At 50.5% G+C, this 1,098,843-nt stretch overlaps 18 protein-coding genes, 7 long non-coding RNA genes and 2 pseudogenes across 102 annotated transcripts in view; 16 read left to right on the top strand and 11 right to left on the bottom strand.

The window, feature by feature from the left end:
- Window positions 1-27,038, bottom strand: part of NUDT3 (nudix hydrolase 3) — a 109,135-nt gene extending 82,097 nt beyond the window's left edge. Inside the window, exon 1 of one of the 2 annotated variants that reach the window (XM_051854821.3) lies at window positions 26,609-27,038. In XM_051854821.3, the coding sequence (XP_051710781.1) occupies window positions 26,609-26,707 (99 nt within the window). In that variant the 5' untranslated portion in view covers window positions 26,708-27,038. The remainder of the gene's footprint in view (window positions 1-26,608) is intronic. The other variant, XM_089334079.1, reaches the window with a different exon arrangement.
- A 16-nt stretch (window positions 27,039-27,054) lies between these two features.
- On the top strand, window positions 27,055-35,831 carry LOC108177419 (uncharacterized). 3 transcript variants are annotated; one of them, XR_001794217.4, is made up of 3 exons: window positions 27,245-27,372; window positions 31,292-31,536; window positions 35,525-35,831. It is a non-coding gene; the product is annotated as an uncharacterized LOC108177419 (long non-coding RNA). The 3 variants fall into 3 exon arrangements; XR_016234661.1 differs by lacking the exon at window positions 31,292-31,536 and having other exon boundaries at window positions 27,055-27,372; XR_016234660.1 differs by lacking the exons at window positions 31,292-31,536; window positions 35,525-35,831 and adding an exon at window positions 30,026-30,398 and having other exon boundaries at window positions 27,172-27,372.
- A 5,746-nt stretch (window positions 35,832-41,577) lies between these two features.
- Window positions 41,578-47,544, bottom strand: RPS10 (ribosomal protein S10). The gene is made up of 6 exons (XM_002714611.6): window positions 47,504-47,544; window positions 46,743-46,892; window positions 46,451-46,622; window positions 44,494-44,571; window positions 42,428-42,483; window positions 41,578-41,666 (listed from the first exon to the last, which is right to left on the bottom strand). Exons 2-6 carry the CDS (start codon window positions 46,890-46,892, stop codon window positions 41,625-41,627), a joined length of 498 nt encoding a protein of 165 aa, XP_002714657.4. The 5' UTR covers window positions 47,504-47,544; the 3' UTR covers window positions 41,578-41,624.
- A 5,592-nt stretch (window positions 47,545-53,136) lies between these two features.
- Window positions 53,137-59,124, bottom strand: LOC127493049 (uncharacterized). 2 transcript variants are annotated; one of them, XR_016234656.1, is made up of 4 exons: window positions 58,455-59,124; window positions 57,159-58,251; window positions 54,983-55,040; window positions 53,137-54,052 (listed from the first exon to the last, which is right to left on the bottom strand). It is a non-coding gene; the product is annotated as an uncharacterized LOC127493049 (long non-coding RNA). The 2 variants fall into 2 exon arrangements; XR_016234657.1 differs by lacking the exon at window positions 54,983-55,040 and having other exon boundaries at window positions 58,455-59,122.
- A 9,871-nt stretch (window positions 59,125-68,995) lies between these two features.
- On the top strand, window positions 68,996-75,823 carry LOC138849185 (uncharacterized). 5 transcript variants are annotated; one of them, XR_016234107.1, is made up of 3 exons: window positions 69,658-70,289; window positions 72,905-73,698; window positions 74,392-75,823. It is a non-coding gene; the product is annotated as an uncharacterized LOC138849185 (long non-coding RNA). The 5 variants fall into 5 exon arrangements; XR_016234110.1 differs by lacking the exon at window positions 69,658-70,289 and adding an exon at window positions 68,996-69,651 and having other exon boundaries at window positions 72,905-75,823; XR_011387617.2 differs by having other exon boundaries at window positions 72,905-75,823.
- Window positions 75,824-81,773: 5,950 nt separating this feature from the next.
- On the top strand, window positions 81,774-136,672 carry PACSIN1 (protein kinase C and casein kinase substrate in neurons 1). 3 transcript variants are annotated; one of them, XM_017345050.4, is made up of 10 exons: window positions 81,774-82,061; window positions 129,611-129,734; window positions 130,445-130,601; window positions 131,523-131,758; window positions 132,158-132,313; window positions 132,406-132,581; window positions 132,865-132,985; window positions 133,089-133,216; window positions 133,623-133,810; window positions 134,250-136,672. In XM_017345050.4, the coding sequence occupies exons 2-10, from the start codon at window positions 129,672-129,674 to the stop codon at window positions 134,357-134,359; spliced, it is 1,335 nt and encodes a 444-aa protein (XP_017200539.1). In that variant the 5' UTR covers window positions 81,774-82,061; window positions 129,611-129,671; the 3' UTR covers window positions 134,360-136,672. The 3 variants fall into 3 exon arrangements, with proteins under 3 accessions (XP_017200539.1, XP_017200540.1, XP_008261018.1); XM_017345051.4 differs by lacking the exon at window positions 81,774-82,061 and adding an exon at window positions 119,701-119,732; XM_008262796.5 differs by lacking the exon at window positions 81,774-82,061 and adding an exon at window positions 119,780-119,959.
- A 2,114-nt stretch (window positions 136,673-138,786) lies between these two features.
- SPDEF (SAM pointed domain containing ETS transcription factor) lies at window positions 138,787-155,813 on the bottom strand. Of its 2 annotated transcripts, none has more exons than XM_051854809.3 (6): window positions 155,440-155,813; window positions 145,534-145,992; window positions 143,528-143,725; window positions 141,415-141,462; window positions 141,170-141,316; window positions 138,787-139,377 (listed from the first exon to the last, which is right to left on the bottom strand). In XM_051854809.3, exons 2-6 carry the CDS (start codon window positions 145,961-145,963, stop codon window positions 139,199-139,201), a joined length of 1,002 nt encoding a protein of 333 aa, XP_051710769.2. In that variant the 5' UTR covers window positions 145,964-145,992; window positions 155,440-155,813; the 3' UTR covers window positions 138,787-139,198. The 2 variants fall into 2 exon arrangements, with proteins under 2 accessions (XP_051710769.2, XP_069930272.2); XM_070074171.2 differs by lacking the exon at window positions 155,440-155,813 and adding an exon at window positions 149,074-149,148.
- Window positions 155,814-178,626: 22,813 nt separating this feature from the next.
- On the bottom strand, window positions 178,627-286,327 carry ILRUN (inflammation and lipid regulator with UBA-like and NBR1-like domains). Of its 8 annotated transcripts, none has more exons than XM_008262797.5 (5): window positions 285,905-286,327; window positions 250,216-250,370; window positions 237,310-237,507; window positions 200,092-200,420; window positions 178,627-181,792 (listed from the first exon to the last, which is right to left on the bottom strand). In XM_008262797.5, the coding sequence occupies exons 1-5, from the start codon at window positions 286,060-286,062 to the stop codon at window positions 181,757-181,759; spliced, it is 876 nt and encodes a 291-aa protein (XP_008261019.2). In that variant the 5' UTR covers window positions 286,063-286,327; the 3' UTR covers window positions 178,627-181,756. The 8 variants fall into 8 exon arrangements, with proteins under 8 accessions (XP_008261019.2, XP_089190193.1, XP_069930271.1 ...); XM_051855761.3 differs by lacking the exon at window positions 178,627-181,792 and adding an exon at window positions 190,915-191,145 and having other exon boundaries at window positions 285,905-286,325; XM_070074168.2 differs by lacking the exons at window positions 178,627-181,792; window positions 285,905-286,327 and adding exons at window positions 190,915-191,145; window positions 285,382-285,488.
- LOC127493150 (large ribosomal subunit protein eL28 pseudogene) lies at window positions 234,987-236,734 on the top strand (annotated as a pseudogene). The gene has a single exon (XR_016234650.1). The product of XR_016234650.1 is annotated as a large ribosomal subunit protein eL28 pseudogene (transcript).
- Window positions 286,328-286,399: 72 nt separating the features above from the next.
- Window positions 286,400-346,385, top strand: LOC149126682 (uncharacterized). Of its 5 annotated transcripts, XR_016234653.1 has the most exons (4): window positions 286,403-286,612; window positions 294,707-294,897; window positions 332,368-332,410; window positions 345,925-346,385. It is a non-coding gene; the product is annotated as an uncharacterized LOC149126682 (long non-coding RNA). The 5 variants fall into 5 exon arrangements; XR_016234651.1 differs by lacking the exons at window positions 332,368-332,410; window positions 345,925-346,385 and adding an exon at window positions 301,838-303,174 and having other exon boundaries at window positions 286,400-286,612; XR_016234654.1 differs by lacking the exon at window positions 332,368-332,410.
- LOC108177336 (C1GALT1-specific chaperone 1-like) lies at window positions 298,694-300,073 on the bottom strand (annotated as a pseudogene).
- Window positions 346,386-346,689: 304 nt separating the features above from the next.
- On the top strand, window positions 346,690-362,448 carry SNRPC (small nuclear ribonucleoprotein polypeptide C). 6 transcript variants are annotated; one of them, XM_089334073.1, is made up of 7 exons: window positions 346,883-346,998; window positions 347,085-347,127; window positions 354,207-354,315; window positions 358,163-358,252; window positions 359,411-359,515; window positions 361,590-361,646; window positions 362,094-362,448. In XM_089334073.1, the coding sequence occupies exons 3-7, from the start codon at window positions 354,279-354,281 to the stop codon at window positions 362,216-362,218; spliced, it is 414 nt and encodes a 137-aa protein (XP_089190199.1). In that variant the 5' UTR covers window positions 346,883-346,998; window positions 347,085-347,127; window positions 354,207-354,278; the 3' UTR covers window positions 362,219-362,448. The 6 variants fall into 6 exon arrangements, with proteins under 6 accessions (XP_089190197.1, XP_089190198.1, XP_089190199.1 ...); XM_089334071.1 differs by lacking the exons at window positions 346,883-346,998; window positions 361,590-361,646 and adding an exon at window positions 346,690-346,752; XM_089334072.1 differs by lacking the exon at window positions 361,590-361,646 and having other exon boundaries at window positions 346,690-346,998.
- An 11,323-nt stretch (window positions 362,449-373,771) lies between these two features.
- Window positions 373,772-443,486, top strand: BLTP3A (bridge-like lipid transfer protein family member 3A). 2 transcript variants are annotated; one of them, XM_051855732.3, is made up of 21 exons: window positions 373,772-374,027; window positions 401,148-401,310; window positions 401,402-401,440; window positions 401,864-401,955; window positions 407,980-408,169; window positions 408,483-408,623; window positions 409,006-409,176; window positions 410,493-410,685; window positions 420,473-420,559; window positions 421,083-421,253; window positions 421,639-421,778; window positions 422,714-422,855; window positions 423,427-423,620; window positions 423,802-425,237; window positions 430,273-430,469; window positions 434,784-434,938; window positions 435,021-435,171; window positions 437,553-437,815; window positions 438,231-438,339; window positions 438,463-438,569; window positions 438,953-443,486. In XM_051855732.3, the coding sequence occupies exons 1-21, from the start codon at window positions 373,984-373,986 to the stop codon at window positions 439,076-439,078; spliced, it is 4,311 nt and encodes a 1,436-aa protein (XP_051711692.2). In that variant the 5' UTR covers window positions 373,772-373,983; the 3' UTR covers window positions 439,079-443,486. The 2 variants fall into 2 exon arrangements, with proteins under 2 accessions (XP_051711692.2, XP_089190181.1); XM_089334055.1 differs by lacking the exons at window positions 407,980-408,169; window positions 408,483-408,623; window positions 409,006-409,176; window positions 410,493-410,685 and having other exon boundaries at window positions 373,805-374,027.
- Window positions 443,487-443,710: 224 nt separating this feature from the next.
- On the bottom strand, window positions 443,711-451,247 carry TAF11 (TATA-box binding protein associated factor 11). Of its 2 annotated transcripts, XM_002714625.6 has the most exons (5): window positions 451,007-451,247; window positions 448,400-448,548; window positions 445,458-445,545; window positions 445,015-445,111; window positions 443,711-444,361 (listed from the first exon to the last, which is right to left on the bottom strand). In XM_002714625.6, exons 1-5 carry the CDS (start codon window positions 451,175-451,177, stop codon window positions 444,231-444,233), a joined length of 636 nt encoding a protein of 211 aa, XP_002714671.2. In that variant the 5' UTR covers window positions 451,178-451,247; the 3' UTR covers window positions 443,711-444,230. The 2 variants fall into 2 exon arrangements, with proteins under 2 accessions (XP_002714671.2, XP_008261021.2); XM_008262799.5 differs by lacking the exon at window positions 445,015-445,111 and having other exon boundaries at window positions 443,717-444,361.
- A 1,177-nt stretch (window positions 451,248-452,424) lies between these two features.
- Window positions 452,425-662,680, top strand: ANKS1A (ankyrin repeat and sterile alpha motif domain containing 1A). 16 transcript variants are annotated; one of them, XM_070074163.2, is made up of 26 exons: window positions 452,446-452,778; window positions 544,837-544,917; window positions 547,245-547,401; window positions 549,870-549,932; window positions 557,504-557,800; window positions 558,556-558,631; window positions 558,920-559,021; window positions 559,128-559,229; window positions 560,480-560,676; window positions 564,570-564,674; window positions 569,773-569,893; window positions 590,127-590,719; window positions 631,144-631,210; window positions 636,706-636,812; window positions 650,471-650,569; window positions 651,315-651,467; window positions 651,570-651,677; window positions 653,413-653,577; window positions 655,182-655,307; window positions 655,621-655,692; window positions 655,828-655,914; window positions 656,464-656,601; window positions 658,083-658,253; window positions 658,492-658,590; window positions 659,104-659,201; window positions 660,310-662,680. In XM_070074163.2, exons 1-26 carry the CDS (start codon window positions 452,585-452,587, stop codon window positions 660,311-660,313), a joined length of 3,582 nt encoding a protein of 1,193 aa, XP_069930264.2. In that variant the 5' UTR covers window positions 452,446-452,584; the 3' UTR covers window positions 660,314-662,680. The 16 variants fall into 16 exon arrangements, 15 of the variants coding, with proteins under 15 accessions (XP_051711703.3, XP_051711707.3, XP_069930264.2 ...); XM_089334057.1 differs by lacking the exon at window positions 660,310-662,680 and having other exon boundaries at window positions 590,127-590,345; window positions 590,619-590,719; window positions 659,104-659,372; XM_070074164.2 differs by lacking the exon at window positions 658,492-658,590.
- On the bottom strand, window positions 657,138-658,700 carry LOC138849673 (uncharacterized). Its single transcript, XR_011388698.2, has 3 exons — window positions 658,562-658,700; window positions 657,890-657,979; window positions 657,138-657,380 (listed from the first exon to the last, which is right to left on the bottom strand). It is a non-coding gene; the product is annotated as an uncharacterized LOC138849673 (long non-coding RNA).
- Window positions 662,681-675,119: 12,439 nt separating the features above from the next.
- TCP11 (t-complex 11) lies at window positions 675,120-823,743 on the bottom strand. 6 transcript variants are annotated; one of them, XM_089334051.1, is made up of 11 exons: window positions 823,609-823,743; window positions 705,261-705,403; window positions 700,390-700,486; window positions 696,030-696,128; window positions 687,529-687,649; window positions 679,046-679,266; window positions 677,929-678,065; window positions 677,470-677,687; window positions 677,200-677,381; window positions 676,272-676,435; window positions 675,120-675,551 (listed from the first exon to the last, which is right to left on the bottom strand). In XM_089334051.1, the coding sequence occupies exons 2-11, from the start codon at window positions 705,382-705,384 to the stop codon at window positions 675,319-675,321; spliced, it is 1,596 nt and encodes a 531-aa protein (XP_089190177.1). In that variant the 5' UTR covers window positions 705,385-705,403; window positions 823,609-823,743; the 3' UTR covers window positions 675,120-675,318. The 6 variants fall into 6 exon arrangements, with proteins under 6 accessions (XP_089190177.1, XP_051711715.2, XP_089190178.1 ...); XM_051855755.3 differs by lacking the exon at window positions 823,609-823,743 and adding an exon at window positions 705,651-705,711; XM_089334053.1 differs by having other exon boundaries at window positions 675,183-675,353.
- SCUBE3 (signal peptide, CUB domain and EGF like domain containing 3) lies at window positions 782,526-818,855 on the top strand. 5 transcript variants are annotated; one of them, XM_089334045.1, is made up of 24 exons: window positions 782,526-783,122; window positions 795,992-796,114; window positions 797,781-797,906; window positions 799,689-799,823; window positions 800,726-800,851; window positions 801,022-801,138; window positions 803,109-803,156; window positions 805,398-805,514; window positions 807,166-807,288; window positions 807,726-807,842; window positions 808,301-808,426; window positions 808,666-808,782; window positions 808,930-809,034; window positions 809,290-809,406; window positions 809,738-809,896; window positions 810,120-810,335; window positions 810,691-810,852; window positions 811,036-811,203; window positions 811,700-811,861; window positions 812,257-812,454; window positions 812,938-813,090; window positions 813,236-813,315; window positions 814,914-815,086; window positions 816,012-816,330. In XM_089334045.1, exons 1-23 carry the CDS (start codon window positions 783,038-783,040, stop codon window positions 815,061-815,063), a joined length of 3,030 nt encoding a protein of 1,009 aa, XP_089190171.1. In that variant the 5' UTR covers window positions 782,526-783,037; the 3' UTR covers window positions 815,064-815,086; window positions 816,012-816,330. The 5 variants fall into 5 exon arrangements, with proteins under 5 accessions (XP_089190171.1, XP_051711710.1, XP_089190172.1 ...); XM_051855750.3 differs by having other exon boundaries at window positions 814,914-818,855; XM_089334046.1 differs by having other exon boundaries at window positions 782,549-783,122; window positions 800,729-800,851; window positions 814,914-818,855.
- Window positions 823,744-823,981: 238 nt separating the features above from the next.
- On the top strand, window positions 823,982-856,027 carry ZNF76 (zinc finger protein 76). Of its 11 annotated transcripts, none has more exons than XM_070074161.2 (14): window positions 823,982-824,225; window positions 840,458-840,626; window positions 845,942-846,022; window positions 846,115-846,192; window positions 847,689-847,888; window positions 849,875-849,991; window positions 850,206-850,281; window positions 850,860-850,985; window positions 851,104-851,283; window positions 851,994-852,227; window positions 852,322-852,485; window positions 853,115-853,279; window positions 854,555-854,668; window positions 855,181-856,027. In XM_070074161.2, the coding sequence occupies exons 2-14, from the start codon at window positions 840,554-840,556 to the stop codon at window positions 855,283-855,285; spliced, it is 1,713 nt and encodes a 570-aa protein (XP_069930262.1). In that variant the 5' UTR covers window positions 823,982-824,225; window positions 840,458-840,553; the 3' UTR covers window positions 855,286-856,027. The 11 variants fall into 11 exon arrangements, 6 of the variants coding, with proteins under 6 accessions (XP_069930262.1, XP_008261034.1, XP_008261036.1 ...); XR_016234648.1 differs by having other exon boundaries at window positions 823,985-824,225; window positions 851,980-852,227; XM_008262812.5 differs by having other exon boundaries at window positions 824,011-824,339.
- Window positions 856,028-857,141: 1,114 nt separating this feature from the next.
- Window positions 857,142-881,637, top strand: DEF6 (DEF6 guanine nucleotide exchange factor). Of its 3 annotated transcripts, none has more exons than XM_070074160.2 (11): window positions 857,142-857,305; window positions 873,162-873,302; window positions 873,831-874,016; window positions 875,599-875,835; window positions 875,924-876,070; window positions 878,121-878,229; window positions 878,323-878,621; window positions 879,543-879,709; window positions 879,813-880,011; window positions 880,774-880,864; window positions 881,051-881,637. In XM_070074160.2, the coding sequence occupies exons 2-11, from the start codon at window positions 873,270-873,272 to the stop codon at window positions 881,272-881,274; spliced, it is 1,692 nt and encodes a 563-aa protein (XP_069930261.1). In that variant the 5' UTR covers window positions 857,142-857,305; window positions 873,162-873,269; the 3' UTR covers window positions 881,275-881,637. The 3 variants fall into 3 exon arrangements, with proteins under 3 accessions (XP_069930261.1, XP_008261038.2, XP_089190173.1); XM_008262816.5 differs by having other exon boundaries at window positions 857,146-857,798; XM_089334047.1 differs by lacking the exon at window positions 857,142-857,305 and adding an exon at window positions 861,256-861,381.
- A 13,390-nt stretch (window positions 881,638-895,027) lies between these two features.
- Window positions 895,028-980,701, top strand: PPARD (peroxisome proliferator activated receptor delta). Of its 5 annotated transcripts, XM_070073266.2 has the most exons (9): window positions 895,036-895,176; window positions 898,788-898,871; window positions 902,378-902,478; window positions 963,545-963,775; window positions 974,313-974,467; window positions 975,536-975,674; window positions 976,820-977,022; window positions 977,178-977,628; window positions 978,611-980,701. In XM_070073266.2, the coding sequence occupies exons 4-9, from the start codon at window positions 963,646-963,648 to the stop codon at window positions 978,856-978,858; spliced, it is 1,326 nt and encodes a 441-aa protein (XP_069929367.1). In that variant the 5' UTR covers window positions 895,036-895,176; window positions 898,788-898,871; window positions 902,378-902,478; window positions 963,545-963,645; the 3' UTR covers window positions 978,859-980,701.
- Window positions 980,702-984,136: 3,435 nt separating this feature from the next.
- On the top strand, window positions 984,137-991,530 carry LOC149126681 (uncharacterized). Its single transcript, XR_016234643.1, has 2 exons — window positions 984,137-984,266; window positions 991,301-991,530. It is a non-coding gene; the product is annotated as an uncharacterized LOC149126681 (long non-coding RNA).
- An 11,409-nt stretch (window positions 991,531-1,002,939) lies between these two features.
- FANCE (FA complementation group E) lies at window positions 1,002,940-1,019,134 on the top strand. 4 transcript variants are annotated; one of them, XM_051854807.3, is made up of 10 exons: window positions 1,002,940-1,003,083; window positions 1,008,751-1,009,384; window positions 1,009,917-1,009,961; window positions 1,010,351-1,010,419; window positions 1,010,678-1,010,821; window positions 1,011,427-1,011,550; window positions 1,011,726-1,011,804; window positions 1,012,994-1,013,060; window positions 1,015,004-1,015,129; window positions 1,018,606-1,019,134. In XM_051854807.3, the coding sequence occupies exons 1-10, from the start codon at window positions 1,003,061-1,003,063 to the stop codon at window positions 1,018,705-1,018,707; spliced, it is 1,413 nt and encodes a 470-aa protein (XP_051710767.1). In that variant the 5' UTR covers window positions 1,002,940-1,003,060; the 3' UTR covers window positions 1,018,708-1,019,134. The 4 variants fall into 4 exon arrangements, 3 of the variants coding, with proteins under 3 accessions (XP_051710767.1, XP_002714679.1, XP_008261041.1); XM_002714633.6 differs by lacking the exon at window positions 1,002,940-1,003,083 and adding an exon at window positions 1,004,380-1,004,809; XM_008262819.5 differs by lacking the exons at window positions 1,002,940-1,003,083; window positions 1,009,917-1,009,961 and adding an exon at window positions 1,004,380-1,004,809.
- A 1,099-nt stretch (window positions 1,019,135-1,020,233) lies between these two features.
- On the top strand, window positions 1,020,234-1,022,467 carry RPL10A (ribosomal protein L10a). Of its 5 annotated transcripts, none has more exons than XM_002714629.6 (6): window positions 1,020,234-1,020,271; window positions 1,020,511-1,020,585; window positions 1,020,671-1,020,751; window positions 1,021,111-1,021,259; window positions 1,021,871-1,022,043; window positions 1,022,265-1,022,467. In XM_002714629.6, the coding sequence occupies exons 1-6, from the start codon at window positions 1,020,267-1,020,269 to the stop codon at window positions 1,022,433-1,022,435; spliced, it is 654 nt and encodes a 217-aa protein (XP_002714675.1). In that variant the 5' UTR covers window positions 1,020,234-1,020,266; the 3' UTR covers window positions 1,022,436-1,022,467. The 5 variants fall into 5 exon arrangements, with proteins under 5 accessions (XP_002714675.1, XP_089190170.1, XP_069930258.1 ...); XM_089334044.1 differs by having other exon boundaries at window positions 1,020,671-1,021,007; XM_070074157.2 differs by having other exon boundaries at window positions 1,020,434-1,020,585.
- Window positions 1,022,468-1,023,816: 1,349 nt separating this feature from the next.
- Window positions 1,023,817-1,044,016, bottom strand: TEAD3 (TEA domain transcription factor 3). Its single transcript, XM_089333546.1, has 17 exons — window positions 1,043,824-1,044,016; window positions 1,043,448-1,043,570; window positions 1,043,038-1,043,161; window positions 1,042,115-1,042,170; window positions 1,035,538-1,035,789; window positions 1,033,952-1,034,016; window positions 1,029,908-1,029,970; window positions 1,029,671-1,029,733; window positions 1,028,956-1,028,967; window positions 1,027,929-1,028,066; window positions 1,027,767-1,027,816; window positions 1,027,232-1,027,293; window positions 1,026,168-1,026,301; window positions 1,025,887-1,026,060; window positions 1,025,539-1,025,679; window positions 1,025,300-1,025,452; window positions 1,023,817-1,025,183 (listed from the first exon to the last, which is right to left on the bottom strand). Exons 1-17 carry the CDS (start codon window positions 1,044,014-1,044,016, stop codon window positions 1,025,070-1,025,072), a joined length of 1,917 nt encoding a protein of 638 aa, XP_089189672.1. The 3' UTR covers window positions 1,023,817-1,025,069.
- Window positions 1,044,017-1,044,041: 25 nt separating this feature from the next.
- On the bottom strand, window positions 1,044,042-1,056,972 carry TULP1 (TUB like protein 1; the record flags this gene model as incomplete). The annotated part of the gene is made up of 14 exons (XM_089333544.1): window positions 1,044,042-1,044,580; window positions 1,047,057-1,047,228; window positions 1,049,462-1,049,560; window positions 1,049,647-1,049,761; window positions 1,050,873-1,050,985; window positions 1,051,112-1,051,282; window positions 1,053,407-1,053,525; window positions 1,053,760-1,053,879; window positions 1,053,952-1,054,059; window positions 1,055,210-1,055,344; window positions 1,055,842-1,056,006; window positions 1,056,154-1,056,244; window positions 1,056,569-1,056,620; window positions 1,056,890-1,056,972. Coding segments are annotated over 14 exons (1,677 nt in total), but the record flags the coding sequence as incomplete, so codon positions are not given.
- Window positions 1,056,973-1,069,634: 12,662 nt separating this feature from the next.
- On the top strand, window positions 1,069,635-1,072,384 carry LOC149126680 (uncharacterized). Its single transcript, XR_016234641.1, has 3 exons — window positions 1,069,635-1,069,712; window positions 1,070,141-1,070,609; window positions 1,070,986-1,072,384. It is a non-coding gene; the product is annotated as an uncharacterized LOC149126680 (long non-coding RNA).
- Window positions 1,072,385-1,098,843: the final 26,459 nt, after the last annotated feature.

Raw genomic sequence — 1,098,843 nt, 5'->3', positions numbered from 1 at the left:
TCTTCTACTGCTCTCCAAGGCCATAGCAGAGAGCTGGATCAGAAGTGGAGCAGCCAGGTCTCGAACCAGCGCCCATATGGAATGCTGGCATTTAGGGCCAGGTTGTTAACCCGCTGTACCACAGCACTGGCCCCTTTTCTTTTTTAAAGATTTACTTATTTCTTTTTTCTTTTTTTAAGATTTATTTATTTGTTTGCAAGACAGAATTAGAGAGTGAGATAGAGATCTTCCATCCGCTGGTTCACTCCCCAAATGGTTGCCAACAGCCAGGGCTGGGCCAAGCCAAAGCCAGAGCCAGAAGCTTCTTCTGGGTCTCCCATGTGGGTGCAGGTGCCCAAGCAACCGGGCCATCTTTCACTGCTTTCCCAAGCCATTAGCAGGGAGCTCAATCAGAGTAGTAGCCGGAACTTGAACCAGCACCCATATGGTTGCCAACATCCCTGACAGTGGCTTAACCCACTGAGCCACAGTTCTGGCCCTGTCTATGTTTTCTATATTTATTTATCCCTCAATAGATACCTCAGATGATTCTATAGCTTGGTTATAGTGAATAGTGCACAGTAAACACATTCTTCATAAATTTCAAGTAATTAATAAAATTAAATGAGACTATTCAAAAACTGTGCAAGGGAAAGATCTACATGCATTTTTAGAAGCATTTCTGCCAAGATAAATAAAACAAAAATTAACTTCTTGTAAGGAACTTAAGACTGTTTTATTATCTGCTAGTTAGAAAACAAAGGCCAAAGAACAGATCTTCTGAAACCCAGATCATTCTCCACCTGCAATAAAAGCTACATTTCAATTTTAGCCAGATGGAGCCTATCTTTAGGGAAAGACTTCATACCCCAAATAGCGTTTAACTCTTGACTGTCACTGGGGTTGGATGTTTGCCTTTGTGTTTAGCTAATTCCTCCTGCTATCAATGGTCCCATTCCGGTGTTTATGAGGTCAAGCAAACTGGTTACATATATCAGAGTACTTATTAAGTAATTCTTCTGTTTTTCTCTTTAAGAAGTATGGATGTGTTGGGCCCGGCGCTGTGGTAGCTGGTAAAGCCACCACCTGCACTGCTGACATCCCATATGGGCGCCAGTTTGAGTACTGGCTGCCCCACTTCCGATCCAGCTCTCTGCTATGGCCTGGGAAAGCAGTGGAGGATGGCCCAAGTCCTTGGGCCCCTGCACTCACATGGAAGACCTGGAAGAAGCTCCTGGCTCCTGGCTTTGGATCGCGCAGCCCTGGCCATTGCAGCTATCTGGGGAGTGAACCATAGGATGAAGACTTCTCTCTCTCTGCCTCTCCTTCCTTGTGTAACTTTGACTTTCAAATAAATAAATAAATCTTAAAAAAAAAAAAAGAAGAAGAAGAAGAAGTATGGATGTGGGGCTGGCACTGTGATGTAGCAGGTTAAGCTGCCGCCTGCAAGACTGGCATCCCATATGGGTGCCAGTTCAAGTCCTGGCTGCTCCGCTTCTAATCCTGTTCCCTGCTAACACACCTGGGAAAGCAGTGGAGAATGGCCCAAGTGCTTGGGCCTGCAACCACGGGAGACCCAGAAGGAAGCTCCTGGCTTCGGTCTGGCCCAGCCCTGGCCATTGCTACTATCTGGGTACTGAACCAGCAGATGGAAGATATCTCTCCCCCATCCCTCCCCTAACTTTCAAATAAATAAAAATAAATTATAAAAAAAAAAAAGTGTGGATCTTTATCTGGTAGTTACTAGAAGATTTTCAGGTGGTAACTTGTGTGCCAATTAACATTATATATGGCTCCTGGGTGTTACTGACCAAATGCTTAGATAAGCCATTCAGTGTATCTATCAGAGCCCTTAAGAAGGTTGTTCAAGTCTACCGTTCTTCACAACTGACTTTCCTTTGTGCTAGAACTCAATGTTACATTCATCCTGCAACTAGTCTGCCAATCTCTTGAAATGTCTATAGAATTCTTAATCTGACTTCTACTTCTTTATCACTATATTGTTTACAGGTAGAATTAGGTGACAACTTCCAGTTTTTCTGTACCTCCAAGGAAAAGATTTGCCTGCATACAGGATTTTTCTGGTGAACTCAACAAATGCCCATTTGACACATATAACAAGGTCTGATAATCTGTCTTTATCCTATCCATCACAGTTTATGGGGTTCATTGAATAAATGAAGAAACATACTTCTCATTAATGAGCACTGAGGGAAGAGAGTGTCATGTAGAAAATAATTCTTTAAGATGATTACTTCAGGGCTGGCACCGCGGCTCAGTAGGCTAATCCTCCACCTTGCGGCGCCGGCACCCCGGTTCTAGTCCCGGTTGGGGCGCCGGATTCTGTCCCACTTGCTCCTCTTCCAGTCCAGCTCTCTGCTATGACCCAGGAAGGTAGTGGAGGATGGCCCAAGTGCTTGGGCCCTGCACCCGCATGGGAGACTGGGAGGAAGCACCTGGCTCCTGGCTTCGGATCGGTGCGGTGCGCCGGCCAAGGCGGCCATTTGGGGGGTGAACCAACGGAAAAAGGAAGACCTTTCTCTCTGTCTCTCTAACTCTGCCTGTCAAAAAATTAAAAAAAAAAAAGATGATTACTTAAGTGTCATATGAATATATTCCAAAAAATAATGCACTTTGAGAAAAATAACACAATATTTATAGTTGTAACCACTGCATCAATATCAGCTTTTTTTATGATTTCAAAATGTCATCCACAACATGAGAAGAACACTTACATAAGTTCTTTCCTCTATTTACATTTTTAAAAGATTTTTTATTTATTTGAAAGGCAGAGTTACAGAGAGAGAAAAGGAGAGACAGACAGATCTTCCAACCACCGGTTTATTCCCCAAATGGCCACAATGGCCAGGGCTGTGCCAGGCCGAAACCAGGACCCAGGAGCTTCCTCCAGGTCTCCTACATGGGTACAGGGGCTCAGGGCCTTGGGCCATCCTCCACTGCTTTCCCAGGCACATCAGCAGGGAGCTAAATCGGAAGTGAAGCAGCCAGTAACTGAACTGGCATACATATGGAAGAAAAAAAACAAGAGAGAGAGAGATCCATCTTCATGCACTGGTTCACTCCCCAAATAACCACCACAGCCCAGGTTGGGTCAGGTGGAAGCCAGGAGCCAAAAACTCCATCTAGGTCTCCCATGTGGGTGGCAGGGACCAAAGCACCTAGTCATCTACTGCTTTCCCAGGCATATTAGCAGAGAGCTGGATGGGACACAGAGCAGCCAGGACTTTTATCAGTACTCCAATGAGATGGCAAAATCACAAGCTGTGGTTGAGACCACTGCAGCATAACAAGAGCCCCTCTTTCATCCATTTAAAGGGCATGTAGCCATTAAAAATGTGTATTTAGGAAGAATACACATTTGGCATAACAGCTGAGACACCACTCGCAATGTCCTATATAGGAGTGCCTGAGTAGCAGTCTAAGCTCCACTTCTGATTCCAGTTTCCACTAAAGTGCATTCTGGGAGGCAGCAAATGATGGCTCATGCAATTAGGTCACCCATGTGGGAGACCTAGAGTACTGGGCTCCTGTCTAGTCCAGCCCTGGCTGTTGTGGACATCTGAGAAGTGAACCAGTAAATGGAAGTTCTCTCCATCTGTCTCTCTGCCTTTCATATTTAAACAACGTGTATGCAGAATTCAGGTTAGGAAAAATATGTGAAAACAGATTATAAACTGTTCTACATCAACCACAATATTGTAAAACCATAAAACATAATGATTAAAGAAAATAATTTCCAGGGCCAGCGCCACCTGTGGTGCCGGCATCCCATATGGGTGCTGGTTCAAGTCCCAGTTGTTCCACTTCCGATCCAGCTCCCTGCTATGGCCTGGGAAAGCAGTGGAAGATGGCCCAAGTCCTTGGGCTCCGGCCCCCACGTGGGAGACCTGGAAGTAGTTCCTGGCTCCTGGCTTCAGATCGGCGCAGCTCTGGCCATTGTGGCTACTTGGTGAGTGAATCAGCAGATGGAAGACCTCTCTCACTCTCTCTCTCTTCCTCTCCTTCTCTCTCTAACTCTTTCAAGTAAATAAATAAATCTTTAAAAAAAAAAAAGGAAGAAAAAAATAATTTCCTTCATACAGTCTTGGAGGAAATTATTTGGAGGCTGACTGGTGCTTACCCTCACAAACACCTGCAGGCTCACTGGGAGAGCACCATGCAGACATCACAGAGAATGAACTCTGAGCAGGAGGGACATTTTGAAACTCTGGTAACTTATAACCCAGTGGTCTCAGAAAAGGGGATACTGTCTAAATTTCTTAAGTGAAACATCTTTATAATGGAAAGACTACTAAAAATTAACTTCAAAGCACTTTTTGGCTTTCAAAATTTGCCAAAAATATCCATATTTCTGACTAATTTGGTTCCTTCCCACAACACACACGCACAGGATTCGTGATCAGTTACAGCTAATAGTGACAACAGAGCAGTAGATGCTGCTGAAGCTGATACAGACTGCACTTCTATAATTACATTACACCCTCTCATCCCACCCATTCTCTTTTAAATGCCAGTGCTAAATGTCAGTTTTAGAACTATATTTTTATTCAAATTTCTTCAATTCTACTTCTTTAACTCCTTTTGTGGATCTGTTGAGAAAAAACTGTGTTCTGCTTTTGTGCACATTATTTACCAGAAATATCACAGAAGATAGATCTGAACACCTTTTGTTTTCAATTTCTTTATCTCACTCAAGTAACTGGATAAATCATGTCTAAGGTTACTTTCCAGTTTATAAACTTAAAGATTTATAAACTTCCTTCCAGAAAGTCCTTTCCAAGTAAACTCACACAGCTCAGTTTCCTACATTAAAGCCTTTCTTTTCTAGTTCTTGTATTTTTGGATCACATACCATGCTGAAGCCTGTCTGTGCAGTGTGCACAGCTACTGTAATCAGGATCTGGTTTTTTAAACGCCTGCACAATCAGTACTGGAGCTGGAGCAAACCTGTACTCACCTTTCAGCCCCTACATTTCCCCTTCCTCTGTTTCTGACTTTCCAATCCAACATTTATCACCAAAGCATTCGAGACGGGGCTCTTTTTCAGCACCTACTTCACCGTATCATAATTATGTGTTGACCAGGATGATCCTTCCCTGGTTCCTATCTTGGTAACAGTGGCTAACACTTCCTGGGCATTTATTATGTACCTCAGAGTCACTTTCCTCATCCAACTCTCACAGAAACCTCCTAAATTAGACACAAATTATTCCCATTTTATAAAGGAACTGATTCACAATCAGCTTCCGAATTCCTCTGACCTTATATGATGTTCTTTAATCAGCCCTCAAACTTGGAGTTTCTTTACTCTTCTCTTTTCCCTCTCAAATTTCTACATGCAAAGGGATAGCAAAATAATCAAATCTTACCCACTCTAAATCCCATCCCTTCTTTTGAGCAACCAGATTGTAAGTTCTAAAACTGTCTCTCCTAGTCACGTTACCCTCTGTGGTACCCGCATAGTGCTCTATACACAGAAGACCCACAAGTGTCTGTGAAGATGAATACCAACTACCCTCCAAATGTTCTCCCTTATCAAATTCATTTCAGTCCTGAACACATCAAGATCTGGTGTGGCACAGTGGGAAAAGCCACAGCCTGCGACGCCAGATCCCATATGGGAACAGGTTTGAGTCCTGGCTGCTCCACTTCCAATCCAGCTCCATGCCAAAGGGAAAAGCGGCATTAGATGGCCCAAGTACTTAGGCCCTTGCACCCACGTGGGAGATCTGGATGAACCTCCTGGCTCCTGGCTTTGGCCTGATCCAGTGTTGGCCGTGATGGCCATCTGGGAAGTGGCCAAACGGAATATTTTTCTTCTTCACTCTCCCCCCTCTCTCTGTAACTCTTTCCAAATAAATAAATAAAGTTAAAACTCAACCCTGACCACACCAAAGCAAGTCTGCTGGACTTGTTCTTGCCTCTCAAGCCTCTATCATCAGTTTAGTTCCAGTGAATACTCTTAATGCTTCCTTCTTAGAATGGAGCCTTCTGGAAGGAGTTTTCTTAACTCCACATCAATATAATTCAGGCTTTTTCTTTTTTAAACGATGTCGTGGGAAGGAAGAGCAGGCTCCGTTACCATGAAGCCCCGGGGTTCTCATGTGCAGAGCAGACTTCTTTCTCAGGAGGCAGCTGGAAGGGCTCACAGGTGGACTGATGAGCTGGATATCTTGTAGGCTGCTGCAAGCTTTTGGCTTCTTTCAGTGTGATGGCTCTGCCCCCCAAATCTAACTTAAAACCTCATCTCCTTGTGTCTTTACCAGGATGTTTTCAAAGGCTCTCAGGACAATGGAGCCTTCTAGTATGTTTAGAAGTTGATTCAACGGACAACCTAGGGAAAATCTACGCTGGAAAAGGGAGAAATGAGTGCAGTGAAAGCTCAAGTGTATCAATCTTGTCTCTGAGGGTTTTCCTGGAGCTTGGCAGTGACCTGGGAGCTACTAACGGGCAGGGACAGGCAAGAGGTTCTCCAAGAGCTCCAGGTGGGGAGCGGCGGTGCGGGGGGCGGGGGGGGGGTGGACACACCAATCTGAAGAAAGCCAGAAGCCACTCAGGAGAGAGGGTTCACACCTGCTAAGTCAAACTGCATCTGCCCTGTGGGGCTGGGGCAGTTTCCCAGGGAGCTAGGAAACTCAATTGTGGATCCTCCCCTAGCTTGGAAGGGTTCTTGGGATTCCCCTTGCCTGAAGCTTCCCAAAAGAGAGAGGGGAACACACGTCCCAAAGAAAAGGAGGGGACCCTCTCGTTTCTCTTCCCCCTTCATGTTTTTTCTTTTACCTACCCTCCAATCTCTGAATTAGGCTGTAGGAAAACCCATTTTCTTCAATCAGTCCAAATCCACACATCCATCCTACCGTTCTACTGGAACTTCTTTCTAAAGTCATCCTATCATCAAATATAGATCTGACTGACACTATCACCCACCATACCTTTTTAAAAAATTTTATTTATTTGAAAGGCAGAGTTAGAGAGAGAGTGGGAGAAACAGAGATCTTCCACCTGCTGGTTTACAACCCAAATGGTTGTAATGGCCAGGGCTGGGCTAGACCAAAGCCAGGAGTCTGGAGCTTCTTCTGCATCTCCCACATGGGTACAGCGGCCCAAGTACCTGGCTATCTTCTGCTGCCTTCCCATGCTCATGAGCAGAGGGCTGGATCAGAAGTTGAGTAGTCAGGACACAAACTGGTGCCCATATGAGATGGCTGCCAACTCAAGCAGCAGTTTAAGCTGCTGTGACACAATGCAGGCCCCCACCATACCTTTTTGAAGGTTCCTCTCCCTCAGCTTTAATGATAAGGCCTCGGCTGGCCCCTGTGATGCTCCAGGCTCAGGCTGAGTCTCCGCTTTTCTCTTAAGTCACTTTCTCTTATGCTAACTTCCCACTCCTTCTCTAAAGAGGGAGACACTCCACTCTACTTATAGTCCTTACTTCTCACACTCTCTCTAGTCCCAATCTTTAACTAGCATCAGTTCAACTCAGTTCACTGCTTCTAATTAACATAGTAAAAACAAAATCCTATCTTTTCTCCAAAACCAACCTCTCTTCCAAATTTCCACTTTTCTCATCATTCAGTGTCGCTCCCCGTCTTCGCGGAGGAACGACACAGGACCCTGCGCTGTTCTTTCGTCTGCTCGGCCCTCCCCAGGTTTGCTGCTGGTTCTTCCCGGGTTGGCTGCCGTCCCTTCCACCTCCGTGGAAGGGCGGTTCCCCCTGGCCACTTTCCCCACTTCCGCAGGGGAGCGGCACACCGCCGGCCGGCTCTCTCGGGGGCTGCACAGGTGTTCCTTCAGATAGATGTTCCTCTTAGATGTTCCTGGTGCATGTTGTCTCTCTCCTCCTTTATAGTCCTCTTCCACCAATCCCAACTCTGCTACCCACACGCCGAGTACGCTGCTCTCCTCCAATCAGGAGCAGGTCCTGCTGTTTATTGGTTGAACTGGAGGCAGCTGTGTAGAAGCTGTTTCTCCCTTCTCAGCGCCATATTGTGGGAGAGCAGATGCATAGAATAAGTCTTAATTCCAGTAACTTAGTCTAGTCCGAGTTGCTCCCCACAATTCAGGATCGGAATTTAATATTTATTTACTTATTCTAAAGGCAGAGTGAGAGACAGAGAGAGAGCGTCTGTCTATCCACTGGTTCACGCCCCAAAAGGCTGCAAAGGCCAGAGCTGGGCCAATCTGAAGCCAGGAGCTTCTTCTAGGTCTCCCAGGTGAGTGCAGGGTCCCAAGCACTTGGGCCATCTTCTGTTGCTTTCCCAAGTGCATTAGCAGGGCACTGGATCCAAAGTGGAGCAACCAGGACTCAAACCGGCACCTATATGGGATGCTGGCATCACTGCAGGCAGCGGCTTTACCCACTATGCTACAACACCAGCCCTAGGATCAGAATTTAGAAGTCAACTTCAGCTAGAAGCTCTTTCACTTTTAACATAGCATCTGTCACCAAATCCACTCTTTTGACTGCTGGATCACTATATTCCCTCCTTCACTCCATTCCCCTGCTGCCATAGCTGGCACTTTCAGAATGGAACGGCATTCTTCCCACATTCCCTCTGGCAGGAGTTCATCCTGCATTCTGCCCTGCACAAGACTCTCCACAACAATCCTTCGAAGGGTATCTGGTTTCGCATATTGGGATGAAACCCAAACTACTTATGCTCTTAAAGCAAAGCTCTATCCCTCAACTCCCTCTGACTTTCCCTAACCAACATTGCCTCATCTTTGCCCTATCACACTACTATCCCCAACTCAGGCTCCTGTGCTCAGAGCCTCTGGCATGCAACAAACTTATGACCTCAAATACTCTTGGCTCCCATCTCCTAATACACTCTTTACCCTCCCTTTCCACCTACCCAAGTCTTACTCATTTCTTAAAGCCCAATATTGACTACTTCAGTATTTTATCTCCAAAATAAATACCTCCAAAGCACAGCTTCTCCCGCATTGTTTCTGGTTCCTCCATGCACCATAATCCTGTCTTTTCTTTTCTGATCTGATCCCACATAAGACATCATATACTCACTTATTCAACTGTATGGAAATGGCTAAATGTAATCTGATTAACTCATCAATTCTGAAAGGCATCCTTTTTATAGAACAAGGAATGTGTCCACAGCTTTAAATTTATTTATTTATTTGAAAGGCAGATCCTCCTAATTTATGTCTTACCCACTATGCCAAATGCCTGCTCCTTGTTCACAGTTTTAAAATCATCACTGCACCTCAAATAATACTCTGCATAAAATAAGGACTCAACAGATTCTTGTTACGTGAGACAGAGACTACAAGAAGTGTTTTTAAGAATCACCTTATAGTTTTCATAAAACTTGGATTTTTTTTTTTTTTTTTTTTTTTGAGAGGCAGAGAAAGGGCTCCCACCTGCTGGTTCACACCCCATATGCCCACTATGACCCTAGGGGCTGAATCTGGCAGCCAGAAAATCAATTCTGGTCTCCCACATAAGTGCCATGAACCTAAGCCATCACCACTGCCCTCAGGGTCTGCCAACAGCAGGAAGATGGAGTCAGGAGCTGCAGCTGGGTACTGAATCCAGGGCCTTTTGTTGTTGTTTTTACATTTATGGAGCTAACGTTGTAGCATAATTTATTAAGCTCCTGCCTGCAGGGCCAGCATCCCATATGATGCCAGATCGAGTCTAGGCTGTTCCACTTCAGATCCAGCTCCCTTCTAATGTGCCTGGGAAAGCAGTGGAAAATGGGTCCAAGTCCTTGGGCCACTGTACCCATGTGGGAGATCTGCATGGAGTTCTGGATTCCCAGCTTCTGGCCCAGTCTTCCAGCAGAGGGAAGATCTCTGTAACTCTGCTTTTCAAATACATAAATAAATAAATATTTTAAAAATAAATATAACTTTTTAAAAATTTATTTATTTTGAAAGGCAGGGCAGTATAGGCCATAATGGCCAGGGCTGGTCCATGTCGAAGGCAGGAGCATGGAATTCTATCAGGGTCTCCCATGTGGGTCGAAGGGGCCCAAGTACTTCAGTCATCCTTCACTGCCTTCCCAGGACCATTAGCAAGGAGCTGGATGGGAAACAGAGCAGTAGGATTTGAATTGACACTCCAATATGGGACACTGGTGACACAGACTGTGGCTTAACCTACTGTATCACAAACACTGGCCCCAATAAATAATTTTTTTAAATAAAATGACAGTATTTGCATATAACCTATATATACATATGTGTGTGTGTATGTGTGTACACTTTTTTTTCCACTTTATCTGAAAAGCATAGGGACAGAGAGAGAATGAGAAAGAGAGAGAGAGAATGCTTTACTCTCCAAATGCCTGCAATAGCTGGGGCTAGATCAAGCCAATCCAGGCCTCTCAAATGGACGGCAAGGACCCAACTACTTGAGCCATTACCTGCTGCTTCCCAGGAAGCATGTTAGGAGGAAGCTGGATCAAAAGCAGAACTGGCACTCCAGATACAGTCATCCCAAGCAAAGTTTTAACCACTGAGCCACACACTCATGACCTTCCTATATAAATCATCTCAAGATTACCTGTAATACCTAATTCCATGTTAATGTTATGTGAGTAGCTATTAAACTGTATTGTTTTGTGTAAAATGGCCAAAAAGTTGCCACGTATGTAGAGCAAAGACAATTTTTTTTCTTGATTCATGTTTGGTCAAATTCACAGATGCAGAACCCATGGATGTAAAGGGCTGGCTATACTAATTTTTAATAGCACAGAGTATTAATATCATGAAATAAAAAGGTTAGGCAATGAGCATTTCGCCTAGCAGTTAAGATGCCCATGTCCCATACTACAGTACCCAGGTTCAATCCCAGGTTCCAGCTCCTGACTCAAGCTTCTTGCTAATAAAGACCCTGGGAGGCAGCAATGATGGTGCAAGAAAATTGGGTTCCTACCACTATGTGGGAGACCTAGAATATGTTCTTGGCCCCCAGTTTTGGCCCAAGAGGCCCAGCCATTCTGTACATGTGTGGAGTGAACCACTGGATAGGAGTTCTCTGTCTCTGTGCCTCTCAAACTTAAGAAATTTTTTTTCTGAGTAGGTTAGATTTTGAAGGATTTTCCTGGTTTCAGTAGCAGTTTCAAAATCCAAAACCAGCAGTGTTTTCTGCTGAGTTGTTTTCAAGTTCATAGGGATGAGAAAAAGGGTTTCTCTGCCAGACATTAGTTGGATCTTTAAAAAAAAAAAAATGCATTCATTTATTTGAAACGCAGAAGGACAGAGTAAGAGGGAAAGGGAGAGAAGGGGGGATATCTCCCATTCACTGATTCACTCCCCAAATGACCACAACAGTCAGGGCTGAACCAGGCCAAAGCCAGGAGCCAGGAATTCAGTCTGAATCTCTCATATAGGTGAGAAAGGCCTCCCTAGGTACATTAACAGGAGCTGGAATGGGGAGCCAAGCTAGGACTCCAACCCAGACATTCCAATGTGGGATGCAGGCATCCCAACCAGCAGCTGACTACTAGACCACTGCCTGCCCATGGGTTATATCCTCTTAAGTTCTCTGCCAGCACAGAAGTGGGTAGAGAAAGGCAAAGGATAAGAGCTTTCTTTGAAAATCAGGCTTCCAAAGGCTATGAATTTAGGCCTAAGTAGCTAACCCAATGTGCTCCTTCTGGAATATTCTAATTTTGCCACGTAGTCCACCCAAGTCAATCAGGTCTGATCCTGTATAATCCATAAAGCCATCCCTGACGTGGCAGCTTATCACTCATCACAGACTCCTACAAATTCCTAAAACACTCCGCTCCATCCCTTCTCTAGGGACTTTACACTCTCAATCATATCTTGCTAACAGATTAAAGCTTATCAGGGGTGGAGACCGTCCAGCCTGCAGACTGTATAAGGCCTCAAAATCATTCTCTCTGGCTCGAACAACATGACTGTAAGTGGGACTTGAAATTCAATAAATCTATAGCAGGCTAATTTTTAAGTTGGTATTTTTGTATGGCCTGAGTATGATGTTATAAATACACAAATGGCCGTCGGCAATAAAAAGGTTCCCCACCTCTGACTTTGATGCTACATTCTACAAACCTCAAACTCAGTTTAAGCATTCCTTATAAACAATACAATACCATTACCTTTGTAACAGAGAAAAAAAGCCTTTTCAAAGAAAAAGCACTCATAGCACCTGGCAAAGAATAATCCCAAAGCAGCCTTTTTTTTTTTTTTTTTTTTTTTTTTTGACAGGCAGAGTGGACAGTGAGAGAGAGAGAGACAGAGAGGAAGGTCTTCCTTTTACCGTTGGTTCACCCTCCAATGGCCGCTGCGGCCGGCGCATCGCGCTGATCCGAAGCCAGGAGCCAGGTGCTTCTCCTAGTCTCCCATGGGGTGCAGGGCCCCAGCACTTGGGCCATCCTCCACTGCACTCCCGGGCCATAGCAGAGGGCTGGCCTGGAAGAGGGGCAACCGGGACAGAATCTGGCGCCCCAACCGGGTCTAGAACCCGGTGTGCCGGCACCGCAAGGTGGAGGATTAGCCTATTGAGCCGCGGTGCCGGCCCCAAAGTAGCTTCTAATTAAACAGTTGAGCCTATAAAATTGTCGTAAGTATATAATACTAAGCACAGAAACTCACTGAATTATATCCCTAACTCACTATATCAATAAAATCTAACTTTTGTTTTATTATTATCAGAGGCAAACAACAAAAACTACAAAACTGGGAAAGGCACCAACACCACAGTAATAGATGTAAAAGCCCGGATCAGGGCTTAGCACACTCCACGATGAAGTGTGAATCTAACAGCCAAGTCACATCTGCAGAGGAATCAAATGAACACCCTGAGTAAACAAACTTTCAAGTATGATCACAATGACCACATATTTAAAAGCTCTTCATAAATTTAAAAAAAAAAAAAAAAGTAAGGGCCAGCATTGTGGCATAATGGGTTAAGTCTCTTCCTGCAAAGCCAACATCCCATATTAGCCAGTTTAAGAAGCAGATGCTCCACTTCCAATCCAGCTGCTCTCCACTGTACCTGGAAAAGCAGAAGACGGCCCAAGTTCTTGGGCCCCTGCCATCCATGTGGGGGACCTGGAGGTGCTCCTAACTCCTGGATTCAACCTGACCCAGCCTTGGCTATTACAGCCATTTGGGGAGTAAACTAGGGGATGGAAGATCCCTCTCTCCTTCTCTCTCTAACTCTGCCTCTCAAATAAATAAATAAACCATTTTATAAAATAAAGAAATTTGAGGCCAGCGTTGTGGCATAGTGGGTTAAAGTCCCAGCCTGCAGTGCTAGCACCAAGTACCAGCTAATCCACTTTCAATCCAGCTCCCTGCTAATGCGCCTGGGAAAGCAGCAGCAGATGGCCCAAGTCCTGGGCCCCTGCACCCACATGGGAGACCTGGAAGAAGCTCCTGACTTCGGATCAGCCCAGCTCTGACTGTTGAGGCCACTTGGGGAGTGAACCAGTGGATGGAAGACCTCTCTCTCTGTCTCTACCTCTCTCTCTGTAACTCTTTCAAATAAAAATTTTAAAGAAATTTAAAAAGTTTTATGAAAGTATGTAACTTCTCTTAATGCATATTTTATCAGGATTCCTAAATACTCAAGTAACTATCCTTTGTTTTAACAGAAATACAAGCACAACACACCCAAGGAGTTCATATCTACTTGGGTTCATCATTCCTAAGCTGCTCTTACCAAGCACATCGAGATGTGTTAAGTAACCAACCCAGAGTTCAAGCAGCTTTGTAAAAGGACTTTACTGTTCTGTGAACAAAGAAATCAGCTGACTGTACACAAAGAAAGTCTATTTAAGGGATGAATTTGTTTTCATTTTTATGTTTATAATACTCTTGTTTTCTAACAGTTGGTTTTCTACTTGTTTTAGATTTACATTTTTGTATCTTTTGTAATACTTCTTTCACATGCTCTCAGACACCTGGCCTAGAAACTCGTCTCCTCTTGGAAATGCTCACAAAAACACCATCATTAAGACAACCGTTCATGGCACTCAGTTGTTCACTTCCCATTTGGAATAGAATAAAAAGCCGTTTGAAGAGCAAGTATTTGGCCTAATGGTGAATATACTGGGTTAAAATTCCCACATCCCGGAGACCAGGAAGAAGCACCTGGCTCCTCCTGGCTTTGGATCGGCGTAGCTCCAGCCATAGCGGCCATTTCGAGGTGAACCAACAGAAGGAAGACCTTTCTCTCTGTCTGTCTGTCTCTCACTGTCTAATTCTGTGAAATAAAAAATTTTAAAAAAATTTAAAAATTATAAAAAAAAGATTCCCACATCCCGGGGCTGGCATTATGGTGCAGCAGGTAAGGCACCACCTGCAGTGCTGGCATCCCATATGGGCACCGGTTTGAGTCCCGGCTGCTCCACTTCTGATCCAGCTCTCTGGTATGGCCTGGGAAAGCAGCTGAAGATGGCCCAAGTCCTTGGGCCCCTGCACCCACATGGGAGACCAGGAAGAAGCTCTTGGCTCCCAGCTTTGGATCATCTACTCAGCTTGGGCCGTTGCGGCCATTTAGGGAGTGAGTCAGTAGATGAAAGACCTTTCTCTTTCTCTTTCTCTTTCTCTCTTTCTCTCTTTCTCTCTCTCTCTCTCTCTCTCCCTCCCTCCCTCCCTCCCTTCCTCTGCATCTCTATAACTCTGCCTTTCAAATAATAAATAAATAAATAAATCTTTTTTTATTTTTTTGACAGGCAGAGTGGACAGTGAGAGAGAGAGACAGAGAGAAAGGTCTTCCTTTGCCGTTGGTTCACCCTCCAATGGCTGCTGCGGCCGGCGCACCGCGCTGATCCGATGGCAGGAGCCAGGAGCCAGGTGCTTCTCCTGATCCCCCATGGGGTGCAGAGCCCAAGCACTTGGGCCATCCTCCACTGCACTCCCGGGCCACAGCAGAGAGCTGGCCTGGAAGAGGGGCAACCGGGACAGAATCCGGTGCCCCAACCGGGACTAGAACCCGGTGTGCCAGCGCCGCAAGGCGGAGGATTAGCCTAGTGAGCCACGGCGTCGCCTAAATAAATAAATCTTTAAAAAAATAAAACATTCCCACATCCCACGACAGAGTTCCTGGGTTCGATTTCTGGCTGCACTCTGGATTCCAGCTTCCTGATGCACACCTTGAGAGGCAGAAGGTGGCAGCTCAAGTATCTGGTTTCTGCTACCTGTGGCAGACCTGTACTGCATTCCCACTTCCTGGCTCCAGCCCTGACTCAGCCAAATCATTGCAGGCACTTGGGGAGTGAATCGACGAATGGGAACTCTCCTTGTCTCTCTGCCTCTCAAATAAAGAAACAGGGAAGAGGGGGTCCCAAACTCTTAACTCTCCCCATCCTGTCCCTCCCACCTTCACACGCAAAGGAAAGGAGGCAATCTGCAGGGAAACCAGAGCAGCAGCAGGCCCCACAGTCTGACGGCCTCCATCCCCAACATCTCCCACCACCACCCCCCATCCCCGCACCTCATCCTGCACGCCCCTCTGGCCTCCAGCAACACTGTCCACGTCCACGCAGAGCTCATCCCTGCATTGGGAGGTATGTATCGCCCCTCCCTCTGCTTGCCTTTCAGGGGGCCACCAAATCAAAACTTGACAGAACCCCACTCCACTGGCAGCTCTATCACACACTGACTTTCTGCCTGCCACTTCACTGCTCCCTAAAAGCATCATGCTGACTGATGCACTTCCTCACGTACTGGCTCCCCACATCTGTAGCACGTGTGTCCCAAGAGAAAGGGCATTTGTCTGCCTTGTTCACCACTGTTCACCGAAACAGCAGCCAGCAAGGCTTGGGTAAATGAACAGTCTTCCCCGCTCAAAAGATGAGGAAGACCGGAGAAGAGACTCCTGTAGTAGACACACTGCTTTAGGGCCGACATTCTCAAAGTGGATTCAAGGATATTTTCTTCAGTGTTCACCGTATTTCACTCAAAAAATTAACTTTGCATCTCTGTTTCCTTACTAAACTTTAAGTCTGAGGATTTTATTTCTAAGCTTAATTCCTTACTCGTCTTTTATTCACATCATCTTTTTTTTTTTTTGCCTCTTATAGTTCCTTTGTTCTGTTCTGTAAGTTAACATAAATCAAATCTTCAAAACTCATCACCTACAAACTTTTTTTTTAAGGTTTACTTATTTATCTGAAAGGCAGAGTGACACAGAGATACAGGGAGATCTTCCATCCTTCTTTACTCCCCAGAAGGTTGCAGCAGCCACGCCTGGGCCAGGCAGAAGCGTGGAACTTCATCCTGGTCTTTCACATGGGTGGCAGGGGCCCAGGCACCAGGACCTTCCCCCACTGCAACCAGGTGATATGGGATGCTGTGCCCCAACACCAGCCCGTACATCACATTTCTTACACATTTTACCTACATTTAGAACAAAATGCTGATGACAGGGATAGACAACTGGTGCAGCATTTAAGACACATACTAAAGTGCCCACGTTCAAATCCCAGCTCTGCACTTGATTCCAGCTTCCTACTGTAGTGTGCCGTGGGAAGCAGAGGTGATGGCTCAAATATTTGAGTCCTGCCACCCACTTGGGAGACCTGAATTGAGTTTCCAGCTCCTGTTTTGGCCCAACACCCTGAGCATTGTGGGCATATGGGAAGAGAACTAGCAGATAAGAGTATATGCCCTCTGCTGCCAAAAAGAGAAAAAAAAAAAAAAAAGACAGACAGACAGACAGACAGGAAATCTTATGACCATCCCTATCAGCTCCATCTCCAAATAATCCTAATGTTAACTTTTACAGCCCAGATTTGATATACATTCTAGACTATGAACCACTACCAACAAGTCACTGAATGACCACCTCACTGTAGTCTGTATATTTACTTATGCATTGATAAAAGATCTCAGGGTATCATCAAAATTAAAATCCCCTGCCTCTGGACACTGCATCACTAGGGTTGGGGAATCAGTTCGGCATATTAACCAGCCAACAGAAATCCGGCAAGATGGCACAGAACTGCAAGTTCAATGTCTGAAAGAAATCTTAACATCCTATCATAGGACTAGCCACAAAGAAAGATTTACAACCTAATGCACACATACTATAACTGAGTTGATATTCAAGATTAACAGATAGCCTGTCACTTAAGACACTAGAAATAGAGCCAGGGGACTTTTCTGAAACATATTTATCAACACATTACTGTTAAACACTAGCTAGCACTGTGTATTTTGGCCATCAGTTCCACACTACACCATCAGCTGCTGCGCCTTTTTTTTTTTTTTTTTAATTTATTTATTTGAAAGGCAGAGTGGAAGAAACAAAGGGAAATCCTTCACCTGCAGAACAGAAGCCAGGAGCCCAGAATTCAACCCAGGTCTCCTACATGGATGGCAGGGAACCAAGTACTTGAACCATCATCCTCGTTCCCAACCCCCAACTCCCTAACCCATACCCTGGGCAGGGTGCACACTAGCAGGAAGGTGTAATCAGAAGCAGAGCCAGGATTCAAGCCCAGCACTCCAATACAGGATGAAAGGCGCCCCAAACCCTGGCTTAACCACTGCACTGAACACCTACCCCAATATATATTTCTTTGAAAGCAGGAACTGGGGCCAGTGTTGTGGCACTGCAGGAAAAGCTGCCTGCAATGCTAGTATCCCATATAGACATCAGTTCAAGTCTTAGCTGCTCCACTTATGATCCAGTTCCCTGCTAATGGCCTGGAAAAACAGCGGAAGATGGCTCAAGTACTTTGGCCCCTGCCACCCATGAGGGAGACTGGCCTGACTACGCCCTGACCATTATGGCCACTTGGGGAGATAACCAGCTGATGGAAGATCACTAGCTCTGTGTCTCTCCCTCTCTCTAACTCTGACTTCAAATGGATAAATAAACCTCAAAGAGAGAGAGAGAGAGAGACTGTGAGAGATTATGAGAGAAAGAGAGAGAGAGAGGGGAAGGAAGGGAGGGAGGGAGGGAGGGAGGAGGAATTTCAGGGGTTAACTAATTCATTCATACTTCCAACAAATATATTGAGCATCTCTATATCCTAAGCACTAATGATACAGAAGCAGATAAAACAGACAAAATCTCTATCCTCAGAGAACTAGCTTCCATTCTAGTGCTAGCAAATGGGTAATAAACAAATGACACATCTAGTGTCATGCCTAGTTATGTGCTGTCAAGAAAAAAGAAGCATTAGAAACCTACAGTGACAATGGACCGCTGCTATTTTATACTGGGTGATCATTAAAGACGTCTGAAAAGATGCTAACTAAGCAAAGAGCTAAGTAAGGGAGTGAGCCATGCAGAGATATGGGTGACAAGTAGCACAGGGAACTGTGGGGCTGGTAGAGGGATGAGCAGAGAGAAAGAGGTAAGAAATGATGTCAGAGCCACCCGTGCTATGGAAGTCACAGTGAGACGAAACACCACTGCAGTAGAAGTGCCCGGAATGCTGGAAGAATCAGTCCAGAAGCTGGGGCAGAAAAAGATTGGAGGAATAATAGCAGCAACAGGGAGACCAGTTAAGATGACATAGCAGTTAACATCCAGGCAAGAGGCAATACTGGATTAGGCAAGAAAAGCACAATGAAGGCTATTAAAGAAACATAGTTGGATTTAGAATCTCTGCCAGACTGGATGACAGAAAGGGAAAAATCAAGGATGACTCCAAGATTTCTAACTTGAGCAACTGATAGCATAGAGATTCCTTTTACTGAAAGACTATAGGAGACCAAGTATTTTTGTTGTTGCTTTGTTTTCTGGTGGATGGAATCAAATCTTCAGTCTGGGGGCCAGCGCCATGGTGTAGTAGGTTAAGCCTCTGTCCACAGTGCTGGCATCCCACATGGGCATTGCTGGTTCGAGTCCCGTCCCGGCTGCTCCACTTCCAATCCAGCTCCCTACTAATGTGCCTGGGAAAGCAGTGAAAGATGGCCCAAGTCTTTGGGGGCCCTGTACCCACACAGGAAACACAGATGAAGCTCCTGGCTCCTGGCTTCAGCCTGAACCACCCTTGGCCATTGTGGCCATTTGGGGAGTGAACCAGCGGTTGGAGGAGCTCTCTCTGTCTCTCCCTCTCTCACCATAATTCTCACTTTCAAAGAAATTAATCTTTACAAAATAAAAGACTTCAGTTTGGATATCAATATTTGAGATGTCTATCATATATACAAATGAAAATATTGAGTAGATTGTAGGCTATTCAAGTCTTGAAGTCAGGAGAGAGGTCAGGGCCAAAAATAGACGTTTGGAAGTATTCGGTATATTTAAAGATGGGACTGGATGAGATCACCTACTGTATGGGGGCAGGGAGGAGAAGAGGTTCAAAGACTGAGCCCTCATACATTACAATGGGTGAAGTCAGGAAAATGGGGAGGAATACACAATAGCACTAAGAAGGAGCACCAGAAAAGGAGGGGAGAACCAGAGAGAGGTCCTACAAGCACAATGAAGAAAGTGTTTCAAAAAGAAAGGACTGATCAAGTAACATGACAACTGACAACTGGACACTGGATTTAGCAACTTGAAGGTTATCTTACAGACTGGCTTCAAGCAAATGTGGGGGAAAATCCCTAGCTGGAATGAGGTGGGGAGAGAATAGGAAGAAGGAAAGTGGAGACGCCAATTGCAGAAATATTTTGCCATGAAAGGGAAGAGAGAAACGGAATGGTAGATAGAAGAAGGAAATTTAGGGTCAAGGGATAATTTCTTTTCTTAACACTGCTTGCCCTGGGAAGGATAAAGCTAAAAAGGAGACAGTGTGCAAGAGAGGACAACTGTAGGAGTTAGAGGCCTAGAGAGATAGGAGGGAATGGACACAGGGCGGCCGCTGGCTCTGAGGAACCACAGCCTTTTTATCTGTGTATTACCAGGGTCTGGCATGCTGACTAGTCCTTAGTAGGACCCGCAACAACATACGTTTGAGGAATGAATAAACATGTATTCCTCAACATGGGCCCTTCCTTTTTGTAATAGGCTGTGAAGAAAAATACAGTTCGTTTCACAAAGTAGATATACAGCACTATTTTTTTTACAAATGAGAATCCCCAAAAACAGAAAAGCAGGATTGGGACAAGGCATGGTTAAAGAACAAGGGGGGGGGGGGGTGCCAGCATTGTGGAGCAGCAGGTTAAGCCAGTTTGAATCCTGGCTGCTCCACTTTGATCCAGCTCCCTGCTAATGCACCTGGGAAAGCAGCAGAGGATGGCCCAAGTACTTGGGCCCCTGTAACCACACAGGAGACCCTGATGGAGTTATTGCCTCCTGGCTTTGGCCTGGCCCAGACCCAATTATTGTGGACACTTGGGAAGTGAACCAGCAGATGGAAGATCTCCTTCTCTTTCTGTTTCTCCTTCCATTTCTGCTTTCCAAATAAATAAAATTTCCAGGGAGAGAGACAGAGAAAGAGAGACTTGAGCTTGGTTAGGCTGTGACCAGCCTCCAGCCTCCAGCCTCCAGACTATCCCGCAGCCTGATCCTGACCTGTAAACTCAAAACTGTAGGCTGAAATAAACCTTTCCTTTCCCAAGGAACAAAAATTAAAAACTGAGAGGGAGCTATTACAGTCTGACTTCAGACCAGAATTCACATTTTGGGAAGGAGGCAGAAAAGGACACAACAGGAGAAATAACTAACTGGTCCTGGGAAGGCAGAAAGGGAACCACAACAAAACCTCCCAGGAAAGATTTTGAGAAATGAAAAGCAAAAACATCCGGTCATGTGACTGGATCGAGGCATCCATCAAGATCTCACAGGAGCCTTAGACAATGACTGAGATATGCTACAAAAGAACTCTTCAAGGGGCCAGCGCTGTGGCATAGCAGGTAAAGCCACCTCCTGCAGTGCCAGCATCCCATATGGGTGCCAGTTCGAGTCCCGGCCACTCCACTTCCGATCCAGCTCTCTGCTGTGGCCTGGGAAAGCAGTGGAAGATGGCCCAAATCCTTGGGCCCCTGCACCCGCATGGGAGACCCGGAAGAAGCTCCTGAATTCAGATCAGTCCAGCTCCAGCCACTGCAGCCATTTACAGAGTGAACCAGTGGATGGAAGACCTGACTCTGCCTTTCAAATAAATAAATATATTTTTTAAAAAGGGTGGGTGGGTGGGGGGACTCCTCAAGCAGCTTGGGATGGACTGGAAGCCCTGCATCATGGTTATAGCCTCTGGGATTGCCGCCTGAGCCTTACTCCTCTCTCGAGAGTACTGGAAGCTGTGGTCTGTAGTGATGTCCTTCCTCTTGCTCCTCTGGGGCAGTCTGCAGACACACACACTCAGGCCACCAGGGTCTCTGCCCACCGAGGATCTCCAATGCCCATCACCTCCCCATCCAACCTACTGAGCTCAAGTTCTGAGAAAAGCAGCAGCAGCAGCTCCCTCTTCCCAAGGATGCAGGGCTTCTGATGGTAAAGCTCAAGTCAAAGTTTAAAAGTTTCAACCTTTTTTTTTTTTTTTTTTTTTTTGACAGGCAGAGTTAGACAGTGAGAGAAAGAGACAGAGAGAAAGGTCTTCCTTCCGTTGGTTCACTCCCCAAATGGCCGCTATGGCCGGTACGCTGCACCGATCCAAAGCTAGGAGCCAGGTACTTCTCCTGGTCTCCCATGGGGTGCAGGGCCCAAGCACTTGGGCCATCCTCCACTGCACTCCCGGGCCACAGCAGAGAGCTGGCCTGGAAGAGGGGCAACTGGGACAGAATCCGGCACCCCAACTGGGACTAGAACCCGGGGTACCAGTACCATAGGCGAAGGATTAGCCTAGTGAGCCACGGCACCAGCCCACCCTTTTTTTTTTTTTTTAATATTTATTTATTTACTTGAAAGTCAGAGTATGGGGCTGACCCTGTGGCTCACCTGGTTAATCATCCGCTTGTAGCACGAGCTTCCCATATGGGTGCCGGGTTCTAGTCCCAGTTGCTCCTCTTCCAGGCCAGCTCTCTGCTGTGGCCCAGGAAGGCAGTGGAGGATGGCCCAAGTGCCTGGGCCCTGCACCCCCATAGGAGACCAGGAGGAAGCACTTGGCTCCTGGCTTCGGATTGGCGTAGCTCCGGCCGTGGCGGCCATTTGGGGGGTGAACCAATGGAAGGAAGACCTTTCTCTCTGTCTCTCTGTCTAACCCTATCTGTCAAAAAAAAAAAAAAAAAATGGAGTTAACACAGGAGAGGCAGAGAGAGAGAGAGAGAGAGAGGGAGGTCTTCAATTTGCTGGGTCACTCCTCAATTGGCCGCAATGGCTGGCACTGTGCCAATCTGAAGCCAGGAGCCTAGAGCTTCCTCTGGGTCTCCCACACAGGTGCAGGGGCCCAAGGATTTGGGTCATCTTCCACTCTTTCCCAGGCCACAGCAGAGAGCTGGATCGGAAGTGGAGCAGTTGGGACTCAAACCGGTGCCCATATGGGATGCCAGCACCGCAGGTGGTGGCTTTACCTGCCACAGCATCAGCCCCCATCCTTTCTTTTTAAGCACAGTTTTAAGACACAGGTAAATCTAACAGACGCAATCCATGACTACTCATTTAAGATTTTTATTTATTTACTTGAGAGGTAGTTACAGACAGAGAAATGCAGAGCCAGATAGAGAGGTATTCCAACTGCTGGTGCAATGGCCGGAGCTGATCCGAAGCCAGGAGCCGAGAGCTTCTTCCAGGTCTCCCATACAGGTGTAAGGGCCCAAGCACTTGGGCCAAGCCTCTGCTGCCTTCCTAGGCCATAGCAGAGAGATGGATCAGAAGAGGATCAGCCAGGACTCAACCCAGTGCCGCAGGCAGAGCCTTAGTCCACTATGCCACAGCGCCAGCCCTGAGCGCTCATTTTCACCCTGGGTTAAACAAACTCTTTAGGAGCTTTCCCTTTTCCGGGCACCATGATGTCGTCTGACGTACACTCTGCATCACTGACCTTTCTAAGAGTATCTCACACTCCTAGACAGTTCAGGATCTAAAATGCCTGTGTTGATGATGGCTCAAGTATCTGTGCCCCTGCCACCCATGTGGGAGATCCAGACTGAGTTCCTGGTTCCTGGTTTCAGCCTGCCCAGTTTTGGCTATCACAGGCATTGGGGAGTATACCAGCAGGTGGAAGTTCTTTCTAAAAATTAAGAAAAAATTTTAATGCCTGTATTACATTCTCCACTCTACTGATGTAAAGAAGTGTCTCTCACTTCTGTCAGACTCCAAAAAAGAAAGGAATGGGGAGAAGGGAAAATGGAATGATGTAAGAAGGCCAAGGTTGAACAACATGACAGAAAATGAATGTTCTAGTACCCAATTCAGAATAATCAAAACTTATTCAAGAAGGATGTTCCAGTCTTCCATACTACTAATGATGAAGTAGCAAGTGGAGACTATGACAGATTGAAAATATTTATTTGCTAATCTTTGTAGTATGAATCTATTGTTGAAATGCCAGCTGTCTTTCTTTCATATACCACACCCATAACAACTAACCTCTTTCCCAAGTCCTGATTTCTAGAAAGAACAAAAACCTGAAAACCTTCACAAAGTAATCTATGTACAGAATACATCTACACTTTTAAGAGCCCCTGTCCAATCTGCCCAGTTTACGTTTCTATATGAGATGTGATTTATTTTAATGACTTGCATTTATAATCTCTCCAAAGCATTTGAAACACTTCTCACAAACCTGTTCTTCTTATCTGAAATTCACTAGCTTACACTATATTTCACTGCCTGATTGTAACAAGTATGAGCATAAGCAGACACAGAAATAAATACAACTGACTCTTCATAAGCAAAAATCCCATGGCTAAAGGCTCCATGGCTGGGGTGTATCAGCCCAAGCAGCGTGCGCGGGACCTCACCGGTACGCCAAGCTGGTTAAAGGGCAACTGGTTAAGAGACTGTCCACTGTCCATCAGGTTCAAAGTGCCGCAATGAATTATGTTACTACAAATGCCCCAAACTTGAGGTTTTAATTTACCAAAATACTGGTAATACTGAGAAGAACTTTTAAATGTGGGATTTTTTCTGTTAATTCTTGTTATAAACAGGGAAAAACAGCCAGAGGTTTGGTCTGTTTGCTCTCTGAGCTCCCTCCTTGCTCGCTGTATTACAGGGCCCCGTGCTCATTGAATGCTCCATAAACTCGCTAACTATGTTCACACATCCTAACCTGGATCGGAATTTCAACTGCCCTCACTGCTGGCCTGTAAATAGGTTTCTAGGGCTGAAAAAACAGAACGCTAACGGGTTTGACTGACGGTCAATTATCCTCTCATAGTTTCATCTCTTTTTCTTCACATTGTATGTATGTTTCCTGACATTGGTTAATTAAATTTAAAAATCAAGGTCCTGGCTATACTTAGATTACAGTTGCATTAACACTAATAATATTCTATAAACTACTCCATCTTGATTATAGCCATTAGTGCTCATTAAAAACCAAAACTGGGCTGAATGTCCCATTATGTTTGAATCCCACATTCCCACAATGTGTGGCAGTTAATACTTCCAGTCTTTGGCACGTCTACTGAGAACATAAAAGTTCTCCTGGAACTAACAAATTACTTCCCTTCCAACACAATTATATAATCTGAGTGCTGAACAGCACCCTAGAGATTATGCTGTGGTCCAAAATCCCTCTCAATTAAAGGACCTCATCTATAAGTACTGGGGAGGGGGGGGATGCTTATCTTTAGATCACATATGACACAGTGCTATCTATACCCACAGTAGGCCCTTTAATACATTCATGTTTAATTGAACTGAGCAAGTCTAAAATGGGCTCATTTCATTAATTTTCTTGGTCTGCCCAGGCTTCAGCTGCAACACTCACTGAATGTATAATTAAAGACTTGCATGATTATTCTGCTCATTAACCAATGTTCAAAAAGAAATGCACTAAAGCAAACTCCATGATCATTCAAATGTTTTAATCCACTACAGAGACTTGTTTCATAGCTTAAAAATTTAAGCTCGTAAAAGGCAAGTCCTAGGCCTGGTCTGACTTCCAAGAGGCAGCGGCGTAGCCTAAACACGCAACTAAGCACGCAACATGAACACTGCTATGCACACAATAAAACTTTAACAGAACATGGAGAGACAAGACTTCGTTAATTTGTTTATGAAAAAGGAGTTGTAATTCACCCAGAATATTCACGTGTTTTCAATTTCAAGTGTGCTTTTTAAAACATAGTCTTGCATCATTCATACAACTAAATTACATACCCTACTACTTATAATTGGGGTGCTCACAGACTTAACTCCCATAGTGTAGGAAGACATGCTATTATGCTAATTCATCTTCCTTCCAGTTAACAGCCTGCGATCCCATCTGATATCCCATAATATGATATGATAATGAGGAGAACAAAGACTGCAGCAGTAACCGCTACCAATCATATTTACTTCTCTTCACTATCTATTCCAAAACAGGCATAATTACTGCCCACTATCACTATTACACTGCATCCGCTTTGGGGGACTTTTATAATGTATACTAGGACCCAAAGTATCTATTTCTAAATCTCCTTTCCTTCTCTTTCGCTAAAAGGAGGGTACCCATGAGATGGCCCGACACCACCATTAGCGCTGCACTAATTTTCCTCAGGTAGTAATTTACATGCCCACTTCCTCCTAAACATTTCTGGACAGCAACGCCTGGTAATCCATCTGTCTCTTTCATCACAGCTCCTTTTCATAACTAACGGGTCGAGTTCCTCTCCCCCATTTCAACACCGAGGCGCTGTCCCGCCGCCCCGCCACCTCAGCCCACTGGGGAACGCCAGAATCCAACAGATTGAATTTCCCTGTCTTTCATTGTTTCCACCCTAACTGCCATTTTACCACCGCGCTCACAGGAGACAAGCATTCCCACAGGCATCTCACGAATTTCCAAAGCAGCTATTCTTTGTGGATTTACAAACCATGGGCCCTCTCTGAATTCCCTCCATCACCACAGAAACGGCTTTGGGAAGCTGAGATTTTTTTTTTTTTTCCTCAGTACCCTAAGCAAAAAAGAGACTGTTCTCAAACATTTCTGTTGTCCTAGCAGAGGAGGAATGTCAGGGCCCAGATCTCCAACAATCCTTTCGGTCTTTCCAAGCAAAAGGAAACATTTTCAGTCCGCAAAGATTATTTTATCAGATGCCTTTTCTTCTCAGGCTACCCCTTCGGGGCTAGCCAGCGCGCTGTAAATCAAACAGTGGCTCTGGCCGGTGCACAACGCCCTCCATCTTCCCCCCACCCCCCGGCGCTCAGACACACCTAATCCCTCGGCAAACCCCAAATCGGCCCAAGAACGGGACGATTTCTCCGCCACAAAGGCCGGCCTGCGCCTCGTGCGCTGCGGCCTCCGCACACATGTGCCGGGCTGACAAGCGACGAGCTGCCCTTCCTGGATCCGCGCTGTGGCCTGGGCCGAAAGCCACGCTCCTCCCGGGCCGCTGCCGACTCCGGGTGACAGGCGGCCGGCCCCGAGCGCCCCGCCGCAAGCTGGCGTCCCCCTCCGGCCGCCGCCGCACGGAGCCACTTCCCCTCCGCCCCGCCGTCCGCGCTCCGGACCTCCACCCCCACCACCCCTCGATTTCGCCCCGCAGGGAAGTCCGTCGGAACCTCCCCGGGGCCGAGCGGGGCGCCCTGGCCGCGGCCCGGGCACACCCTCCCGCGGCGGCCGCGCCCCCCGCGCCCGCGCCCCCCAGCCCGCGAGGCCCGGCGCCTCACCTCCTCCTCGCTCTCGCTGCGGAAACAGAGGCACGCGGCCCGCTTCTTGTAGCCGTCGCCGTCATAGGTGCGGGTCTGGTTCGACTTGAGCTTCATCATCCTCCGGGCCCGGGGTGGGGGTGCAGTGCGGGTCGCGGGAGTCGAGGGGTGGGGAGCCCGCTCCTGACGGCCGCGCGCGCGCGCGCCCCCGGCTCGGTCAAGGAAGCAGGGAGAGAGAAGCCGCTTCTCTGCTACACGGCTCCGCCGCTGGCCCGCCGCGGCCGCCTCATTCCCCCCGGCCCAGGTCCCGCGCCGTTGCCGCCGCCACCGCCGCCGTCACGGCTGCCGTCGCCGCTGCCGCCACGGCCGCCGCCCCCTCTGCCGCCGCCACCCCCGACGACGACCACGCCGCCATCTTGGGCGCGCTGCGTCAGCGGCGTAAGGCCGCGCCGGCCTGCGGGACGGCCGCGCGCTCACAGCGCAGACCGCGTTCGGGAATAGCGCCCTCCCAGCCCGCGCGGCGTAAACGAGCGTCTGGAATGAGAGGGCCGGGCGACTCCAGGCTGCCGCTACGCGAGCAGCGTAGGCGTGGGGGACCGTGGGCGCGCGCGGAGGAAGCGACGGAGATAAGATGCGGGAGGGCGCGGGGCGGGGATTCCCGCGGGACTGCTGCACGGGGCAGCGGGGCAGAAGCGGAGACTTGGCCAAGGTCTCTGCGAGTCCGCGGCAGAGGATGATCCAAGGTCATGTCCTCTGGCCTTTCGCCTTGCCTGTGTGGGGAGAAGGTAAGGGAGGAGGTGTGGAGGGAGAAAATGGTATGCAATTAAACACTACAGAGAGTGCAGCCTGAGAGATCTGTTTGCCCCAAATCTTGGGAAGTGAGGGGAGCATCCCCCGCTGCCCGTTGAGGTGACAGCCTGAAGTTAGGGAGGTCTTAATGGGTTGGCGCATGTCGTCCATGCAATCCTTTGTTGGTGCAAAAATCAAGTGCTTCCGCTGAAGTTGAACCAGAGAGCAAGAAGGGGTGTGTGTGTACGTATGGGTATGCACGGATCAATCATAAATCATAAAACATCATCATTCCTGGCAATAAACGAGGAACATGTGTCGTGGAGGTCAGACAGCTTCTCCGGAAAAAGATACAGACTGAAGCTCTCCAGGAAGGAGAAATATGTTGTGATCTGCGACTGTCCACAGCAACCAGACCTATCCTGCCCGGGGCTAGCGTTGCCATAAACATACAGAACTTTTCCTGCAGGATTTGGCTGTGAATGTTTATTATTGCCCTTATTTTTAATTTGCTTCTATTTTAGCGTAATCAAAAAGGTCAGGATTTAAAACCAACAAACCTGGTTGGAACCTCGATTACATCATTTTTTTTATTTTTTATTTTTTATTTATTTTTTTTTTTTGACAGGCAGAATGGACAGTGAGAGAGAGACAGAGAGAAAGGTCTTCCTTTGCCGTTGGTTCACCCTCCAAAGGCCGCCGTGGCCAGTGCGCTGCGGCCGGCGCACCGTGCTGATCCGATGGCAGGAGCCAGGTACTTATCCTGGTCTCCCATGGGGTGCAGGGCCCAAGTAAAACAGGGATACTAAGCTTGCTTGGCCTCTGCACATGGTAGACACCAAAGTTATTGCAGCTAATGTTGGCACTGCTCTCAACCCTTGTTATATAGGTGGAGTTTCTTTTGTTAAATATACTTTTTAAAGATTTATTTATTTGGGGGCTGACTCCATGGCTCACTTGGTTAATCCTCCGCCTGCGGCGCCAGCATCCCATATGGGCCCCAGGTTCTAGTCCCGGCTGCTCCTCTTCCAGTCCAGCTCTCTGCTGTGGCCCGGGAAGGCAGTGGAGGATGGCCCAGGTGCTTGGTCACCTGCACCTGCATGGGAGACCAGGAGGAGGCACCTGGCTCCTGGCTTCAGATCGGCATAGTTCCGGCCGTGGCGGCTATTTGGGGAGTGAACCAGTGGAAAAGGAAGACCTTTCTCTCTGTCTCTCTCTCTCACTGTCTATAACTCTACCTGTCAAATAAAAAAATCTTAAAAAAAAAAAAAGATTTATTTATTTGAAAAGCAGAGTTACACAGAGAGAGAACAAGACCTTCCATTCTGTGGTTCACTCCCCAAGTAGCCACAACAGCTGGAGCTGGGCCGATCTGAAAGCCAAGAGCCAAGAGTCTCTTCCAGGTCTCCCATGTGGGTGCAGGACCCCAAGCACTTGGGCCATCTTCCACTGCTTTCCCAGGCACATTAGCAGGGAGCTGGATCTGAAGTGGAGCAGCCAGGACCCAAACCAGTGTCCGTATGGGATGTGGATGCCCTTTTTTTTATTTTTTTTTTATTTTTTGACGGGCAGAGTAGACAGTGAGAGAGAGAGAGAGAAAGGTCTTCCTTTTGCCGTTGGTTCACCCTCCAATGGCCGCCACAGCCGGCGCGCTGCGGCTAGTGCATGGCGCTGATCCGATGGCAGGAGCCAGGTGCTTCTCGTGGTCTCCCATGGGGTGCAGGGCCCAAGCACTTGGGCCATCCTCCACTGCCTTCCCGGGCCACAGCAGAGAGCTGGCCTGGAAGAGGGGCAACCGGGACAGAATCCAGCACCCTGACCGGGACTAGAACCCGGTGTGCCGGCGCCGCAAGGCAGAGGATTAGCCTAGTGAGCCGTGGAGCCGGTGGGGATACACTTTACCTGCTAAGCCACAACACCAGCCCTTAAATATATTTTTTTTTCTTTCTTTCTTTTTTTTTTTTTTTTTTGACAGGCAGAGTGGATAGTGAGAGAGAGAGACAGAGAGAAAGGTCTTCCTTTGCCGTTGGTTCACCCTCCAATGGCCGCCACGGCCGGCGCGCTGCGGCCAGCGCACCGCGCTGATCCGATGGCAGGAGCCAGGAGCCAGGTGCTTTTCCTGGTCTCCCATGGGGTGCAGGGCCCAAGCACCTGGGCCATCCTCCACTGCACTCCCTGGCCACAGCAGAGAGCTGGCCTGGAAGAGGGGCAACCGGGACAGAATCCGGCGCCCCAACCGGGACTAGAACCTGGTGTGCCGGCGCCGCTAGGCGGAGGATTAGCCTAGTGAGCCGCGGCGCCGGCCTAAATATATATTTTTAAATTTTATTTGAAAAGCAGAGTTACAGAGAAAGATGGGTATTCCATCTGCTAGTTCTCCCCCAAAATGGGCTCAACAGCCAGAGCTGGGCCACACGAGGCCCGGAGCCCAAGCACGTGGTCCAACTTGTGCTGCTTTCCCAGGCTCACTAACAGGGAGCTTGATTGGAAGTGAAGCAGCCGGGACTCAAACCAGTGCTTACTGAATGTGGTAGGCAGCTCAACCCGCTGTATCACAATGCTGACCTTGAGATGTGGAATTTCTTATCATTTTGGTCAAACCCCCTGCAACAGAATTCCCAAACGTAGTCATTTTGTTTGTCTTTCTAGCTTTCTCCTGAATTAAAAGATGCCTCTGGGAGCTATGGCTGTGGTGTAGAAGATTAAACCTCTGCCTACAGTGTCTGCATCCCATATGGGCGCCAGTTCAAGTCCCAGCTGCTCTACCTCTGATCCAGCTCCCTGCTAAAGTGCCTAGGAAAGTCACAGAAGGTGCCCTGATGCTTGGGCCCCTGCACCCATGTGGGAAATCCAGAAGCACCTCCTGTCTCCTGGATTCGGCCTGGCCCAGCCCCGGCCATTGCAGCCATTTGGGGAGTAAACCAGTTAGATAGAAGATCTCTCTTGCTCTGTGTGTCTCTCTGTCTCTCTCCTTCTCTCTATATCTCTGCCTTAAGTAAATAAATAAAAAAAAGAATCAAAAGTTCCATTTGTAGAAACACACTGTCAAACATCCGAAAAATCCAGGGGACATAAAGAGCATGAAATCATGGATGGCTTTGAGCACATTCTGTAGACATCGCTACCCTGCCTTTTTTTTTTTTTTTTTTTTTTGCCTTTTACCCATGTCATTCAGTTTTTTTTTTTTTCTTTTAAGATTTATTTATCTATTTGAAAGTCAGAGTTACACAGGGAGAGAAGAGGCAGAGAGAGAGGTCTTCCAAACGCTGGTTCACTCCCCAGTTGAGCACAATGGCCAGAGCTGCACTGATCCAAAGCCAGGATCCAGGAGCTTCTTCCGGGTCTCCCACGTGGGTGCAGGGGCCCAAGGACTTCGGCCATCTTCTACTGCTTTCCCAGGCCATAGCAGAGCTGGATCGGAAGTGGAGCAGCCAGGACTCAAACTGGTGCCCCATGGGATGCCGACACTGCTTTCCCCGCTATACCACAGTGCTGGCCCCATTCAGTTTTTCATTCCTTTTTTTTTTTTTTGGACAGATAGGGTTAGACAGTGAGAGAGAGACAAAAGGTCTTCCTTCCTTGGTTCACCCCCAAAATGGTCGATACTGCTGGCACGCTGCGCTGATCCGAAGCCAAGAGCCAGGTGCTTCCTTCTGGTCTCCCATGTGGGTGCAGGGCCCAAGCACTTGAGCCATCCTCCACTGCCTTCCTGGGCCACAGCAGAGAGCTGGACAGGAAGAGGAGCAACCAGGACAGAATCCAGTGCCCCGACCGGGACTAGAACCCAGGGTGCCAACGCCGCAGGCAGAGGATTAGGCTAATGAGCCGGGGCGCTGGCCTCATTCCATTTCTAAGTGCTACTTATAGGCTGGTGTGGAGATGTACATCAACCATGTTCCCATTTCCCGTCGTTAGGTCAGGCTGTGTCCTTCGACGCTAGAACCGCATCAGTGAACTTCCGCACAGAGAAATCTGTGTCTGTGTCTCAGGCGGCTCCTGAGACACGGTGAGGAGAATGGAACGTGTTGTGATTTGCTGCCTCTTGCCGGAGCCTCCCTGGGAAGGTTGCAGTCAGACTCTGCGCTGGACTGTGTGCCTCTTTCTTAAGGTTGAGAGCACAACGACGAATGGCGTTCCTCCCTCAGTCCCTCGGAGTCCAGGTAATAAGCAAGTTAGATTGTAACCTTCCTGAAGGTGAAGACTGCCATTTACAGCCACGTCCCCACGTCTTAGCACCTGACCTTGTCCAAAGGAAGCACTCTGGAATGGGGCGGGGATGTGGAGAAGCAGATTAAGCCACAGCTGGGTTGCCTGCACCCTGTATCCGCGCGTCCTGATGTGGCCATGGAGATCCAGCTTCCCGCTAAGGCCTCAGAGGCAGCAGGTGATGGCTCAGGTGATTGGGCCCAGAGGGGAGTGAGCAACAGATGGAAGCTCTCTCTCTCTCTCTCTCTCTCCCTCTCACTCACTCACTTGCTCTCTCTGCCTTTCAAAAAGATGAACATAAAGTTTCCTTTCGTTACTTTTTAAAGAAGATTCATTTAGGGGCCAGCACTGTGGCATGGTGGGCTAAACATCTTCCACCTGTGGCGCTGGCATCCCAGATGGGTGCCATTCAAGTCCCGTCTGCTCCTTTTCCGATCCAGCTCTCTGCTATGGCCTGGGAAATCGGTAGGTGGTGGCCCAACTCTGGCGCCCCTGCACTGCGTGGGAGACCTGGAGAAAGCTCCTGGCTTCAGATCAGCCAAACTCTTGGCCATTTTGTGAGTGAATCAGTGAATGGAAGACCTTTCTCTCTGTCTTACTCTCTCTGTCTGTAACTCTACTTCTCAAATAAATAAGTAAAATCTTTTTAAAAAGGAAGATTCTTTTATTGATTTATTTGTTTGAAATAGCAACAAAAGGCAGTGGTTAAGATACCACTTGGGGGTGGGGCAGGGCAACACTTGGCACAGTGTGTTAAGCTGCTGCCTGCAACACCAGCATCCCATATGGGCACCAGTTCAGGCCTCTGCTGCTCCACTTCCGGTCCAGCTAATTTGCTTGAGAAAGCAGCAGAAGATGGCCCAAGTGTTTGGGCCCCTGCACCCACATGGGACACTTGAATGGGGCTCCTGCATCCTGGCTTCAGCCTGACCCAGCCGAGGCTACTGCAGCCATCTGAGGAACGAATTAGCAGATGGAAGCGCTCTCTCTCTCTCGCTCTCTCTCTCTCTGTGTAACTCTGATTTTCAAGATGGATCCTAGGCTTTCAATTTTAATCAAAACTATACTTGAAAAAATAAATAGCCAAGTAACAGACAGTGACAAAGATACTCACAAGAGATACTAGTAACCAAGGTCTCTATCCAATAAGTACAAAGGACTCTTGCTATTTAATAACAAAAAAAAAAAATTTAAATGGCAGAGTGGAGTCAGGCATTGTGATGCTGCAGGATAAGCCAACACTTGCCCATCCCATATCAGAGTACCAGTCTGGGCCGGCGCCGCGGCTCAATAGGCTAATCCTCCGCCTGCGGCTCCGGCTCACCAGGTTCTAGTCCCGGTCGGGGCTCCGGATTCTGTCCTGGTCGCTCCTCTTCCTGTCCAGCTCTCTGCTGTGGCCCGGGAGTGCAGTGGAGGATGGCCCAAGTGCTTGGGCCCTGCACCCCATGGGAGACCAGGAGAAGCACCTGGCTCCTGGCTTTGGATCAGTGTGGTGTGCTGGCCACAGCACGCCGGCCACAGCGGCCATTGTGGGGTGAACCAACAGAAAAAGGAAGACCTTTCTCTGTCTCTCTCTCACTGTCCACTTTGCCTGTCCAAAAAAAAAAAAAAAAAAAGTACCAGTCTGAGTCCCGGCTACTCTGCTTCTGAGCAGGTTTCTTGCTAATTCATCCTGGAAGCCTGCAGATGATGGGTCAAGCACTTGGATCACTGCCTCCCACATGGGAGACAGGGTGGAGTTCAGAGATCTGGGTTAGCACTGGGCCAGCCCTGACTGTTGCAGGCATTTAAGGAGTGAACCAGCAAATGGAAGACATTGGTCTCCATCTCTTGCGTCTCGCTGTCACTGTCACTCTCACTATCTCAGTCTCTTGCTATTGGTTTGCCTTTTTTTTTTATTTATTTGATTTTTATTTAATGAATACATTCTTACATAGATACAACTTTAGGAATATAGTGGTTCTTTCCCCCATACTCCGGTTTGCCTTTCAAGTAGTTTTTTTTGTTTTTAGTGTACCAGCATTTTTTAAGGTCTATTTTGTATTTATTTGAAAGGCTGAGTAAGAGAGAGGGACAGACCAAGTGAGAAAGATCTTCCATCCACTGGTTCGCTCCCTAAATGGCCAAAATAACCAGGGCTGGGTTGGGTCAAAGCCAGGAATCCAAAACTCCATCTGGTTCTCCCACATGGGTGGCAGGAGCCCAAGTACTCGGGGCATCATCTACTGCTTTCCCCAGTACATTAGCAGGAAGTTAGATCAGAAATGGAGGGGCCTGCGCTGTGGCTCAGTGGGTTAATGCCCTGGCCTGAAGCACCAGCATCCCATATGGGCGCCGGTTCCAGTCCCTGCTGCTCCTCTTCTGACCTGGCTCTCTGCTATGGCCTGGGAAAGCAGTGGAAGATGGCCCAAGTCCTTGGGCCCCTGCACCCTCATAGGAGACCCAGAAGAAGCTCCTGGCTCCTGGCTTCGGATCAGCGCAGCTCCAGCCGATGTGGCCAATTGTGGAGTGAACCTTCGGATGGAAGACCTTTCTCTCTCTCTCTGTGTGTGTGTGTGTGTGCGCGTGTAACTCTGACTTTCAAATAAATAAATATTAAAAAAAAAAAAAAAGAAATGGAGCAGTAGGGACTCGAACCAGCACTCCAATGCAGAATGCCATCACCGCAAGTGGCAATTTAACCCGCTGTACCACAACACCAGCCCCTCAAAGACTAAAATCAACAAAAAGTACACATTTAAAAAAAAGTCAAAACCAGGACTGGCATTGTGGTGTAGCAGGTTAGGCAGACATTGTGACGCCAGCATTCCATATCAGAGTACCAGTCGGAATCCCAGCTGCTCCACTTCCAATCCAGTTCCCCACTAATGCACCTGAGGAAGCAGCGGAAGATGACCCAAGTGCCTGGGACCCAGATAGAGTTGCTGGCTCCTGGCTTTTGCGTGGTCCAAACCTGGCTGTTGTGGCCATCTGGGGTGTGAAGCAGTGGATGGAAGATCTCTCTGTGTCTCTCCTTCTCTGTAACTATGCCTTTCAAATGAATAAATCTTTAAAAATAAAGTCAACATTTGTTTAAAGCGGTAAAGTATTTGAAGATACTTCATGAAGAAAAATGATCAGTAAGCACAGTGTTCAATGTCACTGGTAATCAGTGAAATGCAAGTTCAACTGTAACGAGACTTTGCTACGTCTCTACTGGAATGGCCAAAATTAAAAATGCTGACAGCATCAAATCTTGGTGAGAATGCTGAGCAACCAGAACTCTCATACGCTGGTGTCAAGAATGTTCCGTGGTACAAACACTTGAGAGAAGTGTTTGGTGGTGTCTGATAAAGTGAAACAGTATCCACCTCACAACTCAGTGAGTCCATGTCTGGGTGTACTTACCCAATGCGGTAGGCAGAATAAGGCCCGCACCGAAGACGTCCACGTCCTACGCCCCAGAATTTGCGACTACGGTACCTTGCTTGGGAAAAGGGACTCTAATGATGTGATTAAGGATCTTGAGGTGGGGATAGAATTGCATATCATCTGGGTGGGCCCAGCGTGATCACAGGGGTCCTATAGGGAAAGAAGGCGATAGAATAGTCAGACTGAAGAATACAATGATAGGGACTGAGATCAGAAAAAGCTTTAAAGGTGCCGTGAGGTGTGGGTGCTTGGGGTTAAGGTGCTGCTTGGGATGCCCCCTGAGTTCAAGTCCCAGCTCTGCCTCTGCTCTACCATCCTGCAAACGCCCACACTGGGAGGCAGCAAGTGATGGAAGGCTCAGGTGGTTGGGTGCCTACCCTGCACATGAAAGACTGGCATTGAGTTCCTGGCGCCTCGTTTCCACCTGGCCCAGCCCCAGCTCTTGCAGGCATTTGGGAGTGAACTAGTGTGTGGAAGATTCTCTAATGAAAATAAATAAAATGTTCAGAGGTGCTATGTTGCTACCTCTAGGATGAAGGGAGGAGCTACGGACTGCAGGTGGCTTCCAGAAGGTGGAAGAGATGAGAAACAGATTCTCCTCCAAGCTGCCAGGACGAATGCAGTCCTGCTGACCCATGTTGGAACTGGGCCATCAGAAGTGTAAGGTAATAGATGTGTGTGGCTTTAGGCCTCTACATGTGTGGTAATTGTCACAACAGCAATTGGAAATCAGCAAATGCAATCAGCAAAAGTGAAAACACTGGTCTCCAAAAAGGCTTTTACAAAATGGTCTTTCAAATAAATAAATCTTTTTAAAAATAAAAATGAATAAACTCTAGTATATCTTTGCAATAGAATACTATTCCGCAATAAAAAGGAGCAAACTTTTGATATATGCCATATCCATGGATGAATCTCAATGTATTATGCCGAACAACAGAAGCCAGATTCAAGAACACGTATTATATGTCTCTATTTGTCTGACGTTCTGGAGCATTACAGAGACCAAGGACAGCGACTGTCAGGGGGACTGGCCACAGGAGAGCAGCGTGGGCGAGCTTCTCGGCGTATAAAAGATCTATAGCTTCACATGGCGATGGTTACATGACCATACAAGGGTCAAGTTCATGGAGGGGGTGGTCTTTGGCACAGTGGTAAAAATGCCTTTTGGAATATGCACATCCCATATCAGAATGTTGAAGTTTAAGTCTTGGCTCCACTTCCAATTCCAGCTTCTTGCTAATGCAGACCTTAGGAGGCAGATAATGGCTCAAATACTTGGGTCTCTGCCACCACAAAGGAAGACCTGTGGAGTTGCCGCCTCCTAGCTTCAGCCTGGTCCAACCCTGGCTGTTCGGGCATTTAAGGAGTAAATCAGTGGATGGAAGATCTTTCTCTCTCTGCTTTTCAAATAAAATGAAAATAAATAAATAATAATAAAGCTCATGGAAAATTAGATTATCAAAAAACTATGTATGCCTGGATTTTAAAAAATGTTTGCACCAAAATAACATTTTTAAAGTTAACATTGTTTATTTGTTTGCTTGACTTGAGAAGCAGAATTACAAAGAGAGGAGAACAGACAGAGAGGTCTTCTATCCACTGGTTCACTCCCCAAATGGCCATGCTGGCCAGAGCTGGGCCAATCTGAAGCCAAGAGCCAGGAGTTTCTTCCAGGTCTCCCAAAACATGAGTAAGGGGCCTAAGCATTTGGGCCATCTTCCACTGATTTCCCAAGCCATAGCAGGGAGCTGGATCAGAAGTAGAGCAGCTGGGACTCAAACTGGCACCCTTTTGAGATGATGGTGCTACAGTCAGATGCTTAACTTACTAAGCCACAGTGCCAGCCACACTTATTTAATTTTTTTAAAGTTTTATTTATTTGAAAGGCAGAGACAGAGAGGGAGTGTGTTGTGGGGGTGGGGGGTGAGAGAGAAAGAGAGAGAAATAGACCCAGATCTCCTCCCATCTGCTGGTTCACTCCTTAAATATCCAAGGCTGACCCAGGTCAAAGCCAGGAACCCAGAATTCAGTCCACATCTCTCATGTGGGTGGCAGGGACCCAACTACTTGAGCTATCACTGCTGCCGCCCAAGGCATTAGCTGGGATTCAAATCCAGGCACACCAGTATGGGTTGTGGGCATCCCAAGTGGTATTGTATCTGCTCTACCAAATGCCCACCCCCTAAATTTATCTTTTAATTCCATTTCCATAAACTTTCTGAAATACCTTCATATCTATCAAACCCAGAATTATAAAAAGCATATTTTTCCTGCATGTAAATTTTGCCTCAACAAGCCTGTCTGTCAAAGGTTGTGGGGAAGGAGAGCAGATGTGGCCGTCAATGTAACAAGAACGGGGAATGCTGGCACCTGCCGATGCTCACTCCCTGGTGGGTGCACTGGTTTTTACACACTTGCTTATTTTATATACATTGGAAATTTCCCATACCAAAACAGTTTCAAATTTTATTCATTTATTTATTTTTAAAGATGTATTGTTTTTTGTTTTTTTTTTTTGAAAGGCAGAACAACAGAGAAAGGGAGACAGAGATCTTCCATCTGGTGATTCACTCCCCAAGTCACCACCACTGCCAGGTCTGGGCCAAGTCAAAGCCAGGAGCCAGGACTCCATCCTGGTGCCCCATGGGGGCGATGGTGGCCCAAGCACATCAGTCATCCTCTCTGCTGGCTCCCCATGTACAAGTATGTTAGCGGGAAGCAGGATCAGAAACAGAGCAGTGACCTGATGCGGGACGCTGGTGTCACTGACAGCAGCTTGGCCCACTGTGCCATAATGCCAGCCTCCTTAAGAGTTATTTTAGATGAAGGGGAAGCTGTGTGTAACAGAGGTAAAGATGCTGACTGCTCGCTGTTTCCTGCACATTAATGAACTGATGCCCCGAGATTCTCCAACTGATCTACTTTCCATGCGCTTAAATAAACTAGAACTATTTACTTTGACATTTCTTGCAGGTACCCTTCAGAATTTCTTTATGCTATTTGTGTCTTTCATAAATTTTGCCCCATTTTGAGGCCTCCTAAATTCCTTTGGCTCGGGTGTCCTCTCTCATTTAATATTTCTGTACTTTTCAAGATGCCCTTTTCCTCACAATGCCCTCTTTGACATGTCCGTAAACCGTGCAGGGCTTATTTTTCAAGTGGCTGTCCTTTTGGACTTGTGCCATGCATTTATCACAGGCTTCCAATAAAGCACTTTTAAATAGAAATGGGCTCCAGGCTTTCTATGGGCTGTAACTTTTTAAACAATTCTTTTCATTCCCCCGCCCCCTCCAGTGCCCTCATTCTGTCCTAGTTTCCCTTTCTAAAAGTGAGCAATCAAGTGATGGATTTGCCCTTCCCTTTCCCGTTAGCAAGCTGAATGTGCATTGTACTCACTGTGGACTAAATGGTTTACCCATGACCACTCAGTGCCCACTGCGGTCACTGGGCAGACCCGATTCAGCCGAACAGATTCTGCAGCAGGGGTTCAGGCTATTTGCCAAGCATCAGGCATTCCTGGCATGTCAGACCTCACCTTCATGCTGTTGGGCATTTTTAAGGTTTTTGTTTAACATTATTTGATAGGCAGTTATAGAGAGAGAGGGAGAAACAGAGACCTTCCATCCCCTGGTTCACTCCTCAAATGGCCACAACATCCAGGGCTGGGCCAGGCCAAAGCCAGGAGCTGGGGGATTCATCCGGGTCTCCCACGTGGGTGCAGGGGGCCCAGCACTTGGGCCATTCTCCAGTGCTTTCCCAGGTGCATTAGCAGAGAGCTGGATCAGAAGTGGAGCAGCCAGGACTCGAACTGACACCCACATGAGATGTCAGCACTGCAGACAGAAGCTTGCTTAACTCTGTGCCACAGTGCCAGCCCAAGTTTGCTTTTTTTTACTGATAACTGTATTTTATTGACACAGAGACAGAGACAAAGCTATATAGGGTTCCCCTCTACTGGTTCACTCTCTAGATGCCAGCAGTAGCCAGGAGTGGGCTGAGGGACCAAAGCGAGGCGCAGACTCAATCTAGATCTGCCATCACCACTGCTTCCCGAGATCTGCATTACCGGGAAGCTGGAGCCAGCAGCCAGAGTGAGGAATTTAGCCCAGGTCCTGTGGTGTCTTACCTGCTAGGTTAAATGGATATATGGGGAGTCTCCACAAGTTTCTGGAAATGCAATTATAAAAAAATATGCAGCGATTTCAAACATTTTGTGTACTAAAATAAAATTTTCTTAAAGGCTTATTAGAAAAGCATTTTTTTTTTTTAATAGAAAGAATCGTCCATCTGCTTCTCTCCATCAATGGCCACAACGGCCAGGGCTGAGCCAAGCAGAAGCCAGGAGTCAGGAGCTTCATCCAGGTTTCCCACATGCTTTCCCAAGTGCAGAGAAGACTCAAACAGGCTCTCTCCCAGGATGCCAGCATTGCAGGCAGCAGCGTAACCCACGATGCCACAATGCCGGCCCCCCACCTGGCACTTTCATTTCCCAGCCAAACTTCTGCAAGTTGTCCTGACTGGTCTCGGCACCCCCGTCCCGGAAACCCCCTGCTTTGCACCTCCTTAGAATGCAATCTGAACATAACTTGCCGTGTACACATACTTTTACGCAGCTTTGTTTTTCTCTCACCAGTGAGGTGCTTGATGACAAATTTTGAGCCTGCTTCTTGGAGCATGTGCCAGCAGTGACCCGAGCCGCTAGGGAATGAGTACTGACTGGCAGGGCCATTTCAGCCCACCAAAGTGGCAGAGGGGCTGGCAGACAGCAAGAGCCACCTGCACCTGCGTGTTTTTATCAACAGGCTGTGATTACCGTGGAGACCCCTCGGGATTTCTCCAGATCCCGAGGCCGTGGCTCATCCCAGAGAATATATTCTGGAACTCATTTAAATCACAAGGGGTTGGCAAAGAGCCCTGGTTGAAAAACAGGGCTGTTTTAGGGCCAGTTAATCGCCAGGGCAGTAGAGGAAACCCATCTGCTTGCTGACCTTAGTGGGAAACAGAAAGGCCGGGAGCTGCTAACACTTCAGCGGAATCCAGGTTAAACAATCACAAGGCGTGTGAACATGGCAAACCACTTGACATCACTACAGCCAGCAGAGAAACTGGATGAAAAGCAATCGTTGGCAGGGCAGCCAAAGCAGTGCTGAAATGAGCTTCCGCAAACACTGCCCCTTTCTGCCAAAGCAAGCGTTTCTCTATTGGTGGCCGATTCCAAAGCGCCCCTCCCAGCACCACACAAGGAATTGCTATTAGCTGCCACCTTGTGGCCTATAATGTAACTACCAAGATAAAGGTGGCTGTCCACACAAAACCCACCTGCTTACCTTAGGACTTAACCCCACATGGCCAAACACCCCACAAATGCAACTCCCAAGCCTGCTTTGCGGACTAAACACCAGGCCTGGCTAGGGCCCAGAGCTGGTGCTCCAGCCCCGCCCCCCCCAACTCCTGTTTATGATCATCTGCAAGCCAAGGCTGCAGTCTTGCTCAGCAAAGCAAAATCCAGATTGTTGCTGAGCTCTTGCCAGGCTAGATAGTGCACTTGTGGTAGAGCACCAAATGGTCCTTTCACCGCCCCCCCCCGCCAACTCCCCATCACAGCTCCTCTAGGACCAAAGGTGGCCCTTGGCATCCTCACCAGAAAGCTGAACATTACCACCCATGTCCACTTACCGCCATGTGCTGGGCCACCGCTCATGGAAACTGCTCATAATGCACTCTTTTCATAGAGCCCTGGGATGGCAGAACCTCCAGTTGCCCACTTATTCCAACCATGGAGACACAAAACTCTCAGGAGTCTATAGACGGCTAGGCAGTCTTTCAAGCTGGCTTTTGTTTTCTTTTTTTTGTCTTATAAGCTTAGAGCCTAAGGCCTGCATAAGGCTCTGACCTGCAGTGCTGGCATCCCATACGGGCCCCAGTTCAAGTCCCACGGCTCCACTTCCTATCCAGCTCTCTACTGTGGCTACTGTGGCCCGGTAAAGCAGCAGAGGATGGCCCAACTCCTTGAGCCCCTGCATCCATGTGGGAGACCCAGAGCTCCTGATCGGCCAGTTCTGGCCTTTGTGGCCACGTGAGGAACCAGTGGATGAAGACTCTCTCTGTAACCCTGCCTTCAAATAAAGTAAATCTTAAAAACAAAAAAACCCAGAGCCTCAAAGACCCAGATTAAACCTCAGGCATGAACACCACTACTGCACTCCCCCCCCCCCCCCCCGAACTGTAAAGGATTCCAGGAAGAGCATTCCCTTTCAGCCTCCCTCCCCAGCACTTCTCAGATGTCCCAGCAGCAGGCACAGAACCAACTGCAACTTTCCCACCGCGCAGAGCTGAGTATGCTTGGCTGGTCTGCAGAAGCTGCCCAGTTTAGGCGTGGTCCCATACTAGACAGCCCCTGCAGGGAGGTGCTGGACAGAGCCGAGGGCATGTGACAAAGCCAAGTGCGCAGCTCTAACAGCAAGTGACATCACCAGCAACAAGGACAACTCCCAAACCCAACTCAGTCTTGACTCATTTTTATTCTGACCTGTAACCACTGCAGTCAGGTTACGCAATGCAATAAAGGACACGTGAGACTGTTTTTCTGGCTACAAGTTTATTTAACACAAAATAATCCCCTCCATCTTTACTGGGGTGGCTGACCACGTCCACGACCAAATCCGCCTCTCTGCAAGAGAAAGCATCAGCATTAGCGTCACTCCCAGTCCTACCTCTTCAGGGCTCTGCTAACCTTGTCTTGTCATTACTGCAGAGCCCAGGCATGAGTCAGCCTGGTCCTTTGCTGGCCTGTGGACCACACTAAGATGTAGGCCCGTTTCCTCAGAGGTAACCTGGGCCACCTTGAGCGTGCCCATGGTCACACATATGGAAGCACCTGGCATGGGATGGGAACTTGTTTCTACCATATAAGCAAACCTCCAGTTCACATCTCTGAGGGACTGTGTGCTGTTTAGACCTGCCTCACAGCTGCCCCAACGACACGCCAGCCCCCATGCTGAGCACCTGACCTGGATTAGCTACCTCACAATCATTTTGATAGCTATAATCTCCACCTCTATCTTATGGATGAGACTGTGGCAGAATGCCACTGCCCAGGATCGCATCATCTCTGAGAATATGGAGGCTCTGATCTCAGAGCCCACCCTATCTGCAGCATTTAGTTCAATGCCAGGCTTCACTTAAGGAAACAGATTCAGGAAGTTATGACCATCGTTAATGAAATAATACCACTATGTCACATGTATTCATCTATGGAGATCCACTTCAGTAATTCATAGTCACAAAAGTCTGCATGTATCTCAATGTCAAATTTGGAATTGGGGGGATTTGGGGAAAAAGACAAGGAAGGGAGGGACAAGACCCACCACACCCGCAGCACTGAGGCTTAAACAAATGACTGCTGATGGAAAGGGAACAGAAGATACTCACAAACTGGAATTCAGTTGCTGACCCAGCCCCAGCCTCGGCTTTCTTGTCGGCACCAGCTGCAAAGGAATACCAATGTAAGAGTAGTCGTCACGCGTGCAATCAGAACCCATTAGTGAAGTAAGCCAGTCCCCAAAAGACAAACGGCATATGGGTTTCCTGGCTACGTAGCCATTAACACAGAATACAAAAAGCATGTAGGACCAATACATCCTGTGATTTGATTGACTGGGGGAGGGAAGTATGGTTATCTTAGAATTGTACCTATGGACTCTCTTTATATTAATAAAAATTCAGAGATGATGTGTTCCACTGCAGAGCGAGGGGGACAGCCACTTGATCCCACTCTTCTTACAGCACAGCTGCCACGCCATGAAGTAAACTGCGCCAGCAGTGGAGGGGAACATGTCATGAGCCACCCTGGCTCCCTCCCACCAAGGGGGAAAGTACCTTTCTGCGCCTCCCTGTGTCACCCTTAAAAACTCACAGCCCAAACCCTCAACTCCTCCAGGAAAGCGGTCCTAACCACACAGCCTGGACCGCATGCCCTGCCCTCTAAGGTCCGAGGACCCTCAACTTCCCACTGGGTGACTGATCATCCATTTGAGAGCAGCACCAATTTTACAGAGGGAGCTTAACAGAGGAAGAAGCGAGACGAAGGCAGCGATGGCCCATGGATGCCACGGGAGAAGCAAACATGAAGAAATTGTTAGTGGTGCAATACCCTATATAGTGGCCACTAGTTCAAACCAAAGGTGTGGGCGCTGACGTTGTGGTACAGCGGGTTAAGTAGCTCCTCGTGCCCGTCCTGCTCAGCTGATCCAGCTCCCTTCTAATGCACCTGAGAAAGCAGCAGATGGCCCAAGTGCTGGGACCCCTGCCACCCATGGGCTCGACCCTGCTGGAGTTCCTGACTCCTGGCTTTGTAGCCATTTGGGGAGTGAACCAGCAGATGAAGAATCTGTCTCTGCTTTTAAATAATCTTTTTCAGACCATACTCACCCTCGCCACAGGCTGCTGTCTGCTCACCTCCCTGATGGCTTGGCAAGCACGCCACATGTTCACTCTATCTCTGTACCTCTGCACATCCAAGCTCTAGCCAGAAATGCTCTCCCGCACACCCCCATCACCAAGCTGAGGACCCCCATGGCTCATGCCCGACTCTCACACCCTCTAAGAGTTCTGACTGATCCCTGCACAGATGACTTCCAATCCACGCAATCACCTCTGATACCAGAGTTGGAGATCCATCCTCACTGCTGCCTGGTAGCATTCAGGCCCAGCATTCACTTCTACTTCACACAGGTGAATGAGGTAGAACTAGCAAAAATTCCCCCATTTATACCTTGCTTATGTATCATAATTAACTGCTTTGCACAAAGACTAGCAGGTAGGATGCTACTTCCTCTGCCGACGGCTCCCCATCTCAGTCAAGAGTAAGCACAAGCCCTTACCATGGCTCATTCTTATCTTCCCACCAAGCCAGGCGTCCTCCAGGAAAGGCTTTGCCTGGAGTGCCCCTCCCCCAGACCGCCCCTGGCCGGCCCCTCACTGCCCGCTATCAGGAGCTTGCTTCTGTCTCACCTGTGCTTGTCCCTGGGTTTCAATCCTCCCTCCACAACACCTGCACCCCTGACCGCTGAGCACGGCCTTCTATCTATCTGTTAGGGACGCTACAGTCTCCCCAGCTCCCAGAGCAGCTCCTGGCACACGAGGAGCTCAGCACGTCTGCTGAATTAAGGCAAAACCTGCAGCTCTGAAACAAGACTCTGCACTAAGCAATCATTGGCAGTGGCTGAGCGAGCCCTGCTCAAGAGCTCAACAGAAAAGCTTGCTGCTGCCCTCAAGGCTGTCCACTGTGCACTAAAGTTCTTCAACTACAGCCTCTGGGTCTTCAGCATCCAACCAGCATCTATCGAATCCCTGTGTAGAAGGAGGAAACCCCAACAACTCCTGGTGGTGTGCTGACTCAGACTGAAGCCAAGACCTCTCTCGGTGGCCCTGTCATCTTGCCAACTCAGAATCCAGATTGCACTCAAGGGCCCTGGAAGAGGCGACGCATTACTCACGGGGCACAGCGCTTCGTCTGTAAGTGTCTCTGTCGGCTTCCCCTCTTGTGAGTCTCGCAGGCCGCTCCCCCTCCAGACCTACAGGAAGCAAACCACATTATGAACACAGGACAACCTGGGAACTCTACCTCTTAAAGAGAAAGTTTGCACTACTGTCTCGTTCTCAGCGGACAACCACTTAGTTACCGTAAGTTAACAGGGACAGAACTCCTTTCTCCCTGTCAGCTAGTAACTGACTCCACAGATACTCCTCATCAGTTTGGCTCCTCAAAGGCCTCAACAACTCACATCTCAGGTAGAACGCCACATATCTGCAATGACATTCTTTTACCGTGCTTCTCAACACGAAGTGTTTCCCAATCACGTGACAAATTTAGAAAACTGGCTATTTCTACAAGCACGTAAACTGTCAACATTCTGAAGTATATTCATCTCTGTAGGAGGGAAAATTCAGGGGCTGGTGATCTTGCATAGTGGCCTGAACTGCCCGCCACCTTTGATGTCGGCACTGATTCGGTCTTCCAATCCCGCTCCCTGGTGGATGCGCCACGGAAAGCAGAGGAGGGTGGCTCAAGTCCCTGGGCCCCAGCAACCATCTGGGGAGTGAACCAGCAGATGAAAGATCTCTCTGTAACTCTATCTTTCAGATAACTTTTTAAAAAAGCTAAAATTTAATATGCAAATAGAAAACATGGCATACGGTGTAAGGCCCACAGCATATAACCTAGAGGCTATCAAGAGGGTCAGCTTCTCCATCTACCTTATCAGGCCATGGGATATGAGTACAACACCTCTTGGGATACCTGGACACTCAAGTCCCATATAGAAAATGACGCAGTACTCGCTTATAAGCTACACACATCCTTCCATATACCTTAAACCACCTCTAGCTAATTTACAGTACCTAACACAACTTAAATGCTTGTTCTGCTATATTTAGAAAACAATGACCAGAGAGTGTATGCAGATCAGTACAGATGCAATTTCTCCCCAATACTTATGTTCCTCAGTTGAATCTGTGGCTGCAGAACCCACGGATGTGGAGGGCCAAATATTTGCTAAAGCACAGCTTAAAAAAACCATAAACGGAAGTAACAATTTCATCTTCTAAAAAATCTTCACCCAGTTACCACCCTAGAATTTACCTGAAATCTGTATGAGTAAAAAGTTAAATGAAACAGACTTTATGGCAAGTGGGAAAAAAACTCAGACAAAACACCAGGCCCACCCACACTGATTCAATCAGAACCTGCGACAGAAAGGCGCTGGCGTTTCCCCCCAGATGCAGGAGGGAACTTCTGCTGTAGATACAGAATCCCACCTCAAGGAGCTTTCATTACCAACACACATTCCTGACTCCATGAAATCACTCTTCAGAACAGGGGAAGTCTGATGAGCATGTTTTCAAAAACCTCTGCCTCTCAGCCCCGCAGCCCACAGCGTCTCTGCAGCTCCTACAAAGTTCACGTGACAAGGAACCCAACCCTTTGCCAACAAGCAACTCTTAGCCAGCAATGATCTCAGGAGTCAGAAGATAGCTCCCCAGCCAAGATGCACTGCACGCCACAGTTGTACACGCATCTGTTTTCCCTCTAACGTTGTAATTTCTGCCCCCATTGCCAAAAAAATACAAAATGGTTCATTTTCCCACAATGATTAGTTTTGCTTTGGACTCCTTGAGAAAGCACAAACTCACTCTGCTGCTCACAAAATGGTCACTCAATGCTCTACCCCATGTCTGGATATTTGCACAAGGACTGGAGAAGACAGACCAACTTTCTACTCGTCTAAGGCCATTCCAGGATGGAAGTCCCACGCCAGGGGACAAAGGTTCCCGAACCTGACCAAGAGTCCGTGTGCCATAACCCTTCTACAGCTGACACAACGATGTCTCCCGAGAACACCCCTGTCCCCACACCCACTCCTCCCACTTCCAAGCTGGCCCCTTGCCGTGTACCTTTGGGCCTGGGCCTGCCGGTCTCGGGTCGGCTGCGGCGCAGGGTGGCAGGCACGATCTCAGGGGGCAGGTGGAGGTAGTCCCGGAGATACTGGATGCCCTCGTTGGTGAGGTACCAGTAGAAGTGTCTCCACGCAAACTGCTCCTTCACGTAGCCTCGAGACTTGAGCGACTGCAAGGCAGAAAATGACCATTAAACCCGCCGCCGAAGCCTGGGGGTTAAAACGAGAGGCAAACACGTTTAGTCGGCCTTGATGATGACCCAAAACCCCACTCCCAGCCCCCCACACACCTGCATGGCCTTCATGACGTGGAGGTTGGGCACGTTCTTGTCCGCCAGCTCCGGGTGCTTCGGCATGTGCACGTCCTTTTTGGCTACCATCACCCCCTCCTTGAAGAGGAGTTCGTAAATGGCAATGCGATTCTTCTTGGGCATCAACATCTGCAGAAAGGAAAATGGCCAAGTTCACGGGCCTCATAACGACCCCGCCAAACCACTGGGCACCCCACAGAAATGTGCAGATCGAAAAACTACTGCACGCGCCCCCGACGGCGTATGCGGAAAAGAAGCAGCAGCAGACTGCGTTGTGGGTACCTGGGGACCATCGGCGGCTGCACCCTAAGGCGCGCAGACACGTTCCGGGGAAGAAAGCTGTCGCTTCTCGACAGGCTGCTGACTCCAAGGCGAAGCGCCAAGGCCTTCGCCCCTCCACTCCTTCCCCGACTAGAGCTCCAGCGCCAGCCAGGCAGGCGGCGCCGACTCGGGTCTTCCCCGAGCTAAGCGTGCGCAGGCAGGCTGCTGTCTTCCCAGCCTCGCCCGGCTGGCCCCCTCGCGCAACAGCTTCATCCTCCTGCCGTCAACCGGACGCCAATCTTCGCCAACCCGCGTCCCTCTACCCAGGGAAAGGCGCCCCAGACCCTCTCGCTGCTCAAAAATACATGCGTGGAAAGAATGAGAGAAGGCCCCCGCCCGACCCTACAGAAGCGGGGGCGCTTCGGCGGCAGGATGGCCCCGATGGGTGCCGATGGAAACCAAACCCCGCCAGAACTCACCGCGGCGGCTGTAGGGTTCGGAGCCGAGGCCGGAAAGGAAGGGGCATGCGCGGCGCAGCGTCTCTTCCGGGCTGGCGTGGCCCCGCCCCCCGTCAGGACCCGCGCGCTGTCTGGGGCGGCCTCGGCGGTGCCTGAGGGACGCGAGGCTCTCGCTGCTGCTCTGCCCGCCCTCGTGCGCATGCGCGAGGACAGCGCTGTCTGGAGCCCGCCTGCGTTTTCAATCTCTGGTTATTTGTGTTCCCGCTGAAACTGGACGCTGGTAACGTGTTTGTTTTCCCTGCCCTATAGTTTAACTGCAGGTGACTCTTCCATACTCTTGGAGCAGGAAGAAAGAGAACACGAAGATAAAATAATGTAACAATAACCAAAAAAGCCAGAAAAAAACAATTTTAATATTTTTTTTTGACAGGCAGAGTGGACAGTGAGAGAGAGAGACAGAGAGAAAGGTCTTCCTTTTTGCCGTTGGTTCACCCTCCAATGGCCGCTGCGGCCGGCGCACCGCGCTGATCCGATGGCAGGAGCCAGGTGCTTCTCCTGGTCTCCCATGGGGTGCAGGGCCCAAGCACTTGGGCCATCCTCCACTGCACTCCCGGGCCACAGCAGAGAGCTGGCCTGGAAGAGGGGCAACCGGGACAGAATCCGGCGCCCCGACCAGGGCTAGAACCCAGCGTGCCAGCGCTGCAGGCGGAGGATTAGCCTAGTGAGCCGCGGTGCCGGCCCATATACATGTGTTATGTATGACATGTTTTGTGAGCTTTTTTCCTCTGAGAATCTTTTCACGTTAACACCTCTGATTTTAATGACTGTTGAAGTCAGCTGGTGAATAATCAACACTCTAATTGATTATATATGTTTAAAGATTTATTTATTTATTTGAAAGGCAGAGTTACAGAGAGGCAGAGGTAGAGAGAGAGGTGTTCCATCCACTGGTTCACTCCCCAGTTGGCTGCAACGGCCGGAGTGGCTGTGATCTGAAGCCAGGAGCCAGGAGCTTCTTCCGGGTCTCCCATTTGGGTGCTGTGGGCACAATTAGGCTAGGGAGATTCCGGGAAGAGGCAGGAAGAACCTAAACCTTTCACAAGAGAGGATATAGATAATCAGTCACAGCTGAAACCTGCATTTATCACCCAAGTGTTTTATTGTACCCTTGTAATCAATAATTAAGAACCTTGTCAGGAACTCTTTGTAACCTTAAAAGCCTTTTTGATATGTAAATCTTCTGTGCTCCTTCTTGTAAACAACTGGTCATGTTTAAATACTACTGGATTTGTTCAATAAAGGAGCATTGATCAGGACTTGTCTTGGCTCCATTCTTTGCACCCTTGTCCCCACATTCCCACTCTCTGTTTCAGGAAACCCAGTTCATTGTGCTGTAGGTCGGCACAGGTGCAAGGGTCCAAGGACTTGGTCCATCTTCTACTGCTTTCCCAGACCATAGCAGAGAGCTGGATAGGAAGAGGAGCAGCCGGGACTTCAACCAGTGCCCATTTGGGATGCTGGCACTGCAGGCAGTGGCTTTACCAGCTACAGCACAGAGCCGGCCCCCATACAAAAGCTCTTAACCTGGGGCGGCATTTGACACAATGGTTAAGATGCCACTTGAGACACCTGTATCCCATTTTTGGGTTTGCGTTCATCTCTGCTCCCAATCCCAGCTTCCCTCTAATGTGTACCCTGGGGGGCAGCAGGGCATGGCTCAAGAGGTTGGGTCCTCGCTGTCTGCTTATGAGACCCTGACAGCTCTGGGCTCTTGCCTTTGGCCTGGCCCTGCCTGTTGCAGGCATCTGGGGAATTGTCGCTCCCCGTCTTCGTGGGGGAACGACACAAGACCCTGCCTAGGCTTCATATCCGAGTCACGGCACCATTATGTCGCTCCCCCTCTTCGTGGAGGAATGACACAGGACCCTGCGCTGTTCTTTTGTCTGCTCGGCCCTCCCCGGGTTTGCTGCTGGTTCTTCCCGGGTTGGCTACCGACCCTTCCACCTCCGTGGAAGGGCAGTTCCCCCTAGCCACTTTCCCCACTTCCGCGGGGGAGCGGCACACCGCCGGCCGGCTCTCTCGGGGGCTGCACAGGTGTTCCTTCAGATAGATGTTCCCGTTAGATGTTCCTCGTGCATGTTGTCTCTCTCCTCCTTTATAGTCCTCTTCCACCAATCCGTGCTCTGCTACCCACACGCTGAGCGCGCTGCTCTCCTCCAATCAAGATCAGCTCCTGCAGCTCAGTCAATCAAATTGGCGAGAGGCAGCTGCGTAGAAGTTGTTACTCCCTTCTCAGCGCCATATTGTGGGAGAGCAGATGCATAGAATAAGTCTTAATTCCAGTAACTTAGTCTAGTCCGAGTTGCTCCCCACAGGGAATGAACCAGTGGATGGGAGACTTCTGTCTCTCTCTCTCTTTTTTAAGATTTATTTTATTTACTTGAAAGGCAGAGTGACAGAGAGGGTGAGAAAGAGAGAGAAAGAGATCTTCCATTGGCCGGTTCACTCCCCCATATGCCTGCAACAGCGAAGACAAGGCTGGGCCAAAGCCAGGAGCCTGGAGCTCCTATGTTAACTACCATCCAGGCAGTGATGGTTTGGAAAACAATTTAAATGTCTCCCCATGCACTAAATAAAGTCTTGACCCCCACACCAGAGTCTCATGCTAGTTGATTAAGATGGAACTTAACTGAATGATGGTGTCTGAGGGTGGGGCCATGGGAAGTGATTAGATTGGATGAGGCTGTCAGGGTGGGGCCCCATGATCCAATCAGCAGACAGACAGGTGAGTGTGGAGGGCAGGGTGTTCCCTGGCCCGCGTGTGGAGCATCCCCATTGCCAAGCTCCACCAAGGCCAGACCAGGGGGTCTGCCTGATCCTGAACTGTGACCCTCCGAACCGTGAGCCAAAATAAACCTCTTCCCTCCTAAAGGCTTCCCCTCAGCCCAGGGTGCTGCAGGGCTGGCTCGCACAGAGACCAAGACCACACTGCGTCCAGTCCCCGGGAGGATCTCTTCCACTCACTCCCAGTACGCTGCGGACCGATGTCACCACCGTGTGAGCTTGGGCCTGGCCAGCGGCCCCTCCCCACTGTTAGGCCTGGTGCAGGTGTTACTAGGTGGTTACTGTGGAGTGGCATTCCATGTAAAGATAATTTGTCTGCCCAGTCCCCACTTCTTTTTCTTCTTCTTCTTCTTTTTTTTTTTTTTTTTGACAGGCAGAGTGGACAGTGAGAGAGAGAGACAGACAGAGAGAAAGGTTTTCCTTTTGCTGTTGGTTCACCCTCCAATGGCCGCCACAGCCGGTGCGCTGCGGCTGGTGCACCACGCTGATCCGAAGCCAGGAGCCAGGTGCTTCTCCTGGTCTCCCATGGGGTGCAGGGCCCAAGCACCTGGGCCATCCTCCACTGCACTCCCGGGCCATAGCAGAGAGCTGGCCTTGAAGAGGGGCAACTGGGACAGAATCCAGCGCCCCGACCGGGACTAGAACCCCGTGTGCCGGCGCCGCAAGGTGGAGGATTAGCCTATTGAGCCGCGGCGCCGGCCTCCCAGTCCCAACTTGGTGAATGTGTAGGTTGTTCCCGTGTTTGGCTGTTATAAATAAGCTGTTAGCAATGTTCCCACACGTATGTTTTGGGTACAGGTTGGCAGAAACAGCCAAAGTTGAGGACCAGTGACTTTAAGGAGTCCACGTCCCCAGGGACTCCTGGGGGTCTCACCAGATTGGAAATGAGTGAACTACGGCTTGGAAAGACTTTGAGTTGCTCTTTGGTTCCTTCTGAGATCCCTGGGCCTTTATGAAAATCCCTGTCACAGCAGTCACAGGGGAAGCCCTGGAGAGCACGGCCCTATGGCCAGCACCATGGCCCAGCAGGCTCTCTGCTGCCGGTGCTGTGGAGCCCCAGGGGCAGAGGATAGAAGTTCATGATCCAGGAAGAGCAATGCCCCAGCCAGGGCCGCCCCTGGTCCTGTCTGCATCTCTTTTTTTTTTTTTAATTAATTAATTAATTTATTTTTTGACAGGCAGAGTTTGACAGTTGAGAGAGAGAGAGACAGAGAGAAAGGTCTTCCTTTTCCATTGGTTCACCCCCTAAATGGCCACTACAGCCGGCACTATGCCAATCTGAAACCAGAAGCTTCTTCCTGGTCTCTCATGCAGGTGCAGGGCCCAAGCACTTGGGCCATCCTCCACTGCCCTCCAGGCCACAGCAGAGAGCTGGACTGGAAGAGGAGCAGCCAGGACTAGAACCGGCGCCCATATGGGATGCTGGCGCCGCAGGTGGAGGATTAACCAAGTGAGCCACGGTGCTAGCCCCAAGCTGCTCCACTTCTGATCCAACTCTGCTTTGGCCTGGGAAAGCAGTGGGACATGGCCCAAGTCCTTGGGCCCCTGCAGGAATATGGGAGATCCAAAAGAAGCTCCTGGCTCCTGACTTCAGATTGGTGCATCTCTGACCGTTCAACCACTTGGGGAATGAACCAGTGGGTGGAAGACCTTTCTCTCTGTCTCTCCCTCTGCCTCTCTGTAACTCTGCCTTTCAAATAAATCAATAAATCTTTAAAGAAAAAAGCTGCAAGAAGCTATAGAGAGCAAAGGTATAGCTAAATTACTTTTTTTTTTAAAGATTTATTTATTTATTTGAGAGTCAGAGTTACAGACAGAGAGAAAGGTCTTCTATCCACTGGTTCACTCCCCAAATGATCACAATCTGCTAGAGCTGGGACAGGCCAAAGCCAGGAGCCAGGAGTTTCTTCTGGGTCTCCATGTGGGTGCAGGGGCCCAAGTATTTGAGCCATCTTCTGCTGCTTTCCCAGGCCAAAGCAGAGAGCTGATGGGAAGACAAGCAGCCGGGACAGGAACTGGTACTCATATGGGATGCTGGCACCACAGGTCAAGGCTTAGCCTACTATGTCACAGTGCTGGCCCCAAAATCCACCAATTTTAAGTGTGCAGTTTGATGAGTTTATAAAGTCACGTAACCAACAGTCATGCCAAAACAATGTTTCCAGCACCTGAAAAACTTGCCCTGTGCCCCTCTGTACTCAGTTCCTTTTCCCTAGTCCTAGACCCAGGCAATGACTCATCTTTCTGTCGCTGTAAATTAGATTTCTCGTTTCTTTTCTTAAATTGTTTTGAAAGGCAGAGATACATAGAAAGAGGTCTTCCATCTGCTGGTTCACTCCCCAGATGACAGCAACAGCCAGGACTGGGCCTTTTGATCCCAAGGAAGCCAGGAGCCTGGAGCTTCTTCTGGGTCTCCCATATTCGTGCAGGGGCCCAAGGATCTGGCCCATCTTCCACTGCTTTCCCAGGTGCATTAGCAGAGAGCTGGATCAGAAGTGGCTCAGCCAGTACTCGAACCTATGCCCATATGGGATGCTGGTTCCATAGGTAGAGGCTTAACCTGCTATGCCACAGTGCCAGCCCTGATTTCCCTTTCCTAAACTTTCATATAACTGATCTCATGCAGTGTAGTTTTTTTTTTTTTATTGTAGTTCCTTTGACTAAACTGAATGGTTTTGAAACTCATCCTCATTGTTGACTCTATCAGTATTTCCTTCCTTTCTATCGCTGTGTAGTAGTCTGTTGAATGAATAACCAAGTTTGCTGATGTAATCTTTGGATGGACATTTGGATTGTTACCAACAATCCAATTGTTTAAAAATTAATTTATTTGAAAGGATGAGTTACAGAGAGGGAGGGAGGGAGAGAGAGAGAGAGAGAGAGAGAGAAAGGTCTTCCATCCTCTGGTTCACTCCCCAGATGGCTGCAATAGCTGGAGCTGGGCTGATCCAAAGCCAGGAGCCAGGAGCTTCTTCTGGGTCTCCCATGCAGGTGCAGGGGCCCAAGGACTTGGGCCATCTTCTGCTGCTTTCCCAGGCCATAGCAGAGAGCTGGATCAGAACTGGAGCAGCCAGGACTCGAACAAGCACCCATATGGGATGCCGGGACTGCAGGAGGCAGCTTTACCTGCTATTTCACAGTGCTGGCCCCACAACAACCCAGTTTTTGGCTGTCACTGATAAAGGGCCTAGGACATTGGTGTTTGGTTTTATTGTATAGATGCATGTTTCTGTTTTTCTGGGTAAATACCGGAGAGTGTGATTGTTAGGCCTTAGGAGAGGCTTGTGTTGAAATGTACATGAAACCATCAAACTGGTTTTCAAAGTCACTGCACCACTGTACAGTGTCACAAGCAATAAATGAGTTTCCATTCTTCTGCATCCTATTTAGAATGTCAGAACTTTAAAAAATCAGTTTAAACTTTTAAAATTCATTTTCATTTTATGTGAAAGGCAGAGACAGAGAGAAAGGGAGAGATCCATCAGTCGACCCTCCATCTCAGGTTCACTCCCTACATGTGCAGAGCAGAGCCAGGAACTGGCTTTTTCCATGGTGGGTTTCCCATGCGGGTATCAGGGACTTCCGGTACTTGAGTTGCCTCTTTCTGCTCCCCACGGCACAGACTGCAGAAAGCTGGAATCTGAAGTGGAGCTGGAACTCAAACCAGGTACCATGATCCGGGATGCTGGTGTCTCAACCACTGTGCCAAATGCCTGTTACAGCATTCTAGAAGACAAAGAGTGGAATCTCATTTGCATTTTCCCAGTGATCAATCTTGTTGAACATTTTTTCATGTGGTCATTTGGCCATTCATGTATCTTAAAAAACAAAAAAGACTTATTTATATTTTGAATGTCAGAGTTACAGAGAGAGGAGACGTCTCCCATCCGCTGGTTCACTGCCTAGATGGCTGCAACGGCTGGAGCTGGGCTAGCCCAAAGTCAGGAGCCAGGAGCTTCATCCAGGTTTCCCACATGGGTGCAGGGGCCCAAGGACTTGGGCCATCTTGCACTGCTTTTCCTAGGTCATTAGCAGGGAGCTGGGTCGGAATTGGAGCAGCTGAGGCATGAGCCAGTGCCCGTACGGGATGCAGGCATCACCAGTGGGAGATTAATCTGCAATGCCACAATGCTGGCCCCTTTCTGTGTATCTTTTTTCCTACTATGCTGTAAAGTCTACCATCTTAAACACTTTTCAGTACCCAGTTTAGTCTTCAGCTCATGTTTAAAACTGGGCCACTTGTCTTCAGGCTGAGTTTCAGGAGTCACTTACACAGCCTGAATGTCAGTCTGCTCGGCTTGCCAGTCCAGCTCCCTGTAACGTTACCCTGGGCGGCGGCAGATGACGGCCAAGTACCTGGGTCCCTGCCACCCTCTCGGGAGACACAGATGGAGTTCAAGGTTTCGGCTTTGGCCTGGCCCATCCCCAGCTGTGGCCTGCATCCGAGGGGCGAACCAACAGATGGAAGATTTCTGTCTCTGTCTCTGTCTCTCTCTCTCTGCCTTCCAAATAAAAAAATGAAAATAAATAAATAAAATTTAAAAAAGAAAAAGAGCTCCTAGTATTGATATCATTTAAAATGGTTCTGGCTTGCTAACTTAAAAATATATATATATATCCCAAATTTGGAAAGTGTCACAAAAGACCGAGACTCACAGATTGGAGAGTGAGGAGAAACAGCAACCAGATGCAATGTGGGGTCAGGGATCAGGTTCTGGAGCCAAAAAAGGGACACAGGTGAAAAATTCATAAACATCAGTAGGATCTGCATTTAGTGAATGACACGGACTAACGCTAACTCCTCCTCTTGGTTAATATGGAGGGAAGCAGGCTGACACCAGGACATCCTGCACTATTTTTGAAACTTTCCTCTAAGTCTAAAATTAGTTCAAAATAAAAAGATTTCTTTTTACAGATTTACTTATTTATTTGAAAGGCAGAGTAACAGAAAGGGGAAAAGAGGAGGGACAAGATCTTTTATCTGCTGGTTCAACAGCCAGGGCTGGGCCAGGCTGAAGCCAGGAGCCAGGAGCTCTACCGGGGTCTCCCACGCGGGTGGCAGGGCCCACGTATTTGAGCCGTCATCTGCTGCTTCCTGGGTGCATTATCACCCAGGAGCTGGATCTGAAGCTGAGTAGCTAAAACCACGCAGTCCTCTGATAGGAGACATGGGCAGCCCGAGGGGGGCTTGACTCACTGCGTCACAGTGCCCACTCCCTCAAAATAAAGAGATTTTTAAATATTAATTTGAAAGGCTGAGAGAGGGAGAGGGGTATCGTCCATCTACTGGTTCACTCCCTAAACACTCACAATGGGTGGAGCTGGGTCAGAGCCTGCTTAATTTTGCTGTGACATATAAAAAGTAGTCTATTTTAAAACCAGGAAAACGAATTGAAAAATTTTTAGTACTTTTTATTTATTTGAGAGTCAGAGAAACAGCGAGAATGAGTGACTGACAGCTCCTATCGGCTGGCTCATGCCCACATCAGACCAAAACTCAACCGAGGCCTCCCGCATGGGCAGCAGGGACCTAATTACCATCACCTAATTGAGCCATCCCCGCTGGCCCCCAGGGTCTACACTGGCAGGAGCTAGAGCTAGAGCTGGGCATTGAACTCAGGCGCGCCAATGTGAACACCAATGTCTTAACCAAGAGACTACATTCCCACTCCTGTGAAACATTTTGAAAAGCTTTTTTGGTTATTATTATTATTTTGAGAGACAGAGAGAGAGTGTGTACTCCCATCTGCTGGTCCACTCTCCAAATGCCCACCAGGGCTCCTGGCCAAGGGGATCCAACTACTTGAGCCATCACCACTGCCTCCCAGGGTGTGCATTAGGAGGAAGCTAGAATCCAGAGCTGGAGCCAGGACTCGAACCCAGGCACTCCACTGTGGATGCAGGCACCTTAACTGCTACACCAAATGGCTGTCACCCCAGAAACAAAATTTCAAGGCGAATTCAAAAGAATGAGGTGTGTGGGGGGAGGACCAGCATTGTTGTGTAGTGAGTTAAGCTACCGCCTGTGACACTGGCATCCCATACTGGAGCGCCTGTTCAAGTCCCAGCTGCTCTGCTTCTGATCCAGCTATCTGCTAATGTGCCTGGGAAGACCACAAAAGATGGTCTGAGTAGTTGGATCCCCACCACCCACGTGGGAGACCCAGATGGAATTTGTGGCTCCTGGCTCGCTCTCTCACTCTCTTAAATGTTTTTAAAAAGATTTAAAAATTGATGGCCAATTTTTTTAAAGATGTATTTATTTACTTAAATACACAGAGGGGGGATGAGGGAGGAGAAAGAGAGAGAAATCTTCTATCCGCTGATTCACTCCAAACATGGCTGCAACAGCCAGGATTGAGCCAGGCTGAAGCCAGGAACCAGGAACTCCATCTGGGCCTCCCGTGTGGGTGACAGGGGCCCAAGCACTGGGCCATCTCCTGTTGCCTTTCCAGGTGCATTAGCAGGGAGCTGGATTGGAAGGAAAGCCACCGAGATTTGAACCAGTATTATGCGGGATGTTGGCACCACAGGTGATGATTTAGCCTGCTACGCCACAATGCGGGCCCACAACTGATTATTTTTATTTTCATTATGACCTGTGAATTCAAGCTTATTTGATTGATTTGAACCCACTACGACTCTTACGTTTATTAAAGCTCCCGTGGCCCAATGGGAGCCTCTCCAGGTCTTGGCGCACAACTTTCTTAGTTTTTGTTTGTTTGTTTGTTTGTTTGTTTGTTTTTGTTTTAGATTTTATTTATTTATTTGAGAGGTAGACTTACAGAGAACGGGAGAGACAGAAAGGTCTTCCATCCACTGGTTCACTCACCAAATGGCCTCAATGGCAGAGCTGAGCAGATCTGAAGCCAGTATCCAGGAGCTTCTTCCAGGTCCCCCACGCAGGGGCCCAAGTATTCAGGCCATTTTCCATTGTTTTTCCAGACCACAGCAGAGAGCAGCCGGGACTCCAACCGCACCCATATGGGATGCCGGTGCTACAGGTGGAGGCTTAGCCACTCTGCCGCAGCGCTGGCCCCAGCCCTCTTGGTCTTGAAGAGCAGCCTGGGCAGGTGCTCCAGGCTCTTCCCCTACCTGGTACTTTTCTGCTCCAACCTGAAACGCAGCATCTCTCCAAGAAGCCCCAGTCTCTCTTCGTGGGAAATGGTATTTCAAGGCCACAGTATGCGCTCCACGGACCCTTGTGTGACTGAGTTCACCACTGTTGTAGGCTTCCTGGTGGATGCAACTAGGAAGAGGCATAGTGCTTTGTGAGCCCGGCTGACATGCGGAAGAAAGGGTGGGAGGTGGGCACAGAGGAGCGGTGAGTTAACAGTGGGCACACCCGCTTTTCCCGGGCCCTCCTGCCCCTCACGTCTCCTGTCCCTCCACTGCAGCCTCTCCCCAGGGTGGGTCCCGTCCCCACAGAGTGCTGTGTCCCGGGTGGGTCCCGTCCCCACAGAGTGCTGTGTCCCAAGGATTCACAGGAGCGGCATAAGCTCCATCCTTGATTCCAGCGCCTTTGCACCAATGGCAACTGGCAGCGCCTGCTTTGGCCCCTCTTCCTAATGTGGCCACAGTGCTGCCTGCCTGTGCATACTGGCGGCCTGCTCAGGCCCGCCCTTCCTTCCTTCCTTCCTTCCTTCCTTCCTTCCTTCCTTCCTTCCTTCCTTCCTTCCTTCCTTCCTGTTACACAGAGAGAGAAGAAGAGGCAGAGAGAGAGAGAGGTCTTCCATCCGCTGGTTCACTCCTCAATTGGCTGCAACAGCTGGAGCTGTGCCGATCCGAAGCCAGGAGCCAGGAGCTTTTTCCGGGTCTCCCACGTGGGTGCAGGGGCCCAGGGACTTGGTCCATCTTCTACTGCTTTCCCAGGCCATAGCAGAGAGCTGCATTGGAAGTGGAGCAGCTGGGACTCGAACCGGTACCTGTAAGGGATGCCCGCACTGCAGGCAGTGGCTTTACCCACTACGCCATAGCGCCGGCCCTGGGCTCTTGTTTCTACAGCCATCTGATGCTGCACCCCCCAGTTCTCCCCCAGGGGAAGGCTGCCGGCACAAATCTTATGGCTGTCAATGGTTCATCCTCACTCGTGTTTTAGGCTTTGCTGGTTGACAGCTGTGCTGTGAACCTTGTCTGTGGTTTCTGGTGATGCCAAGGTCATCTCAGCTGGTGGCTGGCAGGGGCTGCAAGGAACCAGAAACTTTTTCCCACATGGCTTCTCTCTCCCTGAGGGCATCCCTGGGAACGCAGGAGTGGAAGCTGCCAGGTCTCCTATATCCGGTGTGGAGCTGTCATCTCCGCTTTCTGGTGATCAAAGCAAGACACAAACCCCACCTGCGTTCAAGGTGAGGGAGACACACCCCAGGTCCTGCAGGGAAGTGCAGCAGGTGCCCAGGGGAAGGGGCACCGGTGGCGCCAACTAGGGAAATTCTAGCTCAGGCTGGTCTGAGCCGAAGCAGGTGCCATCCTGCTGCCTAGGAAACTTGCCTTGGCTGACACAGTTTCACTCACTGTCCAAAGGATGGGTGGGCGGTGCTTTCCGCGCCAGGATTCTCCACCCTCCGGGGGCAAGAGGGCTGGCGCAGGCCCTGCCCTCTAGCAGGGACCTGGCTCCCACCTCCCCTCCCGCCCCATCACTCGCAGCCCTCCGAGGGCTGGCAGGACAGACGGGCCCTGCCGGCGGTGAGTCAGGCTGGGAGCCCGGCCAGGGCGGGCCAGATGGAGCAGGACGAAAGCACCAGTCCGCCCTCGCCCTCGGCGCCGTAAATACCGCCGGTGGGTGCGTGCGCAGCCCGCAGCCCCTCCCTCCCCTCTGGCCCCAAGGTCCTCGCTGCTGGGCACCACACTCCGCAGCCCACGGGCGGGTCACTCGCCATGCCAGGCTCACCCCCAGAGTCATTTTTCGTCGCCCCCTCGCTGATCCCCCACGCACGGGCTGAGCCCCCCCCCCCCCCCGCGGCTGCGGCTCCACGTGCCCCGTGGGGAGGGGCCTCCGCCCGGGGCCTTGACATTCTGGTGGGGGAAAGGACAGAGCGTTTTCCTCTCTGATGCTCAGCTTGGCGTCAGGGGCTGGCTGCGAGATGCCAGATGGCGCTCCCACGTCCTCAGCCACCGGAGCGGATTTTTGCAGATTGAGCAGGCCCTGAGCTGTGTCCAGCCGCCTTCTGTGGTCGCCTTGCTCCCTTCAAGGTGAAGGTCTGACTTCTCACAGGCGGTTCCATTCCGCCTTCAGAAGGGGCACGGAGCGCCCCCGGCAGACTCTGGACTCTGGACTCTATCTTTGCTCCTCATGAGCCGCCTTGGGTGGGAAGGCGTGGGAGGAGCCAGGAGGGGCTGCATCTCCTCCCAGGGCTCCCGGCTTGTAGCATCTCAGGGCTCAGTCCCCTGCACTCTGTGTCATTGCATTGGGAAGCGTCTTGGAGCTCTGCTTCTCCAAGGGCAGTCAGGTTCCATCTGAGAGCTTTTAAAAATAGCAACTTCCTGGGCTTCACCAGAAGTGGAGGTGTGGGAGACTGTGTTTTATTTTTATTTAAAAATATATATCGTTAATTCATAATTATTTGCTAGACAGAAAAAATGACACAGATAGAGACAGACATAGCTGCCATCTGCTGGTTCACCCCCCTCCCCCATGCCTGCAATGGCTGGGGCTGGCTCAGGGCCAAAGCTGGGAGCCAGGAACACAATACAGGTCTCTCCCATGGGTGGCAGGGGCCACGCACCTGCGCCATCTTCTGTTGCCTCCCAGGGTCTGCACTGGCCGGAAGCCGCAGTCAGGAGCAGGGGCCATGCATCGAAGCCAGGGCACTTTGATGGGGAATGTGGACATGCCACCAGCAACTTAATCACCAGGCCAAACACCCAAACTGCATCTTCCATAAACCCTCTGCTGCACCAAATGCCAGCCCTCTTCAGGTGATTCTGTTTTCTGCTTTCTTTCTTTATGACTTATTTATTTGAAAGGCAGTTACAGAAAAGGAGAGAGAGAGAGAGAGAGAGAGAGAGAGAGAGAGAGAAAGGGGTCTTCCATCCGCTGGTTCACTCCCGAGTTGGTCTCAACGGCTCCAGCTGGGCTGATTCAAAGCCAGGGACCCAAGGACTTGGGCCATCTTCTACTGCTTTCCCAAGCCACAGCAGAGAGCCAAATTGGAAGTGGAGCAGCCAGGACTAGAACTGGCACCCATATGGGATTCAGGTACTGCAGGCGGTGGCTTTACCCACTAAGCACAGCGCCACCCCCCCCCTTCCCCTTTTAAAAGGACACTTGTGATGCCATTGGTCCCACTCAGATAATCTGGGAAAACCACCCCCCCCATCTCAAGATCCTCAACTTAATCACATCTGGTAGGTTCCTTACCATCTGACCAACCTGGTCACAGGTCCACACCTGGCATCTTTGGGGACCACCGTGGGTGTACCACAAAGGAACCAGCAAAAAGGGAGGGGGAGCTAAGACAGGTGGTCAAGACTGCTCTGGCCACAGGTTGTTAGGAACAGTGAAATCTGGGCAAGGCATGCTAGGGCCTCGCCTGTAGACTAGGGACGGTGGCAGGGACTGGAAGATGAAAATGGCCTTCAGGATGTGTGGTGTGGGGCCTGCTGCAGGGCACCAAGGCCTGTGCTCCTCGCTGTGCTCTCTGGTGGAGGGGGGCTGGGCTGTGCCAGGAAGCCCCCAAGCATGCTGTGGGAGGGAGGGAGCCAGGTGAGTGAGTGGCCTGGGTCCGGGAGCTGCGGCTCTGGCAAGCCCACTGCTGGTATTCTTATTGTGAATACGCGGTTCCGTACACAGCATCCAGACAGTCTGCGAACCACTCAGCTCTAGAGTCACGAGCCACAGCTTCCTGTCCTGTCCCCTCACAAGGACTCACACAGCAACGGCTCCACTAACAGCAAGCAGGGCTGACACACCTGCGACCCTGCCCACGGCTCCCTGACGGCAGATGGGAGGCGGGGTCTGTGTTGCCCCAGGAGCTCACCTTCACGGTCCACGGCTCTGCAGCCCTCTCTGCCATCCGGTGCCAGCCAGGCTGGGCAGGAGGGGCCGAGGGTCTCGGCTGGAGGCAGGTGCTGGAATCTGAACAAGGAGGGGTGCAGCTTCGGAGGAGGGGCCGGGGGCTCTGCGCGGAACAGGTCCGCAGTCCAGGCTGTCTTCCTTCTTTTCTTCCTCCTTTGAGTTCAGGGTGTGCTCAGAAGAGCTCCGCCTCGGCCTCTCCGTTGTGGGGGAGGGGCGGGGAGTAGCGGGGATAGAGTCTGCCGGGGGCAGGTGGGACTTGGCGCTTCTGCAGTCCACCTGCCATTAGGGCCACTGTGGAGGGAGCTGTGTGGCACATGAGCCCACGGCAGAGGACCAAGGCAAGACTGAGAGCCGCTTTCCGCCCGGTGTGCCCAGCTCCCCTGCCACCGAAGAGCGCCGGCTCCCCAGGACGAAGGCGTGCCCTCGAGGAGGCGGCATGGTGATTGCCGCTGTCCGTGGAGAAGCCACCACATCCACACTGCGTGGCTCACTCTGATGTGGCCAGCATGCGGCTGGAATTTTCCTGGCCTCAGAGAGGGGCTGCCCAATACAGCCGGCGGAGCTGGTGCAGCGCCTTTCAAAGTCCTGGCCCCGTGCCTTACGCAGAGTCGCACCACGCCGTCTACACGGGATCTCAGGGCACCCCAAAGGGAGAAAACTGTATTGGAAAAGAAGAACAAAGCTGGAAACACACACTTCCTGGTTTCTAACTTAGTGCTACAGAAGGAGCACAAAGTACAGATGGAAAATAAATACATAGGGGCTGGAACTGTGGCAAAGCTGGTAAGGCTGCCGCCTGCAGTGCTAGCATCCCACACGGGCGCCAGTTCGAGTCCTGGCTACTCCACTTCTGATCCAGCTCTCTGCTGTGGCCTGGGAAAGCAGCAGAAGATGGCCCAAGTCTTTGGGCCCCTGCACCTGCGTGGGAAATCTGGAAGAAGCTCCTGGCTCCTGGCTTCGGATTGGCTCAGCTCTGGCCATTGTGGCCATTTGGGGAGTGAACCAGAGGATGGAAGACCTCTCTCCCTCTCTCTCTCTCTCCTCTCTCTCTCTCTCTCTCTGCCTCTTCTCTCTCTGTGTAACTCTGACTTTCAAATAAATAAATCTTTTAAATAATAAATAAAAACAAAATCAAAACGTACTACAAAGTAACAACCGAGACGGGGTGGTACTGGCACAAGGACAGACTTGCAGACCAGGGGACCAGATCAGAGAGCCAGGAAGGAAGCCCTCCCACGTGGGACCAAAGGACTTGTGACAAGGATGCCAAGACTCACAAGGAGAGAAGGGCGATCTCTGCTGAAGACAGGGCTGGGAAAACTGAATAGCCTCACGCCAAAGACTGAAGCTGAACCCTTACCCACACAACATGTGCAAATTAACTCAGCAGCTCAAGGACTGAAATGCAAGAGATAAGTCGTAAGACCCTCAGAAAGAAACACAGGGGGCCTTCACGACACTGGATCTGGATATGATGGATCTTGGATATGATGCCAAAAGCACAGACAAGTAAAGAAAAGAATAAAGTGGATTATTTTTAAATAGATAAATTGGATTTTTTTTATGCCATAGGATACTAAGGGGTGGTGGTGTTGGCGCTGTGGCATAGCAGGTTAAGCTGCTGCCTGTGGCACGGCCATCCCATATGGGCACCAGTTCAAGTCCTTGCTGCTCCACTTCTGATCCAGCTCTCTGCTATGTCTTGGAAAATGGCCCAAGTCCTTGGGCCCCTGCACCCATGTGGGAGACCCAGAGGAAGCTCCTGGCTCCTGGTTTCAGATCGGCTCAGCTCCAGCTGTTGCGGCCTTTGGGGAGTGAACCAGGAAGACCTCTCTCTCTGTCTCTCGAGCAGCTGGGACTCGAATGGATGCCCATAGGGGATGCTGGTGCTGTAGGCCAGGGTGCTAACTCACTGTCCCACAGCACTGGCCCCAAAATTCACCATTTTAAAGTGGACAATTCAGTGGTATCGGGGGCATTCAGAATGTCGTGCAACCATCATCACCATCTAGTTCCAGAACATTCCCATCACCCCCAACAGATGTTCCATCCTGTTTAGCAGTGACCCCCTCCCCTCCCCCAGCCCCTGGCAACCACTTCTGCTGCTACGGATTTGCCAACCGACTCCATCTTTATCGGAAGATGTCAGCTGTTTGTGCTTCCTGTATCAGTTTCCATTGAGAAAAGACTTTGTGGAATGGGAAGTATTGACGAGATGATCCCTTGACTAATTTTCTTTTTTTCAGGTTTCAGGGTGAGCCTGACGCCACCCACATTAAAACACCAAGGCTGAGTGGTGGGTTTTCTCTGCACCCCACACAATGGCCTTGGGAACCCAGTTCTTGGCCGGGGCCCTCATCAGCATCACAGAGTCTCCGTGCCCTCAGAGTCACCCTCCCTGGCTGGCTCAGCCTTGGGTTGCTTTCTATCATGCAGCACGTGTTTTAATTTCTTTCTTTTTTTTTTTAGAGATGTGTTTATTTATTCGAAAGACAGAGTTACAGAGAAAGTGAGAGAGAGAGAGAGAGAGAGAGAGGTTTTCCATCCACTGTTTCACTCCCCAAATGGTCACAATGACCAGAGCTGAGCTGATCTGAAGCTAGGAGCCAGGAGCTTCTTCCAGGCTTCCCACACAGGTGGCAGGGGCCATCTTCTGCTGCTTCCCCAGGGCATAGCAGGGAGCTAGATTGGAACTGGAGTAGCTGGGACTTGAACCGGCACCCATATGGGATGCCACAGGTGGGGCTTACCCCACTTGTCCACCACACTGGCCCCTATTTTGTTTTTTACTTTGCTGAGATAATAATCATTAGGATGGATGATTTCCTAATACTTTAAAAAAATCCCACATGACTTACTGACTCTTTTTTAGGGGGGCTGCATGGCTTACTGAGGTTTTTTTAGGGGGAGAATGCATACAAAATTTCACTGGTTAAAGCTATGTAATTGTGGGTTTTCTTTGTGGCCATTATGCAATCAGTCATTGAGATATGTTTTTTTCTGGACATTTTGATTCTCTGGCCCATTTTTGTGTGGATGGTCTCTTGGGAACATTCACTGCCTCCCCAGCGAAGGAATATCTTCTATTAGTCTCCACCTGCCCAGTCCCCCACTAGTCCTCACAGCACGTCGCCGCCCAGCAGTCGTATTTATCTGCTCCCATCTGTCTTCCTTCCCGGGCTCATGGGCCGCAGGAGCGCAGAGATTTCACCCGTCTTGTTCACAGCCATATTCCCAGCACCCAGGACAGTGCCGGGACCACAGTGGGTCCTCACACTCCCAGTGGATGAAGGACTCAAGTGTGGCATGGGTAGAATGCCAATGGTCTGAATTTGTCTCTTAGTCCATGAGCAAAATCCTGAGCTGTGTGAGTAAGAGAGAGAGAGAGAAGGACCCAGGACTGAGAATGGTACAGCCCCCAAACGTGGGCCGAGCCCGCCCCCTGCACACGGAGGGCGAGCCTAGCTCCCTGGAGCTCCCCACATTGCAGGGAGCCAGGCAGCCTGAGCGTCAGTGTTTAACTGACACCAGCATGGGGTGACGCTCGGCTTAGCACGGCAGAGTACGTGGCCAACACCACCGGGAAGTGCGCTGATGGTGCCACCCAGACCAGGGCAGACGGAGAGGCCAAGGGCAGGCTTTTGATGCAGTAATTAACAGACCTCTGGTGCAGATGACGTGGTGTAGCAGGTAAAGCTACTGTTTTCAACGCCGGCGTCCCATACGGGTGCAGGTTCGTGTCCTGGCTGCTCCACTTCCAATCCAGCTCTCTGCTAATGGCCTGGGAAAAGCAACAAAAGATGGTCCAAGTGTTTGGGCCCCTGCACCTTTGTGGGGGACCTGGAAGAAGCTCCTGTGTCCTGGCTTCAGCTTGGCCCAGTCCTGGCCATTGTGGCCATCTGGGGAGTGAACCAGCAGATGGAAGATCACTCTTTCTCTCTCTATATGTCTCTTCAAACTAAGACAAATAAATCTAAAAAAAAGAAGAAGAAAGAAAGAAAGAAAGAGAGAGAGAGAGAGAGAGAGAGAGAGAGAGAGAGAGAAAGAAAGAAAGAAAGAAAGAAAGAAAGAAAGAAAGAAAGAAAGAGGAAGGAAGGAAGGAAGGAAGGAAGGAAGGAAGGAAGGAAGGAAGGAAGGAAGGAAGGAAGGAAGGAAGGAAGAGGGAAAGAAAGAAAGACACCCTGACACCTCTGGGGACGCCCGCCTCCCATACTACAGTGCCTGAGTTGGAGTCGCGGCTCCACTTCCGATTCCAGCTCCCTGCTAATGCGCACCCTGGGAGGCAGCAGAGGACGGCTCAGCGGCTGAGCCTCTGCCACCCATATGGGAGACCTTGATTGAATTCCTGGCTCCTGGCTCAGACCTGTCCCAGCCCCAGCCGTTGTGGCCATTTAGGAAATGAACGGGCAGATGGAAGATCTCTGGAAGATCTCTGTCTCTGTCTTTCAAATAGATAGACAATTAATTTCAAAAAGTGTGCTGTGTCCAGGCATTTGGCACAGTGGGTAAGACACTATGTTTCGTGTTGCAGTGCTGGGGTCCAGCCCCCACTCTGCTCCTGATTCCAGCTTCCTGCCAAGGTGAACCCAGGGCAGCAGCAGGTGATGGCTCAGGTACCTGGGTCACTGCTGTCCATGCGGGAGACCTGGATGGGGTTCCAGGCTCCTGGCTTCAGTCTGGCCCAGTCCTGACTGTTGTAGACATCTCGGGAGACAAACAGCAGATGGATGCTCTCTGCCTTTCTTTTTATTTATTTATTTTTTGATTTTTTGACAGGCAGAGTGGACAGTGAGAGAGAGACAGAGAAAAAGGTCTTCCTTTGCCGTTGGTTCACCCTCCAATGGCCGCTGCGGCCGGCGTGCTGCGGCCGGCGCACCGTGCTGATCCGATGGCAGGAGCCAGGTACTTCTCCTGGTCTCCCATGGGGTGCAGGGCCCAAGTACTTGGGCCATCCTCCACTGCACTCCCTGGCCACAGCAGAGAGCTGGCCTGGAAGAGGGGCAACCGGGACAGAATCCAGAGCCCCGACCGGGACTAGAACCCGGTGTGCCGGCGCCACTAGGTGGAGGATTAGCCTATTGAGCCGCGGCGCCGGCCTCTCTCTGCCTTTCAAATAGAGATAGATAGACAGACAGACAGACAGATAGATAAATAACAACTTTTAAGAAAACGAGCACCAAGGAGAGACAAGGAGGTAGGACTTCGGGGACCTGGGCACACAGCTCCTGATGGTGGATTTCCCTGAAGGCTGCACCAAGGGGGCCTGGTGGGGCCTCTGCCTTCCCTGCCCATCTGAACACCAATGAGCAGCAGAAACTCAGCAAAGCACTGGGACCCCGTGGAAGCTGCCTCCCCAGGAATCCTCCCTCTGTTACACGAACCACCCTGCACTAAGCCGTCGCACACAACCGTGCCGGTTCTCTCTGCTGACCCTGCTCAGCTGGAGGTGCTACTGACTTAGGAGCCACCTGTGTTGCCTCTGATTGCAGCTGGGCCAGAGTCTCTCAGAGGCCTGCTGGGTGGAAGTCTCGCGGGGCTGTCTGTCTGTCTCTCACCTGCCAGTGGCCAGGGGTCTGATTCCAGGAGCGCCCTCCAGAGGCAGGGGGCAGAAGCTGCAGGCTGCAGAACCACGCACCATCACGTCTGCCCGCCGCTTCCTGCTGGTCAAAGCAGCCACAGTGCATCCGGATGGACGGGACGGGGCACGGGCTCTGCCGCGTCGTGTGCACTGCCAGAGACAGGTGTGGGAGCTTGGGTGGCGCTGTCACCACCGCCACGCATGCACATCGTGCAGGGATCTGCCCAGAGCAGCACAGTGCCCGTGCTCTCCACAGAGCCCGCGCTCTCCACAGAGCCCTCCTGCCCAGGTGTCCCAAGAGGGCAGGGCCAGCAGCTCCGGGGAGGCCACTGCTTTCTCCCTGCGGGACTCAGATGAGCCAGTTTACACCCCCCGTGCCTCAGTTTCCCTATCTGCAAACGGAGTCGGGGAGAGGCCGGGGGGTGCTGGAGGGGGCGACAGTCAGAGGGAGGTCACGTGCATAGCACCTAGCCTTACCACTCCAGGCTGTGTTTATTTAACCTCAGCGATGTCTTTTTTTTTTTTTTAATAGGAAATGCACTCGCCTGGTCCCACGTCAGACAGGGCGAGGAGGGCTGCAGAGCCAGAGTTCAGCTGTGCAGAAGACCACACACACACACACACACACACACACACCGCGGCTGTCCGTGAGGGCAAAGGGAGCCCGTGGCAGTGCCGCTGCCTGAGTCTTGCTTCCTTCTTCCTGTGGAGTTTCCCTCTGGAGGAAGCAGAAGCTGAAACAGCCCAGTGTCAGGGAGGAATTCAGCCCTAAGCTTCAGGAGCCCTGCCCAGGTCTCGCTGGCCTCCTTAGCCAGGTCACTCATCCTCTCCTGGCCTCATTATGGGTGCTGGACCCACTGGGGCCTCTTGAGGGGCCCAATACACATGCTGGAACCAGCAGAGCTGGCTTCCAAGACCAACTCAATCAATCCCTCCTTAACAAGAAGCAGGGGTTTGGTGTAGCGACTTAAGTCGCCACTTGGGACGCCCACATCCATGTCAGAGTGCCTGGTTCAAGTCCGGCTGCTCGGCTCCCCACCCGGCTGCTGCTAACACACCTGGAAGCCAGGGGAAGGGGACTCCCATTTGGGAGTTCTGGGCTCTGGTTTCAGCCTGGCCGAGCTCTGGCTGCTGCACTGGGGAGTGAATCAGTAGCTGGAAGTTTCTTCTCTCTCTGTCGCTCTACGTTTCAAATACAATGAAAATTAGTAAGTAAGTTTTTTCAAAAAAAAAAAAAAAGAGCCAAATGTATGCAGAAGACCTTGGAAAACAAAAAGTCAAAACACTACAGATTTTCCTCCTCCCCAAGTACGAGTTTTGAGAAGAACATTCTAGGGGCCGGGGCTGTGGTGTACTGGGTAAAGCTGCTGCCTGCAGTGCCGGCATCCAATATGGATGCCGGTTCAAGTCCTGGCTGCTCCACTTCTGTTCCAGCTCCCTGCTAATGTGCCTGGGAAGGCAGCAGAAGATGGCCCAAGTGCTTGGGCCCCTATAGCCTTGTGGGAGACCTGGAGAAAGCTCCAGGCTCTTGGATCCTGCCATTGTGGTCATTTAGGGAGTGAATCAGGAGATGGAAGGACCCCCCCCCCCCGCCTCCTCAGCCTGTCTCTAACTCTGCCTTTCAAATAAATAAATAAATCTTAAAAAAAATAAAGTTAAGAGTTCAATGTGAATTCCGGACCAGCAATGAATAACTTTCAAGTAGTGTCTGGGATATAGTAACACTAGAAAGTTGTTCACTGTTTATCTGAAATTCACATTTAAAATAAAAAGAGAGAGAGAGAATAACATTCCAGAACTCAGTCTGAAGAGTTAAAATTGTATATGTACAGGTGTCAAAAGTTAAGCTTAAGCTTACAGGTTTAAACCTTCCTAGTGCAGCTGTAAAAATAAAACAGTGAAGTAGCACCTTGACAGTAGGGACTCCATTTTGGAGCACTTAAGACTGCATTCTGGGAAAGCAACCCCCCCACCGTGAGACTCTGGTCCGAAACTATGATCTCAAATAGCCGGACAATAGCAGTACACTACATCACCCTTGGCAACACACAAAAACCCCCTAGCATGACTGCTCAAGCTTAAAAGTAGAAAGGTTGCACCTGGGTTACCTGGGCTAATAATGAAGATGTGATTTGTCTATGTCTTAAGATCATAATTGCTGATTGTAAGACTTTAGCAACCGCTTAACAACCGTGTATTCTCTTCCCCTTCCCGGTTTTGCGGTTTTTGCCTTTATAAACCCTAACCTTTGGTTATTCGGGGCTGCTCTGCTCATGATGATCAGACAGCCCCAGCATGCTGGATAATCAATAAAGCTTCCCCTTGCTGTTTGCATAAGAGATGTCTCTTGGTGACGTTTTTCGGGCAGTCGACTCTAACATTTGGAGGCCCCAGCGAGATCTGACTGCTGCCTGCAGACGTCTCCAATGGATATCTCTCGGGGTAAGTGCAGGCGCCTATTTGTGTTGTCGGCCGGCTTATTTGTGGTTTGTGTCTCTTCATTCTGGATTTTGGTAGTTTGTGAGCGCTCTAGGCTTTTGGGAACTGTGCTGGTGTAGTAGCTGCTGGGACAGGGCGTGAGCCCTTCCTGGCTGTGGCCGGCAGACGTGCCCGGGGGCCACAGGCTACGGCCCTGAGGGACGCCTCAGGAGGACAAAGGAAGGCTGGGGACGCCCAGATACTTCCGACGGGGCAGGCGTGGAGTCTGCATTCCCAGCACAGATGGGGTGGCCGGTAAGGCCTTCTTATTATTAGTCTTTTGTAGTTGTAAGGTGCTTTGTTGGTTGTCTTGTTGTTTGTTGATTGTATTCTCTTGTCATTTAGCATTGTATGGGGCGCTGTGATGGCTCCCGTTTGGTAGATTTGGAATCTGCATTTGTATTGCCAGCATTGTCGCGTGACTCTGAAGTGGTTCTGGAGTCTGCATTTGTAGGTTCTGAAGTGGTTCCGGAGCTTGCATTTGTATTACCGGCATCCTCACAGGGCTCTGAGGCGGTTCCAGAGTCTGTGTTTGTATTGCCAGCATCATCGCGACCAGTAGTTTATCTCATTTCCTTTATGGACACTTTGTGTGGTTGTTGTGTGCTGATTCTCTACACTGTTTGTCTGTTCGTGTACATTGTGATGTCTGCTAACATGGGCCAGACTGTGTCTACACCTTTGTCTCTAGCTTTGAATCATTGGTAGGAGGTAAGCGACCGGGCACATAACCTCTCTTTGTCAGTCAAGAAGGTAAAGTGGCAGTCTTTCTGTGCCTCTGAATGGCCCCCCGGAGGGCTCTCCATTTACCACTCATTCGCCAAGTGAAAGAGGCCGTTCTCCTGCCTGGCCGTCAAGGGCACCCAGACCGGGATTTTGAGAAAACATCGGAGGTCAGTATTCCTTCCCTCAAGCGGGACCGGATCTGTGGAAGTGACCGTTGAGTGCCCGGCACCCCACAGCTCTCCGAGAACGCGGAGTCCCCCCGGCCACAGCTTAGCTACGGCCGAAACTCCAGAGGGATTGTAAGGAATGGGAGGGAAATTAGGAAGGGCAGTTGGCTGAGAGCCTGGAGACCCCCTGAGCTCGCTTTGGCTTCCCGGCGGCCGGACTGCGACCCGAGGACCAGGTCTCTCTCTCGGAGGGACGCCTGGTCACGCTGCCTACTGCTACGCGAGCAGGGCTTAGCTTCGGTCGAGGCTAATATTGGCTCTCCAGGTAAACTCAGACAACTAGGTAGTGGGTAACCTTGAGTGGTAGGAGATTTCAAACCCCACTCAGCCCCCAGACATGAGGAGCTTCATTGCTTTCTGCCTTCCTCCTCCTCCCGGGGGGCTCCCTCCCCCACTCTTTTGCTCTCCTCATCTCCATTCCTATACCACTGGCGAGGAGAAAGGGAGAGGGAAATTCCACAGGTCTGTCCACCTGGGGAAAAGCTGTTACCTGTTACCTGTTAACCCTTTCCAACCGGGTAAAAAGTTTTCCGTCTTTGCAGCTTATGGTAGCTCTGGTGCGTCTTAAAAGTTTTTTGTAAACTATTACTGTTGCTAAGCTTTGATTGCCTGAGGACTAAATCTGGAAAAGAGCTAAAGTTAACTATCTGTTGTAATTGACTGAGTGTCTGCAGTAGTCCTAATTAATCTGGCTTTGGTTAAATTATAGAAGGTTCCCAACACCCCACGGCTAGTCCTGCCAGGCCCCGGTGTGCGCAGTCTTCCCTGTAAATGGGGGACCACAGCCTTTCTCTGCACTCCAAATATCTCTAGGCAGAGCCCCCACCCCAGGGCTGCTTCTTTTTCCTCTCCTGGAGGAATTTCCAATTCAATACCACTGCTGACCTTACCTAAGGGAGCCAGAACCTTAAGCCATTAACCCTTTCCAAGCTGATGGGTTATTCTCTTTGCAGCTAATAAAAACCTAAACAATGGGTTCATATGCTGATAATCAGCTCTTTTCTGTGCTGCTGTCCCTGACTCATCTGAGAGCGTTCACCTGTCTTGAAGGTTTCGTGTTTTTCTATTGCCATTATAAGTCTTGATTGGAAAAACTACAGCGCGAAGTTTGTTTACATTGTTTATCTGTTTTTAATGTGTAAGTAATTACCCAACTGATCAGAAATGTACTAATTTTGGCTAAATGGTTTGACTCTCTGACAGCTTAAATTCTAAACCGAGTCTTCCAACTTTGGGCTTCCAGTTGGATCCCTGAAACTCTCAAAGGATGAGACTCTAAATTTGTTAAAGTAACAGCTGCTTGGGTCAATTCAAATTATATAAAATATATTAAAATATTATAAGTAATGTCAGACCTATGCTATATTTATGTTTTTGCTTTCCAGCTAAAGCGGTCTTATAAAAATAAGAGTAAAATTCTGTGTATACAAGCCTTTATGTTGTTAACTAAAGTAAGCCAATACAGATTGGTTCAGAAAATTGAGGTAATGCAAACGCCCTTAAGTTTGCTCAGTGGCTTGCTTGCTCAGTTTTACATGTCTTTAATATGCTTTAAACTTGTTTCTCTTAATGAGGAAGATCTTTTCAAAGTTGTAAACATGCACTAATGTTTGCTGTCCAGGAGGTGTTATCCTCATGTTACTTAAAAATATAAAAATATAATTTTAACTTTTATTTCAGATAATGATGTGGTATTCATTAATAACTCAGTGTCTTAAGTCATCTAGGCATCAGTGCTAAGTAAAACTTGAAAAAATATATTATATATACTTTTAACATCTCAAATTCAATAAAAAAAAACTATTTGAGTTTGTTAACATGTATTCGCATAGGTTGGCCATACATGACAATTCAAGGCTATGTAAAAATAACTATAAGTATAAAATTTCAAAAGATATAAACAAGTCATAAAAAGTTTTAAAATGTTTATAATTTTAAAATATTATTTACAGAGTTAAGTGCTAATGCTAAAATTACACTGACCTAAAGTTAAAGTCTAATCTTCTATTATAACAATAAAGTTTAAAAAAAAGTATACTAATATTAGTAAATATCTAAAAATGGTCTAAATCATAAATCTTGGAATCTGTTTCTGCAAAAACTGTAACGTCTGTTTTAACAGTGTCTGCTTATTCGGTTACTCTGCCATTTCTAGAGTTAGGTCCTGTAAGCTCTTTTTTTTTGACTCTGTTAAATAATCCTAAATTATGTAAACTCTTATATACAGGTTTTTTTTTTATTATTTCTGGTTTATTCGACAACAAGAGACATAAAATTCATGTTAATCCATTGTGTACTCTACTGTCTCTGTTAAGTTATGGTTATGTGGCAGATGCTAGAAAACTGGGTTCCAGAAACCCAAGAAAGCTCTCGTGTCTACAGGCTACACGGTAAATACCCGGAAGCCAAAGAATGGCAGAGACCTCTGCCACAATTTCTCCTCTAAGTCAGGCTACACAGTAAACACTGGTTAAACTGCCAGTTAAATCTAAAAGCCCAAAAAGTCAGGCTAGAGACCCAACTCGCTGCCTCACTTCTCCTCTTTTCTCTTCCAGAAGGGAAGTTACTACTGTTCTGCAGGACTCTCCATTGTGATGCACGGTTTGATCCCCAGACCTTATGTAAGGGATGACTGACCTTTTCTGTAATAATGCCTGGCCACAGTATAGGGCCCCAAACAACAACAACAACAACAAAAAAAAGGTTAAACTATAAAATAATATGACAACTAGATCAATTTTTCGGTGTAAAAAGTTACACTGACGACCTCAAAGTATACAAGCAGGTCACCACAGTTGATCTTACCTAAAGGGTCATAGTTCTCCTCATGGGCACGGTCTTAACTCGCAGGAAAATACTAAGTGTCAGAATTTGCCCATGACCATAGTTTTTCTAGCTCACCCTGATATTTAAAAAAAATCTCCAAAAATCAGGATTGGGTTGAGCACCCCCTTGACTGACATCATAGAGGCTGCCTCCTTGGTCTACTTTATTAGAGACCAGGAAAACGAGGAGCAAGCTAGCAGCAGAGGATAGGCAACAGACCAATCAATGGCTGCTTTACATGGTGATTGCCATCAAGGAGACCCAGCAAGGCCAGTGCACCCCAAACGGCACCTGTTGCTGATATAAGGAGACAGGGCATTGGGCAAGCAGCTGTCATGACAGCAAATGCCTTCTGTCAGCCCTGCCAAGAGCACGGCCACTGGACACGGAACTGCCCTGGGTGTCGAAGGACTCCTGGTTCAGAACCGCTGACCCTGTGGCCCCGAGCTAAAAAGCCTTTGGCTCTGCCCAGCCTCTGCCCAGCTTCCAGCTCCAGCCACTGCTATTGAGGGGATGGCCTACGGTCAGTAAAACGCAAGTTGCCTATTTCCATCAGCCTCCTATTCAGCTCTCTTCCTAGTCCATCCATGTAATGCAAGTCAACAGGGTGCCTCCCTTAAAGGAGATTTGCATCTCTTTCAATTCTCTTCCAGCACCCCATGGATAGGTCTGGGCCTCACACACCCAGCCAGGCCTTAAAAGTCTATCCAATAACATTAAGCTTAGAAAGCCCTCCCTGCCAGTTCCTAAAAACAGGGCTTTCAGTAACAGCTAACTCAGATAGCCCTACACCGATTTGGACAGGTCCTCACTGAGGACTTAAAGGGGCTATCTCTTGAGGGGGGGTGCACAATAATCCATAATATAAATGGTTAAATGTAAATAATTCATTAGTCTGTCCTTTTCCCAGCCTGAGACTCTAGTTTTGTACATTGGCTTAACTTCCTAGCAAAACTGGCTACTAAATATCAAAAAAAAAAAAAAAAATTGTCTCTGGGTCAATCAGACTAGACAGGCGCAAACCCAAATTTGTACTTTTCCTGGAAAAAGCCAAACAGCTCCAGGACCAGGCCAAGCAGGGCTGGGATTTCTGGCCTGACACCTGGTCATGGAAATCCTGGCTATTTCCTCTCCTTGGCCCACTAACTTCTGCAATCTTGATGCTTCTCTTTGCACCGTGTGTTTTTAATGCCCTTGTTCGTTTTGTCTCTAACAGACTAAAAGCTGTTAAACTCCAAATGGTCATCAGGCAAGGCTTCCAGCCCATTCCACTGGACGACCTGAGCAGCCCTCTGAGCAACACAGTTTTTCCAAGGCCACTGTTGCACACCATAAGACAAGTAGCAAGAGGAAATACCCAAATCCCCCTCGACGCCCACATGCCAGCTTCGAAGAAGTTACAGAAAACGGAACTCCATCCATAATCCCAAAGAAGAATTTTGGGTATTACCTCTTGAGGGGAAAATATTAGGCAGAGAGTCAGTTATGAGCTTATGTGTGTGTGACATAAAGGCCTAATGTGTCCAGCATATGCATCTACATCTCAGTCATCCTGACAATGTTTCACGGGCAGCCTGGCCTTTGCATCCTGCCCTGCCCCCTTCTACCTGATAACCTTCCAGGTGGAGATGCCCGCCCCTTCTGCCTGAGAAATCTTCCACAATCTCCCAGATGCAGCCCAGTATCTGCATTTCAGTATTACAGAACAGGCGGGGGTTAAATCTCATTTTCATGGGGGTGGGTTATGCGCGGCCCTAAAGAAAAAATGTTGTTTTTATGCCGACTGAACCGGGGTGGTTAGAAACTCCATGGCCAAACTCAAAAAACGACTGGAAAAACGGCAACGGGAAAGGAAAACTCAACAGGGATGGTTTGAGTCATGGTTCTGCCGGTCCCCATGGCTTACTACCCTACTGCCAGCCCTAGCAGGACCCTTAATTGTTCTACTCCTAATTGTAACCATAGGACCTTGTGTGTTAAATAGACTCATCACCTTCATGTGGGAACAAGTTAAAAATGTTAAACTCATGGTTGTAAGGCAACAATATGTCACATTAAAAAAGACAAAAACGAATAATCTCTAAGATTAGAGATCCTCACAACAAGGAGTGGGGAATGAAGAGTTAAAATTGTATATGTACAGGTGTCAAAAGTTAAGCTTAAGCTTACAGGTTTAAACCTTCCTAGTGCAGCTGTAAAAATAAAACAGTGAAGTAGCACCTTGACAGTAGGGACTCCATTTTGGAGCACTTAAGACTGCATTCTGGGAAAGCAACCCCCCCACCGTGAGACTCTGGTCCGAAACTATGATCTCAAATAGCCGGACAATAGCAGTGCACTACATCACCCTTGGCAACACACAAAAACCCCCTAGCATGACTGCTCAAGCTTAAAAGTAAAAAGGTTGCACCTGGGTTACCTGGGCTAATAATAAAGATATAATTTGTCTATGTCTTAAGATCATAATTGCTGATTGTAAGACTTTAGCAACCGCTTAACAACCGTGTATTCTCTTCCCCTTCCCGGTTTTGCGGTTTTTGCCTTTATAAACCCTAACCTTTGGTTATTCGGGGCTGCTCTGCTCATGATGATCAGACAGCCCCAGCATGCTGGATAATCAATAAAGCTTCCCCTTGCTGTTTGCATAAGAGATGTCTCTTGGTGACGTTTTTCGGGCAGTCGACTCTAACAAGTCCGAGACCACAGCTTAAACATGAAACGCTACTATTAGGGACCGACGCTGTGGCTCAGTAGGTTAATCCTCCACCTGAGGCACTGGCATCCTATATGGGCGCTAGTTCTAGTCCCAAATACTCCTCTTCTGACCCAGCTCTCTGCTGTGTCCTGGGAAAGCAGTGGAGGACGGCCCAAGTTCTTGGGCCCCTGCACCCACGTGGGAAACCCCTGCACCCACATGGGAGACCCAGAGGAAGCTCCTGGTTTCAGATTGGTCCAGCTCCGACCATTGCGGCCATCTGGGTAGTGAACTAGTAGATGGAAAATCTCTCTCTCTCTCTCTCTCTCTCTCTCTCTCTCTCTCTCTCCCCCTCCCTCTCACTGTCTGTAACTCTACCTCTCAAATAAATAAATAAATAAATAATTTAGCAATTTATTTGAAAGGCAGAGTTACAGAGAGAGGACAAATGGCCGGAGCTGAGCTGATCTGAAGCCAGGAGCCAGGAGCCTCCTCAGGGTCTCCCATGTGGGTACAGTGTTCTGAGGGCTTGGGCCATCCTCTGCTGCTTTCCCAGGAGGCACATTAGCAGGGAGCTGGATCGGAAGTCAAGCAGCCAGGTCTCAAACCAGCGCCCATGTGGGATGCTGGCACTGCAGGCAGGGGCTTTAACCCACTGTGCCATAGCATCAGCCCCAAATAAAATATTTTTTAAAAAAGAAAAACTATTAGTCAGCCAAACTTCGTTATTGCTCAGGACACAGAGACTGAAACACAAGAAGAGGGGCAGGTGCTGGGTGCAGGTGCTGCAGGAAGTGGCTGAGTAACCCCACTCGGGATCCTCACACGCCACATCCCAGTGCCTACATTTGGATCCTGGCTTTGCTCCCGATTCCAGATGCCTGCTAATGCGCATCCGGAGAGGCACCACTGATGGCCACTGAGAGCATTTGGGGAGTGACCCGGCTGATGGAAGATATCTGTCTCTGTCTCTGCCATTCAAATTAAAAAATGCAAATAAAAAATAAAACAACATCAAAATCGAAACACAGAGTCATAAAGATGCAGTGCCAGCATCCCATATGGGCGCTGGTTCGAGTACCGGCTGCTGCACTTCCAATCCAGCTCTCTGCTATGGCCTGGGAAAGCAGTAGAAGATGGCCCAAGTCCTTGGGTCCCTGCACCCACATGGAAGACCCAGAAGAAGCTCCTGGCTCCTGGCTTAGGATCAGCGCAGCTCCCTCAGGCCGTTGTGGCCATTGGGGGAGTGAACCAGTAGATGGAAGACCTCTCTCTGCCTCTCTATTTCTCTCTCTGTGTAACTCTGACTTTCAAGTAAATAAATCAATCTTAAAATAAAAAAAAAGAATAGCATATGTTGAACTTAACACACAAAGCCTCTGCTTAGGCACCCTGCTTGCACTTAAGGTACACTGCCACCAGGTGGCGATGGTGTCCAGGCCGTGGGGGCAGACACCCCAAGGACAACCTCAAATGGCCTCCTGTTATACTTTGAGAGCGTTCTCCCCAGATGACCCACTGGGCCTTGGTTTTACCACCTGTACTATGGGAATAAGAGTACCTAAATGAGGAATGGGTGTCTTGGCACAGTGGGATGCCCCATCCCATAGCACAGCACCAGGTCATGTCCTTGCTGCTCTGTTTCCAACCCAGCTTCCTGCTAACGTGCACCCTGGGAGGCAGCAGGCAATGGCTCAAGTACTTGGGCCCCTGCCACCCACGTGGGAGGCCTGGATGGAGTTCCTGGCTCCTGGCTTTGGCCTGGCCCAGCCCTGGCTGTTGCAGGCATTGCTGGGGCGGGGGGGGTGATTCAGCAGATGCAAGATGGATCTCTCTCTCTCTCTCTCCCTTTCAAGTAGATAAAAATAAACAAACATAAAACAGAGTACCTAAATGAGATAAGGTATGCGAGATCCTCCCGTGCACAGCCAGGGCTTCAGCGTTTGCCCCTTTGAGAGCTGGCAATTAAGAGCACGGCTTCTGGAACTGGACTGCCTGGGTTTGAAGCCCAGCTCTGCCATTTACCAGCTGTGTGATCTTGGGTCAGTGACTTCACGTCTCTGGGCCTCAGCCTCCCTGTCTGTAAGTTGAGGCGAGCACCCCCCAGCGTTAGTGGGGGGGGGAGGGCTTAGAACGCGGCTGTCCAGGAAAAGGCCGGGCATGTCTCGGGCAGCCTCTGCTCACCTCCTGGACGGAGGCCTCGGCAACCAGCACGTTCAACCCCTGGAGGTGAGTCCTGGGGAAGCCACAGATTGCAAGGCTCCTGACCCCGGTGTCAGGATTCAGGGCACGGCCGGCAACCGCCTCCGGCCACCAGGCAGCCGGGGGAATACAGGTGGAGGGCATAGGGGCTGCTTCTCCTGGCTTTCTGTCCCATGTGCTCACCTCCAGGCATGCATGTCGCTGAGGGGCAGCTGAGGACAGAACCCCGCCCGGCGCTGCGCAGGCTGCAGGGGACGAGGGGGAATCCGGTGACCGGAGCACCTGACCAGCACCCGGCAGATCTGTTTTTAGCTCCAGCTCTGTCACGGATGTGCTGTGTGACCTTGAAGGAGTCACTTTCCCTCTCTGGGCTTCCGACTCCAGCTCTGCCCAAACTGGGACATGATCCCTGCCCTTCCTTTCCAGCCAGAGATGTGGCAAGAACAGAGACGTCCCTAAGACCTCACCGCCTCCTTGAAGCCTTCTGTGTGGGAAGGCACAAAAGAAACTCAAAGCCTTCCCCCAGGCCTCACGTGCAGTGTTAGCGAGTGTTTGGCATTCACTCGCTCATTGATTGGTTTCACACGCCTGTTCGGCGCTGGTCTGTCCTATTGACGTGCCCTCTGTGTCCTGTCCACATTGGAACGCGCCTCCGGCAGGGCCTGTGCCTGCCCCGTTGCTGTGTGGCTGGGAGTCTAAGGCGGGGCCCGTGGGAGCGAGGTTTCCGCAAGGCTGAGAGAAGTGGCTGCTGGGGACAGGAGAGACGTGGCAGGGTCAAGAAGGGCCAAAGTCGTCCTCACTGGGCAGGTGCGCAAAGCGCCAAGGGAGCGGACGGAGGGCCCAGGCTGGTGGACATGTTTTGCAATCACAAAATCCAGGAGGAAGCAGTTTAATTTTAGGAAGCCTGGAAGTTGTGTCAGTTCCTAAAATAACGCTTTATTTTGGATTGCACAGGGCAGGTGTGTGTGTGTGTGTGTGTGTGTGCATATGCGTGCTCCATTCTCATTTATTTTTCTGGGCGTGGGCTGCTAAGGTCTGACCCGAATCCGAGGCCTCCAGCAGGAGCTCCGAATGGAGTGAGCCTGGCTTATCTTCCCCCACCCCCCAACCTGCCCCATGCCCCAACCCCCTCCCCACGGTCATGGTCACCTGTCTGGCCAGGTCTCCCTCGCCTGTACCCTCCCCACATGGCCCCAGGAGTTCCAGCTCCCTCGAAGGCGGAGTCTGCTCTGGGCTCCCGGTGAACAGCCCCTGCCCACTGCAGCCCGGCTGGGAGGGGATGCCCTGTTAGGCACAGCTCACGGCCTGGACCTCACGGCCTCTCAAGCCCTAAGAGGCCTGCCTTGGAGCTGCCGCTGACACCCGCGCGGACCCCTGGCACAGCAGACAAGCCTGTTCCCATCTCTGCTGGCCAGGCTGCGCTGCCAAGCCTCTGGGGGAATGAGCTGCTTTGCCTGCACACAGTTCTGTGTACAGAGGGGATTTCCCAGCAGGCCCAAAGGGGAGGGGCTCGCTCAGCGGCCAGAAGAGGAACAGGAGCCGCTGTGTCCCAGGCACGGTGCTGGGTGCCCTGCAGCCTCCCCCCCCCCCATCACACCTCCTCCTGGGCCCGCTGGGAGTCTGTGGGTGGGTAGGTGGGCAGCTGCACTGGAAACTGAGGAGGGGGCAGGGGGAGGGGCCTCCCCAGCCCTGGCCCACCGCACACCCCTTGCACAGAGAGCATGTAGCATGGTTCAGGGCCCCAGCGCTGGCTGCCCATAGAACGCCCCTGGGCTTTGGCGGCCTCTCCCAGGAATCCTTCTTGTAGCACAGTGGGTTGGGCTGCCACTTGGGACATCAGTTAGCATCCTGGCTGCTCCACTTCCGAACCAGCTCACTGCTAACAAGCCTGGGCCCCTGCCACCCACGTGGGAGAACTGCATAGAGTTCCAGGCTCCTGGCATCGGCCTGGCCCAGTCTCAGTTATTGTGGCCTCCTGGGGGCGTGAACCAGCGGATGGAAGCCCGCCCACCCTCTCTCTCTCTCTCTCTCTCTCTCTCTCTCTCCTCCCTTTCTCTGTAGGTCTACCTTTCAAATAAATAAATAGGGGCCGGCACCATGGCATAGGAGGTAAAGCTGCCGCCTGCAGTGCCGGCATCCGATATGGACAGCGGTTCGAGACCTGGCTGTTCCTCTTCTGATCCAGCTCTCTGCCATGGCCTAGGAAAGCAACGGAAGATGGCCCAAGTCCTTGGGACCCTGGACGTGTGTGGGAGACCCAGAAGAAGCTCCTGGCTTCTGGTTTCAGATCGGTGCAGCTCTGACCATTTCAGCCACCTGGGGAGTGAACCAGCGGATGGAAGATCTCTCTTTCTCTCTCTCTCTCTCCCTCCCTCTGCCTCTCTGTAACTCTGCCTTTTAAATAAATAAATCTTTAAAAATAAATAAATAAATCTTTGAAGAGAAATATGTGTATCTCAGCCTCCAGCCCAGTCTAGTTCATCATAATCTCAGTTATCACTCAGTAGCCTGTCTGAATGTCACCTCCTCCAGGAAGTCTTCCTGCATGGCTGTAACCCACAGCTGTCTGGTTTTCTCTAGGACATCGTCTACTCACTTGGCGGTCCTGTGCAGCCTTAGGGTAGGTGCTGTCACACAATCACCCCAAATGAGTGCTAAACGCCTCCGGGCTGCAATGCCCTACACGCAGTCAGTATGCACAGGGTCCCGTGCGGGGGGCCCTGGGGTCACCAGTTTCAGTGCCTCTGCTGAGGGGGTGATAAAAAAAGAGACCAGGAAATACACGCCTGTGTGTGACCAGCCCAGGGCAGCCACAGGGAGTGGGGAGGTCTGTGGCCAGCTGGAGACGCCCTGAGTGGGGTGGCGGTTCACATTCACACGCATGCGCACGCAGAAGCCCTCACCCGCCGTCCGCCCTGGTGGCCCCGCGTTCTTGCCTTGCTTCCCTGCGCTTTGTGCGCACCTGTCTGAGATAAAGCCCCCTGCAACTTACACGGACGGCTGTCTCCGCTTCAGGCAGGGCAGGGGTGCGCCGGGCACACAGTAGGCGCCTTACAGATTTGTGCTAAAGGACTGGTCCCCGGGAAGCGCCCCCCCAACCCCGGCTCCAGACTCAAGGGCGCAGGGCAGAAGAGTGAAGCCCTGTGTGTGCGTGTGCGCGCGTGTGTGACTTTTAGGACCCAAGACCCCCAGAGAGCCCCAAGGACATGGCTGTGTGTTTTGGTGACTGAGGAGTCTGCCCCATGGGGTCAAGGCAACATTTCCGAGGTGGGGGTGGGCCATGGGTGGGGTGAGGTGGAGGGAGTCATCACACACACACACACACACACACACACACACACACACACCCCTCGGACGTACCCTGCATGTATGCGGTCAGAGGGACGAGAGGGCAGAAACACAGATATCCAGCCGTGGCGGGGGGGGGGGGGTCAGGAAGGGCGTGGAGAGACAGCCCCCCCTCCATAGGAGCTGGCAAGTGGGGTTGGGTGGGGGGCGCGCTGGGAGAGGAGTTTGGGGAGGGGGCTGGAGAGGGAGGACTGAGGAAGGATGGGGCGGGCTAGGGGGCTCAGGAGGAGGCAGTGCGGGAAAGGAGCTGTCCGCACCCCCGCCCCTAGAGCCCGCTGCCCGGCCCCGGCGGCCCGGGAGGAGAGAGCTGGGCGCCCCCGCTTGCGCCTCCCCCGCCCGGGCGCGGGCTCCGCCGTCGCGGCCGCCTCGGCAGCCGGGGCGCCGCCACCTGCGCAGCCTGCGCCGCCCGGCCGCGCCGCCATTGGCTCGCTAAAAATGCCTCTCTAATCGGCTCGGCCGCGCGCTCCGCCCGCCCCTGACCTTCCTGCTTCCCGCAGCCCCGCCACAGCCCGGAGCGAAGCGGCGCGGCGGCCGCGCCAGCCTCCTCCTCCCCCGGGAAGCCTTCCGGGCTTGAGGCCGGGCCCAGGTGCCCCGCGTCGCCCCGTGGCGCCGCCCATGGTACCCGGCGCTCCTGCCCCCAGGTAGGGGTCTGGCCCTTGAGAGGGCTGGGGTGGGTGGGGACCCAGGTGGCAGGTGCGGGTTGCTGGTGGGTGCAGGGTGACTTCTTCCAGGCCGGGGGTTGAGGGGAACCGGGCAGTTACCTGGAGAGCGGTAGGCACACGGCCGGAGAAGCTTCGCAGGCGCCCCGGCTCGTGGGCATCACCCAGGCAATGCCAGGAGGCCCTTGCGCTGGGTCCCTGGGGGAGACGGAGCTGGCGAGGCCTTCACCTTGGGGGGGGCGCAGGAAATGGGTTCCTTGGGAAGGTGCAGTGGGGCCCCGGTGTCCAGGTGTCGGGCAGGGGTGGGCGGGCTGCGCCAGCCTGGTGCGCGGCTATTTGTGGATCAGAGTGGGCTGGGGAGAAACAGGGCTGATGCTGCTGCGCTTGGTTTACAATTACAGCATTTCCTCTGGCACTCACCCCTTCCCCCACAGCTGGGGGTGGGCAGGGGAGCAGGGAGGAGGCAGTGGGAGGGAGATGATGCTCAAGGGCCGGCAGGTAGGGCAGGCGCACCGGTGCGGGCCACTGCCCTCCCCGCAAGCCTCAGCTCCCTTGCTGCCTGCTGGAGCCCCCCCCCCTTCCCTGCTTTCACCTTGCAGCAGGCTGTGAAAAGGTAAAACACGTCGTTAGGGTTTGGGGGCTACACTGGCCAGGCCCAGCTTCAAGCCCCAGCTGCTCCCTGCCCCCCCGCAGCCCAGCTCTGCCCTCCAGGGCAGTGACACATGTGGCTGCTTTTTTTCTAGGTGCAACCATAAATAGCCTGCATTGCCCCCAGCACCTGGCACAGCCGGGTGCAAACCGGGGGCAGTGTGGCAGGGATTTTGGAGGTTCTGTCCCCGCTCCTGGCCTTCCCAGCACGGGTGCAGGTCACCACCCACAAGTACCCCCCCCCCCCCCCAGTACGGCTCTTCTGATGCCCCCGTGAGCTCCTCATCACCTGCCCCAGCCTCCTGGACCCCGTGTGCCTCTGGCTTGGGTATTTCTGTCTTGTCCGTTGCCCTGTGGAGCAGAAGTGCTCTGATCCCTCTCTGTCATTGCCCCTGCCCCTGCGCAGGGGGAGGCACCAAGTAAATGTGGACTGACTGACTGAATGAACATGAACTTGGCAAAACAGAGGGCAGCTGGGAGGAGGGGGGCTCTCTGTCCACTCCTGAGGACCAAGAGCTGCTGGACACAGCTCCATGACGCCCTTCCCAGGCCAGGAAGCAGAAGCCAACGCGGGCTGCTTTGGCTCCTGGAGATAAGAAGTGTTGCTCCAGTGGGGCTATTTTTTCTTTAAATCTCTCTCTCTCTCTCTCTCTCTCTCTCTCTCTCTCTCTCTCTAGTCAACATTCATTTATTTGAAAGTCAGAGTTACACTGAGAGAGGGAGAGACAGACAGAGCTCTCCCATCTGCTGGTTCACTCCCCAGATGGCCGCAATGGCTGGAGCTGGGCCGAATGGAAGCCAGGAGCTTCCCCCCGGTCTCCCACGTGGGTGCAGGGGCCCAAGCACTTGGGCCACCCTCCACTGCTGTCCCAGGCACATAAACAGGGAGATGAATCAGAAGTGGAGCAGCTGGGACTCGAACCAGTGTCCGTTTGGGATGCTGGTGTCACAGGCAGTGACTTACCCTGCTACACTGCAGTGCTGGCCTCTCCAGTGGGTCTTGTTGGGCCCCCGGCTGGATTGCCCAGGCCTGGTCCAAGCTGGGGGGAGGCCTGAAGTGGAGGCGTGGCTCTCGGCAGGCACTGGGTGGCTGCCTTCTCGGGGTGCCATGTTCAGGCCAGGGATCTCTGCCACTGTCCCAGCCCTTAGGAGGGGAATGCAAGCCAGCGTCAGGGAGCCTGCACAAGCCAGGCTGTGCGCAATCTCTGGGGTGCGCATAGCGAGGCTGGAGCCAGTGGAGTGACACTGTTGCATGGGGGAGCAGACCCAGGCCAGAGGAGAAGCCTGCCCCCGAGGGTTCCAGCCTGGGCAGGAGGCCTGAGAAGCACGTGGACGTAGGCAGAGCTCTTTCCCAGCCCTGTCGCCTTGGGTAGCCCTGTGGTCTCCGCAGCGTGCGGCTGCCCCTCCCTTCCCACCCCCCCCCCCCGCTCCCAGCTGCTCTGATGCCCTGTGCATAGCCGCCCCTTCTACCCCCTCCTCCTCCCCCAGGAGTCCAGGGACGTGTCTCTTCCTTTTAGAAGCTTCCCCAGCTTGGGCTGAGAGCCTCAACCATGACCCCCTTCCCCCGCCCGGCTGCTTGTTTCCCCGCCCCCCCCCCCCCCCAGTGTCCTCTGCACTTGAGGTTGTGTCTTCCGGAGCTGTGACGTCTGGGCGCAGAGTCTGTGTCCTGTGTCCCGAATCCCAGGGCCTGGCCAGAGTGTCCTCGACTGTGTAGGCACAGCCATCAGGAGGTGAGGGACCCATTCAGGAGCTTGCACCTCCGCCGCCCAGCAGCAGGGGGCGGGGCAGTGGGCCTGAGACGGTGGGGGGACATGGGGCTGGGGGTGGGCACCAGTTTCTTCTGGGGAGGGGTTTTCTCGGGAAGCAGGTGGCCCGCGTGTGGGGGCAGCGAGTGTGCCGGACGGGGGCACGGCTGCTTGAGTGTGCTCTCCGGCCTCCCTCTGCCTGCTCGCTGTGCACTGTTGAGAAGGCGCCGCTGCGCCCGGGGTAGGGAACCCTTTCATGGCCCGCTGAGGGGGCAGGCGCCGCAGGATGCCTGAAGACTGGGCCTCAGAGGAGTCCACACCTGCTCTTTAAAAATCACCAGGGCAGGTGTTTGTGCAGTGGTTAAGATGCTTGTAGCCCAGGTCAGAGGGCCTGGGTTCAAGGCCCGGCTCCGCTTCGAAGTCTAGCTTCCCGCTAATGCACACTCGGGGAGGCAGCCGGTGATGGCTCAAGTACTTGGGTCCCTGCCAGCCACGTGGCAGACCAGAATCGAATTCCCGGCTCCTGGCTTTGGCCTGACCTAGCCTCGGCTGTTATGGACATTTGGGAAGTGAACCAGAGGATAGAATCTGTGGCGGCTGGCGCTGTGGCATAGAGGTTAAAGCTGCCACCCACGGTGCTGCCATTCCATACGGGTCTCTGATCGTGTTCTGGCTGCTCCACTTCTGATCCAGCTCCCTGCTAATGGCCTGGGTAAAGTATTGGAAGATGGCCTAGGTGTTTGGGCCTCTGTCACCCACGTGGGAGACCCAATTGAAGCTCCTGGCTCCTGGCTTTGGCCTGGCCCAGCCCTCGCCCTTGCAACCATCTGGGGAGTGAACCAGCAAATGGAAGACCTCTCTCTCTCTCTTTCTCCCTCTCTGTAACCCTGACTTCCAAATAATTAAATAAAACATTTTTTAAAAGATCTCTGTTTTTCTCTCTCTGTGTTTGCCTTTCAAGTAAATAAAAATAAATAAATAGAAATTGTTTTAAGTACTTGGTTTTAGCATGCTGTGTGGTGGCTCAGGTAGGCCTGCCAGGTAAAATGCAGGCAGCCTAGTTAAATTTAAATTTCAGCTAAGCCATCTGTTTGTTTTTATTGCTTTTTAGTATAAGTATGACCTACATACTGCACGAGTTATACTTGTACTAAAAAGCAAAAATTGTCACTTACCTGAAACTCAAGTTGAACCTTGATTGATGCAGCGTGGCTGCTTAAGGCTGGGAAGGGGAGGGGTGGAGGGAGAAGCGGAGGCAGAACGCGGGAGGTCCTAGTCCTCTTTCCTTGCTATCTTGCATGCTTGTTGGAAGCTGACAGTTCTAAAGCGTTAACATGTCCGGTGTTAGAAGTCGGATGTTTCAGAGTGTGCATCCGGGCCCGCTCTCTGTGCTGTCCAGGGAGTAGCTCCGCCTTTGTGGACTTTGGCTTCCTGGTGCTGTTGAGGAGTGAAGACGGTCCTGATTCCCGTGGGACCAAGGGAGATTTGACGATCAAGGATGGCATCACCAAATGAGGTTAATCCAATCGAGAAATAAAAATCCTCACCGTAATAAGGCTCTTAGCGGGCAGCGGGTGTGGGAACTGGGACTCTCCCATCAGAGGGGAGAACCATGGGTACGGCCTTTTTAGAAAGGTAGATCAGGGGCTGGCGGGCGTCATGATACAGTGGGTAAAGCTGCGGCCTGCGATGCTGGCATCCCACGCGGGCACTGGTTCGAGTCCTGGCTGCTTCACTTCTGATCCAGCTCCCTGCGAATGGCCCGGAAGCAATGCTTGGGCCCCTGCACCCACGTAGGATACCCGGATGGAGCTCCTGACTTCCTCCTGGCCTAGCCCTAGCCATTCCAGCCATATGGGGAGCAAACCAGCAGATGGAAGATCTCCCTCTCTCTCTGACTCTGCCTTTCAAATCATACATCTTGGGGTGGGGGGGGGGGAGGAAAAGAAGGAACAATCAGCCAGGTGTCTGCTGGAGGGCTGGGGGCGCGCCCAGGACCAGTGCTCGTCGTGACTTTAAGCCTCGTCCTTGGTGATGGCCACGTGTCTGCCGTGTGCCAGGCACTGTTTTTGGAGCTTGAGGGCCTGAGACTCAGGGCAGACCTGGGTACTGGTGTGGCAAGATGGTTGCGGCAGGTGGCTTTTGTAGGACAGCGTGTTTAGGGTGATGCAGTGTTCAGAACCCACGTGTGTATCTTTGTCCCCCTGGACGCGTATGTGCATGCAGACGCGTGGAAGGCTGCACACGTGATGTTCTCAGCGCTTACCCCGGGGCGGTGTGGACACGCCGAGTGCTAGGAACAACGGCGCTGGTTTCCCCTTTCGTAGCCATCCTGCCCCATTTGCCTTTTCTGCAGCAAACATTGTTACTCATAAACAAACCATAGCTGCATTCGATAACACCTGCAGTGCTTTTCTTAGAGATTGAAAAAAAAGGGGGAGCTTGTAAATTGCATTCTCCTGAATTTGATGGCATTTGAGTCATATGCTGCCATGTGGGTTGAAAGGTTTTTATATTTGTGACTGGTTTCAAACTGTTCCGCTCTGGGGCTGATGTCTGTTCTGCTTTTTCCTCCCAAACCTGTGGTGGACAAAACCTGGTGGGAAGGGAAGGGGCTCGGGGATGTCTGAGGGGCCCTGGCCAAAGCTCAGTAGGCAGGGAGTGGCGATTGCCTGTCGCTGGCACACGTGTCCTGGGGGCGGGGATCCACTCACACTTGCAGGTACTCGTCTGAGTACTTGTATTTAGTCCTCTCGGAAAGCTCATGGGGTCACTCCCATTTTACAGATGGGCCAACTGAGGTTAAGTGACTTGCCGGAGCTCCCACAACGAGCAAGCAGCCAAGCCGGGCTCCACCGCTGTGCAGCCTGGCTCCTGAGGCTGCGCTGCTAACCTCTGGTCAAGGGTTGCAGGGGTCGCCCCTCTCAGAGAATGGGGCAGGCATCCCCAGAAGACTGGGGCTGGGGCTTCTGCAGGAGGCAGATCTGGGAGCAGAGAATGGCCAGGATCAGGGACAAGGGTGGGAAGGCCGGAGTGGAAACGTGTGCAGGCACACAGGGAGGTTGTGGCCAGGGGGCCGGGGCCACACAGCCTGGGTTGCTGGCCCTGGGCGGTTTAAACTGTCTGCCTCATTGGATCTGCTGGGGCACGTGGCACCTGCTCCTTCTCACCGGTCCTGATGGAGAGAGATCCAGCATCCCTGACTTTCCCTGGGGCCCCGTGTCCCATCCGGGGCCTGCCTGGATCCACCTTGACCAGTTGCAAGGAGGCCAAGATGGGGCAGGAGGGCTGGGGGTCCAGGCTGGGATCTCAGCCCTGACAGTACCTCTAGTACCTCAGGGCGTTGTGTCACCAGTCACCTCCCTTGCTCTGCCTCCTCTTTTTTTTTTTTTTTTTTTTTGACAGGTAGAGTTATAGACAGTGAGAGAGAGAGACAGACAGACAGACAGAGAGAAAGGTCTTCCTTCCGTTGGTTCACCCCCCAAATGGCCGCTACAGCTGGTGCTGTGCCGATCCGAAGCCAGGAGCCAGGTGCTTCCTCCTGGTCTCCCATGTGGTGCAGGGGCCCAAGCACTTGGGCCATCCTCCACTGCCTTCCCGGGCCACAGCAGAGAGCTGGACTGGAAGAGGAGCAACCGGGACTAGAACCCGGAGCCCATATGGGATGCTGGCACCACAGGCGGAGGATTAACCAAGTGAGCCACGGTGCCGGCCCCTCCTCTCTTTCTTTGCAGACTTCCTATGGGAAAGTAAAAGCAGCCCCAGAGGTAGAGAAAGTGGCCGGTGAACCACTGCATCCCCCGCTAGCTCAGGTATGCCCCCCCATCCTGTCCCCCTGTGAAGCAGTCATCCCGGGGTTAGGCAGCCTCGCGTCCTAGGTGTGTGGAGCGACCAGCTGGCCCTCTGTATCTGGGATCCACATCCGCAGATTCGACTGGGGATCATAAGTTTTTCAAAAAGCACGGAGTGTGTACTGCACCTGGGCAGCATGGTTTTCCTTCTCATTCCCTAAACAATACAGTGTAGCAGCTCTTGACAAAGCATTTGTATTGTGCAGGGTGCTCTAAGTAATCTAGAGGTGATTGAAAGTACACAGGAGTATGTCACGGGCTCTACGCAAATATTTGGCCAGTTTCTGTAAAGCACTTGAGCATCAGTGGATTTTGGTACCCAAGGTTGCGGGGGAGTCTCTAAAAGATAGTGGCTTTTCCTAACAGGATCACAACACCATCCTCACGCCTAAACAGTCAGTCCTTCCTATCATCGAACACCCACTCTGTGGTGGGCATCTTGCCTGTGGTCGCAGACATGGGTTTTGTTTTGTTTACAATGTAAATCAGTATGTAAATCAGTATGTAAATGAGGCCCACCCAGTTGATATAGCATAGTCTCTTTCAATCCCTAGGCTTCCTCTGCACCTTTGTCTCATTCCTTAGCGTTCCGCCCAGTGGGGAGAGCCGGTGACTGTCCACAGGACTTGCCGTGGTGCGGTTTGGCATGTTCCTGTCCTCCCAGTAAACCGGTAGTGGGACTCACCTGCCTGGCGACCCCTCCATGTCTCCTACCTCCCTCGCCACCTCCACCCCCCCCACCAGCTGCCTTCTCCTTGGCCTCTGCTGCTCCCCAGGATGCGCGCTGCCGTCATCCCTGTCCCCTCCTGGGCCCAGCCACCAGACAGACCCTTGTAAAACCCGAATCATGTCCTATCCTTCCTCGGCTCCGAACTCTTCAGAATGGAACCCAGGGCCCTCCGCAGAGCGCTGTAACAGCCCACAGACAAGGCTCCGTGGGAGCTGGCTGCCGGCTCCCTCGGGCCTCCCAGCCCTTTCTCGGCACAGCAGACACCCTGCCTCAGGGCCTTTGCACTGCCACCCCCCTGTGCCAGGAATCCCCTTCCCCGATGACGCATAGCTCCTGATGCTCACATCTCTGCTCTCTTTCACCCTCAGAGGACTTTTCAGACCCCTCATCTGAAATAGCCCCGCTGCGCTCCACCCCCAGCCCCGCCTTACCATCCTTCATGGCACGTTTCCCTGTTACCGTCTCCCTTAGCTGCCTGTGAGTTTCATGAAGGCAGGGCGGGGCTTAGGCAGGCGGCGTGACTGTCCCCCGTCTCTGCCTACGGAGCAGGCCTCCTCCCCCTTCAGCGTTGCTGGTTCCTCTCCTTGTGGTGTTTCCTGAGAAACACAACCGACCCCATGCTCGCGCATGCTGCCTCGGAGTTTACAGAGTACTTCCTGTCCCGGGCCAGTTCCCGCCCAGGATTCCAGGGCAGATGACGCACTGCAGGCATGCTCGCGTGCTGCCGGCTGGAGCCCGGAGACTGACCCGTGGGCAGCACAAAGCACTTTCAGACGGCTACACTGAGGCCGCAGACAGCCCACCGGCTCTCGGACGAGGTCGTCCGTGAGCGTGGGCCAGTGTTAGGATTCCAGTGAGGGTTTCAGTGTGGCCCTGCCCCCCACCCTGCTTCCTCCCCTCCCCCAGCCCCACCCAGCCCCACCCACAGCAGGGTATCTGGTGACACCCCTATATCGGCACCTCCATCAGACACCCCCACTTGCTCCGTGGGTGTTGGGTGACTGGCAGCCTGTCACCAGCCCCACTTGGCCCTGCCCCAGGTGGGGCGCCTCTGGCGGGAGGCCTACCAGGCTCTGCCTCCCTTCCCAGCCCCACTTGTCCTCGGTCCTCACCGACAGGGCTGGCAGATCACAGCAGGGCTTCCTTCCTGCCAAATGGGCCCAAGACAGGCCTGGCTAGAAGCCACACCACGTGACTGCTGCTTGGGGGGCTTGGGGTGGTAGCTACAAGGGTCTGTGAGGCTGAGGCAGCTGTGGGCCCCCAGGCCCACTTGCTTCCCGCCACCCCCCGGGGGGTCCTCCAGACATCTGAGCCCTTGCTGAGCTAGGCAGAGCCAGTGGAGGCTGGAGCCCAGGTCTGGTGTCGCCCTCCTCCTCCTCCTCCCCTCCTCCTCCTCTGGCTGTGCTCAGGAGGGGCCGTGCCCCTTGGCAGAATGTAGGGAACATTTCTGTGAATTTGGGGCAGGAGCTAGCAAGCCCAGCAGGTGCAGAGAGGCCTGGCCGTGGGGAGGTGTGGCCTTTGGGAGCAGAGGCGGAGCCATCTGGTCATCTGGCCACCTGCTTGGTCTTGGTCATTTTGTTAGGTCTTCCATCTGCTGGTTCACTCCCCAGATGGCTGCAACAGCCAGAGCTGAGTTGATCTGAAGCCAGGAGCCAGGAGCTTCTTCCAGGTCTCCCACTTGGGTACAGGGGCCCAAGCACTTGAGCTATCTTTTATTGCTTTCTCAAGACCATAGCAGAGAGCTGGATTGGAAGTGGAGCAGCCGGGACTCAATCTGGCACCCATATGGGATGCCAACACTGCAGGCCGGGGCTTTAACCCGCTGCGCCACAGCGTCGGCCCCTAGCTCCATACATTTTAACCACCTAATACAAAGCCAGCACTTGAGTCACCACCATCTAGGTAAAGAAAGGAGCATGGCCACAGCTCCCAAAGACCCTTCCCTGGCACCAGCCCCTCCCTTCCCCAGAGGCCCCCCCGATTTATTCTCAATAATTAGGGCTCTCAGATGCTGTGTTACTAGGTAAGTCTGCATTCAAAACCAATCTGTCTCTGTTTCAATTTGTAACTAATGGAATTGTGTATTCTTTAAAGTCTGGCTTTTTTTTTTTTTTTTGAAAAAATGTTTACTTAATTTATTTGAAAGGCAAAGAGAGAGTGAGGGAGGGAGGGAGGGAGGGAGAGAGGGAGAGATGGAGAGGAGGAGAGAGGGAGGGAAGAAGGGAGGGAGGGAGAGAGGTCTCTGCCATCCCCCAGGACCCACAGCAGCAGGAGCTGGGCCAGGCTGAAGCCAGGGGCTGGGAACTCCCAGGTCTCCCATGTGGGAGGTGGGAACCCAAGTATTTGAGCCCTCACTGTTGCCTCCCAGGCTGTGTGTTAGCAGGAAGCTGCATCAGAAGTGGAGGTGAGGCTTCAAGCAGGCGCTGTGATACGAGCTACAGGCGTCTCAGCCAGCGTCTTCTTAACCACTAACTAGGCAGATCCTCCCCAGCCTGGCGTCTTTTCTCTTTACCTACATCCAAGGTGTTATTTGTAGCAGCAGTCCTTTCATTCTGCTTGCTTTTTAAAATTTTTTTTATTTGAAAGGCAGAGTTGGAGACAGAGAAAGATCCCTTCTGCCTGCTGGTTCACTCCCCAAGTGGCTGCAATGGTCAGTGCTGAGCCAGGCTGGAGCCAGGAGCCAGGCCTGCTGTCCCCTGCTGCACTCAGCCCTGGCCCTCCTCGCATTTTTCTTTTCTTTCTTTTTTCCTGACTTTCTTTTTAAAGATTTATTTATTTATTTATTTGAAAGGCAGAGTTACAGAGAAGCAGAGGTAGAGGTAGAGGGAGGGGGAGAGAGAGAGAGAGAGGTCTTCCATTCGCTAGTTCACTCCCCAGATGGCCACAATGGCCAGAGCTGAGCCAATCCGAAGCCGGGAGCCAGGAGCTTCTTCCAGGTCTCCCGCACAGGTGCAGGGGCCCAAGGACTTGGGCCATCTTCTACTGCTTTCCCAGGCCACAGCAGAGAGCTGGGTCAGAAGTGGAGCAACCTGGACTTGAACTGGCATCCATATGGGATGCCGGCACTGCAGACAGCAGCTTTGCCCACTACACCACAGCGCTGGCCCCTGCATTTTTCTTTACATGTGCAGTTGCTCCGTGGTATCCATAGGTTCCACATGCATGGGTTCAATCCAAGTGAATCAAAAATATTTGTAAAAATAAAATTGAGTCTCAGGCCCAGTGATGTGGCATAGTGAGTAAAACTGCCACCTGCAGTGCTGGCATCCCATATGGGTGCTGGTTGAAGTCCCAGCTGCTCCACTTCCAATCCAGCTGCCTGCTAATGTGCCTGGGAAAGCATTAGAGGGTGGCCTGAGTCCTTGGGCCCCTGCACCCACGTGGGAGACCTGGATGAAACTCCTGGCTCCTGACTTTGGTCTGGCCATTGTGGCCATTTGGGGAGTGAACCAGAAGATGGAAGATTGCTCTCTCTCTCTCTATAATTCTGACATTCAAATAAATAAATCTTTTTTTAAAATTGAGTCTGTACCGAACACATACAGATGATTTTCCTTGTCATTTTCCCGTGGACAGTAGAGCGTAACAGCTGTTTACAAGCATTCACATGGTATTCAGTGTTACAGGTAAACTGGAGATGATTTGAAGGGCATGGGAGGGTGGGCTGGTGTTGGGGCACAGCAGGTTAAGTTCACCGCCCGGAACATCTTTGTCCTGTGTCAGAGTACCTGGTTGAGTCCCTGTTACTCTGCTTCCAGTCCAGCTTCCTGCTGATGTGCTGGGAGGCAGCAGGTGATGGCCCAAGTATCTGGATCCTTGCCACCCATGTGGGACACCCGGATGGAGCTCCTGGCTCCTGGCTTTGGTCTGGTCCTGTCCTGAATTTTGTGGCCATCTGAGGAGTGAACCTGCGGATGGAAGACCTTTCTCTCTCTCTCTCTGTCTCTCCCTGTGTCCCTCTCACTCTGCCTCTCAAGTAACAAAACTAAATAAGTCTTTTTTAAGAAATGAAGTGCATGGGGGGATGTGCTTAGGTTATACACAACTACTACGTCGTTTTGTTCGAGGGACTTGGCATCCGCAGATACCGGGGAAGAAGGCTCTGCCAGTTTACCGTGAAATCACCTGTGGATAGTCCACGAGTCACGGATCCAGCCTGCCACTGACATGGGTTGTTTCTGATTGGTGGCAGTTTTGCAGGGTGCTGCTCCTTAGCTTCTTATGCATGTCCCCAGGTGAACACGCAGCCGCCCAGGTCTGTGGCTGGGAGCGGCATTGCTCCACCCCAGGGCGTGTGACCCACAGCCCTACAGATAAGAAGCCGTGTAGCAGAGTGGCTGCACCGGCTCCCTCATCCCCAGGCAGCTCGTGCTGAATCCACAGTGCCTGCGGTAACGTGGTTATTTGTTATTGTTATGGACTTTTATAAGTTTGACGGGTTTCACTGCTGGTCATTATTCTCAGTGGTGCTCAGATTGTCCCATCTTTTTCCATTGGGAGTCTTTTTTTTTTTTTTTAATTATTGTTGGCTGGCGCCACGGCTCACTAGGCTAATCCTCTGCCTTGCGGCGCCGGCACACCGGGTTCTAGTCCCGGTCGGGGCGCTGGATTCTGTCCTGGCTGCCCCTCTTCCAGGCCAGCTCTCTGCTGTGGCCCAGGAGTGCAGTGGAGGATGGCCCAGGTCCTTGGGCCCTGCACCCCATGGGAGACCAGGAGAAGCACCTGGCTCCTGGCTGCAGATCAGCGCGGTGCGCCGGTCGCAGCGCGCCGGCTGTGGTGGCCATTGGAGGGTGATCCAACAGCAAAAGGAAGACCTTTGTCTCTGTCTCTGTCTCTCTCTCTCACTGTCCACTCTGCCTGTCCAAAAAACAAAAACAAAAATTATTGTTTATTTATTTTAAAGCATTTTATTGAAATACAGTATACATAGCAAGACATACACTAAGTGTCCAGATAAATGAGTTTTTGATCCTCTGGCTGCGCTCACGACCAAGGCTGAGATTAAGAACGAGACACCACTAGTTCTGGTTGGGAACTTTCCAAGTAGACCCTAGCGGTGCTTTTTCTGCAGCCACACCCTTGATCTCTGGGTTGCGGATGCTCCAGGCTCTCCAGAGATGGACTTAGCCATCCCTCCAAGAAGCTGCAAACACATTTATATAAATGCAACTTTAAAACTGAGCTGAAACCCATATACTGTACTATGCACTCCTTTAACATGTTCAGTTCAGCGGCTTTCAAAATGCGTGCAAGTTGTGCAACCATGGCCACTACTTCCCAAATGTTTCCATTACCTGGGAGAGAAACCCTGTACCCATCAGCACTTCCTTTTCAATGCCCACGCCCTGCCCCGCCTTCAGCTCTGGCAGATTATCTCCAGCCTCTGCTGTTGTGCCTCTGCTGGAAGTCCTGTGAGCCTTTGCGATGGCTCCTTTCGGTTAGTTTGTGCTTCAGGTTCATCCGTGTGTAGCACGTCGCGACTTCCTTCCTGGGTATGGCCAGCCGCAGTCGTTTGCGTGGATATCATGGATACCGCCTTCTGTTTATCCCTTCAGCACTGGTGGGTGTTTGAGTCGCTCCCTCTTTTTGATTATTAGGACTGCTTCCGAGAGCATCTGTGCGGCGCCTTTGTGTGGCCGCAAGGTTTCCTTTCTCTTGGGTATGTTCCTAGGAGCGGATTGCTGGGTCACGCCCTGACCATGTTTAGCCGCACCGTTGTACGTTCCCACCAGTGGGGTTCGAGGGCCCCGGCTGCTCCGCCGCCACCGCGGGGGTTGATCACAGCCATGCTCGTGGGCGTCTCGCTGTGGGTTTCTCATGCTGCTCCCTGAATGGTAGCGACGTTGAGCGTCTTGTGTGCTCCTTTCCTGTTGTATTTCTTCGTGGATGAATGTCCTTTCACGTCCCTTGAGCAATTTTTAATGGCATGATCGTCTCTTCATTGTTGAGTTTTTAGTTCTTTATCCGGGATCCCAGATCCTTGTCAGATCTATTATGTGCACATATCTTCCTCTCTTTGTGGAGTGTTTTTTCCCCATGGATCTGTGTGGGAAACGTCCTCAGAGGCTCCCAGCTGGGGGTCTCAGGCGTCACACATTCTGAATCCTGGAAGTCTGTGCCAGGACCCACCCGAAGGCCTCAGAAGTTCTGGGCTGCAGGCGCCAGCCTTGCCCAAGCCCCTCATCCCACAGGGGGCCTGAGAGGCGGAGGTGGAAAGTGGTTTGCCTTGGGCCCCATGGCCGGGCTCAGGGGACACCAGTCGGCTCCCCAGTAGGGTTTCCATTGCTCCTCTGGGGGTCCCCACCCTTGGTGGGTTTATGCTCCCTGGAACTCCACACTCAGCCCTTCCCCACACGTGAGTGCCCCTGACTCTGCCTTGGGGCTCTCGGTCCCTCTCTTCCTCCCAGGAGAAGCCTGTGTGGGCCGCCCTAGCCGGGAGGGGGCTTGTCCTCATAGAATGATTTCCTGTGGCACCCAGGAAGTGGGAGGTAGCACGCAGACAAATTCGGGTGCCACCTGGTGCCGCTCTTTTCCTGGTTGAACCCAGGAAGAGTTTCCCCTCCTATAGAGCTCACCAGGGCATGACTGCTCTTGTGCTGTGAGGGTCAAAGATCTAATTTAGAAGCAATTGTGATGTTCTCCAGTAGGTGCCTGGTTAGATCCAGACGTGGAATATCACTGGGTGCACAAAGCAGATGAGCGAGAAGATGGTGGAGCCTTCGTGGCATCTCCCTGAGTGAAGGGAGGCAGTGTGAAAAGGCTGTGCACAGTGGGGCTGCAGGCCTGCGGCGTTCTGTGCACAGTGGGGCTGCAGGCCTGCGGCATCCTGGAACAGAGCGAGCCACGGAGACAGCAGAAAGCTCGGGGATCTGCAGGGGGCTGGGGGTGGATGGGCAGAAGGCAGAGGCCTTAAGGGCAGAGCAGCTGTCCCGGGTGACTCTACAGTGGTGGGTACTTGTCATCTTGCACTTGTCAAAACCTGTGGGATGTGCCGCACCGCATGTGGACCTGGGTAGGGGGCAGTGTCATCAGTGCAGGTGCATTGACCGTACAGAATGCACCATGCTAGGCAGGGTGTACTGGTGGTAGGGGAGGCCGTGCGTGCGGGTGGCACAGGCCCATGGGGACCCTGTGCTTTCTGAGAACCTAAGACTGCTCTAGAAAATAAAGCCCACCAGTTAAACATATCGAGGAGTGATAAGTGTCACGAAGGGAAAGGAGAGCAGGGGTAAGGGCTAGGGAGTGGTGGGCACGGCTGGAACTGGGGGTCAGGGATACTGAGCAGAGACTTAAGGCAAGGAGATGAGCCCCCTGGATTTCAGGGGTGGAGCAGCCCGGCACAGGAAAGAGCATGTGCAAAGACCCTGCGGCAGGAAAGAGCTTGATGAACTTGAGACGGAGCAGGAAGCCAGACTGCCTGGAGTGCAGTGAGGGACGGGGAGCAGCTGGAGGTGGGGTGCGCAGGCTGGGGCTCACAGCGGGCTGCCTGCCTGCCAGTCGGCCAAGTGGAAGCTCACGGTCTTGTTCCCAGGGAGGGGGTGAGTCACTAGGGGCTGTCAGCAGGAGTGTGATGTGTCATTTTATGTTTATGTTTTAGAAGGATGACTGCAGCTACTGTCTGCCAAACAGACAGCGGGGGGCCGGGGTGGTAGCCAGGAGGCCGGTTAGGAGGCTGCACAGTCCTCCCCGTGAGGGGCTGTGTGCCGTAGCCTCCGGTGGTCGGGCAGAGGCATCATGGGGAGCCGGCAGGAGAGTCCCCAGGCGAGGGGGGGTGAGGGGCTGGTGCACTTGGCTGAACAGTGGTGTCTCGAGTGCTGTGGGGAGACCAGGCTTGGAGTAGGCTGGGGAGCCCTGGTTTGGGACATGTTGACTTGGAGTTGTCCGAATGCAAGGGACATTGGGAAGGGTCTGGGGCAGAGCCGGGGCTGTAAGAGTGGGGTCCTTCACACCGCAGACCTGGGTGATTCCCCAAGGGCCAGGCAGAGTGGGGCAAGGGAAGAGGCCCTGGGCCCCAGCCCAGGTGTGCCACGGCTCGCCAGGGACATGTGGGAGTGACACGAGGTGGGAGCCCGGTGGCAGCTCAGGGCTGACCGAGGCACTGGTCATTTGGATGGACCGTGGGGGCCAGGAGGGCCAGAGCCAGGCTGGAGAGGCACTGTGGGGGGAGTGGAGCCGGGAAAGGGGGCAAGGCTTTTTAGGGTGTTCTCCACCTGCCACGGGACCAGACACTGGGGCGGCAGGCTGCCGAGGACCCTGGGCAGCCCCCAGAGGCCACAGTACCGTCTCCCTTGCTGGGAGGGGTTCTTTGGCAAGGGAGTTAGTGGAGTGACACTGCTACCCAGTGCGGGAGGCAGAGCCGAGGCGTGGGGAGAGAGGCGGGCACCCTGTCTTTAGGCCACTCCCTTTTCTCCGAGAGCAGCCGCTCAGCCCAGCTGAGCGCCAGGGAGGAAGAGGTGGGGAGGTGGGGAGCGGGGTGTGAGGACGGGGGGCACCGCAAGGGACCCCCACTCAGGGTGTTGCTCTTGCAGGCGTGGGGTCGGTGTTGAGGAGCTGGGTTGCTGCAGGCGAGCCTGGCTCTCTCTGGCCGCCTCCTGCCCCCTTGCCCTCGTGCGTGGTCCCTTGCCCTCCTGCTCTCCCTGGAGACCAACAGCTCGCCATCGGGCTTCCTGGCTTCCAGAATGGGGAGAAGTGTTTCCTGTCTTCCTAAATGGCCCAGTCTGTGTCACCCTCCTGTGATAACAGCCCTGCAGGGGGGACACCCGCGCCCTGACGGTGGACATAACACCGTCATGTCCCTAAAATCTTCTTCCCCTAAAGTCTCCTGGGTACCACCCCGGGGCCGCCCTGCCCCCGCTGCTCCCTGCCGCCTCACCGGCTTCCCTCCTGCCCTGCTGCTCCATGTGTGAGGGCAGGGTCTCCTCTCCACTGCCCCAGACCCCAGCCCAGGGCTTCTCTATAGCAATTTCTGATGAAGCTGGGCTGGGCCTGGGCATTGGCTATAAACCGGGCACACATCCTATAGCGGGCACAGGACCAGCGCCCAGGGCAAGATACAGGCCGCTTCCCGCCTCGTCTCCACTTCTGCCACCACGGGTCAGGTTGGCCTGCAGGGTGCATCATGGCAGGTGCCCCTGTGCAGCTGCCCGTCCTCAGTGCTGGCCTTGGGCGCCCCCGGGGCCTGGCTCCGGCAGTTGGTGTCCTTTTCCTTGGCTGTGTAGGCCTGGTCTCTGGAGCCGCAGGGCCTGGGCTGGAGTTTGGGTGTGGCAGCAGCAGGAGTGAATGATGGAGGGACGGGCACATGCGAGGCCTCAGCCAACCACGCAGAGCCCTAAGCGCGATGGCTCTTGAGAGCTTTCTCGTAGGAGGCCAGTTCATGCGTCCCCGCAGCAACCAGTGCCTGGAAGCTTGACCGTGGACGAGGCAGCTCCTTTCAGCCAAGGGCCAGAGAGGGACCCAGCTGCGAACCCTCAGCAGGCAGCACTGCCAAGGGCTGGGGCCCAAAGCACTCTAGACCTGGAGGATGAACCCGGGCAGCCCCCTCCCCCCCCCGGGGTCTACTGCAGCCTGTGCCTGGCGCCGTGGGCAATGTGCTCTTACAGGGATGCGTTCCATCTGGGAAAAGCTTCTCCACGCTTTTGCATGGCCTCCTTTTGGGGGCAGCTTGCAAGGGCAAGGGCAGTGGGTGAGCTGCTCCCTGGACCACCTGCTGGCTCACCTGGCCGGCCCATGGCTAGCACCCCTGCTGGTCAAGGGGCTTACCTGGCTGAGTGATCCAGGTGCTGGTTGCCTGGATTCAAAGGAGGTCTCCCTGCCCCAGGTGGAGAGAACCCATTATTTGAGCCATCAGGGCTGCTTCCCAGGGTCTCATGGTCAGGAAGCTGGAATGGGAAGCCGGGGTGGGACCAGCCCTACAGCATGGGATGTGGTGTGCTCACTGCTCAGCCAGCGCCTGCCCCTAAAGCTGAGAGCAGGGTGGGCCCCTGCTGTCTCCTGGTGGGCTGAGCAGGTGAGGGTAGGGCCACTCGCATCCACCCTGCAGCTCTGGAGAGCAAGGACTCACCCCATGGGGGCCCCTGCCCTGCCTGCCGGCCATCAGCTGGGAGCACGAGCTCTGGCTGTCCCAGGAGATGGCCCTGGTCCTCGCACAAGGGCAGCTTCAACCTGCACTCCCACTGCATCTTTTAAAAATTATTTTTCAATTCAGAAATAAACATTGTGTTTGGAAATATGCACACGTCCTCGTGGAATGGCTAAGTCCAGCTAATGAGCATATGCATTCCCTTACGTATTTTTTGCAGTGAGAACGCTCAGTGTGAACTCTCCCAGTGAACACAGCATATTGTTACTAACTGCGGGCACTGCTGTTTCTGGTTGAGCTCTTTGGCTGCATCACAGGGCTGTGCACATCACTGGGGGGCAGTTCAGGCTGGGGTGGGGCATGGGGACCAGTGGGCTCCCATCGTATCCCCAAACCTGGGCCAGGGCTGCTTTATCTCCCATTGCACATGCTCACCCCCAGCAAGGGGCCGAGGTGACTCGCAGGGATTTGTGCCAGCATATGCTCGGGTGTCCTCAAGATGCCCTGTGACCCTTTTTCTCCAGGGCCAGGAGATTGGACGGGAAGTATGTCCCTCTGGGGGGTGCGGCTGGGGTCACTGCTTGCTCTGGGTTGCAGGGTCCTTCCTCCTGGGTGCCTGCTGTCTCCTTGGGGAGGGGTTTGAGCGTGGACCCTTGCCCAGGTGTGGAAACTGAGCTGTGACTGCATTGGGTCGCTGCTGTCAGCCCTTGGGTTCCTGCGGCTGCACAGAGCAGCAGCCTGTCCGGGCCGCCAGCTCTGTTAGGCGTTTCTCAGGGCCCCGGGGCTGTGGCTCTGACCTTGCGCTGGTTGTGGTAACTGTCCCCACCTGGCGCTCTGCCGCTGGCCTCTCCCTCTGCGACCGTGGGACGCCTTGGCTGTCGGGGTGCCCAGCTCTGCAGCAGCAGCAGCAGCTCCCGTGACTGGGTCTTCCGTGACACTCAGCCCGGAGCTTCCCAGCACTGCTGGCGCCCCTTGCACCTGTGCCGAGGGAGCCCAGTGTCTCCCAGGCCTTCCCGCAGAGCAGCAGCACGGGACGGGTCCAGCCGGGCGCACCCTCTCCTTCCAGCCTTTAGATTCTTTCTTCTGCTGTGGGACACAGCAGCCCCAGCATGCATTTCTGACCCTCCTGCCGTGGGCCAGGCCTCCTCCGCGGTGCTGAGTCCCCTGCGCCCTCCCGGCTTCTGCAGGTGCATGGCCAGCAGGGGGCCGTCCAGGTCTGGAGGGCCCTCTGCCGCCCCTTCCGGAGGAGCCACAGCTGTGGGCCCCCCTTTCTCAAGCAGGGCTGACCTTGATGCAGCTCTGGGCTGGGATGCAGCCTTCTCTGTCGCTCACACTGCTCCTAATTAGACCCTAGCCTGCTCCTCAGCCTCTCCCTCCCCGCCCCCAGCTGCAGGAGAGGAGGATGTGTTTGTGGCTGAGGAGGCCCTTGGCTTTCACAGTTGACCTTAAGTGAGTGGTGACTCACCCTCAGCTCTGTGCCGAGTTTCTCCAGCACGCGCGAGCCCATACAACAGCCACCCCGTCGCGGGGTCTCCCAGCCCCTCTCCCAGTCCCCCTGACGGGACGTCCCGCGTGCGTCATTCCACCTCACTCTTGGCGCCTTTTTTGAGAGCACCTCTGTTCCATTTCTCCTCCTGCTCTCTCCTCCTCCCCCTCAACCAACACTTCTGATTCTCACTCTCCCTTCCCCACAGGCAGGCAGGCGCTCAGCTGGCGTTAGGCAGAGAGCTAGCTGCATAAACTTATTTATACTAATGTGTGAATGACTCACATCTCTTCCGTTAACTCTTCCAGTGATTATTTAGATGTATACAGAAGGAGCTTGTGGTTGTTGGAAATGTTGGGTGAAAGAAAGAACAGACCGCGTGCCTCCCTCGGGCAGCTGGGGACTACCGGTTAGGCGCAACTTCCCGAGGCAGACCCTGGGCCGGGCTCTGTTTCCGTGCTCCCCCACCTCCCTTTTCCAAAAGAGAGAGAGAGCTGCTTAGGGGGTTCCTGTCGCCCTCAAGCCCAGACGGGCTGTTAAGGTCCAACTTCTGCCAGGATTCAGCTGCCTATTGCCCACCCCGGGCTGTGGCTGCAGGCTGTGCCCTGGTTTCCCCCTCCCTGCAATGGGGGTGGAGCCAGCTGCCTATTGCCCACCCCGGGCTGTGGCTGCAGGCTGTGCCATGGGCCACAGGTGGCCTGTGATGGAGCGCTTGGCACCTGGGCTGAGGCCTGGCCACAGAGGCTCGCTGGGGATAGTGGCTGTGCTAACTATGAAGCCTGCTTGGCATTCCGTGCCCCCACAGAGGTCATCCGTGACTGCCCGACCTCCTCTAGCAGGCAGCTGGCAGGTGGGCGGGTGGCACAGCCTCAGCGGGGCCTGTCAGGAGGTCTGGGGGCATCTCCAGGTGGGCTCTGCTAGCCTGAGGGGGGAGGCAGGCAGGTGAGCTCTAGGGCGGAGGCTGCCTGGCCTCCCGTGGACTTCCCGCGGCGGCCCCTGGAGGGACGTGGCACGCACAGGTGCTCGCCTGTGCAGAGCCTGAGGCAGAGGCCAGGCTGTGACTCGTGCCGCCCAAGGAGCTGTGTGAAGCCTCAGCCCCACATCGTCCTCAGCCTGACCTTCCCAGCGTTTGGTCTCTCAGTGTTGTGGAAGATTTGCACGGGGGCTTTGGAGCCAGATGAAACAGAGTTTGAATCCTGGCTCGTTCCTGCTGTGTGATCCTGGGCGACTGACTTCACCTCTCTGATGCTCCGTTTCTGCTTTAAAAAGAAAACAGAGCTAACTAAGGGTCTGCGTCCGGGGAGTTGCTGCTGACGCTGAAGGAGGTAAAGGTGACGTGGGTGACGTCGTCAGCACCAGGGGCTTTTCCTGCTCTGCACCAGGAGTCCACCTCGTGACGGGGTGCTCCCCTTGTCCCCGGTTTAAAGACCCATGAAGAGAAGGCACGGCAGAGGCATCCGGTGGCGCCAGCTTGCAGTCTGGGTTGCCCGTGGTCCATGGCATCGTCACCGCTCTGTCCTCCTTCAGCAGCTTCTCCTGGGCCACTGAGCGGCCCCATTTACTCCCTGCACACCTGCTCCCTCCACACCTGTCCCCCCACACCTGTCCCCCCACACCTGCTCACCTACACACCTGTCCCCCCACACCTGCTCCCTCCACACCTGCTCACCCCACACCTGCTCCCTCCACACCTGCTCACCTCCACACCTGTCCCCCACACCTGTCCCCCCACACCTGCTCACCCCACACCAGTCCCCTCACACCTGTCCCCCACACCTGCCCACCTCCACACCTGTCCCCCCACACCTGTCCCCCACACCTGCTCCCTCCACACCTGTCCCCCACACCTGTCCCCCCACACCTGCTCACCCCACACCTGTCCCCTCACACCTGCTCACCCCACACCTGTCCCCCACACCTGTCCCCCCACACCTGTCCCCCACACCTGCTCCCTCCACACCTGTCCCCCTACACCTGCTCCCCCCACACCTGTCCCCTCACACCTGATCCCCCCACACCTGCTCCCCCACACCTGCTCCCTCCACACCTGCTCCCTCCACAGCTGTCCCCCCACACCTGCTCCCCCATACCTGTCCCCCCACACCTGCTCCCTCCACACCTGCTCCCCCCACACCTGTCCCCCCACACCTGCTCACCTCCACACCTGTCCCCCCACACCTGTCCCCCCATACCTGCTCCCTCCACACCTGTCCCCCCACACCTGTCCCCCCACACCTGCTCACCTCCACACCTGTCCCCCCACACCTGCTCACCCCACACCTGTCCCCCCACACCTGCTCACCTACACACCTGTCCCCCCACACCTGCTCCCCCCACACCTGTCCCCCCACACCTGTCCTCCCACACCTGCTCACCTACACACCTGCTCACCTACACACCTGTCCCCCCACACCTGTCCCCCCACACCTGCTCACCTACACACCTGCTCACCTACACACCTGTCCCCCCACACCTGTCCCCCCACACCTGCTCCCTCCACACCTGCTCACCCCACACCTGCTCCCTCCACACCTGTCCCCCACACCTGCTCACCTCCACACCTGCTCACCTCCACACCTGTCCCCCCACACCTGTCCCCCCACAGCTGCTCCCCCCACACCTGTCCCCTCATCCCCTCACACCTGTACCCACACCTGCTCCCTCCACACCTGTCCCCCACACCTGCTTCCCCCACACCTGTCCCCCACACCTGTCCCCCCACACCTGTCCCCCCACACTTGCCCCCCACACCTGTCCCCCACACCTGCTCCCTCCACACCTGCCCCTCCACACTTGCCCCCCACACCTGTCCCCCACACCTGCTTCCCCCACACCTGCTCACCTCCACCCCATTCCCTCCACACCTGCTCTCACTGCTGCTTTGGCACTGCCTCCTGCTGAGCCTCCCCTCCAAACTCTCAGAAAAAAACATAGGGAGAAGTTTCATGACATTGGATTTGTACTGATTTCTGGGCTATGACAGTGAAGGCACAAAAGGAAAACAATAAATTGGACTTCATTAAAATTTAAAAGTCTGGTGCATCCGTGGATAGCCAAGAGAGGAGAGGCAGCCCAAGGGGTAGGAGGTACAAGTTCAAGTGTTTGCAAATCCTGTGTCTGACAAGGGTTAGTACCCAGAATCTAGCAGGGACTTCTGCAACTCAGCAGCAGCCAACCAGCCAACCTGGCTGGAAACAGGCTGCAGGACGTAGAGAGACGTTTCTCCAAAGGAGGCACACAGGCGTCCAAGGGTGGTGGGGCGGTGCTCGGCCCCCTACTCCCCGGGGAAACCAAGGCACAGCCACAGCGAGCTGTGGGGGTGGCCGTTACGGCGGACACAGAAAGAACACGTGGTGGTGAGGAAGAGGAGGGACAGGACCGTGTGCTGTGCCAGTGGGAATGTAAACGGAGGCCTCCGAGGCGCCTCAGAACCGCCACAGTCGGTGGCCCTGTGCTCCGCGACCCCGCTCCTCGACAGACGCCCCAAAGAACTGGAAACGGGGCCCTCCTGAAACGGACGCCGGAAGACCAGCGTTCATGGCAGCGTTGCGAGTGTGGACTCGCCCAAGTACCCACTGACAGGGGCCAAACGCGCATAATATGAAGCAGGTCTCAGCCTTACGGGGCCCTCAATTTCCGATAGGTGCTAGGGCTCAGGTAACCTTTGAAGACATTGTGCTAAGTCCTGGGGGCCGGCCCGGGAGGACAGTCCTGTGTGATTGGGGGAGTGTGGCTGGTGTGGGCGTGTGCACAGGGGTGGGCAGTGCAGGGGGGCTGCGTGATAAACCGGTATAGGGTGTTTGCTGGGTAGCATGAGGCAGTCCCAGAGACGCGTGGTGGCGACAGTCCCACAGCAATGTGGATGTATCAAAAGCCACCGAACTGTGCACTTAAAATGGTTAAAACGGTGACTTTCACGTTGTGTGTATTTTACCACAATAGAGAAAAAGCATTGGGGCCACTGTTGTGACACAGTGTGTTAAGCTGCTGCTTGCAGCGCCAGCATCCCTCATAGGCGCTGGTTCGAGTCCTAGCTGCTCCACTTCCGATCTCTGTAACTCTGCCTTTTAAATAAATAAGATAAATCTTTTTAAAAATAGAGAAAAGAATGTTCCAGGTGATGCTGAGAGGGCCAGAGGAGCAGCATGGAAAGAATGATTGTCGTTAACACAGCCGCTGGGGTGCACAGGGGCCTGGGGGCGTGGGAAGAACAGGAGCATCGGGTGGGAAGCTCGGAGACTCAGGGGAGACCGTGTCCCCGTGGAACAGGCTGGCACCAAGGCTAGCAGGTCCGTTCTGCAGTCAGATGCCCCCTGGCGCATTGAGTTTTTGTTCTTTCAGTTTGTTTATTTGAAAGGCAGAGTGATAGGTAGAGACACACAGAAAGAGGTCTCCCAACTGCTGGTTCCCTCCCCAAATGGCTGCAACGGCTGGAGCTGGGCCAGGCGGAAGCCAGGAGCCCAGAGCTCCATCTGGGTCTTCCACCTGAGTGGCGGGAGCCCCAATCCTTGGGCCTTCCTCTGCCGCCTCCTAGGTGCATTAGGAGGGAGCTGGCCTGGAAGTGGAGGCAGGACTTGAACCAGGCACCGCGATATGGGATGTGGGGGTGCAAGCCGAAGCCTACCCCGCTGTGCACTCGCCCTCACCCCCCACTTGTCAGTTTTGTGCAGTGCTGGGCGCCTGCCTTGTGGGGGAGCGCTGAGGCCAGGTGGGTCCTGTGCTGGGCTCTGTGGACAGTGTCTGCTCGGGCCCGAGCGCCGAGGCTCAGGCGCTCTCTGCTGTGGCCTGGGAGTGCAGTGGAGGATGGCCCAAGTGCTTGGGCCCTGCACCCCATGGGAGACCAGGAGAAGCACCTGGGTCCTGGCTTCGCATCAGCGCGGTGCACCGGCCGCAGAGGCCATTGGGGGATGAACCAACAGAAAAGGAAGACCTTTCTCTTTGTCTCTCTCTCACTGTCCACTCTGCCGGTCAAAAAGAAAGATTTATTTATTTATTTGAAAGACAGAGTTACACACAGAGAGAGGAGAGGGGGAGAGAGAGAGAGAGGTCTTTCATCCACTGGCTCACTCCCCAGATGGCTGCAACGGCTGGAGCTGTGCCGATCCGAAGCCAGGAACCACGTGCTTCTTCCTGGTTTCCCATGCAGGTGCAGGGGCCCAAGCACTTGGTCCATCTTCTACTGCTTCCCAGGCCACAGCAGAGAGCTGGATCGGAAGTGGAGCAGCCGGGACTCAAACCAGCATCCATATGGGATGCTGGAACTGCAGGCGGCGGCTCTACCCACTATGCCACGACACAGACCCCCCCCCGCTTCTTAAAGCCTGAGGCTTGGGTCCCAACCTGGGAGACTGATTTAATTGGTGTGTGTTGGGGGGGGGGGAGTGTAAAACCTTCCCAGGTGATTCTAATTGGCAGCCAAGTTTGCAAATTACTGGCTTAAAAAGGAAGATGTATCTCTCTAACAGAGAGCTTCCCAGAAGAACGGCTTCAGGCCTCCTTAGCTCTGTGGCTGAGCAACCTCAAGGAACCAGCTCCTTTCCACCTCAGGGGGTAGGTTTGGACCTCCGTCGACCTCCCTCAAGGGTTACAATATGGCTGCCACAGCTCCGGACTTCACATGCGGACTCCACAATGTCCTGAGAGACCAAGGATTGTTTCTTCCCCATTGTCTCTTGTTATTCATGAACCACTCAGCCCTTCCCCTGTGGTCTGACTGGCCAGGGGACCAGGAGTGTCACAAATGGGTTAGACCGGTGGTCCTCAAAGTGGGGTCTGTGACCAGGAGCATCCATCAGCATCACCTGGGCTCTGGTTGCGAATGTAAGATGTGCTGAGTCAGGGCCAGCACTGTGGCATAGCAGGTACAGCTGCCTGTGGCGCCGGCATTGCCTATGGGCACTGGTTCAAGTCCTGGGCTGCTCTACTTCCAGTCCAACTCCCTGGTAATGCATCTGGGAAAGCAGCAGAAGGCGGCCCAAGTGCTCAGCCCCTGCACCCATGTGGGAGACCTGCAAGAAGCTCCTGGCTCCTGGCTTTGGATCGGCCCAGTCCTGACCTGCAGGGTCTTAGTCCACCCAAACAAGGACGGACTGGGCCCAAGGAAAGGTAAGCGCGCCGCTCGCCCGTTTCCCAGCCTCGTGATCCTGGAGACAATCAGACGCAGCGGGGAACCAAGTCAAGCACACGTAGCAAAGCCTTTTAAAGCACAGAACTGCAGAGTCATTGGGGCAGGGCATAAGGACCAACCAATCACTTAAAAGATCATTTTACGTGGCGATTTTTATAGGACCAGCCATATGTCTATATGCTTGTCGTCAGTTGCAGTTACTTCCCCTGATGCTGCACAGCCAATCAGCTTTGGTGGTAGACAACTCTGAGTTCTGCCCACCTTACTTCCTTTGGGCGCCGTCTTTGAATTGCCTTGTGTGCCTAATTTCCCCACATATTCCCCCTTTTTTGTTTTTAGCCAATCGCCCACCTCATTTGAGGTTCGAGCATACGGACACCTCCATTAGGAAGTACGTCCTGGCTACGTGGAGGGGTTTGTTTTGTTTGTTTGATTAATTTTGTCATAATGTCCTGTACTTCCCGGACTGACCATTGCGGCCATTTGGGGAGTGAACCAGCAGATGGAAGACCTCTCTCTGTCTCTCTCTCTGTGTGTAACTCTTCCTTTCAAATAAATAAATCTTAAAAAAAGATGGACTGAGTCAGAAACAATGGAGAGGGGCCCCTCTAGGTGTCTCTGATGCCCCCTTAAGTCCAAGACCCATCAGTGTGGTGTCTGAGCCGTCCACCTGTAGCTCTCAGCCCGGGAGATTGTGTCCATCAGGGAACACCTGGCAGGGTGTGCTCACGTGTTTTGCAGACTGAGGGTGGGCACTGGTCAGCAAGGGTGGAGGAGGAGCCGCTGCTGGCGAGAGAAACTCACGACTGTCACGCGTCCCGGGTTCTCACAGCGCCCCCTTGTCCCGCGGGCTCTCCCTTTAGAAACAGCTGCAGAAATAGCACCAGTGCGAAGTGGGGTGTGGGGGTAGGGGGGAGGGGGGCTCATGGGGTCCAAGAGGTTTCCACTGGTCAGGACTGCGAATGTGTGGCCCCTTGCAAGGGTGGGGAGCCCCCGGTGCCCCCGCAGGGCTGGACGTGCCAGCTGCCATCTTCTTCTGCCTACGTAGAGGACGTGATGTTGTGTCCCTGTGAGTGCGATTTGTGCGCTGTTTGGGGCCGAGGCTTTTTTTTTTTTTTTTTAACAGGCAGAATGGACAGTAAGAGAGAGAGAGACAGAGAGAAAGGTCTTCCTTTGCCGTTGGTTCACCCTCCAATGGCCGCCGCGGCCGGCGCACCGCGCTGATCCGATGGCAGGAGCCAGGTGCTTCTCCTGGTCTCCCATGGGGTGCAGGGCCCAAGCACTTGGGCCATCCTCCACTGCCCTCCCGGGCCATAGCAGAGAGCTGGCCTGGAAGAGGGGCAACCAGGACAGAGTCCGGCGCCCCGACCGGGGCTAGAACCCGGTGTGCCAGCATCGCAAGGCGGAGGATTAGCCTAGTGAGCCGCGGCGCCGGCCTGGGGCCGAGGCTTTTTTCTTTCCCCCGCAAGAATTGCAGCCGTAGCGCATGGTGTGACGTGGGGCAGCTGGGTCTGCAGGCGGCACTGGCCTTCCAGTGCCTTGGCGCCTCTGCAGTGGCCAGCATTTGTGTTTTTCCACCGAGCCGTCCTGTGCGCTCTGTTTGAACTTCCTGCGGTCTGGGAACGTTCTGCAGCCACACTGTACAGTTGGTGGCCGTCCCCTAGGTCGCTCCCCACGTGCTCCCAGTGGCCAGCACTGGGCCCTGCGAGGCCAGGAGCCAGGGGCTCCATCCGCGTCTCCCACATGGGTGGCAGGGCCGTCACCCGCTGCCTCCCAGGATTTATTAGCAGGGAGCCTGATCGGAAGTGGAGTGGCAGGGACTCGGAGCAGTCCCCAGCACACAGACAGTGTGGAGCTGGGCAGGCTCCGGCTTCCAGGCCCCCTGTCCCGTCTGTCTCTGCTGGAGGCCCCCACCCTGCAGAGAGGGACCCGATTATTTTGGATATTGTGAAAACCTGCACCCACGCTGGACATGTACCAAGCCGAGCAGTGCTCTCTCTCCGGCGCCTCCAAACTCGCTGCGTAGATTATTCATCAGAGACCAGAAGCTCTAGCTAGTAGTCACTGGTAAGAAGTCATCTGTTTCTCAATTAAAAAACAAAACAAAACAAAACAAAAACAACTAGTGGGGCAGACGTTGTGGTGCAGCAGTGTTAAACTGGTACCTGGGACGCCAGCATCCCGCATGAGCACCTGTTCGAGTCCCGGCTCTCCACGTCCCATCCAGCTCTCTGCTCACGGCCTGGGGTGGCAGCAGATGATGGCCCAAGTGTCTGGGCCCCTGCCATCCACGTGGGGGACCCGGGTGAAGCTCCTGGCTCTGGCCTGGCCCAGCCCTGGCTGTTGTGGCCGTTTGAGGAATGAACCAGAGGATGGAGGTCTCTTTCTCTCTTGGTCTCTCCTCGTCTCTCTGTAACCTTGGCTTTCAGATAAACAGATCAAAAAAAAAAAGCTGCGGCATCCATGGCCATCTTGGAATCTTGGAGTTTTCAGCCCCGGCTGAGGACCTGTGGGAGCGAGGACCCGCCCAGCTGGACCCCGCCCAACCTCAAGGAAGTTCTTGAAACAGGAAGTTCCCTGCACACCCTGGGAGGCAGCAGGTGATGGCCCACATGGGAGACCCAGCCTGAGTTGGGGGCTCCTGGCTTCAGCCTGGCCCAGCCCTGGTTCAGGCATTTAGGGAGTGAATCAGCAGATAGAAAATATCTTTCTGTCTCTCTGCCTTCCTGAAGAAGAGAATATATATATATATATGTGAAAAGTAAAAGTTGTCTCTGAAAAAAATTCCTATAGCCATTCCTATAGCCATTCTATTTTTTTAAAAAAGATTTAAATCTTTATTTGAAAGTCAGAATTACAGAGAGAGGGAGAAACAGAGAGACAGAGAGAGAGAGAGCGAGAGAGAGAGAGAGGTCCTCCATCTGTTGGTTCACTCCCCAAATAGCTGCAATGGCTGGGGCTAGGCCAGGCCTATGCCAGGAGCCTGAAACTCCATCCAGGTCTCCCACGTGGGTGCAGGGGCCCAAACACTTGGACCATCCTCTGCCACTTTCCCAGGTGCATTAGCAGGGAAGTGGAGCAGCCGGGACTTGAACCAGTACTCATAGGGGATGCTGGTGTCACAGGCAGTGGCTTAACCCACTGACCATGGCACCGGCCTCTTTTTCATTGTCTTTGGTTTTGGGGAATTTGACTCTGTTGTACCTTGCAGTGGATTCCTGGGGGTTTTACCTGTCTGGATTTCACTAACTTCTTTTTTAATATTTATTTTATTTTACTTGAAAGTCACAGTTATGCAGAGAGAGGAGAGGGGAGGGAAGGGGAGGGAAGAGGAGGGGAGAGGAGAGGAGAGGAAAGAGAAAGAGAGGTCTTCCATCTGCTGGTTCACTCCCCAGATGGCTGCAACAGCTGGAGCTGCGCCGATCCAAAGCCAGGAGCCAGGAGCTTCTTCCAGGTCTCCCACACAGGTGCAGGGGCCCAAGCACTTGGGCCATCTTCTACTACTTTCCCAGGGCCATAGTGAGAGCCGGATTGGAAGTGGAGCAGTCAGTACTAGAACCGGCGCCCATATGGGATGCCGGCAATTCAGGCCAGGGTGTTAACCCGCTGCGCCACAGCACCGGCCCATCACTAACTTCTTAAATCCATGGTTTATGTCTATTGCCCAATTTGGGATTTTTTTCAGCCATCAGTCTGCCTCTTTTTTCTGGGCCTCTCGGAACGTGAGTGTGGCTCCTCTGTGATAGGTTCCTGGAGCTCGGGTCTTTGGTTTGCTTGTTTCAGCCCACCCTCTCTGTGTTGGAGATCGTCCTCTCAGCGTCACTGCTTTTCCTTCTCCCTCCTCCATCTGCTGGCGGGAGCTGGCAGTGCTGAGCTTCCCGTCTGCGTCCCTGGGTGTCTTGTTTCTCTGCTGAGCCTCCTGTGCTTTCCATTCGTTTTGAGTGTGTTTGTAACTGCTTATTGAAGCATTTTTTTAAAAATATTTATTTATTTATTTGAAAGACAGAGTAATGCAGAGAGAGAAGGAGAGGCAGAGAGAGAGAGAGAGAGAGAGAGAGAGAGATCTTCCATCTGCTGGTTCACTCCCCAGATGGATGCAATGGCTGGAGCTGTGCCGATGCAAAGCCAGGAGCCAGGAGCTCTTTCCAGGTCCCCCACGCATGTGCAGGGTCCCAAGCACTTGGGCCATCTTGTACTGCTTTCCCAGGCCACAGCAGCGAGCTGGATCGGAAGTGGAGCAGCCGGGACTCAAACCAGCGCCCATATGGGATGCTGGCACCACAGGCGGCAGCTTTACCCACTCCATCACAGCATTGGCCCCCAATGAAGCTTTTTTTTTTAAATTTTTTGACAGGCAGAGTGGACAGTGAGAGAGAGACAGAGAGAAAGGTCTTCCTTTGCCATTGGATCACCCTCCAATGGCCGCCGTGGCCAGTGCGCTGCGGCCAGCGCACTGCACTGATCCGAAGGCAGGAGCCAGGTACTTATCCTGGTCTCCCATGGGGTGTAGGGCCCAAGCACTTGGGCCATCCTCCACTGCACTCCCTGGCCACAGCAGAGAGCTGGCCTGGAAGAGGGGCAACCGGGACAGAATCCGGTGCCCCGACCGGGACTAGAACCCGGTGTGCCGGTGCCGCAAGGCGGAGGATTAGCCTATCGAGCCGCTGCGCCAGCCAAAACATTTTTAAGATGTCAGCTTCAGCAAGCTCATCAGGTGCTTCCAGTATTGGTGCGTGTTGGCGCTGGCATCGGTTGGATGCCTTTTCTTGTTCAAGTTGAGATTTCTGGGTTCTTGGTATGGCAAATGTGTTTTGTATCCTGGACACAGGGGCTATTATGAGACAGGGGCTCTTCGTAGTGTGTGTTAGCAGGTCCTCCTCTGGCACTGTGCCTCATTAATCCCAGATGGGAAGTGGAAGCCCAGGTCCTCCACTCAGCCTTGGCGTACACCCTAGAGGGGGCTGGGGGGCCCACCGGACTTCTCTGATGTCTCCTGGCCTGCCTAGGAGAGGTCTCCACCAGCTGCTGCAGGGGTGCAAGGAGAAGGGGCCTTGTTCCTGCTGTGTGGGCGGGATGTCCTGCCCCCCCTTCTCTGCTACTTTCCCCTGCTCCTCCTCTGTCTTCTCTGGTGCGGAGGGGCGGGGCACCTGGTCAGGCCACAGAGCTGGGGCCGGGGCTGCTGGCGTGGGGCCCTCAGCCTAGAGAGAGCGAGTTATCCTGGGGATGGTTCCGTCCATGCTTATTGGTATCTCTGGGTTGCTGCCTTCTCCCGCTCCAGGTCTGGCATCTGTCGGGCAAAGAGGAACTCCTGGGAGCCCGCTGCTGGGTCAGCCCTGGCGTCCTGCGGTGCTTGGGACCCTTTGGGTCTTCCTGTGTGTGTTTATGTTTACATGATCCGGGGGGTGCAGCCACACTTAGCAGGAGGAACGGGAGAGGCGTCCGCCCCATCTTGTCCAGCAACCAGAAGGCCAGATGTGTCTGTTCTGCAGCTTCGTATAAATAGCATCCATTGTGCGTGTGCTTTGGAGTTTGGCTCTCTTGCTCTGCACGGTGTCTTTTTTCTTCCTGTGGTTAAAAAAGCCGCACAACACGAGATGCGCCCTCGTGAGGGGATTGTAAGTGCACAGGAGTGTGTTGGGCTCCGCCGAGCTCTCCCGCCTTGCACAGCTGAAACTTTATACCCGCGGAGCAGCGGCTCCCGCCTCCCTCTGCCCTCGGCCCCTGGCAACCGCTGTTCCACTTTCTGCTTGCGTGGGTTTGATTACTTTAGACACCTCCTCCAAGGGAGTCGCGTGGTGTTGGCCTGCTGCAGCCGGCTTATTTCACTTAGCATAATGTCCTCAGGGTCCAGCCACGCTGTCACGTGGGAGAGAATTTCCTTGTCCCCTTTTCCCTTCAAGGCTAAATGCTCTTCCTTGCCTTGTCCATTCATTCCCCAGGGGGCCTGGAAGTAGCTTCCGGGTCTTGGCTGTTCTGATTAAGGCCTTGGTGAACACGAGGATGCAAATCTCTCTCTCAGACCTGATTTCGGTTCTTTGGGATAAACACCAGGAGTGGCGGTGCTGGGTCGTGTGGTTGTTCTGGTTCTGATGTTTCCAGAAGCCTCGGCGCTGCTCCCCATTGCAACGGCAGCATTTTAGGGGTTTGGGGGTTCCAGCCCCTGCACAGCCTCACTACCTCTCATTCTTCCTGTGTTTCACAGGTGTGAGGTGATGTCCCACCGTGGTATTCCTCCACTATGTGTTGTTCCCCCCAGGCCATTAGCAGGAAGCTGGATCAGAAGTGGAGCAGCCGGGTCTCGAACCCGCGCCCATATGGGATGCCGGCACCGCAGGTGGTGGCTTTACCTGCTACACCACAGTGCCGGCCCCTGTTTCTGTTTTTGTCGCTGTACCTTTGCTGTTATACAGGGAGTCATTGCCAAGGTTAATGTCATAGAGCTTTTCCTCTCTGCTTTCTTCTAGGAATTTTACAGGTTCCAGTCTGATGTTTGTCTTTATCCACTTGGAGTTGACTTTCATCATGGACTAGGACAAGGATCCCATTTTATTATTGTACATGTGAGGTCCAGTTTTCCCATCACCTGTCCCCGGTGTGTGTTCTGGGCTCCTCACTGCAGATCAGCCGGCCACTTACACATGGGTTTGTCTAGGCTTGCTGTTCTGTCCCACTGGCCTGCACGAGTGTCTGCCTCTATACCAGCAGCATACAGTGTTAATTCCTGTGGCTTTGTAAGATGTTTTAAAATCTGGAAGTGTAAAGCCTTCAACTTTGTTCTTTCTCAAGATACTTTTATCTACTTGGAGTCCTTTGTGGTTCCATATGAATTTTAGGATTGTTTATTCTATTTCTGTAAAAATACCACTGTTGTTTTAATAGGAATTGTGTTGAATCTGTAGTGCACTTTGGGTTGAATGACCATCTTAATAAGAGGAGGTCCCTCAAAAAGTTCATGGAAATGGGCTTAAAAAGTCTAATTTGATTAAAAAAATTGACACCATTAGTAGGAGAGGTCATGGAAATGTATATTATTTTAGAACTCTATGGAATTAAAATGTTTTGCAATAAAATAAAATTTTATTTTTAAAAATGATTTGAGAGAGATACACACACACATAGACAAAGTAGAGAGAGAGAGAGCACTCCCATCCACTAGTTCACTCCCCAAATGCCCAGAATCGTGGGGACTAAGCAAAGCTGAAGCTGGGAGCCAGGAACCCACTCTGGGTCTCCCCATGTGGGTGGCAGGGACCCAAGTACCTGGCCATCACCTGCTGCCTCCCAGGGTGAGCATTAGCAAGTAGCTGGAATCAGGATGGGAGCCAGGACACGAACCCAGGCTTCCCATATGGAATGTGGGCAACAACTCCCATTCCTGACCTCAGTTTTAATTCCATTTCTCACTGGGGCCAGAGCCAGGAACTCAGCCCAGGCCTTGCACAAGGGTGTGAGGAACCCAAGCACTTGGGCCATCGCTCCTGCCTCCCAGGGTCTGCACAGGTGGGAAGCAGGAGACAGGTGCTCATGCTGGGAACTGAACAACTGCATGACAGTGTAGGCCATGGAGGGGGTTCTCTCCCAACGGACTGAGTGCTTGCTCCTGGCTTTTCTCTGCGTGTGCTTTTGATTTCTGTCATTAATGTTCTGTAGTTCGCAGAGTGCAAGTCTTTCATCGTGTAGTTAACGTATTCCTATCTTGAAGCTACTGTCTTTTTATTTATTTATTTTACTTAATTAGAGGCAAAAAGAAAGAGACAGACAGAGACCTGCCATCTACTGGTTCACTCCCCAAAGGCCTGCAATGGCCGAAGCCGGGAGCCAAGACCTCCGCATCTCCCGCGCGGGGGTGGGCACCCCGCCCCCTGAGCCGTCACTGCAGCCTCCCGCCTCCCGGGGTGTGTTCTCACTGTGTGTGGAAGCAGAGTGAGGTCCGGAGGTCCCGCCCCGTGGAGTGGGGTCTTGGTTGTTGCTGTGTAGAGTTCCTCCGTGCGGTCTGCTCAGAATGGACTCCCACTCAGCAGCGAGGGAGCGAGCGACCCCCACGGCGTGCGGCGGGCCATGCGGCTTGCTTTTCAGCAGGTCCTCCGTGGGTGGGCGTTCGTCGCGCTTCCAATTTGGGGCTATTCACAACAAAGTTGGTGTGAACACTCCTGGACCTGTGTTTTAGTGACAGCAAGCGCTATTTATATATTTATTGGGAAGGCAGAGTTACAGAGACAGAGGGAGGGAGAGAGCGAGCGGGCTTCCGCTGGCTCCGACGAAAGCAGGGAGATTTTGCAAACGTGTACTGGGTCCTCTCTTCTTGCCCGGGAGCTTCCCTTCGCGCCTAGGATAAAATCCAGTCTTCGCCGCCGCCGTGGCGTTGGCGTGAGGCAGACTCTGCCTCTTCTTTGTTTCGCCTTCTTGACCCCTCCCCCCGTCTGGCTCATTCCACCTGCCGCCCGTCCACCTGCCCCTGCCCAGCCCCCATCTGTCGTCCACCTTGGGTGCCTGGCCTCCTCCTCGCCCTGCCCTCTGCCGTGAGCACGCGCTTTCCACATGGCTCCCCCTGCGCCCAGCTGCCCTTTGTCAGGTCTCCGCTCACTCCCTGTCCCTGTAACCCACATGGTTTCTCTTCTCACAAGCCCCCTCAGTGCTGTCAAGTTTTTGACTGGCGTATGGGACCTGCGCACTCTGATGGGCGCAGGGCGGTGCTTGAACACAGGTGGGCAGCGCCCGCAGATCAGACCCAGCCACGGACCTTTCCCTGCGCTGGGAGCCTGGCCGGTTCTTCATGCAGTGGACGCCTGGGGTCCCTGTGCTGTGGGAAACCTGGCGTCAGGAGCTGGGCCAGGGTCTGGGACGCAGGAACCTCTACTGGCTGGGCCAAGTGCCTGTCCCCGACATGTCATTTTTCCTGACGGCACTTGACCTTGCTTATTTGTTGTGCATTCTCCCCTTTGCCACAGACATCCGTGAGGTCATGAGCGCTGTCTGGACACCTAAAGTGTCCCACCCTAGAGGACTGCTGCACATAGTAGGTGTTCAGGAAGTGCCCGTTGAACCTGCTAAAGAAGCAGAACTGGATTCGGTCAGATGCACCTCCCTGTGGAGGCCTCTCTTCCTGGGCTCTCTGGGGATCGTGTGGAAATGCAGACTGCCATGCGGGAAGACTGAGGGGGACCTGACTGCGGGTCCTTGGAGTCGGGCTTTGAGTAGCGAGACCTTAACTGCCCCGAGCCTCAGTTGCCACACCTGTGAAATGTCTCACTGGGAAGCCGGTGCGGCACTGACTCAGTGAGCAGCCAGTGCCCTCCGTGGGTCCCGGTCAGGGCCCTGCACACTTCTCCCTCCCCATCCCGGCGCCCTCCCATGTGTCCAGTACCCCTGCCGCACCTTCCTGCAGCCTTGCCTGTTTTGGCCCCAAGGGCTGGTCAGCCCTGCCCGTTGCACAGAGGTCGGGGATGACTCGGGCATCGTGGCAGTGGCGAGAACATTATGCAAATGGTGCAGGCAGCAGCTAAGGAGCTCTGGCTGCGTGAGCCTGGCCCTGGGCTGTGTGGGTCACTGTGGGAGCTGGGGAGGTGCACGGAGTGCTCGTGCGGTTGGGCGAGGAGGCAACGAGTGGGTGACAAGCAGGGGGCGTCTCCCTGTGGGCACAGGGACAGCAGCTGAAGCCAGAGCAAGCCACCCCTTTGGTTTGTAGGCTGACGGGGCTTATGCGGCTGGGACATGGTCAAGATCTAGATCTGGAGGCTGGCATTGTAGCATAGCAGGTAGCTACTGCCTACAGCACTGGCATCCCATATGGGTGCTGGTTCATGTCCTGGCTCCTCCTCCACTTCTGATCCAGTTCCCTGCTAACAGCCTGGGAAAAGCAAAGGAAAATAGCGCAAGTCCTTGGGGCCCTGCACCCATGTGGGAAACCTGGAAGAAGCTCCTGGCTCCTGGCTTCAGCCGGGTCCAGCCCTGACCATTGCACGGATGGGAGATCTCTCTTTTTGTCTCTGTGTCTCTCTGACTTTCAAATATATAAAGCTAAAGAAAAAAAAAGAGATCTAGATCTGAGGTCAGGCCTGAGATCTGTGTTGCAGGAGGGTTGGGGGTGTCCCTGGACCTGTGTGGGACCTTCAGGTGAGGGGCAGAGGGCTGCAGATGGCAGCTCTAGGCCCGCCCAGCAGCACACATGGCAGATGGGGCCAGGTGGGGGTGGCAGTGGGGGTTGGGCAAGGAAGGAGGGGTTGACAGAAGGGGTCAGCTGCTCCCACAGGGCCTGTCTGGGATGGGTGAGTGTGGGAGAGAGTCGGGGTCTGCCAGGCAGCAGATGGGGCTGGGTCAGGCTCACTGAGGGGTGGGGCGAGGCAGCTGTCTTTGGTGTCCCCAAAGGGAGCTGGCTCTTAAGGAGAAAGCTGATAGGGCCAGGGGCCCGCAGGTGGGCAGGACCCGGGAACTCAATCCCTCCTGCCCCTAGCAGAGGCCTCCTCCCTCTGCAGGGAGCCACCTGCTCCTCTGCTGAGGCCTGGGGACAGCCATGACTGGGAGGCCCCTGGAAGGTCATTTTGGGAGTCTCCCTGCCCACCACTTGACCTGAGCTTGGCTCAACGTGCCTGTGAACTGAGGATGAGGGGCAAACATGGCTGTGACGCTTTTTTTTTTTTTTAAGATTTATTTATTTGAAAGGCAGAGTTACCAAGAGGCAGAGGCAGAGACAGAAAGGTCTTCCATCTGCTGATTTACTTCCCAAATGGTCACAACAGCTGGAACTGGGCCAGTCTGAAGCCAGGAGCTTCTTCCTGGTCCCCAACGCTGGTGCAGGGCCCCAAGCACTTGGGCCATCTGCTACTGCTTTCCCAGGCCACAGCAGAGAGCTGGATCAGAAGTGGAGCAGCGGGACTAGAACCGGTGCCCATATGGGATGCCAGCACTGCAGGTGGTGGCTTTACCCGCTACGCCACAGTACTACAACACCGGCCCTGGCTCTGAAGCTTTTGTAACTGGATGGCTGTGGCTGTGCCTCTCAGCCGGATCTTCCGTCAAGGGGTCAGTGTGCAGCGGTGGCAAAGGTGTGCCTGCTGGAGGGGCCAGACCCTGGCCCAGCTCTTTCCTGCCTTGTTCAGAGCCTCTTTTCCTTCCCTTTCCTGAGATTTACATACTTATTTATACGGCAGAGCTGTAGAGGGAGAGAGAGAAGTCTTCCATCTCCTGGTCCACTTCCCAAATGGCCACAAAGGCCAGGGCTGGGCCAGGCAGAAGCTGGGAGCCTGGAACTCCATCTGGGTCTTCCACGTGGATGCAGGGGCCCAGGCACTTGGACCATCTGCTGTTGCTTTCCTAGGTGCATTGGCAGGGAGCTGGATCGGAAGTGGAGCAAGCAGGACTTGAGCAGGCACCCCTACGGGACAACAAAATGCCGGCCCCAGAAACTTTCTTAACCAGTTGATCCGGTGGCCTCACTCTGGGAGGATGCTGTGACATCCAGAGACACTGCAGGAGAGCCCCTGACTGGGACCAGCGTTCAGTAACCCGCCAGGTGCAGCCTCCTATGCAGGCAGGGCCTTTGCTTTGCCTGTAGCGTCTGGAGCGGTCTCTGGCACTTGGTGGGTGCCTACTGAATGTCCCGTTTGCTCTCTGCCAGGACGATTTCCGCCACCTGTCTCCCACACTGGCACACTTCCTGCAGTCAGGCCATGGCTTAGTCCTACCAGCAGTGGTTAGGACTGGGAGCCGTCTTCATGGAAGACCTTTCTGTCTCTGCCTCTGCCTCTTGGCTGGCTTCATTACTAAGAAGCGGATTTCTGCTTGAGTTCTGGGGGTTTCTGCTGCTTTCCTGTTTGTACCTGCCCTCTCTGGGGGTGTGGGGTCCCTGAGAATTACCCTGGCCTGAGACTCAGAGGACAGCGTGTTCCACGGGGCCCACTGAGTATTGCAGGTCCAGGTCCCTACTCCTTTCTCCTGCCCCACCCTGGAATCCTGTCTAAGGAGTGAAGGGCCATTTTCCTCTATCCCATCTTTAACTCCAAGCACCGGGCGGCTGTAGCGGGTGGGGGTGGGGATACCTGCATCCCCTTGGCTAATGGGTTCCCGGCAGGATCTGGTGTGTGCGGGAGAATCTTCAGCTTGAGGGTGGGGGAGAGTGGAGCCTGTGCACCCCCCTCCCACTCCCCTCCAGCGCTGTGGGCAGATTAGTGCCGGGTCCCTGGGTGGGCTGAGCACACCTGAAATCCTCTCCTGGAAGGGCAGGCTCAGGGTTCAACCCCCTGCTTGGGCACTTGACTTCTCTGTGAGATGTGGGAGCCCCTCCCGTGGGGGCCGTTGGGGGAGGGGCGGGGGGCTCCAGTGAGCAGCTGTGAACTTGTGTAGGAAGCGTGTGTGTTGCATCTTCTGGATCCAGGTAGATGCGTGTTGCTGTTCATCTTGCAGTTGTGTGTACATGCGTGGGAAATGCATGTATGCAGATACATGTAACAGGCGCTGGCATGTGTAAGTGTGTTGTGGGGGTGCACGCTGGCGTGCGCTCCGTGGGCTGTGTGGCAGCCGCCGCCTGTGGGAGCAGCTACAGAGCTGGAGTCGCAGCGCCTCAGGACCGACAGCTAGCCTGGCAACCTCGGATGCTCAGAGAGGTTGTTTCACTGCTGCGGGCTGCAGCTTTCCAATCTGTGACATGGGCATGAACTCTCACAGAATGGGGCTGTGCGTAGGTGTCACGCATTCAGCCAGGCCCAGAAACACCCGAATGAGGTAGCAAACGACGAAGCAAACCCTGTGTCGCAGAGAAGGAGCCGAGGGCGGTGCAGGGGAAGGGACGCTGGGCGCCAGGGTCTCCCCACTGGAGCGGCGGGGTGGCCACGTGAGCCTGCGACCGCGAGGTGTGTGCGTGAGCGCCCGTGCGGATGCGGCGCCGTGCGGAAGGCGGGCGTCCCCTGCTGTACGCGGGAGGGAGGGCGCGCGGCGGCGGCGGCGGCGGCGGCGCGCGGCATTGCCCGGTTGCCGTGGAAACGAGCAGAAGGAGGTGGGTGGCGGGAGGAGGCGGCGGCGGGGAGGGCGCGCGGCCGGCGGAGGGGGGCGGGGAGCGGGCGCCTGCGGCTCTGGCGCCGCTGCTGCCGGAGCGAGCGGTGCGGGGAGCCCCGGACGAGCGAGCCCCCTGCCCGCCCGCGCCACGGAGGAGGAGGAGCGCAGCCCGCCGCTCGCGGGCCGCCGGGCCCTCCGCGCGCCTGGCCGGTGTCCCGCCGGGCCCAGGTAGGCGTCCCGCCGCCCCTGCCTTCCTGCCCGCGCTGGTGGGAAGCCGCTGGCCCGAAGGCGCAGTGCCGGTGACCTGGGTGAGGAGTGAGGCCTGAGGGCACATCCCGAGGAGCCCGGCAGGACTGCCCCCCGCCGCCTTTCCTCCTCTGCGCCTCCTTCCTTCGCCGCCGCTGCCACAGGTCCTGACTTTGGAGACGACCCTGTCCTTCCGTGGGCGCAGCCGACCGAGCGGGCCTGGAACCTCCAGGGCCCGGCTGAAGCTATGCGGGATGGGATGGGGGGGCAAGAGACAGGCGGACGTGAAGATGTTCCCTACTCAGGACTCTGACCGGTAGCAACAATCCTTTGCCTCCCAGCCCCACCGCCAGAGCCCCCGCCCGCCCTGGGCGGCCTCAGAGCTACCATGGGTTGGAGCTCCGTGGGCAGGCAGGAGGCCCACTCTCCTGCCCGAAGCTGGGGCCCTTCTGCTGCTTGTTGGCCATGCAGACCTGGTGAACGCACCCCCACCCCCACATGGCCCGAGGGCCCCGGGGGGCCATCCCCTTGCAAGCCCCTGTCGGGGGACAGGACAGCAGGCCCCAAGATCAGGGCTGGGATGCCTGGGCCTTGGCTCCCCCTCCCTGTGGCCCTCTGCTGCATTGCTCCTGGGGACAGACTCTGCCGCCGTCGCCGCTGCAGAGCGAGGAGGCTCTGCCGGCTGCTCGGGAGGGGGTGGGGTGGGGTGCTGGGGAGGCGCTGGGCTGCTGCGCCCCCACCCTGGCCTGCCGCGCCCCCACCCTGGCCTGCCGGAGTGCACCGGGCTGGTGCACCTGGCCCAGGTTTGCAGCTAAAGGGCTTTGACTGGTATGGCATGGGGGCGTCCTAGCCTGAAAGCGGCCCAGACGGTTTCACCCCTTCCCCCCTCCCACCTGTCTCTCTCCCCAGCACCCCCTGAGAGCTTGGCTAGGTCTTTTGCTGACCCCTGGCACAGAGTGGGGGCTTCCCCTGCCTGTCGGCACCAGGCACTCGTCAGAGGACCGGAGGCAGGGGTAAGGGCAGGGGCCTGAGCTCCAGTGGGGAAATGCATCCCGAGGCCTGGGTACCACGCCTTCCCCTGGGGTCAAGGTGAGGGATGGGGGTGGGGCAACAGGGCAGGAACAGAGCAAGCAAAGCAGATCTGCTGGAGCGCACTGACACCGTCTTACGCCCCCCCCTCACCCCCCAACCTTTCCCCCTGCACCCTCCCCCAAGCCCCACCTGGATTGGGGCTGGCATCTGTCCTGCCTCCCCTCCTGCTGGCCCCAGGGCAGCCCTGGCTGACAGGAGCTGTCCCACCCCGCCAGCCCTGGCCCTCAGCACGCCCGTTCCTGGCCCCTTCCCTTTCATTTCTTTCTGCCTGCCCCATCCGCGTCAGGATCTGTCTTTGCTCCATGTCTCTCCTACCCTCTGTGACCCCGGTGCTCCGGGACACAGCCCACAGAACGGCCTCCCGGGGTGCATCTCAGTCTCCCACCACTGCACACAGTGTGCCTGCAGCCCAGGGCACCTGCTTGGGAGCCTGGTCGGGACCTGGCCTCTGCCCAGCAGCCTTTTCCCAGGGAGAAGGGAGGCCCAGGGAGGCCCCTCAGGCACTCAGGCCTGGGGCTCAGCAGGGGCTGGGCCCGGCACGGGAAGGGGAACCTGGCCCCAGGTGAGAAGCACCCAGTGGGGTCTTGTTCGCAGGAGCCCCAGGCAGTGAGGAGCCGTCCCCAGGTGGCTCTTCGTGGGGTCCCAATGCCCCGACACTGAGCTCCTCGCCCCCTCCCACCCCGAGCCGTGCCTCCCTGGGTGTTCCCACTCCAGAGCCACCTGCCCAGGCCTGACTCCTTGTCCTCTCCCATCAGCAGCTCCCCTTGGCTGCTGCGTCACAGCCCTTCCAGCCTCTGGCCCCTTCTCCTGGCCGCACCCCCACCCCCGCTCAGGCCCGTCTCCCCTCCCCTGGGGGACACAGCTGCCTCCTGGCACATTCCTTGGCCCCTATGGCCTGCTCTTTACCCCTTCCCCCTGTAATCAGGGATCCTCTAAAACAGAGTTGGGTCACATCTGCCTCTTCTCAGACCCCGAGGTGGCTGTCATCTCGCACAGGAAGAAAAAGTCAGAAACTCGGCCTCAGACCTGGGCCCGTGTCACGTGATCTCCTCCTCTCCCCCGCCCCCCTGCTCCAGCCACGAGACCTGCTTGTTCCCGGGCCGTGGCAGCCATGTGTCTGCCCCTGGGCCTTTGCACTGGCTGCTGCTTCTGCTTGCGCAGTCTGCATGGCTTCCTTCCCCTTGTCCCTCAGGTCTCTGCCCACATGTCAGCTTCTCCGAGTGACCTGCTGTCCCCGTCCTGTATAAAACGGTAACTTCCAGCCCCGCTGTCCCCTCCCCCGTCCCTTTCCTGCCCTGTCGTATTTTCATACACTTTTTAAAGATTTATTTATTTGAAAGTCAGAGTTACACAGAGAGAGAAGGAGAGGCAGAGAGAAAAAGAGAGGTCTTCCACCCGCTGGTTCTCTCCCCAATTGGCCACAACGGCCGGAGCTGCACCAACCTGAAGCTAGGAGCTTCTTCCGGGTCTCCCACGTGGGTGCAGGGCTCAAGAACTTGGGTCATCTTTTACTGCTTTCCCAGGACACAGCAGAGAGCTGGATCGGAAATGGACTCGAACCAGTGCCCATATAGGATGTTAGCACTGCAGGCGGCGGTTTTACCTGCTACGTCACAGTGCCAGCCCCTACACTTTTATCATTTACTCATTTATCTGGTTTTTGGCCCTTCTGGAATGTGGGTTCCACGAGGGCAGGGAGTTTTCTTTGCTGTCCCGAGAGGGCTGCAGTGTGACAGCTGGGTCTGCCTCGGTGGCCGGCCCTCTGCCCCTGCTGTCCTGGGGCCTGTGATTCCTTCCTCCTAGGGGACATCAGGTGGGACAGGACACACCCTGCCCTACCGGGGCCAGACAGCTCTGCCCGGCAGGCAGGGGAGGAGGGCGAGCCCTGTGCGTGCCACCCCAGGGCCCCCAAAGGGATGGCGCCATGGCCCCTTCTTCCCACTCGGAACACCCTGCTGAGTTCCACGCTGTCAGGAAAGCACACTGCCTCCACCAACAGCTTCACCCACAGAGCGGGCAGGCCTGGCCCCTGCCCTCCAGGTGGCCACAGACGCAGTGGGCTCGGGACAGACCCGGGGCCGTCCCCTAACCCATTCCCTCCCTGTCCCCCTCCTGGGGTGGTGTCACTTTGCAGCCAACAGGAAAGTAGGGAAAGGAGACAGGGAGGAGAGACAGCCCAGAGGAAGCTTTCGCAAGCAAGTTATGGGGAGCTCTGGAGGCTGCAGGCCTGCACTTCACCCAGCGGGGCGCCACCGCGAGGCTGCTCTTGCGGGCCCTGGGAAATAGACCTGCGTCCCCTCCATCCCAGTCCCCTGCTACCCTGCCTGGCTTTTGTCAACCGTGCTTACCGCCTAATGTGGGGCTGTTCACTTGCTTCTTGGCTTTCTGCCCGCAGAGTGGAGGCTGCATCTTAGGTGGCTTCCTGGAGGAGAGAAGGCCTGGAGCCTTGAGGGAGGCCTGGGGGAAGAAAGGACAGGGAGTCACACCAGGTGTCCACGTGGGATTGGGGGGGTGGAGCAAGGAGGGGGGTGAGGGCCAGGGCACCCAGGGAAGGCTTCCTGGAGGCGGCGGGATAGAAGGCAAATAGTTTTTGGGGGGAAGGGGTGCGTGATAGGAGGGAGACAGTGCACCCAGGCAAGGGGGAGGGCAGATGGACATGGAGGGGTGGGGGGACAGCACCTTACAGCTGACCGGCTCCTCCTGGCTGCATCTGAAGTCCAGGGGTGGGGGCAGGGCAGAGTCCTTGTGGGCCCGACTCAGCACTGAGAGCCTGGCCGTCTCTGGCTGAGGTGGGGGCACTGCTGGGAATGTTCCTGGGACCTGAGACCCTGGCGGAGAGGAGGCAGCCCAGGCTTCCCATGGCCCTGTCCAGGGTTGAGCTGAGCCGGCCGCTGGGAGTCCAGGAGAGCTGGACTGGGCACCTGGGAGGAGGGCGGGGCAGGGACCCAGCGCAGGTGCATCTCGGCCCTGCCTCCTCCCTGCTGTGGGACCTTAGACAAGTTACTCGATGTCTCTGAGTCTCAGGGAAGGTGGGAAGACTTGGCCCATCTCAGTGGGGTGTGAGGATTAGAGAAAATGTGTAGGAAGAGGCTGGCACACTGTGGGTGCTCAGGTGTGGCTGCTCAGCTGACGTCAAGGCCGCGTGGAAAGGGTGTTGCACCAGCCCAAGGCTGCCCCTGGTGCCATAGGAGCCCTGGGGAAGGGGCGCCCCGCAGAGGGCAGAATTGCCATGGGGGTCAGGGAGGAGGACCCCCTGGGGCTGGACGCTGAACGTTGATGGAGATTTGGGACTTGGGGCCGCTGTTGTGGGACTCTGGCTCTTGGTCGTGTCACAGTCATCAGTGTTTGTCGACTGCCCGCCACGTGCGGGTGATCGTGTTTGGCTTCTGGGGTACAGAATTTGGCGTTTCTGTTATTTATCGAGTGAATGTTCCGGAAGGTCCTTGGCATTTGTATATTCATGCAGCAAGCATGCACTGCACACTGCCTGCGTTCTGGTTGCTGCTCTGGGTGCTGGACAGCTCGGCATCGTGGGGCCGACCGAGCGGGGAGAGTGCTGAGTGCCATGGTGTGCAGAGCGTGTGCGACTGTGGCAAGGGAGAGTGATGCAGACAGGGAAGGCAGAGGGCAGGTGGGTGCTGGGGACAGGAGGAGTCGCAAGTCTAAATGGAGGACGGCGCGGGACATCTGAGCAGACCTGGAAATATGGGTGGGGCAGTCATTCCTAGCAGGGGCAAAGGCCCTGGGGTTGGAACATCAAGAAAATCAGTGGCACCGGAGGAGCATCGGAGTGGTGGGAAGTGGGGTCAGAGAGGGAGGGGTGGATCTGATGTGTGTTTTTCCAGCTTCCCTGTGGCTGCTGCTTGGGAAAAGCCTGGTGGCGGAGGGGATGGGGGGCCGGAGGCAAAGCTAGGGGAGGTAGAGCAGTGCAGAGGTTGGGAGAAGGGGCTGGGTTCCCGGGGTAGGTTGAAGGTGGAGCCCAGGACCTGTGACGGGCTGGGGGGAGCCGGGGTTAAGTCCCAGGCCTGTGGTGTCAGTGGCCTCTGACGGAGGAACCCACACGGCGCCCTGATCCACGGCAGGCCTGCGCTCTCCCTGCTCACGCCTGTCCTTCCTCTGTTCCCGCCTCCGGCCAGGGGTGAACACGCACTGTGAGGGCCCCTGGCCTCCAGGCTGTGCAGAGGGGCCTGGGGCAGAGAAAGGTCACCTTTCAGCCCAGGGCTCCGTCCTCCCTGTAGGCGAGGTCAAGGTCTCGCTGGCAGTGGGTGGTGGGGCTGGGGCCAGAGCCTGACCCCCGCCGCTGCACACCCTGGGCCACGCTGTCCTCGTGGTCGGGAGAGCCAGGGCTCCTTGCAGGCTCCGCAGAGAGAGGCCCGCCCTAGAAAGGGCCTGCACCCGCCCTGCCAACAACAGCGGTGGCGAATGAGAGATTGGAGCTGGCATCTGCAGGGCACGAGTCGTGTGCCCAGCACTGATCCCTCCCCATCTAATCCTTACCGCAGCCCGTTTTACAGATGGGGAAGCTGAGGCCCAGGGAGAGAGGGTGATGTTCTCTGGTCACACGGCTGACAGAGCCAGGTTTTTGGTTCCAGAGTCTGTCTTGTGGGCCTCCTGTGTGCTCCCCACTCGCCCCCAGGGTCGGGTCCTCACTCTGCCACACTTTGGCTGTGTGACCCTGCGTTGTCTTGGTGCCAGGACTGAGAGGAAGGATTGCCGAGAGGATGAATGAGGTCGGTGTGAGGCCTGGGCGCAGTGCGTTCTCCGCCCATGCCACCCTCCTGCCCTCTCCGCCTTCCCTGCAGCCTGTCTCCTCCTGCCTCCCGCGAGGGGCCGAGTCTGAGAACTGAGTCCCATCTCGGAGCCCCTGGGCTGCCACTGTGATCCCGCCCTGCCTCGGCTGCTGCATCTGAGTGAGGATGCGCACGGGAACAGTGAGAGCGGCGCCTGGCACACAGCAGGCGCCACGTCGGGCAGCTGCCGACAGAGCGTGCCAAAGTCCACACTGCTTCCCGTAGCAGTCGTGGGCGGGGAGGGCAGTGCTCTGGGTCCGAGTGCCGCCTGTACCCTTCCCCAGCTGGCTGTGTCACTCAGGGGTCTGCAGAGCCGCAAAACCACCAAGGGACGGAGTGAGGGATGAGGCGGATGACAAATAGGTAACGGACGGATGGATAGATAAGATCGATTGGTGGATGATGTGTGATGGGTAGAAGATAGATGGTGGGTGGGTGGATGGATAGAAAGACGATCGTTAGGAAGATGGATGACAGGTGGTTTGGCGCTGTGGCCGTGGCGGCTGAGTCCCATGGGAGCCATCTTCGAGCTGGGGGAGCAGGAAAGCCGGGAGCCTGGCTCAGGCCGTGTCTGCGGACCTGGAAGTCTGGGAGCCGATATGGAGCTCTTGGCTGAGACCAGGGGCTGAGACCTGGTGGGGGGCCGCTAGCGTGAGTCCTGGAGCCCAAAGGCCGGAGACCCTGAGGCGCTGGTGTCCAGCGGCTGGAGGAGGTGGGCGTCCCAGCGTCAGAGAGTCCGCCTCTCCTGCGCCTCTCTGTTCTGGGTGGGCCCCCAGCTGATTGGACGGCGCCCACCCACCCGGGATGATGGGTATCTTTCCTCCTCAGCCCCCTGACCCAAATGCCAGTCCGTTCCTGAGACACCTGCACGGCTGGACCCGGAAACAATGCTTCACCAGCTCTCTGGGGTCACTTAACCCAGTCGAGGTGACACCCAAGACTAACATTGCTGCTCGTGACTCAGTGTCGTCATCTGTAAACAGGGTAGTAACCGTTTCCACCTGACGTGGCTCTCTCCCAGGGGATGGCGATGGCCACACTGCCACGCTGCCTTTGCTTACGTCCCCCCGTGCTCGGGGACAGGCCCCTTCACAGCACGCCCCTGCACCTGTGGGCGCCGTCTGCTGTGCGGGAGCAGCCTGCGAGGGTGGTGGAGAGGCCCGGATGGGTTACGTCTGGAAACAGCAAGTGCCAGGTTGCCAGTGACCACGGGGGGTTTTCGGCCACTCCAGCCTTACAGCCACGAGTGAGAGTCGGAGAGCCCACACTGGCCTCCGGCCTCTGAGACGTGACCTTTTCGGTGGTGGCAGCTACTGACTGCCCTCCAGGAAGAGCGTGGCATTGTCCCTGTCTGCCCCTGGCGTGGAAGCGGCAGGTGCAGGGTGGGACAGTCTGGCCCACATGCCACCTCCCTGCCACTTCTCCCGGACCCTGCCCCAGCCCATGCCTGGTGGCCCAGAGCCGGCTGTCAGCCCGATGCTCATCATCTCCTCTCACCCTTAAATCAGGTCAGGGCCCAGAGAGGCCATGTGACTCACCCACAGTCACACAGCAGGCTAATGTTGGAACAAGGACCCCAAGACTGTAACTATTTCCGCTACACCTGCTGCATCAGCCAGTACCAGGGGTGGACCCCAGCAGGTCCCACCCGCCCCAGGCCCTGTCTGGAGCAAGGGAGTGCAGTCTCAGGCATCCTGCATTGCAGCCTGAGTGGCCTGGTCTTAGCTGCCCTGTCCTCTCCCTGCACGTGGCTCCCTGTCCCCCTGCTCTCCCCAACAGAGACTGGAGGGTTAAAAAAAATCATTCACACAAGCAAAATTAAAACTCTCACTCACCCTGTGCCCGGCCACCGGTCCTCAAAGCCCACTGCTCCCCAAAGCTGCTTCACCCTCCGCCCCGCCCCTGCTCACGTTGGTTGAGGGGCGTGGCTCTGGCCGGGCAGGGTCGGGGGCGCCACCATCACTCAAGTGGTCCCTGGGGCTGAGCGTTCTGCCTTTGCCAGCCGTGCTGCAGTAGCCAGCCCTGCGCATCCACAGGTTGCCGGGCAGCCGGGAAGGCCAGTGCCTCCTTCCGGGAGGCCGCGGTCTCCGTGACTGTGTCTCTGTCTTGAAGAACTTTGCTGCGTTCAGACCCCTGCCCACCACCAGGCTGAGCAGCATCCGCTTTCCTGCCCCGGCACGGAGGCCCCTGCCCTCTGCCCGGCTCCTGCTGCACTGCCAGCCCCTGCCAGCGTACACTGGGGTGGGGCGCAGGTCCCCAGGTGCGGGGTCCGGCAGGACTGCGGGGATCTGGGTGGGGCTCCGCTGGAAGTTCCTGATGAACCATCCCTGCTTTTTAGTCCTCTGTGTCCTTTGTGGGGTGGACTTAAGTGAACAGTGCCAAGGACCCTCCCAGGCCACGTCTCAGCCCCTTGCTGAAATCCAGCCGCCTTGCCTCCAGCCCAGCCACCGTGCGTGAACTTAGGGCAAAGTTTCTCTGAGGTTTTGCTCAAAGGGCGGGAACAAATCATGTGTAGGTGCCTAAGAGGCACAAGGAGGCAAGGCTGGATCATTACTGGGGAAAGAAAGAACCGGGCCCCGGACAGACGGGGATTCTGAGGCTGAAGCCACAGCAGGGGCTTGTCCTGGACCAACAGGCCTTACGCTGTGCCACTGCCTGAGCTGGAGAGCCAGCCCTGGATGGGCTGGGCGCTGCAGCGGCTGTGGCGGCTGGGTGTCCTCCCTGGCCTGGGCTGACGGTCCCCAAGGTTGCAGTGTAGGGCCAAGGAGGCAGCTCCCAGAGCTAGTGACCGCCCAGGATGGCAGCACCTGGCGAGTGGCTCAGGCCTGGCCTCTGCTGCCTCTTTGGAAACCAGTGGCAGCAAGGTTGGGGTGGGCGTGCTCCCGGGGCCTCAGGGCAGCGCGTGGCCTACATTGGACAACTGTGATGCCTGCTGACAGATCCAGGGCGCAGCCGCCCCCGACACTCACCCGAGCGCGGTGGGCTGACCGTGGACAGAAAGCCACGGCCAGACTCTCAGAAGTCTGTAAGCGGCTAACGGGCATTTTTGAGGCTGGACAAGAGGGCAGCCAGAGGGCATCTATGGGGCCCGGACCTGAGAGCTGAGCAGGCGCCGAGCCTGGGCCAAAGGTGGGAGGGGCCGCTGTCAGCTTCCCGGGGAGCTTAGGTCCCGGCTCCGTCAGGCCTCAGGGGCTGAGACCAGGGCCTCTGCGATGGTTTGGGGATAGGAGTGAGCACAGGGACCTGGAAGGGTCTTTTGGGCCTGGTGCAGGGCTCTGGCTGGGGCATGGATGGGGACAGGGGCGGGGGGTGGGTAGGAGCCCCCAGAGCACAGCAGCCGTCTGAGGGGGCAGAGTTGCAAGGCCAGCTAGAGTGTTGGTCTGGGGACTGTGTGCGGGGCATGCACATGGCGAGGCCCCGACTGCTGGCTCCCAGGAGCCATGTGTCTGCCGAGCGCACATGGGCAAGTGCGTGATCCTTGCTTCTGACTCCGAGGGTCCAGGAGCCATGAACCGTTCTAGGGGTAGGGGCCTGCCCTGGGAGGAGGCACCTGGGGGGCGGGTATGGAGGAGAGATGGGGAGGTGCGCGCAGTGTGCTACAGAGGAGCCTTGGCAGCCTCGAGGTGGCGAGCAGGAAGCCAGCCCCGGCTCCAGCGCAGGGCCCTCCGCGGAGGCCCCCTCGCACAGCAGGCCTGGACTGGAGCATGGGGGCACAGCCTCACCTCCAGGGGTCTCTCCCCTGCCCTTCCAGCCCATGAGCAGCTGAGCCTCCAGACTGCAGCCCCACTCCTGTCCGCCCCCACGGCCACACCATGTCCGGCTCCTACGACGAGGCGTCGCTGGCTCCGGAGGAGACCACCGACAGCTTCTGGGAGGTGAGGCTTTGAGGGTCCCCAGGTCCTGAGGCTCCCGCATACCCCCCACTTGCCCTGTGAGCTCGCGCCTTCTGCCCCAGCCCCCCGGGCCCCTCCAGAGCCACGAGGTGGGGTAGGATACTCTGCACGCAGAGGGGTGCTGTGGCATTTCCCCCGTGCAGGCAGCCCCCTCCTCACCGTGTCCAGAGGGCCCTGGTGCAGATCCGGGGGCTTCACAGCTTACGCTGCCCCTCACCCCGTGCCGTGGACACACAGAGGTGGAGTGAGCTCTCAGGGCTCCACAGCCAGAAACCCAACACAAAAACTGCGAAGCTAAATGAATACGTGCTTAATGAGACGTCTGCGGAACACGTCACGAAGCCTTGGCTCGACTCGATGCTCAGATGAGTCCATGTAATACGATGGATGGAGCTCACGAGAGCCACATCAATCATTCCTCCCGGGCCAAGTTCAAATTCTAAGTCTCCCTCTCATTTTGTAGCAGCAGAGGAGTTGTGTTTCAAGTGGGATGCGGGTGCGTGGAGGTGGTGAGGTCTAAAGCGCGCGGGTGCCCGGGGCCTCCCCCAGTTAAAGGGCCCCGGGGCCCCCTTGCGTGGTGCGCGGGAGGCGGCCGGCAGTGGCGGCGCCCCCTGCAGGACGCGGCGGCCAGGGCGGCCGGGCCGCGCCGGGTCGGGGAGGCAGTGAGAGTGACGCCGGTGCTCGGCCGCCAGGTGGGGAACTACAAGCGGACGGTGAAGCGCATCGACGACGGCCACCGCCTGTGCAACGACCTGATGAGCTGCGTGCAGGAGCGCGCCAAGATCGAGAAGGCCTACGCGCAGCAGCTCACCGACTGGGCCAAGCGCTGGCGCCAGCTCCTGGAGAAAGGTGCCCCCCCCGCACCTCACCCCTGCCCACCCACCACCCCCGTGCACCCCCACGCATCTCTGCTTTCAACAACCTGAGGTTGCATTAAAAGAACAAAAGGCCAAAGAGAGACCCCTTTTTTATTTAGAAATAATTTTTAAATGCCGAGAAAAGCTGCAAGGGCCGCACAGAGACACCCCCCACCCCGCGACCCTCACCCATTCCCGTTTATTTCTTCACTGTCTGGCCACTGACAGGCACTGTATTTTTCTGAGCCATTTGAAAGTTGGAGCCACCAACCCCTCCTTCACCCCTGAATTCTTGTGTCCCTTAAGAACAGGGGTTGGTGTAACCATGGGTCAGCTATCCAATCCAGAGTGTCTAGCAGGGCCCTTGCGCAGTTTTACGATGGCAGTGGTTTGTGCCAGCCCAGCACCCACTCCAGAATCGCACACGAGTGGCTGGCTGGCAGGTCTCTACATCCAGAACCACTCTGCATTCTCTCCCACTAGACGCCAAACCCCACGAGGGCAGGGGCTGGGCCCGTGTTGCCTCAACAGTGCCTGGCATGGAGCTGGCCCCCTGCACCTGTCCCCAGCAGGTTCTTGGGTTGTACATTCAGCCAGCATTCCCGGGAGCTCCTGCTGTGGGCCTGGAGCTGTGCTGGGTTTGTGAAGGCTCAGGGGGTCCATCCAGGCCACCCAGCCGATGCGGGAGGCAAGGACTAGGCACAGAGGGAGGCGTGTGTGGGCAGAGCACTTCGAGCAGGCTCCCTGCAGATGGTGGGGTCCTGGGGCCCTAGAGGATGGACAGAAACACAGGGATTGCAGGGGAGGGCACCTGTGCTGCCATGGGAAGGAAGGGGCACGTGTCCGAGGAGCAGGCAGGAGGGCGCCCCTGGGACGGGGCATAGAGGGCCCTGACCCGCGGCCGCTTGCTCAGGCCCACAGTACGGCAGCCTGGAGCGGGCCTGGGGTGCCATGATGACCGAGGCAGACAAGGTGAGTGAGCTGCACCAGGAGGTGAAGAACAGCCTGCTGAACGAGGACCTGGAGAAGGTCAAGAACTGGCAGAAGGACGCCTACCACAAGCAGATCATGGGTGGCTTCAAGGAGACCAAGGAGGCCGAGGACGGCTTCCGCAAGGCCCAGAAGCCCTGGGCCAAGAAGATGAAGGAGGTGCGATGGGCGCTGGTGGCGGAGGCGGAAGGGGCGGTCTGAACCGAGGGGGCTGCTCCCAGGGAGGGGTCTATGGGTGGGGTGGGCGGTCCACCGCCCTCTGCTGGGAAAAAAGACCCACAGCTGGGCAGACAGTGCCCAGTGAAAGGTAAAGAGCCATGGGCCAAGGGCACACTAGGGGGCACACCAGAGGGCTGACCCTGCACCACCTTCAGGAGGGTCTCCCACGCTGGGAGCGCGCCAGGCTGGGGGCCCTGCACCCACATCCCTGCAGCCAGGGCCGGCCTCCTCTGTCTCAGGGCTCCTGGGGAGCCGGCAGGCAGGAGCAGTCGACGGGCGACCATGTTTGTTCCTGCTCCCAAACGGGCCCCTGCCCACCCTGTCCCCCTCTCGCCACAGCTGGAGGCAGCCAAGAAGGCCTACCATTTGGCCTGCAAGGAGGAGAAGCTGGCCATGACGCGCGAGATGAACAGTAAGACGGAGCAGTCGGTGACCCCGGAGCAGCAGAAGAAGCTGCAGGACAAAGTGGACAAGTGCAAGCAGGATGTGCAGAAGGTGCCGGCCGGGCTGCGGGTGGTGGGCGCAGGGGGTGGGGGCTGGGGCTGCAAGCCTGGCCAGGTCTCATCTCCCGCCCCCGGTGCCCGCAGACACAGGAGAAGTACGAGAAGGTGCTGGAAGACGTGGGCAAGACCACACCCCAGTACATGGAAGGCATGGAGCAGGTGTTCGAGCAGTGCCAGCAGTTTGAGGAAAAGCGGCTGGTCTTCCTCAAGGAGGTGCTGTTGGACATCAAACGCCACCTTAACCTGGCCGAGAGCAGCAGGTACCCAGGCGTGGGGGCACGGCACAGCCGGCAGGCGGTGGGAAGGGAAGGGCGGGGCTCCAAGGGCAGGGGCTGCCTGGGTGTGAGGTGGTGTGTACTGGAGACTCCAGAAACAAGTGCTTGGTGGGTGGTGGGTGTGTGGCCAAGGTGGGCATGGAGAAGGGAGCCCACTGGCCGTGCCTGGAGCTGCTCCCTAGCTGGCGGACATGCCCGGCACCCTGGTCCCCTGAACGAGCTCGGGGCCCTCGCCACGGTGACCCCGTGTCTCCCCTGTGCACAACAGCTACATCCAGGTTTACCGGGAGCTGGAGCAGGCCATCCGGGGGGCCGACGCCCAGGAAGACCTCCGATGGTTCCGCAGCACCAGCGGCCCCGGCATGCCCATGAACTGGCCCCAGTTTGAGGTGTGGATGTGTGGGCAGGGGACGGGGGAGCCTGGAAAGGCTGCCAGGGGCCTCAGGGGACCTAGGACCCCCCCAGCCTGACTGCCCCCCTGGCCCCCACCAGGAGTGGAACCCAGACCTCCCCCACACCACCACCAAGAAGGAGAAACAGCCCAAGAAGGCAGAGGGGGCAGCGCTGAGCAACGCCGCTGGGGCAGTGGAGTCCACATCCCAGGCCGGGGACCGCGGCAGGTGAGCTTCCCGGGGGGGCCACAGGGGCCCACACCCTGGGGCAGCGGAGTTTACCCTTAGGAGGCGAGGTGTGGCCTAGAACGGGGCAGCCACTTGTCCTCAGAAAGATGGCAGCAGCTCTGCCTTCTGGGGCACGTGCTGCGTGCAGGGCTGTGTCCTGAGCCCTTCCATGCTCAGAGACAACTCACCCGAGGTCCCACAGCGAGTCAGCCGAGCTCTGGGCAGCGAGGACGCCCAGGTCTGCCGCCTGGGCCCTGGCTCTTAGCCGTTGGGCGATAAGCCGGCCGTGACAGCCCAGCGGGTGCTCCACCTCCGGGGCCAGAGCTCTGGTTAGGAGGAGGGGCAGCCCTAGGGCAGGGACCGTGCCGCCGGGGCCTTCTCACTGGATCCTCGCTGTGCGCCTCAGCGTAAGCAGCTACGACAGAGGTCAGCCCTACGCCACTGAGTGGTCGGACGACGAGAGCGGGAACCCCTTCGGGGGCAGTGAGGCCAACGGCGGCGCCAACCCCTTCGAGGACGACGCCAAGGGCGTGCGCGTGCGGGCGCTCTACGACTACGACGGCCAGGAGCAGGACGAGCTCAGCTTCAAGGCCGGTAGGGGAGCGGGGCGGGGCCCAGGGGAGGCCTGGGCTCCGATTGGCTGTACGGCGGAGCGGGGCGGGCCTAAGGGCGGGGCCCAGGTGCTAGGGGCGGAGTCGGAACCTGAGACTAGGGTGGGGCGGAGGAAACGAAGGAGCAGGGCTGGGGCCAATGAGGTGAAATGGAGGCGGGGCTTGGGCCTCGAGGGCGGGGCCTAGACCCAGGTTAGGGGAAGGCCCAGGTAGCTCAGGGCGTCTGAGCAAGGGGTGGGGGCATGTATGTTGGGTGGCACTGGGGAGGTTAGTCCCCAGGGGAAGGGCCCATGGCCAGAGTCTCAGAGTAGGAACGTTGGGGCAGGAACGGGGAGGGAGCACCGCAGGGCCCCCTAGCGGTGCGGGCGCTGGGGCAGCGGCAGCCCCCTCTGAGCCCCGCCGGTGTCTCTGTTCGTTTGCAGGAGACGAGCTCACCAAGCTGGGAGAGGAGGATGAGCAGGGCTGGTGCCGCGGGCGGCTGGACAGCGGGCAGCTGGGCCTCTATCCCGCCAACTATGTGGAGGCCATCTAGCTGCTCCCCGCCCTCCACGTGCCCCTCACCCCTCCCTTCCCTCCCTCGGCTCCTTCCCCTCGCCATAGAGTTCCAGACATATTTTCCAATCAAGCTTTTATTTTTTTAAAAGTCAAAACAGAACAAAACAAAAAATACAAAGAGACAGAGCATTTGCAGGGCCACCCGGAGGCCAGGGTGTTGGGGCTTGGGAGCAGGCCCCATGGTGGGTGAGGGCCTTGGGACTTAGCCCGTCAGAGCCCACCAAAGAGTCTCCTGAGGCCTGAGGGCGTCTTCTGGACCCTTCTACCCTGCCTCACTCCCCGCCCTGCCCCGCCCCAGGCTGCCAGCACCTGCCCCGGTCTCCGGGTCTGGTTTCCTGACCTCTTCTCCCTCCCCCTCCCCGGCCCCCCAGACTCCTAGAAGGGAGGCCTCCCAATCTTCAGTCTTCCGCTCTGTCCCGGGGAGTGGCCTTCTCCCAAGTCCCATGCTTGGGGGCCCAGGGAGCTGGAGGAGGAAGGGTCACCCTGCTCCCCCCACCCTGGAGGGTTCCAGGAGGCTGAGCTGGTGAGTGGAGGGTGGGGGGGGCACCCAACTACAGGCCCGGCCTGTGGACTGTGGGGGTCTTCCTTCCCCGCAGTCAGCTCTTGCAGCGGCTCTCCCTTGGGGGGCTCCCTCATAACTTGCAGAGACCCCACCCCTCTCATAAGTCCTCTGGCCCGGGGTGGGGGCCCCAAAACCCAGGGCAAAGCCAGCAACAGTAGCAGCCTCTCCCATTTCCTGGGGATGAGGGCATCTTGCCCACTCACCCACCTTCCCTCCAGCCCATCTGAAACCGTAGACTCACTAGGCTCAGTGTCAAGCCTCCATGAGACCAAGCCTGGGGCCTACCTACAAGGCTCCAGGCCTAACCATTCCCCCCTTCCCTGCCCTGGCCTGCCTGGGGAGCACTGGGGGGCCCATGGCAGCCTCCAGCTGGGACCACCAGGGGAGAGCCTGCAGTTGAGCTTGGCAGGCAGGGGGAGCCCAGCCCCCGGAAGTAGGACACTCACCATAGCTTTCTCCCTAGTCCCCCCGCCCCCAGGACAACACCACCCACCCACCCACCGGTGGGCGCTCCAGCTCTGGATCCAAGCCTGGGTCACAGTTAAAGGCAGTGGTGCAGGAGAGCTGGGTGCCGGCCTCTCCCATTCGAGGGAACGGGGTTTGGGAAGCAGGCCAGGACTGGACGAGACCCCGAGGTGGGTGCTGGCTCAGAGCAACCTCCAGGGTGGGGACCCGAGATGTCCTGCTGCCACCTGGTGTGACCTGCTCTTGGCTGGCACCGCTTGTAGGCACCTGGCCTGCACCTGCGGCCTTCCTCCCAGGGCCTCCAGGCCAAGAGTGTGCCTCTCTAGCTGGTCACTCCACGGTCCTCTTTGCTGCCTGCTGCTTCTCCCAACAGCCGCTGTGAGGAGGCGGCAGACTCCAGCCTCAAGGCTCCAACTTCCACATGGGCACAGAGACAGACTCTGGCAAGGGCCCGAGCTGGGGCCGGCAAACCGCCCCTCCCCCACCACGTGCTGCCCTCTCCCCCTTGTCACTGTCTCTCCCCTGGGCCTCTGCTGCAGCCTGAGGCATGTCCTGGGCCCTTCAGAGCCTGAGGCAAGATTTCTGAAGCTTGCAGCCCCCCCTAAATCCAAAGCAAACATTCCCCAGTTTCTCCCCCACCCCAGGCAGGAGCTGGAGCTAGGTCGGGGCTTCTGCGCCTCACCCTGGAAAGACAGGCAGCTGGTGCATCTGCCCCACGGGGCCTGGGCTCCCAGCAGCTCCTCGGCCCCTGAGGACAGGCTGTGGCCTGGCTGGACTCAGACCCATCCCCTTCGGCCCCAGCTGCCCACTGCAGGGCAAGGACTCGAAACCCTAACGAGCACCCGCCTCCTCGGTCCCCAGGCTTCTCAGGACCCCGGCACGGGAGGGGCTCCGTCGGAAGTCCCCCTGAGTTCCGGGGACCCAGCCCCGTCAGTGCTGGTGTCAGGGCGCTCTGCCCGCGGCCTCCTCCTGTAGCTCCCGCCCGCACCCTCGATGCTGCGTGGGCCCGCCCTGGCCGGGCTCGGCGAGTCGCGTGTTTCGTCCCCAGTTAACCACCTCCGTGCGGCCCGGTGCCCGCCGCCCGTTGTCTGCTGCCCTAGGCTTCCTGATTCCATTAGTCCGACACTTGTGAAACTCCGAGAAGTGCTGTGGTCTCAGCGATGCACCTGTTTTGTACGATTGTGTAATTTAAGGTATATAAATACAGATCTATATCTATAAGTTGTGACTGTATGACTGTGGATAAAATCCAGACCTGTTCAACCTGGCTGGCCTCGTCGTCTTGAGTCCTGCGCGTCTTCCGTCCTGGGGGTTGGGGTGTCTGCTGGGGACTGAGGGGAGGGCCCGGGCAGGATACCCTGCAGGCTCCTGGGGCCCCAGCCTTCTCGGCTTCTGCGTGTGGGTGACAAGCACCAACCAGCAGAGCTGGGCCACTCAGGTCCCAAACTCATGGGTCAAGGGTGAATTTGACCTCCAAGCAGCTTTGGAGTTTTACAACAGAATTCTAAAAGCCGCTGCCGGGGCCCGTAGTCCCTGGCTCCCTGTGTGTGACACCGGGCAGCTCCGTGCTTTCCTGGGTCCTGCCTGAGTCTGAGGGCATTCCCAGGGGAGTTTCTCAGGCAGATGGGCAGGACCAGAGCTGCCCCAGCTCCTCAACCCCCAGCTGTACCCCACACCCACCTAGGTCTCCTCGGGGGCATGGCAGGAGTCCCAGGTCTGTCCACTTCACTGTTCCCACCCCAGTCCCGGCCTTAGTTCCCTGGGGCCAGCGCCATGTCCCTGTGCAGCCTCTCTGACCCTGGGAACCCTCTCACACTCACCGCAGACGCGTACCCCGCCGCCATGCACCTGCCACTTTCCCCAGCCTCGGGGTGTGCAGGGCAGCAGATCTGCTGGCTCACCCAGCTCCGCTCCTGCCCCAAACCTGCCTGCATTTGAAGCCTGGGTTTTAGCCAGACACAAGACTCCCCTGGTAAAGACAGAACGTTTTCTGGGCCATGCATGGAGGCTGTTGCACTGGGCTATGGGAACCCCAGAGGCGTGGTCTGTGGACAGGGGTCAAGGGCACCTTGCTGCCAGCTCCTAGGTGTCACTGGCAGGTCAGAGTTTGCCTTCAGGGAGCTGTCCCACGGGGCCCCCAGCTCCTCAGTCCCAGCCTCTAACCCGCCCCCCTCCCATGCCACCTCCCCAGCCTGAGCTGTGAGGCTGAAGCCCAGCTGGGGACGTACAAGCAGGTGGCACCAGGGACTCAGCTGGGGACAGGGAGGGCTGGCTGGAGACAAAACCAGTTCAGCAAAGCTGCACCTGGTTCTGGCCAGGGTCCCAGCCTGCCCCCTCCCTGGGGGGCGGGAGGCAGCGGAGACCCAGCAAGGCACAGGCCTGGGGCAGGGCCCCCTCCTCCCAGTCCGGTCCCAGCCACAGATGCCAAGGTGCTGTTTGCTCACTGCCAGGAGAACACTTTCTTCTGAAGACAATAAAATTGCTGGGGGTAGAAGGCGGCAGTACAGGGTGGCACTTAACCCTCGGCGGCCTGGGTGGCGGCGGCTGAGGGTGGTGGCCAGTCACACAGCAGGAGTGGATGGAGGGTGAGAGAGCCCTGGCCTTGGGAGAAACTGGTGTGGGTCAGTTCCTGGTTCTGCTGTGAATCCTCTGTGTGGGCAAGTCGCCTAACCACTCTGTGCCTCAGTTTCATCATTTGCAGAATGGGGGGGGGGGTAACCCCTACCTCCTGATTAGGTCAACAATAAAAAAAAAAAAAAGGCAGGGGGAGCTGTTGGCACATAGCAGGTGCCCAGGAGGAAGTGTCGAGAAGCAGGAGGGAGCCGAGCGGCTTTGCCCAGGAGGTGGCGGTCGGCCTGGGGCTCCTCAGCCTCGTGTGCACAAACACAAGTCCACCCCCTCTCCCCAGCAGGCACCTGGGACTCTCACACCTGCGGTTGTCAGGCCCACCCACCAGGACCCCAGCAGGGGACTGCAGTGCCCCCTTCTCCTTAGCTGGCCAAGCAGGGCCAGGGCAGGAGGCCCAGGGCGCCCCCGCCCCAACACACACACACACACACACACACACACACAGAACCCTGTGGAGGACGCCTGCTCGCTCTGCTCCTCCCCGCAGTTCCCCTTCGGCCCCAGCCCGCCTCCCTTGCAGCCCACACAGATTCGGGGAGCGAGGGGCCCCTTCCTGCCTCTCTGGGCCTTGAGGACCCGAGCCACTGCTTCTCTCCATAGCTGCTGCCAATGATCCCTTTCCTTTTAGGTTCCACACAGTGCCTCCTCCCCTAGGAAGCCTTCCCTGACTGCTCCGGGCCCCTATGAGCTCTTTTGACCCCTGGAGGCCTCAGGGCTGTGCCGTTCACTGCACAGACACTAGACAGGTATCAGTTCTCTAGCATCTTTATTATCCATCCCCAGGGACACTCCTGGCTCCCCAACTTGGGGTGCAGCCAGAATGGGTGGCAGGGAATGTGGGGACAGAGGAGTGTAGTGGCCTTGGCCAAGTCACTGCCTGCTGTAGGCTTCACTCCGGGAATCTTGGGGTCAGGGCCAGTGGAGGATGGTCCCCCTGGGGGGGCAGGGGACACCGAGGCCAGCCCTGGCACCCTGTGTGCTCCAGATCTGAGGAGGAAGCCCCCGCCCCGGGATGCCTCGGCTGCTGAGAGCTCGCCGATATCCTGGGAGCAGCAGGCCGCCCCCCAGCCCCCCGACCTTGGACTTCAGAGCGGCCTGCGCCTTCCACTCCAGCTCAGGGGCAGGCAGGCGGGAGGCTGGGTGAGGCCTGGCCTGCAGCCCTCAGACTGGGTGCACAAACTGGTAGACGAGGCGCTGGGAGATGTCCGGCTTTCGGATGATGCCCTTCTTGTAATACTGGCGGATGGAGCGGCTCAGCTTGTCGTAGTTCATGGCCGGCCGGTTCTTGCGGACGCCCCACAGTCGGGCCACCTGGGCAGAGTCCTCGATTTTGAAGATTCCTGGGGAGCAGGAGGGTCCAGACAGCCGGGCGGTGCAGGCGGGGAGTGGCAGAAGGAGGGAGACGGAGACCGGCAGCTCAGTCCCTGCAGGACGGAGGGGACCAGCGCCCGCCTCCCTCTGCTCCGGGCGGTGGCCCAGCTGGCTGCAGGGACACCTGCCGTCCTGGCCGTGCTGAGGGCTACAACACACTCAGCGGTGAAGGCTCTGCAGCCGCCAGGCCCATGGTGTGGGGCGAGCTCATACGCTCCTTAGTGGGGATCTGGAGATCGGGCGGGCCTGGCCCTTGCCAGCCTCTAAACTCTCCAAGGACAGCCTGTATGGCTTATGGCGGTGCCCACGGCCTGTTTGGCAAAATCGCCCCCGGCCCCTGTTGCTGGTGACCTTGTAGTTGCCAAGCCTGATCTAGCCTCGTTGCCATTCTCAGCCATCTCAGCCTTCTCTGGCAGCACGTGATGGTGGGAGGGCTGGGCCGGGGCCTCCGGGACTTGAGTCCTGGCCCTGCCTTTTTGCTGCCTCTGCAGCCCACCCCGACTCCCTTCTGCCTGCAAGAGAGGGGTGGTGGCAGCCTGTGTGGCTGGCTGCTGCAGAGCGTGCAACTTGCAACTTGGGACCTCCTGCCGAGGCCTGGGCCAGCACACCCCCTCCAGGGCGCCTGCCCGGATGAACCAGCCCTTCCTGGCTCGTGGGACTGGCCTTGAAGACAGGTTCACTCAGTTCACCACGTCTTGCACAAGCATGTCTCCTCTACCCCCTCCATCTTAGTCCTCATCTTCCCCCTCCAGGAAGTCCTCCTGGACTCAAACACAGCTGATTCCCTCTCTCTTGCCCCCACAGCCCCACCACAGCGCTAAAGCAGTCCACACACGGGCTCATCTCACCGCCACTTTTCCTACAAGGCGCCAGGTTCCTCAAGCACAGGGTGGGCGGAGCCCTCCCCTCCCCCAGGACAGAGCAATTCTCCGCAAATGTCAGCTGAGAGAGTGTGGCGCCAGGGCACATGCTCAGTGAAGGCTTCCTGGGAGCTGGAGTCCCGTCCATTTCACAGATGAAAACACTGAGGTCCAGGCACCCGCAGCTACTATGGCAGGGTGGGGCCTGGAATCCAGGTTTCTTGTTTCTTGTCTCTGAGCCACTTCCAAAACACACACACACACACACACACGTACACATGTGCATGCACACACAGAGACACAAATATAGAGATGTGCACATGCGCACATATAGACATACACACATGCACACACGTATGCATACACACATGCACGCACACAAATACATATTTACACACATACACACGTGCACAGGCATACACAGAGATGTGCGCATGCGCACAGATGTACACATGTGTGCACAGAGCCGTTCACACACATGTATGCATGCACACATATAGACATGCACATGTGCACACACAGAACAGTACACATACATCACACACACACACACACACACACACCACGGAGCCCCGCTGCCTAACACAGCAGCCCAGCCACGTGCGGTGGGCGCCACTGTGAAATACACACAGGCTTTCTAGGACTTAGTAAAGCACCGTCATAGTTTTTACATTGATCGCGCGTTGGAGCTGCCATCATTTGTAATACTGGATTTTCACCCAAAGTGCTGGGGACCAGAAGTGTGTAGCCTCACGGGGAAATCGCAAACCCAAAAGCTGACCCTTCCTGCGCCTCGCCATCCCCCGCTGCCCGCTCCGCGCACACAGCCCAGGGGCCCTCCCAGCAGGACGCCCCAGCCTCGGGGCTCAGGTCCCCCCCCCCCGCCCCGGGCGCCGCTCACCCTTCTCCTTGTTGAGCCACCGGATGCAGCGGCCGTAGCTGTGCGGCTTGAGCAGCAGCTCCCTGAGGAACTGCCACAGGTGGATGGGCTGCCCGGAGCAGGACGAGTCCACCTCGCCGTCGGTCCAGCTCTCCTCGGGGGTGGAGGCTGCGTGGCCAGGGAGGCAGCGGTGAGTGGGGCGCCGAGTGGGGCGCCGCGGGCCTCCCGGCTCCCGACCCCCAAGCCCCCGGCCCCTCCCGGCTCACCGCAGTAGTGCATCGGCCCGGTGGAGGTCCTCTCTTGCATCCAGGCCGCTGTGGGGCAAGGAGAGGTGGTTGGGGACCCGGGAGAGCCCCGAGGGTGGAGGAGGGAGGGCTTTGGGTGGGACTGTGGGGCCACGGAAGCCCCTGGGGCTGGCGGGGGTGGCCCCCACGGCCTCCCGCCAATGAGGGAGGGCAGGTTGTTTACCAGGAACTGCTTCCTGGAAGCAAATACAGGGTTGCAGAGCTGGGGGTCTCAGAGACCCTGCACACAGCTCCTCCGCTTCAGACGGGCCGCGGCCCTGGGGCTCGCCGTGCCCTCCTCACCCGGCCTGGCCGTGCCCTCCTCACCCGGCCTGGCCGGCAGGCCTCTCACTCAGCGCTGGCATCACAAGCCCCACCTCCTGCTCTCCAGCTGCCGCTTCCTACAGCCCCCCCGCCCCCGTCTCTCCCACTCCCACTCCTGCACTGGCACTGACTACCTACTAGCAAGGCAGGACACTGGTCCCTGATGGGGCCACACGAGTAGCTCCTGTCTCCTGGTTCAGGGGCCTTGACTCAACGAGCAAAGTGCCAGACACTCAGTGGGCGCCCCAGAGATCCAGGCAGCTTAAACATCTGGGCACAGCCATTAGAAGGAACGGGGTAGAGGCCGCCAGACTGACAGGGAACCGGGTCTGAGGTGCACCGGGGTGGAGGGCTGGGTGAGAGTCTGGGGCTGCTTATGTTGAGAGAAGAGTTCAAACTGCATGCGAGGGGCCAGCGCTGTGGCATAGCTGGTAAGGCCTGCAATGCCAGCATCCCTTGTGGGCGCCAGTTCAAGTCCCGGCTGCTCCACTTCTGATCCAGCTCTCTGCTGTGGCCTGGGAAAGCAGTAGAAGATGACCCAAGTGCTTGGGCTCCTGTACCCGTGTGGGAGACCCAGAAGAAGCTCCTGGCTCCTGGCTTCGGATCAGCACAGCTCTGGCCATTGCGGCCATCTGGGGAGTGAACCAGCAGATGGAAGACCTCTCTCTCTCTTTGCTTCTCCTCTCTCTCTCTGTGTAACTCTGACTTTCAAATAAATAAATCTTTAAAAGAAAGATGGAAATATTTCTTAAAAAAAACAAACTGCAGTGCCAGAATCCCATGGCAGAGTGGTGGTTTGAGGCTGCTCTGCTCCCATTCATCTTCCTGCTTATACAAGCTCTCTCCCTCTCTGTCACTCTGCCTTTCAAATAAATTGATCAATAAATGGATCTTTAAAAAAAGTTCCTGGCCAGTGCCACGGCTCACAAGGCTAATCCTCCGCCTGCTGGGCCAGCACCCTGGGTTCTAGTCCTGGTCAGGGCACCGGATTCTGTCCCGGTTGCCCTTCTTCCAGGCCAGCTCTCTGCTGTGGCCCGGGAGTGCAGTGGAGGATGGCCCAAGTGCTTGGGCCCTGCACCCGCATGGGAGACCAGGAGAAGCACCTGGCTCCTGGCTTAGGATCAGCGCAGAGCGCCGGCCGCAGTGGCCACTGAGGGGTGAACCAACGGCAAAGGAAGACCTTTCTCTCTGTCTCTCTCTCTCACTGTCCACTCTGCCTGTCAAAAAAAAAAAAAAAAAGTTCCTGACTCCCACTTCTCTCCAGCTGTTTCGGACATCTGGGGAGTCAGTGAATGGGAGAATTCCGTCTCACAAACAAGCTAATTTTGGTGGGGGAAAAATACAGTAGCTGCCTGGGGCAGGAGCAGGAGTGGGAGGGCAAGTCTCTGTTCATAATAATAATTTTTCCCTGGGACCTTTAAAAAAAGCCATGCAGCTTTGATCCTTCAATGCTTCTTTAATGAAAAGCAAAGCAAGACAAACATATGTTAAAAAGGAACACAGGGACTGCATAGCCCCAGAGGCCCAGCTCCGACAAGGCCGGCCTCTGACAAGGCTGGCCACACATCCCACGGGCTCTGCCCCAGGCTTCTGGGGACATGACTGGGCTGGCAGTGGGTCGAGCTCCCTGCGGTCACTCAGGACCCAGGGAGGCAGCTGCTGTTGGATCTGAGACCCAGAATGGAGTGAGGGTGAGGGCCCAGGGCTGCTTCCCCACTGGGTCCTGTCCAGGAGCGCAGGAGGGACAGCCCCCCCCCAGGCCACAACTCACCTGATTTCCAGATGTCCAGGTGGGCGTGCAGCACGTCCCCGCCCAGGGGCGAGCGCTGGCGGAATTGCTCCTCCGACATGGCGCATAGCTCCTTGCCGCCCAGCTCCTGGAAGGCCTTGCCCACGGGGGGCAGCCGGTACTGGTGCTCGGTCCACAGGAGCCACTTCTGCACGTTGCCAGGGCTCCAGTCCACCGGGTCTGGACAAGAGACAGACCCTCAGCCCCGGGGCTCAGGGTGGCCCCTCCTGCGACGGGCACCCGGGAACAGGGCATAGTTCAGGACTGGGCTCCCGTGCGGAGGGGACAGGGCCCTTGTGGTGGCAGGTACCCAGGAAATGGGGGCGAGGGAGGAGCCAGGGCCCTGGGGCAAGGCCACCAGGTGCTTTGCACCCCCCTCATTCAGGCCTCCTCCTTCCCGGCCCCTGGAGCCTCCTCCTGGCCACCAGGGGGCCTTTGCGGGGAGCCCCTGCCCTGGAAGGAGAAAGCACAGCCAGGAGTGAGAACAGCGCCCCCACCCGCTGTGACACATGAACTGCACCCTCTCGCCTGGCCCCAGCGCGGGGTAGGGGGCGGCACAGGGGCTGTTCCGGGCAGGCAGGGCTCAGGTGGGGCTGGGGCGGGAGCAGGACTCTGCCAGGTCGTGTGTGTGTGTGTGTGTGTGTGTGTGTGTCCCGCTGGGAGGGCGCTGCTGTGGCTGAGCTTGGCTGGGCGCGCAGGTGGAGGCGGGGCTGCTGGGTTGCCGTGGGCCTCCGCCCCCAGGTGAGCCACGCAGTCCCCGCCAGCGCCCCAGCGGGTGACCTGCAGGCTGCCTGCATCCTCAATGCACCCATTTCCCTCCTAGAAGTCAAAGCAATTTGTCTCTGTCCCCATTGTCCCAAAAGCAGGCTTTTGCCAAGCCGGGGGTGGGGGTGGGGGGAGGTGCGGTGGGGAAGCTCCTGGGGTGGGGCTGGCATGAGCATTGGGAAACAGGAGGCCTGGCGCCCGGCGGTGGGGACGCCAGCAGGACCGCTGCGGGCAGGGCTGGGCCTGAGGGTCGCCAGACCATGCCTGTGACCCACGTGAGAGCTGTGCAGAGGGGCGTGCTCCAGCACCCAGAGACCCAGGGAGACACGATGGGGGCCCCAGCCCCATGCCTACGCCTGCCGGCTGGCAGACACACGGTATTCCCCCCTCACCGGGGCCTCCCACAGACACGCTGCTCTATTCATTAAGCATCTGCCCCCCGCCCCCTGTCAGGTCCTCCCCGGGAACAGGGGGGCTTTTGTGTCGTGTTCACCGCTCGGTTCCACGGGGCCCAGGACGGAGCCTGACACATTTAGGGGTTCTCGTGGTGGAGTTCGCCCAACAGCTGCTATGGAACGCTCAGTAAGTTCAAGGTGGCAGCCGAGGACTGGGAAGCTAGTGACGAGCCAGATGAACGAAAACCGGTATCGTGGGGTTCCCTTCCCAGTGGGGGGACATGGACGGCAAACAGGGCTTCAAGAATCCGCAGCATCTCGGAAAGAAAGGCGGGAGGAGTGGCAGACAGGGGTGTGGCAGTGATTTCAGTGGAGGGGTTGGGGAGGCCTCAAGGCGAGGCGGCCATCGAGGCCAGGGCCCCTGGAGGAGGTGGGGGGGAGTCAAGAGCTCAGGGACACGCGTGTTCCTTTTTTATGATGTTTTCTTCGTGTCATGTCAGACTGAGGGGACAGCAGGTGCAAAGGTCCTGAGGTGAGTGTGGTGAGGACGGCAAGGAGGGTGGTGTGCCTGCAGCCGGGTGCACGAGGAGGGAGCAGGACTGAGTCCCGGAGGAAGTGACGGGCCAGGCAGAGCAGAGCTTGGATTCGCTTCAGCTCCTGTGAGGTGGGGGCTCTGGGCCGGTGTGGTCAGAGCCCAGAGACCCTCCCCAGCCATGGTGTGTTAGGAGCTCACTGTCTGTGTACAAGGGCCAGCACCCCTGGGGGCCACTGCAGATGGGGACAGAGGTGGCCAGAGCCCACCGCGCCGCTGGGGTGGGAGGGGCTCACCCGCCGTGATGTTGAGCAGCTTGCAGGCCGTCTCGATGTCCTTGAGCACCTCCCCCACCACCATGGACTGCACCTGCTCCAGCGAGTGCTCCTCCAGGCTCAGCCCGCCGGGCACCAAGTCCAGGCCGCCCCCCGGGGCTTGACTGTCGATGACCGGGCACTGCTCAGGCTCCTCGGGCGGCTCTTCCCGGGAGCCGGCCCCAGGGCCCTTGGCTGCCCAGCCGCTGTCGTCGGGGCACAGCATGTCGAAGTAGGAGAGGTAGAAGGCAGACAGGCCCTGCTCGGGCGTGGCGGGTGGACTGGGGCTCCAGTCCCGGCCCCCGGCCGCCCCCGCTGCCCCTTTCTCGAGGCCCGTCCGCAGCGCAGTGTCGGGAGGCAGCAGGGGACGGCCGGGGGGCAGGTTGCTCAGGCCCGGGCTGGCGCTGCCCATGCCGCTGCTGCTGGTGCCGGCAGCTGCGTCTGTAGGAATGACAGAGCAAGGAGAGTCAGGTCTGAGCGCTAACCCGACCCCATGGGGCTGCTAAGCTGGTTACGGGGATGAGGGGCCCAATGGGCAGTGCGCTGGGCTGGGAGGGGGCTGGCGGCTTCTGGGTCATTGGGCAGCGAGGACAGGGCAAGCCTGGAGACGGGCCACTCCCCCAGGGAGCCGGGCTGGCTGGGGCAGCGAGTCCTCACCACGCAGTGTGCCTGCAGCAGCCTTCCGAGGGCTGGCCCTCACTCTGCGCCCGCGGCAGAAGGCAGGCTTAGCCCCAGTTGGCAGGTGAGCAAATTGAGGCCTGGGCCAGGACCCTGATGTCCAGATCTTTCCACTAACCTAAGCAAGTTTTTCTTTCAGTCTGCAGAGGTAGGGGAGGAGGCGAAAGAGGAGCCCTGCCCACCCCCCAATCCCGGCCAGGGAAGGGAGAGGGGGACGCAGGCCAGGGCCTGCCTGGGAAGCTGGGCGGGGACGGCCCCTTCCTCCCGCACAGGGCCATCTGGGGGACGCGACTGACTGAAGCCACAGGGGTAACACTCCTGAGGTGACCACTGAGGGCTGGGTTCCCGGGACCCTGGAGGAAGGAGCAGCCGTGTGGGGGTGGTGCCCACGTGCGGAGCGCTCCTGGGGCCAGCAGGGGCGGTGGGAAGCCGCTGGCTCCAGACCCAGCCATGAAACTCACTGCTGTCTCAAGGCTCTGCCCACCCAGGCCCCTGTCTCCGAACCCTGCCCCCCCCACCGTGGGCAGTCGGGTGACAGGGGCGGTGGGGGCTGGGTGAGCACCAAAGCACAGGGGTTTCAGGGCCAGGCCGAAATCTGGGGGCCGGAGAGTGGACAAATCCAGGCTGTGGCGGAGGAGGAGAGCGGCAGCGGGGAAGGCGGGCAAGGAGCAGGGGGACGTGCTGCGTGCACGCCCATCTGTGTCCTCCCGCGGGATGGGGCTGGGGGGCTGTGTGTGTGTGTTTTTTTAAGATTTATTTATTTGAAAGGCAGAGTTACAGAGAGGCAGAGGCAGAGAGAGAGGTCTTCCATCTGCTGGTTCACTCCCCAGATGGCCGCAACAGCCAGAGCTGCGCCAATCCAAAGCCAGGAACCAGGAGCTTCTTCCAGGTCTCCCACGAGGGTGCAGGGGCCCAAGCACCTGGGCCATCTTCCACTGCTTTCCCAGGCCACAGCTGAGAGCTGGATCAGAAGTGGAGCAGCTGGGACTCGAACCGGCACTGCAGGCGGCGGCTTTACCAGCTGCACCACAGCGCTGACCCCAGGGACTGTTTTAAAGCTGTCCTCTCAGGGAGGAGCACCCAGGCCAGCACTGCTTGGGGGCTGGCCGGAAGCTCGTGTCCACAGGCCCCCATCAGAGCTGTGGAAACGGAAGCCTGGGCACGCCAGCAGCGCCTTGTCTCGGGACTCGGGAATGCAGTTTGGGAATCGCAGGCGTCCCTCGGGAGCACGGGGAGGCTCCTGTCAAAGCTCTGCCGGCGGAAGCTCCAGGGCTCACGGCGCAGCCGAGGCAGGGAGGGGTTCTGCCTCAGCCCAGGGGCCGCAAGGCCAGAACCCAGGGTGGAAGACACCTGCGGCGTCTCTAAGGCCACAGCTCACACGCCCGACACCTCTGTGCAGCTCAGCAAATGGTGTGCCTTCCTGCCCGGCAGCACGGCTGGTGAGGGGAGCCCAAGCCGGATGCAAGCTCCCTCACCCAGCGGCCTTGGGCAGTGCCCACCCTTCCCACCTCTCTCGGCAGCCCCGAAGCTGTCTGGAGTGGGGAGAATGCCAGCGAGGGGAAGGGTGTTCCCTCTGGCTTCAACTCTCTCCTTCAAGAGCCCCTTTAAGGGTCTGGCGCTATCGTGTAGCAGGTGGGGCCACCGCCTGCAGTGCCAGCATTCTATTCGGGCACCAGTTCAAGTCCAGCTCTCTGCTGTGGCCTGGAAAAGCAGTAGAAGATGGCCCAAGTGCTTAGGCCCCTGCACCCCCGTGGGAGACCCGGAAAAAGCTCCTGTCTTCTGGCTTCAGATCAGCTCAGCTCCAGCCACTGCCATTTGGGGAGGTGAACCATCGGATGAAAGACATCTCTCTCCCTGCCTAGGCCTCTGTCTCTGCCTCTAACTCTGCCTTTCAAATAAATAAATCTTTAAAAAAAAAAAAAAAGATCCCCTTTATCCCCTTTAAGTGACATGGAAAGAAAGGTCAGGGTGGGGTGGGGTGCCCTGGGCCTAACGGGGGCCAGAGCTGGGAGGACAGAGGGCAGGCCTGGCACCCGCTCAGGTCCTTCTGTGCAAACAGCTGTGTGTGCTGTGGGCCCCTGGTATTTACCCAGCCCGCTCTGCCCCGGGGCCCCACCCTGGCCTGCACCCACGCCCTACTCCCTTAGGCAGCTCCACCCCTAGGGAGCCCCTTCTGCCCCCCACCCCTCTCATCGCACCCCATTCACGTCCCCAGGCCCCCCACCCCCCGCCGCTGCCACGCTAGGACAGAGCCTGCCAATACCCTGGGCCTCCGGCCAAGGAGATGGAAGCCTTTCCAAGAAGAACAGGCTTCCCTCGTGGCGCTCCTGTTTGCTTGGCCTAGGCCACAGATGGGATGGGAGGCAGCCATGGTGCTTGAGGGCCTGCGCGGGCAGAGGGGCAGGGCAGGTGGCCGCGCTGGCTGGGCCGGGCTATAAGGAGGACACATCCTTGACACCGTGCTGAGTGAGCCGCACGGCCCCTGCGTCCCTCCCTTCCGGGCCGAGAGGCAGTCAGGCCTCATTCTCATAGCCCGGCCTTGTTCTCATCCTGAGCTTGCCCAGGGGGAACTCCAGGGCAGACACAAGGGACCTGAAGCCAGCTCCCGGGATGCCTGGCACTGGGCGTCTTCACCTGCAGCGAGCGCTGCCTCCCCACCACACCGCGCAGCCCGGCCCCTCTCACCCTGCTCCCAAACGCCAGGGAGCCTGTGCCCCACCAAGCCCGGTCCCAGCCCCAACCCCTCCCGAGTGAAAGCTCGGGACTGATTAGCCGTGGGCTGTGGGGAGAAAGGTCCCACTGTCTGCCCCCAGGCAGCCCGGGTATGGGGGCGCCATGCCTTACTGGTCAGGGAGTCGGGGCAGGTGTGCACAGCCTGCGACTCTGCATCTCCTCGGGCTCCAGGCTGGACTGGGAGGGAACAGGGAACTGCACAGCGGCCCCTCCCACATCCGCGCCCAGGGCGTGCACCCACCTTATGCCTTTACCACCCACAGCTGGGTGACGTGGACTCACGCGTCCTGTTTTATAGATGTGACAGTGGGGCTCAGGGGACGCTACCTACACAGCCTGCCGTGCCTGGATTCTGCTCTCGGGACTATATTCCCCCAGGCTCCTGCTGTGGCAGGCCCATCTTCCTAGCCCGGCTCCTTGGCCGATCATGCCCCACCCCTGGGTGCTTGCTACACCCCACTTCCAAACTCTGTAACTGTTCATCTGACACAGCTGTGTGCAAGAGCACCCTATGGGGGCTGCTGCGGTGGCCTAGCAGGTTAAGCTGCCACCTGCAATGCCCGGCACCCTGAATCAGAGCACCAGTTCGAGCCCCAACTGCTCTGTTTCCAATCCAGCTCCCTGCCAATGTGCCTGGGAAGGCAGTGGAAGATGGCCCGAGTGCTTGGGCCCCTGCACACGTAGGAGACTCAGTTGGAGTTGTTGCCTCCTGTCTTCAGCCTGGCCCGGACCTGACTGTTGCAGCCATCTGGGGAGTGAATCAAGAGGAAGAATCTCCTTGGCTCCCTGTTAGGTGCTGATGGCCACCCCGAGGCAAAGCCTGCCCAGCCCAGACAATGAGAGCGTGGAGAGGCCTCACACCCACTGCACGGCTGACTACAGGTGCAGACAGTGAGTGAGGCCCAGAGCAAGCAGGGGATTCTCAGGCTGGACGGGGCGGAGTCAGGGCTGGACACGGTGACCACACATCCAGGCTCTACTGAGGCTGCCGTCTCCCGCCTGGCCCTTTTGCAGCGAGCACAACATGGCTGCCCTCTCTTGGGCTGTGCCTTTGCCACAGACATCCCTTCCTGGTCACCGCAGACAGTCCAGGGCCCTCCTCCCCAGGGCGGCCTCCTAGCAGCTCCCTCCTCTGTGCTTGCGTGACTGCACCCTGGTGAGGCCCGCCCTTGGGGCCCACGGGCGCAGACAGGGGACAAGCCAGTCTCTGCCGAGGCTGGTCCCTGGTGCTGCAGACCCAGCCCTCCCACAGCCTCGCTGGCAGGACCCCAGGGGCTGCCGTCTCCCGAGCAATGCCTCCGGCTTCCCAACCTCGAGATGATCCCTTCTAGATTAAGCCACATATCTGGATTAAGGCTCGGCGTGTCCCGGCTCCTTCCTGCCACTGCACACAAAGAAAGTGTGGTAACAGCTGGTGGAGAACAGGGCGGCTGGGCGGGGTGGCGGCCAGGGGGATGCACCACCTTGGCCCTGCTCTCAGCACTGCCCACTCCCCCAGGAAGGCCAAGTGAGGAGAGAGGGAGGGGGACCCAAAGCCAGGGATTCGGCACAGCTGTTCCCTGTCTCACCTCTGGGGCCTCGGTGGGCTCAAGTCCCACCCTAGTGCTGGGCGCCTCAGCTGCAGGGATCAGCCAGCTTGGGGGTCTCCACTAAGGTGCCCACCGTCACGGTGGGGAGAGTCCTTGTGAGTCTCAATGAACCCAGGCCCCAACTCCGGGGGGTTCTGGGTGGAGTGACTGGGCCTCAGCTCCCCGCTCGAGCCTGGGCTCCAGCCCTAGTCCTCCCAGAGCCTGAGCCCCCAGCTTCAGGTCCCCAAGAGAAAGGACAGAGCTGAGGTGGGCAGGGCTTGCGGAGCCACCCCTCACGCGGCTCTCAGCTCCCCGCGAGCCTTGCTCCAGGAGCAGGAGGCCTCCGTGGGGGCCCTGGCTTCCTCCAGTACCTACCGCCCTGGCTGTCCCTCTGCCCATCCAAATCCCTGGCCCTAGGCCCTGGGCCAGGAGCCATGCAAAGTGGGCAGGGGCCACGTGGGCCGGCCAGGCAGCTGGTCAGCACCTTGGAGAGAGGAGCACCCGGGGAGGTGCGGGGGAGCCCCAGGCCACTGCCCACGGCCTGGCCCACAGAGTCTGACTTCTCTGAATCACAACCCCCCAGCCTTCTCCTCCCCCTTGCCCTGCCCCTCCCACTCTTCCTCTGCTTCCCTGACACTCCCCCCTCCCAGGGAGCCCCAGCCACTCGCCCCCAAAACAGACCCTTAGACTGGTGGGTTCAGAAGTGCCAGGCTCCCTCCTGACCGCCCACTCTTGCCTGGAGTTTTGGTCTTGCCTTGTTGGACACCTCCAGTAGGCAACTCCAGCCTTCTCAGGGTCTCCAAGGGCAGAGAGAGGGGAGATGGGTCCCTAGGGGTGGCTGAGAGAGGCCTTGCCTGACCTGTAACCCCCTTTCTTTCCAGTATCATTCCCACCCAACAGACCTGGGTGCTGTGACCCGCCACGGGGCACCTGTGCGTGTGTGGCTGAGCAGGGACTTGAACTCAAGACTCGGCTCCACCTTCCTCTCTGATGGTGCAGGTGAACCCCTGGGGTCGTCTCTGATGCCCACTCCCTTTTGCCTGTGCTCACTGACCCCAGCCCCACAGTGCTGGCGTCAATGGGGTCCGGGTGGCAGCCTGGAGGCACAGGTGCAGCCTGAGCCTAGAGAGGGCTCCAAGTGGGGCTGCAGCTTGGAAAGGGCGCGAGGCGTCATGTCTCTAGCTGTGAGCTCCGTTCCTGCCCTCTGCCCCCTGGACTCGTGTGCGAGGCGCCGGGCCGTCCCTGGCCCCTCGGGGCCTCAGTCTCCTCCTCCATCCCCGAGGTGGCTGGCTCATCTCCCAGGACCTTGGAGCCTGAGCCCTGTCTGGGTTCTGGGACCCAGAACCCTCCTGCTGCCCCCCAGCCTGGCTCTGGGGCCTCGGGAGGAGAAGGGCAGAGAAACAGGTGGCGTCCAGGGGCTCCCCCGCGAGAAGGGGTGTACGTCAGGGCTGCCAGCACCCCCAGGATTGGAGCCCGGAGGCTCTGGAAGACTTGGCTCAGCCCTGTGACCGGAAGGGCCACCCGCTTGGCCTGTTTGGGCCTGGCTGCCGGTGGCTCGCACCTCCTCCCTGGCCCCTCCTGTCAGCCGGGGAACACCAGCCCAGGCCCCGCTCAGAGTGAGCACTGCTCACAGCGCAAGGGCGGGGCACAGTTTCCCTCTCAGCGCCTGTCAGCACACTTCACTTCTCAGCCTCCATGCGCCCCCAGCACCTGCACCTCGGCCTCCACCTTGCCCGCACCGCGGGCCCCCCTCTCTCTGGTACAGCCTGCTCGCCCTTCCCCGGGAGCCCACGAACCCTCGCCAGACCCTCCTCAGGCAGGGGCTGTGAGGGTCAGGGCTGTCGCACCCTAACCCTAACCCTAACCCTAACCCTAACCCTAACCCTAACCCTAACCCTAACCCCACGCTCTGCCCCAGCCCGGCAGTGGGTCCCCAAGGGCGAGAGAACTCCTGGCTTTCACCGGCTCCTGTGGTTCCTGCCTGGAGCACCCCGGCCGACCCTTGGGGCCTCAATCTTGGCCTCAGTGAAATAGGGAATGGGTGAAGCCCTCAGGTAGGACAGCTACCCTGGGGGGAGCTGCCCGGGCCCCTGCAGGAGAGCCCTGCCTTGAGCCCAGCCCTGGGGCCCCGGAGCACAGCACCGGGCTGCTGCACACCCCGCAGCCTGATGGGTGATAGAGGTCCAGAGAGGACCCGAGGGGCTGAGAATGGAGCCCTCCACAAAGGCTGAGCCAGGCAGGGTGGGCTCTCAGCAGGGCCCTGAAGCGTCAGCAGAGGCACGTCCAGCCCGCTTCGTCCCAGTGCCCTGGGGAGGGTTGGGGCCGGCTGGGCGGCATGGGAGGAGCTGGATGCCTGCAGCCCTTGGGCCTCATGAGCTGAGGGCAGCGAGACCTGGGCCCCACCCTGTCACCGTCGGGGGCTGGAACCCCAGCGTGGGCAGCTGCCCGGGACCCTTTCCTCGGGCCCAGAGCTGGAGGAGGAGCTGAGCTGCTCCGATTCTGCTGGTGCCCACGAGGAAGGAGAGGCTCACCCCCGCCCAGTCTGGACCCCGCACCCCCAGCTCCCGAGGGGCGGGAGAGGGGAGCCTGGCGGGGCGCCTCCCAGGCTGGGACGTGTGAAGGAGCCCGCATTAAATGTCAGGAAGAGCCCAGGGCGACCTGGCTTGTGCAAAGTTTGCTTTGGGAAGAGTTGTTCCACCTGACAGGCCGCTCACTTGGCTGGGGGCACAGGCTGGGCACGGAAGAGGTAGGGTGGAGACAAGGGGAGAGTCCAGACCGGGTTTGAGCCCAGACTCCCTGATCTCTACTGACTTGGCCTCCCTTGAGTCTCAGTTGTCCTGTCTGTGAAATGGGCGGTTCTGAGCATGTCGGAAAGGTGAAGGGGGAAGGAGGGGCGGGTGCCTGGAAGCCCCACTGGGGCTGAGCACCTGGGCACAGGTGATGGGGCGGGGGAGGGAGAAGGAGTGGGTGAGCCAAGAGGAGAACAAAGGAAGACGCAGGTGGTGATGGTGGCCAGCGGGGCTAGGAGGAAGGGCAGTGAGGAGAGGCAAGGGTGGTGGTGAGGGAGGCCGGGGCCTCCTGTTCTGGGGTCATCCTGACCTCCGCCCCATTCAGACCAGCGCTGGCCTCACCCACCCCTCCCTGCCCTCTAGGAGGAGCCAGAACCAGGAGCTCCCCCCCCCCACCTTCCCCACCTCAGCCTTGGGGACAGGCTGGCAAGTCCACCGGCCAGCCCACTCCTAACCAACTCCTACCTAGCCTTCAAAGCCCCAGATGGTCTCCTCCATGGAGCTTCCTTGAAAAGAGGAGACTGTACTTGGCAGACAAGGAGCTGCCAGTGCGTTGAGGACAGCGGCTTGCCCAGGGTGGCACGCCTGGGCCCCTCCCCCAGAGGGTCTCACTGCCCCAGTTACGGTCCGGCTGCACCACGCCACGCAAAACCGAACTGTGCTACTGGCAATGACCTCTAAGGCCCACAGCGTGTCCTCCTGCCGGCACCACCCTCGCTGGGTATCAGGTGAGCACCTGCTGGGTGCAGCCCGGCTTGGTTGGCAGAGCGGCCCCGTGTAATTCCGAGGGCCCTCGTGACAATCAAAGGGTTCCCTGATCAATAGTGTGCAAGAAACAAGTTGGGCGGTGACGGGGTTTTCAACACCTGTAGTGCTCGTCCACCTGCTGCCGTGCCCCCACCACAGCTCCACCTCCCCGGAGCTCTCAGGATGCCCCCCCTACTTGGCTGAGTTCGGGGTGGTGGACTCCAAGTTGGGAGGCCTTGGCGCTGGCCCTCCCAAAGGCAGGCCTGGATGAGCCTGTCTCCTCAGCCCACCGGCCACCCTGGGCCAGGGGCAGTGCGATCGCCTGTTTGCTTTGTTACTCAGCTGAGCAGCTGGTGCTGGGGAGACTTGGCTTTACTGGGGGGTGTGGGGGTACTAAGAAGCTGTTTCCTGGGGAGGTGGCAGCAGGAAATGAGGCCAAGTCCCAACCCTGGCCAAGGACGAGGAGAAAGGCCATGACCGTCAGAAAGGAGACGGGCGGCTCCGGGGCTGGGGTCTGGCTACCCGCCTCTGGGGGCCCGGATGGTAGGGTGAGGTGAGAGGTCTAGTGCAAACTCAGTGGGCCTGCCCATGGCCAATATGCACACACACACATGCATGTACGCCCATCCACACACCTGCACCCCTTGGTCAGCCTCAGGGACTCCCCAGCCACCCAGGCCCTGCGGCTTCCCACCTGGTCATCCCTACCACCTGCTGCCCTCTCTCCTCCCAGACGGGACCTGGCAAACCTTATAAGTGAGCACCTCCCATGAGCCCCCAACTGTTGCTTTCCTTGTGTGCCCAGAGGTGGCCCCCTGGCCCTCAGCTTCCCCAGCTGCCCGAGCGCCCCTGGGGGTTACTCCGCGGAGACCTCCCGAGCCCACCCCTGCCCCACCCAGCTCCTGCGTCCTGGGCCTGCCTCTCCTGTTCCAGCTCGGACCCTGGCTCCGAGCCTCCAGGCCCCCGCGAGCCCCTGCCCACTTGTGGTTAGCACCACAAACTCTTCCCTTGGCAGAGCAGCTGGGGCTGGCGGCGGCAGAAAGGCCGCTTGTGTTTTGCTAGCCAAGCAGAACTGGCCGGTCTCAGGGACTGGGGCTGTGCACCTGTGCTGAGACCTGCTCTCAGGCTGGGCAGGCCAGGCTCGATGGGGGAGCCCAAGGGCCCCTCCAGGCAAAGGGAGCTCCCCAGGTTCTGGGCTTGGCTGAGGGAGGCAGACTGGGCACAGCATGTGGAGGGACAGGGGACTCTGGGGTGAAGGGACCCAGATCACCCTGAGCTTGCAAAGCGCACCTCCTAGTCCCGCCCGCAGCCACCCACCTCCCCCAGCCGGCAGGGAGAGCTCCCCCGGGGGAGGCAGCTCCCACCACACTTACCCGTTAGCTGCCTGCTGCCCGCAGAGCCGTCCGCTGCAGTGCCAACAACCCCAGGGGCCAGGAGGACTTGTGGGAGGCTGGGGCCACTGCTGTGTCTCAGCCGGGCATCGGGGGTGGGGGCCGTGGGACCGGGGGCGGGGCTGAGGGCAGAGGCTGCACTTGGGTGGGCCGCAGGGGGCCTGGCCACCCTCAAGGGGTGGCTCTCTGAGGTCTCAGTACTGAGTGCCTACAAGGAGTGCACTGTCCTGGGAAGGCTGAGGGGCTTCCAGGGGGCAGGGGTGGGTGTGGGGGCCGGGGTCTGTGGGGCAGCGTGGCCCTGGCAGAGTACAGGAATGCGCTGGGAGGAAGTCAGGTGGCCACAGGATGAAGAGCTGGCCAGCGCCTGGCTTCCCATTATAAGTAATCCTTCCTTATTTACCTGAACAAACACGCTCCCTGCGTACCTCAAACCACAGGCGGGCTCCTGCTTAACCCTTGCAGGCCTCCCTGTCTGTGCAGCCAGGGGCCTCCCACACTCAGCTCTCCGCAGCCTGAGATGCTGGGATATACGGGGAGGGTCCGGGGCTGGGACAGACAAGCAAGCTGCAATGGAAACCCAGAGTCACTCAAGCGCCTCAGCGGAGGCATTGGTGAGGGAAGTTAGTGAGGGCTTCCTGGAGGAGGTGCTGTCTGGCTCCCCAGGTGGGGATGGAGGGAGCTTTAGAGAATCCTAGAGGGGAAGCTCAGGCTTAGGGGCGCACGGCTGCCCAGTGTGGACTGTGCTCCCTGTGCCCTGTGGCGTACCACAGGCTCCCAGCGTAGGCGCCCAGCGTGGCTTTGCCAGCAGCGCCTGCTCTCCCAGTCCCTGTCTCCTTGAGGCCAGGGAGGGCTCCACACGGGAGCTCTGGGCTTCCTGCTTACCTGTGGGGAGGCTCAGGGTGCACGGGAGGCCGGGGTCTCCCCTCGCATCGGCTCGAGGCACCAGGCACCTGCTCCCACGGCGCTGCCTGTTTAGATGATGCGTATTGTCAGGCTCCAGCTCCAAGAGCGCCTGTCTACCTGCCATGGCGTGGGTGTTCTCGGGCCTCGAAGCAGCCCCAGCCCACCCTTCCCCAACTCCTTCTTCTCCCCGGGGAGCCCTGAGCGTAGCTGTGGGGGCCCCAGCCCTGTGGAGGACAAGTTCCCAGAGGCACCCTGAGAGGTCTGAGGCAGCTCCAGTCCCCACCCCTCAACCCAGAGGCCCAGCCCTCCGGGGTCCCTGGCAAGAAAGACCCCTCCATTTCCAGGCTGCCTCCCTGCTCTGTGCGGGCCAGGCCCTCCTCTCCACTCTCAGGGTGCTCTCGGCGGCCACGGCCGTGTCATGGGCCCTCTAGGGTGGCTAATGGGAGGTGCCTCTGGGCAGCGCTCACTGAGCAGACGGGGCAGCAAAGAGAGCTGGTTACGCCAGCGTCCATTCTCCCCTCCGCCCCTGATTTTCAGTGGGGCGCGCAGCTGTTCAGACTGTCACAGCTCCCCTTGCAGCTACAGGTGACTGTGACCAAGCAGGTGGCTTTCTTAAAAGTAAGTTGGGGGGCCGGTACTGCGGCACAGTGGGTTGAAGTCCCGATCTGCGGTGCTGGCATCCCATATGGGCACCGGTTCGAGTCCCAGCTGCTCTGTTTCTAATCCAGCTCTCTGCTATGGCCTGAGAAAGCAGTAGAAGATGGCCCAAGTGCTTGGGCCCCTGCACTCGCATGGGAGACCCGGAGGAAGCTCCTGGCTCCTGGCTTCAGTCTGGCCCAGTCCTGGCTGTTGCAGCCATTTGGGAAGTAAAGCAGAGAAAGGAAGACCTCTCTCTCTCTCTCTCTCTCTCTAACTCTGCCTTTCAAATAATAAATCTCAAGTTGACACGCATCACTCGCCACCTTCTTTCTGCCGCCTCCCCCTTGTGGCCTGGCTGCAGCCGTGAAAGCCGATGCTCTGGCCGCCATCTTGGCTGTGGGAGAGCGTGGTGGGGCCGTGTGGTGGGAAGCTGCTGGATCTCTGAGGACGCAATAAAACCGCCACAGCAGCTCCCGACTGCGGGGCTCCTGTCTCTATTTCACGGGAGAAACAGGCCTTTTGCTTTAGAAAGTGGCTTCGAGTGCAGACTCCATAGTCACAACCAGGCCTGACCCTGCCTGGAGCAGCCCAGCAGACTGACAGGTGTCCGAAGACGGGACACTCTCGCGACGCTGAGTGGCCTGGGTGAGGAGCTGGCCCTTGGGAGGGCTGACTGTTTTTTTTTTTTTTTTTTTAATATTTCATTTATTTATTTGTGAGGTAGAGTTTCAAACAGTGAGAGGGAGAGACAGAGAGAGAGGTCTTCCATCCGCTTCCATCACTCCTCACATGGCTGCAATGGCCAGAGTTGTGCAGAACTGAAGCCAGGAGCCAGGAGTTTCTTCCTGGTCTCCCACGTGGGTGCAGGGGCCCAAGCTTCTGGGCCATCTTCTACTGCTTTCCCAGGCCACAGCAGAGAGCTGGATCAGAAGAGGAGGAAAAAAAAAAAAAAAAAGGTGGGCACCGCAGCTCACTAGGCTGATCCTCCACCTGCGGCGCCGGCACCCTGGGTTCTAGTCCCAGTCGGGGCGCCATATTCTACCCCGGTCACTCCTCTTCTAGTCCAGCTCTCTGCTGTGGCCCAGGAGTGCAGTGGAGGATGGCCCAGGTCCTTGGGCCCTGCACCCGCATGGGAGACCAGGAGGAAGTGCCTGGCTTCGGATCAGCGCAGCACTGGCCGTGGTGGCCATTTGGGGGGTGAACCAATGGAAGGAAGTGGAAGGAAGACCTTTCTCTCTGTCTCTCTCTCTCACTGTCTAATTCTGCCTGTCAAAAAAAAAGGAAGAGGAGCAGCGTGACTAGAATTGGCGCTCATCTGGGATGCTGGCACCACAGGCGGAGGATTAACCCCCTGCGTCACTGCACTGGCCCCGGGAAGGCTGACCTTTGAACCATGGGTACAGCTTGAAGCTGGGCCAAAGGAGGCACTTCATAGGAGCGTCCAGGGATTGGCCGGCCTGCACGTGTGTGGACGGCGGCTGTGCTCACCCACACCTGAAGATGCTCCACGAGGGCCGGAGGGGAGGACCCCTCCTGCTCAGCTGGGGCTCACTCGGTGCAGCCCTGAGAGGCTGCTTGGGGCCTGCAGCGGGTTCGGTCCCCACCCAAGCAAGTCTGGCAGACTCCAGGGCAGGAGAGGACTGACTCGGGCCCATCCTTAGCCCGTGAGGGGGCTCCAAGTGCCACCCTCAGCCCCTGGGCCACCCGGCGGCTTGGCAGCAGCTCGGATCTGACCAGCTTTGTGACTGGGCGGGGTCTGATGGCCAACGGCCCCTCCCCCCCGGCTGGGAGGCCTCCCAGCTCGGTGTGGTGGGAGATAGAACAGAGTGCTGTGACCCCAGCTGTCCGGTGCCAGCGCCGCGCTCACCGCCCACCACAGCCACGTGTTCCACACGCATCAGCTCTCTTCACAGCAAGCTGGCCAGGGAGGTATTACTGTGCCCACTTCCCGGCTGAAGAAACTGAGGCCCGAACTTTTCGTGTGTTTGTTGTATTTAAAAGGCAGAGAGACAAAAAGAGACAGATCTCATCTGCTGGCTAATCCCCCAAATATCCGCAATAGCAAGGGCTTGGCCAGGCTGAAGCCAGGAGTTTGAAATTCAGTCCAGGTCTCCCACATGGTGGCGGGGGCCCGAGTGCCTGCGCCATTATCTGCTGTCTCCCACGGTGAGCATCAGCGGGAAGCTGGACTGGAAGTGGAGTAGCTGGGACTAGAAGCAGGGACTCGGCTATGGGATGCAGGTGTCGCACACAGTGCCCTAACCGCTATAGCACGTGCCGGCGCCGTGTCCAACACTTGAATGACACACCTGCTATGGTGTGCATATGTCCTCCAAAGCTCGTGTGTGAGAAACTTGATCTCCAGGGCAACCATGGTGACAGGTGGGACCTTTAGGAGGTGTCTGGGGCGTTGGCATTTGATGTAGGGGTTAAGATGCCCACGTCCCATATTGGAATGCCTGGGTTCAAGTCCTGGCTCCGTTTCTGATTCCAGCTTCCTGTTAATGTGCCTGGGAGGCAGCAGGTGATGGCTCAAGTCCTCGGATCCCTGCTACCTACGTGGGAGACCTGGATGAAATTTCAGGCTCCTGGCTTCCGCTTAGACCAGCTTGACTTGCAGGTGTTTGGGGAGTGAGCCAGCAGGTAGAAGATCAATCAATCGTTCTCTCTCTGCTTCTCAAATAAAGTAGAACAGGAGGTGATCAGGTGCTGGGGGCTGTGCCCTAATGAACAGATTCACGGTGCTACTGCTGGAGGGGCTTGGTCAGCCTGGGAGCTGTTCCTAGAAAAATCCAGGTTCAGCCTCCTTCCTGTCTCTTGCCCTCTGCCTTCCACCATGGGGTGCCACAGCAGGGATGTCCTCTGGCCTTGCTGGCTTCCAGTACTGTGTTCTTTATAAAGGACCTGCTCTCAGCCATTCATGGTGCCCAGGGCCATAGCCGGGAAGCAGAGACAATCTCAAGCCTGCAGGTCCCCTGACTGCCCTGTGTGTGAAAGGACCCTGTTACTACCCCTGGGTCCCCACAAGGTCAAGTCCCAGGTCCTTAGCTTAGGTCACGAGGACCACTAGGCCTGCCGCCCTCAGCTCCCCCAGGCTGGTCTCCTCCCTAATCCTCCTCTGGCCGCCACCTCTTCTCCCTCCACCCAGACCCCGCCCATCTGTTGTGGGCAATGCCTGCCCCACTGCCACCCCCTCCAGACGTGGGGTCCCATACACAGCCCACACCGGCCCAGGGTGACAGAGGCCATAAGGACGCCTCTTCCTGAGGGAGCCGCAGGGACCCTGGGATGGATCGGTAGCTCCCTTCCCTAGGGTGCAAATGCAACTGAGCTTTTCCAGGGCCGGGCCGGAGCCCTGCCCATCCAGAGTCTTCCTCTTCCTCTTCCCCTTCCCAGCATTCCCTTCTGCTCCTCAAGGCAGCGCCCCGGGAGCCACTGACAGCCTCCAACCCAACCCCGCTGAGGGTTTCCGGAGCAGCCGGCCTGAGCCCCGCCCCTGGCTGCAGGCATGGCTGGGAGTCAGCGCCCCCAAGTCCTGGCTGCGTGACCACCCGTGCCTCCTCTGAGTACATATCACGACAGGGCCGACCTTGCTCGCGGCCAGTGATGGGTGAGCGCCAGTTGACAACAGCCACGGTTGCATTTGGCGAGGGCAGGGAGCCTCACGGGTGGCCGGGACGGGTGGGCCAGTCAGGCGGCTTGCTTTCCCAGCTTTCTTTCTGCCCCCATCTCCCTGCACTACTCCCCTCCTCCTGGGCCCCACCCTCCAAGGAGCTACCGCCTGCGGGTGGTGGCAGAGACAGAGCTGGGACCCCTGCCAGCCACCCAGAGATGAGGCTGCCAGGCGGCTCCTGAGTGACACAAGCCCCGCCCCCAGGCCCGGGCTCCAGCCTGGAGGCGGTGGGTCAGCCAGGGGGAGGGCTCCCTGTTGAGGTGTGATGAGCTGGAGCCGGGCACCCAGATGGGACCCTGGGTGCAGGGCTGGGGCCTGCGCTCCCGTGTGGCCCTGGCTCTCTTGCTGAAAGCTACGGAGCCCAGCCACTGGAGGGCTCACTGCCTGTGTCACAGGTGATGGAAAGAGTTCAGTGGCTTCCCTGGAGTGCGGGCTGGGCAGTAGTAGAGGCGGGGTCCAGGCTGGGGCTGTCGAAAGCTCTTTCCAGACACCACACTGAGCCGGATGGCAGGTGAGGGGACAGGGAATGGCTAGGGTGGGAGTGGCTGTGTCCCCAGAGGCCCCACAGGGAGCCTGGCTTCCCTCGGCCACACCGGGGCCGTGACACGTGGCTCTGCCCAGCCTGGCAAGCGTCTGTTAGGCTCTGAGTCTGTGCCAGGCCCTGTATGGGTACAGGGGACGGGGTGGCCGGAGTTCACAGCTTGGTCCCTCAGCTCAGAGGGCGCAGATGACCCCTGGTGTCCGGCCTGTGGTAGCATCTGCACACTTCCTGGTCTCAGGAACACCCACTGTTTGCCACGAGCCGTGGCGCGTGGCCCTCTCCACCCCGTGACACGGACGGGGTCTCTGGGCCTGGGGATCCCAGTTTCCCCAAACACCTAGCCAGGCAGGACTCAGGCCAGGGATGGGCTTCAGGCCTGGGGAAGCCGCAGGCCTGCTTGTGGGGACCGACAGGACACCTGGCCCGCCCTGTACCCTCTCCAACCTGGGCATGGCCGCGTTCCAAGACACAGCCGCCCTGGGCTGCTGGCGGGAGGATGCGGGGAGCCTTGTTGGGCTTACACGCTGGGGGAGGGCCCTGAGCAGCAAAAACCAGGAGCACTGTCGGCTGCAGGGTGCTGAACGCAGGACAGAAAGGGCCAGGACGCTGTCTGCATGTCTGCAGGCGTCAGGATCCCCAGCATCCCCTAGCAGGATGAGGGGAGGGAGCCAGGCGGAGGCCCCAAGGGGCTCACGGTGGGGTGTGCTGGAGAGGGGCAGAAGTGGCCTCTCCAGCTGCCCCCCATGACCCGCGCGCCCCACGTGCCCGCTTCCCTCTTTCAACCTCGGTAAGGAAACTGAGGTGCACTGGGAGGTTGGTGGCTGGCAGGATCTGGGGCTGAGCCCCCACCCGAGCCGCCACGCCCCGCGCCCTGCGGGGGTTGCTGTCGTGGCCCTGCCATCGTGGGGGGTGGCAGTGGAGGGCCCCACGCGTCACTGCCCGCTGCCTTTCCCCCTGTTCCCGCAGGGCCAGCGGGGCCTTACAAAACCACAGCCCAGATAAGAGCACAATCGGAACCTGTTCTGCTCGCACACCAGCTGGGGGCTGGGCGGGTGCCGGGTGGGAGGTGGGGGAGCCGCTGGCAGCACTCGCCCCCATATCAGTAGCCCTGCCCCCCAGCCCCTTTGAAATTTACCCACCTTATCAGGGCCCGGAGCTTTCCCAGCCTCTCCAGCCAGCAGGGTCAGGCCTTCCTTCCAGCCCACCACTGCCTTCCGCCTGGGCCAGAGGAGACAGTCCGGGGACAGAGTCGGGGGGCGGGGGAGGGGGGAGGACCTGGCCCTGCCACCTGCAAGGGCACCCCTGCACTCGCACATGTGGACCTGCGCACCCTGGTCATGGCCAGGTGGGCACCTCCCTCTCCCTCCGTCCTGCCCCGAACGCCACACCCTCACGTCTCCCCCCAGCTTCCGGCAGCCTCCTCGGCAGCCCCGGCCTGGTGTGTGCCCGACACCCACAGCAGTCACACCTTCAGCAAACGTTTATTGGGCACCTACGACATGCCGAGCACGGGGGCAAAGACAGCCCGCAGAGGCTGCGCGGGGGCTGGAGAGAGCCCACAGATAAACCCCAGGGAGCAGGACGCAGGGACAGGAGGGCTTGCTGCTGCTGGGGGTCCCAAATGGAGCAGAGAAGCTGGGCAGGAAGTGTCAGGAGGATTTTAAGTGTGTGTGGCTGTGGCTGATTGTCTGTGTGTGCACCTGCGTGGGGCTCTGAGTGGGTCTGTGGTTGTATATGTGGGGAGGTTAAGGGGTGTCGATGTCTACCTTTTCAGGTAACTGGGTTTTTTCTTTTTTTTTTTTTAAGACTTATTTATTTATTTGAAAGGTAGAGTTACAGAGAGGCAGAGGCAGAATGAGAGAGGTCTTCCATCTGCTGGTTCACTCCCCAAATGGCTGCAATGACTGGAGCTGGGCCAATCCGAAGCCAGGAGCCAGGAGCTTCTTCTGGGTCTCCAACGTGGGTAGAGAGACCTAAGTACTTGGGCCCTCTTTACTGCCTTCCCAGGCGCATTAGCAGAGAGCTGGATTGGAAGTGGAGCAACTGGGACCCGAACCGGCGCCCATATAGGATGCCGGTGCTGCAGGAAGTGGCTTTACCCGCTACACCACAGCGCCGCCCCTCAGGTGGCTTTTGAATGAAGATCTTGGCGGGGAGGGGTGGGGTGGGGTGTCTGACTGTCTCCTGCCGTGGAGTTTGGATCTTGAATCCAGGAGGCAGAGCCAGGAGAAAGGTAGCAAGTCACAGCCCAACCAGCTCCCTCTTTTGCTGAGGCCCAGACAGGGCAGGGATTAGAGCTCAGGACCTCTGTGGTCCAGTCAGGACCCTCCCCCCATTCCAGGCTGGGGCTGGATGCCCCGTTTGCAGCCATTTTACTCTGCGCTTTTTTTTTTTTTTTTTAAGATTTATTTATTTATCTGGAAGGTAGAGTTACAGAGAGGCAGAGAGAGAGAGGCAGAAAGAGAGAGAGAGATCTTCCATCCGATGGTTCACTTCCCAGATGGCTGCAACGGCCGGAACTGGGCTGATCCAAAGCCGGGAGCCAGGAGCTTCTTCCAGGTCTCCCATGCGGGTGCAGGGGCCCAAGCACTTGGGCCATCTTCTACTGCTTTCTCAGACCACAGCAGAGAGCTGGATCACAAGTGGAGCAGCCAGGACTTGAACCAGTGCCCATTTGGGATGCCGGTGGCTTTACCTGCTACACCACAGTGCCAGTGCCCCCAATCTTCTTTTTTTAAAAAAAGATGATTACTGACAATGCTACATGCATCAGCTCACTTATTTCTCACCCCAGTCCTGTAATTTGGGCTCTGAAGTGCCCCTGCCTTACGGATGAGGAGAGGGAGGGCCCAGGCACCGTCTCTGCGGGATGATGTCAGAGACACCCTAATGTCAGAGACACCCTGGGCTCCAGGCAGCGGCCTGACATCATCAGGACCCACCCCCCAGCAGGGGTTTGCGGTGTAGCTGAGGGGATTCCAGGCACAGACCCTGGCCCCTCAGATGCCCCCTGTACCATGCCTGCCTCTACAGCCCTGACCCCTGGGGCGGGGGCCCAGCGAGTGACCCAGGAGCCTGGCGCTCCCAGCTGCTCTCCTGTCCCCCTGCCAGGCGGGGCCCACGAATAAATGAAAGAGATTAATGCACGGATCAAGGAAGGCACGCCCTGGCAGGGGCTAGGGAGTGAGGGGACACGGCTAGAGGGCAGAACTGGGAGGAGGACGGCGGGCGTGAGGGGTGGCCACAGCCACGGCCACGGCTCTGTCCTGCCTTGCCCTCCCCACGGCCACTTCCTGGCACAGGGCCAGCTGCAGTTCCCAGGAACTGAGCTAAACTGTACCAGGAAGTACTCGATGCCAGGGGGCGCCCACTCCCTGTGCCCCATGGCCTCAGGGGAAGTTGGGGTCCAGATGCAGAGCCAGGGAAGCAAATTTCCTCACACTTCCTCGTGCAGACATGCAGTCCCCCGGGCCAACAGATCCCCCAGGGCACTGCCACGCACCTTAGACTTCGCCTCTGACCTGGGGTAGGGGGAGAGGTAGGCAGGACTGTCAGATGCACCTCCAGCCCACAGCAAAAATTCTGGTATGCAGTAGGTGCCAAATATGTGCTACTTCAACGGATCCACAGATCCCGAAAGGGCAGCTGAATCAGTCAGGAAGGGTGGGGAGTGGGGCGTGGAGTGAGACAGGGCTGTACCCCCAAAAACCCTTCCCTGGCTACCCATGGCCATAGAAGAAAGGACAGAGAGCCCGGGGTGACCCTGCCCTGCCACCCATCTGGCTTTGTTTCACCCTAGGAGGTGCCAGGAGCCCCCCACCCCCGCCCCGGACACCAACTTCTAACATCTGCTGGGCACCGGCCAACCCCTTCTTGACACAGGGCACAGCTGGGAACAAAGCAAGCAGCCCCGTTTCCAGACTTTTCCACGTGCCTGAGGCCTCCATCTTCAGAACCCACAGAGGCATCTTCTCCTCTCCTCTGCCTTCCTGGACTCTGCCGGGCTCAGGACCTGGGGTCTGGCACAGATTGCCCCCACAAGGCTGCGCCCTGCTTGGCACCCTGAGACTACAGCACAGATGGGCAGACAGCTGGACTCCGGGGGGGGGGGCTGTAGGTTCCAACTGGGGAGTGGGAGGTGAATTGGGGCTGGGGCTGAGAATGTCCCCAGGGACAGGTGAAGGTGTGGGGCTCGGCCTCTTCCTCCAGGCTCACCTGGGACAACAATGGCCAGGGCCCATGGGAAGGGTGACTGGGAATAGGATTTGCTTCCTGGTGTGTGGTTTCCCACCTTCCCACCCCACCCTGGGATCAGCCAGGCAGCCCCTCCCTTGAAGTGGCCCAAGCCTTTTCCAGTTGAGCAGTGGGGAGCAGGGGAGGGAAGAAAGGCAGAGCACGCGGTCCAGCCCCTGGGGTTTGGGGATACTGCCCCTGTCAGCAGTCTGAGCCCAAGACAGGTACAGAGAGAGGGAAGCGTCTGCCTGCGGCCACACAGCGGTGTCCAGGCCAGGCCAGGCCAAGGATGGGGAAAGGCTGCCGCGAGGGGCTGCCGGCCCGGATGGCGGGCAAGCCACGCCTACCCCCGAGAGCACCACCCCTGCTGGGGCAGAGCTGCCCAGCGTGGGTAGAGAGGGAGGGGCGGGAGGGGATCCACTACCTCTCCTCTGCCCGCCTTCCAGACTCTGTGGCCAGCCCTGTCCCCCTCACCACAAGGGGCACCCCTCTCTCAAAGGCTGGGCAGGGAGCCTGTGGCCGACCCTCAGAGGTGGAACAAGCCTCGGGCTGACCTGGTCTAAGGATTCATCTTGCAGGGCTGAGGCAGACGTCCAGAGAGGGGACGGTCACGCAGTGCCAGCAGCACGGAGTTCAGGGAGCACTGCTCTGTGGGTCCCAGGCCCTCTCCCCACGCCTCCCACCGAGGATCTCCGCACCAGAGCAGGTGCGGCCTCGGGAGCCCTGTTCTGCAGATGGAGACACGGAGGCACAGCGGCCAGGCAGCTGGGCATGGCAGAGCTGCTCTGTGCATGCAGGCGGCCTGGCTCTGGAGCCTTGAGCACAGCCCCATGATGTTGTCACCTCCGGCTACGGTGGCCAAACACGGACGGTGGGCTCGCTTGGGCCCCTGCCTGCTCTGTGCTGTGTGATGATACACGTAACCCTGCCATCACTACTTGAATGCACTGAGCGTTTTCTGTGGACCAATGCTTGCATATGTAACTTCACCCACGTCTCCTGGCTGTCATGGCCCCTCTTGCAGGCGAGGGAACTGAGGCCCGGGGAGCTTCGCTAATAATTAACTCGCCACAGCTGGTGAGAAATGGCGAGACGGCGCAGCCCTCCAGGCCCCAGCTCCGTTAGCAGCGGCCTGGACGGGGGGCCACGGGGTCGGCCGGTCAGTCCTGGGAGTGCTTTCTGTCCAGTGCTGCCTCTGCCTTTACAGACCTCTTGCCACTGTGCCCGGCACTGAGCCCCACCATCCCAGGTGGCCCCCACAAGCTGCCCCACCTCCCCCGCTGACCCTTGAACTCCCCTTGCTCCTGCGTCACCTCAGAGAAGCCAGGGTCCCCGCGCCCAGTCTGGGACGCACTTGGCAGCAGCAGCAGGAAGCGGGACCCGCCCAGCCAGCCTCTCAGGTGTCACCTCCCATGTGTCACTGTGGGTAAGGAAACTTCCCAACCCACCCTGTCTCCGACCACCCCCACGCTCACGCACCCTCACTGCTTCCCCAAGAGCTGCACTGGGGAGCTGAGACCAGCACCCGTACACCAAGGACGCCGGAGTGGGAGGAGAGGGCAGGGGGAGGGGTGAGGAGGGGAAGGGGCCCAGCAGGTGCTGAGCCCCGGGTGCCCGTGCCTCTCACCTGTGCCTCTCACCTGTGACGCACATGCGGGGTGCAGGGGGAGGGGGACAGACAACCTGGGTGGCACGGTCAGTCCCTCCGCCCCGCTGGGTGCCCCCTTCCTCAGGCACAGAGGTAGCAGTGCCTCCCCCCGCCCCCGCCTAGTGCTGACACTCAGGGAAGACCTGGTGAGGTGAGGCTGAAGGGGCCTTCGACCCCCGCTGAGTCCTCCCAACACTAGAGGCGGGGCAGGGGTGCGGCAGGGCCCACAGCTGGGGGCAGCAGAGCCGACTGGTGCATGGGCCTGCCTGACAGTGTCCAGGGACGCTCAGCGCCAGAGCAGGGGAGAGGCTGGGGAACCAGGGGGAGCGGAGGTTGGAGATCCTCCTTAGCACCCCCACCCTGCAAGTGGGCCAGCAAAGGGGCTCAAGACGTGGCGCCCGCCCAGGCCTGCCTCAGACACACTGTGCAGCCTGCTCAAGGCCCTCCCTCTCCGAGCCCCAGCAGGTCTTAGGAAAGCTAAGTTGGGTGACGTAGCCACTGGTGCCTGGCTGCCCTGCCTGTGCGGGGCGCTGGCTGAGCCCACTCCGCATGGCTGCCCGGGGCTGGGCGGTGGAGGTCTCAGCAGTGCTCCCCCCACTCTGCCAGGCCGAGGGGCCTGCTGCCCTCACACCTGGCCCCGGGGGCGGTGCCCTCCACAGAACGTGCTGGCGTGGTCTCCGGCGGGGTGTGGCCTCCGGGGAGGGGCTGTTTGTTCCCCGGGCAGCCCAGGTTCGTGGATGGCTTTATGATGCCATCTGGGAGATGTGGCATGGGCGGACCTGGCCCGCACAGGGCCCTGCAGGGCGCTGCCCCCCAGCTGTTGCTTGGCTCCTGGTCGGGGGTGGGGGTGGGGGTGAGGGTGGGGGACTCAGAACAGCCTGCTTTAGACTCCGTGAAGCAAGAACCGGGCCCATCCCACAGTGAGGACAACGAGGCCCAGCACATCAGCAAATGGCCCAATGTCACGTGGCCAGCGGGTGGGAGCAACACTGCATCCCACGTCCCGCCAGTCTCTCAGCACTGCCCACTGGGAGCTGGGAACTTGGCCCAGACAACCCAAAGCCTAGGCAAGGGTCTCAGTGTCCTGCCCAGTGCTGTTGGATGGGGACAAGATACATCTTCCTGGGGAAGAAGAGTTGGGATTGTGTTTGTGAGCACGAGCGGGTAAGAAGGATGGAAGGGCAGCAGTCGGGCCGGCGTGTGGCGCAGGGGCTAGGAGGCCACGTGGGACGCCACATCCCGTATTAGAAGTGCTTGGGCTCCAGCCCTGGCTCCGCGTCCGACTCCAGCTTCCCACTAACGCACACCTCGGGCGGCAGATTGAGGCTCGAGCTGTTGGGTCCCTGCCCACACATGGGAGACACAGAGTGAGTTTTAGGCTCCTGGTTTTAGCCTGGTCCAGCCCTGGCTATTGCAGGCATTTGGGGAGTGAGCCAGTGGATGTAAGATCGCTCTCCCTTTCTCAAATAAAAAAAAAAAATTTTAAAGATTTACTTATTTACTTGAGAGGCAGAGTTACAGAGAGAGGGAGACACACAGAGAGAGAGAGGTCTTCCATCCACTGGTTCACTTCCCAAATGGCTGCAATGCTGGAGCTGGGCCGATGCAAAGCCAGGAGTCCCCTCTAGGTCTCCCATGTGGGTGCAGGGGCCCAAGCACTTGGGCCATCTTCCACTGCTTTCCCAGGCCACAGCAGAGAGCTGGATCAGAAGTGGAGCAGCTGGGACTTGAATTGGGATGCTGGCGCTGCAGGTGGCAACTTTACCTGCTACACTACAGTGCCAGCCATCCAAATAAATTTTTTTTTTAATCTTTTTTCCCATCCACTGGTTCACTCCCCAGATGACCGCAACAGCCAGAGCTGCACCGATCCGAAGCCAGGAGGCAGGAGCTTCTTCCCGATCTCCCACGCGGGTGCAGGGGCCCAAGCACTTGGGCCATCCTCCACTGCCTTCCTGGCCACAGCAGAGAGCTGGATTGGAAGAGGAGCAGCCGGGACTCGAACTGGCGCCCATATGGGATGGCGGTACTGCAGGAAGTGGCTTTAACCTGCTAAGCCACAGCGTCAGCCTCTCAAATAAATTTTTAAGATACATAAAAGAACAGCAGTCCTAGGTGGTTTTTGACCCCACAGCCCTCAAGGCCCCATGGGACAATGTCCTCACCTGGCATCCCTGACCCTCGACTGCAGAGACTAGCTCCCCCCCCCCCAAGTCTTCTCTACGGGTGTCCTGGTAAGGATGGGAGAAGGCATCACGCGGCTTGGCAGGTGCTCTGCCTTAGTAACGACCCCCGGGACAGCGCCTCCCCAGCGATGTGGTGCTGGGGCATCATGACCGGCAGGAGGGGGCAATTTGGGAGCCAGTACTCTGGGGCAGCTTCCTCCACAAAGAAGGGTGCTCGGGGCTCAGTGCTGCATCCAGTGAGTGGCCAGGAAGGGCTTCCCTGGGGCCAGACCCCTCAGGGATGACAGTCCCGGCCTGCAGCTCCTGTGGCTAACCTCAGTCCTGGGGCAGGAGCCCCCTGCCTGGCCTCCCCCCGCCTTGACTCTCCCTGCACCTGACACCTGCCCTGGAGCTGTCCGTGTGGCTGTGCTCCCAGGAGCCCCGAGGGTCTGCAGCCCTGGGAACTGAGATTCCTCTCCTGAGGGTTCCCTGGCCACCAGCTGCCGCCTCTGCCTGCTTTGTCCCCAGGAGCCTGAACAGATCTGCTTCTGGTTCTGGTCTGAGATGACTGCCCCCAGCACAGCTCTACACCTCGGGACAGGGCCTGGGCCTGGCTTGGTCACTGCTGTGTCTCCAGCTCTGGGCAAGGTGTCCCTCAAATCAGCTTCCCGGAGAACTCGTCCCTGCCCTCGGGGCTGCTGCGTCCGCATGCTCCCCGCTTCACTCGAGCACCCCCACAGTTAGGATACTGTGCTGCAGGTTCCTTCCCTCGCTGGGGTAGGGGCGAGGGCAGAGGGCCTCACAGGTGGAGGGAGGAGTGTAAGGAAGAGTATGCTACTTGTCTTCCTATATCTGTTTTCTCTTTCTTACTAACCAAACCCTGGTTTTTTTGGATTAAAAAAATAATGCCAACCTCCATGCAGATAGAAGAAATGAAAAGACAAGGGGATATATATATATATATATATATATATATATATATATATATATATAAATAAAGGTGTTGGGTGGAGATTCTAGGACAGTACTTTATAACGGGGGAGCTGATTCAGTCATTGCTCCTTTGTGCCTGGAATTGGAATGTGATGACTGGACCTGCAGTGGCTACCTTATTACCATGAGGAGGCTTTAAGGATTGAAGTCAGCTTTGTACCAAGTTTAGACTCCATATATATATATATATTTGTTTAAATATTTACTTATTTTTTTTGAAAGTCAGAGTTACACAGAGAGAAGGAGAGGCAGAGAGAGGTCTTCCATCCGCTGGTTCACTCCCCGATTGGCCGCAATGGCCAGAGCTGCGCCAATCCGAAGCCAGGAGTCAGGAGCTTCTGCTGGGTCTCCCACATGGGTGCAGGGGCTCAAGGACTTGGGCTATCTTCTATTGCTTTCCCAGGCCATAGCAGAGAGCTGGGCCAGAAGTAGGGCAGCCAGGACTCGAACCAGCGCCCATATGGGATGTCGGCATTGCAGGTGGCGGCTTTACCTGCTTTGCCACAGCGCTGGTCCTGACTTCATATATTTTTTAAAAATATTTATTTATTTGAAAGAGTTAGAGGAAGAGAGAGATCTTCCACCTGCTGGTTTCATTCCCCCAAATGGCTGCAACAGCCAGGGTTGGGCCAGGGCGAAGCCAGGAGCCTGGAACTCTGTCCGGGTCTCTGACATGGGTGTCCAAGCTGTTGGACCATCTTCTGTTGCTTTCCTAGGCCATTAGCAGGAAGCTGGATGGTAAGTAGAGCAGCCAGGACTGGCACCCAGGCAGAGGTGTTACCCACTGTGCCACAGCGCCGGCCCCAAGACCTTATATTTCATGAGGGAGAATAAGCCCCTGTTTTGCTGGGTGGGGTGAGGCCCTGCCTTTCAGGCCCAGCACTTGCAGCCAAATGCAATGCTAAGCGACTCTGGGTCCACTACCATTTCCTTCCTCGCCCTCTCCTCTGTCAGGTGGCCTCAGGCGACCGTGTTCCTTGGGGGAGGTTTTTGGAAAAGCAAAGGAGATGGCGGGAGGGGGAATGGCTGAGACTTGAGGCCGACTGCGGGAGGAGGCCGGGGTACCCAGGACAGGGGCCTCCCAAGATGAGCCAGGCCGGTCACTGAGCGTCCTGCGGCAGCCCAGCCTCCGTTCTCCCCAGCAGTGCACTCACAGACAAACACAGGCCAAACACGACACACACACACCCCCAGGAAGGCCACTCTCTTCTCCCAAACACACACAGCTGCCCTGGAAAAAGCCCCGACGTCCAGGACCCACGCCAGGGCCTCCCCTGCGGCCGTCTCGGGCCACAGCATCCAGAGGGGTTAGAGCACCGGAATGAGGCGGGCTGGGCCAGAAGCACTGCTGCAGGTGGTCAGGCTCCCCCTCGGATGAGGGCAGGCTCGGGAGCCGCACAGCCCCGGCTGGAAGACGCTCCTGGCCGGTGCAGCCATCTCTCTCTCTCTCTCTCTCTCTCTCATCCATAGCAAAGAACTACCCGTCCCTACCACGGATGGTTGCTGTGAGGACACAGCAGGAAGAATTTCAATGTGGTAATCTTAGAGGAAAGCAGAGCAAAAAAGCAAACAGGCCAGTGCCATGGTGCACTCGGTTAATCCTCCGCCTGCAGCGCCGGCATCCCATGTGGCCGCCAATTCTAGTCCCAGCTGCTCCTCTTCTGATCCAGCTCTCTGCTATGGCCTGGGAAAGCAGTAGAAGATGGCCCAAGTCCTTGGGCCCTGCATCCGTGTGGGAGACCTGGAAGAAGCACCTGGCTCCTGGCTTCGGGCTGGCGCAGCGCCGGCCGTTGCAGCCATCTGGGGAGTGACCCAACGGAAGGAAGACCTTTCTCTGTGTCTTTCTTACTGTCTATAACTCTACCTGTTAAATAAATAAATAAAATCTTTAAAAACAAACAACAAAAAAAAGGCCGACCGAGCATGAAGCCTGAAGGTGTGCGTGCAGGTGTGACCTTCCGTGACCCCTGAGGGTGGCAGGCCTGCCGTCCACATGCTCCAGTCATGGGTGTGTGCTCCTGTGTGAGAACCACACCGCCACGGTGGATCCCACGCTTGCCGATGCAGAGGTGCACACAGGGCTCTGTTTTCTACACTCAGGTGGCTAACACAGGACACAGCCTGAGCCAGGGGTCCTAGCACCCAGCTGGGCTCCTCCCTGGAGGTCAGCTAGGAGCTGCCTGGCCGCAGGGGCTGCTCCCTCACACACCCAGCCCAGGAAGAGGCAGGAAACTGAAGGCTGGGATAAAAGTGCCCCTTCTGGGAGAGGGAGTGGGAGAGGGGAGTGTTGTGGGTGGGAGGGAAGTTATGGTGGGGGGGAAGCTATTATAATCCATAAGCTGTACTTCGGAAATTTAAGTTCATTAAATAAAATAAAATATAAATAATAAAAAAAGTGCCCCTTCTGTCCTCACAGCTGCCAACTTCCCAAAAGATGCAAATTCTCCTACACTCCATGCAAACCGGTGCTGAGCGCCAAGGCTGCCTCCCCTGGGGCCCAACGACCACTACTCTGATTGGACCCCAGTGGACGCCTCTGGCCCAGTTGCCTGGCTTAGGGACCTGAGCCAGCTGGAGACGGTTCTAGTTTACCAACCAACCCGATTCTTTCTCTTCCCTGGGGGCTTTGGCTCTCTGTGGCGGCCCAGGTGTTGAGGAGACGGAGCGTCTGGGCTGGGAGCAGCCCACACTCAACAGTGCCCTCCTGTAGCGTGGGATGCTCCGATGCTCACTCCTTCCCGAGGCCCTAGGGGAAGGTCCGGCTCTCTCACACCCTCCTGCACGGCACACGGACAGGGCTCTGGGCACAGGACCCTTGATGTCCCACACTCCCCATGGATGCTCCCTCGTCCTGCTGCCCAGGTCTGGTCTCCCCACAGTGATCTACATCTTCATCAGCCCCCAGATGGCCCACAGGGAGCAGGAGCTCAACACACAGACACCCATTGCAACGCTTCACCCCCATGGGCACGGAGGTGCTCACCTAGCAGGAAGCTGAAGGAGGAGAGTGGGGAGTCGGGAGCGGGGGAGAGTACAGTGCAGCAGACAGAACACAAGCGAGGGCTGGAGAGGCGCAGATTTGAGTGCTGCTTGCTACCGGCCAGGGTCGCCCTGGGGTCCTGGCTGCACCTGTGGAGCAGGCACTGATGCGGGTCCTTGTGGGCACCTGGACCCGGTGAGCCGCGGTGGCCACGCCAGTTCCAGTGCCCAGCACAGGTTTAGCAACCACAGGCACCTCTGTGCTCCCGTCTGCCCCGGGAGCCCCCTCACTGTCCACCTCCAGAGTCTGCCAGTCTTGCACCAGGCACGCCCCCAGGTCCTCCAAGTGTTCGCTTATTTCTTCACACAGCAGCTGTGTGTGGAGAGCTCGGGACAGGCAGCTGTTAAGTGCGGCCTCCTCTTGGAGGAAGTTAGGATCTCCTAGGCCCTCTTCCAGAGTGAGCCTTCCCTGCACCCCAACTCCTACCCCCAAATCAAGAAACAGCCACAAGGCAGGGGTTTACTGGATATAAGAGCTATGGCACTGGGAGTGACCCTGAGCAGGCTCCGGCTGTGCTGGATCCTGCCTCTGAGTGGCCTAACTGGGGGCAGACTCACAGGCAACACTTGCCAGGGAGCGTGGGAATTTGGAACAGGAGAGGCCTGGCCAGGGCAGTGTCCATCGTTTCTAGATGAGGGCTAGGCCACGTGGCGCCCTCTACTGGCCACAGCAACCCCCATACTAGATGAAGTGGCCACGTTCCCAGCACTCCCATGGGACAGCTCCGGCTCTCCACCCCAGTCCCACCCCTATCAACATGGCTCACAGCAGCCATCTGAGGATTCCCCCTGGCCGGCACCCCCATCCTTACTGCCCCACCGGCCTGTGATTGGGGCAGGGGTGGGGTGGGTGGGTGCCTGGCATGGAGCAGTGACAGCCCAGCTTATCAGGGACCTGGGGTGTCTTGGAGGCTTGGTGCAGGTGAGCATGGCCCCCACAGGGTCTCTCTCTTCAGACACTGAGTCTCAACCAGTTCCCCTCCCCCGTCATGCTTCTCTCTTCTCCCACAGCCCAGCAGGAGGAACTGCCTGGACTTGAATCTAGGCTCCTTGGGAGGTCCTTGGAGGTCAGGACCACAGGATGGAAGCTAGGACCCCCATGGCGCCCCTCCTCTGTGCACCTGCCACCTAGCTCTTGGGTGGGAGCTGTCCCTGGACAGCACACAGTCTTTCACCCACTCCATGACTATCTGTTGTGACCAGCAGGGAGGTCACTGGGGCAGGAGAGGGACTGCCAGGACAGGACAGAGATGGGCCACAGCCATCAGAGCTCTGAGCCCGGGGTGGGGGTGGGGTGATCTCAGGCAGATCCTTACGGGGGAGCTGGGACACGGAGCAGGCTTTCAGGGAGCGTGCAACGCACGACCTCTGCTGGTCCTGAGGCTCCTGGACTGCAGATACGCATCCCCTGCTGGCCTAGCCTCTCCCATGGAGGCCTGACGCACACCTGACACTCACCAGGTCCAAGGGATCATGACTTCGTGCCCTTGTGTGCCCCTGTGCCGGGTATGGTAACTCAGCTACCTGGTAATCGCATTCTAGTTGCTTGGGCCCCGATCTTGAGCATTCTCTCCCCACTCATACTCTACGTGGACTCCACCTGTAAGTGCCGCTGGCTCCACCTTGCAGCTGGGCTGAGGACCCAGACACTTCTGGCCTCCTCAGCTGCCCCCCAGCCGCCCAGGTCACTCTGGGCACTGCAGCCTCCCCCTTCAATGGCTGTCATCTCAGCCACCTCCAGGCCCCGCACAATTTGACCCCATCGGCTCTCTTGAGCTTACCTCCTTCCACCCGGGATGCCCGCAGGCTTGCTTTGTCTCTGCATTAACCAAGGCCAGCCCGACTGCACCGCATGCAGCAGCAGTCCTCTCTCCCCCATGGGCACTCGGGTCCCCCGCTGCTGTGCTCTGCCCGCAGCCTGGCACCTCGTCACACACCACACCTGGGCTTACTACCTGCTTCACCTGACTGTGGCTCCAGGCCGGCAGGAGCTCTTGCCTCTTTTCGGCCACTGCTGTATGCCCAGCACCTGGAATAGTGTCCAGCACACAGATGATCCAGACATGATGGAGACATGAAGTGCCAAAGGGTGGGGTGCACTCCTGGGCCTGGATGAGCCAGAAGCTGGGAAGTGGCCTCTTCCCTCTACAGATGCAGACAGGTCCCCCCAGCCGGAAGTCCTGTTCCTTAAAGGAGCCCTGATCTCCTTCTCTCCACCCTCCCATCTCCCCGTTCTTCAGCTCTCAGCCTAAATATCGCTTCCTCAGAGATCTCCAGACGGCCCTGGGCTAACTGAGGATCCCTTACTCCACGTTCCCAGACTCGCCACTCACGGGCATTAGCTGTTCACAAGCTGCTTCATCTGAGTGGTTGTGGATTAAATGAGGCGACTCACAGATACCAGCGGCTCTAACGAGACTCGGTTGGTAGTGGTCGGCCAGTATCGCCATCAGCAGAGTGGATACTCAGGACGTTTGTCTCTGACAGGCAGCGACACACAAGGGATGATGCCAAAGCCAGAAATCATAGCCTGGACTGACCCCAGGCAGCGCTGGAAAAACAGTTTTTTTTTTTTTTTAATTTGACAGGTAGAGTTACAGGTGAGAGACACAGAGAGAAAAGTCTTCCTTCCGTTGGTTCACTCCCCAAATGGCCACTACAGCCGGCGCTGCGCCGATCCGAAGCCAGGAGCAAGGTACTTCTTCCAGGTCTCCCACGCGCGTACAGGGACCCAAGCACTTGGGCCATCCTCCACTGCCCTCCCGGGCCATAGCAGAGAGCTGGACTGGAAGAGGAGCAACTGCGACTAGAATCCGGCACCCATATGGGATGCTGGCGTCACTGGCGGAGGATTAACCAAGTGAGCCACGGTGCTGGCCCCCAGCCCTCACTTTGAAGTCCACTGCTGTAGGTGACTCTGGCGCCTTCCAACCCAAGTGGGCCTGGCAACACAGCCCTGCCTGCCTGGATGTGCCTGCATCTCACAGGCCAGAGGCATGGGGGCGGGGGGAGGAAGGGGCTGGGAGCAAGGTCACCCCTGTGACATTCCTGCTAGGTGTGGTCAAGTCAGCTGACAGCAGACGTTCACCTGGAAGCTTATTGGAAATGCAGGCAGTGCTGGCATCCCATACAGGTGCAGGTTCTAGTCCCGGCTGCTCCTCTTCTGATCCAGCTCTCTGCTATGGCCTGGGAAGGCAGTGGAGGATGGCCCAAGTCCTTGAGCCCCTGCACCCACATGCGAGACCTGGAGGAAGCTCCTGGCTCTGGATCGGTGCAGCTCCAGCTGTTGCAGCCATTTGAGGAGTCAACCAGCAGATGGAAGATGTCTCTCTCTGCCTCTGCCTCTTTCTAGCTCTTTCAAATAAATAATCAAAAACAAACAAACAAAAAGAAATGCAGGCTAAAGAAATGCAGGCTCCCACCCCTCCCCAGGACTGGGTCAACCAACCAGCATTTGAGGACATTTGGGTTTCAGAAGCACAGTCCTGGATCACAGCATCTCTGAACTACAGGCTAAAAAAGATATTTTGCAACTCTGTGGCCCAGGTCATGGGTTCTAGATGAGTCCATCTCCATTTTCTAGAACCCCAGCAGTTGGTCCCACTGACCAGACTCTGTTCCTGGACACTCCCGACCCCTACCCCAGTCTCCCCACGCCCTCATCAGCCTTGCCTGCGCCCCTCCTACTTTTGAATCAGGTCTCATGAGTGCTCCCAGTGCCTGTTCTCTGGGTAGCCAGACGGGGTTGGACACCAGGAGTTGTCTGGGAAATGGCCAGGTCGCAGCAGGCAGGGAGGGAGCTTCTTAGGAACCTGGGTGGGAGGCACCAGGTACAACCCGAGCTGGGCAGGGAGGCGGCTCTGAGAATACGTGTTTGCTCTGTCAGGAGGGCTGGGCCTGGACCTCTGCTCCAGCTCCCAAGCTCAGCCGAGAGCCCCCTCCCCGCCACCCAGCCCCCGTGGGAATGGCTCAGGCCAGGAGCTACCACCCAGCATGCTCCTTTCTTCCAGGGCCTGGTGACTTCTTGACAGGTTACAGCCCCAAAGACAAACAGATTCTGTCAAGCAAATAACTGTTCAGCAGCGGAGGTGTTAGGAAGGCTTGGGAGTGGGTCTGTGCTGCCAGAAGACCCAGGTGACAGAGCGGGGGCCCCTCCTGTGCACAAACAGCTGTGGCCACCTGGGAGGAAGCAGGCTGCAGGTGCACCGCCACAGGGCAGGGACACTCACCTGCAGGTCCCTGGCCCAGTCCACCAGGCTTCTTTATCTGGGGCTCTGTATCAAACTGCTCTGGAAGACCGGGGTCCTGCATTCAGACAGCTGGGGAAGGGGCCCAGCTCCGTGGGGGCATTTCTTTCATGCAACCCGCTCACAGGGAGGTATCTAGGAAGTCCCCTCCCACACAAGAGCCCTTCACAACTCCCGCTTGGGATAAGGGAGAGGGCACACAGCTGCACCAAGGGCTCTTCAGTGAGTGTGCTAGCACGCGGAGGCTGTGGGCCCAAACCCAACTCATCCAGTAAGCTGTGGGATTTAGGGAAATCCCTTCCCTCTCGGATCTTTCTTCAATACAGAAAGATGATGTGACTGGGGACACATGAGCTCTGAGCTCTGAACAGTGCTACAGAAAGGAAGGAAGCCAGTAAATGCACCGTTTACGGGCATATTTGCTAATCAGGTTTCTTTCCGGCTGATTTCCTGCCCAATGCACTATTATCAGCCACCCACCTCCCTGTCCTTCAAGGTCAAAGGCTGGCTGGCTGTCTCCTTTAAGAATATGGGGTGGCTTTTTGTCAGCTGCCTGGCCAACCACAAAGATCTATCCAAGCCTTAATAAACCAGAAGCGTGCCCTGATTATCCAGGGACCTGGCATCACCATGGAAACACGTGAGATGTATTCCCTCTTCCACTCCTAGGGTGCCAGGCAGGTGGGAATGGGAACTCTTAGCTCTCGTCTCCCTCTTGTGCCATGCCTGTGCTGTGCACAGTTTGGGGGCTATGTAGGTGAAAGGTTGCGGGCTCATCACCACCTGGTGTTAGCTGGTGTTTCTTACATTCCGGGGACACAGTAGTGATCAACATCGGTGTTGTCCCCTGGTGACTTCAAGGCCATCTGGTCACCTGGCACAAGGAAGGGCACCAGATCCACTCAGAACCCCAGGACTGATTTCTCACACACACACATATCATGAACCTCAGGGTCTCAGTCTTCCCATCTCCAAGAGGGAAAGACTTAAAGACCAAGAAGTGCACATTACAGAGCCACTGTGGGACCACGCAGGTCACAGGATGCTTGGAGGCGCAATAAAACTCACAGACACATGTGGAAACAGCCTTTTGTGTGTGTGTTAATTTAATCATACAAATATTCATTTATACAGTAAGGAAAAACCTCCTCATCTTCATCTCATCCTAGGCACCATGAGGCCCCACCACAAACACCCACCCAGCTTGTGTGCTCCACACACCACTGTCCAGGTGGAAGGGGCAACCACTGCTGCTCCTCACTCATCCAGGAAACGCGGGAAAGGAAGCACAGGGCAGGGAGGGGAGCCAGTGTGTGTGTCCGAGCCCTCGCCACCCTACCATGCTCTCCTGCTGGGGCTCTCAGTGAATTCGGGGATCTCTTTGTTCCTACGCCCACTTCCCACCTGGGCCACCTTCCGCCACACCAGTGGAGTTGGTGACTGAAGTTCTCTCTAGGCTGGATGTGACTTTGATGGGCTTTAGGTGACAGCCAGTGGGAGAAGGCTGGCTGTTTCTGGTAGAAAAATTCCCCAAATTCAATTGTCCCCATGGCAAAAAGAAAAAAAGGCATGCACATGTGCACACAACCCACACAGACACAAACAGCTCACTCCATGCACACAGACGGGTTCCTCCCAAGCCCGAGTCCCTCCGCCTCCCCGTCTGGCCTCAGACCTGATCACCTAAGGATGGGCCTGCCTCACTTCCTGGACGCCACACATCGTGCTCCTGCCCAGAGGCGGCCGCCACTTGGGAAAGGCTCTAAGAGGAGCAGGGACTACTGTGGCTGAGAGGCAGCCTCTACTGACCCTCCAGGCAGGGGAGGGAGGGGCGCTAGGCATTGCTCAGAACCCACATCACTGGTACCGAGGCCCTCCTGGGCCTGGGGAAGTCACGTACCCTCTTCCGCCCCACGCCAAGGCTTGCACTTGCTCTGGCCCGCTGCAGAGCCCATTTCTCCAAGGATGTACACAAAAATGGCTTGTTCGTGGGAAGGAAGCCAAGGTGTGTGGGACACTTAGCAGGTGAGGTAGCCTACAAGCAGGAGGAGCAGCAGGACCACTCTGGCAGGACCACACCCACTGATGGTGGCCAACGAAGCCCCTCGTGGCAAATGCAGGGGCACCTTGTTGTGTGGGTCAGATGGGAACCCAGAAAAGCAGGGCTTGTGAAGCCCCCCACGACCCTGCCAGGGGCAGCTGAAGGATGTACTGCTTCAAGGTCATCAAGAGGAAAGGATGGCTGGGCATGTGTGGGCTCCCTGGTGGCAGTGTCTCAGGAGATTGGCACCACAGCAGCAGCAGCCTGGGCCTAACAGGGCTCCCAGACAAAACACCATCCTGAGCCCCAGGGCATGGGCACCAACAGGAGCTCCCTCTGCTCTGCTAGGGAGAGGCCCTCGTGTACACAGAAAGCAGGCACTCCAGGGAAGCCCTCCTCTAGCCCCAGCCCCAGCTGCACTGCCCTCGGCGGGTGGATATTCCCCCTTTGGTTTTCTGAGGGGTGTGGGAAGGTGAAGGGGGGAGTTTCATACAAGCTTTTTCTTCCACAATCAAACTTTAAAAAACAACAGTCTCAGAAGAGGATGAGGAGGAGCAAACACCACACATTTTTTGGAACTCAGACACCCAGACAGAGACAGACAGGCAGGCAGACCCTCACCCACACCCAGGCTCTACGACCCCTTGCAGCCACTCATCACCTGGTCTCCCTGCTAGTCTCACACCCCCTCCGGGCTGGATGGGGGTGTGGTAGTAAGCAGGTGACCTGCAACCACACCCTAGATCCGTTTCCAACTCTCAAACCAAGTAAGACTCAAAGGAGGGGGTGAGAGGAAAGAGGGACTTTGCATATTCTTGTATCTTTGGCAGACAGCTGTTCTAGCCTGGCTCAAGCTTCCCATGGAGAGAGCCACATCTCAACCCGCTTGGAAGCCACAGGGGCCAGTGAGGCCGCCAGCCCAGGAGAGCAGCAGGCATGCAGCCTCGGCTCCAGAGGGGCTGCCCTCGCCCAGCTCCTCACCAACAACTGAGCATTCTGCCAGGGCGGGCTGGGGGGCAGGGAGGTCCTCTAATTTCCACCTAAATGTGGTTTCCAAGATCAAGTAGCCACTGATTGAGGCCTGTCCCCGTGACACAGGCCCCACCTGGGGCTGTGTTTTCACACTTCCATCAGCTCAGCCTTCACTAACAGGCTAACTGGAGGGGACACAGGGAAAGGAGTTGTGTGACAACAGAGATCCACGGGACGCCTGCTGGTGAGCTGCACCAACACCCGTGTGCGTGCACATGGCCCGCGCCTGGGCAGCACAGGGGTCCTCTTCCCAGAGCGAGTGGGCAGCCACTGTGTGAAGAGCTCAGAAGAGCAGTAGGCAGGGCGGTGCAGCTCTGCCAAGAGAAACATGGAAGGAAAGCCAGCTGCACTGCTACGAGTGTGTGCAGAAGGACGCCTCTCGGCCTCAGCAACCCCATGTCACCCAAGAGCTGTCCTCGAGGCTTCCTCTGCCGGCCACACAGGGGAGTCTGGGCTTCAGAGAGGTTCTGATGCTAACAAGCCACAGGGTTGCTGAATACAAATGTCAAAGGTGTAAATCAACAGAAGATTAAAGAGAAAGAGGAGGAAGGGTGATAACTCATTGGCTGATGCCATGAAAAACAGAAGGGGTCAGACTTCCAGAGCCACGTGGCACGGCAGCCGCACTCCTTCAGCACCGACTCCACAGTCCCAAACGTGCCACGCAGTTTTCATCCTACACCCTATCCAGAGCAAGCACTATTCTATGAAGAGTACGTTATCCCTTATTTAAAAAATAAAAGTGGGAAAGGGGAAAAATTAACATGTGCTCAAACTACAACCTCTCTGTAGGCAAAATAATTTTTGTTTAGAAAGATGGCTACCCCCCTCCCTCTTCAAACACTTTTCCCCTTCCCGGGTGACCTGATGACTTGTTGGGCTGACACCTAAGGAACAAAACCCAGGGTGGCTGCATGGTCTCTTCCTGGGAGCCTCGACACCACTGCTGCGATTCAGCACTCACACATGCATACTGAGTTTACTCAAAACTAGTCTGTTCTGCTTCCTCCTCTTCTTCCGGTATGAGGGGCACAGCCAGGGATCCGTGCGATGTGGTCTGCAATCCAAGGAAACCCTTGCCCTACCCCCCAAAGTCAGGCCTTCTGTCTTTTGTTATTTTTTTTTTTCTTCTTGCTGACACCCGTTTAAGACTGGCCGAAGGGGTAAGGCCCGTGGAGCCCCTGGAAGAGAGTGAAGATAGTCAGTGATGGTAAATACAGCAGTGCAACTCGACAACCAAACCAAGTTCAAGAATCCTTGATTCCCAGTGAGCCAGAAGGAAGCCCAGTGGGCACAGAGAGGGCCTGAAGGTCCTCCCTGCCATATAAAACCTCAGCAGGACGGGCTTGACACATTTTGAATCACACCATCCAGAGAGGGGAGGCTGGTGAGATCCCCCAAGGCTTGTAACTGGTAGGTCAGCTGGTGCCAGCCTCCTCCACCCAGGTCACAATGCTTTCTTATTTCCTTCTTGATGACAACGCCTCCATCTCTCTGCTAAACAGCCTCATAATACACAACACTTTCTGCACCTTAACTAAGATCTCATTATTGCTGGCTAATGACACATCCACAAAACCAATGTAAAAAAGAAATAGCCATTATCCACCCAGCACCAGTACCAGGAGCTGACCATACACCATCTTTAATTCTCCCCCTGCCCTAGAAGCCAGGAGTGAACTAACACACCCACCTGACAGATGCTCACTTTGCTACAGCAGCAGGGAGACTTGTTCAAGGTTTGTCAGTCACTGCCAAGACTTGAAACCGAGTCCGGCTGGCTGCAGTGCTCACCCCACACTGCCTCTGCCCTACCACGTGATCAAGTTTATTTCATTCCCAAAGGCACTTTTCATGCTGCCCGGGCTGGGTGGGAAAGGCTCCAGTCTTGCCTTTCTCTTAGGAACACCTGGGGCCTCACAGTTAAGATGTCCACGTGCCACATGGGAGTGCCAGGGTCTGGGTTCCAGCTCTGGCTGCTGATTCTTGTTTCCTGTCAATGAAGATGTTGCGAAGCAGCAGGTGATGGCTCAAGTACCTGGGTTCCTGCCACACATGTGGGAGACCTAGACAGAACTCCCAACTCCCAGCCAGGCTGTTGCAGGCATCTGCAGGGTGGGCTCAACCAGCAGATGGGAGCTCTCTACCTCTCTACTTCAAAAACAAAACAATCTTCCCCATACACACAAAAAAACTAAAAACATATTCAGTGGGAAGCACTGGAATTGCTCTCGCACTTTGCTTTTCCACACAAAGCCCTTGAAGATCAGAACAGATTCTCTAGCTTGGCTTTACTGCAAAAGGAAAGCCCCAAGGTGAACCTGCAGCTCTCAGGCCAGCGCCGACAGAGCATCAACTGTGTGGAGCCCTTCCCATCCAAGCTCAGAGAGGCGAGGTCATCTGAACCAGGGCACAGTGCTGGCGTTCACAGCACCAGGTTCATGCCTGCCAGTCACGGAGCCAATCCCACCTCTGCAGGCAAGCACAGGCTGCAACCGTTACGGCAGCCACAGCACCACCAGCATTGCCAACCTGGGTCCTGGAAGGAAGATGACACACACCAAAGGCAGAAAGTCATGCAGTTTAAAGCGATATTCACCCATCCAGAATGACCCAACTGTCAGCTTAGATTCCAGCAGAACCAATACAATGCTCAAAGGCCTCTAAGCAGGGAAAACAAAAACAAAAACAGAAAACGCAAAGAAAAGAAAACTCAAAAAACCAGACACTGGTTTTCTAAGACATATTTCCCCCATCATCCCAAATGGAATCTCTTCCAGTCCGAATTTCCACCCTCTTCCTGTGAGCCACCATAAAGCAAGCATTGGCCCTGCGACTTCTCTGGAATAGCTGCAGAAGAGAGTTCATGATTTTGCTGCCGGGTACTGTGCAACTGGCACATGCATCTTCCAATTTCCACTTGAGTGTCCTGGCCCTTGGGCCATTCAGTGTGGTACTACCACGCTGAGATCATGGTTATCATTGATCCTCTGCTTCATGACGGCGGGTCTGTGCCTTTTGGGAAGAAAAATACTACCTGGGTTCCTTTTCACCAAGAAAATATTGGAGCAGCTAATGGTTAATTAGTATAGAAATAGAAAGGTGGCTTAAGGAACAGGCTCTGTTTTCCCCTCCAAAACCAACAACCATCATTGCAATGAAAGGAGAGGGAGCCGACTCTTATTTCAAAACCACTTTATGATCTAGACTCCCTGCACGCAGGGTTAGCAGTGTCACAGAACACATGACATCAACTCCAAGAGGAAAAACCTGGTAGAGATTCCAAAAGCAGCTTGTCCAAGGCATCCTGTGGCAGGAGGCCAAGTGAGAATCCTGTGCTTGCCATCCCTAGCGGTGAGACAGAGGTACATTTAAAATGGGAGGCCCATCCACATTTCATGTTCTGCTGGAGTTCCAACTCCTGGTTTAACAGTTCTGACAGCCAACCCAACCCCAGCCTAGAAGGAGGGTTCGGCAATACAGATAAGGTTCTCTCTTCTGGGACCCAGGAACCGCTCAACTTTTATCTGCAGGAAAAGCAGATGCCAATTGTTTTAACAGCCTACATGAATGACATATCTCTCCTAAGAGTTGTGCCGATACCGCACTAACAACAACAGATCAAGAGACAGATACACCAGTTGGTATCACAGAATCCTGAATTCAACCACGACACAAGGAGAAACAAAGCTGTCAGCATGATTACAAAACCCAGTGGGTCTGATGCAGAAGGCTACCCTCTTGTAGAAGAACCACGTCTTATCACAGAGGGACCAGCAGCAACACTAATTTACCCTTGTTAACAGAGGGTAAGGGCACTCAAATCCAAAAGAGAACAGGTTAAGGCACCACCTGAAATGCCAGCATCCCAGTTTGAGTCCTGGCTGCTCTACTTCCAATCCAGCTTCCTGCTAAGGCCTGGGAAACCAGTGGAAGATGGCCCAAGTTCTGGGGCCCCTGCACCCACGTGGGAGATCTGGAAGAAGCTCTTGGCTTGGCCCTGGCCCCTTGCAGCCCTTTGAGGAATGAACCAGCAGATGGACGACCTTAATCTTTATCTTTCCCTCTCTCTGAAACTCTGCTTTTCAAATAAATAAAATAAATCTTTAAAAAAAAGAAGAAGAAAAAAGGCCACCTGCCTCCAAGTGTAGAGGCCAGTTCTCTACAGCCTAGCCAACTGCACAGAAATAGCCATGCTGTTTGGAGCAGCCCACGTGTGCTAGGGGAGAAGAAACTGCTAGGGCCATGGTTGCTGAAGTGTTACTTGTTTTGCCTCAGTTTTCCCTGTGCTTTTCTCCAAACAGCTATCATGGCTGTGAGTACTGTGAGTTCAAATTCACGAGTGAGCAGGTAAGCACTCTTTTTTAAAAGCACAGTAGTTCTGTACTTCCTGATTAAAGCAGAGATGCTGCCCTGCTTGCCAGTGTGGAGGGAGAAACCCTTGCCTCAAGCCAACTAATTTTTACAGGTCAAGTCAGCCCCGAACTGCATTTCCACAATGCAACCATAACTACTGCAAGCCATAATTTGATTCTAAAATACTTTCTAAAGAGAACATTTAATAAAAGATAAACTCGGTCTCATCCACCACATCTCCTAAAGGAACAATTTAAGATCTAGTATTTATGATTTTATTCTCAAGGCAAACATAAAAATAACCAGTCCTTCTGATTTGTTTTTCACGATAGCTGACAGCTGCTCCTTTGGAGTAGCAAGTATCACTCCTAGCTAGTAATGTGGCTATCACTGACCTTTAATTTTGTGCATGAAACAATGTTTAATGGTGTGGTGTCACACAGGCACTCAAAGTTTCAGATTTCGGAAAATCTTAGATTTCCTTATTAGGGATGCTCAACCTGGACTAAAAAGCGTTACTGACAGAGCACACTAACTGCATGCCAGAATACTAAGAACCAAGAACAAGGTCTGCTTCAGAACTTTTTTTTTAATTCATTCACTAACCTCCAACAGCAGGCCGTGCAGTGCTATCTACCAAGCTGCTCCGTATGCGGGTGAACCTGTTTCTGCCCATTATTTGTGCTCTGCACACAGCTAAGTGTGAACTGTGAAACATGCCATACTGGTGAGCCAGCACTGTTTTTTCAACCTGGGGTGGGGGGGGTCCTGAAATTCCTAATGAAACAACGCTGTCTCACTGAAAGGTTTTGGAATCAGTCTTTCTTTATATGAAAGCTTGTTGTTTAGATAAACCACCACAACACGGAGACTTTCACATACCTGTCTTTATTTTGCTTTTCTTTGTGATTTGACTTAAGTAAGTAAGAAGGCTCACACAGGTTAATCACAGACAGGAGCATCTGCTGCATGCTCTCCCGGTGCGCACTGATGGCAACAGCAGACAACACCTGGGAACACCATGCGGGCCCCTCTCCTTCCCACCTCCTGGGCCAGTCTCTCAGTCAGCGCTTCGCTCGCCTAGTGCTCCTTTGTATCGCTTAGGTACACTGAATGCAAACACAGAAGAATGCAGCGTTTAGCACTGAGTTCTGTCCTGATCCTGTACTGCAAACATGATGTGCTAAGATCCTGCCCATAGGCCTGGTGATAAGGGCTAGAGACCTATTAGACCCTGATTAGACTTGCTAATCTCTTACTAACTAGAAATGGAGCGAAGTCTGCCCTCGAGTACCAGGCAGGGCAATGAGCATTCTCTCAGGAACATTCAAGCCACTTTCCCTGGTACTGTCAATCAATTGCGGTGGAGGCTTGCTGATGGCATAGCTGGGCCCCTTCAGGATGGTGGGACTAGCTGCAGATGATTCAACACTGCTGTCCAAGCCACTTCTGTGTGTCAGTCATGTGTCTGATGCAATGACTAAGGACACACAGAAAAACAAGGAAACATTTGTTTTTCGTGCATCAGGGCTGATCACAAAAGAGGCTCAGTTCACAGCCTCCAAGTCTGCCAGAACTGCCTAAAAGTTTAACTCAGTTCTAAGTGTGCTGAGTATTTTTTAAAAGCCCTATAAATCATTTTTATACTCACCTCTGTAACACAGTTCTTCTGTTGCTCATAATTAAGCTCCTGGTCCTGCTAGGGAACTTTCCACCCACCCAGCCAATCCTTCTTCATCTCCTCCACTGTACATCCATCTTCCCTCCATCCTCCCACCCACCCACAGCTCCCCACGGCCAAAGGCAACTCCCACAGCTTTCACTTACCCCCTTCACAAAGAAAACCACCATGAAGAACAGAACTCAAGCATACATAATTGTGAATGAAAACATACTATTTAAAATTCTATAAGGAGAACTGTAGCTGAGTTTCACATCCCCTTTCAGAAAAAGTGACTTGCTATTTGGAATTCTGGCCCCATAGATCTCATCAACAGCAAGTACACTAGAATCCCAGTGGGATGCTGACAGAGCTCTCTCACAGCCTTCTCCTAGGGCAGAGTCCTAAAAAGGAAGACAGAATTTAAGAGCCTCACTGGGGAGATACCAAAGGAGAGTGCTAAGCCAAGTTCCTAGATATGTAGCCACTGGTGCTGTACCATGGAGTTCTGTTAAGACACTGGGCAAGGCTGCTGGGCCCACTCCCTTTCAGAATTCCCATTCTGTCAACTACCCATTCCTCATAAACCATCACCTTCCCTGTCCCTGACAATTAACTCACAGGCATCACCCTCACAATGGCTGGCTGAAGACAGTAACCTGTGTCTTCTTGGTCCCAATCAGTTACACTTGGTTTCATCCTGCTGCTCCCCGGGCTCAACAGCACCGCTGGCATCCTGTTTCCTTTCACATTAAACGTGAACCCTCCTTTGCTTGTTTTCACAGATCTTCCTCCGAAATAAATTTGCCTCACCCTCTTTAAGCACACCTCACTCACCACAGCCAGGCTGGCCAGTGTCCCATGAACACACCGTGCCTGTGGTAGCCTCTGGGCCTTCCTGCACATGGCTCTTCCTTCCTCCAGTTCAGTTCCAATCCATCATCCATCAGGTGTTGCCTTCCTGGTCACCCCACACTTTATTACTTTCTTCTTTCAAACTCCTATGAGCACTTACACAAGCACTTAGAGTCAACTGCAATTCAACATACTCCATCCTTACTGGATCCTGTTCCTTCCTATGGGCTATGAAATCAGATGGTAACTTTTTTTTTTTTTTTTTTTAAGAATTATCTATGTATTTGAAAGGCAGAGTTACAGAGAGAGAGGGAAATACAGAAAAAGAGATCTTCCATCCACTGGTTCACTCCTCAAATAACCACATGGCCAGGGCTGGGCCAGGCCAAAGCCAGGAGCTTCATTCTGGTCTCCCATGTGGTATCAGGGTTCAGGCTTCTTCAGCCATTTTCTGTTGCTTTCCCGGACACACTAGCAGGGAGCTAGATTGGAGGTGGAACAGCTGGGACTCGAACTGGCACCCGTATGGGAAGCCAGCACTGCAGGCAGTAGCTTGACCCTCTGCACCATAATACCAGTCCCCAGATGATAACTTCTTTGAAGACAGCTCAGCAAAGGCTGAGTACCCAGGAGGCCTCACTTACTGACTGAATAATATTAAAGTTACTCTGAGTAGAGCAGTTTCAATCAGCCCTTAGGAAGTGAAATTACACCAGAAAGCATAAGACCCTGAAGGCTTTGCAGGTGGACATTCACAGCTTCTTTTGTTTTCACCTATTTAGAAGGATGTGAGTGAGAGAGAGAGAGAGAGAGAATACGAATCTTCCATCTATTGGTTTACTCCCTAAATGCCCAATCTCCTGGGCTGGCCGAAGTTGAAGCCAGGAGCCAGGAACTCCACACAGGTGTCCCACACATGGCGAGCAGAACTGAAGCGCTTGGGCCATCACCTGCTGCATCCCAGGAAGCTGGACTGGAAGAGGAGATGCTGGGACTTGAATCAGCACTGTGAGATGGGATGTGGGCGTCCCAAGCAGCGATTTAACCTGCTGTGCCACTATGCCTGCCCCGTTCAGTTTTGGAAAGGGTTTCACTTTAAATTGAACTCTAAGGAGGCCCACATTTTTCCACTAAGCAATGATAGCTCTTAATCTATTCTGTACCATCCTGCTACAATACAGTGACAGCAGACCCTGCCGAGAAGATGGAATTCGAAACCTGGTCATCGACACTATCAGATGAATCTCATACTTTCAACTTCTAGCAAAAATTAAAATGCTGAATTCAGAATACATAGAAGAGGATGGGTTCTTACAACCAGCATGAAATATGCCAGCCACCTCTCAGAAACACTGGTTTTTTTTTTGCAGCTACAAGATGGCCCAGCCTCAGAACAGTCAGAGCCCCAAAGCAAATAAAACAGAGCTGGACAACTTTGAAGCTGTTGAGGTACAAAAGACAGAGGTTCCTGGAGATACTTTTTATTCTCAGATAGTAATGTTGCAAACAACAAAAGACATTTTCTAAGGCTCATGGTGTTTGCTTAATTTATTTTTGAAATGCACACATGACCTATGCCAATGCAAACACCAGTAAGGCCAGGACGACTTTACTGGCTCTTCTGGGTTTTCAAAAGACAGGAATCGTAATATCATTAAGCCCAGTCTCCTGGCAAGCCCCTTCTGGTACAGAATGTGCTAATCTGCCAGTTCCCTGGGGCTGGTTCCTCAGCTGCTCTGTGTTACTTCCTCCTTGGCCACAAATTCTTTTGCAGCTCCCACAGATGAACAAGAAGGTCTGCACAACCCAACACTAAGTATATGAACTACTTCCAGAGAACAGCCAAGATGCTTCACTTGCCAGCAGATTTCAGCATGGTGTAGTCTAGAATATTAGACTCTGGGTCATCATTGTGGCTCAGTAGGTTAAGATGCTGCTTGCAGCTCCATCACCTCAAATTGAAGTACTGGTTCGAGTCCCAGCTGTTCTGCTTCTGGTCCAACTCCCTGCTAACACATGTGGGAAAGCAATGGAAGAGGGCCCAGGTACTTGGGCCCCTGACACCCATGTGAGAATCCCAGACATAGTCCTAGACTCCTGGCTTTGGCCTGGCTCAGCCCCAGCTGTTGTGGCCATTTGGGGAGCAAACCAGTAAATGAAAGATCTTTGTTTTCTCTCTCCCCCTCTCTTATCACTTTGCCTTTCAAATAAGTAAAATAAATCTTTTTAAAAAATTAAGGAGCTGGCACCGTGGTGCAGTAGGTTAATCCTCCGTCTGCGGCGCCAGCATCCCATATAGGTGCTGGTTCTAGTCCTGGCTGCTCCTCTTCCAATCCAGCTCTCTGCTGTGGCCTGGGAAAGCAGTAGAAGATGGCCCAAGTCCTTCGGCTCCTGCACCCCCATGGGAGACAGAGAAGAAGCACCTGGCTCCTGGCTTCAGATTGGCCCAGCTCTGGACATTGCGGCCATTTGGGGAGTGAACCAAAGGAAGGAAGACCTTTCTCTGTCTTTCCCTCTCATTGTCTGTAACTCTAACTCTCAAACAAACAAACAAACAAAAAAATTAAGACTCCAGTTGGGTCCCTGTGCTCCAGTCAATGGCATCCCCATAACTTCTCTATTATTTTTAAGATTTATTTATTTATTTGAAAGTCAGAGTTACACAGAGGAGAAAGAGAAAGAAAGAAAGAGAGAAAGAGAGAGAGAGAGCAAGAGAGAGAGAGAGGTCTTCCATCTGCTAGTTTACTCCCTGGTTGGCTGTAATGGCTGGAGCTGCGCCGATCTGAAGCCAGGAGCCAGGAGCTTCTTCCGGGTCTCCCACATGGGTGCAGGGACCAAGGACTTGGGCCATCTTCCATTGCTTTCCCAGGCCATTGCAGAGAGCTGGACTGAAAGTATAGCAGCTGAGACTTGAACTGGCGCCCTATGGGATGCCAATGCTTCAGGCCAGGGTGTTAATCTGCTGTGCCACAGCGGCCCCCCCCCCCCATTATTTTTATCAAATGAGAACTGTAACTACAACAATAACAACAGAGTGTGAAACATGAGTAGAATAAATGCAGTCAAGGCACTTTGGACAACACGGAGTGGTTTACATGTTAGTCAGTATTAAGCTTCGTCCTTGCACCTCTTCTTTATTTCTCACTTATACCAATGGACAAGTGGGGCTATTCTGTAGCCGCCACCCCCTCTGGGGGTGGGGAGAATATTTGGCAATGCCTGGTGACACTGTGACTGTTACACTGGAGGACGGTAGGTAGGTGGTACCACCTGGCACCTCGTGGATAAAGGCCAGTGATGCTGCTAAACATCATACAATGCATAAGGACCACAATGCAAGTCAACAGTCCTAGTGAGCTGAGAAGCCCTGGTCTACACTCACCATTCAGGGCGCACATTTAGTGATGCTGTTCATAAGAAACAACTCTCAACTTTTTTTTTTTTTTTTTAAGATTTATTTATTTATTTGAAAGGCAGAGTTACAGAGAGGCAGAGAGAGAAAGGTCTTCCATCTGCTGGTTCACTCCCCAAATGGCCGCAATGGCCAGAGCTGAGCTGATCCAAAGCCAGGAACCAGGAGTGTCTTCCGAGTCTCCCACGCGGGTGCAGAGGCCCAAGGACTCGGGTCGACTTTCTACTACTTTTCCAGGCAATAGCAGAGAGCTGGATTGGAAGTAGAGCAGCCGGGACTTGAACCATCGCCCATATGGGATGCCTGCACTACGGGCAGTGGCTTTACCTGCTACACCACAGCGCTGGCCTCAACAACTCTCAAATTTCTATCCCCACCTAAACTTCTCTCCCAAACTCTGAATCCAACATGAATATGCAACAGCCCATCTGACACCTCCATTTAGATGTTTGTAGGCATCCAATGTACCCAAAATGGAACCCCTGAGCTCTCCACACCTCTGGCACCGCCTTTCCCCTCTCCACTGATGGAAGTCCCATCCTCCTGACTGCTCAGCCACAAACCTTGGTGGCATCCTTTACTCTCTTACATTCCCTTCAAATCCATTAAAACAAACGCTGTCAGCTCTAGCTGGTTGGTCCGAGACAGTCCTCTTCTCCCACCACTCTGGTTTGAGCCAGCGTGCTTCTCTTGCCTGGACAACTGTAACCAGCTTCCTCGCTGCACCCTGCTTCTGCCTTGCCCTGCATTTGCCACAGCACAGCTTGATCCTTGACAGCATCAAGTCAGATCACATCATCACCCTGCTCAAAACCCTCTGACTACCCTTTTCCCTCAGGGCAAAAGCCCCAGGCTTTCCAAGGGCTCACAAAGCCCTCTGTGATCTGTCCTCCGGTCCCTCCAGTCCCTCTGTTCCAGGCACAGTTTTTTTTCTTTACAGTTCCCTGAACACATCCACATTGGGGCTGGTACTGGCTGTCCCTCTGCCTAAAATATTCTTTCTCCAGAAAGTCTCTGCAGAAACAAACCCTGATGGCTCTTTGCGTATGTCCTAATTCTAAAATACTCAGTAAGTTCAAAGGGAGATTTTTTTTTTTTTTTTTGACAGGCAGAGTGGACAGTGAGAGAGACAGAGAGAAAGGTCTTCCTGTGCCGTTGGTTCACTCTCCAATGGCCACCGCGGCTGGCGCGCTGTGGCCGGTGCACCGCGCTGATCCGATGGCAGAAGCCAGGTACTTATCCTGGTTTCCCATGGGGTGCAGGACCCAAGTACTTGGGCCATCCTCCACTGCACTCCCTGGCCACAGCAGAGAGCTGGCCTGGAAGAGGGGCAACCAGGACAGAATCCGGTGCCCCGACTGGGACTAGAACCCGGTGTGCCGGCGCCGCAAGGCGGAGGATTAGCCTAGTGAGCCACGGCGCCGGCCAAACGGAGATTTTTTTTTTTATTTGACAGATAGAGTTAGACAGCAAGAGAGACAGAGAGAAAGGTCTTCCTTCTGTTGGTTCACACCCCGCCCCCCAATGGCCGCCATGGCCGGCGCTGCACCGATCCGAAGCCAGGAGCTCCCTCCTGGTCTCCCATGCGGGTGTAGGCGCCCAAGCACTTGGGCTATCCTCCACTGCCCTCCCGGGCCACAGCAGAGAGCTGGACTGGAAGAGGAGCAACCGGGACTAGAACCCGGCGCCCATATGGGACGCCGGCGCTGCAGGTGGAGGATTAACCAAGTGAGCCACAGTGCCGGCCCCCAAAGGGAGATTTTAAATTTGTTCCAGAAAAATAAAGCCCCAGAGACTGTCTCTTTTGAACACAATCAAGGAATGAATGTAGACAGGATATTTTGTGACTTCAAGAGAAACAGGTGTTGATATCTGAAGAGTGAGTTAATGGGCCGGCGCCATGGCTCTATAGGCTAATCCTCTGCCTTGTGGCGCTGGCACACTGGGTTCTAGTCCCGGTTGGGGTGCCAGATTCTGTCCCAGTTGCCCCTCTTCCAGGCCAGCTCTCTGCTGTGGCCTGGGAGTGCAGTGGAGGATGGCCCAAGTGCTTGGGCCCTGCAGCCACATGGGAGACCAGGAGAAGCACCTGGCTCCCGGCTTCGGATCAGCGCAGTACGCTGGCCGCAGCGCGCTGGCTACGGCGGCCATTGGAGGGTGAACCAACGGCAAAGGAAGACCTTTCTTTCTGTCTCTCTCTCACTGTCCACTCTGCCTGTCAAAAAAAAAAAAAAAAAAAAAGAGTTAATGGAAATTTTAATGCCAACCAAAACTCTAAACCCAAGAGGCTATGGAGGTTGCTAGGGAATCTTTTCCTTTCTTGGAGGCTAGAGGGGGAAAAAAAAAAGCAGCATGTGGGGAGAAAGTTTAGTAAGAGAGGGGTCACATAACACTTGATTAATAATTGTCTTGACCATCATTTGAAATGTAGCCATACACTACAGAAAGCCCCTGTGTGTCAGGAAAAATGTGTACTTGAACAGTGTAATGGGGAAGCAACTTGATGTGATGGTAACACAGGCGTGACCTCGTGGTTTTACCACCTTTAAGCAGCATACCTCAAGTCTCTGTGACTACACAAGGGACAGTATCAGCACCTGTGTTGTGGTGCTGCTGTGCAGACTGAATGAGGTAATGCAGGTCACACACTGGGCCTGCTGACTCCGGGAGACAACACCTAGCCAGTTAAGAAGTAGGCAGTCGATGTGCATTTTTGTTGTAAGCCTTAATGACTTGATTCCTTATACTAAGTACTTAGAATTTTAACAATAAAAATGAAATTGAAGAAGTGCTCAATAAACAGTAGCTCCATAGTTCTGATTATTAAATTGTCCTTGGCCTGGTAATAGTATGTTTTTGCTACCTATCCTTTGCCAGAAGAGAAAAAACTAGAAAAAGTATCAGGAGAGTCAAGTTTCCCTTCTAGCTTCTCTCTGAATCATCTTTAAACCTTTCCTGGAGGGGCCAGCACCATGGCGCAGTAGGTTAATCCTCCGTCTGCGGCGCCGGCATCCCATATGGGCACCGGTTCTAGTCCCGGCTGATCCTCTTCCAATCCAGCTCTCTGCTAATGGCCTGGGAAAGCAGTGGGAAGATGCCCAAGCCTTTGGGCCCCTGCACCTGCATGGGAGACCTGGAAGAAGCTCCTGGCTCCTGGCTTCGGATCAGTGCAGCTTTGGCCATTGCGGCCATCTGGAGAGTGAACCAACGGAAGGAAGACCTTTCTGTCTCTCCTCTCTCTGTCTGTAACTCTACCTCTCAAATAAATAAAAATAAAAATTTTAACAAAAAAAAAATACACCTTTCCTGGAAAGGATCTTGCAGTGAGGATGAAGACTGAAGTTTCATGGCAGTGGAACGGTTACACCAGAGCCCTATAATGCCTTATATAACCATGAGCCTTGCTAAGGAAACCAATTACCTGCCTTCTGGTCAAATTCAGAGCTCTTGGATCTGGCGTATGTGGGGCCTAATTCCATGAAGTCAGCGCAAATCCATCCCTCGTTATTATGCTAAATGTACTGGCTACTTCAAAGTAGGTAATGAGAGCCATTTCATCTTCAGGCCTGGATAGCAAAAGATTTGCCTCTTCCAAACCTCTTCCAGTACCCCTAATATTTATAAGGATGGAGAGAAAAATCTCCCTTCTATGTCTTACTCAGCACAGACAGCAGCAGGTTAGAAAGAGCTTGATTTCTGATCTGACAAGAGCAGACTGACTCCTGGCCTAGCTCTAGATCCAGAACACTCAAGACAGCAGTCAGAGGGAAGAGGAGGAGCTGGTGGGAGGGTGTGCAGTCAGGGCAGATGGCACTCAGCAGTGGCTGATGCTGGAGGAGCAGGATAAACCCCCACAAAGATAATAACTGGTTTCTTCGTCTGAACCAGCACTTGGCAGAAGTAATAACGGTGGCACAGACTATAATCCACTCTAAAGGACTATAAGACATACACCAGCCCGTCCCCCGCCCCCTTTTAAAGTAAGGACAAACACAAAATAAGAGCCATAGTCCAAGCAGCAAAATAAATGAATTTATGGTCCCTTTCAGCATACCCCCCCCTTTCCCAACCCCACTGTAAATTATCACCCCTTTAGAGAAAGGAAACAAAGCGATCGGCTGTCCTGAACAGCCCCTTGGTTTTTGCCAGACACGCCCTTCCCTATTCCCAGCTGTCCTGATTCACACCATTGGGTAACTGCTCTGTAAGCCTTCTTAGAAAACATTTGAGATTGAAAAAATTACTGGCATGTAAGAAAAAGACGTATCTATTTTTAATAGGGCTTTTGTTCTCCTTCCACACCTCTGCAAACTGCTTTTCATGACTTCACATTGTCCAAACACAAGCTTTCGGGCCCCTGAGGTGAGTCAGAGCGCTAGAAACCATGGCAAGACTAGCCTTGAGTCAACAGAGAGAGCACCTGTCCTACTCAGCTCAGACTCCTGAGCTAATCACATAAAAAGGGTTAAAAAGCTCTTAATCTTCACCAATATCTGATCTCACTGCTCACCTGGGATAAGTCAGCCACAACTGAGCTGATGAGGCAAATCAATTTCTAACAAAAGCAAGAAGGCAGATTTTGAATCTTTGGAGCACTTTTCTGACTCCCTCTGAGAGCTCACAGGGAGGAGTCAGGCCCTCTGGCTGCACTGAAGCCTGGGAAGGCATCCCACCCAGAACTCCCTCCAGGGACACAGTCCTGAGTCCAGAGGGCTTATGATTATTCAAGAGAAGCTGGGGAAGGACTGTGGTGTGCCCAGCACTTGGCACTGACAGATGTCCCATTCTGTTGACATATCCACCCAGCCCTCATACAGCAGGTGCCTGAAGCAATCTTTTCATTTCATCCTACCAACCCAAGAAAGTTAAACTGTAACTATGGAGGTGGTAGGAGACTCTGACTACTCAAACTGGTTATTGGCTTCTAAGAGCATCATGTTATTTCTCCGACTAGGAGGCAGGCAGCAATTTTTTAAAAAAATATTTATTTATTTGAAAGTCATAGTTACACAGAGAAAGATGGAGAGGCAGAGATAGAGGTCTTTCATCCACTGGTTCACTCCCCAATTGGCCGACAACGACTGGAGCTGCACTGATCCGATGCCAGAAGCCAGGAGCTTTTTCCCGGTCTTCACGTGGGTGCAGGGGCTCAAGCACTTGGGCCATCTTCTACTGCTTTCCCAGGCCATAGCAGAGAGCTGGATCAGAAGTGGAGCAGCAGGGACTAGAATCGGAGCCCATATGGGATGCTGGCACTGCAAGCAGCGGCTTTACCCACTATGCCACAGCCCCGGCCACAGCGATTTCGTTCAAGGAAATCATATCTATTGCCAACTCGATGAGCCCTTACACCAGCACATCAGACACTCTTTCCTATCCAGGCAGTAAAGACGGCACTTGGGTAAACTGAAAACACCTTGTAACTACAGAATCCTAGGGGTCTCTTTCTTCCCACTCATAAATAAAAGAGTGCTATTTAGTGTAAATAACATATTGAGATTTAAAAAATAGTCTTTATCAACCAGGGAATGAAGTTATTACTTCTTTTACTCAGAAAACAGGGAAGCTCTTTAAAAAGAAGATACCACAGGCAATGCTCAGCTGTCAATCTCATTTCAACCCTTCTTGTTTCAGGCCTTGATGACCTGGTCATCAATCCAGTGCCAGAGCAATCAACACAGCTCCCAGCCCAACAAGAGGATTTAAGGAAGGCTCAGGTGTACCTACCAGAAAATATCTTTTAATAACCAACCTGGCACTTGGAGCTGAATCTCAGTTCTCTTACTGGTTGTGTGAAACTGGGCAAAGTTATTTAGCCCCTCAGAGCTTTTGTTTCCTTATTTAAAACTGAGATGACACACACAAAGTTCCTGACAGGACACCTGGCAAGTAAAAAAACTCTAGTATATTATCGATCTTGTCATTTTGTCAAGCATACACTTTAGAACCTCAAGTGAGGGGCCAGCATTGTGCGTAGTGGGCTAAGCCTCTGCCTGTGGTGCTGGCATCCCATATGGGTGCTGGTTTGTGTCCTGGCTGCTCCTCTTTTGATCCAGCTCTCTGCTATGTCCTGGGAAAGCAGTGGAAGATGGCCCAGGTGCTTGGGCTCCTGCACCCACGTGGAGGACCCAGAAGAAGCTTCTGACTCCTGATTGGCCCAGCTCCAGCTGTTGTGGCCATTTGGGGAGTGAACCAGCAGATGGAAGACCTTTCTCTCTCTCCCTCTGTAACTCTACTTCTCAAATAAATAATAAAATCTTAAAAAAAAAAAAAAAAAAAGAACCTCAAGCAAGCTTGCCTTTGAAAATGAAGAAATCCTGTTTTCTCAATCAAATATAAATGTATATGATTGCTTTAAGTCTCACGAGCTTTAGCAAAGATTTATGATCAAGGTCTATTTGTATCCTTTTAAGTATAGTACCAATTCTTACCAAAGCCATTTGTAATTACTTTACCCACTGCTTCTCAAAGCAACACACTGCAACCAGCTGAACATGTCTCTTCCCACTCTCCATCACCCACAGGTCTCTTAGTCTATCCTCAGCACTTCAATTGTTCTCCATTCCCCACCCTCGCTACCTGTCACCTTCCCAAATCTCACCCTTCCTTTGAAAAGCCCTTTCTTTCAATTCTACCTCTATTTCATCTGATTCTTTTTTTAAAAAATATTTGTTTATTTGAAAGGCAGCGTTACATAGAAGCACAGAGAATGAGAGAGAGAGAGAGAGAGAGAGAGAGAGAGAGAGAGAGACAGAGGTCTTCCATCCACTGGTTCACTCCCCAAATGGCCGCAATGGCCAGACCTGTGCCAGTCCAAAGCCAGGGGCCAGGAGCTTCTCCTGGGTCTCCCACGTGCGTGCAAGAGGCCCAAGCATTTGGGCCATCTTCCACTGCTTTCCCAGAGAGCTTTAGCAGAGAGCTGGATCGGAAGCAGAGCAGCCAGGACTCGAACTGGCACCCATATGGGATGCTGGCACTGCCAATGGCGGCTCTACACACTATACCACAGTGTCAGTCCCCATCTGTGATTCTTTAACTCTTTATTGCAGCCCCCCAGCCATCACACAAATTATACATCTGGACCATATTGCTCTGTACTGACCAAACTCATCCTTCATGAATTGCTCTCTAATGACTGTGAATGTTTTGTCATCCCTACTGGACAGTAAGCTCCTGGTGGGTAGGGATCAGATATTTTATTCCTCTTAAATCTCCTACTGTGCAATGCACACTGCTCTAAACAGTACACACATATTAATAAACACTGGGAACTGTCATATCCCATTTCATTCCTAAGGCGCCCTAGTAGAGTTGACGCAGCTTAGGAAGCAATGCTTTTCAGAGAACTTGTGGATGCTTCAAACGAATGCTTCTGAGCAGGATTCTGCTTAGGTTACCATTTCCCTCTGGGACTCTAAGTTTCACATTTTCAATGCATTTAGTCAGTAATCTTCCTGGATAGTCTCTTTAGTGGGAAAATTTTCTCTTCTAAACAGTCCTACAGAGTCCATGAAAAAAATAGGCAACATACCATGATATCATCAATTTCAAGAAATACCTCAATGACCTCACCATAATCCAGCCCTTCCCAAAGCAGCAGCCCCTTGTAGAACCTTAATTAAGGCAGGCAGGAAACCCTAACCTTCCTCTTGCCAACTAGGGCAATCATCATAGAGTGAGATTAAAAAAAAAAAAAGGATCAATTCCTAAAAAAGAGGAAAACAACTAATGGGTACACAACTCAGAATGATGGGTGTGGTGCCATGGTCAGGAACACCAGCCCTCTCCTAAGACTACAGGAGCTCTCATTTGGATAAAGTGCCTTCCACTAGAGAAAGCACTGCCACAACTGATTTTGCTTCTGCAACTCAACTGTCTCAAATGCCAGTCAAAAAAGGGATACTTCTGGCTTGGTCACTGCCCAGAATAGTCATGGATACCGCAGGGTTACAATACAGAAAAAAAAAAAGAAGAGCTTAGAAGATTTTATGTATTAAAGTCTAAGATGTTAAGTCCTTCTTCAAACACAGGCAATTTCCCACCAATTTACTTCTCTCATATCCTGTACAACTAACACAAATCCACAAAATCCTCTGTAATGACCGTGCACTCAACCAACCAACCAATCAGTCCTTCACTCTACTACTACTGAATGAAATCCCTCTTACTAGGCCCTGTGGAGAGAAAGGATTCCCATCACTGGGTTTCTTTTCTTAGTCTATTGAGCTAGATCATATATTACTGGTTGGAAAAACATCATTCTTATAACACAGCAACTTGCCCTTCCAATAAACATCAACTTTATTTAAAAAAATGGAGGGTGAATGCCAACAAGCAACAAAGACAGACTTAACAGTGCGTGTGACTGTACAGGCAGGATGCTGGGTTTAACGCACAGCATCATCAATCCAAGAACAATGCACAGGAATGGTCTTTGGACTCCAGCACAGAAACCACCTGTAACAGTGAGCTCTCAGCATCGGTGCTTTATTCAACCAACCAAAACCAACAACCAGGAACCATCACTGCCTCTTAGCAGGGTACAGAAGACGCTATTTAATTAACTAGCACAGAGAAACAGATCAAGAAGTCAAATACCTAGAAGAGTATCTCACAACATCAAGGTATTTTAAAGTCATGCTTAACTCAACAAACAATTCTCTCACTTATTTCCCACATTTGAAAAATCAAAATACCATATGAGCTGTGGGTGAGAGTGTCAATGGGCCGTTAATACACTGAAAAAACATCAACAAGTGACAGCCCAACACTGTATCTGCATAAAATGACTGTAACAAACAAAGCCCACCCCGAATCAAAAACACAAAGCAGGAACAAATTCTCAATCTGTGCTGCTGGTTGCTCTAAGCTTAATATGCATTTACAGTGGAAGCATGGCTGGTGGTAGTTTGACTTTTTTTTTTTTCAAATGCTAAAGAACTTCACTCTTTCAACATCCAAACCAAAGTAGAGAAGGGAGTGTGTGATAAATGTGGATGAAGCCGCATCCACAGAACAGAAAGATGCAGAGAGGGGAGAAACAGGAAGTTGCTGTGTTCTTGCTGTTGGCAGGAGACTAAGCAGTCTTAAAGAACCTCCTCTGGGGAGTGGCAGTCTAGGGTTCTAGGTACGCCAGGAGGGGTATCACCAATCCCAAGGCCCACCACCTGCCCCTTCTCCTCTTCTAGGAGTGCACCTACCTTACTGTAAGTCACTACTGATAAGTTGTTTGCGTGACTGCTGGGGGAGAGATTTACAGAGTTCTGTGAGAGTCTATTCTGATCTTGCTCGGTTTGGTCAGGAGCAGGAGCCCATGTGTTTTTGCTGATGGAGTCGAACTCGGAACCCCCAGGGTCTTTTAAGTTGTTCTCATCTGATTGTCGGCTCTTTTGGGGAGAGGCAAACGGGTTGAAGTTTCCTTCTACCTTGCGATGTGGCTGTGTGTTGAACTCCGTTTCGAAAGATGACAGCTGCTGTGTTACTCCTAAAAGTCCACCCACCTCCACACTGAGAATCACCCAGATGACATCTGAAACAAAAAAGGCAATTATGTCAGTGCCAGGCATACACCTGAGGCCTAAAGCGCCACCACTGAAAAACCCAAACAGCACTCAAACCACACAAAGAAATTTTCTTCTATTAAGGTGCTGACAAAGATGACAAATACATTAGGAAGCATTTCTAACACCAACTTCAAACTCTGGTGCAGGTCTGTGGTGAGATCCATGAAACTCTACATGTTAAAAAAAAAAAAAAACAAAACTACCAGTTGATTCAGATATATAGCCCTATTAGTAAAGCACTACTCTAGAGAATAATTATCAATAAGCAGAAACCTAAAAACTACTGTTCCCAGAATTAACAACTTTTTGTGGGTTTTGGTTTATTTTACATGTGTTTTAACTCCAAAAACTCAGGGCAGGCAAAGTTCTTAGGTCACAAAATGCTTATAATCTTGCAGCTTATCAACCTCTCCCCCTCTTGGGAGCAACTAGAGTCCTCATACATTGGCTAAATTAGGACAGCAGAGAGTGGAAAATGGACACAGGTGTAAACCATCTATAACCTAGACTAACTACAATATTAAAAGTTCATGGAAAATGAAATTAAAAGACAAAAGTTTATTTTGGTGCTAAAGAATTCTAAAACACATGCACATGAGGGGTGGTCATTCGAGTTCATGAAAATGTATATGAAAAATATTGCACGGGGGCCGGCACTGTGATGTAGCAGGTAAAGTCACAACCTGCAGTGCCACATGGGCACCGGTTTGAGTCCCAGCTGCTCCGCTTCTGATCCAGCTCTCTGCTGTGGCCTGGGAAAGCAGTGGAAGATGGCCAAGCGCTTGGGTCCCTGGACCCATGTGGGAGATTGGGAAGAAGCTTATGGCTCCGGGCTTCAGATCGGTGCAGCTCCAGCTGCTGTGGCCATTGGGGAGTGAACCATCGGATGGAAGACCTCTCTCTCTCTGCCTTTCAAATAAATATATAAGTCTTTTTAAAAAAATTGCATGGATTTCAAGATATTTTTGCACCAAATTCAACTTATCTTTTTTTTAAGATTTATTTATTTGAAAGTCATAGTTACACAGAGAGAAGGAAGGAGAGAGAGAGAGAGAGAGAGAGAGAGAGAGAGAGTCTTCCACCCACAGGTTCACTCTCCAAATGGCTGCAACAGCCAGAGCTGGGCTGATCCGAAGCCAAGAGCCAGGAGCATCTTCCAGGTCTCCCACATGGGAGAAGGGGCCCAAGCATTTGGATCATCTTCTACTGCTTTTCCAGGCCACAGTAGAAAGCTGGACTGGTTGTGGAGTAGAAAAAGACTCAAACCGGTGCCCATATGGGATGCCAGCACTGCAGACGGCAGCTGTACCTGCTATGCCATAGCGCCGGGCCCCAACTTATCTTTTAATTCCATGCCCATTAACTTTTTGAAGCACTACTGTATATTACCCTATTTATCTATGTGATCAAGAAACACCAAGAGTTTAGAATGCCTCAAACTTTCTCCCAGTTCAACACCAACTTTATTTTCTACGATACAAAGAAGCTCTACCAGCTATCTACACTGAGACCACAGAGTTTAATCAAGTAGAAGTGTCCTCTGATGTTCAGCACTTCACTTTGGACAACAGTGCAACCTGCAATCCTGCTAGAAAGGGTTGGAAAAGCAAGCTACAGAAAGGCCAAGCTTTTAAGAATGTGACCCTTGCTAAAAACAAACATGAAAAACTAAGCTTCCAAATAACTGCTGAAAGGCCTCCAGGGAAAGGCAAATACATTCTGTCGGTTAGCTACCTAGAAATATAGATAATATGTAAGTCTAGAACAAATACAATATATAGAAGCCTAGAGCAAATACAAAAAAAGGACAGTGCAGGAAACTGAGGAAAACAGTCTAAGGTTGTGGTTATTCTACATTTTGAACTTGGGTTCTGTATAAGAAGAAAGGGATCTGAGAATCATATAGCCATAAATATGCAATTTGAGCTTCATGGTTTAGGAGCTGCATTAAGAAAAACAAGGAGCCGGAGTCTAGTCAAAGCGGAGATGCAGTGACACCTGCTGTTCGCTTCTCAAACTAGCAACTCCTTTCACCCCTTAAGAAGCTGAAGCCACTCGCTGGCACTGGCATGGCTCACAGAAATTCCAGATACACTTAAAAAAAAGAAAAGAAATCGAAGTCCTCATATGAACTAGTAGGCACAGCAGCTGAACCTCTACACTGTACATTCAGCATGCCACTTATAAATTCGGACAATACCAAGAATGGGAGTCAGAGGACTTGTGTTCAAGGCTCTAAGTCAATCTCGTGGTAAGCCTGTAAGATACCAGCCCTAGGAGCAATCTGAAGGCAGCCAGCCTGAGGGAGAGTCATCTCATGCTCTCGTGTCCTAGCTTTCTAACTGGAGGCAGCAGTCACATACTCTGCTGCTCACTTATCACACAGATATGCCCAGTGTCCTATTCCTTGTCTTACCCATCTGTTTTAAAATCCTTTGGTAAGTACTATGATAGGTTTGGCGTACCGAGCTACGGGTCATGTGCTTCATTCTCTCATAGTCGCCTGAAAGCTGGGATCAGTAAATGAGAAAATGGCATTTCTTCCCCCTGGCTTCTGAGAATGCACTCAAGCCTCTGTAATATGTAATCTTATCTTATTTACATATCTTTATTCTCTGCCTTGGGTACTGCCCTGTTGTGCTCAGATTTTACACAGAAGTCGTGAAAGGAAAGTAATTTGAGAATGATTCATAAACAACAACAATAACCAGTTCTGGTTCTCTGAGTATTACCACAATGGGTCACAGTGAACAAGAAAATATGCCTTCTACATGGTACCATCTCAGCATCCTAAGAACTATGTCTAGACTTCACATTCCTGAATGTGTTCATTCCCTGCCTGGTGTGGGTGTGTATTGATTATTTTTTTGTCAAATAAATTTTAAAAGGTAAAGATGGCCCAACAAGCTTGTTTCAGAAAGGCTGACCACTGCCAATTCTTGCCAGAATGCCTTGATTACTGAGATAAGAATTAACTATCAGGGGGGCGGAGTTGTGGCAAAGTGCGTTAACCTGTAATGCCAGCATTCTATGTGAGTGCTGGTTTGAATCCCGGCTGCTCCACTTAAAATCCTGTTCCCTGCTAATGGCCTGGGAAAAGCAGTGGAGGACTGTCTAAGTGCTGGGTCCCCTGCACCAACATGGAAGCCTTGGAAGAAGCTCCTGCCTCTGGCTTGACCCAGCCTCAGCTGTTGAGACCAGCTGTGGGGTGAACTATAGATTCATTCTCTCTCTCTCTCCCCCTCCCTCTCCCTCTCTATGTAACTTTGACTTTCAAATAAATACAGGTAAATAAACTTAAAAAAAAAAAAAAGAATTAACTACTAGCCAGATATTTTACCAGCTATGATAACAAAACCACAACTAGAAAAGACCATCCAGTGAAAACTGCTTTACATACCAAGTAAAGGATCTGGGGGCTGAGAAGTGAAAATGATGGGTCCATGGTCAGACTTCTTCAAGTTAGCAACAGACTGAAAACTCCCATTTTCTGGAATAACTTTTTAAACTCACACTTGTTTGTCCCTAACAGGAAGACAGGAATCCAAGTATACAGGGAACTAAAGCTATGGTTAAGTTGATCCCATTTACTAGATCACAGTATCTTTCTGCATAGACATATGGTCTTTGGCATCAATGAATGGACAAGCAGAATGTCCCAGAAGAGTAGCCATGAAGATAGAATCAAAGTGTCAAGCTAACCGAGGCAGGACTTTGTAAGCAAATGGAAAATTTGATTTTAATGTGTTTGGTCTTTTTTTTTTTTTTTTGGACAGGCAGAGTGGATAGTGAGAGAGAGAGAGAGAGAGAGACAGAGACAGAGAGAGACAGAGACAGAGAGAGAGAGAAAGGTCTTCCTTTGCCATTGGTTCACCCTTCAATGCCTGCCATGGCTGGTGCGCTGCGGCCGGCGCACCGCGCTGATCTGAAGGCAGGAGCCAAGTGCTTCTCCTGGTTTCCCATGGGGTGCAGGGCCCAAGCACTTGGGCCATCCTCCACTGCCTACCCGGGCCACAGCAGAGAGCTGGCCTGGAAGAGGGGCAACTGGGAAAGAATCCAGCGCCCAACCGGGACTAGAACCCGGTGTGCCGGCGCTGCTAGGTGGAGGATTAGCCTATTGAGCCAAGTGTTTGGTCTTAATGTGATTTTCTAAAAAGCATCTCTGATCCAGAACTTTGGAGCTAGACGGTGCCGTTAAATCTTATCTCACTCAACACATCCCTTTTACAGGTGGAAAAAAATATTATTACAATATAAACGTCATTGTTTAGAACTATAAAAAGTTAAAAATCAGTGCAATGTTCCCAACTGGAAAATTTGTTCCTCATGAAATAATGAGTTAACAATCCTGAAACTGTTCCAAATGTATAGTGGGCTTGAACAAGTACATAAGTGGATGGCAGATGATGGGAGCAAGTTTTCTCATTATCGAACAGGGATATTACAGTTAAGCAAGAAAAGGCAGCATTCTAAAATGAACCCTATGGTACTGGATTAAAGTTAGAGATCTCTCAATATAAACTCCTGGCTATCATAATATAGAACTAATTACAGACATGCCCATATACAAAAGTTAGTATGCTTGAGACTAGAAGTAGACATTCCAGTAGCAATGAGCAAACCAAGTGCCCAAGTTCTGGTTCCTAAATACCATTCTCCAAAGAAAAGAAAAAGGGATCCTTAGAGAAATGGCTGATTCTATGGACAGGGGATAAAAAATGTAAGATCAACTTAGAGTACCTTGTAGTGCAAGAAAGGTAGTGGTCAAATAAAAAAAAGGATAAGAGAATGTCATTGGGATACAGGAGCCAACCCAAAAAGAGACCCCTCTGGCTGGAATAATTTGAGTAATAAAATAACACAGTATTGGATTATAACCCAAAGTACAACATACATACTTACTATGATATACATAAATGACTAAATGGGGAAAAGACACAAATATCCTTCTATAAGGATTCCAAACAATGTACCAGTACCCTCCCTTCCAAGAGATGAAGCTTAATTCTAACTGCCATCCTCTCCTTGGAGGTGATTCTCTTTTAAGGAATAAAGCAGGGAAAGAGTAAAACAGTAACTTTACAGCAGGAAAACCTGCCAGATGCACCACTACTTAACCAGCCTAGTGATAAAGGCAGCACCACCAGCAATGTTAAGTGATGACCAGGTTCTCCCTGAATGGGGCACTTCATCATTATGATATTCTTCCCAACACCAGTCATGAGGAAACAGCAGACAAGTTCAGATTAGGGGACATTCTAGAATACTTGCCAGTATTTCTCTTGACTGTCAAGAGTCATGAAAAACACAGACTGAGAAACTGCCACAGAACTTAAGAAACTGGGAAATTTGACAACTAATTATAATGTCATAGCCTAGACTGGATTCTGGAACAGAAAGAGGTTATTAGTAGAAAAATGTGAAATCCAAATACCCTGTGGAGTTTAGTTCACAGTATTGAGATACAACAAAGGTGATGCTTTAACAAGTGTGCCATGGTAATATAAATGCTAACGATAGGAGAACTTGGTATATGACAACTCTATTTAGTCTTTGTAACTTTTCTGTAAAACTAAAATCATTCTAAAATATAAAGTTTACTAAAATAATGTGGTACAACATTAGAAAATATATTCTGAAATTAAGAGGTAAAGTTCCAACAGAGCTGATACAGAACACTTTGTGGAATGAAGTGACTAACACAACTGACTGTTTTGATCTGATAGCAGAAAAAGGTGACAGTGACACAGGTCCTTTAGAGGTCTCAAAAAGAGCCCTTTATCAGCTACACACATGGGATAGTCCTATCAGCAGGGAAGTCTCTACCCCTTCCAGGACAGCAGTAAGCAGTTAACATTCTTTAAACTGAGGTAGGCACAACTGAATTACCATCATCTTGATGTGGTATCCACTGGACGGAAGCTGCAAGACTAATCCCACCTCTGGCCAGCACAACAGGAGAACAGATGCCACTTAAAGCAACCAATTAATAATGCATCCATAGGTTTGCATTTGGTTCTGGGCATCAGAAAGTGAAAAGGCAAGGGGCTTGAAAAACCACTGTCAAAAATCTAGCCTACAAGGACACCTCATGGTGGATCAAGTTGTAATCAGGACTAAAATCTTGCGGGCTTCTGATCTTCAGAACACCTACCACTACTAGTCCCTGGGAGCTGCCAGGCATCTGACAATCTGGCTTCAGTCAGCATGCACATGGAAGATTACTGCAGAGGCCACCTCTAGATTTGGAGGTTTTGGATTCAGATCTTTCCTAAAGTTCAACCCATCTTCAAAGGAAAACAGAAACATCACCTTTCTTCTGCAGATCAGAAACAACGGGCATCTGGAGACTTCCCTGCTCACATCTCACCTCTGCAGAAAAGTTGGGCATGTGCGGCCCAGCTTCTGTAAGAGTTCACGGTACTGGCAGTCTAGCAGCCTGAAACATGCCTAAACAGTGCTGTTAAAAAGGTCACTACTATGAGCAGGTCTTTTTTTTTTAAGGTTTATTTTTATTTATTTGAAATACAGAGTTACAGAGAGCGGTAGAGACAGATGGAGAGGGAAAGGTCTTCCATCCACTGGTTCACTCCCAAATGGCTGCAATGGCTGGAGCTGAGCCAATCCGAAACCAGAAGCCAGGAACTTCTTCCAGGTCTCCCACGTGGGTGCAGGGGCCCAAGGACTTGAGCCATCCTCTGCTGCTTTCCCAGGCCATAGCAGAGAGCTGGATCGGAAGTGGAACAACCGGGACTTGAACCAGTACCCATGTGGCATGCCAGCGCTGCAGCACAGCACCAGCCCCTGTGAGCAGATTTTAACATCAGTGTGTGTCTCTGTGTATGATAGACTACTGAAGGATGGCCTCTGCTCAAAATCTGCTTCCCATGGGGCCAGCATTGTGGCATAGCAGGTTAAGTCACCACCTACAGTGCTGGCATCCCATATGGGTACTGGCTCGAGTCCTGGCTGCTCTACTTCCAGCCCAGCTCCCTGATAATGTGCCTGGGAAAGCAGTGGAAGATGGCCCAAATGGGTCAAGAGACCCAGAAGTAGCTCATGGCTCCAATCTGGCCCAGTCCTAGCTATTGCAGCCATGTGGGAAGTGAACCAGCAGATGGAATATCTCTCTTTCTGTCTTTCCCTTTCTCTCTGTAACTCTCCCTCTCAACTAAATAAGTCTTTTTAAAAAAAATCTGCTTCTCTACCTGTTCTTACGCCCCACCATCTTACCACAAATGTACACGGGAAACCTGATTCTTACCATTTTGTATTATTCCTAGGAATTTCCTTTTAAAATACAAATGTCCCTCAGGAAAACATATTAAGCTACCTAACTTCAACATCAACAAATCCTATCAAGGGGAACAAGTTCACACAGGAGAGGAGACATCTAAGGAAGGGCAATGAAAGGAAAGCTGAAAGGGAAACAACAAAGAAACTATCACCACTTCACTATTTTTCCAAATTATGTCCTATTTAAAAATATCGTGAGCTTTTCCTTAAATGCAGGGTAAGGGCAATCATTTGAAGACATTTATTTAAGTCTCAGTAAATAAGGATTGCTGCTTCCCAAATCCATTAAATCAGTGCCATGGATTGAAATACCTGCTCAAGATTGAAAGATGAACATTAGTTCAGAATGAAAATGGGAAAAGCAATGCTGTCATTAATATATTAATATTATATAACATTATGTATTAATATTAATATATTGATTGCTTATATTAATATATAATCAGTTATTTTGACATATTATTTATATTAATATAATATATAATATATTAATATTAATATAAAGACACATTTAAAATTTGGAAACATTATTTCTCCTAAGAGCATTCATGTAGCACCAAGAAAATGCTCTTAATGACCCTCTCTTGGTGTGGCTACTACTTTCTTACCAATAATGCCCCCAGATCAGATCTGCTATAGTCATCTATGTAGGAAGTTCAATAAGTTCATGGGAAAATGGAAAGATAATGCAGGGGGCTAGTGTTGTGGCACAGTGGGTAAAGCTGCTGCCTGCAACACCAGCATCCCAAGCAGGTACCAGTTCAGGTCCAGGCTGCTCCACTTCCAATCCAGCTCCCTGATAATGGCCTGGGAAAAGCAGTGAAAGATGGCCCAAGAGCTTGGGCCCCTGTACCCACATGAGACCTGGATGAAGCTCCTGGCAAGTGGCTTCATTGTGCCCCAACCCTGGCCACTGCAGCCATTTGGGGAGTGAACCAGCAGATTGAAAATCTCTCTCTCCCTCCCTCTTTCTGCCTCTCCTTCTCTCTCTGTGTAACTCTGACTTTCAAATAAATAAATAAATCTTAAAAAAAAGAAAGGAAGGAAAGAAGGAAGGAAGGAAGGAAGGAAGGAAGGAAGGAAGGAAGGAAGAAAAAAGAAAGGCATACAGAGAGGGAGTATCCCATATGGGCGCTGGTTCTAGTCCCAGCTGCTCCACTTCCAATCCAGCTCTCTGCATGGCCTGGGAAAGCAGTGGAGGATGGCCCAAGTCCTTGGGCCTCTGCACCTGCATGGGAGACCTGGAGGAAGTTCCTGGCTCCTGGCTTCAGATTGGTTTAGCTCCAGCCGTTGCAGCTAATTGGGGAGTGAACCAATGGATGGAAGATTCTCTCTCTCTCTCTCTGCCTCTCCTTTTCTCTCTGTGTAACTCTGACTTTCAAATAAATAAATAAATCTTAAAAAAAGGAAGAAAGAAAGAAAAAAGGCATACAGAGAGATGTTTTCATGTTTTTCCAGCCTTTCCCAATTGATGGGCATGAGTTGTTTTAAATTTCTTGTGGTTACAGACAGTATAATGTTCTCAATTCTCCTTCAGCATCTTCCCCATTTCTCTGCCTTCCTTTACAGCATAACTCCTTAGCAAATTCTGAATCAGCGACTGGCTTTGTGGCTGCCACTTGTGACACTAATGCCAGTGTCCCATATTGGAGTGCTGATTTGCATCCTAGCTACGCTGCTTCCAATACAGTTTCCTGCTGATGCGCCTGAAAAGGCAATGGATGATGGCCCAAGTGCTTGGGTCCCTGCCACCCATCTGGGAGACCTGGGTGGAGTTCCTGGCTCCTGGGTTTGGCCTGGCCCAATCCTGGATGTTGTAGCCAGCTTCATACATAAAATCCAAGAGTTTACAATGATACCCATAGAAAGGGAGGAGACACCACAAAAATCTAGAACTCTTCTTCATTCATTAGCTTCATTAAAATAAACTATAGCACTAATGTTTTAAATACTGGAAATTAAGTGTAAGCTAACTGCATTTCACCAGGCTTTTCTGCAGAAACTGAATTTCAAGATAATACTTACTGTATTTGATGAAGAAAAGCTTTTGTTTTCCCTCCCTGAATTCTAGCTAATAATAAGCAGTGGAAGAAATCACGACTTTGAAACCTATAATGAAATGATTCAGACAACAATCATAAGTGCATAAAATAATGACACAAAAGGTTGGTTGCTGGGGAGGAACTCTGCAACGGAGATCAGACTGTTCTCACCCAAGCCAAAGAGCCAAACTGATTAATCTAAGAGCCAAATTCATCACTAAGAGTCAAATAGTTGTTAACAGTCAAAACAATTTTTAAAAAGGCAAAGTTATTCCTGATATCAAAACTTATTTCAAAGCTACAGTAACAAAAATAGTGTGGCACTGGCAGAAAGAAAGATAAACAGATCAACAAAACAGAACAGAGCACCCAGATGCAAACCCTTCAAGTATTCGATCAAATGGTTTCAGCAAGGTTGCAAATCCCATTTAATGGCAGTATAGTCTTCTCAAGAAATGGTGCTGGAAGGCTGGCGCTGTGGTGTAGTAGTGGGCTAAGCCGCTGCCTTTGGCACTAGCGCCAGTTTGAGTCCTGGCTATTCTACTTCCGATTCAGCTCTCTGCTAATGGCCTGGGAAAACAGTGGAGGATGGCCAAAATTCTGTGGCCCCTGCACCCATGTGGGAGATCCAGAAGTAACTCCTGGCTCCTGGCTTCAGCCCACCCAGCCCCAGCCATTGTGGCCACTTGGGGAGTGAACCAGCAGATGGAAGACCAACCTCTCTGTCTCTCCCTCTCTCTATCTCTCTGCCTCTGAAATAAATAAAAGTTTTTTTTTTAAAGTCAATATACACAACGGGCATAAAATATATAAATTAAAACTGGCATTTTAAAAATCATTTTGGCATTACTACTGAACTTAAATTTAACATTAGATAAAAAGGCTTGGAGCCAGCACTGTGGCATACCAGGTAAAGCTGCCACCTGTAATGCCAGAATCCCATATGGGCACGGATTCGAGTCCTGGCTGCTCCACTTCTGATCCAGCTCCTTGTTATGGCCTGGGAAAGCAGTGGAAGATGGCCCAAGTCCCTGGGCCCCTGCATCTCTGTGGGAGACCTGGAAGAAGCTCCTGGCTCCTGGCTTTGGATCAGTGCAGCTCTGGCCATTGTGGCCATTTGGGGAGTGAACCAGCAGATGGAAGACCTCTCTCTCTCTGGCTCTCTGTAACTCTGCCTATCAAATAATTAAAAAAAAAAAAAAGGCTTTACATTTAAATATGTCTACTTTATATGCTAACGGGAAGAAAAATGGCCTATATTCTTCTTCCTTCATATTTGTGCTAAATTTCTCAACATGGGATTGAAATATTCGGTGTATCCTGAAATCTGCAATATTTTCTTTTTCTAAGATTTATTTATTTGAAAGGCAGAGAGAGAAGGAGGGGTGGGGGGTGGGGGGAGAAATATCATCCATTTGCTGGTTCACTCTCCAAATTGGCTGTAACAGCTGGACATGGGCTGATCTGAAGCTAGGAGCCAGGAGCTTCTTCTGGGTCTCCCACATGGGTGCAGGGGCCCAAGTACTTCAGCCATCTTGCACTGCTTTCCAAGGTACATTAGCAAGGAGCTGGACTGGAAGTGAAACAGCTGGGACTTAAACCAGTGCCCAAATGGGATGCCAGTGCCACAGGTGGTGGCTTTATATGCTATGCCACAGCACCAGCCCCTGCAGTATTTTCAATTTAAAGTAAAATATTCAGGCAGAAATCAGTATTTACTTCAAGTAAGTATTACAAGTAAGTATTTAATTCAACAACCAGAAAGTCAAATTCCAGACTATGAAATAATAGACCCAATTCAATCTTAACTGCCTTCATTTGAAAAAATAAAATCATTCCTCTGGTACACATCCTTCTAAGGTGAGGTCTAACTTCTACAAAGCTTATGTGCTTTTTCTTTAAACAGTTAAAAGCAAAATAACAAGATGTAAGCCCCACTATTTTGGACAAAACTACAGGCAAAAAAAAAAAATGTGAAACAGCATTGCTGATGGTAACTAATTATTCCTAGAGATCTTAGACAAGCACTATGTCAACTATGCTCTCCCTCTTCCTCCTAAAGAGAACGGGCTTTGTTTCTGGCTTCAAGGAAACTGCTCCCAGTCAGTATCAATCCCAGCTAGACTGAAGCAAGAACATGAAGATTAATAAAATAGTATCCCTGCAAAGAAAACTACATACGCTCTTCATGTGTCAAGTTTACTGGCAGAGTCAGAATCAAAAGCAAAACAGAACTTCCTGCATGCGACTTCTTTCTCATCTTTACTTCCTTCTTCTTGCAAGTCTGATTCCTTTGGTCCTACCCAGCTTTACCCAAGCATCCACTGCAGGCCTTTGTCCTAAAATGTTTCCTGGCTCAAATGTGGGCACAGAGCCAAATTTGGGACACCATTCAGTATTGTGCATTGAGTAGTAAGACTTTCAATCCATCTCCCACCCTTTCCAACACAGAAACCCCAATCATGCCAAACTGCACTAGTTATACTCAATCACAGTTATGCTTTTACCCCTCTATTTCAGTCTAGAAAAGAATTGTCTTTTCCCTGAGACCAACATCAATCTATTTACTTAAAATACTCTGTATGTGGGAAAGCCTTTGCAGCTCATTTTACCTAGAAGATTATCTTTTTTTTTTTTTTTTTTTTTTTAGTTTATTTATTTATTTGAAAGGTGGAGTTACAGAGAGGGAGAAACAGAGCTGGAGATATAGAGAAGTCTTCCATCTACTGGTTCACTCCCCAAATAGTCACAAAAGCCAGGGCTGGGCCAAAGCCAGGAGCCAGGAACTCCATCCAGGTCTCCCACTTGGGTACAGGGTTCCAAGCACTAGGGCCATCTTCCGCTGCTTTCCCAGGTACATTAGCAGGGAGCTGAATCAGAAGTGGAGCAGGGGCTGACACTGCAGAGTAGTGGCCTAAGCCTCTGCCTGTGGTGTTGACATCCCATACAGGTATTGGTTCGAGTCCCAGCTTCTCTTCTGATCCGGTTCTCTGCTATGGTCTGGGAAAGCAGCAGCAGAAGACCTAAATGCTTGGGCCCTGCACCCTCATGGGAAACCTAGATGAAACTCCTGATTGCCCCAGCTCTGGCCGTTGCAGACATCTGGGGAGTAAACTAGCAGAAGGAAGACCTGTCTGTCTCTCCCCTCTGTCTGTAACTCTACCTCTCAAAAAAACAAACAAAAAACAAAACAAAACAAAACAAAACAAAACAAAACAAAAAAGAAGTGGAGCAGATGGGATTCAAACTGGCATCCATATGGGATGCTGGTGCCACAGGCAGTGTTTTAACCCTGGTCCCAGAAGATTATCTCTTAATGTTCACTGTTTTGTTTAAACAGACTGAGTTTTTTAAGGGCAGTTTTGGGTCCACAGCAAAATCAGAGGTACAGAGATGTGCCACATACTCCCTTTTCCCACAGCCTCTCCCACTATCAACATACCACACCACACTGCTGTTTGTTAGTCAATGAAATCAACACTAACACATCATCACCCAAGCCCACAGCTTACTTTAGGGTTCACTTTTAGTACTGCACATTCTACAGGTTTTGACAACTGCATAATGATATGTATTCACTACTGTAGTATCATTCAGAATACTTTCACTGCACTAAAAATCCTGAGCTCTGCCTATTCAATTTCCCTGCCTCCACCTGTGCTACCACTAAGATTTTTACTATCTCCATAGTTTTCATTTCTACAATGTCATATAGCTGGAACCACACAATATGTAGTCTTTTTAGATTGGCTTCTTTTTTTTTTATTTTTTTATTTTTTGACAGGCAGAGTAGACAGTGAGAGAGAGAGACAGAGAGAAAGGTCTTCCTTTTGCCGTTGGTTCACCCTCCAATGGCTGCACCGCACTGATCCGAAGCCAGGAGCCAGTTACTTATCCTGGTCTCCCAGGGGGTGCAGGGCCCAAGGACTTGGACCATCCTCCACTGCACTCCCTGGCCACAGCAGAGAGCTGGCCTGGAAGAGGGGCAACTGGGACAGAATCCGGCGCCCTGACTGGGACTAGAACCCAGTGTGCCGGCGTCGCAAGGCGGAGGATTAGCCTAGTGAGCCACGGCGCCGGCCTAAATTGGCTTCTTCTTCCACTCAGCAATATGCATTTAAGGTTCTTCTCTCTTAATGACTCATATTTTTTAGTGCTGAATAATATTCCATTGTCTATCACAGTTTATTCATTCAATCACCTACTAAACAATATGTGGTTACATCCAACTTCTGGCAATTATGAATAAAAACGCTATAAGCACCTATGTGCGTGTTTTGGGTGGATATAAGCTTTCAAATGTCTGGGTCAATACCAAGAAGCACAATTGCAGAATCACGTTGTAAGAGCAAGTGTAGCTTTGAAAGAATTGCCAATCTGTCTTCCCTCCAGACTGTTCCATTTTGCATTCCCACCACAGTGAGCTGAGTATGCCTGTTGATCCACATTCTCACCAGTATTTGATGTTGTCAGTGTTCTGGATACTGGCCATTCTAATAGATAGGTAGTGGTTGCTCACTGTTTTAATTCACAATTTTCTGATCATATAAGATGGTGAATATCTTTTCATATGCTTATTTGCCATCTGGATGTTTTTTGTTTTTGTTTTTTGTTTTTTTTTTTTTTGACAGGCAGAGTGGACAGTGAGAGAGAGAGACAGAGAGAAAGGTCTTCCTTTGCCGTTGGTTCACCTTCCAATGGCCGCCGCGGCCAGCGCTCTGCGGCCAGCGCACTGCGCTGATCCGAAGGCAGGAGCCAGGTACTTATCCTGGTCTCCCATGGGGTGCAGGGCCCAAGGACTTGGGCCATCCTCCACTGCATTCCCTGGCCACAGCAGAGAGCTGGCCTGGAAGAGGGGCAACCGAGACAGAATCTGGCACCCCGACTGGGACTAGAACCCGGTATGCTGGCGCCGCAAGGCGGAGGATTAGCCTAGTGAGCCACGGCGCCAGCTCTTTTTGTTTTTTAATCAATTATTTAAGCTTATTTGAAAGGCAGAGACAATGATATCGTCTACCCACTGGTTCATTTCTCTAATGCCTCCAACAGCCAGGGTTGGGCCAAACTGAAACCAGGAACCTGGAATTCATTCCAGGTCTCCCACATGGGTGGCAAGGAAACAACTATGTGAGCCATCACCTGCTGCCTCCCAGTGCACCACAGCTGAAAACTTGATCAGAGGCAGAGCAACTGGCACTCAAACCAGCATTCCTGTACAGATGCTTCCGGTGCTGCAGGCAGCAGCTTAACCCATTGCAATACAACACCAGCCCATGTCAGTTTTTTGTAGGCATACTTTATCAAGCTGAGAAAATCCTCTGCTCCTAGTTTTCATGGGTTTTATAATGAATAGGCATTAGATTTTGTCAAATTCATTTTCTTTATCTTTTAAAGTGATTTTGCCATTTTTTTCTTTATCTTATTGATGTGATGGATTAACTGATTATCAAATGTTGAACTAGCTTTGCAAACCAGCAATAATCCCCCACAGTCATGGTGCATAACACTTTTTATACATTTTAAGACTCAATTTGCTAACATTTTGTTGAAGATTTCTGCATCTATGTTTGTGAAAGATATTGGTCCATAGTTTTCTGGTAATATCTCTGTCTGATTTGGCTATTGGGGTAATGATGGCCTCACAAAATGAGTTAGGAAATATTCCATTTGCTTCTATTTCTGCAAGAGACTACAGAAAATTGGAATAATGTCTTCCTTAAATGTGTGGTAATGTTTGCTAGAAAATCCATCTGGGCCTGGTGCTTTCTGGTTTGATAGATTATTAATCACTGATTCTATTTAATAGACATAGGCCTTGCCAAGTTGTCTGTTTCTTCTTGAGTGAGTTTTGGAAGACCGTGTATTTCCTAGAGTTGTCCATTACAGCTGGGTTATCAATTCTGTTAGCAGACAGCTGCTTATAATATTTCTTATCATTCTAATGTTCATGAGTGACATATCCTCTTTCACTTCAGTCTGTATAATTTGTGACTTGTCTTTCAACTTTCAAATATCACTATTATATTTCACAGTCATATAAGAACCTTATGAAAGTAAAATATTCCTAATGCTTCCTTTTTGTCTCTTCAATCACTGCTGTCATTCAATTCATTTATATGTAAACATGCATAAACATACATGTAAGCATATATGGCTGGACATACTATTGCCATTATTTTCAACAGTTCCCTGTTAGATCAATTAGGAATAAGAAAAAAATTTTTTTAAAGATTTATTTTATTTATTTGAAAGTCAGAGTTACACAGAGAGAGAAGGAGAGGCAGAGAGAGAGGTCTTCCCTCTACTGATTCACTCCCCAGTTGGCCACAATGGCCAGAGCTATGCCAATCCGAAGCCAGCAGCTTCCTCCGGGTCTCCTACGTGGGTGCAGAGCCCAAGGACTTGGGCCATCCTCCACTGCTTTCCCAGGCCACAGCAGAGAGCTGAATCAGAAGTGGAGCAGCCAGGTCTCAAACTGGTGCCCATATGGGATGCCAGCACTGCAGGCAATGGCTTTACCCACTAAGCCACAGTGCTGGCCCCAGAAAAATAATTTTTGATTTTTACCTTTTCCAAGGTAAACCTTTAACTTTTTTTGTAAGGCAATAGTGGCAATAAATTTTGTTTGTCTGAGTCAGAAAGTCTATCCATTTTTGAAGGATAATTTACAGGATACAGAATTCGAAGACTGAATTGTTTTACCTCAATATAAGCATTTCACTCCACTTTTGTCTTCACTGCACAGTTTCTGAGAAGTCAGATACAATTCTTATTTCTGTTCTTCTGTAGGTAAACTGTTCCGCATCAACTGTCCCCACCCTCAACTTCTTTAAAGATCTTTCTTTATCTTTGATTTTCCAGAGTTTGAATAATATGTTAGGCATAGTTTTCTGAGCTTTATCCTGCTTGGCATTTCCTAAGCTTCCTGGATCTGTGGTTTGCTGTCTGACATTAATTTGGAGAATTTTTCAGTCATTATCGCCTTGAATATTGCTTCTGTTCCTTTACTTTACTTCTTATATTCCCATTAAGCATGTATGTTACATCTTTTGAAGCTGATTCACAGGTCTTGGATATTCTGTTTTTATTCTTCTTTTGGCTTTTTAGTTTTTTTTTTTTTTTTTTTTAAGATTTTTATTTATTTATTTGAAAGGCAGAGTTACGGGGAGGCTGGGAAGGGGGTGCCAGAGAGAGAGAGAGAGAGAGAGAGAGATCATCCATGTGGTGGTTCACTTTCCAAATGGTCACAATGGCCAGAGCCGGGCCCATCTGGATCCAGGAGCCAGGAGCCAGGAGCCAGGAGCTTCTTCTGGGTCTCCCATGCGGGTACAGGGGCCCAAGGACTTGGGCCATCTTCCATTGCTTTCCCAGGCCATAGCAGGGAGCTGGATCAGAAGTAGAGCAGCTGGGACTCGAATTGATGCCCAGGAATCAAACCCAAGTATTCTAACGTGAGACATGGACATCTTAACCACCAGGCTAATTGCCTGCTCCCAGTGTTTTTTTTTTGTTGTTGTTGATCTCTTTGATTTTTTTTTAACTCTTTCTTAGAATTTCCATCTCTGTTTATGTTTTCCATCTGTTTTTACATGTTGTCTCCTTTTTCCATTGAAGCTCTTAAGCACAGCATTCTGTTTTTAAAAATTCCTGGTCTAATAATTGCAACATTCCTGCTAAAATTGACTCTGGTTCTGGTGCTTGATGCTGTTTAGTCTCTTCAAACGCTGCTTTTTGCCTTTTAGAATGTCCTGCCGAAAGGCAGGCATGATGTATCAGATAAAAGAGCTGCCGTGAAGGAAGTAAAATGGTGGTAGGTGTGGGGAAACGGAAGCACTGCTTTACGCCATGCACCAAGTGAGTCTCAGTACTTCTCCCACCTAAAGTGGGTCAGATGGCAAGGAATGGCTGGAACTGAGTATTTTCCTGTCTCCCCCAGGGAAGGCAAAACTGGCTACAGTTGGATATTTCCCTTTCCCAAGGTCAGTAAGACTGGTAAAACCCCGATAGGTTAGGCTCTGGTGAAGTAATTTCTACTAAAGGTATGCCTTGATAAGAAGAAAATGCTAGAGCAGGTACTGTGTTCAGTGGATCAGCTGCTGTTGGGACGTCTGCATCACATACTGGAGCACCTCGATTTCAGTCCTGCCTCTGCTTCTAATCCAGCTTCCTGCAGGAGGAAGGCAACAGATGATGGATGGTTCAAGTACCTAGGTCCCTGCCACCCATGTGGGAAACCTGAATGAGTTCTGGGCTCCTGACTTTCACCTGGCCTAACACTGGCTGTTGTTGGAACCTGGGGCATGAACCAGTGAAACACTTGCAGGCTTGTTCTCCCTCTCTCTGATGCTCTGCCTCTCAAATAAGCTAAAAAAGCAACCAAGTGTTGTGGTGTATTTCAAAATGGTTACTTTAAAATTACCAGGAAATTTCCCTCCAGTATTCACTCCTGGAGGCAAGACTCACAAATGTGTAATAGCCCCTGATGACTACAGTGCTCCTGGAGTTTTTCTCTCTCAGGTTTATCCACACTGAACCTACAGCAATTTAACAATCACATTTTAGGTTTTCTACTTTGTCCTGTTTCCTGTAGAGATGTTTGCTTCTGTTAATTACAATTCTCTGTATCTGCCTGTCTATCCAGTTTTGGGTGTCATGGTTTGCAATGTGACCCCACCTCTTTGAGTTGAGTTTTTAAAGTTTTCCAAGCTTTTCACTTATTCTTACAACAGAGTAGCCACTTCTAAGCTCCTTACATGCTGAAGAGTTGAAAGTCATTTTTAAGCAAAGGAATTATCAAACACTACTGACTAGTAATCAGGTACACGCATTTCATGCAGTCTTCTCTTCCCTTCCTTCCAGTATACACTAATACCTCAGGTACCACATGATGTGCTAATATACCCAAAGAGTTGGAAAATACTTCTATTGCCTTCCAAACGATTGAGTGTAATTCCAAAACCAAACAACCTCCTTCAGTCTTCAAGTGGTCAGAATCCATAGAATGAGAATGTATTGGCTACTTGCATTTTATACATTGACAGAAATTCAAACAAATCTGAAAAAGTGGTCTTCAGTACTCAGACCCTTCTCCTCCCAAATCAGTTTCAATGAGAAGCCTGACACTTCATATTAAGCTGCAAATGTACAAAACCTTTCTGATTTTATGACACGGAATCTCTGAAGAGCCCACCATGATTCCACAGAAACAGATCACTAAGATAATCTGAGATAGAAAAACTTTAAGGAATCTTTATTAAGAAAAGTTTCATAAGACAAGTTAACAGTAGAAAAGGGATTACTGCACAAGATATTATTGTCTCTGAGATCTTTGAATAACAACAATAATAGCATCTAACACTTAGAAGTTACTGCAACAGGCACTATTCTGAAAGTTTAAAGTTTTATATCCATTACCTCCTCTAATTTGCTCCAAGCCCTATGACATAGGTATAATCTTCCTTTTCTTATAAAAAAAGCGGAGTCACTTAAGTAATTTCTTAAAAGTAACATGGCTAGTATGCTGTTGAACTCAAAGTAAAAACCAATGATACAACGTTAGAGTGCATGCTGGGCTGGCGCCATGGCTCACTAGGCTAATCCTCCGCCTGTGGCACTGGCACCCCGGGTTCTAGTCCCGGTCGGGGTGCTGGATTCTGTCCCTGTAGCTCCTCTTCCAGTCCAGCTCTCTGCTGTGGCCAGGGAGTGCAGTGGAGGGTGGCCCAAGTCCTTGGGCCCTGCACCCGCATGGGAGACCAGGAGAAGCACCCGGCTCCTGGCTTTGGATCAGTGCAATGTGCTGGCCACAGTGGCCATTGGGGGGTGAACCAATGGAAAAGGAAGACCTTTCTCTCTCTCTCTCTCTCTCTCTCTCTCACTGTCCACTCTGCCAGTCCAAAAAATCAAAAATAAAAATAAATAAAAACAAAAAAAAAAATAAGAGTGCATTCTGTTTCTCTGATGTCCTTCTTTAATAAAAAAAGAATGCTTAAGAATTTAACTATAGGGCCAGCTCTGTGGCATAACGGATAAAGCTGCTGGCTGAGACCTCAGGACCTTAAATAGGCACTGGTTCATGTCCCGGTTGTGCCACATGTGATCTAGCTCATTGCTAACAGCCTAGGTAAAAGCAACGGAAGATGGTCCAAGTGTCTCGTCTCCCTGCCACCCACGTGGTGAGACCTGGATCAAGCTCCTGGCTTCAGCCTGGCTCAGCCCTGGCCACTGTGGCCCTCTGGGGAGTTAACCAGCAGATTGAAGATCTCTCGCTTTCTCTCGCTCTATAACTTTGACTTTCAAATAAATATATAAATCTCTTTTAAAAAAAGAACTTAACTATAAATGAACCAAGTTATGTTTGTTCACTTTCTAGCCAGCAGTCCAGATTCTGTTCTTGAGATGGCAAATATATCATGATTTTTTTCACTATTTATATATTTACTCCATCCACAAAGTAGTAGCTACCCTTGGAAATGAAAAGCACATTAGTGGTTGCCAATGACTGCAGACAGGGAAGAATAGGGAGTGTCGGCTCAATAGCTCGGGACACTCTTTTTGGGGTGATAAATACACTGGAACTGAACAGAGATGATGGTTGTACACCATTCGTGAATGTACCAAATGACACTAAATGATACTCTTTAAAATGGTTTATTATAAGAATTTTACCTCAATTAAAAAATTATCTACATTGTTTGGCTAATAAAATAAAATCCAATATGCAACCACTAAAAACTGTCTGAAAGCATTTCATGAACAAAGGGGGAAAGCTGTAAAATACCAGTGATGGAAGAAAAAAGTAGGTTATGTAACTATACATTACACAATATCAAATATGAAAAACAACAGGTGGGTGTTGTGGTGCAGTGGATTAAGCTACAGCTTGGGATACCTGCATCCCAGATTGGAGTACGGGTTCTCGTACCAACCGCTCTGCTTCTGTCAGCTTCCTGCTAATGTGTCCTGGGAGACAACGGATCATAACTTGAGTACTTTGGGGCCCTGTCACCCACATGGGAGTCCCAGATGGAGTTCCAGTCTCCTGGGTTTGATCTGGTCCAGTTCTAGCTGTTGCAGATATCTGGGGAACCAACCAACAGGTGGAAGATATCCTTCCCTTGCTCCCTCCCTCTGCCTTTCAAATGGATAAAAAGAAATAAATATATATTATTTAAAAATGCACAAGGCCCAGTTGGATTCGATGAAAAATTCTTTAGAATAACACCGGGGCTGGCACTGTGGTGTAGCGGCTAAAGTTGCTGCCTGCAGTGCTGAAATACCATATGGGCACCAGTGTGTATCCTGGCTGCTCCACTTCTGATCCAGCTCTCTGCTATGGCCTGGGAAAGCAGTGGAGGATGGCCCAAGTGCTTGGGCCCCTGCACCCACATGGGAGACCCGGAAGAAGTTCCTGGCTCCTGGCTTCAGATGGGCGCAGCTCCGACCACTGAAGCCAACTGAGAGTGAACCAGTAGATGGAAGACCTCTCTCTCTCTCTCTCTCTCTCTCTCTGCCTCTCCTTCTGTGTGTAACTCTCTCAAATAAATAAATCAATCTTTAAAAAAATAATAAGAAGAAGACAATGACGATGAAGACCAATTCTACAACATTTCTTATAGGAAAAAAAAAAAAGTGGTACAACTTGCTCACATTCAGTGAGCTGTCCAACAGAGCAGATCATCAGGCAACACATGGGGTGAGCACCTGAATGCAGGCAGAGCTACATGTTGAAATGCTAGTATTTTGGCTATACTAAGATAAATAAACCACATTACTGAACATTCTTAAAATCCTCAAATAAGTCTTAGGTCAGAAATAAAATTTGGGGCTGGCACTGTGGCGCAATAGGTTAATTGTCCACTTGTGTTGCTGGCATCCATATGGGCACTGATTTTAGTCCTGGCTGCTCCTCTTCCGATCCAGCTCTCCTCTATGGCCTGGGACAGCAGTGGAAGATGGCCCAATTGCTTGGGCCCTTGCATTCGTGTGGGAGACCCGGAAAAAGCTCCTGCTTCCTGGCTTTGGATCGGCCCAGCTCCAGCCGTTGCGGCCATTTGGGGAGTGAACCAGAGGACAGAAGACCTCTCTCTCTCTCTCTGCCTCTCACTGTAACTCTACCTCACAAATAAATTAAAAAAATCTTAAAAAAAAAAAAAAAAAAAGAAGACCTGCTTTATCTTAATAACTTCTGATTTCCAAACATGAGTATAAAGAGAGACTCTAAAAATCAAAAGGAGGGGCTAGTACTGTGGCGTAGTGGATTAAGCTGCCACCTGCAGCAACAGCATTTCATATGTGTGCTGGTAGGAGACTTGGCTGTTCCACTTCCAACCCAGCTCCCTGCTAATGTGCTTGGGAAACCAGTGGAAGATGGCACAACTCTTTGGGCCCCTGCATCCATGTGGGAGATCCAGAAGAAGCTCCTGGCTCCTAGCTTCGGACTGACACAGCTCCAGCTGTCACCGCCATTTGGCGAGTGAACCAAAAGGTGGAAGACTCCTCTCTCTGCATCTGCCTCTCCCTCTCTGTAGCTCTGCCTTTCAAATAAATAAATCTCTTTTTTCTAAAGATTTATTTTATTTATTTGAAAGAAAGAGCTACAGAGAGAGGTAGAGACAAAGAGAAAAGTATTCCATCTGCTGGTTCACTCCCCAGGTGGCCGCAATGGCCGGAGCTGTGCTGATGCGAAGCCAGGAGCCAGGAGCCTCCTCCAAGTCTCCCACGAAGGTTCAGGGGCCCAAGGACTTGGGCCATCCTCCACTGCTTTCCCAGGCCATAGCAGAGAGCTGGATCGGAAGAGGAGCAGCCGGGACTAGAACTGGCACCCATATGGGATGCCGGCACTGCAGGCCAGGGCTTTAACCTGCTGCGCCACAACGCCAGCTCCTCAAATAAATAAATCTTAAAAACAAAAATCAAAAGGAAAAATGACTTTGAAGTGGCTACTGAGACAAAGCCTAACCCTCCCTAGAATTCCATAGCTTTCAGGACCATGTCAAAACAAAATACAGCAAAACTCTTAGAAAACTGTAAGAGAAAACTGCAAGGACACTGATCACTGCAAAGCGAAAGCCGGAGCCCAAGAGGCTCACAGTCCTCCTTGGGCTGGATTCCAGTACTGACACTGTAAAGGACGGAAGGCATACGCTCCTTAAAGATGGAAGGAGAAAAATACAAAGAGCCAAAGAAAGGTTTGGGGTTATTTTTTTCCAAGATAAAGATTACAGAATGAACTAATTTCCAGCTAGAAAGTATCTTTGTCCTTCCAAGGAAAAAGTCATTAGAGCATTGTGTGGCTGGAGTCAAACCATTAATACAAGAACAGAATGCAATTAGCTTTTCAAGATATTATCATCTTCAAAGATCCCCACCTTTCACTACATGGCTAATGGGAAGTTTCTAAAAATAAAGTTAAGGCCACGTTATGAGCAGTAATTAAGAGATATAAACTGCACCAAAGACTATGATATTAGAAAAAGCTTAAATGCCTTATATACATTGTTAAGATATCAAATCATCATTCTCTTAAAAAAAAAACAAAACACCACATTAGTTTTTTTCTCTTTCTCTCTCTCTTTTTTTTTTTTTTTTTTTTTTTGGTAGGCAGAGTTAGACAGTGAGAGACAGAGAGAAAGGTCTTCCTTCCGTTGGTTCACCCCCCAAATGGACGCTACAACAGCATTATGCTTGCTTCCTTATTCATAGATGACATGCTCTGGTTGATTTAGTATCAAGTGTACACAATGGCACTCACTAAACATTACTGTCCAACAATTCAGCAAAACCTTCTTAAGAATATCTCATCTGAAACAGTATCAGCATATATAGAAGTATTTTGTGGAGGGAATGGGAAATTTTAAAATGAATACTTTTCCTATTTATGAAATCAGCACATATCATATAATACATTCATTTAATACAGCACCTCTATCCTGCTCCCTATAAGCAAAGTGAACATCAAACCAATGATGCACATTACAATTATTGTCACAAGAATCACCGAGGGGCTGGCACTGTGGCACAGTAGGGTTAATCTTCCACCTCTGGCATCAGCATCCCACATGGGTACCGGTTCTAGTCCCAGCTACTCCACTTCCAATCAAGCTCTCTGGTATGGCCTGGGAAAGCAGTAGAGAATATGACCCAAGTGTTTGGGTCCCTGCATCCACGTGGGAGATCCAGAAGAGGCTCCTGGCCTTCAGATCGGACCAGCTCTGGCTACTGCGACAATTTGGGGAGTAAACCAGGGGATGGAAGACCTGTCTCTCTCTCTCTCCCCCCTCGCTGTCTGTAACTCTACTTCTCAAATAAATGAATACAATCTTAAAAACAAAAATCATGGAAGTACAGTAAGTTTTACTTGTAAATCTTGTACTCTGACAAGGTTGTATTCTGTAAGTTAACAAAACACTTCTTACCTAAATATAACCTATGCTACAGTCCACAGCTTACTAATGCATATACACAAAAAGGCAAATTATGGCTAAGTATTTAATATAAAAATGGTCAATGGTGGCCAGCACCGCGGCTCACTAGGCTAATTCTTCACCTGCGGTGCCAAAACATCGGGTTCTAGTCCCGGTTGGGGCGCCGGATTCTGTCCCGGTTGCTCCTCTTCCAGTCCAGCTCTCTGCTGTGGCCTGGGAAGGCAGTGAAGGATGGCCCAGGTCCTTGGGCCCTGCACCCACACGGGAGACCAGGAGGAAGCACCTGGCTCCTGGCTTCAGATTGGCGCAGCGCACCAGCCGCAGCAGCCACTTGGGGGGTGAACCAACAGAAAATGGAAGACCTTTCTGTCTCTCTCTCTCTGTCTCTAACTCTGCCTGTCAAAAAATAAATAAATTAATTAATTAATTAAAAATGGTCAATGGTTTTACAAATATTTTTCTTTTACCAATAAGCATAATATTATTTTGATAAAGACGTATACTTGGGGGCCAGTGCTGTGGAGTACTGGGTAAAGCTGTCGCCTACAGTGCCGGCATCCCATATGGGCACCACTTTGAATCCCGGCTGCTCCACTTCCCTCTAGCTCCCTGCTAATGTGCCTGGAAAAAGCAGTGGAAGATGGTCCAAGTCCTAGGGCCCTGCAACCATGTGGGAGACCTGGAAGAAGCTCCTGGCTCTTGGCTTCAGATCAGCCCAGCTCCAGATGTTGTGGCCATTTGAGGAGTGAACTATTAGATGACAAGATATCTCTCCACCCTTCTCTCTTTCTGTAATCCCTTCACATAAATAAATTAATCTTAAAAAAGTAGTATACTTGGTTAAAAAATTTTAAAATAACTATCATCCCTTATATTCAGAAGGCAAAAGGGTTGACATTGTGGTGTAGTGAGTAAAGCTGCCACTTTCCATGCCAGCATCCCATGTGGGTGCTGATTTGAGACCTCGCTGCTCCCCTTCCTATCTAGCTCCCTGGTAATACATCAGGAAAAGCAGTGGAAGATGGCCCAAAGCTTGGCCCCTATACCCATATGGGAGACGCAGATGAAGCTCCCGGGTTCTAACTTTGGCTTGGCCCAGGCCTGGCTGTTGTAAGCCATGCAGAGAGTGTACCATCAGATGGAAGATATCTCCCCTTCCTCCTCCCCCCCACCCCCAACGTAACTGTGCCTTTCAAATATTTTTTTAAATAGAAGGTAATATTCCAGATCAAAGATGTTTCTGTTAATAGCAGGGCTCTGGCTAACATAAGAAAACATGCTGATTTCAAATTATATTTCTGCCCTCCTACTGAATCTTTTTACAACAGGAATACACTTCAAAAAGTTCATGGAAAAATGAAATTAAAAGGTAAGTTTATTTTGGTGTTATTTTTTTTTCCTTTAAGATTTATTTATTGGGGCCAGCATTGTGGTGTAGATGGTTAAGCTTCTGCCTACAACACTGGCATCCCATGTCAGAGTACCAGTTTGAGTCCAGCTGCTCTGCTTCCAATCCAGCTCCCTGCTAATATGCCTGGAAAAGCAGCCAAACATGCCTCTGCCACTCATGTGGGAAATCCAAGTGAAGTTCCAGGCTCCTGGGTTTGACCTAGCCCAGTCCCAACCATCGTGGCTATTCCAGACATAGAAGACCTCTCTATCTCTCTCCATCTCTGTCACTCTGCCTTTCAAATAGATAGATAGATAGACAGACAGACAGACAGATAGATATATATATAGATAGATAGATAGATAGATAGATAGATAGATAGATAGATCTTTAACCAAAATAATGGCTGAAACCAGCAGGTCTGGGCCAGGCTGAAGTCAGCAGCCAGGAATGCCATACAAAAGCCATACAGGTTTCCCACATGGGTGGCTGGGGCCCCAGTACTTGGGTCATCTTTCACTAACTTCCCAGATGCACAAGCAGGAAGCTGAATGGGAAGCAGAGTAGCCAGGACTTGAAGTGGCACTCTGATATGGGATGCCTATGTTAATAGCAACAGCTTAAACTACTGTGCCACAATGCCAGTCCCTTAGTACAAAGTATTTCTGATGGGGCCAGTGTTGTGGCTAAGCAATGCCTCTATCCCATATAGGCGCCAGTTCGAGTCCCAGCTGCTCCGTTTCTCATCCAATTCCTTGCTAATGCACCTGGGAAAACAGAAGAAGATGGTGCATGTCCTTGGACTCCTGCACAAACCCAGGTTAAGGCTTCAGCCTGGCCAGTCCAGGCCATTGCGGCCATTTGGGGAGTGAACCAGTGCACAAAGGTCACCCTCTCTTTCTCTAACTCTGCCTTTCAAATAAATTAATTTAAAAAAAAATTAATTTATTTGAAAGTCATACTTACAGAGAAGCAGAGGCAGAGAGGTCTTCCAGACACTGATTCACTCCCCAAATGGTCTCAATGGCTTAAGCTGGGCTGATCTGAAGTCAGGAGCCAGGAGCTTCCTCTGGGTCTCCCACGGGGGTACAGGGGCCCAAGGACTTGAACCATCTTCTACTTTTTCCCAGGCACATTAGCAGAGAGCTGGTTCAGAAGTGGAGCAGCCGGGACACAAACTGGCACCCATATGGGATGCTGGCGCTGCAGGTGGCGGCTTTACCTGCTATACCACAATGCTGGCCCCATAAAATAAATTTTAAAAAAATTTTTTTAAAAAGATTTACTTATTTATTTGAAAGGCAGAGTTACAGAGAGCAGAGGCGGGGGGGGGGGGGAGGGGGAGGGGGGAGAAAGGTCTTCTATCCACTGGTTCACTCCCCAGATGGCCACAACAGCCGAAGCTGCACCCATCTGAAGCCAGGAGCCAGAAGCTTCCTCCGGGTCTCCTATGTGGGTGCAGAGGCCATCTTCCACTGCTTTCCCAAGCCACAGCAGACAAGTGGAAGAAGCTCCTGGCTCCTGGCTTTGGATTGGCCAAGCCACTGCACTCATTTTGGGAGTGAAGCAGGGGACGGTAGACCTCTCTCTTTCTCAGCCTTTGCCTCTTGTAACTTTGCCTTTCACGTAAGTAAAATAAATCTTTAGAATAGCAGGGTTTGGTTCTTGGCTCTGGCCCCTGATTCCAGCTTCATACTATCATAGTAATGCAGACACTGGGAGGTAGCAGGTTAAAGCTCAAGTAATGTGGGACACCTGGATTGAACTCTCAGCTCTTGGCTTCAGCTCAGCCCAACTTAGCTCTGGCCTACTGCAGGCATCTGAAGAATGAAATATCAGACAGGAGCTTTCTGCTTCCCAAAATAATAAAAATCAAAACAAAACAACGGGGCTGGCACTGTGGCGTAGTGAGTAAAACCACAGCCTGCAGCACCAGCATCCCATATAGGCACTGGTTCGAGTCCTGGCTGCTCCACTTTCAATCCAGCTCTCTGCTATGGCCTGGGAAAGCAGTAGAAGATGGCCCAAGTCCTTGAACCCCTGCATTCTCGTGGGAGACCGAGAAGCAGCTCCTGGCTCCTGGCTTAGGATTGGCACAGTTCCAGTCGTTGTGGCCAATTGGGGAGTGAACCAGCGGATGGAAGACCTCTCTCTCTCTCTCTCTCTCTCTCTCTCTGTAACTCTGCCTTTCAAATAAACAAACACACAAACCCTCCCCCCATGCAAACTTCTTTCTTCATACCTGACATGCAAATATCATGTGCATTCCTGCATTTTATAAAAGGATCCAAGTTTCATGGGATTTCTGGATTTTCTATTGGCTTATAGAGATTCAGATCTACATATCTGCATTTCAGAGGTTAATTAAAACAGTATAGCACCTCATGTTGCCTTAGACTCATACAAAACCAGACATAACCACCAAATCATCATCATCATTTGGTGGCAGTGCAACTGAAAGTAGACTTCGTTTTCAAAGCTGAAAAGCCAGGGCTGTAGTGGGCAAAGGGGCCATCTGTAGTGGCAGAATCCCATACAGGCACAGTTCAAAACCCAGACCATTGGGGTCATTTGGGGGGTGAACCAGCGGATGGCAAGATCTGTCTTTCCCAACTTTGCCTTACAAATAAATAAATGAATCGTAAAATAATAATAATGTAAGCTCTATAAAATTTTTTTAAAAGTGGAAAAGCCTATCACTTTCTGGCATAAAAATAGAATTTCAAATCTCACATTTTGAAATACTCTTTCTAAAACATTTCCCATACAATTCACAATCTGCTTAAGCTAGTATTTCTCTTATCAAAACAAAATTTGATCTGTAAAGGCAACTCATGATTTAAGAAGCTCCTGGCTCCTGGCTTTGGATTGGCACAGCTCCAGCCGTTGCAGCTATCTGGGGAGTGAACCAGCGGATGGAAGACCCCTCCCTCCCTCCCTCCCTCCCTCCCTCTCTCTCTCTCTCTGCCTCTGCCTCTCTGTAACTCTGCCTTTCAAATAAATAAAATAAACCTTTAAGGGAAAAAAAAAAAAGAGGAAATATGTATGAAATCAGAGCTTCTTTCACAACACGATCAGTTATAATACAGGAGAGGAGTAGGGAGGGAAATCCCTCACATTACTTGGCTAGAGAGGATATGCTGTTAAATGCAGAAATGGAAGAACTTACAAAGGTTTTAGCAAAGAAACAATCAGTGTGGCTTAACAAGAGCCCCCTATTAGTTTCCTAACATGTGGGATATCTAGTGGTTTGGAAGCTTAGAAAGGAAAGGTTCATTTTTAACCTCTGAGAAACTAATTGAATCATGTATAAGTAATCCACATGTGAAATGTCCCTAGGACATATTTAACAAGAATTACATTAAGCACTGAAAACCCACATCAGCAGGGTATCACCTGACCTTGGCTTACTTCATTCACAACCAGCTCACTGTGGCTCAGAGGAAAGCACTGGGTACTGGGATAAATCTCTTACACAAGTCTGTAAGATGGCACTCTACTAGGAGGGGAAGCATGTCAGTTTTCGTGTGTAGGTTAAAATGAGAACTACTCATGCTGCTTAGAGTCCAATGAGCCATAGAACTGTATACCTTCTTTTTTTTTTTATTTATTTATTAATTTTTTTTTATTTTTTGACAGGCAGAGTGGACAGTGAGAGAGAGAGAGACAGAGAGAAAGGTCTTCCTTTGCCGTTGGTTCACCCTCCAATGGCCGCCGCGGCCGGCGCGCTGCAGCCGGCGCACCGCGCTGATCCGATGGCAGGAGCCAGGAGCCAGGTGCTTTTCCTGGTCTCCCATGGGGTGCAGGGCCCAAGCACCTGGGCCATCCTCCACTGCACTCCCTGGCCACAGCAGAGGGCTGGCCTGGAAGAGGGGCAACCGGGACAGAATCCGGTGCCCCGACCGGGACTAGAACCCGGTGTGCCGGCGCCCCTAGGCGGAGGATTAGCCTAGTGAGCTGCGGCGCCGGCTAGAACTGTATACCTTCTTGCACACAGGAGCACTAACACTTGCCCAGCTACCTAACATCAGCTCTGTAAATCTCAACACCACCCTCATGCTTACTCTCTAAGTGGAGAGAAGATTTCTAGACCATTATCCTCAGTAAACCCCAAAAGAGATCATCATTCTGGAACCAAACTGTGCTTTGGAACCCCACAGAGCAGTTCGGGTCAAATTCATGACAAAAGATACAAAATTATTTTATTATTTTCTGCCTGTAGTTTATAACCAATTTAATAACACTAGATCTTAGATAAATCACTAATTTTCTCCGTTCTTCAACTTCCTCATTCATAATATGCAGACAATATTTCTTGCACTAGTTATATGCAAAAAGTCCAATACAAATGCCTGACACATAGTAAATACTAGAATTTGCTAGTATTTACTATGTGCTACTTGGATGAGTTAAGAAGGAAATTTTATCGAAGAAGCTATTTTCTTTGGTGAGGTGTAGTGAGGAAGGGTAACAAAGTCAGTAAAAAGAAAATAAAAAGCTGAGGTTTGAAAAATCAATGTGCCAAAAAAACAGGCACTTATTTGTCATTGACCAAGAGAGAAGTGTGTATGATAGGGAAGAAGTGTTGGTTGTCATGATGAACAGGTGAAACTACGGTATTTAGTGGAAGGGAAGGAGGTCTTGTCATATGCCCTACACAATGAAGAGCTGTCCACAAACCATGTTTAGAACACATATTCTGATGAACTCTGAGAGTGTAGCCAATCAAAAATAAGGGGAGAGGATCCATTTGGTAAAGCATAGACTACAGAAAAAGTTATTCTTAAAGAAGAAAAAAGGGAGCCAGTGTTGTGAAGTAGTAGGCTAAGTCTCCACCTGCATCACCAGCATCCTGTTTGGCCAGCAGTTCATGTCCTAGCTGCTCCTCTTCCAATCCAGTGCTCCTCTAATGGGCTAGGAAGGCAATGGAGGATGGCCCAAGTTCTAGGGCCCCTGTATCCACGTGGGAGACCCGGAAGAAGCTCCTGGCTTCAGATCAGCTCACTTTGGCCACTGCAGCCATTTGGGGAGTGAACCAGCAGATGAAGACCTCTCCTTCTCCCTCTGTCTCTCTCTCTCTAACTCTGCATCTTAGATAAATAAATAAACCCTTAAAAAATAGAGAGAAATGAGCTTAAGATAAATAAAGAGCAGGTAATTTCTAGAGAAGACCATCTAAAAACTATACTTCCAGAAGAGACCAACTCCATCAAAAACAAATGCAAGCAAAAAACACCTTTGTTATTCAAATGTTAACATGAAGCACAGAGACATCACCTGGTCTGTCCACGTTTGTGTCCAAACAACCCCACGGCCCACATTCTTGTCACCCCACTCTGCTCAGTGAGATATAAGCAGGAAAGCAGGGAGAAAAACCAGAGAAGAGCCCATCATGGCCATTATGACAATATTTTCTCTTTAAGTTTTCACAGTTGTAGTTTATACATAATATCTCCCCTTTGTGTCTCACAGCATCTCTAATACCAAGATATATTTATCCAGAGTCAATGAACTAGAGTAGTTTGTAGAATGGAAAAAAAAAGTCTGCACTGAAGCAGATCAGAGTGTGTGAACTGTACTTCATAGACTGCTGGAGGCTGTCTCAGACACAGGAGGGGAAGGAAACAAATGCCAAGGAAGTCAATTCCACAAAACAAAATTTCATTTTTACCCTTTCTCTCTTTAGAAGGGAATATTTGTATGTGGGGTCTTCAAAAGTAAACAGAAAATGTGTATTATGAAAAAACTGCACTGGTTTCAAATTTTTTGTACCAAAAATAATTTTAACTGCAGCGTTCTGAAGTGCCCTTGCATGTGCTTTTACCAAGGAAATGGCTCCCCATCCTTAAAAAATGCTTGAAAACCAAAAGATTATATGTGTTATTTTTTTTTTTTAATTTTTTTTAATAGGCAGAGTGGACAGTGAGAGAGAGAGACAGAGAGAAAGGTCTTCCTTTTGCCGTTGGTTTACCCTCCAATGGCCGCCACAGCTGGCGCGCTGCGGCCGGCGCATCACGCTGATCTGAAGCCAGGACCAGGTGCTTCTCCTGGTCTCGCATGGGGTGCAGGGCCCAAGCACTTGGGCCATCCTCCACTGCACTCCCGGGCCACAGCAGAGAGCTGGCCTGGAAGAGGGGCAACCGGGACAGAATCCGGCACCCCAACCGGGACTAGAACCCGGTGTGCCAGTGGCGCAGGCAGAGGATTAGCCTAGTGAGCCACGGCGCCAGCTGACTATATGAATTATTAAACCATTTACTGTGCTCTGCTTTTTGAATTTACAGATAATCAGACATTTATCACTTTCAGTTTTAAAGGTGATAGGACACATCTTTCAAATTAACTGGAGTGAAAGAGAAGCAGAGGAGTGAAAAGTGAGGAGAACACATTAGAGCTCAGAGGTGGGTGAAACTTCTTAGAGATTCTTACCAGAGGTTGCCTGAAAGTAAGAGTCCTGAAGGGAAGAGACATAATCTCTTTGCACTTTGAGATGTAGTTGCACATGCATGTGATTACATGTACAAATGTGATTATTTATTATTCAGTAAATACAATTTAGTGTGAAAAAAGAATAAGAGGCCGGCGCCGCGGCTCAATAGGCTAATCCTCTGCCTGTGGCGCCGGCACCCCAGGTTCTAGTCCCAGTTGGGGCACTGGTTCTGTCCCGGTTGCTTCTCTTCCAGTCCAGCGCTCTGCTGTGGCCCGGGAAGGCAGTGGAGGATGGCCCAGGTCCTTGGGCCATGCACCCGCATGGGAGACCAGGAGAAGCACCTGGCTCCTGGCTTCAGATTGGCACAGCGCGCCGGCCGTAGCGGCCACTTGGGGGGTGAACCAACAGAAAAAGGAAGACCTTTCTCTCTGTCTCTCTCTCTAACTCTGCCTGTCAAAAAAAAAAGAAGCAAGAAGCAAGGAGCAAGAAGCAAGCAAGCAAGCAAGAATAAAGAAAGCAAACACCTAAGATACAATGTGTTTGGTAATGAAAAAAAGAGCAGCCAATCTCCCCAGGGTGCGGGGAAGTACAAAAGGGGGTGTATGGAGAGGAGGAGGAAAAGTGACTGAATCGGGGGTCTTTGAGAAATAGTAGGAGTTTGCCAGAAATAAAAAAAATATTTCAGGCAATGGGAAGAACGTGAGCAAGGGCACGGAGAAACGAAGGCATGTGGAAACTAAAGATCAAAGCGTTAACAAGGCAACACCAGATTGTGAAGTGCTTTAATCTCATGCCAAGAAGTTAGGCTCCATTATAGTAGACAGAAAAGTTTCTGACAAGGAATGATGTAACACAAGCACTGTGAAACAGCCTAATCTAATATTAAAATTTTTGAAACTGTAAAAATATTTAAAGTTTCCATTGGCTACAAAAATATATATGAGGGCAGGCACTGTGGTACAGCAAGTTAAACTACCATTAGCAATGCAAGCATCCCATACAGAATACTGGTTCAACTCCCAGCTGCTCTACTTTTGATCCCGCTTACTGCTAATGTGTCTAGGAAGGCAGCAGAAGATGGCCCAAGTGCTTGGGACCCTGTCTTCCATGTGGGAGATCAGTATGAACTTCCTGGCTGCTGGCTTTGGCCTCACTTAGCCCTGCCTATAGTGGGCACTTGGGAAGTAAACCAACAGATAGAAGATCTTTCTCTATCTCCTCTTTCTGTGTCACTGTGCCTTTCAAATACATACATATATACACAAATATTTAAATATATATGGGTAGGGCAAAGAGAGGACAACATTAATACAAGGACTCCTTAAAATAATCCTGAAGGTCCCACTGGTATATAAGCCACATCCAGTTAAGAGCCATGAGCTGGGGCCGACACTGTGGCACAGCAGGTAAAAACACCCCCTGTGACCACTGGCACCTTTAACAGGTGCTGGTTTGAGTCCTGGCTGCTCCACTTTCAATCCAGCTCTCTGCTAATGAACCAGGACAAGTAGCAGAAGATGGTTCAAGTGCTTGGGCCCCTGCACCCATGTGAGAGACCTGGAAGAAGCTTCTGGCTGCAGTCTGGTTCAGCCCTGGCTGTTGTGGCCATTTGGGAAGTGAACCAGAGAATAGAAGATCTCTCTCCCAAATCCCTCTCTGTAACTCTGCCTTTCAAATCAATTAATAACCTTATAAAATTTAAGCCATACACATTTTATGTATAAATCAATCTAAAAAACAAAACAAAACAAAAAACAAAAAACAAACAGAGCCATGAGTCTAGTTAAGAACTCACTAAGGAGGCACAGGCTTTGTGACCTAGCAGGTAAAGCCCACATACTGGCCTCCCCTGTGGGTGCCGATTCAAGTCCTGGCTGCTCTACTTCCAATCCAGCTCCCTACTAATGGCCTGGGAAAAGCAGCGAAAGATGGCCCAAGTGTTTGGGCTCCAGTCACCCACCTGAGAGACCTGGAAGAAGCTCCTGGCCCTGGATGTTGCTGCCATCTTGGGAGTGAACTAGCAGATGGATGATCTCTCTCTCTCCTTCTCTGTCTTTCACCCTCTTTGTAGCTTTGACTTTCAGATCAATAAATCTTAAATTAATAATTAATTAAAAGAGCCACCTATGGGCAAGGATTATTTACTGTTCATTTCTCTTTGGCTCTCCAGGGCATGGGATAGAGTAGAACCAACCGGAATTGGTTTGTTATTAAGGAAATGGAAAAGACAAAGGATGACTTAGATTTCTGACTTAATATCTAGTAGGGAAGAGATGGAAGTTTTGTTTGGGAGATGTTACAATTCAGAAATCTACAGAACACTAGGTGTTCTGCTCATGCGGACAGACAGGAACTTGAGCATCACTATGTATGGTGTACTGGTAACAACCGAAGCCATGTGGGTGAGATGAAATATTCCAGCATGAACGGGGCCCAGTTCAGAATCTAGCAATCCCAGGGCAAAGATGAAACTGGAAACAGAGAAAGAACATTCAGAAAGGAGGAAGAGATACAAGAGAGGTGACATCTGAGTTTACGAAGGAAACATTCCAAAAAATACTGGTATGCTGCCAAACAATAATCAGAACGTTGGCTAGTATGAAAACTGTAGGCCGGCACCGCGGCTCACTAGGCTAATCCTCCGCCTTGCGGCGCCGGCACACTGGGTTCTAGTCCCGGTCGGGGCGCCGGATTCTGTCCCGGTTGCCCCTCTTCCAGGCCAGCTCTCTGCTGTGGCCAGGGAGTGCAGTGGAGGATGACCCAAGTGCTTGGGCCCTGCACCCCATGGGAGACCAGGAGAAGCACCTGGCTCCTGCCCTGGGATCAGTGCGATGCGGCCATTGGAGGGTGAACCAACAGCAAAGGAAGACCTTTCTCTCTGTCTCTCTCTCTCACTGTCCACTCTGTCAAAAAAAAAAAAAACCTGTAGAGAGGCTACTAGATCTGATAAACATTCACTGGAATAGGGCATGAGTAAAGGACAGACTTAGTTGAAAAGTGAACAAAAAATGTAAAAAAGACAGAATAAGTACAGATCACTGTTTGTAAAGCTTGGCCACTGTTTCTAGTCAATGCATTGAGAAGAGCTTCCGCCATGTCCACGCATCTGCAACAGATGGTGATGCCCAACTGCTCCAGTTTCCTATCAAGAGGTTCAAGCAGACACAACACTGAACCCAGCAACCCAAAGGCCCACAATTCTTTCCTCTACAACATGTTGAATCATCACAAGACTATGGCTGTGGAGCTGGTAGCTGATAGCAGGGGTACTGTGGTAGTCATGAAGTGGACATCCAGTCAGTAAAAGCCAGCTACCTCCTACATATGGATCAACATCAACAAGAACGCACGGGCCCGCTCTCGGCAGCATAAGGCACATGATTCACAAGAGCCAACATTGTGCTGATGTACACATGGCTGACGCCCCCAGAGGCCATGCCATCGTGTGCAGTCAGAAGCCCATGATAGTATAGAGGAAGCCTACCTTCCCCGCCAAGAGCGCCAAAGCCTCTTCACCCCCAAAAGCAAATCAGACTATTTCTCACAAAGGAAGGGAGGGAAGGGGGGAAGGAGAGAGGGAGGAAAACTTATAAGGGGTGGGCATTTGGCCTAGCTTAGGCTGAGATAGCTGAGTCCCGTATCACAGCACCTTGGTTCCACGCCTGAGTCTAGTTCCTGACTCCACCCTCCTGCTGATGCAGAACCTGGGAAGCAATGGTGATGTCTCAAGAAATGGGGTTCCTGCCACCCTCGTGGTAGTCCTGGATTGAGTTCCCAGACCCCAGCTTCAGCTCAAGCCTGTCTCAGCCGTTATAAGCATTTGAGGAGTGAGCAAGGGACAGCAGTGTTCATTTTGTCCTTTCTTTCTATTTCCAGATATACATGTCGTCTCCTCTCTCTGCCTCTCGAATAAATAAAAAGCTTGGCAACAAAGGGAAAGAATGAGACCTTAGCAGTGTGACAGACAGTAAAGCAAGAAGGCATATACACATCCTGTGCATTTTCTGCTTTATGACTTGTGTCTACAGACTCCGAGAATGAGGGCTGCCTTTTTTTTTTTTTTTTTTAAACAGATAGAGTTAGACAGAGAGAGAGAGACAGAGAGAAAGGTCTTCCTTCCGTTGGTTCACCCCCCAAATGGCCGCTACGGCTGGTGCACTGTGCCAATCTGAAGCCAGGAGCCAGGTGCTTCCTCCTGGTCTCCCATGTGGGTGCAGGGGCCCAAGCACTTGGGCCATCCTCCACTGCCTTCCCGGGCCACAGCAGAGAGCTGGACAGGAAGAGGAGCAACCGGGACTAGAACCCAGTGCCCATATGGGATGCCAGCGTTGCAGGTGGAGGATTAACCAAGTGAGCCACAGTGCCAGCCTGAGAGCTGCTTTTAATATTCTTAAAGCACCTGTCAAATGCCATATGGGTGCCAGTTCGAGTCTCGGCTGCTCCACATCTGATCCAGCTCTCTGCTGTGGGCTGGGAGAGCAGAAGATGGCTCAAGCGCTTGGGCCCCTGCACCTGCCTGGGAGACCCAGAAGAAGCTACTGGCTCCTGGCTTTGGATTGGCGCAGCTCCAGCCATTACTGCTATTTGGGGAGTGAACCAGCGGATGGAAGGCATACCTTTTTCACTCTCTCTGCCTCTATTTCTGTGTGTAACTCTGACTTTCAAATAAATAAATAACTCTTAAAAAAAAAAAAAAAAAGCAGAGGCCAGTACTATGGCGTAGCAGGTTAATCTGCCATTTGCAGAGCTAGCATCCCATAAGTGAGTTGGTTCAGGTCCCAGCTACTCCACTTCTGATCTAAATCCTTGCTAATGAGCCTGGGAAAGCAGTAGCAGATGGCCCAAACTCTTGGGCCCCTGCACCTTCGTGGGAGACTCAGAAGAAGCTCCTAGCTTCGGTCTGGTCCACACCCAGCTGTTGTAGCCATTTGGAGAGTGAACCAGTGGATAGAAGATCTATGTAACTCTAAATTTCAAATCAATCAATCTTAAAACACACACACACACACACACACAAAACAAACCAGCAGCACTATTAGATCATTGTTTATAATGCAAAATAAATTAATTCTTCATTAAATTCCTGAGATAAAAGGAAGAACACTAGACTGAATCAATTAGTCATTAGAATCAAATCATTTACCTGCAAGGGGCAACTGTTTAAAAGAGGTCACACCCTGTTATACAATTCAACAAACTCTGTGAGCAACACTGGGAATGCTGTAAGATGTTACCTGAATTCCTTCACCCTGGGCTGCACAAGGACATACTCACCTCCATAGTAGAGTCCTGTAGCAGTGCACATCCGCCACTGTCCCTGATACATTCCTGCTCTGCTGGGGCTGCACATCTGGACGCTGACATCTGCAATCTCTTGGGGCTCTAGCGATCTCACCATCACCATGTTCACATGTCCAAACTGGTCTCCCCCGACATACTTAAGACAAACCCCTGGAGGCCAGGCCTCTGCCCCTGAGTTCAAGCAAAAGAAAAAAATGTTAGGCAATCAGTGGTCCTATGCTGAGTGAAGTTTATTATGAAACTGTAGAAGAGGCCTCTTTCTCTGTCTCACATACATGTAAACCTACCCAGATAATTCTTGGGCTACCCAATGTCTCATACAACTGATAAGAAGCAATTATCAGAATCAACAACCTCTGACTAACAATCTACCCTGTGAGAATGAACACATAACAAAAGTGAGGCAGTTCCTCAAGAAGATGTGTGTTTCCAGCGACCTCAGGAACAGCCATCCATCCCATTGATTCTGCAGGACCTAAGAATGATGTCCATGAAGAGGCACGGGGATGAAACACAGACTCACAGTTTCAGGGACTGTTCTCTCTACTCAAAGGTAACACATGTCCACTTTCACTACAACTTTTTAAGCTGACATTCAAAGTAAAGTATGTCGGACTGTTCTCAGTTTGAAGAAGATGAAACATACAAGGGGTAAATTCTAAGACATTATTCTCACTTTAAAACTGTTGTTTGCCTGATGTGTGACTTTTCTTCTGGTGTCCTCAACTCTAAAATACCCACTCTCAAGAGACAACGCAAACATAACATAGAGGAATAAAGTTCAGATCTCAACAGTGGTGGGGAAACTACAAACAATAGAGTGCTCCTCCCTGTAAGCACATCAGTGACTTGTGGTCCCAGGAGAATGGCACCAGCTACTGGTGCTTGTGTAAAAGATGAGACTAGCAATACAAAAGGCTTTGGGGGGCTGGCACTGTAGGGTAGCAAGTAGAGCTGCAGCCTGCAATGCAGGTATCCCATATGGGTACCGGCTCAAGTCTCAGCTACTCCACTTCCAATCCAGCTCCCTGCTGTGGCCTGAGAAAGCAGTACAGGATGGTCCAAAATCCATGGGCTCCCACACCCAAGTGGGAGACCGGGAAAAAGATCCTGGCTTTGGATCAGCCCAGCTCTGGTCGTTGCAGCCATCTGGGGAGTGAACCAACAGATGGAAGACCAACTTCTCTCTGCCTCTCTGTAACTCTGCCTTTCAGTGGAGGATGGCCCAAGTGCTTGGGCCCTGCACCCCATGGGAGACCAGGATAAGTACCTGGCTCCTGCCATCGGATCAGCGCGGTGCGCCCGCCGCAGCGCACTGGCCGCGGTGGCCATTGGAGGGTACCTACGGCAAAAGGAAGACCTTTCCCTCTGTCTCTCTCTCAATGTCCACTCTGCCTGTCCAAAAAAAAAAAAAAAAAAAAAGATCAAATAAATAAATCTTTAAAATACATCATTTTTTTTAAAGGCTTTGGTAGGAATGTTGTTCTTCTTTTGAAGTTTCAAACATTTTATTTGGTATGTGCCTATTTTCATGTTAACTAATACAAATGAGGAATCTGTATTGACTGGTTCTGACTAGTTAAGCAGTACAGAAAGCCAGAAACAATGTGAAAAGCTAGACATGGCAGCACTCTTAGGAAAGAGGGTTTTCATAATTTATCTCCTACCAGTATTCTAGGATACCTCAGTTCTCTGCTCTTAAAGTGGCACACTGGTTTCAGTACGCCTGATAGCTCTCTACAGTAAAGGAACCAGGGTAGAAAATCAACCAGAATTCTCCTGCCAAGATCTATTATAAACAGCAGTCTCTGTGGCCCTACAGTCCTATGAGGTAAAAACTAAAGCAGAGGCCACTACGTCTTGGCATACCCTCTTTTTAAAAACCTGCAGGCAAAAAGTACTCTTACATAAACACTTTAGAAAGGTTGTGGATGATACGCTGGCAATACATGCATACTCTGTTGTTCACTTCTGGGACCCGTGGTCTGGCAAAAGCATATTTATCTCAGATCAAGAAAAACAGTAACTAACAAAAACCTTAGAAATGCTGGTCTCTTTAAAGACCAAGAGCCAAGAGAAAATTTAAGCTACTATTACAGGACTATAGTCAACAATTATTCCTTAAAACACATACACAGATACACAAATCCATAACAAGACAATGTCTGCCAATACAAAAACCCAAGAATGTGTCTGTTTTCAAACTTCAAAGAAAGCAAAGCAAACCAAAACTGATGGAGTGAGAAACACTAAGCTGTCCTGGACAAACTCAAGTAGCTGAAATCTCTTGGTTGTGCACAAGAGGGAGCACTACTATATTCCAGGGAAACTGAGTTGGCAAAACATCAACAATAAGTGATTTGGATAGGCTCTTGCTCTTAGAATTCCAAATACTAATGTGGTGCATGAAGAGCCTCATTAAAAAAAAAAAAAAAAAAAAAAAAAAAAAAAAAAAAAAGTGACAGCTGTCTACCATCAACCCTAAATTGTTAATGTACTGTGAAGTAAAAAGCCAATTATCAGGCCAGCGCCGCGGCTCACTAGGCTAATCCTCCGCCTTGCGGCGCCGGCACACCAGGTTCTAGTCCCGGTTGGGGCGCCGGATTCTGTCCCGGTTGCCCCTCTTCCAGGCCAGCTCTCTGCTGTGGCCCGGGAGTGCAGTGGAGGTTGGCCCAAGTGCTTGGGCCCTGCATCCCATGGGAGACCAGGAGAAGCACCTGGCCCCTGCCTTCAGATCAGCGTGGTGCGCCAGTCGCAGAGCGCCAGCTGCGGCGGCCATTGGAGGGTGAACCAACAGCAAAGGAAGACCTTTCTCTCTGTCTCTCTCTCTCTCACTGTCCACTCTGCCTGTCAAAAAAAAAAAAAAAAAAAGCCAATTATCTATCTATCTGCCTTTTGAATTATCAAGGATGTATACACTTCTTACAGGGGCTGGCTTTATGGCTTATCAGGTTAAGTCACTATCTGCAATACTGGAATCTCATATAGGCATGGGTTCAAGTCCTAGCTGCTCCACTTCCAATCTAGCTCTGGGCTAATATGCCTGGGAAAGCAGCGAAGAATGGCCCAAGTCTTTGGGCCTCTGCACCCACATGGGAGACCCAGATGAAGCTCCTGGCTCCTTTCAGCCTGCCCCAGTGCTGGCCAATGCAGCCATTTGGGGAGTGAACCAGCAGATGGAAGATCTCTCTCTCTCTATTTCTCATTCTAGATTTAACTTTCCCTTTCAAATAAATAAAAATAAATCTCTCTGTGTGTGTGTATGTTATATACTTTCCTACATTCGCACTGATAGGTCAGCTGACTGAAAAGACTAAGGATACTATATGATTAATATAGAAGAAAGGGAAACAATGGTGACCTGCTTGTACCACTTATCTAAGCAAAACTGAAATGTAGATTTGAGAAGTATAATACAACAGGACTTCAAATAAGGCTCAGCTACAAACTGTCTTAATGGAAGATTGATCTATCCATGAAGACTAACCTGTTTTTTTGACTTTCCAGGTATCACAATTAGGTATATGACTAAGATGATGAGTCTCCCGTTATCTTAGAAGAATTCATTGAGGGCCGGCACTGTGGCGCAGTGATTTAAAGTCTCCGCCTGCAGCACCAGCATCTCATATGGGCACCAGTTTGCAACCCAGCTGCTCCACTTCCAATCCAGCTCCCTGCTAATGTGACTGGGAAAGCAGCAGAGGATAGCCCAAGTTCTTGGGCCCCTGCACCCACATGGGAGACCTGGAAGAAGCTCCTGGCTCCTGGCTTTGGATTGGTTCAGCTCTGGCCGTTGAGGCCATTTAGGGAGTAAAACAGCAGATGGAAGATATCTCTCCCTCAATGCCCCGTAACTCTTTCAAATAAATAAAATAAATCTTAAAAAGAAAAAAAAGAATTCATTTAGTTTTTTACTATGGAATTTTTTTTTATTTGACAGTGAGAGGGAGAGACAGAGAGAAAGGTCTTCCTTCTGTTGGTTCACTTCCCTAACAGCTGCTATAGCCAGCACTGTGCTGATCCAAAGCCAGGAGCAAAGTGGTTCCTCCTGGTCTCCCATGCGGTGCAAGGACACAAGCACTTGGGCCATCCTCCACTGCCCTCCCGGGCCACAGCAGAGAGCTGGACTGGTAGAGAAGCAACTGGGACTAGAACCCGGCACCCATATGGGATGCCGGCATTGCAGGTGGAGGATTAACCAAGTGAGCCACGGCACTGGCCTACTATGGAATTTTTAAAAACCTATTGTGGGGTCTGGCATCATGGGGCAGTCGCCTGTGACACCAGCATCCCATATGGGCACCAGGTCAAGTCCTTGCTGCTCCATTTCTAATCCATGTCTCTACTAACGCATCTGGGAAAGCAATAGAGGATGGTCCAGGTGCTTGGGCCCGTGCACCCAAATGAGAGACCCAGATGAAGCTCCTGGCTCCTGACTTTAGCTTAGCCAAGACCTGGCAGAAGCAGTCATTTTGGGAGTGAACCAACAGATGAATGATCTCTCTCTCACCATCTTTCCCTCTCTCTTTTTCAAATAAATAAATAAATGTTAAAAAAAAAAAAAAAGGAGAAAAAATCTATGGTGGCAATTTTGAGATGAGAGAAAGCATTATAAAGGTCAAATATGGGGGCCGGCACTGTTGTGCAGTGGGTTAATGCGCTGGCATCCCATATGGGAGCCGGTTTGAGTCCTGGCTGTTCCATTTCCGATCTAGCTTTCTGCTATGGCCTGGGAAAGCAGTAGAAGATGGCCCAAGTCCTTGGGACCCTGTACCCATGTGGGAGACCCAGAAGAAGCTCCTGTCTCCTGGCTCCTGGCTTCGGACTGGCACAGCTCTGGCTGCTGCGGCCATTCAAGGAGTGAACCAGCAGATGGAAGACCTCTCTCTGTGTGTAACTCCTTCAAATAAATAAATTAAAAAAAAAAAAAGGTCAAATATGGGGAGGTGGTGGTGTGGCACTGATTGGAATACCAACATCCCATATTAAAGTGCTTGATTTGAGTTCTGGCTCCTACACGCCTACACTTCTAATACAGCTTCCTGCTCTTGCACATCCTAAGAGGCAAGTACTTGGGGTTCCTGCCACACACATGAGAGACCCAGAGAGAGTTCCGGGCTCCTAGTTTTGGTCTAGCCCAGCCCTGGCTATTGTGGGCATTTAGGGAGTGAACCAGTGAAATGAAAGATTTCCCTCCCTCCATCCCTCTCTTTCAAACAAAATGCAAATAAATTAATAAAAAATAAAATAAAAAGTCAAAAAAGGAGCCCAAATCGCATTTTGGAGTGTCTGAGTTCCAGCTCTGCTTTATGAATCCAGCTCCATGGGAGGCAGTGGTAACGACTCAAATAGTTGGGTCCATGCCAGCGATACGAGACACCAGGATTGGGTTTCAGGCTCCTGGCTTCAGTCTAGCCCAGTCTTAGCTGTTGAGGGCATTTGGGGAATGAATCAGCAAATACAATATATGTTTGTCTCTCTCTGTCTTTGAAATAAAACTAAAATAAAAAAGATACAAAATTTTTCTTAAAAACAAAAAGGTAAGGGGCTGGCGCTGTGGCGTAGCGGGTAAAGCTGCTGCATGCAGTGCCAGCATCCCATATGGGCACCGGTTCGAGACCTGGCTGCTCCACTTCTGATCCAGCTCTCTGATATGGCCTGGGAAAGCAGTAGAAGATGGCCCAAGTCCTTGGCCCCTGCACCCACGTGGGAGACCCAGAAGGAGCTCCTGGCTCCTGGCTTCGGATTAGTACAGCTCCAGCTGTTGCAGCCAATTGGGGAGTGAACCAGTGGATGGAGGACCTCTCTCTCTCTCTCTCTCTCTGCCTCTCCTCTTTCTGTGTAACTCTGCCTTTCAAATAATAAAAAAAAATAGAAAAAAAACTTAAAAAAAGGTTAAATAAAAGTCCACAGTTTCAAAAAATTAAGTGATTATAGTAAAAGTTTGGAGAAGAGGAGAGGTAGGAAGCTCCAAACACAAAGAAAGGATAAGGAAATCGGGGCTGGTGGTATGGTGTGGCTGATAAAGATTTCTGCAATGCCAGCATCCTGTATCAAAGTGGTGGCTCATACCCTGGATGCTCCACTTCTGATCCAGATTCTTGCTAATGTGCCTGGGAAGACAGCAAAAGATGGCTCAAATACTTGGGCACCTATTGCCCCTATAGGACGTCAGAGTGGAGTTCCTGGCTTCTGGCTTCAGCCTGGTCCAGATCTGGCTGCTGGGATTTTAGGGAATGAACCAAGGGATGGGAGATCCCTCTTTGCCCTGTGCCTCTCTCTCTCTGCAGCTCTGATTTTCAAATAAAGGAGAGAGAAGAAAGGAAGGGATGGAGGGAGGGGGGGAAGGAATGGCTAGTTGCCTGCTTTGGTTTACAGATGTACATGTGTTAAAATACAGTACTATACCCTTTAAAAGTATACAAATATTGGGGCCGGTGCTGTGGCATAGCAAGTCAATCCACCACCTGCAATGCTGGCACCTCACATGCATGCTGTTTTGAGTCCTGGCTGTTCCACTTCTGATCCAGCTCTCTGCTATTGTGCCTGGGAGGGCAACCAAGGATGACCCAAGTCCTTGTGCTCCTGCATCCATGAGGAAGGCCTGGAAGAAGCTCCTGGTCCCTGGCTCCCAGCTCCTGGCTTCTGGCTTAGGATCAGCCCAGCTCTGGCCCTTGCAGCCATTTTGGGAGTAAACCAGCGGATGGAAGATCTCTCTCTTTCTCTGTTTTTCTGTAACTCTAACTTTCGAATAAATAAATCTTTTTTAAAAAATTCAAGTATTTCATGTTAATCAAAATGTAAAAGAGAGGCCAACACTGTGGCATACCGAGTTAAAGCTGTCTGTGAAACTTACATCCCATATAGGTGCTAGTTTGAGTCCCAGCTGCTTCACTTCTGATCCAGCTCCCTGAAATGCTCTGGGAAGAAGCAGTAGAAGATGGTCCAAGTGTTTGGGCCCCTGCCACCCTCATGAGAGACCTGGAAGAAGTTCCTGGCTTTGCCCTGGCACAGCACTGGCTGGTGTGGCCATCTGTGGAGTGAACCAGCAAATGAAATATCTCCCCCACCCGCGCCATTAACTCTTTCAAAGTAAGTAAGTAAATGTTTTCTCGAAAATCAAAAGAATAAAATAATTCAACTTTAACAGTTTGGAGACAGTAAGGGACATCAAAATAGCAATGCAGAAGCTGGCGCTGTGGCATAGCAGGTAAAGCTGCCGCCTGCAGTGCCGGCATCCCATATGGGCACCAGTTTGAGTCCCAGCTGCTCCATTTCTGATCCAGCTCTCTGCTATGGTCTGGGAGAGCAGCAGAAGATGGCCCAAGTCCTTGGGCCCTGTACCTGCGAGGGAGACCCAGAGGAAGCTCCTGGCTCCTGGCTTCGGATCAGAGCAGCTCCAGCCGTTGTGGCCAATTGGGGAGTGAACCAGTGGTTGGAAGACCTCTCTCTCTCTCTCTCTGCCTCTCCTTCTTTGTGTAACTCTTTCAAATAAATAAATAAATCTTTAAAAAATAGCAATGCAAAAGGCAAACCTTGATTAGGATCATCTTTTTAACCCCTGTGAGTACAGAGACTACCTTTCAAAGTAAGCTACATGACAGCAGAGACCTTCATGATCTTGTTACTATTTCTCCCCTATACCTCATAAAGTGACTGAAACATACTCAAATGTGTTGAATGAATAAAACTATACCTGAAGAGAAAATTTTAATGAGCTAAAAGAAAAACAGGGGAAAGCAGTTGTTCTTAAAATCTTTTTCCAATCCCATTTTTATTTACTCTGTGTCCTTCAAAAAATAAAGATGACTGGATCAATGCACCCAAACTACTCTCTCATATGACAGTAACAACTGTCTCATCAAAGTAGGAGAAATAGTAAGGTTGTGGTAACATGCTCAGCTTAACTTTGGCTACAGTTGGACTACAAAACACGGCACTGGCACAACAGGGAAGCCATAAGTGTGGATAAACAGGATTCTATCCAGTGACATTTTAAGAGGGAGAGTGTCAAATTTACACTTTCACTTCCAACCATAAGGTTTACTGCTCAGGTTTCCCATGTTTCCAATATCTAGAGCAACAAAAATTTGGATTCTGGAGTTTGCATTTATGTTATTAAATGTCTCAATTCTGGTTCTGTCTGAAACTAAGAATTCTTTAAATATTAAGAGTTTACTTTTAAACAATGTGAGATATTTACCTTCTGCAAGAAAGCTGTTGGGACAGTTATATAGTTTGTACAACCTCATCTGGTATACATGTGGATGTCTAAAACATGACAGCAGAGAGGTGTCCTAAAAATTGTTATTTCTGTAACTTTCAGCAAGCACTTACCTCTTAGGGGAGGTTGTGAATGAGAGTAAGAAAACCAGAGGAGACACAGCTGAGCCTGCCCTACTTCTGTGTGACAACTCCATTTCCAGAAAGGACTTGGGCCAGACTGGGACGATGTCAAAGAACCAGTGCACGTGCATGTTCTCCCTCACTCGAATAACACCCATTCCTGGGTCACCAGAGGCCTCGCTCTAGTAACACACCCATTACTTGGTTATCCGAGGTGTTTCCTCAACCAAGTGGAGAACATTTGCTTTAGAGATATAAAACTACTTTACAACTCGTTGAACAATTTCCAGAATAATTAAAAACCTATTTATGTAAAGTACCTTGAAAGATAAAATCTCCAGCAGCTATGCCCAACCTTTCAAAGGATATTCTAACACAAGGAATGTCCTTTTACAGGAAGAAAGGCTGCAGACTCAAGCTGTTTTGAAATGAAATTACAAAGCAGAAGCAGGAAGATAAAGCACTGAGGTTCACCAATAGTGATTTTTCCAAGTCAAAGTAAGAGGCAGGCTCTTATAGTTCTGTTAGATGTTCTAACCATTATAGATCAACCTCTCCTAATCTGCCCCTCACCGACACAAGGAACTGTCCAGAAAGTGAGCAGAAATACCAAGAGGCTTTTGAAATATAAAATGGTTATTCTGCAACAACAGTATTTAAAAACTACTCTGACAACTAAAGAACTCATGGAAAGCCAGACCATTTCCAGTGTTTTCACTATACATAAACAAGGTATTGGCTTAACTTCAAAACAATTAAAACTTTTTAACATCTTTCTTTCCAAACACATTCTATCTGCATTAAATATTTTTCATGCTCAGGCTTCACAAAAGTATTTTTATTAGTAATTTAGAGAAAAAACATGAATAAAGTTAAACTGAAGAAACAGGGCTGATATTTAAAACAAGTGAAATTAAGAAAGGGGAGAGAGAAACCAAAGATATACAGATGCTGAATAGAAAGAAATTTAAAAAAAAACAAACAACAGGCTATTTTCCCTCTACCATGTAGCTCCTGAACTAACATTGCCCCACTGCCATAACCAACAGGGGGAAGGACTTGAAAATTTTACAAAGCCACAATTATTCTAAGTCATCCTCCACAATGGGTCAGTCCAAATGTAGTTAGTAACACTCTGAACTCTCCTCCAAAGGAGAGTTTTTACTTAAAGCAGAAAAACAAAGGCTAACAATTAAATGTGGTACATTAATTCTTTTCTGAAAGGCTAGTTTAGGGGCGGGCACTGTGGCATGGTGGGTAAAGCTGCTGCCTGCGACACAGACATCTCATATGGACACTAGTTCATGTCCTGGCTGCTCTACTTCTGATAAACCTCCCTGCTAATGGCCAGGGAAAAAGCAGTGAAGAATGGCCCAGTATTTGGGTCTCTGACACCCACATGTGAGACCTAGATAAAGCTCCTGGCTCCTGCTTCAGCCTGGCTCAGTTGTGGCCATCTGGAGAGTGAACCAGCCGGTGGAATATCTCTCTCGCCCTCTCCCTCCCTCTGTAACTGACTATCAAAATAAATAAATCCTTTAAAAAAAAAAAAAAAAAGGCTAGTTTAAGCAGTCTTTCCCCATCATAAAGAAATGATTTATAAGGGCCGGTGCCATGGCACAGTAGGTTAATCCTCCGCCTGCGGCGCCGGCATCCCATGTGGGTGCCGGTTCTAGTCCCAGCTGCTCCACTTCCGGTCCAGTTCTCTGCTGTGGCCTGGGAAAGCAGAAGATGGCCCAAGTCCTTGGGCCCCTGCATCCACATGGGAGACCTGGAAGAAGCGCCTGGCTCCTGGCTTCGGATCGGCACAGCTCCAGCCGTTGCGACCACTTGGGACCAACGGAAGGAAGACCTTTCTCTGTCTCTCCCTCTCACTATCTGTAACTTTAAACTCTCAAATAAAATAAATAAAATCTGGGCCGGCGCCGCGGCTCACTAGGCTAATCCTCCGCCTAGCGGCGCCGGCACACCGGGTTCTAGTCCTGGTCGGGGCGCCGGATTCTGTCCCGGTTGCCCCTCTTCCAGGCCAGCTCTCTGCTGTGGCCCGGGAGTGCAGTGGAGGATGGCCCAGGTGCTTGGGCTCTGCACCCCATGGGAGACCAGGAAAAGCACCTGGCTCCTGGCTCCTGCCATCAGATCAGCGCGGTGCGCCGGCCGCAGCGCGCCAGCTGCGGCGGCCATTGGAGGGTGAACCAACGGCAAAGGAAGACCTTTCTCTCTGTCTCTCTCTCTCACTGTCCACTCTGCCTGTCAAAAAAAATAATAATAAATAAAATAAAATAAAATAAATAAAATCTTTGAAAAAAAAAAAGAACTGATTTATAAAGAATTGAAAAGTAAACTGAGTTGGGCTGGCTCTGTGGCGTAGTAGGTTAAGCCTCTGCCTGTGGCACAAGCATCCCATATGGGTGCTAGTTTATATACTAGCTGTTCCTCTTCCAAGCCATATCTCTGCTAGTGGCCTGGGAAAGCAGAAGATGGCTCAAGTGCTTGGGCCCCTGCACTCACGTGGGAGACCTGGAAAAGGCTCCTGGCTCCAGATCAGCCCAGCTCTGGAAGTGGTAGCCATTTGGGGAGTGAACCAGCAGATGGAAGACCTTTCTTTCTGTCTCTCCCTCTATCTGTCTGGAACTCTGCCTCTCAAATAAATAAATGAAATCTTTAAAAAAAAATAAGAAAGAAAAATAAACAAAAGGTCACTATTTAAACTAACTTGAGTCCTCAGAGTTTTATATCATCTCCATCAAATTTCCTTGCTAGGGGACCAGCATTGTGGCTCAGTAGGTTAAGCCATCACTTGCAATGCCAACATCCCATGTCAAAGCACAGGTTCAAGTCCTAGCTGCTCCACTTCTGATCCAGCTCTCTGGAAGGTAGTAAAAGATGGCCAGAGTGCTTGGGTCCATGACACCCATGTGGGAGACCTGGTTGTTGAGGCCATTCCGGGAGTGAATGAGCAGATGGAAGATCTCTGTCTCTCCCTAACTCTGTCTTTCAAATAACTAACAACTAACTAACTAACTAACTAACTAACTATTTCTGGTACTGGAGTCATGCTGCAGCAGGTTAAGCCACCAACCACATGTATCCCATGAGCGAGATTCAAATCCCAGCTGCTCCACTTCCAATCCAGCTCCCTGGTAATGCACCTGGGAAAGCCCAGGAACATGATCCAAGTCCTTGAGCCCCTGAAACCCACGTGGGAGAGCTGAATGGAGTTCTAGGCTCCTGGCTCCGGCCTTGCCCAGTCCTGGCCATTGAGGCTATTTGGAAGAGTGAACCAGTAAATCGAATATCTCTTTCTGTCTATGTGACTCTGCCATGAAAATAAACCTTATAAAAAAACTTCCTTGCTAGATAATAAACACCCCCTTCCACACACACACATTTTAGCTAGACTCCTTTTTTCCTATTTTCCATCTCTCAGAATTTCCCTCAAAGTCCTCACTAACAACAAAGTCAAGTTAGGGCCAGCGTTATGGCGTAGCACGTTAAGTCTCCACCTTCAAGTTCGGGCTGCTCCACTTCCAATCCAGCTCCCTGCTAATGCGTCTGGGAAAGCAGCAGAGGATAGCGCAGGTACGTGGGCCCCTGCACCCAAATGGAAGACCAGGAGGAAGCTCTGAGCTCCTGGTTTCAGCCTAGCCCAGGCCTGACTGTTGAGGCCCTTTTGGGAAGTGAACCAGCAGATGGAAGATCTTACTCTGGGTCTCTCATCCTCTCTCTGTAACTCTGCCTTTCAAATAAAATTTTTAAAAATAAATTTTTTTGAAAAGTTAAAGCACTCTCAGCATAAATTGTCACTGGATGGGATAAGAGACACTACACCCATTCAAACTTTTTTTTTAACACTCAAACTTAATAAGTCATTAATTTTAACAAGTAACAACTGATAACAATCACCAGATACATATCTACATATTATTTTCCAAAACACTATCATTAACTCATTTCTTATGTATCTTAAAAGAAGCAGTACATCATAATAGTGTTACTTAAAAAAACAGTAATTTCCCATTCTGAGAAAAATTCCCATACTTCTCATTCTTTCAAAGCAGTATTAACACCTCAGATAGCTAACCTCTAAATTTCAGAGAAAATCATCTTTGTGATCACAAAAAAATGAGCTTTTGAAAGAACATATGCTAACAGATCCTTCCAACTATCTAGTTCTATTCAAGGATATACCACCTCGAGCCTGCTGGAAATGACTGAAGATTAATTAGAGCAGAAATAAAGTGATGGAGTAGAACTGTTCAGGTTGAGACAGACCTAATGAATGCTGGATTATGTTTAGATGCCATCAAGTCATAGGACGCTTATAGGCCTGGAACCTAAATTCTTTCTATTCTAGAGCAGGAGTAATTCTGATGTTTGGTCATCACACCTGCAGAGAAAATCTGCCTATCACATATAAGAAAAAGATCAGAGTTACATAATCACATATGTAACCTAAAGCACTTTCTTCTTATTTTTTTGAACTATTAAGAAACAGGAAACTGGGTAAGGAAGATTTACCCACTATACACTTACCAGAATTCTGGATCCGCCATGTTTTTATAAACTGAGTATCAGGAGGAATTGATTCCCCTTCTCCTATGGTGACATCTTCAACAAAGGACATGGAGGGCACACTGATATTTGGGCTCTCAAAGTCATAATAGGCTCCAATTGCTGCTTGCAGGTTCCTACAAATAAAGAGAGAAGGCGGGAAAACATCAGCACTGTTCTGAGAATACTATCCCGATTTTCAAACAAAAAGAAAAAGCCTGGGGGCGGGTGCTAGGCATCATGGTTAAGAGGCAATAGGGATGCTCATATCCTACAACAGAGTGCCTTGGTTCAAGTCCCAGCTCTGACTCCCTCATTGCAGCTTCCTGCTAATGCAGACCCTGGGAGGCAGCATGTGATGGTTTGAGTACTTATATTGCTTCCACCCACGTGGGAGACCTAGACTGAGTTCCTGGCTTCAGTCTGGCCCAGTCCTGGCTGTTATAGACGAGTGAACCAGAAGCTGGCAGATACCTGTCTGCCTTTCAAATAAGTAAATTAAAAAAAAAAAAAAAGTAAAAAGTCTGTTTTTTAAAAATTTGTCACAGAACCTGAGGTTTCTGGTATGCAAGACTTCAAAGTCATTGATTCTGGTTGGGTAACAATAGGGAAAAGAAGAGGACCAACAAACTTTGGCCTCACTTTCTTCCCAAGATACCCACAGAGAAACAAACAATACTAGTAGTACCAACAGAAACAATGTAAGGAAGTCTGTTAACCATAGGATAGCAATAATGAGTAAGAAGTCAAGGGAATAAAGAGCTTCTATAGCTGAAACTATAGGGTTCAAAGAAGCTCCACTCTTAAAATATTCTAATTGTTTAATTTCCTAAGAAAGTAATACATGCACAAGGTTCCAAAAATTTCATATAATGAAAAGTAACCATCGTTTCGGGCGGGTGCCCCATCGTTCCTACACACACACACACACACACACACACACACACAAGCATTCAAATGACTTTCTGAAATATCCTTCTCAAACTTGCTTAGGCATATACAATCAAATATGATACAAGAAAGGGTATTGCAAAAGTTTGTGGAAAATGTATAATGTGAATAAACTATGCATGGATTTCAAGATTTTTTACATCAACATAAATGTATCTTTTCTTTTGGAAAGATTTATTTATTTGAAAGTCAGAGTTACAGAGAGAGAGAGAGAGAGGTCTTCGATCCGCTGGTTCACTCCCCAATTGGTCGCAACGGCTAGAGATGCACTGGCCTGGAGCCAGGAGCTTCTTCCGGGTCTCCCACACGGGTGCAGGGGCCCAAGGACATGGGCCATCTTCTACTGTTTTCCCAGTCCATAGCAGAGAGCTGGATAGGAAGAGGAGCAGCCGGGACTAGAACCCGCGCCATATGGGTTGCTGGCACTTCAGGCCAGGGCTTTAACCTGCTGTACCACAGCACCGACCCCTGGATGCATTACTCTTTAACTAGTTTATTTTCCATTTGCTTCCAATCTAATTGTTCCATAGTAAGCTTATGCACATTGTTCTGTATATGTGCAAGCAAGTGTATCCATGGGATAAATTCCTTAAGTTATATTGATGGGTAAAAGGGTCTATGTTTATGGTTTTAACAGTTATACCCAAGCCTCCATCAAAAGTTGTACACAATGTGCTCACAGAAATGTTCAAGAATGATCACCAACAGTGTTTTTCCAACATTTTGAATTTCTATCAGTCTGATAGATTAAAAATATTGTATCTCCGGGCCGGCACCGTGGCTCACTTGGTTAATCCTCCATCTGCGGCGCTGGCATCCCATATGGGTGCCGGGTTTTAGTCCCAGCTGCCCCCTCTTCCAGGCCAGCTCTCTGCTGTGGCCCAAGAAGGCAGTGGAGGATGGCCCAAGTACTTGGGCCCCTGTACCCGCATGGGAGACTGGGAGGAAGCACCTGGCTCCTGGCTTCGGATCAGTGCAGCGCCGGTCATGGCGGCCATTTTGGGGGTGAACCAACAGAAGGAAGACCTTTGTCTCTGTCTCTCTCTCTGTCTGTAACTACCTGTCAAATAAAAAATATATATATTATATCTCAGTAAGGCCTCAAAATGCTTTCCCATTACAGTAAAAACTGAGTATCTTTTTTACATACTTAAGAGCCATTTCTAGTTTGGTTTTTGGAAGTACCATTATGTAAGTGTAGTGTTCTTTTTAATTACTCACAAACCACCTTTTGTCATGTCAGAAAGAACTACACCAAGCACATAAATCAGCATCCCCAACTGAACAGAATCACATGACTGACAGCTTGGTTCCTCAGTGCCAGGAACTAAAGGCCACTCAAGGGTTTTTAAGTAAGCTATGTTCATCACAGAGATCAAAGAAATTGCTAGTGATAACATCTGTTGTTTCTCTTATGGTTCTTACGGTTCTCTTACTCGAACCAGTGACATCATCCCCGGTTCCCACAGTGGACAATACCACAAACTGCATGTTTCTAAACATAACCAACCGTATGCCAATGGATCCAGTGGGCTGTTTCTAATTATGCATAAACACAGCAGGAAACAAGCTCTGAGAGTACCCAACTGTTCAACAGACATGCCACAGCAGCAAACATGTTACTGCTGGGGCCTGCCTATTCCTCCAGGTGTGCAGCTGCTGGAGAGGAAGGCTATATTTAGAGCAGATACCTGAAGTGGAGCCTCGTGCAATTGTGGGCTGTCACATTAGTCAGTAAGGACTGAAATTACAACACGACCAACTGCCTGTTAATGTGTGTGTTTGGTGAAATTTACATGGAGGTGAGCTAGGCCACCAGCCAAACTCCACCTTGTTTACACTGGATGTTCAATAAGAAGGCTTGGACTTTAGCTGTCCCGACAGTTTCCTATCTAGCTGACTGTAATATAAACTGAAGAACATGTGACTGATCAAATTTGGGGCAGTGTTGTCCCTACAATCCACAAGCAGACTTAAAATACTATCTGGGATCATCTTAGACTTAGGGATTGAGAATAAAAGAAAAATAAGCTTAGCTTGCAATTTGTTCTCTAGAAAATATTCTATCCACCTTTACATAAAAATAATTTCTCTGTTGCAGGTATCCACCAAGTAGCTTGCTAAATTTTCTGCTTGGCTGTAAAGTATTCTTGGGAGGGAAAAGACTATTTGTGTACTCAGGACAATTGCCAATTCTCATTCCCAGCCTGTGTCATATTTCACTCCTAACATCTGCCTCTACCAGCAGGACTCTGAGACCACTGCAGTAGCAGCATTAGCAAGTAGAAAAGTCAAGCTATACCACGTAGGCAGATTCATCCCCTTCCTCTTATCTCCTTTTACAAACAGCAGCTCATCCCACAGCCAAAGTTAACAGACTGCTTTCTTGCACCTGTATTCTAAAGGTAATCTGGCCAGAGAAAGCTTAAGGAACATTTTTAAAGTCCAAAACGAAACTGAAAGTGGTAAATGAATGCTGGCAGCAGCCTGCAGTGAAGAATGACAAAGCAAATTCATTTCCTAAGCACCAGGTGGAAAGTGGACTTTAGCCCAGTGTACTCCAACCCATCAGGCAGGTTCATAGCTCCTCCAAGACTGGACCGGTTAGATTACTGTCCCTCTGGGCAGTCCAAGAGCAGGAACAGACCAAACAGCCCCAATGTGCTGTCAGAAAAGGAGGGATGATAGCACGTGTTCCCATTCAAAACATACTTAGCTATTATTAGCAAACAAGAAATTCTACATGAAATAGAGTTGGCTGAGATGATAAGAAAGGAAAAACAGTGACCCAGTATTCAACCCAGTCTGAAAATCTGAACCCACAAATTTCCTTGGTGCTTTTGCTCAAAAACTTAAATCTAACTTCAGATGGTTAAAGCACCCTGAAGAATAGAGGCAACAATGGAAAAAAAGCACAAGCAAAGATGGGTGGTGGTAATGGCTGCACAACACTATGAGTTATACTTACTGTTAGGGAACTGTACACTTAAAATGGTTAATATGGTCAGTTTTATGCTATGTACATATTATCACATTTTTTAAAACTTCTGTCTTTGGGCTCAGCTCCTAACCTTGGCTGTAGGGCTTTATGGAAGTAGTTCTGCCCTGGGTCAGTTTCACTCATCTGCAACACTGAGCTGACACACCTACTTCATTAAAATTGGCTGCGAAGACTGCTGAGGCAATGTGTGTAAATGTCCTAAGAGCAATTACTCATTCAACAATAATGAATGAGCATTTATCCCTGTGTTAAGACACTTTGCCCAGGACTGAGGATTGTGTAGAAAGAGCCTAGGAGCCATGGTCCCTGCCTTCACAATGGTTATAGTCTATCAGATTGCAGCTAACCAGAAACAGTCAAAATTCCTAGGGCCTTTCAACCCAAGGTAGTATTTCTTACTTGGGGTAGAAAAAGGACTTCTGCATTCACACAACTGAAAGTGCACTGATAATCAGGTTAACCTGATTCCTAGAATTTAATGACACTGACATGTGTTCCCTGATAAAACAACAATGTTGTTTTACAGATGAGGTCACTGAGGCTATGACAGGTAGTATAAATTGCTCCAGGTTAGGCAATTATTAGAATTTAAGAAGCACACCTATTCAAACTTTAACTTACCAGAATTTCCCCAATGTATAAATACTCTGAACATCTGATTTTCTTTCTTTCTTTTTTTAAAAGATTTATTTTATTTATTTGAAAGGCAGATTTACAAAGAGAAGGAGAGAGGTCTTCCATCCGCTGGTTCACTCTCCAAATGGCTGCAACAGCCAGGACTGTGTCGCTCCCCGTCTTCGTGGAGGAACGACACAGGACCCTGCGCTGTTCTTTCGTCTGCTCGGCTCTCCCCGGGTTTGCTGCTGGTTCTTCCCGGGTTGGCTACCGTCCCTTCCACCTCCGTGGAAGGGCGGTTCCCCCTAGCCACTTTCCCCACTTCCGCGGGGGAGCGGCACACCGCCGGCTGGCTCTCTCGGGGGCTGCACAGGTGTTCCTTCAGATAGATGTTCCCCTTAGATGTTCCTGGTGCATGTTGTCTCTCTCCTCCTTTATAGTCCTCTTCCACCAATCCCAACTCTGCTACCCACACGCCGAGTACGCTGCTCTCCTCCAATCAGGAGTAAGTCCTACAGTTTATTGGTTGAACTGGAGGCAGCTGTGTAGAAGCTGTTTCTCCCTTCTCAGCGCCATATTGTGGGAGAGCAGATGCATAGAATAAGTCTTAATTCCAGTAACTTAGTCTAGTCCGAATTGCTCCCCACAGGACTGGGCCAAGCTGAAGCCAGGAGCTTCTTCCGGGTCTCCCATATGGGTACAGGGGCCCAAATACTTGGGCTATCCTCTGCTGCTTTCCCAGGCACATTACTAGGGAGCTGAATCCAAAGTGGAACAGCTGAGGCTCAAACTGACCCCAATATGGGATGCCAGAGCTACAGGCGGCAGCTTAACCCACTACATCACAATGCTGACCCCTGAACATCTGATTTTTCTTAAGAACATTAATTACCACTGTCAATTTTATAAATGAATGTAATAACTCCCTAGTTAAATTGGATTACCGAAAGTATGGAACTAACTTCGAGGGCCAGCGCCGCGGCTCAATAGGCTAATCCTCCGCCTAGCGGCGCCGGCACACTGGGTTCTAGTCCCCGTCGGGGCACCGGATTCTGTCCCGGTTGCCCCTCTTCTAGGCCAGATCTCTGCTGTGGCCAGGGGCCAGGGGCCAGGGAGTGCAGTGGAGGATGGCCCAAGTGCTTGGGCCCTGCACCCCATGGGAGACCAGGAGAAGCACCTGGCTCCTGCCTTCGGATCAGTGCGGTGCGCCAGTGGCCGGCCGCGGCGGCCATTGGAGCGTGAACCAACGGCAAAGGAAGACCTTTCTCTGTCTCTCTCTCTCTCTCTCTCTCACTGTCCACTCTGCCTGTCAAAAAAAAAAAAAAAAAAAAACTAACTTCGCATATGCTTACAAACACAAAACTATTTTTGTACTATATATACATACATAAGGCAGAAGACTTCAGGTCATAAAAAATAATAAAAAAAAGAAAGCAGAAAAAGGAATAGATTCAGTAAGGCATGAAAAACATCATCTCAGGGCATTAAGCAAGTTATCCTGAACCGAAACAAGTTTTCCTCACCTGTTAAGTGTTAAAGACACTGCTAACTTCAGGAGCCTACCAGGAATTAGGAAAGCCTTACCTATCGTTGAATGGCAAAAACATAACCTGGCTGGGAATAGGTTCAGCACAACACATGTTCTTACTATGACTTTGGAAATTCAACTTGACAGGAATCTAACACAGAAGACCAAAAAGCAAGGCCAAACAAGATATATCTGTAACTACTATGAATTTTAAGGCCTGGGAAAAAAACAAAATTTCACTAAAACAGAAAGTTAAGTGCAGGCCGGAAATGCAAATTGAGCTAAAGATGATTGTCACTGTTCTCAAACCCAAAAACTAACTCACGGGGGCCGGCGCTGTGGGGCAGAAGGCCTGAAACCTCTGAAGGTGAGATAACTAGATCCTTCACTGAGTATCAGCAGCTGAATTCTCAAGCCACTAAGAAACTGTGAACCCTGGCAAACACCACAGAAACAACTCATTTCAGACACTTTTCAAGGCACTTCTTCTCCAAAACCGCCACCTCTCTCCTTTGTGTATCTGTCAAATTTGCAGTTGAGAGTGGGAAATCTGTGAGTGCCACTCCACAGAAGATTTTAAAATGCTCCAATCCCAGAGTTGTTCATCCTTGCTCTGAGGTAGAGCCCAGTAGGCTGCAAAGATAAGCAGAGCTAAGGGACTTGACCTGGCCATATTCTCTAGCAATACTGGAGACCAAAAAGTCTAATTATACTTCAAAAGGTTTATGGACTTCAAAAGGTTTGTGGAAAAATGGAATTAAAAATTAATGTACTCGGGCCTGTGCTGTGGTGCAGCGGGTTAAAGCACCAGCCTATAGCACCAGCATCCCATATGGGCACCGGTTCGAGTCCCAGCTGCTCCTCTTCCGATCTGGCTCTCTGCTATGGCCTGGGAAAACAGAAGATGGCTCAACAATCTGGGCCTCTGCACCTACGTGGGAGACCCAGAGGAAACTCCTGGCTCCTGATCAGCTCAGCTCTGGCCACTGCAGTCATTTGGGGAAGTAAACCAGCAAAATAGATGACATCTCTCTCTGGCTCTACCTCTCTCTGTAACTCTTTCAAATAAATAAAATAAATCTTTAGAAAAAAAATAATGTACACATTCCACACACCTTTTGAAGTCTTCCCATTACTGTAGTTGTTTTAAATTGAAAGGAATGCCTCCATATGAAATGGACAAGTAGTGTCCAAACTTTTAAGAGAATTCTAGCATTAGGAGCCTACAATCACTTTACCCCTAGTCAAGTCTCAGGTCCTAAAAGTGGTACCTAACTGGGAAGGAGCCATCCTCCACCCTACCCCCACATCTCTTATGCCTCTCTCAGAATTGTGGTACTAAAAGGTATCAGACATGGGCAATCTTTCTGGGGCAGCCAGGACAGCTCTTCAGTCCTCTGCCAAGAAATGAATTAATGAAGAACCGTGAGACGTGCTGGCCCAGCCCTGCCCTGCAAGATAGCATGTGCACTGTATTCTTCCCACTTGTATTCCTAGGGCTGAGAACAGTGCCTGACATACAGAAGATGTCCAATAAATATCTGGTGACTAAGATACAGTCCCAGTCTCTCTCTGATATGTTTTCGTCTTAACTTTGTCACACTGAGATTGTATGGTGAGGAACAGGAGAATGCACAACAGAAAATGTATCATCATGACTGTAGGATCACAAAAACGTCTATCAGAATCAAACCAGGGAAAGCACGAATATCACAGAACAATCCTCAGCTGGTGGGAATGAGCACCCACACCAGGAAGACCCAACCGGGGAGGGAGATGATGCATCTGCACTTGTTACTTGTTTAGGAAATGCCCCTTCTTGCACATAGGACTCTGTACTGATAACCCCAGAGTTGATATGGGGGCAGGGATACCCATGAATTTGGAGTAGAAATTGAGAAAGTTTCTCTCATGGTAACTGGTCTATGATAAACTACATATTTGGTAGCTCAGGACAGTCAGAGTTCTCAGCAGAGAGAGGGAGAGACAGAGACTCCAATGCAAATACCTAGACAAAAACATACACAGGAAGAAACCTAAAGGTATTCTGAGTTCTTGATTCCAGTTGTTTCTGAGGTCTTTGGGTTCTGTGTAATATAAACCAACCTCATTTTTAGCATTATCTGGTTTGAGGTGAGTTTGTTACTTATAACAGTTACAAATTAATTCAAAATTGTATAGTATGTTCCAGGAATAGAGCGTAAGTGCCTGATGCAAAAGTTGTTAGAAGAGGTAGAAGAGGGACAGGTCTTTGGCCTACTGATTAAGATGCCAATTGGGGGGCCAACACTGTGGCACGGCAGGTGGAGCCATCACCTGCATCCCATTAAGGCACTGGTTCATGTCCTGACCAGTCCACTTCCCATCCAGTTCCTTGCTGATGGCCTGGAAAAGGCAGCAAACACGACCCAAGTTCTTGGGCCCCTTCAACTCACATGGGATACCTGGAAGAAGCTCCTGGCCCCTGGCTTCAGCCTGGCCCAGCCCTGGCCATTGCAGCCACCTGAGGAATGAACCAGCGGATGGAAGATCAATCTCTTTCTCTTCCTCTCTAACTCTTTCATATAAATAAATATATCTTTAAAAAAAAAAAATAGGTGCCAAAGGAACCTCTACATTCCACATCAGACTGCCTGGGTTCCAACACCTGGCACAATATCAATTCCAGCTTTATGCTAATGTACATCCTGGGAGGCAGCAGGTGATGGCTCAAGTGGACCCTTGGGTCCCTGCCATACACAGGAGATCTGGATTTGATTCTGGGTTCATGGCTCCAGCAGGGCCCAGACCTGGCCAAGGCAGGCACTTGGGGAATGAACTAGTGGTGGGAGCTCATGGCTTCTCGCCCTACCACTTAAAAAAAAAAAAAAAATGCAAAAGAGTGGGAAAGATATGGAATTTCTATACAGCAATCCCACTGAGTATTTGTAAAAGAAAAAAAGTAGCTCTCACAGAAAATACCTATGTTGATAGCAATTACTCACGGCAGCCAAAAAGTGGAAGTAACCCAAGTGTCCATGAACAGATGAAATGTGAAGTACATAAAATGGAGTATTACTCAGCTTTAAAAAGGAAGAAAATTCTGGGGGCTGGTGTTGTGGAGTAAAGCCTCTGCCTGCAACGCTGGCATCCCATATGGGCACCGAATGAAGTCCTGGTTGTTTTACTTCTGATCCAGCTCCTTGCTAATGGCCTGGGAAATGCAGTGGAGGATGGCCAAGTGCCCCTGCACCCATGTGGGAGATCTGGAAGAAGCCCCTGGCTCCTGGCTTCAGACTGGCCCATCTCTACTCATTGCAGCCATTTGGGAAGTTAACCTGCATATGGAAGATATATTTCTGTCTCTTCACCTTTCAAATAAATAAATGTTTTTTATTAAAGAAAAAAAGGAAATTCTGACATACACTACATTATGGATGAACCTTGAGGACACTATGCTAAGTGAAATAACCCAGTCACAAAGGTCAAATAGTGTATGATTTCATTTACATGGAAAATGGGGAAGAACTGTATAATAGGTATAGTATGTGTTGCAAAACTGAAAAAGTTTGGAGACTAGTTGCAGGATAATATGAATGTATTTAATACTTGAACTGTACACTTTAAGATGTTAAATATTATAGGCTTCTTACAATTTATAAACAAAAAACTTGGGGCAGGCTTGGGGTGCAGCAGATTAAGCTGCCACTTGGGATGCCTGCATCCTATTTGGGAGTGCCAGTCTAAGTCCCAGAAACTGCTTCTGATCCAGCTCCCTGTTAAATGCTATTGGCAGATGATGGCTTAAGCACCTGAGTCCCTGCTACCTACATATATGACCAGATGGAGTTACTGGCTCCTGGCTTTGGCCTGGTCCAGCTCTGGCTGCTGTAGCCATTCAGTGAATGGAAGCTCTGTCTCTCCCTCTCTCTCTGTCACTCAACCTTTCAGATAAGCAAATAAATCTTTAAAACACAACAAAAAACATAACTCAAGTGAGACAAATATTTACCACTAAGAAATTTGGACTTATTTTCAAAAATAAAGGAGAGAATCTAAAGGATTTGTTTATTTATATCATTAAGGAAGCAACTAAGAAAACAAGCAATAAAGTTGGACACTTAGGCATAACTAAAACCTAGGAGACATAAGAATATCCTCCATTTAATACACTAAAATGAAATAAATCTTTGAGAACAAGTTTTACTGTTAACTCTTATAATACAACTCTTTGAGAACAGAGGTCCTACATAGGAAGTTAGTGCACAGTGAATCCTTTTGTTAATTTAGCAACACTCTCACGTATAATGCCAGTGGTCATCCAAGGCTCTTGACATGAGCTGCCAAGGCTATGGAAGCCTTTTGAATCCACAAACTCCTTCAGTATTCAGACAAGCCAAGTGGGAGTTCTCTCCTCTCGTCAGAGAAAAGTATCCCCTTCTTTGATGACCACTTCTTTCCACTGGGGAATCACCCACCAAGATCCTTCACGTAGGACATTTTTTTGTCACAGTGTCTTGGCTTTCCATGCCTGAAATGCTCTCATGGGCTTTTCAGCCAGACCAGAATGCCTTAAGAGCTGATTCTGAGGTCAAAGTGCTACTTAAAGCGATTGTCATTCTGAGTCTGCTGTACAGGCTGCTTCCCATGTTTAAGCATTCACTCCTTTTTAATTCCATTTATTATTACCACCAGGCACTTAATCCTATCTATATGATCACTTTAACACTTAAAATACTATTTTTACCACCCAGCTTAAGGGGATTTGGGGTCCTGTGGCAAATTTTAAACTGTACCCTTAGAAGTCTGTAGGAATGTATGCAGAACTATACAGCTTTACACTTACAAACTTCATACACTTCATACTTATAACTTTAGGAACATGGTAATCCTACCTACCAGGCCAGCTCTCCCATCCATACTCTTACCCCTCTTCCTCCTTCTTATTCCCACTATTTTCAATTACCTTTATACACATATGATTAACTCTACATTAAGCAGAGTTCAACAATTAGTATGAAAAAAAACTATTCCTCAACAGTAAGATAAGGGCTGTTCAAGTCACTGCTTCTCAAAGTGTCAAATTTCACTTCTACAGATTGCCTTTAGGTGCTCTATTAGTTATCACAAGTCAGGGAGAACATGTGGCATTTGTCCCTTTGGGACTGGCTTATTTCACTAAGTTTGATGTTTTCCAGATTCATCCATTTTGTTCCAAATGACCAGATTTCATTTTTTATTGCTGTGTAGTATTCCATGGTGTAAATATCCAATAATTTGTTTATCCAGTCTTCAGCTGATCGGCATTTGGGTTGATTCCAAGCTGCCCACTTCTGATTCAGCTTCCTGCTATTGGACAGATAAAACAAGTGGAGAATGGCCCAAGTGTTTGAGTCCCTGCCACCCAAATAGGAGACCCAGATGAAGCTCCTGACCTCTGGCATCAGCCTGGCCCAGCTCTGGCCATTGAGGCCATCTGGTAAGTGAACCAGAGAATGGAAAATGTTTCTCTCTATATATAACTCTTTCAAATAAATAAGTAAATCTTCATTTAAAAAAGCACAATTTGATTGAGGTGTACTTTATGTAGCATAAAATTCACGCACTTAAATTGTACAACTAAGTAATTTTTAGTAAATTTACATAATTATACAAATATCACCATGGTTTCTTTTTTTTTAACTTTTTTTTTTTTTTTTTTTTTTGACAGGCAGAGTGGACAGTGAGAGAGAGAGACAAAGGTCTTCCTTTTGCCGTTGGTTCACCCTCCAATGGCCGCTGCGGCCGGCGCGCTGCGGCCGGCGCACCGCGCTGATCCGATGGCAGGAGCCAGGAGCCAGGTGCTTCTCCTGGTCTCCCATGGGGTGCAGGGCCCAAGCACTTGGGCCATCCTCCACTGCACTCCCTGGCCACAGCAGAGAGCTGGCCTGGAAGAGGGGCAACCGGGACAGAATCCAGTGCCCCGACTGGGACTAGAACCCAGTGTGCCGGCACCACAAGGCAGAGGACTAGCCTAGTGAGCCGCGGCGCCGGCCACAAATATCACCATGTTTTACAACAGTTTTATTATCCTAATAATGTCCCAATCCCCAAAACCTGTGAGTCTGTTAAGTTAAATAGCAAAGGGGAAACAGTGGCTAATCAGTTGATCTTAAAATAGTGAGATTATCCTGGATTATCCAAATGAACTCACTGTAATCACTTCCTTAAAAGTAGAGGGGTAGGCTTTGGCCTAGGTGTAAAATGCCTATGTCCTCAGAGTGATCAGGTTTGATTTCCAGCTCCAGCTCCTGATTCCAGCTTCCTGTAATGCAGATTCTGGGAAGCAACTGTGATGGCTCAAGAAGTTAAATCCCTGCCACTCTCAGATGGGAGATGGGAACTCAGTTCCAGGCTTCTGGATGGGGGGGCTCCAGGCCCAGTTCTAGCCACTGTGGGTATCTAGGGGAATAAATCAGTAGATAGGAGCTTTGTCTATCTGTCTCTCTGCTTCTCAAATAACTTTTCTTTAAAAATATGCTGCGGGCATTGTGGCATAGCGTGCAATTCATGCCCCTGTTGCTCTACTTCCGATCTAACTCCCTGCTAATAGCCTGGGAAAAGCAGTGGAAGATGACCCAAGTGCCTAAGCCCCTGCCACCTACATGGGAGACCTGGAAGAAGCTCCTGGCTTCAGCCTGGCCCAGCGCGAGCTGTTACGGCCTTCAGGGGAGTGAACCAGAAGTTGGAAGGTCTCTCTGACTCTCCCTCTCTCTCTCTCTTTCATTCAAATAAAAAGAAAAAAAAATGTTTTTTTTCAGAGCTGGCAACATAGCAGGTTAAGCACAACTGCAATGCCACCATCCCATACTGCAGAGCTGGTTTGAGTCCTGGTTACTCTGTCTGATTCAGCTTCTTGCTAATGCACCTAGGAAAGCAGCAGATGGCCCAAGTAGTTGGGCCCCTGACACTCATGTGAGAAAAGGCAAGGATATACATTCTTCAGGTGTCACAGTCCTCACGACACCTTCACTTTAGCCCAGTGAGACCCAGTTAGAGCTTCTGACCTTCAGAACACCTGAAATAATAAATTTGTGTGTTTTTAAGCCACACAGTTTTAATTTATTACAGAAACAAAAACTAACCTGATAACTATATATTTTCTTTTTGTCTTACTGTGTATTTGAAAAAGTTCATCATAAAAAGAAAAAGCTATGAAAATAGACTAAAAATTAGAATTAAAATAGTGCTATTTATTGCCGAGCCATCCCCCTCATTATAACAACATTTCCAAGAGCTCAATCTTCCACCAAAGATGCCTATTTAGGAAAAATACCCATTCTTCTGAGCCCCTGAATTTAACTGTCATTGATACTCTCGTAGTGGCAGTCAATGGATTTAATGCTAAATTAAAACTTTTTTGAAAATCTTGGAATCACTGGACTACAGGAGACATGAAATTTTATGATACCAAAAATGTCCCAAAAAGGCAAATAGAAAATGTAATTTAAACAAAGCTATCTCGATAAACAAAACATTTGTGGTTTACTGTTGTTAGTGAAACTTTCTTTTGAACACGGTTTAAAATAGCAGTTACAATAACCAGGTAAATCTATAATTTAGTATGGTCTTCAAAAGTTTGTTTACTTAACAAGGAACTTACAATGAGCCAGTGGGAGTCAAATCTATCTTATCCTGCTCAGAAAGCTATTAAAAAAAAAGTAATCAAAGGTTTTTAAAAAGCAGGAAAAGTACCAAAAAATAAAATTGTGAAACAACATTCCATCCTCAAATCTAGCTTGCTTCTGCGTACAAAGAAAAATACCATATATCTTGCTTCTTATCTGTTTAATGTTTTTTGCCATTGAGATTTCCTGGCAGTATCCTTTAGGGACAGCTTCTTCAGTTTCATCTCCCCTAAACAACAAGGCAGGGGGCTGGCATTGTGACGTAGTAGGTAAAGCTGCCACCTGCAAGACCGGCATCTATACTGGGCATCAGTTCGTGGCCAGGTTGCTCCACTTCCCATCCAGCGCCCTAACAGCCTGAGAAAAGCAACGGAGGATGCTCAAGTGCTTGGGTCCAAACTATCTATGTGGGAGACCCAGAGGAAGCTCCTGGCTTCTGGCTTCAGCGTGGCCCAGCCCTGGCTGCTGCAGCCATCTGGGAGTGAACCAGAAAATGGAAGATCTCTATCAGGCTCTTTCAAATAAATTTTAAAAACAACCAACAACAACAACAAATAAAAAACAAGGCTAGCCATGCCACCTTTGGAGACAATAGAAAAGTAAACCTCAGCATATGCCTACTTCACCTCTAAAAATACAAATCAGAGTACACATCTGAGAATTTATAGCCCTACACTACCAATCTTGTGCTCTCCTCTAAGAACAAAACGGCAAATAAACCTAAGCCAAATTCTCTATAAATGATGAACAAAGCCAATGCAGTATTACCAACACTACCAAACAATAACATGTGGCATTTAAACCTGAGTCTACTCATTCTACAACCAATCCATTTCCAAGCACTCAGTGGATAATGGGACTATATTACTCAGCTTTTTGTCACTGTAACAAACACCTCAGAGAAGCTACTTACGAAGGAAAGAAGTTTGTTAATGGTTTTGAGGGTTCACAGTACAAGATTGGGCAGACACTACTGTTTGGCCACTGGGTAAGGCTGGAATGTGGCGGGACATGTGTGGAGGATTAGTCACAAGGTGAGCAAGGAATGAGAACATTTATAATCAACCCTCTTTCAAGAACTGCCTTTCCAAGGGCATGCCCCCAATGACCTAAGGATTGTTCAGTAGGCCCACATCCTAGCATGATAACTGAACTGTTTCTACCCTCTTAACACCATCCACTTGATTTTAGGATTTTCTGTTTTTTAAAAAGATTCATTTATTTATTTGAAAGAGTCAGAGAGAGAGAGAGAGAGAGTGAGTCACTCTTCTATCTGCTGGTTCACTCCCCAAATGGCTACAAGGCCAGAGCTGGGCCAGGCCAAAGCCAGAAGCCAATAACTTGCTTCATCTAGGTCTCCCACGTGGGTGCAGGGACCCAAGGACTTGGGCCATCTTCCGCTGCTTTCCCAGGCCATAGCAGGGAACTGGATAGGAAGTGGAGCAGCTGGGACTCAAAGTGGCACCCACTGGGATGCTGGCACTACAGGCAGCAGCTTTACCCACTACACCACATCACCAGCCCTGACTTTAGGATTTGTCTGCAAGAGCTGGGGAGCCACATCATATTCAAACCACAGCAGTGACACAGGGACCTTTAAAAAGTCACACACTGGGGCCTGCATTGTGGCACAGTGGGTTAAGCCACTGCCCGTGAGACACTGGCATCCCATATGAATAGCAGTTTTGAGTCCTGGCTGCTCCACGTCTAATTCAGCTCCCCGCTAGCATGCATGGGAAATCAGCAGAAGATGGCCTAAGTACCTGGGCCCCTACATGAGACATGGATGGAGTTCCAGGCTCCTGCTGGCTACAACCTGGTCCAGCTGAAGACATTGTGGCCATCTGGAGAGTGAACCAGCAAATGGAAGATTTCTTTCTCTCACCCCCTCTAACTCTATCTTTCAAATAAATAAATAGACCTTAAAATAATAAAAACAAAAAGCCACATACTTGCAACTAGAGGACTAACAAATGAGATGAACTTTAGAAAAATATAATAATGGCAGATTTTATGCTAACTTACAAACTTGAGAGGATCAGCCACAGAATAAATGTGAAATTGCCATCAGAGGCCTGCGTTGAGGTGTAGTAACCTAAACCTCTATCTGCAGCACTGGCATCCAAAAAGGGCACCAGTTCATGTCCTGGCTGTTCCACTTTCAATCTAGTTCTCTGCTTATGGACTGTGAAAGCACTGAAAGATGGTCCAAGTGCTTGGGTCCCTGCACTCGTGTGGGAGACTTGCATGGGGCTCCAGGCTCCGGATCAGCCCAGCTCTGGCTGTTGCAGCCATTTTGGGAATGAACCAGCAGGTGGAAGACACCTCTCTCTGTCTCTTCCTCTCTCTGTCTGGAACTCTGCCTCTTAAATAAATAAGTAAAATCTTCTAAAACTTTTTTCAAAAAGAAAATGCTGTCAGAGACAGCTGTCATTTTTAAGTCACTAATCACTGAGCATACATTTAAAGATTATTTCCTGTAAAAGTCACAAACAATCTGATATATTCTGTTCATGTTTTCATATTCTAGGCAACCAAAACTTCAGATGACAAGCAGTCAGGTCTCAGACAGCTCATCCCACTACAGCAATTCTTAGGCAATACAGAATAAAAGGACTTCTAAAAATAGCTGCTTTGCAGAGGATGGCCAGAGTCCTTGGGCCCCTGCACCATGCGGGAGACCAGAGAAAGTTCCTGGCTCCTGGCTTCGGATAGGCCCAGCTCCAGCCATTGTGGCCATATGCGGAGTGAACCAGCAGATGGAAGACCTCTCTCTGTCTCCACTTCTCTCTGTAACTCTTTCAAATAAATAAAATAAAGCTTTAAAAAAAAACTGCTTTACACGACACTGCATAATTATCACTAGTTAAGTTACCACCAAGAAAAAACATAAAAAATCATCCAGATATGAAAAGTACTCTGGTTTAGAAAGAAAAAAACTACTAAAAACTAAGAGGAAAAAAAATTTTGTGGTTTTTCTGATATTTCCTAAAAAAGCAATACACACCAATAAATACTGTACATATTTCATATTTCAAGGCTCATAATAGGTCAAGGAGAGCTCTCTCTCTTCAGTACCCTTTTCTTGGATCTGTGGCTGAAGGTAAGGCAAAGACACATAGGTTCACACTGTTAAGACACTGGCACGATTCACTTGTGCCACCAGCATCCCTGCTCAGAGTGTCAGTTCCAGTCCCAGCTGCTCCACTTCTAATATAGCTCTCTGCTAACTCTGGCCAAAGTGCTTGGGCCTTTGCAGCCCATAATGGAGACTGGGATGGCATTCCAGGATTCTGACTTTGGCCTCACCCAGTCCTAGCCAGTTTGGCCATTTGGGGAGTGAACCAGAGGATGGAAGCTCTTTCTCTGTCTCTCCCTCCCTAACTCTCCTTTTCAAATAAATAAAATAAATATTCAAAAGAAAAAAGAAACATAGATTGAGTATCTCAAGTGAAATGCTTAGGGGCATTAGTGTTTCACTTTTTATAGTTTATGAGATTTTAGATATTTGCAGACTTTACTGGTTGAATACCCCTCCAGAGCATTTTGGATTTCAGATTAGGGATGCTCAATATGTATTAAAAACTAACAATGATGGTCACTTGGCAGAGCAGTTATGACATCATTTACGGTACCCACACTCTATACTGGAATGCCTGGGTTCAAGTTCCAGCTTCACTCCCCACTTCACTTCACTTCCCACTAATGCAAACCCTGGGAAGCAGCAGGTAAGGGCTCAGTTACTTAGATTGCTGTTACTCACACAGGAAAGCTGGATTAAGTTCTTCACTCACAGCTTCAACCTGACATAACCCCGGCTTTTCCAGGCATTTGGGGAACAAACCAGAGGGAGATCTCTCTCTGGCTCTGTTTCTTTCAAATGAACAAAATAAATTAATTTAACTTTAAAATTTTTTGGCTTTATTTATTATAAGGCACTTTGATGATGTTTTCCATTTCAAAATAAACATCTTTACAGGAAAATGCCAATATATAAAAAATAACAAAATTAGAAAATAACTTTCTCAGGCCAGTGCTGTGGCACAGGTTAATCCTCCGCCTGCGGTGCTGGCATCCCATATGGGAGCCGGTTCTAGTCCTGGTTGCTCTGCTTCCAATCCAGCTCTCTGCTGTGGCCTGGGAAAGCAGTGGAGGATGGCTCAAGTCCTTGGGCCCCTGCCCCTGCATGGGAGACCAGGAAGAAACTCCTGACTCCTGGCTTCAGACCGGCTCAGCTCTGGCCACTGCGGCCACCTGAGGAGTGAACCAGCAGATGGAAGACCTTTCTCTCTGTCTCTCCCTCTCATTGTCTGTAACTCTACCTCTCAAATAAATAAATAAAATCACTTAAAAAAAAAAAAGAAAGAAAGAAAGAAAAGAACTTTCTCAGCAGGTTAAGCACTTGCCCACAATGCTGGTATCCCATATGGGCACAGGTTTGAGATCCAGCTGCTCCACTTCCAATGCAACTCCCTGCTAATGTGCCTGGGAAAACAGTGTTGGGGCCCCCACACTCACACAGGAGACCTAGAAGCTCCTGGCTTCGGCTCACTCGGAGAGTGAGCCAGCAGATGGAAGATATCTCTCCCTGTATCTCCCTCTTGCTCTGTAATTCTGCCTTTCAAATACATGAATAAATCTTAAAAGAAAATGAAAAATAAAGTAGCTTTCTCAGGGCAAGTGTTTGGCCAAGTCATTAAGACATCCACATCCCACATTAAAGTGCTTGTGTTCAACACCTAGTTCTGGCCTAGGAGGCAGAAGTGATGACCTCAGTAAACTGGATTCTTCCCAGAGTTCTCAACTCCTGGCTTCCACGCAAGCTGTTGTGAATATTTGAGGAGTGAACAGCAGATGGGAGCTCACTTGCTCTCTCTCTCTCCCTGTCTCAAATAACTAAATTAAAGAATTTTTTAACACAGAAAACAAAGAGAGCCAGGTATTTGGAGCCATCCCAGATGGGTGCCAGTTCAAGACCCAGATACCCCACTTCTAATCCAGCTCCCTGCTGATGGCCTGAGATGGCAGTGGAGGATGGCCAAAGTCTTTGGCCCCCTGCACCCATGTGGGAGACCCAGAAGTAGCTCCTGGCTCCTGGCTTCAGATCAGCCCAGCTCCAGCCATTATGGCCATTTGGGGAGTGAACCAGCAGATGAAGACTTCTCTGTCTGTAATTCTGCCACTTTAAAAAGAAAAATATAAATTGAAATAATGCCTACATTTAAGTTAAAAAGCAGGCTAAAAAACAGTATGTATTATGTGATTATATTCCAATTTAAGAAACATAATTATCTATATGAGTATCTATAGACCCATAAATATGAACACAAAATGACAGCAATGATCAGCTCTTAGCATTAAAAATGCCTTTACCATATACTTTAGTCCTTTGTGAATGTGCTGTGTTTTTATATATACTGCATTATTACTTTTACAATCAAAGAAGGAGGAAAATAAATCCTATTTCCCAAAAAGGCAAATTTCTTTTTGGACAATGAACCAAAGACAATGAACCAAAGCTTATTCAATCTATAAAAAAAATTTTAGGACATGAAAATACTAGTCAAAGGGGCCAGTACTGTGGCATAGCAGGTAAAGCTGTCGTGTGCAGTGCCAGTATCCCATATGGATCCAGTTCGAGACCTGGCTGCTCCACTTCCAATCCAGCTCTCTGCTGTGGCCTGGGAAAGCAGTAGAAGATGGCCCAAGCCCTTGGGCCCCTGCACCTGCATGGGAGACCCAGAAGCTTCTAGCTCCTGGCATTGGATTGGGACAGCTCCGACCACTGCGGTCATCTGGAGAGTGAACCAGCAGATAGATGATCTTCCCCCACCCCCGCCTCTCTGTAACTCTGCCTTTCAAATAAATGGATGGATGGATGGATGGATGGAAGGAAGGAAGGAAGGATGGATGGAAGGGAGGGAGGGAAGGAGGGAGGGAGGGAGAGAGAAAGACAGACAGGAAGACAAACAGAGAGAAAGAAAGGAAATACTAGTTAGAGGGGCCGGCACTGTGGCGTAGCGGGTGAGGCTGCCACCTGCAGTACCAGCATCCCATATGGGCACCGGTCCAAGTCCCAGCTGCTCCTCTTCCAATCCAGAATCTGCTGTGGCCTGGGAAAGCAGTGGAGGACAGTCCAACTCCTTGGGCCCCTGCACCCACATGGAAGACCCAGAAGAAGCTCCTGGCTCCTGGCTTCAGATCGGCATAGTTCCAGCTGTTGCAGCCAACTGGGGAGTGGAATCAGGGATGGAAGACTCTCTCTCTGCCTCTCCTTCTCTCTCTGTGTAACCATGACTTTCAAATAAATAAATAAATCTTAAAAAAAAAAAAAAAAGAAAAACAAAATACTAGTTAGAAATGACAAAATACAGGATCGAGAGTTGTGGTGCAGTGGGTTATTAAGCTGCTGTTTTTGACATTAGCAACCCCTATAGAAGTGCCAGTTTGAGTCCTGACTTCTCCTCTTCCAATCCAGCTCCCTGCTAATATGCCTGGGAAAGCAATATGGGTGACCCAGATGGAGTTCTGGGTCCCTGGCTTCAACGTGGCCCAGACAGGCACCCTGTGGTGCCGGCACCCCATTTCTAGTCCTGGTCGGGGTGCTGGATTCTGTCCCGGTTGCTCCTCTTCCAGGCCAGCTCTCTGCTGTGGCCCGGGAAGGCAGTGGAGGATGGCCCAAGTACCTGGGCCCTGCACCCACATGGGAGACCAGGAGGAAGCACCTAGCTCCCAGCTTTGGATTGGCGCAGTGCACCAGCCACAGTGGGCATTGGGGGGTGAACCAACGGAAGGAAGACCTTTCTCTCTGTCTCTCTCTCTCACTGTCTAACTCTGCCTGTCAAAAAAAAAAAAAAATGACAAGATACAAATTAAAATCAGATTACATTCCTTAGCCATAAAACCAAAAAAAAGTTTTTGAAGATTCATTTATTTATTTGAAAAGCAGAGTTACACAGAGAAGGAGAGGGAAAAGGAAAGGGTGAGGTTGAGGGTGAGGGTGAGGGAGAGAGAGAGAGAAGGGTCTTCCATCTACTGGTTCACTCTCCGAACAGCTGTAAAAGCCAGGGCTGGAACATGCCAAAGCCAGGAGCTTCATCTTGGTCTCCCAAATGGGTGGCAGGGTCCCAAACACTTAGGCCATCATCTGCTACTTTCCCAGACACCTTAGCAGAAGCTGCATAGGAAGTGGAGCAGCCAGGACTCAACCACTGCCCATATAGGATGCTGGCATCATAAGTGGTGGCTTAACCTGCTGTGCCACAATGCCAGTCTCTCCCCTCAGACTTTTTTTTTAATTAAAATATGCTGTAATGGTGAGGTATCAAAGAAAACAGACACTCATTACAGTGATGACACATACAAATGAGCCCAATCTTTGTGAAAAAGACGATTTGGCAATTAACTACTAAGAGCATTAAATGCCATGTTTATCTCTAACACAGCAATCTAGTTCAAGGAATGAATTCAAATGAAATAAAGATGCAAAGACTTAGCCACAAAAATGCTCAATATTGAGGTTTTTTTTTTACTTAATATCCAACGAAAAGGATTATTATTCTATATCCATGTGGTAGAATACTGTAAGTATAGAATAATTTATAAGAATGGAAAAATGGCCATAAGAGATTTACAATAGATTATCATGTAGGTCCTGCGTTGAAAAGTATCCTCTCCCAAAATTCATGTCTACACAGAACTCAGGTGAGACTTTTTTAGGAAATAAGGTGTTTGCCAATGTAATCAGTTAAGAAAATGTCATATTGGATTAGAGTTAGCCCTAAATACAACTTACTGGAAGCAATGTGAGGAGAAAGAAATTCAGAAAAACAGAAGAAATTATGTGGCTACTGAGAGATACTGGGATGATACAGCTTTAAGCTAAGAAAGGCCAAAGACTGACAAAAGCCTCTCTCTTTTTCCTGCTCTCTCGCTTACCCTGCATTTCAGGTGAATAAAATAAATCTTTCTAAAAAACAAATGTAGGAGGGGCCAGCGCTACCGCGCAGCAGGTTAACGCCCTGACATGAAGCACTGGCATCCCATATGGGCACCAGTTCTAGTCCTGGCTGCTCTTCTTCCAATCCAGCTCTCTGTTGTGGCCTGGCAAAGCGGTGAAGGATGGCCCAAGTCCTTGGGCCCCTGCACCCATGTGGGAAGAGCCAGAGGGAAGTTCCTGGCTCCAGGGTTCAGACCGGTGCAGCTCCGGCCATTGCAGCCACTTGGGAAATGAACCAGTGGATGGAAGACCTCTCTCTCTGCCTTTCCTTCTCTCTCTGTATAAAATCTGACTTTCAAATAAATAAGTAAATTTTAAAACACACACATACAAATGTAGAAGGGTTTGTGTTGTGATATAATGGGTTAAAACATTGCCTGCAACGCCAGCATCCTATACAGGTACGGGTTCAAGATTTGGCTGCTCCATTTTCCAGGCTAAGTGCACTTGGAAAAACACCTGAAGAGGGACCAAGTGCTTGAGCCCCTGTATCCACATGGGATATCTGGGAGAAGTTCCTGGCAGCCATTTAGGGAGTGAACCAGCAGATGGACAACATCTCTGTCTTTCCCTCTCCCTCTCTGTAACTCTGCACTCTGAATAAAATAGATCTTAAAAAAAAAAAAAAAAGATTGACAAAAGCGCTAAGAAGCAAGAAGCAAGGAAGGATTCTTCTACAGAAACCTCAGATGGAACATGGCCCTCCCAACACCTTGATTTGGATTCCTGGAATCCAAACCGTAAAAGAATAAATTTCTATTGCTTTAAGCCACCGGTTTGTGTCATTTGTTTCAGCAGCCATAACAAACTCATGCAGTGTGTAAAACACAGCAAGCAAGAAAACAGACACTGATCCCAAACTACTCATGTTGGAATCTCATTTCCACCCATGTTTAAGTTATTTAAATTCTCTGAGCCTCATTTCTCCTTATGAAAAGTGAGTATATAAAAATATGCATTTCATAGAATTACTGCGAGCATCAAATTATACCTTAAACATAAATAACTTGAAGCAATATGTGAAATATGACAAAAACCTCATTTTTATAAAACAGGAATATACATGTACACACACAAACTATAGTATGAGCATATAAGCATCAAAAGGTTAACACTTTTTTTCTCTGGGTCCTGTAAGTATGGCTTTTTTTTCTTTTTGTTTATCAGTACTTTCTAACTTATCTGCAAGCAACACAAATCATTTATGGCACAGTCAAATATAATCATTATTTTATACTTTTAAAATAAGGCAGCGAAGGGGCCGGCGCTGTGCTGTAGTGGGTAAAGCCGCTGCCTGCAGTTCAAGCCAGGTTCGAGACCCGGCTGCTCCACTTCCAATTCAGCTCTCTACTGTGGCCTGGGAAAGCAGCAGAGGATGGCCCAAGCCCTTGGGCCCCTGCACCGGCATGGGAGACCCAGAAAAAGCTTTTGGCTCCTGGCTTCAGATTGGCTCAGCTCTGGCTGTTCAAGCCAACTGGGGAGTGAACCAGCAGATGGAAGACCTCTCTACCTCTCTCCCTTCCTATCCCCCCCCCTTTTTTTTTTGACAGGCAGAGTGGACAGTGAGAGAGACAGAGAGAAAGGTCTTCCTTTGCCGTTGGTTCACCCTCCAATGGCCGTCGCAGCTGGTGCACTGCGGCCAGCGCACTGCGCTGATCCGATGGCAGGAGCCAGGTGCTTCTCCTGGTCTCCCATGTGCATCCCATGTGCACTTGGGCCATCCTCCACTGCACTCCCTGGCCACAGCAGAGAGCTGGCCTGGAAGAGGGGCAACCGGGACAGAATCCAGCACCCCGACTGGGACTAGAACCCAGTGTGCCAGCGCCGCAAGGCGGAGGATTAGCCCAGTGAGCCGCGGCGCCAGCCCCTATTTCCCTTTGTCTCTTTCTGCCTCTGCCTCTCTGTAGTGCTGCCTTTCAAATAAATAAATAAATCTTAAAAAAAAAAAAAAAAAGCAGTGGCTCCTTGTCAATAGTTGTATATAAATCCCACTCCCCTGAAGTGGTTTCCACTTTCTCAAGGCCTGTTATTGAGCATTAAAAATAAATAAATAAACAAAACGAAAACTTTAGGAAATAAGCCCTAAGCAGAAAGCACTTTAGAAGCACCTGATTTATCATTCAATTATCAGGAGATGGCTGCCCCATAATAAGCTGTGAGTCACTGACCTAAAGCACAGTTATTTAAGTATGAACCCAGAAACACTATATGAAACCAAAACTAAAAACACACTAAAAAAAACAAGTACATATTCACTTAAAAAATGGAATCTTCTGGGGTCCAGCACTGTGGCACCACCCTGCAATTGCTGGCATCCCTTGTGAGCATCAGTTTGAGTCCTGGCTGCTCCACTTCCAATCCAGCTCCCTAATGTAAGAGGCCCAAGTCCTTGGGCCCCAGCCCCAACATGGCAGATCTGGAAGAAGGTCCTGTCTCTTGGCCACAGCCTGGCCCAGCCCTGGTCGTTGCAGCCATTTGGGGAATGAACCAGCAGATGGAAGATCTCTCCATCTGTCCTCCTCTTACTCTGCCTTTCAAATAAAATTTTTAAAATCTTTAAAAAACAAAAAACAAAAAAGACAGGGGTGATCTTTCGAAACACAGTACACAGGGGAGCTGTGCCTTCGTGTTTGGGAATAAATATCCCCCACCAAAGACATGTATTAACTTGGGCAAATCATTAAAACATCATTAACTAAATCAATCACTCTTCTAATAGATAAAAACTATTAGTCCCCCTCCCCCGAACAAGGTGATTTAATCAGTGAGTTTGAGTCCTACAAAATTCAACTGTGTTCTCCAGGCAGGCACTGTGGTGCAGCTAGATAAGTTGCCACTTGAGATGTTCACAACCCAGATCAGAGTGTCTGGGATCAAGCCCTGGCTCCTCCTCTTCTGATCCAGCTTCCCACTAATGTGCCTGGGTGGCAGCACATAATGACCCAAGTACTTGGCTCTCTTCCATCCATGTGGGAGATCCAGATGGAGTTCTTTTTAAGATTGACTTATTTATTTGAAAGTCAGAATTACAGAGAGAAAGAGACAGATCGTCCATCCTCTGGTTCACTCCTCAAATGGCCGCAACAGCTGGAGCTGAGCCGGTACAAAGCTAGGAGCCAGGAGCTTCCTCTGGGTGTCCTTCATGGGTGCAGGAGCTCAAAGACTTAGGCCATCCTCTGCTGCTTTCCCAGGCCCATCAGCAGGGAGCTGGATCAGAAGTAGAGTAGCCAGGACTCAAACCGGCTCTGTAGACAGTGGCTTTACCCACTACGGCACAGTGCAGGCCTATAGATGGAGTTCAAGTTTCAACCTGGCCCAGCTCTGTGAACCAATGATGGAAGATATCCCTGTCTCTCTCTGTAACTGCCTTTCAAATAAATATTTAATTTAACGAGTAAAAAAATAAAAATCAGGATGTCCCTCATGAACATGCATATTTGACTTTTCTTGGAAAAATGAACTACATTGGGTGCCCATCCCAGTGTGGCCATATCTGACTTATGACAAGTATCAGACACCCTCTTTATAAAATATAAGAATGTGTTACCCATCTGTCACCTCTAGGAATTTTAGTTTGCAACCCGTTTAGATTCTGAACTATCTGAACTTACTATGTGCTTACATGACTTTTGAAGGTTTTCCCTCAATGGATATACACTGGCAAAGATTCAACAGGATATAAGAGAACTTACAAATATTTTTATTCATTCAAATCCAGATAACTGTTACCTAATTTTTTTAAATAATAAATGCTCTCACAAACTGAATTACAAAGCACAGTACAAGGAAATATACCTGGAAAGGTGACAGGTAAGGTGCAGCTAATCTTCACAGGTTCCAAGTTGCTTCCAGAAAAAATATTCCTGGTGTTGAATTTTGATTTGCGTGTCATATCTATAACTATCAGCATACATTTAAATCTTATGCACAAATTAATCTAAAAGCAGCTTGAAAAGGAGCTTAGTTTATAGGACCTGTTTCTTTTATCAGTACTAAACTTCAAGGGTTCCATAAAAATTAAGCCTTTTCAGGGTTGGCACTGTGGCGTAGTGGGCTAAACCTTCATCTGCGGTACTGGCATCCCATACAGGTGCTGGTTCAAGTCCCAGCTGTTCCTCTTCTGATCCAGCTCTGTTATGGCATGGGAAAGCAGTAGAAAATGGACCAAGTGCTTAGACTCCTGCACTTGATCCCTCCCACCTGGGAGACCCAGGAAGACGTTCTGGCTTCTGACTTCGGATTGGCCCACCCCCAGACATTGTGGCCATTTGCAAAGCAAACCAGCGGATGGAAGACCTTTCTCTCTGTCGCTTCCCTCTCTCTCTAATAAATAAATAAATCTTTAAAATTAAGACTTTTCTGGCTGGCGCCACGGCTCAATAGGCTAATCCTCCGCCTGTGGCGCCGGCACACCAGGTTCTAGTCCCAGTCGGAGTGCCGGATTCTGTCCCGGTTGCTCCTCTTCCAGTCCAGCTCTCTGCTGTGGCTTGGGAGTGCAGTGGAGGATAGCCCAAGTGCTTAGATCCTGCACCTGCATGGGAGACCAGGAGAAGCACCTGGCTCCTGGCTTCGGATCGGCGCAATGCGCAGGCCGAAGGGCACCAGCTGCAGCGGGCATTGGAGGGGTGAACCAACGGAAAAGAAGACCTTTCTCTCTTTCTCTCTCTCTCACTGTCCACTCTGCCTGTCAAAAAAAAAAAAAAAAAAAATTAAGACTTTTCTCCCATCTACTGAGCATGCATGATGCACTGCATAAAGATGCCTGAGCAGGAACTGGCATTGTGGCATAGCCTGCACCACCAGCATCCCATATGGGCACCGGTTCATGTCCTGGGGAGAAACAAAGGCTGCTACATTCCTATCAAGAGCATTTGTGTGTATGATGTTATTTACTTTTTTTAGAGTAGAGTTCAAAGGAGAGCACTACAAGAACAGTGATTAGCATGCCAATTTCAAAATAGGATTTCACGAGATAGTAAGAAACAAAGAACAGCATTCTAGGTAGAAAAAAAATTAAAATTGGGAAAGCTAAAATATGTGGAAAAACAGCAGCTGTCTAGTCTGAGAGGGCAAGAGAGAAGCAGGGTATCCAGTACAAGGACAGGCTAGGAAAAGTAGTACTTCTAGTAAGTACTATCGGGAACGATCTTTGCAGGGTCCTCACTGAATCTAAGGCTAAAGATCTCTGCTCTTTATCTGATAAACAACAAGGCACTGGTAAAGGTTCCTGAGGAACAATGGCCCAAACCAAAGCCATGACCTAGAAAGACTGATCTGGTAGTGGTGTGCCCACAAAGGCCTGGCCAGCCCTGGATATCGAAGGTATCTAGGAAGTGATGAGCTCTCGTCTCTCAAATAATTAAAATAAAAACAAGGAGTGGGGGCCTGCACTGTGGTATAGCAGGTGAAGCAGCAGCCTGCAGTGCCTGCATCCCATATGGGTCCTGGCTGCCAATCCAGCTCTGCTATGGCCTGGGATAGCAGTGGAAGATGGCCCAAGTTCCTGGGCCCCTGCACCCATGTGGGAGACCCGAAAGAAGCTCCTGGCTTCAGACCAGCACAGCTCCAGCCACTGTGGCCAATTGGGGAGTGAGCTAACAGATGGAAGACCTCTCTCCCTCCCTCTCTGCCTCTCCTTCTGTGTGTGTGTAATTCTGACTTTCAAATAAATAAATCTTTAAAAAAAAAAAAAAACACCTAAATTTAAAAAACATTAAAAATTAAAAAAGGGGTGAACACTACGGCATAGTGAGTTAAGCCACAGCTTGAGACACCTACATCCCACATCTAGGTGCTGGTTTGAACGCCGGCAACTTCTCTTCCCATCCAGCTTCTTGCTAATGCATCCTAGAAGGGAGATGACAGTTCAAGTACCTCAGTCTCTGCCACCTACATGGGAGACCTGGATAGAGTTCCAGGCTCTTGGCTTCAGCCTGGCTCAGTTCCGGCTATTGCAGACATTTTGGAGAGTGAACAGCAGACGGAAGATGTGTCTCTCGTGTTCTCTATCTGTATGTTTCTCTGTCTCTCTGCCTTTCAAATAAAATGAAAATAAATTTTACTTTTTAAATACTTAACTCTTATGTAGTAACACTTCAATTTTTTAATAAATTCAATACTCCTATCAGAAAATAAAAATAAGCTCCATAATCTTATCATTCTCAATCTCATTAATCACATTCTAGCCAATCTTTCAGATGGCCCTGATCCACTTGCTCTCTCCTGGTTTCACTCACATCATCTCTCTACGATACAATGCTTTTCCATCAATTCTAATACCCCAACCATTTCAAAACTTCACTTCTAAGAAAGCAACTTGCCAACAGCTGGCACTCAATTTCTGTGAAGCACTGACTGTACTAAATTCAGTCCACTCCTACCTATTCAGCAATTCTACTCACTTCAGTATTAATATACAAATGTAAAAAAAAAAATACAAATGTTTCCCTTTTATTATTTTGACAGTTTTTCTCTGATAGTTTCAGGCATGTGAGTTTCCTATTAGCAAATTATTACAGGAGCTAGGGTTGGGTGTTGTGGCATTGTTTGGGATGCTGGCATTGCATATCAGAGTGCTCTGTTGATGCAGCTTCCTGCTAGCAATCCTAGGAAAGCAGCAAATGAAGGCCCAAGTACCAGGGTTCCTGCCATCGAGTGGGAAACCCAGATGGAGTTCTGGGTTCATGACTTCAGCGTGGCCCAGAACTGGCTGTGGCAGGCATTTGGGTAGTGAATCAGGGGATGGAAAATCTCTGTCACTCTGCTTTTCAAATAAATAAAATTTAAAACAAATACTGCCTGTTTTAGCTGCTATGCGCCAGATGAATTTTATGTGTGTGTGTGTGTGTGCGCACAGGGGTGGGAGCAGGGTGGGGGTGGGCAGGAAGATGGGAGGCAGTAAAGAAATAAGCCTGTCCACCATGGCTATAACAGTAAATCGTTCTGACTTGACCTATAACAAGAAATTCCAGTCCTACGGTCATAGTAGCATAATAAGAGGACTTTCTGCAAGACAGCAACACAGTAAAAAAAAAAATTTCCTTATTTTGAAAGGTAGAAATGGAGCCAGTGTTTTGGTGTAGCAGGTTAAGCCTCCACCTGCAACACTGGCATCCCATATGGATACCGGTTCAAGGCTGGGCTGCTCCACTTCTGACCCAGCTCCCTGCTAATGCACCTGAGAAGGCAGCCAAAGATGGCTTAAGTGCTTGAGCCTCTGCACCACATGGGAGACCAAGATGGAGCTCCTGGCTCCTGGCTTCGGCCTGACCCAGACCTGGCAGTTGTAGTCATCTGGGAAGTAAACCAGTAGATCTGAGACTTCTTTCTCTGTCTCTCACTCTATATAACTCTTCCAAAATAAATAAATAATCTTAAAAAAAAAAAAAAAAAACCTTAATACAAAGGTACTCTAATTGCAGCCATTTAGGGAGTGAACCAGAGGATGGAAGGTATCTCTCCCTCTCTCTCCCTACCCTCCCCATTCTGCCTTTCAAATAAAAAAAATAAAAAATAAAAAAAAGAAAGAGAGTTATGCCACCAATAATGTAATGTGAAAGTTTTTTTTTTGTTGTTTTGTTTTTTGTTTTTTTAAGAAAGTTAGAAAGATCTTCCATCTGTTGATTCACTCCCCCAAATGACCACAACCACTGGAGTTGATCCAGGTCAAAACCAGGAGCCAGGAACACCAACCACATCTCTTTCATGCTGGAGGGGCCCAAGTACTTGGGCCATTGTCTACTGCTTTCCCAGGCTAATGCATTAGCAGGAAGACAGATTGTAAGTGGAGTAGCTGGGATTCAGATAGCTCATACAGGATGCTGGCGATGCAAAGACTTACTCTGCTCCACCACAACACCCATACCAGCAATGCACTTTTTCCTACATGTCGTTAAAAACAAGTAAATTTGGCTGCTCTATGTGTAAAGTATTTTATATTATATCCAGAGTCCCAACTTCTATGTGCTATTAAAAAAAATTCCAAAGGAAGTGGAAAAGAAGAATATTGGCTGGTGCCGCGGCTCACTAGGCTAATCCTCTGCCTGCGGCACCAGCATACCGGGTTCTAGTCCCGGTGGGGGCACTGGATTCTGTCCCGGTTGCTCCACTTCTTGTCCAGCTCTCTGCTGTGGCCAGGGAGTACAGTGGAGGATGGCCCAAGTGCTTGGGCCCTGCACCTGCATGGGAGACCAGGAAAAGCACCTGGCTCCTGGCTTCGGATCATTGCGGTGCGCCGGCTGCAGCGCGCCAGCAGCAGCAGCCACTGGGGGGGTGAACCAACGGAAAAGGAAGACCTTTCTCTCTCTCTCTCACTGTCCACTCTGCCTGTCAAAAAAAAAAAAAAAAAAAGGAAAAGAAGAATATCCAAAGCAACTTTCAACCTCTTAAAATGCAATACACTGCATAAAGCTCCATCATTATTATATAACCCCTCCTTATGCACTTCCCAAAACTACTACTTGGCATACAAGTTTTCAGGAAACCAATATTAATATCTAGCTTTAATGTGGGAGATCAATGGAGTTTAGGGCTCTTGGCCTTAGTCTGGCCCAGCCCCAGACATTGCAACCAGCTGGGGAGTGAACCAGAGGATGGAAGTGCAAGTGCACATTTGTGCTTGCTCACTCTCCCCCACCATTCTTCCCCCCCACCTCAGTCACTCTGCCTTCCAAATAAATAGCTTTTAAAAATCCAGCTTTATCATAAAAGGACTTTTTCCTAGATTCACACATACAAACCAGAGAGTGGATCACAAACTGAGCATACATGTGACTGAAAATTAGATGAAGAACAGGCCAAGAGGTATTGTGAGATAAGAGGTACAACTGATTTTCACATCTAGATTCTGATACTTCATTGCTGTGTTACTGTACCTTTTTTGTTTGTTTTAATCTGGTAGGGTGCCTCTAGACTACTGACAAAGTCAACCGGATATTTTTTACAAAAACGTTTTCCAAAGTTACTTTTCTAGAAAAATCTGTCCTATATACCACATACATGATGGACGCATGTGGTGTTCCAAAACATACACACTACTACCTAAAGATACCTAGAGGCAATCTAAGATTTTGCAACACCGAAACTGCCCAACACCAGCCTAATAAACAGGAGGAAGACAATAACCAATATGTAAGCAAAAGACACTTTATCTACACCCATACTGAGATGTAAGGCCACTACAGATTTCTAAGGTGATGTCCCCTATTTATTTAGAAGTGTTGTTTCTTGTGACAAATGCTCAGAACAACTCACTCTAAACACATAAACATCAGAGACAAACCATGTCAGGGTCAGTGTGAGTTTAAAAAATCTTATGTAACACTGTACTGTATACCCAAAATTAAAGTAGTAAAATTTTAAAAATATTCTTTTGAATCCTGTTGGTTTCAAAAAACATATGTAAGTCAACCAGATCAGGAATTCATTAAATTAAACATGTTAAAATTTTAAATGCTTGAAAACTTTTAGTGATCTGAATTAACAGAAGTTTCTGACCGCTTAAGGAAGGTGTTTATTAGACAGTCTCCATTTCCAAAGAGGACATAAGAAATGAAGAAGGCTTAAACTGTAACAAAGGAGATTTAGCTTTGACATAATTCTAACTAGAAAAGTAATTAAACACCATAATAAGGTATCACAAATCTCTGCCCTTGGGGATACAAGAATAGGAGGATGGCTATCTTGGAGGAGTTAAAAGCAATTCCACAGGAAAAGTTGAAATAAACTAGAAAATTTCTAAAGCCAGTTGTCAGCTTTAGAATTCAATTTATCTATATCCACAGCCTGAGTGTCTCTGCAAGACATTCCACCAAAGAAAGTTACACAAATCTACAAGTGGCTTCAGTTTGGTTTAGACATCAGGCTTACCTGTCACCACACCACTTACTCATTAAACTGAAAACTGACTACCTTTATTAAGAGTCAGTTCTACCAACCCCAGCAGCACGGCTGCCAACTCAGATATAAACACTACACAAATGCTCAAACAAAAACAATACTTGGTTCTAAATTAAACACATAGAAATATCTAAATAATTTTGTCAACCTTAGAGCAAAAAAGCCTGTGTTAACAGAGTAGATAATTTATAAGCCCAAAAGATTCAACTTAGTCAGTCTCTCAATAATTATAAGAAAAAACAAACTCTTACTTTTGAAAACAAAAGCATAATCTTTGCAACTTGGGTTTCATTTTAAAAGACTCAAGGTCTTCAATTTAAAATAATGATTTTTAACTTGACACCATTATTTTTAACAGTTATCAGACAAATGAATGGTGGTTATTCTTGACAACCAAAAGCAGGCACTTATGGAGTCACAGTCAGGTTAATCAATAGATTAGGGGCCGGCACTAGGGCACAGTGGGTTAACGCCCTGGCCTGAGGCGTCAGCATCCCATCTGGGCACCGTTTTGAGTGCCGGCTGCTCCACTTCCCATCCAGCTCTCTGCTATGGCCTGGGAAAGCAGCAGAAGATGGCCCAAGTCCTTGGGCTCCTGCACCCACATGGGAGACCCAGAAGCTCCTGGCTCCTGGCTTCGGATTGGTGCAGCTCCGGCCGTTGCAGCCAACTGGGGAGTGAACCATCGGATGGTAGACCACTCTCTCTCTGCCTCTCCTCTCTCTGTGTAACTCTTTCAAATGAACAAATAAATCTTAAAAAAAAAAAAAATGGATGAACCTCAAAAACATTATTTAAAAAAAAAAATCAATAGACTAACCACCATAGCAAATTCAGAGACTTTTGCCAAGCTGTATTAGGACTATCTCTACAGTTGCCAAAGTTAGACATTAAATGACACTTACACAATTCTAGACTCTAGATATTTATTTCAGCCACACAAATACTCTTTTAAAAGATTTATTTATTTGAAAGAGTGACAGAGAGAGAATCTTCCATCCGTTTGTTCATTCTCCAAATGCCCACAAGAATCAGGAGTGGGCCAGGCCAAAGCTGGGAGGCAGGAATTCCATCCAGGTCTCCCATGTGGGTGGCGCGTGTGTTTCCCAGCATCAGGACGCTGGACTGGAAGTGGAGCAGCCAGGCTCCAAGGAGCACTCCAGATACAAAATGCTGGCGTCTCATGTGGAAGCTCAACCCTCTGGACCACAACACTGGCCTCAACAAGCACAAATACCTTCACCAAATGTGAACTGTGCATGCACGCATGTATTTAACTAGATTACATTAGTTATGATAGGTGTTTAAGAACATATCAAGGTGAATTTAGGTGGCTGTAAGAATCAAAACATGGTATTGGGGCTGGCGCCGCAGCTCACTAGGCTAATCCTCCACCTGTGGCACCAGCACCCCGGGTTCTAGTCCCAGTTGGGGCGCAGGGATTCTGTCCTGGTTGCTCCACTTCTAGTCCAGCTCTCTGCTGTGGCTCAGGAAGGCCCAAGTGCTTGGGCCCTGTACCCACGTGGGGACCAGAAGGAAGCACCCGGCTCCTGGCTTTGGATCGGCGCAACGCACCGGCCATAGCAGCCATTTGGGGGATGAAACAACGGAAAAGGAAAACCTTTCTCTTTCTCTCTCTCTCACTGCCTAACTCTGCCTGTCAAAAAAAAAAAAAAAAAAAAAAAAAAAAACATGGTATTGGATTATAGAGCCTACTAGCTTTTATAAGAAAGAAAATGACAAGTTTCCTGTTTTCAACGCACAAATTATTTTCATTTTATATCACAGAAAAGAACATTGTTTGTACAGCCAAACTCTAGAGTAATGTTGAATTATCACTTAATTGCCTGGATTCTTAAGAACCTACTAGCTTTCAACTGTGTAAAACACATTTTGTAATGGCTCATTCCTGTACTCACAAAGATATTTTATACAGACATAACATGCCACCAATGTCTTACTCCATGTCTTTGAGATTAACAGTTTATTTAAACACTCAAATAGAATTTTTATAATCCAATTATATTTTTAGCTACCTTTTCTTATCCACACCTGGGCCTCACCTATCCCTCACTTTTTACAACATCCAGAAACAAACAATCTTAGATGTTAAACACACATACCTCAAGCATATAAAATTCATTACACTTGTTTTGGAGCCACAATAATTGTACTAATAAAGACTGACTCTAAAGAACTAAGAACTTATTAGGGCAGTGTTTAAATGGTCGATTCACAGGGGGTGGGGAGAAATAATGATCCTCCCCTACCAAACTGGCAGCAACAATATGCCAAGTTTCCTACGCTGAACCAGTGTAAACAAGGAAGAAAAAGAGCAGGGGTGGGAATCAGGCAGGCAAAAGAACAACTCTAAAGTTAAAACTTTACTTCTGAATTCACCAGCGCTCTTCTCGGTGTGTTCAGTAACCCCCGTCATTTTTTGACCATTTGAACATCATAGGGTGATGGTCACAATACTACAGTTGGCTCCATTCCCTGCCTGAGATGATCTGGACATAAAAGATCCCAGTGGAGATCACAGAAAGCTTATCTAATTCTAAAGTCTATCTTCTGCATCCAGTGTCTCAAAAAGTTTTCAAAACGCTCAGAAATTCAAAACCACTCTTGCTGTATTAACTGACTTTAAAGATAGAAGAAACAATCACAGATGTTGCACAGAAGAAAAAAATTACACATCCCCTTTGACACAGTCACAGCTCCAAGGCTCCCATTAATAAATGAGCATCAGCTAGAGTAAGGCTAGGTCTGGAGTGGGATAGAAACGAGGCTTCCAGACTCTCTTCTGGCACTGCCTGAGGCATTCGGTGGACACGGAATAAGGGAAGGAGGCTAAGCAAGTGACGCCAAGAGAAACAAGATTCCACATGTCAGGAGCCTGAATGCCCAGCACAGGGAGCAAAGGGCACTCACTCCACTGCTTTTCACCCAAAGAAAGGTTAGATGCTTCGCCTGAAATCCTAGCAAAGACAGTCTAATGGTCTCCACTCTCACCTCGAGTGAACTCAACAAACCTCTTCTCAGAACAAGGGTAAGTTTTGCTTATCAAAAATAGCAAGTGCTGCTTCCAAAGCCAAGAAACACTCCTTTACAACAGCGATAGTCTTCTGCCCCAATTCAGTCTTCGACAAGGTGACCACAAGCCAAAAAAATATTCAGTTCCCAGCCTAAGTCAATTTCTCCATTTCCCCAATCGTCTCATCAACCCCGTTTTCTTTCAGATAAGCGCCTCTCTAGTCCAAGTATTCTGGAGACCTTTCGCGAAGTTCCCTAATTAACCCTGCACCCATCCCCGGTCCCTCCACAAAGCTCCCTGCCCCCGCTTTTCCCCAGGCCCTGTTCCAACCTAACACTCCCGATCCTGCACCAGATCTACAGTAGAGCCCACTCCTCCCTGTTACAACTCCTCGGAAAGTCACCACCCCCGCCAGTCACTTGCCTTCCTCCATAGTAGTCTGCCCTATCTATCCTCGGATGGAGACACACAAATTACCTGTTCTCAGCTCCCAAGTCCCCAGAGTCTCCCGAGTCCCGGTCTTCCACACCACCTACTGCGCCCCCAGAGTTTCCTTCCAATCTTGTCATTCTTAGCCCCTAACTCTAAACCTCAACCTTTCCCCCCAAATCCAGACTTCCTGTGTTTTTTACTCTCAGCCAACAGCACACGCGTTTTCCTGCCAGGTCTGTATCTCCCATGCCTCGATGCCCTAAGTCTCCCCTCCCTCTTCCCACGTTCCTCGGCCCCCAGTTCTCCGCAGAACCCCGGGAACTCGCCCCCCAATCTCGCTTCCGCCCCTCCTGTGCCCGTGGCCCCTAACTCTCCTCTGACCCCTCTCAGCTCCCAGATTCCTCCACAAGCCTTTAGCCGGGGCTCCCCCATCCGCCCTCCCCGCCGCGGGAGGGAGGTCCACCTCACTACCCGCCTGGCCCGCCCCACCGCCGGGCTCGGGCGTCCCTTCCCTTCCCCTCGGGGCCCCGAGGCCGCTGCCAGCGCTGGCGCGGCGGGGCCGGCTCACCAGTTGGTCATGTCCAGGAAGAAGGCGCAGCCGGCCGGGTTGAGCTGGAAGCCGAGCAGCCTCTGGAACTCGGAGATGAGCACGTCCTTGTCGGTGGTGCCCAAGCAGCTGAACTTCTGCATCAGCTCCGGGTCCAGGTCCACGTCCATGCCCTCCATGGCGGGGCCGGACACCCGCTTCCCGGCCTCCTTACAACCGAGCCGCCGCCGCGCCGCCGGGCCCGGGGACCGGGAGGGGGCCCGTTGGTGGCAGGCGCCGCAACCCCGCTCCTTTGAAGTAGGCCCCGGGCCTCTCACCGCCTCATAGGGGTAAACTCACTCAGCCACTCACTCACTCTCGCGCTCCCCCCCCTCCCACCCCCCCCAGCGCCGCCGCCTCCGCCGCCGCCGCCTCTCGCTTCGCCGCCGCCTCCGCCTCCTCCCGCGTCGCACCCACTGCGCAAGCGCCACACGCCCAGGCCCCGCCCCTTCCTCTGCCGGATGCCCGCCCCTCAGTGGCGTCACAAACCCGTGACGTCCCCCGCGTGACCTCACCGCGGTGGGGCGAGGGGGCGGGAACTGGGGAGGAGGCCGAGCTGGCTCCGCCACGGGGGCGTCTCTCGGCCAGGCCTTGTCCCCGCCCGGCCCTCCCCTCGAGGGGAGGGGCAAAAGCCTGGGGATAGAGGAGAAGCTTGGGATCTCGGTCTGTGGTAACTCCGCCATTTTGCAGGTGAGTACACTGAAGTCTGAGGAGGCGCGGAGATTGGCAAGGTCAAGTGGGCCAGCGCTCGCAGGACCCAGCACTCCCACCCGTGGGTCCGTCTCTCGCACGGGAAATGACTTGTTTGCCCAACCGCTTTCCCACGGGAGTCCTGCCGTGACTGCTAACCTTCGTGCTGACTAGTTTATCGGCTGCTTCTGTTATGCAACGGCAACAGCGTGTCTAGAAAACAAGGGGCCCCGCTGCCAACCGCAGTCACTGGGCCAGACGGACGCCACGCTTAAGCTCCACCCACTTCGCTGGAGCAACTCTTTCGAAGAGAATTTGACTTGCTTTGTGTTTAAAAATCGAAGGCAGAGTGTTTCTCTATGTACTGGTCAAGGTCCAATTTCAAGATCAAAGAATTAGGAAGCATAAAGAGATCGTACCTGCGGTTGCCACAAAATGCCTTTCACATCTAGCTGCCCCCATCGCTAGGTCCTACGGGGACAGGGAAGGTGGTGGCTAAGATGCGGTCGCCTGCCTTCCAATATCTTTCTGTTTGATGGAAGAGGGGAGTGAGGTCCAGAGAAACAGCAGTGAACTAGAGCAGCTTTCTGTCTCCTGGTGAAGTATGTTTCCTATTACAAATGAGCACCAAGCACGGCTGGAATGAATGATCGGTCGTGTCTAGGGTGCCAGGAGATTTTGGAGAAGGAAAATATTTTACCTCTTCTTTCCCTCAGCCAAAAAAAGAGTAAAAATGGGGACAAGCATTTGGCCTTCCGGTGAAGACACATGCCCCATTCCGTATCAGAGTGCCTGGGTTGGGTACTGGGCCCCCGATAACGAGAACCCTGGCAAACAGTAGGAACAGTAACTGAGTTTTTGGCACTCAGATGGGAGACCTGAATCGAGTTCCCAACTCCTGACTTCAGCCTGGTGCAGGCCTGGATTGGCCCTGGTCATTGCAGCCATCTGGGGAGTCAGTCAACAAATGGGGTCTCAATCTGTCTGCCTCTCTCTCTCTCAAATAAATAAAAGTATAAGTACAGTGTCTTTAAGGCCAGGTGCTGGGGCCGGTGCTGTGGCACAGCAAAGGCATCCCATATGGATGCCAGTTCAAGTCCCGGCTGTTCCACTTCCGATCCAGCTCTCTACTATGGCCTGGGAAAGCAGTAGAAGATGGCCCAAGTCCTTGGGCCCCTGCACCCACATGGGAGACCCAGAAGAAGCTCCTGGCTTCTGGCTTTAGATCAGCTTAGCTCTGGCTGTTGCGGTCATCTGGGGAGTAAACCAGCAGATGGAAGACCTCTCTCTCTCTGTCTCTCTCTCTCTATATATATATATCTGGCTCTACCTCTCTCTGTAATTCTTTCAAATAAAATAAAATGAATATTAAAAAAAGACTAGTCCTGTAGGTTCTGGGATCACACATATTTAGGGCTCAAATTCTTATTCTGCCAATTATTCATAATAATAGCGCATGCATAGGATTGTTTTGAGGATTAAATGAGTTGGTGGTACATAAACTCAGTACAGTGCTCCTCAAGAAGCACTTGGTGATATCTCTCTCTGTGACTCTGGCTTTCAAATAAATAAAAAATAAATTGGTGATGGTGATGAGGTTTGGGACAAGGAACATATGGAGAGGACTTTGGAGTCACACAGTGATTAAGGAGGCAGGGGTTACTTTTTTCCCCAGAAACCTTCTATTTAAGGACTGCAAGCTTCATGCATTTCTTTTTGTTTGTTTGTTTAAATAATTGATTCTAACATGAATTTTTTTTTCAGATTTATTTATTTGAAAGTTACACAGAGAGAGGTCTTCCATCCACTGGTTCACTCCCAAATGGCCACAATGGCTGGAGCTGTGCCAATCTGAAACCAGGAGCCAGGAGCTTCTTCCAGGTCTCCCGCGTGGGTGCAGGGGCCCAAGGACTTGAGCCATCTTCTAGTGCTTTCCCAGGCCATAGCAGAGAGCTGGATTGGAAGAGGAGCAGCTGGGACTAGAAACTGGAGCCCATATGGAATGGTGGCACTACTGGCAGTGGCTTTGCCAGCTATGCCACAGTGCTGGCCCCCCCCCCCTTTTTTTAAAGATTTATTTCATGCATTTCATAAATACAACTTTAGGAAGATGTCGCTCCCCCACTCGCGGAGGAAGGACACCAGACCCTGTGCTGTTCTCTTTCCCTGGCCCTTCCCGGGTTTGCTGCCAGTCCCCACCCTCCACCCCCGCGGAGGGACGGCACCCCTGCCACTTGCCCCGCTTCCACGGAGGAGCGGCACACCGCCGGCCGGCTCTCTCAGGGGTTGCTCAGATGTTCCTGCTGCATGTTGTCTCTCTCCTCCTTTATAGTCCTCTTCCACCAATCCCAACTCTGCTGGCGTTCTCTCCCCATGCGCTGAGCACCCTGCTCTCCTCCAATCAGGGGCAGGATCAGCTCCTGCAGCTTGTTAATCGAACTGATGAGGCAGCTGTGTGGAAGTTGTTTACTCTCTCAGCGCCATATGATGGGAGATCAGATGCATAGAGTTAGTCTTAGCAGTTCCAGTAATTTAGTCTAGTCTCGGTTGCTCCCCACAGGAACATACTGAATCTTCCCACTCTATCCGCCCTTCCACCCCTCTTCCTTCTCCCTCTCCTATTCCCATTCTTATTTTTACTAAGATTTATTTTCAATTAATTTTATACACATATGATTAACTCTGTACTGAGTGAAGAGTTCAACAAATAGTATGGGGAGAAATCTCTTCCTCAACAGTCAAGACAAGGACTATTTAAAGACATTGCTTCTCAAAGTGTCACTTTCACATCTAAAGATTATCTTTTAGGTGTCTATTATTTATTATATGTCAGGGAGAACATATATTTGTCCTTTTGGGACTGGCTTATTTCAGTAAGTATGATATTTTCCAGTTTCATCCATTGTTGCAAACAACAGGATTTCATTTTGTTTTTACACTGTGTAGTATTCCATGGTGTAAATATCCCATAATTTCTTTATTCAGTTTTCAGTTGATGGACATTTGGGTTGATTCCATGTCTTAGCTATTGTGAAATGAGCGACAAAGGATTACCTTTTTTTAATATTTATTTATTTGAAAGGCAGAGTTACAGAGAGCAGAGGCAGAGAGAGAGAGAGAAAGAGAGAGAGGTCTTCCATTCAATGATTCACTCCCCAAATGGCTACAACGGCTAGAGCTGAGTCCATCTTAAGCCAAGAGCCAGGAGCTTCTTCCAGGTCTCCCATGAGGGTGCAGGGGCCATCTTCTACTGATTTCCCAGACCACAGAAGAGAGCTGGATCAGAAGTAGAGCAGCCAGGACTCAAACCATCACCCATATGGGATGCTGGCACTGCAGACTACAGCTTTACCCACTACACCACAGCGCCGGCCCCAAGGGATTACTTCTTTACCTGCCTCCTTTCCTACTTTATTTTCTTTCCTGATCCTCCATTAAAATATGTAATATATACCTTTAATGTCTCCAGTGATCCCCTCCCCACATGAATGTATCATGGGAAACAGACACCTTTAACGGCATTCAGTAATCAGATTCATACTATAAAGTAATTGTAGACATTTATAAAAGCTGTTCTTGGATGGCTGTCTCTATCTCTCTCTAATTCTGGCTTTCAAATAAATAAAGCTTAAAAAAAAAAAAAGCTGTTCTTGGACTGCTAAGGTCTGTGTGAGAGTTTGGGTAATTGCCTCAACTTAATTTTTTGATGCTCACAGTGTTGGAATATTATATGAATATTAAGGAAAATTTAGTCTCCCTCAAAAGTGATCACTATTGTCTTTTTTTTTTTTTTTAGAGGTTTATTTACTTAAAAGGCAGAGTAATTCAAAGGAAAAGATCTTCCAACCACTGGTTCACTCACCAAATGGCTGCAACAGGTAAAGCTGGGCCAAGAAGAAGCTAGGAGCCAGGAGCTCCAACCAGGTCTCCTTGTGGGTAATAGGGACTCAAGTACTTGAGCTGTCACCTGCTGCTTCCCAGGCACATTAGCAAGAAGCCAAGTCAGAAGCAGGGCAGCTAGACTGGAAGCAGGTCTTCTATACCAGGGCTTAACTCGTTCCTCCACAACACCAGGATGGGTCCAGCCCTGGTTATTGTGGGCATTTGGGGAGTCAGCCAGCAGATGTAAGAAATCTCTCTCCCAGAGAGATCTTCCATCTGCTGGTTCAATTCTCAGATCAGACCCAAGCCAGGGACCAGGGACCAAGAGCTTCTTCTGGGTCCGCCACACGGGTGCAGGGCTGCTGGACTTGGGCGGTCTTCCATTGCTTTCTCAGGCACATTAGCAGGGATCAGAAGTGGAGCAGCCAGGACTCAAACCAGTGCCATATGGGATGTCAGCGTCGTAGGCCACAGCTTTACCTGCTATGCCATAATGCCAGCCCCTTATCCTAAATGTTTTCTCTTGAGATTTGTTTGTGCTAAATTGCCCATATCTTTACTTAATCTCAATTTTAAGCTATGTTAGCTGAATATAAAGTGCTAATTTGATAGTTATTTCCTCTTTAGATTTTAAAAATGTTATTGTGCTGTTGGACTTCAGTGTTACTGTTGAGAATCTATCTTTCCTGTTTTATTATCCCTGAGATCTCTTTGTAACTGGTGACCAACATTTTCACAACAAGGTATTTAGGGTTAATAAAGAATTTGGTTTTGTAAACCAAACAACAACAACAACAACAACAACAAAACTCTCCCTTTGTGTGTCATTCTGCTTTTCAAATAAATGAATCTTGTCTAAAAATTCTGTTTTAAGGGAGACTAAAAATTCTTGGCCAGTCTCATGCAGTATGAAGATCTTAGGTCATGGGGCCAGCACTGTGGCATAGCCAGTGAAGCTGCCGCCGCCTGCAGTGCTGGCATCCCATCTGGGCACTGTTCGAGTCCCAGCTGCTTGACTTCCCATCCAGTTCTCTGCTATGGCCTGGGAAAACAGTGGAAAATGGCCCAAGTCCTTGGGCCCCAGTACCCACATGGGAGACCTAAAGGAAGCTCCTGGCTCCTTGTCACTCCCCCTCTTCATGGAGGAACGACACTAAGTCCTGCCTAGGCTTCATATCCGAGTCACGGCACCATTATGTCGTTCCCCGTCTTCGTGGAGGAACGACACAGGACCCTGCGCTGTTCTTTCGTCTGCTCGGCCCTCCCCGGGTTTGCTGCTGGTTCTTCCCGGGTTGGCTACTGTCCCTTCCACCTCCGTGGAAGGGCAGTTCCCCCTGGCCACATTCCCCACTTCCGCAGGGGAGCGGCACACCGCCGGCCGGCTCTTCTCGGGGGCTGCACAGGTGTTCCCCTTAGATGTTCCTCTTAGATGTTCCTGGTGAATGCAGTCTCTCTCCTCCTTTATAGTCCTCCTCCGCCAATCCTAACTCGGCTGCCCACACGCCGAGTACGCTGCTCTCCTCCAATCAGGAGTAGGTCCTACAGTTTATTGGTTGAACTGGAGGCAGCTGCGTAGAAGCTGTTTACTTCTCTCCCAGCGCCATATTGTGGGAGAGCAGATGCATAGAATAAGTCTTAATTCCAGTAACTCAGTCCAGTCCGGGTTGCTCCCCACAGATCCCCCTTTCTTTTTATTTTTTATTTTTTTGGCGTTGATACGCGCCTGTCTTCGGTGTCCCGCGGCACACACTCTGCTCTGCTTGCTAGAGTTGCCCACAGGTTCTTACAAGTCCTATCAATCAGGCAAACCGAATCCGGGTCCTCTCTTCGCCATGTTGTGAGGAGGTTTTTAGGCGCTGATGCGTGCCTGTGTTCGGTGCCCTGCAGCGCATGCTCTGCTCTGCCTGCAGGTGCTTACAAGCCCTATCAGGCAAACCGAATCCAAGCCTTCTCATTGCCATATTGTGGGGAGGCTTATTGGTGTTGATAACATGCCTGTCTTCGGTGACCTGCAGCGCATAAGCTGCTAGCCGCCCCACAGGTGCTCATCGCCTCACTAATCAGGCAGACCGAATCCAAGCTCTCTCATTGCCATGTTGTAGGGAGGCCTTTCTATTTCTCTATTTCTCTATCTCCGGGCATTCCTATTTCTCCCATTTTACTTCTATCTTCCAGCATTCCTATTTCTCTCATTTTACTTCTAAACTTCTGTTTCTCTTATCCCCGCGGTTTCCCGGCGCCCGCCCGAGGCTGCTTCTCGGCACCTCGCCCCGCGGCAGCTTCCCGGCGCCTCGCCCCGCTGGCGGGTTCCAGGCTCTGCGCGCACGCTCCGCGGTCTCCACGCACTTCGCGCCCGCACCACGGCCTCGCACCAGCCCCGCGTTCCCCATCTATTCACGCCCCGTGCTCTCTCTGCACGCAGCGGCTTCCGCGAATGTTTCCGCCACCACCGGCATTCAGTCCAAGTTCCCCGGACTAACCTGGCGAATTTCAACCTGGCGGCCCACGTCTCTGCTTCTGGTTCCAGATCTTCGCCTCTTGCTCCCCGGGGTGACTTGAAGAATTCCAAGGTGGCTTATATCTCCGCCTCGGCCTGCACTCGCGGCTCCATCCTCCCTAACATCCTTCTCCACCCGGTATGTTTCCTTAAGTTTTCTTCCAACAATATTCCTCTCATTTCTCCTGGCTTCTCCCCATAGTCCGTATCCGAGTCCAAGCCTCCTCCAGGTTTCACTTTCGCTTTCAGTCTCCTAGCTTCCCCGCCATAGTCCGCATCCGAGTCTATGAAAGCTTTCACTTTCGCTTTCAATCCTAACTTCTTTCCCACAGTCCATATCCAAGTCTATGCCTAGGCTTTCAATAGCTTCTTCCGGCACCTAGGCTCTTTGCTAGTCTCTCTCTCCGGTATTTTCCCACTTCTTCCCGTTTCTTCCCTCCTAAGTTTCCTATCCGTCCTAGGTTTCCTATCCGTCCTAGGTTTCCTATCCGAGTCACGGCACCATTATGTCGCTCCCCCTCTTCGTGGAGGAACGACACTAAGTCCTGCCTAGGCTTCATATCCGAGTCACGGCACCATTATGTTGCTCCCCCTCTTCGTGGAGGAACGACACTAAACCCTGCCTAGGCTTCATATCCGAGTCACGGCACCATTATGTCGCTCCCCCTCTTCGTGGAGGAACGACACAGGACCCTGCGCTGTTCTTTCGTCTGCTCGGCCCTCCCCGGGTTTGCTGCTGGTTCTTCCCGGGTTGGTTACTGTCCCTTCCACCTCCGTGGAAGGGCAGTTCCCCCTGGCCACATTCCCCACTTCCGCAGGGGAGCGGCACACCGCCGGCCGGCTCTTCTCGGGGGCTGCACAGGTGCTCCCCTTAGATGTTCCTCTTAGATGTTCCTGGTGAATGCCGTCTCTCTCCTCCTTTATAGTCCTCCTCCGCCAATCCCAACTCGGCTGCCCACACGCCGAGTACGCTGCTCTCCTCCAATCAGTAGCAAGTCCTACAGTTTATTGGTTGAACTGGAGGCAGCTGTGCGGAAGCTGTTTACTTCTCTCCCAGCGCCATATTGTGGGAGAGCAGATGCATAGAATAAGTCTTAATTCCAGTAACTCAGTCTAGCCCGGTTTGCTCCCCACAGTGGGAGAGCAGATGCATAGAATAAGTCTTAATTCCAGTAACTCAGTCTAGTCCGGTTTGCTCCCCACAGCTCCTGGCTTCAGATCAGTACAGCTCTGGCTGTTGCGGCCATCTGGGGAGTGAACCAGCAAATGGAAGACCTCTCTCTCACTCTCTCACTCTCTCACTCTCTCTCTCTCTCTCTGCCTCTGCCTCTCTGTAACACTGCCTTTCAAATAAATAAATAAATCTTTAAAAAAAAAAATCTTTTCTCACACCCAAACAGTCCACACAATGCCTAGCAAATAGGAAATAGGAATTGTTCAGAATTCAATCCATGGTAGGAATTATCTCAAAGAATTGCAACTACTCTACTCCAATGAATTCTGAAATTTGGGGGGAAATCTTGGTCCTCATGAGGTTGGGACTGATACTCTGGCATGTAAGTCCCAGAGGACCTGGGATGCTAAACATGTGCGGTTCTTAGGGAAGTCATACTCAATGAAGACCTATCCCTCCCTATTCTGATCAGTTTGGACAGCTATAGCAAAATACCATAAAGTGGGTGACTCCTTTTTTCTTTTTTCTTTTTTTTTTACAGAAATGTATTTCTCATCTAAGATCAAGACACGTACAGATCTGGTGTTTTGTGAGCATTCCCTTTCTTTACATGTTGTGTCATCACAGGGTAGAAGGGGCCACTTTGATGTGAATACTGATCTCATTCACAAGGGCTGCAATCTCAAGATCTACTCATCTCTCAAGGCCTCATCTCTGAACATTATCACTTTGGTAATTAGGTTTTATAAAAGATTTATTTATCAATTTGAAAGTCTGACTGACAGAAAGACAGAATATTCCATTCACTAGATCAGTCCCCAAATGCCCACAATAGCCAGGGCTAGGCCAGACCAAAGCCAAGAACCAGGAACTCCATCTGGGTGTCTAGTGTGCGTGACTGAAACCCAAATATTTGGGCCATCATCCACTGCCTCCCAAGCACACTAGCAGGAACCTGGATCCAAAGTGTAGAATAGCCGGATCTCGAACCAGGCACTCTGATATAGGAAGTAGTTTAACCCACTGCACCACAATGACCAACCAGGTAAATAGGTTTCAGTATATAATTTTTTTAAAGATTTATTTATTTGAAAGGCAGAATTGGAAAGCAGGGAGATATCTTATATCTGCTTGTTCAATCTAGGGCTGGGCCAGACCAAAGCCAGGAGCCTGGAACTCCTTTCAGATCTGCAAGAGGGGTAGCAGGAACATCTTTTTATTGCTTTCCCAGGCACATTAGCAGGGAGTTGGATAGGAGGTAGAGCAGATGGGACTTGAACCAGCACTCGTGGGATTCTGGCATCTCATGCAGTGGCTTAACCTAACTAACCCACTGCAACACAACAACTGCCCCTGAATATATGAATATTGGGGCTGGAAAACCATACATTCAGACCATAGCACCCTAACTTCTGTGTAGAAACACTGACCATGGTGGCCAGCACATTAGATGTGAGGAAGAACCTTACCAACAATGAAACCGTTCCACTGTGGGTTGGAATATGAGATGGTAAAGCATGAAAAGATTTATAACACCACTGTTAGCAAGACTGTGGGAGAATAGGTACTTTCACTGCTGATTCTGGGAATGCAAACTGATGTAATTGTTCCTAAAAGTGAATTCATGCAAATTTAAATAAATTAAGAAGGCCGGCGCCGCGGCTCACTAGGCTAATCCTCCGCCTAGCGGCGCCGGCACACCAGGTTCTAGTCCCGGTTGGGGCGCCGGATTCTGTCCCGGTTGCCCCTCTTCCAGGCCAGCTCTCTGCTGTGGCCAGGGAGTGCAGTGGAGGATGGCCCAGGTGCTTGGGCCCTGCACCCCATGGGAGACCAGGAAAAGCACCTGGCTCCTGGCTCCTGCCATCGGATCAGCGCGGTGCGCCGGCCGCAGCGCACCGGCCGCGGCGGCCATTGGAGGGTGAACCAACGGCAAAGGAAGACCTTTCTCTCTGTCTCTCTCTCTCACTGTCCACTCTGCCTGTCAAAAAAAAAAAAAAAGTATTAAAATGGAGGCAGGAAGAACTGGAAAGAAACCTGCATAAATATTTGATGGTCTTAAAGAGAGGAAGATTTCTCCAATCATTAAATCAAAAACAAAACTGATAGTTTTGCATATGTAAAATAATGTAAAGATCTTTTCTGTAAAAATAAAAATAAAATTTAAAAACACCATAATCAAGAGTCAAAGGCAAAGAACTAATTTTTTTTTTTTTTTTTTTTTGGCTAGGCAGAGTTAGACAGTGAGAGAGAGAGACAGAGAGAGTTATAGACAGTGAGAGAGAGAGAGAGAAAGGTCTTCCTTCCATTGGTTCACCCCCCAAATGGTCGCTACGGCCGGCGCACTGCACCTGTCCGAAGCCAGGAGCCAGTTACTTCCTCCTGGTCTCCCATGCGGGAGCATGGCCCATCCTCCACTGCCTTCTTGGGCCACAGCAGAGAGCTGGACTGGAAGAGGAGCAACTGGAACAGAATCCGGCACCCCAACCAGGACTAGAACCTGGGGTGCTGGCGCCACAGGCAGAGGATTAGCCTAGTGAGCCGCGGCGCCAGCTCAAAGCAGTAATTCAAGGACAATGGTTGTAACACACGTGACACAAGTGCTGATACTTTTATTTACTTAATAAAAAGTTAAGATCAATAAGAACAAGTCTAAAGGAAAAATTGGCAATGGATATGAATGTGAAATTTATAGAAGAAAACCATAAATGTCTTGTAAATGTATGAAAATATTTTAAACCCCATAAAAATTCAATAAATGCAAATGAAAACAATAGGGCATATTTCATATCATTCTTACCTCTCAGTTTGACAGATTGATCATAGCCATGGTCCGAGAAGTTGTGATTGAAAAAGGCAGTTTCACACAATGTTGGCAGAATTACAGATTGATGAAAACCTCTTTGGAGGGCAAATTGAAGTATCTTGGAATTTTAAGGTGTGCTGTTACAGTTAGGATAATAGTTTGTGTGTCCACTGAAGATTCCCATACTGGGGGCTTGGTCCCAGAGTCTCCTGTTTATGGTTAATGGATAATGAATGGAAACTTGATCTCATTATGGTGTTTAAGAGCTTGGCATGTTGGAAGTTTTTTTTTTTTTTTAATTTTTTTAAAGACTTATTTATTTGAAAGGCAGAGTTACAGAGAGGCAGAGAGAGGGAAAGAAAGAAAAAGAAAGAGAGGTCTTCCATCTGCTGGTTCATGCCCCAAATGGCTGCAATGGCTGGAGCTGTGCTGCTGATTTGAAGTCAGGAGCCTGGAGCTTCCTCTGGGTCTCCCACATGAGTGCAGGGGCCCATGTGGTTGGGCCATCTTCTACTGCTTTCCCAGGCCATAGCAGAGAGCTGGATTGAAAGAGGAGCAGCCAAGACTTGAACCAGCGCCCATATGGGATGCTGGTACTGCAAGTGGTAGCTTTACCCCTTGAGTCACAGCACCAGACCCTGGAAGTCTTTAAGTCATTAAGGGCTTGCCCTCAGAAGGTAGTTTTCAGGGGAGGGTTGATTGATTTATAAAGACCAAGTTGAGCCTAACTGCTCTCTGCTTGCTGTCTCTTTGCGATCATCCAGCCTCACCAGTTGGCTAAACCAATAGGGCCACCCCATCATGAACTATGAACTTTCTATACTGTAAGCCCAAATAAAACTTATTTACTAAGTAGCTCCTTCATGTATTGTAGTTAAAATAACCAAAAGCTGACTAACACATGCACACCATGTCTTAGATATACAAACTTTAAAAGATGGTCAGAGATATAGGATGATTGATGCAGAAATGCTTGAAAGGCTAGAAAATTGGAATTAATGTAAATGACCATCAGTAAGGTTCTGATTATATTATGCTACTTTTACATATAATAATATATTCACAGTCATCTTAAAAAGTGAAATAAGTATATATGAACTAATGTGGAAGACTATAGAAAACGGACAGTTAATAGGGGAAAAAAGCAAGCTGCTGAACAGTATATGTGCTACGATCTCATTTGTTAAGCCACTGTTTAGGGTTCCTACATCCAAGTCCTCAGGCTGTCTTCCATTGCTTTCCCAGGCTCATTAGCAGGGAGCTGTAGCAGAAGTGGAACAACCGAGACTTGAACCCAGTGCTCATATGGGATGCCGATATTGCAGGTGGTAGCTTTTCCCTGCTAGACCACAGTGTTGGCCCCGTTTCTAACTGTTTTCAAAAAAGATGTATGTGAAAGGCAAAATGACAGAGAAGAGGAAACAAACAGGCACATACAGAGGGAGAGAGAAAAACAGAGAGGGAGATAGAGATCATCCATCTGCTGGCTCACTCCCCAAATGCCCACATCAGCCAGGTCTGGGCCAGGCCAAAGCCAGGAGCCAGGAACTCCATTCAGATCTCCCACATGAGTAGCAGAGACCCAAATTCTTGAGCCATCATCCCATAACCTTCCAAGGTGCATTAGCAGGAAGCTGGATCAGAAGTTGGGTAGCTGAGCTTCAAATAGAACTTCAATATATGTTTTAAGGGAAAAAATACCACTGATTTTAAAATATACTACTCAACTTTAATATGTGATTAAGCCAGTGCCACCAAAAAAGAAGAAACACACTGCTGTGTTGGATATGTAGCCATTGCTACAAACACTAACAATATATGTCATATATGGTGATTATACACATACTCTTGTTCATTTCTCAGTCATTGTCAGACCATTTGGTGATTAAAAAAACCAAGACATCATTTGAAAATATGCCCAGATGCCCTAAGACAGTATGCACCATACGTAATCACATGCATTTGATGAGGAATTAGTCCATTAAAAGTAGCAGCTGTATCTGAACAGCATCCTGCTACTACCTAGTTATGATGATTAGTCATTGCCTCTTTAATAAAAAAAAGCAACAGATTTGGTATTAAGTATATTTTTTCCATTAGCACCTTCTTCATTTTCTGCAGCATGTTTCAGGCATATTGCTAGCTTCTTGTCTTCCAATATCTTCCAATCATTCCTCCCTGTTCAGGACACTTCCCTGATTCCTAGAAGGTAGTTAAGTCTTTTCATTGATTCCACACTAAAGACAATTCCTCCTTACACACTCACATATTCAAAGTCTTCAGATTTTATGTATGGCTTAGATTAAAAGACAGTGATGGGGCCGGTGCTATGGCATAGTAGGGAAAGCCGTCACCTACAGTGCTGGCATCCCATATGGGTGCCAGTTTGAGTCCCAACTGTTCCATTTGTGATCCAGCTCTCTGCTATGACCTAGGAAAGTAGTAGATGACCTTGGGCCCCTGCACCCGCGTGGGAGACCCGGAGGAAGCTCCTGGCTTCAGATCAGGTTAGCTAGTCTGTTGCAGCCAGTTGGGGAGTGAACCAGCGGGTGGAAGACCTGTCTCTCTCTGCCTGTGCCTCTCTCTAATTCTGCCTTTCAAATAAATAAATATATCTTTAAAAAGAAAGAAAGATGCTACTTTGTATGCTCATAATTCAATAATAGCAAATTAGTGGGGTATGCAAGAAAAAAAACAGTTGTGTTTGTTGCTGTATTTATGAAAAGCGTATTTATATGCTTTTCTCATCACTAACCACAATTAATTTGTTTCCATACTAATTGACTCAAACACTTTAACATTTTCAGAAGTGAAGAACTCTGTTTTGTCACAATGTTTGGTCCAAACCTCCTTCCCAGCTGCCCAAAGACACATATATTTGGGTTTTACAAGGATGATGCAATACACCTGAAATCTCTGAGTTCCATACATTCATTCTCTGAAATTTCCAAGATATCTTCTTTGTTAGGAGCTTGTAGGTGATGATGCTCATGGTGGTCAGTTCTGCTTCCAAGACCAATTCCAACACGTCCTAGCATAGTAGTAAAAGCACAGAGAATGCTTCTGAGCACCACATCCTTAATTTGAACTTTCAGAAAGCATTCTTTTCCTATAAAAAGCCCCTTAGTATACCTGATAGAAAAGGCTTAGTCTGGTAATTTGATTTGGTATTCCTTACATACTTATGTATTTTTTTAAAGATTGATTTATTTATTTGAAAGGCAGATTTACAGAGAGGCAGAGGCAGAGAGAGGTCATCCATCTGCTGGTTCACTCTCCTAATGGCTGCAATGGTGGGAGCTGGGCTGATCCAAAGGCAGGAGCCAGGAGCTTCTTCCAGGTCTCCCTCATGGGTGCAGGGGCCCAAGCAGTTGGGCCCCTTTACATCTTGTTCTTAACATTAAAAAAGGGTTCCCTGGCCAGCACTGTGGCATAGCAATTTGGCACAGCTCCGGCCGTGGCGGCCATTTGTGGAGTGAACCAGGGAATGGAAGACCTCTCTCTCTTTATGTCTCTGCCTCTGCCTCTCTGTAAATCTGCCTTTCAAATAAATCAATCTTAAAAAAAAAATCATTTCTTAGCCTTTTGGCTAAGATCCAGTGTAGCAAAAAAAAAAAAAAAGGGTTCCTAAGCTTGAAATCAAATGAGTTACATATTGTACCAGAGACACAGGACATTAGCTTCCAATGGTGTCTGTTTGGAATGAATTGGAACCTTGGAGCAACTCCTTTATGGAGTAGAATTTGCTGTGGGGAGGCTAGTATTGGCCTTCATCTTCGAGGATTTAGTTAACAAAGTACTAAATCAAAGCATTAGCCTAGAAGCCAGTGTTACGTAGGCTGTTCATCCCTAATTCTTATTAAAGAATTTTAAACCACAAACTTGCATTATATTATTTTAAAACCTCTGCAGGTATAAATGGATTTTGACAGCAAAACCTGAAATTGAACAGACAAAATCACCTATAATTGGCAAATCACCAAGGGTATCTGTGCTGACATTTCTGTTTTCAACCTAGTGCCTTGTTTAGTTGATGGCTGCCATCCTTGGATATTTGGAGTATATCTGAACCAAGCTTCTAGAGGTTAATGCCATGTATGTTAGTATTTGCCTTTTTGTTTGATACCATATGTATTAATATTTATCATTTTGTTCCTAAATTGTTTCCAATTTAGTATCCTAACTACTGATATAGTAAAAGCCCAAAATGAAAATAGTTAAATTCCTGGATGAAAAGGGAGTCAATATAGGCATAGCTGTGGACCACTAATGAACATGTTTATTTCCTCAAAAGGCATTTGCTTCTTTTGGGAAGTAAAATGGGGAAAGTCTACACTTTTTATTTCAATTATAAACTAAAAGAAAAGCCAACATTAAATTCAATTGTTGAAAAAATTGTATGCTACCCATTTATGCTAGTAAAGGCTGAAATTTCCCCCATCTCCATCTGCACAAAGAATGTACAACTGGCTGGCACCGCGACTCAATAGGCTAATCCTCCACCTGTGGCGCCGGCACACTGGGTTCTAGTCCCGGTTGCTCCTCTTCCAGGCCAGCTCTCTGCTGTGGCCCGGGAAGGTAGTGGAGGATGGCCCAAGTGCTTGGGCCCTGCACCCGCATGGGAGACCAGGAGAAGCACCTGGCTCCTGGCTTCGGGTCAGCGCAGCGCGACTGCCACAGCGGCCATTGAGGGGTGAACCAACGGAAAAGGAAGACCTTTCTCTCTCTCTCACTGTCCACTCTGCCTGTCAAAAAAAAAAAAAAAAAAAAAAGAATGTACAACTGGGCCACTTAGATTTCCTCCTTTGTCTCTTTAAAGTTCAAAGGGGCCTTAAAATCTACCTGATGTCATTTCTCTTTATTATGCAGATTGAGGAAATGGAGCTCCACAGAGGTTAACTAAGAAGTCACGAAGCTAGTCAGTCGTAATCTCCTGACACCACCCTAATGCTTTTTCCATAAAAAAAAAAAAAATCTCCATAGTGCCATTACCGTATTATTCAGAGTTTAATAAATGAGTTTTCTGAATAACCCTGGTTTTTCTACACACAAAAAAAGTGGTATCTGTTAGCCAAGACTGGCATCTTGTACCCAACATCACCCTGTTGTTCTACAGGAAGTGTACATTGACTTCTACCAGAAGGACAAAGTGCAGAATAACTTGGCAGATATCATCACTGGGTTGAGGTTGGGGGAAAGAGGCAGGAGGAAACATCTGGTGTCACTCACAGAACTTGGTCAAGAAATATAGCCCCAGGAAGAAAAAGAGAAGTGACAGGAAACAATTTCTGTTTAATATTACACTGTAAAATTAACTTATATATAGGACTTCTGACACTTCATATTACACATTTTCCATTATTTCTGGCCACTATATAATTCACACCTGCATCTCCACTTGATTATGGGATATGTGCACATCAGAATTCTTCTGATGGCGAGACCACTCTTGCAAACACGTGGATCAGAATTGCAAGAAGTTGGGGTGATGCTGTGGCGCAGTAGGTTAAGTCTCTGCCTGTGGCACCAGCATCCCATATGGGCACCAGTTCCAGTCCTGGCTGTTCCACTTCTGATCCAGTCCCCTGCTGATGGCTTGGGAAAGCAGTGGAAGATGGCCCAAGTGCTTGGGCCCCTGCACCCATGCGAGAGACCCAGAAGAAGCTCCTGGCTCCTGGCTTCAGATCAGCCCAGCTCCTGCCTTGGAGCAATTGGGGAATAAACCAGCAGATGGAAGATCTCTCTCTCGGTCTCTCCCTCTCTGTCTGTAACTCTGCCTCTAAAATAAATAAATAAATCCTTTAAAACACACACACACACACACACACACACACACACGAGGCCAGCACTGTGGCACAGCGGGTTAACACGCTGGCCTGAAGCACCAGCATCCCATATGGGCGCCGGTTCTAGTCCCGGCTACTCCCCTTCCAATCCAGCTCTCTGCTATGGCCTGGGAAAGCAGTGGAACACAGCCCAAGTCCTTGGGCTCCTGCACCCACGTGGGAGACCCAGAAGAAGCTCCTGCTTCTGGCTTCGGATCGGCACAGCTCCAACCGTTTCGGCCAACTGGGGAGTGAACCATCGGATGGAAGACCTCTCTCTCTCTGTCTCTCTCTCTGTCTCTCTCTCTCTCTCTCTCTGCTTCTCCTTTCTCTGTGTAACTCTGACTTTCAAATAAATAAATCTTTAAAAAATAAAAAAAAGAAGTTTGCAAAATTTGAGTAAAATCACTTGCACAAATCATTCCAACGAGTAGATCCCTCTCTGCCTCCTCCCATCTTCCAGCCCCTAATCAGGGATGCTCATATTTTGTGCAGCAGAGAGGGAAACTTAAAACTGTACACAGAAGGGGGAAAATATTGCATGGGGGCACAAAAAAGGCAGAAATTATCCAAGTGGTTTTTGAGATAAACGTTTTTAGAAGGTGAAGGTGGTTAGGGTGGAGTATGGAAAACGGAGGAGGACGAAATGGAGAAGACAAGTGAGAAGGAGGACATGGTCACCTCAGTCACCCACTGAGAGGCCCAAGGGAGCACTGCCCCAGGTCACTAATCCTCCCTCCGCCCCGGCCAGGGGATCCTCAGCAGAGCGTGCTGTGACTGGGCTAGGGCGCGAGCCTTCTCCAGCAGAGAAGGCTGCTCTGGGCTGTGCTTGGGGCAGGGGCTAAGGCGCCAGCACTCACCTCATCTAGAGAGTCAGTCCTATTTCTTAAAATGTGGATTTAAGTCATTAAAATGAGCATAGAAACAGCAGATGGCAGGCGTTTGGCACAGTTTTAATATGCTGCTTGAGATGCCCACATCCCATATCAGAGTGCCTAGGTTTGAGTCCTATGTTCAATTCCAATTCCAACTTCCTGCTAATGATCACCCTAGGAGGCAGCAGGTGATAGGCTGATACTTGGGTCCCTGCCACCCACGCAGGAGACTGGATTAAATTGCAGGCTTTTGGCCCTGGCCTTTCCCAGCCTGGGCTATTGCAGGCATTTGAGGAGTAAACCAGCAGATAGAAGATTTCTGTCAGTCTGTCTGTCTTTGTTTTTCTCTCTCCTCTTTTTCAAATAAATTTTTTAAAACAAAATAACTAGAAAGTAATATATCAGAATGTTACAGCTGATTGCATTCCATGAAAAAAATTACATAAAATTTGTGGTTTTCCTTTTACATTTTTCTGTATTTCCCAAAATTTTTGTAGAAGAATTTTCACCATAAAACTTGTCTATGCTATATAAAGTGGAATGAGCAGGATGCAAAATTGATATACTATGTGAATCTACCTGTATGGCAAAAGATTAGAAATATTAATATAAAATTATTAATAATCTTAATTTTTCTCTAAAATTTTCTGTATTTAAAGCAATAAATATACCAATTTTTTAACAAAATGAGTTGTCCATTAAAAATCATGAACCACAATTATCTCTGCTAACATAAAAAGATGATCACATACATCCTTTTTTTTTTAAAGATTTATTTATGGGGGGAAAGGCAGTGCAGTGGCACAGTGGGTTAAAGCCTGCTTTCTAAAGCTTGCAGCTTTTTTTAAGGTTTATTTTATTTATTTATTTTTAAAGATTTTTATTTATTTATTTGACAGGTAGAGTTACAGACAATGAGAGAGACAGAGAGAAAGGTCTTCCTCCCATTGGTTCACTCCAGAAAATGGCCGCTATGGCCGAAGCTGCGCCGATCCGAAGCCAGGAGCCAGGTGTCTCCTCCTGGTCTCCCATGTGGGTGCAGGAGCCCAAGCACTTGGGCCATCCTCCACTGTCTTCCCTGGCCACAGCAGAGAGCTGGACTGGAAGAGGAGCAACTGGGACTAGAACCGGGTGCCTATATGGGATGTCGGCGCTGCAGGCGGAGGATTAACCTAGTGCGCCACAGCGCCGGCCCCCAAGGTTTATTTTATTTATTTGAAAGACAGGGTTGCCGAGAGAGAGAGATTGAGATCCTCCATGGAGCTGGCGCTGTGGCACAGAGGGTTAAAGCCCTGGCCTGAAGCACTGGCATCCCAGGGCGCCAGTTCTAGTCCCAGCTGCTCCTCTTCCAATCCAGCTCTCTGCTATGGCCTGGGAAAGCAGTGGAAGATAGCCCAAGTCCTTGGGCCCCTGCACCCACGTAGGAGACTCAGAAGAAGTTCTTGGCTCCTGGCTTTGGATTGGCCCAGCTCTGGCCGTTGTGGCCATCTGGGGAGTGAACCAGCCGATGGAAGACCTCTCTGTCTCTACCTCTTTCTGTAACTCTGTATTGCAAATAAATGAAAGTAAATATTAAAGAGAGAGAGAGAGAGAAGGAGAGAGAGAGAGAGAGATCTTCCATTTGCTGTAAGACTTCCCAAAGGCTGGGCCAGGCCGACTTTACGAGGCAGGAGCTTCATCTGGGTCTCTCACATGGGTTCAGGGGCCCAAGCAGTTGGGCCATTTGTCACTGCTTTCTCAGGCACATTAGCAGAGAGCTGGATCTGAAGTGGAGCAGCCAGGGCTCGAACTGGACCCAATTTCTAAGAGTGATCCTAAGGTATAATGATGACAGTCTGGATGTGGAGAATAATGTATATTTTAATATTTTATTACTTTTTTTCAATGGTCATATAATAAAACATAAAGAAACACTTCACTTCATTTTGAAAAAAAGAGAATTGGATGACCTGGGGGCTTGTCAAACATGAGTTCATTTTCATTCTTCACATTCCGCCTGTAGTGGGAGAAATCTTATAAACTACAAACCCAGGAAGCTGCTAATAATCAGCTTCTATTTATGCAAAAAAAAAAATGTGTACTATGAGGTGCTAAAGACAGGGGCCCTTTAAGAGAGCCCTCATCCTTGTGCAGTGTGGCTGTGAACAAATTATGCAGTTTCCCTCTTGACATCTGTCTCCTTACCTCTACATAGGGAATGCTACAAAAAGATCACTGGACTGGAACAAAAGAATAAATCTAACAAAGTGAAGGAAAAATGTTTGGAATGTAACCTACTGGCTGCAACTGGTATTTGTATCAGTAGAACCACAAGCCAAACTGTCCATTCTGGGTTTACTTCCTAGGACTGGAGGTTTAAATGATGTGGGCGTAAGCACTTTAAATGTAAAATATTGAAGTATTACATGAAATTGAGCGAGCCAAGGACATCCATTCCTATTAAAAACTACACAAAGTCAGCCAGCAGTGCCAAACAGCATGTGTTCAAAAGCCAAGGCAGATGACGAGGTTGCAGAGCTTGGGAAGAGGGAAGAGGCAAGGGTGGGCTTGCCTGGGAGGCCCAGAGATGCTTTCCAGGAAACCTGGCCCCAGGCCCAGAATGATCTTCCACAGGGTTTGTGAACAGGCTAGTTGGGGAAACAGCACGTAAGGACAACATCATCTAAGAGCTGTATGCAGCTACAAGATCCTGACTCTTCTTTACTCTCTCATTTTCTCTTCTGATCACAAAAACACACCTAGATGTGACCCCAGGAAAAGCAAATGCATGGGAAGGTGTACGTGGAGGGGCATTGTCTCCAGGAAGTAAATAGGTGAGGCTGAAGAGAAAGCTTTCACTTTCAACATCCACCTGAAACACGATGGGAAAGGACCAGAACTCCCATGTCAGGTTTTCTCCGGTTCCTCTGCCCTATTACCCTGCCCAAGAGATATAAAAATGGGGAAGTACCAGCCTCTTGCACTAGCTTTTCTTCAGGACAGAGTGTCTGGTCTGAGGCCTGTTTTCTCCTACTGTGGTGAATGGAACAATGCAAATAAAACCTAATGGACTGTCTGTCTTTATCTCCTGTCCCTTGGCCCGGATGGATACACTTGGAAATAGTTCAAGCTCCCCCCCTTCTTTTCTTGGCTCTTTTGGTTTACCAGACCCAGAGTCAAAATCTTCTGAGTAAACACCATCTGCTTACCTCTCTTTCATGTAAAAAAATGAAAACCCATAGTTTCTCTCCTTTTATTTTTTTAAGGATTTATTTTTTTTTATTTGAAAGGCAGAATTGCAAAGAGAGAAATTCCCAACAGAGAGATCCCACATTTGCTGGTTCACTCCCCAAATGACCACAATGGCCTGAGCTGGCCTAATCCAAAGCCAGGAGCCAGGAGCCAGGAGCCTCCTCTGGATCTCCCAAGTGGATGTAGGGGCCCAAGAACTTGGGTCATCTTCTGCTGCTTTCCCAGATGCATTGGCAGGGAGCTGTTCTGGGAGTGGAGCAGCCAGCCCTGGATAGGATGCTGGCCCCGCGTTACCCTCTGTGCCATGGCACTGGCCTCTCTCCTTTTATTGTAATCATTCTTGTTACTCTTTCTGCCATCTGGATCCCAATGCATATAAAGTCTTGCTGTCACATCTCAGGGAAAGGTGAGAAAAAAAGGTAGAAAAGGGGGAACAAATATTTAGTGAACTCTCCAGTGTGGAAGGTGTCAATATTATGTACTTTGATTCACTTAATCCTTAGAACAAAGTGAGATTATTATTATTATTATTATTTTAAAGATTTATTTATTTGAGAGATAGAGTTACAGAAAGGAGAGACAGAGAAAAATGTCTTCCATCTGCTGGTTCACTGCCTAGATGGCCGCAATGGCTGGAGCTGTGCTGGTCTGAAGCCAGGATCCAGGAGCTTCTTCCAGGTCTCCCACGTGGGCCATCTTCCAGTGCTTCCCCAGGCCATAGCAGAGAACTGGATTAGAAGAAGGCTGCTGGGATACGGACAGGCTCCCATATGGGATGCTGGCGCCTCAGGTGGAGCCTTCGTGTACTACGCTGCAGTGCCGGCCCCGATATTATTATTATTTTTCACATACACAGATTGAGAGTTTAAATACTGTGTTCTTATGGAGTAGGTGTTTGGCGAGATTATTGAGACATCACTTGGAATGCCTGTATTTTATATCTGTGTCTAGGTTCAGTTCCTAACTCTGGTTCCCATTCCAGCTTCCTGCTAATGCATACATTGGAAGGAAGCAGGTGATGGCTCAAGTAGGCAGGTCCTTGTTACCCATGTGGGAGGTCTAGGTTGAGTTCTAGTCTCTTGGCTTGGTCCAGCCCCAGCTGTGACAGGCTTTTGAGGAGTGAACCAGTGGGTAGAGGATCTCTGTCTCCCTTTGTTTCTGTCTCTCTACCCTTCAAACTAAAAAAAGGGAAAAAAAAAAAAAACTTCCCCAAAATACCGTTTGAGACACAGATCTTGAGATAGCTTAGATTTAAGCCCAGAATTCAGAAAAAAACCTGTGGGACACCCTCCTCTTTACTCCAAATTTCTTCCTGTTCTAAGGATGTTATCTTTTCACCATGTTGAGGCTGATTTTGATTCTAGGGAACCATCATTACTGATTGTTATTGGGTTCCTTGGATGATTTTCTAGATCCTTTTAGAGGAGACTGAGCTAATAAGTAATAATATTAATGCTTTGAACTTCTATAATAACTTACAGTTTTTCAACATATCCATATATTCTCTCATCTTGGGAAAAAAAGCTCACATTTATTTATTTTTTAATAGCTTTATTATCTTTCCAAGAGTCATTGCATGCTTATTGCAAATTAAGTTAATCAAGATAGAAAATTATGAAGGAGAAAGTAGAAATCCCCCATGCCACTACCCAGAGATAACCACTATTAATCTTTCAGTAAATGTGTTTTTCATCTGCTGCTTCATTTGTGTAATTTGACTAAATGGATTAATATTCTACTCCTCTAGCCTGCGTGTTTTTTCACTCAGAGTATGTTGACAACAGTTTTCCATGTAAATAAATACAGATTTGCCTCAACATTTTAAATAAGTGTATAATTTTCTGATTTAAAGATGTATCTTAACCAGTATCCTGTTTATCTTAACATCTAAGTTTTCATCTATCTGAAAGAGTAAGAGAGAGAGAGAGAGAGAGAGAGAGAGAGAGAGCTCTCCTCTATTCACTGGGTCATTCCCCCAAATGCCTCTAGCAGTCAGGACCTGTGTCTTGCAGCCAGGAACCTCACTCATATGGGTGGCAGGGGCCCGAGCACTTGAGCTATCACTTGCTGCCTCCCAGGGTGCATTAGCAGGAAGCTGAATAGAAAATGAAGTAGCTGAGACTCAAACCAGCACTCCAAAATGGGGAATGCAAGAGTCCCAAGAGGCGGCTTAACTCTGCACCATGATGCCTGCCCCAGCCAGTCTCCTATTGATGACAGTGTTTCATCGTCATAAGAAATTATCAGCCCCAATTTAAAGATTCTAGAACTGAAGCTCTGAGAAGCTTAATGACTGCTTTTTTCAAAATTCAGGTCTGTAACTAAGCTGATTAGACCAAACCCCATAATTTCTGACTGTAAACAGTGCTCTTTCCAACTAAACCACACAAATAAGAAGCTGTAATATGGACTTGACATACGAACTGCTCCATTTCTTGAAAAATTAAACCTATATTTACAATAAAACTCAGCCATCCCACTCATACATATTTACCCAAAATAAACTAAAGCATATGTCCATACAAATACTTTCATATGAATGTTCATAGCAGCTTTATTTGTAGTAATCAAAAAACTTAAATGTTCATCAATATATTAAAGGATAGGGGCCAGCGCTGTGGCATAGCAGGTAAAGTTGCTGCCTGCAGTGCTGGCATCCCATATGGGAGCAGGTTCGAGTCCTGGCTACATCACTTCCCATCCAGCTCTCTGCTAAGGCCTGGGAAAGCAGTAGATGATGACTCAAGTCCTTAGGCCTCTGCACCCATGTAGGAGCCCTGGAGGAAGCTCCTGTCTCCTGGCTTCGGATCGGCACAGCTCCAGCCGTTGCCGCCATTTGGGGAGTGAACCAGTGGATGGAAGACCTCTCTCGCTGCCTCTCCTTCTCTCTCAGTGTAACTCTGACTTTCAAATAAATAAATAAATCTTTAAATAAATAAATAAATCTTTAAAGATAAACAAATTGTGACAGAGCCAAGAGCAGAAGCTTGGTCCAGCAGTTAAGATGCCTGAATCTCACATTGGAGTTCTTGGGTTTGATTCCCACTGCTGGGGGAACTGACTCCAGTTTCCTGCTAATTTGTACCATTAGAGGCCGTGGTGATGGCTCAAATGTTTGGGTCCTTGCCACTCACGTGGCAGACTTGGATTGAGTATCTGGCTGAATTCATCTCCAACGAAGATTGGAGATTGAACTAGCCAGTGGAAGCGCTCTCTCTCTTTCTCTCTCTTTTAAATAGATAATTTTTTTGAAATGGTGATAGGAGTGTGCATTTGATACAGTGGTTAAGATACTGCTTGGGACACCTGCACCCCATATGAAATCCCAACTCTACTTCCTATACTTCCCCCTAATGTACACCCTGGAAAGCAGCAAATGATGGCCTAAGTACTTGGGTTCCTATCACCCACAGGGGAGTCCCATATCTAGTTCCTGGCTCCTGGCTTCAGCCTGGCCCAGCCCCAGCTATTGCTGCCATTTGGGCTGTAAGCCAGCACACAGAAGATCTTTCTGTGTTTTTCAAGTAAATAAAAACAATCAAACAAAAATATATACCAAAAATGAAACATTGAATTGAGCAAAAAAAGCAGGCACAAATAAATGTGTGCTGTATCATTCCACTCCTATGAAGATAAGAATAGGCAAAACTGGGGCAGCTGCCTGGGTACTGGCATCCCATAGCAGAGCGCCTGCTTGAGTCTCAGCTGCCCTGCTTGCATTCTGGCTTCCTGCTGATGCCACCCTGGGAGGCGTCAGAAGATGGCCTCTGCCACTCATGTGGGAGAACAGGATGGCTCTCCTGGCTTTGGCCTGGCCCAGACCAGCTGTTGTGGCCACTGGGGAGGGAACCAGACCTCTCCCTCTCTGTTGCTCTGCCTTTCAAATAAATAAGTCTAAGAACAGGCAAAAGTAAGATACAGTGATGCCTGGGATTGCTGACAGCTTGATTGTCAAAGAGGGATTGGCTGGAAAGTGTGTTAGTTGATGGAATTGTTCTATATCTAACTGTGGTAATGCTGTATGTTTTTTCAAAATGCATCAAATTGTATGTATTAAATGAATGGGTGACTTTTATTGTATGTAATTATATCTTAAGAAAGAGTGCTTTTTTTTAACTGACCCTTTTGTTACAATTGTGTTGTACATGGCAGAGATAAACATTTGGCATAAATCATAAAGAACTCTCAGTGAATATGTTACTATATATTTTGTTTGAATATGTAAAAGGATAGTGAGCACCCAGCTGTTTTTTTTTTTTCCACTAGCAGGTTGATAAAGTTGTATACATGGACTAAACCATGAGGAGATGAGACACCTGTAAGTGGTAGATGCTGATGGGGTTTGCTGCTCCGGATGGCCATGGGACAAGTAGTGGGGCCCTCAACAGTAGGGTCTAGGCAGGCATTAGGGTAAGAACAAGGCCTCAGGGACGTAGCCCTGCCCAGCAACTATCTGTCACACATGTCAGAAGCTCTTGCCACTCTTCCACACACAACAATGTTGAAGGGTTCTATGGGAAATGAAACCTTTGTGTCAAGAATAGATTTTCATTCCCACCAACAGTGGGTTAGTGTCCCTTTTTCCCCACATCCTCTCCAGCATCTATTGTTGGTACATTTCTGAATGTGAGCCATTCTAACCGGGGTGAGGTGAAACCTCATTGTGGTTTTGATTTGCATTTCCCTGATTGCTAGTGATCTTGAACATTTTTTCATGTGTCTGTTGGCCATTTGGATTTCCTCTTTTGAAAAATGTCTATTGAGGTCCTTGGCCCATCTCTTAAGTGGGTTGTTTGTTTTGATGTTGTGGAGTTTCTTGATTTCTTTGTAGATTCTGGTTATCAACCCTTTATCTGTTGCATAGTTTGCAAATATTTTTTCCCATTCTGTCGGTTGCCTCTTCACTTTCCTGACTGTTTCTTTTGCAGTACAGAAACTTCTCAATTTGATGCAATCCCAAATGTTAATTTTAGCTTTGACTGCCTGTGCATCTGGGGTATTTTCCAAGAAGTCTTTGCCGATACCTATATCTTGCAGGGTTTTTCCAATGCTCTCTAATAATTTGATGATGTCGGGTCGTAGATTTAAGTCTTTAATCCATGTTGAGTGAATTTTTGTATAAGGTGAAAGGTAGGGGTCTTGCTTCATGATTCTGCATGTGGAAATCCAATTTACCCAGCACCATTTATTGAATAGACTGTCCTTACTCCAGGGATTGGTTTTGGATCCTTGATCAAATATAAGTTAGCTGTAGATGTTTGGATTGATTTCTGGTGTTTCAATTCTGTTCCATTGGTCTATCCATCTGTTTCTGTACCAGTACCATGCTGTTTTGATAACAACTGCCCTGTAGTATGTCCTGAAATCTGGTATTGTGATGCCTCCGGCTTTGTTTTTGTTGTACAAGATTGCTTTAGCTATTCGAGGTGACCAGGCAGCAGGTGAGTTTGGGTGACTCAGGGGCCCAGGGGAATTCCACTGGATTCATTTGTCTCCATTCTCACACCACAGAACCTTGAGGATGTTTTGAGGATTGTCTCAGTCTCTATGAAAAAGAGGAAATTAAGTGACTTTAAGGAATATACGAAGTGCATACTTGGAAAAGAGCAAAGCAAAACAAAACTGAAGGCCCGAAAAAGGACTTGCTGTATATCATTGTCTGAAACTGACAATGGCAGCCATTCTGTTGGCACCTCCAAAAGCAAATTGTTTCTTCCACAAAAGTGTAAGTGTGTGTGTGTGTGTGTGTGTATGAGAGAGAGAGAGAGAGAGAGAGAGAGAGAGAGAGAGAGAGAGAATGCACCAGATCCAAAATGAGATGGAGAAGATCATGATACAAGATGGTAAATTAATATTCCATCTCATACTAGGACTCTTTGGCCAAAAAGTAATAGGTTTATAATCAACACACTCTAGATGTATCCTTGTATATGTTATTTCTTTAAAAAATGTATTTTATTTGAAAGGCAAAGTCACAGAGAGAGGGGACAGAGAGTGACCATCCATCTGCAGGTTTACTCCACAAATGGTCACGTGGGTAAGGGCTGAGCAAGATCAAAGCAAAAAGCCTGGAACTCCATTCTGGGTCTCCCACATGGGTGCAGGGGCCCAACACTCAGGCCATCTTCTTCTGCTTTCCCAGGAACATTAACAGGCAGCTGGATTGGAGGCAGAGCAGCTGGGACTTGAACTGGTGCTTGTTTGGGATGCCGGTGTCAAAGGCGGCAGCTTATCCCACTGTGCCACAACGCCGGCATGCCTGTGTATGTTCTTAGGCCAGTTTTTTCCAGGCATAAGTACCTAGACTCCCTACATCAGAATCATGTAGGGAGAGAGGGATCTCATTAAAAGTACCCTTCTCTGGGCCCCAGACACCTGAAATCCAAGCCAGTATGTCTGGGAAGAAGTCCAGAAATCACCAGGTGATTCTTCTGTGCAATAAAGTTTGAGAATCATTAATTTAAGCAAACACAGTTATTTGTTTATTGATGGTTTGTGCAATAGTTCATCATGATTATAGATTAACAAATTAAACTATTTTTATTGGTATGTTTTAATTACATTTGACTCAAGAAAAGCAACTATGTGAAGAAAAAAAGAATTGTTGGGAAAACAAAACAAACTCATACTTTTTTAAAAAGATTTATTTATTTATGTGAAGGATGAGTTACAGAGAGGCAAAGGCAGAGAGAAAGAGAGAGGGGGGGGGGGACTTCTATCCACTTGTTCACTACCCAGATGGCTGCAAGGGCTGGAGCTGAGCCGATCTGAAGCTGTAAGCCAGAAGCTTCTTCTGAGTCTTCCACATGGGTGCAGGGGCCCAAGCACTTGGGCCATCTTCCCCTGTTTTCCCAGGCCATGGCAGAGAGCTGGATCAGAACTGGAGCAGTCAGGACTGGAACCAGCGCCCATACGGGATTCCAGCACTGCAGGAGACGGCTACGCCACAGTGTCGGCCTCAAACTCATGCTTTTTTTTAAATATTTATTTCTTTAGTTGAACAGTAGAGTGACACAAAGAGAGAACGAAAGAGAAAAGGAGAGAGATCTTCCATCAGCTGGTTCACTCCCCCAAATGGCTGCCATAGTCGAGGCTGGGCCAGGCTGAAGCCAGGAGCCAGGAACTCCATCTGGGTCTCCTATGTGGTGATAGGGGCCCAAGTACTTGGAGCATCTTCCATGGCCTTTCCAGATGTGTTAACAGGAAGCTAGATCAGAAGCAGAACAACTGGGACTCCAACTGGTGCTCCGACATGGGATGTGGATGTCCACGAAGGGACTTGACATGCTGCACCATGATACTTGCCCCAAAGGTGTATTATCTTAGCTTCCACATGTCAGCCTGGGAGGCAAAAGTCCCTGATCCAAACTATCTCATTTGCATATCAATAAGCAATTGTCTGTGTGGATTATTGGTCAGTCAGTTTGAAGTAATGGGCCTCCTTGGGGCCAAGTCATGATGCAGCACATTAAGCCACTGCTTATGACTCAGGCATCCCATATCAGAGTGCTGGTTTGAAGTCTCAGCTACTCCACTTCCAGTCCAGCTTCCTGCTAATGCATCCAGGAAGGCAGAGATTGATGGCTCAAGTACTTGGGTCCATGACATCTTTGGGGGAAGTCCCGGATGGAATTTCTGGCTCCTGGCTTCAACTTAACCCAGATCCGGCTATTGTGGGCATTTAAAGAGAAACCAGGGGCCAGTGCTGTGGCATAATGTGTAAAGCCACTGCCTGCAGTGCCAGCATCCCATAGGGGCACCGGTTCGAGACCCGGTTGCCCCACTTCTGGTCCAGCTCTCACCTATGGCCTTGGAAAGCAGTGGAAGATGGCCCAAGTGCTTGGGCCCCTGCACCCTCGTGGGAGACCTGGAAGAAGCTCCTGGCTCCTGGTTTCAGCTTGGCCCAGCCCTGGCCATTGTGGCCATCTGGGGAGTGAAGCAGCAGATCAAAGACCCTCTCTGTCTCTGTCTCTTTCTCTCTCTGCCTCTGCCTCTCTGTAACTCTGACTTTCAAATAAATAAATAAATCTTTTTTTTTTTTTAAGTAAACCAGTGGATGGAAGACCTCTCTCTCTCTCTCTCTCATTGTGTCACTCTGCCTTTTAAATTAATAAATAAATATTTTAAAAGGGAGGGGTATTGTCATGGTGCCCAGGGGTTAAGCCACTGCCTGTGATGCCAACATTACATATCAAAGCAATGGTTCAAGTTCCAGCTGCTCTGCTTCTGATTCAGCTCCTTGTTAATGCACCAAGGAAAGCAGCAGAAGATGGTCCAAGTACTTGGGCCCCTGCCACTCATGTGGGAGACCAGAATAGAATTCTTGGCTGCTATCTTCAGCTTGGCTCATCTAGGCTGTTGTAGCCATTTGGGGATGATCATCTCTGTGTGTGTGTCCCTCTTTTTCTGTCTCTTTGCCCTTTTTTAAGAAAAATCTCATTGGTTTAGGGAAAAAAAGAATTAATTTGCTTGCTTGTTAATAGAGCCACTTGGCTGTTATATTTGTGTTACAAGAAAAGTCCAAAATCAAGTTAGTGCTGTCAAAGCACAGCCATATTAATCATAATTGAAATACCAATGTTACTTAAATTCTAAGAATCTTAGCACAGCAAAACACACATCACAAGAGAACCTCGCCTTTCCCAGGGCAATTGTGACATAAAATGTAGAAGTGGGGGCAGGTGTTGCACAGGGGTTAAGCCACAGCTTGGGACACCTGAATCCCACATAGGGGTAACTGGTTTGAGTCCCTGCTACACTGCGTTTCCTGCTAATGCACCTGAGAAGCAGCAGGTGATGGCCCATTTACTTGTTTACTGCCACACATATGGGAGACCTGGGTGGAGTTCTGATTTCCTGGCTTCAGCCTGGCCTAACTCTTGCTGTTGCAAAAATTCGGGGAGTGAACCAGTGGGTAGAAGATTCTCTGTCTTGGCCTTGCAAAGAAATTAATCTTTTTAAAAACATGGACATGCTGAACATATAACTATAAAGTGTTTTAGAAAAATAGTGTATTAACTCTTGATTTTCATAAAAAACCATATCTTTTAATTCCATTTTCCCATACTTTAAGTATAACTTTAAAATTCTTTAAAATTTATATATTGGAGAGGCAGAGAGGAGGAAAGAGAGAGATATCCCATCTGCTATCTTTCCATCTCTCTGTAATTCTGATTTTAAATCAATAAATAAATCTTTTTTTTTAAAGATGCAGGGGTCAGGGCTGTGGCACAGAGAGTTAAAAATATGGCCTGTAGCATTGGCATCCCATGTGTGCACCAGTTCGAGGACTGGCTGCCCCGGTTCTGATCAACCTCCCTGCCTATTTACCTGGGAAAAACAGCAGAGAATGGCTCAGGTCCTTGGGCCCCTGCACCCATGTGGGAGACCTGAAAGAAGCTCCTGGATCCTGGCTTTGGCCTGGCCCAGTGTGGTCATTGCAATCATCTGGAGAGTGAACCAACAGATGAAAGATCTCTTTCTCTGTCTCTCCTTCTCTCTCTGTAACTCTGCCTTTCAAATAAATAAAATAAAAATCTCATAAAAAATGCAGACACAGCCTGAGACAGGTGATTGGACCACAGTGATGTAGTGAACAAATAACAATAAAATTCATATTTCTCACACCAACTTTTCAGATCAGACTTTTTTTTTAAAGATTTATTTATTTATTTGAAAGTCAGAGTTACACAGATAGAGGGAAAGACAAAGAGACAGATCTTGCATCCACTGATTCACTTTACAGATGACTGTAACAGCCAGGGCTGGGCCAGACTGAAGCCAGAAGCCAGGAGTCAGGAGCTTCTTCTGGGTCTCCCATGTATGTGGAAGGGGTCCAAGCACTTGTGCCATCTTCCAGTGTTCTTCTCAGGCCATTAGCAGGGAGCTGGATCAGAAGTGGTGCAGCCAGGACTCGAACTGGCGCCCATACAGGATGCTGGTGTCGCAGGTGGTGGCTCTACCTGCTGCTACACTTCCACAATGCTGGCCCTTCAAACCAGACTCTTAACTGTTATCCCAGTAATTAAAAATGGTATCTAGGTATCATAATCCATCTGATTTTTAAAAAAATTACGTATTTATTGGTTTGAAAGGCAGAATTACAGGGAGGCAGAGGCAGAGGCAGAGAGAGAGAGAGAGAGAGAGAGAGAGAGAGAGAGTCTGCTACCCGTTAGTTCACTCCTTAAATGGCTGCAACACCTGGAGCTGTGCTGATCCAAAGCCAGGAGCCTAGAGCTTCTGGGTCTCCCATGTGGCTGCAAAGGCCCAAGCACTTGGGCCATCTTCCACTACTTTCCCAGGCCGTCAGCAGGGAGCTGGATTGGAAGTGAAGCAGCCAGGACTCCAACCAGTGCCCATATGGGATGCCAGCATCTCAGGTGGAGGCTTAATCCATTATGGCACAGCACCAGCCTCTATTAGCCTGATATTATTTCTTCTGTTTAACTCTCTCTCCCTTTTTTTTTTTTTTTTTTTTTTTTTGACAGGCAGAGTTAGACAGTGAGAGAGAGAGACAGAGAGAAAGGTCTTCCTTCTGTTGGTTCACTCCCCAATGGCTGCCAAGGCCAGCGCTGCGCCCATCCGAAGCCAGGAGCCAGGTGCCTCCTCTTGGTCTCCCATGCAGTTGCAAGGGCCCAAGCACTTGGGCCATCCTCCACTGCCTTCCCGGGCCACAGCAGAGAGCTGGACTGAAAGAGGGGCAACAGAAACAGAACTGGCGCCCCAACCGGAACTAGAACCCGGGGTACCAGCGCCGCAGGCGGAGGATTAGCCTAGTGAGCTGCGGCGCCGGCCCTGTTTAACTCTTAAAAATCGGTCTTTGTAATGCTTATGTTTTGTGTTTTATTGAATTTTTTTAAATTTGATGTTCTTTTCCCATGATTTTTCAGAATTAAAAATAGCAGTGACTTCCCCCCTAAAAGTCCTTAACTCTCCGAACGAGGTTTCTTGCCATAAAAAGTGAAGTTTCATTTCTTAGCTCCTCTCTAGGGAAGCCCCTGAAGGTCAAGACAACCACTGTGGCTTTTAAGCAAAGCCAACCTGTATATCTTCTGCAGTCATTCTGCTCCAATGACACACTCACCTTGCCACACAGTTCCCCAAGGGTTGAATTACACATAACTATTTATTGACCTGGTGGATTGTTTGAGTCACAAGCGTGTGAGCAAAAGCACCATAGAAAGGGCTGGTGCTGTGGCATAGCAGGTAAAGTCACTACCTGCAGTGCCGGCATCCCATAAGTGTGCTGGTTCCAGTCCCGACTGCTCCACTTCCAATCCAGCCTCTTGTTAATGTGCCTGGGAAAGCAGTGGAAGATGACCCAAGTCCTTGGGCCCCTGCACCCATGTGGGAGACCCGGAAGAAGCTCCTGGATCCTGGCTTCAGATTGGCCCAGCTCTGGATGCTGTGGCCATCTGTAAAGTGAAGAAGTGGATGGAAGACTCTCTCTCTCTGTGTCTCTGCTTCTGCCTCTTTGTAAACTCTGCCTTTCAAATAAATAAATAAATCTTTTAAAAAATAAAATAAAAGGGGCCAGTACTATGGCATAGCAGGTAAAGCCGCTGCCTGCAGTGCCAGCATTCCATATGGGCACTGGCTTAAGTTCCGGCAGCTCTATTTCTGAAACAGCTCTCTGCCATGGCCTGGGAAAGCAGTGGAAGATGACCCAAGTCCTTGGGCCCCTGCACCCATGTGGGAGACCCGGAAGAAGCTCCTGGATCCTGGCTTCAGATTGGCCCAGCTCTGGATGCTGTGGCCATCTGTAAAGTGAAGAAGTGGATGGAAGACTCTCTCTCTCTGTGTCTCTGCTTCTGCCTCTTTGTAAACTCTGCCTTTCAAATAAATAAATAAATCTTTTAAAAAATAAAATAAAAGGGGCCAGTACTATGGCATAGCAGGTAAAGCCGCTGCCTGCAGTGCCAGCATTCCATATGGGCACTGGCTTAAGTTCCGGCAGCTCTATTTCTGAAACAGCTCTCTGCCATGGCCTGGGAAAGCAGTAGAAGATGGCCCAAGTCCTTGGGCATCTGCACCCATGTGGGAGACCCAGAGCTCCTGGCTCCTGACTTTGGACCAGCGAAGCTCCTGCTGTTGTGAACAACTAGGGGGTGAACCAGTGGATGGAAGACCTCTCTCTCTCTCTCTGCCTCTCCTTCTCTCTCTGTGTAACTCTGACTTTCAACTAAATAAATATTTAAAAATAAATAAATGAATAAATAAATAAATAAAAAGGTTAAAAAAAAAAAAACCTCCATGGAAGAAAAAGTCTCAGAGCAATCTCAGACATTCAGAATTGGAGCAAACCTCAGTGAGGATTGGCTCTGGCATTCTCTCTACCATGGTGAATTACAGGATGGAGAACATTCAGTGAGGTTTCTATGGCCAAGGAGCCAGAAGCATACCTGAGCCCCAAATCCTGATGCTAACATACCACTGCCTTAGAAGACTTCTCAAGTGATTCTCAGCCAAAGGAGACTCAGTTTAGTGCTATTGTTGTTGCTTGCTCACGTTTTGCTAATTGAAATCTACTAGTTAAAAATGACATTACTGGGGGCCGGCGTCGTGGCTCTCTAGGTTAATCCTCCACCTGTAGCGCCAGCATCCCATATGAGCACTGGGTTCTAATCCCAGTTGCTTCTCTTCCAATCCAGCTCTCTGCTGTGCCCCGGGAAGGCAGTGGAGGATGGCCCAAGTGCTTGGGCACCTGCACCTGCATGGGAGACCAGGAGGAAGCACCCGGCTTCTGGCTTCGGACGGGCACAGCGCTGGCCTTGGCGGCCATTGGGGAGTGAACCAATGGAAGCAAGACCTTTCTCTCTGTCTCTCTCTCTCACTGTCTAACTCTGTCAAATAAAAAAAAAATGACATTTCTTGCCTGTATTCAATGTGTGGCTCTGGCTCCTGGTTCTGATTCCTGACTCCAGCTTCCTGTTAATACAGACTCTGAGAGGCAACAGTGATGGCTAAAGCAATTGGATACCCAGTCCTCTATGGGAGACAGGGATTGAGTTCCTCACTCCTGATTTTGATGCCCAGCTCAGCCCAGGGCTGTTATGTGCTTTTGGGGAGTGAACCAGCAGATGGAAGAGTTTGGTTTTTTTTTTTCTCTCTCTCTAAAGGCAGACTGATAGGAGAGAGAGAGAGAGAGAGAGAGAGAGAGAGAGAGAGAGAGAGAAAACACGTGAGAATGAGTTCTTCCATCTTCTAGTTCACTCCCGAAATGGCTGCAACAACTGGGGCTGGTCCAGGACAAAGTGAAGAGCCAGAAACTCCAGTTGGTTTCCACATGGGTGGCAGGAACTCAAGTACTTGGGACATCACCTGCTGCTTCATAGGTGCTTTAGCAGGGAGACAGATTGGAAGCAGAGTAGCCTGGACTCAGTACTCTGATATAGGATGCAGGCACTCCAAGTGATGATTTAACCCACTGTACCACAATGCCCACTTCAATAAATACTTTTTTTCAAAGATACTACTTGGACTGGCATTGTGGCATAGTAGGCTAAGCCTCCGCCTGCAGTGCCTACGTCTGATATGGGTGCTGGTATGTCCTGGCTGCTCCTCTTCCAATCCAGCTCTGCTATGGCCTGGGAAAGCAGTAGAGATGGCCTAGGTCCTAGGGCCCCTGAACCCGCATGGGAGACCCGACAGAAGCTCCTGGCTCCTGGCTTTAGGTCGGCCTAGCTCCAGCCATTGTGGCCATTTGGGGAGTGAACCAGCAGATGGAAGACCTTTCTCTCTGTAACTCTACCTCTAAAATAAATTTTTAAAAATATTTTTATTTCTTTATTTGACAGAGTTACAGACAGTGAGAGAGAGAGACCGAGAGAAGGGTCTTCCATCCGATGGTTCACCTCCCGAATGGCCATAATGGCTGGAGCTACGCCGATCCAAACCAGGAGCCAGGTGCCTATTCCTGGTCCCCCATGCGAGTGCAGGGGCCCAAGCACCTGGACCATCCTCCACTGCCTTCCCGGGCCACAGCAGAGAGCTGGACTGGAAGAGGAGCAACCAGGACTAGAACCCAGTGCGGGTGGAGGATTAACCTAGTGCGCCATGGCGCCGGCCCCCTGAAATAAAATTTAAAAAGATATTGCTGGCATATTCTTGCAGTGGAATATTATATAACTATTAAGTTGTATGAAACGAGGCTGACATGTGGCACAGTGGGTTAAGACCAACACCTGCAATGCTGGCATCCCATATGGGTGCCAGTTCTTGTCCTGGCTGCTTCACTTCCAATACAGCTCCCTGATAATGGCCTAGGAAAGCAACGAAAGATGGCCTAAGCACTTGGGTCTCTGCTACCCATGTGGGAGACCCTGAAAGAATTCCAGGATCCTGGCTTCAGTCTGGTCTAGCCCTGGCTGTTGTGTCCATTTGGGAAGTGAACCAGCAGATGGAAGATTCTCTAACTCTGACTTTCAAAATAAACAAATAAATCTTTAAAAATGAATAAATAAAAAATAAAAGTTATATAAAATATTAAGTTTTAAAGGGTTAACTAAAATAGGTACAGTATTTGAAGAGTATGCAAATACTAGCATATGTAATAATATGGTAATAAACTTTATATCTCTGGGCAGTAACATTATATGTGATTTTTTAAAAATTTTTTAAAAGATTTTATTTATTTATTTTCAGAGGTGGAGTTACAGTGAGAGGGAGAGACAGAGAGAAAAGTCCTCCATCCACAGATTCACTCCCCAGATGGCCACAATGGCTGGCACTGAGCTGATCCGAAGCCAGGAGCCAGGAGCTTCTTCTGGGTCTCCCACAAGGGTGCAGGGGCCCAATCACTTGGGCCATCTTCCACTGTTTTCCCAGGCCATAGCAGAGAGCTGGCTCGAAAGAGGAGCAGCTGGGACTCAAACAAGAGCCCATGTGGGATGCCGGCGCCACAGACAGAGGATTACCTACTGCGCCACATCGCTAGCTCCAGGATCTTAACATTTATATTGCAAATGCAGAGTGACAGAGAGAGGGAGAAGCAGATAGAGGGAGAGAGAGAGAGAGAGAGAATCTTCCATCCACTGGTTCACTTCCCAAATGGCAACAACAGCTGGGACTAGGCTAGCTGAAGCCAGGAGTTCCACACAGATCTCCCTCACTGGTGGCAAGGATCCAGACACTTGGTCCATTATCTTATGCCTTCCCAGGCCCATTATCAGGAAGCTGGATTAGCTGGATTGGTAGTGAAGCAGCTGAGACTGAAACTTGCACTCCAATATGGAACACAGGCATTCCAAGGGGTAGCTTAACTATCTAGCTGTACCACAGTGCCCACCGTTCCATGAGCTTTCCAAAGTACCCTCATACATAGCACTAGAGAGGAGAACAAACTATTGCAACCCTTCGAGTACAACAAAATGGCAGAAATGTGACTCTGATCTCTCAGGATTTTTCTTCAGAAAAATTGGGAAAGAAACTGGGGATGGTGTTGTGGCATAGTGGGTAAAGCTACCACCTGCAATGCTAGCATCCCATGTGGGCACAAGTTCGAGCCTCCGCTGCTTCATTTCTATCCAGTTACCTAGTGGCCTGGAAAAAGCAGAAGATGGCCCAAGTGCTTGGGCCCATGCCACCCATGTGGGGGACCTGGATGAAGCTCCTGGCTCCTGCCTTTGGCCTTGCCTAGCCCCAGCCATTGTGACCATCTGGGGAGTGAACCAGTGGGTGGAAGATCTTTCTCTGTTTCTGTCCCTCTCTATATATAACTGCCTTTCAAATCAATCAATCAATCAATCTAAAAAAAAAAAAACAAAAAACAGAAAGAGACAGAAGCTTCCTTTCCACCTCTTTGCTGTCAGGGCTCTGTATCTCTTCACAAAGCTTGAGCCTCCAAATCGTCATCTCTTCCTTCCCAGGGGCCCAGTCCATACCCTGTTCCTTCTTGGAGCTGAAGCATTAGTGGAAGATTGAGATGTTACCTGGAAAAGTCAAATGTCTTTTCCCCATGAGCAATTGCATTCTGAAAAGGGATTTACAGAAATATTTTGGGAGGAAAAAAGGGAGATTAGAAAAAAAATGAGTTGCATTTCAAATGACTGTCAGTTTCCCAAAAATGTTAGAGGAAGTTCCAGGAAGCTTAACTGAAACTTACAAGCAAACCAAACCACTTACTGTGTTCTCACAGCTTTATATCCTTTGAGTCTCATAACAAACCCTGTGAGGAGTTCTAGTAAGTATTTTTCATAATTTTTATTTATGTATTTATTTATTTTCATTTATTTGAAAGGCAGAGAGACAGAGATCTTCTACCTGTTGAATAACTCCCCAAATGCCCACAGCACAGCAGCCCGAAGCCAGGAACCAGGAATTCAGTCTGGGTTTGCCATGTAATAGGCAGTGACCCAAGCACTGGAGTCATCCTGTGCTGCCTCCCAGGGTGTGCCTTAGCAGGATGTTGGAGTGGACAGCAGAACCGGACTCATATCAGGTACTCAGATATGGAATATGGGCATCCCAAGCAGCGGCTTAACCCCAGTGCCAAATATCTTCCCTTGGGACATCATTTTACAAACCAGGAGACGCACAGAGAAGGTTAAGCAATTTTCTCAGGTTATGTAACTGGAAGTTGGAGGACTTAAAATAAATAGGAAGCTGGGTCACCTGATTCAAGGACTCATGTTGCATTGCTCTTCCAAAAAAGTCTTTTTCACCAAAAGGGTTTCATGATCCATTCTCCCAAAGAGCTAGTAGAGAGGGATTCAGTGCCCATATATGCAGATTTGTTTCCGGTAAGTTCTTTTTCTTTACCTTTTCTTTTAGTCCTGACTTCTGCTAAATCATTTCTTAACTATTTAGAAGATGCCAGTGGTGGCCGGCGCCGCGGCTCACTAGGCTAATCCTCCGCCTTGTGGCGTCGGCACACCTGGTTCTAGTCCCGGTCGGGGCGCCGGATTCTGTCCCGGTTGCCCCTCTTCCAGGCCAGCTCTCTGCTGTGGCCAGGGAGTGCAGTGGAGGATGGCCCAAGTACTTGGGCCCTGCACCCCATGGGGACCAGGATAAGTACCTGGCTCCTGCCATCGGATCAGCGCGGTGCGCCCGCCGCAGCGCACCGGCTGCGGTGGCCATTGGAGGGTGAACCAATGGCAAAAGGTGTGGGGAGCAATCCGGACTGGACTGAGTTACTGGAATTAAGACTTATTCTATGCATCTGCTCTCCCACAATATGGCGCTGGGAGAGAAGTAAACAGCTTCCACACAGCTGCCTCCAGTTCAACTAATAAACTGTAGGACTTGCTCCTGATTGGAGGAGAGCAGCGTACTCGGCGTGTGGGCAGCCGAGTTGGGATTGGCGGAGGAGGACTATAAAGGAGGAGAGAGACGGCATGCACCAGGAACATCTATGGGGAACATCTAAGGGAACCCGTGCAGCCCCCGAGAGAACCGGCCGGCGGTGTGCCGCTCCCCTGCGGAAGTGGGGAATGTGGCCAGGGGGAACTGCCCTTCCACGGAGGTGGAAGGGACAGTAGCCAACCCGGGAAGAACCAGCAGCAAACCCGGGGAGGGCCGAGCAGACGAAAGAACAGCGCAGGGTCCTGTGTCGTTCCTCCACGAAGAGGGGGAGCGACATAATGGTGCCGTGACTCGGATAGGAAATCTAGGACGGATAGCAAACTTAGGAGGGAAGAAACGGGAAGAAATGGGAAATTACCGGAGAGAGAGACTAGCAAACAGCCTAGGGAAAAGCCGGACGAAAAAGGTGCCGGAAGAAGCTATTGAAAGCCTAGGCATAGACTCGGATACGGACTACGGGGGGAAGCTGGGAGAATTCTCTAAGGTCAAAAGCGAAAGTGAAAGCTAGAACAAACAGACTCAGACGCGGACTGTGGGGAGAGGCCAGGAGAAATGAGGGAGGAATATTGTTGGAAGAAAACTTAGGGAAACATACCGGGTAGAGAAAAATGTTAGGGAAATTGAAGCCGCGGGGGGCAGGCCGAGGCGGATACGAAAGCCACTTTGGGATTCTCAAGTTAGCCCGGGAATAGGGGGCGAAAAGTTGAAACCAGAAGCTGAAACGTAAGCCAGGTTGGGATCCGTCTGATTAGCCCGGGGAGCAAAGGACGGGAAGCCAAACCGTGGGGCGGAGACGTATGCTGGGTTGAATTCGCCAGGCTAGCCTGGGGAACTTAGATTGAATGCTAGTGGCGGACACGTAAGCTACGCTGTGTTACTCGCGGAAGCCGCCGCGTGCAGAGAGAGCGTGCGGGGCACAAGTAGATAGGGAACGGGGCTGGCGCGAGGCCGTGGTGCAGACGCGAAGGGCGTGGAGACCGCGGAGCGCGCGAAGCCAAGCCGCGCAAAGCTGGGAAGCTGCGCAGATGAGAGAGGCGCGGGCTGAAGCGGCTCAGAGCCGGAAAGCTGCCGAGAAGCAGCCTCGGGGCGGAGCTGCCGGCAGGGCGAGGCGCCGGGAAGCTGCAGGGATAAGAGAAATGGAAGTTTAGAAATAAAATGAGAGAAATAAGAATGCTGGGAGATAGAAGTAAAATGGGAGAAATAGGAATGCCCGGAGATAGAGAAATAGAGAAAAATAAGGCCTCCCCTCAACATGGCAATGAGAGAGCTTGGATTCGGTCTGCCTGATTAGGGAAGTGGTGAGCACCTGCGGCGGCTAGCAGCTTATGCGCCGCAGGTCACCGAAGACAGGCACGAATTAACATCAGTAAGGCCTCCCCACAAAAAGGCAATGAGAAGGCTTGGATTCGGTTTGCCTGATAGGGCTTGTAAGCCCCTGCAGGCTCAACCAGAGCATGCGCTGCAGGGCACCGAACACAGGCACGCATCAGCGCCTAAAAACCTCCTCACAACATGGCGAAGAGAGGACCCGGATTCGGTTTGCCTGATTGATAGGACTTGTAAGAGCCTGTGGCAACTCTAGCAAGTAGAGCAGAGTGTGTGCCGCGGGACACCGAAGACAGGCGCGTATCAACGCCAAAAAATAAAAAGAAAGGGGGATCTGTGGGGAGCAATCCGGACTGGACTGAGTTACTGGAATTAAGACTTATTCTATGCATCTGCTCTCCCACAATATGGCGCTGGGAGAGAAGTAAACAGCTTCCGCACAGCTGCCTCCAGTTCAACTAATAAACTGTAGGACTTGCTCCTGATTGGAGGAGAGCAGCGTACTCGGCGTGTGGGCAGCCGAGTTGGGATTGGCGGAGGAGGACTATAAAGGAGGAGAGAGACGGCATGCACCAGGAACATCTATGGGGAACATCTAAGGGAACCCGTGCAGCCCCCGAGAGAACCAGCCGGCGGTGTGCCGCTCCCCTGCGGAAGTGGGGAATGTGGCCAGGGGGAACTGCCCTTCCACGGAGGTGGAAGGGACAGTAGCCAACCCGGGAAGAACCAGCAGCAAACCCGGGGAGGGCCGAGCAGACGAAAGAACAGCGCAGGGTCCTGTGTTGCTCCTCCACGAAGAGGGGGAGCGACAAAAAGGAAGACCTTTCTCTCTGTCTCTCTCTCTCTCTCACTGTCCACTCTGCCTGTCAAAAATAAAATAAAATAAAATAAAATAAAATAAAATAAAATAAAATAAAAAGATGCCAGTGGTAACCACAGACCACCATTTTTGATTTCAGTTTCTCCACACATGAATTTCCATTCCTTGTCATGGATGGTAGTGGTGGTGCCAAGGGGTGACTGGGGGAGAGCTTTAGCCTCCCTACCAACCAAGCCATTCCAAAAACCACATCATTTACATGAAAACAGTGCTAGCCAAATGTAGCTGCATACCCATTTTCTGCATTTCAGAGCTCCCACAAGTCAACACTCCAAAGGATATAATTTATGTGAAATAGAATGTAAGGTATGGCCCTGAAATTGTGCAATGATGGAACCGCCTAAACACCTTCTAGAGACTGAGCCTTCTAAGAAACTCCTTTACAGAGTTTTTGAGCTGCCTTTGATAAATGTTGGGAAAGTAGTACTCTCCAGATCCCAGCAGAAAGGAGTCAAGTCCATAGAGATCACTCAAGTAAGAGAGGAAATGGAATAGGGCCATAGGTTAAGACAGGTAAGGTGCAGAGTCCAAGAGGTCAGAGGGTGGCTCTGTAAATACAGCACAGTTAAGCAGGGCCTAACACTGATCCTGCACAGAGACTGTCTGGACTTTGGTCTTGCAGAAGGGGAGCAAAGCCATGAATCTACTCATGCTGATTTGAGCCACAGAAGTCAGAAGCCTGCATATAACCACCAAAGATACTAGGAGGACATCGAATGACCAAAAGCTGCTGCTTGACTTAAGACTTCAGTAAAAGTCACTATTTCTTTCAAGTAGATTCAAAATTTGATCCAACGTCTTGTGTTTTTATAGCATTGACAAATTTGCTAGTGTTTATTTAAAGGTTTATTTTATTTATTTTAAAGATAGAGTTATAGAGAGAGGTAGAGACAGGGAGAGAGGTCTTCCATCTGCTGGTTCACTCCCCAAATGACTGCAGTGGCCGACACTGGGCCTATCCAAAGCCAGGAGCCAGGAGCTTCTTCTGGGTCTCCCACGTGGATGCAGGGGCCCAAGCTCTTGGGCCATCTTCCACTGCTTTCCCAGGCACATTAGCTGGGAGCTGGATTGGAAGTGGAGCAGCTGAAACCTGAATTGGCACCCATACAGGACACTGGCACTGCAGGCCATGGCTTTAACTCACTGTGCCACAGTGCTGGCCCCAAATCTGCTAGCTTGTAAAACCAAGTGAACTCAGATATCCACTGTTCTATTAAAGGGTAAAATTACAATAATTTAATTTAAGGTACTTAATTGGCTTTGTGATTCTAGAATCAGGAAACACTTCATTCTGTAAAACAGAATAGGGAGGCAGCGCTGTGGCGTAGCAGGTAAAGCCACTGCCTGTCATGCCAGAATTCTATATGGGTGCCAGTTCGAGTCCTGGCTGCTCAACTTCCAATCCAGCTCTCTGCTATGGCTTGGGAAAGCAGAAGAAGATGACCCAAGTTCTTACGCCCCTGCACCCACGTGGGAGACCCAGAAGAAGCTCCTGGCTCCTGGCTTTGGATGGGCCCAGCTTTGGCTGTTGCAGCCATTTGGAGAGTGAACCAGTGGATAGAAGACCTCTCTCTTTCTCTGCCTCTGCCTCTCTTCTATACCTCTGCCTTTCAAATGAATAACTAAATCTATAAAAAAGAAAACACAGAGAATAGGTATTCCAATTAACTAAATAGAGGAACTTGGTTTATACAGAGAAGGGCTGAACAAAACAGCAACCAAAAAGAAAAAAAACCCATTGATTATTTCAAAATTACTTTAAGGGAAGTTGTTGGTTTAATAGTTAGGTGCTGGCATCCGATATTGCAATTGCCTGGGTTCAGTGTTAATCTCTGGTTCCTAATTCCAGCTTTCTGATAATGCAGACTCTGAGCTGTAGCAGTGATGATTCAAGAAATTGAAGTCCCGCTACTCATGTGGGAGACCTAGATTGAGTTCCTACCTCCTAGCATTGGCCGCAATCAGGGACTATGGCAGGTTTGGGGATTGAACCAATGGTCATTCTGTCTCTCTCTCCCCACCACCATCTCTTACATCAATCAATCAATCAACCAATCACAGTTACTTTATTTCTAAGGCAGGGACAAGGAGATAGAATAGACAAATAACTGATTAGTTCACATCAGGTTATTTTCAGATAGTTCTTCTGTGTGAAGATTAAAGTAGAGGGAACATTTTTGTCATACCAGTTGAAACCAACCTGTTTGGGGAATTTGGCTGTTACTGCTTTCTCTCCTGATTTCTGGGAAGGTAAGAGAAACAGCTTAGTTTCAACTTGCTGGTGTGGAACTTCAGTGTGAGTGGCTGCATTTTGATTTTTACTATGGTCTATTGTGATCCAGTGCAAGAACTTAGACCAAAACAATGGCCTCCTGTGATTTTTATTTAACAAATATAAAACAGGATTAATTTGGCTAGACCATCGTAAATTACATTGTTTGCCAAGTTTGCTGAACTTCTCAACTCTGGTCACAAGCTAGAAAAGTAAACATCTCTGGGTATTGGAAGGCCAGATCACGGTTTGGTTGTATATAGGAAATGGAGCATGCTGGCTCCAGTGCCCCATTTCCAGACTGAAAGGGACATTTCTGCACTGGAGAAAAGAAACAACCACACATGATTATTTTGGGGAATCTACCCTATATCCTGCCCATGAAATAGAGTCTTGATTTTCAGGTCAGCAGGAGGCCCAAGGTGTTCCTAACTGGGTCTCTTTGAACAAGCCTTCCTTGGGCCACCTTAATCTACTGTGGCATTCAGTTTGGGGAAAGTTGTCAGCTCTGAATAGCTGCCAACTCCTCACCTCCCAAACGCCACCCTCTACATTCCAGACAGTAGAGAATAGATTCCTTGCCCAACTTTGTTGGAAGTTTGCCAACACCTGTTGTTAATAACCACAAGAAGGACCATCTCAGCAACACCCAGGCCTCTGCATTAAGGCCTGTTTTGCAAAGTGACACTGCTCTTCACATTACATCCTGCCTTGTTGGCCCCGCTCCAAGGCCGTAATCTGTTCTTTTGATGAAACGAAAGTTTCATTTCCCTTGACTATACTACTTTGTGGGCAGAGAGCATGGAGAAAATAGATATCACATGGAAAGGTTTGGCCTGAACAGTCTCCATCACTTGCCAGGGAATTGGCATAGCCAGAACTACTACTGTTGATTTACTGTGTGTCAGGTACTGTGCCTTACATGTCTTGTATATTATGTGTTTCATTTACTACAACTGTGTATAGTGTCATTGTCTCCATTTGATAAATGAGACAATACAGACGTTTAAAGAAATCACTCAAGTCTGCATAGCTAGTATGGCAGAATCAAAGGTAGGTATTCACGGAACTGTTTTATTTTCTCTCTGAGCACACAGAAAGATACACTTCCCAGATCTCCAGGCATGTTGGCAAGCCCATGTGATTGAGTTCTGGTCAATGGAATGCAGATGTAATGTTCTGCATTTCCAGGTTTAAAACATTAAAACACACAAACGTCCACTTTCTAGTCCTTATCTGCACAGCTGGAAACAAAGGACCCAACCCATCTACACTCCCAAGGACAAGACCCAGATGCCTGGGTAAATAGCTGGAGGATAGCCACTCAAGAGAGCTGACTGGGCTTTATCACTCAGTAATGAGGACAACAAATACATGTTTGCCTCAAGCTGATGACATTTCAGGGTTTGTCACTGCCACATGACCTAGCCTCTCCTGAGTAGTGATACAGCTAGTCGAGTTGTAGTCAGGCTTTGAGCAGATTTGGGCACATGTCTGCCTGAACCAGCTCCTCTACCACTCCTTTACTTCCACCACAAGAGAATCAGAAGAGAATGTCTAGTCTTTCTGTCGCTCCCCCTCTTCATGGAGGAACGACACTAAACCCTGCCCAGGCTTCATATCCGAGTCACGGCACCATTATGTCGCTCCCCCTTCTTCATGGAGGAACGACACAGGACCCTGCGCTGTTCTTTGGTCTGCTCGGCCCTCCCCGGGTTTACTGCTGGTTCTTCCCGGGTTGGCTACTATCCCTTCCACCTCCGTGGAAGGGCAGTTCCCCCTGGCCACATTCCCCACTTCCGCAGGGGAGCGGCACACCGCCGGCCGGCTTTCTCGGGGGGCTGCACAGGTGTTCCTTCAGCTAGATGTTCCCCTTAGATGTTCCTGGTGCATGCCGTCTCTCTCCTCCTTTATAGTCCTCCTCCGCCAATCCCAACTCGGCTGCCCACACGCCGAGTACGCTGCTCTCCAATCAGGAGCGAGTCCTACAGTTTATTAGTTGAACTGGAGGCAGCTGTGCGGAAGCTGTTTACTTCTCTCCCAGCGCCATATTGTGGGAGAGCAGATGCATAGAATAAGTCCCAATTCCAGTAACTCAGTCCAGTCCGGGCTGCTCCCCACACTTTCTTTTAAAAAAAGATTTTATTTATTTTATTTGAGAGGTAGAGTTACAGACAGTGAGAGGGAGAGACAGAGAGAAAGGTCTTCCTTCCATTGGTTCACTCCCCAAATGGCTGCAATGGCCGGAGCTGTGCCAATTCGAAGCCAGGAGCAAGGCACTTCTTCCCAGTCTCCCACATGGGTGCAGGGGTCCAAGCACTTGGGTCAGCTTCCACTGTTTTCCCAGGCCACAACAGAGAACTGGATTAGAACCAGTGCTCAAATGGGATGCCAGCACTGCTGGGAGTGGCTTTACCCGTTACTCCACAGCGCCAGCCCCGAGAATTTCTTTTTTTTTTTTTTTCTTTGACAGGCAGAGTTAGACAGTGAGAGAGACAGACAGACAGAGAGAAAGGTCTTCCTTCCGTTGGTTCACCCCCCAAATGGCTGCTACGGCTGGCGCGCTGCACCAATCCGAAGCCAGGAGCCAGGTGCCTGCTCTTGGTCTCCCATGCGGGTGCAGGGCCCAAGCACCTGGGCCATCTTCCACTGCCTTCCCGGGCCACAGCAGAGAGCTGGACTAGAAGAGGAGCAACTGGGACAGAATCCGGCGCCCCGACCGGGACTAGAACCTGGGGTGCTGGCGCTGCAGGCAGAGGATTAGCCTAGTGAGCCGCAGTGCCGGCCAGGCCCCGAGAATTTCTAATCTTTAACCCTGCCAGTGTCCTCATGTGGGAACTCTCCTTCAGTTTTTTCATTTTTCCAATGGTGTTACCTACTCCAGGTTCTTTAACTCACTTGCAAATAGAAATTGACAACAGGCCAATGTCCACCCAGGAAAGGCTTACTGGCTTGTGCTCAGGCACAAGGGAGAAGCACAGCAGGAAAAGGTTCTGTGCACTGGCTCAATGAAGTGAGCTAGGCAGGGGCTTTTACCATGCGGGGTGATGACAGCTCCCCACTGGCACGTGGGGGAGTGTTCTGCATAGGCATGGTTCCTTCTTTTTGCACAGGACATGATCAAAACTGGTGTTGCTCACTATACATTTGTAAAAAACCATGAGTTCATGCTGATACCTTCGATTATAACCCAACATCAGATAGTACATCACCCTCCCTTCCATTGTTTAAAAAATATTTATTTTGTTCATTTGAAAGTCAGAGTTACAGAGACAGAGGGAGACACACACACACACACACACACACACACACACCTTCCATCTGCTGATTCATTCCCCTAAATGGCTGCAATGGCCAGAGCTGGGCTGGGCCAAAGCCAGGAGCCTGGAACTCCATCCAAGTCTCCCACGTGGGTGGTGAGGGCCCAAGCACTTGGGCCATCTTCTGCTGCCTTCCTATGTACATTAGCAGGAAGCTGGATCAGAAGTGGAGCAGCTGGGACTCAACTTGGCATTCATATGGGATACTTATAGCCCAACTCACTATACCACAATGCCAAGCCTATCCCCTCCATTTTTGAAATTCCCTGTTCTGTCAGCGAGAGGACTCCTTGTGCCCTCCATATATTTTTTCATTTACTGAAGTCTAACCCACTAGCTACAATACTGTCAATATTTGTTTATTTACAGGGTGCGTTTGAGGAACAGTGGATATGAGCTACACAAATCTCAGGTACATAATTTGATAACTTTGACAAATGCCTATATTCATGTAGCACACACCCCTATCAAAATATAGAATATTTCCATAATTTCCAATGCCTCAGCAATTTCTCTGGTGTTTATTCCCAGTTGACACCCCAAACACAGCCATTTTTCTTCATTTTATTCAACCATAAATCAATTTCATTTGTTTTAGACCACCACATAACTAGAAACATACTGTGTGCACTCCTTCGTGTCTGGCTTCTTTCATTCAGCCTAATGTTCACGCAGAGGTTCACCTGTGTTGTCCTGCGTATCTGTTGTTGTTGATTAGTATGACTTTGTGCAGATTTGTTTAGCCATTCTGTTGGCATGGGCCTCTGGGTTGTTGCCAGCTTGGTGATTATGAGAACAGCTTCTTTGAATTCTTGCACAAGTCTCTGTACAATTTTTTATTCCTGTCAGCAGTATATGAGAGTTTCAGTTGCCCTATCTTTTTTTAAAAAAAAAGTTTATTTATTAGATACACAGAGTTACAGAGAGAGGTAGATCTATCTGCAGGATCACTCCCCCAAATGGCTGTTATCAGCCAGAGCTGGGCTGATCCGAAGCCAGGAGTCAAGAGCTTCTTCTGGGTCTCCTATGTGGGTGCAGCGGCCCAAGGACTTGGGACATCCTCTGTTGCTTTCCCAGGCACATTAGAAGAGAGCTGGATTGGAAGTGGAGCAGCGGGGACTCCAGCTAGCACACACATGGGATGCTGGTGCTGCAGGCTGGGGCTTTAACCTCCATATCACAGTGCTGGCCCCTACTCTTCAGTTAGGCTCTGCCCTGTGGATGGTGAGGAATCCAGGCTCCCACAGGCGCTGTTCTGTGGTTGTTTGCAAACTCGCCCTGAGGCCAGATGACCCCTAGAGTCAGACAGCCTGGAGCAGGTGTGGAGCAGATGAGGAAGCTGGAGACAAGAGCATTCCACAGCTGAGCCTGGACAGCACTGAGCTAGCTGGGCACAGCTGTGCTGGGTGCTGGTCAGACTGGGCTTCCTGAGCTGTCTTTGGCCAGTATCTGAGAGGCGGGAGTCCTCTGCAGAAGAGCTGTCTAGGGGCTTACGAGGGGGATGGCCTGGGCCCTGGAAGTTGCTCTAATCTTTACCAGCGTTTCACATTTCAGTGTTTTACTTTTAACCATTATAGTGCTTTTGTGATGGTATCTCATTGTGGCTTTAATTTACATTTCCCTAATGAGTAATAATTTCAGGAACTTTTTAAGGGTTTATTGGCCTTTTGAATATTTTCTTTGATGAAGTGTCTTTTGCACATAGTTTTTGGTTTTTTCCTTACTGATTTGTAAGTTTTTTAAGTATGTCTTTTTTGAAATAAGTATATTTACTAGCATTTTCCCTCAGTCAATGGCTTTCCTATTTATTTTATTAACTGTGGTGTCAGGTTGGGATACTGCATATTATATGAGTCACTTCCTCCAATGATGAGTCTCCTGAAGAAAGTAGGTTGTGTACAATCTTGAGAAATGGTCCAGCAGTGGCAGTAAGTCCTGTGGCATGCCCCTCTCAAGTGGTTTACTTTCCTTTTACGAACAATTATTTACTTAATTTTTAGTGTTTATATAGTTTTTTTGTTTGTTTGTTTTTTTTTTTTTTTTTGGACAGGCAGAGTGGACAGTCAGAGAGAGAGAGACAGAGAAAGGTCTTGCTTTTTCCGTTGATTCACCCCCCAAGTGGCCGCTGCGGCTGGCGCACCGTGCTGACCTGAAGCCAGGAGCCAGGTGCTTCTCCTGGTCTCACTGCACTCCCTGGCCATAGCAGAGAGCTGGACAGGAAGAGGAGCAACTGATACAGAATCTGACGCCCCAACCGGGACTAGAACCCGGTGTGCCGGCGCCGCAGGTGGAGGATTAGCCTATTGAGCCGTGGCGCCGGCATATAGTTTATTTTTTAAGATTTATTTATTTATTCAAAAATCAGAGTTATACAGAGAGAAGAGAGGCAGAGAGAGAGAGAGAGAGAGAGAGAGAGAGAGAGAGAGGTCTTCCATCTGCTGGTTCACTTCCCAATTGGCTGCAACGGCCAGAGCTGTGCAGATCCGAAGCCAGGAGCCAGGAGCTTTCTCCGGGTCTCCCACGCAGGTGCAGGGGCCCAAGGACTTGGGCCATCTTCTACTGCTTTCCCAGGCCATAGCAGAGAGCTGGATTGGAAGCAGAGCAGCCGGGTCTCGAACCAGCGCCCATATGGGATGCCGGCACTTCAGGCCAGGGCATTAACCCATTGTGCCACAGCACCAGCCCCAGTGTTCATATAGTTTAAACGCCAAAATTGGGACCAGTGTTGTGGCACAGCAGGTTAAGCTGCCATCTACAATACCAGCATTCCATATTGGAGTGCTGATTTGAGTCCCAGCTGCTGCACTTCCAATACAGCTCCCTGTTAAGGTGTCTGGGAAGGCAGCAAAAGATGGCCCAAGTAGTTGGGCCCCAGTCACCCACATGGGAGATTCAGATGGAGTTCCAGGCTTCTGTCTTCAACCTAGCCCAGCCCTGGCTGTTGTGGTCATTTGGGAAATAAATGAGTGAATAGAAGATTCTCATTCTTTCTTTCTCTGCACCTTTCAAATAAAAACAAATCTTCAAAAAGTAATAAACATCAAAATTTTGAGAATTACACAGTGAGATATTTTTCCCATTTCTACCCTATACCACGGTTACTTTTTTCTTGCACCTCCTTTGTGAGATTTTAAACAAAAAATTTATTTATTTTATTGAAAGGCTTGAGTGGGGTGGGGTAGGTCTTTCATTGCTGGCTCAACTCTCAAATACCTCCCAAGAGCTGTAGCTGAGTGAGGCATAAGCCAGGAGCCTGGTACTCAGTTCCTGTCTCCCACATGGGGGGAAGGGAACCAAGTACTTGAGCCATCACCTGCTGCCTCCCAGGGTGCACCTTGGTAGGAAGCTGGAATTGGAGTGAAACTAGGACTTGAACCCTGGTCCTCCAGTATGTGATGCTGAAATCTACATGGTATCTTAACTGCTGCACCAAATGCCCACCTTGAGAAAATTTTTTTAAAGATTTATTTATTCTTGAAAGTCAGAGTTATAGAGAGAGAGGCGTGGAGACACACAGAGAAAGAGATCTTCCATCTGCTGGTTCACTCCCCCAGATGGCTGCAAAGGCTAGCACTGGGCCAAACGGAAGCCAGGAGCCAGGAGCTTCGTCTGGTTCTCCCATGTGGGTAGCAGGGGCTCAAATACCTAGGCCATCTTCTGTTGCTTTTCTCAGGCCATTTGCAGAGAACTGGATTGGAAGTGGAGCAGCCAAGACATGAATTTTCATGCCCATATGGGATGCTGGCATCGCAGGCGGTGGCTTTTCCTGCTACATCACAACACCAGCCCCAACCCTGCAAAGGTTTAATGTGCTTATAAGATAATACAAATAATATTTCAGTCTTAAAATAGATGATATCAACTATAAATACTCTTCTGTACCCTGTTTTTTTAATTATTAATATATCTTGGAGAGTTTTCCATATCAGTATAAACAAATATTTCTCAGTTTTCTATTGCTTCATATGGTGTAGATCTCCCATCTGAGAGACAGAATTATAGAGAGAGGGAGAGACAGAGAGAAAGTTCTTCCATCCGCTGGTTCACTCCCAAGATGGCCGCAATGGCCAGAGCTGAGCTGATCTGAAGCCAGGAGCCAGAAGCTTCCTCTTAGTTTCCTATACAGGTGCAGGGGCCCAAGCACTTGGCCATCTTCTGCTTTCCCAGGCCATGGTAGAGAGCTGGATCAGAAGAGAAGCAGATGGGACACGAACCAGGGCCCATATGGGATGCTGTTGCTGCCGGCGGAAGCTTAGCCTACTGCACCGCTGTGCCCCACGCCCATAGTTTCCTTATCTGGCCCTTTGTGGATGGGCATTTTATTTTCCAGACTTTGCTCTTCCTTTCAAACACTGCTTTAACGAGTAATCTTTATATATGTCATGGTGCACATCTGTAACTATAACTGTAGGATAAATTTCTAGAAATGAAATTGTTGATTTAAAAAGCATTTACATGGGAGGATGTTTTATGACACAGCACACAGCAGATTAAGCTGTTGCTTGGGATCCCTGTATCCCATATTGGTGTGCCTGGGATCGAGTCCTTCTTTGGATTTCCACCCATCTTTCTGCTACTGTTCCTGGGAAGGAGCAGATGATGGCACAGTGCCTGGGTTCTTGGCCCCTGGGTGGGAAATCCAGATGGAGCTCCTGGCTCTTGGCTTTGGGCTGGCCTAGCTCTGACTGTTGTAGGCATCTGGGGAATTAATCAGTAGATGAAAGATCTATGTCTCTCTTTCTGTCTGTCAGTCTGCATTTCAAATGAATAGATTTTTTAAAAGATTTATTTATTTATTTGAAAGGCAGAGTTACAGAGAGGCAGAGGCAGAGAGAGAGAGAGAGAGAGAGAGAGGTCTTCTATCTGCTGGTTCACTCCATAAATGGCTGCAATTCTCAGAGCTGTGCCAAACTGAAGCCAGGAGCCAGGAGCTTGTTCCGGGTCTCCCACACTAGTACAGGGGCCCAAGCACTTAAGCCATCTTCCATTGCTTTCCCAGGCCATAGCAGAGAGCTAGATCAGAAGTGGAGCAGCCAGGACTCGAACCAGCGCCCATATGGGATGCTGGCACTGCAGGCGATGGCTTTACCCACTTGCTGCACTACAGCTCCAGCCCCTTCAAATGAATAGATTTTAAAAGTTTTTTTAAAAACATATATATGATTAATTTTGATAATCATTATCAAATTATCCTTAACAGGAATTGTTTTGATTTAAATAGCCTGGTAATATATGAGAGTTCTTATTTATCCATAATCATGGCGATTCTAAGATCAACCTTTTGGATTTTTACCAAACCAATAAGTGATAAGTAGTATTTCAATGACTTTCAATTTGGATTCCTATTGTCACGAAAGAGGATGAATGTCTTTTCACATGTGTAAATGACATTTATAGTTCTTTTTTCTTAGTACTTTTCACTTGACTTAATGGTCATTTTCTTATTTTGTAGAAGCTCTTTATATAATATATCCCACTCCTTTTAGAAATTAATTCAGGTTTATTGATGTATAATTGACTTAAAGTAAGATTCACCTGTAGGTGGAGCTGTCCCTTCTATGTGGAAGGCCTTCTAACTGGGCAGCTGGGGCTACATGTTGGCACTTTGAAGTACCTGTCTGAAAAAACGAGGTTCCCCTATTGCAGCAGGGAAGTTGCTGTGAGTTACCCTCGAGATGAGATAGTGAAGGTCTCAGATGTACTGGCAATGTGTTCAATGGAAAGAGCACTGGACTGTGGCCATCGGGGCTCAAATCCTGTCTGTCACATATTTGCCATGTGATTTGGTTCAGATTACATCACTTCTTTGGATTTCAGTTTTCTTATCAGTAAAGAACAAAAATGCAAAAACAAAACAAAACAAAACAAAAACCTTCAGAATCCTATCCCAGGAGGGATAGGATAAAAGCACACTGTCTAGTGCTGACACAAACAGGTTGCTTAATAAATGTTAATTTCCCTTCTCTCCCAGTAAAAGCTACCCACTGAAGACAACATGCCCTGGGGCAGTAGACTGGTGGATGTGTATGGGTGCGTGTGTGCACCTGTAAGTCTCATTCCCAACCACAGCCTCAGATCCTGCTGGAGTATTAAGCCACACAGAGGCCACCTCGGTTCCTCTTTCCGGTTCTCCAGTATGGCACCCCTAAGTCAAACTGGCAGCTTCTGATGCTGGTAAAAGAGGCTCAGAGGAAATATCCTATCTACTTAAAAGAACACGTTTCCAAAGTGAGTAGTACTTCCTTTCTGGAGTTTTCAAAATCGCCCTGCCAAACCCGTTCTTCTGCCTGGGTGATTAATGCTTGCCTGGTTTCTCTTGATGCCATAACCTGTTGGTCCAATGGCTTTAGATTAATAAAGAGGCTCAAACAGAACATGTTCCTCAGACCCCAGGACTTCAGCCTTTCCTATTCTCAGCAAGAAGCGTTCTGTTTACTGTGAGGGAGGCAAGACAATCGCAGCAGAACTAATGAATGGTTATTTCCTTCTCACCTGGCCAGGCAAAGATGGACAGTGTCTGCTGCTGCGGATGCCAGATGGGCATGCTCATTATGGTCTTCCTGTTGCTGTCATTTATTCAGCCTAGGTGGAGAAACCCTTGTTTCCGGGCACCATGGCCTTGGGTAGCTGCAGCCAGGTCACCTCCCAATCTGCTGCCCTTGGAGGGTGGGATGGATGAAGACAGTCAGCTGCAATCATGGAGCTCCCAGCCACTGCTTTGTTTACACCCACCTAGGAGGCCTTGCTGTGCACTTGTGCAAGTTCTCAAATAGAAAGATCAGGTTTCAGCTTTCTCAGTTCATTTTGTGGCTGCAAGCTCTCAGTCCAAAATAAGAAATGGGGGTTGGGGGAGGAAGGTACACCAGATGTGATCCACTCCAGTGGAGCACCTATCAGATCAGCCCCCTCTGAGGTGTGCCTCCAGAGGAAAGCATGCTTTTGAGGTTCAGCCTCTCCCCTGCAGGTCAGGGCCCTGGGCTCTAGGAATGGAACTAATAATTGTGAATTCTGAATATGACTTAACAAGTGGAAGAGCCAGCAGCCAATTATGGCTAAAATATGATGCTGAAGTTTTTTTTATTGGGATAGAGAAAATGCCGCTGAATTACTGGGCTCAGTTCCTGTGCTGCCCTAAAGGGGCCTGGAAGGAGTCCTGGACTTGGCATTCAAGGGACCTGGGTTTTGGGAACCTGTTCTTGTTATTGACAGTCCCAACCTTGCACACCAAGTGTTGCAATGCTTTCCATGCAGTGCTAAGTGCTTTATCAGAATGATTTTATTTTATTTATTTATTTATTTATTTATTTATTTATTTTGACAGGCAGAGTGGACAGTGAGAGAGAGAGAGACAGAGAGAAAGGTCTTCCTTTTCCATTGGTTCACTCTCCAATGGCCGCCGCAGCTGGCACACTGCGGCCGGTGCATCACACTGATCCGAAGCCAGGAGCCAGGAGCCAGGAGCCAGGTGCTTCTCCTGGTCTCCCATGCAGGTGCAGGGCCCAAGCACTGCACTCCACTGCACTCCCGGGACATAGCAGAGAGCTAGCCTGGAAGAGGGGCAACCGGGACAGAATCCAGCGCCCCAACCGGGACTAGAACCAGGTGTGCCGGCACCGCAGGCGGAGGATTAGCCTATTGAGTTGCGGCCTCAGAATGATTTTAATCAGCCCTCACAGTCATTATCCTGTGAAGTAATATTGTTTCTCTTTTAGACTAGAGGAAGCTGAGACCCAAAGAAGTTAAGCAACAAGCAACCTCCCCAAGATCAAAGCAAGAGCTTGTGGTGGGCCTGGGCTTCAAATATGGGCAGCTATGCTCATTAGCACCAGGCGATACTGCCTCTTGATAAAAGCATCTAGCCACACCGCGCTGTAATTCTTCATTCTCCCACACTGAAGCTGATGGCGGGCACAGTGTGTTATTCATTTTCCCACTGATGGTGGCCAATACAGACCTAAACACCAAGTAGAGACTCAGTACATGAATGTTGAATAACGAAGTATTACTTCTTGTGCCTTAGCACTGGGGAAATGTCTGGGAGAATTGAGGAAAGGTAGAAGTAGGTGATTAAGGAATGCAGGGCCCAAGTCCTCCAGTGGTGACAGTAGAATTTGCCACCTGAAACTCGTATCTCCTTTGAGTTGGGTTTTGCAAGCTGTGTTAGGTATGCCCAATGGCAGCAGCGGTACCTACCAGTTTTGCTCCGGGATGCTTTTCTGTACTTCTTTGGCAGCAGGACCCCTCCAAGTTTTATGTACTCCTCCCTCACACCCTAAAGTTTACTTAAGCACAGTTTCCCACCTGTACCCAACAGGGGAGGATTCCTGGCCTAAACCTGGCCATTTAGGTCTTCCCCAGCCCCAGTTTCTGACATTAAATGCTGGAAGAATGGAAGTTTGCAGATATTTGAGGTTGTCTTACCTGGGGGTATGGGGAAAGCCAGGCTGTAAGAGGATGAGGCCAATATGCAAAGAGAAGAAGACAAGCAAGGATAAGGATGGAGTGAGACCAGTGTTGGTGTACAGTGGGTTAAGCCACTGCCTGCCATTGCAGATATCTCATGTCGGAGTACAAGTTCCAGTTCCCACTCACCACTCTGCTTCCAGTCACCGCTCCCTGCTCATGCAGCTGGGAAAGGCAGAGGATGGCTCAAGTGGCTTGGGCCCCTGCCACCCATGTGGCATATGTAGAAGAGAATTTTAAAAAGTTAATCTCAGGGCTGCCACTGTGGCATAGTAGGCTAAGCCACTGCCTGTGCTGCTGGCATCACACATGGGCACCGGTTTGTGTCCTGGTTCCTCCACTTCCAATCCAGATCTCTGCTTATAGCTTGGGAAAGCAGTGGAAGATGGCCCAAGTACTTGGGCACCTGCACCCACGTGGGAGACCCAGAAGAAACTTCTGGCTCCTGGCTTCGGATGGGCCCAGCTTTGGCCGTTGCAGCCATTTGGGGAGTGAACCAGCGGGTGGAAGACCTTTCTCTCTGTCTCTCCCTCTGTAACTCTACCTTTCAAATAAATAAGTAAATATTTTTTAAAAATTAAAAGTTAATCTCAGAGCAGTGAAATGGCTTTTCTATATATGACCCAGAGTCATAAAGGAAAAGATGAATAAGTCTGGCCAAAACACAAATTCAAAAAATTTTCGTGATAAAACCACCCAAAATAAAGCTAAAGACAAATAACAAATGGAAAAATATTTGCAACTAATATGACAGACAAGGAGTTAATTTCCTTAATATGTAGAGCTCTCTACTCGAATCAAGAAAAGTATGAGATTAACAATGTAATAGAGAAAGGGACAGAGGATATAGGAAGGCAGTGTACATAGAAGTCTATTACTTTTTTCTTTAAAGATTTATTTATTTATGTGAAAGGCAGAGTTACAGAGGCAGAGGCAGATAGGAAGAGAAAGAGAGAGGTCTTCCATCCACAAATGGCCACAAAAGCCATAGCTGGGCCAATCTGAAGCCAGGTCTTTTCTCAGGTCTCCCACTTGGGTGCAGGGCCCAAGCGGTTGGGCCATCATCCACTGCTTTCCCAGGCATATTAGTAGGGAGCTGGCTCAGAAATGAAGCAACTGAGATTCAAACTGGCGCCCATATGGGATGCCGGCACTGCAGGTGGAGGCTTTACTCGCTATGCCACAGCACGGCCCTGGCTCGGTGACTCTTTAAGATTCCTTTAAAAAATTTTGGGGGGCAGATGTTGTGGCACAATGGGGATGCCTGCATCCCATATCTGCTTGAGTCCCACCTCTGCTTCTGATCCAGCTTCTGGTCAATGCATCACGGGAAGCAGCACATGATGACTCATGTACTTGGGTTCCGGTTACCCACACGGGAGACCTCGATGAAATCCCTGGCTGCTGGCTTTGGCCTGGCCCAGCCCTGGCTGTTGCAGGCATTTGGGGAGTGAAGCAGTGGATGGAAGATCTCTGTCTTTCCCTCTCTTTTCTTTTCAAAGAAATAGATCTTAAGAAAAACATTTTAAATTTAGAGCAAGTGAGCGAGTGTTGCTGTTGATTTCTTCTGAGAGGATTCATTCTGAGAGGAGGAGCATGGTGGGGGCAAGAGGCGCAGAGTCACCACACAGACCCTGGAGTTGGGTGAAAGCGGGCCTGAGGGGAGCAGCCCTCAGACTCCTTTATTCCAGTTGGTACAACAGCTTATACAGCCAAGATAGCCAATCTGGTCAAGGGGCGGTTTATGCCCTAACCAATCACAGCCTGTTGCCAGGCAGGCTCCGTTTGCCATGTGGTTTCCAAAGCCATCCAATCACAGCCTGTTGCCAGGCAATTTCTGTTGTCAGCGGCCATCTTGGCATGACCTTTTCATCTCCTCATTCCACCACAAGCCAGTGAGCTCCCATCTGCCAGTTAACTCTCCAGATGCCTACAATGCTTGGGGCTGAGTTAGGGCCAGAGCCAGAAACAGGGAATTCAATCCAGGTTTCTCACGTTGGTGACAGGAGCTCAACCACTTGAGCCATCACTGCTGGCTCCTAGAGGCTGCTCTCAGGAAGCTGGAGTGAGGAGCTGGAGCTGGGCATTGACCTCAGGCACTCAAATGTGGAACAAGGATAGGCTTAACTGCTAGGTCAAATGTCCTACCCAGGAATCTTAAACATATGAGAAGAAAATGCTCAATTTTATTCATGATAGAAAGAAATTAAAATACTAATACAATGCCATTTTAAACATGTTATATTGAAAGGATAGAAAAATATTCTGAAATACAACCACAATGGAGGGCAATTTGGTAGAATTTTTTTTTTAATATTTCTTTATTTATTTGAAAGGTAGAGTTACAGAGAGGCAGAGGAAGAGAGAAAGACAGAGAGGTCTTCCATCCGCTGGTTCACTCCCCAATTGGCTGCAATGGCTGGAGTTTAGTTGATCTGAAGCCAGGAGTTAGGAGCTTCTTCTGGGTCTCCCATGTGGGTACAGGGGCAAAAGGACTTGGGCCATCTTCTACTGCTTTCCCAGGCCATAGCAGAGAGCTGGATCAGAACTGGAGCAGTCAGGACTGGAACCAGCGCCCATATGGGATGCCAGCACTGCAGGTAGTGGCTTTACCCACTATGCCACAGCACTGGCCCCAGTAGTATTTTTTAAAATTACAAATGCAAAGCTTTTCAGCCCAGCAAATCTAGAATTTGACTTCATTTGAGTGAATATGAATTAACTAAGTACTATGGTATCATTATAACTTCAAGAGGTAGGAAACAATTTAACTGTTCATTAGTAAAGAACTAGTTAGTAAATTGAGGCACAGGGGCTAGCATTGTGGCACAGTGGGTAAAGCCTCCGCCTGAAGTGCCAGCATCCCATATGGGTGCTGGTTTACATCCTGCCTGCTCCACTTCCTATCCAGCTCCCTACTGGTGGAATGGGAAAAGCAGCAGAAGATGGCCCGAGTGCTTGGGCCCCTGCCACCCACATGGGAGACTGGAATGAATCTCCTGGCTCCTGGCTTGTAGCTCTCTCTCGCTTGCTCGCTCTCTCTCTCTCTCCTGCCCCCACACCAGTTAAATCTTTTAAAAATGAATAAATAAATTGAGGTACATTATTATAATGAAATTTACGTGTTTTTAGGATATGCTTTGAGTGTCTTCCGAGGCTTCATGTTTTGAAGTTTAAGTCCTATTGGGAGGAACTAGGAGGGAGGAAACTTATTTTAACCATGGTGTTTTTGAAATGGGAGTCTCTGGGAAGTGATTAGGATTAAATACAGTCATTAGAGTGCAGCCCCCATGACCAAATTCTGGTGGCTTTATAAGAAGAAGGAAAGAGACCAGACACACATATACACTCACAGTCTTGGTCTCACCACGGGATGCCCTCTGCTACCCCATATTGCACCAAGAAAGGGCCATCATCAGATGATGGCTAGAACTTGTACCTCCAGAAATGTGAGACAAAACAGACCTCTTTTCTTTCTTATATTTATTTATTTGAAAGGCAGAGTTACAGAGTAGGGGTGGGGGTGGATCTTTCAGCTGCTGGTTTACTTCCCAAATGTTTTCAATGGCCAGAGCCAGACCAGGCCAATGGCAGGAGACTGGAACTCCATCCCAATCTCCCATGAGAGTGGCAGGGGCCCATGTACTTGGGCCATCATTCACTGCTTTCCCAGGTGTGTTAGCAGGGAGCTGGATTGGAAGTGGAGCAGCTGGGATTCAAACCAGTGCTCTTATGGAATGCTGCTATGCCACAATGCTGGTCCCACCTCTTTTCTTTTTAAAGTAGTGTGGTGCAAGTATTTGGTTACAATAATGAAAAGTGGAGTACTCTATGCATCTATAAAATAGATTCAGGAAATGTGGGGTGTGTGTGTGTGAGAGAGAGAGAGAGAGGTTTTCATTACTGTAACTGTAAAATACCCAAGAAAAAGTTTTTAGGAAGGATGGTGGTTTATTTCAGTTTACAATTTAGAAGCTCACATTCCTAGATAAGGTATTTTCATTAGTCTGGTGTCTGGCCCAGCCCTAGCTGCTGTGGCCATTTTGGGAGTGAATCAGCGGATGGAATATATCTTTGGCTCTCCCTCTCTCTCTGTCACTCTGCCTTTCAAATAAATAAATAATCTTTTTAAACTTTTTAAGTTAGAATGACACCTTTTCCTGAGTTGGTGAAGGAAAGAGGTCCGTCTATCCAATGTCTGCCTTCTGAATTTGCCTAATGCCTTTTGCTTTTCTTTAGCTTCACTTGATTGGATCCAAGTTAAACATTTTTCGTGATAACACACCATACTTGATGTATACTCTGCTGGCATTCCAACAGAAAACACATAACAATTAATGCTAAGATTTACCACTGCCATAGGGTAGTTAGATGTTAATAACTTCTTTATGCAGCTAACTTTTCCCTTAAAACCAGAAAGTAATCTTTGTGGTACTTAACCTGGTTAGCGCTTAGTTTTCTTATCTAAAATACGAATAAAGAGTTGTTGAATGGATTAAGTAAATTAATGTATTTAAAACACCCAGGAGAATGTAAGCATTTAAATGAAGTAGCATTTATTATTTTGGTTGCAACTACATCATCAGAGAATGTAGGGCAGAAGAACAGAAAGTTCCTCCCCTTGAGTTCTCAACTCTTATTTCCCTTTGCTAAGAGGGAGGCAGGTCATTTTGTCATCAACAGCCCAGGCTGAAAGTTTGTCCTTGGGGCTACAACAGATTACATCTTTAGAGAATGTACTTCCATCATTTTTTCTATTTAATAGCTACCACTTGTGGAAGGTTTAGTACATACAAACATTTCACTAAACACTTTACAAGCGTGTTCGTATTTCATTCTTCCATCTGCTTACACGAGTAAGAATTATTACCCATACTCTTCAGATGAGAAAACTGAGGCTCAGAAAGACCAACTTGCGGCCGGCGCCGTGGCTCAATAGGCTAATCCTCCACCTTGCGGCGCCGGCACACCGGGTTCTAGTCCCGGTTGGGGCGCCGGATTCTGTCCCGGTTGCCCCTCTTCCAGGCCAGCTCTCTGCTATGGCCAGGGAGTGCAGTGGAGGATGGCCCAGGTGCTTGGGCCCTGCACCACATGGGAGACCAGGAAAAGCACCTGGCTCCTGGCTCCTGCCAGGATCAGCGCGGTGCACCGGCTGCAGCGGCGGCCATTGGAGGGTGAACCAACGGCAAAGGAAGACCTTTCTCTCTCTGTCTCTCTCTCTCACTGTCCACTCTGCCTGTCAAAAAAAAAAAATAAAAAAAAAAAAAATTTAAAAAAAAAAAAAAAAAAAAAAAAAGAAAGACCAACTTGCCCAAGCAGCACAGCTAGTAAGCAAGCCGACGGGACTTAAAACCCGGATACTTGCAGTTGATACTGCAGGGTAGCGGGTAAAACCGCCGCCTGCAGTGCCTGCATCCCATATGGACGCAAGTTTGAATCCCGGCTGCTCTTCTTCCGCTACAGCTCTCTGCTATGGCCTGGGAAAGCAGTGGAAGATGGCCCAAGTCCTTGGGCCCCTGCATCCAGGGAAGAAGCTCCTGGATCCTGGCTTCTGATTGGCCCAGCTCCAGCAGAGTGAGCCAGCAGATGGAAGACCCCTCTCTCTGTCTCTCCCTCCGTCTGTAACTTTGCCTCTCAAATAGATAAATAATAAGATTTATTAAAAAATAAAAAACTGGGTATTCTACTATATTCCCTGGGCTTAAAGGGACTCAAACACTGTAAGTAAAGCGGTTTGCACTTGGCCTTATTGCTTTAAGAAATTATCATTTCTCACTTGTCACCTCCTCGATAAGCATTCTGTGTCTTTAAAGTTGAACTTATCCCTTACCTGTTTCATTTTTCTCCCTTAGTACTTTGGTCCATCTAACCTAATACATATCGCTTTTATTATGTCTTATCCAATAAAGTATCAATTTCATGAATACAAGGATTTTTGTCTGCTTTGTTCACTGTTTTTTCAGCATTTATAGTGGCTCCTGTCACACAGCAGAAGCTAATTAGGTAGCCGCCCAACGAAAAGAATCACGTATTTCCGGAAGTATCAAGAGTCAGAATTAAATGGGCGAGTTTTGAGCCTCGTAGGGTCCCGTAGCACCCGCCATTTCCGCCTACCAATAGGTGACGGAGAGAAAGAGAAGCCCCGCCTCTCACTCGGCTGCAGCCCGCGAGGACTTCTGAAGCGGTTGCGGCTGTTTCGTATTTCCGAGGCGACGGCGCTCGTTGTGTGCGTCATTTCCGGGCGGCGGGGCGGAACGGAGTGGCCAACGGCCTGCAGAGCAACATGCCCAAGTGAGTGGGGTGTGAAATTTGAGGGTGGTCGCGGTGGATGTTGGTGGTCCTGTGGGAGAGCGGAGCTCGTGTCCTGATTCTTGAAAGCCTCGGGGGTAGAGCGGATCTGGGAGCGGGGAGGGTAGTAGGGGCCGGAGCTCTGGATAGCGTTTTTAGGGTGGCGGTCGACCCGCTTAAGACAACAACAAATCTCTGCTTTCTCTCTGGACGCTTTGTTTGACACCTCCGAGGCCTCAGTAGGTCGGGGTGCGTTTCTTTTGTTTGTTTTTTACTCTTAGTTAATGGCGCTTCTGCGGGTGACTGCTTGTCATCTATCTTCCACCTCTTTTCAGGTTTTACTGTGACTACTGCGATACGTACCTCACCCATGATTCCGTAAGTATCGTGTCTTTTCGTAGTTTGAAAACGTCGTATGTGCAATAATTAAATCATATTTTTTGTAGATTGCGAGTTTGAGTCTGCCGAGGTTTTAAGGCCTACTGCTTGGAGAAAATAATTGGAGATGTTTTATTCCGCCCCCTCCATCTTGGGACGATATTCATAAGTTGAGGACATTTGCAAGAGTTAGTTTTCCAGCAGTCAGTATATTTTCATTGGAGACCCAAAATAATAAAGCTTTAGCAGGTTTGAAGATAAAAAAAAATTAAAAATTCCTGGAGAGTGTCCATAAAGATAAAATATTTGGCTCTGTCAGGTTACTCAAATGTTTGATTAAAATGAAAAGAAATGCCTTGACTCGAGCCAGAGTACTTTGCCTGAAAACTAGCAGATGACTGCAGCAGTTAAGAGTGAGTGGTTTTTTTTCTTTTTTTTTTGTGAGGCAGTGTTGCAGATATTTTCCAGGTATCACTTAACGCTCATATAATCCTGTGAGGGAGGAGGCTGAGGTAGAGGATGGCTAAAAACTACTGGTGTCACAAAGCCAGAGAATTGTACAGAGCTGGAAGGTGAGTCCAGGCAGTCTAATTCCAAAGCTAATGATTCTAGAAGGTAGCAGACATTTTGGTTCCAGGGCCCCTTTACAGTCTTAAAAATTACTGGGTTAAATTAAGAAAAAAAATTTATTATTTTAAAGACAGATCAACAGAGAGAGAGATCTTTCACCTGCTGATTCCCTGCCCAAGTAGCTGCAACAGCCGTGGCTGGGCTGAGCTGAAGCCATGAGCTTGGAGCTCCATCTGGGTCTCACATCTGGGTGGCAGGGCCCAAGCACTTGGGCCATCTTCCACTGATTCCCCAGGTGTATTAGCAGGGAGCTGGATGGGAAGCAGAGCAGGTGAGACTGGAACCAGTGCTAAAACAGGAAGCTGATGTTGCTGCAGCAGCTTTATCTGTGCTGCAGCATCAGCCTTTAATAGTCTTTAGATAATCGTAGGTGTCCTTCAGTACTTTTAGATTACTGCACTAAAACTCCGTACATGGTCAGTGGCAGTGTGCAGCCTTAAACTGTGTCAAACTTTTCATGCTGTTTCAGTGAAATTCAGTAATCTGTGTTGCTCTTTAAAGGACGTTTAACAGTGTGTGATTCTGAAACATACATTGGTCATTTGGAAAATATTGTTTCACTGTGTCATACAGGTCTTCCAGTACATTTATATAGTATTAAAAATTCACATTCATTAGTGCTACAATCCAATTAGAACTAAGTACTGAGCAATTGCCAAACTTATGGTGGCAGATTTTCTAAAATTGCAATTTTTGCTTCAAAGTTCAAATTTTATTATTGGTAACAAATACAATCAGTTGCTTTCCTTGATGTGACAGGCTCACTTCATCCATTTGTGAGAAGTCCAAGTACTTGTATGTCTGGATTTTAAAAATGTTTTGTGTCAAAATAAATACAGCTTTTTATGGGTATGTAAAGTGGTTAAGATGTTGGTCAGGACACACATCCCGTATCAGAGTGCCTGGGTTTAAGTCCTGGCTCTGCTTCCAATTTCTGCTTTCTGCTACGGTACACCCTGAGAAGCCTAAGGGAGTGGCCCAGGTATTTGGGTCTCTGACACCCACATGGGATACCCAGGTTAAGGTACCAGCTCCTTGTTTTGGCTTGGCCCAGTCCTGGTTGTTTAGGGCATTTGGGGAGTGAAACAGTGGTTGGAAGTTCTCTTGTTTGCTCTCTTTGCCTTTCAAATAAATAAAATAACTTTTAAAATTAAAAAATAAATCTTTTAATTCCATCTTCCATGAGCTTTTTAGAGTACCCTTAAATAGTTTGTTTCTTAATCATTCTTTCAAATAAAAGTGGTGTTCCATCAAAGAGGTAGCCACCTTTGATGGTAAAGCTCACAACTTGAAAAGCATGCCTGATTTTCTTTTTTTTTTAATTAAAAAATTTTTTTTAATTTTTATTTTTTTGACAGGCAGAGTGGACAGTGAGAGAGAGAGGAAGGTCTTCCTTTGCCGTTGGTTTACCCTCCAATGGCCACTGCGGCCGGCGCACCGCTGTGATCTGAAGCCAGGAACCAGGTGCTTTTCCTGGTCTCCCATGGGGTGCAGGGCCCAAGCCCTTGGGCCATCCTCCACTGCACTCCTGGGCCATAGCAGAGAGCTGGCCTGGAAGAGGGGCAACCGGGGCAGAACCTGGCACCCTGACCTGGACTAGAACCCAGGGTGCTGGCACCGCAGGCGGAGGATTAGCCTATTGAGCCGCGGCACAGGCTTTTTTTTTCTTTTTTCTTTTTTTGTCACTAACCCCCTCTAGGTAAAACTCCTAGTCATAATTTTCTGAAATTCTTAGTGAGGGAGCTATGTCTTTCTATTTTTGAGGTGTTTTGTTTATATATATATGTGTGTGTGTGTGTGTGTATATATACACACATATATATATAAATAATAAACAAATTTTATTTGTGAGAGGAAATGAGACAGATGCAGAGAGCTCCATTTACTTCACTCTAAATACCTTTTGGCTGAGTGAGGCCAAAGCTGGGAACTCAAGCAGATCTCCCAGATGGGTAGCAGGGATCCAACTACTTGAGTCATCACCTGCTACTTCCAGGGTATACACATTAGCAAGAAGCTGGAATTGGGAGTGGAGCTGGGACTTGAACCCAGGCACTGCACCTGCATCGCAGCTGGCAGTTTAGTTGCTAGGTCAAATGCAGCCCTTTGGTATTATATTTTCATGTACTGACATCTTGGTAATGCCAGATGTCAGATAATTGAAAACTATTTTTATAATAAGTGTCTCTTTATGGGAAGTGTCAGAAAACTTGTTAATATTGTTTTAAAATTGGGGCCGGTGTTTTGGTGTAGTATGTTAAGCTTCTGCTTGTGGCACCAGCATCACACATGAATACCAGTTCATATACTGGTTGCTCCTTTTCTAATCAAGCTCTCTGCTTATGGCCTGGGAAAGCAGTGGAAGATGGCTCAACTGGTTGGGCCCCTGCACCTGCGTGGGGGACCCGAAAGAAACTCCTGGCTCCTGGCGTTGGATTGGCTCAGCTACGGCCATTGGGACCATTTGGGGAGTGAACCAGCAGATGGAAGACTTTTCTCTCTGTCTCTCCCTCTCTCTCTTTAATAACTCTACCTCTCAAATAAATAAAATCTTTAAAAAATATTTTTTCTAAAATGGTTTCTTGAAAAAACAGAAAATTTCCATAGTGATTGTAGCAGTTCCGTTTAGTGGACTTTGAAATTTATAAAAACATTTAGTAGTGATGCTGTGTTGTATAGTGGGTTAAGCCACCTCATTTGAGGCCTAGCTGCTCTGCTTCTGATCCAGCTCCCTGCTAATGTGCCTGGGAAAGCAGTGGAAATGGCTCAAATGCTTGAGCATTGCCACCTACCTGGGAGGCTTTGATAAGTGTTTGAACACTTGGCCTAGCCCCAGCCATTGCAGCCGTTTGGGTAATGAACCAGCAGATGGAAGAACTCTGTCTCTCCCTCTCTATTGATCTGCCTGCTTGCCTATCTTTTTTTTTTTTTTTTCTAAGATTCATTTATTTATTTGAAAGAGTTACAGAGAAAGAGGTAGAGACAAAGATCTTCCATCTGCTGGTTCATTCCCTAAATGGCTGAAACAGTCAGAGCTGGGCCGGTCCAGAGCCAGGAGCTTCATCTGTGTCTCCCATGTGGGTGGAGGGGCTCAAGCACTTGGGCCATCTTCTACTGCTTTACCAGACACGTTAGCAGAGAGCTGGATTGGAAGTGGAAGAGCTGGAACTCGAACCCATGTCTGTATGATATGCTGGTGTTGTAGGTGGCTGCTTAACCTGCCATGTCAGAACACTCGCCCCAGTCTGCCTTTCTAATAAAAAAAAAAAAGAAAAAAAGAAAAGAAAAGAAAAGAAACAGGGAAAACTTTTAGTACAGTAATTTTTGGATTTTGATTGGTACTTAGGCATGATTTTGTTATCTCTTTTTGTCTTAAAGTATCGTTGTATTTGTGTAAGTGGTTTGGGAAACAGGGAGTAATATTTTGGATTTTTATTTATTTGAAAGAGAGATCGTTCATCTGCTGGTTTATTCCCCAGAATGTCTGGAATAGCCAGGAGCCTGGAACTCATTCTGCTTCACTGGCAGGGACCCAAGTACTGGTTGCTTCTCAGGGTTTGCATTAGCAGGAAGCTAGACCAGAAGCAGAAGCAGGACTCAAATCTAGGCACTCTGATAGGGGATGTGAGTGTTCAAAGTGGCATCTTTTTTTTTTTTTTTTTTGACAGGCAGAGTTAGACCGTGAAAGAGAGACAGAGAGAAAGGTCTTCTTTTTTTCCGTTGGTTCGCCCCACAAATGGCCGCTATGGCTGGCGCGCTGTGCCAATCAGGAGCCAGGTGCTTCCTCCTGGTCTCCCATGTGGGTGCAGGGCCCAAGGACCTGGGCCATCCTCCACTGCCTTCCCGGGCCACAGCAGAGAGCTGGACTGAAAGAGGACAGAATCCGGTGCCCCAACCTGGACTAGAACCTGGAGTACCGGTGCCGCAGGTGGAGGATTAGCCTAGTGAGAGCCCTGGTGCCAGCCCAAAGTGGCATCTTAATTACTGTGCCAGGAACCTGTCCTTGAGCAGTATTTTGAAATATAGACTGTGAGAAGACCCTATCTGATTGATTGACGGTAGTCAGAGCTACTGCTGTTGAGTCAGTCATGTGAGGAGTGGGTTGCCTGTAATTTGTAGTTCTGGCAGCAGTGAGGGGCATCTGGTAGCATTTGAGTTCCTGGCCTTGGTTACTGCATATGAGCTACCTGTTTTTTAAAAGTTTTTATTTTAAAACAATTTTTGAGAGGCAAACAGACAAAAGACACAGATACACAGGGACAGACAGCTAAATGGCAGCACCAGCTGTGTGTTTTCAGAGAATGCTTTAAACATAAATAGAAGATAATTACTTTGTGATTTTTTCCACCAATTTTATTGAATTATAATTTATAGTCAATTAAATGCAGATTTTAAGCCAGCAATTTGATGATTTGTCAGATGATTGCACCTTGGTGTGTTTCTCAAGATTTAGAATGTTATCATTCTAGGTGGGCGCCGCTGCTCAATAGGCTAATCCTCCACCTGTGGCGCCAGCACACTGGGTTCTAGTCCTGGTCGGGGTGCTGGATTCTGTTCCGGTTGCTCCTCTTCCAGGCCAGCTCTCTGCTGTGGCCTGGGAGTGCAGTGGAGGATGGCCCAAGTCTTTGGGCCCTGCACCTGCATGGGAGACCAGGAGAAGCACCTGGCTCCTGCCATTGGATCAGCGTGGTGCGCCGGCTGCAGCAGCCATTGGGGGTGAACCAATGGCAAAAGGAAAACCTTTCTCTCTGTCTCTCTCTCTCCCTGTCCACTCTGCCTGTCAAAAAAAAAAAAAAAAAAGAGGAAAAAAGAATGTTATCATTCTAGAAAATTCCCTTGTATCTCTTTGCAGTTAGTCTCCTTGTGTCTGTGGCCTTAATTGATCAGGTTTTTATTAATAAATGAGTACTGCTGGTTTTAAATCTTTCCATAAGGAGAATCTTACAGTGGAAGTATAGACTCTTAGAAAAAGAAAAGAAAAAAAAGGAAATGAAATATAGACTGTTTGTGTGTCTCACCTCTTTTCTTAGCACATGTTTGAGATTCATCCATTAGAGTCCCTGGGTTTGAGTCCTGGCTCTGTTTCTGATCCAGCTTCCTGCTAATGCATACTGTGGGAGGCAGCAGGTATTGACTAAGTGCTTGGGTCTCTGCCACCCTCATGGGAGATCTAAAATGAATTCTGGCCTCTTGGCTTTGGCCTGGCCAAGTCCCAGCTGTTGTAGTCATTTGGTGAGTGAAACAATGGATGAAAGATACCTGTCTGCCTTTCAAATAGATTGTTTTTTCAAAAAAAGTTAAAAATGCACTTATTGTATGTCAATTATATATTAATAAAGCTATTGAGCAAAAGGACTAGTAGGCTAGAGACAGGGCTGTGGGTGATTTGTTCTAGGATCATAGTTCTTTGAAAGAACATTTTCTCATGGAGTTTTAAAAAGTATGTAAATGATATTATTTGGCCTTGGAATAACCTCTGAAAGGGCATTGAAATGATACTAATTTCTAAAGATACTAATGTTCTAAATTATGGGTTTGCAAACTTTTTCTTGAAGTAACAAATTGTGATTATTTCAAGTTTGTGGACATAGAGAACACAGTCTTTGGTGGAATTACTGAAGTCTGCCATGGTACAGAGAAAATATATATATGTACACACATCTATATTGTCGCTCCCCGTCTTCGTGGAGGAACGACACAGGACCCTGCGCTGTTCTTTCGTCTGCTCGGCCCTCCCCGGGTTTGCTGCTGGTTCTTCCCGGGTTGGCTACCGTCCCTTCCACCTCCGTGGAAGGGCGGTTCCCCCTGCTGCTTTTCCCCACTTCCGCGGGGGAGCGGCACACCGCCGGCCGGCTCTCTCGGGGGCTGCACAGGTGTTCCCCTTAGATGTTCCTGGTGCATGCCGTCTCTCTCCTCCTTTATAGTCCTCCTCTGCCAATCCTAACTCGGCTGCCCACACGCCGAGTACGCTGCTCTCCTCCAATCAGGAGCAGGATCAGCTCCTGGAGGTCAGCACTCAAGTTGGCAAGAGGCAGCTGCGTAGAAGCTGTTTTCTTCTCTCCCAGCGCCATATTGTGGGAGAGCAGATGCATAGAATAAGTCTTAATTCCAGTAACTTAGTCTAGTCCGAGTTGCTCCCCACATATATGTGTGTGTGTGTGTGTGTGTGTGTGTGTAAACGAATGTCTCTTTGTTCTCTCTATATATTTATATATTTTTTATAAAAATAGCTGACTGGCTTACAGGCCATAGTTTGCTGACCCCTGGTGTTGATAATATAGTAGATGAATTACTACAGTGTCTTACTGGATGGTGTTTATGAGTGATGCTGCAGCAGCCAGATAAAGCTACTGAAGCTGGCCAGACTATTTATATAAGAGTAAGGCTTTATAAACTTTATAGTATTTGAAACTTGTTCCTGTTTCTGATATGACCTTTGTGTTTTGCAGCCATCTGTGAGAAAGACGCACTGCAGTGGTAGGAAGCACAAAGAGAATGTGAAAGACTACTATCAGAAATGGATGGAAGAGCAGGCTCAGAGCCTGATCGACAAAACAAGTATGTTTCAGTCTCTTGTTGTGGTAGCATGATCTCATTCTTTCTTATCCCTGTCTGTGTTGGTTTTCACAAAAGCAGCTCATTCTGAATGATAAATAGGGCATCTGGCCATAGTGAATGGAAGAAGTGCAAGGTCATTGGTTTCCCAGGGATATTGGGACACATTAATATTAATTATTGAGAATAAAGCAATCAGGTGTTGGTTGGACTGGGAGGGGAGGTAGAGAATAGAGTTGCCTAGTACTTTTCTTTTGACATGGGCTGGACTTTTTAGCACGTTTATATAAGACCTCCTTTGTAGTAATGCATGGTTTTTAGAAGTATTTTCCTGTTTTAATAGGAAAAGGTAAAGGGTGGGTTGGAATCATTTGAAAGGTTTCATTTGGATTGCTTTTTTGAAATCCTGACAGAGAACTAGTCAAACAGACTAACTGATAATAGTATGGTTATATTTTGGAGGCTTCATGTTTATGTCATGCCCATTTTGAAAATTAGTAACGTTTTTGTTCCAGCTGGTTGGGTTGAAGACACTGATAAAAGGAGATGTTGCAGTTTTACTTTATAGATAGTGCTGGTGTATTTGAAACACAGTTTTTTTTTTTTTTTTTTTAAGATTAATTAATTTATTTGAAAGAGTTAAAGAGAGGGAGAGACAGATCATCCATCTGCTGATTCACTCCCCAGATGACCTCCATAGACAGGGCTCAGCCAGACCAAAGCCAGGAGCCAGGAGGTTTATCTGGGTTTTCCATGTTGAGTGGCAGAAGCCCAAACGTGTGGGCTATCTTTGCTGCTTTTCACAGACCATCAGCAGGGAGCTGGACTGGTAGTAAAGCAGCAGGGAAGCAAACCAGTGCCCATACAGGATGCCGGCGTTGACCTAACCTGCTTTGCCACCACACTGACCCCAGCATAGGCTTTCTGATTCATTGTATTCAGAGCTGGTAGGCAAATGTGGACTGAGTGAATTTGGGGGGAAAATGATTTGTTCAAGGGACAGAAAGAGAGGCAAAGAGAGCAGACAGATAGGCAGGTAGAGCTCTCATCCACTGGTTCACCCCTCAGATGGCAACAATGGCTGAAGCTGGGCCAGGCCAAGCCAGGAGCTGGGAACTCACTGTCTAGGTCCCCAACATGGGTGGCAGGGATCCAACCACTTGAACTGTTACCTACTGCTTCCCAGGGTCTGCATTGAAATTGGGAGCTAGATTCGATCATGGGGGAAAGTGAGTGCCTTTTTGATTAGACAAGTCCTTATTTGGGGCTGTTGCTGTGGCACAGTGGGTTAATGCCCTGGCCTACAGCACTTATGGTCACCAGTTCGAGTCCTGGCTGCTCCACTTCCGATCCAGCTCGCTGCTATTGTGCCTGGAGACGCAGTGGAAGATGGCCCAGGTGCTTGGACCTCCACACTCACCTGGGAGACTCTGAAAAAGCTCCTGGTTCCTAGGTTCGGATTGGCTCAGCTCTTGCCGTTGTGGCCATCTGGGGAGTGAACCAGTGGATGGAAGACCTTTATTTCTCTGTAACTCTTTCATGTAAATAAATCTTAGAAAAGAAGAAAAGAAAGGTCCTTATTTGGATATGATCTCTGATAGAACACACAGGCTTTATTCAGAAGCATATGGATAACTGTTTATACATCTGCATTTTATGGCATCATTTTGGATTTAATCTCTGTGAATTATCTGTGATTGACCTGAGTGATTTGACCTCCTTTGCACTTTTGGGATTGGAATAGGGTAATAGGGTAGGCTGCAGAGAACATTGAATTGGGAAGGGCTTACTTCAGTAGACTTTGTAACTATACATTTTAACATTTATTTGTGATTCTAAAGCCATATAGAGATGATCCTCTGTTTCTTTTATTTTCACTGTGCTGCATATTGTCTGAAAGAATTAAAAGTTGATTGCATTATATTTTTTCTGAGTGCGATGTGATGTTAATCTTCAGGACAGGAGTCTCCTAGTTAGTGCATCAGTTGCAGAACTGGAAAACCAGAATGATTTCCTTGTTTTGACCTAGGACAGCATAAATAGGAGAGAGGTAGAAATGTGATAAGTCTGGTCTTTGGGCATGCATTGCAAATTTTTCAAACAAAACTGTGAACATCTTCAATTAGTTATAAACTACATTTAAAGATTAAAGGTGGGCTGGTTCTATGGCGTAGTAGGCTAATAAGCCTCTGCCTGTGACGCCAGCATTCCATATGGGCATTGGTTCATGTCTTGACTGCTCCTCTTCTGATCCAGCTCTCTGCTAATGGCCTAGGAAAGTAGTGGGGCCAAGTCCTTGGGCCCCTGCACCCATAAGGAAGACGTGGAAGGAGCTCCTGGCTCCTGGCTTTGGATTGGCCTGAGCTTGGCTGTTGTAGCCATTTGGGGAGGGAACCAGTGAAAGGAAGACCTTTCTCTTTGTCTCTCCCTCTCTCTGTAACTTCTCCAAAACAAAACAAAACAAAAACCTGCTTCCACTTGGTAAAGGATGTTGATAAGTAGGAAATTTTCACTTGAATCTCACATAATTGTTTTAGCCATAGAAATAAATACTAAGTAAAAATAGCTTTGAAAACCTACATCAGGGGCCTGCACTGGGGCATAGCTGGAGCGGCACTGGCGTCCCATATGGGTGCCTGTTTGAGCCCTGGTTGCTCCACTTCCATTCCCACTCTGTGCTGATATGCCTGAGGAAGCAGTGGAAGATGACCCAGGTGCTTGGGGCCCTGCACCCTCATGGAAGACCTGGAGGAAGCCACTGGCTCCTGGCTTCAGGTAGGCCCAGCTCTGGCTGTTGTGGCTATTTGGGGAGTGAACCAATGAATGGAAAATCTCTCTCTCTGTGTCTCTTTCTTCCTCTTTCTGTAACTCTGCCTTTAAATTCAAATAAACAATTTTTTTTTTGATAAATTACTTTTTTTAAAAAAAGGTTTTGTTTATTTGAGAGGTAGAGTTACTACAAAAAGAGGAAGAGACAGAGAGAAAGTTCTTCCATCAGCTGGTTCACTCATCAAATGGCCAAAACAGCCGAGCTCAGGCTGATCCAAAGCCAGGAGTCAGAGCTTCTTCTGGGTCTCCCCTGTGGGTGCAGGGGCCCAAGGACTTAAGCCATCTTCTACTGCTTTCATGGGCCATAGCAGAGAGCTGGATTGGGGGAGGAGCAGCTGGGACACAAACTGGTACCCATATGGGATGCCAGTGCCACAGGTGGAGGCTTAGCCTACTGTGCCACAATGCCGGCCCTTAAATAAACAAATCTTTAAAAACAAAAAAAGAAAGAAAAAGAAATTTAATTATCTTTGGGAAAAAAACCTGAAAGCCTAAATCAGTAATCCAATTAATTGCGATTTTATTTATTTACTGAAAGATTTATTTATTTATTTGAAAAGAGAATTACAGAGAAAGAAGGAGAGATAGGTATCTTTCATCTCTTGGTTCACTCCCCAAATGTCCACAGTGGCTGGGGCTGGTCTTGGCTGAAACTAAGAGCCAGGAACTCCATCTAGGTATCCTACATGGGTACAGGGACCCAAGTACTTGGCCCGTCTGCCACTGTTTTCCCAGGCGCATTAGCAGGGAGCTAGTGGAGCAGCCAGGACTCCAGCTGGTTCCCATATGGATGCTGACATTGCAGGCAGAGGCCTATCCTGCTGCACTACAACACCAGCCCCTTGATTGCAGTTTCAACTGATGAATATCTTAAATTTATTTTAAAAAGCCATAATGTAATAACTTTAGATTACTTGCTAAAGTAAAGTAATTGGAATTATTTAAGATTTAACAAGAAGTGGTTATTTTAGTAAATGGGTTGTTGAGTGTGTTTTCATTGTTGTTTTTTCCTTCTCCAAAGCGGCTGCATTTCAACAAGGAAAGATACCGCCTACTCCATTCTCTGCTCCTCCTCCTGCAGGAGCGATGATCCCACCTCCCCCCAGTCTCCGTAAGTAAAGTTTTTATCGGAAGAGGTGTGACTGGGCAAATTCTCCTTTGATTGGCAGATCATCTCACAGTTGTCTATCAAATGCTTGGTGAATGAACATACAGTGATAGAAAACAATTTTAGTGGTATAACTTTTTAAATAGTTAACTTTTGATTGCATTGTTACTAAGATAATGTATTTGTGACATCCCAAGTATGGGTCTGAGACAAATTCAGATGGAAGGCTCAGAATGAACCTGTGATTAGATGAGCTGGTACATGAACAGGTGTTGTTGAACATGTTAAATTATTTTTGATAAACTCCTCACTCCTCCCTATTTTCTAACCCATCTGATGTCAATGTGTATACTGTATGAAACTAAGAATTAGGTAGTTGAAAGTGGAGTCCTTCAGGGGCTTCCTCAACTCAAGGAAGGTTTGTGGTTTATGCATGTCGGACAGGAGTTTGAGTACTAAGGCATAAGTTCCTTGGCTCTCCTGGGATAGTTCAGATTGGAGACACCTAAACTCAGTCTTGTAAGTAATCGTGGATATACAGATAGAGAAGTAGGCTGTCGGTAATCAGTAACACAGATGGATCACTAATGACCCCTTCTAGGATCCTGCCATCCTGTGACCTGGTTAGGCCTTGGTATACAACAACTCCTAAGTTACTTCTGTGTCCTACTCCACCATGACTGACTCGTCTCCATTATTTTTTATAGCAAAATTGTCTGTTTTTTGAGTATTTGATTGTATGCCTCACCATTTTCTTATTTTAAATATTAAAGTTGTTCCAAATTTTTGCAATTATAAATGGTACTGTCAGAGTTTCTCTGTAATACCAAAAAATATTTAAACCTTTTTGTCAAGAGCTCTATAGATAAATCCATCTTCCTTATTTTCCAGCTAAATTATCTTAAATTTAGTTTTTTTTTAACCTGGGGAGCCTGACTTCATTTTATACTTCTATTTAGGCAGGCTTGTTCTTGCTTTTCAGTCACAAAGTAACTGAGGTTTTCCTGCATGTGATTTCTGTGGGTCTACTGTAACAAAAGGAAACATAAGAGGTCCACTGTTTTAGAATTTGAACAAGGTCAAGAGATCACATTGGTGTCATTAGGAAGAGAAAATTATCATATAAGAAACTTTAACCACGGGCTCCATTCTGTGTTTCAGCGGGTCCTCCTCGCCCTGGTATGATGCCTGCACCCCATATGGGAGGCCCTCCCATGATGCCAATGATGGGCCCTCCTCCTCCTGGGATGATGCCAGTGGGACCTGGTGAGTTTGAATGGCTTTGTTTCTAGGATGCTGCATTGTGCTTTAGTTTTCCAGTTAAATGGATTTCTTAACTAACCATCTAAATGTAACAAATCAAATTTTGATCAGTCTTTAATGACAAAGGAAAAATACTTGGTTTATCAGTGTAATTGGATGGTATCCAATGAACTTGTGCTACTAAAAGCAAGATGTGATGTGGCTGCCTTGTTTTTCTTTTTTCCCCCCTCCCACCTGTTTCCTTGCCTTATCCTGACTTTGGGCCATTTATAATAAAGAGAGTGGTGGATGAACTTGTTCCACTTGGGGTGGGGTGGGAGAAAGAGTAGAGATATTTTCTAGGTTTTGATTTGGAACAGAAATGCTTCCTGTTGCTGATTTAATCTTGCAGGTTGACTAATCCAAATCAGTATAAACTAGGTGTTGGGCTTGGTGATTGGTTTTTGATTGAGGAAAAAGAAAATTCTTATACTTCAGACATTTTATTTTAATGTAAGCATAAATATTCATGGATTTGTAAGTCTTTCTGATAAATGGGTAGGACCTTCGTTGTGAGAATGATTCTGCTGCTTGGGACATCATGTATTTCTTGCATAAACCATAACCATAATGCATCCTTTACCCACTTTAATTTTTTTTTTTGAGGTGGTTAGGGGTCTTGTGATGCAGACTAGTTCCAATCTTTTATGGTCATTTTGTCTACTAAATTTGTGAGCATTTTGAGGGAATGATTTGCCCGAGTATTCCCAAGTATCAAGTTTTCATAGTTTACAATTCTCTTTTTACATCCTATTAGCTTAACAGAAGAATAAATTTATGTAATGAGAGTAATAAAGACCACTGACTTAATGTGGTTTAGGACCAGATGTGTCTGATGCCTACAATTCAACTGGAAAGACAATGTGCAAAATGTTAGAGTAGCTTCGTAGCCAGAAGTGTTCAGTGAAGCGTTGAGAAGGATGGGAATGAGAAGCTAAAGAGAATACCTGCCTTCCTGGCCTGTGAGCCCAGAACACAGTCAGAGTGGTTTAGATGCCTTTGGCATTCTTAAATCCAGGGAACAAATTCAAATTTCTTGGAGGAATTAGTAGGGGTTGAATGGGGAATGCATGACACATCTAAAGAAGGGTTCTGGAACTCGGCTTTAGCCCGTGTTTGACATTTGAGAGCAGACTTGGTGTTGCTGATTGTGTTTAAGTTTTTCTGTTCAGCCTGCATAAAATAAGATTGTAGGATTTGTGTTAAAAATAATTGTGTAGTTGGGGGAGGGGTTGGGTAGGATAGGAAAGGACGGGGAGTACAGATATGAAACATTGGCTGTGGGTGGGTGATTATTGAACCTGGATAATGGATACATGGATGTTCATTAGACTCTGGTTTACCGTTTTTTTTTCTAAGTTTGAACCTTTCCATAATAAAGAGTTAAAAAAAAGTAATTTCGATTTCCATATGAAACTCCAAAGTCAGCAACTGATTCAAATTTGTTCTAGAAACCAAAGAAAACATGATTTTAGGCACCCAGTTTTTAATATTTGGTTTAAATCTGTTCCTCTAATAAATACTTGAATATAGGTGTGTAAAGCATAGGCCTCTATGTGATATTTTAGAAATTTAGTACTTTTCTCTGTTCCTTTTGAAATTGATCTTAAAAAAATAATCTTTGTATAGCTTTGCGTTTCACTTTTGGTGATAAGGCTGTATTCATCTTTGAGTATAGTTTTCAACCATTTCCTGCAAATGATTATAAATAATTAGGTGAAATTTGGTATTTAACAAAGTATATGTAGGATGAAAATTGCAGCATAATAATGAAGCGAATGTCTGTGAACCCACCACCCTGCTGAAAAAGTAGAGCTTTGTCCGTCCCACGGTAGCTTCCTGTGCTCCTCCTCTACCCTGCCGCTTGTCTTTTCCTCCCTGGCTTGTCAATTTGGTTGGTTTATTGATGGAACACTTTAAAAAAATTCATTAATAGTTTCTAAAATGCATTAGGAAAGTCAAAGTTTTGTGTGTGTTAATTGTTATCACATTCTTGCTATTATTTTTCTTGACTTGAGCTAAGTATGGTTACTAACAGGTTCTCAGCATGGGCCTCCTGCTCACCTTTCCTACAACTCCGAACAAACGCTTAGTGGTAAGATTGTCCTCTGTGCCTGTGTACATTCATGAACTAGCTCCTGGTTACATGGTGGATATAACTGGTTAAAAGAGCTGACTAAGTAACATGTGACTAGCTGTGAACTTCCCTGAGTGAGAGGAGAGGGCAGTTTAGGGAACTAGAGTCCCTGGTGATTTCTTGGAAGCAGTTTATTTATAGTTTTCCCCTTACCATCCTTAGATTATGATTCCCACATGGTTCTTGTGTTGAACTTTTTGTTTTTTGTTTGAGAATGTCCAAGTAATTTACAGATGTGATGAATTTGTTGCATTTCTACTGTCAAGTGTGTCTTTTTTTTTTTTCCAGCATTTTGCAGGGGGGGGGCTTCTTTTAAAATTTTTAATTAGAAACCCCATCAGATTCTCTCATAAATACTATTTTCCTCATTTTTATTCCCCATTTTTTCTTTGTTTCGTCCTGCAGCTCCTGGAATGAGGCCACCCATGGGAGGCCATATGCCAATGATGCCGGGGCCCCCAATGATGAGACCTCCTGCCCGTCCCATGATGGTGCCCACTCGTCCAGGAATGACTCGGCCGGACAGATAAGGAGAGAGGGGAGGCCTCTTCCTAGCAGTTCTGTATCGCTTGTTCTGCTTCACCAGGAGATCATGGTGCTGTGACTCTGGGTGTTTTCTAACAGCATGACAAAGAAGACTTGCTCCCCCTTCTTATCAAAGAAAGAATAGTTTTGGGGGGAAATAGGATTTCAAAAAGTGCAGTTTTCATTTGTATTGTGAAATGTGAAAATAAAATTGTCAACTCTTTTAGTTAAAAAAGGTGTTTCTTTTTTCTTCCCCTTTGTATTCTTTCTGTATTATATAGAGATGAAACCTTCCAGTTGTGTTTCTCCAACTCATTCCATTTTCAGCTTGTCTCTATGTGAGATTCTTTGCTCTTAGATTGAATCCCTTTGGACACCTACCTTTATTTAGTAAGGTTCTCCTGTGTAGGACTTAGGTAAATCTAACAGTCGTAGAGCTTTTGTGGGTAAAAATAATAAACAGCACAGTAATTTCTCACATGAATAATGCTGTGTAATAAGTTGAACACTTTAAGACTTTTATGTTGAAGTAAGGGAAAAATATGTTGTGTACGTGTCAGCTAAGAATGGCAAGAATTGCTTTAATATCAGCTTCTTTCTCTTCTCCTTTTTGGCTTCACATAGTCTGAAAACCTCTGAAGAAATAGTGAAATTACTCTCAATTTCCTTGGTATGAAAGTCATTAGAATGCTATTTGTTTCAGCAGCAGGCTGTGAAAGTGTGGTATTTTCAGGGAATCATCTAGAAGTAAGCCTTTGTCCCTATTCATATTTAGTGAAGTATAAAACTTAATCTTTTGACATTGTAAGTAGGATTGAAAATTGTTATACCATCTGGGAACAGAAATTTGGCAACATCTATCAGAAATACATTATCTGTATCCTAGGGCCTAGCATTTTCATGTCCAAGATTTTTTTTAAGAGCCATTTATTTGTTTACTTATCTGAAAGGCAGAGTAACAGAGAGAGGGGAAGAGACAGATTTTCTGTTTTCTATTTCTTTCCCCAAATGCCTACAACAACCAGGGCTGTATTGAAATCAGAAACTCCATTCAGATCTCTCACCTGAGTGGCAGGTGCCCAAAGGACCTGGGCCATCTGCTGCCTTCTTGGGCACATTAGCAGGAAGCCAGAAGGAAGCAGAACAGTTGAGATTCAAACCAGCACTCTGATATAAGGCATGCTGGCGTTGTAAGCAGTGACTTAATCCTCCGTGCCACAGTGCTACCTCTAGGAATTTTCCTTACAGATAGACTTGCTTGTGTGTGAAGTGTTATATATAAATTTATGCATTGCTGCAAAAATTGGAAGTAACATCTGCAAGCATGAGGCATTTAGAAAGTTGCCTAGGGGGCCGGCGCTGTGGCGTAGCAGGTAAGGCCACTGTTTGCAGTGCCGGCATCCCATGTGGGTGCTGGTTCGAGTCCTGGCTGCTCCACTTCGGATCCAGCTCTCTGCTATGCCCTGAGAAAACGGTAGAAGATGGCCCAAATCCTTGGGCCCCTGCACCTGCGTGAGAGACCTGGAAGATGCTTCTGGCTCCTGGCTTCGGATCAGACCAGTTCTGGTCATTGCGGCCATCTCGGGAGTGATCCAGCAGATGGAAGGCCTATCTTCCCCTGCCTCTCTGTAACTCTGCCTTTCAGATAAAATAAATATTTAAAAAAAAAAAAAAAAAAAAAAAAAAAGTTGCCTGGGGCTGTCACTGTGGCATAGTGGGCTAGGTTTCTGCTTCCACATGTGGTGTTGGCATCCCATGTGAGCACAAGTTTGAGTCCTGGCTGCTCCACTTCTGATCCAGCTCCCTGCTGGTGGCCTGGGGAAAGCTCCTGGCTTCTGGCTTCAGATCAATCAGCCTAGCTCTGGCTGTTGTGGCCATTTGGGGAGTGAACAGCGGAGGACCTTTCTGTTTCTCCCTCTCTCTAGCTCTGCTTCTCAAATAAATAAATAAAATCTTTTTTAAAAAAGGTTGCCTATACTGTGAATATTAGAATAAGGAAGCTTCATGTATAGATAGGAAAAGATCTGGGATACACATTGTTCTGCACCTTGGTGTGTTCATATAACAGGGCATTATTCACTGCTATTCTTTTTTTTTTTTTTTTTTTTAAAGATTTATTTATTTATTTGAAAGAGTTACACAGAGAGAGAAGGAGCGGCAGAGAGAGAGAGGTTTTCCATCCGCTGGTTTACTCCCCAAATGGCTGCAACGGCCAGAGTTGTGCCAGTCTGAAGCCAGGAGCCGGGAGCTTTTGGGTCTCTCACGCAGGTGCAGGGGCCCAAGCACTTGGGCTATCTTCTGCTTTTCCAGGCCACAGCAGGAGCTGGATCGGAAGAGGAGTATTCAGAACTCTGACCAGCTATATATGGGATGCTGGTACTGGAAGTGTTGGCTTTACCCTCTGTGCCACAGCACCAGCCCCCACTGCTATTGTTTTTAAAAGAAAATACTTGTATTTGCATATATTTAAAGGTTTCTGCAAAGACATATAAGAAACTGGTAATACTGGTTGCTTATGAAGGGTAAATGAGTGACTAGGGGACAGAGATGAAGGGAGAAAGGCTTGTTATCTTTTGAATCATTTTTAGAAAAACAACGGAGGGGCTGGTGCTTAAGCCTCTGTCTGCAGTGCCAGCATCCCAGATGGGCTACGGTTCAAGTCTCAGCTGCTCCATTTCCAATCCAGTTCCCTGCTGATGGCCTGAGAAAGCAGTGAAAGATGGCCCAGGTGCTTAGGTCCCTACACCCACATGTGGGAGACCCGCAAGAAGTTCCTGGCTTTGGATTGGCCCAGCTCCAGCTGTTGTGGCCATTTTGGGAGTGAACCAGTGGATGGGAGACTATCTGTCTCTCCCTCTCTATAACTGCCTCTGAAATAAATAAATAAATAAATAAATCTTTAAAAAAAAATAGAAACAAGACCTCCCCCCATATACCCATCTGAAATTACACTAGAATGTGCCGTCAGCCAGCAATTTACAACCTGCCTGATGATCAGACTCAAGGGATCTATTTCAAAATAAAGATTCTAGGGGCTGGCACTGTGGCTCAGTGGGTTGACACACTTGCCTGCAGCATCGGCATCCCATATGGGTGCCGGTTTGAGATCCAGCTGCTCCGATCTAGCTCTCTGCTATGGCCTGGGAAAGCAGTAGAAGATGGCCCAAGTCTTTGATCCCCTGTACCGTGGAAGACCTGGAAGAAGCTCCTGGCTCCTGGCTTTGGATCGGCCCAGCTCTGGCCACTGTGGCCATTTGGGGAGTGAACCAGCCAGTGCCTCTCTAACACTGCCTTTCAAATAAATAAATATATCTAAAAAAAAACAAAAACAAACAAAAAAAACCTATTTCTTTGAAAGAGTTACAGGGCAGTGGGGGGTATCTTCTACACATGGTTCACTTCCCAGATGGCCACTATGGTAGGGGTTGGGCCAGGCTGAAGCCGTGAAGCAGAAGTTTCTTTAGATCTCCCACGTGGGTGCAGGGGCCCAAGTACTTGGGCCATATTCTGCTGCTTTCCCAGGTGAATTAGCAGGGAGCTAGATCGGAAGTGGAGCAGCTGGGACTTGAACTGGTGCCCATAGGGGATGCTGGCATTGCAGGGGTGGCTTTACCTGCTACACCACAATGCTGACCCCCATACATACAGTTATAAGAATATAGTAATATTCCTTACCTCCCTCCCTTCCTTTCCTTCTTTCCTTTCTTTGACAATTGGTTTTAATTCTAAAATATGAATGAATTGTAATGTGAGAATTTGTATAGTTCTATATATGAATATCGAGAATTAAAGAAGTTAAGTGTCAATATAGCATACAATACTTGCTTCCTTCCTTTTCTGTTGGCAGATCTGAAGCCATTATGAGAACACTTAAAAGTCTAGGCTTTCATCGTTTACACTGCTATGTTTTTTTAATAGTTTGTCAGAATGTTATCCTGCTTGATAGTAAGCTGTATAAGAAATAGGATCCTTGTATGGAACCATAGGCTAATTTGGCCATCCCACATGGAAAAAGTCCACTGATAAGTGTTTGTCTCAATTACGTAGCTCAGTCAGATAAGTATCTTTTGGCTCCTAAGTACATTTGGGAACAGAAGAAAAATGCCTGGCCTACCTTCTGTTTCTCCATCCGACAGAAGTGTCCTTGGAGAAAAGTTGAATGGAGCCTGGCATTGTAGCACAGCAGGTTAAACCACTATTTTTGATGTTGTCATTCTTTATCTAGTGCTGATTTGAGTCCTCACGACTCTAATTCCAATCCAGTGTCCTGGTATTTTGCCTGGGAAGGCAGCAGAGGATGGTCCAAGTAGTTGGACTCCTGCTACCTATATGGGAAACCCACATGGAGTTGCTGGCTCCTGGCTTCCACCTGGCCCAGTCCCAGCTGATAAAAACCATTTGGGGGGTGAACCAGCAGATGGAAGATCTCTGTCTTCTCTCTCTCTGTTGATCTGGCTTTCAAATAAATCTTCAAAAATGAAAGAAATACTGGCTGGTGTTGTGGCTTAGTGGGTAAAGCCGCTGCTTGCAGTGTCAGAATTCCATATGGGTGCCAGCTCGAGTCCCGGTTGCTCCAGTTCCGATCCAGCTCTCTGCTGTGGCCTGAGAAAGCAGTAGAAGATGGTCCAAGTCCTTCGGCCCCTGCACTCGTGTGGGAGACCTGGAAGAAGCTCCTAGCTTCAGATCAGCGTAGCTCTGGCTGTTGTGGCCAACTGGGGAGTAAACCAGCGGATGGAAGACTTCTCTCTCTCTGCCTCTCCTCTCTCTGTGTAACTCTTTCAAATAAAAAAATAAATCTTTTTTTTTTTTTTTTTTTTTGGACAGGCAGAGTTAGAGACAGAAAAGTCTTCCTTCCGTTGGTTCACCTCCCAAATGGCTACCATGGCTGGCGCGCTGCGCCGATCTGAAGCCAAGAGCCAAGTGCTTCCTCCTGGTCTCCCATGCTGGTGCAGGGCCCAAGCACTTGGGCCATCCTCCACTGCCTTCCCGGGCCATAACAGAGAGCTGGCCTGGAAGAGGGGCAACCAGGACAGAATCCGGTGCCCCAACCGGGACTAGAACCCGGTGTGCCGGCGCCGCAGTTGGAGGATTAGCCTAATGAGCTGTGGCGCCGGCCAAAAAAAAAAATCTTAAAAAAAATGTTAAGGAGGTAGGCATTTGGCACAGGGGTTGAATCTCCACTTGGGATTCCTGTATTACATATTAAGATCTAATTCCTTTTGCAATGCCTCTGCTTCTGATTCAGCTTCCTGCTAATGCTCACCCTGGGAGGCAGCAGATGATGGCTCAAGTGCTTGGGTCCCTGCCACCCATGTGGAAGACCCAGGTGAAGTTCCAAGCTGCTGGCTTTGGCCAGCCCAGCTCTGGCTGTTGTGGGTATTTGGAGGAATGAACAAGTAGATGGAACACCTCTCTGTGTCTCTCTCTACTTTTCAAATGGGAAAAAGAGAAATTCTAAATGTTTTATATGCCCTGATTGGAACTGCACAATGTATACATGTGTTGAAACAGCACATAGTACCCCATAAATATGTACAATTTTTATATGTCTATTAAAAAATTTTTAAGGAAAATTCTCTTGACTACTTGCCTGCACATTATTTTTTATGAAAACCCTAAGTACTCTTAAAAATGTTTATTATTTTTTATTTACTCATATGGCAGAATGACAGAATGATTTATGCTCCATTGGCTGGTTCACTCCCCATATGCTCACAAAAGCCAGGGCTGGTCCAGGCCCAATCCAGCTCTCTGCTATAGCCTGGGCCCAAATGCTTGGGCCCCTGCACCCGTGTGGGAGACCCAGAAAAAGCTCCTGGCTCTTGGCTTCGGATTGGCCCAATTCCAGCCGTTGCAGCCATTTGGGCCATTTGCTGCCTCTGCCTTATCAAATAAATAAATCTGTAAAAAAAATTTATTTATTTACTTGAAAGGTAGAGTTACAGAGAAGCCTTCCACCTGGTGGCTCGCTCCCCAAATGGCCATAACAGCCAGAGCTGGGTAGATCTGATATCAGGAGTCCGGAGCTTCTTCCAGGTCTCTGATGTGGCTGCAGGGGCCCAAGGACTTGGGCCATCCTCTGCTACCTTCCCAGGCACATTAGCAGGGAGCTGGATTGGAACTGGAGCAGCTGGGAGTCAAACCGTCACCAATATGGGATGCTGGTACTGCAGACAGCAGCTTTACCCACCACGCCACAGTGTTGGCTTCTTTAGTATTACATCTTACAAGGGATTAGATATATAAAAGTATTATGCCTCATTAAACAGCATTACAAATAACCCAATTAAAAAACTGGAGCCAGTGTTTTGGCATAGTAGGTAGAGCCACCGCCTGTGTCACCAGGATCCTGTAGGGCACCGGTTTGTGTCTCGGCTGCTCTACTTTTTTTTTTTTTTTTTTTTAATTTGAAAGGCAGACTTACACAGAGATAGAGAGGTCTTCCATCCACTGATTCACTCCCTAAATGTCTACAATGGCCAGGGCTGGGCCTGGCTGAGCCAGGAGCTTCTTCCAGGTCTCCTACGTGGGTACAGGGGCCCAAGCATTTGGGGCCATCCTCTGCTGCTTTCCCAGGCACAATGGCTTTGGTCTGGCAAGTGAACCAGCTAATAGAAGATCTCTCTCATCCTTTATCAGAGTGCCTGGGATTAAGTCCTACTTCTGCTTCTGATCTCGCCTCCTGATAATGTATACTCTGGGAGGCAGCAAATGACAGTTCAAGTACTTTGGTCCCTGCCACCCATGTGGGAAACCTGGATGGAGTTCTGGGCTCCTAGCTTTGATTTGGCCCAGTCCTAGCTGTTGCAGGAACTTGGGGAGTGAACCAGAAGATGGAAGATCTCTCTCTCTCTGACACTTTGCCTTTCAAATATATAAAAAATAAAGACACTTAAAAAATGGACAAGAGGGTATTTAGTCTAGCAATTAAGATGTTAGGGGCTGGTGCCGGGGCTCAATAGGCTAATCCTCCGCCTGCGGCGCCGGCACACCGGGTTCTAGTCCCGGTCTGGGCGCCAGATTCTGTCCCAGTTGCCCCTCTTCCAGGTCAGCTCTCTGCTATGGCCCGGGAAGGCAGTGGAGGGATGGCCCAAGTGCTTGGGCCCTGCACCCACATGGGAGACCAGGAGAGGCACCTGGTTCCTGGCTTCGGATCAGTGCTTTGCGCCGGCTGTGGCAGCCATTGGAGGGTGAGCCACCGGCAAAAGGAAGACCTTTCTCTGTCTTTCTCTCATTGTCCACTCTGCCTGTCAAAAAATTTAAAAAAAGATGTTAGGACATCTTAATTGTGTCCCATATTGGAGTACCTATGTTTGATACCCAGCTCCTGATTTCAGATTCCTGTTAATGCAGACCATGGGAGGGAAGGTAACTGTGTTCCTACTACCCACATGTGAGACCTGGCTTTTCTGGCTTCCAGGCCATTGCAGAGATTTAGAGAGTGAACCAGTGTTGGGAGTTGGTTCGTCACCCTAGAGAAGCTGTGGAGTTCTTGTCTTCACACAAGAAATAATTCAGGTGTGAGACAGAGAGCAAAGTAATAAGGTTTTACTGGGAATAGGGCATCTGTCAGAATGGAGGGGACAGAGAGGGAGAATGTGCCCAGTCACTTGGACTGGGGGAGAGCAAGGTTACATGTTTGAATGGAGAATATATCTGGGCAGGCCAGGTGGGCGACTCAGCAGAGAGCAGAGAGCTCAGCACAGTCTTTGTTTAGACTCCCAGTTTGTAAGGGAGTCTCTCTGCCCCCTCCCCCTTCTCCTTTAGGATAAAGGGTTTTGTGGAGGGTAAATTAGCAAATTCCTCCCCAGGTTTGCTGAAGCTGGACAGAGGGGCATCTGTGAAGGTTTTATTGCCCAATGTTATCAGTCAGGTGACCCATTTGGGCCTGAAGAGAGTTTTGGGAGCTTTCCTTGGAGGAGGGCTGGGCCCACTGGAAGCTTATCAGGGCTGAGCAGGACTTCAAAGGGCAAAATGCTGGGCTTCTGGGGCTTCTGCAGCAGATGCTGGTTTCTTCAGACCCTTCTCACAAACATAGGCTACTTTTTAACTTCCTACCTAACCTTCCTTCCACCCTTTCTCTCTGCCTCTCAAATATTTAAAAAGAGAGAGGGTGGGCAGTTAAGATGCCACTTAGAACACTCAGATTCAGGCCAGAGTGCCTGGGGTTGTGTCCTGGCACAGTTCTGATCCAGCTTCCTGCTAATACACACCCTGGGGAAGCATGTGCTGATTTGAGTACTTGGGTCCCTGCCACCCAGGGGGAAGACCAGGATGGAGTCCCTGGCTCCTGATTTCAGCCTAGCCCAGCCTGCGCAGCTGTGGCCCTTTAGGAAGTGAACCGACAGATGGAAGATCTCACTGTCTCCTCCCTGTCACTATGCCTTTCAAATAAATAAAAAAATAATGGGTGAAATGTGAATAGACTTTTTCCCAAAGTTTTACAAATGGCCAATAATACATGAAGTGGTGCTCAGTGCCATTAGCCACCAAGGAAATGCAAACAAATCCTTAACCAAACAATAGTAAATAGCTTTGCTTCAGGGATGCCAGTTGATTGAGTATTTGGAAAATTAATGTGATCCACCATGTTAACAGGCTAAAGAAAAAAAATCACATCATAGCATTTAACACTGATTTTTTTTTATTTTTTTATTTTTATTTTTTATTTTTTGACAGGCAGAGTGGACAGTGAGAGAGAGAGACAGAGAGAAAGGTCTTCCTTTGCTGTTGGTTCACCCTCCAATGGCCGCCGTGGCCGGCGCACCGCGCTGATCCGATGGCAGGAACCAGGAGCCAGGTGCTTTTCCTGGTCTCCCATGGGGTGCAGGGCCCAAGCACCTGGGCCATCCTCCACTGCACTCCCTGGCCACAGCAGAGAGCTGGCCTGGAAGAGGGGCAACCGGGACAGAATCCGGCGCCCCAACCGGGACTAGAACCTGGTGTGCCGGCGCCGCTAGGCGGAGGATTAGCCTAGTGAGCCGTGGCGCCGGCCCTTAACACTGATTTAAAAAAAAAAAAAAAACTCAGAAAAATCGAGAAAGACTATGCACAAAAAAGCTATAGCTGATATACTTCCTGGTCAAAGACTGAACCAATGCTTCCCTCCTAAGGTTGGGAACAACGCAAGGATGTCTGTCCACTGTCAAAGCTCTTATTCAATAAAACGCTGGAAGTTCTGTCATCGGAGGAAAGGCCGTGGAAGCCGTGGTGGTCTTGTCTTCACCAAGAAAGAATTCAGGCGTGAGACAGAGAGTGAAGTAATAAGGCTTTATTGGGGATAGGGCATCCATCAGAACTGAAGGGACAGAGAGCGACTGGGGGAGAGTGAGGTTACATGGTTGAATGGAGAGAATACACATGGGCAGGCCAGGCAGTAGGTGCTGGTCTTCAGGCCTGTCTCCACACACACATAGGCTAAATTTCTGACTTCCTACCTAACAGTTCCAGCTAGCACAATATATTACTCTGGTAAAGGAAATAAAGGGACCGGCATTGTGGCCCAGGGGCCTAAGCCGCCACTTTGCAACACTGGCATCCCATATCAGAGTGCAGTGTGCCTTGTTAAAGAAAGAAGACTGCATAGGCCTGAAGCTCCAAGATGTTAACAAATGAATTTCTTTCCTGGTTGCTGCAGTACTAGTTTTGGGGACTCTCTTTCACTCACACAGATTTACAACAAAACAAGTATCTGAATACCTATTAAGCTCCAACTCTGCCATAAGGGCAGGGATATCTGGTGAGCAAAACAGACAGACATGTCCTTAACCCCTATGAAACTTAGAGTTAAAGCACTCCAGGGACTGGTGCTGTGGTGTAGCATGTAGAGCACTGCCTGCAATGCTGGCATCCCAAATGGGCGCCGGTTCAAGTTCCAGCTGCTCCACTTCGGATTCAGCTACCTGCTAATGTGCCTGGGAAAGCAGTGAGAACATGGCCCAAATCCTTGGGCCCCTGTACCCAACATGGGAGACCCAGAAGAAGCTCCTGGCTCCTGGCTTTAGTCTGGCCCAGCCCCGGTCACTGCGGCCATTTGGGGAGTGAATCAGTGGGTGGAAGTGTCACTGGAGGAAACTCTGTGAGGTTCTTGTCTTCATGCAAGAAAGAATTCAGGCATGAGACAGCAAAGTGATAAGGTTTTATAGGGGATAGGGAAGGGATGGGGAGAGAGTGGGGAAAGTGAGGGTACATGGTTGAGTGGAGAGAATACACCTGGGCAGGCCAGGTGGGTGGCTCAGCAAAGAGCAGAGAGCAGAAGGCTGAGCTCCTGGTTTGTTTGGACTTCCCTTGGTTTTTAAAGGTGGAGAGTCCTATCGGGAAGGGTTTGTTGGATGAAAATTGGCAAGTTCCTCCCCTAAATTTCCGACTTCCTACCTAACAGAAGACCTCCCTCTCCATCTCTTGCTCTGTAACCCTGCCTTTTAAATAAATGTCTTTATAAAAAGAAAAAAAAACACTCCTATAAATATACAAGAAGACCCTAGCTAATACTTCCCACTACAAAAGGAAAGATATTTGCATATATGAAACCCAAACTTCCATTTTACAGCTGAAAAAAATTAGATACGTTGAGGCCAGTGTTGTGGCGCATTGCGTGCAGCACTGGCATCCCATGTGAGAGTGGCAGCTCCAGTCCTGGCTGCTTCCCATACAGCTCCGGGCTAATGTGCCTGGGAAAGTAGCAGCAGATGGCACAGCACTTGGGCTCCCGCCACCCACGTAGGGGACTCCCTCCCTGAGGCTCTGCCTTTACAGAGAGGCAGAGAGAGAGAGAGAGAGAGAGAGAATTTTCCATCAGCCGGTTCACTCTCCAAATGTCCACACCTGGGGTGGGCCACGTGAAGTCAGGAGCCGGGAACTCTGCTCGGGGTTTCCTACGTGGGCGGTTTGGGCCCAAGTACTCTTGCCCCCCACGGTGCATTATCAAGGTGTTGGAAGGAAGCTGGGGCCAGGACTCGAACCCAGAAACGCAGGCATTCTGAAGGCGTCCCAAGCGGACGACTTACCCGCCAAAAAGCCCGCCCCTGCTCCTACGTCTGGAGTCAGCACCTGCCTGGTGGCTAAGGGGCTGGAGGCCAGCGGCCCTACAGAGAGGACAGCGAGGCGCCGGGTCTGGGTCCCTGGGACCCTCAGCACGAGGCCTCGCGCAGCGGATCGCTGAGGGTGGTCTGCACGCCTCTTCAACCGGCCGGCGAAGCGCCTGAAGTTACTTCTCGGTCCTCAGAATGACTTCTGGAATAGAATTAGTGCTCAACAAATAATGCGTTTCTGCGGGAGGGTCAATGAATAAGAAATGGACCCTGCCATCCAGGAGCTGAGCGATGATCTCACGACTTTCCGCAAAACACAACAGAACCACCGCAACCACCCCGCCTTTCCCCGCGGCGCTTCCGAGTCCCTACAGGTCGCCAGCCTCACGCGATCCTGAGGCGAAATCTGTCGGCTCGCGCCGGCGGAGAGGCAGCCGGGCGCGCGGGGGAGGCGGCCGGCGGCCGGCGCCCGCCCCCCGCGCCGCGCGCGTCCCCGCCCCTCGCCCGTCTGCGCGTCGCTCTGGGCTGGCGGCCGCGGCGGCGCGGCGCGCGCGGGTGGGTGGGATCGTGGCGGAGCGCCGGGCGCCGGGGCAGGGGCGAGAGAGCGCCATGGCGGCTGCTGTGGTGGCGGCGGCGGCCTCCGGTGCCCGTGCCGCGGCGACGTGAGGAGGGCCGCCTCTGTTCCGGGACCTAGGAGGCCACAGCTGCCCTGTGCCTTCCACGCGGGCCGCGGCCTCGGCATGGCCGGGATCATTAAGAAGCAGATCCTGAAGCACCTGTCCCGGTGAGAGCGCCAGCGCCGGCCCCAGCCGTCCCGAGGGGTCCTTCCCTTGCCCCTCTGACCTCCTCCCGGTCTCCAGCCCCAAGCCGCGGCTCCGTGGCGGCTCCCGCCCCAACTCGAGCCGTGGCCGCGGGCGCCGACCGTTGTCACCCCTCATTCATCCGTCGCTCGGTGCCCCTTGTTTCCCCCTCCCCACCCTAACAGCCCCCCCCCCCCGGGACCCCTCCCGTCCCCGAAGGGCTCTCCTGGCCTGCAGCCCCATCCTCGCTTCCCACACCTCCGCGCTGGCCGCCCGGCCCTGCCCGGGCCGTCGCTCCCAGGCCCCCACGGAGCCCACCGTCCCCTGCCCGCCCCCGCTGGGTTCCCCCTGCCACCTCTGCCTGGCCCCGCCGCCGCCCCTCCCTCGGGGCCCCAGCCTGCCTCCCGACCCGCCCCACCAGCCGTCCTCTCTCTCCGGACCCTTGATCTCCCCACCCCTGCCCGTTCTGAATGACCCTGCCCCCCAGTCCTGCGTAGCCGCTTCCCCCTCGTCTTTCCATCGCCAGCACTAGTTTTCTGCTTCTCTGAAGCGCTCGGCTCTTCCTGCTCTTGTGTTTGACCCTGTTGCATCACCCTTGAAAAAAGATGTGAGCCCTGCACCCGGGGCTCTTCCTCCCAACTCCTTTCTTCCTCCTCTGCTTCTCTTGTTAGACCAATTGGAGAAAGGTCAGGAGAGTTTGGGATAAAGTTTTGGCAGCCTCCCCTTTAAGAAGATGTGGAGGTTTTTTTGACAGCCTGTGAGAAGTGCCAAAAAGGTCCACTTCTGCTTTGCAGCCTCTTAGTAAGCAGTGTTGTGCCATTCAGTAGTTCGGGCCTGCGTGAGGGAGTTGGCGGGCAAAACAGTTGTCAGCTCAAGCTGGGTGAGTCTGGCCCCTGGGTTAAGGTTGCAGATGGCTGCAAAAATTTGGGCTAGGATTTTGTTTTTTGTTGTTGTTGTTTTGTTTCGCCTGTTTTCACTCTTTATTCCAGGCTAGAATTGGTGGTTAATACCTTCACCAGCCTTTGTGTCTCCAGTGGAGAGTGGTCCAGGGGTTGGCTCCCCAGTGGTTGGTGGTTTTCAGGAGGTGGGATGGGGAATTCCAGTCAACATGGGACACCCAGGCCCTGTGCTGATGTAGCTTTCCGGGTCTTCTCGTGGCTGGGGCGAGTGGTGTGTGAGACACTGTGCCGCTGCTGCATCCCCTTTTCCTGGTCGACACTCTGGCTTATTTGCTATTACTTTGATCTTGGGCTTCAGTTAGTTATTAGATTCAGATACATCTTTTGGCTAATCCCTACTTTATAAAAGAAAAAGCACATTGGAAGCTAAAACTGGAAAATGCCTTTGGACCCTTTACTACAGTTACTTACATTCTTTCTTTAGGTAGTGTTATCTGAGTGTTCCCATGAGTCTGGTTGTTCACTAAAGATTCCAAGGTGGGACTAAAGATCGCTGAATGGTACAGAGAATATTGACTCGAGGAAAACCTTTTTGTTTGCATGGACATAGCATTTTTTGGGCTTAAAGATGATCTCACTGTGTTTAAAAGCCTGGGCTGTTTCTCATTTACTTTCTTCATCTCTAAAATGGGGATAATAGTGTCTAGTTCAAAAGGTTATTGTGAGGATTACAAGATTATATGAGTTTTTTTTAAGGATTTATTAATTATTTTTTGAAAGGCAAAGTAACAGGGAGAGACAGAAAGAGAGAGAACACCCATCTGCTGATTGACTCCCAGATGGCTCAGTAGCCAGGTCTGGACCAGGCCAAAGTCAGGAACCAGGAACTCCATGCTAGTCTGACATGGATGGCAGGGGACCAGGCACCCTGACCATCTTGTGTTGCTTTCCGAGGTGCATCAGCAGGGAGCTGGATTGGAAGTGGAGCAGCCAGAACTCAAACTGGTACTCCATATGGGATGTAGGTGTCAACAAGTAGTGGTTGCTTAACTTACTGTGTCACAGCACCAGCCTTGTATGTGAGTTAATTATGTAAGGAGTTGGCACATGCCTAGCATATGTCAGCGCTCAGTAAAACATGAGCTATGGTTATTTTTGGGACATATTCTTTGTGATAATTGGATACAGCTATAGGCCTCTTCAGAGAAATCCATGTATGCAAAGAGGTAATTTTTAATGTAAGTTTTGTGTGTCAGAGTGGAATTAAGAATCCCTAAAGCACATACCTCTCAAGGTATCCTGAAACTAGGTAGATAACTTGATTTGCTTCAGTGCCTCAGTCTGTGGTGAGGAATGTACAGCCTAGAGGGACAAATGACTTGCCCAAGTTGCATAGGAAGGTAGGACAGTGGAACAGAACCAGCTTCCTAACTCTGGTACTTTCCCCTGTAGTATAGACATATTCTGTGTACCCTCTATGAACACAGGTTGTTTTAAAAGAAAAATTGGTATAGTGTATGCTGACACGTTCAGTGAGTTCTTGGTGGATAAAGTTTTTTTTTTTAGAGGCAGAGTTAGTGAGAGAGAGAGAGAGAGAGAGAGAGAAAGGTATTCCTTTTCCATTGGTCACCCTCCAAATGGCCGCTACGGCTGGCGTGCTGTGCTGATCTGAAGCCAGGAGACAGGGTGCAGGGCCCAAGGACTTGAGCCATCCTCCACTGCACTCCCAGGCCACAGCAGAGAGCTGGAGTGGAAGAGGAGCAACCGGGACAGAATCCGGTGCCCCGACCAGGACTAGAAACGGGGTGCCGGCGCCGCAGGCAGAGGATTAGCCAAGTGAGCCATGGCGCCGGCCTCTTTTTAGATTTTCTTTTTTTTTTTTTTGACAGGCAGAGTGGACAGTGAGAGAGAGAGACAGAGAGAAAGGTCTTCCTTTGCCGTTGGTTCACCCTCCAATGGCCGCCGCGGCCAGTGCGCTGCGGCCGGCGCACCGCGCTGATCCGATGGCAGGAGCCAGGAGCCAGGTGCTTTTCCTGGTCTCCCATGGGGTGCAGGGCCCAAGCACCTGGGCCATCCTCCACTGCACTCCCGGACCACAGCAGAGAGCTGGCCTGGAAGAGGGGCAACCGGGACAGAATCCGGCGCCCCGACCGGGACTAGAACCTGGTGTGCCGGCGCCGCTAGGCGGAGGATTAGCCTAGTGAGCCACGGCGCCGGCCTCTTTTTAGATTTTTAAAGATTTATTTTATTTATTTGAAAGAGTTACAGAGAGAGGTAGAGACAGAGAGAGAGGTCTTCCATCTGCTGGTTTACTCCCCAGATGGCCGCAACGGCTGGAGCTGAACTGATCCGAAGCCAGGAGCCAGGAGCCTCTTCCAGGTCTCCCACATGGGTGCAGGGACCCAAGGACTTGTGCCATCTTCTACTGCTTTCCCAGGCCATAGCAGAGAGCTGGATCGGAAGAGGAGCAGCCGGCACTAGAACCAGCGCCCATATGGGATGCCAGCGCTTCAGGCCAGGGCTTTAACCCGCTGCGCCACAGTGCCGGCCCCTAAAGTATCTTTTTAAAAATGAAGTAAAGATAAGTATGCTAGACACTGGGGGGAAGTGTGTTTTTTTCAGCCTTGGGCAGGTGCCTGAGAAGGAAGAGGTTATCGTTGTGATTTCGGGTCTCCAGGAAGAGGTATTAGGACTCCGCAGTCTGACTGGGGGAAAGGCCAGACTTCTGCAGATTTTGTGTTGTTTAACTTGGAAAAGCTGCCTGATTATGTGTGTCGTTCATGTCTCTGTGTAGGCCTCGTCACACACAGAGGTTAGCCTGTTTGGGGAGGAACTATGGCCCTGTGGCTTGTCAGATCTGATTGGGAAAGCGAGAAGGGAAGGTATATGGAGTTACTGTGTTAAATATTATAGGTGTTTGATAATTGCTTGTTGCTGATGATAACAATGCCATTTGACCTGGAGGAGAATGTCCTAGAAGAGACAGGATAGCCCAGTGACTCTTGTGTCTAATTTTAGGCACAAAATTTCAGATAATAAAGTGTATTATTGGAATGCAGCTTCCTTATTAGTATTATGCACTTAATAGTAGTGTAAAAACTGGGGCCTCAGGTTTTTATTTTTGCTTATTTTCACTCCTTACTCCGGGCACTAATCTGGGCACTGGGGATGCAGCAGGAAGAAACACAAATGTCTTCTTAAGGCTTTCACCCTTGGCTTAGATGACTGCTGCTCAATACAAATCGCTTTATTGCACAGTATTCAGTTTAAATAAATCCAGGAAGAGACCTTTACTTAGAAACACAAAGTAATCATTGATTTTAGAATTATCAAAATTGGTTTTTCACTTGATTAGATTATTCTTGTTTGAGATCACTTTAGCTCATGACCTTTTATTATACAAGCAAGAGGAAATGTGATTGATTATGGAATATGTCAAGAGACCATGGCTCACAGGAAGAGCATGGGCTCTGCGCTCTACAAGCCAGAGTCGCCTTCCCGCTCAGCCACTGATGAGCAGGGCAGCCTTAATCTCTTTATCTCTTAACGATAAGAATAAGGAAGACTCATACCACCTAATCTATGTTTTGGAGAACTGGGGATAAAATATTTATTTGTAATTTTTGACATGTAAAGAAGTATTTAATAAGGAGTAGCTACATAGCCATAGCTTGTAGTAGAGATATCACCACATCACATACCACAGAAAGCCAAATGCCTCTTTTAGTTTTTCATTTAAAAAATTATTTTTTTAATTTATTTTTTTTGACAGGCGGAGTTGGAGAGAGACAGAGAGAAAGGTCTTCCTTCTGTTGGTTCACCCCCAAATGGCTGCTACAGCCGGCGCGCTGTGCCGATCCAAAGCCAGGAGCCAGGTGCTTCCTCCTGGTCTCCCATGGGGTGCAGGGCCCAAGGACTTGGGCCATCCTCCACTGCCTTCCCGGGCCACAGCAGAGAGCTGGACTGGAAGAGGAGCAACCGGGACAGAATCCGGTGCCCCAATCGGGACTGGAACCCTGGGTGCCGGCACCACAGGTGGAGGATTAGGCTAGTGAGCCGCGGCACCGGCCTGATTTAAAACTTTTTTAAGAGATTTATTTATTTGAAAGATAAGAGACAGAGTAGAGGTGTGGGAGGTGTGGGGAGGTGAATTTTCCATCCGCTGGTCCACTCCTCAAATAGTTGAAATGACAGGGGCTGAGCCAGGCCTTTAAAAGCAGGAGCTCAGAACTCTATTTGGGTCTCCCACCTGGCTAGCAAGGGCCTAAGTATTTGGGCTGTCATCTACTGTTTTCCCAGGCACAGTAGCAAGGAGCTGGATTGGAAGTGGCACAGCTGAGTTGCGCTGGTACTGTGATATGGGATACCAGTGGTGGCTTAACCTGCTGTACCCCAATACCAGCCCCTCTAAATGCCTCTTTTAGAAACCCATCAGACTTCTAGACTTCTTAATTATTTACTCTAAATGACTGCAGGAAATGTGATCTTGAGTGACAGACATGGCTGATAAACATGATAGATATTTTAAAATATAAATGTAATTCAGACAAATTTTTTAATAACTTCTTTTTTTAAAGATTTATTTATTTTTTTGAAAGGAAGAATTACAGAGGCAGAGGCAGAGAGAGAGAGAGGTCTTCCATCCACTGGTTTACTCCCCAGATGGTGGCAATGGCTAGAGCTGAATCAATCCTAAGCCAGGAGCCAGGAGCTTCTTCTTTGGTCTCCCACGTGGGTGCAGGGGCCCAAGGACTTGGGCCATCTTCTACTGCTTTCCCAGGTCATAGCAGAGAGCTGGATCAGAAGTGGAGCAGCCGGGACTTGAACCGGTCCCCATATGGGATGCTGGCACTGCAGGTGGTGGCTTTACCCGCTACCCCACAGCACTGGCCCCCAGAGACATAGATTTCAGAATCCCTTTTGGACATGAAGAGATCCTGACTGTGAGCTCAGCCCTCTTAGTTCATGCTCAGTGCCTCTATTCATTATTAGTCATCATCCTGAAGAACATTGAAGAGCTGGGAGGATCTTGGATCACTGGGACCAATGGCTCATTAGGAGCCCCAGGCTCAGAGGGCTGACTGCTTTTTCAAGACTTATTTAGATGGAGGTTTATAGGACTTCGGTTATTATCACTTTCATTTCCTGAATTTTGTGCGTTTTCTAGTAACAGTCAAATCATACATGTTATTTCCCTTTCTCATTTTCTTTTTTAAAAAAAGTTTAGTTTATTCTACTTGAAAGAGAGACAGAATTGTCCATTTCCTGGCTCACTTTCTTTCTTTCTTTTTTTTTTTTTTTTTTAATTTTTGACAGGCAGAGTGGACAGTGAGAGAGAGAGACGGAGAGAAAGGTCTTCCTTTGTCGTTGGTTCACCCTCCAATGGCCGCCGTGGCCGGCACGCTGCGGCTGGCGCACCACGCTGATCCGATGGCAGGAGCCAGGTACTTAGCCTGGTCTCCCGTAGGGTGCAGGGCCCAAGCACTTGGGCCATCCTCCACTGCACTCCCTGGCCACAGCAGAGAGCTGGCCTGGAAGAGGGGCAGCCGGGACAGAATCCGGCGCCCCGACTGGGACTAGAACCTGGTGTGCGGGCGCTGCAAGGCGGAGGATTAGCCTAGTGAGCCGCGGCGCCAGCCCCCTGGTTCACTTTCAAAATGTCTACAATAGCCAGAGCTGGACTGGGCAAAAGCCAGGTGCGAGGAGTCTTTCCAGGTCTCCCACATGGGCAGAGGAGCAAAGTACTTGGGCCATCATCCTCTGTGTACCAGGATGAATTAGCAGGAAGCTGGTTCAGAAGCAGAGGAGCCGGGACTCCAGCACTCTGATGAGGGATGCAGGTGTTACAAGCAGTGGTTTAACTTACTATGCCACAATGCCCACTCCTCCCTTTCTCATTTTTTTTCTTTTTTTTATTAAATTTTATTTATTTATTTGAGAGGTAGAGTTACAGACAGAGGGAAAAACAGAGAAAAAGGTCTTCCATTCTGTGGCTTCTCAAAATGACCACAAGGCAAGAGCTGAGCCAACCCGAAGCCAGGAGCTGGGAGCTTCTTCCGGGTCTCCCCCGTGAGTACAGTGCCCAAGCACTTGAACCATCTTCTACTGCTTTCCCATAGCAGAGAGGGGGATTGGAAGAAGAGCAGCTGGGACTTGAACCGATGCCCATATGTGATGCCGTTGCTGCAGGTGGAGGCTTAGCCCACTACGCCACAGCACTGGCCTCCTCTCATTTTCTTATGTTACTTCAAAGTAAAGCACTTTTATTTACTTACCAAATATTTAAGAATAGCCAACTTTGCTAAAAAGCACTTCATGAATCTTAGGACAGTAATCCTAGGAAATAGATACTATTATCACTTTATATATATATATATATATATATGTATGTATATGTATATGTATATGTATATGTATATATGTGTATATATATATCATTTTATATATGAAGAAATGAAGAACTACTTTATAAGTGAAGAAATGAGTCAGAGAAAGGTTAAATAACTTGTCAAAGTTATAACTAGTAAATGATGAATCTGAAATGCACACTCAGACCCCAAGATTCCAGATTGTTTAAATGGTATAAGTGTTACTTACCTACTATTTCCAACTGGATATACCATGTCACCAGCACTCACTTGAAGAATGGCAACCAAGAAACCTCCCATCCCATATTTATTTATTTGAGAGGCAGAGTTACAGAGAGAGAGAGACAGAGAGAGAGAGAGAGAGAGAGAGGTTTTCACTGCTGGTTCACTCCCCAAATGGCTGCAATGGCTGGAGCTGAGCCAGGAGTTTCCTCCGGGTCTCCCATGTGCGTACAGGGGCCCAAGCACTTGGGCCATCTTCCGTTGCTTTCCCAGACCAGCTCCCTGTTAATGAAGTGGAGCAGCCAGGACTCCAATCAGTAAAGCCCAAGACAGGTGGCAGCTTTACCCACTATGCCACAGTGCTGGCCCCTTCCTGTAATATCCTGTACTGGGAATGGATGAGATGCTTGGCTCTCTGTATTTAATCATCTTTTACACTAAAACACTGGAAAGGCATTTGTTTTTCTTGAATATTGGGTCTTCAGACTACCTTGGGTATTAAGTAGCTTGTCTCTGCACTGTAATTGTAGTAACCATGAGCATACCATTTCATCTCTACTAGAGAAGCAAAATTTGGAATTATATAGCTTTTCTTTTTAACAGAAAAAGTATTAATTTTTATCTGAAAAGCAAAGGGGAGAGTAGATATCTTTGATCTCCTGGTTCACTCTCCAAATACCCACAACAGCTGGGCTGGGCCAGGCTGAAGCCAGAAGTCTGGGATCCAGTCTGGGTCTTTCATGGGGTGGCAGATACCCAATACTAGAGCCATCGCCTGCTAGCTCCTGGGGCGTGCATTAACAGGGAGCCGAACTGTGGCCGCTTAACCATTGCACTAAACTCCCTCTACAGATTGCATAGCTTTCTATTACAATCTTTCTTCTTTTTATAGTACAATGGTCACTTTGTGTCTTGAGGAACAGATGTTTGGCCCAACTTTGGGCTACTTGTGATGCCTTCATCCCTTATCAGAGTGCCCGAGTTCGTTCACTGGCTCTGCTTCGGCTTCTAGCTTCTTGCTTACATACACTCTGGGAGGCTGCAGGTGATGATTCAAGTAACTGGGTCCCTGCCACTCATAAAGGAGACCTGGATTGAGTTCTTGGCTTTTGGTTGTTACCTAGCCCAGTCCTGGCCATTATGGGCATTTGCAAAGTGAACCAGTAGATGGGAACTCTGTCTCTAAAATAAATTAAATTAAAAAATAAATTTTTCAAAGTATTATTTAGTACGTGTTTGACATGCAACAGCTTAATGTGTGGTTCATGATAATGAAAGTTATATGCTTCAAGAGGCAGGTGTTGTGGCACAGTGGGTGAAGCCACTGCTTGGGACTCCTGCATCCCGTATCAGAGTTATCTGGGCCTGAGTCCTGCCTCTGCTTCTGATCCAGCTTCCTGCTAATGCACCTAGGATGCAGCAGATGATGGCCCAATACCTGGGCCCTTGCCATCATGTGAAACACTAGGATGAAGTTCCTAGTTCTTGGTTTTGGCATTACCCAGCCCTGGCTGTTGTGGGCATTTGGAGAGTGAACCAGTAGATGGAAGATTTCTCTGTCTCTCCCTCTCTTTTGTCATTATGCCTGACAAATCAATCCATCCATTCCATCCATCAGTATTTTTTTTTTTTAATATTACCTGGGGGCCAGTACTGTGGTGTAGCGAGTTAAACTGCCTCCAGCAGTGCCAGCATCCATATGTTTGCCAGTTTGTGTCTGGCTGTTCCACTTCCTAGCCAGCTCCTGCTAGCACACCTGGGAAAACGGCAGAAGATGGCTCAAGTCCTTAGGCCCCTCCCACCCATGTGGGAGACCTGGATGAAGCTCTTGAATACTGGTTTCAGTCTGGCCCAGCCTTGGTTGTTGTGGCCATCAAGTAGTGAACCAGCAGATAGAAGACCTCTTTCTCTCTCTCTCCCCCTCTCTCTCTTTGTAACTCTGCCTTTCGAATGAATAAATAAATAAGGACCTGATTGAATAATAGTCTGTGAGTATGGTATTAATCAGTGAAAAGAAAAATAATCCTTTTTTTTTTTTAAAGATTTATTTATGGGGCCAGTGTGTAGTATAGTAGGTAAAGCCTCTGCCTGCAGTGCCGGCATCCCATATGGGCGCTAGTTTGAGTTCCGGCTGTTGCACTTCCCATCCAGCTCTCTGCTATGCCCTGGGGAAATAGTAGAAGATGGCCCGTACCCTCATGGGAGGCCTCGCTTTGGATTGGCCCAGCTCTGGCCATTGTGGTCATTTTGGGAGTGAACTAGTGGATGTAAGACCTCTCTGTATCTCTGCCTCTGCCTCTCTGTAACTCTGCCTTTCAAATAAATAAATAAATCTTAAAAAATTATTTATTTATTTGAAAGTCTGAGTGGATGCCAGTACTGCAGATGGTGGCTTAACCTGCTGAGCCACAGCACCGGCCCCAAGATTCTTTTTATCACAGTTTAATTTCTTTATACCTGCTGGAGGCTGGTTTCTATGATAGCAGGGCTTGTGTCTTTTGATTGCTTTGAAACCAAAGACTTCGACAGTGCTTGGAGTGGATGAAGTGGGTGTGGGAAAAGGCATGTGGTATGAGAGTGTGTGCTTGGAGCTCAGGGAACCTTAGACTTGGAAGGGAGGCTAAGAAGACAAGGGCACCCAGATCAGCCAGTGTCATTACAAGGCCTTTTATCTCTGTGTAGTGGAGAAAAGTTCTTGCTCCTGGTGGTGATCACAGTTACCTAAGAACCTTTTCCAGTGTTTGTAAGCAATCAAATCAAATCAGTGTCTTTAGTAAAGGGGACATCTAAAGTGTAATATTAACACATATTAGTAAGTTAGGTGAAGGGTATATAGTTTGTACTTACTTTCTAGATACATAAGCGCTAGGTATTGTAACTATTTCTTGAGTTGATGTACTTGTTTTATTGCTTTTATCAGTAATATTTTTACATGATGTGCTGTCTGTAAGTACATTAGTTATGTGTAGCTTGGCTGCCAGCCTGGCATTTAAAAAATTATGGAGAGGGGCTGGCACTGTGTGGTGCAGCAGGTTAAAGCCTTGGCCTGCAGTGTCATCATCTCATATTGGTGTGGGTTCTATCTCCTGCTGCTCCACTTCCAATCCAGCTCCCTGCTAATGTGCCTGGGAAGGTAGCGGAGGATGGCCCAAGTCCTTATCCCTCTGCACTCATGTGGGAGACTCAGAAGAAGCTCCTGGCTTCGGATCAGCTCAGCTCTGGCTGTTGTGGTCATTTGGGGAGTGAATCAGCGGATAGAAGACCTCTTTGTCTCTCCCTCTCTCTCTGTAACTCTGTCTTTCAAATAAATAAATCCTTAAAAAAATTATGGCGAACATTGATGGTGAGATTTTTTTTTTTTTTTGACAGGCAGAGTGGACAGTGAGAGAGACAGAGAGAAAGGTCTTCCTTTTTCCGTTGGTTCACCTCCCAATGGCCGCTGTGGCCGGCGCACTGCACTGATCCGAAGCCAGGAGCCAGTTCAGATCTCCCATGTGGATGGTAGACATGCAATTACTTGGCCCCATCACAGTTGCTTCCCAAGATCCTTATTGGCTAAAAGCTGGAGTCAGGAGCTGGGAGTCAAAGCTAGGCACTCTGATGTGGAATGTGGGGCCTTGTAACTTCTAGGCTAAATCCCTGCTTCTAGGAGTGATTTCTTTTGCATTCCTTTGGAGTGAGATCTTAATAAATTTCTTTATATGAGAAGCAGAGAGGTAGGAGGGGTGGGGTGAGAGAGAGAGAGAGAGCGAGCGATTCCCATTTCCCCCTCAAATGTCCACAATGGCCAGGGCCATTGCCAGAATCCAGGAACACAGTACAGATCTTCCATGTGGGTGGCATGTATCCAACTACTTAAGCCATCACCTGCTGCCCCCCAGGTTATGTGCGAGCAGGAAGCTGGAATTGGGAGAGCCAGGCACTCCGATGTGGTAGATGGGCGTCATAACTGTCAGCTTAACTGCTAGGTCAGCTGCCCATCCCTGGTCCTTACACTGTTTGTCAACAATGATTGTTTTTGGTAGTCACAGTGATTGAAGGGTGCTATCAGCATTTCATGGTTGGAGAGAAGGTAGGGATACTGATGTACTGGAATAGGCAGAATAATCTTACATAAAGAGGCATTGTCTCTCATCTCTTTTAACTTTTCAGTGTTGTTAGATGTTTATGTTTAGATTAAATGAGCCTGGAATCTAACTTTGTTTTACATAAAACCACAAATATTGCACAGCTTTCAACTGTTTTAAATATTCTAGGACAATTATTGTGAGGGAAGATTGTTTTGAATTTTACCAATTTGTCACCAATTTAGTGACACCCACTAAAGCTCCTTGCTTTGGCCCGGCCCAGCGCTGGCTGTTGTGGCCATCTGGGGAGTGAACCAGTGGTGGGAGATCTCTCTTTGTCTCTCCCTCTCTTTCTCAGTCACTCTGACTTTCAAACAAATAAATAAGTAAATAAATTATTAAAAATGTATAAAGTTTTAAATTTTTAGAAAATGTGTAAAGTGCTTAGGAAAGCACCTGCAATAAAGTAAGCAGTTAATAAATGTTAGCTATTATTTTTAAAATGAGTTCTTAGAGAAATATTATCCTTATTCAGCTTATCTAGATGATGGTTGTATTGTGTGTTTTTAGAATGTACTGATTTTTCTCCCTCCCTTCCTTTTAAAACACTTTGCACCTTCTAATTATCTGTAATGGGAAGGGTGTGCCTTTTAACCTAGCCTCACAGAAGAGCTTCTTTCCATGTTGGTAGATGATACTCCTAAAACTGGTTTAACATGTCTGGTTAATCGGACACATTATAGTTGGTTTGTAATGTATTAAAGAATGTGGACGGATTGTTGGATATGCCTCTTAATTCATTTCACTTACTTGGTATTATCATTGTTTTGTGATTATTATCAACTCATTCACTAGTCCACGTGTCCACCAGTAGAGGAATTGTTTTCAAAAAAAAAAAAAAAAAATTATTAAAATGGAGGCAGGAAGAACTAGAAAGAAACCTGGATAAATATTTGATGGTCTTAAAGAGAGGAAGATTTCTCCAATCATTAAATCAAAAACAAAACTGATAGTTTTACATATGTAAAAAAATGTAAAGATCTTTTCTGTAAAAATAAAAATAAAATTTAAAAACACCATAATCAAGAGTCAAAGGCAAAGAACTAATTTTTTTTTTTTTTTTTTGGCCAGGCAGAGTTAGACAGTGAGAGAGAGAGAGAGAGAGAGTTATAGACAGTGAGAGAGAGAGAGAGAAAGGTCTTCCTTCTGTTGGTACCCCCCCCCCCCACATGGCCATTATGGTTGGCGCTCTGTACCGATCTGAAGCCAGGAGCCAGTTACTTCCTCCTGGTCTCCCATGTGGTGCAGGGCCCAAGCACTTGGGCTATCCTCCACTGCACTCCCGGGCCACAGCAGAAAGCTGGACTGGAAGAGGAGCAACCGGGACAGAATCCGGCGCCCCGACCGGGACTAGAACCTGATATGCCAGTGCTGCAGGCAGAGGATTAGCCTATTGAGCCGCTTGCCTCTTAAAACAAGCATACATGGTCAAAATTAGGGCCACTTGTGCTCATAAATTAAGGACAGACTCAGTGCATGTATAATTTCCCTTTTCTCTCAGTTTCTTTCTTGGACAGTTTTCAAAGCCTAGACAATCAGTGTGTCAGATTTCTCTAAATAGTTGTTACAGGGGGTACCATGAAGAACCTATTGTTGAGGTGGGTGTTGTGGTATAGCAAGTTAAGCCACAGCCTGAGATGCCAGCATCCCATATGGGCGCATGTTCATGTCCTGACTCCCTGCTAATGGTCTGGAAAAAGCAGTGGAGGATGTCCCAAGTGTTTGGGCCCCTGCCACCCATGTGGGAGACCTGGCTAAATCTCCTGGCTTCTTCCTGGCCCAGTGCTGGCCATTGCAGCCATCTGGAGAGTGAACCAGCAAATGGAAGAGCTCTCTCTTTCTCTCCCTCTATCACAGTAACTCTGCCTTTCAAATAAATAAATGAATCTTTTTTTTTTTTTTTTTAAAGAACCTATTTTGGGCTGGTGCTGTGATATAGAGGGTTAAGCTGCTGCCTACAACACAGGCATCCCGTATGGATGCTAATATGAGTGCTGGTTTCTCCACTTCTGATCCAGCTACCTATTAATGTTCCTGGGAAAGCAGTAGAAGATGGCACAAGTCCTTGGGCCCCTGTACCCATGTGGGAGACCCGGAAGAAGCTCCTGGCTCCTTGCTCCTGGCTTCTGGCTTTGGCCTGGCTCTGCTAACCATTGCTGCCACCTGGAGGGGGAGAACCAGCAGATGGAAGATATCTCCACCCCTCTCTGTAACTTTGCCTTTCAAATAAAAGAAATCTTCTTTAAAAAATGACCTATTCTTTTAAAAATTTTATAAACATTTAAATATTTATTTCATTTATTTGAAAGAGAGATGCAGAGAATGAGAGATTGATCTTAATCTGTTTAACTGATTCTTTCATCTGCGGCCAAACCACCCTGAATGGACCCGATTTCCTCTGATCTCGGAAGCTAAGCAGGATTGGGCCTGGTTACTACTTGGATGGGAGACTGATTCACTCCCCAGATGCCTCCAACAGCTGAGGCCAGGCCAAAACCAGGAGCCTGGAACTCCATGTAGCTCTCCTCTGGAGGTTGCAAGAACCCAAGCGCTTGAGCCATCAATCTGCTTCCTCCCAGGTTGCATGTTAGCATTATGCTGGTTTATAAGCTGAGAAAGGAATATGGGTACTACGATATGGGATATGGGTGTCCCAAGTGATGTGTTAACAGATGTGTCTAATGTCTGCCCGAGAAATACCTATCCTTATCCAGTAGTGATTGGCCACCAACAATGTCTGTTAGTGGGTTAGTCTTCTTTTGCTGACCATTAGCAAATATGTTTTTACTTTGGTAATCCATGCCTGTAAGTGGACTTTTAAATTAGAAATCTAATATTTAGATTTTGTCAACTAATGTCCTTGACCTAAGTTTGGGAATTGTTAAGAAATGAAAGTAACGAAAATAAGGGGAATGTGTTAGGATGACAGAAAATGTTTTTAGCATAGTGAAACATGCCAAGATTTGGTGTAATATCTTAAAGACCAGTGTAGGAACAGAATCTGGGACCTAAACATTATGGGAGCTAAATGGTTGAAGAGTTAATAGAAGGCAGAGGCAGCTGTCTCAGAGTTACAGTTACTGAGGAGTTTGTTCTATGTCCTAATTCTCAAATAATCAATGAAAGGGTAGCTAATTATGTATGAAAGATGCTGCAGCCATAATTCTAGGGGGCAGATATATGACAGTCAATTAGTCGAGGAGTCTGTAGATACATGCCTTAAATGCCATGTACCCTACTAATGGGCCAGATTGCAAGTCTTCAGTTCCAGGACAAAAGATTTGCTCAAACCAAACAGGACTTTAGGGCTTCAGCTAAACAGCATGGCTGTGTGCTCAGAGGAGGGAACTAGTACAGCAGGGCTACTGTTGAGACTTAGGAGAACCTCTGCAGAATCCTTGTTCTGTAGATTGGTCCCAAGCTGTGCAGCCATGGATTGTTGAGCTCTCAAGGGTAGGCAGTCAGTAATAGTTGCTGAGAATGTAAACCAGTATCAATCATGTCTGTAAAGGGAGATCTGGGAGCATTTGGTAAAATGTAAAATTCCACTTCTGTAAATGTGTTCTGTAGAAAAACAAGTAAGAAAACCTGTGAGATTATTTAGTTGTACTTATGAAATCATTGTAAAGGAGAAATTACTTGGGATATTATTAAATTACAGTGCAGGCCGGCGCCGCGGCTCACTAGGCTAATCCTCCGCCTAGCGGCGCCGGCACACCGGGTTCTAGTCCCGGTCGGGGCGCCGGATTCTGTCCCGGTTGCCCCTCTTCCAGGCCAGCCCTCTGCTGTGGCCAGGGAGTGCAGTGGAGGATGGCCCAGGTGCTTGGGCCCTGCACCCCATGGGAGACCAGGAAAAAGCACCTGGCTCCTGGCTCCTGCCATCGGATCAGCGCGGTGCGCCGGCCGCAGCGCGCCAACCGCGGCGGCCATTGGAGGGTGAACCAACGGCAAAGGAAGACCTTTCTCTCTGTCTCTCTCTCACTGTCCACTCTGCCTGTCAAAAAAAAAAAAAAAAAAAAAAAAAAAAAAATTACAGTGCATACATATAGGGATATAGTTTGTATATGACTTTCTAATTATTAGTAAGTATTAAAAATTAAAAATTAAAAAGTAATAATTAAAAATTATTAGTAAGTATTAAAAAGTTGACAATATAAAATGACCAAGATACAGTGTTAATTAAAAATGAAAGCAATCTTAGAAGAGTATATGTGGAGTTATTGCATTTTAAACATCTATCTATAGAATTACTTCTGTATAGTAGAAACTCATTTTTATACCTCTGCATTTTAATTTTTATAATCACATCACCAGCAGAACAAGATATTCCTCATCTGTTTTGCTGCTCTGAGAGGGTGCATTTGTGCACATCTGGTCATATGTGTTTTTGGTTACTCATATCATGGTTACCTTTTGGGGAGTACATGAAATCTAGTAGAAAAAGATTATGCTGGGGCCAGCGCTGTGGTATAGTAGCTTAAGCCTCTGTCTGCCACACTGGCATCCCATATGAGCACCAGTGTGTATCCTGGTTGCTCCTCTTTTGATGCAGCTCTCTGCTTATGGCCTGGGAAAGTAGTAGAAGATGGCCCGAGTGCTTGGGCCCCTGCACCTGCATGGGAAACCAGGAAGATGATCCTGACTCCTGGCTTCAGATTGGCCCAGCTCAGGCTGTTGGGGCCATTTAGAGGGTGAACTAGCAGATAGAAGACCTTGCTCTCTGTCTCTCCCTTTCTCCGTCTATAACTCTGCCTCTCAAATAAAGAAATAAATCTTTTTAAAAAAAAAAAAAAAAAAGTTACAGAGGGGCCAGTGCTGTGGCGTAGAGGGTAAAGCCGCTGCCTGGCATCCCATATGCGTGCTGGTTCAAGTCCAGCTGTTCCACTTCTGATCCAGCTCTCTGCTATGACCTGGGAAAGCAGTAGACAATGGCCCAAGTCTTTGGGCCCCTGCACCCATGTGGGAGACCTGGAACAAACTCCTGGCTCCAGGCTTTGGATCAGCACAGCTCTGGCCTTTGTGGTCATTTGAGGAGTGAACCAGCAGATGGAAGACCTCTCTCTCTCTCTTTCTCTTTCTCTCTCTCTCCTCTTCCTCTCTCTCTCTCTCTCTCTCTCTCTCTCTCTCTCTCTCTCTGCCTCTCCTTCTCTCTCTGTGTAACGCTTTCAAATAAATAAATCTTTAAAAAAAAAAATGCTACAGAGGGGCTGGTGTCATGGCACAATGGGCTAAGCCACTTCCTGCAATGCTGGCCTCCCATGTGAGCACCCGCTGGAGTCCAGCTGCTTATGATCCTACTCCCTGCTAATGTGCCTGGGAAGACATCAGAAGATGGCCCAAGTGCCTGAACCCTGCCACACACATGGGAGACACTGCTGTAATTCCAGGCTCCTGACTTTGGCCCGGCTAAGCCCTGGCTGTTCCCAACACTTGGGGTAGGAACCAGCAGATAGAAGATCTCTGTCTCTGTCTTTCCCCCTCTCTCTGTCACTCTGTTTTCAAATAAATAAATCATTTAAAAAATCTGAGAGGTCAGCACTGTGGTGCAGTGGGTTAAGCTGCTGTCTGAAGTGCTGGCATCCCATATGGATACTGGTTGGAGTCCCGGCTGCTCCGCTTCCAATCCAGCTCCTTGCTAATGTGCCTGGGACAGTAGTGGAGGACAGCCTAAGTCCTTGGGCCCCTGAACCCATATAGGAGACCTAGAAGAAGCTCCTGGCACCTGGCTTCAGACTGGTCCAGCTCTGGCCATTGTGGCCACTTGGGGAGTGAACCAGTGGATGAAAGGTCTCTCCCTCTGTCTCTCTCTCTCTCTCTCTCTAACTCTGCCTCTCAAATAAATAAAATGAATCTTCAAAAACAAAATCTGCTGAAATTCTCATTGGGATTACATTGAATCTATACCTCAATTTAGGTAAATTTGACATACTAACAATAAGGAGTCATCCTGTTCTTGAATATGGTATATACTCAAGGTATGGCATATTTACTTAGGTAATCTTTAACTGCTGTCCCAGTAATGTTTTGTAGTTTTTACTATATTCCATTTCTTAAATTTGTTTCTTCATATTTTCTTTTTACACTATTATAAACATTTCTATTTGTTTGCTGCTAGAAAATAGCAGCAAAAGTGGTATTTTTATACTTGACTTGTATCCCGCAATCATAAATTTAGGTATTGGCTCTAGTAGTTGTTTTGTGGCTTCCTTAGGATTTTCTATGTAAACAAGATCATCTTTTTTTTATTTTTATTTTTTGACAGGCAGAGTGGACAGTGAGAGAGAGAGACAGAGAGAAAGATCTTCCTTTACCGTTGGTTCACCCTCCAATGGCCACTGCGGCCAGCGCGCTGCGGCCGGCGCACCGCGCTGATCTGAAGCCAGGAGCCAGGTGCTTCTCCTGGTCTCCCATGCGGGTGCAGAGCCCAAGGACTTGGGCCATCCTCCACTGCACTCCCGGGCCACAGCAGAGAGCTGGCCTGGAAGAGGGGCAACCGGGACAGAATCCGGCGCCCCGACTGGGACTAGAACGCGGTGTGCTGGCACCACAAGGCGAAGGATTAGCCTATTGAGCCGTGGCGCCGGCATAAGATAATCTTTTACAGTTTTATTTCCAATTCTTTTTAAATTTGTTTTTATTTTTAAAAAGATTTATTTATGTATTTAAAAGGCAGTATTAACAGAGAGAGAGAGAGAGAGAGACAGACAGACCTTCCATCTTCTGGTTCACTCTTCAAATGGCTGCAATGGCTGGGACTGGGCTGGTCTGCAGCCAGGAGCTTCTTTCAGGTGTCCCTCATGGGTACAGGGGCCCAAGCAGGTTGGCCATCTTTGGCTACTTTCCCAGGCACTTAGCAGGGAACTGGATTAGAAGTAGAGCAGATGGGACTTGAACATATTAATCTTGAAAATGAACGAAATGAAAGGATAAGCTATCTACCTTCAACACTAAAAATGAAGCTACCATAATAAAGACTGTGATATTGACATAAGTGTATGTGTGTGTGCGTGTGTGTATATATATCTCAGATGAACAACATATATACATAGACGTGTATATATACATATATATATCTCAGATGAACAAAATAGAAAGTTCAGAAATAAGCCATTGTTTATAAACTACACCTTAAATAACATGACAGTTAAAACACCCAACGTTGTAAACAACAAGAATCTGGAGGAAAGAAAATTTTCTCTAAGAAAGGCGCCTAATCTATATATCAAAGTTTGGAGTATAAAATATATTATGGCAAACCTCTAAGATAGACGCATTCCATCAGGTTATCTGAGATAAATAGCACTGCCATGTTCGTGATTGCTCTGTTTTATTTGGATGATTCAGGGGAACCTGCTGTCTAAGCCAGCTGCTTCAGAGCTGTGTTGTATCCTGTTAAAAGACAAGTTGGTGGTGTAGCTGAGCAGTGAAAGTACTTTGATGCAGATTTATGTAAGCAGTTTAGGAACCAAGGCCTAGGCTGCCATCATTTAATCAGTGGAAAAGATAGTGAAGAGAGCAAATTGTATTTATAGAGATTTTTTAAAAAAATTTTCTCCTAAGGAAGTTTAATGTCTTTCTCTTTCTTTTCTTCTTCTTTTTTTTTTTTTCTTGAAAAGTAGAGACTCAGAGCCAGACAAGCAATCTTCTGTCCACTGGTTCATTCCCCCAAATGCCTGCAACAACTAGGGCTGGGCCAGACTGAAAAGCCCTTCTCCATCTGGGTCTACCACATGAGTGGTACTTGAACCATCATCTGCTGCCTCCCAAGGTGTGCATTAGCAGGAAGTTGGATTAGAAGTGGAGGAGACTTAAACAGGGACTTGAACCAGGCACTCTGACATGGAGTGCTGGTGTCCCAAACAGCTGCTGCTGCTTTTTTTTTTTTTTTTTGACAGATAGAGTTAGACAGTGAGACAGAGAGACAGAGAAAGGTCTTCCTTCCATTGATTCACTCCCCAAATGGCTGCTACGGCCAGAGCTGCGCCGATCTGAAGCCAGGAGCCAGGTGCTTCCTCCTGGTCTCCCATGCGGGTGCAAGGCCCAAGCACTTGCGCCATCCTCCACTGCCTTCCCAGGCCACAGCAGAGAGCTAGACAGGAGGAGGAGCAACCAGGACTAGAACCCAGTGCCCATATGGGATGCCGGCGCCACAGGCGGAGGATTAACCAAGTGAACCACGGCGCCAGCCCCACCAAACAGCTTCTTAACTGCTGTGCCAAATGCCTGCCCCAAGAGTTCAGTTTCTATGGGACCTGGAGCAGGATGAGTATTGTAACTTGCCCCATTAGTAACGAAGGTACTGAATTAGTGGGAGAGTTGAATGAATTCTGGGGTAAGTCCTGTTTCTGACACTTATTTATACCACTGCCTTACTGTGACTCTGGGGCAAATCATTTAGCCTTTGACCATTTGTTTTACTCATTTGCAAATTATAGATGTGGTCCAAGTGATTATTTAGGATCCCTTCTAGCTTTGAAATTCTGAGAATCTTCAAATCTTTCTCAGTTCCCAAAACAGGAACATTTTCTTGATGATGTCTGAGAGCCTTTCTCTGTCATCTCTTTGGCAGATTGCAATCCCCTGGCACAAATGAAACTGGATCAAAATCTGTTTTTCCAACTTGATTTCATCTTAGCATCTACGCTCTGTAACAGTAACAGATGGGCAGAAAATGTTTTCCCACATTTTTGAAGTGGAATAAATAGCAGGCTGCCATTAGCCTTTTTAGCCACCCTTGGACTGAATAGTATCGTCCTTGATTGGGAACACAAATGCCAGATACAGTTTATGCTTAGAGGACTGTGAGGTATAGGAAAAGGTACGCAAGATTATTTTCAAGAATTCACTATCCATTTGCTGCTCCTGGATTGAAGACTGTTGAAGGTGACTTGGAATAGTTGGTTTCATCGTCGCATTGCTGCAGTGTAACCTCACTGTACTCCAGTATGGATGCGGAGCTTGAGCTGTTGCTCCCTGCTTAGGAGCAGGGATTGAGAGAACTGACACTTGGGCCTCGTGTGGTTCTCACAGCAGTGGTTTCCGTGGCCCATCAAACCTCCACAAACCTACCACTGTTGCTGTATGATGCAGGCAGAATCGGGTAAAGAGTTCTCACTGCCTTTTTTGAGACGCTAATAAGGTAGTATCCAATTTTCTTGAACCAGGAAAGTAATTGACAAATGAAAAAGCAGATTTGTACCATTTCTCTCAGGAGAGAAGTGCCCTTGGTGGTCTGGCAGACAGACTTGCACGGGCAGCAGTTCTGAGCATGTACTAGAAGGATTCTTGGTTGTTGAGCAATATTCAGCTTTGGTTGACTACTTCTTACCATCATAGACTCTATGGTGACTAGGGGTCACCGCTAGACTAGTAACAAGTTAATCTGATTGAGTTGCTGAATTGTCAAAAGGTTTTTTATTGTACATTGTCATTTCAGCCCCTGCCCCCAAATTTAGATTTTTTATTCTTTTTTTTTTTTTTTTTTTGGACAGGCAGAGTGGACAGTGAGAGAGAGAGACAGAGTGAAAGGTGTCTTCCTTTGCCGTTGGTTCACCCTCCAATGGCCGCCGTGGCCGGTGCGCTGTGGCCGGCGCACCGCGCTGATCCGATAGCAGGAGCCAGGTACTTATCCTGGTCTCCCATGCGGGTGCAGGGCCCAAGCACTTGGGCCATCCTCCACTGCACTCCCTGGCCACAGCAGAGAGCTGGCCTGGAAGAGGGGCAACCGGGACAGAATCCGGCGCCCCGACCGGGACTAGAACCTGGTGTGCCGGTGCTGCAAGGCGGAGGATTAGCCTAGTGAGCCGTGGCACCGGCGATTTTTTATTCTTATACAGATTAATCAGATTATAAAAAGGGAAAGGATGTTCTCTAACCATTTCGAAATAGCTTATAAATTTATTCTGTGCCAGGTGTGTTTTGCAGGAATTGTCCATAATATCAAGAGAAAGACGACAGTATGAGTGAAAGTGAGCAGACCCGGCTCCATGTCTGCTTCTGCCTTCTCTTATCCTGTTACCTGGGGCCAGTTACTTCACATCTGAATCTTATGCTCTTTCTCTCTAGAGTGGGGCTGATAATTTACATCTGCTGTGGATTGTTACAAAGATTCATTGAGATAATGTTAGTAAGAGCCTTCATTCAGTCCCTGGTGCAAAGTAGAATGTCATTGTTATCATAAGTAGTTTGGTTCTGCTAGTCCAGGTCACAGGATGAGGCTTTTTTCCACTTATGTTATACAAAATAAATTATGTTTTGAAAATGATGTTTTCTTAGCTAATCAAAGGATATTGATCTGGTTCAGCCTATAGGGTAAAAATACATACTTTTTTTTTAAAGGCTTATTTATTTATTTTTGACAGGCAGAGTGGACAGTGAGAGAGAGAGACAGAGAGGAAGGTCTTCCTTTTGCCGTTGGTTCACCCTCCAATAGCTGCCACAGCCGGCGTGCTGTGGCCGGCGCACTGCGCTGATCTGAAGCCAGGAGCCAGGTGCTTCTCCTGGTCTCCCATGCGGGTGCAGGGCCCAAGCACTTGGGCCATCCTCTACTGCACTCCTGGGCCATAGCAGAGAGCTGGCCTAGAAGAGGGGCAACCGGGACAGAATCCGGCACCCCGACCGGGACTAGAACCCAGTGTGCCCGTGCCGCAGGCAGAGGATTAGCCTAATGAACCGCGGTGCCGGCCTTAAAGGTTTATTTATTTGAAAGAGTTACAGAGAGAGGGAGAGAGAGAGAAAGAGAAAGAGAGGTCTTCCATCTGTTGGTTCACTCCCCACATGGCTGGGACAGCTGGAGCTGAGCTGATCTGAAGCCAGAAGTCAGGAGCTTCCTCTGGGTCTCCTACGGGAGTACAAGGGCCCAAACACTTGGGCCATCCTCTGATGCTTTCCCAGGCTCATTAGCAGGGAGCTGGATCAGAAGTGGAGCAGCCAGACTCGAACCTGCACCCATATGTCTTTAACCTGCTGTGCCACAGTGCCAGCCTGACATACAATTATGATTATTATTTTTAAAAGATTTATTTATGCCCATGAGAGTTTCGCAGGCATGGAAAGCCAAGACACTGTGGCCAAAAAAAAAAAAAAAGTCAGCAGCTATGTTTAAAACCAGTGAACTTTATGTATGGAAAGTGTATTTCAATAAAGGTAAAATTTGAAAAAAAAAAAAAAAGAAAGAAAGATCTCTGTGAGATCTCAGTGGAAAGAACGGGCCATCAAAGAAGGAGGTGCCTTTCTCTGAAGGGAGGAGAGAACTTCCACTTTGACTATGACTTTGTCTAAATAAGATCGGAGTTTGTGAACTCAAGAGGCTTCCATAGCCTTGGCAGCTAATGACAAGAGCCTTAGGTGATTACTGACGGCATAAATAAGAGTGTCAATTGTTAAATCAACAATGGGAGTCACTGTGCACCTACTCCCCATGTAGGATCTCTGTCCTTAATGTGTTGTACTATGCGAATTCATGGTAAAACTACTACTCAAGCAGTACTCTATACTTTTTGTGTCTGTGGGGGTGCAGTCTGTTGAAATCTTTACTTAGTATATACTAAGTTGATATTCTGTATATAAAGATAATTGAAAATGAATCTTGATGAAGAATGGGATGGGAGAGGACGTGGGAGATGGGATGGTTGCGGGTGGGAGGGAGGTTATGGGGGGGAAAGCCGCTATAATCCGAAAGTTGTGTTTTGGAAATAAATATTTATTAAATAAAAGTTGAAAAAAAATAAAAAAGAAATTCAGAACAACAAAAAAAAAGATTTATTGATTTACTTGAAAGTTAGAGTTACACAGAGAGAGAAGGAGAGGCAGAGAGAGAGGTCTTCCATCCGCTGATTTACTACTACGTTGGCCGCAGCAACTGGAACTGCGCCAATCCGAAGCCAGGAGCCAGGAGCTTCTTCCGGGTCTCCCACGTGGGTGCAGGAGCTCAAGGACTTGGGCCATCTTCTACTGCTTTTCCAGGCTTTAACAGAGAGCTGGATCGGAAGTGGAGCAGCAGGAACTCGAACTGGTGCCCATATGGGATGCAGGCACAGCAGGCAATGGCTTTACCTGCTACGCCACAGTGCTGGCCCCATATCCCACATACAATTATTTTAAGTCATTGTTCTGTCACCAAGTTTAGTCAGCCTTCTTGTGTGTCCAGGTAGAGTAAAAATGGGAAAAAGTTAAGAGGAAGGTATGTATAGGTAGAGACTGAAACAGGTAATCTCTATAGAGAGATTTTTCTCCTCTGATAGTCAAAATTATATAAAAAATGCAGTTTATTCTCTCACTTGGTTATTCACCTATACCTCTTTTCTTCATGTTCCTCCAGTCTCTTACCTGGAAATTTGAGTGATCACTTTTCATTTGGGGCCTGATTCACTTTGGGTGAGAAGACAGATTGTTCTGGGTTTTGTACATTTCTGGTTGTTCCTATATATTAGTGTTGTTGACAACATATTTGGGGATGTGGCCCAGTATGACTACATTTTAATATCACCTAAGTGATTCAGATCCATCTGATTAGTGGACTATAGTTTGAGACACTGCCCTAAATACTGTGCAGGTTAGGATGAATTGTGACAAAATCTCATAGATGTTTCTTAAAGCTTGCGAAATGTCATTTGTTTTATATAGAACTGTAAACGGAGTTAGATTTCACAAAGAAAAGTCTAGAAATTCTATTATGTGGTAACTATTTGCTATAATCACTCTGCAACTTCAATGCTAAGAAGCAGTGTAGCTTATTGTTGACTCTTTTTATGTTTTATTTTATCTCAAGTGTGTTCCTCTCTTTTCAGAGAGGTTGTCAGTTTTTTTTTTTTTAAGATTTGTATTTATTTACTTGAAATGGGGGGTTACAAAGGTAGAGGCAAAGAGAGAGAGAGAGAGAGAGAGAGAGATCTTCCATCTTTTGGTTCACTTCCCAGATGACTGGGATGGTGGGAGCTGCCCAGATCCCAAGTGTAGGGGCCCAAGCACTTGGGCCATCTTCAACTGCTTTCCCAGGCCATAGCAGAGAGCTGGATCAGAAGTGGATCAGCTGGTGCCATGGCTCACTAGGCTAATCCTCCGCCTGCGGCGCCGGCACCCCGGGTTCTAGTCCCGGTCGGGGCGCCAGATTCTGTCCCGGTTGCTCCTCTTCCAGTCCAGCTCTCTGCTATGGCCAGGGAGTGCAGTGGAGGATGGCCCAGGTCTTTGGGCCTTGCACCCGCATGGGAGACCAGGAGAAGCACCTGGCTCCTGGCTTCAGATCGGTACAGCGCGCCGGCCATAGCGGCCACTTGGTGGGTGAACCAAGGGAAAAAGGAAGACCTTTCTTTCTGTCTCTCTCTGACTGTCTAACTCTGCCTGTCAAAAAAAAAAAAAAAAAAAAGTGGAGCAGCTGGGACACAAACCATTGCCCATATGGGCTGGCAGTGCCTCAGGCAGAGGCCTAGCCCACTGCGCCACAGTGCTGGTCCATCAGTTTCTTTTCTTTGAAATGGTCTTTAATCCTAGGAAGAGCAGCTTTTTATTTTAGTGGTTCTCATCCTGATCCTCCCATCCCAGTGCACCTCCCCACCCCAAAAGCGGGAGCCTCACTCCCATCCCAGTGCACCTCCCCACCCCAAAGAATCTCAGTTGCTGAGGCAGAGAAGGTGAGACAGTCTTCAAGGCTAATATGCCTGTTAAAAAGTTCTTGTTAAGAATAGTATTTTTTAAGTTTTTTTTTTTTTTTAAAGAACTAGAGAAAGAGAGAGAGACTGAGATCTTTAATTTGCTTGTTCACTACCCAGATGTTCACAAGGGCCAGTGCTGGGTCAGGCCAAAGCCAGGAGCCAGGAGCTTCCTCCTATCTGCCATGTGGAGGGTAAGGGAGCTGGATGGGAAGTGGAGCAGCCAGGACACCAACTGGTAGCCATGTGGTGTGCTGGCATTGCAGGCAGTGGCTTTTCCTGCTACCCCAAGACTAATACTTCTTTTTTTTTTAAATTTTATTTATTTTTTTAAATTTTTTTTAAATTGTTATTTTTTGACAGGCAGAGTGGACAGTGAGAGAGAGACAGAGAGAAAGGTCTTCCTTTGCCGTTGGTTCACCCCCCAAATGGCCACTATGGCCGGCGCTATGTCGATCTGAAGCCAGGATCCAGGTGATTCCTCCTGGTCTCTGATGTGGGTGCAGGGCCCAAGCACCTGGGCCATCCTCCACTGCCTTCCTAGGCCACAGCAGAGAGCTGGACTGGAAGAAGAGCAACCAGGACTAGAATCCGGCGCCTATATGGGATGCCAGTGCCGCAGGTGGAGGATTAACCAAGTGAACCACGGTGTCGGCCCCTCTTTTTTCTTTTTTTCTTTTTTTTTTTTTTTTAAAGATTTATTTATTCATTTGAAAGTCAGAGTTACATAGAGCTAGAAGGAGAGGCAGAGAGAGAGCTTCCATTTGCTGGTTCACTCTCCAATGAGCTGCAATGGGCGGAGCTGTGCCAATCTGAAGCCAGGAGCCAAGAGCTTCTTCCAGGTCTCCCATGTGGGTGCAGGGGCCCAAGCACTTGTGCCATCTTCCACTGCTTCCCCAGGCCATAGCAGAGAGCTGGATCGGAAGTGGAACAGCCAGGACTCAAACCGGCAGGATGCTGGCACTGCAGGCATTGGCTTTACCCGCTATGTCACAGCGCTGGCCCCTGTCTACCTTTCTCTCCCTATGAATTATAGTTCATGAGTTCCTGGGGGCTACGCTGTCTTTCTTCACTTCCTGTTATGGTTTTAGTCATTAGCAAGTGTGTAGAGGCCTTTCCCCTCTTTCGCAGCTACTCCCATTTCATGGTAGCCTTCCCTTCAGCAAAGGAAGGATCTGCTTTCCCACCATAGCAAGCTTGTTTTGGAGGCAAAGAAGCCCTTATAGAAACAGCTTTTCTTTTTGGTCCAGAGAATAAAATGTACTCATTAAATGTTATTTCAAAGAAACATTAAAAAGGAATTAAAATCAGTAAAAGTGTGCAGGGAAGAGGCCAAAAATATTTTTCCCCCTTTTGGTGGGACCAATCTTCAGCAGATAATAGAGTTTCAGAATAAAGCCTCTGGGGCTGGCATTGTGGCACAGCGGATTAAGCTGCTGTCTACGATGCCTGCATCCCATGTGGGTCTTGTTCGAGATCTGGCTGCTCTGCCTTTTTTTTTTTTTTTTTAAGATTTATTTATTTATTTGAAAGGCACAGTTATAGAGGCAGAGAGAGAGAGAGAGGCTCCCATCTGTTAGTTCACTTCCCAAATGGCTGCAACAGCTGGAGATGGACGAGGCCAAAGCCAGGAGCCCAGAACTCAATCAGGGACTCATAAGTAGAATGATAGGTCTCATCTAACATCTTACGTTGTATGAAGACAGTGTGATCATGATCATTACTTGTCATGTGTTTTTAACTTTCTTTTTTTTTTCCAAATTCAAAAATATCATTGACTATTAATTCCTATTTAGCAGATTCCTATGGAAATAATAGCTTCTTTATCATCCTTCTTTTCAGGTTCACTAAGAATCTTTCCCCAGACAAAATCAACTTGAGTACCCTGAAAGGAGAAGGTCAGCTGACAAACCTGGAGCTGGATGAAGAGGTTCTGCAGAATGTGCTGGAGCTGCCCACCTGGTTAGCCATCACTCGGGTCTACTGCAACAGGGCCTCCATCCGGGTGAGACTGGGGTCAGAGTGCTGCTGAGCTCTTTGGCTGGCCTTCTGTAGGGACAGCTCCACAGCTCTGAGTCTCTGCTTTCCTCTTTCAGATTCAGTGGACAAAGCTGAAGACACATCCAATTTGCTTGGTAATGGTCTTTTTTGGTTGCAAGTAATCAAATGGGGATGTCCAGTACAGGCTTTTGAAAAATAAGAGAGGGGGTGGGGAGGAATCCTGATGTGCTGACCCCGCTGGGACTGGCGGATGCTTCTTTATGGCCCTGTGAGCATCTCTGAAACAGAGTGACCCTTGTCTGGGCTTATTCAGGAACCACTGTGTGGTGTAGGAATTAGCACCAAGGCACAAGACCCAGGACTTTTGTTACCTAACAATTTCGGCTGCCCAAATTCCATCCCTTGACATCCCCCATTTCTCTTGGCATCCTGACAGAATTGAAGTTAGAAATACAGTTCCTGTTGACTATCGGGTGATTGTCAGAGTCTGTGCTGTCTTCCTTTGTATTGTGCGTGCTTTTGTGTAGACACTTAGCTTTGCATGGCTTTTATTTCAGTGTCTAGATAAGGTAGAGGTGGAGATGAAGACCTGTGAGGAGCCTCGGCCCCCCAATGGACAGTCTCCCATCGCCCTGGCTTCCGGACAGAGGTTAGTTGCTTTGAGTCCTGTTATTTACAACATGTGAACTGTTGCAGACTCTATTAATTATTGTAGGAATTTTCAAACATATACTAAAGTGGAGAGAATAGTGTGATGTACCCCTATGGGTGTGTGTGTGTATGTTTATGTTTGTGCGCGCATACTGACAATGTATCTCAGGTGCCATACCATTCCACCTGTAAATGTCTGCAGATCATATGCTTTTAAAGGTTTGAAAAAAATGAAAACTGCTTTTACATTCAGTGAAAATAACAAGAATTCATTAATATAATCTAATACCTATTTCATAACAAATTTTCCTGAGTTACCTCTACAATATTTACAGTGTGGGTAGAAAGAGGTTCACACGTGGTCGGCGCCACGGCTCAATAGGCTAATCTTCCGCCTGCGGTGCCGGCACACCGGGTTCTAGTCCCAGTCGGGGCGCCAGATTCTGTCCCAGGTGCAAGGGCCCAAGAACTTGGACCATCTTCTACTGCTTTCCCAGGCCATAGCAGAGAGCTGGGTTGGAAGTAGACCAGCCAGGACTTGAACCGGCACCCATAAGGGATGCTGGTGCTTCAGGCCAGTGCGTTAACCCACTGTCCCACAGCGCTGGCCCCTAGGAAAGAAGTATCTTTAAGAAAGAGAAAAGGGGCTGGTGCTGTGGTGTAGTGGGTTAATCCTCCGCTTGTGGAGCTGGCATCCTATATGGCTGCTGGTTCTAGTCCTGGCTGCTCCTATTCCAATCCAGCTCTCTGGTGTGGCCTGGGAAAGCAGTAGGAGACGGCCCAAGTGCTTGGGCCCCTGCACCTACATGGGAGACCGGGAGGACGCACGTGGCTCCTGGCTTTGGATCGGTGCAGCTCTGGCCGTTGCAGCCATTTGGGGAATAAACTAAGGGACGGAAGACCTTTCTCTCTGTCTCTCTCTCTTACTGTCTGTAACTCTACCTCTCAAATAAATAAATAAAATCTTCAAAAAAAAAAAAAAAAAATCATGATAATACCCTATTTTTCAACTCAAATGAAAGAGGTTTTTTTGACTTAACTTTTTGGATTCAATATTTGTATTTTTAAAAATTTACACACTGGGCCTGTGCCGTGGCTCAACAGGCTAATCCTCTGCCTTGTGGCGCCGGCACACCAGGTTCTAGTCCCGGTCGGGGCGCCGGATTCTGTCCCGGTTGCCCCTCTTCCAGTCTAGCTCTCTGCTATGGCCCCAGGAGTGCAGTGGAGGATGGCCCAAGTGCTTGGGCCCTGCACCCCATGGGAGACCAGGATAAGTATGTGGCTCCTGGCTTCGGATCAGCGTGGTGCGCCGGCCACAGCGCGCCAGCCGTGGCAGCCATTGGAGGGTGAACCAACGGCAAAAGGAAGACCTTCCTCTCTGTCTCTCTCTCTCACTGTCCACTCTGCCTGTCAAAAAAAAAAAAAAAAATACACACTGAATTTTGATGCCTAACAACAGTAACATAGTAAATGATTTGCAGTATTTCTTGCTTCTTATTTGTTTGTTTGTTTTGTTTTAAAAAGGTTTGTTTATTTGAAAGGCAGAGTTATACAGGGAGAAGGAGGGAGGGAGGGAGAGAAGGAGGGAAGGAGAGAGAGAGAGAGAGAGAGATCTTCCATCTGCTGGTTCAGTCCCCAAATGGCTGCAATGGCCAGGGCTGGGCCAGATTAAAGCCAGGAGTCTGGAAATCCATCCGGGTCTCCCACATAGGTGCAGTGGCCTAACAACTTGGGCCATCTTTGGTTGCTTTTCTCAGATACGTTGGCAGGGACCTGGACCAGAAGTGTAGCAGCCAGAACTTGAGCCGGTTTAACTGGCTGCACCACAATGCTGGCCCCTATAATAGTTTCAAAAAATAACAAGACCAATATTCTAAGTATCAGTAAGACTATTTAATGCAGTAGATACTTCGTGTGTTTTTGTGTTTTAAACTTATATCACATTAGGGGTATATGGTCAAAATATTTTAAAGGTACTTGAAATTATTTTTAATGTGGTTGAGTGGCAATTTTTTTAAACTTTTATTTAATAAATATAAATTTTGAAAATACAACTTTTGGATTATAGCGGCTTTTCCCCCCATAACCTCCCTCCCACCCACAACCATCCCATTTCCCACTCCCTCTCCCATCCCATTCTTCATAAAGATTCATTTTTAGTTATCTTTATATACAGAAGATCAACTCTATGCTGAGTAAAGATTTCAACAGTTCACACCACACAGACACACAAAGTATAAAGTACTGATTGAAGATTAGTTTTACCATTAATTCTCATAGTACAACACATTAAGGACAAAGATCCTACATGGTGGGTAAGTGCACAGTGACTCCTGTTGTGAGTAGCAATTAAATATACAGAAAGCTTTGTTTGTTTTAAATTATTTTAATTTTTGAGAGGTAGAGTGAGCTCTCATCTGATGGATCACTCTCAGAATTCTCACAGTGACCATGATCACACCCCGGAGCTGGGAACTCAACCTGAATCTCCCACATGGGTGACAGGGACCCAACCACTTGAGTCATCACCTATTGTCTCCCAGTGTGTATGTATATTACCAGGAAGCTAGAATTGGGAGAAGAGCTAGGACACTCTATTCTGGGCTGTGTGCAACCCAAGTGGCATTTTAATCACTAGATCAAATGCCTGTCGTAATTTATTTTTAACTGTATAAAATAATATAGTTTTACAAAGACGGTACCGAGACTGGATGGAATGGGTTAAGCTGCTGCTTGTAATCCATTTGAGTGACAGTTTAAGTCCCAGCTGCTCCACTTCTGATGCATCTGGGAAAGCAGCAGAAGATGGCCCAAGTATTTGGTCCCCTGCCACCCACATGGGAGAACCAGATGGAGTTCCAAGTTCCTGGCTTGAGCCTGGTCCAGCCCTGACTGTTGCAGCCATTTGGGGAGTGAACGAGTGGATGGAAGATCTCTTGATTACCCACCCCACCCTGCTGTAACTCTGCCTTACAAATTAGTAAAATGAATCTTTTGCGAAAAGGTTGAAAGAAGTATCATATTTGTATTCTCCCCACCTGCTTCTTTTTTTTTTTTTAAAGATTTATTTATTTATTTATTTGAAAGTCAGAATTACACAGAGAGAGGAGAGGCAGAGAGAGAGAGAGAGGTCTTCCATCCGATTATTCACTCCCCAATTGGCCGCGACAGCTGGCGCTGTACTGATCCGAAGCCAGGAGCCAGGTGCCTTTTCCTGGTCTCCCATGTAAGTGTAGGGGCTCAAGGACTTGGGCCATCTTCTACTGCATTCCCAGGCCACAGCAGAGAGCTGAATAGGAAGTGGAGCAGCCGGGTCTCGAACTGGCGCCCATATGGGATGCCGGTGCTTCAGGCCAGGGCATTAACCCACTGTACCACAGCGCCAGCCTCCCCACCTGCTTCTTTACAAAAAACATACCGTGGTTTAAATGCTTTCTCTACATTAATTCTTTCATGTAAGAGTATGTCCTGGAGATCACCCCGTAGGAGTATAAAGATATTCTTTATTCCTTTTCCTTAAGAAAAGGCAGAATTACAGTGAGAAAGGGAGAGAGACAGAGACAGAGAGCTCTTCCATCTGCTGATTGATTCTCCGGATAGCCACAACAGCCAGCAGTGGGCCAGGCCGAAGCCCAGAGCCAGAATATTCTTCTGGGTCTCCCACATAGGTTGCAGGGGCCCAAAGCACTTGGACCATCCTCTGCTTCTTTTCCCAGGCCATTAGCAGAGAGCTGGTACAGAAGTAGAGCAGCTGGGACACAAACCAGCACCGATATGGGATGTCAGCGTCAGCTGCTTTACCTATTATGCCACAATGCTGACCCTCTGTTCCTTTTCTTTTTTAAAGATCTATTTATTTGAAAGAGTTACAGAGAGAGGTAGAGACAGAGAGAGAGGTCTTCTATCTGCTGGTTCACTCCCCAGATGGCTGCAATGGCTGTTGCTGCGCTAATCCAAAGCCAGGAGCCAAGAGCTTCTTCAGGTCCCCCACGTCGGTGCAGGGGCTCAAGGACTTGGGCCATCTTCTACTGCTTTCCCAAGCCATAGCAGAGAGCTGGATTGGAAGAGGAGCAGCCAGGATTAGAACTGGCGCCCATATGGGATGCTGGCACTTCAGGCCAGGGCGTTAACCTGCTGCGCCACAGCACCGGCCCCTATTCCTTTTCATATCTGCTGAATCTGCTTATTTTATTGAGGTGCTGTAATTTACTTAACCAGTTCTTTGTGTTGATAAACATTTGGATTATTTCTAGTTTTTTTAGTGTTACAAATGGTGTAGCAGTAAATAACCTAAGCCAGTATTTTGCTAACATGTTTTAAAAATCAGTTTCATGAGATAAAATTTCTGTACTAAAGAATTCACTCATTTGAAGTGTGTATTTGGTGTTTTTTTCTAAATTTACTAGTATATGCAGTTATCACCACAATCAATTTTAGAACATTTTCATCATTCCAAAAGAAACTCCAGGCCGATTAGCAGTCACACTTCGTTCTCCCTTGCCTTAGCTCCACTAATCTACTTATCTACTTTCTTTCTTTCTTTTTTATTAATACATTTATTTATTTGAAAAACAGAGTTACAGAGAGGCAGAGAGAGATACAGAGATCTTTCATCCGCGGTTCATTCCCCAGTTGGTCACAATGGCTAGAGCTGCACCAATCTGAAGCCAGGAGCCAGGAGCTTCTTTGGCTCCATCTTATACTGCCTTCCCAGGCCACAGCAGAGAGCTGGATCAGAAGTGGAGCAGCTGGGACTTGAACTGGTGCCTACGTGGGATGCTGGCTCTGCAGGCGGCGGCTTTACCCCCTACGCCACAGTGCTGGCTCCACTAATCCACTTTCTATATCTATTGTGAACATTTCCTATAAATAAGACTATATGTTCTTTTTAAAAATGTTTTCTTTTTAAGATTTATTTATTTATTTGAAGGTCACAGCTACAGAGTGAGAGGGAGAGGCAGAGAGATTTTTCCATCTACTGACTTACTCCCCAGATGGCCGCAATGGTTGGGGCTGAGCCAGGCTGAAGCCAAAAGCCAAAAGTTTCATTTGGGTCTTCCACATGGGTGGCAGGGTCCAAACACTTGGGTCATCTTCCACTGCTTTTCACAGGCCATTAGCAGGGAGCTGGACTGGAAATAGGGCATCCGGAACTCGAACCAGTGGCTTAACAGGCTTAGCAGGCAGTGGCTTAGCAGGCTAATCTAGGATGCTGGCTTCCATGCCAGTCTTTGTACTGGAAGACATCAGACTAAGCTGTTGCCTACTAACATTGTAATTGATTGTCTTTATTTTTCTCTTCTTGTGTTTTTTAAGTTTCTAAATTTTTTTATAATGATGATAGAATATTCTTTTTAATGGGATTTTTAAAAAAGAACAGAATAAAAGGAAAAAAGTTAATCTGGCATCAATGTCCCTCCTATTAGAAAGAATAAGTTGATAAATCTTTTTACAACCCACAAACCACCTGAATAAATATTTAGATACTGTTTGTGAAGGGTGGAATAACTATAAAAAGAAAATACTAGGTTTCTATAAAATCTTCAAAGACAGAGCACATTCTGCAAAGCCAATGGAGTGAACCAACGATGGAAGATTCTCTCTTTCTCTCTGTCTTTTAAATAAATACATAAACATTAAAGGGTGGGGCACAGCGCTGTGTTGTAGTGGGTTAAACCATTGTATGCAATGCCGACATCCCATATAGGTCTGAGTTCGAGTCCCAGATGTTCCACTTCCGATCCAGCTCCCTGCTAATGTGCCTTGGGAGGCAGCAGAGGCTGGCATAAGTGCTTGAGGCCCTGAACCCAAGTGGGAGATCCAGATGATGCTCCTGGCTCCTGGCTTCGGCCTGGCTAAGCTCAGGCTGTTGTGGCCATTTGGGGAGTGAACCAGAGGATGGAAGATCTCTCTGTCTCTCTCTCCTCTGTAACTCTGCCTTTCAAGTCAAATAAATAAATCTTTAAAAACACTGTGCATGAAATCTCATGATTCTGCTCACTGGTTTGCTTCATTTTTGTAGTGAGTATGGCTTTGCAGAGAAGGTGGTGGAGGGGATGTTCATCATCGTCAATTCCATCACTGTCAAGATTCATTCGAAGGCCTTCCACGCTTCTTTTGAACTGTGGCAGCTCCAGGGCTATAGCGTCAACCCCAACTGGCAGCAGAGTGACCTCCGCTTTACTCGCATCACCGACCCCCACCGAGGAGAGGTGACAGCCCTAGCATCGTGAGGGGAGTTGATGGGGGATTCAGAGGAGGACTAATTCTTAAAGGAAATTACTCCTGCTTTGGCAGTTTCCTCAAATGTTCCCTGTTCCCGGGAACACAGAGTTCTTTCTGTCTGGTGTTGCTGAGACACCCTTTCCTCCGTTATGCGTCTGTTGTGATCCACTGCTGTTCATTGTTGGGATCCTGACTGAGAATGCTGGGAGTCTCTGCCTTGCCAGTCTGTTTCCTTTCTCTTTCCTGCCTCTTGGTTAACTTCACCCATGGAATTAAGGGATTTACTCTCTCTCCTTCCAGGTTTTAACATTTAAGGAAATAACTTGGCAGACACTTCGAATTGAGGCAGATGCCACAGATAGTGGTGATCAGGACCCAGTCACCACTCCACTGAGGCTCATTACCAACCAAGGCAGGATTCAGATAGCCCTCAAGAGAAGAGTGAGTGTATTCTCTGAACCTCGTGAAAATGCCCATCTTTCATTCTTCTGCACAGCCCAGGATTTGGCATCTTTACATTGTTGGAGTTTTATTTGAAGGGGGAGGGCCTGAAGTTCAGTACTGCACAGTAGATACCAGTGAGAGAACATTTCCATTTCTCTGTTCTCCAAATTTTGGAATCACCATTCTTAACACTGGTATAGGAACCTAGTGGTTAACTATTGATGCTTTTTGTTTGATAAGCAAACTTTAGTAGTTTGGTAAGTAATTGACTGTCCATACTGGAGATTGAAAATCCACCTCTGAAACTGATTGGGCCAGTCAGTTTGAGAGGTTGGGTGGTACAAGGTGATAAACCCCATGTTTTCTGTGGCTCCCTTAGACCAAAGATTCCAATGTGATAGCCTCCAAGTTGATGTTCCTGTTGGATGACCTGCTCTGGGTGCTAACTGACTCACAGCTCAAGGCTATGATGAAGTACGCTGAGTCACTGAGTGAGGCCATGGAAAAGTCAGCCCAGCAAAGGAAGAGCCTGGCCCCTGAACCTGTGCAGGTTAGAAAAACAGACACCCTTGGTGGAGCTGGGGGAGACAGTAGATCAGATCTAATTCTTCTCAACATAGGTGGAAGCAATACTTTATTTGGCTTGTTTGGGAGTTTTTTATTTGGTTTTGGATGTTTGTGGGCTTTGCTTATACCTCTGATTTTGTTCATTCTTTTGTTGGGTAATTCCAGTGTTTTAGGTATACAGTGTTAGTCACTAGAGAGGAAAAGTGGAATAAGCCTCTTGTTCCTGTCCTGGAGCTCTTACTGTCTGGAAAGATGAAGCACACACAGGTTGTTGTAATATGCCATGAGAATTGCTGCAACACAGGCATTTCACCACTAGAGGAAGTGGTGTTTGGTTGGTTGGTTTTTTAAAAGATTTTATTTATTTATTTATTTTTAAAGATTTATTTATTTATTTGAAAGTCAGAGTTACACAGAGAGAGGAGAGGCAGAGAGAGAGAGAAAGAGAAGGGGGGTCTTCCATCCGATGGTGCACTCCCCAATTGGCAGCAATGGCCGGAGCTGCGCTGATCCAAAGCCAGGAGCTTCCTCTGGGACTCTGACACAGGTGCAGGGGCCCAAGGACTTGGGCCATCTTCTACTGCTTTCCCAGGCCATGGTGGAGAGCTGGATGGGAAGTGGAGCAGCCGGGTCTCAAACTGGCGCCCATATGGGATGCCAGTGTTTCAAGCCAGAGTGTTAACCCGCTGCACCCCAGCACTGACCCCAATTTTATTTATTTATTTACTTGAGAGGCAGAGTTACAGAGAGAAAGAGGCAGAGACAGAGAGAGAGGTCTTCCATCTGATGGTTCACTCCCCAACTGGCCACAGTAGCCAGAGCTGGCCCGATCCGAAGCCAGGAGCCAGGAGCTTCTTCTGGGTCTCCCACACGGGTGCAGGGGCCCAAGGACTTGGGCCATCTTCAGCTGCTTTCCCAGGCCATAAGCAGGAAGCTGGATCAGAAGTGGAGCAGCCAGGACTCAAACTGGCGCCCATATGGGAGAGGCTTAACCTACTGTGCCACAACACTGGCCCCTAGAGGAAGTGTTTTATTATCTGTTAGCTAAGTCCTGGTGATTGAGAACTTGGAGTGCAATTCATACCTCAGGACGGTATTCCAGCAGTTACTAGACTAATTAATTACGCATTTTGGAGTTTGAGTTATCGAGTTTGCACCAGACCTAAGCAAACAGTTATGAGAAAGAAAGGACATTTTGCTAAACTGTAGTTTTATTCAGGCTGGACTGAAGCTTAAAGAAAACCTCTGAAGGAGCATCTCAGGGTCTGCACTTCTTGTTTTTCTCTCTGTCACATATAGATCACTCCACCTGCTCCCAGTGCCCAGCAGTCCTGGGCCCAGGCATTTGGTGGCAGCCAGGGCAACAGCAACAGCAGCAGCAGCCGCCTCAGCCAGTACTTTGAGAAATTTGATGTGAAAGAGTCCTCCTACCACCTGCTCATCTCCCGCCTGGACCTGCACATTTGTGATGATAGCCAGTCCCGAGAGCCAGGTAGCCCATGAGGCCTGCGCTTGGGCTGGGTGGTCCACAACACTGTCTAAATATGGACAAAGCCTGGGATGGAAGGTTCTTTTCCCGAGATGCTACGGAGTATTTTGGTTTCCTTTTGCACACTGGGCCTCGGCCGTCCTATGGTAGCTCTCCTGGTTAGCATGAGGCAGTGCTCTCTAGCCGTTAAGGTGAGGCAGGGTTGCCTGCCATACTTACTGAGGTACATGTTTTGGTCCTCTTCCCCAAACTCACCAACTCAGAATCTTCAGGGGTAGAGTCCTAGCACCGTGAGCCTTGTTTCCCCTCCCCAAAGTCCCTTGGGCAATGCTGATGCTTGCCAGTGGCTGAGAGTCTCTAGGTAAGATTTTAGGAAAGTAAATTCAACTGTAGGATGCCTCTGAATGATCAGGCTTTTGAGTCATTTTAGTATAATTTATTTGGTATAGTTCTGCTTTTCCCAAGTAGAGAGGTTTTGCTGTGTTCTTGTCATATTTAGAACTATTGATATTGCATATACCTACACATTTATTCAGAATGAAAAAAGAATTAACTGATTTATTTTCTTGATGAGCCTTGGGGAAGTCAATCTCTTGGTTAACCTTTCTGAGTTTCCTCATTTGTGAAATGGAGCTAAATCATATCTTATCCATTTACTTCAAAGGTTGACATTAGGCTCAAATGAGATAATATACTGAGTTCGGAGGCAGATATTGACTGTTGTTATTACTCTGCTGTGTATTCCTTCAACATTGTCTCTGTGTTCCCTTTATACTGCTCTGGGCCACCAGCTATTGGCTTGTGATGTGCACTTGGGGTAGATGATTTTCTTACTATGTTATTTTTTTAAAAGATTTATTTATTTGAAAGCCAGAGTTACACAGAGAGAAGGAGAGGCAGAGAGAGAGAGAGAGGTCTTCCAACCTCTGGTTCACTCTCCAGTTGGCCACAATGGCTGGTGGTGAGCCAGTCTAAAGCCAGGAGCCAGGAGCTTCTTCTGGGTCTTCCACATGGGTGCAGGGGCCCAAGGACTTGGGCCATCTTAGACTGCTTTTCCAGGCCATAGCAGAGAGCTAAATTGGAAGTGGAGCAGCCGGGACTCAAACCAGCACCTACATGGGGTGCTGGCACTGCAGGTGGCGCTATGCCACAGCGCCGGCCCCATTACTATGTTATTTTCTCTGAAGGCTGAGTTTGCCTCTCAGGGAGAGCTAGGCTCTGTTTCCACAGCAGAACCACCTATTCTTTTCTTCCTGGGGACAGTGTTGCATCTCTGCTTGGCTATTCCTTGCTCTTCAAGTGATTTCAACCCCTCTCTATGCCCATTCTGAGAGGGAAGAAAGAAGCAATGATCACATCTTTGCTTTTGTTCTTGCTACCAAAGAAAATCATGTGCCACCGATCATTTTGGAAGTTCACTACTAAAGCTGTTTTTATCTTTGGTTATTTCTTCTAAAGTCTTTTTGTTTGTTTGATAGTTTTTTTTTAGTTCTTTCAGAAGCCTTAATTAAGAGTACATTGTTGGCTGGCGCCGCGGCTCAATAGGCTAATCCTCCACCTAGCAGTGCCGGCACACCGGGTTCTATTCCCGGTTGGGGCACTGGATTCTTTCCCGGTTGCCCCTCTTCCAGGCCAGCTCTCTGCTGTGGCCCAGGAAGGCAGTGCAGGATGACCCAAGTGCTTGGGCCCTGCACCCCATGGGAGACCAGGATAAGTACCTGGCTCCTGCCTTCGGATCAGCGCGGTGTGCCAGCCGTGGCGGCCATTGGAGGGTGAACCAACGGCAAAGGGAAGACCTTTCTCTCTGTCTCTGTCTCTCTCTCTCACTGTCCACTCTGCCTGTCAAAAAAAAAAAAAAAAAAAAGCATTGTTAAGAATTTCAGCCTGTTGCTAGCTGAGGAGTGTATAGCACATTTGTGTGTAGGTGCCAGTGTCCTAAAATCCATACCAAGATATTAATGACTGTGATCTTTTCACTCATTTTTGTTTATTTTAAAATATTTATTTGAAAGGCAAAGTGACATGAGAGAGAGACAGACAGACAGACATAGAGAGATCTCCCATAAGCTACTTCAGTCCCCAAATGACTGTGACAGCCAGATCTGGGCCAGTTTGAAGCCAGAAGCCAGGAACTCCTCCAGGTCTTCCACATGGGTGTCAGGGGCCTCAGTACGTGGACCATCATCTACTACCTTCCCAGCTGCATTAGCAGGAAGCTGCATCAGAAGTGGAACATCCAGGGCTCAAACTGGCACTACAATATGGGATGCCAGCATTTTAATGACTTAGCCCATCATGTCACAATGCTAGCCCCATTTTCATTTATTTTTTCTTTTAAAGATTTATTTATTTATTTTGAGAGTCAGAGTTACAAAGAGAGAGGCAGAGTGAAAGAGAGAGAGAGCACTTCCATTCAGTGGTTCACTCCCCAAATGGCCACAACAGCCAGCACTGGGCCAGGCTGAAGACATAAGCCAAGAGCTTCATCCGGGTCTCCGTCTTGGGTGGCAGGGATCCAAATACTTGGGCTATCCTCTGCTGCTTTTCCCAGGCCATTAACAGTGAGCTGGATTTGAAGTAGAGAGCTAGGATGTGAACCATCCTATGGTATGGGATGCTCATGTTACAGGTGGTGGGTTTACCTGTTATGCCACAACACTGGCCCCTTTTCATTTATTTTATGAAACTAAATTAGTCTCCTGGGAGGATGAGATATTTGTAGCTGTGGGGATAATTCCCAGCCTATTATGCCCACATGTGGTATATTCCTTTGTGTAGGAGCATTCAACAGGGAGGGTTCTTATAACTTTGACTCTTCCCCCTTGGATGTGGGGAAGAAAAGAAGGGAAATTAGGAGGTAAAGAAAGGGCTTTAAGAGTCTCTGGAGTTATTCTGTTCAGGGAAGTAGCTGCTAGCCATGTGTGACTATTGGGCCCCTGGAATGTGACTGATGCAATTTGAAATACCCTGCAAGTGTGATATAAATGTTGAATTTCAAAGAGATGGTATGAAAAAAGGTGTTAAATACCTCAATAATTTTTATATTGATTACATATTAAAATAATATTTTGGGTATATTGACTTACTTTTTAAAAGATTTATTTATTTATTTGAAAGGCAAAAGTAGAGAGAAGGGAGGAGAAAAAGAGAAAGAGAGAGAGTGAGAGAGATATCCTCCATCTGCTGGTTCATTCTCCAAATGATCCCAATGGCCTTGGCTTGGCCAGGTATAATCTAGGAGACTGAAACTCCATCCAGGTCTCCCACATGAGTGACGGGGGCCCAAGCACTTGGGCTGTGTTCCGCTGCTTTCTCAGGCATATTAATGGGAAGCTGAATTGGAAGTGGAGCAGCCAGGACTTGAAACTGGCACCCATATGGGATGCCTGCATCATAGGCAGGCACAGAACCCACCATACCACAGAACTAGCCCTGAGTATATTAATTTAAATAATAGATAATATTAAAAAATAGATAATATTAAAATCAATTTTACTTTTTCAAATTTTTTCACATAATACCAGAAAATTTTAAATTACTTATGTGGTTCACATTATATTTCTGTTACATTAAAACTGTCCAATCTGGTAACTACTAGCCACATTTGGCTATTTAAATCAAAATGAGAATTAAAACTATAATTTAATTTAATTCAATTTAATTTTTTATTTTTTGACAGGCAGAGTTAGACAGTGAGAGAGAGAGAGACAGAGAGAAAGGTCTTCCTTCCGTTGGTTCACCCCCTAAATGGCCGCTAAGGCTGGCGTGCTTCACTGATCCAAAGCCAGGAGCCAGGGGCTTCCTCCTGGTCCCCCATGTGGGTGTAGGGGCCCAAGCACTTGGGCCATCCTCCACTGCCTTCCCGGGCCACAGCAGAGAGCTGGACTGGAAGAGGAGCAACAGGGACAGAATCTGGTGCCTCAACCGGGACTAGAACCCGGTGTGCCGGCGCCGCAGGCAGAGGATTAGCCAAGTGAGCCGCGGTGCCGGCCTATAATTTTATTTTAAATATAATTGAAATTAGTTCTTTGTACTAGCCACATTTCTTTTTTAAAAAAATATATTTTTTCTCTTTTACAAGGATTAATTTATTCATTAATTTTAAAATAAAAATACTTGCAAAATACAATGTATTTCCTCTGCACATACCATTTACACCATCTTCTTAGAACTCTTCAAGCTGGGGCCAGTGCTGTGGCATAGCAGGTGGAGCTGCTGCCTGCAGTGCCGGCATCCCATATGGGCACCGTTCGAGTCCTGGTTGCTCCACTTCCAATCCAGCTCTCTACTATGGCCTGGGAAAGCAGTAGAAGATGGCCCAAGTCCTTGGGCCCCTGCACTCATGTGGGAGACCTGGAAGAGGCTTCTGGCTCCTGGCTTCAGATTGGCGCAGGTCCAGCTGTTGTGGCCAATTGGAAAGTGAACTTTAGGATGTAGGATCTCTCTCTCTCTCTCTCTCTCTCTCTCTCTCTCTCTCTCTGCCTCTCCTTCTATCTTTGTGTTACTCTGATTTTCAAATAAAAAAATAAATATTTAAAAAAAATCAAATGGGAGCCATTTTTCCATTCAATTATCATTTATAGCCATTGTCTGTATTCCTACTAAACCTTGTAAATGTTTTTACTTGTTAAACTTCTTATTTGGTGAAATATTAGAGGCTTTTTTACTGTAATGTAAATTCAAAAATGTTATCTTGAAAACTAAAAAGAACTAAAAAGAAAGAAAGAGAGAAGGAATGAGAGAGTGGGAGGGAGAGGCGGAGAGAGGAAGGGAATATCATTATGTTCTTTTCTTTTTTTAAAATATTTATTTATTTATTTGAAAGACAGAGTTACAAAGAGACAGAGGGAGAGACAGACGGAAAGAGAGAGGGAGAGGGAGAGAGAGAGAGGGAGGGAGGGAGGGAGGGAGGGAGGCAGGGAAAGGCAGTTTCCATCTGCTGGTTTACTTCCCCAAATGGCCACAATAGCTGGGGCTGGGCCAGGCTGAAGCCAGGAGTCTTCCAGGTCTCCCATGTCTGGGTGCAGGGGCTTGATCCATCTTCCGCTGCTTTCCCAGGCACATTAGCAGGGAGCTGGATCGGATGTGGAGCAGCCAGGACTTGAACCAGCACCCATATAGGATGCTGGCACGGCAGGCAGCAGCTTTACAGCTTAGCTTCACCACAGTGCCGGCCCCCTATCATTATGTTCTTAGAATTGCATCTACAAATCACATAGAATCTGTTAAAAACTAGTTAAAAATTAAAATAACATTAAAAAAAAACAGGAGAAAAAATAAAATCACACACACAAATTCAAAGGGAGCTGCTCACACTTCAGGCTTTAGAGTAGAGGTGGGTAGTTGATGGGGAAAAGAGGATCACCTACCTCTTTCTGTTTTCTTCAGGATAAAGTCTGTGAGCCCCAGACTTTCCTTATCTCTCTTAAGCACAACCTATCTGTCCCCACCAGCTAATTGGAGAATTTTAATCACTCATTTATGTATACAGTTTACCATTTATGGCTCATGTGTGATGTTTACAATTAGATATATTGGCAGTTGTTAATTACATTTGGTTTCAGTTCTGTATTTTAAAGATTTATTTATTTGAAAGGCAGAGTTAACAGAAAGGGAGAGATACACACTGGGTTCTTCAGTCCACTGGTTCACTTCCATAATGGCCATGCAATGGCCAGGGCCGGGCCAGGCTGAAGCCAAGAGCCAGAAGGTTCATCTGGTCTCTCAAGTGGGTAGCAGGGGCCTAAGTACTTGGGTCATCTTCTGCAGCATTCCCAGATGCATTAGCAGGGAACTGGATTAGAAGTGGAGTAGCTGGGAATTGAACCAGCACCTATATGGTGACCTCCAATTGTGAAAATGACTCTTTCTTTTATTAGCCTTATTAAGATAATTCACATATCACTATTCATTTATTTAGAATATACAACTCATTGTTTTTAGGTTATTCATAGAGTTGTGCAGTCATTGTTTTGATATTTGCCTATTCTAAACATTGAGAATTGGTTTTGGGAGGCAAAATAATCTCAGATATAACAATAGTTGTGGCCTACATGACAACTTTAATCCTTAGTATTTAATTTCTCTCATGGGCTTTCTTGAACATCATAAAAAAGTTCATGGAAAATACACAAAATGTGTATGATGCTTCTGAAACATTTTAAAAAATTAGGCTGGCGCCTTGGCTCACTAGGCTAATCCTCCGCCTTGCGGCGCCGGCACACCGGGTTCTAGTCCCGGTCGGGGCGCTGGATTCTGTCCCGGTTGCCCCTCTTCCAGGCCAGCTCTCTGCTATGGCCCGGGAGTGCAGTGGAGAATGGCCCAAGTACTTGGGCCCTGCACCCCATGGGAGACCAGGAGAAGCACCTGGCTCCTGGCTTCTGATCAGCGCGGTGCGCCAGCCGTGGAGGCCATTGGAGGGTGAACCAACGGCAAAAGGAAGACCTTTCTCTCTGTCTCTCTCTCTCACTGTCCACTCTGCCTATCAAAAAAAAAAAAAAAAAAAAAACCGAAACAAAACACAAAATGTGTAGAAGGTCAGTGCTGCAAACTAATGGGTGACCTTGAGTAGAGGACTTTCAGTTCATCGCTCGACCTCACAGTCACATGGAAAGAGATGGCCTGCCAGTGCCTATCAGCTGCCACTGGCTGCCTTGCTAGTGTTATTTATGTTTGATTCTCAGTACTTTTGTGATTTGAACTTTGAGAATGAAATTAAAATATTTTATGCTTTATTATTTAATTATACTAAAGTCATTTAACTCATTGTTAACTTAGTTAAGTGCTAAAAAGAAGAAATGTTGACAGTGAATGACTATGTGATAGCTAGTTTAGAAATTATTTTCTTGTATCAAGCAGAAGTTAAATTTACTAAAAACACATTTAAGAAGTTAATTTACATTTTTCACCTCACTGCAAATAATTTTGAATAGTTAAAATTTTTATTATACTGCTATTATGTATAAATTACTCATTTGTATATATAATTTGATATTATAATTTAAGTAAACAGATTATAGTCAAAGTTATCAACAAATATAAAGTCAAGGTAAAATATTGATAGCTTTAAATTTTTTAATTAAAAAGTTTTTTTGTATTTGAGAGGCAGAGAGAGACAGATGAATAAGACCAGAGAGACAGTACTCATTCTTTGGTTCATTTGCCGAATGCCTGCAACAGCCATGGGCTGAGAACTCAGTCCAGGTCTCCTGTGTGGGTAGCAGGGACCCGACTACTTGTATTAACAGGAAGCTACAATCAGGAGTACAGCCAGGACTTGAACTTTGTTAGGCACTCTACTATGAGATGAGGGTATCCCAACCAGTGTTTTAACTGCTAGGCCAGATGCCTGCCCCCAATTTAATTTTTTAAAGATTTATTTCTTTATCTGAACGATGGAGTTACAAAGGCAGAGAGAGAGGTCTTTCAACCCATGGTTCACCCCCTAAATAGCTGCAGTGGCCAGGGCTGGGCTTGTCGCTCCCCCTCTTCGTGGAGGAACGACACAGGACCCTGCTCTGTTCTTTGTCTGCTCGGCCCTCCCCGGGTTAGCTGCTGGTTCTTCCCGGGTTGGCTGCCGTCCTTCCACCTCCGTGAAGGGACGGGCCCCCCTGCCACTTTCCCCACTTCCACGGGGGAGCGGCACACCGCCGGCTGGCTCTCTCGGGGGCTGCTCAGATGTTATCCGGATGTTCCCCTTAGATGTTCCTGGTGCATGTTGTCTCTCTCCTCCTTTATAGTCCTCTTCCACCAATCCCAACTCTGCTACCCACATGCCGAGTACGCTGCTCTCCTCCAATCAGGAGCAGGATCAGCTCCTGCAGGTTACTGGTCGAACTGGAGGCAGCTGTGTAAAAGCTGTTTACTCCTCTCCCAGCGCCATATTGTGGGAGAGCAGATGCATAGAATAAGTCTTAATTCGAGTAACTTAGTCTAGTCCGAGTTGCTCCCCACATGGGCTGATCAGAATCCAGGAGCCTAGAGCTTCTTCCAGGTCTCCCACATGGCTGCAGAGGCCCAAGGACTTGTGCCATCTTATGCTGCTTTCCCAGGCCATAAAAGAGAGCTGGATCAGAAGTGGAGCAGCCGGGACTCGAACCATCGCCTATATGGGATGTTGGCACTACAGGTGGCGGCTTTACCCCCTAAGCCACAGTGCTGGCTCCACCTAATTTTTTTTTTTTTTTTGACAGGCAGAGTGGACAGTGAGAGAGAGAGAGACAGAGAGAAAGGTCTTCCTTTTGCCGTTGGTTCACCCTCCAATGGCTGCCGCGGCTGGCGCGCTGTGGCCAGTGCACCGCGCTGATCCGAAGGCAGGAGCCAGGTACTTATCCTGGTCTCCCATGGGGTGCAGGGCCCAAGTACTTGGGCCATTCTCCACTGCACTCCCTGGCCACAGCAGAGAGCTGGCCTGGAAGAGGGGCAACCGGGACAGAATCCGGTGCCCCGACCTGGACTAGAACCTAGTGTGCTGGCGCCGCAAGGTGGAGGATTAGCCTGTTGAGCCATGGCGCCAGCCCCTAATTTAATTTTTAACTTTAAAAATTTTATTTAGTGTTTCCTAACCATGCATTAAATAAGAAGAGTAGTTTCTGTGTATTTCCTTTTATGTATAAAGCACACACATGTATATGGTACATAACTAGATACAAGGCTCTGTGCTAGATACTCTAATAGGGGACAAGGTGGAAGTGCAGAAGAGGGTATGTCAGATAGCACATGTATGTTGAAAAATACTTCCTATTGTTACAATTCTTCAGTTTAATTGGAGAGACAAGAGAAACATGGAAAGTTCATTCATTTAGTAGCAAATATAACTCCAAAAAAAACACAACACAGTATTTGACTTACTGCTCAAATTCTGATTGTCTTGCAATATTCTGTGTGTTTAACTGATAGTGTCCCTGCTTCAGCAGTTTTTTTAGCGTTCATGGCTACTTTGTACAGTGATGACTGTCTCATGTTATAGCTTCAGTTCTGAGACCAGAATACAAAGTGTTGTGGGTTCTGGTTTTGAGGAATTGGCTTATGCTTCTCCCGTTGTTGTGTTGAGGGTCATGAATAGTAATTCTGTTAGCGTTGGGGGAACTAGTCAGTCAAGAGTGTAGAGTGTGTCTTTGGGAAACCTGGGATTGGAATTCCTGAATCCTGAGTTGAACAGTTTCTTTTGCCTTTCCAGAAACTGCAAAAGTTGGCAGTTGGTTACAGAGAACATGGAACATACTATTTTTTTTTTAAAGATTTATTCACTTATTTGAAAGTCAGAGATACACAGAGAGAGGAGAGGCAGAGAGAGAGAGAGAGAGGTCTTCCATCCACTGGCTCACTCCCCAGATGGCTGCAATGGCCAGAGCTGTGCTGATCCAAAGCCAGGAGCCAGGAGCTTCTTCCTGGTCTCCCACGCAGGTGCAGGTTCCCAAAGACTTGGGCCATCTTCTACTGCTTTTGCAGGCCATAGCAGAGAGTTGGATCAGAAGTGGAGCAGCCAGGACTGGAAACGGCACCCATATGGGATGCCGGCACTGCAGGTGGCGGCTTTACTTACTATGCCACAGCACTGGCCCTGGAACATACTTTAAAAAAATCTTCTAAAGCATACTCTTTACCTGTTGCTACTCAAATGAGGAGGAGGGCCTCAGTCTTAGAAATCAACTGACATCAGGGTCTTTCACCTGTGCTACATGATTACCTGGGCTTTGGACCTGGTCCTCAGAGGACTTTCAGTGCTTTAAGTGATATTTAGGCTTCTTTGTTCCTTCCACTGCTGTTCATCTGTATTGTTCTTTTCTAGGTGTCTCTGCAAACAGACTCATGGGTGGTGCCATGCAACTTACCTTCCGCAAGATGGCATTTGACTATTATCCCTTCCACCAGGCAGGTTAGGAGAATTCCTAATAGGATCAGTTTTGGTGTGGCCCAAAATACTGAGGACAGATTCCCTGGTTCCCCCCTGCCAAGTAGAGGGTGCCGGGGACTGCTTCACATGCCCAGAGAGGCATTGGGAACCCCCTCTTCAGGAGGACGTGTAGGAATTTGCGATGTCTGCTATTGATGATTCTTTATTGGAGATGAGACCCAGTGGGGGAGCGGAGGCAGTGCCTGAGGTGATGTTCTTGGTTTTATTTCAGCCCCTTACTTTCACTGGCTTTATCGCCTCTCCAGCAGTCCAGAGTCAAAGAGGGCAACAGTCAGCAGCTGGCTTTCAGGGAGCTGTAGGGGGAAACTACATATGGAATCCTGAACTTGGGAGCACTCATCGCATAACTTTTTCTTAACCCAGAGGATTCTGGACTGGGGGTGAGGGATCAGTTTCTGAACATGAATATGACTGACATAAAGTCAAAATTGGAATGTTGGTTCATCAACTTAGGTTAAAATCATTTTGCTTCTTTGTTACCTAGGTGATAGCTGCAAACACTGGGTCCGGCACTGTGAGGCCATGGAGACACGAGGCCAGTGGGCCCAGAAGCTGGTGATGGAATTTCAGAGTAAAATGGAGAAGTGGCATGAAGAGACTGGTCTGAAACCACCCTGGCACCTGGGAGTGGACTCTCCCTTCCGCAGGAAAGCAGGCAGGTTATGAGAAACTGGAGGACTGCAGGTGTTGGCCTCCTGCCATTTATCTTGACTAACTGTTGAAAATAAGCGGTGGACTAGTTAATTATCTCATTGGTGTCCCATGGAGAGGCATCAGTGAGTTTTTTCTTTGCAGAGTCCTGTGTGTCCCCAGGAATAGCTGCAATGTTGAAGAGACATTGTCATCATCTCTATTCACTCAGCTATTGTCTTGTTCTTAAGGAGAATATAATTTTCTGAGCTCCCTCCATGAGCAAGACTGTGTTAGGCTGTCTCATTTGATGTTTGGCATTCATGATCTTAGGATTTCTACTTTCCACATACTATGAATAGTGAGAGTTGAATGTATCTGATTCTCATTCCCAGTTTTTTTGTCTTTAGATTCTCTGTCCAGTCCTCGGAAGAACCTGCTTGAGAGAAGCCCATCTCAGGGCCGGCAGGCTCCCTTTCGACCCCCAGCCTGGAATCGCCTGCGCTCCAGCTGCATAGTGGTACGGGTAGATGACCTGGACATCCACCAGGTGAGGACACAGGGAAACCTGGTTGGAAATGAGTGTAATGTTCACTTGGAAGGCACCTGGAACAGTAGGAGCAAGGTGGTAGGAGTCAGGGCCTGCTAAGCTCACTTGGTGGTAGATGATTGTTCCACCTGTTTCTTCCTGAGCATGGTTGCTGAGATGAGGGCTTGGACTTCCACTTAGACTCCTCTGAATACCCTGCTGCACCTTCCTGCTGAAAACACTGACCTGCCAACGGTGTGCGGCAGTGATGAGAATGCCTGGAATGAGAGGACACTTCAATAAGTTCACGGAACACTTGAGTTAAAGATACGTTTATTTTGGTGCAAGCCATTTTTGAAATCTATGCAGAGGGTTTTTTTTTTTTTTAAGATTTATTTATTTATTTGAGAGTCAGAGTTACACAGAGAGAGAAGGAGAGGCAGAGATAGAGAGAGATCTTCCACCACAATTGGCCGCAACAGCTGGAGCTGGGCCGATCCGAAGCCAGGAGCCAGGAGCTTCCTCTAGGTCTCCCACGCGGGTGCAGGGGCCCAAGCACTTGGGTCATCTTCCACTGCTATCCCAGGCCATAGCAGAGAGCTGGATTGGAAGTGTAGCAGCTGGGACTTGAACTGCGCCCATGTGGGATGCTGGCACTGCAGGCAGTGGCTTTACCTGCTACGCCACAGCGCTGGCCCCAGTTTTCTTAATCTGCTGTTGTTATGAGCTTTTTGAGGACCTTTCATATGCATGGATTTTGAAATTTTTTACACCAGAATAAACTTACTTATTAATTCCATTGTTTAAGAACCTTTTGAAGTACCTCCAAATGTGTGACAAAACACCTTGCTCCCTGTACAGACTCGGAAAGGATGGTAGAGCTTGGTATTCCTCAGAGGAGACCGAGTTCTCTCTGGCTGCTGCTCTGGATGCTAACGTAAGTTGTAATTGCTTAGGTTTCTACAGCTGGACAGACAAGTAAGAAGCCTTCTACACTCCTTTCCTGCAGTCGGAAACTCCACAACCTGCCCACTCAGGTCTCTGCCATTCACATTGAGTTCACGGAGTATTACTTCCCAGATAATCAGGAGCTTCCAGGTAAGCACCTGGGCTGTTTCCTCCAGGCTCTTCACATTTGTCAACCTGGAACCACCTCTTTTTTGTTTGTATTTTAAAGATGTATTTATTTGAAAGTCAAAGACAGAGACAGATAGAGTTCTTCCATCCACTGATTCACTCCCTTAAATGGCTACCTGGTCAGGCCTGGGCCAGACTGAAGCCAGGAACAAGGAGCTTCAATCAGGTCTCCCACAAGGGTACTGGGGCCCAAGCACTGGGTCATCTTCTACTGCTTTCCCAGGTGCTTTAGCAGGGAGCTGGGTTGGAAGAGGAGCAGCTGGGACTTGAATCAGTGGCCATATAGGATGCCAGCACTGTAGGCCACGGCTTTACCCACTACATCACAGCACTGGCCCCTGGAGCCACTTATGTTCTCTTTTGTTGTTAGGAGTTGTAGATGGTCAAATTAATTTAGAACCCCTTTGTTACAAACTTTGCCCTATGTAAGTGTGTAACTTTGCTCTCCTGATGATAAAATAAATGTTAGGTGGAAAGTAAGAGTTGAGCTGCTGCTTTGTACCTGAGGATTCTTTGGTTTTCTGCTTTCCAGTTCCCTGTCCCAATCTCTATATTCAGTTAAATGGTCTGACATTTACTATGGATCCTGTCAGCTTGCTCTGGGGAAACCTCTTCTGCCTGGATTTATACCGCAGCTTGGAGCAGTTCAAAGCTATCTACAAACTGGAAGATTCAAGCCAGAAAGATGAACACTTGGATATCCGACTGGATGCCTTCTGGTTGAAGGTAGGGAGAGTGTGGGGTTTTTGTTTCCTGTTGGGAGCCACAGTTGCATTTTCCCATGGCTGTAATCCACAGTTCTGCTCTGTTCATTTGATGGAAGTCCAAACTGCCTTTCATTTACGTATTAACAGTGGAGTGCTGTTACTCAGATGGCCATTGTGAATTGTTTCGTTTCTGTTGGAAGGTAAGCTTCCCGCTGCAGAAGAGAGAACGGGCAGAGTCGCATCGTCCCCAGGCCCTTGTCTTCTCAGCCTCAGGCATGATTGCTACTAATACCCGCCATGCCCCACACTGTAGCTGTCCAGATCTCCAGAGTCTCTTCAGGGGCTTTGCTGCTACTGAGTTCTTTCACTCCAGTTATGATCGCTTTCCCAAGGTTCCAGGTGGCTTCAGTCTTCTACACATGCTGTTTGTATACCATGCCTTCCAGATGGACTCCCGCCTCCCTCAGCCTAGCACACTCCCTCCCCAGAGGCCTAAGGCTTCCCAGGATCTCTGGTCCATCCGCTTCACCCAGATCTCCCTGGACTTTGAGGGAACAGAGAACTTTAAAGGCCATACTTTGAATTTTGTGGCCCCCTTTCCTTTATCCATTTGGGCCTGCCGCCCCCACCGCTGGGAGCAAGCCCAGGCACGGAAACTCCTCTTGGCCTCAGAGGGGAGGCTGAGACCATCTGCCAGCTTCGGCAGTGCGGTCCAGGCTGAGGCCCTTGCCCCTGACTCTGTGTCCCAGCAGAGGTCAAGGACTGAGCATGATCTGAAAAGCCTGTCAGGACTCGCAGAGATTCTGAGAGAAGGTGCTGGTGTGGAGAGCACGGGGCCCCTGGCAGAGCTCGAGGACGCAGCAGACATGCACGTGCTTGTGCACGCCCCTGCCCACGTCTGCCTGAGGCTTGACCACTACCAGTACTTGGCTCTGCTCCGCCTGAAGGAGGTGCTGCAGGGGCTGCAGGAGCAGCTGACGAAGGATACGGAGGCCATGACCGGCTCTCCCCTGCAGGACCAGACAGCTTGCGTTGGCGTCCTCTTCCCCAGCGCGGAGGTGGCTCTTCTCATGCAGCCTGCCCCGGGGACTGTTGATGCTGACTCTGCAGGTTCGGATACTACCAGCCTCATAGATTCAGAGCTGTCCCCTTCAGAGGATCGGGAACTCAAGTCTGATGCCTCCTCAGACCAGGGCCCAGCAAGCCCGGAGAAGGTCCTGGAGGATGGAAACACTGGAAATCAGGATGCATCCCAGGAGAGGCCACAGAGCGATGGAGAGCTGCAGGCCTTGGACCCTCTGGCACAGCAGATGACAGGGAAGGGCCACGAGGCAGTCGAGTCCCTGCAGGCCAAGACACTGAGCAGAGCCCAGGCCTCTAGTTCAGCAGCCGTGCTGAAGCCCCCAGCTGCCAGGGATCCGGCAGTGAATGGACAAGGTGAACTCATCCCCTTGAAGAACATTGAGGGAGAGTTGTCAAGTGCTATCCATATGACCAAGGATGCCACCAAGGAGGCTCTGCATGCCACCATGGACCTCACCAAGGAGGCTATGTCCCTGACCAAGGATGCCTTCAGTCTGGGAAGAGATCGGATGACCTCCACCGTGCACAAGATGTTGTCCCTGCCTCCAGCCAAGTGAGTGCTTCTCTGCCTCCCGCAGTCATCTCTTCGCTTCCTCCTAGTTCTGACATGTGCATTTTAGATTGGCAAGCACCTATAGTCCAGGAGAATGCATGGAATGGCCTACTCAATCAACATTTATTTTTTCTTAGAATCAGATCATGCTCCCTTTCACTGACTCACTACTATTGAATATGCTGTTGGTGAACAGTAATACTTGGCATCTGTCTAGTACGCTTTTCAGAGGCCTTTTTTTTTTTATTTAACAGTTTTTTGTTCAAATTGATCTGCACAGCAGTCTAGTAAAGTAGCTATAGACATTTCTATTCTGAACTTATGGTTGAGGAAACAGGCCTCAGGGGGGTTGAGCCCATGGGTCCTGACTTTGTATCTTGTAAATAAAAAAGCTGGGGCTTTGAATTTCTAGCATGCCTTATCAGTGACTGCCAGGGAAACAGAAGGATTTCATTCTTTTGTTCAACAATTTTTTTTTTTTTGAGTCCTTACTGAGAGCTAAGCTCTGTGTTAAACCCTGGAGATACAGGGAGGGAGTAAGCAGAAAAACACTGAAATGCACTGTTAGGAGAGTGCAGAAGTATGGATTTTCTCATGGATGCCTGGGGTTTTAGGAAAGATAATGAGGCTGGTGCCGTGGCTCAATAGGCTAATTCTCCGCCTTGCGGTGCCGGCACACTGGGTTCTAGTCCCAGTTGGGGCGCCAGATTCTGTCCCGGTTGCCCTTCTTCCAGGCCAGCTCTCTGCTGTGGCCCGGGAGTGCAGTGGAGGATGGCCCAAGTGCTTGGGCCCTGCACCCCATGGGAGACCAGGAGAAGCACCTGGCTCCTGGCTTCGGATCAGTGCGATGCGCCGGCTGCAGCGTGCCAGCCGCGGTGGCCATTGGAGGGTGAACCAACGGCAAAGGAAGACCTTTCTCTCTGTCTCTCTCTCTCTCACTGTCCACTCTGCCTGTCAAAAATAAAAAAATAAAAGGAAAGATAATGAAGACTTAGGGAAATCTTTGCAGGAATACTTTGTGCTTTAGAAAAGCAATGATTTCAGAGCTTTTGTCTAAATGAGATGAATTAAAAATGAGTCTCTAAGCAATGCCTGTGGGTGTGCTGGTTTATCAGCTGTGATAGGCAGTATGTTAATACTAGCCGACCTTTTACTGACTGCTTTCTGTGCGGCAGGCCCTGTGCTAATTCAATACTTACCCACTGAATTCTTGCAACGGCCTCCTAAGATAGCTCCTAATATCACCCCCATTTTACACGTGAGGAAACTCAGCATAAGCAGTTTGCTCAAGATCCTACAACATGGGAGTGGTGGTGTGAGCGCTGAAGGCCTAGCTCCTCCTCACCAAATGTGCTGCCTTGGTAAATGGAGATAAGCAGCGGGATGGAAAAAGAGAAGGGAAAAAGAGAAAGGAAAGGTGTGTGACGCACGCTCTTTTAATACATCAGTAATAACTTCCTAACTGCCCCAGCTGCTGGTTTTTCTTGGTCCTCCTTCTTCTGGACCTGTTTGTGGCAGCTAAATGCCATTGAATCCTTCTGAGCATTTGTAGTTAACCCCACCCACTTACTCTCACTTCTCTGAAAGCATATTCTCTTTCTCCTTGGCCATTCTCTTCTTTGATCCAAAAAATGTAAATAATGTAAGTATTCCATAGGGCTAGGCCATCTCTATTCTAATCACTTTTCTCTTAGTTGTTATTTTTTAAATTATAAAAATGAGTTGTGCTCATTGTATTATCAGTGTAGGAAATAGAATAGAGAAGAAGATGTAGAGATCGCTTACCTGTTTGTGGTTCTGGCTTTAGCTTCTGACTGCAGCTTCCTGCTAGTGCTGGCCCTGGGAGTTGGCCATGGTAACTGAGTAACTGGGTTCCTGCTACCGTGCGGGAGACCTGACTTGAGTTCCCTGTTCTGGTGTCTGCCCCAGTTCTGTCCTGGCTGTTGTGCACATCTTGGGAGAGAACCAGTAGTTGGGAGCTCTCTCTCTGTCTGTTTCTGACTTTCTTTATCTCTCAAATCAATCAACCAACCAACAAACGAAGCCAATCTTTGGGAAAGAGAAACTAAATTCCTTATCTCTTCTTTTGATAATAACATTCACCCATTCATCCAAGCTCTTCGTTTTAGCTCTTTGCCTCTTAAGTTTGCTTGTTGTGTTCTGACCATAATTCCTGAATCAGTGGTTCTCAGATTTGAATGTGCGTCCGAATCACTGAAGCTTGTAAAGCACAGAGTGCTGCATCCTACCTGTGGAGTTCCTCGTTCAGGGGGCTGAGCTAGGCCTGAGAATCCCATCTGCGTGTCTAACAGGCTGTCTGTTGCTGCTGACCTCCTGCCAGGCCCACATGTTACGAATACTGCTCTAGGGAATCTCGAATCGGTTTTTCCTGTCTGTTCCCGTAAGTGCACTGTTTTAGTGAACTCTTAATTGATTCCTGCATTGGAGATCTATTCCTCTCTAACTTGTTTGGGAAAGCCAGGGCAAACTTCCTGAAACACAGGAGTGGTCTTATGATTTCCCAACTGCCAAACCCTTCATCTGTTTCCTTATCCCCACTGAATTGAGACATAGTCAGTTAAGATGCATCCATGTGGCTGGCATTTTACAGTTTTCAAAGCATTTTTTTTGACAGGCAGAGTGAGAGGGAGAGAGACAGAGAGAAAGGTCTTCCTTCCGTTGGTTCACCCCCTAAATGGCTGCTACGGCCGGCGCACTACGCCGATCTGAAGCCAGGACCCAGATGCTTCCTCCTGGTCTCCCATGTGGGTGCAGGGCCCAAGCACTTGGGCCATCCTCCACTGCACTCCCGGGCCACAACAGAGAGCTGGACTGAAAGAGGAGCAACTGGGACAGAATCCGGCGCCCCAACCGGGACTAGAACCTGGGGTACCGGCACCACAGGCGGAAGATTAGCCCAGTGAGCCATGGCGCCAGCTCAAAGCATTTAATACATAGTCTCTACACAAGGTTTTCTATAACCTGGCTGCAACCCTTGTGGTAAAGTGAGCAAACACCTAATGGGAAGTTAGTAGACTTGGGCAGTTGATAATTCCACCTGGAAGTGTAAGCTTGTGTTAGTTTCTTCATCTGTTCAGTGGGAAGGTAGCATTAAGGGGTCCTTAAAGGCTTCCTTTCACTGTGCTTTGTTTTTCTAACTTTTTTATATAAAGATTTATTTATCTACTCGAGAGGCAGAGCTATACACAGAGGGAGAGACTAAGAGTAAGAGAGAGGTCTTCCATCTGCTGGTTCACTCCCCGAATGGCTAAAACGGCCAGAGCTGGGCCTATCTGAAGCCAGGAGCCTAGAGCTTCTTCTGGGTCTCCTACGCAGGTGCAGGGGACCAAGGTCTTGGGGCCATCTTGTACTGTTTTCCCAGGCCATAGCAGAGATCTGGATTGGAAGAGGAGCAACTGGGACTTTAACCAGTGCCCATATGGGATGCTTGTGCCACAGTCGGATGCTTAACTTACTACGCCATGGTGCTGGCCCCTATAACTTTATCTTCTATTGCTTTTCTCAGCAGAAAGTACTCCAGCTGGGCCAGCTACTTAATAGTCTTTTAGGGTACTTTCTGTTTCTGATTCTTGGCCTCTGTGCTGTTTTTCCCTGTAGAATACTCTCTCTCCCTCTCTCTCCCTTTCTCTTCTTCTCTCTCCCTCTCTCTTCCTCTCTCTTCCTCTCTCTCCTTCCCTCTCCTTCCCTCTATCCCCCCCCCTCCCTCCTAGTCCTTCAAAGCCCATCTTAAGTGCCAAATCCTTTCACACAGCCATTCCCCACCCCACCCCCCAAGATTTATTTATTTATTTATTTGAAAGAGTTACATAGAGAGAGGGGAGACAGAGAGAGGTCTTCCATCCTCTGGTTTACTCCCCAGTTGGCTGCAATGGCCAGAGCTGCGCTTATCTGAAGCCAGGAGCCAGGAGTTTCTTCCTGGTCTCCCACACAGGTGCAGGGGCCCAAGTACTTGGGCCAACTGCCACTGCTTTCCCAGGCCATAGCAGAGAGCTGGATCTGAAGAAGAGTAGCCAGGACTCGAACTGGCATCCATATGGGATGTTGGCACCACCAGCAGCGGCTTTACCTGCTACACCACAGTGCTGCCCCCCCGCCCCCCAGCCACTCTTCATCCTCTTCTCATTAGCCTCTGGCCTGTGTGGCTTACTCCCATTTAATGTTATGCGTGAATAAATCTCTCCCAATAGAGTCAAATTATTTGAGACAGGGAATGTCTTCTTCTTCAGTGTACCCATCCCCATCCCTCTCTCATGTTGGTAGGGAGTCTTACATACAGGAGCTATTGAGTGAAGAGTAGGGGGCTTCAGAAAGTTTGTGGAAAATGTAAGGATCCTCCTGCCTACACACACCATGTCATGTAAAGCACCAGTCTGTACTCAGAAGGATGGACAGCCAGTGACCTACTGGACCTGGGCGGGAAAGAAAGGTCAGGCGTTGTCTTTGTGTTGCTGTAGCCAAAGGATCCATTGAGTGGGTTTCATGACAGCCATCCGCCTGTACAGGGGGAGACTGCTGCTGGTGGGAGGGGAATCATCAATGGATGGGGGGGCGCAGGCTTAGGAAATGGTGACAGGAGACTCCTGTCACAGAGGGGTTTGAATAGATTTTTAATTTTCATAATGTGAATCTTCAACCTTTACATTAAAACTTAAAATATGAAAAAAAAAAGAAAATGTAAGGAAAATATTTGGGACTTTTCCATGAACTTTTGGAGGCCCCTTTGTACTTGTGCCAATGAATATGAATGGCTTCAGGTACCATTCAGCCATTCATCAGCACCAGGGTCTCTTCTGTGTATAGAATGACCCTGAATAACTTTGATACTTAATGTTAACCGTTTATGCAGTTAAAAGTACCCAAGTAAGGATTCAGAAAGGTCAGCAATTGAAAAATGACTTCATCCCTTTATACAGCACATTTGTGTGCATAGTAAATGAGCAGAAGGGGGAGGGAATGGGAGCAAACGTACCCCCAAAGCCCTGTTTGTCGTTTTTGTTTTCATTTTTCCCAACAGGGAGCCCATGGCCAAGACAGAAGAGGGGGTGGCAGCCCCAGTGGGTGGAGGCGCTGCCCGACTCCGGTTTTTCTCCATGAAGAGGACCATGTCTCAGCAGTCATTTGATGGCGTCTCATTGGATAGCAGTGGCCCTGAAGACCGGATCTCAGTGGATAGTGATGGCAGTGACAGCTTTGTGATGCTCCTGGAGGCTGGTACGTGGGAACAGAGCCAGGCAGAGCTGCAGAGGCTGGGAAGGGTTCTCTCCACTGCCCGTGTTCAAGAGGAGCTAAGATTTCATAATAACAGGCATTTCCTTAATCAGAACCGAAAAAAAAGAAATTTGAGTGGATTTGTGACTCTGGCTTTATTTCCATATCCTAGATTATTGGTAATACTTGACCTTTATCACAGAAAGATTTAAATCAAATCTACAACAATAGGATTAGTTTTGTGGTTGGTCTCAGTGTTGCATATGTTGATTTTTTATATGTATTTTATTGTTGGAAAATAACTATGAGCCATTTGTCTATTGATAAAATAAGTAACTGTTAAGAATTAAATCAGTCAGTTGTGAAGTTATATTGTTCTTTGAGCTAATAGAAATAGAAACTTACATGATCCTTTAAGATTATCTAAAGAGGGAATGTATTTCCTTTCTATTTTTTTTTTAATTTTTTTTTTCTTTGACAGGCAGAGTGGACAGTGAGAGAGAGAGAGACAGAGAGAAAGGTCTTCCTTTGCCGTTGGTTCACCCTCCAATGGCCGCCGCGGCCGGCACGCTGCAGCCGGCGCACCACGCTGATCCAATGGCAGGAGCCAGGTGCTTCTCCTGGTCTCCCATGGGGTGCAGGGCCCAAGCACTTGGGCCATCCTCCACTGCACTCCCGGGCCATAGCAGAGAGCTGGCCTGGAAGAGGGGCAACCGGGACAGAATCCGGCGCCCCGACTGGGACTAGAACCTGGTGTGCCGGCGCCGCAAGGCGGAGGATTAGCCTAGTGAGCCGCGGCGCCAGCCTCCTTTCTATTTTTTTATTGTATATTGACAAATTGTAATCATATATACTTGTGGGATATTGAGTGATGCTACATGTAGACAGTATATAATTTTTGATTCAAGCTAACAAATCCATCATTTCAAGCACTAGGCGTTTATTCTTCCTGTGCAGCTGAAACATCGTGCCCTCTGACCAACGTCTTCCCATCTCCCCTGCTCCCCAGCTCCTGGCACCCATCATTCTGCTCTCTGCTTCTCTATGTTCAGTTGTTTTGGATAGATTTAGATTTAGAACAGGTAGTTTTGTCTTTCTGTGCCTGATTTATCCCATTTAGTATAATGTCCTTGAAGCTCATCCATATTAGTATTAATGACACATTTGGAATTAGTATTCCATTGTGTACATACATTTTCTTTTTAAAAATTGTACTTATTTAAAATTTTTATTTCATTTTTTAATTTGAAACAGAGAGGAAGAGAGGAAGGGAGGGGCAGAAGGAAAGAGGAATCGCCTGTTCTCTGGTTTAGTCCCCAAAGCCTGCAACTGCTAGAGCTGCGCAAAACCAAGTCTGAGATTGGGTCTTGCGCATGGGGTGCAGGGATCCAAGCATTTGAGCCATCACACTGCCGCCTAGGGTGTGTATGAGCAGGCGGCTGAAGCTGGGAGCTGGGACGCAAGCCCAGGTACTCTCATATGAGGTGCAGGCTCCCCAAGTGGCATTTTTTTTTTAAGATTTATTTTATTTATTTGAAAGACAGAGTTACAGAGAGAGGTAGAGACACACAGAGAGAGTTCTTCTCACTGATGTTTTACTCCTCAAATGGCCACAATGACTAGAGCTCAGCCAATCTGAAGCCAAGAGCCAGGTGCTTCTTTCAGGTCTCCCACGTGGGTGCAGGGGTCCAAGGACTTGGGCCATCTTCTGCTGCTTTCCCAGGTGCAGTAGCAGGGAGCTGGATTGGAAGTGGAGCATCTGCGACCTGAACCTGGTGCCTACATGGGATGCTGGTGCTGCAGGCTAAGGCTTTAACCCACTGCATCACTCCCACCCCTGCAAGTGGCGTCTTAACCACCACACCAAACATGCATCCCTCCCACATTTCTTTAGCCGTTCATTGGTTGAGGGACACCTAAATTCATTCCCTAACTTGGCTATGTGGATAGTGCTGTAATAAATACAGGAATACAAATGTCTCTTAGATATACTGGTTTCAGATACTTTGGATATATACCCAGAAGTAGAATTGCATAATGTATTCAATAATGGTGGTACTGAATTTACATTCCTTCAGCCTTATTCCAGGATTTTCTTTTCTCCATAGCTTCACCAACACTTACCATTTTTCATCTTTTTGATAATAGCCATATCTCATTGTTATTTTAAGAGAATGGGTGGCATGTACTCGTGGTGCATTTTTATTTGTCATTATTTTTAACCTCTTAGGGAAATTTTCAGATATGCATTACAGTATCAAATAGTGAGCCCTCATATACCCATTACCTGGCTTCAACATGGAGAACTCAAGGCTGTTCTTCAGATACATTGCTGCCCACCTTTCTTCATCCCATAACACCTTGAAGTAAATCCCAAACATTCCTGTTTATCCATAAATATTTTCAATTGCGTGTTGCTAGAAAATGTAAACTGAAAATGTTTTTTAAAAATTGCCGTGAAATACACATGAATCTTATCATCTTAGCCATTTTTAAGTATGTAGTCGAGTGGCCTAAAGGCCATTATCATTGTTGTGCAGCCACCATGAGCACCATCTCCAGGACTCTTTCCATTTTGCAAAACTGAAACTCTGTACCAGTTAAACACTTAACTCTCCATGCCTTCCTCCTCCAGCTCCTGCAACGCTGTTCTACTTTCGGCCTATAAATTTCAGTATTTTATGTTCCTTATTTAAATGAAGTCATACAATATGCCTCTCCATTTTCTTTTCTTTCTTTTTTTTTTTTTAAGATTTATTTATTTACTTGAAAGTCAGAGTTACACACAGAGAGAAGGAGAGGCAGAGAGAGAGAGAGAGAAAGAGAGAGAGAGATAGAGAAAGAGAGAAAGAGAGGTCTTCCATCCTCTGGTTCACTCCCCAGTTGGCCACAATGGCCAGAGCTGTGCCGATCTGAAGCCAGGAGCCAGGAGCTTCTTCCAGGTTTCCCACATGGGTACGGGGGCCCAAGGACTTGGGCCATCTTCCACTGTTTTCCCAGGCCATTAGCAGAGAGCTGGATCAGAAGTGGAGCAGCCGGGACTTGAACCAGTGCTCATATGGGATGCTGGCACTGCAGGCAGTGACTTTACCTGCTATGCCACAGCCCCGGCCCCTTCCATTTTCTTAAGATTTATTTATTTATTTATTTGAAGGCAAAGTTAGGGAGAGACAGAGAGAGAGAGAGATTGATTTTCCATCCACTGGTTCAGTCCCCAAATGTCCATAATGGTTGAAGCTGGGCCAATCAAAACCCAGGAGCTTTTTCCAGATCTCCCACGAGGGTGGTAGGGGCCCAAGCACCTGGGCCATCCTCCACTGCTTTCCCAGTCACATTAGAAGGGAGCTGGATCGAAAGTAGAGCAGCCTGGACTAAAACTGGTGTCCCTATGGGATGCTGGTGTTGTAGGTGGCAGCCCTACTTGCTTGGCCACAATGCTGGCCTTGTGCCTCTCTGTTTGTGATATTCTACTTAGTATAATGTTCTTAAGGTTCTGTGTTGCCAGCATATGTCCAAATTTCCTTCCTTTTTAAGACTAAATGATGTCCCATAGTGTGTGTGTATCATATTTTGTTTATCCATTTGTCCTTCAAAGGACACTTGGATTGTTTCCATTTATAGATTTGTTGAAATGTGACCAAAACCATTATCACACTTTTAAAACCTAACAGTAGGGGCCGAAGCACCTGGCTCCTGGCTTCAGATGGGCTCAGCTCCAGCCATTGTGGCCATTTGAGGAGTAAAATATCAGTGAGAACTCTCATTGCTTGCAGTGTCGGCATCCCATATAGGTGCCAGTTTGAGTCCCAGCTGTTCCACTTCTGATCCAGCTCTCTACTATGGTCTTGGAAGGCAGTAGAGGATGGCCCAAGTCCTCAGGCCCCTGCACCTGCATAGGAGACCCAGAAGAAGCTCCTGGCTCCTGGCTTTAGATCAGCGCAGCTCCAGCTGTTGTGGCCATCTCGGGAGTGAACCAGCAAATCGAAAACCTCTCTCTCTCTCTCTCTCTCTCTCTCTCTGCTGCTGCCTCTCTGTAACTCTGCCTTTCAAATAAAGAAATAAATCTTTAAAAAAAAAAAGCAACTAACAATACTCAGGGATTTCCTGTGTTACCCCCCATAAATATGTATAATTTTTATGTGCTAAAGATAATTTTATAATTTTAAAACAATTAAAAAACAATTCATTAAATCCATCTAATATGTAGTCTTCAGTTTCTAGTTGTCTCATAAATGTTTTGATAATTGTTGTTTTTAGAGATTATATTTGAACAGAAATTTCTGACTTTTGGACTCTTTTACCATCTTTCTCATACAGAGTCTGGTCGAGAATCTGTACCACCTGGCTCACTTCCCAGTGTCCTGGATGATGCCGGAGTTCAAGGCAGCCCTGTTGTGGATAATTCTGGCCAGGGGTCATCAGAAGCCAATAGTTCGGTCTCACCCAGTGGGGAAGACCTCATCCTTCAGCCGGTCAGCTGCTTCACTTTATTCTCTGCAGAGGGTTGGCTCCGGGCTGGAAGCTTGAGACTCAGAGCTAAATCTCCTTTGACAGGTCTCAGTCCTGGTCCTGAAGGTGAATGAGGTGTCTTTTGGGCTTGAGGTACGTGGTGAAGACCTGACTGTAGCCCTACAAGCAGAGCAACTGAGCCTTCAGCAGCTGGGCACCGTGGGACTCTGGCAGTTCCTGCATGGGCAGTGCCCAGGTGAGGACGGTGGCCATCCCACGAGGGCCGGTGGGATTCATGTTGGGAAGCCATAGGTAACTGACACCTGTCACTGTGTCACTGTGCCCTAAGAGGCAACTGTGCTAGTTCAAGCCCTTGGTGTATCTCTTCAGCAGCCATTAGGGGGAGGAAAAACTCCAGTGATGTTCCTCTTGCAAGGAGCCTCTTGAGCATTGTGGGGCTTATTCATTCGGGCTATTGTCCATCTTCCATTCCCGGTACTTCCTGAGTTTCTACAAGGACAATGTGCACATCTTTATGTGTGGCTGCTGGTTTAAAACTATCTGGGGGCTGGCCCTGTGGCATAGTGGGTAAAGCTGCCACCTGCAGTGCTGGCATCCCATATTGGTGCCGGTTCAAGTCCTGGCTGCCCCACTTCCACTCCATCTCTCTGCTATGGCCTGGGAAAGCAGTGAAAGATGACCCAAGTGCTTGGACCCCTGCACCCATGTGGGAGACCTGGAAGAAACTCCAGGCTCCTGGTTTTGGATCAGCCCAACTCCAGCTGTTGCGGCCACTTGGAGAGTGAACCAGCGGATGGAAGACTTCTCTGTCTCTCTGCCTCTCTGTAACTCTGCCTTTCAAATAAATAAGTCAGTCTTTAAAAAAACCAAAACTGTATCTGGTTAGGGATTCATATTCAGTCTTTTGATGTTAATCATTTCTACTGTTTAGATGACAGGAAAAACTGGGTTCATATTACATGCTTCATTAAAAATTATTTTAAAATATTGAGTAGATATTAAATATTAGTTATAAAATACATATAAAGCATAAAATGATAATAATATGACTCCATGTATCCACCTCCTAATTTAATAACTTCAACATACCATTATTATTGAAGTCCTTGGAGTCACGCTCTCACACCTTCCCTATTGTAGGTAACCACTATCCTGAATCTTGTGTTCATTATACTCTTGCTTTGCTTTTAATTTTTTCACATGTGTTTGTCTGAAATGTGTTAGGTAGCTTTTGCAATTTTTTTAGTTTTCCTAAGTAGAGCCATAATTTGTACTATTTTGTGGTTAGTTTCTTTCATGAAACACAATATTCTCGAAATTCTTTTAAGTTGTTGAGTTAGCTGGAATTCATTCTTACTACTGTATAATATTCTATTTAAATATGCTTTTTAAATTGAGGTATAATTTGCATGGTATAAACTTCACTCATTTAAAAAAAAATTTTTTTTTTAATTTACTTGAAAGGCAGAGTTACAGAGAGAGGGAGAGAGAGAGAGGTCGTCCATCTGCTGGTTTACTCCCCAAATGGCCACAACGGCCAGGCCCAGGTCAGGCCAAAGACAGGAGCCCAGAGCTTCTTCTGGGTCTCCCATGTAGGCACAGGGGCCCAAGCACTTGGGCCATCTTCTGCTGTTTTCCCAGGTGCATTAGCAGGGAGCTGGATCAGAAGTGGAGCAGCTGGGTCTTCAGCCAGTACCTACATGGGATGTGGGTGTCGCAGGAGGAGGTTTAACCTGCAATACCACAACCTGGCCTCAAACTTCACTCATTTTCAGTGTGAAATGTGATACAGTTTAGTGAATATACAGAGTTGAAAACCCATCATTACAACTCGAATGTAGAACATTTCTACCATCCTCCAAATATCTCTTGTACTCATTACTCTGTCTGCCTCTCCAGTGTATTCTGAACAGACCCTTGGGTTGTTTCTGGGTGTTTTGCCATTTCAGATCAGGTTGCTGTGAATATCCTTCTGTGTGTCTCCTGGTACACATGTTGTAGAGTTTTTCCAGGGTGATATTCCTGAGGCTATAATTTCTAGATCATCTGTATAGGTATAGCTTTAACTTTACTAGTAAAGATAATGCCAAGTTGTTTCCCAAAGTGGTTGTACCAATTTACAGTTCCATAAATATTTGAGTTGTCCAATATCCTTGGCTGAACCTAAGATTGTTCTTTATGGAGTTTTAGAGAGAGAAGCATAGATCCTACTTGGCTTTATCAGCAAGAGATGAGAAGAATAAGCCTTCTGCACAGAAAGCAAGAGACATTCAAATTAGTAAGACCAAGCATCCTGTTAGGACCTTTCCCTTGGCTACCAGCCCAGCCTCATGTTGTTGGTCCCTAACCTCTGTTCCACTAGAAGAGGCATCAGAGAGAAGTGGTGAGCCGTGGACTTTGTGTCAGCCTGCCTGGCTTCGGATCCTGTTCTTGCTCTTTGCTAACTTTGTAACTTTGAGCAGCATATTCTCTGCGATGTAGTTCACTCACCTGTAAGATGGTGGTGATGGCGATTCTTTTGGCATATGCTTGTTATGAGTACTAACGACATGAAGTGCTTAGATCAGTCCCTGGCTGCTAGTTCAGTAACGCTTTCCTTGGCATTCCTTCTCCTAGGCACAAGCTTTCAGGAATCCTCCACCTTGAAGACTGACCACATCAGACCAGCTGTGGGCCTTCGCTTTGAGGTGGGGCCTGGTGCAGCTGTTCACTCCCCGCTGGCCGCACAAAATGGCTTCCTGCATTTCTTGCTTCAAGGCTGCGATGTTGAGCTGCTCACGTCGGTGCTCAATGGCCTGGGGCCCTTCCTGGAAGATGAGGAGATCCCAGTGGTGGTCCCCATGCAGATTGAGCTCCTGAACTCCAGGATCACCCTAAAGGTGAGGGGATCCCACGGGTTTTGCCCTGGACTAGGCGAGGAGTTCTGGCAGAGACAGCTGTTCAGCTTTGCCCTTGTCACAGTAAAGTGTGGTGAGGATCCAGTGAGGAAATGCGTAGTAGCATCCTCTTTCAGTGTCCCAGTAAGATATCCATGTGTGTTGCTGTGAGGGAGGCCTGAATTCAGGTGAGCAGACCTTGACTCTAATGGTAACCCTGTCCTTGTCCTCAGCCTATCACATCTTCAGTTTCACTCACTGTAGTATGGGGGACACTATTAAGTCTCATACCTTGCAAAATGTATGGAAAAACAATAGAAGAAAACTGCTCAGAGCTGAGTGGTGGAAGCGCAGGTCACATTACCTCCACCGCTGTGAGCTAGTTGGGAGCTTCATGTGGTTTCCCTCTTCCCTGCAGGATGATATTCCCCCCATCTATCCAACGTCTCCAGGCCCTCTGCCCATCACTGTGGCCATGGAGCACATTGTGCTGAAGCGGAGTGATGACGGTGTGTTCCACTTAGGCGGTGAGTTGGGCTTTCCAGTCTCCTGGCCTCAGCCTTTTCCCCGCTGTAAGTGAAGAGATGACAACTGGGAACTGGCTGGTGGTGGCAGCAGTTTGTCACTTCCAATTTTACTTTTTTTTCCAGCTGCTGCTCAAGACAGACCACCAGCTGAAGTACCTAAAAGTGAGAAGAGGCAGCCCCCCAAAGAACAGGTGTTTCTCATGCCCACAGGAGAGGTTTTTGGACAGCAGGTGAGGACCTAACTGACCAGTACCTTCCCATAAACCCTTAGGGACTGTCATTGTGGAAGCTGGAAAACCCAGAGGGCTGTGTATTGCTGGTGGTTTGGGTTCCTGTCACCTAGCAGTAGTTTCTAGAAGTGTTAACTAGAGGATGTAAGTCAGGAGCTGGAGGGGCAGAGTTGCTGATCACACACTCCGTCTGTTGATGTCCATGCAACCGACGAACACTCAAGTGGGAAGCAGTCTTAGAAAAGATCTAGTTGAGTTCTCTTGATCACTGGCCTAACTTAAAGACTGCTGAGCTTGAATTCTTCCCCCGTTACCCTTACTGCCTGCCATGGCAAGGTGGCACGACCATGAGCTTTAACTGTGAACTACTTATTGCTTCCTAGGTGCAAGAACTGCCCACCCTACAGAAAGAGCTTGAAGAAACTAAACAAGCCCTGGCCAGTGCCAACCAGGATAAAGACAGACTTCTTCAGGAGATTAGGAAATATAACCCCCTCTTTGAGCTCTGATGGCAGTGGCTCAGCCATCTGTATCACCGAGAGAGGAGATCACCAGCAATAGCACCACCTAGGTCAGAAGGCGACGTCTGGTGTTTGAGTACATCTGCCAAGGATGCAGAGCACCTGCGGGCGGGCACGCTCCTTACCGGCTGTTGTGATTCGGATGGAGGACACGGCTAAGCATGGCCGCGTCCCAGGAAACTGGGAGTAGCTCTGGGTGGCTCGCGCATCATGGCTTGCCTGTACAAAGCCTTTTGGCCTTCTGCGTACTAGGTGGCATCTTCTCGACATGATAGGGCCATTTCACCTCCTCGTTTCATGTCAGAGACATTTCCTTCCTTTGCAGCCTGTGTGAACAAGTGGAAAGTACCCACCTCCTCAGTGGCCCACAGAGTTACCAAAGAGTCAGTGTCCCAGAGCTTCCCATAGCAGGCCTGAGAAGTCCTCGACTTAAGCTTTGCCTAGTGAGGGGGGCCGGGGAGCAGGAAAGGCACAGGAACAAGGGAGCCCGGGACTCTCCTTTTGTGAGAGGGGATCCAACTCCTGTCATCTGGGCAGAGGGTCAGGCTTCCTGTTATACTTTCATCATCATGGTGCTGTGATAGTAGAAAGTAAACAACAGCAGTAGCTCAGTTCTATCATCCTTCCTCCGTTAAAGTCTATTTGAAATTTAAGTCAAGGAGTCTCCCTGAGCTGGGTTGAAGGCATGATGTGGTAGGGTTAAGCAGGGAAACTTGATTCTGCGCCCCCTCCACTTGCCCACCTACAGCTTTGCCCCTCTTCCACCATTGCACCCGAGGGGTTACTTCCTGTTCCTCTGGGGCCCTGGCACATCTGCCTTCTCAGCACTGTGATTTTCCAACAGTGCTCTCCTTAGCACTGGCTGGTTTGGAAACTAAAAATGTGCTTTAAGTTTAAAAATCTTAACCTGATGCTTCTTCTCCCCCTCTCATATAAAATCATGTAATTGTAACTTAAGAAAACAAAACCCTTCAACCTTTATAGGTTTTGTCCCCGTCCCCATAAAAGAGAGTAATTTCTCCTCTTTCTTTCCTATCCAACTCCAACTCTGTTTCATCCCTTCTGCTCTGTTGTACACTCCAAGCTGTGTTGATTGCACAGAAGTTCATCAGCTGACTCCTCTTGACTCGGCAAGATGGTAAAATAATAATTTATTGATATCAGTAAAGTCTTCATCATACATGAGTTATTGGAGGAAATATAAAGTGGTTTCTTTCAGAGGAAACCATGCTCGGCTTGTGTATTCTAGTTTTCTGAGGGTAAAAAGAAACAAGCATTCATGAAGAAACAAGATCTAATCTGTTCAGATTTGTAAAGGACTTTGGCCAACTGTTTCCACCAAGGCAAATTTGAAAACTGCTATTATGTGACTGTGGGTATCTGTCACATTTAGAAACCAACCTAGAGACTTAAGAATAAAGAAACGTCATTCTGGAGATAATGTTAGCAGGGGAAGTTCCAGGGGTTGGTGCTTAGTTCAGCCTTATGTAATATTTTGTAAGTGACTTGAAAGTAAGATTTTACAATGAAATCAAATGTCACTACTTTCTGGAAGTTAAATATAGACCAGAAGAGACTTAAAAATGCAAAACCAGAGCAAGGTCACAAGAAGCAGGCCCGTGAAAGCTCAGAATAGCAACAGATGAGGCCCAGCATCCAGAGCGGAAGCATTGTCAGGTGATGTGGCAGAGAGCACTTTCAGAGCTCCAGAACCGGAAGTGCTGTCAGGAGGCGGCGGCTTCAGTGCTGCTCTGAACAGAAGTCTGACTGCTCTTTGGGTTCATCAGGAAGGATGCTGGGAGACAGTGGCCAAAACAGCACCCCTGCAAAACCATGTTGTGTCTCAGATTATCTGTGCCTTTCTAGAGACCTCATAAAATCTATGGGGTAGCTAGGGAGAGTCTGAAGACCACAGAAGCTCCCAGGGGGCAGATGTACTTCTTTATGAAGACACATCTTTGAAGCGTAGACTCTCGTTCTGCAAGGATGAAAGCTGAGGGGAGTGTTAATCCAGTAACTATCCAGTCAAGAGCAAGGAGCTGGTCCTGCAGTGCTAGCTCCAGGGCTCTACCTCACAGCCTGGGGTAAAACGAAGCACTTCCTGTGGTGAGGCAGAAACATGTCCTCCACGTGTACACATGCGTAAGATGGCTTAAGAGGAATCCTTGTATGATGACCTCCCACTAGGAATTAGAGAAAACTAGGGCTACTTTGTGATGCACAACTGAGGTGACTGTCCCTCTGCAGGCTGCCCGTCAGTGCTTTTGAACGCTCAACCAAGGAGACCACTGGTTCTCCCCGGGATGGCAGTTCTAATGTCTAATGTCCTTGAGAGGAGGGAGATCCAGTAAGCAGGAAGTAGAATTATTCGACCCTAAGTTCACCTGAGCTGGTTTAAAATCTCAATTGTTCCCTCCTCCTCCTCCCCACCTGCCGTACCCCTCTGGCACCGCTCCATGCAGGGAGCAGTCTAACAGGCATTGCTTTGGGGTTCCTTTACCTTAAGCTGTGCTTAGGGGGAGGCGATAGAAACAACCCAGCAAATACTAAGGCTCAACAAGCAGAGTGCAGCCAGCTTTCTGGGCTCTTGTCTGTGTGACAAATGGAGTCACGTGGACTTTCTTTAGTGGCAGCTTTGGCCAGTGGATGTTGAAGTCCTTCAGGAAATATGGTGGGGATCAATATTCCATGGGATTTTTGTAAAAATTACAAATAGTTTAATATTCCTGTTCATTGGGAGAAGAGACTTTCATAATGAAGAAATGTGAACTGGCGGTACTCTCCACTGTAAACGTAAACAAAGGAAGGAAAAAGTGCTGTCCGCTCTTTGATACTGCTAGATTTCTGCCTTGGAGCTGCAAGACTGACCGAGAAAGAACAATACCTCAAGCAAATGTCTGCCGTGATGACACCACCACTCCTCTCGGACTCGTCACTGCACGCTGCCATTTCAGCTGCGAAGCATCTCTTACATCTTAATATCTGTTACAGATCTGTACTTTGGATTTCCTGTTTACATGGTCCTACTGGGGATATGCTTAGTGTATGTGGACTTGCGTTTAAATCTTGTCAAGAATGGGTTCTATTCAGAGGAGGGCTGCTCTTCACTGTCTGTTTCAGCTGCCCTCATTTTGCCGTGGCCTCAACCTGTATGCTTCCTTTTTCACGGTTCTGCGAGGAATGATTCCTATACATGAAATATGTGAGGGATTAAACACCATCACCCAGCCTTTAACTTAAATGCTTCCATTGAATTCATTTACATGTTTACCCCGAGAGAGAAATGGGTAGTGAAGAAGGTCATTTGAAATATGGCTACAGTAACATGGGGATTCTGCATTTCCCAAACCTTTGCGCCAGGGTTTTTTATACAAAATGTATTTAATACGTATCTAAAAATATCTGAAGCCTGCTGCAGTAAAATCACAAAGCTATGGAAACGACTAGACTTTGCCACACAAGCTAGTGTGATGACATCTGGCTGTAGAACTGTCACAGCTGTGTCCTCACCTCCTAACTTTCCAGTTGTCACTAAGCGTCGTCAGAATCCGGAATGGTGCACTGTGCTTTCCAGAGACCAGGGCCTTCCTAGTTGCCTCTGCCCCCGCCAGAATAGGCACCTTCCCACTCTCCTCTCAGAGGTATGGACAGTAGCTGTCACCGAATTCGGTTATTTTCCCTGGTGCAAAGGGAAGCACTCCCATGTGATGCTTCTCAATGAGGCTTCACTAAGTGACCAGACTTGGGATTTATTTTTCCCTTTTGTTACGTTTCAGCCTTATCCAGCATCTCTGATTGTCAGCAGGTACAGTTCCTATCACTGGTTTTAAGAAATTCCTGTTAGAACTGCGAGAATACCTTTGTTGTTGTGAATCAGTTTTTGATCAAGATTTAGCTTGAGTCTTAAAGCACTTTTTCATGGAACGCCCCACTGAAGTGTCTCCTCCATTGGCTAAGTACATGTCTGAAGCCGTGAGTTTTCATGTAAGATACTAACAGTCACATTGCCCAACTTCATGTGTCCACGCTGTTTCCCCACTCGGGGTGTTAAACAGAATTGGGATCATTAAGACATGCTCAGGAATGCTTCAAAAGAGGACGGCTTCAAAACCCTTTTCCCCGTGACACTGAATGATAGAGAAGAATGAATTCCAGGGGTTTGCCAACTATATACAGTCGCCTTATATCTGCTAATCACTGTCAATAAATGGTCAATGATGGTCAATCAATGGTCACTCCATTCCCCTCTGTTTGAGGAAAACAATGAGAATGTATCTAATGAACTGGAATTCTGGTCAGTATTGGAAAATTTTAATGTTGCAATAGCTAATCAAGCTGAGTGTACTGGTTCTGTGAACCACCTGAAAAAAAGCAAATTAAACTTATTAAACAATAATGGTGTGATATATCTGCTTTACTGGAATCTGGAAATATATGGGCTTTTACAGTGTTTTGAGCAGTGTTTGGAATGCTCTTTTGTGACTTCTTAACAGTTATAGTAGAAAGTGGGAAGGACTAAAATTTTCACAAAAAAGCCAAGAGCAGTTTCATTTGGGGGCCAAAAATGAACGCTGAACTTCTCTATTCAAACCAACCATAAAGAAAATGAGTACACAGATGGCAAGTTGGAAAAGAGTTTACTGATCACTCACCACAATCCACAGAAAAATCTTAAGTGTTTACAATCACAAATCACTCCACTAACTGCTATCACCGTGTCCTTCCTGGTAGAGTGTCACAAGTCAGAAGTTTCTAGTTGTTTCATCTACATAAACCAGATGTGAGAAACAACCTAAGTCCCAGCAACTTTAGGCTTCAATGTGAAACCGCCCAAGCTCTCTTGGGAATGTTCTCTCGCAGAAGGCAGCTTTCCAGCCCAGAAGATTGGTAAGGCCATGCGCCGTTGTTCTCCAGCTAGCCCAAAGACATCTCAACACCTCAAAATGCTCAAGACGTCCCAGAATTTAGTCATGGCAGGTGTGAAGCAGGCTGCATGCCGTGTAGGTGTGGCGAGAAAGACATTAAAATTGTCAGGGAATCCTTGGAGGACTGAGGTACGAAAGCACCAGTGCAGAAAGTCTCAGTAACAGGCTGGAGCCAGGATTTCTTCCGTCGGTAACTGATCTTTCTAGGCTTTGGTCTAGAAGAAGATGATTTTTTTGTGCTTCGAATTGGGGATTTGCCCCTTTGATTTTAACCTCCGAACAGCCTCCCTCATATGTTTGGGTTGTAGTGGTGGCATTTCTCCCCACTTCTCACACACGTCCAGTGCTAAACAGGGCAAAGAGAGTTTCTTTATCACACAAGGACTTATTAGTCACACAATCTTTTTGAATCCTGGAATTCTTGTTAACTCTTCCCAGCTTGTAACAAAATAAATCATGCCTCTTCCCTTCTAAAGAGAATGCTATACAATGTGTCATGTTAGTTTTAGTATAATGTCCCACACAGGGCTTTATTCCAGGCAACAGTTTAACACATATTCACTGCTTAAAAAAGATTTTACCAGCTGGGTGAAATCAGCTAGACTTTTCACTGGACAGGCAGGGCAGTCCCCAGAGGTGCACAATGTCAGTGACAACTCCCTACCATCCCAGCTGGTCAGCCCTGGTGGTTGCTTTCTCTCCATCTTTAATTTTGGCAGCAACAACGAGCAGGTCCACTAGACAAAAATATAAAATCTGCTTCTACTACTCTGGGCTGAGGACGGGAATCAGGGAGGGGGATTTCCTAGATAGTTCTTACCCCCGAGTATGGAAACTTTCCAGGAATAATGGCCATGCTCTATTGACTATAGGGCTACATACCTGGTCAACTTCTAGTACAAGTGGAAATTCCCACAGATGCTTAATACAGTCCTTAGCAGAGAGATTCTTGAAAACAAGACCATTACAGGTACACTACTTGTACCCAGCACCACTTACCTTCTTCTACCACTTCCCCGACGAAGACCTTGGAAATACCAGACATGGCAATAACAACATTCTGAGACACTGAGGTGCCTGTGATAGACTGAATCAGCTTGAAAGAAGAACAAAGATTCTGTGATTAAGACAGTCAAAGACTGACATTAGCACATAGCACCAACAAATGAGCTTTGCGCTGGAAAAGTGTTTACTAATGGCTACGGGCTAAGACTATTAAAACAAGGACTCGGGTGTACAATGACTTACTTTATATGTTGAGATACCGTCACTGGCTTACAGAAGTGCCATTGATCCAATAATTGAGCGCATGTTATTTTTGTTTTCCTAGATAATATACTAGCTTGCCTAAAAAGTCATTTCAACATGCAAGTGGACACGGCTCTTGAGTCTGGATCACTTCCAATTTAAGATGGAAATGAAGTGTGGTGGTCCATCCTTACCCTTTTAATGGCTGCCTTCGGGAAAGCTGACCGGCGATACATTTCGTAACGGTTCAGCTGCTCCTCAGAAAAAGATGAAACCAGGATTCTAGACAAAGATTTGGGTAATTAAGTTGGTTTATAAAATTAAGTGCTAGATAGTTAAGTCAATAAAAGCAAGGCTGAGATAGCAAATGACCCTCAGGTAATCAATGGCCCCAGGCCTGGTGCTTGAGGAATGGAGATAAAAACATTTCTGCTTGAGAAAATATGAATCACAAACTTACTTTCGTCATTTAGGACAAGAACAACAATGTTGTTCCATTACTATTTGTTTTCAGCTTCAGGCGCTCCATAATTTTACCTTACTGCACTTCATATTGATGGCAAAAATTTAATGCATATATATTCAAATCACTAATTTTTAAAAAAGATTTATTTATTTATTTCAAAGAGTTACAGAGAGAAGGAGAGGCAGAGAGAGAGAGAGAGGTCTTCCATCTGTTGGTTCACTCCCCAAGTGGCTGCAATGGCCTAAGCTGCACCGATCTGAAGCCAGGAGCCAGGAGCTTCCTCCATGTCTCCCATGTGGGTGCTCTTAGCAAGCACTTGGGCCACCTTCCACTGCTTTCCTAGGTCATAGCAAGGAGCTGGATCGGAAGTGGAGCAGCTGGGACTCAAACCGGTGCCCATATAGGATACTGGCACCACAGGCGGCAGCTTTACCCGCTATGCCACAGCGCCAGCCCCCTAAACCAGTAATTTTCAAAGTTAACAAATATAGGAAAAATATGGCAAAATATATAGAAAACAATTCCGTTAATGGCTCAAGTAGTTGGATCTCTGCCATCCATGTGGGAGACCCAGATGGAATTCTGGGCTCCTGCTGGCCCACCCCTGCCTGCTGCAGGCATTTGGGTAGGGAACCATGAAATGGAAGATACTTCTCCCTTGCAAATAGAAAAAGATGGCAAAAACCAATTTTAGAAAATGAACAAAGACAGGACATTTACAAAAATACTAATGGCCAACAAATACAGAGAAAAAATTTTTCAAATGAACACTCACTTTTAAAAAAATATTTGAGAGGTAGAGCTACAGATAGGAAGAAACAGGTAGACAGATAGAAAGGTCTTCTATCTGTTGGTTCGCCCTCCAAATGGCTGTAATGGCTGGAGCTGGGCCTATCCAAAGCCAGGAGCCAGGAGCTTCTTTCTGGTCTCCCACATAGTTGTAGGGGCCAAAGCACTTGGGCCATCTTCAGCTGCTTCCCCAGGCCATAGCAGAGAGCTGGATCAGAAGTGGAGCAGCTGGGACATGAACTGGGGCCCATGTGGGTTGCTGGTGCCGCAGGTGGAGGCTTAGCCTACTATGCCACAGCACTGGCCTCTTGAACCTTCACTATTAACTAAGGAAACTAAAACTAAATTACAACAAGGTAATATTAAAATGAATAGTATTAGACTATGAAGGTAATATTAAAAGGAATAGTATTAGACTATGAAGACAAATTCATACAATCTGGCAGAGTATGAACTGGAACACCTTTTCGAGTGCAGTCTGGAAACATATGAAAAGCCTTTGGAGGGGGGCAGTGCTGTGGTGTAAGGAGCTAAGCTGCCGCCTGAAATGCTGGTATCCTATATGGGTGCTGGTAGGAGTCCTGTCTGCTCTACTTCTGATCCAGCTCTCTGCTCTGGCCTGAGAAAGCAGTGGAAGATGGCCCAAGTCCTTGGGCTCCTATATCCATGTGGGAAACCTGGAAGAAGCTTCTGGCTCCGGATTAGGTCTGGCCCAGCCCTGCCTATTGGGACCTTTTGGGGAGAGAATCAGCAGATGGACAGTCTATCTGTAAAAAAAAAAAGAAAAAGAAAAAGAAAAGCCTTTGAAAATGTTCATATTGTTTGAACCAGCAATTATACTTCTAGGAGTTTATTGTAGGAAGTAATGGACAAATATGCAAACATGTGTCCAAGGACACCTCAAAATGTTGTAAAAGGAAAAGACTCAACCCGCATAGTTACAGGATTGGTTACATTCCAGCTGAGCCACATAATGGGACAAATGGCAGCTATTAAAAATGAAGATTCATGGGTGTATCTGCTGATAGGAAAATATTTAGCTGTATACACCAACCACTGTTGAAAATCTGAAAAAGTATATGCCCAATTTATTGTACCCAAACATATATACTTAGAGTAAATGCTGAGATAGCATTAATTTTTTCTATATTTATAATGAGCTAATACCACTTTTATAATCAGAAAATATAATAAAGCTATTTCCATTTTCACAAAAATTATGTCCTAGAGGTAGAACTGTTGATATGAGAAATGCCATATATAATAGGAAAAGCAGGTTATGAAATAGGACTTTTATTTTTAAAAGATTTATTTATTTATTTGAAAGGCAGAGAGATCTTCCATTTACTGGTTCACTCCCCAAATGGCCACAACAGCCAGGTCTGGGCCAGGAAGCCAGGCACCAAGAACTCCTTCCTGCTCTCCTACATGAGTGGCAGCGAGTCCAAGTACTCGGGGCATCTGCTGCCTTCCATTAGCAGGAGCTGGATGGGAAGTGGAGCAGCCAGGACCCAAACTGACACTGCAGAATGGGATGCCAGAGTTGCAAGCAGCAGCTTAGGCCACTGTGTCACAATGCTGGCCCCAGTATTTGACATTTTGCAAAACAAAACAAAAACCTTGTGAAAACTTATTAATTTTGTAAGTTATATGTGTAGAGAAAATACCTGGGATCATATACATTAAGGTATTGGCAGTATATACCTCTTGGTGGTAGGGCGATGAGTTTTCTTTTTACTTATTCACATTTTCTATACTATAACAATGTATTAATTAGTTTATTTCCTCTTGAGTTAGAAATGTAGAGGCCAAGACAAATTTATTAAATTTGTGTGGTCAGGCTGGAGCTCTGAAAAGGGGAAGGAACAAAAAGAGACTTACTGCATCTTCTGAATCTCATCTTCATCCACTTTCTGCTTCTTCTCTTTCTTTTCTTTGGTATCGATTTTCAGTTTTTTGGCTGCAGGAGTAAGTAATGACGCGTCTTCCCTTTCACCTGCTGTTAAATCGGAGACGTCCTGACTTTTGAGCTGGGAAGATGAAAAGAACTCTATTATATATTTGTCCTACTTTCCAGGCTTGGCTAAGGTTAAGACATCATCCTCATAACACAACAGATCCACTTATTGTGTAGTGTTTTTGTCCCAGAACTGACTGTTCCACCCAGTATAAGATACAGTATCTCTCCTCAAGGAAGATTAGTCAGGCTGTAGAAAGAACCAGTTAAATAATCTAGTTTTCCAGTTTAGCTATGATCACAGCTTCAGTGTCTGTATACAAGGATAAAGAAATGGCCAAGATCATGAAAACCACTCTCTCCATGAGCTCTCTCTCCTGCTCATTCCTTACAGGGGATGTCACCAAAGCCCTCTCCAGCCAGCCAGCTCTTCTCCTCTGGATCCAAAGATATTTTTACTATTGACGATTCAATTTAGAAAGATTATTAAAAAGGAGGCCCTGGAGTGAAAATCTGAGATGCTGGTTGGGATGTCCATGTCCCCTATTAGAGTGTCTGAGCTGTTTTGGGCATTTGGAGTGTGAATCAGCAGATAGGCCATTTTTTTTTCCTAATAAGTACATTCTTTGAAAATCAAAAATATGTAGGGGCCAATGCTGTGGCATAGTGGGTTAAGCTGCTGTCTGCAGCACTGGCATCTCATATGAGTGCCAGTTCAAGTCCTGGCTGCTCTACTTCTGATCCAGCTCCCTGCTAATGTGCTTGGGAAAGCAGCAGAAGATGGCCCAAAGATGGCCCAAGTCCTTGGGCCCCTGCACCCATGTGGGAGACCTGGAAGAAGCTACTGACTCCTGGCTTCAGCCTGGCCCAGCTCTAGCCACTGTGACCATTTGGGGGAATGAACCGGCAGATGGAAGCTTGCTCACTCCCCACCCCCCACCCCCAACTTTGTGATTCTGACTTAAAGAATATTAATAAATATGTTACATACTTACATGCATTATGTTACATATTTAAAGCTAATCCACAGTGCTGGCCCCAACATAATCAATTTTTATCGAAAGGCAGAGTTACAGAGAGAGGGAGAGACAGAGAGTTCTTCCATCTGCTAGTTCACTCCCCAAATGGTCACAACCACCAGGGCTGGGCCAGGTGGAAGCCAGAAGTCCTACATGGGTGCAGGTGCTCAACTTGGGCCACCTTCAGCTGCCTTCCCAGGCACATCAGCAAGGGCCTAGACTGGAAGCGGAGCAGCCAGAACTGAACCAGTGCCCATACGGGATTCTGGGGTTGCAGGTAGCTTAACCTGCTGTGCCACAATGCTGGTCTTTGATTAATTTTTTCTTTTTTTTTACAGGCAGAGTGGACAGTGAGAGAGAGAGAGACAGAGAGAAAGGTCTTCCTTTGCCGTTGGTTCACCCCTCAATGGCCGCCGCGGCCGGCATGCTGCAGCCGGCGCACAGCGCTGATCCGAAGGCAGGAGCCAGGAGCCAGGTGCTTCTCCTGGTCTCCCATGTGGGTGCAGGGTCCAAGCACTTGGGCCATCCTCCACTTCACTCCCTGGCCACAGCAGAGAGCTGGCCTGGAAGAGGGGCAACCGGGACAGAATCTGGCGCCCTGACTGGGACTAGAACCCGGTGTGCCGGCGCCGCAGGCGGAGGATTAGCCTAGTGAGCCGGCCTAATTTTTAAAAATGTTTCAGAAGCATCATAATTCTATCCTCTGCTGGCTCCAAACTTCTATATTGTAGTGAGCTCCTTTAGTGGACCATGCTAATTATTCAATTCCTTTGCGTCCTTGAGACCCATTTTAACTTTTCCTTCTTCAAACAGTTTTGTCAACTGTCTTCTCTTTTTCTAAAAGCTTACCGTGTATGTTTTGGTGACAAGGCTATCCATCTAACGTTCAGTCCATGAGCTCTTCAGTTCCTTCTGCCTCTAAGATCCTAGAAATTCTCTCTTTAGAAAAGGAACCCACAGAACGCTGAGATTCTGGTCGCGATTGTTGCGCGGTTAGGCAACCCTGCTGAGCTATCCTGAGAGCACAGCTGATGGATTTGGTGTTTTTACGTTATAGAAACCCCTGGACATTAGCACGGAGGACACTGCAGCAGCTGGATGAGAATATGACTTCAAAGTCTCCCGTTAACAGATCTGATCAACTCTGCCTCCTGTAAAGACGAAAGCTGTACTTAAACAACAATTAACTAAGAGGACCTATAGTGCGGTGAAAGGCGCGCTGGGAATCCTGGCTTTTGGCTCTTGCACTAAGTCTCGGGATGACAGTACCGACTTCATCAATAGGAAAACCAAGAAGCTATTTAAAATTCACTTAGATGTAGCTTTAATCCCGAAAGGCAAGGACTAAACATATTAAAACCTAATGCTCGAGTCTCTGGAACCAAACCAGCACCACAGTTTTCTTGCTCCTCCCACACTCCCCGGACGGCAGATCTAGAGGGAATCGTGGCGAGCTCCAGGTAACACAATCCCGGCGTATGCCTCCAACCTCAGTCACACTTCTCTGCCTACCTCGCCTTCCTCCGCTGCCGCTTCTTTCAAGTCCGCGTCTCCGTCTCCCTCCGCTTCCTCCGGGATCCCGTCCGTGTCCGCAGTCCCCTGGCCCCCAGGAGCAGCGGTCGTCTCGTCTGACTCCCCTGCTTCCCCACCTTTGTCCGCAGGAGACTCGCGGGCATTGTCCATCACAGCTAGAACGGCAAGGGGAGGAGATCGCGGTGCTGTCGGCCGCGGAGCTCCGGCCCTCGCGCGGCACAGTGGGAGCTTACTTCCTGTCGTCGCACCGCGATGTCGTCACCACTACTGGTCCTCGGAAGGGCCATGGGGGGGCGCGCGGAGCACCTGAGGGCTCCGTTTGAATCCTGGGTGGGTGGTGCTGGAGAGAGAACGCTGAGGGTGCAAAGTCCCCTGTGGATCCGTCCTTGGAGACCAGCACCTGTGAAGAAGTGCAGTTGTGCTTCCTGAAGGGTTTCTTTTTCCTTTCCGTCGTTCTAAGAATGCTTTGTCAGTTAACCTCTTCCTCAAAGTTGGAGGACCTGGGAGAAAACTGCTCCTTTTGTACGCGGCTGTCGCGTAACCTTGGGGTAGCAAACTTTCAGGCAGGGACTCAACCTCCTTTATTTCACCTGGACAGACTGCGGGCCTGACTTTACATTGAATTGCCACCATTTCCCCTCTACGAATATTTCACGAGCACCTTAAAAAAAAAAGTCCTATTGCTTGAGCAGTGTTTATCCAACCCATTCATTCACTCCACGAGTGTTGACTGCCTGTTTCTGAGTCCGGAGCAGCGCTAGTACAGGGAAAAAACATTTTCTACCGAATTAAATGATTTTTCCAGTTCGCCAGTGCTGAAAATTGGGATAGGTTTCTCAAGCCTGACTTCTGTTACCCACTCAGTCTCATGATGAGGAATCCCTACAGGGTGGGAGGTCTCTCCTTTGAGCGCTTCACTTTAATGAGCCATTTCACGGATTGGGATGGTGAAGGGGCTAGGATATTTCTGCTTTTAAAATGTCCTGCCTTTTTTCATTGAGGCACGCGGAGGGAGGGGCAGGGCGTTTTATTCACCTCTGTATTACCAGGCTCCCGCACCTGTTACATACTGCTTTATGCTTAAAGAACGGACTTGGAAATGTAGGTGCGTATTACAATATTTCTCTCTTTGTTTCCACACCGCCGGGACGAATTACCGTATTTCCTGTCCCGTGAGCTCCCAAAACCTTTGGAAAAGAAGCGCACTTTGGAGGCGTATACAGGTGGGTCCCCTTTGTCCCTTTCCACTTCTTCAATGGGTACCCACATGGCACTGCCCCATTGACCCCCAAGTCCTGTCCTGACACACCAAGGTCCACCTGCACAGGGACGCGGAGCCCCGCCCAGCTAGGTGGGCAAGGGGGCGGGGCATGGGGGCGCGGTGACGCGTGACGCCGGATCCCGGAAGTGACGCGCTCGTGGGGAAAAGGCGGGGGGGAGGGGGGTGGTGTCCCCGGCCGGTTTAGGGGGTGCGTTGCCCGGAGACGGAAAGTTTGGGAGCCGAGCCGGCTCCACGGTGGCCCCGGGGTGGGGGGTCCTGGGGTGGCGGCCCTGGGGATGGGGAAGGAGCAGGAGCTGCTGGAGGCGGCCCGCACCGGGCACCTCCCGGCCGTGGAGAAGCTGCTGTCCGGGAAGCGGCTCTCCTCAGGCTTCGGGGGTGGCGGCGGCGGCGGCTCCTCTGGGGGCAGTGGCGGCGGCGGCGGCGGCGGCGGCCTCGGCTCTTCCAGCCACCCTCTCTCCAGTCTGCTCAGGTGGGTACGCGCCGGGGCCCGGCAGCCGCCTGGAGACCCCCCCCGCCCGGTACGTCTTTTAGGTCCCTGGAGAGGTCGGGCTCCCGAGACCCGGCGGGGTGGGCTCGCGGCGTACTCGGGGAGCGAGGGCAGGCGGCCGGCGGGACAGGAAGCCGGAGGGGGCGCGGGTCCGAGTTGGCGCGGCGCTCCGCTCTCCTTGTCTCTCGGTCCTAACCCGGGTGCGAAGAATGGTGGGAGTGCCCAGGTGGCCGCTCCGCCGCATGGCACAGCCCGGCGTCACCCTCGCCCGCTGTGGGATGCCAGCTGTCGTTGCTTCACAAAAGCCACTTGAGAGCAAATGATCTGTGTGTGTGTATGGGACCTCCCTCACCTCCTGCAGAAGCTCCCACGGCTTGCAGAATGCCGCGGCTCTGCTGGAGGGGATTCCCTTCCCGCAGGAGCCTGCAGCCTTCCGCCAGGCTGTGCAGAACCTGGCTTCTGTTTATATCAGAATTGTCTCTGGATCGGTCACGTTCGGAGAGTTCGTCTTGGAGCCCCTCTCGTGCTTGAGGCTCGAATTGTGGTTCCTTGTAATGAGCCTCCTTGCAGGGTTCTTCTGGGGTCTGTTCATCAAGAAGTGAAAGTTTAGGAAGACTTGGTTGGGAAATGGAGGGGCGCTTTAAAATTTTCTGGGGTCTGTTGTTGGACACTTGAATCCGAAGCTGTGAGGTTCGAGAGGGGAAAATGAGTTCTGTGTCGTTTGGAAGGGGGATTGGAGATGCTTTGTCATTGAGTAAAATATGTTGGTTCAGCAGCACTTTCATAGCCTGTTTTCCTTCCTTGTTCTTTTGAGGTTTTTAAGAAGTGGAAGTTCATTTAGAAATGGCTTCGTTAGCTTCTGTTCCCCATTAATTTATGTTACTGCGATTTGGGTGAGCTTGGACCAAAAAAGAAGCCCGCGTCAAGTATTTTAAGCACTGAGTACCAACCACGGTCTTCACAGGAAGATTTGGAAAGGCAGTGTAAGACAAGAACCCTTCCCGGGAGTTTCCTTAAGGAAAGAACAAACAAGCAGAGCAGTACCGTTTCCTGCTGTTTTGCCAGCCCTTACAATACTGGCCTAGAGTAGATACGGACGATTTATCAAATCATGCAAGTGTCAGCTGGAGGACCACAGGTTTCCAAGTCAACTGATGGCGGTACTTACTGTAGTTGTTGGTAGTTCAGAGAACACTTTGGGATGGAGAGGAGGTCACCTCTTGCAGGAAGAGTGGGACTTAAGATGATTTGGGTAAATGAAGTATAATGGGAGTGTTCCAGGTGGGCACCCCTTCATTGGAGGCAAAGAAGTGAGAAAGTTGGCCTATTGGGTACTTGTGGGGCACTGGGAGAAGAACTTCCTACTGGGACTTTTGAGTAGTTGGGCACGATACGGTAAATAAGAATGGACGCGTATTCTTCCAGCTATCAAAGTGACAGTCTTTGTCAGGCTTATTTCTCCTGTCCTTAGAGGTGCTCAATAATTTCACACTGAACACATGAATTGAGCTTTGAACTTTGATTACTTTGATACTGTGCAGTTCTGACGTCTAAGCAGTGAAGGAAAGACTGTACATGATTGGAGGTGCCTCTGCCTCTAATGAGTTGATGATGCAGCTTTTGGAGGTTTGCCAGAGATACCTTAACCCCCACCCAGCCTGTGCTGCTGAAGTGAGACACTTTTGCATTACCTCCTGCCTCTAAGTACAGGTCAGATTTTTCTTAGTGCTCCTCCTCAGACACTTGAAATTCTGCTGTAGTTTTAACTGCCATGCAGTTAAGCAAGACCAGGAAATATGTTGAGCAGAATGTTTTTATTCTGGGCCTCCTGCTGATGTGTCCATTCCCTGCCGTACAGCGTGGGTGGTGTCTTGGTTCCCTGGAGTTGAGAGAGCTGACTCCTTCTGACTTGCTCCTGTGTCTGTTACAGATGTTAGATGCTTAACAGCTTGCCCAGCCTCTCCTTCCTGTGACTCCTAGGGCAGGGAGGATCTGCAGTCAGTAGTTGCATCAGGTGTGCCACTTATTAGCAGTGACTCTGGTTAAACATGGTGAAAGATTTCTGAGTGGGGCCGGCGACGTGGCTCATTTGGTTAATCCTCCGCCTGCTGCACCGGCATCCCATATGGGTGCCGGGTTCTAGTCCTGGTTGCTCCTCTTCCAGTCCAGATCTCTGCTGTGGCCCAAGTGCTTGGGCCCCTGTACCCACATGGGAGACCAGGAGGAGGCACCTAGCTCTTGGGTTCAGATCGGCGTAGTTCCGGTTGTGGCGGCCATTTTGGGGGGTGAACCAACGGAAGGAAGACTTTTCTGTCTCTCACTGTCTAACTCTGTCAAATTAAAAAAAAAAAAAGATTTCTGAGTAAATCAGACCATGCATTTAAGTGATCATTAGGTCAACATGTCATCTCTGCTTAGGTTTGGAAATAATAGAAAATGGGTTTTTAGGTCCCCGATTCCTCTGTCTCCCAAGGACCTGTGTTGTTTATCATGGACTTGGCCTTTGCATCCTACCGCCTGGAGTACTGCCAGCTGCAGCCTACCTGTGTGTCCTGCTGTTTGAGTGATACAGTAAAGCTGGCAGGAGTAGGAGCTTCAGCCGCAGTGAGTGTCAAGGTTCCAGACTGCCCAGGTGTTGTCTGTTCAGCTACTTATGACCCTCCTTTCCGCATAATCCACAGACACTGTGCTTATTCTTAAACTACGAAGTGTCCCTTTCTCCCACTCCGTCCCTTGTTTCTTATACTGCTTGGGTTTGGGTTTTTACTTCTTATAGCCTTCTCTGATTACCCTAATGTGTACAGATTTCTCAAACTTGGCTTCCTGGAGCACATCTTCTGTGGTATAAAGTAGTTCATTGACTTATACTTTGCTTGCCTAGCTTTGGCCGGCGAGTATACTGTTAATACTTATGTCATCACCTATTGAGATTGTAACTGAGAAGCAGAAAGGTAGCAAAGAAAACTTGTACTAGAAAACAAGTTGTTATAAACTTTATGTTCTTCCAACCATCATTTATTTCCATACCCTTGTTTGGAGGTAGTGGAGAGGTATACTTAAGACTGCTTGGGGCCGGCGCGGCGGCTCACTGGGCTAATCCTCCGCCTAGCGGCGCCGGCACACTGGGTTCTAGTCCCGGTCGGGGCGCCGGATTCTGTCCCGGTTGCCCCTCTTCCAGGCCAGCCCTCTGCTGTGGCCAGGGAGTGCAGTGGAGGATGGCCCAAGTGCTTGGGCCCTGCACCCCATGGGAGACCAGGAAAAGCACCTGGCTCCTGGCTCCTGCCATCGGATCAGCGCGGTGCGCCGGCCGCAGCGCGCCGGCCGCGGCGGCCATTGGAGGGTGAACCAACGGCAAAGGAAGACCTTTCTCTCTGTCTCTCTCTCTCACTGTCCACTCTGCCTGTCAAAAAAAAAAAAAAAAAAAAAAAAAAAAAAAAAAAAAAAAGACTGCTTGGTCTGGAGTCAGGCTGCCTGGATTCACAGTCCACTGCTACCATTGTCTAGCTGCTTCATTTTCTACAAGTTAACCATTTTGAGCCTCAATTTTGGCATCTGTAAAACGGGGATAATATTATCTGCTGTGTAAGAATAGCCTTATTTAAAGAGTGTAAGAATTTATCACAGGCCGGCGCCGTGGCTCACTAGGCTAATCCTCTGCCTGCGCCCACTGGCACACCGGGTTCTAGTCCCGGTTAGGGTGCCAGATTCTGTCCCGGTTGCCCCTCTTCCAGGCCAGCTCTCTGCTGTGGCCCGGGAGTGCAGTGGAGGATGGCCCAAGTGCTTGGGCCCTGCACCCGCATGGGAGACCAGGAGAAGCACCTGGCTCCTGGCTTTGGATCAGTGCGGTGCGCCAGCTGCAGCACGCCGGCCGCAGCAGCCATTGGAGGATGAACCACCGGTAAAGGAAGACCTTTCTCTCTCTCTGTCTCTCTCACTGTCCACTCTGCCTGTCAAAAATAAAAAATAAAAAAAGAATTTATCACTACTTATCACTACTTGTGGCATACCCTAAGTTGTCAGTGTTAGCCATCTTCAATTCAACACATATAATTTTTACCATGCAGTGCCTGCCATGAGTAAAGTTCCATGCCAGACACATTTTAAAAGGTGTTCTTTCCTGCTTGGAGATCTGTTTCCTAAGCTATGGTAGACTAGAAACAGTAAATAAGAGAGAGGACCTGCTTTGGGAGGCAAATGCCATTCCTTTACCAAATGTTTACCCATTGTCTACTTGGTCTGTCACATTGTAGGCACTATATCAGTATTAGCCCCTTAGCCCATATATGGTCTGTTCCCTTACAGGGTTTGTGGTAGCATACTTCTGTGTGACAGATTGACCCCTCCCCCAAATAAAAAACCCCAAAATCACCAAAAAGGCTATTTAGATCTAGTGTAATTTCTGTTACCCTATCTCTGTCATTGAGCATATTAGAGTAGTCCACCCACCTGGTTAGGTCCCAGGCTTCATTGTACTATATCTTTCTGTTATAATTTATGGTTATTATGACTCTTGCCATGAAATAAAGGTTAAATTATGTACACCTTGTTAATGAGGTGGAAAGAATATTTTAGTTTTGTATCCAACATGATTTAAATATTTGTGTCACTTAAAAGGATAAGCAATAAATTATCTAAAGTGTGTTATCCAAAATATCTGGTTCTGCAGAGGTTCTGGATCACATGGATTGTGTTTTCTATAATACTGTCTCATTGTTTAATTAGTGTGTGCCTTGTTTATTGCTTGGGAGCTTGGGACAGGCTCTGTATTAAACTTCTTTTTGTTGTGATATATTTTTTTGAAAGGCAGAGTGAGAGAGAGAGAGAGAGAGATATCTTCCATCTGCTTGTTTATTCCCCAAATGGTCTCAATGGCCAGGGCTGGGCCAGGCTGAAGCCAGGAGTCAGGAATTTCTTTTAGGTCCAAGCACTTGGGCTGTCTTCCACTGATTTCCCAGACACGTAAGCAGGGAGCAGCCACAACTGGATTGGAACTGGAGCAGCCACAACTCAAACAGGTGCCATATGGGATGCAGGCAGCACTTTACCTGCCACACCACAATGCTGGCCCCTGTATTAAGCTTTTAAAGTAACAGTATTTTTAGCAGTGGGTACATAGCAGGCACTCAAATTGTCATGAGAGAGTTGGTATATTTAGGATAGTAGTGAAACTATGGATTTCCAGGAAAACAATTTCTGCACCAGAATACAGTAAGTTTTGGGTTGAAAATGAATTTTTTAAAAAGATTTATTTATTTATTATTTGAAAGGCAGAGTTACAGAAAGGCAGAGAGAGAGAGAGGGAGATTGATCTTCCATCCACTGGTTCACTCCGCAAATGGCTGTAACTTGGCTTGAGCTGGGCCGATCCAAAGCCAGGAGCTTCTTCCAGGTCTCCCATTTGGGTGCAGGGGCCAAACACTTGGTCCATCTTCCACTGCTTTCCCAGGCCATAGCAGAGAGCTGGATCGGAAGAGGAGCAGCTGGAACACTAACCAGTGCTACAGGCAGGAGCTTAGCCTATTATGCCACAGCATTAGCCCTTTGAAGATCAATTATTTATTTATTTATTTGAAAGAGAGACAGAGAGAGAGAGAGAGAGAGCACTTTTCTGTCTGCTAGTTCACTCCCCAATGGCCACAATGCCTGGGTTTGGGCCAGGCTGAAGCCAAGAGCCAGGAGCTTCATTCAGGTTTCCTGTGTGGGTGCAGGGACCCAAGCACTTGTACCATGTTCTGCTGCTTTCCCAAGTACATTAGCAGGGAGGTGGGTCAGAAGTGGAGCAGCTAAGACTTGAACCCATGCTCATAAATAGCTTAACTGTGCCACTATGCCTGCCCCATTGAAGGTGAATTTTAAACAACTAAAAGGCCAACAGAGTTGAGAAAAGGAAATGTTAAAACTGTTCATATAATAACTTAAAACTTTAAGTTGAATTATGAGCTAAATACTCTTGTGTGTGGATGGAAAGGTAAGTGAAATGAATTCCTCAGAGTTCAGAAACACAGAGAAACTAAACCAAAGGTTGTCGTTATGGAGGATTGTGTCATGGTTAGGCAAATTCTATACTTAAATTTTTCAAGAATGAGGAGAGAAGAGTGAGGGAAGAGGAAGCCATGGAGGCTTGCTAGAGAAATTTGAGAATTTATGGACAGCAGTGATAAGCTACTGTTAGCTAGTTTTCACTCTGTGGGGGCGAGGTGGGGGCAGAGGGGAGGACTGTCCCCAGACACACATTTCTCAAGAAATTGTTTTTTTATTTATTTTATTTATTTTTTTATTTTTTGACAGGCAGAGTGGACAGTGAGAGAGAGAGACAGAGAGAAAGGTCTTCCTTTGCCGTTGGTTCACCCTCCAATGGCCGCTGCGGCCAGCGCGCTGCGGCCGGCGCACCGCACTGATCCGAAGCCAGGAACCAGGTACTTATCCTGGTCTCCCATGGGGTGCAGGGCCCAAGCACTTGGGCCATCCTCCACTGCACTCCCTGGTCACAGCAGAGAGCTGCCCTGGAAGAGGGGCAACTGGGACAGAATCCGGTGCCCCGACCGGGACTAGAACCCGGTGTGCCGGCGCCACAAGGCGGAGGATTAGCCTAGTGAGCCGTGGCGCCGGCCAGAAATTGGTTTGAAAATGAATGGAGGGGCCAATGCTGTGGCACAGTGGGTTAAAACCCCAGCCTGCGGTGCCAGCATCCCATATGGGTGCTGCTTCGAGTCCCAGCTGCTCCATTTCTGATCCAGCTCTCTGCTGTGGCCTGGGAAAGCAGTGGAGGATGGCCCAAGCCCTTGGGCCCCTGCACCAGCGTGGGAGACTCCTGGCTCCTGGCTTCGGATTGGTGCAGCTCCAGCCGTTGTGGTCAACTGGGGAGTGAATCAGCAGCTGGAAGGCCTCTCTCTCTCTCTCTGCCTCTCTTTCTCTCTTTGTGTATCTTTGACTTTCAAATCACCCCCCAAATGGCCGCTATGGCTGGTGCACTGCGGCTGGCGCGCTGCGCCGATCCGAAGCCAGGAGCCAGGTGCTTCCTCCTGGTCTCCCATGCGGGTGCAGGGCCCAAGCACTTGGACCATCCTCCACTGCCTTCCCAGGCCGCAGCAGAGATCTGGACTGGAAGAGGAGCAACTGGGACAGAATCTGGCACCCCAACCGGGACTAGAACTCGGGGTGCTGGCGCCACAGGCAGAGGATTAGCCAAGTGAGCTGCGGCGCCGGCCAAGAAGGTAGTTATTAAAAAAAAAAAAAGGAAGAAAATGAATGGATGGATGGAAAGTTTTCAAAAGTGGACCCTGTTTTGAGGACATAGCAGGTTCTCCAGCATGTCAGAAGGTATCATAAGCATTCATTGTTTTTAAGAAAGGTTCCTAATGCTTATTTGGGGAATTTGGACTTAAAAAAATAGCAGGGGGCTGGCATTGTGGCACAGTGAATTAAGCTGCTGCTTTTGTTGCCAGCATCATATACTGTTGCGCTGGTTCCAGTCCCAGCTGCTCTACTTCTGACCCAGCTCCATGCTCATGCTCCTGGGAAGGCGACAGGATGGCTCAGGTGCTTGGGCCCCTGCCACCAAGTGGGAGACCAGGATGGAGTTCCTGGCTTCTCGCTTCAGCCTGCTCCAGCCCTGGCTTTAGTAGCCACTTGGAGAGTGGACCAGTGCATGGAAGATCTCTCTCCCCGTCTCTTACTCTCCGTGTGCTGTTCGGCATTTCGAGTGATTAAAGAGATGAGCAACTTTAAAAAGAGTGGTTCGCATGATCATTCTATTTGAAATGGTCTTGTCTTCACCTCCAGACTGGATTTGTAGTGTGGAGATTGGAATGGCCTGTCAGCCTTGTGTTTGCTAACCCTTTTACTTTTGCCCTTCTGTTGTGCCAGATTTCTTCTAAATGTTCCTATTTTGAGCAAAATGATTTTAACATCCTAAGGAAGAAGGCAATACTGACCATGTAAGGACTGTAGCATGGGAGGCCCTGGAAACAGGATCTTGTAAATTTGTCTGATCTAAGTTCCTGCTTTTCTAAAAGAATGCAAATACAAAAACAAAATAAAACACTGCCTTTCACTAGGATAGCACTTTTCTGAATCTTCCTTTAAACTACCTAGAGTAAAAATCGTTTCTTAAGAACTTCTTAAAATACTCCTTTTAAGTATGAATTTGTTGAGATGGCAAACTCCGTTCCCTTGTTTTGAAATTGCTGAATGTTTTTCTTTAAAGCAGAATATTCCCCTATTTAAAACACACACACACACACACACACACATCCCACCCCCACCCCCTACCACCCACACCACCACCACCACCACCCATCTACTTACCTACCAACCCAAAATGGGTAGAATGCCTGGAGATGAATCCTGTGTTGGCTACTTTATACTAAAATCTAAAGAGCTTGCCTTATCTTAAACTGAATAGGGCATCTACTTCTTGTAAAAGGTAATTTATAGAAGTTTAGTTAGTTAGAGGTCTCCCTTCTGAATCCTCTAACTGAAGTTTAGTTTTTACTATCTTAGTTACAAAAATTAGACGGGAAACAATGAAGCGATCTTGTGGTCTGAAGAATTTAATTTGTATCCAGTCAGTTTCAGCGTGTTCACTTGTCACAGGAGGTTGTGGTCCCAGTGAAAGTTGAATCCTTGACCAGAAAAATCCCTTCAAAAGGTTTTTTTTTTTTCTTCCCTCCCTTGATTTGTTCCCCTCAAACAGCTGTGAATTTTGGTTTGCAAAAAGGGAAGTTCAGGCTATTTCTGCCCTTGTCTTTAGTAGGGAAAGTAAATTATTGGGTTTTGTAGCCCAGAGAGACCAAGGAAACCCCAGAAGTAGACAGTGGAGAGTTTGTTCTTGGAAAAGTCAGGCGCTCCTGTGCATAGAACTTGGTCTGTTTTTTGGAGAGCCCTCAGAAAATGTTTCCCACACTGATTTACTAAAGATTACTGGGAGATTTTCTGTGGTATAGAAAATTATATCATAGAATATGTTACATTCATAGAATCTCTTCAAATAACTTTGGTGTGGTTAGAGTTAATGGTAGTAATACTAGAAATTATATGGTATGGCTTCATATTTATCCTTTCTCAGTAATTTGTAGATCAAGTTTGTTTAGTTTACAAATCAAAAGAGTTTAAAAAACAAGTCAGTTGTCTCTGCTTTAAAACAAATCAGTTGAACCTCTTGTGATGTTACTACCTCTGTTAAAACCATGCAGCTGACCCAGGAAGCAAACCTGTTCCCTGGCTCCCCTAACTAGTGAGGGCAAAGCATGGCTGCTGAGGATCAGACTGACGCAGCTCTGCTGTGACTAAGGCACTTCAGGTAACTGCCGTTAGCCCGGGGCTGTCTGTGTACAGGATTGGCCTGGGATACCTACCTGCTAAAGCAGCATCAGATGAGCCACAGGATGTGTGCAAGGCACGAATGGCCTGGCTCATGCCGGTGGATTGGTAAAAGGCTGCTTGATTGATCTGATGGGAGCCAGATGCTTGCCATCTTTGGTGAATCTAAATAACAAACCTGTTTAAGTACATATCTTTTATTGATGTTGCCATTTTAATAGTTTTAAGGGTTTTTAATGGTCAACTTAAGGCCTCACAGACTCCTCTTGAGAGGCAAAATGTTTAGAAGAGGCCCACTAATAAAAAGCAATTTTCTGTTTTAACTTTTCTTATTGGAAATTTCAGACATACAGTTCTTGTGAGCCTGAGGCTGTGTGTGGTTCTACCTCCACATGATGGGATCTGTCCTTTGTCATGGGTACACTCTGTGCTCATGCCTAACAGTGGTGGCTAGAAGCAGCTTGCATGTAGAGATCAGTCAGGCTGTTTACTGGGCCGGGAAAAGCAGTTCCAAATGTATGTTCCCCTGATACCACTATCAACAGTCACTGTTTGTGATAACTCTGCCTTTCAAATAAATAAGTAAATCTTTTTTTGAAAAAATGGCTGCAATCACCAAGGCTGAGCCAGGAACCTGGAATTCCATCCAAGTCTCCACATGGGTGCAGGGACTCAAGCAGCTCGGCCATATCTTTTGCTGCTTTCCCAGGCGCATTAGCAGGGAGCTGGACTGGAGGTGGAGTGGCCAGGACTCGAACCGGAGCTCATATAGGATGCTGTGCCACAACACTGGCCCCGGATTCACTTCTTGGGCACTTAATCCTTTGCCATGTGTATGCTGACAAGCAGTGGAGTCTGTTCCAAGTCCTTGGGCCCCTGTACTCACATGGGAGATCCACAGGGAGCTCCTGACTCAGCCCTGGCTTTTGTGCTTATTTGGGGAGTGAATTAGTGGATGGAAGATCTCTGTCCCGCTAACTCTGCCTTTCAAACAAACAAAATTTTTTAAAAAATAATAAGACACATCTGCATTTTCTGTTTACCTTTGCAGCATGCCTGCTAGACAATTATTATTTGCATTTTACAGGTGAGGCAAGGGTTTAGAGAAGCTAAAGTTAGCAGCCCAGGGGCACACAGAGGATTGCAGTGCCAGGAGTCTCTGTGACTGCAAAACTGATGCTTATAAAAAAACAGTACGTTTGGGGCCGGCGCTGTGGCCCAGCGGGTTAAAACCCTGGCCTGCAGTGCCAGCATCCCATATGGGCGCTGGTTCGTGTCTTGACTGCTCCACTTCCAATCCGGCTCTTTGCTATGGCCTGGGAAAGCAGTGGAAGTCCTTGGCCCCTGCACCCATGTGGGAGACCAGGAAGAAGCTCCTGGCTCCTGGCTTTGGATCAACTCAGTTCTGGCCATTGCAGCCATTTGGGGAGTGAGCCAGTGGAAGGAAGACCTCTCTCTCTCTCTGGCTCTACCTCTCTCTGTAACTCTTTCAAATAAATAAAATAATTTTTTTTAAAGCAGTACATTTGACCACTTGGAGAAGTTTGTTTCTGGACAAGATTCAGCCATTACTTTGTATATGCTTAGGTAAAATTTCACCAAAAAATTAGTTAGGGATTTATTTTAACTTAATGATTGCTTTTATGGCACTTTGTGCCACACACCGGTCTAAGCACTTTATAAATATTAATTCATTTTGCCCGCATAACAGTTCTTCAGGGAAAGTACTAGGGCTGTTCCCATTTTTCTGATTAGGAAGCTGAGGCATAGAAAAAAAAATATCAAGCAACTTGCCCAAGGTAGTAAGCTGGTAAGTGGTAGCACTTGGTTTTGAATCCAGGCAGGCTGGCTCTGGAGTCTTTGCTCTTAGTTATTATGCAACTGGGAATTCTTTTACCCAAGAATATAACACAGAATACCTTTGGAACACTTTGACCACATGAAATGAGGTAAGCTTGTTATTATTTTTTTAATTGGCAGTTTCCCTGGAATATAGGAAAGTTAGATGAGGGGAATGTCTTTAAACTTATGCCAAATAATATATTAGTTTGTAGGACAGAGGGAAATGCCTTGCAGATCATAAAGAGGAAAAAGCCTCCTCCATTGCTTTTTTCTGATGTTTCTGATAGAAAATTCTCATCTTCCTCAGATAGGTTCACATGTCATGGATTTTTACCTGTGAGAAAATTCAGACTCTTGTTTCTCCCTCCCTTCTGCCCCCCAATACAAAATAATGATTTGTTTTGGATGCATGAAATGCCAAATGCACTACTCGGGAATGTGTGCTGGGAAGTGAATCTAAACAGTAGGCAAGAAACCAGAGGCCTTTGTGTTTGAAGTTGTTTCCAACTATTGCTACAAACACTTCTTTCTTTCTTTCCTTTTTTTTTTTTTTAATTCTCTGTTCTCTCCCACTAGTGATTTACAACCATGTTTTGGATTCTTTTTTTTTTTTTTTTAATTATTTATTTATTTATTTATTTGACAGGCAGAGTGGACAGTGAGAGAGAGAGACAGAGAGAAAGGTCTTCCTTTGCTGTTGGTTCACCCTCCAATGGCTGCCACGGCCAGCGCGCCGATCCGATGCAGGAGCCAGGTACTTATCCTGGTCTCCCATGGAGTGCAGGGCCCAAGCACTTGGGCCATCCTCCACTGCACTCCCTGGCCACAGCAGAGAGCTGGCCTGGAAGAGGGGCAACCAGGACAGAATCTGGCGCCCCGACCGGGACTAGAACCCGGTGTGCTGGCACCGCAAGGCGGAGGATTAGCCTAGTGAGCCGTGGCACCGGCCGCATGTTTTGGATTCTTAAAATAATTTGTCCATAAAATATTTTTGGGGACTGGTGTTGTGGTGTAGTGGGTTAAGCCGCTGCTTGGAATGCTGACATCCCATATGGGTGCCGGTTAAAGTCCTGGCTGCTCTATTTCCAATCCATCTCCCTGCTGATGCACCTGGGAAAGCAATGGAAGGTGGCCCAAGTTGTTGGGCCTCTGCACTCATGTGGGAGACCTGGAAGAAGCTCCTGGCTTCAGGTTGGATCATCTTGGGCCATTGCAGCCATCTGGGGAATAAAACAGCTATAGAAGATCTCTCTCTCTCTGTATCTCTCTCTCTCTCTGTGTGTGTGTGTGTGTGTGCATTTCAAATAAAGTAAAATAAATCTTTGAAAGAAAAAACCAGAAGGCAGTACTTTGCATGTACTCAGGCTGGAAAGATGATGGACCTTCTCAGTTAAAAAAAATTTTTTTTTTCAGAGAGTATTATCTGACTGGCTCAGATGGTTGTTGGAGCTAGATTGAAGCCTGAGATAATGGGATGGGGGGCCTGCTTGCCTACCTTCTTTCCTGATATTTACTTATTTATTTGACAAGGGAGCGTTAAGGGAGGGAGAAAGAGAGAGTGAACCATCCTCTGGTTCACTCCCTGGATGGCTGCAGTGGCTGGGGTTGGGCCAACCCAAAGCCAAGAACTCCATCCATGTGCGTGCAGGGTCCCAGACACCCAAGTTGTGTTCTGCTGACTTCCCTGGTGCGTTAGCAGAGAGCTGTATTGAAAGTGGAACAGCTAGGACTCCAACTGGCATTCATATAGGGTGCCAGCATCGCAGGCAGTGGCTAGACCTGCACCACACTGCCGGCCTTGGAAGTGTTACTCTGTAGGCTTTGGTGCCTCAGTCTTCACAGTCCCTCGGTACAGATAGCAGTGCCCGTTTTAGAGATGAGACTCAGAGAGGTCAGGTGACTTGCCCAGGACCTAGCTTTTCCATTTGCAGGGGCCTCTATCTTATGGAAATCATGGTTACCAGAAAGATGTCTGAGTCCCTGGTGGTGGAAATAAAGGGAAAAGATGGTATTCTAACTAAGTAGCTCTGAAAATACCTATGAGTCCTATATGCTTAGCAGTAATAGAATAGAACTATTACTTTCCCCTACAAATGAAAATACCTCAGCTGTTAAAATTAGCAGAGAGTCCATATGTATTACGTTTTAATCTGTTGCTATCACCGTAATTGTATGTTTGAGACCCAGTAGGAGCATAACCTTCTTTCTGGGCACTCATGAGAAGTCCCTTTCACCGTCTTTAGCAGCCCCAGAGCCGACATTCCAAAAGGTGGTTAAAGCAGATGATCCAGCACTTAGTGCTTCACTCAAACAGGTTTTGTTTTTTTTTTTTTTTTTTTTTTTTTAAGAGCAAGTGTATAAGAAATTAGGACCTGGTATTTTTATTAATTATGTTTTGTTGCTAAAACTGATACAACTTTTAAAAAAGTGTTTTTCTTACTCATCGTAATCTGTTAGACTCATTGTTGTCTTTTGTTACCAGCATTTCTAGTTCTCTCCTTAATATTTGCTCTTTTTGCCACCTTTATAGTTCATTTACAGTGAGAACCGATGAAACTGAAAATGGCAGTCCTCCTAGTGTAGCTTCTTATTCAAAGGGAAGATATCTGTGAAGATCTAATTCTTTTGGGTGAAATGTCACAATCATTTAAACATACTGCAGAGGCTGGCTCTGTGGCCTAGTGCATGAAGCCGCTGCCTATAGTGCTGGCATCCCATTTGGGTGCCAGTTTGAATCTCAGCTGCTCCACTTCTGATCCAGCTCTCTGCTATGGCCTGGGAAAGCAGTAGAAGATGGCCCAAGTCCTTGGGCTCCTGCACCCTCATGGGAGACCTGGAGGAAGCTCCTGGCTCCTGACTGTGGATCAGCCCACAGCTCTGGCCATTGTGGCCATTTGGGGAGTGAACCAGTGGATGGAAGACCTCTTTCTCTGCCTCTGCCTCTCTCTAGCACTGCCTTTCAAATACATAAATAAATCTTTTTTTTTTTTTTTAAAGAATTACTTTATTTCTTTGAAAGACTAAAGTTACAGAGAGAGGTAGAGCCTGAGAGGGACAGGTCTTCCATTCTGCTCTGGTTTACTCCCCAAATGACTGCAATGGCCAAAGCTGAGCTGATCTGAAGCCAGGAGCCAGGAGCTTCCTCCAGGTCTCCCACGTGGGTACAGGGGCCCAAGGACTTGGCCATCCTCCACCACCTTCCCAGGCCATAGCGGAGAGCTGGATTGGGAAAGGAGCAGCCAGGACTTAAGCTGGCGCCCGTATGGGATGCCGGCACTGCAAGCTGGGGCTTTAACCCACTGTGCCACAGCACAGGCCCCTACATATACAAGTCCTTATAAACATACCTGTTTGCTGAGAGGATCATATGTAAGTCTAATGGAATACTGCTAGTACTAATGAAATTACATAGCAGATGCCAAACCTAAGGTTTTCTTTGGCTGAGGTAAAGTCCCATTGTAATCTACAAAACTGATTTTTGTCTATAACCTGTGTGTTTTAGTGCTTTCCAGTTGACTTCTTGTGGAGTTTGATTGTCATTCTGATAAATCACACTGGGTGACAGGGATAAGAGAACTCTTTGTGCCATCTCTGTGGCTCTTCTGTAAGCCTAAATATTTTCAAAATAGTAAATAACCCAGTAAGGCCACTTCCAGATAGTGGCTCTGTAGTCAGTCTCCCTGGACTCACAGCCACCTGCCAGTTGGGAGATAGACAACTTTTTTAATTTTGCTGCTGTAATTCCCTGGCCTACAATATCAGAATTTCTCCTATAATGTTGTATGAATATTAAATGAGGTAAATTATAAATACTTAGAACAGTGGCTGGAACATAATATTGTCAGCTGTTAATATTTATGCAGAGGAGGTTCAGCCTCCTTGTAGGTACTCAGCTGTTTAACCATGGACATAAATAGTTTGAGGAGAAGGAAGTGGTAATGGGCTAGGGTGGTTTGGAGACTCCTCCCCCTACCACAAGTACTCTTAGGAAGTGGAGCTCGGGCTCTATGCTTTAGGACAGAGATTCAGGGAGCTGGTGTGGTACAGGGAGGGGAACAGACATGGGCAAAGGGGGAGAAGCTAAAATGGGAAAGACCTGTTTGCCCAGCAGTGAGTAAATCGAGCTTTCCAGCAAGAGTGGACAAAGGCTTCTTGGGGAGTCAGTGGAGGTGAGGTTGGCTGGTGGGTCCCAGCTTGTCATGAGCTTGGACCTTGACTTGATTGAGAGTTATCTCTAGGCTACTTTATCTCTAGACCAGAGAAAGAGAGGGGATATGAGAATTCATACAGTTCTAAAAACTGTTCAGGTCTTACAATGCTGTGGTTATCCTTGGAGTACTTGATGACTGAGAAGATATGTTATGATAGAGTGATTGTGAACTTAGTAACTTGCTGAAGTGAATTTGGGTTTCATTAAGTGTTCAATCAGTACCCTTGGGACCTTGTGAGACATTTATTTCGTCTATTCTGACTGTGTGGAACACAAACGCATCTGCTGCCCCTTTGCAGTGACAATGAAGCTCCAGAGCCGAGCCACTGCTTTCGGGGTGCAGGTATGCTTTGACCTTGGAGCCTCATCTTTTGGACTGTCTTTGTTACAGAGGAAGTGTGTTTAATGAAAAAAATTGGAAAGTAAATACATATATTTGAGTGCATGTACAGATCAGTGTATTTTTGCCTGGGTTTACATTTGTGTGATCATCACCACAGTAACATTTCCAGTGCCCAGAAGGCTCTCTTGCATCACCTCTCAGCCAAAAAAGCCCCTCCTTGAGGTAACCACTATCCTGACCTCTCTTACTGTAGACTTTTGCCTGGTAGCATACTGCATACCCCTAGGCTGAAGCAGTACTGTGGGGTGGGAGCAGAGGAGAGTCTGTGCCAACTACTGCACTAGACACATTCCCAGACTTAAATAAATTCTCCCATAAAACCACAGACCCAGGCTTATATAACTTGTCTAAACTCAATTCCATCTCATTGACTTCAGAGTTGCTGTTTTCTCCATTGCACTTTGCTTTGTATCTTCAACTACATGTGTTGTAATAATTATCATTAATGAAAAGTCATCTAGACTCTTCAGTAGTTTACGTGGTGGTCAGAAAGTGGTTGTTAACACCCAGTCCTCCTTTCTGAGTGCATTTAAAGTCAGGGATGGAGAATGTCATTTGGCCCTGCCAAAGCAACTGCAGGCAAGACTCAAAATTCAATAAATCTATAGCAGGCTAATATTTTTTAAAAAGATTAATTTATTTACTTGAAATTCAGAGTTAGAGAAAGAGTGAGAGAGGGACCTTCCATCTGCTGGTTCACTCTTCAATTGGCTGCAGTGGTTGGAGCTGGGCCACTCTGAAGGCAGGAGTTAGGAGCTACTTCCTTTTTTTTTTTTTTTTTTTTTTTTTGACAGGCAGAGTGGACAGTGAGAGAGAGAGACAGAGAGAAAGGTCTTCCTTTGCCGTTGGTTCACCCTCCAATGGCCGCCACGGCCGGCGCGCTGCGGCCGGCGCACCGCGCTGATCCGATGGCAGGAGCCAGGAGCCAGGTGCTTTTCCTGGTCTCCCATGCGGGTGCAGGGCCCAAGCACTTGGGCCATCCTCCACTGCACTCCCTGGCCACAGCAGAGGGCTGGCCTGGAAGAGGGGCAACCGGGACAGAATCCGGCGCCCCGACCAGGACTAGAACCCGGTGTGCCGGCGCCGCTAGGCGGAGGATTAGCCTAGTGAGCCGCGGCGCCGGCCAAGGAGCTACTTCCTGTCTCCTATGTGGGTGCAGGGCCCCAAGCATTTGGGCCATCACTTGCTGCTTTCCCAGGCACGTTAGCAGGGAGCTGGATTGGAAGTTAAGCAGCCAGTTCTCGAATCAGTGCCCATATAGTATGCCAGTGCTGCAGGCCAGGGCTGTAACCCGCTAAGCCACAGCACTGGCCCTGGTCACAAACTTTTTCAGTCACTCTGGAGTAGTATGGGCCATTGCATGGATTTTGAATTAGAAGATAATGGCACTTTTTTTCATTTAATGAGGCTCTTGTTTGTGCCAGAGCATTGCTGGCCAGTAGACCTAAAGAGAGAAAACAGTATGAATCGCAGCGTTTTGAGTGTGATGAATGCGATGAAACAGAGGGGTGCTGAAGGGTCCTGGAGAAATAAGAGGGTCAGGGAGATGCTCCTAGAGGAGGTGAGGTCTGAGTGAAGTGTTAGAGCTCGGGCAGAGAAGGGCAGGAGTGAACGTTGTAAAGGGGAGAACATACAGAGTGTACAAAGAATGGGTGTCTGCAAAGCATGGCACGTTTAGAAGACTTTAGGCAGACTTTAGGTGTGTAGGAGGCAGGCAGGTGCTGTGGGTGGGGAGGTACTAACAGGGTAGTAGGCAGAGGTGAGACCATCATACTCATGTTAAGGAGTGGGATTTTGCTCATACACTGAAGGTAATGATAGATTTGCAATTCAGGAGAATCACTTCAGATTTTTTTGGAAGATTTATTTATTATTGAAAGGCACAGAGAGAAAGAGAGATTCCCTCTGCTGGTTCACTCCCAAAAAGGCTGCAATGGTTAGGACTGGCCGGCTGAAGCCAGAAGCCAAGAGCTTCTTCTGGGTCTCCCATGTGGGTGCCAGGGCTGAAGTACTTGAGCCATCTTCCTCTGCTTTCCCAGGCATGTTAGCAGGGACTTGGATTGGAAGTGGAGCAGCTGGTCTCAAACAGGTGCCCATATGGGGTGCTGGTGCTGCTGGCAGTGGCTTTACCCACTATGCCACGCTCCAGCCCCAACTTCAGATTTTTAAGAAACGCATCAGAAGGGTTGAGATCAACTAGGGTGAATGATTAGGGTCTGATGGAAGGCAGGAACATTGGGTGTGAAGAGGAAGCCAAATTTGAAAGACCTCCAGGAAGTGGAATGTACAGGACTTTGTAGTTAGATTTGCAGTTGAGAGATTGATTTCTCCTATGACTTTGTATCCAAAAAGGATATTACAGTATAAAATCAGAGAGTGCAATTTTGTGAATGGCTGGGTTCTTATATATTATAACAGAAATGAAATACTTTTTTCCATCTTTAGTGGAAGGGTAGTATTTGCTTTAGAACTGCTCATTACTTATTTTGACATACATCAGGAATTTGGAGAGAGAGAGGCCTAGAGTTCTGTGATAACTTTTTTTTTTTAAAGCAGGCAGATAAATCAGTCTTTCAGTTTGTTTTGATCTTCCTTTATCATGGTCAAGCTAAATCTCCACATGAATGTTCCCACAGGGAAGATCTTTGAACCCTTGAACTGAATTGGACTGATGATATGGAAAGCAGACTTCTTACTCCTTCCAGGATTGATTGATTGATTTACTGACCAGTGTGTACTTTTGGCAAAAGGGTGTATGACTTTGTGTTATAAGAGTTTTAGTCTTTGCTTTGACTTGTTCTCTGCTGAAATAAGCTCCTCCTGGGTACACAGGGTAGCACTGTATGTGTGTAGGAAGGGCCATAAGCTAGCAGGGCTTCCTTACTCATCCTTATAATCCTGAAGCTCAAGGACCATGCACACAAGACCGAAAACTTCTGGAAAAGGCTTTGTGATTGACAGTGTCTGGAGTCCAAGCCCTGAATGGTCATTAAAAAACCCACACCACATGCCGAGAGGAAGCTTTTCTTTCCAGTCAGCTCAAAATCAGATGTCTGACTACCCCAACTCCAGATGCCCTGTGATTATGAATCCTTGACTGTTTAGAACGAGGGATGGTGGTGTAGAGAGTATAGAATCCTTACTAAAACGAATGGAAGAACCATGGCAGTGTTTATAATAAAATTGCAAGATACATCTCTTGGCTCTGGAGAGCATGATTGTGTAGTGCTCTGAGCTACCAGGAGTCCCTGCTATTCCATTTCTCAGGTTGTGTTGACAGACTGTGGAAGTTCTGCAACAAAACAAGTTCCTGTTCCTCTAGAGATATTTATTTCAGCTTGAAGTCCTAAGTAAACAAGCATGCCATGTGTGGGCTGCAGTCTATGAAAGCCAAGCATATGTGACCTCAGTTTGGTTTTCTGATGAAATCACTCACAATCTGGGGTGGTCCTGTAGCCCAGTGATTAAAATACCAGTTGAGACGCCTACTACACACATCAGAGTAACTGGGCTTGTATTCCAGCTCTGGCTCGGATTCTCGTTTCCTGCTGATGTACACTCTGGGAGGTAGCAGTAATGGCTCAGGTGGTTGGGTTCCTGCCACCCACATGGGAGACTATGGTTGAGTTCCCAACTCCAACTTTGGCTCTGGCCTAGCACTGTCTATTGTGGGCATTTGAAGGGTGAACTAGTAAATGGAAGCTCTCTCCATTGCTCTACCTCTCAAATAAACTTAAACAAAACACCACTCCTAATCTGACATGTTAATGCTGTGCATGATCTTTGTCATGCTGCATAACTAGACAAGCAGTTCACGCAAGAGAATATAATTAGTATTCATTTTTACATGGCCAAGTCAAATTTTACACCTTTTTATTTATTCATTTATTGGTTCTCCAGCATCTCTGATTAGTATCATTCTCAGCATATATTTCAATACTGATCCTCATCTCTCTCTCTCTCTCTCTTTGTGTTTTTTTTTTTTTTTTTAATTGACAGTTATAGACAGGGAGAGACAGAGAGAAAAGTCTTCTTTCTGTTGGCTCATTCCTCAAATGGCCGCCATGGCCAGCACTGTGCCGATCCGAGGCCAGGAGCCAGGTGCTTCTTCCTGGTCTCCCATGTGGGTGCAGGAGCCCAAGCACGTGGGCCATCCTGGACTGCCTTCCTGGGCCACAGCAGAGAGTTGGACTGGAAGAGGAGCAACTGGGACTAGAACCAGCGCCCATATGGGATGCTGGCACCGCAGGAGGAGAATTAACCAAGTGAGGCTGGCGCCACGGCTCACTTGGCTAATCCTCCGCCTGCGACACCAACACCCCGGGTTCTAGTCCTGGTCGGGGTGCCGGATTCTGTCCCGGTTGCCCCTCTTCCAGTCCAGCTCTCTGCTGTGGCCCGGGAAGGCAGTGGAGGATGGCCCACGTGCTTGGGCCCTGCACCCGCATGGGAGACCAGGAGGAAGCACCTGGCTCCTGGCTTCGGATCGGCGCGCACCATGGCAGCCATTTGGGGGGTGAACCAACAGAAAGGGAAAGACCTTTCTTTCTGTCTCTCTCTCTAACTCTGCCTGTCCAAAAAGAAAAGAAAAAAAAGAAAAAGAAAAAGAATTAACCAACTGAGCCACGGCGCCGGCGCCCCTCATGTCTTGCGTCATCTGGCTGCTCTATGTTAAAATGCTACGACTGTGTTCCCTAGCAGCCCCTTGGAAAAATGGGTAGTCAGACGCTCCATTCTGTCTCCCCGCACAGCCTCAATATCAGAGCAGCTCTTGTGGCTTTTCCCTGGCCCCTGGTGTTCTGGGAATGTGACATTTTCACACTCAGGACCCTGAGACCTGAGTGGCCTGCCCAGAGGTGGAATAGTATACTGTTGGGTGAGAGAAAAGCCCTTTCACCTCTGGTAAGAGGTTTGTAATACATTTTATTGAAGAGCATGGATTAAATAACTGAAAATTTTTCATGGATCAGATAGTAAGGATTAAGGATTTAATGATATTTATTTTTAGAACTATCTTATAAAATTAATTTTAGGTTACAAAATGGGCACACCAAAAAAAAAAAAAAATGGATACAGTGGTAGGAATACTTTGATATCTTGATTAGGGAATCATTGAAAAGAAAATGATATATTCTGGACTTGTTGAGAAACAAAACTGATTTTGAGTGATATTTTTGAGTGCCAGCCCCCAGTAGCATAGGTTCTTAACCATTGGTCTGATAAAGTTATAAAACAAAAGTTTTACAAAACTATATTTTTAGCAGTACTGATATACACAGACATTTCTTTTTCTCTCTTTTGTTTTTTTTTTGTTTTTTGTTTTAAATGTAAGGGGAACATGCGTCATTTGTCTTTCTGTGATTGGCTTACATCACTTAACATTGTGTCCTCCAGTTGTGTCCATTTTGCTGCAAATGGTAGAATTTCATTCTTTTTTATAGGTGAATAATATTCCATTGTGTATATATACCACATTTTATTTATCCATTCATCTGATGATGGATACCTTGGTTGGTTCCAAATTTTGGCTATTGTGATCAATGTTGTTATAAAACATGGTGGGACAGGTATCTTTTTGATATAGTGTGTCAAATCTTTTGGATATATACACAGTAGCAGGATTTCTGGACCACATGGGAAGTCTATTTCTAGTTTTTTAAGAAATCGCCACACTGTTTTCCACAGGCTACACTAATTTACACTCCTTTTTTAGGAAATATTTATTTATTTGAAAATCAGTGTTATACAGAGGGAGAAGGAGAGGCAGAGAGAGAGATCTTCCATCCACTGGTTCACTCTCCAACTGGCTGCAATGTCCAGAGCTGCGCCAATCTGAAGCCAGGAGCCAGGAGCTTCTTCTGGGTCTCCCATGTGGATGCAAGGGCCCAAGGACTTGGGTCATCTTCTACTGCTTTCCCAGGCCATAGCAGAGAGCTGGATCGGAAGTGGAACAGCCGGGACACGAATTAGCGCCCATATGGGATGCCAGCACTGCAGGCTGCAGCTTTACCTGCTACGCCACAGCGCCAGCCCCTAATTTACATTCCTACCAGCAGTGTATAAGTGTTCCCCTTTCTCCACATTCTTGCCAGCATTTGTTACTCTCTCTGTTTTGAATTTTAGTCATTCTAACAGGGTTGAGGTGATATTTCATTGTGCTTTTGATTTACATTTCCCTGATAGCTAGTGATGTTGAGTGTTTTTCATATATTTGTTGGCCATTTGTATTTCCTCTTTTGAGAACTGTCTTTAAAGTCCTTTGCCCATTTTTCAGATGGGTTAATTTTGTTTGTTGAGTTTTTTAAGTTGCTGATATTTTTGGGATATAAATCCTTTGTCAGATAGGTGGTTTGCGGTATTTTTTCCCACTCTGTTGGCTGTGTCTTCACTCTATTGATAGTTTCATTTGCTGGGCAAAAGCTTCTCAGTTTGTTATAGTCCCATGTTTTTAGTTTTTCTCTTTCTGTTTTTGGTTTTTCTGTTGACATCCAGAACTTTATTGGTGGGGAAACTTGTTTTAGTCTGGCGGAGGAGTCTGGGATGGAAAGGTCCATGGGGGGATTTTCCCAGACACCATGCTTCCTCCACACACAGAGAGCAGCCCGCCTGTGACACTGGCTTGGTGTGGGTGGTCAGAAACTGGCCGCAGTACCTGTGTGTGGGCATATGGTTAGGGCCTGCTGGGTGGCATTATATGGCACGTTGAACACCAGGGCATGGCCTTGGAATCAATCATGAGTGCACCTTGGCTCTCTTCACCTCGTGCCTCAGGAAGAAGCATGAAGCTGGGCTGCAGCCTGCTATGGATTTGGACATACTTGAGGGAATTCAGGATCTCTTCCCTCTTGGTGTCCTCCTGATGCTCAGACTAGTTGCTCTGAAGCTGAGCATGACCAGGCCCGGGTCCCAAGGCCCCCTTGCAGCTTGTTGATCCGATGTGATCCGGGCTCATGGTGCCTTGGATGATGCTACATTCTCAGTGGGCAGCACCTGGCCCCACAGGCATCCCAGGCTCAGGCAGAGAAGACCACACTGAGGACTGGGCCCCCACTAGTGGGGCTCACGTGTGGTGAGGGTGTCTGAAAAGTGACAGGAGGGCCCTGGGCAGCACAGGAGCTAAATAAATAGTTTTTGAGTCTAAAACTAGCTAATCAGGAAGGATAGCCTCTAGCCAAAGAAGTTTATGCAGGCACGTAAAAAAATATATTCAAATGATTTGTAGACTGGCCTACTTTATGAGAAATAACTACAAACATGAGAACTTAAACAGTTACTAAGGATTTAAAGTTTGCCCTATAAAAACACTCATCAGTTAGTAAGTCACTCTAATGAATCTAGATTGATTTAGTCATTACCATTTGGTTTATAGTGTTTTCAGGAAGATATTATTCAATTTATTTTTATTTTTAAAGTATAATTTCTACTTTATTTTTCCAGAAAATAGTTTTTTCTCACTCCTTCAGGACTCAGCCCCTTATACTGGGCTTGGATGCAGGTTGTGGGCAGCACAGGCAGGTCTAAATTGCAGTGGCAGTGTTTGGTCCTCTGGACTTGCTCAGGTTGATTTCTGACTGCCTTGCTGTGAATCGCACAACTCAGTAATGTCGCTTCACATGGAGCTTGAGAAGCAACTGGGCATCAAAGACACTCACTTCATAAGCGTCTCTGATGTCTGTGGCCTCCACTGTGTTTCGGATGATGAGCTTCTTAATAGTCTTGTCCTTGGGCACCCATTGAGCATGGGTTTTGTGGCAAATAGACTACATGAAGCTGCAGTCCTTTTTAGTGTGACTTTTTTTTTTTTTTTTTTTTTTTTTTAAGATTTGTTTATTTCTGTATTTGCAAGGCAGAGAGAAAGAGAAATCTTTCATTGTTGGTTCACTCCCCAAATGGCTGTAACAGCTTGGGCTGGGCCAAGCAGAAGCCAGGAGCTAGGAACACCCTTCCTGATCTCCCACATGGGTGGCAGGGGCCCAAGTACTTGGGCCATCTCCCACTACATTCCCTGGTACATTAACAGGGAGCTGGAATCAAAGCAGAATAGCCGAGACTCGAACTAACACTACAATATGGCATGCTGGTGGCACAAGTGGCTGGCCCCATTTGTTCCTTCTTTGTCTTCTTGGAAGCAAGGACCTGAGAGAGACCAGTGCATTTTCTAGTTGGTAGGGAAGGAAGATTTTTTTTCTTTTTTTTTGACAGGCAGAGTGGACAGTGAGAGAGAGAGACAGAGAGAAAGGTCTTCCTTTGCCGTTGGTTCACCCTCCAATGGCCGCCACGGCTGGCACGCTGCGGCCGGCGCACCGCGCTGATCCGATGGCAGGAGCCAGGTGCTTTTCCTGGTATCCCATGGGGTGCAGGGCCCAAGCACTTGGGCCATCCTCCACTGCCTTCCCGGGCCACAGCAGAGAGCTGACCTGGATGAGGGGCAACTGGGACAGAATCCAGCGCTCTGACCAGACTAGAACCCCGTGTGCTGGCGCCGCAAGGTGGAGGATTAGCCTAGTGAGCCGCGGCGCCGGCCGGGAAGGAAGATTTTTCTAAGGGTGGAGAAGGAGACAGTTTTGAAAATTCTCCTAGCCAATATTGAGTTGGCCAAGATGGGAGAAATAGTTAAGTTAATGTGTCAGCTTTTTCTCTTGGGTACTGAGTAATTCCCAAGGGCCCAATAACCTGTTTGGATGTGTACCATGAAAAAAAGTCTCTGGGCTTCCTGTGTTACTCCTTTCAGTTTCTGAAGAACGTGAGAAGGCAAATTTCCCTATGAGTGAAGTGGAAAGAACATTGACATTGTACCATTGACACCAAAATGGCGTTTAGTGGTCGTAAGTATGTCCAAAGGCCCTGAGTCTGGGAGCTGGTTCAGTTGTAGAGTTGTTTCTTCCTGGAAAATCACATGGCTCTGGCTGCTCAGCCAAGGGTGGAGGCGATGAGCTGAAGGCATAAAGTGCTTTTCAAACAGGAACCTTGATGGAAGGAGAAGGAAGGGATGAAGGTATGCCAGTTAGCTCTCCATGGAGGGACTTCAGGAAAAAGCCGGAGGAGGGCTCTCTGTTTCTGGAGTTAAGAGTTATTTGATAATGAAGGTTTTTTGGGGATTACTGTGCTACTGGTATTGATAACAGCACTGTCTTATTGATTGCAGCATGCCTCAAGGGCTTGCTTTCTTTTTTTAAAGATTTATTTATTTATTTGAAAGTTGGAGTTACACAGAAAGAGAGAGGCAGAGAGGCAGAGAGAGAGAGAGAGAGAGAGAGAGAGGGAGAGAGGGAGAGAGAGGTCTTTCATCCGTTGATTTACTCCCCAGTTGGCTGCAATGGCCGGAGCTTAGGCGATAGGAAGCGAGGAGGCAGGAGCTTCTTCTGGGTCTTTCATGCAGGTGCAGGGGCCCAAGGACTTGGGCCATCTTCTACTGCTTTCCCAGGCCATAGCAGAGAGCTGGATCAGAAGTGGAGCAGCCGGGACTCGAACCAGCACCCATATGGGATGCCGGCGCTGCAGGAGGCAGCTTTATTCTCTATGCCACAGCGCCAGCCTCTTCCCGGTGGTCTTACTGAGGGTTTTGGGCAGCAGTAGTGAGAGGATGAGCTTGTCTAGTGTGGTTTGATGTGCAGTTGGAGGCACTGCTGAGCTGAGGTGATTAGGTGTACAACCCTGGGCAAATTGTTCAATGAAGCTAATTTTTAAAAAGATTTATTTATTTGTAAGGTAGAGCAACAGAGAGGGGGGAGACAGCTGCAATGGCAATGGCTGCAGCTGGTCCAAGACAAATCTGGAGGCCAGAATCCATCCTGGTCTCCCACGTTGGTAAGGGCCCAAGTATGTGGTCCATCTTCCACTGCCTTCCCAGCCATGTTAACAGGGAGCTAGATGGAAAGTAGAGCAGTGAGGACTCAAACTGTAGCTCTGATACAGGATGCCAGTGTTGTAAGCTGTGGATTTTTTTTTAAAGATTTTATTTATTTATTTGAGAGGTAGAGTTACACGGATAGGGAGAGACAGAGAGAAAGGCCTTCCATCTACTAGTTCACTCCCTAGATGGCCACAATGGTTAGAGCTGGGCCAATCCAAAGCCAGGAGCTTCTTCTGGGTCTCCCATATTGGTGTGGGGATCCAAGCACTTGGACTATTTTCTACTGCTTTCCCAGGCCATAACAGAGAGCTGGATCGAGAGAGGAGTAGTTGGGACTTGAACTGGGCACAATAAGATGTCTCAGGCAGAAGCTTAGCTTACTATGCCACAGCGCCAGCCCTGACTTTTTTTTTTTTTTTAAGATGTATGTATGTATGTATGTATGTATTTGAAAGAATTACAAACAGAGGGAAAGACAGAGAGATCCTCCATCCTCTGGTTCACTCCCCAAATGGCCACGATGGCTGGAGCTGGGCCAATCTGAAGCCAGGAATAAGGAGCTCTTTAGTGAGCTGAGGTTATTAGCTATACAGTCTAATCTCCTACATGGGTGCAGAGGCCCAAGTACTTGGGCCATCCTCCACTGCTTTCCCAGGTGCATCAGCAGGGAGCTGGATCTGAAGCAAAGCAGCCAGGACTTGAACAATCACCTGTACAGGATGCTGGCACTGTATACAGTGGCTTAACCCCCTGTGCCACAGTGTCGGCCCTGCATACAGTAGCTTAACCTGCTGTGCTATAATACTGGCTCCAAGGTCTCTGATTTTTTTTTTTTCCATCTATGAAATGAGATTGTATTTTATTTGAAAATGGAATTTGGGGTATCCTATATGGAGAAGATCTTTATATTTCTAGTGGGAAGTATTAGCTAAACCTTCATGTATTTTTATTTATGGGAATGTTCCAACTGTAAATTCCATAGGGACTAAGGCTGTGTCTGTTTTGCTTATCAAGTGTCGATGCCCTTATGGCAATGACTAGAGCTTAATAGATACTCAAGTACTTGTTTTATTGTACATCTGTAAGTGAAAGAGTCTCCATAATGAGTACTTTAACAATGTGCAGTTTGGATTTTTTATTCCTAAGAGTTCCAGAGGCTTTCTTCTACTTTAGCTTGATTGATTAAAATATAATAATGAAATGAAAGAAATGGCTTACTGTGTATTCTTTTTGAGGTGGGCCAGCATGTTTGAAGCCACTCTGTTTTGTTTGGAGTCCATTCCTAGTTTAAGGCAGAGCTAGATTTTTCTTTTTCTTCTTCTCAGAGAAAGTATGATTCCTGATCAAAGCCACTTAGAAACTTTGGGAGAATTTTGGGTAAATAGGAATCATGTCCACATCTTACTTGTTAACACACTGAGGAAAGTCTGGACACAGTGGTTTGTCAAAGAATAAAACCAGAATCTCAACCATCGTACATTTTTCCCCTGCGAAGATTTTTTGTTTGTTTATTTAGAAAGTCAGAGTTGAGGTGGGGGGACAAATGGACAGACCTTCCATCCTCTGGTTCACTCTGCAGATAGCTGCAGCCAGGAGCCAGGCGCTTCATCTGGGTCTTCCACACAGGTGGCAGGGGCCTGAACACTTGGGCCATCTTTTGCTGCTTTTGCCAGGTCCAATGAACTGGGTCAGAACTGGAGCAGCTGGGACACCAACCAGCACCCATATGGGATGCCAGCATTGCAGGCAGTGGCTTTACCCCACTGTGCCACAGTGTCGGTCCCTCAGCTGTAGTGCTTTCTAACAACTACTGCTGAACTGGAGTTAAAATGCTCATTTGTGGGAAAATGAAATTACTTTGGATTGAAACTGCAGCTGCTTCTGTGTTCTCAATGGAGCTTGCTAAGGAAGAAAAATTAGACAAAATGCTCTCTACAAAGCCTCTATTTTAAGAAGAATGAGTCAGGGAGGAACCCAGGTCTAAGACATTTTCATCAGCAAATGAAATCTGAATTGCCAGGTTTGCCACATGTCTCATTTTAAAGATATTTTTCTTCATTTGGCCTGTTGTAAAAGTTTTCCTTTTACTTCTGAAAAAGGCTGTGCCCCCATGTAAGTTAAAAAAGGTCTTGGAATGTTCAGGGCTCTGTCTGTGTAGGATTTGTAATTCTGAGGAGTTCAACTGGGAATTATATTGCATAAAAATAAAGGCAAAAAATGCCATTGTTGGACTGCAGAGTGTTGGGAAATTTCCTTAAGTTGCTGAGTGTATTTGTCTTGGTCTTTCAGCACTTATTGAGCACCCGCTGTGAACAGAAATCCTCATTCTCTAAAGCAGAGAACAGCTTCACTTCTGTGTGTTATCATATTTGTCCCCATTAAAGGTTCATCCTGTGGTCATCCTACCTTATGTGTTGTAATGGGGAAGAATCCTTAGTCTTTGAGGCCGGTGCTGTGGCATAGCAGGAGAAGCTGCTGCCTTTAGTGCTGGTATCCCATATGGGAGCCAGTTCAAGTCCCGGCTGCTCCACTTGTGATCCAGCTCTCTGCCATGGCCTGGGAAAGCAGTGAAAGATGCCCCAAGTCCTTGGGCCCCTGCACCCCTGAGGGAGACCAGGAAGAAACTCCTGGCTTCGGATTGGCACAGCTCCCGCTGTTGTGGCTCTCTGTGGATGGAAGATCTCTCTCTCTCTCTCTCTCTCTCTCTCTCTGTTTCTTTGGTCTCCTCTCTCTGTGTAACTCTGACTTTCAAATAAACAAGTAAATCTTTTTTTTAAAAGAAGAATCCTTATTCTTTAAGAGCAGGCCTCTCCCCTTCACTGTTAGAGACACAGGGCCTTCTAATGGACAGATCTAGTGGAAGATCCATTTTGGGAACAACGTAAAACACCTTTGCTGTTCTTTTATTTGGAGAGCCATCAGTACTCTCCCAGCATCCTGTCCAGGGGTCTTTGTACTCTGGCAAGGGGAGAAGAAGGAAGAGATTTTCAGGAGCTAACCCCAGCAACCTACAGGCCACCCTCCTGGAAATACAGAGCTACCTGTGGAGAAATCGGAGCAGGGCCCTTGGCTGAGTACAGGGGCAGATTTGACTTGAGGCACAATTAAACGTCAGTGGTGTGTTCTTCTGACACTTTATCATGATGACCTCTTCAGATCTACCCAAACTCCCCTGGGAGTGCCATGTCACCATCACAATTCCCAACAACTCAGTAACTATATTCAATTTGACAGAAAAGCAGTTTTTGTAAAGAGAACTCATGTTCAAGTGCAAATGAAATGGCACTCTGCCCTGCCTTACTCTGTCTGTTAAACCAGAAATCTGGCACTTTATAGGAAGAGGTTTTTGTGAGTTCTTTGCTATCTTTTAACTGAGTAGAGGGACGGGACGCCCTGTCCCTACAAGTTGGTGCCTGGTAGTCCACTCTCCTTCACACTCACCTGCCTCTTCCCTGCACCTGGTGCTGGGATCTCCCACCCAGCCAAACTCTACTGCTCCACTGTAGCTGCCTTGCTTAGGGAATTAGGGATATTTCTTTCCAGCCAGCAGCTCAGGAGGCTAGTGGTTGTGAGTGGCGGTTGGATTGTACAGTCCCTGGAGACAGGAAGAGGCTGTCTCTTGTTGTCAACAGCCCTCCCCCCTGCCTGTTAGCTCAGACACAGCCTCTCCTAAGGAGCCTTGCTTTTCCCCCTCACTCTTTCAGCCTCAGGCTCACTCTGCAAATGTATTTTCCCTGTTTCCTTTCTATTCTCTGCCATATCCTTGGGACCAGCCCCCAATTCTTCCTTCATAGTGGTTTAGCCATCATCATGAAATCACAGCCTTGAGACTTTTGTGAGTATGGAGCACCTTCAGGTTGAAAGTCAAAGGGTATGGAATTCCATGCAGATGAGGATGATCCATTTGAGGTCATTCCATTTTGAAGCCAGTGTGTGTAAGTGGGTAACAGTATGAGTTTGAGAGCCAGTTCACCTGGGTTTCAGATGACAATTGTCTGCTTAAATTTCTGTCTTCCAGAATGAGGGTGTCATTGTGAAGATCAAAGGATATAATATACATGAAGGCATCTCAAACAGTGCTTGGCACATAGTATGCGCTTGTTAAATGTTAGCTCTATAATGATTGTATAAGGAGAAGCCAGGAGGCTGATAAAATATCTGCCAAGCACTTGTGCTTTCTGTATGGAAAACTGTGTTGCAGGGGAAAAGGTGCAAAAAGAATCTTGGGATCATTTTACAAAAAACATAATTTTAACACATTCTCTTAAGGTCTCCTTGAAGGTGGCTACCAATAAAAATAATTGTGACCATATGATTTGTTGAAGTTCAAGTAGATGGCAAGCTTTTTTTTTTTTTTAACAAAATGCTGTGTAATGGTAGCCTATTAAATATTAATTTGGTTGCTATTACATTTTGAACTTTACATATAGTTTTTAAAAGTTATTCCTAAGTATTAATTATTAATTTTTCTAGTTTTTTATGCAAACAGTTGGAATTAGTTCTTTGTGAAGGTTCCTCTGGGACGCTTGTTTGTTTTCTTTTTTAAAATTTATTATTTATTTATTTGAAAGGCAGAGGCAGAGAGAGAAGTCTTCCACCTGCTGGTTCACTCCCCAAATGGCTACAACAGCTGGAGTTGGACATATCTGAAGCCAGGAACCAGGAGCTTCTTCCAGGTCTCCCACATGGGTACAGGGGCCCAAGGACTTGGGCCATCCTCCACTGCTTTCCCAGGCCATAGCTGAGAGCTGGATCGCAAGTGGAGGAGCCAAGTCTGGAACCGGCATCCAGATGGGATGCTGGCACTGCACGTGGTGACTTTACTTACTATGCCACAGCATCAGCCCTGGGAAAATTAACTGTTAACTTAGCACTTTTCAGCATCATGGCCTACTTTGAGTCCAGACTCCTTACTAAGTCTGAGAATTTTTGAATCGGGCTCACTTCTCTTTCCCCATTGCTCCTCACTGTTAGCTTTGAACTGGATTTCAGGATTACTTAAGTCAACACACTTTAGGTCCTGCCTACTTTGTGCCCCTAGATGTGCTGTTTATAGTTCCCTTGAACCCAGGTCCTGCGCTGACTGCTTCTGGACCTGTACTCATGCCTCTCTGCTGGCAAAAACTTCCCATGCTCTGATCTTTGACAGAGCCTGTTAGAAGAGGCAGTAGGTGATAATTAAGTACTTAGACTCTGAGTCAAGGTGTGTGGGTTCAAATTCCAGCTCTGCCGGTTGCTAGCAGTGTGACCTTGGAGAACTTTCTTAACCTCTTTGTTTCATCTTTAAAATGGCAGCAGCAAAAAATAACTGTCTTAAGGTGCTGTTTTGAGAATTAAATGAGATTCCTATGGCTCATGCTTAGCACACAGTAGTAGCTTTTTAATAACTGTCAGCTGTTAATTTTCAATTTTAAAAGTCATTTCCTGCAGGAAGTCTTCCTGATTCTGCTTGTTAGGGCCCTTCCTGTGCACTCCTGGATCCAGCTCTGTAGCTCCTATCACTGTATTTTCTATGCTGTGTTGTAATTTCCTGTTTGTCTCTGTCTACTTCTTGGCTGCAAGCTTCTTAAAAGTAGGTAGTCTGTTTCTTGGCCACAGTTATACACCCGTTGCTTAGTAAACATTATTTCCTTTCTCTACCAGGTTGAAAATGTTAGGGTAGGTGATTTATCTAGTTTGTTTTTTAAGAATCTCTAATTGCTGGTGATTTATTGATAAGTGGATCTGCTTGCCTGTTTTGTCACAAGCCAAGAGATTCAAAACTGTGTATTTCCTGTCTCATTAGGGCAATTTGTAAAGATACACTAGAATATTTGGATTGGAAATACAACATACATTAAGCCTACTTTGTGGAAGGCATTGCTGTATGCTCTTAAGAATCATTGTAATTTTTATTGGGGAATTAGGCTACGTGCTTGACCTAGCAGTTAAGACACTGAGACAACTGCATCCCGTATCAGAGTGCCTGGGTTTGGATTCCAGCCCCATTCCTGATTCCAGATGCCTACTAATACGTACCCTGGGAGGCAGCAGGTGATGGCTCAAGGCATTGGATCCCTGTCACCCACGTGGGAGACTCAGATTGAATTCCTGGTTCCTACTTAGTCTTTTGCTGGTATTTGGGGAGTGAAGCAGTGATTGGGAATGCTGTCTGTCACTGTCTCTCCTGTCTCAAATAAATAAATAATTTTTAATTAAAAATTAAAATTATTTATTTGAAAGTTGGAGCATGGGGTGGGAGAGAGCTCTTTCTTATGCTGGTTCACTCCTCAAATGGGTGCAGCAGCCAGGGCTGGACCAGGCTGAAGCCAGGAGCCAGGAACTCCCATCTGTATTTCTCACATGGGTCTCAGGGCCTCAAGTACTTGGACCATCACCTTCTGCCTTCCAGGTGCAGGAGCAGAAAGATGGAAGTACTCCAATATGCAATGCTAACTTTGCAAGTGGTGATCTAACCTGATGCATCACAAAATAAAACATCTTTTAAAAAGATAACATTCATATTGAATTTCTCCTCAATTCCTCTAAGGTGCTAATGTTCCCATTTTAAGAATCATGTGGGGCTGGCCTTGTAGCCTATCAGGTAAAGCTGTCACCTGCAACGCCAGCATCTCATATGGGCACCAGTTCGTGTTCCAGCTGCTGTACTTCTGATCCAGCTCCCTGCTAATGGCCTAGGAAAGCAGAAGATTGCCCAAGTGCTTGGACCCCTGCTACCCATGTGAAAAACCTTGAAAAAGCTCCTGGCTCCTGCCTTTGGCCTGGCCCAGCTCCAGCTGTTGTGGCCATCTGGGCATGACCCAGTAGATAGAATATTCTCTTTCTAGGCTGGTGCCACGGCTCAATAGGCTAATCCTCCACCTAGCGGCGCTGGCACACCGGATTCTAGTCCCAGTTGGGGCGCTGGATTCTGTCCTGGTTGCCCCTCTTCCAGGCCAGCTCTCTGCTGTGGCCAGGGAGTGCAGTGGAGGATGGCCCAAGTGCTTGGGCCCTGCACCCCATGGGAGACCAGGAGAAGCACCTGGCTCCTGCCATTGGATCAGTGTGCTGCGCCGGCCACAGCGCCGGCCGCGGCGGCCATTGGAGGGTGAACCAATGGCAAAAGGAAGACCTTTCTCTCTCTCTCACTGTCCACTCTGCCTGTCAAAAAAAAAAAAAAAAAAAAAAAGAATATTCTCTCTCTCTTTCTCCCTTATCTGACCCTCTCCCCCCTCCCTCTTTCTGCAACTCTTTGAAATAAATAAATCTTAAAAAAATAATTATAGATGTATAATTTGGGACATGCTCAGGCTGACTTGCCCCAAGTGGTGGAGTTGGAAACATACCAGGGGATTCCAATTCAATCCCATCGAGGTGGCATGTACCAATGCCATCTCACTGTTCCAGGTGATCAGTTTCAGTTCACAGTTGGTCATGGTGGAGGGACTGGGAGTCAAAGGGAGCACATAGACAAGTCTAGTACCTGCTAACGCTAACCGATGGAGTAAATAAAGGGGAGAGTGATCCAACATGGGAAGTGAGATACTCAGCAGACTCATAGAATGGCAGATGTCCTAAATAGCACTCTGGCCTCAGAATCAGCCCTAAAGGCATTCGGAGCTGGCTGAAAAGCTCATGAGAGTACTTCAGGCATGGAAAGCCAAGACACTCTGGCAAAAGATCTCTGCGAGTGAGATCCCAGTGGAAAGAACAGGTCATCAAAGAAGGAGGTACCTTTCTCTGAAGGGAGGAGAGAACCTCCACTTTGACTATGACCTTGTCTAAACAAGATAAGAGTCGGAGAACTCAGAGGACTTCCATAGCCTTGGAAACTCATGACTGGAGCATAGGGAGATTACTGATGCCATAGACAGGAGTGTCAATTGGTAAAGTCAACAACAGGAGTCACTGTGCACTTACTCCTCATGTAGGATCTCTATCCTTAATGTGCTGTACATTGAGATTTAATGCTATAACGAGTACTCAAACAATATATTTCACTTTGTGTTTCTATGGGGGTGCAAACTGTCGAAATCCTTACTTAATGCATACTAAACTGATCCTCTGTTTAAAAAAAAAAAAGAAATTATCAATTCCCAACTTGACTCTCACTGGGATTAAACATGACAATAGGTCTGCTCTGATTTCATCATCATTTAAAAAAAATCATCTATTATTTTTCACTTTATGTTTCTGTGTGGGAGCAAACTGTTGAAATCCATACTTGATGTATACTAAGCTGATCTTCTGTATATTAAGATAATCAAAAATGAATCTTGATGTGAATGGAAGGGGAGAGGGAGTGGGAAAGGGGAGGGTTGTGGGTGGGAGGGACGGTATGGGGGGGAAGCCATTGTAATCCATAAGTCGTACTTTGGAAATTTATATGCATTAAATAAAAGTTTAAAAAAAAATTATGTAAAATACTCAAAGTCATTCAGCGTAGTAAATGCCACAGATGAGCTCTAAACCTGGATCTGTTTGACTTCATGGCACATGCTGTTTCTCTCCTGTGCTTACTGACTTCCTGAGGACTTGGTAGCCTGACTGGTTCCCTGTCTATAGTGGATCCACCATCTATAACTGGTTCCCTGCCTACATAGCTGTACAGTAAGACTTCGAAATGGTTGTTACAGAGATTGAGTCTGTAAGAAAGATGCTAAGTTGACTATGTTCTTATATGTGTTATTAGAATAATTTAATAAACAAGACAACTGCCATGGAGGCAAATAAGGACTATGGGCAAACACAGCAAGCATGGGAACTTTGGGGAGAAGAGAGCCTATAAACATCAATTACTACAGCTTCATTTTGTAGTTTGTCCAGAAGTTGGAATTAATCACATACCATAGGGTACATAGAAAACTTAGACAGTGTCTCTGAAGGGTAGTCCATGTCAAGACTGACTGACTTCCTTCCTTCCTTATTTATTTATTTATTTGAAGGAGTTAACACACACACACACACACACACACACACACACACAGAGAGGTCTTCCATCGCTGGTTCACTCCCCAAATGACCGCAATGGCCAGGGCTGCGCCGATCTGAAGCCAGGAGCCAGGGGCTTATTCAGGGTCTCCCATGTAGGTGCAGGGGTCCAAGAACTTAGGCCATCTTCTGCTTTCCCAGGCCATAGCAGAGAGCTGGATCAGAAGTGGAGCAGCCGGGTCTTGAACTGGCGCCCACATAGGATGTTGGTGCCTCAGGCCAGGGTGTTAACCCGCTGTGCCACAGCATAGGCCCCAAGACTTTGTTTCAAAACATGCCATTTATCAAACCATATTCTTTTCTGAATTTGATTTTTAAAGAACCATGCAAATTAGCTTGGAAACACGGGTTTGTTCTAACTGTAGCAGGCCTTCAAAGTAGTAGTGATAAACTAATGAATCAAAATAATAACATGTCTTGTCTTTACGCTAACAGTCGGTAGGGAACCAGCCTTTTATAACATCATTACTTTTTTTTTTTTTTTTTTTTTGGGACAGGCAGAGTGGACAGTGAGAGAGAGACAGAGAGAAAGGTCTTCCTTTGCCGTTGGTTCACCCTCCAATGGCTGCCACGGCCGGCGCACCGTGCTGATCCGATGGCAGGAGCCAGGTGCTTCTCCTGGTCTCCCATGGGGTGCAGGGCCCAAGCACTTGGGCCATCCTCCACTGCACTCCCAGGCCACAGCAGAGAGCTGGCCTGGAAGAGGGGCAACCGGGACAGAATCCAGCGCCCCGACCAGGACTAGAACCCAGTGTGATGGTGCCACTAGGCAGAGGATTAGCCTATTCAGCCGCGGTGCCGGCCTATAACATCATTACATTTGAGTTTTCTGTGCATGTTTAAAAAGACAGGGAGCAGTGTGTTTCTGATGATTAGCACCTGCTTGCTGAGCTGTGGTACACAAGGCCTGGTAAGTCTGCACAGCACCTAGGGAATCTTTGCGGCGTGTTGTCTGTCATCTCTCACCCAAGCTGAGGGGCACAAGGACCAATCACAGGAACCTCTAAGTGTAGCAGCTGAGGAAGACCTGGGCTTCAGAAATATCTCAAGCTTCTTCTAGCTGTGAAATTCTGTAAGGACTCTGAAAATACAGGAGAAAGGAGGAGAGAGGGACTCTTTGTGGTTGATTTTATGTGCTTCAACAACACTAACATCTTTATTTTTTTATTTAAGGAAGTTATACAGCACTGATACCTTTTTCTTTTTCTTTTTTTAAAAATTTATTTGACAGGTAGAGTTATAGACAGAGAGAGAGAGACAGAAAGGTCTTCCTTCTGTTGGTTCACTCCCCAAATGGCCGCTACGGCTGGTGCGCTGTGCCGATCTGAAGCCAGGAGCCAGGTGCTTCCTCCTGGTCTCCCATGTGGGTGCAGGGGCCCAAGCACTTGGGCCATCCTCCATTGCCTTCTTGGGCCACAGCAGAGAGCTGGACTGGAAGAGGAGCAACTGGGAATAGAACCCAGCACCCATATGGGATGCTGGTGCCACAGGTGGAGGATCAACCAAGTGAGCCATGGCGCCAGCCCCTACCTTTTTTAATATTTTTTTTTAATTTGCATCTGTTTTAAAGGCAAAGTGACAGAGACAGGGAGATTTTCCATTTGCTGGTTCACTTCCAGAATGCTCACTGTAATAGCCAGGAGCTAGGAACTGCATCTAGTCACCCATGATGGTAGCATGGGCCAAGCACTTGGACCACTGCCTGCTGTCTCCCAGGATATATTAGCAGGAAACTGAATATGAAGTAGAATATCTGGGACTGGAACCAGCACTCAGATGTTAGATGTGCGTTTCCCAAGCATCAGATTAACCTGCTGTACCACACCACCACCCTCCATTAACATACATCAAAAAGTTTATCATTAAAAAAAATTTGGGGGCTGGTGCTGTGGTGTAGCTGGTAAAGCCACTGCCTGCAGTGCCAGCATCCCAAATGGGCACCAGTTCTAGTCCCAGCTGCTCCACTTCTGATCTAGCTCTCTGCTATGTCCTGGGAAAGCAGTAGAAGATTACCCAAGTCCTTGGGTACCCTGCACCCACGTGGAAGACCCAGAGGAAGCTCCTGGCTACTGGCTGTGGATCAGCCCAGCTCTGGCCGTTGCAGCCATATGGGGAGTGAACCAGTGGATGGAAGACCCCCCTCTCCCTGCCTCTCCCTGCCTCTCCCTGCCTCTCCTTCTCTCTATATATAACTCTGACTTTCAAATAAATAAATAAATCTGTAAAAAAAAATTTAATACAGGCATATGGGAACTTACAAGCATAAAAAGTCTTAGTACAACTTGACGCTTTCTGATCAGAAGGATCATAAAGACTTACTTGTCAGAGCCACTGGCATTTGGAATTCACAGAAGCATAAGCCACAAAACATTGAGGCTCTTTTTGGAAGTTGGTCGGTCTGTTCAAACTTGAAGATTTTGTGTTGATAGCAACTGTTTAGTAAAAAAAAACAAACAAACAAAAAAACAAAAAAAAACTTTCTTGGGTAGAGAACATGTTACGGGCATTAGAGGTTTGTGAGGGGACTCAGAAGAACATATCTAACTGGCCTGAGTAAATTGATACCCTTTCCAGGGTGTTAGATGTCGGTAATTCAAAGCACTGGTTATTGGTTTTCAGTTTGTATTATTCCTTCTTGTTTGTGGTGGGACATCTTAACTGACATGCTTTTCTGATTATAAGAGTAAATGGAGAGCAATAGCAACTAAAATTTCTTGCACATTTGCCACATTGTAAGCATTGTGCTGCTGCTTTGCATGTTCATCACTGAATCCTCACAAAGCCATGTCTACTGGTACTGACACTTCCTTTAAAGAGGAGGAAGCTGAGGCAAGAGAAACTAAGTAACATGTCTGCAGTCACAGAGCTAGCAAGTGAATGAGTTAGGGTTCTGTCTGGCCCCAGGGTCCACATTCCTTAAACACTGCATGATCCTTATTGGGGCTGGAGATGTTATGAGAAATTTAGACATTCTGTAAACCTGCCAGTCAGTTCAAGCTATTTTTTTTTTTTTTAAGATTTAATATATTTGGAAGGCAGAAAGAGAGAGACAGACACAGAGAGAAAAAGATCCTTCAACTGCTGGTTTCACTTGACAGATGCTGCAACATCCGCGTCTGGGCCAGGCTGAAGGCAGGAGCTTCTTCTGGGTCTCCCGCGTGGGTTCATGGGCCCAAGCACTCGGACCATCTGCTGCTGCTTTCCCAGGCACATTAGCAGGGAGCAGTTGGAACTTGAACCAGTGCTCCAGTGTGAGATGCAGTGAGCAAACAGTGGCCCATTGTACCACAACCTTGACCCCTCAAGCTGTTGTTTTCACACATTGTTTTGTTCATAGATATCTCCTTTCCACTTGGATTAACACACCTGACTTTGTGTTTCATCAGTTTGCAGAGGTCAAATCTGTCCTTGTGGGGTGAAGATATTCTTGCATATAATGGTAAAGACCCAGCTCAGGTGAAGTTACAGTCAGTGTCTGCAGTTCTGTGACTCCTTCTAATGGAAGATGAGATGGATTCCAGGGAGCCCAGGGACACACTTGAGCAGAGAAAAGGGCCACAAGATTCTGAATCACAAACACTTCCTTACTCCAGGGGCAAAGGGAAGAGCCAGGGAAGCTGACAGAGGAGGAACCAACAAGAACTAAAGAGGAGTCTTGGGAGAGTATGATCCAGGGGTCCAAAGGAAGGTTGGCTAACTGTGTCCACTGCTTCAAATACAGGGAGGAGGAAACCAGAGGCTGGTTTTGGTGACCTCTGAGAGTGTGTTTCAGTAAGACGGGGTGGGGGGGGTGGGGGGGGTGGGGGGGTGTGCCGACCATTGCCTCAGGGTGTGCAGTGGATGGGTAGGGAGTTCACTGCCCAGCCATCAGGTATAGGCAGGGACAGGAAGAATGGAAATAGGATGGGGATTTGTGGGGCCTGGGAGCTGCTAAAATCTTTTTTCCTCTGTTGGGAGGTCCCTTCTGACCTTATCTGATAAGAACTAGAAGGAAAGATAGAAATGGAAAATGCTGGGATATCGTTAACATACATTGAGTGCTTACTGAGGGCCAGGTGCTGGGGGAAGCACATTTCCTATACCATGTTACTTATCTGCACCTCAGCCCTGGGAAGCAGATAGTCAAAGTCCCCTTTATAAATGAGGAGACAGAGATTTAGAGTTTAAGCAACTTGCCTAAGCTCACGTGGTTACTAAGCTGTATGGTTTTAAACTGAGGTCTGTCAAGCTACATCAAGATATAATTGAAAGAAGCAAATTATAGGGGAGATACAGTCTGAGAAGAGAGGTGCCTTTCTTTGGAGACCAGGGGAAAGGATGCCTCAGTTCAGATGAAGAGAGGAAGCTGAATTAATTCTGACATTTATTTTAGTGCCTGTGTTATGCCTAATGTCAGGCTTATACTGCTTCTCACTGCTCAGGTCTGCTCCCCACCACCCATACTGCTACATACTTAAAGAACTTGCAAGCTGTTTGAAGGATGCCTCTGTTTTTATTTATTTGTTTGTTTATTTTCTTTCTGGTAGCCTAGGTCCTCTTGTAAAGGTAGGGGCTTCAGATGTCTAGTGGAGGTTTTTTTAAAAGCCAGTTTTAGGGCTGGCGCCATGGCTCAATAGGCTAATCCTCTGCCTGCAGCGCTAGCACCCCAGGTTCTAGTCCCTGTCGGGGTGCCGGATTCTGTCCCGGTTGCCCCTCTTCCAGGCCAGCTCTCTGCTGTGGCCTGGAAGTGCAGTGGAGGATGGCCCAAGTACTTGGGCCCTGCACCCCATGGGAGACCAGGAGAAGCAACTGGCTCCTGACTTCAGATCAGCGTGATGCGCCGGCAGCACGCCGGCCGTGGCGGCCATTGGAGGGTAAACCAACAGCAAAAAGGGAAGACCTTTCTCTCTGTCTCTCTCTCTCTCACTGTCCACTCTGCCTGTCAAAAAAATAAAATAAAAAGCCAGTTTTAGACAGTGAATGCACTGGGGTGTTGGCTTGGCTCCATGGCCTCCCTGGATCCATTTGTATTTGACATAGAATAAATGTGTGTGTGTGTGTGTGTGTGTGTGTGTGTGTTTCCCTGTATTTAGGGGTGTTAATATGAATCATCCAGCCAGATCTATAGGTCTGTGAAGTCTGATAGAAGTTAGTTAGGGTGGCCGGCGCCGCGGCTCACTAGGCTAATCCTCCACCTTGCAGCGCCGGCACACCGGGTTCTAGTCCCTGTTGGGGCGCCGGATTCTGTCCTGGTTGCCCCTCTTCCAGGCCAGCTCTCTGCTGTGGCCAGGGAGTGCAGTGGAGGATGGCCCAGGTGCTTGGGCCTTGCACGCCATGGGAGACCAGGAAAAAGCACCTGGCTCCTGGCTCCTGCCATCGGATCAGCGCGGTGCGCCGGCCGCAGCGCGGCGGCCATTGGAGGGTGAACCAACGGCAAAGGAAGACCTTTCTCTCTGTCTCTCTCTCTCACTGTCCACTCTGCCTGTCAAAAAAAAAAAAAAAAAAAAGTTAGTTAGGGTCTGGTTTTGCAATTTTTTCTTTAGCTTTTCTTTCAACTATCTTGAAGTTTGTTGTTGTTAGGCATTTGTAGGTTCCGAAGACCCACATCTTACAGCTTCAGTACTCATGTTAGTCCTCCTAAAATAGTTGAAGATTTGTACACATTCTGTACTCCCAAAAGCTTCTATGAGCATAGCTGCCTTCCAAAAACCTGCAAATGCATTTTCATTTTTTTTTTCCTTCAACTTTTAACCCTATAAGGAACCATTCTTTGGGGTAATTTATATAAGTTTCACATTTCCCTGCAGCACTGCTATTTCTCTGTATGGTTTGGCAACCATCAGCACAGGGATTTTGGATTTTTAAATAGGTAGCTCCAGCCTGTCCAAGAAAATCCATCTGAAATGATAAAGGAGGTAGAGGAAGAGACAAAATGACTAGAAAGACAAAAGCAGAGCAATCTGTTAGTACACTTATTCATATCACTTGATTTTAGAATAGTCTTAATTGCCTCTAACATCACTTTTATTTTTCCTACTTAATTACCTTGTTATTGCTGAAGACTAATTTTAAAATAGTCAACTCAGCAGGTACTCATATTTATTTCTATTGAATTTTAAAGTGTTTTCATATTTCTTCCTTAAATTAATTTACAAGGAGGCAATTTTTCGTACCTTCCTGGTCTGTATTAATTATAATTTCAGGACTGGCATTGTGGCATAACAGATTAAGCTGCCACCTGCAGTGATGGCATCCCATATGGGTGGCTGTTCGAGTCCTAACTGTTCTACTTCCAATCCAGCTCCCTGCTGAAGTGCCTAGGAAGGCAGCAGAGAGTGGCCCAAGTCCTTGGGCTCCTGCACACATGTGGGATACCTGGAAGAAGCTCCTAGCTCCTGGCTTCGGCCTGACCCAGCCCCCGCATTTGTGGCCATTTGGGGGGAGTGAAACAATAGATGGAAGATCTCTGTCTCTGTCTCTATCTCTCTGTCTCTGTCTTTCTTTCCCTTTGTGTCTCTCTGTCTCTCCCTCTCTTTTTGTAACTTTGCCTTTCAAAATAAATAAAATAAGTCTTAAAACTATTTGTGGCCGGCACTGAGGCCCAATAGGCTAATCTTCTGCCTGCGGCGCCGGCACACCGGGTTCTAGTCCCTGTCGGGGTGCCGGATTCTGTCCCAGTTGCCCCTCTTCCAGGTCAGCTTTCTGCTGTGGCCCGGGAGGGCAGTGGAGGATGGCCCAAATCCTTGGGCCCTGCACCCGCATGGGAGACCAGGAGAAGCACCTGCCTTCGGATCAATGTGGTGCGCCGGCCGCAGCACACTGGCCACGGCGGCCACTGGAGGGTGAACCAACGGCAAAGGAAGACCTTTCTCCCTGTCTTTCTCTCTCTCACTGTCCACTCTGCCTGTCAAAAAAATTTAAAAAATAGTAAAAACCCCTCTATTTGTTTGTAGCCTTTCATAAATGTTCTGTTAATCCATTTTTCTCTCCAAGATAGGGTCACTTTTACCCCAAGTTTTTGCTAGTAAAATGGCTTTCCTAAAGTCCTGTCTGATAAATAGCATCACAGGTGTCAGGAGGGGTGTTTACTAGCATGTCATTGGGTCTTAAGGCAGAGGCTTTCATACACTTTGCCTGAGATGGAAGGGTAAGCCGTTGAGCCCAGGGGTCACTGTGTAGAAGACTTAGAATGTTTCTAGAGAAGTAGAGTAAGCATGAAAGAGCCTATGACAAGACAAGACAGAGGAAGGGTCTTCTTGCCAGAAATTGGAGAATCTAGTTCATGATAAGTTCATCAGTAGATTCCTAGAGAATGGAAAATGGGAGAAAAGTAGTTTCAGCCTAATATTGGAGGGACAGAGGTACTTTTTGGGGTTCAGACCAAAAAGAGCTAGCTTTCATTTCTTTAGAGCAGTGATTCTAACCAGGGGCAACTTTAGCACCCCAGGACACTGGCCATGTTTGGAGATGTTTTTGATTGGGAGCAGTGGTCCTGGCATCTAGAGGGTAGAGACCAGGAATGCTGTAAATTTCATGCACAGGACAGCCTCTCACAACCAGTAATTATCTGCCTGAAAGTGCTGAGACTAAGAAACCTTGCTTTAGAGCGAGTCTTGAGCTTTCTTCAGGAATGAATTAGAATCGGGAAGTAAAGCTAGAGGAGGCTGTGAAAGGCTCAGGTCTCATTGTTAGTATTAACTTGTCTTAAGCTAATGTGAAGAAAAATTATAACTAGATTATGTTCTTTCTCTGGTATGATGTCTATTCTGATGGATACAAATTATAGTAAAGAAGCTTTCACATTCTAGGCCACTGGTGTGCTACCCAGTGCAGGACACAGGTGAAGGATGCTCACCTGTGAGTAGGGCAGGGCGTTCTGGGGTCTTGGACTTTCAGGGGCAGACCTGAAATCCCCTTTGGGCAGCAGCAACAGCAGCAGCAGGAGGAACTTACCTGTGGGAACTGGGAAGCTCTTTGTGGGCTACCTGCAGCCTCCCTTGATCATCCATGCCTGCCACGGGAGAAAGAGAATCCCTCAGAAGCTTCTTTAGAGCCCTCTGAAGTGTAGTGTTCCCACCTCTCTTACTCGTAGTTTCCCAAATGAAACTTTTTGAGTCCTTTTGTGACTCTTATGATTTGTCTTGCAGCCAACCTGAACACTATTTCTGAGCAAGTATTTCTCATCATAAAATTCTAGATTCCTTGGCTAGATTTCCTGTGGACTTTGAGGTACAAAGTGTATTCTGTCTGTACTTGAGGTGGATTTTATATTGGAGCAGTCATGAGTTAGATGTTGTTTAGAGGGTCCTTCCATTCATTCACAGTCACTCTGGTGTACCCCAACATCCCCAGAGGAAACCTCTTTTTTTTTTTTTTTTTTTATAGGTGGAGTTAGACAGTGAGAGACAGAGACAGAGAGAACGGTCTTCCTTTTTCCATTGGTTCACCCCCCCAAGTGGCCGCTACGGCCAGCACGTTGCGACCGGCGCACTGCGCTGATCCAAAGCCAGGAGCCAGGTGCTTCCTCCTGGTCTCCCATGCGGGTGCAGGGCCCAAGGACCTGGGCCATCCTCCACTGCCTTCCCTGGCCACAGCAGAGAGCTGGACTGGAAGAGGAGCAACCGGGACAGAATCCGGCTCCCCAACTGAGACTAGAACCCGGTGTGGTGGCCTAGTGAGCCACGGCACCGGCCAGAAAAAAACCTCTTTTAGCACTTCTGTGCACCAGAACCAATCACCAATCAGGCGGCTTGACCTGGCTTCTTTAATTATAGAGTATTAGATGGTATGTAGCTTTGGGACTTGGCTGTGGGGAATATAGGTATGGATCCTGCTGTCGAGTAACATAATTGCAGTGCAGTATGGGTGATTTGTAATTACTGTGTTGTGGTTAGGAATATGGGCTCTGGCACCAAATTGAATCCTGGCTCCAGAATTTCCTGCTATGTTACCTTGGGCCAAGTTAGCCTGTCTGCGTAATTTTGCCCATTGATAAAATGAGACCTATTCCATCATTGGAATCATTGTAAAGAGTAAATAAGTAGTCATAAAACATTAAGAATGGTGCCTGTTATGTACTAACTACTCAACAAAATGATTCTGTAAGATGGTGTGGTGTGGGGTTAAGTGCTGGAGGAACTCAGAAGCGGAGGAGGTGATTTGGTCAGGGAGGGGTGTCATTGGTGAGGTTTGAAATGGACTGAAGGTTTGAATCAGTGTAAGGGAACAGTTGGAAATGATGTTCCAAGCAAGAGGAGCACTGTGCTTAAGCTTGCAGAAGGGGCCGGCGCCGTGGCTCAATAGGCTAATCCTCCACCTAGCGGCGCCGGCACACCGGGTTCTAGTCCCGGTCGGGGCGCCGGATTCTGTCCCGGTTGCCCCTCTTCCAGGCCAGCTCTCTGCTATGGCCAGGGAGTGCAGTGGAGGATGGCCCAGGTGCTTGGGCCCTGCACCCCATGGGAGACCAGGAAAAGCACCTGGATCCTGGCTCCTGGCTCCTGCCATCGGATCAGCGCGGTGCGCCGGCTGCAGCGGCGGCCATTGGAGGGTGAACCAACGGCAAAGGAAGACCTTTCTCTCTGTCTCTCTCTCTCACTGTCCACTCTGCCTGTCAAAAAAAAAAAAAAAAAAAAAAAAAAAAAAAAAAAAAAAAAAGCTTGCAGAAGGAAGAAGGGGGTTGAATGTCCTAGAAACTGTAAAGAAACTAGGATAATGGGAAATTAAATTGGGTATGTGATTTGGGGGCTAGGAGATGGGGCAAATTGATAAAAAGGGCACTAAAAATTAGTTTTTGTGGAGGGTTGCCAGGGGACCATTTGGGCTACCACCAGTTCTTGTGAAGAAAAAGAAACTGGAAGTTCAAGCAGATGAGTCAATTGTAGATTTACAGGGTGAGTTGATGTGAGGGGTAGGGACAGGAGTTGGAGACTAGCCAGGAAGCTGTTCTGCTGGTTTACCACATTTGGGTTGGCCTAAGTGATGGCTGTGAGAAGAAAGGGGAAAGGGCAAGTGTAGGTGGTATTTTGAAACAGGACTGTAACACACAGGATTTGATGGCAGATGGCAGCATTAGGGAGATAGATATAAGGTGACCTGAACCTCCAATTCAGCTTGCATGGCTGGGCAAAAGTTATTGGTCATAGGGAGGAAGAACAAGGTAGGGGAAGGTAGAGTGACAAGAGAGCAATTGCCTACCTACCCCTTATAACCAAGAGGAGCCCTGAAAACTGCCCCAGGCTCCTTCCCCAAACTGAGATGGCTTTTGGGCTGCAATTTGAGACCAGGCGCAGTGGGCAAAGCCAGCTTTTCCGTGGTCATTCACAGGGTGTCCAGATCCACATGGCCTGCTTCATGAGAATCCACATGTGGCACCTGCTTCTTAGTGGTTTCTGCCCAGTCTCACGTCCTCTTCCTCAGATCCTCTTGAGCCACATGCTTTTCAGAGAGTCTGCTGGGATTTGGGCTTCACCCTGTTTTCTATCCATAAGGAAACAAACAGTTGAACCCTGATAGGGATTGGGAACATTGTCTTGCCATCCCTGTGTTCGCCAACCACATACTTGTGCTGTTTCACATCTCATTACAGCCCTCCTGGCTTGCCCTGGTGGGGCACTGGTGGTGGTTTCTTTTGAAATTGCAGAGGAAGAAGTGCAGTGGAAGAAGCGATTAGCCTTTTAGAGCCGCAGGCCTCTCAGGATCATCTGAAAGGACTCAGATATTCATGCTTGGAGTCACTCTGTCAGAAGCACTCTGTCATGGGGAAGCTGTAATTTTTTGATAAAGGAGAGCCCATTTCCCCCAAGGCCAAGACTGTCACCCAAACTCCAAATAAAAGCATTATCACAGCGGGGTAGAGTGGGGCAAGGCCCTTATCCGTATTTGCCTACTTTCTCAGTTATTCTTTCTAGAACAGCTTTTTTGATAATATTGTTCTCTTTTGCTTACTGCTTTGTGTCAAACACAATTCTAGTACTTTCCATATACTGGCTTATTTAATTTTCACAACCACTCCGAGGGAGGTGTGATTGTTATCCCGTTTGCAGATGAAGAAACTGAGGCATGATGTGGTTAAGCAGCTTGCTCACAGTTGCATTCTAGTAATGGAGCAGCTGGGGTTTGAATCCTGGCAGCCACTTCAGGATCCTTGCTCTAACTGTGTTTCACAGGCTTCCTTCGGTTAGCTGGTGGCATTTTCTGTTACTTGCTTTCAGTTCTGAAGAAGTTGTTTTAGGAATGTTGCTGGTGATGTAAGAGGGAACAGATGCTTATGTAAAGTGCCTAGAATTTGGTGCTGTGGGGTTTGGGGCAGGTTATTTACTCTGTATAACATGAAGATACTAATGGCTACCTCCACACAGGCTTTCCTGTAAAGCCCTTGGGAACATATCTAGAATGTAGTGACTATTCAGTATTGTTACTGCTAGCAGGCTCTTCCTACAGTGCATTGTGGTGGGAGTGGTTACATTGAGTCCTCTGGTTAGATTTCATGTACTTGTGACTCTTAAGTAAAGGTGCCTTGCATTGCAGGGGCTTGATAAGATTATGATAGATGAATGAGTATGTGTGTTCCACCCATGTTTGATTTCCCTATTTAGCAAATACCTGCTTGGAAAGCTCCCATTTTTCTTGAGCATTATCTACAGATATGCTAGTTGAGTGACTTGGCTCATTTTCCATTCCTCGTGTGTAATTTGCCATCCAGATACCTATTCTAGGAAGGAAATTTTGTTCTTTATCCTTGTCATTTGGAGTTTTTGGCCACCTGCTTCTTTGCTTACTTTTTTGTTCTTGTTTCTTTATCCTTTTGAAATACAGATACTTTGTTGTAAAAATCATACTGATTAATCATGACTTTTAAGTTATGAGACCCAGACTTCTAAAAAGTGCCTTCTCTGTTGGGCCTTACTTTTTAATCCTGTTTATTTTCCCTATAATTTCTGGCTTATTCTCTTTGATCCTGCTCTTTGACTTCTGAAATTTGTGAATGGGATTTTTCTTTTCATTTATCATTCATTGATAACTATCTCCCCTCTCCCACCCCCACCTTGGATTCCCAGAGACCTATTTTAATAAATAAAAGGGTTTGGTCTTCTTTCTGTTGTGCCAGTGAGTAGTTTCCAGCACAGGAAGTTGGTTTCCATATCTAGTATGATGATTTCCCAATGATTCAAAATTCTCTCCAAGTCTGTTGGAATATTCATAACATTTTTAATATTGATCTTTATTCTTTTCTCATTATGGGGGGATGTGGTAGGTACATCTGTCTTGTATTGGATGGTTGATGGTTGACAACATACATAAATCAAGCAGAGGGATGGAATGAGAGAGAAGCTTTACAGGAAGGTAGGGGAATGGATAATCTGTGTAGTGTTTGTAGCACGGGCTGAGGAACCCAGTGGAATAAGGTTCATGCTCCAGCTCTGCTCCGCTCTGTGTAACTGGGCTAGCTAAGTGTTCCAAGTCCCTGATTGCTTTTGTGTAAAAAAGGGATTCTAATGTTTACTGTGTAGAGTTGTATCAGGACTGAGTGAAATGTCCTGTAGTGAGCTCTAATTTGTCTCCTGCTCATCATTTCATCTTGTTCTGCTTATTTCTGATGAAGTCAGTTTTTCTGCTTTTGTACAGTTCTTCTTATGGAAATTAACATACTTTGGCAAATTTTGAAATGTTATGTAGGGAGCAGGGCCCGTCTCCCGTAACATGGCAGGGCCCGTCACCTGGGAGACAAGTAAGTACTAAGACTGTGGACAAATAAATACTGAGGACAAATACTGAGATTACCGAGACTAGACTAAACTACTGGAACTGCTAAGACTAACTCTATGCATCTGATCTCCCACCATATGGCGCTGAGAGGGAGTAAATGACTTCCACACAGCTGCCTCACCAGTTCGACTAACAAGCTGCAGGAGCTGATCCTGCCCCTGATTGGAGGAGAGCAGGGTGCTCAGTGCTTGGGGAGAGAACGCCAGCAGAGTTGGGATTGGTGGAAGAGGACTATAAAGGAGGAGAGAGACAACATGCAGGAGGAACATCTGAGGAATCCCTGAGAGAGCCGGCTGGTGGTGTGCTGCTCCTCCGCGGAAGCAGGGGAAGGGCGGGGGTGCTGCCCCTCCGCAGAGGCGGGGGGAGTGGCAGCAAACCTGGGAAGGGCCCGTGAAAGAAAACAGCGTCCAGTCCGGTGTCATTCCTCCGCGGGTGGGGGAGCGACAATGTTATGTTTCTTTTTTTTAAGATTTATTTTATTTTTTTAAAGACAGAGTTATATATAGAGAGACGGAGAGGCAGAGAGAGAGAGGTCTTCCATCCGCTGGTTCACTCCCCAATTGGCCACAATGGCCAGAGCTGCACCAATATGAAGCCAGGAGCCAGGAGCTTCTTCTGGGTCTCCCACGCAGGTGCAGGGAACCCAAGGACTTGGGCCATCTTCTACTGCTTTCCCAGGCCATAGTTGAGAGCTGGATTGGAAGAGGAGCAGCTGGGATTGAAACCGGCGTCCATATTGGATGTCTTCATGGCAGGTGGCAGCTTTACCTGCTGCGCCACAGCTATGGCCCTGCTTGGTTCTTTCTTAATTGTCTATCAGAAATGACTCTTCTGTATTGCTTTGGTTGAGGGAAGAGTTTTATGCTTAAATAGAGACATTTTGGGGAAGATGTTTGGTTCAGCTGTTAAGATGCTATTTGGGAGACCTTTGTCCCAAATCAGAGTGCCTGGATTCAAGTCTTGGCTTTATTTTGATTCCAGCTTCCCACTAATGCACACCCTGGGAGGCAGTGGTTGATGGTTCAAGTAGATGGATTCCTACCAACCATGTGGGGAGCCTAAATTGAGTTCCTGGCTCTTAGCTTTGATCTGGTCCAGCCCCAGCCATTGTGGGCATTTGGGTGAGTGAAGCAGTTGATGGGAACTTGCTGTCTGTCTCTGTCTCTCTGCCTCCTGAATAAATAAGTAAATTAAAAAAAAAAAAGGCATTTCAGTCTTGGGCATTCACACCTTAGCTTTGAAAGTTCTTAGAAGCGAGTTTCATTTTTGTATAGAGAACCTCCACCCTCTCCCTTCTTCTTTTTCACTTCTTACAAATCACATTATTTTCATAGTCTTTTAAGCAGTATTTAAATCTTTAAAAACTTTAGAGACTCAAAATGGTTATAGGAGGGAACTTGTTAAATCTTTTCTTCCAGAGAGTCCAGGTAAGGGATTAAGTCAACTTGCTTAGTACCCATCTTTCATACAGGAAACCCCTGGGTATCTATTTGCAAGTCTGAGAAGATGTATGCTTAGATGACCATATTACTTGGTTCAGTAAATAACACTCATTTCTGTTATCGACATTTCCAAAGAGCTAAAGGGCATCAAAATAAACGAGTGGCCTGTGCCGCGGCTCACTAGGCTAATCCTCCGCCTTGCGGCGCTGGCACACCTGGTTCTAGTCCCGGTCGGGGCTCCGGATTCTGTCCCGGTTGCCCCTCTTCCAGGCCAGCTCTCTGCTGTGGCCCGGGAGTGCAGTGGAGGATGGCCCAAGTGCTTGGGCCCTGCACCCCATGGGAGACCAGGAGAAGCACCTGGCTCCTGGCTTCGGATCAGCGCATGCGCCGGCCGCAGCTCGCCGGCCGTGGCGGCCATTGGAGGGTGAACCAATGGCAAAATGAAGACTTTTCTCTCTGTCTCTCTCTCTCACTGTCCACTCTGCCTGCCAAAAAAAAAAAAAAAAAAAAAAAAAAAAAGCACAGAAACAGCAGAAGATTAATAAATATGACTAATCTCTTTGATGCTCAAAAGGTAATGAGCATATATTGCAGATGCAAGAGAGACTTCCCTTAAAACAATAGCCTCTAGAGAAGGCGTGAAGAAAGCTGTTGGAGACGAAGCCTCCAGTGGCTAGTGGGATAATCTTGGGTGGTTCTGATAAAGTGTGGAGATGGAAAGACCCACATAGGATTAGGCCTTGACTTTAGTTCTCGTCTCAACTCTGCCTTGTTCAGAGTAAGTCCCCCAATTTGACCATAATTTCTTCATATATAAGCTGTGGGAATTGATCTGCATGGTTTTTCAGATCCCTTCTAGCCACAGCTGCTGATTACTAGCATCTGCCTGTAATAGTCACTGGTTCATATAACCATACTCTGTGTATATATGTGTTGTTTTCGTCTTTGATCTGGTCATCCCTGTCACTTAAATTGTGTATTCCTTTTTGTTAGTGCATGTTTCAATAGTTTATATTGGATCTGCAGAATTGTATAACCACAGTCTAATTTAGAACATCTGATTCACACCTAAAAGAAACCCTATACACATTAGAATCCATTTCCCATTTTCCTTCAATCTCCCCAACCCTGGGCAACTACTTAACTACCTTCTGTCCATAAAGATTTATGTATTTTAGACATTTCATGTAAATGGAATCATACAATATGTGGCCTTTTGTGACTGTATTGTACTTAGCATAATATTTTCAAAGTTTATTCATGTTTAGTACTTCTTTTTGCCAGTTAATATTTGTTGTGCATGTACCCTGTTCATCTGTCACTTAATGAAAATTTCAGTTGTTTCCGTGTTTCAATTATTATGAATCATTACTTCTTTAACACATATATACAAGTTTTTATGTGAATGTATGGTTTCATTTCTTGTGGACTGAATTGCTGAGTTGAGAACCAGCCAAATTGTTTTCCAAAGTGGATGCATAATACTACAATCCACCAGCAACATAGGAAGGGTCTAGTTTCCCTGCATTCTCACTAACACCTATTGTTGGTCTATTTTATTTTAGCTATCTGAATGAGTATAAAATGATTTTTAATATGCATTTCCTCATGGCTAATGATATTAAACACCTTTTCATGTGCTTTTTAGCCACTTGTATATTTTTGGAAGGATGTCTTCAGATCCTTTGGCCACATTTGAATTAGATTATTCATCTTTTTATTATTGAGTTGTAAGAGTAAATTCCTTTCTGAAAAATTTTTTTAGCAGTTTGGAATTTAACTGTATGGTAAAGATCATCCTGTCAGTACTTTTATAGACTAAATGTTATTGACCATACAGATTTTCTTGAAATGAGTTATTAGTAATGGATGAATAAAAATATTTTAAATACAAAGTGGTGTAGGAGTCATGGATACAGCAATGGGAAGAAGATTGTTCTGGATTTATACATAGGAAAACTCTATCAGTCTTCTGGAATCAACTTCCCTTCCTTCAAACACTTCACCTCCTTGGATATCATATCTCTGCTTTGTTCCAATCGTTTTGTGGCTTTGACATCTTATCTTCCAAAAGAGTTGTCAGAGCTATTTTTTTTTAAATCTAACAAATTAAGTGAATTAATGTAATTAAACATTTTTATTTGAGAATGTTGTGGTTTTCTTTGGATAGACCAAGACCAGTTAACAGCTGGTATTTTAGGGCTGTTATTCCAGAAATTGTGGCATTAGACCAGGATACCAATAGGAGGATTGACTTGGAAAAAGAACAGCCAGATAACTGTGTATGCTGAAGAATTCAAAGTTTTTGTTTTTGTTTTTTAATACTCCTTACAAATTGAAGCATTTTCCAGTAAACTGATGAGACCTCATTTTAGTTCCCAGGATACTTACAACACTAGGTGAAACTATTGTAGTCATTGAAGTCTGTGGAACTTACCTTGGACTTAGCTTTTTTTTTTTTTAACAAATTAATTAATTAATTACTTTTTTATTTTTATTTTATTTTATTTTTTTGACAGGCAGAGTGGACAGTGAGAGAGAGAGACAGAGAGAAAGGTCTTCCTTTTGCCGTTGGTTCACCCTCCAATGGCCGCCGCGGCCAGCGCCCTGTGGCCGGCGCACTGCGCTGATCCGATGGCAGGAGCCAGGAGCCAGGTGCTTCTCCTGGTCTCCCATGGGGTGCAGGGCCCAAGCACTTGGGCCATCCTCCACTGCATTCCCGGGCCACAGCAGAGAGCTGGCCTGGAAGAGGGGCAACCGGGACAGAATCCGGCGCCCCAACCGGGGCTAGAACCCGGTGTGCCGGCGCCGCTAGGTGGAGGATTAGCCTAGTGAGCTGCGGCGCCGGCCGGACTTAGCTTTAAATTATATTTTGGGGGTAGTCATTGTGGCACAGCAGGTTAAGCCACCACTTGGATACCTGCATTCCATATTGGAACAAAGCCAGTTTAAGTCCAGCTACTCCAGTTCTGATCCAGTTTCCTGCTAATGCACTTGGGCAGGCAGAAGATGATGGCTCAAGTACTTGGGGCCCTGTCACTCGTGTTGGAGACCTGGAGTTGGGCTCTTGTCTTTGGCCTGTCCCAGCCCTGGTTGTTGTGGGTGTTTAGGGAGTGAATCAGGAGGTGGAAGAGTCTCTCCCTCCCTCTTAGCTTTTCATATAGATGAACATAAACATTAAAAAAATTATTTTGGCATTCAAGGACCCTGTCTAGTTATTGCCCATTTTCTCATTTGCAGTTGCATGTAACGCTGGGGTTTTGCCTATGTCTCATTCTCATTAAAAAAAAAAAAAAAAAAAAAAGCCAACAGAAGAAACCCTTACAACTGTGCCTCATAATAAGTGTTGGAAACTGGGCTTCATGACAAGTTGGCTCTGAACCAAGCTTCCCTTGCTCTTACACATGTGAAACCTGTTTCTTTTGGCTCAGGCATTTAAAGAAAAAACTGTCTACCTCCCAGCTAAAACAGTCTTGTCTTAGTGTCCTCTATTTTCACCCCCCAAACCCCAACATTACTTTTCTCCTCTTCCTTCCTGTTTTATTTTATAAGACTGCTGTGGATCACTTTTTCTACTTGTCTGAAACACTGGGCTCTTCTTTCATCTGTGATTATTATAGAGCACCAGCCATGTGAGATCATTCACATTCACTCCAATTTAAGAAAATCTTTTGAGTGTTGTTCATTGAGCACGCTTAGGAGATTTGGTTCCATTTTTTATGCTTGTTTGGCCAGGGATGGTTTGGAGTACTGGTTTTTTTTTTTTAAGATTTATTTATTTTATTGGAAAGGCAGAGTTACAGAGAGGCAGAGGCAGAGAGAGAGAGAGAGAGAGAGAGAAAGAAAGAGAGGTCTTCCATCCACTGGTTCACTCCCCAGATGGCCACAACGGCCAGAGCTGGCTGATCCAGAGCCAGGAGCCCCCTCCAGGTCTCCCATGCAGGTGCAAGGACCCAAGGACTTGGGCCATCCTCCACTGCTTTCCCAGACCATCGCAGAGAGCTGGGTCAGAAGTGGAACAGTTAAGATTTGAACCAGCGCCCATATGGGATGCTGGCACTGCAGCACCAGCCACAGCACTGGCCCCTGGTTTACTGTTTTAAATAAATTTTTATTTGAAGGAGAGGGAGAGAGACAGACATGGGGATTGCCCATCTGCTGGTTTAATCTCCAGATGCCTGCAACAGCTGAGGCTGGGCCAGGCCAGGCCAGGCCCTAGCCAGGAGCCCTAAACTCAATTCCGGTATTCTGCATAGGCATAGAGAGAGAAGGAGAGACAGAGAGATCTGCCATCTGCTGGTTCACTTTCCAAATGGCTGTAATGGCAGGGCTGGGACAGGAGCTTCATCTAGGTCTCCCATGCGCGTGGCGGAGGCATAAACACTTCGGACATCTTCCACTGCTTTCCCAGACAGTTAGGGAGGTTGATCAGAAGTGGAGCAGCTGGGTCTCTAACTGGAAAGCCACGTCACAGACAGAGGCTTAACCTGCTGCACCACAACATTAGCATGTATTTTCACATTTTCTGCATGTCTTGTGGGCTAAGGAGACAAAAATCATTTTCTCCATTGAACTATTCATTTTCTTTCATTGCCAGGCTTTTTGTCAAACTGCCCCAGTGCCTAGATTGTTTTCTTCCTTAAAGTGCTACCATAATTTCCAACCAATCCTGGGTCTCTAATTCCTTCAGAGATTCTCTAAGGGTGATAGCTCCTAAGGATATTCAGTTCCCTCACTTGACTCACTCCATTCCCAACATGTACAGGATTAATGGCCCCTTTGTTACCAGTTCTTAAGAAATATGACCCTCATGACACCTAAATAAAAAAATTCCTCAGAGCCAGATTTTTGTAAGAAACTACTCTTGTTTGAAAAAGCTAAGGCTGACATGTAGGTTCATCTGCTCTTCAGACATTTTGTCCAGATCCTACTATGTGCTGGGTGCCAAGTGGATACAAAGATGAATCTCACATACCTGGACCTTGATCTACAGAGTTTTGAGTATAGAAAGTTTAGAAAGGACACATCACATACACATGTATGTATATGTATGAGAGGTCTTCAGAAAGCTTACAGAAAAGGCAAATTTTGAAAAAACTATGCATGATTTTCCAATGTTTTTAACCAAAATAAGCTTATTTTCTAATCCCATTTTCCATGAATTTTTTTGAAGTACCTTCATACATATCATATCCATATCACTTTTTACTCCATTATCAATGAGGTAAAGTATAGTGGAAGTTCAGGAGAAAGAAGATAGTTTGTTTGGATATATAGTACTGAAAGGCACAGTGATGGTTATGGCTTTGGACCTGGATTCAGATCCCGTTTTAGTACAGTCATGTGCTGCTTGTGTCATTGACAGACTGCATAGTCAACAGTGGTCACAGACAATAATGGAGCTGAAACAATTCCATCTCCTAATGGCATTGTAGCCATTGTAAGGTTGTTGCACAGCACATTACCTGTGTTGTGGTGTTGGTGTAAACATACCTACGGCACTAGTATTCATATAAAAGTATAACACAGACAGTTGTAAACAGTACACAGTGCTAGATAATGATAATAAATAATGTGTTCCTAGTTGTTGTATTTACTATATTTTTTTACCATTATTTTAGAGTATATTCCTACTTTTGAAAAAGGAGGAAGCAAGTGTTTGGTTTAGGGCTTGACACTAATCATTCCATATTGGAGTACCTGACTTCAAGTCCTGGCTCTGGCTCCTGACTCCAGCTTCTTGCAAAAATAGATCCTGGGAGGAAGCAGGCGGTGGCTGAAATAGCTGAGATCCTGCCACCCATGTGGGAGAACTGGGTTCAGTTCTCAGCTCCTGGTCGGTGTGGCTCAGCTCTAGCTGACGCAGGCATTTGATAAGTGAACCAGTGGGTGGAGCACGTAGCACACGCCTCCCCCACCTCCCTACTTTCCCTATCCCTCTCTGAATCTGTGTCTATACCTCTTAAATAAATACATTTTTTGAAAAGCAAAAGGAAAGTTTTAACTGTAAATGTTATGCTGAGTTGCAGCGTATCTTGTTTACATCTCTTGATTACCTCAAGAGGCCAAGTCCAGTGGTTGGTCTGTACCATCTGGGTTTGTGTAATACTGTGTGAGGTTTGCACAGTGACAAACTCAGACCTAACAATGTGTTTCTCAGAATGTATCCCCATTGTTAAGCAATGTATGACTGTACTTTTTATTGCAAGACTTTTGGATGAGTTATTTTTCTAAGACTGTTTCTTCTTGTAAATGGGGATAATAAATACCTATTTCACAAGGTAGTTGTGAGTATTTTTTTTTTTTTTTTTTTGACAGGCAGAGTGGACAGTGAGAGAGAGAGAGAGAAAGGTCTTCCTTTGCCGTTGGTTTACCCTCTAATGGCTGCCGCGGCCGGCGCACTGCGCTGATCTGATGGCAGGAGCCAGGTACTTCTCCTGGTCTCCCATGGGGTGCAGGGGCCCAAGCACTTGGGCCATCCTCCACTGCACTCCCTGGCCACAGCAGAGAGCTGGTCTGGAAGAGGGGCAACCAGGGTGAGTATTAAATAATATACAGGAGTCCCCCCTTCAGTTTTACTTTCAGTGGTTTCAGTTACCTGTATTAACCTCAGCCTAAAAATATTAAATGGGGCCGGCACCGCGTCTCGCTAGGCTAATCCTCCGCCTTGCGGTGCCAGCACACCGGGTTCTAGTCCCGGTCGGGGCTCTGGATTCTGTCCTAGTTGCCTGTCTTCCAGGCCAGCTCTCTGCTGTGGCCAGGGAGTGCAGTGGAGGATGGCCCAAGTGCTTGGGCCCTGCACCCCATGGGAGACCAGGAGAAGCACCTGGCTCCTGCCATCGGATCAGTGCGGTGCGCCGGTCGCAGCGCGCTGGCCACGGCGGTCATTGGAGGGTGAACCAACGGAAAAGGAAGACCTTTCTCTCTGTCTCTCTCTCTCACTGTCCACTCTGCCTGTCCAAAAAAAAACAAAAAAAAATTTAAATGAAAAATTCCGTAAATCAACAATCCCTAAGTTTTAAGTAACTTTTGTTACAGTATATTATTATAGCTTGTTTTATTATTGTTAATCTCTTACTATGCCTAACTTATAAGTTAAACTTTCTCATAGGTATGTATGTATAGGAGAAAGCATAAGATACATGGAGTTCAGTACTATCCATGATTTCAGGCATCCACTGGGGGTCTTGGAACATATTCCTCATGGACAAGGTAGGGACTCCTTTAGTACAGGAAAAAGCCCTTGGCAGAGTGCCCAACACATTGTAGGCCTGGTTACTGTGAATGGGAGGTCAGAGAAGTAGCGTGGAGCTGTAGCTTGTGAAGAAAGAGGAGAATGAAGCATGAAACAGGAGAAGAGTAGAGAGAAAGGCAGAATGAGCTGTCCATGTTTGGAGAAAAGCTAAATTTCAGCGATTTAATGGGTGCTGAGGGTCAGTGCTTGTGTTGTAGCAGATTAAGCCACTGCCTGCAACACCAGTATCCCATGTGGGTGCAATATGAGCCCTGGCTCCTGCTAATGCTCCTGGGAAAGCAGCAGAGGACAACCCAAGTGCCTGGAAACCACCCCTGGGTGCTGGCTTTGGCCTGGCCCTGCCCTGGCCATCTAGGGAGTAAACCAGGGGATGGAAGATTGATCTCTCTCTTTTTCCCTCTATCTCTGTAACTCTGTCTTTCAAATAAACAAATAAATCTTTTTTTTTTTTAAATGGGGTATAAAAGAGTAACCAAGATACTAAGGTATGGAAAAAAGCTTTGTCTGGCTAACATAAGGTGTCACATCCTTTACTGTGTCATTTTGACCTCATTCTTAAAGGCCAAAGGTTTGGGGTGGGTTAGTAATGACCAGACTCTGGTAATAGTGTCTATGATGGAGAAACTTGTTAGGACAAGGTCATGAGCATCTGTTGTATGACATGGTCCCTTGCATATCATGGACCCTGTTTCTGGTCATTCAGTTTCCTAACACATCATCATTTTAAGTGATGGTTTCTGCATTTTTTTCTCCCACCCCACACCTCCCTCTGTAGAAACCTCTTTTCCACTTAGGGTGCCTAGTGACCTGTTTTTTTCTTCCCTCCATCAAAGCTGGGAAGGGTCTGACATGTCATTTATTCATAATTAAATAAAATGCATTCAAAGCAAATGCATTACTTCTCATGCGTTTTAAATCATATGTTAAGCCATTTCTTTCTTTTTTTTTTTTTAAGCCATTTATTTCTAATTGCAGTTTAAAAGGCTTTCCTTTTCCTTAGAAAAATTTCAGGCATCAAGCAGATTGCAAACAGTCCTTTTTAGGCCTGTTCAAATGACCCTAAAATTAATCTTATTTAGGCCCTTTTGAAATAAGAGGTGGGGGAGTCTCTAGTATCGTCTTCCAAAGAGAGCTGTCCTTTCCTTAAAGGAGAGGGGCAAAATTGCTCCTGTGTCGTTGGCCCTGCCCTGACCCAAATGGTCCTGCTACTCAGTGGATAAATTTGTTTGTCATGTGCCAGTTATGGCCATGGCCCTGTGCTGATCACATAACCTTACAGTCATTTTTTCAGTCTGCCCTTCAGAAATCTGTTTCAGTCACATTTGAATTTTTGTCTTTTACATTTATTTATTTATTTTATTTCTGGGATACTCCAGTGATTCCTACAATATTTTTGTTTGTTTTTTGTTTTATTCTAAGTTTGGAAGAGTCATAAAAAAAACAAGTGTATCATAAATAGTTACAGCATTAGAGTATTCACTGGTTGTCTTAAGAATTGTGACCTTTTGCTCTGAAAACATTTGGTTTTGTATTATATAAGAGCTTAGAACAATAATTTTAGGCTCTTTGGAGGCAGCTTTTATAGGGTTTAAGAGAGTTAAAGAATACCCCTATTGTTTCTGAAATAATTGAACAAAGAGTGAAATACAGATTCAGATGGATGAAAAGTATCAAGTTTTATTTTATTTATTTGAGAGACAGAGAAAGAGAGCAACTAATTTATTTCTCCAATGCCTGCAATAGCCAGGACTGGGTCAAAGCAAAGACACTGGCTTGGAATTCAGTCCAGGTCTGTCATGTGGATTGGAGGGCCCCAACTACTTGACCCATCACTTACTGCCTTCCAGGGTGTGATTTAGCAAGAATCTGGAATCAGGAGCAAAGCTAGAACTCCAACTCAGGCACTCTGATAGAAGGTGTGGGTGGCACTGACCTGCTAGACCAGAGTACCACCCCTGAAATACCACTTTTATTGCCAATAAAATTGACTGTTGTAACTTTGATCTGTTGCCAGAAAAGCTCTCTAACATCTGCTGTCTGGAGTAGACAGACTTACAGACCAGTCACTGGCATAACTGTATAGGGAGCCCTTGCAGGCTGGAGCTAGGCAGAATGTATGCCTCCTGCAGACAGGGTGGTGGAGTCCCTCCGGAAGCGTCACAGCAGCGATTTCACAAGTCTGCTTAACAAACATACTTCATTTGATCCTGTACATTTAATCAGATTTGTGGAATTTGCTTACAGATCTTGTTGATTCATTGGACATCTAAGTTACAATATTCATTTGGTAAATATTTTTGTTGTGAATTAATGCAGTTTTAGCAGGGTTAGGATATGCACTATGGTGAAGTATTTAGTTGCCTTCTGTGATTTCCTTTCAAGCAACTGGATATAAAATGTATTTGGAAATATGCTAAGGACAGTTTAATGCTTTTCATTTATTCACGTGGTATGTTAATGGTTTCCACATTCTGCTTAGAAGAAATATCAGCAAAGTAGATGATGGTGCAAAAATCAGCCACAGCAGGCTTGAAGAGTCAGGAGCATTTTCTATTTCTGAGGCCTTTTCATTTTCACATCTTGCTTATCTAAGGAATACGATTGCTGCTGCTAGCACTCACAGACAGTGTCTGAAGCCATTCGACCAGACTTTGGAGGAAGTGCTGTGGTGCAAGCACAATGGGTATCATTTGTCTTGGGTCTGGTTAGATGGCTACTGAGGCTCCCAGTCCCAGAGCTGGCTTCTCAGGGACTGCTCACTTGTCTTTCAGGCCAAGAATAGTTGCAAGATAGGCAGCTTTGTAGACTTAAGAACAGAGGGTATTTTGCACTGTCTGATGAGTACTTTGTTTCTCTAAAGTTGAGATTCTACATAGTGAACTCTGGAAAACAACTGCTCTTCAATTCAGAAGATAATGAAAAGATTAATTATACATTCCTCATCTTGCTGACCACTCTGTGCTGACCAATGCAGTTCACTGACCTGAAGACAGATCCAGGAAGCCTGGAATGTGTTGTTTCACATGGTTTCTCCTGTAAATTGTTTTTAGTCTGTGCAGAATATTCAGGGCAGAATCCTTGGTATGACCTTTATCCTTGAGGTATCTGTGGGAGTTTGCATGTGACAAGATAAGGATGAGAATTTGAAGCAAAAAATAGAAATGAGAGCTGTTCTAATTGGCATCAGTCCATATAATTGAGACTTCTTTTCCTGATGGTTCTTAGAGTCTTTTCTTTGTCCTTGATATGAAATTAAGTGAACCAAGTTTAGGAGTGCCTTGAGTCTAACCTTTATAAGATAAAAATATCATTTAGAAAATGTTAAGGGACAGGCATGGTGGTACAGCATGTTCAGCCGTCACTTGGGACACTGGCATCCCATATCAGAGTGCTTGAGATAAAGTCCTACCTCCGCTTCTATCCAGCTTTCTGCTAATGTGCCTGGGAGGTAGTAGATAATGGCACAAGTCCTTGGGTTCCTGGTATCCACATGGCAGACCCAAATAGAGTTCTTGGCTCCTGGCTCCTTACATATGGTTGCTGGTGTCCCAAGTGGCAGCTTAACCTGCTGTGCCATAGCACCTGTCCCCATTTTTGTTTTAATGATACAAAATCTACAACTTGGCTATTTCACTTAATGTAATATTGACATTAATTGAGAAGGTTTTTTAATCATAAATGAATTTTGAATCATGTTTATTTTTAAATGATAATGCTTTTCAAAAAGTTATATTTATTTATTTATTTATTTGAGAGGCAGAGTGACAGAGAAATACAAAGAAAGATCTTCCATCTGCTAGTACACTCCCCGAACTTCTACACAGCCAGGGTTGGTCTGGGCCAAAGCCAAGAGCCAGGAAATCCATCTGAGTCTCCTACGTGGATGGTAGGGACCCAAGTACTTGAGCCATCATCCGCTGTCTCTTGGGTGCTTTAGCAGGAAACTGGATCAGAAGCAGAGGTGAGGTTCAGTTTTAGATACCCCTATATGGGATATAGGTGGCGCAAGCTGCAACTTAACTCTCTGTGCCTCAGTGCCTGCCCCTCATCAAGTATTTCTTATCTAAAGAACATACAGCTTTCCTCCTCCATTCTGTTAATGGGTACATCAGATCCTGATGCTCAGCACTCCTGACACTCAAGTTGATAGCTGCTTTAATGACATTTCAGGGATGTCACAAAGCTCAGCATGTGTGACCTGGGCTGGGAAACCTGAGAGGGACCTGGTTTAACCTGCGCTGAGAATGTGACTGACCATTTAAACTGGAGTCAGAGGAAGTTAAATGGAGGGAACAAGCACTTTCAGGAGCTCTTCTTAGTGTAAGGTTATTAGAGGTGATATTATTAGAGGTTAATATAATTTGCCTACAGTTTTAGATTGTGATTTATATTGTCCTAGCTGTTAACATTTTTTTCTTTTAGATTTATTTATTTACTTATTTGAAAGGCAGAGTGATGGGGAGATTTTTCATTCACTAGTTCACTCCCCAAATGACCGCTATATCCACAGCTGGACCAAGCTAAAGCCAGGAGCCTGGAACTTTATCTGTGTTTTCTACATGGATGGCAGGGACCTGAGTATTCAGGCCATCATCCACTGCTTTCCCCAGCACATTAGCAGGGATCTGGATTGGGACTCGAACCAGCATTCCAATATGGAATGCATATGTGGTGCAGTGAATTGGTGGTTGATCTATAGTTTGTTCCAACTATGAGCTTTTGGTTTTGTGTAAATGCTCTCACTTCTCTTAGACAGATCCCTCAGTTGAGTACTGAATGTTATAGATAGGGGGATGCAAAGGTATTGATTATGTGTAAATTGTGCTATTCTTGGTTCTTTTTTTTTTAATTTTAAAGATGTATTTATGTATTTGAAAGGCAGAGTTACAAAGAGAGAGGGAAGAAGGGAGGGAGGGAGGGAGAGACAGAGTGAGGGAAAGAAGGAAGAGGGGAGAGACAGAGAGAAAGAGAAATGTATTCCATCCGCTGGTTTAGTTCCCAAATGGCTGGGACTGGGCTGGGCCAGGCCAAAGTCAAGAGTCAGGAACTCCATCTTGGTTGCCCATGTGGGTGGCACGGGCCCAAGTACTTGGGCCATCCCCTGCTTTCCTAGGTGCATTAAGCAGGGAACTGGATCAGAAATGGAGTAGCCAGGACTTGAGCCTGCTCTAATACAGGATCACAAGTGGGGACTTAATCTGCTATGTCACAAAACTGGCCTTCATGCCTCTTTTCTTCCTATGTTTTAGACTGTGTATTATACATTGTCGTTTATGTTATTGGTATATACCTTTAGGAAGTATGAGAATTTTTTATAAATTTGATTTTTTAGAGAAATTTGAGATTTATGGAAAAATTTCTCAAAGTGCTGAGTTTCCATATACCTCACCTCTTCTCTCTCTTACTCTTACAGTTTCTCCTTTAAGTGTACTATACATTCAAAATACTATATTATAATTTTTACATTTGTTATAACTGATGAATGATAGTTTTGATTATTAGTATGAACTGAAGTCCTTTAGGGCTCACTTGTGTGGTATAGTTCTGTGGATTTTGACAAATACACGATGTTGCATCTACCATTATATCATACAAAATAGTTTCACTGCCTTAGTAATGTCCTATGTCTATTCATCCCTCCTCCCCACTCTCCGAACCCCTAGCAAGCACTGATCTTTTTACTGTCTTCATCGTTTCGCATTTGTTGATGTGTCATGTAGTTGGAATTATGCAGTATGTAGCCTTTGCAGACTGACTCCTGTCACTTAGCTGTGTGCATTTACAATTCCTCCCAAGTATTTGGCCTTGCTATGCCATTTTTAGCATGAAATATTTCCATTGTAAGCTGCAGCTTGTTTATCCATTCACCTATTGAAGGGCATCCTGATGGCTTCCAAGTTTTGGCAATTCTGAATAAAGCTGCTGTAAACATTTGTGTGTTAGTTTTGTTTTCAGTTCATTTGGGTAAGGTTTTTATGTGGATGTAAGTTTTCAGCTCATTTGAGTAAATACCGAAGAACACTATTATAGATAGAGTCATATAATTAATCTATGTTTAGCTTTTTAGAAACTGCCAAACTGTCAAATTAGAGGTATAATTTTGTGTTTTCTACCAGCAGTGAATGAGAATTCCTGTTTTATTTATTTATTTATTTATTTATTTATTTGAAAGAGTTATGCAGAGAGAGAGAGAGAGAGAGGTCTTCCATCCACTGGTTCACTCTGCAATTGGCCACAACAGCTGGAGCTGTGCCGTTCCGAAGCTAGGAGCCAGGAGCTTCTTCTGGTCTCCCACATGAGTGCAGGGGCCCAAGGACTTGGGTCATCTTCTACTGCTTTCCCAGGCCATAGCAGAGAGTTGGATCGGAAGTGGAGCAGCCAGGACATGAAATAGTGCCCATATGGGATGCTGGCACTGCAGGCTTTACCAACTACACCACAGCACTGGCCTGTTACTTTGCATCCTTGCTTTTTAATAGGTATGGAGTGTCAACTTATTGTTGTTTTAATTAGTAATTTTCTGATGACACATGATGTTAAGCATCTTTTCATATGCTTATTTGCTACATATACATCTTCGTTGGTGAGGTGTTCAGATCTTTTACCCATTTTTAAATTTGATTGTTTTCCTATTGTTGGCTTTCAAGTGTTCTTTGTATATTTTGGATATATCTATTTGCCAAAGATTTGCTCCCAGTCTGTGACTTGTCTTTTCATTCTCTTAACTCCTTTTCACAAAGCAGAGTTTTTCTTTCTTTCTTTTTTTTTTTTTTAAGATTTATTTATTTATTTGAAAGAGTTACAGAGTTACAGAGGAGAAGCAGAGAGAGAGAGAGAGAGAGATCTTCCATCCACTGGTTCACTCCCAAAATGGCCCCAAAGGCTGGAGCTGGGCCAGCCTGAAGTCAGGAGCCAGGAGCTTCCTTTGGGTCTCCCTCGTGGGTGCAGGGGCCCGAGGATTTGGGCCATCTTCCATTGCCTTCCCAGGAGCATTAGTGGGGAGCTGGATTGGAAGTGGAGCAGCTGGGACTCTAAACAGCACCTCTATGTGATGGCAGCGCTGCAGGCTGTGGCTTTAACCCAACTGCACCACAGTGCTGACCCCTAAATCTGTATACTTTCGAATTTCCTTTTCTTATTGAATTAGCTAGAACTTTCCAGATGATAATGAGTAGGAATGATGAAAAGTAGGCACACACACAGACACACATACACACATATACATCTCTCCCATGTACTGATTCACCCTTCAAATTCCTGGATCTGGTAGCTTAGTTTAAGTTTCCTGTATAGGTGGTAAGGACCAAACTATTTGAGCCATCATTCCCTGCTACCTTCCAGGATTGCATTAACAGGAAGCTGGAATTGGGAATGGAGCCAGGACAAGCATTCTGAAATGTGAAGCAGGCATCCCAAGTGGCATCTTGACTACTGCAACAAATGCCCACCCCTGTCGCTACATTTTAACCTGAAATTGCTGCAAAGACATGAGTGTTAGGAGCTAACAGATAATGACATTAGAACTTAGAGTCCTTAGACGTGAACCGTCAGTTAGTTAAAGCTACCAGACCACTGAGGTAGTAGGGAGTGGAAGGGGTAGTATAGCTGTGGGAGGCAGGTGGATTTTTACATGGTGGCTCACCATGCTCAGTGTGTAACCTCGGGTAAGTGACTTCACCTCTCTGAGCATATTAAAATGTGTACAATGCAAATTCTTATTTTGCTATTTGGTATAAAAAGAGTTAATGAATATATATTAGGTGTCTAGCGTGATACCTAGTATATAGTAGGCTCTATTGTGGTGCTTGTGTTTCTAAAATGCGGTATCTGTTAGACTCATTAAAGAAATTCTGGATTTTTTTCATGCTGTAAAGCCAGAAGCATGTGATAGGACTTTCCTCTTGTTCTTTGATACATGAAGCTGTATTTCTTCCCATATAGAGTTTTGATTATTATAAATGGCTACATCTTGATTTGCACATTTAATGTGTGGGAAGTAAGAAGCTATTTGAGGGAAAACCATCTTCTGGTTTGGAAAACTAACTTTTATGAGTTTCCCGGCCAAATCTCTTACTCCTCAGTTGGGAGATGACAGCATGGCGTTGTTTTCTAGCCAGGTGTTTGCCAAGGCTCTTAGTCATCCGTGAGTGCTTATTTCTGGAAAGACTCCAAGGATAGGGTACGGGTGCCTTTTGAGAAAGCTGGAAGAATTTGGCATATAGAGCAGATTTGGGAGGTTGATTAAATACAGATCTCAGGAGTTCCTGACACAGGCTCTAGGGTTAAATTAAATTTAAGCATGTTACTTGCAGAGACAGAGAAAGTGAGAAAAGCCTGCTGGACCTAGTTAAGGCCAACAGTTTATGTTTTTTAATGTTCCAAAGTTATTTGCCCTTTTCAGCGAGTTTTACTTAATGGAAGTTGCACTAAGTGGCTACAATGTTTCCTGTCTTATGGAGAAATGGCTTTAAAAATAGTTCAAACAGAAAAGCTTATAAGATCCCAGTATTTGATCTGTTAACCTGTAAATATGTAATCTTTCAAAAAAAGAATACTGTTTTCCTCAACCGAAATATAACATTTTTTTTTTTTTTGACAGGCAGAGTGGACAGTGAGAGAGAGAGAGAGAGAGAAAGGTCTTCCTTTTGCCGTTGGTTCACCCTCCAATGACCGCCGTGGCCAGCGCGCTGCGGCCGGCGCACCACGCTGATCTGAAGGCAGGAGCCAGGTGCTTTTCCTGGTCTCCCATGGGGTGCAGGGCCCAAGCACTTGGGCCATCCTCCACTGCACTCGCTGGCCACAGCAGAGAGCTGGCCTGGAAGAGGGGCAACCGGGACAAAAATCCGGCGCCCCAACCGGGATAAGAACCCAGTGTGCCGGCGCTGCAAGGCGGAGGATTAGCCTAGTGAGCCGCGGAGCCGGCTAACATTTATTTTCATAAATCAGTTTTGTTAGGACACCCTTTAAAAAATTTTATTTTATTACTTGAAAAGCAGTGAGATAGAAATGGAGTGGGGAGAGAGGAGAGGGAGATAGGGAATCTCCCATCTGCTGGTTCACTGCATAACCACAGTGGTAGGTCAAAGATGGGAGCTGGAATTCAGTCCTGGTACACCACACAGGTGGCAAGGATCCAACTACATAAACCATTATCTGCTGCCTCCCAGGGTGCACATTAGCAGGAAGCTGGAGTCTGCAGCAGAGCTGGGACTCAAACCCGTGTACTCCAATATGGAATGCAGGTGTCCCAAGTGGCATCTCAACTGCTGCATGAAATGGGTGGTTCTGAATTTAACTTTTATAAAGGAAATAATGTGCTTGGGGATGCCTCCCTGGGCTACATGGAACTAAAGCAGAGGAGGCATTACTAGTAAAAGGATTCTGGGAGTGGCGTAGTTCTTTGTATCCTGGCTCTCCTGATGTAGAATAAAAATAGTTTTTGTCATGGTCTAGGTACCAAGTAGACCTGAGTTGTAGGGTTACTTGCCACCTGTTGGTCCCTGCAGTGTGCTCTAGCTTCCTTTGCAAATCCTGGAGAATTAACCTAACCCCATTCCTTCCCTCTGACCTCACAGTGCAAAAATCATTTCTCACACCTAGATTTATGGGCTTACCTAATAGGAAAATGGTTCTGACATTAATAAGTAGACTCTTTATCTGCCTTCTGGCCTGGATATTCAAGACTCTTGTTAGATCCTTTCTTGAGGAGAGAGAGGAGAAGGCAGGGAAAATGAGCAGAGGGTCGCCAAGGATGGGCGTTGTCTGAAGAAGTAAAGACGCTGATCCCTGTGTGAGGAGTGGTGGGGAGAACACGTCACTGGAAGGCAGGAGGCCTCCGTTCCATCAGTGTACCAGCTTCCCTTCTCCCTGCTGTGGCTCAGTTTCCCCTTCTGCTTTGCTTTGCTTAGAGAGCAAAGGTTTTGGAAATGACGGTTTAGGCACTGGAGACAGAGATGGAAAAGACGAGGCCCCTGCCTGTGTTCATTGTCTGATGAAGGAAATAGGCTTGTTGCAAATAACTGAAGAAAACGAAATATTGGTAAGTGTTTCCAGAAGAAATCCAGAAAGAGCTGTGGGTATATTTAATTCAGCCTGAAAATGGGTGACATTTCAGTAGGGCTTTAGGGAATGCACAAAGATTAAGGTGGGGTAAATCAGGGAGAATATTGTATATACAGACCTAGAATATTTTATTTTTTGTTGATGGAGAAAGACACTTGGCAGTCAAGATTGCCTTGGAAGTTAAGACTAAGACAGTGACTTTGGAAATAGGAAGGGACCAAATTTCTGAGCTGTTTAGGATATAAAATATCCTAAATTTGATAACCTCAGCTGACATATTACCTTCCCTATTCTCAATCATCATTTAAACTAGTAAATAACTATTCTGTACAGTTCCTGCAATGTCTTCTAAAATCCACTCACTTTTGAAATCACTGACCTATTTGGTCCGCTCCCCTGGGGGTGGGTACTGAAGTCATTCAGGCAAGGTTGTTCTCAGCCTCTGTAATTGAAGGACTCCATTCATAAGCAAGAGGGAGTAATTGATGTTCATCCTCCAGAGGATAGAAAAAAAATCAAAGACCAGGGAGGCTTTTTAAAAAGGAAGCCAAACCCCGGAATAAATTTTCCCTAGAACCCCTTATAAAAACTCTGAAGATTTTCATAACTGGAAGCCTGTCTCTCTCTGGAATAGCTCTGGCTTCACTTTTAGAAAGTGTTTATGTTGTAAAAGTGAAATTAATTCTGATACTTCTTAAAACAGCAAGGAAGACTTTATTCTAAATTATTGCAGTAGGGCTATTGCAGCAGGGGAAAGCAACCAGCTTAACTCCATATGCAGCAAGGGCAAGTGGGGATTTATGAGGAGACTTCAAAGAGATCATGGAAAAATGAAGTTAAAAGATGCGTTTATTTAGGCAGCAAAAAAATTGAAATCCATACATAGCTTTTTCATATTACACATTTTCCGTGAACTTTTTGAAGACTCCTTTTATAACCAAGGAGCCAGGTGAAGGGATTGATGGGTGGAAAATTACTTAAAAGAAGCATCAATTGGGGCCAGTGTTGTGGCGTAGTAGGTGAGGCTGCTGCCTCTGGGTGCTGGCATCCCATGTGGGTGCCGGTTTGAGACTGCTCCACTTCCAATCAGACTTTCTGTTGTGGCCTGGGAAGGGAGACCTGCATGGGAGACCCGGAAGAAGCTCTTGGCTCTCTGTCTCAGATCAGCGCGGCTCCGGCAATCATTTGGGGATTGAACCAGAAGGTGAAAGAGTCAGTCAGTCTCTCTCTCTCTCTCTCTCTCCCTCTCTCTCCTCTCTCCTCTCTTTCCTCCCTTTCCTCCCTCTCTCCCCTCTCTCCTCTCTCTCCCATCTCTGCCTCTCTATAACTTTTCCTTTCAAATAAATAAATAAATAAATAACTCTTTAAAAAAAAAGCATCAAGAATAGGGGGTTCTTGCTCAACTGATCTAACAGGATTCTTGCTGATGGCAGGCCAAAGACTTGAACATCAAAGGTAAGGGTTGAACATCTTGCTCAGATATCAAGGGTGGGGGAACTCTTCAACTTAGCAGGATTCTTGGTAAAACTGGACCGGTTGGCCAAAGACAGGTGGTCAGTGTGGGGCCAAGGTCAAGGCTCAGTTGAAAAAAGAAGACTCAGAGGAGCCTGACTAAACTTTGTTGAGAGTCTTTGTCAGAATGTGTTTTATTACAAAAATAATATATGCTTTTTGGTATGCAGCCTTCCATATGTTAGTATAAGCTTAGAAAAACACATCGCTTCTCGGCCTTTTGGCTAAGATCAAGTGTGTGTAGAAAAACACTGCTCTTACAGAAATGAGATCATTCTCTACATACTGTTATGCAGGTGCATTTTCCACTTCATTTATCTTAAGTTTTTTTTTTCTTTATGTCAGCAAACATACCTTGGTCTCATTCTTTAGCATGCCTTGCCTCACTTTAGATATTCTTTACACACACACACACACACACATAAACTGTACAATTTAAACTCTTTTTAATTTTTAAAATTATTTACTTATTTGAGAGATAAATAGAGTGCTTCTATCTGGTCAAAGCCAGGAGCCAGGAACTCAACCCAGGTGGGAGGAGCCCAATTACTTGACCTATCACTGCTGCCTTCCAGGGTCTACATTAGCAGCAGGCTGTGGTAAGGAGCTGGAGCTGGGTATCGAACCCAGATACTCCTGGGACATAGGTGTTTTAAGCACTGGGCTAAATGCTTGCTTCAGCTTTTACATTTCAAGTTATCTCCAATTTATATTTTTTTCACATACATTATTCCATTTATTTCATGAAACAACTCTCTGAGGGTGGAGATAGGGCAGGTAATAGCCCTATGTTACATACAGTTTAGACTGTTTACTAGGAATTTTGCATCTATTACGTGTCAGGTCTACAGTTCATACATGGCTCAGTTTCATGTGTGAAAAATTTAGATCTTTAACATTCAGCTTACATAATAACAGAGTACCATTTTTACCTGTGATGCTTGGAGGTACACATGGGAAATGTGTGGAGTATGGAGGATCTAGAATCTGATAATAAATTCATGTGAAGTGTTTGTTCCTTTTTTGTGTATTATTCATTTCTCCATTGAAAATTCTTGTCATTTAATTTTCTCACAGTAACAAAAGGATCATTTTAAATATTTAAGTTTAAATGAATTCAATCAGCTCATATCCTTCATTGTAATGTTGATGCTTTCAATTGTTAGGTAACAAAATTTGTCATCTAACTGGATTTCTGGAAATGTTAGTGGAAGTCTTTTTTTTTTTTTTAAAGTCCTTATATCTTAAACTTTTTTTTAAAGATCTATTCATTTATGTGAAAGTCAGAGTTACACAGAGAGAGGAGAGGCAGAGAGTGAGAGAGAGAGAGAGGGGGGAGGGGTCTTCCATCTGATGGCTTACTACCCAATTGGCTGCAATGGCTGGACGGAGCTGGGCCGATCTGAAGCCAGGAGCCAGGAGCATCCTCCAGGTCTCCCCCGCGGGTGCAGGGGCCCAGGGACTTGGGCCATCTTCGATTGTTTTCCAAGGCCATCAGCAGATAGCTGGATCAGAAGTGGAGCACCTGGTCTCAAACAGGCACCCATATGGGATGCCCGCGTTTCAGGCCAGAGTGTTAACCCACTGTGCCACAGCGCCGGCCCCAGTGGAAGTCTTTGAATTAACTACCTGTACTCATTTCCCTCTGGGATACTCTTTGTATCTAGAACACCTTACCTCTGTTTCTCAGTACTCTTTATTGGATTTCTGTGACCCTGAGCAAAGGAGCAAGGCAGAATGAATGAGGAGTGGGCAGTGAGAGGCAAGGTGGAAGTGAAATGGTACTGAGTGGGAGGGAGTTCATCTTACTCAGGAATGAAGAAAGCTATTTCTCAAGAAACTTTATAGCACAGAGGTTACGATTTTAGAGTTGGTGGTGGATATTTGGCACAGCAGTTAAGACACCCACATTCCACGTCAGTTCAAGTCCTAACTGTTCCTGATTCCAGCTCCCTGCTAATGCACACCATGGGAGGTAGTAGGGATGGCTCAAGTACCTGGGCGTCTGCCACCTATGGATTTGGCTTTTATCTGGCCTAACTCTGGCTGCTGCACACATTTTGAGTAAACCAGAGGATGGAAATCTTTTTCTATTTCTGTCTCTCTTCCTTTCAAATTAAAAAAGTGTGGAGTTCAGCTGTGTGTTACCTTTCCTAGCTCTGTGACCCTGTAAGTTATTCATTATTTGCCTACATACTTGTCAGTTTCCTAGGCTTTCCTTATAGGATTCTAAGAAGAAATAAATAGTGGATTATTTAATCCATTTGAAGTATACTTGGTTCATAGTAAGTAGTGATGCTGTTATTTCTAGGCCATTTAATACAAAACTTCAAGAAGAGGATCTCAAAGTCTGGATGGAATAAAGTGACCATATACTGTGCCTACAAGACTGTTAATAATTGTGCTGGGACAACAGATAATGAGCCACAATTTATAATTTCCTGGAAGTGGAGGCATCTGTGCCCCATGCATGTGGCTGATTAAGAATCTTTCCTTCTTCCTTCAGTCCACTTAAGACTTTGGACTTTGGTGAGCCAGGGAACAAATCATTGTTTAAAACCTGCAGCCAACAACAGACACTCACACACACTCCAAGTCACTGACGAAACTTTGCCTTTTCTTTCTAGCTAACATGTCTTAGAGTGATAGGAGTCTACGCGAATATTTAGTACAATTTGTGCAGTATTATTTACCCAAGAAATAACATAGAAAAGGGTATTTGCATTCTTAGAAGTAGTTTATATCATATAAAAGTTAATTTTACCATACATCTCTTTAACCAAACTCCCCTCTTTCCTTTAGGTGTAGATTTTTCTTACCTGTTGATCTCTCAGAGTGTGCCAGATGTTGTGAGAGTATAATGATTAGTAGAATGAATTTGAAAATTTTTTAAAGACTTTTTGTTTATTTATTTGAGAGGTAGAGTTACAGACAGTGAGAGGAAGAGACAGAGAGAATGGTCTTCCATCCACTGGTTCACTCCCCAAATGGCCGCAACGGCTGGAGCTGTGCCATTCCGAAGCCAGGAGCCAGGAGCTTCTTCCAATCTCCCACACGGGTGCAGGGACCCAAGGACTTGAGCCATTTTCTACTGCTTTCCCAGGACATAGCAGAGAGCTGGATTGGAAGAGGAGCAGCCGGGACTAGAACTGGCGCCCATATGGGATGCTGGTGCTGCAGGCGGAGGATTAACCTACTAAGCCACAGCACCAGCCCCTGAATTTGAAATTTGACCCAGAATAGCTTGTGGTCTGATGAAAAAGACAGTCAAATAATGGCAAATATGGAACTCTAAACTGAGATTGTTGTGAGGAAGGCAGCGTACATGGCCACTCTATGGATAGCTCATGAAGATCTCTGGCTGGCCTGGGAAGGTGAAGGAAGTTCCTGGAGTAGGAGAGCTCTGCTCAGCACTCAGCACTGAACAGGAGTTGAGGAGGCAAGATGAGCTGGGGTCTGGGGAAGAGTTGGGAGGGAGCATAGTCTTTTTTTTTCTTTTTTTTTTTTTTAAGATTTATTTATTTATTTTAAAGTCAGAGTTACATAGGGAAGGAAAGGTGGGGCAGGGGAGAGGAAGAGAGAGAGAGAGAGAGAGAGAGAAAGTCTTTGATCCACTGGTTCATTCCCCGGATGGCCGCAATGGCCAGAGCTGTGCTGATCTGAAGCCAGGAGCCAGGAGCAGCTTCTGGGTCTCCCAGTAGGTGCAGGGGCCCAAGGACTTGGGCCATCTTGTACTGCTTTCCCAAGTCATAGCAGAGAGCTGGGTTGGAAGTGGAGCAGCTGGGACTAGAACCGGCACCCATGTAGGATGCTGGCACTGCAGGCAGCTTTACCCGCTATGCCACAGTGCCGGCCCCGGGAGCATAGTCTTCTAGGAAAGAAAGGTCTGTGTGAGGAATATAGAAAACCATGACTTTCAGGCTGGCGCCACAGCTCAATAGGCTAATCCTCCGCCTGCGGCGCCAGCACCCCGGGTTCTAGTCCCAGTCGGGGCGCCGGATTCTGTCCCGATTGCTCCTCTTCCAGTCCAGCTCTCTGCTGTGGCCCGGGAGTACAACGGAGGATGGCCCAAGTGCTTGGGTCCTGCACCGGCTTGGGAGACCAGGAGAAGCACCTGGCTCCTGGCTTCGGATCAGCGCGGGGCAGGAAGACCTTTCTCTCTGTCTCTCTCTCTCACTGTCCACTCAGCCTGTCAAAATAAATAAATAAAAAATAAAAAAAAAATGACTTTCTTTAAAAAAAATCAAAGTGGCTTCAGGGTAATCACACTTTTTCTCCTGTTTTCATTTCCCTTGCACTCCCTCCCCCCCTTTTTTTCCTAATGGAATCCCCTGTCCAAGCCATCCTGTGTTCCCTTAGCGTTTGTACACTTCTCATTGCTGCATAGTGTTTCTGCTTCTGTGTTTCTGACTTCCTTTCAGGTAGGACTCAGTCTTTCTTTCTTTTTTTTTTTTTTTTTTTTTTTTTTGGCAGGCAGAATTAGAGAGAGAGAGAGAGAGAGAGACAGAAAGGTCTTCCTTTCCATTGGTTCACCCCCAAGATGGCCGCTACGGCTGGCGCACTGCGCCGATCCAAAACCAGGAACCAGGTGCTTCCTCCTGGTCTCCCATGCGGGTGCAGGGCCCAAGCACTTGGGCCATCCTCCACTGCCCTCCCGGGCCACAGCAGAGAGCTGGACTGGAAGAGGAGCAATTGGGACAGAATCCGGCGCCCCAACCAGGACTAGAACCCGGTGTGCTGGTGCCGCAGGCGGAGGATTAGCCAAGTGAGCCACGGTGCTGGCCAGGACTCAGTCTTAATCATCATAAGACACCTAGAATAATACAGTGACACCCCCCCCCTTTTCCCTTTCTCCACAATTTTAGGTACTGTGTGCTTGCTCCTTGGGAAGGTGGTACAAGACAGGTGCAGTGTCTAGTCATGAAGTGTGCAATGTGCTGATGTCCTTCTCAGCAAGTGAATATATTGAATGATTCACGCTTAGAATTTTGAATTCGAGAGACCATTTTCATGTGGTTTGGCAGTTCTCTGCCTTCTTTGCAGTTGTGAAACAGAAACAGTGAATGTTCCAGTGTTAGGAAGCCATTGTTGGTGCCAGTGCTATGGCACAGTAGGTTAATCCTCCGCCTGTGGCAGTGACTTCCTATTTGGGTACTGGTTCTAGTCCGGCTGCTCCTCTTCCAATCCAGCTTTCTACTATGGCCTGGGAAAGCAATAGAAGATAGCTCAAGCACTTGGGCCCCTGCACCCACATGGGAGACCTGGAAGAAGCTCCTGGCTTCCGATTGGCTCAGCTCCAGCCCTTGAGGTTATTTGAGGAGTCAGTCAGTGGATGGAAGACCCTTCTCTCTGTCTCTCCCTCACACTGCCTGTAACTCTACCTCTCAAATAAACAAAATCTTAAAAACTAACAAACAAGAAAACCCAAAAAACATTGTTGGCCAGCGCTGTGGCACAACAGGTTAAGCTGTGGCCTGCAGTGCCAGCATCCCATATTGGTGCTGATCCACTTCCAATCCAGCTCCTTGCTGTTCCATCTAGGAAAGCAGTGGAAGGTGGCCCAAAAATCTGAGCCCCTGCTACCCACTTGCGAGACCTGTAAGAAGTTTCTGTCTCCTGGCTTTGGCCTGGCCCAGCCCCGGTTGATGCAGCCATTTGGGAAGTGAACCAGCAGGTGGAAAATCTCTGTCCTTTTCTCTCTCTGTGACTCTGCCTTTCAAATCAATCAATCTCTCTCTCTCTCTCTCAAAAACCATTATCAAGGCAAATTGAATCAAATAATAGATAATGCACACACCACCCCCCCACCCCCCCAATAGCATAGCCCTTTCGAGAAATATGGCTTTTAAGATCCCAATTCATGGGACCAGCGCTGTGGAGCAGCGTGTTAAAAGCCCTGGCCTGAAACACCAGCATCCCATGTGGGTGCCATTTCTATTCCTGGCTGCTCCTCTTCTGATCCAGCTCTCTGCTATGGGATGGGAAAGCAGTAAAAGATGGCCCAAGTCCTTGGACTCCTGCACCCACGTGGGAGACCCAGAAGAAGCTCCTGGCTTCGGATTGGTGCAACTCCAGCTGTTGTGGCCATCTGGGGAGTGAACCAGCAGATGGAAAATCTCTCTGTCTCTACCTCTCTGTAACTCTGCCTTTCCAATAAATTTTTTTAAAAAAAGATCCAATTCATTTTGCAGCCCTCAAGAATACACCTTAATGCCTGCAGAGAACTGTAGTGGCTTTCACTTCGTGTGGTATACTCCTCAGGTTGTCATGTCCATGTGCATAATGAAAGGACAGCCTTACTCTGCCCGCCTCATGAGATGCCCACAGTCTGCCTTCCTATTCCAGGCCTGGAGAGGCAGGACTGCCTAACTTGCCTGCGATAGCAGTGGCTTAAAATAGCAGTCCTGAGAGCGCTCACATGAGGAGGTTTGGAAGAGTCTCTGCTTTCTGGGACCTGCAGATGTGAGGGTTCAGGTGGGGGTTGTATGTGTCCACACAGATTTCTGACTGGAAGAGCCCAGAACAGAATAGAAGGGCAACATTGCTTATAGCCTGTGTGTCTAGCCTGGAGAGAATTGTTTCTGGCAGGATGAGAGAGGGAAGAACTCCTTGCTGGCTTTGTGGAACAAGGAAGCTATCACCTTCCAGGCTTGTTGTGGGAACTGTGTCCCGTATGCAGTTAAAATGGGGCATTGCCTTTACTGCATGTATCTGTCTCTCATGAGGGAATAAGCCCTTCAAAGCCACTGCTTTTGAGGATGGCTCAAGTAGTTGAGTCCCTGCCACCCCCATGAGGAGACCCAAATTGAAGTCCAGGCTTCTGGCTTCAGCTGACCGAGCCTTGGCTGTTGTGGGTATTTAGGAAGTAAATCAGCAGGTAGGAGATCTCTCTCCCTCTGTCTCTATATCCCTCTGCGTTTCAAGTAAAGTGGAAAACAGTTTTTTTAAAATGTCATGGCTTTTTATCATATGCTTGAAACACAAAACATATGGCCATAACAACCCAAGGTTACTAGAATTACACTGAACATTTCTTGGTTGATAAGGGCTTCTCCTACTTGCCGTGTAGCAACAGAATCCTTTCTGTACCATTGTGGCCAGAAGGCCGTTTTTGCACGCCTAACTCCATCATTTGAAAAGCAGCTACTTGCAGCTCATGTGCTGCTGCTTGTGTTTCCTCTGTACTTCTGATTATTGTACTTAGGCTGTTCTTTCTTTCTTAGACCTCCTCTGTTATCTCTGTTGTAGAAGTGGAGGGTTTGGCTTTCTTACACTCTCTCGGTCCACTGCCTTCCAGTTTGTCCTTCAGATATATCACAATTTTTATTTACGTCAGGATTTCATGCTTACTTTTGTGTTATTATGATTGCTGGTATTACTCACCTGTGAGCCACAGATCACTAGATTGTGATCTTTTTTTTTTATGATTCATCAGTTGCTTCTGTTGGTTTTCTTTTTCACTTTTTAAAAATACATAAATTTATTTTTATTTTGAAGGGCAGAGAGAAGGGGTGGGTATCTTCCATCCGCTGGTTCACTCCCCAGATTCCTGAAACAGCTAGGGCTGGGTTAGACTGAAACCAGGAACTCAATCCAGGTCTCCCACGTGGGTGGCAGGGACCCAGATACTTGAGCCATCACCTGCTACTTCCCAGTGTGTGCACTGGTAGGAAGCTGGAGTCAGAAGTGGAGCTAGGACTTGGATCCAGACACTTTTATAAGAGATGTGGGTATCCCAAGTAACAACTTAACTGCTGGGCCAAAAGCCCACCCCTCTTGTGTATGTTCTGAATTTTTTCTGTCCTGCTCACTCTTACTTCCTAAATCACAACCGTGATCCTTAAATCCCTAAAACCTCTTTCCCAAATGCTAGGCAGGTCCATCGTTGGCTCTTGTCGGTTTCCTTTTCTCCTGCAGTCTGTCTGGTTCCCTGAATTCTGCAGCTACGGCCGGGACTGCGATTCTTGAGACACGCTGTATGGCTCAGTCCCTTTGCCCCATTTCCCGAGTGCCTATCTTCCTCCTTCTTGGTTTGCTCATTTATTTGGCAGAATACATTCTCCATTCACTTCCTAATAATATGGGTGTGGGAGGTAAAATTTGAGACTCTATGTGTCTAAAAATATCTCTATTCTCTTTTAAAACTTGACTGATAATTTGTCTGCTATAGAATTCTCTGTTAGAAATCATTTCACCTCAGAATTTTGAAAGCATTTCTCCTTTGTCTTATGATTTCTGGAGATGCTATTAAAATCCCAATACCATTTAGTTCTTTGTGAACTTTTTCCTCTATGGAACTGTGTTCTGCTTATCCTATATATTCTGAAATTTCAAAGTATATAGGTCTTATACTGAGTCCCAGTTTATTCTTTCAACTGGACATTCAAGGAAAATTTATTTCTCTGATAATTTTCTCCTTTTTTCCTGTCTCTTTTCTGTAACTGTTAGTCCTCCAATTTTCTTCTTATCGTTCCTGTTTCCCATCTCTGTCTTGACTCTGTTTCATGAATAATTTATTCAGCTTTATCTTTTGGTTATTTGTATTTTTATTTTCACTATTATTTTAATTTACAAAAGCTTTTCACCAGTTTGGTTTTTTTATCCTGTTTTTGTGTGGTGATAAGTTTTTATTTTTGAGATTTGTTTCTCTTTGTTTCTTCGAATCATTTTTTCATGTTTAAGGCTTTTCTCAAATGTCTCTGGGTTCTTGGACACCAAAAAGATGATTGGATACAGAGGTGGAAAGAACTTGTTAAGGATGGACTTTATTTTTTATTTTAAAGGTTTATTCACTTGAAAGAGTTACAGAGAGAGAGAGAGAGAGAAGCCCTCCATTCACTAGTTCACTCAGCAAATGGCTGCAGTGGCCTGGAGCTGGGCTGATTGGGAGCCAGGAGCTTCCTCCAGGTCCCCCAAATGGGTGCAGGAGCCCAAGGACTTGGACCATCTTCCACTACTTTCCTAGGCCACAGCAGAGAGCTGGATTGGAAGTGGAACAGCCACGACTCAACTGCCGCCCATATGGGACTGCAGGCAGTGGCTTCACCACTGCGCCACAATGCTGGCCCCAAGAATGGACCTGGTAGAAAGTAGTGTGATTAGGCAAGAATCCCATTTGGTTGGGAGGTCCCCAGAAGTCAGCCCCCTTGCTCTTCTCTGTTAAGTCCTTCTCCAGCAAAGATTGATTCTTCCTTCCTTCCATCCAGTCATTCATTTATAAGGCAGAGTTAGACAATTCCATCCACTGGTTCACTCTCCAAATGGCCACAACAGTCAGGCCTGGGTCAGGCCACAGGCAGGAACTTCTTCTGGGTCTCCCACACAGGGGCAGGGTCCCAAGGAGTTGGGCCATTTTCTGGACTTGAATCAGTGCCGATATGGGATGCTGGCTTTGCAGGTGGTGGCTTAACCTACTGCACCACAGCACTGGCCCTGAAAGAGTCTTTATTTGTCCTCTTTGGTGGTGGAGGTGGAGCTACCAGCATACTAGAAGTGAGGTGGACTCAGGTTGGGATCATGTCCTTCAAGATACAGACTTTCAGAGCCTGTCTTTTCAGTACAGTGCCTTGCTCTGCCTTCTGCTGCTCCAGTCCACAGGTCTAGAGCCACATTCTTTTGCCTGGGTAGGGGAGGAATAGTCTCCTGGTTGCCCTGGAGGTGACAGTAGAGCTGGTGACCCAACATGTCTTACCCAGGATTTGTATCAAGCCTTGACTTTCCACTCCTCCTCATCACTGGCCTCCACTGCCACCCAGGGCCTCCAATCCCTGCGCCTCTGCAGGGCTGGTGTGTGAGTTAGCATCCCCTTCCCTGGGTATAGGAATCCAACTCTGCTAATTTACCTGTCTCCATCTTTTAAAAAGATTGATATTTTATGTCCATTGTTACCTTCCCTTCTGTTCCTTTTGTACTTTTTGTTTGTCTTTACCCTGATTTTAATGTGTTTTAAGAGGGAGCAGAGATGAAAGTACAAGTTCAATGCTTCCAAGGTAACTGGGCTCCTTTGGCCCTGTTGTGTGGGGATTTTGTGATTGTTTTGTACCTGTAGGTGTTGTCTTTCTCCAAAGATAATGAGCTTTGCGGGTGGGGGTGGTTTCCTAAGCTGCTGTAGTTCTCCTTTTACTCTCAACCATTAAGTATGTAGAAATCATTTAAGTAAGGATGTGTCAAATTCATTTTAGTAAGATGGAGTCTTTTCTAAATTATACTGATTTGGGACAGTGTTTCATTGTATTGAAAGAACTTCCAGCCCTACATGAGGTTCAGAGAAAAATCTTTGAGAGGAAGACAGCAAGGGCCTTAGGCAGAAAAAGATTGATTAGACAAACTCCTATTTAGACTTCACGAATTAATGAAGAATTGATGAGAGATCAATACGTGGGAGTTAAAATTTGCTTTAATAATCTGAAACAAAACTCCCTCTCCATCATCCCTGTACTCCCCTACCTCAACCTCTACAGTGATCAAACCAGCCAACCCTGGTTTTCCTACTGAATTTACTCTCGCTATCCTCTGAATTGCCAAGATCACATACCTTCAAGTTCATTGCCTTTGCTTCCTCTGTATAGGGTCTGTGATCCAGAAGGCCTTTTCCTGATCTAATGCTCTGAGAGCCTTTGACCTCCTGAGAACTAGTGCCGGGAGATACCACAGAGCTACAAGTTGTTTTCTCTCAACATTCAGGGTCAAGGACCTGGGCAGACTGAAAGAAACATGCGCTAGTGGTCAAACATGGGGTTCTGCTTCATGTTTCATTTAATTAACTGGCTGATAATCAACAACTCACTTGAACTTCAATGTCCTTATCTGTAAAATGGAAAAAACAGTATCTATTTTCCTACTCCATAATATTGTTTTTAGGGTCAATTATAGATAACATGAATATGTAAACATTTGAACATTGTCATTTTAAACTATTTCTGATCTAGACCCTTGTATCCACCAGACATCTACATGTGGGAGCCAAAATTCTTTTCAGCCTTAACAAATATAAAACAAAACTGTTTCTCCCTGCCTCATGCTACTCACAATCACAAAACAAGATGATCCTGGTTTCCCTCCTGAATTTACTTCCGTTGTCCTCTGAATTGCACAGTTCATGCACTCCAGTGCCCTCCATCCTGAGTCCTATCTTTTCTACTGATTCCATCCTTGTTTTTCTCTGTTTCCCTTAACCACTGCATTCATTTGGGCCCTCATTTGGTGCCTGAATTGGTAACTTCCAACTTGGCTCCCTGAGTCTAATCACATACTTTTTCTAGTCCATCATTTACACAACTGCTTAACATAATTATTTTTTAAAAATATTTGAGAGGTGGAGAAGCAGAGATAGAGAAACAGCTCCCAACCATTAGTTTATTCCCTAAGTGTAGGAAGCCAGGAGCTCAACCAGATCTGCCGTCTGGGTTGCAGGAACCAACTACTGGAGACATCAGTGCTGCTTCTCGGGGTCCACAATATCAGGGAGCTAGCATCAGGAGCTAGAGCTGGACATTGAACCCAGCACTCCAGTGTGGGCACAGACCTCCTAACTGGTACCTTAACCGCTAAGCCAAACCCTAGCCCTGTGATTTTTTTTTTTTTTTTAATTCTGAAAGATATCAGCCTGTTGGAACAGTTAGGTGAATAACAAATTGACCATCTGAGTGTGGCCACCCCCAGCTGTCAATAGAAAAATTTTTCTTTTTTAAAAAATGAGTATTTCTTTTTTAAATATATTTATTTGAAAAGCAGAGTGACAGAGGGAGGGAGAGAGGGAAGGAAGGAGAGAGAGATGGAAGATGAGATAGAGGGTGACAGACACATAGGCGTCTTCCATCTGCTCATTCACTTCCTGAATGGCTGCTGTGGCCGGGGCTGGGCTAGGCTGAAGCCGGGAGCCTGGAACTTCACTCCAGGTCTCTCACATGGGTGGCAAGGGCTTGGACCATCATCCACTGCTTTCCCAGGCACAGTAAAAAACTACATGGGAAACAGGGCAGCTGAGACACAAACAGGCACTTCGAGACAGGATGCCAGCATCATAGGTGGTGGCTTACTCTACTGTGCCACACCACTGTCCTCAACAGGAGGATTTTTCTAAACACACATTTGGTCATTCCTTGCTTGAAACTTCAGTGGCGTGCTGGACCCCTCCTGGTCTGCCCGTGTGCCTCTTTACCTTGGAGTCACTGTTCTCTCACTTGACGTGCTAGCTGCTCACAGTGACCTGCGGTTGTTCTGCTCTGCCAAGACCACGTGGAGGACCTGGAACCCAGGTGTTGCTTTGTTTCTTCTGCCTGGATGATTCCTCCAAAGCTTTGAAGACTAAGTTGGAGGATCTCCTCTTTTGTGGAGCCTCACTATTCCCACTTCCCTGTAAGCCACTTTGTGCACTTCCTCTTCAGAATGTTGCACACTGGGCAGTACTGTCATTTGTTTACTTGGTCTGCCTTCCCTACTTTACTCGAAGGCAGGGATGACCCAGCTCCCTGGCATAAACATGTGTTGAACTGAATTGGCCAGTTGAGATGCTGTTACTTGTCTGTGCAAAGTAAGCTGTGAAGCAGCTGGACAACCACGTGAAGCATGTTTACTGCCAGCTAAGAGCCACTCTAGGGTATCATTCAGTCCAGAAATGTGATCCCACAGAGTGGTCACATGGAAATGGTCTGGGCACTTTGGTTCCTACTTAAGGTTCTTCTGTCTCTGTTCTGTGTGCACATGTCTCACAACTTTCGCATATGTCCCAGCAAGAGATTGTCAATGGTTTTGTTGTTATTTTCAAGGCAGAGAGAAAGATATAGCTAGCTAGCTAGATATATCTTTTACCATCTGGCTCACTCCCCAAATACATTCCAACAGCCAGATATAAACCAGGCTGATGGCCAGGAGCCTGGAACTCAAACTGGATCATGCACATGGAGACTTACTGCCTTATCATGGTTTAGACTTTAGCATCTGTACCCCCTTTTGAAAGTGAGTCTTCCCCTTTTCCCTCAGATGAGGTCACGTTTCGGGTGGTATGGCCGTAGACTTCCCTCTTTTCCTTTAGCTTGTGTCTTCCTCTGTGCTCAGCCTCTGGCATTTAGCAATAATAAATGTCCTTGCGGTGCCAGCACACCGGATTCTAGTCCCGGTCAGGGCACCGGATTCTGTCCCGGTTGCCCCTCTTCCAGGCCAGCTCTCTGCTGTGGCCAGGGAGTGCAGTGGAGGATGGCCCAAGTCCTTGGGCCCTGCACCCCATGGGAGACCAGGATGAGTGCCTGGCTCCTGCCATCGGATCAGCGCAGTGCGCCGGCCGCAGCGCGCTGGCCGCAGCGGCCATTGGAGGGTGAACCAACGTCAAAGGACGGAAGACCTTTCTCTCTGTTTCTCTCTCTCACTGTCCACTCTGCCTGTCAAAAATAAATAAATAAATAAATAAATAATGTCAGGTGGGTGCTTATTGAGTGGACCCTGCCTCACTGTCCTTTGTGATCCCTGCTCCTCCCTGGCTTTCTTGCCACATGTCAAACATTTTCCTTTTCAGGGGTTCTGCTTTCAGTGCTGTCTCCCTCAACGCTACCTTGCTCATTCCTTCACTTTATCTCAGATCTCTTCTCAAAGGTCATCTTCTGAGGTCATCCCTGGTTACCTTATCTAAGACACCACCACCATTGTCCATCCTTTGCTGCTCTTTACTCCTTACGACTATCTAGAATCGTGCTCTCTGTTTATTTACATGTGCCGTCCCCCTCCCTCTTAAATTCATGCTCTATGAGGGCAAGAACTTGGTTTTTTTCCATTCTGTGTCTCTAGCCCCTTGAATAGTGCTTGACACATAGAGCACACACTTCACATGCCTGATGAATACGAGAGGACTTCAAAAAGTTTGTGAAAAATGAAATTTAAAAGTTCATTTTGAGAGAAAGGCCCACCTGAGTCCTAGATGACGGTGTTCCAGGGTTGACTGTGGCCAAAGAAATCCTAAAACCAGGCATCAATTTCATTTTCTTTGAGACATGCTTTAGATTTTACTTTTCTGGAAAGATGTTCTACTACCCTAAAAATTAAATGTATTTTAGAACAGACTTATGGCCAGTGGAGTAGAGTCTACATAGAATTATGCTTTGGGGTGTTCTGGGAAAACTTTTGACTTGTTGGCTGTACTGTTCCGGATGATTGTATAGCTCATTGTGCTTTTGAATAAATTGGCTGTGTTGTTATGTATTCTGAACCATTAATGGAGTCTACAATTCAAAAATTAGATATTGTCTTTGTAGAAAATCTTAGTTGACATTTTCATGGTATCCACAGGTGCCAGCAAGTCATGTTTGGTTAGAGGGTGATAATTGCAGAATTCTACAGATTCCAGGGACTGTGGAATATGGAAATGCCCAGTCCTGTCCTGTTGAGGTGGATTCGTTCTGAGAGGAGGAGTGTGGAGGGGGCAAGAGGTGTGGAGTCACCACACAGACCCAAGGTGTGCAGCCTGCAGATTCATTTGTTTCAGTTGGTATAGCAGCTTAACTAGCCAAGGCAGCCAGTCTGGTCAAGGGGCAGTCTATGCCCTAACCAATCACAGCCTGTTACCAGGCAGTTTCCGAAGCCATGCAATCACAGCCTGTTGCCAGGCAGGCTCCATTGCCAGTGGCCATCTTGGCATGGCCTTCTCATTCCACATTTCCCCCTTTTTGCTTATTTTTGAGCAATGGGAGGCATGACTCTTGGCCATACCATTGTTGACCCCATTTCCATGTGGTCTCTATGCGGCTGTGCCTGTTTTAGGTTGTCCCCCAGGGGATCTTACCCTTCGTTGACTAACCAGCGTCAAAACAGGAGACCACAGGAGTGCTTGCTCAGATTTGGGTAGGAATGAGGAACAATGGTAATCAGGAGTGGCGTGACCGCACACAGGCTGTGGACCATTTGAGTGGCTAACCAGAGCTAGTGGGGTATAAAACAGTAGCGGATGTGGCTATGGGCAGTTCATCAGGGCAGGATGATAGGGCAGCAGCGTGACAATCGGTAGCAGGTGTGTCCGCTAACAAGGTGGACTCTCAGTCTTGTTCAGCTGGTTCTGGTTGACTGTCAGTTGCAAGCTTGATGTTTCTGGCTGGTACCCAAATAGGCTGTCCCGCATTCTCTGAAAAGACACAAGCATATCCTCGGCCCTTGGTTAGCAGAGGGTGTGGTCCCTTTCATTCTCCTGTCAGAGGATCTTTACACCTAACCATAGGGGCTGGGGTCTGGGATGGAAAGGGTCCCCAGTGTTTTGATTCCCTTGGGAATCAAAAGTAAGAAAATTGATAGTGAAAAGGACCTCAGTCAAAGCAAGCTGTGGGTCTGGGGGCATATGATTGTTTTTCTGTCTTAGTAAGAGATCTTTAATTGTCCTGTGAGTTCTTTCAATGATTGCCTATCCTTGTGGGTTGTATGGGATACCTGTGGCATACTGTATGTTCCAGGACCTCAGGAAGGAATTAAATTCCTGTGATGTATACGCTGGCCCATTATCAGTCTTATGGTTCAGGGGACACTGAGGACCAGCATGGCTGACTTAACTGCCTTTATCACATTACTAGCCTTTTCTCCGAATTGGGCTGTTGCAAATAGGGCTTTGAATAAGTATCTACCACCACATGGATAAACTTAAGTGAACTTTTTAAAGATCCCTCAAGCGACCTCATTCAGCTCTTGCCTCACCAGAGTGGACTATGTTTGTATGAACTTCTTATTCCTTGATACCTCCAAATCCAGCACAGTACCTGCCGTGTGTAAAGGTGCAGTCAGCTTTTAAAGGGATGGCCTTTGAGGTAGAATTAGTCACAAGTTCTCATCAGTCTTGTTTGTTCTTGCTCTCGGCAAGGCTTGCTGTGCTTCAGCATCATGTTGAAGCGGTTGAGCTGTTTGACACATCACAGGCCTCCCAGTGCTAATGCTAGTAACCTGGCTCAAGTTTCCATGAACTGTTTAAGTCCTGGGGAGCCTATCCAGGTTTTACAGATGCAGAGACTGGTTTGGAGGATGAAGTGGGCTGTCCAAGGTCACACAACTGACAAGTGACAGAGACAAGTTTTGGAGTTGGGTCTGCTAACCGCAGAGGCCACGCTGTTGATCTAGGTTCTGTAGTTTCATCACACAGGATTGCTGTGACTGCTCTAAGACCCATAAAAATTATTCTGAGGCTTTGAGCTGCAGGCCAGGGTAGCTATTGCATTTCTGCACAATCTATACAAGTTGAACTTTGTCCATGAATCTTCTGAACTGTGTTTTACTTTTTTCCCCCTTGGTATTCTTGGTGCATTGTATTCAGCTTTTGTTTGCTGGTGAGAATCCTTTGATACTTACTGTTTTAGAAAATCCTATTAGGACAGCTGCGATAGGGAGGAAAACCTAGATTGTAAATAGCTCTTCTTGTGCTGCCAAAAAGGAAGAAACTTGGGTGGAGGTGGATGTTGCTGCCATCCTGTCTGACGCTAAAATTCCAAACAGGGAGATTGTATTTTCATTTAGGTTTTGTGTAATGTGTTCCCCAGTCCCTAAAATTTCTGTATTGTCTCTTGGAGGAGATGCTAGTTAGAGAAAAGGTAGAAGAGGAAAGATTGGAAGTGTTGCAGCTTTCTGCAGAAAAGTCCCCATCTCCCTTATCTTTTCTAATTGTTTTGAGGGAGTGTTATTGCTGGCATAGTCTGTCTAGACTTAATGATCTGTACACCAGAATCATGGAGGTAAAAGAACATTTTGGAGAGTTTGCTCAATTTTGCTTTTTCGTTAAAATAAAGTGCAGTTGAAATCTTAGTTTCAAGGTTACACTGGGATCTGGGTTGAGATGGCTGAAGTCCTGATGGAGTACTCAGTTGGTTGCCGATAGGCCTGTGTGCTCAACTGCTTTACCTGATGTGGATATTTCCTCTTTCTTAGCTCCTGTTGGTTATTCCAGTCATTTTGGTATTGAATTAGCCTTCTCTTACTGCATATTAGCTTCATGTTGTCTTTATCATTAGATCATAAAGTCCTTGATTGGTCAACTACCAAGAGCTCCTTAAATGAAACTTTTTGTCTACTACTGACTTGGTTTGTGATTTAAGGCAAATAATTTGGATTCCCAGTGTAATTTACTTTATAATAGAATGATAATCTTTTGTCTTTTGTAGCAATTTGAAAACTAGTATAAAAGCAACTTTGTAGATTTTCTAGGTATATTTCACTTTCCATCATGCTGATCGATCCATTTTTAGGCATAATTATATAATTTTTGGTTAAAACAATGAGGTCATTCTACAAGTGTGACAAGGTATAATTGCTTTAGCTCCTTGTTTGGAAAAAGCTGTAGGAATCCGGTCTCACTGGAGGATGATATACCATCTTGTCTTCACCACCTTTAGCTGACAATGAACAGATAACATAGATACCAAAACACACTTGTATCACTTTTTTTATTTTTATGACAAAATGTATTTTATTTGTGTACATAATGATGTTTTAAAATACATATACACTGTGGAATGGCTAAATGGAGCTAACATATGCATTAACCCACATCAACAAATTGTTATTAACTGGTCACCACGTTATAGGGGAGATGGGTTGAATCTTCCTCCTTCTTATTGAGATTTTGTGTACTTTGACAGACATCTTCCCTCTCCCACCCCAGCCCTCATATTCATCATTCTAGTCTCTTCTGTGAGTTTAGCTTTCTGACTTTCCACATACTAAGTAAGATTATGTGGTATTTGTGTCTGGTATATTATCCTCCAGGTTCATGTTTGTAGTTGCAAATGACTGAGTTTTCTTCTTTTTAAAAGCTTTACAGAACTCCATTGTGTATATATACCACATTTTCTTTATCCACTCATCCTTTGAGAGACATTTGGGTTGGTTCAGATTTTGGTTATTGTAAATACTTAAGTGACTGTAGGAGTACAGGTATCTCTTCAACATACTGATATTATTTCTATTAGTGGTATTTCTGGATCATGTGGTAACAGATAGAGCTACCACCCACTAGTTTGCTCAGAAGATGTCTATAACAGGGCCTGCTAGGCCAAAACCAGAAACCAGGAACTCAATCTGGGTCTCTTACTGCCAGTTACTTGAGCTATCACATTGCTCAACTGCATTTGGCAAGTCTGCATTGGCAGGAAGCAGGAACCAGGAATCCAACCCAGCCACTCTGATGTGGGATGTGATCATTTTAACCACTAGGTCAAACACCGTTCCAATTTTTAATTTTTTGAGGAATTTTCATAATTTTTTTTAGAGAGACAGAGGTTGTCCATCCACTGCTTCACTCCCTAAATGGCCTCAGTGGGCCTGGTCCAGGCCAAAACAAGGAGCATGGAATTTGAATTGGGTCTCCCATGTGGGTGGCAGGGGCCCAAGCATTTGGGCCATCTTCTAATGCTTTCCCAGGTGCTTTAGCAGGGAGTTGGATTGGATGCAGAGCAGTTGGCCATTGAACTGGCACTCATAAGGTGACATCATAGACAACAGCTTGAACTGCTGCGCCATAACACCAGCTTCTCTCCATGTTGTTTTCCACTATGGACATACTAATTTACATTCTCACTAACAGTATACAAGTGTTCTCTTTTCTCCACATCCTAATACTTATCTTTTGTCTTTTTGATAATAGCCATTCTGACAAGTGTAAAATGGTATCTCACCATGGTTTTAATTTGTATTTCCCTGATAATGATGTTGAATATTTTTCTTATACACCTGTTGACCGTTTGTATGTCTTCTTTTGAGAAATGTCTTTTCAGGTCCTTTGCCAGTTTTTAAGTTGGGTTGTTTTCTTGCTGTTGAGTTTGAATTTTTTATGTATTTTAGATACCTGCCCTTTGTCAGATGTATGGATTTCAAATATTTTGTCCTATTCCATAGGTTTTTTTCTTCACTCTGTTGATTGTTTCCTCTGCTGCATAGAATCACAATTTTCGTAAAAGTTTATCTTATTTTTAAAATTGTATATTTGATATAGATACACATACATACATATGTATACATATATACATACAGAGAGAGCTCCCATCTGCTGATTTATTCCCACAGTGCCCAGTACTGGGCCAGACCAAATCCTGGAGCCAGGAACTCAATACAGGTCTCCCAGAACGGCTGGCAGGGACTTAAGTAGTTGAGTCATTATCCACTGTCTCCCAAGGTGTGTATTAGCAGGAAGCTGAAATTGAAAGTGGAGCTGGAACTGAAACCCAGGGATTCTGATATGAGATGTGAATGTCCCAGCCAGCAGTTCAGCCTCTAGGCCCAATGCCCATCCTATCTTAATATTTTAAAGATATTATTTACATGCTTATTAAAGTGGCCTGTCATCTGTACACAACATTTATTCTTGATATTTTATGTATTTTTGTCTTTCCTCTGTGCATATTCTTCCTTTCTTTCCTTTGAAAATTATTATTTTTTTAAAAGATTTTATTTGACAGAGAGACAGAGAGGCAGAGAGAGAAAGAGGTCTTCCATCCACTGATTCACTCCCTAATTGGCCACAATGGCCAGAACTATGCCAACCTAAAGCCAGGAGCCAAGCTTCCCACATGGGTGCAGGGGCCCAAGGACTTGGGCTATCTTCTGCTGCTTTCCCAGGCCATAGCAGAGAGCTGGATCAGAAGTGGAGCAACTGGGACTCGAACCAGCACCCATATGGTATGCCGGAACTGCAGGCGACGGCTTTACCTGCTACGCCACAGCACTGGCCCCAACTTTTGAAAATTATTTAAAAATTGTCACATAAATGCAGTCTTATTGTTTGTTTTTTTGTCTTTTTTTTTTTTTTTAATGTGGTAAGATTCAGAACCAAACAAGAGTCTCTCTTCACCATTCCGCAGTACCCCAATGTACGTACTTCCTTCCCCAGAAGTAACAGCTGTCAGTATTTGGCAAGTGCTGCTCCAGCCTCTGTTCATTTATAGGGTTGTGTGTATATGTATACTTATAAAAAGGGACTCGTATTCTGTGTTTTATAAAAAGTCTCCTATTTTTCACTTACCCATGGCACACAGTATATCATGCGAAATCTCTCCAAATTAGGACATACAGGTCCAATTTGTTTTTCTGTCATTTTTAATGGTTTTGTAGTGTTTTTTTGGATTGCTTAGTATTTATCTATTTGCCTATTGATAGGCTTTAAGTGTTTTTTTTTTTTTTAAGATTTATTTTATTTATTTGAAAGACAGAGAGAGAGGTAGAGACAGAGAGAGAGGTCTTCCATCGCCGGTTCACTCCCCAGATGGCTGTAATGGCTGGAGCTGCGCCAATCCAAAGTCAGGAGCTTCTTCTGGGTCTCCCATGTGGGTGCAGGGGCCCAAGCACTTGTGGCATCCTCCACTGCTATTTCAGGCCATAGCAGAGAGCTGGATGGGAAGAGGAGCAGCCAGGACTAGAACTGGTGCCCATATGGGATGCCAGTGCTTCAGGCCAGGGTGTTAAACTGCTGTGCCTCAGTGCCAGCCCCAGACTTTAAGTTTTTAGAGTGAAGTAGTCCAATATAGGCATGTGTCTTTGTGCACATGTGCAAGTGTTTTTGTTGGATAGTTGCCTGAGAGTGGAATTGCTGGCTCAAAGTGAATGCTATTTTTGGTTTTGGTAGATTCTACCAAATTGTTTTCCCAAAGGAATTCACCAGTTTAAACTCATACCAGTGATGTTTAAGTGTTCTTATTTCCCTGATATTTACAAATACTTGATAATGTCAATATTAACACTTTTGTCAATCTGATAGGTGAAAAATGGTATATGATTGTTTTAATCTGTATACTTCAAGATTGTGTCTTCGTAGATTTGATCTCATCTTCTTTTAGGAATTCCTCAATATTACCAGTTACTTAATGACATCTTTTAAAATATTCTTGGGCTGAATCTGTTTATCTATCTATCTGGCTAAATGACTCTATGGACCCATTAGTATAGGGTGGGGTATCTTTTCTCTCACTTCAGAGAACTTAAGGCAGGAGATGGATTAAACTTGTACGCTCAGTCTGCTATCTGATAAGTTTCTCTCATAGATTCTTCTGGAGCTACAACTATACAGTATGTATAATTTAGCTTTTTTATTTTAACATTATAATCTTCTGTCTTACTACATAGCAGGTTTTTTTTTTAAGATTTATTTATTTATTTTTAAGAGTTACACAGGGAGGGAGTGAGGGAGGGATAGAGAGAAAGAGAGAGGGAGGGAGGAAGGGAGGGAAGGGGTCTTCTATCGCTGGTTCACTCCCCAATTGGCTGCAATGGCCGGAGCTGCACTGATCTGAAGCCAGGAGCCAGGAGCTTCTTCCAGGTCTCCCAAGCAGGTGCAAGGGCCCAAGGACTTGGGCCATCTTCTGCTGCTTTCCCAGGCCATAGCAGAGAGCTGGATCGGAAGTGGAGCAGCCAGGACTGGAACTGGTGCCCATATGGGATGGTGGCACTACGGGTGGCAGCTTTACCCACAACACCACAGCTCCGACCCCAGCATAACAGTTTGATTGTCATATGATAGTCTCTGTATCTATACTGCATTTATCAAAATAATTTCTGTAATGATGACTATTTCTAAATGTCATTGTTATAAAGCTACTTTCAATATCTGATCATGACTCAAAACTTAGATGGTTTTACTGGCAATACTTTGTAATTTTAATGCTCTATGTCAGTGATTCCTGAATACAGAAATGAGTAGAAAGCTGCTCACCTGATCTGTGGTCCAGATGTGACATTGATTCCATCCAATAGCGTTAGCTTAAAAAACAAAACCTTTGGACCTACTTCACTTAATGAATATAGATATGACAATCCCAAGTAAGTAGAATTTCAACTAGATACTCTGTTTTTTGAAAAGATTTATTTATTTATTTGAAAATCAGAGTTAGAGAGAGAGAGAGAACGAGTGAGCGATCTTCTATCCAATGGAATGGGAATTGCTGCAATGGCCGGAGTTGCGCTGATCTGAAGCCAGGAGCCAAGAGCTTCTTCTGGGTCTCCCACATGGGTGCAGGGACCCAAGGACTTGGGCCATCTTCTACTGCTTTCCCAGGCCACAGCAGAGAGCTGGATCGGAAGTGGAGCATCCAGGTCTCAAACTGGCGGCCATATGGGGTGCCAGCACTTCAGGACAGGGTGTTAACCTGCTGTGCCATAGCGCCGGCCCTGACACTCTTTAAAAAAAAAAAAAAAAAAAACTTATTTGAAAGTCAGAGTTACAGAGAGAGAAAGAGATCTTCCATCCATTGATTCACTCCCCAAATGGCTGCAACAGCCAGGGATGGTCCAGGACAAAGGCAGGCGCTTCATCCAGCTCTCCTACATGGGTGCATTGGCCCAAGCACTTGGGCCATCTTCTGCTACTTTCCCAGGCACATTAGCAGGGAGCTGGATTGGAAGTGGAACAGCTGGGACATAAACTGGCACCCATATGGGACGCTAGTGTCACAGATGGTGGCTTAATCTGCTGTGACATAATGCCGGCCCCTCAAGTAGATACTCTTAAGCAGAATTCATGAACAAGGACATCATGAATAATGAGCAGATAAGTTTTATTGAAAAAAGGAAATTGAAATAAAGGCTAAAAAAATTGCTCAATGAAAAGTAACCTGTATACATGTTTAAGTCATTAAATGTGAAAAACTGTGATTATCTCTGTAGATATATAAAATGCATACAAATTAAAACAACTAACAACGCTGTAGAAAATAAAATAAAATAAAATAGAAAATAGAATACTTCCTTTTGTTTTGCAGTGTCTCCCTCAAACCATTAGAGGCCTTACTAGAAGTAGGGACAAACAAGCTTGACCTCTGCTACTTTTTTATTTTATTATTTATTTATTTATTTATTTGAGAGAGAGAAGGAGAGCTCCCATGCTGGTTCACTCTCCCAATACCCATAGCACCCTATGCTGGGCTCAGGCTGAAATTGGGAACCAGAAGCTCTTTCTGGGGCTCCTGTTGGGGTGGCAGGGACCCAACTACTTGAGCCATCAACCTGCTACCACCCAGAGTGTGCATTAGTAGCACCCTTATATAAAATGTCTTAATATGTTCATATAATGTATGCACTTTCCCCATATGCTTTAAAACACCCCTAGATTACTTAAAATACTTAATGCAATGTAAATGACATGTGAACAGTTTTTTTTTTTTTAATTTTTTTTTTTGATAGGCAGAGTTAAGAGAGAGAGAGAGAGAGACAGAGAGAAAGGTCTTCCTTTTTCTGTTGGTACCCCCCACCCCAAGTGGCTGCTACAGCCTGCACGCTGCGCTGATCCGAAGCCAGGAGCCAGGTGCTTCTCCTGGTCTCCCATGCAGGTACAGGGCCCAAGGACCTGGGCCATCCTCCACTGCCATCTGCCACAGCAGAGAGCTGGACTGGAAGAGGAGGGACCAGGACAGAATCCAGCGCTCCAACCGGGACTAGAATCCGGGGTGCCGGCGCCGCAGACGGAGGATTAGCCTATTAAGCTGCGGCGCTGGCCAAAGTTGTTATATATGTTGTTTAGAGAATGGTGACAAGAAGAAACAGTCTGCACATGTTCCGTATAGACATATTTTGTTCCTGAGTATTTTTGATTTACAGTTGGTTGAATCATGAATATGGAGGGCCGAGGATTTGCAAAGAAAGGACAAAACGTCTATTGTGTCTTAATACGTGTATCCTCATGTGTGTTTTTTTTTTCTTTCTTTTTTTGACAGGCAGAGTTAGACAGTGAGAGAAAGAGAGACAGAAAAGTTTTCCTTCTGTTGGTTCACCCCTCATATGGTTGCCACAGCCAGCGCGCTGCGCCAATCCGAAGCCAGGAGCCGAGCGCCTCCTCCTGGTCTCCCATGCGGGTGCAGGGCCCAAGCACTTGGGCCATCCTCCACTGCCTTCCCGGGCCACAACAGAGAGCTGGACCGGAAGAGGAGCAATCAGGACAGAACCTGGTGCCCCAACCAGGACTAGAACCTGGGGTACCAGTGCCACAGGCGGAGGATTAGCCCAGTGAGCCGCGGCTCTGGCCCTCATGATCTTGATCCTTGCTGCTGGAATCATCGTGATTATTTGGTCTGTGTTGAGGTCCTCTCTGATGCGTTCAGTCACCAGCACAGGGGTCAGCATACCTGTGACGACTACGTGGTATGCTCCCATGATATCGTTGATGTCCTTTCAATGAGCTGTTTTTGCAAACCTGGCATCAGTCTCAGACTGAATGAATAATGAAGTTACAGATGAGGAAAAAGGTGTAGAAGAACAAGCTTTTTATTGATGCTGCTGCTGTTTTGACACGACTCCTTGTTCAACAAACCTTTGTGTACCCTCACTGCCGTGTGTTTTTGTAGTGTATAGCTTCTGGCCTTTATCGGGAGTAATTTCTAAGTACCCAGTTTAATAAACACCACACAGAAATATTTTCTAAGTACTAGCTGTTTCTAGCTTTGGTTTGTGGCTGCAGTCTGTGAACTCTGTCTCTCTTTTTTTTTCCCCTGATAGCATGTGGAGAGGGCCAAATGTGAACTGTGTTGACAGCACTGGCTATACACCCTTGCACCATGCCGCTTTGAATGGCCACAAGTAAGTATTAACCCAGCCCCTCAGGTTGTCTTCTTCATTTTTATAAAGCAATGAACTGAGGAAAAGAGAAAAAGCATTCTAAATTCAATCCATGCAGAATTCCCAAGTCTCTCTATAGGATATAATTTAAACATCCTCCCCAACCATACCCCACCCTCTAAAAGACCTTTGGCCAAAGGTTAAGTTTTATCTTTTCTTCTACTTGTTCTTTTCTCCTCTGGAATGTTCCAGTGCCACATAATGATATAAATATGAAGATCACATTTGGGACAACCAAATCATAAAGAGGCTGGAATCTATTAGGTAACTAACCTCTTAATAAGATGAAAATAGTTTGAGTGGTCAAGAGAAACTTGTCTTCTATTAAAGTAGCTATTGATTTATTCTGACTTCTTGCCTGACATTATTTCTTCATAAAATTAGCCTGTAAACAAAAAGATCAATTTTTGTAAAGATTTTATTTATTTATTTATTTGAGAGGTAGAGTTACAGAGAGAAAGGTCTTCCCTCTGTTGATTCAATCCCCAAATGGCTGCAACGGCCAGAGCCACACTGATCTGAAGCTAGGAGCCAGCTGCTTCTTCCTGGTCTCCCAAGTGGGTGCAGGGGCCCAAGCACTTGAGCCATTTTCTACTGATTTCCCAGGCCACAGCAGAGGGCTGGATTGGAAGAGGAACAGCTGGGACTAGAACCCGCACCCATACGGGATGCCAGCACCATAGGCAGAGGATTAACCTACAGCACCAGCCCCAAAGATCAATTTCTAAGAGATAAAAATACATAAATAATATGGCCTATTTAATCCTCTTAAATATAAAGAGATCATTAGAAATTTGGTAGAATTTGTGTGGAAAGTTTTCTGGAGAAGGTGTGATCTGGGGGGAATTGGAGAAAGAAGGGATAAGCTTAAGTGATTGGGCTCTACCCTTTAAATGAGGGAGATGTGATGGCTCCACAAAGGGGCTGGCAAGGAGCACAGTCAGTGGATTTGCCAGAATGTCCAAGAATGGAAACCAGAGTATGACATAGTGGAGCAAGTTAAAGACAGTTTCAAATAAATTCCTATAGGAGGTAACCAGTAAAGGTTTAGTTTTTATTAGATAGGATTTACTGGATCACGTTACATTATCCTAAGCCATTAGCAGGCCCTTACCATCTTACAGTACTCTGTATTTCTTATTCAGTATTTGGCCCAGCTTAATTAACTCCAGTGTGCCAAAAAGAGGCAATGGTTTCCTTCAACGTTAACTTTTTTAAAAGATTTATTTATTTATTTGAAAGGTAGAGATTCAGAGAGGCAGAAATGGGGCGGGGGGAGGGTCTCCTATCCCTGGTTCACTCCCCAGATGGCCGCAACAGCCGGAGCTGCACCGGTCCAAAATCAGGAGCCAGGAGCTTCTTCTGGGTCTCCGACACGGGTGTAGGGACCCAAGGACTTGGGCCATCTCTACTGCTTTCCCAGGCCATAACAAAGAGCTGGATCAGAAGTTGAGCAGCTGGGACTCGAACCGGCGCCCATATGGAATGCCGGCACTGCAGACAGTGGCTTTACCTGCTACACCACAGCTCCGGCCCCCAACATTAATTTTTTTTCTAAACTGTGTTGCATGTGATCATTAGCTCTTTGCTATAACCATCTTAAACAAACCAAAAAGAAATTTGTAGACATTTCTCCCGAAAATAGAACAATCTGAATTAAAGTGCATCTTGAACTTAAATGATTGTAGGTAGGTTGTCAGTCAAGTTCATCTCCAGATGCTGTTTTTATTTACAGTGAGGATTTCCTTTGCCTCCATGTGCATGGAGGTAATTACAATCTTTTATCTGCCGAATTAGTGGTGTCCCCAAGAAGAAAGCAAAATCCCTCTTTCTGCATCAAATGATACTGTATGTGTCTGGCTTATGTTTACAGCAACTTTAATTCTGCTTTGTCTATCTACTTTAGCTCTCACATCACTAAATGCTGTGATTAATGTGATGAATAATATTTGTGTTACATGATCATTTAAACACAAATTCTTTCAATGCTATTTAAACATCACAAACTATAAATTGACTTCAGAATGGAGTCCAGACATTGTCAAAAAAGCCTCAAAAGGGAGGGGATGAATCAGTGTAGCAAGTCAAGATGGCTCAGCTGAGTGTCAGCAGCTGTATGGGTTGCTGGTGGAATAAAAGGAAAAGCCTGGACAATGAGCTCAGGTCCATTGGGGAGGGAAGGGAGAGGAGCAAATGAGATAATTCCTGTGGGGGGGGGGGCTTTGTGGTACACAAATGTAAAGAGCGGTTGATGTTCTGAAAACTCAGGACTGCTTTTTGCCTTCTAGGGATGTGGTCGAGGTTCTGCTGAGGAATGATGCACTGACCAACGTGGCTGACTCTAAAGGCTGCTACCCTCTGCACTTGGCCGCCTGGAAAGGAGATGCCCAGATAGTGCGGCTGCTCATCCATCAAGGGCCCTCGCACACTAGAGTCAATGAGCAGGTTGGAAGGAGGGGAGGGTTAGGGTTTCCTCCTTCTATTCAGGTCTAGCCAGACCTTGGCAGCCCCATCACATCTCAGTCCCATAGTTCACATCTCAGGGAACCAGCTCTTCCATTCTCCCTCCTACTTCTACTCATCTTAATGTATTAGAAGACTCCTTTTTAAATTTTAAAGTTTTTTAGTCTTTTTTTTTATTTTAAAAGTTATTATTTGTAAGTGGAAGAGAGAACTCCCATCTATTGACCAGGACTGGGTTTAGCCGAAGCTGGGAGCTAGAAACTCAATCCCGATCTCCCATATGGATGGCAGGAATCCACTTACTTGGGCCATCATCACTGCTTCCCAGGATCAAAATCAGAAGGAATCTAGAATCAGGAGTTGGAGCCAGGGATTGAACGCAGTGACTTGATATGAGATGTGGATGTCTCGACTACTAGGCTAATGAATATGGAACTCCAGGATGCATTTTTTTTAAAGACTTATTTATTTATTTGAAAGTCAGAGTTACACACACACACACACACACACAGAGAAAGAGAGAGAGAGAGAAGTCTTCCATCGCTGGTTCACTCCCCAATTGGCCACAACGGCCAGAGCTGCACCGATCTGAAGCCAGGAGTCAGGAGCTTCTTCCAGGTCTCCCAAGCGGGTGCAGGGGCCCAAGGACTTGGGCCATCTTCTACTGCTTTCCCAGGCCATAGCAGAGAGCTGGATCGGAAGTGGAGCAGCCGGGACTTGAACTGGTGGCCACATGGGATGCTGGTGCTTCAGGCCAGGGCGTTAACCTGCTGCACCACAGCACCAGCCCCTCTAGGATGCATTTTATATGCAGTTGACTCATGTGGACTGGAAAGAGTGCTATAATAAAACTGTACATACTCTGTGCAAAATTTGAAATAAGGTAAATCTTTCAGAATTGCATAGAGTTAAAACTGGTAGACTTAATTAATTTTAAATTGTGTTTATGTCATCAGCATGGCAGTGCAGCTTTCCCAGTGTTTGCCATGTGAACCATGCTGTTGTTTTACATACATCAGAATACACAGAAGGGGATGTATTTGTGCTGGTGCTGAAAATGAACTCAAAATCAGAAACACATGAATGGAGGTCAGAGGTGATTCAGTGGAATGAAGATCATTTCCATGGTACCCTCTGATGTTGACTCAAGAGTGAGCATGTTTTGCAAAAGCAGAAATAATTCTTAGAAAATAAGAAAAAGACAGCATTCAAGCAGAAATACATCACAGTGGCCATGGATTTAGGGACTGAGAAAATACAACTGCTTTTCTTTATTATTCTGGAATTATGCAAGCTTCAGCTAAGGCTGTCTTTAACACATCCCTGTCACTGGGTCAAGGTGCATGCCCAGTGAGAGGAGACGGTCTTTCCTTAAGCGACCAGCCATTTTCCTATTTTCCTCTCTACTCTGAATGAAGCAGGAGACACTGCTCTTTCTCAATAAACTTGACACTATTTCTCTAATGACTTTGCTGACAGGAGGTTGTTAAATTACCTGTAGGATTAGATCAAGGTTTTTTTTTTCTCAGAGATACAGGAAATTCTGGCCAGTTTGCCTGTCCACTAGATCCATGTAAATTTTCATTGAGCTGTTCAGAGCGTGACTTTGATTCCAAGAAGTGCAGCTTTGCTGTGGGTGTGAAAAGATTGAGGCAGTGCTCCCAAACCTCTCAACTTGGAGGCTGTGTGTATACTGCTGTTAATCAGCTTCCCTTTTGTCTTTTGAGTCGTAGTTCCTGGGTAGGTGAGCAACAGACACTTAAGATCATCAGTGAAGATGCTTATTAATAGCATTGGGGAATGAAAGTCATCTCTTCAGAATTGCCTCTGTAAAATCTAAATGCAATTTTGCTCCTCTTAGCTAAAGTGGTAATTTCTCTTCTGAGGAAATATATAAGGAAGTTTGCTTAACATTCATATTCTTTAATATTGAAAAAAACTGACCACGCATTAAAGTCCTTCTCATTTAAGAAGTTTTCAGCAACCGTTTCTAATCCTGTCTTTGCTCACTTTTGCCTTGGAACACAGCTGCTTATATATTGAGCCACTTGAGTATGCTAGCTTGTCCTGCTCACACACAGCTGCCTCCTGCGTGGAGTATCTGTTGATAGGTGGGACACGAACCCAGTGCTTTGAATATCTGGCAGGTCGGTGGATGGGACAGGATGTGGGTACTAGCTATTAGAGCCTAATGGATCTGGGTGGTAGTTGCAAGTACTGCTTTGGTTTGTTTAAAAACCGTTTATGTGGTTATAGTTGGATGCTTAGATTAAAAAAAAAAAAAGGTAATGAGTACAATGCCCTGGAGGTTGTCTTGCCCATTAACTTCCTTTTGAGGCATCCAGAGGGCAGGTCCAAGTCCTTCTGTTGTTGGGCCTCCTCAGGGCTATGTATTGCTTTGATATATTTCATCCATTTTATCATCACATTTTTTCCTCTCCTTTTTGTAGAATGCTCTTGAGATCAAAGAACTCAAAAAGTACGGCCCTTTTGACCCTTATATCAATGCCAAGGTGTGTACTTTGCTGCCAGGATTTCTCTGCATCATTTCTCCAAGCTGCAGCCCCACTTTGTCCTCTTCCACTCTTGTCCTCTCAGGCTCCTCCTCATCATTCTGACTGTTGTCTGCTTCAGCCCTCTGCTTTTGGCTTGTTTGGGAATGGGAAAATGCAGCTGCAGTGGATTTTGGTTTTATTTTTAAAACCCATACTAATTCTGGAAAGGTTGGTGCTTTTCCTGGAACATCTGACATGGGAGAAATTGGGAATTAGAAGGAACCACTTTATACACTTAGTTTACCGTTGTAATTTCTAAAATCATGTAAATAAAAAAAATTAGTTAAAAGATGTCAAATTATTTTACTTTTTGATAAGCACAGAAAAATTACTAAAGTATACTTCCTGAAATTGAAATTAAAAGTTTAGTCTACATTCTGTATTTCTTTTGAATTACAATCTGAATTTCTTTCAGATTTCAATAGCTGCTGGTAGAGGTGTGGGGGAAAAGACCTAGATAACTCCATTTTATTCTTTTAAAAACTGTTGCTTGCCACTTGCCTCTCATTTTCCTGGAGTTTGTGCTTTTCTGCCTGATGTTTCAAAGCTTCAGTCCAGTCTCTCTAGCATTACCTTCCAACTCTGCTTGGTCACTCATGACCCACAAAGGACTCTGAAGACAGTGGGCCAGGCAGAGCACTTGCCTGAAGTCTCCCTCCTGGTGGGGTTGGGGCCTGGGGATGAAAGGCCAACCTGCTCTGCCCCTTGGAAGGGCCAGATCTTGCCGTTGGAGTGGTGACGTTAGTCTGTTCTCTCACTGCTCTTTTGCTGATTGCTTATTTGTTTTATTTGAAAGACAAAGATCTCCCAACCACTGTGTCACTCCTCAAATGTCTATAATAGCTCGGGTGGAGCCAGGCTGAAGCCAGGAGCTGGGAATTCCATCTGTGCATTCTGTGTTGGTGCCAGGGACCCAGGCATTTGTGCCATTACCAGCTGCCTGCTGGGGTACACAGTAGCAGGAACCTGGAATAAGGAGTGGAGCTGGGACACAGACTTAGGCACTCTGATATGGCATGTGGATGGCTCTGTGCTGCCTTGTCCATTGCTCACTCCTCACCTGTCACTTTTTGATTAGAGGCTATACTCTGATGACGTTTGATAGAGTTTGGCCGAGACACACTGCATTATCTACATTAACTATTTTTTATTTACTCTGAATATGGCTGCCTTGAGGAAGGGAAACATAAAGAACTTCTGCTTCTTTCCAAACACAGGCAAATATTTTATACCTTTCTTTGAGAAATACTGGTTTAGCAAATCAGTATCTGGACCAGACCTAGGAGGCACTGTGGGAAGTTTTCTTCTATGGTTGGGCATTAATGAGCTGCAGTAATGGAACACATCAACTCTGTTTTGGCTTACTCGCTGCATTTTTTTTCTGTGTCTTTATTTTCATTTTATTTGAAAGAGAGAGAGATGCCCACAATAGCCAGGATTGGGCCAAGTCAATGACAGTACCCCAGAACCCAAATACTTGAGCCATCTTCTGCTGCCTCCCTGGGTGGATTAGAAAGGGAGGGGTCAGGACTCTAACCAGACACTCCCATGGGGGATGCAAGCATCCCAAGCAATGTCTTAAAACCACTGTGCCAAACACTGACCTCTTTTGTAAGTTCTTGGCAAAATAGGAAGATGCTATACCTTAGTAATTCTCTTTTGGGGGAAGTTGAGAAATAGGAGTGAAAATTTACAGGACATAGGATTTCATGTCATTCCTGAGTTTGAGTTCTGTGCTGCCACTTATGGTTTTGTTGACTTGAGTGGGTTGTTTAAGCACCCCGAGCCTCAGTTTCCTCTTGTGTAAAATGGGGTATTACCATCCACCTTGCTATAGTGTTTGGGAACGTAAATAAGATAATGTAGATAAAGTAAAAATATCTACTATTAGTAATATTTTGATCCTATTTTCGAAATGTTATGTAGTATTTTTGGATTCTATTTTTGTTACTAGTAGGTAATGCTCAGTGAAACATTGCTCAATTAGCCTCTCTTTGGGTTGTGTTTTGAGGAGGACTTGAAGTGATTATTTTCCCACTTAGTGGATCATTTAGTTAGCCTATAAAGTTTTGATTAAAGGCTAAGTCTTTGGTTTTTGAAAGTACGTTTTCCTATCCTTTGATTTTGCACACATAAAATAAAATTAGGCTACATGTAATAAGAACCTTCTCTCTTTGGAAATCTTGTCCTTTGCTGCCCTCTCCCCCGATCTTGAAAACCAAATGGTGCCAACTACAGTGAAGGACAAAGCTATTCGGCTTGTGCTGAGAATGAAAACCCTTCTTGAGCTGATCCAAGCCTAGCCTTCCGGGATTTTATCCTGACTTGGGTTTTCATTGACCTGCCTTGTGTCTAGGATTGTTTTGCTAAACTACATTTGACTGCTAAGTCCTACCAGGCACCTGTAAAAATTAAGTCTCAGATGACTTTTCTGGAAGCAGAGATAGTTTTCATGAGCTTTGATGTCCTCTTCAACATCTGGGACTTTTTCTTTTTCAGCAAGTCAGCAAAAAACAGCCCAAATGAAAAACATTCTTGGCCAAGGTGGGGATGTGAAAATTGTTCATTTCCCAGCTTTGAAACCAATTTTAACTTACTCTGAGTATCATAAAATGATACAACAAATTAGTTTTAGAGTAAAGCTATTTTTTCTATGCGATTAAAAATAATTTCCACTCTTAGAGCTAGAAGAGATTTGGAATTTGATCTAGACCAATTGTGCCTGAACATTGGTCACATCGGATTAACCTGGTGAGCTTTTAAAGCTTTTTGTTTTTAAAATTTTTTCGATTTCAAGTTGTGAGAATAATACTATGAGCTGCATTGTACTTTTCTTGTTTCTCAGACGCTAACATTTTGCCACATTTGCTTTTTTGTTTTGGTGTTAGCTGATGATAAGTTGTTTGAGATTAAGTCATGAACATCATAGCCTTTTAACCCTAAATAATTTAATATTAGTTATGACTTCAACGTAAATCTCCTACAATCAAAGACCTTTATTTAGAAGACGGCAATGCAGTTGTCAAATCCAGAAAATCAACATTGTTCTCATACCATTATCTAATATAGAATTCATGCTAAATTTTACCAGTTGCCCCAGTAATATCGTTTAGACCAGTTATTTTTTTCTGGTCCAGGATCCTACATAATAAAGCAATTCTTAAGTCTTTCTTAGATTTTCAGACATTGAGATTTTGAGAACATAGGGTATTCTGTAAATTTTCCCTCAGTTTAGGTTTGTTTGCTATTTCCTCCTGATTAGATTCAGATTATTCATTTCTGGCAGGAATGCCACGGAAGTGATTGTATGTATGTTGTTTGTAGTCCATGATGTTGTGAGGTACATGATGTCCATTTGTCTCATTCTTGATGAGGATGGCTGCTTGATTTAGTTGGTGCCTGCCAGATTGATGAGTTTTTGTTTGTTTTTAATTTGAAAGGCAGAGTTACAGAGAAAAGATGGAAAGAGGGAGATCTTCCAACTACTGGTTCACACCTTAAATGGCCACAGTGACCAGGGACAGGCCAAGCCAAAACAAGGAGCCAGGAACTTCATCTGAGTCTCCCAAATCGGTGGCAGGGGTCCAAGGACTTGGGCCATATTCTGCTGTTTTCCCAGGAACATTAACAGGGAGCTGGATGGGTAGTGAAGCAACCGGGACTCAAAGTGGTGCTCATAGGGGATGCCCGCATCACAGGCAGCAGCTTAGCCTGTTGTGGCACAGCACAGGGCCTGGTTGGTGAGGTTTTTGATAATGCTTTCCTGGGCTTCACCTTCTGAAGTATTATCATGGCAGATCTAGGGTAGATCTACTGCCAGTTACTCTGAAGCTGTCATTTAATTCCAAATTGAAGCTGGTTTGAGAACCACTGATCTAGATCAACTTTTCACTAGGGCAGAAATTCTGTTCCCTCTTTTACTGAAAAATGGACTATCTACCCTTTACTTTACTTGTTTTTCCTAATAACAAACAGAATTTATTACCACTTGTGGCCTCTTTTTAGATTCTCCATATTTTTTATGTATTATGACATCTGTCTTCCTAAATCTTCCATCTTTTGGTCAGAGTTGTGCTTTCCAGAGCATTAAAGAGTAAGTCTGGCTCTTCTTCCACAGGAGGGACTCAGTTCTCCGTTTTCTCTATTCTACTCAAGCCTGTTTTGGCTTTTCTTTCTAAAGATGATGTTTCTACAGCCTGTAGCTGTAGCCCAGGTGTCCCTAACTTGGGCTTCTGTCAACTGTGGATAACTGTGCTGCTGGGCTGTCATCTCAGCACTGGGCAGTGATGGTCCTGAAGTAGTTTCAAGAAGAATAAAGCCATAGAGATGTTTCTGTAGTTTGCTGCTGCTTGTAGTTTATGTATGTATAATAGATTTATACATTGAATGGAATCTTCAGGGGTAGGGATATTCATAGGGATCCTCTTTTTTCTTTGAAGTACCAGTAACTAACCATAGCAAGGAAAAATTAATGTGAGTCTCAAGTTGAGTAGGTACGGAGGTTTATGCAAAAGCTTTTGGGGAAATTGGAACATCTCCTCTCACCCCCTTTCCTTGGTCCAGACTAATAGGGATGTGATTCTGAAAACCCTTGAGGTGGTCTGATCACCTGTAGTGTGAATTGCCAGGTGTGAAAAGAAGGAATTCAGGTGGTTAGAATCCCTTCCTTTCTTGTGGGTGTGTGAATCAACACTTAATGACTTCTTGGGCTGATAGTTGTCGGGCTCAAAGAGGAAACAGTAACACAAGCTCATTATGTTGGCCTGTGTTCAGTGGTAGAGCGATGTGGTCAGCCCAGACATAAACTCAAGAGTACTGTAATTACCAGATCATGTCTGGCCAGACTGAAACATACCCAGATGCTCCCTACACTGTGAACATGAACATAACTTTCTGCAAAGATGTGGCTAGACCATTTTTAACATGCCACAAGAAATTTGCCAGTAGTGATCAAGACCTTCCCATTAGCAGGGCAGCTCCCCTCATTCAGGCAAAAAGAGAAAAGAGATCAAGAAGACTTTATATATATATATATGTGTGTGTGTGTGTGTGTGTGTGTGTTTGTATTTAAACAAGTGTGCGTTTGTGTTTAAATACAAACACACACACATATATACACACATACATGTGTATACATATATAAATATATATATTTCTCTCACTGCATAGAGTTTTACACTTCTTCAGCCTTTTTTTTTTTCTTTTAGTGGTTTATTTATTTGAAAGGCAGAGTTAGAGGGAGAAACAGAAAAAGATCTTCTGTCTGCTGGTTTGCTTCCCGAATGGCCACAACGACTGGAGCTGGGCCAGAGTTTTTCTGTATTTGAATTCTCATAAGAATAAGCTGACTTTTTGGCCCTTGCTGTCACTCTAATCTTGAGATAGAAATCCCAGAGACTCCTCTTAAATTTCTTTGGGTTGCCAGTGTCTCCTGGAATTACTTTCTAGAAAACTCTTGGCAGCTTTTTTTTTTTTTTTTTTGGGGGGGGACAGGCAGAGTTAGAGAGAGACAAAGAGAAAGGTCTTCCTTTTTCCTTTGGTTCACCCTGCAAATGGCTGCCACAGCTGGCGCACTGCGCCGATCCGAAGCCAGGAGCCAGGAGCCAGGTGCTTCCTCCTGGTCTCCCATGCGGGTGCAGGGCCCAAGTACTTGGGCCATCCTCCACTGCCATCTGCCACAGCAGAGAGCTGGACTGGAACAGGAGCAACCAGGACAGAATCCGGCGTCCCAACTGGGACTAGAACCCGGTGTGCCAGCGCTGCAGGTGGAGGATTAGCCTAGTGAGCCATATTGCTGGCCAAGGGCAGCTTTTTTTGACGTGGCTGTCTTTTCCTCCTGAGAAGAGAAATGACAACTCGGAGTTTGCACAGGGAATCCCCAAGTCAAAGCTTTATAGGAAATGGGCATTCCAATGAGAGTTCTAATGATTTGTATGGCACAGGGAGCCCCAAGAATTTGCTTCCTGCCCAGCATTTCCTTTCCTTCACACTTTTAGGTTGGCATGGAAATCGCCGCTTGGGCCCAGTTGTACCGTAGGAGGCCCTGGCTAACAGGCCGTGCTCTGGGCCAGTGGAGGCTGTCTACGCTTTCTCCGCAGCTGTGTTTGAACTCAGGGCTCCTGCCTCTGTATCCTCGTGTTTATCTGTGTGCATTTATCTTTGCATGTGGCTCCTGCTACCACTTTTTCTGTCCTTATTTCATTTAAAAAATATCCTTTGCCGTCCTTCTGGCCCTTGGAGGCCTTGCTCCCTGCAGCTGTGGATCTGACTGGTACACTTGGTGTAGCTGGAAAAAAATGATGCAGTCAAATGCCAGATTAAAAGCAAATGGTATTGCATGTGTGTTTGGGTAACTTCTAATCTGTTATTTTTTATGCTGTTAATAGAATTAAAGCAATGGTAGAAAAATTTAACTTTTACCTTTTGCCCACTGAAAGGTGCACAATATTGCCTTGATGGGAAAAACCCCTTCTTGTACTCCTAAATAAAATTAGGAATTTCAGAATCTTGTGGGAGAGTTATTTTCATTGGTGCTTCTCAAAAATGAGAGGTCATGGAAATTATTTTTTCTCTAATTATATGTTGTCAATAACAATAAAAGAAAGAGCATAATTGGAATGACTAGCATTTTGCTTCTAATAGGATAAAGAACAAACTTCTCCCATTTTATCCTAGACTAAATTTTGCTCAGTTTTAAATGAATTGGCATCAGGGTTGTGAATTCAAATTGATGGCGACATATTACATATTGATGACAACATTACATTTGAATATTTTGCACCTCTCATGCAAAACATCTCAGCATCTGAATTGTATCTCTCACATAAGATGCACTTCCCTGTCCTAGCTTCCGTTTTAATGAAGTAGACCCTGCATGCATTGATCGGTGCAGGCTCCTGGAGCAGGCACAGTGCAGCACCAGGTCCCATGTTGCTCCGCGACTGAGCCCAAGTGCTTCCCTCCCCTGGAAGTGGCTGTTGCCTGATGACTTCAAAGGGATTTTTGGTGCTCTGCTGTTACTTTCATTGATGGCTGATTGGTTTGCATGCAAGAAGCTGTACTGATGGCAGATTCTTCTTAAAAAGCTTGTGTTTAAGGCAATGAATGGTTGATGAGTCTAGAATTAGAACCACAGAGTTGAATAAGTTGTTGTAAAACCAGTGAAGTTTAAAATGAAACTATGGCAGTGATATTATTGGTATTAGTCTGTGCCAGGACTTCTAGAAAATGCCTGCCACATTCCTTTGTTCAGTCTCCTTACAGTCTGGAGACACTTTCTTCAATGCACATAGGAAACTAAATGTTTTGGAGAGGGTGGCTCCCCTCTTGCAGAACGGGGGGAAGATGTGGCTGATTGGTGCAGGCAGACTTGTTTCCAGGGAAGCATTCCTGGATTCTGACTTTGAGTAGTCCCCAGGTATTGCTGCTATCTTTCTCATTTAAATTTCAGTGGTTTTACATGTGCTGTCCTGGTCAGGTACCAGTCTGCCAGCCACCTTTCTGATGAGATCTGCTTGTTACTTCTTTAGAACAACGACAATGAGACGGCTCTGCATTGCGCAGCGCAGTACGGCCACACGGAGGTGGTGAAGGTGCTCTTAGAGGAGCTCACGGACCCTACTATGCGCAACAACAAATTTGAGACGCCTCTGGACCTAGCGGCACTCTACGGGCGCCTGGAGGTGGTGAAGATGCTCCTCAACGCACATCCCAACCTCCTGAGCTGCAACACTAAGAAGCACACCCCTCTGCACTTGGCAGCCAGGAACGGCCACAAAGCTGTGGTCCAGGTCCTCCTTGATGCTGGCATGGATAGCAACTACCAGGTAGCGGGGCGGCTACTCCTCCCTGGCTCAAGGGACTTAGTTTGGAAAGAAGGCACAAGTACCATGCTTCTGGGCTGTGTTCTTATTTAGCACGTTTCCCATCACCTTTCAGATGCTTCCATTTGTTGACTCGTTTGAATGTGAAACTTTAGAGACAGATGAACTCCTTTATTTTTCTACGTCTTTTCAGGGGGTAGTTTGTCATCATTAAACCCTGAAAAGATGAGCTTACGGACTATCTTTCAACATTCAAAGTTTCATTATCTTCCTATACAAGTGTGTTCCCACTGCCACCAGCTAGCACCTCCAGAGTCTCATCAGTGTGATGTTGCCAACAGGACACCCAGTCTTTCCTTCGTTCTTAGCCTTGCCCATTGAGATGAAGGATTCCTTAGGGTTTGCATGCACTGAAGCACATTTGAAGTGAAGGTGATTTTCTTCACTTGTGCTTTCTTCCCATTACTCCTCCCACTTACGAAGGTAGACTTCTGAGAATTTTCACCAGTAGGTGGCTCCAAGAGCACCTGTTCATTTATTCACATATGACCTGCTGGTGGCATACAAACAACTTTGAGATACATACCACAGTTGTGGTTTTGGAATCCATACAAGAAGAATTGGAAAGATAATGACAGAGGGCTCTGTGTGGTTTATTTTCCTTTCCTGTCCCTTCTCGTCCATGTCCCATTTGTCATGGGAAGCCACACCAAACTGTTCTGATGACATCCAGCTCTGCGCTCTCGTTTGCTTTCCAGACGGAGATGGGCAGTGCTTTGCATGAGGCTGCTTTGTTTGGCAAGACCGATGTGGTGCAAATCCTGCTGGCTGCAGGTGAGAGGTCGGCAGCGCTCTTGTCTACACAGCATGCCAGGGTTGGGATTCTTTCCCCATAGCCTCCCCTGAGGGGATGTTTGCTGGCTGCATTTGAATCCATTGTATGTGTGAGTCTGCACTGGTTGGTTACAAGTGTGTGAATTGTTCTGAATAGCTAGATGAAATGGCTTTGGATAAAAACCATTGGTTGTGCTGCTGGGAGCCTTGAGTGTCCTAGAATGTGACCTTCTTTGAGGCTGGCTTGCAAATGCTTACTCTCCTGGTCCACCTGGTGTGCCTTTCTAGGAATTGATGTCAACATAAAAGATAACCGTGGACTGACTGCACTAGACACTGTCCGGGAACTGCCTTCTCAAAAGAGCCAGCAGATAGCAGCACTTATTGAAGGTATCAGTCCATCTTCCTTGTCTGGGTGACCAGGGGACACGCTACCTGAACCATGGCATTTGTATTCGGTGCAGCTCGTTTAGTTTTTTTTAATCACTCCATGTAGATCACATGATGGGAAAAAGAAGTACAAAAGAGATGGATAAAAGCCCCACAGCCCAGCCACCTCTCATCTCCAATACGGACTCCATATCACAGAAGTGTCAGAGTAAGGCAACTCTTCTTCTCTTCTTGGTGAAGGTGAACATTCTTGGGCAGTATGAAAAATCTGATTTTAAATAATAATTTCATGGGTTGTGAGTACTCAGTAAGTTTATGTTCATTTCCCCCCCAGCTGTTACATGAAGGTTTATTGGACATAGCTTAGGCCTTTGTTGATGGGCTGCTTCTTTCCTACTTGATTTTTTGTTCTATTTTTACAGCTGGTTCTATGAGATCTGTTATGGGGTGTGAATTCTCAAGATTTCAATGAAACCTTCTTTTGCTAACACTATCATGCCTTATGCATAGTTGGCCCACAGTAAATATATGATGATTGTCATCTGGTTGGTAGATGTGTGTGGCAGACTTTGGTAATATATCATTTGGCTACCAGCTGCTCTGGATGCTGTCTTAGACAGCTCAGGCGATCTGTTATTAGCCACGTCTACCATTTCAGATTTGTCGAGCAGTCTTTCAGGTCCTTCATATGATGAATGACAGAGACAAAGACTGACACCTTCCTCCAAGTTACAAATCACAGTACAGAAGGCTAGAGAAACAACACAGCTAAAAATGAAAAAAAAGGAAAGGAGTTTTGCAGAGGAGAACACAGATAGAAGGGTTAACAGGAGCTCAGCCTATCTTTACTGTGGATTCCTTGTCTCCCTCTTTCCGTCCCGAGCACTTTTTACCTTGACCTCATAATCTGCTAGTAATAGGATTACTAGTTCACTCAGCCCTTAGCTTTCAAGGATTTTACATTTTAGGTTTGGCTATTTGCAGATGAGCCAGAGCTGACTGGTCTGTAACAGTAATTTTGCAGAGTCACAGATTTAGATCCCAGGTACTCTCAGGTTGGTGGTTACCCAGCAGCACGTTGAGTCTTAACACTTGCGCAGGAAGGCATTACAGGATTTGAAGGTTTTTGGTTATATGTTGCTACCCTTTCTAGGTTAAGTTTAAACTCTTATAGTATTGAGGTACTTGCGGGATTTTATAAGAGTCTTAGGAGGTATCTCTTAAGATAGATGTCAAGGTTTTTCCATACTGAGTTAGAGAAGAATGTGTTTAGCCCTTAGAGTATGAAGAACAGCTGAAACTTTTTATCTCTGTCCTTGGAACAAAGTAATCATTCCTGCTCTGGGTTGGTGTTTGTCTTGTGCAGGTTACTAAAGAAGCTTTGGGTTGCTGCAGTAGTTGGAACCTGAGATTCTTCTCTTGTTTTATTGACTCTCTTACCCTCCAACCTCCTCTCAGGTGATGTGGAGAAAGCAGTGACTGAACTGGTCATCGATTTTGACACAAATACTGAAGAGGAGGGTCCCTACGAGGCACTGTACAATGCTGTCTCCTGCCATTCCTTGGACAGCACAGCCAGTGGGCGATCATCTGACCGAGACTCCACAAACAAGGAGGCTGAAGCCGCAGGAGTGAGAACTGCCGGAGTGAGGCCTGTATGTGCCAGCATCCTACGTCTCCTGGGGTTTGTGCTGACCAGCTGTCCTGTGCTTTGTGGGGCATCGGGAGGGGTGTGACCCACTGCCTGCTCACCTCACGGAGGCCTGGGTTCCACTCACTCTGCTCTTCTTCATAGGGGCTCTGCCATGTTTCTCTTGCCCAGGGTAGTAAAGCTATGTATCTCACACTGAGGGAGAATTTTCAGTTTTTCTGTTTCATTGTAACCAGCTTGCATCTTTTGATTACTTCAATGGCCTTTAGGACAAATGAAAACGTTTTATGTCAATGTTAATGCTGCTTGTGTCTTTGGGGTCTCAGCTATTTATTATGTATTTCTCTCTGGAGACCAGAAATGTGTAGTGAAGCAGCTCACTGGAAATGAGTCTACTCTGAGTACATGTTCACTTTCCATTTGCCCTCAAGGAATTACTTATTTGGATCTGGTCAGGTAGTCTATTCAACAGGGTTTTAGCTAGGCGTAATCAGACGTTGTATTTACATTCCTGCTTTATCCAATTATAGTGCCTCCACCTGTTGAGATAATAGGATGAGAACAACTTTGTTTCCTTTCTCAGGGTCTACCTTCCCATATTACAGCTCCTTTCTCTGTGTATTGTTACTCCTTCTAGTCTTGTGGATGGTTCTTAATACTCCTGACCCCCTTTTTTTCTCCCACTGTATTATGCTGTCAGCTGGGGCCGGAATCACCCATTCCACTGACCTCCCTCCTACACTGCCAGGCACAGAACTGCGAAGGTTTGAGTACTGCCAGGCCATTGCTCTAACACTGCTCACCCTACTTTGAGATGTGTTTTCAGGTGTAGGTTGTTTCTTCCTTTCAGAAAGATGGCCTTTCCCTTTTGGTGTGAATCTGACATATGACCATTCTGATGAGCATCCTTGGCTCTTTTAGGTGTGCCCTGGGAACGGCCGGATCTTTCTAGAATGTTCCTCTTTGTTAGGCTCCTTACCATACCCTGCCCGAAGTCATGCCAACACTTCAGTATGGATCTTGGGAAGGTCTGCCAGATTGTGGTAGCCCATCAGAGCAGGTGTTACTGAGGACTGTAACAAAATTCCTGGTGAGAGGTGAAGGCAACTGCACATACTGAACACCCATAGCATGGAGCTTCTATAGACAAGGTTTTCCCCCATTTCTTTCATTTTCAAGCAAAATGAGTTAAGCAAGCCCAGTTGTGGAGGAGGGTTTTGCTTTAAATGGTACTTACAGGTGATGCCCGTTAGGGGGAGCTGGAGCCTTTGCAAGAAGCAGCACAGGGTTACTGAAGTAAACAATGAAGTTCTGAGATTAATTTACCCAAGTCTGTGAATTCTTGTCCCACCCTGTAAACCTAGCCCCTTGTGGTCCTAAGTAGAAGCTGAAGCATCTTTGGGTGCCTGCTTTGCCATTTTTACTCGTGTGTGTTGTGGCTGTGCTGTCTTCCCGGCCCTTGGTAATTAACAATGGCTAAGACACTGCTCTGCATCTTGATGAATGCATCAGTGGTGTGTACGGATCAGCACTGTACTTCCAGTACCTGGTCCAGAGCTTGCACGTTAGAAGAAAGAGGCTTGGGGCCAGCATTGTGGCATAGTAGGTTAAGCTGCTGTCTGCGACATCAGTATCCCATATGGGTGCTGGGTCCTGTCCTGGCTGCCCCACTTCCAATCCAGCTCCCTGCTAATATGCCTGGGAAAGTAGCAGAGGAGGGCCGAAGTGCTTGAGCCCCTGCACCCATGGGGGAGACCAGGAGGAAGCTCCTGGCTCCTGGCTTTGACATGGTCCAGCCCTGGCTGTTGTGGCCATTGGAGAGTAAACCAGCAGATGGAAAATCTGTCTCTCCTTCTTTCTCTGTAACTCTGTCTTTCAAATAAATAAACAAACTTAAAAATTTTTATTAAAGAAAAAGGTTTACAGGTGCTTCTGCTTAATTCCAATGTCCCTGGTGATCACTTCTTCCAGGATTCTAGGGTGAGTCCTTTTTGTTGTTGGATTTCATTTTGATTTTCCTCTGCTACTTGTGTCCCAAGGCTGGCTTACTGGTGGAGCATGTTGACCTGTTTTTTTGCCATTTCCTACCTTACAAAGTGGCACTGAGACAAGGCTCATTGCTGCATTTCTGCACCAAAGAAGGGTGGAGAAAATTGGATTTTGTGGTAAATGTGAGCTAAATAGCTTAGTTTGGTTTCAACATTTGAAACCTGCTTTGATGTTGTTGCCATTGGGCATCCATCTGGCTCCAGGGACAGTGGGAATGACCCATTTATCAAGATCAATATGGGACGGGTGCCGCAGCTCAATAGGCTAATCTTCCGCCTGCAGCGCCGGCACCCCGGGTTCTAGTTCCGGTTGGGGCGCCGGATTCTGTCCCGGTTGCCCCTCTTCCAGGCCAGCTCTCTGCTGTGGCCCGGGAAGGCAGTGGAGGATGGCCCAAGTGCTTGGGCCCTGCACCTCATGGGAGACCAGGAGAAGCACTTGGCTCCTGGCTTTGGATCAGTGCAGTGCGCCGGCCGCAGCGCACCAGCTGCAGTAGCCATTGAGGGGTGAACCAACGGCAAAAGGAAGACCTTTCTCTTTGTCTCTCTCTCTCACTGTCCACTCTGCCTGTCAAAAAAAAAAAAAAAGTCAATATGGACCAGAGAAGTTTGTTTAACAGAGGGATCGTGAACGCCAAATGCTATTTCCGATGGATCCTCAAACATGAGAAGTGGGTTTCCTGGAAGATTTCTCTGAGGTTCTCCCATAACTCCGTATTCGCCTCTACCTTGGCTTTCTGAGATACTCCTGTTTGAGCAACATGGTAAACTAACCTAACTAACCTGTGGGCCCACTTCAATTCAGGCCCCTGCGCCCTTCAGTAGGAACGCCTCATGATCAAGCATGGCAGGGCTGTGGGGAAACAGTATGTGCCGGAGGTACTGCAGCTGCAGCGGCAGGTCTCTATTCAGCTTGGATCTGTTAGGTTTCCTCTACCAAGACCATTCTGGGTGTTCCTGGAATTGTCCACCGTGATCTGACTGATCTGATGTGGCCTCTTTAGCAATTTTCTCACTCCAGTGGAGGGGTTGGCAAACTAGAGCCCACAAGTAGCTGTTTTTGCACACCAAGTTTTATTGGAACACAGCCACACTTGTTCATTTACATACAGGTATTGTCTGTGGCTACTTTTATATTGCAGTGGCAGAGCCCAAAATATTCACTATGTGGCCCTTTGAGAAAAAGCTTGCCAATCCCCGCTGTAGAGCAGACAGCTTTTCAAATATTTTTAAATTTTACAAACAGGTTTTCCTTTTTCAAATGGGTGCAGATGAAATAGAGTTTTCATATGCTAATGATATGTAATACTTCTTATTGAAGGAAGTGACCAACATTTTGAACTTTCGATAATAAATGAGCACAGACTGGTATTAGAGCATTAAAATTTGAATAGGAATTGACATGTTTTTGTCCTTGATTATTTTCCTCATTACTTCCTCAAATAACTTTGGTTTGTTAGAACTGTTTCACAAGTTGATTCTTTTGATCTAGTGTTTCCTCTTTTTAGAGTAGACTGAAAATTGAGCCAGTGGTTTTCCTACGCTGAAATTTTATGTATCAGTATTTTGAAGGACATTTTCTAACAAGGCAGTTGCATGTTCTCAGTGCTGGCATTTCTTACTGGGGTCTTGGGTATGAAAGGGCTGTTTGTGATCTCTGCTATGAACATCAAAAACCGTAGAACATGCTAATTTTGTGTGTGTGTGTGTGTGTGGTGTGCAAGGTTCTCCATCTGCTCAAAGACTAGACCTTAACTGTCGTCTCCCAGGGGAATTCTTTACATTATTCTCTTCATTTCCAAGGGCTAAGATAAAGGTGGACGGTGGAACACCTTCTGTTTTCTTTTTGCAGAGGGAGCGTCCACCGCCTCCAGCAAAGCCACCACCTGACGAGGAGGAGGAGGAGGAGGAGGAGCAGCGCAGAGATAAGAAGTATTTTCCCAGGACAGCTTCTGAGGTAGAGGGTTGAGGGTTTATTTCCATTAATGAAATGAGTTTATTGGAAAATTATTTGTGCTTTAAGACTTTGCTTTCTTATTTTCTTAGCACCTTCTTGGATTGTAAACTTGTGTGTATCAGTAATCTGGAAGACGACCTTCCACACTGATAAATGTGTGTAACACTGACACATCTTTATCGGATCTGTCCCTCTCTAGCAGACAAGCTCATTATTGACCAATGGTACCATGTGGGAAACAAAACATGCAAAGTTTCTCCTGGCTTCAGTGAGCAGAACAGTCTCACTTTTAGCTTTTATGCCTGTGTTGTCTTAGGATAGAAGGTGTAGGGTATCTCACTGTTCTCTCGACTGTGGCCTGTTCATTGACTTTGGTGGTTCTGCCCCAAACGTCTTATTTCTGTTTTTGCATTTTCTGTTCATTCCATATGCATACTGTATCCCACCACAAACATGGATTGAGTTGTGAAGACTCATTAGAAAATAGGAGTTGTGTGGGATGGGTGAGCAGAAAGATCAGAGGAGGTCATTTGAAAGGAATAGTCTGCCTTTTTAAAAAAAAAAATTTTTTTTTATCATGGGACAAATAAGCTTCTTGCTTAGGTGTGTGAAGAAAATTATTTTTTCCTTGATCTTTTATCTTCAGAATACTCTTTTACTTCTTACCATATTGAGAATGTTTATTGACTACCTGTTCAAAATATTACATACTTGTAATCATTACTTTGTAGCTCATTTCATGCCCTATTATTCTTTAATTTAAAAATTAGTATGTAGGGGCCAGCACTGTAGTATAGCAGGTAGAGCTGCCGCTTGCAGTACCGGCATCCCATATGGGCACCCATTCGTGTTCCAGCTGCTCCACTTCCCATCCAGCTTCCCGCTGATAGCCTGGGAAAAGCAGCAAAAGATGGCCCAGCCACTTGGACCCCTGCTACATGTGTGGGAGACCTGAACGAAGCTCCTGGTTTCTGGCTTTGGCTTGACTCAGCCCTGGCCGTTGTGGCCATCTGGGGAGTGTCTGTCTGTTTGTCTCTCTCTGTAACTCTGACTTTCAAATAAATAGGTATTTAAAAAAAAATAAAAATCAGTAAATATAAATCAGCTAAATCTCATATCATATATCTTTGGAAGTTAGAGTTAATAAATTTTTACAGTCTTGCCATGGACCACCTAATCTGACAAGTTCTTTTATTCACAGTAAACACATGGAAACAAAAAGAATGGCTTTAGTTTAACAAAATATGTAAATACAAGGAATCCCCTTTAAAGATATAAAAGTCTGTGTTGGAGATAGGGAAATATTTCTATGCTAGGTATAAATTTCATATTTTTTTCCACTCCTTAATTACAAAATACTTCTTATCACGTCTCAACTAACAGTCTAGAATTGGATTGCTTGTAGATGGCAAGTGCATGCACATTTTATGTAAGTAGAGCTTTGCTTCATTACTTTTTTTGTTTGTTCGTTTTACAAGGACAAGCCTAGTAATGTGGAGCATGTTCAGCTGGGACCCTGTAAATGCCTTGTGCCACCTGTTTAACAGAACTTCGATTCAAGTTCGTAGTGCCCAGGGATAAGGACGAGGCTCTGAGAAATACTGGATAACTAGAACTTTCTGTTTTCCTAAGGCATTCTAAAGCAGGCAGTTTGGTAATAAGACAGTCTCAAAAGAATTTGGGGAGACAGAGATCTCCATTTACTTTCTTGGGTGGAAGAATCTTTCTGAGATGTATCTTCTAGAACTGACATCTGAATAGTCTGGAATTCAGGATCAAGTGGACCAGCATAGTCAGTACTTGGAAGACCACAAGAAACATGAATTTGCTTATTGTGATGATAAGCACCTGGATGTAGATACAGCTCTGGGTTGCTGTCCTTTTAACAATCCAAGCAGAGTTTATTCATATGCTGTAGTCTGAATGAGGAGGTGTTTTTTAAAAAAATAGACTTACCTTTTTTGAACCCTGCAGTCTTCACCATCTTTGTTTCCCATACTCTGAAAGCTTTAATGTCCTAAAACCTCATATCTCAGGAGACACTGGCTTCATCAAACTTTAGGTTTTTGTGTTTGGCAAGCAGTCTCTTCTAATATTCGAGCCCCTGTTCCTGAGATGTCTCATCATCACATGACCTGTAGAAGCCTTTAAGGGAAGCTGGGATATACCTGCTCTGGGAGAGCTTTTTAGAGTAATGATTGATGATGAAACTGGCTTTAAACATTTTAGATACATATGCACACACATGCATGTGCTTTTGAGATATTTTTGCCTCCACGGAATGAGCTGCCAGCTGCCTCAGAATGGACTCTGGTCTTCTCTCTCCTCAGATGTGCTAAATGTTCATGGAGGGTGCAGCTGCCCACACCCCCCAGCTGGACATTCCACTGAGCACAGTTAGACACTGGCTATAGATACAGTTAGTGACTGTAGTTTTTCTCTACAGCAGAAGTGTTGTTTCTCACATAGCAGAAAATATATTTTTTCAGCTTTTATTTATTGCCAACCCTGGAAGAAAGGACAAAGAAGATTAAGAAGTGATTTAGTAAACAGCAGAAGCCTTTCTGTTGAAAATCAATTATTACCATCCCCACTGTGGCACAGGGCTTCTTGAATGGGAGCTAAGAAGGCAAAAAAGAAAAAAAAAGTGATTTACTGCTTTATTGTGAGATCTTAATCCCATAGTAGGTAGGGGCCAGCACCAAGAGGAAAGTCTGCCTACTCATTGTTGGGGTATGAGCAGGCAACTCTCATTAAACATCTAAAAGACACAAAGAGCTCTAAAACGTATGGAGAAAAAGTGAAAGCCAGAAAAAAATGAGGCCAGGTTGCCCCAGAAACAGAGGAACTGAATTTTATGGCCATGGATGTGCAGAGTTCCCTGTGTGATCTTGAGCAAGTCCCTAGACCTCTCTGGGAGCCATGATTGTCACCTAAAAGCGAAAGGCCTGGAGCCAGGTGCTCTCAGCTCTGCCTGTGAGGGTTAAAATGCCTTCCAGCTCTGGCTATTGCTGGCTCTCTGATTCCAGTTGTCCCGCACAAGAGTCAGGCACAGAGTGATTTTTCCAGATTTAAGTGGTCAGACTTCAGGCCATGCATCCAGGCTGTCCCTTCCGTCTCAGGGAAGCATGCCTGGGGCTGTGTGGGAGCTCCTGCTGTGTGCAGAAATCGAAACAAACTCTAATGCAGATTTCCAGGACTTGCATAAATGATAGCTATGTGGGTGTGTAAAGCTGAAGAACACAATTCCTGTCTGTAAATGCATGGCCTTAAGTTGACACCATAGGAACTGCTTAATGGCCCCTCTTTGTTCCTTTAATTGTGTTCCCAGGAAGAGGCCAGGAATAAGGAATACAGGCCAGTGGCTCATGGTAGTGAAATAGCTTTCAGTTTCCAGGTGGCTTGCAGTGAGTGAAGGCTCCTGCAATGCTTAGCAGAATTTTGGAAAGAGATTATCATTTTGCCTTTAGAGTGGCAGCCTTGTTAACAGACAGGAGCTGCTGTTTCTCGAGTAGTCTAAGACTGCTGGAGTCCTTCTCTCATTAGGCCATAGCACAGTTAGCTGTGCCTCGAAGAAGCAAAATTCTGATGGATCACACACTTGACGCTTTCCCAGTGATCTGTGGGCCGTGTCAGTGTAGGAGGAGGTTTCTGTGAGTGCCGAGGAATCACATTTGAAGGGTATCATTATTTGTCAGGCGGAGTTAGGAATTCCCCCCACATGCTTGTTTATAATACATCAGTTGTCCTGACCAAACTGCTCAAGCAGAGATTCTGTGTGTGTGCTTACCCTTGTAGTGATTATTCTTAATTTGCCTGTAAAACATACCAGGTTCTTCAGACAGATGCGCCAGAATCATCCTTCAAAGCCAAGATCTCTTGTTCTCTCTCCCACTGTGGTTGGAGCACACTAGTCATGGCATTTCTGGCTTGGTCTGAGGGAAAGCTTGGCTGCTGTGTGCCATGACTCGTCGTGGCCACCCGGCCCTCAGCTGACCAAAGCCTCACAGTTGGCAGGTGCAGGAGCCAGCTCTAATTCAGTTACTGCATCAGACACACTTGACTGCCTGGGTTAGGGATTTCTCAGTAGACTTCCTCCACTGAAATTCATTCATACTTCCTGTCCACTTGACTGTTCCTAGCAGAGACTGGTAGAAGTGATTAAAATTGTGTTATCATACTCATCAATGTGTTCAGAAGCCAGATATAGGAAAACCCTTCCTTCCAGGACCTGAGAAGAAAGACAGTCCATGAGGCAGGACATTTTGTTTCTAATAAATGTCAAGTGTTGAGAGTTGGTCAGAACTCATTTTTGGTTCCCTCTTAAGCAGGTGGGAAGAATTCCAGCCTTTGTATAGTGTTAAGAAAGAAACATGGAGAGGAATGGCTTTTATGATGCACCATGGCCAAAAGCCACTTAGGAAATATCACCAGGAAAGAGATCGTGCAGAACATTGTGGAGGTGGGAGGGGCAAGGGGAGGAAGGATTTTGGAATTTATCTTTTTTAAAAAAGACTTATCTATTTATTTGAAAGTCAGAGAGAGGGAGAGAGAGAGAGAGAGTGCGCGCACAAGCGAGCGAGAGAGATCTTCCATCCACTGCTCTGTTCCCCAGATGGCTGCAATGACTGGGGCTTGGCCCGGGGTTGAGCCAGGCTGAAGCCAAGAGCCAAGAACTTATTCCGAGTCTCCCATGTGGATGTCAGGGGCCCAAGCACTTGGGCCATCGTCTTGATTTTCCTAGGCCGTCAGCAGGAAGCTGGTTGGAAGTGGGGGAGCTGGGACTAGAACTGGAGTCCATATGGGATGCCAGCATCCCAGTTGGCAGCTTTACCCACCATGCCACAACACTGGCCCTTAATTTATCATTTTTAAGGGATAAAACAACATAAGGAAAGGGGAGCATTTCAATAAAAGGTTGTTGAGATGTGAGGTACGGGAGAGCAGTTGTGAATCCATGTGACACTTGAGTTACCTTCTTTTCCCCTCCTCCCTTCCTCTTAGTGAAAAAGGAGCCAGTAACTTCACATTTGTTCAACACCCCTGAATTGGTATTTAGCCATGTGCACAAGAAGTACTGGCTGTTTCTCTTTCTTAGGTCTTGGCCGCGAGACCTAGGATTCAGGGGAGTGGAGCCAGGGAAGAGGATGAGCACCCGTATGAGCTGTTGTTAACAGCGGAAACAAAGAAGCCGGTGGCAGTGGAGAGTAAAGTAAAAGGTACAGCCTGCACACCCGGGAAGACGCCCCCAAAGGGGTTTTTAAAATTTGTCCTCTTGGTTGGAAGGGGAAGATGATGTGGCTGCAGTACTCTTTGGGCTGGGGACTTCGGGCTTCATGGCAGTCTGGGGAAGTGGGAGTATGCATTATGGTCTTTGATTTTTGATATGTGGACTCTATGCCCTGGGTTGGGTTGGATGGCAATGCCATTCAGCTTGTGAAGTAAAGGAAAGGTTAGGCCAGAGTAAGTGATAACTGGGGAGGGGAGAGACTGCGGAGACTGACGTAGGGTCTCCAATCATAAACCCTAAAGTTAGTGCTGTGGAAAAACAAGTTCAGCAAGTCAGTCCCTTTGGGTTCAGGCTGACGGCACAGACTCTGCTTTTGAGTCCTGACCTCAGAGCGATCCACTCCTAGGGAGGGGCCCGTGATTGGCTGCCACCCTGTAACTAGAGTGCCTGGTCGCCTTGGCCTACTTTCCCGGCCTCTGCAAAAGTCAGTTTCCTCAGTGAGGAGGTGATTGCTGCAGGACTGAGATCCAGCCTGCTGATGTAAAGGCAGTCACAGCAGAGGTAAGTGTGCACTGCTGCAGGATTTATGTCAGCCCCACTGCCCGTGGAAGAACCAGAGGGCACTGCAGGTCCCACTGCGATGTTACTAGCTGGGTTGTGGACTTTTAGTGCCTCCTTGGAATCCTAGACAGTCTATGGCTCAGGTATGATCAGGGGATGAGATGGTTTCCTTTAAAAAGCCCTTTGTTAGACACGTCAGAGGGTAGGGGGTGGCAAAGAGATGTGTTCATATGAATGTGACATCGTAGACCTTGTTTATAATGGTTCTGCTTAAAAGGTTTTCTTTTCTGGCATGCAGAAACTTTGTGGTCATTTTCATAGTAGTTTTTGATTTGGTTTGGTATTTTATGGTTTCCACTTAGAGCTTTTTAAAAAAGTTTTAATTCGATAAAGTAAAATTCATGCTTTTTGCGTAGAGTTCTGTGAGTTTTGACATACTACTGTATAACTGCCATCACAATCAAAATGTAGAGCAGTTTGATCATAGGGGAAATTTCCCATGGCCCTTGTCATCAGCCCTTTTCCCCTCTCTTGTCCCTGGTAGCCACTGCTCCAATCTGTCCTGGTGACTTTGCCTTTTCCAGAATATGCCATATAAACAGAATCGTATAGTACATACCTTTTTGAGTCTGGCCCCTTCCACTTAGCATAATAAATTTGAAATTCATCCTTGTTGAGTATTTCAACAATTTATTTCTTTTCATTGCTGAGTAATAGTCCTTTGTATGGATATACTACAGCTTATCTGTTCCTTATCTGATCTCATTATGGGTTTATAATTTGCTTTTCTTTAATGAATAGTGGTGTTGAACATCTATATGATTATTTGCCATCATTATATATTTTAAAATATTCTTTTTTTTTATTTTTTTTTATTTTATTTATTTATTTATTTTTTTTGACAGGCAGAGTGGATGGCAGGAGCCAGGAGCCAGGTGCTTTTCCTGGTCTCCCATGGGGTGCAGGGCCCAAGCACCTGGACCATCCTCCACTGCACTCCCTGGCCACAGCAGAGAGCTGGCCTGGAAGAGGGGCAACCGGGACAGAATCCGGCGCCCCGACCGGGACTAGAATCCGGTGTGCCGGCGCCGCAAGGCAGAGGATTAGCCTAGTGAGCCGCGGCGCCGACCTAAAATATTCTTTAAAAATTATATTTTAATAGACACATAGTAATTGTACATATATATATTCCTTTCTAATATCTAATGAAGTGTCTGTTCAGATCTTTGGCTTATTTTTTATTGGATTATTTATTTTCTTATTGTTGAATCTTGAATTCTTTGTATATTTTGGACACAAGTTCTTTTCAGATATGTGATTTTCTCCTACTCTGTGACTTGTCTTTTTATTCCCTTTTAGTTCCTTACAGGTTCTTTTTTTTTTTTTTTGGACAGGCAGAGTGGACAGTGAGAGAGAGACAGAGAGAAAGGTCTTCCTTTTGCCATTGGTTCACCCTCCAATGGCCACCGCGGCCGGTGCACTGCGGCCGGCGCACCGCGCTGATCCGAAGGCAGGAGCCAGGTGCTTTTCCTGGTCTCCCATGGGGTGCAGGACCCAAGTACTTGGGCCATCCTCCACTGCACTCCCTGGCCACAGCAGAGAGGTGGCCTGGAAGAGGGGCAACCGGGACAGAATCTGGCGCCCTGACCGGGACTAGAACCCGGTGTGCTGGTGCCGCAAGGTGGAGGATTAGCCTAGTGAGCCGCGGCGCTGGCCCCCTTACAGGTTCTTAAAAAAAAAAAAAAAAAGAATAAGATTTATTTATTTGAAAACCAGAACTACAGAGAGAGGGAGAGACAGAGATCGTCCATTCCCTGGTCTCCCACATGAGTGCAGGGTTCCAAACCGTTGGGCCATCTTCCGCTGCTTTCCCAGACACATTAGCAGGGAACTGGATCAGAAGTGGAGCAGCTGAGATTTGAACCAGTGCCCACATGGAATGCAACACTGCAGACAGCTGCTTAACTTGCTAAGCCACAGTGCCAGTCCTAGGTTCTTAATCTTCATGTTCAATTTATTCTTTTTATTTAGTGGGTAAGGTCACAAATAGTTTATTCCTGTGGTCTAGCAATCTTTTAGCTGTAGGTTTTATATAGAGATCTATGATCCATTGTGAGCTAATAGTGTGAGTATGTATAAAGATTTATTTATTTTTCTTTCCTTTTTTTTTTTTTTTTTTTTTTGTACAGGCAGAGTGGACAGTGAGAGAGACAGAGAGAAAGGTCTTCCTTTTCCATTGGTTCACCCCCCCAATGGCCGCTGTGGCTGGCACGCTGCAGCCGATGCACCGCTCTGATCCGAAGCCAGGAGCCAGGTGCTTCCTCTGGTCTCCCATATGGGTGCAGGGCCCAAGCACTTGGGCCATCCTCCACTGCCTTCCCGGGCCACAGCAGAGAGCTGGCCTGGAAGAGGAGCAACTGGGACAGAATCTGGCACCCCGACCAGGACTAGAACCCGGTGTGCCGGCGCCGCAGGTGGAGGATTAGCCTAGTGAGCTGCGGCGCTGGCCATGGATGTCCAGTTTCAGCACTGTTTGGTGAAAAGACTGTCCTTTCTCCATTGACTTGACTTTATAACTTTGTTTTTCTTTTTCAGATTTTTTTTTTTTTTTGACAGAGTTAGTGAGTTATAGAGACAGAGAGAAAGGTCTTCCTTCTGTTGGTTCATCCCTCAAATGGCTGCCACGGCCAGAGCTGCTCCGATCTGAAGCCAGGAGCCAGGTGCTTCTTCCTGGTCTCCCATGCGGGTGCAGGGGCCCAAGCACTTGGGCCATCCTCCACTGCCTTCCTGGGCCACAGCAGAGATCCGGACTGGAAGAGGGGCAACCAGGACTAGAACCTGGCCCCCATATTGGATGCCGGTGCTGTAGGCGGAGGATTAACCAAGTGAGCCATGGTGCTGGCCCCTTTCAGAATTGTTTAAGGTATTCTAGTTCCTTTTGTCTTTCTATAAAAAACTTTAGAATCAGTTTTTGTTTTTTTTTTTCCTTTCTAAAAATGTATTTTATAAGGCCGAGTTACAGGGTCAAGAGGAATTGGAGGAAGAGAAAAAGACACACAGATCTTCTGTCTGCTAGTTCACTCCCCAAATAGCCTCAATGACCAGGGTTGGGTCAGTTCTAGACCAGGAGCCCAGAACTCCATTGGATCTCCCATGTGGATGGCAGCAGCCCATCTGCTGCTGCTTTCTCAGGCACATTAGAAGGGAGCTGGATCCTAAGTGGAGCGGCCACTGCTGAATCAGCCCCCAACTTCTTGGTTTATGCAGACTTCTGGGATTTTGATTGGTATTGCCTTAAATCTATATAGCAGTTTGGGAAGAATTAACAACTGTATTAAGTTTTCCAATTATGTTGGTAGGTTTTAAATTAAAACATTTAGAGATGGTGCAGTGGAACACCAATGTCTTCTCTAGTTGCTTTCCAGAAATACACACACATACACACACACACACACACACACACGCACGCACACACGGGCCAGCATTGTGGCTCAGCAGGTTAAGGAGCAGCCTGGGACAGCAGCATCCCTGGCTGCCCCACTTCCCATCCAGCCGCCTGCTAATGCACGTGAGAAAGCAACAGGAAATGGTCCAAGTGCTGGACCTCTACCACCCTTGTAGGAGACCTGGATGGAGTTCCTGGCTCCTGGCTTCTTCCTGGCACAGCCCTGGCTGTAATGGCCATTTGAGGAGTGAACCAGCCAATGGACAGTCTCTCACTGTCTCTCCCTCTCTTTGTAACTCTGCCTTTCAGATAAGTAAATGAAATTTTTCTTTAAAGATTTATTTATTTACTTGAGAGTCAGAGTTTCACAGAGAGAAAAGGAGAGGCAGAGAGAATTTGTTCTTCCATCCGCTGGTTCACTCCCCAGTTGGCCACAATGGCTGGAGTTGTGCCTGTCCGGCCAGGACCCAGGAGCTTCTTCCAGGTTTCCCACGCAGATGCAGGAACCCAAGGACTTGGGCCATCTTCTACTGCTTTCCCAAGCCATAGCAGAGAGCTGGATCAGAAGTGGAGCAGCTGGGACTTGAATCAGAGCCCATATGGGATGTTGGCACTGCAGGCAGCAGCTTTACCCGCTACACCACAGCACTGGCCCCCGAAATTTTTAAAAATAGGTAAATATTACTGCAGTTAACCCTTATAGAACATGCAATTGATTTAATTTAATGCTCTGTTTGGAAATGGGTCTAAGTAGGGGAATAGCCTGTAGCATCAAGGAGAATGGAAATTCCAGTTCTTTCTTTGAAAAGCTTCCTCCAGAATGTGTCCAAGATTGCCTGCCCAACCTTTGGAAAGAAGAAGAGGGGAAAGTTAGAGAAACTTCATGAGCGGGGCCCATCTCCTGGGCTGCCAAATATCCTTGGATTTTCTATCCCCAGGTCAAGAGATCTCCAGATTAAGGAAGGAACTGCCAAGAAAGACCTAAGACCTCACGTCTGCTCCTCCTCTTTCACTTCTTCCAGCCCTGCAATATTGGAGAATGGGTGGTGTGGGAAGATGATTTAATTGAACCACAGCATGTGAGGCGTGCCTGCCTCCAGGCTAGCTGCTTGGATTACTCAAAGAGCTTTCAGACAAAGGGGTTGAGACATTAAATATGAAAAAGGCTCTGGCAGGTTCTCGGAAGCCCAGCCTGATCTGGCAGCCTGAAAGGGATAGCTAGCCTGGAAGCCGCGCCTGCTTGGTGGGTAAAAGTGAGACATGTCAGCAGAGCATGTCAGGGGTTCGTTCATACTCAGTCTTTTGTGTTTTGCCATTAATGTCATTATCTCATACAGCTTTTGTGAATTAATTGATTAGTTTTCAAAAGGCTGTGTTAATGAGACTACCAGAGCTTTCAGCCTCTCATTATAATTCAAGAAACTGCAGTATGAGTGGTGGGATGGGAAATGGTTTTAAAATTACATTAATATGCTCTCTGAGAAGAAAGAAAAATTAAGATGTGTATTTGGTACAACTGTTAAGGTGCTGCTTAGGATGTCCTCATTCCATATTGGAGTACCTGGATTCAAGTCCTGGCTCTGCTTCCAATTTTGGCTTCTTGCTAATGTGTACCCTGAGAGGCTGCAGATGATGGCTCAAATACTTGAGTCCCTGAAACCTACATCCTACTTGAGTTTCAGGCTTCTGGCTTTGGCCTGGCCCAGCCCTAGCAGTTATGGGTGTTTGTTAAAATCAACACTTCTTTTTTTTTTTTTAGGTCTCTGACAGTTCTGATCAAGAAAAAATTAAAAACTGCAACATGGTGAAAAGAGTGTATAAACACATCAGTGATTTTAAAAATTAATGAGAATGTATAGGAATAAATTTTATATGGTTAATCAGAGTTGCTTACCATCCCCCTGGGCTCATTGAGAATTGGTTGGCAGAATTTTAATTCCATCACAATGACTGGTTGACTAGGAATGCTAAGCATCCTGAACTATGCAGGACAGTCCTGCACAGTGAAGAACTTTACTGCCCTGAAATGCCCTTTGTACTTGTGAAAATGACAGAAACCACTGTGGGCATTTGGCCTAGCGATGAAGACATTGGTTGGGATGCTGACATTTCATATTGGAGTGTCTGGGTTTGATACCCAGCTCTGCTCCTGAACAGCTTCCTACTAATGCAGACTCTCAGGCAGCCATGATGGCTCAAGTGATTGGATTCCTATGACCCATGTGGGAGACTTGGATTGAATTACTGGCTCCTGACTTTGGCCAACCAGAGGCCATTGCAATCATTTGGGGAGTAAACCAGTAGATTGGAGTTCTTGATTTCTCTGCATTTCTCTCCCTCTCCCTCTACCCCCCTCCCTGTCCTTGTCCCTGCCCCTGTCTGCTTTTCCTTCTTTTTCACTTATATACACAATATTTTTTTTTAAGATTTTATTTATTTATTTGAGAGGCATGGTTACAGACAGAGAGGCAGAAACAGAGAGAAAGGTCTTCCATCCGCTGGTTCACTCCCCAAATGGCTACAACAGACTGAGCTGGGCCTATCTGAAGCCAGGAGCCAGGAACTTCTTCCAGGTCTCCCACCCGGGTACAGGGGCCCAAGCACTTGGACCATCTTCTGCTGCTTTCCCAGACCATAACCAGAAAGGTGGATCAGAAGAGGAGCAGCTGGGATAAGAACTGGTGCCCATATGGGATGCCTGTGTTGCAGGAAGAGGCTTAGCCTAGTATACCACAGCACTGACCCAACAATAGTTTTTTTATAAAGACAAAAATAGGAAGTTTTAGTAGACTCATGAAGTAGGAAGCTCATTCCTGTAAAGGGCACTAGGCCCAGATGGTTTTATCCAACTTCGTATTCTTCTGTTATTTAAATTGTTTCAAATATAGAAACTGTTTCTGAAATCGTTACACAGGGACAACATGACTGAGAGCAATGTTTCCTGATGGTGTAGCATTGTCATTTATCTCTCTTTACTGTTTGACTTTGCTCCCCGGACATTCTGGACAAATGAGAATTACCATTGAGAGAAAACAGATTTGATAGCAAATGGAAAAGTAGCCAACAACCCTAAAAGTCATATGGCTCTCTGTGGTGCTTTTTCATGCAGTGTCCACTAACAGTGCTTAGGTCTAGATGAAATGGTTACTCAGCTTAGGACAGTGATGGGTGATTATCTAAAAACAGCAATAAAAGCTTTAATAGACTCATTATGCAGTTATACTTCTGAGGGTTTTTAAGTGCAGGTAAGTTAATATTCCTGAGTGCTATGCATTTGGGTCTATATGCAGTTAGTGAATGAGCATTAGTCCTCTTAAAGAGGAGACAACTTTTTTTTTTTTTTAAGATTTATTTATTTTGAAAGTCAGAGTTACACAGAGAGAGGAGAGGAAGAGAGAAAGAGGTCTTCCATCCGATGGTTCACTCCCCAATTGGCCACAGGGGCTGGAGCTGTGCTGATCCGAAGCCAGGAGCCAGGAGCTTCTTCTGGGTCTCCCTCACGGGTGCAGGGGCCCAAGGACTTGGGCCATCTTGTACTGCTTTCCCAGGCCATAGCAGAGAGCTGGATCGGAAGTGGAGCAGCTGGGTCTTGAACCAGCGCCCATATGGGATGTCGGCGCTTCAGGCCAGGGCGTTAACCTGCTGTGCCACAGCGCCAGCCCCAGGAGACAACTTTTATTTTAGAATCTCTCTCAACTTTCACATCCAGATTGCTACCAATTCCTGAACCTTTGAGGAATGTAGTGTAAATCTTGGATTTTCCTTTTGCCAGCTTCAGATTGAATTTTCTCAGGTGTACTTCTATCTGCTGTTCTGTTTTTACTGTTGGTTTACTGAGATTTCAGGAAGAAGAGAAAGTAGGTACCTATGTCACATTCACCATTTTGGCCTGGAGATCTTGTTTAGTTTTTTACAGTACAGGCCAAGGCACAAGTTTGGTTGCTTTTTCCAGAGGCAAAAAAATGTCAATGAGAGTGTCACAATTAAGCTTTTTCTTCAGCAGCTTCCTCACTTCTCACCTTGCATTTCAGGAGCTTCTGCCAAAAACCTTGCTGTATGACTGTTTTCTTCCTCCCAGTTTATGTTTCTAAGTGGAAATAATTCACTTTTCTTTCCATTATGGAATAAGTCCAAGCCTTGTGAACTAAATGTCTGTATTTTCTTCCACCAACTGTATTGACAACCATTTATGTAAATACATATACATGAGACATATATAAAGTAACTGAAAGAGGGCAGAATATGTTAAATTAACATAAAAGTAATTTTGGTATTCAAAGGAGTGGATAAACTAAGTCAGTATAAGATATCAGAGATGGCTTTGTGAAGGAAGTATCATTTGAGCTGTACCTTAATACAGAGAAATATACCTAATGGACTGAAGTAAGGAAGAAAGAGAGGACATTACAAGCAGGCAGAGTGTCGTAAACAACAGTAATATGGTAGGCTGGCGCCGCAGCTCACTTGGCTAATCCTCTGCCTGCGGTGCCGGCACCCTGGGTTCTAGTCCTGGTCGGGGCGCCGGATTCTGTCCCAGTTGCTCCTCTTCCAGGCCAGCTCTCTGCTGTGGCCTGGGAAGGCAGTGGAGGATGGCCCAAGTGCTTGGGCCCTGCACCCGCATGGGATACCAGTAGGAAGCACCTGGCTCCTAGCTTCAGATTGGCGCAGCATGCCGGTTGCAGCGCACTGGCCATAGCGGCCATTTAGGGGGGTGAACCAACGGAAAAAAAAAAAGGATGACCTTTCTCTCTGTCTCTCTCTCACTAACTCTGCCTGTCAAAAAATAAAAAAACAAACAGTAATATGGTGGCAGGAGGTAGTGTGTTTGGAGGACAGTTAGCTGGAACAAAAGGGAACTTAATAGAGTTTTGTTTGTCAAATGGCATTCTTTATCCCAAAGACAGTGCAGTTTTGTTGAAGCCTTTTAAGCTGAGAGGGCCAGAGCCTCACTTTAAGAATGCGTTAATTGTGGAGTCTTGGGTTGCTTAGTTTGGTACAGACTGGAAGTAGGAATACCCTAAGTCAGGACACCTCAAGGAATCCCTTGAAGGTAATTAGAACTCCACCTGGCGGGCACTAGGAAGTCATAGGAAGGAGGATATGCATGGAGCAGGTGGAATTAACAGGACTGTACAACCAAATGTGGGAGAGTGAGGGAAGGATATTGAAGACTCTGAGGCTTTGAACCTGGTTAATTATGAAGGTATTATGTAACAAATAGGGAATTGAGGGAAGAGTGTGTATGAAGTAAGATATTATGTGTAATTTTAAGTACGTTAAGGTTGAGGTGTTTTAGCTTCCAGGAGAAAATCCAGGTCAATGTACTCCATACACACTTGGAAATGTGAGTCTCATGTTCAAGAGACATGTTAAGATTAGAAATATAGAATCAGCCGGCGCCGTGGCTCAATAGGCTAATCCTCCACCTTGCGGCGCCGGCACACCGGGTTCTAGTCCCGGTTGGGGCGCCGGATTCTGTCCCGGTTGCCCCTCTTCCAGGCCAGCCCTCTGCTGTGGCCAGGGAGTGCAGTGGAGGATGGCCCAGGTGCTTGGGCCCTGCACCCCATGGGAGACCAGGAAAAGCACCTGGCTCCTGGCTCCTGCCAGGATCAGCGCGGTGCGCCGGCTGCAGCGGCGGCCATTGGAGGGTGAACCAACGGCAAAGGAAGACCTTTCTCTCTGTCTCTCTCTCTCACTGTCCACTCTGCCTGTCAAAAAAAAAAAAAAAAAAAAAAAGAAATATAGAATCAAGAACCAGCCAAGTTTCAGTTGATCATTAACATAAAAGAGAATCCGCTGCTTAGAGAAAGACTGGCGAGATTGGAAAGGTCAAGAATTGAACTTAGATTTAGAGGCACAAGGGGAAAGAAACCTAGGAAGATAACCAGGATAATGCAGTATTTTAGAAATTCCGCTGAACATGACAGAAAACCAAACTCGGTTTAAACAAAATGGACATCCAGGGTAAGAAGTAGAAGGCCTGGTGGCAGATCACGATCATCGAGGGCCCGTTCTCCTTCTGCTCAAGTTGGCTGTTCACGTTTAAGCCATCTGACTGGGAAGGAAGGAAGGGGAGAAAAGCACTTTGAAAACAATTCCCAACAGTTGCACATTCCGCTTTCACTTATGACCCATTGGCCAGAACTTTGTTGTGTGGTTAATGCTAGGATATGGAAAATGTAGTCTTTGTTCTGTGTGGCTGTACGCCTAAGTAAAAATCCCATAACCAAGGAAGAAAGGGAGGGTGGACACTGGGTGCAGCAAGTAAACAGTGTCCAGTGATATACATAGGTCTAGAGGGATGAGGTTAAAAAACAAAGATTTAGGCAATTAGAAATTTATTGGTAAATCACAGATGCAGAGATACTTTTCTGGAGCAAATGGAAAGAATGAAATTACTCCAAATACTTGACATGGTGTTAAGAGTAGTTAAGGGAGGCCGGCGCTGCAGCTCACTAGGCTAATCCTCCGCCTGCGGCGCCGGCACACCAGGTTCTAGTCCCGGTCAGGGCTCCGGATTCTGTCCCGGTTGCCCCTCTTCCAGGCCAGCTCTCTGCTGTGGCCAGGGAGTGCAGTGGAGGATGGCCCAAGTGCTTGGGCCCTGCACCCCATGGGAGACCAGGAGAAGCACCTGGCTCCTGGCTTCGGATCAGCACGGTGCGCCCGCCGTAGCGCGCCGGCCGCGGCGGCCATTGGAGGGTGAACCAACGGCAAAGGAAGACCTTTCTCTCTGTCTCTCTTTCTCTGTCCTCTCTGCCTGTCAAAAATAAATAAATAAATAGAGTAGTTCAGGGGCCGGCTCCGCGGCTCAACAGGCTAATCCTCCGCCTAGCAGCGCTGGCACACCGGGTTCTAGTCCCAGTCGGGGCGCCGGATTCTGTCCCGGTTGCCCCTCTTCCAGGCCAGCTCTCTGCTGTGGCCCGGGAAGGCAGTGGAGGATGGCCCAAGTGCTTGGGCCCTGTACCCCATGGGAGACCAGGATAAGTACCTGGCTCCTGGCTTCGGATCAGCACGGTGTGCCGGCCGCAGTGCGCCAGCCGCGGTGGCCATTGGAGGGTGAACCAACGGCAAAGGAAGACCTTTCTTTCTCTCTCTCTCTCTCTCTCTCTCTCTCTCTCTCTCTCTCTCTCTCTCTCTCGGTCTTCCTTTTGCCGTTGGTTCACCCTCCAATGGCCGCCGCGGCTGGAGTGCTGCAGCCAGCGCACCACGCTGATCCGAAGGCAGGAGCCAGGTACTTATCCTGGTCTCCCATGGGGTGCAGGGCCCAAGCACTTGGGCCATCCTCCACTGCACTCGCTGGCCACAGCAGAGAGCTGGCCTGGAAGAGGGGCAACCGGGACAGAATCCGGCACCCCGACTGGGACTAGAACCCAGTGTGCCTGTGCTGCAGGCAGAGGATTAGCCTAGTGAGCCGCGGCGCTGGCCTTATATAAGTTTTCTTAGGAAATTGGTGCAGTTTTCCTCCAAGAGTGTAAGTGGGTAAAGATGATGGTTTGAAAAGAGTATAATGGGGGCGGCACTGTGGTGTAGTGGGTAAAGCCGCCGCCTGAGGTGCCGGCATCCCATATGGGGGACGCTTCAAGTCCTGGCTGCTCCACTTCCGATCCAGCTCTCTGCTATGACTGGGAAAGCAATGGAGGATGGCCCAAGTCCTGAGCCCCTGCACCTGTGTGGGATACCCAGAAGAAGCTCCTGGTTTCAGATAGGTGCAGGTCTGGCCATTGTAGCCAGTTGAAGGGTAAACCAGCAGATGGAAGACCTCTTTCTGTGTAAGTCTGACTTTCAGATAAAGAAATAAACCTTAAAAAAAAAAAAAAAAAGCAGAAGGGATGAGGAATTGATGTAATGGTGATGTTATAGTTTTCAGGTGATGGACAAAAGGATGACTGAGTCTGGTAGTTGGGCTTGCATTTGAGTTCTTGCTCTGCCACTTACTGGCTGGTGACCTTGAGGAAGTCATAGAACCTCTTGTAGCCTCAGTTCCTATCTGGAAAGTAGGGATACTAATTCTTTCTTCATGGTTATTACGACTATTAAGAAGAAAATGCTTGGCACAGTGAATGACTACTGCTCAATAAATGGAAGCCATTGGAAGCCAGCTGAGGTAGACAGATTGGTAGAGGATTCAGTCAGTTGTTTCTCGAGTATATAACAGGGCTCAACATTCCAGCAACTGGAGAAGAGAAAGCAAATGGCTGTGAATATCCAGTACTGGAACTGGCAGAACATCAAAGGGAACAAAGACAGCAAATGTGCTGTTAAGTTAGGCATGGTTACATACTGTAGCTGGTTGGAAGCTGGTCAGGTAAACTCAGTATATTGAAAAGTAGGCAAGTTTGAGGGACCAGAGGTCCAGAGACAGGCTGCAAGTGGACTTTTCAGGAAGAGTTGACGAAAATGAGGGAAGTACAAGGTCATGAAGTCATCAGAACAAGACCAGTGTTTAGGTCTTAGGTCCCAAAGCTGGGATGTAGCTGGGGGGCCCAAGGTGATAGGGATGATCCCTATCCTGAAGATTCTCTCCCATGCCATCACATATCACCCTGAACCAAACTTGCGAGGCTACTGAACCTCTCTTGGCATTTGAGATTTATTCTCAAATGCCTGGTTTACAGGACCACAGAGAAGAAACCAGTCTCCTTTTCAGAGGTGAGAGAAAGGAAACCAACCTCTGTGTGCATGTTAGTGTGAAGAGCAGTTTAGAAAGGATTGTAAGTGAAAAATGGTAATGACAGCTGCTACCAATTACTGAATGCTCCTATGGGCCAGCTTCCTTGCAAAATTGATTTACACTGGTTACGTCATTCTATATCTCAAGGCAAATCTTGAGGTTGGAGGCTATTTTTTTGTCTTGTATAATACATGAGGAAGAATAGGTTAAATGTTAGAACTGGGATTTAAGGGGCCAACGCTGTGGTGTAGAAGGTTAAGCTTCTGCCTGCAGCAACGGCATCCTATATGGGTGCTGGTTCAAGTCCCGGCTGCTCTGCTTCTGATCCAGCTCCCTGTGGCCTGGAAGGGCAGTGGAAGATGGCCTTGGTCCCTGGGCTCCTGTGCCACTTGGAGGACTCAGAGGAGGCTTTTGGCTCCAGCCTGGCCCAGTCCCAGTCATTGTGGTCATCTGGGTAGTAGAGCATTGAATGGAAGTTGTGTCTGTCTGTCCATCTGTCTCTGCCTTTCAAATAAATAAATCTTAGAAAAAGAAAGACAGGATGGAAGGAAGGAAGCGGGGGGGGGGGGGGGAGGAGGAAGGAAGGGAGGGAGGGGACTTTAAGCCTTAGTGTGATTGAATCCAAGGCCTGTGCTTTTTAACCGTGACATTAAACTATTCCATCTCAAGTTGTGCTGCAGTTCACGGTCTTAACATCATAGAACTGGCCAGCGCCGTGGCTCAATGGGCTAATCCTCCACCTAGTGGCGCCAGCACACTGGGTTCTAGTCCTGGTCGGGGCGCCGCATTCTTTCCCAGTTGCCCCTCTTCCAGGCCAGCTCTCTGCTGTGGCCCGGGAAGGCAGTGGAGGATGGCCCAAGTGCTTGGGCCCTGTACCCCGTGGGAGACCAGGAGAAGCACCTGGCTCCTGCCTTCGGATCAGCGTGGTGCGCCGGCCGCAGCGCGCCAGCCGTGGCAGCCATTGGAGGGTGAACCAACGGCAAAAGGAAGACCTTTCTCTCTCTCTCTCTCTCTCTCTCTCACTCACTCACTATCCACTCTGCCTGTCAAAAAAAAAAAAAAAAAAATCATAGAACTGGAATGGATGTTAGGAAAGTCCTCTTAACCACCGCTTCAAGCCATACTCACTCCCAAAGCCCTCAAGAATGCAGCCCAATCTTTCAAATTTTGAAAGATACCCAGAGAGAAAAAGTGGTAAAGCTTGGGTCTCTTGAATCCCAGCACATTCTTGTTTTACTTCTCAGATTGCTGTGGACCAGAATGGGCTCTCAGTCTACTGGCCTTATCAGATCGCAGTCTTCAGCGAACATCCGCATAACCTAGCCACTACCTTCCTTCTGGGGAAAGCCTGGCGATGCCCCGGAAGCAGCCATGTACACTCAGGAGTTCTGGACACACCCAGCGTCTGATGCTTACCACAGCAACTAGATGGCTGGAGGGTCCCAGTCCTGATGTGTGGGAAACCAGGTACCCCAGCTTTCTCTCTGTGTCTGAGGATTGATTTGAATTAGCAACTTCTCACATGAGCTGCATTTTTCAGCCCTAATTTAAATGAGCAGAGGTAACTGAAAATGTGTAAATGTTAAAATGTTGTTATTCAGAAGCCCTTGAGATCCCCACAGATCATCTTAGTAATTAAAATGCAGTGCAGACGACCCCTTGCTTCAACAGCTCACAGCATAAAAGGAAAATGAATGGCCAGAATGAAAAAAGATTCTAAATTAGTGGGGCTAGAGGCTGACACGGGAATTAGCACGCTGGTATGTCGTATTCAGTAGAACAGCTGGCCTTGATGTATGGGGAGAGAGAGAAACAACCTCCCTGCTTGTGAGCTGTTAGCTTCATATTTCTCTCCTAGAAGAGGAGGAGGGCCAAGTGGAGTGCAAGAGAATATTGGGAGCAGTGTAGGTTGGCAGAAGGAGGCCTTAGTCTGAGGGACCTCTTCTGTGACGCCGGTAGTCGCTGAGCACAAGGTTCATGTCTCTGCCTTTTCTGTGTATTTCTCTCTCTCTTTAAGCCTGGCAAGATCTTCACTTTTATGTTTAAAAACAAAACAAAACAAAACAAAACATTTATTTGGGGACTGGCACTGGGTGCTGGCATCTCATATGGGTGCTGGTTCAAATCCTGGCTGTTCCACTTCTGATCCAGCTCCCTGCTTATGCGCCTGGGAAAGCAATGGAAGATGATCTAAGTTCTTGGGCCCCTGCACCCATGTGGGAGACCCAGAAGAAGCTCCTGGCTCCTGGCTTTGGACCAGCCCAGCTCTGGCTGTTGCGGCCATCTGGGGAGTGAACCAACAAATGGGAGATCTCTCTATATCTTATTTATTTGAAAGTTAGAATTACAGAGAGAGAGAGATATCTTCATCTACTGATTCAGTCCTCAGATGGTCACAACAGCCAGAGCTAGGCCAGTTCAAAGCCAGGATCCAGGAGCTTCTTGCAGGTCTCCCACGTGGATGGCAGGGGCCCAAGCACTTGGAGCATCCTGCACTGCTTTCCTAAGCAATTAGCAGGGAGCTAGATTGGATGTGGAGCAGCCAGGACTCCAACTGATGCCCATATGGGATGCCGGCACTGCAGGCAGTGGCTTCATGTGCTATGCCATGGTGCTGGCCCCAAGTTTTCACCTTTAATGCCCAGCTCAAAAGCTGCCTCTTGTGAGAAGGCTCCAAGTTCAAAGTAATTACACTTTCTGCTCACTGCGCATGTGAGAATGCCTTTTTTTTTTAAAAAAAAGATTTATTTTATTAATCTGAATAAATAAAATGGGGGAGAGGGGGTCTTCCATCCACTGGTTCACTCACCAAATGGCCGCAATAACCAGGGCTAGGCCAGGCCAAAGTCAGGAGCCAGGAGCTTCGTCTGGATCTCCCACATTAGTGAACAGGTCCAAGGACTTGGGCCATCCTCCACTGTTCTCCCAGGCAGATTAGCAGGGAGCTAGATCAGGAGTAGAGCATCCAGGACTAGAACTGGTGCCCATATGGTGTGCCAGAGTTGCAGGTGGTGGCTCAACCCATTATGCCACAACTCTGGCCCCATACCTTTCTTAAAGCATTCTGTTAATTTTGTTTCCTAATTATTTCCACATATATCAGTCTCTGTTCCAACAACTGTGAGCCCATTAAGTCGGATTAGTTGTCTTCATCTTTATGTCACTGGGTGTCTGAAGGCAGATGTCTTGCACACTCTCCATTGGTGGATTGAGTAGTTTCAGTGGCAGCTCTGAGGCGGCTGGTTTCAGAGTTTCTGACTTCAGCGCTGTCACCATATTAGAGTTGTAATGGATATTGATAAAGTGCTTTGTAGCTTCAAATACATTCATATCCATTGTCTTTGATGACCCTGTGGTAGACCTTTGAGGAGCGGGGAAGTACGTGATCTCGTCTACAAGCAAAGTATGTTGTGATGGCTCCTGTATGGAGGACAGCAACAGTTGCTGGCATCTGTGGAGGCCTTGCCATGTGCCATGCATGGTTCTAAATGCTTTACATGTATAATTCTTACAGCAGTCCTATAAAATAAGTGCTAGTAAGATCCCAAAATTGCAGAGGAAAATAATAAGGCACAAAGAAGTTAAGTCATTCGCTCTATATCTGTCTTTTGATCAATATGTTATATTGTTAATACCTTGTCTCGGCCGGTGCCATGGCTCAGTAGGCTAATCCTCCACCTGCGGCGCCGGCACCCCAGGTTCTAGTCCCGGTTGGGGTGCCAGATTCTGTCCTGGTTGCTCCTCTTCCAGTTCAGCTCTCTGTTGTGGCCCGGGAAGGCAGTGGAGGATGGCCCAGGTGCTTGGGTCTCTGCACTCGCATGGGAGACTGGGAGGAAGCACCCGCTCCTGGCTTTGGGTCAGCACAGTGCCGGCCATAGTGGCCATTAGGGGAGTGAACCAACGGAAGGAAGACCTTTCTCTCTCTCTCACACTGTCTATAACTCTGTCTCTGTCTCTCTTTCTCACTAACTCTGCCTGTCAAAAAAAAAAAAAAAAAACACCTTGTCTCTAAGATACCTTCTATTACCTGACTTGGAAGAAGGAAGAAACCATTAGGAGTTTTCTCCCACCCATTGATTTGGCAGAAAACCTAGCTTAGCCTTATATATAGTTTTAATGGGAAAATGAATACCAGCGTTAGGGCCAGCATAGTGTCCCAGCAGGTTAAGCCACCACTTGTGATGCCAGATCCTGTATCAGAATGTCAGTTCCAGTCCCTGCAGCTCTGCTTCCAGTCCAGCTTTCTGCTAATGAGACTGGGAAGGAAGCAGAAAATGGCCCCAAATAGTATGGCCCCTACCACCCATGTGGGACCCCAGAAAATGGAGTGCCTGGCTCCTGGCTTCAGACTTGGCCCAGACCCAGCTGTTGAGCCATTTGGGAAGTTGAGCCAGCAGATGGAAGATGTCTCCTTTTCCCCCCTCTTTCCCTCTCTCCCTTCCCCTCTCCCCCCTCCTCTCTCTTTCCCTCCCTCCCTCCTTTTCTCCCTTCCCTCCCTCTGTTCCCTCTGTCTCAGTCTCTGTATGTCTCTTCCTGTCTCTGCTGCTGGTCTGCCTTTCAGATAAATAAATAAATAAATCTTTTTTTTTTTTTTTAAAGAATTCCAGCTGATTAAGATCCAAAGTTTCTTAGATCTTGGCAAGCTCTCAGATAGATACCAAGGTGTCGTCTCTAGGAATTGTGTAAGTCCTGTTTAAGTCAGGTAATAAGAAGCTCTTTCTGTGTTTCTTATACTTCACAAACTATTGGTGAATTTTGGTTTCTGTAATGGAAGTATGACTCTCAAAAACTGTTGCTTTCCATATATTTCCTCCACTATAAGCTTCCATTCCTTTTTCTGCCTACTTCCTTCTCCATGGCATCTGTCTGGTGTTGGAGCTCTTGGCGTCTGCCTTTCTTTCTTCATTGATAGCTAGCGTGAATGGGTGGTTGTGTGACAAGGACTTCACTGTTGGCTCCCACAGCACAGTCGGCATTTTCTGTGGTCTGTGTTCTAAGTCTACCAGACAGCATGAGCCAGGCTGGCTCACAGTCCTGGGCAGTGGTGCTTTTCGTTTGTCTCCCCATCCCCCACGTTGATAAAGAACAAGCTAAAAGCAGATGAGAAGAGGAGACCCCTGTACTCCTGTAATCAAAGTCCTCTTCCACTCAAATGCAGTCAGGGACATTGCACCTTGGGCCCGATCTATAGGAAGTTGGCTATCAGAATATAGTCCTAGAGGCGGCAGATTTTGCAGCCTGGTTGACTCTCCTTGTCGGCCTCTCCTAAAAAGTATTGTGCTGAAGCTCCATCTGATGGTCATATGTCCTTTCTGTGGCCCCACCATGCAGTACCACAGGACAGCTTTGTCCTGGCTTCTTGTATGTGATATTGTGTTATATTATGCTGCCACTTGTTTTATATTAACACCCATAGCTGTGTAGTAACAGCTTCCTGGAGCCTCAGTTGTGCTGTGTGGAACTCTATGTACTCAGCATTTTTTCTTCCCAGGAGAAATGATTTCAGTTGTTCAGTGCATTATCATTGTTCAGGTCCTGACCTTGGGGTGTTGGGTTTGTGAGCTGGGGTGTGAAAAGAGCTGAAGCTGTCAAATGAAGAGAAGGAAGACGCCAGTTTCTGCTTCTGGGCTGTGGCTTAGTAACCAGAGCCATAAAGTAGAACTAATTGACTGTCCCCACTGCGGCGTCTGCAGAGTTGCCAGAAGCTGAACAGACTGTGGGGACTGGGCCACTCTGCTGGAAGGGTAGGTGGTTAGAACTGCACCTCTGCTCAGGAGAGCTAGTTTTTGCATTCCTTCTTTAAAGGCTGCCTTGGAAGAACCAGCATTGTGGGACGCTAGTGTCAACTGTAGGCAGTAGAGACTGTTTTTAATACATCATGAATTTTATAAAATTCTTATTTTGCACCCACCTCCTGACTTTTCATTTCAGTGTGGAACTGAGCTTTCATGGGGACTTGGGACTGCGGGCGTGTTGATAAGGGAATGTGCGTGGTGAGCAGGTGGCAACAGCAGAGCAGTCCAGGGAGGGCTCTGTATATCCCCAGGGGAGAAGTTTGTCATTGCAGCCTAGTGGAGACTTGCATTCTCAGCGCTACCATAACATTGAAGGGGATCATAAGGTTCACCCAGGCTGTTCCACTTGTTGTAGACACTGAAACCCATGAAACCACTGCCAAGGCCTCACAGCCAGAGAGCAGCCAGGGCCAGGACCAGATCCTCAGACTCCTGAGTTAAAGTCTTCTCTCTGATCACCTTGGACAAACTTATATAGACCCATGGACCTTAGATTTCTCCTTTGTCAAAATAGATGAACTGTGTCCATTTGCCTCTAATCTCATGGATAGTTTCTGATCTCATGGATAGTTCTCGGGAGCTTTGGGTTGACGAGGGAATTGTTTGTTGTATGGACCATGGATATTTACAGAAGAAATAAAGAGATGAGTGTTAGCTTTTCTGGACATAGGGCTGTTATCTACCCTGACAGTGTGGGTTAGAATCTTAAATGGGTTTGAGTTTAGGCAGGGAAAGGCCCTGGGTGCCCCAGTGCAGTGCTGGTGTTAGACTGTGATTTGGTCAATTATTTATGCTACTTCAGGGCAGAGATATTGGAGTGTACAGTAGTAATTGGCCTCATGAGCAAGTAGTGTCAGATTTCTAGGATGTTAGGGAGGTTTCGAGAGAATTACAAACGTCTCCTGGCATTGACAAATTGGACCGCTTTTTCAGCAGATCAACTAAGGTTAAACTTAAACAAATAGGAGCAGCTGGGAGACTTTGGAAGGTGCAAGATGTGCACATTCTCCATGGAAAAAAAAAAAAAAGAAGAAGAAAAGCCTGTGCTCCCTGAGGAAGGAAGGATGAGGCGTGGAACTCTGAATGGGCTCCCTGAGGAAGGAAGCGGTTATTTCTCTGCTGTTTTGTTTTGCACTTTCAGTTAAGAAATTCCAGAAGTGGCAGGTTGTGGATCATGACCTCCCCCCCACCCCCGCTCTGTTGCTGCTTGCCAGAGGAAGGGAGGGCGGGCAGCTGTAAATAACACTTTGGCCTTTATGGAAATGTGTCAGATGTTCCAGCAGTGAGTCTCCCTCGCTCACTCTCGCTCACCAGCTCGCGCGTGCTCTCCCTTGCTCGCTCGCTCGCTCGCGCTTTCACTCACCTCATGCTCACTCGCCCTGTCCTCACTTGTGTCCTTTCTGTAGGATGCTGTTAGCACTTCTCCTCGCCTTATATAGCAAGGCCTGGTCGTTAATGTTAACAGAAATCTAACAGCGGGGAAGGCAGCCAGATAGCATTAATCAGGCCAGTATTTGGAATTTCATAAATGCTCTGACTTTGAGTACAAATTGGACATTAAGAACAATATGAAACTGTTTTCCTTCCTCTCTCTCCTTCTCTCCCTCTCTCCCCTCCCCTGCCAACCCCTCTTCTCTCTCATTCCCTGCTTTTGAATTCCTCTGCTTTGCCGGGTGCTCACTACATTGGAACTTTGTTGACTTTTGCCACATTTAATTTTTTATTTCTCTGTCTCTCCGTCCACCCCAAGACCACAGGCAAAGCAGCAGCAGCCGGAGCCAGGACTCTGCAGAGGAGCAAGACGGACAGGTCCCTGAGCAGTTCTCAGGTCTCCTCCACGGCTCCTCCCCGGTGTGTGAGGTGGGACAAGACCCTTTCCAGCTGCTCTCTGCCACCGGCCAGAGCCATCCAGAAGGGTCCCCCCAGCCAGGCGCCTGCCGCGAGGCCAGCATGCAGCTGGAGGAGACGGGTGCGCATACCCCTGGAGCCTCTCAGCCCAGCGCCCTAGACCAGAGCAGGAGAGTGGGCTGCCCATCAGGCTTGCCTACCACCACCAACAGCCGATTGCACCCCGGAACTTTGACTCGCTCAGCACCTCTGCACCCTGGTGGTGCTGAGGAAGAAGGAGAGCGGCCCGGGGCCAGAAGCCGAGCCCCTCCCACCAGCAAACCCAAAGCCGAACTCAAACTCAGCCGCAGCTTGTCCAAGTCTGACTCTGATCTCCTGACCTGCTCACCCACAGAGGACGCCACAATGGGGAGCCGGAGCGAGTCCTTGTCCAACTGCAGCATCGGGAAGAAGAGGCTGGAAAAGTCTCCCTCCTTTGCCTCGGAGTGGGATGAGGTAAGGCCGACATGACATCACAGAGAGCGAGGCTGGTTGGCTTCCCCTGCATGCTGACTCCTTGGACTAGGATCTGGGCCAACATCACCCTTATTCCTTCAGACTGTGACCAGGGTGTTCCTGATAGCTGGGGGCCGGGGGGGGGGAGGGGGGCAAACCCCAGCATAGCCAGGGGCACAGAGCACAGGTCCACTGATGGTTAAACTTAAGGGTGGAGGCCCGAGTAGAGCAGGGCCAAGGGAGGGGCAGTCCTTAGGAATGACATGCTATTTGGAAATATTTGGATCCCATCAGCAGCCCCACTGAAGGAATCCTGCTCAACCTGAAGATGCTTAGAACTAGAGGACTTCCTGTCAGTGCCTCAGCAGAGAGAGAGGAGTCCAAGATCAGCTGGGAAGCGGGGGAGAAGGGCAGCGAGGGGTAGCGCTTGGGAGACGCTGAAGAAAAGGGATCCGAGGGGGCTTTTCTATTCCCCACACCTTCGTGAGTGTTCCTACAGCCTTCCTGTGGAAGACCGGCTTTCTTCTCCCAGCAGTGTCTCGCCCACCCACATTCTCAGGCTGCACACACAGGAGGCCAGGTGATTTCAGGAAACAGAAAGCAAACACTTTCTCCTGAGGCCCAGGTTCCTTTCATAACTGCTGTTAGTGAATAGTTGGAAATAAATACCCAAATATTTTTCAGTGACCTCTGGCCTTACTGGGCAGGAGAATATGTTTCTCAAAGACTGGTAAACACCCCAGGAATGTTCAAGTGCCACCCTTGCAAGCTTCTTGCTAAGAGGAAGCTGTCTTTGAAGTGAACTGAGTCGGTCTCCCAGGAACGTTTTTAACAGATGCATTTAGCTCTCCGAGAAGAGGGGAACAGTACAGCTGACACGTCCATTCGAACAATCTGTAGACTTAATGCCCTGCCCAACTCTATTTGGGTTGCAGCTGCAAAGTTATGTAAACCAAAACCATTCCCATTCCCAGTATGGGAACAGGGCGGGACAATTTCTCCAACACTGTTATCTCCAAATAAAATGAGGCTTGGGACTCTGTTTAGTCAGACAGGAATCCTGTGCAAAAAAAAAAGATTTTTATTCCTTAGTAAACAAAGATTTGGTGAGCCTGTACTGCATGCTGCAGTAATGGAGAATCACTATATAGGTGAGCTAGCTCCTGGAGTGGCCCCTAAGAAGCTACACAAAAGAGTACGTGTATTGGTAGGAATGTTTTTCAAAATAGAGCTTTACTAATGTAAGTTAGCTATACAATAGGGCAATTAAAGGGTAGGGTGGAGACAAGTGCAGTCTCTGAAATGGCAGAGAGGTCAAGAGAGGAAAATATTGGGAGAGGAAGACAGGAGGTGTAAGAGGGTGGGAAGGGACTTCAGGAAAGATCACTGAGATATGGAATTTGACATGGCATTAGAGACCAAGTGTTGTGGTTAAAAAAGGTGAAAACTTAGGGGTTGAATAGGGGGCTGGTAGGTGGAGAGAACATAAGCGAAGGCCTGGAGCTGGGAAAGTTAGATCACCTGCTTTCTGTGGAGTGTTGAATGTATACAGGGGAGAATAAGAAGTGGGGTTAGGAAATAAGCTTTGGAACAGAGTGAGAAGGCCTTGAACATGAGTCAGATGTAAGTACTTGATTGGATATCAAGGTAGTATCTCATGATCTTCAAACGGGCTGAAAGCTTAACCAGTCTAATTAATTACTGTCTTCATGGCTCCTTCTCCCAAGCACACTCCCGTCCAGGGAGGTCTCTCGTGCTGAGAGACCTTAGCATGCAGCACTGCCAGGCAATCTTTCTGGCTCCACCATTTCTTCTTGGAGAACACAGAATCACCAAGCCAAAGTCTGGCTTAATTGAAGTTGGCCATTTGGGTTAATAAGGCAGTTAGTTGTGTGTTTATGTCTTAACGAGAGAAGGTGCGTGGTACTTTTGCAGATAGAGATTGCACGTGGGTGCAGTGAGCTCAGGAACTATTGGAGAGCTGGGTGCCATGGGCTAGTTCTGTCTTGTGGCTGACGCACCAGCAGCACTGCCACATTTGAAATTTGCAAAACTTTAAAGGCAGTTGAAGACTTACTGGAAAGAATTCAGAGGATCAGGCTTTGCTTGCATAGTAAACATAACCCTTCCACATTGTTTTTGAGTCATATTAAACTTGGTTTTTGTGGATAGCTCTATTCAAAGAGAAACTTCAGAAGTATTTCCCTCAGAGATGGGCCCTAAATCCAGGGCTTTGGCAGCCTTTCCCAGAATAGGGTGTTAGTTAATGACTATTCCCGACGCTACCCCCGACCACTGCTTGAAGCCTGCTTTGCTTATTATTTTTTTCTTTGTGAACATTAGATCCCCAGGAGGTGAATAAAACTGCTCCGGAGGACCTTGAGACCAGCTGAGTTCTTCACTGTGAGATCAGGGGAGGAGAGAGGGGTTGGGGTCCTGGACAACTGTCATCCAGGCACAGGCCAAGCTGCAAGTGAGTGTGCACAGCCATGCCTAGAAGGCAGTGCAGGGCTGACACTGTCTCAGCTTGAGTCCCAGCTCAGCCACTGTGTCACTTTGGTGTGTTGATGGCCTCACTAATCCTCAGTGTTACTATCCTTATTTGTGAAACAGAGACAGATGAATCTGTGTTTCAGAGGTTTTTTTTTATATACTAATTAGAGATATATTTAAGTGCCTCACACAGTTGCTGGATAAAATTCCTAGATGCATACGGTGTTATCTAAGTGACAGGTCTTACTGTTATTGCAAGGACAAGTGTTTGGCTCAGGGGTCAAGCCATTAAGCCATTGCCCAGGTTCAGGTGCCCACTCCACTCTCGATTCCAACTTCTTGCTAATGTACACCCTGGGGGGCAGCAGGTGATGGCTCAAATACTTGGGTCCCTGCTGCCCACATGGGAGACTTGGATTGAGTTCTGGACTCCTGGCTTCAGCCTGCCCCTGCCCGAGATGGTACGGGCATTTGGGGAATGAACCAGTAGTTGAAGACCTTTCTTTGTCTCTGTCTCTCTGTCTTTCAAATGTGTGTGTCTGTGTATGTGTATGTATGTGTGTGTATTAGTATTCCCGAAACCTGTGCAGTATGGAAACTGAAGCCTGGGGTGTGTTCAGACCTTAAGGAAAGCAGAGCTCTATAAAAATGATCCCAGGGTTTGGTCTGCTGGAGTGATTGGGAAGCAGTGGAGTTCAAGCCCTTCTCCTGGTCATCTCTCTATATGGCTTTTTCCCACCCTAGAGACAGAAGAGCCTATCCAGCCTGGAAAAGGCACGCAAGTCCCAAGCATATACTGTTGCTTCTGGAGAAATTAGTGGGCCTTCCTGCTTAACTCTCTTGAGGGGAGAAGAGGAATCAGAAGTCTGTGGTTCCCTCTACTATATTTTTCCCAAATATGTTCACCTACATAATGGCCAGCAGTGGCTATTTGGATGGTTGTGTTAAACCAGAACTCTTGAGCCTGAGGGAACTCTGAAATAAAAGGGTTTATTGAGCCTTTATGGATGCAGTCTGGAGCAAGGACCAGGTCCCGGGACAGGTTTCCACGACTACCAGTAGCAGGACTAAGGAACAGTTAAAAAAAAAGTCTGTTGGACCTAGAGCCGAGAGTATTTTTATAACAAAAATTTGGAAAAGGGACCGGCGCCGCGGCTCACTAGGCTAATCCTCCGCCTTGCGGCGCCGGCACACCGGGTTCTAGTCCCCGTCAGGGCGCCAGATTCTGTCCCAGTTGCCCCTCTTCCAGGCCACCTCTCTGCTGTGGCCAGGGAGTGCAGTGGAGGATGGCCCAAGTGCTTGGGCCCTGCACCCCATGGGAGACCAGGATAAGTACCTGGCTCCTGGCTTCGGATCAGCGCGGTGCGCCGGCCGCAGCGGCCATTGGAGGGTGAACCAATGGCAAAGGAAGACCTTTTTCCCTGTCTCTCTCTCTCACTGTCCACTCTGCCTGTCAAAAAAAAAAAAAAAAAATTTGGAAAAGGAAAGCATAAGTTGTTGACCTTGGGCCTATATTGGCTATAGATAAGAGAGGCAGGATAACGCAAAGCAGAGAAAGCTTTGGTATAGGAGAGTCCTTCGTAGGAAGAAGTAACAGGCCACTGGCTACCATGGCCCCAGTGACTGACATGTATTCAGGGATGTGAAACAGTCTTTTTTGGTTTCACCGTAGCTATTAACTGGTTAACTTACCTCTCCCCTACCCCACCCCACCCCACCCCATTTTCTATGCCTTTGTGATTAAATTTGGGATGTCTTAGAATTTTCTTTTATCAGTTGCCTAGGATGACCTTCTGGTTGGGGAACATGCAAAGCTAATAGTTTTAGGTGTCATTTTCTCTAGACTGTTTCTTAAAGCTAGTTAAAGAAGCTCTTATTGAATTGCTCTGGATGAGACAACTTCTGAAAGTCAGCCTGGCTAAGGTAAACTTCTGAGACAATATCCATTATTGACACTAGCATTCTCCCTACTTTCTATATTTTTGACAACAAAGAAATAAGAGTCTGCCCTTAAAAGAGGTTAGCCAAGTGAAGTCAAAGCTCATTTTGTTGTCTTAATGATCCCTGGGGCACAATAGAAGTGAAACCAAGAAGCTGTACATAAATAAAACTTTAAATATAGATAAGGAGTGGGGATCCCTTCTCCACCTTTTGGCTAAGATCAAGTGCAGATAAGGAATGGGAAAAATCTGCATCCCTTTATACACAGTTAACCGTTGTTAACCTTTGATGTACATCCTCATGTAGAATCTGCTTTTTTTTTTTAAACTAATGACTGCATGTGGCTGTCTCACTACAGCAGTGTGGGTCTTATCTGGATTTGGATCTTCATTCTCAAAGGCTTACTGTTCTGTTGTATGGCTGTTTTATGTGAGTTTGTTTGATGTGAGCTGCTGGGCAGGACATTTTCTACCTGCCCAATCCTTTCTTTTCCCTTTTTAACCTGCTTGGAGTCCTGCATTGATAGGCTAAGGAAATGCTAGAGTTACTTGTGTCCCTCTACTGAAGGCCACCTCTCCTGTGAGTGACCTTCCCTTTGATCCTTTTTGCCTGGGGCTTCTGTGACAACCCCCCATCTTGCTTGCTTGCTTGCTTCCTTCCTTCCTTCCTTTCTTTTTTAGTTAGTTAGTTACAAGGAGAGAAAGGGAGAGACAGAGAGAGAGCAAGTGCTTGCATTTGCTGGTTCACACTCCCCAGATAGCCACAACTACTGGGGTTGGGCCGGTCTGAAGCCAGGAGCCAGGAGCTTCATCTGGGTTTCCCACATGAGTGCAGGGGCCCAAGCACTTGGACCATCTTCTGCTATCCCAGGTGCATTAGCAGGGAGCTGGATCAGAAGTGGAGCAGCCAGGACTCGAACTGGTACCCTTATGGAATGCTGATGTCACAGCTGGCAGCTTTACCAGCTGTGCCGCAGTGCCGGCTCTGATTCAGACATTTTTAGCACCGTTTCTATCAACACTAAGCAAGCCTCGATGGTCATATGCTGAAGTAGTAAATGTGACTCCAGTGTATAAATTGTAAATTAATCTTCATTTGCAAATGAGCCAAAAAACTTGATAGCCAGGGTACTGGGAAGCAGGACAGATTCATCATTTAACTTGAAGCTTTTCTCACTGCCAACTATCAGAACAAAGCCTGTTCTCCCTTTCACTAACTTGGCAGTATCGTCAGCATTTCAGTTGTGTGCTCCTGTATTAGAATCTCCTGCAGTGTATTTTCATTCTCTTTCTCCTACATGGATAGAGAGAAAGAGAGAGAAATCTTTCATCCACTGGTCTACTCCCCAAATGGCTTCAACAACTGGGACTGGGCCAGACCAAAGCCAGGAACTCCACCTTGGTCACCCATGTGAGTGGCAGGGCCCCAGGCACTGGGGCCATCATCTGTTTTTCCAGGTGTATTAGCAGGGAGCTGGATCAAAAGCAGAGCAGGGACTGGCGCCGTGGCTCACTTGGTTAATCCTCCGCCTGCAGCGCCGGCATCCCATATGGGTGTCGGGTTCTAGTCCCGGTTGCTCCTCTTCCAGTCCAGCTCTCTGCTGTGGCCCAGGAGGGCAGTGGAGGTTGGACCAAAGTGCTTGGGCCATGGGAGACCAGGAAGAAGCACCTGGCTCCTGGCTTTGGATGGGCGCAGTGCCAGCCGTAGCGGCCATTTGGGGAGGTGAACCAACGGAAAGAAGACCTTTCTCTCTGTCTATAACTCTACCTGTAAAAAAAAAAAAAAAAAGAAAAGAAAAAAGAAAGAAAGAAAAAGCAGAGCAACCAGGTCCCAGGCTGATGCTTTGATATGGGATGCCAGTGTCACATGCAGTGGCTCAACCTTCTGCTCCACAGTGCTGGCCCCTCTTTACTTTATTTGAAAGGCAGAGAGATAGACACGGGTCTCCCGTCTGCTGGTTCATTCCTAAAATGTCCACAGTAGCCAGGGCTGGGCCAGGCCAAGACCAGGAAGCAGGAACTCAATCAATGTTTCTCATGTGAGTGGCAGGGATCCAATTGGCTTGAGCAGTCACCTGCCGCCTGTGCGGTAGCAGGGAGCTGGAATCCATGGTAGAGCTGGATCTTGAACTCAGGCCTCTAATAGGATGTGGGCATTGCTATGTAAATAGTTGTTATATTGTGTTGTTTAGGGAATAATGGCAAGGGAGCCAGTTTGTATGCCTTCAGTTACAGACCCACTATTTTTTTTTCCTGAATATTTTTTATCTACATTTGATTGAATCCAAAGATGTAAAACTCAAGGATAGAAATGACCACAGACAGAAGACTAACTGTAGGAAGAGCAACGACCTTCTGATCAGCTGTGACTTGAATGTATAAGAGGACTCTGGGTTAGCGGGGTCTTTCACTTACCTGCCTTTGAGTGGGACTGAAGTTGATGAAAGAGGAAACCACAGAAGCCTGCCTGTCTACCTAGTGTAACACTTGAGTCATTTAAAATTGGCTAAAGGCTTAAGTGATAAATTTATGTTTTGCAGTCCACTTTCATAAATATTAAACAATTGGGAAATGGATGAAGAGCAGGGACATGCTTTGTATGCATTTTGTATAAGCTGAGACTCATTTCTGGACAGGAATGTCCATTTGGGAGTGTCCTGGTTTTGTGTGAAATTGTAGCTGAAGGGACTGTTGGCTCTTGAATCCCTTCTTGAGATGTGAAGTGGCAGCGGCAGGGAGGGCACCCTTCCAGATCAAGCCCTAGACGCCGTGCCCTTTCCAGCACTGTCCCGTTAGAGGCATGATGTCATCACGAGAAAAGATGATTGGTTCAATTCCACAGTGGCTTTAGCTGCTTTTAACCCTTGATGGTTCGGTGTGCAAGAAAAATGACATCATGTAAAATAAAGAGATTCGAGTCTGCACTGTGAATCTCTAAATTTCCCCATGCAGTATCTGCAGTATGCGTTGTTCTTTATTATGTAAAGAACATAATACTATGTTGTCCTTTCTGGGGAGCAGAGCTCTCCCACTCTCAACAAGAATGTGACTCTCCTACCACTGGGGACAGATGGGAGCCTGGAGTGTCCATTTAAGTTGCTTCCTGTTATACACAGGAGTCACAACTTGGATCCTAGCTGAAATACTCTCTAAATACTCTCTAAATTTTCACCGATTTAGATGGCCTGGTAAGACAAGTTGTTTTTTTGTTTTTTTGTTTTTTTGTTTTTTTCCATAAGGCTGATTTATTTATTTGACAAGCAGTTAGAGAGAGAGGCAGAGAGAGAGAGAGAGAGAGAGAGGTCTTCCATCCACTGGTTCACTCCCCAGATAGCCGCAACGTCTGGAGCTGTGTTGATCCAAAGCCAGGAGCCAGGAATTTCTTCCGGGTCTCTCAAGCGGGTGCAGCGGCCCAAGGACTTGGGCCATCTTCTACTGCTTTCCCAGGCCATAGCAGAGAGCTGGATCAAAAATGGAGCAGCTGGGACTTGAATCGACACCCATATGGGATGCTGGCACTGCAGGCGGCTGCTTTACCCACTATGCTACAGTACCGGCCCCTTTTTTCATATTTTTAAAATAATCTCACTTATATTATAGTCCTGAATAAATAGTCTTGGCCTTTCTACCAGATAAGGTGATTTTTGTTAGATTGCATTTCTGGGGCCTTGATGCTAATAGAAGAAACAACACATTCTGAACAAGTTGAGGTTAGGCCTGGCTGTGCAGTTAAAGCAGAGAGGACTGGAATGTTACCCATCCCCTGCCCCTGTGGCTATCTCCCTGTGACCTCAATTTGAAAGGCAGAGTTACATTAGCCGGCACCACGGCTCAACAGGCTAATCCTCCGCCTGCAGCGCCGGCACACTGGGTTCTAGTCCTGGTCGGGGCGCCAGATTCTGTCCCGGTTGCTCCTCTTCCAGTCCAGCTCTCTGCTGTGGCCCAGGAGTGCAGAGGAGGATGGCCCAAGTGCTTGGGCCCAGCACCCGCATGGGAGACCAGGAGAAGCACCTGGCTCCAGGCTTCAGATCAGCACGGTGCACTGGCCACAGCACGCCTGCCGCAGCGGCCATTAGAGGGTGAACCAATGGAAAAAGGAAGACCTTTCTCTCTGTCTCTCATATATATAAAACAAAGGCAGAAAGGCAGAGTTACAAGAGGAAAGAGGGAGAGATCTTCCATCTGCTGGTTGACTCCCCAAATGGGCACAACGGCCAGGACCACCCAAATCCAGGAACCTGGAGCTCTTCCAGGTCTCCCACGTGGACACAGGGGCCCAAACACTTGAACCACCCTCCGCTGCTTTCCCAGGCGCATTAGTAGGCAACTGGATTGGAAATGGAGCAGCCGGGACTCAACCAGCATTCATACGGGATTACTGACTGCACCATAATGCCAGCCTCAGGAACTCTTGGTGGGGATAGTGGATTGAAAAGGGAGGTGGGTCTGTAAGCCTGTGAGCTTTCCTTTCCTCATCCTGTACTGTTTCTCTGCCTGTCCTGAATTCCTCCTGGCTGCTATTGCTGTCTTGTCACTCATCCTGCTTTCTTCTTTTTCCCTTTGCTCTTTCTCCCCTGTCCTTCTATGTTCTTTCCTGTCTTTTTAAATTATTATTATTGCTTTCTCCCTTCTTAAATTTTATTGTCTTAGATACTTTTGCTTTTCATTCTGATTTTTGGTGGTGAAGTGAAGGATATACTTTTCTGGTAGCCTTTCCTTCTCACCCCTCTCTACCAGAGATGCTTAAATTTTTTCCCCTTTTTAACCTTTAAAAAAAAAAGTTTATTTACTTATTTGAAAGGTAGAGTTATGGGAATAGGGGTAAAGGTGGGGGGTGGGTAGATATTCTATCCACTGGTTTATTCCCCAAATGGCTGCAACAGCCGAAGCCAGCGGCCTGGAACTCCATCCAGGTCTCCCACGCGGGTGGCAGGGGCCCAGGCACTTGGACCATCTGCTGCTGTTTCCCAAGTACATTAGCGAGGAGCTGGATTAGAAGTGAACAGTCAGGACTCTAACCTGCGCCATATGGGATGCCAGCATTGCAGGCAGCAGTGTAACCACTGTGCCACAACTCCAGCCCTTCTGTTTAACCTTTTTGCCAGTGTTTACCCATGTGTTTACATTCTGCGGAGGCAATTCTAGCACTTGTGGTGTTAGCATGTCACACCCCCACTGTCTGCTCACCCTCCTTTCATAAGCAGTCTGGTTCCACTTAACTGCAGCTGGAGGGGCGCCATGATGCACCGTGTAGATTTTGTCTTATTTGTGAAGTTGCCCAGAAAATGAGCATTTCCCTTTTTTTCTTTTTTTTTTTTTTAAATGGCAAACCAATATGGGATGCCAGCATTTCTTTTTCTTTTAAGATTTATTTATTATTTGAAAGGCAGAGAGGGAGGGAGGGAGGGAGGGATGGAGGGATGGAGGGAGGTCGGTCTTCCATCTGCTGGTTCACTCCGCAGATGGCTGCAACAGCCAGAGCTGGGCCAATCTGAACCCAGGAGCCAGGAGCTTCTTCCGGGTCTCCCACTTGGGTTGTAGGGGCCCAAGCGCCTGGGTCATTTTCTACTGCTGGCACTGCAGGCAGTGGCTTTACCATATCACTGGCCCTTCCTTTTTTATTTTGACCAGACCAAAAGCTTGAGTGACAGTGAATGTAGGTAAATAGATGAGAAAAATTTGATCTTTACTACAGTGCACACAAATTCTGAGAATCATAGAAAGAAACATTTTCTGGGACTTATTAAAAATAAATTTCATTTTTGTCTTGTTCTCTCTTCCTCTTGTTTGTCTAGTAATAGCATCAGTAGAATGCAGACTGAGTGCTTTTACGTAATTCAGGATATAATAGTTCATCTTATATTATTCAAAGCAAATGTGTCTGAGAAATAGAGATATTTTTACATGATTGGTAATAATAGAAAATTTGGGGCCAGCATTGTGGCACTCTGGATTAAGCCACTGCTTACATATCAGAGTGCTGGTTTGGGTCCTGCCTACTCCACTGTGACCTAACTCCCTGCTAATCTGCCCATGAAAGTAGTGGAAGATGGTCCAAATGTGTGGGTTCCTGTCAACCATGTGGGAGACCCAGGTGTAGTTTTTGGCTCCTGGTTTCTGGCTGGCTTAGATCTGGCTCTTGCACTCATTTGGAGAGTGAATCAGAGCATCGAAGATCTCTCTTTCCCCACCCCTCTATTACTCTGCCTTTCAAATATGCATGGGTGTGTGTGTGTGTGTGTGTGTGTGTGTGTATCTTTTGAAAATATATACAATTTAAGTTCTGTGTATATTTCTGTTCATTGATTTAACTGATTGGATGAGTACCTGCTCTGTTCCAAGCACTGTTGTAAGTGCTGGAACACAGCAGTGAATAAAATAGGCAGAACCTCTTTTGCTTGCATGGGGACATTCTAGAAAGCAAGAAGGGAAAGGAAAAAAAAAAAAAAGATAAATAAGTGATATCTCCAGGATGCTAATTTGTAATATATATATAGGTGCTAATGAGAAAAATAAAGCTAGGAAGAGAGATGTAGCGTGTGGTGGGTATGGGTGGTTGCAATTAGGTGGGTCAACTGGGAAAGGCCCCTTTAAGAAGGATTTAAAAGAGCAAACCTTGCAGGCATGGGCGGGGAGGAGAAGCTTGAGCAAAGTTATGGCTCTGCTTTCTCTTAATTGATTTCTTCCATGACAGAAATATGAAGGTCCATTCTGCCTGTCTTGAAATATGTTGTAACTCAGCCATTCTACTTCCTGTCCCTTTCTCTTTAGCCATTATTGTCACCTGCTGCTATTACTGCTGCTTTTTTTTTTTTTTTTTTTTGGTCTTGGCTTTTTTTCCCTGATGTTTTTCTTTTAAAATGTGTTGGGTGACTTTTTAAATTTTGTATACAAATACATAAATTTTTCTAAGGCAGTTGACCTGGCAATCTGAATTTCTTTATTTTTAATCAATGCAAAATCGTTGCATGTGATTATGGAGTACAGTGTGATAATCAGTATATGTATGGTGATCAAATGAAAGCTGAATTTTTAAGAGATTCTTAAACTAGAGCACTGTTCTTATCCCTATCCTGGTTAAGGAGCAAGAGTTCTGGTATAGAGGCTTGGTTCTAGGTCACGGTCTCAGGAAATTTCCATGAGCTCATCACATACACAAAGCAGAAATAAAATCTTTAAACCAAGGTTATAAGGCAAAGAAAGGGAATTCAAAATTACTAAGGCCAGAATTGGCCAGGAATCTGGAGAAGAGATCTAGTGAGAGGAGGACCACTGATGACGTGCTGAGGGCATGAGGGAAGGTGGATCTGTGAGGCAGCACCACCGTGTGGAAAACAGACGTGGCACCAATGTCCTGAGAGGGTGCTCACCACAAATAATTTGCCCTGATGAATCTTAAATACTTCCTCTCAGAAGCCAAGCGTATAGGTTCCACATAGGTAGTGTAACCAGTGAGAGTGAGCTGCTGGTGGCTTTGCATTCTCCAAGCCTGGTGGGCTTCTGTGAGGTGGTGTGGAATAAGCTTCTTAGACATCAGATATGAAGGCAATCTGTGTGTACATGCATGCGTGTGAGAGAGAGTGTATGTGTGCAGGTCCCAAGGAGGTTCAGTGAAAGATGTGCTGTGTGGTCAGAGTGGCAGCTGAATTAACTGACCAGATAGTGGAGGACAGACTTTTTGTTACAGAAGTCTCTAGGGAGACAATTAATCTGGACCACACTTGGGCTTCCTTTGGGATTTGTGATCTCAGAAACATCACGGAACTGTTCTCTGGACCCCAGTGTCATGCCTGCACCCTCAGAGATACTGTCTAATCTCAATTCTGTGTTTTCGTGGAAGGCTGCCCTCCCTGCTTAGCATTCCTTTGCTATCGTTTGTCCTGCTTCCTTCCCCATAGATGTTCCTTTTTGATGCCAGCAAGTTGAGTAGCCAGTGGGTAAGAAGATTGCTTACCCACCGGCTATAGACTCTGGTCAGGGCCAAGACGCAGAACAGATCTTTCCCAGACCTCCTGCTCTTGCTTGCTCACTACCTCTAATGAACCAGTCTCTGGCGCCACAGGACCCACCTGTCTATAATTCAGGGCAGCCTGTTTATTTGTCTGGACAAGTGGAAAACTGCCTAAGCTCACCAGGGGCCTGCAAATGACAATTTGTCAGGCAATCTGTTCTTCACTGTCCTGATTTAAACAGCCAGGAAGCCATTGTAAACTCATATGTAATGTTGAAGTTTGTGTAGATGTTCTGGTTCCTTTCCACTTTGGATCTAGTCATTTTCAACAGAATCTCTCCCTGGGAGTACCTTGTATCTGTTCCGCAGCGAGCATGCCGTCCTGGGATTTGCTGCTGGGGAAACAGCTTCCCTTCCTGACACCCAGAAGGTAGACGATCCTGGAGAAGTTCATCCCCCAGGGACCAGCCCTGCCCTGTTTGTTGGCCCTTAGGACAGTAGAGAGACCCTGTATTTTTGAGCCTTTTCTTTTTTAATGCCCTTGGAGGGGGATATTTGTCTTAACCTCCATATTTCACTGTGTATAGAAATCTAGGCAAAACCATCTCTGGAAATGGAATTTTTATACTCTTGGGATTTTCCAAAAATTATGATACCTGAATGTGGCTGACATTTTAAAGACACCAAGGAATACTTAGTAAAGAAAATAAGTCTTACTTCCTCCTTATCATCTAGATACTAGCTCCTTGCCCCAACTCTTTTTTTTTTTTTTTTTTTTGAAGATTTATTTATTTATTTGAAAGGCAGAGTTAGAGGGAGAGACACAGAGAGGTCTTCTATCTGCTGGTTCACTCCCCAAATGGCCAAAATAACCAGGGCTGGACCAAGCCAAAACCAAGAGCCAGAAGTTTCTGGGTCTCCCACTTGGGTGCATGGACCCAAAGACTTGGGTCATCCTCTGCTGCTTTCCCAGGTGTATTAGCAGAGAGCTGGATCAGAAGTGGAGCAGCCAGGACTTGAACCAGCACCCATATGGTACTCCAGTGTTGCAGGTGGCAGCTTAACCCACACGTATTTTAGCAGCTATATGACTCACCATGACCTTGATTTGCAAGTAGAGATCTTTTGTACCAGTTTGTCATTTGAAATGAATAGGACACAAGAGGGCTGAGAAGGCTCGTGTTTTAAGTAACCTTGAGCCAGACCCTGAAAAGGGTGTCCTAGCCTTCATGTGCCCTTGACTCTGACCCTTTCCTCTTCGCCCAGTTCTTTTGTGAGTCATCTAGCTTCCTCCTCACATTTCTCTCCTTCCTCTCATTCCCACTCAGCCTCCTGGGATCCCCGCAACAACTGTGGCCTTAGTGTTCTGCTCGCCCCTGGGCTTCTCTAGTCCGCCTTCCTTGTGGCTGAAAACTTTCCTTGGTTCCATGTTCCTTCAGTGCCAAATCCAGGCTCCTCAGTGTGGATTCATGCTTCTCCAGAGAACGACCTTCTCACACATCTTGCATGCTGCTTTTTCTGGCTTTGGTCACTTCCTTTGCTCACTGTTTTCCTGTTAGGATGACTTTCTCCATTTCTTTTTTTGCTGAAATTCTACCCTTAATTAAAGACTCATTCATTCCCCACATTTATCGAGAGCCTACTCTGTGCCTGGCATTGTTCTAGGCCAAGCAAACAAATGAAATCATAATCAAAATAAATAAGCAACTTTTGAGGAACTTACAATCTAAAAGAGGCAGATATTAAACAAGTACAAACAAATAAAAATATAATCACAAATGAAAATACTTGCTCCTAAAGAAAAAGAGCAGAGGGACAGGTGCTGTGGTGTAGTGGGTTAAAGGCCTGGTCTGCAGTGCCAGCATCCCACATGGGTGCTGGTTCGAATCCTGGCTACTCCACTTCTGATCCAGCTCCCTGCTATGGCCTGGGAAAGCAGTAGAAGACGGCCCAAGTCCTTGGGCCCCTGCACCCGTGTGGAGACCCGAAAGAAATTCCTGGCTCCTGGCTTTGGATTGGCACAGCCCCGGCCATTGTGACCACCTGGGGAGTGAACCAGCAGATGGAAGACCTTTCTCTCTCTCTCTCTCTCTCTCTCTCTCTCTCTGCCTCTCCTTCTTTCTCTGTGTAACTCTTTCAAATAAGTAAGTAAATCTTAAAAAAAAAAAAAAAAAAGAAAAGAAAAAGAGCAGAAAGATGAGGAAAGGCCTCCAATGAATTGGCGCCAAAGACCTCTTTGTGCAGTCAGGTGCTGTGAGGTTTAAGGAGACCCAGAGTTAGCCCCATAACAGTAACCAGGGCTCTCTTGGTCTGCCTTAAAACCTGCCCCCTTGCTCCTCTAGACTGCATAGGCCTTGCAGTGGGCAGTCCCTTCCCAGCCCCAGTTTTGCACTGAAGGCATTGCTGATCTTGGTTATGTGCATGACCTGTCTCCCACCAGACTGGAGAGCTTTCAAGGGCAGTAATCAGTTCCTTTTTCTAGCTCTGTAGGCTCTCCAGCCCCAGTACACACTTAGAAATGCAAGTTGGTGTTTAAGGACCCTGGGAGGAGAGAAGGATGTTGGATATCTGAGGCCTTAAAATGTCATGGTCTCTCCAAAGAAGTGAAGGTCTGGGGTACTAAAGACCTTGCTGTGCTTTGGCATAGAGAAATCTCTCTTTTTCTTCTTGAGGGAGGCACGATAGAGCCCTTCATCTCATCCTTAGGTTTAGAATTTCATTTTCTCTTTCATTCTTTAGTAATAAGTAATAGCCCTTTAAACTACAACTGGAAGATTCTAAGAAAATTCAGAAGCATTTGCTTCCCAGATGGACGCACAGAAATGTACAGATTTCAGGAGAGGCATGCTGCTGATGTCTTGTGCACTTCTCAGTTTGACAGATTAATCCCCCTCCTTTTTTTTGAAGTTGAAAATATTGTTGTACTACAACTTGCTGGTTTGGAAAGGAGGGGAGATGCTGAATTTGACATTTAAATGTCAATATAAATTTTAAGCTGACTCCACTCCCTGCCTTTCCTCTTCCCCATACATAAAATAGGTACGTTTATATACAGAATGTGAAAGTGGAAGCCCCTTGATAATGTCACAGTGGGTATTACAGGTCTTCTGCATTTGAGTGTTGTGTATGTAAGTCAAAAACAGAAATGGATGTGGCCAGATCTTAGCCTCTAACCCTTTAGATTAAATTTGAAGGGGAAAAGATCCAAACCAGACTGGGTGTATTTCAACTAAAATGTCACCTGCCCAGGCAGCTCCACCAGTCCCCTTGGTTCCTCCAGAAGAACTTGCTACAGTGGAGCCCACGCTTAACTAGACAGGTCCTCACCCGCGTCTGTATGTTTACAGCCACTCACAGGTTCACAGGCACGTGACAGAGCAGAATTATCTGACTTGGTTAAAAAAGAAATTTTTCTAAAATCCATTTTTAAAAAATCTGAACTATTGCTGCTGACCCAGAAATAAAGCCTTGTGAGTCTTCCCTGTTGGGGTGTTAACCCAGAGGTGTCTGGCCATGCTCCCATTCAGATAACACTATTTCTCTGTGCTGCATTCCTCCTGAGGTTTGGTTAGATTTGGCCACTTTCATTCTGGGCAGCGACTCAAGAACTGCCAGTTTCTAAGGCTGGAGCTTAGTGATGGATGCATATGTTTCACTGCTGACAAAGATTTCAGCGTAAAATCTCCCAGACCCTTGAGGATGGACATAGATTGATCTTAGGGAAGAGGTAGGCTGTTGGTCCCCATGCAGAGATGCTGAAGTACCCCCTGTGCCCTGGGAAGGGTTCCCCATTCCCAGGTGACCTGAGCAGGCTGGATGTTGCAGCCTATTCAGTAGCGGGATCAGGCCCTTTCCTGGGAGAGAGCTCTACTAAGCTACTTATTTGAAGTCATCAGTGGTGTTAACACATTCCCAGTGCCTTGGGTCAGTCATTCACAAACCAGCATTTGCTGAAGGTTTGATAGAACAGGGCCATTCCGTTAGTGGGTTCTTAGCTTGCTGCCTCGGTGCTCGTGTGGCACTTAGTTTTGCTTTTTCTTTTCCAAGGATCAGTTTGCTTGTGATTCCTTCACGTCAGTGGTTCATGGTAAATCATGTGTCAACTGTTGTCAGTGCTTTTCTGTTTTGACATCACCGTGAGTGTTTTGGTTCTTTTTTCCCTGAATGTTTCTATAAAATCAAATTCGGGGCTGGCGCTGTAACTTAGCAGATGGAGCCAGCCACCACCTGCAGTTCTGGCATCCCATGTGGGCACCAGTTCAAGTAGTCCTGGCTGCTCCTCTTCCCATCCAGCTCTCTGCTATGGCCTGGGAAAGCAGTAGAGGATGGTCCAAGTCCTTGGGCACCTGCACCCGTGTGGGAGGCCCAGAAAAGGCTCCTGGCTTCCGATTGGCCCTGCTCCAGCCATTGCGGCCATTTGGGGAGTGAACCAACAGATGGAAACCTCTCTTTCTCTGTACCTCTGCCTCTGCCTCTGGCTCATTGTAACTCAGCCTTTCAAATAAATAAATAAATCTTAAAATAAATAAATAAATAAATAAAATCCAAGACAGACTTGGAAAGTGAATAGCATGGGACCTGCCATCCCACAGTCCCTAGTGTCCTCCAGCCTTGTTTCTTAGGGATAGCAGGAAAAATAAGTGAGTGGACCTGCAAGTCGCTCGTTGGCTTTAGTCAGAGTATCTGAACAAGTAAATGACAACGATTTCTGGGTTTAGACCCAATTTGTGGAAAGTCTACATTTGGAGAGCACTAGGTACCCCATCAGATCTGCGACTCTGCCCTTCACTTGCTTCAGTTCATACAATAGACCTTTCTTGTACTAATTAAAATACATTTCTAAGCCTTTGTAGTCTTAGTTTTACTTGGGCCAATATCATTGCATCATTTGCTACGTTTTATGTAGTGAGGTAATTGTGTCTATATTTGTGTGATATTGAGCTAGAAAATGGGAAACGAAACATCATCAATCTGTAGTGAGCTTGGCTAAAGGCAATCAAATCTACAAAAATGATTCTGAAGACAGGAAGTCCACACTGAGGTGATTGGCACCTGTTGCATCACAGAAGGACATAAGGCTAAGCACAGCCTTGATCCTAAAGCCTGGCGTCATGAGTTTAAACATAGATAGTGCAACTTAAAGGTTAGAATTTGAGGATAAATGAAGGAAATAGTTCACTTGACACTGGAGGTAATAAGCCCTTGAGACTCATTACGCTGCAGCAGGTGAATACGGTGGCTTAGGAACAGTCTCACCCTGAGAAACAGGGGCCTGCCTGGAGCCCTGTTCTCAGCCGCACCTCCGCCGGTGGCTGACCAGGCTGGCTGGGACCTTACACTTTGCTATCAGCAGGTATTTATTAGGTGCAGACATATGTCAGGCACTGTGACAGGTGCTGGGTGAAGGGGTAGCGTTAAAGGACACGACTGCATCTCTTTAGAAGTTGGGTGGTTCCTGAAACTGTGTACAGGAGAATCTGAGAGCGGTAGTCTGGCCAGAAGTAGGGACTTGGGCTTGTCTTGATATGCTTCACTGCTTTTACCTAAGTTTTCTTTGTTAGATCAGTAGAAATCATTTTCTAAATATGCTTTTATTTAACTCTCACATCAAGCTGAGAAAATGTTATTTATATAGAGAAGAATCTTATTTTTATTGGGCTGCCATGGCAAGAGGCTGTTGCACCAGAGGGGAGTAAGGTTGCCCCAGCCCCTTCGTGGCCCTCCTTGATTGTGCTGCCGCGGGGCTCTGTCTCCACCTGTGTAACCCTAGTGTCGTGTTGACATATGGACCCGAGGGCAGAGGTTTCTTTTAACTGAGTTCTTTTCTGCCTTAAGCCTTGTTGCATCCTGATCTGAGGATGAGAAATCAGCCTCATTTCTCTTTCTCTGTTCTACAGTTGATCTTTTGGTCACCCCCGCGTATCAGTTTGTCTGTAAAATAGAGTAAAACAACGCTGTTCCCTGCAGGTTCCCCCTGCAGTCTGGAAGGTCAGTGTTTGCCGGCTTCATTCAGAAGCTGGCCTCTCACAGATACAGAGCATGTCCTCAGCGACGCCCTTCACAGGTGGCTGCCCTACCTCGCTCCACGTGTGCCCTGCTTTACATTCAGAGCAGGAAAGCTGTTAGCACAAGGTTCATTTAAAGCCCCAGCTGAGGAGGTTGTCATAGCATCCTTAATTCTACTGAATAGCTCTGGTTTTCCCTTCAACATTTGGAGTGATTAAATGTCATAATATGTCAGGGGAGTGCCAATTATGACAGGGGTTTCATGCTGGGTGCTTTTAGACTCTTTGCTTGGTATTGGGCATAGTACTAACTTACCTTGGCAGCACCTTTAAGTGGGGCATTTGTTGAATTGTGTTGGACTCTAACCAGCTCAGAGGGTCTGAGAGAGGACACAGGACTGCTGCCAGGGCTTCATCTGCCTGGTCACAGTTGGCCCATTGGAGCAGCTGGGATCTGACATTTTCTATCTCACTGTCCAGATAGGTAGGCAGAATATTTTTGCTTTGAGCTTTGATGCTGTTTTGATTTTTATTGTAAAGCATCACAGCCAGGAGGTTCCCTAAACAAGAGGTATATCCTTTACAGCTTAGGAAGCTGAGGTCCATAGAGAATGTGAGTCTCACAAGACCTTTGACAGCACCCAGGCTCCTGTGCCTAGCAACGTCTTTCCATAGGTTGGGCACGTGATACCTGCTTGTTGCATAAATGAGCAAGCCCAGGTCTCCTGGGATTTGTGTAACAGTTAATTTTACCATTTTTGGTTTAAACCTTCTTTTTAAACCAGACCATGTTTGGTTTTGGCTCAGTGACTGATCTAGACTGTTGGAAGATTCCACTTGTTTTCTTGAAACAGTATACAGACTGGTCAGCCTTTTGTCTTGCTGATGCCAACTGAAGTTTAACCTGTAGTTCTTCCTTTATGGGGCTGTAAAGCAGTGGTTCTCAGGGTGATTGCAGCTTCACCTGGGAACTTAGGACTACAGGTCCTCCCCTCTTCCCCAGACCTTCTGAATTAGGAACTCTGGGGTGGGGCCCCGGAACCAGTGTTGTACCAAGCTCCCCCGGGGTGCTTTTGCTACACACTGACAGGTGAGAGCCCTGCTATAAGTGCCAAGTCCTAAAGGTCTTCCCTCTGGTCGTGGACAGACTGTGCAATGTGAGTACCCAGTTATGAGCACACAAGAACCAAGCATGAAGTTGTAAAACACAATCAAATAAAATATAATGCACGTTTTATCTGACACTAATAAATACGTGGTAGTTACTATGCCAGCTGCAATCAGGCAAATGAGAGGCAGTTCATATAAATGGCTCTAATGAATTTTACTAAGGCACATCAAGTTTTTATAGTTTTCTCCCTGTTAGCTTTCTAGTATCTGCTAGCAGCGATACTCTTGGTGGTTTCTCTCATTGTTACATACACGTACACCCCTTCAGACACCCACAGAGGTACTCATCTGTACTTGAAATTCTGGCTCTCAGTTTCCCGATTATTGAGGTTCCTTGTGATGACCTAGCTCAGGTTAAGTTCCCTCCATGGCAGCATTTCAATGCAAATAATTTGGGATATGATCCCAGAAAGTAATGCTAGGGGAAGTAGGGAATGAGAAAGAAAGGAAACCAGTAAAGAGTTTGTTATTAAGTAGGTTAACACGTGGCCCAGGGGCTCAGACCTCTTGGGGGACCCCGAGAGATGGTCTCACAGTTTTTTAGAGTCCAGAGAGCTGGATTTTACCTGCCATTTCCAGTCAGTCTAGGTGAGAATTCCTCTCCTTGTGGGCTTGATCCCCTGCTACTTCCATTCTATCCAGTATGCAGGCTCAGGTGCCTCTGGTGGCCTGAGAGGACCCTCAGAGAGTCTCCGGGGCTTGCATCTGGAAACTGCCAGATTGGAGCACATGACTGCCAAGAGAACATAGGCAGATGTGCACCGTATCTGCATCAGTGTCTTTCAGTAGCCCCAGGCTGAGGCTGCTCACAGGCTTTGCTATGTATCCCCCTCAACCTCAGGTCTTTGAAGAGTACCACCAGTGCTTTGATTTTTTTTTTCAATTTTTTTTTAATTTTAATTAGGTTTTAAGATGTGCTTTATAGACAGTTTTTTTGGTTTTGATTTATTTATTGGAAAGGAAGAGTTACAGAGAAGCAGAGGCAGAGAAAGAGAAGTCTTCCATCCACTGATTCACTTCCCAAATGGCCATAACGGCTAGAGCTGCACCAATCCGAAGCTGGGAGCCAGGAGCTTCCTCCAGGTCTCCCACACGGGTGCAGGGACCTAAGCGCTTGGTCTATCTTGTACTGCTTTCCCTGGCCATAGCAGAGAGTTAGATGGGAAGTGGAACAGCCAGGTGTCAAACTGGTGCCCATATGGAATGCCGACACTGCAGACAATGGCTTTACCTGCTACACCACAGCGCCGGCCCCTTTGTAGACAGTTTTAAGGACGTAATAATATTCCCTCCCTCCCTCCCACAGGTGTCCATCTTGGCATGGGAAGGGCTTGCTCCTGGGGTCCAAGCTCTGGAGGAGATGTGGGCCGGCAGCACTCAGGGTCTGCTGCTAGGGTGGTGGCAAAAGGCAGGAAGAGGTTGTTGCAAGCACAGACTCTGCATCCTAGAGCCTGAGCCAGGGAGAGGGAAAGGTGGAGTAGTGAAGAAAACCTGGGCATGTGAATGTCTGCCATCGCGTCTCTGTCTCTAGTGGAGAAGAGGAAAGCACTGGGTCTGGGCATTGGTAAGAGGGGCAGAAGCAGAAGAGAATCTTAAGCTTCTTGCTAGCAAAGCCCCACGTGCCCTTTTCCCCAGCCCTAACCCACGCTTATCCTGTCCCACTTCTGTTTTCTGCCCCTCCAGCCTATAGAGATGGTAGCCACCCACCAGGCCGGGAAGAAAAGGAGCCTTATGCCAGGCCTCCCTCTGGGTGGATCCACTGGCACATTGTTCACTTGCCAGGCTGGTGGGATACAACACAGAGTCTTGCATTCTTACTGAGGTAGCCCTCAACTCAGTTTCATTTGTCCACTGCAGATGGGAAGAAATGAGGGCCGGGAGGAGTATTGATGTGGTGCTGGTGGCATTTGGCTGCCAGCCACCTTTATTGATTGCATCCACCTTTTTCCTACTTTGGACTTAAGCCATCCTTTCTTTAATAAAACAAGAGGATGGTTCCATGGTAATTGTTAGATTCTTTTTCTTTATCTTAATTTTCTGTTTTTGCTTTAATCATAGAAAGTTGCAGAAATAGTACAGAGCGGCCCTTTATTTGGTACCCTTTACCCAGTTTCTGCCAGTGTTAATATATAACTCCAGTACAGTACCAAAACCAGGAAATTAGCACTGGTACAGTACATAGCTCTTATTCACATTTTCCAGGTTTTACATGTGCACGTATGGTGTTGTTTGTGCGTTTTTATTGTCTGTAGGTTCATGCCATCACCCTCACAATCAAGAAACAGAACTGTTCTATCACTACGAAGATCTCCTTCATACTACCCATCATGTTAATTTTTTTAGAAGATTCATTTTATTTATTTTGAAAGAGTTAGAGAGAGGGAGAGACAGAGAGAGAGATCTTCTCTCAGCTGGTTCACAGCCAGGCCAAAGCCAGGAGCCAGGAACTTCATCCGGGTCTCCCATATGAGTGGCAGGGGCTGAAACACTGGGGACATCTTCCACTGCTTTTCCCAGGCCATTAGCAAGGAGCTGGATTAGAAGTGGAACTCTAAGAAGCCGAGACTCAAACCAGCACCCAAATGAGATGCAGGCATTGCTGACAGAGGCTTGACCGGCTACATGACAACACTGATCCCATATTTCTAAAGATTTATTTGTTTGAAAGGCAGAGTGACAGATCTTCCATTCACTGGTTCACTGCCCAGATGGCCACAACAGCTTGGTATGGGCCAGGCTGAAGAGGAGCCAAGAACTCCACTCCAGTCTCCCATGTGGGTGGCAGGGGCCCAAGCACTTAGGCCATTTTCCACTGCTTTCCCAAGAGCATTAGCTGGGTTGAGAGTGAAACAGCCGGAACTTGAACTTGTGCTCATATGGGATGCTGGCATTGCAAGTGGCAGCTTAACCTGCTGCACAGGCCAACAGCACAGGCCCCTCTGAGAGGTCTTCATGCCTTTACCTAACCCTAGTTTTTTCTCAAAGGTCCTATCTTCAAATACCTTTACATCAGGAGTTGGGCTTTGGCATGTGAACTTGAGGGGGAGTCACCGTTCACTCCAAAGGTAGTGTCTTCACCAAGGGCTACTCCATATTCTGCCACTTCCTTAACTGCAAGATCAGTGAAAACTCGAGGCAGGAAAGAAGCAAGGTTCAGTGCCTGTCTGCTCTTTGCCTGTATTAAATTATGTAGCCTCTGTGTGCCTTGGCCTCCTCGCCTGCAAAACTGAGATTCATCTGGATAATCTAAGCTCCCTGCTTACTGAACCTGTGGCTTCCTGCCTCCTTGGCTCTTGTCCTCCTGTTGGCTGTTTGCATTGATATGGTGGTGAAAGCCCCAGGGCCAAGTGGGTCGTCTCCCTACCAGCTGTTCTCACTTATTCCCACTTCAGGGAGCAAAGAAAAAAAGAGGTCAGAGGTTTTGTACTTCACAGTTTTGACTAGGCCCATCCTGTTTATTTTCTGCTGAATGGGAGCATATTTGAGATTCTAATGCATGTATGCAAACGCACACATAGCCTGGGTCCAAACAGATTAGAGGAAAATGAGTCTCTTCTTGATCACTTCTTTCATTCTGAACTTATACTTTCTACCCCAGTTCATTTATTCCTCATGTACTTGATTGTACAAGGGGTGGGAATCTTAGAAGACAAAGTTCTTGTACTCCAATTAACAGAGGAACTTGGAGGCCCAGCCTCGGATTCCTCCCCTTTTGCCAGGATCTCTTCAGAATCCCAGCAAGCATTCCCTTCCCGCCGCCCTCCCCCATAGACCTCAGGGATTGATAAGCCTGTTCAGGCTGCCTGCCCCGTCTCTTCCCTGTTTCCTGTCATGCTAAGACTCTGGGGGAAGGAACAGAGTTTTCTTGTCTCTAGTTTTTCCGTATCTGAAATAAACAGACTCCTTTTAAGTTTTTATTGCTTGTTAAAACAAGAGTGGGAAACTGAAAGGCTGGAAGAAAACAGCCAATAAGAAGCCAACAATAGGGATGTTATAAAGTTACCAGAAATAGTTCAGGGGCCTGTGGTGTGGTATAGCAGGTAAAGCTGCCACCTGCAGCACCAGCATCCCATGTAGGTAGGTGCTGAATGGAGTCCCAGCTGCTCTGCTTCTGATCCAGCTCCCTGCTAATGTGCCTGGGAAAGCAGTGGAAGATGGTTCAAGTGCTTGGGCCCCTGCACTCATGTGGGAGACCCGGGAGAAGCTCCTGGCTTTGGTCTGGCCCAGCCACAGCCGCTGCAGCCATTTGGGGAATGAACCAGCAGATGGAAGTTCTCTGTTGTCTCTACCTCTCTCTATGTGACTCTGCCTTTCAAGTAAATAAATAAATCTTTGAAAAATATTATTCAAACATCAATAGAGTAGGTTGTTCCTTAGTTCCTTAGACCAACCTTCTCTAGATGTTTTCTTGAGGTTGTAGCTCCCACTCCTTTTCTGAAGAGACCTTCCTCCTAGGCATGCACACAAAACTCTTTGAGAAGAGTTCTTGGCAAAGATCACTGCTTACAGAACAGTTGACTGATGGGCTGTGACTGCTTTGGAATCTGCAGTGAGGCTGAGGCTAGAGATGGTCTTTGAAGGGCTCATTGAGTGGAGAGGGTTGTATGGCCATCGTTTGTTGTTCCTCTCCCTACGTGTGACCTGTCTTCATGTCACCCTGCGGAAATTGATATATTCCATAGCTGCAACTTGCATGGTCCCCTTGCCAACACCCCCACGAGGTTTCAGTCCGTAGGCCTTTCCTAGGGTGGGCAGTCTTCAGTGAGATGGTTTTGATAGGCTGTGTTCTTTGTAGTTAGCCACATGGTTGTGTATTTTAATTTGAAATCCAGCCCCCAGCTTTTGCATGGTCCTGGGAATGGATTTTCTCAGGGTGCCTCACATTGTTGCCCAGCCAGTGGGATGCCAGGGCCTGTTCTCTCTTTACTGGTGCTGCTGCGATTTCAGTTGCTGGGTCCTTCCGTGACCTCTCATCTCCTTAGTAGCCCAAAGGAGACCCTTGCTCTGATCCCTGGTCCTCAACCCTGTTGGATTACTTCAGAGATTCCAAGTTGTGCTCCTATCTGCTTCCCCTAGAAAGGAAGAAAGCAGTCTGTGTTGTTGAGGACTAACATTTAGTGCAGAACAGGGGTGGCCTCAGAGGAGCAAGGATCTATAAAGGGCATGTCCTATTTCTCAACCAGGTGGCAGCCATATAGATGAGTCATTTATTATTGCTGTTGAAGTCATAATAGTATGGGATGTGCTTTTGGAATTTAAGAAAAAGTTTTGTTTTCAAAGAGGAAAGAACAAAATTCCATGTAATTAAGGTCAGCATGCAGCTGATGTGAGAGGATGCTGACACAGCTTACCAGTGAGACAGTGACAGTGCACATGGAGGAATTTTGGGTGGGAAAAGGTCGCACATTTGCTAGGAAACTAGAATTCCTTCCTAAGAATCAGGGGTAAGCTCTTTGAAAGCTGTGTAGTGTTTTTCCACTGGGTTTTGATTAAACCTGCCCAGTGTTCATTACCTGGTGGGAGTACCAGTGGGAACTACAAAACAAGCAGAAGAGGTGTGCACGTATATGTCAAGGGATCAGGGACCACCCCTGGACCGTGTTTACAGGAGCATGTTCGTCTTAGTACAGTACAACCAGGCTGCCTCTGCTGCAAGTGTCTAAAAAAGACTCCTCAGTTGCAGTCTGCCCTCCAAGGGCACTGGCAGAGCACCAGTGCTTCCCAAGCACTTGCTGGGTGCCAGCCATGCTACTTGTGTCATCACATTTTATCTGCACCCCCTCCTGTGAGGCAAGTATTGTCAACCCTGTTTATAGATGAGGCATAGGCAAGCTATGTATTTTGCCAAAGGGACAAACCAAGGATAAAGCCTTGCCCTCACCCACAAAATTTTTTATATTAGACCGTGTGCATCAAGGAAAAGCACAGGTGACTTGAACTGGTCCGGGAAGAATTATAGGGTGAAGGTTGACAGGGCTGGAGGAGAGGGAGTAGCAGAGAGGCCTGCCAGGCTTGGGCTTTAGATCTCCAGGAACATCAGGATTGCAGGTTGGATGGATAGAGTGAAGAGTGCACCACTGGGCCTCCAGTTAGGGTCAGGTGTCTGAAGTGCATGCATTTAAAAAAAAGAGATTTATTTATTTATTCAAAAGGCAGAGTTACAGAGAGGCAGAGAGAAAAAGAGAAAGGTATCTTCATCTACTAGTTCACTTCCCAAATAGCCAGTCTCCCACACAAGTTCAGGGGCCCAAGGACTTGGGCCATCTTCTACTGCTTTCCCAGGCCATAGCAAAGAGTTGGATTAGAAGTGGAGCAGCTGGGACTCAAACCGGTGCCCATATGGGATGGTGACACTGCAGGCGGTGGCTTTACCCACTATGCCACAGCGCTGGCCCCACCACTATCTTACTGGTCGCAGCTTGCCTCAAGGGCTTTCTACATGCACCATTGCTCCTGTGTGGGTCACATGGCCATTTGGGATGGGTCTGTTTGGTAGTTATAAAACCCTATTAAAGGGGGTAGTCTTTTTGAAAGAAATATAACCATTTTGGTTTAACCCCAGATTGGGTGGATAAGCATACCAGCCTTTTGATGTGGAGCTGGGCCTTTTCTTAGCTAATTAGGAGCTCTGTCCCGTTTATAATTACATGAACCATGTCCATTATGTACCATTGACTGAAATTTTGTTTGAATTTCTTAAAAGTAAAGCCACAGTTCAGCCACTTGTGAAGCAATCTGGGTGTAGAATTCTTGTAGAAATTTTTCATAACTTATTTCTCTAGCCATACTTAATTTAAGAGCACATGTAAGAAAACGGTCACATCCCCAAATCTCTTCAAAGTATCTATCTACATGGCTGTCGTAGAAACAGCTCTTTCTGCACTTGTTTCATCGTTTACATAATGTTTAATTAAACTTTCTGTTTTCATCAACAACCATGACCATCATAAACACTTTTGGAAATGATTCCAACTGATTCTTGGTAAAGGTAATGCTTGGTGAGTGGAAGCAGAAGATTGTGAGTGTGCTAGAGAGCAACTTGCTGGCTGTGAACTTGAGCGTCTGTTGGTGCCCTTTGCTGAAGGAGTAGAAGCCAGAAGCCGTGCAGTTAGCTGATTGGCAGGTCACTTAAGTGGAGATCAGTAAGAGACTTGCCAGGTAGGTGTTATTCCTGTCATTGATGACCAAGCTGAGGCTGCGAGAGACCAGGTACCTTGCTCACTGTCATGCTGCTAGAAGCTGCAGAATTGATTCCCCAATCCCACCCTGTGTTGTCCCCGCTGACCCTGCCCTGTGGCGCCAGCTCTCTGGAGAGGTGTGGGAGATGGTATAGGCACCTTGACCTCCAGCCCTCACCTCAGCTCTTACGTGGGAAGGAGTGGGCCTGAGCGGAGACCCTGCTCACCACGTCACTTTGGTATTGTCTTGGTTCCTCAGGTTTGTGCCCCAAGAGCTGCCTTACAGAAAGGCGTCACCTTCCTCTCCTGAAACATTCTGTTCTGAATGGAGGAGCTGCCTCCAGCTGAGTGGCCAGGAAGTGAGCTATTGTTCATACAGCACGTTTCAAACATTTTCTGCCAGAAGGAAGCCCTTTCCCTCTGGTCTGTCTTTAAACACACACACACACACACACACACACACAGGAACCTGGGTTTTGATTAACTTGTTTTTTAGGTAGAATTCTGTTTATTTTGGAACCAGATGAATGTGAATGAGGAACAAATCCTTTGGTAACTTTTTAAACTAAATGAGCACGGGAGCAGGGCTGCATAGACTTTGCCTGGCATCTGTGGCTCTACAAGGGCTGCACATGTTTCCCAGTGTAGGGAAGGCTTGCATCTGGCCAAATGGGTTGCAGAGAGAACAGTAAATAACTATTAGTCTCAGTCCCATTTTCCTAAGGATTTAATTTGCGGAGGCGCCTCGGTACCTCCTGCTATGGCCCCGGGAGATGGCAGGAAGGGGACTCACCCTGGAGCAGGGGCAGGCAGGCACCGCCCTTGGAGGAGGAGCAGTTCACACCACTGGGGCTTCCAGCTGCAAGAACCTTGCTCCTAGGCTAATGCCATTTGGAAAACAAATGATCTACACGAAGAACCCATGTCTTTGGCTCTGTGCGGCTTCCTCAGACTTGTGTCGTGATAAATTAGCTCCTTGACAGAGTGCCGTCTGGAAACCAAAGACGCCCTCACTCTCCTATATGTAGTCTCAGATTTTTGCCACAGGCTTATTGTATTGGTGTCTGCATTTTGAAGAAACTGAGGCTTACCAAAAGGCAAGTCCAGTATTGTCCGTAACAGTGATGCCATGGCTGAGGAATTTATTCACACTGTTGCAGAACCGGAAGCAACCTGGATCCCCTTCTCTGACACATGGGAAAATGGTCACTGATACCATGGTGGAGGGAAGAAATTGCAGTTTATTTTGCAATGCATAGAGCAAGGAGTTGGACGACTGTGGCTTAATTCCCAAGCTCCCTGAGAGATTAAGGGTGGCGAATCTTTCAGATTTCAGTTGTGGTTGAGAAGTACATGATGAGCTTGTGTGCTCGTGGCCTTCCCTGGATTGATTGGTGATGGGAAGCCTGCATATTCTTTGGAAGGTGCTTGTGATGGCCAAGTGGGCTATGGTCCTTCTTGGGTTTATGGGTAGGTTGGGTATTGCTTTGTTTACTCAAGGCCTGGGATTCCTGTGAAGCTCTCAGAATAGAGTCTAGCAGTAAGGTGTTAACTAGAGGTGATAACTGAATCCTGAGTTCTGGGACCTGGGTCTTGTAGGTTTGGGCTCAGTTTCAGCATTTTATAGAAGAGGAAATGGAGAGTCAGCAAATTTGTACAAGTTTCCACAACTAATTTCGTGGCAGAATAACATTTGAACTATAGTGTTGTTGCTTTTTAAAAATATATATTTATTTATTTATTTAAAAGGCAGAGTCACAGGCAGAGGCAGAGAGAGTCTTCCATCTACTGGTTCACTCCCCAAATGGCTAGAGTGGTTGGAGCTGAACCAATCCAAAGCTACGAGCCAGGAGCTTCTTCAGGGTCTCCCACATGAGTGCAGGGGCTCAAGGACTTAGGCCGGCTTCTCCTTTCCCAGGACATAGCAGAGAGCAGGATTGGAAGAAGAGCAGCCAGGACCCAAACTGACGCCCATATGGGATGCCAGCACTGTAGGTGGAGGCTTTACCCACTATGCCACAGCACTGGCCCCCCATTTTTTTAAGCAGTTTATTTATTTTGAAAGAGTTGGGGGGTGGGGGATTTGTGGAGAGATTCATCTTCCATCCACTGGTTCACTCCCCTGATGGCTACAATGGCCAGCACTGGGGCAAGCCGAATTAGGAACCAGGAGCTTCACCCAGGTCTCCCACATAGGTGGCAGGGGCTCAGGGACTTGGGCCATCGTCTGCTGCTTTTCCCAGGCCATTAACAGAGAGCTGGATCAGAAGGGGGGCAGCTGGGACTCTAACTGACGCTCATATGAGACCCAAGCCTTGCAGGAGGTGACTTTACCTGCTATGCCACGACGCTGGCCAGATCCCTACACTGTTTTATTTTAAAGTCTTCATTCTTTCCATTCCTATATGCTGTCTTTCCAACTCAATGCAATATAGTTGAAATTCTGCTCTGAGCTTTAATAGAGCAGAAGCTAAGGCTGAAATACACTGGAACTCTGAATTAGGTAGATAACACATGGGCAGTGTGGTGACCCTGTGGTCATTTTGCTTTTCTGATGTTTGGTTTTCTTTTCTTTAAAGTGAAAGAATTCATTTCCCACAAAGGGCTGTTGTGAGGAGGAACTGGATCACTGGAGGGCAGTCAGGATGCACTGAGTGAACCCAGCCCTGAGCCAAGGGCCCTGGGGGTTGGGGGGTGGGGCTGAGTTGGCTTTCTGGAAAGACAGCCTCCTGGAGTAGGAAGGAGATGATCTAATGGGCTTTCCGTGCTGTCTGTGTACCTCTCTCTGTCCCTTCAGTATTCCTAGCTTTGTCGATCCAGACTGTGGAGGATACAAGCATACTCTGCTAGCTACGTGTTCTGACGTGCAGCTTCCCATGCTGAAGTAACCGCTGAGCGAGGGATCAATTTCTTTTGAGGCTCATTAATAAGAATCAGTTTCCCAGGGTCTGCTCATCCTTGAGCAGACTGTCAGACTGGGGTTAGACTGGGTTCCAGAATAGAGAAAGCCACCCCACAACACAGAAGCTTTGCTGGGAGCCCTAACCTCTCAGGAAGCTTTGTGGTAGGGAAGAATGGCGAAGGCAGCTTTCCCACATTCCTCTCTCTTTGTTCCCTCTGCCTGTTGGCCCGTCTTTGCTTATTAGCATGTTGAGCAGTTGAGCAGAGTTCATTACAGCTGAAGCTCAAACCCGAATTGATGTTATAATTTATTAATTTGTAAAAGATTGGAACCTGAAAGATTTTTCCCCAGTGTTTCATTCTGAGAATTGTAAAACTACAAGAAACTTGTACTTTTATGGCATAGTGAATGTCTACATGTCCATGATGTAGAGTTTAGATTCTATACTGTAGTTGCTTTATTTCATCCACCCAAATGTCCAACCCACAGTCTACTTAGCAATTTCCATGTTATTTTTTTGATGCATTTCAAAGTTACAGATGTCAGTACATTTCATCCTGAAAATGCTTTAATGTGTGTATCATTAACTAGAGTTCAGTATTTGTTTACAGAGTTTTTTTGGGAGTGGAGGGTAAAATTTATACAAAGTGAAACATATAAATTTTAAGTCTACCATTCCATGAGTTTTGACAAATACAAGTACATGCATTTGTGTAACCCAAATTCCCATCAAGATACAGAACATTAATGACCATCACTGGAGAAAGTACCCTCTTGCTCTTCTTGGTCTGTCCTTATCAGCCACACCCTCCAGCCTCTCCCTGGCGCCTACTTTTCTGATATTTTTCCACCGTGAATTAACTTTGTTTACCCAGAACTTCATGTAAATGCAGTCAGTGCAGTATGTACTTTTTTGTGTGTTGTCTGAAAGACGTTACTGTCTTAAAAATCAAGCTTGGGGACTGTCAGCCTCATTTAGCCAACGTCTTCCTGCTTCACAAGTTCATGGAATCTCAAGGCACCTGGCGCCTACTGTTATTGTATTTGTAGTGACTATATAATTGTTTAACATATTAAGTTTGTATAGTTTGATGCTCAGAATTCTACATCTGACTACCCTGATACTATAAGATAGGTGTTCCCCTGTAGAATCTCAAGAGCTGGTGGATTCAGGACCCCATTTCCTAGCCATACTGCTGAGGAAATTGACTTTGGGTCGGAGTTAAAGATGTTTCTTGGGACTGTTTTTATCCATAGCCAGACTAATGGTGCAGTAAGCTATACGGAAACTCAGACTATGAAAGAACCAGACCAAGGGAAAATTGGAGACCATTGGTGGTACAAGAAGGACCAGGAGATGGGCTCCCAGTGTTGTAGGTAACTGCAGCCTTTCTGAATTTGTGTGTTTCCTCCTTGCCCCACCCCTACACCAAAAATCAAGCCTCATCCTGGACAGAAAGTAGATTGTGTAAATTGGACTAAAACCAACTACATAATCCTCATTAATCTTTGAGGTTCTTGTCCCATTTATTAAGTCAGTACTTGGCACATAACTCAGAGTTGTGTGGCAAGCAGTAATAAAGCTAATTAGAATCTGGGTCTCCCAAATGTTTTCTTCTTTCAGCAGCTTCTTGAGACTTTGAGTTAAAGATTGCTTTTATAGTAGTCTTTTCTGATGTGAGAAGGTCATTTGACAAATATTGTATCCATGTATTTCCTTTATGTTATGTCCATCTGTATCTTCTGTGTATTTCTTTTCTGTGAAGTTAGAAGTTTAAGGCTCTAATTCTGACCTCTGGGTTGAGCAGAGGGTCAACTGGTGTTTATAGGATCTGAGATGTACTAGGGGAACTTGACCCGGGTATAGGACGAGGAGGCCTGGGACTAGTGTTGTGGTGCAGCAGGGTAAGCCACCACTTGGGACACCAGCATCCCACATCAGAATGCAGGTTCAAGTCCCTCTGCTTCCTATCCAGCTTCCTGTTGATGCATCCTGGGAGGCAGCAGATGATAGCCTAAGTACCTGGGGCCCTGCCACCCGTGTCAGAGGCCATGAAGAAGCTCCTGGCTCCTGGCTTTGGCCTGAACCAGCCCAGGCTGTTGCTGCTACTTACGGAGTAAACCAGTGGATGGAAGATCTCTGTGTCTCCCTCTCTCTTTGTTGCTCTGACTTTAAAATAATCTTTTTATTAAAAAAAAAAAAAAAAAAAGAATTAAAGGGCTGAGGGAGAGTAGAGGCATAGACTGGGGTCAGAAAGCCAGAATGCCCTGGCCTAACTCTTTCCACCAGTCTAGCCTGAGGCAGACAAAAGGGTAGGCTTTAATTTGAGCCTTTGTCAGGAAAGACTGACAAAGCACTTTTTTTAAAAAAAGGATTAGTTTATTTGTTTGAGAGGCCTTGTGATACAGAGCTTTTGAAACAAAAAGCACCTCTGTTGTCTCTTAGCCTAGTAGAAAAAGGCAAATTTGAGAGGGAAGATGACCATGGAAGAGGATTCAAGTTAAGGGATATAACAATAGATACGGCACTATCTGAGCATGCACACGCACGTACACACACACACACACACACACACACACGGCCAGGAGACAGATTACGCTGAGGCTGCCAGCCTGCTCCGTGGAGAAGTTACTGTTCGTCGTGGAGCTGCTCAGGAAGGACTGCCCTGAGCCCTCTGGCAGACATTTATTCATTCCCTGCCCGCCTCCCTCTCCTAAAAGCAGTTGACAAGGTTAGAAAATCAGGACAAGTCATCTACTTCAATCCATCTTTGTCTTTCCTGAGGCCTTGTGCAATACAGTCTGGTAGAAGGGAAAAAAATAACCCAGACCCTGGTCAGTGACCCTTTTTCAGATGTGGAATCAAAGCCCACTCCAGGCTAAGAGCCTGTCCACTGCTGAAAAGCAGAAGACAGAGATGGCAGTGAATTCTTGCGTGGTTTCTGGGCCGGGGAGTGCAGCTGTCAGCAGTCTTTAGGGTTCCTTGCCCAGCCTAAGGGACCGATCTGACGCCAGCAGTCATCTGATGGGATGCAGGGAGCATGGGGGAGGCTGGGAGGTTGAGGCTCCGCTCCTCAGCCCTCTGCTCCGGAGAATGGAGAGCACTGTGCAGGGAGGTGTCGAGCCAGAGGAGAGGGTTTGCTCTTAGCTCTGCAGCAGGAGGCGCCAGGTCCCGGAGCAGGCTCGCTGCCACGGCACTTAGAGCAGTGCCCTCAGAGCCTTCCTGCAGAGTGGAGGTTCTGCCGCCTCGCCTGAGGAAGGGGGTCGTGTGTGTGCTTGTCAGTGAGTTGAGGCTCTGAAGGATTCCTGATGGAGGACCAGCAGGTGGTTGTGCGGGGCTTTGGGTAAACAGTAGACCTTTGCCAGCAACCCAGGGAGGCCAGGCAAAGACAAAACTGAGGCGAAAAGAGGAGTTAGAGAATCCAGGCTGGTCCAGCACAGTGTTGGCTGCCTCCTGCCCTCTTACTCTCTCACTGTACGAGTGACAACCCTAGTGTGTTTAGCCAATGGTGGGCATTCCTGTTTGTCACTGAACACCTCCAGTGTGCCAGCTCTGTGCAGGGCACAAGGTGGGACTAAAAGAAGCACAGTTGAAGCAGGATCCTTGCCCTTGAAGTCTGTAGTGTCTCTGGGACACAACGTACAGCAGTCAGGGAAGTAGTGCAGAGCAGAGTGTGCTTCTGGGCCAGTGAGGTACTAAGTGTCAGGACGAAGAAGCAGCAGAAATAGCATCCCATCCTATGGGGCAGACTGCGAGAGACTGCTGTGTGTTTTCCAACTGGCAGGGAGTCCTAGGGCACCAGTACTGCCCAGGCAGCAGCCAGGGCTTGGGCAGCTGGGAGACACTTCCAGTTGCTGGCAGATTACAGAAGCGTCACCCTTCCTGCCCTTCTGCACCAGAAGAAAGGGTGAAGGCAATTCCTCTACGTTCTTCTTCCATGGGACCCCAGCTCCTAGGCCTGCAGTCCTGATATTTGGCCTGAATGCAACGCTGCCTCCAGCTGGTACCACCTCCTGGAAAGGAGGTTTACCACAGGCCTCGGGGCCAGGCTGTACCAAACTAGCTCATGATGCTCTGGAGTCCCCAGGACTGCTGGTGCTTGGCATGCTTCCTGGCACAGAGAAGACCCACCAAACTTGGGGAAGGTTTTCCTCCCCCTCCCCCTCCCCCACCCCCAGTATTCATCACAGACTAGTGTCTGAATGTCTCAGCAGCCTGGTGATGGGCAATGAGGCCCCTCCATAGACAGAATCTCAGCTCCTGTTGCCAGCCCTTGGGCAAGTAGGATCCCGTGGTCTGAAAACAAGCAGATGTCAGACAGCCTGAGCAGCAGTATCTCTAGGGTTTGTTTTTGTTTTCTACATATGGAGAACACATTTCATGCAGCACTGGTAGGGGGAAAATGTCTAGATAGAATCAACCTGACTACTTTCCCAAGTTTTCTGTTGTAATTTTTTTTTTTATTTCTTCGCTTATTTAAGAGAAAGAGATACAGAGGGCAAACTCCCTGTGTCCACTCCCCAGAAGCCTACAATGGCAGAGGCTAGACCAGGATGAAGCCAAGAGCTGGGAACTCAGTCCAGGTCTCCTGCATGGATGGCAGGGACTCAGAGACTGAAGCCATCACCTGCTGCTTCCTAGGGAGCACACTCGCAGGAAGCTGGAATCAAGGGCAGAGCTGGGGCTTGGCCTAAGACACTCCAAGATGTGCAGGCATCCTGACTGATGTCTTGACCACTGGGCCAAACACATGCCCCTCTCCCCAAGCATTTTTTCAAATATGAGTCCGTTGTGATACCTTTCAGACCTTACCTTAACAAACATAAATGTAAGTTCTCTATCATAGTTCACATGAAGGGCAGTGATAAATCTTGGCCACTGCCCCCCATCTTGCTTGCAAAAAATGTCACTTAGCAGGGGCAGCCATTCAGCCTAGCAGTTTAATGCCAATTGAGATGCCCATATCATATATCGAAGCTCCTGAGTTTGAGTTCTGGATCTGCTCCTGATTCCAGCTTTCTGCTACCGCATACCCTGGGAGGCAGTTGGTGATGGCGCCCAGCCACAGCCTTGCCCAGACTTTGTCATCAGTACATTTGTGGTGTGAACCAGCTCTCTGTGTGTGTCTCACTCCTTCTCCCCCTCTTTTCTCTTTCTCTTAAATAAATAAAAATTTTAAAATGTCGCTTAACACCAGAAATAGATGAGAACACTAAAGTGCACCCTTGCATTGCATTCTACCTACCTCCTCCTCCCCTGAGGTGCTCAGCAGCCCTGGGAAGGCAGCCTAATGAGATTGTTTCCTACCTCCAGCCTCAGTGGCTAAACTGCATGCAGTGTATAGATCAGAGTGTGATCTGCTGTCTCTGAACACTGTTGTTTGTTAGACTGAAATAATCATATTTCCTCTGTGCTGGTTCTGGGCCAGGAGGGTGAGGCAGGGAGAGATAATTCCCAGCTCTGCCCCATCTCCACAGCCTAGACTGAGGGGTGGGGCAGCACCACGACCTCAGATGGCCCTATTTTGATGCCAGGATCAGGACTTGCCCATTTCTGCCCCAGCAGCTGTCTTCACTCCTCATCACACCTAACCTTGAGCTTTAACCAAGGTAAGTTCCAATTGCTAAGGAAGGATTCCTGGACTATTAGCTGTTAATAAACTGCCCAGTACCCTAAGTTCCTCTGTTAGCTAGAATCTTCTCAGCTTGACTTAGCTACAGCAGTTCATAGAACAATAAAATGTACTTTTCCTGGTTTGAGTGACATTGTTTTTAGAGCAGTCATTAGCATTTCTCTGCGGGTCTGCATTCTGGAGTACTTCACATGCACTGCAGGGGTGGCTCTGGAAACCAGGGCCTCTGCTGACCCTTTGTGGTTGGCATGCAAGTGTCTCCTGGAGCAAGCAGAAAGGAGCAGAGCAGAGAAGTAGCAGGGTGTTCACTTCTATTCACTCTGATTTCAAAAGGCTTTTGGCAAAATCTCACAAATTGTGCAGCCAGGGGGTGTTGATTGGACAGGCCATCTGGGGCTTTGAGTGTTAAGTGATTAGATGATAATGAAATTTGTACATGACTTGACATTGTTTCTGAGGATGCCCTGGAGTCACTCCTCCATTTCAGCTCTTTCCATGCTCGGCACTCTGCGTGGCCTTGGGAACACAGCTTTGTTTTATTGCTGGACTGAAATAAATGGCAACTACACTTTCATTCATTCAGTAGGTTGCCTAATTGTCATAGACCCCCAACAGGTGAAATAGTAAATAAAATATGCTTGGTTCCAACCCCCACAGTGTTTTCAATGTCAATTTTTCCATATACCCTTCATAGCCATTTTGGGAGTAAGAACCTAGCCCTATATGTAGGAAAAAGTTTCCTCACTTTGTTTTTAGAAGAAGTTCCATATATATACACATCACACATACATATGTATACATTTACATTCCTTCCCTCCCTCCCTCCTTCCCTCCCTCCCTCCCTCCCTCCCTCCCTCCTTCCCTCCCTCCCTCCCTCCCTCCCTCCCTCCCTCCTTCCTTCCTTCTTTCCTTCCTTCCTTCCTTCCTTCCTTCCTTCCTTCCTCCCTTCCTCCCTTCCTTCCCTCCCTCCCTCCCTCCCTCCCTACTTCCTTGCTTCCTTCCTTCCTTCCCTCCCTCCCTCCCTCCTTCCCTCCCTCCTTCCCTCCCTCCTTCCCTCCCTCCTTCCTTCCCTCCCTCCCTCCCTCCTTCCCTCCCTCCTTCCCTCCCTCCTTCCCTCCCTCCTTCCTTCCCTCCCTCCCTCCCTCCTTCCTTCCTTCCCTCCCTCCCTCCTTCCTTCCTTCCTTCCTTCCCTTTTTCCTTCCTTCCTTCCTTCTTCCCTTCCTTCCCTCCCTCCCTCCCTCCCTCCTTCCTTCCTTCCCTCCCTCCCTCCCTCCCTCCCTCCTTCCTTCCTTCCCTCCCTCCCTCCCTCCTTCCCTCCCTCCCTCCTTCCTTCCTTCCTTCTTTCCCTCCCTCCTTCCCTCCCTGCCTCCCTCCCTCCTTCCTTCCTCCCTCCCTCCCTCCTTCCTTCCTTGCTTCCTTCCTCCCTCCCTCCCTCCCTCCTTCCTTCCCTCCTTCCTTCCCTCCCTCCCTCCCTCCCTCCCTCCTTCCCTCCTTCCTTCCTTCCTTCTTTCCCTCCCTCCTTCCCTCCCTGCCTCCCTCCCTCTTTCCTTCCTTCCTCCCTTCCTTCCCTCCCTCCCTCCCTCCCTGCCTCCCTTCCTTCTTTCCTTCCTTCTTTCCCAGCAACAGAGAGAGGAAGAGACAGATCTTCCACCAGCTGGTTTATTCCCCAAATAGCTGCAACAACTCAGTCTGGGCCAGGCCAAAGTTAGGAGCCAGAAACTATCCTGGTGTTCCTCATGGGTGACAGAGGCCCAAGTTCTTGAGCCATCTCCTGCTGCCAGGACAGGCATGTTAGCGGGGAGCTGGATCGGATATGGAGCAGCTGGAACTTGAACCTGCACTCTAGTATGGCATACTGGCATCACAATGGCAGGTTAACTTGCTGTACCACAATGCCAGGCCCCAGAGTTTCCTCACTTGAACATCCTCCTTTCCCCATGTAAGTGTTGAAAAAAAGGATTGAAGACGACACAAATATCTGTCAGGAGATTGGTTAAACAGATAATCATTATAGCCCTATGTTTGATGATAGCTCATCCAGTGAAAAATGAGCATTCTGGGATGGGTGTTGTGGCGCAACAGGTTAAGCCACTGCCTGGATCCTATACTGCGAGTACCTGGGATCAAGACCCAGCTTCCTGCTGATGCATTGTGGGAGGTAGCAGGTGATGGCTCAAGTACTTGAGTCTCTGCAACCCACATGGGAGACCTGGATGGTGTTCTAGGCGCCTGGCTAAATTCTGGCTTTTGGTGGCATTTGGGAAATAAACCAGTAGATGGAAGATATTCTATCTTTCTCTCTGTGCTCTGCCTTTCAAATAAATAAAAATAATTTTTTATGGTTTCTTTATTTGAAAGGCAGAATTAGAGGGAAAGGCACAGAGATAGATCAGGGCTCGGCCAGGCTGAAGCCAGGAGCTAAAAGCTTCATCCAGGTCTCCCACATGGGTTCAGAGGCCCAAATACCAGACACATTATCAGGGAGCTGCTTCAGACTCGAACTGGTGCCCATATGGGATGCCAGTTCTTGTGGGCAGTGGCTTAACCCACTGTGTCACAGCACTGACCCCAATAAATTAAAAAAAAAAAAAAGATGTTATTTATCAATTATGGAAAGAACTGCAAAGATATATTGTTAAATGGAATAAGATGCAAAACAACATACATGGAATATCTCTATTAGTAATGGGGGAGGCTGAGTATGCTGTTATGCTTGCCTGCATTTGAGTAGAATAGATCTAGAAAGATCCATGAGAAACTGATTACCTCCAGAGAGAACTAGACAACTGGGAGACAGAAGTCGGGGTGGGGGTGGGGCATCTCTATATGACCTTTTATATCTTTTGAATTAGGTGAATGTATTACTTTAAAGGAAAAAAAATAAAAACAAGAATAAATAGCAATTTTTTTTTAAAGCTGAAAAAATAGAGGCTGGCACTATAGCATAGTAGACTAAGCTTCCACCTGCAGCACCGGCATCCCATATGGCTGCTCTGCTTCCAATTCAGCTCTCTGCTGATGGCCTTGGAAAACAGTGGAAGATGGCCAAAATGCATGAGTTCCTGCACCTCTGTGGGAAACCTGGAAGAAGCTCCTGGCTCCTGGCTTTGGATTGGCCCAGCTCCAGCTGTTGCGGTCATTTGGGGAGTGAATCAGTGGATGGAAGACCTTTCTCTCTCTCTCTCTCTCTCTCTCTCTCTCTCTCTCTTTCTCTCTTTCTCTCTTTCTCTCTTTCTCTCTTTCTCTCACTCTGCCTCTCAAATAAATAATAATAAATTTCATTAGACTTTACTCTGGGGAGCACCCAGAGTCCAACAGAAGGGAAACAGAAAGCAAACTGACCTTTTATTGAACATCTATGCTGTGCTAGGCTTTGGCTAGATGCTTTATGTACACACCTTTTAATACATGCAGCCCTGGGCTGGCGCCGTGGCTCACTTGGTTAATCCTCCGCCTGGGGTGCCGGCATCCCATATGGGCTCTGGGTTCTAGTCCCAGTTGCTCCTCTTCCAGTCCAGCTCTCTGCTTTGGCCCGGGAGGGCAGTGGAGGATGGCCCAAGTGCTTGGGCCCTGCAACCACATGGGAGACCAGGAGGAAGCACCTGGCTCCTGGCTTCGGATCAGTGCAGCGCCGGCCATAGCAGCCATTTAGGGGGTGAACCAATGGAAGGAAGACCTCGCTCTGTGTCTCTGTCTCTCACTGTAACTCTGCCTGTCCAAAAAAAAAATGCATGCAGCCCTGTTTGGGAGGCATTGTCATCTCTTTGATTATACATTGAAAACTGAGGCTTTGGGAGGATGAAGGTTCTCACCTATGTGGGTCATCCTTGCTGAAGGAGGTAGCACTTGAAATGGGCAGCATCAGAGGAAGTGATGCACGCGTGGAGGCAGGGCGCTCAGACTCTGCTGCTGTTCCTCCCTCCCCCAGTGTCTGCCTCTGAGCTTCTGGGGCCAAAAAGTAGGGGCACACTCTCAGTTCGCTCCATGGGGGTCAGATTCGGGGTGTTTCCCTGTGCTTTTGTAGAGCTCAGGGATGCAGGTCGCAATCCGTGTTAACACGCAGACAAGAGACAGCCTGAGCTAGCATTCGCTTCTGTGCCTGGAGGAGAGTACTTCCCCGGTTCTTGGCTGCAGGGGGAGATATGGTGGTGCTTGCTCTGTGCTCTTTGCTGGGTGTCAGATATGTGTGTCTGTCTGCCAGCTGGAGGCTGGCTGGAGAGTTGTTTTTCTGATTGTCAGACCCAGGCTCCTTCCTTGCACTTACAGGAAAAAGCATCCAAGCCCTGGTACACAAGGTCTTCTTTCTGTTTCTTTGGAAAAAGAGCAGTGAATGAGCTCATTATCACTGCAGCTCAAAAAGGAGGAAGGAAAGGTGGCTCTGATCACTGCCTGGTCCTGCTCCTGGCCAGCTTTCCTGAGATAGGATGGGGGCGTGGATCTGGCCAGAACAGGTGGTCCAGAAGACAGGCAGTGCTGGAAACATTGGAGGCTTTTGAGACTGGGGCAGGGGAAGGTGTCCCTTATCCCCTGAATGCAGAGCGCTCTCCAGGACTGCTGGCCTCCAGGCAACAAAAGGAATGCCCATAAGGACTATGAGGCACCTTCACCCCACCTCACAAGAGGTTCCTGTGTGTAGCGTTCTCTTGTCTCAGCTCTAGAAATTGCTGTCGCACCTCAGAGTGGCAGTCATGCAGTGTCAGTTATCTGTCGAATGCCTGCAGCTTGCTGGGCACCACTCTCCACACTTGGGGTGTAGCATGGACAGAGACTGGCACAGCGTCTGCTCTCATGCTGAGCCATGAGATGTGCCAGGTGAGGCCTGCTGGTGTGCCCTCCACCCAGTCTCTGCTTGGGTGGGGAGCAGTACACGGTGCCTTCTAAGGGAGGCGCTCTGGCATTTCTAGCAGTGAAGCCTGGATTTCAAGAGCTCACTCCCTTCAGAGCTGTCTTCAGGCCCCTGGACCAAGGCCAAAGAAGGGCTGTGCTAGATCTGAGCAGCAGAGAGTTCTGATTCCTTGCAGGTTGGAACTGGACCTGGGGATTGTCTGAAGGACACCTGAAAAGGTCATCCCCCAGGGGGCACTGATTGATAGTGAGCTGACGAGCTTGAACCCAAAGCTGACTGCCCTTCCTGTTCTCTCTCTCATTTCAGATTGAGAAAATCATGAGTTCTATTGGAGAAGGGATTGACTTTTCTCAGGAACAGCAGAAGATCTCAGGTACCGTACCCAGCAGCCGTCTTCCCCATGAATACAGCTGCAGCACCTTTGTCGCTCAGATTTTCCTCTGACACAGGAGATGGATGTTTGCGGGGGAGGGAGCAGCCTCATTCTGAGCCGTGGGCTCCCATTCGGAACCTCCTGTTTATAGACAGTGCTTCTTGCTAGAGCCATGGCTGCTTTCCCACGGGGAAAGTGTACAGGTAAAGTTTAAGATGCCTGTAAGGAATACTTATTTTTAGCCAGCAGTTGTCACTCACTTTTCTTTAAAAATGTTAGCTTTCTCAGACTGTGATAAATTGGAGGGCGCCTCAACATTGGCCTCCCCAGCTTGGGAAGTGGCTGTGGGACGGAGTCTCCATGAGCACAGGGCTGTTGTTTGCCTCACGTGTGGCTGTAGCAGAGTGGTGGTTAGACCAGTGGCCCTGAACTTGTAACCTGCCTCAGAGTTGCGCCGTTTCCTCCCTGTGTCTATTCCTCCATTTTCCATTTTACTTAGTCACTGTTTTTACTCTGTATCTGTTGCTTTGGTCCTTCTTTTCATTTCTAAGCTGTAGGGGTGATGTCTGGCTCTGTTTTCGTTACTTGAAACAGGGACTGGGGAGGACCCCTGAGCAGTTCTCATTGGTAATAAGATTGGTTGTTTCACCTTTCTCAGGAAAGGAAATGTGCCTCTCAAAAAAACTCTCCCACTCCTTACCCCGGACATCTGCAGTTAGGTGGGTGCCCTGGTACCAGGGCTGACAGCAGCCAGCCAGGAGCCTGGCTTCTCCCCACCTTGATGAAAGTGCCTCTCTGCTCTGAAGGCATGGAATCCTTGGTCACTCAGAAGGCTCCACCCAGGACTGGCCTCCCGGCCTCCAGAAGCGTCTCTGGTTCCTCTGTGTGCAGGAAGTCAGACAGCTGAGTCGAGTGTGCATATCAGGGAGAAAGAAGCTACCAGGGCCATGAGGCTTGATAGGGAGAGCCTGGAGCCTCCCAGTCCTAGGTTTGAATCCCGGCTCTGGCTACACACGAGTCTTAGCAAGTCACTTAGTCTCCCTGAGCCGCGAATCCCCCATCTGCAACATTTGGATAATGGTGCCAAGCTTATAAGCTTGTTGTGAATGAGTTAAGTATATAAGACTATACTCAGTAAATAGTTGTGTGCTCATTTTTTGTCTGTGAAATGAGAAATTTAGAAAACACGGTCCGTGCTCCCTTGGCTTGTCTCCCTCCACCAGCTCTCAGTGTTGGTTCCCGATGCTACCCTCCCTCCAGCAGCCTGTCTCCCGTGGTGCTGGCCCAGATCAGTCCGTGTCAGTCTTAGAGTATGCTGGGACCCACACGAGTGGCTCTTCTGGCTAAGAGTTCGTGGATGTTTCCAGACAGTTGCTTGGATTCAGGCAAGTGATCTCACAGTCCTTTGCAGTTCTCAGGCTTTCTAAGGGGCCAGTGTTTGTTGGGGTTAAATGTTAAGGTAATGTTGTTTGAGGTAAATACTGTTTCCATTTTCAAAGCTCTGCTTTTGAGGAGCAGGCATTGGGCACAACAGTTAAGACATTGCTTGGGGTGCTTGCATCCCACATCAGAATGCCTGGTTTCTACTCCTGGCTCTGCTTCCATACCCTGGGAAGGGAGCAGTGCAGGATTGCTCAAGTACTTGGGTCCGTGTCATCCATGTGGGACAACTGGATTGAGTTCCAGACTCCTGGCTTCATCCTGGTCCAGCTCTGGCTGTTCCAAGTATTTGGGAAGTGAGCTAGCAGTTGGAAGATCTTTCTCTGTCTGTCTCTGTCTCTTTCTGTCCCTCTGCCTTTCAAATGAAATGAAAATAAAAATTTACAGAGAACAGCTGTGCTTTGGGGACAGTCAGGGGATGACATCAGTAGCAGTCAGTTCAGTTCATTTGAGGCTGCTTTCTCTTCCCCTGTACCTTGCTGTGTCCAGAGAGCAGGAGCCCGAGTCACTTGCATGTGTGCTTAGCCTCGAGTCAGAAGCAGGCCATTGCCTCCTGGATTCGCTGAATCAGGAGATGTGGCATTGCTTTGGGAAGAGCCTTCTTGTGAACGCTACACTTGAGCTCTTTCCTTGCCATTCTGTCCCATCTGTCAGTTCTAGCCTCTACTCCCTCTTCCCATGAGCCCATGTGAGTGAAGGGAAGTGTTCTGTTTATACCCACTGGGTGTCTGGATTCCAATATACAGTCTTACTTCAGTGCTCATTTTGTTGGACCATTCTACATACCCCAGTTTGGGAAGGTCAAGACAGTGACCACCTAAACAAAAGGCTCATGCACCCATGTTGTGGAGCCCCACCCACCGTGTCTGCACTGTGCCAGGCCCTGGGGAATGCAGAGTGTGGCTCTGGCCTGATGACCTGTGACTCTGTCTGATGGGTCAGGCAGGGTTTTCTCCAGGACCTCAGGGAGTACCATTCTTCAGCTCAGATCCCAAAACAGAATTACTGCTTCCTTTGGATGGTCAGTGACAAGGTTCAGATCGTGCTTGGGTTCCAGGACTGAGAGGAGACCCTCGCTCTGGGTGGGCAGCCTGGAAGGAGGTGTGTCGTCTTCAGCAGCCAGTCCTGAACCCAGCGTGAGTGTGCTCACTGTGCCCGGTATAACAGAGTCCTCATTGAAGGACATTGGACTCTTCAGTCTTCAGTTCTGTTTGGGGACCATGGGCACCTGGGCTAGTTACCCAGATCTCAACGACAGGTTTTATAACTAACTCATCCCTCTGTCAGCTCCCCCCCTCAGGAGCCCTGGAGGATAAGCCTTTCCACACGCCCAGGCTGCCCTGGCTGCTTCCCACAAAGCCTGCTCTGTCAAGCAGAAGAGAACTGCGTGGCTTTCTTTTGCTGAAGCCAAGCCCATTCTGTGTGTTGAGCAGCTGCTAAAGGCAGGCTCCTTCTGGGGCCTCATCTCCCAGTACAAAGCCCTTTCTTTGCCAGGACCCATCTTCAAGGCTATGGGCCTGCTGGTACCCCCTGAATATTTAGAGGATGACAGGACCTTTATCTCTATCTCTGTGCACCCATTAGCTTTTTGTGTCCCTCCCCAGCAGCGTGTGGACTTTGGTCCTGTCTCCTCTGTCCACGCCTTTCCCTTCCCAGCTTCCCTCCCCCACCCTGGGAGTGGCCTGCTCAGAGTGCTTCCCTCTCCCCTGGGGCTAAGAGGCCCAGAGAGAAGTCTGTCCCTGAGGTGTGAGGTGCGCTTACCTGAGGGGCATTGGACCACCTTTCTCTGCCTGTTTTTGTGATGAGTAGCACAGTTATTCCTGAAGTGGCAAGTGAGGGGTCATTTACCTATGCGCTGGACTCTTGGGCAGCGTCGTTCCTCTGTTCCCTGTCCTGGAGACTGTCGGCCAAGCCACAGGAATGCTCCCTTTCTGATAAGCTGCTTCCAGCCCCTGAGCTGCAGGTAAAATTTCACCATCATGTTCATTTATACCGGCCGGCATCAGACACGGGGAAATCTGTCATTTTGCTCTTAATGCTAGTGCTGCTGTCTCTAGCTCCCTCAGCAGCAGCTTCTGCTCCAATGTCCGATCCCTGATGTATTTTCCTGAGCGTGGAAGGGGGAGGGCCGGGAGGGGAGGAAGGGGAGGGCCAGACATTATGAGTGAGCAAGGACTGTGGAGCCGGCAGCAGGCAGCGTGGAGCCCAGGAGCCTTTAGACAAAGCATTCGGCTGCGGTCCTGTAAGCGCACACATCTACCGGCAGCAGGCAGGACCACAGCTGCCCGGCTGGGGATTACAAGCAGGAATGAATCAGCAGCAGAGGACACTTGACTTCATGGGTATACAAGAGCCTGCCGCTTAGGATCCTGGAGCAGACCACCCAGTCGAGGGCAGGGGTGCTCCAGCAGCCCCCAGACTCGGCATTTTGGAGTGCTACTGCCGCATGCATCCTGGAGGCCTCCGGGTCCCTGACCATCGTCTGTTCTGCAGAGGACACAAGAGAGGGGGTGGAGGCTGCCACAGTTGGTCACCCAGGTCTTTCAGATAACGAAGCAAGTTGGCATTGTCCTGCCTGGGAGGCAGAAAGTGCCCGGGAACGGCAGATGACTTTCACCGTGTCAAGAGTGCACTGGAGGTGATGTTTTTGTAGTTGCTTCTTCTCTTTCCTTCCTCGCACCTCTTTTTCCTCCCTTTCTCTTTTTTTTCTTCATTTACCTGTTTTTACCTACAAGAACCAGAGACGTAGATGGGTGTTAAGTTGCTTGGCTCAGAACATCCAAGGTCTACCAGGAGGGGCTGAACTCGTGTCCTCCGTGTGCCACCACCACAGTGCCTGTCCTGACTGAGGAGCCTAGCAAATAAATGTGCTCGCTGCCCCGCTCATGCTCGGAGGAGGACGTCGAGATCTGGAGACCCCGGGAACACGGTCACTGTCTTTATCACTCAGCCAGGGAGAGGACAGCGCAGAACGTGAACAGACTTAAGCCGCCACAGCTCAGCTGACACAGGACCGTGTCTTTTTTCTCTCTCTTTCTTCTGGTTGGGTTTTGTCTTCTTCAGCCAAGAACTAAATCTGCCTGCCTGCTCTCCATCTGAACAGGCAAGCGAATCACAAGGACAGCCACTCTTAGGAGAACATGAGTGCTCAGCTCTTGAATGCCAGCCCAGCCACGGACGAAGGCTCTTCAGACGGCGCCCTGGCCCAGGAGACACCCTGCCCCCCAGCCACCAGAGCGTAGCCTGGGCCCTGGCCCTGCTGGCCCTGCAGCCCAGAGGAATGTGATGCTGCCGGCCCAGCACAGCCACACCTGAGTCTGCTCCGCACGGCCCGGCCCATGTGCCCTGCTCAGTCCCTGGCTGCCCCGAGGTTCTGAGCACAAAGGGCCAGTGGCCATGGTTTGCTTATTCCGGGACTGCTGGGGGAAAACAAGTAAAAGCCTCCTTCCTCCCCTGCCGTGTCTGTGCTGCTTGTGTTGCATGTGCTGGGTGTCCGTGAACAGCCACCGCTGCTTCCCTCCCGGAGCCCTCGCTGCGTGCCTGTGTCCCTCAGCTGCATGAAGACGTGTGCTTTCTCCTGACCAGTTTATGCTCCAAGGTCACAGAACTTGCCCTCGGCACAGCCCCACATGGGCTTCTGCGGGGCTTGTGGGCCCTGAGGAGCTCCCAGCCCCTCTGGCGCGCGTGGGGGCAGATCCTCAGCAGTCACTCAGTGCGAACGCTGACAAGGAGTGGACGTGGAGACTGTCGGGGTTGGCTTCCCCCTGACCTGCAGGCAGAGATCATGCATGCCCACTGACGCTCTGGAGCAGCTCAGCCCCAGGGAGTGTGAGTGGGCGGCGGCCGGGCAGTGTGCGAATAGCACGGGCAGCCTGCCCTTGGCCTGTACACGGAAGAGCTGCGTGTCCGCTGCTCCCTGTTCTCTTGTACATAGTTTGGCTGCTTTATGGTAATGACTATGATGTGGCAATGCCATCTGTCTTCCTCTGAGTGCCGCTGCTACCGCCTTAATGGTTTTTCCCTTTTCAAGCGTCTGCCGATTCCTCTCTCGTCAGGTTCGCGACCGCTGGAGCAGAGCGTTGGGGAGTGGCTGGAGTCGATTGGGCTGCAGCGGTATGAGAGCAAGCTGCTCCTGAATGGCTTTGACGATGTGCGCTTCCTGGTAAGTGCGGCAGGCCCCTTGGCCGCGTGCCGGGCCCCGCCTCGCCCGCCGGAGCGTGAGTCTGCTTGCAGAGCCGGGACGGCAGTGAAGGGTGGGGCCTCAGCCTGCTTTCCAGACTGTGTCCCCTCCAGCTGTGCTCTGGCAACAGTTCCACAGGGCAAGGAGGGTTTCCTACTCAGGAACCCCCCAACCTCAGCCACCTGCCATGCAGCCAGGCGTCCAGACCAGCTTGTTGGGAGTCCTCAGTACCTTCAGTGGCAGCACAGCCAGGTTCCCCATGGCGATTGTCCTGTCTCATCTGGACACCAAGAAGTTTCCTTTATTTCCCAAAACTTGGTGTCAAGTGATTTGTCATTGATCAAAGGCCTCTTCCCTGCCTGGCCAAAGCCAGTGCTTGGTGCACCCGGGCTGCACAGCCTCACGTTCTCAGGCCCCTGAGTTGGTTTGAGGGATTGGCTGCTTTTCTGAGGTGTAATTCTGTACTCTTAGAAAACACGAGAAGCCAAGAAGAGGACAACACCAAGGTGTCCCCTCTGACTCCCAACCGGGGCCCAGGGCCTGGGATCCGACCCGGTGTTCCTCTGCCCAGAAGCAGCTTAGAGGAAGGCGACGTCCACTGTTGTTCTACTGGAAGCCCTCCTGGGGCATCCTGCTGGGTTGGGCAGTGGGCTAAGCTTGCACCTGCATCCCCAGGAGCAGCGTTTGATGTCACGGTAATGGCATGGCAGCTGGCACTGCTTATCAGTGCTTCCTGTGTGCCCGTGCCACTCAGAGAGGTCTGCACATTGGCTCGTGGGGTCTTCAGGGCAGCCCTGAGCATGCACTCACGCCTCTGGGTGAAGTCTCTGAACCTCTGAGCCACAGAGTGGTTAAGTGGCTTGCTTGGGCTCCCGCTGCCTTAGCGGGCAGAGATCAAACGTGTACCCAGGCATTGGGGTTCCAGGGGTCATGCTCTAACCACGATGCTACTTTACCTGTTGCTTCCCTGTGGGTGCAGGGAGTAGGGGGTAGCCACTTACGTGCCCCAGTTACCTTCTTACAAGAGTTGTCGTGGAGCTCTGAGGTGACTCCAGCAAGCCCTCCCCGTCCTTGCACCTCCTTGCTTCCCAGAAGGCCTCCCCACGATCTCATGCAGACCGCAGTTGACATGGCCTTCCCTTCCCCTTTCTGGAGCAGATCTCCGTACCCCATGCCCGCCTCACCCTGCTGCCTAGGTCAGAGTTGGCACAGAGCTGCCACCGCCTGTCCTCCACTCCCTAGTAGGGCCTCTCTGGGTTTCCAGCTGGCGGAGTTGTTTGAAACCTGTCCAGGGAGCTGACCTAAGGCTTCCAGGAAGGACGCTGGTTCAGACCCTTCCCCTCTCCAGAGCAGCCATTAAGGTCTGCTACAGACAGCCAAAGCCAGCTGGGGTGGTTATTTTTTTATTTTTTATTTTTTTTTTTCAGTTTTCAAAAGTTGTAAGTTCTAAAATAGCAGTTCATCTTTTTTTCTTTTTTAAAAAGTTAAACTGAATATATTTGTAGTTCTTGTGACCTAACCCCTGACTTACCACGTTCCTTAGGAAGGGCGACAAAGCCAGGATAGAGGTGGTGAGCAGGGGTGGCTCACCCCGGCTCTTAGTGGGGGACCTTTCCTCTCTGATGTCACCCTTCATCAGACCGGCTGTCAGACAGGCCAGTGAGGGTAGTGGTGCACCACGGAGTTTTTCCTCCCTGTACGTGGACGCTGTAGAGGCTAAGGTCTTTTTTTTTTTTTTTTTTTTTTTTTTAAGGAAAAAAAAAAGAATTATTTTATTTATTTGAAAGACAGAGTTTCAGAGAGAGGTAAAGTCAGAGAGAGAGAGGTCTTCCATTCCGCTGGCTCACTCCTCAAATGACCACAACAGCCAGAGCTGAGCTGATCTGAAGCCAGGAGCCAGGAGCTTCTTCCAAGTCTCCCAAGTGGGTGCAGGGGACTAGGGACTTGGGCCATCCTCTACTGCTTTCCCAGGCCATAGCAGAGAGCTGGACTAGAAAAGGAGCAGCCAGGACTCAAACTGGCGCCCATATGGGATGTCAGCACTGCAGGCTGGGGCTTTAACCCACTGCGCCACAGCGCCGGCCCTGAGGCTGAGGTCTTGACATCTCACCCCTCCTCCTGCTAATTCTGGAAGGGGTAAGGTTCCCACACTCCTTAGAACTGCCTTCCTGCCCTGCCCAGGCTCTGGACCCCAGGTCACCGGGCAGTCATTTGGGAAAGGGTGGCCCTGGGCCAGGCACCCATACAAGACACAGGGTCTGCGGTAGGATGCGTCCATTCCGAAACTGGAAGGCCCCTCATTGAGGGAGGCCAGCAGCTCAGTCCTTCCAGGGCTCTCTTGGTTCTGGGCAGCTGGTGGGCGGAGCCTGTACTGGAAGGCATGCTGAGTACTCCTGGCTGGGCCTGCTACTTCAACTAGCTGGAGTGGTCTGAGCAGCCATGCAGAACATGCTGGTAATTGCATGTGAGTTGCCGGATGGGCTTTAAGGGTAATTAAGTTTTAGCAACCAGAAAAACAAATAAATACCAAAGAAGAGGAGCGTTTTTGTTATTGAGCCATTCCCTCGTCACATATAGCATTTTACCTCATGTTAGGTATGGTATATCCCCATCAGGTTTGGTTTTCAATAGGCTAAGAATGCTTCCTTTGGTTCTGAAATTCCCTGGAGACTCTTTTTTAATTTTTAAAAATTTACTTATTTCATTTGAAAAGCAGAGTTACAGAGAAGGAGTGTGGAGGGGGAAAGATATTTTCCATTCATTAGTTCTCTCCCAAAATGGCCACCACAGCCAAGGCTGGGCCAGGCCAAAGCCAGGAGCTTTATCTGGGTCTCCCATGTGGGTGCAGGGGTCCAAGTGGTTGAGCTACCCTCTACTGCTTCCCCAGGTGCATTAGCAGGGAGCTGGATGAGAAGTGGAACAGCTGGGGCCAGAACTGTGGCTTAGCCTGTAAGGCTGCCACCTGCAGCACTAGCATCCCGTATGGGGGCACTGGTTCAAGTCCCTGCTGCTCCACTTCCAATCCAGCTCCCTGCTGATGCGCCTGGGAAAGCAGCGGAGGATGGCCCTCTGCTTGGGCCCCTGCACCCACAGGGAGACCCAGTAGAAGCTCCTGGCTTCAGACTGGCCCATCTCCAGCCTTTGGGGCCATTTGAGGAGTGAACCAGTGGATGGAGGATTTCTCTCTCTCCCTCTCTCTCTCTTCCCCTCCCTCCCTCCCTCCCCTTCCCCCTACCCCTCCCTCCACCCTTCCTCCCTCTCTCCCTCTCTCTCCCCAAACCCCAACACCACCATCTGTAATTCCAAATTACAGAAAGAAAGAAAGAAAGAAAGAAAGAAAGAAAGAAAGAAAGAAAGAAAGAAAGAAAGAAAGAAAGAAAGAAAGAAAGAGAGAGAGAGAGAGAGAGAGAGAGAGAGAAAGAAGGAAGGAAGGAAGGAAGGAAGGAAGGAAGGAAGGAAGGAAGGAAGGAAGGAAGGAAGGAAGGAAGGAAGGAAGGAAGGAAGAAAAGTGAGCAGCAGGAGCAGACACCCATATGTGTTGCTGGCATCACAGGAGGCAGCTTAACCTGCTGCGCCACAATGCCAGCCCTACACTGGAGACTAATGCAAGATGCAAAGCAGCTCCCAGGGGGCCAGGCGCTCAGGCAACAGCTTGCTGTGGATTTCCTTCTGAGGAGTTCCTCCCCGTTGTTGGAGCACAGGGTGCTGTGAGTATCACACAGCTCCCTCTCAGATCACACTGCCTGGTCACCCTCTCTGTGCTAATTCCCTCCCACGATATCTCTGCTGTGATGTTTTTCCTGTCAAGGAAGAATCACTGCCTTACAGAGTTGTAAGGAACAGAGGCCTCCATTCTTTGCCTTGCACTCGCTGATAGAGTCAGAATCTGTTTCCTTGTGCCTTCCATCCCATGGTCCGAGGTTCACCTTTTTTTTTTATTATTATTATTATTTTTGACAGGCAGACTGGACAGTGAGAGAGAGAGACAGAGAGAAAGGTCTTCCTTTTGCCGTTGGTTCACCCTCCAATGGCCGACACGGCTGGTGCGCTGTGGCCGGCGCACCGCACTGATCCGAAGGCAGGAGCCAGGTGCTTCTCCTGGTCTCCCATGGGGTGCAGGGCCCAAGCACCTGGGCCATCCTCCACTGCCTTCCCAGGCCACAGCAGAGAGCTGGCCTGGAAGAGGGGCAACCGGGACAGAATCCGGTGCCCCGACCAGGACTAGAACCCGGTGTGCCGGCACTGCAAGGCGGAGGATTAGCCTAGTGAGCCGCGGTGCCGGCCCGAGGTTCACCTTTGGGGACCACCCAGAACACATTTTTTTTTTTTTTTTTAGCCCTTCAGAAAATTGCAGATGTCTCTCGTGGCCTCCTGGGTCCCGTCTTGTCTTGGCCCAACACCTTCTCCCTCTGGCTATTCGTCCTGGACAGGCAAGCTTTGGGAGCTGAGCTCTGTCTGTATGCTCTTGCCTGCATACCCAAAAGGCCTTTGATCTGGAGGATTCAGGGACAGGGCAGTGGGGACTGCCAGGTGCTCCCTGACTGATGCAGCTGACAGTAGAGCTGAGAGAGCAGGCACTGTGGCTCCCACATCTGCTGGCCAGCCCACCACACAGGCTCACGCTTTCTAACCAGTTCCATTTCATCACACATCTGCCCACAGGAAGTGGCTTTCTCCAGGAAAGGGAGGGAGTGCATCTGATGAGCCTGGAAGGAAGGTAATTTGTGGTTGGCAGGTGTGTAGTTCCAAGCATGCTAGTGCAGCTCTTGGTGCCTGAAGACTCCCTGAGCTCCCTTTATGAAGTGTTGATAAATGACAGATCCTGATGCTGAAGTGTAGCACAGACGTTGAAGAATGTCTCATGTGGGGAAATACTCACCTTTGTGGTGTTGGAGTGAGGAAATTGAGGCATAAGTTCATACAGCATTCTCTTTACTTCCCCGGGAGAGAAGCATCTGTGCATAAGTGTAGGAACAAGCCAGAGTGATACCAGGGTTCTCTCGGGGGTGGCCTCATTTGTCTTGTTGGGATGTCACAGATGTTTCTCCATTTCCCACCATGAATGGATGTGAATCAGAAACGCAAAGAATGTAGGTGTGTTGGCGATCTTCATGGTTCAACTGGGAAAACAAGGCCATAGAAACATAGAGCCATAGAAACAGTAGAGCAGCCAAGTGCTCCTTGCCGTAGGAAGAGGGAATGAGAGCCTTGCTGGCCCTGGCGCCGGTGAAACCCTGAGACCAAAGGGTACAGGCACTGCCCGTGCCAACCCTCACCTGTCCTACCTTGAGCCTGAGACTCGGACATTTCCAATTACAAGGAGAGGAAAGGCGGGTGAGAGAGGCCTGCCCACAGAGAGTGAAGGGCTAGCTGGGGTGGAGTGAGGGCAGGGCTTTGATGAGGCGGAACAGGTGGGCTGGGCCAACCTCAGGGCCCTGAAAGGCACATGTGGAGGGAGCCCCGAGGTCTCCGAGACCCAGATATGTTGGGAGAGGGGCCTCTGGCCCGTGCCCCTCGCCAGGCAGAAAGCCCCTTGAGTCGAAGTGGGAGAGGTTGAGAGCCAGCCTGTGGTTGAGGTGCAGAGAAATGATCCATGGAGATGAGGCTGGCAGCAGGCTCAGGATGAGTTAGGAGCAAAGAGAAGCAGCACGCCAGAGCCGGGAGGCCTCCTGCTCCTCCTATCACTTTGTTCCTTCATGGGCTTTTGCCACGAAGCAGATGGGCCCCCGCTGTCCTCCTGTCTGTCTCTGAGACCGTGCCAGCTTGGTCCCCTGTGTTGGGAGAGACGACAGGTGAAGAGGGGCCAGAAAGCACGCTGTGACTGACAGGGCCTCCTTTATTGGCTGCCACAAACTTCCAACCAGACCTCCAAGGCCCTGGAGTCCTTTCTTGCTCCTGTCCCGATGTGCTCCTCACGCTTGGGCCCCATAAGCCAGCTTTACATGAGCCCGGGGCCTGTGCCCTTCGTTTTCTACCCTGTGCCCATGCTGCCCCTCCTCCCAGGGGCCGTGGACAGCCTGAGGAAAGGTGCCTCTAGAGAGCATCACTGCCACGACCCCCTCTCCGCTGGCCTCTGCCCGCCTGTCTGCAGCTGATCGTGTTGCAGTTTTCTGTACTGAGTTGAGGACGTGCGTAGGGAGATGGGTGGAATTAAGGCTTGAGAGGAGTGCTCTTAGACGAGTGTGGGTCCTGCCTCCTGGACTGTTTTTTTTTTTTTTTTTCTTCTTTTTTGGACAGGCAGAGTGGACAGTGAGAGAGAGAGAGAGAAAGGTCTTCCTTTACCGTTGGTTCACCCTCCAGTGGCCGCTGCAGCCAGCACACTGCACTGATCCGAAGCCAGAAGCCAGGTGCTTCTCCTGGTCTCCCATGCGGTTACAGGGCCCAAGCACTTGGGCCATCCTCCACTGCACTCCCGGGCTACAGCAGAGAGCTGGACTGGAAGAGGGGCAACCGGGACAGAATCCGGCGCTCCGACTGGGACTAGAACTCGGTGTGCTGGCGCCGCAGGCGGAGGATTAGCCTAGTGAGCCGCGGCGCCGGCCTCCTGGACTGTTTTCTGTGGCCACTCAGGGACATAACTCCTCAGGTATCCCAGGAGTTGACGCTGCACCAGGTGCCTCCCTTGGTCCCCAGCACCTGCCCCAGGGAAGCCCATTGACCTTGAGATAGGTGCAGGCTGTGTTTGGGAGCTTTCCCAGCATGTGCACTCTCGCACTGTCCCTCTGCTGTCCTGCCTGTGCCAAGTTACTCAGGGTGGTACCTGCTGGAATGACGCAGGAGCCCACCTCCAGCCACCCCAGGCACTGCTCTGGCCTTCTCCAGCCCCTGTATGAATGTGGAAAGAGATTTGAGAACTTGAGTGCTTATTTTCCTTCTGTCCATCTGACCAACGGCACTTTAGACTTGGCTGGCAGACCCTGTTCCATGCTGACATCCTGGTGAACAGCAGTGGAACAGTCTTTCCTGGCACTGCAGAATGTCCCAGTGTTCCTGTAGCCAAACAGCCCCCAGCCCCATTGTCCACGTGTGGAACGTTAAGACCAGGGGCAGGCAAGGGGCCGCATCTCTGACATTCCTTAGTCTGCTGACACACCAAGGGTCAGCTATAACTGACCCTCAGGGTTCCCAGACCCCCCTGAAGCCCAGGAGCAGCAGCTTCAGGGCTTGTGGATTGAATGATTCTCTCAGGGTTGCTCCTTGAGCAGACAGCAGAGTCTGGACTGTCCTCTCGGTCCCTTGGGCTCAGAGTGGTGCTCCTGCTTCCCCTGCCCAGGAAGGCACCCTGAGCCCAGCACATTCCCACAGGGTCAGAGCCTGGCACGAGGGCCAGTTGGGCCAGACAAGCACACCAGTCCCGGGGTGGTCTGGGTCAGCCTGTCCTGTCTACCCGCAGTGTGTAGGGAGGCATTCTACAGAAGGCTGAGAAAGGAGCTGGCAACGAAACAGACCTGAGCAAGCTCCGCGCATTGATTTAGGGCTCCAGGCCTGCACAGCCACCAGCACAGCCCTGCCCTGCTGCCCGCTGTCTCTGAAGCTCTGGATGGAGGTCAGACTACGTAAACTGAGGGGAAGGGTTCAGGAGAAAGCTCAAGATCCTACTTAGTGGCAAAGAGAATTGGACCAGGGACCAGGAGACCTGGATTCTCCTCCTGGCCCCTTCCTGTGTGGCTTTGAGCAGGTTGCCTTGCCTCTGTGTTTCTCCTCTGTCACATGGGACTCCATTTGACCCTCTTGCCCCATGGGACATAAGCTCTGAAGGAGACGCACTGTTGTATGTGGTGACGTTGTGAGAGATGTGGCCGTGTCCTCACTGAGAGAGTGCACAGCAGTCTTTCTCTGCAGGAGGCAGAGGTTGGTCTGTCTCTGCTCATGTCCCCAGAGCCATGAGATAAAGCTGTTGTGAGTGGTTTGGAACCCAGGACTGGGCCCTTTATCACCAGACCAGCAGGCCCTACCCTGCTGATTGCAGGGTGAATGTGAGTCCTGGGCTGCAGCCAAGACCTCAGAGGAAGGTGTCTGAGCTGACAGGCTCCAAGTGCAGGGCAAGGATGCGAACCTGGCCTGCAGAGGGCAGACACCAAGGACCTGCTGGGAGAATGAGGGCCAGAAGGCGTGCTGCCACCAGGAGCCTGGAAGAGAGCGCCCCAATCCCATGTGCCGCTGCGTCCTTCCCCGGGAAGTGGCAGGGCCTCCACAGGTTGTCTGTCGAGGTCTCGGGAATGAGGAGCCAGTAACATTTTTGCTTCCTCTTGCTCACTGTCACCATTAAGTTTTATCACTTGAGTGAGGCCCGGGCCTGGGCCAGGCAGGGTTTTGGCTATTTGGGAAGGCAGGGAGGTGTGGGTCAAGGCTGAGTACCTCCTGGGCCAGCCGTGAGTTGAGGTGACCACTTCGGGAAATTGCATCAGAAAGTCCAGAAGAGGCAGGGGTTGGTGCCGCCAGGCAGCGTGGGGGCACAGAGGGGAAGGCAACAGGAGTCACTGAGCCCCTCACTCGCATGATGGTCGCTACTCAGCCTGTGCAGCAGGTGCTCTGTTCCTGCTTACCAGGTCCTGAATCGGTGAGAACCTTGAACAGCAAAACCAGTAGAACCCGTTCTCGTGTCTTTACAACACAGCCACCTTGTGTAGTTGCTGGCGCTTGGAAAGCCCTTACCCCTGAGGTGTCTGGGAGCACAACCCTGAGCAAGAGAGAGCGCTCTCCCTCCTTGCTGTCTGCCCCTCACTCCGAGGCTTTTCTGCTGTCCCCTGGCCAGCTCCTGTCACCCCAAACTCTGAGTCTGGGGCTGTTCTCTGGGCTGCAGGGAAGAGTGTGCTCTACCCCCTCTCCTGGCTCACTGCGAGAGCCCCCACGGGTTGGTGACAACACCCCAGTCCGAGCTGAGACAGAAGCCTGGTCTGTGTTCAGTGGCCTGAACCGCAGAGGTTGTTCTGGGAGCGACGGCAGCCTGCCGCAGCGGCGACTAGCAGGCAGAGCCTAGAGCAGGCAGCCTGTGGGTGTGTGTGCGGCCACTGCCGTGTTGGTGGAGGACAGCTGTGTGTCCTGGGCAAGTTCTGCACACAGTCCATGGGTGTGTGGGAAAAGCTGCATATGTGGGGTGTATGCATGCACAAGTATGTGTTACAGCCCCAGTTTTACCCCCAAAATTTAATAAAACTTAGAAAAGTACACTAAAATGGTAAACATCCCACTTTTTAAAGAAAATTCATTCATTTAGAAAAATGTACTGGCCGGCGCCGCAGCTCAATAGACTGTGCCGGCCGCAGCAGCCATTGGATGGTGAGCCAACGGCAAAGGAAGACCTTTCTCTTTGTCTCTCTCTCATTGTCCACTCTGCCTGTCAAAAGAAAAAGAAAAAGAAAAGAAAAAAATGTACCAAAATGGGAACCTTCTTTTCCTCCCAAGGTGATGGATTTATAGGTGGCTTTCACATTTTTCTTTGTGCTTTCTTTACTTTCAAAATGTTCTACAATTAACGTATAATTCTACTCAGAAAAAAAAAAAAATTGGAGAGAGAATGCAGGGCCCAGTGGAAATCCACCATGCTCTTGAAGGCGGAGCAGAGGTCCCACCCGGCCCTGGCTCAGGAAGCTCTGAGTAACTCGGGCCCCGCCTCCCACTCTGCCCAGGGTTTGGTGAACAACTGTCACCCAGCCAGGACACAGCTTTCCCCTGTGCTGGCTCTGCTGGCCTTGGGGGGATTCTCCTTTCTGGTCCTGAGTCACATTAGCTGTGTTTCCTGAGTATGCCCCCTTGGGTACCGCACCTGCTGTGTGAGGCGAGAGGGGAGGAGCTATGGGGAGAAACACCTGTCAGGCCAGGATGCAGCTCTGTCTCACGGCAGCCTTTGCATTTTTATGTCTGGTGGCAGGCAGGGAGTGACCAGCATGGAGATGAGGCTGGAGGAGGCAGTGCTCAGCCAGTGCTGTTCTGGCCACTAGTCTCTGTCTTTAAAGATGAATTTATTTATTTATTTATTTGAAAGAGTTGGAGAGTGAAGGAGAGACAGAGAAAGAAAGGTCTTCCATCTTCAGGGTCACTCCCCAGATGGCCACAACAGCCGGGGCTGGGCCAGGCTGAAGCCAGGAGCTTCTGGGTCTCCCACGTGGGTGCAAGAGCCCTTTTCCCAGGCTGTCAGCAGGGAGTTGGATCAGAAGTGAAGCAACCAGGATGAGAACCAGAACGGCAGCTCTGTTTCCTTACTGCATTTCCCTAACAAACCCACCCCTGGGCCTTTGTTATCCCTGCAGGTGGACAGGGAGGTTCTCTTGGTTTCCTACTCTACAGTGGGGCTTTGTCCTCCTTGTGGAGTTACTGTAAGGATTAATGAGATGCGGGCAAGGTGCTTGTGCTCATCACTGTCAGCCCCCTGCAGGCCATCGTTAGTATTGGCACCGTCCTCATCTTGGCTCTTGCAGCCCGGAGCCTCCGCTGAATCCGCCACATGTCCAGCTCTTGCCCACCTTCCCAGGATGCCCACCTTCCCAGGATGCCCACCTTCCCAGGATGCCTCCCCCTCCCTAGCTCCCACACGTGGCCTGTGTAGGGTAGGTGGTCGGGGGAGAGGAAGGGCTGGTCTCCCCATGGTGTGGGCCTTCCCAGGCTGAGTGCTTCAGAGTCTCTGGCATTGTAGGCAGTGAGTGGAGACGGTAGAAGACACCTGGAGGCTGTAGCTGGCTGAAGACAGAGGCGCAGCAGGTGCCAGGGTCCCGGGTTCTGTGCCTCTGTAAAGAGGGGATTGGGCTGTGTGACCTTGTGTGACCTTGCCCACCTCACCTTCCTGGCTACAAGCTGGGACAGCCTTTTTTTTTTTTTTTTTTTTTTTTTTTTTTTTTTTTTTTTTTTGACAGGCAGAGTGGACAGTGAGAGAGAGACAGAGAGAAAGGTCTTCCTTTGCCTTTGGTTCACCCTCCAATGGCCGCCACAGTCAGTGTGCTGCGGCCAGCGCACCGCGCTGATCCAGTGGTCTCCCATGGGGTGCAGGGCCCAAGCACTTGGGCCATCCTCCACTGCACTCCCGGGCCACAGCAGAGAGTTGGCCTGGAAGAGGGGCAACCGGGACAGAATCCAGCGCCCTGACCAGGACTAGAACCCCGTGTGCCGGCGCCGCAAGGCGGAGGATTAGCCTAGTGAGCTGCCGCGCTGGCAGGGACAGCCTTTCTTCAGCTGGAGCAGGACCCTGGCCGGGCTGCACGGCCCCTCCCTCAGCAGCCTGACCCTTCCCACCTCTGCAGTGCGGGGCAGCTGCTCTGGCCTCAGACCCACTTCTCTGCCCTCTTACCACCTCCAGACAAAACCCTCAGGCCCTCTGGGTCTGAGGCATCGATCCCTTTGACCCTCCCCTGAAGAGTACTGTGATAGGATAAGAAATGCCTGTGTGGCTCTTCCTCCTGTTTCCTGACACACAGTTCCTAAACCCCTGGAGATCTCCTTTGGTATGCTAATGAGATGGCTGGTGGCCCCCTCAGGGAGGGGGAGGTTGAGGTTGGCCAGTGATTTGATCAACTTGCCTTGAGGTCTCTGGGCAGCTGAACGTGAGGGCAGCCGCGTGCCTGGTGTCCCTATAGCAGAGATGCTCCCAGCCCCTCCCACATGCCCGAGGACACATCCTTATTACACACGGGTGAGCAGAGGTTCTGTGAGCTGCCCTAGTAAGTGATCCAAGTCAAGGAAAGGGCCGTGGGAACCCTGGCTTACAGCCGGTGTGTCAGGTGCGCAGGTCGCAGCCTGGGCTTGGGTTGTGGCACTGAGCCCTGTACCTGTGGGATCCGCTCTACTCCGGGGGCAGCGTCAGAGGTGACTTAAACTGCAGGGTGTGTGCAGAGAATCAAAAGGCTATGGGGCGTGAAGAGTGGTGTGAGCCAGGGCAGGCACGTGGGCTTCGTCTCACATCAGCCCGGATTGTCCCAGCCTTCACCGAGGAGTCAGAGACCAAGGCTGTGAGGTTGGCAGCATCGAGTTCAACTAGTCATCTGTTTCTTTCTTCTTCTTTTTTTTTTTTTTTTTAAGATTTTATTTATTTGTTTAAGAGGCAGAGTTACAAGACAGAGGAAGAGACAGAAAAGTCTTCCATACTTCCATACACTGGTTCATTCCCTAGGTGGCCACAATGGCCGGAGCTGTGCCAGTCCAAAGCCAGGAGCCAGGAGCTTCTTCCAGCTCTCCCATGTGGGCGCAGGGGCCCAAGGACTTGGGCCATCTTCTACAGCTTTCCCAGGCCATAGCAGAGAGCTGGATCGGAAGTGGGGCAGCGGGGACACAGTCCATGCCCGTGTGGGATGCCAGCACCACAGGCAGAGGCTTAACCTTTTGCTCCACAGCACCAGCCCCTATTTCTCTTTTTTATTTCATAGAGTTATGTCTATTTGAGAGAGCTCCCGCCTCCTAGTTCACTCCCATAATGCCTGTAAGAAGCCAAGAGCCAGGAACTCAATCCAAGTCTCCCAGGCACAGACCCAGTCACTCGAGCCGCCATCCCCCAAACCTGGGTCTTGATCCATTTGCTCTAATCAGGGCTGTGGGGGAGGCCCCATCCTTTTCCTTTTCTCTTGTCGGCAGCCACCCCTCTGTCTGTTTCCGTGGTCATTGGACATGTCAGACACGTTCCTCCTCCAAGAAGTCGGAATACCTTCCCGACAGAAAGGACGGGGGCCGCGCCACAGCTTCCCTGTACCAACCCCTCCAGTCCCTCACCACGCTCCCAGCACAGCTCCTGCTGTGCCCTTCCCTTCTTGCAAGGGAAGCCCGGCTCCACGCCCAGAGCCCCCTGCACCCAGCTGGCGGCCGCCCGCGTCTGGCTGTGGCTGAGGGCCAGGGCAGAACCTGTGAGTCTCCTATCGGGGCCCACGCTGTGCCTCTCAAAGTTGAATCCGAAAATAGCTGTCTGGTGAGTCACAGGCACGAGGCGTCCTCACAGGGGTGAGGACGTGGCGTTGTCACACTGCCCGGGTTCCGATCAGCTCCACCTCTGGCCGTGTGACCTCGGGAACTTCTCACCTGTGTGTACCTCAGTTTCCTCATCTGCAGAACAGGATCGTGCGTGCGACGTGGGGATGACCCACGTGAAAGCTCTCAGAGTGAGGAGCGTGCAGTGAGTGCCAACCACGCCCCCGCCCCATCACACGGGGTGCTGAGCAGCGGGTGCCCCTCGGGGCCGGTGGAGGTCAGGGACAACAACCCGAGTGGACGCGGCTCTGGCCCACTCCTCGTGGGGCGGGGAGCCCTTTCTAACTGGGTGCCCTCCTCCTGGAGGCAAGTCCAGCTCCTTGGCTCTCTGCCTCTGTCACCAGCTGCCTGCCTGCAGGGGTTCTAATGCTCTAGAACTACCGTCACACCTGCGGGAACCCTCGGGGCTAGCCCAACGGTTCTTCCTCTCGGCCTTGGGACCTGCTCCCCAGACACACACATGAACTCCCTGAGGTGGGCTAGTGCAGGTGGCCAGGCGTGGGAGGTCCCACCCCTCGTCCCTGTCTGATCTGGCCCAGATCAGCAGCCTGCAGGTTTGTGTGCAGTTGACCCCAGCCTCTGGCCCCAGGACCCCTGAGTCCCCTTGCTGTCTTGGTGTCTGTTGGTGCAGCAGAAGAATTTGACCACAAGTTGTGGGCTCAGGACGGGCCCTGATGTCTTCTCTCTGTTCTCAGGGGTCTAACGTGATGGAAGAACAAGATCTGCGAGAGATTGGCATTGGTGACCCGCAGCACCGGCGGAAGCTGCTCCAGGCCGCGCGCTCTCTGCCCAAGGTGACCACTACTATGCCAAGGCCAGGGCCCTGTCCCTAACGCTGTCCCCTGGACTGAGGACAGCTGGGCTCCAGCACGTACAGATCATACGGGTCTCTTCCTTGTCCTGAGAGCCCCAGCAGGGCCAGCACACACTCTGTTTGCTTCCTCACTGAGTCGCGAGGCCCCTGGAGAGGCATCAGGGCTCTAGGAGTCGTAAACACCTTGTGAGGATGGACCAGGGAGGTGCCAGGCTCTCATGTGAGCCTGATGCCCACAGGGTTGGCCTGTCACCTCGAGCCCCTTTGGGGCATCCAGGCCACCCCATACTGATCTCCGGCGACAGGCCCCTCCCCAGGTGGGCCTGGGAGAGCAGGGCAGCCAGGAAGGCATAGTCTTCCCCTGGGGAGCTCGGAGCTGGCATGCCTGGGCCCCTCCCCTGAACCGTGCTGGTGCCAAGTCCAGGGCCCCGTGTTCCTTCTACTCGGTCAGGGCTTAGAAGCACCTGCTTCACAGACACCCCATTTTCTGGTCCCTGCACCCCCCCATCTAGCCTTACCCGGCCCTGAGGGTCAGCCAGTGGTTCCCACCTCCCACATGGGGAAGCTAAGGCCAAAGCGCCAGTGCTAGAAAGGGAAGGACTTGGGGGTACTCAGGGGCTTCCCTCAGCCGCTGCCCCTGGTATAGCTGTGTGAGCTGGCCTGGCCCCAGGTCCCCATCCTGTGAGTGTGGAGATGTCAGCCCCGTTGCCTCCCTTGCCCCACAGGTGAAGGCGCTGGGCTGTGATGGGAACAGCCCCCCATCAGTGCCCTCCTGGCTGGACTCCCTGGGGCTGCAGGACTATGTCCACTCCTTCCTGTCGAGTGGCTACAGCTCCATCGACACTGTGAAGAACCTCTGGGAGCTGGAGCTCGTCAATGTGAGTACAGCCTGGGCCTGGGCCGGCTCCTTGGTGACACATCTGGCCATGGGGACCCCAGGAGCCCCGTCTCCGCTGACGCCTCCCCTCTTTGCTGCCCAGGTCCTGAAAGTGCACCTGCTCGGCCATCGCAAGCGCATCATTGCCTCCCTCGCAGACAGGCCCTACGAGGAGCCGCCCCAGAAGCCCCCGAGGTTTTCCCAGCTGAGAGTGAGTTGAGGGATAAAAGGAATCTGCGTGTTCTCTGTATCTTTGGGACTCAAAGAGAATCCTCTCGGAACCCTTCAGAGGGGCCTCCGCTGTGTTGTTGGGGCCAAGTCTGCCCCTGGGCCCAGCTCAGCAGGGGAGCACAGGAGACGGGTCTTTGGCTCTTTAGAAATCACATGCCTCCCAGAAGCCTGGGCTGGTCTGTGATAAAGGGGCTGTGGGGCAGGAAGGCACAGCTCGGAGTGCCTGCTTTCAGTTCTGCTCTGCAGCTCCGCCTCCCGATCCCAGGGTCCTGCGAATGCTCCCTTAGGAGCCAGCAGGTAATGGCTCAAGTGCTTGGGTCCCTGCCACCCACATGGGAGGCCTGGACTGAGTTCCTGGCTCCTGGTTTCAGCCTCATTCCAGTCCCAGTTGTTGCAGGCATTTGGGGAATGATGGGATCTTTAAAAAAAGATTATTTTCATCTACTTGAAAAGCAGAGTGACAGATCTTCTATCCAATGCTTCACTCTCCAAATGCCTACCACAGCCAGGGATGTGCCAGACTGAAACCAAGAGCCTAGAACTCCACCCCGATCTCCCCTGTGGGTGGCAGGAACCCAGGTACTCGAGTCGTCATCTGCTGCTTCCAGGATGCATCGGCAGGAGGCGGAACAGGCATCCCAAGCAGCCACTGAACCAGTTTGCCACAACAGCCACCCCTAGGAGCTTTCTTTCTCTGCCTTTCAAAAAAAGATTTCACCGAGATTTTTTTAATTGGGGCAGACATTTGCCACAGCTGTTGTCACTGCTTTGGATACTCGCAGCCCATATCAGGGTGTTGGGGTTCAGGTCCTTCTCTGCTTCCAGTTCCAGCTTCCTGCTGATGTGCACCCTGGGAGACTGTAGGCGATGAGTCTCTGTAAGCCACATAGGAAGCCCAGATTCAGTGTCCAGCTCCCAGCCTCAGCCTGGCCCAGCGCTGGCTATTGTGAGCACTTGGGGAGTGGACCGGTGGATGGGAGATCTTGCTCTCTCTGCTTTCCAAATAAATAAAAATTTAAAAGAAAATAAAAGTTGAGGGGAAAGTAAAACAAATACACAGAATGCAGGCTTTGCTGGGGCTGCCTCTGGGTGTTCCTCTCAGCCTCAGGCAGGGCAGGGGTGAGGTGGGAGGAGTCCCCTCAGGGCGGTGTGATTTGCGCCCCAGGCCTAGCTGGATCGGGATGGCCTGGGGTGGGGAAGAGCAGCCCTCCCAGATGACGTGTTGCAGAGGTCACGGAACCGACTGCAGGCAGGGATGGGTTGCACCGCAGCCTGTTGCCCCCTCAGGCCAGCTGTGCCTGCCAGGCCCCTGTCCCAGGCCTCATCCCTTTCATTCTCCCACAACTTCAGCAACTGGGGGCTGTTTTATCCTCCTCCAATGGACGAGAAAGCTGCAGCCCAGCCTCGTTCTGGGAGCCAAGCGCACAGCGGACGTCCATTCTTAGGAAGCCTGAGGGCGCAGGTTCGTTTGCTCTCAGCTGGGACCACAGGGTGCCGCCGCCAGTGCCGTAGTCTTCCCAAGGTTTTGTGCAGATGATTCCCTCTCTGATGGGCGTAAAAGCAGCACCCTGGCCTAGAGCTGTCCTCTCCACAGACGGCCCAGGCCCAGGGGAGCATCGTGGCCTGAGGGTGCTTGTGGTGGCCACACCCCTGCGGGTGGGGTCGTCACACTGGGCCAGTGGGGTGTGGTTCCACCTGGGTTTCTCCCCATGCAGTGCCAAGACCTGCTCTCCCAGACGTCATCCCCCCTGAGCCAGAGTGACTCGTGTACCGGGCGCTCAGCGGACCTCCTGCTGCCTTCGGTGGACACGGGCAGGCGGCGGCACGAGAGCCTTCACGAGCCTGCGGCACCCTCTCGCACTGAGCGCTGCAGAACCCAGGTGGGCAGGACGGACCCCCCGGAGCCATCTGCTGCCCCGTGCCTGGGCACGTTGGAAGCGACCTGGCCTGCTTCCCTTGTCTTCCACTCGGTGGCCCAGCTGAGGCCCGGCCGGCCTCCCGGAGCTCGGACTGCACAGTGCGCCGCAGTGTCGGTGCTCGGGCCGCACCCACAATCTCAGTGGCCTGGACTCCCCCTTCAGGTGTTCAGAGCCACCTGCTCCTCTGTGACCGCAGCTCCCTACTGTCCAGCCCCGAAGGCCCTTGCTCATTCCCACGGCCCACCCCAGGGCCCTTGCTCCCGCCCATTCTCTCTTCCTCGCACGGCTTGCTCCCACAGCTCACATCTGTTCACCTCCCCAGCAGAACTGCAGCCCAACTCAGAGCCGGCCATTCCTGCTCTGTGCCTGCGGCCTCCAGTGGGTACAGCTGGCGACCCCAGGGTGCTCACCAGCCTTGCCGGCCCTGGTGCCGCCTGATGTCCTTGCCCAAAGCTGGTTCCATCTCTCACTCTAGCTCACCTGCTCAGAGCGTCGAGATACTGAAGACTGGCCTGTCCCACCTGCTGCCTTGCACAGGCCCCTGGCCGTGTCCCTTGTCCCCTTTGGGCTTGTCAGATAGCGGATTGGCAGGTGTTCCTCACGCCCGTGAGGGTGACTTTAACTTCACTCCTGCCTCTTTTTCTGACTCACACTTTTCATTGCTGGCATCTGGGGATTTCGCTTGCTGTTCCACAAACTTGACCGTGACTTCAAAGGTCTTAAGAACGGCCCTTCCAGCAGTTTCAGGCGCTCTGTATTGTGAGGCCACAGCTGCTGGCAGTGGAAGCCTTACACACTGCCCGAATCTGCTCCTTCCTCCCCTGCCCTCCTGAGGAAGCCATCATCTTCACCTGGGCCCAGCCCCTCGCCCAGCTGCTGCCTGAAGGCTCTGTTTAAAATGCAGCCCCAGGGGCAGGTGTTTTGCCTGGTCTTTAAGCCTCCCACATCCCCCATCAGAAGGCCTGGGTTCGGGACCTGGCTCCGGCTCCTGACGTCAGCCTCCTGCCAGTGCAGACCCTGGGGAGCAGTGCTGGCTCCCGGTGGGACTTGTTACCCAAGTAGGAGACGTGGGTTGAGTTCCCAGCTTCAGCTGCAGCCAGGAGCCATTGTGGGTATTCAGGGAATGGGCCAGCAGATGGGAGCTCGCTCTGTGTCTCTCAAGTAAAAATTAAAAGCATCCTAGCCAAGGATTCCCGGTCTTGCACTGTGAGACACGGCTCGAGTCGTGTGCACCTCTGCTTTGTTCTGGACAGCGCCCAGCAGCCCGGGCTTCCCCACACGGAGTCTGCTGTATTCCCCTTTGCTTTTGGTCATTTCCGGTCTCCTTTGGGACTCCTCTTGGACTCTGCAGAGCCAGCCCTTCCTGACTGAGCCCTGCTCTGAGCTGTGGGTGCCCCCTCCCTGCTGTCCTCAGCACCTCCTCCCCTGCACAGTGCATTTGAATTGCTACTCTGCCCCCACCCTCTCCACTGGCCCTTGAACTCTGAGGTCACTGGCTTCTGCACCCTTGGGTGTGCTGCGGCCAGCCAGCAGCCAGCAGCCGTCCCATGGCACGTGTTCTGCAGGAAGAGCACCGCGAGGCCAAGCTGACCCTTCGGCCCCCCAGCCTGGCTGCCCCCTACGCCCCCGTGCAGAGCTGGCAGCACCAGCCGGAGAAGCTCATCTTCGAGTCCTGTGGTTACGAAGCCAACGTGAGTTCCTCCCCACCGCCGTTTCCCGGCCAGGCCTCTGGAGTTCCGAGTCCAGGCTGGCCCTCGGACCCGCCCAGGCCCAGGCCCAGGCCCAGGCCCGGGGCTCAGAGGCTGTTTTCTCTGTTCTTCAGTGCCTCCCCGCAGCATAGGGGCCGGGGTAGAGAGCTCTGGATGGGCTTAGCCAGGGGAAAGTGGAGGCCTTCCCAGCCTGGGCAGAAGGGGGTTCGCTGGGTTGTGGGACAGCCCCAGATTGGCGGGTCACACTGGACAGTAACACCCGAGTCCTGAGCCCAGCCACTGTTCGCTCCCACAGTATCTGGGGTCCATGCTGATCAAAGACCTGCGAGGGACAGAATCTACACAAGACGCCTGTGCCAAGATGCGGGTAGGCTGGAGCACGCAGGGGCCAGCTAGGGCAGGAGGCCGCAGGCGGGAGCACCGTGCGGCGGATGGGAGGGAGGCCGGGGCTGGAAACCAAGGCGGTGAAGGGACATGCACGGGCACCCCTTGTTCTCTCCAGAAATCCACTGAGCACATGAAGAAGATCCCCACTATCATCCTGTCCATCACCTACAAAGGAGTCAAGTTCATCGATGCCTCCAACAAGGTGCGCTTCTCCTGAGGCCTGTAGACAGGCGCAGGGGCCTTGTCGTCACAGTGATGGGGCTCCAGGGCCAGCCACCCGGATGCCCCTCCTCACCCCTGGTCTCAGAGTGCCCCTGGGTCCCTGTCATTCTCATCCCACCACCCTTGCCAGGTGCTTGCCTATCTTCTACCCTGGGCCCTGCCACCTGCCTCTTTCCCCACCCTAGTCAGCATGGCTTACCTGCTTGCAGGCCTTCGGTGAGCAAAGGCCCCTCCCCGCGCCATGCACTACCACTTGGGGTGCCACCGTCCTAAGCCCCTTCCCACCTCGCCCCTACCCTGGAGGCCGGAGGGGCTAGAGAAAGCTCAAGATTGGATGTGAACACTTTACTGCCTTAGTAGCTGTGGTCAGAGGCAGAGAGCCCGCACCTGAGTTGGGAGAGGTGGAAGTGGGGTTTGGCTGATGCACTGGGTGAGACAGAAAAGGCGATGGAGATGGTAGAAGCCTGGGCGGTGGTGCCGGGGCTGGGCCTGGGGAAGGCGGGGGTCCCAGAGCGCTTCCTGCCCGCAGAACGTCATCGCAGAGCACGAGATCCGCAACATCTCCTGCGCGGCCCAGGACCCCGAGGACCTGTGCACCTTCGCCTACATCACCAAGGACCTGCAGACCAGCCACCACTACTGCCACGTCTTCAGCACAGTGGACGTGGTGGGTGGCGCCCCGGCCCCGGCCCCGGCGGGCACTGAGCACACGCGTGGTCCACGGAGCAGGCCTGCTGCCTCCCGGGCCGGTCTCCTTCACACAGGGGTGAGGCTGAAGCACGGAGGCGGCCAGGGCTGGCCAGGGCCTGCGGGGCAGGGGTTTCTGAGGGCTGGCGAGGCCTCTGTCTCCCCAGGGCTCTGTGCCCGGCCCCGTGGCCCTGTCCCGGCAGCGCCCTCCCGTGCAGGTTTCCTTCCTCACATTTCTTCTCACACTCAGCCTGGGGCCTGTGGGGACTCTGCCCGGAGACAAGGCCCCACGGCCCTCCGGGAGAGCAGCTACTTCAGAAGCTCTGTGGCTCCTGGAGTACTCAGCTCTCAGCACCCCCTGCAGCCCAGCCTCCTGCTTGCTCTGGGCTGGCGGGGTTAGGAACCGGGTCTGGCATCAGACACCTGGCTGTGCCCCTTGCTGGCTGTGTGACTTGGGAAACACTTGTGGCCACTTCCTCATCTATTCAAAGGGAAATATGAGGGACTGCAAAAGGGTTTTGGAAAATGAAATTAAAAGGTAAGTTTATTTTTGGTACAAATCAGTTGAAATCCATGCATAGTTTTTATATAATATGCATTTTCCATGAACTCTCTGAAGACTTGTGTAGCCAACCTCGCGGTCGGGGAGGCGGGGAAGGCCTGGAGATGGAGGGAGGTGACCCACGCCGCACGCACAGTCCGTGGCCCTTGTCGTGTGCTGCCCGCTCTGTGTCGTATGTGCTCCTAAAACTCACCGTGCTGCATAAACCACACAGAAACACCATGGGGCTTGTGGGTAAGGGGTTAGGGGCACCAACTGTCAGTGACACAGTACAAAAAAGGCACTTAAAAACACTCACACTATTGTATTAAATGGTTACAAAATATGTAACTAGATACTGCAGCACACGCACCGCCTTGAAGGCTTGCAGAGCCGTGTGCGGACACACACACACACCCCTCCCTCCCCCGCCATGACACACACACACCCTTCCCTCCTTCCTTCCCTCCCCCACCATCACACACACACACACACACACACACACACACGCCCCTCCCTCCCCACCCCTGCCATGACACACACACACCCTCCCTCCTTCCTTCCCTCCCCACCCCAGCCATGACCTTTCAAGTGAGGGGGGGAGAACGGGAGAGGCCCCAGGAGTGGGAGGGAGGAGGGCCAGCAGGGAGGGAGGGAAGGCGGTGGGAAGGGTGGCTGTCTCGGTTCTGGGACGAGCTGGTGTGGCAGCCGCAGGTCCTGCATTCACCTGGCCTTTCTGAAAGGTGTAATTATGCAAATGGAAAAAGCCGTGCTGTGCTCAGATTGTCCCCTGATGTTTCAGTCCTGCTGCAACACCCTGTTTTCCAGACAGGCGCTCTCTGTTAGTGTTCAAGGCAGAACTGGAGAGAGGCCGGCGCAGCCCCCGCGCCCCCGCTCATCAGTGCTCTGTCTCCCCCCAGAATCTCACCTACGAGGTCATCCTGACGCTCGGGCAGGCCTTCGAGGTGGCCTATCAGCTGGCTCTGCAGGCCCAGAAGGCCAGGCCTGTGGGGGCCCCCGCAGCAGAGACGATTGAAACCAAGTCTACCAAACCAGTGCCTAAGCCTCGGGTCGGCGTGAGGAAATCTGCAGTACGTGGGCCGCCAGCACCGGGACGCCCCGTCATCTCCCTGGCCTGGATTCGGGGTCCCCGGGTGGGGGGCTGCCCCTCCAGTAGTCCCTGCCCGTTAGGACAGCAGCTCCTCCCCTGCTCACCTCCCTCGCCAGGCTCACCCCAGGGCAAGGCCACCGCGGGGCTGTGGAGAGCGCGAGCCCGCAGCAGGCCCGTGACGCCGCCCCTGTGTCTGTCTGCTTTGCTCTGCGCCCCAGGTGCCGCTGCCCCCCGATAGTCGCTGTTGTTACTGTCACACCTGCACCACCCACCGTCCCTCCTACCTACCGCTGCCGTCTCTTAGTCCTGGACTCAAGGTCTTTGCGCCTCCTGCTGTCTTGTGTGTCCGTCTCCCCGAAGTGACCGTGAGCTCTCTTCCTCGGCCTGCGTGGCCCACGTTCCCTTCTCCTTCCTGGTTGGCGCTCTGCCCCTCCCTGTGTGTGCTTCCGCCCCCTGTGTTCCTGTCGTGTGTCCTCTCTCCCGAGGCCTGGCATGGCTGCTGTGGTCTCGCTCCAGGGTGAGCTGTCTGGCCCCACTGAGGGAGCCGAGGCGTGGAGTTGCCCAGCCCCGTGTCCCTTTCCTGCCCAGGGGTGGGGCAGAGGAGACTCAGGTAGAGCACGCTTCCTCCCCTGAGCAGACCGGGAGATCCTTGGCAGGAGGAGCTGCCCCTGGAGGTGGCCGTCCCCCAGGTGCTCCGAGGAAGGCCCCAGCCCCGGCCCGCTCTTGGCTGAGACTCCAGTGCCACCCAGGTGGTAAAGGGGCCGTGGGCCGCTCGCCTCCGGCCCCAGCCCGGGGCTGCCCTCTGACTCTTCTGTGTCCTTGTTTGGCAGCTGGAACCGCCCGACGTGGACCAAGATGCTCAGTCCCATGCCAGTGTCTCCTGGATTGTGGACCCAAAACCAGACTCTAAGCGGAGCCTCAACACCAAGTATGAGACCACTATCTTCTAAAACAGCCCACTCCCCGTCTCCACTAGTGTCACTGTGCCTTTGCCGCCCGGTCTTTCTGCTTTCTCGACTCCTTCCAGCTGCTGACGCCACGGCGCCGCCTCCACGGGGCCCTGCTCTCCTGGGCAGCTGCTCCAGACACACACTCACAGATGTGCCCCACACCGCCACACACTGTGAATCCTCCCCCTTGGGCTGAGGACAGCTTGGGGGGTGAGTCGCCTCTGAAGTGGGCAGCAAGGGGGCAAGGGATGTGCGGGGCCGGGAGCCCACGCAGAACGCACCTTAACACCCTCTCGGGTGGGCCTGGCTCCCGGCCCCGCCCCCGTCTTCTGTCCTGAGCCGCGGCGGGGCGCTGTCCTCACCTTCCCTGACACAGCCAGCCACTGTGACGGCCCAGTGCCAGAACCCCGCAGCCTGCGGCCCCGCCCCCTCCCCTCGGCTGCTCTGAGGTGCTGGCCTCGCTCTTGTGGTCGGGCCCCACTGAGACTGAGCTCGGAGACGTGGCCTGGCCGGGGACAGACTGCGCTCTGGGAGGGCCCCGGGTACGTGCCAGGCCCGTGGGCGCCGGCTGACTCCACTCGGCATGTTTCTTGGTCCTAATGGGCCCTCTACTCCAAGGAACCTGGTGGCGTGCATGTGTCTCAGCCGTCGAATCGCAGGCTGTGGAGCTGTGGCTCCCAGGGGAATAAGGCGTTCCTGTAGGAGCAGCAGGAGGGGCCTGGCCCTGCTCCCGTGGTGCACCCTCCCTTCCGCAGAGGAGCTGCTGCAGCACGGGGGTCTAGACCGAGCCACTCCCGTAGTCCTCTGACGTTTCTCCACGCTGTGGGGCCACGGTGTGCGAGCGCATCAGTTTAGGTGGCAGCAGTTCCGTCGGAGGCCGCGCGGATGTAGCGTAGCCCGGCGGCCGAGCCCGGTGGGCCCTTCCGCCCCGCTGACCGTGTGCCTTCCTGAGCGGAGCGGCGGGCTGGGTGTGTGGAGGGCAGGGAGGCGGGGAGGGACTGCTCCTCTGCACCTCCTCTCCACTCCTCCGCCTTTGCAGCCCCTGTAGTTAACCCTCTCCTCCCCCCGTTGTTTGCTTCTGCCAAGCTGAGCCACTGAGGAACCACACTGTGCTGCGGACACACACACGTGGGGGCGCAGGCTCCTGCCACCACCACCGCCACCTCACCTGCAGCTTTGAAGACCCAGGCCCGACCTCTGCCTGTGGGGACCTCCGCCCGACAGCTCGGCCTGGGCCTGCTGCCCCCAGGCCTTGCAGAGCGAGCCCAGCCCTGCCGAGGGAGGCACCGCAGGCCCAGCAGAGGCGCTGCCTGCAGGGCAAGAAGGACTCGTCTGAACAGGTTTTTAATAGAAAAAGGCTTTTTTATAAAATGAACTTTTAACACTTGGCTCAAACCTCTCGGTCAAACTGCCAACCATTAGACAAATGGCTGTGGGGTCCGAGGACAGGGGACCTGAGATTGGCAGCCTCTGTCCTCACGGTGGGATCCCAGCGTGGCCTCTGTGTGGCTCAGGCCAGGGGAGTGGATGGGTTTCTCTGCTTTTCCAGCCCCCAGCCAAGCTGCTGTCCTTCACAACGCTGCCCGACTTCTCATCCGGTCTTGCACTGGCCATGGGCAGCTGGGCAGAAACAGCTGCTTCCTGCTTCCAGGGTTCCAAATGTGAGGGTCCAGTGGCCAGGCGGAGACGAGCAAGCAGTCTCTGGGGCCAGGAGCTCCTCCGTGCCACGGAGTCAAAGAGCAGCAGCTTGCTTTGGGGCGTCAGTGGGCAGTCCGATTTGTCTCATCGGGGCTGTGCCGTTAGGGCTCATTTTGGTTCTCTGAACAATTGGGTTGAAGCTGGTATTCCCTGGTGCTCGGCTTCTCGCTGGCTCCAGGCATAGAAGAGGCCTGTTGGTCCCTTTCATTCCCCCAGTGCGGCCTAAGAGCAGGCCTGGTCTGCGCCCACCAGTGCTGCTTACGCCTCCCCCTGGCTCGCTTTGCTGTTCCCAGTGACCTGGGCTGTGTTCTTCACCCTGGGTGCCCTCAGAAAGGAAGGGGTTTGTTCCGTGGTGTTGAGAGGCAAAGCCGGGCCAGGCCTGTTGCTTCCAGGTCGTGGGCAGGCAGTGCTGCCCGCCATGGGTAGGCTAGCAGGCCGCATGCTGGGCCCAGGGTGCCTGGTCCAGGACTCAGCACCGCGCCCTGCCTCCCAGATTGGATGCTGATGTCTGTGTCCCCGTCCACAACCCTGTGCCTGGCCAGAGCGCGAGGGCAGGCCTGTACCTTGCAGCTGACTTGAGGCTGGGCCTCGGGGCTTTCCTGTCTGCTGAGCGTCTGGCATGGCGGGTCTGGGATTCAGCTCCCCGCTGTGGGAGAGGCAGACTCCTCCTTCTTGGTACTAAACAAGGACCTCAACACCTGCAGTTCTTCCTGTTGGCTTCAGGGCCTGAGAATCCCCGTCAGTGACACTGCACAGTATTCAGCCCCTGCTTCCTCCTAGAGCTGCCCAGGAAGCCTAAGGATCCCGAGTGCAGGGTGCTGCCTCGCGTTGCGGTGCCGGGGCGGTGCCGTCGTCTTGTACAGGGGCCGAGTCCCAGCTAAGCCGGCGTCTGCTGGTGGGCGGGAGACCCAAACAGAAACCACGTAGACACTAAGATGCGTCCGGAGGCCGTCTGTCGTTCTTAGAGCATAGGTGTGTCTTCCCCGAAGCTGCTATCTCTCTATTTATTCAGGGTGTGCTCGCACCCCAGCGCCTCAGCCGGTCTCCGGCTCTGGTTTTGAGATTGGCTTATTTCAAAGACAGGAATGTAAGGAAGGTGGCGCGCTCCCCTGTGCCCGCCCCAGGAAGGCCAGGCTTGCGGTCGGAGAGCCCTGCGTGTGCACCGAGTGCAGGTCACACCGGGAGGCCCAGTCCCTGTTTCTGAACTGTGAAGGAGCCCGAGGTGGGGGACTGCAGCTGGGAGCAGACCCAGCCCTGGCTCCCCGGCCCCCACCTTCTCTTCCGCTTGCTCTGCACTTGCCACGCTCCGCTGCTAGCATCAGATAATGGGGGGTTCCTTGAGCAGCCTGGGCTGAGCCCACAGCAGGCACAGCTGTAGTCACCCAGGCCCCGGGAGCCTGGGCTGAGCTCGGCCTTCGGAGATGCCCAGGCCTGCAGAGTGCAGCTCACGGAGGTGTGGTTGCAGATGGGTGGCAGTGGGACTGAATTGTAATAAAAATGTTATTTAATCTTTGTCTCTGTATTTTGATACTTGAATGACTTCCCCTCGTTTCACTGTACATACATTTGTTCATCTGTCTGATTTTGTCTGAATTATAGACATCTTGTGGTACCAAACATAACCAATCTGTGTGGCAACATAGACTGACCTCACTTCACGAGAGTGTAAATATTCCTGGGCTTCCAGCTTTGGTTTTGTTATTTTCGTAACTGTACAACTTAGAACAGATGGAATGAATAAATGAGGAGCGACATCAAACCAGCCTCTTTCTTGGATCCCCGGACTCCGAGAGCTCGGGCTGGGGCGGCCGAGGTGGCAGTCTGGGAGTCCTGCCGTCAGCTCCTCAGCGGGCCCTGGCACAGTGGGCGGGGCTGGTGCAAGGGCTGTGCCAGCCACCTTCCTCTCCCGGGAGGCGCGGCGCGGGGAGGGCGGGCCGCGCCCTGTGCTTGGAGGCTCCTCCGCGTCCTGGTCGCGGCTCCTGAGTCCACAGTGACGGGGCAGCTGTCTGCCAGGCAGCAAGGGGGACCTCGTAGCTCAGTGGGGAGAGGGGAGGGTAAAGTTGGAGACATACACAGCCAGCTGGAGGCGCGAGGCCAGCCCGTGGGCTCCCAAGGGGCCGCTGGTGGGCAGAGGGGAGGCTGGCATGCGGGCTGCCCTTTAGCGGACAGAATCTCGAAAGGCACAGTGGTAATAGCCGCCTCGCTGCCTGAGCCCCTGCGCCAGCAGCCATCGCATCAGCCCATCGTCCTTATCACTGGAGAGCAAAACGGGCTCGGGAAGGCTCAGACACCCACCTAGAGACCGGCAGCCCAGTGGCTACGGGCTCCCTGCTCCTACACCTGCTTCAGCCCGAGCTGCCAGAACACAGCACTTAGCCGATCCAACCCCCAATCTTGGAAGAAAATAAGACTCAGACATGGCAAATGCTTTCCCTGAGCCAGAGGGCCACGCCCGTGACCTGCGCCCGTGTAGGACTTGGAAGGCCACACTGTGCTGCAGCCGGGCCAGAAGACCTGGGCCCGCTGGGCCGTGGAGAGCCTCACCCCTTCACTCCCTGACCAGGGTACTCTCCTAGGCAGAAGGGGCCACAGCCTGGAAGAGAAGGGTCAGGTCAGGGCTAGTGTCACTGCACTGCCGCAGTCCCTGCCTGGGCCACTCGGATGCCCCCCATTTGACTCTGACTCTGACTCTGCCTACCTGCAGTGCTGGCGGGGCCGCAGACTGGTTCAGGTTGGGCCCAGGCCTGCTGCTCAGAGCCGAAAGTGGCACCAACTGTCTCCCCTGCCTCCCTCTGGGGGACCTGGAGGCAGGAGCGCTGCCGGGAGCCAGGCACTGCCAGCTGCTCCGTGTCTTGGCATGGGGTATCAGTCGGCCCTCAGCCCCCGCTGCGTGCTCCTCTCGCCCCTGCAGGGGCCCACTTCTGTCACACTCCCCTGTGTCCTTACGTCTCCCCTCCACAGGTACTGTGTTGGTGGAGGCTGAGACTGGCCTGGCCACCCTTCTACAACACCCAGGCCACTGAGCACACAGAACTTTGCCAGCTCATGCACCCTTTTTTTTAGATTTATTTCAAATGCAGAGTTAAAGAGACAGAGAGAGGAAGGTCTTCCATCCACTGGTTCACTCACCAAACGGCTGGAGTTGCGTCGATCCGGAGCCAGGAGCTTCTTCGAGGTCTCCCACGTGGGTGCAGGGGCCCAAGGACTTGGGCCATCTTCTGCTTTCCCAGGCCACAGCAGAGAGCTGGATCAGAAGTGGAACAGCCAGGACTCCAACTGGCTTTACCCGCTATGCCACAGCTCCGGCCCCTCGCGCACCTTTTAAAGCAGCTTTGCATTCCAAAATACAGAGTGTGCAGCTCCGAGCCAAGCAGAACGTCACAGGTCAAGCTGGCTCACACAGTCACGCCCCAGGAAGGCCAAGGCTTGGCCCAGCCCTTGCTTGCTGCAGGCTCTGCCTTTTCCAGGTCACGGCTCTTAGGAACACCATTAATAAAGAGCGTTTAGCAAATAAAGGAATTTATCTGAACCCCAGAATATGGAGCTGGGACAACTGGGTCCGCAGGGAGATTCCTGTTCCTACATTCCAGGTGGCTTGTATTGTACTGGTGCAATTAAAACCTCCGGCAAACACCGATAGAGACACAGGAAAATGTAGAATAAAAAAACTTCAAAGCTAGAAGAAAATTTTTTCGTAATCTTGGTATGAGAGCAGCCTTTCTAAATGCTACAAACTGGAATCCAAGAAGGATTAATATACTCAAGTCTATAAAAACCAAACATCTCTACAGAAAATGCACCATTAAGGAAACAACTGAAAATGTTTGACCATCTGTAGTAAAGGACAGCTCGAAAAGTCCCCAAACCAGAACCGGAACTTGGGCTTCCAGGCGGGTCAAGTTAGCTGCGCCCAGCCTCCCCTGAGTCTGATTAAAACCCCTGGCGGGGAGGCCAGCATCGTGATGTAGCAGGTTACGCCTCCACCTGCGGCGACATCCTATCTGGATGCTGGTTTGAGGCCTGGCTGTCCCAGCTCCCTGCTGACGCTCCTGGGGAAGCAGCAGAGGATGGCCCAAGTGCTTGGGCTCCTGCGCTCACGAAGGAGACCTGGAAAAAGCTCCTGGATTTGGCCCGGCCCAGCCATGGCCATTGTAGCCATTTGGGGAGTGAACCAGTGGATGGAAGATCTGTTTGTCCTCTTCTCTCACTCTGCCTTTCAAATAAATAGTTAGTTAAAACCTTGGCAGAAACAGCAGCACACACAGACAAAAGCCTGCTCTCGTTAGCCAAAGGAACGGGAAAGGGGCAGCCCAGCAAGATGGGAAACTTTGAGACGTTACCTGCCCAACGCCAGCCAGACACCACAGACAGAAGGGGGGCCCAAAGCTGCCCATTCCAGCAGGGGCCAACTGAGGCAGCCGCTGAGACCAGGCTGTAACAGGTGCCCCAACGCTCCAATGGGGTGGTGTCGAGGAGGCCCAGTACGCAGTCTACTGCTCAGGGAAGACGAGGCTGCTCCCACCTCCGGGGGAGCCCGACTGCCACCCCCACCTGGCCAGAGGAGGTAACATTTCCCCTTCCCTTACTGGAGGAGTGTCAAACAAAATCAGCTGAAACAGAGTTTGAGTAAGAGCCCGCGTCTCAGAACATAGCACGGAAATGCCAAAGTTCCCATAGAAAATGACTTATCATAGCGAGGGACAGGGAAGTCTCCAGGGGCGAGTGTGCAGCAGTTACACCACCATTTGCAACGCAGCATCTGCTGTCGGAGTGCCAGCTTGAGTCCTGGCAGCTCCTCTCCCGCTCTAGCGAATTTGCCTGGGAAGGCAGCAGCCAGTGCTCCAGGGGCTGAGGTGGCGCCCGTGAACCTGCAGCCTGTCATGGTGGCATCGCATATAGGCACCTGCTCTAGTCCTGGCTGCTCCACTTCCCAGCCAGCCCTCTGCTATGGCCAGGTGCTTGGGCCCCTGCCGCCCACATGGGACACCCAAATGGAGTTCCTGGCTCCTGGCTTTGGCCTGGCCCAGCCCCAGCCATTGCAACCATGTGGGGAGTGAACCGCTGGATGCAAGACCTCTCTTTCTCTCTAATTCTGCCTTTCAAATAAATAAATCCTTTTTAAAGAAAACCTGTTATATCATTTTTTTCAAAAAATCATCATTTCCCAGGAGAATTCCACAAGTGTTTAAAGGTAAACTGATAGAACCTCCATGCCATCTATTCCAGCAAACAAGAACACTTCCTGATTCACTCATGAAGTTAACATTATTCTGAACCTAACACCAGGTAAAGGACAGAATAAAGAAAGCAGAAACAGACTCCCATCATGCGTATAGGCACGTACACACAAAAACCTTCACAAGACATTAGCAGACAGAATTCAGTTACACGCATGTGCGTGGGTATGATTAAACACCATGATCAAGTGGCGTTTATTCCAGGGCTCCAACAGTGGTCAATATTTGAAGATCAATGTAATTCAACATATTAAACTGAAGAAGAAAAAAAATCACATTATCGTAGTGATTGATGCCAGAAAAAAAGTGAGAGAATTCAACATCCATTCATGGTTAAGAATAAAATACAGAAAAATGGACACGGTATGAAGAGCTCCCCTAAAATGTTCACATCCTGACAACAGACTCTGCGACTGTCTCCGTGTGGTGAAGGCTGCTCTGCAGGTGACTAAATAAAGGCTCTGGAGAGGGGGGTGGTCGTGATTACGCAGAAGGCCGATGCAATCACAGGGCTACGGGTGGGGGGCAGGGGCCACAGAGAGGAGAGGTGACGATGGAGGCAAAGGCTGCGAGACCGGCTTGCAAGGTGGAGGAAGGAGCTACCAGCCAGGAGCGCTGGCAGCCTCCAAGAGCTGCAAAGGCAGCAAGCACTTTTCCTTTGTAGCGGTCTGAACAAGGGCCACCCAAGGATCTCCGGTCCTAACTCCTGGAACCTGTTCATGTCGCTGTTAGCTTCCTAGGGCTGCCATAAGAAACCACCACAAATCACGTGGCTTAAGCAACAGCAGTAAGTGTGTTTGCTTGAAGGCTGGGAGTCTGAAGTCAAGGTGTCGGCAAGCTCCACCGTGCAGAGGGCCAGGAGGGAGGGTGGGTTCCCAGCCCCTCCTCTGGCTCTGGCAGCCTCCACGCCCCTCTCCTTGTGGATGACTGTGTTGTGGCGTCTTGCCTCTGGTCTGTCTGCACAGGGATTCTTCTTATGAGGACACAGTCACATGGGATTAGGGCCCCCCTCCCCAGCTCCAGCACGATTTCAGGTTAACCTATCTCATCTGCTATCACATCAAATAAAGCCGTGGGGCCCGCACTGTGGCGTAGCGAGTAAATCCACTGCCTGTGATGCCGGCATCCCATCTGGGCACCGGTTCGAGTCCCGGCTGCTCCTCTTCCAATCCAGCTCTCTGCTATGGCCTGGGAAAGCAGCAGAAGATGGGCCCCTGCACCCACATGGGAAACCTGGAAGAAGCTCCTGGCTCCTGGCTTTGGATCAGCGCAGCTCCAGCCTTTGCGGCCAAATGGGGAGTGAACCAGCAGATAGAAGACCTCTCTCTCTCTCTCGCTACCTCTCCTTCTATCTCTGTGTAACTCTGAGTTTCAAATAAATAAATAAAAAACAAACAAAAAAGAAAATAAAGCCGCGTTCTGAGCTGCTGGGAGTTAGGACTTTAACATACGAATTTAGGAAGGAAGCACAATTCAACCTGTAACAGTTGCCTTGTAAGAAAAAGGAGTCTTTTCCTGTGTAACCAAGGACCTTGAGATGGGGAGATTAACCTGGACTATCTGGGTGGGCCCTAAATTTTTTTAAAGATTTATTATTTTATTTGAAAGCCAGAGTTAGAGGCAGAGAGAGAGAGTCTTCCATCCACTGATTCACTCCCAAATGACTGCAACAGCCAGAGCTGTGCCGATCTGAAGCCAGGAGCCAGGAGTTTCTTCTGGGTCTCCCACGTTGGTGCAGGGGCCCGCAGCCTTGGGTCATCTTCGTCTGCTTTCCCAGGCCACAGCAGAGAGCTGGATCAGAAGTGGAGCAGCAGGACTCAAACGGGTGTCCATGTGGGATGCCTGCACTGCAGGCGGCGGCTTCACCCGCTACGCCACAGCACCAGCCTGCCCCGAATCTTAAAGAGGCAGAGGGAGCCTTGGGACACACAGAAACACAGGTGATCCCCGTGTAAAGATGAAAAGACTAGAATAACGTGGCAGCAAATCAAGGGACGCCGGCAGGGCCTAGAGGAGGGAGAGCAGAGCCCCCCTAGAGCCGGCAGAGGGCGTCCTGTTCTGCCAGCTCCGTGACTCTGAGGAGATGGACTCCTGGTCCCCAGAACAATCTTTAGTGTGAAACAGTATTACTCTCACCTTTCTATTGTATTGTTTCTTACTGTGCCTAATTTGTGTATTAAGCTTTACCGTAAGTATCTATGTATGAGAACAAACAGTATCCACAGCGCTCGGTACCAACCATAGTGTCAGGCACCCACTGGACCTGGGAATGTGTCCTTCATGGGTAAAGAGAACGAAACCATAAACAAATAACTAAAGGAACCGGGGAATGACATGTGCACTTGTGCCAAGTGTGACTGCCATGCCCCGTCGGAGCGCCAGGTCCAGTCCTGGGCTGCACTCCAGTCCAGCTCCCTGCTAATGCACGCTAGAAAGCAGAAGACCCCAAGTTCTCCCACTCCTGCCACCCCCATAGGAGACCCAGATGGAGGTCTGGACTCCTAGCTTTGGTCTGGCCCAACCCTGGCTGTTGTGACCACTTGGGGAGTGAACCAGCAGGTAGAAAATATCTCTTTCTCTCGCCCTGTCACTCTTCCTTTCATAATAAATAAATCTTTTTAAAAAGAGAGTATCAATGATGATCTGATATAAATGGTTACAGGGGACCAAACAGACATTCTGGAGCTGAAAAGTAAAATAGTTAAAGTGAAAAATTCACTAAAGAAGTTCAAAAGGAGATTTGAGGAGGCAGGGTAAAGAATCAGTAAACTGGAAGGAAGGCGATTAAAATTATCCAGTTTCTGGGCCGGTGCTGTGACATAGCAGGTAAAGCCGCTGCCTGCGGGGCCAGCATTCCAAGTACGTGCTAGGTCAAGTCCCGGCTGCTCCACTTCCCATCCAGCTCTCTGCTGTGGCCTGGGAAAGCAGTAGAAGATGGCCCAAGTCCTTGGGTCCCTGCACCCGTGTGGGAGACCCTGAAGAAGCACCTGGCTCCTGGCTTTGGATAAGCGCAGCTCTGGCTGTTGTGGCCAACTGGGAAAGGAACCAGCAGATGGAGGACTCTGCCTCTCCTTATCTCTCTGTGTAACACTTTCAGATAAATCAGTCTCTTAAAAAATTAAATTAAATATTATAATCAAACTAAATTTCCATAAACTTAGAATGTTGATTATAACCCTAAGGATAACTACTAAGAAAATAAAAAGGAGGCAAGAATTTAGCCTAGTAGTTGAGATATCTGTATTCCACACTGGAGTACCTGGGTCCAAAATTCCCAGCTCCAGCTCCTAACTCAAGCTCCCTGCCAATGCAGACCTGGGAGACAGGGGTAATGGCTTAACTGGGTTCCTTCCACTCACATGGGTTGACCCCAAATCAACCCTGGCCAGTATGGGCATTTGAGTAATTAAAACAGTGGATGAGAAAGCACTCCCTCTCTCTGCCTCCCAAAGTAAAAAAAATAGGGCCCGGCATTGTAACGTAGCAGGTAAAGCCACTGCCTACAGAGCCAGCATCCCATGCAGGCACCAGTTCAAGTCCTGGCTAATCCACTTCCAATCCAGCTCCCTGCTAACGGCTTGGGAAAGCAGTGGATGATGGCCCCAAGTGCTTGAGCCCCTGTACCCAGATGGGAGACCTGGATGACACTCCTGGCTTTGGCCTGGCACAGCCGTGGCTGTTGTGACCATTTGGGGACTTCTCTCTCTCTCTCTGCCTCTCCCTCGAAACAATATCTTCAGGTTTTTTGTCAGGATGGTGGAATAGGGAGGGAGCTTACTGCTCTAGTCTAGGGGAGGATAGTTTTAAAAAAAAGTGGAAAGAGTACAATCTCAGGAAAGCGTTAGGGAGAAAATGGCAGAGGAAACCCCACACAAACTGGGGGCACACTGTAGACCTCATGAAGGGTGTGGACATGCACAGCTTGGGACCCCAAGAGCCTCAGCACCAGCTCTGGAGTGAGGAGAGACCAGACTGCACAGCCCAAGCCACTGGTGATACAGCTGTGGGAAGAGCCTGGCAGGGGCCCAGCTTAGAACTCTGTGGGGGACAGTGTACCTGCCAACCTAGAGGGAAAAGGGGGACACGCTTCTCTCCCTGACACCTGGCACCAGCGTGCTGTGGCTAGCTGAGGGCTGGCGCCATTTTGACATACGTCAACTGCACTAGTGTGTGTCCGCACCCAGCAACTAGCCGAGAAGAGACAGCTGAGTCTGTCTGGAAGCACTGACAGGGAGCTGGGTGCTCGTGACCGTGGCAGCCTTGTGTGCCAGCACTGTGGAAACATGGGAGGGCACAGGGTGTGGCTAGGACTGTAAGCAGTCACTTGTGAGAGGTTCCACACGCTCGAGGCTCCCTGATTCCCTGTGAGGGTCATTGCTGCAGGATCCGTGTTCACACCGAGGACTGCATGGACCCTCTGTGTGGTTCTGTGGCAGCATGGATGAAAACTGTACCCTCGGGGGCTAGCGCCCAGGCACTGGTCTCCTATGAAGAGAGGAGGTGAGTATGAGAATAACCAACAGATCTCAACAAACCTCCCCTTGATTAAAAAAATAAAACTACCATGCCCAACTTGGGTGTCACCTTGAACACTCCCCTCACCCTGGTGCACTGAACAGAGCTCCCTGGCCACACCCGGAACACGGTCTCTGGATAATCACTGAAAGAGCGAGCGACACCCCACTGAGCCACAGAGACATCGTCCAAAGATAAAAGCCATTACAGGGAAAAAAAAAAAAGTTTCACCACAAATGTCTAATAACACAGAAATTCAAGAAACAGTAAGGAAGACAAGGACACTTCAATAGTAGAATGTGAAATGAAGATGCCAGAAACGGAATTCAAAAAATTGATCGTAAGATTACTTAGAAATAATCAGAAGCAAATCCATGAACTAAAGAAATCTGTACATGTCATGAAAGAAAATTTTCCCCAAGAAATTGAGATTTTAAAGAGAAAATAAAATATTAGAAATGAAGAATTCAATAGAACAAATAAAAAAATATGGTGAAAAGCCCTAAGAACAGACTTGAGAAGGCAGAAGAAAGAACATGCAAGTTAGAAGACATATCTCTATCTAACTTTACAGTCAGACCAAAAAAAAGGAGACATTAGAAAACTAACAAAGTGTTGGAGATTTATGGGATACTATCAGATGACCCAACATACAGGTCCTAGGAGTTCCTGAAGCTGTGGAAAGAGAGATCGGATTAGAAGGTTTTCTTATTGAAATAATTACAGAAAACTTCCCTAATTTGGAGAAACAAAGGGACATCCAAGCACAGGAAGCACATGGAACTCCTAATAGATATGACTAGGAAAGATCCTCACCACAACACATTGTAACCAAACTCACCACATTAAAACATAAAGACAGTATTCTAGGCTGGCGCCGCGGCTCACTAGGCTAATCCTCCGCCTGCGGCACCGGCACACCGGGTTCTAGTCCCAGTTGGGGCGCCGGATTCTGTCCCGGTTGCTCCTCTTCCAGTTCAGCTCTCTGCTGTGGCCCGGGAGTGCAGTGGAGGATGGCCCAAGTGCTTGGGCCCTGCACCCACATGGGATACCAGGAGGAGGCACCTGGCTCCTGGCTTTGGATTGGCGCAGCACGCCAGCCATAGCACACTGGCCATAGCAGCCATTTGGGGGGTGAACCAATGGAAGGAAGACCTTTCTTTCTCTTTGTCTCTCTCTAACTCTGCCTGTCAAAAAAATTTTGAATAAGAATTACTATCATTTCTTGCAAACTCTTCAAGAAACAGTATAGACCACTTCCTAGTTCAGTCTGAGGCCAGCATTACCATAATTCCAAAGCCAAAGACACTACAAGGAAGCTAGACTGATATTCTTTACAAATACAGATGCAAAAATCCTCAAGAAAACACTAGCAAGCTGAATCCAATAGCTTATTAAAAAGAGTACACTCCATGATCAAGTGGGATTTATCTCATGAATGCAAGGGTGATACAACATAAGAAGACCAAACAATGTAATTCATGTACACACAATCATCTAAACTGATAAATTAAAGGTATCTGACAAAACTCAGGACCCTTTCATAACAAACACACTTAGGAAACTAGAAATAAAATGAAATTTCCTCAACATGAAAAAGAATGTTTATGAAAAACCCAGAGCTACCATGAAACTAATGGTAAAAAACCGAAAGCTTTCCCCTAAGAGTCAGGAACAAGACAAAGATGCCTGCCATTCAATATTGTACTGGAAATCCTAGTCAAAGCAATTAGGCAAGAGAAGGAAATAACTGGCATCCAAATTAGAAAGGGGAGTACAAAACCATCTCCATTCTTAGATGCCATACAGATCAACGGAAGAGAAAACTCAAAAATAAACACTGGCATGTATGGTCAGTTGATTTTTTTTTTTTTTTTTTTGACAGGCAGAGTGGACAGTGAGAGAGAGAGACAGAGAGAAAGGTCTTCCTTTACTGTTGGTTCACTCTCCAATGGCCGCTGCGGCCGGCGCGCTGCGGACGGTGCACCGCGCTGATCCGAAGCCAGGAGCAGGTGCTTCTCCTGGTCTCCTATGCGGGTGCAAGGCCCAAGGACTTGGGCCATCTTCCTCTGCACTCCCGGGCCACAGCAGAGAGCTGGCCTGGAAGAGGGGCAATCGGGACAGAATCCGGGGCCCCGACTGGGACTAGAACCAGGTGTGCCGGTGCTGCAGGCGGAGGATTAGCCTATTGAGCCACGGCGCCGGCCAATTGATTTTTTTTTAATTAATTAATTTATTTGAAAGGCAGGGTTACAGGGAGGGAGAGAGAGGGAGAGGGAGAATGAATGGGAGAGGGAGAGAGAGATCTTCCATCTACTGGTTGACTCCTCCAAATGGCTGCAAGGGGCGGAACTGGGTCAATCTGAAGCCAGGAGTTTCTTCCTGTTCTCCCACACAGGTGCAGGGGCCCAAGCACTTAGGCCATCTTCTACTGCTTTCCCAGGCCACAGCAGAGAGCTTGACTGGAAATGGAACAGCCGGATCTTGAAGTGGCCCCCATATGGGATGCTGGCACTGCAGGCGGCAGCTTTACCCGCTACACCATAGCGCCGGCTCCTTTATTTTTCACAAGAATACTAAGACCATTCAATAGGAAAGACAGTCTCTTTGACAAACAGTGCTGAGAAAAGTGGATATCCATAATGCAAAAGAACTTCGAGGGGTGGTACTGCGGCACAGTAAGTTAAGCGGCCTTTCGGGGTGCCCGCATCCCACATCGGAGTGCCTGCCTGGTTTGAGTCCAGCTCCTCTGCTTTCAACATGGCTTCCTGCAATACATCGTGGGAAGCAGTGGACGATGGCTCAAGTGTTTGGGCTCCTGCCATCCACCTGGGAGACGTAGATGGAATTCTTCCTTCCTGATGTCAGCCTGGCCCAAACCTGGCTGTTGCAGGCATTTGGGGAGTGAACCAGCGGATGGAAAATCTCTCTCTCCCCATTTCTCCATCCCTCTACTTTGCCTTCAAATAAATAAATAAATCTTAAAAAACAAGAAAAAGTTGAGCCCTTTCCTTACACCAAGTCCAAATATTAATTAAAAATAGTAGTTTCTTAATAAATTAAACATAGATTTGCCATTTGACTCAGCAATTCTATAGTATATGGATATATACTCAAAAGCACTGAAAACAAGTGTTCAAATAAAAACTCATCCTGGCATTACTTATAAAAGCTAAAAGGTGAAAACAAACCAGATAGCTAACAACTTATAAACACAATTTAGTATATCCACACAGAATATTAGCCATAAAAATGAAGTACCAACACACACTATAACATAAATGAATCTTGAAAACTAAGTGAAAGTAAGTCACAAACCTACATATTGTGATTCCGTTTATATGAAATACCCAGCGTTGGAAAATCCATTGAGAGGCAAGGGATGAAAATGAGGAGTTCCTGGTTACTGGTATGGGAGCTAGTCATGATAGCTGTACATCGCTTGAATGTACTAACTGGCACTGATGATAAGTTTCATGTTATGTGTATTTGACCATAACTTAGAATATGTAACTATGTATTAAATCCCCTCAAAGCAGCTGGCAGGATTGGCTAGAACCATCTTTTCTTGTTTAGGGCATGTGGAAACATAAGAAAACCAAGTCAAGATTCCTACTAAATTAATGATTCCAGATTTTAATCATGAAGTGCAAGTTTGGCCGTGTCTGCACCCACCAAGCAGGCAGGAACCCCTTCAGACCACTTTTATGCTAACCTAGCTCTGTCACTCATCTGGGACCTTCCCTCTAAGAAAAGAAAGTCAATTAGCACGAGAGCCTGAGCCTAATGGAACCCCCCTTCTGCTGTTCTCCCCAGAACATTCAAGTCCTTCCAGCTCCTGCGATGGCCAAGACACCTTGTGCTGAGAACACGGTGAATTTCCATTTCTCTTGTGTATTACAGAAAAGGACCAAATCTGAACTGGACATTTCTTCATTTCAGTCGTGTTAGACACGGGCTGGCGCGCTGCTTCAGCCTGGAAACAGGGGCTGGTCTCTGCAAGCCCAGGACACACCCAGGTCCTTCCCAGAGCGTCTCTCATTCGTGTTGCCAAGTCAGACTGACAACTGCACCTGCCCAGGCACCTCAGAACGCCCCTGTCCCCTCTGCCACGCAGGACAAGGTGCCCCAACCCCAGAGCAGAGGCCGGGAAGGAACCCCACTTACCGCGCCAGAGAGCAGGACCAGAAGCTGATGCAAGGCATGTCCCCTCCTGAGCTAACTGGACACGAAAGGCTTCCTAGAGAAGCCTTTATATTCACGGCTGGGATAATTCCACAGAGTTCTAGAGACAATAATGCTACCACCTGGTGTCTCGGCCACGCATCCTTGCATGTTAAGGGCGCATGTAGCCAGAGAAAGGAAAGCCGGGCTTGCTGGCTCTCAGCTAGTTGGGGGCTGAGGACATAGGGCCCAGCCTCAGCCGCAGCACAGGAAGAATGGAGGTTTTCTTGCAGTTCACACGTTTATTGGTGAATGGGTTTGGGCCAGCTGGTATCTACATGCTTGATCCCTACAGCCCTGCTGTACTGGCTGCGGGGGCGGGGAGAGGCTCTCTGCTCTGCGCGTCACTGGCGATGTTGTCCCAGGAAGACGGTGGGTCCCTCTTCTGGGTCCAAGGTGCAAGGTCTCTGGACTGGTGCTATCAGGGAGACTCCACTTTTGTTTCCAGTGCCTGGGCTGGGGATATGAGGGATTGCAGGATCTCAGTGTAGTAGGGGCCAAACACCTGCTGATTGTGATGTGTCAGGCTGACAAACTTTTGGCCTAATTCCGCCAGCTCTGTCTCAATGAGAGTGAGGCCTCCTGGAAGGTCTAACAGAGACCGCTGCACACCGAGAACCAAGCAGCATTTGAGAAACAAATGGATCCGCTGATCTGTATGAAAGACAGTGAGAAAGGAAAGGACAGATTTGGGAAGAAACACCGCACTCGCACTCTGTTCATTCACATTCTAAGTTAACTGAGACATTTGCCAACCACCTGGACCACCTACAGATAAGGAAATGTGTTTTGTTGGGGAAGGGATCGTTTCCTAGCTCTCAAGGCCAAGGCAAAGATAAAAAAACTAATGGGTTAGTAAACTTCTGGCAATTCTCAAGGCTGCTTACGTAGCCATCAGTTAGATCCTGGTGAGTATCCAACATAACAAGATCTTGGAATGATCTTTCAGATGGTTGAGGTTAGGAACAAACTGGCCAAGTTCATGGCCTCCATTCCAATATAGGATAAGGCAGTCCCTACTATTGGAACATATTTTTCAGCCTAATTCAGTATCACTTTCTTGTTAGAGGGCTGTGGGTGCGGGTTGCCGAATATTTTGAACTGCATTCAGAGAATGACTAACAGGCCAGGATGACTTAACCAGGTGGGCTGAACAGTCTCCCACACCTAGAAGTCATGGGTTCCTGGGTACAGATCTTCCTTTAGTCTACAGAACAAAAGGAAAATGTTTTCAACCCAGCATCTTGAAAAAACTAAAGGCTAAACAGTGACTTGCCCAACGACCATGCCTTTACTGTCAGTTCAGCAACTGACTTCCAAGGTTGGCATCTCTCTCTCCCTCCAGTGTGCTCCCCACCCTACAGGCATGCTCACCAATGACACTGCGGACACAGTTCTCCTTCTTGGCAATGTTCTGGAGCTGTCCTATCAGAGATGCTGTGTTGTCATTGCTCAGGGCAGCAAGGCCCATATTCTTGAGGCTTTGATGGATTTCCTGAGACACCTGCTCACTCACAGTCAGCATAGCCTCCTCAGGCCTAGACCACGAAAGAGAAGAAGCTGGCACCTATCTGGCAGCCATGTCACAGATCCAGAGTCAAGGAAGCTCCACACCAGAAGCGAGGCCCATCCGAGGAAGAGCCACAGCCATCCTCCCCATGCCCAGCCCCCGGCCCCCAATAGCACTGTACCCAGTGGGCAGGTACAGTGTCTACTGTTACCCTCAAGACACCAGCTATTCTGTCTGTATATATGGTACAATGGTTCTACTTAGAAAACAAGATAAACTGTAATATCAAACTCTAGAAAAGGGTTTAGTTATGCCGTTGGATCCACTCAGTATTCTTTAGTCCCACTGACTTTTATATACACATATCTACAACTATTTTAGACATCTGCCATGGTCTTTTGTCCTACCTCATCAATTACAATTACAAACCTGGCCTTCTGATTGCTTTTTTCTTAGGTGTGATGACTTGTACTCAGTAGTAGCTCAGCCAGTGTTGCTGACTGAGCCACTCTTGGACACATACGAACATTAGCCTGCAGTCATCCACTCAACTGGATAATGACTGTTGGAGCAAACCATCCTCCACACTACCTTGCTAGAAGAAAGTTTTATCTTTCTCTGTCACAAGCCGTAACACCTCTTACAGAAAGCATCCAACATTCTTTGTGGCTGGGTGCAAAGGGCCTTTGTGTGGTTTGTGGTGGAGAGGAAGCAATCATTCACTGTATGCCTGTATCCTAAATACACAGATCATCACCTTCTACTCTAAGAATTAACATCTAAGCTGCTTACCTGGAGTTAAATTCCTCCATCAGGGATTTGGTTATGCGTTTCAGTTTATCCACAAACTGGGGGGAGCCAAACAAAACGCTGCCAGAGAAACTACTGGCTACCAGCAAGACGGAGGCCAGGATGGTTAACTGGTGCAACTGGGACTCCAGCTCCTGCAGCCGAGTTCTGTCCGTCAGCAGGGTCTGGGAACCAGGGAAGACCAGGCTGTCAGGACAGAAGGGTCCTGACAGAAGCTCAATACACACCAAAGCAACATGCATGCTCTCCTACCTCGGGGAACTCCTCATTTTCAGGGTCCCAGAGGAGGAGGTTCAGGAAGCCCTGGGACAGCACCATCGCAGGGCTGACGGGCTCTGGGCTGTTGATTGCTTCACGTGAAGAGGTGCCAGCCACACCGGAGGCGTCAGGGGTGTCAGGGCAAGAGGGAGGGGGTGTGGTGAGGTCTGCTGCCGCTTGGGTCAGCCATTTGGTGGTGTGATCCAGGAGGCCTAGGACAGGGAAGGCAGCGTGTGAGTGTCTTCAGTCTTCTATCTCTGTGGCTTCGAGACACAGGTTCTTCCCCAGATACCCTCCTGTTCAATAAGGAAATGCTTTGGGGGGTCTTCTCTCTTCCCTCCCCTTACCCAAGGAAGAAACTATTCCTAAAATGAGGCAGACTACTCCGTAACATCCTAAAAGTCAGACTCAAGGTCCTATCTTCCCACTCCTGCCCTCATGTTACATACATACCAGGCTGTTTGTTGAGGAGTTCCTGGAATTTAGCCCGCTCATACTGAATGGAATGCTCCTGTAGGCGGGGCTGAAGGCTCTGGATAGTGTAGTTCACCATGTCCATTTTCATCAGGCCCAGAACCTGGAAGATCCCTCTGGACAGGGGAGATGGAATGCTTACCTACTCCGGGAAATATTGTGCCTACTTGTAGGGTACAGTCACTAAACCACTGCTTTCTAGAATTGGTGGCTCAAAACTAACTTCATCCTGCTCCTACATTTACACATGACAAGGACCAGAATCAGTTAGTGGCAGAACTGGGGTCAGAAAAAGTCTCTGTTTCACTGCGGTCATTCTGTTGTCTCTTAAAAGGGGTAATCAGTGGAAGGAAATATACCATGTTAACAGTTCTCTTTGGGGAATGGGATCATAGATGTTGCTCCTTCTGACTCACTGGGACAACTGCATTTTTTTTTAACTTTCTGGGTCTTGATTCCTATAGCTGTGAAATGGGAATGACCTCCCAAAACCTGTCCCCTCATGGGTTGTGAACTAGGACAAGAGAAAATCTGGTGCCAGCATTGTGGCATAGCAAGTGGGGCCACCGCCTGTGATGCCAGTGCCCCAAATAGGCACCAGTTCATGTCCCAGCTACTCTACTTCCAACCCAGCTCCCTGATAATGGCCTGGGAAAAGCAGTGGAGGATGGTCCAGGTATCTGGTTCTCTGCAACCCATAAAGGAGACCCAGATGGGACTCCTGGCTTCAGCCTGAGCCAGCAGATGGAAAATCTCTCTAACTCCTTCAAATAAATCAAATAAATAAATAAATCTAAAAAGTTTAAGAGAGAGAACCTGGGAAAGAGATGTTTTCATTCCTTGGAAGAAATAATAATGTATTCCAGTGTCTTACGCAGCATGATATAAAGGAGGGCCCAATTAATACAAGAATAACCAAAAGTCTCTTCGAAACCATTTTTGTAAAAGAAAAGCCAATAGGCCAGAGAGGAGAAAAGGGGTGTTAGTCAGGTCTTCAGTCAAGACAATGGCTATAATCCAGTGTCTGACCCAGCTTTTCCTGGCCCAGGGGCTGAGACAGGTTTGGGGTGGGGTGGGCAGTAATCAACTTTCACACCTCAGTAACCGAACAGGATCTGCAATGTTCTCTAGTTTCTGCACTTCTTCATCTCGAACTGGTGCACACAGCAAAGTCATCATGTTGAGAATGTACTTGGAAAGATAAGGGACATCCAGGCCCCCATGTTCTGCTTCCTGCTTGAGGAAGTCCATATCCAGAGCTTCTTCGATCTCACTTCTCAGGCGGTTCTGGCGTGGTAAGAGTAGAGACAGCAAGATCTGCCCAGGAAACAGTCAGAGAAGAAGTTGTATTCTGTTTAGTGCTCCAAACTTTCTCTAATGGGCAACCCCTTTACCTACAGACATCCTGTCAGGCAACAGAAGATATGAGTCACTGGGGACAGGCCACAAACCCTTCTCCCAGGGGTGAAACCCAGGACCCAGCCTGCACCAGGACTCACCAAAGCTGCCCACCTTGCAGTTCAACTTGTGATTAAAGTATCCTGATAAAATGGGATTTCAGCCAAATCAGAAAAGCCTAGTTAATAGCTACATGTGCAGAGAGCCCAAAGGTTTGTAACTCCCAGCTGTCAATCACAAATGCCAATCACGAGTGTCATGGCTACATCATCAGTCATCACTCATGATACTTTAGGGATAAAAGCCTCAAACCAGGAAGGAAGGATGCCACACGCTCTCCTGACTGGCCTGTTTCTCTTGTGGAATGTGCTTTAATAAACTCTGGTTTACTGTCACTACTGTAATTCATTATTCTATCACTGCAAAGGTATGGCTGCTGCCAGGGACACTCCAAGCCTGTATCTTTTTTTTTTTTTTTTTTTTTTTTTTTTTTTTGACAGGCAGAGTGAGAGAGAGAGACAGAGAGAAAGGTCTTCCTTTGCCGTTGGTTCACCCTCCAATGGCCACCGCGGCCGGCGCACCGCGCTGATCCGAAGGCAGGAGCCAGGTACTTCTCCTGGTCTCCCATGGGGTGCAGGGCCCAAGCACTTGGGCCATCCTCCACTGTACTCCCGGGCCACAGCAGAGAGCTGGCCTGGAAGAGGGGCAACCGGGACAGAATCCGGCGCCCCGACCGGGACTAGAACCCGGTGTGCCAGCGCCACAAGGTGGAGGATTAGCCTAGTGAGCCGCGGCACCAGCCCAAGCCTGTATCTTTTAAGGATCAAGAAGTTGGATCCCCAACACAAGAAACAATCAATGTTTGAGGTGTTAGATATGCAATTACCCTGATCAGATCATTACACAATGTAAACATGCATAGCAATGTCAACTGTACCCCATAAATATGTACAATTACCATGTGTCAATTTAAAATAAAATGTATTTAAAAGAGAAGTTAGGGCCGGCGCCGTGGCTCAATAGGCTAATCCTCCACCTTGCGGCGCCGGCACACCGGGTTCTAGTCCCGGTCGGGGCGCCGGATTCTGTCCCGGTTGCCCCTCTTCCAGGCCAGCTCTCTGCTGTGGCCAGGGAGTGCAGTGGAGGATGGCCCAGGTGCTTGGGCCCTGCACCCCATGGGAGACCAGGAAAAGCACCTGGCTCCTGGCTCCTGCCATCGGATCAGCGCGGTGCGCCGGCTGCAGCGGCGGCCATTGGAGGGTGAACCAACGGCAAAGGAAGACCTTTCTCTCTCTGTCTCTCTCTCTCACTGTCCACTCTGCCTGTCAAAAAAAAAAAAAAAAAAAAAAAAAAGAGAAGTTAGACCCCTAATTTTCCTACAGAATTTTATTTATCTTTGCTTAGAGGCCAATGGTTATTCAAAGTTGAAGAAAATAAATTACAGTAATAATGTATCATTCTCTAGGCAGAATGAGATAAAAGAGGTTAATAATATTCAAGGAGTATAATAAAAAGAAATGCAGGGTCCAACAAATACAAAATATACATCATCACATGGTGATGAGATACTGTTAATTTTATAAAGCATTTTGAGATTATTTTACTTCAAAGGGCAAGGATGAAATAGACAAAGGAATTATTATGAGTCGCTTCAAATAGCCTATTAGCCCAAAAATATAATTTTCTGGTGGACAGGGACTCTTATTTGCCACTTTGCCTCTGTAACACACCAACCCCAGCAATGCTAGGGAGTGGGGTTCATGAATATTTGTGTAAGTGAATGGAATGGTGTGTAGTCACGGCAGGACCCCACTGTTCAGCGTTGCGTTAAACAACTCAGCTGCTCTGCACTGTCCATGCTAACTGTAAGCTACGCCAGTTACCAGTCTGGAGCCTCTCAGTACAAACCTGCCCTTACTGCCTCCTCGGAAAGTAGAACCAGGGGCCGGCGCTTTGGCACAGCCGGTAAGGCCGCCACCTGCAGCGCCAGCATCCTACATGGGTGCCAGTTTGAGTCCTGGCTGCTCCACTACCAATCCAGCTCTCTGCTATGGTCTGGGAAAGCAGTAGAAGATGGCCCAAGTGCTTGGGCCCCTGCACCTGGTGGGAGACCTGGAAGAAGCTCCTGGCCCCAGGTGCTGTAGCCATCTGGGGAGTGAATCAGAGGATGGAAGATCTCTGTGTATCTCCCTCTAACTGTGCCTTTCAAATAAACAAATCTTAAAGAGAGAGAGGAAAAAAAAAAAAGAAAAAGAAAGAAATGAAACCAGGCCTTTGGCATATTTTTCCTTTGCTGATTGGCACACTGTTCAGTTTTGTCCGTGGAGGTTGCTAAAGAAACATGGAAGTAAGGAGAGACCTTCCCGGCTTTCGTGTGCTCCTCTCTCCGAGCTCTTGCATCGTGGAAGCTTCTCTTTGCTCATCACACTGTCTTGTTTCTGTCTCTTGACTGGACTCGGACCGATAAAAAATTGGCGCTATGAACGATGTCTGAACTCAGCTGGTCATACTGGATCCAGTGAGCAGGAAGTGGAAGCTTTTGAGATACTCCAGATATGCGAACCAAAGGATGGCAGGTAATCCTCCTGAAAAGTCAGCAGTCTGTCGCCTCGGAGAGGTTTCTGGAGCTAAAGTGCTCTGGAACTTGTCTAGCTGTCCCCTCCACGATGACAACAGACTGCTGTTCCCCAAACCACTCCCCACGGGTTGGCCTTTTAAACGTCTGAGACAACATACACCACACTGGAGTCTGTTACTTCAACACTTATTTAGAATCACTCATCAGGTTACCAGTTTCAAATAGGTACTAGAGCAAGAGTACTTGCTGCAGCAAGTGCAGACCGCGGCCCGGCCACTCTGCCATTCAGGCCATGACCCAACAGAGGCAGGCTGTACCATGGCGAGCAAGGACGCTGCACAGCTCAGAGAATCACAACACAGACTTCAAGGGTTTGGGAGAAAATGTGTGCTCTCTCTGCAGATGAATTGAGAAAGTTCTTTGAGAAATAGCGTCTGGCTTACTACTGGCCCTTCGCAGGAGCTAACACATTACCATTGGACATCAAGTGGCCCAGAGTTCCCATCAGGAAGCTGTGACTCAATCTATCATTAAATGAACCAAGCAACCAAGCACACTGGTATAAGGACAGATACACAGACCAACAGAACAAAACAGAGCCCTGAAATTAAACCTGGATATATGGTCAAATGATCTTCAACAACAGTGCCCAGAACATTCAGTGGAGAACAGTCTTTTCAACAGATGGTAATGGGGAAACTGGGTATCACGCAAAATAATGAAGCTGGAACCTTTATGTTATACCATATTTTAAAAATTAATTCAAAATAGAGCAAAGAGATAAACGTAAGAGATAAAGCTATGATGATCTTAAAAGAACACACAGGAGGGGCCAGTGTTGTGGCACAGCAGGTAAACTCACCGCCTGCAGCGCTGGCATCCCATATGGGCACAGGTTTGTGTCCTGGCTGCTCTACTTCTACCCAGCTCCATGCTAAGACCTCAGGAAAAGAAGCAGAAGATGGTCCAAGTGCTTGGGCCCCTGCCACCCACGGAGGAGAGCCAGAGGAAGCTCCTGGCCCAGCTCTGGCTGTTGTGGCCATCTGGGGAGTAAATTAGCACAGATTGATCTCTCTTTCAAAAGAAATAGAACTTTTTAAAAAACATAGGTATAAATGTCTGCAATCTTGGTTTTGGCAATATATGACACCAAAAGCATAAGAAACCAAAATTAAGCTAAATAAATTGGACTTCATCAAAATTAAAACTAGGGGCCGGTGCTGCGGCATAGTGGGTAAAGCCGCCACCTGCAGTGCTGGAATCCCTTATGGGCGCCAGTTCAAGTCCCAGCTGCTCCACTTCCAATCCAGCTCTCTTCTATGGCCTGGGAAAGCAGTGGAAGATGGCTCAAGTCCTTGGGCCCCTGCACCCGTGTGGGAGACCCGGAAGAAGCTCCTGGCTCCTGGCTTCAGATCAGCACAGCTCTGGCCATTGCAGCCAATTTGGGAGTAAACTAGTGGATGGAAGACCTCTCTTTCTCTGCCTTTCCTTCTCTCTCTGTGTAACTCTGACTTTCAAATAAATAAAAAATAAATATTTAAAAAAGATTAAAACTTTTGTACATCAAACAACATAACTGAGAAAGTTGACTACCTACAGACTGGGAGAAAATACTTGTAAATCATATATCTGACAAGAGCATAGCATACAAAATATATAAAGAACTCTTGTAAGTCAACAACAAGAAGACAAACTACCCAACTTTATAATGGGAAAAAGACTTGAGTAAACATTTCTTCAAAGAATATATACAAATGGTCAATAAGCATATAAATAAATGGCTCAACATCATTAGCCATTAAGGAAATGCAAGTTGAAACCACAATGAAATATCACTTCACACTTATTCTAAGAATGGCTGGCTATTAACCAAAAAAAGTGGAAAATAACAAGTATTAGCAAGGAAGTGGAAAAACTGGAACCCTGGTACACTGCTGGTAGGAATAGAAAATGGTACAATTAGAACAGTTTGGCAGCTCCTCAAGAAGACACAGATTGACCACATGATCCACTCTAGGTACGTGCTTGAACTGGAAACAGGGACTGAAACAGTAAGTGTATGCCAATGTTTATAGCAGCATTATTCACAACCAAAAGGTAGAAACAACACAGGTGTCCAGAAAATGAATGGATAAACAAAACATGACCTTATCCCCATAATGGAAAATTATTCAGCCATAAAGAGAAACCAAATTATGATACTTGCTACAACATGGATGAACTCTGAAAACAGGCTGAGTGACATAAACCCAATACAAAAGGGCAAATACTGTATTATTCCACTTACATGAGTTACATAGAGAAGTCAAATTCATAGAGACCAGCAGTAGAGGTTATCAGCCACCAGGAGGACAGGGGAAAGAGGAATTATTGCTTAATAGGCAGAGTTTCTGTTTGGGAAGATGATAACTTAGAAATGGATAGTGGTGACAGGCACAATACTGTGAATACTTAATGCTACTGAATTGTATACTTGAAAATAATAAATTTTATGTTACATATATTTTACCAGAATAAAAAAAAATCCTCAAAAAAACAAACAAACAAACATAGAACTCAGCCTCCAGTAAGGCCCATTCTGCAGGACCGGCCACTACCTGGTGGCAGGCGATTTCCCTGGACCCCTTATGGACTTTACAGCGGGTAGAGATTCACCCTCATTGAAAAGCAGATTCTGGACATGAATTTGTCTCCCCTGTCTGCAGTGGTTCTGTCCACACCACCCTCTGTACAGTCACACAATGCCTAATCCATTGTCCTGGTCCTGGCGTGCCCCCAGCACCACAGCTGATGAAGGCACTCACTTCACAGCAAAGTACAGCAACGGATCCCACCCACGGGAGTACCAGGTCTAAGCAACACCCCCGAGTATCAGCTGGCCTATCTGGGAAGTGGAATGGCCGCTGAAGACTCAATGACCTCAATGAGCAATAATATCTGCAAGGAAGGGGCTCTGTCTTAAGGATGTATCAAAGACCATCCTATGGTGCTACGCCCCAAGGGTCCAGCAGTCAAGGACTGGAGGCAGAACTGGTTGCTCTAATGCACTGAATGACCCATTTGAAGATCTTCTGTTCCCCATCCTATCAATTGTCAGTGCTGCTGATTTTGGGGAAAACATTGACACTGGTTCCAACGAATTAGAATATGAAACTGCCACTTATTTTGAGCTCCATTAAAAAAAAAGATTTTATTTATTTGAGAGGCAGAGTCATAGAGAGAGGGAGAGAGAGAAACGTCTTCAACTGCTGGTTCACTCCCCAAATGGCTGCAACGGTCAGAGCTGTGCTGATCCGAAGCCAGGAGCTTCCTCTGGGTCTCCCACTTGGGGGCCATCTTCCACTGCTTTCCCAGGCCATAAGTAGAAAAGGAGCAGCCAGAACACAAACCAGCGCCCATATGGGATGCCAGCACTGCAGACAGAGGCTTAGCCTACTACACCACAGTGCCAGCTCCTGAGCTCCTTTTTAAGATTTATTTTCTTTTTGAAAGGCAGAGTACACAGAGAGAGGGGAAGACAGATAAATCTTCCACTTGAAAGATGTACTTGGGCCATCTTCTGCTGCTTTCCCAGGTATATCAGCAGGGAGCTGGATTGGAAGCGAAGCAGCCAGGGATCAAACCAGCAATTATATGGGATGCTAGCAGTGCAGGTGGCAGCCTAACCTGCTGCACTGCAACACCAGCCCTATTTTGGACTCCTTAAACCACTGAAACAGCAAGGTGAAAAAGAAGCTACTGGGATAAGTATTCGGCACAGCAGTTAAGACGCCAGCTGGGATATCACACTCCATATCAGAGTGCCTGGGTTTGAGTCCTGGCTCTGCTTCCAATCCAGTTTCCTGCTGACATATATCCTGGGAAGCAGCAGGTGACAACTTGAGTACTTGGATCCCTGCCAACAGTGTAGGAGACCCAGACTGAGTTCTGGGTACGTCAGCCCAGCTCAGCAAAAACCCTGGATGTTGAAGACAAATAGAGAGTGAACCAGCAGATGGAAGACATCTCCGTCTGTCTCTGTCTCTCTGCCTTTCAAACAGAATGAATATAAATTTTAAAAATGGGGGGTGGGGTGGGGTGGTATTGTGGCATAGTGGATAAAGCCACTACCTGCATCCCAGATGGGCAACAACAATTCATGTCTCATCTACTCCACTTCTGATTCAGCTCCTTGATAATGACCTTGGAAAATGACCCAAGTGCTTGGGCCCCTGCCACCCATGTGGAAGACCCAGATAAAACCTCTGGCTTCAGCCTGGCTCTGGCCTGGCCACTGCAGCCACTTGGGGAGTGAACCAGCAGGTGGAAGATCTTTAGATCTTTCTAATTCTTTCAAATGAATAAATAAATCTTTTTAAAAATTTTTAAATGAGTTACTCTAGTGACTGGAGTAACTGATCCTAAGTACTAAGGAGAAATTAGATTGTTGCTACACAATGGGAACAAGGACTGTGCCTGGAGCCCAGGAGATTCTCTGGGGTGCTTCTGAGTACTACAAAACCCAATAGTAGGGGCTGGTTCTGTGATGTAGTGGATTTAAACCCCTGGCCTGAAGCGCTGGCATCCCACATGGGCACCGGTTCTAATCCTGACTGCTCCTCTTCCAATCCAGCTCTCTGCTAAGCCCTGGAAAAGCAGAAGATGGCGCAAGTCATTGGGTTCCTATACCCATGTGGGAGACTCGAAAGAAGCTCCTGGCTTCTGACTTTGGATTGGTTCAACTCCAGCCATTGCTGCCATTTGGGGAGTGAACCAGCAGATGGAAAACCTCTCTCTCTCTCTTTCTCTCTCTCTCTCTCTCTCTCTCTCTCTCTCTCTCTCTGTCCCTACCTCTCTCTATAGCTCTTTCAAATAAATAAATCTTTTTAAAAATCCAATTATAAAAATTAATAAAAATGAATGAATATTTGGGTCACTCAACCATAGCCAGCTGAGGTTTTGGCTGAGGACAACAGAAAGGCACACTTAACAGTCTGCTAAAATGAGTCTTAGATATGAAATCCAATCATGGGAGTAATATTCCATCACCTTTTCCATACTACATGCTTAGAAGCCTGTGGCAGATCACATTCATCCTCAAGAGACAATAATACAAGGGTATGAATCACTGTGGGACAAGACACGTCTGCCACACACTAGAAGACTCTGTAAAAGACAGCTGCTTTGCTTTCTGGTTCTGGCAGGCTCATCTGCCAGGTTTACTCCTCTCCCACAGCATGAGCGAGTTCTCCAGTGCTCAGCTTCTGCAGTGCAGTGGTCGGCGGCACACACCGGCCAGCAATTCCCCTCGGCATAGCCACGCCCGCTCAGGTGAAGCCCTTGGGTGCTCTGCACTGTCCCAGGACTATGACACACGATCCTTACATTCCAGGATCCATTAGCAATGTCTTATTTCCTACTAGCGAAGCCCTCATTTCTCCAACTCCACATGATACTACTTTTTATACTAAATCTTCCCTGTTCAAATTACTGTGTGGTTTCTCTACTGCTTAGACTCTGGCTGACTCGTCAATCACACACTGATCTTTATTAACCGTGGGCACTCCAGTGAGCTGAGGACGTCTAGGAACTCCAGGCCTACAAATGCAAGAAAGGTTACTCACCTCTTTAATTTCTTTCAGAAGTTCAAGAGCACAACTGAAATCAGGGGGAGAGGCTGACAGCTGTTCTTTAAGATGGTCCCAAAAGGCATTGTGCATTGTCTCCTTGACCTTGCCTTCCACACTGAAAGAGGGTTAAATGAGCAAATTACTCTCTCTCCTCCAAAACTGATATAGGGTCATAATCTCCCAAACCCCAAATAGCATTTTAATGTGGTTAAAAATTATACTGAGAGAGAAAGACCAGAAACTATGTTTGGATGGCAGAAGACTTTAACAAGCCGGGGTTAGATTTGCATTCCAAGGGCTTCAGAAGGGACCCTCATGATTCCAAAGCAACCCTTTCTGTGTAGTAGAAAAAAACCAACATAGAGAAAGATCAGGCTGAGTTTTAACACAGATTGTGCCTCTAGCTTAGGTGCATGACTTAGTTTCCACTTATGTGTGTGAATATATGGTTTTGAATTCAACCTTTCATTTTCTTATGCTCCTAAAATATAGGAAAAGAGTTTCCTTCTTTTATGACTCCAAAATAGCCACAGATACTTCCAAATTAGCTGGTCTAAAATTGAATTCACTGCCAACTCCATCCAACCTATTTCTCTTGTATTCCCACTCAGTGGCACCACCATCTAATCCAGTCATGGGAGACAGAAAGATCAGTGTTGGTTTGTTTTTATTTTAAAGATTTATTTTTTATTTATTTGAAAGGCAGAGTACCAGAGAAAGAGGGAGAGACAGAGTAAGATCTCCCATTTTCTGGTTCACACCCCATATGGCCAAAACAGCCAGGACTGGGCCAGGTGGAAGCCAGAAACCCAGAACTCCAGTATCCCATGTGGTGGCAGGGGCCCAAATACTTGGATCAGCTCTTGCTGCTTTCCTAGGCACATTCGCAGGGAGCCAGCTCAAAAGCAGAGCCCCTAGGACTTGAACCAGCATTTCAATACAGGATGCTGGCACTGCAAACTTAAATTTAACCCACTGCGCACTACAATGTGGGCACTAGCTTTGTTTTGCTCTCCTTGAAAAGTACAAGGGCAAAGGCAATTCAATTCAGAAAGCAGAGTGTGGAGGCAGGCATTTGGCATAGCTATGGAGATGCCCCTTGGGGTACCCTCACCCATACTGGAGTCCTGGCTCATCTCCCAGTCCCAGCTTCCTGTGAACCTGCACCCCAGCAGGCAGCAGGTGATGGCTCTAGGAGTTGGGTCCTGGATTGAGTTTTGGCCTCCTGGCCCAGACCTAACTGTTGCAAGCATTTGGAGAGTGAACCAATAGATGGAAGGTCTTCCTATTTCTCTGTCTCTCCCTCTCTGTCACTCTGCCTCTCTAAATAAATAAATAGAGTTTACTTTTAGAGTATTTTCAACAAATGGTGTTGAACAACTGGATATCCACATGCAAAAATTGAATCAAAACAGAGCTGACATCCTTCACAAAATTTAACTCAGAACAGATCATAAGGACAGGCACTTGATCTAGCAGTTAAGATAACAGTTTAGATGCCTGCATCCCATGTGAGAGCCCCTGAGTTCCATACCCAAATTCAGCTCCTGACTTCAGCTTCTGGCTAATGCACACTGTGGGAGGCAATGGTGATGGCTCAAGTGACTAGATGGCTGCCACCCACATGGAAGACCTGAATAGAGTTCCTGGCTCCCAGCCTCAGCCCCAGTTGGGGGCCACTGTGGACACTGGGAAGTGAAATAGCAGAGGGTAGCTCTATCTCTGTCAAATAAATAATTTTTTTAAAAATTACATAGATCTACAAGTAAAACACAAAACTATGAAACTCCCAGAAGATAACACAGGAGAAAAATCTAGATGTTGTTAGGTAGTAACTTTATAAATACCAAAGGTACACTCTATGAAAGAAAAAACTGGTAAACTGAACTTCCTTAAACTTAAAAACTTTTGCTTTGTAAAAAGATATTGCAGGGCCAGCACTGTTGCATAGATTAAGCCTCTGCCTACAATGCTAGCATCCCATATGGATGCCAGTTCAAGTCCTGGCTGTTCCACTTCTTTTTTTTTTTTTGACGACAGGCAGAGTAGACAGTGAGAGAGAGAGACAGAGAGAAAGGTCTTCCTTTGCCGGTGGTTCACCCTCCAATGGCTGCCACGGCCGGCGCGCTGCGGCTGGCGCACCACGCTGATCCGATGGCAGGAGCCAGGTACTTATCCTGGTCTCCCATGGGGTGCAGGGCCCAAGCACCTGGGCCATCCTCCACTGCACTCCCTGGCCACAGCAGAGGGCTGGCCTGGAAGAGGGGCAACCGGGACAGAATCCGGCGCCCCGACCGGGACTAGAACCTGGTGTGCCGGCGCCGCTAGGCGGAGGATTAGCCTAGTGAGCCGCGGCGCCGGCCCTGGCTGTTCCACTTCTGATCCAGCTTCCTACTAATGTACCTGGGAAAGCAGTAGAAGATGGCCCAAGTCTTTGGGCCCCTGCCACCCATGTGGGAGACCTGGAAGAAGCTCCTGGCTTCAGTCTGCCCAGCTCTGGTTGTTGTGGCCATTTGGGGAGTGAACCAGCAGATGGACAATCTCTCTCTCTTTCCCCCCTTCTCCTTCTCTCTGTGCCTCTGCCTTTCAAATAAATACATAAATCTTTTTAATGGGGGTGCAGTGCTATGACATAGAGGGTTTCCTCTCTCTGTATTTCTGCCTTTCAAGTAAATAAATAAATTTTTTAAAAAAGATAAGACATTGCTGAGAAAATGGTAAGACAAGCTACAGACTACGAAACAGTCTGAAAAACACATATCCAATAAAGAATAGGTGGGATCTTCAAAGATCGAGGGAAATGTGTATTATGAAAACATCAAGCATGAATTTCTTTTCTTTTCTAAAGATTTATTTATTTATTTAAGAGACAGAGTGACACCCAGAGGGAGAGAGACCTTCCATCTACTGGTTCACTCCCCAAATGGCCACAAAAAGCCAAGTCTGGGCCAGGCTGAAGCCAGGAGCTCCATCTTGGTCTCCTACATGATTGGCAACAGCCCAAGTACTTGGGCTATCACCATTGTCTCCCCAGGCACATTAGCAGGAAGCCAATTCGGAAGCAAGGATCAGCCAGGATATTAATCAGCACTCAAAGTGGGGATTCCAGGGGCTGGTGCTGTGGTACAGCAGGTTAAAACCTTGGCCTACAGTGCCGGTACCCCACATGGGCACCGGTTCAAGTCCAAGCTGTTCCACTGCTGATCCAGCTCCCTACTGGTAGGCCTGGGAAAGCAATGGAGGATGGCCCAGTCCTTGGGCCCCTGCATCCATGTGGGAGACCTGGAGGAAGCTTGTGGCTCCTGATCAGCTCAGCTCCAGTGGCTGTGGCCATCTGGGGAGTGAACCAGCGGACAGAAAACCTCTCTGTCTCTCCCTCTCTCTGTAACTCTTTCAAATAAAATAAATATTTTTAAAAAGTGAGATTCCAGCTTCACAAGCAGCAGCTTAGTTTACTGCCCCACAAGGCCAGCCCATGTGTATGGATTTAAAAGTTGTTTTCACTAAAATTAATTTAGTTTTCAATTCCATTTTTCCACGAACATTTTGAAGTATCCTTACATGTATCTAAAATATATGAAATAAAACCTCAAAACTCAGCAGTAACATGAACTCAATTAAAAAATGGGCTAAAGAGCTTAACAGACACCTCACAAAAGAAGACATATAGATGGTGAATAAGCACATGGAAATACGTTCAATATCATGTCTTTATATGCCATTATACACCTATTAGGATGGCCAAAATCAGGATACTGACACAAAATGTTAGCAAGGATTTGGAGCAATAGGAACGCTCATTCAACTGCTGGTGAGAATGCAAAATGATATGGTCTCTTTGAAAGTCAGCTGGCAGCTTCTTAGAAATCTAACATACTCTCTTCACATTATCCAGCAACCTTGCTCCTTGGTATTTACCCAAAGGAGCTGAAGACTTATGTCCACCAGATACCTGTACATTAAGGTTTACAGCAGCTTTACTCATAATTGCCAAAAATTGGAAGCAGCCAAATGTCTTTCAATTGATGAATGCATAAACTAATCAGCAGATCCAAACCAAAAAATATTTATCCAGTGATAAAAAGAAATGAGGATTCAGTCAAAAAAAGAAAAAAGAAATGAACTGTGAAACTACAAAAAACTGTACATGCATACTGCTGTGAGAAAGAAGTCAATCAGAAAAGACCACACGCCATGTGACGCCAACAACAGGAAGAGGCAAACCACTGGAGACAGCAGGAGGGTGAGTGTTCACCAAGGGCCTGAGGGGAATTAAAGGGAGGAATGAAGAGGGCAGTGAAATCACTCCACAGGACACAGTAGTTGACACATGTGTTATACACGCGTGAATAATAACATATTAACACTGGGTCATGAGGCAGGTGTTGGCCTGGCAGCTGAGATGCCCACAATCTGTACTGGAGCGGCTGAGTTTGATACCTGCCTCCAGCTCCTGACCCCAGCTTCCTGCTAACACAGACCTGAGAAGCAGTGGAGATGGCTCAAGAAGTTGGGTGCCTGTCACCTATATGGGAGGCTTGGATTGAGTTGCTTGCTTCTAGTTTCAGCCCAGTCCAATCCTTGGGGTGTGGGCATCTGGGGAGTGAACCAGTGGGTAACAGTTTTCTCCACCTCTCAATAATAATAACAGAGGCCGGCGCTGTGGCTCACCAGGCTAATCCTCCGCCTTGCGGCGCCGGCACACCAGGTTCTAGTCCCGGTCGGGGCGCCAGATTCTGTCCCGGTTGCCCCTCTTCCAGGCCAGCTCTCTGCTGTGGCCCGGGAGTGCAGTGGAGGATGGCCCAGGTGCTTGGGCCCTGCACCCGCATGGGAGACCAGAAGAAGTACCTGGCTCCTGCCATCGGATCAGCGCGATGCGCCAGCTGCAGCGGCCATTGGAGAGTGAACCAACAGCAAAGGAAGACCTTTCTCTCTGTCTCTCTCTCTCACTGTCCACTCTGCCTGTCATAAATAAAAATAAAAAAAGAATAATAATAACAGAAAAAAAGTCTTATTTTAAAAATATACTGGATCATTTTAATAAATGTACCACATTCATACAAGAACAACAGTGGAAATGGGGTAGACGTTGAGGCACAGCAGGTTATGCTGGGACACCACATCCTATTTTGGAGTCCCAGCAACTCTGCTTCCAATCCAACTTCTTGCTAATGCAACCTGGAAGGCAGCAAATGATGGCCCCTGCTTGGGGCCCTGCTACCCAGGTGGGAGACCTGGATGGAGGTCCAGCTCCTGGCTTAGACATGGCACAAGGCTGGCTGTTGAGGGCACTTGGGGAATGAACCAGCAGTTGGAAGATAACTCTCTCTCTCTCTCTCTCTCTCTCTCTTTCTCTCTCTGTGTGTGTTGCTCCTCCTTTCAAGTACACAAAAATAAACAAACAGGAGCTGGCATTGTGGTACAGTGGGTTAAGCCGCCAACAGCGACACTGGCATCCCACATGAGTGCCAGCTCAAGTCCCAGCTGCTCTGCTTCTGATCCAGCTCCCTGCTAATGTGCCTGGGAAAGCAGCAAAACAGGGCCTGAGTATCTGGGCGCTTACCACACATGTGGGAGACCCGGATGGAGTTTCCGGCTCCTGGCTTCAGCCTGGCCCAGCCCCAGCCACTGGGGCCATTTCAGTAGTGAACCAACTGTTGGAAGATTGCTATTGCTCTAACTCTGCCTTTCAAATAAATAAATAATTCTTTAAAAAGTAAAATAAATTAAAATATAAAGATATAATAGGGGAAAGTATATGAGGCAGTAGGTGAGTATCCAGGAACTCTGTACTCCTATAATTTTTCCATAAATCTAAAGCTACTGAAAAGAAATAAAATCTAATAATATTTTTAAAGATTTATTTACTTACTTGAAAGGCAGAGATGGAAAGAGAGACAGAGAGAGAGATCTTCCATCCACTGGTTTACTCCCCAAATGGTCACTATAGCTGGGGCTGTGCCAGGAGCTTCTTCCAGGTCTCCCACACGGGTGCAGGAGCTCAAGCACTTGGGCCATCCTCTACTGCCTTCCCAGGCCATTAGCAAGGAGCTGGATTGGAAGTGGAGCAGCCGGACTCAAACTGGCAGTGCCTATATGGGATCCTGGCACTGCAGGCGGAGCCTTAACCTGCTACGCTGCAGTGCCAGCTCCAGCCTAATAATTTTAAAAAGTGAAATTACAGGACTTAGTTTCCTGTGTTTATTTAAATGATGTTTTTGACCTACTTGGTTAGACTAAGAAGAAGAAAAAGAACATTTGAAAATTATGAGGCTATATCTAGTCACTGTCAAATAGCTATTGGTTCTCCTGAACTAAACATCCCTCTGAAAAAATTACATTAATAATGCACGCTCCTTTTAAAAGAAATATGTGCATAGATGTGTGCCACACAAATAAAACAGAAAGCCGAAGTTCTGTCTGGACACACTTGTCAGGAAACTGGCTCAGTGTTATGTATGGCGTGATCTACACCCTGATTGACATCCCAGCTCTAGCCCCGCTGCCATTGCTGGAAGCCAGCTGGCCACATGGTCCAACCTCCAGTGTCAAGCTCCACCCCCATCCTAATGGGATTCGCTGCTCCTGCTTCCCTGCCTGCCCTCGGGCAAAGTTTTTTTATTTTTATTATTTATTTATTTATGGCAGGCAGAGAGGACAGTGAGAGAGACAGAGAGAAAGGTCTTCCTTTTCTGCTGGTTCACCCCCCAAATGGCTGCTATGGCCGGCGTGCTGTGCCAATCTGAAGCCAGGAGCCAGGTGCTTCTCCTGGTCTCCCATGCGGGTGCAGGGCCCAAGCACTTGGGCCATCCTCCACTGCACTCCCGGGAGTAACTAGAATCCGGTGTGCCAGCGCCACAGGCGGAGGATTAGCCTATTGAGCCGCCTCGGTGCCGGCCTCGGGCAAAGTTTTAAAAGGGCCTGTCAGTCCTCTACAATCGCCTACCGCCCCTCCCATGAAGAGAGTATTACGTTCTAGTCATTGTCCTGTTTTGCATAATTCCTGTGTGCTTCCACATTAACACGTGCCTATGCCCTTTCTCCTGTTGATTGGCCTATTGTCAGTGGATTTCAGCAGACTCAACTATCGCACCTTCAGGGGAAAGTTCTGACCTTCCTACAGTTGCGGCAGAGTTAGCAGGGAAAAAAATCACTCTGCTCATTTTGGAGTCCGCATCTGGAATCCCGAGACAAGTGACAAGAAAGTCAGCACACAAAGGTAAGAATTTCTCCCACAGCCAGCTCTCCCAGACCTCTGTTTGAAGTGCCTGTTGAGTGGGTGTGGCCCTTCTCCCTTTTCAAATTTGCAAAAGAAAATGCATGTGTAACTAGTTCTTCTTTTGGGAATAAACAAATTGGCTAAAGAAAACTTTCTAGAGACCTTTCATCTTAAACAACTGTCTTATTGGTACCTACGGAAATGCCAAGGGAGACACAGGTGTTTGGCGCTGATTAGAACACCTATGTCCCTGGGGCCAGCGCTGTGGCATAGCAGGTAAAGCCGCTGCTTGTAGTGCCAGCATCCCATAAGCGCTCTGGTTCGAGACCCGGCTGCTCCACTTCCAATCCAGCTCTCTGCTATGGCCTGGGAAAGCAGTACAAGATGGCCCAAGTCCTTAGGCCCCTGCAACCTTGTGGGAGACCCAGAAGAAGCTCCTGGCTTCAGATCAGTGCAGCTCCGGCCGTTGCAGCCAATTAGGGAGTGAACCAGCGGATGGAAGACTCTACCTCTACCTCTTACCTCTTACCTCTTACCTCTACCTCTACCTCTCCTTCTCTCTGTGTGTAACTCTGACTTTCAAATAAATAAATCTTAAAAAAAAAAAAAAAAAAGAACACTTATGTCCCACAACAGAATGCCTGAGTCTGTTATTAGCTTTTGGCTCCTGATTCTAGTTTCCTGCTAATGTGGATCCGAGGAAAGCAGAAGCGATGGCTGAAGTAAGTGGGACCCCGCCACCACGTGGGAGACCTTGATTGAGTTGCTGGCTCCCAGCTTTGAGCCCCACACACATCCTGCCCCAGCCTGTGGTGAACAGGAGGTGTTTGAGGGTGTTTGGGGAGTAAGCACATGGGAGCCCTAATGTGTCTAAATCTATCTCGTGAATAAATAAAGAATTCAAAAAGAAAAGTAAAAGATACACAGAAAGCAGATTTAGAATAAAGTTAAAATCCTTTAAACTAGATCTTGTTGGTCTCTGATTGAAACCCGCCCTCATATGCGTCCAACTTCAGTTGCTCAGTAAATTCCCTTCCTCAGGAGAGTAAAACGCGTCTAAGTTACCTGCTGTGATCTGTCTGGCCCTTGGCTTTGGGGGCACACACTTGCTAGCGATTTCCCCTCCCGGGAACAGCTTTGTTTCTCCATTTCCGGAAGGCACACTAGTTACTGGGCCTACGTGTGAAGGTAGCCAACCAGAAGGCTGGGAACCCCAAGAACACGGCCAGAGAGAAGCGTGCGCTGCATCCCGCTCGCAGCTGAGCATTAGGCGTACCGAATGTTGCGTTGTCTAAACTCTTCTTTCTTTTTGCCTGACTTTGAGAATGATCTGAGTCTTGAAAGAGCTGTATCTTTTGCTTCCTCTTTTGAAGACCTTGGTTAAAACCATAAAAGATTTTATTAGTTTTGGTCTTGAGTAAAAATTAATTTGAATTATTTTTGTGCCTTGAGTCATTTGTAGGTAGACTTTTGGTTCTGAATTTAGTTTATATTCAGAGAATGGTAAGATTTTTTTTTTGCCTTCTGTCCTAAGCTAAAATGGAACTATATAATCAGAAAGAGATCAGTTAATTGAGAGATTTCAAACAGCTCTAAATTTGGAAAAGAGAATTTTTTTTACTTCTATCTATATCAATCTATATTATTTGATATGAAAGGGAAAATTAAGGGCTGGCACTGTGAGGCAGTGAGTCAAGTTACCACCTTCAGTGCTGACATCCCATATGGACACTGGTTCGAGTCCCAGCTGCTCCACTTCCAATCCAGGTCCCTGATAATGCACCTGGGAAAGCAGTGGAAGATGGCCCAAGTCCTTGGGCCCCTGCACCCATGTGGGAGATACGGATGAAGCTCCTGGCTCCTGGCTTTGGTTTGGCCCAGTCCTGGCTGTTGCAGCCATTTGGGGAGTGAACCAGCAGATGGAAGATGAAGATCTTTCTCTCTCTCTCTCTCTCTCTCTGCCTCTCCCTTTTTTAATTCTGCCTTTCAAATAAACAAATTTGAAAAAGGAAAAAGAGCAAATTAAAGATAATATAGTTTGGGCCGGCGCCGTGGCTCACTAGGCTAATCCTCCGCCTGTGGCGCCGGCACACCGGGTTCTAGTCCTGGTCAGGGCACTGGATTCTGTCCCGGTTGCCCCTCTTCCAGGCCAGCTCTCTGCTGTGGCCCGGGAGTGCAGTGGAGGATGGCCCAGGTGCTTGGGCCCTGCACCCCATGGGAGACCAGGAGAAGCATCTGGCTCCTGGCTTCAGATCAGCGCGGTGCGCCGGCCGCAGCGGCCATTGGAAGGTGAACCAATGGCAAAGGAAGACCTTTCTCTCTGTCTCTCTCTGTCTCTCTCTGTCCACTCTGTCTGTCAAAAAAAAAGATAATACAGTTTGATAGACACACCTGTCCCCTTTTCATTCAGACTGTGATCCAATATTTTAAAGATCTAAAACCAGGAACCCTTTCCGTGCAATTTGAACCTTTTGTTTTTTTCTTCCCAAAGACTCATTTACTTATCTAAAAGGCAGAGTTACAGAGAGGCAGAGGCAGAGAGGGCGTCTTCCATCTGCTGGTTCACTCCCCAGATGGCTGCAATGCCCAGGGCTGGGCTGATCCGAAGCCAGGAGCCAGGAGCTTCCCTGAAGTCTACCATGTGGCTGCAGGGGCCCAAGCAATTGGGCCATCTTCCACTGTTTTCCCAGGTACATTAGCAGAGAGCTGGATGGGAAAAGGAACAGCTGGGACTTGAACTGGCGCCCATATGGGATGCCGGCACCACAGGCAGCAACTTCACCCACTATGGCACAGCGGCAGCCCCTGCGATTTGAATCTTTACAAAAACATGGTTCTAGAAGTAACCCAAAGTCCACTCACTGTCCTCATCACCCACAGAAACTGCTCCATACGCTTCACACATTTACAGATGCTGTAAAAATAAGGACATTAGAAACGCAAGCGCCCTGTACTTAAAATGAAAAAAAAAAAAAAAGAATCTCATTAAAGAATTCTATGGTCAAAAGCCAGCTTAATTAAAAGCTGATATTCAGGCTGAAATTTTTTAGGTATTTTGTCCTTTCTATGGGAACCTCTTTCTATGATAGGAACTTCTCAGCTGACTGAGGGCTTTTTCTTTTTAAGATTATTTATTGAAAGTCGAGAATTACAGAGCTAGAGACACAGAGTGAGATCTTCCATCTGCTGGTTCACTCCCCAAATGGCCACCAACAGGTAGGGCTGGGCAGGTTGAAGCCAGGAGCTTCTTGTGGGTCTCCCACATGGGTGCAGGGGCCCAAGCACTTGGGCCACCCCACACTGCTTTCCCAGGCCATCAGCAGAGAGCTGCGTCAGAAGTGGAGCAGCGGGGACTCACCCCAGTGCCCATATGGGACGCGGGCGCTGCAGGCAGCGGTTAACCTGCCACCCCACAGCACCGGCCCCTGGAACCCTCTTTTCTTGAGCTGTTCCTTCTCTGGAAAATGTAAAAATCTCCTTAAACGGGCTCTTCTGAGACCTGATCCGTTCACCTGCTTCTGCTCCTGCCACCGCCTCCTCCTGCCACCGCCCATCTCCCATCCAGTTCCCTTTCACCTCTGACAGGACTCCTTGAAAGCCGCTATCTCCCCATGTGGCGGGCAGGGGACGAAAGTTATTCAAAGGAAACAACAGGGCTCTGGCTGCCACCAGGAGGAGGCTTCTGGAGGCCCTGAGAGCCCTCCGGGAACACAGGAAGGAGCCGCGAGTCCCCTTCCTGGGGTCTTCTCTCTCCCCCACCCCGCCCTGAACCCCACGGCTCCAGAGCGGGCTCCCCTCTGGCCTGGAGCTCCGCTCTCCTGCATTCAGCCCTGAGCTTTCTGTCTGTGAGCAGGGGCAGCTGGCCCTTGGGGTGGGAAGAGCTGCCATTTTAAAGGACCGGGGTTGCAGCGAGTGGTTATTCCCGCAGAGAGCAAACTCCAGCTGTCTATCGCTTCATTTCCTTGTGTGCTGGGGGGAGAAAAGCCTCAGACATCTGACTGGGTCAGACAGAAACTGGCAGTAAACGGCAAAATACTGCAAGAAAAATCACTGGCTGAGACCTCAGAGCCAAAGCCACAACTCGATGGGGGAAATGGTCTGAACACTTAAGAGGCTGTTGCAGCACTCACCACCAAAATACAAGCGGTGCTCCTGCGGCAGGGTGCACCGCCCCCTGACGGGCAGCCTCTGGACGGTGTCCTCGCGTGCAGATGCTCCGTAAAGCACCTGTAAAGCACCGTGCACACCCTCTCGGGCTTTCGCCTTGGTTGTGGGAAGACTCAAGATTTAAAGGAAGGCCAATGTAAGGGTTAGTAAATTTACTCCATCTCTCCTTCTCTCTAACTCTTTCAAATAAATAAATACTTTTAAAGGGGTGGGGGTGGGGAACCAGCATTGTAGCACAGATTAAGCCACTGTCTACAACGCCTGCATCCCATGCGAGCACCCTTTCAAATCCTGGCTGCTCCATTTCTAATCCAGCTCCCTGCTAATGCACCAGGGAAAGCAATGGAAGACGGCCTGAATATTTGGGCCCCTGTACCCACAAGGGAGACCCAGATGAAGTTCTTGGCTTCTGGCTTTGCCTGGCCCAATTCTGACCATTGTGGGCATTTGGGGAGTGAACCAGCGGATGAACATTTCTCTTCCTCTGTTTTTCTTTCTCTCTCTTTCTCTCTCTCTCCCCCTCCCCTATTAGTCTGCCTCTCAAATAAATAAATCTTAAAAAAAAAAAGAAGAAGAAATTTAACCTAACCTGGAGGGCAAAATGATACTTTCACTTTCTCAAGGCAAGAACTGTATACAGAGCTTAAATTAATTTTTCTTAATTTCTTAAATTAATTTTTCTACCTTAGATTTGGTTTTCAACTCTATTAGTATGTTCTGATACTCTAGAAATAAATAAAAATACTTCCATTAGAATGGGCATTTAGGGGCCGGCACTGTGGCGCAGTGGGTTAAAGCCCTGGCCTGAAGCCCAGCATCCCATATGGGCGCCAGTTCTAGTCCCAGCTGCTCCTCTTCCGATCCAGCTCTCTGCTATGGCCTGGGAAAGCAGCAGAAGATGGCCCAAGTCCTTGGGCCCCTGCACTTGTGAGGGGGTCCCGGAGGAAGCCCCTGGCTCTTGGCTTCAGATCAGCGCAGCTCCGGCCGTTGCCGCCAATTTGGGAGTGAACCAGCAGATGGAAGACCTCTCTCTCTTTGTCTCTACCTCTCTCTGTAACTCTGTCTTTCAAATAAACAATAAATCTTAAAAAAAAAAAAAAAGAACAGGCATTTATTAACCTAGCAATTAAGACGCCCACCTCCCACACTGGACTTCCTGATTTCCATTCCTGGCTCTGGCTCCTGACTCCAGCTACCTGCTAATGCAGACCCTGGGAGGCAGCAATGATGGTTCCCGCCACCCACACGAGAGATGTGGATTCAGTTCCGGGCTCCTGGCTTTGGCACTGGGGGTGGGGAGGGGCCACTGCAAGCACCTGGGAAGTGAAGCAGTAGATGGAGTCTTTGTCTCTGTGTTCTCTCTCTCAAACAAAGGGGGAAAAATTAATGTTTCAAGTCTGGTCAGAAGCCACTGATGCTAAGTAGCTATTCCAGGAGGCGCGACATGGCGAGAGCGGAAGGGCCCATACCTGCTCGGAGGTACAGTCTTCTCGTCCATGTGGAGATCCGGACGCATCTCAGTTTCGTTGCTCAGCGTGGAAGCTTCATTGACGGGCTCTGTCAGACCTGCAACACAAAGAAGCCACGTGAAGAACAGTGGCCCCGTACAAGCCGGAATCTGTTTCATCCAGACTCACCCACCTTCAGACTCCACACGTGGACGCGTAAAGCCCACCTCACAGATTCCCTCAACCACTGCCGAGGGAGCTCCGTGCCTCACGACACAGAGCTCCCGCCACGGAGGGAAGGGACGACAAAGAAGTTAATTTATAAAAAACAGAAAATGAAGCTCGTTTAAAAACTTTCCTCATAAAAGCAAAATCACAATTAAAACAGTAAAGAAACAATAATTTGTGATTTGTGAAAATAAACATTATCTAAGAGTCGTCTACTTTTCAGGGTTGGCATTGTGGCACAGTGACGTAAGCCGCCGCCTACAATGCCAGCGTCCTATGTCAGAGTGCCGGACTGAGTCCCAGCTGCTCTGCCTCTGATCCAGCTCCCTGCTAATGTGCCTGTGAAAGCAGCAGATGGCCCGAATTCTTGGGCTCCTGCCACCCACATGGAGTTCCTGGCTTCTGGCTTTGGCCTGGCCCAGCCCCAACTGGTTTGGTCACTGGGAGAGTGAAGCAGCAGATGGAAGATCTTTCTCTCTTCCTCTCTGCTCCTTTACCTGTAAATAAATAAAAATAGGTCTTAAAAAAAAAAGGTCTACTTTTCTGTGCAGACATTTTGACCTGGTGATTAAGTTGCTGATAGAAATGGCCACATCCCTGATCAGAGTGCCTGGGTTCACTACCCGCCTCCAGCTGCCTGCTGGTGCAGACCCTGGGAGGTCCCTGACACCCACACCAGAGACTTGGATTGAGTTCCTGGCTCCTGGCCTCAGCCTCAGCCCAGCTCCAGCCGTCGCTGGCGCTTGGGGAGTGAATGAGCAGATTCGAGCACTCTGCTCTCTCTCAAAAAGTCCTCTTGGCTTTGCTGCCTCTGATGCTACACACAGGAAAGCTAACTTCTCCTTATAGATAATACTCAGATGTGACTGAGTAGTGCTAACATCCCTTGGCTTTCTAAAGCAGCTTCAGATTTTTTAGAACTTCTCAGATTAATACTATTAGTTTCCAAAAAGACTTTAAGCAGCTGACCACAACTTGCCAACATCTAATTTTGCTAAGTATGAACAAATAAAAATCCACTCTATCAACATCAAAATTATCATCTCATAAAAGTAACTTACAAAAAAGTAGAAATGAAATACTGTTAAAGAGCAGGCCTTTAAACAGGATCAATTTAGCTTCAGAAAATCTCATTACAGTATCTTTATAATTTTGCCAAATATTACTAGGAATTTTGTCATAGATCTGTATCAGCATCTGGCGACCACTCTTCTAAACTAAGTACAAGGGCCAGCACTGTGGTGCAGTGAGTTAATACCCTGGCCTGAAACACCAGCATCCCATATGGGCGCCGGTTCTAGTCTCAGCTGCTCCTCTTTTGATCCAGCTCTCTGCTATGGCCTGGGAAAACAACAGAAGATGGTCCAAGTCCTTGGGCCCCTGCACCTGCGTGGGAGACCTGGAAGAAGCTTCTGGTTCTTGGTTTCGGATCAGCGCAGCTCTGGCTGTTGCGGCCATCTGGGGAGTGAACCAGCAGATAGAAGACCTCTCTCTCTGTCTCTACCTCTCTCTCTAACTCTGTCTTTCAAATAAATAAAATAAATCTTAAAAAAAAAAATAAACTAAGTACTGACCTACAAAGATAGCATTCTCACATAATACATACGTGAGACTCACAAAGACTATCTGGTCTATAAACAAAGTTACAGACAGTGACTATTTTCCCATTCTCAATGGGAACTTCACAATTAAACATAATTTGTTTTCAGAAAATGGAGACGACAGATGAACTAAGATTGGCCATGAGTTGATCACTGTTGGAGCTGACTGATCTGAGAAGCAGGGGGGGGGTCCACATGTTGGGTGTCTACTTTTGTAAAAGTTTTCTGCAGTAAAAAGATGAAGGGGCTGGCACTGTGGTGCTATGGGTTAGGCTGATGCTTGTGATGCAGGTATCAGTTTGAATCCTGGCTGCTCTGCTTCTGATGCAGCTACCTGCTAATGCACCTGGAAAAGCCTAAGACGGCCTAAGTCTTTAGGCCTCTACCACCCATGTGGGCACCGGGGAGGAGTTCCAGGCTCCCGACTTCAGCCTGGCTCAGCCTGGAATGTTGCAGCCATTTGGGGGATTGAACCAACACATCGAGGATCTCTGTCTCTTCCTTTCAAATGAATAACTCTCTTTTTAAAAAAAGGAATTTAAAAAAGGGCTTGCACTATGGCTTAGTAGGTTAAGCCTCTGCCTGTGATGCTGACATCTCATATGGGTGCTGATTAAAGTCCTGGCTGCTCCACTTCTGATCCAGCTCTCTGCTGTGGCCTGGGAAAGCAGTGGAAGATGGCCCAAGTGCTTGGGCCCCTGCCACCCATGTGGGAGACCCAGAAGAAGCTCCTGGCTTCAGATCAGCCCAGCTCTGGCAGTTGCAGTCATTTGGGAAGTGAACCAGCAAATAGAAGATCTCTGCCTCTCAAATGAATAAATATTTTTTAAAAATTTAGAGGCCGGCGCCGTGGCTCAATAGGCTAATCCTCCGCCTTGCGGCGCCGGCACACCGGGTTCTAGTCCCGGTCGGGGCGCCAGATTCTGTCCCGGTTGCCCCTCTTCCAGGCCAGCTCTCTGCTATGGCCAGGGAGTGCAGTGGAGGATGGCCCAGGTGCTTGGGCCCTGCACCCCATGGGAGACCAGGAAAAGCACCTGGATCCTGGCTCCTGCCATCGGATCAGCACGGTGCGCCAGCTGCAGCGGCGGCCATTGGAGGGTGAACCAACGGCAAAGGAAGACCTTTCTCTCTCTGTCTCTCTCTCTCACTGTCCACTCTGCCTGTCAAAAAAAAAAAAAAAAAAAAAAAAAAATTTAGAAATAAAGCTGTGACTCAAACATTAAGAAAAATTTAAAAAGTCTTTCGTACCAAAATAAACTTATCTTTTAATTCCATTTTCCATAAACTTTTCAAAATAATCACATGCACACACAAGCATATAAATGAGTATATACTTTTTACATATGGGGAGAAAAAAGCAGTGTGACAGAATATTAACAATATGGGCGTCCACAGTTATTTTAAAAATTTTCAACTGGTTTTAAATATTTCAAAACAAAAAGTTAAAGGGAAATGGTGGCCGGCGCCGCGGCTCACTAGGCTAATCCTCCGCCTTGCGGCGCCAGCACACCGGGTTCTAGTCCCGGTCCGGGCACCGGATTCTTTCCCGGTTGCTCCTCTTCCAGTCCAGCTCTCTGCTGTGGCCCGGGAGTGCAGTGGAGGATGGCCCAAGTGCTTGGGCCCTGCACCCACATGGGAGACCAGGAAAAGCACCTGGCTCCTGCCATCGGATCAGCTCGGTGCGCCGGCCGCAGTGCACTGGCCGCAGCGGCCATTGGAGGGTGAACCAACGGCAAAGGAAGCCCTTTCTCTCTGTCTCTCTCTCTCTCTCACTGTCCACTCTGCCTGTCAAAAATAAATAAATAAAAATAAAAATAAAAAATAAAGGGAAATGGTGACTTTAGGCCTTTACTAAAAATCTTCTGAGCCTCCGCTTAGGTAAACAAAGATGAACTGAACCTCCCGCAGCCTCTCTAAATCCTTAGTCCTGGCCTGACCAAAAATGGCAAAACACAATCAAATATGTAAATGGACTCACTGGTAATTCACTGATGCTAAATGAGAAGAAAAATTCTTCAAAGGGAGATCAGCTACAGCAGCTTATGGAGGGACTCAAGAAGTGTTATACACTTACAACTACAACAGATCAAAGTCCATAGCCTTCCGTGAAAGACTGTTCTACGGTTCAAAAGTAGAACTATGTTCTATGGTTCAAAACAGAACTAAGCAACTCCAGAATGGCTCTAAAATTCAGGATTAAGAGAAATTAGAGATTAAATATAACTAAAATTGATTTTTTAAATCCGGATCCCAAGAATTTAAGATTAAGTTGTTAACGAAGTCAACCTAATATACAAAACTTCAAATTTATTTTCTTAAATAGGAGTTTGGTTATTCAACTTACTAAGAGTTCATTTACCTAAGGATTCATATAAAGAGCCACCTCGATACTTACACCCCACATTAGGCTTACACCTGCAGGACGCGCCCCAGAATGCGGCTTTGGTACCATCGTTAACCAGCAGCGACCCCACGTGGCCACAAGGGGAACAGCTAATTAAGCAGCAAAGCCTCCGATTGCATTTTTGCATTTCAACCTTCACGCACTTTGGTGTAGGCTGTTGCTGCAGACAGCGCTTCACAATGACCTCTGGGTAAATCTTCTGGAACAACTTTAAGAGGAATTCAGCAGAAGTCCCAGGGAGCGCGGCCTACCACCCAGGGCGGAAGAGACCTCGTGCCCTACTAGGGGGCATCAACCTGCCCGGCAGCGCGGGGCGGGAGACTGAGCCCAGGGCAGAACGGCACAGAGAAAACAACATGAATTCTTTCAAAATCAACCCCAGGCAGCTGCCGGTTGCCACCTACAAATTCAGAACACAACACTACGAGGATGGCTTGGAACCGACTCAGCCTCCAACCTTGCCAGACTCAAGGTCGCCCCGGGGTCACGTCCTCCTCCAGGACCTGCCTCTCTGAAGATCCCTGGGCAACAGGGGGCCTAGGGCCAGCTAAGGAAGGCCTGGGGTCCGGAGAAGGGCAAACAGAAAACTGGGGCTGCGGGGGCTGCGGCTCCTTCCAACACAATCCACCCTGAGACCCCCACGGGCTGGAGGCACCTACAGGGAGCGGGGTCCGTGGGGCCGCTCTTGTCCTCCTGGGTCGGTGCTGACGTTTCCGGCTTGCAGGGCCCGCTCTCTGCCTCGCCGTGGTCCTTCGGCGGCACGCTCCCCTCTACGTCCGGCATTTTGCTGATGGTATCCGAGCTGAGGAGAAACAGCGCGGGCTTCGTATCGGGGGAGGGGGCTCCCCAACCGCCAGGGCGGCCCCCGAGGCCTGGCTCGTCGGACCCACTGGGGCACGGGGGACGGGTGGGCAGCCGCTTCAGGGTCTCTCAGGTGACGCACAGGCAAAGGGGCCTCGGGAAGCCGAGGCCAGAGAGCAGGGGAGACCCGGCCGAAGGACCCGGCCAGGCAACCCCGCGCTGTAACGCCCGGGCCCCCGGCCCCTCACCTTCTCCCCCGCCGCTGCCCGCCCACTCTGCAGTGCGCGCCGAGCCTCTGGGCTTCGCAGCCTCGCGGCCTGGCAGCCCGGGCCGTACCACAGCTGCGCGACGGCGGGGGTGGCGGGGGTGGCAAGCAGGCGAGAGCAGCGGGGCGGCGAGGAGGCCACCCGCCGCGCACCCCCGCCGGCGCGCTCTTTGGTTGAGTCCGGGATGTGAAGACAATGCCCCTGGGTCTCCCAGGCAACGGGGGCAGGCCACGTGCTGGCCACGTGCCAGCCCCACAGCCCTGGCCTTCCGCCCGCCCTCGTGAGCACGAAGCCTCTAAGGCTTCCGGCTACTGTCTGCACGGCCGCCCCTGTCCACCGGCTCCCGCGCCCACTCCACGAAGATCACCTGACACCACTTGGGCAGGCAAGGCCTGCTGGGTTGTGGGTTCTTTTCAGCCCTCTTTAAGGCCTGGAAGACAACACCACACCCAGGAGCATGGGTTTGTTTAGCTCCTCTTCCTCACGAGAAGGCTTTGGTCCTGGCCTGGGGCCCTCCTGCTCCTGGGCGCCAGGTCACTCACTGGGCTTTCTTGGTTCTCAGCCTGCCCCGGTAGCCTGTGCAGAAGTGTGAGCTCCCCCCCCCCCCCCATCCTTCAATTCTGGGAAAAGAAGTTTCCACTACACATTCTCTCATCTCCCTTTATTACCCTGACTTGGTTTCCTACCAACAAAAGCCTCCTTCAAGAAACAATAAAACAAACAAAAGATAAAAGTAATACCTACGAGAAATTCTGCCTTGCCCAAGTTCTCATTGTAACTGTTGCCTGGCTTGTTAGAGTGCAGTGTGGCTGTTTTCTTGCACAACTCGTGGGTTTTGAAGGAGAAAATTACAAAATGGCCCAAGAACATTTCTGCTTTAAAAAAGCCCACATGCTACTAAGGCCCAGGAATGTAGGAAGGGCATGGCCCAGAAAGTTACTCAAGCAAACACATACCGTACACCTTCCTCCTCCTCCTCCTCCTCCTCCTCCTCCCCCTCTGCTGCTGCCTCCCCTGGGGACGTGGGTGAGGCAGGCTGCCCTTCGCCCTAAACCCACCTGCCGTGCGTGCGTTCGAGGAAACCAAGCATGGTGACTTCAGGGAAGAGTTCAATGAAATACGATGCTCCGTTGTTACATAGGGGAGCATTTAGACTGGGGCTGTTAATTTCTCTTCAAAAAGAAAAAAAAAATCCAGAAATCTGAGCATTTTTATGTCTGGCAGAGAGAGAGCGTAACACCAGTTTGTATTCCCCACAAACATGGCATGGCTGTGAAACTTCCTACTGGTGGCCTTAGCAGTTCGTTCATTACATGAAATCATCTCTGGAAATGTCCTCCTAATATCAGAATTCTCCGGGAGGGTCAGAGGGAAGAAACAGCAGTACTGAAGCACGCGGTGAGGGGGAGGGGGTAACTGAAACCAGAAGACGAGGAAAAGATGGAGGTAGCAGAGAAAGGCAAAAAGCAGAGTTTTCCCGGGGTCACTCCAGGTCCAGCATTTCATGATCCTTATCATTAATAGTTATCGGAGCCGGCCAGGCAAAAGTTAGAGGTGGGGGGAATACAAAGATGATGTGAAAGATATACTCCCTTTCCCTTTGGGGTCTTAGTTAATAACTGATTTTTGCTTAATGATTTACACAGTGCTTTTACATTGCAAGTCCATATGCTATGCCCGCGGTCCTACCTCTTCAGTAGGCAAGGCAGCTGTTGTGTCGGAGCACTTAAGTAGGCCAGCAGGAGAGATTTCGGGGAAGAATCCAGAGTGACAAGGTCGGCAGGCTCTCCACTCTGGATCCTAAGACTTGTTAATTCACACCACCTGCCCGACTCAGTGGAGAAGCCATATACACAAAAGAAAACGGAACTAATGGCATGAGTGTACCAGGGCTGAGAGTGCACACCCGAAGTGCCGCTGGGGGTCGGAGAAACACTGAGTGTGAGAGGTCTCCCGGCGTTGGGTCAGTTCAAGCCCAGCCGTTAGCCAGTCCTAGGTAGGATTCTGTAACTCATTCGGTCTTTTGTTCAGCTTGGCTCTCACTCAACCTCAGGACCCGATTTGAATTCTCCTAATGGGTGAAATTGGATTTTCTACATACCCCTCCTGGGTAGCTTAACATGTTTACCCTATTAAAGTGCACATACATCAAAAAGGCCATAAGGCAAGTATTTTTCAAGCAACTCCAGAACAGAAATAAAATCTGTTTCCTCTCATGTGGAATGAAGCAGGCTCAAAGCTGTCCACCCAGGGTTTCCTTTATGTCGTGTCATAGGACTTTTATTCTCTCTTCATAATATATTCATGTTTGCTTGAATACTAAGTCTATTTCTCCTCCTCAAATCTTTTTTTTTTTTTTTTAAGATTTATTTATTTGAGAGGCAGAGTTACAGAGACAGACAGAGAGAGAGAAAGGTCTTCCATCTGCTGGTTCACTCCCCAGATTGCTGCAATGGCTGGAGCTGAGCCAGGAGTTTCTTCAGGGTCTCCCATGTGGGTGCAGAGGCCCAAGGACTTGGGCCATCTTCCACTGCTTTCCCGAGCCATAGCAGAGACCTAGACCGGAAGTGGAAAAGCCAGGACTCAAACTGGCACTCATATGGGATGCTGGTGCCGCAGCCAGAGGCTTAATCTACTATGCCACAGTGCTGGCCCCTCCTCCTCCTCAACTCTTTGAGTAGAATTCTTGTTCCTGAAGGAAGGGCTTCCTGTATTTGTTGGCACACCTCTGTGTACTCCTGTAAGTACCTACATCCCAGTTTGAGAAGCAATCTAAGAGAATGTCAGACAGTTGCTAGAACTTTCCTACTCCTTAATTATGCTCTAGATGTATGTGAGTTTTCTTAAAAAGAATTATTTTCATCTCCTTGAAAGGCAGGGCAATGGAGAAAGGAAAATAGATTTTCTACCTGCTGGTTCCCTCCCCCAAATGCTTACAACAGCCAAGGCCGGATCAGACTGAAGCCAGGAGCCCGGATCTCCATCCAGGTCTCCCAAATGGATGGACGGGCTCCAAGGCACTTGAGCCATCACTGTTGCCTCCCAGGATGCATGAACAGGAAACTGGATCAGAGATGGAGTGGCTGGGACTCGAACCCAGGCATCCCCAATATAGGCTGCACATGTCCCATGCTGGGCTTAACCCCACTGTGCCACTATGCCCGCTCCACGCATACCTTAGCTTTAGCGCGAGTTATCAGGATCTATTCTCATTTGTTAAATACCGTTCTGTGTACATACCCCACATAATTATGCAGGAAGTCAGCCCTACCCACAGAGACATTCAGCGAGAGAGGGGGATGAAGACACAGATGTAAGAGAAACACCCCTGAGTGGCCGAAAGAGATCCGAATCTCGGGCTTTCCCAGGGATCCTGGATGCATATCTGTTGGCTAAATAAAACCAGCAAAACAGCACGGAAGACACCTCGCTGTACAAAGAAGGCTCTCAGGCTCGGTGAGGTTAAATGACTTGGCTAAGGTCACCACCGGTTTATGGAAAATTCAGGACTAGAACCCATAGCGTACTGTTTGTTCCATAATGTATAGAGCTATGCAAGAGTAAAAGCTAATACCGTAAATAAATATTTATGTTTCCTGAAGCAAAAATGTAAATGATAGACCGTGGAATGGAAAAAGTAAAGACTGAAGTTAAGCAGAGGCCAAGACTGTTCGTCGGGTCCACTGGAAGATAAACAGTGAACTGAAGTGGCGAGGCTGCGTGCACACAGGGGGAGCCGTTTAAACGGAACCATTTGGAGTCGTGTAAACTGGGGCTGACTTCATTATAGCCTCCCTCCCGGGAAGAACCGCACGTCCAAACTATTTGCTTGAGTCTTTTGACAAATGTGTTTTCTTCACAGACCCCGAGACGAGTATAGGCCGGGTTGGGGTGATCTGGGGGCAGTCTGGAGGCGACTTTTTCAAGCTCAAAGTGGCCTGCAGCGACTGAGGAGGCCCTGAAAGTCTTTAAGGAAGCAGGCGCAACACCGAGGACAAAGAAGGTTCTAGAGCAGTTTACTGCCTGCCTCCTCAGCCACGCCTCTCTCCCAGCACTGCTTTGCAGGCTCTGCCCCTTCCTGCCTCAGGGTCTCTGCTCATGCCGTGCCTTCCATCTCCCACGCTTCTCCCTTATCCTCCAGAGTTAGCTTACCAGGCCTGACTTCCTCAGAGAATCTTCCATGGCCTTCTAGAAGCTTCTCTCGATGCCCTGAACCGTTTCTTCCCAGTGCACGTTTGCTTGCATAATTAACCTTTATTAAACTATATAACTCCCAGGAGACTGTAAGCTTTCTGAGAGCAATGACTGTGTGCATTTTATTCATCCCTGTGCCTGGAACATACTAGGGCCCAGTCAAGAATTGAGTAGTTGGCTGGCACCGCAGTTCACTTGGCTAATCCTCCACCTGCAGCGCCGGCACCCCGGGTTCTACTCCCGGTTGGGGCACTGGTTCTTGTCCCGGTTGCTCCTCTTCCAGTCCAGCTCTCTGCTGTAGCCCAGGGATGCAGTGGAGGATGGCCCGAGTGCTTGGGCCCTGCACCCGCATGGGAGACCAGGAGGAAGCACCTGGCTCCTGGCTTTGGATTGGCGCAGCACGCCGGCCATAGCAGCCATTTGGAGGGTGAACCAACGGAGGAAAGACCTTTTTCTCTGTCTCTCTCTCTCACTGTCTAACTCTGCCTGTCAAAAAAAAAAAAAATTGAGGAATGAACTGGGGCGGGGAGGGGGGTAGTGACAGAGGATGGGCCACTGCTCCCCTCACGTGCCCAAAGCCCTCAGCGAAGGCATCTTTCCCCACCCAGCCTCAGCCGCCAGTGGCCGCGTTTTGCTCTCTGTTGGACTGGACGTGGGCATACTTTCTCCCTTCCACGCCTCCTCTGTCCGTAGCTTCCTGTGAGAGCCTTGTAAAGCAGCAGAGAGACAAAAGGCAAGGCGGTTAGGGCTCTGGGGCTCTGGGCTCCCCCTGAACTGGAAGGTGGCAGCAGGGGGCAGTGGCACCACGGGGAGGGCGTCATAGAAGCAGGCTTCTGGATGAAGGCTCTCTCTCTCTCTCTCTCTCTCTCTCTCTCTCTCGATCTGCAGAGCAATCCAGGGTCAGCAGCAGCTGAAAGCCACAAAAACTGACTTTAAAAGTCCTCCTAAGAGCTGCATCTTTTGAGTCCCCAAAACAATCGTGCCTTGTGCCCCGGGACACGGCGCGAGTTACACACTTCAAGCAGTTTCCACAGAACCGCATTCAGTTGGCTTTAAACTCTGGGGAAAGCTGGCAGCCTCTTTGTGGGTTTTTTTAAAAAAACTAGTTAGAGGGACAATTAAACCTTTATGGGCCCCAGAATGCACCTATGCAGACATAAATAAGGGTCATTCTTCATCATGGAGAATCCGCTCTCTGGCACCAGATCCGTTTTCCTGCCGTTGCAGAAGTGAGTGGAGCTCCCAGGCGAAGCGTGGCGATTAGGGGCAGGTGACGGGGTCAGCAGGAGCAGAGGGAGCACTTTGACCCCAAGTTTGGCACAGGCCCTTTCTCAAAAGGACACACCGCAGGCCTCCGGGCTTAGCTGGTCTTAAATAAATCACATAAACTCCCAAAGCCTTTCCAGAAAGCCGCCAGGATTCTGGGCCAAGAAAACTCGTCTTGCTCCATCCTTGTGTTACTCTGGGCCAAAGCGGTCCATTTGTCAAAGAACCCTGACTCCTTCATCCCCACTCTTACAACACAATACAATGCATTCACATATTTACAGTCCAGTGTCCGGGAATGGGCCGCATGATTTTTTTTTTTAATCCAATAATATCGTTAAATGCACCAGGGGGCTCTCATCTTAAAGGAACTTTTGAGTAAGCGCCTTTGTTGAGTGAAGCAGGCTTTTGTAAGGCATGTAATCAGCCACCAATTTGTTTTCCCAGTCGGAGATTTCACACAGGACACTTTCTTATACGGGGCCCACTGTTAGGTGGTGGCCTGCACATTCTCTTTTCTTTTTCTTTTTTTTTCCTCCTCACTTTGGTAAAGACAGACTTTTCCCAAACAGACACTACAGGGTAGGGGTGAAGGCAGCTCAGACACTTGAGAAATAAATCATTTTCAATCACGGGTGACATCCATCATTCCCTGGAACAAGCAGCCTAAAGCAAAATATAATGATCTCTTGACAAAGAATCCAGCCGCACAGATTTGAGGGCCAGTCTATTTGAAGTCCATCTCAAAAGAAATGCAGAGAACAGGCGGAGGGTTTGGGACATCATTGTAGGGGTTTTTTGTTTTCTTTTTTTATTGTGGTGGAATAGCATAATATTCATCACTTTTACCACTTATAAAAGTGGCATTAAACAAATTGAATTCACAGTGTTGTGTAACCACCACTATCTATACTCAAAACTGTTTCATCGTCCCCAACAAAAACTCTGCACCCATTAAACAATGACTGCCCCTCCCTCGCCTGGTAACCTCTGTGCTCCTTTGCTGCCCCCTCTGAACAGAACCGTTTGACACTCTGTGGGGCTTTTTTTGTCTTCCCACGGCTCGGTGGGAGAATAGGCGAAGCTGTGGCCATCTCTTTTCACCTTGTAGATTCTTCCCAGTGCCGCGTCCCCACTGCCCTTTCCTCCACCGACAGCCTCTGAGACGAACCCAGAGCTCATTGCAAGGTTTAAACTTGCAAAGGGGCTGCAGCCCCCAGCGGGAACAAAAGGAGGTCACCGGGTCTGAGTCTCTGTTACCGGCTCAGGAATGGCAGGAATTTTCTGACTTCAATAGTCTGAGGAAGAAGGAACGCAGGAGCAGGAGCCCGGATGGCTGTTCTGGTGTCTGGAGTGTACGTGTGCCCCCTCCCCCTCCCCCGTCCTGCACCCGTTGCGCACCTGAGATCCGTCAGGGCGTCAGGGCGGAGATGGGAATGCCAGGAGAGACAAGGAGGGCTCCCCCAGGGGCCCTCAGATTCCACGCTGTGGAATTTCACACTGAAAAACACTGGCTGAAGCACCCACAGCCCCTGCAAAATTTACGTCTCTTGGACCCGTTCGGAGCCCTGACAGAAGCACGCTCAAAATGAGTCATACCCTTCAGTTTGCATTTTGGCTCAAGGTGCTTGGAAACTCGGGGGAGCTAGCCTCCCCCAGCACCTTCACCCTCACACACAACTCTGGGTAACAGCAGGAGATGGGGCTTAGGAAAAAAAAAGTCTGGGATTGTTTCAAGAACTACACAGGGATCCCCAAGTCTCTCCTCTCCAGCCCTGAGACTGCGTGCCTGCCAGGGACCCCTAGGACAACTGTGGCACGGGGAACCTCCGATTCACTCGGCGGGCAGTGCAAGAGGCGACCTCTCTAACGCAGGACCCCTTCTGCCGCTCCCTTGCTGCAGTCACTTAGGGGCTGGCCTCCCTTCCCTGAGCCTGCTGGGAAGGCCTGTGACCACGTGGGGGTGAGAGGGAGGGAAGCCCTTTGTCTCCCCCAGGTGCCAGCTCCTGCAGGGAAAGCTCAGCTGCAGAGAGGGGGCGATGTGAGGAAGGGGAGATGGTGCCTTTTAGGACAGATTGGGGAGGGCATTTTGGCTGCATCTGTATCAGGAGATGCTTCATGGCAGCTGGAGTTGAGGGGAGAGAGGTTGGGACTGATGGGTGACAAGATGTGAGAGCGATAATAATCCCGGGCCGCACATAGCCAGTGCCGCCCATATGCCAGGCCCTCGGCGAGCATGGACGCGACACCTGTCATTCACATGTACTCCCTCTGACAAAAGTGTTGCTTTTATACACACTTTACGGGTGAGAACAGAAGTATCCTGCCCCAGGTCAGACCAAAAATAAATGGTAGACAGGGCTTGAACTAAGGAGTCTTTTATATTACCTCCGGACACCATGGAGGTAGAAGAGCATTCGAGAGAAGAAATCGTAGTGGGCAGAACCTTGACAAGTCCTTGTAAGAGAATTGAGCACTTACTTTGTGGTAGACACAGTACCTTATCCAAGTTAGTCCTCTCACAGAGCCTACCAAAGAAAGGTATTACTCTCGTGCCCATTTTACAGGAGAGGAAACTAAGGCTCCACAAGTTTAAGGGGATTACCCAGCTGGTAAATCCCGGAGCAAAAAAGTCTGGAAAAGCCAAGCTGTGTGTGTTTCCCTGGCCTCCCTCCTGGCTGTCCTCAAGCTCTCTTTCGTGTACCGGTTACTCCCTTTGCAGGAGTTTGTAGTTGATGCCAGTATTCGAAGTCGGTGGTTCAGGAACTTGCTAAGGGGTTACCAGCTGTCTTGGACTAATGTTTAAGTGTATATTCCAGTTAATTTAAGTGCCACCAGAATAAACCAAGATCCCTGAGGCACTCCCACCTTGTTCCTGTCACACCCACTTCCATGGAGGCGGCTGATTGGTCTAAGAGTCCCACCTCCTTTTCAGTGATTGGTTCAGATAAGAGCACGTGACACAGTGGGGCCAATGAGGCGCAAGGAGAGGTGAGCCGGCACCTTACCTGGCGTTCCTGAGCGCTCCAGTTCCTCACACTCCCTTTGGAGAGTCCTCCTTGCTTTTAGACTTCATCCCGCCGGTGACTACCAGGGAAAAAAGAAGTGAACTCTGAAGTGCAGCGTCCTGCCCGGATTCCCCAGCACGGAGCCAAGGTGTCCCTTATTGTTTAGTAAGCCAGAGGGGCTTGGGACGCTCAGCGCCAGCCGGAATGGAAGCACCATGGAGGCACAGCCTCGTCTGTCTCCACTTCTGCACATCGCCAGCCCTGGCACGGAGTAAGCACAGGCAGAGACCTCGTTCTGTGGCCGAGTTAGCCTAATATGGACACAGGAGATGGTATACCTGGAAAGCACTCTTTGAACCATCTAACCAAGTTTCTCTTTTCTACTCTACAGGGAGAAAAGAAACAGGAGTTGCTGTGTTTGAAAGTTATGGTGTTTGTTTCACGAATTAGGGCAGCCACCCTCCAGGGCTCACCGCGGGGATGTTGGGTCTCTGCAGGGTGAGAATCGGAGAGACTCCGACGCCACACCCGGCCCAAGCTGGAGAACAAGACACTCAGAGGCTCTCGAGATAAAACTAGCATTAGTTGGTAAAAATGGAGACTTAGTAGGGAAGGCACAAGATGTCATCTCCAGCATTTCTTTTAAGTACAAAATGTTGGCTTTTAATGCTTGGTTCATGTTTACTGTTTGATGAATAATTATGGGAGAAGCATGGTCATCACTGCAGGGGCCTTTCGTGTGGGGGATTAGTTCTCTCTGCTTCCTCTTTAGACAGGACTAAGGCTCACCCTAGCCCCGCAACTGAGTTTGATGAGCGCCAAATTCAGAGAGCCAAAAAGAAAGTTGTGAAACATTAGCAAGCTCCTCAGCCTCCAGACATTGCATTCCACAGCTCTTGTCGAGGCTTTTTTTTTTTTAAGATTTTATTTATTTATTTGAGATATAGAGTTACAGACAGAGAGAGGGACACACAGAGAAAAAGATCTTCCATCCACTGGTTCACTCTCCAAATGGCCGCAATGGCCAGAGCTGAGCCAATCCAAAGCCAGGAGCCAGGAGCTTCTTCCAGGTCTCCTACGTGGGTGCAGGAGCCCAAGGACCTGGGCCATCTTCTACTGCTCTCCCAGGCACGTTAGCAGAGAGCTGGCTCAGAAGCGGAGCAGCCAGGACATGAACTGGTGCTCATACAGGATGCCAGCACCACAGGCAGACACAGCACTGGCCCATCTATGCTTTTTGTAAACACTTTATTTTAAATAATATTTTATTTCTTTTAAAATAAATTTGATTGAGGTAGACTTTTCATATAAAATGTGCTGATTTCAAGTGTACATTTGGATCAGATTTGCAAGGATGTATAGTTGTGTTAGTCCCCACCACAGTCCAACAGAAAATGTCCAAAACCCTGAGAGTTTCCTTGTGCCCATGTGCAGACACTATCTATCTTTTTTTCCCAGGCCCCAGGCAACCATTGAACCATAGGTTAGTTTTATATATTCTAGAACTTCAGGTAAAAGGAATTACACAATCCTTAGGTATATTAATCGGCTAGGACTGCTGTTAAATACCGCAACTAGGTAGCACATGCAACAGAAATGTATTCTTGGTTCTGGAGACCAAATGCCCAGGATTAACGTGCGGCAGGTTTGGTTTCTCCTGAGACCTGTTTCTTTGACTGGGAGATGGCCACCTTCTCACCGTGCCCTCATGTGGCCTTTGCTCGGTGTACACACGGCCCAGTGTCTCTTCCTCTTTTTGTAAGAACACCAGTCCTATTGGCTTAGAGCGCCACCCTTTGACCTAGTTAGTGTGCAGTAGTTTCTCATCGTGATGTTAATTTGCATTTCCCTGATGACCAATAATGTCTTGCATCTCTTCCTGGACTCATTTGTCATCCAGATGTCTCATTTGGGGAAGTGTCTGGGCAAATCTTGCTTATTTTTTTGACAGACTATTTTTCACAGAGTAATATCAGGTCATTGGCAAAATGGAGAGAAAGACTCAAAGATTTCTCATATACCCTCCGCCCCCACACATGCATAGCCTCCCCCGTCACCCTCCTCCCCCGCTGCTATGGTACAGTTGTTACCACCAATGAACCAACACTGACACATCTTTATCACCCAAAGCCCACAGCTTACATTAGGGTTCCCTCTGGGTGTTGCTGGGCTTGGACGTGCGCGGGGACCAGGATGGGTATCTGTCATTACAACATCCACTGAGTATTTTCACCGCCCTCAAAATCCTCTGCACTCTGCCTAGTCATCTCCACCCCTATCTTTCCCTTTCAGATTGATTTATTTATTGGAAAGGCAGAGTTGCAAAGAGAAAGGAGAGACAGAGAGAGGAAAGCGAGAGAGAACGAGAGAGCAAGCGAGCGAGAGTGAGCTTCCATCTACTAGTTCATTCCCCAAATGGGTGCAACAGCAGAAGTGGGCCAGGCTGAAGCCAGGAGTCCAGAGCTTCTTGGAGGGTCTCCCACGGGGGTGTAGGGGCCCAAGCACTTGGGTCATCTTCTGCTGCTTTCCCAGGTCTTTAGCAGGGAGGTGGATGGGAAGTGGAGCGGCCAGGACACCAACAAGTGCCCCTATTGGATGCTGGTGTTGCCGTCACTGCTTAACCTGCTGCTCCACAATGCCAGTCCAAACTCCCATCTTTCTTTGAATTGGCACTGGCAAAGCTGTTTATAATAGTTCCTTGTGATATCCTTTTATTACCTGTACAATCTCTAGTGAATTCATCTCTCATTTGTGATAATGATAATTTATGTCTTTTTTTCTCATCCATGTGGCTAGTGGTTTATCAGTACAATTGATCTCAAGAATTAATGTTTGACTTCCTTTTATGGATTGAACACAATGTGGCTCCCCAGACTCATACAGATGTTTGAGTCTCCAAGTCTTATGTTAAGGTTAATGGATTAATGCTAACCGTGGATGGATTAGGGTGGGACCTTGGGGTAGTGATTGGATTAGATTCGGTTGCTGGGGTGGGGCTCTATGATGAAACCATGATAGCATTATAAGGAGACAGCACATAGAGGGTTCCGGAAGAGTGCGCTCCCTGTATGTCTGCTTCCTGGCTCACCAGGTGCTCGGTCCTCCACACCAGCTCCACCATTCCAGGTGCCACACTGATGGGACTGCCCCGTCTTGAACTGTGAACTGTAAGCCGGAATAAACCTTCTTTCCTGCTATGTTGTTCCGGTCCGGTCTTTCAGTTAAAGTAACAAAAAGCCGACTAATACAGCTTCACTGATTTTTCTCCAGTGTTTTTCAGTAATTCTGTCTCATTAACTTCTCTTCTGATCTTTATTATTTGCCTTTCTCTGCTTCTTCTGGTTTTCATTTGCTCTTCTTTCTCTAGTTCCATTATGTAGGTCAGGACATTGAGTTTGCCCTTTTGAGTCTTACTTTAGTGGAACCCACCAGCTTTGATTTTAAGTTTTCAATTCACGCAAAGTGCATTCTAATTCCTTTTTGTATGTCCCTCCCCCGCTTTGGCCCGTAAGTTATTCAGAAGTGTGTTTATCTAGTTCGAATTTTTATTTATTTTTATTTGAAAGACAGAGAGACAGAAACAAGCAGAGGTCCTCCATCCTCTGGTTCACTCCCCAAATAACCTGCAACAGCCAGGGCCTTGCCAGGCTGAAGCCGGGGGCCCAGAATTCAATGCAGGCCTCTCATGTGGGTGACAGGGATTCGGTTACTAGAGTCATCACCTCCCAGTGTACACAATAATAGGAAGCTGGAATCAGACGTGGGACTGGGACTCAAACCCAGGTACTCCAACGTGGGATGCAAGCACCCCAAGCGCCATCTTTTTTTTAAAGGCTGAGGCTGGGATTTTTTTTTTTTTCAAACCTTTCTTCCTCCACCCCCCTACCAAAGATTCATTTTTTTATATAAAAGGCAGAGTAACAAAGAGAGAGAGGGAGAGAGAGACAGAGCAAGAGAAAGAATTTTCCACCCACTGGTTCGCTCCCCAGACAGTCACAAGGCTGGCGCTATAGCAGGCCAAAGCGAGGAGCTCAGGGTTCCTTCTGAATCTCCCACCTGGGTACAGGAGCCTAAGCACTTGGACCATCTTCTTCTGCTTTTCCAAGTGCATTAGCAAGGAGCTAGATCAGAAGTGGAGCTGCCAAGACTCGAACCGGTGTCCACTTCAGCTTATCCTGCTATGCCACAATGTCAGTTCCCCAAGCAGCATCTTGAACACTGTGTCAAATGCCCACCTCTTGACTTCTTTTTTAATTCCATTGTGGCAAGAGAACATTTTAAAACTTTAATAATTTATTTATTATTATGTAGTTGAGATAGAGAGGACATTCCCATCTACTGGTTCACTCCGCAAAAGCCCACAACAGCAAGCCCTGAGCCAGGCCAAACCTGGAGCCAGGAACCCAATTCAGGTCTTTCATGGGGTTGGCAGGGACCCAACCACTTGAGCCGTACCTGCTGCCTCACAGGTGCAGATCAGCAGGAAGCGTGAATCAGAAGCAAGGCCAGGACCTGAATCCAGGCACTGCAATCTGCGGCACAAGCATCCCAAGAAGCGTCTTTATTGCTGGGCAAAACCCCTACCCCAGGATTTTTAAATTTTATGACTTTAATCTTTCAAAATTTATTGATACTTTTTATGGCCCAAATATGGACTATTTAGGTGACTATTCCACATGCATTTGACTAGAATGTGCATTCTATTGCTGTTGGATAGAGTGGTTTTTTTTAAAGATCTATTTTATTTATTTGAGAGGCAGAGTTACAGACAGAGAGAGAGAGAGACAGAGATAGAGGTCTTCCATCCTCTAGTTCATTCCCCAAATGGCTGCAACAGCCAGAGCTGAGCTGATCCTAAGCCAGGAGCTGGGAGCTTCTTCTGGGTCTCCCACACAGGGGCCTAAGGACGTGGGCCATCTTCCACTGCTTTCCCAGGCACATTAGCAGAGAGCTGGATCGAAGTAGAGCAGCCAGCACTCGAACCGGTGCCCATATGAGATGCTGGCACTGCAGACAGAGGCTTAACCTACTATGCCACAGTGCCAGCCCTGGATAGAATGTTCTGTATAAATGTCAGTTAGGTCAAACTGATGGATGTTGTTCAAGTCTTTCACACCCTTGCTTATTTTCTGCCCATCTGTATGTCAGTTCTTAAGAGAGAGTATTAAGATCTCCAAGTATAATTGTGATTTTCTATTTGTCTTTATAGTTCTATTTTTTTGTTTGTGTATTTAGAAGCTCTGTTATTAGGTACATAAAGTTTAAAATTTTTGATGAATTGACTCCCTTATCATGAAGCGATCTTCTTTATACATGGTAATATTCTTCACTCCAAAACCGAGTTCATCTGATATTAATATAGTTATTCCATCTTTCTTTTGATAGCTTATCCAATCTGACAACCTCTGCCTTTTAATTAGAGTATTAAACCATTTACTTTTGTTTTGCACTTCAAAGAAATATGTAAGGAGTTGTTTTGTTTTAATTGTGGTAAAATATACAAAATATAGTTTGCCATCTTAACCATTTTCCAGTATACATTTCAGTAGTCTGAAGTATATTCACACTGTTGTGCAACAAACCTCCTGTGCTTTTTCATCTTGCAAAATTGAACTTCCATAACAATTCAGCAACAACTCTGCATCAGTTCTGTAGCAATTCCCCCTCTCCGGGGTCTGGGCAACCACCACTCTGCTTTCCATTCCTGTGAGTTTGGCTGTTCCGGATTCCCCCTCTAAATGGAATCATACAGCATATGCTTTATTATGAGAGTGTTTATTGACAGATCAAGCCCACCATCTCAATCTTTGCTTTATGCTTGTTCCATTTCTTTTTTTCTCTTTTTTCCCCCATTTCTGCCTCTTTTGGATGATTTCATCTCCATTGTTAGGCTTAGTAGTTGTAATTCTCTGTTTTGTAATTTTAGTGGTTGCTTCGGGGTTTAGGATATATACCAGAGTCCGCCTTCTCCACTTCACATACAGGATAAGAACCCTACTTGAATATACTTCCATTTCTCCCTTCCTGACCCTTCTGCATTTATTATCTTTTACTTATACATGTATAACTACATGTACTTTTATTTAAGTAATCATATTTTTTAAAAAGATTTATTTATAATTTATTTGAAAGTCAAAGTTATACAGAAGGAGAGGCAGAGAGAGAGGTCTTCCATCCACTGGTTCACTCCCCAAAGGGCTGCAATGGCCAGAGCTGTGCCAATTTGAAGCCAGGAGCCAGGAGCTTCCTCTGGGTCTCCCACGCAGGTGCAGGGGCCCAAGCACTTGGGCCATCTTCCACTGCTTTCCCAGGCCATAGCAGAGAGCTGGATGGGAAGTGGTGCAGCCGGGACTCGAACCTGCTCCCATATGGGATGCTGGCACTGCAGGTGATGGCTTTAGCTGCTAGGCCACAGCGCTGGCCCCACCAATCATCTTCTAAAAAGATGTGAACCCTTTAACAAGTCTTATGTATTTACTTTGTTTCCTTTGAGTAGATCCATGTTTCCATCTGGTATCATTTTCCTTCTGCCTGGACTTTAACATTTCTCATAGTGCGGTTCTGCTGGTGATTAATTCATTCAACTTGTGTGTCTGAAAGTCTTTTTTTTTTTTTTTTTTTTTATTCGACAGGTAGAATTACAGACAGTGAGAGAGAGACAGAGAGAAAGGTCTTCCTTCCGTTCGTTGGTTCACTCCCCAGATGGCCGCTACGGCCGGTGCGCTGCACTGATCCGAAGCCAGGAGCCAGGTCTCCCATGCGGGTGCAGGACTAAGGACTTGGGCCATCCTCCACTGCACTCCCGGGCCACAGCAGAGAGCTGGACTGGAAGAGGAGCAACTGGGACTAGAACCTGGTGCCCACATGGGATGCTGGCGCCGCAGGCGGAGGATTAACCTAGTGGGCCACGGCACTGGCCTCTGAAAAGGTCTTTATTATAAACCTTCACTTTTGGAGATATTTTTGCTGAGTACAGATTTTAGATTGATAGTTTTTTTTTTCTTTCAGCATTTAAAATATCTTGCTGTACTGTCTTCTCACTTGCACAATTTCCAGCGAACACTTGTGACTATCCTTATATTTGTTCCTCTGTATCTAATATGTCTTTTTCTTCCTCTGGCTGCTTCTAAGATTTCTCTCTTATTATACATATTGAGCAATTTAATTCTATGTGCATGTACTGGTTTCATTTTCTTCGGGTTTCTTGTGCTTGGGCTCATTGAGCTTCACGGATCCATAGTTTTCATCCAGTTTAGAAACATCTGGGCCATTATTGCCTCACACAACCTCTGCACTCCCTCTACTCTCTTTTTCAGGGACTCCAATATTAGGCTGTATATGAGGCTGCTTGAAGTTGTCCCATAGCCCACTGATAATCTTTTAATTTTCAAACTATTTTTTCTTCATGTTTTATTTTGAAGTTTCTTTTGTTATGTCTTCCTGCTCACTAAAAGATTTCCTTGGTAATGTCTCCTCAACTATTAATCTTTTTTTGAGTCATTTTTATTTATTTTGAAAGACAGAGCAGTTACAGACAGAAGTAGAGCGCGCACGCCCACGCGCGCGTGCGAGAGAGAGGTCTTCCATCCACTGGTTCACTCCCCAGATGGCTGCAATGGCCAGAGCTGTGCCCCTCCGAAGCCAGGAGCCAGAAGCTTCTTCCAAGTCTCCCACGTGAGTGCAGGGGCCCAAGGACCTGGGCCATCTTCCACTGCTTTCCCAGGCCATAGCAGAGAGCTGGATCAGAAGAGGAGCAGCCAGGACATGAACCAGCTCCCATATGGGATGCCGGCACTGCAGACTGGGACTTTAACCTGCTGCACCACAGTGCCAGCCCCCTCTACAATTAATCTTAACGAGTATATTGGGGCCGGCGCCATGGGTCACTTGGTTAATCCTCCGCCTGTGGCGCGGGCAGGCGTTCTAGTCCTGGTTGCTCCTATTCCAGTCCAGCTCTCTGCTGTGGCCCAGGAGGGCAGTGAAGGATGGCCCAAGTCCTTGGGCCCCTGCGCCCATGTGGGAGACCAGGAAGAAGCACCTGGATCCTGGCTTCAGATCGGAGCAGCTCCGGCCGGATCGGCGCAGCTCCGGCCATGGCGGCCATTTGGGGGGTGAGTATAATTTTCATCTTATTCATTGTAGTCCTTGTTACCAAAGTTCAGTTTGGAGCATTTTTATATTTTGCCTTTTAAAATTTATGAGCTTTATTTATTTGAGAGACAGCTGCCATCTGCTGGCTCACTGAATGATGCCCCCTACCCCTGGGGCTTGTTCATGCTGAAGCTGGGAGCCAGGAACTCTGGGTCTGCCACTCCCTATCACCTGCTGCCTCCAAGAGTGCACATCAGCAGGAACCTGGGGTCAGGGATCGGCAGGCGGAGCTGAGATCAAACCCAGGCACTCTGACGTGGGGTGGCGGCAACTCAGGAGGCAACTTAACCACTACACAAAACACCTACCCATGCCTGGTGTTGGACATACGGAATACGGTTATGAGAGCTGAACATCCTTGGCTGTCAGTTCTTTTTTTTTTTTTTTTTTTTTTTTTTTGACAGGCAGAGTGGACAGTGAGAGAGAGAGACAGAGAGAAAGGTCTTCCTTTTGCCGTTGGTTCACCCTCCAATGGCTGCCGCGGCCGGCGCACCGCGCTGATCCGATGGCAGGAGCCAGGAGCCAGGTGCTTTTCCTGGTCTCCCATGGGGTGCAGGGCCCAAGCACCTGGGCCATCCTCCACTGCACTCCCTGGCCACAGCAGAGGGCTGGCCTGGAAGAGGGGCAACCGGGACAGAATCCGGTGCCCCGGCCGGGACTAGAACCCGGTGTGCCGGTGCCGCTAGGCGGAGGATTAGCCTAGTGAGCCGCGGCGCCGGCCGAAGTGGCTGTCAGTTCTAACACCTTGGTCAGTTCTGGGTCAGCCTTGACTGATCTTTCTCCTCTCTATGGGTCATATTTTGCATGCCTGCTAATCTTCTATTAGGTGGCCGATATTGTGAATTTTACCTTGTTGGGTACAGAATATTTTGCTATTTCTATAAATATTTTTGAGTTTTGTTATGGGATTCACTTGGATTACTTTGCAATGGTTTGATCCTTTTGGTCTTACTTTTGAGTTATTAGGGCCATTGTTCAGCTTCCTTGGTTTGTCCCCGCCCCCACACCCCACTCTCAGTAACTATCCTCCATTGCCTGAAACATTCCTGAACTCCAGACGTGTTCTCTCTCTCTCTCTCTCTCTCTCTCTCTCTCTCTCTCTCTCTCTCTCCAGAGAAGAGAGTAAATCCAGTCCCTATGGCTCCTGGCTGGAAGCAGTAGTCCTTTCTCTTCTAATTACCTCTTATCCTATCTAGCAACTAGAATAATGCTGTGCACATAGTTGGTTCATTCACTGCTTCCTGAATTAATTCATCTTTGCAAGTAGTAACATTCAAATAAAAATCTGTTTAGAAATTCAATAGTAGGTGCTTGGGTTAATTTTTTTAAGTTCGATGACAGATTACTATAATTCTTACTCAAATGAAGACCATATTTGTTTGTGAAATTGCATGGAGCCAGATTTTAAAACTTGATGACACTAGACAGCAATGTTTTCAACATGCTTGCTTCATGTTGGACCTGCCTTTAGTTATTATTTTGAATTGTTTTCTTACAAATGACAAATATGGGGTCGACATATTATGTTTATTGTTACCACCAGACTCTCCCTGAAAGCCTGGCACAGAGTAAACACTCAGTGGGTATTTAAAGGGTGGTTGAATGAATAGAACCCTTTTTGACTAGAATGCTTTCTACTGCACCAAACGATCTAATTTTGTTTCAGTACCATCTCCATCCAGCATACCTATCTTCCCATTACATAAACCGAGGCTCTGTTTCTAATAGACTCATGCCGCTTCTGGTCTCCTCACAAGGTGCTCAGTTGGCCCTCGCTGTTGAACGTTGCTTTGTCAAAGTCAACAAAATGAATATTTCCAATGCTCATATTCTGCTTTGGAAATCTTAACCGAAGAGACCTGACTTACGCTCTTGGAAGCATCAAACGTGCCTAACTCTTTCACTTCGAGCTTGTGGAATCCCAGGGTCCCGGCCCCTCTCCCACGTCTCTCTGTGGCCCAGCCAAGTGTTCACATCTTTCAAGCCCAGCTTAAGCCGTCCTTCCTCCGGGAAGCCTCCCCCCAGCACAGTCTTCTTCCCTTCTGTCTGCTCCCGAGAAAGGCCTTTTCCACTCAGCCGGGACCTCACCAGCCAGCCAGCCTTGTCAGACCCTCTGTCTTTGTGTGGAAGTGTCTGTCTCGACGGCTGGTAACCGCCTGCAGAAGGGAGGCCCTCGTGGACATGACATGGCCGTAATGACAGCAAGAGCCCACATCCATTCAGTGCTCACTGGGTGCCACGCCCTGCGCTGGGAGTTTTCCACACACGATTTCAGTTCTTCCTGACCACATTCTAAGGGGGTAGTACTGTTTCTGTCCTGTCTCCTAGATGAGGAAAGGCCACTTGCCCCAGGGAGCTAACAGAACCAAGATTCAAACTCAAGCACGTTAGTGCTGGAGCCTGAGCCCGGGACCACACACCAGCACACCTGCCATGGCACCGGGGGTATCACAGTTGCTCCATGTATCTGTTGAGGGAAAGAACACATGGAGGCTTGGCCTGTGCACGAGAGGCATTGCCTCACATCCTTGCTTGTTTCCTGTCACTACTCATACATGCTTGCTATTTATGGTGTGAGTGTGTGTGTGTGTGTGAGAGAGAGAGAGAGAGAGAGGGAGGGAGAGAGGGAGAGGGAGAGAGGGAGAGGGAAAGAAAGAGGGAGAGGGAGAGAAAGAGGGAGAAAGAGGGAGGGAGAGGGAGAGAGGGAGAGAGAGAAGGAGAGAGAGAGGGAGGGAGAGAGAGGGAGAGAAGGAGAGAGAGGGAGAGAGAGAGAGGGAGAGAGGGAGAGGGAGAGGGGAGAGAAGAAGGAGAGAGAGGGAGGGAGAGAGGGAGAGAGGGGGAGGGAGAGAGGGAGAGAAGGAGGGAGAGAGGGAGAGAGATCCTGTGTGGTCCAGGAGGAAAAAGAGGATAGGAAGTGAGCTGCCTGCGCCTCTCTCCTCCCTTGCAGCTTGGGCAGAGGGCAAGTTGAGGCAGTTCTTCTCCCCCCACCCTTGCTTTCAGAGCCAGCCTGCAGACTGCAGCAAGGGGGAAGCAGGAAGGAAGGCATGGGGGCTACTGACAGCCTCGCCATCACTGGTTTCTGGGGCCCTGGCTTCTCAAGGCTCAGTCAACCGGATGTGCCTTTAGCTTGCCGGAATGTGGCTGGATTTGCAGAGATAAGATCAATCTGACCCTTAATTCCCCAAATGTAATTGATGGGCTTGCCTCCTCTGTGCCACAACACGTCTGGCTACCCGAAATCTGGTAATTATTTATGTAAACACGGTATCCTGCCTTTGTGGATTATAATTGGACTTGCACAGGGACTTACGCATTTGGGACTGCACTGAAACCCTCCTTTTGAAAACACTACCTGAGTCTTTGAAACCCTCCCCGTGGCTCATGGGTAGCTTTCAACTAGCACGACTCTTCCTCCAGCAGGCCTGGGCAAATGCATCCCCAACACTTCTCACCTCTTCTGTTCCTCTCTGAGGATGGGGGAAGGGGACCCCACCCGTCTCTGCAGGACCCAGGCTTAGAGGACATGAGCCCCGGGTGGGGCAGGGGCGGGCAGGGGGGGCTTCTCGGGTCTCCTCATTGTTGCAAGGTGCGTTTTCTGCTCCCACCAAGGATAAACAGGATTAGGAATTTTATGCTATTAGGGAAAGAGGAGAGGTGGCTGGTGCAAGAGAAAGGTTTCGCCTTTCACTCACTCTGCAAGTTCCCCGGGAAGCCCTCGCTGTAAGCGCGCGCACACGCACACGCGCACACACACACACACACACACACACACACGAGCGCCAGGAGGATTAGGGGCAAGAAAATGAGCCGATTGAACCAGATGGCCAGGGAGGCCCTCCCCAGAGGCCACTGGGGTGGATGAATCTGCACCTTTAAATAACATTAATTTCTGAAAGGCCCAAATTGTTCCTTAGTGACTGCACAGAACTCGGCTTCCATGTGATTTTACAGCACCTCTTCTGGTTGAAGGTAGGAGCTGCCGCTTTCTGGCGAACCAGCTTTGGAGAAATTCTTCATACTGGTGCCACCTGTGAGGAATCTGGTTCCTAATTAGGAAAAAAAAAAAACCTGTAGGAATCAAGGTGCTTGGAAAAACGGATTTTGGCAGAGAAAACAAAACCCAGCACCCCTGAGTGATCTGAACAAACCACCAAGTTCTAATGCCAGCTGAAACAATCGTTTCCTCAGTAGCTGGGGGCAAACCACTTAACCTCAGTTTCCCCATCTGTAAAATGGGGTTAATAATACTTACCTGCTGCAGGAACGCTGTGAGGTTTTAATTGGGTAATGGTTGTGGAGCCCTTTGATGTAGGAAGTTTTATTAACTTGCAAGGGATTCCCTGAGGCCAGAAAAAGCAGTTAAACCCAAGAGAGAAGAAAGGCATTGAAAGGAAAGCAAAGCCCAGTTAAGCGTTCACTGCCAGCTCTGATTTCAGAATGTGAGTGGAAGCGGTGACCAGCATCTGGGGAGGGGAGGCTGAAGCTGCCTCAGAGGGAGCCGGGCTGTGCAGGCCGTGGCGGGCCACAGCAGACAGAAGGCCGTGTCTGATCAGCCACGATCGTTCTTTGGCCCCACGGAAGTCCCTTTCTTAGAACAAGTCTCCAACAAGAGAATTACTTTGGGGTCAATCCAACGTCCTTGGCATTGAATTCAGAAACCCCCAACCTCTGGTCTCCTGCTTCCCAACAATTAAACACAGAGAGAACTCGAGGTCTGCCCTCTGGCCGGGGCTCCCGACCAGAGAAGGGTTGGGGCGACAGCGCTGGCCAGAAACCAGCAGACGGAGGCTCTCCCCAACCTCTGTTGCTCACAGCAGGGGAGACCAACCTACACCGCCATGCTGGCTCTGCCCGTGCCTCAGTTTCCCACTCCATAAAAGTAATTTTAACCAGACATCCTTGCCTTAGAGGCCCTGACGGTTACGATTTGGAATGTGAAAATGCACTGAGATTATAAAGCACCCTCAAAGTGTCAGCAAATCCCTACTTTTCCATTGAGAACTTTAAAAATACTTCAGTTATTTGAATACCTGTCCTGCAAGCCAACTCGTTCAGCTAAGAACCCCCCTCCTCCTTCTTCCCCCTCTCTATTTTTAAATCTCCTCTCATCCCCCTGACACGTAGCACGCCCAGTCATCAGTCAAGGCTATTGGACATCAGCTGCATGGACACAGCCCAGTAGAACCACCAACGTGTGCCAGTTTGCCTGGGCCTGTCCCAGTGTTAGCACTGAAAACCTTGTGTACCAGGAACCCTCCCCAGGTCCAAGAAGACCAGGATGGTGGTCACCTTACCAGGAGCTGGCCAAACAGCCGCTGAGCACCATGGGTCTATCACAGAAGAGGTTCTGCGGGGAGGGGCAGAGGAGGGCGTCTCAGGACCCCACCTCTCATTCCTGGCCATACCACTCTCTGTACACTGGGCCTCGGCTTCTGAACATGCAAAGGGAGGGGTGTGAGTCGATGCCTTTTCGCCACGTGGTTTGCAAGGGAGGGGCAGGCCGCACGGCGTGCGCACACGCTGGGGCCCAGAGTCCCTCTCTGCGCATGGGGCTCAGCTCCCTGGTGCTCCCGAGTCCTCGGATGCCCTCTCCTTGTGAGAAGCAAGCGTGCGGCTGAGAACGTGTCAGCCCTCCACAGCCAGCGGCTGGAGGCGGCTCTGGGGGCCGCCTTCTTTCCGAAAATGGGCCTGTTAGACCCTCAAGATGCGAAACTTGCCTTTTCCAAGGCTGTGTTTGGTTTGAGTTTGGCAACATGATTGCTGGGGTCCGAAAACGAAGCCCATGGAAAAGATCCAAGGTTTGCCTTATTGTATTTACTCAGGCCACACGCTCCTGAGTGTGGTGTTCTATACCTGCATTTTATGTTGCAGGGTTAAGGCAGACAAAAGTTCCTGCCGAGAAAGGAGCAAAGGGCGGTGATGGCACCTCGGAGTGTGTTCCGACTTCGTGGTCCAGATCTAGTGGCCAGGATGTCCCCTTTGTTCAACCCCGGTAGACGGAGGAGGTAACCAGGGATGGGATTGGCTACTTTGGGGAGGCGGAGTCTTTTAAAGTGCTCCTGACAGGCGCTTATGTCCATGCCAGCAGAATTCTCCTGGCAGATCAGAACCTGGCTTTTATAGCATTTTTTAAAAAAAAGTAATTTACATTGAGAAGAAACGGGAAACAATGGTTGAATCAAAGCCGCCCTCCGTGGCCTCCCCCTACTCCGCCCCATCTGAAAACAGCCCTGTTTCAATTTCGCCGCTGAGCTCAGCCGGCCTGCTCCAGACGGCCAGACCTCGCACTCCATAAATCGTCTCTGCCCTCGCCCGGAGTTGCTGACTACATGTATTTTGGGGCCCGGCATTAATACCCTCATCCTTGGCTGGTGACATTAAGATTTGTAACTGATAGAATGTGTTTTTAATGTATTTCCTGCAGGTTACTATTAAAGAAATCTAATTCTTCTGAACTTGCAAAAGGTTCTGCTTCCAGTTAAAAAAGCATTGGTGGGGCGGGGCAGGGGGGCTGAGGGGACGGGTTACGGGAAGAATTTCCCCTCGCAGATGGAGTGGGCAGCCAGAGGGCTCGGGGCTCGGGGCTCCGCTCCGCCAGCCGCTCTTCTTCCTCCTGCCTTGTCTGTTCCCTCTGCTCCTTTGCTTTCCTGGGTATGAAATGAGAATAAATATTTGTCTATGAGATGAGGGTGTTGTAAGGATTAATTGGTTGGTGCTTCGGGAAGCCTTTGAAGATGAAAGACGCTCTCTACAGATGCTAAGTAAACTCGTAATGTGTCTGGTTTTAATGAGCCAGGTGAAACCAGTGAGGATGGCTGGAGATTAACTGTGCCTAGTTCAGAGCCTGCCTGGAGGGGCTGGACCGAAAACGGGGCTTGGGGGAGGGGGAGCTCCCCACCGGTTCCCTGGCTGGGATCCCACTCCCGGCTCTGTTTCCTCCCAGTGCAGGGCCTGGCACGTTGGTTCTCCGGCACACGCAAAAGGAACTGAAACGGGCTCTAACCCAGACTCCCCAAATCATGCCCATTGCCTGTCATTCCAGCACGTGGCTTGGGCACGTTCCTTGGCCTCTCTGAGCTGAGGTTCGTCGTTGGCTGGCAGGGGCAGTCAGAGTCCCCGTCTCACAGGGTTGTGGCGGGGATCCACCGTAGAAGTGGCGAGTGGCCATCGAGTTCTTGTGATTTGTATTCAAAGCACTTCATCCTCACCAACTCCTCAAACTCTCACACCTGTCCCACGAGGCAGAGACCAGTGTTCTCACCCTCATTCTACAGGGGCAACACTGAGCCCCACAGAGATTCATTGGTGGTTTCCCCAAAGCCCAGTTCCTAAGTGTGAGCTAGAGTCCTGCGTGGTGCACGTGGCATTGCTCTTGTCTGAACAACAGACAAGTGGCTTGGGCAGGTCTCAGACTGTGCCTGGTTGGCCCAGCCAGCAAAGCTGCGTCCCATGGAGGTTCAACCCAGGACAGGCCCTGAACATGGAGAAGCCTGGAAGGAAGGGGACCAGAGCTGGGGGAGGGAGCCAGCTCGCCGTGCAGGTTTTGGTAACGTGTTAAGTCCGGGCCCACCCAGGGTAGGGACTCAAGAAACTTTGTGAAAAGGGTTTCGTGCCAAATCCTGGTACCTCACACGCCGTCTGGACCATGAGGTCTGCATGCTGAAACACAGAAGCTCCTTGGCTCAAGGGAGGGGTGGCCTGTGTTGTCGCTGTTCCAGGCAATCAGCAAACCAGGAGATCAAACACACTAAGCCCCCTGGAATAGATTTCTGGAGGACCCACGTGCCAGGCCACAATCCTTCCTTCAAGTCCACATGAGGAGCCAGAAGGGGGAACTGACAGCCATGCAGGAGTGATCTCACAGCCCAGCCCCGTGACGTCACAGTGCAGCGCTGACCTAGGAACCAGCTGCAATTTGGGCTGGGGAAGCCCCTGGTCAGAACAGAACCATCTTTAGCAACTGCCGCTGGTTATGAACAGGGAAATGGAATTTTGTTTAAACACGATGTTGTTTTGCAAAGTCTGAGTAACGTGAAAGTCCCTATTTAAGAAGGAGTTGACTCTACATTGAAATTGGTTGGTGTTTCCACACCCACATGTTGACTAAGGCCTTGAAAAACAAACTTCCTGGTAGATCCTGATTCAAATCACCTGGGAGTGAATGCTTCCAGGTACAATCTGTGAGCTGTGAGTGGACGGGCCCAGCCAAGAAAAATCCTGTGTCTGTGTTTATGAAAAGGCAAACAGATCCCAAAAGGAGGCCCTGAGTCCTTGCTGGCTTTGGGCACAGGCCCTCCAGGAAAGAACACATGGATGTGGAGGCGGCCCTAGCACAGCCTCCCAGGGACCCTGCTTAACCCCATTCCGAGGCCTTCTCAGAAACAAAGCCTGGAGGCCGAGGGGCACGGCGACGCGGAGCCTTCTCTTCCTGAGCACCCCCCATCATGCCTACCACGGCGCCCACTTTTCCAACACAGAAATAGGCTCAGCGATATGAAGCAGGGTAACCCAAAGAGTTTCAGTGCATGCTCTTGTCTCAGCATAACTAGCTGCAGCCTTCCCCGCCATCCTGCTAAGCGCCCCCCACTGGGTGGTAAATGCTCCGGACAGGACAGACCCAGTGAAGTAAACTGCCCCAATTCAGCTGGCGAGTGGCAGAGTGGGGATCAAGTCCAGGTTCCCCCACCCCACCCTCACCTCGCTCAAAAAGCAGACCTAGGGGCGGGCGTGTGGCGTGGCCGTTAGGTTGCTGCCTGGGACGCCCATATCCCATATTGGAGTGCTTGGGTTCAGGTCCCAGCTCCACTCCTCATGCCAACTTCTGCTGTTGCACACTCCAGCAGGTGATGGCTCAGGTCCTTGGATCCCTGCTACCCATGTAGGAGACGCTGATGGGGTTCCAGGATCCTAGCTTCAGCCTGGCCCAGCCCTGGCTGTTGGAGACATGGGCAGGGGGTGGGAGGGAACCAGCAACTGCAAATTCCATTTCTGTCTCTGAACCTCTCCACATCTCTGTGCCTTTCAAATAAAATGGGGGCGGGGGAGTGGGGTGGAGAACGACCCAGGGAGAGTTCTTCCTCATTGACGATAACAAAAAGGACTCAGGGGAGGGGGCGAACTGCAAAGCCCAGGTGACCCCTTGGGAGCTGCGAGTCTGCTGCCCACCCTGCACCCTGACTTTTACTTAGGGCTTCTCAGGGCCTGCTGAGTGGAAGGAGCACACCGGCCACGTGAGCACTCAGAACACACACGTTCACCGACAACCACCTTGTGTTTGTTTTGTCTGCTGAGCACGGCACTAGCAACTCCTCCGTGAGAATAATGGAAGAACTGGCTTCCCCGTTTGGGCCCCTGGCCCAGCTGCTGCGCCCCAGCCTCTAATTTCAGCCCACCCCACCAAGAGGACCCGCTTTCCTCTGCTGGCTGCCCTGAGATTGTCCTCAGCTGTGTTGTCATTGCTTCTCTGTCTGGCAGTTATCTCTGGGACCCCACTGGGGTCTGTCTGGTGCCCCACGTTCCTCTGCAACATCTATTTATGTGTTGGGACCACAGAACTGACCCAGTGCAAGCTCATTTTTATCAGTGAAGAAACTCAGGTCCAGAGAAGCCAAAAGATAATGCAATTGTGTGCGTTTGCATAAATATAACACTCATTTGAAAGGATGAGACAGATAAAGAGACAGAGGTAGAAAGAGCATTCCCATTAGCTGGTTCACTCTCCAAATGCCTGCTATGGCCAGGCCAAGTCCAGAAGCCGGGAGCTCATGCCAGGCCTCCCACACAGGTGGCAGGATCCCCAACGACTTGAGGTCTCCGCTGCCCCTCAGGATGTGCAGCAGCAGGATGCTGGAGTCAGGAGCCAGAGCTGGGAATGGAACCCGGCACTCGGGGGCAGGCATCCTAACCAGCGCCAAATGCCTGCCCCCATAACTGCAGGTTGAAGGCAAAAGACCAGGTCCCACGGCTCTGAGGCCAGTTCTTTCCGAGCTGTGCTAGTCCTCAGTCTGGCTTGAGGTCCCTTGGTAGGGCGATTCCCTCCATAACACCCGGAGAAACCCTTTAGGTAGTGACACCTGTCGGATGCCAGAGCCCAAGGTGCTTCTGCTACAGTCCCAGGGTGAGCGGCAACCTCCTGCTTGCATCCTCTCCTGCCTCCCCGCCACCCCGCTACATAGTAATGCACAAACACCCCCAGGGTCGGAGACTTCAGCACCCCAGGTGGCCCTCTGCCGTCCCACAGCTGGCTGCCCGGAACGTCCTCCTCTCGCAGAGCCAAGATGGTTTCCTTTCCCTTCCGTCTCAGTTCTTCCCAGTGATCCAACGCAGGGGAAGTCAGATCGGCTTTCTCCCCAATACCCTTGCAGTCATCAAAGACTCACAACTGCTCCTCCTGCCACTGTTCCTCACGTGCGATTGTTTGGGGCTAGGTAGAAGACAGAGGAAAGGTCGAAGCCCACCTCTGCCTTTTATCGGTTGTGTGGCCTTGGGCAACTCTTTTAACCTCTCTGAACTTCAGTCTGCTATTGGAAACATGGAGAGCTCATGAATACTGCTGGCTTCATTGGGTATTCTGAGGATCAGGTGAGATCATCCGTGGAATTGTCTAGATCCAGTGTCTGGCCCAGTAAGCACTTATAATGGGGAGCAATCAGCATTCTCAGTCTTCTTCGGCTTCCTGCTAGATTTCTCTAAACGCAGCACCAAAGCCTTGTTGCTCCGGAAGCCATAATCGTAGGACGGAATTCCATCATCAGCTGAGACCCACGTTCCCCTGGCCCACACCTGGCTGCTGGAGCTGTCACCCTGATCTGCCCTCTCTCCGTTTGGTGTTCCGTTCTCTGCACTGGTTACAGTGTGTCCTCCGAAGGCTGCCCGTCTTCCTGGCTTGTCACAGCTGTCTGTGTCTCATTCTTGGACACCAGGGGAAGATGACAACCACGTGAGCACCACACAGACCCCACCACGTGAGGCTCTGGCTGGCCTCTCTTCTCTTTCCTTCCCCCACTGCGGGTGCATATGAGCAAAGTGACCCCTCCGAGGCAGCCGGGCCACACTGATGTTCCGCTGGCGACTGTCACACTGGAGCCCTTCTGCACTTTTGAAGTGCAGTGGAGTGGAGTGGATTCCAGCGGAGCTGTAACACGCTGTGCTAAAGCCGCCTCCATGGCCAGGCGTGTCCCTTCGGCTCAGCCGCTAACACGGGAGGCTGGGCCGTTCTGAGCTGTCCTGTCTGGTACTACAGCCCCTGCCCTGGCCTTGTATCACAGGACATGAGGCTATGGGCACTCAAAGGGATAGCTCTGTCTAACCTCCCCCTTACAGATGAAGACACTGGGGCGCAGAGAGGGCAAGTGACTCACCTGAGGTCACACAGCTGCCGAGGGGCAGAAGCAGGGCTGGGTCCCTTGTTCTTACCCACCCTCAAGGCTGATTGAGCCCACAAGGCCCTGTCTCTCTCACCCAGGGAAAAAGGACAGCTACTCTGCAAAAGGCTTCTTGCCTGGACTTCTGAATCCACTGGCTGCGGGGCTTACAAGCACTCTGTGCCCCCGCCACACCAGTTGGGAGGGGGAGGGGTCAGGCTGCTTGTCCTGGGGCATCAGCCTGTCTTTGGGAAGGGAAGGCACCCGGCCTATATGGCCCCTTTCCTGGTTCTGTGCCACGGCCTCTCAGGAGCGGAGGCTGGAGAGGGGCTTCCTCGCCCTTGAATGCCAGCAGAGACCCTGGAACAAGACACACAGCTGCCCCCCTCCCGCCTGGCTGAGGGGTGCCGGGAGGCAGAGCATGCTTACTGGGGGCTCCTGTCTGCACGGTCTCCCAGTCAGGAGTAGCCGCTTGCGTTGCCTGTAACCCATTCCTGGTTCTGTCCCTTGCTGGCTACGTGATGGGAACAAGTCACTCAACCTCTCTGAGCCCTTTGCCCCCTCTTGTGGAAATACAAGGACAACAGTCCATCTCCTGGACGGTCACTTGGGAACCCACAAAAGCCCCTAACATGGTGCCTTAAACACATGGGGAGTGGGGGAGAGGTTGGGCCATTCATTCCCTAATTTATTCATTTATGTCCTCCCTGCTGTTTTTTTTTTAAAAAGATTTATTTATTTATTTATTTGAAAGGCAGAGTGACAGAAAGAGAGAGGCAGAAAGATCTTCCACTCACTGGTTCACTCTCCAAATGGCCACAACAGCCAGCGTGGGCCAGGATCCTGAAACTCCACCCAGTCTCGCAAGTACGTGTCAGGGACCCAAGCACTTGGGCCATCTTCTGCTGCCTTCCCAGGTGCAGTAGCAGGAAGCTGGATCTGAAGCAGAGCAGCTGAGACTTGAACTGACGCACTGACATGGGAGGCCACATACACGGCTCCTTAACCTGCTGTGCCACGATACCAGCCCCCTGGAGACATTGTTGGTTAAAACTAGAAGGGTGGTTGGTGGTAGACAGAGGCTAAACACGGGACAGGCTCCCACAAGCAAGAGAGAACAGTGCCAAGTTGAGCTCCAACTGGGCTGCCAGAATTTGGGGGTCCAATTATAAAACAAAGGAGAGAAATGATGCATAGGGCAACAGCAATTCCTGCTACAGTCACACACACACCCAGGGCTGTGACTGAGAGGATTAAGGGGCTATCTTTTCCCAGGGCTATCTCCTTCCAGCAGGGATCAAAGCTTTAAGTCAACAGGGTTTCATGGACTATCAAGCATTAGCCCAGGAGACAGGCAGGATTGTGGCTGGGCGTTCTGGGATTCTCACTCCTGGGTGGCCCGTTTGGAGCCACCAGGGCGACCAGCACTCACACGCCTCTGAGAGATGGGGCCCCACAGGTGGGGTTCCAGCGGGCCCTGCTGCCTTCCACCCTCCGGAAGGTTTTGCCTGAGACGTGTGAAACCCATTTCGGATTGGTTCCGTTTTCCAAGGAGGTGAAATCTGGGCTGGGCAAAAGGCAAGTGAGAGATAAGGGCCTTAATTTCCAAGAAAACAAAAACAAAAAAACACCAAATTGCCCATCTCAAACCCCTGCATGAGAAACCAGGCAACAGACAAGAGTGAGAATTAGGAAACATTTTTTAAGAATTATCCCAATGCCACCCTCCTGAACTGAGATTTCTCAATATCTATGGTTTATTGGGCATCTACAACGTTCCAGAAACAGCCCTCAGCAGTCACTTCCCTTAATCTCTCCATCCATCCATCCATGAAGACGCTATACAGTGGGTCAGAGAGATTAAGTAATTTGCCTAAGGCCACACAGCTAGTGAGATTCGGAATGTCTGGCCCTAAAGCTCCAGTTCATCCCACAACAGCCTCTTTATCTTCCAGGATGGCCACACGGGGCTCTAACCTATTGTTAAGTGTCTACACCTCCAGTGAAGGAGGAGGCTCATCGCATCTCCTCACTTGCTCCGTTGTCTCATCCATAAACAAACCTCACGTCATGGATTACCTCCCCCCTCCCCGCAAAGAAAGGGGCCATCCATCCTCTTGTGTCCATCTGGGAAAACAGGAGCACACAGTGGTCGAGTGGTTTGTTCACAGCCACACAGCAAACCAGAAAGTCACCCAGAGGCCCTGCCTCCCTCTGCTCTCACAAATAAGCAAGCAGCCAGGGTGCACTGCTCTGTGGGTTTTGCCAGGAAAGCTGGGCTCTCCACCTGGGGAAGACTCCAGACTTCCGTAGGTGTGGGACTCATGGGGCCACAGCGGGGAGAGCAGCCAGGGGAGCGAGGTTGTTTTTGCTGGTGTGAAGGAAACAGCAGTGACTCAAAGGCACACGTGCTCTGACTCCATTCAGCAGAAAAGGCCCATTTTTAGATAGATGCTCTTTTGAGCCATCCCACACCCAATGCCACAAGCCAGCCTTTGTCAACAGGAAGCCCAGCCCAAGGATGCGTCTTGGGTTCCCTGGCACTCACTGCCAGGGGTGACTGCTGGGGGGGGGTTGGTGGTGGGAACCAGCAACAAGAGGCTAGGCTACCAGACTGAAGGAGCCAAGCCCAGGCAATGACCTTCACGCCTCTAAGGGGGGCAGTTGTGTCCAGCAGCCAGGACCTCAGATTTTCCCAGGCCAGGTCTACCGCGGAACAGCCTGAAATAACTCTGAGGTTCTGGGCCCACGAGGCCGGGAGGGCAGCGGCAGGCACCGTGGGCAGTGGGAATGAGACAGGCCGCTTTGTTGGAGAGGCAAGGAGCTGCCTCCACCAGGCCGTTCCACCTGCCGTTGACAGCTGAGCAAGATGGTGGCCCAAGGCTCGGCTCAGCAAGGAAGCCATTTGTTAAGCTACAACAAATGTCTCAGGGGCAGGTGTTATGGTGCCATTTGGAATGCCCACCATCCCATGTCAGAGTGCCTGGTTCAAGTCCCAGCCAATCCACTTCCAACCCAGCTTCCTGCTAATGTGCATCTAGAGAGAGAGGAGGAGGTGATAACTCAAGTGCTTGAGTTCCTGCCTCCTACATGGGAGATCTGAGTTCCTGCCTCCTGGCTTCAACCTGGCCCAGCCCTGGCTGTTGTCAGCATTTGGGGAGTGGACCAGCAAATGGAAGATATCTCCCCCTATCCCCTGTCTTGCTACCTTTCAATAAAAATCAAAAAATAAATAAGAATGTTTAATGGTGCAGTGAACCTGAAACTAATCAGAAGAAATCAGACAATCCAAGGGGCTGGTGCTGTGGTGTAGCGGGTAAAGCCACCGCCTGCAGTGCCGGCATCCCATATGGGCATTGGTTCAAGTCCCGGCTGCTCCACTTATGATCCAGCTCTCTGCTATGGCCTGGGAAAGCAGTAGAAGATGGCCCAAGTCCTTGGGTCCCTGTACCCACATGGGAGACCTGGAAGAAGCTCCAGGCTCCTGGCTTTGGATAGGCATCTGGAGAGTGAACGAGTGGAGGGAAGGACTCCCCCCAATGCCCCGCCTCTACCTCTCTCTGTAACTCTGACTTTCAAATAAATAAATAAATCTTAAGAAAAAAAAAAAAGAAATCAGACAATTCAAGTAGAAGAACATGCAGTTAAACAACAATCAGTAGGCTAGCGCTGTGGTGTAGTGAGTAAAGCCGCCGTCTGCAGCATCAGCATCCCCTATGGGTTCTGGTTCTCATCTTGGTTGCTCCACTTCTGATCCAACTCCCTGCTGTGGCCTGGGAAAAGCAGCAGCTGATGCCCAAGTGCTTGGGCCCCTGTACCCATGTGGGAGATCCAGAAGAAGCTCCTGGCTCCTGACTTCGGCCTGGCCCAGCGCTGGCAACTGTGGCCATCTGGGGAGTGAAACAACAGATGGAAGACCTCTCTCTCTTTCTGTCTCTCTCCCCCTCTCTCTGTAACTCTGATTTCTAAATAAATAAATCTTTTTTAAAAAGAAAGAAAGAAATGGCCCAAGGTCCAGCAACAGATGCATGGATAAATAAAATGTTTATAACTTATCCTATAGGTTATAGGATAGTACAGGAATAATTTAGGAATATTATCCAGCCATAAAAAGGAACAAAGTTCTGATTCATGCTACAACACAGATGAATCTGGAAAACATTCTGCCAAGTCAAAGGAAGCACACACAGAAGGCCACATGGTGCAAGGTCCCACTCAGATGAAACGTTTAGAATAGACTTATCCATAGAGATGGAAAGTAGGGACTCCGGAGGCAGAGAAATGAGAGGGACTTGTAATGGGTACAGGGTTTTTTGAGAATGAACAAGCTTTTCTGGAACTAGGTAGCAGTAGTAGTCCTGCAACTTTGTAAAATGTACCAAAAAAGCCACTGAATTGTACTGTATCCTTTAAGGAAGAATTTTATGATATGTGAATTATATCTCAATATAAAAAAATTTAAACCTTACCATAAAATACAATGTGTGGTCTTTGATTGGACTCCGTATTATTTAAAAACAGCTACAAAGGACATCACTGGGCTCATTAGGGACATTTGAAAATAAACGGTGAATCAGAGGACAGTGAGGTCTCAGTGTTTACCTCCCTGAGTTGGTGACGGGGCCAAGGTCACGGAGGGTGGCGTCCCTGTTCCTGGTGGATACGTGTTGAGGTATTCTGAGCAAAATGTCACATACTGACTGTTAGGTGGTCCCACAATTGCCCCAGGGCGCACAGCTAAGAAAAGACGAAGTGGAGGAATTGGGGACTGCCTCTCACGCAGAGCTCAGAGCTTGTCCCTGGAGGCATTTCGGGAATGGTGATGATGGCATCTGCCTCTTGGTGCTACACGGTGCTACAGGGTGTCACATGAAGCCTTGGGAACGAGGCCTGGCCCTGGGAGTGGTCCAAATGTGTTCGGGGCAGACAGCACTGTTGAACGAAAGGGCCCAGCTGCCCCAAGGGGAGGAGGTACAGGGAGACAGGTCAGAGAGAAGAAACAGCAGCCACCAGGGGGCAGGACCTCAGAAAACAAGTCCAGGGGACTGGGGACTGGGGTGAGGGGAGCAGGGAGAGGCCCGGCAGAGATGTGTCACACAGGACACAGGACGGGACTGACTAGGGTGATGCCCTAAACCAAAGGAGAGGGGTCGAGCACAGACCTTCCACGTTCCAGCTGGGGAAACTGGGGCACAGGGCAGGGAGTGACAGGGCCCAGAGCTTGCAGCTGGTAGTGGCACGGCTGGGAGAGTATTGGCAGGGCTCCTGGCTGGTGCCCCACCCTGACTGCCATCCTCAGAAGGCAGTTCTGTTAAAGAACTGAAAACCCCCTGGCTACTTAAACGATGCACATTACTAAAGGGTTCCTTGAAGAATCACCATTGCTTTGAGTACTTTCAATACCTGCTCCCCCACACCGTCTCCCATCTGGTAAGTGGGAAGCTGATATCAAGGAGACCTATCATCTAATATTTATTGCTGCTCACAGGGCATGAAGCTGGGGAATGTACAAAACCCAGCCAGGTGGATTCTACTCCTATTCTCATTTTGCCGATGACAATGCAGTGCCATAAGATTAAGGAGTTTGGGCCGGCGCCGCAGCTCACTAGGCTAATCCTCTGCCTTGCGGTGCCGGCACACCAGGTTCTAGTCCCGGTCAGGGCGCCAGATTCTGTCCCAGTTGCCCCTCTTCCAGGCCAGCTCTCTGCTGTGGCCAGGGAGTGCAATGGAGGATGGCCCAAGTGCTTGGGCCCTGCACCCCATGGGAGACCAGGAAAAGCACCTGACTCCTGCCTTCGGATCAGTGTGGTGCGCCGGCCGCGGCGCACCGGCCACGGCGGCCATTGGAGGGTGAACCAATGGCAAAAGGAAGACCTTTCTCTCTGTCTGTCTCTCTCTCACTGTCCACTCTGCCTGTCAAAAAAAAAAAAAAAAAAAAAATTAAGGAGTTTGACCAAGGCTGCAGCAAGGGAGCGGCAGAAACAGGAAGGAACAATAGAATGTTTTGTTTAATTTGTTTTACGCTATTTATTTGAAAGGCAGAGTTAGAGAGAGAAAGAGAGAGAGGATCTTCCATTCATTAGTTAACTCTCCAAATGGCCATATCCACTGGTTCACTCTCCAAATGGCTACAATGGCCAGGGCTGGCCAGGCTAAAGCCAAGAGCCTAGAACTCCATCCAGGTCTCCCACATGGGTGCAGGGGCCCAAGCACTAAGGCCATCTTCAATGCCTTCCCAGGCGCAATAGCAGGGAGCTGGATTGGAAGTGGAGTAGGTGGGACTCAAACTTTTGCTCTAATATAGGACGCCATCATCACAGGTGGTAGCTTAGCTGTGCCCCAACATTGGCCGTGGTCTATTTGTTTTTATCTCTTCCTTTTAAGTTCCTATCTTCAATGTTTTAATTGTACGTGTTTATGGGGGTACAGTGTGATAACCCATATGTGCATGTGATATGTAATGATCAAATCAGGCTATTTAGCATTTCCCTTCCTTAAAGATTTATCATTTCTTTGGATCTGAAAACTTCAAACTCCTCCCTTCCGCTTCTTTATGAACTACATAATAAGTTGCAGTGAGCTACAGTCAGCCTACCGCGCCTGAACACCAGCAGCCATTCCTCCTTCCAGCTGTATTTTGATACCTGTTAATCGGCCTCCTCTATGCCCCTTCCCTTCCTGGCCTCTGGTAGTCACTGACCTACTAATCCCATCACATCAACTTCTTTAGCTTCTACAGCTAAGTGAGAACACATGGTGTTTGTCCGTCTGGGCCTGGCTTATTTCACTTAGCGCACTATCCTCCAGTTCCATCCACGAAAAGCCCTTTTTTTTTTTTTTATGTAGGTCTTATAACGTACCCAAAACATGATCCCAGGAGGTCATGTGTTTTACAGACTCTACCGGATGACCACACAAGAGCCAGGCCCACCCCCACTTGTCCTCACTGCCTGATCCTTTCTCAGACCCCTCTGCAGCCAGTAAAGCCATATGTGAATCAGGGCGCATTCACCAGAGGGTTCTGGAAAAGACATTTTGCTTCTCAGAAAGGCGCCAGTGTGCTGCTGCTTGGGATGCCTTTGTCCTACATGGGAGTGCCTGGTTTCAGTCCCAGCTACTCTGAACTTCCAGTCCAGCATCCTAATATATCTGTCACTCCTTCTCTCTGCCATTCATCCAAATAAATGAATCTGAAAAAATACAAATTTTAAAAAACGAAAAATGGGAAAGGACCAGGTCCCATTGTGTATATGCTTGGCACTGTCCCCGCCTCCATTTTCCTGCTGAAAGGCAGGATTAACATGTGACTTTGAACATGTGACAAACCGGGGAACAAGAGTCAGCACATTAGGGATGGAGGCACTCTAGAAAGCCAGAGAGGGGTGAGCACCTGGCAAGGTGGTTAAGACGCCAACTTGGGAAGCCCACATCCCATATCAGTGACTGAGTCCCAGGCTGGCTCCACTTCCTCCTAATGTGTACCCTCGAAGGCAGCAGGTGATGGCTCAATAACTTCAGTCTTTGCCACTCACATGGAACACCTGACGGAGTCCAGGCTCCTGGCTTTGGTCTGGCCCAACCCTGGTTGTTGTGGGCATTTGGGGAGTGAACCAACAGGTGGAAGATTTCTGTCTCTCTGCACCTATCACTTTTTAAAAAATGAAAATAAAGAAATAAAAATTTAGAAAAGCCCAGTCCTTAATCCTATCTGTGACCTGATGAACCTCAGGCCGCCCTCCTCCTTAGCAAGTCAAGGTCCTCAGGGATCCAGCCATTGCTGCCAGGCTTTTGGTTACGTGGAGTTCCACACATCCTAAGTCAAGTGTGTGTGCTTAAATTCTTTTACAGGTGGGGATTCATGTAATACGGATCACAAAAATACGGACCCTACCACTGGCGCTGTGCTTTGGAATACAGGGGCAGATATTCTCTGTTCCACCCTCTGGGAGCGTGCAGGGGGTCTGAAATGTGTGTGTTTATAAACAGAAGAGTCTACTCTATGCACCTGCGGAGTGCCTGGGATTCTCATGTGTTCTTCCCCATCAAGGTTTGCTTGGCCACAGGAACAGAAGATGGTGCGTCCTGTGTCAGGTCCTCTCATCTAGAACTCTGGGCAGGATCAAGGGCACAGAAAGACACCTTCCTGGGAGGGCTTTCCCGACCCAGGCCCCGCAGGCATAACTCTGGGGGCTGAGGGCCCTCTGCGCTCCCAGTGAGTGAGCAGGGAAGGAGTGGGAGAGACTGTGCAACCCCAGAATTGAGGTCTCTGACTCTGGAGAAATTAAACTGGGCTGCAAACAACAGAAAACCATATAGCAGTGGCTTAAACAAGATAGAAGTTTCTTTCTTTCACACATAAGAGAAGTCTGAAGAGGGCATCTGGGCTGGTGTGGGATCTCTGGTCATCTGAGACTCGGGCTCTGTCTATATTTCTGCTGTGCTACTCCAGCCACGTTGATCCTCAAAATCACCTCATTGTCTGCAAGAGCTTCTAGCTCCAGCCATTACATCTGAATTCCAGCCATCGAGGAAAGTTTAAAAAAGGTCCCCTGTTGGGCTGGTGCTGTAGCGTAGTGGGTAAAGCCACCACCTGCAGTGCCAGCATCCCATATGGACACCAGTTCAAGTCCCAGCTGCTCTGCTTCTGATCCAGCTCCCTGGGAAAGCAGTAGAAGATGGCCCAAGTCCTTGGGCCCCTGCACCTGCGTGGGGGACCCGGATGAAGCTCCTGGCTCCTGGCTTCAGATTGGCACAGCTCTGGCTGTTGCAGCCATTTGTGGAGTGAACCAACAGATGGAAGACTTCTCTCTGTCTCTCTGCCTTTCTCTCTAACTCTGCCTATCAACTAAATAAATAAATCTTAAATAAAAAGGGGAGGGGTTCCATCATCCCTACCCTATAAGGACTTTTCCTGGGAGTTTCTGCAAGTGAGGCCGGAAGTTTTCTTCTACCTGAGCACTATGCTGCCTTGGACACAATCGAGAGTCCGTTGCTAAGGAAGAAACGGATTTGGGATGGCAATGAGCAGCCTCTGTCCCAGTCTCCAAAGCAGGGTCAGAGAATAAAAGACAGGGCTAGAACTGAAAAGACATCCCCCCCCCCCCCCGTGAGTCCAGGACCCTGGCGAAGGCCTGGACTCTCTCAGAGCGTCTGCTGTGGGAAGGTCAGTGGCGTGACGCTGTGAAGGGGTCACTGTGGCTGCTCCTGCTATGGTTAGCACCCAGGGCCACTGGCTGGCTGGCTGCAGGGAGAAGGCAGAGCCCGGAGGGAGAGGGTGGACAGCGCCTTCTGAGACGAGCAGGAGGAAGGAGCTGCCGCCGCCGTGGCTATGCCCGAGGAGCACTCCAGCGAGCAGGGGTCTGTTCCCCCAGCGCCACGTGCCCAGCTCCTGTGAAAATGCAGCGTGTACAAAGGCCTGTGCTGCCTGCTTCAGTCCGCAGGCCCCAGACGGGCAGGCAAACAAACACGGCTCAGCGGGGGAGTCCCAAACACCCAGTGGAGAAGAAAAGGCCCCTGGGAACAAAAAAACCAAGTTCTGGGTCCCCACAGGGCCAAAATAACCTGCTGATTGAGTCAATCAGCCAACACGCTGGTCAGGCCGTGGGGCAGAAACCAACACCCTGGCCAGATCTATTATTTAGTAGTTTGTCACCAAGCAAAAAATAAAATCTATCCCCTCTCCCTAAACCCAACCGCGGGGTTGTTTGTCATTAGGAGTCACGGAGCCAGCTCGGGTCAGCCCAGGCCAAGTGGGATATTTGGGACCCACTGTCTCCAGTAGGGTGGCCAGGAGCTTGGGGAAGGGGCAGCTCCTCTCCTGGGCCCCTGGACCCTATGCCCTCGGGACCCGTGCTTCAAGGTACTGCAGAGAGCGACCCTTCTCTGCCTGGGGCTGCTCCAGCAACCAGTACTCAGTATTCGCATGTTAAGTAGCTGCACACCCACAGCCGTGGTGGAATTCTATTCCAGGGGCCGCGAGCTTGGGGATCCCGGCGCCTCCTGGTGCTGGGTGTACCCCCTTCCCGCTCAGGCCCCACCCCTCCGCCCGCCCTGTGCAAGCCATACAAAGTCTGCCATTTAGAGTTCAAAGACTAATTGGTTACAGCTCATGGAGGCTGGGGGGAGGGGCAGTACGAGCCTTGCTTTGGAGGCCTTTTGGCTTGGCACAGGTTAAGTGTATAAATTAGGCTTCTAGGGCTTTAGTTTCTAGTTCACCGTTCCCTTCACTCAAGACTGGAACCAGAACTTAAAAAGAAAAAGCAAAAACATCTCATTGAAGCAAACATACATGTAGAGAATAATACATCAGGGCAAAACAGCCTGGAGAATGTTCTAAAGTGAGCACACACAACACACGCAGGGAACATGTCTAGACCAGGAAACGGAATTGCAATCATCAGCCCCGGGAGCCCCCTACTGCTCTTCTCCAATAACCACTCCCCCACGGCGGCCCCATCCTGACCCCTAGCAACACAGGTGAGTGGCGCCTGGTTTTGAACTCTGTAAAAGGAATCATACCGGAAGTGCTCCCTCTATGTCTGGCTCCTTTCACTCAACATCGTGTTTGAGAGATTCACCCAGATGGCTGTAGGTGGTCGTCGTTTGTTTTCATTACTGCATAGTATTCCAGATGGCATTTCATCCGTCCTGTCGGGAACATTCACAAAAGTGCTGCTAAAATTAAAACTGTTTTCACAACCAGGTTCCACAGCCTTTTTTTTTTCTGATAACTTATTTTATTCTGGTAAAATCTATGTAAAGTTTGTCATTTTAGGCATTTATAAGAGTACAATTCAGGGGGCCAGTGCTGTGGCGTAGCTGGTAAAGCCACTGCCTGCAGCACCCGTAACCCATATGGGTACCAGTTCAAGTCCCAGCTGCTCCACTTCTGATCCAGCTCTCTGCTGTGGCCTGGGAAAGCAGTGGAAAATGGCCCAAGTACTCGGGCCCCTGCACCCACATGGGAGACTCAGAAGAAGCTCCTGGCTTCCAATCAGCCTAGCACTGGCCATCGTAAGCATTTGGGGAGTGAACCAGTGGATAGAAGCGCTCCCTCTCCCTCTCTGTGTCTAACTGTGCTTTTCAAATAAATAAACAAATCTTTTAAAAAAAAGTATAATACAATATAGTGACACAATTATATCCACGCTGGTGTACAACTGTTACCACTATGTCCAAAACTTTTCCATCATCCCAAACAGGAACTCTGTATGCATTAAGCAGTAACTCCCCACTTTTCTGGTAACCTCTAATCTACTTGCTATCTCTGTGAATTTGCCTACCCTTGGTATTTCATGTAAGTAGCGTCACACCATATATGTCCTCTCATTTAGCATAATGTTTGCAAGGTTCACGTCTGCTGCAGCACAGATAACCTCATTGCTTTTTGGAGCTGAATAATGGTTCATTGTAGGGTGCACGGCATCTTGCTGATCTGTCCTCTGGTGGACATCTGGGTGGTTTCCACCTTTCGGCATGGTAAACAGTGATGCAGCAAGCACTGCCTACGAGGATCGGACCTGCCACAGCCTTTAGCCAAGGATCTGCTGTGTGCCACAGGCTCAAACAGATACTCCTCATTAGCAGACTATCACATGCATGACGTGAGATTATCGTCCCCAGGTTACAGATGAGGAAACCGAGCCTCCAGAAAGTCAAGGTACTTTCCCAGGGTTGCAGGACGGTCTAAGAGGCCAAGGTCACGGCTCCAATCCAGATCTCCTGGCCCCAAGTCCAGTGTCCTTTCCCTCGCCCCACCGTTCAGCTCCTGCAGCTCTCCTCACAGAGGAAGTTACGAGAATTGGGTTCTTGCTACAGCTCCAGGTAGGAAATCTTTCCCTGGGAGCCCCTAAACCAGGACTTGGGCTTTCTGGAAGCGTTCTCCTCTCTCCTGGCAAACAGCCAGGACAAGGCAAGGAGAGCGGCTTCTCCGCCTCTTTGACCCAGCCCTTAAATTTTGTGCTCTCGATTTTCTCCTTTAAACCTACTGGTTTTGTCACACCTCTGCCTGCCCTCCTGCCATGAGCTGGGCCGCCCAGGGCTCGCGCCACATTTCTAAGTTTCTCTCTTGGTACAAAAACCCAAGAGATATCTAAGATCTAATTTAAAAAAATTTTTTTTTTTTATTCAGGGACACGAAGAAAACTGCTGGACCCGAAGTGTCTTCTTTCTCCACCATGTCACAAATCGGGAGAAAGACTCACCTACTGGTGCTGTGTCAGTAAGGAGCTACATGTGTGACTTAGTGCCAACCCCGGGGCTTCCCGGCTTTGCTGGGGATGCGGGGGGTTAAGCATAACGCATAACCCAACAAACACCAGGCTCTGGAGGTAGGATGTGGCTGCAGAGGCGGGCTCCGGCACATACCCCGCGCAGTGCCCAAGGCCCTTGTCATGCACCTGCAAATGTTTCAGGGTGGGGGGGCTAGATCGGGCCAGGGAGGGGGCCGCTAACCCCGGCAGGGCCGACCCGAGCCATTCCGGGGCTCCAGAAAGAGGCCACCGCCGGGCGGTAAATCCCCCTAAGCAGCGTGCAAGCAGCGATCGCCTTGGCGCCCCATGGAGGCCTTGGCTCGCGCCAACCTTCATGGAGCGGCAGGGTGGACGTGACGGGGCGAGGGGATGCGAGGCGCCGCCCCGGCCCCGGCTTCGCGGTCGGCGATGTCCCCGCGCCGTGCCGCGCCAGCCTCCCCCGGACCGCCGACAATGCGCCTTTCAGCGGCCGCCGCCCCCGCTGGAGAAGCCCCGCGCTGCGGCTCGGGGGGCGGCGGCTTTCCTCGAGGTGAGGGCTTCCGCGCCCGGGGAGGTGCAGCGGCCGTGCGCCCGCAGGCGCCGGCGGAGCCCGCCCGCCCGTGACTCAGCGCCCAGAGCGCGCCGCCGCGGGGGACCCCGCAGCCCGCGCCGGCCTCTCGGGAGTCGCCGCAGGCAAGGTCTCCGGGGCTGGTGTGGACACAGGCAGACTTCTGTGCATTTACACGCACGCGAGTATCCGCGAGTGGCGTCTGCCTAGACTTTTTACCGTATCTTTTCCAGCTCATTATACCTCCTAGGAACTAGAGGGGCCGTCTAGCAGTCTTTTTGAAAATTACGGCCATGCCATTCATCTATTGACATGCATAGCTGGCTGGATTTTTAATTCTGGTAATTACACGCAGTGGAGCAGCCACCACCACGGCCAGTCGCACCTCTGGGCCCCCCCCCCACACACACACCGGCAGCGGACCCTGCCTCCCAACCCACCCCCGCCGCAGTGAATGAGGGTGCCATCTCCCCCATCACACCCCAGCAGCAAACAGGTGACACAGACAGGGACATGACTACCACCACTCTGCCCAGGGCCCCCTGAGGTATCTTTTTTTTTTTTTTTTTTAAGATTTTATCAATTTATTTGAGAGGCAGAGTTACAAAGAGGGAGAGACAGAGAGAAAGGTGTCCCACTGCTGGTTCACTCCTCAAATGGCCTCAATGGCCAGAACTGGACTGATCCAAAGCCAGGAGCCAGGAGCTTCTTCTTGGTCTCCCATAGGGGTGCATGGGCCCAAGCACTTGGGTCATCTTCTGCTTTCCCAGGTCATAGCAGAGAGCTGGATCGGAAGAGGAGCAGCCAAGACTCTGACGGGCGCCCATATGGGATGCCGGCACCAGAGGCAGAGGCTTAGCCTACTATGCCACGGGGCACAGCGCTGCCCCTGCCTGCCCAGGTGTCTTGTTACTGCAGTGTGCTCTCCTCCGAATGAACTGGAGCCACTTCCCTTCTGTGCCGCAGCCTTTGCCTTTGCTTCTGCAGGAACTCTGTCTCGGGCTTTGAAGCACAGGCATTCCCGTGCGCCCAGAATGGCTGGGAAAGGAGGCGCTTGGAGCTAATGGCATACTCTAGTTAGTAGAGAGCTCCCTCATTTGTCACACCCAATGGTGAGCTTCCAAAAGATGAAATCCTAAGGACATGAACGTACTAATAGGACAGTCACAAAGAGGAGAGATCGGGGCCGGTGCCGTGGCTCACTAGGTTAATCCTCCGCCTGTGGCACTGGCATCCCATATGGGCGCCAGGTTCTGTCCTGGTTGCTCCTCTTCCAGTCCAGCTCTCTGCTGTGGCCCGGGAGGGCAGTAGAGGATGGCCCAGGTGCTTGTGTCCCTGCACCCGCATGGGAGTCCAGGAGGAAGCTCCTGGCTCCTGGCTTCGGATCGGCGCGGCACAGGCCGTGGTGGCCATTTGGGGGGGGTGAACTAACGGATGAAGGAAGACCTTTCTTTCTGTCTCTCTCTGTATAACTCTGTCAAATTAAAAAAGAGAGAGAGAGAAGAGATCAATGGACAATGGAGGGTGAATGTGCATTGGGGTGGGGTAAGTTACCTAACCCTTCTGAGCCTCGGTTTGCTCATCCGTGGACTAGGAATAACGGTGATTATGGTTGTTTAAAAGTTGGCAGTAATTTATTAAAGAACGCTGGGTCAGAGTACTTGGTCAGTAAATGCTGGCCAGTTAGGACAAACATGGCTTGGGCCTTGTTCTGGTGCCTCTGGAGACAGGGTTAGCCTGACCCTCCAGCCACACTGCGTGAAACTGGGATGGTTTAAACTTGCTGTGGGCCCAGTGATCAGACTACCAGGAACCGGTGTCTCACAGCCTTAGTACCATGCACATTTTGGGTCACATCCTTTTTGTTGCGACAGGCTATCCTTAGCTTTGTAGAATGTTTACCATGATCTTCAGCTTCTACTCACTAATGGACAGACACGCATCAGTCATAACAATCCAGAATGTTCCCAGACTGGACTAGATGTTCACCACAGGGCTGAATTGCTCCTGGTTGACAACCACTGGTAGCAATCCTTTGGAAGACCCTTCCTGAAGGTTTCCACAGCAAGAGGGAAGTTCCCGCCACACCCCTGCTCCCTCTCCACAGGACAGCCCCTTTTTCCTCAGCTCCCAGAATTCCTGAGCAGGGGCTACATAGCAGCGAGGTGTGGGCAGGGCTCATCAGGGTGGATGGAGCAGACCCGAGCCTGCCCGCCTAACGGGTGGCCTGCGGAGCTCCCGGAGGTAGAAGCTGCCGTGTCTGCCCCCAGAGGCCGGGCAAGGCCAGATGAAATCATCCTGAGTGATGACAAAGGATGGTCTGTCATTTTTTCTTTTACAAACTGTTCTCGCACCCGCCCCCTCCCTGCAGGCTCGGGCCTAGGCAATCAGCAGAGCCGTGGTGTTAACTCTCACGTCTCTGCGGTTGACCAGACAGTCTATATATTCAACCCTTGCTGCACAGTTTCCACTCCCATCTCAAATAGGATACTTCATCCGCAGTGCAAACTCCTCATGGTCCCAAACACAGTTCCTTTTCTTTCCTTCTGATTCTATTCAATGGATATTTATCGGGGGCCTTAGCAAAAACTGCTTGTTGCTCCTCAGTGTCAGTCCTTCCTTTCTTCATTATTAACAGAACCCTGAACGCCATGCACAGCTTTAAAAAAATAAAAATAAAACAACTGTGTTTCCAGGCCTCCCTTGCAGCTCACTGTACCCATGTAACTAAGTTTTGGCTAATGACATGCAACAAAGGGGTGGCTGAGGACTTCTAGAAAGGTTCCTTCAGAGGTTAGGGGGACATAAGTACCCTCTTGCCCTTCTGTCCTCCCTTCTCTCCTCCTGGAAGTCAGACATAATGAGTGGAACTCCAGTAGCTATTTTGGGCCATGAGGAGAATTTGAGGATGACAGTGCCCAGAGACTATGGAGCTGCTGCACTATGGAGCTGTGGATTTTGCAGGAGAGAAGAGGCCCCTGTGTGTTGAAGCCATTGTGACTGGTGGTCAGTTACAGTCCCGACCCCCTCCCAAGGCTCTGCCGCCCTCCCTGTTCTCAGGCAGAGCACTCTGGAACTGTCATCGGCTTATCCCTCATTTTGGTTCCCTCGCCAGCCAGCCAGCACGGCCTGCCGTGTTCGACATTAACTACCTTCTTGCATCCCTCTCTCTTAGCCTCTACGTCACTCTCAGCAGGGCACGCAGCTGACGGGACTCGGTACAGGTGGGCAGGACTCAGGAGATGCGTGGAGCCCATCTGGGACAGGAGACGCCAGTCAGGGCCGGCCAGAGGTGGTAGCGGTCAGCTTAGTAGCTAGCACTCTTTTTTTTTTTTTTTTTTTTTTTGACAGGCAGAGTGGACAGTGAAAGAGAGAGAGAGACAGAGAGAAAGGTCTTCCTTTTGCCATTGGTTCACCCTCCAATGGCTGCTGCGGCTGGCGCGCTTCGGCCGGTGCACCGCGCTGATCCGAATGCAGGAGCCGGGTGCTTCTCCTGGTCTTCCATGGGGTGCAGGGCCCAAGCACTTGGGCCATCCTCCACTGCACTCCCTGACCACAGCAGAGAGCTGGCCTGGAAGAGGGGCAACCGGGACAGAATCCGGCACCCCGACCAGGACTAGAACCCGGGGTGCTGGTGCAGCAGGCGGAGGATTAGCCCAGTGAGCCGTGGCGCCGGCCAGTAGCTAGCACTCTTGTGTCCCCTGTGTGCCCAGTGCTGCCTGGTGCCTGGCACACAGTAAGCACTCAAAAGCACACCTGGGGATTAATGGATTCCCTGACGTCACCTCTCTGCATGGAGAAGACCTCTCCTTTCACCACCCATGCACATACACATTGCCTTTCACGACAGAGACACCAGGCTACAAAGAAAACCCTCAAGAGTTTGCTGTTGACTTCAGGCATGTCACTTGTAAGGGGGGACAAAATATGTATGTGGTCAGCTCCAATCCCAGGCTGACTACTAGAAATAAACTAACCCCTTGTTGAAATGGCACAGGACAACTGCAGGGGGGCAGGAATGGGGGGGTGGGGTAGGGGGGAGCCAGGCGGCAGGAAACCTGCCTGAGATCTGACACAACTTGTGCAAACAGAATGACGGGTTCGCAGCCCCGGGAGTGCAGGAATTAATAGCTCCGCTGAGGCTCCGGGGCTCCGGGGCTCCGGAGATGGAGCTATTTAAAGCCGAGAAATGTCATTTCCACCCACAGAGGCTGCCCCAGTTGTGCGATCTGGACCCTGTTCAGCTCCGGTGTGCCGGCAGCCTCCCTGGCCTGACCTTCCAGTGGTGGGCCCACGGGGCTCCCAGCCAGCCTGTCGTCACCGCTGAGCAGGAGGGCGGCTGACCTTAGCCTCTCCGGGTTCCTCTTCTTCCTCCCTTCTGCTCAGGCCCCAGGCAAGACTGAGTGGACACTCAGAGCCCAGTTTACCCTTCCCCAGGGCAGCTGAGAGCCTGAGGCTGCTGCCCACGCCACTCCAGCGAGGGGTAGGGGGTGCGGGTAGCTGGGGTCTGGAGAAAGAAGACCCTTGTCCCACCAGAATCAGATCCTTGTCCTGCTGTGTGACCTCAGGCCATTTGCTTACCCTCTCTGGACTCCTACTTCCTGATCTGGACTGGGACAAGAGTCTTCCTCTCCCTTCCCTGTCTCTGGGGGAGGCTGCAGGAGATCAGAGAAAGGGAAATCTTTTGAACCTTTAGGAAGAAAAGCACCATAGAAATCCAGGTATTACCTGCAGCTCCTCCCACTCTCCCCTCCAGGCAAGGTAATCCAGGAACGCTTCCTCTGGAGGCAAGGCAGGAAGCTGGCGTTTGAAGTGTCGGTGGGCCCCAGACTCCGCGACAGAGCCTTCAGCTCTGTGCTCCTAGGTGCCCAGGCTCCCCTTCCTGCCAGACACCTAAGGCAAGAACTTCCTCACATCCTGTCTGCTCTGATCTTGTGTATCTGTTCTGGCTGATGTTGCTGTGGCTTAGGGGAGGTGGAAGACTTGGAAGTCTAAAGAACGTGCCAAAACCAAGTCTGCCCTGCAGGTGTCTAATGCCTGGGGATTGCTGGGTTTGTTTTCTGAAGCTGAGGCCTTGGCCAGGGGAGAGCATGGGGCCACTCAGCAGGTTCCTAAGGGAGACGTAGTGAGGTGCCAGGGACACCCAGCCTGAAGTCTCCCTGAATTCATACTGTTCTTGTCCACTGCTGCCACCCAAGGAAGCCACGAAGTGTCTTTTAACATTGTCATTCTGCTACATGTCCTTTGTGGAAGTCCAGAGGCTGTGTCCACTGACAGCACTCAGAGACCCAGCCAGGGGGATGGCTACCACCTCAAACATTGTCAGCAGCGAAACAGAAATCTACATGCTCTCAAAAATGCAAATTTTTTTTAAAGGCAGACAGAGCAAGTTCCCGTCTGTCGCTTCACTCCTTAAATGCCTGCAGGGCCCAAACTGGAAGGAGCTGAAGCCCAGAACTCAATCCAGGTCTTCCTTGTAGGTGGCAGGAATCCAATTACTTGAGCCATCACCACTGCTTCCCACAATCTGTATTAGCAGGAAGCTGGAACTGGGAGTTGGAGCTGGGACTTGAATCCCGGTGCTCAGATATGGGACGTAAGTGTGTCACCACTGGATCACTTGCCTCTCAAAAATGCAACACGTAATGCTCTAGCCTACAGCTCCCTGGCCGGAACCAGTCAATGGTTGGGCTCACTTTCCAACCACGATCTCACTGTGCACATGGAAGGGGAAGGACACTCACGCTTGTTGAACAGTAATGATGACCACGTGATAAAGAATTACATCAGCAACACCAGCCTGGGAAATAACACTGCTGATACCAGGAAGTCCCTGACCTACCTGCCCCAGCCATGTCGCCGCCCTCCCCGCTGAGGTGCCCGTTAGCCTGCGTTTGGTGTTACCACTCCTCGGGTTTCACTTTCTTTTACTGCATACTTCCAATATATGGTGTCGTTCTGCGTGGATTCAAAGGCCGTCTTCATCTGCCACTGTCTTTTCTCCACGGCCCACTGTGTCACGGCCACATTGCATTGCCAGGGTTTTGTCGCTGCGGACAGCACTACCGTGAACGTCCCTGTGCATCCATAAATGAGAGTTTGCGCATAGTAAACACTTGGAAGGGCGTCTGTCATCTGATGACACGCTGCCAAATAGCTCTCCAGCGTGACGGCACAAGTCACAACCCTGCATATCAGCAGCCTTCCAGTTACTCCACGTCCTTGGCCTCACTGGGGTCTATCTGACAAATGTGGACACCTCCTTCATGGTTTGGGGTTTGGTTTATTTATTTATTTATTATTCACTTGAAAGGCAGAGAGACAGAGATCTCCCATCCACTCGTTCACTCCCTAAATGCCCACTACAGCCAGGCTGACACCTGGAGACAAGAATCCAATCTATTTCTCCCACCTGAGTGGCAGGGACCCAAGCACTTAGCTTTCACCTGCTGTCTCCCTGAGGGTGCATTAGCAGGAAGCTGGACTCAGGAACAGAGCTGGGACTTGAACCCAGGCACGCTGGCATGGGATACGGGCATCCCAATCAGTGTCTCAACTGCTGGACCAAATGCCCACCTCTCCTCATGCTTTTAATCAAGTTGAATTCATTGGTTCAGTCCACAGATGTTTCTCCAACACCATCCATGTACCAGCCACACTGCTAGAGTCAAGGATGATGAAGAGGGATAGAGCTCAGGCCCTGCCCTCGGTGCACTTACAGGCTGGTGGGTGAGACAGACGCGCTTACTCAGGAACTGTGAGAACAGGCCAGGAAACAGAGGCCGGTAGCAATCACCCTGCTCTGCGGCCCACCAGCTTCTTTCTCATGGACACGCTCAAAAGCTCAAAATGAGTCAAAGAAGCCTGGGCAGAAGGACTGGGCCCAGCATCCTGAGGCTCAGGCAGCGTGGCTAGAACCTTGGCCCAAGGGTGGGGGCCCTTCAGGTGGGGACCGCTGCCGCATAGCCCGCGCACGACAGCACCATCTGGGGGATCACCCTTGGGTGATTGTGCCCCTGCATTCAGGAGGTCAGCAAGAGGCCTTCCATTCTGAAGGTGCGTGGTTGGCAAGACTGGGCAGGGAACAGTGTCCCAGCAGTATCAACAGTGATGATCATCGTGTGAAAGCAACACTGCAAGGTATGTGTGTGTGTATGTGTGCGTGTGTGTGTGTGTGTGTGTGTGTGTGTACACCTCCTGGAATTTGGGCCTGAGCCGCTGACAAGGAGAGCCAGGTGGGAGACTGAGACTAGGAAGGGAGAATTCTACTTGGGGCCAGCTGTTTGAAGAGCTACTTCAAGCCAGCACTGAGTACCCGCGCTAAGACGGCTCTGATATAGCTGAACTCAGCAAATCAATCCACAAATGCTTTTAGAATCCAGTTATCAGCAGGATGTGACTCTAGACTGTAAGGGATATGAAAACTTAAAAAAAAAAAAAAACACCAAAAACCTTCTTCCAGGAATAATTCACATAAAATGAAATGCAACCATTTTAAGCACATGGCCTTGATGAGCTTTGATAAACACATACACCTGTGTAAGCCCCACCATGCTCAAGATACAGAGAGCATCGATGAGAATACTTTTAAGATTCCTGCCACGTTCTTCAAGGAGCCTTTCATTTGCTTCAAGTTATAGATACATGAGGAAGACAGTCGACTACACAAGGCAGCAAAGAGTTAGTCTCAATTGTTGGCATTGGTTATGAGAGCTGGGCTCTGGAGGGGGCAACCCCTTGGGAAATACCTGGTCCTATTGCAAATATACTTGGGGCTGGAGGCTGACCCATGGAGGGCCAGGGGAGAGGCAGGCCAGGCACCACAAGACTGACTTGTCCCGAAATACCTTGCCGTCCTGAAATGCCACCATGAGTCACTCCTCCGGCTTGAAGCAGTCGGTATTCCCCCTGGAGTAGCCATATTAAAATGCACATAAATGACCTAAGAGACAGCTTTTGAGCACAGAGAATCAGTTACCCGGTTCTGCCACATTGGGGGGGGGGGGGGGCGGGGCTCTCCTGGACAAACCAGAAACAGACAAAGCAGCTGCTGGTATGTGTGTGTGTGGTAGGGGTGGGGGGTCCTCTCAACTTCTTTTTAAAAAATGTATTTATTTAAGAGGGAGAGAAGGAGTGAGACAAACACGCAGAGAGACCTCTTGCCCTCTGGTTTGCTCCCCAAATGTTGAAGCCAGGTACTAGGTTTCCAACTCCTTGAGCCATTACCTAAGCCTTCTAGGATTGCATTAGCAGGAAGCTGAAACCAGGAGGCAGAACCAAGACTCAAACCCAGGCCCTCTAATATGGGACACAGTCAACCCCACTGGTGTCCTAACTGCTGGGCCAAGTGCCTGCCCACTTGTCTTTTTTTTTTTTTTTAAACCTGTATGAGAGAGTGATTTCCCCCCTGTAGGGAGAGCCTACATTATTACATGGAGGCAAGTCCCATCTGAAAGGTTGTAGCATCCATTTTGATCCAGAAAGGGAGTTTTGCTAGGATAATGAATTCTGTGAGTTTAGGGGAGAGACTCAGTGTGGGGAGTGGGGACAGAACACCCCGCATCCAGGGCCTGGAGGTCAGGTCAGCCCTCCCACGTATGAAATGGACAAGAAGACTGGCAGAGGCTTCTATGGCCTGGCGGGCAACAGGATGGGGGTAGCCAGGAGATGCAGGCTGCAGCTCAACACAAGGATGAACTCTCTCTTGATTGTTGTTCAAATCGAGGTTTGATTGGTGTTGAGAATTAATATACAGACACTTCTGGGTCTGGCACTGTGGCACAGAGGGTAAAGCCGCCACCTGCAGTGCTGGCATCCCATATGGGCGCCAGTTCAAGTCCCAACTGCTCCACTTCCAATCCAGCTCTCTGCTATGGCCTGGGAAAGCAGTGGAAGATGGCCCAAATCCTTGGGCGCCTGCCACCAACATGGGAGACCCAGAAGAAGTTCCTGGCTCCTGGCTTCAGATCAGCCCAGCTCCATTGTGGCCATTTGGGGAGTGAGCCAGCAGATGGAAGACTCTCTCTCTCTTCCTCTCTCTCTGCCTCTGCCTCTCTGTAACTCTCTCTGCCTGTCAAATAAATATTTTTGTGTGTGTGTGACAGGCAAAATTAGTGAGAGAGAGACAGAGAGAAAGGTCTTCCTTTCCGTTGGTTCACCCTGCAAATGGCTGCTACGGCCGGCACGCTGCGCCAATCCGAAACCAGGAGCCAGGTGCTTCCTTCTGGTCTCCCATGCAGGTGCAGGGCCCAAGCACTTGGGCCATCCTCCGCTGCACTCCCTGGCCACAGCAGAGAGCTGGACAGGAAAAGGAGCGACTAGGACAGAATCCGGCACCCGGACCGGGACTAGAACCTGGTGTGCCGGCGCCGCAGGCAGAGGATTAGTCTAGTGATCCGCAGCGCCAGCCAATAATTTTTTTTAAAAAAAGTTATTCCAGTGACATTCCAGCTTCCAATTTGGAGTAAACTCTTCCTAAAGAGGAAATGCCAGTCTCTTCAAGTCTTGATAAACTGTCACATAAATCCCACCCACTCAAAATGCATTAGCATACACTATATACTCAAAATGCCAATCTTTCACAGCACATTTTAACAAAATTATTAGGAAAACTGGACCACTGTCCCAAAGATGTTACAGAGTGTGCTCAGTTCTGACAGGGTAACAGGAGTGGTTTTCTGTAGAAACCAATTCTATTCAACAGCACGAGGATAGAAGTCATTGGAAATGTTCAAGACAGAGTAAATGCACACTCACGACTCCAAACTGCCATTTAGCATGTGTTGTATTGCAGGGTTTAAAGACCACCCCTACCTATGGATTGTTGAGCTGACACACAACACATAACACAAAGCCTCCCATAACTCAGTAACCTTCTATTTTCTGGCTGTGCCAAAAAATAAACAACCAGCAAATGATTTCACCTCTTAAAAAATCATTTACACTTAGAAAATGGGATGAAGCTGGATTATCTCCTCCTTAAAGACATTTCTAGAGCTACTAAAACACTTTGATTTATGGAGCAGTACACTCTGTACCCTCTGAGCCACCGAGAGGACGTGTTGTACAACAGTTCTCTCACTTGGTTTCTTCCTCGTCTGCTTCATCAGAGGCTGCACCCCTCATTTTGTTTCTCTGTTTTCTGCAGGCAATTTTTTTTTTGACAGGCAGAGTGGACAGTGAGAGAGAGAGACAGAGAGAAAGGTCTTCCTTTACCGTTGGTTCACCCTCCAATGGCCGTCGCGGCCGGCACGCTGCGGCCGGCGCACTGCGCTGATCCGATGGCAGGAGCCAGGTACTTCTCCTGGTCTCCCATGGGGTGCAGGCCCAAGGACTTGGGCCATCCTCCACTGCACTCCCGGGCAACAGCAAAGAGCTGGCCTGGAAGAGGGGCAACCGGGACAGAATCTGGCACCCCGACCGGGACTAGAACCCGGTGTGCCGGCGCCGCAAGGCGGAGGATTAGCCTAGTGAGCCGCGGCGCCGGCCAAGGCAAATATTTTTAATGAACTTATCTTTTAATTCCCATATTCCCATAAACTTTTCTTTTTTAAAGATTTATTTATTTGAAGGGCAGAGTTAGAGAGAGGTCTTCCATCTACTGGTTCACTTCCCAAATGGCTGCAATGCCCAGGACTGGGCTGATCTGAAGCCAGGAGCTTCTTCTGGGTCTCCCATGTTGGTGGCAGGCACCCAAGGACTTGGGCCATCTTCCACTGCTTTCCCAGGCCGTATCGGAGAGCTGGATTAGAAGTGGAGCATCCGGGACTCAAACCAGTACCCATATGGGATGCCGGCATCACATGTGCGGCTTTACCCTCTATGCCATGGCACTGGCCTCCAGGCAGATCTCTAGTTTCCTGGTGAACCATCTCTGCTGTTTTCCCTTTGCTCCTCTTTTCTGTTTCTCTTGTCTGATGAGTTACCCTTCCTGGCTGCCGTTTTTGGCTTCGTTTCCACTTTCGCAGGAGCAGGTATAGCCGACAACCTGGCCGATTGCCCCTTGGAGCCTCACCACCCCTTTGGCCAAGCCATCTTTCCTCTTGGGCACCTTGGTGGTGGGAAGGGCACAGCTGGGTGCCCGCGGACCTTGGCATGCCAAGAACCTTCGCAAAGCTGGGCTACCTGGCTGTCACTGCTCTTCCCCCCGCCGGAGCTGGATGAACTTTGTTATGTCAGAGCTATCAGGAAGAGATTGCCCCAGAGGTAGCAAGATCCCCACTGCTGGAGACGTGGAAGCTGAAGCCAGGCACCCTTAGCAGGAATTTAGGTGTGGAGGTCCCATCCAGCACTGAGATTCTCTAATGTGTGGAGAACTTCAGGGCCAGCCTGAACGATGCCCACATCTACAACTATTCATTGAACAAGTGCTTTGTAAAGGAGTGATGGGGGAGGGATGAAAAGACACCAGGCATGACCTCTGCTTTCCTTCCAGCTGGGCAGACAGTATGGAGCAGGGTGTGTCTGGAATCGCAGAAGGGATAGAAAACACCTGCTCTGAGAGTTCGGAAGTGGGAGATCCTGACTAGAGTAGTTCTGGGGGGCCTCCAAGGAGGAGGTGACATGGGAATAAGGCCCGAGAGCTACTGCAGAATTCAGACAAGGGGAAAGAAAGGGGAGGGCAGGGGCTGGCACTGTGGCCCAGTGGGTAAAACCGCCACCCGTGATACTGGCATCCCATATGGGCAACAGTTTGTGTCCTGGCTGCCCTACTTCCAATCCAGCTCCCTGCTGAGGCACCTGGGAAAAGCAGCAGGAAATGGCCCAAGTCCTTGAGCCCCTGCTACCCACGTTGAAGACCCGGAAGAAGCTCCTGACTCCTGGCTTTGGCTTGGCCCAGCCCTGGCCATTACAGCCATTTGGGGAGTGAACCAGCAAATGGAAGATCTCCCTCTGTGTCTCTGTCTCTCCCTGTCTCTCTCTGTAACTCTGACTTTCAAATAAATAAATAAATCTTAAAAGAAAGAAGGAAGGAAGGAAGGAAAGGAGGGAAGGGAGGGAGGGAGGAAGGCAGGGAAGGAAAGAAGGAAAGACAGGCGAGGTTCTCCTCGGGGGAGAAGAGGTGCGGGCAAAGGCCAGGAGGTAGGAAATGACCAGGTGTCATGTAGGTGGAGGAACAAACACGAAGGAATAAGAAGGGCTGTTGGAGAGAGAGCTGAGGAGGCTGAGAGAGGACAGAGGGCACATATGCCCCAGGCAGAAGCAGAGAGGCACACATCCAGAGAGAAGGGGCGAGGTCCGGCGTGGGCCTGGGGGCTGGGGTCTCCAGTAGGGACGCAGAGGGTGTGTGGCAGGATTTCTCCCCTGCTCCAAATGAGCTGCAGCTACAAGGCCTAAGGCCCCAAGAGTGCCTCTCACCCCTTCCCCCACAGCTGGGACAGCTCCCCCACAGCCTCTGGGCCCCTCAGGGCAGTGAGCACTGGAGAAAGATGGGAAAACCCACAAAAATCTTCCAAATAAGACAAATATGTGGTGCAGACAAAAGCAGTGCAGGGTGGGATGAGGTTTCCCTTGCTCCCCGATGGGGAGGACCCGTCGAAAGCGGCTTGCGGCTGCTGAAAAATGCGTCATCTCCTGCCCTGGGTGGAGGCTCGCAGCCCCAGCCACCCCCAGAAGGAGCCCAGGCGGGGGGTTCCCATGGTGAGGGGACTGGGGCTTAGCCACTAGCCTCCAGGTCATCACAGGCCCCGCACACTCCCAAGCTGGATGCTCCAGGGCTTCTCAAAGCAAGATGCCCTCTTGACGGTGGCTGTGGAGCCGCTGTCGGCTGCCCCTTGTTGCAGCTCCTGGACTGCCTGGTGTGCAGTGAGGGTCCAGGGCAGGCCCCCATGCAGCCCCTCAGAGCCCCTTGAGAGTGGGGTCTCCCAACAGAGAAGTCCATACCCCTGGGAGCTGCCTCAGGAAGACAGAAGGTGCAGGGGCTGATGGGAGGGGAGAATGCCCCCGTCTCCCCTGCCCCTCCCTGCCTCCACTCCCCTCCAGGCTCCCGGGCCCGGGGTTCACGTTCCATTTCTGCTCCAGTTCCATGCCTGTTAGTGGCCATTGTTCAGTGGAGAAAGACAAAAATGTTTTCAGTTTAGAGGCATTGTTTTGGACTTTCTCTCCATGGGCCAGGGGCTGGGGATGGAAGGCCTCCCTGGGCAGGGTGGCCCCAGGAAAGGAGAGGCTATGCTTGGCAAGGGAGGGGCTGCCTGACGGGGAGGGCCCAGGCAACAACCCCGTCTCTCTGCCTGTGCTGCTTGTGTATGGGGGTGGCCCCCTGGAGAGGCCCGCACTGCAGGAGGTCAGTCCCCCTAGCACAGCTGTGGCCTCAGTCTGCCTTCTGAGCCCTCGGGCCCCGGCCCCACCCCAACTCCTGGGACCCATGTTTCCTTTTCCATTTGGGCTCCCTGCTGTGGATGAGTGAGCAGCCATCTCCCTGGGGGGAGGGTGTCTCCATTTCCTTACGAGAGGATCCTAAGACTGCCAGGGGTTTGAATGTCCCCTCCAGAGCCCCGTGGTGGCAGTGTTAGGGGGTCATTAGGTCGTGAGGGAAGGAGCCCCTGGGATGGATTACTTGGGCCCTATCATGGCAGAGCGCTGGTTAGCACTGGGGTGGGCTCCCTGCCTGGAGCACAACTCCCCAGCACAGGAAGCCTCTACCCTCGCCGCTGGCCGGCACCTGCCCTGGGAGTACTCAGCCCCCAGACTGTAATAACTGTAAGAATTCTGCTCTTTATAAACTACCTAGTCTGCATTATTCTGTCCCAGCAGATAACGGACCAAAACACTCTTCCTGGTTCTGAGCCTCTGGGCATCAATAACTCAGTCGCATCAACAGACTTTAGGCTAAGACTGCAGCAGCTGTGCCTGGCCTAGGGTGGGCGTTTAACCTAGCAGTTGTTATTTGAGATGCCTGCATTCCTCATCAGAGAGCCTGGGGTCAACTCCCAACTCTGGCTTCCTGCTACTACAGATCCTGGCTAAGCAGTTGGGTCCCTGCTACTCACACAGGAGACCTGGATCGAGTCCCATGCATTCAGTGTCTGCCCCAGCCCAGCCTCAGTTGTTGCTGGCATGTGGGGGAATGAACCAGCAGATGGGAGCTCTATCACCTCTGTCTCTCAAATAAATTGATTAAAATTGAAGACGGGGCCGGTGTTGTGGCGCAGTGGGTTAAACCGCCATTTGTGGGACAGGCATTCCATATGGCACCAGTTCAAGTTCCAGCTGCTCCACTTCCGATCCAACTCCCTGCTAATGTGCTTGGAAAGCAGTGGAGGATGGCCCACATGCTCGGGCACCCACACGGGATACCTGGAAGAAGCTCCTGGCTTCAGCCTGGCCTAGCCCTGGCCATTTTGGCCATTTGGGAGTGCACCAGCAGGGGGAAGAGATCTTTTTCTAATTCTGTCTTTCAAAAAAATAAATAAACTCTTTTTAAAAATTAAAGAAAAAAATCTGGCCTAGAATTTGGCTAGTGGCTATTGGTAACCACCTGGGCAGTGAGTGTTGAGAGGGGGAGTACCTGCGCCTGGCATTTTAAATACCATATTATGACTTATTTTGTAGTCTGGAATTCCATCATTAGAGATTTGTTCCTTTGGGCCTATTTCAAAAGCCATTTCCAATAAATGGATCAGATAACCGCTAACATCTGTAACAGGAAGATTAGACCTTTGCTTATATTATTTCTCTGCCCAATGCTGAAATCGTTGTCAGATATTTGATCTCATCGGGGGCTTCAAACAACCTAGGAATTAGCTGACAATCAGGCAGGTTAAGAACTTAGAGGGTGTGGCTCAGTAAAGGAATCTGGACACAGGTGACCTCCTTCCAGGAATTACCTACATTTCCATGGAGGAACTCATGAAGAGAAAAATCATCACAAAGGAATGCCTCCCTGGCGGCAGGAACTTCCAGCCCTAGGACATGGGGCAGGAAGAGGAGGCCAGGGACTATGCGCCCACTTAGCCAAGAGCCAGCTGGGCCTGCTCAGTGCCTGTCCCTGCCCACTCTTATCAAATCCGGTGACTGACCCTTGAACATTTACCGGACAGCCTGCAGGGACAGATCTGTGTGGGCAGGTGTCTGGTTCACAAGAAGCCCCAGAGGACGATCCTAGGAGGTCAAGGCCAACAGGCAAGAGAGCCAGAGAGAGAACAGAAGTAGGGGCTGGGGGCCCAGGAGTCGGGAGTGGTTGAGGCTAGATGAGAACTAGTGTGGAGTCTGGAAGGTGACTGTGGGAAGAAGAGGCGGAGAGTGGTGGTCTCCCACATGGAGGGCCACCTGGATCAAAAAACACATGGCTTGTGGATACTGGGAAGGCCATTTGAAAGTGGCCCGTAATCACTGAAGACCAACCCTGGAACAGCTCTGGTGTCCACGTTTAAAAGAATGGCCCAGGGTGGATGTTCAGTGCAGCAGTAAGACACCCACCTCTCATACCTAAGTGTCTGCTTCAAGTCCGGGTTATTCTGTTTCCAACACAGCTTCCTGCTGATATGCATCCTGGGAAGGAGTGGATGTTGACCCAAGTACTTGGATCCTGCCACCCATAAGAGAGACCGAGAGTAAGTTCCTGAATCCTGGTGTTGGACTGGCCCAGTCCAAGCTGGGCATTCGAGGAGTAAACCAATGGATGGAAGATCTCCCTCTATCTCTCTGCCTTTCAATCAACCAATATTTTTAAAAAGGATAACCATTTATGAGGTCTTCTAGATCTTAAATGTTTTTTGTGCATCATCTTGCTTGACCTTGAACTTTCCTAGAAGTGGATTTTATATGGACAGTTTACAGAGAATCAAGCTGAGGTTGAGAATGAGCATGGAACCCACCCAAAGTCATACTGCTGGACAGTGGTGGGGCTGGAAGTCAAACCCAAGTGAGCTGGGTTCCAGAGCTCGCCTTCTGAGTCACGTGTGCTAGTGACAGCCATCTGTAACACGACCTCCTCTCCCCTCATGTGAGCATTCTGGAGGCACAGAGTATCCTTGCTTCTTCCTGCACAGGTGACAGGGGTTCCTCTTCTGCCCCAGCTGGGGGATGGCAAGAGGAGGAAGAAAATATCCCTATACTGGTCAACAACATTTTATTCAAAGGGTTTTGCAGGTCATCCACCCTCTCTTGCACCAACTCCTCTCTAGGGAAACAGCTACCTTCTACTGCTTCCCCAGGCCACAGCAGAGAGCTGAATCAGAAGTGGAGCAGCCAGGACTGGAACTGGTGCCCATATTGTATGCCAGCACTGCAGGCAGTGGCTTTACCCACTAAACCACAGTGCCAGCCCCTAATTTACATATTTTTGGAACATTGAACTTTTACCAATATATAACAACTTCATCCTCTTCCTCATCCTTTATCTTCTTTTTTAATGCTTTTTTACCCTTGGATTCCATTTATACTTGCCTTATTTTGGTTATCATTTGGTTGGTTATTCTTTCATCTGCCCATATTCAAAGGCTCTTGTCATTTAGTTTTAGCATATCTGTGTACACAGCATAAAGCTGTTTAATTGGGAAGTGGGAAGTTTTTTCTCATGAATTATTAACGAGACTTTTATACTCAGCCTCTCATTTCATCTCATGCTTCCTCTACCTCATTTTCTTCTGTTTTCTCTTTTCTTGCTTTTAAAATTTTTATTTATTTATTTATTTTGAAAAGCAGAGAGGGAAAGAAGAAATAGAGAAAAATACAGACACACACACCCCTTCGATCCACTAATTCATTCCCCATATGCCCACAAAGCTGAGTCAGGAACTCCATCCAGGCCATGGGTGCTGAGGACCCAACCCGAGTCCATGACAAAGAGAAGCTAGAATCAGGAACCAGAACCAGGACTTGAACCCAGGCATTCTGCTATGGGATATGGCTTTTTTTTTTTTTTTTTGACAGGCAGAGTTAGATAGTGAGAGAGAGAGACAGGGAGAAAGGTCTTCCTTCTGTTGGTTCACTCCCCAAATGGCCACCACGGCCGGAGCTACACTGATCTGAAGCCAGGAGCCAGGCGCTTCTCCTGGTCTCCCATGCAGGTGCAGGGCCCAAGCACTTGGGCCATCCTCCACTGCACTCCCGGGCCACGGCAGAGAGCTGGACTGGAAGAGGAGCAACCGGGACAGAATCTGGTGCTCCAACCGGGACTAGAACCTGGTGTGCCGGCGCCACAGGCATAGGAATAGCCTAGTGAGCCACGGCGCCAGCTGGGATATGGCATCTTAACCACTATACCAAACATCTGCCCTTTTTTCCTGCTTTTTATTAGATTAAGTTTTCTTTGCTCTCCCTTCTGTTTGTAACTCACTCTAATGACACAGAAGTTGACTTTCCATCTTCTGTTGGTTACCCTTACATTTGAATCCTATATTCCTTAAGCTGGGATTTTCTATCAATATCTAGAACCAATCAGGAACTTTTTCTCTCTTAGCTTTAACTCCTCACACCCTCCCTCACTCATTTCCACCTCCAAAGCTGAGATCATCTGGGTAGATAATGGCTCCAAATTGTTTGTAAAATGTTTACATTATAACTCAATTATTTAAACTTCTCTACAAATTTTACTAGTTTCTCATGTCTTTTTCTTGAGTCACTGTTTGTTTTTTAACTGAAGGACCTCCTTTAGGAATTCCCTGAAGAATATGAGGGTGGTGAATTTTCTCCTTGTAAAAGAATCTTAATTTTTTCCCTCCCACTTGAATATTTCACTTCCTTCAGAACTTTGGAGTTAGTGTTCTCACATCCAGTCTGACGCCAATTTAATGTTTTACTGGTGACCTGCTTTTTCCTCTCTGGAAGTGTCTAGTCCCCCCCACCTGCTGCCCTCCTTGTGGTTCTGAAATTTCTATAATATGGTCTTCTCTCCTTGGGATGTCAATTTAATGATTAGTTTATTTCTTCTGGCACTGGAAAATTTTCTTTTGTTAGTTCTTTCATTATTTCCTCTCTTCTACTCTGAAGTTCTCTCCTACTGTAATGCCTATCCAAAAGTCAGCTCTTAATTTTTTCTTTCAGCATTTTCATGGACTTCCCAGGCACATTAGCAGAGAGCTGAAGCGGAAGTGGAGCAGCCAGGACTTGAACCAGCACTCTGATTTGGGATGCCAGTATCACAAGCAATGGCTGAACTCACTCTACCACAATATCAGCCCCTCTCCTTTTTATTATTTTCACTTTATTAACAGAGAATTCCTCAGCTTAGTCTTCCTAAATTTAATCCTTAAATCCATTTCAGATCTTCACATTTTAATAATCAATTTTTAAATTTCTAAGACCTCCAATTAACTGTTTTTAATTGATTTAATTTTACTTTGCATTTCTTTAAAACTCTTTAACTTGTTTCAAGTAGTTCTTTATTTGAAAGGCAGAGTGACAGAACAATCTTCTATCTACTAGTTCTCTACCTAAATGCCTACAACAAGCCAGGGCTGGGCTAGGCTGAAGCCAGGAGCCAAGAACCCGGTGTGGGTCACCCCTGGGGGTGGCAGGGACCCAAGTACTTGAGCCATCGCTGCCTTTCCAAGTGCATTCGCAGGGAGCTGGATGGGAAACAGAGTGAAGGGATTCCCTCCAGGCTCTCTGATACGGGATAGGTGCACTCCAAGCAGGGATTCAACCATTGTGCCATACATCCACCCCTATTTTGCATCTCTTGACGATAATAACAATCCTACTCCAACTAAACTGGTTTTTGTTGATGTTTGCACTATTATCTTTATTTCTTTGGTCATTAACTCTCCTATATATTAAGTTTAAAGTTGCACAATCCAGTACAAAGCAGCTTGCTATTTAAATGTAAAACAATTAAACTAAAATTCAGTTCCTTGGTTGCAACAGCCATATTTCAGGCTCTCAGTAGGCATATGTGGCATGTGGCTACATGCTGAACAGCTTAAATATAGAATATTTCCATCACCATAGAAATTTCTATTGGACAATTGGTTTAGTGCTTCTCCCTATGGTGGTTTTTTTAATTTAAATTCTGGTGATTCATGGTGTTCTCATTTTTATTTGCTAGCTTTCTGCTCACTGTAGCCTGTTTCTTTCTCTCTCTCTCTCTCTCTTTTTTTAATTTGAAAGGCAGAGCAACAAAGAGAGAGAGAGAGGCTTTCCATTCCCTGGTTTCACTCCTCCAAATACTTACAACAGCCAGAGCTAGGCCAGGCTGAAGTCAGAAGCCAGGAGCTCTGTCCAGGTCTCCCATATGGGTGGCAGGGACCCAGTATTTAGCCAACACTGGCTGTTTCCCAGGCATTAGCAGGAAGCTGTGTCAGAAGCAGAAGTGGAGTGGGACTTGATCTCAGGCACTCTGATATGAGGTGTGGGCATCCCAAGTGTGCCACAACACCCGCCCTCCTCTCTGGATGTCAAGGTGAGAGAGAGATCAAGGCCTGCCAGCAGCTTTCTTCTGAGACGAGGCCTCTCTCAGCAATCACTAGCTACATGGACTATTGCCCACCTCTCTGCTCCTGCACGCTGCCAACGGGACACAGTTGTTCAGAGATGGGCCTGGGATCTCCTTTGATTCTGAGTTTGCTGCCTCGGGCTCAGAGACCCCCAGACCATGCTCCCTCTGCAGCCGGCTCCTCCTGCCAGCCGTGTAACCCGTGGTTTCCTCTGGTGTTTTTTCCTTGTGGTTTGATACTGTCTCTCAGGGATCCCACATTTTGGATCCACTGATGGTTCTCTCTTATTTTCTCATAACGTATTTATTTTTTTTTTATTTTTTTTTTATTTTTTTTTATTTTTTTTTATTTTTTTTTTGACAGGCAGAGTGGATAGTGAGAGAGAGAGACAGAGAGAAAGGTCTTCCTTTGCCGTTGGTTCACCCTCCAATGGCCGCCGCGGCCGGCGCGCTGCGGCCGGCGCACTGCGCTGATCCAAAGGCAGGAGCCAGGAGCCAGGTGCTTTTCCTGGTCTCCCATGGGGTGCAGGGCCCAAGCACCTGGGCCATCCTCCACTGCACTCCCTGGCCACAGCAGAGGGCTGGCCTGGAAGAGGGGCAACCGGGACAGAATCCGGCGCCCCGACCGGGACTAGAACCCGGTGTGCCGGCGCCGCTAGGCGGAGGATTAGCCTATTGAGCCGCGGCGCCGGCCTCATAACGTATTTATTATTTTATTTGTTCCAATAGTTAGTGTGTGTGCGTGTGCGTGTGTGTGTGTGTGTGTGCTGGTGCAGGAGACAGGATTTTATGCCACCTTGAGCCAAACTTCAACAATGTCTCTGTGTAAAGCATCACTCTGCCTTCTGTAGACACATTGCCCAACCAATGGGTGAAAATTGGTTGCTTCCCAAGTTCAGACAGGTGCATCCCGGCTACACAAGGAACACCTGAGAACCCACAGGTCCTGGGGCTCTTGAATGGACAGCTTGGCCTGGGAAGTGGGATAGGTGGAAACGAGGTGCTCAGGATGGGCCCCCACTTTACCGGAGTCTGTGGCAGGGTCTCTGGGAGCCACAGCCCTGTATCTGTGAGTGAGGGGGGCTCTGGCCGGCTGTGGATATGAGGAGTCTCAGGAAGCCCTTCCCCTTAGAATTGAAGGGGAATGAGAAATTGTAAAATCCATCAGCAAAAACTAAAGGACAAGGGATTCAATAAGTACAATTGGATGAAACTGAAATGCTACAGCCTCCCTCCCTCCCACATCTATATCAACCCCACAAACCCCAGAGATCAAAATTCCCCCATCTAAAGATTAAAAAACAAAACAGAAAAAGCTTTAATTGCTATCCTACTGAGGGCCCCACTCCAGCTTTGAGGAGACGTATTTACTGGTTAGATTTGCAGTAATGATTATTATTGTTACTGTTAGGAAGAATACACTCATTGTCTCCAGCGAGCTCACAATGCTGCACAAACATGACCTCATTTCTCCTATGAGCGGGGCAGGTATTGTTAGCTGTGTTTTCCAAAGGAACACAAGGTCCATTGCGGTCCAACGCCTTGAGCAAGGCCACACATCACGAGAAGGCAGGAAGGAGCAAGCATCTGGCCTAGCAGTTAGGACACTGGTTCAGATGTCTGTGTCCCACATCACAGCGCTCAGGTTCAAGGCCTGGCTCTGTTCCCGATTCCAGCTTCCTGTTAATGCAGATCTTAGGAAGTGACAGATGACGGCTCAAGTCTTTGGGTTGCTACCACACATGTGGGAGAATTGCACTAAGTTCCAAGCTCTTAGCATCAGCTCTGGCCCAGCACTAGCTGTTGCAGGCATTTGGGGGAGTGAACCAGAGGAAGAGAGTTCTTTCTTGGTCTCTCAAGTTTTTTTTTTTAATTAAAAAAAAAAAAAAAAGAGGAAGAGAAATCAACATTGTGGTACAGGTTATGCCACCTGCCATGCTAGCATCCTACATGAGCACTGGTTCGAGTCCTGGCTGTTCCACTTTCTATCCTGCTTCCTACCAATGCTCCTGGGAAAGCAGCAGAGGATGGCCCACGTGCTGGAGTCCCTGCCACCCATGTGAGGAAACACAGATCGAGTTCCAGGCTCCTGGCTTCAGCCTGGCCTAACCACTGCGGCCATCTGGGGAGTGAACCAATGGGTGGAAGATCTCTCTCTCTCCTCCCTCCCTCTAACTCTGATTTCCAAATAAATCAATCTTGAGAGAGAGAGAAGACGGAAGCAGACTCCAGGCCTCTTCGGATTCTGGGGCTCTTGGCACAGGTCTCAGCTCATATGTGTGTGTGTTCCATCATTTGACATCCCTTGTGGCCACAGAGCTGGTTCCAGGGCTCCAAGGGAACCAGAGTCGTCATGATTCCTAACTCTAAAGCACCAGAGGTGGTTTGGTCCAGGCAAACCACAGACTGCGCGATCAAAACCCTCCCTGCTTTCGCCAGGCTCCCACCCAGCCGATTTCCCGCCCCACTAGCTCGGCATTCAGGGGATTCAAGTACTTCACACCCTGCATCCACTTAGACTGAAAACCGCAATCGCACTGGATCTGTCCTCCTGTCCTGTGATCACTGTCTGTCGCCTGCGTGTCCCTTGAGAGCATCACAGTCCGTTTTGGCCACTGTGGTTACATCTGGGGCCTTTGCTTCTGACATCCTCCAAACCTACCCCCGGGCCCATTTTGTCCTTCCAACCCATGCTTCGTGCATCAACGCACCCAGGAAACCTTCCCTTGCCCCTTGGGGAGAACCCCTCTCCTCCTTGGGACTGCCGGCCACTGCCAGATCGTCATTGAGGGCTACTATGTGGCAGGCAGAGTGGGAGGTGACGTGGGTCGCACAGCGAAGGAGCCAGGCAGGGCACCTGCTCTCATGGAGTTTACATTTTAGCAAGGACAACAGGAAAAACAAAGGTAAATAATCCACCAAGTCAAATATTTACAAGCTGTCATAAGTACATATGCAAAGGCCTCCAAGCAAATTCTAAAGCATACCCCAGATCTGCCCATGTCTGTCCATCTCCCACCCTGTCTGGGTTGAGCTTGTTTGTCTCGGATGTCAGAAAGGTTTGGGTGGCTAAAGGCTGATGGTAAACGAGAGCAGAGGACACAGAACAGCGGTGCAGAGGGAGGTGAAACCGGATTGTACAGGGCCTAAAGGGCCCATCCAGCAGCTCTCACGCTCAGAGCACGGCGGGTGCTACATGGCCGCATTATAACCAGGAGATAACATGACCTCACATGCTTCGCGACAGAGATTTGAGTTGGCAGGGGTGCAGTTTTGCTTCCCTTTCCCAAGGGACCTTTGACAATGTCTGGGGAGGAGGGTACTGGGAGAGGCCAGAGATGCTGGGAAACATTCAACAATGCCCAGAACAGCGCCCCCCAGAGGCAGCGAGTAGCAATGCTGAGGTTCACTCTGCCTGTTCCACGCCAGGATACACTGGGTTGCAGGAGTGGAATACGGAGGCCACCTGGGAAACCATTTAAATGAACTCCATACAGTTATCATATTGGCCCACCTGAGCCTCTCTTCCAGTATCCCAAATCCTACATTTCCTGGCCTGGGGAACCAGCCCAACTCATCTTCCAACAAGCATCATTGCATTGGAGACAACGCAACAGCCCAAAGAAACAGCCAGCCTGGCAGAGCTGGGTGCGGGGGGGGGGGGTGGCGGGGGGCACCTGCTCCGGCGGGGGAGGGGGCTCGAGGGGTTCCAGAGCCCAGCTCCAAGTGTGCCCTCTTCCCCCGTAGTCACATCAGCCCCTCTCATGCCAGCTGCTGCCAGCTTGGTGCTCTCCTCCTCCCTGAGCTCCTGAACGCTGGGCCTGTACAGGCTGCACAGGCTCTGGGCACCAAAGGCAGGCGACACCCTGCACTTACAGCAAGTTTATGGGTACTTACCAGCATGTATACCTATCATTTCCAGCCCCGGCATGTAAATCAACCTAGAGGGAAAGGGCTCTCCTCTTGCCCTCCCCCAACTTGAGGTTGATTCCAGATTTGGGAGAAGCCTGGTCGAGCTGTGGCGGCAGTGGGAGGTCTGTGGATGAGGCAGTGTCTCCGAGGAGGAGGGGAAGGAGCCCCCTTAGGAGCAGGACCGGCCAGGCAGGTGGCAAAGAGGGGAGAGTCCAGCCTCGGAGCCCAGTTAGGACTCAGTCTCCTTCCACTGCTACTGAGGCTTTTGACCTTTAGGGTGGGAGTGTGAATGCTAGGGAAACTTTGAAGAATACTATAGAACACCTCTGCCCGGAAACATGAAGACTGAGGACAAAGGTCTGCCTACAACTTGGGAGATTCTCAGGTCCCCTCAAGGCAGCCTTTGACCTGGCAGTTAAAGACACCTGTTAGGGATGCCCAGGTCTCCCTTTGGAGTATCTGAGTCCTAGCTCCCAACCCAGCTTCCTGCCAGTGCAGACCATGGAAGACAGCAGCGGCAACCAAAATGACTGCCACGCACATGGGAGACCCGGATTGCACTCCTACCTCCCAGCACCAGTCCGCAGCCCCAGCTGTTGCAGGCATTTGGGAGTAAATTGGTAGATTGGAGCTAGCACCTCCCCCACTCTGTGTGTGTGTGCGTGTGTGTGTGTGTGCCTTTCAAATAATAATTTTAAAACATTTTAGGGGCCAATGCTGTGGCACAGCGGGTTAATCTGCCGTCTGCAGTGCCAGCATCCCATATGGGCACCAGTTCAAGTCTCGGCTGTTCCACTTCTGGTCTAGCTCCCCTGTCAATGTGCCTGGGAAAGCAGCAGAGGATAGCCCAAGTACTTGGGCTCCATCCACTTGGGAGACCTGGAAGAAGCTCCTGGCTTCGGCCTGGCCCAGCCCTAGCTGTTGTGGTCATTCAGGGAGTGAACCACTGGATGGAAGACCTCGTTCACTCTCTCTCTCTCTGTAATTTTGACTTATAAATAAATCAATCTTTTTTTAAAAAAAAATGTAACGCCTACACCAACAAATGCCTAACAAGTTTCAGTGTATTTCTATTACAAAGGGGAGAGGAGACCTTAAAGCACAGGACTGGGCACTCTTCCTAGGGGAGCTGTGTTGAGACACATTCTAAAGGGCATGGGGAGTGGAGGATGGCCCAAGTCCTTGGGCCCTGCACCCACATGGGAGACCAGGATAAGTACCTGACTCCTGCCATCGGATCAGCGCAATGCACCAGCCACAGCGCGCCGGCCGCGGCGGCCATTGGAGGGTGAACCAACGGCAAAAGGAAGACCTTTCTCTCTGTCTCTCACTGTCCACTCTGCCTGTCAATAAATAAATAAAGGGCATAGGGAAGCGTCTCCTGACTTCTGACTTCCCCATCTGCTGTACCTGCGTATGAAACTGCGCTAGGAGGTGGGGAAGTGACAGAGGGAGGAAGGGCAACAGGGGCTGTTTTCAGGCTAATTTGGAATCTGAGGCTGCCTAACACTCAACCCAATGGAGGTTGCTCAGAACATGGAAACCAGATATTCCTGGTCAGCCCAGAGCATCTGATCTTGTTAATGAGCCAATAAAAATTAGAGGGACAAAGGCCAAGCCCCGGCTACCCAAATGAAATCTCTTCTGTGAAAGGGAGCAACCTCATAAAGAGTTGTAACTGAGCAAATGGAGGGATCATTGCATTTCATTAACTTTAACAGGGCTCGTTAGGTTGGCTTCCAAGGGCTGCGGGACAGGAGCGAGAACGCCAGGGCTGGGAGCGAGCCGGGCCGCTCGGACGTCCCCTGCGTCTCCCAGCCAAACTGGAAGCCGTCGCTCCTGCTTGCCCCTCGGGCTCCCCGGCCTAGCACGACATCCTGACTACACAGGCAAGGAGCCCAGGCCTCAAGGACTAATTCTTTCCTGCCGGAGTGGGGAAAGACAGGGACAAAGAGCACAGGGCAAAACATCCCCAGGGCTGAGCAGGCCACCTGGCTGCAGGCCCCCACACAGAGGTCCCTCCCAGCTCCAGTGTCCAGGAGCCCCCACAAAAGGATTCCCCCAGCCTAGAGCCTGGCCAGGGGACCATTGTCAACGCTGGCCACACCTCTGCCCTCCTCCTCTACCCAGACATGTCCAATGCCAGAAAAACAGCAAACAAACAAACAAGGCCAGCAGAAAACACATCACCAAACAAGCCCTCCTCACATTGTCCGCTGTGGTTGGCCAGGGCCGGGAGCCAGAGGCCGCCGGCTGGAAAAGCCCCAACAGCTCCCAGGGCTCAGCCCCTGAGCTGAGCCCACTGCCAGCGCAGGAGCTGCCTTGCCCCCTCTCCCTCTCCTCCTCTACTCTCTCCCTTTGCCTCACTTGTGCTCTCTCTATCACTTCTTTCTCCTGTCCCCTTCCCTCTCTTTTCTCTTCCTGTGTCTACAACAAAATAAACTTACTATAAACCATAGCATCGAAGAACTCCCGGGTGTACACAAAGCCATACCATGATGGCGAGCTGGCCGTGCTGCCACGTTGCTTTAAAGTTGTTGGAGTTCCTAAGCCTATGCACCTGATGGAAAACAGGCCCCATCCCACCTGTCGGCTCTTCCTCCCCACTGCCTTCAATGCTTGTTTCTGATTGAGCCACATTATTAATTCCCTGAAGGGGCTGGCACTGTGGCGCAGCGGGTTAATGCCCTGGCCTGAAGCGCCGGCATCCCATATGGGCGCCGGTTCTAGTCCCAGCTGCTCCTCTTCAGATCCTGCTCTCTGCTATGGCCTGGGAAAGCAGTAGAAGATAGCCCAAGTCCTTGGGCCCCTGCACCCATGTGGGAGACCTGGAAGAAGCTCCTGGCTTTGGATCGGTGCAGCTCCGTCCATTGCAGCCATCTAGGGAGTGAACCAGTGGATGGAAGACCTCTCTCTCTCTCTCTGCCTCTCCTCTCTCTGTGTAACTCTGACTTTCAAATAAATAAATAAATATTTAAAAAAAATTCCCTGAAGACCTCCCCCTTCCAGGGCCCTGCACACCCACTTGCCTCACCTGGAAAGCTCTGGTCACCCTACTGAGAAGTCTGTGTACTCTCAGAGGTAAGCTTTAGGCAGCCTTCTCCTCCACCGAGCCCAGGTTTCCAGCTGCAATTCATTTGTCTCCTCTATGCCCTCACTGGAATTTTATGTTGGCACCTCTGCCTTATATTCTAATTAGTCTGATGCAAAGCCCTCTCCTGCCAAGTTGTAAACCTGAACGGAGAAACGATGGCATCGTTGAATCTCCACATTCTTTAAGTCCCTGGCACAAAGTGCACAATAAATGTCAAACATTAAAACCTGAATTCTATCCATCTTAATGCCACAGCTTAACGTCGCGCATGGGGGTGTATCTCATTTATAAAAATTTTACTTGCGAATTTGTTTGAGGCCCTGGGTTCCTGGGGCAGGCTCTGGAAGAGGTCTGATTTCAGGACTTCTCAGGGGCTGGAGGATGGGATGTTAGATGGCGGCACCTACTGGTAAAGGGTGGCATTACAGTCACTACAGTCGGTCTACCCAGAGAAGCCACAGAATTTCTCAATCAATCCCAGCAACACTGGACCAGGAGGCAGAGGGTGAGGACAGATGAACACTGGAACAAGTTCCTCTCCCTCCTCAGTAGCCCTTGGGCTAATGGAAGGGTGACATCAGGCCACTGAGTCAGGGTCAGGGCCCCTTTGCCGGCCTTTGAGGCCATTTGGGGAGTGAATCAGCGGATGGACGACTTTTCTGTCTCTCCCTCTCACTGTCTGTGCGTCTACCTCTCAAATAAATAAATAAAATCTTTTTAAAAAATTCCCCCCCTACACACTTGGAATTGGGCCTGTGGGAGCTGCCTCCCCCGGAATTCAGGTAGGAGGTGCCTGTGGCGCCCTCTCCACCTGCTTCAGCCCCCAGGCTTCTTCTTGCCCAGCCTCTGCCTCTGGCTACTTTGTCCAGGCTGCCATTATCCATATCTCCAGACCTGTAAGGGAGCTCCTGAAGTCCGGCTTGGAAGGTCCCAGCTCTGCGTCTCTGTCCTCCAGAAGCCGAGAGCCTTTAGCCAGAATCCCCTCCTGAGTCCTCTGCTTCTCCATGGTCTCTCTCTCTTCAGCTCGAGACTTCCACACGGCCCCTGGCTTCCACGTGGCCCTTCCGTTCAACACCCTCTGCTGCCTCTCATCCTTTAGGCAACAGCAGCACCATCGGCCTGGGCGGAAGCGAGGTCGCAGGGCCTGGAAATGCCCCACCCTCCTCGGGGTTCCCACGAGCTCACCGCTCCTTGAGGCTTGCAGGCATCTCATCCAACAAGCATGCACTGAGCTCAGCTGTATCCGAGGCTTGTGCTGGGGGCTGGGGATCCAGGTGGACTGTGCCTTCCGAGGTTTGACAAAGGCAGCCGCTCGGCCTGGTGGCTGAGACCCCAGTTTACCTGCCTGCGTCCCACAGTGCCTGGACGTGAGTCCCAGCTCTGGCTCCCAATTCCAGCTTCCTGCAAATGCACACCCTGGGAGGCAGCAAATGGGTCCCTGCCGTCTATGTGGGAGGCCTGCATTGAGTTCCTAGCTCCTGGTTCTGGACCTGACCCAGGCCCGGCTGTTGCAGGCATTTGGGGAGTGAACCATAGTGTGGAAGATCTCTCTCTCTCATAGATAAAGGATGACAAGTGGAAGGCAACCTAGACCATTACAATATTGCAATACACAATACCCAGGGGCACCATTTGGGGGTAGGTTTCAAGGACCATGGAGCTTTCCATCCACCAGGGAGTAAAAAAGGCTCCTCAGACACAGCAGCATTCAAGTTGGGTTGTAAAGTGTACACGGAGTGTGTCAGGCATGACGGGGCTCAAGTGCAGTATTGGTGAGATGGGAAGAGAAACACGAAACATCGGTGGGGAGGGAGGCTGGGCACTGGCACAGAGGCCACATACACCGGGCTGGGGAGTTAGCCCCTAGTCCACAGGAGGCACAGCCAGCACCTGGTGCTGTGGCTGCAGCAGTGGGGATGCAGGGGAGGGGTGGATTTGAGGGAGGTTTCAGAAGTTCCACCCTCAGGCTCTGGTGGCCTACAGGGCTCGGGACTTCAGCTGGGACCACTGAGTGGTTTACGGGGCCACTCAAGGTGGAGACTATGTTCAAGTGCTTGGGCTCCTGCCACCCATGTGGGAGACCAGGATGGAGCTCCTGGCTCCTGGCTACAGCACGGCCCAGCCCTGGCTGTTGCAGGCATTTGGGGACTGAACCAGTAGATGGAAGATCTCTCTGTCTCTGTTGCTCTGCCTTTCAAGTAGATGAAAATAAATAACCCATTTTTTTTTTCAAAAGACGGAGCTTATAGGAAGAGGACAGGTGTGTGTGTGGAAGGCAAGTGTTGAGAAGGACACACTGGGTTCTATTAGAAGGTTTAACTTAAGGTCTTGAGAAATACCATTGAAAGCATCTGAACATAAGCGGAACTGGATAAAGACAGGAGGGAGAGCTACAGATCTGCACACCAGACACACAGAGTTAGAGCTGGAAGAGAGATGGGGCCAGGGATGTAGATTTGGGAGTCATCGGCATACTGGCGCTCACACCACACACTACCTCAAGTCCTCGTGCACGACACTCCAAATGCCTGCACGGTCAGAATTTCCTCTCTATTTTCTAGATGAGGAAAGCAAAGCTCGGACAGGCGGAAAACTTGCCCCAGCTCACCCACCGATGGGGCTGGAATTTAACCTCAGGATGGTCTGGCCATAAAGCCAGGTAATCTCTCCACCTCCCTTGTGGTGCCCTGGTGAGAGGCCGCACAGTAGAGAAGTATGGGCAGCTCAGGTGGTAACCCAGATGCTTCAGTAGCTACAGGGCCAGTGGAGTGAGAGCAGGAGAAGAAAGGGCTCCAAGAAGGGGCAGGAAAGGTCAGGCTGGGTACAGCCTGGCAGGCAGCCCTGGAGGTGGGGATGTGCAGGTCGCCGGGGACCATGAGACTGGGCGTCAGAGGGGGCTTGGTAAGGGGTGGAGGGAAGCCCCAACGTGAAGACAGATAGCAGGTGGGGCTCCTGCGAGAAGTCTGGGAGCCTGGAAGGACAAGAAGGGGCAGGGTCTGGAAGAGCTGGTTGATGCCGCTGCTTAGGCTGTATTTCCAGGGGCAGGGAGGCCCAGGAGCCCAAGTGAGAGCTTCTGGCTAGGGAGAGGGAGCTCCCTGTGGGGGCAGGCGGGGATGGAATCCGTGTACAGGTACCATACTGACCCTGGCCAGAACAGGGGCCCCTTCTCTCAGCAGCGGAGGGGGAAGGAGGAAGAGCACTGGAAGTCCATGCCAGATGACTTCTCAGCAGAGCAGGGGCTGAGGGCACTGACTGACGGGGCTTGGGATGCGGGCGGGACAGAGCGCAGGTTCTGGCAGACTGGAGACTTGCCTTGCGACGTGCAGGGGGCTGCAACCACACATCGGTGTTGATGCCAGCTGGCAGGCCGGAGATCTTTGTTCTCTTCGTGGAAGCCGCTGGGGAGCAGGTGGAGAGGAAGCAGGTGTGAAGGTGATTCAGGTGTGGGGTGGGCAGGGAGGAGACTGGGGTCAGGGGCTCAGGAGGTGACCAAAGGAGACAGAGGAGAGGCTGGCACAGGAGTGGGCAGCGTGGGCCTGGCCGCCTCCTCCCCATGTCCTGCAGGACCTCTCTGGGAATGCAAGGCTAGGGCCCCAAAGCAGGTCACTCACAGGACACGGGGCTGGAGCACTTTGAGAGGGCCTTGTTTCCAGTGCTCTGCCTCTGAGCCATCCTGAGGGAGCGTGAAACAAGCACCCACCAGGGCCACCCTGCTCACCGCCTCCCTCTCTCCCTCTTTTCATCTGTGGTTGATGTTGTTGGATCCCCTTGTCTCTCCATTGGCCAGTCATTAGTTCTACTACTGTTCCCATCTCATCTGTTTATTTCTGTCTACGCTCAAATCCCACCTTCTCCATGAAGCCTTCTTGGCCGATGAGCTTCCTGTCCACACAATGATGATCTGAACCCTCTAGTGAGGACCACATGTTTTTTTATTTGTTAAGATTTATTTATTTAGGCCGGCGCCGCGGCTCACTAGGCTAATCCTCCGCCTTGCGGCGCCGGCACACCGGGTTCTAGTCCCGGTCGGGGCGCCGGATTCTGTCCTGGTTGCCCCTCTTCCAGGCCAGCTCTCTGCTGTGGCCAGGGAGTGCAGTGGAGGATGGCCCAGGTGCTTGGGCCCTGCACCCCATGGGAGACCAGGAAAAGCACCTGGCTCCTGGCTCCTGGCTCCTGCCATCGGATCAGCACGGTGCGCCGGCCGCAGCGTGCCGGCCGCGGCGGCCATTGGAGGGTGAACCAACGGCAAAGGAAGACCTTTCTCTCTGTCTCTCTCTCTCACTGTCCACTCTGCCTGTCAAAAAAAAAAAAAAAAAGATTTATTTATTTATTTATTTATTTAGAAAGTCAGAGTTATAGAGGGGGGAGAGACAGAGCAAGAGAGAGAGAGAGAGATCTTCCAACCATTGGTTCACTCTCCAGATGGCTGCATTAGCCAGGGCTGGGCCAGGACGCCAAGAGCTAGGAGCCAAAATCTTTGTCCGGGTCTCCCACATGGGTGCAGGGGCCCAAACACTTGGGCCCTCTTCCACTGCTTCTCCCAGGTCATTATCAGGGAGCTGGATGAGCAGTGGAGCAGCTGGGACATGAATCGGCTCCCATATGGGATGCCAGTATCACAGGCAGTAGCCTTATCTGCTATACCACAAAGCCTGCCCTAGGAACTATGTCTATTTCTTTGGTTCCCCCTAGGGTGCATAGGATGGGGGTGGTAGGAGAGAATTACCATATGCCAGTCGATGAAAGGATTGATGACTGTTGAAATCATGAGGAAGACAAAGGTAGAACTGGAAGGAGGTACTGGCAGCTCTGAAAGTATAGGCTGTGGGGCATTGAGCTGGAGTCAGAAGGCAGGAGAAACATGGATTCCAAATTTGCCTGTTGAATATGTGGTGTGACTTGGGCAGGTCATGTGACCTTTCATCACTACACCAGGGGACTGGCTGGTCTTCAGTAGCTCTACAGCTGCGTGAGCCTCCCCAGCAAAGGTACCGACCAGCACCTTGTAACACGCAGAGGCTGGTCTGGGACCCTCCTGCTTCTCTAAATGGTTAGGCTGGGAGAGTGACAGCAGCGGGTTCAGAAAGCAGAGCGGGTATACAAGCCTCGGAGGCAGGCCCGGGCCCGAGTTCTGCTTTCTCCTTTCTTAGTCTGTCTTCTTGGGCAAATTAGTCTCCTCCAGGGTCAGTTTTCCCATCGGTAAAATGAGAATAACAATTCCTGTCTCATGGGTTTGTGGTGGAGTGCCTGGCACACAGAAAGCACCTGGTATACACGGTAGCAGCGAGCTTTGTGTCTCAGAGTATCTGTGCCTTCTTAAGGCGGAGTGCAAGGTGCAAATAAGTAGAAAAGAGAATACAGAGCTAGCTACCTGGCAGGTGAATTTCCTCCTAACTCTCCATAACCGTGGAAGTGTTGCTGACAAGGGCAGTGTGCTGGTATGCATGGAATTCTTGGAACCTTCTCAGCAGGAATGTGTGACAGCCAGGAACCTGTTGGGGGGTGGTGGTAAGGGAGCACAGTTGGCTGCGCTGGCACTATGCAGCACCAAAGCCCGGCCAGGTTGGAGCTGCTATGCTTTGACTATTCCACACCTGTAGCCTTTTGCCTGCTTCCTTTTACTGAATGCCTACTATGTGGGGGGTGTTTTCCATATATTATCTCCTAACCCTACTAGGTTTTTAGCCCCTGAGGCAGATAAGAAAATGAAGCTAAGATTGAGTAACTTGCCAGAAGTCACACAGGTAGGGGCCACCTGTGATTCCAGGGCCGGTTCATGTCCTGGCTGCTCCATTGCCGATTCAGCTCCCTGCCAATGGCCTGGGAAAACCAGCAGAAGATGGCCTAAGTGCTTGGGCCACTGCCATTTACCTGGAAGATCCAGATGAAGCTCCTGACTCCTGACTTTGGCCTGGCCCAGCCATGGCCCTTGTGACCACCTGGAGAGTGAACCAGAGGATGGAAGACCTCTTTCCCTTTGTCTCTCCATCTCTGTAACTCTGTTCAAGTAAATAAATAATCTTTAAAAAGAAGAGGAGGAAGAAAAAGAGAAAGCAGCCACACAGGTAGAACGGAACCAAGCATTTTAACTCTAGAGCTCATGTATACTGACGTGTACCTTACCTTTGAGGTTTTTATAACCATACCCATTTTCCAGATGAGGAAGCTAAACTTCAGAAAGTAAAATAAATCACCAAGAACAGGAAGTTGGCCAGGAAAGAGGAAGGCCGACCCTGACCTGGGGCAGTCTGGTTCCACGTCATTCCTCTCTCTTTCAGAGGTAGGGTCACTGCACTTAACATATGGGGCAGCAAAGCTTCATGGGAGGAGCATGGGCAGGGCAGGGGATCCTGCCCTGAATGTGGTGGAGCCCAGGCAGGGCATCCTTAAGCAGGATCTGAACCGAGATACATCAGCTATGCAAACTCTAGCCCCGGACAGATCTCCCAGACATACCTGCAGAGAAATTTCTATTAAAAAAAAAAAATTCTATCCACTTGAAAGGCAGAGCGACAGAGAGCCAAAGAGAGAGAGACAGAGAGAGAGAGAGAGAGATCTTCCATCACTGGTTCACCCTCCAAATGCCCACAAAAGCCAGGGCCAGGCCAGGCTGAAACCAAGGAGCCCAGAACTCCATCTGTGTCTCCCACATGGGTGGCAAAGGCCCAAGCACTTGAGCCATCAACTACTTCAGTATCCACACATTAGCAGGAAGGTGGACCAGGAGTGGAAGTACCAGGACTTGAACTGGCACTGTGATACAGGGTGGGGGTGTCCCAAGTGGGGGCCCATCTCCCTGTGCCACAGTTAGAATGAATGACTGTCACAGCATCCCTGGGGCAGAAGGTGAAGCCCCGTGGCAACTTATGGCCTCAGAGGTGAATGCAGGAGCCCAGAGAGCAGGTGCCATTCCTCCCCCGCTGCGGCTCTTGCAGCACTGCTTGTGAGGCCCAGCACATTAGTCCTTGCTTGTCATCCTCCCAAGTGACTACACCACTGTGAGTCCTACAGAAGTGGACAGGGCAGTGGGCCCACTTGACAGTGCCCTCTTGATATAAGCCCTGCTTCTACTCCTACAGACTCCTCTAGAGATCTGGCGGTGGGCTGACAGCAGACTGGGGCAGGGGCAGGGAGCATGCATGCAGGAGGAGCTCACCTGGTCCTATAGGAGCAAAGGAAGCCATCAGAGGGAAACCAGGAGGATGAAGAAAAAGGAAACCAAGTTTAAAGATGCTCAGTTGGGCCGGCGCCGCGGCTCAACAGACTAATCCTCCGCCTAGCGGCACCGGCACACCGGATTCTAGTCCTGGTCAGGGCGCCGGACTCTGTGCCGGTTGCCCCTCTCCCAGGCCAGCTCTCTGCTATGGCCCGGGAGTGCAGTGGAGGATGGCCCAAGTGCTTGGGTCCCTGCACCCCATGGGAGACCAGGAGAAGCACCTGGCTCCTGCCTTTGGATCAGCGCGGTGTGCCAGCCGCGGCGGCCATTGGAGGGTGAACCAACGGCAAAGAAAGACCTTTCTTTCTGTCTTTCTCTCTCTCTCTGTCCACTTTGCCTGTCAAAAAAAAAAATGCTCAGTTGTCTTCCAGGCAGTCTGCCCAAAAGCCAGGGCGATGGCCACACTCAGAGGACCAGGAAATCATGCCCCCCCAGAGGGCAGGTCTCAGAAAACCCCAAGCCTGCCCCTACAGAATCCCACCTGCCACCCCAGCTGTGAGTTAGAGGATGAGCTGAAGTCCCTCTCCTCGCATCCACAGCGGCCCAGAGTCCACATCAGTGTCCCAAGAAGGCAGAAGCAAAGCAAAGCAAGGAAGAGCACAGTGTCCCCTCCCTCCTTGGGTAGGTGACCGGGGGAGACTTCTCAGCTCTTGCCCTGTGTCCCCCTGTAGATCACAGGCACCGTCTGGCAACCTCCAACTCTTTCTTCCTCTTCTTTTTTTCTTAAACCCACTCTCTTGTCTGGGGAAAGAGGATGGCAAGTTTGCACTTGTTCTCCAACTCAGCGTAATTGGTGGCAGCAGGCAAAGCTGCTCCAAGGGGAGGGGTTTGCCAGTGGAATGAAGCAGGGAGGGAGTCTTAGAATGACAGGGCTGGAAGAGACCTCAGGGATCACCTGGCCCACCTCCCTGGCCTCCACACCCCCACCATCTTTGTGCTGCCCCCACAGCCACCTCCCACACCCTGCATGCCTCCCACGGCCTCCTCCCCAGCCTGCCTAAGGTGCTGCCCCCTTCCCACCCCTGAGTGCATCCATCTTTTTGTTTGCTAAACGAGGGACCTGAGGCCCACTGAGATGTGACTTGCCCCAAGTTAATCTCCCTCCCAGAATGGAACCAGGACAAGAAACCCAAGACCTGAATCAGTCTTCATTCTCCACTCTTCCACTCAGTCCCTGGGGGAGATGGGGGTGGTGGTAATGCAGCGGCAGGGAAGGCCCATCCCCCACCCCAGCTGATGTGGACTGCCAGTGTCAAGGGTCTGAAAACTGAGTCCTTTTCAAGGAGGTCCTGGTCGTTGCCCCTTCCTCTTGGGTGCCCTGAGGGCCTTGTGAGGCTAGCCTGGGTCCTTAAGGTGTCTTCCGTGCAGAAAACTGGCTCTGAGGCAGGACTGGCTGCCCGCCTGGCCTTTGGTCTCAGTCTGACTGCAGCCCCTACTCCAGGAAAGCCCTTACTTACCCCTCGTGGGGACTTCCTTCTTTCCCTACACTGGGAGGCCAGCGCATTCATGGGTGGGGGATGCTGCGCTGTGGGCACCACCTCCTGAAGCTGGGAGGGCAGGTCTGGAGGAGTGTGCCTGCATGCCTTTGTAACTGCACACACAGGCATGGTCCTGTGGGTCAGCTTTTGCCCTGTGCTGAACACGAGAATGCCTGTATGCTAGCCCACGGCTACAAGGGTAGGGTAGCCCAGTGGGCTTACCTCCAAGGTCTTTACGAGGAATCTGCCCCGGGACTGGCAGTTACAGTAGGGAGAAGGCTACTTTCTTAGTTTTCAAAGTAAACTCAGACTTAGGAACGGGGATTGAGTGCAGAAAGTGGGGGCAAAGTACGGGTAGGAGTCGGGAGGCCGTTACTCCGCCGCTATAGACGTTTCGAGGTCCCCGAGTTTTCTCAGCGTCTCGCGTGTCGGGCTGTGCCGGTGGACCCGCCCGAACGCCAGTACGTCCACGCCTGCCCAGTCGCCCAGACCTCGCACCCTCTTTGTCTTCCCGACTGAGGTGTGCGTGCGAACCTGCGCTGCTTGGCCCTCGTCGCGTGCGAGCGCGGGGGTGCGCCCTGGCTCCCACACTCTTTCGGCGGGGAGGCAGAACGAGCCGGAGCCCGGTGCTGTTTGGTCTGGAGCCGAGCGGGGCTTGCATTGATCCATTGATTGTGCGCGGTCTGCGCCTGACCTCCCTGCTCCCGGGGAAGCCGTCTCCATGGAGACCGGGCCCGCTCCCCCAGCGCCGGATTGTAAATTCCTGCAGGCAGCGGCCCGGCAGCCTGGGGAGGGGGCCGCCGCGCCGGGGCGCGCAGGGGGAGCGGCCGCCGCGCCGAGGCCCCATTTGAAAGAAAAAAGGGCACGAAAAAGGAGGTGGTGGCGGAGCAGGAGGAGGAGGAGGAGGGGAGGAGGAAGAAAACGAAAAGGAGCGAGGAGAGGAGGAGAAAGGAGGAGGAGGAGGAGGAGGAGGAGGAGGAGGAGGAGGAGGAGGAGGAGGAGGAGGAGGAGAAAGGCGAAGAAAAAGAGACGGAGCCTGAGAGACGGAGAAAGGGCGAGAGAGGAAGAAAGAGGCTGAAAGGGCGTGTTTCTGGAGCTGCCTTTCCCCTCCCCTTTCTCAGGTCCCTCGCTCCGGCTCTGCGCGCTCTCCGGCGGCAGCTCTCTCGGGGCGAAGCTAGGAATAGGGTGGGATTGTACCGGGCAGCCCCGCCGCCGCCGCCGCGGACATAGCTGGGCTGGGAGAGGGCGGGGGTTCCCCGCCGGCAGCCGTGCCGGGCGCCCCTCGCCTCGTCGCGCTCTCCGCCTCGCTCTCCCCGACGTCCGGCCGGGAGGAGCGGGCAGCATCGGAACCTCCCGCCCAGGGCGCCGCGGTCCGCGCTTCGCGCCTGCAGCCCCCCGGCCCCGGCGGGGCGCCCCTCCCCTCCCCACTTCGGCGCGCGGGGCACCCAGGCGGCTTCCGCCCTCCCCGGGCTGCGAGACCGGCCCCGGCGGACCGGCCGCCCGCAGCTCCAGCCATGGGCTCGAGGCGCGTGCCCGGGCTCTGCCTGCTAGTCCTACTGGTCCACGCCCGCGCCGCCCAACACAGCAAAGCTGCGCAAGGTAAGGAAAGAAGGGCGCGCGGCCGCCGGGCTGTCCGGACTGCGGGGTCCGAGGGCCGGGACGCGATCTCCGAGGGGCAGGGCAGGTGCTAGGAAGCGAGCGGCTGTCAGGGCCCGGTCCTGAGGACGCCGACTCCAGCTGGGTGCCCGAGCCCTGCACGCTGCGCCCCGGGCGTAAAGCCGGAGGAGCCTGGCGCCACAGGGCTGAGAAGTTTGGGGGGGGGGGGTGAGAGGCGGTGGGTAGACGTGACCATGCGCCTCGCAAATTCTGCCAGACGTCACCGCCACCCCCAGCATCTCCGTAAGACTTCTTGTCCTCCAAAGTCCCAAAGAGAATCTTCTCTCCCCTCAAACGTTGCCAGAAACTTCAGTTGTGGCCTGGAGAGAGACTAGGGGAGTGAAAACTTTTCAGCCACGCCATGTATTTCTTCTCCCCATTCTCAACCCGCACGCAAGGACCAGAGATTTCGAAGTTGCTGTCTTATCGGTAGAAAAATGTTAAAGAAAATAGGATCTTTTCTGGAAAAACCGACCCCTCCATCACACGATGGTAGGGGCTGCCGGAGAGAAGAGGATCCTTGACTTGTGCCGCTGGCCAGCGAGCTGGGTTTCTGCCTCTTTTGGGGGAGATCTCTTTCGTCTTGCATGGCTTTCATTTCTTATCATAATATTTATTTATTAAGGTCTCGGGTTTCCAATTCCATTTAAATCCAGATCAGAATTGCATTAAAATAACAAAAGTAAAATTCCAGGCTCGGGAGCTCTGACAGATCCCTCCAGGAATGAGAGACAGGGAGGCCCTCCCGCCCTAGCCCTAGTCCCTGACCCAGAGCTCATCGCCCAGCGGTCCCCCAGGGCTGTGCTGGCAAGAAACTAGGCTGATGTGCCACAGAGCTCTTGGGACAGCCTCCCCTCCCCCCTTGACCTCTGGCTGCACCCCTCCCCCCAGGGTGCCCTCACTGACAAGAGATTTATATGGACAAAAAGAAAACTGCTCCTGGCCAAGTTTGCCCAGGAGGCTAGGATTCTGCCTATTGTCCCAGAGGCTCCCAAAGCCAGCCTGGTTGATGAGGTGGCTGGCTGGGCCAGAAGGAAAGTTGAACTTGGGAGTTGGGGAAGCCTGAGGGTCTGGCAGTCAGGCTGCTGTGTCTGCTAGTCTGGGCACTTGGCTTTGAAGCAGCTCTGGGTGCTGGATGGGCTGCCGCCCTCTCACAAAACAACGCCTCCTCAACTAACCCCCTTCCCCCTCCAACCTGTTCTTGAGCAACGGAAACAGGAGAGACCCTCAGCTGTCAAATATCGGACCCCACCCCCAACCCCTTCCAACCTCTTCTCCAGTCCTGGTTCCAGACAACCCACGGCTGCCACCCCCAGCCTGGGAGTAGCCCCTCTCCTCACTGTGGATTTGCTTGTGTTTTCATAAACAAAGCTGGCTTTTGTAGTGTGTGCTGACTTACTCATAACATAGAATTAGCCTGGGAGTTTAGTCTGAAGGAAGGAACAGATTTCATGCTGTAATCTAGAGACAAGATAAGGGCCTCTTTCAAGTTGGAGCCAGTGTCTAGTGGCCTAGTGAGGCTAGGGTAAATGTGCGTGGAGGGTGCAAAAGGAGAGGCAGTATATTCAAGGGGGTAACAGAAGTGGAAGGGGAGCCCCTTAAAAGGGGACAGGTACCATTGAGCCTAGGTGCTCAAGCCTGGGAGATGGGCCCACCCTTCAGGGATGGGTCAGAATCCTTCCGAGGTTCTCCAGAGCCCCCCTCCTCCAATAGACACCCTGCTGGGTGCTGGGGGGAAATGCTGGCTGCCAACTGGTAGTTCTGTCCACTGCTTATCACTTGCTCGGCCTGGACTGCAGTTGGCATGGCTTCTTCCTTCCTTCCTTCTCATTCTTGAGTCCAGAGTGGCTTAGAACGGAAGCCTCTGACTGACCTCTCTGTTCAGGAAATCTATAAACCCCATCTGCCAGAGGCTGCCTAACGACGCGTTGGCGGGATCAGAGGGATGTGTCTGAACCCAAATTTGCAGGCAGATGCTGCAGGAATGCTGGGGGCACCGCGGAGGCCCACCTTCTCCCTACAAATAGGTGTCTCCCCGGTGTCTCCCAGGTGCTACATGGTTTTCAGTAAGGCTGTAGCGGATCTTTAAAGACTACAGATACCCGTGGCAGTGACTTTCGCGTGGATCCACTGTGTCTCTGGGGCTCTGTGGGTCTCTGTTCCTTTTCACTGGTCATCCCACAGTGGGAAAACCAAAGTGAAGTGGAATGGGGGTGCCAGGAAGCGAGCCCTAAGTGTGACGGAGAGGGAGTGTGTGTGAGGCTCACCACGATCACCCACAGGGGACACAGCTGGGTGTCTGTGTCCACTGCAGCTTGGTTGCTTGGAGTGAATGCTCATGTTTGAGTGTCTGGAAGAAGTGTGTGTGGACCAGTGGGTGGGTCCGTGGTGTGGCTGGGAGGGAGTGAGCATGAGAGTACATGGTTTTGAGTGTTTTTCAAGTGCCTGTGTGTGTATTTTAAAGTAGACAGACTGGATAACCAAGATGATTGTTAACTTAAAAGCATTAATTTCCTTTGCCTTTTTTTTTTGGGGGGGGGGTGGGCAACAGCGGCTAAAAAGTCCTAATCCTCAAATAGGGCTCAGGTTACAACTGAATGAAAAGGTCTCCCAGCCTCCAGGGAAGCTGGTCCCCAAGGCAGGGCCTGAGAGGGCCAGCCTGCCCCTTTAGTTTACCCGGTATTTTTCTTGTCTCCATAGGGGCAGTTTTGATAAAGTCACATATGTAGTTTCCGAGTGACACCATCCCTGGACCTTAGCGTGTTCGGCTGGCAGCAAACAGTGTCTGTCTCAGTGCGTCTCTCCGGTCTCTGTCTGCCTCTCTCTCTCTCTCTCTCTCTCTCTCCCCCACCCCTCTCTTCCTCTTTAATGCGCCTGTTTCCTCTCCTCCCGCTCCCCTCAGCTCCTGTGGCCAGCTCTTACAGTGAGGGGACTGTTCCTCCTAGCCCCTCCCTCCAAAATATGAAATGAAAACCATAACCGTGTCAGTGGGCAGCCATGTGGTGGGGAGAGGGAACCCCCACTTCTGGAGCCTGATCTTCAGTCAGTTCCCTCTAAGTCTCCCCCTCCCATTTTTCCAGAAAGGTGGAGAATCGGCGCTGGACTGCTAGAAATTCCTCAGCAATCCCTTTGACCTCTCCTCTCTGTGACTTGTCTTGGCGGGGAGGGAGCCCCCGGGCCAGCGAGTACAGAAACCTTTCACTGTTTTCATCTGCTTGGGTCTCTGCAGGGTGGAGTGAGAGAGGGGCCAGAATTACTGCAGGCAGAGGAGGAGGAAAGTCATCTGCAAGCCCAGATGAGAGTGTGTTCTGAAACCTCCGGGAGTCCAGAGAGCCGTGAGAACCGGTTGGAGATGGGAGCCTGAGCGGCTGAGACCTGTTGTGAGGCCCACCCCCACCCCCACCCCCGCCCGGCAGGAGTTTGGGGAATGTGAGGTGTGCTTTCACCTGGGTGTGTGAGCCTGTGTGCGTGTGCACGCGTGTGCCGCCAGTGAGGGAAAGGGAAGTGGGGCCATGTGGGTTTTGTTTTAGTTGGAGAACTAAAGAAGAGGCAGGGCTCGGTCCAGTGCCTTTTGCTGAGGGTGGGGGAAGGGAACGGATGGCTTCAGACCCTCTGGAGGCTGTGGGGGTGGAGGAGCCTGCCCCCCGGCGCTGGTCCCCGCGTGTGAGGGTGTGGGCCTCCTTTGACGTCCCGTACCCCTAGCACATGACCACTTCTAAGAAAGAGTCCCTGTCGGGGCTGGAAACTGCGGAGCTGGTCTGAGGCTGGCAGCGCCCGCAAGAGGCCCAGACCTGGGGACAGTTTCTTCAGGCCCAGTTAGAAGACAGGAGGCTGAATGAGGAGGGCTGCTGAGCCCTCGGAAAGAAGCAAAACAACAGCCAATCCAGGGATGTCTGGGGTGGGAAGGGCCGGGCACCTGGGGGCAGAGGGGACATGGGCTCCGCTCTCCTCCCGCACTGCCTCACGCTGGCACAAGGGGGTGGAGGCTCTGCGCCAGTGGACTTGGATAAATACAGAGCCTAAGGATTGGGATCCTGGAGGAAATCATTGAAATTCTCCTCACTTGCAAAGAAAATATCAGCTGGGGTCTCCTGCAGTTCTGAGATTCCACCACCTCTCATCAAACCCTGCCTGCTGGAGGCAGAAGCCGCCGTGGCAAGCCTGTTCTGCAGCCGGGTCTCCTCAGGTTCCTCACCTACATGTTGGGACCTCTCCTCCCTGGACCCTGTTCCACTTCTGCCTGCCCAAGTCTAGGTCACTTAGCTGCTCAGGGCCCCACGCACCTGACAGGTCAGTCCTTAACGGGGGTATTTGCTTCTACTCAAAGCCCATGAAGAGTGCATGTGTTGGGATGTGCGGCTGAAATGCCCATGTTGTGGGAACGGGATATTCTCGAGGTGGGACCCTGAGTCCTTGGCCCTACACCATGTATTTCCAGCTCCAAGCCCAGCCCTCTGTATTCCGCCCTGGTCTAGACATCTCCCCTCTTCAGATCAAGGAACTACTCTGTAGTCATGATTGGATGCCGTGATTTGGCCACACAGGTGGGGTGATGACCCCCTAAATGAGGCGCGGTGGCCCTTGCTCTTACCTCTGGTCTTCTCTTGGCGGTGTGCATAGTCCTAGAGAGCTGTGGGGTTGGGGTTTCACAGCCCATGCCAGGAGCTCTCCAGGTCTGATCACTGACAGTGAGCTGAGGAATGACCTGGACAGAAGATCCAAGATAAGGAGACAGATCTAAGGGTCCTTGGGTGAGGGTGGATTACTAGGATCCGTGGGCATTGGTGGGGAGGGCTTAGAGAAGGGGGGGTGCTTAAAGGGGAGCCCCTGGGGAGCAGGTTTACAGAGAGGACGTTTTTACAAGTTTCTAATTATATTTATTTGGAGTTTTCCTCCGGCGGTTTGAAGCTGTTAACAGCAGGAACCTGTATCCCTGGTGTTTGTTTTTGTTTCTAACCAGCTGCTTGGCTTCAGTGTAGAGAACCCAGGGCGCAGGCGACACCTGCCCACTGCTGCGCCGCCCACCCCTTCTTATTGTGACTGTGCCTGCACGCTCCCTGCTCACTCCTCAGCCCTGCTCCCGGCTGCTGCTGCCCCAGACCCAAAGCCTCAGAGCATCCGCATGCCTCCAGGTTTCAGTGCCAGGCCGTTCCACGGTGAGGTACTGAGTGCTCGCTCCACACTGAACCAAATGCTGACTGGGGATCAGGGAGGCACCACAGTGACTGAGTCCCGGCTTCTTCCCTCAAGTGCTTCTAGAAGGCAGTGGCGCTGAGAGCACTGGACGGGGAGTCGGAAAACCTGGGGGCCTGGCTCCACACTAGCCATTTGCTCTTTCCTGGGATGCCTCACTTTGCTTCAGTTTCCTTATCTGTTTAATTAGAGACTAAACCATTTGAGGACTAAATGAAATAACTTACATTAAAAAAAAAAAAACTCTGCAAACTTAGTGAAAGTGTACACATCTGACACCATGGTTGTGTTGTTATCTTTGAAAACTCATAATCGTGAAGCCAGAATCTACCTCTGCCCGCCTCCCTCCTACCCCCTCCCTCTCCAATGCTGTTCTTCCCCCAACTCATTAGCCCCTTCCCGTCCTCGACAGGCCTGACGCAAAGCTGTTAGTTCTGTCCATACCCAAAACTGAAATAAGCAAGGAGCTGGATGAGGGGCAAGGTAGGACTTCAGAGAAGAACTCAGCAGCTTCCCCTGAAAGGTGGTAAGGTCTTAGGGTCAGCCCTGTTCCCTCCGCATCACCACTCATGACTGCTTTTCCTGACTCTTCAGTTGGAGAGGCTAAGATTGTGGGAAAGGGAAGTGTAGTTTTTTAAGAAAGAAATAACTTTTTTCTTTGGGGTCAAGAGGTGGTCATCTGTGTGGTTTCCTGGACTCTGTCTAGGTCTCCTTCACCTCTGACTATGTTTTGTCTAGGCTGAAAATGCACCCAGGCTCCAGCTGAGGTCACAGGGCCTCACTGGGATGACAGCCTGTGACAGCAGTACCGTGGAGCCAGGCCCTGTCAGTTTCCCTAGCTACCGTTTTGATCGAAGAGTTAGAGCAGATGTGTGCAGATGCGGGTGTACATGCAACGTGCTGCAGGTTAGGACGTCATGGCCAAAGCCTGGCTGGTTCTGTCTTGGACATTACTTAGACGAGGAGGAAAGAATGAGGGAACCGACCAGGAGCAGCAAGGGAATGCCGGTCTCTGTCTCAGATGGCCTGTGGTGTCCCGTCATCAGGTGTTCGCGCTGAGGCTCAGGTACCTCTGACAGGGATGCTCTGGAGAGATGCCTCTAGTGGCCCCAGGTGACAGCTGAGTATCCTGGGTCCCAATCTGGTCCCAGCACTCATCAAATGGATGCCTTTTTTAGGTGGGTACCACCCTTCTTTGAGTTTCCCGTCTCTCTTGAGATTAAAATCCCTGGGATTTCTGGACTTCCCTCCACCCAAAACACTGGTAGGGTCACAGGACAGTAAAGAGATGAGCTGCTTCTATGAGCTAACACAGAGCAAAGGATGCCCCCACCATTCACTCCCCCACCAACCCATCTACTCACGCGTCTACTCAGCCGTCTGTCCCCACATACGTACTCACCGCCTTGAATGTGGTATTAGTCTGCCTTGCTTGGCTGATGAACCCCCAAGCACCCAGCACAGCGCTTTTCATGTTGCAGCCACTCAGCAACTACTTGCTGAATGCCTGAATGAATACACTCAACTCTATTCCAGCTGCCACATAGGTTTTAGAGATTCCAAAGTCATGGCCTCAGAGACCTTTAGGCTTCAGTAGGTAATACATGTAAACTAAGACTTAAACAGTGATATCAAGGCAATGTATAAGAGACTGATCGCAAGGCAGTGATCCATAGGTGGCCAAAGAACCTGACAATGAAAGCCTCAGGAGTTAAGGCTGGAGCAGTCCCAGGTAGCTTCCCACCAGTGCCGCCTGAACGGGGCTCTCAGTGATGGGTGAGATTTGGAGCCATTTAGGGAGAGGGAGGAGTGAGGCAGACACCATACATCCTGGGCTAGCCTGGCAGGGACAGAAGGGTGTCACAGCCATGTGAGCGCATTACAACACCAGGCAGCCTGCATCTGACCTTCTGCTTGGGCCCATCAAATTTGCCCATAACTTTATCCACTGCTGTGAGTGGCGTTTGCTGTGGTAATGTAAAAGCAGGGCAGATCCTGTCTGGGGGTGTCTATCCATAGCCCACAGTGCACAGCTCTGCTCATTTCCAAAACTATAAAGTAGAGGAAGTGTTTCCTTGGGGGTCCTGCTGCTCCTTTTTTGGGGTCTACTTCCCCATCCTTAGAAGGGATCTTGAGGCCACCTGTGTTATGATGATCCATCCTTTCTGGTCTGCCCTCCAGGTCGTATCTGCCACCCCGTTTCTCCCTTTTCTGGAGTGTTCCACCAGGCACTGGAGCAAATTCAGATGGAATGTCAGATGGTGCTGGGGAAAGCTGCTGCAGTTACAGACCCGCACCTTTGTACCAGGAGAGGGTGAGGCAGGGAGGGCTCTGCTCATCTGTAGTTAACTCTGCAGCCCACTCTCTCCGATTTCAACGTCTGTTCCAGTCCAGTACCTGTGGTGGGGTCTCCATAGCCTTCACAAAGGACTGTGGAGGGCAACATTTAGCCAGCACGTTCAGGGATATGTCTACCCCGAACTCGTCTGCACAATCATATGCCCTGTGGTGTCTCCACAGCAGGCCTGAAATGGGGCTTTGATAAGGAGGATGGAGTTCAGAAAGGATACAAGAGAAGGAATAATGATAGCAAACATTTATGGAGCACTTACTGTATATCTCCACTGTGGTGCTAACTACTTGATGAGTGTTAACTCATTTGATGCTCACAGCAGCCCTCAGGGAGGTGCTATGATGGTTATTCCCATTTACAGAGGAGGGGACAGGTAAGTTTGGAGGTTGGCCCAGACCACATGGACAGCTGACAGAATAATACTCCAGAACCTCTTCTCTTACACTTTGTCATGCTGCCCCATGGTCTCTTTCCAGCTCCAGCATGGACCAATAGTTTATCCACATTACCTGAGTTGGGAAAGGGAGACAGGTAGCACCCTGGCTTTACTCTGGTTATCCTAATTCAGCTGCTCCAGGGGGTACCTGAACACTCACATTTTTAAAGGGGTCCCCAGTATGCCGTCAAGGTTGAGAACCACTGGTCTCACTCAGTCCATGCCCACTGGCAGCAGGGGCTTGGCCTGTGTCCGGAGAGAATGAGCTGAGGCTGTGCCCATAAGCATTGAAGGGATCCCTGCAAGGCCAGGTTCTGGGTGGGCAGGTAGGCAGGTGGCAGGGGCTCTGAAGAAGCTGCTGGATGAAACTTAGGGCCCTATTTCATAGCTCTGCTTTAGGCCTGTTCTGCTTCTTCTTCTTCTTCTTTTTTTGACAGGCAGAGTGGACAGTGAGAGAGAGAGACAGAGAGAAAGGTCTTCCTTTACTGTTGGTTCACCCTCCAATGGCCGCCGTGGTTGGCGCTCTGTGGCCAGCACACTGCGCTGATCCAAAGGCAGGAGCCAGGTGCTTCTCCTGGTCTCCCATGGGGTGCAGGGCCCAAGCACTTGGCCATCCTCCACTGCACTCCTGGGCCACAGCAGAGAGCTGGCCTGGAAGAGGGGCAACCGGAACAGAATCCAGCACCCCAACCGGGACTAGAACCCGGTGTGCCGGCACCGCAAGCAGGAGGATTAGCCTGTTGAGCCACGGCGCCGGCCTGTTCTGCTTCAAAAGATGCCAGTTTTACACCTTGGTTTCAAGGTGGGAAGCAATGCATCATAAATCTTTAATAAATTTCAATCTCAAACCAGTAGGTGCTTAATGTTTCTTGATTTCTCACTGAACGTCATGGGTTCTATTAATAAGAAGGAAATGTAGGGTCCAAACCATTGTCATCTAATTGCCCTTGGATTTTTTCCAAGATATAAAATGGGGCTTTATGAAAAATTCCAAGCTACCAAGTAACTTTGGAGTGATTCCCTTCCGTCCTGTTCTGGTCCAGAAATGCCAGGCCTTGTAAAGGCAATACAGCTTTTGAAGTACTGGATGGTCCTTGGCTTAATCTACAGGCTTCCGCTTCATGGCCCATTAGTTTTGCCACATGCATAGGAGAGCTGTTCTCTATGAGACAGATCAGAGCTGCAAATACCACATGCAAATGATATGGTAGCTTTGAGAATGGTCTGTATTGTATTTGAAGACCATTTCCCACAAACCTGAAGTTTCCATGTGTGTATTTCAATTTGGTGTGCTAAAAGGTACTGAAATAATGTATAATTCTTCTGTGTTTTTCTTGCAATCTTGTAATCTCAGTTCAAATGTAACTGAAAATATAAAACCCAGATGATTTCAATGCAGTTAAACTGAACTGAAAGGTAACTTGTGTGTGATTCTGAAGATGTATATAAAATATTTTTATTTCTAAAAGAAGATTTCAAACAAATAGTTAGGGTTCTTTCTTCGCCAGTGCTCACCTATGAGGAGAGCTGAACATGATACATGACATGGCTTTAAAGAGTTAGCCATAATGTGCGCCCTGGGAGGTGGCAGATCATGGCCCAAGTACATGGGTCCCTGCCATCACATGAGACCCGGATGGAGTTCCGAGCTCCTGGCTTGGGTCTGGCCCAGCTTCGGCTACTGCAGGCATCTGGAGAGTGAACCAGCAGGTGGAAGATCTCTGTCTCAGGCAAACTGAATCCCCCAGGAACAGGAGTTCACCAGGAATGAGGCTGATCAGAAAGAGCTTTTGCACAGATCTGGAAAGCCAAGCAGTGTAGCTATGAAAGAAAAAAGAGGAATGCACCAGTGTGGTCAGTGAGATGTTGGAAAGGAGCAGAGTAGGTAGGTGCTGTAGAGGCCGTGGGGGGGGTGGTGGTGGTAAAGTCTTCCAGGGAAGAGTCTTTTTGCAGGAGATGGATCAGCATTGTGAGCAGGGAGATGAGGGAGAGCAGGAGATGGCAGGAAGACTGGCTGCTGGAGGGGTTTGAAGGCTCTGCCAAGAGGCCTGGGTTTGTGGTGATATCCATCAAGGTCCATCCTAGCAGTGGTGCACATTAAATGGAGGCAAAGGGAAGAACTGGGAGCCCAGGTAGCCTGTGGCAGGCCCTGGTGAAGCACAGATAGGGGATAGGCACACATCTCTGACGGCCCCAGAGGAGGGGAGGGGCTTCTGTACCAGTTGCTGTAACTTGGCTCCAGGCCCAGGAGTATCCCTTATTCAGAACTCTGTGCTGTCCAGTAGATCTGTGATGTTGGAAATGTCCATGTCTGTGCTGGCCACATGTGGCTATGGAGCATTTGGCCTATGGCTAGTGCAACAAGGGAACTGAATTTTAGATTAATGTAATAGCTACGTGTGGCTAGCGGCTACCATACTAGCACCATCCTAGAGTAACTGTTGATTTCATACTTATCATGTCAGGCTTCCTACACTGGGAGCCTCCTGTTACCAGACACTCCAATGGGCGCGCTACACAAAGCACCTCATCAACCGCTCACAGCCTCTCATAAGGAGGTATTGCCACCCTCACTTTAAAGGCGGAGGAGACAGACAGTAAAAGTGGCCTCTGCAGAGTGGTGGAGCTGGACTTGAATCCAGAACTAGTGCTTATGACTGTCCTGTGATAGTGCCTTTCTTTGTACCACTTTCTTTCCATTAGTTGGACCAACTGATTCTCCACACAGCCTCTTAACCATCTATAAAGTCCCTTGCACTGGCCGGCGCTGCAGCTCACTTGGCTAATCCTCTGCCTGTGGCACCGGCATCCTGGGTTCTAGTCCCGGTTGGGGTGCCGGATTCTGTCCTGGTTGCTCCTCTTACAGTCCAGCACTCTTCTGTGGCCCAGGAAGGCAGTGGAGGATGGCCCAAGTCCTCGGGCCCTGCACCTGCATGGGAGACCAGGAGGAAGCACCTGGCTCCTGGCTTCGGATCAGCTCAGCATGCCAGCCATTTGGGGGGTGAACCAACGGAAGGAAGACCTTTCTCTCTGTCTCTCTCTCTCTCACTAACTCTACCTGTCAAAAAAAAAAAAAAAAGTCCCTTGCACCCTCACTTATGAACCAGTCTTCCATCCTCCTCTTCTCCATTCTTTCACTTTGGGAGGACTTCCCACAGTGAGAGGGCAGGTGTACACCCTGGCTGCAGGGTCTGAGTGAGGAAGAGTTTAAGTGTGGCCAGGCTCTCTGCACTGGGCATGGGGGGGGGGGTGGCTGCAAAGAAGCAGAAGGGGGTTGAAGGATAGAGCGCAGAGTGCAGAGCTGAACAGACGCCTGGAAGACTTCAGGCAGAGCGTCTGGGTGGCACTCTTCCAGATTCCTGTTCTCTGCTTAGCCCAGGGAACTTCAGACCTGCCCCCTAAAGTATAAACGAAGAGGACAGGTAACTGTGTCCAGCCAGGACTCAAGGGTGCCTAGAGAGAGGTCACTGGTTTACTCACCCATTCATTAAAAACAGATCGAGCTTCTTAAGGATTTGGATTCAATAGGTCTACCATAAGGACTGACAATAGCATTTTTAACAAATTCAGGCTGTTCTATAGCCCACAAAATCATACCTGGCATTCAGGCTATCTTGCTTTCAAATCCTATTTCTTTTACTTGGAGGCTGCCACTTGTATATGACCTTGGATATCCCAGTTCACAGCTCAAAGTAACACAGGTTCTCAGCCCTGGCTGCACATTAGAATCACTGGGATGGATGGCTGTAGAAAAACACTGATGGCCAACAAACCTCAGCCCAGGTTTGTCGACCAGAGTCTCTGGGGGTATGGACAACTCAGGAGAGCGGACTCTGATGTTCTGCAGGGTTGAGGACTCCCCTCACCTAATCTCTAATTTCTCTGAGGGCACGCACCATACCCTGCTTCATGTTACGAGTCTCTTCTGGGCTGGGCTGAGCCTGTGTAGTAAGCACTTGCAACGGAATGAAACATTTCCTCCCATTTCAGTTCAGCTTATGGGCACATGATACTGCCCCGGAAGTTGGAATCTTTTGCCCAAAGACTCTTCCCTGTGGCCTTTCTTCACCATCTTTTTAAAGTTAGATCTTAGAGGTCTGTGTGTAGCACCTGTTATCAGGGCGAGGGGAGAGCAGCACTGTTACAGCACAAGAGCTGAGAGTCCTGGGGTGGACGGCCCGGCCTGTGTCACCGGGAGAGCCAAGAAGGCTGCACCCATCAGTCTTTGGTTGCTGAAGTCCCACGGCTGCTGGTGGCAGAGAGGCCAAGGAGAATCTCCCAGGATGGCACTTCTTTCCTTTATAGCTTCTTGGTGCCATGGAGGACAAGTGGGGGCAGGCCTGGCCTCAAGCAGAATCCTGAAGCCCAGGAGGATCCCTGAGATGCCCTGTCTCTTTCTTCCTCCTTTAATTACCAGTGACCCCTGGACCCTGCCCCCTTTCCAGAGGATGCTGTGCCCAGGCCTTTTCTCTTTCTCTTCCTCCAAGCCTGCTCCTAAGAAAGGCAGTAAATCAATTTATACTAGGTAGATTACTTCTAATCAAAATTAAGTGTACTACTCAGCCAAGAGGTTTTTGTTTGTTTTTAAGTCAAAGAGGAGTGAGCTGTCATTGTGGACTAAGCTTTTCAGAAAGTGTTAGGGGTTCCTTCTGAATTCCTAAGATGACAGAGTCTGTGCAGAAAGATCGGTGATGTGCAGCACATCTCTTTCTGGAGAGGCTGCTGCCTGTTTTAGAGAAGAGGGGATTTTGCCTGGGGAGCCCACCTCAAGACACCTGCTGGGAGATGCCAACAGAAGGTCTCACATGTTCCCCGCTCTGCTCCTGCCAGATGTGGACGAGTGTGTGGAGGGGACTGACAACTGTCACATCGATGCCATCTGCCAGAACACCCCGCGGTCCTACAAATGCATCTGCAAGTCTGGCTACACGGGAGATGGCAAACACTGCAAAGGTGAGGCTGGGAGGGTGCCCAGAGAAGGGTGACCTGTGGGAAAAGGGAAACCAATGCATTGCCCTCAGTTAGCCACACTGGACACAACACCCAGCACTGAAATCTCTGGGGGCAGTGCATCTTCCCAGAGGGTGCTATTTCCTAGTTTGCACAAGGGTGCCATCAGGTTAGCTGAGCCTCTCTGCTGGGACAGTTCACAGCCCCACAACTCAGCTGGGGCGGGAGCATCAGAATCATGGGACTAGGGCAGTTTAGATCCTTACACCACACCAGCAAAGGATGGGAACAGAAAATGTACCTCAGGGGAATTCCTACTGTAAACAAACACATCTTCCCCTCATAATTAAAGCAATGCAAATTAAAGTAGCCTTGAGATACTATTTTAGATTTGTGAACTTCAGTGCTGGTGAGACTTCCACAGGCAAGGTAGAGACTCATTAACTCCTAATGGCATAAACTGGGAAGTACAGTTGTCCGTCAGTATCTACAGGGGATTGGTTCCAGGTCGTCCCCACCCCCACTAGAAGGAGAGCAGACTCCACAGATGCCCAGATCCCTCAGATAAAGTGCTGTGGTATTTGCACATAACACATGCACATTCTCCTGTACACTTTACCTCATCTCCAGATTACCTAAAATGCCTAATGTAAATTAAGTGCCATGTAAATAGGTATACTTGTCATTTAACAATGACAAGAAAAAAGTATGTATGTCTTTGGTACAGATACACTTATTTTTCTTCGAATATTTGTGATTGTGGTTGGTTGAATCTGTGGATGCAGAACCCCTGGAGGGCTAATTTAATTTGAGAAATCTTTAATTTAATTTAAGGAAACTAATTTAATTTAAGGGTTCTTAAAAGGTATTTTATAACTTTCAACCCAGGAATTTTATTCTTGGGAACTTATTCAAAAGAAATTTAAAGAAACAAAATATTTGGGGTAAATATGTTCTCAAATGCATTATTTTTGATATTAAATTAAATGAAAGAAACATAAGTGCCTAACAATGGAGAAAAAGGATTAATGTTATAATATGGCAACACAATGGAATATTCTGCCACCGTATACAATGGTCATTAGAAAGACTGGATGGAGGCCGGCGCTGCGGCTCAACAGGCTAATCCTCCACCTTGCGGCACCGGCACAATGGGTTCTAGTCCTGGTCGGGGTGCCAGATTCTGTCCCAGTTGCCCCTCTTCCAGGCCAGCTCTCTGCTGTGGCCCGGGAGTGCAGTGGAGGATGGCCCAAGTGCTTGGGTCCCTGTACCCACGTGGGAGACCAGGAGAAGCACCTGGCTCCTGCCTTTGGATCAGTGTGGTGCGCCAGCCGCAGCGCACCTGGCCGCAGCGGCCATTGGAGAGTGAACCAATGGCAAAGGAAGACCTTTTTTTCTCTCTCTCTCTCTCTCTCACTGTCCACCCTGCCTGTCAAAAAAAAAAAAAAAAAAAAAAAAAAAAAGACTGGATGGAGATGTGAGAAAAAATGGGCTTAGCTGAAAATCTGCAAAATGTAAAATAGTTTGTAGGCTATGACATGACCATGAAAACACAAAAATGCACACAGAGGTTGTATTTTAAAATAAAGTAACTGCAAGGCTGAGCCCTCGGGTGGACAGTGCAGGGCCCGAGGTGGGGTCAGCTGTCCCAGCTTCTCTTTGCCCACAGACGTGGATGAGTGTGAGCGGGAGGACAACGCAGGTTGCGTGCATGACTGTGTCAACATCCCTGGTAATTACCGATGCACCTGCTACGACGGATTCCACCTGGCACACGATGGACACAACTGTCTGGGTGAGCAAGGGAGAAAGGGGTTGGGGGCGGTGGGATATTTTGCAGGGAAGAGGATGCTTCCAGCATTTCCCATTTCCCAGGCAAGGAGGGGAAAGTAACTTCAAAGAGCTACATTCCCACAAGGGGGCAAGGACAGTCTCCTCTTTGGGTCTGGCCTCTAAGGATGAAATAATCTTGCTGCTGGATGAAAAATAGCAGAGGTGATCCTGCTAGGAAGAGCTCGCAGGCTGAGGGCCAGGAGACGAGAACAGTGAGCGTGGTCACAGTGGATGAACAGAGTAGGAAGATGACTTGGCTCTAGATAAATCCTGGTTCTGCTGCTTACTAACTAGTTGTAGGCCCTTGGGCAAATCAGCTAATCTCTGGAAACCTTAGCTTCCTCATCTCTCAAATGGCAACAGCAGTAACCTACTCAGAGGCTGCTGGGTGGATCCCCGTGAGAGGATATGTCTAAAGAGCCCTGTCCAATCCCTAGTACATAGTAGGTGCTCAACAAGTGGGAGAAATAGTGTTCCTGATGAGTGTGGTGATGTGGCTCCCCAGGGCACAGGGAAGCAGCAGCATCAACAACTGAATGGGCCTCTGTTCCCCCTCTCCCCACTGAGAAATGGAGGAAAAATCTTGGCCAGAGTAGCTGAACTGTGAGGTTGGAACAGAAGGGGACAAATAGAGGGATGGAATGTAGGATGGGGCAAAAGCAGGAAGACAGTGCTGGGGAAGCCCAGGCATAGCAAGAGATAGGGCAGACACAGGAGCAAACCTGAGGAAGGTATACCTCCTTAGCTTATCTAGCAGGTGCACCTCACAGGCAAGAGCCAGCTGGATCCAGGTCTCCCTGCTCTTAGCCAGAAGGGGAAGAGAGGATTTTTAGAGCCTCAGCAGAAAAGATGGGAAGCAAGAGGCTGATGAGTGCCCCAGGAGGCCAAATTCTAGTTGCTCCATTTGGCAACCAATCTCCCTGATGCCTCCTGGGCCAAGGCAAACTGAGAAGGGCTACGGACGTGGGAGGTCAGTAGCTAGCATAGGGATGGAGTCAAGCACTGAAGCTTGGCTCTGGGACTTGGGGGTTGTGATTTGGGGGTGAGAGCCTACTCTTCCCCCTCCCATCGAGGGTGTGGCCTGGCAGTTCTCCCCCTATCCCTCCCCGCCAAGCTGCCAGACTGTGTTTTGTTAAACCAAAATAGGAGAAAGGCTGGGGAATATGGCAGCAAGCCCAGGCATGGGGGAGGGGGGAAAGGACAGGGCTGTGGCCTGTCCATAGAAATGGTCCCCGCCACACAAGGAATTAAGGCCCAGCTGCCTTTACCCGGCATGTCCCTCCAACCTCAGCACCATGGCCATAGGCTCTTCTTGAACTCGGAACCGTTCCTAGGTTCCTTGATCCCCTGGCTGCTCATCACAACCAGCAGCCGCCTCCATTTACCTCTCCCTGACCCTCTTCCCCACCTCCATCCTCGTCTTCATCACTGTTGCTCTTTTCTGAGCACCTCTGCCCCTGGGACCCAGTTTCCCCAGGTGAAGGAAGGGAAGGAACGTCTTTACCAGCGAGAGCCAGGTTCAAATGCCTCCCCTTGCCTAGTTCCCCAGGTATGCCCTGTTTGGGCGGCCTCATCACATTCACTGGAGTGTTAGCTGACAAGGAGCTGGGTTGGAGCTGACGTGTCTGGCCTAAGGCTGGGCTTGGGAGGTAGGAGGCTGGATTCTTAAGACTGTCTTCAGCCCCCTCTCACCCTGCACCTTGGTCTGCACCCCATGGCCCCACCTATTGCCTGTCCTGCACAGACGTGGACGAGTGTGCCGAGGGTAACGGTGGCTGCCAGCAGAGCTGCGTCAACATGATGGGCAGCTATGAGTGCCACTGCCGGGAAGGCTTCTTCCTCAGCGACAACCAGCATACCTGCATCCAGCGGCCAGAAGGTCAGCCCGTGACCTGGGAGGTCCCTGGGCCTGCCCTCCCCAGGCTTCCCTCTCTACCTGTCCCTCACCCTCCTTCCTCAACTCTGCTAACTCCTTCTCTTGTCCTCCGGTTTGATCACATCCTAAGTGCACCATGGACAGATACTCCAAAATAGAGCAAAATGTGGGGAATTAATTTGGGGCTGGGGTCATTTGGAATTGAGGCGACTGTAGTGTGTCCAAGGTCAATGTTTTCCTAACTGCAGGCCTTTGAGCCTCTCTAAGCTCCAGCTTATCCGAGGGCCCCATCAATGCTGTCCTCCTCGCACTCAATTGGGAGTCAGGCAGGGAGAGTGGGGCTTATGTTGTTCTGCTCTGTGACTCTTCTCCCCACCCCAACCCAGTGTGACATCATCCCTGGGGGCAGTGACTCTAATTCATCTTTGTATCCCCAGTACCTTACACACTGCCCTGCACACAGTTGGAGCAAAATCACATGTTTGTTGGGTAAAATCACATAGTAAGTGTACCAGTTACTCCCCACTCACATAATATACCTGATTGGTATTTATCTTCTTCCCAATTTGACAGGAAGAGAGTGCATCTTGTCTGGGTCCTTACTAAGTCCACTCTGTCCCTGGCACAGTGCCAGGCAATTGTTGGACCGCAGTTCAGGTGTTGAAAGGACAGTGTGATTGGGCAGGCTTTCTCTGGGATGGGTATCTGCTCCTGTTACACCAATCAGGATGGCTTTCAGCACTGCTGGGTAGCACCCCATTTTGTGGGTCTGCCCCTGCAGGGAAGACTCCTTGTGTTGCAACCTCAGAGAATTCTTCTAATTTCTGAGGCCCCCAAATGCCCCTTCTAGCCCTTCCTCCCCCAGGAGGGAGACAGGCCATGCACCCCCTCCTCTTCCCTTTTAGAAGGAATGAACTGCATGAACAAGAATCACGGCTGTGCCCACATCTGCCGCGAGACCCCAAAGGGAGGAATCGCCTGTGAATGCCGCCCTGGCTTCGAGCTCACCAAGAATCAACGGGATTGTAAATGTGAGATTCCTGGGATGGCAGCAGAGGGAAGGGTGGACAAAGCAGCAAAAAGACAGGGCTGGGAGGGAAAGGGAGCAGGGGAGGGACTAGAGAAGAGCACCAGTTGCCACGCCGTGGCACTGTGGCACTCAGTGAGGAGAGAGCTGACAGGCCTCCTGCCCTCTCTGCAGTGACGTGCAACTATGGTAACGGTGGCTGCCAGCACACATGTGATGACACAGAGCAGGGGCCCCGGTGCGGCTGCCATGTCAAGTTTGTGCTCCACACGGACGGGAAGACGTGCATCGGTGGGTGAGGCCAGGGGAGAACTCAGTCTGCCTGTGATGGGGGTGGGTGGGGACCCTCGGGAACCAGGGCGAGGAGGGGAGCACAGGGGCCCAGAGATTGGACACAAAGTGACTGATGAGGGAGTTGAACACCCGGACAGTGGCAGGTCCAATGAGGGACAACCTGGAGAGAAACCGATGGCGCTCACCTGAGCCTCTGCCCGATTCACTGGTTGCATCACCCACCCTGAGAGCTTCACTGGCCTCTTTATCCCATAAAGTGTGGCCAAACTGGAGTAATTCGCAGAGGTGCTTGTTGACGGAGGCTACAGTGGGAAGGGGGCAGAGCACGGGGGAAATGTAGCTGGCTGGGCCTGGCTGGCGCCCTGGTGACTAGTGTGGCGAGATGGAGCTGGCCCAGCCCACTACCCCTACTCTGAACTGATGCTGACAGTGTTCCTTCCTGCAGCAACCAACCCTCAACAGAAAAGTGGGTTTCCTGGCTCCAGCACCCTCTTCCTCTCCAGCCTTTCTTCCCTCACTCTCCTCCTGTGTGCCCCTTCGTTCTCTCTTCCAGACCTCAGTGGTTCACACTCTCAGCTCCACCTGTCATGGTCTCACTTCCTCACCACCTCCAGTCTTCCATCCCGCTCACCCTACTTTGAGGCTCTCTTAAGACCTGTTTCCCTTTTCCTGAACTCCTAGGTCTTACCTCACGTATCTTCAGGAACCTCAATTTCCTAAATTCCTGGTTCCCTGGGTCTTTAGGTCATTAATGCTGAGAAGATGACAGGACGAGGTGAGCCCGTGCAGAGGAGAGGTGGGAAATAAACAGGAGAGGAGAGGCTGTGTCCGCAGGCAGGCAGGAGGCAGGCTTGCTCTTGGCATGGGTGTCTGTGGGCAGCTGTTCAACTGGTGGCCCTGACACGTTGGGGATGGGGAGGTGTGAACAGTCATTCTGGGTGAGGTCATGCATGTCAGACGTGAGAACCAGCCCCTCCTACCCTCCACCACCAGAGGCCTGCCCCCCCCCCCAGGAACAGGGGAGCAGGTGATGCTCTCCCAGGTCCCCCTCAGGCACCTGCTCGAGATTCGCACGGCCAGTTCCCAAGTGTGTCTTCAGTTAAGACCCCTCCTGCTGCACGTTTCCCTCTGGATTCACTTTTCAAAGCCCACAGAACATTTTTGATCGTCACTTTGCCTTCTCTGGGCTACTTTTTTCCCAGCTCCTTTCATTTTTCCTCGTAGGTCTAATTCTTCTACTTGCCAACCTCCCACACTCCCCTGGACGTATTCCCACAGCCCAGAGCCTCCCCAAGACACAGCAATGGCCCCCCAGAAAAACTGCATGAATCAGGACAGAGTGCAGGGCACACAGACACAAGGGCCTGACCCCGCTCTGGTTCCCTTCTGTTCGGACAGCCCGTGACACGGCTGCTCGAGTTCTTCTCTAAACCAAGGTTCATCCCGCCACCTGGGCCCCGGGTGCCTGAAGCAGAAGAGGGCTCATGAAGCTGTCCTAGGGTTCCAGCTCCCCCTCCTCTTCTCCCTTAGAACTTTCCTTACCTTGCCCTTTATCTCACTTTTCTCACCAGCCCTGGGAGGAGGAAACTTCGTCGGAGTCAGCCTGACACTTGGAGTTAGTGGGGAGACACAGGGTACAGTGTAGCCGAAAGCGTGGACATGGGATTTGGGACTTGGCTGTTTGTAAGACCCGAGGCTGCCTCCCAGCTTTGTCACTCACGTGCTGTGTGACACTGGGCCTGTGACTGCCCCTCTGAGGCTCAGTTTCTCAGTCCCTTGGTGGGACTCTGTGAGGATGCCAGGCAGGACAACGCTGAGGAACGACTCTGTTGTAGGGTTCCAGGGCTCATTTGGGCGTTAGTGGTGTGGGCTTACGGGGGGAGGAGGGGTAGGGAGGGGTCTGGGGCCCAGTGGGCCACAGTGGCTCCCGCCCAGCATCTAAACAGCTTTTTTACAATGTCAAACAGGGGAAAGGCGGCTAGAGCAGCACATCCCCACTCAGGCCGTTTCTAATGGTAAATATGTCTGCTCTCCCCGCTTACTCTCACTGGCTTGCTAGGGGAAGGGCTAACCTGCTGGGGCTCCCACTAACCGCATGCCCATCAGCCTGCCCGCAGGACTGTCCTGGCAGCCGGGCACTGGGCCCACTGGGAGACAGGAAACCTAAGTCTCTAAGGACTGGCCTGGGAGCCTTCGTGTTGATCTTGTCTTCCTTTGTCCCTCACACTCTTCCTCTTCTGCTCCTTCCTCCCACACCCACTTCCTAACACGCCCCCTCCCAGCCCTCTGCCCCTCCCCACTCACTCCTTCTCAGTTAAAGATCCAGCTAGCACAACCATCTTACCCACCGTGCCCGCTGTGCACTGAGATGGGGGTGCAGTAGGGTTACGTGCCGTCCCTTCCTTGAGATGCCTTCCCTGGGTTCTTACCCACATTCATTCCCAGTACCAGCACCATGCACCATTCTGGTTAAGAGCACAGCATCTGAGTTGGGACAGAGTTGAGTGTGAATCCTGCCTCTGCCACTTTCCGCCTGTATGACCTCAGGCAAGCTACTTTCCTCTGTGATTGTCAGTTCATTTTTCTGTAAGACAAGGAGACGAACGGTCCTCCCTTCAGGTTGCTGTGATGATTCAGACAGTGTGTGTGGTGCACCTGTAAGCACCTGGCATGGAGTAACTTGTGGCTCTAATTCTGCAGCCTTGGAGAGCAAGGGGTGAGGCTGTGTGTGCCCTGGGCTGCCCCACCTGCTCTGCTATGGAGTATGCTGTCCTGCAGAGGCAGGCAGCCATGCCTGGTATTGTGGTCTAGCTGGGGACAGACGGCCTGTCAGCTCTCCTGCTCCCAGCCCTGGATCCTTCAGAAGCTACCTAGACCCGGCCCAGGATCTCTGTTCCCTTGTCTTGGGCCCAGGGCTTAGTGGACTTCTTCTTATGCTAACAGCACTCTTGTTGGGGGAGCTGGGCTTGGGGAATTTCAGGAACAACTACAGTGAGAATGACACAAGGGGATCCCACTGTGGCTCTTCCCAAACCTGGGCATGATGGCCAGGAACCCAGTGCCAGGCGTCTTCTGGAGCCCTGGCCTTGCTGCTTCTGTCATAGTGACAAGAGTTGGGCTGAGTGTCAGGTCTCAGAGATTCCAGAAGATGGTAGTGCTGTCCAGTGCTTTTCTCATTCAGTTTCCATTTGAGAATCACTACTGGAGGCCTTGGGATTCTCCCTCTCAGGGGAGAATGCTACCCCCCCCCCCCAAATGGGCTACCCCTCCACAGCATCAGGGCACCTGTCAGGAACTTGCACTATTTGAGCTGATCGCTTTTCCTCAGACTCACCTGACTACCGAGCTGCTCTCTAAACCTGTTTTTCTTCTGCTCTGAATTCAGAAAACAGTGAGGAGAGTGGTACAGCCACACTCCCCCACCTCCGAGCTCTTGAAAAGCTTAGCAGCCAAGAGGGAGCCACGCAAGACTTAGCTGAAAAAAGGACTTTCGTTTTGTCAAACTCTGAGGTCCTCACACTCTTTCACCCACCTTTCCACACCCTCTGGATTCTTTTTCTCTTTTTGCCCCTTGCCCTAACCTACATCTCTCCCCATTGCCATTGGGAAAGTAAAACAACACAGCCAGCAACTAGAGGGAGGCTTGGGAGGAACTGGAGGAAGATGACCCAGCGTGTGCTGTCTCCTCTGAGGGTGAACAGTCGTCTGGGACTGGGATCTTTCTCAGGATAGCTGGGCAGGGAAGAAGGGGCATGAAAAGAGATGGCGTCCCTCAGTGGGCGTGGGAGGCACCAGGCACACTCTTCCCACCCCACCCACTCTAAGACTGTCCCACATCCCTGCCCCATGAGATGTTCAGTGGTAAGAGGCAATTCCTATCTGTCCCTCTGGTTCCCTGGCCGCCAGAAACCCCCTCACTCGGCTCCCATCCCTCCCTGCTCCCCCTCACCCCCTCCACCCCCTCAGCACATTCCTGCCTGACAGCTCTGGCTTGTACCTGCCTCACTGCTGTCCACCTTGTTTCAATCAAGCAGGGGGCAGGGACGTGGACTGCTTGGCTGCACTTGTGAGGGGATGGGGGCTGGGAGTGATGGGAGGAAGGGGGCTGGGAGCCGGCAGCCGCTGCTTAATACTCCTCCTAAAGCACAGGGAGGGAGCAAGGCCTTCCCTCAGGCCTCCGTGGTTTCCACAGCCCCGAGCTGGGAACTCCTCTAGGCTACTAACCTGGTTCCCATCCCCAACTCCCTCCTAAACAGAGACCTGTGCTGTCAACAATGGGGGCTGCGACAGTAAGTGCCACGATGCAGCCACCGGTGTGCACTGCAGCTGCCCTGTGGGCTTCATGCTGCAGCCAGACCGGAAGACCTGCAAAGGTAAGGACTTGAGAGGACGGGAGCACAGAGCCCCTGGTAAGGGGCTGAGGTTGGGACCAGAGCTGGGTGGTACCCGTTATAGGATGTCTCAACCCCTTTTATGAAGAACCCGGGGTGTGGCTAAGAGCTGTCTCCTATATACTTTTCCCATCTAAGTTCAAGGGGCACAAAAGTCCACCCCGTTCCTTAGTGTCCCCTGCCCCATCTTTACCTCTTTTCCCTACCCATCCCCATTCCCCTGTGGGTCTTTGTGTCCCTGGGTCTGAAAGGCCATCTGAGCCCTGGCTGTGCAAGAGGTCACAGGTGTGGCTCAGAACCTTCTTAACCCACATTCCCTAGACCTCCCAGGAGGCTCGGGGTGGGCGTGGCGGTGGGGTGTGCCGGCTCCCTTGGGAAGGTGTACTGGCCAAAGGAAGACTAAGAGGGTGGTCGGGAGCACTGATGCTGGAGTTCACATCCCACTGGCTGCTGGGTTCAGATCCCAGCTCTGTGATTCTGGGCCAGTTGCTTAACATTTCCATGCCTCAGTTTCCCCACAGTGCTTGCCTCACAGGTGTGTGGTAAGGATTAGATGAGTCACTGTATAGGAAGCACTTAGAACAGAGCGTGGCAAACGGTAAACACTTTGTGTTGGCTGTTATTATGGTATAATCTCCCACAGTGCCCATTCTATTTCCCCTGCCTTTTAATTATCCAGGTCAGGGGGAGGGTGGGGAAGAGGGAGGAGGAGAAAAGGGAGGGCAGCCATACTGAAAATAATGATTCATCAGGTCTGTGTCCCCCGGTCATAAGGAGTGGGGACTCTGAGGAGGACTGGGCTGGTTCTTTGTGTCTCTTGGCCAGACAGCTGCGAGGGGAGGAGGGGGGCGGAGCGGGGGAGGGCTGGGGCAGCAGGTCAGCCCTGCGAGCCCAGAGGCTTCCTGCTGGGAAGGACTGTTGACAGGTATGCTGAGAGTGAAGTGGAAGGCTGCCCTCCCTGCCCCCTTCCCCCAAGTCGGGCTGAGTAGCCTGGGTCCTGTCTGCCACCAGCTTAGGGAACTTGACCTCAGGAAGGAAGCTGCTCACCCACCCCCTTTTCCCTTACTGGTGCTGAAAGCTGCCTCGGGCCTGAGTCTCTCCAGACCTCTCCCAGCCGGCCCCCTGCCTGGCCCCCCAGCCCTCCCCCACCAGCTGCCCAGCCTGACTGGCTCTCCTGAAGGTCCTCCCTCGCCTGGCCTCCTCCCCAGCTCCTCCCAGGAGGGCAGCCCCTTCCCAGCGAGTCCCTTTGAACTCCCCACCTTTCCCTGGCCCCCTCAGGGCTCTTGTCAGGGCCCTTGTGACAGGGCTGGGAGACAGGAGAGGGAGGATCCTACCTACCAGACGTCTCAGGAATGACCTTCAGCTGGAGAGCACAGGTCATGGACTGGCCTGTAGGTCAGGTGCCCAGCTGCTCCCTGGTCCCGGCAGTTCCCTGAGGGCCTTACTCTGGTGCCCATCTGTCCCCTTCTAAGAGGACTCCGTCTCAGAAGACACTGACAGGAGCGTGAGACAGGAGCAGTGGGGCGGGCCCTCCTTTTTCCCCTGTGTCTGGGAGGGAGGCAGAGATTTCGTCTCCTTGCTTCTTTCCAGCCTTCAATATTATCTTCCATTCTGTTTTGTCCTGCTTGCCCAGACATAGACGAGTGCCGCCTGAACAATGGAGGCTGTGACCACATTTGCCGCAACACAGTGGGCAGCTTTGAATGCAGCTGCAAGAAGGGCTATAAGCTTCTCATCAACGAGAGAAACTGCCAGGGTGAGCGGGCTTGGGTGGGAACTTTTAAGGAGGAAAGAGGTCTGGAGTCTGAGAAACTCAATAGACACTGTGGAGAGGCTCTGGAGAGCGCCGTGCTGTGAATTAGCAAATGGTACCACTTCCTCTTGGCGAGCCAGCTCCACGCTGGAGCACACATCCTGGCAACTCACATCCCCCAGCTGCTACCCTTGGCAGAGTACGACCTGCCTGACCACACAGAGTAGCCCAGATCCGCACGCAGCACGTCTCGCAGTTACTGACTTCAAGGACTCCAAATGGAGGGGACCTCGCTCAACCACTGATCCAAGGGCTGGGTTACAACTAGGGGCACTTTCAGCTCAAGGGGGAGAGCCAGGGCCTCTCATCTGGGCCCCTTACCCACGCAAGGGTCAAATGCCCCAAGATAGATTCAGTGGCTGGAATCCTTGCTCTTCCAGATATAGACGAGTGTTCCTTTGATCGCACCTGTGACCACGTATGTGTCAACACACCAGGAAGCTTCCAGTGTCTCTGCCATCGTGGCTACCTGCTGTATGGTGTCACTCACTGTGGGGGTAAGCCAGCAAGCTTGCGACTCCCGGCCCCTCTCACCTCACCCTGGGTGCACGTGCCATGTCTGTAGCCACTGTAATGAAATGCAAGGGATGAAGACAGTCTCTGAAGACCAGCGGGTGACAGGAACACAGGGAACAGAACCCTACCTCCAGAATTTCTCTCTCATCCCCTTCACTGTCCCCAGAACACTATACTCAGCTCTCACATGACAGTCCCACTGGTAGGTAGTTGTGGGAGGCTTTTAAAAGGAGATCAAGCTGTTGGCTCCTTCTGAACAAATTTTACAGAGTACACTAAGGTATGGCTAACTATAGGCACAATGCTGTCCAGTAGATCTCTAGAACTTACTCATCTCGCATAATTTAGGGTGCCTGGAACTAACCAAAGGTCTTTACTCACTGCCCATACCGTGGCTCCCACTGCCCCCCACCATTTGTGTCTCTGTTCCTTCCCCCAGATGTGGATGAATGCAGCATCAACCGAGGAGGTTGCCGCTTTGGCTGCATCAACACTCCTGGCAGCTACCAGTGTACCTGCCCAGCAGGCCACGGCCGGCTGCACTGGAACGGCAAGGACTGCACAGGTGGGCAGTGCCCTCTGCTGGCTGAAGCTGGCACTGCAGTCTCAGGGGGTAGTTGGGGTCCTGAAAAGCTGAAAAGCCACGCTAGGGAGAGTATGAGATGGAAAGGGCTGGAAAATTTAGCCACTGGAAGTTTCTGGCAAATAATTCCCTCATCAGGCTCCACGGGTACAACAGTACCCAAGTAAGGGAGATCGGGGAGAGGAATGTGCCATCTCCTCAGGCCTCTCTTCCCTTCCTAGAGCCAGTGAAGTGTCAGGGCAGTCCTGGGGCCTCGAAAGCCATGCTCAGTTGCAACCGGTCCGGCAAGAAGGACACCTGTGCCCTGACCTGCCCCTCCCGGGCCCGATTTTTGCCAGGTACATGGGAAGAGGGTGTTGGGGGGCTTGGCGGGTGAAGGGAGGAAAGGCTGGCAATTTGGGCAGCTCCTCCGCTCCCCCTGGATTCCACCTCCGGGGGTGGTGTTGGGAGGGCAGGTCAGGGTGGTAACAGGCCCTCTCTCTCAGAGTCTGAGAATGGCTTCACAGTGAGCTGCGGCACTCCCAGCCCCAAGGCTGCTCCAGCCCGAGCCAGCCAACATGGGAACAGCACAAACTCTAACCAATGCCATGGTGAGCACCAGTCCAGAAGTTTTGTTACCACCCTATTCTCTTGAATTAGCCCCTTAGTGCTCTTCTTCATCCATCCCTTGTTTGCTCTGTAATCCCCCTGCCCCGCTGCCTTGCTCCCTCTGAGCCCCTTGACTTTCATGATCTCACTCTCCCAGCCAAGCTTCTGACTCACTGCCCAGCTTCTCAGCACCCTCCCCTGCAGCCCGCACCCTCACGGGACCCCCAGCCTGTGCTGAGCTTCTACCATCCCTCTAGAGACTGCAGTGCTGTCAGTGAAACAGCGGGCCTCCTTCAAGATCAAGGACGCCAAATGCCGTTTGCACCTGCGCAACAAAGGCAAAATGGAGGAGGCTGGCAGAATTCCAGGGCCAGGTCTGGACTGGGGACCCCACTCTGATGGGCCAGTGGGCCACCAAACCCTCCCGGGCCCTTGACTCCACTGCTGCGGGAGCTCTCTTCCCAAAACCCACCAGCACCCAGCACTCTGGAGACAGCAAGGTCAAAGCAGGCGTAGGCGGAGGGCCCGAGAGAGTCCCACATTCCCCTCTCCCAGCTCCTCAGTATCTTAGACTCAAAGGGCACCGAGAGTGCAGTCAGGGATCCAGCACGGTTCGTCTGGGTTAGGGAGGGAAGTGAGAGCTGGGGTGGGCACTTGCCCTGTCCCCAGAGGTGCCCCCCGGGGTTGACAAGGCCTCTCCTCCAGGTGGTGCCCCCTGCTCTGACTGCCAGGTTACCTTCATCCACCTCAAGTGTGACTCCTCTCGGAAGGGCAAGGGCCGGAGAGCCCGGACCCCTCCAGGCAAGGAGGTCACCCGGCTCACCCTGGAACTGGAGGCAGAGGTCAGAGCCGAAGAAATCACAGGTGGGACTGGGGTACTGTTGGGAGGAGGGCCAGAAGGGGACGAGAGAGCTGGGGAAACCACAAGTCTCAGCAGCGAAAGGAAGGGACAAAGCCTGTCCTCGGGCAGATCCTGCCTGACGCCTCTCCCAACAGCTGGTCCCTCTCACCATGCCCTGCCCGCCCCCTGCCCTCTGCTCACACTGCTTTCTCTCCTTCCCTGACTCACACTGCCATCCACCACCAGCGGGCTGTGGGCTGCCCTGCCTCCGGCAGCGGATGGAACGTCGACTGAAAGGGTCCTTGAAGATGCTCAGAAAGTCCATCAACCAGGATCGCTTCCTGCTACGCCTGGCAGGCCTTGACTATGAGCTGGCCCACAAGCCAGGCCCAGCACCCGGGGAACGAGCAGAGTTGGTGGAGGCCTGTAGGCCTGGGCAGCACCGTTCTGGGGCCAAGTGTGGTAAGGGAGCTTGATGGGGGCAGGGGAGTGGGGAAGGCCCAGCTCGGGCCTGGCTCAGAGCAGGACCCCTTAGGGCCTCAGCTGCATCTCTCAAACTGTGAGGCAGCCAAGACCCTCTGACCCACCACCCTCCCTTCCCAGGGTGAACTCTATAGAGAGGTACCAAGCAGGGCCTGCAACTCTCTTGCAGTTTTGAACCCCACCCCCACCCTCACCCCCACCACTTCCCAAGCAGGATTCTGTTTGTTCTCTGACAGAGATTCTCCCCAAATCTGAGGGAGCGGGAAGGGGAGTCCCTGGCCTGGGTGGTGGGAAAAAGGGGGGTGGGTGGCTAGCACGGCCGACTCTCCCTCAGTCAGCTGCCCGCAGGGAACGTATTACCACGGCCAGACGGAGCAGTGTGTGCCATGCCCAGCGGGCACCTTCCAGGAGAGAGAAGGGCAACTCTCCTGCGACCTTTGCCCTGGAAGTGATGCCCACGGGCCTCTTGGAGCCACCAACATCACTACGTGTGCAGGTGCCAGGGGAACAAACAATACAGAGTGGGGAAGGGTGGGATTTCCCAAAGGGCGGACCCAGGCTCTAGGCCACTCTCCTAGTTAACATTCTGTCCGTATGCCTCTGTCCCCTGAAACCGGGTGACCCCATGGGGGTGACTCAGGACCATCCCCATCAGAGTGGGACCCTTGGTTCATTCCAGGTCAGTGCCCACCTGGCCAACACTCCACAGATGGGTTCAAACCCTGCCAGCCATGTCCACGTGGCACCTACCAACCTGAAGCAGGACGGACCCTGTGCTTCCCATGTGGTGGGGGCCTGACCACCAAGCATGAGGGGGCCATCTCCTTCCAGGACTGTGACACCAAAGGTGAGGGGGCTGCGCCACTGGGGACTCTTCAATCCCAGGTGCTCCCCAAAAGACCTCCTCAGGTTCCCAGAACAGACCTGGACAGGTTGTCCCACCATTCTCCCCAAACCGAGAAAGGCCCAGCTGCCTGACCGACCACGCCGTCCTCTTCCAGGACCTGTCCTGGCCCTCTGCTAGTCCCAGGCCTGAGAATCAAGAGTAACAGTCTGCGTTGCAGATCCGTTAACTCTGCTTTGGTGAACTAGAGACACAGTCCCCCTCCATTCCCACATGAGTTTCTGTACAGGTTTGGCACAGTGCTCAGTGCCTGAAAGAAAAGGACTGGCACTGTAGCCAACCAGTCTGTGAGGTTGGTTTTTCCCTGGACTTTGAAGTTCTGACATGACGGGAAAAGGTGGGGACCCTGAAAGAAACTTTGGAGTCTTCCACCTGCGGATTCTCTGTGAAGAACTGCCCCTGCCGCACCCTGACGCCTGCCTCTCCCCCTTGCCTGCAGTCCAGTGCTCCCCAGGGCACTACTACAACACCAGCATCCACCGCTGTATCCGCTGTGCCATGGGCTCCTATCAGCCGGACTTCCGTCAGAACTTCTGCACTCGCTGTCCAGGAAATACAAGCACTGACTTTGATGGCTCTACCAGCGTGGCCCAGTGCAAGAGTATGTGGCAGGCTAGGCTGTGGGAAGCGGGATAGAGAGGCCGGCGGTGGGGAGTGGGGTAGGGGTGGCGGCAGGCAACGGGCAGGAAAGAAAGAAGAGCAGAGAAGAGGGTGGGTGAGCAGGGAAGTTCCATCCTCCACCTCTCCGCAGCCCAGGCAGTACTGAGGCCAGTTGCTAGGCTGGGTACTAAAGCACCCTCTCCCTGGGGACAGCTAATGAGGCAGCAGGGGGAAGTGAGAAGAGCTGGTAGGGAGTAAGAAGGAAGGAGCGCCCAGACCGGGGGCGGGACGAACTCCAGGGAGGCTGCCCGTGGGTCTGACCTCCACCTCAGAACCCTTCAGCCTCCCCACTGAGTTCCCTTCTCGCTCTTGTTCCACCTGCCCGGCTTGCTGCAGATCGCCAGTGTGGTGGGGAGCTAGGTGAGTTCACTGGCTATATCGAGTCCCCAAACTACCCGGGCAACTACCCAGCCGGCGTGGAGTGCATCTGGAACATCAACCCCCCACCCAAGCGCAAGATCCTTATCGTGGTACCTGAGATCTTCCTGCCATCTGAGGACGAGTGTGGGGACGTCCTCGTCATGAGAAAGAACTGTGGGTGGCTGCAGAGCTGGGTCAGGGAAGGGAAGTCCAAAACTGGCTGGGAGGGACAGAGACAGGCACGGGGAGAATTGGGACGGTGAAGTCAGCGACCTGTGAGACAGGCCCAGAAAGAGAGAAGCTGACAAAGGAGAAGATCAGTGAGTGGTTCCTGTTCAGTAGACAGCAGAGTTAAGAGAGCTAGCACTCTAACGATGTTAGGCGTGCCACGTTCCTATCCTAGCATTTTTTGCCACTCCATTCATCTAAATGTCGAATGTCACATGTGGTGGGAGAAAGAGGAGCTGTGGCAGGAGCCCAGGGCAAGTGGGGGAGGGGGGGGCATGTGTGGTGTGTGGATGGGTGTGCGTGTGTCTGTCCGGGGCTAGCCTAGCTCAGGGATCCCTTCCCCGCCCCTGTTCCACAGTCCTCACTCGATCCAGGAGGGCGCGGGTAGCCTCCCCTGCTGCTCCACTGACCTGCTGCTTGCTTTGCCAGCCTCCCCATCCTCCATTACCACTTACGAGACTTGCCAGACCTACGAACGCCCCATCGCCTTCACGGCCCGATCCAGGAAGCTCTGGATCAACTTCAAGACCAGCGAGGCCAACAGCGCCCGTGGCTTTCAGATCCCCTATGTTACCTACGATGGTGAGCAAGGGCAGCAGAGCCAGGGAGGCGGGTGAGAAAGGGCAGGCTCATGCATCTTGGGAGGGAGCCCAGGAAGCAGGAGGAGCTCCCCCTCCCAGCACCAGCCCCTCACCCCTCTGCCATCCCCACTGGGTTGTCTCTGCAGAGGACTACGAGCAGCTAGTAGAAGACATTGTGCGAGATGGCCGGCTCTATGCCTCTGAAAACCACCAGGAAATTTTAAAGGCAAGTGAATATTGACAACAACATGTAATGACGGGCAGGAGCATGCAGAGTGCTATTGTGAACCTTCTCATTTGATACATAGACTTGATCCGTGAGGGAGATGCTTTCATTGTTCCCACTTTACAGATGAGAATACTGAGGCACAAAGAGTTAAATATTTTGTCCAGTGGTAAGGCTGGGCTCTGAGCCCAACCCATCTATCTGACTGCAGCATCATCTACACTATAGTATACCTTTGGGAAAACATGGACAAGACAGGGAAGCTGAGAAGAAATGTCCCTTACCTCTTCTACTAAGAGATACAGGGATCACGAAGTACAGACAGATGCTTTTGCCTAAATCCCTTCCTTCCCTTCTGCCCTCCCCAGCAGCCCCTCCCCCAGAGAATCAGATGTAGCAACTCGTGTGTAGACTTCTTTAGGTAAAAGAAGTATTTCTAACATTAAAGAATGGACTGGATACTGTGGGACTAGGGATCCAAATTCTACTACTCCTAGTCCTAAACACAGAATTGTCCTTCATAAATAACCACTGCAAAAAAGTCCTATCTCTATTAGCAAGTTTTATATTATCATCAAAACAAAAGCCATGATGAAAACAACTTCCTAGAACTTGAAGACATCAAAGAATATAATTTCAGCAATACTTTTCAAATATTTTTAAGCATCTAAATGAGCCTTTACTTCAAGTCAAATGTGCCATGGGACTTTAATGCATAGGGTAGTACAGCTGTTCTGATTAAAGTGTGGTGATGGGCTGGAAGCCCCAGCTCTCATTCTAGAAATCCACCAATGCAGGATGAAGACTACCAGCCCGGGAGCCAGGAGGTCTGAGTTCTAAGGCACAGTACTGGCACGTGGCAGGCTCCCCACACTTCATGGTGCTACTGTAGACAGGGTAGTCAGAAAGGCCTCAGAGAAGAGACCTGAATGAGGTAAAAGGGTTGCCCATTGGAGGATCAGAGGAGGTATACTGCATGGGAGAATCTGACGTGTTCCAGAACCTCAAGGAGGCCAGTGTGGCTCAGTAGCATGAGGAAGTCAGGGGACAGGGGAGAGGGGAGAAAGAACAGAGATCACACTAAGCCAATGGGCCAGACAAGGGATCACTTCGCTCCGAGTGGAAAAGAAACCAGAGAAGTGTCTCAAATAGAAAAAAGATGCACTAATTAAAAATCCACAAAATCCCGCACAGTGTATGAGAGGACACAGGGAGAACAGTTAGGAGGCTACTCTGGTGGCCGAAGGGACAGATGATAGTGGCCTGGAGCAAGGTGGAAGCTGTGCAGACGGTGAGAAGTGGTCAGACCCTGGATATATTTTGAAGGTATAGTCAGTCAGCAGGATGTGCGCTAGTTCCAAGAGGGGCCAAGGATGGCTCCTTGGGTTGAGGACTGAGCAACAGGAGTGGAGCTGCCATGGAGCCAGCTGTGGAGTTCTGGAGGAGCAGATGATGGGGATGAGAATGCAGGGTTCACTCCAGATGTGCTCAGAGAGAGATGTCCATTAGACATCAAGAGGGGCTGCCGAGTAAAAGCCGTGTGCCTCTGTCCCACTGCTGATGCCAAGGCTGACATTGCTGCCTGCCATCCTCTGCAGGACAAGAAGCTCATCAAGGCCTTCTTTGAGGTGCTGGCCCACCCCCAGAACTACTTCAAGTACACAGAGAAACACAAGGAGATGCTGCCAAAATCTTTCATCAAGCTGCTCCGCTCCAAAGTTTCCAGCTTCCTGAGGCCTTACAAATAGTGCCCCGAAATCCAGAGATCCAGGTTTTGAAGCCCCCAGACTCCTCAGCCCTGAGCTGACAGCCCCCACCCCCAGACAAGGAACCCTCCCCTCTCTCTTTGGAGAAAAAAACATATCACTACACAGACCAGGCACTCTCCTTCTCTTCGTTTCCTTTCTTCACTGTTCTCGTTTGTCCTATGTGCTCCCTGAAAAGGCTATTCAGTGCTGGCTTTATCCCCCAGTAGGGGTGAAGGAACAGTACAGCTCATATCCCTGGGCCCAGCAGCTTCGAAGGAAGTGAGCCTAGTTGAGTACGGGGAAGGCAAAGAGGGGCTTCTGCCATTACAGGGTTGTGCCTTGCTAGTTGGGAGCCCAACTGTCCCCTGACTGTGCTCCCTAGGGTTACTCTAGCAGCCCAGGGTCCTGCCAAAGAAACCTTCGGCTTCCAAGCTTAATGCCACCAGCACTCCTCTGGGGCACATGGCTTGTGTCCTAGATCACCTACGTGGCTGGCTTTCTTATCTATACAGTCCTTTCCTTCTTCCCTCCATGTCTTTGCCCAAGGTCCACTCCATAAGGATTTACAAGTGGCCCACGTCGCTGGGCTAGTGGACACAAGCCAAATGAGGAAAGCGACAGGAATTACCATGCTGAATGTGCCACGGTGGCTCCCTGAGAGAGACTATGGCTCTGCAGGACAGATACCAGGTTCTCAAGTATCACTAAAAAAAACCGAAACAGAAAGAAAACATATTATCTAAAGGACGAGACTAGAGAACAACTGGAAGCCAGCCTCAAACACTAATGCCTTTTCTTACTTGTCTTCCCTGGCCCAGCTATCCCCTCAGCCCCACACAAGTGCTCCCTGGGGGAGCCCTTCTCCCCTTGCTGAATGTCCCTAAAGAAGCGTGGCTGTTGACCTGAAGCCAGCTGGGCTTCACCCAACAGTTGTCTTTCCCTTTGTAGCCCCAGGTGGCTTGAGGGCTCCACCAAAGAGGACCCCTGCTCTGCAGCCAGCCTGGAGCCACCTACCTCTGGCCTCAGGCTGTGGGCAACAAGAGGAGTACGTGTGCACCCGACAAGCCTCCTGCCCACCCTGTCCACATCTAATAAGTGCAATCATTTTGAGTCTATGTTGTCTAGAGGGAGGAGTTTTTGTCTTCTGGTATTGTTTTGTTTTGTTTTTTGTTTCTTTTTCTTCAATTAGAACAACCCTATTTATAGCTGCCCAGGAGTGAAGACTGTATGTTTGGAGTGGAAGAATATCAATTTTGAATCTCACGAACCTTGAGTGCTGGAGCATCTGTCTGTCTCTATTCCAGTAGCGGCCACCCAGACCTCCAGGGCCCTCAGCCGGGGGAACCCCAGGGCTGTTACTCAGAGGTATCTGATGTGTAGGATGGGAATTCTGGCAACCTGATGGAGCATTAGGAGAGGTGCATGCGTTTGTTAAGCGTATGCTGCCATCACTATGCCTCTCCATGGACTCAGCACGGACCTTCTGATTACTGAGGCCAATGGAATGGGTCAGTGATTCTCTACCCCAAATAGGGAACACCTGCACCTCTTCCCTGTCTTCATCCTATTTTCTGCTGGTGTGCACATGGAAGAGGACCAGGACAAACCACCTGGGGATGGGCTGACTCCATCCTGAGGCCAGAGACAAGGCTTGGGAGCCAAGAATACGACACAAAGTTGGCAAGGGCACCAGATATTTGCCTGACCCTGGCCACTTCCCTCTCAAAGTTCACTTCAAGCCTAGCTTTCTTGACTACTGTTTTGCAAAAGAAGAATCGAGTGCATGATGAGGCCCAGATCTTAGACACACTCTGCCCTCATTCCAGCTGCCTGTAAGATTATTTTCTATTTGCTCTTTCTAGTTTCCCCAAAGCTATAGTCCTAATCTGAGGTTACCAACAGACCCTTCAGGTCCATTTCTAGGTGACTGTCCCAAGCTATTGTTCTCCTAGGAAACTTAACTAGAGGAGCCTGATGCCCACCTTTCACTCATGGGCCAAAACTGCTTTAGCAGTGAATAGCACTGACACCGCTAGATCCCCTGACACCTGTTAGCCAATACTGCAGCTCTTGGTGGAGTGTCTGGCTGTCTTTGTCTCCCTGGGTCAGAGGGCCACTGTAAAGGTGCAAAATGACTTTTCCAAGCAGGGGAAATAGAAAGTGCCATAAAGATTGTTTTAGTTGCCTTCGACCATCCTAGAATTACCTTCTGATTCCTTTTCCCCTGCCACTTTGTCTCTTAGAAAGACAAAATTGCTCTCCATGTATGCCTTCAGGGTCTGATGGCTCCCTTCCTTTCCTGTCATGTCATACATATACATACATATACTTCCTCCAGCCGTTTATTCCGTGGTTTAAGGGACACAAACAAGTTGCACAGTCTGGAAAGCGTAGACCACTAGGCTTCTTGGTGAGCAGGTCAAGACCTGCTATTGTCCACCAAGTTTAATTTAGATTTTCCGAGTTAGGGGTTAAGAACCCAGGCAAAGCTACTGCTGAACCTATGGAGGGGGCTGGGCCTGGGGCATCCAACTAGGGGTTAAGTGGACTGAATGAGGAGTCGACACTCAGGGACTCTCTAGGCCTTTACAGGTCAGACAGAAAAGAGGTTTTTTACCAATGGAGGGAAACAGGAAGATGGTGTAAATAGCAAACATTCATGAACCAACCCAGAGGCCTCTCGCAGGGTGGGGTGCTTGCAGGGCCATGTATTATGAGTTATTCATCTTAATAGAAAACCTGCTCGGATCTGCATCGGGGAATGGGAAGCTGTTCTCATGAAGCACAAAATGACTGCATACCAGAAAGGCACTTAGCTCCTCAGCAACACGGCAACTCCTCTTTACTTCTCCGCGCCCCTTTTCCCATATTATCAGGCTAGGCCCATTCCCGACTTATGACTTCAGAGAACTCAGTCAGGAGAAAACTGATCCGAGCCTGGACATAAGCTGCCCATCCCAAGCATAGAAATCCCCAAATGCTCGACCTTGAGCTGTGACTGCTCTGACATCCCTGGAGTTTGGTCAGTTTGAGATGGTGGAGACCCAGATTTATGGCTGTAAGTTCAGTAGTACAGGCCTCATCTTTGGCCCTAATGAAACGTTGTGTGCTGAGAAGTGTTCTCCATTTGCATATTCAAGGTGATTCTGGAATGGATTAGGAGGTCCCATCTCAAAATGTTAAAGAGCATTCAAATTTTTATATTTGCTACCTAACCTCAATACAACAGCTTCTAAATGGAGAACAGCAGCAAAGTATAACTGACCATAAGCAGAAAATGTTTCCTTGCCTGGCTTCTTTCTTAAGCACCGTAAAAGAAAAATGAAGCAAACAACAAAAGTATATCTTTAAATGTGACCTGTCTCAAAGGTAGCATACCCTGTCCTTGGGCCACTATTTGGACTAGGAATTCTTTAAGAAAATATATGATTAGAGGGAATAGAAGCCCCAGTTGTTATAAGCTTATCTAAACAACACAGATTGTAGCAGTTTGGACAAACTGAAAACTTTATTCTTCTGTGTGAGTTCAACCGAAGTTTCAGAGAATCATCATCATCATGTGGGAGGCTTTTTTTTTTAAAGCAGAAGAAAATTAAAAATATTGTATTTATATCAGCCTTCCACTGCTGCCAATATAGTAAACACCTCCTACACAATCAACAATAAACATCAAATGATGCAGTTCATAGAGTATTTTGCACTTGGGGAAAAGTATGTATCTGAACTTGTAAAAAGAAATGTTTGGGTTTTGTATTGTCTTTTTTATTATTATTATTAAAATACGAAATGAAACTTCTCAGCCTGGTGTCTCTTCCTTTATCTCAGTAGCTTAACTTAGAGCCAGAAAAACCCTTGAGGAGACACAGGATCTGTTGGTTTCACCTAAATTTTTTGGCAATCCATCTTATTCCTAATGATTTAAGGATTTTAAAAGGCTTGTTTCTATCTTTAAAAGCAGTATCAAGAATTACTGGGGAGCCGGTGCGGTGGCATAGCAGGTAAAGCCGCCACCTGCAGTGCTACCATCCCATATGGGTGCTGCTTCGAGGTCCAGCTGCTCCACTTCCAGCTCTCTGCTATGGCCTAGGAGAGCACCGCAGGCGGAGGATTAACCAAGTGAGCCACGTTTTCATCCTACACATTAAGTTATTTGTTAGCTGCTCAACCCAAAAGTTTAGTACCTAACAAAAATTACTGGAGTTCTTTTTGAATTCTAGATATAATTATGATTTAATTGTTCCCAAAAGTCAAAGATCAGAGTTTGATGCAAGTAGGCACACATAATATGGCTCAAAGCATTACATGACAAGACACAGGGAATGTGCATGTCTACCGATATCTGTGTCTGTGGTCTCTCCGTTTATAAAGCAACCAGGATTCAGTCATGGGGATCCTACCCTAATGACCCAATTTAATCCAATCACTTTCTAAAAGGTTCACTTCTAAGCACCATAGTGGATGACATTTCCACCCTTTCAGTATCATTAACCTAAGAGTAAGGATTAAATTCCTACATGACTCTGGGAGCAAAATCAGGTTCAAGCCATAGCAAGGAATATCATCCTAACAAATCTCTTCCTTTCCTAATTATGTGAACAATATTTTTCAATGCATAGGCCTTAAAAATAAAAAGCAAGTACAGAATTGAGATTGGTACCTTATCCTCTACACTTAGGTAAATTCATGCATGAATACCCAAACTAATTGACAAGAAACACTGTATTTCTCATCAAGAGATGCATTTTTCAATAAAACTGTGCTTTTTAGGTTTCACAAGCTAAAAAAATGTGTAATATATTTATTTTGTTTAGCAAGCTAAACAAAATACTAGTGAATGGATTAAGGAGTTAGAAAAGAAAGGGAACCATACAAAATTTCCATTAAAGAACTTGTTCATATATCTTTTATTTATTTATTTATTTATTTATTTATTTATTTATTTTTGACAGGCAGAGTGGACAGAGAGAGAGAGAAAGGTCTTCCTTTACCGTTGGTTCACCCTCCAACCAATGGCTGCTGCAGCCGGTACACTGTGGCCGGCGCACCACGCTGATCTGAAGCCATGAGCCAGGTGCTTTCTCCTGGTCTCCCATGCGGGTGCAGGGCCCAAGCACTTGGGCCATCCTCCACTGCCTTCCCGGGCCACAGCAGAGAGCTGGACGGGAAGAGGGGCAACTGGGACAGAATCTGGCACCCCAACCAGGACTAGAACCTGGGGTGCTGGCGCCACAGGCGGAGGATTAGCCTATTGAGCTGCGGCACCAGCCCATATATCTTTTAATGGATGATGGTGGGCATCAAATTTTTAGGACAGGTGGAGTCTACTGGATGCAATTAAGAATGAACGGTTTTAATTTAAAATGCCAAAACTTACAATTAGTCAGAAATTATATCCTCTATATGTACATAAATTGGTGATAGAAAATCTAGGTATCAGGCTGGTGCTGTGGTACAGTGGGTTAACACCCTGGCCTGGAGCACTGGCATCCCATATGGGCGCCGGTTCAAGACCCAGCTGTTCCACTTCCAATCCAGCTCTCTGCTATGGCCTGGGAAAGCAGTAGAAAATGGCCCAAGTCCTTGGGCCCCTGCACCCGCATGGGAGACCCAGAAGAAGCTCCTGGCTTCAGATTGGTGCAGCTCCGGCCATTGCAGCCAATTGGGGAGTGAATCAGCGGATAGAAGACCTCTCTCTCTCTCTCTCTCTCTCCTCTCTCTGTGTAACTCTTTCAAATAAATAAATAAATCTTAAAAAAAAAAAAAGAAAATTTAGGTATCACCTTAAAAATGAACAAGGGATGCAAAGCTTTTAAAACTATTTTATGGCATCCATTTTTTAAAAATGTCTGAAGAGCACTAACCTACATAGAAATGTGTTATGTGTAGACAGAAAAAAGCTCCTAGAAATGATCTTCCGTATGCCACTTCAAAAAAGTCTTCCTTACCAGCTCGCCTGAGGACCTAAAATTATCCACCATTAGAATAATTACTTTAGGGGCAGCAGCTAAGATGTCTATGTTAAAGATAATTACTTTAGCCCAGCAGCTAAGATGTCTATGTTCCACACTGGAATATCTGGGTTCCATTCCTGGCTCCAGCTCCTGTTTCCAGCAGTGATGGCCCAACTGAGTTCCTGCCACCCACATGGGAAACTTGGATTATGTTCTTGGCTCTTGGCTCCAGTCTTGCCATTGTGGGTACTTAAGGGATGAACCTGCTGCTTTCCCAGGTGCATTAGCAGGGAGCTGGATCAGAAGTGGAGCAGCCAGGTCTTGAACCAGCGCTGATATGGGATACCAGTGTCACAGAGGGAGGCTTAACCTGCTGTGCCACAACACTGGCCCCCATAAATAAATAATTAAAAAAAAAAAAAGAGGGGCCAGCGCTGTGGTACAGCGGGTTAAAGCCCCAGCCTGCAACACCAGCACCTCTTTGGATCGCTGCACCCACGTGGGAGACCCAGAAGAAACTCCTGGCTCCAGATCAGCTCAGCTCCAGCCACTGGGGAGTGAACCAGCAGACAGAAGACCTCTTTCTGTCTCTACCTTTCTCTGTGATTCTTTCAAATAAATAAGTAAATCTTTTAAAAAAGAAAGAAAAAGGAGTGAACCGGTAGATAGAAACTCTCTCAAATAAGTAAATTTTTTAAAAAAGAATTACTTTAGATAGACAACAGTTTTCCAGAACTTTTACTGAATGTGTAACATAAAAAAATCATAAGCCAACAGATTAGGATTTGCAGGGAATGTCAGAACATACTTTTTTTACTCTGGAAAAAGATGTATTGGAGGGGACCAACTCAAGTACATCCATGGTTCTGTTCCCTAATACACAGTCACATTTCCCTTGACAACAGGGACGCATTTTGAGAAACGCATCTTAAGTGATTCTGTGATTGTGCAAACATCAGCACGTGTATTTACACTAACGCAGCTCCCTAGGCAGCACAGCCCCTGGGCCCACTGTCGTGTACACAGCCTGCTGTGAACCAGAATGCCATGGTGTGTGTGACTATCTCCTGCTTTAAGACAAGCTACTTGGATGGCGCTGCGGCTCGCTAGGCTAATCCTCCGCCTGCGGTGCCGGCACCCCGGGTTCTAGTCCCAGTCGGGGCACTGGATTCTGTCCCAGTTGCTCCTCTTCCAGTCCAGCTCTCTGCTGTGGCCCGGGAAGGCAGTGGAGGATGGCCCAAGTGCTTGGGCCCTGCACCTGCATGGGAGACCAGGAGGAGGCACCTGGCTCCTTGCTTTGGATTGGCGCAGCATGCCGGCCATAACAGCCATTTGGGGGGTGAACCAACGGAAAAGGAAAACCTTTCTCTCTGTCTCTAACTTCCTGTCAAAAAAAAAAAAAAAAAGACAAGCTATTTATTCTCTCTGTACCTGAAAATAACTTGTCAAACCTCTAGAAAAAGAACAGGAGAGCCAGAGCACCACTGTGGCCTGGCTATTTATTTTTCACCAAGAGATATATAAAGGATAATCAACCACGAGAATGGGCCACCAAGTATCACTGCCCATCTACACCGCGAGCCTGACAACTCTGCTCCCAGTCCTCGCCCTGGAACTGCTGGGAAGAGGGGATGTCTAAGAGGGAAAGGCAGGGCTTCCTGTTCAAACTCTTCAGACGGGTGGGAGGAAAAGACCGCCTGTGTCCCCAAAGTCACCATCAGCTAGCACAGGCCTCAATCCAGTACTTACCACACGTTTGCAGTTTACCTCCTTTTAAAAAAATGAGATTTGTTGTGGCCAGCGCTGTGGTGCAGCAGGTTAAAGCCCTGGCCTGAAGCGCCGGCATCCCATATGGGCACCGGTTCAAGACCCGGCTGCTCCACTTCCGATCCCGCTCTCTGCTATGGCCTGGGAAAGCAGTACAAGATGGCCCAAGTCCTTGGGCCCCTGCACCAGCGTGAGAGACCCGCAAGAAGCTCCTGGCTCCTGGCTTTGGATCGGTGCAGCTCTGGCCGTTGTGGCCAATTGGGGAGTGAACCAGCAGATGGAGGACCTCTCTCTCTCTCTCTTTCCTCTCTCTGTGTAACTCTGACTTTCAAATAAACAAATAAATCTTTTAAAAAATGAGATTTGCTAAGTCAAATTGCAGAGAGGGAGAGTGGAGAATGCGAAAGAAGAATCCGAGTGAAAGGACACAGAGAGAAAGGTTTCTCACCTCACTCCTCCAGGCACCCCGTTCCGCCAAGAGGCCGTCTTTACCGTTCCTTATCCAACTCCTCTCCTTTTTTATTTATTAAAAAAAATTTTTTTTAACTAAAAGAGCATTCCGTTTTAACTTTCTCTCGGCTTTCTTAGAAAGTCACCAGTCGCAGCCCCTCCCTCCTGGGAGGAGGCCACCCCGGGAGAGGGCCTGGACTGTTCACCCCCGCCCCGCAAGCCCTCACTGGGCAGTAACTGCATCGCAGGCCGGAGCGGGCTGACACCGGAACGGGAGAGAACCCCAGAGGACCGCCGTCGGGGCGCGCTCCCCACGGAGGCGAGGAGGCCCTCGCCGCTCCTCCACGTCGTCCTTTTCAACAAGGAGCTCGGAATACCTGCAATTGCTTCCTTCAAGAGGTTGGCTCGCAGATCAGAAGGCACCGAGCACGGCGGAGCGCCGCAGTTGGCGCTGCGGGCGCCCACGGGCAGCCAGGAGGAAGCCGGGGAGCTCGGAGCCCCGCGGAGCGCCGGCAGCCCCAGCGCGAACGCGGGAACCCGCGGAAACCCGCGGGAACCGCTTCCCTCGCAACCGGTCCTCCTGCCGCCCCGCTCCTGAAGCGCTGACGTGCAGCGGGAGCGCTCCTGCGCCCGGGACCGCCGGACTCCCTGAGGTAGCGGCTCCGGATTGCTATAGCGACGACCGGGCTCCGAGCCGCGCCCAGGCCCTGACCCGGCGTGGTGACGTCATCACGCCCTCCCCCGGCGCCCGGCCTCGCGGGCCGTGCGTCACCCCGGCCGGGGGCGGGGCGGGCTCCGAGGGGCCCGGTTCAGAGCCCGGCCGCCGGGGCTCCAGGGGCCCCGGAACCAGGATAAGTGGACGGCCGCCGCGGCGAGGTGGGGGGGGCGGGGTGGAGCGTGCCCTGTATTTTCTAGACGGGTTCCGGGGCCCGGTAGAGGCGCGCCGAGAGGAGAGGAAAAGTGCGGCGGCCCTGGAACCTGGATACCGCGCGAGGCAAGCTGCGCGCGGGCGGGCGGGCTATGGCGCAGGCGGGTTGCGGGGCCGGCGCTGGTGGCGGGGCCCGGTGCATGGCGGTCTGTCGGCGGAGTCGCCCTCGGGGGCTGTCAGGTTGGTGGCTGCGGGAAGAGTGGGTCCACCGTGCCCGAGGCGGGAGGCCGGGCGGGCGCAGGGCCCTGGGAAGATCCCGAGCCCGTCTTGCCCACCCTCCTCCAGCCTTAGCTGGGCCGCTGGACGGTGGCCTGGCCCCTCCCCCACCTAGGGTCCCTGCCCCTCCATTCTACCTTGCCACTCCTCCCCCATGACTCCCAAACCCCACCCCGTGGCTGGGCCAGCCTCCACCTCCTGTGACCCCCACACCCACCCACTGACCCCAGGACCTTAACTCTCACTCGTAGGCTGCCAGCCCAGGGGTTTGCTCAGTACTTCTCGGACCCACCAACCCAGTGACCCTCAGCTCTAAGCCAGTGATTCACACGACCACAGGATCCCCACATTCCTCCTCAGTGACCCCCAAACCTTGCCGCAAGCTCTACCCTGTGTTCGCCAGAAACTTGATGACGCCCCTGGAACTCTCTGGCAGCTCCTAGGCCGTATTCGAGAGTTTCCCACTCACTGATCTTCGGGGTAACCCTCAGTGCCTTTGCCCTGTAACCCCGTGGTCCTCATCTCTGGGTCTCCACCGGTCCTGAAGTCATTCTCACTGGCCTCTGCACCCTCCGCTCTGCAGTGTCAGTCAGCACCTGAGTGGAAAACCCCGCAGTGCCCTTCTGGTGCCGACGAGGATGTGGAGGAATATGAAGTAGCAGTCGTGGGAGGCATCAGAGACTTCGTATTGAGTGTGTAGTCCCAGGTTCAAGTCCCAGCTCTGCCACTCTTGTGCTTTGGGAATGTGGAAAAGGCCTTTACACACCCTGGGCCTCAATGTCTCGTCAGTATTGTGATGAGCTTGGTTTAGGTGATCTCCAGAGCTTCTTTACAGCTATGAAATTCTCCAGTTCTCCATCAAGATAATGTTTCAGATCATTTTTGTACTCTACCTTAGAAGCTTCCTCTAGCAAACTTAACCCCAGAGTCCACTTCGTGAATCTTCCTCCCTTCCTCCCATGACCTCCTACACTCTTAATAGCCCATGCCCATTTCCCTGAATCAGGCCCTGTCCGTTAACATGTTTGCAAGGGGTATAGCGGAGCGGTTCAGCTTGGAGCATGGATGTGATAAGAAATCTGTGTTCCAGTCCGACTGTGGCCCTCCAGCTGCGGGACTTTGCCATAGCGTTTGGCCTGTTGAACTCTGAGTTCCCACCTCTGTGAGGATAATGATAGTGCCTAAGTTAAAACAAGCCTGGCAGCACGTGGAGAGCCTCTAAGTGGAGCTGTAACAACAGCTTATATTATTGGGAAGCTCCTGAGGTTCTTACTCTGTTCTGGGTACTAGGAATTCAGTACATAGTGTCTTACATTCTCTTACTGCACTACTAACCTCTTGGAATCCCCATCCTATTCTTACCTTTGCTATGGCTCCCTCTCTTCTCTGCTTCTTCACCCTGAGAAGGCCTTCATAATGGTTAACTTACTGAGCACCTTCTGTGTTCCAAGCTTTGGTTTACCTCTCAACAAGCCCGATAGGTAGTTAATACTATATTTACCACTTTCTTTTGTTTTTTTCGGGGGCAGGATTTGCTTTTAAGTAAATGAACCTGGAACTCAACATAGCGGCACATCAGAGCTGAAATTTGAACCCACAGCCTCAAAACACCCACTTATTCCATTGCCTCTCTTGTCCTTGAGTCTACCAGATAACATCAACCTCTGCCTTATTTCTAGTGATTCTTAAAGCCAACATCAACTCATTCCAAGACCTTCAAGTTTCAACCCTTTGCCCCAGGGTTTGGTGACTTTCTCATCCTTTTGTTCATGACCTTTGACCCCCCCCAGACTCCTCCTAGAAGGAGAGTGAAAATACCCTAGGTTTATGACTGAGGCCCCTACAACAAAACAGATCAACAAGAGAAAAGCAGACAGATTTATCTAATATTTTATGTGGCCCGAGAGCCAAGGAAACTGTTAAACCTGTGTGCTTATGCTAGGTTTGAAGAGTAGATGATTGTGGAGAACTCTAATAGGGCAAAAGGATATGGTCTTGGGGTCATAAACTGGGGACAGCCCACCAAGGCCTGTTCAGCTTCTCTGTGACCCCTATATCTTCAGACATAAGGCAGCCCTTTTTCCTTTGGGTATAGGAGGACACCTCTCGTACCGGTATGGCCTGCTTTAGGAGAAAGAGCTCTTTCCCAGGTGTCATGCCTTGCTTCAGGGGACAAGGTGAAGATGAAGTGACTCTCCTGCTGTTGTCATTTTCTCAAAGTGCCATATTTTGGGGTAGGATGTCCTGAGCCCAACCAGCCTTAATACCTCTCTTCACCTTTTGCCTAGACAGCCAGTCCTCACCCCATGAGCCCACTCACCCTACTGTGTCTCCTGCCTCACTGACACGCCCACTGATCCTCTTGTTCTGTTAAGTCCCTTATGCCCAGGAATCCATGTGTCCATAAACTAAAACCTGTAGTCTTTCCTCATATGATCCATTCCTGGTTCCATTCTCAGTGTTCTGTCCCCTCTGCCATCCTTACGTCTTGTCACCTGAAACCTTCATTTAGTGACCCCTTCATCTAGTGACCTCCTGCTGTGCCTTGCCTTGGTGAGTGAGCCCCCTCCTCCCCAACGTGAGCACATTCTTCACAACTGTACACCCTCCTGTCCTAAGGTCCTTCGGCACACTCCTGCCTGGTACCCTGTGTGGTCTGACCTCCCAGGTTCCCCATCTCATGGCATCTTCCCTCTATCCACCAGTGATCACTTTCTTAAACTGCAGTTAAAACAGTCAAACCTTCTCCTTCCTGCCTTCCTCTTCTGCCCCCCTAATCTTTGCTCCCTCCTCAGTCTTGATAAGAGATTGATCATCATGTGAATCTCCCTCCCATGCCAACTCAGCCCCTCTTAACTCCACTCTCCTGGATATCTAAGGCCATGGGCGTGTCAGCTGCCTTGCTGCCTTCAACCCTCCTTCATTCACACACACCCTGTCTACCAAATCTCACTGGCCTCTTTGGTTTGTCCAAAGAACTACACCTGGGCACTTGTGAGATAAGAATAGATCACCAAGATCTCCGTCCTTTAGGTAGCAGAAGAGAACCCCTGGAAGCCCTTTAAAGGAGATCTGGCTGTGTCTCCTGGATCCACTCCCACTATCCTATCCTGTTTCTGAAGCTGTTTGCTGTACATGCCTTCAGGGTGGAGCACTTTGAAGTGTCATGGGCATTGAATTAGCTCCATTGTTTTCCCAACCCTGGGAGGGCTTTCCAGTCCCCTCCTGTGGGAAGACTGGATGGTGAATAGAAAATGTGACATTAAAAATCTACACCCAGAAGTCTTTCCTGTGGGTCACCAGATTCCCAGGTAGTACTGACTTATTGGTGATACAGCAATAAATACAGCAGAAGATGAAACTAAAGTTATGGAAGGGCCATAGCCTAAGGTCTACAAATTCTGTGGGTGGCTTTAAAAAGGAAGTTTTACCTTGGGTTTGGTCCGTCTTTTCCAGGATTTTAGTTATTTGTGTACTTTTCTCCTCCCTCCCGCCACTGCCCCCTCCCACACATCCCTGTGACTTTTTGAGAGCAGCAGCTGGGTTTTCTTTATATTTTGTCATTTTAATTATGTCCCTCATGTGGCAATCAGTAAATAAATACTTACTGGATCCAAGTAATGCAGAAATTCTGCGTCAGGTAAAAACAGTTCACACCTGTGTTCATTTTGTCGCCACAACAGGCCCTCTCCCTAAAGCCTTCTAAGTATGATAATGGGCGAGTACCTTGATTTTAGTCCGGAATTTAGATACTTCTTTCTTAGTCCTTGTTCTGGTGGGAGAAGGGTTTTAAGTGCCTTTTTAACTGTATTTTTGTTAAGACTAGAGAGTTTGGTTAGCACGCTTGCTAGAACCAAGTGGTTACAAGGTCAAGGTCTGTCTTATTTAGACCTGTTCTGAAGAAAACAGCTAGGTGAAATCTTCAATGGAGGTTGCAAAGAAGATGAGAAAACAAAGAAAATCAAATTGGCAAGACTGGTAATTGTGGAAGTTGACTAATGGGTTTGTGAGGTTCATTAAGCTATTCGTTCTCCTTCTATGTTGGAAATCTAGAATAAAAAGTTGAAAATGGCTCCCACATTTTTGGCCTAAGCGTATAAAAGGGTGGAATCCCACTTACTGAAATGGGGGAGAGGGAGCAGGTTCTGAAGAAGGGAGAATTTACTTCTGAACATGTCCAGTTTGAGATGTTATTTGGATTTAAAGGCTGTGATGTTGATAAGCAGTTGGGCATGCAAGCCTGTTGGACGTCAGGAGACGTCTGCTCCCTTGGGAACTAGAAAGACACTGGCAGTTCAGGTGCAGGCTCTGCTTTGCCACTGGGTAGCTGTCTGATCCCCGCACACTCTTCCGTAGGACCTGACCTCAGTCTCATCACCTGCAGAATGAGCTGTCTTCTCAGCCCCTCCCGTTGTGAGGCTTGTTGAATTAGGGACTTAAGAGTAGCTAAGATATCTATCTGAGGGCAGTTTGGAAACTGCTGAGCTCTCCATGGAGTGTTAGTGATGACTCCTTCACTAACCACCCAGCAAGTGCCGGCCATGTGCTGGGCTGTGCCGCACACACACGCATATGATGATGGAGAACGTGAATCCATGCCCTCAAGAAGCTCTAGGGAAGAGCCCTGGAGTTGCTTCTTTGCTCCGTGCAGCTGGAGCCTGACGATTCAGTGTGACATTAGCCAGGAAGGGTTTGTTCTCGACCTGAGTGGGAGGAAGCAGTGAACAGGCCTGTCAGGCAAGGAAAGATGTATCACAGGTGGGGAAAATGGTCAGCCTAGTTGGGGAAGAGCTGGGAGAGGTGTGGTACAACTGGGAAAGCGTGGGGTGGTCAATGCCTCCACATTGACCCCATTGCTAGGAGCTTCGTCTAAGGAGCTCGTAGTTCTATAGTAAATAAGGGGTTTCAAATCTCGTCTCAGGAGTTTTCAGTGAGATCCAGTTCACCTAAAGTGGAAATGAATCAGGATTCACATTTAAGCTAAAGTGGCTGGCATTGTAGCGTAGCAGGTTAAGCAGCCCATGATGCCGGCATCCCATAAGGGTGCCAGTTTATGCCCATGTGCGTCATTTCCCATCCAGCTCCCTGCTAGTGCGCCTGAGAAAGCAGCCAAAGAGGGCCCAAATATTTGGGCCCCTGCCACCCCTGGGGGAGACACCAGTGAAGCTCCTGGCTTCAGCCTGGCCCAGTCCTGGACGTTGCAGCCATTTGGGGAGTGAACCAGTGGATGGAAGGTCTCTATATCTCCCTCTCTAACTCTGCCTTTCAAATAAATAAATCTTTTTGTTTGTTTGTTTGTTTTAATTTTAGCTAAAGAGCTCGGCTCTGTAGACCTAATAGTATTAATCATTTGGTAGTTAAAGACACTTTTTTTATTTGAAAGGCAGTTACGGTGAGGCACAGGCAGAGACACAGAGAGGGGTCTTCCACCCACTGATTGGCCCCAACGGCTGGAGTTGGGCTGATCTGAAGCCTGGAGCCTGGAGCTTCTTCTGGGTCTCCCACGTGGTTGCAGGGACCCCAAGACTTGGGCCATCTTCCACTGCTTTCCTGGGCACATTAGCAGGGAGCTGTATCGGAAGCGGAGCAGCCGGAACTCCAACCAGGCCCATGAGGGAGGCCAGCTCTTCAGGAGGCACTTTTTTTTTTTTTTTGGTTAGATGCTAATTAAGCCAAAAAGCTTGTTCCCCAGGAACTTAATTATAATCAGGAAAACACAAAATGTTGTTTTCCCCAGAAAGGTTCAAGTGCTAAACAAAACACACGCAGTGGCAGCATAATCCTTTAACTGTGTAGAGGCTGTTTTATGGCTGTGGTTATCCTTGTGCCGTTTAGATGTTGATGTTTATACAGTAGCCACCCCCTTGTCTGTGAGGGTACGTTCCAGTACCCCCTGTGGATGCCTGAAACCTCCAAAAATACCAAACCCTAAATATACAGTGTGTTTTCCTATTCGTGCATTCACAGATGTAATGCTGTTTTCATCTTAGCTAAGCACTTAGCACACTCTGGCCAGAACGTTTGCAGTTTGGGGTGCAACAGCAAATCTGTCACACCTTTCTTTTTCCTTCCCAATTTCATGGGTTGAGATTTATTCTTGCTGTAGATTTTAGCAATCTCAGCATGCAGTTTTTTTAATTAAGAACTTCCACTTTTCATTTAAAGGAAACACTTTACAACTTTTTGCTTTTTTTTTTTTTTTTTTTTTGGTGCATCTGAATTGCCAGCTATAGTGCTCTGAAGCCATTATTAAGTAAAATAAATGGGTTGCTTGAACGCAAGGAGATTCAATCTGATAACCTCAAGGGCTACTCAGTAACAAGCAGGCAAATAGCAAATATAGCTTGGAGACACTAGACGAGAGTAATTCACCTCCCGTGTCAGACAGAGCAGAATGAAATGAAAACTCCATCCTGCTACTCAGGACAGTGTGCAGTTTAGAATTTTTGACATTTATTTCTGAAATTTTCCATTTAATGTTTTTGGACCACAGATAGCAAACTGAGGATGAAGGGAATTACTGTATTGTGAGGAAAATATCAGGTAAACAAGAATACAAGGTATAACTCATCCTAATTGTTAGGTCATCCACAAAATTAGTTTAAAGTGGTTGTGTAATCTGCATCTACCACTTAATGGAATACAAAACCTTTGTCCCAGGGTTAGAGGGAAGCGATAGAAGTTCAAGTGCAGCTGAATCCATTATCCTTAAGTAATGGCCTTAATCTGCTTCAGGTGCTGTTTCCTAAAGCCATTGGCAAATGAAAGTGCTTCTGGCCCTGGCAGCTGTCACTCAAGGTGTAGAAGTCTGTGGGTCTCAAGTCCTATGCAGTTGTCAGTTTCCCTGGTAGAAGTACTTGGCCTTCTCAGGCCTCCTGCTTATAGTTCCAAATCAGAAAGATCTGTGATGCTGGAGGGGTCATTCAAAGGCTAAAGGCACATTAGACTGTCACCACCTCTAAGTCAGGTCTCTTTTCTAGTGCCTCTGGTTTAACACTGCCCCAGATCTTGTCCTCCAGTGAATTGTTCATCTCTGAGAAGCCCAAATACAACATGGCTTGCCTCTATCTCACTGTGTAACTGTTCATTCATTACAGCCATTGCGGCCATCTGGGGAATGAGTTAACAGATGGAAGATCTCTACTCTGACTTCCAGATAAATAAATAAATCTTAAAAAACAAAAACAACAACAAAAACACTGTTGGTGTCACTGACACCCCATATCAGAGCACAGGTTCAAGTCCTGGCTGCTCTGGTTCCCATCCAGGTCCCTGCTAATGTACCTGGGAAGGCAGCAGAAAATGGTCCACTTGCTTAGGCCCCTGCACCCACATGGGAGACCCAGATGGAGTTCCAGGTTACTCTCCTGGTTTCACCCAGGCCCAGCCCTCGCTGTTGTAGCCATTTGAGGAGTGAATTAGTAGATGGAAGATTCTCTCTCACACTCTCTCACTCTGCCTTTTAAATAAATCTAAAAAAAAAAAAAAAAAAAAAAAAAAAACCCAGTAGGCTAAATTCCTTCCCTTATGTTTGAAAAAGTTAAAAATATCAGGGGCCAGCTTTGTGATGTAGCAGCTTAAGGCTCTGCCTGCAACACTGGCATTGCATATGGCCACCAGTTCAAGTCCCAGCTGCTCCACTTCCAGTCCAGCTTCCTGCTAATGCCCCTAGGAAGACAATGGAGGTAGGCCGGTGCCACGGCTCAATAGGCTAATCCTCTGCCTTGCGGCGCCGGCACACCAGGTTCTAGTCCTGGTCGGGGTGCCGGATTCTGTCCCGGTTGCCCCTCTTCCAGGCCAGCTCTCTGCTATGGCCAGGGAGTGCAGTGGAGGATGGCCCAAGTCCTTGGGCCCTGCACCCCATGGGAGACCAGGAGAAGCACCTGGCTCCTGGCTTCGGATCAGTGCGGTGTGCCGACTGCAGCAGCCATTGGAGGGTGAACCAACGGCAAAAGGAAGACCTATCTCTCTGTCTCTCTCTCTCTCTCACTGTCCACTCTGCCTGTCAAAAAAAAAAAAAAAAAAAATGTGGAGGATGGCGCAGCTACTTGGGCTCCTGTACCCACGTGAAGCTCCTGGCTTCCACATGGCCCAGCCTTCACCATTGCAGCCATTTGAGAAATGAACTGTCAGAGGGAGGACTTCTCTATTTATAACTCTGCCTTTCAATATATATATATTTTATATATATATGTATAAATCAAAGGTGTAACTACATCTTTTGTGATTATAAGAAAAGGGAGAGGGGGCCGGCTCTGTGGCATAGCAGGTAAAAGCCGCATGGGCACCAGCATCGCAGGCTGCAGCTTTACCTGCTATGCCATGATGCTGGCCCCTGATTTTTTTTTAACAAACTCTTTCACTTGATTTTCTTCTGTTTCAGAAGTCCAAACTACTTTCACTTCCTAGTGGGGATCTGCATGCTGTTCCATTTTAATGAACTGATGGTGAAACAGAAATTTAACCTTTTTGTTCCAAGGTGATTTTTAAATAACAGGAAAATATGATGACTTGGTCCTTGATGGAATGTTTCATTTTCTTTTTTTTTTTTTTTCTTAAAGATTGATTTATTTGAAAGAGTTACAGAGAGGCAGAGAGAGAGAGAGGTCTTCCATCCACTGCTTCACTTGCCAAATGACCACAACGGCCAGAGCTGTGCCAATCCTAAGGCAGGAGCCTGGAGCTTTTCCAGGTCTCCCAGGCAGGTGCAGGGGCCAAAGGACTTGGGCCATCTTCTTCTGCTTTCCCAGGATATGGCAGAGCTGAATCAGAAGTGCAGCAGCCAGGACTCGAACCAGCACCCATATGGGATGCTGGCACTGCAGGTGGCGGCTTTACCCGCTGCACCACAGTGCTGGTCCCTGGAATGTTTCATTTCCAAATAGCCCTTCTCAGACCAGTGACCTGAAATTGAATTCCAGCTTGCTTCTTGATGTAAACTTTATCCTTAGGATAATACTTTCAAAATGTCTTTACTTTGGATTTCTCTTTTCATTACTAAAGGCAGGCTTAAAACCGAGCCGTGGCTGTCACGTTAAGGTGTCTACAAGCTAAGGTGTTAAAATTCACTTAAATGTTTGGTCGAAAATTAGGTGAAATATTTTTTCTGTGAACTTTTAAAAAACTACTTATTTGTTTATGTTCCTCTACTTGAAAAGGAGAGCAACAGAGAGAAAAGATATCTTCCATCCACTAACTGGTTGACTTCCCAAATGCCTGCAATAGCCAGGACTGGGCCAGGCCAAAGTCAGGAGCCTGAAGCTCCATCTGGGTCTCTCATGGGGGTGGCAGGGGTGCAGGCACTTAAGCCATCATCCACTGCCTCCCGTGATACGTTAGCAGGAAACTGCATCCACAGAGTAGCTGGGATTCAAACCTGCACCTCCACTATGGGATGCCAGCGTCCCAAGCAGCAGGCACAATGCCTGCCCCCAGATTGATTTATTCATTTGAAATGCAGAGTGACACACAGAGGGAAGCTTTCGAGTTATTTTAAATGCATAACAGTTTGTAATAATAGGGTCTGTGTTTTCTTTTTTAAAAAATTTATTTATTTATTTGAAAGAGTTACACGGGGAGGGGTGGTGGGTGGGTGTCTTCCATCCACTGTTTCACTCCCCAAATGGCTGATCTGAAGCCAGGAGCCAGGAACTTCTTCCGGGTCTCCCACGTGGGTGCAGGGGCCCAAGGACTTGGGCCATCTTCTGCATTCTCAGGCCATAGCAGAGAGCTGGATCGGAAGTGGAGCAGTGGGGATTCGAACTGGTGCCCATACAGGATGCTGGCATTGCAGGCGGTGGCTTTACCCACTACATCACAGCGCTGGCCCTTGGGGTCTGTATTTTCATAGCATTTTGGAATTGGAAATAATCTACTTTACTTAATTACTCCCTTTCTGTGACTAATTCAAATCTATTAAAAATTGCAGTAGTCAAATAGGAACCATACCTAAAAGTGATTGAGTTTTAAAATCAATCTGTCTTTTAGAAAGAGATACTCAGCTGATGTTTTAAATTTGTATCATATTAATGTAAGTTTCTGTTATTGATTTCTCCTTTTTTCTCGTCAGGGGTTTTTGGTGTGCATTGAAGTCTTTTTGTGTAATAACAAATATTGAATCATTTTACTGCAGCTTTTCCAAATCTGGGTCTAATTGCTTGGCCACTGGTTTCCATCAGCCTTCACCCCTCGCAACCTAATGTTTCTTTGTCATCTATGAGAAGTTTTCCATGTTTGAAAGTGAGGAATTTTCTGAATGAAAATTAAGTCATTGTGTTTTTTTTTAAGTCAAAAATTGAACATTCTTCCCTTTCCACGCAAATGTTTCGTTTTTTCCTTTTCTTGATTGCTAAATACGGCTGCCCTCTGGGTACAGAAGGCCTTGTTCCAGTGTTCAGGCAGTTCTGGTTGGCAGAAGCAATAGCAAACAGGTGCCCATGGTCAGCACAGCCTAGCCTGGGTGTGGATCAGATTAGATCTCAACCGTGACAAAATGGAGAAAAACAAATACTGTAGCTGCTCTTCGGTTTCCTCCTTTCACATCCCTCATTTTTCTGCGTTGAGAAGGCAGTCTAAGCAATCTAAGTGCATGTTGTTTCATAGAGTGAATCAAAGGTGCGGAACACCTAAGACGTTTTTCTAAATGTTATTTCTCCCCAATAATTCTAATGTATGTTTTACATTAAGAAACACTGATATATTACAGAGCCAAGTTCATTCACATTTGCAGTCAGTAGACTTGCTGCTGGTTCTGGGAAGGTCAAGAGTGCTCCCTTTTGAGTCCTGGCCTTTTTTTTTTAAATTTTATTTTTAAGATTATTTATTTGAAAGTCAGAGTCACAGAGAAGCAGAGGGGGAGAGAGAGAGAGATCTTCCATCCACTGGTTCACTCCCTAAATGGCTGCAACAGCCAGAGCTGGGCCAATCCGAAGCCAGGAGCCAGGAGCTTCTTCTGGGTCTCCCACATGGGTAAAGGGGCCCAAGGACTTGGGCCATCTTCCACTACTTTCCCAGGCCATAGCAGAGAGCTGGATTGGAAGTGGAGCAGCCAGGACTCGAACCAGTGCCCATATGGGATGCCAGGACTGCAGACAGCAGCTTTACCCGCTATGTCACAGTGCTGGCCCCAGGTCCTGGCCTTTTTGTTACCGATCTCCTCTTTGCCCAGTCTGTCTCTCCCTGTATTCACCTCAGGTCATTACAGAGTTGGTAAACATATGCCCTCTGAGGGTAGAAAAGCAGCCATACCCCCACTCCCAGCCACTTGCATGCCCTTCCTCCGAGGGCCACCAGAGTTATGAAACGCAAGTGCAGGCAGGAACTCTTCCAATACAGCCATCCTGAAGCAGTAACTCAGCTCTGCCCATGTCACTCTTGTTAGTTTGGTGCCAATGCAGGAGAAACCATCATTTAAAGCAGGAATGGGGAAGCTTTTTTTTGCCAAGGGCCGTTTGGATAGTTCTAACATCCGCAGGCCGTACAAAATTATCAAGTTAAAAATTAGTCTGCTACAGATTTATTGTATCTCAGGTCCATCCTGCGGCTGCCTGGGCAGAACCAAACCAAATGACTTCACGGGCCTTATACAGCCCAAGGGGCAGGTGTTCCCCACCCCAGACTCAAAGGAAGGGGGGAAAAATTGGCAGTCCGGGCATTGGTGCAGGCTTGGCAGCAGGGCAGCACCCTCCTCACCCCCTGCAGTCCAGCTCTGGCGCTTGGGGAAGGTTAGAGAGCAACAGTGTGCTATTTTAAAGGTTAGTATTATGAGGCTTTGAGAGGAAAAGTGGGTGAGTTGAGATTATTTAGCCTGGACAGGAGAACTTGCAAAGGCGTAGAGATTTGTTTTCTTTGAGTCCAGGAAGGGTTATTTTGGTAAGTGTGGCTACAGCTATTCCCTCTTACCATTGCAGGCAGGCCAAGAAGGATTCGGTTTAAGTTTCAGTGGCTGAGATGGAAGTTAAACAACCCATATTCAAGTGTTCTCCGTGCTGACAGTGTGCCAGTCACGGTAGATTAGCTGAAGGAAGCAGTAGAGGTGCAGACTCGACCAGCCAGCCTGGCCTTGAATCCTGGAGTCAGCCCTTGGAGGTGTGGGGGCCTCGGGCAAATTATTATTCTGCTGATCATCAGTCAGCTCACCTGTAAGATGGGCAGAATGTGCCTGTTTCTTCATAGGGATATTTTTAAGATTCTAAGAGTTAACATAGGGGCAAGCATTATAACATAGTAGGTTAAGCTGCTGCCATCAGAGTGCCTGCCGGCTGCTGTGCTTCTGATGCAGCTTCCTACTAGTGTGCCCAGGAAAGCAGCAGATAGTGGCTCAAGTACTTGAGTTCCTCCATTCATGTAGGAGACTTGGACAGAGTTCTGGGCTCCTGACTTCAGCCTGACCCTGCCCTGATTCTTACAGGTATTTGAGGGATGAACCACCAGGTGAAAGATCTCTCTTGGTTTCTCCCTTGCTGTGTCATGCTGCCTTTCAAATAAAAATAATTTTTTTCTTTTTTTAAGTTACTATAGGTAAAATGCTTTAAGCAGTAGCTGGCACATATTGAGGGGTATGTCTGTGATCAGTATAATGAACAGTAGAAAAGCTCCTAAGGCCATCTAGGCCAGTGCTTCATTTTACAGGGAGAGAAGCAGACATAGGAGATAGAATCAAGATTAGAAGCCAGTGCTGCAGACTTCTAGTCTGAGGCTGTTGCCACTCCTGGCTACGTAATAGAAATACACATTACTTCAAAAACGTTCCCTTTAGGTTCCCCTTGGCTCCCCTCCTCCCCAGAGCCAGGATTTCTGAAGTACTTCCTGTGTGACAGCACTGTGCTACATGCTGACCTGTGACTTCATTTAATCCTTACAGCAACCCATGACACAGGTGCTGCTATTTTCCCCCATCTTATTAGAAGTGGCACCCGAGGCTCAGAAAGGTTCATTTTCTTGCCCAAATCTACGGCACTTCTAGGAGGGAGAGCCTGCACTGGAACCCAAGCTGGCTGACTCCAGAGCCTGTGTGCCCTTTATTTATTTAATTTTTCTCTATTTATTTGAAAGAGAGACAGAGAGATCTTCCACCTGCTGGTTCACCCCCAAATGCCTGCAACAGTTGCGGCTGGACCAGGCTGAAACCAGAAGCCTGGAGCTCAGTCCAGGTCTCCCACGTGGATGACAGGGATCCAGGCACTTGAGCCTCTCAGGGTGCAGGTTAGGAAGATGGAATCAGAAGCAGAGCTGAGACTGCAGCCCAAGTGTTGCTGTGCCAGATGCCCACTCCAGAGCCTATGCTCTTAATCACGCCACTAATCTTCCTCAGAGTCCCAGGCATCGCTTCAGGAGCCACGGGGCCCAACCATAAAGGTTTGAGGCCAGTTTGCAATGCCTCTTCAACCCACAGTGTGCTTTTTGTTTCGACACGTGAGTCTCTCATATGTGTTCTTATTTCTGATGTAATGCTATTAACGCTAAAGTTACTAAAAGAATCTCTCTTCCTGATTAGAAGATTGAAAGTTGGGGCTAGTTTGGGGTGCAGCCAGTTAAGCTGCTGCCTGCAACACTGATGTCCCATCTGGGCACCAGTTCATGTTCTGGCTGCTCCATTTCCAATCCAGCTCCCTGCTAATATGCCTGGGAAAACAGCAGAAGATGGGAGACATAGATGCTTGGGCTCCTGCCACCCACGTGGGAGACATGGATGAAGCTCCTGGCTCCTGGCTTTGGTCTGGCCCAGCCCTGGCCTTTGTGGCCATTTGAGGAGTGAACCAGCAATGGAAGATCTCTCTCCCCCCCACCCCCCTCTGTAACTCTGCCTTTCAAATAAATTTTTATTTTTTGTAAAGATTTATTTATTTATTTGAAAGGCAGAGTTACACAGAGAGAGAAGGAGAGGAGAGAGGTCTTCCATCTGCTGGTTCACTCCCTAGTTGGCTGCAATGGTCAGAGCTGCGCTGATCCAAAGCTCTTGGATCAAGAGCCAGGAGCTTCCTCTGGGTCTCCCATGCAGTATAGGGGCCCAAGCACTTGCACCATCTTCCACTGCTTTCCCAGGCCATAGCAGAGAGCTGGATCGGAAGTGGAGCAGCCGGGATGTGAACCGGTGCCCATATGGGGTGCTAGCACCCGCTACACCACAGCACTGGCCCCTATAAATACATCTTTTTTAAAAAAATGAAAGTTGAGTGTCATTGGACAGACCCATAGAGGGCAGGACCAGAGCTTTCATGAAATAAGGACCATGTAGGGGTTTTCAGGGCTCTGGGCAAGGTTATGGTCCGTACTAGAACCCTAATAGGTCTGAAAAAATGGATCAAAAATCAGAATTTCCATCTTGACCAGTGGTTCTTTCCTTTAGTCCTTGTCAGACCCTGATGGTAGCCTTGGGCTCCTCTCGCTTTAGAAAAGTACGTAGGCTCATATACCACAAATTTATCTTTAGGTGGCTTCTTGGTTCATAAACAACCAGCTCCAAGAACCTGTGTATTTGGCAGCATAATAAAAAACATGTTAGATCCTCTGGCCTGGGTTCAGATCTCTTCTCCCACTTACTAATTGTGCAACCTTGAGCAAGTTACTTTATATCTTCGGACTCAATTCCTTCAACTGTGAAATAGGGAAAATAATAGTGTGCAAGTAGAAGGTTGCTGTGAGAAGTAATGAGTTAGTATCCGTACTATGCCTAGCACATGGTTAAGTCTATGGTAGTGTTTACTAGTAGTAATATTGCCCCTTGGAGCTTAGTCCATTCAGTAAATGTTTATGGATAGAATGAATGAATAATTCTAGTTGAGATGCCACGCCTCTGGTGGAGAATACCAACCAGCTTGTTGAAGATGGGTTGTAATTATGCTGAGACGTTGATCTGCTCAGCCCTTGGGACTGCCAGACCCCAACTGATTTACTGCTGGCTTCAAGCAGCAGAATCCACACTGTGATGTACAAATATCCTCTCTGGGTGCTCTGATGTGAAAACGCAGTGGGCAGCAGGATGTCAGCTGGTAGGTCATGACGTTCAAATGGGTCAGGTTCCAAGTCCAAACCCAGAGCGGAGGCTGTGGGCCTCCTGCAGGCTTCACAGGTGGGGGCCTACAGCGAGGTGGCTCCACACCACCGTGATGCAGAGGAATCCTGCCAGCTGTAAGGGCCAGAGCTCCCGTGAGTCATGCTAAGAGGCTCTGCAGAGAGCCCACAGTACCAGTTGCTGGAGAAACCGCTGTGAGCCAGAAAGCAGACTAGAGCTGAGTCTGTTAGGCAGTAAAGGTTCAACCGATAGTGCTAAGTACTGAAGCAGGTGAGCCTAGGGCCGTGAGTCCTAGAAAGAGATGGTACCCAGGGCTTCCGGAATTCACAGCAGGGCCTGTGAGGAGATTGCAAGGGCAGGAGGAAGCTGTTGGAGGGCTGTGATCAGGAAAGTGGTGTGTTTAGATTTGTGCTTTATTTCCTTAAGGTTACCATGTGAAAATGAGTTGGAAATGGGCGAGAGTTTATCTGAGGACCTAAGTGAGGAGGCTCTTAGAATATTCAAGAGGTGATACTTGCCTGAAATGAGTACCTGGGCTTCTGAGGGAAGAGGAGCACTCAAGGATGGCCCCACCAATTCCAAGTGGAAGGAGGTGCCTTCCCTGGGATGGGGAACTGGAAAGCAGAGCGGGCCTGGGCCATGGGGGACACTAGGAGTCCTATTGGGAACTCTTTCCATCTGTGATACCTGTGGGGTGTGCCCTGAGGATTGTCACCAGGGTCTGAGCACAGAGAGGTGTGGGGGTGGGCACAGAGAGTCTGCAACAGCAGGGTTGGCTGCCTGCCCATCACAGGGGTCCCCTGGAAGGGGAGCCAGTTTCAGAGTGGGTTTTGATCAGTCAGCTCTTCCTTTACAGCCAGTTTGATTGGCATGCTTCCCGTCTGTGCTCAACCTTTAGAACTCTTAGGTGTGCATATTTTGAACTCTTTCCATAAAACCAACATAGTTCTCTACTTTGAAGAATTTGTCTCCTTTTTCTTCTTGGATGGCCTCATTAACTCTGTCCCTGTGTGTCCTCGAAGCAAGAGGAAGCTGCATAACTCATAACGTGACCCTGTCATTTTCTCAGATTTGTGACCCAGAAGGAAGTCTCTGACCTCAGCTGTGGCTCTCGGTGCTGGCCAGAAGCCAACTTCATGTGTGAGTGCACGAGCAGCAGTTTGCCATGGAGAGCTTGGGGCTGCAGACGGTGACCCTCAGTGATGGGACGACAGCCTACATCCAGCAAGCTGTCAAAGGTGAGTCTTTCCAGAGACCTCAGAATCCTGCCTTGTCCGCAGCCTCTGGGAAGGGATGTCCCTTCTAAGAGTCTCGCCATCCCCCTGCCCACCACCACCTCTTGCTCTGCCTGAGACGTTCAGGTGGTGCTGGATGAAAAGACAAGCTAGAGGCCGGCGCCGCGGCTCACTAGGCTAATCCTCCGCCTAGCGGCGCCAGCACACCGGGTTCTAGTCCCGGTTGGGGCGCCGGATTCTGTCCCGGTTGCCCCTCTTCCAGGCCAGCTCTCTGCTGTGGCCAGGGAGTGCAGTGGAGGATGGCCCAGGTGCTTGGGCCCTGCACCCCATGGGAGACCAGGAAAAGCACCTGGCTCCTGGCTCCTGCCATCGGATCAGCGCGGTGCGCCGGCCGCAGCGCGCCGGCCGTGGCGGCCATTGGAGGGTGAACCAACGGCAAAAGGAAGACCTTTCTCTCTGTCTCTCTCTCTCACTGTCCACTCTGCCTGTCAAAAAATAAAAAAAATAAAATAAAAAAAAAATAAAAGAAAAGACAAGCTAGAAAGTCAGACTGGCCTGTCGGGAGGAGCCAAGACCTCCCAGGGGCCGAGTTGCTCTCATGTAGTGAGGAATTCATAAACATTTCTGGAATGGAGGAGCGCAGTGCTGCGGTGACTTCCTGTTTTTCAAATATTCCCTGTCCAGGTTCTCAGAGCTTTCTAGAAGCAGGCCATCCCTTTAGGTCAAGAAGTTGAAGCACTCAGACTATTTACTAAACATCTGCTGTGCACAAGGAGGCTCTTCCGGGTTCACAGGGAACACCCATGCATGTATCTCACACCTTAGTTTCTGACACTGGGGCTTGCCAGGAATGAAATACAGGACACCTGTTACTTGGATTGCAGATAGCAACAGATACTTTTGTGGTAGAGGTATGTTCCAAATATTGCATGAGGTAGACATGTATGAAACTCTCCGTCTCTCTTTCAAATAAATAAAATAATAAACATTTAAAATGAGATTAAATACTAAAAAATACTAAAGCAGTGTTACTGAGTACAGATTGAATATCCCTTTTTCCCATATGCTTGGGACGGGAGGATTTTCAGATTTTATAGTTTTTTTGGAGTTTGAGATATTTGTGCAGACTTTACCAGTTGAGCATTCCCGATACCAAAATCTGATATCCAGAATGCTCCAAAAGCTGAAACTTTTGGGTGTAAGTATATTTTGGATTTTTGGAACTTTGCATTTCAGATTTTCACATATGAGGATGCTCTGTCTGCACTAAGAAGTCTGTCATTTATCTGACATTCAGATTTACCTAGGCGCATTGTATTTCATCTGGCAGTGCTCCCCACACTTAAGAACTTCCGATCAAGGTAGTGTGGAGTCGAGAGAGTGCTGCTGAGGGCAAGGCCTGAGGCAGGGGCACCCCTGCTTTCCTGCGCCATCTCAGGCACGCTACGTGCCATCGTGGCTTTGGACAACACTAGGCAAACACTGCTCATTCCTACTCTTTAATTTAAAAAAAGTATGTATTTGAGAGATAGAAAGACAGAATTATATAGAAAGAGAGAATGCACAATCCCATCTGCTGGTTCTTTCCCAGAGTAGCTAAGAGTAGACTCGGCCTCGAAGCCAGGAACCAGGAACTCCATCCAGGCTTCCCACGTAGGTGGCAGCAGTCCGATTATTTGAGCCATCTCTCATGCCTCTCCAAGTCTTCATTAGCAGCAAGCTGGAATCAGAGCCAGAGCCAAGTTTCTAACCCAGACGCTCCGACATAGGACGTGGGCTTCCTATCTGTGGCTTAACTACTAGGCTGAACATGTTCCCCACTTCCTGCTCTTTATTTGACCTTTTTTTTATATATATAAAAAGGATTATTTATTTTTTTGAGAGGTAGAGTTACAGACAGTGAGAGGGAGAAACAGAGAGAAAGGTCTTCCTTCCGTTGGTTCACTCCCCAAATGGCCGCAACGGCCAGAGATGCGACTGTCTGAAGCCAGAAGCCAGGTGCTTCCTCCCGGTCTCCCATATGGGTGCAGGGGCCCAAGCACGTGAGCCATCTTCTGCTGCTTTTCCAGGCCACAGCAGAGAGCTGGATTGGAAGAGGAGCAGCCGGGACTCAATCTGGCACCCATATGGGATGCCGGCACCGCAGGTGGAAGATTAACCTACTGCGCCACTGCGCTGGCCCCGATTTGACCTTTTTTGGGGGGGGGATTCCTGAGCAGCAGCATCCTCATGAACACACTGTCTTTGCAACATTCCCCTCCTTCATGTCGGCACATTGCCGAAACAAATCTCTACTGCTAAGTTTACAGAGAAATTGTTTATTGATTTCATTTTAAATTGTCTGTTTCCTGATGACGACTAAAGAGCTGTCCGGATCTCATCAGTAAGTTCTTTCCCGTGGGACTGGGGAGTCACTCTGTCTGCTGTGTCATGTTCTCGCTGGCTTCGTGCTCTTGAGAACGGCACGTCTCTAGAATACTTGTGAAGGCTGAAACCCTCTGTGTGACGCCAGCCCGCCACCGAGGGTCTTGTGGACTGGAAGAATTTCAGAGCCCTTGTTGGGACTGTGTTTACTCCGTGGGCCTGCTTCGTTCCCAGGCCTCAGTTTTTCATGAAGAATTCATGGTTGGATGAATGAATAAAAAACAAATGATCATCTCTGGCCAGAGAAAGCCACTCTCTTCTGTCTTTCCTTCTTATGTCCGGGTCTCTTTGTTGCCCGGCCTCTCCGTTTGTATCTTTGTCTCATCACTCCTGCTAGCTCTGTTCTCTGCTTCCTCCATAGTGTCACATGTGTGCTTGTATGCACGCACATACCTGCACATAGCAGTTTTTCCAGTGGTGAACTGACAGACCACTGAATCCCTCTGATGCTTTTTTATTTTTATTTTTTGAAAGGCAGAGTTACAGAGAGAGAGAGAGAGAGAGAGAGAGAGAGAGAGACTCCCATTCACTGGTTCACTCCCCAAATGGCTGCAACGGCCAGGGCAGGGCCAGGGCAGGGCCAGCCAGGACCCTGGAGCCTCATCCAGGTCTGTCACGTAGGTACAGGGGAACAAGTATGCTGGCCATCCTCTGCTGCTTTCCCAGGCATATTAGCAGGGAGCTGGATTGGAAGCTGAGCAGCCAGGAAACAAACCAGTACATAATTGGGATGCCGGTGTTGCAGGCAGCTGCTTTACCCAACACGCTGCTATGCTGGCCCCTCTGATGCTTTTGATGGAGGTACTTGTCTATCAGCAGGCAGCTCTGTGTGCACCCAGCTTAGCCAGCAAGAAGCCCTAAATCTTGTGGGGTTTATTTATAATTAGGTTGAGCATAAAACATCATTCAAACTTGGTGCTGTTGAGAGTGGAAGAGTGTACTGTTAATGACTGCACTGGGACTGCTCCAGGCCAGTGGGACATGGGGTCACCCCACTATGATGGGGTTCAGGGCTCTCATCCATTATAGTCTCCAATTGTTAGAGCAAATTGTAGGTTGAAATTTTTTCTCTAACAACTCTTTGCAATATTTTGTTCCTGCCTTAAAGCAACGCCTACGGAGCCAGCAGTAGCTCCACTGGGAAGTTCAGAGTCCCAAGTGTTGGCACCCCCGCCAGGGTGGACAAAGTGCGAAAGTGAGGGTAGGCTGCTGCTCTCTTGGTAGGAGGGCAGGGAGCAGGTCCTCGTCCCTCATCTCAGCTGCCTTTCCTACTTCTTACCCTTGCTCCACGCTGCCTCTGGCTGGGTTGTAGGGCTTTTTTTTTGGTTACTGACCACAAGAAGAATCCATCTGGGGGCAAGCTTGGGGAGTTCTCTGAAGAGGAGGCGAAGTAGAGAGCTGGACCAGAGTGTCTGCTTGGTCCTTTTCCCAGATCACGCTGGCTCACGTTCCTAAACTGAACCTTCCAAAGAAAAGGACGAACAAGTCACTGGTCATTACTCTCGGCCTCCCTTTCCTTCTTCTCTTTCTCCCTTCTTTCTTTCTCCCTCTTTCAGACTCACTGCAGCTGTGCAGCCGGTATGTGTAAATCTAGTTTGTACACATTTTAGAAGTACTTTCCAGTAAGATAAAAGGAGAATCTTAGGAAATCTGGAGTCTTGCTGATTTTTTGCTGCTTGTTGTGTCGCCTTAGATGAGTCAATTCTTTATTAGAAGATTGCAGTGAATATATCAGAGGTCACTAGAGGAAGCATTACTTAGCAGTAGCAGTGGAACAAGGCCTAGGTGGACATACAATAGCAGAATAGTCTCACTCACATAGCTTTACTTTCCATTTCCTTAAAGTACAGATTGGACTTATAATAAAAACCAAAGTTTATTTAGGGTTGACCTTGTGCCTGGCACTGTTCCCAATGTTTTATATTCTTTAACTCATTTAACTCTCACTGCAACTCTATGAGGAAAAGACAATTTTTAATCTTCATTTTTATTATTTTTTAAAGATTTATTTATTTAAAAAGCGCAATGACAGAGAAAGGGGAGAGACAGAAAGAGATATCTTCCATCTACTGGTTCATTCCCCAAATGGCTGCAATAGCCAGGGCTGGGCCAGGCCAAAGCCAGGAGCCAGGAACTCTCCCATGTGGGTGTGGGGGCCCAGGTACATGGGCCATCTTCCACTGCCGTCCCAGGCATATTAACAGAGAGCTGGATCAGGTTGGGAGTTGAACTAATGCTCATATAGGATGCTGGCATTGCAAGCAGTGGCTTAACCCACTGCACCACAATGACAACCCCTAATCCCCATTTTAGGAGAAGGAAACTGAGGCACAGAGAGGTTAAGCGAGGTATCCAAGATCACAGTCAATAAGAGGTAGAGTTGGAATTGAAGGAAGCTGTGGGCTGCCTCCAGAGCCCATTGCTCTTAGCCACAGTGCTCGACTCTGCCTTTTTGGAGGCTCTGGTGTTGGTGTGCTGCCACAGGGAAGGATGGGGGGGTGTGTTTTGATTTTGTTAGCTTGAGCTTCACTTAATTTTGACCCATTGAGTCCCTCGCAGGTGTCAGGGCATCCCTTGTTCAACTCAGCAGCTTCCTGTGAGGTTGGAAGTCTCCACTTTGCTGATAGCACTAATAAATGAAGTTGCTCCTCTTAGGAGTAAGTAATGGGAGAGTTCCGTTGGGAGATGTAGGGTTCCTACATGGCAGAATGTCTTCGCCCTCAGGGCCTTGAGGCTCAGCTCTGGGGAGGCAGGGGGTGAGGGAACGCAGAGAATGTTACCAGGCTTAGACCTGCAGGCTGGAGCCCTGAGACAGAGGCCTCTGCCACAGACAGGCAGGCATCTCTTAGTCCTCCTCTGGGCCTGGGCCCTTTCTCTCCCTCTTACCTCCACAGGAGAGAAGCTGCTTGAAGGGCAAGTGATCCAGCTTGAGGATGGGACCACAGCATACATTCACCAAGTGACAGTACAGAAAGGTGAGGCCATCCCGACACCCTGCCCTGAGAGAGACCTGGGCCCCCCGCAGGCCCTGAGATCCAGAGAAAGGCGGGCAATGTTCTCATTACAGAATCTCTCTCCTTTGAGGATGGACAGCCTGTACAACTGGAAGATGGCAGCATGGCCTACATTCACCGTACACCCAAAGGTGGGTCACAGTTACCATGGCCAGCAGGGAAGGAGGCGGGGCAGAAGTGACAGAGGTTGAGGGCTGGAGTACCACACAGGAGGTTGGGCTGTAGATGCAGGGCCTGTGTTCTCCAAGGTACATACATGCTCACCTGGGTTAGCAGCCTCCCTTTCCTGGTGCACATCACGGGAGCGGCTGTTTTCTGCCAGCCTTGAACCTCAGTAGTGTGGGATGTGGTTCCTTACAGACACAAGGTTCTTAGAGCTTCAAACAGGAAAGAAAGACATCACCTGAGACCTTCCTAATATTCAAGAATGAAGCTCCTAAGGGACTTTATTCCTTCTATGTGTAACTTCTTTAAAGATTTATTCATTCATTCATTCATTCATTCATTGGAAAGGCAGAGTTACAGAGAGGCAGAGGCAGACAGAGAGAGGTCTTCCATCTGCTGGTTTACTTCCCAAATGGCTGCAACGGCTGGAGCTTCACTGATCCAAAGCCAGGAGCCAGGAGCTTCCTCCAGGTCTCCCACGTGGGTGCAGGGGCCCAAGGACTTGGACCATCTTTTACTGCTGTCCCAGGAGGCCTTAGCAGAGAGCTGGATCAGAAGTGGAGCAGCCAGGTCTTGAACAGATGGCCAATTGGGATTTCAGCACTGCAGGCAGCAGCCTTACCCACTATGCCACAGCACTGGCCCCAACGAGTAGCTTCTTGAGTGACTACTGCATGCCAGGCAGTGCGCTTGGTGTGGAGCACGTAGAGGGAAACAGACTCAGACGTTGCTTTTGCAGTCTTTTTGGGGAAAAGAGAAGTGAAACAGCTGTCCCCGATGACAACATCTTTACAGAGAGGGATCAGGCTCAGGGAAGGCTTCTGAGGAAGTGATGCAGCCGAGAGCTAACAGATGGAGTGGGCTTAGCTAGGGGAAGTAGGGTGACAGGGAGGGCTCAGTACTGCAGACAGAAGGGTCAGCACATGCAGGCCTGGGGCTATGGCCCATTCCAAAAAGCTGGGAGCTGGAGTGCTGGCGTGAGGACGGGCTGCATGAGATGCAGCCCAGGAGAGAAAGGCAGGGCCAGAGTACTCGGGGCTTGGGTGTCAGGATGGCAGTGGGAAGTATTAGAAACGTTTAGGCAGTCAAGTGGCATGATCACATCCGTGTGCTGCCGAGATCCGTCCGAATGCTCTGCAGCCTAGAAGGAGCTGGAAGGTGGGGAAGGACAACCGGCCAGGAAGCTCCTGTGGTCATCTAGGCCAAGAGGATGATGGTCTCCCATCGGGTCCTCATGGAGCTTTTGAGTTCCCCAGCAGTGACCCACAGGAGACCCCATCCTTTGGAGAGGTAGCTGCAGAGGGAGGGCTAGAAAGAGTGAATCACCACGGTGGGGGGTTGAGGAGAGACAGAATCCTGGAACCCTCCTTGGTGTATGTGCCGCTCATGAACCTAAAGCCAGGCTCCCGTCTGTATCTCTTCCCCTTGTGCAGCCTTGGGGCTAACCTTGTGTTCCCTGCAGAGGGCTATGACCCCAGCGCCCTGGAAGCCGTCCAGCTGGAAGACGGCTCCACTGCCTACATTCACCACCCCGTGGCTGTGCCGTCCAACAGCACCATCCTTGCTGTGCAGACAGAGGTGGGCTTGGAGGACCTCGCAGCAGAGGACGACGAGGGCTTCAGTGCAGACACAGTGGTGGCCCTGGAGCAGTACGCCAGCAAAGTGAGCACACACAGCCTGACGCTGCCTGTCACTCACACCTGCCCACTGCCTCTTGGCCCCGCTAGAACTTTATTGGGGACGAGGGCAGCCTGTGCTTGGGCATAGTCTGGGCTACTCCCTTTGCCCCTCTACCCTAGTTCTCCCCCCAAATCATCGCTCATGGGTCGGGGCCAGGGCCGCTGACAGCTGCTTATGCTCCCCCTTATCCATGGTGTCTCTGCAGAGGGAAGGCCTCTGTAAGAAACAGTGACATCCGTATGGTAGGAAGGGAGGCTCGGCTTTGCTTTGGCTGCTGTACTAATCCTCTGTGCTATTTGGGAAAGCTCTCGCCATTACAAAAGCTCTTTGTATTAGTCTCCAATCCACTGGAGTCAGATGCTCTTGTATTTATTTCTTCTCTTTGACTCATGCAGTCATTTGGGAAAATAGCCTCAGTAGGCAACGGTGAGGGCACATGAAACAGAGCAGCCGGGATTCTTGGGCGCGAGGCCCACACAGTCGCTCGGCTAAAGAGGAGAAGGACCCTGGTTGTCCCAGCATCAGCCAGTCCAAGCGCCATCCACTGGAACTGTGCTCGCGCCTGTGTGGGGACCAGGAGTGCAGGGGTCTCTGAGCTTCCAGGCCTGGGGCTGCCTCCTGGGCTGGACTGCAAGACCTCTGCATGAATGTGGCAGGGCTTCCTGAAGCTTCCCCCCGGAGACTGGCAGACTAGTGCAGCAGTGTGGTTGGGGAGATGAGGGAAATCCTCGTGTCTCTTCAAAAGGAAGCACAGCCGTGTGGCCCCCTGTGGTGTGTTTCAGACCACATTTGAGACTAGCTGCTCGTGAAGGGAGACTTGAGCTTTACTGAGTTATGTTTATGTTTATCTGAAAGGCAGAGAGGCAAAGACAGGAAGATTTCTGTCTGCTGGTCCAATCCCTAAATGCCCACATCAGCCAGGCAGGAGCCAGGTGCCAGCAGCTCCATCCGGGTCTCCCACGGGAGTGGCAAGGACCCGAGTACTTGAGGGATCACTGCCACCCCCGGGGTGCACGTTAGCAGGAAGGTGGAATGGAGCTGGAGCGCTCTGCTAAGGGCTGTGGCATCTTCACTGTGAGGGCAGACAGTCACCCTGTGCCCGCTAGCTGACGAGCCTTCCCCTCTCATCTCCACTCCCGGGGCACTGCCAGAGCCTCCGTCTCACACCATCCTCTGGCCATAGGGAGCCCTCACTGCTCTTTCACTTTCCTGGGCAGGGTCCTTTAGTCCGGCTGTTGCAGGCATTTGGGGAATGAATCAATAGGTGGGAGCTGTCTGTCTCTCTGTCTATATGTGTGTGTGTGTGTGTGTGTGTGTGTGTATAAACATATACATATATGTATGTATATAAACTCTGTGTGTGTGTATGTATATAAACTTCAGACTTGAATTCTATATAAAGAAGCCCTAAGTCCCATTGTGCTTTAAGGAAAAAAAAAAAAAGTGAGCTGGGTGCCCCTGCTGAGATTTCTGTCGTCATGGCTGCTTCTCTCTGGGCCCTCGGTAGCTCTTCCCCACAGCAAGCCCCGGTGTTAAGGCCCCTTTTGAGCACAGGTGTCCCACGGGGAGGAAGGGGGTTCCTCCCGCCGGAGAACAGAGCTGTCAAAGCCAGGGCCTCCTAGGTGGGTGAGGGTGAAAGGGGGGTTTCTGGCAGTTAGCCTGACTCAGCGTGAGCATTCAGACAAACCTCTCCCCATGTTACCCAGCTGTCTAGGTGATACCCTGCTGTCACAGCCCCTGTGACAGCCCCCCCCCTCCATCAGAGAGGGGTGGGGGCACCAGTGCCAGCCCTGGCTCACCACAGCATTTACTCCTGGTCCATCGGGATATGCCATTCCACCCCTAGGCCACGGTCAGGCGTCGTCCTCTTGACTGGGTCTTGAGCTGCCAGCCAGGCCCTGTGCCCCCCTGTTCCCTGTCCTTCATTGAGGGGGAGTCCATGGAGGGACCCCAAGGCTTTTTCCTCAGGTTCTGCAGGACAACCAGGCTCCCCTGAATGGCAAAGGGCAGCAGGCTGGAGACCGGGCGTTCCGCTGTGGCTACAAGGGCTGTGGGCGGCTCTACACCACCGCACATCACCTGAAGGTACGGGCGCTGGCGCAGCTTGCAGTGGTCTTCCCTTCAGCTCTGCTGGAACTGCTCACTGCCCTGCAGTAGCACACTAGCTGCCGAAGGCCAGAGACAAGGGGCAGGAGTGTCGGCACGGGGACTGTGACACACATGGACACGTGGAGGGACGGGAAGCAGGCCCAGGCCACGCCCTTGTCCCTCTGAAGCGTGTGATTGCTTGTCCTCACAGGTGCATGAACGAGCTCACACGGGTGACCGCCCCTACAGGTGTGACTTCCCCAGCTGCGGAAAGGCCTTTGCCACAGGTAACCCGCCTGGATGGACACTGAAGGCGGACTGCATACACTGGAGGGCAGGGGGCTCTAGACGAGCTTGGGGAACCCCACACCTGAGCAGCTACTGCAAGAGCACTCACACTCGCAGGGCGCTCTCGGGAGGCAACCCTGTTGCAGAAGTGAAAGGCAGCATGGTCCTGGCCAGCACCAGAGATCTGGGGGGCTTGCTGGAGAGATCTACACTCTGTGTCAGCTCCGACGCTGACCAGCCATGCGGTGGGAGGTGGGCCGTGCTGTCTCCGTGGGCTTTACCTTCCCTCTGTGAAACGAGGACCTTTAGCTGTGGGCAATGAGATTCCCGTTCATGTTCGTGTTCTGGCATGGCTCTGGCTTGCTCTGGAGAGGGAAGGAGGGCAGAGTGGGTTTGCCCAGCATCCCTTATGCGCCCAGGTGGGATTGGGATAGCAGTAAACACGGGCTTCCTGAGCCAGAGGAATTCTGGAACTTCCCAGAGCACACCTTAAGATAGAAACCTCCAGATGAGGTGGACAGTGGAGATTGAGGCCCCGCTGGGTGCTCTTCTTCCCCTCCCTGCCACATGCGGACAGGTTATGGGCTGAAGAGCCACGTTCGCACCCACACTGGTGAGAAACCTTACAAGTGCCCAGAGGAGCTGTGCAGCAAGGCCTTCAAGACCTCAGGAGACCTGCAGAAGCATGTCCGCACCCACACCGGTAGGCTGGGCCCTGACCACACCGTTCCTTGGGAAAGGGAGCTCAGCCCGCCTTCCAGACTTAGACCTGGAACCATCCCATTTGCCTGAGCCGCCCCTCACAACCCCTGTCTGCACAGGTGAACGCCCGTTCCGGTGCCCTTTTGAGGGCTGCGGCCGCTCCTTTACCACGTCTAATATCCGCAAGGTCCATGTGCGCACCCACACAGGCGAGCGGCCCTACACCTGCCCCGAACCCCACTGTGGCCGTGGCTTCACCAGTGCCACCAACTACAAGAATCACGTGCGCATCCATACAGGTGGGCCAGCCAGCATGCGAGGACCACCCCTCTGAGGCCCCAGCCCCCTCTGCAGGCTGCTGATTGGAGACAGTCTCAACTCCTAGCCTAAAGCCCTTCCCTGCTAGCTGCTCCCATCCGGTCTTGGGGTGGAGATCCCCAGAACCGTGTTTCCCGGGCAGTGAGCAGTGCCCCCATTTCCTGTCAGTTGCACCATGATGGGTATTGCTAGCTCTCTCTCCCTGGGGTCCCTCAGCTCCCCACCCACCCTGCACTTTCCCCATCCAGCCAAGCTCCTGAAAAGCAGCCAGGGCCATGGATGAGAGGGAAGTAGATGAGCTGTCACTCTCAGCTCCCCACCTTGCCCACTGCCCATGTGACTCCTACGTACCCTCGCCTCCCTAGTGTCACATCCCTCGGCTGGCCTTCTGCGTGGGCAGTGTGCGGCCTGACACTTTAGGCATCCTCCCTAGCCCCTGCCTCTTCTGTTCACACTCTGAACCCTCCCACCCTCAACCTTGTAAGCCCCAGGACCCCCAGGAGCCCCTGACTCACCCCAGCCTCGGCCCCTCCTCTCATCTTCCCAACCCTGATCATTCAGAGTTTCAAGCCGCAGCCCCTCTCCCTCCCTCTGGCTCTCCTTTCACAGCCCTGCACCTCCCTCCCCCTTCCCCCTAGTTTCCCCTTTGCCAGCCCCAGTTCCCACCCCCCTCACAGCCCAGTGTCCCCAGGGGAGAAGCCATACGTTTGCACCGTGCCAGGCTGTGGGAAGCGCTTCACCGAGTACTCGAGCCTGTACAAGCACCATGTGGTGCACACGCACTGCAAGCCCTACACCTGTAGCACCTGCGGCAAGACCTACCGGCAGACCTCCACCCTGGCCATGCACAAGCGCAGCGCCCACGGCGAGCTGGAGGCCACGGAGGAGAGCGAGCAGGCCCTCTATGAGCAACAGCAGCTGGAGGGTGAGGGGAGCGGGCAGAGGGTGCGAATGGGGACAAGCCAGGCCTCCCCCATGGCATCCAAAGGGCAGGTGTCAACCTGGGCTCTCATCTCCAGCCGCCTCTGCAGCCGAGGAGAGCCCGCCACCCAAACGACCCCGCATTACTTACCTTTCGGAGGTGAAAGAAGAGGGTGACGACATCCCAACCCAGGTGGCCATGGTGACTGAGGAAGACGGGGCTGCCCAGGTGGCTCTCATCACTCAGGATGGCGCCCAGCAGGTACGCGCCCTGGGAGACAGGGGCGGAGTGGGCCGTTCTTGTCTGCTCCCCCTCCTCCCATTCTCTGGAGAGCCCTGAAGTTCCAGTAGTCCTGCTTCTCCTGTTTTGGAGCCCAGGCTGAAGGGGCCAAATCTTGGGGCACAGCCCCTCCTCCTCATGCTTCCAGCTCTGCATGAGAGGCTCTGGAGCAGTTAGAAGTTTTACTCTTTACTCGGCCGCTGACAGGCCTCAGTCCTCTGAGTGAGACACTTGGATGTCCTCCTGCAGAGAGGCATGCTGGTAGAGGGGCCAGAGCATGGAGTGGGGTCTGGAAGCCAAGGGTCTGGTCCCACCATGGCCCTGGGCGGCACCCATACCTGTCAGTTGCGCCGTCTGGAGTTGTTGGGACGAGGAGATTGAAGTGCATACAACAGGGCCCGGAAGCAAAGTGGTGGTAAATAGAGGTGGTCAGCAGAGCGCCTCCAGCGCAGCTTCTCTCAGCAACCTGGGACCTGTTCTCTCTGCTGGCTCCCCCCACCCCATCCCAGGATCTAAAGCTATCCTGGCTCACCAGTAAGCTAGCCTCATCCAGGAAAACAGATGCACCCTCCACTGGCACTCCCAGCCCACCTGCTCCCGTCTGTCGGCAGGTCAGCCTCTCCCCAGAGGACCTGCAGGCCCTGGGGAGTGCCATCAGTATGGTGACCCAGCACGGCGGCACCACCCTCGCCATCCCCAGTCATGACGACGACCTGACCACATCTGGCACGCACACGGTCACCATGGTCAGCGCCGATGGCACGCAGACGCAGCCCGTATGACCAGGCGGTTTGCTCGGGGTTTCCTCTTCGCTTGTCGTTCCTTTCTGTGGGGTGGGCAATAAAACAGAGGCTAACCCCGTCAAGCCTCTTAGGAAGACACAGATTACCTACGGAAAAGGACCGTCCCCACAGCTCCCCTGGGCCAGCAGCTGCTCCCGCCCTTAAAGCATTTGGGAGTCAAGAAACAGCTTCTTGATGTCAGTCTGTCCCTAGTTTGCTGTGACCGTAGATAGGTCACTCTTCCATTTTCAAGTGAGGTTCAGTTACTCTGTTTTTTTTTTTTTTTTTTTTTTTTTTTTTTTTTTTTACAGCTTTGCCTTGTGTAATTCAAAATCCCTAAATTAAGCTGGGCTCTAAATTGGGAAAAATCCAACCTCCTTTGCTCTCAGCCCTAAGCTAATTAGTCTGACCCATAATGGTTTTATCCATTCCCTTCTGGTTGTTCCCAGCTATCCCATCTACCTTGCTTGGAGGGATATTTTTATTTTGAGTGTGTGGGCGGGGAGAGTCTTGTGAATGAGTGGGAAGACCTCATGTTTTAGAAAATGTTCTAGGGCCGGCGCCGCGGCTCACTAGGCTAATCCTCCGCCTAGCGGCGCCGGCACACCGGGTTCTAGTCCCGGTCGGGGCGCCGGATTCTGTCCCGGTTGCCCCTCTTCCAGGCCAGCCCTCTGCTGTGGCCAGGGAGTGCAGTGGAGGATGGCCCAGGTGCTTGGGCCCTGCACCCCATGGGAGACCAGGAAAAGCACCTGGCTCCTGGCTCCTGCCATCGGATCAGCGCGGTGCGCCGGCCGCAGCGCGCCGGCCGCGGCGGCCATTGGAGGGTGAACCAACGGCAAAGGAAGACCTTTCTCTCTGTCTCTCTCTCCCACTGTCCACTCTGCCTGTCAAAAAAAAAAAAAAAAAAAAAAAAAAGTTCTAATTTACATTCTTTTAAAGATTTATCTATTTGAAAGAGAGAAAGGGAGAGACAGAGAGATCTTCCATCTGTTGGTTCACTCCCCAAGTGGCCACAACAGTTGGGGCTGGGCCAGACCAGAGCCAGGAGCTTCATCTGGGTCTCTCATGTGGGTGCAGGGGCCCAAACACTTGGACCATCTTCCACTGCTTTTCCCAGGCCACAGCAGTTAGCTGAATGGAAGGTGGAACAGCCAGGACATGAAGTGCACCCATATGGGATGCTGGCTGTGCAGGCCTCCCAGGCAGTGAGTGGCTTTACCTGCTGCTCCACAACACGGGCTCCATAGACCTCATTCTTCTGTGTTTCAGGTCACGATCATTACTTCTGGGGCTGTGGTGGCTGAGGACTCAAGTGTAGCTTCCCTTCATCACCAACAGGTGGCGCTACTGGCCACAGCCAACGGAACCCACATTGCAGTGCAGGTGGGTAGAGGGAGGAAAGGGGATCCCACCCCCAGAGAGGGGAAGGGGATGGGGAGGGGCTAGGCAGGGATCCTGAAGAGAAGCACGTCCGGCTGAAGAAGAGCCCTTTTCCGAGGAGGAACTCCTCTCTGCTACATCCGCACGTCTGTCTCGAGAGCTTTTCTTGGCCGAGGCCCAGTGTGAATCCCCTTCCGGCTGTTATCAGTGCTGTGGTCCAGAGCCTTCTTGTCTCAGTTTCTGGGAAGTAAGGAGGCTGAAGTAGGTGATCACTAAGGTCTTTGCCCACCAGCAATTCTCCTGTGAGCAAGTTGGGCCCTGGCTCCTGCCATGATTCCCTGGCTGTGCCTAGCCTAAGAAGACTTTCTGTGTGAACTTCCTCGTTACTGGGGCCTTTCTAAGAGCCTGGGGTGTGTCGCTGGGTAGATAGGAGAGATTTGACGAAGTGGACCACACACTACTTGCACTAGAGGCTGGGAGCGAAGTTCTCAGTCTCTCTCCTTTCCTCTGCATAGCTGGAGGAGCAGCAGACCTTAGAGGACGCCATCAGTGTGGCCACTGCTGCCATGCAGCAAGGGGCCGTGACCTTGGAGACAACCGTGTCGGAGAGTGGCTGCTGAGCCTGAGGCCTGGATCCCGCACCGTGCTGGAGGAGGTGCCATGCTGCACAGGCATCCTTGCCTCCGAGGGCCCCAGCTGTGGCTGACACCGGGGAGGTGGCCACACAGATCTCTGGGGCGAGAAGGCCGCAGGAGAACAGCCTAAGTGAAAGGGATGGCGCCTGCCCAAGAGGGAGGCCAGAAGGCTGGAATCGGGGGAGTGTGTCATGATAGGAGCTAAGAAGAGCCTTCCCCTCGAAGTCAGCTGGGCACCCACCGTCCGCCCTCCAGAGGAAACCCTTCCTGCCCTCGGTTCACCTCCCTTCTCAGGTGGAGATTGGGTGGCTGTGGGGCTGGCCCTCCACCCCAACGGCCCACCAGGGGGAGAGCAGACAGCTCTTCAGCCCAGTAGGGGCAGAACAGGCGCAGCCTGGCCCCACTCCGCCCCCAGCAATAACCACCCCAACCCCACCCCCCAGAGGCCAGCCGAGATACCTGGCCACTTGGCACCAGGGACTTCCTGCCACCACAGTCAGATTAATTCCTCAGGGGCCTGTGGCTGGAGAAAAGGTGCCCAGCCCTCACCACCCCCAACTGCCCCCGGCCAGAGAGGCAGGGAGCAGCCCTGTATATAGACTGCTGGGGATTGGGTTGAATTTGTTTTGTTTTGTTTTTTAAATTCCATTTTGATAATTTGTTTTTCCTGCTGTGGGTGGTGGTGGCAAATGGGTGAATGAGTATTTAATAAAAGTTCCCAAGTTTCCACCTGGTTCCTTCATCGAGTGAAGCTGTCAGTCCTCCTTCCCTGGCACGAGCCCCCCTCAGCCTCCACACCAGACCCGGGAGGCTGGCCTACCTGGGGCACCGCAGGGAGGAAGACCTGCTGTAAGGCAGGCCCTGAGAAGCTCCAGTGGCTTCCTGCCCATAGCCGTGCCTGTGGCTCCAAGGTGACCACTGCTTCCAGGCTCTGGCTGAATCTCAGGCCTCAGGATGGCTGGGTTGGAGGACTTCTGCTGGTGGAATATAATCGGAGCCCCCCCAGGCCCTCCACCCCCTGGCCCACACATGCCACTGCTCCAAGAGAGCAAAGTCAGCATAGAGAGGGGCTGAAGACCACCTTTGCCAAGGTTGCTGAGGTTCAAGGAGCAGAGTCTGATGCCTCTGGTGCTGACGTTCTGGCTCTGTTACGCGCTCGGGGGCCGGCCAAGCCAAGCCACAGTCAGACACTTTGGAAAATCGAGTGGTAAGACCAGGCCATTCCCAGCCAGAGGAAGTGATGTGGGGAAGGCATTTGATAAAAGAAATTCTGGGTTCAACCCTGGCCGGACAGGATATTTGCAGTAATTAGAGATGTCTCTTTTTCTCTCTCACCGTGGTAAAGACAGTGTCCCAAGCCCCTTCCTGCCTCCTAGGAATGTAACCCCAGCCCCCTGACCCAGGTTTCACCTCCTGGGATACCTGGAAAGCCCTAGTTGCTGTCACCACCAGCACCTTGGAAACAGGGGCGGGGCATGCTCAGGGAGGGGAGTGTATCTCAGAATTGGCCCAGACTTTAACACCCATAACCACTGTCTCTCTGTGGGTGAGTCCCACCCTCTTGAGTGCTGGATCCGAAGGTGTGGTTGGCCCCAAAGCCCAAGTGCCACTGCCAGGACCCCTGGGGCTGGACCCCAACACAGGGCTCACCCATAAGTGCTTCCCAGTCTGTGTCTTCTGGGTCCAGAGTGGCCAGGGTGCCGTGTGCCTTTTAGAGCCAGTGCCTGGGGGGGACAGAGCCAACAAATGAAGAGCCCGCCTGGCCTGGAGAGGTGCCCTGGCCCAGTTCCTCCCCCAGCTGCGTGGCCCTGCCTTTGTTTTCTTCCGCTGGGTGGAGCCCCACCCGCAGTGATGTTGGGTAGCTCTAAAAGAAGCGCTTTATACAGAGCCTAACGTGCTGCACCGCGCTTCTCGTACCCATTCAGCTCTCTGAGTTTGGTATCCTTCCCGCTTTACCAAGAGGAAGCTTCTCAAGGAAGTTCAATAGCCCACGGCTTCCCACCTGGTAAGTGTGGAATTGACACGGGACCCCCGTCCACCTGACTCCAGAGTCGGGATGGGCTTGCTTGTTCCCTCAGCAAACAACCTCTGGGGGCCCAGGCAAGCTCCAGAGAGCTCTGGGGCTACGGAGACTTGTAGAAAAGCCTCACACGCCCAGGGAGCCAGGTAGAGGCAGAGCCAGCGCTCCAGCCCTGGAAACGTCGGTCGGTCGGGGCCCCTGCAGGGAGCGGGGCTGCTGAGCACTTCAGGAGCACCAGGCCTGCACCGGGAGCCACAGCAAGCAGGCAGGTGGAGCTCTCGCTCCGCACCGGGGCCCCTCTGCGGTCTCGGCAGCCGTTTGCATTTCCTGAAACCGGATCTCAGTGTTAGAGCCGCCCCCGGGCCGGGCAGGCGCCTCAGCCATGGCCCTGCGCAAGGAGCTCCTCAAGTCCATCTGGTACGCCTTCACTGCGCTGGACGTGGAGAAGAGCGGCAAGGTCTCCAAGTCCCAGCTCAAGGTGAGGAGCGCCGGGGGCACAGGGGAGGCAGGCGGACATGCCACACCACTCCCCGCCGCCTGGGAGCCGGCCACTGACACCCGGTGCAGCTCCGGAGGCTCCCAGCTGTCCAGCAGCCTCAGCCCCTGGGGCAGAGCGCCGCTATTGAGTGGCCTGGCAGGTGCCGCTGCCCACCTCGCAGAGGCCAGTGAAGTGCCACTGAGAGCCTGGCCCCCCGACTGGAGGGTGGAGGTGGTGGCATCATGGGGTTCTGCTGGCCGTGAGCCAGGCCACATCCCAGACTCGGCTCCCCAGAGTCATGCTTGGGCACGCACCCTACTGCTTCTTGCTGCTTCCTCCTGGCTTTGAAGAGAGACAGTTAGCCAGTACTTGTCAGTCACTTCCTGTGGAGCTGAGAGAGGGGCATAACGGGCTGCCCCACTCCCAGGCTGCTGCTGAACCCTGCTCCCCGGTGGGACAGGTCCAGGGAGGGGGTGAAGACTGAGGACCCTGGTATACCGCTGCCCAGCTCACATCCCACTCTACCCACACACATACACTAGGGTAGGAAGCTCTGCTTGGACCATAAGACTGCAAGTCGGGATGGGGGGGCCTGAGCCCTGGAGCAGTCCCATCACTGATTGCCCTAAAACCCATTCCCTAGCCTAGACAATTACCGGGAGGTCAAAGAGTTGCTCTCCCTCTTGGTTTAGTCCTGGGTTAGTGCTGCCTTCCCCACCCGAGTTAGTGGATGGAAGAGAGGTCGTAGGCAGCTGGAACCAGGGAACTCTGAGGGGAGGGAACAGGGCAGGCCTCAGCTCTCTGGGACTTAGAGGTTTATTGATTCACTCTGCAGATATATTACTGAGTGTCCCACATGAGGCTGTATGCCAGGCATGAGACCTGGTGCCACCTCCACCCCATTCTCCCAAGCGAGAGTGCAGTGTCAAGAAGCCTTAAATCTTTACTTCTTTTTAAAAAATAATATGAGAGAGAGAATCTCCCGTCTGCTGGTTCACTTCCCAAATGCCCAAAACAGCTGGGGCTGGGCCAAGCCAAAGCCAAGAACTACAGACTCAGTCTGGGTCTCCCACGTGGCTGGCAGCTTCTTGAGCCATGACTTGCCGCCTCCCAGGATGTGCATCCAACAGGAAGCTGGATCAGAAGCAGAGACTTTAAGCCCAGCACTCCAATGTGGGATGCAGGTGTCCCAAAACATGTCTTAACTGCTGCACCAAATGCCCATCCTCTTCATTCTTTTTTCTAAAGATTTATTTATTTATTGGAAAGGCAGAGATACAGAGAGAGGAGACATCTTCCATCCACCGGTTCACTCCCCAAATGGCCTTAACGGCTGGGGCTAAGCCAGGCCAAACCCCAGCAGCCAGGAGCTTCTTCTTGGTCTCCCACATGGGCACAGAAGCCCAAGCATTTGGGGCCATCTTGCACTGCTTTCCCAGGTGCATTAGCAAGGAACTGGATTTGAAGTGGAGCAGCCGGGTCTTGAACCCGCACCCACATGGGATTCCAGCACTGCAGGTGGCGCCTTAGTCTTCTGTGACATAGTGCTGGCTCCCCCTCTTCATTCTTAATGACCAAGGTAGGAGGTACCTAGAAACCTGAGAGATGGATGAGCAGGATAGACTTATGCTCCACCCCATTCCAACCCCCACTTTGCTGAGATTGGATTCGTTGGACTTGGATGTATCAAAGTGGTCCTGTCCCACAGTCTATCCCCTAGCTAGTTTTGTAAGCCTCTAATAAATGATGTTCTACTTTGCGTGGAATGGAAACACACTACCACTTTGGTCACCTGGGGAGACGCTCCCAGCTGCAGCCTCTTCCTCAGACCCTGCTTCGACCTCTTTGTCGCAGGGCCTCAGGATAAACGGCAGAAGTAGATAATCCAAAATCTATCCCTGCAGAATTCTGCCCCACATCAATTTCCACCCTACCCATTTCATGTGAATATATTTTTAGGGGCTGGCGCTGTGACATAGCGGGTAAAGCCACTGCCTGCAGTGCTGGCATCCCATATGGGCGCAGGTTCGAGTCCTGGCTGCTCCACTTCCAGTCCAGCTCTCTGCTGTGGCCTGGGAAGGCAGTGGAGGATGGCCCAAGTTCTTGGGCCCCTGCACCCTCATGGGAGACCTGGAGGAAGCTCCTGGCTCCTTGTTTTGGATTGGCCCAGCTCTGACTGTTGCAGCTATCTGGAGAGTGAACCAGGAGATGGAAGATTCTCTCTGCCTCTGCTGTTACCTCTCTCTAGCTCTGCCTTTCAAGCAAATAAATAAATATTTTCAAAATATATATTATTTATTTGAAAAAAGATAGAGTTCCTTTCCACTGGTCCACTCACCACATGTCCACAATGGCTGGGCCATGCTGAAGCTGAGAGCCAGGAACTCAATCCAGTTCTCCCACGTGGGTGCCTGGGACCCAATGACTTGAGCCATCACTGCTGCCTTCCAGGGTCTGCATTAGGCAGGAAACTGGGGTCAGGGTGGACCAGAGCTGGGCATCAAACCCAGGCACTCTGATCTGGGATGTGGGCAGCTTAACCACGAGGCTCAATGCCCAGCTCCACCCTTGCTAGCACAACTTCACCCTTCCATGGCCTGTTGCTTCCAAGGTATCATTTTGCTCCTCTCCACCACCGGCTGCTTCTGAGAGCTCTCCAGGCTGGGTGTGCCGATCACACAGGGAGGGTGCAGCCTACAGGTGATCCTCTTTTCCTGGTTCTATAGCCGGTAAGGCCTCCTAGCTTAAGCCTCTGTCTTAAACTCTAACTGGCCCACTACCCCCTTCCCCACCCCCACAGCTTATTCCTGGGGAAGATTCCAAGGGGAGCTCACATGGTGGAATTGTCTGTTCCACTTGATAGCTCTAGCTGACTCTGCTGCCGACCGTATCTCTGGATCTATGCTAGACTGCACCCCTACTTCTGACAAATTGTCTACCCTGGGGACCCATCAGTGGGAGTCTCGGGAGCCAGCTGGGGCTGGGGCATAAATGGCATGGTCTGTGTTACAGGGGAGGAGGCTGGGGAAGACACGCGCCCAGCAGCCTATCACGGTGGACCCTGGAAGGGGAGGAAGTAGTGATAACGGTGGGGGTGGGGACACCGGAAAGGCGAGAGAGTAATAGGGAAGTGGTCAGGAGGCAGAGGAAGGAGCCGATGCGAGCTGTACCAGCAGGGCCCCCCCCCCCCCCCGCACCCCCGAGAGGCCCGGGGATGAGGGAGATCTGAAGCTCGGCCTGTTCTAACAGAAACTGCCCCAGCCTGGAGACGGTCAGGTGGGACCAGGCAGGAGACCGGTATACCAGCCCAGGGCACGCTGTGTCTGTGTGTGTGACCAGTGCCATTTGTCCCCCTTAGATGTTGGTAGAGGGGCTGCCACTGGCTGTCTTGGGCAAACCCACAATGAGGCCAGAGAGAGGAGGCAGAAAAGCCCAAGAAGTGAGGATTGATTGCCCTGGGAAAGAGGACTTCAGCGAGAAACCAGATCCATTCCCCATCTTTGAATGAATGGCCTTCATCCATGTGGTTGAGGACAGCGAAACTAGACGGAAAGGAATGGCGTGTCTGCCCGGAAGGACTCAGGTTAGGCATAAAACCTCCCAGAAGCTGAGGGCTGTGAGTGAGTAGGTCCACGAAACCTCCTCTGAAAGAGCCCCAACCATGGGAAGGCATCCGGACGGGGCTCAGTGGGAGGATCCTCAGGGCATGGTGGGCTTCCTCCTGCCGCACCCTCTTCCGCAGGGAACAACCATGATTTCTGGCCTAGTGGAGGGTCCCCTGAGAGCTGGGGCTCCTCCTGCCAGCCAGGCAGCAGGGGCCGCAGTGGGCAGTGTGTCTCCGGGTTGCTGAAGATCTCAGGAAGCAGTAGCTCCCCTAGACTGGCAGGAGCTGGGGGCAGGTAAGGAGGGTGAACAACGACCTCCCTCAAGGCAGTCCTGGAGCCAGCCCAGGGAAGGTCTCGTGCTTCAAGCTCTGCCTCCTCTGGAGAGAGCTGACAGTCCCAAGGCAGAAATCCTGTGGCCAGTCATCAGCTCGGCCTTACGCTGCTGATCTCCTCAGGCTAGGACATGGGCCTGGGACAGCCGGATGCAAGACACTGGACTCAGAACCTCATGGGCTTGGACCTGTCCTGCTGCCCAGCTGGATGACCTTGGGCAAGTCACTGCCCAGCCCTGAATGTCCAGTTTCTCACCTATAAAGTGGGAGGGAGGAAGCAGCCACCCAGTCAGCCTACAAAAATAAGTGAAAAATCTAAGTGCATCACGTAGTGAAACTGGTCCTCAGTGTGGCCTCTCCTTTCCTTTTTCTTTTGGTGCCCACGTCCTGCTCCTCCAGCCCCTTCCTGCTCTCAGCAGGTTATCTATCCAGCTAATCCCACCTTTTATGGTCCCTAGCACTGGTGCAGACGTCATGATGAAGCAGGTTAAGCTGCCACTTGGAACACCAACAGCCCATCCCAGCGTGCCTGGGATCAAGTCCTGTGTCTACTTTCTATCCAGCTTCCTGCTAATGTGCCCGGAAGGCAGCAGATAATGGCCCAAGTACTTTTCTCCTTTTTTTTTAAGATGAATTTTTTAAAAGTTTATTTTAAATATTTGAAAGTCAGAGTGATAGAGAAAGAGAGACGGATAGAGAAAGATTGTTCCAGCTGCTGGTTAACTCCCCAGAGACCCCAACAGCAACCAGAGCTGGGCCAGGCCAAAGCCAGGAGCCAGGAACTCCATCTGGGTCACCCACGTCAGTGCAGGGGCCCAAGGACTTGGGCCATCTTCCACTGCTTTCCCAGGCCACAGCAAAGAGCTGGATCAGAAGAAGAGCAGCCAGGCTACTAACTGGCGCCCATATGGGGTGTCGGCGCCACTGGTGGTGGCTTTACCGGGTAACACTAAGCCACAATGCTGACCTCAGCTAAATTTTTTAAAAAAATAAAATTTCTAGCCTGCGCCATGGCTCAATAGACTAATCCTCCGCCTGCAGCACCAGCACACCAGGTTCTAGTCCCGGTTTGGGCGCCGGATTCTGTGCCGGTTGCCCCGCTTCCAGGCCAGCTCTCTGCTGTGGCCCGGAAGTGCAGTGGAGGATGGCCCAAGTGCTTGGGCCCTGCACCCAATGGGAGACCAGGATAAGCACCTGACTCCTGCCTTCGGATCAGCGCGGTGCGCTGGCCACAGCACGCTGGCCGCGGTGGCCATTGGAGGGTGAACCAACGGCAAAGGAAGACCTTTCTCTCTGTCTCTCTCTCTCACTGTCCACTCTGCCTGTCAAAAAATAAATAAAATAAAATAAAATTTCTAGCTCGCATCATGATGGTATAAGGTTATTCAATAAGTTCATGGAAAATTGAATTAAAAGATAAGTTTATTTTAGTACCAAAAATTGAAGTCCGTGAACAGTTTTCTCACAATGTACATTTTCCACAAATTTTTGAAAGCCCCTCATGGTTGTGCTTTGGTACCCACTAGAATATATTCAAAACTTTTATTTATTTCTTTGAAAGAGTTACAGAGAATGAGAGGGAGAGACAGAGAGAGATCTTCCATCTGCTGGCTCACTCCCCAGATGGCCACAACAGCCACGGTTGGGCCAGGCCGAAGCCAAGAACCAGGAGCTTTGTCCTGGTCTTCCACAGGGTGGGAGGGTGGCAGGGTCCCAAGCACTTGAACCACCTTCTGCTGCTTTTTCCAGGGAGATGTATTGGAAATGGAACAGCCAGTTTTGAACCAGCACCCATATAGAATGCCAGCATTACAGGCCATGGCTTAACCCATTACACCATAACACCAGCCCCTCTATTTGTAACCCTTAAAGGATCTGTGTCTTTTAAAAGGATAACTTTGTAGGGTCTGGTGCCGTGGCTCATTTGGTTAATCCTCCACCTGCGGTGCCGGCATCCCATGTGGGTGCCAGGTTCTAGTCCTGGTTGCTCCTCTTCCAGTCCATCTCTCTGCTGTGGCCCAGGAGGGCAGTGGAGGATGTCCCAAGTGCTTGGGCCCTGCACCCGCGTAGGAGACCTGGAAGAAGCTCCTGGCTCCTGGCTTCGGATCGGCGCTGCGCCGGCCGTAGCGGCCATTTGGGGGATGAACCAACAGAAGGAGGACCTTTCTGCCTTTCTGTCTCTCACTGTCTGTAACTCTTACCTGTCAAAAAAAAAAAAAAAAAAAAAAAAGGATAACTTAGTGCCTAATCTCATTTAAAGACCCTAGTATGGGGCCAACATTGTAGTGAAACATGTTAAGCCACTGTCTACAACGCTGGCATGCCACACTGGAGCACTGATTCAGAGTCCTGGCTGTTCTGTTCTGATTCTGCTCCCTGCTAATGTGCCTGGGAAAGCAGCGCAAGATGGCCCAAGAGCTTGGGCCCCTGCACCCACATGGGAGACACTGATGGAGTTCTTGGCTCATGGCTTTGGCCTGGCCTAGCTATTATAGCCATTTGGGGAGTGAACCAGTAGATGGAAGCCTCTCTCTCTCTCTCTCTCTCTCTCTGCCTCTCCTCTCTCTGTCACTCTGCCTTTCTTTAAAAAAAAAAGAGAGATTTATTTTATTTATTTGAAAGCCAGAATGACAGAGAGAGGTAGAGACAGAGAGAGAGGTCCTCCTCCAGGTCTCCCACATGGGTGCAGGGGCCCAAGGACTTGGACCATCCTCCACTGATATCCCAGGCCACAGCAGAGAGCTGGATGGGAAGAGGAGCAGCTGGGACTAGAACCAGTGCCCATATGGGATGCTGGCACTTCAGGCCAGGGCGTTAACAGCATCGGCCCCCTCACTCTGCCTTTCAAATAAAGTAAAATAAATCTTTAAAAATAAGAGTCCACTTAGCAGAAGTAAATTATTCACTTTCTCTGTAGCCATTGATTGCTGCTTTTATGGATTCCCAAGTCCCCCGTGTCTGCATCAGACTCGGGTCAGGAGCCTGAACGATGGGAACAGGACCACTGTGCTTCACTTATTATCAGCCCAGACCTCACACCAAACCCTATTTCCTACTTGAGTTTTATTTTTAAAGTTCTATCTTATTTATTTGAAAGGCAGAGTTGTGGGGTCAGCGCTGTGGCTCAGCAGGTTAAGCCACCACCTGCAGTGCCAGCATCACATATGGGTGCTGGTTCAGGTCCTGGCTGTTCTGCTTCTGATCCAGCTCCCTGCTATGGCCTAGGAAAGCAGCAGAGGATGGCCCAAGTCCTTGAGCCCTTGCACCCACATGAGAGACCTGGAATAAGCTCCCAGCTCCTGACTTTGGCCTGGTCCATCCCCGGACGTTGCAGCCATTTGGGGAGTGAACTAGCAGTTGGAAGATTCTCTCTCTCTCTCTCTCTCTCTCTCTCTGTCTCTCTCTCTCTGCTCTGCTCCATCTGTAACTCTGACTTTCAAATAAATAATTAAAAGAAATAAAGGAAGGAAGGAAGGAAGGAAGGAAGGAAGGAAGGAAGGAAGGAAGGAAGGAAGGAAGGAAGGAAGGGAGGGAGGGAGGAAGGGAGGACGGGAGGACGGAAGGAAGAGCAGAGTTACAGAGAAAGAGAGATCTTCCATCTACTGGTTCACTCCCCAAATGCCTGCAACAGCTGGGGATGAGCCGAGCCAAAGCCAGGAGTCCATAACAACTCCAGGTCTCCCGCGGCACATCAGCAGTGACCTGGATCCAAAGCAGAGCAGCCCATTACCGGTGCTCTGAGATGGAATGCTGGTGTCACAAGAGGGGCTTAACCCACTGTACTGCAGTGCCAGCCTGCTCTGTTCACATTTGAGCTTTTAGAGGGCTCCGGCTCCCCAGAGGAGAACCACTCTGTGCATGCCTCCAGAGGAAAGGGTGAAAACACAGAGCTATCCCAAGGTCAAAGGCTGCTGACCCCCAGATCAGGGATGGCCTGGGTGGGTGGAGGAACTGTGGAAGCCCAGCCCACAGCTGGTGAGCAGAGGACACCTGGACCCCACCCCTGGAAACTGTGAGTCAGTCGCTCTGGGCGGGGCAGGCGGATTTCAGTTTCACCAGCTCCCTGGGGAGAGTGGGGAGACCGGAGCAGGCTTTGGAGTCAGATCTTGGGCAAGACACCTCTCTGAGCCTTCATTTTCTCCCCTGTAAAATGAGGATAATGAGAGTCCTTGCCTCCAGGGCTGAGGGTTGATTGAGATCTGCAAGTGAGCTCCTGCTCACCGCTCCACCCCTGCCATTTCCTTTCCAGTGTGACCCCTGACTCCACCCCCTGCCCTACCCACACCCAGGCACAGGAAGCCCTGCAGTCTGAGGTCTGCCCAGCTCTCTGACGGGCCAATGAACCTAGGAGAGGAACAGCTCTGGTAACCGTGTGCTGCTGTGTGCAGATTCTAGGAACTCTCTCTCCAGAGATGGGAAAACTGAGACCCAATAATTTGCAGAGATCTGGCCCATGTCTGTTTGACTTTTGTATTTTTCTTTTTTTACATATATTTTTAACAATTCATTTGTTTATTTGAAAGGCAGAGTTAGAGAGACAGGGTGAGACAGAAATCTGCCATCTGCTAGTTTGCTCTCCAAATGACCACAACATCTGGGGCTAAGCCAGGCTGAAACCAAGAGCTAGGGGTTTCATCCGGGTCTCCCATGTGGGTGTAGAGGCCCAAGCACTTGGGCCATCCTCAGCTGCTTTCCCAGGCCATTAGCAAGGAGCTAGATTGGAAGTGGAGCAGTGAGAACTTGAACCAGCGCCTATATAGGATGCTGGTGGGCAGTGACTGAACTCACTACACCAGAGCGCTGGCCCCTCTCCTTTTGTATTTTATATCCGTTCTTAATTTCTTCTCCTGAAGCATCTAAGTTCATTCCCCAAGTATTTATGGATCATCCCTTATGCGCCAGGCCCAGTGACACAGCAGTGAGCGAGATATACACCTTTCCATCCCTGTGGTACCCATGTTCTGGTCCTGGGAGAGAGATGATGAACGAAACAGAAATCAAACATACAGTCTGATGGGAGCTGATCCACAACACGGAGGAAAAGGAAGCAGAAGCAGGGCTAGACATTGTAGGCGTTAGGGGGGACTGGGTTGTAGATTCCTGAGAAGGGGCCATTTAAGTAACACTGGGAAGGAGGAGAGGGTGTGAGACTTGCAGTGGCCTGGGAGGGGAATGTCCAGGCTGCAGGGGCAGTCAGTGCAAAAGCCCAAGGCAAGCTTGTTGGAGCAATGGCGGCTGCAGAGAAGTGAGTGACAAGAGGGAGGCAGGCAGCGAAGGGGCAGCAGGCCCTGTCAGGCCTCTGCTGGGACCTGAGCTTTTCCTCTGAAGATGAAGGGACACCGTGGTGGGTAGGGGACCTTATACTGCTGTCTGGAGGCAGGGCTGGGTTAGAGTCCTTGCTGCCCTTGGGGAGTGCAGGACACAAACAGGGAACAGCAAAGCAATGTTTGTACAGGACAACTTAATCACAGGACAAATTAACAACGGCAGTTAATGGCACCCTTTGTGTTTTTTTCTATTATTGTTCTTTAAATTTCGCCATAAAAGCAATATATACTCTAGGGTTTTTTTTAATCTAAGTATAGAAAAATATAATGTTAAAGATGATGAAATTTATTATAAAAGTAAACCATGTTTTGTATTAAAAAAAATTCAGAGATGGGTGTTTGGACTAGTGATTAAGATACTAGTTAGGAAGCCTGCAGCCCATGCTGGAGTACCTGAGTTCAATCTCTGGCTCTGACAACCGATTCCAGCTTCCTAACAACACAGCAGCGGGTATGAGAAGCAGCGGGGATGGCTCAAGTAGTTGGATTCCCACCATCTGCTTGGTGGACTGAGAACCTAACTTTGGCCCGTCTATCTGTTGCAGGCACTTGGGGAGTGAACCAGTGGATAGAAGCTCGCTCTCTCGCTCTCTCGCTCTCCCTCTCAAAAAAAAAAATTCTTTTTTCAGAGTAGAGAATGATAAAATGTTAAAGATTACAGTTACTCCCCCGCGCTCTATCTCTCTCCCTAGGGTACTGGGGAAGTGATCACTGTTAACAGTTTGCTGGGTCTTCTGGATTTTTTTTTCTGTGTGCAAGTAAACCTGTTAGGTTAAACTGTGTGGAATTTCTGATGTTTTATCATTTTGACCTAATAAAGTAGCAGTTTCATATGATTCAAACCAATCTTTGCACACACATTTATTTTACAAACATTTCATTCTTTTTTCTTTTTCTTTTTAAATATTTATTTATTTGAAAGTCAGAGTTACTCAGAGAGAGGAGAGGCAGAGAGAGAGAGAGAGAGAGAGGTCTTCCATCCGCTGGGTCACTCCCCAGTTGGCCGCAACAGCTGGAGCTGAGCCCATCTGAAGCCAGGAGCCAGGAGCTTCCTCTGGGTCTCCCACGTGGGTGTAGGGGCCCAAGGACTTGGGCCATCTTCTACTGCTTTCCCAGGCCATAACAGAGAGCTGGATCATAAGTGGAGCAGCCGGAACTTGAACCAGCACCCATATGGGATGCCAGCACTGCAGGGGGCGGCTTTACCCACTATACCACAGTGCCGGTCCCCGGTCCCCAAACATTTCATTCTACAGCTTGCTTTTTTCACATGCTGGTATAGCATACTTACCTTTCCATGTCTGCTCATACAAATATAATAATAAAGGTAGCTCACATCTTTGATTGCAATCAATGTGCTGGGACCAGGCACACTGTGCTAATAAGCTCTTCGCTTAACACAATTCTTTGGAGCAGGCCCCATCATTATCCTTGCAGACAAGAAGATTAAGGTCTTGGGGAATTACTTCTTTTAAAAGATTTATTTATTTTATTTGAAAGAGTTACAGAGAGAGTGGGAGAGACAGAGAGATTGATCTTCCATCTATTGGCTTACTACCCCAAATGGCAGCGATGGCCAAGATTGGGCCAGGCTGAAACCAAGAGCCAGGAACTTCATCTAGGTCTCCTATGTGGGTGCAGGGGCCCAAGCTCTTGGACCATCTTCTGCTGCCTTCTCAGGTGCATTGGCAGGGAGCTGGATCAGAAGTGGAGCATCCAGAACTCAAACCAGCGCTCATATGGGATTCTGGTATGGCAGGCCGCAGCTTAATCCACTGCGCCACAACACCGGCCCTGGTCTTGGAGAATCAAATCATTTGATGGCCAGCGCTGCGGCTCACTAGGCTAATCCTCCGCCTTGCGGCGCCGGCACACCGGGTTCTAGTCCCGGTCGGGGCGCCGGATTCTGTCCCGGTTGCCCCTCTTCCAGGCCAGCTCTCTGCTGTGGCCAGGGAGTGCAGTGGAGGATGGCCCAAGTGCTTGGGCCCTGCACCCCATGGGAGACCAGGAGAAGTACCTGGCTCCTGCCATCGGATCAGCGCGGTGCGCCGGCCGCAGCACGCTGGCCGCGGCAGCCATTGGAGGGTGAACCAACGGCAAAGGAAGACCTTTCTCTCTGTCTCTCTCTCTCTCACTGTCCACTCTGCCTGTCAAAAAAAAAAAAAAATCATTTGATGAGCACACAAGTGGCAGAAGTAAAACCTTTCCAACCACACCTATTGTGGTGTGCCTACCCCCTGTTGATGGAACATCAGGTTCTCTGCAATTCTTTTCTATTTTTTAATGATGCATTTTATTTATCTGAAAAGCAGAGTGACAGAGAGGGGGAGAAATAGAGAGAGATCTTCCATCCTTTGGTTCACTTCTCAAATGACTGCAACAGCCAGAGTTGGACCGAGTCAAAGCCAGGAGCATGAAACTCCACCCAGATCCCCTACATGAGTGGGGGTACTAAGTACCTGGGCCATCCTCCGCTGTTTTCCTAGGAACGTTAGCAAGGAGCTGGAGCAGAAGCAGAGCAGCTGAGGCTGGATCCAGCACTCTTGTAAGCGACAGTTTAACTTGCTGCATCCCAACATGGTCCTTCTAGCTCTTACTACGAGCAATACTTCCATGAACATTCTTGTATGTGTAACTGTTCCCTTGAGCGTCTGTAGGTCCAGTGATTAGAAGTGCTACAGCAAAGGTCGTGCCCAGTTTTAAGTCTGATAGGTACCCACGCTCCAGAAACACCCCCAATTCACAGCATGCCGGTAAGGCATCAGAGCCCCCGGTTCTCCACGACCTCCTCAGCGCTTGATGTTATCTATCTTCTGCATCTGGGGCGATCTGCTGGCTAAAAACAGCACTTTCCATCCAGGGAAGGAACCAACGTCTGCTCCGTGCAGACCTGAGTCCAGCACGTCATACGTGTCGCCTCACACCATCCTCACAGCCCCTCCCCGTGGCAGGTGGGAGCCCATTATATTGACAACAAAACTGAAGGTCGGAAAGGTGAAGGGGTTTTTCCCAGACTCTGCAACGAGGCAGCCAAGGTCCCTGGCCTTTCAAGTTCCCTCCTCTCAAGGGGATGTGGCTATTTGGTGGGGCCTGTGCAGGAAGTTTCCTCAAAGAAGGGCTTTCAGGGGGCAGTCCTGTGGTGTACTGGGTAAAGCCACCGCCTGCAGTGCCAGTATCCCATATGGGCGCTGGTTTGAGTTCTGGATGCTCCACTTCTGATCCAGCTCCCTGCTAATGCACCTGGGAAAGCAGCAGAAGATGGACCAAGTGTTTGGGTCCCTGCACCCACGTGGAAGACCTGGAAGGAGCTCCTGGCTCAGCCTGGCCCAGCCCCTTTTGTGATCTTTTGGGGAGTGAACCAGCAGATGGAAGATCTCTCTCTCTCTCTCTCTCTCTCTCTGCCTCTCTCTGTATAACTTTGCCTTTCAAATAAATGCATAAATAAATCTTAAAAAAAAAAAAGAAAAGAAGGAGGGCAAGAGAGGTGGTTTACGAGGCTAACGGAAAGATAAGGGCATGGGCAATTTGAAGAGGCCAAGAGATGGCAGATGGGACTATGTAGCACTCTTGCACTAACAGCTGTCACTGCAGCAGTGGCCACTGGGTATTATTCTCTTGAGTCAGGCTGGATTGTAAGTGCTAGGCATTGAGTCAGTGGCGTCCCTTGGAGTAGGGGATTGGTATCCTATGACCACGGGGGTATTAGTCAGGACTTTTCTGGATGTAAGTGATAAAAGCCAGACTCAGTTGGCTTAAGGGAAAGGGTAGTTATTGACTCACATAGCCAGACTGAGGGATGGCTGCCAGAGGGAAGTGAGAGAACGAGACTGTAGCCCCAACACTGTGCTCCCCGCCTCCCCGTTTTGCCAAAAATGTGGTTCCCTGGAGAACACTGGAGAGAAGCCTCAATTCTTCTCCTCCTCCTCTTGGCACCCATACTCCATCTGAGACAGTGCCTGCTGAGCTGCTGGTGGTGGAAGAAGCTCTTTCGTACAGCATGGAGTGATTGGATGCGGGGTGCAGAAGAGAGCGGAGGTGCTGTGGGGATGTGCAGACCAACAGAGGCCTTGTCTCAGCCTCAGGGTCCACACTCTAACTGGGAGCCAGACTCACCTCCTTCCAACTTCAGCTCTGCCATTTACTCTTAGATCCTCCAAGCCTCCTTATCTTCAACTGAAAAACAGAAATAATAATACCTGTGTGACAAGGTCAGGAGACTAGAAGGAGGCTGGGAAAAGCCTCTCGTACAGTGGCTGGTGCATGCTAAGTGTGCAATGGTGACTGTTTCTAATCATTCACACCGACTATGCTAACAGCTCTTACAGAATTACCCCAAGGCCATTGGATACATGAATTTTTTTTTTTTTATCACGTCTTGAAAACTTCAACTCCTTTGTTCTAATATCATGCATTTGTTCAATGAACCACATTTCCCTGCACACTGTCACAACCACGATGCCCTCTCAGCCGTGGCCCCCACTTCTCTTGGCCTTCTCTCACCCCTCCCAGCTCCCTTCAGTCTTCGGAGGGGTCCTTCCAGGACACACACGGCTGGATGCTAGGCAAGCTGCAGTCTGCACGCTGAGTCTGATGGAAACGGACAGATTCGGGACTTCTGCCCTGGGGTGGCAACCACCTCCCTGCAAGCTCTTAGGCTTTGGAATCTGACAGGGCTGGATTTGAATTCCAAGCTCTTGTCTTCTTTTCTTTTCTTCCTTTTCTTTTCTCTTCTCTTCTCTTCTCTTCTCTTCTCTTCTCTTCTCTTCTCTTCTCTTCTCTTCTTCCTTCTTCTTCTTCTTCTTTTTTTTTTTTTTTAATATTTATTGGGACTAGCATTGTGGCATATAGGGTTGAGCAGTTGCCTGTGACACTAGCATCCCATATGGGCACCAGTTCGGGTTCCAGCTGCTCCACTTCCAATCCATCTCCCTGCTGATGTGTCTGGGAAAGCAGCAGAAGATGGCTCAATTTAAAAGGCAGAGAGAGAGAGAGAGAGAGAGAGAGAGAGGCAGGCAGGAAGGCAAGAATCTTTCATCCACTGGTTCATGTCCCAGATGGCAGCAACAGTCAGCGGTGGGTCAGGCCAAAGTCAGGAGCATGAGCCGGCGCCGCGGCTCACTAGGCTAATCCTCCGCCTAGCGGCGCCGGCACACCGGGTTCTAGTCCCGGTCGGGGCGCCGGATTCTGTCCCGGTTGCCCCTCTTCCAGGCCAGCCCTCTGCTGTGGCCAGGGAGTGCAGTGGAGGATGGCCCAGGTGCTTGGGCCCTGCACCCCATGGGAGACCAGGAAAAGCACCTGGCTCCTGGCTCCTGCCATCGGATCAGCGCGGTGCGCTGGCCGCAGCGCGCTGGCCGCGGCGGCCATTGGAGGGTGAACCAACGGCAAAGGAAGACCTTTCTCTCTGTCTCTCTCTCTCACTGTCCACTCTGCCTGTCAAAAAAAAAAAACAAAAAAAACAAAAAACAAAAACAAACAAACAAACAAAAAAAACAAAAAAAAACAAAGTCAGGAGCATGGAGCTCCATTCGGGCGGCAGGAGCCCAAGCACTCAGGCCATCTTCTGTTGCTTTGACAGACACCTTAGCAGGGAGCTGGATCCCTGAAGTGGAGCAGGTGGAACCTGAACTGGAGCCCATAAGGGATGCCAGTGGCACAGGTGGTGGTTTAGCCTGCTGCACCACAACACAGTCCTGGAAACCCAAGCTCTTGCTCACTGTGGATCCTTGGGCGAGTTAATGAGCCCCCTGGGCCTCCGTGTCCTTGTCTGTAGACCTAATGGGGTGGTTGAGATTATGGCTGCCTGGGTTGGAATCCTTGCTCTGCCAGCCGCAACCTCGGATGAGGAATATTTCGGGGCCTCTGGTGGTCTATCCTCTGCAAATGGGATATGAGTAGTTGTTATGGTGGCCAAGTGAATAACACATTAAGAACTTTTCTCTGGGCTTGGCGCATGGTAAGTGTATGAGTTTTACATATCACTGAACTGAACAGTGGGTGCAGAGACCTCAGCCAGGATGGGGGTGGGGACAGGCAGGGATGTGGGAGTGCTGGCCTGGTTTTGGTTGGGGTATAGGAAGGCCCACTGCCACTGTGTCTCAGGTGCTGTCCCACAACCTGTACACGGTCCTGCACATCCCCCATGACCCCGTGGCCCTGGAGGAGCACTTCCGAGATGACGACGATGGCCCCGTGTCCAGCCAGGGCTATATGCCCTACCTCAACAAGTACATCCTGGACAAGGTGCGGCCCAGCTTGTGGGACACCTCTAGCCTCTCGATGCTTCCTTAGCCCGGCCAGCGTCCCAATACCTTGCCACTGCAACGTTTTCTCAGATAGGCTTGCTCTTCTGCCCTCTCTGTCCATCCCTGCTCTCCCATCCTGTCCTTACATCCCAGCCCCCCTCCTTGTCCCTTTAATGTCCTTCATCTGTGTTCTGGCCTCCAGACTGTGTCCCAGCTCATGACCTCTCCAAGGGACCCTCCACCCCCCCCCGCCCCCTCCCAGCAGTCCTCCTGTCACCTTCTTCCCAGGTTCTCCTTGGCTGTTCATGCCCCCTGGGTTTCCCCCGCTTTCTCCCCTGTGCTGAGGGACTGGAATTCCTCTGTCATCAGGGGATTTGGGTGGGATTTGGATATGGGGGGTGGGGGATGGAGCCTGCTGCTTACCTGCTATTCAAGTCCAGGGTGGAGCCTGGTGGGCTGAGCTGGAACCTAGCTTGGTGACAGAGCAGGGATGGGGCAGCTGGCTCACCTGCAGGTCTGGTGGCAGGTGGAGGAGGGGGCTTTTGTTAAAGAGCACTTTGATGAGCTGTGCTGGACCCTGACGGCGAAGAAGAACTACCGAGCGGACAGCAACGGGAACAGCATGCTCTCCAATCAGGACGCTTTCCGGCTCTGGTGCCTCTTCAACTTCCTGTCTGAGGACAAGTACCCGCTGATCATGGTTCCTGATGAGGTGAGGGTGATGGTCGGGGGACTGAGTCACTACAGGTCAGGCCTCAGAGAAACCATGAAGAAGGCCAAATCGCTCCTGCACTTTCCCACATCCTGATTCTTTCTCTCCCCGTGCACCACACCCAGCTGTCTCCATGTATCTAGAACTGCCCACCTAGAACAGTCAGAGCAACAGTGCCTTCTTCCAGGAGAGCCAAAAGCACACTTCCATCAGGGTTCTGCTAGCCTGCACCTAGCAAAATCATCGGAAAGTTCTATTTACACAGAGACCTAAATGCCCAACATTTTAAAACGAGAGTGTTTTAAAACGAGATACGGAAGATCAAATAGTGCAGTTGTGGTGGTGGGACCACATAGGTGGGGTGCTTTGTGAGGGAAGAAGACCTTCCTGAAACAGGAGTAACTGCCCGATGACTCCTGGGGAGCACCCGAGACTGGCCCTGGCTCCCGGCTTCCCCTCGGCCTTCCTCCAACAGAGCCAAGGAGACTCATCTCAGGGTGAGAGATGGCACCCTGGGAGAAGGGGCCAGGAGTCTGGCCCCAGGCAGAGCCAGGACAGCCGTTCTCAGCACCGACCCCCCTGCCCATTTGATCTGCTCCCAACCCTTAGTCTTCGTGGCAGCTGTGCAGGTGCCAGACTGAATTCAGGTCTTCAGCGTAGGTGTCCATGGGAGGGGCCTCAGGGTTGCCAAGCGGGCCTGCGATGTCTAACTGCACTCAGATTTGTATCTTTGCATCTGATTGTGGGAGGGGTGAGCGCCCCTCACAGCCGCTCAGAGACCTGGCACGCTCCACTAAACACCGCGCCAAGACCCAGTAGCATTCTAAAGAGTTCCCCAAGAAGCCGCTGGGGCTGAAGAGAGCTGGCTGCCCTTTTCAGATCCCTGCCAGTCAGGGTTAGGTGGCCTTTCAAAGGCCACGGGGCTACTTGCTGTTGTCATCAACACGCGGTGAGAACAGACTGCAGCAGGATGTACCCCAACCACCACTTCCTGTTCCTCTGTAACAGGTTTCCTGTCCCTGCTTTGCTTACCCCAACCCCCAACCCCCTTGCCCCCTCACAAGGGAAGGATCCCCAGGGTCAGGGACTGGGGCTTGGAAGAAGGACCTAAACAGGATTTGGAAGATCCAAGTGGGACTCACTGCCCCCAACTTGCTATATGCTATAGAGCAAGTCTCTTCCTGCTGTGGGGCCTTCGTCTTGTCATGTGCCGGTTGAGGGTATCGGCTAGAAGGCCCTTTGTGCACCCCTGACATTGTCTATGATTTGCTGCCTCTGCCTGGCCCCAGCTCCAAGCTGCCACATTCACCCCGTGTTTAGTTTAAGGCAGGAAGGAGGAGACTAAGGGTTAGGGAGGGGGAAGAGAATACCTAAGTTGGGGTTGGGGGGCCTGGATTCCCTCCCAAATCTGTAAGCCTGGTCTCCACCAGCAGTTGGTCCTCTGTCCCCCACTGCCACCCCACTGTCCCGGTTCCCTCTGCCCAGACTCTGGAAGCCAGGTGGGAGTACCCCCCACCTTGTCGGCGGTGCTGTCCACACTGCCTGCTGCAGTCCCCAGGCCTTCCTCCTCCCGCCCTTCCAGGTGGAGTACCTGCTGAAGAAGGTGCTGAGCAGCATGAGCCTGGAGGTGGGCCTGGGGGAGCTGGAGGAGCTGCTGGCCCAGGAGGCCCAGGCGGCCCAGACCTCCGGGGGCCTCAGCGTCTGGCAGTTCCTGGAGCTCTTCAACTCGGGCCGCTGCCTGCGGGGCGTGGGGCGGGACACGCTCAGCATGGCCATCCACGAGGTCTACCAGGAGCTCATCCAAGACGTCCTGAAGCAGGTCTGGGGACACAGCGGGGACCCCGGGGAGGGCCAGACGGCATGGAAAGCAGGGCCGGTGGAGCCCCTGACTTTACTTTGGCCGGCAGGGCTACCTGTGGAAGCGCGGGCACCTGAGGAGGAATTGGGCCGAGCGCTGGTTCCAGCTGCAGCCCAGCTGCCTCTGCTACTTCGGGAGTGAAGAGTGCAAGGAGAAGAGGGGCACCATCCCACTGGATGCCCACTGCTGCGTGGAGGTGAGGGGCAGGGGAAGGCCCCAGGTGGCCGGGACCAGGGTGAAGGGGGAAAAGCCTAATTTCTGCTCAGACACAGCTGAGCACCCCGAGGCCATTCTCCTCCATGCCAGGCAATGTAAAAAGACCTAAAAGCGCAAATCAAATGTCAAAGTCACTGGTGAATAATGTGGATGTTGTTGAAGATGGAGATCTTTGCTAAAGAGGAGATGGCATGTCTACACTGCACATCAAATCCTTTTTAAAGATCTTTCTCCTTTATCCCTATCTCCTCCCAAGCCGCTCTCCTCTGCCTCCCCCCACCTCGGCCCTTGTTCATTATTGTTTTAGAGGTGTAAAACAACTATATTTTAAATAGCATCTACCTATCTATATATATGTATATATATATGGAAAATTTGCCATTTTAACTGTGCAATTCCAAGGTAATAAGTACAATCACAGTATTGTGCAGCCATCCCCACTGCCTATTTGCAAATTGTGTATCATCCCAAACAGAAACTCTGCACCCGTTAAGCAATAACTCCTCATTTCCCCTGCCCCCAGCCCCTGGTAACCTCTATTCTATACTCTGTCTCTACAAATTTGCCTGTGAGTTCTGGGTACTTTACACGAGTCGAAGCAAACAACAGTTATCCTTTTGTGTCTGGCTTCTTTCAGTTAGCATAATGTTTTCAAGCTTCATCGATGTTGTAGAATGTGCCAGAATTTCATTCCTTTTTAGGACTGAGTAGCATTCCATTGTGTGGAGCTATAGTTATCCATTTATCTGTTGACGGACATCTGGGCTTGCTATTGTGAGTCATGCGGCTTTGAGCATCCCTGTGCACGTTGCTGTGCGGCCACATTTTTCTTTCTCTGGAGCACACACACACACACACACACACACATCCAGGCGTGGAATCCCTGGCTCCCATGGGGGAACTGCCAAACTTTGCCTAAGCAGCTGCACCCTATTGCATCCTCCCCAGCAGATTCTGGGGATCCCAATTTCTCCATAGCCTGGCCGACACTCATTATTTTACAAGCTAAACATTGTTATAACCCTGGAAGGCTTGCCCATTTTTGTTACCTAAGGAACCAGGTGGTGCTGTTGGAAAGAGCATGGGTGTAGGCAGAAATCCCAGCGTCACCACTAACAGGCAGTGTGTGAGTTGGACAATGTGTATGGGATGAGTGAAGAAAATAATGCATTTAAAACACTAGCACAGGCCGGCGCCGCGGCTCAATAGGCTAATCCTCCACCGGCACACCCAGTTCTAGTCCCTGTCGGGGCACCGGATTCTGTCCCGGTTGCCCCTCTTCCAGGCCAGCTCTCTGCTGTGGCCAGGGAGTGCAGTGGAGGATGGCCCAGGTGCTTGGGCCCTGCACCCCATGGGGGACCAGGGGAGGCACCTGGCTCCTGGTTTCGGATTGGCGGGGTGCGCTGGCCGCGGCAGCCATTGGAGAGTGAACCAACGGCAAAAGGAAGACCTTTCTCTCTGTCTCTCTCTCTCACTGTCCACTCTGCCTGTCAAAAAAATAAAAAAACAATAAAATACAAAACAAACAAACAAAAAAAACCACTAGCACAGATTCCAGATTCTAGGACTTAAGCTCAATGCGTGGTAACTATTATGAAGGATCTTCAAAAAGTCTGTGAAAAATGGAATTCAAAGGCAAGTTTATTTTGGTGCGGAAAAAATGTAATTATGCACATTTCCATGAACTTGTTGAAGATTCCCTCCTCTGAGTATCTTCCCCTGGAACGTCAGCTTGGATGAGGCAGCGATTTGGTCGTTATGCCCACCTCCCTATCCCTAACCCCTAGAACAGTGTGTGCCATTCAATAGATGTTCCAGAAATATCCGTGGGAAGAATGCACTTTCTCAAGCAGAGCTGTATGCAAACGAGTGGCTGCCGATAGCAAGACTGCAGAACTGGGGCACACAAGTACCCCAATAACTAACTGTTCCCTGCTGGGGCATGCAGCCTCCTGCAGAGCCAGGGCGGGCAGCGGCTGGGGCTGGGGGCACCCCGGGGCACTCAGTGAGGCCAGCCTGCCCTCGCCCAGGTGCTGGCCGACCGCGATGGGAAGCGCTGCATGTTCTGCGTCAAGACGGCCACCCGCACGTACGAGATGAGCGCTTCGGACACACGCCAGCGCCAGGAATGGACGGCCGGTGAGTGCTCGCAAGGTAGCTGGGACCCCGCGAACTCCCGAGGCCCCTTGTCGGGGCCGCGCCGCAGCTGATGCCCTCCCGCTGCCCCCGCAGCCATCCAGACGGCCATCCGGCTGCAGGCCGAGGGAAAGACGTCGCTGCACAAGGACCTGAAGCAGAAGCGGCGGGAGCAGCGGGAGCAGCGGGAGAGGCGCCGGGCCGCCAAGGAGGAGGAACTGCTGCGGCTGCAGCAGCTGCAGGAGGAGAAGGAGCGGAAGCTGCAGGAGCTGGAGCTGCTGCAGGAGGCGCAGCGGCAGGCGGAGCGGCTGCTGCAGGAGGAGGAAGAGCGGCGCCGCAGCCAGCACCGGGAGCTGCAGCGGGCGCTGGAAGGGCAGCTGCGCGAGGCGGAGCAGGTGGGGCGGCTCCCGGCGCGGGGGGCGGGGTCCGGGGCGGAGCCTGGGGCTGAGGAGGGGCTGGGGGAGGTGGCGGGGGAGGGGACTTGGGTGGGACGGGGCCCTAACTGACGGATGGGTAGAACCGCAGCTTGCAGAGTGGGGTCTGTAGAGACCTTGGCTGGGGGGCAGGTTGGGGAGGGGGGTGCGGGCTTGGACCGAACGAGGGGGCGATGACCGTGCGACTGGGGCTTAGTTTGGCCCAAAGTTGGGCTAAACTTGTACTGCGTTTACGGTGAAACCAGTCTGGGGGCCGCAGGGCGGGAGGTAGGCAGGACGCACGGGGAGGAGGCATGCCGTCCGACTTGCTGTTTGGGAGACCTGGATCTAGAGTCGGACACGTGGGTTCTGTCTCTCAGGAGCTCCGTGACCTCCGGCAATGTCTTAGGCTCTCTTTTATTTACCGAATGGTGGAATGTTGATGCTAATACAACTTTGCTCATAGAGGCAGGGTGAGGATTAAATGAGGAAACACTTGTAAAGTGTTCAATAACTTTTAGTTGTAATAACTACAATTACAGTCACCTTCTCAGCACCAGCCATAATTATATATGGATAATTATTATTATTAAGATTGGTGCTAGGAAGGAGGTACCTATATTTAGTATATTATTATAATAATCAGCTATCATGCATTTTAGTGTTATTAAAGCTGGTGCTAAGAAGGTCATAAAGTGAGCCCCTTTCCCCCACGTGGCATCTATTCATTGACATTATCTGACCCGGGAAGCTCTCAGAGAGGGGCCACATAAAACAATTCCCCGGGCTCTCACCCCCAGCTAGCCTGGCAGGGCCAGACTGGCAGTGCCCTGGTGGGGCAGGTACCCACCTGCCACCCTCCCAAGCCTGCCCGGTTGACCAGGCTCTGCATTCACGCTGTAGGCCCGGGCCTCCATGCAGGCTGAGATGGAGCTGAAGAAGGAGGAGGCCGCCCGTCAGAGGCAGCGCATCAAAGAGCTGGAGGAGATGCAGCAGCGGCTGCAGGAGGCCCTGCAACTGGAGGTGAAAGCCCGGCGGGATGAGGAGGCTGTGCGCCTCGCCCAGACCAGGTAGGCCCGAGGGACCGACCCCTCCTGATTCGCCCACCCACACCCCTCCCCATTCCTCGTCGTCTCGGAACTGGAGACAACCCGGTGCTCGCCCGCCCGGCAGGCTCCTGGAGGAGGAGGAGGAGAAGCTGAAGCAGCTGATGCAGCTGAAGGAGGAGCAAGAGCGCTACATTGAGCGCGCGCAGCAGGAGAAGCAGGAGCTGCAGCAGGAGATGGCGCTGCAGAGCCGCTCCCTGCAGCAGGCGCAGCAGCAGCTGGAGGAGGTGCGGCTGCACCGGCAGAGGGCTGACGAGGACGTGGAGGTGAGCCTGGGCGGGAGAGGCCGGAGCCCGCCGAGCCCGCCGTGCCCTCAAACCCTGCCTCCAGCATCGGCCGGCTGGGGCACCCCAGGCGAATTGTCTAACCTCCCTGGGTTTCAAGTCTCTCATTTGGTATCGACATGCTAATCAGGGTTAAACAAGATAACACATGCTATTCACTACATACTTAGTGCTGCTGCTGTTTCTGAACATTGTTATTAATCTGGGCGAACTTTTTTTTTTAACCTGCTACTCTTCCAAGCCTCTATTCTGCTATCTCTGCACTTGGAGCCCGAATCGCCATAAAACAGGAGTTCTTTTTCTAATTGTGGATGTTTTGTATTGTATTAATATTAATAATTGTATTCTACTTTGTTGACTTACACAGTCATTGTAAAACACTCAAACAACATAAAAACATACCACATACAACAGGATGCTTCTCCCTGACCACAGTCCTGGCGTGGTACCGTAGTCCAGAGCTCGGTGTGTGTTCCCGGACGTTACCTAACCTCTTTTGAACGTGTTTGTTGTTCACTTCTGCTTGCAAAGTAAATAAAACAATGCATACGTAGAGCTGTCCATGGGTGCCCTGAAATTGGGCAAACTCTGTCCACGTACACAGCTGGGTGTGAACATACATGGGTTTTTCTGGGGGGAAATTCCCAGCAGCCTTGCTCGAGGGGGCGTGTGAATCAGAGAGGATCAAGACCTCCTGCCGTGGGTGGTGGTTCCGACCTACTCCCCACTGGTCTTGCCTCACAGGCTGCCCAGAGGAAGTTGCGCCAGGCCAGCACCAACGTAAAACACTGGAATGTCCAGATGAACCGGCTCATGCATCCAATTGAGCCTGGAGGTGAGAAGGGTTTGACTCTGCAGCTCTCCCTGGAGTTGGGAGGGGGAAGGCAGGGGAAGAGGACACCTCCAGAGCTCCAGGGGCGGCGAGGGCAGGATGGAGCACCTGGAGGTCCTCCTGTCCCTGCGCACTGAGGCAAGACCTCACCCCGCCCCTCCCCGACCTTTCTCCTTGTGTCTTTGCCAGATAAGCGGCCCGTCACCAGCAGCTCCTTCACAGGTTTCCAGCCCTCTCTGCTTGCCCGCCGTGACTCCTCCCTAAAGCGCCTGACCCGCTGGGGATCCCAGGGCCACAGGACTCCTTCCCCCACCAGCAGGGAGCAGCACAAGTCCCTCAATGGGGGCAATGAGGCTTCTGACATGGCTTCCGCTGCCCAGGAAGACAAAGTGGATCCAACGCCAGAAAACTAGCCTCTCTCAGCCTCTTCTTCCTCCCCACGTCCTGTCCACCAAGATGTGGCCCCAGCCGGCTTGTGGGTGGCACCAGTTCCTGCGAGGAGAGGGAGCTGAGGGCTTGGTGCCAGGGACCCAGACCTTCCAACCAGAAGACAACCCAGGACGGAACCTAGTTCATCTTTTGCACCAGCCCCAAGCCCCAGGCAACTGAGGCCGTCTGAAATAATGATTCTTGGGAATTTGGCCCTGTGCGTTAGCCCCCTGGACCTGCAGACCCAGGCTGAGGAACAGTGAACAAGCAAGCCAGGGGCCATCTGGCCGCAGGACACCGCTAAGTGTGGAGGCACATTTCCAAATAAAAACTGCTCTTGGAATTGAGTTACTGGCTCAGGTCCATTGTCTCTACCACTATTTTCTTTTCTTTTCTTTCTTTCTTTTTTTTTTTTTTTTTTTTTTTTTACAGGCAGAGTGGACAGTGAGAGAGAGAGAGAGAGAGAGAGAAAGGTCTTCCTTTTGCCGTTGGTTCACCCTCCAATGGCCGCTGCAGCCGGCGCACCGCGCTGATCCGATGGCAGGAGCCAGGTACTTCTCCTGGTCTCCCATGGGGTGCAGGGCCCAAGCACTTGGGCCATCCTCCACTGCACTCCCTGGCCACAGCAGAGAGCTGGCCTGGAAGAGGGGCAACCGGGACAGAATCCGGCGCCCCGACCGGGACTAGAACCCGGTGTGCCGGTGCTGCAAGGCGGAGGATTAGCCTAGTGAGCCGCGGCGCCGGCTCTACCACTATTTTCTCCCTTTTCTCTAGAGTCCAGTTATAGGTGCCAAAAGAAGCAAGGTACAGCAAGTGGTTTCGTATGAATACTTGGGGGGACCAGTGCTGTGGCACTGGGGATGAAGCCTCTGCCTGAGATGCCGGCATCCCATATTGGAGTGCCAATTCTGGTCCTGGATGTTTTGCGTCCAATCCATCTCCCTTCTAATGGGCCTAGGGACACAGCAGAAGATGGCCCAAGTGCTTGGGCCCCTGTCACCCACATGGGAGACCCAGATGGAGTTGCTGACTCCTGGCTCTGGCCTGGTCCAAACCTGGCTTTTGTGGCCATCTGGGGAGTGAAACAGTGGATGGAAGATCTCTCTCTGTATCTTCTCCACTCTCTCTCTGTCACTCTGCCTTTCAAATAAATAAACACCTCTTTAAAAAAAAATGAAAATTCTAGGGGTGGGTATTGTGGTTCAATGGGTTAAGCTGCCACTGCATCCGCCCACATTCCATGTCAGAGTGCCTGGGATCGAGTCCTGCCTCTCCTTCCAACCCAACTTCCTGCCAATGTGCACACTAGGAGGTAGCAGATAATGGCTCAAGTGTTTGGGTTCCTCCACCCATGTGGGAGATGCAGATGCAGCTCCTGGTCCCAGCCTGGCCCAGCCTGGGCTATTTGTGAGCATTTGAGGATTGAACCAGCAGATGAATATCTCTCTGCCTCTCCTTCTATTTCTATTACTCTGCCTTTCAAATAAATAAATAAATAGTTTTTAAGAATGAAGACTCTGAGCTAGACTGTTTAGATTCTGAGCTCAGCTCTGCTGCCCTCTAAATGGCTGAATTTGTTCAAGTTTCTTCACATCGCTGTACTTCACTTTCTACATTAGTAGATGGAGATAATCATAGGACCTACTCTATTGGTTTGATGAAGATTAAATACATAGCACACGAGCAAGCACTAGTATTAGTATCAGCCACAAATACTTTGTTGAACATCTGTTTACCCTATGCCCTATAATTTCCCTGTGCATTTAATTCTCATGACAACTCCAAGAGTCAGATATCACTATTGTCATTTAAAATTTTTTTTTTTACTTATTTATTTGAGAGGTAGAGTTACAGAGAGAGGGAGAGACAGAGAAAAAGATCTTCCATCTGCTGGCTCACTCCCCAGATGGCTGCAACGTCTGGAGTGGAGCTGATCAGGAGCTAGGAGCCAGGAGCTTCTTCTGGGTCTCCCACACAGGTGCAGGGGCTCAAGTACTTGGGCCATCCTCTGCTGCCCTCCCGGGCCATAGGAGAGATCCGGATCAGAAGACGAGAGGCAGGGACTAGAACCAGTGCCCATGCGGGATGCTGGCGCCGCAGGCAGAGGCTCAGCCTGCTGTGCCACGGCACCAGCCCCTGTTATTGGCATTTTCTAGATGGACAAATTGAGGCTCAATTTGCTTTTCTTCTCATATTCTCAGACTCACTGACCTTGTTGCTCAAGATGGAGATCTGGGAATCTAGGAAGTTTCGTGTCCCCTCGCTCACCTTCTTCATCCAAAAGCCATCGTCCGACTCAGGAGCGTCTCTCCCCCTCAGACTCACACCTGTCCCTCTTTTTCCAGTCCCATGGCTACCGCCTTGCCCAAGGCCTTTGTATCTAATACTTGGGTGTTAACTTTCCACTCCTCTGTCTTGCTGCTTATCTAATCAGTCCTCAAGTCTAACCCTTTTGACTTTGCTGATTATTCTCAAAACCACCACTTTGGGGTCATGTCTATAGGCTGCTGCCTCATTCTGGTCCTGATCACCTCCCAACTAGATAAGAACAGTAACCAGGTCTCAGCCAACCCCCTTCTCAGCCAACTCCTCTCCCAGTTGCCGCATGGTGGTTGATTTCTTTTTTCTTTTTTAAAGATTTATTTGTTTATTTATTTGAAAGTCAGAGTTATACTGAGAGAGGAGAGGCAGAGAGAGAGAGGTCTTCCATCCGCTGGTTCACTCCACAATTGGCTGCAACGGCCGGAGCTGCGCCGATCTGAAGCCAGGAGCCGGGAGCTTCTCCCAGGTCTTCCACACGGGTGCAGAGGGGCCCAAGGGCTTGGCCATCTTCCACTGCTATCCCAGGCCACAGCAGAAAGCTGGACTGGAAGAGGGGCACCTGGGACTAGAACCGGCGCCCATACGGGATGCCGGCACTTCAGACCAGGGCTTTAACCCACTGTGCCACAGCGCCAGCCTCTGGTGGGGATTTCTAAAATGCAGATTTGTCCTTGACCTTTCCCAATTCCCATTCCCTCTCTGGTATCCTAGAGTTTTGTTGTTGGCTTTTTTTTTTTTTTTTTTTTTTTTTTTTAGTTTTTGACAGGCAGAGTGGACAGTGAGAGAGAGAGAGAGAGACAGAGAGAAAGGTCTTCCTTTGCTGTTGGTTCACCCTCCAATGGCCGCCGCGGCCGGTGCGCTGCGGCCGGCGCACCGCGCTGATCCGGTGGCAGGAGCCAGGTACTTCTCCTGGTCTCCCATGGGGTGCAGGCCCAAGCACTTGGGCCATCCTCCACTGCACTCCCTGGCCACAGCAGAGAGCTGGCCTGGAAGACGGGCAACCGGGACAGAATCCGGCGCCCCGACCGGGGCTAGAACCCGGTGTGCCGGCACCGCAAGGTGCCGGCCTGTTGTTGTTTTTAATAAAAGATTTTGTTTACTTGAGTTACAGAGAGGTGCGTGGGGGGTGGGGTCTTCCATCCGCTGGTTCAATCTCCAGATGGCAGCAACGGCTGGAGCTGCCCCAGTGCGAAGCCAGGAGCCAGGAGCCTGCTTTGGGTCTCTCCCGTGGGTGCAGGAACCCAAGGACTTGTGCCATAGCCGAGAGCTGGATTGGAAGTGGAGCAGCCGGAACTTGAACCGGCACCCATGTGGGATGCCAGCACTGCAGGGGCCGGCTTTACCCACTATGCCACAGTGCCAGCCCCTATCCTAGAGTCTTGATCATCAGGTTCTCACTCCCATATCTGGCAGATGAGGCCCATGGCGATCGTGCCTAGGAGGCCCTCACGTGCCTCTGCCTTGTAGATCCACTGGCAGCTCCCTCTTCGTTCCTCCTCCTGCTCCCATGCTGCCTGTCCTTCCCATCTTCATGTAACATCATCCATAACTAAACACTTGCATTCCTTGAGGGCAGGGAGGTATCTTCTTTTTTTGTTTGTTTATTTATGTATTTGAAAGTCAGAGTTACACAGAGAGAGAGAGGGAGAGGTAGAGAAAGAGAGTGAGAGAGAGAGAGAGAGGTCTTCCATCCGTTGGTTTACTCCCCAGTTGTCTGAAGCTGGGCTGATCTGAAGCCAGGAGCCAGGAGCTTCTTCTGGGTCTTCTACGTGAATGCAGGGGCCCAAGCACTTGGGCCATCTTCCACTGCTTTCCCAGGCCATAGCAGAGAGCTGGATTGGAAGTGGAGCAGCCGGGACACAAACCTGCACCCATATGGGATGCCAGCACTGCAGGCAGCGGCTTTACCCACTACACCACAGCACCGGCCCCAGGGATATATCTTCAACTCTGCCCCCAATGTCCAGCACAGTGCTTTGTTCTCGAAATATTTGTTCAATGAAAATGTGAATGAATGAGTTCCGATGTGAATGGCGAAGTGTCACATAGCTAAAAAGTGATGGAATATTTAACATTCAAACTCAGGCCCATTCATTCAACAAATGTTTATTAAGCTCTTCCCACATGCCAGTAATTGAGCTGGGTGCTGGGTATAAGGCAAAGAACCAAACCAGATGGAGTCCTGCCCTCCTGGAGCTTAGGTGCCACCTGACACCAAAGTTCACATCCTGGGGCTGGCACTGTGGTGTAGTAGGCTAAGCCTCCACCTTCAGTGCCTGCATCCCATGTGAGTGTCTGTTCTAGTCCCAGGTGCTCCTCTTCTGATCCAGCTGTCTGCTATGGCCTGGGAAAACAGTAGAAAATGGACCAAATGCTTGAATCCTGCAACTGCTTGGGAGACCAGGAAGAAGCTCCTGGCTCCTGGCTTTGGATCGGCACAGCTCCGGCCATTGCAGCCAACTGGGGAGTGAACCAGTGGATAGAAGACCTCTCTCTCTCTCTCTCTCTCTCTCTCTCTCTCTGCCTCTCCTCTCTCTGTGTAACTCTGACTTTCAAATAAAAAAAAAAATCTCTTAAAAAAATAGAAAAATCGGCCGGCACCACGGCTCAATAGGCTAATCCTCTGCCTGTGGCGCCAGCACCCCGGGTTCTAGTCCCGGTTGGGGCACCAGATTCTGTCCCGGTTGCTCCCGGTTGCTGTGGCTGGGAGTGCAGTGGAGGAAGGCCCAAGCCCTTGGGCCCTGCGTCCACATGGGAGACCAGGAGAAGCACCTGGCTTCTGGCTTCGGATCAGTGCGGTGCGCCGGCCGCAGAGACCATTGGGGGGTGAACCAACGGAAAAGGAAGACCTTTCTCTCTGTCTCTCTGTCTCTCACTGTCCACTCTGCCTGTCAAAAAAAAAAAAAAATACAAAAATCCATTTAAAAAAACCAGCACTCTGATATGGGATGCTATGACTTTCAGGCATACAAATATGCGAGAAAAGATTAGATTGAGAGGAAAGTGGAGTGGAGATATGAGTACCAGGAAGGAAACAAACGATATAAAATCTGTGATGGCTAAAGAAGCTTATTCATGAGCTTTTATTTTTTCTAAGCCTTCTCTAAAAAGAAATTTATTAGAGAGACAGAGAGCTCCTGCCTTCAGGTTCACCCCCCAAATGCTCACAGTGCCTGGGGCTGAGCTGGTGCTGAATGCAATGCGATCCAGGTCCTCCACACGGGTGGCAGGGACCCGATTACTCGAGCCATCACTGCTGCCTTCTAGGGTCTCCATTAGCATGAAGCTGGAGTCAGACTCTGCAGCCAAGAATCAAAACCAGGTACCCTGTTATGTGAGGTGGACATGTTAACTTCTGGGCTAAACTTCTGCTCCCCTATTCGTGTATCTTTAAAATGGATGATGCTGGCGCAGGTATTGTGGCCAGTGTGTCAATCTGCCACTTGGGACACCTGCATCCCATATCAGAGGGCCTGTTGGGTCCTGGCTACACTCTTCTTTTGATCTAGCATCCTGTTAATGCATCCTAGGAGGTAGCAGCCAATGATTCAAGTACTCGGGACCCTGTTACCCACGTGGGAGGTCCAGGTGTAGTTCCTGGCTCCTGGTTTTGTCCTGGCCCAACCCTGGCTATTGCGGCCATTTGGGGAGTGAACCAGCCAATGGAAGATTCTCTCTCTCTCTCTCTCTCTCTCTCTCTCTCTCTCTCTCTCTCTCTCCCCCCCTCCCTCCCTCCCCCTCTTGCTCTGCCTTTCAAGTAGATGAAAATAAACATTTAAAACAAACACAAAAAGGATGGTGCTGAGTGTCAAATCACTACATTTGAGACTCACATAGGTTTAGTTTTAAATGTCAGTTGTCGCTCCCCCTCTTCACGGAGGAACGACACAGGACCCTGCGCTGTTCTTTTGTCTGCTCGGCCCTTCCCGGGTTTGCTGCTGGTTCTTCCCGGGTTGGCTGCCGGCCCTCCCACCTCCGTGGAAGGGCGGCTCCCCCTGCCACTTTCCCCACTTCCGCAGGCGAGCGGCATACCGCCGGCCGGCTCTCTCGGGGGCTGCTCAGATGTTATCCAGATGTTCCCCTTAGATGTTCCTGGTGCATGTTGTCTCTCTCCTCCTTTATAGTCCTCTTCCACCAATCCCAACTCTGCTACCCACACGCCGAGCACGCTGCTCTCCTCCAATCAGGAGCAAGATCAGCTCCTGCAGCTCAGTCAATCAAATTGGCGAGAGGCAGCTGTGTAGAAGTTGTTTCCTCCTCTCCCAGGGCCATATTGTGGGAGAGCAGATGCATAGAATAAGTCTTAATTCCAGTAACTTAGTCTAGTCCGAGTTGCTCCCCACAGTCAGTGTTTATAAATCTCTCTGAAATTGTATCAATTCCCTAGAACCATTATATTTAAACTCATGGTGAAAATAATAGATGGCACTTTGAAGTGTGCAAGGGGTTGCATCGCTCTTATATATTCTTCAGGAATGGGGGCACTTTTTTTGCAGGCCACTGCTATGAGAACCCATGTACAGAAAGGTCCAGCGAGACCTAGGGAAGTTTAGACCCAAAGTGGCAAGCCAACCCCTGTTCCTGAGTTTCCTGGGGTCCACTCCAGGCCTTTGAATGTTCCATGGTGGGACACAGACAGTCAGTTTTGGGGATATTATTAAGGGTTACAAGATATTCTCTTTCTCTCTCTCTCTCTTAAAGGATTTATTTATTTATTTAAAAGTCAGAGTTACAGAGAGGCAGAGGCAGAGAGAAAGAGATTTTCAATCCACTGGTTCACTCCCTAGTTGGCTGCAATAGCCGGAGCTGGGCCGATCTGAAGCCAGGAGCTTCTTCCAGGTCTCCCATGGGCCATCTTCCACTGCTTTCCCAGGCCAAAGCAGAGAGCTGGATCATAAGTGGAGCAGCTGGGACTCAAAATGGTGCCCATATGGATGTCGGCACCGCAGGTGGCAGCTTTATCTGCTACGTCATAGTGCCAGCCCCAAGATATTCCCTTTTCTTTCTTTTTGTTTTTTTTAAAGGATTTATTTATTTTACTGTATGAAAGGCAGAGTTACTGAGACAGCCAGAGAGACAGGCAGAGAGAGAGAATCTTCTATCTGTTTATTCCTTTTTATTATTATTATTATTTATTTTTTTTTGACAGGCAGAGTGGACAGTGAGAGAGACAGAGAGAGAAAGGTCTTCCAATGGCCGCTGCGGCCGGCACACTGCGGCCGGTGCCCCGTGCTGATCCGAAGCCAGGAGCCAGGTGCTTCTCCTGGTCTCCCATGCGGGTGCAGGACCCAAGCACTTGGGCCATCCTCCACTGCACTCCCGGGCCATAGCAGAGAGCTGGCCTGGAAGAGGGGCAACCGGGACAGAATCTGGTGCCCCGACCAAGACTAGAACCTGGTGTGCCGGCGCCGCAAGGCAGAGGATTAGCCTGTTGAGCTGCGGCGCCGGCCAGTTTATTCTTTCAGTAGCTGCAATGTCCAGGGCTGCACTAAGCTGAAGTCAGGAGCCTGGAACTCCACTGGAACTCCATCTGGGTCTCCCAAATGAGTGACAGGAGCCCAAATACTTGGGCCATACTCCGTTGCTTTCCCAGGTGCATTAGCAGGGAGCTGGATCAGAAGTGGAGCAGCCAGGATTCAAACCAGCACTTACATGGAATGCCAGAGTTGCAGGCGGTGGCTTAACGCTAGCTCTGAAGAAGGTATTTTCTAATATTTTTTTTTCCAGGGTTAGAAAACAACTCCTCTGCCCTCTCCAACAAGCTGGACAAAGGAAAGTTGTGTCCTGCCTCCGAAGCCCCCAGCGATACTGTAAACTCATTGGAAGCACAGCCTTTGAGGTCCCAGGCCCATCAATCTCTTTCTCTTACTCTGCGGCTTGTATGCGAGCAGGGGAGGGGAAGTGGGGCTGAAAGTTGTGTCACAAACCATTGGCAGGAGTCTGTGTAGGTCCAGGAAGTGCCTGCCCAAAGGGGCCTCTCTGGTCCCCAGTGAGAGGGGGACGAAGGGGCCACACCAAGTGGCTGATTTTAGGAGACTACGGAGGCCCCCACCTACTGGCCAGCGGCTGAAATGGCCGCCTCTGGGTGTGGATGCGGCAGTTTCCAGGGCCACCGCGTGGGTGGGGGTGGGAGGGGTCTGCTCTTACACCTGCTGCCTGGCGGCCCTGGGAATGAGGCGGAGCCGTTCCCCCCAGCGCTCGCTCCGCAGCTTCCAACGCATCTGCTCCGCGGAGCCTCAGTCCCCAGGCTGTGCCCTCGCTGCAGGAGAGGCTGGAAGCAAACGCCTGATGCTTTCAGTTGCAGAGGACTCTGCAGAGGGATATTCTCCAAACGCAGGAAAGGGCTTCAGAAGCTGGGCGGCCAAACACAGGGAATTCAGAGGGTGGCTGCTTTCGGGGTCAGAAGACAGTCACAGTCACCTTGCTGAGCAGTAGGGATGCTACCGGTAGATGCAAGCAGTACGGGGGAGGAAGGCCAAACATCACAAGGGCTCTTGGGGCTGGCGCTGTGGCATAGTGGGTAAAGCTACCCCCTGCGGTGCCAGCATCCCATACGGGCGCTGGTTCGAGTCCAGGCTGCTCCACTTCCAATCCAGCTCTCTGTTATAGCCTGAGAAAGCAGTAGAAGATGGCCCAAGTCCTTGGGCCCCTGCACCTGCTTGGGAGACCCGGAAGAAGCTCCTGGCTCCTGGATTCGGATCAGCTCAGCTCTGACTGTTGCGGCCCTTTGGGGAGTGAACCAGTGGGTGGAAGGCCTCTCTCTCTCTCTCTCTCTCTCTCTCTGCCTCTCCTTCTCTCTCTGTGTAACTCCTACTTTCAAATAAATAAATAAATCTTTTTAAAAGGGGGTGGGCTCTTGTGTGGAAAGCAACGTGACTCAGTTTACCTCTGAGGTGCAGAACTAAGGTTACTGGGTAGCAGCAACCGGGGATATAATTTTTTTGCTCAATCTGAAGGAAACTTTCTTTCTGTGGACCTAAAAAACACACCATGTTTCCACTGTGAGGAAAAAACATAGAAAGACAATAATTCACAGACCCACGATTTAAGACAATTCCTGGTAACATTTTATTGGGTTTTCTCCAGTTTTTCCCTTGCTAACTTTTAGTTTTCCAGGCAGTGTGATTTTACTCTATTCATACCATCATACTCTTTTTTTTTTTTTTTTTTTTTTTGACAGGCAGAGTTAGTGAGAGAGAGAGACAGAGAGAAAGGTCTTCCTTTTTCCGTTGGTTCACCCTCCAAATGGCCACTACGGCTGGTGCGCTGTGGCCGATGCTGTGCCGATCTGAAGCCAGGAGCCAGGTGCTTCTCCTGGTCTCCCATGTGGGTGCAGGGTCCAAGCACTTGGGCCATCCTCCACTGCCTTCCTGGACCACAGCAGAGAGCTGGCCTGGAAGAGGGGCAACCGGGACAGAATCCGGCGCCCCGACCGGGACTAGAACCCGGGGTGCCGGCACCGCAGGTGGAGGATTAGCCTAGTGAGCCATGGCGCCGGCTATCATACTGTCTTTTCCACTTCATATCATATCATTTTCCTTCTTTGTTGCCAACTGATTTTTGTATTATTTTCAATGACTGCATAATATTCCACCAGAAGGCTACAGAATAATTTACCTAGACACTTGTCTGTTGTTGGAAATTAAGCTTTCTCCAGATTTGGTTGTTGTTTTAAATAATTTGTAAGGGACATTTCTGTGTATAAAGACTTTCATGTATTTAAGCTTATTTCCTCAAGACAGACTACCCAAAGTGGAATTATGAGATCTAAACATTTAAACAAATGAAGGTACTTAGAAAGTTCATGGAAACAGGCTGGCATTGGGGTATAGTAGGTAAAGCATCAGTCTGTCATGCTGACATCCCATACGGCCACCAGTTCAAGTCCCAGCTGCTCCACTTTTTTTTTTTTTTTTTTTTTTTTTGCCAGGCAGAGTTAGACAGTGAGAGAGAGAGAGAGAGTTATAGACAGTGAGAGAGAAACAGACAGAAAGGGCTTCCTTCCATTGGTTCACCCCTCAAATGGCCGCTACAGACAGCATGCTGTGCCGACCCGAAGCCAGGAGCTGGGTGCTTCCTCCTGGTCTCCCATGCAGGTGCAGGGACCCAAGCACTTGGGCCATTCTCCACTGCCTTCCTGGGCCACAGCAGAGAGCTGGACTGGAAGAGGAGCAACCAGGACTAGTACCCGGTGCCCCAACCAGGACTAGCATCCGGGGTGCCGGCGCTGCAGGCGGAGGATTAGCCAAGTGAGCCACGGCGCCAGCCCTGTTGCTGCACTTCTGATCCAGCTCCCAGGAAAAGCAGCAGAAAATGACTCAAGCGCTTGGGCCCCCGCACCCATGTGGGGGACCCAGATGAAGCTCCTGGCTCCTGTTTTCAGCCTGGCCCAGCCTTGGCTGATGCAGCCATCTAGAGAGTAAACCAGCAGATGGAAGATCTCTCTCTCTCTCTTTCTCCTTCTCTCTTTGTAACTCTGCCATTCAAATAAGTAAATAAATCTTTTAAAAATCAATAATAAAAATATAAAGAGGCTAAGTTTGTTTTGGTGCAAAAAAATTTGAAGTACATGCATATGAAGGGTCTTCAAGAATATTATGTGGAGCCATGCACTGGGGCACTGCAGGTTAAGCTCCCACTTGGGACACCACATCCCCTACCGGAGTGCCAGTTTGAGTCCCAGCTACTTTACTTCCAGTCCAAGAACTTGGCCATCTTCTGTTGCTTTTCCCAGGCACATTATCGTGAACTGGATCAGAAGTTCAGCAGCTGGGACTTGAACTAACACCCATATGGGATGCCGGCATGGCAGGTATCGGCTTTACCTGCTATGCAACAATGACGGTTTAAAAAGATTTATTCATTTATCTTTTATTGAAAGACAGAGTTACATAGAGGAAAGAGAGAGAGGGAGGGAGGAGAGAGACAGACAGAGAGACAGAGAGAGAAAGTCTTCTAGCCTATGGTTCACTCCCCAAATGGCCGCAACAGCCAGGGTTGGGCCAGGTCGAAGCCAGGAGCCAGGAGCTTTCTGGGTCTCCCACTTGGGTACAGGAGCCCAAGCACTTGGTCCACCTTCTGCTTCTTTTTCTGGGCCATTAGCAGGAAGCTGGGTTGGAAGTGCAGCAGCTGGGACACAAACTGGCACCCATATATGGGATGCCGGCATTGTTGTTGGCAGCCTCATGCATTATGCCAAAATGCCAGCCCCAGGAACTGTCTTCATTGGAGGAAATCAGTCTCCTTGGGGTACAAAATGACAGATCTTCAGAGCCCGGATGTTGGCAGGAACCCAAGCAATGAGCGATATAGTTAAGATGTCTCATCCCGCCTGGAAAACCAGAGAGCTTGTGCTTCCTCCCGAGAAGACTGAAGAGAAGAGAGAAGGGAGGGGCATGCAGGGAAAAGAAGAGAGTTGGTAATCTGGGAGAAGGCCAGGCCCAAAGGGGTGGAGGGCCAGTTAGAAAATTTCGGGGGGGGGGTGCAGCACTGTGGTGCAGTGGGTTAACACCTGGCCTGAAGTGCCAGCATCCCATATGGGTGCCAGTTTGAGACCCGGCTGCTCTACTTCTGATCCAGCTCTCTGCTATGGCTTGGGAAAGCAGTAGAAGATGGCCCAAATGTTTGGACTCCTACACCTGCATGGGAGGCCTGGAAGAAGCTCCTGGCTCCTGGCTTTGGATTGGCGCAGCTGGCCATTGTAGCAAACTGGGGAGTGAACCAGCAGATGGAAGACCTCTCTCTCTCTCTCTCTGCCTCTCCTTCTCTGTGTAACTCTGCCTTTCAAATAAATAAATAAATCTTTTAAAAAAGAAGTTTGCAGAAATCTTAGGAGAGGCTCTGTCTATCACGGTTCATTTTTATTGCGACCTGAAAAGGGCAGGAAGGTTAGCATCTACATTGCAAAGGTAACCCACATTCCTTCCAAAAAGTAGGGGGAAGAAAGAGGTGGACCAGGTACATGCATGTACGTGTTTGTGTGTGTGTATGTGTGTGTATGCACAATCCGGCTAGCTGACTGGCCAAAGGAATGGGGAGGAGGGCGTTATCCATTGATCAGTCACCTGAGAGTCGGGTTTTGTTCATCTCCGGGTGACAAAGCCAGACGGCCTTCCAGCGGCCTGGTGCCTTCTCATGGTAGACTTTAAGGTACAGGGTGTGTATTTGGGTTAAGAAGTGAGAACAGAGTTTTCAACAACAGTGGAGAGGATGTCCCCCATTTAGGAGGACAAGTGTATGGGGGAGGGGCAGTGCACAGGGAGGCATTGTGGTGTGGAGGGTAAGGCTACAGCCTGCAGCACCAGCATCCCATATGGGCAGCGGTTCGAGTCCTGGCTCCACTTCTTCTTCTTCTTTTTTTTTTTTTTTTTAATTTGACAGGTAGAGCTAGACAGTGTGAGAGAGAGAGAGAGAGACAGAGAGAAAGGTCTTCCTTCTGTTGGTTCACCCCCCAAGTGGTTGCTACAGCTGGCACACTGTGCCAATCTGAAGCCAGGTGCTTCTTCCTGGTCTCCCATGCAGGTGCAGGGCCCAAGCACTTGGGCCATCCTCCACTGCACTCCAGGGCCACAGCAGAGAGCTGGACTGGAAGAGGAGCAACTGGGACAGAATCCGGTGCCCCAAACGGACTAGAACCCGGGGTGCCGGCACCGCAGGCAGAGGATTAACCTAGTGAGCCACGGCACCGGCCCTGCTGCTCCACTTCTGATCCAGCTCCCTGCTAATGTCTGGGAAAGCAGTGGAGAGATGACCCAGGTGCTTGGGCCCCTGCACTCCAGAAGACCTGGATGAAGCTCCTGGCTTTGGTTGCCACCATCTAGGGAATGAACCAGCAGATGGAATCTCTCTCTCTTTCTCTCTCTCTCCTCTATCTGTAACACTGCCTTGCAAAAAATAAATGTTAAAAAAAAAAAAGAAAAAAAGCACTTGGGAAATAGGTGCGAAGCCCAGGACCCTAAGTCTGCAGCTTCAGAAGTCTTTCAAAGGAAGCAAGCTCTTACTTTGAAAATTAGAGGCAATATGGTCTCTTGCAGTGGACGGAGCGCTGGGTTGTGTTTGGAGACCGGCTTCTGGCCTCCGCATTACTTCTTACTGCAAGTCACGCACCTTTTCTGGGCCTGCTTCTTCATTGGAAGGATGAGGAATTTGCACTAGATGACCTCTAATTCCCCTTCCAGCCCTTTATGATACTTGCTGGACTTGTTTTACTTGCCCTGGCACAACCAGATTCCTCGCAAGCTCCTTCCTCAGCTGCTGCGCCCTCATCCCACGCCAGAGGGCGCTGTAGGCGGGCTCCCGGCAGCGTGCGGTGGGCGGAGCGGCGCAATCAGGGGACTCTCCTACGGGTTCCTTGATTGGCCGCGGCCGGACGGACGGGGGGCGTGCACGGGGAGGGCCGAGCTGGGCGGTGACGTCGCCCTGGCAGGGGCGGGGCCAGGCTACGGAGCGTGTGACGCCGCGGTCGCCGCGGTGCTGGGGATTAATGGGAAAAGTTTTGGCAGGAGCCGGAGGATTCTGCGGAGCCTGCGGAACGGCTGCACTGTCGCGGGAGGCGGCCAGGACGGGTCAGTCCGGCTCGGGGGAGCGGGCAGGCCAGCCGTGGATGGGGGTGGCGGGTCCAGGCTGAGGCGGCCAGCCGGGCTGGGGCGCAAGGCCTGGCGGGGATCGGAGTCCGGGAGCGGTTGGGGTCCGTGGACAGCACCGCTGCGTCTTTCCCAGCGCTCCGGCCCTGGCGGGCCCGCGGTCGTCCGTGACCCCGCTGGTGTCCCGCCCCGCTGCCCTTGCACTCCCGCCCTTGGACACCACCGCCCCGCATAGCTGTTTGAGCCCGAATCTCGGCCTCTTTCCACCCGACTCTGCCCCGATTTGGGCCTCGTGGCCCCGGCTCCGGCCTGGGGTCCTCTCCTGTCCCCCTCGCTTGCCTGTGACCTCCTCCTTCAGCCCTTTCGGATGTTCCCAGATCTATTGCGTTCTCTTCCTAGTACCCCCGGGGATCGCCCTCGTTATCCTTGTCCCCTGCCTTCGCGCTCTCATCCTCTCCTTCTCTCTCAGTCTTTGCCGACTTTCCCACCCCTGTCCCCCGGAGTGTCCTGGTGCCTGGCCCTCCCAGCCTTCTGGACAACCCGTCTCCTCTTCTCAGGGTGTTTACCGGGCTGTTCCAGCCGCGTACCTGCAATTCCTTTCTACCCTAGCTCACTTCCCCCGGCTCCTTCCAGGAGCTCTGCTTTTGCCCTCCCCCCCACCCCCAGTCGTACCCACTGTGTTCTTGTGGCCCACCCCCCCTTCCCTTCCTGGTTCTTTGCCTCCGCTTCAGGGAGAAGTCACCTGGCTTCCCCTTGACCTGCCGGCAGATGGAGGAGAGCAGGGGTGTTCAGCTCCTGCATGAATTAGGGGCTGCCTGTCGGAGGCAGACTCCAGCTCAGGCTGTGTGGGAGCATTTACTGGGCTGTTACAGCAGGGATGCTGTCCAATTTGTAGGTCATTTTTCTAATCACAGCTTCAGGCTTCCCCTTTATGGGTCTGTTGACTTCCAGGAACCCTTGGGGAGAGACTGAGCTGAGCTGGTTGTGCGCCAGGGGTAGCCGGAGGGCCTCATCCAACTCTCTTCCCCTTCCAGGAAACGCGATTCTGGGTCTTTCTACTCTGCCTATGTGGAATGCATGTAAGCCATGAGACCCCAGCCCGTCTCTGCCCTCGCTCCCATCCTCCACCCTACGGCCCCTCCCCAAGAGCTGACTCTCCAGAGGCTGTGCCCCAGAGAATTCCTCTGGTCCTCAACCTTTTCCCTCTGGCTCCAGGACATCTTTTTCCTACTTGGGTGTTGAAATAGATAGCTGAGAACACCGCGGCTGGCGGGCATCTGCCCCTTTCATCATTGGTGGCTTGGACCAGCTGCTGGTTCTGTCTCATCCATCTTTGACGTGCTGAGTGTGCCTCTGTGTGGGTGGCTGAACAGGGTCTCTGAGCATGTCTTCTCCCTCCTTTGTCTTTGTCGAAAACTAACTTCCTGTAGACCCGAGAGGGAGAGTGACACAGAAGTTGTTCCCTTTGCCTGGGCATAGGGTGGGTTATCAGGTTGATGTCTACCTGGATAGCTTGTGGGGTTGCATAAGTCAGACCTCATCAGTAACTTGAGTTGTCTGCTTCTTGTCACACAGACCACCTCCTCTGGGGCCAGCGAGCCCACCACCTGCATGGGATTCTTCCCAGGCGGAACATTCTTTTCAGATGCTTTCGATTTGAGCTTCTTTATTTAGCGCTGGTCCCCTGGAGAAATCATCGGGGAATAACGTATCTGTACTCCTGCCCACTCTGATCTTGGAGGATTCTGAAAGCGTGACCCACCGTCACGTGCAGAGATGGAGGCCCGTTGTTCCACCTGGCTCTGGGTTTCTAGGTCTCCTCTTTTGAGGATTGTGCTCTCTGTCTTTGAGCCAGAATTGGACACAGAATTGGCAACCTTCAGGAGCTGTGGTAGAGAGCCAACTGAACCAGCTCAACCAGAGTCAGGCTCTGTAATCCTCTTGTGCACTGACCCTCTGCAGTGAAAGCGTGGCCTGTTGTTGGGCTGGCCCCTCTCCACGGCCCTTCATTGGGGAGATTTGGGCAGAATGGACCAGAAAGTGACCCTTGCTCCTATGGAATACCTCCCTTCAGAGTTTTAATGTGTTTTTGTTGTTGTTGTTGTTTTTTAATTTGAGGTCAAGTTTGGCAGCAGTTTAATCCAGTCTCTGGTTCCTGAGGACTTTACCTGACTCTGGGCAGTTTGCTACTCCTTTGTCTTTGCTTACCCATTAGTACTGCTGTCTTCTGAGGCAGCCGTGAGAGGGCTTGGGAACAGGTCAGGCCAAGTCCTCATGGAGCGGCTGGGGCACCCGCAGCCCTGCTGAATGGCTTCTTGCAGTTCATCCCCTGTGCTGTCTCCTGAGTGGGTAGGCAAGGTGATCCATGACCTGGTTTCCCATCGATTGGTGTCTGCAGGCCTGGGTCAGCCGCTCGCTCTGTTGCTAACCTGTGGGCAGATGGGCCCTGACAGTACTCTGCATACAGTGCGGCCTGTCAGCTGCATAATAAACTGACCGACCCTTTGGTTGGCTGCTTGCTTCTGTAAGCCTCAACCCACTCAGGACGAGTGGCCCCTACTCAGCCCTCCTGCGCCACCTAGCCTCTCTGAGCCCCCTTCTCGAAGGGTATGGGGAGAGAACACCCAATGTTGGCTGGCCTGGGAGGCCTCTGCTGTGGACAGAACACAGCTGTCCTACCTGTTGGGCAAGCTGTCCTCAGGGCCTGTGCACCCTGGCATGTCCTGGGACAGCGTGGCTCTTCCCGGGAGGAATTGGAACAGGCTTCTGCTGTGGCGTGGCACTGAGGCCCACCTCCCTGGATGCTCCCTGCAGGCTGGGAAGCCAGATTGCACGCTCTCCTCCGGTGCCCTTGTAGGGCCTGGAGATGCCAGGAGCCAGCCCCTCTGCCCAGCACTGGCCATGCCGGAAGCAGTCTCTTCTACCCTGCCTAGTTCCTTCTAGACTTTGTTCTGTCAGGCCCTTGCTTGTATCATGTCAGAAGCCTGGTGCACAGTGCCCTGTCTGTGCCATGTTGTCCCGGATTGCCCAAAGGCTGCTTCTTGGAGGTGGTTTGATGTCCCTGAGCATTTTTCCTCTGCCTTTGGAGCCAGGGGGAGCGAGGTGCCAGAGGAAGGTGGGAAGAGTGTGGACCCTTGCCTCAGCTTTCAGACATGTGTGGCTTCTTCGCTGGCAGATGGTTCCTCACCTTCGTAACTCAGCCGACTGGTGACAGGGGTGTGACTCCCTTCTTGTCTACACAGGGCTTTGCTCAGGGCACCAGGCACGACTCAGGGCTTCTGCATTTATGAGCTGCCACCCATGGCGGAGCGTTGGGCACTAGCTCCCTCTGGCTCCACCCTGGTAAAATCAGGAAAACCAGTGTCTACCTGCCTGGAAGAGAGCAGACTACTTCCAGGATTGGGGAGTATTTGCTGATTCAGGCTCAGAATAGCAACATTTCAAGATGAGTATGTGAGGGACAGCCGAGGAACCAGGTTGCCTTGGGAGCAAGCACCCTTGGAGTCCTGGTGTTTAATTATAACGGATGAGAGCTGCTTGTGGGACCCTTGTGGTACTCAGCTAAAGAGGCCGGGTTTCTTTCTCTTCTGCAGTGTTGCGTGGTGTTTTGGGCATGCGTGTAGTATTCACACAGTGGCTTCTGCTCACCAACAGATGAAGACAGATGCGCCAAGGAGGTAATCCTGTTTCCTTGCCTCGGGGGCCTCTGACAGCTCAGGCACTGGGTCCACATTTGACAATGAAATTATTTCACTAGTGCCATGTCCCAGACCCCAGGTGCCTGTCACAGCAAATGGTACCTATCACACACGACGGGCAGTTACTAATTTGATAGTTCTTGAATGTCTATGGCTTATACAACATATTTTTAGGAGCATGAAGATTTTCACTTTTGCACTCATAAAATCAAACTCTGCAAAGGCAGGGACTTACTTTGCTTCCTGTTGTGTCTAAGACAGTGCCGGGCGCAGAGGAGATACTGAATAAATGTTGAGCAAATAAGTGAACAAATGTTCTTCCCTGCCCATAGGAATGCCTAATAGGACGCTGGGCCACAGAGATAACGTCACGTAATTCTCTTTCATTTGTGGTGCAAATATTTTTGGGCACCAACAAAGTGCCAGGCACTCGGGAAATGATGAGAGTGAAAAGCAGTCCCATAGAGCAGGCACAGCGTTACGGCGGGTTAAGCCACCACCTGCAATGCCAGCATCTCATGTGAGCACCGGTTGAGTCCTGGCCGCTCTACTTCCTATCCAGCTCCCTGCTAATGTGCCTGAGAAAGCAGTAGAAGATGGCCTAAGGGCTAGGTGGAGTTTTGGGCTCCTGGCTTAGGCCTGGCCCAGCCCTGGCCATTAAATGCCATTTGGGGAGTGAACCAATAGATAGCTCTCCCTCTCTAGCTCTGTAAATACTTTTTTCTTAAAGGAAACCAGTCCCTGCCTCCTGGATCCGTGGTGTGCTAGCGTAGATGAGAGCTGGGTGTAGAACACAGAGTGTTTCTTCCACCTCTGCTGGGTGGTGGGTCCTCAGCGGGCTGTGGACAACGCCCTATGTTTCCCGTTGCCGTGTCTCTGTTCTCAGGATGCGTGGCAAGGTTTATAATATCTCTGAAGGGAGCTCCAGGGTATTCAGTGCTCATTGTTCCATCTGTTTGGGAGGCTGGTTTATGGTGAGTCCCCGCTGGGGGCCAAGGGAAACGTGGGCCTTCTGTCTGGTTTGTTTTCATCTCTGAGGTTCAGTGGTTCCAGTAGCTTTTGTGAGCTGCACTTCCCTTCCTCTGCCTTTAACACCCTGCAGGTTTTCCTGTTGCCGAACAGGGTGGTGAGCCCCCGAGTCTGTTAGTTTGTGAGTCGGTGGGGGTCAGGCTGTTTGAGGGTCTTGTGGGAAGGTTACTGGCAGAGACCCCCTCCTGTTCTTAAACCTTAAAGCTTCGGGAGGCTTCTGAGGTTCCCCAAGAAGGGATGAGGTGGAAGTCCCCTCCCACCCCCGTGCAGGGCAGAGCTACTGAGCTGAACTGATTTGCTTTGTCATTTGCTTCTGCAGAAGTCAGCCACAGTGGCAGCAACTGTGCACGTCCGGGGGTCAGTTGTCCAGTTCATCCCGGGGCTGTGCGTGCTCAGGTCCAGCTGGTTTTGTTTTTTTTTTAGTTTCCTCTGGTGGAGGCTTTATCATGTTTTTCAGTGTTAATCTCTAAAAGCTGTGATTAGGACAGGCATCTGGCCTAGCTGTTAATAACACTGCTTCCCACATTGGAGTGCCTGACTGTGACCCTTGGCTCCGGCTCCTGGCTCCAGCTTCCCACTAATGCAGACCCTGGGAGGTGGCAGTGATGACTCAAGTAGTTGGGCCCCTGCCACCCGTGTGAGAGGCTGGATTGAAGCTGTCGGCTTCAGCCTGGCCCAACCCTGGCTATAGTGTGGATTTGGGGAGTGAACCAGAGGATGAGAACACTTTATCTCTCTGCTTTTCAAATAAAATAAATTTTTTAAAAAACGGTGTTGCCAACTTAGACTTTGTCCCCAAGGCACTGCTGTGGGTCAGGTGCTGTTTCAGGTGTTACAGACACAGTCCTTGGCTGCTTTGTCCCTCTAAGGATGGGGTATCTAGTTGGGGGGAAGATGTATACACAAAATATTCTTTAAATGTTAGAGAGCTGTTATGATGCTATATAGGATATATGTTTAGAGCAAGTTGTCACTGAGGGCTGGCTTCATCCCTGAAGCGAATGAAAAGGGAAGATGATTTATTTTGAAGTCAACTTGAGAATATTATAAAAATTCTATGTAGAATATTGTGAAAGTTTAAATGATTTTCAAACTTTTTGATCTCAAGTCTGCTTTACATTCTTAAGTGTCATTGAGGATCCTAAGAGGTTGTGTTTACCAATTTAGAAAGAAAATATGAATTTAATAAACCTGTCACATGTTATTATAAATGACATTTATAATGAAAAATAACTTTAAAAACAAAAAACTATTGGAGGAATAACACCATTTTAGGTTTGTATTTAACTCTTTATATCTGGATAATAAAAAACAGCTGAATTGTTATGTTTCCTTCTGTATTTAATCTCTTGTGTTATGTTGTTTGAAGGATGTGAAAAAAATCTTGACTCACACAGGTATGTGGTTGAGAAAGGGAGAAGTAGTTTAACAGCCATTGCAGATTATTATGTCTTTTTTTTTAAAGATTTATTTACTGTGGCTAGTGTCATGGGTTAGTGGGTTAAGCCACCCCCCACAATGCTGGCATCCCATATGGGCACTGGTTTAAGACCCGGCTGCTCTACTTCCAGTCCAGCTTCCTGATAATGTGTCTGGGAAAGCAGTAGGGGATGTCCTAAGTGCTTCGGCACCTGTACCCACTGGGAGACCCAGAAGAAGCTCCTGGCTCCTGGCTTTCTATAGGCCCAGTTCCAAGCATTGTGGCCATTTGGGAAGTGAACCAATGAAAAAGAAAAATCTTTAAAAAAGATTTCTTTATACTTATTTGAAAGGCAGAGTTACAGAGAGAGAAGATGAGACAAAGAGAGAGCAGTCCTCTATCTGCTGGTTCATTCCCAAAAAGGCCACAATGGCCAGAGCTGGGCCAGGCCAAAGACAGGAATCAGAAACTCCATCGGCATCTCTCATATGGTTGCAGGGACCCAAGGACTTGGGTCATCCTCCGCTGCTTTCCCAGGCCATAGCAGAGAGCTGGATCAGAAGTGGAGCAGCCGGGACTCGAACCAGCACCCTTATGGGATGTCGGCATCGCATATGGGATGCTAGCACTGCAGGCGGCGGCTTTACCCACTACGCCATAGCACCAGCACCCCCCATAGAACATTGTTAAGTGAAATTGCTACTGTATGTTATCTTTCATGGTTTTGTGGATTGACTGTGCTCAGCTAGATGGTTCTCTCTTGGTTCTTTCATGTTGCTGTGGTCAAGTGGGAGCTAGGGCAGCTGGGCTGGGCATCCGCATGGGCTCACTCATGTGGCTGGCACTTGATACTGGCTCTTGACTAAAGTTATTACACGTGGCCTGCCCATGTGTCTTGGGCTTCTCACAGTAGGACAGCTAGGTTCTGAGCAGAAGCATCCTGACAATGAGTGTATGAGAAATCCAGGCAGAGATGGCAAGGTCGCTCATGACCCAGCCTTAGAAGTCACCTCATACTCTATTCTCTTGGTCACAGGACTGTCAGAGCAAGAGGAGGACTGTACAAAGGAGTGAACACCAAGAGGAATGAATTCATGGGGAGGGAAGGAGGCTTGTCTGGAGCATCTCTTATGCTAGGTAACTTGCCCGTAGATGGCTACTTCTAGGAGGAAAGTGTGTCTTCTCACAGTCTCCCTGGAAACCACTGTTAGGAAATTCCTGATAGGTTGATAGAGGACATGGAAAGTGCACTCTTCTAGGGGGAGCCATCAGTGGTTTTGGAACAAGAAAAGAAGGTGTTACTATTTGCAAAAAGGTGATTGAGTGCAGAGAATTGATGGTGGTGACTGATGGCAGCAGAGAGAAGGGGTAGGAAACTGGTGTAAGGAAGCTCTGCCTCACGTTAGATCCGAGTTCTCTCGCTGCAGTTACATGCATTGATTTTGACCTGTCAGTTACTCTGATTGAATACCCTCTAACTCCAACCCCATTTAGTGCTGTTGATACACAGGAGAGATTAATTAAAGGATTTGCAAAAGGTAAAGTCAACTAAATTTAGGTTTTTATTTATTTATTTATTTAGAAAGATTTATTTATTTGAAAGGTAGAGTTACAACAAGAGGGAGAAAGAGGTCGTGTGGCTGGGGCTGAGCCAGGCTTAAACCAGGAGCCTTGTACTTGGGCCATCCTCTGCTGCTTTCCCACATGCATTAGCAGGGAGCGGAGTTGGAAGTGGAGCAGCTGGGATATGAACCAGTGCCCATATGGGATGCTGGCATTGCAAGTGGTGTCTTAACCTGGTATGCTGCAACACTGGCCCCTAAATTTAGTTTTTATTGTCAAGGCGCATAAAAAATTAAGTATAATTTGTTCAGAAATGACGAGCAGGAAAGATAAAGTTTATGTAACAGTACTGACCATGTTTCACATGGAGGAGGACGTGTTAGAGGTTGGTGGGGCTAGGGCCCCAGGGCAACAAGAAGGGAGGCAAGGCTGGCAAACAGCAAAGAGAATTTGAAGGGGGACGGGGTTGGAGAAGCTGAGAGAAGGGTCTGTGCACGGCTCCTTCTGCACTTCGTGGGGGCCCTGGCTTCTGGGTTTCAGCCCCTCCTGCCCCTGCCTTCTCTCTGTAGCTCTTTGCTGTCTGTGGAGAGACCTGAGAGGAGTCGGCAGAGGGAAGACCTGGGTGTGACTCTCAGCTCTTGTGTTCACTGGCTGTTGAGATGTGGGTTTGTGACTTAATGTCCGAGCCTTCATTTCTTCTCTGTAATGAACCTCAGTGAATGCCGTCTCGTCCCCTCTGTGTGGAGCTGGTGAGCTCAGGGGGCCGGCCTCTGTTCAGCAGCTCCTGGCACTCCGGGCAGTGGCCTGCTTCTCCTTACCAGCCCGGTCTTCACTGCCTAGCTCGTACCCAGCCTTGGAGTCACGTCAGCAGTGCTCCTGAGACCGCTGCTGAGTTCTCCCCAGTTCACCGGGACACAGGTTTGAGAGTTACCTCAAAAGAACAGGAGGTGGAAGGGAGGCTCCCAGGTATTCCAGGAGAACCAGCTCGGGCTTCCGCTGCTTTCCGTAGCATGGTTCTAATAGGTGTCCAGAGATGGAGTCCCACTGCTTTCATTTGTGATCTGCTCTAACCCTTTGATCCTTATCACTGCTTTTGGCACTTCCTCATCGAAGAGTTGTGACCTCAGAGTTACTTGGCTGCTGCCCCACCGAAAGTACAAAGCCACTTGCTCTCCCAACTGGCAGAATTCATTGAACAGGCCGCCTCACAGACCCGCAGAACCCAGAGCTCTGCACACCATCCCCTTTTCCAAACAAGCCAGTAAAATGGGCTTGCCCTCAGTTTCCCTTAATTGTCTAAACCATAACTGCCGCACGTTGCATTTCCTCTAGTACAGTCTCCTGGCCCAGCGCCACAGGTGTCCTGGGCAAGGTTGCTGTCTGTGTGTGGGTTTCTTGTGTATTATGAGATATTTAGCAACATCCTGGCTTCTGCCTACGTGATGCCAGTAACGGTGAGACCCAGGAATGTCTGCACGCATTGCCGGAGGCCGCCAAGGCCCCAGACCCCACTTCTGTCCTTTCCCCACTGTGGATGGCTGATCTGGTGCCTGGAGTCCAGCATTACTGGGCGGTTATGGTGCTGTGATCACAGCAGCCTGCCTCTCCCAGTCTGATGGGTTCTGGATCCCTCTGCCCCAGGCAGTGCTGGCGAGAGGAAGTTTATCTGCTTTCCTGATCCAGAGCTTGTTCACCAGGCTCCCTCACTTTATGAGGCTCCCTCACTTGTAGATTCAGGACGGTGCAGAGCTCCAGCTGTGCGCCCCTCACCCCTCAGCACACATCTGGAATGTTCCTCTCCAGCATTTCCGGGGTTCCGGCTGGAAAAGAGAAAACTACCCTTCTTTCCAAGGAAGCCCTTCAAGGCCCAGAGTGTTTAGTTCCGTCAAGTGAATTCTTGACCACCTATTTAAATGGCAAGCAGTTTCAGCAAAAGACCCAGGCCTGGGCATGCTACTGAGACTCTGGGTGTGACACTTACTTCACATAAGGCAGGGATCTGAGTGGTATTTCTTCCAAACTCTTGGAGTTTGCTTCTTTGGTGGTGACCCAAACAGTAACCAGAGCCTCTGGAACCTAAGAATGTTACGTTATGTGACAAAGTGAGCTCTGAACATATGATTAAGTTAAGAGTCTTTCGGGGGGTTATCCTGGCTTATCTGGGTGGACCCTAAATGTAGTTACACAAGTGTCCTTCCTGGGGGGAGGACAGAGTGAGACTTGGCAAAGAAGGAGGCAGCACGGCTGCCCTACTGGCTTTGAAAACAGGGCAGAGGCCAAGAAATGCAAGGGGTGCCCCTCTAGAAGCTCCTGGAGCCCCTGGAGGAAGTGTGGCCCTGCCTGTGTGCTGACTGTAGCAACTTAAAGCTGATTTCAAATCTCTCATCTCTAGAGCTGTTAAGAGGGGAAGCATGTTTTGCTTTAAGCAACTAAGTTTGGGATGATTTGTTATAATGTAACCACAAACTATACAGGGCTTATCTGCCACCAGATTTATTTATTTATCTGAAAGGCAGAGTTACAGAGAGACAGAGCGATCTTCCATCTGCTGGTTCACTCCCCTAAAAGGCCACAGCAGCCAGAGCTGGGCCAGGCCGAGCCAGGAGCCAGGAACTCCATCACGGTCTCCCACAGGGGAGCACTTGGGCCGTCCTTCGCTGCTTTCCTAGGCGCATTATCAGGGAGCTGGATTGGAAAGTGGAGCAGCCAGGGCTTGAACTGGCACTCATATGGGATACATGTGGCAGGTTAACCCACTGTGCTACAATACCAGCTCCCTTTTAAAAATTTTTCAATGTCTATTTATTTATTTGAATTGCAGAGTGAAAGAGAGGGAGCAACATAGAGAAATCTTCCATCTGCAGGTTTTATTCCCCGTTGGCTACAGTAACTGAGTCTCTGCCAGGCTGAAGCCACGAGGCAGGATCTCTGCTGGTTTTCCTGTGTGATGTCAGGGACCCAAGTACTTGGGCCAGTGTCCGCTGCCTTTCCAGGCACATTAGCAGAAAGCTGGGTTGGAAGTGGAACAGCTGGGATTTGAACTGGCTCTCCTGTGTGGGCCACTGGCGTTACATGTGGCGGCTTAACCCGCTGAGCCACAGCACTGGCCCCTGATGCTTGTTCTTATTTTAAAGCAACCCTTTCATGGGACTTGGAGAATGTCTGCCCAGCCTCAGATGTTTTCTAGTATTTGAGACATTCTGCACATTGCGGGAACCCTTTGGGGAGGCCTTAGGAGCAAAAGAGAAGGGCTTGGTTGATATCTGATCCCTGCTTTTGGAATTCTCCCCACACCTTTAATCAGGTTAGTAATAAAGGATTTCTTTCAGGCCAGGATGAGTTACAGTCTGATTCTCATTCCATTTTCCCCTCTGCTCCTCTTCCTTCCATTCACTGAACAAATATTTATTGAGTGCTTCCTGTTTGCTGGGTACTATTCCTAGGCACTGGGGATGATGGAGTAAACCAAATAAAAATCTCCTCCCTAATGGTGGCTGGAGTGAGGGGAGGGGAGGGAGCCAGAGTGAAGTCAGCCACATGTCAGATGGTGATGAATGCTATGTAGAAAAATAAGGCAGGAACAGAGGGGTGCTGGCAGTTTTAAACAGATGGCCAGAGGAGGGCCTCACTGACGAGGTGGTATTTAAGCTGGGAGGAGGAGGTTGAGCACTGTGGGAAGAACCTCACAGGCAGAGGGAAAGCAAACAGGGATGCTCCTTGCCCTGTGATGGCGTTCTGTCCCGAGAGGCCCATTGCAAGTTGCAAGTGCATAGATTGAAAACCCACGTCGTTCCTCCTAACCTGCCGAGCCTCGCAGTTGCCACACGGCACACTGCAGTGTCAGAGGTTTCCCCATGGGGCTGCCGCCACCCAGCATTGCCACGCGCGAACACGTCCAAATCCAACACCCCAAGTCCTGTGTCTCCTCAGCGGGTGTTGCTCTCACACTCTCGTAAATCTCAAGTCCCAGGTCGAACCCTCGTAAGACTGGGAGCGCCGGCGCTAAGGCTCTGAGGTGGAGCCAGCCGGTGTGTGTGAGGAGGCGGCCGCTGGCTGGAGCAGGCGGGGGGAGCAGAGGAGGAGGTGAAGTGGGAGATGGGATGGGCCCTGAAGTCCTGTAAAACCTCTTACTGCACTTGGCCCTTTGCCATTCCCCCTGCCTACCCCTCCTCATGACCCTCTCGGTCTTTGTGCCTGTGTCTCTCATTTCTTCGCTGTGGACTCTGTCACGTCACAGCTAGGGAATACCAGCAGGGAAACCTCGTCAATCCCAGCTGTCAGAAGGGGGAAAATGAGCAGCTTCCTGTTTCTCAACTCTAAGAGCAGTTCCACCGGCAGTGTTGGTGCAGGGCTGACGCCGGGAAGCGCAGGTTGGCTGGCGTGCTGGTTTCTGGGGATCTTCACTTCCGTCACCCACCGCAGCCCCATGAGGAAGTCCAGGCCCTGAGCCACCTCCTTCTCCACCTCCCATCCCTCCCATCCCACCCAGTGCAGGGCCCACGGGTGCCCACCTGAAATGCTGTCCTAGCCCCTTGCCTATGGGACAGCACCAGGGTCTGCCTTCTTGCTGCCATTCCGCCAGGGTGGCCGGGGCCAGTGCTGCTGCACACGCTGGTTGTGGCCTGGGCCCTTGGCACTCACAGTCCCTTCCTGTGCCTGAGCACTGCAGGGCTCGGCCTCCTCAGCCTCAATAGGTGACCGCGTTCCCACTCACCCTTTCCCCCTCCTGTTCCCAGAGGTGCCAGAAAGCCTCTGTCAGTGCCCGGTGCCCAGTGCAGCCCCTCACCAAACCCTGGTCCTCTTAGTGTTGCCTGGGTTTCTAAGAATCACATCCCCAAGGTCAAGTAAGCCCAGGTTGAAAAGTCACTCTCAAGGGTGGGCGATTGGCCCGGTGGTTGACCCTGATTCAGGTGCCTGCCTTCCACATTGGAGGATCTGGCCTTACCTCCTGGCTCTGGCTGTGATTCCAGCTTCCTGCTAATGCAGACCCTGGGAGGCAGTGGGGATGGCCAAAACGACTGGGTGAGATACACGGATTCCATTCCATTCTCACCTCCTGGCTTTGACCTCAGCCTAGCTCTGGCTGATGCATGCATTTGGGGAGTGAACTAACTGTCTCTCTGACTCTCAAATAAATAATAATAAAAAAAAAAACATTTATTTATCTGAAAGATTTACAGAGAGAAAGAGATTTTCCATCCTCTGGTTCACTTCCCAGATGGCCATAATGACCAGAACTGGGACAGACTGGAGCCAGGAGCTTCTTCCAGGTCTCCCATGTGGGTGGCAGGGGCCCAAACACTTGGGTTGTGCGCTGCTGCTTTTCCCAGACCATTAACAGGGAGCTGGATAGGAAGTAGAGCATCTGGAACACAAACCAGCACCCATATGGGATGCAGGCATTGCAGGTGCCAGATTTACCCATTACTCCACAATGCTGGCCCCTCCTCAAATAAATAAATTTTTAAAAATTATGGGGCCGGCTCCGTGGCTCAGTAGGTTAATCCTCTGCCTGTGGAGCCGGCATCCCATATGGGCACCAGTTCTAGTCCTGGCTGCCCCTCTTCCAATCCAGCTCTGCTGTGGCCTGGGAAAGCAGTAGAAGATGGCCAAGTCCTTGGGCCCCTGCACCCACATGGGAGACCAGGAAGAATTACATGACTCCTGGGTTCGGATCGATGCAGCTCCAGCTATTGTGGCCATCTGAAGAGTGAACCAATGGAAAGAAGACCTTTCTCTCTGTCTCTCCCTCTCACTCTGTAACTCTACCTCTCAAATAAATAAATAAATATTTTTAAAAAATTAAAGGAAAGGGGTCAGTGCTGTGGTGTAGCGGGTGAGGCTGCCACCTGCAGCACCAGCATCCCATATGGGCAACGGTTTTAGTCCTGGCTGCTTCACTTCCAATCCAGGTCTCTGCTATGGTCTGGGAAAGCAGTATATAATGGCCCAAGTCCTTGGGCCTCTGAACCTGTGTGGGAGACCTGGAGGAAGCTCCTGGTTCCTGGCTTCAGATTGGCACAGCTCCAGCCATTGTGGCCATCTGGGGAGTGAACCAGCTTATGGAAGACCTCTCTTTCTCTTTCTCTCTCCCCCTCTCCCTCTGTGTCTCTGTCTCTGTGACTCTGCTTTCAAATAAAGAAATAAATCTTTTTAAAAAGTTAAATGAAGGAAAGGGTAGGTGTTTGGCATAACAGTTAAGATGCTGCTTAGGAGACTGGATCCCATGCCAGAGTGCCTGAGTTTGAGTCTCAGCTCTGCTCCTGATTCCAGCTTCCTGCTGATACACATACGGGGAGGCAGCAGGTGATGACTCAAGTCCCTGCCACCATGTGGGAGACTTGGATTGTGTTCCAGGCTCCCAGCTTTAGCTTGGCCTAGCCCTAGCTGTTGCACGCATTTGGGGAATAAACCAACAAATGAAAGGTTGCTCACTCTGTCTCTCTCTGTATCTGCACCTTTCACATAAAATAAGTTGAAATTTTTTAAAAAGTCAAGTCACTCTCTTTGACAACTGTGGTGCTCTGGCACCTTTCCTCAGTGCCAGTCTGTCAGTAGTCCATCGTATGCCCTGTGGTTCCTTGTGGAAGCACATAGTTAAACCCTCTGTGTCTGTGTCCCTAATGTTATAACACCTGCTTTAAATAGTAGGACCAAAACTGGCTGTCTTGTCCTTGAAAAGTTAGAAATCATTGTTAATAAACAAATTGGCTAATGATCATTTCTTTTTTTATTTTTATTTTATTTTATTTTTTTTGACAGGCAGAGTGGACAGTGAGAGAGAGAGAGAGAGACAGAGAGAAAGATCTTCCTTTTGCCATTGGTTCACCCTCCAATGGCCGCTGCGGCCAGCGCATCGCGCTGATCCGAAGGCAGGAGCCAGGTGCTTCTCCTGGTTTCCCATGGGGTGCAGGGCCCAAGCACCTGGGCCATCCTCCACTGCACTCCCTGGCCACAGCAGAGAGCTGGCCTGGAAGAGGGGCAACCGGGACAGAATCCGGCGCCCCGACCAGGACTAGAACCCGGGGGTGCCGGTGCCGCAGGCAGAGGATTAGCCTAGTGAGGCACAGCACCAGCTGCTAATAATCATTTCTATCTCCCAAGTGAAAATCACTCTCAATCCACCATATTTATTTCTGTAGCAGTGTGTTTCCCTGTGATTTTTTTTTCCTTTTGACATCTATCTTGCCACTATAGTGTATTTACAGCGCATCGCTTAGAGTTTGATTTTCATCTCCCTGTCTTCTGGACCATTCCCTTGCCCAGGCTGTTTGCAGCCAACCCTGTGGTAGCCTTGTCTTCTGCCTCACTAACAGGACCAGGACCAGCTTTTTTCTTTTTTCTTTCTTTTTAAGTCTTTCATGATTTTATTTGATAAGGCAGTTACAGAGAGAGAGAAAGAGATATTTTCTACCCTCTAGTTTACCACTCAGTAATGACTGGTGCTAGGCAAGGCTAAAGTCAGGAGCCAAGAATTCCATCCATGTCTCCCATGTAGGTGCAGGGGCCCAAGGACTTGGGCCATCTTCCACTGCCTTCCCAGGTACATCAGCAGGGAGCTGGATCAGAAGCAGAGCAGCCAGGACTAGACCTGGCACTCATGGCATGCCGATGTTGTGGGTGGTAGCTTAACCCACTGTGCCACAACATTGGCCCTGGACCATCTGGTTTCTTTTTGGTTGGTTTTTGTTTTTCTGATTAAGTTATTTACTTGAAAGGCAGAGTTACAGAGTGAAGGAGGAATGGAGAGAAAGAGAATTTTCCATCTGCTAGTTCATTCCCCAAATGACTGCAATAGCCAGGGCTGGGCCAGGCTGAAGCCAGGAGCCAGGAGCTTCTTCCAGGTCACCCATGTAGGTGGCAAGGGACCAAGCACTTTGGCCATGCTCTGATGCTTTCCAGGTGCATTAGAAGGGAATCAGATTGGAAGTGATATAGCTGGACTTGAACTGGTGCCCATTTGGGATGCTGGCACTGCAGGTGGTGGCTTAACCCACTGTGCCACAGTGCTGGCCCCAACCCTCTGGTTTTGATTCACTTTTGTACCCAACTTTGGGCATGCTGAATGTGATCTGGGAGCACCTTTCCAGAGCTGGTTCCCGTGCACCTGAAGCTCCTGCCTGGGTGCTACTTTCCTGTGGACTGTAGTCTGTCTTTTCCCCCACTTTCTTCTTCCTACAGAGACCTGCAGCACACAGTCACATCCTCTTTCCTGATAGGGTTCATTAGCCATGGTCGAAGACCATCTCCCTAGAAATTGGCCCTCAAAGTGCTCTGCAAAGAGATGCTCATCAAGCACTTCCCAGGTGAAAGGGCAACTAGATCTAGATGGCCTCCTTGCATAGAGTGGTTATCACAGAGTTGTCACGCGTTCTAGGCTTTGCTCTTGGCCTACATCTAACTCCCTTTCCGTTGCAGAGCTAGTAGATACCCAGCAACTGTCTGAGTCGAATGTGGCTCCCAGTGTTGAATGCACTGTGCTGATCTCTCCACATCCATCACTTTGTGTAACCCACGTTGCAATCCCAGGAGGTAGGGGAATTGTACTCCTCTTACAGACAAGAATACTGGGGTTCAGACTGGTTAGGAAAATTGCTTGAAGTTACACAGCTAGTAAGTGGCAGAGCTGGGTTTGAAATCGAGCAATTAAATCCATGTCTTTGATCCCTGTGGAGCTGGGCCTCCAAAGAAGGATGATTGGCTGCATCTAGTCGTTCCAGTTTGGAAAGCATCTGCTCAACTGGCCAGACTGGTCCTGGCTGCAGAGAACAGCGGAGTCTCTTGCTAGTCACTGGTCAGAAGCAGACTTCTGCCGGCCTCGAGGCCCCCTGCAGAGTCTCATTCCAGGTCAGTGCGCAAAGGAGGCCCTGAGAATGGTCATGCTCCCTGGCTCCTGGCTCTGCTCCAAGGCAGTGAGTAGCTCCCTGGAGCTAGAAGGAAATGACCCACCAGATGGTGGGCTAGGCATGCAGGGTGGGAGGTACTCTCTCCTCGAAGGGATTAATCAGCAGCTTTCAGTCTGGTGGGGGAAGGAGGAGGAGAAGCTGAACAGATGTGCACATCTGGAGAGGAAGGAGGAAGGCAAATTGGCTTTACTCTGATTATCCCTCAGGCCAGGCCTTAGCCCATGGATAAACTCCTGCCCCGTCATACCAGCCTGTGAGGTGTGGGTGTTGGTATTTCATTTTACAGATGAGGCGTAGAATCAGAGGTCAAACAGCCCGCCCATGCCACAGAGCTGACAAGCGACAAGATTAGAGTTTGAGCCCTTTGGAGTCTCTGTTCTTCTCGCTTCAGTAACTCTGCTCTTCCTACTGATGTCACCCTGGCTTGGGCTTTCCAGGTGTGTGTGAATGTGTGCAAGTGTGTACGTGTGGGCTCACGGCCAGAGGCTGAGAGGCAGTCCAGCCTCTTGGTTCCTGCCCCTCTGCAGCACAGGCCCTGCCCAGACCAGCAGAACTTGTGGTGCTCCCACCAGTGGGGCCTTATGTTTTCTCCTTTCCTACAGCCTGCCATGCCTGGGGTATTTTTAGAGGGCCTTTTCTATTTCTGTTCCCATTTCCTGGCCTGGAGGCAGGGGTGGCATTGGGAATCAGAAGAGGCAGCAGAGGTGGCATTTCAGCGATGGCCTTGGCTGGTCTCTGGGGACTTTGCCCACCTACCTGTCTTGCTGGCCCCTCAGGCCAGCTGTACGCCCAGGGGGACCCTGGAGCTCCAATAGCCAGAGGCTGGGAGAGCAGATGAGAGTGAGGGACAGCCTACTCCTCGTTTCTTGAGCCTCTGGGAGGGGAATGCACTTTCCCCTGGAGCACAGGGAGGGGCATGGGCACTCTGTGACTGCAGCTCACACTCGTCTCCCAAGGTAAGAACTTTTCTTTTTACTGGTTGTTAGCAGAGGCTGGGGAGATAGAGGAGAGAGACAAATGAGGAATGGTTATTTCATTTTATTAGAGAGAGGGAGAGAGAAAGTGACCAATCGATCTCCCAAATGTCTGCAACAGTCAGGCCAAAGGCAGGAACCCAGAACTCCATCTGGGTCTCCTGTGTGGGTGGCGGGGTCCAAGTGTGTGATCCACCTCTTGCTGCCTCCCGGGATGCACAATAACAGAAAGCTGGAGTTGGAAGCAGAGAAGGGACAGGACCCAGGGATTCTGATAAGGGATCCGGGTGTCCCAAGTGGCATCTTAGCCCCTGCTCCAGACTCCTGCCCCAGGGGAGGAACTTTGAGGGAATGTGGGGCTGTGTTTGAGAGCTAGACTGTGTGGGACTAAATTCTGGCTCCGCCAGTTTCTAGCTGAGTGGCCTTGAGCTAGTCACTTGAGCGCTCCGTGGGTGACCCTGTACCCCCCAGGATTAAATGAGCTCAGAGCATTTGTGTAGTGCTGACTGCTTTGTTAGTGGGTTTCTGGCCCCTAAGTGGATGCCAGTTAGTGCTGCTTTGCCAGAACAGGACTTTAAGACTTTGTCTCTGTCTTTGCATCTGAATGCTGGTTTGAGTGCGTATTAACTTGAGTATAGTGACAGCTGCCAGCTGTCAGCCCCTCCCTGGGCCCTGGAAGAGGCAGGGAGGTGTGGTGAGAACTCTCCCAGCCCCATTTCTCCTTTTGCACCATGCTGAAGTTCTGCCCTTTGGATGTGAGTGAGAGGTTGGGGCCTATGCACCGTAGGTACAGGTGATTCTGGGCACTGGGCACTAGGCGACAGAGGAGCGGCTTGCCACCTTCAGCTGTTTATCCAGCCAGTAGCAAACGGTGAAGGACGCCTTCCGAAAGTTCTAATTGGGAGCTTAGAAATGAATGAGATGCCACCAATGCTTGGACAGTAGGAATTCAGGAAACACTCTTTAGGCTCTGGAGCTGGTGCTCAGTTTCCAGCTGAGTGGCATCAGGTGGATCTCTTGATCCCTCCATGAGGGTGTTTTTAAATTTATTTTAAAATAGTTTGATTATAGAGTAGTCACTCACTGTAGACCATCAGAAAGTGCAGGCAAGCACGAAGCAGACAATCAGGCACACCTTACCACACATAACCGCTGTGCTTCAGTCTGTACTGCTTTCACGGTGTATACACCACGTTTTTTTAATTTCTCTTTTTCAAAAAGAGGATATTATTTCACATTCAGTCTTGTGACCTGCCTCTCTCACTTTTTGGGTGATTTCATCATGCCTCTGTTTGCCCTCTGACGTCCCTTCCTCTTTGCGGGAAAGACACTTGGCCCAAAGGGAGGCCCTCTGATTGTTCCTTGGTGACGCTGCCCAAAGGGCAGAGGGCCTCTCCCCTCCCTGCTGGCCCTGCTTAGCCTTCCCGTGCTTTTCTCCTTCCACACAAATCCAGAAAAGCAGTTTGAAGGTTTCCTCCCGTGGCTTTTAAGGAGAAATCAATCAGGAACTCAGAAAAACAGGTGTCCAGGCCGGCGCCGCGGCTCACTAGGCTAATCCTCCGCCTAGCGGCGCCGGCACACCGGGTTCTAGTCCCGGTCGGGGCGCCGGATTCTGTCCCGGTAGCCCCTCTTCCAGGCCAGCCCTCTGCTGTGGCCAGGGAGTGCAGTGGAGGATGGCCCAGGTGCTTGGGCCCTGCACCCCATGGGAGACCAGGAAAAGCACCTGGCTCCTGGCTCCTGCCATCGATCAGCGCGCTGCGCCGGCCGCAGCGCGCCGGCCGCGGCGGCCATTGGAGGGTGAACCAACGGCAAAGGAAGACCTTTCTCTCTGTCTCTCTCTCTCACTGTCCACTCTGCCTGTCAAAATAAAAAAAAAAAATAATAATAATAATAAAAAAAAAAAAAAAAAGAAAGAAAAACAGGTGTCCAGAGAGCTGGGAGGGGTGGTGCCTGGGCTGGGGGTGGGGCTTGGGAAGAGGGACAGACAGGAGGGCTAGGGCCCTGCTTTGTCTTGAATCAGTGAGAAGAAACCTGGCGCTACAGGTTGGGGTTGGGACAGTGTGGGCAGCAGCTGGCTGCGGGATTTCTTGCTAAGGCAGAAAGCAAACTGACCAGGAAGAGGCCTGGAGAATAAGGGGCCCAGAGATGAGCCAGAAATGGGAGAATTTGTGCCTCCACGGGACCTGCTCCTTCACTTGGGCCCTGCTATTTCCGGGGTCCTTGCAGAGAGGTTCGTTGTCCTTTCCCTGGTCTGCCTTCCCCACCAGGCAGTGCCCGGGCCAAGTCTGGTGTATTCGGCTACTGTGCCAGTGACACCCATGTGGCAGCGGCTGCACAGCTGCTTGGAGCCTCCCTGGGCCATGGGTGGGAATCGGAACACAGTAGTCTGGTGAGGGGAAGATGTCCTGTGCATCCCACAGCCGTAGCTCAGATTCCATCCCAGAAAAGCAGCTTGGAGCCAGGGAGAAAACTGGAGCTGAAGTACTTTGTGGGGAACAAAGCTAGGCCTCTCCTGCATGTCCTGCAGATTAAAGGGGGTCCCTAGCAGTAGGCCAGGAGAAGGCCGGGTGAGCCTGTTTTCCAGAGGGAGAGCTGGCATGTCAGGTTTTTCTGGGCCCTTTGGCCTGTGCACAGATTGGGCCAGGAATTCACTATGCGTGAGAGCAGGCTGATTTCCATAAGGTGTGTGTTCCTGTGGGCCTGTCTGGATCATGCTTGTTCCCCCGTGATCCCAGGCCTGATGAGCCCTGGCAGATACCCTCCAAGCTGCAGGGAGGAAGGCTTCCTGTATGTCCCCTTAAAAGGGGAGCCTGCACCACCCTCTACCATCCTCCACTCCTGAGCTATAATTAAGTTCCCATGTGAAACCATATCCCTCAGCCGACACACGCCTGTAACCGCAGCCCTGGTCATTGGGCAGCTCATCTGGGGTGACTTCTGGGGCTGGCAGTTTGGCCTCCAGATGGTCTCGGATGGGTCTGAGTAAATGGTGCCAGGAAAGGCAGGGCCGGCGAAGCAGTGGCCAACCCTTGCCCAAGAGTCAGAGGGTAGGAAGTCCTGGGGGAGATGAAGGGTAGGTGAGTGACAGAATGTCAGGGGACACAGATGTAGAGGGGACACACAGCCTTGTGAGGCTGGAGGACATGGACAGGGACAAGCTTCTGTGTCACTGAGCAACAGGTAGAATCTGAACTGTTTGTTTCATAGTCTGTGTATTTTTGTAGCATTTTAAAATTAAGATATATGGGCCCATTGTTGTGGCATAGGGGTTTAAGCTGCTGCTCACGATGCCAGCATCCCATATGTCTCTGGTTTGAGTCCTAGATGTTCCACTTCTAATCCAGCTCCCTGTAAAAGTGCCCAGGAAAGCAGAAGAAGTTCTTGATTCCCTGTACCCATGTGGGAGACCCAGAAAAAGCTCCTGGCTCCTAGTTCAGCCTGGTATAGCCATTTGGGGAGTGAATCAGTGGATGGGAGATTTCTCTCTCTCTCTGTAACTCTGCCCTGCACATAAATAAAATAAATTTTTTTTTTTAAGATTTGATTTATTTGAGAGATACAGTTATGGACAGAGAGAGGGAGAGACAGAAAGAAAGGTCTTCTATCCCCTGATTCACTCCCCAAATGGCCACAACTGCTGGAGCTGGGTCAATCTGAAGCCAGGGGCCAGGAGTTTCTTCCTGGTCTCCCAGGCTGGTGCAGGGGCCCAAACATTTGGGCCATCTTCTACTGCTTTCCCTCACCATAGCAGGGAGCTGGATCAGAAGAAGAGCATCTGGGACTCAAACTGGCTCACAGATGAGATGCTGGCACCACAGGTGAAGGCTTAGACTACTTAATTAATATTTATTTCATAAATTTTAAACAAATAGTTTGTTTTTTAAAAAGATTTATTTATTTATTTGAAAGCTACAGAGAGAGAGAGAGAGAAAGAGGTCTTCCATCCCCTGGTTCACTCCCTAAATGGCCACAACAGCCAATCCAAAGCCAGGAGCTTCTTCCAGTTCCCCATGTGGGTCTGGGGCCCAAGGACTTGGGCCATCTTCTACTGGTTTCTCCATAGTGGAGCAGCCTGGACTCAAACTGGCTGCCATGTGGGATGCTGGCACTGCAGGTGGCAGCTTTACCTGCTACACCACAGTGCTGGCCCCAGTTCATACTTCTTTTTAAAGTCGATTGACTTTTTATTTTTTTTATCATGGTAAGATATATATGTAACATAAAAGTTTCCATTTTAGCATTTTAAATTTTTATTTATTTATTTACTAGACAAGCATAGCTCCTATCCGTGCGTTTATTCCCCAAATGCCAGCAATGGCCAGAGCTGAGCTGAGGCCAGGTCTCCCATGTCACTGGCAGAAACCTAATTACTTGAGCCATCACTGGTGCCTCTTGGGGTCCATATTAGCAGGAAGCTGGAGTCAGGAGCTGGAGCCAGATAGCAAGCCCTAATGTGGTACTCTAACATAGACATGTGTGTCCTAACAAGCCTCTACTAGACAAAATGCCCAGCTTCATTTTAACCATTTTTAAAATTAGTGTACTTCAGTGGCATTTAGATACATTGTTGTGCAGCATCACATTACTACTGTCCATCTTCAAAATCTTTTTTATAGTTACAAAATTGAAACTCTGCACCTACTGGAAGATACCTCCTACTCCTCTCTTCCTGGTCCCTGCCAGTCACTGTCCTACAGTCTGTTCCTTTGACTACTATGAGTACCTCATACAAATGAATGTCATAGTATTTGTCTTTTTGTGATTGGCTTATTACACTTGATGTCCAGGATCATCCATGTTGTAGCATGTATCAGAATTTTCTTTTCTTTTTTTTTAAAGATTTCTTTATTTGTAAAAGTCTATAGCACATCAGAGAGGGGGCAGGGGGTTAAAGTGAGAAAGACAGAGAAATCTTCTATTTGCTGGTTTACTCTCCAAATGGCCACACCAGCCAAGACTGGGCCAGGCTGAAGCCAGGAGCCAAGAACTGCTTTTGGGTTTCCCATATGAGTGTCAGGGACCCAGGCACTTGGGCCATCTGCTGCTGCCTTCCCAGGTGCATTAGCAGAGAGCTGGATCAGAAGCAGAGCAACTGGCATTCAAGCCATATCCCTGATACAGGATGCTGCTTAACCTGCTTTACCACAATGATGCCTGCCCCAGAATTTTCTTTTTAAGGCAGAATAATGTTCTCTTGTATGTATACACCACATTTTGTTTATCTGTTCATCCATCAGTGGATACTTGAATTGTTTTGATGTTACAGCTGTTGCTGCTATAAACATGTGTGTACAAATATCTGCTGATATCCATGGTTTCAATTCTTTTGGGTATATACCCAAAAGCAGAATTACGGGATCATACGATAACTCTATTTTTAATTTTTTGAGAAAGTGCCGTGTTTTCCATAGTGGCAGCTTGATTTTGCATTCCTACCAGCAGTGCACAAAGAATTCCCATGCCCTCTTCACTCTGGATTGATAGATTGATTGAGTATAGAATCCTTAAAAATTTGAGGTCACTGCTCCATGCTTTGCTAAGAAAAATGTAGTTGTATTCTAAGTCCTTTGAAAATAATTTTTTTTTCTGAAAAAATGGGAAACATTTTCCATACTCTTTAAGCTGAGACATATCACTAGGATTTGGCTGGCTATTTATTTGTCTTCTTTCCTTACTCCCATTTGGCCCTAGTAATCGAGAGCCAGGTTGGGAACCCAGAGCTATGCAGCTTGGACCCAGGGCTCTTCTGCCTGTCCACACTGCAGACCTGTCTGCTTCTAACTCCTGTACGCTGCTCAGTGTGCTAGCTCCTGTGTGTTGTGTGTGTGTTGGAGGGAGCTGGTTTTTCTTTTGTGCACTGGAAGAGGAAGCTGCACTAATCACCCCCTTTTCACGTGTTAACATCCAAGAACACTGGGCCTGAGAGACCCTTCCAAAATAGGCTCTGCCCTGGGGGTTTGCTAGCTGCCCCAGGCTTCCTCAGTGATTACCAGGCACACATGGCATTTCTCTGTGGAGTTTCCCTCTGCACTTGGTGGGCCTTTGATCCACAGCGCTGCCTGCGTGGGTCACTCGGAGCATTGCAGCCAGATGAGCAGGCTGGCCCTGTTTCCAGTTGTCCCAGATGGATTCTAGTCCCGTGATTCCAGAGTGGCTCAGCTGGCGTATTCACCAGGGAGTTTGGGAGAAAATGTAGATTCCTTGGCCTGGCTTCAGGCCTGTTGAATTAGAGTTTCCAGGGATAGAGTCCAGGAATCTGTATTTGAAAGCAGTCTAGTTGGCGAGCTCCTGACTTCCAGTCAGTGACATCCTGGGTGGCACCCTCTTTCAGCCATGTCATCTCAGGAAGATACCTTTGAAGTTGCCCATTGTGGGAGAGTTGGATCGGGCTGGGGAGCCTCACCCTTCACCACCACAGTGGCACTCCTGAAAGCACCCAGGAAGTTTCTGGCAGAATCTGCTGCTATCTTTGAAATTCTTTTGCATTCTTTGATGTATGTTGCTGTTACAGTGGCTGCTGGTTTTCTTTTAAAGTGTTTGCAGCCATGGGGCCGGCACTGTAGCATAGTAGGTTAAGCCTCCATCTGTGGTGTTGGCATCCCAATTGGGCACTGGTTCGAGTCCTGGCTGCTCCACTTCTGATCCAGCTCCCTCTAAGGGCCTAGGAAAGCAGTGGAAGATGGCCCAAGTCCTTGGGCCCCTGCACCCACCTGGGAGACACAGAAGAAGCTCCTGGCTCCTGGCTTCAGATCGGCCCAGCTCCGGCCATTGTGGCCATTTGGGGAGTGAACCAATGGAAGGAAGACCTCTCCTTCTTCTATCCCTCTCTCTGTCTATAACTCTGCCTTTCAAATAAACAAATAAATCTTTAAAAAAAAATAAAAATAAAGTGTTGGCAGCCTGAGGTAGCTCTTTTAGTGGCCAACAGACCCTCCCTATCTTGGACTCACTTGGTCTGATTTATCTGGAATACGAAATTTCTCTACTTTGCTGTCTGATTGGTGTCTTTGGTGTGAAGAATATGACAGCCCTAGGGATATTCAAGGAAGCACAGCAATCGTACTTGAAGGAGAGAGAGAATGAATCTTCCATTTAATATTCATCCCCAAATGACTGTAACAGCCAGGACTAGGCCAGGCCAAAGTGGTGTCTTAATCCACGGTACCACAACACAGACCCCAACAATTGGACTTTGCTGGTCCTGTGCCTTAGATGTGCATAAGGTACTACTTGTGGGCTGGTGTTGTGACATAGTAGGTAAAGCTGCCACCTGTGATCCTGCATCCCATGTGGCTCCAGTCTGTGTCCACTGCTCTCCTTCTGATCCAGCTCCCTGCTAAAGGCCTGCGAAAAGCAGCAGAAGATGCTTCAAGTGTTTAGACCCCTGCCACCCATGTAGGAGACCCAGCAGAAGCTTTGACTCCTGGCTTTGGCCTGGCCCAGCCCTGGTCTTTGCAGCCAGCTGGGGAATGAACCAGTGGATGGAGAATCTCTTTTCTCTGTGTAACTCAGACTTTCAAATAAATGAATCATGGAAAAAAAAAAAAAAAAAGAAGAAGAAGAAGAAGAAAGAGAGAGAGAGAGATGGAGCCAAGAGCTTTTGGGTCTTCCACATGGGTGGCAGGGGCCTAAGCACTTGGACCATTGTCTGCTTTTCCCAGGCCATTAACAGGGAGCTGGATCAGAAATAGAGCAGCTGGGACACGAACTGGTGCCCATACGGGATGCCAGCATCACAGGCAGTGGCTTTACTTGCTATGCTACAATGGCAGCCCCAAGTACAGGTAGATTTTAAAATCTTGGATAGTTATATATTTATTTTAAATATTTATTTTATTTATTTGAAGGGCAGATTTTAGAGAGAGAACGAGAGAGAGAGAGTACATTCCTCCACCTGCTGGTTCGCTCCCCGCATGGCCATAATGACCAGTGCTCCCACATGAGTGGCAGTGCCCAAGCATCTGGGCCATATTCTGCTGCTTTCTCAAACACATTAGCAGGAACTGGATTGGAAGTGAAGCAACTGGGACTTGAACCCATGCCCATAAGACACGCCAGTGGTATAGGAAGCAGCTTAACCACTGCACCACAACATGGCTCCTGGGTGGTTTCTGTTACCAGTTAAACAGACTGACTGACTTCTACCTTTTAGAATGTCTGGGAAAATACAGAAAAATACAAAGAAGAAAATAAAAATTACCTAGAACTGTCAGGAAATCACCACAGTGACTATTTTGTTGGATGGTCTCCGTACCTTCTTTCCCTCTCACTCTCACACACACCTACCTTCATTTTGGAAATCATATTGATTTCCAAATCAATATTTGATTAAAGAGTCAAATTGTGGTGCTATGTTTTAGCAGCCTTATTGAGAAAAGCTTCATAAAATTCACTGTTTACCACGTACCATTTGATGGTCTTCAGTATTTACAGAGTTGTGTACCCTTCACCATAATGTAGTTTTAGAACATTTTCCTCATCTCCCAAAGAAATCCTGTAACTCGTTAGCAGTCACTCCCCACATACTCCTCCCTCCATCCCACCTCAGCTGGGGCAACCTCTGATCTGCTCACTGTGCCCCACGGTTTTGCCTGTTCTGCACGATTCATATAAATGGAGTCATAGAATATATGGTCTGCTGTGACTTGCTTCTGCCATCAAACATAATTGTGATTTTATTGTATTATTTTGAAACCTGCTAAGGCATTTACATCACCAGTGATTTTAAGATAGTTTTCAAGAATGTGTTTTTAACAGCTGAGCAGTATCTTTTTTTAAAATTAAAGTTTATTCTTTTTATATTTATTTGAAAGGCAGAGCAAAAGAGCGAGAGAATGTGCGCGCGCACGCGTGTGTGTGTGCATGTGTGTGCGTGCGTGCATGAGAGAGAGAGAGAGAGAGAGAGAGATTGATTCCATCTGCTGGTTCAGTCCCCCAGTGCCTTCAACAGGCATGACTGGGCCAGGCCAAAGCCAGGAGTCAAAAACTCCAACTGGGTCTTCCATGTGAGTGGAAAGTTAAAATGCAGAAGTCAGTTTGTTTAACTGAGCCATCTCAGCAGTTTTCCAAGCAGATCTGATGGCAGAGGTAGGACTCCACCCCAGGCACTCTGATATGCGATGCAGGTATCCCAAACAGCAGCTTAACCCACTGCGCCACCGCGGCAGCTCCAGCAGAGCAGTATTCTGTCTTATGAATAGATCTGATCTTGTTTAGTCATTCCCACTGATGGACTTTAGGTTATGTTTCATCTTTTGCTCTTACTTGTGTATTTAATGTTCTCTACTCTTGGAATTGTCTTGTCTGTTGATTTATTGGTTAACTGCCTAGATTAAAAGTTCTTTGAGGGGCCGGTGCTTTGGCGTAGTGGGTAAAGCCACCACCTGCAATGCGGGCATCCCATATGGGCACCAGTTTGAGTCCCAGCTGCTCCTCTTCTGATCCAGCTCTCTGCTATGGCCTGGGAAAGCAGTAGAAGTGACCCAAGTCCTTGGGTCCTTGCACCCATGTGGGAGATCCAGAAGCTCCTGGCTCCTAGCCTCAGTTCAGTGCAGCTCTGGCCGTTGCAGCCATTTGGGGACTGAACCAGTGGATGGAAGACCTCTCTCCCTCTGCCTCTCCTTCTCTCTCTGTGTAACTCTGACTTTCAAATAAATAAATTAATCTTTAAAAAAAAAAGTTCTTTGAGGCAGCTGCTTCATTAACATCGTCTCCCTCACTGCCTGGCATCATTCCAGGCACTTGTAAGTGTTCAGTTTCTTTTGTTTTCTTTTAATATTTATTTATTTACTTGAAATTCAGAATTACAGAGAAAGAAGGAGAAACAGAGATCTTCCATCTGCTATTTTTACTCCCCATATGGCTACAATGGCCAGGGCTGGACCCGGCCGAGGCCAGGAACCAGGAGCTTCATCCAGGTCTCCTACATGGGTGCAGGGACCCAAACGCTTGGGCCATCTTCCACTGCTTTTCCCAGGCCATTATCAGGGATTTGGATCGGAAGTGGAGCAGCTGGTATACAAACTGGCACCTATTTGGGATGCTGACATTGCAGGCAACAGCTTTACTTGGTAGGCCACAACGCTGGCCCCAAGTATTCAGTTTCTAAAATGTGTGTAAGTGTATACTTTTGAATGAGTCAAGATGTAAGGATGTTGATAGATTTTGCCAAATTCCAGAAAGTTACACTAGTTGACCCTCTCCCTATAGTTTGAGGATACCTGGCCTCCTGCCCCTTTGCATCTGGGTTAGTTTATAAAAGAAGTCCTATGATCTTTTGAATTGTAACACTCTGTAACCTGTTAACCAGTCAGTTTGGGAGGAATCACCACTCCTGCCCTGTCTTTGGGCCATGTGGTGGTGTCTGGGAGCTTTAGCCTCCTGGGCCCTGGCTGGTGTTGCATCATTTCCTGTGGCCCTTAGAAAGGCTGTGTGCACCTCCCTGGTGGTGTGGGCATGTCAGGGAGTGAGCAGAGGTGGGTCGGGAAAGTGTGCATAAGATGTTGGTTCTGGCTGATGACTGAAATGCCTTTTGAAGTCATCAGGCGAGATGTCACTGTGGAAGCTGTGTGTCTTCAAAAATAGAAATGAAGAACTGCTTCCAGGAAGTCTGATGCAACCGACCCCGTCTGCCCCCTCAGGGGGTGGTGGGCACCCACATGGCTGGTAAATGCTGCCTGAGTCACCCACTGGCTGCAGTCCTGCTCCTCTCCACACACTTCCTGTCTGGGGAAGCCTGCTCCACGCCCATGACACGAAGCCATCAGAGAGCTGGCCAGGGACGTGGGGCAGGTCTCCCCAGGTCACAGCAGCCGCCTCACGCCAGCAGCTTTCACAGCCATTCTCTGCAAACGCGAGTGGCGGCATGTGTTTTCTCTCTAGATAAGGATGTGGCATGTTCACTTGGGAATTAGAGACTGAGCCGATGGCTGAGGCGGAGCTTTATGGGTTCCCTGTGGTGGGGGCAGTGAAAACCCTGGACGCACCTTCTCCGTCAGCAGCTGGCCGGGCCTCCCTTCTTCCATCTCCTGTGGTTTTCCTGCCACGTTCCCTTGAGCCTGTAGCCTGTCCCTCCGGCCCTCTCAGAAGGTGTCACTCTGTGTGCTTGGTCTCACCTAATTGTTCATTGTTTTATTACCACTTTAGCGCTTACCTGTATGCAAGCTCCTGCTGTATGCCTGGTTCCTTGTTAGACTCTGGAAATGTGCAGAAGCAAGAGTGGCCCCTGATCTGCAGGGGTTAGATGTCTGCTTTCCTTTGGCCTGCATTTCTCTTCCTCTCTGGCTCTGCCTTTTGCTGCCTTGGGTCCTCTTTCTCTTTCCACTGCCTCAGTGTGAGTGTTCTTGGGGCTTCGGTCCTCTCTCTCTGTTTCTCTTACCCTCTCCCTCAACATGCTTGTCCCTTCCCGTGACCATGACCGTCCCCTCATACAGATACCAAACACTACATTCCTCGCCCAGACCAGGTGTCCACCTACTTGCCAGAGTGCTCAGAGCTCCCCCTTCTCTCCCTTCGTTGCAGTCTCCTTTCTGTTCATAATGCATCATTTTCTCAGTTTCCACGAGCTGGCCTGACATCCAGCAGTGTTCCCACTGTTGTGGGTTGGATAGTGGTCCCCCAAAATAGCTGTCTACATCCTATTCCCAGAACCCACGAACCTGGCCTCATCAGGAAAAAAGCTCCCTGTAGGGCTCTTCCATGCTCTGTTGATCTCCCCAAATCAAAGGCCCACCCCCACTGACTCCTAAGTCAGGAGACGTGAAAGGCTATGTGTGATCCTTGGAGGTAGGTCTGGGGTTTGAATCATGATTCTGTCACTCAGCCAAGATCCCTGTTTATTTTTCAAAGATTTATTTTATTTATTTGAAAGACAGAGTTACAGGGAGAAGAAGGGAGTAAGGGAGGGAGGGAGGGATGGAGGGAGGCAGGGAGGGAGAGAGAGAGAGAGAGAAAGAGGTCTTCCATCCACTGGTTCACTCCCCAAATGGCTACAACAGCTGAAGCTGCCCATCCAAAGCCAAGGCTTCCTCTGGGTCTCCCACATGAGTACAGGGGCCCGAGCACTTGGGCCATCCTCCACTGCCTTCCCAGGTACATTAGCAGGGAGTTGGATCAGAAGTGGAGCAGCTGGGACTCGAACTTGTGCCCATATGGGATGCCAGCACTGTAGGCCAGTGCTTTAACCCACTGCACCACAGCACCGGCCCCAGCCGAGGGCCTTTGACAGACTTAGGGAGAAGAGCCTGATGGATTGTTTTGAGGAGTTTATTGCGTAGTGTCTGGCATGGCCATCCAGATCCCTCAGCCTGTAGGTGGAGGATCCCAAGCTCGGACAAGCTTCAGAGCTCTCACCGAAATGCAGCCCCTCCGTTCCGTCATCCTGCAGTAGCTCTCATCAATCCACAGGGCCTCCCCCTACCCTTAAGTTTATTTTCATTTTATTTCAAAGGAAGAGAAACAGACTTTCCATCTTCTGGTTAACTACCCAAATGCCCACAACAGCCAAGACTGGGCCGTAGCAAGCCAGGACCCCAGAATTGCATCCAAGTCTCCCACCAAGCTGACAGGGACACAGTATTTGGGCCATTATCCACTGCCTCACAGGATGGGCATTAGCAAGAAGCTGCACGAGAAGCAGAGAAGCTGGGACTCCAACCAGGCACTCCCGTATGGCTGCAGTCATCCCAAGCAGCATCGCAGCCAGTGTGCCAAACATCTACTCCAGTTTGATCTTTTTAAAAGACTTATTTAGGGGCCAGTGTTGTGGCGTAACAGGTAAAGCCGCCACCTGCAGTGCCAACATCCCATATGGGCGCTGGTTCAAGTCCTGGCTTCTCTACTTCTGATCCAGCTCTCTGCTGTGGCCTGGGAAAGCAGTAGAAGATGGCCCAAGTCCTTGGGTCCCTGCACCCGCATGGGAGACCTGGAAGAAGCTCCTGGCTCTTGGCTTCAGATCAGAGCAGCTCCAGCCGTTGCGGCCAATTGGGGAGTGAACCAGTGGATGGAGGATCTCTCTCTCTCTCTCGCTCTCTCTCTGTGTGTGTGTGTGTGTGTGTGTGTAACTCTGACTTTCAAGTAAATAAATAAATTTTTTTTTGGACAGGCAGAGTTAGACAATGAGAGAGAGAGAGACAGAGAGAAAGGTCTTCCTTTTTCTGTTGGTTCACCCCCCAAATGGCCGCTACAGTCAGCACGCTGCGCTGATCTGAAGCCAGGAGCCAGGTGCTTCCTCCTGGTCTCCCATGCAGGTGCAGGGCCCAAACACTTGGGCCATCCTCCACTGCCTTCCTGGGCCACAGCAGAGAGCTGGACTGGAAGAGGAGCAACCGGGACAAAACCGGCACCCCAACCGGGACTAGAACCTGGAGTACTGGCACCGCAGGCGGAGGATTAGCCTAGTGAGCCATGGTGCCGGCCATAAATAAATCTTAAAAAAAAAAAAAAAAAAAAGACATTTATTTGAGAAGCAGAGAGAGTGAGAGAGCAAGAGAAGGACTGAAAGTGGGTTCCCATCTACTGGTTCACCCCTCAATACCTATGATGGCTGGGCTGAACCAAGGCCAAAACCAGGAGCTAGGAACTCAATCAGGTCTCCTGCTTGGGTGGCAGGAACCCAAATATTTGAGTCATTCATCATGCTGCCTCCCAGGATGTGCATCAGCAGGCAACTGGAGTCAGAAGCTACAGTCAGGAATCAGCTCAGATACGCCCGTGTGGAACACAGTTGTCTTAACTGCTAGATTAAACACCTGCCCCAGGAATTAAGCTTCAGCCTGAGCTTTGGAGAGGACGCAGCATTCAAACCATAGCAACACCTTGTAATTGGGAGAATTAAACTAAAGACCACCTATAAAACATTCAATACATGCCTGACTCTGTGAGGACTTAATAAATGTTAGGTGTCATTATTATAAATGAGCAGCTTTCACCATGCTCAGCGCACTGACACGTGAGGCCTGGGCACACAGCTGTGGAGACCGTAGTTGCCCAGGAGTTCTGGGGGCAGAGGGAAGAACATTTCCAATGTTTCCTCCTCCATGATGTTCTGACCTGCACAGGGAAGCTCTCCATTTTGAATGGCTCTTAATATTCTCTTGAGGAGTTTGTAATCGCCTTTCTTGTGTTATGATTACCCTTCACTCCACGATGCATTCCCTGAGGTCAGGACTGGACACTGAGTAACTGTTCCTTGAATTAAGCCTTGGTATTCAGCCAGTGGGAGTGGTCAGTTCACTGCTGGTGAACCATTGGCATCTCTGGCTTCTGGCTTCTCTGCTGCTGTTGCTACTACTGCTTCTCTTTCTCCTGTGGCTGCACAGATACCAGGTTTCCTGCTTCCAAGGAGCCTTCCCACCCTGTACACGGGACCCAGAATGGCTCCAGAACCCAGAAGCACTGCTGTCACTACCTCACGTCACCCAGCAGGAGCAGGGCTCAGAGGCGCCAGGCAGGGACAGGTGTTTGGTATAGTGGTTAAGTCACAGCTGCATCCCATAGTGGAGTGCCAGGGTTCAAGTCCTGACTCCTCTGCTTCCAATCCAGCTTCCTGCTAATGTGTATCCTGGAAGGCAGCAAGTGATGGCTCAAGTACTTTAGTTCCTGTCACCGGGATTGAGTTCCTGGCTCCCAATCTCAGCCTGATGTAGCTCTGTTAGCATTTGGGGAGTGGAACAATAGATAGAAGATCTCTTTCTGTCTGTATCTCTACTCTCAAAAGACAATGAAAATAAGTGGATACAAAGAAGAGCAGGCATGGATAGGAAACACAGGTTTACTGCTAAGGTCATAGCTAGTCCTGGGCTGGGGTGTCCTTGTTTTGGATTTTTATTTTTTAAGGAAGAAGCAAAAATTATGTATGTTCCTATTGACCGTGGTCTCTAGAGCTCCTGAAACTCGCCATGCCCCAGAGTGATGCCCGCAGCCCCCACCTTTGTGGGAGCATCCCCACCCCGCAGCTGCCTGTGGTTACCCCAGCTTCCCTCCTCCCCAGTGCCTCTCACAATCACCACAGCCTGGTTCCGTCCTTCTTCTTATTAACTCTGCTGCTGTTGCCCTGCTGGCCTGTGTCAGTCACGCTGCCTCACCCTGTTGTCATCTGCCTCTTATTTTCAACCCTTCTGTGTCCTCATATGTAGAAATTTTGTTCATAAAAAGAATGTGGCTGTATTTTAAAAGTTTAAATCCTGGGGCCAGCGCTGTGGCCTAGTGGGTAAAGCTACCGCTTGTGTGCCGGCGTCCCATATGGGTGCTGGTTCAAATCCTGGCTGCTCCACTTCCAGTCCAGCTCTCTGCTATGGCCTGGGAGAAGCAGTAGAAGATGGCCCAAGTCTCCTTGGGCTCCTGCACCCACATGGGAGACCTGGAAGAAGCTTCTGGCTCCTGGCTTTGGATCAGTGCAGCTCTGGCAGTTGCAACCATTTAGGATGTAAACCAGCAAATGGAAGATCTCTCTCTCTCTCTCTCTCTGCCTCTCCTTCTCTCTCTGTGTAACTCTGACTTTCAAATAAATAAATAGATCTTTTAAAAAAATAGTTTAAATACAATTTTATTTTTATTTTTTAAAAGATTTTATTTATTTACTTTGAAAGTGTTACAGAGAAAGAGGGAAAGACAGAGAGAAAGAGAGAGAGAGAGAGAGAAAGAGAGAGAAAGATCTCTTCCATCTGCTGGTTCACTTTCCAGATGATTACAGTGGCCAGTGCTGGGCCAGACTGAAGCCAGACTGAAGCCAGAAGCTAGGAGCTTCATCCAGGTCACCCACATGGATGGCAGGGCCCCAGTACTTGGACCATCTTCTGCTGTTTTCCCCAGGCCATTAGCAGGGAACTGTATTGGAAGTGGAGCAGCTGGGATATGCACCAGCACCTGTATGGAATGCTGGCATTGTAGGTGGCAGCTTTACCTTCTACTCCATAGCACTGGCCCAGTGACCATCTTTCTCAACTAAGTTTAGTAATATTTTAGAGATTGGACTTAAATGTCATTTTAAAAAATATATCCCTGCCTTTGTTGAATTCATTGAGTTTTCTTTATTCCCTTTATTGTTTGAAAATTATACATGTTTTTATGTTCTTATTCTTACATCTTCTGATCTTTTTCCCCATCTTTTTACCTTGAAAAACATCAAAGCCAGAGGAAATGTGAAAGTAATACAATAAACATCTGTATTCTCCTGGATTGCATTCAGTTAAATCATCTCAGTGTGTGTACCTTTGTTTAGGAGCATTTGGAAGTAAGTGTGGGTTGGTTTTCCATTTTTTTTGCTCAGAATTTGGTGAGCTATTTCTTTCTTCTTTTTTTTTTTTACTTTGAGGCTCTTTTTAATCTGTTGCACCATATTCATTTCCAACTGTCTCAGTAATATACTTTGTAGCATTTTTTTCTTTCCAGTCCAGGGCTACATATCATTGGTGTGCTATTTCTATCTGAAGACACATTTTTTGCAAAACTCTTTTCATTCTAGAATGATTTTGTTGAGTTTAGATTTACAGGGAGTTGATTGTCCTTCACATAATGTTAATCTCTGACATTTAACTCATTAAGTTCTGGAAAAGTCTCAGCCGTTATCTCTCTGACTTTCTCAATTCTCTGCTCTGGCCTCTGGAATTCCTCTTAGATATGTGTTGGCCATTCTGCCCCCATGTCTGGGTATCTGTCCTTTCTATGCAGCTTTATCTCTCTAGTCATCTAGATTTTCTTACTTTGTAATCTCTGAGATTGCCTTATTTCTTCCAATTCTAGGGATGCTGTATCTCTCTGTGTCTGGTGCTTGTCCCTCTTGGTGCGTTATTTCCTTGTGTGCCTTGCAGGGTTGTGAGCTCATCTTCGGGAGGGATTCTGTTTCTTGGCTGCATCTTGTGTCCTGGGCAGTGAAAATGTCCCACAGAGGGACTTGTTTGCATCTTGTGGGGCCAGCACAGTGTCTCCATGGTCCTAGCTCAGTGTGTTTGCTTGTTTCTCCACCACTCTGGCAGCGTCAATTCTGATTCCTAGTTGTGGGCTGGACCAGCTTCGTGGTGTCAGAAGGGGTGACCTCCCACCTCAACCCATCCCTCTACAGAGCCTTGGGGAGAGGGCCAGCTTCTTGTTGCTTTCGTATACTGCACGGCCCTTTGAGGTGCTCTCATTTTGATAATGGGGCTCAAGGCCATATTAAACCACATCATATGTGGGAACGGAAGCCCACACTTTGTTATGGTGTGAGTTCCACTCGCTCTTCATGTTTCAATTCTTCTTGTCATTTCTGACACACAGGGCGTTTCTTTTTCTTTGAAGTTTGACTGTGTGGCTAAGGATATCATTTATTTAGTACTTTTATGTGACTGTGGTGGGAAAGGGGAGTGTTTGCACATTAATTTAGTTTGCTACTGAAAGTTCAGGTTCAAATCCATAGTGTGGTGTGTCCAGCCCTTCAACCCATCCACCTCTCTTAGATCAACTTCGCTCTTTAGTTTTACACTTCAGCAAGTTGACCTGTTTGCATGCCATGTACTGGAATGTTTAGAAGCTCGGGTTTTAAAGCCCAGCTGTTGATTTGGAACCTGTTCTTTCATAACATCATTTTGGACATGTTACATACTTCTCTCTGACTCAATTTGCACATGTGCTGTATAGACACCTCCCTCCGTGCTCGCTCGCTCTCACCAGGCCTCACTCCCAGGCCTCAGGGTCTTGCATGCGCTCGCTCCTTCCCTGGAGTGTCACTTCCCTTGGCTTCTGTCCTCCTGGTGGAGCTTTCTTGGCTCTTTGTGTGGCAGTTATCACTCCGTGACTCACTTGTTTACTTGTCTCCTTTCCTTAGCAGACTCAGCCCCTTGAGAGCAGGGTCTTGTTTTTCTCAGTGCCTGAAGCTCCTGGCGTTCTGCTTGTCACTTGGCACCGTTTAGGGCTGCTAGTTGGGTTGAATTGCACTGAAATTCTCTGGTTGAACAGAGGCAAGGTTCCGAGTGCTATGGGACACCGAGGCAGGAGAGACAACAGGAAGGTTTGTTTTTTGGCAAGCTTTGTGCCAGATTGATGGAAGTGTGAATCAGTGTGGCTTGGACACAAGGTAACGATTCTGGGTCTAGCTGAGGGTGCCAGAGACTTAAAGCAAGCCAGCAGCCAGAAAAGGCCTCTAAATCTTGCAAATTAAAGTGGTTTCCGGCCTTCAGAACGCATACTCCACATTCCATCCCAGCCTCAGCTTTTCTGCCTGCCAGCTAAGGAATACAAACTAATTATTATCCCTAGTGGGCCCTAGGAATCTAACTTCAGAATAAGGCTGGACTTCTGAAAGGGCTGTAGCTTTAGGAGTAAATGCTTCTGTGAGCCAGGGGCCTCCAAGGCTCTGTGCCGTAGTGATTAGAACTGAGTATTGGCCGTGCCTACTACTGCCCTGGGCATCTCAGCCACTTAAGTTTTCCACCCCACTGAGAGTTAAGCAACTGAAAAGGGCAGGGTTGGATAGGCTCCACGGGAAGCTAAGCAGAGCGTGTGTCCTCTGATTCATGTGAATTCTCTGGACTCTTGGGACACTAGATTCTAGGATATTCTCAGAAGAGAAGGAAGTTGAACCTTTAAGGATCCCCAGAGGCTGTCCCCAGATGGCAGTCCCCTGAGAGTGCTGAGCAGTGACCACACTGAGACTCAACCCCCTTGGCTGTAACTCAGCGTAGGCTAGGGCTTGCTTTGACCAACACATGGGATGCCCTTTAGTTCTTTCCCAATGGGGCTCTGAGTCTGTGGTCAGACAGTTAGCACCTGTGTGTTCAGTTCTGTGCTGGGTGCTGTTCCTGAAGGTGATGCTATAGTAACGACACAGTCCTCTCCTTACGGATGAGAGCTTGCCTTCTGGTCGGGGAGAATACTGGCACGCAGGAAACCACAGCCAGCAGTGCGACAGTAACTCCACGTGGGGCTGCCCCTTTGATAACCTGGTGCTCTCGCTCAAAGGGAGCATTCTTTTTCTGAGGGTTGGACTGTTGGCTTATTTTTCTTGGATGACTTGCAGCACTGTTACAGACTGCTCTGAAATCGCTACAGCTACCTTTTATCTGCCTCTGAAGAATGACCCCAAACGTGCTGTCTCGTGATTGTTACGAACTTCTTTCTTCAGTTCCCTGAATAGTGGCAGGTGAACTTTACATTGTCACCTGCTGATCTCCAGTCTCGAAGTCACTAGCAGTTGCTGCTTTTGAGGTACCAAGGATTGTCCTCTGCTCTGTCCAATAGTCTCTTTGCCTTTCCAAGTATGACTTTTGATTTTTTTTTTTTTAAGATTGATTTGAAAAGCAGAGTGACAGAAAGCGAGAACCAGAGAGGGAGAGAGAACTTCCTTTTTGCTGTCCTGTTCCCAAGATATCTGCAATGGCTGGGGCTGGGCCAGGCTGAAGCAGTGGAACTCTATCTGAGTCTCCCATGTGGGTGGCAGGAACTCAAGTACTTGAGCCGTCATCTGCTGCCTTGTAGACACATTAGCAGGAAGCTGCATCAGAAGAGGAGCAGCTGGGGCTCAAACCAGCACTCCACTATGGGATGCCAGCGTCACAAGTGGCAGCTTAGCCCGCTCTGCCACAATGCCAGCCCCAGCCTGATTTTCCTAGGAGAGTGTTCCTCAAAGTGATTGTTAAACTGGGGTCTCTGGGAGTTGGCCGGGGACTCTACCACCTAAGACTGAAGCAAAATGCTGCAAATTGGTATCTGAAGCAGTTACAGACAGATTCATGGACGTGGATTCCTCTGAGGCAGTTGTGGGCTCCACCGTGTCTCCAACCAGCAGGCTCTTTCTGGTTTTTCTTCTCTGCCATGCTGTTCTCGTGGCCTGGTTGCCATGGTTCCAGCTGTCCCACTTAGGATGTAGGAAGAGAGAAAAAAGATGATGTCTAACCTCTCCTTTAAGGAGATTTCAAGAAAGTCTTGTCTTTACCACCCTCTGACTGAGAAGTTACTTACTATCTCAGAGCCGCAGTGACCTTGTTGGTGTCACGCACATGGTAATCGCCCAGGAGGGTGAGGGTCAGAGAGAACAGGTGCAGGGCGCCTGCAGCCAGAGGTCACTAATCTGTGCGACTGCTGCTGCAGCACATCTTGCGCCTGCCACCTTGCCTTTCCCCACCCTCCCCACCGTCTCCGCCCTGCCCCCGCCTCCCCTTTCCTTTGCTCCAGCCCTGTGCCCTCTGATCCTCCCTACCCCCAGCCCCTTTCGCCTGTACCACCTCCTGCTTCTATCCCTCGTTGTCTTCGTCCTCCCTTTCTCCACCTCGAGCTTCCTCTTCTGTTGCTTCTGTTCCTCTACCCTCTGCCCTCCCAGTGAACGCAGTTAATGGAAAATTACCAGTGCTTACAAGGACCAGAGGTTAGAGGTAGTGATTGGCCTTGTGAACTGCAGATCAGCTGTGAGTAATATAGGAAAACCATGTTTAATTGGCTTATTCATTAATCACAAATTATATTTGACAACTAGATCAGAAATAGCAACAGTAGGAGTTTACTGTCTGTCGTGACACAGAAATCTGGGGGAGACGGTCTGGGGAGGGTCTCTGAGCTCTGCTGTCCTTGGTGCAGAGCTTCCAACCCTCAGGTTGCGTCATGATCTAAGATGGCTGCTGGAGCTCCAGTCATCACATCAGTTTTTTAGGAAGAAAGCAGGAAGAAGGGAGGGGAGGCAAAAAGGACACGTGCTCCCTCCTAAGGAGCTTTCCTTCAGGTCCCACGCAACAGCTTCGACTTGCCCTCCTTTACTTCCCCTAGTTTGAAGGGAGGCTGAGAAGTCTGGCAGGGCACAGTGACAATGGACGTGGAACTGGGATTTTGTCACTGAGAGGGGGAGAGCGCACAGTGGGCAAGCGGCAGGGTCTCCTCCCGTTCACTCAGCGCCTACTTTCTGCCAGTCTTCGGGAGCCGTCAGAGTGCCCCTCTTCCAGAGGGAGGGCGTGGATAAGTAAACAAGTACAGAGCTGAGTGAGGGTGCCAGAGGAAGAAGGGTGCCAAAAGTGTGTCCCACAGATGTTCCTCTCTGCCGTGCAGCTCTCCTCCGGCCTTCTTTTCATCGTTGTGGCTGTCGTTGGGGTCTGCGTTTGCTCCTCCCTGCTGACCTCACAACAGTCTCTAAGACCTGAGGAAGCATGGCGTGGCCTCTGTGAGCAGTGGGCTCATCTGCACTTGGGGTGCCTGCATCCATTGCTGGTGAGCCAGTTGGAGCCCCAGCTGCCTCACTTCTCATCCAGCTCCCTGCCAGATGATGGCTCAAGTATTTCAGTTCCTGGCTTCTGACTTCAGCCTGGCCTAGTCGCAGCTGTCACAGCCGTTTGGAGAGTGAACCAGCAGATAGAAGATCTCTCCGTGTGCACCCACCTTCCCCTTTCCCGCCCCATCTCCCTCTGTCACTCTCCTTTTCAAATAAATAAATCTTTTAAAAAACAAACAAGCAAAAACAAAACCCAAGGAAGCAGAAGCAGATAGCAGCTAATGGGAGTCTCTAGGATGGGAGCCAGGAGTTTGAAGAGTCAGGTTCCAGGTCAGTAATGCCGAGGCCAGTGGCAGGAGAACATCTCGTTCCTGGACACATCACAGCTGTGCCAGCAGACTTGGCTCCAGGAATGGGGTCGTCATCGGGAGAGATGTTCCTCACCAGGCACCCAGCAGCACCGGTGCTGTGCTTGTCATAAAATGGAACTTTTAAAGCAACAAAATCCTCCAGGTCCTGTAAAATGAGTATGAATGTTTTAGCTTCATCAAGTGTTCAGGAATTTTTGGTATGCTATAGTGTTTATTATGCATAAAAATATAACTTCTAGTAACTATAAAATGTATTGACCATTAGACAATGATATTCCTCCTTGGAGTTCAAAGAAAATTTCTGGAATAATTTTCTTTTTAGAAATATATTTTTTGCTTTATTGGAAAAGTAGACAGACAAGACAGAGATTGATCTCCTGTCTGCTCATTCACCTTCCCAAATGCTCACAACAGCTAGGGCTCAGCCAGGCCAAATTCTAGAACATAATTCAAGTGTAGCACATGGATGGCAGGGATCCAAGTATTGGAGCCAATACCTGCTGCTTCCCAGGGTGCACATCAGAGGAAGCTGGACTGGAAATGGGAGCTAGTGCTTGAACTGGGCACTCCGATGTGGGATTGTGAGTGTTCCAAGCAGTGTCCTAACTGCTGTGCCAAACACCTGCCCTTAATGTTCATTTTGATTCCAGAGATACCCATGACTGTTCTCTTTGGTAAGTGAGAGAGACAGTAGGGAACCTGCTGCAAAGGTTTTATTTTTGTTTTTGTCTTAAAGATTTATTTTATTTATTTGAAACACAGAGACCCAGATTGAGTTCATGGCCCCTGGCTTTGGCCTGGCCTAGCCCTGGCTGTTGCAGCCATTTGAGAGTGGATCAGTGAATGGGAGATCTCTTTCTCTCTCTCTCTCTGTAACTCTGCCTTTCAAATAAATAAATAAAATAGGTCTTAAAAAAGGAAAAAAACAAAAAAGAGGCATGTTTGGCACACCTGGTGCTTGTTACTACTTTCACCCAGTGGCTGGGGGTTGCTCCCCTGAGTCGAGGCAGGTATGTGGAAGGCCCTGGATGTGTTAAGGAGATGCGTTTATGGACAGGGGGTGTGTCTGCTCATGTCTGAGCCTAGAATGTCACTGGCAAGAGTGGGGAGGCTGGGCCCAAGCAAGGGAGTGTCAAGGGGCAGATCCAGGTGCAGAGTGGGCAGAGCCTATACCCAGGAAGACCCGATGACACTGGAGATCAGCCTGTGTGATCCAGGGATGCTGTGTTGTGGACTGGAACAAGGAGATTGGAGACCAAGCAGGCATGGTCACAGGAGAGGAAGGAGGCCTGTGGTGGTTCATGGAGCAGATGTAAACTGAGAGGGTACTGTCCACCAGGCAGTCTGCTGGTATGGGGGTCAGGGTGCCTGTGGCCCAGCGTGAAGATAATTGACTATGTTTCGGCACATTATTAGGCCCCTGCGAGGCCTCTCGGTGGTATTTGGACAGTCAGCAGGAGAGAGGCCCAGGACACAGACACAGGATACAGCCACAGTGTGTGCGGTCATCAGCGGAGGAGTCCCAGCCATGAGCAGGAAGCTAGCCAAGGACAGACCAGGGTGGGGAGGATCATCCTTTCAGGGGTGGCGAAGGAGGAGCAAGCAGCAAGCTTTGTGCCGAGGCCCTGGAGGAGAGGCCGGTAGGGAGGCAGTGCTGCCCCAGTGAGATGAGAGCTGGCCCAGGGCAGCAGAGGGCCTCTTAGGTAGGTGGGCTGCAGGTTGCCCGGGACCTTTCAGTGCTGTTTCAAGTGGGAAGAGATAATTCGTTTTTTAATGTTAAAACTGTTAATTTTGGGGGTGTGTCTTCTTGACAGTTTTCCAGGTCCTTTGCATTCTTTGTGTCATGCTCTCTTACCAGCCTCTCAGGCAAAGGGGTGTTGGCTCCATTTTACAGCAAGGGAGCTGATGGGAAGCCCACCCAGCCCACCTGACCCCAACTGGGCAGGGAAGGCCTGCTCCCTAACACAGGAGCTTCCCTGAGGACAGAGTAGACCTGGTCAGGTGAGGAAGCTAGGGCATGGCCAGGGCCTGGGGCCGTGCGTGGGGAGCAAGGGGCATTTGACCTGGGGGGTGTGAGAGAGAAGGCTGGAGACAGAGGCAGAGCCTGGCCCAAAATGGGCCTTGTACCATCAGCATTTTGGGTGTTGTTATGACAGCAGCTAGAGATTTGAAGAATTCTAGGGGAGGTAGGTGTGATCAGGTTTGTAACTTAGATCATCTGGCTACAGACTGGGGAAGGGGCAAAGAGTAGAAGCAAGGGGTCCCCTTTATTTATGAGAGAGATGGCACACATTCCCCTCCACTGGTCCACTCCCCAAATGCCCTCAATGTCCAGGGACCCAAAGTGGCTCAGGGGGCCCTTCTTAGTGGCCTTCAAAGTGGCTCAGGAGGGCCCCTACTTGCAGTAGGGGCCGGCACCGTGGTGTAGCAGGTAAAGCTGCCACCTGCTGTGCTGGCATCCAGTATGTGCACTGGTTCAAAGCCCAGCTGCTCCACTTCAGATTCAGCTCTCTGCTACAGCCTGGGAAAACAGTGGAAGATGGCCCAAATTCTTGGGCTCCTGCACCCACATGGGAGACTGGAAGTAGGTCCAGGCTCCTGGCTTTGGATCAGGCCAGCTCCAGCCATTGCGGCTATTGGGGGAGTGAACCAACGGATGAAAGACCTCTCTCTTTCTCTCTCTCTGCCTCTGTAACTCCACTTTTCAAATAAATAATAAATCTTTAAAAAGAAAAAAAATGAAGGCTGTCACAGTAATGCAGGTGACAAGTGATAAAGGTGGATCAGGGAGACATTAGGACTGATGAACAACACATGGTTCATTTGTTTCTTGAGTTACAATCTTTCAAATGAATAAGTAAATCTTAAAAAAAAAAAAAAAAAAAAAAAAGAAAGAAAAGAAAAGGGCGGGGAGGGCGGCTGCCAAGTCTGCCCAAGTGTAAACCACTATCTGGCAATGGGAGTTTACTGGTTAACCCTGAAGATCAGCTCTTCCAAGGTCAAAGGTGGTGCTTCAGAATGTTCTGCCCTTTGATGTGAAAGACACAGACAGACGTGGCTTCGCAGCAAGGTTTCTGCACTCCGTGCAGCCATCTTTCTGGCCCCAGGTGTCCCTGCCTTGTGCTACATAGAACTCAGTGCTGAGGAGACCAGCAGCACCCTGGAGGCCCTTCCCTCCTGCCCTCTGTCTTAGGCGTGTCTCCCAGCCTTGGCGTTGCATATTTGTCAGGAGGTGAGTGATCCAGGCCCCTCCCAGGCTTGGGTCCCTTTAGGCCAAACAGCAGGGTGAGCTGCCCTTGTCCCACTTGGGCTCTAGACTCTGTGCCCCCAGTTTCAGCTGTCAAATGAAAAGTGAAGCCGCATCAGTTCTGCTCGTTTTGAGGGCCACACGTGAGCTCTGAGTGAGCTCTCAGGCTGTTTTTCATCTTTCCACCTTGCCTTGAGCTGTGCCTGCCTCCAGGCCTCTTGCAGTGTCTGCCTGGTATCTGAGGTCCAAGCCTAGGTTTCTACAGGCTCACTGTTGACATCACGCTTGGGATGAACCCCAGGCAGTTGGTGAGTATTGTAGTGGTATTTCAAGATCAGCCTCTCATTTTAACTTTTTCTTGTTGTCGTTAAAATGTTAATATACAAGCAACGTGTAGACTGAGACTGTACTCAGGACCTCCAACCCCACCCTCCGGAGCCGGGGCGGAAGGGAAATGGTCACTTACGTGCATCCATGTTTCGCCCCTTCCCGTCCCTGCCCCTGTTTTGACACCTGGCTTCATCCCTTGGAAGGATAGCTCGAGAATCTTTCCATGTCAGCATACAGATCCACCACATTCTTATCACCCTTCCTTTGTTGTACCTGTAATGTATGTGTAGTTGCACCAATCATTTTCGTGTAGCCACACATTGATATGCCTTGTTGAGTGAACTGTGGCTTACAAAACTTTTTCTTAGCTGTTTTCTGGTGTAATCATTACAGCCTTATGGGGAAGACAGGACAGAGGAAATATATTACAGTTCACGATACTTTGTGAATGAAAAGTGAGAGGTGGCACACATGTAATGAAGATTAAAATAGGGTCAGTCCTTTGAGAGCCTCAGACAGACTGGGGAGTGGGCTCAAGGTGTACACAACCATCTGGGAATGTGTGAGCAGCACCTGCTGGGGTCACGCGGTGGGCAGTGGATACAACAGTGGCTGGAAGGGGAGAGCTGAGAAGAGGATGGAACTTGGACCAAACCTTTTTTAAAGGCTGGGAGTGGGAGTTGGGGTGTTTAGCTGCTTGTGTCCCACATCAGAGTGCATGGGTTCAATTCCTGCCTCTGGCTCCTGACTCCATCCAGCTTCCTTCTAATGCAGATCCTGGGAGGCAGTAGGTAATGGCTGAAGTAGCAGGGTCCCTGCCACCATGTGGGAGACCCGGATTGAGTTCTCAGCTCCTGGTTTCAGCCTGGCCTAGCTGTTGCAGGCATCTTGGGAATTAATCAGCCAAGGGGAGCTGCCTGGCTCTCCGGCTCTCCTTCTCTCTAATAAATAAAAAAATCATTTAGAAATTTTTAAAGGGGGATATGAATGAGACAAATGAAAAGGGATGGCATTTCAGGCAGAGGTGTACAGAGAGGCAAACCCGTGGGCACTCCCCCAATCCCTCTGCCACTACCCCGATCTGATCCTTCAGTGCCAGCACTGTGGGGGTACAGAGGGCAGCAGGAACCACTCTGCCTACCCCTAATGGGCTCTCAGTCTTGCCAGGAGATGCTGATGCACAGCAGGCAAAGCTCACTGATGGTGCCAGAGCTCCCGGCAGTGGGATTCACTGGACAGGGCCGTGAGGAGCCTTCCAGGTTTGCTGCTTGCCCTGGGCGATGGTTTTCAGGTAACATGGGGCTGGCTGTACACATACACTTCAGAGTAATGCAGGCTATGCTGTAACCGTGGGTGTGTTATGCCTCAATTATAAAGCAAGTGAGCAAACAAATGGCACGTGTCCAAAATAAGTAAGTAAAATGTGATAGTAAGACGTGTGGAAAGAGCTGTGACTGGGGGGATACAGGGACTTTAGGAGCATATTACAGGCAGCTTACCTGAGGAAGCGATACTTAAGTTGAGATCTGAAGGGTGAGATAGGTGTAAGTCAGGAAGGAATGAGGTGTCGCAGGTGCAACCAAGGGAGGGAGAGTGGGGTGTGCTGGGAAGCTCGGGGTGAAGCAGACCTAGGGCTCTGAAGGGGTAGAGGGGAGATTTCAAACTCACTTTCCCCTGTCCCTTCAGAAGCCCCGGTGTGCCTCGGCCGTTACCAGCACCACAGCGCCCAAGCACCCGTCGGCTCTGTCCTCCCCTGGCCTCGGAATTTAGTCGGCCGCCCTTAGAAACTAGGAATGCAAGGTCAGCCATGCCTTGGCCCCTTATCTGTCCTTCCGAGAACCGGACGCCCCAGCCAAAGCAGACAGCTCGCCATTCCCAGGTGTGCTCTGCCTTCTCAGCTGCCTCGCCCGGCTCACCTTGGTCTCGTCTGGGAGGGCCTTTCCCAGCGTTGTGGCCCGGCTGAAAGAAGGGCCACAGACCACTCCAGGGTGAGCCCTGCTGCTCCACAGTGGGAAGTACTTCTTCCCCTGCAGCGTCCGCCTTGTCCGTGGCCTCCGTCTCGCAATTATTTGTCTGCTAGTTCTCTTCAGGGGCGGTCGCGCCTTGCTCCTGTGGCGTCTCTCCCGCACTGGGGTCCGTGCCAGTGCTTTTGCACTGTTAGGACCTCCATCGGTTACATGAACGATTTCTTCTCTGACTGGAAGCAGGTGGAGGGTTGCCCTGCAGTTCACAGAGGCTCATGGCAGAGACTGCGTCTCCAGGTGCCTGACAGTTACTTTCTCTCTCTCTCTCTCTCTTTTTTTTTTTTAAGGCTTTACTCTTAAAAAGATTTATTTACTTGGAAGGCGGAGTTACAGAGAAGGGCAGAGACAGAGAGAATCTTCCATCCGCTGGTTCACTTCCCAAATGGCTGCAATGGCCAGGGCTGGGCCAGACCAAAGGCAGGAGCTAGGAGCTTCCTCCAGGTCTCCCCCTTGGGTGCAGGGTCCCAAGCGTTTGAGCCATTTTCTGCTGCTTTCCCAGGAGCATCAGCAGGGTGCTGGAATGGAAGTGGAGTGGCTGGGACTTGAACCAGTGCTCATATAGGATGCCAGCACTGCAGGTGGTCTCTTAACCCGCTGCACCACAGCGCCGGCCCGTTATTAACTCCTAGAATTAGGAACAAGGAATAGAAATTCCTGGGAATTCCCAAACCATAAATTAGTCTATATCTTTCATAATTCTTTTATGAGTTTTTAAATAAGGAGTGTCCATGAAGTAAATTATTTTATGATAAAATTTCAGGTGTTTCTGTTTAAAAATATATGCCATTAAATATGTTTTATTTTATATATATGGTGAGACTGTACATTTCCCTTACATATAAAAATGATCTCTTCTTGATACAGGCATTTGATAATTGAAGATGTTGAAGAGAGCATTAACACAAAATGAATGCCACCACAAATGAATATCTTGAAGAGTTATTGTCAGAGATTAAAGCTAGAGAAAAGTTAGAAGGGCTGTACAATGAGCTTCTGTATCCCTTCAGTTGCTAACACTTGCAGCATTTGCTCGACACTGTCATAGACTGCGCACATTCCCTGTTTGTTGGAGCATTTCCTAGTAGTTAGATTTGAGTCAGCATTTTTGGTGGGAACCCACCTAGGTGCTGTGTGCTGCTAGTGCTTGTGTCAGGAGACACGAGGGTGACAGCTGGCCCCAGCAAAGGTGCTGGTTTTAGTGGGCATCTGTGGAGGCTGCGTTTGTTTTAAGGCAGAGAGCTTCGGAAGAACTTTTCACTGTCTTCATCGACAGCGCCTTGGAAGAGATTTCCATTTCTCTATCAGTGTGGCCGCTGTTGAGAAACATCCTGTGTGGTCGAGCAAGCCTGGGAGCCAGCACGCCAGGGCTTGGGAGCAAGCTCCGTGGTCAGCTCTCCCGTGACTGCAGGCGACTTACTTCCTCCCCCTGAGCTGCCTGAGATCGGACAAGTAAGGAAATAGACTCTCAGAGAAGGAAGTGGTTGCCCAAGGCCACTCAGCTAGTGAGCTGCAGAGCTAGGATTCCAACCCATTTCTGTAAGGACAAAGCTCTGCTCTTTTTTTTTTTTATTTTTTTGACAGGCAGAGTGGACAGTGAGAGAGAGAGACAGAGAGAAAGGTCTTCCTTTGCCGTTGGTTCACCCTCCAATGGCCGCCGTGGCCGGCGCACCGCGCTGATCCGATGGCAGGAGCCAGGAGCCAGGTGCTTTTCCTGGTCTCCCATGGGGTGCAGGGCCCAAGCACCTGGGCCATCCTCCACTGCACTCCCTGGCCACAGCAGAGAGCTGGCCTGGAAGAGGAGCAACCGGGACAGAATCCGGCGCCCCAACCGGGACTAGAACCCGGTGTGCCGGCGCCGCTAGGTGGAGGATTAGCCTAGTGAGCCACGGCGCCGGCCTGTAAGGACAAAGCTCTGCTCTTGTCCTTAGCCCACTGCCTCCTCCGAGGCGGCTGGGCATCGTTACCGGGTACTGGTGCTCAGAACCGAGCAGAAAAGCAGCAACCCTTGCAGGCTCTGCTAGGTGAGAGGGCAGACAGAGGGGCCAGCCTCCCCAGGTTCCTGAGCTGTGCATGGCAGACTCTCCCACAGGAAGCTGGCAGGCAGGCTGTCGGGCACTCCCCCGCCACCTGTACAGTAAGAGCTTTCATGCTTGTGTTACAAAGACGTGTTGCTGGTACTGTTCCAGTCTCTGCCTGCCCAGACAGGCAAGCTCAGGCTGCTTGTACCGGGCCCAGCCCCTGTTAGGGTCAGTGCCTGGGATCTCCTTTTTGGCCCATGAAGCCCCAGGGCAGTCCAGACGGATGAAGGAAGGTACTGCCTCAGCATGACTGGGTTCTTGGGTGGAGAGAGGGAAACAGGAAGTATTTGTGGGAGAAGGGTGTATAGCACCTTGCGAAGCAGGTCGCTGTGGGTGGGGAGACACTACCCGGATGCCCCAGGATTTGGGTGGAGGTTCTTGAGGTAGCCAGAAAGGAGGGCTGTGACAGCTGCCCTGGAGCATGCCGGGCCTGTTCCCGCTGGCCTTCTGCTGTGGTGGCCCCCGCCAGCCCACCAACTTGTCATCTTCCCAGTGAGCAGCAGTCCCCAAAGCAAGTAGCCTCTGTGGCTTTGGTGAGTAGACAGACCCAGTGCCTGTTCCTGATGCCGCCCTGCTGCCCTTCCCCAGAGCAGCTGTTTATGGGGAAACACAGGCTCCTGCGATCAGGACATGGTGTCGTGTGCTGCTGCAGAGCTGAGCGGCAGGAGACCCAGCCCTTCCAGATTCCAGCTGCTTCTGCACACTGTGCGTCCTCACAGGTCTCCAGGGAAGGGACCGAGTTCAGGGCCAGGGCCACAGGGTCTGTTGAGGAGCAGGCTCTGCTCTGTGGGCCCTGGGGGAGCTCTGGGGAGTTCTTCGCTTGTCTTACAGCTGCCATGGGCCCTGCATCTTGGTTACAACCCTCAGGGCTCTGGCAGCCAGGGAAGCAGGGGTGGAGGGAGCCCAGAGAGAGGCAGGACCCTGGGGAGAAGCACTGTTTACAGACACACACCCCTGATCACCACTGGTGGCAGTGCTAGCTGAGTGGTGGCAGTGCTTTACTTGACCCTTTCAAGGGTCCCTTCTCCCTCCCGCCAGATAGGGCTGTGATCCAGACTGGCTGGGATCCTGACATGACCTGACGTGTGAGGCCTTGGGCTCTCTGACTTCCCTGAGTGTCATCACGGAGTCATCCCTCCTGCTGGGAGGAGGCCTGAGGAGGGAGGCGCAGTCCGTGACCAGCTTTCACACTGAGTGCACTTGCAGGCTGTCATGGGGGTGTGAAATCCAGAGCTGCTGTCAACCCCACGGAGCGCATGGGACAACTTCCTGAGTCTCTAGGGTGCTTTGATGTTTGAAAAGTCTTTCCTGGGCTCCCTGAGATTTGAATCCTGTTGGCTTTTTGCCCTGTCACTCTGGCTCTCTGTGTCCTCTCTTGGGAGCCTCATGCTTCTCCAGTACTTGTTAAGACTGCTCTTATCTGGGATCTTAGAGAGCAACCAGTTAGATGTGTATTTGGAAGGGAAAGGAGGACAGAGAAGAAAACTTACGATGTCCTTGAACTTCAGTGCAGCTGGTGTCAGTATTTTCCCTTACTTCCTGGACTGCCTTCACTTAAGGGGAGACCTAGACGCTTTTCTTAGGGGAAAAAGCAGGAAACTGAATCAGAAGTGGAGGAGAGGGAGATTGAAATAGTCATTTTGAAATGGGATGTTGCAACAATTTTATTTTTAAGATTGTGGATTTATTTAAAGGCAGAGTTACAGAGAGGCAGAGAGAGAATCTTCCATCTGCTGGTTCACTCCCCAAATGGCCACAATGGCTAGAGCTGAGCCAATCTGAAGCCAGGAGCTTCTTCCAAGTCTCCCACATGTGTGCAGGGGTTCAAGGACTTGGTCTATCTTCTGCTGCTTTTCCAGGTGCATTAGCAGGGATATGGATTGGAAAATAGAGCAGCTGGGACTTGAACTGGCGCCCACATGAGATGCCAGCACTGCAGGTGGCAGCTTTACCCGCTATGCCACAGCACCAGGCCTCCCCGCCCCCGCCCCTGCAACATCTTGACCATTAGGTTAGATGCCCACTCCACACCCTGCTAGACAGCACCTGATGGCTGAAGTATTTGGGTCCCTGCCATCCACATGGGAGACCTAGATTGAGTTTCTGGCTCCTGTCTTCCTTCTGGCCTAGCCCTGGCTATTGAAGATAATAAATACATTTTAAATAAATGCCCACCCCTATGCTGTCATCTTTAAAAAGATGCCCATGTGGCAGGTGAGTAGCTAGCCTCATGCAGTTTTCTCTCAGCCCTGTGCCCCAGGCCTGCTGTCACTGCACCACGTCTGAGCCACTTGCCGCCCTCGGGGTCTGCAGAGACTTCCTGACACGCAGGGCCAGAACATTGCATCCTGAGAGAGACGGCTTCACTGTCTTCTGCTTCATCTTGTTCTCTAAATCATTTCTGTCACACTTTTAAAACATTTTCAAAAAATGTGCTTACTAAACACAGCACGTGTTCGTTATAGAACATTTAGAAAAATCAGATAAGCAGTAAAATAAGCAACAAGAATTACCCCAGATAGGCGACCTTTTGGTGTGTGAATTGTGTAATATAAATGTCTCTCCCATTGATGTCTCCTCTGAGCCTTGCTGCCTCCCATAAGGAGAGCAGGTTAGGTGTTAGTCCCATCTCACAGGTGGGAAGATTGCACAACAGGGAGGAGAGAAGGCTGCCCGGAGTACACAGCATAGTAAAGACGGGTTGGGTGTGCTTGTCATATAGTCCCCCACTAATGCTTTCCGTATCTTCTCACGTCTGGGCAGAGAGGGGGATGCTAGGTGTTGGATTTCAGATGTATTGACCTGGCTGCGCCAGACACCTAGAGTAAAGTCACTCGTTGACTTAGGAAAACAGGTAGAAGTCATGCTCCTCGGACTTACAGACATGTGGAGTGAAGTGAGGGATTGTGCTTTGGAAAGCAGGGTCAGGAGGCTTGGGAAACACAAGGGCTGTACGGACAGGCCGGAAGTAACGGGGTGACACTGGGAAGAGGTGGATGTCAGGGGCACCTTCCCCTGCCGTGAGCACAGGGCCCAGAGGCCTGGTTTGAACTTGAGGCAGTGACAGCTGGTCCTCCCAGGGTCCTAGTTGGCCACAGGCAGACATTTCGTTTCAGCACGTCGGCTTCTTCTTGCCTGTTGGGAGTTTTATGAGCCACACTTCAAGAGGACAGGATACGCTGAGCAGTGCTGCAGACGCATGCTGCAGAATCTGGTGGTTTCATCTGAAGGAGATGGCTGTAGGGAGGGTGACGCTGTAGGCTGGGCCTCGGTGGCCAGAGGCCAGGTGAGCCAGCGCCGGCAGTGGAGGGAGAGTCCAGTCGGTTGGGCTGTGGCAGAACTTTTCAGCATGAGAGGCATTCAGGACGGAAGCAGGAGTGCAGTGGAGGGGTTCTGAGCTCCTGCCCGGTGGCAGGTGGGCTCCCGGGCCTGTGGTCTTGGGACTTACTTCTCTCTCCCATGCCAATCGAGTGGGGGTGGCCAGAGTAGCTGCCTGCCAAGAGCTGTTCACCACAACATTTATTTCAGGGCCTTAATTTTTTTTACCCGTGAGCCAGTACTTAATTTGGTAAAATACAAAAGGTGTTCTGCTGGGCTGAGTGGAAGGGGTTGGTCTTAGAAGACAGACAGAGGACTGAAAAAAGGTGGAAACAGAACACAAAGAAGACTGATCATTTCATAGGTGCTTTCCTTGTATGATGGGGACAGGGGAGACAGAACAATGGGAAAATAACGGACTGGTTAATGCCAGATTACTGCAGATTACTTTTTTATAAGAAGAATTAAAGCAGAGGGATTTCATTATCAATGACCACTGAAACTGGCCTGTTTGGGGCACTTGTTTGTTATCTCTCTCTCCTGTTTTCTTGGAAGGTCAGGTAGCGTAGTTTCGGTTTGGTGACTTGGAGCTTTAGTGTGAATGACACCACTTGGGTTTTTGGTCTGGTCTGTTGGAGCCCAGTGCAGGAGCTCAGACTAAGGCAGGGGCTCCTGTGACTTTTTGTTAACTTGCCTTACAAGCCGCTCATGAGAACCAAGTGAGTCACTGTATGCAAGGAGCTTAGAGTAATGCTGGACACACAGACACGCCATGAAGGGGCACTGTTTGACGCAAGCAGGAACTGGGCGGGCTCCCCATGGGAGCAGCTGCGGCAGGTCTCCTGCATGTCTGGTTGTGGCCTGCTACCCTCAGCTCCCCTCTCCTGGGCTTAGGAGCCCACATTTCCCCTACCTGTGACATCCCCTATACCTCAGTATTTATTTAAAAGTCGGCCCACTCCTTCATTTTATTTCACATTATCCCACATGGCCCAGCTTTCCTTGACCTTGAACCTTCCCCAAGGCCTCTGGCACTGGGCAGTTTCTTCCTCCTCAGGACTCGGCAGCACCGCCACCCCCTCCCTCCTTGTGTGCAGCCTCTCACGTGGGTGGCTGCAGGTCCTGTCTTATCTTCCTCCCTGGGAGTGTATGGCTTTAAAGGCACCTGAGGATTTGTCACCACCTCCCCACCCAACCCTGCGTCTCAGCTGAGCACTGTGAGTCACACGGCCTTCCTCCATGGAGCAGTATTCCTGGGGTCTGCTTGCTGAGCGGATTTTAGAGGCGAAGGGGAAAATGAAGCTGCCCACACCCCAGAAAACAGCCACTCGGATTAGCAAAAGAAGTGGCCAGACCACCGCTGGGCTGCCTCAGCTGGCCATTTCTGGACTCTAGACTTTCCTCTCCACAGCATTTCTTCTGATGAGCTCTCCCTGGAATGGTCTGGAATGTTCTGGAGGGGAGGATCAGATCCCCTGGAAAACTGAAGCCCATGGAGGAATGATGTCAACAGGGCCACTTCAAGCTGGGTGGTGAACGGACATTTTTCTTCGAATTATAAAAGATTGTTCATTTATTCAAGCAAATATTTATTGAGCAATTACAATCTGACAGTCACTTCTCTAAAACTCGAGGTTTAGTATTAAGTGTAACAGATGGAAATCTCTGCCTGTTGGGACTTACATTCTACTAGAGAGACAAGCACTGCACAGATGGGTAAACAGGTCTGTACCATGGCAGACGGCGGGAAGAGCCGTACAGCAAATTGCAGCAGGGACTGGGTGTGGAACCAGCTGAGGGTGGCCTCGGCCATTGGTCGGGGAAGGCCCGCGATGGTCACTCTTGAGGCCAGGCCCGAGGAGGTGAGGCAGTGAGGTGGGAGAAGGACTTCAGCAGTGGGGACTTCAGCCGCCAAGACACACACACACACACACACACACACACGCCCGGCAGGATCTGCCTGCTGTATTCGAGCCGGCCGAGGAGGCCGTGCCCCAGTGCGCTGGGAGAGAGTTTGTGCCTCAGCTCTGGAAGGCCTGTTGCAGGGGAGTTGGCACTTTCTCGGAGGTAGAACGCCCTTGGAGGAGTTGCATCCCAGGAGGAATGGAATGTGCTGGGTGGAAAGAGGGGCCATTCAGGAGGTCATCACAGTCATCCCAGGTGGGGGATGGTGCTGGCTTGGACCAAAGTTGCAGCAGCGGAGGTGGTAAGAGGCCGTCGGATTTGCTGATTCTGACGTTTTGGCCTGACCAGCTAGGAGGTCGGAGTTTCCATTTCCCGAGGTGAGGAGGGCCATGGGGGCCAATGAGAGGCTCGGCTGAGTCTGTGATGCCATTGGCCATCCCTGTGGAGATGTGGGAGAAACAGGGCTGGGGAAGTACATTTGGGAATTGCCAGCCTAGCGAAGGCATTGGAAGCCACCAGCAGCGTAGGCGCTTAAAGGGAGGCACATAGATGGGGAATGAGAGGCCCTAAGAGACTGGAAGAACGGTGCTGCCTGAGACAAGCAGAGGAGCTGGATAAGGAGCAGCCAGCGAGGTTGGAGGGGAGGAAAGCTAGGAGCCACGGGCAGAAGAGATGTGAGGAGGCAGCATCAGCCTTGTGACACACACTGGCGTGGGTCAGATAAGGGGAAATGGTGCCTGCCCCTTCGAGAAAGTGTGAGGAGTGCAGTGGCATAAACAGTGCGTCACCTGCCACCCTGTTCTACAGGGGAACTTCCTTCCAGTGTTCTCCTGTGTTCACGTAACAAGTTACTGACTATTCTGTCGAGTTTAGTGGCTGGATAACGCTCCCTTTTCTGGGTGTGCCCTGATTTTCCTAACCATTCCTGTGTACTGAGGCAGTGAGTCGTGTCTGAGTTTTGAGTATTGTAAATAGCACAGTGGAGAACAGCTCTCTGTGTTTTCCTACAAGGGGGTGACAGGTGAGAGGACACAATCATAATTTTTTTTAAAGATTTGTTTATTTATTTGAAAGTCAGAGTTACAGACAGAGGAGAGGCAGAGAGAGAGAGAGAGAGAGAGAGAGAGAGAGAGAGGTCTTCTATCTGCTGATTCACTCCCCAATTGACCACAACAGTGGGAGCTGCGCTGATCCGAAGCCAGGAGCTTCTTCCGGATCTCCCATGTGGGTGCAGGGGCCCAAGGACATAGAAGAGAGCTGGATAGGAAATGGAGCAGCCGGGTCTTGAACCGGTGCCCATATGGGATGCCAGGGCGTTAATCCACTGTGCCATAGTGCCAGCCCCATGGACACAATCATTTTAGGTGAACCTTGAACTTGGGAAGCAGCTGTCTCCTGGACAGCGCTGACAGAGAGCTAATGGATTGTGTCTCAGTGGTGGGCTCTTCCTTGTCTCCTTGCTCCCTGGGGCGGTTCGGAAGCCACTCTGCCCTGCTCATCCCCTCTCCTGCCTCCCTCTGTGGTGAGTCCTGTTTCTCCTGGGTGGCCAGTTTCAGTCCCTCTCATTAGCCTGACCACCCACTTGGTAGCATGGCCTTTTCCCTACCATTGGTCTCCTGCTCTGGCCCAGAGTGTGCCCATTGGGCCAGGAGGAGTCAGAGGTATTAAAATGAAGTGCACCATTGTGAGTGCTCAACACGCTCATTAAATGAGATGATGTACTTCGAAGGGCTGTCCCAGTCTTACTATCTGAAAAGGAAAGAGTGAGCGGTGGTGTCTAGGCCTTCCCTAGAGCAGGGCTGCCGGCCCATAGGTGGACGTGCCAGTCGCGAGAGCTGGGTCAGAAGTCCAGGGGCTGGGATGGGGTTGCCAGCCCTGGCATGTGGCTGTTTGTGTTGGTTGGTCTCGTGCCAAGTAGTGCCTGGTGCCACGTCTGCACCCCAGGTGTGTGTGTCACAGCAGTAATTGCTGAAACCAGAACAGCTCTGGGAACAGGAAGGAGCCTGGGAAATCATCTACTTCTGTCTGCTGTTTTCTCAGTGAGGTCGGGCCACAGGAGAAACTCACGCCTCTGCTTCAGGGCCTTGTCCTTCTCCTCTGCCTGGATATTCCCAAGAACGGAGCCGGCAGTCGCCCACCAGACTTGCCAAGGCCCTGGGAGGTGGCCCTCTCCTCTCTGCCAGCTCCCCCGCTGGGCTTGCTAAGGCCCTTGCTTCTCTGAGTCCAGCCGAAATCATTTTCAGTTTGTCATTCTCAGCAGCCAAAGGGATCTTTTAAAAATGCAACTCAGGGGTGAGTGTTACGTCACAGCTGGTTAAGCCCCCGCTTGGGACACCTGCAGCTCATATCAAAGTGCCACTGCAACTTCCGGCTGCTCTACCCCGATCCAGCTTCTTGCTAATGCACCCTGAGAGACAGAGGTTGACGGCTCAAGTGCTTGGGTCCCTGCAACCCACGTGGGAGACTCGGATGGAATTCTGGACTTCTGGCTTCATCTTGGCCCAGCCCTGGCTATTGCTAGCATTTAAGAAGTGAACTGGTGGATAGAAGATTTCTCTCTCTCTCTGCTTTTCAACTAAATAAAAAATTAGTAACTAAACAGTTTTTAAAACTTAAGATGCAGCTGTGATCCCAGTCCTCCCCTCAGGACCCTCCTAGGTGCTGTACTGCACCTGGGGCAGACACCTCCATCCTTCCCTCACCGTTCAAGACCCTGAGTAATCTCCAGCATCATCCAGGCCAGCCACCGGCCACGCGGTCTTTCTCTGCCCCTCCACTGTCGGCCCTCCCGCCTTGGGCCTTTTCACATCCCTGTTCCCCACCGCCCTGGAATTCTGCTCAGCCGCCTCTCAGCCAGAGGCCATGTCCGCAGGAACCCTCCCCTGACCACTGGTACAAGTGTGCCCCACAGTGCCTGGCTTCTGTCCTTCAGAGCCCTGAGCCCCAGGCATTGTTTACAGTCACTGTTTGATTTGTGTCCGTTCTTTGACTAATGTGGCCTGGCACATCATGGTAGGTGCTTAGCAAATATTTGTTGAGTGAATGAATGAAAGCAGCTGGCAGTGCTGGCAGGGACTGGGAGGTGCAGGAGCAGTGGCAGCATGAGTTCTCATGGCCCCTGGGGTCTTGGGAGAGAAGGGCTCTGGAGCAGTTCCCCGATGTGTCCTTCTACCTGCTAGCAGGACCAACCTGACTGCAGAAGCCCTTTCTGAATGTATAGGGTCCTCAGCTTCGTAGAGACATTGGTGAGGGAGATCTGAACTGCTTGTTTAAAAAAAAAAAAAATAAGATTTAATTATTTGAAAGGCAGAGCAACAGAGAAAGAGGGAGAAACAGAGAGAGATCTTCCATCCACTGGTTCACTTCCCAAATGGCTGCAACAGCCCGGGCTGGGTTAGGCTGAAGCCAGGAGCCAGGAGCTTCATCCAGTCTCCTACGTGGGTGGCAGGGGCCTGAGCATTTAGGTCATCTTCATTGCCTCCCCAAGAGCGTTAGCAAGGAGCTGGATCAGAAGCAGAGCAACTGGGACTTGAGCCGGCACTCTGATGTGGGATGCCGGTGTTGCCAACGGCAACTTAACCCACTGCGCCACCATGCTGGCCTAGGCAGGCCTTTCCTTTGCCTGGTCAGCATCTTGGTGTGTGTTACTAGGTTTTCTTTTTCCTCTTCTCCCTTCAGGCATAAAAGTAACATAAAAGGCTGGCGCCGCGGCTCACTAGGCTAATCTTCCGCCTTGCGGCGCCCGCACACTGGGTTCTAGTCCCGGTCGGGGCACCAGATTCTGTCCCGGTTGCCCCTCTTCCAGGCCAGCTCTCTGCTGTGGCCAAGGAGTGCAGTGGAGGATGGCCCAAGTCCTTGGGCCCTGCACCCCATGGGAGACCAGGAGAAGCACCTGGCTTTGGATCAGCACGGTGCGCTAGCCACTGCGTGCCGGCCGCGGCAGCCATTGGAGGGTGAACCAACGGCAAAAGGAAGACCTTTCTCTCTGTCTCTCTCTCTCACTGTCCACTCTGCCTGTCAAAAAATTAAAAAAAAAAAAAAAAAGTAACATAAAAGTTACCCGCATCACAGAAAAGGATTTGGAGAAGCAGGAAGATACAATTGAGAAAGTAAGAATCATCTGCAGCTCCACCCCTCAGAGAAAAGTGCCATTTAACGTGCTCGCCCAGGTCTTTCCAGGGGTGTGTGTATGTGTGTGCATGCGCACATAGGCATAGGTACATGTGTGTGCACCTCATTGAGCTTCTCTTGTTTCTAGAGCTTGTAGCTTTTCAGGGGCTCTTTGCTGGGAGCTGATGCGGGAGCAGGATCTCTGTGCTGCAGGCATGGCCTGCTCACCTGCAGCTTTCCCCACCCGGTGAAGAACAGCTGCCTGTCTGGTCTCTTCTCCAGGATGCTCTGTGGCTCCTGGAAACAACTTCCCCTTAGTTTAGCTGCTCTTCCCAGGGCTCAGGGGCTGACTCGGAGTAACATGTAGAACTGTGGCTGCAAGGGCGCCTCCCGGCTGTTCTTTCTCTGCTTCTAGCTGTCTCTGAACAAACCAACCCCAGGCCATTGCCTGAGGTTGGCCTCAGGCGACACACTGGGGTGAATCCAGCCTGAGGAGGGTGGGGTGACCTGGATTGGCAAATGGGAAGCAGAAGGCACTGAGGAGTTGCTGTCCTGGAAAACCAGGGCACTGGGTCAGCACCGGTTTAATGATTGACAGGAAAGGTCGGGAGAATTCACCCAACCCATTCTCCGTGGCCTCCCTCCCTGCCGATTCCAAAAGCACTTGCCAGCGGCATGGGGCATCCTCTGCCCTTTTTCTGAACACTGCTGACCCCTTTGCCTCCTACAGCCGGGGAAGATCAACTGCATGGTAGGGCAAGAAACGGGGGATGGCTCGGGCCCTTCTCTAGCAGAGTAGCATGTCCCCAGAGTAGGGTGCTCCCTGCCAGGCTTCTCAGAGTTGATGGTAAGGTGAGAGATGGGGAATTTTGTCTGTTGCAATCCCTGGGGTCCCATCAGACTACAGGTTTTGAGAACTGAAGTGTCAGAGTCCCTTAGGAAGAGCCAGCAATGGTGATCCTGTTTCTTGGGCGCTTACTGTATACCTAGCACTGTAAAGAGGAGGCTCTGTAGCCTCCGCCACAGCCACTCAGGTGATATCCTGGGTAGTATCACGGTTTTGGCTGAGAGCCTTTGAAGTGTTATGGTCTTCCTTCTCCAAGTCACAGAGAGGGAGAGCCAGAGCCAGAGTTTGAACCCAAGCCTGACATACAAGCTGGTGGAATGACCTTCTGTGGAGTATTGCATGTGAATGGCACTAAGGCAAGAAATGGATACAGTAGCCAGTGCTACCACTGAAAACAGTGTGTCTGGGATTAATGTTTTGGGCACGTTTATTCGTTCTACAAGTGTGTGCTAAGTACCCACTACATGGTGGGCGCTGTGCCATGTGCTGGAGCCCGGCCTCAGCAGTCTCTGGAGTTGATGACGTGGTGAGTTAACAGACAGTGCAGCTCCATTCGATGATTGCATCTGGAGGCCCTGGACAGGGAAAAGGGACAGAATGGGGGGAGTCCAGGAGAGCTTCCTGAAAGAGGAGGTGCAAGAAGATCCTGAGGGAGAGCAGACCTCGGCTGGTGGAGGGGGCAGCATTCCAGGCTGAGGCCAGGGCTAGCCTCCATGTTCAGGGAGTGATACGGGAACATGGGGCAAGTGGGGTCGGAGCGAGAGGTGGGACCCGAGTGAGAGGCTGGGGTGTGAGTCTGTCTTTGGCACGCAGGGGTCGTTTGCTGGTAGGAGTTTCTGGAAGAGCTTTGACTAGGGTGTCTTGACAGAAACAGCTAGGTCTGGCAGCCATTCCCAGGACTCGGGGCTGATGGCTCCAGACTGAGGACAGCTTCCAGGCCTCCAGTGCCCCAGCTGGGCTGGGACAGGCCAGCGTCTGGTCCAGTGTTACCCAGCACCGTGTGTGAGGCACATTGTACAGTGGCAAAGCTTGAGCCAACCTGCCTGGACTCACATCCTCTCCTCCACCTGCTGGGTGACCTGGAGCCAGTTTCTTTCCCTCTCAGTGCTGCAGTTTCCTCAACAGCTCAATGGGGGATAATAGTCCCTGACTCACAGGGCTGTTGTGAGGATCTATTGTGTCAGCAGACACAGGGCCCAGTGTGCATGGAAGCTGTGCCCCAGCTTAGGCCCTAGTGCAGGGAGAAGGCCCATCAGGCAAGCCACGTGGTGGCATAGCCCCAGCACACTAACTGTCCCCATTCATGCCCCGGTGGGCAGCTGTGCTCCCACAGACCTCACTTTGCCAGTGGGCCACGGGGAAGCTCCTGAATCACTCGAAGTTCCTGGGCACTCGGGGGCTGCCCTGAAAGGGAGTTCCTCCTCACTCCTAGCGGGGAGGGGGTGGACAGGGTTTGGGCCCCAAGTGTCTTGGTTGCGCTGATCCCAGAGCAGGCGTGTCTAGAGCCCCAGGTCATTTGGACTTTGTATGCCCAATTTGCCTTCCCAGTGGAAAGTGGAGTCCTGTCCTTCCTGTAGCCAAGCTCCCCAAAGGACCGCTTCCTCTGGGAATAAGACAGTGGACATTGGAACAGGAGTGCTGCGAGCGTGTGTGTGTGTGTGTGTGTGTGCGCGTGTGTGTCAGAATGGGGACAGCCCAGGGAATCCTTCTGCCAGGAATTCTTGCTGGCGACCCTGCTATTGGCTGAGGGACTGCTTTGCTGTCCTCGTGCCCTCCTTTCTAGCTGCAGGGCCTTTGTCTTATCTGAGGCTCTGCTTCGACCTCTTAAGTAGGGCACAGCTGCTGAGCAGCGGGTTCAGTGCTGGCAGAGTGCCGGTGGGTGGAGGGGAGACAGCCAACACCGGGAGCAGGAGCAAACACCAGGGTTTCTCACTTATGTACAGTTTAACCCTAGTGTCACGCTCTGCTGTTTTTAGTGCTACAGCTGAAGAAAGGAAGAAAATGGGGTTTGTGGCAGGAATGTAGGGGGTGGCAGCACCCTGTGCAAATCCAGGCTGTGGGCCTGGGCCCAGTGGGCTGGGGAGGGCTCCTGGAGTCAAAGTTCCCCCAGGTGCCTGAGCTGAGAACATGGGAGGGTAGTGGGCAGCCTTGGTGCTGGGTAGACGGTAGATTCAGAGGCCAGGTGAAAACGGTGGCTTCTGGCAACATGCGGGGATGAACTGCAGTATAGAGGTGAGCTCTAGATAATGGGGCCGCCCAAGGGAGCTGTGTGGGTTTAGAGCAAGCAGATTGCAGCGCCCTACACCCTTCAGGCTGTGTCCCTAAGAGGTCACAGCAGAAGAGAGAGCTCGAGGCTGGGAGAGGTCAGCATGGGAACTAGAAACCCTAGTCCCAAAGCCATGACTAGCCAGAGCCCAGAACTGCAGCTGACCCTAAGAGACAACCAGATGGGGGGCGGCGCTGTGGCGCAGTAGGCTAAGCCTCCACCTGCAGCGCCAGCATCCCGTAAGGGCACTGCTCCACTTCCAATCCAACTCTGCCTATGGCCTGGGAAAGCAGTGGAAGATGGTCCAAGTCCTTGGGCCCCTGCACCTGCATGGGAGACCTGGAGGAAGCTCCTGGCTTCTGGCTTCAGATGAGCCCAGCTCCAGCTGTTGCAGCCAACTGGGGAGTGAACCAGCAGATGGAGGACCCTTCTCTCTATCTCTCCCTCTCTCTGTCTGTAACTCTGCCTCTCAAATAAATAAATAAAATCTTTAAAACAAACAAAAGAGGCACAGAGTCCATATGGAGAAAGCCCCAAGACCGTTTGAAAAAAGAGAAAGAGAGACAACTGTATGTACCCCAAGACTCAGAAGTATTGTCCTGGCCACAGTGAAAAACTTGCTAGCACAAGCTGGGGCACAGGGACCGGCAGCACAGCCCACTGCACACATCCGACAGAGGCCTGGCTAGGTCTAGCCCCGTCACATCTGAACTTCTACCGTGTGCATCTTCTGTCTGCGTCATCCTCTGGCCAGATCTCTGCGAGACCCTGTCAGGACCTTGCTGCGGCTTTCTGTCCCTCTTCAGGGGAGCCCAGGAGGCTTGCATCACGGGGGTCTGTAAGGCCTGGCGCTGCTTGTTCTCCCCAGGCCTTGCCTGCCGGGCAGCAAGAGCTCAGTCAGCTCCTGCCCACCCTCCAGGATGTAGACCCCTTGCTCCTCGGGAGCTCAGAGGGGAGAGGCCGTGGGGCTGTGTGGGAAAGCACTCTGTCCATTCTGTATGCAAGGCGGTACTGTCATTCGTCCTCTTCTCTTACCACCTGCTGAGGGAGGGACCCCTAATCCTCATGTCCTCTGGCTCTCATCACCCCAGCCTGGTGAGCCTGTGCCCTTCACCCTGTATACACTGACACCCAGGCTGCCTGGATCCCACGCCAGAGGGTGCACTCCTCGTCTTCACTGCATTCACCCCAGTGCTGGGTGAGTGCCACCGTTCTCTTACGTTGCTCAAAGCCCCAGTGCTCCCTCCAGACACAGGCCTGGTTGAGGATCTCTCCCTACCACTGCGGCCGCTGGAGTTTGAAGAATGGCTGTCGTTGGAGCTTGTTTCGAGGAGAATAGCTAATGCTTGTAGAGCTAGCTTCCTCTTGCCCCAACAGTCACCCATGCTCTTGGTGACTGCCGACGTCCTCTTTCCAGCATTGATGCCAAGCCGCACTCTCCTCTTTAAGCTCTTTATGTCCTGTTTTAGTTTGCGCTGTGTTCAGTTACATGCAACAGGAATCTGGCGGGCAGAGACTTAGGAAGCAGGAGCTAAATGTCTCACTTCACAAGGAGTCTGGAGGTGGCATTCCAGGGCTGGGGCCACAGCTCCATGAGGCCCAGTGGCCAGGCTCCTCCTGACTTTTTTTTTTTTTTTAAGATTTTATTTGTTTTAGGGGCTGACGCTATGGCGTAGTGGGTAAAGCTGCCACCTGCAGTGCCAGCATCCCATATGGACGCCAGTTTGAGTCCCGCCTGCACCACTTCCAATCCAGCTCTCTGCTATGGCCTGGGAAAGCAGTGGAAGATGGCCCAAATCCTTGGGCCCCTGCACTCACGTACGAGACCCAGAAGAAGCTCCTGGCTCCTGGCTTCGGATCAGCACAGCTCCGGCCGTAGCGGCCATCTGGAGAGGGAACCAGCGGGTAGAAGACCTCTCTCTCTCCCTCTGCTGCTCCTTTGCTCCCTGTGTAACTCTGACTTTCAAATTAAATAAATAAAATCTTTTTTAAAAAAATTAAAAAGATTTTATTTGAAAGGCAGAGTGACAGAGAGAGGGCAAGACAGAGGGAAAAAGAGGCCTTCCATTCGCTAGTTCACTCCCTAAATGACCACAACAGCCAGAGCTGGGCCAAAACCAAAGCCAGGAGCCAGGAGCTTCTTCCGGGTCTCACATGTGGGTAGGAGGGGCCCAAGTACCTGGGCCATCCTCCACTGCTTTTCCAGGTGCATTAGCAGGGAGCTGGTGGATTGGGAGCGGAGCAGCTGGGACTAGAACTGGCGTCCATATGGGATGGTGGTGTTGCAGGCGGCAGGTTAACCCGCCACCCCGCCACCCCGCCACCCCACAGTGCGGGCCCCCTCCTTCTGACTTTCTGTCTCACCCCTTCTCCTGCTCTCTGATGCTCCAAAAATAGCTGCTGCACCTCCAGGCCCAGCAGTCCTGTTCCAGGCAGGAAGGACAAAGGGTAGAAGTTAGACTTGTTTTATTAGGAAAGGCTTGCTTTTACAGAAGCTCTTCACAGCAAATTGCTCTTGACGTGTTGTTGGTCAGAATTATGTCATACACACACCACAGCTGCAGGAGGGCTTGGGAAGCTGGGTGTTTAGCTGGGCCCATTGCTAGTTCCAAGAAGCCTGTCACTCAGGCAGAAGGAAGGGGAATGGAACTGGGGAGACAAGTGGGAGTGACCCCCAGCTGCCACCTGTACAGAGAGCCACCCAGCCAGACGGCGCCTCAGACGTGCCCCGTGCCCTGCGTCAGGTGGCTCCCAGTTTTTCCGGTGAGCGGTCAGAGATGGATCCTTGAGGAAGTGATTCTGCTCACCAGACTGTCAGGTCTCTGAAGTGGGGTACGAGTGAGTGAAGTGACCTAGGAGAGGCATCCAGGAGTGGGGTTTGTGCTGGGGAGGAGGTGCCAGGGGCCTGTGGTCCCCAGTAGTCACGTCTGCCCGATTTGCAAGACTTTCTAGTCAGAAAGCTAGATTAAAAAACAAACAAACAAACAAACAAACACACTATTTTGTGAAAAGTTCAGTGTTAACAGGAAAGTTGCAGAGACTGTACAGTTACTGAGCGCCCATACGCTTTACCCAGCTTCCCCTGCGGTAGCATCTTACGTGAGGAATGCTGGTACAGTGCTGGTAACTAAACAGACTTTTGGCAACGTTCCAGTTTTTCTACTCCTGTTCTCTTCCTGTTCCAGGATCCAGGCCAGGGCCCCACCCCGTGCGTGGTTCTGACTCCGTAGCCGCCTCCTGACTGGAGACTGTCGGTCTGAAAGCCAGAGTTGTTCGTGACCTCCCCTAAGTCTATCTGTAGAATCTTACTGCTTCCTTTGCCTTTTTTCCCTTGTATGTTTGACTGAAGTTAGTGAGCATCTCTAACCTATCTTCTGAGAAACAGAAAGACTTAGCAACGAAACGCTGACTGCCCCCTCTCGTCTTCCACGTTATTGTTTGTGAGTTTGGGCTGTGTTCTTACTCCAGTTTAAACTACTTGTAGAAGTTGGACCACCCCTGTAGTTCAAAATTGAAAAGGCACAGAATGTTCAGTGAAGATTCTCTCCCGCATCTGACCCAGACCGTGTCCCGGAAGCACGCAGTGCTCTCAGCCCCTGAGCTGACGTAGACACGGGCCAGGAGTGCAGCTCCCCTGCCTTCTGCAGGCTGTTCTCATCGCTCAGCAGTCCAGCATCTTAGCCACACAGCGGCATCAATCCCTAAACTACTGCATCTGTCTGTGGCATGGGGTTCCATGTTTCTGTGTCATCATTTATTTAAGAGATCCTGTTAATGAGCCTTTAGCTTGTTTCCCACCTCTTACTGGTGAAATAACACTATAATGAAAGCCTTGTGCTAATACTTTGTCACTGTTTATGTGGAAGTATACAAGGGTGCTTGCAGAAGTTTGTGGAAAAGTAAAAGTTCATTTTAGGGGCCGACGCTGTGGCATAGCAGGTAAAGCTGCCACCTGCAGTGCCACCAGCATCCCATATGAGCACCTGTTCGAGACCCAGCTGCTCCACTTCCTTTTTTTATTTATTTATTTTTTTATTTATTTGACAGGTAGAGTTATAGACAGTGAGAGAGAGACAGAGAGAAAGGTCTTCCTTCCATTGGTTCACCCCCCAAATGGCTGCTATGGCTGGAACTACGCCGATGCAAAACCAGGAGCCAGGTGCTTCTCCTGGTCTCCCATGGGGTGCAGGGCCCAAGCACTTGGGCCATCCTCCCCTGCCTTCCCGGGCCACAGCAGAGAGCTGGACTGGAAGAGGAGCAACTGGAACTAGAACCCAACGCCCACATGGGATGCCGGCGCCGCAGGTGGATGATTAACCAAGTAGCCACGGCACCGGCCCCCCAAGACCCAGCTGCTCCACTTCCAATCCAGCTCTCTGCTATGGCCTGGGAAAGCAGTAGAAGATGGCCCAAGTCCCTGGGCCCCCGCACTCGCATGAGAGACCCGGAAGAAACTCCTGGCTCCTGGCTTTGGGTTGGCTCAGCTCTTGCCATTGCAGCCATATGGGGAGTGAACCAGTGGATGGAAGCCCTCTCTGTCTCTGTGCCTCTGCCTCTCTCTAACTTTGCCTTTCTAATAAATAAATAAATCTATAAGAGTTCATTTTAGTGTAAGAACAAATTGAAATCCACTCACAGTTTTTTCGTAGTACCTATTTTTCCTGTACTTTTTGAAGACACTCCATTGCCGCAGGATGCAACCTGCCATGGTGTTCCCAGTCAGAGTGTGTGTTATAACTGAGATAAATGGGCCGCAGTATCCTCTCTAGGGGTCATGCCAGTTTACCTCCTAGCAGAGATGTGTGAGAACATTTCCCACATGCTCAGCAGCAGTGCCTTAGCTTCTGTTTTCATCTGATTGTAAAAAAGATAGCTCGGTGTTGTTTCAATTTGCATTTTTCTTGTTATGAGTAATCTGGCCCATCTTTTCATGTTTACGAGCCAAATGTATACCTTTTCTGTGAACTGTCTTTTCATACCAAGGGCCTGTTTTTGTGTTTGATTGCTAATCTTATACTAACTAATCTGTAGGAACTCTTTTAGGGGCAAGCAGCCCTATGTCTGATGAGAGTTGCAAATATTTTTCTCAGTTTATTGTCTTTTTTTTCTTATGATAGTTTTTACCATGTAGGAAAAAATGTGTTCCCCCCGCAGTGCAGCGGTCCTTTGTTTTGCTGATAGCTGTCGGGGCCTCGATGCAGAAGGCACAGGGCCCTTCCATGGAGCTTTTCTGGGTGGAGCGATCTTTTCTTTTTAATTTGAAGAGCTGTCTTGGTCCTACATTAAAGCTGCATGTATTTATGAATTCAATGTTTTCTCTCATTGTTTACTCTTATGCCAATACCACACTCTTTTAATTATTATAGCTTTACCATAATTTTTTTATTCCTGCCAGCTAATTCCCGATGCCGTTTGTCAAAACACCTGTACACAACTTCTCTGCTGCTTCAGATTCCCTAGTTCTCAGCAGACGGCCCTGCCTGCTGCCTCACTAGTTAGGGAACGAGCCCTTCTGCAGGAGCTTCCCTGCCCCGCAGTACCGTGGTACTGGTTTGTCGTCTTCTTCCTGTGTCCTTGAATCATTGCCTTCCCATCCTGCCCTGGCTGATCCCTGGAGTCTATCTTTGATTCATTCATCCATTCATTCATTGTGTTTGAAAGACAGAGAGAGACACAGAGATTTTCCTTCAGCTGGTTCACTCCCCAAAGGCCCTCAACAGCCAAGGCTAGGCCGGGCGGAAGCCAGGAGCTCAAGCTCATTCCAGGTTTCCCCTGTGGGTGGCGGAGACCCAAGTACTTAGGCCATCAACCTGCTGCCAACCTGGGTTCACCAGTAGGGAGCTGGAGTGGAAGTGGAGCAGCCAGACTTGAACCAGGGACTCTGATAAAGGATTCTGGCATCCCAAGCAGTATCTTAACTGCTGTACCAAAAGCCTGCCCCCTCCCTTTATTCTTCTGTGCTGAGCTCTCCTGAATCCACAGCTTCCTTGAATCCCCTCTGTTTCATAAAACTTCCTGACTGCTACTTTGTCAGGCTAGTAGCCCCTCCTACATTCCTTTCCCTGACATACTTGCCCCCAAATCAGATTCCATTCACTTCCCCAGCTTCCTTGCTACCATTACTCTTCAGAGCCCAGGTTTGCCTCTCTACCACTTGAGCAAAACCTGTCTCACGGGTCACTGGTGACCTCACAGTCAGTGAATCCAGCAGCCGTGTGTCAGTGTGTCCCCTGAGCCTCGGCAGCACTTGCGATGGTTGGCACCTGCCCACTGAAGCAGCCTTTCCTTTGGCTGTGAGGCCCAGATGTCCGAGATCTTTCCTGGCCAGTGCCTGTTCGTCTGCCTCTGCCTGTTTTTTCCCTTGGTGTGCTGCTGCCTCCTCTGGTGAACCGTGTCCCTTCCTGTGGCCATCCCAGCAGCCAGGATGCCTCCCACCTCTGCTGACTCCCAGCTCCCCAGCTCTCCAGCTTGTAGGCTCTAGGACTGAATTCCTAGTCTGCTTTCAGGAAACCGACTAGAGCTTGTTGTGTAAGTCCACAAAAGAAGACCTCATGGAAAGGAGTGGGTGGAGTTAAGAGGTGTTGAGAAGGAACAGTTTACTACCAGTTGGAAATTGTTTTACTATAGAGCAGTGGCTCTCAAGCTTGGCTGCATATTAAAATCACCAGGAGAATTAAAACATAAAAATTCCAATGCTCATGCAGTTCCCAAACCGATCAGATGGAATTTCTGGGGATGGGCCCAACATGCATAGTTTTTTTTTTGTTTTTGTTTTTGTTTTTTTCTTGACAGGCAGAGTGGACAGTGAGAGAGAGAGACAGAGAGAAAGGTCTTCCTTTGCCATTGGTTCACCCTCCAATGGCGCCGCGGCCAGCGCGCTGCGGCCGGCGCACCGCGCTGATCCGATGGCAGGAGCCAGGTACTTCTCCTGGTCTTCCATGGGGTGCAGGGCCCAAGTACTTGGGCCATCCTCCACTGCACTCCCTGGCCACAGCAGAGAGCTGGCCTGGAAGAGGGGCAACCGGGACAGAATCTGGCGCCCTGACCGGGGCTAGAACATGCATAGTTTTAAAAATTCTGCGGTGGTTTCAATGTGTAGCCAAGTTGGCAGCCCAAGTGCAGTGGGATAGGGGGTGTCTCAGGTCACACCCAGGTTCAGACTTTGATGAGTGGGTAGATGGGTATGTGGGTCACTAAAGTACTGGTACAGAAGGGTGGATTTGGGAGAAGATGGGGTTCTGTTTGGATAGAAGGAGTTTGAGCTGCCTGTGGGATATCAGAAGGATTCTGCAGACACTTAACGCTCCCTAAGTAGGGCAGGTATTTGGCATGGCGGTGGACACCACCTGGAATACCCACATCCCAAACGAGAGCATGGGTTCAAGTCTTGCCCCCACTCCTGATTCTAGCTTCCTGCTGATGCACACCCGGGGAGGCAACATGTGATGGCTTCAGTGCTTGGGTTCCTGACATCCACATTGGAGACCTGGATTGCGTTCCAGGCTTCTGGCTTTGGCCTGGCCAGCCCCTAGCTTTTGTAGGTATTTGGGGAGTGAACCAGAGGATAAGAGGGGGTATGTTTGTGTGTGAGAGTTTCAAATGAATAAACAAAAATTAAAAACTTATATTTTTAACGTATATTTTATTGATTTATTTGAAAGACAGGCTGACTTAGAAAAAGAGATCTTCCATCTGCTTCAGTCCCCAAATGGCTACAATGGCCGGGGCTAGACCAGGCCCAAGCCAGGAACCTGGAACTCAAGCGAGGTCTCCCATGTGGGTGACAGGAGCCCAAGCTCTAGAGGGCCGTCTTCCATTGCTTTCCCTGGCATGTTAGCGGGAAGCTGGATTGGAGACAGGGTAGCCGGGACTTGAACTGTACTGCAGTGTGGAATGCCAGTGTCTCAACAGGCAGCTTAACCCACTGTTCCCCAATGCTGGCCCAAAATCAAAATGTAAAAGTCTCCCAAAAGTAGATGTTGGGCCGGCGCCGTGGCTCACTAGGCTAATCCTCCACCTTGCGGTGCCGGCACACCGGGTTCTAGTCCCGGTCGAGGCGCCGGATTCTGTCCCGGTTGCCCCTCTTCCAGGCCAGCTCTCTGCTGTGGCCAGGGAGTGCAGTGGAGGATGGCCCAAGTCCTTGGGCCCTGCACCCCATGGGAGACCAGGAGAAGCACCTGGCTCCTGCCATCGGATCAGCGCGGTGCGCCGGCCGCAGCGCGCTGGCCGCGGCGCCATTGGAGGGTGAACCAATGGCAAAGGAAGACCTTTCTCTCTGTCTCTCTCTCTCACTGTCCACTCTGCCTGTCAAAAAAAAAAAAAAAAAAAGTAGATGTTTTCTTTTCCTTCCACAAGCCTGCACTGCTGCAGGGCCTTCCCCACTGTTCTTCCGGGCAGGACTCTCCCACAGCGCTTCAGGACCATTCCACTCCCAGCTGCGGTGTTTGTGGACAATATTTTATTTCCTCCTGGGTGATAAGAACACCCAGTAGCCCACCTTGGAAAGACCCCAGGCAGAGCCACCTCTGTCACCTGCTGGCCCTGCCCGTGGGGATCTAGTTACAGGTCTGCCGTCTGTATGAGCCAGGCGCAGCAGAGCCGCAGGTCTGCTTTCCACACCCAGACACAGGAAGGGTGGAACCCAGCCCTTTCAAGAACGCTGGCTGGCTCCGGAGAGCAGTGATTGTTGGGCCTGAGTGCTGGTGGGGACGCAGTAGGGGCTGGGAGGTAGGGTGCATGCCGGGACCTCCAGGGAGGCTGCAGAAGCCTTCAGGTCACTCTGACATGGCTCTTGGAGACTCAGGAACTCCAAGAGCAGATTGGAGTGGCACAGGTAGGGAAAGGTAGCAGTGGGGTCTCTCGCCCTCCCTGGTAGGTGGAGACTGCACGGAAACCCACAAACCTCCTGCAAGAGCCAGGTGGGCCAAGGTGAGAGGGCAAGTGACTTGCAGGGCGAGGAGTAAAGACCAGGGGGTAGCACCCCAGAGACTGAGGAAGGAGCAGGAGCAGAACCTCCTGCATAGCGGCCCTTGAGCGTGCCCCCCCGCCCCCGCCACCCTCTCCCTCTCAACCCCTTCTTGTCTTCCCTCTTTGTCCAGGCTGACGGGAACTGCCCTGTAGAGGTCCAGCTGCATTCAGACCCAGATGATGCCAGAGCTATGACCCGGCCTGCAGGTGTGGCGCCGAGGGGAGATCAGCCATGGAGCAGCCTCCGGAGGAGACCCCTAAGGTTCGGGAAGAGGAGGAGAAAGAGGAAGTGGCAGAGGCAGAAGGAGCCCCAGAGCTCAGTGGGGGACCAGAGCATGCGCTTCCTTCCAGCAGCTACACAGGTAAGTAGGGGCCAGCAGGGGCCACCAGGCAAAGTGAGGACACAGGCCCTCTGCAAGCAGCATCCTGGAGCTCTGTGGGGCTCGGTGGGGGCAGAGTGGTTAAGGACTGGAGCCAGGCAGCCGGGACTCACACTCTGCTCTGCCGCTCTTGGCTGCAGGGCCTTGGGCACGTTGTACCTCTTCTTTCTGGAAAATGGACAGGGATGGTGGGTGGTGTGGACATGGGCTTTGTGAGAATTAAGTGAGCATACAGTTGGCATGCCTGTTGTACTCGGTGTTGTTATTCCCACCATTGCTACTGCAGGCATCTGGGACCATCTGTGCCTACTGTGCACTGGGAGGGTGACTGTGCTTGTGATGTGATCCTCGGTTGAAACACACAACGCCATTGATCTCAGGCTGATGATCCGATCAGCGTTTCACTGCACTGTATTTAGGCATAAATCCTAAGCAACGAGAATGAGTGACTGTGATTCATGGCACTTTGTTCCTAACTTCTCTCATCTCTGTTGGTTCACTTTCATGTAGCCACTATGAACAGCAGTGTAGACATTTTTCTTTGGAACCTCACCCTGTTGTGTCATTGTCTTCGTCATCCTTACATGATGTCCACCCCTATGCCCCCAGCTTGACCTGCTACCCACTCCCCCAGCCCCAACTTCTCCTCTTTGTCTGCCAGGCTCTCCTCCCCTGAGAGCTGCAGGGCCAGCCGACCCTCGCTGCCTTCCCCAGGGGAACCTCAGGGTCCTGAGAGGATGCTGGGGAAGACACCCTGTTCTTGCTGCTGGTTTCAGCTGAAAATGGTTCAGGGCAAAAGATGACCTACGTGAAAGACCTCTGTGAGTGAGATCCCAGTGGAAAGAAGGGGCCATCAAACAAGGAGGTACCTTTCTCTGAAGGGAGGAGAGAACTTCCACTTTGACTATGGCCTTGTCTAAATAATGTCAGAGTTTGTGGACTCAAGAGGCTTCCATAGCCTTGGCTGCTCATGAAGAGCCTTGAGTGATCACTGACGTCATAAATAAGAGTGTCAACTGTTAAATCAACAACAAGAGTCACTGTGCACTTGCTCCCCATGTAGGATCTCTGTCCCTAATGTGTTATACTATGAGAATTAGTGGCAAAACTAGTCTTCAAGCAGTACTTTATACTTTGTGTGTCTGCAAACTGTTGAAATATTTGCTTAGAGTTGATCTTCTGTATATAAAGTCAATTAAAAGTGAATCTTAATGAAGAAAGGGACAGGAGAGGGAGTAGGTAGGATGGTTTGGGGGTGGGAGGGTGGGTATGGGGGGAAGAACTGCTATAATCCAAAAGTTGTACTTATGAAATTTATATTTATTAAATAAAAGCTTTCTTTTAATTTTTTTTTTTTTTTTTTTTTTGACAGGCAGAGTGGACAGTGAGAGAGAGACAGAGAGAAAGGTCTTCCCTTGCCGTTGGTTCACCCTCCAGTGGCTGCCGCGGCCAGCGCGCTGCGGCCGGCGCACCGCGCTGATCCGATGGCAGGAGCCAGGAGCCAGGTGCTCTTTCCTGGTCTCCCATGGGGTGCAGGGCCCAAGCACCTGGGCCATCCTCCACTGCACTCCCTGGCCACAGCAGAGAGCTGGCCTGGACGAGGGGCAACCGGGACAGAATCCGGCGCCCCAACCGGGACTAGAACCCGGTGTGCCGGTGCCGCTAGGCGGAGGATTAGCCTAGTGAGCCGCAGCGCCGGCTTAAATAAAAGCTTTCTATTAAAAGAAAAGAAAAGAAAATGATTCAGGGCAGAGGAGCAAGCCTGCCCTCAGGGATGAGCCCTGGGCCCTCCTGTGTCTTAGGCAGATGGTAACTCCCCTAATTAAGGCAGGGCAGGGACTGTGGAGTTAGGACCAGCCCCTGTCCAGGCCTGCAGTTCAGGGTTCCCGAGCCCTTGATGCACTCCACTGTGGACTGCAGAGCAGGATTCTTCCTCTCCTGGGCCAGATCTGGTAGGGTGAAGAGGAAGCCATTCATCCAGTCCTGCTGATCCCACCCTGGACATCTGGGAGTAACCAAAGTAGGTCTGGTGTGATTTGGGGGCCAAAGAGAAGGCGTCCCCAACCCCCACAGTAACCCACTCTCTTTGGCGGCTGGTGGCTAGAGGCTTTGGAGACCCAGCAGTTTTCAGAAGAAAGGAATGGCCATCTAGCCAGGAGTAGTTATTTACACATTCTGTCTGAACTTGAGAAAGGCAAGGGGGGCTAGGGAGAGGAAAGACACAGGGAACTAAACGAGCCAGGGTGTTACAGGGAAGAGGAGGGAAAGACCACAGGTTTGTGACCTCGCCACCTGCCTTAGCCACCTCGGTCCCATACCTGGGCCTGGGCAGACAGAAGTCATCTTCAGAGTGACATCTGTCCTGTGGTTTTCTCCACACCCCCGGTGGTACTGCTCTGTCCACATGCAGGCCAAAGTGCAGTGCCCGGGAGCAGAGGCAGGCGTGGCGGTGGCACCCCCGCCAGCTTTATTGGTGAGGTTTAGTGCTTGGGGGAAGTGTGTGGGGCAGAATTGCCAGCCATTCACATGGTGCCGCATTGTGACACAGTGTTTAATAGTCCCGTTTATCAATACATGGATAAAGTCGCAGTAGAAAGACTTCATTGTTCGGTAATTAAAGCAGGAGAAGGCTGCTTAACCTAATTGCTGTGTGTTCAAGCCTCAGTATATAAAAAGTACCCATAATTCTACAAGACTAGCTAACTGACACGAAAATCAAAACAGGTCAGGGAGTTCATAGCAGGACTGGTAGCCAGTCCTGCTATGACGTTTCTCCGTCTAACTCACAATCAAGGAAGGCATTTTATGGTGAGATGTCACCTGGCCTGGCCTGGCCTGTCGGACTGGTAGAGGGGGCTGCGTGGTGGGTGTTGGCCGGGGTGAAGACGTGGTGCTGCGGCCACTGGTGAGGGTAGAAGGACAGCGCGGGGTGCAGGCCGGCACTTGTTAGTGTGTGTTCCACTGGCCATGCACGTGTACCTCCAGGAATGTATCCTGTGTGAACACTGGCCCAGCGTGCGCAGGGATCTCTACAGCAGCAGACACACTGCAGTGCTGCTCATGAGAGCAGAAACTGGAAGCTCCATCTGTGGATGGAGCACAGCCTGTAAATACCCTGTACTCATTAAAAAGGCAGGTGGGTGTTTGGGACGTGCACATCCTGTATCAGGGCCTGGGCCCAAGTCCCAACTCTGCTTGCTTGCTTGCTTGCTTTTTTTATTTAATTTATTTGAAAGGCAAAGTTACAGAGAGAGAGAGAAAGAGCCATCACTGGCTAATTCTCCAGATGGCCACAACAGCCAGGGCTGGGTCAGGCCAAAGCCAGGAGGAACCTGAAGTCCATTCAGGTCTCCCACTTGGGTACAAAAGCTGGATCAGAAGTGGAGCAGGGACTGGTGCTGTAGCGTAGTGGGTTAAGCCACCGCCTGCAGTGCTGGCATCCCACATGGGCGCCGATTTGAGACCCAGCTGCTCCACTTCCAATCCAGCTCCATGCTAATGCACCTGGGAAAGCAGCAGAAGATGGTCCAAGTGCTTGGGCCTCTGTACCCACCTGGGAGACCCAGAAGAAGCTCCTGGCTCCTGGCTTTGGATCAGCTCAGCTCCAGCTGTTGCAGCCATTTGGGGAGTGAATCAGTGGATAAAAGACCTCTCTCTTTATCTCTCTCTCTCTTGCTCTCTCTCTCTCTGCCTCAGCCTCTCTGTAACTCTGCCTTTCAAACAAACAAATAAATCTTAAAAAACAAAATGAAAGCAGAAGTGTGGTAGCCGGGACTCAAGCTGGCACTCAGATGGATTGCAGGTGGCGGCTTATCCTGCTGTGCCACACGCCAACCCCTCTGACTCCACTTTTGATTCTAGGTTCCTGCTGTTGCGCACCCTGGGATGCAGCAGATGATGAGTCTAGTACTTAGCTCCTTGCGACCCATGTGGGTGACCCAGATTGAGTTCCAGGATTCTGGCTTTGGCCTGGCCCAGCATGAGCTGTTGAGGGTATTTGGGGAGTGAACCAGGAGAAGGAAGATTCTCTCTCTCTTTCTGCCTTTCAAATAAATTTAAAAAAAATTTTTAAAGGATAAGTTGGGTTTATATATATTCCTAGAGAAACAAGTTCCTGACAAATTGAGGATCCCATTGTGAGAAATCCTGGGCCATTGAAGGCGCCAGAGAAGCATATGCAGAAGGCCTGACTGCAGGGTACAGGCCCCGGTGAGAAGGTCCTGTCACGAGGTGCTGCACGCCTTATGCATCCTCAGCAGTCCTGTGCTGCTTTCTGATTTAAAATGCACTAGCTGCTCTGCTTTTCTTTGAAAGCTTAAAGTAAATTGTGTTTGATTTTTTTTTTTTTTTTAGTTGGACAGGTAGCAGGTGGAGACAGAGCCTTGTATCCTATGTTGGGAGCAGGAGGGGCTTTGAGATCATATCAACCAGGGCAAGAAGCCAGGTCTGCCACAGTGTACTGTGGCCCTTCTTTCTGCCTTCACCTCTGAGTTCAGTTCACCTTTAAAGGCTATATCCAGCACTCCTCGAGGGCCAGTTAGGTGAGGAGTGAATGGGGATGTCTGGCCCACCACTGGTCTTAGCAGCCGCTGTTTCTGTCCCCATGAGTTTGTGGCTTTGGCCTCCAGTCTCCTCTCCTTAAAGAGCCAGAAAACAGCAGGAAGGCTACAGTGCACCCAGCTCAGCACGCGCTGAGCTCCTCACCCCCTTGGAGGCAGACAGGACAGGCAAGAAGGAAGCTGGAAGCAGCAAAAACTCGCTTGCTCACAGTCCCCTCGGTGGGTGGAGGCAGGGGCAGCCAGAGCCAGTGCACACACACACCACACCTGTCCTCCTGTCTGCCTGTCTGCCTGTCTGCCTGTCCGCCTGTCCTCCTGCTTCATGATATTCCCCTCTGTCACACTGAGAAGGAGGAAGACAAAGTGTCCTTCCTCCTGGCCCTAGCTGTTCTCTCACTCAGCCAGCATTGGGGGGCGTCCAGGGACTGGCTGGTCAGTGGTAGACAAGGCTGAGGGCCTGCCCCAAGGAGCCCACAGTCCAAGCTCACCGGACAACAGAAGTGAAGAGATTGCTTGGTTCCCCAGCCCCAGATCGCTGCAGAATTTACCCTGACTTCAGGAGCTAAAGGGTGCCTGTTCGCCTGTGGGCTCTCCCAGTGAAGGAAATAGAGCAGCCAGCCCAGCTTGCCTTCCCTCACCGCTGTGACAACACTGTCCCTCCAACGACAGAGACTAGATATGCAGGAGAGCTCTCAGCCACACATAAATATGTGAGTAAGGTAAACAGTGTCTATTTGCTGAACTTGTAATCAAAGAGGCGAAACTGATACTTGACCCTCTGGGTGAAAGGGCCAATATTTACCCTGAGTCCAAACATTTGGATTCCACATCATGTCCTCAGCAGTTGTTTATCATAATCATGTCATTGATTAGCAGTACTGAGTGTGTGTGTGAGGAGTCGTAGGTGTGGCGGTTAGAGCTCAGCTCTAGGAGCTGAATGGTTCTAGATAAAATTCTCATGCTGCTACTGATTAGTTAGGGTTCTCCTGAGAAACGTGTAGGGTCCGAGTCCTGGCTACTCTGCTGCCAATCCAGCTTCCTACCAAGGTGTCTTAGAAGGCAGGAGATGATGGCCACTCATGTGGGAGACCAGGATGGAGTTACTGGCTCCTGGCTTCAGCTTGGCCCAGAGCTGGCTGTTGACAGCCATTTGGAGAGTGAACCAGCGGATGGAAGACCTCTCTCCTCGCTCCCTCTCTCCTCCTCCCTCTCTGTTGCTCTGCCTTTCGAATAAATAAGGGAGAAGAAATTGTGGCAAGTCCAGATTCTGCAGGACAAACAGCAGGCTGGAGCCCGTCACAGCTCAAGTGCGCAGGTGTCTGGGGGCGGAATGCCGTCTTCCCAGGGTGGGGCGGAGAGCTGTCTGTTTCCTGAAGGCCTTCAACTATCGGATGAGGCCACTCACATTATGGAAGGCTGTCTGCCTTCCTCAGAGTCATGTCTGAAAATAGACGTCCGGAGCCACGTGTAGTCTGGGCACCGTGGCCCAGCCGGGCTGACACATGAAACCATCACTGCGCTGTCAGCGAGTTACTCAGCCTCCTGCATCTGTTTCCTCACCTATGAAGTACGTAGGAGGCGCTGCGTGAAGAGGCGCCGTGAGGTTACATGAGGGGAGTGGTGTGGAGTGCCCAGCCGTGCGGTGGATACACGGCCTTACTCTCACTGAGCCTCACCTTCCTCCCAGGGTCGGTACACACTGACTTCTAAGGTGATGATGATATGACGCAAGCGTGCTTGGCACTTAGTAGGGGCTGACAGATGCTGGCTTTTCTTTCCTTCCCCTCCCTGTCCGGTAGAGGTAGGCCCTTGGAAGGTGTTTGGGAAGTCAGATGGGCAGGGCAGGCAGGCTGAGGCTTGCGAGGCAGGGCCCAGGGCCTGCTGGCTCATCGGGTGAGCAAGTGCAGTGGGAAGGGGTAAGCATGGGTGTGGTGAGAACACCGTGCAGCGCTGGGGGAGAGCAGCTGTGTGTGCAGGCAGGCGGCCTCAAGTGGCAAGGCCAAGGGCCTCTGAGGTAGGGACTCCCAGTGTGGGAGCGGCTTCTTGGAACCCCAGCCTCCCACTGCATCAAGACACCCACTTGCCCCCACCTCTGACCTAGAGGTCGTGGTGGTGGTTCTGCCATCTTTTCTTTTGGGTGGGATGTCATGGTGATTTGGAGATAAACTATTTTGAAAAAGATTAACTTATTTATTTGAAAGTCAGGATCACAGAGATGGAGAGGCAGAGGCACTGAGAGACAGAGAGACAGATTTTTCCATTTGCTGGTTCATTCCCCAAATGGCCGCAACAGCCAGTACTGGCCAGGCCAAAGCCAGGAGCTTCATCTGGGTCACCCAAGTTGGTGCAAGGGTCCAAGGACTTGGGCCATCTTCTGCTGCCTTCCCAGGCACTTTAGCAGGGACCTGGGTCAGAAGTGGAGCAGCCAGGACTCAAACTGGCACCCGTGTGGGATGCTGGCACCACAGGCAGAGGCTTTACCTGCTACACCACAGCACTAGCCCCTGGAGATAAACTCTTTTCTTCTTATTAGTATTTATTTATTTATTTATTTGAGAGGTAGAGTTACAGACAGGGAGAGGGAGAGACAGAGAGAGAGGTCTTCCATCTGTTGGTTCACTCTCCAGTTGGCCACAATGGATGGAGCTGTGCCGAACCGAAGCCAGGAGCCAGGAGCTTCTTCCAGGTCTCCCACGCAGGTGCAGGGGCCCAAGGACTTGGGCCATCTTCTACTGCTACCCCAGGCCATAGCAGAGAGCTGGATCAAAAGTGGAGCAGCCAGGACTAAAACTGGCACCCCTATGGGATGCCGGCGCTTCAGGCCAGGGCTTTAACCCTCTGCGCCACAGCGCCAGCCCTGGAGATGAACTCCTAAACCAGGTGGGCAGCCGGGAAGCAACAGGAGCTTTATCTTTGGAAGACCCACCTGCACATTGCTGCCTTCTCCAGGATACACAAGCAGCCCACAGCAAACCTCGCCAACAGGATGAACACACTCCAGCCCCACCACGCCCCATCTCGCCCCTGCCTCTTTCGGTCCTGAGTGTGAGTTTCTGGACTGTTACTCACCTCAAATAGGCAGAAGCTAAACTTGCCCATTGCCTTGCCACCATCACTGAGCACTCCCTTACTGCTCTGGAGTTCAGCACCTGGGACAGGAGCTCTGGGCCCCTTGGACCTGTTTCTTCCCAGTCTAGTAGCAGCCAGCTCCCAGCCGGGACTCCCCTGGGACACAGTTCAGGCTCTGAGTGCTTCTTGGGGCCCATGGGGTCCCAGCATCTTGGCTTCTTCCAGAGATATTGACACTCCTGAGCCAGGGACCTGCAGCAAGACAGGGCTCCATCTGGCCTCATGCAGGGCACACACCCCTCTGGGTTTCTGGGAGGCTGTTGAGGAAGAGGGTGAATGACCAGAGAAAAGAAGAGTCATGGTCCCCAGCCTGAAGAGCTTCTGTCCATTGTTTCACTCCTCAAGTGCCTGCAGTGACCCCAATGGGGGCCAACACCAAGAGTCAGAAACCAGGTTCATGTCTCCCAAATTGGTGGCTGGAACCCAACAACTTTAGCCATCACCACAGCTGCTCAGGGTCTGCAATAGCAGGAATCTGGAGTCCAGAGCCAGAGGAGGCACTGGCATTGTGGTATAGTGGGTAAAGCCGCCTCCTGCAATGCTGGCATCTCCCATGGGTGCCACGTTGTGTCCTGGCTGCTCCACTTCCCATCCAGCTCCCTGCTGATGTGGCTGGGAGAGCAGTTGAAGATGCCCAGTGTTTGGGCTCCTGGCTTCAGCCTGACACAGCCCTGGCTGTTGTGGCCATCTGAGGAGTGAACCAGCAGATGGAGGATCTCTCTCCCTCCCCATCTCTGTCTCTATAATGCTTTCGAAGTGAATAAGTAAATCTTTTTTTAAAAAAAGTGAGCCAGAAGAGGACATCAAACGTAGGCACCTCAGTGTGGGACATGGATGTCTCAACCGCTAGGCCAAACACTCCCCTAGAATGGTGGCTTTCTGATCCAGCTCGTCCTGGTATTTGTACGGCACTTCTGCGTTCCAAGATCTAACTCTGTGTTAACTACTCCTCACCATGACTCCCTGACCGCCATTTTGCTGAAGTAGAAACTGGGCCCTAGAGGGCCAGAGCTGGGATTTGAGCCCAGGACACTTTAGTCAGACCCTGCAGAGCTGAGATTTGAACTCAGGCCGTGTGGCTCCTAACTCGGGCTCTACCAGGCATCGCCCCTCCCTATCTTGTGTTCTACTTGCCTAATCTCTTTGTTATGTAAGCTGTTTAAGGGTAGGGTGTGAGGTCCTGCTTTGCACACAGCAGGTACTCATTAAGTGCCTGTTGAATGAATGGAGAGGGTGGCATTACCATGTGCAGTTTAAGCAGCAACCAAGGGAATGAGGAAGGCACCACCAGGAGATGTGACTAATCAGAGGTACCTGGTCACCGTGGCCAGGACTCGTTTGGTGGAGGCGGGCTCTGAGCTCCCAGGGGAACGTGGTGAGAGACGCTCGAGTCTCCCAGAGGAGGCAGGTGTGCAAGCCACAGAACAGCGCGACAAGTGCCCACAGACTGCCCGGCCCACAGGAAACCCTCCCTGCCCCAGCATCCACACGGGTCTCCACACAGGGCTTGAGCAGCCCCTGTCTCGTCTCCCAGCTGCTAGAACTGAACAGCAGGTCCTGCCCAGCCCTGCTAGAAAGCGGGTGCTGGGACCAGGAGTCCCCAGCGGCTGGGGGACTGCTGATTCCCCAAAGGGCTTTTGAGCCTGCAGGTGTTCGGCACCCTAGCTCCCAGCGCCGGGCAGAATGCCTGACCACAGCAGTGCCCTGTGGCCCAAGCTCCTGCCCTTTGAGCCCTTCCACATAGTGGGTGCCACCCAGCAACGAACAAATGCGCAGAGTACAGCAGAGGTGCCAGGGCGCCCGAGAGGACCAGAGCAGCCTCACTGTCCCTGACCACAGCTCCCCCTCCCCGGCTGCAAGCTCCCCCACCGCACCCATGGCGAGACTGAAGTTGGGAGTTAAGGCACCAGGACAAGACAGGCCATTTAGGTATTTGGATCATGCCTAAACTTAACCAGCCAGGAGAGGAGCAGCCGGCATGGCAGGATGAAGCCCACTCGGGGAGAAAAGCTTTCTCACTGCCACTCTGAGGGCCCGAGGGAGAGCCAGGAAGTGGGGAGGAGAGTAGAGGGGAGGGTTGGGACCTGGTTGGTGGGTTGACTCCCGTGGTAGGGGAGTCAAGGGCACGCGGCCTGTGCTGCAGAGGAGCACCGCAAGCCTAGAGCATGTTCGTGTGGGCTCGGCAGGGTGGCTTAGACTCTGCTTGGCTGGGTGTCTGCTTAGGGATTGGCTCCTGTCAGAGGAGGCTGCGCAGGCGTCGGAGAAGAGCAGAAACCGGCAGGCCAGCATGGCAGCGCGTGAGGCCGTGAACCCGACGCTAGGCTGGGAGTCGGGGCATCCAGGCTCAGTTCAGGTCCCCCTTCCCGAGGGGAAGGGCTCATGGCCCAGGGTCTGAGGGGCAAGTCAGAAGAGACTCGTGCGGCTCTCTCGTGGTCACCTGACCGTGTGTATCCTGAAGTCTTAGCCCTAGCCGGCTACTTGCTGATGCTGTCAACACCGCAGTTCAAACACCGCCACGTGTCATAGAAAAGCAGGGGGAGCTCTGGACATTTCCGCTGGTGTGACTAAGGTTGCCACGTAGCTGCTGTGGGTCAGGCTCAGGGCTGGTGGGGACACTTGGGGGATTTGGGTCCAACCTCCCAGAGAAGCCATCACACACACACACACACACACACACACACACACCACGCCAGCTGAAGGAACTGGTGGTCCTCAGAAAAGTCAACTCTTGAGACCACACAGCTCCTCAAGGCCAAGTCCAGGGCTAAGGTGCTCCTGCCCTCAGCCAGGCCTGGCCAAGAGTGACGCTGCCCTCCCTCCTGTGCCCACAGACCTGTCCCAGAGCTCCTCGCCGCCCGTGCTGCTGGACCAGCTGCAGATGGGCTGTGACGGGGCCTCGTGCGGCAGCCTCAACATGGAGTGCCGGGTGTGCGGAGACAAGGCTTCAGGCTTCCACTACGGTGTCCATGCGTGTGAGGGCTGCAAGGTACAGACTGCGGGTGTGGCTGCCAAGGGGGCTGTGAGCACGCGGGGAGCTGACCCGACACAAGGCTTTCCCTGCCACAACAGCACCTGCTGCAGAATTCCCACGTGCGCGTGCAGAGGCAGCCAGGCAGGCCGGAGAGGAGGGGTTCCCTGTCAGGCCTACTCTCGGGCACCTGCTGCCAACCCAGGCGCTCTTGTGGGCTCTGTGGGCAGCTGGCGCCCCCTGGGGACCAGGCTCCAGAATGCAGGCAGGACAGAGTGAGGGCTGAGGACCGAGCTGTCGTGTAGGCCAGGACTTGAAGAGGCTCTTGGTGGTGGGTGGGGGGGTGGGGGTGGAATTTAAAAAAAAAGAAATAATTACATTTCTTTCTCCAATGAACACCCATCAGATTTTCACAAACTATATTATTAAACCATCGCCTACAAGACACACAGAGCCAGATACATTTATGAACAAATCAAGCTGACAATTTTATGCTACCAGACAAAGGAGGAACTTTAAGACTTCTTTGGGCATTTAAAATAAATAAGTATATTTTAATTCCCAAGTTTTAGCGTTCCTTTGTTTCCCCCTGTCTCCTTCAAAACAGTTTCCCCATGACCTGCCAGTTTGGGGATTTTTTTTTTTTTTTACAGGCAGAGTGGACAGTGAGAGACAGAAAGGAAGGTCTTCCTTTGCCGTTGGTTCACCCTCCAATGACCGCTGCGGCCGGCGTGCTGCGGCCGGCGCACCGCGCTGATCCAATGGCAGGAGCCAGGTGCTTCTCCTGGTCTCCCATAGGGTGCAGGGCCCAAGCACTTGGGCCATCCTCCACTGCACTCCCTGGCCACAGCAGAGAGCTGGCCTGGAAGAGGGGCAACCAGGACAGAATCCGGCACCCCTACCGGGACTAGAACCCGGTGTGCTGGCGCCGCAAGGCGGAGGATTAGCCTAGTGAGCCATGGCGCCGGCGGGGGGATTTTTATTTGTTGATAGATAATTGGGCCCCGCAGCAGAATGCGGTGGGCAGAGCAAGGCTTCCCACCTCTCCCCCCTCCCATGCCTCCGCACACGGTCTCGCTCCCTCAGGGCTTCTTCCGTCGGACGATCCGCATGAAGCTGGAGTACGAGAAGTGCGAGCGGAGCTGCAAGATCCAGAAGAAGAACCGCAACAAGTGCCAGCACTGCCGCTTCCAGAAATGCCTGGCCCTGGGCATGTCGCACAACGGTGAGAGCCGGCCGGGCCGGGCCCAGGGGCTGCTGGCGCCGCACGGCCTGATCCCAGCTTTCAGGGAGCACCCAGTCCAGTCCAGAGAGGGGGTGCCCCTAGAGCAGAGCCTGTGCCCTAGTAAGTAAGCACTACAGACACTGCCAATCTAGACCCTGGGCCTAGGAGCCCAACACCTGGCCCGTCCCCCAGGCCACCAGCATCCACCGCGGGCCCTGGGCCTAGACTGGTTCCCACCACCCTGTAACTGGGGCTCACCTGCTCTGGCCCAGAAGGAACCAACAGTTGACCCCCAGCTCAGGAGAGTTGGGAACCCCACTCCTGGAATCTCAAGCCTGTCTTGGATAACCTGACAGCACAGAAAGCCACTGCCAAGGACAGGGATCACCTCAGCCCACCTTGGCCATTGAGGGCGGGCGGAAGCCAGTAAGTGACCACACAGGTCAGTGGTCGGGAGCCCAGCAGGGATCTCCTGAAGGCCCACCATCTCCAGCAGACAGAGCCACGCTGCAGGCTTCGGGCCCCAAAGGTCAGCGGAGGCCACTCATTTAGTTAGCTCCTCAGGCAGCTTAGCGGCTCACCCTGCTCTTCCCCACGGATGCCCCAGCGGGTGGTGGCAGGGCCCGAGCCCTCTGTCTGCCGCTTCTCCTCTGTGATGGAGATTGGTGGGTCTGATCCTCCCAGCCCCGTTCCTTAGGTGGGAGTCCTGGGGCTGGCTCGTCCTTTCTCTCTCTGACAGAAGCCAGGCTGGTGTTCTGTGGGCTCATCAGGACTGGTTCTGAGTGCTCACTTTGTGAGTACTCCTACCAGACTGGCCCGGCACCCCCTAATTGAAGGAACATTATCATCATTGTCCTCCCGGAGGTGTGGCACTAGTGAGCGGCCAGGCAGAGCTCAGCACAGAGCCCTGTCACCCGACCCCCCAGTGAGGGAGGACCCTCGTGTCGGGCACCGTGGGCAGACAGAGCCCCCGTCCTCGAGGAGCTTCCGTCCGGAGGGGGCCGCTCCACGCCTACCTGCTGACTCTCGAGCTTCGAAGGCTCAAGGAGACGTCGCTGTCTGTGCCCCGTGCACCTGTCCAGGGGCAGGGGTGAGAGGTGCCGGCCCTGCCTGCGCCCCTCAGTGACTCCCTCCTCCCTGTGCAGCCATCCGCTTTGGCCGGATGCCAGAAGCCGAGAAGAGGAAGCTGGTGGCAGGGCTGACGGCGGTCGAGGGGCACCAGCACAGCCCACAGGTGGCGGACCTGAAGGCCTTCTCCAAGCACATCTACAATGCCTACCTGAAAAACTTCAACATGACCAAAAAGAAGGCCCGCGGCATCCTCACTGGCAAGGCCAGCCACACGGCGGTGAGTGTCGCTGCTCGGCCTGGCAGTGTCCCAGGCACTGGGAGAGCCAGGCCTCCTCTCTCCCCTAGCTTCATGGTACTTGCCGCAGGTGTGGGGAGCACCCAGTGCGGGTGGGGTCCCTGGAGGCCTGGCCTTTACCAGGGCCTGGTTTTCAGCCCTTTGTGATCCACGACATCGAGACATTGTGGCAGGCGGAGAAGGGCCTGGTGTGGAAGCAGCTGGTGAACAGCCTGCCGCCCTACAAGGAGATCAGCGTGCACGTGTTCTACCGCTGCCAGTACACCACCGTGGAGACCGTGCGGGAGCTCACGGAGTTCGCCAAGAGCATCCCCAACTTCAGCAGCCTCTTCCTCAACGACCAGGTGACCCTCCTGAAGTACGGTGTGCATGAGGCCATCTTCGCCATGCTGGCCTCCATCGTCAACAAAGACGGGCTGCTGGTGGCCAATGGCAGTGGCTTCGTCACCCGTGAGTTCCTGCGCAGCCTCCGCAAGCCCTTCAGTGACATCATCGAGCCCAAGTTTGAGTTTGCTGTCAAGTTCAATGCCCTTGAACTTGATGACAGTGACTTGGCTCTGTTCATCGCAGCCATCATTCTGTGCGGAGGTGAGTCAGGGTAGGGCAGGTGGGCCAGCCCCACACAGCCGGACGGCGGACAGCATGGGAAGGAGCACGGGGCTGGCCGTGCCCGCAGGAGCAGACCCGTCTTACGCAGGCAGAGGGGAAGAGACTGGACAGGAGGATGCTGTCATGTTAATGGGGGCTTCAGATTGCAACACGATAATTACAGCAGTAAGCATGCTAACTCACAGTGGCTGAGAGCTTGTGTCGTGCCGGTTCCTTCTCAGAGATTCTGAGTCCCCAGTCCTCACAGCCGCGCTGTACAGAAGGTGTTTTATTGTCCCCATTTCACAGGCCAGGAAACCAGCCAGAGAGGCTGAGTGACCTGTCTATAGGCCACTAGAGTTCTGGGGACAGAATTTGAATCCAGACATTGAGTCTCTCTCTCCCCCTCTTTTTTAAAGATTTATGTATTTATTTGAGAAGCAGAGTTACAGAAAGAGGGAGAGACAGAGAGATCTTCCATCTGCTGGTTCACTCCCCAAATGGCTGCAACGACCAAGGGTGGGCCAGGCCAAAGCCAGGAGCCAGGAGCTTCATCCAGGTCTCCCACATGGGTGCAGGGGTTCAAGCATTTGGGCCATCCTGCCCTGCTTTCCCAGGCACATTAGCAGGGAGCTGGACTGGAAGTGGAGCAGCCAGGTCTTAAACCAGTGCCCACATGGGATGCCGGCCTCACAGGCGGTGGCCTCACCTGCTATGCCGCAGTGCCAGCGGGCCCAGGCATTGAGGCTCTTCAACCATGACACTGTATTGCCTAGAAGGGGGTAAAAAAAGACTACCAGCAACACCAAAAGAGGAAGCCTGGGGCAGGGGCTAGAACGCTCAGTTTAGTGGCCCTGACAGGAGGGGTTGGGTCTGCCCCAGTCAAGGAGGCCCCGCTGTTCCTCGGGCCTCCCCCTGCAGGATGCAGTAGGTGAGTTCCTCTGCCCTTCTGAGACCCCATGCGTGCCCTGTGTCCCCGCAGACCGCCCAGGCCTCATGAATGTGCCGCAGGTGGAGGCCATCCAGGACACCATCCTGCGTGCCCTTGAGTTCCACCTGCAGGCCAACCACCCCGACGCCCAGTACCTCTTCCCCAAGCTGCTGCAGAAGATGGCGGACCTGCGGCAGCTGGTCACCGAGCATGCCCAGATGATGCAGCGCATCAAGAAGACCGAGACCGAGACCTTGCTGCACCCCCTGCTCCAGGAGATCTACAAGGACATGTACTGAGAGGCCGGCCCCTCGGGACTTTCCCGCTGCCCAGCCCGGGAGCACTCGGCTCACGCAGAGCGCGGATCGCACACCCGCGCTCCCACCCACATGGCCCCGCTCCCTGTGTTCCTTTCCTGCTCTCCCTCCTCCCCTCAGCCCCTGTGGTCCCCCTCTTCCTCACACCTCTGTCTTTCTCGTTTCCCTGCTCTCTCTTTCCCTTTCTGTAGGGTCCCACTTCCTTCCTCCCTGGCTTCCCTCCCTCACCCGCCATGTCTCTGTGCCCACATCTGTCTGTCTCGTTCTCCAAGATGGTTTGTATTATTTCACCAGCAGCGCAGAACAGGACCCCTTCCCAGGAGCAGAAGGGGGAGGGGGCTGCCCTCTGCCCGTCACTGCACCTGTAGGCCTAGGGGCCTGTCTTCAGACGGAAGCCTTGAGCCATCCAAAGAAACACTAAGCTCTCGGGGCCTGGCTTCCCAGGGAAGCCAAGCTTGGCCTGGGCTGACTGCAGCAGCGGCCCAGGGGCGCAGGGTCCCTGCTGCAGAGGACAGTGGCGGGGGCGGGGCCTGGGCTGAGCCAGATTCCTCCCCAGACTGACCCCCTGCAGGCCAAGGCTGCCCCTCACCCCAGTGGCACCCCCAGTCTCTGACACCCACATCCTTCCATTCCTCTTCACACCGTTCTTCCAGGCCAGTGTTGCTGATGGCCCCTGCGCTGGCCGCTGGGAGCCTCCCTCGCCTGGAAGGAGGCAGGGTTCCCTCCAGGTGGGGGCCCCACCCCTCCCTGAAGAGGAGGCAGAAGGAAGTTGGTGGTTGATGGGGAACAGCACACTTAGTTCTGACCCCAGGGAGGGCTTGGGGCAGGCCCTCTGTCAGCACCCACGCCCACCCACCCTGTAGCAGCCGCCTACAGAGCCTGGCCCTGCCCCTGCCAGCTCAGTGGAAGCTCACGCCCCACGCCCCCAAGTACTCCCTAGAGCTGTCACTCCCCGCACACAGCACAGCACTGAAATCACTGTACCCACAGGTTCCATTCCCAAAGGGAGCATTCGCGGTGGACAGGCAGAGCTGGGCCCTGTTCGTAGACTGGCCAGGAACACCCTGCTGAGTCAGCCAGCACCTGCTCACTGCAGGAACTGCCCGGCATACACTGGCCCTGTCCTTCCTGACATCCGCTTGCTGCTCTCCCCTTCCCCTGTAGCTGGCCTCGCTGGTCACCTGCAAGTCTCCCTGCACAACCCCTGATGACCAGGGACCTTGCCAGGCCTGGGCCCATTCCCCTGGCCCTGCCCTGCCTGCTCCCACGTGGGGGTGCCTTCACCTGAGAGGAGGGGCTGCAGCCCAGCTGGGAGAGCAGTATCTGAGCAGCAGGGCAGAGCGCCCGCCAGCCGCACAGGCGAGGGATGGCCAAGGTCTCGGAGCAGGGGGGTGGGCAAGCTGGGGTTGGAACCCAGGCTTCCTGGCTCCTGTCTGGCTCTCCTTCCCAGAGGGCCTTTCCGTCTGACCACAGATCTAGGGGGAAAGTGGCCCTCCGCGTCCACGCCAGCACCCGTGCCTGCGCCCCAGGCTCACTCTGTATGCTGGCAGGGTTCTTCCTTTCCCTCCCATCCTAGCTGAGCAGGGATTTGGGGCAGGGGAGAGGCTGTGAAGGGAGAGCTGCTGTGCCTGACTCCCTCCCCCACCATGCACCCTGTCCCTACCCCTGTCCAGGTCTGGTGCTGAGGATACAGCTCTTCTCAGTGTCTGAAGTCTCCAAAATTGAAATGTATATTTTTGCTAGGAGCCCCAGCTTCCTGTGTTTTTAATATAAATAGTGTATACAGACTGACGGAACTTTAAATAAATGGGAATTAAATATTTAAGAATTGACTCTAAGCTGACTCAGTTCTTTGCATGTTTTTTTCTGGGAGCTGGTTAGACCCCTCCCCCTTGTCTGTATCCAGGGCATGGAGAGGGAAGTGTGGGTGGGCCAAGGAGTCCCTGGGGTGCTGGCTGCGGAGGGTCAGCTCCAGCTGTGGCGCTGTTCCTCCTTCCGGGCACCTTCTGCTCTGCTTCTCCCCTCCCCCTTTTGCCATCCCCCCTTGTGGAGAGCTGTGTTGGTTCCAATAAGGGTTTTATTATGCAGTGGGGAAGTCACACATTCTAATTTATGCAGCACACTGCGCTAACCGGCCACCCAAGGTCCCAGAGTGCCTCTGATGCTCCTCCCAAGGCGTCTTAGCCACCCAGGGCAGATTCTCACCAGATCTGCAGGATGGTACCCCCGAGCCTAACTACGAAGGGTGAGTAGTTTGGCGAGCAGGGCTTCAGGGAGCTCAGATCCTCAGCGTTGGGCCTGCGCAGGGCTGGCTGGGAGAACTCTCACGGGAAGGTCTGAGCGTGGGGGGTTAACCCGGAGCTTTTCTCTCTGCCGCCTCAAGAGACTTTGTTCAGAGTCTCTCTGGGCCTCTTCAGGCTGCAGTTTATATGCACTTTGGGCGGTCAGTAAAGGGCTGATAAGGTCCCCAGGAGGGTGTGCGTGGTTCTTACCACGTCCACGCAGATCTCCTGCAATCAGCTTAGCTCTTGCTTATTTCTTAGTAATATTATGCTGGAGCTGTTTAATTTCTGCTCCTTACAAGAAGCCTGAGCCAGGTGCTCCCTTGGCTCTCCATGTGACCTCTGCACTGCACACCACCACCTGCTCACCGGATGTCCAACCAGTGGGGCCACCTGATCTTGGACTTGAACCTCCCAAACTGAGCTAAATAAATCTTTTCTCTATATGAAGTTAGTTGCCTCAGGCATTATGTTGTAGTCATGACCCAAAAATAGATTTTAAAAACCACAGAAACAAAAACAGCTAATGGAGAAAAACTGATACCAAAAAACTGGCAGAGGTGGGGGCTGACACTGTGATATAGCAGGTAAAGCTGCCGCCTGCAGTGCCAGCATCCCGTATGGGCACCAATTTGAGTCCTGGCTGTTCCACTTCCGGTCCAACTCTGCTATGGCCTGGGAAAGCAGTAGAGGATGGCCCAAGCCCTTGGGCCCCTGCACCCATGTGGGAGACCCAGAAGAAGCTCCTGGCTCCTGGCTTCGAATCGGCACAGCTCTAGCCATTGCAGCCATCTGAGGAGTGAACCAATGGATGCAAGACCTCTCTCTGTGTCTGCCTCTCTGTATTCAGCCTTTCAAATAAACAAACCTTTAAAAAAAAAAAAAAAAAACAGGTGGGGCCAATTCTGTAACTACCTGGATTTGTGGAGGCGCCTTTGGCACTGGCTTACTGGAGAAAGCTGCGAGAGTTTTGACGAGCAGGCTGGAGAAAGCCCGGAGAGCGCATTGCGGGTGTTCGGGTGCGGGCTCGGGAGACCAGGATGTAAGGCCACGCTGAGGCGCTCGCAGGTGGACATGGCGATTCTCCTGGGAATCGGACTGCAGGCCACCCTTGCTTCTCCGTGGCAGAGGAGCTGGCTTTACTGCGGCCATTCAGTCCCTGACCACGCTGTGGGGAGATGAGCTTAAGTTTGGTGGAAGAGATTTCCAAGAAGCAAAGCATTCAGGTGTTACTGGCTGCCTGTTCTACTGCAAGAATCGGGTGAGAAGGAACGAAGCAGCATGTGGCAGACCACATGGTGGGAAAACCACTTGCTACAGACGTTAGCTAAATGGGCAGGCACTTATCCTGTCTGTTAAGAATGCCCTCGGCCTAGCTTAGCGTGCCTGTGTTTGGTGACCCCCAGCCCTGGCTCCTGACGCCGGCTTCCCGCTAATTCGGACTCTGAGAGGCAGCAGCAATATCCCAAGTGATTGGATCCCTGATACCCACGAGGGAGACCTGAGTGAAGTTCCCAGCTTCTGGGGCAGGCACTGTGGCACAGTAGGGTGACACTGCCTGGGATCAGATCCTGCCTCTGCTTCCAATCCAGCTCCTTGCTAATGTGCATCCTGGGAGACAGCAGGTGATGCCTCAAGTACTTGGGTCCCTGCCACCCATGTGGGAGACCCAGATAGAATTTCAGGCTCCTGCCCCCAGCCCTGGCTGTGGTGGCATTTGGGGAGTGAACCAACAGATGGAAGATACACACACACACACATACAGCCTTTCAAGTAAATAAAAATAGGGGCTGGCGCTGTGGGGTAGTGGGTAGGGCCACTGCCTGCAGTGCTGGCATCCCATATAGGCACCGGTTCGAGTCCCGGTTGCTCCACTTCCGATCCAGCTCTCTGCTGTGACCTGGGAAAGCAGTGGAAGATGGCCCAAGTCCTTGGGCCCCTGCACCTCATATGGGAGACCCGGAGAAGCTCCTGGCTCCTGGCTTCAGATTGGCTCAGCTCCGGCCATTAATAGAGGATCAATCTCTCTCTCTCTCTCTCTCTGCCTCTCCTTCTCTCTGTGTAACTCTGACTTTCAAATAAATAAATGAATTTTTTAAAAAAAAGTAAAAATAAGTTTTTTAAAAATAACCTTTATTTTTTTTAAAAAAAATATATTTATTTATTTATTTAAAAGTCAGAGTTGCACAGAGAGAGGAGAGTCAGAGAGAGAGGTCTTCATCCACTGGTTCACTCCCCAGTTGGCTGCAATGGCCGAAGCTGCAAAGCTGCACCTATCTGAAGTCAGAAGCCAGGAACTTCTGGGTCTTCTCATGCAGGTGCAGGGGCCCAAGGACTTGGGCCATCTCCCACTGCTTTCCCAGGCCAAAGCAGAGAGCTGGATCGGAAGCAGAACAGCCGGGACTCAAACTGGCGCCCATATGAGATGCCAGCACTGCAGGCGGCTTTACAGCTCTGGCCCCAAGGTTAACCTTCAAACACAATTCCTGGTTCCTGGCTTTGGCTCCAGCCAGGGGTCATTGCAGGCATTTGGGGAGTGAACTAGCAGATGGGAGCCCTCTGTCTCTGTCCCTCTGCAGCTCAAGTAAAAAAAAAAAAAAAAAAAAAGATGTGGACAGATAAAAGGGAGCCACGTGCTAATCAGCAGAACAATGGGGAAAAGGCCTCAAGGCCACCCCTCTCATCTGCAGGCCCCAGGCTGAATTCCTTCATCAAAGCCTGGGGCAGTTTCCAGGTCACCCAGGATCACCTTGGGATTCCTTTCCCTGTGGATCAGCCAGATTCTGCAGCTGCCTCGGTGGTTTGAACAGGCCCAGGTGCAGCTCAAGCCCGCGGCCAGCCTCGGAGTCATCCGTGTGACCTTGGTTTGCAGATCCGGGTTTTCCCATATCAGAGCATCCACTTAAGTCATAAAAGCCAGGGCTGGACAGGAGCAGGAACTCCATCCTAGGCTCCCACATGGGTGGCAGGGGTGAAAGGTCACCACAAAACACACCAAACACTGGAGAAAGGGAGAAGGTTTATTATCAGGTGGGGGACATGCTGCCGCTCCACGCACAGGAGAGCAACAGCCTGTCCTGGGAGAAGAGGCCTTCTAGAGCTTTAGAGGTAAGGAAGTGGGAGCAGCAAAGCCCGTTAGGGTGGGGGTGGAGCTGACGCTTGTGATTGGGCCATTTGGTCACCTGGCTTCTAGTAAGCCAGGCTGGGCTTAGGAAGACGGTACTATTTTACCAACAATGGGCCCAAGCACTCAGGCCATCTTCTGCTGTTTCCCCGGGGAACATCAGCAGCAAGCTGGATTGGAGCTGGTGCTCCGTTATGGGAGGCTGGTGTCTCAGGCAGGCAGCTTAACCCGCTGCGCCCCAACACCGGCCCCAGTCTTTCTATTTTTTTAACAAGAGGTTGCTGATTCTTTCTACCCACCTGTTACCCGCTTTAGGAATGGTAATATATACCTTGTGCCCCTCCTGCTGATATGGCAGCCTGTCAGGGAGATAATATTAGGCTCATTAGCTCCCAGCGTGAGCTCACCTATAGCCACCCAACTGTCAATCAGAGTATGTAGCCACGCCCCTTTGGAAGTGACTAGGAGGTCTGGAGCGTGCTGAGCCCGCCTGCCTGTTTTCTTTGCTGCCGCTCCTGGTCCTTCTCCCCATGCACCTCTGGCCTGCAGGCTTCCGCACGTGCCCCTGGCCTGCCCCTGAGATTTCAGTATGGAGCTTCCCATGGTATGACCCACTCTCCCTTAAAAAAACCCTCACGTCCCTGTGGATTTCTCTCACTCTCTAAATAAATCTCAAACCTTACCATGTTACGTGCTTCATGTGAGCCGGTATTCAGAATTCTTATCTACATAAATGACAAGAACCCCAGAATGTTAATTTTAGGCTGGCTGAGTCCCATAACACTGCCTTTGTGTCTTGGAAGTATGTGACTTGGGTTTTTACAGGTAACAGCTGAAGTTGGCCTTGAGGCTCAGACAAGACTCTGGGTTTTCCAATGAACGCTGGGCTAAGTTAAGACTTGGAAATTGTAGGGGCTGGCGCCGTGGCTCACTTGGCTAATCCTCCACCTGTGGCGCCGGCATCCCATATGGGCACCGGGTTCTAGTCCTGATTGCTCCTCTTCCAGTCCAGCTCTCTCCTGTGGCCCGGGAAGGCAGTGGAGGATGGCCCAAGTGCTTGGGCCCTGCACCCCATGGGAGACCAGGAGAAGCACCTGACTCCTGGCTTCAGATCAGCGCGGTGCACCGGCCGCAGCAGCCATTTGGGGAGTGAACCAACAGAAGGAAGACCTTTCTCTCTGTTTCTCTCACTGTCTATAACTCTACCTATCAAAAAAAAAAAAAAAAAAAAAGACTTGGAAATTGTTAGGGATGGGATGATTGTGCAGATATGCTGTGTGTGAGGAAGGCATGAGTTTCTAGAAGGAATGCTATAGTTTGAATATGATTTGGCCTGCAACCTCCTGCAGATGTTTAAATCCTCAAATCATACATTATTGGTACCAAGAGGGTGGAAACTCAATGCAAGGGTGGTGTTTAGGAGGTGGGCCTCGTGGGAAGGCCTTGGGTCCCTGGGGGAGTGTCTGCGTCCCTGCTCACCACCACTGTCATCTGTCCTCCTCACCAGATGCCCAGCCAACCACCTTGGCCTTTTCCAAAAGAGCTAAATCACCCTTATCTCTGTAGAAAGTCCTGATTTTTCTTTGTAGGAATACAAATCTAATTAACACAAATGGCAGGTGGAAGTCTTACCATGCCCACAAGGGACCTGGCCTTCCTCTCCTTGGGCTGACACCCAGTTTTCTCCTTTCCTATTGTGGCCGCCTTCACAGAGGTTCCAGCGGAGCTAGCCTCTAGCAGCCAGTGGGTGTGGCTGCTGCTCGAGGCAAGACCAGGGTAAGTATTGGTGCTTGTTCAGTCAGGAAGACAAAACCACTGGTTAGTGCACGTGTCGGGGTGGGCGTTTGGCAGAGCAGTTAAGACTGCTGGGGGTGCCCACTTCCCAGGTCAGAGTGCCAGGGTTCGAGTCCTGGCTCTGCTTCCAATTCCAGCGTCCTGCTAATGCGCATCCTGTTAGGCAGCAGGTGATGGCGCAAGTACTTGGGTCCCTGCCACCCACATGGAAAACCTGAATTGAGTTCCTGGTTTCTGACTTCAGCCTGGCCCATTGTGGCCTATTGTGGCCACTTGGGCAGTGAATCAGTGGGCAGAAGATCTCTTTTCTCTCTCCCTCTCTTTCTTTCACATAAATATTTTAAAAAATTGAAAGCAGTTAGTACAAAGGGATTGAAAGACTAAAAGGGGGGGAAGTTGAGGTCATGCAGAGATAAGTGCAGGATGCCCTCCAGGGCCGGGTAGGAAATGGTATCATCCGGGAATCACCAGCAGGCACAGCAGAAACCCAGCAGTGCCGAACGGCTGGAGCCAGGGTGCACCTGTGGCCACCCTGGGACCCAGCTGCTTGAGCAAGAGACCTGGAGCCCAAACTCAGCTGCTCATTCCAGAGTTTCAGGGTAGAAGAAGTTTCTCCTGACTTCCTGTCTTTTGCCCATAATGCCCGTTGAAAGAAAACCTAAGGGTTTCGATCCCAGCTCCTGCACAGACCCCAGCACGATCAGCACCCGCCCCATACCCCATGTCCGGGCTGCCATACCAGGCGACATGGACAAAGGGAAGTTAGATGACCTATTAGAGACCGAAGGTCCCACTTCCCCGATGGACACAGGGCTCTGGGGTCCCCTCTCCATGTCTTTTTTTTTTTTTTTTTTTTTTTTTTTTTTGACAAGTAGAGTTAGTGAGAGAGAGAGAGACAGAGAGAAAGGTCTTCCTTCCGTTGGTTCCCCCCAAATGACTGCCACAGCCGACGCACTGCGCTGATCTGAAACCAGGAGCCAGGTGCTTCCTCCTGGTCTCCCATGTGGGTGCAGGGCCCAAGCACTTGGGCCATCCTCCACAGCAGAGAGCTGGACAGGAAGAGGAGCAACCAGGACAAAATCCCGCACCCTGACCGGAACTAGAACCCGAGGTGCCAGTGCCACAGGCGGAGGATTAGCCTAGTGAGCCATGGTGCCGGCCCCCTCTCCATGTCTTACTACCAGGGAGCTCTGCTGTGGGGTTCCCCCACTTTGCCTTGTTCTCTCACTCATCTAATAAAGTCCTCTCACTTTGCAGCTCGGACTGTCGCTATTTCTATACTGAAAGAAGGCCACACTCAGACAGCAAATGACAGCTCAAGGGCTTGGCTTCCTGCCACACACATGGGAGACACAGATTGAGTTCCAGGACTCAGCCCTAGCTGTCTGTCTGTCTCTCTCTCCCTCTCTCTCTCTTTCCTCTCTGCCTTTCCAGTAAAATGAGAACCAATAAATTAAAACTGGTAGCCTTGCTTGCAATGGCATCCTCTGGTTTACTCATTTTTCTCCCCTCGCTGCACCTGCCCACGCCCAGGAAAGGAGAGTCAAACCCGTGTCTCAGTTGTTAAAGGCCAGTCCTCCTCCCAGCACTGCAAAAGTTCCTGGAAAATGAAATTCAAAAATAAGTTTATTTTGATGCAAAAAATTCAGAAACTCATAACGTGGTTTTCATAATATGCATTTTCTACAAACCTTTTTTTTTTTTTTTTTTTTTTTTGACAGGCAGAGTGGACAGTGAGAGAGACAGAGAGAAAGGTCTTCCTTTGCCGTTGGTTCACCCTCCAATGGCCACCGCTGCAGCCGGCGCACCGCGCTGATCCGATGGCAAGAGCCAGGATCCAGGTGCTTTTCCTGGTCTCCCATGGGGTGCAGGGCCCAAGCACCTGGGCCATCCTCCACTGCACTCCCTGGCCATAGCAGAGAGCTGGCCTGGAAGACCTCTCCTGCAAGCAGAATACCAGATAAGTCGATGTTGCTCAGCTCAGAGAGTTAGAGCTAAGTCTCATGGCTATTGTTACGTGGCTTCTGGCACAGCCAAGAGACAGCATCATGTCACCTGGGCTCCCTGGAATCGCTGTCACTAAGCGCTGTTCTCCATTGAACACCTATAATGTATCGTGTGTTATACACACGTCACCTCTCTCCCCTGTCATGGTACAGCTTGGGAAGCACACCAGGCGATGAGGGAGTGTGCCTGTGTGGCTCAGCTAGGAAGAGCCCTGGCCAGTGTTCCATCAGCAGCCTTAGGATCCCTGCTTTCCATTCCTGTGCAAACCTTCGGGACAACATCAGTCAACTGATCTCCTGTATTTTGTTTGTTTGTTTTTTGTTATTTATTTGAAAGGCAGAGATGGAGACAGACAAGCAGCAAGAACTTCCATCCACTGGTTCACTCCCCAAATGTCCAGAGTGGTTGCTGTTAGGCCAGGCCAAAGCCAGGAGGCAGGAACTCAATCCAGGACTCCTGCGTGGGTGACAGGGGCCCAAGCACTTGAGCCAGCACCTGCTGCCTCTCAGGGCACACAGAATCAGAAGTGGATCTGAGACTTGAACCCAGGCACTCTGATATTTAGACTCTAATATTTATTTATTTGAGAGACAGAGAGAGAGAGAGACCTTCTATCTGCTGGCTCACTCCCATAATGCCTGCAACAGCCAAGGCTAGGACAGGCCAAAGCCAGGAGCCTGAAACTCACTCTGGGTCTCCCACACGGGTGGCAGGGACCCAAGCACTGAGCCATCATCTGTTGTCTCTCTCTCTCTGCCTTTCAAATAAATAAATCTTTTAGAGATTATGTAACTGGGGCCAGTGCTGTGGCATAGAAGGTTAAGCCTCCATGTGCATATGGATGCCGGTTCGAATCCCGGCTGTTCCTCTTCTGACCCAGCTTCCTGCTATGGCCTGGGGAAGCAGTGGAAAACGGCCCGAGTGCTTGGGCCCCTGCACCCACATGAGATACCCGGAAGAAGCTCCTGTCTCCTGGCTTCCGCCACTGCAGCCATTTGGGGAGTGAACCAGCAGATGGAAGACTGATCTCTCTCTCTCCCTCTTTCTCTCTCCTCTTTTCTCTGTATCTCTACTTTTCAAATAAATAAACCTTTTTAAAAATTATATAGTAATTGATTTGTATAGGGTATAAATTTTTTATATCACTAAAAAATATAAAGAATAAATCAAACATAAGAAATGAACAGAGCCTGGCATTATAGTTAAGCTGCCACACGTGATGCCAGCACCCCATATGGGTGTCAGTTAAAGTCCTGGCCCTTCCACTTCCAATCCAGCTCCCTGCTAATGCACCTGGGAAAGCAGCAGAGGATGGTCTAAGTACTTGGGCCTCTGCCATCCATGTGGGAGACCCGGTTAGAGTTCCTGGCTTAAGGATTTATTTAGTTGAAAGTTATAGAGAGGGAGAGGGAGAGAGACGGGGAGAGAGAGAGAGACGGGGAGAGAGAGAGAGAGGGAGAGAGAGATGGGGGGAAAGAGAGAGGGAGAGAAAGAGATCTCCCATCTGTTGGTTCACTTTCCAGATGGCCACAATGGCCAGGGCTGAGCCAGGCTAAAGCCAGGAGCAAAGAGCTTCATCCAGGTCTCCTACATGGGTGACAGGGACCCAAACACTTCCACTGCCTTTCCCAGGCATATTAGCAGGGAGCTGGATTGGAAGTGGAACAGCCAAGACACAAACCGGTGCCCATATGGGATGCCAGCATTGCAGGCAGTGGCTTTACCTACTACACCACAACGCCGGCCTCAGGAAAAGAAAAAAACTAATTTATTTTCATTTTTATTTGAAAGGCAGAGCTAGAGGAGGGGCAGAATCTTCCTCCATCTGCAAGTTTACTCCCCAGATGGCCAGGCTGAAGCCAGGAAGTCCACCTGGCTTTTCAATGTGGGTAGCAAGGACTCAAGCACCTGCTCCCTTGCACAGTGTTCACTAACAGGAAGCTGGATTAGAAGTGGAGCAACAGCTCTTGAACCAGATAGTCCACATGGGATGTGATATGAGGGTGTCCCAAGTGGCAACGCAGCCTCTGCACCACATGCAGAATTTAAAGAAATCCCTGGGGCCGAGCCGGGGCTGTGGTGTAACAAGAAAGCCACTGCCTGCAACCCCGGCATCCCATATGGGTGCTGGTTCGTGTCCCAGCTGCTCTACTTCCGATCCAGCTCCTTGCTAATGTACCCGGGAGAGCAGCGGAAGATGGCCCAAGTGCTTGGGCCCTGCACCCACGAGAGACCTGGATGAAGCTCTTAGCTCCTGGCTTTGGCCTGGCCCAGCCCTGACAGTTGCAGCCATTTGGGGATTGAACCAGTGGATGGAAGATCTCTCTCTGTCTGTCTCCTCCTCTCTCTGTGTAACTGCCTTTCAAATAAATAAAATACATCTTAAAAATAAAACAGATCAGACACAAAGAAATCATTTTTATACCTCAAGATCTATAATAAGGGGCTGGCACTGTGGCATGGCAGGTAAAGCCACTGTCTGGATTCCCAGCATCCCATATGGGCGCCGGTTCAAGTCCCAGCTGCTCCACTTCCGATCCAGCTCTCTGCTATGGCCTGGGAAAGCAGTAGAAGATGGCCAAGTCCTTGGGCCCCTGCACCCCTGTGGGAGACTCGGAAGAAGTTCCTGGCTCCTGGCTTCAGATCGGCACAGCTTCGGTCATTGCAGCCAATTGGGGAGTAAACCAGCAGCTGCAAGACCTCTCTCTCTCTCTCCCTCTGCCTCTCCTTCTCTGTGTAGCTCTGACTTTCAAGTAAATAAATAAATCTTTAAAAAAATAAAAGATCTATAATAATACAGAAAACAGCAGAGGGCGGCCAAGATACCGAAAACGTGGAAAGGAAGAATCACACTAAAAATCCTCATATATTGCAGAAAGCAGTCAGTACAATTTGCTTGAAAACAACTGCACAAAGCTGAGTACAACTGAATACGTTGTACACTCCGATACGTGGCATTTGCCTGTTAAATATGCCTGCAGGTGCCATGGGCCTCACCACCAGAGCACCAATTTCCAAAGGTGCTGGTGACCTGGGCTGCTGAACTCACAGCTGACTTCCTCTCTCCCCAAAGGCAGCCGCCGCCCCCCACCCCGTGAGCAACACGGGAGGATGACGGCCGACCATTCTTGCCCTATGTGTAAAGATCAGGCTGGATCCAGAAGCTTCTCTTGTCATTCTTGTGCCATTTAACTTCTCCCTCTCCTTGACCCCGCAGGATTCCTGACAAGCGTTGTTCCAAAGAGCGGTTCCCTGTAAATGTTCTACAGGTGCATTGGCCACTCGCAAGGGTTCCAGGTGCAAGGAAAGCCCTGGCCCTGTTTCCTGGAGAAGCCAACCTGAGCCAGGGCCCCCGAGGGAACCCAGTGATCGACACCAGGCTCACACAAGGGAACATCAAGAATGTGTGGAAATGGAATTAAAAGGTGTTTATTTTGGTGTAAAAAATGCTGAAATCCGTGCGTATGAGGGGTCTTCAAAAGTCCATGAAAAATGTATATGATGAAAAAATTATGCTTGGAGGCCGGCGCTGTGGCGCAGCGGGTTAATACCCTGGCCTGCAGCACCAGCATCCCATTTGGGTGCTGGTTCAAGACCCGGCTGCTCCACTTCCGATCCAGCTCTCTGCTATGGCCTGGGAAAGCAGTGGAGGATGGCTTAAGTGCTTGGGCCCTTGCACCCACATGAGAAACCTGGAAGAAGCTCCTGGCTCCTGGCTTCAAATCAGCACAGCTCCAGCTGTTGTGTCCAATTCGGGAGTGAACCATCAGATGGAGGACCTCTCTCTCTCTCTCTCTCTGCCTCTCTTCTCTCTGTGTAACTCTGACTTTCAAATAAATAAATAAATCTTTAAAAAAATACGCTGAGATTTGAAAAAAAAATTTACACCAAATAAGTTTATCTTTTAATTCCATTTCCCTCAAAAATTTTAAAAATATTTATTTATTTATTTGGAAGATAGAGTTACAGAGAGGTAGAGCCAACGAGACAGAGATCTTCCATTCACAGGTTCACTCCTCAAATAGCCGCTATGGCCAGGGCTGCACCTGGGCCATCTTCCACTGCTTGCCCAGGCACATTAGCAGAGAGCTGGACAGGAAGTGGAGCAGCCGGGACTCGAACCAGCGCCCATATGGGATGCTGTAAGCAGTGGCTTTGCGTGCTATCCCACAATGCTGGCCCCTCCCCCACAAACTTTAAGTCACCTTATGCATGTTCACCACAGCAAGAGCAAAGATTTATGAATAATACAAATGTTCAAGAACAGGAAAATAGACAGTTTTTTAAAAAAAAAAAAAGTAGAAGCGGGCAGTGCAGTCTAGTAAAGAGAGAATGGGCTTCTTCTAGCAACGGTGGGGGCGGGAAGGGCTCTTACAGGTCGCAGCCACCCTTCCCCTCCTCTCCATCTCCTCAAATGCCTCTCCTGAGCCCCAAGCCTGGGAAGCACTTCGTCCAAGGTCACGTCAGGTGTCCCGGCGCCAGCCCATTGTGCCTCCCGCGCTGGGCAGCTCCCGCTGGGCTGCGTGTCAGGCTCGGTGCCAGGCAGTCTTCATCCATGACCTCATTTCATCCTCACAACAACCCTATCGGACAATCAGCTTCCTGGGAGGCAGGCAACTGAGGACAACAGGTTGTTTACCTGGGAGAGGGAGCCGTGAGACCGCACAGCCAGCTCACAGGGCTTCCGGGCGCCGGTTCGTCAAACCTGGAGATGGCTCAACCAGGACCCGACCGCGGGCGGCTGAGCTGTTCTCAGGACAGACTCGCTAGGACGGGCAATCTGCCCAGCCCGCAGCCCGCGAGGCTGCCCTCTCCTTTGCCCTGTCTAGCCTGTTTCTTGGGGGCAATGGGCCAGCCCCAGGGGTGGCCAGGAGGCCTGCAGCATCTACTTGGGGACTACTGGAGAGCCCACGGGGAGGGGGTGCTTAGGGTCACTCCCACGCCAGTGCTGCTATCGGGGCATTTCTTTTGGCCTCTGGCGGGGGCAGGACCCACACTCAGGGCCAATGCACATGGCCTGTGTACCACCCTGCAGGGAGGCTCTGGTTGGCCATCCAACGTGCAGCGTCCTCATTCTCCGAGGCTCAGGCACGCCCCCTCCTGGCCACCTCTCCTCCAATTTCTGGCGACCCGGAGAACAAGCTGGCTTTATTGACAAACACAGCCCAGGCCAGGCGACCTGGATCCGTTCCCCGTCCCCAGCACCTCCTGCACAGGCCCAGTACACCGCCAGCTGGGAGCATCCCCCATGGGCCTCGCGCCCTCTCCCCGGTCTCCAGCCATGCATGGGCGGACCCCTACCCCCCCACCCCGACAACGCGAGGGGCTTGTCTAGGCGCAGGACTCGCAGCCTCCCAGGTTCATGACCACTTCCCAAGTCACCCTGCCTTCCAGACCCGTTAAGTCTCCAATAATCATGGGGACTTAACTTAGACCCCACCTATGTCCCTGGACTGGGTACCTGGAGGCCCCAGCGGCCCCGCCTCCCTCTCTCGGCAGACCTGGACCAATGAGCAGGGGCGCAGAGCCCCTCCTCCCTGCGGCCCCGCCCAGAAAAGGCGGGATAAAGGAGCCGGGGCAGGCCTGCAGGAATCTCACTGGAGCTGCAGCTGGGGTGGGCCTGGGGCCCTGCCTCTGCTGGCCATACGGGTCTGAAGAAGGTAGAGGAGATTCTCTGGGGTCTGGCCTGGCCGTTGAAATCCGTCTCTAAGAATTCAGGGTGTATCTGGGGAAGAGGGGCTTCCTTGCTTTGGATCGGCCCAGCTCCAGCAGTTGCAGCCATTTGGGGAGTGAACCAGAGGATGGAAGATTTCTCTCTCTCTCTCTCTCTCTCTCTCTCTCTCTCTTTTTTGACAGGTAAACAGTGAGAGAGATAGAGAGAAAGGTCTTCCTTTTCCGTTGGTTCACCCTCCAATGGCCACTGCAGCCAGTATGCTGCTGCTGGCACACCACGCTGATCCAAAGCCAGGAGCCAGGTGCTTCTCCTGGTCTCCCATGCGGGTGCAGGGCCCAAGCACTTGGGCCATCCTCCACTGCACTCCCAGACCACAGCAGAGAGCTGGCCTGGAAGAGGGGCAACCGGGACAGAATCTGGCGCCCCGACTGGGACTAGAACCCGGAGTGCCGGCGCCACAAGACGGAGGATTAGCCTAGTGAACCGCGGTGCCGGCCCTCTCTCTCTCTTTCTCTCTTCTCTGCCTCTACCTCTCTGTAACTCTGCCTTTCAAATAAATAAGTCTTTTTAAAAAAGAAAAAGAAAAGAAAATACAGGAGGAGGGGCAGGCACTGTGGTGTAGCAGATAAAGCCGCCGCCTGCCATGCTTGGGCCCCTGTACCCATGTGGGAGAATTGGAAGAAGGCCTTGGCTCAACCCTGGTCACTGAGGCCACTTAGTGGGTAAACCAGTAGATGGAGGAAGACCCCTCTCTCTATAAACCTGACTTCACATAAATAAATACATCTTAAAAAAAGATATGGGAGGAAGAGTTTCTCAAATTGGATTTGATCACAAAACCCTTACTTCTTTTCTCTGGTTACTGAATGGACTGAAAACCCCTCTGGACATCCGGGGCTTGTGAAGGAGCTGATGTGGTGGCCTCCAGCAGTCCTGGGCATTAGCATCAGGGGTGGCCCTTAGGTGCAGAGCCCTCCCACTGGTGGGCTGGAGACATGAGGCCTACAAGCCCCTTGCTCTGAGGGTCACTGGCTCTTCTCTTAGGAGACAAGAAACTCCTCCAGAGTGACTCACCTCCAACCAACCCCTGGCTCCCACCGCCCCCAGCCCCCACCACCTCCAAGCCCACCCTAACTTTGCAGTCACCCACTGATCTGTTTTTGTTATTATTTATTTGATGAACAGAGTGACAGAGGTCTTCTATTTGCTGGTTCACTCGCCAAATGGCTGCAACAGCCAGGACTGGGCTAAACAGGAGTCTGGTCTCCCATGTGGGTGACAGGGGCCCAAGCACTAGGACCATCTTCTGCTGCTTTCCTGGGCATGTTAGCGGGGACCTGGATTGGGAGTGGAACAGCCAGGACTTGAACTGATGCCCATATGGGATGTGGGCACTGCAGGCAGTGGCTTAACTCACTGTAGCACAGTGCTGGCCCCACCAAAGATTATATTTATTTATTTTATTTATTTTTTGAAATGTATTTATTTATTTGAAAGTCAGAGTTAGAGAGAGGGCTTTCATCCACTGGTTCAATTCCTAAATGGCTGCAATGGTCAGGGTTGGGCCAGGCCAAAACCAGGAGCTAGGAGCTTCTTCCTGGTCTCCCATGTGGTTTCAGGGGCCCAAGCACTTGAGCCATCTTCCTGTGCTTTCCCAGGCACATTAGCAGGGAGCTGGATTGGAGGTGGAGCAGCTGGGACTTGAACCAGAGCCCATATAGGGTGCTGGCATTGCAGATGGCAGGTTTTCTGGCTATAACACAGCGCCTAATTTTTTTTCATTCTAAATCCTTCTTTTCCAGGGCTTGCGATTCGCCGAGATTTTGAAGGCTGTGTTCAATGTCCCCAGTCTCAGAATTTGGCCTCAGTCTTCCTGTGGGGGCTTCTCAGTTTTTCCAGACTCTGCAGTGAGGACAGTTGCAAAGCTCTGATAGCCAGGGGCACCTCTGGGCTGGGGCTCTGTGGAACAGCTAAGTCCCCGGGACTTCTTTTCTTTTTTTTAAAGATTTATTTATTTATTTGGAAGGCACAGTGACAGAGAGAAACAGAGCGAAAAAAAAAGAGATCTTCCATCTGCAAGTTCACTCTCCCAATGGCTGCCAACAGCCAGGGCTGAGATAAGCCGGGGCTCAAGCACCAAGGCCATCCCTGGCTGTTTTCCCAGGCGCATTAGCAGGGAGCTGGAACAGAAGCAGAGTAGCTGGGACTTGAGCTGGTGCTGTGCTATGGGATGCCTGTGTCACACATGGTGGCTTAAACCACAACAATTCCCTGGTGTTTCAGGCTACACTTCATGTCCTGTGGCGAGCTTGTTCCTGTGGGGAGCAACTCGGACTAGACTAAGTTACTGGAATTAAGACTTATTCTATGCATCTGCTCTCCCACAATATGGCGCTGGGAGAGGAGGCAACAGCTTCTACCCAGCTGCCTCTCACCAACTTGACAAGCTGCAGGACCTGTTCCTGATTGGAGGAGAGCAGCGTACTCGGCGTGTGGGTAGCAGAGTTAGGATTGGTGGAGGAGGACTATAAAGGAGGAGAGAGACGGCATGCACCAGGAACATCTAACGGGAACATCTAAGGGGAACACCTGTGCAGCCCCCGAGAGAGCCGGCCGGCGGTGTGCCGCTCCCCTGCGGAAGTGGGGAATGTGGCAGGGGGAACTGCCCTTCCACGGAGGTGGAAGGGACAGTAGCCAACCCGGGAAGAACCAGCAGCAAACCCGGGGAGGGCCGAGCAGACGAAAGAACAGCGCAGGGTCCTGTGTCGTTCCTCCACGAAGAGGGGGAGCGACAGTTCCAAGAGCAGCTAACCAGACATGGCAGGAGAGCAGGAGGGGTTTGAATAAGTACATTACTTTTTAAAGGTATTCAGTGGCATTTAATACCAGGGGGATCTAACATGTAATACCATCTTGTTGAAAGAAAAAAATGAGGGGCCAGCGCTGTAGCATAGCGGGTAAAGCCACTGCTTGCAGTGCTGGCATCCCATATGGACACTGGTTCAAGTCCTGGCTGTTCGTCTTCTGATCCAGCTCCCTGCTGAGGCACCTGGGAAGGCTATAGGAGACGGCCCAAGTCTTTGGGCCCCTGTACACATGAGGAGACCCAGAAGAAGCTCCTGGCTTCTGGCTTTGGTGTGGCCCAGCCCTGGCCATTGTGACCATTTTGGGAGTGAACCAGGGGATGGAAGATCTCTCTGTATGACTGTGCCTTTCAAATGAATAAAATAAATCTTTTTTAAAAAATGAACTGATGCAAACAAATTTTGAAATCCAAGGAATACTAGGTGCCTTCAAAATTCATGAGAGGGACTGGCGCCGTGGCTCACTTGGTTAATCCTCCACCTGCAGTGCTGACATCCCATATGGGCACCGGGTTCTAGTCCTGGTTGCTCCTTTTCCAGTCCAGCTCTCGGCTGTGGCCCGGGAAGGCAGTGGAGGATGGCCCAAGTACTTGGGCCCTGCACCCGCATGGGAGACCAGGAAGAAGCACCTGGCTTCTGGCCTTGGATCGGCGTAGTGCTGGCTGTGGCAGCCATTTGGGGAGTGAACCAACAGAAGGAAGACCTTTCTCTCTGTCTCTCTCACTGTTTATAACTCTACCTGTCAAATAAAAAAAATCACAAGAAATCTGTATTAGGAAAAAACTATGGATCTGCGTTGAGGCGTAGCAGGTAAAGCTGACACCTACGATGCCGGCATCCCATATGGGTGCCACTTTGTACCCTGGCTGCTCCATTTTCAATTCAGCTCCCTGCTAAAAGCAGCGGAGGATGGCCCAAGCGCTGCCACCCATGTGGGAGACCCAGATGAAGCTCTGGCTCCTGGCTTCAGCCTGGCCCAGCCCTGGCCATCGAGGAGTGAATCAGCAGATGGAAGATTTCTCTCTCTCTGTAACTCTGATTTCTTTCTTTCTTCCTTTCTTTCTTTCTTTCTTTCTTTCTTTCTTTCTTCCTTTCTTCCTTTCTTCCTTTCTTCCTTTCTTCCTTTCTTCCTTTCTTCCTTTCTTCCTTTCTTCCTTTCTTCCTTTCTTCCTTTCTTCCTTTCTTCCTTTCTTCCTTTCTTCCTTTCTTCCTTCCTTCCTTCCTTCCTTCCTTCCTTCCTTCCTTCCTTCCTTCCTTCCTTCCTTCCTCACTTTCTCTCTTGCTTTATTTCTCTCTTTCTCCCTTTCTTTTTATTTATTTGAAAGGCAGAGATACATAGAGAGAAGAGAGAGAGGTCTTCCATCCACTGGTTTACTCCCCAAATGGCTGCAATGGTCAGGGCTGGGCCAGGCTAAAGCCAGGACCCAGGAGCTTCTTCCAGGTCTCCCACATGGGTGCAGGGACCCAAGCACTTGGGCCATCCTCCGCTGCCTTCCCAGATGCGTTAGCAGTGAGCTGGATCAAAAGTGGAGCAGGCAGGACTTGAACAGGTGCCCATGCGGAATGCAGGTGCTGCAGGCAGAGCCTTAACCTATGCCACAATGCTGGCCCCAACTCTGACTTTCAAATAAATAAATATTTAAGAAGAAAAAGAAAAAACTATGTACAGATTTCAAACTTTTCTTGCTGTGAAAGAAACATCTTTTAATTCCATTTTCCAAAAAATATGAACAGATGCTATTGTTTTACATAATTCTCTCTTCTTAAATGCCTGGTGTATTGAATTTTCTCCATATATATATATATATATATATATATTGGACAGGCAGAGTTAGACAATGAGAGAGAGACAGAGAGAAAGGTCTTCCTTTTTCCGTTGGTTCACCCCCCAAGTGGCCACTACGGCCGGCGCGCTGCAGCCGGCGTGCTTCGCCAATCTGAAGCCAGGAGCCAGGTGCTTCCTCCTGGTCTCCCATGCGGGTGCAGGGCCCCAGCACTTGGGCCATCCTCCACTGCCTTCCCAGGCCGCAGCTGAGAGCTGGACTGGAAGAGAAGCAACCCGGACAGAATCCGGTACCCCAACCAGGACTAGAACCCGGGGTGCCGGCGCCGCAGGCAGAGGATTAGCCAAGTGAGCCACGGCTCTGGCCTCTTAATATTTTTATTCTCATTAGTGTTTTATTGATCATCATAGTTCCTGTAACAACAATATTTGTGAAGCGAATACAATTTTTTTCTAGACCTAGTTATTAGTATTACTCAGTTGATCAAAGCAACTTAAATACACATTAACGGTTAATTATTAAATAACAAAAAACTTTCTTTAGCAATCTGCCGCTGAGCTAGGAGCTTTTCCTTTTCCCCCAGAAGCTCATGTATCCTTGGATAAATATTACTTAATTGTTAGAATGAGACAGGCTCAAGGCCAACTCCGTTGCTATTTTTACTCTTTGTACACCCATGCATTCGGGAAATCTTGCTGACATAAACAGGTGCACAGGAATGATAGGTGTTTTGCTGTTGTAGGATCACTCAAGTTGTTTTCTTAATTTCCTCTGATAAACGCCAGAAATTACACAGTGGTCTGTTGTCACAATGAGCTGTTGAGTGACCTTACACTCGACACCCTGGCCCTCAGCAGTGCCACTAAAAGCAGCAGTCACCGCCGTCGAGGGCACCTTAGTAGGGACTATAATTGTACTGGCGTTTGTCACCAGCACCTCAGCAGCCTCCCCTGCCTAGAGGAAGCCCCCACCCTGCGGTCACCATGTTGCCAGTGCCGTGGGCCCTGTGCCAGCCTGCACTGCTCGTGGTCCTCCACGCCCTTGCTGCAGGGCCTGGACAGGGGAGCCGGGCAGGGCTGGATCCTGTCTTTATTTCAAGTCTGCTATTTCCTTCATTGTGTGTTTGTTTGTTTGTTTTTTGGCATGAGTTTTGGTCTTTTGAAATAAAATAGTATTTCTCTCACGTACTTGGCTTTTCTGGTATTCCCTGAAATTTCATGTCCGAGGCGAGTGCCTCACTCACCTGCCCGGGTCCCGTCCTGGGGCCGGGTTCCCTCACGGGGGCGGGGACGAGGGAGCATTGACTAACCGTCCGGCTCCTTCAGCAGCGAGATCCTCCTGTACCTGTCACCAACTTCCCTCCCGCTGCCTGCTTCTGGGCCAGTGCCCTGCCCTCGGACACCACCTGGGAAAGAGGTGGGAGCCACGCCCCTGCAGACCCTCGCCGCAGACTGGGTCAGCCTGGGTTCTCGAGGGACGAGAACCCCGCTGCCGTGGCCACCTCCCGAGGGAGCTCCAGGCGACGCAGGGGGTTGCATGACAAGGACAGAGTTGCCCCCACCTCCTTCCCGTGCCCAGCCCAGACCTGGACGCATAGTAAACTCACAAACACCTGCCCCGCTCGCCTCCGCCCCCTCTCCTCCACCTCCCACGGGACCGTCAGCAGCCACTGGGTGGTGACAGTGATGAACACAGCAGTGACAACAACTCAGGGCCTGCTGCGTGCCAGGCGCTCCAGCTGCTCCCTCTAAGTGTGACACAGCCCATGACATGGGTGCTGTCATCATCCCCACTTCACAAACAAGGAGACTAAGGCAAGGCCACCAAGAAGTAGAGGGGTGCCTGGCAGAGCCGGATGCATAATCTGGGGGGTCCTCTGCGACTATACAGGGCTCTACCCTTCAAAAGAGATTTATTTAAGTGACAGAGAGAGGTAGAGAAAGATTATCCATCTACTGGTTCACTCCCCAAATGGCCATAACAGCCAGGAGCCTGAAACTCCATCCGGGTCTCCCAGGTGGATGTGGGGGCCTGAGCACTCAGACCACCTCCCGCTGTTTTCCCGGGTGCATTAGCAGGGAGCTGGATAGGAAGCAGAGCAGGTAGCCGTCACACCAGCGCTCATGTGGGATGCTAGCATCGCAAGTGGCGGCTTAACCAGCTGCCTTTGGAGGCGACCCTGGTACCAGAATTTGAACCCAGAATTCTGACTCTAGAACCCTGGAGGAAGTCATCACTGTGCCTAACCGAGCGCCTGGGAGGAGCGGACGTGGCTGCTTCCTGTCTAAGGGAGGAAACCAAGCATCAGACGAGTTACTCACGCAGGTTCCCCAGGGCCAAGTCGGGAGCCTGCTTCCTCTCACTGATCACACAAGCTGTCTCTCGAGAGAACACAAAGGCAGGAACTGAAACAGGGCTCCGAATGACCCAGACACTGTCTTGGCCACTTGGTCTTCGGGGCCCGCCAGCGGGCTATTGAGCCGCCACTTTGCCACCGGGGATCTTCCCCGAGTCCCTTCTCCCCGCTCGGCTCCGAGTCCCAGGTGAGCTGGCTCTGAGCCCTGTGCCTCACTCTCCTCTTTCCCCTGCCACTATCAACATCCATGGCCTGGAGGCCCCCTGCGGTGGGACCACCTGTCACCCTGCAAGGGCCCCAGTTGGAACTGACCTCCACCCAGGGTCTTGGGCTTCTGAAACACGGCCACAGAGGCACGGAGAGTCTCTCTCCTCTGGGAATCTGCAGGAGGTAGCAGGTGGAAGGGACAGACACCCTGCTCAGAGGCCCTGCAGGAACCCTGGTCTTGCAGCCCGCTGCTGCCCACCCCCGGTGCTCGTGCCCGTGCCCATGATGCAGACAGGGACAGCCAGGAACGGCCGCCAACCTCCTTGCTGGCCAGCACCACCAGGCCAGGCTCCAGGCCCCGGCAAGGCCCCTACCCTCCCTCTTTGATGCTATGGCTAAAGTTGAGTCGAGGGCAGACATTTGGCGGTGTTTAAGATACCTCTTGGGGACACATACACACATTCTGGAGTGCCCAGGTTAGAATCCTGGCTCCACTTTTATTTTTTTAAAACATTTATTAATTTATTTGAAAGTCAGGGTTAACAACAGCCAGGGCTGGCTAAGATGAAGCCAGGAGCCAGGAACTTCTTCTGGGTCTCCCATGTGTGTGCGGGGGCTCAAGGACTTGGGCCATCTTCCAGTGCTTTCCTAGGTCATTAGCAAGGAGCTGGATCAGAAGAAGAGCAACTGGAACATGGACCAGAGCCTATATGGGATACCGGTGCTGCAGCCAGAGGTTTTACCTGCTACGCCACAATGCTGGCCCCTTGGCTCCACTTCTGATTCCAGCTTCCTGCTAAGGTGCACTTTTGGAGCTATCAGGTGATGGTAGACCTGGACTGAATTTCTGGCTCCTGGCTTTGGCCTGGCCCAGCCCTGTGGGCATTGGGGAGCAAACCTGATCGTTCTCTGTTTATATATCTCTCTGTCTTTCAAATAAAATGAAAAATTTTTTTTATTTTTTTTATTTTTGACAGGCAGAGTGGACAGTGAGAGAGAGAGACAGAGAGAGAAAGGTCTTCCTTTGCCGTTGGTTCACCCTCCAATGGCCGCCGCTGCAGCCGGCGCACAGCGCTGATCCGATGGCAGGAGCCAGGATCCAGGTGCTTTTCCTGGTCTCCCATGGGGTGCAGGGCCCAAGCACCTGGGCCATCCTCCACTGCACTCCCTGGCCATAGCAGAGAGCTGGCCTGGAAGAGGGGCAACCGGGACAGAATCCGGCGCCCCAACCGGGACTAGAACCCGGTGTGCCGGCGCCACAAGGTGGAGGATTAGCCTATTGAGCCACGGCGCTGGCCCAAATAAAATGAAAATTAACACAAAATTTTTTTTAATTAGTTAAAAAGAGGAAAAGAGGTCCCCTGGACCACTGCTGGCCCATATGGAGACTGCAAGAATTGTAGCAGGGTTTCCTTAAGACACTTTACTGCCATCTGCTGGAAGACAGTGGAAACAAACGGGGCATCTACACTGTGAGGCTAGCGGCGCCTGCCTAGATACGGTGCACTGGTGCTATGTGCAACCTGCCCTGCCTTATGTGTGAGCCTCAGGTGCTCCTCGTTCCCGGGGAAACCAGGCTTTTAGGAGTGGTCTCCTCTTCCGCGCTCTCACAGCCGGATCTGCTGTGGGTTCTTCACGCAGAGGAGCGGCTGTGCCCCTCAAATCTGACTGCATCCGCCTGCGCCTGCATCCTGTTAAGGCCCTGACCTCTGGTCCTCCCCAGCCTGGGAGAACACAGCTGGCCTCTGGGAGCGAGGGGTCACAGCAGGGACATGGGGCAGAGGAGGCCGCGGGCCACAGCTTCTAATAAATGTCTGTGACAAACGTGACCCCTGTGTCTGGTGTCTGTGACGTCAGCAGTGTGTGTGTAGCTGCAGCACCTCTGTGTTAGCTGCAGCCGCCCGCCTGGTGTGCGAGCCCTCAGTTCCCCTGCTCCTGGGCAGCTGGGGTTGCGGCCGATGGGCTTCCACTGCTTCCCCTCCCCCTCCCAGGTGCAGGGCTCAGCGTCTTCCCCAGGGAGCACCCAGAGGCCCGTGTGTTCTTTGGGGACTACGCCCTGAGCAGGACCTTCTGGGGCTCAGAACTCAGCAGGATGCTGTGGCAGCCAAGATCAAGGTGAGGAAGAGGGGCTGGGGGTGTATGTGATAGATCTTTCTCTTCAGGGGCTTGACGGGGACAAGAGTACAAGTCCTCCACCCCCGGGAAGTGCCCCAGGGACACAGCGGGGGACACAGGTGGGATGGAGGACTCCCAGGAAGGAAATGTTCCTGCCCTCTTGCCAGGGCCTTGTTTTTTTTTTTTTTAATATTTATTTAGTTATTGAAAAGTAGAATTACAGACAGAGCGGGAGGGGGAGGGGGAGAGAGAGATCTTCCATCTGCTGGTTCATTTTCCATATGTCCACAACAGTCAGGGGTGGGCCAAGCCAAAGCCAGGAGCTTCTTCTGGGTTTCCCACATGGGTGGCAGCGGCCCAGAGCTTCGGTCATCTGCTGCTACTTTCCCAGGTGCACTGGCAGGGAGTTGGGCTGAAGTGGAGCAGCTGAGACTCCAAAAGGCGCCATTATGGGATGTTGGCACTGCAGACTGCAGTTTAACCTGCTATGCCACAGCACCAGCCCCAGGTGTTTTTTTTTTTTTTTTTGAGATTTATTTACTTATTTATTTGAAAGACAGTTATAGAGAGAGGAGAGACACAGACAGACAGACAGACACACACACACACACATACACTGATCTTCCATTTGCTTGTTTACTCCCCAAATGGCTGCAATGACAGGGGCTGGACCAGGCTGAAGCCAGGAGCCAGGCACTTCTTCCGAGTTCCCACGTGAGTGCAGGGTCCCAAAAACTTGGGCCATCTTCCACTGCTTTCCCAGTCCCGTTAGCAGGGAGCAGGATCGGAAGTGGAACAGCCAATACAGGAACCTGTGCCCATATGGGATGCTGGCATTGCAGGCGGCAGCTTTACCTGCTATGCCCCGACACCAGCCCCTCAAATTATTTTTAATTAAATGGCTTCGGTTATACCGATGGCATTGACTTTTACTGCAACCCCATTCTCAGGGATATGTGGACATCCAATAATATTTCTGGTGAGGATGGAAACTCAAACGATGACGGTCTTTGGCCTATGGAAAAGGTGAAGCTAAGTGGGCTGTTAAGTTGTGGTCAAGCCTTATCGCAAAGCCTATGATTTACAAGCAACACGGGCATCAGCTAAAAGATAGGACATTTTTGACCCCTGGCATCCATTCTGTCCACTACTTCGGAAGTGATGGAGGTGGCGGCTTTGGGTCAGTTCCCGAGGACCCGCCCCTCCACGAAGCCCCGCCCCACTCAGGGCTAACCCCGCCCAGGGAACGCCCATCCTGGCCCCGCCCCACTTTCTGCCCGGGACCGTTCTCGACCCCGCCCTTTCCGGCCTCGCACCCCGCCTCCCACTCCGAACCCGCTCCCCGCTTCCACTCTTCCCCTCAGGACCGCGCGCCGGGGGCTTCAGCCGGGTGTGGCGGGCGCTAGAGGGGTTCACCGCGGGGTCCTCGGTTTTCCCAACCCAGAGCGGAGGCGGCGCGGCGCCCGAGCCTGGGCATGGCGGCCCCAGACGCGGCGGCCGCTGCGGCGGCTGAGGGCGCGGGGTCGGCCCCCTGGGCGCGGCTGGAGGCCCCCGCCCGCCTGCTGCTGCAGGCGCTGCAGGCGGGGCCCGAGGGCGCGCGGCGCGGCCTCGGGGTGCTGCGGGCGCTGCGCCGCCGCGGCGGGGAGCCCTTCTGCTGGGGCGGCTTCCTCGAGGCGCTGTGCCGGGAGGAGCCGGTCGTGCAGGGGCCTGACGGCCGCCTGGAACTGTAAGTCCCCCACGGTCACGGGAGGCGGGGACCGTGTAGGTATGCTTATGTATAAAAGGTACACGTGTGTTAACATATGCACATCATAGGGGCTGGCGCTGTGGCGCAGCGGGTTAAAGCACTGGCCTGAAGCGCAGGCATTCCATATGGGTTCCAGTTCTGGTCCGGCTGCTCCACTTCTGATCCAGCTCCCTGCTATGGCCTGGGAAAGCAGTGAAAGATGGCCCAAGCCCTTGGACCCCTGCACCCGCGTGGGAGACCCGGAAGAAGCTCCTGGCTCCTGGCTTTGAATCGGCCCAGTTTCGGTCATTGTGGCCATCTGGGGAGTGAACCAGCGGATGGAAGACCTGTCTCTGCCTCTCTCTGTGGCTCCGTCTTTCAAGTAAATGGAATAAATCTTTAAAAAAAATGTACATCATATAATGCACAAAAATGGTTAGAACATTTAAAAGGTGGGATAAACCGCTAAGCCTGGTGGCTTCATCCAGTTCCTTTTTGAAACATAAGAACTTTAAGGCAAGATCACTTTTTTTATTTTTAAGATTTATTATATTACTTGAAAGGTAGAAAGAGAGCCAGCAGGAAAGACACAGGTCTTTCGTCCACTGGCTCACTCCCCAGATGGCTGCAGTGGCAAAGCCAGGAGCTTCATCCGGTCTCCCACCTGCGTGTTGGGGCCCAGGTACTTGGGCCGTCTTCTGCTGTTTTCCCAGGCGCATTAGTAGGGAGCTAATTGGAAGTGGAACAGCCAGGAGCAGCCAGACTGGAATCCACAGCCATAAGGGATGCAGTGGGCACAGGCGGGGGCTTAACCTTTTCTGCCACAACACTGGCACGACACGTCAGTTTCCTTAATACTCACGGGATTGTTGACTGTGAGACTGTATGTCAGCGTTCTTTATAATTTAGTTTTCTGAATGACTTTGAGTTTATTCATTTGTTTTTAAAGATTTACTTATTTCTTTGAGAGGCAGAGTTACAGAGAGAGAGGGAGAGTTAGAGAGAGAGAGAGAGAGAGAGATCTTCCATCGGCTGGTTCACTCCCCAGATGGCCACAACCACCAGGGTGAGCCAGGTGGAAGCCAGGAGCTTCATCCAGTCTCCCACACGGATAACAGGGCTCCAAATTCTCGGGCCATCTCCTCTGCTTTTTGAGTTTGGTGTTTTAAATACCTCTGCAGGCAGACAGCGTCTGCCAGGAGCAGAAGTGCTATTGGGTTGTGCTCCCATTACTAGTGTTATCTTCAGTTTTTTTGCAGGCTCCTTTGAAGTGACACGTCCACTTCGTTAGAACAGATGACGGGGCATCCATACATGCCCTTGGCTAGCATAGCTGATCTAAATACACAGAAAGTGGCCAAGGAGCGAGGGAGGTGCGCCTGCAGCCCCTCGTGGTGCAGGCCTTCCTGCTCTTTTTGGATACCCCTCCCCAAGCACTGAGCTGGAGACTGGTGTAGGAAGGCCAGTCTGTACGGGAAACATTAGTAATGCTTAATTTCTCAGCTTTTAGACAAATAAGTGGAAGTAGATGTTCTGTTATGTTCTTCACATACTGTATTTTGAATTTCTTTCTTTCAGCAGATGGGTCAGGAGAACATGTCCAAATCCCCAAATTGAAGGCTTTGGAAATGTTTGTTTAGGGGACTGGCTTCGTGGTGTAGTGGTTTAAGCCACCACTTGTGATGCCAGCATCCCATATGGGTGCTGGTTTGAGTCCCAGTTGCTCCACTTCCCATCCAGCTCCCTGCTAATGTGCCTGGGAAAGCAGTGAAAGTCCTTGGGCCCCTGCGACCCATGTGGGAGACCAGGATGAAGCTCCTGGTGCCTGGCTTCCACCTGGCTCAGCCCTGACTGTTGGGGCCATTTGAGGAGTGAACCAGTGGACGAAAGATCTCTCTCTCTCTGTAACTCTTTCAAATAAATAAGTCTTTAAAAAAAATGTTTATCCAGTTGTCTGCTTTATCTAAATAGAGTAAGGGTAAGAAGGGTTGCTTAAACTGGGGCCCTTGAATAGAACATGGATTTCCTTTGTAATCCTAGGTATTTTATTTAATTCACTTGCTGTGATTAGGGGCCCTAAAAAAGGTTAAGAACCCTTGTTGCAGGGTGGGTCTTCCCTTTCAGCCATCAAATACCCTCCCATCTCCCTCACATAGTATCTGTTTTGCATAAAGAAGTAGAGTTTGTGTGTTTCTCTCACATCCCAAGTGTCTGGGTGATGCACAGTCACGTTGGCAGGAGCTGAGGCATGATGGGTGCTGGGCTTGATGGCGCCATGACTTGCTGCGCACGGAACCTCAGGTCACACAGGCTCTGGGTTCTTGCTAGCAAAATTCCGGACGGCCATGTGTTGCATCGTGGGCCTCTGCAGCACCAGGAGGTAGTGCTGAGTAGAGAATGCTGGGTGCTTGTAGGAGGGTGTCTTCATTCTCTTCTTACTTCTGAGGCTCCGAAACAGCCTCTGTCCCCTCTGCCTCCCCCTTGGCTGCTGGGAAGCCGGAAGTGACAGTGAAAGGTTATTCTCTGGTCTCCTGCTTCCAGCTCCACTGCCTCTGGGAGGCTTGCTCACAGGGAGTTCATTCACTGAGGGTGTGCCCTGGGCCTCTGCTGAGTACTGGGACGCAGAGGAAGGAGACACTGCCTCTGCCTTCCGGGAGCCCATGGTTCAGTGAAAGGATCCTCAGAGCTGACCAGATGAGGAACCCTGAGAATTCTGGGGCATTGACTGCTAAGGGGTGGCCGCAGGGCCACCTGCTAAACATTACTACTCAGTATCCTGGGTATTATTTTTACTTAAAATCTGGAAATAACTTTTACATAAAATAACTTGAAAAGGGGCCAGCATTGTGGTGTACAGTGCCAGCATCCCTTATGGGCACTGGTTCAAGTCCCGGCTGCTCCACTTCTGATCCAGCTCTCTGCTATGGCCTGGGAAAGCAGTAAAAGATAGCCCAGGTCCTTGGACCCCTGCACCCATGTGGGAGACCCGGAAGAAGCTCCTGGCTCCTGGCTTCGGATTGGTGCAGCTCCAGCCATTGTGGCCAACTGGGGAGTGAACCAGCAGATGGAATACCTCTCTCTCTGCCTCTGCCTCTCTGTGACTCTGCCTTTCAAGTAAATAAATGTCTTTAAAAAAAGATGAAAAGAGCCGGCGCCGTGGCTCAATAGGCTAATCCTCCACCTTGCGGCGCCGGCACACCGGGTTCTAGACCCGGTGGGGGCGCCGGATTCTGTCCCGGTCGCCCCTCTTCCAGGCCAGCTCTCTGCTATGGCCAGGGAGTGCAGTGGAGGATGGCCCAGGTGCTTGGGCCCTGCACCCCATGGGAGACCAGGAAAAGCACCTGGCTCCTGGCTCCTGCCAGGATCAGCGCGGTGCGCCGGCTGCAGCGGCGGCCATTGGAGGGTGAACCAACGGCAAAGGAAGACCTTTCTCTCTCTGTCTCTCTCTCACTGTCCACTCTGCCTGTCAAAAAAAAAAAAAAAAAAAAAAAAAAAAAAAAAGATGAAAAAGCATAGATTTATTATACAGTAGGTTCCAATATGAATTCTTTTATATATATATATATATATATTTGAAAGAATGACAGAGAGAGACAGAAAGATAGCTTCCATCCACTGGTTCACTTAGCAGATGGCTGTCACGGCTGGGGCTGTATTGGGAGCTCAGCAGCCAGGATTTGAACTATTGCTCTGAAATGAGATGCTGTCATTGCAAGCGGGAGCTTAACCCACCCGTGGCACAGCACGACACCGGGCCACCTAACAGGAATTCTGGAGCTAAATTGCGTCAGAGAGGTCAAAGAGCAGGGCCTGGTGTTTAATAGATGCTCAGTACTCTCTCGTGCTGGCCCCAGCTCCATCCACACTGACTCTCGCGGGTCCTGCCTCCCGGCTCTACCCAGTCTGGTCTGATACGAAGTTGTTCTCCCTCTGCTACCCAGGAAACCGCTGTTGCTACGATTGCCTCAGTTATGCCAGAGGAACCTGATGACCCTGCTGATGGCTGTCCGGCCGTCGCTGCCCGAAAGCGGGCTCCTCTCTGTGCTGCAGATTGCCCGGCAGGACTGTGTCTCGGACCCTGACGCCTGGCTCCAGGCCCTGGGAGAACTGCTGCGGAGGGATGTGGGGGTCGGGGCCTCTGGCCAGGCACCCTCCCCACTGTCTGACAGTTGCCAGAAACAGCTCCAAGGCCTGTGTGGGCGGCTGGGACACGGGGGCAGGAGGTTGACATTGCCCCAGGCACCAGACCCCAAGGAGAAAGAGGAGGAAGAGGACAGGGACTCCCAGCAGCGTGGGAAACGCAGGAAGGAGCCCGAGGAAGAGCCTGCCACTTCTGATGGGGAGAAGGCCCCCAAAAGGTTGCGGTATTCAGAAAGGGAAGAAGAGGAAGACAAGGAAGAAGAGGAGGAGGAGGGGGGATCTGAGCACGAGTCACTGGAATCCCTGGCAGATGGAGGAGTCGTGGCACTGGTGGAGAGCCACCCTGTTGTGGGAGCGGAGAGCGGTGAGGCTGGCCGGAGCACGGAAGACGCGCGGGGCCCTGCTCTGAGTTTGGAGTTGCCCAAAGCTGTCCAGGTACTGTGGTGGGGAGGCTAGAGTGATCCTGCAGGACTGGGGAAGACTGGTTGGGGTGCTGTTTCCCAGTGGGGTGATTCGTCCGTGGAGCTGGGGGATGGGTGGAGGGTGTTCAGCTTCTACTCCACACGCTAGGGGTAGGGAGGGAGCCGTTAGAGGTGGAAATGCTCTAGTGTGGGCTCAGAGGGTAAAGTGTAAGGGGAGAGGCCCTGGAACTGCCCCCGACCACCCCTCCTGTGGGAGGAGAATCATGGCAGCATCTGCCTGCCCTCCCAGCCCAAAGCCTGGCTCTACCCCATTAGGCTTGGATACACAGAAGACAGCTTCAGACAGCTGGTCGCACATGGTCTTGCCTACTTTGGATTCTTAGATGCTTTTTAACACACAGGCTTCATGTTCTTGCTCTTTGCCCACCCCCTCCCACTGATCAGGGGCCAGGGGAGGGTTGCATCTCAGGAGAAGGAGCCAGGCCAGGGCTGGGGGCGTCATGGCTGGGGTGAGGACTTGGCATTGACTGGGCTCTCCCCAACAGGACCAGGTTCCCAGGCTGCAGCAGCTGCTGAAGACTTCTGGGAAGGTGCCTGGCCCTACCCTGCTCACCACAGCTTCCTTTTGCTTCTGCCCAGCCCTCAGCCATGCCCAGGGAGGCCCAGTGCAGTGAGCATGGGCAGGTGGGGGAGGCAGGGTTGGAGTGATGGCATGCTTGCGTGAGCATCCCAGAGCGTACCTCACAAATGGAGACGGCTCCAGCTTCCGCAGGCCCAGGCCGCGCGTGATGCCTTGAGCCCGCTGTCACACACGTGGCCCATCGCTGAAGCTGCCTTACGTGGTACATGCCTGTGCAGACCCCTCTCCTCCAATGGCCCCTTCCAGGATCTCTGCCACTGCCCTTGCCAATGGAAGGGTGGCCTCGGTGACTTGTCACTAAGCCCCCTGCCAGCCCTGACGTAGGATTTGCCTCCCTAGGGATTGGAGGGGTTCGAGGACGCCCCCCCAGTGGAGCTGCAGCTACTCCACGAATGTAGTCCTGACCAGGTGAGTCCAGAAAGGGATCCTGGCCTCGAGGTTACCACTGCGCTTCCCTGCGTTTTCTCGTTTAAGTTAGTTTCCATACCTCGTGGGAGTTTTCTGGGGTCAGGGTGGTTTCTTTCAGCTCCCAGTCCCCTCTCCCAGGGCAGCTGTCGGCCTTTGCCTTGGAACGTCGGTGCCCTGCCCCTTCTGTTGCCCAGCTGGCTAGTGACAGCCTGGCCGGGACAGACTGAGCGTCCCTGCGCCTTCCTGCTGCTGTTGCAGGTGGACCTGCTGTGTGCCCAGCTGCAGCTCCCCCAGCTCTCCGACACGGGCGTCCTGCAGCTCTGCACCTGGCTGCTGGCCCTCTCCCCAGATCTTAGCCTCAGCAATGCGACTGTGCTGACCAGGAGCCTCTTTCTTGGACGGGTAGGTACATCGCAAGGCACTGGGAGCACCAGGGACCCTGGGGAGAGCGTCTGAAGAGCCCTCTGCAGGGGGTGCCTGGGAGAAGGGCTTCCTGAGCAGTCTAGGGTAAAGGATGCTCAGGGCTGGCATTGTGGCGTAACGGGTAAGCCGTCGCCTGCAATGCCGGTAATCCATGTGGGTGCTGGTTCAAGTCCTGGCTGTTCCATTTCCAATCCAGCTCCCTGCTGATGCACCTGGGAGGGCAATAGAAGATAGCCCAAGTCCCCAACTGGGAGACCTGGATGAACCTTCTGTCCTGGCTTCGGCCTGGCCCTGTCCTAGCCATTGAGGCCATTTGGAGATCTCTCTCTTTCTATGTAACTCTGCCTTTCAAAAAAAAAAAAAAAAAAAAAAAAGGATCCTGTCTCCAGCAGCAGGTCACGGTCCCCTGGACATCTGTCCACCCACGTGGCATCTGACCTTTCCCCAGGACCCTCCCAACAGCTGACCCAGGAGCCTTCTGGAGTTGGAAGCTGGGGAGGGTGGTGCATGTCTTTCCCACTGGGTGGGTCCATGTGTGTCCTGCAGGGAGAGCCTGGGCATTTCCCCTTCCCTGTCGGCTGCAGATCCTCTCCCTGACCTCCTCGGCCTCCCGCCTGCTCACGGCTGCCCTGACCGCCTTCTGTGCCAAGTATACCTACCCGTTCTGCAGAGCCCTCCTCGGCCCCGTGCTCCAGGCCTCAGGCACAGGTAATTCTGGAACTCTGCGGCCTTCACCCCAGGGCAGCCCTGGGAGGAGTTCGGTGGTAAAGGTGCCCGAGGCTTCCCTGCTGATGCCCCTACACCAGGCTGGTGTTCTGCCCCCAACCTCATCTTTTCCTGCCATATCTCCCCCAGACTTATCCCCTCTGCCCTCCCCCACCAGGTCTAGCTCAAACCGAGTTGCTGTGTTGCCTTGTGAAGGACAAGTCCCTGGAGCCGGCCACACGGGTTCTAATGCTAGAGTGAGTGTGCAGCCCCCATGCTGCCCCCATTGCCACCTTCTCCACTGGCCAGGCCTGCTCCTGGCACTCTGAGGTTGGAGATGGGCACCAGACCCCATGCCTCAAAGACAGGCCACGGCACGGCCCGTGTCCCCCTCCCTGTCACCAGAACCCAGCCCGTGCCTTCCACCTGTGGGCCGTGCAGTTGCCATCCCATGCTCCTTCCAGAGCCCAGGGCCCCATTCTTCCTAGCTCTGGCTCTGCAGAGTGTGGGACTCGTCCCGGGCTGGGTGCCTTGAGGACTACAAGGCAGGGGCCAATGGGCCCTGCTGTGGGCTGCCACAGCACAGCTGTTGACTGACATGGTCTCAGATCCCAGCCTTGCTGTCCATTTCAATGTATGAGCTCAGACAGTGGACTCGATTCCCTGGGCCTCAGTTTTCTCATGGCAAAGGAGGGTGATACTCACTTAATAGGGTTCTGTCAGACATTAAGTTTGATAATACGTGTAACGTAGGCACACTCTTTGGCATCCAGTAAGTGCTCAGAATCAGTATGAAATTGGTGTTAAACTGTTAAAATTGGGGAGTCAAGGCACAGACATGTGAGACAATCAACTCTGTTGAACACAGACGTGCAATGCATCATGGGAAGTGTGAGCGGGGGACAGCCCCCGAATCATGCCAGCCCCCAGTGGTCAAGCACTTCCTCTGCTTTGGATTCTCAGTCTTCATGCGGGGTTGTGATGCAGGTGGAAAAACCCCTCAGAGAGGTGCAGGGACTTGGCCAAGGGTCACACAGCCAGCCAGTGGTATCACACCTGGCGTCAAACCCAGGCCTGCGCACCCAAGGAGCGTGACTGGGCACACTGTCATTTCCGCCAAGGGGAGGGCCGTGCAGCTGAGCGGCAGGTGGGGTCCTGCAGGGAAGGCTCCCCTTGCCTCACCTGCTCTCCTGAGTCGCCTTTGCCGTTGCCCGTCAGGATGCACTCTCGCCTCCTGGTTGTGTTTAGGGACCTTTGTACCTCTCACTACCAAATCCTTCCTTGTCAGCCCCTGGGGATCTTGGGGTTGCCATCTTCCTCGCACACCCTTGGGCTCTGCAGCCAGAGCCCCTGCTGCTGGGGGTGGGCTTCCCAGGGAATGGGAGCAGTAGATCCCCAGGCTTGGGTGCGAGTCCAGGCCTCACTCAGCCTGCCTCTGCTTTGCAGGCAAATCTTGGATCTGCCCTGGAAGGAGGAGACTTTCTTGGTGTTGCAGTCACTCTTGGAGCAACAGGTGAGCCGGCTGCCTTGGGGTAGAGTGGACCAAGAACGGCTGCAGGGCTGTGGAGGGCCGCAGGGCTCCTGGGTTGAGTCCCTCAGGGATGGAGGGGCAGGCTGGACAGCTGCCCTGCAGCGGGCACCCTGTAGCAGTGGCAAGGCAGGTAGCCGGGGCTTGACTGTAGGGTCCATCCGGTTCCACCTCCCCCATCTGTAGGGCTTGGACATGGGTGTTTTGGTGTGTGTCAGCTTTCTTTTTGAATAGGTAATCATGTGTTCACAACTTTGTGTTTTAAGTTTATTTATTTATGGTCATCTACTTGAAAGGCAGAGAGACAGAGAGAGATGTCTTCCATCCACTGGTTCACTCCTCAAATGACTGCAAGAGCCAGGGTCAGGCCAGACTGAAGCCAAGAGCTCAGAACTCCATTCAGGTCTCCCATGTGGGTGGCAGGGGCCTAAGCACTTGAGCTGTCCTCTACTGACTCCCAGGATGCACTAGCAGGAAACTGGATCGGAAGCAGAGTACCAGGGCCTGAACTAGTGCTCTTCTAGGGGATGTGGTGTCCTAAGCGATGGTGTAACCCACTGCACCACCATGCCCACCCCCATGTGTTCATAATATTTATTTATTTATTTTAAAGATTTATTTTAAAGAGAGAGAGAGAGAGAAGGACAGACAGAAAGGTCTTCCATCTGCTGGTTCACTCTCCAAATGGCCACAGTGACTGGGGCTGGGTCAGACCAAAGCCATAAGCCAGGAGCTTCTTCCCAGTCTCCCACATGGATGGCAGGGGCCCAAGGACTCAGGCCATCTCCTGCTGCTCTCCCAGGCCATTAGCAGGGAGCTGGATTAGAAGTGGAGCAGCCGGGACTTGAACCAGGATGCTGGTGCTGTAGGTGGCAGCTTAACCTGCTGCACCACAGCACCGGCCCTGTGTGTTCATAATTTTAAAAGCTCAAAAGGAGGCCGGCGCCACGGCTCACTAGGCTAATCCTCCGCCTTGTGGCGCCGGCACACCGGGTTCTAGTCCCAGTCGGGGTGCCGGATTCTGTCCCGGTTGCCCCTCTTCCAGGCCAGCTCTCTGCTGTGGCCCGGGAGTGCAGTGGAGGATGGCCCAGGTGCTTGGGCCCTGCACCCCATGGGAGACCAGGATAAGTACCTGGCTCCTGCGGTGCGCTGGCCACAGCGGCCATTGGAGGGTGAACCAACGGCAAAGGAAGACCTTTCTCTCTGTCTCTCTCTCTCAACTGTCCACTCTGCCAGTCAAAAAAATAAAAAATAAATAAATAAAATTAAAAAAAAAAGCTCAAAAGGATGCAGTGAGGAAGAGTCCCCGTTTCTCCCCAGCCGTGCAGGTTCCCTTCCCCGGGCTAGCCAGTGCCAGAGCTGCAGAGGAGCCCTCTCGGAGCTGCTGTGTCCACCGGGGTTGGGGTGCCCCAGGGCCAGGGCTCTGCACCCCACTGCTCTTGCTTAGCAAGGGATTTGCCTCCCTTGTGTCTGTCTTAGGTGAGCGGCCTCACTGCTCTACGTCTCAGTTTTCTCACCCAAACAAGGGGGGGTTCTGCCAGCACCTCCCCCAGACACCAGGCAAAGCCTAAGTGAGCTCGTTGGTGTAAAGTGCCCGGGGTGCCTGCTGCGCCGTGGTTACACACTGCTGTTAGGAGGGTGCAGGTGATCACACAGGCCCCTCGCTCCTGTGTGTCTCTAACCACGGTTTCCTCTGGGTCCTGGTCTGAGCCTGAGCAACAGTAGCCGCCGTCCCCTGAGGCCCGCGTGTCAGCTCCTATGTGCGTGACCTCAACCTTTTTGCAGGGTTAGGTATCACGAGTCCCACTTTACCCATGTGGAAGCCGGGGCTCAGTCTGGAAGTGGGGGAGTTGGGAATTGAGTCCGGGGTCGGCAGGATGCGGAGCCAGGGCCTTCTCCTAACAATGCTCCACCTCCCAATGCTGCAGGTGGCGATGACCCCCGAAAAGTTCAGTGTCCTGATGGAGAAGCTCTGTAAAGAGGGGCTGGCGGCCCCTGCCTCCATGGCCTGCGCCAAACTCATGCTGACGGTGATGACCAAGTACCAGGCCAGCGTGAGTGCTGACAGGGGCTGCTCTGGGCCTGCCCCGAGGGGCTGCAAATACATTTGCCAGGGAGAAAACCCCGAGCTGTTAATCTGGGAAGACACACGCTCAGACGCAGGACTGGGGAAAGAGCGTGCTTGTGAGTTCCTTCATGCAGCCAACACCTCTTTGAGCCCCGTGCTGTGCAGGCTGTCGGGAAATCAACAGTGACCATAATACAGTCCACTGCCCTTGAGACAACCCTGTCCCTCAACCCGCGGCCAGTGAGAGGGGAAAGGGGTGGTAAGCAGATTTCTGTGATGTGTGCAAGAGCCAGGTAAGAGGTGTGCATGCGTGTTTCTGGCAAAGGAGGACGGGCTTCTTGTTTCTGGGTGGGAATTGGGACAGGCTTCCTGATGCTTATAGGGCGCGTGGTCGCCAAGGGTCCTATAATTATAGGGTGCATGGTTGCCAAGGGTCAGAGGTGGTGGAAGGGGCATTCCAGGGAAAGCGTCCCTGTGAGCAGTGGGTGACCTGCAAGGCGTTACTGCGGGAGGGGAGGGCCTAAAACAGAGAGTGGAGGGGTAAGGTCAGACCTCCACAGTTCTCATAGCTCGTGCTTCCGTAGCTCCTGCTGGGGCTCAGGCTTGCTTCCAAACCCCTCACGTACATGAACTGGCAGGCTTATTCTGTGTGTCAGCGCTAGGAGAGATGCTGTTATTAGCTCCGTTTGATGGATTAGGAAATTGGGATTCAGAGAGGTAAAAGCAACTTCCTTGGCACCCCAGGGCTGGGACTGGGAGCACTTTACGGAGGGCTCTGTAGGCTGTGTGTTGGCGCTTTACCTTGAAGTCCAGGTGATCTTACCTGTTGGCTTCTTACCCTTTTATGTATTTATTTATTTTTAAGATTTATTTATTTAGTTGAAAGGCAGAGTTACAGAGAGGTAGAGAGAGAGAGGTCTTCCATCTGGCTGGAAGCCCCTCTGGGTCTCTCACACGGATGCAGGGCCCAAGGACTTGGGTCATCTTCCACTGCTTTCCCAGGCCACAGCAGAGAGCTGGATCACAAGTGGAGCAGCTGAGAGCCGGCGCCGTGGCTCAATAGGCTAATCCTCCACCATGCGGCGCCGGCACACCAGGTTCTAGTCCCGGTTGGGGCGCCGGATTCTGTCCCGGTTGCCCCTCTTCCAGGCCAGCCCTCTGCTGTGGCCAGGGAGTGCAGTGGAGGATGGCCCAGGTGCTTGGGCCCTGCACCCCATGGGAGACCAGGAAAAGCACCTGGCTCCTGGCTCCTGCCATTGGATCAGCGCGGTGCGCCGGCTGCAGCGGCGGCCATTGGAGGGTGATCCAACGGCAAAGGAAGACCTTTCTCTCTCTGTCTCTCTCTCACTGTCCACTCTGCCTGTCAAAAAAAAAAAAAAAAAAAAACACAAGTGGAGCAGCTGAGACTCCAACCAGTGCTCAAATGGGATGCTAGTACTTCAGGTGGCAACTTTACCTGCTATGCCATGGTGCTGGCCCCATTTTCTTTTCTTTTTTAAAAAGATTTATTCGTTTATCTGAAAGGTGTAGATACAGAGAGAAGGAGATATCTTCCATCTGCTTGTTCACTCCCCAGATGGCTGCAATGGCTGAGGATGGGCCAGGCCAAAGCCAGGAGCTGGGAACTTCTGGATCTCCCATGTGGGTGCAGGGGCCCAAAGACTTGGGCCATCTTCTACTACTTTCCTAGGCCATAGCAGAGAGATAGATTGGAAGTGGAGCAGCTGGGACTTGAACTGTTTGCACCATCTTCTGCTGCTTTCCCAGGCGCATTAGCAGGGAGCTGGATTGGAAGTGGAGCAGCAGGGACCCAGCTAGTGCACATAGGGGATGTCAGCACTGCAGGTGGAGGCTTAACCTTCTCCACCACAGTGCCAAACCCTTGCCATTTTCTCTTAAAATTGTTCTTTAAGCTGGCGCTGTGGCTCACTTGGCTAATCCTCTGCCTGCGGTGCCGGCACCCCGGGTTCTAGTCCTGGTTGGGGCGCCGGATTCTGTCCCGGTTGCTCCTCTTCCAGTCCAGCTCTCTGCTGTGGCCTGGGAAGGCAGTGGAGGATGGCCCAAGTGCTTGGGCCCTGCACCCGCATGGGAGACCAGGAGGAAGCACCTGGCTCCTGGCTTCGGATCGGCGCAGCGTGCCGGCCACAGCACACCAACCATAGCAGCCATTTTTGGGGGGGTGTACCAACAGAAAAAGGAAGACCTTCCTCTCTGACTCTCTCTCACTATCTAACTCTGCCTGTCAAAAAAAAAAAATTGTTCTTTATAAATAGATTTGAGGGGCCAGTGCCATGGTGCAGTAGGTTAATCCTCTGCCTGTGGTGCCAGCATCCCATATGGGTGCCAGTTCTAGTCCCGGCTGCTCTTCTTCCAATCCAGCTCTTTGCTATGGTCTGGAAAGCAGTAAAAGATGGCCCAAGTGCTTGGACCCCTGCACCTGCATGGGAGACTGGGAAGCAGCTCCTGGTTCCTGGCTTTGGATCGGCCCAGCTCTAGGCTGTTGTGGCCATTTGGGGAGTGAACCAGCAGATAGAAGACCTCCCTCTCTGCCTCTCCCCTTCACTCTCTGTAACTCTACCTGTCAAATAAACAAACCTTCTAAAAAAATATATTTGAAAAGTAGACAGAAATCTTCCATCTGGTGGTTCACCATCTCAAGTGTCCACGGCAGCTAAGGCTGGACTGGGCCTAAGCCAGGAGTCGGGGCTCTTCTGTGTCTCCCATGTGGGCGGTGGGGACCCAGAGTAGTTGAGGCTCCACCTGCTGCTTCCAAGGATGCGTAGCAGCGGAAAGATGGAGTTGGAAGTGGAGCTGGGACTTGAGCCCAGGAACTGTGATGCGAGACGTAGAGCCTTAACCACTGCACCAACGGCTCACCCCCTGTACTCCCCCTGGAGGCCGGGAGGAATCCCAGGCCCGTGTGATGTTTTGGATCCAGAAAAGTCGACGTGTGAACATGCATCTGGTGCGTAGTTTCAGGGGACTCCTGGACCCCTGGAGACCCTCTGGAGGCCCTAGAAGAAAGACGTCTGATGTGAGAGGCATCAGAAGTGGCCTTAGATCCTCAGCCTGCCTGGTGACCGGCACATTTGCATTAAAAGAGGCCTTGAGCTCTGTCAGAAGGCAGCCTGTACAGTGTGGCTTTGAACCTATTTTCTCGTCTGTAGAATGGGAGCCTTGTAAGGTTTACATGAATTAATGCACATACGAGTGAGGTGTGTGTGTGTGTATATGTGTGTGTGGTGCTGTCTCACAGGGAGCGCCCGGGAATTGTTGACCCTGATTGGTGCGGCTGGCTTAGTGGGCCGTGTGCCTTCTGTTCGACTCCTGGTCTGTGGTTGGTTCATTGTGGTGAAGCGATGAGGTTGGATGGCCCGGAGCTTCCTCTTCCTTTTGTCCCAAGCAGAGCCCTCGGGGTAGTGGGAGAGGGGAAGGAGTTCTGACATTCTTCTCCCTCCTCAGATCACAGAGACCCAGAAGCTGGGCCTGGCCACGGCCCTGGAATCCAACACCACCTTCCTGAGGAAGTCCCTGCAGGCTGCCCTGCGACATCTGGCCTCCTGACCGCCCACCAGGGGACCCCTGGCCTGGAGCCCCTCACCTGACTCCTGCAGGACGTGGCTGCGCTGCCCCTAGCCTTGGAAGAGGGCTGAGCCCAGCTGTCCTGGGGACCAGCTGCCTCCCTGCTGCAGGCTGCAGAGAGGCTGCCGGGAGAGCAGGGCCCTCCTCCTGGGCTGGGGCCGGATGAGCACTGTTTGCAAAGGCTGCTGGCTCGCTTCTCATCACTTCTTGCTATGGCCACAGAGACCGGGCCGCTGGCTTAGGTCGGCCCAAAGCAGACCCAGGGTGGACACAAGGCGCTCCAGGAGATCAGCGTCCTGTGTGACAGCACACGTCTCCTGCTCAGGTGTGTGTCTGACCATCAGTGTTTCATGTGACTTGATAATAATTTATCGATGGTATTTAATAAAAAGGATGGTATTTAATAAAATGTCTTATTAGAAGCTGTGCTGCCTTCCCATTATCCCTGGGTGTGTACTGAACCTCCTGCCGCCCACCCTCACCCCCTGCCCAGTGACATGGGGCATCTTCTTGGTGGAAGCGACAGTTGTCGAGTTTCCTGAGTTCACCCAGATAGGGTGTGTCGGCCAGACTGTGTGTGATGTCGCCCACCCCAGCTGCCTGTGGATGGGGTGGGAGAGGTTCTGGAGTTGGGGGAGGCTGAGGGCTCTCTGGGCTCTTGAGGTTTCCTGCGGGCTGAGAAGAGAAAGGGGGACCCACTTGGCAGATGACACTTCATGAGTGTGCAGCACTGGGGGTTTCTTTCACATCTGTTTACTTATTTTTTAAAGATTTATTTATTTGAAAGAATTAGAGAGGTAGAGAGAGAGAGGCCTTCCATCCACTGGTTCACTCCCCAGATGACGGCAATGGCCAGAGCTGAGCTGATCAGGAGCCAGGAGCTTCTTCTGGGTCTCCCACGTGGGTGCAGGGGCCCAAGGCCTTGGACCATCTTTCTGGGCTCTTTCCAGGCCATTAGCGGGGATCTGGATCAGTAGTGGAGCAGCTGGGACTCGAGCTGGCCCCGCATGGACTGGCGGCGGCTTGACCGCGACGCCACAGCTCGGGCCCGTCTTTATTTTCGTAGACTCAACCCGTAGATGTTATTGTAGCAACCAAAAATTGAAAGCGCTCAGCCCTGACCCCCTGCAGGCGCTGAGGGATGAGGAACAGACAGCTTCCTTGGAAGCCATGAATCCCCGTGGGAGCAAGTTGACGGGGGAGGGAGGGCAGTGTGCGGAGAGCGCCGGGACCGCACGCCGTCCGCGGCCAGCACCGGGCTGTGCCCAGCCAATGTGACTGCTGAAGTTGGCCCCTGGACGCAGCGGCTGCGGATACTGCCGGGGTAGCAGATCTGCAGCCCCGCGGGTCCTAGCGCGGGTCCGGCGGCGAAGAGCGCGGCTGCGCCCTCCCGTGGCCGCAGGCGGCAGCGCTCCGCCGGGCTCGGGCTCTGGGGGGAGTAGGCTGTGGCACAAGGCAGTTCTCGCGAGAGCGGGAGCACTATTTGAGCGCATGCGCGAAGCCGGCTACTCTCTTTTCCGGTTACCGCGGCGCGAGGAGCCATGAGGTAAGCGGGGATGGGGGATATCCGTAGCCATCTGCGTTATTCGGGTAACCCCGCTGGGGGTACTCGCGCCGCCTCTCCCGGCGTTGCGTCTCTTGTTGGGCGCCGGCCTGCGGTCTCCTCTGCTCCCGGGTGCGGTGCCCAGGGAAGGACGGATTCCTCTAGGCCCTAGGAACCCGGCTCGGCGACCGGAACCCCGGAGGTGTCCCGGCGCTGAGCGCGCTCTGGCTTGTGTCCCGCAGCAGCAAAGTCTCTCGCGACACCCTGTACGAGGCGGTGCGGGAAGTCCTGCACGGGAACCAGCGCAAGCGCCGGAAGTAAGCGCGGCCCCGGGAAGGGCGGGCCGGGCCCCGGGAGGGGGTCAGGGCCGCCGCTGCTGACCTCGCGTCCTCTCTGCCCAAGGTTTCTGGAGACGGTGGAGCTGCAGATCAGCTTGAAGAATTATGACCCCCAGAAAGACAAACGCTTCTCGGGCACCGTCAGGTTGGCACCATCTCGCCCCACCCAGCCCTCAGGGCCCGCGCGCCCGCCTCCTCCCTTTGAGGCTCGCGCCGAGCCGAGGCGGGCGCGTGCGCGGCTGATGCGCTCGGGTAGTTCAGACCCCCTGCTCCGGGCAGGCGGGGCTGGACGGACCCCCACCCTGGGTCTTAAAACATGAGGGGAGGCGTGGGGAGGCCTCGGCCGAGCCCGCCGGCTAGTCTGAGAAGACAGGCTAGCTGCTGGTGACTGCACGCTCTGGGTAAGGCTCGGTGTCCGCTCTGGCCCCAGACCTCCCCTCCCCCGCTTCACCTGCCTTTGGGAGTCCCGGGCAGGGCATGACCTGGCTGTCCCCGGAAACACAGGCTGAAGTCCACCCCCCGCCCCAAGTTCTCCGTGTGTGTCCTGGGCGACCAGCAGCACTGCGACGAGGCCAAGGCTGTGGACATCCCCCACATGGACATCGAGGCGCTCAAGAAGCTCAACAAGAACAAGAAGCTAGTCAAGAAGCTGGGTGAGGGTGCCGCGGGGGCTGATGGGAACGTGTTCCTTGGGGTGCGAGGTCCGGCAAAGCAGGCGGGAGTTAGATAGGAGAGGGGCTGTCGTGGCTGGCAGGCTAGCCTGAGGGTGGGTTTTCTTAGTTTGCTGAGGCTTAAATTTTAAAAAGAGATGGACCAGGCATTGGTTTTCGTGTCAAGTCGAGGACCCAGGTGCTGGGGTGAGCCGTGAATTCAAGTTGGACCAACGTTGTGTTTCTTCCCTGGTCTTGAGCCCGTGTCGGGCAGGCAGTGATGTCAGACTTGTACAGATAGGAAATGTACCCTTGGTTGTAAAATGCCCAAACCCCACAGCCAGGACTACTGCAGCCCTCAGCCTAGAGTGGGGGCCACAGCACCCATCGCGCCTGCAGCATGTGGATCTGGGTCAGATCTCGGAGCAGTAAAAGTGCCGACGTTGCAGTTTACCCCGGGGACTGAGCCCACAGGTGTGGGGCGGTGCATGAGAACACCTGGTCTGGATGGGGCGCAGAGGCTCGGAGTGGATTTCTGTGATCTCTGTCCTGACTGGTTAGGAGGTCTGCCTCAGTGGACAGGCCCTAATCATCCAATGGCTTCTCGTTACCAGCCAAGAAGTATGACGCCTTTTTGGCCTCAGAGTCTCTGATTAAGCAGATCCCACGAATCCTGGGCCCAGGCCTAAATAAGGCTGGCAAGTTCCCCTCCCTGCTGACACACAATGAGAACATGGTGGCCAAAGTCGATGAGGTGAAGTCCACAATCAAGTTCCAGATGAAGAAGGTAAGAACTGTCGGGTGAAGGTGCAGAGGGTTCAGGTTTTACCCAGTCGCTCAGTGTGGCAGCCGTTAGGTTCCCTGGCCTGTACTTCAGTGGATGCATTGACAAGGTCTGGAATAACCTTGGTCAGCTCTCTCCCTGGGCCCAAGCACAGCTGGTCACCGAGGGTGGGGTGGGCTGGCCTGGCCGGCTGCCATGTGGACCAATCCTCCCCTCTCCCCCAGGTGCTGTGTCTGGCCGTGGCAGTTGGCCACGTGAAGATGACAGACGATGAGCTTGTGTACAACATCCACCTGGCTGTCAACTTCCTGGTGTCACTGCTGAAGAAGAATTGGCAGAATGTCCGGGCTTTGTACATCAAGAGCACCATGGGCAAGCCCCAGCGCCTGTACTAAAGCACACCCTAATAAACCCTGGTGCCACCGTCCCGTCTGCCTGTGATTGGGGCTGAAGGGCCTCGTGAGCTCACGGGGTGTCAGGGCTTTCTGTTCCTTGGTGAGGGGTGGTCGGGCACTGCTAGTGGTGGGTGAACCCTGTCCCGCTGCCATCAGTGTGGAGTCCTGTTCCATCTGTAGGGTGTGTGGCTCTCAAGCTAAGCCCTGAAACTCCTCATACACACCATCCATCAGTCATGGGTCCTTGGGTGGGTTTGTGGGCCCTCTGTTGAATGTTGCAAATCTTGTTCTGGTTTGGTCAGTAGCAGCAGGTAAATTATTCAGGAACATGGGCAACAGAGCTCAGAATTGGGGTTGATGGGACCCAGCATCAGAACAGCCCTGTCCCAGGCAAACCCAGGACTGGAAAGGTGGCTTATGGTGTGGAAAATGCCCATTAACTGGTCTTGCAAACTAACAGGTTAATCCAGGATTGATGCTTTCAGATGCATCAGCTTTGTGAATACTGAAGTCAAGGTCAGATCATTGTAGCTTTTAGATTGGAACTTGGCTTTAAGTAAGAGCTGCAGGCTGGGCCCAGTCCCGTGGCATAGGTGATTAAGCCTCCACCTTCAGTACGGGGTCCAGCTCATGCACTTGGGAGAGCCCACGTGTTTGGGAGACCAGGATGAGCCATTTGGGGAGTGAACCAGCCCATGAGAGATTCCGCTTTCTGCCTTAAAAAGCTGCAATCTGCAGGGAGGAGCTGTGAATTTCAGTAGCTAAGGAGGGCAAGTGGGGCTAAAAGATGTGTATTTGCTGCACTTTAAAGGACCCTTGTGCAGCTGCAAGTTTACATACTGAAGCTAAAATTGGGTGTAGGTGATTCCCCTCCCCTTGGACTAAACACTGATATTTGCACTCCAGATGGTTACTGGGTGCTGTCTGCTAATGCACCCCCGCACAGTACAGACTGAGTACAGACTGACTAGCCCTGGGCCTAGTGGGTCCTCCAGGACTCAGACCCTGGGCAGTTGGAACTTGAGACCTGGACTTGATGAGCACATTTTATCTCAATGTGATGGTTGGGTCAGCAGTCTCCTGGGAAAACTAGGTCGTGAGACTTCTCAACCCCTTATAGGTGGCTCAGCTATCCACTGAGGGAGAGCCATCACCCCTCAGGGCCAGGATGACCAGCAGTAGCCATGGCACCCATGAAGTGGACTGCTTCAGGAGGCTAGCGCAGGTCACCACCTGGAGGCGCTCAGGCCAGTGCTGGGAGAAACGTGAGGAAACGGGGCTGAGATTCCTTAGGAAGGAGCATGGTGGGGGTGACACCAGGGCCTCGAGGGGCACCGTGGCCACCTAAGGTGTTCTAACCAAGGATCTGGTGCGTAACCGGTCACGTGGCAGACCCACAAACATAACTTTAATTCTGTTTTTGAGCAGGAGCTGGGCCTTGAGGACCAGTGCCCTAGCCCAGAGCCACATTTATGACAACCCATCACAGCTGGATTTAAAAAATACACAAAAATATATATAATATACATTATAAAACCTAGGTGGGGGTTGGGGGTGGCCTGAGCGGTATGCAAACTGTGAGGACCTTCAGGAAGCTCGGGCGGGGTGGGGCAAGGAAGGAAGGGGCACAGTACTTCATATGAAACTCATAAATACCCAGAGGGCTGGTGGGCAGGCAAAGGGTTGACCCTCAGCCCCAGAACAAGGTCTGGGCAGCTGCTGGCCCAGGGCAGGGGGACTGAGGTGGGAAAGACCAGAAGGCAGCAGGACCCTTCCAGGGTTTGGCGACCCCAGGTCTCAGGCAAGGGGGAATATCCAGGCCTCCTGCTACCTCTCCTGGGGCCTGTGCGGAGGCTGGGACTCCGCCTTCCTCTACCAGGTCCTGGACAGTGGAGGGGAGGGGCTGCTTGGAGGCTCCTGGGACCCTGGCGGCTTTCGGGCAGAGAGGGTGCCTAACAGGCCTAGTAGCTGTTGCAGAGCCCTCTGGCCCTTCTGCCTGGGGTGCTCTGTCCAGGCCCCCAGAGAGGCCCCCTCACTCCCTGGGCAGACACTGCCCCACTCTCCCCATGCGGCCAGCCCTGCTCCAGGGAGGTAGTGTAAGCCTGGGCTCCAGGATGAGCAGCCCTGGCGAGAACTCGCTCATCCTGGGGCCCTACGTTGGCACCTCGCCTGAAACTGAGTTCATGCCCGCTTTGCAGGCTCTGTGGACAGTATAAGGCATGCAAGGGGCCTGACACCCAGCGGATGTGAGGAAGTGGGAGCCCTTTCCAACCCAACCCCAACTTGCCACTCCTCTCCTAGGGCCTCTGCGCCCACCACACGCCCCTGAGGGGACAGCCAGTGGCCACACCTGCTGGAGCCCGAAGGTGTCCTGCAGCCCCAGCTCTCTGAGGTCACTCAAGCCACACAGCTGCGCGAGAGTGGGTCACCGCTGCAGCCTGGCTGCCCCACAACCCAGCCCTCCTCTCTTCTCCCACATTTAAAGCGCAGAACAGTGGCAGGGAGTGTGTGTGCTGGGGGTGGGCGGGGTGGCCTCCTGGGTCCCGGGCCAGATGCCTGGTGGGTGGATGAGTCCTTGATCCTGGACCCCCCAGAGGCGCCAGTTCTGCAGCCTTGTGGCGGCTCCGAGGGCCCCTAGTCTTTGACAAGCTTGTAGACGTGGTGCTGGGCCCCGTGCTCGCTCGTGGAGACTTCGAAGACAAAAGCAATGACCAGCAGGGTCTCCTGCGAGTCTCGGCTGGTGACCACCTGGGGGCGGGCAGGAGAGTCACAGGGTCAGGCAGGCAGGGGCAGGGGCCCAGTCTCCGCTCACCTGAGGCCGCTGGCCCTCGCCGGGCTCCGCCCCAGCCCTGCCGCCCGCGCACCTGCAGGATGGTGAAGTTCTCCAGCACGCTGTTCATCATGTACTTCTCGGGCAGGTGCTTCAGCTTGTGGATGAAGTTGATCATGTACTCGCACATGGGCGAGCGGTGGATGCGGTACACGAAGCGCCCGTTCTCCAGCCTGGCGTACTCGGTCTGCGCAGAGCGGCCGAGAAGCCGTCATCAGCCTGCCTGCTCCCGGCCCCGCCACGCCCCTCCCCCCCATCCCGGCCCCCACTCACCTCCACCTTCTCCACCACCTGCTTGCCAAAGGAGCACACCTTGGTGGAGACGCTGATGGTCATGCTGTCGGCAGAGCTGTACTGGGAGCTGACCCCATAGAAGGCGCCCGGGCCCTCCTGGATGGTGCTGTTCAGGTCCGCCTGTGGGCGGGGCGGGCGCATGAGGGGCTGGCAGAGGCTGAGGGAGGCCTGCGCCACAGCACTTGGGCACCCTGCCCAGGGCCCATATCCAGCACACTCCACAGTCCACGGGCAGGAGGCAGGGCGGGGTGGCACGGGTGCTGGGGGTGCTGCCCATGTTGGATGGGGGAGGGGCTGGCAGCAGAGAGGGGGTAGCGGGTAGCTCACCCAGAACTTGACGAGGAAGAAGGCGTTGGGGGGCCCCTTCTCATAGAGCTCCTTCAGGCCTCCCTTTTTCTCGGGGAACTTGTCGTAAATCTGCCGCACGTCCACGGCCTCCAGGGGCGGGTCTGAGAAGGCGGGGTTCGTCTGGCCGATGTGCACAAACAGGTGTTTGCTGTACTGTGGGGGGGGCCCAGACAGGGTCAGGGGAGCAGGCCAGACTCCCGCCCCACGGTGGCAGGGTCTCCAGGCTGGCAGGGAGCCTCACCCCCACCCGCACACGTTACCGTGTCAGGGTCTCGCTGCACCTCCATGAAGGCCGAGTACTCCAGGAGCCGCAGCCGGGAGGAGGCGATGGTGCGGTCCTGCCACACGGGCACGGAGGCAGCGGCTGGGGGCAGCGGGGCCAGGGGCTCGTAGCCTGGGAGGGAGACGGAGCCGCGTCTGCACATGCACGGTTATGTATGAAGCTGCCCCTGCCCCGCCCACAGCCCCTGTGCAAACTGGAAAACGGTGCCCTTTGGGAAGGAACCTGGTTGGCTTTTGACTCCCCTACAGGTGTCCTAGTACAGTCTACAACCTGCACTACTGAATGTGGTAGCCCCAAGGGCTTCCATCAAGGACATTTTCCCAGGGTGAGCGCTGTGGTGCAGCTGGTTAAGCCACTGCCTGGGACATCCATAACCATACTGGAGTCCCTGGTATCTAGTCCCAGCTCCTCTGTGCTGCTGCTTCCTGCTAATATGCCCGGGAAGCAGTGGGTGATGGCCCAAGTACTCGGGCTCCTGGCTCCTGGCTTCAGCTTGGCCTGGCTGTTCTGGACGTTTAGGGAGTGAATCAGCAGATGGGGGTTCTCTTGCTGTCTGTCTCTCTATAGGCTCTGCCTTTCAAATAAATAATAAATAAATAAATAAATAAATAAATCTTAAAAAAAATACATTTTCCCTGTGTCACACGCATTAATAGAAACACAAAACACAAGAAGTAAAAAGGGAAAATAACAATTTTCAGAATCCCGCCACCCAGAGAGAGTACAGCCCTGTGAAGACTTCAGAGCACTTTCCTAGACCAAGGGACTTTGTGACTCACAGAGCAATCACTATAAATGTGCTACTTCTGACGGTGGGCGCCCACAGCTGCACGTCGGCCATGCAGTGGTGTGCCAGGGTTCCGGAAGCCACGTCGTACAAGGCAGAGGCAATTCCTGGCCAGTCCCACCCCCCTACAGATGCCACACCCCTTCCCTCCCTGTACACACACATACACACACACACACACACAGCTGGGCCCTGGCTCTCCCAGACGGAGGCGCAGGCGCCAGACAGAGGACAGCCTCCCGTGGGGCACTTACTGCTGAGTGTCGGTGGCAGGGGCGGCTGGATGGGGTAGGCTGGTTGTGCAAAGGGCTTAATGCTGCGAACAGGAGCAGAGGGTGGTCAGAGGGGACCCCTCTTCCTTCCCTCCCACCTGCCCCAGCCTCATCCAGGACCCCCCTGGGGGCCCCTCCCAGACACAAGCTGACAGCCTTCTGCCGTCTGCTCATCTTAACTTCTGTGAATGCCTGCATCTCACAACAGGTGCACCTGCAATGCCATTTCAACCCCTCCCCACGCCCTCACTGCACAGAGGCTGTGCCTTGTCTTGGAGCCAAAGAAACCCAGCATCCTGGACCGCCTGACCTGTCAACTGAGAGACTGGCTCAGAGCTGAACTGAGAGAGAAATGACAGGATGAGCGGCTGGTGAACAAGTGCACAGATAGATGCATTATCGCTCCCGGCTGCTCCCCCTGTCTCTCTACCTCTGAAGGGCAACCTGGCTCAGCTGTTGCTAGAACCCAGCTGGGCGGGCAGGCCACGGGCGTGGCGAGAATGAGCGCCATACTCACTCCTGAGAGGGTCCAGGCTGCTGTCCCAGGAGAGGGGGGCTGCTCCAGAACTGCAAGACGGGACAAGCCAAGGGAGCTCAGTGTCCAGGGGCCCCGGGAGCCCACGCTTCAGGGCACGCCCCCGCCAGTGCTCCCCCTCCCGGGACCCCGGGGACCCCGTACCCGTGAGGAAGTGGAGAAGACGGCCTGGGGCAGAGGGGAGGGCGGGCTGAACTTGTTCTGCAGGACACTGGCGGAGACGATCTGGGCAGAGGACATGGACGCCATGCTCTGGAGGGCTTTGTCCTTGGACACCTGGTCCTGGGGAGGGAGGGCTCGCATGAGGCCTGGGCTCTGGGAGTCCCAGTCTGGTCTCCAGCCCCAGCTCTGCACTTCCGGAAGTCTTTATCCTTCCCTGGGTGTCAGCCTCCGAAGGGGGCATCGCCCCACTGACCATGGCCACAGTGAGAGGGAACATGAACTGGGACACATCAAAACAGCAATCCTTATCAGGGCCCCTACACAGTCCTGTTTTCTGTTCTGTTCTATTTCTATTCTGTTCATTGGTGGTTCTCAAAGCAGGGGCCCTGGACCAGCTGCTCCAGCATCCCCTGGGAGCCTGGTAGACAGGTACATCCGAAGCCCCAGCCCAGACTCCTGGACCAGGCTGAGGGTGAGGCCCAGGCATTTGCTCTGGCAAAGCCCCCCAGGTGATTCGATGCACACTCAAGTGTGAGCGCTGCTGATTTTCCTTTATTAACAAAACACTGGGTGGCGGCAGGGCTGTGGCACAGCGGACTAAGCCGCCCCTTGTGATGCCAGTACCCCATATCAGAGCGCCGGTTCAGGTCTCTGAATTTCTCCCGCTGATCCAGCTCCCTGCTCATACATCTGGGAGGCACGGGATGACGGCTCAAGTGCTTGGGTTCCTTGCACCGCCATGGGAGACCTGGAGTTTCTGGCTCCTGGTTTCAGCTATCTTTCTCTGGGCATTTGAGGAGTGAATCAGTGGATGGAGGCTCTGTCCCTGTCTCTTCCTCTCTCTGTCACTCTGCCTTTCAAATAAATAAAGACGGTTTTAAAATAAATAAAATTAAAAACGGTGCTTGCAAACCCGTTACGCTGATCTCACAATCCCCGATTTGCAAGCCCGTGTGATGTGCCGAGGCCCTCCCCACCGCCTCCGCTCCCGAGGGGCAGTGCCACTCACCAGGTTCATGGCCTGTGAAAGAGAGGGGGGAAGGATGCGTCAGTGTAGTGGGGGACATGGCTTCCGGCCTCCCGCCACCCAGCACCCACCTGCTTTCAGCTCCCAGGGAACCCAAGCAAGCTGAGAGGCAGCCATGAGCCACCCCCTGCCCCACCGAGGACTGCCTGCCAGCTGGGGGGTACCCTGGGAAGGGGGCAGCAAGCTGGAGACCTGGAGGGTGGGCCACGCTGGCGCCCCGGGGTCTGTGTCCTCTGGCCCTGTGCCCTAGGCATAGGGGAGCAGGGGCAGGGGGATGGCACTCAGCCAATGTGGGCCCAGAGAAGGGTGTGGGCTGTAAACCCTGAACCTAGGTCCTCGGCTGCACAGCTGGCAGGGGACAGGGAGCTGCTGCGCCGGCTCTGCAGCCCGTCGCCCTGTGCACCCGAAGTCCCTGTGCAACCGGCAAGCAGCACTCAGGAGAAGAAAAAGGAAAATGAAGACAAGGAGAGGCGGGCCCGAGAGGCTCCCAGACGTCCACCGTCTGCCCCACTGCAGGGCTGGCTGTCCCCTCGGGCTCCCGCTCAGTCTCCCTGGACTGTGGCCCTCTGCCGGCTTCCTGCCGCTGCCTGTGTTTCTGAGACCCCCTCGCATTTTTGTGGGCCCCTGCCCTGCCCCAGGCCTCGGTCCGGGAGGGGGGCTGGCCTAGGACCAGGCTAAGTGGCAGGAGGCCCCCTACCTTCAGCTTGGACTGAATCTCCCGAGATTTCCGCCTGGCTAGAACCTGCAAGTGGCTAGAGACCTGCAGAGAAAGAGAGAGAGAGAAAGAGAGAACAGAAAGAGTGGAAGGAGAGGCCAGGACAGAGCTTCAGCCGGAGAAGAGGCAGAGGCCGGGCCGTGCAGAGACAGCAGCAGGGGCGCCGTGGGGAAGGGCCCGAGGCAGGGGCTGCAGGCCCCGGGCGGGCGCCCAACGTACCTTGATGCCAACCTGGTACTCCCGCACCTTCTTCCGAGCTAGAACCTGTATGTGGCTGGACACCTAGGGGCCGCCCCGCGCCCGCCAGAGAGGAAAACACAGACAGTGAGGAGGCGGGGCGCGGGCGCCACAGGCGAGGAGCACCCCAGCCCCCATCTGCACACAGGACCTGGCCAGGAGGGCACCTGTGAGAGCTGAAACCGGCCAAGCTGCGCGCCCTGGCACGGGGCTGCCCCCTCTCCCCCCCCAGCAAAACAGGGCCACTTTTTCCTCCTGGCGACTTCAGGGGAGCTGATTCTAACTGGTCAGTGGCAGCCACAACGCTCCTGTTGCCCATTGGATCACCGACCAAGGAAGGCCATACCCTCCAGCGAGGATGCCCCCCACAACACACTGCCTAAGTCCCACCCAACAGCCTCCTGCTCCTCCTGCTTCGGGGCTCACAGCATCTCCCCCCACGCCACAAGCACGCGTGCCCTCTCCCTGTACTGACGTGAGTGCTCACGGACGGACACGGGAGCTGCTTTCCCAGAAGGCTTCTCCCCAAGCGGCTACTGGCAGACCTGGGCTAATCCCGGTCTTCACAGGCACCCCTGGGCTGGCGCACCGGCTCACACATGGACACATGGGCTTGCACACAGACCTTTGCCACTGAGGGCCCGGACGCTGAGCCTTGGAGAGAGACCCAGGGGCACCTGCTTTCCCCAGCAGCCCAGGCACCCCCGTCACACTGGCTTCCCTCGGAAGCTGCTTGCATCCACACAAGGAAGAGTTTTTTTCTTTTTCATCGCAGCCTGAAAACCACCAGGTGCATGACCCCGGGGGCTTAGGGAGACCCCTGGTTGGGACGCAGGCAGGCGCTCCACACACAGGAGTGAGCCTCAGGTCCCACGAAATGACTGACAGTTTCACGCAATGACAACGCAGATGCTTCTGAGCATGCGTGCTGCACACGTAAGGGCTCAAGCGATCTCTACAGCAACATTAAGAAGGTTCTACTACTACGTCCATTATCCCTGACTTGCAGATGATGAAACCCAAGCACAGAGAGGTAAGGCAACTTGCCCCAGGTCACACAGCTGGGTGCCGGAGCTGGGATGGGCACCCAGGCAGTCCGACCCCAGGGACCCCCGTTGCTTCACCACCAGCTACACTAGCGGGAAGCGTCAGACCCGAGCCCAGAGGGTGGATTCTGTGACACCGGTGGCCATTTATTGAGCTGCTCTGTCAGTACAGAGGCACGGTACTTGCTCTGCACTGCGGCAGGGGTCTGAAGACAGCCACACTGTGTTTCTTTGCAAGAGTAAAATAAAAACAACCCCAAACCTGGGCTGTTGGCTGCTCTCTCTAACACATGATGACGCGCCTTTCCTCACAGCCACAGTATGGAGCGCATTTGAACTGGGTATTAGAAAACCCAGAGTTTGAGGGAAGAATAAAGTCAGGGGCTGGCACCATGGCGTAGTGGGCTAAGCCTCCGCCTGCAGTGCCGGCATCCCATATGGGTGCCAGTTCGAGTCCCGGCTGCTCCTCTTCCCATCTGCTCTCTGCTATGGCCTGGGAAAGAGGTAGAAGATGGCCCGAGTGCTTGGGCCCCTGCACCCATGTGGGAGACCTGGAAGAAGCGTCAGGTTCCTGGCTTTGGATTTGCTCAGCTCTGGCCACTGCAACCATTTGGGGAGCTGGGAGACTTTTCTCTCTGTCTGTCCCTCTCTCTGCAACTCTACCTCTCAAAAAAGAAATTAAAAAATCTTAAAAAAAAACAAGTTTAAAAACAAAACCAAAAAGAATAAGTCAGGAGGACCCTACACTGGCAACATGGTTAAGACCAGTAGTTTTTAAAATTCTAAGCCTGCCGACAGCTGGCCTGGAAAACCCCATCGTAAGGGATGCCTGTACAGTGAGTTATAATGCTGCACCCAGAATTAAGAGGCTGGCAAGGGCTGGCACTGCGGCACACTGGCATCTAGTGTCAGAGTCAGTGCCAGTCCTGGCTGCTCTACTTACAATCCAGCGTCCTGCTAATGCTCCTGGGAAGGCAGTGGAAGCCAGCCAAAGTCCTTGGGCCCTCACCACCCATGTGGGAGACCTGGATGGAGTTCCTGGCTCCTGGCTTCAGCCTAGCCCAGCCCCAGCCATTGCGGCATTTTGGGGAGTGAACCAGCAGGTGGAAGATCTTCCCAGCCTCCTCTCTCTCTCTTATTCTTCCTTTGAAATAAATGCATAAATAAATCTTTAAAAAAAAAAAAAAGGGAAAAGGGGCTAGTGCTGTGGCACAGTAACCTAAGCCTCTGTCTGAGGCATGGGCATCCCACATGGGCACTGGTTCGAATCCTGGCTGCTTCTCTTCTGATCCAGCTCTCTGCTGTGGCCTGGGAAAGCAGTAGAAGATGGCCCGAGTCTTTGGGCCCCTGCACCCACATGGAAGACCCAGAAGAAGCTCCTGGCTCCTGGCTTCATATTGGCCCAGCTCCGGTCGTTGCGGCCATTTGGGGAGTGAACCAGTGGATGGAAGACCTCTCTCTCTGTCTCTCCCTGTCTCTGTCTGTAACTCTGCCTCTCAAATAAAGAAATACAATCTTTAAAAAAAAGAAGAAGAAAAAAAGGTTGGGTGTGTGCCCTAGGCTCTGCCGCTGCGCTGGGCCTCGGTTCAGGGTGACTGAGTTTCTGATCACTTTGACAATCAGGGTCCCTGTGACCACGTGGACAGCGCTCTGTCTACAGGAACAGCAGTGACAGGAACAGCAGCGGCGGCCTCTCTGTCCTGAGTGTCTTCACGCATTAATTCACGGGGTGGGGGTGGGGGTGGGGGTGGGAGGGGCATGGAATCAAGGCTGGAAGGCAAATGGTACAGAGTCTTCAAAAAGTTCACGGAAGATGTGTATCATGAAAAAACTCTGCATGGATCTGTCGCACTGGAATAAGCTTATTGTCTCGCTCCACTTCTCCAGACTTTCTGAAGTCCCCTCCTGTGAGAGCCCAAAGGTCTGATGTCTGAGCCACCAAGGTCCAGGGAACGGAACGGGGGCCCTTGCTGCTGCCGCCCCCTGCCGTATCCCTGGTGCTAGGACGTAGCGGTAGCTGAGCCATTTACCGAGTGTGGGCTACAAGCACAGACAGCAGCCAGGGAGGGAGGGGCTTCAGAGAAGGGGACATGGGGCAGGCCACCTTTGTCCTGTGCGCACCCGGATGGGGAGGCTGCGAGGGCGGAGGGCGAGCGCTGACCGCCATTCCTCCAGCCTGGCCGCCCTCCCAGGAACCCTAAGGCCCGATGGACGCCCCTTTGGGCTTCGCGTGACCACACGGCCACCTTCCCTGCACAGGAGCCATCATCACTCTCCCCACCCACACCGTCCCCACTCTGCCGAGTGAGGCTCAGCCTCCGTCCACCTGGCCCTCTCCAGTCCCCCGCCCAGCTGCTCTGTTACTCCCAGGGACCCTGATGCCCTGGGGGGAGCCAGTCCCCCAGGCCTCCCCAGCCCTGCCCCATCTCCTGGATATCAGGGCTCCTTCCTGCCCTGTGGGTTGAATCCTGGATCACCACCTGCCAGCGTCTCTTTCCTCATCTGGAAAACGGAAACAATTGCTCTATCTACCTCCCGACTCCCTCCCCTCTGCCTGGCTGACTCCCAATTCCTTCTTAAAGATGTCACCTCCTCTGAGAAGCCTTCCCAGCCTCCCTGCCTGGTCTGGATGAGGCTCTGGTCCCTTCTGGCCACGCCCTGCAGATAGCCCCTCAGCCACGCCCCCCTACTCTGTACTTGTCCTCTGTCTTGCTGACTGGCAGGTGAGCCACCCGGGGTGGGATGAGGCAGCTGCCCTGGGGCTTATCTGGTCCCTGAAGCAAAGGCTGAGGGGGGCGGGTGGGGGGTCTCCATGAGAAGTGGGGAAAGTGGATGGAGCTGCCTGGGCGAGGGAGGGGGCTGGGATGAGAAAGGGGGCAGGTGTCGAGCTGGGCACGGGCGGCTCTGAGGAGGGGAGCAGGACGGAGCCGGCCATGGAGGCTGGGTGGGCTAGGGGCTGCTCCACGAACCGTCTCCCTACCTGCTTTCTCGTCCGTGTCTTCCCTGTCCGCAGCTTAATGTAGCGCGCGATCAGCTCGTTTCGACCTAGATTGGGGTGAGAGAAAAAAAATGAGGAGTGGGCAAAGGGAGGCGCTGGGGCTGAAGATGCCCCATCCCCGCAGGAAACCCCACGGGGGACCTCCCCAAGCGCTGCTCTTCTGCCCTCCCTGCCCGAGGCCCCAGACCAAGCCGCACGAGCATGCGGGAGGCCAGAGAGTCTGGGACCATAGCGGGGCTGCTCACGATGGGAGGGGTCGGGGGGCCACCGAGGAGGGGGAGGAAGGGGCTGCACCCGTTACGTAGCCCTGACAGGCTGACCCTGCAGACACACTGGGCAGGTGGACACAGGGCAGCAGCACCCCCGGCACTCCCAGTCCCCACACCGCTTCCTCCCGAGCCAGCAGCCACGGAAAAGGGGCAGGGGTGCCCATGTGTGAGAATGCGCCACGCCACGGGCATGTGTCCCCCATGCACGAATGAGACATCCGGACTGGGTTCCTGCCAAGTGGGCAAGACCCTGGACCGGTCCCTTCCCTTCCGTGGAGAAGGACAACCAGGAAGGAAGGAGTGGGTGGCCTCCCACAAGCCCCCTCCGACACTGACAGCCTGTGCAGGACGTCTCACTGTGACCTTGTGCCCGGCCCCCTGTGTCACGGATGCCAGTGTCTCTCCCGCCCTGTGCGCGCGTGCCCAGCTGCCTGCGAGCCCCAGCACCACAGATGTCTGCTGGCCCCTGGCTGAGCTGATGCCAGCATCCGCACCCCAAATTCAGGTTCCCTGTCCCCGCACCCCATGGGCTCCCCCAGAACAGCCACATTCCCCTAATTCCTCTCTGCTGATAGAACCAGCCCCGCTGCTCCTCCCTCCCCAGCTGGGCCCCTCTCCACCCCACTCCCTCCACCCTGTCTAAAAATACTCTGTGGGGCTGCCCCAGCCATCTGTGATGTAGCAATGGGGGCAGGCGCCCCTGCCCTACAGAAGGCGCCCAGAACATCTGCCTGCCCCATGAGTGGGCTCTGGTGCACAGGGGCTGTCGGGCCAGCACCCCCCACCCCGCCCCTCGGGGCCAAGCCTCCACACCCACCTGGCACTGTTGGGGAGGCCTCGGAGGGGTCAAGTTAGCCTACAATGGCAGCCCTGGGTCAGCCTGTCTGGAGGCGGGGCGCCTCCTCTGTGCGGCTCCTGGCTCCCCTCCCCACACAGGCGTCTGTGACAGCCTCACCCCAGGTTGCCCTCCCCCCACCCCTCCCAGGGCAGGGACCCTCTCCCAGGTCTGGGGCAGACCAGACTGACCCAGTTTCCTGGGCCCACTGAGTCACCGAACACTCCAGGCCCAGGCCAGCAGGGGGAGGAGCAGCGGGCGGGCGGGGGCGGGGGTGCGGGCCGCGCTGTGGGGGCTGCCTTGTTTATGAGGAGGATCCGGACACACAGGCTCGCACGCCCAGACTCGCCCCGTGGCGGGCTGGCGGCCTCCAGGACTTTGCCAAACCGGTTGGGTGAGGGGCCAGAGAGCAGGGGGAGGGGCCGGGGAGTCCAGTCCAGTGTCCCCGGGCCGCCCGCACGCACCGTACATCTTGCCCTCATCCGACAGGATGATCTTGCGCCTGCCGCAGGGCGGGTAGATGGCCAGGGCCTCCTGGAAGCTCTGCTCGATGTCAGGGCTCCACACGCCCTCCGCATCGTTGTCCAGGCCCTTGTCCAGGCCTTCGGGCCCATCCTCCCGGGCCTCGCCGGGGCTGCTGCTGGCGTTCCAGCTGTTGGACGCTATTGTGCTGGTTGCTCCGGGCTCTGGGCCTGAGCCCACGGGGCTGCCTGAGCCTGGGGGAAGACAAGGAGGGGTTAGGGCGGGGTGGGGGTCCCCCTGAGCACAGCCATTCCCCTCCCACCCCCAGCCACTGGTCCCCGGGGCAGGTGCTTCAGGTGGGGGTGGAGGGAACCAGAGCGTGTCAAATTGAGAATCGTGTCACCTTGGATGAGCTCCTACCCCTCCCAGGGTCCCCGCTCTGTAAAATAAGGAGGGGGGCTCCTTGAGGTTGCCAGGGCCGAGATTTAAATGACCCGAGCCTCAGTGCCTGGCTCAGAGCCGGAGGTGATGACAAGCATGACAGAGCGCCTCTGTGGGGAGCTCTTCCCCACATAGGCAGGGAGCTGGAGCGGCACCCACTACCCAGTGAGCCAGGAAGGGATGAACAGCAGTGGCAGGGGCTCTCCATCCCTGGCTGTGGGCTTCTCCTTCCTGCCGTCTGGATCCCCAGCGGGAAACCACCCCCACCCCCCAACACACACCTCCAGCCTCAATGCAGCATGGAGGACCCTTGTGGGAGGAAGAGGGTTTCCTGATCCAGGAAGGGCGAGGCCTCACCCTCCCGGGATAAACCACTGCAGGGAACCCTGGCTGGCGGGGCAGGAGTCGCAAGAAGGGTGATGGCAGCTGAGCAAGTGCCCAGCCAACAGCCTCAACCCACCGGCTCCTCCATCCCACTTCCTGTCCCTGCACCTCCAGGCCCCACAGCAGCCCATAAACCACCCACACACCCGCCCCTACCCTGGCCCACATCGCAGACAGCCCTGGTTCTGTAAACTGGAGTTCCCCCGCACTCGCTGAGCAGGGTTATCAATCTAGACCACACCCAGACGGTGCCCCCAACACACACCACCTCCCTGCAGCCCCCAAACCCACCTTCTCAGAGTATGTCAGGGCTCTGGGGATAGTGGGGGGCAGGGGGACAGGCAGGGCCTGTCAGCAGCCCGGTAGGGGAACATGAACCCCAGGTGCTGCTGAGTGGGAGGGGGTGGGCTTCTTCCCGTGGATGGGCAAGGGCCTGGGAGGCGGGAGTGTCAGCTAGGTGTGGAGTGTGGACCTCACATCACCGCCAGCAACACCTGTCCCATGGCACGCAGTGTTCTGAGAGTCCACCTGCACTGCCTCATTTAGCCTTACAAGAACCCTATGGGCAGACACCCATTACGTCTACTCGATGAACAGAGTTGTTACACAACTTGCCAAGGACACACAGCACGTAAGGCTAGAGCTGAATCCTGGAGCCAGGGAATCTGGCTTCAGTCTGTGAACTAAGCGGGATGAGGGGAGGGGCAGAAACCCTCCACCGTGGGGTGGGCCAGGAGGCCTGGCTGTCCCAGCAACTGCCTCCAGTCTGCAGTGGGGTCCAGGCGTGCCAGCCCTGCTCGGACCCCACGCTGCGAGGCCCCCGGAGTCCCGGAGGGTCCCTGCTCTCCCCGGCCAGTCCCTCAGCCTTGGGCAGAACGCTGGGCCTGGGAAGCACAAGGGGCAGAGGCTGAGGGGCAGACCAAGGGCAGACCAGCAGCTGTGAAGAGCTGAGACCTCTCCCAGCCTGCTCCTCAGCCCGCTCCCCTCCAGCTCCAGCCCTGCGGCTTCCCTCAGAGCAGCGCGGGGCGCATGGGGGGCCTGGCAGCTCTGAAAGCAACTTGCCCGCCTCCCCCTAAGCAGCGCCCCCCCTCCGGGTGATGTCAGCCCCGCCCCGCCCCCCGCGGGAGCACTGTGGCCAAATATGGCTAACGCAGCGCTTGGGAGCTGGGACAGCCTGGGGGGGCGGGGCGGGCAGCCCCAGGCTGGGACGGCTGGCAGCTGCTGAGGGGGAGGGGAGGCGGGGGCGGCCCACAGGTCGGGTCAGTAGACTAGCGGGACCACCACCGTGCCTGCCCCGAGACACACCCAGGATCCACTTTCTAGGAACGCTCTGGGGCAAAGGCAGTCGCCAGGGGCAGCAGGCAGGTGGTGCCCCAGTACACAGCCACGCATGGGCACACACGTGGGCATGGGTCACACTTGCACCCTCAAGTGAGGCACACAGGTGGGCATTGGCAGGCAGAGGCCGAACGGGGGTCTCATGTGAAGCCTCCACTCAGGAGCGGTGGGAGGAAGTCTGCTTGGGCAAGGAAGTTGGGGCTGCTGTGCTGGGGGTGAGAGCAGAGGCAAAGCATGTGCCCACCCCCACCCCCCACCCCCGCTAAACCCCAGCACCACGGGGATCCAGCCTGCCAGCATGGGCTCCCTGACAGACGTGGGCTCATGACAGGCAGAAGGCGAGACATCCTGCTGGGGGCAGGAGGGCAGCCCCACAGGCAGAGAGGGGCAGGTGTCCAGAGCCTGGGAGAGGAGTGCGGACAGAGGCCTGCAGGGCCAGGGGCAGAGAGAGCAGGGCCCACCAGGACTGGCAGGGGAGTCACCAGGAGGCCTGCAGGGTGAACTGTGCAGAGAGGCAGAGGCAGAACAGGCTGGAGGGGCAGTGAGACCCACAGACAGACAGCTGGCCAGAGAGGGACACGAAAGGGAGCAGAGTCCGTGATCGCCCCCACGAAGACCCAGAGAGAGATCAGAGCGGGAGTCGGGGGCGTGAAGGGAAAGGCCAATGCACTCCCATGGACAGGTGCTAGCAAGGGAGGCACAAGACAGAAAGCCAGAGGGAGGGAGTGATGGGGGGTGCATTGCTGGGGCTGCAGTCAGGACATCTCCAGCCCTGTCCCTCCCCACACAGCCAGCCCGCATCTCCCCCTGCAGAAGGCAGCTCACTCCACCTTCACCCTCCACCGGACCAGCCACGCCCCGCTGTCCCTGGCCCGTGGCCCTCAGCCTTCCGGGGTCAGAAGGTGCCTCTGGGTGGTGGCAGGGATGGGGGCTAGGAGGCTGGGCGAGCAGGCTTTGGGGCCCCCAGGGAGATAAGGGGCACACTGCTGCCCACTCCCCACCCTGGGGCCAGACCTGCTGGAAGAACTGGCTGGACAGCTCCAGGGAGGAGGCCAGAGCCAGGGCAGCTACAGAGGCCCTGGACCCCCACCCCCATCAGCCCTGCAGCGTGCAGACCACCTAGCCTCTCTCTAGGGGGAAGGAGGGACAGGTCTGAAGTGTGGGCTCAGAGCGCTGCCCTGGTAGAGGGGCAGACCAGGCAAGTTGGGGCAGGTGGGCTCCTCTGCACCCCGCCCCCACCCCCACATGCATCCCGCAGGGAGGACAGACTGAGCCATGGCCTTGCTGGGTCTAGCAGACAGCAGCTCTCCGCCCTGGCAGGGACCCCAGCCCCCAAATGCTCTCCCCCTGGGTGATGCCCTCGCTCAGAGTGTGGGAAGATCAGCAAAATCAGCAGTTTCCTCCCGGAGCCCCTGCCCTCAACTCCGGGTGGGCCAGGCTGCCCAGCCGGGGGCTGGGGACACGGAAGGGCAGCTGAGGAAGGCTCCAGGAGCTCCCCACCCCCTCTGCCTCCCCACCCCGCCCCCACGGCAGGCCAGCTGTTCTCCAGCTGCCAGAGGCTTCCACCCCAGAAGTGGCTGTGCTCTGCTTGGGACCAGGCTGGGGTAGCGGAGGGGGAGGGACAGCGTTTGCCTCCCCCACCTCCAGCCCAAGGACCCCAGAGAGACCCTGCCAAGTGGCCACACCCTGCCAGGCTGGGGAGGGAGGACCCTCCTCCCTGGAGCAGGGGCTTGATTTCTCCAGGAGGAAGCAATTTGCAGAGGCCACGAGGAACGAGTGGGGGCCTCCTCCCCCCACCCCTGCTTATTAATATGCTTCTAATTTGGGAATCCAGACTCCGCACCCCTCCTCCCCCAGAACATGGGGCAGGGGCTCTCTGGGGGCGGTGGACCCCTGGGCTCCCTTCTCATCCATGGGCAGGCTCCCTGCCCAGAGAGGAGGGGCTCGGTTCCCCGACTTCCCCTAGCCCCTCCCGGGGACTGCCCTGTCCCCTCATCTGGCCCCCCTTCCAGGGAGGGGATCCTCCCAGGTGTCCAGTGGGGGACAGACTGCAGGGAGGGGGGTGGCTCCAGGCTTCACAGTTTTCAGTCACCTCCTGAGTGAGTGTCCCTGCCTCCCAGCCCTGACCCTGGTCATCCAGTGAGCTGCCACCAGACACCGGGTCAGCTCCCCACCAGAAGAGCCGCTTCTGCGAAGACCAGCTTCTTAGAGCCCTTGCTTTCCCTCTCACAGTCTGCCTGCAGCCAGCCACATTCTCCTACCTGCACTCTGCTCTTTACTGGCTTAAAAACATTTTTTTTAAATTTTGGTAAAAACACTTAAGATGTACCATTTCAGCCACGTCATCCCTTCTTCCAGTCTTAGCACCTTTTCCAGAATTTTCCACATAGTCACACGTATGGGCGTCCCACAGGGTGCCCAGGCCCTGCCTGGCACAGCCACCGAGGACGTCACCCACACACGCTCTGTGACCACCCACACGGCTGTCTCAGTCCCACCCCCCATGGCGCCCGCACACGAGTTCATGCTGCACCCCGCTTCACACACGGGGATGTGGCCTGCCCGCGGGTCGTGCCGTGGCGGACTGGTCACACAGAGACAAACCGGAGCCCTCTCACGCACAGGCCTGCAGCACCCAGGTCCCAGGCAGTGACACCACAGGACTAAGTCTGTGCTTCCCACACACACACACACACCTGTGTCACCGGCAGTCACATGCAGCGGCACACCCAGACCCACCGGTCTTCTGGTGCACACCACCAGTCACACACTCGGTGTGGCACAGCGGCTCGCACCCAGTCTCAGCCCACCACACACGCAGCCCCGCACGCAGCCTTCCCCGCTCCCAGCTCCTCTCACACTCTCGGCGTCACACACAGTTGCACTCCCATTTCCCTCTATCACTTCCTGTCCTCTCGGGCCTGGCAGGGAGCACAGGAAACAATCGGGCAGTCGAGGAAACACCAAGGCCAGGCTCTGGGGATGTGCAGGGGGGCCCGGCTGCAGCCACGCGGGCAGGTAGGGTCCGTGCTCCTCTGCCATCCTCCCCAGAGCGGACAGCAGCTTCTCCTGCACACAGATGCTCCTCAGCTGGCCCAGCACCAGGAGGGGTGGGAGGGGCGGGCAAGGCCATGGGGCCAGGGTCTGGTGGGACCCACGAATCTTCCCAGCTTTGGCTGGGGAAGCGGCCGCTCAAAGGCCTGGATTCTCCGGGCCGCCCCTGAGACCCAGTTTCTGCCATCTCATGTGGGAAAAGGAGGCTGGGACCTCCCCGCTACCTCCACACAGGAAGCTGGCCCCCCCCTCCCTGGGGCCTGGCACCACCAGCTCCCTTCACTCTGCTCACCGTGTGCTGACCCCTCTGCTCCTCCCCCTCCTGAGCCAGGAGGTGGGCAGCTGGACTGCTTCTCCTCTGGGCCTGCAGCTACACTGAACCTCCAGGGGGTCCCAGAGGGGGCTGGGAGTGGGAGAGAGGGGCAGATCCCACTGCCTCTTGAACAGATGAGCTCCCCCAACTCCCCCAGGCCTGCCTGTCCCTGGCCTCTTCAGCTGGGCCCACCTGCTCCGGCCCCTCCTCAGCGGCCCCCTGGCTGGTTCCTGCCTCCTTCCTTGGGTCACTTTCTGGCTGCTTCACCCACTCACCTCTCTGGAACCCACAGGGTTCAGGCGGAGGAAGAAGGCAGATGGAGAAAGAGTCTCTGGGAGGAGATCAGAGATCAGGGACCTGAGAAGTTACGTATTCCAAGCAGGGAGACCGAGGCCCAAAGGGCCTGCTAAGGTGACCCGGCCTGTTGGAGGTCCAGCTGGGACCACAGTCCTGGTTCTCGACCTTCTCTGTCGACAGCAGGATGCACCAGGGTCTGCACACCCGAGGGCGAGGGTGGGAGCAGGACTCAGCGTGCAAAGTGCGCGCGCACACAGCTCCCTCCTGCTAACCACTGACCACTCTGCTCAGCCTTTCCCCAGCCCAAGTGCGCTAATTAGCATTAATTACGGTTCCCTCCCTAGGAGAGCTGAGGAAGGCTCCAGCCCCTCCCTGAGGAAGGCACCCCTGAAGATAACCTAGTCCTGAAAGACACATCTGCCCCGTCCTGGCTGGGCAGGCAGGGGCCCAGAAGAACACATGACCACGTCCTCCGGGGGGGTGCCTCTAGGGGAGGGGTCTTGGGACAGGAGGGGCACATAGTAGCCCCAGACGGGCAGTTTCTGGGGAGCTCTGCCGTCCCTCTTTGCCCCAGGCTGCCCCCAGTGTCCTGGGCCGGCAATGAGGTGGAACATGTGTTCACGGAGCCGGAGGCAGCAGGCCCTACAGGCGGCAGCCCCGGGCACCAGCCCCTCTGTGCTGTGTCCGGCCCCCACCCTCATCCCCTGTTCTCCTGGGCTGCAAGTCCAGGCCTGAGCAGACTCTGCCCTTACCTGGAGAGAGGTGAGACCCTGAGAAGCCCTTCCCCAAGGCCTCTTTTCTCCAGACCCTGAAACAATCTCAGCCGGGCATCAGACTCGTCTCCAGGAAAGGTGGCAGAGTGGGGTCTCCACGACCCTGCCCCAGGGCCTGGCTGGGAAGGCCCAGCACCAGGCAGGAATACACCAGGCCCGGTAGGGCAGACGATGTAGGGGACTCGCCTCCCTCTAACCCTCTGAAGTCTATAAACAAGGGCCCTCAGGACGTGCGGGCGAAAAGGCCCCACTGCGGGCCTCTCCACAGCCAGGCGCACTGAGCTCCGAGCTCGGAGCCCCCACGCCGACGCAGACGGTGGAGCTGGAGGGTAGCTGAGCCTCTGCCTCTCGGGGTTGGGGAGGCACACGCCCAGAGCGCGCAACTTCGCTCCCTGGCAAACCCAGCGCAGCCGCGGACACCGCGCGCAGGAACCGGCCTGGGCGCCAGGAGCCGGGCCCGAGGCCTGCGCGGAGCTGGGGCCCGGCGGGCTCCAGGAGAGCGCGGGCCGGGAGTCCAAAGGGCGGCGGGGCCCGGGATTGGGCGCCCCGGATGCCAGCTCCCGGGTGGCAGGCCCGGCAAGCCGTAAGGCCCCCAGTCCCGCAGCCCGCACTCCCAGCGCGGCCGGCGGCGCCGCGGACCGCACGGGGGACACAATCGCCCGGCTTCCCCACCTCCCCCGACCAACTCGCCCCGGGCGCGGGGGGGTGGCGGGGGGGCGGGGCTTCCCGGAGAGAGATCGTCTCCCCCTTCCCTCTAAACTTCCCGGCACCCACATCTGGGGCTCCGGCTCCGGCTGGACAATAGCTTGGGGACCCAGCCCCTCTCAAGGGCCCCCCATCCAAACCAACCAACCAACTCCTTCTCCCGAGCGAGGCCTCCTGCCGGCGTCCGCCCGGCTTACCTGGTCCGAGCTCGGGGGGGCGCTCCGGCCGGGCCGCTCCGCCGGGCCCGAGGGGGCCGAGAGGGGGGCCGGGGAAGGGGGGTCGTGGGGAGGGGGCTGGCCGGAATGTGCGGAATGAGCCGGGCTGGAGCGGGAGGCGCCGGGAGCGGAGGAGGGAGCGAGCGGGACGGAAAGTTTGTGTTGAGAAGCCGGGGCGGGGGGTGGGGGCTGCGGCAGAGGGGGCGGGGCGCGCGGGGGGCGGACCCTGGCTGGGGGCGGGGCCGCTCGGGGCCGCCCCCCGTCGGCGCTCCGGCCGCCCAGCCGGCGACCGCGGGACCCCGGGTCCCAGTGGCCAGCCCGCCGGGCTTGGGCGCCCCTGGGCCGCCCGCCGGAGCGACGCGCCCCACCTGCCTCGGTGCGCTGGGCCTTACCACTCCCTAGCACTCTGCAGAATTTGGGGCTCCGGCCTGGGGCGGGGCGGAGGGCGGAGCTCCCGCCTCGCAGGCCGGGCTCCCCTCGGTGAGGGGGCCTTGGGTGCCGCGTCACGAGCAGCCCTGTGGAGCCGCAGCACACGGGCCTAGGGGCTGCCTATCCCCCCCGCCCCCGGCCCCCAACCCCCGGCCCGAGCCGCCCGGGCAGGGCGCCCCCTCCCGCCCGCGAGCTGCCCCCCCCCCCCCCCCCCCGCTCCCGGGGCCCCAAGCCCAGCTCCGCCCTGACGGCTGCGCCCGCCCTGCCCGGACCCGGTTTGTCTGGTTCTCCCCGAGAGGCTTGTTTCTCGAATTTCTCCCTTTCTCCCTCTTCCCGGACCTCCGGGGCCCTCCCTCTCAGCCCAGCTTCCCCGGGCCCCCAGTGCGCGGGGGGTGGGGGGGTGGGGGGGAACGTCTGGACGCCGCTCGCCCTCCGAGTCTCGGTAGGACCCGCGACGGGCACGCCCGGGCCTGGGCAGGAGGCGGCGCGGAGCCGCTCTCGGATCTCCGCGCGCCGGCGCCCCGGTCTCCATGCGCGCCAAGGAACCCCCGATGCCCTTAGCCAGGAACAAGGCTTTATTGGAGATGTGGGCGTCTGGTCCTAGTCCCCGTCACCCACGCGCCCCGGCTCCCCGGCCTCGCGCTGCCCCAGTGTAGGGGGAGGAGGTTAAGACAACACCAACTACTGCTCCCGACAGGAAGTGACTGGGGCGCGGGGCGGGCGCGGCGCGGGCCGACTCCGCTGCAGATGTGCCGCTCCGAACCCAGATGTTCTTCCTCTTGGTCCACCGGCCGCCGGAGCCCCTCCTGCCGGGGCTGTGCCAGATTGGGGAGAGGACGGAAGTCACCGAGAGGCAGTGAGGAGTCAGCCTCCAACTGGGTGTGTGTGTGGGGAAGGGGGGAGTCGCCCGCTGGGGCTTCCGTGGAGGGACCCTGCGGGAGTCTCTGGCCGCCGGCTGGGGGTCACTCGCAAGCCAGCTTGCCGTCGAAACTGGAGAGGGCGATGGCGAAGGCCTGCAGGGCGCACAGTGGGTACCGGTAGTCTAAGGTGAAGGCGTCCTCCGCCACGCGGCCGAACTGCAGCACGATGTAGTCGGCTGAAGACAACAAGCGGAGAGCGACTGAGACTCCCTTGACCGGGATCCTGGCAGACAGCGCCCTCAAGGTGTGTGTGTGGGGGGGGAGATCTCCCCTCTTTGCATTGGACCCCCAAGCCTCAGTCTCCATCTCCCTACTGCCCCTCCACCCATCCCCCCTTCTTATCTCACCCAACCAGCCCCACCTGTAGCTTTAGGGCTTGTTACGCTGTACACCCCCAAGGGCAGGGACCTTATCGGTGACGGCCCAGGGCCATGTCTCTAGCAGCCACTTCATCGAGTACTGAAGTACCTTGTCAAGCTCAGCCAAGCCCAGAACCCTGCCTTTCCAACCTTTTTCCATCCCAGCCCCCAAGCCCCACTTGAGATGCTGGGCTCACCCCCTGCCCCCTTCCTGACCTCGGCCAGTGACCCCACTCACCCTCATCCTTTCTCGGGGCCAGGCCAGGTTCCCAGCCCCAATCTCAACACCTCCCCCAGCTTCCATCAGGTTCAGAAGCTGCTGACAATACAACAACCCCAAACCGGAAAAGTGATCTAGAGCGGTCAGCCCCCAGCTCACTGGGCAGGTGACAGTAGGGGCACGTCCCTGGGGTGCAGTGGCGGAGGGGCTGTGTGGGCCCAACCCTGAGAAGGTGGAGTCCCAAACTCTCACCCCAGAGGGGACCTCTCCTCTAGAATTGCAACAGGGACATTTTTACTTAGCGGTGTTCCCAGTACATCTTGTTTTCCAAACTCCTTGAGGGTAGGCCTTTGACCTCATTTGGGAAAAGACTTAGAGTAAACCCTCAGAAATGCTGGATTAATATTCTTTGTTACAGGGCCAGCCTTGTGGTACAGCGGGTTAAGCTGCAGCTTGGGACACCCCTTTCCCACGTCAGAGTGCAGGTTTGAGTCCCGGCCACTCCACTTTGGGTCCAGCTTCCTGCCAATGCAGCTGGCAAGGCAGAGATGATGACCCAAGTATCTGAGTGCCTGTCACCCACGTGGGAGACCCAGATGGGGTTCCAGACTCCCGGCTTCAGCCCGGCCCAGTGATGCCCATTGTGGTCATTTGGGGCATGAACCAGCAGATGGAAGATTTCTCTGTCTCTCTCTCCTCTCTCATTGTGTCACGCTTCCTTTCAAATAAATAAGTCTTTTTTTTTTTTTAAAGACTTATTTATTTATTTGAAAATCAGAGTTACAGAGAGGAGGAGAGACAGAGATCTTCCATCAGCTGGTTCACTTTCCAAATAGCCACAATGGCCAGTGCTGGGCCAGCCTGAAGCCAGGAGCTTTGTCCAGGTCTCCCATGTGGGTGCAAGGGCCCAAGTACTCGGGCCATCTTCTGCTGCTTTTCCCAGACCGTTATTAGGGATCTGGAAAGCAGTGGAGCAGCCAGGCATCCATAGGGGACGCCAGCATTGCAGGCAGCAGCTTTACCTGCTACACCACAACACCAATCCCTCGGATAAATACATCTTTTAAAAAAAATTCCTGCTACAGCCATTTAAAAAAAAAAAAAAAAGATTTATTTATTTATTTATTTGAAAACCAGAGTTACAGAGAGAAAAGGAGAGGGAAAGAGATCTTCCATCCACTGGTTCACTCTATAAGAGGCCACAACGGCCAGGGCTGGGCCAGGCCAAAGCCAGGAGCTAAGCAGAGGGCAGGATGGAAGTGAAGTAATAGTAACCTCTCACAGAGTTGTTGAATTAAGATTCAGTATCTGTGAAATCCTGAGAACAGTGCCTGGCATGCCGAAAGCACTCTGCGTGTTCAGTAAATGACATTTTGAGGGCCAGGGTAAGTGCCTGGGGGAGCTGAGATTTTGGGCATAGGGTACCCCCTGGGAGCCTCAGCTCCTTCTATGACCACAAAGGGCCTGGGCTCTCTGGCTTGCAAACTCCAGCCGCTCAACACATTTCGACACAGTCTCACCCAGAGTGTTCCAGTGTGCAGCCACGGCTCTGACCAGTGGCAGAACCAGAACCTGGAACCATGAGTCCCAGGACGTCTGCTTGGGATATCTGAGGCTCCTGGGAGCAGTGTCACAGCCAGGGAGGAGGAAGTGACCCGGAGGCTAGGGCCAAGCTATGGGACGTGAAAGAGAAAGGAGGTAGGCAGCATTGTGGCTTAGGCTAAGCCTCCACCTGCGGTGCCGCATGGGCGCCGGTTCGAGACCCAGCTGTTCCTCCTCCCATCCAACTCTCTGGGATGGCCTGGGAAAGCAATGGAGGGTAGCCCAAGTGCTTGGGCCCCTGCACCCACGTGGGAAACCTGAAGGAAGCTTCTGGCTCCTGGCTTCGGATCAGTTCAGCTCTGGCCATTGTGGCCATTCTGGGGAGTGAACCAGCAGATGGAAGACCTTTCTCTCTGTCTCCCTCTGTCTATAACTCTACTTCTCAAATAAATAAATAAAAATCTTTTAAAAAAAATAATAAGGGGAAAGAAAGAACGGGGAAAGGCCTGGGCTGGGCCCTCAGGTACTTACGGTCATCGGCGTGGACAATTTGGAAGTTCTTGACCGAGGCCTGGGTGACCCGGCCTTGGAAGTTGAGGGTATAGGAGCCACTGTCTTCATTCCAGATAGGTGGCTTGTTGTGGAGCTCAATGAGGCTCTCCAATGTCTTGTTCTGCCAACGCACCAGCAGCCCATCACTGGCCTGCAGCCCCCGGAGATAAAGAGGGAGAAGACAGTTAGAAGTGGCCTGGATGGCTCAGGACTGAACACAGAAGAGGACTGGGCACCCGTGCACACCCTGGCATGTGTAAGCAGCCATACAGCCTGGGTCTGGATGTCCATCAAGGGTACCCTGAGAGCAGGCTTGGGCATTGGCAGGAGGCAGGGCGCACGTCTATGAGAAGGGGGCTTTGTGGGATGCCAAGGTGGAAGGCTGGAAAATGGAAAGGGGCATCGGACACAATCTCTCTACTATCTCTTCCACTAAAATGCCAGCTTCCGGAGGCCAAACCTTCGGGGCTGGTGTCATGCTGCAGCGGGTTAAGCTGCTGCCTGCAACACCAGCATCCCATATCGGAGCTATGGCTCAGCTCCCTGCTAATGTACCTGGGAAGGCAGCAGCAGATGGGCCAAGTCCTTGACACCCTGCCACCCACATGGGGGACCCGGATAGAGTTCCTGACTCCTGGCTCAGTCTGGCCCAGCCCTGGCTGTTGCTGGCATTTGGGAAATGAGCCAGCAGATGGAAAATCTGTCTCTGTTTCTCCACCTTTCAAATCAATAAATACACCTTTAAATTTTTTTTAAGAAGAGGGCAGATCTTTGTTTTGTTCACTGATATCTTCCAGGTGCTAGAGTAATACTTGGTGCTTAATATTTATCTGTTCAAACCCATTGCGCCATAGGTACCCATGAGTACAGGAAGCAGCCACTGGCTGGCGTCTGGTTTCAAGAATGTGCCAGGCATTCTAGAGCTAGGAGGCACTCACAGGTGAGCTTGGGGAGACGGACAGGTAAGCAATCATTAAAAGAAAATGTCCACGGGGAAGAGCTTCTAAAAGACAGGGGCCGCGTCTGGAGCTATTTCCCTGCCGACTTTCCTGTTCCCTGTTCACATTCATGGCTGAGCGGGAAGCTCTCAAGGTCACCTCCTCCAAGGCTTCCTGACCCATCAGCCTTGAGCTTCCAGAAGGCTCGGGCTTCCCACTCCTCCCACTGCACTGCAATGGACAGGATGAGACACTCTGAGAGCAGGAATGGTATTTTACTCATGTATCTATGCCTCAGTTTCCCTCACAGTGGAGTGTTGTGAGGACCGTGTAAGTGAACAGCGTGTGGCGTGTTTTTTGGACCAGTTCCTGGTGCGTGGTGCCTATCAGACATTATTTTGCTAACTGCTCTGTTGCTCTCCGGTGCCTGACACAGAGTCCGTGGAATGAACGCACCACAGGCTGATGACAAGACCCAAAGCAGCACTGCACACTTCTTACCGTGCCCAAATAGGCAGGCAGCACTGGGTCCAGGAGGGTTGTGTGTTTATTTCAGGCGTGGAAGGAGCAACTGAGGGACCCACAGGCTAAGTAAACCCTCCCAGGGCCGGCGCCCCACAGGTCAGCCTGGCCTCTGACTGCCGATGGTGTGACTTTCCAGTGGGAAAGATGTGCAGTCAGCTGACAGGCGTATTATTTTTCATTTTAAATGAGTAAAGTGACATCAGTCTCCTGTGAGCACGTTACCCCACTCTGAACTCCTGGGCCTGCTGGAGAGCAGGGTGCAGGACTGGCATTGGGGGAGGCCACGGCACGGTGGGGCCACTCCCCGTCTCCCCCTGCACCTGACACGCGCAACCTTTGCCTTTACAAACACTTCACGCCACTCCCTCACTCAAAATCCTGCTCCCATTGCTCTGCAAGTGACAGCCAGTTGGGCACGAGGCCGTGTCTGCCCCCGGCCTCCCCTGTCCACGTGTACCTCCCTCCAGCCGCCCTGGCCACCTAGTTCCTCAAGCCCACCAGCCACTCTGTCTCAGGGCCTTTGCAGTGGCTGGACCCTGTCTGAACGCTCAGCCCCCAGATACCTCCAGGCTCACTCCCTCCCCTCCAAGACCCTGTGCAACCCCCGCCTTGTCTGCGAGACCCACCCGACCGCCCTGTTTGATACTGGGCACACACCTGCCACTGTCCTCCTGTTCACCTTTTTCTTCCTTTCTAACCTGCTCCCTACCTGCCTCAGTCATCGCGGTATCTGCCTGCTCTGTCATCTGCTACTAGAATTCCAGCTGCAATGGGGCAGGTCTCAGGTGCCTGGCATAATACTTGCAGGGGGTGGGGGTGCTGGGGGTGGGACGGGGGTGAGCGAAGCCCCCATCCTTCTGCCTCCCCGCTCCCCCACCAGTGGGTCTCACAGCAGACAGGGCCCTCGGGTGCGGGGCTCACATTTCGGGGCCGGATGGGGACCCTCTCGTTGTCCGCGCTCATGCCTGGAATGATGACGGTCATGCGCCGGGGACCGCGGAATCCCAGCACGTTGGTTTCCTGGAAGGGAGGTGTGTGTTAGGTCAGCCCTCCCCTCCCAGTGTGGGGAGCAGCGTGGTGGGGGTGGGAGCAGGCAGGGTTCTCACATAGATCACGGCCGCCAGCTCCTGCCGAAGGCTGCCCACGTCCGTGCCGCTGCCTCCACGCTGCGGGTTCTGCCCGTTGTCAAAGACGGTAAAGCGGTTCCCCAGGAGGTTGGACCTGCAAGCAGAGGCAGGGAGCTGGGGGCCCCAAGACCCTGCAAGCTAGGCAGCTCTGACAGCTCCTGTGTCCACGGTGTCTTAGACCTGAGCGATTAATGTCTCCTACCCCAGGCTGCCCGCTATGGGGAGGTCTGTTTAGAAGCTACAGCTGCCAGACCAGGCAGCATTCACATCCCAGCTCCATCTTTTACTAGCTGTGTAACCTTCAACAGGTCACTCAAACTCCAAGCCTCGACTGCCCCATCCGTAAATTGGGCGCAGCAACAGTATTTCCCTCATTCGGCTGCTAAGAGGATTGCGTGGGCTAACATTTGGAAGTAGGGGTGGGCATTGTGGTGCAGCGGTTAAGCCGCTGCTTCGGGGCGCCCACATGCCACATCAGAGTGCCAGTAAGAATCCCAGCCACTCCGTTTCTGATCCAGCTCCCTGCTAATGTGCACCCTGGGAGACAGCAGCAGATGGCCCAAGTGCTTGGCCCCTGTCGGCCATGTGGGAGACCAGATGCAGTTCTTGGGCTCCTGGCTTCAGCCTGGCCCAGCCCCCAGCTGTTTCGGGCATTTGAGAAGTGCACCAGCAGATGGAAGATATCTGTCTCTCTCCCTCTGTCTGTCTCTCTCTTTCTCTGGGCCACTCAGCCTTTCAAACTAAAAAAAAGTTGTTCTGCAAGTTCCCTGACACAGTCATGCCCCGACTTTTGTTAAACACAAGCGTGAAATAAGGACCTGGCTGGGAGCCAGCTCTGTCTGCACCTCTGAGGCCTGGGTGACAAGCAGAGCAGACACAGCACAATCGTGCCTCATTTACTGAGTACCTACTGTGTGCTAGGTGCTAGGAATTCAACCACAAAGGAGACAGGTGTGGCCCCTGCCCTCATGGATGGAGCTTAAGCCCCGCCCCACAGCAGGTGAGCCTCCCGGAGGTGCTCACTAGAGACGAAAGCCCTCAGGCCGCCCCAGACCCACTGAGCCATTTGCATATCAAAGCGTGAGAACCCTGGACCTGGGACAGGTGCAGGGCATCCCATGAGGTGGGCGGGCTTGGCGGCACAGAGCACGCGAGGCGGCGAGTCATGGCCCCCTTGCTGACGCGCGCCCCATGCCCGGCCCCACCTCAGCTTCCCGATGAAATTCTCCCCTCCTCGAGACAGATTGGTGGGGTCGCTGGAGATGAGGTAGTTAGCCGTCTTGCTCCGTTTCCGCTTCCGGCCAGCCAAGAGGAACACCTGGAGAGAGGGGAGGCAGGTGGGAGACGGGGTGGGGGGAGGGGCCAGGCAATGGGGCAGAGGGCAGGGTGGCCCTCGCTCAGCCTGGCCTGGCAGCCGCACTGCCCTGTTTGCCTCTCTGCCTACCTTCTTCTCGGCGTCCAGGTGCAGGAAGTAGGAGGGGTACATGCCCCGGTCCATGCCCTTCTTGTCTCGGGTCAGCCGGCAGCGCACCGTCCGGCCCTGGGGGGCAGGCCGCAGCACGAACTCCTGGGGGTCGTCCACCTCCACGGGGGGAGACGGGGCCCTCTCCTCCTTCTGCGTGGGACAGAGGGTGCCTCAGCCTGCAGCTCCGCCCCCAACCCCAACCCCAGCAGGCCTTGGGCAAGCGCGAGGGGTGTGTGTGCATGTGTGTGTGTGTGTGTGTGTGTGTGCAGGGGTGGGGAAGTGGGATGGGCCCAAGTTGGGCCAGACCACCAGCTGCTTTATGTACGCAGGGAAACACATTTACAGCAGGGCCCCCTGCCCCCTACTTTTCCCAGCAGCCCAGCAGGCCCGCTCCTGGGGGCTCCCTGAAACTTTGCTTTGTTATTTTGTTTAGCTCATGGGCAAGGGTCCAAGCTCTGGAGCCAGTCTGGATTCCAGTCCAGGGCCCGCCACAGAGGGTCCTGTTTCTGTCTTAACCATGCTGTGACTCGCTTTTCTCATCTGAGAAGTGGATATGGGGAGGGTGGACACCTGGGACAGGCCCCCGTGGATTTCCGCGCCCCGTAAACGCCAGCAGTGCGCCGTATAGTTCTAAGCCCTTTCCAAATCCGAACTCATTTCATCCTCTCAAGAACCCACAGGGGCGGTTGTCTCCACTGCTCAGACGGGGAAGCTGAGGTTCAGAGAAGTGAAGCAGCTTGGGGAGAGGTGCAGCCCAGCCTGAGACTGCCTCCCTCCCGAGGACACGGCTGTGTCCCAGCGCAGGGCAAGCCCATGCAAGTATCGCCTACTAGGATTCTTGACACAGCACGCCCTCCTGAACGTGGTGGCCAGCCTCCCTCCCAGATGGCCCCAGTGGCCCCTGAGAGGCGCCCGCCTGCACAGGCTATCAGGGTTGGAAGAAGCAGTGTGGGGGAGGGTCACTTCCAAGGCTGGGTGGCAAAAGATACTTCGGCTCCTCTGGCTCTGTCTCTTGGGTTCCAGGAGACGTTGGCTGTCATGCCCAGCGGTGGGAGGGAGTCATAGCCAGCAACCGAGACAGCGAAGCGCCCCCTTCATTTCCAGTCATGCCCAGAGCCACTGTAGCCCTGCTGACCCCTCTGCCACCACCTCCCGGGACCACTGGGGCCGAGCTGCCCTGCTAAGCTGCTGAGTCTGGGGGTGCTTTGTTATACAGCAGTGCCTGGCCGATACATGGCTGAGTAAAGAGACTTGGCTCAGAAAGAGACTTCCGGCTAACCACATTTATGCCCCATGGATTCTCAGCCTAGCTCTCCCCACAGGGGACGGCACGCACTGCAACCTGGGCTGGGTCTTTTGAGAATCAGATGCTATTTGCGAAACACAGACAGCCCTGGGGTGCGGGCAGGAGCCCTGGGGGCGAGTGACCATCTATTCTCCACCCCGGCCTGTTCCAGAAGAAACTTGGGAAACACACAGATATGTTTGGAATGTGACCTGAAGACAGCCGGGACTTATCCCAGAGCTCCGGCAGCTGTGAGTTTCAGGGCCTGTGGGTCTGGAGGCGGCCCTGCAGTCACATTCTCCCTCTGGGGAGGTCATAAACTGGACTTTCCTTTTATACATCGGCACCTGGTGATCTTGGTTACTGTGAATCAGTCCCCGAAGACCTGGCCACTCCTGCACAGACTAATAAACCCATGGAGCCGAGACCTGGGCCCTGCACCTTGGAGACGTGTGGATATCTCTTCTCAGATGGGCCTCCCTTTCCTGCACAGCTTCTGTGGGCTGGGGCCATATTCCCAAGCTTTAAGTCTCCTCTGACCCTCGGGATTGCCCAGTGGGCTCTCAGGTGGAGGCTGGAGGGCCCTGACAGTCCTTGTTGGATTGTTTGGTTGCTGGGTGGGTGGGCGGTCTTGGGTGGGGAGCTCAGGGCAGTAGCATAGAAAGGTTTTCCTGGGCAGAGCTGACCACCAGTCATTGTGTCCAGAGCTGTGCACACCTGTGCCACCACCTGCCTGTGCCACTGCCCTATCTCTTCACGTGGGACTGGTAGGGACCTCTCCGGCTATGTCTGATGGTTATGCCGCAGAGGGGAGACCTCAGATACCAGATGAGCGGGCCAGACCTAGCCTGGTGATCCCACCAGTGCCTCTCCTGTTCTCCTAAGGCTGGGGCTTTGTCCTTGTAACCTGCTGCAGAGGGGAGCTAAGGTGACCCCAGGCCCCTGCCACTGCTCCCTGCGGGACCTCAGGCCTTGCCCTGGGACCTAACCTTTTTGCCCTTTCCCTTCGCTTTGCCCTTCTGGTTGCTGTTCTTGGTTGCTACAGCTGCCGCCGCCTCCTCCTCACTGTCTTCCTCCTTCTTCTCCTCTTCTGGGCCCTTGGGTGTACCTGGGCATGGAGGGGAAACAAGGCCGTGAGCCCCAAATCTCACGTAGACCCTTGCTGTACCCTCCGTTACTCCGGTCAGGGCCTTAGGACGGCTGCACACCTGCCAGGGTCACACAGCTGTCGACGTGGGGGTCAGGAGGCCCTGTGCATCTCCTGTAGGGCACCCCAGGGTGGAGGCAGGGGTGCCCAGCACCCCAGGATCCCAGCCCCCTCTCCGGATGCCACAGCACTCACCTTTCTTCTTTGAAGCTTTCTCGGCGGGGCTGCCTTCCCCAACGAGAAACAAGGCCGCCGGGCTCTTCTTCCTCACTGCGGACGGGCTCTCGGGGGGGTCCTGCTCGGCCTCACTGGGCCCTGCAGGTGTAGGCGAGAAAGGTCACAGTCCCCGCCACGTCCCAGGGCCCTGCTCCTCCAGGCGCAGCTCACCTTTCTTCTTTGCCTTCCTCACCCTGGTCCCCTCCCCAGCTGCGGCCTCCTTCTTCTTAGTGCGGAGAGGTTTCTTCTTTGTTGCCAGCTCTGGGCTGCCCAGGTCCCCTGGACATGGAAGATGGGGTGGGGGGAGACAAGAAGCCTATGCAGGCTGTTTTCCAATGCACCCCCACCCCCACCCCAAGGGAGCCAGAATGCCTGACAAGGGCCCGCGGCCTTCTTTCTGCTCATGTCCACTTTTTCCCAAGGAAAAAAAAAAAAAAAAGCACTGGGCCAACCAGGAGCTTAACCAGGAGCAACTGAATGAGCAAATGAGGATGAAAGAATGCCAGGCCTACCTCTGGGTCCTGCTTCCCACCCTACCTCCTACAAGATGCCTGCTACAGACTGCTCTCCCTCCACCAGAGGCCCAAGGTTCTGGGGGTCTGTGCACATTCAGACCAGACTGGGGGGGCCTGGCGGGTGAAGTGCTGGCTGGGGGAAGCCTCATTGTAGTTATCCACTGATTTCTTTTTACTGTAATCACTTTGATACTTTTATTAAAATCATAACCATCATTCACATTGAGTTAACCAGGGACAGGCACTGTAGCACGGTTGGGTGGGCTGCTGCTTGGGGCGTCCTCATCCCATTTTGGAGTGCCTGGGATTCAGTCCTGCCTCTCTTCCCATCCAGCTCCCTGAAAACGCACCTGGGAGACAGTGGATGGCGGCCCAAGCACGTGGGTCCCTGCCGCTCCATGTAGGAGCTCTGGACGGAGTTTGTGCTTACAGAGCACAAGGGCAGGGATGGGATAGAGCACACACTGGCCTTTGTCTTCAAGGACTGCCAGGGGTTAGGGACCTCCTGGTTGGGGGCCGGTATTTGGCATGGTGGTTAAGCCACCGCTTGGGGGTGCCTGCATCCCAAATCAGAGCGCCTGCTTGAATCTGGGATACTCCACCTCCTGGGAGGCAGCAGGTGGCGGCGGCTCAAGTACTTGGGTCCCTACCACCCATGTGGGAGACCAGGATACAGTTCTGGGTTCCTGGCTTTGGCCTGCCCCTGCCCCAGCTGTTGTGGGCATCTGGGGAGTGAAAAAGTGGATGGAGGGTAGAACTCAGTCTCTCTGCCTCTGTCCCTGTCTCTCCACCTTTCAAAATCAGCACGTCCCCTGCTGGAGGCCCTCAGGAGGCCACAGCTCCCGTGCATCCATGATGCACCAAAGTCAGGGGCTGCGTCCCCACCGTGCCGCACCCACACCCAGCCCGCCTACCCTGGGCCTTGGCTCTCCTCTCCTTGGTGGCCGCAGAAGGCTTCTCTTTCGGAGGCTTCTTGGGAGGCCCAAGGATTTGCTCTTTCTCCTCCTCATCCTCATCCTCCTCCTCCTTATCTTCCTCCTCCTCCTCTTCTGTAGGTAGAAACCTCTCACAGCAGGCGCTAGGGTGGTCCCCTTCTCCGGGGAGCCCAGTCCCTGCAGATTGCTACCGGGGAAGGAGCCTGCCTGCTGGAGCCAGGTGGGGGAATACTGGAACCTTCCTGGAACCACACGGTTAGGGGCTGGGCTTGTGGGGAGAGGGGGTCGCAGCCGAGGAAACCTGTTATCTAGTCCCCACCCCTCTACCTGCCGCGTCCCCCCTTACACTCTGCACCTCTCGCTGCCCCCACTCCCGTTTCCCCTGCCCTCCTCCGTCCCGAACGCTCCGTGCCTCAGTTTCCCTATCTGTAAAACGGAGGAAAGTGGACATCTTAGAGCATCGATCTCCTAACCGTGGTGCTTAGCACAGGCCCTGGCTCCAAGGCTAGGCCGGAGGCTGGCAGTTCGCGTAGGGGTCCGCCTCTCTGCCAGCCCTGAGCCCCTCCTCTCCACTCAGCCCCTTTCCCCGGTGGCGGCGCTGCGTCTCTCACCATCGGCGGCGGCGCCTGGGGCGCGGGCTACCAGGAAGGTTTCCCGGGGGTCCGGCTTCTTGGCCTCAGGGTCCCGGAGGAACTTGGCGTAGACGCTCGGCTGCGGCGCGCTGGCCTGGGCCGGGTCGGGGGCGCTCTCCTCCCGTGGCCGCCCCCTCCGCCCCGCTGAGCCGAAACGTGGGGTTCAGGAGGGCCCCCCAGCTTCCCGGGGCCCGGGACGCAGCGCCCCGCCCCTCCCGCAGCCTCGGGGCGCGCCCTAGGCTCCTCCCTCGGGGTCCCCATCCCACTCTGGGCACCCTCGCTCCCGCCCACCTCCGAGTCGACGGGGCTTGGATCCCGGGGCGCTGGGGGACCCGGGCACCTCGGTCCTCTTCTTCCTCAACTTCTGCCCCGGGGCGGGTCGCTGCGGAGTGGAGGGGGCGGTCAAGGAGGAAAGCGGGGGCGGCTCCGAGGGCGGCCGGACACCCTCTAATCCCTTGAGCCGCCAGAAATAACCGTGGATTATCCGGAGGGGACCTGCAGCCCCTTCTCGGGGAGGGGAAGGATGACGCCTCCCAGGCACCGCCGCTCCCCCCACCGTGTCCCAACGCCCCCAGACCCCATGCCTCCGAACACAGCCTCCCCCCAGAACCTTCCGACGTGCAACTCCCGCTCCACCTGGGACCTCCGCCCTGCGCGACCCGACAGCGGCGGGGACTCCTTCTGCCCCTCCCAAAGGGTGGCGAACCTGCTGGGGACGCCGCTCAGCCTCGGGACCGGGACCTTCCTCCTCGTGCCCGCTGCGGGGAGAAAGGAAGCGGCCTGTCTTGCTCCCGGCTCCCCCCACCCCAGCCCCGCACCCGTGCTCCGCGGGGCCGGGGGTCGGGGGGCTCCTACCTGTCCGAGGCCCACACCTCCCGCAGGGTCTCGTCCTGCAGCGGCATCGTGCCCGCCTGTGGCACCGCGGCTCTAGCCACTCCGCGGCACCGAGCTAATCCCGGCTCAGCGCCTGCCCCCCACCCCCCACCTCCGCTCTGCCCCTGCGGGGCGAGGCTGAACTGCCGCGTACTCAGACCCTGGCAGCCGATGGGAGGGTGGGACCAGCTCCAGCCGCCTTCCAAAGCCTGGGGTCGCACGCAAGGGCCCACTCCTAATCCATCAGCGGTCAACGAGGCCTGGGAGAAAAAAAATAGGAGACCGGATCTTTTATTTATTTCTCACAAAATAAATAAATAAATAAATAAATAAGGAGGATAGACTAATACCGCGGGAGACTTAAAAGAGTTCGAGGAAGTGCATCTAACGGACAACCTATGCTTCAGTTATTCTAATTCCACAATCTTTTTGAAGTTCCCTGGTGTTTGTGATTGGCAGGTGCCTGTGCATATGGCCTATTTAGAGTGTCTGCTTAAATGTGTTTCGCTGCAGGGGCACTCACTTTTGCAAAGGCTTGGAGCCCAGCGAGAGCATCCTGGTGCCATAGGGGTTGTGGGGAGCAGGGGCTCAATCAGGGATCCTGGGAGCTTCCCGAAGCCTGAGCTGGAATTAGAGCTGAGCGAGAGCTCCCAGGGCAGGACACCAGGGACAGGCCACCAGGAAAAGGAGCTACCAGACGAAGGACGGGTGGGAGCTGTCAGCCTTGAGCCCTGGGGAGCTGAATGGCGGTGGGTGAGGTGCCTAGCCTCTGCTCTCATGTTAAAAACAGGTCTGGCCAGCGCCGCGGCTCACTAGGCTAATCCTCCACCTTGCGGCGCCAGCACACCGGGTTCTAGTCCCGGTCGGGGCGCCGGATTTTGTACCGGTTGCCCCTCTTCTAGGCCAGCTCTCTGCTGTGGCCAGGGAGTGCAGTGGAGGATGGCCCAAGTGCTTGGGCCCTGCACCCCATGGGAGACCAGGAGAAGTACCTGGCTCCTGCCATCGGATCAGTGTGGTGTGCCAGCCGCGGCGGCCATTGGAGGGTGAACCAACGGCAAAAAGGAAGACCTTTCTCTGTCTCTCTCTCTCTCACTGTCCACTCTGCCTGTCCAAAAAAAAAAAAAAAAAAAAAGTCTGATACTAGGTCCGAGCTGGCAATGGTGTGCTGCGGACTGAATTCAATGACAGGTGGAAAGAGCTTGTCTACAGTAAGCTCTCAATAACTGGTCACCACGTGTCCCCTTTCCGGACACTTGTGCTGCATGTCTGTCTCCCCAGCATCAAGAACTTGACACTTGGTTGGTGCTCAGTTTGTGCATGAGTGCGTTCTTTATTTCTTCTGATTCTCACAGGCGTCTGATGAGGTAGGCTGGGTAGAGATCCGCTCATCTCCATTCCACGGGGGCAGAAGCTGAGGCTCAGAGAGCCGGAGGGACCTGCTCAGTGACAGTGGGAAGCTGCTGGGCCCAGGCTCAGATCCAGATCTCTCTCCTGTCTTGCTGCTAATCTCCTTGCACACAGGATCAGAGAGATAGAAGCTGAATGAAATGGTCATACTTAAAATATATATATTTTTATTTTGTTTGAAAGGTAGACAAATACAGAGACAGAAAGATCTTCCATCTGCTGGTTCACTCCCCAAACTCCTAAAACAGCTGGAGCTGGGCCAGGCTGATGCCAGGAGCCTGGAACGCATCCAGGTCTCCTACGGTGTGGCAAGGACCCAGGCACTGGAGCCGTCTGCTTCCTCTCCTTTACCCCTTGGTCTATCTGATATATATTGTGGGGAGCAACCCGGACTAGACTAAGTTACTGGAATTAAGACTTATTCTATGCATCTGCTCTCCCACAATATGGCGCTGGGAAGGGAGAAACAGCTTCTACGCAGCTGCCTCCAGTTCAACCAATAAACTGTAGGACCTGCTCCTGATTGGAGGAGAGCAGCGTACTCGGCGTGTGGGTAGCAGAGTTGGGATTGGTGGAAGAGGACTATAAAGGAGGAGAGAGACAACATGCACCAGGAACATCTAAGGGGAACATCTATCTGAGGGAACACCTGTGCAGCCCCCGAGAGAGCCGGCCGGCGGTGTGCCGCTCCCCCGCGGAAGTGGGGAATGTGGCAGGGGGAACCGCCCTTCCACGGAGGTGGAAGGGACGGTAGCCAACCCGGGAAGAACCAGCAGCAAACCCGGGGAGGGCCGAGCAGACGAAAGAACAACACAGGGTCCTGTGTTGTTCCTCCACGAAGAGGGGGAGCGACATATATATATATATATATATATATATATATAGAGAGAGAGAGAGAGAGAGAGAGAGAGAGAGATTTTCCTTCGGCTGATTCTCTCCCCAGAAGGCTAAAACAGCCAACACTGGGCCAGGCAGAAGTCAGGAGCCAAGAGCTTTTCCCAGGTATCCCACATGGGTTCAGGGCCCCAAGCACTTGGACCATCCTCTGCTGCTTTCCCAGGCACATTAGCAAGGAGCTGAATCAAAAGTGGAGCAGCCAGGACACAAACCAGCAACCGTTTGGGATGTCAGCACTGCAGGTGGTGGCTTTACCTGCTACGCCACAGCTCCGGCCTCCATAATCAATCTTTCCAAAACACTACTGCAGGTGCCTTCTTTGCTCAAAAACATTCATTAGCTCTCTACACTGCCTAAGGGTCAAATTTAAATAGGTTAGGTTGAAATTCAAGGCCGTCTCTGAGTTGGCCCCAATCTTCCTCTGTTTAATTCTTTATTACATTAAATTTATTAATGTATGAGAAAGAGACAGACAGACAGACAGACAGAGACAGAGAGAGAGATCTCCTACCCACCTTGATGGCTGGGGCTGAATTGGGCATAAGGAAGGATCCAGAAGCCCAGCGGCCTCCTAGAGCCCACGTCAGCAGGAAGCTGGGGTCAGGAGCCAGTGCAAGTATGGAGCCCAGGCACTCGGATGAGGGGCGTGGGCATCCCACCCGTGTCCTCACCCCTGAGCTATAGGCCCGCCTTCCCGCCCCTACTCTTCACCCAGTCACACAGGTTTCCCCACCGCCTTTACACGATGCCTGCTCCACGCCTCTGCTCAAGCTGGTTCCTCCCGGCCGGCGCTCCGGGTTCCAGGACACCTGCTCCACTCTGAGCTGCCCCGCAGTCCCTGCCTCCAGCAGGCCTCGGTCCTCACCTGCTCTGCATGTATAACCACAGCAGCATCCATTCCTTTTCTGTTTGTTTATTATCTCCATCTCCTTGAAAGGTGGAGCAACAGAGAGAGAGAGAGAGAGAGAGAGAGAGAGAGAGATCTTCCATCCAGTGCTCACACCCTGGATTTCCGTAACAGCTAAAGCTGGGCCAGGTGAAGTCAGGAGCCAGGACTCCCACCAGGTGTCCCACGTAGGTGACAGGGCCATCACTTGAGCCATCACCTGCTGCCGCCTGGATGCATTCGCAGGATGTGCAGTAGCCAGGACTCGAGCTGGCTCTCTGGCACGGGACGTGGGTGTCCACCCGCTGCTCCACAATGCTTGCTCCAGTAATAGCATTTGTTGACCACTTGCTGCATCTCAGACCCCTTGCTCCTGGACGGCAATGCCCCAGTGTGAAAGGTAAGGGAACTGGCAGCCGAGAGCAGTCAGTGGGTACTTCTGAACACCTGCCATGTGCTAAGCACTAGGGCAATCTGAGGAGGGAAGATTTAATTGGAGCTTGTAGGGAAAACAGTTAAAGACACCCTTGCAGGCACAGCAGAGAGCTCCCGAGGACCCGGAACTGCAAACGCCCAGGCCACCCGATGTCCCCTCTTGTCTTCTGCTTCACTTTCCATAGTTTCCATCACCCGCAGGCAGGAACGTTCCAGGAGCAAGCAACTTCCAGGCTTTAAATTGCACATCTGTCTGCGTTTTTTTTTTTAACATCTATGATCTTTTTTATTTATTTATTTTTTTTATTTTTTGACAGGCAGAGTGGACAGTGAGAGAGAGAGACAGAGAGAAAGGTCTTCCTTTGCCATTGGTTCACCCTCCAATGGCCGCCGCGGCCGGCGCGCTGCGGCCGGCGCACCGCGCTGATCCGATGGCAGGAGCCAGGAGCCAGGTGCTTCTCCTGGTCTCCCATGGGGTGCAGGGCCCAAGCACCTGGGCCATCCTCCACTGCACTCCCGGGCCACAGCAGAGAGCTGGCCTGGAAGAGGGGCAACCGGGACAGAATCCGGCGCCCCAACCGGGACTAGAACCCGGTGTGCTGGCGCTGCTAGGCGGAGGATTAGCCTAGTGAGCCGCGGCGCCGGCAACCTGTCTGCATTGTGTGATGAGATCTTGTGCCATCCAGCCTGCGATGTGAACCACCTCTGTGTCCGGTGTGCCATGCCTTGTCCCCTCCCTGTCTACTGCTCGCCGAGGAATCTGGAACTCCGTCTGCATCTTCCACGTGAATGGCAGGGACTCAGGTACTTGAGCTGTGTCTGGTGCCTCCCAGGGGGCGCATAAGCAGGCAGCAGGAGTTGGAGGCAGAGTAGGACTTGAACTCAGGCACTCAGTATGGGGTGGGAGGGTCCCTAGGAGCATCCTCCTGCCTTTTAATTTTAATACAGAATTTGGAAGAAATTTGAAGAAAGTCACTTTTGACAGCATAGGTGAAAAAAAATTCTATCAAATCTATTTATATCACTTTTTGAAGAGAACGTGTGCAAATTTTGCACTTGGAATGCAATCACATTTGTTTTCGTCCCTTGGGGGTTAATACAGGTCCAGATCTTGATAGATGGAGAAAGTATCAAAGTGGAACTCAGAAAAAAGTAAGAAGGAACTCCATGAGTTTTTGGTTTTGGTGAGGCTGCAGCGCCGAATCCAGGGGGCAGTACACAAGTTCAGATTTGGGTCAGGAGTTAGGACTGCACGTCAAGATTTCAGCTAAAATGAGGGGCAGGCCTTTGGCCTGGAGGTGAAGTTGCTGATTGTGATGCCCGCATCTGATATCAGAGTGCCTGGGGTCATGCTCCGATCGAGTCCCGTGCACCCCTGGTGAAGGCAGCAGGTGATGGGTGCGTAGCTGGGTCCCTGCCAGCTACGTGGGAGGCTTGGCCTGAGTTCCTGGCTTCTGACCTTGGCCTGGGCCAGCCCTTGCAGACCTCTGGGGAGTGAAGCAGGGAATGGGAACCCTCACCGTCTGCCTGGTTGTCTGTTCACCCAGGGCAGAGTGGAAGCGACTCAGGCTGCGGACAGACAAGTCCTGTGACTTTTAGTGAGTCTTGGGCGGTATCCCGCAGGCATCCCACTGCAGTCCTAATCCGTGGGCCCCGGCACAGTCAGTTTCCACTTGCACGGTGAACATACCCTGGCGTGGCCCCACGAGGCGCGCTGTAGGTAAGTGGGGGTTGGAGATGGCTACTTCCTTTAGAACATGATTGGTTAAAGACACTGTCTCTGAAAAGAGGCCACCAAAAAGCAGGCTCCAGGTGAGTGTTGAGAAGGACATTTCTGGGAACAGATAAGGGATGTGCAGATAAAGAACAAAGGATTGCGCAGTCTCTCCGGAGGCTGAGATGAAACTGACCCTGCCTGCGCAGGGCTCCTGCCGCGCTCACCTGCGGGTGCGGGCTTTCTCTCCAAGGCTTTGCAGGCTGTGGGGGCAGTTTGCTCCCAGTCTCCCACATGAATAACAACAGCATCCCAAGGATTGTGCTAGTTCAGTTTAGGGAGCCTCTGTGGTCCTCTGTGAGGGGGGTGTCCTCCAGGACTGGAGGTTTTGTTTTTTTGTTTTTTTTTTTTTTTTTTTTTTTTTTTTTTTTTTTTTTGACAGGCAGAGTGGACAGTGAGAGAGAGAGACAGAGAGAAAGGTCTTCCTTTGCCGTTGGTTCACCCTCCAATGGCCGCCACGGCTGGCATGCTGCGGCCGGCGCACCGCGCTGATCCGAAGCCAGGAGCCAGGTGCTTCTCCTGGTCTCCCATGTGGGTGCAAGGCCCAAGCACTTGGGCCATCCTCCACTGCACTCCCTGGCCACAGCAGAGAGCTGGCCTGGAAGAGGGGCAACCGGGACAGAATCCGGCGCCCCGACCGGGACTAGAACCCGGTGTTCTAGTGAGCTGCAGCGCCAGCCGATGGACTGGAGTTCTAGAAGCACACCGGTTCCGGTCTACAGACGACATTTCTCATCTTGATCCCTGGCGTTGGTGACCACACTCAGTGCCACATGTGTGTCAGCTGTTCTCTCAAATGTGCCTGTGGCCTGCGTTGTGGCGTAGCAGGTTGAGCCGCCTCCCGTGATGCCCAAGAACTCGGATCCCTGCCTCCCACATGGGAGACCCGGAAGGAGTTGCAGGTTCCTGGCTTCTGCCCGGAACTTCCTGGCCCAGTCCTGGCTGTTTTGGCCACTTGGAGAGTGAACCAGCTGATGGAAGAATTTTTTTCCTCTGTCCCTCTGCTTTTCAAATAAAAAGAAATGAAAAAAAATTCAAATGTACTTTCAGAAGAGAAAGACTCGCCGCCATCAACAGTGGTGCTTGTAAACTATGAAGCTCAGAGGCGTTCGGTAACTTGCTCAGACTGGGGAGGGGTGGCCTTCTGGTGGCCGAGCACCTGCTGCGTGCCTGGGGTTTTCTTGTGCTAACTGCAGACTCTGCAAGGCAAGCGGGCACGTGGCTTCATCTCTGCGGGCCGGCCTCGGTTCCTCCAGCTGGTGAAGTGGTGACAGTAACTGCACGAAGCTCCCGGAAGTCATCCTGACAGTCAGGCAGCGGGAGCCTCTTCCGCGCTCTCTGGTTCAGCTCCTGCGGCTTGCAGGTGAGAGGAGGGGCTCTAGGGAACGTGGGCGTGGAAAACTGCTGGTTCTGCCCTAGAAGCTGCCGGCCAGGCCCCTGCCAGGGCGCCTGAGACGGCTGCCTTCATACTGCCCAGAGTCCAGCTCTCCATCTGGCCCTGGCCAAGGGCACTTGGGTCTCCAAAGGACCTATTTGGGGGAGGCTCCTGCAGAAGAGAGAGCGGGTCTGGGGTCCGCTCGGGCTTTACCTGGTGGTGCACGTGGGGCCACATCACACCCCTTTGGCAGATGGGGCTCACAGGAAGCCTCTCTTGGTGAACCCCAGGCCTTGGCCTTGCCACCCAGAGAGCAGCTGGGCAGGGAGGGAGTGGGATTCAGAGCTGGGGCAGAGCCCCACAGAGGCCCACAGAGGAGAGAGCTGGCAGGTGAGAGCCAGTTGTGGCGGCTGGAGGAGGGGACAGGGAATGAGGTGTGACACTCACATTGGGAAAGGTACATGGGAGTGGGCATTTGGCACAGTGGGTAACACCCTGCTTGGGACGCCCCCATCCCGTGTTGGAGTTCCTGGGGTTGGATCCTGGCTCTGTTTTTGTGATCCCAGCTTCCTGCTAATGTAGAGGGTGGCAGATGGTGGCCCAAGTATTTGGATCCCTGCACCCACGTGGGATGGAGACCTGGATGGAGTTGCCAGCTCCTGGGCTTGGCCCGGCCCAGCCCTGGCCTTGGCTGTTGCAGGAGTTTAGGGAGTGAGGTAGATGGGAGATCTCTCTCTCTCTCTCTATCTCTCTCTCTATTTATTTACTTGAAAGTTGGAGTTATATATAGGATATACATATACATATATATATATATATATATATATATATATATATATAAAGGGGGAGAGGGAGAGAGGGAGAGAGAGAATGAGAGGGAAAGAGATACTTTTTTTTTCTTTGACAGGCAGAGTGGACAGTGAGAGAGAGAGACAGAGAGAGAGAAAGGTCTTTCTTTGCCGTTGGTTCACCCTCCAATGGCCACCGCGGCCGGCACACCGCGCTGATCCGATGGCAGGAGCCAGGAGCTAGGTGCTTTTCCTGGTCTCCCATGGGGTGCAGGGCCCAAGCACTTGGGCCATCCTCCACTGCACTCCCTGGCCACAGCAGAGAGCTGGCCTGGAAGAGGGGCAACCGGGACAGAATCCGGCGCCCCGACCGGGACTAGAACCCGGTGTGCCAGCGCTGCTAGGCGGAGGATTAGCCTAGTGAGCCGCGGCGCCGGCCAAGAGATACTTTCATTAACTGTTTCATTCCCCCAAATGGTTACAGTGGCCAGAGCTGAGCCAGGCTGAAGTCAGGAGCCAGGCGTTTCATCTGGGTCTCCCACATGGATGGCAGGGGCCCAAGCACTTGGGCATCTTCCACTGCTCTCTCTCTATTAAAGATTTATTTTGGCTGGTGCCGTGGCTTACTAGGCTAATCCTCTGCCTGCGGCGCCTGTACTCCAGGTTCTAGTTCCGGTTGGGGTGCCAATTCTGTCCCTGTTGCTCCTCTTCCAGGCCAGCTCTTTGCTGTGGCCCGGGAGTACAGTGGAGGATGGCCCAAGTGCTTGGGCCCTGCACCCGCATGGGAGACCAGGAGGAAGCACCTGGCTCCTGGCTTCTGATCAGCGCAGTGCGTCGGCCATAGCAGCCATTTGGGGGGTGAACCAACAGAAGGAAGACCTTTCTCTCTGCCTCTGTCTCTCACTTTCTAACTCTGCCTGTCAAAAAAAAAAAAAGATTTATTTTATTTATTTAAAAGGCAGAGCTAAACACACACACACACACACACACACACACACGCATGCACACAGACGGAGAGAAAGAAAGGTCTTCCATCTGCTGGTTCACTCCCCAAATGGTGCAATGGCTAAGGCTGCAAAGGCCAAAGCCAAGAGCCAAGAACTTCTTCTGGGTCTCCCATATGGGTGCAGGGGCCCAAGCACTTGGTCCATCCTCTGGTGCTTTCTCAGGCACATTAGCAGGGAATGAGATCAGAAATGGAGCAGCTGGGACTCGAACTCACACCCATACGGGATGCTGACGGTGGCGGCTTTTCCCGCTATGCCACAACGCCAGCACGTCTTTCTCTGCATGCTTCTCTTTCAAGTAAAATGAATAAATACACAAATCAATGCAAGTTAAATGTGACAGATGACACTACTGGGAGATTTCATGGCTTTTCACAGAAGTCAGTGGATGGGGCTGAGCCGGCCTGCTGCAGGGTCAGGAGTCCCCGTGCAAGCTTGTGCACACACACGCACACACACATTCCCCTATGCTCACGCCTCCCAGAGCCCTCACGCCGGGCCAGGCATGGTTGGGAGAACTCCTGGTGGGCTGAGCCCCCCCAGAGAAGGGCTTCCACCTCTCAAGGTCCCAGGGACCCAGGCTGCAAAGAGAGCATCAGCCACTGGCCACCAGCTTCGGAGCCCACGTGAGTGGGGACCATTCCTGTTGCTGGGGTGGGGGCAGGGGCGAGGCGGAGGAGCTGCAGGGAAGGGCAGGCTGCCCCCGCACAGAACGAGGCTCCCTGTGGGCCAGGCACTTCCAGGCGGGCAGCACTCCGCAGGCCCTGCCCCCGCCCCGCCCTTGTTCTGAGTGACTGCGTGGTGTGTCGGGCGACACCGGAAAAGGAGAAGCAGTAAGGGTGTGGGGGTGCACTGAGAAGGAGACCCCTGAAGCAGTCGGGATGAGCTGCCTCAGAATCCTGGCAGCTGGGCCAGCAAGGGCAAAGGCCCTGAGGCAGGCACCGGCTTGGCCACAGTGGAGGAAGAGCAAGGACCAGTGGGGCTGGAGCAGAGTGAGGGGGCACAGAGCGGGAGACAAGGTCGGAGGGGTAGCGGGGAGGAGAGGGCACTGGGCAGCAAGGCTGAGGGTCCTGGAGGAAGGCAGATGTGGGGGAGGGGGCAGGGAGGGGGCTCTTGCTGATTGGCAGGTTGTGCCCTGGTGAGGAGGGGTGGAGGAAGCGGCCTATGCTGGCCCACAGGGAAGCCAGGGGTGACCCTGAGGCTTGGGCCCAAGCAGCTCTGAGGACTGAGAGTCCCTTAACTGGGACGAGGAGGGCTGTGGGGAGTTGGGGAGGGACATGGTCAGTTTTTAAAATTTATTTGGGCCGGCGCCGCGGCTCACTAGGCTAATCCTCTGCCTTGCGGCGCAGGCACACCGGGTTCTAGTCCCGGTAGGGGTGCCGGATTCTGTCCTGGTTGCCCCTCTTCCAGGCCAGCTCTCTGCTGTGGCCCGGGAGTGCAGTGGAGGATGGCCCAAGTGCTTGGGCCCTGCACCCCATGGGAGACCAGGAGAAGTACCTGGCTCCTGCCATCGGATCAGTGCGGTGCGCCAGCCGCAGCATGCCAGCTGCGGTGGCCATTGGAGGGTGAACCAACGGCAAAAGGAAGACCTTTCTCTCTGTCTCTCTCACTGTCCACTCCGCCTGTCAAAAAAAAAAATTTATTTGAGGGACAGTGCTGTGGCATAGCGGGTGAAGCCACCGCCTGCAGTGCCGGCATCCCATATGGACACCGGTTCGAGACCCGGCTGCTCCACTTCCAATCCAGCTCTCTGCTATGGCTTGGGAAAGCAGTGGAAGATGGCCCAAGTCCTTGGGCCCTGCTTCCCAGGTGCAGGATCAGGGAGCTGGATCCAAAGTGGAGGAGGCAGGACTCGAACCAGGTGCTCTGATGCGGGATGCAGGCCTTGCAGGCGGCTGCTCAACCCTCTGTGCCGGAACACCTGCTCCGGCTGCAGGAGTCTCAGCCAGAGCTGTACTGTGGGGCCACATGGCCACGTAGGACATGGGGCCAGTTTGGTGAGCCACGGGGCATCCATGTGGAGGTGCCACACAAGCAGTTAGACACAAGGAGAGAGGAAGTTGGGCATTGCCAGCCAAGTCCCTGCTGGGATGGCCGAGGGAAGGCAGAGGTGGGGGTGGGGAAGAGGACCCAGGGCTGAGGCTGCACTGCAGAGTGTGGAGGTCCTGGGGGGGGGGGGGCGCAGGGGGAGCTGCAAAGGATTCTGGGAAGGAGCTCGGGGGAGGAAGGGGCAGACCCTGGCAGGTGGGAGGAGGCGAGCCACTGTGTCAGATGCTGCTGAGGGGGACTGCGGCCGTGTGGCTTCCTGTCCTGGCCACTTGAAAGAGCAAGAGGGGTACTATTTGTCATCAGGGGAGCTACAGCCACGCTTCAGGGCCGGCCCGGGGCCCTACGCATGCATACCTCGGAGTGCCCTGAACCCTGCAGACGGCCCAGCACGGGGCTGGCCGAGGGGTGGGCGAGCAGGTGGGATGACCTTGGAGCTCGGGCCAGGAGAAGAACCACCCAGGGGAAGCTGGAGTTCAGTCTGATGCTGAGCTGGTTTAGGGCAGTGGTGCCAGCCGTGGTGGTTCATGGGATGTGGTGGGCCAGGTACAGGGAGCTTGGCAAGCCCTTGGAGCAACGAGGGCCTTCTGGGTCTGCAACTCTCACTTTTCATTCTTAATTTTTATTTTTTATTTTTTGACAGGCAGAGTGGACAGTGTGAGAGAGAGAGAGACAGAGAGAAAGGTCTTCCTTTTTGCCGTTGGTTCACCCTCCAATGGCCGCCGCGGCCGGCATGCTGCGGCCGGCATGCTGCGGCTGGCGCACCGCGCTGATCCGATGGCAGGAGCCAGGAGCCAGGTGCTTTTCCTGGTCTCCCATGGGGTGCAGGGCCCAAGTACTTGGGCCATCCTCCACTGCACTCCCTGGCCACAGCAGAGAGCTGGCCTGGAAGAGGGGCAACCGGGACAGAATCCGGTGCCCCGACCGGGACTAGAACCCGGTGTGCCGGCGCCGCAAGGCAGAGGATTAGCCTAATGAGCCGCCGGCCCATTCTTAATTTTTAAAAATAATTTATTTGAGTGAGAGAAACAGAAAGAGGCAGAGAGAACTGCCATCTGCTTGGTCCCTCCCCCAAATGGGCCAGGCCAATGCAATCCGGGTCTCCCATGTGAGTGGCATTGACCCAACTACAAGAGCCATCAGTGCTGCTTCCCAGGGGGCCCAACAGCAGACAGGGAGTCTTGGAAGCTGGAACATGAACTTGACCGAACACAGGTGCTCCAAGAGGGATGTGGATGTCTCAACCAGGTCTAAACGCCCGCCCCGCTCACTCTTTAAGTGACTCTGCTTAGTAAAGCAGTGGTTCTCGGAGTGAGGTCCCGGGACCAGCAGCACGGGGGGCATGGAAGGGGCTGCCCAACCTCGAGGAGCCCGGGTGGGCCCAGCCACCCCATTTAGCCCAGCAGGGTGGGACACACTAGAAGCGCAGCCACAGGGGCCCTCCAGGGAAGGCTGGACCAGCTCTGAGAAGCCCTGGGGGGACTTTGTTCACACGGCTCACAGCTGCAGCGGGGCTATGTGGAGTGACGGGGCAGGGGAGAGAGCGTGGCACGCTGGAGGACCCCGACTCTACCCTCGCAGCGGGAGGCAAGGGGCGGGCTCCGCCAGGCCCTGTCCAGAGAGTGCACCTCCCTGGACAGCCTTAGGTGGGTCCCAGGGGATGGGAAACAGGGTGGGTGCATTTAACGCTCATCCTGGCTGCCCGTCAGATCCGGACGGAGCCTGGGTCGTCAGACCCTCCGGGGTGCGGCCCAGGCATTGGCATTCTTCGATGTCCAGCCAAAGTGCAGGCTACTGGTTTAGAGCTCTTGTGGCTTCATGGGCACAGCTGTGGGCTGAGAGCCACCTGGTCTGACACTCGCCTCCATCAGTACAGGCTGTGTGCCTGTGCCACTCGCTTAACGTCTGTGAACCCACGTCCTCCTGTGGAAAAGGCACAGCTGTCTCTACCTTATGACGGGGCTGGGAGGGCCGCTGAGCTCATGTTTGTGGCCCCTAGCACAGAGCTGGCTCACAGTCCCTTCCTCACTGATGAGGGGCCTGGCGGCGGGGTCAGGGCTGGGCAGAGCCACCCCGGGGGGACAGAGAAGCGCCCAGCGCCAACCGCTCATAGACACTGCAATGGGGCTGCGTCTGCAATTCTTGGGCTGTTGGGTCCCCTGAGCTCTGAGCCTCCCACCCTGGGCTTCTACCTTCACCCAGGGGTCGCAGTCTGCGGTGTGGCTGGGAAGGGGTGAGGGCGGGAAGGCTGTGTGAGTGCAGTGACCCATCCTCGCCACCAGGTGGCGACACAAACCCGCCCTCGGGGAGGACGGCCGCGGCGAAACCGAGGGCTGCTGGGAGCGAGGCTCGGGAGGTGGAGGTTTGTGGAGGGCTGGGTGTGTGCTAGGGCCTGAGTTTTCTTTCCTTTCCATTTACTCCGGGCAGCCGCCCTGCAGCAACATCATCACCCTCCAGGAGGGGCTGAGGAAGCTGCCGTGTGGGGGCACCCCAGGTCCTGCTCAACCTGAGGTTGCAGGGGCCTTGGGGCTGGGACAGGTTCTGTGGTCCCTGAGTCTAAGAATCACCTGGTGCTCTTTTGGGAAAAAGCTGTGTTAATTAATCAATTAATGTGAGAGGCAGAGTGACAAAGAGAGCGAGCGAGAGTTCTCCCATCGCTTGTTCACTGCCCCAATGGCTGCAACAGCCTAGGCTGGGCCAGGCTGAAACCAGGAGCCTGGAACTCCATCCGAGTCTCCCACGTGGGTGGCAGGGGACCATGACTTGGGCCATCTTCCTTTGCTTTTCCAGGTGCCTTAGCAGGGAGCTGGATGGGAAGTGGAACCGCCAGGACTCAAATTGGTGCTCCGATATGCGATGCCGGCGTTGCAAGCAGCTGCTTAACCCATTGCACCACAACGCCAGCCCCAGGAGGCATTTAAAAAAAAATATCCCGGGCCAGGCACTGCATTAGAATCTCCCAGGAAAGTGGATCTGGGGATGTGAGTGGTTAACAGGAGTCGCCACCCCACCCCACTCCACCTGGAGCCAAAACCGTGCATGAGTGCCCACAGGGGAACGCTCTGCCCAAGGTCATGGCTCCAGGTGCCTAAAGCCCTCGGAGCCGGAAGCCAGGCTGCCCTTCCTGTCTGCCCTACGTGCGTTGGGTACAGCGCTTCTGCTGCTGGAGGTAGATCCACGAGAGCTGGAGACAGGGGCTTGGAGAGACCAGGGCACCCACACGGGTAGCCGCCTTAGAGACGCGAAGCAGCCCAGACAGGTGAGTGCACGAGCCAAATGGGGCACCCGTAGACAGTGGGTGATGGTTTGGTTGTACAGAGGAAGTTCTGGCACGCCCTGCCGTGTAGACGAGCTGGGGACAGTGTGCCATGTGCAGGAGGCTGCCTGCGTCCACTTGTACGAGGAGCCCCGGGGAGTCACGCTCACAGGGAGACAAGGGGAGCGGGGGCTTCGGGGCAGGGGCTGCTATTTAATGGCTGCAAGATGAGCAGACAGGCTGCGTGGTGAGCAGGACAGTGCCACGGAGCTGGAGGCTGAGAAATGGCTGGGGGCGGGGGTGGGGCATCATGGGTAGGACGCCAGCCTCCCACATCAGAGTGCCTGAGTTCAAGTCCCAGCTCGGCTCCCAATTCCAGCTTCCGGCTAACGTGTACCCTGAGACGCAACAAGGTGATGGCTCAAGTACTTGGGTCCCTGCCAGCACGCGGGAGCTCTGGAGGGAGTTCCTGGCTCCTAGCTTCAACCTGGCCCTGCGGGATGAACCAGTGGATGGAAGATCTCTCTTGTCTGTCTCTCTGCTTCTCTGCCTTTCAAATTAAAAAGAAGAAGAAGAAGAAGAAGAAGAAGAAGAAGAAGAAGAAGAAGAAGAAGAAGAAGCAGCAGCAGCAGAAGCAAAGAATGAAATGGGTTTTTGGTTACTTTAGTCCGCCATCGCTCTTGACTCGGATGCTATTCTGAGCGGAGACTTGGAGCAGAGCCGCGCCCTTGCTCTGGAAGACGTGGGCACGTGGCTCTCAGGCCGGCAGTGCCTTCGCGTCTTGGCTCCTTGACAGCCCGGCCACACACTGCCGTGGCCACACCTGGGCCCTGTCATCAGCTGAAACTGCCCCACCTCTCCAATTATGGAGTGAGCACCCCACTCTCCAGCACCTGCCCCTCCCTCCCTGCCACACCTCACCTTTGACCCCATTGGGACTTGGATCTCCGGACTTCTGCCCAGGCGTCTTTTCCCTTTCCCCTTGGGAATGGCGCCCAGCCTTTCCTCTGAGGGAGACTCCTATGCCCCCACAGGAATAATAGAATTCCTCTGCGGGCTGCCTCTGCCCTCCACAGCTCCAGGGCAGTCCCTGGCCACACCCGGGCAAACGCTCGTCAGGGATAGGGCTGGGACAGCAGTCGGTCCAGGAAGTGCCAACCCCAGAACTCCAGCATCTGCTGGGAGGACAGCTGGGCCCTGCGGGGGCCGTCCTGGGCAGACAGCCTACAGGAGGAGATTCTCCATCATCCTGGGGTATCTGGAGCCAGCCATTCCTGAAACTGCCTTGGCTTTTCAGATGTGTGAATCAGTGTTGCAGATCCATGAGTCATTTGAGACAGATCTGTTACCGTGTCCCTCCTGTAAATAATCATGAAATCGGCCGGCGCCGCGGCTCACTAGGCTAATCCTCCGCCTTGCAGCGCCGGCACACCGGGTTCTAGTCCCGGTTGGGGCGCCGGATTCTGTCCCGGTTGCCCCTCTTCCAGGCCAGCCCTCTGCTGTGGCCCGGGAGTGCAGTGGAGGATGGCCCAGGTGCTTGGGCCCTGCACCCCATGGGAGACCAGGAAAAGCACCTGGCTCCTGGCTCCTGCCATCGGATCAGCACGGTGCGCCGGCCGCAGCGCGCCGGCCGCGGCGGCCATTGGAGGGTGAACCAACGGCAAAGGAAGACCTTTCTCTCTGTCTCTCTCTCTCACTGTCCACTCTGCCTGTAAAAAAAAAAAAATAAAAATAAAAAAAAAAATAAAAAAAAAATAATCATGAAATCACAATCATAATCACGTGTGAACTCTGTGAACACCTCTCTGTAGGGGTAAGGTTGTGCTGCAGTGGGTTAAGCTGCTGCTTGGGGTGCCCGTGTCCCCTACTGGGGTGCCTGGGAACAGGTTCTGCCTCTGCTTCCCATCTGGCTTCCTGCTGATGAGCACCTAGGAGGAGGCAGCAGGTGACGGCTCAAACACTTGAGTCCGTGGCACCCACGTGGGAGTTCCGGACCCTTGGCTTCAGCCTGCCCCAGCCCTGGCTGTTGTGGGCATTTGGGGAGTAAACCAGCAGATGGAGGATCTCTCTCTCCTCTCTCTCTCTCTCTCTGCCTTCCAAATAAATATAAATAAATAAACTAACTTAAAAAGAGGGCCAGCATTGTGGTTCAGCAGGTTGCGCCCTCACCTGTGATGTGGGCATCCCATGTGGGTGTCAGTTCAAGCCCCAGACGCTCCACTTCCGATGCAACTTCCTGCTAACACACCTGGGAGAGCAACACATGATGGCCCAAGCACCTGGGTCCCTACCACTCATGTGGGAGACCCGGATGGAGTTCCTGATTGCTGATTTCAGCTTGGCCCAACCCTAGATGTTGTGGGCATTTGGGGAGAGAACCAGCTGGTAGAAGATCTCTGTCATTCAGCCTTCCAAATAAATAAATCTTAAAAGCCAAAAACCACGCTGGTGCCACGGCTCACTAGGCTAATCCTCTGCCTGCGGCACCGGCACTTCGGGTTCTAGTCCCGGTTGGGGTGCTGGTTCTGTCCCGGTTGCCCCTCTTCCAGGCCAGCTCTCTGCTGTGGCCCGGGAGGGCAGTGGAGGATGGCCCAGGTGCTTGGGCCCTGCACCCGCATGGGAGACCAGGAGAAGCACCTGGCTTCGGATCAGCGCATCGTGCCGGCTGTGGCAGCCATTTGGGGGGTGATCCAATGGAAAGAAGACCTTTCTCTCTGTCTCTTTCTCTCACTGTCTAACTCTGCCTGTCAAAAACAAAAGCAAAAAAACAAAACAGACCAACCCAGGGCTGGCGCTGTGGCACAATGGGTTAAAGTCCTGGCCTGCAGCACCAGCATCCCATGTGGGCGCCAGTTCAAGACCCGGCTGCTCCTCTTCCAATCCAGCTCTCTGCTATGGCCTGGGAAAACAGTGGAAGATGGCCCAAGCCCTTGGGTCCCTGCACCCATGTGGGAGATCTGGAGGAAGCTCCTGGCTCTTGGCTTCGGATTGGCTTTGCTCAGGCCATTGTGGCCATTTGGGGAGTGAACCAGTAGATGGAAGACCTCTCTCTCTCTCTGTCTACCTCTCTCTTTCAAATAAATAAAATATATTTAAAAAAAGAAACTAGAAAAAGAATAGCAATTAAAAAAGCTTTTATGTGAAATGTACGGAAAGGGAATAAAACACCAGCATGCAGGGCCAGCTCCGTGGCATGGTAGGCTGAGCCTCCGCCTGCAGCACCGGCATCCCATATGGGCACCAGTTTGAGTCCTGGCTGCTCCATTTCCAGTCCAGCTCCCTGCTAATGGCCTGGCAAGGCAGCAGAAGATGGTCCAAGTGTTTGGGTCCCTGCACCCATGTGGGAGACCTGGAAGAAGCTCCTGGCTTCAGATTGCCCCAGCTCTGGCTATTGTGGCCATTTGGGGAGTGAACCATGGATGGAAGATCCCTCCTCTGCCTCTTCTTCTCTCTGTAACTCTGGCTTTCAAATAAATAAATCTTTTTAAAAATTCAAATGCAAATGAATCCAATATGATAAAGCCAACTCACTTTTTTTTTTTTTTTTTTTTGACAGGCAGAGTTAGACAGTGAGAGAGAGAGACAGAGAAAGGTCTTCCTTCCGTTGGTTCACCCCGCAAATGGCCACTATGGCCAGCGCGCTGCGCCAATCCGAAGCCAGGCGCTTCTCCTGGTCTCCCATGCAGGTGCAGGGCCCAAGCACTTGGGCCATCCTCCACTGCCTTCCTGGGCCACAGCAGAGAGCTGGCCTGGAAGAGAAGCAACCGGGACAGAATCTGTTGCCCCAACCGGGACTAGAACCTGGGGTGCCGGCGCCACAGGCGGAGGATTAGCCTAGTGAGCTGCGGAGCCGGCCTGCCAACTCACATTTACCTTGTCAAATTATCAAGGAACAGAACATCGTCAGGCCCCCAGAAGCTCAGCCACGCCCCTAGGGCCTTGGTCACGCCCCTCCAGAGGCAGCCATGGCCCTGACTCTGATGGCTGTCACTTCCTTGCTTCCTGCCATAACTGTCAGTCTGAATGTGCGTCCCTAAGCACCAGGCTCAGTTTTGCCTGCTTTAGGATGTGACGTCAATGGGGGTTATGTGTTCATCTTACTGAAGCCAAATTGGCCAGACTTTTCGTTTAAGGTCAGTTCTTCTGAGTCATGAGAAATCTTTCGCCATACTGTGGCTTTCATCCTAGATTTTCTCTGCACTCTCTATTTTTAGAAAAAGTTTTATTTATTTATTATCTGAAAGGCAGAGTGACAGAGAGGGAAAGGGGGAGAGAGAGAGAGTGAGAACTTCCATCAGGTGGTTCACTCCCCAAGTACCCACAACAGCTGGGGCTGGGCCAGGCCAGGGGCCAGGAACTCCATCCAGGCCTCCTACGTGGGTGACAGGAATCCAAGCATCTGCAGCTTCCCAGGGTGTGCATTAGCCGGAAGCTGGGGGAGAGGCGGGACTTAATCCCATGCGCTCTGATCCGGGAGGCAGGTGTCCCAAGAAGCAGCTTAGCTGGCCGCGCCCTAACACCTGCCCCTGTGAGCTTTATTGTTCTGCTCTCCATATTTAGGACTTCCAGCCACTTGGAGTTTATTTGTTTGTGATGTGGGGTAGGCTCAGGTCTCATCTTTCCCCCGTGGGTCCTCAAGCCATGAGACTCTGTCCCTTCTGGGCTCCTGGTGGATCCCAAGCTGTGGGCAAAGCCACGTCCATCCATCTGCTCCGCACACTCCCGCCCGCGCCTCTGCCTTCGCCCGTACAGATGTCACGGAGCCCTCGCCCTCCGCGGTCTCCCTCCCTGTCTCAGCTTTCTCAGGGCCAGCCCGCCCGTCCCTGTAAGCCAAGCCTCCTGTCCTGGCCGTGGTCCAGGCCCCTCAACCTGGCCATTGCCTTTCCTCCCGTTCTTAGCCCCATCTGCAAGGGGTCGTCTCCACCTGTGATTTCAAAGCTCTCTGCTTGCAAACTCCTTAAACTCAGTGAAAAGCCACGGCGCTCCTCACACAGTGCAAAAACATTTTTAGTTTGAGAGACAGGGAGACTGAGAGGGAGCTTCCACCCACTGGTTCACTCCCCAAATGTCCCCAGCTGCTGAGGCTGGGCCAGGCCAATGGCGGGAGCCAAGAACTCTATCCAGGTCTCCCATGTGGGTGGGCTTCACACACAACGCCCCCACTGGACCTGCATTTGTATTTTCCATTTTGTTCATCTGTGGGTATTTGGTGATCCCACACCTGGGTCCCCTGACCCCTGCCAGACCTGCGGGCGTGCGCCTCTGGGCACATGTTTCCACAATTCTTTTCTGTAGGAGCACTTTGTATAACGCATGAGCTCTCGGAAGTTCACTCCTTGTCTGTCGCACTGATTGCTTGCTTGCTTTCTCTCTCTCTCTTTCTTTCTTTCAAGATTTATTTATTTATTTGAAAGAGTTACAGAGAGAGAGAGAGGTCTTCCAATCTGCTGGTTCACTCCCCAGTTGGCCACAATGGCTGGAGCTGTGCCGATCCAAAGCCAGGAGCCAGGAGCTTCTTCCAGGTCTCCCACGCGAGTGCAGGGACCCAAGCAGGTGGGCCATCTTCCACTTCAGAGAGCTGGATTGGAAGTAGAGCAGCTGGGACTTGAACTGGTGCCCATATAGGATGCCGGCACTGCAGGTGGCGATTTTGCCCGCTATGCCACAGCGCCGGCCCCTGTTGCACTGATTTCAAGTGGCTTCTGTTCTGTTCTCTTGACTTGGATTGAGATATCATTTGCCGTATACACTTTAAAAAATATTCATTTTATTTATTTGAAAGGCATAGTGTCAGAAGGAGAGAGAGAGAGAGAGAATCTTGTTCCACCCTCTGGTTCATTCCCCAAATGGCCTCAATGGCCAGAACTGGGCCAGACTGAAGCCAGAAGACAAGAACTCCATCTGGGTCTCCCATGTGGGCCATCTTCTGCTGCTTTTCCCAGGCCATCAGCAGGGAGTTGGGTCAGAAGTGGAGCAGCTGGGACTTGGACGAGTGCCTCTTCCCCTCAAGTGCCGGCATCCTATATGGGTGCTGGTTCGAGTCCCAGCTGTCCCATTTCTAATCCAGCTCCCTGCCAATGCACCTGGGAGAGCAGTGGAAGATGGCCCAAGTGCTTGGGGCCCTGCACCCATGTAGGAGACCCAGAAGAAACTCCTGGCTTGGACTTGGCCCAGCCCTGGTTGTTGGGACCATTTGGAGAGTGAACTAACAAAGGATGACCTCTTTCTCTGTGTAACTCTTTCAAATAAATAAATTTTAAGAAAGGATATGCATAGTTGATAAATTCTGGCTACTGTTTGCATGTGTGTGCTTGAGCCACCTGAAATGTATTTTATGGGGTTATGGGGTGAGGCAGGGGCTGGGCCCCGTCGTCTCCCTGTGGGCCTGGCTCTCCCATCAATAGCACTTAGCACCCAGCAGGTGCCATCCTCTCCCACCAAGCGATGTCCCACAGCTGGCAGCTGGCGTGTGCCACCTCAAATCTGCGTGCTGACGTTCCCACAGTCTCTTCTCTGCACCGACTTCATCATTTTCTTAACCGTTCTTGGACAGGCACTGGCTGGAGTCAGAGTTCTGGAAAAGACCATCTTTTTTTTTTTTTTTTTTTTTTTTTTGACAGGCAGAGTTAGACAGTGAGAGAGAGAGAGAGAGAAAGAGAAAGGTCTTCCTTCCATTGGTTCACCCTGCAAATGGCCGCTACGGCCGGTGTGCTGCGGCCGGTGTGCTGCACCGACCCGAAGCCAGGAGCCAGGTGCTTCCTTCTCCTGGTCTCCCATGCAGGTGCAGGGCCCAAGCACTTGGGCCATCCTCCACTGCACTCCCGGGCCACAGCAGAGAGCTGGACTGGAAGAGGAACAACCGGGACAGAATCCGTTGCCCCAACTGGGACTAGAACCTGGGGTGCCGGCACCACAGGCGGAGGATTAGCCTATTGAGCCGCAGCACCAGCCTAGAAAAGTCCATCTCTGTCCACACCATTGACCAGGCTTGAAGGGTGGTGGTCCCTCCCCAACACACGGGCTCCCTGCGTGCCTCTGCACCTGCTTGCTTCCCGCCAGCCCAGGGCTAATCCCATCAGCTCATTATCTGTTCACAGCTGAGGCTGAGGCCACGGACTCCCTAGCTGGCTGCCCTCCCTGTGCCTAATCCCCACCTGGCCCTGCATCCCCTTCTCTTACCCCAGCTCCCATCCCCACCCCGCCTACGCCCCACGGCCTCCGCGGAGCCCCCAGGCAGGCACAGGGCACCCTAGCGCTCATCTCGCCTGCGCATCCCCAGCTCTGCCGCACCCTGGCTCCCCCCAGCTCACCCCATCCCGGCGCCGCTGCCACTGCTGGGCAGGGAGGTGGGGCTGGCTCCCGCGTCCACTTTCAGAAGTGTCCTCTCTCCCCTCCAAGTCCTCAGCTTGAGATCTTGTGTGTTCTGGCAAACCCCCCACTGCAGCCCTTCAGTGGCCCTGGGCGAGTCCTGGTTCTTAGGAGCGTTTAACACCATGCTCCCCACCCTCATGACACCTGTCCACCCACGGCCATCCCCAGCCGGTGCCCGTGCCAGGGACAAGCCTCTCACCTGAAGGTCCGACTTTTTGGTGACAGGGCTCTGGGCACCACCTTTGCCCTTTTTGGGGCTCGAGTGGGCTCCTGGTTCCATCAGGTGCACCTGCACCTGATTCACTGATGGACACAGCTGTGCCAGGGGCTTTGGAGAGGATGAGTGGCCCCACCATGACCGTGCCAAACTAAACAACCACCTTTTCAAAATATAGCTTTAGGTGCTGGCTCTGTGGTGTAGCAGGTAAAGCCACTGCCTGCAGTGCCGGCATTCCATATATGTGCTAGTTCGAGTCCTGGGTGGCTGCTCCACTTCTGATCCAGCTCCCTGCTAATGTGCCTGAGAAGGCACCAGAGGATGACCCAAGTGCTTGGGCCCCTGCACCTGTGTGGGAGACCCAGAAGAAGCTCCTGGCTCCTGGCTTCGGATTGGCCTAGTTCTAGCTGTTGCGGTCATTTAGGGAGTGAACCAGAAGATGGAAGACTTTCTCTCTCTGCCTCTCTGTAACTCTGCCTTTCAAATAAATAAAAAAATATTTAAAAAATATAGCTTTAAAAAGTTTATGTGATGGGCAGAGTGACACAGAGAGCTCTTCCATCCACTGGTCCACTCACCAAATGCCCACAATAGTCAGAGCTGGGCCAGGCTGAAGAACTCCACCTGAGTCTCCCGTGTCTGGGGCAGGGATCCAAGTACTTAAACCATCACTTGCTGCCTCCCAGCATGCGCATTAGCCGGGAGCTGCATTGGAAGTGGAACAGCTAAGACTTGAACTGGCGCCCATGTGGGATGCTGGCACTGGGCAGTGGCTTAACCTTCTATGCCACGGTGCCGGCCCCAGCTGCAGAGTTTTTTTTTTTTTTAATTAAAGATTTATTTATTTTACTTGAAAGTCACAGTTGCACAGAGAGAGAAGGAAAGGCAGAGAGAGAGAGAAAGGGAGAGGTCTTCCATCCACTGGTTCACTCCCCAAATGGCCACAATGGCTGGAGCTGAGCTGATCCAAAGCCAGGAGCCAGGGGCTTCTTCTGGGTCTCTCACATGGGTGCAGGGGCCCAAGGACCTGGGCCATCTTCTACTGCTTTCCCAGGCCACAGCAGAGAGCTGGATCGGAAGTGGAGCAGCCAGGTCTTGAACCGGTGCCCATATGGGATGCTGGCGCTGCAGATGGCGGCTTTACCTGCTATGTCACAGCACTGGCTCTAGCTGCAGAGCTTTTAAAATCACCTGGAGCAGGCAGCACCTTGAGGCCCTCTGGGGGTGGGCTCAGCATCAGTTTTTATGGCCCCCAGGTGTTGCCCACATGGCCAGTGAGGAGGGCTGGCTTGTCCTCTGCTCACCTTTGGCTCGTCCACCTACGGCCTTGGCCTGCCTTCTCTGGCGGTGCCTCCGTTAGGATCGCCCTAGTTCCATCATCTTCTGTGCCCGGTTGCTCGCTGCACACAGATCTGCCAAGATAGCTTCCCCTGGGCCTCAGCCCCTCCCCCACCTGGCCACCCAGCACAGGACTAGGGCAGGAGGCTGGAGGGGCCGGGGGCAGGAGGGGGACCTGGGGCAGGGGCCTGAGACCACCTTGAAGGCCTGAAGAGGGGCTGAAGTGAGAGAGGAAGGAATGCTGAGGACCCCCTGCTTCTCCCAGGCTGGGCTCTGTGACAGGTTGCAGCTACCAGACAGGGCTTCCCAGCCGGCTCCCTGCTCCCTCCACCTCCAGCAGTCAGGCCCAGCTTTTTTTTTTTTTTAATTTAGATTTATTTATTTATTTTTTAATTTATTTGACAGGTAGAGTTATAGACAGTGAGACAGACAGACAGAGAAAGGTCTTCCTTCCGTTGGTTCTCCCCCCAAAATGGCCGCTACAGCCGGCACTGCGTTGATCCAAAACCAGGAGCCAGGTGCTTATCCTGGTCTCCCATGCGGGTGCAGGGCCCAAGCACTTGGGCCATCCTCCACTGCCTTCCCGGGCCACAGCAGAGAGCTGGACTGGAAGAGGAGCAACCGGGACTAGAACCCGGCACTCATATGGGATGCCAGTGCCGCAGGCAGAGGATTAGCCAAGTGAGCCACGGCGCTGGCCCCTATTTATTTATTTAAATATCAGTTTATTTTATTTGAAGATTTTAGTTTCTTATTTGAGAGGTAGAGTTACAGAGGGAGAAACAGAGAGAGAGAGGTCTTTCATCCACTGGTTCACTCCCCAAATGGCTGCAATGGCCAGAGCTGGGCCAATCCGAAGCCAGGAGCCAGGAGCTTCTTCCGGGTCTCCCACGTGGGTGCAGGGGCCTAGGCACTTGGGCCATCCTTCATTGCTTTCCCCAGGCCATAGCAGAGAGCTGGATTGGAAGTGGGGCAGCCAGGACTAGAACCATAAGGGATGCTGGTGCCACAGGCGGAGGCTTAGCCCACAATGCCACAGCACAAGCCCCCCTGAAGATTTATTTATTTATTTGGAAGTCAGAATTACAGAGAGAGGTCTTCCAGCTATTGGTTCACTCCTCAAAATGCTGCAATGGCTGGGGCTAAGCCAGGCCGAAGCCAAGAGCTTCTTCCAGGTCTCCCATGTGGGTTCAGGGTCCCAAGCATTTCGGCCATCTTCTGCTGCTTTCCTGGGCACATCAACATGGAGCTGGAACAGAAGTGGAGCACCTGGGATTCGAACCAGCACTCATATGAATGCTGGCATCTCAAGCAACAGCTTAACTTGCTAAGCCACACTGCTGGCCCCAGGACCAGCCTTATAATGCCATCTGTCCTGCTCCAGAGTGGGCAAGGGGCATCCAGGCCAGAGGACACTAGTCCGCTCCCCGTCAACCAGTCCCTGTCCCCTGCCCGTCCCCATTCCACTCTACCCCTTCCCCGGTCCTCATGCCGTAGCTGGCTTCCTAAGGTCTCAGTGGCCATCTGAGTCTTCCTGGCCTGTAGGGGAGGGGTGCTGAGGGCATGGCGGTGGCCACATGAGCCCCAGGTGCTGGCCGTAAGGAGGTCCATGGGCTGTAGAGAATTTTAAACAAAGCTGATAGGCTTTTTTGCTTTATTATTGCAGCCCCTGGTACTGTCAATCCTAAAAATGGCAGTAATAAGCTGTTCCTCTTCTCAGGACTTTCGTTAGGATCTAAGTTCTATATGATTGGGGCAGGTGTTGTGGCACAGTGGGTCAAGTCACAGCCTCTAATGCTGACATCTCATATGAGTGCTGCTTCAAACCCCAGCTGCTCTGCTTCTAATCCAGCTCCCTGCTAATGCACCTGGGAGAGCAGCGGACGATGGTCTTAGTCCTTGGGCCCCTGCCACCCACATAGGAAACATGGAGTTCCTGGTTCCTGACTGGCCTGGCCCAGGTCCTACCATTTTGGCCATTTGGGGAGTAAACCAGCAGATGGAAGATCTCTCTCTCCCTCTCTCTCTGTAACTCTGCCTTTCAAATAAACAATAATTTTTTTTAAGGATGTTTCCCCTCTCTTTCAAAAAAATTCTCTCTGATTGCTTTGGCCATGGTTGAATTTAAACAAACACGCTCTGTCTGTGTGCTTCAAATCAGCCACTTTGGTCCCTCACCCTTTGCATGCTGCATGGAAGCTGACTCAGGCTCCCAGCGAATGCAGCAGACCCCTCACCCAAACACCTGCCTCAGCTCTCTGAGGGCTGCACCTGCTGCTCACCTCACCCCCAACCCCTGAGTCACACACAGTCCTGCATTTCCAAACTAAATGATGACACAGTGATTGTGCACAGTGTAAAAATGATGACACAGGGGGCTGGCATTGTGGCGTAGAGGGTTAAACCACCATCTGCACACCAGCATCCCATCAGGGCACTGGTTCAAGTCCTGGCTGCTACATTTCCAATCCAGCTCCCTGCTAATGTGCCTGGGAAAGCAGTGGAAGATGGCCCAAGTGCTTGGGCCCTTGCACCTGCATGGGAGACCTGGAAGAAGCTCCTGGCTCCTACTTTAGATTGGCCCAGCTCTGGCCATAGTGGACGTTTGGAGAGTGAACTAGTGGATGGAGGAACTCTTTCTCTCTCTCTCTGTAAACTCTGACTTTCAAATAAATAAGTATTTTTAAAAGAATTGTGATACAGAACTTGGGTCATTTCCATTCAGTTATGTGGTTACTTGGAGTTTCAATTTTTGTTCTTGAAATTTAAAGCAGCAAAATAGTGTAGAGCACAAATGTGTGATTTTTTTTCCCTTTTGGTCCGTGTAAATTTTAATTGGTACACGGCAGGCGCCGCAGTGGCTAATCCTCCACCTAGCGGCACCGGCACACCGGGTTCTAGTCCTGGTCGGGGCACCGGATTCTGTCCCGGTTGCCCCTCTTCCAGGCCAGCTCTCTGTTGTGGCCAGGGAGTGCAGTGGAGGATGGCCCAAGTGCTTGGGCCCTGCACCCCATGAGAGACCAGGAGAAGCACTTGGCTCCTGGCTTCGGATCAGCGCGATGCGCCGGCCGCAGTGCGCCAGCCGCGGCAGCCATTGGAGGGTGAACCAACGGCAAAAAGGAAGACCTTTCTCTCTGTCTCTCTCTCTCTCACTATCCACTCTGCCTGTAAAAAAAAAATTTTTTTTAAATTGGTACATGAAATATTTTACACGATTGAGCAATATTTAAAAAATTTGAACTCATTTTTTGTTGTCTTAAAAAAAGGATTAAGAAGGGGCTAGTGCTGTGGCATAGCAGATAAAGCCACCGCCTGCAGTGCCAGCATCCCATATGGGTGCCAGTTCGAATCCTGCCTGCTCCATTTCTGATCCAGCTCCCTGCTGATGTGCCTGGGAAATCAGCAGAAGATGGCCCAAGTCCTTGGGCCCCTGCACCTGCGTGGGAGACCAGGAAGAAGCTCCTGGCTCCTGGATTCAGTGTGGGCCAACTGTGGCCATTGCAGCCATTTGGGGAGTGAACCAGTGGATGCAAGACTCTCCCCGCCCGCCCCCGTCTGTCTCTCTGTCTCTCTCTCCCTACCTCTGCCTCTTGTAACTGTGCCTTTCAAATAAATAAATAAATCTTAAAAAAAGAAGAAGAAGACACACTGTTGCTGATTGGGACAGGATTCTCACTGTTGGGCTAGGGGTGTTGGGGTGACCCACCTGGGCTGGCACAGGTGCCAGCTCTGCCGTCAGCACAGGCACGGGCACCCTTGCACCCTTGCACCCTTGCGTCGGTCAGCCCAGGAGTTCTCCCTGCTGCACCTGCTGCCAAGGCCGCCCCGCCTGGGGTCTGTGTTTCACCTTCTAGCGTTTTCCTCAGGAAGAGCTTGGGAGAAAGTATTCCAGAGTCGGGCATGTTCGTGTTTGGGATGCGTGTAAACGTCTCGGGCAACCGCGGCTTCTTTCAGGATTCTTTTATTTATTTATTTACTTAATTCGAGAGGTAGAGTTACAGACAGAGAGAGGGAGGGACACAGAGAGAGAGAGGTCTTCCCTCCGCTGGTTCACTCCCCAAATGGCCACAACAGCTGGAGCTGAGCTGATCCAAAGCCAGGAGCCAGGAGCTTCCTCTGGGTCTCCCACATGGGTGCAGGGGCCCAAGGACTTGGGCCATCTTCTACTGCTTTCCCAGGCCACAGCAGAGAGCTGGGTTGGAAGTGGAGCAGCTGTGACTCGAACCAGTGCCCTTATGGGATGCCAGCACTGCAGGTGGAGGCTTTACCCCCTACGCCACAGCGCTGGCCCCTTCTTTCAGGATTCTGAGGCCTCTCGTGCTCACTGTCCTGCAATGCTGGATGGGGTGTGAGACGTCACTGCCCAGCTGTGGTCTTTTCTTCCTAAATGAAGGGTCTCCAACAAGTCCATGGAAAATGCGTATTATGAAAAAGCTGCATGAATTTCATTTTTTTTTGCACCACAACAAACCTATCATTTAATTCCATTTTTTCATTGACTTAAAAATATTTTTTTCGGTTAAAAGAAGATTTATTTATTTATTTGAAAGGCAAAGTTACAGAGAGAGAAGGAGAGGGAGATGGGGAAGGGAAAGGGAGGGGGAGGGGAGAGGGAGAGGGAGAGGTCTCTTACACACACAGCAAGGGCCCCAGCACCTGAGTCATTACCTGCTGCCTCCCAGGACACGTCAGCCAGGAGCTGCACCGGAAGTGACGCAGCTGGGAAGTGGCCCTGATAGGGGATGCGAATGTCCCAAGCCCTGGCTTGGCTCCTGCACCACCTGCCCACCCCTCATGAACTTCCTGAAGTCTACTCATAGGAGATGGGATCTGTTTGCCTGTTGCAGGGGAGCAGTCCTCCCACCTGCTGGCTCACTCCCTGGGTGGGGCTGGGCTGGATGAAGCCAGGAGCCAGGCCCTCCATCCGGGTCTCCCACAGGAGTGGCAGGGACTGTGTGCTCCTTCGCAGGGAGCTGGACCAGAAGCACAGGGCAGCCAGGACAAACCAGGCACTCTGCCATGCGTCCAAGGTGGTGGCTTAACCCGCTGCCCCTCAACACCCACCCCACATGTTTACACTATTAAATACAAAATAAGGAAGTAAGGGAGGAATAGCAGAACAAAAAGGACAAAACATTTAGCTACATAGAAAAATTGCAGATGAATATCCTGTGTTATTAGCGATGACATTAAATGTAAATGGACTAAACACTCTAATTAAAAGACAAAGATTGGGGCCGGCGCCGCGGCTCACTAGGCTAATCCTCCGCCTAGCGGCGCCGGCACACCGGGTTCTAGTCCCTGTCGGGGCACCAGATTCTGTCCCGGTTGCCGCTCTTCCAGTCCAGCTCTCTGCTGTGGCCAGGGAGTGCAGTGGAGGATGGCCCAGGTGCTTGGGCCCTGCACCCCATGGGAGACCAGGAGAAGCACCTGGCTCCTGGCTCCTGCCATCGGATCAGCGCGGTGCGCCGGCCGCAGCGCGCCGGCCGCGGCGGCCATTGGAGGGTGAACCAACGGCAAAGGAAGACCTTTCTCTCTGTCTCTCTCTCTCACTGTCCACTCTGCCTGTCAAAAAAAAAAAAAAAAAAAAAAAAAAAAAAAAGACAAAGATTGGCAGAGTGAGTTTAGAAATACGTTCTATCTATATATTGTCTATAGGAGACACTCATTAGAGTCAAAAACAAAGTTGGAGAAAAGATAAGTTATGCAAATGGTAACCACTAGAGCTTGAGGGCTAAATGAAAAGCATGAGAAAGAGACGTTAAGATAAACAGTGTTATTTGAAACAAAGAACATTTTATAAAGACAGAAACAACAAAGAAACGGATTTGGGGAGTGAATGTTTTGCCCAGAGGTTAAGAAGCCCACCTTCCAAATCAAAGAGCCTGGATTTGATTCCCAGCCCCAGCTTCTGAGCCCAGCTTCTGGCTACAACGCAGGCCCTGGGAGGCGGTGATAACAGCCTAAGAAACTGGATTTCTGCTACCTTCGTAGGAAACCTGGATTGTGTGCCGGGCTCCCTCCCTGGCCCTAGCCCAACCCTGGACGTTGTATGCATTTGGGGAGTGAACCACTGGATGCGATTTCTCTCTCTCTCTCTCTCTCAAATAAATAAATAAATAAATAATAAAATAGAAGACTTGAGCAACACAGTGAGCCAGTAGACCTAGGAGACATTTGTCAGACCATCTGCGCAACGTGACAAGTGCAGGTTCGTCTCATTCTCCAAGAGAGATCTTATGTTAGGCCACAAGACAAGTCTCACATAGATTCACAAAGAATCACAGGAAGTACCTTCTCTAACCACAAAGGAATGAAACTAGAAATTAACAATGAGGAAATTTGGAAAATTCGCAAATATGTGGAAATTAAACAACATGTTCCTAAGTAACCTATGATTCAAAGAAGTCACAAGGGAAATTAGAGAGTACTTTGAGGTGAATGAAAACAAAAGAGCAACTTGCCAGGGAGTGTGGGAGGCAGTGACAGCAGCCCGGAGAGGAGACGCAGAGCTGTGGGGGCCTGTGTTCACAGTGGAGAAAATCTCAAATCAATAACCTGGAGGGGCTGGAAAGGGAAGCTCGAACCAAGCCCAAAGAAGCAGAAGGAACGAAATAATAAAGACTAGAGAGGAAATAAATAAAATAAAGGTCATAAAACAGTAGAGAAAATCAATAAAACCAAAATTGGGTTTGAGTGTGTGTGTGTTTTAATTAATTAATTTTGAAAGAGAGGGGAGAGAGAGAGAGAGAGAGAGAGAGATCCCATCCACTGGTTCACTTCTCAGATGTGTGCAGTAGCCAGGGCTGGGTCAAGCTGGAGCCAGGAGCTGGGAACTCAGTCTGGGTGTCTGACCTGGGTGGCAGGGACCCAAGTACTTGAGTCATGGCTACTGTCTCCCAGGGTGCACATTAGCAGGAGGAAGCTGTAGTTGGAAGGAGAGCTGGAACGCGAACCCCAGGCACTCCAGTATGGGATGTGTGCGTCCTAAGTGATGTCTTACCTACTAAGACACATGCCTGTCCCAAAAGTTGGGTTTTAAAATGATCAACAAACTAGACAGTGCAAAGCTACTTTTCTCTCACCAGAGTCTGATTTCTGTTAATAGTGTTTCAATTGTCTATTGTTGCATGACAATTCACTCCAAAACTTAGTGAACTTAAAATAGCAGCGACCATTTACGCACTCAAAATTCCTGTTTTTCAGGCAAAGTGTAGAAGGCGTGACGCAACTCAATTCTGCCCTCATGTGGTGGAGTCTGGGATTGCAGGAGCTCGGAGGCTCCCCTAGTGGAACTTCCACTCCCAGGGGTGCAGTTGGTGTAATCAGCTGGGACTGCAGTTCTCCCAGACGAGGGTCTTTCCTTGTGCCATCCTGGGCTTCCTTACAGCATGGCAGCAGGTTCCTGCAAGGAGTGTTTCGGTGGTGACAGTGGAAGCTTCCAATTTCTTAAGCCCTGAAAGTCACAGAGCGTCTCTCAGATGCAGCCTACCGATCGGAACATGTCAGAGAGCCGGTCGCGATGCAAAGGAGGAGAAACAACCTCCACTTCTTCATGTGGGGAGAGGGGGCAAACTGTGGCCACCTTTAACCCGTCACCACCGGCCCCGGATGGCTTGGCCCGTGACCCTCCGCCAGCCCCCACTTTGTCCTTGGGACAAAGTGGATCCAGGCGTGTCGCAGCCCGCAGCACAGATCTGCTGCAACAGCTGCCAACAGAGACTTTGCTTCCATACACTGGGGTGTGCCTCTCACCCTCAAGGCATGCACTTTGCCACTTTTCCCATGTGTGTGCACGCGTGCCCGTGTGTGTGGAGGGGATGCAAGCGAGGCAGCATGAGACAGAGAGGTCAAGGCCAGATGGCCCGGGCTTGAATCTGCCTCTGCCACCTACTAGCTGTGTGCATGGGCAGTCCCTTGTCTTTCCTGTGAATGCTGTGTGGGTGTTGCTGTGGCCACCGCTGAGGTCCCTGTGCCCCGCCGCGGCCGTCCCTCACCCCTACCGCCTGGTTGAGGCTGCCGTGGGACGTCCAGCTGTTTTGTAGCTCGGGTTTTGAGGTGCGCCTGGGTTCCCTGGAGATGGACCTCGGGCGACTGTATCTTATTTTCCACCTTCCTTCGGAGGGATTTTTCGAAGGAGGGAGCAAAAGGCTGATTTTATTCAACTACATTCAAACCGAGAGCCCGATTAGATAATTTGGAAGCTAAAATAGGAACAGGCTTTCTCTGCCAGCTCGCAGCAGGGTAACTATGGCTGACAGCAGTTTTTGTAAAAGTTTTGATAGATTTCTGTATATATACCTTATGTTTGTACGTATATTTAGAGAGCGGGCACTCACTCCCATCTTCCCATCTGCTAGTTCACTGACTAAGTGTACCCCACAGCTCTGGGCCGGGCCAGGGGCTGAAGTCAGGAGCTGGGAACCCAATTCAGTTGCTCTCATGTGTGGCCAGGACCCGGCTACTTGAACCAACCTCTGCAGCCTTCCCAGGGTGCCGTCAGCAGGAAGCCAGACGTGGGAGTGGAGGAGCTGGGACTTGACCCAAGCACTAAGTGGTGCCCAACCACCGAGCCAGTCGCCTGCCCTGGGAGCCCAGTTTGTTGAGCTATCACCGTGGCCTCCCGGGGAGCACATTAGAGAGAAGCTGGGGGCTGGCACTGTGGCGCAGCAGGTAAAGCCGCCGCCTGCAGTGCCGGCATCCCATATGGGCACCAGTTTGAGTCCCAGCTGCTCCACTTCCAACCCAGCTCCCTGCTATGGCCTGAGAAAGCAGTGGAAGATGGCCCATGTGGGAGACCCGGAGAAGCTCCTGGCTCCTGGCTTCCACCTGGCCCAGCCTCAGATGTCGTGGGCGTTTGGGGAGTGAACCTATGAATGGAAGAACTCTCTGTTGCTCTTTGCCTTTCCAATACATTTTACAAACTTAGAAAGTGATCCTGTTTTTTTTTTGAAGATTCATTTATTTTTATTTGGAAGTCAGAGTTACAGAGAGAGAGAAGGAAAGGCAGAGAGAGAGAGAGAGAGAGAGAGAGAGGTCTAGGTCTTCCATCCACTGGTTCACTCCCCAGATGGTTGCAACGGCCGATTTGAAGCTGGGAGCCAGGAGCTTCTTCCGGGTCTCCCACGTGGGTGCAGGGGCCCAAGCACTTAAGCCATCTTCTACTGCTTTCCCAGGCCATAGCAGAGAGCTGGATTGGAAGTGGAGCGGCTGGGACTCGAAACAGCGGCCATATGGGATGACGGCACTGCAGACAGCAGCTTTACCCACTATGACACAGTGCCGGCCCTGAAAGTGATCCTATTTTTAAAAATATATATAAATAAATGAATGAATCAATGTGGTGGCCCCTGTAGAGGAGAGAGAAGGATCCAGGAAGGCATAGACCCGGGAGAGTAAGGAGTATGAGCAGGAGAAGAGAGAGCTGTATGCAAGAGGTGAGAATGTTCTGGAAGCCAAATGGCCGCTCAGGTAGCAGCAGCAAGAGGGTGGCACCTAAACAGACCGAGGGCTGCGCCAAGGACAGGGACGCTTTGCAACATGGACCCTGGCGGGGGAGCAGGTGCCGTGAGGGGTGGTTTGGGATGGGGCTGCAGCTACTGCTCAGCTCAGAGCCGGGTGCCTGTGCCCTCTCCATCCTGGGTGCGGTGACTCAGCCGAGGAGGGGGTCACAGCCTGGAAGAGCCCTTCCTCCCCTCAGCCGGGAGACTGGGGAGAGCCGGGCTCCCACACTCCAGGCAGGCAGCCGGAAAGTCCCAGCCGCTGGGAGGGAAAGAGCCCAGGGAGACTGCAGAGGGCATCCCCATAGGCTTTCTTTTGTTTCTTTTCTTTCTTTTTTAAGGAGATGTATTTACTTATTTGAAAGGCAGAGTTACAGAGAGAGATGGAGACATAGACACACACACACACACACACACACAGCTTTCGTCTGCTGGTTCACTCCCCCAATGGCTGCAACAGCCAGGGCTGGACCAAGCTGAAGCCAGGAGCCAGGAGCTTCATCTGGGTGCAGAGGCCCGAGAAGTTGGGCTGTCCTCTGCTGCTTTCCCAGGATGCATTAGCAGGGAGCTGGCTCGGAAGTGGAGCAGCTGAGACTCGAACTGGCATCCGCATGGATGCCAGTGTTGTAGGCAGTGGCTTTTCCCACTGTGCCACAGCGCCGGCTTCCCCAGTAATCTTTCATATGATATGATGCATAGCTTCACTCACAATCAAGAAATTGCAGATCAAAATACCAAGGAGATACAATGTCCCACAAGACTGAAGAAAATTAACAAATAGTTTTGCTGAAACCAGATGTTGGTAGTTGGGCAGGAAACCCGACCATGTACACACACAGATGGGCAGGCAAACAGATACGATGCCCTGGCAGAGGTCAGCACCAGGCAAAGCTGCAAACGTGCTTACCCCAGCTGCGCCTCCCTGCACCGGCCCAGGGCAGGGCCCGTGCGCAAGAGCAGACGCCTGGACAGAGCCCAGCCAGAGCCCAGCAATGGAATGGGTGCCGTTTACGCCAGGGGCCAGTGTGGGCAGTGACCGTACGTGAACCACACGTAACGTACGTACGTAGCTCAGTTGTCTCAACGGCTCAGCAGAACTTCTGGCTCTTAACTCAGCTGCAGGAAAGGCTTCTGGATTAAGCAGAAATCGGGTTCGCTGGCGGGGTTTTGGGAAATTCACAGAATCACAGGAGAGCTCACCAGGCCTGACCGTCACCCGCCGGCTGTGGCAGCGGCTGCGCTGTCCCTGGAGCTGCTGCTGCCCGGGAGCCTCCTTTTCCAGGCGCCCGTCTCAGGCCGCCCCTGCCGCTCCTCAGCGCCACACGCGGGCTAGCGCCTGGGTTGAGCGCCCATCCCTCGCGGCCAGGGCAGGCGGGCAGCTGGCTGCACTCACGCCTCCTACACAGCAAGGGCTGAACAGTCCTAAAGCGACAAATGCAGCAGAGGCAGCGTTTACAGAAGACTTACAAATCCCCAGGCAGGGAGGAGACAGGAGGGAGTCACACAGTCACTCAAGGGGGTGACGCCCCCAGCCCCGCAGTCGCTCCTGGGGGTGACACCCCCAGCCCCACAGTCGCTCCTGGGGGTGACGCCCCCAGCCCCGCAGTCGCTCCTGGGGGTGACACCCCCAGCCCCACAGTCACTCCTGGGGGTGACGCCCCCAGCCCTGCAGTCGCTCATGGGGGTGACGCCCCCAGCCCCGCAGTCGCTCATGGGGGTGGAGCCTACCAGCCCCGTGAGCGCAGGTTCCAATGAGGGAGGCAGGGAGAAGAGGAGAGAGTTGAGTTGAATCTGTAACATTTCTTTCTCAAGAACGAAATCTCGGAAGCAAGGATGGTACAATTTTTTTTTTTAAGATTTGTTTATTTATTTGAAAGAGTTCCACAGAGAGAGAAGGAGAGACAGAGAGAAAGAGAGAATGAGGTCTACTCTCTGCTGGTTCACTCACAAGTGGCTGCAATGGCTGAAGCTGCGGAGTTACGAGAGAGAGAGAGAGAGAGAGAGAGAGAGAGAGAGGTCGTCCATTCACTGGTTCACTCCCCAATGGCTGCAATGGCCATAGTTGGCCCATGCTGAATCTAGGAGCTTCTTCCTGGTCTCCCACATGGGTGCAGGGGCCCAAGGACTTAGGCCATCTTCTACTGCTTTCTCAGGCCTTAGCAGAGAGCTGGATCAGAAGTGGAGCAGCTGGGACTCAATCCAGCGCCCATATGGGATGCCAGCACTGCAGGCAGTGGCTTTACCCGCTATGCCACAGCGCCAGCCCCGGCACAAATGTTAACATCTGTTTAGATAGGTATGTGGATACCTATTTCTCTGACTTTTAGAAACAGGTGCCTGGGGCTGGTGTTGTGGCTCAGTGGGTTACATTAAGCTGTTGCCTGTGACACCGGCACCCATATCAGAGCACAGGTTCCAGTCTCAGTCGCACTGCTTCTGATTCAGCTCCTTGCTAAGGATGCACCTGAAAAAGTAGCGGAGGATGGTCTGAGTGCTTGGGCCCCTGCCACCCACGTGGGAGACCTGCATGGAGTTCGTGGCTCCTGGCTTCTGCCTGGTGCAGCCACTAGGGGGAGCAAACCAGTGGATGGAAGATCTCTCTGTGTCTTCTCCTATCACTTTGCCTTTCAAATAAAATAAGTAAGTAACTCGTTTATTTCAAATGTAGTTCCTAATTTCAAATGCAAGAAGGGAATCATTTCAGCAAGTCAGAAGTTGGTGCCCTGGAGCTCAGGTCTCTGCTGGAAGGCGAGCTACCCCACGCCCAGGAGAGAAGTGGAAGGCTTTGCTGGCTGGAACCCACCGCTCTTCTCAGTACCGTGAAAAACAACACGAGTGCAGTCTCCCTCTGCATCCGCTGACCCTGGGGCACTGAGCCGTGCTCTGCGAGACTCCCCAAGAGGGAGCGATCATTGCAGGATCCACAGGCACAGCCCCTTGCCCTGCCTCCCAAGACCGTCTCTGGTTTAGAAAACCAGAGTCAAGCCGGCACCATGGCTCACTAAGCTAATCCTCCACCTGCGGCACCAGCACCCCGGGGTTCTAGTCCCGGTCAGGGCGCCGGGTTCTAGTCCCAGTTGCCCCTCTTCCAGTCCAGCTCTCTGCTGTGGCCCGGGAAGGCAGTGGAGGATGGCCCAAGTGCTTGGGCCCTGCACCCGCATGGGAGACCAGGAGAAGCACCTGGCTCCTGGCTTCGGATTGGCGCAGCCTGCCGGCCGTGGCAGCCATTTGGGGGGTGAACCAACAGAAGGAAGACTTTTCTCTCTGTCTCTCTCTCACTGTCTAACTCTGCCTGTCAAAAACAAACAAACAAACAACAAAGAAAAACCGGAGTCAAAAACTGAAGCCAGAACAAGAATCCCAGAGAAGGGAAGGTTTTTGTAGAAAAATCTGTGGCCAGCAGATGAATTGCCGAGTCTGTTTCTATATATAATATGTTTCTTTTTGTTTTTAAAAATTTATTTATTTATTTGAGGCAGAAGGGGGGAGAGAGAGAGAGAAAGAGATCTTTCATCTGCTGGTCCACCCCCCAGATGGCTGCAAAGGCTGGAGCTGGGTCTATCTGAAGCCAAGAGCCAGGAGCTTCTTCTGGGTGTCCCACGGGGGTGCAGGGGCCCAAGCACTTAGAACATCCTCTGCTGCTTTTCTAGGTGCATTAGCAGGGAGCTGGATTGGAAGTGGAGCAGCAGGGACTCAAACTGGCACCCATACGGGATGCTGGCACTGCAGGAGACAGCCCTACCCTCAGTGCCACAGCAGGTAGGCCATGCCGAAGCCAGTTGCCAGGAACCTGATCCAAGTCTCCCACACACAAAATTTGCCCAATACCACTCATCATCAGGGGAAAGCAAATCAAAACCACAAGGAGACAGACCTACGACCTTGCACCCAACAGAACGTGGAACAGCAATAGGAGCGGGCGTTTGGTCACACCCTACGTCCGGGTTCCTTAGCTGAGTGCCGGCTCTGAGTCTGGTTCTAGCTTCTTGCTGATGTTCACCCTGGGAGGTAGCAGGCAATGCTCAAGTGGGCAGGTCCCTGCCACGCACATGGGAGACCTGGGTGGAGTTCTCGGCGCTGGTTTCCAGCTGCAATCTGGCCTGGCCTCAGCTGCTGTGGGAATTTGGGGAGCAAGCCATGAATGTCTGTCCCCCTGACTTTCAAATAAAAAGAAATATATAAAATGAATAAAAAGCACAAAACCTCAGCAACAGAAAACAGCAAGTGTCCCCGACATCGCAGCGACGTCGGAGCCCTTGGAGGGGCAGGGGCTGGGAGGCCGTAGGTGCTGTTCCTCCAAATGTTGGCGACTAGTGACAAGGGGCCCTGGAGTCCCCTGGGGACCCACGTGTGTGCCAGACCTGGAAGCAGGGCTCATGGAGCTGCGTGCACAGTACATCGGCGGCCACAGCCGTACTCTTCCCAGTGGCCAAGGGGTGGAAGCCCCCCACGTGTCCCTCAACAGACAAGCAAGTTAGCCTGTGTGCCAGTCAGATGATGGCGGGGGAGACAGAGGAGGGTGGCAGGGAGCCTGCTCCCAGCTGTTGCTTCTCTGAGCCCGGCTGGCAGCCTGAAGGTGGCGTGGTTGGTTTGCTTTCTGTCATGTTGGAGCCCAGCCAAAGCGTGCACACTTCACGCCCTTGCCAAGCTGGCAGCTCTGGGTTCAGAGAAACAAATCTGTGCAGAAACCGCTGTGTGTGTGAGAGTGAGTGAGTGAGCGAGCGAGCGAGCACCAATCCGCCCCCAGGCAGCTTTCTCTGCTGCCGGCAGGGCTGGGCTCCTCTGCACAGCTGCCGTCCAGGGGGCAGAGAACTGAGAGAGGACCTCGGGACACAGCTCCCTGCTCCCCAGACCTGTGCCTGGAGGCCTGGGAAGGGGAGGCACTGCTCCAAGGAGGACAGCGAGACTCTGGCAACCGGGAGAGGCCACCCAGACTGAGCCCAGGGCCAGAGCACCTGCGAGGCTCAGGGCCGAGCTGGGGGCCGTTGTCCACGAGGGTACCTTGTGCCGCCAAGTGCAGAGGGCGGGCTGCAGAAGGCCCTCCGGGTGGAGCCGTCTGGACCAGCAGTGGGTGACCCTGGCTGGACAGCAGAGAGGCAGGACTGAGTTTCCTGGGACGCGTAGGTTTCCGTAGCAGACGGCTGTTGCTCTGCCATGGTGCAGCCATCTGCAGGCCTCATTTTAAAAAAGATTGCTGCTTTATTTCTTTGAAAGGTGTTGGGTGAGAGGCAGAGAGATCGATCTTCTTTTTTTTTTTTTTTTTTTAAGATTTATTTATTGATTTGAAAGGCAGAGTTACACAGAGAGAGGAGAGGCAGAGAGAGAGAGAGAGGTCTTCCATCTGCTGGTTCACTCCCCATATGGCCACAACAGCCGGAGCTGCACCAATCCGAAGCCAGGAGCCAGGAGCCTCCTCCAGGTCTCCCACACGGGTCAGGGGCCCAAGCACTTGGGTCATCCTCCACTGCTTTCCCAGGCCACAGCAGAGAGCTTGATCGGAAGAGGAGCAGTTGGGACTAGAACCGGCGCCCATATGGGATGCCGGCGCTTCAGGCCAGGGCATTAACCCACTGCACCACAGCGCTGGCCCCAGAGAGATCTATCTTCCATCCACTGGTTCATGCCTCACATACCTGCAACAGCCAGGGCTGGGCCAGGCTGAAGTCAGGAGCCTGGAACATCATCCGGGTCTCCCAGGTGGGTGGCACTAGGGCAAGCAGTTGGCCAACTCTAATGAGCAGGCTCCCAGGCTCATTAGCAGAAAGATGGATAGGAAGTGTGGAATGGCAGGGACTTAGCCTAGCATTTCCACGTGGGCCATTGGCATCACAAGTGGTGGTCTGCCCTTGGGCCAGTGCTGTGGTACAGTAGGTTAAAGGCCTGGCCTGTGGTCTTGGCATCCCATATGGGCACCAGTCCGAGTCCTGGCTGCTCAACTTCTGATCCAGCTCCCTGTTGTGGCCTGGGAAAGCAGTAGAAGATGGCCCAAGTGCTTGGGCCCCTGCACCCACATGGAAGACCCAGAAGAAGCTCCTGGCTCCTGGCTTCAGACCAGCTCAGCTCCAACCGTTGCGGCCATCTGGGGAATGAACCAGCGGGTAGAAGACACTCTGCCTCTGCCTCTCTGTAACTCTGCCTTTGAAAAAAAAAAAAAAGTGGTGGCCTGCTTCATCCTTGGGGCAACTTTGGTATCTGCAGGGGGCAGTAGTGCACACGTGGGTTTATGTTTTTAAACCGAAAACAACAGGAGTCGCCAATGTGGAAGCATGTTTGTGAGCGGATAAAATATGAAGTCTTCGATTCATTTAATGGGAGTAGAGGAATGTAAATTGTACTCCAAAGTAGCCTCAGAAATATTTAACACATTAAGAAGGGCTTAGGGGCAGGCATTTGGTCCAGTGGTTAGGACACCGCTTGCAGCATCTGTAACCCACATGGGAAGGCCTGGGTCTGGGTCCCAGCTCCACTCCTGACTCCAGCTTCCTGCTAATGTGTACCCTGAGAGACAGCCGGTGAGGGCTCAATAAGTTGTGTTCCTGCACCTCCACTTCTGATCCAGCCCTCTGCTGATGTGCCTGGGAAAGCAGTGGAAGATGACCCAAGTGCTTGGGACCCTGGACCAGCATGGGAGACCTGGAAGAAGATCCTGGCTCCTGGCTTCAGCCTGGCCTAAAGTAGGCCATTCTAGCCAGGCAATCTGGGGAGTGAACCAGTGGATGGAAGATGTCTCTCTCCCTCTCTCTCTCTAACTCTGACTCAAAAATCAATGAGTATAAAATAAGTCTTTTTTTAAAAGATTATTTATTTATTTGAGAGGCAAAGTTAGAGAGAGAGAGAGAGAGAGAGAGAGGTCTTCCATCCACTGATTCACTCCCCAAATGGCCACAATAGCTGGAGCTGCGCTGCTTCGAAGCCAGGAGCCAGGAGCTTCCTCCAGATCTCCCACATGGGTGCAGGGGCCCAAGCACTTGGGCCATCTTCTGCTTTCCCAGGACATAGCAGAGAGCTGGATCTGAAAGAGGGGCAGCCAAGACTCAAACTGGCATGCATGTGGGATACTGATGCTGCAGGCAGAAGCTTAGCCTACTACAGCACAGCACTGGCCCCTAAAATAAACCTTTAAAAAATTCTTAAAAAAAAAAAGAAGAATAAAGTGGTCCCTTTGAGCATGAATATTTAAGTGGCTGCTCAAGATGAGCAGAGCATGGAGGGAAACTGCATTTTCTTGCTCCGACTGGGTTCCGAGGAGGTAAATGGTGGACATCTAGTCCCTGGAGAAAAGAAGGGCAAAGACAGTGCCCCAACACGCGCCTGGCGCACACTTCAGAAGCAGGACTGCTGCTCTGTGCACCATCCGGTGAGCCCCCACCAGCTAACTGTTTAAAAGTTTGTATATTTGAAAGAGTTATGGAGAGAGAAGGGGAGAGAGAGAGAGAGAGAGAGAGAGAGATCCTCCATCCAGTGATTCATTCCCTAAATGGCCATAATGGCCGAGGCTGAGCCAGGCTGAAGCCAGGAGTCAGGAGCTTCATCCAGGTCTCCCACGTGGGTGCAGGGCCCCAAGCACTTGGGCCATCTTCTGCTGCCTTTCCCAGGACATTATCAGGGAGCTGGGTTGGAAGTGGAGCAGCCGGGACTTGAACCAGTGCCCATGTGGGATGCTGAACTGCCGTGCCACAGTGCTGGCCCCGCACTCTTGATTCTCTGAGGTTCCTCCATCCCTGGAAGATAAAGGACCCCTTCCTGCACTGTTTGTCCCACGTGACAGCGCCCTGGGAGTCCTAGCTACCGGCAGTAGTTACTTTTAACAGGATGCTGTCAAAGATCTAAGGGGCCAGGCCTTTGGCACAGCAGCCAAGATATCGTGCCACAGTGTCTGAGTTCAAGTCTTGGCTCCGTTTCCAACTCCAGCTGTCTGCTAGTGCACATCTTGGGAGGCAGCAGACGATGGCTCAAGTGGTCGGGTCTCTGCTACCCACATGGGAGACGTAGATGGAGTTCCAGGCTCTGGAATTCAGCCTGGCCTAGCCCTGTCGTAAGAATTTTGGGAGTGATAGCGGATAGAAGACCTCTCTGTGTATCTCAGCCTTTCAAATAAAATGAAAAAAAAAAAAAAAAAAAAACAACCTTCAGAGTTACATAGAGCAATGTCCCTTTCTTGCAATGTATTAAGTAGATTATGGGCAGGTGTAGATCCTCAGGGAGACAGCACGGGTCTTCCTACCCCTCCCTAACCTCCCGGAGAAATGTGTCAGACACACAGGAGAGCGAAGCATGAGGAGTGGCGCCAGGGGTCTCCCCAGACTTCCCCAGGGCCTTGGAGAATGTCCTTTCACGTCAGCCATCGCCACTCAAATGCACAAGCAGCCAGCTGATGGAAAAAATACGCAGCTACCTGGGGAATTCTGGGTTTTGGAACTTGGAAAAGTTCCGATTCAATGCATCTTGTCACCAATGTGGGTGACTGAGAACACAAGATTCTCATGCACTAACAATGCTGAAATTACTTAAATATTTATTTGTAAGGAAGTTAGACACACACACACACACACACACACACACAATCTTCTATCTGCTGGTTTACTTCCCAAATGGCTGCTACAGCCAGGGCTGGGAGCCAGGAACCTGGAACTCCATCTGGGTTTCCCATGTGACTGGCAGGGTCATCTTCTACTACTTTCCCAGGTGTTATTAGCAGGGAGCTGGATCTGAAGTGGAGCAGCTGGGACTGGAACCGGTGCTCGTATTCGATACCGGCATCACAGACTTCGGCTTAACCTGCCGTGCCACAACGCCGGCCTGTAGCAGCTCTGAAGAGAAGGCCACGTAAGTATGGTCCAAGCCCTCAACGAGTCTCCTCACGCTTCGGAGGGTGTGCAGCTGCCTCCGGGGCTCTGAGAGCCCCAGGTTTACAGCCGGGAACCCTTCTCCCGCTGATCCTCAAGACCCCTCGTGTGGTTGTCACTTGCTTAGAAGTGTTGGGCTGGCATTTGGCTTAGATGTTAAGATGCCCATATCTCACATCAGAGTGCCTGGCTCCCGACTCCCCGTTGCTGCCGATGCACCCCTGGGAGGCAGCAGGTAATGGCTTGAGTAGTTGCGTGCCTGTCACCTGCGTGGGAGGCCCAGAATGAGTTTTAGGCTCCCAGCTTTGGCCCCCTGGCCGTTGCGGGTGTCTGGGGAGAGTGAACCAGTGCTGAGAACCCTGACTCTCGAATAAATAAAAATCACACAAAAAGGTGGTGTCTTTAAAATGAAAATATGCAAATAAAGGAAATTACTTCCTTAGCAAATAGTGTAACAGCAGAGGAAGCAGAATTCAGCCCCAGAGATGAGGCAAAGAATTCGGAGGGAATTCGGGGTGCTCAGAACCTAGGCGGACGCCTGCAGGCCTCAGCACTGCTGCTGGACAGAGCTGCACGGCTGCCCCAGCACGGGCCCCCTCCAGGGCGGCGTGAAATGCATGTGACATCATCCCCTTGGCCTTCAGTGTATCAGTCAGGGACGGGGAACCTTTCTGGAGGGTCACGCGTGGGCCAAAGCCAGCAACTTCAAAATTAGCCTGCTGTCGATGTAGCCAGTTGTGAGTCCTGTCTGTGGTTGCCTCGGGGGGGCCAGGCCAGCTGATGTCCTGGGCCTCATGGGGCCCGTGGCCCAGCCTTCTCCTCCCCTGCCAGGACGCAGAGCCGCCCGTTAAGGACGGAGACGCCTACACGACAAGGGTGCGCTTGCTTACGCTTGCTGTATTTATTAAAGGGCATGGTTAGATTTTATTTCCCAGACGGAACTCATCTTAAGATGTTAAAACGGT

This window comes from Oryctolagus cuniculus, chromosome 5, assembly GCF_051225735.1.
Source record: "Oryctolagus cuniculus isolate XC-2025 breed Fujian yellow rabbit chromosome 5, ASM5122573v1, whole genome shotgun sequence".
Lineage (NCBI taxonomy): Eukaryota > Metazoa > Chordata > Mammalia > Lagomorpha > Leporidae > Oryctolagus > Oryctolagus cuniculus.
The sequence above is the reverse complement of the archived record's forward strand: the minus strand, read 5'-3'. Positions and strand labels throughout refer to the sequence as shown.

Bases quoted from the DNA above. Each gene is read 5' to 3' on its own strand.
- RPS10 (XM_002714611.6), bottom strand. From the start codon at position 46,892: ATGTTGATGCCCAAGAAGAATCGCATTGCCATTTACGAACTCCTCTTC. The intron at 44,572-46,450 runs GTACACGGCAAG...TGCTTCCTGTAG, and splicing joins CGGCAGGCCCAGGCCCAAAG to GTCTGGAGGGGGAGCGGCCT. The intron at 42,484-44,493 runs GTGAGTAATGCG...ATTCCTTTGCAG, and splicing joins CAGACGAAGCGCTGTGCCCC to CTGGTGCCGACAAGAAAGCC.
- PACSIN1 (XM_017345050.4), top strand. From the start codon at position 129,672: ATGTCCGGCTCCTACGACGAGGCGTCGCTGGCTCCGGAGGAGACCACC. The intron at 131,759-132,157 runs GTGCGATGGGCG...CTCTCGCCACAG, and splicing joins GGGCCAAGAAGATGAAGGAG to CTGGAGGCAGCCAAGAAGGC. The intron at 133,811-134,249 runs GTAGGGGAGCGG...GTTCGTTTGCAG, and splicing joins CGAGCTCAGCTTCAAGGCCG to GAGACGAGCTCACCAAGCTG.
- SPDEF (XM_051854809.3), bottom strand. From the start codon at position 145,963: ATGGGCAGCGCCAGCCCGGGCCTGAGCAACCTGCCCCCCGGCCGTCCC. The intron at 141,463-143,527 runs GTGAGTTGTGGC...CTTGCCCCACAG, and splicing joins CCTGGACATCTGGAAATCAG to CGGCCTGGATGCAAGAGAGG. The intron at 139,378-141,169 runs GTGAGCGGCGCC...CCTGCTCCCCAG, and splicing joins GTGGCTCAACAAGGAGAAGG to GAATCTTCAAAATCGAGGAC.
- ILRUN (XM_051855761.3), bottom strand. From the start codon at position 286,062: ATGGAGGGCATGGACGTGGACCTGGACCCGGAGCTGATGCAGAAGTTC. The intron at 250,371-285,904 runs GTGAGCCGGCCC...CTTTATTTGTAG, and splicing joins TTCCTGGACATGACCAACTG to GAACCTGCAAGCAGCAATTG. The intron at 200,421-237,309 runs GTGAGTATGTCC...TTTTTGTTTCAG, and splicing joins TACAGGACTCTACTATGGAG to ATGTCATCTGGGTGATTCTC.
- SNRPC (XM_089334069.1), top strand. From the start codon at position 354,083: ATGCTGCAGCAGCCAGATAAAGCTACTGAAGCTGGCCAGACTATTTAT. The intron at 354,137-354,206 runs GTAAGGCTTTAT...TGTGTTTTGCAG, and splicing joins GCCAGACTATTTATATAAGA to CCATCTGTGAGAAAGACGCA. The intron at 358,253-359,410 runs GTAAGTAAAGTT...TCTGTGTTTCAG, and splicing joins CCCACCTCCCCCCAGTCTCC to CGGGTCCTCCTCGCCCTGGT.
- BLTP3A (XM_051855732.3), top strand. From the start codon at position 373,984: ATGGCCGGGATCATTAAGAAGCAGATCCTGAAGCACCTGTCCCG. The intron at 423,621-423,801 runs GTAGGGAGAGTG...TTCTGTTGGAAG, and splicing joins TGGATGCCTTCTGGTTGAAG to GTAAGCTTCCCGCTGCAGAA. The intron at 438,340-438,462 runs GTGAGTTGGGCT...TTTTTTTTCCAG, and splicing joins CGGTGTGTTCCACTTAGGCG to CTGCTGCTCAAGACAGACCA.
- TAF11 (XM_002714625.6), bottom strand. From the start codon at position 451,177: ATGGACAATGCCCGCGAGTCTCCTGCGGACAAAGGTGGGGAAGCAGGG. The intron at 448,549-451,006 runs GTAGGCAGAGAA...TCATCTTCCCAG, and splicing joins CGGCAGCGGAGGAAGGCGAG to CTCAAAAGTCAGGACGTCTC. The intron at 445,546-448,399 runs GTAAGTCTCTTT...ATCTTTGTCTAG, and splicing joins GATGAGATTCAGAAGATGCA to AATCCTGGTTTCATCTTTTT.
- ANKS1A (XM_051855741.3), top strand. From the start codon at position 452,585: ATGGGGAAGGAGCAGGAGCTGCTGGAGGCGGCCCGCACCGGGCACCTC. The intron at 559,022-559,127 runs GTATCAGTCCAT...CACTCCATGTAG, and splicing joins GATAGCAGCACTTATTGAAG to ATCACATGATGGGAAAAAGA. The intron at 653,578-655,181 runs GTGGGCAGGACG...CGTGTTCTGCAG, and splicing joins CTGAGCGCTGCAGAACCCAG to GAAGAGCACCGCGAGGCCAA.
- TCP11 (XM_089334051.1), bottom strand. From the start codon at position 705,384: ATGCCGGACGTAGAGGGGAGCGTGCCGCCGAAGGACCACGGCGAGGCA. The intron at 696,129-700,389 runs GTATGGGCCCTT...GTTTTAACCAAG, and splicing joins AAGACTGTACCTCCGAGCAG to GTCTTCAAAAGAGGAAGCAA. The intron at 675,552-676,271 runs GTGAGCATGCCT...TCTTTCATACAG, and splicing joins CTGTGTCCGCAGTGTCATTG to ATCAGCGGATCCATTTGTTT.
- SCUBE3 (XM_051855750.3), top strand. From the start codon at position 783,038: ATGGGCTCGAGGCGCGTGCCCGGGCTCTGCCTGCTAGTCCTACTGGTC. The intron at 801,139-803,108 runs GTGGGTGAGGCC...AATGTCAAACAG, and splicing joins GGACGGGAAGACGTGCATCG to GGGAAAGGCGGCTAGAGCAG. The intron at 809,407-809,737 runs GTCTGGACTGGG...CCTCTCCTCCAG, and splicing joins TGGCAGAATTCCAGGGCCAG to GTGGTGCCCCCTGCTCTGAC.
- ZNF76 (XM_089334049.1), top strand. From the start codon at position 840,554: ATGGAGAGCTTGGGGCTGCAGACGGTGACCCTCAGTGATGGGACGACA. The intron at 846,193-847,688 runs GTGGGTCACAGT...TGTTCCCTGCAG, and splicing joins CATTCACCGTACACCCAAAG to AGGGCTATGACCCCAGCGCC. The intron at 854,669-855,180 runs GTGGGTAGAGGG...TCCTCTGCATAG, and splicing joins GAACCCACATTGCAGTGCAG to CTGGAGGAGCAGCAGACCTT.
- DEF6 (XM_008262816.5), top strand. From the start codon at position 857,703: ATGGCCCTGCGCAAGGAGCTCCTCAAGTCCATCTGGTACGCCTTCACT. The intron at 874,017-875,598 runs GTGAGGGTGATG...CCGCCCTTCCAG, and splicing joins TGATCATGGTTCCTGATGAG to GTGGAGTACCTGCTGAAGAA. The intron at 876,071-878,120 runs GTGAGGGGCAGG...GCCCTCGCCCAG, and splicing joins ATGCCCACTGCTGCGTGGAG to GTGCTGGCCGACCGCGATGG.
- PPARD (XM_070073265.1), top strand. From the start codon at position 963,646: ATGGAGCAGCCTCCGGAGGAGACCCCTAAGGTTCGGGAAGAGGAGGAG. The intron at 975,675-976,819 runs GTGAGAGCCGGC...CTCCCTGTGCAG, and splicing joins CCTGGGCATGTCGCACAACG to CCATCCGCTTTGGCCGGATG. The intron at 977,629-978,610 runs GTGAGTCAGGGT...GTGTCCCCGCAG, and splicing joins AGCCATCATTCTGTGCGGAG to ACCGCCCAGGCCTCATGAAT.
- FANCE (XM_002714633.6), top strand. From the start codon at position 1,004,559: ATGGCGGCCCCAGACGCGGCGGCCGCTGCGGCGGCTGAGGGCGCGGGG. The intron at 1,009,385-1,009,916 runs GTACTGTGGTGG...TCTCCCCAACAG, and splicing joins AGTTGCCCAAAGCTGTCCAG to GACCAGGTTCCCAGGCTGCA. The intron at 1,015,130-1,018,605 runs GTGAGTGCTGAC...CTCCCTCCTCAG, and splicing joins TGACCAAGTACCAGGCCAGC to ATCACAGAGACCCAGAAGCT.
- RPL10A (XM_002714629.6), top strand. The intron at 1,020,586-1,020,670 runs GTAAGCGCGGCC...TCTCTGCCCAAG, and splicing joins AACCAGCGCAAGCGCCGGAA to GTTTCTGGAGACGGTGGAGC. The intron at 1,021,260-1,021,870 runs GTGAGGGTGCCG...TCTCGTTACCAG, and splicing joins GAAGCTAGTCAAGAAGCTGG to CCAAGAAGTATGACGCCTTT.
- TEAD3 (XM_089333546.1), bottom strand. From the start codon at position 1,044,016: ATGGAGACCGGGGCGCCGGCGCGCGGAGATCCGAGAGCGGCTCCGCGC. The intron at 1,029,734-1,029,907 runs GTACGTTGGGCG...CTTTCTCTGCAG, and splicing joins AGTACCAGGTTGGCATCAAG to GTCTCTAGCCACTTGCAGGT. The intron at 1,027,294-1,027,766 runs GTGAGTATGGCG...TCCTGTTCGCAG, and splicing joins CAGCCTGGACCCTCTCAGGA to CATTAAGCCCTTTGCACAAC.